At 38.9% G+C, this 875764-nt stretch overlaps 4 protein-coding genes, 3 long non-coding RNA genes and 3 pseudogenes across 26 annotated transcripts in view; 6 read left to right on the top strand and 4 right to left on the bottom strand.

Annotated features, from left to right (window-relative positions):
* The window catches only part of ESF1 (ESF1 nucleolar pre-rRNA processing protein homolog), a 63836-nt gene extending 28981 nt beyond the window's left edge, over window positions 1–34855 (top strand). For both annotated transcript variants that reach the window (XM_026002401.2, XM_026002402.2), the window contains exons 10-14: window positions 17297–17418; window positions 21312–21399; window positions 29251–29333; window positions 32039–32185; window positions 32942–34855. In XM_026002401.2, coding sequence (XP_025858186.2) covers window positions 17297–17418; window positions 21312–21399; window positions 29251–29333; window positions 32039–32185; window positions 32942–33235 — 734 coding nt within the window. In that variant the 3' untranslated portion in view covers window positions 33236–34855. The remainder of the gene's footprint in view (window positions 1–17296; window positions 17419–21311; window positions 21400–29250; window positions 29334–32038; window positions 32186–32941) is intronic.
* Window positions 34856–92061: 57206 nt separating this feature from the next.
* LOC112922642 (heterogeneous nuclear ribonucleoprotein C-like) lies at window positions 92062–93247 on the bottom strand (annotated as a pseudogene).
* Window positions 93248–95679: 2432 nt separating this feature from the next.
* On the top strand, window positions 95680–445571 carry TASP1 (taspase 1). 14 transcript variants are annotated; one of them, XR_011996969.1, is made up of 17 exons: window positions 95989–96052; window positions 106501–106719; window positions 111041–111108; window positions 114144–114212; window positions 139287–139407; window positions 149296–149380; window positions 157031–157110; window positions 174707–174813; window positions 203297–203416; window positions 209094–209172; window positions 244115–244225; window positions 299685–299795; window positions 320504–320577; window positions 427004–428126; window positions 441532–441593; window positions 441691–441874; window positions 443898–445571. XR_011996969.1 is itself a non-coding variant. In XM_026002405.2 (15 exons), the coding sequence occupies exons 6-15, from the start codon at window positions 139311–139313 to the stop codon at window positions 359449–359451; spliced, it is 957 nt and encodes a 318-aa protein (XP_025858190.1). In that variant the 5' UTR covers window positions 95995–96052; window positions 106501–106719; window positions 111041–111108; window positions 114144–114212; window positions 119754–120024; window positions 139287–139310; the 3' UTR covers window positions 359452–360421. The 14 variants fall into 14 exon arrangements, 7 of the variants coding, with proteins under 7 accessions (XP_025858188.1, XP_072592506.1, XP_072592509.1 ...); XR_011996971.1 differs by having other exon boundaries at window positions 96027–96622; XR_011996970.1 differs by lacking the exons at window positions 441532–441593; window positions 441691–441874; window positions 443898–445571 and adding an exon at window positions 436551–438071.
* LOC140595293 (large ribosomal subunit protein uL23 pseudogene) lies at window positions 291756–292230 on the top strand (annotated as a pseudogene).
* ISM1 (isthmin 1) lies at window positions 426109–498314 on the bottom strand. The gene is made up of 6 exons (XM_072736403.1): window positions 497999–498314; window positions 452031–452270; window positions 442930–443194; window positions 434915–435058; window positions 431558–431647; window positions 426109–427830 (listed from the first exon to the last, which is right to left on the bottom strand). Exons 1-6 carry the CDS (start codon window positions 498134–498136, stop codon window positions 427313–427315), a joined length of 1395 nt encoding a protein of 464 aa, XP_072592504.1. The 5' UTR covers window positions 498137–498314; the 3' UTR covers window positions 426109–427312.
* LOC140595400 (uncharacterized) lies at window positions 484262–494509 on the top strand. The gene is made up of 3 exons (XR_011996979.1): window positions 484262–484443; window positions 487443–487586; window positions 493406–494509. It is a non-coding gene; the product is annotated as an uncharacterized lncRNA (long non-coding RNA).
* Window positions 498315–498691: 377 nt separating the features above from the next.
* On the top strand, window positions 498692–716490 carry LOC112922752 (uncharacterized). Of its 5 annotated transcripts, XR_011996976.1 has the most exons (11): window positions 599962–600434; window positions 631871–633499; window positions 637519–637675; window positions 655662–655759; window positions 657759–657831; window positions 658462–658599; window positions 659464–659574; window positions 667581–667639; window positions 679891–680069; window positions 705798–705912; window positions 716305–716490. It is a non-coding gene; the product is annotated as an uncharacterized lncRNA (long non-coding RNA). The 5 variants fall into 5 exon arrangements; XR_011996977.1 differs by lacking the exons at window positions 655662–655759; window positions 705798–705912; window positions 716305–716490 and adding an exon at window positions 704809–705761; XR_011996978.1 differs by lacking the exons at window positions 599962–600434; window positions 658462–658599; window positions 659464–659574; window positions 705798–705912; window positions 716305–716490 and adding exons at window positions 498692–498868; window positions 584154–586387 and having other exon boundaries at window positions 679891–681993.
* SPTLC3 (serine palmitoyltransferase long chain base subunit 3) lies at window positions 546010–694938 on the bottom strand. Of its 2 annotated transcripts, none has more exons than XM_026002406.2 (12): window positions 694335–694938; window positions 652278–652463; window positions 636951–637105; window positions 636174–636322; window positions 619115–619239; window positions 616875–616968; window positions 602690–602795; window positions 594284–594503; window positions 585494–585620; window positions 559368–559503; window positions 554153–554282; window positions 546010–549889 (listed from the first exon to the last, which is right to left on the bottom strand). In XM_026002406.2, the coding sequence occupies exons 1-12, from the start codon at window positions 694449–694451 to the stop codon at window positions 549776–549778; spliced, it is 1659 nt and encodes a 552-aa protein (XP_025858191.1). In that variant the 5' UTR covers window positions 694452–694938; the 3' UTR covers window positions 546010–549775. The 2 variants fall into 2 exon arrangements, with proteins under 2 accessions (XP_025858191.1, XP_072592505.1); XM_072736404.1 differs by lacking the exon at window positions 694335–694938 and adding an exon at window positions 693076–693216.
* LOC140595401 (uncharacterized) lies at window positions 549941–573569 on the top strand. The gene is made up of 2 exons (XR_011996980.1): window positions 549941–550026; window positions 573369–573569. It is a non-coding gene; the product is annotated as an uncharacterized lncRNA (long non-coding RNA).
* Window positions 716491–736931: 20441 nt separating the features above from the next.
* LOC112922679 (ORM1-like protein 2 pseudogene) lies at window positions 736932–757427 on the bottom strand (annotated as a pseudogene).
* Window positions 757428–875764: the final 118337 nt, after the last annotated feature.

Here is an 875764-nt window from a genome sequence, read left to right as displayed (position 1 = left end):
CAATAAAATACAGACTAAGAATGACCAGTGTGGAGATCATCAGTGATTTTGAACTGTTTTGGTAGATTGGAAGGGACAAGATTAATGTGGATTCAAGTGAGAATGAGAATTGGAATTGGAGACAGCAAGTACAGACAACTCCTTTTCCTAAAATACTTGACTGCTCAGAAGTTCCAGGCAATGTGACACTTCATTCCTAAAAAGTACTTCAACATGTAACTTCCAAAAACAAAGACAGTCTTCTACATAAGTGCAATGTCATTATCACACTAAAGGATTTTAATATTGATAAAATAATAGGTATCTTACTCATTCCAATAATATTCTTTATAGTTTTTTCATGAAAGTGTCAGTGAGTTTTAAAGTGTCTGCTGGTAGTGGTTTATAGAATATCCAGAATCTGGATTTGACTAATTGTTGCCTAATTCAGATAGTTAATTCAGGTAAAAGAGGTTTTGGCAAGAATTCTCCATAAATGATGTTGTATACTTCTCATTGCCACACATCATGAGGTCTCTGATGTTAATTTGTCCCATTATTTGTGCTGTTAACTTTGCTTACTCAGTTAAGAAGGTGTCTGACTGATTTTTTTCATTGTAAAGGCACTTTTTTTTTGTAATTAATTAGTGTGTATTTAAAAATGTGTTGGTATCTTATGAAGTTACACTACTGCTAGTGCCACTGAATTTTTGCACTGCCGTCATAGAACTTGATTTACACTCCTATCCCCCACGTTGTGAATCAGAAACCACGGGTTACCCTAGGAGCTGGCAGAGAGCAACAGCTGTGCCAAGTGCGACTAGAAAGCTTGCTGGAGCAGTTAGAGAAGCCCTGGCCTGTCCTAGTTCTCAGCTTGAGGACCCCGTTCTGTAGGGGAACTCTGAGAGGCCCTGCGTAACCCTAAGTGCTAGGTGCTAATACGTGGTGGTGGTTTTTTTTTTTTTTTTTTTTTAATGTATTTTTAAATAAAGACAGTTCTGTAATGCCCTTCAGAACGAGCCATTTGCTGCTGTGGCATTCTTTTTTCTTTGTTTCAATGTGGGGTGGGGATCTAAAACCCTCTTCCTAAACTAAGGCAATAAAATATTTTTGGATAAATTAAAAAAAAAAAAGTAAATATCCTATTCCCCAACATTTTCTCTGCTGCTGTTGGCATTCATTGATGATCCTTGCTTTAGTCAAGTTACTGTACTATTCATTGGAAATGCTGATTTTCTGTCATTCCTTCTACATTTATTAGTTTGCATCTATCCCTTTCTCAAGTTACTAATGGATTGACAGATCTTGAGGAGTTTTTCTGTAATAGGTCACAGAGGAATGGGAAAGAAACTGAAGGAGAAAGTGAGATCAAGAGAGCATTTTTCTTTCATATGGGAAAAATAATGGTATGCTATGTATGTTTCTGGGAGTAACCCACCAGAGACAGAAAAAAATGATGCAGAGAACTATGTCCTGAAGTAGGCAAAAGAAGTTGGAATATTTTACACAACTGGAGGGATTGGGCATTTCATCCATTTTAACAAGAGAGAAGGCATAGAATATGGTCACAGAATAATGGTTAAAAATGATATTCACCTACTTGCTTGTATTAGTGAAACAGGAAGGTCATCAGCTGAGAGCAGGGATAAGGGAAGAGGTTGAGATTTTGGGAGAGAAGAAGATAAGAAATAAGTATTTAAGAGTCGTGAAGACAGAAATTTAATAGTATTGCCGAGCAGCAGTAAAGGAGCACTTGAAGTTCATGGTCTTGTAAAGTTGGATGAATCAACATAGTTATGTTTTTCTTTAGCCACATTTAATGATGTGCAATCATGGAGTAAGGAGAGAGTTGGATTAAACCAGTTTAGAAGATTTATCAGTCAAAATGACCAAGCAAGAGAGGGACAAAGTTATATGCAAGGGGTTGATTGTAATGATGGACCAAAGTATCTGTGTTGGGTCAGGAGGAAAATGAGGGCACATTAGGAGTGAGGGATGAGGAGGAGGTAAGAGGATTGATGGATTGTAGGTCCCAGTGAAACATAAGATTAGCCTTGTTAGTCTAGGGTTACTAGAGAGAATAAAATGGAAAGATTGGAGCTAGTGTTTGAGGAGTAGGATACTTGAAATTAAGACTTTGATGGGACTGCAATTTTGGGTTATGACATAATTTAGTTATGATTCTGAGAGTGAGTTTCTAAGATGAGATGGCATCATAGATTGATAGGAGAAGAGGAGGTCAATGAACTGGGAAGTTCAAGATGTTATAAGGATCATCTGTGTAGATATTGCGGTCACCAAGAATTAAGACAAGGCTAGTATTGGAAAGAGTGGCAGTGAGCCAAGGGCTTAGTTCTTCAAGAATGAGGGGAGAGAATAGTCATTAGTTATCTTTAATAAGAAAGGCTTGTAGGTGATATGGTCTCATAACATGATATTTATTTAGTGATGGGGGCTTGAGGGAGATGGGCTAGCCAGTGAACTGAAGGTGACCATGAGTAGTAAGAAGGACAAACTATGAGAGAGAAAAATTCACCACCTAAAAAGGATATAGGAATATAGGCCCCCGAGGAGAACCAGGTTTTAGTGAGATTCAGACAAGTCCGTGAATGCAGAGGATTCTGTTAATGAATATTAATGAATGTGATTATGACTGACTTGTAGAAGAGCTTCACTGTAGAGGAAGACAGAGAAATGCGAATGCTCACCACTTTATTAGAAGAATGATTTGGAAGTTGTAGACTTCTTGTGGTAATGGTTTTAAATAGTGATAAAGGGCATGATGAGATTAATGCTGATGGTCTTAAAGCTTTAATAGTAGTGAGACTGTGAGTGTCTTGAAGGAGCTCTTGTCAGGAACCTAGAACTGTAGGATACTTTTTCAAAGAAAGCATGGAAGCTAGAGAAGAAGCAGCAAGAACTCCCCTTGCTGTCTAAGCCAGCTCACTGAGGCAGAAGGCACTCAACTTACTCTTTCTTCCACTCTTTACAGTTGTAATTTTTTGTGTATTCTGGTGTTTGTTTTGTCCTTTGTTCTTCCTTTTTTCCCTTTTATTCTACCTTTATTCCTCTGTTTAGTGACCCACTGGGAACGTTAAACACAGAGACACATTAATGACATGTATCCATGGCCATTGTATTATTTATTCTCTGTTCAGAAAAAAAATTGCTTGTGAATCAGTTGGGCATTCTTTCTGCTAGGCAGCCCAGTTTCAAACAATTTTCAGACATCTCAAAACCTGTTCACTGTTTACTTTTGGCTTTATCAGTATTTCCATTTATTGTCAGTGTATCCACCTTACGGATATATTTGAAGTATAACTGAAGTATATTCACAAAAATTTTTTTTGGTAAGAACTTTTAAAATAACCAGATGTTTAAAGTTTTGAGTTGAGTCGAGAGAAGAGCATTAAATGGAAAACCTGAACTTTAAAGAATTTACCGTAAGCTTTGTATTTTGATGATGGGTGGAAATTAATTTGCAGTACACTCTACTATCTTGTACATAGCTGGTATGTCTACAGCTTTAAAATTTAGGTGTATGTTCCTTCCTTGAATCATGCAGTTAACAAGGTGACTATAATGGTTTTGTAAGAAGCTAAAACTTTTTACTGTGCAAAAAACCCCTTTTTAATCATTTGTGGAATATGTAATAAAAATGAAAAACAGCTAGGGTTGTCTAAAAACATTGGTAGCACATTTTCTCCATAGATTTGCCAGTAAATGTTTACCAAGTTTTCTGGATTATTTTATAGATTATTTTCTCTCTTAATAATATAAAGACTTAATTTAAAAGAGCTATCCAAGAGCTTTTAAAAGAAAAGATCTAAAGCAAAAATTGAGGATATTTTTATACCGAAGTGTCAGAAAGTGCTAAAATTCCCATATGTTTTGAAGTTTCAGGTTAATTGGTCTGCTGTTTTAGGATGGTTACAAACATCTAGGATGATTTTTTTGATCAGTACATCTTTCTCTGCCCATATATCACATCAGTTGTACTGTTTGCATCTGTAGCCACTATTTCTAGACAGTAGTACTTTTTTTTTTTTTTTTTTTACTTTGCCATAGATTTATAATCTGCCTGAAGTCAGTTCAAGAAGAGTGAGCTTGTTTCATGTATTATTTTCCCACAGCCCATAGCTATGCTGATTTGTTTGAAGTTGCGAATTCTTTGGTCTTTAAAGCAGAACTTTTGCCTATTCTATTTGAGGTTGTCCCACGTCATCATTCTATATGCTAACTGCCTGGCTAGCAAACCATCATTTTTCTCACACATGTTCCATATGTTATTTTGACAGAATCTCCTCAGACTACTTACTTTCAGCAGTTTCATTACTCTTCTTTATTTTCTAAAACTGGAAAATCATACAACCTTAAATTTACTACTTGAACACATTAATTTTTTCCTGATTTTTTTTTATTGTGATAAAATACATTTAACATAAGATTTACCATCCTAACCATTTTTTAAGTGTACCGTTCAGTTCATGTTGTGGCAACCATTACCACCATCCATCTCCAGAATTCCTCTTCATCTTTGCAAAACTGAATCTATATCCATTAAAACAGTAACTCCTCATTCTTCCTCTCCTTTGTCCCAGCAGTAACCATTCAACTTTCTGTCTCTATGATTTTGACCACACTAAGTACCTTGTAAGTGGAATCATACAATATTTATCTTTTTGTGATTGGCTTATTTCAATTAGCATAATGTCTTCAAGGTTCATCCCAATTGTAATATATGTCAGAATTTCTTTCTTTTTTAAACTTGAATAATATTTTACTACACACCCCACATCCTGGTAACATTTACCCATTGATAGTCACTTGGGTTGCTTCCATATTTTATTTTAACTACACATTACCTTCTATAAGCAGACATAATTGGTTATATTAGACCCCTATTTTGAGTTCTCTGTTTTTAATTTCACTTCTCATACTTATTTTCACATATTTCTAAATAATCTTTATACTTAAAATGCCTGCACCACATTCCATTGTGTTTCTGATTTATAAATTATGAATCACTCCCTTGACATTGTGTTTTAGGCTCTTTCTAATGTTTCGCTATTATGGATAACATAATAACCTTATATTGGACTTTCTTAGGGTAAATTCCTAACAGTAGAACATCTTATATGAGATGTGTCTTATCATGTATCTTGAAATAGTTCTATTAATTCATGGTGCTAACTGGGAAACATTTTTTTAATTTATCAAGGTGCCTTAGAAATGCTGATAAAAGGTTCCTAGAGGCTCAGTTTAGGTGTCTGACTCTTGGCTTTGGCTCAGGCCATGATCTCATGGGTCATGAATTTGAGCCATGTGTTGGGCTTCATGTTCCTCGGGGAGTCTGCTTGAAGATTCTCTCCTGCACCTCCCCCCACTCCTGTGTGCATGTGCTCTTTCTCTTTCCCAAATAAATAGATCTTTTTTAAAAAATGCTGATAACATTTTACACAAAATCAAATCTAGCTCCTACAAGAAGTTCAGTTTTGAAGCCACAGAAAGAAAAGGGCATAAGTACTTTCTGCAGATCATTGGTTTGATGCAAAACTTAATCCCACTGTGAGACCATATGCTATTTTCTTGGTCTCTGAAACATTTGCCAACTTTTTTCAGTGCCCTTTTGGTTAGACCATTGTAGACAAATGTTCACTGACTATAATGCAATGATAATTTTCAACTATGAGGTCCCAGATGAAGCCAGTAAAATGTCTGTGGCTTGAACTGGTGGCTAGGCTGGCTGAATCTGATTTCATGTGGGAAGGGCTCTGTATTATTCATTTCACATCGACATTGTTTGCCTGATGTAACCTATTGAAAAAGGTTGTAAGGGTACTTTCCTCCGTTAGGATAATCTTCATTGAGGGTGGGTACGATAGCACTCATCAAATGAACTGTCAAGAGATATATCTTTAGCTTAATTCAGTGACATAGAAAACCTGTATCTGTAAAATTATTTGGCATAGCTTGGAATAGCTTGATCCTCTGTATGCCAAAAGATGAGTGCCAGTAATTTGACTTGGGTGAGTTCCCTTTGGTTTTTGGAATATGTCTTAGTGGTAAGTTGAATCATGTACTTTGAAGGCATATGTTTCCTTAAAAATTGGCTTGTGTAAAGTAGGGAATTCTGTCTGCAAGGGACTTAACCAAGATTTTCCTAAGTATTTCAGCTTAGATTGTCATAAAATACATTTCATTTTAGATTCCCATTGTTCCTTTCTGTAGAAGCATAGGGAGATTTAAAAATATTTTTTAAAGTAATTTATTTGGATGCATAATTTTGATCTGGAAAGAATTATATTCTAAAATACTCTTTAGGAAAAAATAAATAAAACACTCTTTAGGCGTGGGAGAAGAAATTTGCACCTAATGGATGCCTATTACTGTGTCAGAAAATGTGTTTTGCTAAAAATTTTACATTAAATTCTTCCAACAATTCTGTAAAGTGGTTATTAGCTGATTGTACAAAAGAGAAAACTGAGATACAGACTTACTCAAGATCAAAAAGCTAGGAGTTAGAAGAACTGTACGTAATTCAGACCTTGATGTGTCTGACTTCTGTACCATTAGAGTATTTTCCCTGGGTTATTAATCGAATCTAGCACTGTCTTCATTTAGTGCTTTCCTCAATCTGCGTATGTTTACTATTGCATGCACAAAGATATATAAAGATGTTCAGTGAATTTTACTTGAGAATTTGGAGAAATTTTGCTAAAAACAATAAGCACCTACTGAGGATGACTTAGTATGTGCTATTACAGACTTCTCAGGGTGTGGAAACATTTTGGTCTGCAGCTAGGGTCACCTGTGTGACAGCGTCCAAGAGGGCCGTCTTCTGATTATAAGCTGTTCTGGAGTTTAAACAGAAAAGGCAAGAAAACATTTCACATGATGTTGAACACTGAAGGCTGCTTATGGATGTGCATGTTATTAATTGGTCTTCTAAGATTCTGTCTCTTGGGACCTGCTTGGCCTGTTACAGATTTCCTCAGTAGATTCTGTCACCAGAGAATCCCAAAGAATAAAAACAGTACTTAGAAGATATGCTGTGGAAATATTGAAGTCCTAGGTTTTAATGTTACTTTCATTCTGTATGACTCTCATTCTGTAATTTCTTTAATGTTGCAGTAAAGGACATTGCCAATGAAATCAGCTCTTGAGTTAATTACAAATATTGGAAAAGTTGAAAAAATAAACCTTAAATGATAGTCTGTGTCAGAGATACCTAACCAGTATACTGCCTGTGAATTACTTTTGCCAAAGTTGATCCCATTAGCCCTTAGGCTATCCAGAGCCTTCAGGTTGGTTTCCTTCTCTGCTTGCCTCCATTTACTTCAGTGTCCTGTATAAATCTTATCATTTTTGTATCTACCGTAATAGGAACAAGGTTGCCAGGCTGTTGCTCTTCTGACAGTTATTTGTGAAATCTTTTTAGAAGTAGTCAGAATTTATAGTTTATTTATATATAAACTCCAGTAAATGTGGAAGAAACTTGGATTGTGGCAAGAAAAATTTTGCTTGAATAGTTGCTAAATACTGAAATGCTAGGGAGGTTAATGTATTTTTAATTTCCTTTTATTTTTATAAAATTGACTTAGAAATGGCATTGTGGTTGGACCCCAGCCTCAAATTGTCTTTGTATATTAATAGCATCTGTGGACAGAATCCAGAGAGGAAAACAGGCTCAGTTTCAAGCCAGCAATTTATAAGTGGATTTTTCTAATTCAGTGTATAGATTGGGGCCTACTTACAATGAAATTTGAGGTAGCATTAATAGTTTACTGTGATTATAAAAAGAGCGTAGGGGGCTTGCTATCAGAAAATCTGGGTTCAGAGGTGCCTAGGTGGCACAGTCACTTAAGCATCTGCCTTTAGCTCAAGTCATAATCCCAGAGGCCTGGGATCAAGCCCCATGGCAAGCTCCTCCCTGCTCTGTGGGGGACATACTTCTGCCCCTCCACTCCTGCTCTCTCTCAAATAATAAAGAAAATCTTAAAATGAAAAAAGAAAAAAATCTGAGTTTAAGTATTATATGGATGGGGAAGTAAATGACAGAAGGCAGGTGAAAGCCATTTTTGGATACAGTTGTCAAAGAGTAAGCACTTTTTTTTTTTTTTTAACGGTCTACTAAAACAACAAAAGATACCAAAGGCAGTGAGTTATACAATTTAAAGAAAAATAACAAAACGAACACCTGTGTACCCAGCTTACGAAAGAACATTAGTAATGTCTGCAGTCACCTACAAAACTCCCCAGTTACATCGTCATCTTTTCTCTACCGGAGGAAACTGAAATTACATTTCATGTTAATCATTCTCTTTCTTCTCTGCATAGTCATTTTATCACATATACATATATACCTAAAAAGTTTTGACCTTTACAAAAATTATCCTCTCTATTCATCTGTTGCTTACTTTTTGGTATTAACATGCTATTTTTGAAAGTTATCCATATCAATATGTAAGGATATGATCTACTAATTTTCACTGTTGCACAGAAGCCCATTGTAGATATATCCCATGTCTGTTCTATTGCCAGTTATTGTAGTTTATTGCTATTATAAACAGTGTCTTTGTGAATATTCTTGGGACATCTCACCTAGGAAAATATACAGAGAATGCCTTGAATATATGTAGTAGGATTTCTTGGCTGTGGAGCCTGCTCGCAGAGTTACCTTAAGTAGGTGTGCTGAGTTGTTTTCCCACGTGCTTGTACCATTTTAACCAGTAGTATGACTTCCCTAAGCTCTTTATCCTCATCATTAATTGATATTGCCTGGGTTTTCAGTTTTTGCTAGTTGAATATGTAAGTGTAATGGTATCTCATTATGGTTTTAATATGTGTGTTATTCTCAAATATTTGCTGAGTTCGTGTTAATGTGTGCCAGACTATTTTCTCCGGAGACAGAACACTGAACGGACCTTTATGGGGCCCTACATTGTAGTGTGTGTGGATTAGGAAAAAGGGGGAGAAAGGGAATTAGAAAACAACTAGGTAAACTAATCAGATGATGATTAGGGGCTATGGAAATAGAAGGATGAAGCCTGGATGAGGAGTAGGAAGTTTACCGGTGAGGGTAGGTAGCAATTAGAATAGATCAGGAAAGGCTTCACTAAGAAAGTGACATTTGCACAAAGATTTTTTAGGACAGTATATACTAATTGTTATCCTGGGAAAGAGCATTTCAGGCAGAGGAAGCAATAAATGCAACAGCCTTGAGGGGGAGCTTTTCTGATTTATCCAAGAACATTTAAGAAGCAGCAGTGGCTGGAGCAGAACAAACCAGGGAATGGATAGTAGTAGATGAGGACAGAGAGATGGCCAGATCATAGAGGGTTTTGAGACCTTTGAATGAACTTTAACTTTTACTCTAAAGGAAATGGGAAGTGAAAGAATATGACTTGACTTAAAAGTAAAAGACTTGCTTAAGGATATGCCTAATTATAAGAAAAACATTTCTTTGTATTTCTTCATCTGGAAAATGCCTGTTCAGTCTTTTGACCATTTTTATGTAGTATTCTATACTTCAGTGATTCATAGGAGTTCTTCATATATTCTGGACTGGTCTTTATTAGTCACATGTTTTACAAATGTTTTCTTCTTTGTAATTTGTCTTTTTACTCTTTATAGTACCATTTGAAGAACAAAAATGATGAGTCAACTTTATTAAACTTCTCCCTTTATTTGTTTGTACCTCTGGTTCATATAATTAATTATATATAAACTTTAGATTAAGACACTCTCATCATTGGTCCAGCATGGCCTTTTTAAATTTATTTTTAATAATAAGTGTACCCACTACAAAAGCTAGAACTAAACAGTATCTTACATTTATCCTTTTTATCTCTTCTCCATATCTCTTATAAGTATTCCTAAAAAGCATGAGTGTATAAAAAGGAATGAGGTACTGATGTATGCTACAAAGTGGATGAACCTTGAAAATATGTGGAGTAAAAAAAAAAAGAAAAGAAAAGAAAATATGCGGAGTAAAAGAAGTCAGTCACAAAAGATCATATATTTTATATGAAATATCCAGAATTTAAAAATGTATAGACTAGTGATAGTTGCACATACTTATGAGTATATTAAAACCTATTAAATTGTGTAAATTAAAGCTGTTAACATTGGTGGGGAGGAGTGTGGGTTTGTTTTAGATACTTAAAAATCTTTGGGGACTGATTTTTTTTCACTCAACATTGTATTACTAAGATTTATCCATATTTGTGTAACTGTAGCTCATTCATTTGAGTGTATATAACCACATTTTATATGGTTATATACATATATTCAGAGGTCTCAAAACCCTCTGTGATTTGGCATTCCCCTTTTGAATATGCATTTGGGATGTTCTTTACTATGATGAATCATGCTATTATGATACATGCTTCTGGTACATGTTTAAGTTTTTTTAGGTATTTATCAAGGAGTGTAATTGCTTGGTCATAGGTGGTGTGAATGTCAACTTTATGAGATGAAATACTAAATTCTTTTGTGTTGGTATTAGTTTACAGTCCTACCAGCAGTGCTTCATTTGTACTTCTCACTGATGTAACTGAATATCTCTTCATATATTTATTGGCCATATATGTTTCCTCCTCAGTGAATACTTATAAAATGGTCTTTTGGCCATTTTCCTGTTGTATTTTTTGTGCTTTTAATGCTGATTTTTAGGAGTCCTTTAAGTATTTATCTTTGATACTAGATCTTTGTCTTTTATAGGATAACAAATATCTTTCTAATATGAAACTTCCCCACCTCACCCTGGCCACACACCCTCTCTTGGAGGTTTATCTTATGAATAAAAGTTCTTGATTTTAATATTTTTAAGTCAGTCTTTTCTAATTAGTGATTTCTGTATTTCATTGACAAAATCCTTTTCTATACAGATAAGGATATTCGTCAGATTATCAGATAATCAGATAATCTGAAGGATATCAGATAAAGACTGATGTTCGTCTTTATTTTCTACTAAAAGTAGAAAGTTTTAATGTTTTTGACACTGAGGCCCTTAATTCATCAGGTGTTGATTTTTTTTTTTTATATCATATAAAGTAGACATCCAGTTTCATCTTCTTGTACATGGAATTTTTTTTACCCTGTTCCATTTATTGAATCATCTCTCACTTCAATAATCTGACATATCACCTCTGTCATGTACCAAATTTTCATGCAGATTCAAATTGCATGAATCTGTTGCTTGGCTCTCTCTTTTATTAGTTAGTCTGTCTATCCCTGGATCAGTACCACACTTCTTAAACTGGATAAAGAGCACTAATAACCATCATACATATTCTGCCCCCTCCCAGAACAATTAGTTGAGGGTTTTTGAAGAAAACAAGCTCCGATAACAACAAACTACTTGTAACTGCAATAGTTTGCAATATATTCAGGGGAGACCCAGGTTTCAATTAGAGCAAGAAGATGAAAATGTTCAAAGATACAATAATTTAATTTTTACTGATAATGCACTATAAATTCCGGAGAATTTAGTGCTAGAGAGTTGGAGGGGAAGAGAAATAGTGGCAGAAGAGTGGATATATAGTTAACTTCTGAGGATAAAAACAGGGGAGATTGGGGATCCCTGGGTGGCTCAGCAGTGTAGCACCTGCCTTCGGCCCAGGGTGTGATACTGGAGTCCCGGGATAAAGTCCCACATCAGGCTCCCTGCACAGAGCCTGCTTCTCCCTCTGTCTATGTCTCTGCTTCTCTCTGTGTCTCTCAGGAATCAATAAATAAAATCTTAAAAAAAAAAAAAAAAAGACTATTTGAAAGGCAAAAAAAGCCATACAAATAATTAAAAATACAGGAAACAATAGCTCCCTGACGAAGGCCAAATGTCTTGTATTTCAAGTCAGCTTTTTAAGAACATTCAATTCTAAGAAGCAGGGATAGCTTGGTTCACAGCAAATTGAAAATACTTAAAAACGGAAGGCATCACTCTAAGAGAGTAAAAGATTTAGGAGAGCTTAGAGCATAAGCTCAAATTCAAGACAAATGTAAAACAGTTGCTACCCACTGAAATAGCTTTTAGACAATCAGCAACAACAAAAAGCGTTAACATTTATTTATTCAGTACATACTTTGTCTTCTATGGATAGCGCATTGAATGTTTTGGGAGATGCCAAATTAAATGTTATATGAGAAACCATTTACAGTCTAAGTAGTTTACCTATACTCTCTTATCATTATCATCTTTATTATAATGTCTGTGTGTTGTTCCCATATAGTAGGTATAACATATTCTAACAGTATTAAGTGTATAAGAAGAGCATTTGTTGCTTCTGGCTGACTGGTAATTTTTACTGTTTACTATTGTCCCCCAAACTAAATGTTATTTTACTTTTTTAGTTTCATGCATTGTTGCCCTCTGTCCATAAGGTTAGCAGCAAATTTGACTTGTTTATCCTTTCGTTTGTCAACATTTATTAGGCCCTCTGCTAGCCACCAGGGTGACTTTTACTGGGACTGGTGGGGAGACAAGCTATGGATGGCCTCTACCCTCATGGAGCTTGCAAGCTAATAAAGGAGATAGCCATTAATAATTTTAAAAATCACACAAATTAGTGAAGTTGCAACTGTGATAAATGGTATAAAATTAAAAGAATATAGCAGTGTAAGAATTTAAGAGAGAGGGATTTACAGAAGTTAAAATAGCCAAATTCTGAACATTCTAAACAGTTTCTTGTTCTGAACAAGTCTTGAACCAAGTTCAAAACATTTCAAATCTCCATCTTTCTCATTACAAAGATTGATAGTTTGACTCATCCAGTATACTTTGAAGATATCCTAAGTACATAATCACTTGATTAACCATGGAGAAAAAAACATGCCACTGGTGAAGATCCCAGTGGCATTTTACTCATATTATTACTTATAGGGACCAAGTATTCCTGTGACCTCTATTATATAAGTAAATGTGTTCTTCCCTCTCCCCACACTATTGAGGATGACTGGCCAGTTTGAATGGGTGCCTTTGATGTCAGTATTCCTCAAAACATGGTTGTTGGTTTTCCTCTAAAACTCTTATGCTCAGAGTGAGTTCAAGTTGGGAGTTCCTGCTCAGGGATGGTGGTGGTAGTTAGTTACATTTTAAAAGCTACTTTTGAAATTGAATGTTACATTGTTTGATTTAAACTTAAAACCATAAATAAAGATAGAGCGATAAGTGTTCGTAAAAATTCTCAATGGATCCTAAGTCATCACTTAAATAAAAAGTGCCAGCTTCAGCCTATATCAGAAATCTTAAAACATGTATTTTGTTTTTAGTTTTTAGTTTTTAAAGATTTTATTCATGAGAGAGAGAGAGAGCTAGGCAGCACAAGCAGAAGGAGGAGCAGAGGGAGAGGGAGAAACAGACTCTTCCTGCTGAGCAGAAAGCCCAATGTGGGGCTCGATCCCAGGACCCTGAGATCCTGACCCAAGCTGAAGGCAGACTCTTAACCAACTGAGCCACCCAGGTGCCCCGGTATTTTGTTTTTATAAACAAAACCAGCTATAGTACCTAGTTGAGTTAATATAAGTTATTCATAGCCTGCCTCTTAAAACTTTTCAAATATTTCAAATGAGTAAGGTCAGGAGAAATATATATTTTTGTTTTAGTGGATTTTGAAAGCATACTTAAAAGTATTTTTGTATGTATGCAAACAGCCAAAATAATTCTGAATGGATTGAGCTTAAAATTATTGTCTAAATTGAGTCATCTCTGTTCATGGTTGGTTTTCAAAGAGTTTTCTACCCATTATTTGTAGGATTATTGATGTTATTTTTAACTAATTCGACAGTCTTTGGCTATGTACTTAAAATATTTAGAAACAAATTTGTGCAAAATAAAAACAGTTCTAATGAAGTTGTTTTTTAGTCACATAGTGGCTGCTCTCAAATGAGGCTGAAACTGTCTGAAGAATGTTCTTGTGCATATGCCAGGAGACTTCTGGGATGGACATATTTTTAAGAACCAGAACATAAACAACTGTGATCTGTGGCAAGAGATTTAAATGACCTCATGATGACAATGAGAACAAAGCATTTTTAAGTTATCATGGTGTTGTGTTAATTCAATGCAATGTGTTTGTCATTCTACTTAATACACATTTGGTGTATTTAAGTGAGAGCCAGGCAAAAAAATTACAGACCATATTTAACTGAAGATAACTATTTCTTTGTTGTTATAAACAAACTAAAGAGCCCCCAAAATATAAGGTATTTTCTGAGAATGTTTCATGAATTATTCTAGAGCTGTAGGTCCTTAAACACATATACACACCCTCCAAACCACTTTGGGATAAAGGCCATTTATTTATATCCTAAAGATTTGATTCATTTTCTGTTGGAGAGAGTATGTTCCAAACTTGCAAGATCAAACAGTTGGCTTGAAATAAGAATTCCTCCTTCAAGACAGATCAGTTAAGTGTTTATTAAGTACTTACTATGTATCTGGCACTGTGTTAAATATTATGAAATACAAAAGAAGGTGACTTTAGCTGCCTTTGGTTTACTTGGAGGAAAACTTTAAAATGAAAAAGATATTGTATAATCAAGTAAATACAATAACATACCTTATGTGATGCAAATGAAATAACCCTTCTTTTCAGAAATGACTTCTGGTCATTGTCTGTAATAGTGGTTCTCAACTAGGGGTGATTTTGTTCCCAAGAGGATATTTGGCAAAATCTAGAGACATTTTTTATTTTATGACTGGGGCTATTGGCATCTAGTGGATAGTGCAGAGATATTGATAAACTCTTTACAATATACAGGGTAATTCCTTACAACAAAGAATTCTCTGGTCCAAAATGACAATAGTGCTGAAATGAGGAACCCTGCTATAGAGCCTACAGATGTCAGTGCTAATAAGTTTTGAAGTTATGGGAGCTGGCCTCCCATCTTCATGTAGACCTCTACTGCCCCACAGATGTTCTTTGCTTAAGGCCCTTAGATCCTTATATAGAAATGAGCATTGAGGGACACCTGGGTGGCTCAGTGGTTGAGTGTCTACCTTTGGCTCAGGTCGTAATCCCAGGGTCCTGAGATCAAGTCCCACATTGGGCTCCCTGTGGGGAGCCTGCTTCTCCCTCTGCCTATGTCTCTGCCTCTTTCTCTGTGTCTCTCATGAATAAATAAAATCAAGGAAGGAAGGAAGGAAGGGAAGGAGGGGGGAAGGAAGGAAGGAAGGAAGGAAGGAAGGAAGGAAGGAAGGAAGGAAGGAAGGAAAAAAGAGAAGAGAAGAAAAGAAAAGAAAGAAATTGGCATTCAGTATTTATAAGCCCCTGAACACTGTATGCAAGTTTTTCTAGTAGTGTTTCAGGGAGAAAGTCCGTATTTTTTTTTTTCAAATTCTCAAGGTATCCATGTTCCCAAAAAAAGGTGAAGACCCTACTTGTGGAATAGAAGCTCATAGTGATTAAGACACATCAAAGCAATGTCCTAAAAGAGACAATGATACAGAACTTTTCTTAGCATCTGATAAGCATTGTGGTAAGTTTCAAGGATCAAAATTAAACAATACTTCTTGGTGAAAAAAAAATTTCTAGGGACATCTGGGTGGCTCAGCGGTTGAGCATCTGCCTTTGGCTCAGGGTGTGATCTCTGAGTTCCGGGATTGAGTCCCACATCAGGCTGCCTGCATGGAGCCTGCTTCTCTGAACTCTGCCTATGTCTCTGCCTCTGTCTCTCTCTGTCATTCATAAATAAATAAATAAATAAATCTTTTTTAAAATATCTAAATATATTAATCTAATATTCTGGAGTAATAAAATCTTTCCTAATGTTTAAGGAAGTTGCACTAGAATACCTTAAAGATTATTTAAACATATCTAATAATACAATACTCTGCATATAGATTAGACTGGTCTGATTGTATGCTAACCCACAGGCATAATACATAAACACCTATTATTTTGTTTTGTAAAATCAACTTATTTTGTCAGGATTTGCTGCTTTCTTACAAACAAGGATCCCAATTTACATTTCCTAAATGCTGTATATCTGTTCATTCAGTCAAATACCTGGATATCATTTTATACAGTTCCCATTTCTTCCAAAAAGAATTTAGTGAAGAGAATTTTATTTTTCTCATAAGAAACGTCTTCAAATTGAGAGTTGTGTTTCTAATTTAGCATTCAGTAAATAAGAGATCTTACCAGCAGTACGTCATAAAAACAAATCTATATAACCTTGAGTATGTAGATAATTTAATACTTTCTAAGTCATAGAAATTTGAAGATTCAGTTTTGGCTTAAAAGCAAGGAAGGGACCTTAGAGATCATCTATTGCAGCTGTTTCAGGCTGTTCTTTGAGGCCCAAGACCCAAAACATTACTTTTAGTTGTTATGTATTTGGACCTCTACCAAATATTTTCTTTAAGGGGGTGGGGGGAGGTGTATGTGGGTGGGAACGTTGAATGCTTCTGATCTAGACCAACCTCCTTTTGCAGATGAGGAACCTGAGGCCCAAAGCTTTGGTTTTATCCTTTTACTTTATACATTTCTTTATTCTAGGTCAAATCAGCATTTTAGATATATCTAGTTATAGTATAGAGGATAACCACACAATTACAGTCGTGTGGCTTCCTAGCTGCATGTTCTTAGGCAGGTTGCTCAGTGCTCTTAGTCTCAGTAGATTTACCAGAAAAAAAGGAATTGTTATATCTTTAGAATTATTTTCACCTTAGAATTTAGAGTTTATCTGGGAAGATCTGGATTGACCATGTCTCTCTTAAAAGGCATTTTTTAATCATTCCATTTAGTATTGTTTCTCTGAAATGAATATTGTGTCATATAAATAGTGAAGCTGCCTCCTCCCCAAATTGAGCTGTGATGTCCAAAAAGTACTACAAAATAAAACAAACGTCTTTATTATCAAAGGTGACAACAGAGTAATCACATTTGCTTTACTCTGGCAGTAGTAAGGGCCTTCAAGGACTGCTATAGGTCATCCTCAGGGCTTTTTCTGTCCCACTCTTAGTCCAGTTATTACAGAAGCCCCCTAGAAACACAAATTAGGAACTGCAAAACATAAGAAAAAAGAACCTTTAAAGATGAAGTACAAGAGCAGATAACATTGAAAGAAGTAAACCATACAAAGTGGAATCCAAACTTGGTGGTCCTTATGATCTTAAGGATGTATATCACAGAGTACTTGAGGAGAGATTATGAGCATTCTTTCCTCCTGGGACATTTCAACAAGGATTGCCTTACTAATCGGTTTTTGTCACCTGTAGTTTCCAGGGAATGCAGTCTTTGGGCAACAGAAGCAATTAGAGATAATGAATGAAGATAGAACATTTTAAACTGAACTCTGTGTTTTTTCTTAGGTTTGAAAGAAAGTGCAGAAGAGATGGTCAAAAACAAGTTGGAAGGAAAAGATAATTTGACCCCCTGGGAACAATTTTTAGAGAAGAAGAAAGAGAAAAAAAGACTGAAGAAGAAACAGAAGGTATCAATGATTTTTTTGAGGGAATATTTATTGAACAGCAACCATATATCAGAAGATACCAGGTGCTTGGCATCCATTATCTCATAATGCAACACTCACTAGAGTAGGCCTTATTATCATAATTTTAAGAAAGGGGAAAGGCAAAACCCAGTAGTAGCTTAAGTGTTTTCTGCAAAGCTATGTAATGATTAGGATTTATAATCCTAATAAAAGGCCAGAGCCACCTTAACTACTGTGCTCTAGTATTTTACCTTTATATGCCACCTAAATAAAATACATAGTTTAGTTGATACCTAGATAGAAGAATCCTATTCTAGAGACTAGGAAGGATGCATACAGATTTTTTCACTTGAGGATATATACATACAGAAATTTTTTTTAAAGATTTTTCTATTTATTTATTTATTTGAGATAGAGAACGCACAAGTGGGAGGGGCAGAGGGAGAGAGGGAGAGAGTCTTAAGCAGACTCACCACTAAGCACAGAGCCTGATACGGGGCTCAGTCTCATATCCCAGAGATCACAGCCTAAGCCAAAACCAAGAGTTGGATGCTTAACCAACTCCACCACCCAGGCCCTTCTACATACAGAAATTTTTGATGTGAATGAAATTTTTTCTCTCATTTCTATTTCTCAATTTGGACTTTGCACTTGTCAGTATTATCATATGGATCTATTAACATCTTGTCATTATAACCCTTTAATTAAGGATGTTTCCTCTGCACTAATATGTTGTCTTGAAAAGTCTGATTTGACTCCCATTATTTGACTCCCATCTTTTCCACAGAGTCCTTAGTAATAGCAGACACCACTTAACAGTTTTTGCCACTAAAAGTACTCTATCTTATAACTGAAATGCAGCATGCTAGCAATACAGTTATTGCCTTAAGATACTACCATTAATCACAGAACTTTACAACTTGAGTCATCTTAAATGATTTGTTTTAGTTCAGTCCTGGTGCTTTATGACTGTAGAAAAATAATTGATGCATCTCTGGCTCCACTGCTTGTTAGTGACCAAGCTGAAACCAAAATCTGGATCTCTCACTCCACTGTACTGTATTGTTTCTCTCTATCCCTACATAATCTTGTGCTTTTTGGCACAGCTATGACTTTCATTGCTTGTAAAGATAGAGGGCTGCAAGATTGAATGATGCACTGGAGGGATTTTTAATACTCCTATTTTAGTCAGTGTTTCTGGAAATAGATAAAATAAGGATAGAGGGTAAGAGCCCTGTCCTCATTGATATGCTGTCTCTCCTCTTCCTTAGAACTTCTTTTAAAACTAAATAAGTAATAATATGTCTTCTAAATAGAATTTCACAAATTATTCAGCCATCAGTTTATTGTAAAACGTATAAGTGGGTCTTTTTTAGGTCAATAGAGTAGTCCCTTGTTTCTGAGAACTTTAGCAACTATTCTCTTTGATTTTCATTTGCTGGACACCTTGAGTTTATCTTGTGCCTTTATTCTTTCCTTCATTGGACTAAGACTGGACTTGTTTTATAACTGCCATTAAAAAGACATCTGTTGAGTGCTAGTTTGTTCTAGACTCAGTGCTCTGTACTGGATCAGTTCTGGGATTCCAGCAGATCCCTTCCATCCACAGTTTTTCATATAGAGTAGAGTTTCAAGGATTTCCTTCATGTAAAAAATATGTTTCCCCTTTTCCTCTCTGTGATTCAGTTTTGACATTGAGAAATTATTACTAAAGAAATTAATACATGTTTATGTGTCATAGTTGATGTAGCAACAGTTTAGAGCTAAAAGCAGTAAAAGAAGTATGTGAATAGGTGCGTAGTTAGGTATGTAGGTATTCCATAATCTTTTTTAGAAACATAATATTACTACTGAAAAATTCTTAGAAGCTCTTATTCTTAAAAGAATATTAATATCAGGTCGTGGTACAGTCGGTTAAGCATCTGACTTTTGGTTTTCATTTAGGTCTAAGTCTTGAGACTGAGCCCAGGACTCAGTGTAGAGTCTGAGTGAGATTCTCTCTTCCCTCTCTCTCTACCCCGATTGTGCTCACTCGCTTTCTCAAAAATAAATAAACCTTTTTTTAAAAAAAGTTATTAATATCAAAATGAATAATCCTTAGGGCTTGGTGGGTCTTCTTCAGCATGCAAGATGATGTTTAGCAATATGCATTCTGAATATTTTATTAAAATGACTAATTTTTTAGATTCCTGGGAATAAAACTCCAAATCTGGTTAGTCTGATCTTAGTTCATATGTTCTCTTCATTTTATAGGCTTGATTTTTTTAAAAAGATATTTTATTTATTTATTCATGAGAGACACAGAGAGAGAGAGAGAGAGAGGCAGAGACACAGGCAGAGGGACAAGCAGGCTTCATGCAGGGAGCCCAACATGGGACTCAGTCCCAGGTCTCCAGGATCACGCCCTGGGCTGAAGGTGGCACTAAACCGCTGAGCCACCTGGGCTGCCCTATAGGCTTGATTTTTAATTTAAATATTCTGATTTAGTAGACTGTTCAAATTTAATTAGGAAAAACCTAACCAATAAATCTGCTTAAAAATAGCCTTTTTTCATGGATGGATTACAGATAAAACAAGATAATTGTTGAAATTGGGTGATAAGAACGGGAGCTTGATTAAGCTGGCCTTACTGTTTTTCTGTATGTTTTCATTTTCATAATAAAAAATCACTGTTTAACTAACAAATAAATTGTTTTAAATGATAACCTACAATGTACTATTCAACTATCGATAGTCACTGCAATTTCTCAGTTTTGTGAAAGAAAAGGCCACCTCCTTTCACTGTCCGCCACATAAAAATGTTTTTTCTTTAGAATGTCTGTATCATTTCATTTTAGCCTCTTTAGCATTTCCTATTTTGAACTATTACTACTGATATATGTGTCTGTTTATGTATCTAGCTTTTTTTAATAGATTGTAAAATGTTTAAAGAAAGAAAGCATGTATCTGATAGCTTTCATTTCTCCCCAAAACCCTACAGTTTTCATATTTATTAAATACTCCATGAATATTTGTTGAACAAAAAAAGAATAACTCAGAAGGCAGTCATTTTGTAAACCAATCCATTTTAAAAACTGGTTGAATTCTAGATAGAACTATTTGATTTAAAAGAAATGATAGGGGCAGCCCCGGTGGCCCAGCGGTTTTGTGCCACCTTTGGCCCAGGGCGTGGTCCTGGAGACCCGAGATGGAGTCCCACATCCCTGCATGGAGCCTGCTTCTCCCTCTGCTGTGTCTCTGCCTCTCTCTCTCTCTCTCTCTCTCTCTCTCTCTCTTTCTCTCTGTGCTTCTCATGAATAAGTAAATAAAATCCTAAAAAAAAAAAGAAATAATAGTACTATATGGTCTTGATGATCACAGTTTCGTAATATAGCTTGAAGTCAGGCATTGTGATGCCACCAGCTTTTGGTTTTCTTTTTTAATATTCCTCTGGCTAATTTGAGCCCTTCTCTGGTTCCATACAAATTTTTGGATAATTTGTTCTAGGGGGTGAATAGGGGGATAGGATAATTAGATGATGGACATTAAGGAGGGCATGTGATGTGGTGAGCACTGGGTGTTACATACAACTGATAAATTATTTTTTTAAGATTATTTATTTATTTATGAGAGAGGCAGAGGCATAGGCAGAGAGAGAAGCAGGCTCTTCCCAGAGAGCCCGATGTGGGACTCAATCCCAGGACTCTGGGATCATGCCCTGAGCCAAAGCCAGACACTCAACCGCTGAGCCACCCAGGCATCCCTGATAAATTATTGAACACTACATCTGAAACTAATAATGTACTGTATATTGGCTAATTGAATTCAAATTTAAAAATAAATAAAATAAATGATAGAATTTTTGTTCATGGTCTTTGAAGTAAAATATATGTATTTTTACATTGAACTTAAAGGCTCTTGCTGAAGAAGCCAGTGAAGATGAACTTCCCTCTGATGTTGATTTGAATGACCCATACTTTGCTGAAGAAATTACAAAAATAGGTAAGCCATCCTGTATTTGAGTTTTTAATTGGAATTTTTTTTAAAAGGTGGCATGGATAGAAACAATATAAGCACTTACTTTCTTAAAACTCTTAGAATTTGTGTAGCTCTTTTAGTAGCTTATAAGCAGTTCTGTCCAATGGGGTACATTTCTCAGGTAAGGAAAGGACAGCATGCCCCCTGTACATACAGGAAGTAATTTTATTAGGAGGCTTTTGGTGGTATGATTGATTTAATGGTTTACTAGGGATTCTTTTCTCAGAAATATCCTTGTAGAAGGATTGATGAGAGAAAAAGGAAGTCAGTTTCTTAGGCGCTTTCACTACTTTTTTATGATGCGTCTACCCTAGGTTTTTGCAGAGGCTATGAAAAAGTAATAAAAGTGAAATAAATTTGTTGATGATTATGTGTATGTGTATATAATTTTCTTTTAATTTTTACATGGTATTTTAGTATAAAAGCTTTTCTGCTCAAGTATACAAAAACATCTATCTTCCATCTCATCCATTTTACATTTGTCCTGCTTCATCATTATAGATGAAAGCCAGCTTCCTTCCCTTTTCCCTTGGATCCCTGAATTATCTGGCATTCATTTCCTTATATCCAAGGAGCTTTATTTCCATTGCATATGCACTGCTCATTCTTTCCTGAATGTTTTCATTCTTACCTTTTTGGTATGTGTAAATGTGTGTGATAACATTCAGACCATACTTAGACAAGTCAGTGCAGGGACTACTGTAAGCATTTTCCATTTGTTCTCATTCCTTTTGACTTCCCTGATGTAAATACCACACACATGAACTCCAAAAGGCTTGCTCTTGAAGCAACTCCAAGCTGGCATTGTAAAGAGAAGGATTTTATGAAGTTTCCCTGCTTTTTGTCCCTCATGACTAGTGGGCCAGAATAGTTCTCAACAGGAAAGTCAAAATTGCTCAAAATTATTTCCTGGTTGTTATAGCCTTTTAGCACTGACATTTTATTGATGAAAAGGAGATCAAGATGAATAAAGTCTGTTATAGGATGTCAGATTCTTAGGAATTGGAAAGGGAAATGGAAACTTAGCATACTCTGCTTTTTATCATACCTGAGCAGTCATTTCTAGAATTTGATGGATTTTAGCCTTATCCTCTGATTTCAGGAAACAAAATTTATAATGGAGAAATGCAAAGCATTATAGTTTCCTTGTTCTCATTCCAAAGTGCTTCATTTGGCATATACAGTCTGGTCAGATTGTAGAACTCGGGATAGGATTCAGAGAGTAAGTTAAAAATGTTTTGATGGCTTGGGGTAGCTTGTTTCCTGGAATCAGCACATTTAAGTTATGAATAAGCCTTCTCTAAAGGTAGTAGCAGAAGTTCCAAGGGAAAGTATAGATAAATTTGTTTGCTTTCAATATGCTTTTGATTTCAGAGTATATTCTAGGAGTAATTATTTATATGTGGGCTAAAGTTGTTTCTTTATTATCTTTTTTTTTTTTTTTTTTTTTTTGGTTTTTTGTTTTTTTAAAAAAGATTTAATTTATTTATTCATGAGAGACACAGAGAGAGAGGCAGAGACATAGAGAGAGAAGCAGATTCCATTTAGGGAGCCCGATGTGGGACTCCATCCCAGGACCCCAGGATCAGGCCCTGGGCTAAAGGCAGTGCTAAACCACTGAGCCACCCGGGCTGCCCCCTATTTTTTTTTGTTGTTGCTGTTGTTTCAGATTTTATTTATTTATTCATGAGAGACAAGGAGAGAGAGGCAGAATCATAGGCAGAGGGAAAAGCTGGCTCCTGCGGGATTCCCAATGCAGGACTCGATCCCAGGACCCCAAGATCACAACCTGAGCCAAAGGCAAATGCTCAACCACTGAGCTGTCCAGGCGCCCCTGAAGCTGTTTCTTTAAAAGGGAAAAAGAAAAACAGAAAGCTTGAGGAAGTCTATGGTATTAGGGAAGACATGGTAAACAGGTAAATAAAGGTATTATGAGAATATGATCAGTGTTTTAAAGAAAATAGGGTAATATATAAGGTATAACTGAGAGGAAGGAGAGTAGCTTACTCTAGTTGTACGGTTGGCACAAAGGGCTTTTCCAAGATGAGGATATTTGATTAAGACCTTTAGAATGAGGAGTCCAGCATAAAGAATGTTGCAAACAAGGGGAAAGTAGCTAGAAAGGCTGTGAGGTAAGAAAGAATTGTGTTGGAGAAATTGAAAGACCCCACTATGGCTGGAGCATAATCAGAGGAGTTTGGTGTGAGACCAGGACACTGGATCAACCCTGCAAGGTCTTGTGTCATGGCAACACATTTGGATTTTACTCTCCTGACAATGGGACACCATTGAATGATCTTTAAGCGAGAACATGATGATCTTGTGTGTATTCTGGTTCCTGTGAAGAGCACAGGATTGGAGCATTGGTGAGAGCTGGGAGACGAGGCTTTTTGCAAGAGATGATGGTTGCTTTAGATAGCATGCGAATAATAGAATTGGAAGGAGAGAAGTAAATGGAATTCTAGATGTATTTTGGACGTAGACTTGCTCACTTACTTGAATAAGGAAGAAATTTAGCAGAATTCTAGATTTTTGGTTTGAGTCTCTGGAAGAATATTCTTCCATTTTTGAGTTAGGAAGTAATGTAGGAACAATAGGTTTGGGTGGGAAATAAGGTCAAGAGGTATTAGGTTATATTTATAAAGGAGTCTGGGGCAGCCCTGGTGGCTCAGTGGTTTAGTGCCACCTATAGCCTAGGCCGAGATCTTGGAGACCTGGGATCGAGTCCCACCTCGGGCTCCCTGCATGAAGCGTGCTTCTCCCTCTGCCTGTGTCTCTGCTTCTCTCTCTGTGTCTCTCATGAATAAGTAAATAAAATCTTTAAAAAAAAATAAGGGAGTCTGGGTGATCAACTGAGAAGTCAGTGCAGATACAAGCTTAGGAATCAGTAGCATGTAAATAATATTTCAAACTGTGGAACTGGAAGTAAAAAGCATTGATAAGAGAGGAGGATGCAGGATGGGCTCTGAGGTTGGTACCTACACAGTACTATTACTCTGTCATACTGGTGAAGGTACTACTTTGGAAGGTAGGGGAGGGGGAATGTTGAAGAAACTGAGAAGTAGCTGTGGAAGGAGGAAAAGCATTAGTGTTTGGAACGGTGTATAGTTCAAGCCCCGTTGAACAGAACAGAGACATTATAAGCCAGATGGACTTGGATACGTTTATAACACCTTTGCCTTTGGCAATCCCATAGAGCTAAACTTACATGCTCTTCAGAATATGGAGGAATTGAGTTCATTGATTAATGCCAGACCTAGTGCTTGGCTTGTGTTAGGAGCCAATGTGAGTACTAGAAATCTTTTCTCATTTTTCCTTCTATATTTCCCCCTACACTATAAACTTGCTACAATTTTTTTTTCTAAACTGCAAACTTGATGTCAGTGAGAGTTTCAGAAATATGATGTACATCTAGAATGAGTTAAAAGTTATTTTTTCTTAGAAATGAAATATAGTTGACCCTTGAATAACATAGGTGTGAACTGCACTATGAACTGTGAATCCACTTTTACGTGGATTTTTTTATGATACAGTACAGTACTATAAATATATTTTCACTTATATTTTCTTAATAAAATTTTTTCTAGCTTTATTGTAAAAATATACATAGTACCAACAAATATACAAAATATGTGTTAATCAACTGTTTATGTTATTAAGGCTTTAGGTCAACAGTAGGCTAGTAGCTACTAGGAGTGGATTTTTAACCATGTGAGGGGTCAGTGCCCCTAACTTCTGCTTGTTGAAGGGTCAACTGTATTTGAAAAATTTGTTTATTGCTATCTAATTGCATAAACTCTTTAATAAGACTGTTTTTGAAGAAGTAGAAGTTAAAGTACGTCACATGTAAATATACCCTATTAAAATGTATCCTTTGCCTTGACTTTTTTTGAGAGAGAGAGAGAGCGCAAGGGGAAGAGCAGAAGGAGAGGGAGAAGCAGACTCTCCACTGAACAGGGAGCCTGATGTGGGGCTCAGTCCCAGGATCCTGAGATCATGACCTGAGCCAAAGGCAGAAGTTTAACCAGCTGAGCCACCCAGGCATCCCTGACTTGACAACTTTAGATATTTGATAAATGATAAACTACCATGAAAATCTAACAATATGCTACCCATACTTGATTCATTCAAGCAGTATGTTTAGTGCTGCATGTATATGTTGATTAACAGTTTAAAAATGCTTTCATATGTATTCTGTCCTCTAATCCAAACTTCAGCCCACTTTATAGATAAGTAAATTGGAGCTCAAAAAATTTAATTGCACAAAGGCCAGTGGTAGATGGTAGAACCTGAGTCTTAATGGACTCCCTTTACTTTTTGTAACCGTTGAAGTATGTTGTAAAGACCAAAGCCAGAGCCAAGACTCATGTGTATAAGAGGTGAACATGGGGAATTGCTGGATTTCCAAGCAAAGCCAGAATGCCCAGGTCCAGAGGATGGTTAACAGATTGTATCTGTATCTGATTATGGGCAAGTGGTCTTCTACCTTGCTGCAAAAACATTGAACTGCAGGGGAGCTTACCACTCGTGTCTGGTCAGTACCGAGATGGCGTTTGCCCTCCAGTCAATTATTTTAACTGTTCTCATAAGAAGGGCTCAGCTGAACCCTTTGGAGGAAGTTTTTTTATGAGAATACTTCTCGGACATTACAAGTAATGGAAAATGGAATTTCCTTTGCAGATACTCCTTTTACAGGTCAACTTTTTACAATACATCTTTTTCCATAGATACATTTTTTTTTTTTTTTTTTTTTTTTTTATGATAGTCACAGAGAGAGAGAGAGAGGCAGAGACACAGGCAGAGGGAGAAGCAGGCTCCATGCACCGGGAGCCCGATGTGGGATTCGATCCCGGGTCTCCAGGATCGTGCCCCGGGCCAAAGGCAGGCGCCAAACCGCTGCGCCACCCAGGGATCCCTTTTTCCATAGATATATTCTGGTACATTTTTTGCTTAGAGTGATAGTGTAGTAGACTCAGTAAGGATTGTTTAGATTTATTTTTTTAAGCCATAACATCTGATTTAGAATCTCTGGTAGTATTTAACCTATTAGAATCATCCAGGTGCACTTTTCACAGCAGTCCCAGGACACATATTTCTTACTTGACAAAAAGATGTACCGAAAAGTAAATATAACATTTCAGAACAGAGGCTTTCATTTCCCTAGTACTCTTCATCTAACTTAGGTCTGATAACTTTCCAAACAGAAACAAAAAACAAAAACAATTCTTTTTAAAAATAATTAAGGTGTGCCCTCTTAGTATGATCTTGTTAACAGTGCAGAAAAGATCTCTACACATTATTCATCTTCTGACTAAACAGTTTGGGCCAGCACAGTAAATTCTTTGTAAGCAAAGAAATTTTCATCATGTTAAAATTGGATATCATTTTTAGCTCTGACCATTTTGGAGATTCTTTTTTTTCTTCTTTGGTACAGTCTTTCTTTCAAGTTTATTTTTATGGCTTTCACCAGGTTGTTATAAAATCCGGAATAGTTCATTGTGGGTTCTTTGAAATTATTTCCCACAGCTGTATATGAAGATCTTTATCTCCTTTATGTATTAATCATATACAGCCTGTTTTTCTTTCTTGCCACAGAACAATCTTCTGCATATGTCACTTGTCCATTCACTTCAAAAGGAGCTCTTGCCTTGAGAACATAGAAGCAGAAGTAAACTTAGGCTGTAGAAGTCAGACCCTAAGAAAAGGAACTTTGATGATATTTATATAGGTAGATAGATACATACATATTTTAAAATATAGAAAAAGTTATAATCTCAAAGTAGATACATCGTTTCCTGAAAAACATTTAAGGTAGGAACAGTAAGGATTTTCACTTTAGAAAGAAAGGCTGTCTACAAATATTTCTTCCTGGAAGTAGACAAATGACTTGGTAGCCCTGACTTGGTAGCCCTGAGGAAACTAAGCAGCACTTTTATGCTGGACATGGCTTAGAAGTACAGCGGGGACTTAGTGCTCACGGAGCAGTTTGTTAAAGCCTCTCTCAACTTTTAGGCTTTACTTTTCCTGTTATCCCTCATTAGCTGCAGTTATTCAATCATTATATGTTTTGTGAGTTTTTTGTTTTTTTTTTTTTATTTCACGACAAAATGTATTTTAAACAGAAAGAGTTTTAACAAGGAGAATGACGTTTGATAGTGAAGGAGTGTTTGTTTAGTAGAAAGCCTGAGCTGGACTGCTTGGGTTTGAATCATAATTCCTTCGCTTAACTAAATTTAAGAGAATTACTTAATTTCTCTGTGCTTCAGTTTCTTCATCCACAGAATGAAGATTACAACAAATAATAGAATCTACCTCATAGCATTGTTCTGAGGATTATATTAGTTAATATATATATATAATGAGTAAAAGAGTACTACTGCCTGATACACAGTTAAGTGCTATGTAAGCATTAATCATTATTACCTTAGAGACTATCAGTTTCTCTGTGTTGGAGGCACAGAGCACAGCTTAGCCAAAGAAAACTGTTGAGTAGAGAAGATTGGCATTGTTTAATAATATTCTAGAGTAACAGAACATGTCTTTGTCGATTCTAAAACCTCTTACTCGTTAGACTAGTCTTTCATTCTTTTAGTACCCTAATACCGATTCCCTTTGCACTGTTCCCACTCCAACAGACACACACACAAAGGAAGAAAACAATAAGGCATCAGCATGATCACAAAGGAACCCAGGGTATCTTATATATGTGTAGTAATAGCAAGCACTTTATAGCACCATGTGTCAGGTATTAACTGAGCTCTTCACATTTACCAATTTATTTAGCCTTCACGATAACCCTATGAGGTAGGCGCTACTATTATAATCCCCATTTTACAGATAAGGACACAGGCCCAAACTGCCACAGCCTAAGTGAGGTACAGGTAGAATTTAAACCCAGGCTAACTGCTCCAGGTTCAAGTGCTCTTAACTGCTGCACATGACTATCTCTTATTTAGGACAAGGACATCTCTAACATCTTGTGGTTTACAGAAGCCCCTGAGGCCCCGGAAATACAAGCTGTGTACCAATCAGGAGCCACTGTTACTATAAGCAGTTTTGCCTAATAATAGGGCTAGAAAATTAACTGAAGATCAAATTTGTCTTTAGAGAAGGAAGAAGTTTTGTCAAACTTTTACTATGAAATTCTTACTATAAAGATGAATTTTTCATTTTCCAGATGAGTTTTTTATATATGGAGTTTTAAGAGTTTATATATTAAAATCACTTGTTTTTCTTTGTGATTTCTTCTATTATCCTTGCACTAAGAAAATATTTCTTCTATTTAAGATCAAGAAACCATTCTCAATTTCTCATAGGTTTTTTTTTTTTTTTTTAATCTTAATATTTAACTCTTTAATGCACCGGCATTTGGTTTTCCTGTACATTATGAGGTGAGGCTATAACTTGATTTTTTCCTCTAGAATAAAGTGGATCTCCCAGGAGCAGTTATTGAATAATCCCCTTTTTCCAGTGATATTGCATTACATTACCTTACTAAGCCATACTGTTCTATCATATGAGTGAATGTTGAATTTTATCAAATGCCTGTTCTGTATCTATTGAAACGGTCTTATGGTTTTTCTTTTTTAGTTAATGATGAGGCTATACATTACTTTCAGAAGAAATTCCTTCTTTGTAATATTCAGTCACCCTATCCAGATGTATTTATTTCATTCATACCCATAGTTATCTCTCAGTGCTATTTTTTTACTTTCTTTAGTTTTTATACATTTATTGATAAGGTTATTCCTAGACATGTTGTGTTTTTGTTCTTAGTGTAATTTTTCACTCTTATGTGTTGGTTTGTTGTGCCAGGTATAAAAGAAAAGAAAAAATCAATGAAATCTACAAAAGATGGCACATCTCCAGTGGAAGATGCTGACATAGAGAGACAAAAGGTAAAACATCATTGTTACATGCCTAGTAGATAATTGATAGATACAATTTAAATGAACTTATCTACATGAGTTTCTAGTGTCCCTAATGAAAAAAAATAACTGACTTCACTAATGAAATTTATAAATAAATTATAAAAGGTATAATTAAATATTTTAACAGTATAGGTTTTTTTAAAAGATTTATTTATTTATTTATTTGAGACAGAAAGAGAGAGAGCATGCATGGAGGGGAGGGGCAAAGGGAGAGAATCTCAAGCAGACTCCACTGAGTGGGGAGTCCAACATGGGGCTTAATCTCACCACCTGAGGTTATGACCTGAGGTGAAATCAAGTCAAACGCTTAACTGCCTGAGCCACCCAGGTGCTCCTAGTAGTATACTTTTTAAGTACAAGCCTTTTTATCTTTTTATCAAACATTTTTCCAGCTAGTACAAAGTTGAAATGTTATCTCAAATCCAAGACATTTCCCTTTTGTTTTCTTTTTCCCTTTTTGACTTAGAGGAAAATAACTATTAAAAAAATTCTTGCTATAACTAAGTCAAAAAAATGCTACTATTAAAACTTTGATATAATATTGCCATAAGTTTAATTTTTTTACTTTTTTTAGTTTAAATTAACATATACTGTGTTATTCGTTTCAGAGGTAGAGTTTAGTGATTCATGAGTTGCATATAACACCCAGTGCTCATTACATCAAGGAGCCTCCTTAATGCCCATCACCCAGTTATCCCATCCCCCCACTTATCTCCCCTCCAGCAAACCTCAGTTTGTTTCCTATAGTTAAGAGTCTCTTATGTATGGTTTGTCTCCCTCTCTGATTTCATCTTGTTTTATTTTTCCCTCCATTCTCCTTCTGTTTCTTAAATTCCACATAAGTTAAATCATATGATTGTCTTTCCTTGATTGACTTATTTTACTTAGTATAAATATCCTCTAGTTCCATCCATGCCATTGCAAATGGTAAGATTCTTCTTTTTTGATGGCTGAGTAATATTCTATTGTGTATATACTACATCTTTTTTATCCATTCATCTGTCTGTGGACATCTGGGCTCTTTGGCTATTGTGGACATTGCTGCTATAAACGTCGGGGTGCAGGTACCCCTTCCGATCACTATGTTTGTATCCTTAGGCTAAATACTTAATAGTGTAATTGCTGAGTTGTAGGGTAGCTCTGTTTTTAACTTCTTGAGTAACCTCCATACTGTTTTCCATAGTGGCTGCATCAGCTTGCATTCCCACCAGCAGTGTACGAGGGTTCCCCTTTCTCTGTATCCTCACCAACATCTCTTGTTTCCTGGCTTGTTAATTTTAGCCATTCTGACTGGTTTGAGATAGTATCTCATTATGGTTTTGATTTGTATTTCCTTGATTCTGAGTGATGTTGAGCTTGAGACTTCATCAAGCACAGCAAAGGAAATAGTCAGTAGAACCAAAAGACAGACAACTGAATGGGAGAAGATATTTGCAAATGGCATATCCAAAATCTATAAAGAACCTACCAAACTCAACACCCAAAAAACAAATAATTCAGTGACGAAATGGGCAGAAGACGTGAACAGACATTTCTCCAAAGAAGACGCAAATGGCCAACAGACACATGAAAATGTTGCCATAAGTTTTAATTCAATCTGAATCTGTCCTATAATTCAGACTTTGTTTTTGTGTTGTTAAGTGCTAATTTCTCTCTTATTATGACAAACAACATAAATGTTAATGTATAAGATTAAAGATTAAAGTCTGTCTTGGAAATGCAGTGACCTTTATGCTTCACTGACTCCAGAGATCCATGGCACAGATTAATACGTATTTTTGCTAAGACAGGAGTTGGGGTCAACAATGTCCCTATGACTGATGTTTGTGTCACTCCTTGCCTGATCACCTAAACTCTGCATGATAATGCATCTTTTCTATTTTCCATTTATTGCACATTACAGTAATGCTCATAGAGTAAAGGAGCCCAAAGAAAATCTTTCTTTTGTGGAAAGTGGCTCTTCCAGTGATGGAAGTGAAAGGAAATTAAAGCAATCTAAAGTGTAGTATAGAAAGATTCACAAAAGTCTGGAAGTAAACTCTATTTTCTCTAGTATACATGGGTGTTTACTTAGTTCCTCAAGGTTCATGTTTAATCCCATAGTTGGAAGAAAATTCCACTGTTTAGTGAAAACAGACATACTTCAGAAGCAAATATTACGATTCTGCCTTCATAGTAGTATATCAATATTGAAAAAGTAAAGGCAAAAAAAGCAAAAGAAAAAAAAATTCCTTGCCATTAAAGCACACGTTTGGAAAGTGTAGTTTGTTTCACAAAATACTACATGATTTTGCTAAGTTTAGTGTCATTGCTTAAAAAGACCAAAGTGAAAATGAGAAATTTTTATTTGGGGGTTTGAGGACTCTTTCTTATAGCCTATTATTAACCAGTTACATGAAGTGAAATGTGGTCTTGTTTTTAAGGAAAAACTTTCACTCCTCTCCTGCTCTTGGTGATGTTGCCTCTAAAAATTTTACCTTGTTGCACTACAAAGATCTCTGGGTTTCTTTATGAGTTTTGGTAATCCACAATCAGTTTATGGATGACAGATGTCATCCCAGAGCATTAGTGACTGGGTTCTCCTTTCCTAGAAGGGCTATCTGTGCCCCATACTTCTGCTTGGGGAAGAAAAAAGACTGTTATATATTTGATCTTTTTTTTTCTCTTCACAGGCTGAAATGGCTTTGCTCATGATGGATGAGGAGGAAGAGAATAAGAAACACTTTAATTACAACAAGATTGTAGAGCACCAGAATCTGAGCAAAAAGAAGAAAAAACAGCTTATGAAAAAGAAGGAATTATTGGAGGATGACTTTGAGGTAACCGGGACAAATGTCATTAGCCTCTTAAAGCTGGTGTTGAATTTAAAGTCAGCTCTGGAGATGAGCATTGAGCTCAAACAGCCAAAGTTAGCCTGAAATGATTTAGGAAGGGCCTGTAGTGGAGCCAGGCTACCTACCATCTTTCAGTCCAAGATAGCCAGTTCATCCCAGGGTGGATCAGATCACTGTTTAGTTGAGCACCAAATGAAGTATTGGCTTGTCTTTTGGTTGTAGCAAAAATACACAGCTTTGCTTTTTTTTTTTTTTTTTAATACCTAGCTTTTAATGTTAACAATCACATGTAGTGTGATGCTCATGATGAGAAGGATATGCATACTCAAGCTTAACTGAGAAATAGCAGGCTCCTGTCACATGTCACAGACTCACTGTACAGTGGCCACTACAGTAGGCCATGCTTTTTGTTTTGTTTTGTTTTACTACATCTATTGTTTTTGTCATTCCTTCTTTTTCCTCTTTTTGCTAGTAATAACATATTCCTAAAGGCCATTCCACTCCTATGTGTGTGAGCCTGTACAAAAAAATCTACAAACTGCTATCAGCAACTACTTAATGACTTCCAAGAACAGGCCTTAAAACTCCATTGAAGATCTGTGGGAAAACAATTTTCTAATGAGTCAATACAAAACGCTCATATTTGTTATTTTATATAATGGACAACTCACTTTCAGACTTTTGCCCTATTTCTGGGCCTGGTGATTCACTGGTTTAATGGTTTTCCTTTTGGATTTGCAGGTAAATGTTAAGGATGCACGGTTTCAGGCAATGTATACCTCCCACTTGTTCAATTTGGATCCTTCAGATCCTAATTTCAAGAAAACAAAAGCTATGGAAAAAATCCTTGAGGAGAAAGCCCGGCAGAGAGAACAAAAAGAACAAGAACTTACTCAGGCAATAAAGAAAAAAGAGAGTGAAATTCAAAAGGAGTCACAGAAGAGGTCCATTGATCCTGCCTTGTCAATGTTGATTAAATCTGTAAAAAATAAAACACAGCAGTTTCAAGCAAGAAAAAAACAAAAAGTCAAGTAGCTGTATATTGTTTCTTTTTGGATTGAGAATGTGTTCTCCTAAAGTATACTGAAGTGATTGAAGGGAATATTTATTGGGAACAAAGCTATCTTTCAAGAATATGAATAAGATCTTATTCTGACCATTGTAGAATTTCTCCCACTTGTATAACAATTTGACCTAATTGTGGATGATTGACAGATTTGTTCTATATATTACTACAGATTAATCATAATTAATTTAACAAAATAGGGGATTTATAAAACTTTTGTATTCTATGACACTCAACCATACTAGTAGAAACTTACTCTTAGTCTAATTTTTTAAAAGATGGTTTACAATTGTATGTAAAAAATAGAGCAGTACCCAGTTTTTAAGTCTGAATAAGAGTTATAATTTGAAAATATATATATGTTATATACATTAGTTTCTCTGGGAAGAGGAGGCAGATTTAGGTGTCTGTAAATTTATTTTTCTAGCCATAATGTATAGAAGCCAAAAATTTTCTTTGTTTGTTCATGTTTATTATAGTTTGTTTATAAAAATTAATTTGTAGATAAAAGTGGAAAATATTTTTATTATTTTGTGTAGGACTGATTTATTTCATTTTATGCACCTTAAATAAAATACTCTCTGAAAAAATACCTGAAAAGTTGATTAAGAGGACAATTCTATGAAGAGGCAGTTCCAAGTTTATATTGCTTATAATTGTGTTTGAAATGTGAACTCTGCAATGATTTTTCTATTTGTAGTAACAAAATTCTTCTGTCTGCCCTTCAGATTTTTGGAATGCTTAGAAGGGTAGATATGCTGCTATAGAGTTTAAGGAATCTGAATTCCTTTTAAAATTAAAGCATTACTTTAAGGCTTTAATACTCCTGGATCTCATCTGGTCTATCTAGGTTTTGTACACTATTAACCATTTAGAGAGGAGAATTAGGTGTACTATCTAAATAAATAAAAATAAAAACCAAAATGGTCACTTGAAACAAATGATAAATATGGTAACTTCTGAAGAACAGTAGGAGTTTAGCCACGTTTGTGGTTAATAGTAAACTTGACATTTTTGGTATAAAAATGTATGTGTTTTCAAGAATAAAAGGATGTAAAAGAGGTATGTGAAGATAAGGGTGTATAAACAGTCTCTGAAAAAAAAAACATTTAAATTGCTCATTATAACAGGAAAATGCAGAGTATTGTGCAGGAAATTGTGGGTTTTTAACTAAAGCACTGGCTTTGTTAAGTAACTCAGCGGAATAGATCAGTGTTCCTATTGATCCCATCTGTCAACTTCCCAGTATTTATCTACTCATCATTGAAAAGACCATGAAAAAAAAAAGTAAAGAAAAGACCATGAATCTTAATATGTTTATGAATATAGTACATAAACAGTTTTATAATTATTCATATTTCATTTATGCAAGGAAAAATACTTGTTTCCTTTAAACTGTTTAATCATGATGTAGGGATTACTCAGTTTTATTTTAAGATTCCTGTGAAACTTAGCCCTTTGGTTTTTTGATTGGTTTGTTTTTTTGTTTTTGAATTCTATCCTTTTCAGTCACTGTTTTTAATTATAAATCTCATTTTACTAGTCAGGCATGTAACTGCTTATAGCAAATAAATTGAGCTTGTAAGTTATGCATAGCCTTGGCTCCTTTTCTCAAAGAGTTGGTATTTTTTAGGTAGGAAAAAAAGGATAGTATTGTCGGGTACAGCATTAAATAAACATTCCACACCAAGAACGTGAAGATCTCAATAAATAATTGTTGGTAGTAAAACTCGGGATAAAAATGGCCACTGTCAAAATTCAGCAAACGATGTAAAGGTAGTTTGGGTGACTTACGAGGTCACATTTACATGATTTTTTTTGTTGTTGTTAGTATCCTTAATACCAAAACCAGACAAAGACAGTACAAATAAAACTAGAGACTGACGTTAGTACACAGAAATGTGATTGCTTCTGAGAGTCTCATGTATTTATGTGTAAAAATCCTCAAAATAAGCAAATCACAGCCAACAACATTATAAAAAGAATTCTACACAATAACCAATGGGGTTGGGATCCCTGGGTGGCCCAGCGGTTTAGCGCCTGCCTTTGGTCCAGGGCGCGATCCTGGAGACCCGGGATCGAGTCCCACATCGGGCTCCCGGTGCATGGAGCCTGCTTCTCCCTCTGCCTGTGTCTCTGCCTCTCTCTCTCTCTGTGTGTGACTATCATAAATAAATAAAAATTAAAAAAAATAACCAATGGGGTTTAATTTCAAGTACACAAAGCTAGTTCATTCAAAATCAACATAATCCATTATATTGACAGGCTAACGAAAAAGTATATGATCATATCAATTGATGAGATAAAGTATTTGACAAAATCTAACATCCTTTCATGATCAATAATGGTCTGGAATATAAAATACCTAACTTGATAGAGCGCATTTACCAAAAGAACTAAAATTAACATACTTTCTAGTAAAAGACTGAACGCTTTCCTCCTGAGTTTGAGAACGAAGCCAGGCTGTCTTAGGGTTTTTGGTTTTGTTTTGTTGTGCCCAAGATTGCGAATCCGAGAAACCACCAAGGAGCCGACACCGATGCAAGCGCACGAGGGTTTATTATCAAGCTCGAGCTTGGGTCCAAGTATACCCGACACAGCCGAGCAGGGACTTGGACCTCCAAGTGGGTTACAGCTGGGCTTTTTATAGGCTGGTCTAGGGGATTTTCAGAAGGGGTGGAGGAATTTCTCCAAGTTCTGTTTACCTTCTGATGTGGGGCTTTCAAGGGCATTGAGCTCTGTTCTCATTCTAATGTGAGACTTTCTACCACGGGGTGGGCTCTGTCGTCTTTCTGATATGGGATTACCTGCCGAGGACATTGAGGACATTCTGCAGTTTTTCCCATAAAGTTCAACTTTTATTCACAAGGGCCTAAGATGGCTGTACTTGTGCTAATGATAAACTTTAGGTGGGATGGCCTTAATTTTTCTCGGCCTCCACAGTTTTTAAAGATTTTATTTACTTATTCATGAGAGAGAGAAGCAGGCTCCATGCAGGGAGCCCAACGTGGGACTCGATTCCGGGTCTCCAGGATCACTCCCTGGGCTGAAGGTGGCGCTAAACCGCTGAGCCACCCGGGCTGCCCAGGCTGTCTTGTTTTAACCCTGTCTTTTAGACTTTTTCTGTATTCTGATGCTTTCTTTGACCAGTGGAGCCTTGCTAACCCTAGAGAAACTGCCCCTCACAGGGCTAGCCAATTCCTAGGGATAGTAAATAACTTGCAGGCAAGCATGCCTTTCAAATGCAAACCAATCCAGAGCCCATACCCCTTAACATCTCCTTTATTTTGCTTTCATATTCAGGGCTCTGTCTCCCTGCCCTAAACACTCTAGGGCCAGGAACCCAACTAGGAACAGCCCCTATACTCAAAAGAGCCGACTGAAATTCAAATCCACAAATGCTAATAAACCTGCTGACTCTGTCTCACCCATTCCTCACCATAGAAGCCACAAATACAGCTTGCCCACATTTTCCCCTGCTTTCTCTGCCTCCTGACTAACCCTAGTGTTCTTCTTTATGACCCCTTTCTGTGACGTACTATTCCTCATCTTTCTAAGGGATATGGAGTATAAAAATTTACATCATGGAGGCGCCTGGGTGGCTCAGTTGGTTAAGCATCTGGCTTCAGCTCAGTCATGATTCCAGGGTCCTGGGATGAAGCCCTGCTGAGCAAGGAATCGGCTTGTTCCTCTGCCCCTTCCCCCTTCCCTGCTTATGTGGTCTCTCTTGCTCTCTCTCAAATAATAAAGTAAAAATTTAAAAAAACAAAAACAAAAAAACTTTCATCATGATAGTCATTTCCATGTGTGCTTGCCTTACTGTATCTATATAAACAAATCCCAAGGACCCTTAAAACAATGTCCACTCATTCTCACTACTCTTATCTAACACAATACTGGAAGTTCTAGCCACTGCAAGAAAGGAATAAAAATAAGCATACGGATTGGAAAGAAAGAAGTAAAACTGCCCCTATTTGCAGATATATGATTGCATATGTAGAAAATCCCAAGGACTCTACAAAAACAAAAAACCTCAAACTAATAAATGAGTTCAGCAAGATCACAGGATACAATGTCTTGCAAACAAGAATTAATCACATTTTTTTCTTAAACTTTTTTTTTTTTTTTAATTCATGAGAGACACATAGAGACGCAGAGACACAGGCAGAGGGGGAAGCAGGCTCCATGCAGGGAGCCCAGTGGGGGACTCCCATACCGGGACTCTGGGATCATGCCCTGGGCCAAAGGTGGACACGCAACCGCTGAGCCACCCAGGTGTCCCTAATCACATTGCTATATACTGTACTAACAATGAACATGTGGAAACTGAAGTTAAAAATATAGTTGTTGCAAAGAAAATAAAATACTTAGATAACAAATACCAAAACATGTACAGAATTTGTATGCTGAATATTACAAATTGCTGATGAAAGAAACCAAAGAAGACAAATAAATGAGACATTCTATGATCAGAGGTTAGAAAACTCAATACAGTAAAGATGTCAATTTTCCCCCAAACTGATGTATAGATTAATGCAATTTCTTTCTTTTCCTTTTTATTTTTATTTTTATTTTTTTTTCTTTTCCTTTTTACTCAAGTACAGTTGACACATAATATTACTTTAGTTTCAGGTATACAACACAGTGATTTGACAAGTTTATATATATGTCATACTATGCTCACCACAAGTGTAGCTACCATCTGTTGCCATACAACACCATTACAATACCACTGATTGGATTCCCTATACTAGGCCTTTTATTCCTGCAACCTTTTTTTTTTTAAAAAAAAAGATTTTATTTATTTATTAATGAGAGACACAGAGAGAGAGAGAGGCAGAGACACAGGCAGAGGGAGAAGCAGGCTCCATGCAGGGAGCCCAATGTGGGACTCGATCCTGGGTCTCCAGGATCAGACCCTGGGCTGCAGGCAGCACTAAACCACTGTGCCACTGGGGCTGCCCAACCCTCTCATTCCATACCTGGAAGCCTATGTATCTCGCTCCCCTTCCCCAATTTTGTCCATCCACCCCACGTCCTCTCTAGCAACCATCAGTTTGTGCTCAGTATTTATGGGTCTATTTCTGCTTTCTGTTTGATTTTTTTATTCATTTGTTTTTTGGAATCCACATATAGATGAAATCTTATGGTATTTGTCTTTTTCTGTCTGACTTCTCTCAGCATAATACACTCTAGGTCTATCCATTGTTGTTGCAAATGGCAAGATCTCATGATATTTTTATGATTGAATAATATTCCAGTTGTGTGTGTGTGCATGCATCTTTATACATTCTTCTATCAGTGGTCACTTGGGTTGCTTCCACATCTTGGCTATTGTAAATAATGTTACAATGAACATAAGGATGCATATATCTTTCAAAAAAGTGTTTTTGTTTTCTTTGGGTGAATACCCAGTAATGGAATTACTGGATCATACAGTATTTCTATTTTTAGTTTTTTGAGGAACCTTCATAGTGTTCTCCAAGTGGCTGAACCAATTTAGGTTCCCACCAACAGTATGTGAGATTTTTTTCCTACACATCTTCCCCAACATTTGTATTTCTTGTTGTTGTTGTTGTTGTTGACTATAGTCCTTCTGACAGGTGTAAGGTGATATCTCATTGTGGTTTTGATTTGCAGTTTCCTAATGATGAGTGACGTTGAGCATTTTTTCATGTGTCCATTTACCATTTGTGTGTCTTTAGAAAAATGTCTCTTCAGGTCCTCTGCCCATTTTTTTTTCAAATTTTTATTTAAATTCCAGTTAGTCAACATACAGTGTAATACTAGCACAACTGTAGAATTTAGTGATTCATTACTTACATACAACACCTACTGCTTATCACAAGTGCCCTACTTAATACCCATTTAACCCTTCCCTCCCCTACCCACCTCCCCACCAGCAGCCCTGAGTTTGTTCTCTATAGTTATGAATCTGTTTTATGGTTTGTCTCTTTCTTTATTCTCCCTATGGTTCACCTGTTTTGGTTCTTAAATTCCACAGATGAGTGAAATCATATGGCATTTGTCTTTCTCCGATTGACTTATTTTGCTTAGCATAATACTCTCTAGATCCATCCATTTCATTGCATATATATTTGGCTATACACACACACACACACACACACACACATACATATCACATCTTCTTTATTCATTCATCAGTTGATGGGCATTTAGGCTCTTTCTATAATTTGGATGTTGTTAATAATGCTGTTATAAACATTGGGGTGTATGTATCCCTTCAAATCAGTATTTTTGTATCCTTTGGGCAAATACCTAGCAGTCCAACTGCTGGGTTGTAGGATAGTTCTTTTTTTTAATATTTATTTATTTATTCATGAGAGACACAGGGAGAGGCAGAAACATAGGCAAAGGGAGAAGCAGGCTCCCTGCAGGGAGCCTGATGTGGGACTCCATCCTGGGACTTTGGGATTACACCCTGTGCTGAAGGCAGGAGCTCAACCGCTGAGCCACCCAGGTGTCCCCAGGATAGTTCTATTTTTAACTTTCTGAGGGTCCTCCATACTGTTTTCCAGAGTGGCTGCCCTAGTTTGCATTCCCGCCAACTGTGTAGGAGCATTTCCGTTTTTCTACATCCTCACCAACATCTGTTGTTTCCTGTGTTGTTAATTCTGACAGGTGTGAGGTGGTATCTCAATATAGTTTTGATTTGCATTTCCCTGATGATGAGTGTTGTTAAGCATCTTTTCATGTGTCTGCTAGCCATCTGTATGCCTTCTTTGGAAAAACATCTATTCATGTCTTCTGCTCATTTCCTAACGGGGTGTTGAGTTTGATAAGTTCCTTATAGATTTTTGATACTAATCTATTGTCTGATACGTCATTTACAAATATCTTCTCCCATTCCATATGTTGCCTTTTAGTTTTGATTGTTCCCTTCACTGTACAGGAGCTTTTTTTTATCTTGATGAGATCCCATTTTTGCTTTTGTTTCCCTTGTCTTCAGAAATGTGTTTAGTAAGATGTTGCTATGGCTGAAGTCAAACAGATTGCCATCTGTGTTCTCCTCTAGGATTTTGGTGGTTTCCTGTCTCACATTTAGGTCTTTATCGATTTTGAATTTATTTTTGTATATGGTGTAAGAGAGTAGTCCAGTTTCATGCTTCTCCAAGATGCTGTCCAGTTTTCCCAACACCATGGAAGAGAGTGTCTTTTTTCCACTGGATATTCTTTTCTGCTTTGTTGGAAAATCACTTGACCATATGGCTATGGGTCCATTTCTGGATTTCACTTTCTGTTCCATTGATGTATGTGTCTGTTTTTGTACCAGTTCCATACTGTCTTGATCATTACAGCTTTGTAATAGAACTTAAAGTAGGAATTGTGATGCCTCCAGCTTTGCTTTTCTTTTTCTTTTTTTTTTTTTTTTTTTGCTTTTCTTTTTTAAGATTTCTTTGGCTTTTATGGTTCCATATAAATTTTTTTTTAATTTTATTTATTTTTGATAATCACAGAGAGAGAGAGAGGGAGAGAGAGAGGCAGAGACACAGGCAGAGGGAGAAGCAGGCTCCATGCACCAGGAGCCCGATGTGGGATTCGATCCCGGATCTCCAGGATCGTGCCCTGGGCCAAAGGCAGGCGCCAAACCGCTGCGCCACCCAGGGATCCCTGGTTCCATATAAATTTTAAGATTGTTCTAGCTCGATGAAAAATGCTGGTGGTATTTTGATAGGGATTGCATCAAATGTTAGATTGCTTTGAGTATAGACATTATAACAATATTTGTTCTTCCAATCCATAAGCATGGACTGTTCTTCCATTTCTTTGTGTCACCTTCAATTTCTTTAATCGGTGTTTTATAGTTTGCAGAGTACAGATATATTTCCTTTGGTTAGGTTTATTCCTAGGTATCTTGTAGGATTTGGTGCAATTGCAATTGGAAGCAATTCCTTGATTTCTCTTTCTGTTGCTTCATTATGGGTGTATAGAAATGCAACAGATTTCCTTATGTGATTTTGTGTCTTGTGACTTTACTGAATTTGTATATCAGTTCTAACAATTGTTTTGGCGGAGTTTTTCAGGTTGTCTATACAGAGTATCATCCTCTGCAGATAGTGAAAGTTTGACTTCTTCCTTACTAATTTGGATACCTTTTATTTCTTTTTGTTGTCTGATTGCTGAGGCTAAGACTTCCAGGACTATGTTAAATAACAGTGATGAGAGTGGACATCCCTGTGTTGAACCTGATCATAGAGGAAAAGCTCTCCATTTTTTCACCATTGAGAATTATATCAGCTGTAGGGTTTTTGTGTACGGCCTTTATTATGTTGAGATAAGTTCTCTCTATCCCTACTTTGTTAAGGGTTTTTTTTTACAAGAATGAATGTTGTACCTTGTCAAATGCTTTTTCTGCATCTATTGAAAGGCTCATATGGTTCTTATCCTTTCTTTCATTAATGTAATGTATCATGTTGATTGATTTGTGAATATTGAACCACCTTTGTAACCCAGGAATAAATCCCTCTTGATCATGGTGAATGATTCTTTTAATGTACTGTTGGATTCGATTTGCTGGTATTTTGTTGAGGATCTTTGTATCTATGTTCACCAGGGATATTGGCCTGTGGTTCTCTTTTTTAGTGGAGTCTTCATCTGGCTTTGGAATCAGTGTAGTGCTGGCCTCATAGTATGAGTTTGGAAGTGTTTCCATAATTCTATCTTCTACATCACTTATTTGTTCCCCTGCTTCTTCCATCTTTGTGGTCATTACATCCAGTTGGTTTCAAATTGCAGTTATTGCAATTTTTGTTTCAGCACAATTTGTTTTTAGCTCTGTTATCTTTGTAGTAAGGGTCTCCCTGATATCTTCTATGCTTTTCTCAAGCCAACCTAGTATCCTTATAATTGTTGCTTTAAATTCCAGATCAGGCATATTACTTATATCTGTCTTGATTAGATTCCTGGCCATGACCTTTCCTTATTCTTTCTTTTGGGATGAGTTCCTCTGTCTTGGCACTTTGTCTAGATCTCAGTCTTCTTCTGTATGTTAGGAAAGACTGTTATGTTTCCTGCTTCTGAGAGTACTGGCTTTAGGAAAAAGAGGCCATACAATGTCCAGGGCCTGGTGCTACAGAAGTGTCTCTGGTGTGTGCTGCATGAACTCCACTGCTGTGTTGTGGCTGCTCTACACCTCTGGTCAGCCCTCTGCAGACTTTCTCCTTGTCTGGAGAGGGAAGTGTTTGGATCTTCCAAACACTGAGCAAAGTATGGCAAGTTTTAACTAGGTGTTTTTTGGTCTGCTTGCTAAAAGAGAACTGGTGCTTTTTCCACTAGAATTGGAGCTTTGTAGAACTCTGGTCAGTAGTTGTGGTGCATGTGGGCTGGGTGGGGTAGGTGGGCAGGTAGATGTGCTGGTCTTCTGGGGGTGCAGCCCACTGCACTGGTTCTCAGGCACACTTGCCCAAGAAAAGCAGCACCTGCAGAGCGCAGGGGAATGGGGCTCGGTTTATGCAGTTTAGGCTAGTGTTGGTGTTGTCCTTACTAATGTTAGTTTATGCAAAGAGGCTAAGGGGTAGGGAAGGGGGAGTCCATACCTACTGCTCTCAGGGAAGCACTCTCAGAGGAGGGAATGATTTCCCCTCATGTATCACAGACATTTTTCAGATTGCTGATTTTACACTGTCTCTAGGTCACTTGCCCACATGGAGCAGCACAGAGCATCCTAGGCTCTACCTAGCCAGGCTGCTGACATTCAAAATTCCAGACTTCAGGGACCTGGTGTGGCAGGGACTTGCGCTGGTTCTCTGGGAAAGGGTCTCATTGTGCTTAGACTGATACAAGTTTGACCCAGAAGGGCTGTATCACCAGAGCACAGGGGCACGGGGTTTGAAGCAAGCAGGTGAAACAGCCAGCGCCCTTGTTAGCCACCCTCAGCAGGTGTCTCTGCACCTACACTGAGGGATGGGAGAGGGAAATGCCCCCCACACACACCTCGGGCTCTTTTGTCCCCAGAGAGGCGAGGCCACCTCCCGCACATTCACTCCAAAAAGAACGAACAGTTTCTTCCTGTACCACTCAGGCAATCCTCAGATCACACAGTCTGCTCACCCCACTCTGCGTGGGGTCCTTTGCCTACCTCTGCCCTAGGAGTAAGGCAGCACCCTCAGGTCTCTATCATATCCAAGTCTGGGGAACCTCTGAAATCCCAGTCTTGTGGTTGTAAAAACTCATGCTATTCAGCCCATTTCATTTTCCCAGCCAATGACTTGGGGGAAGTGTTCTTGTGCTTATTCCCTTGCGCTTCACTCTCTTGCCTTTCTCTGAAACCAGGGCTCCCTCCTGACCACAGCACTCACCATCCATTTCTCCCCCCAAACCACATGTCACTTCCTAGGGGCCTCTTCTCTCCCTCCAGTTGTGCAGTTTGTTCTATCAATCCTCAGGTCAACTTCTTGAGTATTCAGAATGATTTGATAGTTACCTAGCTATGTTTGAGGGCCAAGGCAAGCCTAGGATTCTGTGCTACCATCTTAACTCCCCCCTCCCTCTGCCCATTTTTAATTTAATTATTTAGGTTTTTTTGATGCTGAGTTGTTTAAAGTTCTTTATATATTTTGGATATTAGCCCCTTATCAGATATGTCATTTTCAAATACCATCTCTCATTCAGTAGGTTGCCTTTTCATTCTATTGATGATTTCCTTCACTGTGCAACATAATGCAATTTCTAACAAAATCCCAGAAAAGTTTTCTATATACATATATAAGCTTATTCTAAAAGTTTTAATGAATGGTATAGGCCCTAGAATACTTAAAATAATCTTTAAAAAAAAAGGAAGAAATTATCCTATATTAAGGATATATTAAGCTTATTATATAGGTACTATGTCAAGACAATGTAGTATTGGCAGAGAGAGAAACACATAAATTTGTGGAACAGAATAGAGAATGCAGAAATAGACCAACATAAATATGTCCAGCTGATTTTTTTAAAGATTTATTTATTTATTTATGATAGACATAGAGAGAGAGAGGGAGAGAGAGATAGAGGCAGAGACACAGGCAGAAGGAGAAGCAAGCTCCATGCCGGAGCCCGATGCGGGACTTGATCCCGAGTCTCCAGGATCACAAACCGCTGAGCCACCCAGGGATCCCCTGATTTTTGATCTAGGTACAAAAGTAATTCACTGGAGGAAATTTAGCCAGGAAAAAAAATTGATACATCAGCAAAAAAACTTTGACTCTGTGAAAAATGATCTTAAGAAGATGGAAAGATAAGCTACAAACTGAAAGAAGATATTTGTCAACCACTTATTCAAAAGAGGATTAGTATCTAGAGTATATAAATAATTGTCAAAACTCTGTAGTTAAAGAAAAATCTCATTAGAAAATAGGCAAAAGACATGAGCAGACATTTCATCAGACAGATGGCAAGCAAGCTTGACAAAAGATGTTCAAGTTCATTGACGATTAGGGGGATACAAATTAAAACCACAATGAGTTATCGCTACATATCTATCAGAATGTGTAAAATAAAAAATAGTGACACCAAATGCTGGCAAGAATTCAGAGAGATCATTTTGTAGGTCAGGTCAGGAGAAAGACTATGCATGCTTCCTAAAGAACTTTAGGTGATTATGAGTGAGATAAAGGTTGTTCCCCAATGTCTGTCCTTCCATCCTCCATAGTAATAGAATCCTTTAATTAGGCATAAAGCTTTGCATAATAAAACCATTTTACCCATTCTCTTTTGCAGCCTGGTATGGAAGCAAATTATAGCATGTAGGGACCTGTCTTTGAAATCATCGGCTAGTAGGTTTTGTCCCTGGCCTTCTTTTCCCTTCTACCACTCTACTGCCTGGAATGCAGATGTAATGGCTAAAATTCCAGCAGCTATCATGGGTTCTCAGGACACAAACCACACTCCAGGTATTGTAATAGCATTGAGGTAAGCATAGTGTAACACTACACTTGAGGTGAGCATAGTGAAACATAGAGACTTGTCAAATCATTACATTATACACCTGAAACTGTTGCACTATGTGTCAAATATACTTCAATTTAAAAAAAGCCACACTCCATTATCCAGAGATAATGTATGGTAAGAAAGAGCCAGGATCTCTGAGGATTTCGTGGAGCATATCCACCATATCATCCATAGGCTGTCTTTTTTAAGACATCTATGTGACATAAAACAAACCACATCCTTATTCAAGCCATTATTTTCTTGGGTCTCTGTCACTTCCTATTCTACCTGTATCCTAACTAATACAAAGACAAATATAGTGGCATTGAGCCATATTCTTTATAGACTATTTTGTCCTAGTTTGAGACTGTTGTAGATTATTTCTCCATATTCTTTAAAAAAAAAAAAAAAGAAAAAGGAAAGAAACTCTTGGCAGTATTACAGTCAAAATTCTTGCAACTTTAAGTTGTGGAATAGACTCAGTAATCAGTAACGTAATCTTCCTGAATTTCTGGAAATGGACACGAGTCATGAGAAATGAGACAAACCCTCTTAGAAGGCAACTGGGACCCCTTGTTCTACAAGCTCCACTGGCATTAGAGTCATAAACTCTATATTCAGCATCTCTGAGTTCACATTATGACTTCCTTGAAAAGAGTATGAAGGAGCAGTTGCCAACAGCAAGCCAGAACCAGGCCCTTGAGAAAATGACAAAGCGTGAATGGGAGTCAATGCTCAGCCTTAAATGTGGTTGCCCAAATTTTGCCAAAATGTGGAAGTGAAAATCCCATGCTGTATGACAGTGCCAAAGCAAATAGACTAACAAATTATATTGTGTTAGGAAAAGTTGTGAGAAATGCTAGTTTTGGAATTATGAGCTGTTTTCATGAATTTTTTTAAAATTAAAATTGAGTTATTATCCTTTATCGCCGTACACACTTTTATCTTGAGTAGCCTTTCATGAGTTTTTTAACCCCTTTTACTAAAATCTGAAATTAATTGGTAGTGCTTTTTCTCTTAGACTAGTAAGAAATAACAAACTCTATCATATTTCAAATAGTTCATCTGTGAGGAGCAAGGCAGGAAATGGCCAATGAAGCACATTAACAACTTTAAAATCAAGGGGGGAAATTATTGAACTAAACTAAGATTTAATTAGGAAAGGCTTTTAAGTTAGAAGTAGAACAGCTTAAAAAAAGATGTTTAATCTATAAACAGCTCATTATTTGACTAAAGAAAAACTCCAAAAACAATCACTTGAGTACATATGTTCCTCCATTTGGGTCTGCTATCTGGACTTGTTCTAGGACAATCTTAGAATTCTTTCAGAAATTCTAAACAATATCTGAAACCATCTAGGAATTATTGTGTTCCTTCAGATTTCTTTGCATTTAAGTGAACCTCCATTCTCCTATCCATTGTCTTAGGATTGTTGCCTGTGACATAAACCAACCCAAACTAGCTTAAGCAACAGTTTTATTTATTTTTTTAAAATATTTTATTTATTTATTTTAGAGAGATTGAGAAAGAGAGAGAGAGTGCGCATGAGGGGAGAGGGAGAATCAGGCTCCCCACGGAGCAGGGAGCCTGATGTGGGGCTCAATCCCAGGACCTGAGCTGAAGGCAGACACTTAACTGACTGAGCCACCCACGCACCCCAAGCAACAGTTTTAAAAGACTGAGGGTGGATATTTATTATAGGGGTCCTGTGGGATCCCATAGCAAAGAAACCAAAGGTAAGTAAGTAATCACATCTCAAGAAGAGACTGGGAGCAAGGAACTAGAAAGTCCTCAGAAACTCTACTTTGCCTATCTCTGTTTTCTTCTACTCATCCTATTTTACTCATACTGAGGCAACAAGCTTCTCTCTTTAGCCCATTGTAAAGTAGAATAAGATGACCACATCAGAGTTTCCACGATTGAAGTTACAGGCCCATTTTTTATGTTATCAAAAAAAAATTTTTTTTTGCCTTATGCTTAAGATTCAGAAATGAATTTTAAATTTTTTGTCATGACATCATTAAAATAAAGATAAATTAAACATTTATATGACTGCATATAGTGCAGTATTAAAAACAGCTTAGTAAATTTACTTTTGAATATTATATACCAACCACTACAGCTGAAAAACATTTTACCCTATTATGATTTATATAATAATCTAAAATGTGTTCAAGCATTTGAAACAACTAAATAACAAAGGATTTTTAATACAAAAAGAGAGAAATAAGATACAAAGAGAGAAGTAGTCTCTTTGTAGAAGTCTACAAAGAGAGAAATAAGATATCAAATTGGCAATATATTAATACTGACAATAGAAGAAATTTCTCTCTTCTAAGTGATCAATGACTTTCAGGTTCAAAATATGGGAAAATGTATTCACTTGGAAACTTCTTTAACCTCTGTCTTGATGGCAAGCAACAAAGTTCCTAATGGATATTTAACATTCTTTTTCTGTTTTTTTTCCCTAAGATTTTATTTGTTTGTTTGTTTGTTTGTTTATGAGAGAGAGAGAGAGAGAGAGAGAGAGAGAGAGAGAGAATGCATAAGCAGGGGGAGGGGGAAAATGGAGGGAGAAAGAGAGAGAGGTAGAGAATCCCAAGCAGACTCCAAGCAGAGTATAGAGCCTGCCCTGGGCTCCATCTCACAACCCTTAGACCACCACCCAAGCTGAAGCCAAGAGTTAGTCATCCAACTGATGAGTCTCCTAGGCACCCCGGAATATTTAACATTCTTGAAGGACAAACTCCTACATCTGATATTATTTTTTCCCTGAGCTAAGAGCAACTTTGACATCTCTTTTCAACAATGTACATATATAGGCTGTGTATGGTAGACTAAACATGCACAAAACACTGGTAACAGAGATTGCCTTTGGGGCACAGGGGAAAGGGGAAATTGACTTTTCCTCAGACAGCTTTTTATATGGCTTTATTTTACTATATGCCACTTTAAAATTTCTTTAAATAGTCCAATCTCTAATAAAGAGACATGTAACTGTTCTGAACTGGATTCTTTTGCTATACAGGACATCACTGAGACCATGGTAGACCTGGAGTGGCCTGAGGATTAATTGGTAGCTACATATCAGTGTGAACTTCCTGATTTTGATGATTTAATTTTTGTTAAAAAGAAACTATGTCTTTGAGGGAAATAAACACTAAATGATTTAATGGTGATGAGGCATCATGTTGGCAGCTTGCTCTTATATGATTCAGGGGCAAACAAATATATCTTTGTACTGTCTTATGACTTCTCTATAAATCTTAAACTGTTTCAAATAAAAATATTTTTTAAAGATTTTATTTATTTATCTCACAGAGATAGCAAGAGAGCACAAGCAAGGGGAACAGCAGAGGGAGAGGGAGAAGTGGGCTCCCTGCTCAGCTTGATGTGGGGCTTGATATCAGGATCTTAGGATTATGACCTGAGCCAAAGGCAGACACTTAACTGACTGAACCACCCAGGTTCCTCTCAAATAAAAAAAAATTTTTTAACTCCCTTTTTTAATACTCTAAATTCAAAATTTCCAGAGAAACAATATGCCTGAGCAAAGTAAAGGCCCAACTTGTATCCCCTGCTCATCTATCAGCTATGGTCAATGGGAGCCAGGAGACAGTTCTCTCAACAGTTTCTAAAACAGAATTGGAGAAATGAGCCAATAGATGTCTGCTGCACCAACAACGGTTTTACACTGTTGGATTTTGGGTGACCCATCAGTATTTATGAATTAATCTTAGTTCACTATCTTTTTTTCCTCTTTGGAGATGAAGGGAGGGGCAGTGGACTAGACATCAGAAAGGCCATAAAAGGGGCACCTGGGTGGCTCAGTTGGTTAGGCATCTGTCTTCTGCTCAGGTCATGAATCCAGGGTCCTAAAATCAAGCTCCACATTGGGCTTCCTGCTCAGCAGGGAGCCTGCTTCTCCTTCTCCTACTCCCCCTGCTTGTGCTCTCTCTCTGTGTCAAACAGATAAAATCTTTTTAAAAAGTGAAAGGAAAAAAAGTGAAAGGCATTAAGAATCTAAGACTAGCCTCAAAGTAATGTCCAATATGGAACTCCCGGTGGTAAACATGCCATATGGCCTCTGCTGTCTTGGTGAAAATTCCATCCATGACTGAAAACAATGCTGTACTATAGTGTGCTATCACATTCTTTGCTATCATATTCTATCACATTCTAGACAAGAACTAACATTGGCAGTGCACCATTTTAGAGTACTAGTAAGCCATGAATGTTTCTTCATTAGTTCATGGTACTTAGATATCCGTAGGTTGAGCTTTACTCTGCCACACATTTCCCCTTGAGTTTTCTTTGAGAGCTCCCTTCTCATCTCCCCAGGAACTTTGGAAACCACTGCACAGAAAAGAATTTCCTGCTCTTGGCTTTTACAGGAACATTTTCAGGAAGGCATAATCCTCATTTTCCATATTTCATCACTATTAAAATACATTTAAAGTTATTTGATATAATCAAGGTGGCCATTTAACACTACACAAATTTCCTTTACAAAACAGAAAGTTCCAAATATATTCTGAAGTGTCTCCTTCCCTTAAATTATCATCAACTGTAGAAGTTTTTCAGTCTCTGGCATCTATATATGTTCTCTTCACTCACAGAGAGAAAGAGGGAAAGGTATTGGGCACTTTTGTGCTGTTACCAAACCCAAGCCTGTCTTTCACAGGTTACTGAATTGGTAGTCCTGGTCACCCTATTTCTGGCCTTCCATCTCTTGATCACGGGGCAGGGAACTTTCTCATACTTTTGAAGTTATATGTGGCTGTTGACTTTCTTTGTCAACAAATAAAAAAAAAGCAGAAGATATGTGCATCACTCCCACACATAAATGTAAAGAAGTAATACAGAATTTATTACATTCTCCTTCCCCTTCCCAGCATCACTCTGGTAGCCAGATCAACATCCAACCCCCATTGTTCATGAGTAAAAACAAGCCCTGCTTTAAGCCACTGAGACTAAAGTTGTTTGTTTCTACAAATAATCTAGCCCATCCTGCCAGATGTCTCATTCCTTGAGCCTCACCATTCTGAGCTCAATTTCCTTCCTCATCTTCTGTATATATTTACTAGGAAAGCCTTTCCCTCCTCTGAGAACTTGATTAATATTTAAAAATGCATATTATTTGTTATTGTTTATATGAATGTATTTTCCTTACAATGGCCTACTTGTGAGATATCTCCCACTATCACATCATATTACAACCCTCCTATTGGGATAACTTGGTAAACCAACCCAACTGATTCTCTTTTCTTTCTTTCTTTCTTTCTTTCTTTCTTTCTTTCTTTCTTTCTTTCTTTCTTTCTTTCTTCTTTCAAAAAAATGAGTGCAAAACCTAATAAAAATGAGGAGAGAGATGTTCCTCTTTGTTGCTTTTTGATTAAACCTCACTAAAGCTATGTTGTGTCTATAGTCAATGCAACTCAGGAAAGCAATGTGACCAGAGGTACTTGGAAAAGTAGGGACAACTTGAGAAAATCTCAAACTCCAGAGCTATCATATGGCAATGAGACAGCTCTCATGATCTGTACTGTGCACAGTACAGGGGCCTATAGCAGCCCTTCTTGTCCTAAGCCCTGGGCCAATTGTTAGGAGTGATTACTGAATGTGTAAGTCAGGACAGGCAGGGATATAACATTACAGGTTGAAACCACAAGAGCTTTTGATTTTTAAAATAAAGAGATGAGACAAACAGATGAACAGCCCCACGTGATTTCTATTACTCTTGCCTTCTAAAACTAAATGTAATGTTTGGCTAAATTGTGATAGTTGGCTTTTGTATTCCTTTTATATATTTGAGGATTCCAAAAATAACCTCACTAAGCGACACTGACACATATTTAAATAACCAAAGTGGCTAAAGAACAAAATGACTGGCTATGGCGATATCCCTTTGGAGTGTGACTTGGAAGTTTGTATAAGCCATAGCACAGATTCATTTGTATGTTTGGCAAAGAGGGGTGATGAACAGGGTAGAAAGGAGGCAAGACGAGAAATGAAACAGCTTATCAGCTGTTGATTCTAAAGATGGAGCTGGAGGTGGGGAGAGGGAGATAGCCACTGACTTTAGGGTGAGCATAAAGTAGGAGACAGATTTACTAGTCATTTTTGTATTGGTCAAGGTCCCAGTAGGAAAAAGAATTCATCTCAGATGGCTCAAATGAGGAGGCTATCATGCAGGGACTACTCACCAGGGAATAATCAAGGAATGGGAAGGCACTCAGAGTAAAGCAACAATGGGAAGTGGTTACTTCTCTGTTCTGGGAGGGTCATGGAGAGGAAATGCAGTCCCAGGAGCTCAGGAGAGATGGAACCACCAACAAGAACTTCCTGGTGAAACTGCTGGTATGCAGGTAAGCCTCCTTCTAACATTTGTGGAACCTAGGCAGTCATACACAGGTAAATATTTAACAATCAGCCCTTGGAGACAAAAAATAGCCCTGATTTGTAGTATTTGCTGATTTCCCTGGTATAAACACTCCACCATAACAATTTCAAGCTACCACGCTAATGTCACTGAGCACAGAGTTGGGAAGAGATGCTTGCAATTGGTATGGAGATCTGGTATGAGCTGACTCTGGCACACCACCGGACTGGAGCAAGAGTGCAAGTGGAGACCCATGTACCATGTGTTTAAATATATAAATGTTACAAAGCAAGATTATACACTGTGTGTGTGTTATGGTCTCCTATCTTGATAATCCTCTTAATATGGTACATTACCCAGATTCCTTATATTAGACAGAATTCTCCAGAGAAACATAACCAATAGAGTATATGTGTGTGTGTATACAGTAATTTATTTTAAGGAGTTGATTCTTGTCATTATGGAGATTGGCAAGTCCAAAATCTGTAGGTTGGGCTGTCATGTTGGAAACCCAGAGAAGAGCCAGTGTTGCAGTTCAAATCTGAAGGCTGTTTGCTGGCAAAATTCCCTCTTGCCTGGGGAATCAGTCTATTTTGTTCTATTCAGGACTTCAACTAATAATAAGGCCCACCCTCGTGCTTATGGAAGGTAATCTGCTTTACTCAAAGTCCACTGTTTAAAATGTTAACTTCATCCTAAAACACTCTCACAGAAACATCCAGAAGAATGCTTCAACAACTTGGCCTAGCCAAGTTGACACTTAAAATTAACCATCACATCCCTCCTTAAGATGTAGGTGCTGCTACTCAGCTGCTGGTAGGTTGAGGTACTGATAGCTCACAGATGAGTCCCTCTCCAGGCACTGCTCTCTCCTTGAGGAATCTGCCTCATCCAAGATCGTACCTTGCTCCCCCTGCCCAGGGTATGTCCACATATAAAGACCAGCCTCCTTTGCCTTAAGCTGGGACAATACTAAAGGGCCACCCCTGATACTGAGCTCCCCATGGGATCAGCTGAGCTGTTTGTTGTGACTGCCTCATCCCAGTCCCACTTTTCTTCTGCTAAACGTACTTCCCCTACAAGTGTCCCCTGATGGTACCCTCAATAAGCCTCCTGCACACAAATCTCCATTTCAGAGACTTCAGCAAATTATAACTTGCAAGCTAAATGGAGCCCATTGCCTATTTTTGTAAGTTGTTTTGTTGGAACACAGCTATGCCCATTCGTGTATATGGTCCATGGCTCCTTTCATCCCCTCAGTTGAAAGTCAAGAAGTTGTAACAGGAACTGTCTGGTCCACAAGGCCTCAAATAACTATCTGGCTTTTAACAAAGAAGTTTGCAAACCCCTGCCCCAAACAACAAATATACTCTTATTGCCACAAAATTGAAAAATATGTGTAAATCTGAGGTTTTTATATAATTGAAAGTAAACAAAATATTAAAGACAACTAAATTAAATTATTATTTCATATGATTGGTTTTTTTGTATGATTGGTTTTGTGCTAAGGCCAGCAAGATTTGAATGAGTAATAAAGTAAAGAAAGTAAATTTATTCCATAAATATTCCATTCATTTATTCCACAAAATTAATTTTTATCTTAATTTTAGTAAAAGCACTATTTTATAATGTAGATTTCACATAAATTTATGTTTTACTGATAGTAATGATTGAATGACTAAAAAAATACGATTGTACTTGAAGTGTTCAATATTTAAGTAAATTTTCATAAAACTTGCAAAGTAAATGTAAATTTTATTTTATTTTATTTTTTTAATTTTAAATTCTTTCATATTTTGCCTCAAAAGCTTTCTGTTCTAGGGACACCTGGGTAGTTCAGTGGTTGAGCGTCTGCCTTTGGCTCAGAGCCTGATCCTGGAGTACCCAGATTGAGTCCCACATTGGGCTCCCTGCGTGGGGCCTGCTTCTTCCTCTGCCTGTGTCTCTGCCTCTCTCTCTCTCTGTGTCTCTCATGAATAAATAAATAAAATCTATTTAAAAAAAGCTTTTTGTTCTAGAATGTTCAAAATTTATTAAATTTAAAAAAAAATAAGCAAATCATTATTTGATTTCAAATTTAAACCATAGCTACATGAAAGTCAAGTTTGTACTTCTTAAAATTTAACAAACCCTTTTAAAATATTTTTAAAATATTGATCTATTTACTGTTGTAGCATTTGATGTTTATCCGATTGCCAAATGTAAAGAACTGGTATCATGCTGAGTTCAAGCAACATCTAGACTGCATATACACAATATATAATATTCCTTAGCTACCACATGAAACTATTGTAAGTACCATACTAGTGAGTACTTCTAGAGCAAGAACTGGAACACTCAAAGAGCAATAAAAAAATGGATACCAAAGCACTATTAGAAATCAATACTTCATTCTTCAGAAACCAATTGCATCCCTGCAGAGGGCAAGGGTTTAACAAGTTAACTCACAGGTCTTTTATCTAAGCTCTGCCATTGAATTCTCTCCCACTCCAAGCATTGTTGGTACTGCTTGTAGTGCTCTATCCCAAGTGACAGAGATGCCCCTTGTGTCCTTTAATGTATATATATTTTTGGATGTGTCTATGATGCAGTGCTTCTTAAAGTATCAGGCACAAAGATAGCCCCTATTGCCTGGGTTCAAGAGCTGTGCTACCACTGGATCACAGTGACCAAACCCGCCAAGAAGCAGCTGTAAGAAGCTCAGGTCAGCAAGGATCAGACTCCCAAGCACAGAGAAAAGAAGGGAAGGGTGGAGAATGGATGGGAGCAAGGTAAGTGGCCTTACTGAATAGCCTTACACCCACTTACCTTACAGATCTAGGCCAGTGGAAATTGTCATATATGTCATCTCTGGAACATGTACTGAAGGTCACTGACCTCATCCTATCTCATGTTTCCCTGGTAACCTATCTCCCATTACGAGAGCTGAGCATTTAGGTTATGTGCCACTTTAATTCACATTTTTATTTTTTTTACTTTTACTTGCATATATTTTATGCAGAATTACTCCCAGGCCTTATGAGTTTTTTTCTTCGGTTTCTTCTGGGTTATCTTTTACTTTTGTGCAACCTCCTCTTCTGATTTAGGAATAGTCTGCTCATTTTCAACAAGGATCATTTCAATGTGACAGGGAGAGCTCCTATATAGGTTAATAAGACCACGAGCCCCGTAAGTTCTATGCTGAATCTTGGAGGCTTTGTTCACCTGGTTGTGCTCAGTGACCAGAGAATCAACATCTTAAACCCTTACGTTCAGCATTACTCCCTGTATTTTTAAGCACGCAGTAAAAATTCAGCACACTTTTCGGGCCACCCACCTTGTGTCCAGCCCCATTGTTTGGCCTGGGCACATCTACAGTGATTCTGTCATTGTAGCAACAGAATAGCATACATTACTTCTGCAAAGTGACATCCTTCAGGCATTTGGTGGCTTTTTGGAAGTACATACCTTTGATGGCCTGGGCAGTTTCACATGTGTTCTTAAAGGGACCTCTTGATTTGCATGATTTTGTAGGATTTTCTGGGTCAGGTGAATAGCAAATCATTTTCAGAGATTACCTCAGGCCACTTATGGGAAGAGCCACTTTAGTTCACTCTTAATCAAGACTTAGATTTATATGTGTGGCAGAGCAATACAAAGAGCAAACCAAAGCCCTCATCCTGAGGTTGAAGGTCAAATGGTTTTCATTCTTCTTTCTTTCACCATAATAATAAAATCACAAATTGCAACCTTTGGGATGTGAAAATAAAAACCTTTTCATGGACACAAGAGTGTGATGAGTTAAGAAATAGTAGAGACCTGGTTCAATCCTGAAGACTTTCCAGATTTGTCTGAGTATTTCTCAAGTCTTTAGAAGTGTGCCTCAACCAATCTAAAGCTTTTTATCTTCCTTACATATGTGGAGGGCAAGGAAAATATTGCTTCACTAGCTCACTATCAAACAAACATTCTTTTATACTCAAATGGTGTTCACCTTCTGAAGGAGAAAAGAAAATTAATATTTATTGTCTACCAAGGGATTCATGGAAATTAACTTTTACTGAATGCCTACAAGTCATTTTCTGGGAGAGAGAGACCAGGCTGGCAGGTCACATAGACTCAGACTAAAGCCATTGTTTGGAATTGGTTGGCAATATACTGGCTGATAATCAACTAAAGAGAGTCAGGCATCAAAGAGGAATGAGCTGAAACATTAAGCATTAGGCTGCTCTGGAGAGAAGAGACTATTTTTAATACTTTGTGAGAAATGAGAGAAGCAGAAAGATGCAGAGATGAGCCACATTGCAACTCAGGAAACAGAAAAAAAGTCACTGCCAAGTTGCATTTCCTGCAATTGAGGTCCTAGAGGTTCCTTGCTATCCTCACATAAATCCCACTTTACTTGAGTTAGCTTGGGGAGATTTCTGTTCCTTCTCATTGATTTCTGTGACAGTCAAATAGTGTCAATTCTTAGCAACTTCGCTGGTAATTTCTACCCATGACATGGGATGTGGGTTTACTGGAAATGCTACATTTTCACACAGACACACACACACACACACACACACACACACACTGTATATGTCATTCTAGAGTCAAATAAAACCTTCCATTAACTACATTCTCACTTTCTTTGGGTTCTGTATGACTAATCTAATTTCCTAGTTTTCAAATGCTAAAATAATAGAGAATAAAGATGAAGAGTTAAATACCTACCTGTTTCTACTTTGGGGCTGTTACAAATAGTACTGCTGTAAACATTTTTGATATGTCTGTGGTGGACATACACAACCATTTCTGCTCGGTTCATACCAGGAGAGGACATCTTGGGTCCCTGGAGATACATACATATACTTTTAGCTACATCCCTCAGAACAATAGAAAGTGATGAAACCAGTCCCTTTAGTGGATAGAAGACAGATTGTTAATTTTACAAGCTTTTGTTGGATTCTTGAGAGAGCCACATGATTACCTGAGAATGGGACTTAGACTGAGGCAGAAAAGATGTAACTTTTTAATTTTTAACCTGTAAAATAAAAAAAATTCACCAGAAGAAGTTTAGTAATCCCAGAACTGATCTCTGTCTGTGACAACCCAAGCCTCATTCCATTTCACTACATATCATGCCATCCAAATTCACTATAAATATGTCTTGTTATATTTACTTTTTCTGCTTGGAAAATTTAGCTCCCCATGTCTCTTTCATTGTTTGATTTAGCATTATGCTTTGCTCTGGAGAGCAGAGACTACTTTTCATAATTTATACCTTTCCTGAGCTTTTGGGGTTGAAGGTCATAAGCTAGGAGTTGGCAATAGAGCACTAGAAATCCTGTCTTCATTAGAACTGTTGTGGAGTTCTGGAGAATCTGTGCTTACTATTGGGTTGTATTTTTGTACTGGGTTATATTTTTAACATCCAAGAGTGAATTAGGCAGGATACATTGTTCACTGAATATCTCTGGAGACACCAACATATTATTCATCTGAATGTTTTTCCTTCTGTATAGCATTCATTCTGCCCTAAAAGACATAAAGCAGCTGCCCAAGAGAACACAGGCCACTGATTTTTAATAACTCTGAAAAACAAGTGGAGTAAGCATTTTTCTTCCCATTCCACCAGGAGAAACCTGAGACTCAAAGAAATTATGTAATGTCTCCCAGGTCACAGGAATAGTTCATAGAAGAAATGGAATTAGAGTTAGGACACCTTTCTCTGTGCACTAAACCACCATGAAATGCCCCCAAACGGCATTCAAGCATGCTGGTTCATACCAAGAGAAGACATCCTGAGGACATTCCTCAGATTCTCTCACCAAGCCATGTCACTGGGTAAAGCCATTTTGCCTAAATCAATCATATTTATTTCACCATATTTATGAAGCTCTCACCATGTGCAAAGTACCGAGACTATTTAAATAACTGGTGAATATGGATCAAATCATCAAAAATGGGTTATGTTCCTACTGGCCAGCTCCACATGGATGATAGTTATCTGTTTGGATAAGACAGAATCATATCTTATAAATAAGCAAAATTTCCCTCAGAAGTGTCTTAGAAAAATGTTCCTTGAAAGCCCTTTAGGTAAGTTACCTTTGAAAGTCCTCTGTCAATGACACATTTGAGAGTGACATTCTCATTAAGTGGTGTTCGGTCAGTTCTTCCTTCCCCTATTTCTGTTTCTTCTGTTGAGTACCTGTTAAAGCAGTGGCTAGCACTGGGCCATCTTTTATGTGTATACTAGAATCATATTACGTTTGACAAGATGCTCACACCTTGGGGGCGGGGGGGGGGGGGGGGGGGGAGACAAGCCAAGACAGGCTGAGGGGAGAGCTGCTGACATCTGCCATCTCACATGGAGAGTGGAATGGTGAGCAGAGCCACCCAAGCCATTTAAGCCATATTGTCCTTTTGAATGAACTAAGAGTCCATATGATACCACCCCCACTGTGTCCAACCTTTCCCTGGAAATTCAGGGCACCTTTAGTTTTTCTGTCTTCACTATTCTAGTCAGATATCTTAGCTAACATTCTTTGGCTGTAAGTATCAGAAGCCAAACGAGAGAATGAACATGATGAACATTCACTGGCTCTCTTCCAAGCATGCACTTCCCTCCTGCCTACTTGCCAACGGTTCCAGGTTTCTCAGTGGGAATCTGTATGGATCTGGGAGCTGTGACTCCAGCTCTACTCTAGGGATGGGACATTTGATCTATACTCATCCAATCGACATAGGCTATCTCAATTCCTACTCCTCTTCCCCAGGCTCCCTCCCACCACAGTGATTGATGTAGAGATGGACATGTGACTTATGTCAGTCTAATTAGCTTGAGTCATGGGACTTGAGTGGGAATTTTGGATCTCTTTTCTTTTGGATGAAAGAAAGCAAATAATTTTGAAGGCTGTGGCAACCATTTTGACTTCATCATAAAGAAGGGATGAAAAAAATCAGACCCTTGGGGATATCATTGGCCCACTTGATCAAGTATCACTTGAAATGAAATTCCTTTGTCTTCTCAGTAATATAAACCAAGAAAATCTCCTCTCTTTCTCCCTTCCCACCTGCCCCCTCATCCCGTCTTTCCTCATCTTTCTCTTTCTCTTTCTCTCCCTCTCCTGTCTCCTCTCTCCCTACTCCTCCCCCTGATTTTTGTTCTCTTCTTTCCCTTCCTCTTTCCTTTTACTCTCCGGACCATATTTACTGACCATATAGCCAAATATGGTTCTCCAAAATTACCCATTGTTCCTAGATTCACATCAATTTAAGTGAAAAGGCCAGATTGTCTTGCACCAACATTACATTTCTGGAAATCAAGGATTTGATTGACTCAATCCTCAGTAGCCCTGAGAGAAAAATAAGACAATGGCAGACTCAAGAGGCAGAAGGAGATACAAATCCCACCATTGATCCACCCATAGCAGTTACATGGAGGGAAGCTGGACAGAACTCAGACCAAATTTGTATCCTAATAAATTGGCTGAGGCAAGGACCTTGAGAGCAAAACGAAGTGAAGGTGATGACAGGTTTTTTAAAGTGGAAGATAGGTTGTAAGCAGATAAATTCTCCAATTGCCTGATTTTTCTTCAACAAAAATCAGATGAAATGATGTCCTTTTAAGAAGTGTATATGGTGCAAGATTTCATCAAGTAAACCAAAGGCAATTCCTAAAAGCCTTTTGAAAAGAAAATGCTGAAATTCCTATGACCACAAGAGATGAAAGATGAGTGGCAGGAAGCAAATGGTAAAAGAAGAAATAAAAAGAGCAGCATTTATATTTAGGGACTTCTGTTCAGACAAGTTGCTAAAAATGATTAGCCATTGATTTAGGAATGATCTGTTTTTTTTTTTTTTTTTTTGATCTGGTTTTTAAAGTCATAATTCTTTCACAAATAAAGTGCTTTGAATTTCTTTAAATCTGGCACACACAAAAACCTCTGGTTCAAGATTGCATTATGATTATCCCCTTGTGGTGGCAGACACAGTTCAGGAATGTTCTGTGCTTAGTTGAGCTCATTGTTCCTGTTCAGAAATATTTCAGATTCCTATTCAAGTTTTCTGGGGACAGGAGACCTTTGCACTTAAGAAAATTTAATTCAGCTTTGTTTTCAAAGGATATTCTTAATGAACAGATGTTTTTCCCCATGCATTGTGAAAGATAAAGGTTTGTATCAGTTAAGATTCTGTTAAGTTGGGATCCCTGGGTGGCTCAGCAGAGGAACGTCTGCCTTTGGCCCAGAGCATGACCCTGGAGTCCCGGAATTGAATCCCACATCCGGCTCCCTGTGTGGAGTCTGCTTCTCCCTCTGCCTGTGTCTGCCTCTCTCTCTCTCCGTGTCTCTCATGAATAATAAATAAAATCTTAAAAAAAAAAAAAAAAGATTCTGTCAGGTTGACAGAAACTCAACCCAATCTAGTTCAAGCACAAGAGAGAATTTACTCATGGATCTGAGAAGTCTAAGCTTGGGAGTGCTTCAAGCATGAAATTATATTTTAAGTCACCAATAGACATTGACAGCTGTCAAAGTTTTAGGCATTCTGATAAATGTACAGTCATGTTCATAACAGCACTACTCACAATAGCCAAAAGATGGAAATAGGCCAAAATCTGTCAGTAGATGAATGGGTAAACAAATTGTCATTTATATAGACATGGAATATTATTTAGCCATAAAAAAGAATGAAGCACTAATACATACCATAACACACATGAACCTCCAAAACATTATGCTAAATGAAGTAAACTGGACACAAAAGGACAAATATTGACTAATTTCATTTACATGAAATATCCACAATAGGCTAATTTATAAAGACAGAGAACAGACTGCCAAAAGCCGGGAAAAGGAAAAGATTGGGAATAACTGCTTAATGGGTATGGAGTTTCTTTTTGGGGTGATGAAATGCTTTGAACTAGATAGAGGTAGTGGTTGCACAACATTGTCAAGGTATTAAATGCCACTGAGTTATTCGTTTTAAAATGGTTAGTTTTGGGGTGCCGGGGTGGCTCAGTTGGTTAAGTGTCTGACTTCAGTTCAGGTCATGATCTCAGGGTCCTAGGATCAAGCCTCACATCAGGCTCCCTGTTCAGCAGGGAGTTTCTTCCTCTCCTTCTGCCCTTCTCCCCCTCATGCTCCCTCTCTCTCTCAAACAAATCAAATCTTTAATAAAATAAAGTGGTTAGTTTTATGCTATGTGAACCTCACTTCAATAAAAATGAAGAGTAAAGGAAAATAATTTTTAAAGAAGATTTTAAGTGTTCTGCCCTTTAAAAAATAGGGTTTTTAATAAGATGTATTTATTTATTATTTATTTATTTGAGAGAGAGAGAATGAGCAAGAGAGCCCAATGCAGGGGCTGATCCCAGGGCCCTGGGATTCTGAGCCAAAGGCAGATGCTTAACCGACTGAGCCATCCAAGTGCCTCCAAAAATAGGTTTTTAATAATTATAAAATACTACTTATTGTAATCATAATTATGATAGTGCTTTTATGGTTGGTTTGCCTCTGTATTTTTAATTTTGAAATAATTTCAGACTTAGAGTAAGGTTTTAAGAATACTATAAATAACTTCCATATATCTTTCTCCTATATTTGCCAATTGTTAAAATTTTATTGCATCTCTACTGGAGAAAGTAGAGTGGTAGTTACTAGGAGCTGGTGGTTGGAGAAATAGGGAGATGTTGGTCATGGAATACAAAATTCTGGCTATAAGATCATTAAGTTCTGGGAATATAATGTACAACATAGTGATTATAATTAATAATTTTGTATTACATACTTGAAAGTTGCTAAGAGAGTAGATATCAAGTGTTTGCACCACATAGAAGAAATGGTAATTATGTAAAGAGATGGAGGTATTAGCTAGGAGGTGTTAGCTAATGCTATGGTGTAAACATTTTGTGGTATATAAGTATATCAAACGAACACATTGTACACCTTAACTTAGGCAATGTTATATGTCAATTATATATCAATAAAGCTATAAAAAATAAAATAAATTTTAAAGGTTTTAGTATATTTGCTTTTTTCTCTATTATCTACTTACCTGCCTAGTATGTGTATATGTTTACATACATATATATGTGTATATATATTCACATAATTATTTTATTTTAAGGATATCTGCAACTCTGATAGTCTATAAATAATGGTGGAAAGTAGGGTAGAGGAGCAAGTAGGTCTGAGGACATCCATAAAGCAATGGCATCTGGTTAAGTGAACCTTAGATGCTGTGGTTTTGGATAAGAGTAGTGGAATGGGGAGAGGGAGAGAAGACTGTGGTGAGAGAGGAAGTTCCTGGCCATCTGCAACAACTTTGCAAGTGATGGGTCACTGCCAAGCTGAGTGCCGGGGACCACCAGCACAGGAAACAGGATGTGATGGCACCAGTCCAGCTCCCAAAGTAGAGGGACCTGCTAATCAAGCCATCAACCCCATCTGCCCACATTTCTGATTCCTCTTTGGATTGTGTTTGCTGTCCTTTGCTTTTGAAGATGACACCACCAGTAATGTGCCCCAGCTGGGAGAACAGGTGTCACTGATAAGACCAGCAGGGCCCCACAATCTTCCCACGCTAGGACCATATGGTGATTACTCTTTGTTTTGAGGCTCTGGTTGCCACTCACGTTCCTGTGTTATGTGCAGTGAGTTTTGTAGACTGTGGATGGCTTATTAAGAGGCGTCTCATTTCTTGTCCTCCCATGTGTGAGAGCCTGTCTAAGCCACAGTAAATACTTTTTCATCCAGCATATTTCTGTGAAACTCTCAGTTGTCATGTGGGAATATATTCCAGCTTCATTCACACTAATGTTGTTTATAAAATTGCTTCTATAAATGCACACGTGCTTTCGGCTGTTTTTAAAGCAAGGCAGCATGTTTAGAGGCCCTTCATCCTTTTATCTGTGGAATCTACTGAAAAGGACATTTTTGGAGAGTTATCTTTAAAATACACACAACTGTGTATAAAATAAAATGAATAGCTTAACAACACTGGTTCAACGTCAGAGTGATTATCACAGCTTTTATGCTGGGACATATACACTGATGGCTTGAGTTAAACCACTTCAACCAATGAAAATTCAGCAATGTCCTGAACACAGGCAAATTATACAGAGAGATTGGAGTTTACCAGACATTGGAAAGGTGTAATTTTCTTCATTTTGACTGAGAAACATTTTTCTCCCCCAGAAACTCTGAGACAGGAATCTGGGTGCTTATAGTCCATTTGGGATGAGATCCCAAGAAAACTGATAGGAGAGGAGGAAAAGAACCCAATAAAGGGCAAGGTGGTTGATAGATAAAGGTACTATGGACAGCTAAAGCTTAATTCTACTGGAGTACTTTTGGAGACAGCATAGAACAATCCCTTTAGAGCGAGCCCCCCCTGAGGCCTGAGGGAGCTGGAGTATTCATATCCTAGTTATTACTTGAGGGTTGCTCAGGGACCTGTCTGACCACCTGTAGAGTGGGGCAGAGCCTAGTCTAGCTAAGGGGCCTTCAAAGAGTCTGAAATGTTGATAGCTGGAATTTAGGTGATAGAAATGCTCAAGGGAATATGATAGTATCTGTTACCTATCAGGCAGGCAGAGTCTCCCATTTTGCTACTTGGGAGACAAGTTTAGAGACATTTAGTGACTTTCCCAAGTTCACATGGTATTCCAGGGTTTTTCTAACCACAAATTTTTTTATTGAAAACTGAAGTCAAACTGGCACAAGCAAAATAGAGAATGTATTAACTCACATAACTAAAAAGCTCAGGGGTAGGTCTTGGAGTTCAGTTGGATCTGGAAACTCAAATCATGACATTAGCACCATAGTCTGGCCATTCTCTTCTGTGTATATTTATTCATTAAATATTTATCTCCAGAAACTAAACGAAATAAGTAGTTGATAGGACACCTTATAAATAACACTGCTCAATTGAGAAAGTAAACTGCCTATGGATAAAGTATAAGGTAATTTTAAATGACTAAATATTAGTAAGTAAATAATAATACCATAAGAAAGTTGTGTATACATCTACAAGTTGGGAGACTTTGACAAGCTCAGAAATTGGAATGAATCTGTCAAAAGCAACCAATTTTGAAAACAAAACAAATGTTTTCTTTTCTTTTTTTTTTTAATTGGAGTCCAATTTGCCAACATATAGCATAACACCCAGTGCTCATCCCGCCAAGTGTCCCCCTCAGTGCCCATCACCCAGTCACCCCAACCACCACCACCCCGCCCACCTCCCTTTCCACTACCCCTTGTTTGTTTCCCAGAGTTAGGTGTCTCTCATGTTTTGTTACCCTCACTGATATTTTCATTCATTTTCTCTCCTTTCCCCTTTATTCCCTTTCACTATTTTTTGTATGTTTTATTTCCTATCCAAGTTTTTTTTTTTTTAATTTTATTTATTTATGGTAGTCACACACACACAGAGAGAGAGAGAGAGAGAGAGAAGAGAGAGAGAGAGAGAGAGAGAGAGAGAGAGAGAGAGAGGCAGAGACACAGGCAGAGGGAGAAGCAGGCTCCATGCACCGGGAGCCTGACGTGGGACTCGATTCCGGGTCTCCAGGATCGCGCCCTGGGCCAAAGGCAGGAGCTAAACCGCTGCGCCACCCAGGGATCCCTATTTCCTATCCAAGTTACATCTGAGATCTTACAACTCTTGTGCCCTCTCTGCTATTTCAGTAATGGCTTAGCAATTGTAAGTCTCATTCACAGGATTTTAAGTGGTGCCTTGTCCATTAGTGGTGTGTCATATCCTCTATCCTAGATTGTGGTTACCCACTTTCAGTGGACCCAGTGGGTGTTTCAGTATGCTTCTACCATACATTCTCTCTTTATCCACTTCAGACAATATGGTCCTCACCCTGTCCCAAGACACTATGTCAGGATCCACAAAATAGAGCCTATGCTAGTAGGACTCAGCAAGTAACTGGAGGGTGTTTGTTGGTGGTGAGTCTAAAAGAGACTGGCTAGAGCAATGGGTCCTAGGAAACTCCTGAGCAGAAAGAGTTGTCAAATTAGTTCTTGGGAAAAAATGGGAGGAAGTGCCCTCAGGGCGTCAGGAAACAAGGAACCCAAGAGGATTACTGTGACAAGAATGAGACGAGGGAGTGTCCTGCAGGTTGGGTTCCCTGGGAGGAACTCTGAGATGGAATTTGGTTTGCAGGATGTTTGCTGGGGAGTGTTCTTAGAATCAATGCCTGAGGGAAGTAGGAGAAAGAAGTAGGAAGCTGGAGTGGATGGAGGGAAAAGATCAGCTGCAGTGTGGAGGCTAAAAGATCAGCTGCAGTGTGGAGTTGTTCTGAGTCAAGCTGAGATGGCTGGGCCTTTGAGTTCCAGCATTGATTAGTCACTGGATGGGAGCAGCCTCTGAAAGTAGGTGGTCTTGGATGACTCTGCTTCCTGCAGCCAAGGCAATCCTTGAGGCATGAATAATTCAAAGTATATCTTCTGAAATTCAGATCTCTGCATGCAACTGCCAACTTGACATCTCTTTCCCATCTGAAAACAAGTTAAGAGATGGAGAGACAGGAATGAAAATACAGAGCAAGATGATGGTGGTGGTTGCAGAAAAGTAACAGAAGACAGAGGTAAGGGTACCAAAGCCTGTGTCACTCCTTTCACAGTTTCCCAAAGGTTTATCATTATCCTAGAAATGGCTCTGTGGGAATGGACCCCAGACCTTCAAACACTCCTGTCAGGATCTCTCCTCTCTTCTACCCAACATCCTGCTCATTGATACACTCCTCACATTTCACAGTTTGTGAATATTTTCTCCTTTTGCTTTGAAAGTTGATCTTCTTTTATTACTAGCTCAGTGTTTATGAAATGACCTTTAGGAATTAATATAAGACCAGTGTAATTTAAAGCTCTCAGAGCCAAAAGACTTTGGAATAAAGGTCCCAGGACTTCAACGCAGAGATGGCAACCAATGGCTTCAGCCATTGAGATTTTCTTGGGTAGGGAAACTCTGGAATACAGGAATGAGACTTCCTCCCTGTCTCCCTTTTTCATCTGCAAATTGTTTCATAGGTCATAACTGAAATGGAGGTTCAAATTTGACCCCCCAAACTATGATTTATCTCCAAAAATTTAGAGGAAGGAAAAACAAAGAGAAAAACTTTAGAAGAATGAAATTGTACATTTGTGGTGTTGGAAAGAGTATGGGATAGGAAGCCAAGAGATTTGGGTTTTTGGTCCTGATTCTGCCACTGAAAGTAGCTATTTGACCTTGAACAAAACACTGGAGTTTTTTGGCCTGTTCCATAAAAGGAAGGGATCTGGGAATGGTTATCTGTTAACTGGCCCCTCCTGCACTTCTTTGTCTTTTCTTTTTTTACTTGTAAAGCACTTTTATTCTTGGTTCTCTTTCATCCGGCTAAGTTTACTCAGTGGAGCTGGGTTGTTTCCTGTCACTGGATGAAAACTCTGGGCAGCCAGAATGAGTTTTCTGATAACTCATAAGTAATCCAGTTTCCCAATCTAACTTTCCTTTTAACGAAAAGATTCTATTATTTGCATGATTGTGAGCGAAAATAGCATACATTGCAGAACTATGTCGAAGTCAGCAATGTGCTTCCATATATAGCAATTCAATTGGGCCTCACAAATGTTAACAGGCCTATGAGGAGGCTGGGCAAATAGTAATATTTTTCCCATTTTCTTGCTTGAGAAAGAAGTTTAGAGACATTTAATTATATATTGTATCAAAGTTTTTTGGTTGAAAGTTCTTCCTGAAAAATGAGTTCAAACTGGCCCAAAAATGAGAGCTTATTGGCTCATGCAATTGCAAAGCCCTAAGGTAGGTCTTCAGGTTTAGCTGGATCCAGGAGCTCAAACTTTAACATTAGCATCTTATTTCTTCTCCATAATCTGGTCATTCTTTTCTGTGCATATTTTTCATTAAATTAAAAAATATTTATTTAACACCTGTTATGTGTTAATCATTGAAGGCACACAGAGTATGATGAACAAAACATTGTATTTAGAACAGTGACTAGCACATAGCTATGTTCAATAAATATTCATGGAATTTACATTCTCACATTCATGGGAAATATTCATAGAACTTACATTCTACCAAAAGTAAAGGGCATAAACAAATAAATAAATAATGTATATTATGTCAGATGGTAATAAGGACTATGAAGATAACTAAATCAGGAAAAGGTAAGAGTAAGAGAGTGTGGTCAGAAAGGAGTCTGTCGGGGTACCTGGGTGGCTCAGATGGTTGAGCATCTGCCTTCAGCTTGGGTCATGATCTCTGAGTCCTGGGATGGAGCCCTGCATCGGGCTCCCTGCACAGCAGGGAGTCTGATTCTCCCTCTCCTTTTACCTCTCTCCCTGTTGTCTCTCTTTCTTAAATGAATAAATAAAATCTTTTTTTTTTAAATCTTTTTTTAAAAAAGAGTCTATGATAAGGTAATTTAAAACATTTTTAGTATGGAAATTTCAAACACACAAAAGGAGAAAAAATAGAATGATCCATTACCCAGTTTCACCCATTTAGTTTCACCCATTATCAACATTTTTCTAATCATGTTTTACCTATTTCCCTTCTATCTATGCACACACACACACACACACACATTCACACATAGCAGCCAAATCAAGACATCATCCCATTCTATCCATGATATGTAGTTAAGACCAATGAGAGCATTTTCAGCATCATCTACAATACCATTATTACACCTAACAGAATTAACAAAATATTTAGTATCAGTGAATACCCAGTAATAAGGTGATATTTGAAGGAGGTGAGGGAGCAAATCACCAGCTATCTAGGGAAGAACTTGGCAAACAGAGAGCTGGAGGTCCAAAGGCTCTGCAATAGGATCTGCTTGGCATGTTTAAGGAACAACATGGTAGCTAGTGTGGCTGCAGCAAAGGTAGCAAGGGGGTGAGCACATGGAGAGAGGTCAAATGTTAATTGGGAGTTGGATCCAGAAGAGCGTCAAACAGGGTAAAGACTACTGAGTGAGACAAGAGATTTCCATGAGATTACAATAAGGAGGTTCAAGCAGCTGGAGTGATCCAGTCAGACTTTTAGTTGAAAGGATCACTGGCTGTTTTGTAGAGAATGAACTCTAGGTATCATCTTAGAAGAGATAAATTTCAAGACACTATTGCAATAATCCAAGCAAGAAATATCAATAGATTGGAGCAGGCTAGTGGAGGCAATGAGAAGTGACTGGATTTTGGAATTATTTGAAGATAGAGCAGAAAGGGTTTCCTTATGGATCAGATATGTGATGTGAGAAAAAGAGAGAAGTCAGGGATGACTCTATGGTTTCTAATATAAGAAGTTGGGTCAGTGGTGGAGTCATTTATGGAATAGAGAAGACCAGGGGAAAAGCATATTTGGGATATGTAGATGCCAAGAGTTGCTTTGGATATGTTAAGTTGCAATGCTTATTCAACATTTAAATGGAAATGTCAAGTAATCCACTGGATTCACACATCTGGTCATTAATATAGAAACCAGGCTGGAACCTGCAGTGCAGGATGTGTTAGTTCAATATACTCTTCCCTTTTGTTTCTTAGATCTTTACAAACCCAATTCCAGTGGAAGAGAAAAATGTTTATTTTCTGGTCACTGAAGCAGAATTTTGTGATTTATCTTGGTTACCTTGAATCATTGTCAATCACTGCAGCCAGTGGGAAACGAACCTTTGATTGGCCAGGCCTGTGTCCTAAATTCCTCCATTGAGCCAGGGCAGGGCCAGCACATTGACAGAGAGTGGAAAAGTTTGATTCTTCAGAAAACTATGCCTAGATGCTTAGGAGGATGCTGGGAGGTAAAAACCATGAAAGATTAAGTGGTAGATCTGGGACTCAAAACAGGAGACCCACACCTTTGTAACAAAATTTTGAAAGAAAAAAACCACACAGAGTAAGTTAACAGGTGACACTAAGAGAAGAAAGAAATCATCCAAGTGAGAAAACCAAAGACTGAAACAATGGTGCCTAATTCCCTGTTTTAGGGCTCCATTGGGGAGCTTAAAGTTAAACAACTGCCAGTTCTAGTCTACTAGTGTTTCTGGGATCTATTACATTGTAACTAACCTCTCCACAATTTAGTGGCTTAAAACAAGAAACACTTTATCTTCATGGTTCTATAGGTTAATGGACCTTAGCTGGGCAGTTCTTCCCTTGCTTTGCTTGGGCTATCGCCCAAGTGGGACTGGAGTCAGTCATCCAGAGATTCACCTGGGATGCTGGGGAAGTGGAGTCTCTTTCCCTTTCCATGTGGTCATGGGACCTCTCCTTTTCATATAACGCCTCCACATGTTCTCATCAGCAAGGTAGCCAGACTTCTTAAATGCCAGCTCAAGGCACCCAAAGGTAAGTGTTCGAAGAAGAAGTAATAAATGGAAATTACCAGTCCTCTTAAAGGGCTCACCTGCAGTGTTATTTCTGCTGGTTCTATTGCCTGACACAGTCCTGGGCTAGCCAAAATTTAATGTGGGAATGAGGAGTGGGCCAACACAAGGCACAGACAACAGGAGGAGTTCGCTGAGGACCTTGGAAAACAGCTACCAAAACTGCATCATGTGAAACCCAGGATTTTTGCTAAGGCTAGCCTTGCCCAAAATGTGACCATAGAACACTAGTGTCACAAAGTATTCATGAAAGAAAAAAGTATTGCCATGTCAATTAATTTAGAAAATGCTGCATACTTTAAATAATATTAGATTATTACACTGTCCATTAAAAATTATGGATTCAGAGAAGATAGGCACTAGAAAAACCCATGTGACATGGTTTCATCTAGAGTCTTATGCTAGATTACTCCAAAAGGGAGAGAACCTAAGATGAGGGTTTATGTTCAAGTAATTTTTAAAAGTGATCTTGAGGAAGAAGAAGAATGGAAGAGAGAAAGGAAAACAAAGCCTGTCTAAAGGTACGCTATTGAGTTGATGACCACTGTGGTTGATGGGGGCTCTATATCGAGTTCCACTGATGAGCTGTGTTAAACGCCCCTCAGAGTTTTCTACCTGAGAGATGGAAAAGGCACTTTTATTCACTGGCTCCATCCCACCATTGACGAAGTTTCCCTGTCGGTGTCATCTCCTTCACATGTCTATGATTGCAGATGCATCGAAGCTCTCAACAGGTTCCCTGCAGCCATCCCAGCCTGCAGTGATGAGGAAGCCTTGGCACAGAGGACAGAGATGCATGGCACTTCCTAGGTGAGGTACCTGCACCTGGTGAGGGTGGTGTAGCAAAGGCTAGGGTGAAACAGTGGGCCAAAAATATGTGAGTTGAGGTGCAAGGTGTGTTTGATGTAGGTAACATCTCTCAAACTTGTTTGCCCAAGGATCCCATTTTTCCAGTGTTCCCTGCCATTATCACATATTGGTAATGCTATGCAGAATACCCTTGTGAATGCATAGGTCTAAATAGAGGCTAAAGATAATGTTTTTGTTTTGGAGGATTGAGATCATATCAAGTATCACTTCTGACCATAATAGTATGAAACTAGAAGTTAATTATGTGAATAAAACTAGAAAATTCACAAGAATGTGGAGACTAAATGACAGGTTACTGAATAAGCAGTGGGTCAAAGAAGAAATCAAGAGAATTTTTTTAACTATCTTAAATGTTAAACCAAAACAATAAAAACTGCCACTTCTCAGTTATCATTCCTGATTTTGTATAGACTGTGTTCTTTCTGACATTCTGGTTGAGCCCTCTTAGCATTGACTAAGCGTCCATTGGAACACACCTGCACCAAATCTCCTTTCCCTCATAATATACACACTCATCTGCACTTCTACCACTAAGGATTTTGGTTTGTGGTAGACATAAGTTAATTGCCTACATAGCACCCATTTCTTCTAAAAGCACTCCACAAGTGAACTAGGTGACAATAGTCCTGTTCTTAGCTCCAGAGGTGAGCTGTGATCATTTGAGGGATTCAGTACATTCTACATTTGAGCCCTGGTGACTGGATTAGAGACAATGCTCAGTGATTTTCTGAATATGAATGAGGTAGCATGTCACCCCAGTTGTTATTGGTAGCCACCTTGTTGACAGAAAGAGCCAGCCCTGAGATAAAGCCAACATTGTGAGAAGGAGAGTTTAGGTTAAAAGACCCTGGAGGGGACTGGATCAGCTCTTTCCTGAAGTTTAGCTCACCTCTAGATTTCTTAGTTGCCCATGGCCAGAAGTATTCTCCCTGGCTCAAACTGGTTTGAGTTTGCTTTTCTGTTGTTTGTAACTGATTACACATAACTTGATTGCTTTTTTGGAAAAGATGACCAAATTTCAGACTGAACTATATAAGCTTTTATGAGGTAAATTGCATGAGGCCTTATTTTTCAGGATGTCCCTAAACTGTAGTAGAAATAAGAGTAAAACCCCAATACTCTTCCAGAATTTTGGTAGGAGGAGTGTGAAAGGAATATCTTTAAAAGTAGATTTAAAAAAAAAAAAAAGTAGATTTCCCATATGAGGAACATTCTGCAAAATAACAAGCCTCAAATAAGTGACTCTTCAAAGAGTCAAGGTCATGAAAGATGAAGAAAGGTTGAGTAACTGTTCCAAACTAAAGGAGGCTAAAGAGGCATAACAGCTAATACAAATGTGATTTTGGATTAGATCCTGAAGGAGATAAAGGAGATTAGTAGGACAATCAGAAAAACTTGAGTAAAGTCTGTAGATTAGTTAATAGTATTGAATCAATGTTAGTTTTCTGATTTTGATAATTGATCTATGGTTACGTAAGTTGCCAACATTTGGGGAAGCTGGATGAAGGATATATAAGCATCTTTGTAGTATTTTTGCATTGTTTTTGAAAGTTGAAGATTATGTCAAAATGAATATTTTTTCAAAATGAAAATCTTTTTAATTTTTAAGTTAAAAAATAAATAACAGCTTTGGAATGGCCCTTTATTAATGCAATGATTAGAGTTTCCATTGCTGTGATATTTCATGAACAAGAGGGAGCATGGAGTTACAAAGCTGCCCTAGAAATCCATGTATTTGTAAGACTCAGAATTCACAGTTCTGACCGGAAGACACCAAGCTGAAGACAAATATATTTCTTTTATGATGCCTTGTTAAGGGTCTCTAATCTGGAGAATGCAAAAAAAAAAAAAAAAGTTTGGTTTGAGAGTAAGACAGATGTCAATCCAGAAAATTTTGAAAGCAGGCAATTGTTTAATTAAGACTTCAGTCTCAGATTAGAGAGCAAAAGGATTTGACAGAGAAAATGCAGAGAAGACTCATCTGAGTGGGTTGTTTTGGCACCTATGAGCAAGTTGTAAGCCAACACTTAGAATGGGTGAGCCTGGAAAATAGATTTGGTAGAAAAAGAGGATGATTCACTCATCAATAATACTAGTGATAAATACTGCTGACAAGGAACTTTTAATTAGCAAATGGGAAATAAGCCCCCAAGATACATATGCTTTATGTATCTTTAGACTCTAAAGAGTCCTTTAGAAGTGAGGTCAGAACAAATTCTTTTCAAAAACAGGAACAGGGACCCCTGGGTGGCTCAATGGTTGAGGGCTGATCCCTGAGTTGGGCTCTCTGCAGGGAGCCTGCTTCTCCTCCTTCTGCCTATGTCTCTGCCTCTCTCTCTCTCTCTGTGTCTCTCGTGAACAAATAAATAAATAATCTTAAAAAAAAAAAAAAAGGAACATTTGTAAGTAGCTACTGGCCCTGGAATCAATTGACCTTGGAGGGGGGTTTTTTGTTTTGTTTTTTTTTTGTTTTGTTTTTTTGCAATGTAGGAGATAATGTTCTCTCTTTCAGAGGAAATCTAATTAGTTTCCCACTGAGTTAACATGAAGATTATTCTGAAATGCATCAGAAAATCACCGTCAAGTATATTTATTTCTTTCTCCAAGTAAAAGGAGTATCTTGTTTTATTTTTCAGGATCATTAACTATGATTCTGATTCATATTCTGAAATTGGGAAAGAAGGCCAGTACCCAATTCTGGGAAGTGGATTCAATCAAAAGCCTGAATTTGGAAACTTGTTTGGAGGACTTCCTGCTCTAGAATGAGGCATTGACTGGGATGGAGGGGACGCCACCCTCAGGATGCCACCATCAATGGGAGATGTTAAAGTTCTGTACATGATGCCTCTATTTGAGCTTCTACCTCAGAGGTAGGCCATGTTAAATAGGATCATTTCTGATTTTACATTTTTTTCTCTTGCCTGACAGCAAATGCCCTATAATTTCTTCTTCTCTTCCCTGTGTTCTCCTCCTTCTTCCTTTCTCTTCTCTTTTTGTCTCTACTTCTCAGGTCCATGTTCAGTCTTCTTCACCATCATCTGCAGTTTCATTTTGCGTGATTCTAGGGAATAAGATGTTGGGAACAGAAAAAAAAGCGATAACTGATAAGTGTTCAAAGTATTCCTCCCATGGAGGCTTTCTGGACCTCCAGCTCCACTGGTGGGTCCCATCCAGGGTTTGATGTAACCATACAAAAACATTATGATTTGTATCATTCCTTTGAGGGCAAGTGCTGATCTTCAACCTGGTCCCCTCCTTGCTTTAGTCAAAGCGTCACTTACTAACTTCCTTGATCTTTCTTTTATATACCCTGGAGGGCCTTGGGTTCATTGCATTATTGTTCTCAGTGCTTCACTGTGATGATCATTTCACAATATATGTAAGTCAATTCACTATACTTACACAGTACTGTATGTAAAAAGAAAGTCAGAATTGAAAGACCTGGACTGTTGACTTACTCCCTGGGAGCTTCAGTTTCCTCATAGATAAAATGGACATAATAAATTGAATATGAAAATGTTTTTAACACCATAACAGCTATTCAGAGGGAAGTTGCTGTTGTTACATTCTGAATATATGTTGCTATACCCATCTCTGCAATGAGAAAAAGCAAAAAAAAAAAATGTTATGGAAAGATTGATTGCTAGTGGCCGTTTCTGGCAAGCTTTGATCATTGCAATAAGAACAAAAAAAAAAAAAAAAAAAAAAAAGAAAGAAAGAAAGAAAGAAAGAAAGAAAGAAAGAAAGAAAATACAAGACTCAAGCTTCTTGAGGTTTTTGGCTTGGCCTCCAGCTAATCACAATTCCAAATGTTGGCCAGCAAAACACCACCATCACATTTAGTTAGGCTCTTTTGCAATGTTATGGAACATGCATTGGAAAGAGCAGGCTGAGGGTGTGATGCACCTGGGACTCCCAAGAATGTTGCAGAAGCCCAGCCAGGAGTGGCCTCGGAGCCATTCCAATCATGTAAACGGAGTGATTATGTGAACCAAGTGTTTCTACTTGGCTAAACATCAGAAAAATGGCCCAGCTAGTATAGAGAGGAAGGTAGTGTGCCTGCAAACTTAGACTTATTCAGAGTGACTTCTCTTCAGAGGCAATGCCAGGTTTGGTAAGTCCGATAGCCTAAGACAGCGAGATTGGCTATGTTAGCTGTTTTGGTCTTCTTGGCTGCATCTTTCCAAAATAAACCCTCCTGTGTAATTACTTTAATGAGTGAATCTTTTACTGCAGATTAATGGCTGGACTCCTATTTAGCATTAGCAAGCCCCTTCCCAAAAAACCAGTGGTTCCCAAAGTATGGTTTCCCTAAGCAGCAGCATCAACATTACCAGAGAACTTAGAAATGCAAATTTTCAGGTTCCATCCCAGATCCATTGAATCTGGGTTTTTGCAGGCCGTCTAGGGGATTCTGATTCACACTAGAGCTTGGGAACAACTACCCTGTAGTTTCCTTTGGCCAATTCAAGAACATAGCTCCAACAATTTTTCCCTCTGCTCCCACATCATCAATTTCTCCTTCTCCATCTGATCATCCCCATCACCACAAGTATTCATGCTATTATGTTTCTCATTGTAAAATAAACATTCTCTTGATCTCACTTCTCTTGCTATAGTTTTGCTCTTTGCTTCATTTTAATCTTGATACACAAAACTCTTCAAAAGAATTGTCTGTGTTTTCCTCTGTTTAAATCAACTCAAATTATGCTTTGCCATGAGGACTCCAAGAAATTTCTCCAGTCAACGCTAGCCAATGACTTCCATGTTAGTACCTAATGGACAATTACCAGTCTGTGTCTTACTTGGTCACTCCCTCTTCCTAAGAACACTTCTTCACTTGGCTTTCAGGTCTCTGGTCTCTACTGGTTTTCCTCTGTTTGAGAAAAGCAACCCCCCACCCACCCCCGAAAAAAACAAAACCACAGGTCCCAAATGGCATTCCTTAGGTTCAGGCCCCAAGTCACTAAACCAGAACTTGATCCCTAACCTAACTGCAGTTTTATATTACCCTTAACCAGTCAACATGGAATTTCCTGGTCAATAATGAAAATTTACTAATAGATCCCTTTCCTTCCCCTTCGGATGGCAACCTTGCCTAAACAACACATTCCTCACTAATAAATTCCGTTCTTCTCCTTTTTTTTATGATTTCTCTTTTCCTTTAAAAACTTTTCTTTGGTTTAGCTCAGTGGAGCTCCCCTCTATTTGCTAGATGGGATGCTGCCTAATTATGAATCATTTAACAAAGCCAGTTATTTATTTTATTTTATTTTTTAAGAGAAAGAGAGATAGAGTACTATTGAAGGGAGAGGCAAATGAGAAGGAGAGAGAGAATCTTAAGCAGGCTCCATGCTTAGCACAGAGCCAGGTGGGGCTTGATCTCACATCTCTGAGATCATGACCTGAGCTGAAATCAAGAGTCAGACACTTAACTGACTGAGCCATCCAGGCAGCCCTTAATAAAGTCAATTAGGTCTTCAAATTTACTATTTGAATTTTGTTTAACACCTCTTATCCCACAACTCCTTCTGAGCCTTCTTTGTGGATTCTTCTTCAAATCCTTGGCGTCTTAATGCTGAATGCCAGGGCTCAGTTTTTGACCACTTCTCTTCTTTATCAACACCCACTCCTTTAGGTGATCTCATCCTTATTCTCATGACTTTAAACATGGACTATATGTTTATGCCTCTCAGATATATATTTCCAACCCAGAGATGTCCCATGAACTTTATACTCATATATCCCACTGCCAAGTTGGTAGCTCCATTTGTCTATCTATTAGATATATCAGAGCTAACATGCCCCAACTTGACCTTCTGATCTTCCCCCTACTCTACAAAGTTTTCCATCTATAGACTTCTGCATTTCACCTATTGAAAAAGCCATCCTTCTTAAGGCCAAAAAGCTTGGGGTCATCTTTTATTCTTCTCTTTCTCACATAACATACAAGCAATCAAACACAAAATCATGTTGGCTCTACTTTTGAAATGCAACCAGAATCTAACCACTTCTTTTTTTTTTAAATTTTTATTTTTTATTTATTTATGATAGTCACACACACAGAGAGAGAGAGAGGCAGAGACACAGGCAGAGGGAGAAGCAGGCTCCATGCACCGGGAGCCTGACGTGGGATTCGATCCCGGGTCTCCAGGATCGCGCCCTGGGCCAAAGGCAGGCGCCAAACCGCTGCGCCACCCAGGGATCCCTCTAACCACTTCTTATAACATCCACTGTCACCACCCTGGTCCTTGCCACCATCATCTCTCACCTAGATTACTAAAGTTGTCTCATGAATGGTGTGTCTCCTCCTTCTCCATTGTTTATCTACAGTAGAATGTCAGCAACTAGAACAACCCACTTAAAATATGATAAGTTTGGGGGCACGTGGCAGCTCTGTTGGAGGAGCATGTGACCCTTGATCTTGGGGTGGTAAATTTGGGCCCCATGTCAGGTGTAGAGATAAGTTAAATAAATAAAACTTTCAAAAAATATGTTACCATCATGTAACATGGTACATGTGGTCTTGGTCTTCAAACTATGACATGGCTTCTGTGATATTGTGATTTATAATAAGAAATATATATTTGGTCTTCATCCCTTTCCCAGCCCAGAGCTCCTAAAACCCTGGGAATTTCCTTAGTATAAGTATATAATGATGTCTTTTGTTATGTTAATGAATTGACTTTTGGAAAGCGCCTCAATTTGGAAGCTGGCTACCAAGGGAATCAACAATGTGATGAAAGGGTTGGAATTTTTAATCCCATCTCCTCAATCTCCGTAGAATGGGAGAAGGGTTGGTGATTGAGTTCAATTGTTTATGTAATGGAGCCACCATAAAACAAAAGAAAACAGAGTTTAGAGAATTTCCCAGTGAGTGAACACGTGGAGATATGGGGAGAGTGCCAAGCTCGTAGAGGACAAGGAAATTCTGTACCCTTTTCACATACTTTGCCTTATGTATCTATTCCATCTGGCTGTTCCTGAGTTATACCCTTGTATAATAATCTAATAAGTAAGTACAATGTTTTTTGAGTTCTGTTAGCTGCTGTTGCATACTAACCAAACCCAAGGATGGGATCATTGGAACCTCCAATCCAAAACTGGTGGTGCGTGCAGGGAAGTAGTCTTGTAGGACTAGCCCTTAATCTGTGGTATCTGACCCAATCTCCAGGAAGATAGTGTCAGAACTGAGTTCAATTATAAGACATTCAGCTGGTGTCAGAAAATTGCTTGATATGGGAAGAGAAGCCCACATCTTATAATTGGGTCCACATCACAGCTCCCTGTTTCATTCAAAGTCCTCCCCCATCAATTGCCTCTTTGACCCATCTCCTAACTCTCTCCCCTTGCTTCTGCTCCAGCTACACTGACTTTGCTACCTTGAAGCCTGCAGGCTTGTTCCCACCTCATGGCCATTGAACTGGTTGCTTCTTTTGTGTGAAATAGCTGGGCTCCTTAACTTATTCCAGTCTTTCCTCAATTGTCACTTTTTAAAGTGAAGCTTACTTTGTCCACCCAACTTAAGTTGCAGCACTCCTAGTCCACCTTACAAGTCTTGTTCTTTTTTTTTCTCACTGTGCTTCACTGTGCTTACCATCTTCACCATATATTACTTAATGGTTTAGTCTATTGCCTGCCTCTCTGCACCAGAAAATAAGTTTTACAAGGGCAGAGATCCTTGTCATGGATGAATCCCCAGCTCTTAGAACAGTTTCCAACATATGGTCAGCACTCAATATATTTGTTAACGTTCAGTTGAATGAATAAATGAGTGTGTGAGTAAATGCATGTGGAGTTATTTGGGGCCTTAGTGATACTGATGTCATCACTCTGTGTCTTTGATCTTAATGTATCTTGTCCAGAGGAGTTGAAAATTTTCTTCCAGTTGTCATAACCCATCTGGATTTCATTCTTTATTGCTAACATCATTGCACATCATATCTTCAAAATCTCAAATTAAACAGAATATGAAGGTGGAAGGGGAAGCAAAAAAGGAAGCCAGACATCTCAAACTGTAAATTGCAAGGGGAGCTAACACTTCGAAGCTTGAAAATATTCACTGTTGTCAGTGTTGGTTTTTTACCAAGGCCAGAAGAAAGTGATGGTGCTTGAAACATAATTGCAGTTGAGTTCTGTAGACAAAGGGCGGGGAAAATACAAAAGACCCAGTGACAGCAAAAAAGAATGGTAGGACATTTCAAATACAGGTCTTGGGAGTCAAACTAGTGAAGAACAAAAGAATGATGGCTATGGCACAGGAGAGGTTTTGCATTCTCTTCAGAAGCAGCAATGAACGTGGAAACCGTTGGGCTGGCGGGATCAAGGGGCCTGGGCAGGCACCAACAGAAGGGCGGTGGACCCTCCCTCTTGTTGCCCTCGCCTCCGAACTTGCCCGCTGCCAGCAGACCACCGAGGACACGTCCTCAGGGAGACAGGACCTATGCAGGAAACCTGAACCGCACCTTAGCCAAACCCATATAAGGACATAAGCAGTTATCGCCCCATACCCAATCCACCCGTAATATGCCCTAATACCTGGCACCCCATACAGACACAACCCTTCCCCCTGCCCCTTAAAAAGCTTGCATGTACTCCCTTTGGGCGCCACTTCCCTGGCCTGTGACTTCCCCAGTCTCACTCCCTTGAGGGCTGCAGAGCCTCGCCTGAGAGCGTTTCCATTAAAAGCTTGCCTCAACCCACCTTTGCCTGGCCTCTATTTTATTTCACTACCAACCGGATTAAACTTGACAGAAACCAGTCGTGGAAAGCAGATGGTATATTGCTTTGCTATTGTTGCTAGAACAAATCACCACAAATTTAGTAATAACACAAATTTATAATCTTACAATTCTGTAGTATGAAATCAATCTCACTGGGCTAAGAGCAAGGTGTTGGGCTGCCTTCTATTCTGGAGGCTCTAGGGGAGAGTCTGTTTTCTTGCTCTTTCTAGCTCCCAGAGGCTGCTTGCACTCTGGCTTATGGCCCCACTTCATCCTCAAAGCTAGCAATGGTTTTCCAGGTCTTTCTCACAGAGCATCCCACTAACACTGATCCTTCTAATTCCTTCTTCCAAATTTAAGGATCCTTCTGATTACATTGTGCTAGCTGGGCTAGGATAATCTCTTTATTTTAAAATTAGCTGATTAGCAGCCTTAATTCCATCTATAAACTTATTTTTATTTTGCCTTGTGCAATATTGTGGTTTTAATAAGAAATATATGCAGTAGTCCCCTCCTTATCTGTGGTTTCACTTTCTGAGGTTTTGTTACCTATAGTCAACCTCAGTCTGAGAGCAGACTGACCGCTCCTGCTTAGAAGTTCATTAGTAGCCTAACGATACATCACAATGCTTACCTCTTTCACCTCACTTCATTCATCACCTAGGCATTTTATCATCTCACATCATCACAAGAAGGGTGAGTTCAATACAATAAGATATTTTGAGAGAGACCACATTCACATAACTTTCATTGTAATATATTGTTATAATTGTTCCATTGTACTATAACTTAATCTCTTAATGTTCCTAATTTATAAATTAAACTTTATTATAGGTATGTTTGTATAGCAGAAAACATAGTGTATATGAGGTTTGGTACTATCTGTGGTTTCAGGCAGTGGATACTGGGGGTCTTGGAATGTGTCCTTCGTGGATAAGGGGGACTCCTGTTCCTGGCACAGAGCTCTAAAACCCTTGGAATTTCCTAAGTGATGAAAGCAGTAAAATGTCTTTTGTTATGTTAATGAGGTGACTTTTGGGACTCCCACCTAAGGATGAGGTCTGGTTGCCAGCAAAACCAAAAAGGTGCTTAAAGAGTTGGAATTCTGTTCAACCCTCTGACCTCCAGGGGAAGGGTTCAGTCATGATCACCAAAGGCCAATGATTTAATCAGCCATGCCAATGTAAGGAAGCCTCCATAAAAACCAGAAAGGACTTGTGAAAAAGAAAATCACAGCCCAAAGTTGGGTCACTTAGGTTAAGACCCCAAGTCAGTAGACCAAGACTTAATAAATAAAAGCAGTTTCAATGCCCTAGAAATGTGACCTTTAACCAGCCAACGTGGAATTTCCTGGTCAGAACTAGGAAGTTTACCAATGTTCCTACTTAGAAACATTTGCCTACTGTTCCCCTTAGAAAGACAACTTTGCCTAAAACAACAGATTTTTTTGCTAATAATTTCCTTTTGCTTATTCCCTCTCTCCTTTAAAATCCCTTTCCTTTTCTGTAGCTCTTTGGAGCTCCCCTCTACTTGCTAGATGGGATGCTGCCCGATTCATGAATTGATTAATAAAGCCAATTCGATCTTTAAATTTTACTTGGTTGAGGGGATCCCTGGGTGGCTCAGCGGTTTAGTGCCTGCCTTTGGCCCAGGGCTCGATCCTGGAGTCCCGGAATCGAGTCCCGCATCGGGCTCCCTGCATGGAGCCTGCTTCTCCCTCTGCCTGTGTCTCTGCCTCTTTTTCTCTCTCTGTGTCTATCATGAACAAATAAATACATCTTTAAATTTTTTTTTTTACTTGGTTGAATTTTTGTTATTAACAGACTGGTTCAGAGAGCTTCTGGGGTTGGTGAACATGTGGGTGTGTGGAGGGGTGGTATGCCTGGAGAGGGCAGGAAGCTGCATGCCTTTTCCTCATACTTTGCTCTATGCACTCTTCTATATTACTGTTCCTGACTTATAGCCTTTTACAATAAAATGGCAATCTCATGTTAAAAAAAAAAAAAATTTCAGAGGTGCCTGGGTGGTACAGTTAAGCATACAACACTTGGTTCTAGCTCAGGTCGTGATCTCAGAGCCGTGAGATTGGTCATCAAGTCCAGCTTCATGCTCAGCACAGTCTGCTTGAGACTCTCTCCCTCTCCCTCTGCATCCTACCCCTACCACACCCCCTCACTCGTACACTCTCACATTCTCTCTCAAATAAATAAATAAATCTTTGAAAAACAAGAACAAAAATTCAACTGAGTAAATTTGAAGATCTAATTGGCTTTAGTAAGCAACTTATGAATCAGGCAGCATCCCAACCAGAAAGTAGAGGGGAGCTCCAAGAAGTTGTGTAAAATGAAAGGTTTTTGTAGGAAGGTGGACAGAGCAAGAAAGTTATAGGCAGAAGAAAGACAGGATTACTCTAGGCAAGGTCATCTTCCCTTAGGTGGAAAGGCAGGGGGTCTCATTAGGTGGATTATCTTAGGTGGAGAGGACCCCTGTGACAGATTACCTCATTGGTGTTTATCAGAAAATTCTGATTGACAGATTAAGACTTAATTTCTGGATGGAAACTGTATTTCCATTAGGTATTAAGCCCCAGTTTGATGACTTGGTTTAAGTGACACCAATTTAGGCCTGTGATTTTCTTTTAACACTAATAAGTAAAATGTTTCCTAAATTCTGTGAGTGGCTCTGGCAAATTAACCAAACCTGAGAAGGGTGTTGTGGGAAACTCTGATCTTTAGCCTGTTGGCCAGAAGCATAGGTAACAATCTGGGCTTTCAATTGACAGGCTTATGGGACTGAGCCCTTAACCTATGGAATCTCATGCTATCTCCTGATAGACAGTGTCAGAATTGATTTCAGTGGTAGGACAGCCAGCTGTTTGTCTGGAGCATTTGCTATTGTGGGGAAACCCTGAAACCTCCCCTCCCACCCCCATGTTGAACTGGAGGTGCAGATCCATTTTACCTTGTACGATAACATACTCACAGGTTCCTGAGATTACTACACAGACATCTTTTGGGGGCCAATATTCTTCCTGTCACAGATGATATTGGAAGTACTATAGTTTTGTTTTATTTTGTTTTTTTTTTTTTTTGCTTAGAAATGGGTTCTAGAAAACAAAAAAAGAGGGGGGCCAGCCCAACAGCTTCTCTTTATCCATGTTTCTCAATGGCAATTCAAAGTGCTGAGCACCCAGGGGCTGTGCAAAAAAAGTTACATGACTAATTAGAAAGTAGGAAGTATCCATAGCTGATAGTAACTATTTATTGGATGGATGATTAAAAAGTACAATGAAATTAGAGGTACTTTTATTGGCAGCTTCTCATTGGAGTGTTTAGCATCTCTTGGGGCAAATAAGAGCATTTCCTATAATTTATTACCTGTCATTATGTTATGTATTTGCAAACTTTAGAGATAAGTCATAGAGATTTGAAGAAAATGATATTACTAATCAAATAATAATGTCTCAGTTGCTCAGTGAATGCTTTTGGACTTGGGTAAATCTAGGAATATTTTTTTCTATTGGCTTACCTTCCTTGGGTATAGATGATTCACATAACTATCCAATTGATCTTCATTGGCTTCTGCCTCTCCTAGTTTCCATGAGCGTTGGTTAATAATGTATGAATAATACTGGAATGCAGGAGAGAATTCATGCACTTGTCATTGATAACAACCTCCCCTGGCTCTGATGGAAGATAACTCAGGTCCTGGGTCAGAGGACTCCATCATTTCCACTTGCCTAGACATCTACCTCCCCATGACTAAACTGGACCCAAACCTTAGTAGGTCTTTAACAAATATTTGTAGATTCATAGATTGGGTGAAAGAGTGGTTTGGAATAGATGAACCTCTTGTCCTCAGGTCTTACATGGGATTCTTCAGAAGCAGGTCCTGTAGTTCAAGTCACACGTTAAAGAGGGACTTCAGAGAGAAACAGGTACCAGTGTTGGGGAGATAGGATGGGGGAGGAAGAAGCCAAGCAAAGAAGTGACTTTGCTTCAGCAGAGCCCCAGCTTCTGCTAGATCCCACAGGGAGGCTCTAGAGTTGAAATTATACATCAAAGTTAATTACTTTTTCCAGGAAAGGGAGATGGGCTTTATATTTTGGTACCAGTCACTAGTGGAGTGTGAACTCCCAGGCACTTTCAGGTCTCAGTAAGTGGGCAAAGTGTCTTCAACAGCCCAAAGGTTGGCTTCTGGAGAATCACAACTGCTGGCTGTTAAAAGCAAAACACAGAAGACAAGGGAGGGGCACAGAAATGGCCCCCAAGGGGATGTAGGTAAGCCCTGACAGCATTCACCATAGCTTCTTCCAGCCCTACAGTCGTAGAAATATTACTGCAAAGTGACAATGCATCCATATTTGTATGTGCAAATATTCACATATTGAGAATTCTTGAAAGAGAGACACTCCTGTACTTGAGAGTTGCCCTTAATAAATATAGTTTTGTTCCCAGGAAATAAACTTTTCCAATGATAAACCTGGCTCTAAATGACCATGGTATACATAAAATCTACATTTAAAAAATTCTATTTTGTTGTCTCTAAGGGTATTTCAGACTATTTGTACTATTTGTGTAATATTGGATTAGAAAAATGCAGTTGACCACATGCTAGATCCAAATGTCTTTCTGATTGGTTATGGTATTAATTTGTTTTAATATTGATGGTTTGGACATTAATCATGGCACGGTTAAAAAACTCTAAAAATTAAACTTGAAGCATGTTCTTTGGCTCATTTTTGAACAAATATCTCCACAATTAAAGAAAAAATTACTGAATATAAAAGAAGCTGAAGAGGCCCATCTCCTTATGATCCTGAAACCAATGAGGGTAAAATGGTCCCTCAGAAGATTAAGACATTTCATGTATAAATCTTGAAGTTAATCTGGTTTCCAGTGAGGGCAGGGCAAAAAGGCACTGGAAAGCAATGCAAAGTGTTGGTTTTGGATCATTTTAATGCTAAAACACATATTTAAGCCACTTAAACAAGATAAACTAACAATTTTTTTGGCCAACAGCCTGCCAATTATGGTGTTAAAAGAGCAGCATAAGAAACCATGAGTTGTTTGGGATGGAATTTGAGCCTGTTCTTTGGACCAGCAAAATTGTGAAAGACCAACATGTTCCTGTTTAGGGCCAGCTTGTTTCTGTAGGCTTATGGGGCTGCTGTGTGTCAAAGCTACTCTTGGAGCTGTTTATCTTTGTCTAGAAAGTGACTGGAAGAGTTATGAAGATAACCATTTGACCAATATAATTACAAACAAGACGTAATAATTCAACTCACCTAGAAACAGCAATGACTGATTATTAAATATATCACAAGTACTTCCAATCATAATGAGGACATTGATGATGATGTTGATGATGAAGAGAAGAAGGAAAAGGAGGAGGAGGAGTAGGCAGAGGAGGGGGGAAAAAGGGGAAAGGAAACAGCGGGTACTCTGCCATGCTTATTTATGTTACTAGGGTTCTCTGGGGTCTTTTTACTTGCTCTTCCTTCTGCCCCAAACTTGTTATTTCATATTTTGGCATGTTTGGTTCCCTTTTTCACTGAGATATAATCCCAAAGTCACATCTACCATGAAGTTTTCCTAGGACTGATCTGGTATTGTATTCCCTGACACACAAGAATGCTCTATGATGTTGCTCTGCCTTATATTCTTCCTAACACTCATCACTAACAAAAATTATTTTGTCCACTTATGTTTTTACTTTTTTGCTGTGTATTTCCTCCAGGCTCACCACTCTTAATTTATGGAGGCTTCTGACTCACATCTACTTCCCTTCCTTTCTCATCCCTGGTTCCATTCTGTGCCATGAGGGGCCCTTGTACATCATGCATATGGACAAGCCAGTGTGCCCATCCAAGCCCCATCAAACATACCATCATGTCTATGAAGGTGAGATACAGCATGACAAAGAAGAGTGGTTTCAATTTAGTTTGAAACTCATTTTATTTTATTTACTTATTTTTAAAGATCTTATTTATTTATTTGAGAGAGAGTAAGTGAGCATGTGAGCAGTGGGAGGAGCAGAGGCAGAGGGAGAAGTGGGCTCTTCACTGAGCAGGGAGCCTGATGTGGTACTTAATCCCAGGACCCCAGGATCATGGCCTGAGCTGAAGGCAGACATTCAACCACTGAGCCACCCAGGTGCCCCAAACAATTTCTTTTTAATGTAATTCTCACAGTGTCTGGGATTTGTCCAAGGTTAGCTCTACAAGTGGGTAGCAGAGCTGGAACCTTCCAACTTTCAAACCAATAGATATTCCAAACCATAGATCTTCTGACTTCCAGACCAATTCTCTTATTTTTTTTCTGTTTCTTCCAACTTTGTATGATGAGGGGATCCCTGGGTGGCTCAGTGGTTTGGTGCCTGCCTTTGGCCCAGGGCGGGATCCTGGAGTTCTGGGATCGGGTCCCATGTCCGGCTCCGGGCATGGAGCCTGCTTCTCCCTCCTCCTGTGTCTCTGCCTCTCTCTCTCTGTCTATCATAAATAAATAAATAAATAAATAAATAAATAAATAAATAAATCTTTAAAAAAAAAACTTTGTATGATGAAAATTTTCAAACATACAGAAACCTTAAAAAATAAAAAAAGTACCTATATAACTACCACTTACATTCTACCATAAACATTTAACTGTACTTGCTTTATTATATATCTAGCCATTTCTCTATCCAGGCAAAAATCTCTTTTTTTTTTAAATTTTATTTATTTATGATAGTCACACAGAGAGAGAGAGAGAGGCAGAGACATAGGCAGAGGGAGAAGCAGGCTCCATGCCCCGGGAGCCCGACGTGGGATTCGATCCCGGGTCTCCAGGATCGCGCCCTGGGCCAAAGGCAGGCGCCAAACCGCTGCACCACCCAGGGATCCCTCTATCTCTTTTTTAAAATGAGTTTCAGGGGCACCTGGGTGGCTCAGTCAGTTAAACGGTCCTGGGATTGAGTCCCACATTGGGCTCCCTGCAGGGGAGCCTGCTTCTCTCCTCTGCTTATGTATCTGTCTCTCTCTATGTCTTTCATTAATAAATAAATAAACATCTTTAAAAAAAAGAAATCGTTTGATTATGTATCAGTCACGACTCTTTTGGTTGGAAGTGACAGAAAACCATCCAAAAGTAGCTGAGAAATAGGTTAGTACACATACCTGAGAGGGAAAAGCCTTCAAACTAGACCATTTGAAATTTCTCCCCATCTCTTCTTTTTGTGTTGGCTTTTTGTGTTGGCTTTTTGTGTTGGCTTTCTTCTCTTCTTTTTGTGTTGGCTTCTTTTTGTGTTGGCTTTTCCCAACACATTTTTTTTCAAACTCCATTTGGACTTTTTCCATGGAACAGAGAAAGGGAATGGCCACAGATATTATCTCTTTCCAACTTAGTAACCTCACATGTAAAAGAGGATTCTCTCTCTTGGGGGCACCTAGCTGACTCAGTTGGTAGAACATATGACTCTTGATCTTGGGGTCACAAGTTTGAGCCCCACCCTGGGTATGGAGACTACTTTATTTTTTTTTTTTTTAAAGAGGACACTCTTTCTAAAAATCCATAGTATAAGACTCCCGGGAAGAATTTTGATTGGCCTGGAATGAGCCATGAGCCAATACTTATAGCCTCAGGATGGTATGTGATAAGCTATGCCTTAATCACATGTTCATACCTGCTCCAGACTATGCCTGGAACACCCAGCAAAGCCATATAAAATGGGAGTAAGAATCAGTCTCCATAGTCCAAGAAACATTGTTACCAGGGGGAAAAAGAAGAGAACTTGGAGAGAGAAAAGAAGGGCTCTAAAAAAAAAATCTTCTAGTACTAATATTTTGAAAATGCTGATTAGACTGCTAGTTACCTAGTATATGCTCAGAAAGTATTTCTTCAATGAAAGAATGTGTTAAAAAGCCATGAAAATGACAAATTGCTGGAAATATTGGTAACGGGAAAGTTCTTTACAGATCAGCTAGTCTATCATCTTCATTTCACAGATAAAGGAAAATGAGACCCAAAGAAGTTAAGTGGTATTCCCAAAGACATGTGGCTACGTCTAGAACTCAAGCATCCTGTTCTCCCATACTGCCTCTCCATCTTTCTTTAAAGCATTCTTATTTCAAACAGATTCCCTTTGCCCCTCAGCTTTCAGTAGACTAACCAACAGCTAATGCCACCCAGACATCCTGATAGCAAAGAAAATAGAGGTTAAAAATTACAAAGAAAAGGAAAAGAAAAAAAAAAACTACCTTTGTTTAATTGTTATTCTAATGAGTTAAGCCTTGCATTCAACACAGGCAGGCTCTTCTAACAGAAAAAAAAAAAAAAAAAAAAAAAGACAGATCCATTGGCTGCCCGCACAGACAGCTTGTGGATAAAAGTGTGTTTATACAGCTGGATTGGTCCAGAAGGAGCCATGGCTGAAAACAGTCGGTGAGCAGGCTGATGGCAGGTGACAGCTGGGAGCATCTGTTTCCCATTACAGACACTAGGCTACAACAGTGCTGTCCTCTGACCCTTGGGTCCAGCTTCCCTGGGGGCCTGGGTGTGTTCTCAGGTCTCAGGTGCTGACAGCCAGTTTACTTGGTAACACATCCTAAGAGTTCTCCTGACTTTAGAATGGTTCTAATCTGGGATTTGGAAGTAAAGCTCAGAATTCAGATGGGGTGGATGAAGCTATTTATATTCGGCTCCTAAAGCAAAATTTGATTCTGTAGTAAAAACTGTCAGAATAAGTCATTCATTTCCTTCCTTAAGCTTCTTTCCTCCCTCTTGCCCTTTCATTCATTCATTCATTCATTCATTCATTCCTTTCTTTCTCTTTAACTAAGCAGGAATATTATAAGAAAATGCTACTCTTAATTTTTGTAGAAAAGCAGAATTAGGCTGCTCCTAACTACTCTACAGCATTTAGCCACATTGACCAGTGCCTGGAAAAAGGTCTGTCCTGTCTGCAAAATGATCTTCATAGGAATGAATATTAGACTTTGACCATAGTCAAAAAATATGACTGGGTGAAGGATGCTGTCTTCGTTTGTGTTCCCCTGAATATAGACCCTGAGAAGGGAACTCAGGTGCAGGAAGTTTTTAGGGAAGTGGTTGTAGGAAGCATAAGTGAGGATCATGGAGCATAAGCAAGGGTGGCTGGCAGGAAGTGCTAGTGTAAAGATGCTTCATCACTTGCTGCTGTAGGCAACTACGGTTGCCTACAGCCTCTCAGTACCCTGAGAACTCCGCAGAGTTTATAACAATGGTTTTCATAATTGAGTTTAAGGACAGAGGTGGAGGGTTTAAACCTGTCTTTGGCTGAAGGTTGCCCTGGGTAATGTTAATACCCAAGCACTGCCTAGAATCATTTCATTGCATTAAGGCTGAGAAAACTACTATGCATTTGGAAATGGCCTGGGGCCAGAACGCCAGGGAAGCTGACAGTGCAAGTGGAAGCTACCTGCTCGAGATGAAATCAGAGCCAAAGAGATGTGGTAGGGACACCAGAGGCATCTGCTAACAAAATGTGAGCAACCAGAATAAACCCAGATAACTGTAGAGTAATTCGTGATTAGGATACAGGATGCCATGACAATGTCCTCGCTACTTTTGTACATCTTTAAACATTTCCATAATAAGTTAAAAAAAGTTATAGCTTAATATGTAAATTGTTTTCCTTTAGAGTCATCCTCACACTTAAGAGAAACATTGCAATAGAAGCTAAATAACCCATTTCTCTTCCAAATACTATTAGGCACATTCTTCCTTGTAAAGATTATAAAGCTGGAAGACATGATATTAGTTCTAAACAATATAAAATAGTAAGTTAATAATTTCAAACAAATAATTTGCTCTAAGTTTGCTGGAATTGCATTGGATTCACAGAAGTAGACAATTTAGCATAGGCGGATATTAAAATTATAGGGAGGAGGGACGCCTGGGTGGCTCAGGGGTTTAGTGCCTGCCTTCGGCCCCAGGAGTGATCCTGGAGACCCGGGGTTGAGTCCCACATCAGGTTTCCTACATGGAGCCTGCTTCTCCCTCTGCCTATTTCTCTGCCTCTCTCTCTCTCTCTCTCTGTGTGTGTCTCTCGTGAATAAATAAATTAATCTTTAAAAAAAATTACAGGGAAGAAAAAGACCCTGACCGGTCCTCTTATTTTAAAGAGTTACAAAGTTATACACACAGCATCCTGGACAATGAGCATCTGCCATCCATGTATGTCCCTTGCTCTTTTCCCTCAGTTAGTTTTAAGTTTTGGTTTGGATTTAGAAGAAAGGGAAAGAGGGAGATGGAGATTTTTCTTGAAGGAGATTAACTAGTAGAGGCCTTTCTTTTACATTTAACAGTTTATGTGAATTGATTAACTAGGTCACTGTGCATCCTTAATATTTCAAAAGACCCAAGAGCTACTTCACTGAAACTGGTTAGAACTTTGAAAAACTGGCTCTGAAGACAGGTTAGAGAGAATTTTGTTACTTTCACTTAAATTGCTAGAGGACTCAAGACTGGTGCCTGGATTGTGTGCCCAAGATCAAGGTGTGCAGAACAGGATTGGGAGTGATTGTCTCTTGTAGCTAAATTCTGGGAACACTGCAGGTAACAGTGTTGTCCAAGAAATGGAAGGGAGCCTATCTCTGAGTTTTAAAATTTATTTATTTATTAATAATTTTTATTTGAGTATAGTTGACACACAATGTTGCATGAGTTTCGGATGTATGACGTAGTAATTTATCTATGCATTTGAAAAATCTAAACATCTTTTCTTCTATTTCCCACTATTCCATTTAACACTGCTGTGTAAAAAACCACTCCACATTCAATGAGATAAAAGAACAACCATTTTATTATGCTTCTAGATTCTGTGGGTCAGGAATTCAGGCAGGGCACCCTGAAGATGGTTTATATTTCCTCCCCAAAGCCTGGGCTGAACTTTTTGGTCCAACGTAATAAGGGACCCTATTCTCTGGCTTTCAATGACATCTTCCTTAGTTTCCTCTGTGCCTTTGTTGAAGCCTCCTCAAGGCCTTTTAGATTTCAGACATTCTCCTGTAGGATCCCCTCTCACCTTTGCTGCTTCACAGAGTCTCAAAGCCACTGCCACATGTTTTACTTTTGTTGTTATTTTGTTACGGTATTTATCCACTTCTGGGTAACAAAATCTGCTCCAGTTACTTCTGCCATATAATAAATGCATACTTTTATGATTATTATGTAATAAGCTCTCCCTTCCACCCCTAGAAGTCACTGGTAGAAAAATAAAGAAAAACACCTGCCAGGTTATCTACAGTGGGAGAGTGTGAAAGAGAGAGAGGAGAGATGACTAGCTAGTGAGGATAAACAGGCAAACTGGAGGCACTGGAGATATCTAGAACCACGAGGTGATATTCCCAGCCACTAACAGCTTTCCTTGAGCTTTCAGTGTCAGGGCCATGGCATGATGCCCTTAGTATAAGAGCTGGTGAATTGTGGCTCTGTGATCAAGTACTACTAGTAGTGTGAACATAGTGATAGTGATGTAAAACGAAAGCCAGGGATCCCTGAGTGGTGCAGCGGTTTGGCCTGCCTTTGGCCCGGGGCGTGATCCTGGAGACCCGGGATCGAATCCCACGTCGGATTCCCAGTGCATGGAGCCTGCTTCTCCCTCTGCCTGTGTCTCTGCCTCTCTCTCTCTTTCTCTCTGTGTGACTATCATAAATAAAAATAAAAATAAAATGAAAGCCATTTTATTGTATTATTATGATAAGATTTAGAAAGGGCAAGTGGAGATGGCGTGTTTCTGCTCAGGATGCCTATGCTGGGAAGACTCAAAGGCTGGAAGCTAATCCATGGCTGAGGACTGGAATCTTCTGAAGGCCCATTCAATTACACATCTGGCAGTTGGTGCTGGCTGCAGCTTGGACCTTATCTGGAGTTGTTGGTCACAACATCCATACATGGTTTTCCCATGTGGCTGCTTGAGCTTCCCCAGAACATGATAGCTGGGATCTAAGAGCAAACATTGCAAAAGAGAATCACAAAGAAACTGCATTGCTTTTGTGACCTTCCTCAGAAGTCACGTGGCATGGATTCTGCCCTACTCACAAGCTGGCTCAGATTCAAGAGTAGGAACATAGACACATCTCTAGATGGGAGGAGTATCAATGTCTCATCATTCAAAGCAGCATGTGAGGTGGACAATGTTGTGTGCAGCAATTTCAGAAAAAATGATCTTCTGCACTGTCATTTACCAAAAATAGTAAGATAATTTATTACAAATATAGAACATTTTGTGGTTACTGGTGATACATCAAATACTTAACCATAAAAAGCAAATAGCACAGATTTCAGAGGATTAGAGTCCAAGTCTGTGGAGATAAAGGCAACTCTATAAACCTGTTATGAGAATCTTAGGCTCAGAACTTGGGTTCCCCAAAGTCAACATCTTTTTTTTCTTCAATAATTCTTCTGGAATTATCTTCTTCCTTCTGCATTGTACCTTTATGAATACATTGGTTCATGCTAAATTTTCTCAGTTTGGCTTATCTGAAAATATTCTCATTACATTCTTGTTCCTAAATGCTTGTTTAGCTGGGTAAACAATTCTAGGTTGACATTTCTTCAGTACTTTGGAAATATTTTTCAGTAATTCAAAAATACTATTTTCATCTTCTACTTTCTTTTTCTTTTCTTTTCTTTTTTTTTTTTTTAAAGATTTTTATTTATTTATTCATAAGAGATACACAGAGAGAGAGAGAGAGAGAGAGAGAGAGGCAGAGACACAGGCCAAGGGAGAAGCAGGTTCCCTGCAAGGAGCCTGATGCTGGACTCGATCCCAGATCCTAGATCCCAGGATCATGCCCTGAGCCAAAGGCAGACGCTTAACTGCTGAGCCACCCAGGCATCCCCATCTTCTACATTCTTTTTTTTTTTTTCCTGGTTTAATAAGGACTTGTTTATTTGAGAAAAAAGAGACCCAAACATCAGGCTGTTCACAAAAATAAGCCACAGTATCAACTTTAGAAAACAAATCTTAAGACTATTAGACTAATTATTTTTCTAGAGGATGCATTTGACCTGCCAACTCTCATTCACAAAAATACATTGCTACATTTGTGTTAAACAGCCCTACATAGCATTCTTATGTGGGGGGTAACACACATACCTCTAACTCAAAGCTGCTCTCAGGTGCTACTCAACTAATGCGATTGCCTTTGCAGTTAGGGAAGCAACTACTGAGCTCATGTATGAATGGAAACAACTGTACTCCCTGGATAACAAGAGATTATTTTGGAGACAGTTGATAAAAACCACACATCCCTTTTATTGTTAAGTCATAAAGAGGTATCAAAATTAAAAGCAAAAATTAGGGAACCCTGGGTGGCGCAGCGGTTTGCCCTGCCTTGGGCCCAGGGCGCGATCCTGGAGACCCGGGATCGAATTCCATGTCGGGCTCCCGGTACATGGAGCCTGCTTCTCCCTCTGCCTATGTCTCTGCCTCTCTCTCTCTCTCTCTCTCTCTGTGTGACTATCATAAATAAATAAATAAATAAATAAATAAATAAATAAATAAATAAAATAAAAGCAAAAATTACAGGGTAAGACTTAACATAAGTACTAGGAGCATCAAAGGAAGTGAAAATGGGACTAGGCTCAGGGCAATATGAATTAATAAACATGGGAAGGATAAGGATGGGGAGAACAGTGAGCATGTGCTGAAGAAGATACTAGGGGAGAGGATCTGGTGAAAATTTTGATCTTAGACAAGCGCCCAGGTAAAGAAATAATGGGACAAGATTTCTAACCCCTACTATGTGCTTAAGAGTCATCCTCGCCATTGGCGATGTCTCTGTCATCCTCTCCTTCCTCAGCCTCTTTTTCATCATTCTTGAACAACTCCAGCTGGTCATATCCCCGATCTTCATTATCATCACCATCCAGTAGGTCCCCCTCCTCAGCAAAGTCATCTGCACCCCCCCTCAGACTTCATCTTCACATTAGTCTCATCTTTCTTCAGGGAGCTGCTGTTCTGCTCCTCTTCTGACCATTCTTCATCTCTACTCCTTGTTTGCTCCGTTCTTTCTCAGTTTTTTTTCCAGGCTTTCCAGTAAAGAATCCACTTTTTGTTTTATCTGGGTCAACTCCTTCTTAATGCTCTGAAGGTCATCTCCTTTCAACTTTCCTTACTTGGAAGAAGATCCTTGCTGTCCACTCTTAGAATTGAAACCATGTTTGCCCCTTCCTGAGGTGTTTCCTGATACACGCTGGTATTTTGAGGGAACCACAGCACAAGCAATTGGAGGAGGAGGAGGAGGAACACGTGCTGGGAAACTGTACATCCTGTTATAATAATCTTGTTGAAAGTCATAGTCCAAATCAAAAGAGGAGCTGAGTAGAGGGGATGGAGAAGGGTGTTCTGGTACTGACCTGTACATCTCCGCTACAGATCGTTTCACACCTGCTTTTCCTTGGTTTACTTTTGACTCTGCAGCCAGATTAATATCTAAAACCTGGCCAGCAATCATTCTGCCATCCTTTCCTGCCACAGCAGCCCAGGCATTTCTCTCATTAACATACTGAATGAAGGCAAAGCCTTTATATACAGAGCAACCCACAATTTTGCCATATTTTGAGAAGATTGCCTCCACATAAGATTTCTTGACCACAAGAGTATTGAGATTCCCAATGAATACACGGGAGTGAATACACGGGAGTTCATGGAGCTAGGATCTGTCTTGTTGGTAACATTGCTGGCCATTGTTTTTGATGGTAAGGTTCCTCATGAAGCTGAAAATGTAGCTGTAGATCAAAAAAATCTCACTCAAAGCAAAGCTCCATTAACTTATATATTTCAAGTGATTTGTAACCAGGAGGGGGGAGGGAGAAGGGATTTGATTCTGAATCTCCCACTCCCGGGTTCTACATGGAGAAGCCAACTGCTGCTCGAGGTCGACAACGCGCCCCGACCACTCAGCCTTTGTCTCTTCACAAAATCCATCTTCTACTTTCAATTGTTAAACTGAGACATCTCCTTTCAGTCTAATCATTTCTTTGTAGGCATTTTGTCTCTGATTGTTTTTAAGACATTTTTGTCTTTGATCCTTTGAAATTTCAGTATGTGTCTAGGTTTGGATTTCTTTTATTTATCCAGAGTTTTTGTTTTTCATCAATTCTGGAAAATTCATATCTATTATCTCTTAAAATGCTGTCTTTCCCTTGTTCATTTCATTTTTTTTAATGTTCCTGGAATTCTAATGTTATATATTTTAGACGTTCTATCCCTACCATTGTATCATCTATATCTATTACATTCTCATCCATCTCTGTCTCTCTGATTCTAATTCTGGGTAATTTATTCATATCCACCTTCTAATTTGCTTAATTTGTTTTTGCAAGTTGTGTCTAAGTAATGTTTAACCCATGTACTGTGTTTTTTTTTTAATGAGCAATTTTGTACTTGTTGACCTTTTATTTATTTTTTTTCAATTCTATCAGAAAATTTTTTGGTATTTTCTTAATCTTTGCTTGATTTTCTACTCCATCACTTATTTTTTTTCTATTCCTTATTTTTAAAAACATTTGAGGAATATTTACTTTATATTCTTTATCTGATGACTTCAAAACCAGAAGCCTGTGAGATCAAAACCCACTGTGTCGTTTCTGTTCTTACTAAAGTTTGCTTGCATGTTTGTTTTTCATCTTATGGGCTTAAAAACCCAAACATTATTAGGCTTCTATTATATGTAAATGCTCTCAGTAGCTATGAGCTTCAGCACTGGCATCCTACTCTGGATTCTTGAGACACTGATTTTTGGTCTCTGGGAATTTCTTTTAGCTGAGCACAAGGATACTTGCTGTGTTTCATCCAGCATTTTTAAGTGTTCTGTACTTATTGATATAAATAAAATAAAAATGATTTCACCCCTAACTCAATCCAATCTTATTTCCATTAATAGCTTCACTTATATTCCAACACATAACCTTTTAACCATCTTCCACATACACTATGTATGTATATGTAAATATACATAAAATAAGTAAGTACACAGATATGCATAAAAAATGGGATGTAAAATATTATTTTGGATTTTTAAAAAGTCATATGTCTTGGATAGTTTTTCATCTGAGTACTTAAAAAATGGTTGCATCATCAGTTTGCATTTTTATATATTAACTAGTCCATATATATATATTTAAAGATTTTATTTATTCATTCATGAGAGACACAGAGAGACACAAGCAGAGGGAGGAGAAGCAGGCTCTGTTCAAGGAGCCCGATGAGGGACTTGATCTTGGGAATTCAGGATTATGCCCTGAGCCAAAGGCAGATGCTCAACTGCTTAACTAGTCCATATTGTTAGAAATTCAAGTTTCCATTTTTTTCTCCTACATGAGCTATGCTGTAAAAAAACCTCCTTGGGCAGTGCCAACCACATAGAAATTATTTGATAAATATTTTTTGCATGAATATATAAATATAAATATAAATAAATATATATATCTTTGTGCACATGTGGAACATATGGAAATATTATAAGTAGATTCTAAAAGTGCATCTTCTGGGTCAAAGGGTAAATACATTTGAAATTGTGGTAGGTGACCATCAAATTGCCCCCTCCCCCCATTTGTGCAAATCTTTATTCCACCAACAATGAACAAGAGTGATTGTTTTCTCAATCCTCACCAACAGGATATAGAATCAGTTTTAAAATTTTATATAATCAGATAGAAGAGGACTGCTATTTTTATCCGCAATTAAAATAACTTCCTCCCGGCCCCCCCCCCCCCCCCCCCCCCCCAGCGAGGTGGAACATCTTTTTATAATTGTACTTCTAGGAAGGGCCCAGGTCATGTTAAGCTTCTTGTCTGGGGACCATACTTAGAGCTACTACTTTACTTCTTTCCATCTCTCCTTTCTGAAACACGTTTAAAGGTGTTTTTTTTTTTTTTTTTGGTTAAAGGACTCATGTTAATAGTTACAAAGAAACGTTAAAGGGGTTACATTGTTCCTGGGTCTTGATTTTATTTTTTTTATTTTTTATTTATTTATTTTTTTGGGTCTTGATTTTAGACGCTAGATGGTAAAAGGCCACCCACACTTTCATTCTCCCCAGGGCAGATCCGGCCCCACCTTCCACCTGGAATCCGCGCAGAATTCTAGTTTTCCCTACTGTATGCGGTGCTGCAAGGACTGAATAAAATTAAGCTCTGAAGTGACACCTCAATAAGTCAGGGCTATTGTAATTTCCTTTTGCACCACATCGCGGGTCTGCCGACCACTCGGATCCGCAGGGTCCCAGGAGACCGGATCACCAAGAGCCTGGGCGAGACGAGACTGGCCACGGCGCCTGCGCAGCTCAGGAGGCGCCTCCAGGTGAAGTCCTCGCGTAACTTGCGCCGGCAGGTGAAACGTTCGCAAGCAGCGGGCGGAGTCAGAGCCCCTCGTGGGCGTATGCTTCCGGCCACGTGGCTACGCGCATGCCCAATGGGAAAGCTTGACGTCAGCCCCCGCTTCCTCACCCTGGCAACGGGCGGGTGACTACTTCCGGTGCCGTGAGGGCTCGGGGCTGAGGCGGGTGAGTGTCCCTCTTTCTCACGCTGTCCGCGCCGCTGCCGCCGCTGCGGCGCTGTGTCTGTCCAGGCCCGTCCGCTCGCTGGGACATCCTCTCCGGGCCGGGAGGGGGCGGCGCGCCCGCTGCCCGCTGCCTGGGGCGGTGCTGAAGGAGCGGATCCGGGACGTCTGTCGTCCCCTCGGTCGCGCGTGGCGCCGCGCCGGTCGCCCTCTCCCCCGTGGCTCCAGCGTGGCAGCCTCCTTCCTGCTCCCGGGAAGGGACTGCCTGTGCGCGGGCCGTCCTCGCTGTCCCTCGCTCACTTGGCAGTGGCGGAGGCTCGCGGAGACCGAGGGGTGCGCCCTCGCCCTGCGTGGCTGTGCGGCGCCGCAGCAGCCGCGTGGTGTTGGAGCGGCCTGGTGAGAGTCTCCCAGGACGTTAGGAGGCGGAGGAGGACAGGACCGAGAAGATGCAGCAGGCGCGGCTGCAGAGGAGGGTGGAAAACAGGAGCTGGACGTGCCCTGGAAATAGAGGGCATCGTGTTTCCGGGAGGAGGGAGTAACTGGACTCGCCTCTGTAGGGGAGGGCAAATAAAAGGTATTTTCTGGACCATGTGACCGACATCGTTTAATACTAAGCTAAGGAATTTCTATACACTCGGGGGTTTGATGGCTTCCTTTTTTGCTTGTTTTAAGTAAAGCTCACCCCTCACCATTTATAAGAAGCAGCGCATGCTTTTTAAAGAATATCTGGAAAATGCAGGAATAATTAATAGAGATCACCCATACTTTCACCAACCCAGCATTTTGATCCCTGATTTTTTTTATAGTACATTCTTAACCTATTTATGATCATAGCGTGTGTGCATAAAATACGGTTGTGACAAAAAAGTATACTTTTTGTGCATTCCACACATTGCACAGGTCGATCTTTTTTTTTTTTTAAAGATTTTTATTTATTTATTTATTCATAGACACAGAGAGAGAGAGAGGCAGAGACACAGGCAGAGGGAGAAGCAGGCTCCATGCAGGGAGCCCGACGTGGGACTCGATCCCGGTCTCTAGCATCACACCCCAGGCCGCAGGCGGCGCCAAACCGCTGCGCCACCAGGGCTGCCCGGTCCATCTTTTTTTTTAAAGATGTAGTTCACATACTATAAAACCACGCTTTTAAATTGTAACTTTCAATAGTTTTTACTATATTCATAAATGTATCTAATTCCAGACCGTTTTCATCATCTCCGAAAGAAACTACCCATTACAATCGTTTCCCATTTGATCTCCCAGTCCCTGGCAACCGCTAATTTGATTCTTCCTTCCCCCTACCCCAGTCCCTAGCAGCCACTTCTGTGTCTGTAGATTTTCCTATTCTGGACATTTCACACAAATGGAATTATATAATATGTGGCCTTTTGTGTGTGCCTTCTTTTACTTAGCATAATGTTTCCAAGGCTCATCCCTGTTGAATTTTGTGTCAGTACTTCATTCCTTTTTCATGGCTGAATAATATTCCATGATATGAATATGCCACATTTTGTTTATCCATTATCAGTTAGTGGACATTTGTTTTCTCTTTTTGACTATTATGAATAATTCTGCAAACATCCATGTACAGGTGTTTGTGTGCATATATGTTTTCATTTCTCTTGGATTATATGGGGGAGTGGAATTGCTGAGTCATATGGTAATTCAGCTTTTTTTTTTTTTTTTTTTTTTTTTTTTTTAAGATTCTATTTATTTGAGAGAGAGGGAGCGCATGAGTAGGGGAGGAGGGACTGAGGCAGAGGGAGAAGCAGGTAGAGCAGGGAGCCCAATGCAAGGGCTTGATCCCAGGACCCCGGGATCATGACTTGAGCCAAAGGCAGACCATCAACCAACTGAACCACCGGGGTGCCCCTCTGTTTAGCTTTTTAAGGAACTGCCAGATATTTTGAAAGTGGCCTGTACTAGCAGGATGTGAGGATTCTGATTTCTCCATATCCTTTTAACGCTTAAATGATCTGTTTTTTGAATTATAGCTATGCTGTTGGTTATGAAATGGTACCTCACTGTAGTTTTGATTTCTATTTCCCTGATGGCTAGTAATGTTGAGCATCTTTTCAGCCCTTTGTGTATCTTTGGAGAAATGTCAATCCAATTCCTTTGCTCATTTTTGTATTGAATTTTAAAAACCTTTGATGTTGTTTGAGTCCCTTATCAGATACACAATTTGCAGTGTTTTTTCCATTTTCTCTCATTTTGTGTGTGTTTTTTTAAACTTTTTTGTATAGTGCCTTTTGAAGTACAAACATTTAAACTTTTTTTTTTTTTCCTTAACTGGCTGCTTTATTGAAAACACAGCTATATAGAACATTATTGGGGAAACTATGAAATTTAAATACAGACTGCATATCAAATAATAGCATTGTGCCAAATTCTTAACAGTGAGATGATATTGTGGTTAACATCAAGGTGAATTCCTTTGGGAGAATAAGTTTAAAATAGCATAATTACCTTTAATTACAAAGTTTGTAAAAATATATACCAAATTTCCAAGACGGGAATACCTATGTATTTGTAAAAGGAAAGGCAATTGCAAGCACATATTTTTGAAATCCACAAAAGCAAAGGTTTCTTCCCTTCTGAAGAAAAAGTTAAGATTATGGGAATAGTTCTCCTTTCCCTTTAAGTTTTCTCAATAATTCCTGACACATTCTTTGAGGTCTAAGACTAATATGCAGAGATAAAGTTAGTAGTTTATAGGAAAATAGAAAGAACACACTCATCTGCAGCAAGCACATGCAATATCAACATAATTTATCAACCATTCCAACTACAGAGATGATAGATTTGTCTTCTTTCTTAGCACTTACTGTTTTGAGTGGTACCTCCTGCACCAATTCAGAGAAATGTCCATGTGTGAAGTTGGGAATTCTATTATATCACTGCCCAGCATACATACAGAATAAAATGCCCACTGGAATTCTGCAAAGAACTTGGATTGATAATATTGTCCACATTTTATCTCTTAATGAAGAGAATTTCCTTTTCCTGCCCGTGAAACCACCAGACCCTCAGGGGTTCTGAGCTCTTTCCATCTTGCAGTGTTTCTACCTTTACTACAGCTTCTCCATTTTCTCCTGATCTCACTGGCTGCTTCTAATTACATCTAGCTGATTTAATTTTAAAATCTTGGGAAAAGCAAAGACCACCTTTTCCAATTGCATCTTCCTTACATTTACTTTTGATTCGCTTTTATTAAAGCTCACTGACTCTCTTCTCCCATTCTTAAAACAAAATCTCTACTTGCTTAAAGTACTCAGACATTTAAAATCATAAAAGTCCTTTGGAAATAATGTTTTCAACATACTTTCACTTCTCTTAAAATAATCCTAGGGATACACAAACATTTAAACTTTTGGTGAGTTCTGATTTATCTATATTTTCTTTGATTGGTTGTGCATGGTGTCATATCTAAAACCATGGCCAAATCCAATATTATGAAGATTTACCACTATGTCTTTTCCTAAGAGTTTTACAGTTTTGGCTCTTACGTTTAGTTCTTGATCTATGTGGATCAAAGAATAGGTAGATAGGAATAAGTAGGAATCCAAGTTGATTCTTTTGCATATGCCTATCTGATTTTTTGAGCACCATTTTTTTGAAAAGACTATCCTTTCTCTATTTAAGTTCTTTTTAAGGGGAGCAGAGGGAGGGGGAAGGGGGAATCTTAAGCAGGCTCCACACCCAGCATGCAGCCCTACATGGGCTCATGACCTGAGCCGAAATCAAGAGTTGGATGTTTAACCCACTGAGCCACCCTGGCACCCCTATCCTTTCCCTATTTAATGGTCTTGGCACCCTTGTTGAAAGCCAATTGACCGTAAATAATATAGGTTATCATTTCTTTTAACCATTTCTCTATGTCGGACATTTAGATCACTCCCAGATTTTTGTTTTTCTAAATTATCCTGTGTTAAACACAGCATAACAGGCGTAAAACCCTTTCTCCTTTTGAAGTTATTTTGGTAGAAAGTGTTCTCAGAAGTGAAATTACTGGGTCAAAGATGAAAGAAGTGTGTTTTAGAGCTCATTGAATGAGGCATTAAACCTTCAATGTCATGATGTTAAGAGTGACAGAATGCTTTATTCATCAGTTTCTATAGCTTAAGGGCTGGATTTCTGTAAAAGTCTTTTGCTATAAGATGGATAGATTCTCTGACTTACTATTCTTTTGACTGCTTCTAGGAGACTAAGTCAGTCTCGAGTGAAAAACTTCAACACCAGAGGCAAACAGGACATGTAGTAGTTTTCTAAATGGTGTAAAGAAAAAAAAATGTCATCACCATGCTGTAGGAAAATAAAAGTCTTTGAGAGAACTAGAGTCAAGATTTAGACTTTAAATCAATGCCGTGAAAGTCCCTGGAGCAAAAATGATGTTTTATTCTGAGTTTCTCTTCTGATCTTGATAATTGGGTTAATTTACATTCATCTTAGTCTCAGAGATAACTTAAATGCATGTTTAGTAGATAGTACCTGGTGAAAAAAAAAAAAATCAAATGCAGAAGGCTATTAGGAGAAAATCAAGTTTCCTTTTCATTTTGCCCCTCAGTCTCCCAGTTCTCCTTAGAGGTATCTGTGGTACTATTGTTAACTTGTGTTTGTAAAGACTAGTTCATACATAAAGTATCTCTGGAAAGATAGTATATGCAAAATTATACATTTTAAGGCTCTTGATGCTGACAAATTCCTTTTCAAAATGGTTATTTACATCAGTTTATGGTGGCAGTACAGTGCTTGTTAGGAAGACTATTTTTGTTTATTTCTTTGAATATTCATTTCTTAATATTGGATATCCAGTTTATATTTCCTCTTTTGTATATTGTCTGCTCATGTCTTTTGGCATGCTGTTCGTTTTGATTGGAGTTGTCCTTTATGAAATTTATTTTGGCAGTCTTTTGTAGTTGTTTTACAATAGTCTGGATTTGGGAAGAAAAGTTAGGCTGCTTTTTGTAACATATATACTCAGAGGTATGTGAGCTGAACAAGGGTCAAGAAGTAGGGAAAAGGAAGTTAAATGCTTGAGGGAGAAATTTACAGGATTTAGAAAGTGGGTGCAGTCCAAGATGACTTCAAGGTGAATTAGAAAAAGAGCAGTGCTATTAAGAAAAATACAGAGTGATATGGAAAGATGAGTTTATTTTGGGGAGGTTAAGAGTGAAGAGGATCCAGGTTGAGCTATCCAGGAGACTTGTGACTAGAGCTCAAGAGTAGAAGATAAAGAATTACAAATAATTTGATTTACTGAGAGAGGATTGTTTTGAAAGGTTGGCAGTGGATGAAATTGCTGAAGGAGACATTTGAGAATAGGTCTGTGAACAGGGAGTCTTACGAGGACAAAATTGGGAAGGGTCAGCGGGGTCATGAAGAGCTAGGATGGTAGATTGGCATGTTTGCCAAGAAGAACAGAGGATCTAGAGAACAAACGTTGCAAGCAACAGAGTAAGAAATGGCCATTAGGTTTGGTAACTTGGAAAAGATGCAATTTATGGGAAGCATGAAATTTGTTTTGTTCTGAAACAACTTTATTAAGATATAATTCATTTATCATATAATTTATCCACTTAAAGTGTACAACTCAGCGGTATTTATTATATTCAGGATTGTACAACCATCACCATAATCAATTTTAGGACATTTTTATTGCCACCAAAAGAAAGCTTGCCCCCATTAGCAGTCACTCTCCAATGCCCCTTTGGCTTCACAGCCCAAGGCAACAATTAATCTACTTTAGATTTGCCTACTCTGGACATTGCACATAAATGGAAACATACACTATGTGGCCTTTTGTCTTTGACTTCTTTCATTGTTTTCAGAATTCATGCCATAGTATATATCTGTACTTATTATTTTATTTTTTTTTTATGGCTAGTTAATGTTCCATTGTATGAATGTACCACATTTTGTTTAACCATTTTCAGTTCATGGACATTTGAGTTGTTATTACTTTTTGACTGTTATGAATAATTCTGCTATAAACATCTATGTACAGTTTTTTTGTGTGGACATATTTTCAGTTCTCTTGGGTATATATCTATGAGTGAAATTATTGGGTTATATGCTAACCGTGTGTTTAATTTTTGACGCAACTATTGCAGAGGATGGACAAGTTGCTAGTGTTTTTTTTTTTTTTTTTTTTAGAAACAATTAAATGAATTTTAATATCATCACTAGTGGGAAATTACAAAATGTTCCTTTTCAAGCATATTATTCAGAAATAAAGGCAAAAAAAATGAGCTATACAATTGTTTTCTGTTGTGTAAAACTGTAACATGCTTATACATTTCCTTTCATTGGAAACCTTGTGTGTTGAATGTGACCTCAAAGCTTAGCTGGAATGTTAGAGTTTTTTCTTGTAGATCAGTATATTGATGTAAGTATACTTCATCAATTTCAAATAATGATTTGTAATAATGAGTACAGAGGTGATAAAAAATAATCCCAGGGATATTTGATGTTAATCTACAGTAATGACTTATTTTTTACTCATTAGTCTAAACTGTAGAGATCAAATACTATTGATTTTTTTTTTTTAATTTGGATTACCTGTAGTTCATGTGGCCTCAAAAGTTCAAGATCCAGAAAAACAAAAACAGAAAAACAAAACAACAGACAAACAAAAACTTTTTAGGTCAGTATTGTTGGTTGGCCATGTTATTAGTCTGTTCCTGACCCAGGTGGGGTGAGCGTTGAGAACAGTCAGCATGTGGTATTTTCCCTCCTACTGAAGTTTTTTAAAAATTATTTTTATTTTAATTTTTTTAAAGATTTATTTATTTTATTGGAGAGAGAGAGAGGCAGAGATAGTGAGAGACAGCGTGAGTGGAGAGGAGAGGGAGAAGCAGGCTACCTGGTGAACAGGGAGCCCAAGTTGGGGCTTGATTCCAGGACCCTGGGATCATGAGTGAAGGCAGATGCTTAACAGGCTAAGCCACTTGGGTAGCCCCTTACAGAAGTTTTTTTATTTTATTTTATTTTATTTTATTTTATTTTATTTTATTTTATTTTATTTTATTATTATTAATTATTATTATTTTTTTTACAGAAGTTTTTAAGTGGGGTATCATAGGCTTGCTTTATTGGAACTTGGATTTAGCTAGTCACTTCATGCTTCCATAAATAAATAAATGAATAAAAAAAGTTTTGGGGGAAGAGTATTATGTTCAGATTTTTCAATATTGAAAGGTATAAACTATGAACAGTAAAATTTCCATCCTATTTTTGTCTGTCACTCATTCAAATCTTCTTTGGGTGACTACTATTATACTATTTTTTGGGCATATTCTTCTAGATTTATACTTTGCATATATATTTAGCTGTATTTTTTTCTTCCCCTTCCTCAAAATATGGTAATTGCATATTTTGGTATTGCACAGTATTTCTATACTGTGCCTTTTTTATTACCAAAAATACCTGTAAGATTAGTCAATATGTATTTGTATATCAGGAATATTCTCATTTTTTCCAATGGCTGCTTTTAATTAACTACTTAAATCAAGACTTGTTGGCTCATATCTTTACTATTACAAATAATCCTTCAGTGTGCATTTGTAATTTTGATTGATTTTACTAGATTGCCCTTGTTGAGTTTTGTCATCTTATGCTGCTACTAGCAGTGTATAATTACTCCTGTTTCTCAATAGCCTCAAAATGTGATATTTTGATGTTGGTCAACCCACACTAAAAAATGGCATTTGGGTGTAGTTTTATTTTGTATCTTTCTTTTGAGTGAGGTTTAGCATCTTTTGATCTGTTTAAACTATTATATGACTTTTCTGTCAACTGGGATTTGCCCACTTACCCTTTGTCATCTCGTTTTTAGTCATTTGTTGGAACTCTTTATTTATTAGGTAGGCCAGACCTTTAATGGGTTTAGAGTTAAATGGAAACGGATGTTGGAAAAGAAGTTGCTTCATTTCTAATTGAAATCAAAACATTCTGGTAACTATTGGGAGTTGGAAGCCAGAGTCGTACATTGCATAGCCTATTTACGTTTCTTTTCTAGTCCCGTGGAACTTTGGGAGCCAACATTTTTGGAGGAGTTTATGGAGATGATGTGATTTACTAAATAAATATATTTCAGATAGTCTCTGAGGGATGGTACATTGCTCAAGAAATAGCACATTTATCCTCCACATTTTATTTTTTTTCAGACAAGCCTAAGAAGCAGTGTTTAAAATCTCTCATATACATTAACATGCCTATTACATCAACCTTATTCATTATAAAATATAGATGTTTCAGTTTATTTGTGAAAAAAAATGTATCCTTTTTTTCTTTTTTAAAGATTTTAATTATTTATTCATTAGAGACACACAGAGAGAGGCAGAGATGCAGGCAGAGGGAGAAGCAGGCGCCATGCAAGAAACCCCATGCGGGACTTGATCCCGGGACTCTGGGATCATGCCCTGAGCCAAAGGCAGACACTCAACTGCTGAGCCACCCAGTCATCCCTTAAAAAATTTATCTGATAACAGTGAGTCAGAGAAGCTTTAAGTTTAATAACCCATATTGCCTGGATGTGTTTTCATTTTTTTTTTTTTTTTTTAAGATTTTATTTATTTATTCATGGGAGAGACACAGAGAGAGGCAGAGGCAGCAGAGAGAGAAGCAGGCTTCCCACAGGGAGCCTGATGCAGGCGTCAATCCCAGGACCCTGGAATCACGACCTGAGCCAAAGACAGATGCTCAACCACTGAGTCACCCAGGTGCCCCAGATGTGTTTTCATTTGAACTGAAACTTAATTTTCCAAGGATTGAGTTTTTACTTAACCTATGTCTGTAGTACTAGTGGGCCCAAGCTCATTTCATAGCAGGGTCAGACATGATGGCATGTATAGGCTGGAAGATGAATTGCTAATCACTTAAATTCTGCTTCATCAAGTGATGCATGAATAAATAGTAGTTAAAGTCACATAACCAAAGAGAAATAACCAAACAACCAAAGTCAAATAAAGGTAACTGGGGCAGATCCTTGTGAAGTCATTAGAAGATCCATTCTTAAACATCTGCCACCACAAAATAAAAACATATGCAGGCATTTTCATTCACTTTTATTTAATCAACATCAGCACACCGCCCCCCCCCCCTTTTTTTTTTAAAGATTTTATTTATTTATTCATGAGATATACAGAGAGAGAGAGGCAGAGAAACAGGCAGAGGGAGAAGCAGGCTCCATGCAGGGAGCCCGACATGGGACTTGATCCTGGGTCTCTGGGATCACACCCTGGGCTGAAGGCGGCGCTAAACTGCTAAGCCACCGGGGCTGCCCAGCACTCTTTTGTAATCAAACTTTCTTCCTGCATTTATGAGTATATGTTAACATTTTAATATTTAATAGCATATATATATTTTGATTTAAAACTGTTTAGCCTTTAGATGAAATGTTATATAAAAGAGATTCAACGGAGTCTTTTTAACCAAGAATTAAAAGTTAAAATGCCGTAAGGCAGTGCTTCTCAGGCCATCTCTGGTATAAAGGTCCAACTTTAAGAACTTTTCAATTGACTGTTGACTGTTTCTTATATAAAACGCAAAAGAACCAAAGCCAAAACCCAAAAAAACAAACCCCAAACAAAACTGAAATATGGAACTGTGAATGAAAGATATCAAATAAAAGCTGAATTTTATTGTATTTAATAGATAAAATCAAATATGATTATAAGCAAATAGAAAAATCATAAAAAGTACACATTGTTGAAAATGCGTATATAAATCAATTAATATATTAACAAAATAATAATCTGTTGCAGACTGGTAACAAACCCTGGTCTGAAGACCATACCTAGGGTAAACACTACTTTTTTTAAGCAGCTAAGTCATTTTTTACGTTACTATTTATGTATTATATTGGCAAAGAAAGACTTATGCCCCTCCCTATTTCTGTTTAGAATAAGGCACAAATTTCGCCTAACTGTGAATCTAGGTATCTTCTTGTGGTAATCATTTTACAGTATGTGTGTGTGTCAAATCTGTTTTGTACACCTTAAACTTACACAGTGTTATATGTTAGTCTAGAACAATAAGGCTGGGGAAAAAAGTAAGCTGCAATCTAGGCTTTATGTCAAGGTTTTGTGGTGTTTCCAGCATCACCTGTGATTCTAGATTGTCCCAGAGATTATTAGCATTTGGATTGAAGGGAGTAGAAGGTGATCTCTAAATTATATTAAGGTTTTCTTCAATGTAAATACAATGAAAGATAAAATATCTTTGGACTCAGTATGAAGTCTTTTTACAACAGTTCTTTTGTTTATATGATTTTAAGCAAGTACTGTCTGTGGACATAGATTTAAATTCTAACCTTTTCATATTCTTTGTATTACCCAGTTAAATGACTTTAAAATTAGATTTTTGGAAAGTTATCTTTGCACAAATTTGTATAAGTTATGTGTGTGTTAGTGAAAGAAATGTATACCATCTTTGCCTGTTTTTCTTTAGGGTAATTCCTCTCCTGCAATTACTTTTGGATGGAAGTATGCACTTTTCCCAATAGAAGATGATAATCTTGGAGAATGACCATGGAGAAGGGGATGAGTTCTGGAGAAGGGCTGCCTTCCAGATCATCTCAGGTTTCGGCTGTTAAAATAACAGTCAAAGAGTTGGAAACAAAGCAGTCCCATAAGGAGAAGCGAGGGGGCTTTGTGTTGGTACATGCAGGTGAGCTCTAAGTGGGCAGTCAGAAGATGAAAATAATGTTGATTTTTTTTCTTGCTTTGAAGTACCCTGAGAATTGAATTTCACATCTAGAAGAGGCAAACTGCCAGAAAGGAGTTGGAACTAAAGAGATTGACTTTAATATAGGTCTCTTGGACTTCATACTTGGAAGATGTTATAAGGACAGCTCTTCCTATATGGACTCTTCCTATAAGGACTGCCCTATCCCATTTTTTTACTTTTACCCCTTATATTAGGTATAATTGAGTCGTGTTAAAATCAGAAAAAATAATTTCTTAAATTCTGGTTTGTGTTTTTAAAAATAATGTTGCTGAAAAATTTTATTGACTATGGCTATTTTATTTATTTTTTAAAAATTTCATTTATTTTGAGAGAGCACATGCGGGTGGGAAAAGCAGAGGGGGAGGGAGAGGAAGAGAGAGAATCTCAAGTGGACTCCATGCTGTGCATGGAGCCCAATGAGGGGCTTGATCCGACAACTCCAAGCTCATGACCATAGCTGGACACTTAACTGACTGAGCCACTCACGTGCCCCAACTGTGGTCATTTTAGAGTCGAATTACATGGTAATGGAGCTGGATTGCCTTCTTAATGTTATAAGTGAGGAAGAGAGATTCAGCAGTGTCAGCCTCACGGCTAGTCTGTACTGGAGCCAGGGTGAGATACCATTAAGTGGGCTCTTAGTTCCAGTGTAGTGCTTTTGGCAACAGATCACCCTGTAATCTCTACTTCAGAGGACGTGGAAGACAGACAGAGTGATGTTTAACCCTTGGGTCCCGTATCATTGAAGAGTTTGGGTTTCAGAGGAGTACACCTCTGCTCAGGTCTGCCCAGCAGGCTTTTTTTAAAAAAAGATTTATTTATTTATTTATTTATTTATTTATTTATTTATTTATTTATCTATCTATCTATCTATCTATCTATCTATCTATTCGTTTATTTATTTATTCACGAGAGACACACAAAGAGGCAGAGACATAGGCAGAGGGAGAAGCAGGCTCCCTGTGGGGAGCCCAAAGTGGGACCCGATCCCAGGACCCCAGGATCATGACCTGAGCCAAAGGCAGACACTCAACCACCAAGCCACCCAGGTGCCCCTGCCTTTTTTAAAAGTCATTTTTATTTGCCTGCATTTATCTAAAACTCATGACTTCGATGAAGGTAGAAAAAATGGCTGAATCTCCTTTTAACTTTCCTTAGATAGTCAAGCAGGATGGAATCAAGATTAAATTTGATATGCAGTAAGGACTAGAATTGTTCTTTTTTGTCAAATTGGTGCCCTGCCTGGTCATTAACCTTTGGCTGTATCTGGACTAGATAACTTGGGAAGTCTTACAGAGTCTAATCTAGGAGAATTGAAAAAAACCTAGGTTCAATTTGCTTTTCTTTCAAAAGATTTTACAAAGAAATAATTTTACAAAGAAATGATTTCTGCATTTTAGAAATAATGCAGTTAAAAGTAAACTTGGGACCAGACTGCCTGCCTTCTACTATACCATGTTAATAGTACATCTGTCATGGTACCCAGTAAGTTATTATATTCGGAATAAGTATGTGACAAACGTATAAGAAAGGTTTGAAATTTGTAACAGGTGACAACATAGAGCTATTGATTAGTTGGAGTGCATTGCTTTCTGTGACTGTCATGGTATCCCTCTTCTTTCAGACATTCCCTAGATGGGAATGGCTCTTAGATGTAGCTGATGCTGGGGGCCAGCCGTAGTAGGAGGAAATCTGGGTTATGACAGGAAATTATGTGGATTAAAGTGACCCTTTCCTAAGTTATTAGAAGGTCAGATAGACTGATTATACGAAATATATATCTTGGACATTTAGGGGACAAAATTTCAGTTCCTCAGTCATTGTAGAGACTTTAAAGCTTATTTTTTTATTTTAGTTTTTTTTTTTTAAGATTTTATTTATTAAAAAAAAAGATTTTATTTATTTATTCATGATAGACATAGAGAGAGAGAGAGGCAGAGAGGGCAGAGGGAGAAGCAGGCTCCACATCGGGAGCCCGACGCAGGACTCGATCCCGGGACCCCAGGACCGCACCCTGGGCCAAAGGCAGGTGCTAAACTGCTGAGCCACCCAGGGATCCCCTATTTTAGTTTTTTACTAGAGGAGACTTGCCCAAATTTTATTTTATTTTATTTTATTTTATTTTATTTTATTTTATTTTATTTATTTTATTATTTTATTTTATTTTATTTTATTTTATTTTATTTTATTTTATTTTATTTTATTATTTTATTTTATTTTTTTAAATATTTTTTATTTATTCATGAGAGACAGAGAGAGAGAGAGGTAGAGACAGAGGCCGAGGAAGAAGCAGTCTCCATGCAGGGAGCCCGATGTGGGACTTGATCCCAGAACTCCAGGATCACACCCTGAGCCAAAGGCAGATGCTCAACCACTGAGCCACCCAGGCATCCCCCACCCCCCTTTTTTTTTCTTGCCCAAATTTTAGTCATTTGAATCTTAGGTTCTTGATTTTTTCCTAGATCTTATAACCTGTACTGTTTACCTAATCTTAAAAAGCTGAACACTTTTTACCTTAAAAATTAAAAGATGAAATGTATTTTTAGTTAAATGAAATATCAGTATCACTTGCATTAGGAAAAAATAAACACAGTGCAACCAAAACAGTGTAATTAAATTTTAGCTGACTCCTCTTGCATGTTAGTGGCTTAGATCCTGAGGCTACTTTTCCTTTGTTAAATAGAGAATTTAGCAAGTGTGAATCAGATATTAAAGATGTACAGTGGCCATGCTGAGACTTTTCACTTATTCAAAACAGAAGGACTTAAATGTTAAATCCTATTAAAACTGTTATCCATACAGTAAAGTCATATGTATAGCAGTAGTGTCCTATGATTTGGGAAATAAATACTCCTGAAAGATTGGGCCCTGACATCTAAGTTGACAGGTATATTAGAGAACCATGAAGAAGAGAGGCCTGTTAAATATTGGTTCTCCTGAGAAATAGGATTAGAATTTGGGTGATTATGGATTCTTGTTGTTTTGGCATCTTTTTTGTCCTTTTGGGTCCTTGATCGATAGATTCATGGGCTAGTTCTTTCTGTGGTCTGAGGAAAGGTGGAGTAAGATTGTGTTACACAGTCTGTAGTCCCAAGTGAAAAGCCCTGAGGCTTAGAAATGCAGTTCTTAGCCTTCCTTCTGTTGGACCCTTATGGGGCCTTGGTGAATGGGTGAGGGAGTGATTCAGAGCTCTGTTAAAGAACTTTGTTTAGAAGCCTGTTCATCCAGAGAGTTTAAGGGCCCTAGTTCTGGTTTCTTTCTTACTTAGATTATTCTCAAATCCCTAACTAAGCAAGTATTAATTCTTTTAGGGAAACAAATTTCAGAGCCATTCTCTTGAGGAAGTTGCTGGATGTTTAAGAGATGGGGACCACTGGGATTTCCAATAGGTGGGCTAGAATATGCTGTCACTGAGGTTTCAGAAACCCTCTGAGCTATATTCCAACAGCGAGAGGATGTAAAAAAGTGTTAGCGCATGGGAGTGGTGGTATTTTGTGGTTGTGGAGAGGTGGGATGTAACAGTCCTCAACTTTTTTTTTTTTTAAAGATTTATTTATTTATTTATGATACACACACAGAGAGAGAGAGAGAGAGAGAGAGAGAGAGAGAGGCAGAGACACAGGAGGAGGGAGAAGCAGGCTCCATGCCGGGAGCCCGACGTGGGACTCGATCCCGGGACTCCAGGATCGCGCCCTGGGCCAAAGGCAGGCGCTAAACCACTGAGCCACCCAGGGATCCCCAGTCCTCAACTTTAAATGTTATTTAGAAACTACCTAGTTTTCTGAAGTTACTTTTTAGTATTTGTGCTGCCAAAGCGAGCACTCTCAAGTTACTTTTAAGAATTCAGGATTCTGAACAGTAATTTACCAAATGGCAGGGACTTTCTAAGGGTCAGCAAAAAGGAATATGAAGGGACTCTGTCCCTGACACCCCCTGGGTTATCACCTCCAGACCAAAAAACTCTTGACTTTGGAGATAGATTTTCGAAAGGAGATCTTGATGGGGCCTGTTTGGGAATATGAGCTATTTCTAGTGCCTCTGGCAGGAGAATAACCTTTGAAAAAGGAGCTAAGACATGGTGTTTAAAAAGGCTTATGGTAGAGAAGGAAGCTATTAGATTTTGAAAACTCCATACATGTAGGACAATAGTTTTATTGTGATCAGGAGAGTATCAATTTGTATGAACTATTTATATAATATATGTAAAGTTTCTGATATTTTAATGATTACTAACAACTGGTTGTTTTTTTTTCCACTACAGGTGCAGGCTATCATTCTGAATCCAAAGCCAAGGAATATAAACATGTATGCAAACGAGCTTGTCAGAAGGTATGAGCAGAGTGTGTCTGATGGAAACATTTCAGTTTTGACCAGCTTTACCTTGAAATTCAGAATTTTAAGATTTGACTTATAAGATGGTCTTTACTTTGGACCATGAAATTATTTTGCTCATATTTGTGGGGTCTCTGTTTTGTTTTGTGTTTTTTATTCTCCAAATGATGCTTAGATCTTTCTCTTCCTTTCCCAGATTAAAGTCTGTGTTTTTGGAATTGTGGGCACATAATCATATATCTTTTAATCTTTGCAAAGGCATTGAGCTCCATAGGAGAGGGAAAATAGTTCAAAGGCAGCTAGTGTGTCTTTCTATAAAGAGAAGAAAATAAATAATAAAAAATTAAAATGGGTGCTTTTCTTAGGGAGATTACCCTGTGCTTTTTCCTTCTGTTTTTCATTATGTAATTTGTATCATAACAAATTCATTGTCATTCCTGAGCTTAGTTTTGCCCTTGTTCTTAGTTGTGCTTTTTCTCTCTTTGGTTTTTGAGGCTTTGCTAAATTGTTGAATAGTTAAGTAGAGGCAGGAATGGACTCAGAAGAAATATTGTTTTTATTTTGATCTTGACTATATACACCCTTTTGGCAAAGCTACCATTATTTTTTGCAAATATAATGTTAATGGATATTATATATCAAGTAAATATGGGTCTCTTCCAACTCTTTTCATTTATATTTACATATAATTTAAAAGAAAGATTATAAAAAAAAATAAAAAAAAATAAAAGAAAGATTATACTTTATTAGAGATCCAAGCTTTTTCTTATGACTGGAATCACATAAATAAATAATATTTTGTTATAGGGATTTTATTGTTTTTTTTAATTTATGATAAAGCTAAAGGTTCTCTAAACTATTTCATATTTTTAATCTTTTTTTTCAAAGTGTGAGATGTGGCAGCCTGGGTGGCTCAGCGGTTTAGCGCTGCCTTCGGCCCATAGCGTGATCCTAGAGACCCGGGATTGAGTCCCACGTCGGGCTCCCTTCATGGAGCCTGCTTCTCCCTCTACCTGTGTCTCTGCCTCTCTCTATCTCTCTCTCTCTGTCTTTCATGAATGAATAAATAAAATTTTTAAAAACCAAAGTGTGAGATGTTCACATTGTCTGAAAAAAATAAGTTTTATATAACTATAGTCCTAGAATACTAATAATACAATTGGAATCTATAATCAGCCTCCTCAATCTACACAGTGAATGAACGTCTTAAAAGTTTAATGAGGAATACAACTCTTAGGTTTTGTGCATTTTCTTTGTTGACTAAATTGGAGCTTTAATAGTTCATTTAGAAATCAGTTTACCTTCTTTCTCTTTCCTTTATCCTTCAGACATAAGGTGATTTTATGGGCCTTTACGTTTTATAGTTTATATTACAAAAGAACATGATTTGTTGATCTCAATATATATACACACACATACACATACATATACACACAGTATACAATATACAGTAGTCTACCCTCATCCATGGGGGATATGTTCCAAGACTCCCAGTGGATGCTGAAACTGCCTATAGTACCGAACCCTATATGTATTGTGTTTTTTCCTATGTATACATACATATCTATGATAAAGTTTACTTTATAAACTATAAGCTTTATAAGTTTATTTTATAAACTAAACTACTTTATATGCAGTAAGATATCAACAACAGTAATTAGGGGATCCCTGGGTGGCTCAGTGATTTGGCGCCTGCCTTCGGCCCAGGGCGTGATCCTGGAGACCTGGGATCCGGTCACATGTTGGGCTTCCTGCATGGAGCCTGCTTGTCTCTCTGCTTGTGTCTCTGCCTCTCTCTCTCTCTGTGTCTCTCATGAATAAATAAATAAAATCTTTAAAAAAACAACAACAGTAATTAATAATAAAACAGTAATACTGTGTGTGTGTGTACAAAAGTTATGTGAATGTGGTCTCTTTCTCTGTGAAAATACCTTACTGTACATCACTCACCCCTTCTTGTGATGATGTGAAATGATAAAATGCCTACTGATGGCGTGAAGTGAGTGAATGATGTAGGCATTGGGGCATGGTGCTAGGCTATTATTAACTTGATGTTATGTCAGAAAGAGGATCATCAACTTCTGGACCATAGTTAATTGGGAGTAACTGAAATTGGGGATAAAGGGGAACCACTGTAGTACCAAAAATGCTTTTGTCACAGGTATGTGTCCATTTAAAGATTCTGAAATATTTCTGAGTCTCTGTTTTCTATAGTGAGGGGTGTGGAAAGTAGTAACTGGGAGAAGATGTTGTTAGCTTAGTCTGAGATTCAATTATGTATATAAAATATGAATTATGAGGATATTTATATATTTTTTCTTTATCCAAATATTTATTTAGATTCCATTTAACATACTGTGCAATATTAGTTTCAGGTGCAGAATTAATTAATTAAAGATATTATTTATTTATTCATGAGACACACAGAGAGAGACAGAGAGAGAGAAAGAGGCAGAGAGGCAGAGAGGCAGAGACACAGGCAGAGGGAGAAGCAGGCTCCATGTAGGGAACCCGATGTGGGACTTGATCCCAGACTCAAGCATCATGCCGTAGGCTCAAGGCAGGTGCTAAACCACTGAGCAGTCCAGGGATCCCCACAGGTGCAGAATTTAGTAATTCATTACTTACATACAACACCCCGTGCTCATCACAACAAGCACCCTCCTTTGAATTGTCAGGATATTTAAACCAAACTGAATCACATAATGTCTATAGCTGTTTTGAATTGCTGTGTGATGAGTGAAGCCCTTTCATTTACTAAATTGCCTGCACTTTGCATTTAATGGCAGATTTTATTCATTGTCTTAATTTGTGTAAAAATTGAACTATATCATGAATTATCCTGAATATAAAGCCTTGCTTGTTTTAAATCTAACTAGGTTATGTCTTGAAGTATGGAGTGGAACTAGTGATCAATTTTTATTAACTCTAAATGTTTCCTACACTTCTTTAAGGCTTTGGAAAATTTCTGGGTAGGTATGTTTGGGAAGTTGTGGTTTTACAATGAATAATCTCTCTCCTTGATTTCATAGGCAATTGAAAAGCTACAGGCTGGTGCTCTTGCGACAGATGCAGTGACTGCAGCTCTAGTGGAACTCGAGGTATTTCTTTTCTCTATGTTTTATTTAAAATATTTGCGAGTTTATGTTCATTATTCTTAAATGACATGAAAGTATTGAGTTAGTTAACCCTCAGTTATAGGACCAGTGTTTCCCAACTGTACTAACAAATTTATGAAGAAGCCTGTGATATTGTTAGGTTGTTTTCACTGAGGACTTCTCTGAATAGCATAAAAGTTGGTTAAATCCCACCCACCCACACCTTTTTGTGAGATTCATGAATACAAAAGTTATTGGTGTTTGGATACTTAAATTTTCCTATAATGTTCAGTAGGAAAATTCCTGAAGTTAACTCCATTTCCCCAAAAGTAACACATGTCCTCTTGTGTAGGAAACAGAAAATTACAGCTGTCTAGAAGTGTCTAAAGAAGTGGAAGTTCCTCATAAATCTATCAATTAGATCTATATCCTGAAGCTGTGCTCTGTGAAGTGTGTCTTGTCCAGTGTGATTGTTAAGTTGGTCTCTGATTAACTGAAGACATTGAGAATTCAGTGGGGAGGCTCTCACGGTCCCTATACTCATACTCTATAGTGAGGATCTCTCAGTTCTCATAATCTGGAATATTGAGGATGAATTTGTTCTGGTGATATTGAAGCCTTCAGAAGACTGACTGTTGCTCCAACTTAAAGAAGATAGATTTGTGTCAGTCTGTTTAGATGATTATAGTGAACAAATGGTTTTCTGGTTGAGACCAATTGCTTGGAGACAAGATAGGAAGATAAAACAGTGATGAGTTGAGGTGGGAGGTGGATGGAGTGGGTTTCTCAAGTTGACTGAATTGTGGCCCTTTTGTTTAGGCTCTTATTTCAGAGTACCTTCCCAGTCATAGCAGGCCTTGCTTTTTCGTATGAAAATTGCCCAGGAGTTTACCAGAAGGCCTGGCTGTGTTTTCTGTATATTTCTCTGCTTAGTTATGGAACTACACTTTTGTAGATTTTAATCTGTCATGTTAATGCCTTCACATGGGTCCAAGTGTAGTCAAGGAAAGTGAATATAGATGATAGGTACAAGTTCTACTGTAGTTTTGGTCTCTAACACATCTGACTTGGGATATGTGGCCCCTCCTGTTGTGACTGATACATCTTATATCAGCTGTACCAATCCTTAGCTCTGGGCACCTCACAGATTCTCCTTGACTCAATTTTTCCATTTATAATATGGGGATAATTCCTATTTTATAGAATTCTGAAGATTGAGGTAACATATGACAAGCACTTGGGTCATTGTGTTGCACATAGTAAGTATCCCTGAAAAGTTAGTAATTATTACTGTTATGAAGTGCTTGGAAATGATATATATAAGGTGTATATTTATGGTGATATCAATGACATGTTTTTGCAATATCAAGAAAAGTTTATATATTGTGGATGAAAGGAAAAAAGTGCCACAAGAAAGAAGATTGATGTTCTTACCACCAGATCTTACCTTTAGTCAAAACACAAGGAAGGCTTCATCTAACTTAATTCAGTTGTTAATTACAAATTACTCTTCTTTATGTGTAAGAGGATGTCCTGAAATTATTGGGAGTGCATGGTTGGAGTCAGTGTGGGGCCAGGGAAAGTAAAAGAAGGTTAATGAGTGGTTGGAAGGTATACTACTATAATGGCAATTATGAATACAAAATTGAGTAAAAATAAGTTTTTCTTTTGTTTTCATCTTAGAATAAGTTTAACTTTCTGAAGTCGTACATATATCATGTTGAATATTTTATTACATTTTCCTCAATGAATCAATCATACTTTTAAAGAGTTTACTCATTGATGCTTAAAAATGGTTAAAAATACATTCTGGAATAGTAAGTTACTGATGAATAAGTGAGGTTTATAGTTTTGAATGATGGCATTTGTTTTTTAAGAGTGTGGATATTAAGTTCTTTTTTAAACAAACTTGTTCTATTATTATTTTTGACTGGATTATGTTGTACAGATAATGGGAGCATTAGATACTGACCTGAGTGAGTTTAGTGTACTTCTCCCTTCTCACCCCCATTACTAAATTTGGAGAATAATTTCAATTAGTTGTTTAAGAATTAGTTTTTATGTGGAACCTTTGAAATATGTTAGTAGTTTAAAGGCTAAGGCTAACTGTAAGAATTTTCCTAAATCTTAAGAATTATGTTAGAAATCATGCTTATACTGCCCTCTGCAGTTTCAGTCACTTTGGTTCACTACCTTTAAATAAGGTGAAGTTTTCAGGAGTTCAGTTGGAGTATTTTAATAGTTTGAGTCAACGAAACAATATAAGAAAATCAGATTTAAGTATTTAAAAAAATATTTATTTATTCATGAGACAGAGAGAGAGAGAGGCAGAGACACAGGCAGAGGGAGAAGCAGGCTCCATGCCAGGGAGCCTGATGTGGGACTCGATCCCGGGTCTCCAGGATCACGCCCTGGGCTGAAGGCAGCGCTAAACTGCTGAGCCACCCGGGCTGCCTGAATATTTTCTGTAATATAAGTAACATATCAAGTCTTTTCAGCTTACTGAAAAGAGAAAATCAGAGAGTCTGATTTATAATGTGTTGTTTAATTTAGGAGTACCTACTTTTCTTTAGTTTTGACCAATTTATTCAGTAAAGCTAACTCTTGTATTAATTGCTGAAATCATACCTTTTTTTTTTTGTGACTTTGGGATGTACTCTTTTGAATAAAAAAAGAAAACCTTTTTTTTTTTTTTTTTAAACATAGGCAGAATTCCTTGAATGTTTTACTGATTGTGAGCTGAAATGACTGAAATGGTTTAATGGTCCTTACTGGCTAGAAGGACTAACTGACCTTGTATTTAAAAAAAAATATATGAGAATTTGCACTTATCAAATAGTCAAAAGTACACTGATTTCAACTCCATGGCATAGAGGAGGAAGAGACAAGGTAAAAGAAAAAGAAATTTATATATATATGTATGTGTGTGTGTATATATATATATATACACACATACACATACATATATATATGTGTGTGTGTGTATATATATATATATACACACACACACATATACACTTACACAGGCCACCAGACACATTATTTTTGAACTTTCTTGGAAACCAGTTACCTTGTGTAGTTTCATTATCCTCGTTTACCGCAACAGATAAGTGGTGTCATCCTAAGACTACCACTTCTGTACACTAGAGAGATGTTTCTATCATTTAAATAAGTAAGGAGGTGAGTGCATAAGTTCCTGCCTGTTGAACTGACCAGTTTCTCTCCTCAGGGTTTTGGGAGGGAAAGTGCCCACCCCATTTGAGGTGTGTTCTGCAGTGTGGAAGTGAAAATGATATGACACTAGAGTGCATTTCGTTTATCTTCAAAATGTGAAGAGGGAAGTGGAAACAGTTTATAGATCATATTTTAATTTGTTATTAAACTGATTTGGTTTCATTGTTTCACTTAGCTATTTATAGCTTTTTTTGAGATTGTCCTTATAAACTGATGGGAAAATGACTTCTATCCGTTGGATAAGTACTGTTCTGATCTCCTTCAGTGGAAAAGAGGTGTTATGAAACATCTTGATCTTCCTATCTGGGGCTGTTCATCTGGAAGGTAGTTGTTTTCATGGCTGCTTTTGGAATAGTTTTGGTTCAGGTAGTGGCAGTGTAAACTCTAGACCATAATTTTGCACATTTCACATGGTATAACTTCTAATATGAATTTCTTCTTTGAGGAAATTGGCAATAGATCTGGATGAATCATGATGCAACTGTTAATGTAGAAAGTGTGCCACTGAGTCTGATGGAAAACAAGCTACTTGTAAAATACTTACTGAAGCTCCCTTGGCACATTGATTTTTTTTTTTTTTCTAAAAAACATCTATTAAGGCCTGGTTTTAAATTTCTGATAAGGAATCTTGGGGGGGGGGATTTGAATGACAGACTTTTGAGAGTTTTTTTGTATGAGAAAACTGATGAATCTGGCTGAGAGTTTGAATATCTTGGTGTAGGCTCTGAGAGATTTTGGCCAATTCATTTTGAAAACTGGTTATTTTGGTAGGTAGAATACTGTGCATTAAAATAGTGGTTGATATAGCTTGGAAACTTCATATAGTGAAAGGCAGCTTGCACAGACTTCTTTGTTAAAAATGTTTTGTTGAGTTTATATTATTCTAAGTGGATGCTGCAGTTCTTGTGTTGACTTGATTTGATTCATCCTTTAAGGCTTCCTATGGTCAGGAGAGATGTTAAGTCATGATTGAAACTAGTTTATTATCCAAATGCTTTAGCATTTAAAGAGCAGATTATATTGGGCGCACGTTTCTATGTCTGTCTGCTAAAAGCAGTCTGTTGTCTTTATGCTCGCTTATAAACTCTAAGAAAATTGTTTAAGAAGTAACTTCTTATAGATGGCTGATAGTTTGGGGTAGGAGAGGGAAAAAAAGTATTTGCATTATTATATATTTATGTTATTATATATAATATTGTTACACATTTATCTGTCTCTACATTCTTTTTTACCCAGAGCCAGCTGGCATAACACCATGCATTACTTTAAAGCAGGGATCTTCAGAATATCATCACTGTTGACTAGTCTGTTGTTGGGGCCTCAGTCCAGGTTCTGTGCAGCTACAGGATTAGGCCACACTCTGTTTTCTTGGGCTGGAATTGTGTGCCACAGGGGGAGAGAGCACCTAAGGCCTGCTAGTCCTTAAAATGCTTAGTGGTCATGGAAATGATATGGATTGCTGCTGGCATATGGGTACGTCTAGGATGGAAGGGAACATTGGGAAGGGCTGAACATTGGGAAGGGAACATTGCAAATCTCTCCAACCAAATCTGTCCAACCCACTTTCTCTCAACAAACCTGTTCACAAGTTTGGTTGTGGAGTTTGGATGTGGAGTTTCTTTGTGAGTAGGCACTTAACCACATCCTGCCCCCTACCCTACCTCAGTGTTTGTTTTTTGTTGTTGTTGTTGCAGAAAAAGAAGGGCATTTGTTTTATAGGCATTTCTTTTATTTGGGAAGTTAGAAAATTATGTAAATAAATGAACATCTCCATTTTTCTGAACATTTTCTGCTTTGCAGAAATCATCTTTTCATAAGCAGGGGGTAGCTGAGTATTTCAGTGGTTCCTTGCTTCCTCTTTTTCTCTCCCCCAAGGGGCTGAACACATTGGAAAGGCAGCTTGATGCATTTAGCTCACATATATACAAGTGCCCATTAACTGCAATATGCCTGATGAGTCTAATTTAGACCTAACACTCTTGAAAGTCTCATTTTTTCTCTTCAATTGATAATATCTTTTATTCTCTATAATGTGGGGAGGATCTGTTTTTATGTATTTGAGGCAAGGAGTTTTACCTCTTATCCTTTGTAGTACTTAACCTGTTTTCATTGCATGAAATTTGAGTTTTGTCTTTAGATGCTCTTTTTCCTTTTTTTCCCCCAACTTAGTATCATTGATTATTTCAGTCAAAGACCCCATTTTGCTTGTCCGTTTAGCATTATTTCCAGGGGTGCTTCAGTATTTCTGTGTATTCCAGCTGTTTATAGAGTCTTTATGTTTCTCTGCATTCTTTTGTTTTATTTTTTGAGGTGTACATACACAGTTACACTTCATGGAGTTGCATCCAGCCAAGTATCCATGTTCTTCTTGTGAAGAGGCAGAGAAAATCACCTCTCCCAAGAATTTCCACCTTCTGACCAAGGGAAATGTGTCCTGAGGAGCTGTACGCAGATGGGAGGCAACTTGTTTGCTTGTTCTGCTGCTAGAGCATTGATTTAATTAGAAGACAGGCTGTGGGTGGCCATGTGCAGACAAAGAAGCACCAGACATGTCGAGCCCAGTTAGCCTGGGACAGTAAAAGTAAGTTACACTCTTTTTAAAACACTTTGGAATACTGATGCTGATTCTTGCCTTTAGTACTAAGGGGCAACTTGTAACTTACTGTTTGTGTTTACACAGTAGGTACATCTGTTCTTTTTCTAGGACCCTAGACATTAAATGTGCTTTCTAGCACAAAGTGCCTGCTTAATGGAAAAGCAGTGATTTTTTTTCCTCTAATTTTTTTTAGAATAAAAAGAAAACTGCACCAATTATTACATTCTGATTTAATTTAACACTGCATCAAAACTGTGTATTAGTTTTTGATCAAGTCAAAACACTGAAGTACAGAGCTTGTTATGTTTTACTTTGTACTGATGGGAACATGAAACACTTTTCACTTTTTTCTAGCCATTTCTTGAGGAGTTCTGTGAACCTTATAAGGTGTATTTATCTTGACTGAATCTCGAAGATATGGTCTAAGACGATACATAGCAGATCCTGAAGAACATATAGTTTTATATGTGAACCCTCATTTTGTTCTTGGAATTGTTACTCTGCAAGAACATACTACATTTTGAAATTCAGTTTTGAGCTACTAAAAGTTACACTTGGTATTAGGGTGGAATTGGTGGTAATTTGTGTTTTGGCTGTGTGGAAGCAGCTTAGGTTTATGAATTGAGTCCTGTATTAGTAGAGATACTAGATTCATTGGCCCTTAGATTTGTAGTGTTGTGTTATTGAATCATTTTGTGTATGTATGCTTGTGTGCATTTGGGGCATCAGTTTTATAATTGAACATCTACTGCTTTTGTTTTTTGTTTTTTTTTCCTTTTTTGTAATTTCTGGGCTAAGAAGCTTTTTCTGTATTCAGCAAAGTCATAGGCTGGTATCATGAAGGTCAGTTGGAAAGACTGCCCTTTGATTTTAAGTTTTTGCTCATTTTCCCAGATCCAGGCCTTTATTTAGAATCTGGAAAGGAATGAGGAAGAGACTTATGTTACATGATTTTTAGGAATTCATCAAGCTTACATCCTAATTCCTGCTCTAAAACAGAACAAAATATTGCTTCAATTTTCTTTTGTTCATATTCTCTCTGTCCGTCTCTGTTTCTCTTTAGTTCTTATGTGTGTAGTAGGCTTTATGTAAATGTTAGAATAATGCAGGATTACATCTTACTGTAGCAGAGCAAACAACTTAAAATTGAATTCTAGCATCCCACTTGATGAAAGTTCTTTGGTCATTTCCACTGCCAGGGAGTTTTTACTGGTCGTCATTCTCACTCAGGGTCTAACCTCCTGCATGGTACACACATTTCCTGGCAGTTCATGACAGACTTCTACTATAATATAGGACATCAACACTGTTAACACTTATTAGGCTTCTTAGAAAATCCAGGGTGCAGAACTTATTTTTATTTTCTTTTCTTGGAGTATGTGCAGATGTTAACATTTTCTATTGTGTTGAAGTCTTTTTAATAAAAAGAAGTAATAAAAAGTTACTACTTATAAATTAGTACTACTCTTTTCTCCCCTCCAATTCTGATCATGTTCTCACTTCACATTTGATAGAAGGATGATTTAAGTTATTATGATTCCATGGTCTGTTAGGTTCTTTTTGAGTGATGTTTCCATGTTACTGTCAACATGGTTAAAAGGTGTAAGTATTTAGATTGAAGGGAAGTGTAAGTGGATGCCAAACTTAGCTCTAAAGAAACAGCTACATTTGTCTTCTATTGTAGCTCATGTGGAAAGGACAATTTCAGGTACTGTGTGTGCTAACCTCTTCCTGGACATCGTAAAGAATCCAACTAAAACAAAGTTTAAAACTATTTCAGATGTGCAAGTCTATTGAAGCCAATATTTTATTTTAGAGATTTGTGTTGTGTTTGACAAGTAACTCTTTGTACTGCAATTCTGTGGCTTTCAATAAAAAAAAAAAAAACACATGAAAATAAACTGCTGTGATGTCGTTTTTCTGTTTTTATGTTCTATTTTTTTTTTTTTGCAAATTAGGCTGATTAATAATAGAAAGTAGATGATTATAGTTGTACAGTGCTTTTTATTAAAAATATTTTTTTGTAATAGAGAAAAGTATACTTCCATTTTTTTTGACAGAATTGTATGCCAGATTAACAACTGCTCTAATGACAAGTATCAACATTTGTTGCATTTATTCTGACATTTCTAGAAGAGTTTGGATGTTTCATGATGATCATAAAAAGTCTTAGTTCCTAATACACGTGCTGTTGTGTGTGAGGGTTTTTTTTTCTCCAACATAAAATATGTTGTCTTTTTTGTTATTGAATAGTTAAAAAAGAAATGAACTGTCGCAGATACTAAAACTGGGTATTTAATGTAACGTATTTGACTCAAATGTTCATAGAGTGTGATGCAAACAAATGTTCTCTCAACTTACATCCAGGATAGCTAAAGTATTACTTTAACACATGTTAAAAGTAGAGCAGTGTAACTATTTGGCTAGATATAATTCCGGGCTGTCTAAGTTGAGTAATTTCCTCAGGCATTCCAACTTTGATCAACCACAGCAAGAACTTTTAGTATGTCTGTAAAGCAGCCAGTGCATCTGTAAATATGTCCTGAGGTAGAGAGAATAGAGAATGCCAAAAAAAGAAAGAATACTTTCTGTTGTTAAGGAGCAGTTACAGAATGAAAATGGAAAGTTTTTTGTTTCTCTAGGAACTCTTTTTTAGATTATTGAGCCTCTGATGTGTAAGTATGCCCTGTGGTTCTGTATTAATGAATGAAAGATACTTTATTTGGGCCCAGTAAAAATGTTTTCTGGCTAACTGCTGCTGAACTTAGTGGTTAGAGTCCATTAATTCTTAAACTTTACAGTCTTTATTAATGTAATGTCAATTGGCTAAAAACCTAAAATAAACAATAGTGCATATCAGTCAAATGTGTCTTGTGCCCACATGGTCTTGTTTTACAGAATAATTCTAAGAACAGGCAGTGTCACTACAGAAATCATCTCATATACCTTTGTTTTTCCACACATGGATGAAAATAGGTTTTCTGGGTTTTAGTGACCTGAAAATGAATTTGCAAATACCTTCTGGTTTCTATATACAAACATTAAGAATATTTATAATGGTAAGTTGCCCTGTGCTATGTTGGGAGCTGCACACGTCTCCTGTATTTTTTGACACACCATGCTCTTATCAAATGGATATCACTTGCCTGGAGATCTTTTTTTTTTTTTTTTTTTTTTTTAGAGATTTTATTTATTCATGAAAGACACACAGAGAAAGAGAGAGAGAGAGAGAGGCAGAGACATAGGCAGAGGGAGAAGCAGGCTCTATGCAGGGAGCCTGATGTGGGACTTGATCCTGGGTCTACAGGATCACACCCTGGGCTGAAGGCAGGGGCTAAACTGCTGAGCCACCCAGGCTGCCCGCCTTGAGATCTTTTAAAGAGTTAACAACTACTTGCCTACTGGATATATATATTTTTTATATAAATTTATTTTTTATTGGTGTTCAATTTGCCAACATACAGAGTAACACCCAGTGCTCATCCCATCAAGTGCCCCCCTCAGTGCCCGTCCCCATTCACCCCCACGCCCCGCCCTCCTCCCCTTCCACCACCCCTAGTTCATTTCCCAGAGTTAGGAGTCTTAATGTTCTGTCTCCCTTTCTGATATTTCCTACCCATTTCTTCTCCCCTCCCTTCTATTCCCTTTCACTATTATTTATATCCCCAAATGATTGCCTACTGGATATTAAATCAAATGTTCTGTGTAGCTTCTTTCTGACCTTGTTTTCTGTAGCCCTGTGATACCAGATACCATGACCTCTAATTAGTCCCAGTTGTGAAAATTCTGCTTTTTAGGTCAATATTGTATCAAACATTAGGATGAATCCATAGTCTTGTAATTTCCATGTGGCAGAGCTCTATGATTGTCCACATTTTTCAATTACTCAAAACAAGGTTAACACAGGTAAATTAACTAATAGTAAAAAAAAAAAAGTTTTTATCTTCTTTTCATAGAGTATTTTTTTTTCCATAAATGGACAAAAGGCAGTATAATTGATAGATTTATGGCTTTTAAACCCATCCCCTATATCCTGAAAGAGGTGCAGACAAATGGTGAATGGGCAAGTTATGGAGGGTGGGTAGGGGAAGGATAAGGCCTGGGAAAGCTAATTGTGATTTCATAGGCAGGGTACCAGATTTCTGAGTTGGTTACCTTGTTATTATTTCTCCAAGAATTTTTCTTCTTGTAAATATTGTCCATCTGAATGCTATAATTTTTGAAAAACTTAATAGTTGTTTGATTTCATGTGCCTACTGCCTTGATCTTGAAATCACTAGAGTTCACGCTGAAATGAGAGCCAACTTTTATAAATTATGTGGGATCTGCTATCTAATTTATAGACAGATTCTTACTATCTTTTAATTATTTTACCTGATTCTCTTTGTCAGTTTTTGCACTGCCCCCTGCTCCCCCCACCATGTAATTGTGTAAGTTTTATGAGAGTGTGTGTTTTGTTTTTTGTTTTTCTGCTCCAAACTACTAGCCCCAAAGAGAGTATCATGTTTTATCATTTTGATAATGGCAGTTCACTATTAAAGTTGTAGATTAAGTTGACTTGACTAATAGTGACTAAGGTAGTCTTGAGAAAAATACCATGATTCATCATTCTTGTGGATTCTGGGTAGAAAGCTTAACTGACTCATTTGTAGAAGCAAAAACGTATTATAAATTCCAATCATTATAATCAGAAAATATGTGGCATTTCTGACCACTAATCTGGCTCTTCTTAGTAAATTGTGTTGACACATGGTAATTAGACTACAGTGCAGGTTAAGTGGCCTACTTCTGTATTTATACTCCTTGTTTAAGTAGCAAGAAGGAAGAATATTCAATATTTTAAATATCCAACTAAATATCAGAATGAAATGATTTGTTTGAATTGACATTTTTTTTTTAAAAGATATTTATTCATGAGAGACACACAGAGGCAGAAACATAGGCAGGAGGAGAAGCAGGCACCCTGTGGGGAGCCCAATATAGCACTCTTTCCCAGGACCCTGGGGCCATGACCTGAGCCAAAGGCAGACGCTCAACCACTGAACCTTCCAGGTTCCCCAGAACTGGCATTTATGTCAAAGAGCTCCTTTGCCTGAAATCTGTATTGTATATTCAGTTTTCACTGAAGACAGCAAAGTTCAGATTTTACATCAGAAGCTTGATAGCTTATTAATTGTTGGGCCCATGGTTGCAGAAGGGACAGTTCACAGATATGTGTTGATTGGCCCATAGATTAGTTCTTAAAAATTAGAATTTGTTGCCAACATTTAAAAGTTAGGAGACTAAAAAATCTGGATTTCTAACTTCTCTTGAAAAAATGAGACCTGGCCATGTGGAACATGCATTCTCTCAGGGCTTCTGTCTGCTAGGGCTAAGTGACAGCTGCCACTTTTGAACTATAGGAGGGTTTGTAATTAAGACTGTATTTCAGGGCAGCCCTGGTGGTGCAGCGGTTTGGCGCCGCCTGCAGCCTGGGGTGTGATCCTGGAGACTTAGGATCGAGTCCCGCATTGAGCTCCCTGCATGGAGCCTGCTTCTCTTCCTCTGCCTGTGTCTCTGCCTCTCTCTCTGTGTCTATGAATAAATAAATAAAATCTTAAAAAAAAAAAAGACTGTATTTCAGCTCAAGGTAAAGCTGAAAAGAAGGCTTGGGCAGATACACAAACTTTTGTCTTGTGGGATGGACCAAGAAAATGAATTGATAGCTTAGCAGAGATTTCTATCAGAAGTAAGAGTAAAACTGGAATGAGCTTTGATTTAATTTTTTGCAATTGGAATTGGATTGAAATATTAACTTACTATTTTGAAAATGAACTTCAAACTAAAGAGTTTTCAAAAAATTTCCCATTGGAGCAGTTTGAATCAGAACCAAAGTATCTCACTCCAAAGAGTTTAGAGCTGGAGCTAAAGCAGATCAAAATACTGTATGACCCAACTAAGCTAGGAACTAAAGGAACTAAATTGTTCCTTTATTTACTTCTTGTCTTAGGAGTAAAATATTATTTTCAGTGTTTGTGGCAAAGAATGTACTAGAAATGACCCTAAGTACAAGCATATTGCACTGATTTCTGAACTTTGTCTTGCTAACTTCCTAAAGGATATTTAGCTTCTAACATCATTTATCTTATCTTGATTCTACTACTATTTAATGAAAAACATACTTAGAAAAATTGTTGACTTGCACATAGTATTTGTGGCTGTATCTGTGATGATTACCCAGAAAGCTTTGTATGTCCTTTTCAGTAATTCTCTCATTTGATTAATCTTTTTCCAATTCAACAAATTTTTCTTCAATAAAAGTTGAATCTTGGCTCCCAAAGTGGTTAGCTTTTGTAGCCTCTCAGTTCATTTGTGTTTTCTTGCTTTCCACCTCTTCCATACTGTTGCTGATAGATGCCTTTATTTTTTAAGATTTTAAAAAAGATTTTATTTATTTATTTGGAAGAGAGAGAGAGAGCGGGGGTGGGGGAGCAGAGGGAGAAGCAGACTCTTCTAAGTAAATAATCTTAAAAAATGTATAAACTACATTATAGTTCCAAAACTTTTTATATTTTTTCTTTATTTTTAATTTTTTATTCATGAGAGACACACAGAGAGAGGCAGAGACACAGGCAGAGGGAAAAGTAGGCTCTATGCAGGGAGCCTGACATGGGACTCGATCCTGGGACTCTGGGATCATGTCCTGAGCCAAAGGCAGATGCTCAATCGCTGAGCCACCCAGGCGTACCAGTTCCAAAACTTTTTAATGAAGTGTAATATACACATAGAAAAATATACACATTTATTGTAATGGACAGTTCCTTGAATTTTTTAGAGTGAACATATCCTCATGGAACCTGCACCCAGATGAGGAAACACAACATTTGCAGCTCTCCAGAAGGCTACTTATGCTTCCTTATAGTCACTCCAGGGTAAAGCCGCATCTGAAATGGAATTGTGCTGTTTGTTAGTCTTGAGTCTGCTTTTTTTGGTTTTTAATTGACGTGAAATTCATAGAACACAAAATTACTAATTTTAGAGTAATTCAGTGGCATTCAAACATTCATAATACTGTACCACTACCACCTTCTGTCTTGTTCTGGAAACATTTTTCTCCCTCCAAAGGGAACCCTGTACCATTAAGCAGTTGCTTTCCATTCCTGCTTCTCCTAGCCCCACAGTAACCACCAATCTGCTTTGTGTCTCTATGGGTTTACCTATACTGGATATTTCATATAAAGGAAATCATACAATATGTGATGTTTTGTTTTGACTTCTTTAACTTAGCATAATGTTTTTAAGGTTCTTTCATATCATAGCATGTATCAGTACTTCATTCCCTTTTATAGAGTATTATTCAACATTGTTCACGATTAGGACACAATTTGTTTATCCCTTCATCTATTGGTAGACAATCCAAGTTATTTCTACTTTTTCACAGTTGAGAAAAGTATTGCTGTGAACATTCTGTACAAGTATTTGTTTGAGTACCAAATTGTTAGGTCATACTAACTGCATGTTTAACTTTTTGTGGATTCATCAAACTGTTTCCACGGCAGCTGACCCATTACATATTACCAATAGTAGTGTATAGTTTCTCTATGTTCTTGCCAGCACTTGCTCTTTTTTTGTCTTTGTGATTATGGCCATCCTCATAGATGTGAGGTGGTATATCATTGTGGCTATGATTTTTATTTCTCTAATGATTAATGATGTTGAGCATCTTTTCATGTGCCTGTTGACCATTTGTCTATCTTCTTTTCAAAGAAATGTCAATTGAAGTCTATTCAAGTCCTTTGGCCATTTTTGAATTGGGTTGTTTATTGGTTATTACTGAAAGTTGTAGGAGTTCTTTTTTTTTTTTTTAAAGAATTTTATTTTATTTATGATAGTCACAGAGAGAGAAAGAGAGAGAGAGGCAGAGACACAGGCAGAGGGAGAAGCAGGCTCCATGCACTGGGAGCCCAATGTGGGATTCGATCCCGGGTCTCCAGGATCGCGCCCTGGGCCAAAGGCAGGTGCCAAACCGCTGCGCCACCCAGGGATCCCAAGTTGTAGGAGTTCTTAATATGTTCCAGATACTATATTAATATTTCAAGTCTGAAATTATGTCAAAATAAACACTTGAAAGGAAAAATAAAATTGTAACTACTCCCATAGTTTTGTCTTTTCATTATGGCCCTCTGTCCATGCCCAGTACCCCTATCTCTTGGCCTGTTTCATTTTTCTCCATCATATATACTTCTATGTCATATGCCATCTAATATATTTTATTTCTATTGTCTGTCTCCCTTAGCTAGAATGGAGGCTCCATGTGGGAAGGATATTTTTCTGTATCCCCTAATTTTGCTGTATCCTCATGGTTTACATAATGGATTTACAAATTATGGCCTGAAAGCCAAATCTGGACTGCTGCCTGTTTTTGAATGGTCCGCAAGCTAAAAATTATTTTTAGGGATCCCTGGGTGGCGCAGTGGTTTAGTGCCTGCCTTTGGCCCAGGGTGTGATCCTGGAGACCCGGGATCGAATCCCACGTCGGGCTCCCGGTGCATAGAGCCTGCTTCTCCCTCTGCCTGTGTCTCTGCCTCTCTCTCTCATTCTCTCTCTCTCTCTCTGTGTGACTATCATAAATTAAAAAAAAAAAAATGATTTTTATCTTTTTAAATGGTTGGAAAAAAAATCAAAAGAAGAATAATGTTTCATTACACCAGAAAATTATACGAAATTTAAATTTCAGCGTTTATAAATGAAATTTTATTGGAACAAAGCCATGCTTATTCATTTTTGTATTTTCTCTGGTTGCTTTCATGCTACAAAGGCAGAGTTGAGTAGTTGTAGAATTGCCTGTGTGTCCCACGAAGCCTGAACTATATATATAACTGGTGCTTTACAGAAATATTTGCCTGGCATATAGGTATCTAGTAAATATTTGTTAAATTAATGAGACTTAACCTATACCACCACACAGGAATCTAAATTGGAAATCTTTCAGTAATCCAGTTCTCGAAAGTTTGACCTTAATTAGCTGCTAACCAACCAAACAAAAAATCCCTAAATGATTTTTTGGTAATATATTTTCATTGGTCTGTATTTATCCTGTAAATAGTGAGAATTGATGATAAAATACCAGGGAATTTGTAATTCTTAGGAGAGTGTCAGCTAGGGTAAGTGTACCACACAGGTTTTACCAGTGTTAGTTTAAAAAAGACTATAACAACATGGGTATATATCCTGTTTTTATTACTCTTTAAAAATTCAGCAAATTGTTTTACAAGCTGTTTGCTTTTTCCTTCTTTCTCATCAGCTTTAGATTAATAAAGCTACCTGCTTATTAATGAAGGCAATAAAATAATTTTGATATACTTAATTTGAATAAGAAGCCATATCATCACATAATTTTATTCTACTGTGTTTTATTCATCTAATGATGTTTGTTGATTTGCATTAGAATAATGATATTATACTGACATTAGTAATTTCCTATAAATGTCTAACTTCTTAAAGGAAGATTAGAAATTGGACAAATACAAATCATTTTGTATAAAAATGATATTATAACGTGCCAGTCTATTTTTTTTTTTAAGATTTTATTTATTCATGAAAGACACACAGAGAGAGGCAGAGACATAGGCTGAGGAAGAAGCAGGCTCCCTGCATGGAGCCTGATGTGGGACTCCGAACACAGGACCCTGGGATCACGCCTTGAGCCAAAGGCAGACGCTCAACCACTGAGCCACCCAGGCGTCCTGCCAGTCTAGTTTTTGTATAACATTTGAAAGCTAAATTCCTTGCGTCTGTAAGAGCTGTTAATAGAGGTCTCATAATAGATCCCCAGAGGTACAGTATACTCTATAGCCTTGCAAACAGTTCTTATTTTATGTATTCAGCAAAGGACATTAAATGGGTAATGCAGGTTGTGGTTTATAGTGAAAGAGTAATGTTTTGCAGATCTTCGCTTGGCTTGGTGTTTCCAAATTTTAAGAGGAAAGGGTTTACGTGTCATGATGGGAGTGTAGCTCCTGACTTACATTCTTGGCTTTTCCCACTCTCTGCTAGGTCAAGCAGAGGGATCTTATTTTTTAAACTTTTGTCTCCTCTGAAAGTTATGAGTATGCTTAAAAAATACTTTGCTTTTAAAATTTCATCTTTTAGAAACTCAAAGTGCTATTGCTTGAATTTATATCATCTCTCTTTTAATTGTGAAAAGTTTGGATTCTTGATACTCTTACCTTATTCTGGCGTTTCTCTGTAAGAGTAACTTGCAAGAATCACTAAGTGTCAGCTTAAGGGATTGTAGTTCACAGTGATCAATTATTCTGTTTATATCTAGGTGTAATTAACTCCTGTTCATTCATCCTGCAAATATTTATTGAGTACCTACTAAATGATAAACATTACATTAGACATTGGGATGCAACACCTTTTAAAAAGACAAAATTACTGTACTTATGGGGCTTAACATTCTATGGAGAGAATTAGATAGACAAAAAGTACATATAATGTCAGGTAGTAAAAAGTGCCATAAAGAAGGATAAGATAGAGGAAAAAAATAATTGGAGAAGTAGGTGAAATGCTAATAACTCAATAAGGGGAGGGTCCTTTGATACCATTTGAGTAGAGACCTGAATGAAATGGAGGAAAAAGCCATATGAAGATGTTGGGAAAGGGAGTTTTTGGTTACAGGGAAAGAAAAGTACCCTATCATCCCTTTTTATTCCATTTTATTCTTCTTTATAACACTTATCACCATGGGACATCAGCTATTTATACGTGTGTGTATGTTTCTGCACACAATCATGTGCACAGTCTTTATTTATTGGCTTTTTTCTCCTATTAGAGTCACTCACTAAGCTCAGCATTTCAAAGGAATAAATAAATAAACGTAAAAGCCCTGGGGTGGGAATGTACTCTGTGCTCATGGAATTGCAAGAAGTCAATGTGGCTGGTACATAGGATGTAGAATGTGTGAGGAAGGGGCCAGATCATGTAGGGCTTTGTAAACGTTGGAAATTAGGACTTTAGATTTTATTCTAAGTATTATGGGAAACATTGTAGGTTTTTGAAAATGAGAGTAATAGGATCTGACAGATTTTAGAAGGATTGCTTGCTACTAATTGAGCATAATGATTTCTAGTTGTACAAAGTGATTCAGATCAGAAAATCAACAAATGACATTTAAAAAACATATTTTTTATGACGGAAAAATTAGTATGTAGGTGATCAGTTTATATCAAGTGAGGGGTACACTTTTTTTTGTCAGTTTTATCAAGGTATAATTTATATACAAAATTCACCAATTTTAGGTGTATAATTTGATGTTATGACAAATGTATACAATCATGTAACTGCCAGTACAATCATGATATATAACATTTCCATCACCTCCAAAATTCTGTCTTCATGCCTATCTGCAGTGGATCCCTTTCTCTCAGTGGCCCCTGGCAACCAATGTCTGCTTTTTATTATAATTTGACCTTTTCCAGAATTTGGAGTAAATAGAATCATGTATAATATTTGGTCTTTTGTGAGTGGCTTCTTTCATTAGTATAGTGCTTTTGATATTCCTTCATATTGTTGAGTATATTAGGGGTTTATTCCTTTATTGCTGAGTAGTATTTCATTGTGTTGATACATTATAATTTGTTTCTATGTACTAGTTGATGGGCATTTGGGCTGTTTCCGTTTTTTGGCTGTTCTAATTAAAGCTGATATGAACATTTCTATTCAAGTCTTTATGTGGACATATGCTATCATTTTTTTTTTGGATAAATACTCAGGAGTAGAATTTCTGGATCTATGGTAAGTATATGCTTAACTTTAAAGAAACTGCCAAGCTATTTGCTATTTTCATTCTCACTAGCAATGGATGAGGGCTGCAGTTGTTCCACATTCTTGCCAATACTTAATATTGCCTGTTTTTTTTAATTTTAGCCATTTTATTATTTTATTATAATTTTAATTTTAGCCACGCTAGAGGTCATGTAGTGGTTTTAACTTGCATTTCCTTAATGGCTAATGATGTTATGCATCTTTTCATATGTTATTTGCAATCAGTACACAAAATGGTTTGCCTTTTAGGGATGCCTGGGTGGTGATCCTGGACCTGGATGCCTCAGGGTGTGATCCCCAACTCCTGGGATCGAGTCCCGCATTGCGCTTCCTGCATGGAGCCTGCTTCTCCCTCTGCCTGTGTCTCTGCCATTCTCTCTCTCTTTCTGTCTCTCTCTCTGTGTCTCTCACGAATAAATAAATAAATTCTTTAAAAAAAATTGTTTGCCTTTTAAAAACTTTGGATTTTTGTCTTATTGAGGTGTGCAGATTTTTTATATATCCCGGATATAAGTCCTTTACCTTTTTGTATGTTTTGTAGAATTTTTCTCCCAAGTTGTGGGTTTATTTTTTTATTATTTTACTTTATTTTTAAAAGATTTTATTTCTTTATTTAGGAGAGACACAGAGAGAGTGGTAGACACACAGGCAGAGGGAGAAGCAGGCTCCCTGTGGGGATCCTGATGATCCCCAGGACCCTGGGATCATGACCTGAGCCAAAGGCAGATGCTCAACTACTGAGCCACCCAGGTGCCCCTGATTGATTTTTTTAAAAGAAACTTTTAATTTTAAAATTGTTTGGATTTAAAGAAAAGTTCAGAAGATAGTATAGAAAATTCCCATATACTCAACACCTGATTTCCCCTATTATTAACATTTATATTAGTATATTTTTCTCAACTAATTAACCTGATTTGATAGATTATAATTTTTTTTTTTTAAATTTTTATTTATTTATGATAGTCACAGAGAGAGAGAGAGAGAGGCAGAGACACAGGCAGAGGGAGAAGCAGGCTCCATGCACCGGGAGCCCGACGTGGGATTCGATCCCGGGTCTCCAGGATCGCGCCCTGGGCCAAAGGCAGGCGCCAAACCGCTGCGCCACCCAGGGATCCCCTGATAGATTATAATTAACTAAAGTCCATACTTCCTTCAAATTTCCTTCATTTTTACCTAATGAAAATACTTTTTCTGTTCCAAAGCGTTTTTCACCTTAGATTATTATATCTTAGAAGTTCAATTTATTTTTTTATAGCTCCTTTTCTTTCCTTTTTACCCTCGTGTTTTCCTATACCCATGTGAACATATAGAGTATGTTTAGAAGAGTGATATTAACATTGTTAGCTAGCACTGGAATTGTTTGCTAATTCTATCGTTTGTCATTTCTTCCGGTAATAAGCCATAGTTTTCTGCTTATTTACATGTCTGGTCATCTTTGGTTTTATACTAAACATTGTGAATTTTATATCTTTGGGAATTGGGTATTTTACAACTGTGCTTTGGGACACTTGTTCGTGTAAATCATTTTGATATTTTTGAGGCTTGCTCTAAAACTTTTTTAGTGCAGGTCTAGAGTAAGCTTTCTAAGGCTAATTTGGTTTGATTTTTGTGGCATTTTCTTCTGAGCTTACCCTGATAGCCTCACTCTGGCTGATGGGAAGACAACTTATTTTCACTTTTGTGTGAACTCCAGAAATTGGTCAGCTTACTGTTTTCCAGGGCTTTTTCCTTTGGCCTTGGTAGTTCCCTAATAAATATGTGCAGACTAATACTTAAAGACTCTGAATCTCTGGACTTCTCTGTATGTAACTCTTTCCTCTTTGTACCCTGTACTGCATATTCTAGCCTTCCTGGCTTCCTTAAACTCATAACGTTGTCTCCTCAACTCTGGAGGATCATTGGCTCTCTTTTGGGTTTCTCTTCACTGTGCTATGGCCTGGAAAGTATCTCTGGGAATTAAGTTGAGGCATCTGATTTGTGTCCCGTCTTTCAGGATCATAGTCCTGTGCTGGCTATTGATTGAAGTCCACTTGTTATATATTTTGCCTGATTTTCTAGTTAGAAGATAAATATAATCCCTATTATGCCTTAATTGTCAGAAGCAGAAGTGCAGTAGACATACTTTTGAAGTTATCAATATATATGTCTACTTAAAATTTTTTTTTAATTTTTAAGTAATCTCTGTACTGTATGTGGGGCTCAAACTTATACCCCCCCAAATCAAGAGTCACATGCCTTACTGATTGAGCCAGGCAGGTGCCCCTGAAATTATTTATATATTTTGAAGCAGGAGAAATATTTTTGAAAAAAATTGCTTCTAAGATATCCTTTAATTTTCTTATATACTTTTTCTTATGTATTTTTAAAATGTCAAATTTAAACCATCATGCAGTAGTCATTTTCAGAATAACTTTGTTTGTGATTTCCAATTGGATTATGTTAAAAATTTTGCAGAGCTGATTAACCGATATATTACATTTCAAAGATTGTTGAGATAGTGTATACACTGGTATGATCTTATGTGATAATTACTACATATAGGTAGATGCTTTATATTTTTCTCACATTTTAGTTCCTTTTCTATACTTTGAAGATACACATGCCTAGGCAAGGGAGGTTATATGCAGTTAAAAAAAAACAAACAAACAAAAACAAAAACCCCAAACCTTTGTAATGTGGTAATTTACTTGCTAATAATCTCTTTTGCTCTGTTCTCAAAGTATGAAATGATCCAGGGCAAGAATTCAGTCTTCGTCTGTTAAACCATAATCTTTCTTTGGTTGTCATCTCTTTCCCAAGATTTAATTATTAACTGATTTAACTACAAATATTAGCTTGGAAGACCTTAATCAAAATCCTTAGGTCTAATTATGCATACTCTTCTCCATCTTATAAAATGCCTTTTCTTACTCATGGTTTTATTTATCTCTCTAGTTTCACAGTTCTGATCCTTTTCCCTCTTCTCTCTCTCTCTCTTTTTCTATTCCTACTACTATAATTTCCATGCCAGGTAGTTAGTATTTTAAGCGTATGTTGTAAAATAGCCGTCAGTTTGGTCTCACTGATTTCAGTCCACTCCTCTTCATTATCATTCAACATGTGAATGTCAGTTTGTTTCCTTTACTGATATACCCATCTTGACTTTCTCTTATACAGAAAGTTTGACTAGCTTCTTAGTGTTTTTAAAGTCAGGTTCAGATTCTGATGAACAGCATATCTCAATCTTTGTATTTGGCTCCAGTAAATACTTTTTTGTTGAATGTGTCTTCTGTGACTCTGACACTTTTCTATTGCCTATATGTTGCTCATGTCATTTCCACCAATTGGAATTTTATAGCTTCTTGGCTAGGTTTTGCTTTTAACATCCTTCAGGAAGCCTGTTTTGAACTTCTCTGTCTCACAGTAGGCCATTTCCTTTTGGGTGCTCAAAGCCTTATCTATTCATTTCTATTTAATTATATAACCATTTTGTTATTTTCTCTCCTGTGATCTTACTTTAAAAATTCTGTGGACTGGGACGCCTGGGTGGCTTAGTGGTTGAGCGTCTGCCTTTGGCCCAGGACATGATCCTGGAGTCCCGGGTTTGAGTCCCACATCAGGCTCCCTGCATGGAGCCTGCTTCTCCCTCTGCCTGTGTCTCTGCCTCTCTCTGTGTGTGTCTCTCATGAATAAATAAATAAAATCTTAAAAAAAAAAAAAGTCCTGCGGACTGTTAGGTTATTTAGCTGCATTAGGACAAAAGCCTATTCTCTAATCCCTGACCCCTTTGCTGTAATTGTAGGTACATATTAAAAAGGTTTAATGTTATGATCAGTTTTCTTGGATCTTGTAGAAAATACAGGAAACTGGGGACATTTGTAGATGGTATGAGGCATTTGATGATCCATAGGTTGATGCAGATTTGCCCTAGTTTCTTAGATAATATTGGTCTTACCTTAGAACAGTTAGTTTTCTGGATTGACTCAGTTTTCTAGAATGTGTGGTAGAGTTGTTCATTTTTATGGCCTTCAGTTATTTTGGAATAGGCCTTTCATCTATGTAGTGACTCTAAGGAGCATCAATCGTTCCACCCCTGGCTCTTCTTCTTTTTTTTTTTTTAATGAAGTCTTTTGTCCCCATGAATGAAGTCTTTTGTCCCCATTTTTATTTTTATTGTAAGATTTTATATTGTTAGTATTTTCCCCATATTTGTGGTTGGAGATCATAAATGATACTGTCTTGACATAGCAAGACTAGTGGTATGTTTTTTTTTTTTTTAAGATTTATTTATAATTGACATAGAGAGAGAGAGAGAGAGAGGCAGAGACACAGGCAGAGGGAGAAGCAGGCCCCACGTAGGGAGCCCGATATGGGACTCGATCCCGTGACCTCAGGATCATGCCCTGGGCCAAAGGCAGGCGCTAAACTGCTGAGCCACCCAGGGCTCCCCTGTATGTGTTTTTAAAAACTTTATCCACAGTATTAGAAAAATAAGGCAGTGTTTTTCTTTTAGGTTTCAAATACATGTCTCGCTTCTGATTCTAGGTCTTTATGTTCTGTGTAGTCTGCTGACATAAGCTTTTTTTCCTTCATAATATCTTTTTTTTTTTTTTAAGATTTATTTATTGAGAGGGAGAGAGCTCAGAGAGAAAGAGAGGGAGGGAGAGAGAAGGGGAGAAGGGGGAGAGGAGAGAGGAAAGTGAAAGGGAGAGAATCTCCAACAGGCTCCATGCTCAGTGCGGAGCCTGTTGAGGGGTTCCATGTCATCACCCTGAGATTATGACCTGAGCTGAAATCAACCAACTGGGCCACCCAGATGTTCCTTCACAATATTTTTTTAAAGATATAATTCATATACCATAAAATTCACCCTTTTGTAGTATACAATTCAATTGGTTTTTAGTATATTCATAAAGTTCTGCAGCCATCACACCATCTAATTTTAGCTCATCTAAGTCACTCCAAAAAGAAACAGTACGTATTAGCTGTCACTCCCCATTCCCCCTTCTGCAACCTCTAGCAATCACTAATCTACTTTATGCTACTTTATGGGTTCACCTATTCTGGATATATAAATTGGATCATCTAGCATGTGATCTTTTGTGACTGGCTTCTTTGACTTAGCATAATGTTTTTAAGGTTCATCCATATTTTGCCATGTATCAGTACTTCATTACTTTTTACTACCAATTAATACTCCATTGTATAGATATACCATGTTTTACTTATTTATTCATCAGTTGGTGGGCATTTGAGTTGTTTTCAGAAATGCTGGTGTATGAGTATTAAATAAGCTGTTGTGAATATATGATACAAGTTTTGTGTAGACAATTCATTTCTCTTGGATATATAACTAGAAATGAAACTGTTGGGTCAAATGGTAACTTTATGTTTAAGTTTTTGAGGGGCTTCCAGATGCTTTCCAAAGTGGGTGTACCATTTTACATTCCTACCAGCAGTGTAAAAGGGTTCTAATTTCTTTATATCCTTACCAACACATCTTTATGATTCTTTTTAATGTTATTGTAAGTGAATTGTGGGTATGAAGTAGTAGTTTATAGTGGTTTTGATTTGCCTTTTCTTGATGGGTAATGATGTTGATCATCTTTTCATGTGCTTATTGGCCATTTATATATCTTCTTTGGAGAAACATTCATTCATATCCTTTATCCATTTTAAAATTGTGTTTTTATTTCAGAGTTGTGAGAAGTTTTTATATATCCTGTATACAAATCTTTTATCAGATAAATGATTTACAGTCCCCCACCCCCATTGTATGAGTTTTTCTATCTTTTTTTATTATGTATTTTGAAACCCAAAAGTTTTTATTTTATTTTTTAAATTTTTTTTCCAAAAGTTTTTAATTTTGATGATGTCCAATTTATCTGGTTTTTTTCTTTGGTTGCTTGTGCTTTTAGTGTCATGTCTAGGAAACCACTGTCTAATCTGAGGTCATAAGCTTTGCCCCAATGTTTTCTTTGAATGGTTTTATAAGTTTCAACTCTTACATTTAGGTCTTTGATCCACTTGGAGTTAATTTTTGTATATGGTGTGAAATAAGATTGATCTTTGTTCTCTTGAACATCCAGTTCCAGCTCCACTTATGCAAGTCTATTTATTCTTTCTTTGTTAAATTAATTCTGGTATTGTTGTTGAATTGACTATAAATGCAATGCTTCTATCTAGACACTGCATTCTATTGCATTGATCTATATATCTGTCCTTAGCTATATGTTTATATCACATTGTGTTGATTACTGTAGCTGTGTAGTAAGTTATAAAACCTAGAAGTGTGAGCCCTCCAATTTTATTTTTCTTTTGAAGATTGTTTTGGTGATTCTGAGTCCCTTGCATTTTCATGCGAATTTTAGGATTAGCTTGTCAATTTCTGCAAAAAATGTAGCTAGGATTTGATAAGGGATTGTGTTGAAGCAGATCAGTCTTGGAGAGTATTGCTATCTTAAAGATATTAAGCCTTTTGATCTATGTACATGGCTGTCCTTACATTTATTTAGATCTTCTTTAATATGTTTTGTAATTTTCAGAGTATAACCCTTCTATTTTTTTGTTGAATTTATTCCTAAGTCTTTTATTCTTTTTGATGTTATTGTAAGTGGAATTGTTTTCTGAATTTCATCTTTAGATTGTTCATTGCTAATGTGTAGAAATAATAGTTGATTTTTGTTTGTTATCTTGTAGCTCGAAACCCTTTTGAACTTGTTTATCAGTCCTAGTAGTTTGTTAGTGGAGCCCTTGGACTTTTTGTATACAAGATGTTACTTTCTACTAAGAGATAATTTTCCTTTTTCTTTTCCAATCTAGATGCTCATTATTTCCTTTTCTTGCCTAATTGTTTTGTCTAGAATATCCAGTATAATGTTGAATACAAGTGACAAGAGTGAACATTGCTGTATTATCCCTAACCTTAAGGGAAAGCATTCAGTTTTTCACCATTAATTATCATGTTTGCTCTAGACTTTTTGTAGATATCCTTTATCATGTAAAGGAAGTTCCCTTTTATTTCTATTTGTTGAGTGCTTTGCTCATGAAAGGGTGTTGGATTTTTGTCAGATGGTTTTTTTTTTTTTTAATCCTGTTTTTTTTCCCTTTATTTTCCTTATTAACATGGTGTATCACATTAAATTTCACATATTAAACCAAACTTGCTTCCTTGGGATCCCTCTTGTTCATGATGTATAAGACTTTTATATTTTGCTGCATTTGGTTTGCTAGTATTCCTTTGAGGATTTTTTGTCTTAATTCTCAAGATATATTGGCCTGAGTTTTCTTTCCTCATGATGTCTTTGTCTTGTTTTGGAAACAGGGTTGTACTGGTATTATACAATGAGTTGGGAAGTATTCTTTCCCTTTCTAGCCCTTGAAACAGTTTATAAAGAATTAAAATTAAATCTTCTTTAAGACTAATGGTATTTAATTTTTTTTTTTTTTGTATCTCTTAGGATTCTCCTTTTACAAATGCAGGAATGGGATCTAATCTTAATCTCTTGGGTGAAATTGAGTGTGATGCCAGCATAATGGATGGAAAATCCTTAAATTTTGGAGCTGTTGGAGCACTGAGTGGTATGTGGACCTTATAACACATTACCTCTATTCTTCAAAGAACTATGAACATTATCATATGATGTCTCTTAAAGATTTAGTCAATCTTGTGTTTTCTACCATTTTTGCCTGGAATAGTCTTGAAGACAACATTGTTTTCTTTGTCTAAATTTAAAACATGAAATCTTAGCTAGGAAAGTTTTAAAGAAAACAGTAAAAAAGCTTATACTTAAGTCTTTGTTACAGTTTGAGCATTCTCTTCCACCTCCTTGAGATTATAGATATTTAACATGTGAGTTAGCAAAATCCTTTTTTATTTTTTTTTAAAGATTTTATCTATTTATTTATGAGAGATACACAGAGGGAGGCAGAGATTCAGGTAGAGGGAGAAGCAGGCTCTCTGCAGGTAGCCCCATGCGGGCCTCAATCCCAGAACCCCAGGATCATGCCCTGAACCAAAGGCAGACACTCAACTGCTGAACCACCCAGGTGTCCCTCTTAAATTTGTGATTATTTGAAATACATGGGTAATATATTTTTTTGTTAGATAATCCAATTGATATAAATAAAATTTACCATTGATCTTCCAAATCTTTCCTTCTCATCCTTTTCCCCTTGGAGGGGTTTAAACAGTAAAATATAATGTATTTATCTATATTTTTATGTAATAGAAACACAATTACACAAATCTGTTTTTTTTAAAATATATATGTATAATTATGAAATTTTATTTTTTCTTTAAATAGGATGTTTTAGAGATTTTTTCCCCACATCAGTACATGTTAGGTATATCTAATGTTTTACAGTTCTTTTATTTAAGCAATATATACATGCAATGCACAGATTTTAATTATAAAGCTGCATGATTTTTAAAATGTATACAGCTATGTAAACCATTACCCAAATCGAGATATAAAACGTTTCCATGTCAATACAGAACATTTCTGGGGTGCCTGGGTGGTTCTGTTGATTGAGCGTCAGACTCTTGATTTAGCTCAGGTCACGATCTCAGGGTTCTGGCATCCAGCCCTGCACTGGGCTCTTTGCTCCCCACTTAGCACGAAGTCTGCTTGTTCCTCTCCCTCCCCTGCTTGTGCTCTCTCTCTCTCTCTCTCAAATAAATAAATAAAATCTTAAAAAAAAAAACAAACATTTCCATAATCTTAGAAGAGTTCTATATGCCTCTTCCTAGTCCATACCTCTTATACTCTGCTCCTGCCTTCTCTTTTCCTCTGATTTTGATTTTAGGCACCATAGATTAATTTGCTTATTTCTGAAATTATGAGTGGAATCATACACCTCTGTGGTTTTTTTTTCTTAAAAGTATGCCTGTGAGATCGCCCCATGTTTTGTGACACAATAATTTTTCTTTTTATTAGTAGAATTTTATTGCAAGAATATATCATAAATTATCTATTTTCCTTTTAGTGGATATTTGAGTAGATGTTTAGTGGATATTTAGTGGATATTTCTAGTTTTTGACTATAATGAATAAAGCTCCAGTGAATCTTCTTGTGCATGTCTTTTGATACACATATGCATTTAATTCTCTTGGGTATAAACTTAAGATTTGAAACGATAAGTTTAGGTACATAATGTGCTTTGCTTTAGTAGATACTGCTGGACAGTTTTCAAAAGTAGTTGTTATAATCTATACTCCCACAAGCATGTATGAGCATTTTAATTACTCTGTATCAGGGCCAACATTTGGTATCGCTATTCTTTTTGAAATTCATCCATTTTGATATATGTGTAGTGGGATTATTGTTTTGAGTTTCCCTGTTTACTAATGATACTGAGAACCTTTTGATATACTTACTGGCCATTTAGATATTGTTGTGCAGTGTATGTTCAAAAGTCTTTTGCATATTTTATATTAGATTATCTTTTATTGATTTGTTCAAGTACTTTATGTATTTTAGGTCAGATACCTGTATTATGTATATCTCCTCCTAATCTGTGGATCACCTTTTCACTCTTTTCATGCTGTCTTCTGATGAACTGAAGTTTTTAATTCTAATGCAGTTTAAATTACCAACCTTTTATTTTATGGTTGCTTTAAAAATATTTTTTAAAGAATTCTTTGCCTATCTAAAGTTATGCAGATTGTCTCCATTGTTTTCTTTTAATAGTTCTATTTTTTTTTTTTAATATGCTTTATGCCCAGTGTGGGGCTTGAATTCATGACCGGGAGATCAAGAGCTGCATGCTCCCCTGACTGAGCCCACCAGGTGTCCCCAGTAGTTCTACTGTTTTTTACCCTTCACATTTAGCTCTCTTATCAAGCTTAGATTAATTTTAGCATATGTAGATAGGAGCTCACGTTAATCTTTTTATTCTTATGGGTATACAAATGGTTTATTGCCATTATCAAAAGAAAGGACAATGCTTTCCTCTCATAACTGTGTTGGCAGATCAGGTGACTGACCATACATGCAATGCCTTGGTTCTGTACCCTCTATTCTATCCCGTTTTCCTATTTATTGCCAGTGCCATGTTGTCTTGATTACTGTAGCTTTATATTCTTTATATCTGGTAATATATTTGTATATTCTTGATACCTGGTAGTATAAGACTTCTAACTTCTTTTTTTTTCTTTAACATTATATTGACTATACTAGGTGTTTGGCCATTTTCATAACATTTTTGAGTCAGCTTGTCAATGTCCATAATAAAACCCTGCTGGGATTTTGATTGGTATTCCAGTGAATGTATAGAATCATTTTTGGATAATTGATGTCTTAACAATACTGAATATTCTGGCCCACAAACATAGTATTTTTATATTTATATAAACATTACTCATTTTTTTCTCAGCAGTGTTTTATGGTTCTCAGTATAAATGTTATGCATACTTTTTATTAGATTGATTCTAGATACTTAGTTTTTCATAAAATATTTTCTTCTCATTTATGTTTTTTAAGATTTTATTTATTTATTCATGAGAGACACACACAACGAGAGAGAGAGAGAGAGAGAGAGAGAGAGAGGCAGAGACACAGGCAGAGGGAGAAGCAGGCTCCATGCAGGGAGCCCGATGTGGGACTCGATCCTGGGTCTCCAAGATCATGCCCCTACTGAAGGTGGTGCTAAACCGCTGAGCCACCAGGGCTGCCCTCATTTATGTCTTTAAAGGAATTTGTCTTTTTCATTTGAGTTGTCAAATTTATTTGCCTAAAGACTTTCTAGTTTAGTTTTCTTTTTGATTTCTGGTTTAATTTCTTGTGATCAGAGAACATTCTCTATATGATTCCAGTCCCTTGAAGCTTTTTGAGACTTGCTTTATGGCCCAGTTTATGGTGTATTTTGTTAAATGTTCCAGTGAACTTTAAAAGATTATTTATTTTGTAGTTTTTTGAGTGCATGTTCTGTATGTGCCAGTTTGGTTATTCACTTGTTCCAGTCTCCTTTATCCTTTCTGGTTTCTGTGATAGGTGAGAAAGAGTGTATCACGGGTGCCTGAGTGGCTCTGTCGATTAAGCATCTAACTCTTAGTTTCAGCTCAGATTATAATCTGAGGGTCCTGGGATCAAGCTCCATATCCAGCTCCATACTCAGTGTGGAGTCTACTTGACATTCTATTCTCTCTCTCCTTCTCCCTCTGTGTCTTCTGCTTGTGTTGTGTGTGTCTCTCTCATAAATAAATAAAATCTAAAAAAAAAAAAGAAAGTGTATCAATTAGTTTTAATTTTAATTTCTTTAATTATGAAATTTTATTGGTATCTAATGTAATTTCTTATGTTTAAAGGCCTAATTAGCATTTCTCTGTGAACTGACTGTTCTGTATCTCTTGCTGCTTGCTTTTTAAAAAAAATATATTTATTTTGTATTGGTGTTCAATTTGCCAACATACAGAATAACACCCAGTGCTCATCCCATCAAGTGCCCCCCTCAGTGCCTGTCACCCAGTCACCCCCAACCCCCGCCCACCTCCCCTTCCACCACCCCTAGTTTGTTTCCCAGAGTTAGGAGTCTCTCATGTTCTGTCTCCTTTTCTGATATTTCCAACTCATTTTCTCTCCTTTCCCCTTTATTCCCTTTCACTATTTTTTATATTCCCCAAATGAACAAGACCATATAATGTTTGTCCTTCTCTGATTGACTCATTTCACTCAGCATAATACCCTCCAGTTCCATCACGTTGAAGCAAATAGTGGGTATTTATCGTTTCTAATGGCTGAGTAATATTCCATTGTATACATAGACCACATCTTCTTTATCCATTCATCTTTCGATGGACACCGAGGCTCCTTCCACAGTTTAGCTATTGTGGACATTGTTGCTATAAACATTGGGGTGCAGGTGTCCCGGCGTTTCGCTGCATCTGTATCTTTGAGGTAAATCCCCAGCGGTGCAATTGCTGGGTCATAGGGCAGATCTATTTTTAACTCTTTGAGGGCCCTCCACAGTTTTCCAGAGTGGCTGCACCAGTTCACATTCCCACCAACAGTGCAAGAGTGTTCCCCTTTCTCCACATCTTCTCCAACATTTGTTGTTGCCTGCCTTGTTAATTTTCGCCATTCTCACTGGGGTGAGGTGGTATCTCATTGTGGTTTTGATTTGTATTTCCCTGATGGCAAGTGATGCAGAGCATTTTCTCATGTGCGTGTTGGCCATGTCTATGTCTTCCTCTGTGAAATTTCTGTTCATGTCTTTTGCCCATTTCATGATTGGATTGTTTGTTTCTTTGGTGTTGAGTTTAATAAGTTCTTTATAGATCTTGGATACTAGCCCTTTATCTGATATGTCATTTGCAAATATCTTCTCCCATTCTGTTGGTTGTCTTTTAGTTTTGTTGACTGTTTCTTTTGCTGTGCAAAAGCTTCTTATCTTGATGAAGTCCCAATAGTTCATTTTTGCTTTTGTTTCTCTTGCCTTCATGGATGTATCTTGCAGGAAGTTACTGTGGCCAAGTTGAAAATGGGTGTTGCCTGTGTTCTCCTCTAGGATTTTGATGGAATCTTGTCTCATATTTAGATCTTTCATCCATTTTGAGTTTATCTTTGTGTATGGTGAAAGAGAGTGGTCTAGTTTCATTCTTCTGCATGTGGATGTCCAATTTTCCCAGCACCATTTATTGAAGAGACTGTCTTTTTTCCAGTGGATAATCTTTCCTGCTTTGTCAAATATTAGTTGACCATAAACTTGAGGGTCCATTTCTGGATTCTCTATTCTGTTCCATTGATCTATGTGTCTGTTTTTGTGCCAGTACCACACTGTCTTGATGACCACAGCTTTGTAGTGCAACCTGAAATCTGGCATTGTGATGCCCCCAGCTCTGGTTTTCTTTTTTAAAATTCCCCTGTCTATTCGGGGTCTTTTCTGATTCCACACAAATCTTAAAATAATTTGTTCTAACTCTCTGAAGAAAGTCCATGGTATTTTGATAGGGATTGCATTAAATGTGTAAATTGCCCTGGGTAACTGACATTTTTACAATATTAATTCTTCCAATCCATGAGCATGGAATATTTTTCCATCTCTTTGTGTCTTCCTCAATTTCTTTCAGAAGTGTTCTGTAGGTTTTAGGGTATAGATCCTTTACCTCTTTGGTTAGGTTTATTTCTAGGTATCTTATGCTTTTGGGTGCAATTGTAAATGGGATTGACTCCTTAATTTCTCTTTCCTCAGTCTCATTGTTAGTGTATAGAAATGCCACTGACTTCTGGGCATTGATTTTGTATCCTGCCACACTGCCAAATTGCTGTATGAGTTCTAGCGATCTTGGGGTGGAGTCTTTTGGGTTTTCTATGTAGAGTATCATGTCATCTTTGCTCATTTGAATGCCTTTTATTTCTTTTTGTTGTCTGATTGCTGAGGCTAGGACTTCCAGTACTATGTTGAATAGCAGTGGTGAGAGTGGACATCCCTGTCTTGTTCCTGATCGTAGGGGAAAGGCTCCCAGTGTTTCCCCATTGAGGATGATATTTGCTGTGGGCTTTTCCTAGATGGCTTTTAAGATGTTGAGGAATGTTCCCTCTGTCCCTACACCCTGAAGAGTTTTGATCAGGAATGGATGCTGTATTTTGTCAAATGCTTTCTCTGCATCTATTGAGAGGATCATATGGCTCTTGTTGATATGATCTATCGCGTTGATTGTTTTACGAGTGTTGAACCAGCCTTGCATCCCGGGGATAAATCCCACTTGGTCATGGTGAATCATCTTCTTAATGTATTGTTGGATCCTATTGGCTCTTGTTGAGAAGTTTTGCATCCATGTTCATCAGGGATATTGGTCTATAATTCTCCTTTTTGGTGGAGTTTTTGTCTGGTTTTGGAATTAAGGTGATGCTGGCCTCATAGAACAAGTTTGGAAGTACTCCATCTCTTTCTATCTTTCCGAACAGCTTTAGTAGAATAGTACAGTTTCTTCTTTAAACGTTTGATAGAATTCCCGTTGCTTGCCTTTTAACTTTATTTATAATGTGCCTTATTGTATTAGAATTTAAAATTTTTATTTGTCAAACTTATTACTTGTTCTTTTATGGCTTTTGTATTTTGCATTTCTTAAGGTTTCCCTCATAATTATAAGTATACTCACCTGTATTTTCTTCTAGTACACTTATAATTTATTTTTCATTTACTTCTTTAATACATTGTTTTTTTCTGAAATAATGGAAAAATTGTCCCTGTATGATGTTGAATAATAGCAATAATAATGACTACCATTTATTGGGTGATTGTTACATACCAATCTATTCTCCAGTAGTTTATATGTGTTCTGTCATTAGTTCTCATAATTACCTTTTGAGGACACCACTTTTTTTCACATTTTATTTATTTATTTATTTATTTATTTATTTATTTATTTATTTTTAAATATTTTATTTATTTATTCATGAGACACACACACACACACACACACACAGAGAGAGAGAGGAGGCGGGGGGCAGAGACACAGGCAGAGGGAGAAGCAGGCTACCCTCAGGGAGCCTGATGGGGGATAGATCCCAGACTGGGATCACGCCCTGAGCCAAAGGCAGACACTCAACCTCTGAGCCATCCAGGCATCCCATCACATTTTTTTTTTATATTTAAATTCAATTTGCCAACATATAGTATAACAACCAGTGCTCATCCCATCAAGTGCCCTCCTCGTTTCCCATCACCCAGTTACCCCAACCCCACGAACCTCCCCTTCCGATGAGGACACTACCTTTTTTTTATCCCTATTTCACAGATAAGGAAACTGAAATATAGAAGAGGTTTAGTAATTTGCCCAAGGTTACTGTATCAGGCTGGGTCCAACTAGTAGAAAAACTAGATAGTAGATTTAATAGGGGAAGTTTAATATAAAGAACTATTAAACCAGTGATAGGACAGTAACTATACAAATGTAGAAAGGGAAATCAAAATGTATTCTAGGGCAGAGGGAGAACACCCAAGTATGGATAAACTTGGAGGGAGATTCAGATCTCATTGAAGAAGGTGTGGTTGTAGCTACTGCCTAGTAGAGAAGTTGCTGTGTTACCCAGGCCACGGTCACTGTGATACCAGGGACATTCCTATGGGGCACAGGTGAGTTCAGACTGGTAGGTGCTTACACAGGGGTGAGGAAACTATGAGAATTGAACCTCTGTTCCACAGGATAAAGATTGGGCTTTTGGCTCACCAGGCAGCCATTTACCCATGGGGAACTTTGCTATTTGTGCCTATGAGGCCAAGAAGGTTTGTGACTTGAACTGGGCACAGTCCTGTTCTTTCTGGGACTGTCATCTATGCTGCTATAGTCTGATTCAGAGGCTAGGGAAAGCATGTGGTGGCCAAATGCTGGAGAAAGCTGCACCCTGCAGGCACTTAGCACTGGGGAATACCATATGGGCCAAATAGTGAAGAAACTGATGCTCTCGGGATCCCTGGGTGGCGCAGCGGTTTGGCGCCTGCCTTTGGCCCAGGGTGCGATCCTGGAGACCCGGGATCGAATCCCACGTCGGGCTCCTGGTGCATGGAGCCTGCTTCTCCCTCTGCCTATGTCTCTGCCTCTCTCTCTCTCTCTGTGTGACTATCATAAAAAAAAAAAAAAAAAAAAAAAAAAAAGAAACTGATGCTCTCCACTTGCCTGGCTAGTAAAAAGTTTCCTCCTAGAGTGTCTCTTCGGTGCCCTCTACTGACAAAGCTATCAGTGTGCCAGCTGGCAAAGGAAACCTATTTAAAGGGCCCATATCCATTTTCACAGATCAGGCAATGAAGGGAGAATTTAGCTGAGAAGCAACAGATAATGGCTACAGTTATAAAACAGTCTAACTCCTGTTACTCTGTGTTCCTTCTATGTTTTCACATAGAGTCTATCTTTTCCTACTCGTTTGAAATATTGTATCATGTATTAAATATTCAAATGCTTGTGTGTCTGTGTTGAACTTCAGCTTTTTTTCTGTTCCATTCATGTATTTGTTAATTTGTATTCAAACCACACTCTCTTCTTTTAAAATATATTTTATTTATTCATTCATGAAAGACAGAGAGAGAGAGAGAGGCAGAGACATAGGAAGAGGGTAGAGAAGCAGGTTCCATGCAGAGAGCCCGATGTGGCTCTTGATCCTGGGGCTCCAGGATCATGCCCTGAGTCAAAGGCAGACACTCCACCACTGAACCACCCACGTGTCCCCAAACCACACTCTTTTAATTAAGAATAGTTTTTAATAAGAGTGGTATCTTGAAGGGTGAATACCTCTTCATTTTTTTCCCAGTTAAACTGAGAAGTTTAAGAGTCACCTTGTCATACATCATAGAAGTCCTTTTGAAGTTTTGATGGAGATTTGTAGATTTGAATTTATAACTTAATTTGACAATTATTAAAGTCTACATTGAATCAGCATATACAGAGGTATATTTTAAGAGCTAGTACAGAGAGCTGAGCTTTTTCTTTATTTGGCATTTCATCCTTTTTTTTTTGGTGGCACATTGTTGTTGTTTAGCTAAATAGTTTTGTTTTGAGTAAATATGGTGACTTTAATTTGATTTTTTATAGTCCTTTTATATCCCACTGCTGATTTTTTTTTTTTTTTTGTACTGGTGTCCTGAGAGGCATTCATTGGTTAGTAGTTTAGGATGTGGTCTCTGACATTAGCTGCTTCTCTTAAAATCTTAGCACTGTGATCGTGGGTAGGTGACTTAATGCTTTGTGCAAATATTCCCTCAGTAATCAATGTTCATAAATATACTTATAGAGTTGAGAGATCAATGAAATATACTTGCTATATTGAAGGGTTTGGTGCTGGGCTTGGCATATGGTAGATACTGAGTTACTGTCACTGTCTTCATCACATTGTCATATTTGCCATCATTGTCATCATGATAGTGTTTTTCACACTAATACTTACTGTCCTATCATTCCTCCCAGAGAAGCATCCTCTTTTCACTTTTCTTCACATTATATTTTCCCTTCTGGAAACAGTCTGAACCATATTTTAGTTTACAATCTTGTACATACTTGGCCTCTTCTCCCCACTGTATGAAGGTAAATATGAAGGTGGGTATGCAGCTATTTGTAATCATGTTGATTCTTTGGAAGAAATTCACTTTTTGATAGTAGATGCCATACTTTCAGTTTATTTTTTATTTATTTTTTATTTTTATTTTTTTTTTCAGTTTAGTTTTTAAATTCTATTCTGAAATCTGTTAACAAGAAACCTAATTTCAGTATCTATTAAGCTGCAGCACCTGACAAATCATGAGAATGTATGTTTTATATTCTTTCTTGTATCCCCTAGGTATTTATTTATTTGTTGATTATTTGTTGATTCATTTATTTATTGATCCTTATTGTTCATAATAATTAAGGGTTTTCATTAGTATACATAAGAGTTTTCTAAGGTATTTAAAAGTTGTTTTATTGAAACAGCCACAGAGCTGAGTGGGAAACTTGAAGGTATTTTTCTGACTTCATTTTCTGCCAATTTTACTTTGTAGGAATCAAGAATCCAGTCTCAGTTGCAAACAGACTCTTGTGTGAAGGGCAGAAGGGCAAGCTCTCTGCTGGCCGAATTCCTCCCTGGTAACCGCTTTGTTCTGCCTGACTTTCCCTGGGTCTTTGGTCTTTGGTGCATGTGGTGTTTGAAGGCTGTTTTTATCCACAGAAGGCTGATGCTGTTGGTTACACACCAGCAGTAGCTTGAATTTGAGAGGAAGACACACTTTATTCTCTAATCTTGGAACATTTTGTACACTTGACAGAGCTTTGGATGCAATTGAATATTACAGATTAAAGCAGAAAGGAGATCAGAATTAATTTTTGGTTTTGTAGTTGATTACAGAGATTTTTTTTGCTGTTACTAAGTGCACAATTGGGATCTTTTATTATGAAACTTTTAAAAGTTCAGAGTCCAAACTAATTTTAATTTTGAGATGTTTTTAGAATAAAAGTACTTAATTTTTCTCTTCTGGAGAAACACATTATGATGTTAAGATTAGTCAGATTGCATCTTTTCTCCAGGATTAACATATAATTTTCATTAAAAAACTTTGGACTTTTCAAGTATTTGTAAATGTAGAGAGAACATTGTAAAGAGCTCTCATGAACCTGGCATCCAGCTCTAATAATTGATAGTTTTTTTTCTTATAACATTTTTTATTTAAAAAATTTTTTTAATGTTTATTTCTTGATTGATTGATTTTAAGCAATCTCTGCACCTAGCTTAAGCTCGAACTCATGACCCCAAGATCAAGAGTTGCATGCTCCTCTGACTGAGCCAAGCAGGTTAATTTCCGGTTGTTTCTTGCCAATATAGAAATATGATTGATTTTATTACATTGATACTCTTTCCTGAGAATTTGCCAAATTTATTTGTTTTATACTATTATTTTTATAGATTTGATAAGATTTTCTACATAGACAGTAATGTCTCCTGAGAATAAAGATTGTTTTATTTCTTCCTCTCTAACCTGGGTTCATTTAATTAATTTCCTTTTCTTTGTTGCAGTGGCTAGGACCTCCAGTGCTATATGGAATAGAAATGTGAGAGAGAAAAAAAAAAAAAAAAAAGAAATGTGAGAGTGGGCATCATGCCTTGTTTGTGATCTTAGGGTGGAAGCATTTGGTCTTCTACCCTTAAGTATGATGGTTGCTGTAGGTTTATCATAAATGTTCTTTATTATGCTAAGAAAGTCTCCTTCTGGTGTTCTGAGAGTTTTTAATAGGAATGGGTGTTGTACTTTCTCAAATACTTTTCTATCATCTATTAAGATGATCTTACAATTTTTCTTATTTAGTCAGTGATGGGTTGATATTCAGCTGCTACAGTAACAATTACATTTTTGGGATTAATTCCACTTGACCATAATTTATTATCCTTTTGATATATTGGTGGATCCAACTTGCTAAGATTTTATAAAGAATTTTTGTATCTCATAACTTATGAGATATATTGGTCTGTTTTTTCTTTTCTTGTAATGTTTCTGGTTTGGGTTTATTTTGCATCTTGGATATGTAGGGAAATATACTTTATCAAATTTGGAAAAATTTTGACTATTATTTCTAAAGATAATATTTTTAGGACTCCAGTTGCATATGTATTTGACCTCTTATAGTCCTACAGATCATTGATAAATAGTTTACTTTTCCATTTATTTTTCTGTTTCATTTTGAATAGTTTCCATTGCTGTTTTCAAGTTCATTATTTTTCTGTAATATCTAATCATTTGTTAATCGTATGAAGCTCATTTTTCATCTCTGACATTGTAGACGCCTTCAGAAATTTGATTTGCAGCTTTAAAAAGTGTCTTCTGTGTATTTACTTAACATGTTTAATCTTTCATTTAGCTTCTTGAACATATGGATAGAGTTATAATAAATGCTGTAATATCTTCATTTACTAATTGACTATCATCTTTGTCATTTCTGAATTTTTGATTGAATTATTTCTCTTCTCATTATTGGTTGGATTTCCTTGTTTATTTGCATGCTTGGTAATTTTTTATTGCATTCAAGGCATTGTGAGTTTTACCTTATTTGGTGCTATTTTTAAATTTTAACAAATATTCTTGAGCTTTATTGGAGGATGTGGTTAAATTATTTAGAGACAGGTTCATCCTTTCAGGTTTTGCTTTATACTTTGTTACATGCAGCTAGAGAAACATTTAGCCTTGAGCTAATTTTGCTTTGCTATTGGGTAAAAACTCTTCTGAGTACAATAACAGATGGAGCTAGAATGAGATTTCTTACTTTGATGAGAACAGGGGTTCTTCCTGTCCCTTTGTGAACTTGGGGCTTGAAACTTTTGTGGTATTCTTTCCCAGGCTTTGGGTGATTTCCTATTACACATACACTTATCTCTACTCAGCTGAAGACAAGAGGAAACTGCAGATCTCAGAGTCCTTTCTCTGTGCAGCTGTCCCCTGTAAATCCTGGCTGTCTGGGTTTCTCCAGATGCCCAGCTCTTTCTCTTCAACTGAGAAACTGCTTGGCTTTGCCTGAATTCTTTGTGTGTCATGGCCTAGAACCTCTCTAGGAAGTAAGCTGGGTCATTCATAGATTTACCTTGTTTATTTCATTTCTCTCAAGGACCACTGTCCTTATGTTGCCTACTGATATCTGAAAACTGTTGTTTCCTACGTTTTATTTAATTTTTAAAACAATTTCTTCAGGCAACAGTGTAAATTTGTTCCTTGTTACTCCATCTTGTCCAGAAGCAGAAATCTCTCACATTCCTGGATGTTCATTGTATACTGCAGTAACTGAGAAACAGTCAAATTCCTTGAATGTTTTAAATCAACAAAACCAATTTTATCATGTTTTGACTCTGAGCTTATTTTCATATGACCATCATAAGTCTAGTTGTGTAATTTCTATAATGATAATAGCTAATAGTTACTGCTTTTGTACACTTAATCAGGCAGTTTTATGTGGTTTGCATGCATTAACTCATAAAAATCATACAATGATTTATGACACATTTTGCAGATAATGAAACTGAATCCCACACTTGACCACTGTTAGGCTATTGGGAAATTTTGGAGTCCTTTCATATCACATTAGAAGCAGCAGATTAGAAGTAAAGGGAAAATAGAATCCTTTTATAATAATGAGAAGTAACTGTTTATGCCCATTTAATTATTAATTCATTTCCCTTTCACTCAGCAAATATTTATTGTTTGTTTTCTGTATGCCAGGCATAAAGGTACAAAAACTGTCAAAAGCAGATGGAATACTTAGAAAGCATAGTCTTCTGGTGTCATCTGTCACCACTGTGTGGGGACAGCAAGGCATTACATATAATGTGTCTTTTCTAAGAAGTATTTATTTATTATTTATTATTAATTAATTATTTTATTGAAGTCTTTAAATAACAAGTTCATTTATGGGGCATCTGGGTGGCTCAGTGGTTGAGGTCTGCCTTTGGCTCAGGGTGTGATCCCATAGTTCTGGGATCAAGTCCCACATTGGGCTCCCTGCATGGAGTCTGCTTCTCCCTCTCCTTCTGTTTCTGCCTCTATCTCTCTGTGTCTCTCATGAATAAATAAATAAAATCTTAAAAAAATGTTCATTTATTTGTATACCTTAGTTTTTGGTTATAGCCACCATGATATGTTGTATTGTTTAAATATTGGTGTTTGTTCAGATTTGTTGCATATTTAGTATCTTCATAAACTTGGTGGGACTACCATTATAAACCATGTCATATTTACCCAAGTTTCTTTATTTTATTTATAAAAGTATAGCTTGAATCTTTCTTCTTCCATTACGATAGGGTATAGCTTTGATAGGCATTATCATTTAGAACAGGAGTTGGCAAACTATGGCTGATGGGCCGAATCTGGTCTGCTGCTTGCTTTTGTAAATAAAGCTTTACTGGGGCATAGCCATACCCATTTGCGTATGCATTGTCTATGGCTACTTGTGCACCACAAAGGCCAAATAGAGTTGTTGCAAAAGAGACACTGTGGCTACAAAGCCAACCTATTTACTATCTGGCCCTTTATAGAAAACTTTGCTGACTCCTAATATAGAAGTTATAATTTTTGGAAATTATGTTTCTTTTGATGAAAAAGGGGAAGCTAGACAAATGTTTTATGTTTAGTATGAATAAAACCTAAGGTGCTCATTAGACCCTAGGATTTTTTTCAGAGGCAAATTTACTTTTTGGTACATTGTTTACATTAAAGTACTATTTATTATATTTCATAAATTCACTCAAATTTGTACTACTTTTCTTGTATGAATGTGAAAAGACTATTAAAACATGAACGATTAAAAGAAACTAATCAGAAGGCATAGATTTAGATGGATTCCCATTCAAACATATAATTTAAAAAACAAAATAACAATAGTGGAAAAAGTTTTATGACAGCCAGAGAAATGTGAACATCAATGGGATATATTTTGTAATACACAATCTTTTAGAATTGTTCATTTTTTGTGTGTGTGTCAATTGCTTATGCTGAGGTTCTGTCTTTTTAAAAAGTCATTTTTTAAATTAAAAAAATTAAAATTGAAATTAAAATTTTTTTAAAGAGTTACATTTTTATTATTTAATATGGCTGGTATGTTATTTCCAAATACAGCAAGTTCTCCTTTATTTGTACTTTATGTGTCTGTAATTTGTCTTTCTTCAATCTTGTATATTTATTGTGAACAAAGAAGCAATATGTGAAATAAATAGAAATCAGTTTTTAAGTCTAGAGAAACAGTTCCCATTTTCTCTTGTATCTTTCTCATCCAGAATAATGTATTTTGATTTTGGGGATCCTTGAACATTCTTGAGAGCTTTCTGAATCACAAAATGACACATTTTTAGATTGATTATGGATGGAGTCATGGTTCTTTGAAAATTGATGATTGCCATCCATGAGGTTGCAGTTCACGTCTCATATTTGCCCAGAGAGCTCTTTTTGGGAAGTTTGGCTGTGTTAGTGCTTGCAGAAGCACTTGGGGTGCAGTTTGTTGAAAGTTTCAGTCACCAGAGCTCAGGGCTGCTCTCAGTGTAGAGTGTTGTTGCTTTTTGTTTTACATCATATCAGATTTGTTTTAATGTTAATTAAATTGGGCATAACACAAGGAAAATGCTGTTCCTTAAGGAATTTTGACACCCTAGTTTATTATTTGTTTGATTTTTTTGCCAGTGTTTATCTGATGCTTAGTATGCTTTAGGCACTGTGGTGAATGCTTGGATATGTCAATGACAAAACAAAGATTCCAACTCTTATGAAGCTTACAATTTATTTGGGGAAGTTAGAAGTAAACAACACATATAATATGCAAATTATAAAGAAGTGTCTAGTATGTTAGAAGGTAGAAAAAAGAAAATGACAGGGCAGAATGACAGAGCAAACTGATAGGGACTAGGAGTCCGGGGTAGGGGAATAACAATGTGTTGGATGTAGTTTTAAATAGGCCTCATTAAGGGGAGACATTTGAGCAGATGAGAGAATTTGCCATTTGGGAAATAAGGAAGAACCTGATAGAAGAAACATTCAGGGTGAAAGCCTTGAGCCTAGAAGTCCTGAGCCTAGAAGTCCCTTGACATATTTGTGTTTTTACAGGAGGCTGGAGTAGAGTTAGCCAGGGGGCAGGAAGAATCATAGGGCAGGTAAGGAGGAAGCAGAAAAGGTCAGATTACTTGAGATTCTCCTTGAAGATTCCAGTTTTTACACTCGATTTCTCATGAGAGATTTTGCAGGTTTTGAGAAGAACGTCATTGTCTATTATTACAAGGGCATCAGTGGCTGGTGAGCATAGTTGGGGCAGGGAGCAAAGCAAGGCAGGCATACATGAAAGTAATGAGTCCATTGGAACAATCCAGGTAACAGATGATGGTGATTCAGACAAAGGTGGTAGCAGGAGAGGTGGTGAGAAGTGGTCAGATTCTGGATATATTTTAAAGGTATGGTCAATGGGATTTCCCAACTTGATTGGGGCAAATTTCTCTAAAAGCTTTCTAGTTGGAGAGTCATAAGAGAGAACTGTGAATTGATACTGCATTTAATTTTCTAGAAAGTGATTTTTTGACATGTTAGTAACATGTAGCTTTTCAGAATTTTAAAATGATTTCAGAGGCATGCATATGCCATTTTGTGTGATGATTAACTACAAGACAGGTAGTTTTTGATAATAAGAAAAGGTCAGTTATTCAGTATTCTTATCCATAAGATGGCATCCAAATAGTCAACTTCTTGTGAATATTGTAAAATGTCTCAACTATTTTAAAAACTTGCATAGCAGCCAATGGCAAATTGATTTAATTTAGAAGCAATGACTGTTTAAGAAATGAAAAATAAGACTAAGAATATTTTGTAAAATGCCATTGATTCCAGATACTGGGATTGGACCCAAGATGACCAATGGGCGTGCTAAGAATACTGGAGTTAGCTCCAAACTTCTGTTCTGGTCATTTAATATGCTACTTCGGCATGTCTTTTACATCTTCACATGAAGAGAAGTTACTTATTATATCACATTCCTTTTCTAGAAGAAGGAAGTGCTAAAAATGCCATTAGGATGGCTCAACTCCTATTCAGGTTTCTATTTCTGTCATTCTCCATTTGAACTTTATGTGATAGCTTTTCTTTGCAGTGGTCTTCATTTTATATAGGAATAGGATAAACTGTTTTCTATTTTCAGAATCCTTTAGAATAAAAAAAATAGAAGTTTGAAGGGGTAAACTTGTTTATTCTTGTTGGCCCTCTCTTCTCTCTTTTTTCAATGCCTCCTACCTTTATGTATATTAGAAAATAGTTATTGGACTTAATTATTTACTTTCTCACTAGAACTATTTGGATGCTTTTGGATGGCTCCTTAGATTTTGTTTTGCCAGTCTGTCACTGGTCTTCTTATTAACAAATGAATCTAAAGACTTCAATATGTATTATTTGGAGTTTTAGTGTTAGAATGATTAGAAGAACAGGAACAAAAGATAAGGAGCAGAAAACTTCAAGGAAACCCATTACTAGCTGGCTGAGATCTTTAAGAAGTTGGCTATGGAAGGATATGAATGAATGATTATTATGGCAGCTGCTTGCTATTACTGTGTTAGGGAATAGAGTGGTTAATTATCCTACATGATATTTGAAATCTTTGAAAATAAGTGTTTTACAGTTAGCTAATAGTATCCTTTTGTTTACTTCATTATGTTAAAACTTGCAGTTTAGGGCTTAAAAATTACTTTTGGCACACACCACAGTACTTAATCACAGTAGAAATGATTCTGAGGGGCATACATATAGATCATATGTACATATTTGTTTCATCAAGACTTGCAAATATAAGTACATCTCATTGTTTTGGGGCATCTCTACATGTACCCACTCGTACATCTAGTTGTTAAAGTAGGCAAGAATATCAAATCTGAAGACATTCACTGAAACTTTGATTCTTAACCTGATTAAATGGATCTTGTGACCATGATGATCCAAGGTAAATCTTAATATTTTCCACTGGGAGATCAACTATTTTTTTCCTTCTCATGTTGAATTGTGCCCATTTTTACTTGTTGGTTATTGCAGATGAAATTGTACCATTTTCATTTGTAAACTTTTTAACTTGGGGAAGATTTTAAAATTTGGGGCATATAAACCATATTATAATTTTGAGGTAAATCTAGAATTAAATCTATATGCAAGACATTTTTTCAATTGCCTTACTATATGATTTATACTTATTGAATATATAGAAGATGATACTAAGTTTTTAAAAGAATAATTTTTCTGTTAGCTTTTTAGTTGGAGAAGGAGCCTACAGATGGGCAGTAGATCATGGAATACCCTCTTGCCCTCCTAACATCATGACCACAAGTAAGTAAAAACTTTTCAAATTTAAGCTATATTGGCATATATACCTGGAAGTGTTACAGTGCTTTAATCCACATAATACTCTGATATTTAAGGAAGGAAGCTTATATGTTGAAATATTTATGGTTAAAAGATACATAAAAAATTATTTGATTTTAAGGTGCTTTTGTATTCCTGAAGATCCTCCCTCCCCCCATGCTCTTGCTTTTATAGAAGTATTGCTAAAGGATCCCTTTTAAGTCACTTAAAATAATTACTAACAATAAAACCTTAATACTACCTCCTCAGAAAGAGAGAGAAGAAAACTTAGGTCAACATTTATCTGTCTTTGAGCTGCAGAAAGCCTTTCTAGGGACCAAGTACAAGAAAAGGAAGAACAAAAGTGTGAGTACATAAGAATTAAGAGAAAAAAAAAACACTTAACCATAAATATGAGAAAGTGATACCTATCCTTCATCTGTGAAAAGGTATGTAAAATTAAAAACCACACAAATACAAATAGTACCCCAAAAGAAAAATGATCAAGAGTCATGAATAGATAATAGAATATAATTAATAGGGAAATTCAAATAAGTACAGGTTAAATTTGTGAGATATAAAAGTACTGTATTATTGCTCATAAGTGTGTGATGAGATGAACAAATGTAAATGTAAATGTAGGTACAAATGTAAATTGGCAGAAATATTGGAGGACAGCTAAGTAGTAGTATAGAGCAAAGCCATAAACTTATTCTGCTTGTAGGAATTTGATATTAGAAATATAGACAAAATTTTATGTAGTTCACAATAAGCATTATTAAGAATGTCAAAAAATTTGAAAAAATCTTATGTCTAACAAAGAGGAATGTAAGCAAATTATCATATGATGACATGTTATGTAGTAACTTAAAATGATCAAGACTAATGTCTGATGATTAATGACTTTGAAAAGTTATAAATATATGTTATAAATATATGTGTGAATGTGTTTTATATGTCTATTTTAAAAATGAAATCATAGCTACATATTTATGCATATGTTTTTTAGGTTAATTTTTATTTTTTTTTAAGTTAATTTTTATTTTCTACTTCTCTAACAGTTTTGGAGAAACTGTTCCCTTATGTTCTACTTTTCAGTCTTGCTGTTATGCAGTTTGATTCCCAGGTCTTTGTGGTATATTTTTCATCTTTGGAAGGAAGCCTTAATTCTTTTTGTTCTTACTGTTACAATGAAGCATCTTGGAATGGGTCTTTTTTTATTCAGTATGCCTGGTACTGAGTACTGAGTACTTTTAATCTGGAAATTCATGTGGTTTAGTTGTGGGGAAATTAAAAAAGAATGTGTATTAATCTCTTGCTTTATCTTTCCTCTATTTTTTTTTCTAATTTCTGTGAATTGGTTGTTATATCTTGTGCTCCAATCCCTGTGCCTTTTTCAAAAATTATTTTTTTTCTCCTTTTGAAATCTCTTACCCTACTGTCTCAGAAATATCTACAATTTTGTCTCCTAAACCTTCTAATTCTGATGAATTTGTTATTTTGGATTTTATTGTTTTAATTTCTAGGGATTAGTCTGTGACTAAGACTTTTTTTTAAAGTAAGCTCTAGACCCAACGTGGGGCTTGAAATCGTGACCCTGAGATCAAGAGTTGCATGCTTTATTGACTAAGTCAGCCAGGTGCCCCAGTTATTAATACTTTTAAAATGTAGTGCCCTGTTCTTATTTTATGAACTAGGTATTTTTGCTCATCTCTCTTAGGATCATTGTGGCTTAAAATTTGTTATCTGCTGTTATCTATCACTACTGTTAATTTCTTTTTAAAAATTTTTAAAATTTTTTATTCTTTTTACTACTGTTAATTTCTTTTTGTTTGTTTCATACATGTTAGCAAATTTTTCCAACTATCTGGTAACCCCTTGCTGTTTTCATATTCATGAGTATGGTACTTTATTTTTTACTTAAGAAATTGTTTTTTAATATATATGGTACTTAAAATTTGGAAGGTTTGTGTGTATGTCAGGTCCTGTTGACCTCAAGAGGGGTGGTATGATTAAGTTTTTTTGTTGAGGGAATTTCCAGGTGTTTCCCAACAAAACTATCTATGTTTTCCTTTTGGATTAGTGAGAGAGAAATTTTCCCAGGACTGGCAGGTCTATATAGCCAGTATTCTGGTACAGAATAAGGGCAGGAGCTAGAGGTCTCACCTTTCCTATTTTAGACTTTCATGTAGAACCCTGTTTTAAAGTAGAGGCCCTGATTATACCTGCCCCCATCTGTGCTGATGCCTACTAATTTGGGGCCCATATGGTTTAGTCTCTCTGAAGAGTTTACCTCATATATTTTTGTGAGCAAGAGGAGGGGATTTAGGCATCTACATGTTTCTTCTTGTCATTTTCCACCAGTCTTCTATTTTTAGTCCCACCCAGGCTTTCAGAAATACCAAATGCTTCTATTCTCAACTCTTCTAGTGTTTCTTTGGCAGGAATTTGTTTACTGTGGAGATTAGTTTGCTTTCTGATGTCTTGGCTATCAGGCATCAGGATTTACTTTCTAATTTACTTTCTAATTTCTGAAAATTATTATAATTTTCAACTATACATTAGTAGTCTTAAAATAAGAACTGTATATTTGTGTTATGCATGGATTCCTTATATAACTGACCAGCAAGAAATGTTCTCTGAATAAATAAGGTATTTGAAAGTTTAATGATTATGTTCATCTTTTTTTTACAAAAAAAGAATAGTATTGACATATTGTGAATTTGGAAGGAGAAATTCTTTTTTTTTTTTTATTGGAGTTCAGTTTGCCAACATATAGCGTAACACCCAGTGCTCATCCCGCCAAGTGCCCCCCTCAGTGCCCATCACCCAGTCACCCCAACCCCCCACCCACTTCCCCTTCCACTACCCCTTGTTCATTTCCCAGTTAGGTGTCTCTCATGTTTTGTCACCCTCACTGATATTTTCACTCATTTTCTCTCCTTTCCCTTTATTCCCTTTCACTAATTTTTATATTCCCCAAATGAATGAGACCATATAATGTTTGTCCTTTTCCGATTGACTTATTTCACTCAGCACAATACCCTGCAGGTCCCTCCACGTCGAAGCAAATAGTGGGTATTTGTCGTTTCTAATGGCTGAATAATATTCCATTGTATACATAAACCACATCTTCTTTATCCATTCATCTTTCGATGGACACCGAGGCTCCTTCCACAGTTTGGCTATTGTGGACATTGCTGCTATGAACATTGGGGTGCAGGTGTCCTGGCATTTCACTGCATCTGTATCTTTGGGGTAAATCCCCAGCAGTGCATTTGCTGGGTCATAGGGCAGATCTATTTTTAACTCTTTGAGGACCCCCTCCATAGTTTTCCAGAGTGGCTGTACCAGTTCACATTCCCACCAATAGTGCAAGAGGGTTCCCCCTTCTCCACATCCTCTCCAACATTTGTTGTTTCCTGCCTTGTTAATTTTCACTATTCTCACTGGTGTGAGGTGGTATCTCATTGTGTTTTGATTTGTATTTCCCTGATGGCCAGTGATGTGGACGGAGCATTTTCTCATGTGTTTGTTGGCCATGTCTATGTCTTCCTCTGTGAAATTTCTGTTCATGTCTTTTGCCCATTTCATGATTGGATTGTTTGTTTTGGAAGGAGAAATTCTATCTATGATTTAGATTAAAAAATTTTAAATGCTGTCCTATATTGGGCACTTGCCTAATCCTTAAGCAGGATTAGTTTTTTATTTATTTATTTATTTATTTATTTATTTATTTATTTATTTATTTATGATAGTCACAGAGAGAGAGAGAGAGAGAGTCAGAGACATAGGCAGAGGGAGAAGCAGGCTCCACGCACCGGGAGCCTGACGTGGGACTCGATCCCGGGTCTCCAGGATCATGCCCTGGGCCAAAGGCAGGCGCCAAACCGCTGCGCCACCCAGGGATCCCCCAGGATTAATTTGTATACTGGTACTTAATGATGTGCTTTAAACTTGATTACCTTTTGTGGTGGTGGGAGGGCATCTGTGGGCATCAAATGTTCCAGAAGTTTTCAGAATGGCTTTCTCAGGTTTATTCTAAAATAATCTTTTACATAGTTTCTCACAAACTTAGTATTTCATTCTTATATATATAGATGTGAATTTCATTCTGGTCTTATTCCCTTCAGCCTAGAACAAGCCTTTCTGATAATGTGGTAATGTGGTAGATGTGATAAAAACTCAGCGTTCATTATCTAAAAAAAAAAATATTTTGTCTTTACTTTTAAAAGATAATTTCTTGTTGGATACAGACTTGTCAATTTTTTTCTTTCAGCACTTTTTTTATTGTAAAAAATATATAACATAAAATTTACTATTTTAATAATATTTAAGTATATAATTCAGTGGTATTAATAAGTACATTCAGTGTTGTATGACCATCACCACTATGCATTTCCATAACTTTTTTATCATCCCAAGAAGAACACTCTGTACTCATTAAATAGTGTCTACTCATTCTCCCTTTTCTCCAGGCCCTGGTAACCTCTATTCTGCTTTCTTTCTCTATAACTTTGCCTTCTGTAGGTAGTTCCTATAAGTGGAATCATATAACATTTGTCCTTTTAGGTCTGGCTTATTTCACTTAGCATAATGTTTTCAAAGTTCATCCATTTTTGTAGCACAAATCAGAATTCTGTTCTTTTTCTTTGTTTTTAAGAATTGTTTTTTATCTTTGGTTTTCAGCAGTTTAACCATGATATGCCTAGGTGTGGTTTCTTTGTGCCTAACTTTTTTACTGTGCCTGCTGAACCTGTGGTTAATATTTTTTATCAAATTAGGAGAACTTTTGGACAATATTTAGATATTTTTTCTTGTCCATAATCTTCATCATTTATTTCTGGGACTTTAATTCTACTTGTATGAAGAGACCTGATACTATCGTATCAGTGTTATTGAAGCACTCATTTTTCAGCTGTTATTTTTCTTCTGTGCTTTCTGTATTAGTCAGGATTCTCTAGTAAAACAGAACAAATAGGAGATTGATCTCTTTATCAGATTTATTTATTTATTTATTTATTTATTTATTTATTTTTAATATTGATAGTCTATGTCAGGTTTATTTTTTTATTTATTTATTTATTTTTTTTATTTATGATAGTCATACAGAGAGAGAGAGAGAGGCAGAGACACAGGCAGAGGGAGAAGCAGGCTCCATGCACTGGGAGCCTGATGTGGGATTCGATCCCGGGTCTCCAGGATCGCGCCCTGGGCCAAAGGCAGGCGCCAAACCGCTGCGCCACCCAGGGATCCCTATCAGATTTATTATAAAGATTTGGCTTTCATATTTAATACAATTATGGAGGCTGACAAGTTCCAAGTCAGTCAGCAAGTTGGAGACCCAGGAGATCCAATGGTATAGTTCAATCCAAGTCCAAAGGCCTGTGAACCAGGAGAGCTAGTTGTGCATTTCCAGTCTGAAGGCTAGCAGGCTCGAGACTGAGGAGGAGCCAATGTTTTAGTTAAGTGTAAAGATGGAAAAAATGTTCCAGTTTGAAGGCAGTCAGGCGAAAAGCATTCTCTTTAAGAGGAGAGTATTCTTTTAGTTCTATGAAGTATTTCAACTGATTAAACAAGGTCCACCTGCATAAGGAGGGCAGTCTGCTTCAGTCTACCAGTGTATTTTTTTTATTTTTTATTTTTTTTCAGTCTACCAGTTTATAATGTTAATCTCATCCTCATCAGACACACGCAGACCTACCCAAAATAGACCAAATACCTGGGCACCCTGTAGCCCAGTCAGGTTGACACATAAAATTAACCATTATACTTCCATTTGTATGATTTCTGTTGAATTGTCTTGAAGTTCACGTCTTTTCTTCTACAGTGTCCAATTGGTATCAATCTCATTTGCGTTTTTTTTTTAACAATATAAAATACTGTATTTTCAGTTCTAAAGTTTCCATTTTTTAAAAGTTTCTGTATTTCCCCTGAAAGGCCCTTTGTATTCACTTAAAATACCCATTATTAACATGTTTATTGTTATTTAAAAGCCCTTGATTGTTAATTCTAAAATTTAGGTCATTGGTAGGTCAGCTTCTATTGGTAGTTTTTTTCCTTGACTCTGGATCACATTTTTTTGTTTTGTTGTATGTCATTATATACATATATGTATATATTGCAACCTGGGCATTATGGATGATACATTTTAAAGACTATGGATTTGTTATTTTCCTTTGAATGATACTGAGTTTTGTTTTAGCATGTAGTAAAATCATTTGTAGATCCCCTTGATTTTGTCACAGTCTGGTTTTCAGGCTTTGTGAAAGTGAGTCTCTTTCAGTTTTGTTTTTAAACTTAGGGTTAATCCTTAGTACTAGCTTGTGGTCTTTCTTCCTAAGATATGGCCACTATAGGGTTTCATTCAAAAGTCTCAAACTTGAAATGTTGTCTTTCCTACGGCAAGTATTTTTCAAAATCTGTGTCAGCTTTTCAGCTGTTGTTTTCTTTACTAAACTCTATGGAATCTTGCATCTTGTATGAACAGTTAAGGGCTCATTCAAGAATTTGAAGGGACATTTACATAGATTTGTGGGCTTCTTTTTTTTTGTATGTGTGTCTTTCTCCTTTCCAGGATTCTTCCCTCAATTTTCAGCTGCTTCGGTAGTGCCAAACACCTTCATCTCCACCTGGCAAGACTGTAGTTTTCAATTTGAGATCTTTTTGTTGTGCATCTACAGTTTTGACTGTAGTGCCTCATGGGGAAAGCTGTGTAAATGTGATCTCACCCAGTATGTTTCTTTTCTTTCAGTGGTTGAATCATCTCCTATTTCTACCAGCTTTTGGTTATTAGCTTTCAAATAGCTTTGCTTTAAAACAATTTTTTTTTATTTAAAAAATTCTGACCAGAGTTTATAATTGTTACTGGTCTGTGGGTTAGTCTCATATAAGCTACTCCATTATCAGGAGCTGGAACCTGTGCCTTATAAATGTGTACTATTAATAGATATAATAATATAAATTATACATATAATATAAATTAACAAAATATAACAAACTTCACATTATAAAATATAGTTGGTTACTTAACATTATATTTGTTCCTTTTTAATTGTGTGGTACAGGAATATGTTACCTTTTTAAAAATGGGAGCATTCTGGGGATCCCTGGGTGGCTCAGCGGTTTGGCATCTGCCTTCGGCCCAGGGTGCGATCCTGGAGTCCTGGGATTGAGTCCCGCGTTGGGCTCCCAGCATGGAGCCTGCTTCTTCCTCTGCCTGTGTCTCTGCATGCCTCTCTCTCTGTCTATCATGAATAAATAAACAAATAAATCTTAAAAAAAAAAAAATTGGAGCATTCTACCTAAACCTAACCTTCCTTTTTACTTCCATTTCCAGTCCCAGTGACTCGTCTACTCCCATAGCCATACTTATTTGTTGATTTGCTTTTTTCTGTGTCAACAGAAATGCTGGAGTATATAGTATTATTCTTTTTATTAGTTTTAGATAAATGGTATCAGACTCTATGGTATCTATAATAGATTTTTAGATAAATGGTATTATATGATACTTCCAGTGTTTTTTGTCAGTCAGCAAAATGTATTTTGAAATCTTTCTATGTTGATATATATAGATCAAATAATTTTTTTTTTTTTTTTTAAATCTTTTTTTTTTTTTTTTTAATTTTTATTTACTTATGATAGTCACAGAGAGAGAGAGAGAGGCAGAGACACAGGCAGAGGGAGAAGCAGGCTCCATGCACCGGGAGCCCGATGTGGGATTCGATCCCGGGTCTCCAGGATCGCGCCCTGGGCCAAAGGCAGGCGCCAAACCGCTGCGCCACCCAGGGATCCCTCAAATAATTTTTTTAATTGTTAAAAATTTTTACTTTTTTTTAGATCAATTGATTTTTAAACTACTGAATAATATTTACCATATTTATTTAACTATTTCTTTATTGATGGGCACTCAGGTTGTTTCTAGATTTTGCCATTAACATTGATGATTTCACAAATATTCATGTACATATCCCTTTGTACATATATGTATTTTTTTGTTTGTTTATGTAGTTGGAAGTAGATTTGCTGAATCAGAATGTATATTTACCCTTATGCTGGCTATTGTTAGTTTCCCCTCCCAAGACATTTACTGTTTGTCTACTTTAGAGAAATCTGTCTTTGTAAAGTTGCCATTATTGACCATATAGAGGCACAGAATATAGACCTTAGAGGTATATATCTTTGTGTGACCATGCAAGTTACCTCTAAGAAACTTTTCTTATGGAGATATTGTGATTGAGATAATATATAAAGAATTTTTATTCCAATTTCTGGCACTTAGAAACACTAAAAAATTAACTATGAATATAATTTTACTATTCCTAATATGTTGGATATGAAAATGATCCTGGTGATATGATTTCATCAGAATTTAATAGGCCTAGCTCTTTAGCACTGACTCATGATTTTAGTAATTGATCCTAACTGAAGTTAGGTGTAGCCTTAGAGCAGTGATTCTCAACTTTGGCTGCATATTAGAATCCCTAGAGAGCTTTAAAAAACTCTGAAGCCCTGGCTGCACCCAAAATCAGCAACTCTATAGCTTGTACCCAGGCATTTGAAGTTTTTGAAATTTTGAAGGTAATTTCAATATATATTCAGTTTTAACAGAGTCTGGGATAAAGCTTGTACATGCTTTTGAGTTCTTCCAGAAGATTCATTAAAGTTGAAATTGAAAGGAATGTAGTTTTGTTGTTTCTTGGTAAAGGGCAACCTTAAATAGTTTGTGCTACAAAGTTGTTACGATCTAGTCCTTAATTTTCAGCTATTTTATGCTTTGATTGGACCTAAGATACATGTATAAATCAAGTAAAGAGTAGATTGCAGACGTTGTTCTATCCTATCAATTTGTGGGCATGATTGTGACACAGGAATCCTATTTTCTTTTCTACTGACTGTGTTCTGTTCTTAGAGTTTTTTTGCCTTTAGGTAGAATACTTTGAAAGACAACATGATTGATAAGACATACTGATTTTCGGGTTTTATTACTGGTATGTGATATATCAGTACTTTACTCTTTAATATGGCCAGTTATGTTGGTTTAAATTTTTTTTATTTTTAGGTAATTATAAATTCACGGGCAGTTTTTTAATGTATACTTTTTATTGGAATTTGATTTGCCAACATATAGTATAACACCTAGTGCTCAGTGCAGGTCACCCAGTCACCCCATATCCCCTCTCTCTCCTCCCTTCCACTACCCCTTGTTTGTTTCCCAGAGTTAGAAGTCTCTCATGTTTTGTCACCCTCTCTGATTTTTCCCACTCATTTTCTCTCCTTACCCCTTTATTCCCTTTCACTATTTTTTTTATATTCCCCATATGAGTGAAACCATATAATGATTGTCCTTCTCCGATTGACTTACTTCACTCAGCATAATACCCTCCAGTTCCATCTGCATCAAAGTAAATGGTGCGTATTTGTCCTTTCTGATGGCTAAGTAATATTCCATTGTGTGTGTGTGTGTGTGTGTGTGTGTGTGTGTGTGTGTATATATATATATATATATATATATCTCACATCTTTTTATCCATTCATCTGTCGAAGGACATCGTGGCTCTTCCACAGTTTGGCTATTGTGGAAATTGCTGCTATGAACATTGGGGTGCAGGTGTCCTGGCATTTTACTAATCTGTATCCTTGGGGTAAATACGTAGTGGTGCAATTGCTGGGTCATAAAGTAGCTCTATTTTAACTTCTTGAGGGACCTCCACACAGTTTTCCAGAGTGGCTGTACCAGTTTGCATTCCCACCAGCAGTGAAAAAGGGTTCCCGATTCTCCACATCTTCTCCAACATTTGTTGTTTCCTGTCTTGTTAGTTTTCACCATTCTCATTGATGTGATGTGGATCTCATTGTGGTTTTGATTTGTATTTCCGTGATAGCAAGTGATGCAGCATATTTTCTCATGTGCTTGTTGGCCATGTGTATGTCTACTTTGGAGAAATTTCTGTTCATGTCTTCTGCCCATTTCATGATTGGAATTTTTGTTTCTTGGGTGTTTAGTTTGATTAAGTTCTTTATAGATCTTGGATACTAGCCCTTTATCTGATATGTCATTTGCAAATATCTTCTCCCATTCTGTAGGTTGTCTTTTAGTTTTGTGGACTGTTTCTTTTGCTGTGCAGAAGCTTTTTATCTTAAGTCTGATAGTACATTTTTGCTTTTGTTTCCCTTGCCTTCATAGATGTATCTTGCAAGAAGTTGCTGTGGCCACGTTCAAAAAGGGTGTTGCCTGTGTTCTCCTCTAGAATTTTGATGGAATCTTGTCTCACATGTAGATCTTTCATCCATTTTGAGATTATCTTTGTGTATGGTGTAAGAGAATGGTCCAGCATCATTCTGCATGTGGCTGTCTAATGTTTCCAACACCTTTAATTAAAGAGCCTTTCATTTTTCCAGTGGCCATTTCCTGCTTTGTTGAATATTAGTTGAGTGCCCATTTCTGGGTTCTCTATTCTGTTCCATTGATCCATGTGTCTGTTTTTGTGCCAGTACCATAGTGTCTTAATGATCACAGCTTTGTAATACAGCTTGAAATCTGGCATTGTGATGCCTCTGGCATTGGTTTTCTTTTTCAACATTCCCTTGGCTATTTGGGGTCTTTTCTGATTTCTTACAAATCTTAAGATAATTTGACCAACTCTGTGAAGAAAGTCCATGGTATTTTGATAGGGATTGCATTGAATGTGTAAATTTCCCTGGGTAGCATAGACATTTTCATAATTTTATTCTTCCAATCCATAAGCACGGAATGTTTTTCCATCTCTTTGTGTCTTCCTCAATTTCTTTCTGAAGTGTTCTGTAGTTTTTAGGGTATAGACCCTTTACCTCTTTGGTTAGTTTATTCCTAGGTATCTTATGGTTTTGGGTGCAATTGTAAAAGGTATTGATTCCTTAATTTCTCTTTCTTCGGTCTCATTGTAGTGTATAGAAATGCCACTGATTTCTGGGCATTGATTTTGTATCCTACCACATTGCTGAATTGCTGTATGAGTTCTAGCAATCTCGGGGTGGAGTCTTTTGGGTTTTCTATATACAGTATCATGTCATCTGCAAAGAGGGAGAGTTTGACTTCTTTGCTAATTTGAATGCCTTTATTTCTTTTTGTTGTCTGGTTGCTGAGGCTAGGACTTCTAGTACTATGTTGAATAACAGTGGTGAGAGTGGACATCCCTATTGTGTTCCTGATCTTAGGGGAAAGGCTCTCAGTGTTTCCCTATTGAGAATGATATTTACTGTGGGCTTTTCATAGATGGGTTTTAAGATACTGAGGAATGTTCCCTCTATCCCTACACTCTGAAGAGTTTTGATCAGGAATGGATGCTGTATTTGTCAAATGCTTTTCCGGCATCCTTTGAGAGGATCAAATGGTTCTTGTTTTTTCTCTTGTTGATGTGATCCATCACGTAGACTGTTTCACAAGTGTTGAAGCACCTTGCCTCCCGGGGATAAATCCCATTTGGTCATGGTGAATCACCTTCTTAATGTACTCTTGGATCCTATTGGCTAGTGTCTTGTTGATAATTTTTGCATCTGTGTTCTTCAGGAATATTGGTCTATAATTCTCCTTTTTGGTGGAGTCTTTGGTTTTGGAATTAAGGTAATGCTGGCCTCACATAATGAGTTTGGAACTATTCCGTCCCTTTCTATCCTTTGGAACTGCTTTAGTAGTATAGGTATTATTTCTTCTTTAACGGTTTGATAGAATTCCCCTGGGAAGCCATCTGGCCCTGGACTTTTGTGTCTTGGGAGGTTTTTGATGACTGCTTCAGTTTCTTTGCTGGTTATTTGCCTGTGCAGGTTTTCTTCCTTCTTGTTCCAGTTTTGGCAGTTTGTTGTTTTCCCGAAATGCATCCGTTTCTTCTATATTGCCTAATTTGTTGGCATATAGCTGCTCATAACACGTTTTTAAAACAGTTTGCATTTCCTTGGTATTGGTTGTGATCTCTCCTCTTTCATTCATGATTCTATTAATTTGAGTCTGGCTAGGGGTTTATCTATCTTATTAATTCTTTCAAAGAACCAGCTCTTGGTTTTGTTGATATGTTCTACAGTTCTTCTGGTCTCTATTTCATGAAGTTCTGCTCGAATCTTTATTCTCTCTCTTCTGCTTGGTGTAGGCTCTATTTGTTGTTCTTTATCCAGTTCCTTTAGGTGAGAGGTTAGTTTGTGTATTTGTGTTTTTTTTTTTTCAAGTTTTTGAGGGAGGCTTGTATTGTGATGTATTTTCTGCTTAGACTACTTTTGCTGTATCCCAAAGATTTTGAATGGTTGTATCTTCATTTTCATTGTTTCCATGAATCTTTTAAATTAATTCTTCTTTAATTTCCTGGCTGACCCATTCATCTTTTAGTAAGATGCTCTTTAACCTCCATGTGTTTGAGTTTCTTCCAAATTTCTTGTGATTGAATTCTGGTTTCAAAGCATTGTGGCCTGAAAATACGCAGGGGACAATCCCAATTTTTTGGTATCGGTTGAGACCTGATGTGACCCAGTATGCGGTCTATTCTGGAGAAAGTTCCATGTACACTTGAGAAGAATGTGTTTTCAGTTACATTTGGATGGAAAGTTCTGTATATGTCTGTGAAAAATCTATTTGGTCCAGTGTATCATTTAAGGCCCTTGTTTCTTTGGTGTTGTTCTGCTTAGAATAGATGTCATTTGCTGAGTGTGCTGTTTTAAGTCTGCTCCTATTAGTATATTATTAAGTATTGCTCTACTTTGGTTATTTTTTTTTTAAGATTTTATTTATTTATTCATGAGAGACACACACAGAGAGAGAGAGAGAGAGGCAGAGACACAGGCAGAGGGAGAAGCAGGCTCCACGCAGGGAGCTCGACATGAGACTCGATCCTGGGTCTCCAGGATCATGCCCTGGGCCAAAGACAGGCACTCAACCGCTGAGCCACCCAGGGATCCCCCTCTACTTTGGTTATTAATTGATTGATTTACTTGGCGGCTCCCACATTAGGGGCATAAATATTCATGATTTTTAGGTCTTCTTGTTGGATAGATCCTTTAAGAATGATATAATCCCTCTTCATCTCTTACTACAGTCTTTGGTATAAACTCTAATTTATGTGATATGAGGATTGCCATCCCAGCTTTCTTTTGAGGACCATTTGAATGGTAAGTGGTTCTTCGCCTCTTCCTTTTCAGGCTGGAGGTGTCCTTAGGTCTCAAATGAATCTCTTGTAGAGAGCATATAGATGGGTCATCGTATTACCTATTCAGTCTCTGTTTCTGTGGATTGTTTCTTTGGGTTCCCTCTATTATAGGGTCCCCATTAATATTTCTTGCAGAGCCAATTTGGTGGGCACATATTCTTTCAGTTTCTGCCTATCCTGGAAGCTCTTTATCTTTCCTTCAATTCTGAATGAGAGCCCTGCTGGATAAACTATTCTTGGCTGCATGTTCTTCTCATTTAGTGCCCTGTATATATGATGCCTGGTGGTCTGCTGTTAATCTGATATTTCTCCCCATATAAGTTAGGAACCTCTTGTCTCCAATTGCTTTAAGAATTTTGTCTTTATATTTGAAATTTGCAAGTTTCACTATTAAATGACGAGGTGTTTTAACAGTTTTTATTGATTTTTGCGGGGGTCCTCTGTATCTCTTGAATATGAATGCCTATTTCCTTCCCCCAGATTTGGGAAGTTCTCAGTTATGATTTGTTGAAATATACTCTGTGGTCGTCTTTCTCTCTCAGCCTATTCTGGAATCCCAATTAGATGTATATTCTTCCTTCTTAAGCTATCATTTATTTCCCTAAGCCTTTCCTCATGGTCTCTTAATTGTTTTTCTCTTTTTCCTCAGCTTCCTTCCTTGTCATCAACTTGTCTTCTATGTTACTCACTCTCTCTTCCACCTCATTAACCGTAGCAGTTAGAGCAAAGGGTTTGGATTGCATCTCATTTGATCTGTTTTTAATTTCAGCCTAATTACATCTCAATTCTGTAGAAAGGAGGTCTCAGAGTCATGTATACTTTTTTTCCAGAGCCACGAGTAGCTTTATAATTGTGCTTCTGAATTGAATTTCTGACATTGTATTTAAATCCACATTCTATTAGCTTTGTGGCAGAGTGTATTGTTTTCAGTTCTTTCTTCTGTGGTGAATGATTCCTTCTAGTCATTTTGTCCAGGACAGAGTGGCTGTATTAGCGGGCTGAGTCAAAAATATCAACACTGACCTAAGTAAAATATACCCTAGATGATTCCAAAGAGGTCAGAGACCCGAAAATAAAAGAAAAAGAAGAACAGAACAAAATAAAACAAAATGACCACTAAAGTGAAGAACAGTCTTTAAAACAAAGTAGTAAAAAGAAAAGGCCAAAAACCAAAAAGAAAGAGAAGAAAAGAAAAAAAAAAGTAAAGAAAAGAGAAAAAAATGGGGTCTGGGGGATGGTGGTCATGGTGAGGAAGTGGTAGTGGAGAGAGAATGTAGTCTACCTGATGGTTCCTAGAGGGTGATCTTCTTGGTTCTGAGTGTATTTTGTTCTGTATATTAGAAAATGTTCAATCCGAAGTTTATATAAAACAACAATACTTACAGAAAGACCCAACGCTGACCACAAAAACATAAACATGATAAAAGAGGGGGGCAGAATGGAAAGGAAGAACGAATATAATCTCACAGAATGAACCAACAGTGTGTTTCACTTGGTTCTTGGTATATTTTGGTCGTGTGTTAGAAGGTACTAACTTCCACCATTATAAAACAAAATGAGTTAGAAAAAACAAAAAACGGATACCCATATCTTGTATATCTACCAAAATTAAATTGAATACATTGAAGGGAATCCAGAAGTGAAAAATATATCTAAGACATGTAATTGTAGAAATATGAAAGTCAAAAAGGAAAAAAGTTAAGAATGAAGAGTTGGTAAAATATTGTATTTAAGGTGGGAAAAGAGAAAAAATATTGGAAATTTTAAGTCTGATATAAAAAAGGAGTTGTAATGGATTAAAAAAGAAAAAGACCCTCTAGTTTTATATACTATTTTCCCTCAGTCCTGGAGCTTTTCAGTGCTGCTTGTTCAGTAAACTTGCTTTTCCCTTGTACTTCCAGCAGTTCTTCTGGGGGAGGGGTCTGTCTGATGTGCTGATTCTCAGGTGTCTGTGCCTGGGCGGGATGCCCCATCCCTTTCCAGGTGCTGGGCTGAGTCTGAGCTGTTTATTCTGTGAGGCCTTTGTTCCCTCAAGGCCTTGCCTCTCCCAGGCACAAGGTGAAACAAAGCAGAAAGAGAACAATGGTAGTGGCCAGATTTCCAGCTCTGAAGTCAGCTCCCTGGAAGTAACTAATCACAGTCTCCCAGTGCACACTGGCCTAGGTGCTCCTGGGGGCAGGGGCAGGTACACTGATCTACACAGCTTGTGCTGTACCTAGTGGCAGGAGAGTTCTTGCTGTCCTGTGCCTTCCCTGCTTCCACCTATCTCAGGGAAATGGAGGATTGTTGTCATTTTCCACTTGGGCACCCTGGGATCTCGGGCCTTGTGCTGCTGGCCCCGGACTCCTGGGGACCGCCTTTCCTGAAGGGAATGGGGCAGAGCCACCTCTGTCCAGAGCCGGTCCACCTAACCAACTGGCTTTTTCCAAATGCCCTTGAGGGCTACATTGTTCCAGCTCTTTACCAGTATCGGACTGCAGTTTGCCGTGCGCTTTTCCCCCAGGTGCCCCTCCTCTTATAGTGACTCCGGGAATCTTGAGGCTTCACCATGCCTCCTGTGATTCTGCCCAATTTCCCTGCCAAGCACCTTTCTATCATTGAAAACTCTGACGCAGATCTTAAAATTTCCCGCTTCTCAGGGCTGGGCTTTCATGGCCCAGAGGTTTTCACCTCTTTGCTTTAGCCCTGCTAGTCATGGTTCTCCTCCCCCACTTTATTCTTTTTTATTTTTTTTCACCTTTCTATCTTGTTAGAAGTGCAAACTTTTCTCTGTGTAGCATTCCAGCTGTTCTCTTTTTAAATCTCCGGTCAAATTCGTAGTTTTTCAAGATGTTTTGAAAGTTATCTAGGTAAGTTTGTGGGACCAGATGAGTTGAGGACTCCTACTTTTCTGCCATCTTGCCCCTCCTCTCAGGTTTTTTCTAAGTCCTCGTATCCTTGTCCTCTTCCTCCTCCTTATTCACTCCCCCACCCCCCCAATCTGGCTTGAATATACTTGGTGTTGCAGTAGAAGGTAGGAGCAGATTTTTATAGTTCTGAATATGCTCTATTGTAAGAGCATTATCCCTTTCAATCACCAGCTTATTGTGGGAGGTGTTTCTTATGAAATTCCCACCTTTAATGGGCTCTGAGCCTGACTCTCTTTGATGCCATTTAACCAAACTCATGTGCTAGGGTTGGCAAATGTTCACAGTGCAATAATAATAGCATTAGTTCTTAGTTTCCCTGCAGAATTGATTTGGTACTTTTATAAGGTTTTTAATGTTTTAAAGGTATTGTGTCTTCACATTTCATCCAACATTTTTAGTAAATTCAATAAGAGAATTACTCTGAATAATTTAGTTTGCCATTTTCAGATACTTTGATAATCTCTTTAGCATTATATTCTAGTTTATAATTTCTCTTTTTTTTCAGCTGAATCTAATTGGCTTTTGAAATCTGTATGTGAAGTTTAAAATTTTTAATTATTTTTTATTTTTAGAGGCTCCACTTTATTCTTTTTTAAGCGTGCCTGGTCATTTCATCAATTTTTTGTATCTTAATTGTATTTTCAGTACCTTAAAAAAGCTTTCTGTGAGCATAAACATATTTTATATTATATGTCTGACTATTCCAATATCTGAGGCTTTTTTAGGTCATATTATGCTTTCTCATATTTGCCTGGCTGTTAGTCTGTTACTTTTGGTGGTTCATTTCTCCTGTATCATGTAAATTTTTTTTTTTTTTTTTAACTATGGGCTCATGTTATTTGGAACATAGGAATTCTCTGAGGTCTGGTAAGTTAAGATGTGTTTTTACAGGGAGTATTTGTAGTCATTTTTGATGGGTTTTTGAAGCTCTGCAACAGAAAGATCATTTGTGCATGTATGTGTATGTGTGTTGAGACCACACAGATAATAAGAATTCTCCTCCAAACTTGTCTGAATTTACTTTTCGTTCATGGATTTGTAGTGAACCTTTTCCTCCTTTACATATATAGCCACTGCTGAAACTTGAAGGTTTCCTGTTTCTTTGTGTACTAGTTTTCCCTTTCACTGGGCATATTACTCCTTGAAATTCCTTACTTTTTTTTGGTAGAAAATCTCTAATATGTTTTCTCATGCTGTATTGTCCCCAGATTTCATTCCTTTATGCACAGAGACTTTCAAAACCAAAGTTGGCAGTAGCATGCATTAACAGATACCTCTAGATACTGTCTACCTTCAGGACTCATTTGTCTATCTGGATTTAATCTTTTTCATACTTCTTTAACCTTTGGTTATTTCTCTTATTCTCCTACCACCTCTGTGTACTTTGGAAAAAACTTTCTTTTAACCCTTTATGCAACATTCTTAAAGAAGTCTCCTTAGGATATTTCATTACCCCATTGTCCTAATATTTCTCAAATTTTATTTTTAATGTTTCTTTTATAGGATTCAGTTTAGCTGCATTTAAAAGAAACAAGAGGAAACTAGAGCTGGCAGAAAGGGTGGAAACAGATTTCATTCAACTAAAGAAAAGAAGACAATCAAGTGAAAAGGTCAGGAGGTGTTTGAAATAATCATTAATGTATCATAATGATATCTATAATCTGCAATTAGACATGTAAGCTTTAAAATGGTACTTTCTTGTAGAAATACAACGGATGCCACATATGTACTTCTAAGTTTTCCAGTAGCTACATTTAAAAAAAATGTAAGAGAGACAGGTAAAATTAATTTTAACACTTTATTTAAACCAATGAATTCAAAATATCCCTTCAGAAGTATAACCAATGAAAAAATTATTAGTGAGCTGTTGAGCTTTCTTTTTTCCTTTTTGTATTATGTCTTCAAAACTAGTGTATATTTTATACTTCTAGCACATTTCAGTTATACTAAGTTTTCATTGGAAATATTTGGTTTATACTTATATTTAATAAAATTAACAGTTCAAAAATACATAACAAGTTATGCCAAACATACTTAAAACTTTCTAATAATTGGATATATTTTAAATTAAAATTATTTAACATTTCGTAAAATAAAAAATTCAGTTTCTCATCACTCTTGCCACATTTTAAGTGCTCAGTAGCTACATGTGGCCCATGTCTACTGTTTTGGTTCTTGTAGCTCTAGACAGTGATTTTTAACATGGCTGTGTAGAGGGTAGAGTGTGTTATAAGGAAATGTGTATATTGGATTCATGTAGATATTTTTACATTCTAATTACATGTCTGTTTCTTATTCTTTTGCATTCTTTGTTTGCATTTTACGCATTAGTATGGCATCATGAGTCCATGTGTCGCATTTCTTAAGTGTTCTGAGGGGTAGAAAGAAGTTGAAAACCACAACATTCTTGTTCAGCCTGTGGCTTGGGGGTCTGTTAGCACACAATTCATGATGGGTGTCTCACATCACAGTCATTTGATGTACTTTGACATCTCATTAATGTTCTTTATTGGTTATTCCTTCTATAATTGCTCATACATTGTTTTATTGCTTTCTGTTATAGTTTTATATCATTTACTCTATATAAATGCATAATAAATTATCTTTCTTGCTGATATGTATTTGCTACAAGGAACAATTAAACATTTTGGTCTAAATCTTTTCATTTTTCTGCCAGAAAAGAGTAAGAAATTAGAAGGTCATTGAAGTAGATCTTGGTGAAAGTGGATAGTAGTGTTGTTCCATTTCTTGGGTTTTTGTATCCCATATGATATCTGAGTGACTAAATTTAAGACTTTTTACCTTTTAAAAAATTGTGATAAAATTTGTATGCAGTGAGCAATTTAATCTTTTTCATAAATGTGTATTCCCATGTAACCCACATGCCTGTCAAGATATAGAACATTTCTAGTTGTTTTGTGCTTCCTTCCAGCCAGTCTCCACCCTCTTCAGGCAACTGCTGATCATAGATGTTTTGTATTGGTCTTAAATTTTATATAGTTGAAATAATATAGAAGGTACTGTTTTCTGTTTGATTGCTTTCACAAAGTGCTTTTGAGACATTTATCACTGGCTCATTCTTTTTTATTTATTAAGAAATCGATATTCCCTTGTATGAATATACTGTAATTTGTTTTTCCCATTCTCCCATTGTTGGGTATTTGGTTTGTTTCCAGATTTTAACTATTGTGAATAAAACTACTCTGAACATTCTTATACAGATTTTTTTTTCTTTGACATCAGTTTTGGATTTTTATGCAGAGAAATACCAGTTGATTTCTTAGAGAATTAATTAAGCTGGTCTTATTCAGAAGATTCATTGTTTTCTACAGAAAATATTTATTAAGCAGTTACTCTTGGTACTGAGATGGGTAGTAAGAAAAGCGATGGTGAACTAGGTGGAGGAAATTCATGCAATAATGAAACTTTACATTTTAGTGGCTAGAAACAGAAATGTATAAGTATATAATTAAGTAAGCTAGGTACTATGTTTAGTAACTGTTATGAAGGAACCCTTCCATTCCCCCCCTCCCCTCCACAAACACAAGATAATGTGATACACAGTAATTTGGATATGAGAGATACAAGAGAGACTCAAAGGAGGACTCCTTTAGTTAGAGTGGTCAACACAGATCTCTTTGAGAATGTAACATTTGAAAAATATGAAATGAGTTTTATGAAGAGTCAGTAGAACTCATTTCAGTCAGTAGAACTCACTCTATGTAGTTCATGTGCAGTGTCGCTGATGGGGAGTTAGCATATTGGAGGAATGGAGAAGAGGGCCAGTGTGCCTAAAGCAGAATGCAAGAGGAGAATGGTGTGAAATGAAGCTGGAGAAATAGCTAGGTGCTGGAGATGTAGCTAGGTAGACCATGGCAAGGAGTTTCAGTTTTATTTCATGAATGAGTCGCCGTTGAAGAGTTAAAAGTAGAGAAGTGGTGCTGTCTTATTCACATTTTACAGATTGTCTTGGGCTGTTTCATGTGGTATAGATTGAGGGTGGGGGCAAGAATAGAAGTGAAGAGACTAATTAGGAGGTTACTACAGTTAGAAGATGTTGACAGTGTGGACTGATAGGGATGAAATTGGAGAGAAGTGAATATATCAGGGGTTTCTTTTGAGACTTCCTGGAAAGCCAGGTATTATTGTTGCCTTAGATATTGGTAAGGAAGACAGAAGAATGAAAGGTTTTAGCTTTAGTGACTGAGTATTGCCATTTACTGAGGTGAAAAGGGCTAGAGGAGGTATGGCTTCATGGTGATAGAGGTAGGAAGTGGAAATTTACCCATATCCCCTTAGTGGACTCAGATTAACCAATACTTTTACATTTTTGCCATAAGACATATTACCTGATGCCAAAAGCACCCTAAGTACTCTAAAGCTAATAGACCACCTTTTAGTGTACCATGCTCCTCTGCTCCTCTCAGTTGAATTTTATGCCACCAAGAGCCCCATTATGCTTGTTTTTATCATTGTAATTATATAATTCATTAAGCGTCATGTAAACTGATGGATAGTGAGTTTAAAAAGAAAGTTGTAGGCTTGAAAACTATGACTGTTGTTTAGAGCTAACTTGAAAAAATAGAGTTGATTTATAAAAAATTGCCATAGAATTAAGTACGGGCAAGCCAGCTGTAAAAGATTGAGAAAAATAAAAATCTAAAAGCATTCTGGGTGTGTTGTTAGTATCTTTATGTTCTTGTTCTATTTTAAATAAAATGAAACTTGAAATCATGGGACAATTCAGTACATTGTAGTTTATGTAAGAAAGATGATACGGAACATTTGGTTGTGGGCGTGCATTCAAAAAAGTCTTTGGTCTTACATAAAAAGATTGGCTAATGAATGAACCTTTGTGTTTTAAATAAAAAGAAAATGTTTAAGTTATGTCTTCTTTGTTTTTAAATGATTCTCCACTTTACCCAGAGAATATTCAACTTTTGAAAAATTTAAGCAACCACTCATATTGGTTAGGAAGACTTTCAGTGAAAAGCATGATATAGATTAACTGTGGAGTTGAGTTATATGAATCTGAAGCTTATGGACAGATCAGAAGGGAGATTCCCACTTGGAAATTATTGGAATCAAAAGGAATATAAATACATATGGCTAGGTGAACTTACTTAGGAGTGAGAGAAGAGGTCTGAGAATTGAACCCTGGACCAATTCAACATGTACAAGTTGGGAAGAGGAAAACCCAGCAAACCCATAGAAGATGCAGTGAATGAGACAGATATATCACCAGCAGAGTTTCTAGGAAGCCAAGAGAGGAGCGGTTCAAAGTCAGTCATCACCTGGGTGGAGTGCTGCTAAGAAAAGGGCTAACAAGGACAGAGGACTGACCATTGGATTTAGCACCTGGAGACTGTGGGGCTAGATAAGGACAGTTTCTGTGACGTAGGGGACTGTGGAGCTGTGTGGCATGGGTTAATCAGGGAGAACAAAGATGCAGAAAACTCTTGAGAAGTTTTGCCATGGGGTAGTAAGAGAGAGAGATATGAAGTCAAGAGCCTCTACCATTGTCGGTTATGGTCTGTGAATTCAATGAGTAATTTAATATATAAAGGCTTAGTTTCCTTATCATTAAATGAAAATTGTGATATTCTCCCATAGCAAGGCTGTTATGGGGAACAAAAGTGATAGTAGATGTTCAAGTGCATTGTGGCTATTGACTTAGTTGGACACAATAGTCTTTGCCATTGTGACCTTCATCCTTGAAGTCACTTAGCAAAGAAAAGGAAAAAGGAAGGGAGGAAGGGAAAGAAAACTGCTGCCCAAATTAGTTACCCTGGGTGGAGTCTTTTTAATGGAGAAAGGGGGATTGGTAAGGAAGGGTAGGTAGTGGTGGATGGAGAGATTGAATTCAGGCATCATTCCAATAGAGTATTTTAGATGACTTAAGTGACAGCAAAACTATTTTTAATATTCAGAATATATGAGCTTTAATGTATACAGAGCTCTGTGTTTGACATTGGCCTACAAAAATGCCTGGGACCTAAGCCCCTGTCATTAAGGAAAGATGCTGGCCAGAGGCTTTGTTTTATAGATATTTGGTGCATAACCTTAGTAGGCCTTATCTCAGTAGTAAAGATAATAAAACATGCTCACAGAAAGAAAAGACCACCAGATAATGAGCCAGTGAGGCAGAAAATTATACTTTTAAAGAGAAAGTATAGTAATTTTTTAGAGATATGACAGGAAAGGACAGATAGCTATTTTCTAAATCAACCTGTATTTAGTTTATTTCTTCTTATCCTATGTGTGTAGTTTCAGCATAGTTTTGGTTAGCCCAGCATTGATTAAGGCCCAGGACTACTGTTTGTTGTGGCTATGTAATATACTTATGAGTTGGTTATGTAAATATAATAAGAATAGAGTGTTTGGTAACTTTCCTGATGTTGATATTTTTTGTTACTCAGTGTTGAAGGAGATAAACTTTATTTTGAAGAGTATATGGTAGAATAAGTCAATTATTTTTAATCCTGAAAGTCACGTAAATCAATTAGAAATTTTTGTTGTATTGATATTTGCTTTTCTTTAAAAAAAATAATTGTACCAACATTACAATACTAATAGAATTAAAAAGTAAAGCAAGAGAAATATTTAATAGTTTGCCACCTCACTAAATTGTAGTGTTTTTATTTTCCTCAGTCTTTGATCATTTACATTTACATTTGACTTAGTTTAAAATAAGAATGGTTAATCCATGGAATGTTTTTGGCGGCAAACAATAGAAAACCTGACTGTGGTTAGGATATGCATATTTGTCTTCCTGCTCCCTGGCTGTTTGCCATATAATAAAAAGTTTGGAGGTGGTTGGTTGCTGGCTATAGCAGGTTTCCAGTGATGCTAGAGCCAACATATCTGGAATTCTCTTGGGCCGTTCTCTCATGCCTTTTGCCTTATGGATGTAATATGGCTCCTGCAATTTTAGATGTCACATCTGCATTCAAGGTGAGAAGAAGCGAGATGATGGGGGTGGGGAGACTATTGCCAGATGTATCTGTTACTTTTTAAATCTGGGATGCAAAAGTTTTCCAGAGTCTCCTTATAGACTCCCCTTAGTTAATTTTTTTTTGGGAAATAGTGGAGAAGGGGCACAATTCAGTCACTTGGTTATTCTTGGTTGCAAGAGAGCTTAGAAGGTTGAGTGGGTTATCCTGATGACAGTCTTACAAAGCTCATGGCTTGCTGCTGGACACTTTGTCTTCCTAAACAAAATAATGGTTTTGTCATCAAAGGAAAAGGAGGAGAGTGGTTATTAGGTAGGCAACTTACAGCATATAACATAAGGGGAGAAAGTTTTTATCCTTTCCTTCCCCACAATAAACATGCCCCTTATTACTATGAACTGATACTGGGTTAAGGAGCTAGTCTACACATAAATCAAAGAGAAACTCATTTAGTTTTGACTTTTCAGGATATATAGATTTTAAGACAATATTAAAATATGAGGATATAAACTTAGTATTGTCTTGGTAAGTGCATTTATATATATATATTTTTTTATTTTTTTATATATATATTTTAAAAAATGTTATTTATTTATTCATGAGTGACACGGAGAGAGAGAGGCAGAGACACAGGCAGAAGGAGAAGCAGGCTCCATGCAGGGAACCCGATGTGGGACTCAATCCTGGGTCTCCAGGATCAGGTCCTGGGCTGAAGGTGGTGCTAAACTGCTGAGCCACCTGGGCTACCCCTGCATTTGTATTTTAATAGAAATGCATGTTTATTTTTCGTGACTTAGAGGGAAGACATGGAAGAGAAGGAAAAATTTACTATTTAACTATAGTGCTGTATAAAGTAAAAATAGTAATTGTTCACTCTGTTCCACTCCCCTTTCTCGTGGACCCACCTCTTATAGATTTTTCTTTTACTCACTTCTTTCCCTTAAGATGTATAGACAGTTCATACTTTGCATGATAGTACTGGACCATAAAAATGTGCAAGCTGGAAGTGTGTGAAGGGGTCTTAATGAGAAAAAAATTACATTTGTTCCGTGACCTTTAAATACTTTTGTTAACATATTAAAAACTCTATTATTGTTCGTTATAAATGTATAGAGAAATGATTAAAAGTAACTAAAATTAAATTTTATTTAGTATACTAATTTGAAACACATTAGAGGCAGTAAGAATTAAAGTGTTTTATTTCTGTGTTAAAAAAACTTACCAGGAGTAGTTTGAAGAGTACTTCTTGTCATAACATGATATGGAGTGAGTACCTTTTTACGTCGTGGTGAATTGTCAAACTCCTTTTCAGTTTTGGATCAGCTTTCAACATTGTATGCTTTGCTCTTTCCATGTTGGAAAATATCTCCCAGAGATTTTTTTTTCCTTCCTGCCTCTCTCCCTTCCTTCTTTCTCCTTTGGGTATAGTTTATTTATTTATTGAGATATAGTTAACATACAATATTATGTTAGTTTCAGGTTATACAACATAGTGATTTGATAGTTCTGTGCATTACTTAGTGTTCACCATGGTAAGTATAGTCAACAACTGTCATCACACATTATATAATATTTTTGATTATATTTCCTGTGCTGTACTTTTCATTTTCATGAATTACTTATAACTAGAAGTTTGTACCTCTTAATCCCTTTCCCCTGTTTTGCCCATCTCCTACCCCCCTTCCATCTGGCAACTACAAGTTTGTTCTCTGTATTTATGTGTCTGTTTCTGTTTTATTGTTGTTGTTCACTTGTTTTTTATATTCTACATGGAAATGAAATCATATAGTATGATTCTTTCTCATAGAGTCACTTTAATATCAAGTTTTTTGCCAGTGTCATTTTCTCTGGGACATCTTTGTCCTTTTTATCACAACCACATTCCTTGTTTATGTTAATAAATTTGTCTTCACTAAGTTCCACTGACTGTAGATCTAGAGTATCTTGATGAATGGTGCCAGTGTCAAACATTCCCACTGTCAGCTATTTCCTTATAACTTCATTTATTTTTATTTTATTTTATTTTATTTATTTTATATTTTACTATTTTATTTTATTTTATTTTATTTTATTTTATTTTAAGATTTTATTTATTTATGAGACAGTGAGAGAGAGAGAGAGAGGCAGAGACATAGGCAGAGGGAGAAGCAGGCTCCATGCAGAGAGCCTGATATGGGACTCAATCCTGGGTCTCCAGGATCAGGCCCTGGGCTGAAGGCGGCGCTAAACGGCTGAGCCACCAGGGCTGCCCAACTTCACTTATTTTTGATTAGAATTTTACTTCCAACATTATCACTCCTTTGCTTCACTTTCATCTTGGGCCAGTCCTTCTTTTGATTATCTTTTTTTTTTTTTTTTGGTAAAATGTCATATTTATCACTAGGTGACAAAGAGGCAGCACTGCTACATACTTTGCTGTCTGTGCACAGCGACCCATCACTGACAGACTTTGAAGGAAGTGACATGATTGGTTACTGATCATGATGAACCTCTGATGTTTGTTTACAGAGTGATCTGTGAACTGCAGAGCTAGCAATGAAATCTGTACTTCATGCAACTTATTCATAGTTAATATACCATGGTAACTGAAATTTGAACCATGTTGTTGAGTGACTGATAATATTTAAACTGTGATAACTGACGTTGGTAAATATTGAAACTAGGCAAAGTGAGGACTGTGTGTCTGTAAAGGAACCTGAACTATTTGGCCTGTGGAGGTTCCTTCAGTATGAGTTTTGCTGATCACATATTCATGGTGCATTTTAGCATGCTTCTCTGTCTTTTCAAATTCCTGCAAATTGGCATTTGGATCTGCCCTAACAATATTGTCTTGAGAACTCACATTGTTAGTATCAGTAATTCTTGTGGTATATGTGATGAAGTGATGACATGTTTTAAATTTATTTATTTTTTGCTTTGTTTTGATAGAAAAAAGAAAAAGTAGTTGTGTTAGTATTAATCTTTATAGTATTTGAGAAAGGAAACCTTTCTTTTGGAATGAAGTGGTTAGCTCATTGACCAATTGCTGTTCTTGACTCATGCCACAGAGCTGACTGACTTGCTACAAAGAGGAGATGCTCACATCAGGAAAACAAACAGACTCAATGTATACCATAATCTAGATTTCATAAATATCAGTTTCAAACAGTTAGCCCTGGATATTACTAGAAGGGACTCTTTTATTCTTACAATATTAAAAGATGTTGGGGGTATTGTTTGATCTCAACATATTTGATGTCTCAGGCTTTTTTTATTCTTTTCATTTTTCACAAGCATGTTGTTGGAATAGTTTCCATGTTTTTTCTTTAATAACAGTTGAATGTCCATAGAATTCTTTGCCTTCTCTTACCACTTTTACAAAGTAATTTAAGTTTTCAATTAATTTCATTGGTTTTTAGGTAACGCAGTACTTGCATAGATAGTGGAATGAAAGATAATCAGACCTTTTTCCATTTTGTGAATATCTTTCATTCTTCAATTTCTAATGAACAAGTTGAGAAAATTTTGCAGTGCTTTATACAATGCTGTATGTTCAAAACCACTCTAAAGAGATGCTACAACTTTTAATTTTGTGTTCTTTAGCTACCACATAGGGACATCAAATTGGCCACATGTTTCAGAAAGGAAATGTTGGGCCTTGCTTTGTGTGCTTCATATAAATATATTCTATTCTTTTGAAGTATATTGTGGGTAACATTTTTCTCTTTTATCCACCATCTTGAAATTATTATGTAAACGCTTAACTGTATCATACTAAATCACTGTATTTTTTGGGTGAGAGGTAGGTTAAGATCAAAGAAAATAAATGCACAAAAAACAACATGTTTTTCTCAGATTGTTCTATTTGTACTTGTGTACATGTCTTTCTATAATGTGTATAGGGAAAGGAGTAATTAGTCTTTTATAGAAATTTATTTGATCTGGAATTTTGTTGTGTTTCTCAAGAAGATGGTTAATGTGTAGATATGAGTAAACAGAAGAAACTTCTTTGAATTCTCTTTATATGAAGAAAGTAATTTATATATTTAAGCTTTTCATAAAACTGAAAATTCATTCTGTTAAGTGATTACTTTGAGTTGTGAGTAATGTATTAAAAATTACATTTGCATCATCTAAGACTATCTTGATTACTGGATTAGCCTATAGAATTTACATGTAAGTCAGATACATCAATAACTTAAGTAAATGTATTCATTTTGGGGCTCCTGGGTGGCTCAGATGGTTAAACATCTGACTCTTGATTTTAGCTCAGGTCATGATCTCAGAGTTTTGAGATTGAGCCCTGCCTCGACTCTGAGCTGGGCATGAAGCCTGCTTAAGATCCTCTGTCCTCTCCTTTAGCCCCCACCCCCTCCCTCTAAAAAATGTATTCCATTTAATTAGATTACCATCACTTGATGCATTTATGTAGGTTATGGAGCCTGATGATCACTATTCCTTTACAGTTTAACTTGATAGGAATTCTTTAAATGTCTGTAGTTTGTTGTACTTTGTGTCAATTCATCAGTTATTTAAAATTCGAAATTTCCGACCTTTGATTGCTGGAGAATTGCAATATTTTCCCCCTAAAGCTTCTTTAGCTTTCCTAAAAGCTTTTCAATTCTCACATAAAGATTCAATAGCTAGTAGATTGGGTTTCTTCCCAAGTCTTTCTTGAACCCATGCCAAGCTATGCCTTAAATCTATGTTGAGTCTCAAAGTTGTAAGTGGGATAAGATTGAAGCAAGAAGTCATTGTTAACAAATCTTAACTGCTGCTTTTACTTTGTAATGAAAGTAACCTGTGGTTAAGGGACTTATAAGTTGGCATCAGATATTGTCAGCCTTATAAATCCTCCCTCAATTTTTAGAATTTAGCAGTTCTGTAGAGTTCCTTTTAAATTTAATGCAGAATTAGTGGAGAGAGAAAAGAGCATTCCTTCATTATCACTGGAATAATCCCAGGTGATCCTGCATATAATGTAGAAATCACCATATAGTAGCCTTCCTAAAAGAAAGTCCTCCAGTGGATGGACTTTCATTGGGGCTACAGATAGAAGCCTTCCTATAGAAACTGACTTAGGCCATGATATTAAATGCATCTGATTCTAAGTCAGATCTTTTAAATATGTCCTTATATGATATTACTAGGCACTAATGACCTGAGTTGGCCCATTGTAGATGTAGTGATGCTGATACATGTACAGCTGATAAGACCAGCAGAATAAACCATTATGTGAGAAGACCAGTGTGTATATACATGTGTGCACACACACAGCAATTACAGGGGTGTTTTAGGATCAGAAGACAAGAACCAGTGCTTAATTAAGTTGAAGGAGAACTGTCTGTGAGTTGTTAAAGTCTTGATTGGGCTACCTTTTCTCTAATCAGCCTTGAAGATTTTGGTAAACAGATGACAGGAACCATTTGGAATTTAAGACCTGAAGCTGGGATTACTTGAGGAATTGAGGGAGAAGGGCAGGCTAAGAGATGGGGCATAGTGGACCATGAGTTCTAGTCTAGGTCTGCCATTGACTAGTCCAGAGACCTTGGGCAAACATGGAACCTTTCTAGACTTTAGTTTTCTCAATATGTAAAGTCAGCATTCTGGACCAGGTGTTTACCATGGTTCTTTCCAGCTTGATAATTCTCTGATCTATTTTCTTCCTTTCTTTAAAAAAAAATTATTTATTTATTCACGAGAGACACACACACACAGAGGCAGAGACACAAACAGAGGGAGAAGCAGGTTCCATGCAGGGAGCCTGATGTGGGGCCTGATCCCGGGACTCCAGGATCAGGACTTGAGTCGAAGGCAGACGCTTAACCACTGAGCCACCCAGGCATCCCTCTGATCTATTTTCAGTAGCAGTGTTGAGTTTGTCCAAAACCCCTTTCTGGATCCTCTCTTTAAAAGATTCTTTTTTTTTTTTTCTAGTATATCCTAAACCTAGCAGACCATTAGATTCATCTGGGGAATTTTACAACTGTAGATTCTTAGGCTCTACTCTCAATATACTGAATCAAAATCTGTTTGGGATGGATAAGTTATTGGGCCAGCATTTGAGAATTATTGCTTTCTTCTGCCTAATATGTCACAGTGGGCCTAGGAAAACATCTGCTTAGTAATCATTGTTTAAATGAACACAGAACATTCTAGAGGAGTTACAAATACATAACTGTGTCCAGTTAATAACTTCATGAGCACGTCACTCATTTAGCTCTCCTCTAGGTAGACTAGAGCTCCTTTTTCCCTTCTCTGTGCTTCAGAGTGTGTCTCCCTCTGGGTCATTGTCATTGTCCACAGTCATCTGTTTTAGTTACCATGGTTTCTTAGTTTGGTATATAATAAGTGCTGAATAAACATTTGTTTAATGAATACATTTTTTGTTTTTTGCTTGTTTTTTTTTGGTATAATTAACCACCATCAAGTCTGTAAATTTTCATCCTCGATGACTGGACAGTTGCAGTATCTGTCTGACTTCCCTGCTTCTAGCCTTACTGAGTTCATCTTTATTTTTTTATTTTTTTATTTTTTTTTACTGAGTTCATCTTTAATACTGCATATTATCTATCCCAGGATGCATTTCCTTAAAAATATTTGCATTGGTCTTGTTCTCAAAGAAACTTTAATAGAGTCTTTCTGGTTGTAGGTTAAAATCCAACTTTTTAGCCTGACTTTACAAATCCTCATGAAGTTGGACCCAATCTAGTTTTCTATTATTTTTCTTTGGGAATTATCTTTTTCTCTTACCAAATACATTTGATTTTTCATGAATTTACTGAAAATTCTCACTTCTATATTTTTGCTTATGTCTCTTTTCCTTCATGTAGTAATAATTAATAATAGAATGCCAGCCACTTCTCTGCCTACTGAAATTCTAACTAATCCAATTCCAGCTCTAATTTCTTTCTTATACTTAGTGCATATAATGGGCATCATTTGATAAATGCTTGTTGAATTATCTACACATTTGCCATTTTGAGATTGGTGTATATGGTTATTTTATAATATATATTATGGAGCCATGAACATTTTGTTTCTTTATCCTTATCACAGTGCCTAGAAACAGTGCTTTTATTCAGCTAACATTACTAACTTAAACATCTACAAAAGATGATTCTAACATTAATTTTGACAAAGTATAAAATGTTATTTTCTTCAATTTGTAAGCTTTATGGTCTTTCAAGATAAATTTGAATCTATTATTTAAGTGCTTCAAGCATACATTAGTCTAAAATACTGCTTTGCTGTTTACCAGTAAGCTTGTTTCTGGAGAATGTAATGAAAAAAGAATATATGAAATATTATTAATAACATCACTGTACTTCTTCAGTATTGTAGTGATCTGAAGATAATATATAAGTAAGTGAGGGAAATGATTGTGGGGAAATAATACTTTAGAAACAGCCCTCAGTCTCAGCTGACCATTTCAAAGAGATGTGTCAGGAAGTGCCCACAAGGGGGCGTGCCTATCTAGAGAAAACTTGACCAAGTTCCTTTCCTGTTATGCAGGTAAAAATGTTTTACAAATGCACTGCTAGATCATGTCTTTTTTTCTAGGAAAAAGAATGGACCATCAACACTAGAAAATTTTTTACATGTTCTAGCACCTGTTTATTTTGGTTGTGTGATTTCCTCAGAAGGGATAGGTGACAGAATAGAAATGGAGATTGCCTTGGAAGCTAAGTTTGTAATGCTGATTGTACATTTTTTTTCCTTTCATGTGTTGAGAGCATTTCACTTTGCAAATATTGCCATCTCTTCTGTGGTCATTTTGGGTCATTTGCTCAAGGGATAGGCAGTGCTCCATTTTCATTGTTCTGCTGATTAGTGTATCCTGAGGTTTAGTTCGAACTCACCAACTAGTCACCTTGAGGAGGACACAGGCTTTGAGTGATGTTTCCACCAGAGGGTTCATGGCGTCATGGGATCCTTAGTTTTTCTTTCCAGTTTCTGTTTTACCTTTGACTTCAACATTATCGCCAGCAAACATTTATTGAGTCCCCTTTATAAACAGGTTTTTATGTTGGTTTTAGGGAGTAAACAGAGTATATAGCACCCAGGCCCTGACCATTGCATATTTGGTCCAGGGGAATTAAACAATAAAAAGAAATCATACCATGTAGTATGTGCTAGAAAAATGAAGTAATCAGTGAGGGCCATGGGAATTGGTAGGGTGGAGAAATCGCTCTAAAGTCCCTAAGTTTCTCATTGTAGACTTTATGGAAGAGGTGGAATGTAAGCTGGGTCTTGGATAAAGGGTAGGACTTAGGTATTGAGGTAGAAAGACAAAGAATTAGTTTTAGAAGCCTGTAGGTAGAGAAGCTTGGTTGCCCTATAGAGTTTCTACAGGATGGCGGTTTCAAACTCAAATGCTTCTGGGCGCCAACTAGGTAGCCTAAATGTGTGAGACAATCTAGAGAGAGCACATGGTGATACGTGTTTCATTTTAAGGTATTTGGAAAAACAAAACATGCAACACCAAAATTATACTTTGCTGTTGAAAGTAAACTCTGATTTTGGCAGTTTGTAATCGCTGGTAAGAGCATGACAGTTGATCAGATTTGACTGTGCACATAATTTTGCAAAGTAAAATAGTCTGTAGAGACATTAACTCCACAGTCAGAGTTCTCCCTGAACATTTGTCTACTTTTATTTGCACTAAATGTACTTTGGAGCAAAAGAGGAGAATATATTGAAATATATATAATGGGGCCTATTCTGGTGACTGTTTGCATTAAACACAGGCTTTTAAGTGTTGGGAGTCTGAAAACATTCTTGAGATTAATTTGAATGACATTAAAAATTCTAGATATAGTACTATCATAATTAGGTTTGGATTGCATTTTATATCCTAGAATATACTTAGCTCCTTTCCTATTCTTTGTGATTCTTGATTTCTCTCTACTTAATAAAATTTTAAGGTATTGAGGAATAAAAGGAAAAAAAAGTATGTGGGCATTTTTTCCTTTCCTTTTTGTTTTTTAGTATGCTTATCTTTAGTAGGTGAGTGTTTATGATTTTTAGTAGTTTATTATTTTATTTTATTTTTTTAGTAGTTTATATTTTTGTGGATATATTCACAATTGTATGGTCAAATAGATATTGCTGTACTTAAAAAATCAAATATCAAATAAAATACCTATTACTGTATTATTAAAGTCACTGTCAAATATTCAATATGGATAGGGTCAAATTTAAAAGGTTAAATGATCCATCCCCATTGTCATGGTGTTTCATTGGCAGAAGTAGACTCCAGATTGTCCAAGTTACCTTCTAGTCCTTTATCTATTATTCCCCACTGCTTTAAGACTCAGTTCAAAGGCCAGTGGAGCTCTGGTATTTAAAATAAAAAGTGTAATTTTATCCAGAGAAGGTAAATGTATGCTCTGAAATGAAAGACCAGAGGTCCAGACCACAGCCAGGTGTTCCTGGAAAGAGCCAAATTGGACAACTAAATTGAAAAAGGTTGCCTGCTCTTATTAAAGAGACTTTGTTGCTGTCTATTTAATTAGCAAGGTTTTAGTTAATTTATTTGGGTGTTTTTTAATCTGCCCAGGTAATGAAGTTCATAGCCTATTAGTGAGTATGCTGGTAGCATGTTGTGCTATCTCTGTCATTGTAGTACTGTGATATACGTGCCTGTATGAAGTAAAACTGCCAAATAATCTTGATTCCCTCCTCCCTTCAACATGTTTTTTCCAGACGGTGATAACTAAGTTTAAGATATTCTCCAGTGGAAAAAGCAAAGTTAAAGCTAAAGTGTAATATATGTATTACTTAACAGAACTTTTAGGAAAGTGATTTGGAGTTAGAGAAAGTGAATTGGTTATTCAAAAATGAAAGAGTGTGATCTGGTGCCAGATGACCCAAGAAGATAGAGGGCAGTAAAGAAGTGTTGCCAAAAGAAAAACATTGAATGGAAGAGTGTGACCAGTATCAAGACAGATGATTTCTTTCTTAATCAGTGAGTGGGAGACTTTAGTGTGCTTATTATGTGGGTCAGCCAGGGATTTCACAGAGCAGTTGTTTAAGGACATACTTTTGGGAAAGAACCTATTCAGGAGTGTTATGCAAAAGTGTTACATTTAGGGAAGATATAAATATAAAATAATTGGAGAGAAATAATTGGAGGAAAACTGTTTTAGATAGGTTGAGTTTGGATCTCATGTCTATATTGAACAAGATGCAATTTTAGAGGGCACAGAGTTTGATTTATTGATGAAGGTCAATTAAAAACTATTTGTGATACTTTGTTAGTTGCTGCTTACAAAAGATCCAGCATATAGAGTCTTCCCAGAGAGGGGAGAACGTGTTTCAGGTTGAGCCTGTAGGTGCAAGGGTCTCTTGTGTGGTTTGGGAAGAGATTAAGGGAATCTTTCTGGAGTTACTTGAGGCCTCAGGACTTGAAGAAGGGCAGTATTTTGGTATGTATCAGGGAGGGTGGTAGCTGGAGTATGGGGAGCCACTTTTTCACTGGAGGAAGTGTGAGTGAGGTAATGTCAGTATCTGCTATTACTCCAGAGAGCCAGGGCTCTCTTTGGAGGAGAGGGCAGGAGGGCTGGACCTTTGCTGAGATTTAGGTGATACATGGAGAAAATTATTGCCTATCAGATTTAATTTATTCAGTTCATTCAAAAAGCAGTTTTTTCACAGGACCAACTTTACCTTTTTTGGATCTATTTATTTAATGTTTATTGTTCTTTCACCAATTTTTCATCTTATCTCTGTTTTCTCTTTTCTCTTGTTTATATTAACTTCTTTATTTGGACACTTAGGTCATGTTTTGTTGTTTTCTTACATCAACATTTTCGGTATAAATTTTTCTCTGTCACTTTTGCTGTATCTCACGAGTTTCAAAATGTTATATTTCTATTCATTATTAAATATTTTTATTTCGTTTTTTTTTAAAGATTTATTTATTTATTTATTTATTCAGAGAGAGCGAAAGAGAGGCAGAGATACAGGCAGAGAGAGAAGCAGGCTCCATGCAGGGAGCCCGACGTGAGACTCAATCCCAGGTCTCCAGGATCACACCCCGGACTGCAGGCGGTGCTAAACCGCTGCGCCACTGGGGCTGCCCAAATATTTTTATTTCTATTTAAATTTCTTGTTTGATTCATTAGTTTTAGAAATATTTTTTCTTCTTTAATTTCCAAATTTTGTTTACTTTTATTGACTATAACTTAATTGTATCATAGTTAGCATATTCTATTTGGAATTATTTCTTGAAATTTGTTGTAATTTAGCTTATGATTTTGTGTATGATCCTGTTTTATAAATATTCATATGTGTTTGAAAATAATGTTTCTGTCTGGTGCAGCCACTCTGGAGAACAGTATGGAGGTTCCTCAAAAAGTTAAAAATAGAACTACCCTTGATCCAGCAATTGCCCCACTAGATATTTACCCAAAGATTCTAAGGGGTACCCTGATGTTTGTAGCAGCATTATCAAAAAAGTGCCAAACTATGGAGAAAGTGCAAATGTCCATTAACTAATAAATAAATAGATAAAGAAGATGTGGTGTACACAAACACACACACACACACACACACACACACACACACACTATGGAATGTTACTCAGCCACCAAAAAGATGAAATCTTGCCATTTGCAATGACGTAGATGGAGGTAGAGTACACTATGCTAAGTGAAGTAAGTCAAAGAAAGACAAATACTATATGATCTCACTCATAAGTGGAATTTAAGAAAGAAAACATCTGGGACGCCTGAGTGGCTCCACAGTTGAGCGTCTACCTTTGGCTCAGGGTGGGATCCTAGGTCTGGGGATCAAGTCTAGGATTGGGCTCCCTGCAGGCAGCCTACTTCTCTCTCTACCCGTGTCTCTGTTTCTCTCTCTGTCCCTCATAAATAAATAAATAAAATAAAAAAAAAATCTGAACATATGGAAAGGGGGAATTTAAAAAATGGAGAGAAGGAAACAAACCTTTGAGACTCAACAAAAGAGAGCAAATTGGGGGTTGATGGAGGGAGGTGGGTGAGGGATGGGCTAGATGAGTGACAGGTATTAGAGAGGGTACTTGTGTTGAGCACTGGGTATTGTATGTAAGGGATGAATCACTGAATTCTACTCCAGAAACCAATATTGTACTATATATTAACTAAAATTTAATTAAAAAAAAAAAGAAAATAATGTTTCTCCTCTAAATGTTGGGAAAAGAATTCTATGAGTACTTAGGCAATCACACGGCTCGAAGGGGGCAAGACGGTAGAAGAGTAGGGCTCCCAAGTCACCTGTCCCCACCAATTTATCTAGATAACTGTCAAATCATCCTGAAAACCTACGAATTTGGCCTGAGATTTAAAAAGAGAACAGCTGGAATGCTACAGAGAGAAGAGCTTCTAACAAGGTGCTTCTAACAAGGTAGGAAGTGCTTCTAAAAAGGTAGGAAGATGGAAAAAAAGAATAAATAAAAAAGAATCCAGTGGTGGAGGGGCCCCCATGGGGAGCTGGGCTAAGGCCGGGCGGCAAGAGCCTTCAGGACAGAAAGCCCCGTCCTGGAGAAGCAGGAACTTTAGCAATCTTCCTGGACAGAAAGGCACTCGCAGGGAACTTGGGCAGGATCCCAGGAGGGGCAGTGGAGCCCCTAGATTCCTGGGGTCACTAACAGAGGAAGTGTGCCCCAGGGGAGAGCGCACCACACACCGCAGGCGGAGCGCGGTCAAGGGCTGGAGCGCATACCCGATGGGGCCCTGGGAGCAGCTCAGGTGACGGCTCTGGGCGGAGAGGGCTGCGTGGCCCTGGGAGTGCGATTCCAGCGGCGCAGGCCCCGGATCCCAGAGCGCCGGGGGACACAGCCCAGGATCCTGCACTCCCCCCGGGACAGGTGGAGGAGGGGAGGGTACAGGACAGCAAGGAGACTCCTGCCGCCAGCCCCCCATCCCCTGAGCTGAGCAGGTTAGCGCCCCCCACCCCGAAGCACCTAGGCCAGTGTGGACTGGGACAGTACAGTAGTTACTGCAGGAGGTGATGCCAGAGCTGGAGAGCTGGCCACCGCCAGTGGGATTGTTCCTCCTGGTGTCACCCTGCCCCTGGGAGGGTCAGGGCCACCAGGGAACAGGGGCCTCACAGGAAAAACAGCTCCCACTTAGCCGTGCACCTGGCAGGAGGCGGGCAGCTCCCCCAGGTGCACACACCTGAGAATCAGCACAACAGGCCCCTCCCCCAGAAGACCAGCTGGAAGGACAGGGGAAGAGCAAGTTCTTGACCAAGCAGCACTGGAAAGTTCACAGGAAGTCGAGAGACTTATAGTATATAGAATCAGAGGATACCCCTCCTTGTTTTTTGTCTTTTTGTTTATTTTCCCCCTTTTCTTTTTCCTTTTTTTCCTTCCTTTTTCCAGTACAACTTGTTTTTAGCCACTTTGCATTGAGCAAATGACTAGAAAGAAGAACTCACCATAAAAGAAAGAATCAGAAATAGTACTCTCTCCCACAGAGTTACAGAATTTGGATTACAATTCGATGTCAGAAAGCCAATTCAGAAGCACAATTATAAAGCTACTGGTGGCTCTGGAAAAAAACATAAAGGATTCAAGAGACTTCATGACTGCAGAATTTAGATCTAATCAGGCCGAAATTAAAAATCAGTTAAATGAGATGCAATCCAAACTGGAGGTCCTAACGACGAGAGTTAATGAGGTACGAATGAGTGACATAGAAGACAAGTTGATGGCAAGGAAGGAAGCTGAGGAAAAAAGAGAAAAACAGTTAAAAGACCATGAGGAAAGGTTAAAGGAAATAAATGACAGCTTCAGAAGGAAAAATCTACGTTTAACTGGGGTTCCAGAGGGCGCCGAGAGGGACAGAGGACCAGAAAGCATATTTGAACAAACCATAGCTGAGAACTTCCCTAACTTGGGAAGGGAAACAGGCATTCAGATCTAGGAGATAGAGAGATCCCCCCTAAAATCAATAGAAACCACTAGACACCCGGACATTTAATAGTGAAACGTGCAAATTCCAATGATAAAGAGAAGATCTTTAAAGCATCAAGAGACAAGAGATCCCTAACCTTTATGGGGAGAAGTATTAGGTTAACAGCAGACCTCCCCACAGAGACCTGGCAAACCAGAAAGGGCTGACAGGAATATTCAGGGTCCTACATGAGAAGAACCTGCAGCCAAGAATACTCTATCCAGCAAGGCTCTCATTCAGAATAGAAGGAGAAATAAAGAGCTTCCAAGAGGCAGAAACTAAAACAATATGTGACCATCAAACCTGCTCTGCAAGAAATATTAAGGGGGATTCTGTAAAATAAAGAGGAAGTCCAAGGAAAAAGTCCACAAAAACAGGGACTGAATAGGTATCATGATGACACTAAATTCATATCTTTCAATAGTAACTCTGAATGTAAATCCCATCAAAAGGCACAGGGTTTCAGACTGGATAAAAAAGCAAAACCCATCTATTTGCTGTCTAGAAGAGACTCCTTTTAGACCTAAGGACACCTACAGCCTGAAAATAAAAGGTTGGAGAACGATTTACCATTCAAATGGTCCTCAAAAGAAAGCAGGGGTAGCCATCCTCATATCAGATAAATTAAAATTTATCCCAAAGACTGTAGTAAGAGATGAAGAGGGACACTATATCATACTTAAAGGGTCTATCCAACAAGAGGACCTAACAATCATGAATATTTATGCCCCGAATGTGGGAGCTGCCAAGTATATCAATCAATTAATAACCAAAGTTAAGACATACTTAGATAATAATACACTTATACTGGGAGACTTCAACACAGCACTTTCTGTAAATGACAGATCTTCTAAGCACAACATCTCCAAAGAAACAAGAGCTTTAAATGATGCACTGGACCAGATGGATTCCACAGATATTTACAGAACTTTACATCGAAATGCAACTGAATACACATTCTTCTCAAGTGCACATGGAACTTTCTCCAGAATAGACCACATACTGGGTCACAAATCAGGTCTTAACCGATACCAAAAGCTTGGGATTGTCCCCTGCATATTTTCAGACCATAATGCTTTGAAACTAGAACTCAGCACAAGAGGAAATTTGGAAGAAATTCAGACATGTGGAGGTTAAAGAGTATCCTGCTAAAAGATGAAAGGGTCAACCAGGAAATTAGAAAAGAATTAAAAAGATTCATGGAAAGTAAGGAGAATGAAGATACAACAGTTCAAAATCTTTGGGACATGGCAAAAGCAGTCCTGAGAGAGAAATACATTGCAATAGAAGCATCCCTCAAAAAAGTGGAAAAACCTCAAATACTAAAGCTAACCTTACACCTAAAGGAACTGGAGAAAGAACAGCAAATAAAACTACGCCCAGCAGAAGAAGATAGTTAATAAAGATTAGGCAATCACACTTTAAAAAAAAAAAGAATTTATTATTCATTCACTCATGAGAGACAGAGAGAGAGAGAGACAGAGAGATACAGAGACAGATAGGCAGAGGGAGAAGCAGGCTCCATGCAGGGAGCCCGATGTGGGACTTGATCCCAGGACTCCAGGATCATGCCCTGGGCTGAAGGCAAGGCACTAAACTGCTGAGCCACCCAGGGATCCCCAACAATCACACTTTCTAATGTACAATTCAGTTCTTTCTTTCTTTCTTCCTTCCTTTCCTTTCTTTCTTTCTTTCTTTCTTTCTTTCTTTCTTTCTTTCTTCCTTTCTTCCTTTCTTCCTTTCTTCCTTTCTTCCTTTCTTCTTTCTTTTCTTTTCTTTCTTTCTTTCTTTCTTTCTTTTTCTTTCTTTCTTTCTTTTCTTCCTTTCTTCCTTTCTTTCTTTCAGATTTTTACTTATTTATTCATGAGGGACACACAGAGAGAGAGGCAGAGACATAGAGGAGAAGCAGGCTCCAAGCAGGGAGCCTGATATGGGACTTGATCCTGGGCTTCTGGGATCATGCCCTGAGCCAAAGGCAAACGCTCAACTGCTGAGCCACCCAGGCATCCCAGGTTCTTCTGTTTCTTACTGGTAGTTGAGAGAAATGTATTGGAATATCTCATCATGAGGTATGGTTTGTTGCTTTCTCCTTGTTGATGTGCTTTTGTTTTACATACATTCAGGCTATTCTTTTTAGATACATACAAATTTATAATTACTATATCTCTATGTGTGGTGAAGTTAAACTTCTAGCATTTATCATGTAGAAATATTATGTCTATTAATACCTTTTGTCTTAAAACTTATTTTGCTCGACATTAATATAGCTACATTGTTTGGACTGGCCCTTGCTTGACATTGCTTTTTCTCCCATCCTTTTACTTTGAACTTTTCCATGTCCTTATGCTTTAGGTATATCTCTTATAAATAGCATGTAGCCAGATTTCAAAACCCACCCTGACATTCTAATCACATATTATTGCTATTTTTAAAGACAATATTAGTTTTGATTTACATGCAGTTTTGCCATTTTATTTGCTTACCCATTCATTCTTTAATACCTGATTGTCCTTCCTGGATTATTATCTTTAAACCTGTTTGGGCTGCTCTAATAATATACCATAGACTGAGTGGCTTATAAATAACAGAAATTTGTTTCTCACAGTTCTGGAGGCTGGGAAGTCCAACATCAAGACCCTGGCAGATTTGATGTGTTGAGGGCCTGCTTCCTAGGTGGCTATCTTTGTGCTGTAACCTCACATGTCAGAAAGGGCAGGGGAGCTACTTGGGCCTCTCTAGAAGGGCATTAATCCTATTCATGAGGGCCCTACTATCTTTCAGTGCCCCACCTCCTAGTTGCATCATCTTGGCAGCTAGGTTTTCAACATATCAATTTTGAAAGGACATAAACATTCAGGTCATAGCGATTATTTTCCTTCTTTTTGAAGCATATAATTTACTTGTTTATTCATACATCCATCCAACATGTATTTATTGAATACCTAAGAGATGTGAAGTGCTTTTCTCAGTGCTTAACAAATGGTAGTGAATAAGCTAAACAAAAATTGCTGCCTTTGTGGAGCTTCCTATCTTGTGGGGGGAGATTGGCAATTTAAATGCCAAAATAAATTGTATAGTTTAGAAGATATTGAGATGTTATGGAAAAGAATAAAGTAGAGCCAGGAAAAGGAGATTATCTGCTCGTGAGTAGGTGGTAGGGAGGATATAGACAGAGGTTAGGTGTAGTATTAAAAAGAATGGTCCTTCATTAAGTGTAGGTCTCTTGGTGGTAGGTCTCTTAGGTCATTTTACTTATTTACAAATGGCTTCGTTTTATTCTTGTTCCTAAAAGATAATCTTGTGGGACACCTAGTTCTGGGTTTATAGTTATTTTTCTCTGGGTACCTTGAAGATATACCACGGTCTTCTGGCTTTCATTGGGCTTCTGAACATTGTGTCATTCTGTTGTAGGTGATGTTTTCTTTCTAGCTGACTCATTTCCTTTCTCTGTGGCTTCTGGGAGATCTGTATTTTTATATTTTATCAGTTCTGGGAAATTTTAGCTTTTTCTCTTTCATTATTTTCTCATCTTTATTCTGCCTGTTCCTTCTAGTTGGACAAATGTCAGGCTTTCTCTCATCTGTGTGTATTTTTTTTTTTTTACCATCTTTCATGTTTTCTATCCCCCCCCCCCACTTAACAATCATCATCAAATGTGTATTAAATGTTATATAAAGCTAAATGTGTTATAGTATAAGGACAGAATTAGAAAATTTGTCCATGACTTGATGTTTTGAATTCTTGGTTGTGTGCTTTTAGATAAATATATCAGCTATTGATTTTTTTTAGTAGTAGACCTTGCATGCAGTGCAATGCACATGTCTTAGAGTATATGATTTGATGAATTTTGACATGTATAAAGCCGTGTAACCCATATTACTATCAGAATATAAAACATTGCCATTACTCCAGAAAGTTTTCTCATGCCTCTTCATAGTCAAGCCCATCTCCCGAGACAACCGCTTTTCTGCTTCTTTTTCACCATAGAGTGGTTTTACCTTTTCTAAACCTTCATATAAATGGAAGCATATATTCTGTACCCTGTTGTGTCTAGCTTCTTTTACTCAGTGTACATCTAAAGGATTACCCATACTGTCATACATATCACTAGTTCCTTTTTGTTTCTGGGCAGTCCTCCCCTATTGCCTATATCATGTTTGTGTACCCATTCCCCCCTTGATAGACATTTGGGTTGTTTCCATGTTTTGGCCGTTGGAGTTAAAAGTGCTGTGAACATTTTTCATAAGTCTTTTATTGTACATACTTTGATTTCTCTTGGGTAAATACTTAAGCTTTTTTGCTGGGTGTATATTTAGATGAACATTTAAAATTTTTGATTTAGAATTTAAAAATTGTGGTTAATATTTATTCCAGAAAAATAAGAAGCCAAATTGGATATATTCATCATCATATTTTTAAACCCATATTTGAAGCCATTGAGGTATATTCTGTAAGTATTTTGATCAGAGGAATGCAGTTTAATGATCTAATTAATATTATCTCATGGACTTTCTCAGACTTATTGTTAAATTCCTTAACTTTTATTTTTTTATTTTATTTTTTAAAATTCCTTAACTTTTATTCTGACTCCAGTATATCTTAGGTTTACATTCCTTAACCAGTGGCTCATTATAAGTATAAAGTAATTTTAATTGAACAACATATGAATTATAATAAATATGATTTAAAGCTGTATATATAAAACTACCCTCGTGATTTTTACTATTCAGCTTTGTGATGATTTAAGTCCTGATTATGTTCATCTGGTCTCTTCCATCACTTACTTATACATGCTCACTCAACATGCATACTGAGGCTCTCAGACTATTATATTTTGAAGCAAAAAAGCCCATAATTCATCATTTGAAATATTTTAAAAACCATTACTTTTTCTACCTTGAAAGTTGCAAGCCTTAGAACACTGTCTAGGTATTGTGCCATATGGAAAACATTGTCCTTTGCTGTCTTTGAGGGTTTGGAATTTTTAGGTGATCGATCCTCTGGAACTTTGTGATGGTATGAATTTATAATTAAAGCTGTAATGTAGATATATTAAAGTACCTTAAAAGCATAGTTAACCTACTTTAGTTTTATTTTGATCTAAAAATGTTTCTGTTAACTTTTGTTGAGTGATGTAGGGGATAAATAACAATTTTCATATAATTTTTTTCTCTGTTGTAGATATGTTTGAAACTAATTTGTGTAGTGCTGCAAAGATATTTAATATTACTTATTAAAAAAAGAAAATAAAGGATTATTTAAGAATAGACATCTTGACTGTAATTTACAGAAACATTGTTTATAGTATGGGCATCGGAAAGGTGATTTTTCTAATGAGAGAAGAAAAAGGTCATTGGGTATTCTTATATCCAAATTTTCTTTGATTTCAGCCATGCCAGATATATAAGTAGATAATTCTACCTAAATCAAACTTTATTTATACATACCTGATATATTCTAATCCTATAGGGGCCCCACTGTGGGGTTGGTTTGTGGGAGATAGGCATGGAGCCAGATCTAGGTCTCTTAGCCAGAGCTAATTCCATGGTTAGAATACTCAAAGACAGCAAAGCTTTCTGCTGCCATTAATGTACTGTCATATAGGGCATAAGTCATCTGCTTTTCTCAAGTAGAAACTCATGCCAATTATAATGCTGTGCATAAACATTAAAAAGGTGTATTATGAAGGTTTGTTATCTTTTCAAAAATATATTTGTGTTTTTTATTGGATTAGGATAATCCCACCATATATACCAGTTTTAGGATGGACATATATTTGAGATATTATTTTTGCATTTTAACTATTTGATATCTGAGTCTGTGTAGAAGAAAGACGAGGTTAATGAGATAAGTAACTGATAGATGGTGTCTCTTGGCAGATTTCAGAGTTAGAACACAGATTAGAGGCATAATTTTCTGGTGGGAAGTACCTAAACTTTGTTTTAAGGTGTTTATTCCTTTTAAAGTAGTTCATGTGTCACTTAATTTAATTTTACAATAATTGTATAATAGCCATCTCCAGTTTGGAGCAGAGAAAAGTAAAAACTTTTGACATTAAGTCCAACATGATTACTAGTTTATTGGTTACTTGAAGAAAGTTTTATTTCAGTATTTTCCATGACATGTGCAATCTCTTTGCTAACTTTATATACATGTGTTTATTGTAAGGGGAACTATAGTTTATACAGTTGCTTTTTAGTCACAATTTTATCAAAAAGTAATGCAAATAGCATGTTTCAGTAGAGGACAATAGGTGCATGTGTACCTATGTGGTGCATGTACTTTTAAGTATTTATGGAGTGTAAGAGCATAATAGTAGCTCTATATAGTAACAGTCATTGTGTGTTTTTTAACCTTTCTAAGATTTCATTTCTATACAAATGAGTTTTGTGAAATTATTATGGCCAAAATATCAGTGTTTATCTTTCACTCAATTTATCTACACTTCATAAAAATGCTTAAATATTACTTCATCATCCTTAAATTTGCCTTTCAGTATGTGAAATCTACGAACTAATTCTTGAATATTTATGAAGTAATTCTGATTTTTGCAGGTGTTGCAAGCCCTTAGGAATATGTAGCTTAATTTGGAACAGGATTCTCTATTTTTTGCTTGATTTTTCATTTTTAAAAACCAAGTTACAGTAAATCCACCTATGTATTATATTTTTATATCTTTCCGTTGTTGTTTGGTTAGACATGATAATCCTCATAGTTTATAATATCCTGATTGAAATGCTAAGAGAATTGTTTTATAAGTAATGTGTATCATTGTGTATATGTCATGTATACCCTCATGTATCCTCTTAAAATTCCATTTTACAGAATGCTTGGGCTTAGCCATCACAGTTAATAAAGAGCTAATGAAGAATACCTTTTCTTGACTTTATTGTTAAGGAAAGTATTTTACAGTTTCTGTTTACTTGTATGAGAGTTGTCTATTTCTAAAAGAGCCATTACGAGACCAGTACTTCAAAATATTTTATAGTATGTTCATTGTGGTATGACCATGGTGATATGCTGCCAGTTGATATTTGAACCAGATAGAACTTAAATCTTTTATGCTGACATAATATTAGTCTTAGGTGGTTTAAGTTTCTCCTTTAGCAGATTTGTGTCCATAAAATTATTTGCCTTAAAAGGAGTAGAACAGATGGTTGGCTGATATAATTAATCCTGTAGGATGCTATCTTACCTTGTTTCTCAGGGTGGGGTCTGGGGACCAGCAACATCAGCATTACTGGGGAGGTTGTTAGATGTACAGTTTTGACCAATGCTAGATTACTTAATCAGATTTTAGATTAGATTAGATTACTTAATCAGAATTTGCATTTAACAGATTCTCAGATGATTTGTGTATACATTAAAGTTTGAGAAGGCCCCCTGTAGGAGACATAAGATTTGGCATCTGGATAAGGAACAAACACTTCTCTATTTGAAGTTGCAAGGCTATAAAGATTTAGGAATTATTTCTTAGAATAATGAAACAGATGTTCCCCCTTTACATTTCTCTTTAGGATTATTCATTTTTTTCCCCTGGAATAAAATGTGTCTAATGCAATTCTTTACTTTCCTACTTTCATCTTACCTACCAAAGAAGATAAATTTTACTTCTTCCATACCAAATGAGCAAACCCAGTTATTGTTAAGTCTTCCCTAAGATCGTGGCATCCTCTGGATTTGCATAAAATTGAATCTTGTGAAAGGAGATGGAAAACGGAGGCCCTGATGTTACAATTGCCTGGCATCTATCATCACTTGTTTTTCTTGTGTCTGTGACATCAGAGATGCAGACATGCTTTATTTCCTCCTAACTGAAGAATAAGTATGCCCAAATGTCTGCTGTGTGCAAAACGGAACAATGGTCAGACCTTTACTCAGAGAGTTTACAGTCGGGATAAGGAACTATCCTTGAATGTCATGTATTCTCCCACCTGCAGAACTGTGCTGTTCTGGGATATGGCCTTATGGATCCATTGGCCAGATGTCCCCTGGCTGTGGTTAAAAGGGAGAGGGGAAATAAAGGACTTATTTGAGTCAGTTACGTGTTTTCTAGTAAAATAAGTAATGTCACAGTGTATCAGTATATTTAAGAGGAGTTAGAATGTAGAGCAATGTAAATGTCTAGATGTACCTTCTCCTAACAGACTTCAGAACTCTCTTCAATGCCTGAATATGTCATTTCAAAAACTTATTAGCTAGGGATCTCTCAGTAAAAATGAAGTCTTGCTCAGTAGTATGGGTAATAAACTACACAGGAGGAGGCGCTGGTCTTGTTGGGTGTGGGGTTGTCCCTGCCTCCTTCATGCATTCTTGAGGGTGGCGGTGAGGGTGGAAGTCTTGGGTTCTGGGCCACAGTTTAAAACCCAGTACCCTAGAGTGAGAACACTGCAATGACTACTGTTAACCTACAGACCTGCAGTAGCCTCTCTTGTTAATATATACAAAGATTTTTTTTTTTTTAATGAAACTCTTTTCCTGTTTTCCATGATTCTCATTTTTATCCAGAATTGTAAAGTTTGTCTGTCTTGCACAGGTGACCCAGAAATCTTTGACTAGGAGCAGCTGCTAGTAGTCCATACATGCGAAAAGCCTTAAACTTGTGGACCTGGGACAAGACACAGAAATGCAAAGATGCCTCCCAGGAATGTATAGTTTTCTACTATATAGTTGGCAAGCATATTATTAATACAACAGAGAAAGGCGGTGGCAATAAATTTCTCACAAGCAAGGAACAGTAAAAGAAAATTATTGCATAGTATACTTCAAGAATGTAAAGGCCATTCTCTTCATTTATTGTCCTGAATATACTGCTTACTTTTTAGAAATTTGTATATAATATTTAAAAATATACTAATGCATTTATTGGTTCATTTATGCCATAGGTCTTTTCCTTTTACAGATTTTCAGTCACGAACTTAATACTGGAGATTAGTGTACCGCGATACACTAATTTATAGTAGATGGTGTTTTCTCTTTCTCCCTTAGAAAGGCATGCTAGGCTTATTATTAGAGAAAAGCAACAAGACACCTTTTGCTCAAGATTTTTCAGTAGAAAATACATTTTGACTTGAACAGGGTTTTAGTGGCAACTTGATAATAGATGATTTTAGGAGTTTGCTGAATTATGTCATGATTGTACTGAGAAGTGCTATGTGGTCATATCAAACTGTGACACACTTTGCATAGTGAGTGCTCATGCCCTGCTTGCTCTCCAGGAGAATGACGCAGGCACTTTGGACACAGTGGGCGCCGTAGTGGTGGACCACGAAGGCAACGTTGCTGCTGCTGTCTCCAGTGGAGGCTTGGCCTTGAAGCATCCAGGGAGAGTTGGACAGGTAAGTCATTACGGGGTTTTTAAAAGAGCTTTTTCAATTTAAAATATGGAATTTTCTAGCTCACCATTTTTTTAAGCCAGTAGAAACATTTTTTCTTTAGGAAAAAAAAATTACTGTGTGTGTGTGTGTGTGTGTGTGTGTGTGTGTGTGTTGTTTATGTTTATGTAATAAAAATCATCAAGAACCTTTTCTAGATTCTAAAAAAAACCCCCAAAAACCTTTCTCACGGTAAGAGTTCTTTTTGATCTTTACAATTAGTAATACTGTGTTTTGTTACTTCCAACAGGCTGGGTATTGGGTATTTAGTAGACAATCAAAAAATAAGAGTTGATACTCATTTTCTTTCTTTTTAAAAATTATTTATTTATTTATTCATGAGACACAGAGAGAAAGAGAGGCAGAGACACAGGCAGAGGGAGAAGCAGGCTCCATGCAGGGAGCCTGACATAGGACTCAATCCTGGGTCTCCAGGATCAGGCCCTGGGCTGAATGCAGTGCTAAACCGCTGAGCCACCCGGGCTGCCTCTCATTTTCTCTCTTTGCAAATGAGACTTCTTTTCTTTCTTTTCTTTTCTTTTCTTTTCTTTTCTTTTCTTTCTTTTTTTTCTTCTTTTCTCTTTTCTTTTCTTTTCTTTTCATGTAAGACATGCTCAGTCAGCCTTCCTCTGAGTTCCTGATGAGGACTGGGGCAAATGTTATACACTCTATACAAGAATCTTGGGGTGGCTGGGCCAAGACTCCTACAATGTCATTCTCTGTAGGAGTAAGCACTACCTGATTATATCATTGCTTGCTTTTTAGGTGGGAAATGATTTTAGCGTTACATTGTGTATTTCCTCTATTGGAGGAACAGTAAAATTTTAATCCTCTAGATCCCTCTTCTGATTAAGCATTTTAGCTATTTTATAGACTAACCAGTATATCAGGTCACCAACACATAATACCACGCAAGAAATCGGATTTATATGTAACTGTTTTATTTCCGTTTCATTTGTGCATCTTCTTCACCATTCCTCCTTCCCCCATCTCCAAACTTTAGTTCTATACTGAGAATGATGTTTCACAATCCATTTGATTTACTAAGCTTTCTGAGCATAAACCAACTTATACATTATTTATGGGCTTAATATTTGTTGAGTGAACTAATGACTCATGGAGTCTGTTAAAGTAGTTGCAAGGGTTGTGCCTAAGCTCAGTACTTGGATCTCATGTTACATGCAGAGCACTGCTTGGCATACTCTATATGGATACTTTGTCCATCACATTTAAAGAAGAGTAGGTATCACAGTTGCTTTGGACATGGTGGTTAATGAATGCTTGGAGCAGAGTGATCTGATTTATGGAGGACATCTTTGGAAAGCTCCAAATGATATTCCCTGATCTGCCCTTTATAGTGTACAAGCCTCTTATAATCCTGTGGGGGGATGGGGTAGAGAAGAATAATTAATTTTGTGCTACTCTTTGCCTACCGTACAAAGGGGATTTATGGGGAATGATTACTCAACATGTGTACAATGCTTTGAACTCATTATAAAAAGCTTTTGTCTGGTCATGGTGTTTTTCCACATTATAAAGCCCTGTGTATTTGTCAAGTTTGGAATGAGAACCAAGCTTGGCATATCAGATTTGGATGCCTTGGTGGAGAAGGAGAGAGAAAAGCCAGCATAGTTGCCTTCATTGCATTGTAATTCCCATGACTTTCTCACTGTTTTTTGTTTGTTTTGGTTAGCAAAATAGCAGCAACAGAACCAAGGATAGTTCTGGACTATGTTAGCAGGATATTAAATGAGCAGTCTTAAAAAAAAAAAAAGAGCAGTCTTGAAGCCATTCTGCCACTACACGTGGGACTGTCCTGGAAAAAGAAATACTTCTATAAAACTTAAATGTATTGATTTGCCTCACTTAGCTAGTTTATGAAGACATAGTTTGTGAGAGTTGAACATCAGCAAAGGGTGTGATGGATAGGAGTAAAGGTACCTAATAGGAAAATATGTTTGCTTAATTGGATGATATTGCATGGATGGAGAAGATGTAATAAGCCTGGAAATATGTAAGCATCAGATGACAGTAAGAAAGCATTCTTCTTGACAATCAGGAGGGAAGGAAACAAAATATACAAGTAAAGTATTGAAAAAATGACTTAAAAATATGCTGAAATGAGATGCTTTTAAATATATTTTAAATGCACAAGTGAATTATTTAAAAGTCTTAGCATATTACCCTGCTCTAGATATATTATGATAACTGTTCAGATGGTAAAATGGCAATTTGAATTAGAACTTATTTGCTTGTCTTACCAACAATAGTTAAAATTTACAAATAGGAGAGGAGAAGGGAATTATTATATTCCATTCTCCCTCCACCCCCAATGGAGCCCCACACAAATAGGCAATAGAGTTTAGTGGTTAAGAGTGTGAATTTTGGATTCAGGTAAACCTTTATTCTAATCTCACCTCCCCACTTAGCATTTCCTTACTATAAACAAGTTGTTCAATGTCTTTAAGCTCCACTTTCCACAATTGTAAAATGAGTATATGTGACTATCTTACAAAGCTCTGGAAGATTAAATGATGTAATGCATTAAAATTGCTTGTCACAGTCCGTCATAATATAGCTATATATTAGCTGTAACTACTGTTTATTAATCTCTTGCTTATGTGCAGCAAATATGTTATTCATGTGATCTTATAACAACATTATGAGGCAGGGGTTTTTGTTATGCTCATTTTACAAGGGAAAACCAGTCCCAAAGAAGATTAAATAACAACAATAATAATATTTATATGACCTATTTTTACTGAATGTTAATACCTTTATTAAATGTTAATGAGATTTTACTACTGAAAAGAAGGAAGCTTGTTTTTGTTTTTTAAGGCCTTCTTAAGGTTGTTATGGTTTTTAAAAAAGATTTATTTATTTATTTTAGAGAGAGAATGGGGGGCAGAGAGAGAGAGAGAGAGAGAGAGAGAGAAGCAGACTCCTAGCTGAGCATGGAGCCTGATGTGGGGCTCGATTTCACGATCCTGAAATCATGTCCTGAGCCGAAATCAACAGTCGGATGTTTAACCGGCTGTGCCACTCAGGTGCCCCAAGCTTGTTACATTTTATCCAAAAAAGTAATAGGAGAGAGACAGTCTCTGAATCTTTCTTTTATTTGACCTATCACTGTCTGAACTCCATTGATTTCAGAAGATTAAAAAGGAAGACAATTTTAAGTCATGAAATTGAGGGGAAGTAGCATAAAGGGATTTTGTTTAGAGAGAAGAAACAAAGACTAAGTGTTCTTTTCTTTAAAAAAAAAAAATGACCTCTTTTACGTTTCTAAGAGATGTCCTTGTGGCTCTATTTGCTATTTTTGGATGCAGGCTCCTGGGTCAAGATAATTGTGGGGAATGGAGTCAGGCTCCCGGTGCATGGAGCCTGCTTCTCCCTCTGCCTGTGTCTCTGCCTCTCTCTCTCTCTCTCTTTCTGTGACTATCATAAATAAATAAAAATTAAAAAAAAAAAGATAATTGTGGGGAATGGAAAGGACAGTAGACTAATGTCCAGGGTTTTCAGTGAAGGAAGAATAGGCCGTTCCCCTCAGGTCAAATGTCTTCTGAGGCTTTGGCTCACTTAGCACCTGTCCCAGGTAGTACCAATTGAATGGCTTATCCCACAAGTTTGCTAGTTTTGTTCTGAAATCCATGTGCTGAATCCCTTCGGTAGGGCCTTCAGTTCCCACTCTGACCCAATAGTCTTGTGTATTTTAGAAGTGTGGTGTTTCAAAGGCTATAATAGATTTTCTCCTGTTTGCCATATTGGGAATGTTGTATTGAATTCTTGGTTCTACTTTTAAGAAGGCTTTGTCAGTGATAGCTAGGGATGGCAACTATGGATCGCATGAACATGGGAGACTTCATCTCCAATTATCTTGGATTTTGGAATATTTCTCAAGGAGGGTGATTAGGGGAGTAGAGGGTGTGGGTGTATCTCAAAGTCTTAAGGAGTAGTTCTAGGATTCTCTGAGTGAGGAAGGAGTACTCAGGGCACTTGGATAGCTGTTTTGAAAAATTTAGAGAACTTCAGCAGGGAGGGTAAAGTAATTCCAGAGAGCAGAACCAGTTTTAGTTGGTAGAAGTTATATTAAATCAGATATTCCTTAAAGCAATCTAAGGAAGAACTTTTCACCAAAGGCAAGTGTCCAAAAGGGGAATACATTCCCACATGAGTATGGAGGTTCTTGGTATCAGAAGTGCCTGGAATGTTTCATGGAAATTCCTGCTCTGGGTACAATATTGAAGGAAATGAGTTCTGAAGTCCTCATAAAAAAGAATGGAGTATTGAAGAAAGCTAGTCTGTCTGGTCACCATTCCCAGTCTTAGCTTCTTCCCCAAGTCCTTACAAGTGAGCTCCTAGAAAAAAACAGTTACTATTTTATGGGAATACCTTTTTTCTTCACCAGTCATAAGTCATACTGAATACTCAGTGTATATTACAGCATGTCTTCTTTTTCTTTTTTTTTTTAACTCAAAAATATGTTTAGAAATCTTTTTGTATTAGTTCCTAAAAGTCTTTTTAAAAATTTAAATATTTATATTGAACGTCTGCAATGAATTCCACATATTGCTAGGCCAGTGTTTAGCCATTTATTTACTGATGGTCATCTGTGCTTTCAGTTTTCCATTCTCACCAAACTTGTGGTGATGAGCATTCCTGAGCAGGCTTTCTTGTATTTCTTTATGCTAGCTATCAAAGGGTTTTTCTAATTCTGCTTCTAACTAAGGACTAGAAGAGTTATCAGTTTCCTTTCCTTTCCCAAAGGCAGAGAAGTCATTGTGGATATTGAAGAGATGAATCCAGACATTCTGGGGGGCATTATTAAAAACAAAATAGGAATGATTGTTACATTCTTTTACAAAAATTACAAATAGTAATTTGTGTTATTGGTGGTTTCAGACATATAAATCTGTTCTATCACCTCATAAAGTGACTAGCTTGAATTGACCTTTTTGGCTCCTTTCTTTATATCTGGCCAAATCCGGCACAGTGGTAAGCATATACTCGGCCCTTTGGTAATAACTGTTAGCAGTTCCTGTTGTGCCACTTATAGAGAGCGTGGCAAAAGCCTTTCTAGACAGGATTTGTTACAGTATGCCAGGAGGACCACATGCATCCCAGGCCCCTTGGGGCCCTGATAATAATGCCATTTACTTGGTGTAACCATTTGCTTGGGCAACCTCAGACCACTGAATCAGAAGTATCGGGGAACCACAGTCTTATCACCAAGCTTCTCTAGCAGTTTGATATATACCTAGTTTGAGCACTATTTTAAGGCAGCCACAATGATTTCAAGGAGTTAGAAGAGAAAAATTTGTCAGAACTAGCTGACAAACTACAGTAGGGGAAAGGTTGTTCAAGGAAGAAAAAAACTATTGTTGATGAGAGTCGAAGAAACTTTCTTTTGCTATTTTCTGAAAACTTTTAGATTAATAGAGTAGTTGAAAATATAGTTTAAATACTGTTAGGACCATTGTTTGGGAGATCTTATGCAGCCTCTGGTATTATTTCCCAGTTGATATGAATTGTTATTAAACCAGTCTTTATTAGATAGGTATGATTTTGTCTTCTGTTGAAAGCAAGTAATTACATATAATATTTTTGAAATACACTGTATATCTATTTTCTCTTTTCCCAGGCTGCTCTTTATGGATGTGGATGCTGGGCTGAAAATACTGGAGCTCATAATCCCTACTCCACAGCTGTGAGTACCTCAGGTATTTGCTGCTTTCATGACCATTTTTCATAACTGCAACATTGTAGGTCACTTAATGATTGAAAGTATTTTTATGTAAATGCTATGCTGAGACACTGTATAGACAAGAGCATTTATGTATGAAAGGTCTTTGATATGTGGGAGCTTTTAAGGATTCTTTCACAGTGTAAATGTCCCAGTGTAAATGTTTTGCTAACATTTCATTACAACTCTGTAGTTAACTATAACAGTTAAATTTTAATGTTTCTTTTTCTCTAGTGACTCATGATAGTTCCAAACTTAGATCACAAAAGATACAAAAGTGACAAGGTATTTCAAAAACTAAGATAATCTTTTGAATAATATGTTGGTATAAAATATAAAGTGTATTTCAAAATGTGTGTACATATACATGTATTTAAACATTTTATTTATTTATTTGGGAAAGACAGCAAGAAAGTGTATGCACACAAGCCAGAGGAGGGGCAGAAGGAGAGGGAGAAGCAGATTCCCCAATGTTCAGGGAGCCCAACGAGGGGCTTTATCCTAGGACCCTGAGATCGGGACTTGAGCTGAAGTCAGACAGTTAACGGATTGAGCCACCCAGGTGCCCTCAAAATGTGTATTTTATGACATCTACCCCTCTACACTTTTTTTTTCCCCTGTACACTTTTAATTAAATGTAGGCCCTCTTTTTATATCTGTGTTAGAAGTCATTATCATTTAGAAATTGTATGTAGTGTTTGTGTATGTGTGTGAAGAGTGGGAGTTTAATGGGTAGAATGGTTGTTGTCTAGATCCAGGTTTTCATATGCTTGTGCCAGTTGTACTTGAAGCCTTTTCTCTCAATGTGGTAATATGCGTGGTTGACAAAATAATATTGGTTCATCCCCTTTGCTGTGTTATCTCTCAAGTTATAGTCCTAGGCTTTCTCCTCCATATCCTCAGGCCTTATCAGGAGGATGGATATGGCTGCCTTTCCTTCTTTTCTGTATTGTCATACTAACACATTACCCAGCCCAACCCAGCCCTCTTTTCCTGCTTACTCTTGACTCTGTGATCCCTGATACAGGTAGCTCTATGCTTTTGTAGCATAGATCCTGGAACTCTCTTGGTTTGTCCTGCTTCTCTGACCTACTCCATCCTGACTCTCTTTGTAGACTCTTCCCATTGCTATCAGCTCTAGATTTGGGCGTCTCTTGGTTTTTCTTCATTTTACTATATATGCTTTCTCTTGGTGATTTGGTATTATTGCTGTTCTTCTGATTTCAGCAGTTATCTCTTAGGATATTTGCTTCCATGTCTATCTCTTCTGGACCTTTCTCTGGAGGTCTACATGAGTCTTTTTTTCTGATTTCCTGTTGGACATGTCCCTCTGGGTGTCATCTGTGCACATTAGATTCAGATGGCTCAATGAAATGCCTTATTCATTAATCACATCCCTTAGCCACCAAATTTCTCATATGTTCCCTCTCTCTTTTCTTGCCATCACTGTCCTATTCTTTGTTCAGACTTGAAATCTTGGTACCATTTTCAGGTTTGTTGCTTCTGTCCATTTCCTTCCATCAGTGGAAAAATAATTGTGTGTCACTGATCTATCAGGTGAAGTCCAAACACGAATTAATGTTGAACCTTAACCATACTAATATAATTGGCAAAAAATTGATTTTAATTCTTTCAATTTTGAAGAGATGAGTATGATATGAGTTAATTTTTTAAGAGATTCTATTTATTTATTTATTTGAGAGAGAGAGAGAGCATAAGCAAGTAGGGGGAGCAACAACGAGGGGGGGACAAGCAGACTCTGCATTGAGCACAGAGCCCGCCATGACCCCGAGATCACCACCTGAGTCAGACACTTAACCACCTGAGTCAGACACTTAACCTACTGAGCCACCCAGATGCCCCAATATGAGTTAATTTTTAATTTAATATTGATAGCACATGAAATTTTCTATGCATAATATTTAGGAATTAGCTTATGTACATAATTAAGTATGACCCTATGTCTATAGAAAATTGTGGTATTTGAGCAAACTAAAGTCTAAAAAAGATAATTCATTGTTTCATTTTTATTTTCCAAAAGACGTATTAGTGTCATATGTGGTGTATTGACTTTATTTTTGGTCAATATGTTATTCATTGAGTTCATTACAATTGTTTAAGTGTTATTCTCATATCTAGATGTTTGGAGACTTGGATTCTTCTTTAAGCTGAAATCCTGAAAGCCTGCCTGACTTTGTCACTTTGGAAAGGAAATTCATTCTCTTTGGGATTGTCCACCTCTTTCCTTTTTTTTTAACTGGTAATGTGAAAGTTGGAATAGGAATACATTTCATCAATTTGATTATATTAAGTAGAATGTCAGTGGGTGGGTAAAGCTAAAATTGTAAAATTAAGGTCTTTTTCCCTTCCCCTTGGATATTTCCTCCTTTGCACATCTTGCATTAGCTGAAAATAGTTTCACATGACTAAAGATAACTTTAGGTTTCTAGTTCATGACATCCAGTGCAGCTTTTGAGCTTGAATGCCCAGTTTGTCCTGTTGTATCCTTCTGAAGTTTAAGGACTAACTGTCATCAGCCCTCATAACTTGAGAATAATAGAGCAAGTTTTTAGTTCCTTCCATCCCAGGGACTTTGTGTGATTGCTTCAGTCTTGTTTCTCCTGGGGCTCTTGCTATGAGGTTGACAATGGAAACACATAGCAGAGTTGGGTGACCAAGTCAGAAGAAAGGTGGTGCACACAGAATTTTGCAATTGTTTGGCCAAAATAAAACTGGTGCCTTCGGCTTTTGTAGAAAATTTAGAGACCTAGCCTACATTTTAGGTTTATAGTTCTTGGAAGGTGATAATTGAAAGGCAGAGTGAAGATAGTTATGGCCAGGGTAGGGCTCTCCCAAGGCCAGACAGGCAATTTGATCATTAACCTGAGGGATAAACTCTAGCATCTTGTTGTCATCATTGGGTGCAGAGGAATGAATGGGGAATGGGGAAGAGTAGTGTGGCAGGAATTGGCCATGGAAACTCTGACTAATGTTCTGGCATCATGGATTTTGTCTAGCTAGGAAGGCAGCAGAGTAGACACCTGGGTTCTTGTGCAGACTCACTCACTGGCTGAGACATTGTCACAGGGTTATTTGTAGAGCAGGAATACCTGCTATTAATATTAATCTAAAAATTAAACTATTAATACCTTAATATCTGTGGGTATTGAATAAGTTGACATATGGAAGGCACTTAGCATACTTCTTGGCTTAGATTAGTAGTTCAGTACTTAACTGTGTATTGTTGAATCTAAGTCACGATCTTTTATAAAACAAACTATTATTTAAAAAATATTGGTTGATTCATATTTTTTATTGTAGTAAGAGCACAATATGAAATCTATTTTCTTAACAAAGTTTTTAATGTATAATACAGTATTTTTAACTTTAGGCACAATACTGTACAACATATCCCCTGAACTTATTCATCTTGCATTTTTGAAACTTTATGAATTTTTTTATTTTTGGAGAGGGAGTGGAGGAGGTGGGCACAGGGAGAGGGAGAGAAAGAATCTTAAGCAGATTCCATGCCTAGTGTGGAGCCAGATATGGGGCTTGATCTCACAACCCTGAGATCATGACCTGAGTGAAACTCAAGAGTCGGATGCTTAGCTGACTGAGCCACCATGTGCCCTGAAGCTTCATGAATTTTTAGTATCAACTCCCCATTTTCTCCTTCCTCCAGTACCTAGCAATCACCATTCTACCCTTCTGTGAGTTTGACTATTTTAAGTGCCTTATATAAGTGGAATCATGCAGTATCTATCCTTCTGTGACTGGCTTATTTCACTTTGTATAATGTCTTCAAGGATTATCCTGTTGTATGTGGATTTTCATTGTTAAAGTTGAATAATATCCATTATATATATATATACCACATTTTCTTTATCCATTTATCTGTTGATACATGTCGGCCATTATTAATAATGATGATGTGAACATGGAGGTGCTGATATCTCTCCAAGATCTTGATTTCCAGTTCTTTTGGATAAGTATCCACAGGTGGATTTGGTGGATCATATCATAGTCCTATTTTTAAGTTTTTGAGAAACCTCCATACTGTTGTCCATAGCAGCTGCACCATTTTGCTTTCTCATGAATAGTGTACAAGGGTTTGAATATTTCTACAGCCTCACCAACCTTTATTATCTCTTGTCCTTTTAATACTAGCCATTCTAATAGATATGAGGTGTGTCTCATTGTGATTTTGATTTGCACTTCCCTGATGATTAATGAGATTGAACACCTTTTTTATGGACCTGGTGGTCATTTGTATGTCTTTGGAGAAATGTCTGTTCAAGTCCTTTGCTGATGTATTAATCTTACTATTTGTTTTTTTTTTTGTTATTGAGTTTTAAGAGTTCCTCATATCTTTTGGATATTACCACCTTATCAGCTATATTATATGGTTCATAAATATTTTCTCCTATTGTATAGATTGCTTTTTTATTTTGTTGATTGTTTCTTTTTCTGTGCAGAAGCCTTTAGTTTGACTTAATCCCACTTACCTATTTTTGCTTTTGTTGTCTATATGATTAGTGTCATATCCAAGAATATAACCCATATAAGATACATATACCAAGAGTGGGGAGAAGACTGTCAATTATAGAATGACAGACTTCTTTCTCATCACTTAACACATGGTTGTTGCTTTACAAGAAAATAAAGAATTTGGGGATTTTCCTCTGAAAGTCCCCAAGAAATATTCGCTGCACTGATAACAATGTCATGTTCCATTGCTATTTGCATGCCTTCCTACGTTCATAATTTTTGTTTCAATCCTATATCATACTGTAATCCTTTTGAACATAGGGTAAATGACAAACTCAAAACTTGTAGTTCTAACATGGCACATAACTCAATGGAAGGGCCAGCAACTGGAACAGCTTACCTACTTCTAGAGGCAGTGGTAGCTATCTATGTCACAGCTGCAGCTTGGAGAGTAGCACAGGAGGATGCCATCAGTTATAATGTATGTACTGATTTCAGAAAATATTCAATGTGGAAAAAAATACTTCAGAATTGATAAACTATAATAAAAGCTTTTCTTATTCTCAGCTTTATGTGTGTGTGTGAAAATAACAATTTATTTTAGGCTTTCTTAAGCAGTGACATAAGCTCTTGAGAAAAGGGGATCTGTGGGTATATTTGTGTTTCCTGAGTACCTGGCACAGAATTTTGCACTGAGTAAGTGCTTACTAGACAAATTAAAATTAAGACAAATGATGATTATTATAATCAAAGTTGCCAAGAGACTGGAACCTAATTATTCCAGTCACTAAAAAGAACGGATAATTATATAAATGTGACAGAGGTACTAATTATTGCTACAATGGCAGTCATATTACAATATATAAATGTATCAAATTAACATGTTGTACACCTTACATTTACACAATGTTATATGTCAAATCTATTTGTTAAACAAAAGAAATGTGTATGTGATTTCTCCCTTTTCTAGAAGACTGGTTGTCATTTCAAAAAGATTATTCACCATGCAATTTCTTTAAATAGTACTTTAAAATTGGATTTAATTTGCCAAAGTCAGAATCACACATAATTTTTCAGTAACACATCAGATGCCTAATGTAAGATACATCTGTGGTCTTTCTCTGGCTATGGAAAGAAGAGCAGATTGAGGATTAGAAGATCAGAAGGAGGAAAAAAGAGGGGAGATTAAGTTTATGCTCTGATTGACCTTAACATTGGTATGCTATTACTTGTCTGCGCAGTATGTTTTTTTCTTAGAATCAGTGAGTCCGGGGGGTTATATGGCAGCTGACTAGAGTTCAGGAGACACAGGCTTCAGTCCTCTTCCTTGAAGTGTTTTGGCATGAAGAAAGCTCTGCTATATGGTTTTCTGGTATATGGCCCAGTGATTTCTGACTTTGTAGGTTCTTTGATTTTCTAGGTTTTGGCTCTGGGTAGTTCTAGAACCCTCACGGTGGTGAGAATGTGGCCATGGCTTGCCAAGAGTAGGTTCAAAGTTGGGGTGATAAAAAATGCAAAAAATAAGACCAGGCTTTTGCCTTAATATCTGTGAGCCAATGATTCTGAGCCAGCCCTCTTCCTCAAAGGCTGGGAATTAATGTTATCCCTTCTTGGTTCTTCAACCTAATGAGCAGCCACAAGTCTTCCTCTGCTCCTCTGTGGGAGATTGTCTGTTAAGCCAGTGCTGCAAACCTCTTCCCCAGGGACCTTTCTCAGAGGCACAAGGCAGCCCTCCCTACAAGAGTGGAGTCACATAATACAGGAGCCAGTGGCTGACCATTGGTGAGACATCCACATGTACTATATAGTCATTGTTCTGGGGTGCAGAAGGGGTGGGGAGGCAGGCAGGAATACATGCTTTTGCTTCCTTTTTAAGAGTAGCCATTATGGGATGCCTGGGTGGCTCACTGGTTGAGCATCTGCCTTTGTCTCGGGGCGTGATCCCGGAGTCCCAGGATCAAGTCCTACATCGGGCTTCCTGCATGGAGCCTGCTTCTCTCTCTGCCTATGTCTCTGCTTCTCTCTCTGTGTCTCTTATGAATAAATAAATAAAATCTTTAAAAAAAAAAAGAGTAGCCATTATTTCTCTGTAGGATTCTCTGTCACTAGAACTCTTGGTGGCTTAGCCTCCTGATTAATGTCCTGAATAAAAACCTTATTTTAGCCAGGACTCTGTGTGTAGGTCACCTAGGGGTTCAGCCTCTCTTCCCACTCTCACCTATTTTTGATCAACGTTTCAAAGTGAAACATCAAGGAGTTACCTGTACTTAAAGTTCAGTATTTTTCTCAGTTCTCTCCTCTCATTTCTCTTTACATCAGTCAGGCCATCCCTCTCTTATCACCACCTTACCAATCTGTTCTTGTCCAGATAAACAATCACCTCCAAAATCCAGTGATCATCTTTTAGTCGTATAAGCATCACTTAACAGTTATTTGAATGGCTTGCTCCCCCTGGAAGTACTACTTTCTTTTGTAGACTTCCAGAGTACCACCGCTCTCCTGGTCTTCTTTTTTACCCCACTGACTGCTCCTTCTTAGTCTCCTCTGTTAATGCTGCTCATCTTCCTGATCTCTAGGTTTTGGACTACCCTGAGACCTAGCCCGTGAACTTCTCTCTCTCTTTGTATACTCACTCTTTAGGTGTTCTCATCCAGTCTAATGGCTAAGTATCATTCACATATCTGCTGGTGACTCCCCCATCTTTATCTCTTAACCTGGGCCTCTCCCTAGAACTCAGTTATGTATTTAACTGCTTGTTCAGTCTCCACTCATATGTCTAATAGGCATCTCAAATTTAGCATGTCCAAATATGAGCTCTTCATATTGCATCCCCTCTACCCCTGGTCATATGCTTCTTTTTCAGATTTTCCACACAGCAAATGGCAACTCCAGCCTCCTACTGGCTTAGGTCAAAATCTTATTAGGCAGTGCTATTCCTGTTACAAAATATTGTTACACTCAATAAAAATCTTCAGGGGCTTAGGGTAATGAGCAGCTACCTAAAGCTGAAATAATTTGGTATATAACATGTAGGATTGGGAATCATGTCATGAGAAATCTTTTTTTGTGAATTGTAACTTCTAGATGTGAGCATAGATAAAACCCTAACATTTGTAAACATCATCTTAAAAGTACTTGACTCTTTGGATTGTTTGATTGGAAGTTGGTGGGGGAAGACATGTTGTTCATGTATAGATAACAGAGCATTTAAACTACCAACACATTTCTAAGAACTAAAATAATTATCTGGATGGAAATTCTATTCTATTCTAAGACTGTTGCTTATTCTAATTATGTCATTTTGTATCTGATAAACTATTAATATATTATTTCCTGCTTTTTACATAAATAAAATCACTGATGGTTCAAAATAACGTAGAATTCTGAATTATGCAAGGTCATTTTCTATGAAACCAGTTCAGTGTGACAGCTTTGGTTATTGTGCAACATAGAGGTCTTAAATGAGTGGATTTTTTCCTAAATGTGAAAACACATGCTCCTTGAAAATAATCTGGAAAATGAAGTGGGTAATTTTGCCATCCTGTGGTAGGTAGTATTAATATTTTTGGTAGATTTCTGATAGATAAAACAAAAATGGCAATACTGCTCAGCTTGTATTATGCTTTATTTAATATTGTATAGTGAAGAATGTGTCATTAAATATTCTTGGAAACATAATTTTAAGGGATGTGAAGGATGTCTTTTAATGCATAGATGAGTGCATGTATTTTGCTCTTATGTAAGATGACTCATAATTGCTCTCATGCTAGAAAACAATACCTATTTTAGAGGCTTTTGCTATAATCTGGGTATGGTAGAAGAAAAGTAAAGATGTTCTCTGTCCTAAAAGGGCTGAAGTCTATGGCTGTACTTGATAGTGTAGGAAAGTTTCCTATTGCCATTATAGAAATATGTTGAAATATTGGATATGCTAAAGGCTTGCTAGTTCTGAATGGGGTTCTGCTACATCCATTCACTAAGGAATGGGCACTCCAGTGCCTCCCAAAGGGTCACTTGCAGGCACATCGGTGAACCTGATGTGTTGACTGTTGCTGCTGCCATTAGTATATCTTCCTGCCATGTATCCTTCCCCTCAAATCCCACCAAAACTAGTTGCCTTTAAGTTTAGCACTACGTATCACACTCATATACTCACTGAAATGTCCAGCATCCTATAAGAGCTCAGGACATTGTGAAGAATAGTAGATCTTTTTTTGAAAGAGATTATTTAGAGTTGGGTTATTGTGGATAAAACGTTCTTTTTGGTGTTTGTACTTTCTCCGATTTCTTTCTTTTTTTTTTTTGCCAGATACTTATTTTGCGTTGCTTATTTGCATTGCGTTGTTTTGTGAAAGAAGAGACTTCTAATTTTAAAACAGAAGGTGAAGAAATGGTAGAAACAGAAGCATAGGATCAAGTGATAGGTTAAAATGCCAATGCTCTGATCCTTAATGTAATTCTCCCTTTGATTGTTCTCACTTGAGAGAATGCCTTTTCCTTCCTATTGTCGACTACTACCTGCTGTCAGTTAGAGAGGGAGTAAGTCGAGCAACTTGTCAAAGACTTTCTAAGCTCCCTTCATATGGTTCGCAGAAACAGAGCTGGATTTTCATTTCTTCTTTCATTCAACAGGAGTCCCTTTCATGTTTGAAAATTGAAAACGCGTGTTTTTCAGTGTGGAGCGAGGATGTGTGTGCCCTCTGGCACACCTGTTTCTAATTTCCTGACTTGAAAGCATAACCCATCAAAAGGAGCAGAAAAACAATTTCTTTCTGACACGCTGCTTCGTGCTCCTTACTGGACTGAAGGCCTTCGTGGCTTTGCCATCTTAGTTCCCTCTGTAGAAGGTTCTTGTTAGAGGCAGAGTTCACTCAATACAAGCAGTACCTTTTATAGCACAGAGCCATTTTGGTGTTATTTTGTTGTGGTGGTGGTGGTGCTTTTCAGGTCAGGAAATTTACTTGAAATAAGATTTATTTAAAAAACACAAAAAGGTCTTTAAAAATCTTAAATATTAAAGGTAGCTGGGCAGTGTATGTTGGAACGATATATGTAAGCTGATCAGTGAACCGATTGGCTAGGAATAGGGTTTGGTTGAGCATATGAATGTTTAAATTCCAGAGCGCTGTTTAACATAAATCAAATATTTCCAACGCATTATTTCAGATTTGTGTGTACTTTAAAGTCTTGCCAGCTTAAACGACTGTGAGGCACAATATGTTGACTTTGAGTTTTGTAAATTGATAATTTGTTGCTATGAAAGTTGTACATGGTATAACTCATCACTTTCTGAAGGTGCATAGTATGTCTGATGTTGGCAAGCTGTTATAAAAAAAAAATGATGCCCAGGGAATTCAGGGCTTTAGCTCTCAGATGCTTGAAGTACGGATCTTTGATTCCTCTTAAGGTTTCCCCTGGATATTTTCAGCATAAGGTACGTGGTTCTTTAGACACCTTGGTTTGAGATTCCTATTTCTGAGAGTTGTTTGGGATAATAATCTTATGATCTATCTTTAGAAACAGTCTCTCAGGCTACTTTTAAAAAACACCTACTCTTTTCACACTTAAACATGTATAAATCACCTGATAAAAGGCGTATGATGACCCAATGGGCCTGAGGGGGGCTTGGATTCTGCATTTTTCACAAGCTCCCAGGTGATATCAGGGCTGCTAGTTCATAGATCATACTTTAAGTAGTAAGGCAACATTTCTTTATTTTTTTTTTAAAAGATTTTATTTATTTATTCATGAAAAACACACAGAGAGAAAGGCAGAGACACGCGCAGAGGGAGAAGCAGGCTCCAGGCAGGGAGCCCGTTGTGGGACTCGATCCTAAGACCATGGATCATGCCCTGAGTCAGGGGCAGGCGCTCAACCGCTGAGCCACCCAGGTGTCCCGTAAGGCAACATTTTGATGGGCAGAGTAGTGCTGTCCCCCAGCTGTGCCTTGCCTATAACACACATCATGCAATTTACCAATCTCTTCCCATACTGTGTTTTGGTGGATCAAAAGCTAAAGAGATCTGGTATATATCCTAGACCCTAGGACCCTATTCCTGAGAGCATTAACCGTAGAACAAGTTAACTTACGGACCAGCATTGATAAGGGACCACTGAGACAGGATCATTGTGCTGGCAGAAATGTTATTTATGTTTCCAGACTCATCTGAGATGCACCCAGCCCTAGCTGAGGTTCTTGTTGCAAATAGAAGTGGATAAAATTGCTAACTCTAAAAGATGCCAGTAGAAGGGTCAGAAAGACATAATGCTGAATCAAATGTATTTATTTTAACCAGTTCTGTCCATGGTGACTGGTTAATTTGGGCAAAAAGATTTATTGGCAAAGGATAGAAAAAAAGTGTAGATAATGTAAAATGTAGAAACAGCTTGCATTTTTATTAACTTGTTATTGAATACATGTCATGGTTCTCATTAGTGAATCACAGTACGATCAAGACACACATTGTGACCAAAGGATACCTTACATTTTTATTTTCAGAATTTTTTCTTCATATCACGAAGAAGTATATTTATTTGTGTGCTGTATTTGTCTTTTGGCTTTGATGAAAAAGATTTTAATAACCACTGTCTAGAAGAAAGCATGGATAGACACGTTAAAAAAATCTGAGTTAGATACTAAGAAATTAGAGACTTCATTAAAATTCTACAATGGTATTTTAGGTATCCACATTGAATGTAGGAGCAGGTTATATGTTGGTGGCAGTTTAGGGTGCAGGATATCATGGGTTTGGGAATTAGACTTGGGTTTGAATTGTAATGGAGGGAGCAGGTTGTTAGGGTATATTCACCAGTGCCAGGATCAGGACTTTTTTATTTATTTATTTATTTTTTATGGAGAGGAGACAAACAGATATGCTAAATATCATTGAGATTATCATTTAGTACCATTGTATCTCCTGTTGGTTGGGACTAAGTGTTGTATGTTTTGTAATCCTGAGCAGCTCTGTTCACTTCCTTTTCTTCTCTCTGTTCTAGCCCTACATAATAATGTTTTCCTGGTTCTTTATAATACCTTGGTAAACTATGTGTTGTAATCTGTCGTATTAGTCTTTATTTATTAATGTTGGTGATGATGGAATAATAATCTTTAAAAAATATTTTATTTAAATTCAACTTGCCAACATACAGTATAATACTTAGTGCTCATCCCATCAAGTGCCCTTCTTAGTGCCCATCACCTGGTGATCCCATCCCTCCACCCACCTTCCCTTCTGCAACCCTTTGTTTCCCAAAATTAGGAGTCTCTCATGGTTTATCTTCCTCTCTAATTTTTCCCCACTCAGTTTCCCTCCTTTCCCTTATAGTCCCTTTCACTATTTCTTATATTCCACATATGAGTGAAACCATGTGATAATTGTCTTTCAATGATTGGCTTCTTTCACTCAGCATAATACCCTCCAGTTCCATCCACATCGGAGCAAATGGTAGGTATTCATCCTTTCTAATGGCTGAGTAATATTCCATTGTACATATATACCACATCTTCTTTATCCATTCATCTCTTGAAGGACATCATGACTCCTGATGGAATAGTAATCTGCTTGAATTCTGCTATGATGATGTGGTGATGTGTTCTCAGAAATATAAGAGTATTTGCCCCATGTAGCTGAGGTAGGTAGTAAAATTCATGTCAGAGGACAATAAAGATTTAAAATTTACTGAGCATTTGTTTCATCTGAGTTCTTTATCCTTTAAATTTTGATTTGCCTCCGCTTTACTTGTTACGCTTTCATACTTATGCCAAGGTAAATTCAGTGGAATATAGAAATGTAATATTCTCAACTGAATTATTTTTCATATGTTATATACATCTTCATTTGGCTTGTATTATTTGCTTTGACTTTGCTTCACGTCTTAGCAGGAGTTCCTTCTTTGTAGCTTGTCACATCAGAATTATTTGTATCTGGGTAGAGACTTGGGTTTGTGTGTACCACTCTGGGCTTTCCTCAGAACAGCTTTTTGCATATTAAACCCTGCCCATGGTCTTCAAGTTCATGGACAGTTCTTAGCAACTTACTATCCTACTATGCGAATTGCACTGGTAAGTTTTATTTTGATCTACAAAATAAACTCATACTATAAAGTCCTAGCTTTATCATTTACCTCATTTCTTTATTCCTGTCATTGCAATATAAAAAACTTAGCACAGTATCTTGAGAAAGGATTGTATGTTCCTTTTTTCTATTCCTGTTTAGAATCTCTTCTCAGAAGTCTGGTTCATCTTTTAGGATTGAGCTCAGATGTTTTCTTCTCTTGTCTGCAGTCTCCCTCATTTACTCTCTTCCTCCTTCCCTCACTCAGTCCTGCAGATTTATTTCCTTCATGGTCAGTGGGGCCATAAGATAGCATTATGTGACTTGTATGGTTGTTCTTCATTACAAAGCCTGGGAACTCCTTGAGGAAAAAGCTGGCGGCTCAAAGATATAGTTGGTATTCAATAAATTGAATTTAGTAATCCTTTACCTATTTTTAGGCACTGTCATACAGTCCGATTGGCAAAATGACTTGTTGCCACATTGGTAAACCAGAGCTAGTGCTCCTGCTTGTTTGAGAGCTTTATGTGTTCATGGTAGAGGATCTGTTCTTTTGAAGAGAAGGGTGGTTTAACTAGTTTAGTTTTGATAAAATCTATTATGGTTTTCATACCTTTCCATTACTATAGTAATTAGAGTACTTTGGGCTGCAGGTAGCAAAAATCACAATTTGAACTGGCTTCAACAATAAGAAACAATATGATTTCACATATGAGGAAGTCCAGAGGTAGGTGGATTCCAGGGTTGGTTGGTTCAGGAGCTCCACTGTTGATATCAGGGACCTAGTTCTCTGTCATCATCATTACTGACTTCTTCCTTAGTCTGATGGCAGAGAAAGGATACTGCATTGCCAGAAAAATTCATCATACAGAAATCTCTAGAGAAAGAAAATATCTTTTTTGGTAGCTCTTTTCCAGGAATGAGGAACATTTTCCTCATTGGCTTTCCAGCAGACCTCTCCTCACATTCTAGTGATTTGCTAATGTTGGATCACATGCCCATTTCCTAACTAATCACTGATGAAAGGGAATTACCTGTCCATAAACCTGTCATGGATACATGATATGCTGTGGGGCACATTGGTGACTGTGGTTGAGGGGAGTAGAAAGCAGAGCAGAATCAGGATTCTGTTAGGAAAGGAGAAGGAAATAGGTGTGCAGGTAACCACCAGTATCCTACTAACCTGGGCACTTGCCATCATTTTGTGATCAATAATAAGGATGATAATTATAGCTATCACTTGTTGAGCATTTGCTATGGGCAGGCACTATGCTAAGTACTTTTTACATAGTGATTCTCATTTCAAATGAGAAATCTGAGGTTGAAAAAGGTCAAACAGTACATGAGAACCTAGAGAATCTAAAGAATCTTCACTCGATGACAGTAGAGAAATATGAAAAAGAAAAGAGGCTACATTGAAATTTAATCAGCTGTTGTTCTACTTAAAATATTATAGGTTGTATTTAAAGAGTTAAAAAATATGCAGTTGTCATTTAAACCTGCCCTTACCAAAGCCATGCCTTTTGCCATTATTTTTGGCTAACACAGAGCTGGCTGTGGAAAATGGATGTTTTTGTTTTGAAAAATCAAATGCAGTAGATTAAAAAAAAACACGCCACCACAAAGTTTGTTTATATCTTCATTTCACTCAAATTGAATAGATGAAATGGGATCTGGCCTTTTTCATATTGTTTATGTTCTGCTTTGCTTCTTGGTTCTGGGGTAGAATTCCTGGTTCAGTTTGAGTTTGTTTTCCCCTCAAGTATCATTTGCAAGATTATTGTGTAAATTAATAAGAGAGTGTTTTTATTCAGTAAGCATTGTAATTGTCCTAATAATAATAATAATACAATGTTATTTTATCAGCACTATAAAATACTTTTTAAATGCGTGTTCCCTTAACCTCAATCTACTTTTTTTTTTTTTAAAGTCTAGAGGGTGATTTACATAACTAACCACTGTAATATTTAAAATGAAGGGTCATTTAAGGGTCTCACTCCTTTTCATCTCTTAATATAAGGGCAAAGTTAGATGCTTGATCTGTATTTCATTTATGTGTAATAAAAGGGCCTATGTAAATAAAGTACATGAAATCAAAGGGACTAAAGTTGTTTTTGTTCAATGAAGCTATTATATAAATGCCATTATTGTGTGTGTGCACGTGTGTGTGTGTGTGTGTGTGTGTGTGTGCATGCACCTACTTGCCCACATGGACAGGGATTACACAGAGGACTGAGGAATGATGTTATATCCTCTGATGGATAGCCTCTGATTTTTGTTTAGCCATTATACTGCAACACATTAAGTGTTTAATTAGGTGAAGTTACTCAGTCTAAACCAGCCATCTGTAGCTATTTGATTACCTATTGTTGTTAAACAAATCACCCCCAATATTTGTGGTTTAGAAGAACAACCTTTTTCTTATGATTATGTGTGTTGGCTGGTTCTCAAGTGAACAGCTCTTTTGCCAGTTATGCTTGGGCATTCTTCTATGGCTGCATTCAGGTGATGGCTTAGCTAGATGTCTGTGACAGCCTTCTCACATGGCTGGTGCCTTGGTAGGACAACGGAAGGTTGGGCTCAGCTGATATGTTGGAATGCTTTGGACTTGTTTTCTTCCCACATAGTATCAGGGCTTCTTTCTCTTTAATGTGGCCTCTCCAGCAAGGTAGCTGGACTTCTTACATAGTAGTTCTGGACTCTCAAAGTGCAAAAGGAAAAGCTGTCAAGTGTCCTTAAGGCTTAGGATTGGGGCTAGCATTCTACTTGTTAAAGTGAATCATACAGCCAGTCCAGATTCAGTGTAGGAGAAGGGGAACACAGAATACCGGGGAGCTTTGTTCATTGGGGGCCATCTTTAGAGATTAGCTACCATAGTAACTATTTTTTTTTTTTTGAGTAACCATTTTCTCTTTGAGAATCTAAAAACTATGGATTCTCTCCCTAGAAACATGCCCATGAACACATTACCTGCATAAATGTATACACAATTCTAGTAGAATTTCATGGTGTCATAATCATGGATTGCTCAGCTTAAGTATTCCTGGTCTAACTCATAAAGTTTAGGAATTAATTAACTCTTAAGTTAGTGATTTAAATAGTAATTTTATTATTTTAAAGTAGCTGAATAAAATTCTGTTCTACAAAATAAATCATTCTCTAAAAATTCTATTCAATAAAATTGTTTCAGTTTCTTAGAATGACCATTGAGTTGTTTCCTGGTTTTTGGTTTTGTTTTGTTTTGCTATTCAAATGACATTGATTTTCATGTGCATAGTGTTTATATACTTGTCTGTTTCCTTAACACAATTCCTGGAAATGTATGTTATGACTCAAAAGGATTGGACATTTTTAAGGATTTTGGTAGATATGGACTGATTATCTCATCATTTCTCTTATTAAGAACTAAGCATTTTTAAATTGTGTTATTGAGTATATATAAAAGAATGCATCATATGTAAGTTATGAAACATAAAAATGAAATCAAACCCCTTAAACTTTTATCATCAGCTTAACATGAACATTAGTAATTGTATTATATCTACTCCTATCTCTTCTGAAACATCTGCCTCTCCTCCAAAGATAACCACTATCCTGGATTGTGTATCATTCCCTTTTTTTGAAAAAAAAAAAAAAAAAAGTTTAAAATGTATGCAACCTAAGCAATGTATTTCTTAGTTTTATGGTTTTTATTGAGCTATAGGAACATAATATCATGGTATATAGTTCTCTGTAGCTTGCTTCTTTTGTTAAATATTATGTTTTTATAGTATTTGTCCAGAAGGTTGCTCTATAATTCTAGTGCATTTATCTTAACATTTGTATAATACTCCCTTGTGTGACTATATCCCAGAATTCTATGATTTCTTCTGCATTTATTGGCTGTAATTATTCTAAAAAAGAAAACCTTTTCTTCATCATCTATTTGGCTACCAACAGATATAGTTTATACAGGAAAGACAGAAAAGATGCTCAAGTCTTTTTATTTACACATCAGTTTTCAAAATAATGAAATGATGCTCAGGTAATTTCCTAAGATGTGCAACTAGGTCTTATTTTATTAGACCTATTTTTTTTTTAAGGCAGAATTTGTTTTTTAAATCCACATTTATTTGTTCATATGTGAAATTGTCAATTTGTAGGTTTTTATGTATTTTATGTATTTCAGCCCATTGCATTATTTTTCCTTTTTTATTTAGAAATGCTGACATTATAAAGAATTCTAAATACAGCTGTGTATTTAGAAGTTACAAGTTACATGCACATTTAAGATTGTTGTATCTTCTGAATAAATTGATACTATTATTGTTATAAAATATCCTCCCTTATCTCTAGATAGTCCTCTTTGTTTCAGTTACTTTGTTTAACATTGACACAGTCACACCAGCTTTCTTAATGCTTAGTGCTTGTCTAAGCATTTTCCACAATTTTACTTTTAGCTTATCTTGCTTTTTATATGAAATTATGTTTCTTATAAACAAACGGGGCCCCTCCTCTTTTAAAATTAATCCAGATTAATAATCTGAGCCTTTTACATGGAGTGTTTAGTCCATTTACAATTAATGTAATTATCAATCTAATTGGGCAAAATTTTACCATCTTGTTTTTCATTTTCTACTTGTTCTTTCTTTTCTTTGTTCTATTCTTTTCCTGTTTTCCTTTGGGCTGGATATTTTTTAGTAGTTCATTTTTTTTCTCTATTAGTATTTTGTTCTAATTCGACATACTATGATTTTTTGTAGTTGCCCTAGAGATTATAATATATATCATTAATTTACCATAGTCGACTTTAGAATAATAATATTTTACTCCAGAAACAATGTAAGATCCTTTTAACAGGATAAAATCATTATTTCTTTTCTATCCTTTGAGTTTTAGCATATATTTTATTTTATTTTTTAAACATATATTTTAATGTTTATATTATAAACCCCACAATGTATTATCTTCATTATTATTTTTACTTTATTTTTTTAAAGATTTTATTCATTTATTCATGAGAGATCAAGATCGAGAGAGAGAGAGAGAGAGAGAGGCAGAGACACAGGCAGGGGAAGAAGCAGGCTCCATGCACGGAGCCTGATTTGGGACTCGATCCCAGGACTCCAGGATCCTGACCTGGGCCAAAGGCAGGCGCTAACCCACTGAGCCGCCCAGGGATCCCTACTTTATTTTTTTAAATTATTTTTACTTTGAATGGTCTGTTATCTTTCAAAGAAATTCGCACAGAAATATACATATGCAAGCATACTTAATAGCCTTTTTAAAAAAGATTTTATTTATTTATTTGACAGACTGAGAGACAGCAAGCATAAGCAAGGACAGTGGCAGAGGGAGAGCTAGAAGCAGGCTTCCCACTGATAAGAGAGCCCTACCCAATGCTTGATCTCAGGACCCTGGGATCATGACCTGAGCTAAAGGCAGATACTTAACTGACTGAGCCACCCAGGTGCCCCACTTAATGGCTTTTTAAAATTAATTTTTTTTTATCCAACTAGTTCCTCTTTTCGATGCTCTTTATTCCTAGTACCAAACTAATACCAAACTTCTTGTATTATTTCTTTTTAGTCTAAAGAATGCTCTTTAGCATTTTTATAGTTTGGCTTTGCTGGTGATAAGTCTGTCATCTTTATCTATCTGAAATGTCTTCATTTCCCTTATTTTTGAAGGTTATTTTCCCAGCACAGAAAATTCTGTGTGACTGTTCTTTTTTTCTTCAGCAATTTAAAAATATTATTCTGTTATGTTTTTCAATTCCATTGTTTCTGGTGGGAAGTTTTATAATTGTCCTCTTGTGTGTAATAGATCTTATTTTCCCCCTATATATTTTTAATATTTTACCTTTGGTTTTCAGCGGTTTGACTATGATGTCCCTGTGACATTTTTCATATTTATCTTTCTTAGGCTTTGCTGAGGTTCCCAGGTTATTGAGTTGATTTCACTTGTCAAGTTTGGAAAATTCTCAGCCATTATATCTTCAGATATTTCTTCTGTCTTGTCCTGTCTTCTACTTCTGGGACTGCCATTATATGCCTTTGGTATTCTACAGATCTGGGGCTCTTTGTTCCCTTTTTAGCCATTCTTTTTCTTTTTATGTTTCAGTTTGGGTAATTTCTCATGACTACTCTTAAGTTCACTGATGTTATTCTTTTGCTGTCTCTTATTCTAAGTAATAGCAATGCATTCTGTTGAATGCATTTTCATTTTTGATACTGTATTTTGTGTTTTATTTTATTCATATTTGAATATGTTCTCTGTGGAGATTTCCCACATTTTTATGAAAATTTACCTCCTTTCTAATAAATAATTACCTAAAATAATTATTCTAGTTATTTAATGTTCTCATGTGATAATTCCAACATTGGAGCTATTAATTGCCTGTTTATATTGACTGTTCCTTCTCTTGTGTATAGGGCACATTTCTTGCTTTTTCATATGTTCATAATCATTCATTATATGATAAACATTATGGATGGAACATAGACAAGATTAAAGAAAATATTTGCTACTAAAAAGGAGCACATTTCATAATCTAGTGCAGAGGATTGAGTCAATCTCATTTACAATTGACATATTAAAGAGTTTAGAATCATCATATTTTTTTGCTGGTAAAATTGTTCTATCTTTTGTTAATAAAAGCCCCTTTAGGTTGAATTCATTTCTTTTTGACATAGCTATCTCTGATAGTTTCCTTGCTTTTAGATAGAACAGGATATGTCAGACTCCTCTTGGACACTGCTTTAGCCAGGTCCAGAACTAGTTGTTTCTCCAAGAATCCTTATTTCTTACAGGGAATAGTATGATTCTAACATGATAGTCTAGTTTCGGTATTTTTCACTGCAATGTCCAAGTTAGCCTCTGGGTAATGATAATGTCATTGTTTTATGAAGTTCACAGTTCTAGCAGAAGGCCTTTTTATTGGAAATCAAAATGAAAGTTTAGCTTCCTGGTTTTTAATCATATGCCTGTAGATTTTTAAATAAAGTCTTAGTTGTGTGGATTCTTAATTTGGGGTTTGTGGCCTCTATAGAATCTATACATGGGTTTTCATGGAAAATTCCCTGAATTTCCTGAGACTGTTTAATTTTAGGCAAAGATATCTCTCATGCCCTAGCAAGCATAGTCTTAATCAACTTTTGAATAAAATTATAATAAATTTCTTGACTAAAAGTTTAAGAAAGTAATACAAATGAATGTATTTTCTTCTTTTTTAGCATTATTTCTTAATGATGTCAAATGAAAACTTTGAGAGTTCTAAACTATATTATTTGCCTTTTACTACATGTCTTATTTGAGATGGTCTACTATTTTGCTTTTCCCTTTTTTTACTTATATGATTTTTCTGCTAGTTGTTGGTAGGATATCTTTAGGACCTTTTTTTTTTTTTTTTTACTGTTATTCCTTAAATTCTACTCTGGTCTAGACAAATGAATATGATTATCATTTTCCCCTTTCACCTTCAGAACTTTTGTGTCTTTCTCAAGTCTTGACACTGTGTTGACTAGAGAAAGGGATAAGCAGTGACTGGTGAGCAGATTTAAAACTTTCCCCTTATGATACTTCATGAGGCCTCCAAATACTGAATGTTGTTTTAAAACTCTGAATAGAGCTTTAAAACTGATGAAATGATTTATATTGCTTCTCCTTTGTACAGAGGAATTTATTGAGAAATAACATCAACTCAGACTTCCTTTTTCAGTTTCTAAAGAGGCTGTGGCCATTCAAATCACCCCTATAAATTGCTTCTAAATTTTGTCATTAAGAAAATTATTAATTGAATGTTTAATATATATGGTCAGCTTAGTAGTTACAGGTTAAATTTACGAGATAGTATAACTGCCTTGCTTACATTCTTTCTGTTTGTGGGCTTTGTAAATATATATGTAATCAGTGTGTGTACTGAAATATTTATTTTACATTACATCTACAATAATGTAGATGTTTATAACCATATCTTGGCTTTTTTTTACTCATAAAATGCACACTATAGCCTTGATGCAAAATGAAATCTCCAACTTTAATACTATTCCTTTGGGACTTGCTTAGTAATTGTTCCTAGGATGTTATCTTTAAATTGGGAGCTATCTACAGTCCTAACTGTTGCTATCAAAATTTGTTGTGCTATTTATCTGCAGGTAATTGTTACTTTGATCTTGGCCATGGACTTAGTTTTTTGAGGCTTTTGAGTTTTTCATGATTTCTGGACCATCATGGAACAAGCATGTTACTTAGAGTTACAAGACTTGGCTGTTATCTTTGGTTTTCCAAATTACTTTTCTTATTTGTCCAGTGGGGTGGCAATACCTTCCTTACAAGTTAATTGTAAAACCTTAATAAGGTGATATTTGTGAAAGCCCCAGATATACAGTAGTTGATCAATTGATGGTGAGTCAGTGAGTCATAACCTTTTATTTTCCCCTTAAAAATAAATTTGTCTTGTGGAATTTAACCTAAATATATTATTTTATTAATTAACAGCATTTTGTAAGGGGTTTCTCATAAGTTGTCTGTTCATTGCAAGCCTCTTAACTAAATTTTAGCTGGAATGTTACTGAAGTTCTGAAAGTACTTAGAGCTATAAAATTTTTTCTTATGAGGAATTTAAGACCACTTAAACTAAGCCATTTATTTTTTTCCAGTGAGGAAACTGAGGCATGGAGACCTACAGTGACTTATATCACATTCCACATCTGGAGGTGATTCTCCTCATCTGTGGTTCTTCTCTCTAATGGAACAGGACTCTGGGTAGAAGGCATAGAAGAGCATCAAACATTACAAACAGTGATGCTTCTTTTATGGCTACTGCCCTAATGAAGTCTTCAAATGTAGATAAGTCTAATGCTTATGCATGTAGTATATTTCCCAAACAAATATAACAGTAGTGATAGAATTTTAGAGGCTCCCTCATAGCTAAGAATGCCACTTGTAGTGAGGTAGTTTTCTTCTCTGATATTTTTCCTTTCTGGTACCATTTGTCCCAGGTGGTCTAATCAGAGTGTTGTAATTTGAGAACTAAATTTAGAATATATAGATCAAAAAGCAAGATACTGTTTTATTGGAATGAATATGGGGTACACATCCACTTTGGGATGTGACTTTGACAAAGGAAGGAGCAAGGGAAAGAACGGGTGGCTCAGGTTTTGGGAAGGGTGCCTCTGTGTTAACCACAGACTCTTTCTGACATGGCAGATTGGATAAAGGTTTTTCACTACTCATTTTTGTTGGGTCTTTTTCCTTTGTTTTTTAATTTGTGAAAGTATTGACATTCATAGAACTGGAACTCTTCTCATTTATGTAGCTACCTCTTATTCAGATGGTTGAATCTTTTGTGGTTTGGTTATACTTTGCCAATAAAATTGATAATATTGATAATACTAGTAATTTTCAGGCAGTTAGTATATGTAGCATATGCCAAGCACTATGCTATAGATGAGATGTTTTCCTATGTTTAATTATATATAACTATTCTTATATATTTTTCTGTACAGTCATTTTGAAATGCTAATGCATATTTTAATCACATCCAGGTTTGTAAGAGATGAGATCTCTAGGAACTAATTATAAAATTGGTTTTCTTTTGGCTATGTGTTATTGATCAAAAAAATTGGAAAAGCTTGAGTTGTTTTTGATAGATTACTATAAATATCCTAAGTGTGCTGTTGGGTTATGGATTAGAGAGAACTGAATATTGAGGAAACACTAAATGTTTGTTGGTAAATATAACTGGCTTGACTGGATTAGACATCTTCACTACTTATTCCATCTCTTTATAAAGATCCTTATGCTTTCTTCTTGTATATAATAGGTTCCAGGTTTGATAACCATGGGGACACTGTGAAGACTGAAATCATGTGTGTTCTATCACTTTTAAGGCAGTCCTCTCTTTAATTTCACAAGACAGGCTTGAAAACCAGAAGTAACCCAACTCCAAAATTGGCAGTAAATCCTCCAACAGGGAAAAGGTGACGTACTATGTAATAAATTCCTTTGTTGAAAAAGAGATGTTGCAATACTGGAAACTGAAGTACCAAATGTTTCCTTTTAAATTTGGAAAGGCCTTTCCTCATTACTTATCTGTCCCTGTGGACTTCTAACAGGGGATGTGTTGAAAGATTTTTCAGATGCCCACTAGCCACAGTGAGAGTGAATGGCAGCATTTATAAGATGACATAAATACTTCACAATCATCAGTAATCCTTGGAGATGTGTGGTGTGCCAGTGGTACTGAATGTGAGCTTTTGTTGCTGCTGATCCTGTACTCGTGTATACAGGCTGCCTGGGAATGTGGGTTATGTATCTACTGTGAATGCAACTTCACTTTCCCCCTCTGGGGGCTTTTTGTATTAGAACTGAGGTTAGAGTGGTTTAGAAGAAATAAAGTCTCAAAGAAGAGCAAGATCTGTGAGATTAGGAGTTAAGCTTTAAAATTCTAATCTAATTTTTAGGTCCCGTGGAGGAATTGTATCATAATCTTCTACCATTTAAACACTACATTAAAACCCCACATTTGAAAACTACATCAAAAACTTGACACATAAAGTCCTTTTAATTTTCATTTTGTAATGATTTGGCTCGTACTACCACTGCTGCCACTATTAAATTGAGACAAAGATTTAAAGAAGTTAAAAATTCTCTTGAAATGTTGAAGATATATCTTAAATGACAGTCAAAAGTTGGTAAAGTTTTGTTTCTCTGTGCTTATTGCAAACACTTTTCAGTTTGTTACTTAACTTTTGGAACTAAACCATGATTTGGTAGTATGATTTTTGGGGGCTATTATGTTTGTTTTTGTTGTTGCTGTTATTTGTTTCTTTGTTTGTTGAGAGAAGGGTCGGGGGAAAGGGAGAGAAAGAATCTCAAACAGGCTTCATGCCCAGCACAGAACCTGGCTCTGGGTTCCATCTCCCAACCCCCAAGTTCATGACCTGAGCCAAAATCTAGAGTTAGACACTCAACTGACTGAGCCACTCTGGCACCCCTATGTTTGCATATTTTTAATTCTCTTAGTTTGAAAGCTGCATCTATCACTAGAGCTGAAGTGAAAATCCTAAATGTGTGATGATCAAATGAGTAAGACACCTGTAGCACTAGTTCACAGTCTCCCTTACCCCAATTCATGAACTCACATATAGGGAAGTAAGTGAATGGGACCAAATTCCATTATGGGAGACTCTGCCTTGCTCTTTACTGTCTTGTCTTAAGAGAAAGAAGTGTTATGAATGCAGGAGTGTAATATTAAAATCAGGCAATAAATCTGGTGGGAAAAAAGGAACTATTACACAGAGAAAATAATAAGAATAAATAACAAACAAAAATTATGCTTAGCCCACAATTCCTGGATAACCACAGTTAAAATGTTTTCCACCGGACTGAGAAGGACTTTTTTTCACATTACTTGTTTTGATAATGAAACATTTACTTAGGGAGTCATTTTGCTTCTATGTGAAGGCTCAGCTTGCTTTGAAGCAGTAGCCTTCAGAATGGCAAATCAAAGGCTAAACTCCTTTTTAACTGTATTCTAGGCTCTCAGTGATGATCGTCAGGCTAGCTGAGAATCACTTTGTCATAACAGAAATAAAATACAGAAACTAGGTTGAGGAGAGACAAGAAAATGATAAAAATAGTTTTCCTTAAGCAGATTATTACCCTCACTGTAGTATTTATTAAGTGCTTACTGAGGGTCTAACCCCATGTTAAATGTTTTATGTTTCACTTTGTCCTCACAAGAGCTACATGAGGTAGTTGCTACTTGCATTTCTCATTTTACAGCTGAAGAAAATGAGGCTTGAATGAAGAGTTCCAAAGTCATTCAGCTAGATTTAAAGACAAGTCTGTTTGTAGAATAGAAAATACTAACTCCTCGGGCACCCCGGAGGCTCAGTTGGTTAAGTGTCTGACTCTTGGGCTCAGGTCCTAATCTCAGGGTGCTGAGATCAAGCCCCTTTTAAGGGTCTGCATTCAGTGAGGAGTCTGTTTAAGACTCTCCCTCTCCCTCTGCCTCTCCGCCCCCAAGAAAAGTGCTCTTAAATATGTAAGACTATTTTTTCAGGCATCATAAAGGATTTGTTTTAATCCAAATGACACTCATTTATTCAAATAAATTAAAAAGAAATTTGGTTGGTTGGTAGCAAATATATCATGAATTTTCCAGAATAACTCAGTGAAAATGAATATACTCAGACCAAATGACCTTTTTCATGTATTGCTTGCTGCTAATGATATCTAATAAATATACCTACTTGAACTTATCAGAACTTATATTTAACTCAATGCAGTTTTGAGTTGTAGGAAGTATCTAGAAGTTGTCTTCTTTCAGTGTAAAGTTTTCTGAGCAAAATTCTATCTCAGCAAATAGCTCAAAAGAATGCATTTGGCCCAAATGTCCATTGATAGATGAATGGATAAACAAAATGTTTATGTGCAAAACAATAGAATATTATTTAGACTTAAAAAAGAAGGAAATTCTGAAATATGCTACAATATGTAACAAGCCCTGAGGACATTATATTAAGTGAAATAAGTCAGTCACTAAAGGACAGAGTGTATGTTTTTACTTATATGAGATACCTAGAGTAGTCAAATTTGTAGAGATGGAAGATAGAATGGTGGTTTCCAGGGTTGGAGGGAGAAAGGAAGTGGGGAGTTGTTGAAAGGGTACAGAGTTTCAGTTTGGGAAGATGAAAAAGTTCTGGAGGTAGGGTGGTTGATGGTCTTACAGCACTGTGAATGCTACTGAATTGTACACTTAAAAAATAAATGGTAAATTTTATGTTCATATATATTATACCAAAAGAAAAAATGAAGAAAAGAATACATTTGGACTTTAAAAAGAACTTGATTACAGTGGCTTAAACAGGTAGTTTTTGTTTTATTTCCTTCTAGATCTCATGTAACAGGAAACCTGGAAGGAGCCTGGGGCTGATCGGGCTACCCAACAATGTTGCCTGGTACCTGGTCTGTCCTTTGCCTTCTACATTCCTCATTGGATATGCCTTCCTGTTCATATATGTTATCCCATGGTCACAGGATGGCTGCTGTGTAGGTGCAGGCATGGAAAGTTAGATTTATTCAGACGACAGGGACATTTAATATATTGCTCCCTGACTATTTCCTGTGCTTCTCCATATTTCAAAGCCCAGTTGTTGTTGCCTGAGACCATGTGACTATTTCTGGCCACTGGACTGGAATGGAGATGATATGTGTGACTTCCAGGCCTGTGATGGCCCTCTTTTTCTAGAAGGGGTATGGTCCAGGAGACTTTTCAGCCTAGGTTTGTTCCTGAGTGGCTGTGTGGAGCACATTATCTGGTGACCCAAGTGCAACCTATAACAATAATAAGAATTATATTTCTTATATGTTAAGTCTCTAGGGTTTGGGGGTTATTTGTTTTTGTGGCCTTGTGTAGTACCTTTGACTAATACTCCAGGGCAGGCTTCTGTCAGACAAGTTCGATGAAGTGAGGGAAACATGGAGGCTGTCAGGAGTAAGAGAATGGATATAAGTTGAAGCATTGGAATTTTAGTTGGATAAGGAAGGTGGTGAGGTCCCAAGAGAAGTGCAGGATAGTTTAAAAGCAACAGAGTTAATGGATGGCAGTTTTTGGTGAGATGGAGGGAATGTTGTAACCGAAGTGCTCAAGAAGTGAGCTGGAAAGATGAGAGGGGTGGGATGATTGCAGCTGAGACTGTAGAGGATCTAATATTGATAATAACATAGTCATGGTACTGAATGTATGAGATAATGTGAATAACCTCAAGAGAGGATATCAGGGAATCTAGATATCAAGGTATTAGGAGAATCATCTAGGTAAATATTAAAATCAGCAGGAATTATGACAGGAAGTGGTGTTGGGATGAGTAGATGTAACCTGGGAGCTAAAATCTCAAAGGAATGAATTTGTTTATATGTCTGAACAGTTTGTATTCACTCTCACTCTAGAATGGTAGTTTAATTAATTCTGAGTTGATAAGTTATTTTTTGTTTATTGCCTTAGCATCTTTAAGATATTTGTCTTCTGGCCTTTTTTGTTGGCTGGGAACTTATCAGTTAAATTTTAAAATTTCTTTGTAGATGATTCCTCTTTCCTTTATGATTAATTTTTAGATGTCTTTGGTCCAGAGCTTGTGCTATACCTAAGGATGGGTTTGTTTTTACTCATCTTTTTTGGAACTCTGTATGCATCTTTAGTTTAAGAATTTCCTTGTAACTTAAATTCTGGAAACTCTTATTCATTATCTCTTCAAATATTAGTACTCCCTCACTCCATTTTTTCCCCTCTGTTTCAGAATGCCTATTAATCTATTGGATATTCTCATTTTATACTTCAGGCTTCTTAACTCCTTAATTTCCTTCTCTTTATCATTCTAGGATACTTTTTAGGTTTTTTTTTTTCCCCCATTGGTATGCCATTTATTTCTCTCTCTTGCATTCAGTTTTAAACCATTTTCTTTTAATTTGAAAAGTTTTATTTCGTTCTTTGAAAAATCTGCATACCTCTCCCTGGTGCCTGCTCCCAGATTATTCTGTTTTTAAATTTTATGATCTCTCTTCCTTTTAATCTTTGTACTACAAATTGTTCTATTATAGAGATAGTCAAATTATGACCTGTGGGCCAATTCTGGCCCATGGCCTATATTTGTACACAGCCCATGAGCTAAGAATAATTTTTAAATTTTTAAAGAGTTGTTGTAAAAATAAAACAATATTTGTCAGAGAGCATATGTAGATTATAAAACCTAAAATATTTAGTTTATCTTTTTTTAACAAAATGTCCATTTTTTGTTCTATTATCACTTCTTGGTTTGATAATCCTCCTATTTTTACATCTGCTCATTTCATCTTATAAGTGTGTGTGCGCACATATGTGTATGCATATGTGATTTATAATTTTTTATTGTGAATTCATCCTCAGTATAGGTTTTGAAAGGTTAAGGATCCCCACAAGAGAGGAAATGTATTTTAATTCTCATGAGAGGAAATGTAATTCTCACAAGAGAATGTTTGATATTTTTCAAGTCTTTGAGTATGGGGCATATTGGAGTCTCTGTAACAGGAAGCATACTGGGAAGGAGTGAACTGAGACTGGGCTCAGGGTTGGGATTAGTGGGAGATAACTGAGCCATAGAGAGTGGCTCATAGTGGGCTATGGGAATGACCAGGGCTCTTTCTGAATATAGGGTTCTCATCTAAATCCCCAAAGTTGATCTGTAAGATACACAATGAGGGCACCGGCATCTGGATTGGCCAGGGTGACTGTTGACTAAATACTTAGTAGCAAAGTAGGGATCCACCACCACTAGGGATATCTGACATTATGCAATAGTGCCCTGCCAACTGCTATGCACTCTGGGACTGGCACCAAGTGGGTGCTCAGTAACAATCTGGTGAGTGAGTGGTTGGGGGAAGAAATGAAAATCAAGTCCACGTTTTGGGGACTGGTAAATACTAGGCAGGTATCTGTTGCCAACCTTTGCCCTAGACTACTAACAAGATAGGAAGAACCTGGAGAAACACCTCTGGTAGTTGTGTAGATTCCCTTGGATTTTACATAATAAGTTATGTCATCTGCAAAGCAGTTTTGCTTCTTTATTTCTGATCGTTATGCTTTTTATTTCTTTTTCTTGCCTATTGCCATGGCTTGAACTTCCAGAATATTGTTGAATAGGACTGATAAAAGTAGGCATCATTACCTTGTTTCTGATATAGGGAGAAACAATTCAGTTTTTAACCATTAGGTGTGATGTTAGCTATAGGTTTTTTGCAAAAGCTCTTTATTTATGGAAATAGATAACTGAATTTAGAGACTTGTTCAGATTCAAGTGTAAATTTTTTAGTGTGGGGCAAGACTACACAGGTGTAATTATATCAAAGGACATTTAATGTCTGTGTCCTTTTGTGGTATTAGGAGCTATTGATGATTGCTGCTATTATCAGTTATCATTTTATAGGTTACAAATGATTTTATTCTAATTCTGTTTAATTCTTCTTTATTGATTAGTTGGGATACTTCTATGGAGAAAATTGTCCTTTATAAAACTATTTGGTTACCATGGTGTATAGTTCTTACTGGAAGGACAGAGAAATGCTAGATTGTTTATTTTTACTTACCAGTTTTTGGAATATGAATTGGTTCTATAGCATCTTTCAAAGGTGACAAATGCTTTTTAGAATGTAAGTTATGAATTCAGTATGTGTTTCAATCCATGCAGTTTTCACTCTTACTGATGCTAAATAAGTAAGTTCTTTTAAACTTAATATTTTAATATTAAATATTTATTAATATTAAATATTTTTAATATTAAATGTTAAATGACATACTTCATTTTATTGTGCTTTACTTTATTGTGGTTCACAGATATTACTATTTTTTTTAAAACAAATTGAAGGATTATAGCAACCCTTTGTTGAGCAAGTCTGTTGGCACCATTTTTCCAACAGTGTTTGCTCACTTTGTGTCTGTGTCACATGTTGGTAATTCTCACAACATTTCAAACTTTTTCATTATTATTATATTTGTTATGGTGATCTCTGGTCAGTTATTATGACTTACTGAAAGCTCAGATGATGGTTAGCATTTTTTAGCAATAAAGTGTTTTTTGTTTTTTTTTTTAACATCTTATTTATTCATGTGAGACACAGAGAGAGGCAGAGACACAGGCAGAGGGAGGAGAAGCAGGCTCCATGCAAGGAGCCCAATGCGGGACTCGATCCTGGGAATCTGGGATTACACCCTAAGCCAAAGCTGACACTCAACCGCTGAGCCACACAGGTGTCCCTAAAGTGTTTTTTAAATTAAAGTATGTACATTGTTCTTTTTAGACATAATGTTATTGCATACTTAATAAACTAGAGGATAGTGTAAACATAACTTTCGTAAACATAACTTTCATATGCACTAGGAAACCAAAACATTTATTTGACTCACTTTATTGCAGTGGTCTAGAACTGAACCTGCAATATCTCTGAGGTATGCCCATATCACTTTTCTTCTATGTTTGTTGTTAGGTCTTCATTCTATGTATAATTTATGTTTTCTGTTAAGATTTGAGTATATGAATACACACTTGCCTGAATAAGGACAGAAGGAGGATACAACGAAAGGCTTATTTCTTCATATTCATGTATAAAGAATGGAACTGTTTGCCTTTGAATCACACTTCAGCTATCTGGCAGCATATTCTAAGAAACCTTGGAATTTTGTGGGTAAAACCACATAAGTCAAACTTTTCTTTGATTGGAACCTGTAGGAGAACAAGCTTTTGATGTCAACGCTCTTATGTTAGAGGTGATATATGTCCGAATAGAAGTCATAATTTTAAAAGTTTCTTGGTGAAAAATCAATCATTGGAAAACCCTGTATATTCTTGTGTAACAACGGAGGAAAGTCTCTCTGACCACATATTGTGTACTTTTGATGTAATGTTAACTTCATGTGGTTTAGCTGTTTGACTTGAGGCATGTGTACATAACCTTTTGAACACCCATTTAGCTTATAATATGCCAATTTCCTAACAATTATTATTGTTCCAAAGTATAACATTTCACTCTTCAACATCAAGTATGTACACAAAAGGGAATTGAAATTTACGGGGTTTCATGAACTTAGCACAGTGTCTTAACATATTAAGTGTCAAAAATGGTTTCTTTTCTATTAGCTTTATTGCTATTTTCTTCCTGATTATAAAAATAATATTGCAAAACTTTTACAAAATAAGGAACACCACAGTCCTGCTCAGAAAGTTATATATTAAATTGCATTTCTAGATCTTCCTCTAAGTGTAGGTGCATATAAAATGATATTCAGATCTGGAAGGATATTTACATTTACACTTTACCAAAAAATTCAGGGAAATTACTTCTAGCAAAATATCAAGTGATTTTTTAAAAAAACTTTCACACTTTTTGAATGGTTTGTGTTTCTTGGCAATAAGTATATATTGTATGTGTATTCATAATATGCACATACCTGTGTATGCATTTGTGCGTGTATATATTGGGAGGGATAAAGGGAAGGAGAGAATGAGAATGAGAGGTATTACATATGAAGGGAACATTACTGATATGAAAGGAATAGCAATGGTTTAACAATTATAGATAACATTTTTTAGGGTGATTGTTGTTGGTGCCAATGCTTGTCATAGTATATGCCAGTTAAACAGAATTGTGTATTATATCAGTTTGTATTGCTTTATGATTCACAAATTTAAAAATTTGTAGACATTTTTTAAAAGAAGTTCTTTCATATGATAATCTTAGCTCATATTTCTGATTGCTAAGAACCTTTACAAGTGGGGTGTGTGCATGTGTGTGTGTGTATGTATGTGTGTGTACACGCTCGTGTGTGCAAATTAATAACATGAGAAAACGTTGCTTTGTCCCTGGACCTGTGGGGGGAATCTGAGTGGATGGTAGAGATGCTCCTTCTTTTGCTGTGAATTTTTTGACTATAGAATTGAGTCATACTTCTCCTTTATTCTCAGTAGGTGCTCAGATCCTTTGATAACCTTTGCCTATTATGTGAATAAATGTAGAACTTGATTTTCTAATAAACTAATGGAATACCTTTGGCACGAATTTTTTTTTAAGGTGAGCTTTTAATTTTTTTTTTCTCAACAGGAACATTTTTTACTTGAAACATACTTCAGAATATGTGGTTCTAAAAGATATGTATATAACTTTCCATCTAAGAAAAACAGAATATACATTTTCTTCAAGTATACACAGAAGAATCCCCTAGTTAAGTCACGTAAAAAGAGGCATAACAAATATTACAAATTTAAGAAGACTGAAATCATACCAACTATATTTTCCAACCACAATGGTACAAAACTAAAGATCAACAATAACACAAAGATGAAAAATCCACGATGTAAATATTAAACATTTAATATATAAATATTAAAAAAACATGCTACTGCACAAGCAGTGGGCCAAGTAGGAAATCAAATGGAAATCAAAATATCTCTCAAAACAAAAGAAAAATAAAACACAATTTTTCAAAACCTATGGGATGCAGCAAAAGCAGATGTTAGAGTGAAATTTACGCTATAAATGCTTGTATTAAGAAAAAGTTCAAATAAACAACATTACACCACAAGGAACTAGAAAAAAAAGCTTAGCTGAAATTTAGTAAAGGATAGAAATAACAAAAAAAAGTCAGAAATTTTAAATAAAATTGAGACCAGAATAAACAATAACAATACAAACAATACAATAATTTTGAAAATAATGACCCATTTTTCCAAAAAAGTAAACAAAATTGGCAGTGCTTAACTATGTTAACTAAGAAGAAAAAGACTCAAAAACCAAAATGAGAAAAAGAAAACAATACAACAGATAATCAGAGAATTACATAGTGTGATAATAGATTACTATAAACAAGTATATACTGACAAATAATTAACTTAGAAAATCTTCAGATAATTCCTAACAATGCACAGATTATTAAGATTCAATCATGAGTCTTGAATGCAAGAAGTAGGAAATCTTAGGCCAGTAATGAGAATGAAAGTTGAATTAGGAATCAAAAATCTTCCAGCACAGACAAGCCCAAGACCACATGGTTTCATTAGTGAATCCTACCAAACATTAAACTAAATTAATAAAAATCTTTATCAAAACCTTGTAAATAATGGAATAGAGGGAACACATTCAGAATCAGTTGATGAGACCAATGCTACTCTGTTGCCAAAGGAGGATAAAAACAGTACAAGAACAGGAGTACCTGGGTAGCTTATTCAGTTGAGCGTCCGACTCTTGATTTTGGCTCACATCATGACCTCAGGGTTGTGCCAGGTGCCCCACTCAGCCAGAAATCTGCTTAAGATTCTCTCTGTCTCCCTCTGCCATTCCCCCTGTTTGCACTAGCTCTCTCTCTCTAAATAAAATCTATAAAAAAAATTACAAGAACAAAAAAAGTCTAGTTTGTCCACTATATATTGCTACTCTGGCCTTCTTTTAACATCCATTTGCATAATAAATATTTTGCTACCTCCTCACTTTCACTCTGCAGGTGTCTTTAGGTCCAAAATAAGTCTCTTATTGACAGAATATAGATGGGTCTTGTTTTTTCACTTATTCTGACACCCTGTGGCTTTTGATTGGAGCCTTTAGTCATTTACATGTGAAATAATTGATAGATATGTATTTATTGCCATTTTATTACTTTGTCATTATTTCTGGAGATTTTCTCTGATCCTTTCTTGTCTTTGTCACTTTTGGTTTCTCTTTGGCACTCAAAAAAGTCTCCTTTAATATTTCTTGCAGGGCTAGTGTATTGGTCTTGAACTCTGTTGGGTTTTGCTTGTCTGGGACTGTTTCTCCTTTTATTTTGAATGAATGCCTTGCTGTGTGCACTGTGCTGTATTATTTTGGCAGCTCTGTCCTTCAGGCCACTCATCTGCAGAGGTTCTTTTAACTTGTGGGCAATGTTTGGTTACTGACCTAAATGTGGAAAGTTTTAACTAGGTGGGCTCTGGTCTACTTGTGAAATGACCCTGACACCAACTCCACCAGAAGTTGGCCCTATAGAACTCTCTGGCCAGGAGGTATGGTCTGGGCAGGGGTTTCTGCTGGTCTTCTGGGTGAGGGACCCATCCCACTGGAACTGAAGCAAGCTTGACTGATAAGGGCAGTGCCAAGAGCACAGGGGTTTGGAACTTGGTGTAAGCAAGTTAGGCAGCCAGTGCCCATGTTGAGCTGCTTCCCTCAAGATTTTATTTTATTTTTGGGGCACCTGGGTGGCTCAGTGGTTGCGTGTCTTCGTTTGGCTCAGGGCATGATCCTGGGATCCTGGGGTCAAGTCCTGCGTTGGGCTCCTTGTGGGGAGCCTGCTTCTCCCTCTGCCTGTGCCTATGTCTCTGCCTCTCTCTGTGTGTCTCTCATGAATGAATGAATAAAATCTTAAAAAAAAAAAAAAGCCTGATTCTTTAAGAGACAGGAAGCAGGTCTTATGTATTATCTACTGTTCTCATTTGTGTAAGAGGAAATTTACATTTTAATTAATATAACTGATTTTATGTAGAATAAGCATTTCCAGTAGCACTTAGTATTTTTTTTTTTTTTTTTTTTTTAAGATTTACTGATTTATTTGAGAGAGAGAGAGAGAGAGAGAGATAGTGTGTGAGCACATGTGTGTGGTTGGGGAGGGCAGAGGGAGAGAATATTCAAGCAGACTTCCCACAGGGGGCTCTATCTCATGTCCCATGAGATCATGACCTGAGTTGAAACCCAGAGTGGAATGCTTAACTGACTGACCCACTCAGGTGCCCCATTACTTAGTATTTTTTTTGAAAGATTTACTCCTCCAATGGTTATCAAAGTAGCTTTTTAATATTTTTTATATCTAAGAAAAAAGTAAGTCTCTTCAGAAATCTTTTATTTGAACTTATCAACCTATAAATTGAATTTCCTTTGTCTCTACTTTTGCAGGAAGTTTCTATTTTTATTTATTTATTTAAATATATATTTTTAAAAGATTTTATTTATTTGAGAGAGGCTCCACAAAAGAACACAAGCAGGGGAAGGGGCAGAAGACTAGGGAAAAGCAGGCTCTCCGCTGAGCAGGGAGCCCAATGCCAGGTCCATTCCAAGACCTTGGGATCATGACTTGAAACGAAGGCAGATGCTTAACCGACTGAGTCACCCAGGTGACCCCAGTTTCTACTTTTAACAGATAGAAACTGTAATGGAATTTTAGGCAGTGCTTTCCATTGCCATTATACATACGCTTTCTTAGTGTGTCTGAATGGTCCCAAGTTCACTCCATGGATTTAAAATGCATTCTTTTTTTAGAATTACAGAGTAGTTCTGTAGGCTATGTAAGTTACTATTATAAGGTGAGAAAGCTGCTATTTTATTAAGTCCACTTTGTAGCCGTTGATATGTGGCAGACATTTTAGTGAAAAGTGGTTAGATGGAGATCTAGATTGCCCTGGGCTGTTTAGATTTCTCCCATGCTTCCAGGTGTGTGGGATGGTGAGGCAAAATTGTAGACTAGGACAATTGTATGTAAACAAATAAATTATAAAACAGAATTTCTGTAGTTATCCAACAGTGAAAATGAGACAAAGCCCTAGGAGATTCCTAGGCAGAGAATCTGAATTTCTTTATTATGTAAATCATTCCTATGAAAAAGGGGTTTTCTTTTATTTTTCTGTTTCCTTTTGATATTAGACAGTTATTTATTTCTTTACATTCTACTGAGTTTTCTAACTAAAATTCTAGATTGCTCATAGAAGTCATTTCATCCATCACTGAATTATTCTCCAAAACTATTTCTTAAGTGACATATGAAGATGTTTTAATGTTAATATGATAAGAAGGATGTTTAGAACTGCTTTTCCTCAATAGTTCTTGGTCTTCTTTTATTTCTAGGATGTGGGGAGCATCTTGTACGTACCATATTGGCTAGAGAATGTTCACATGCTTTACAAGCTGAAGATGCTCACCAGGCACTGTTGGAGACTATGCAAAACAAGTTTATCAGTAAGTATGACTTTAAAAATAATGTTCTTCTAATTATAGATTGATCACTGAGCTGTAAATCAGTCAGATACTATATTTGTGCAACAAGGCCTAGCTCCAGGGCCTAGCATAGACTTCGACCTTCAGTTAATATTGGTTATGAAAAGAATTACAGGAGATACCCACAGATGCTTGAAATTTGCCATATAACTAATCTAATGCCCAAGCTGAGACATTATCTAGGATTAGAATGATATAGCATAAAATTCTACTAAAGCACAATTCAAGGGATAACATCCTTTAAAAGTTTTTTTTCTAATACATTTTGATTCATCTTTTAGTCCGTGATATATTAATGAATCCAGTGCTGCTATGTATAGTCGTATATAAGGTTGAGTTGAAATCCTGCCTGGGCTCCATTTGCCAAACTGTGTAACCAGATGTGAGGCTTCATCAGTTTGGAGGAAGGGGTGCCTTTTTCTAATCTGTAGAAAGATTTTGTATAGCCTAGCAATGGCCCTATCCACAACTGTTACATAGGGTTAAAACTCTCTGACTTAGTCTGATTTTCCTGTCATGTAACATTGAGCTTACCACTATGTGAAGGCTAGTGAAGTTATATAAGACATATAAAGTATAGTTAAAAATGAGTTAGAGTAATAGCCATGAATAAATTGGAGAAGGGTATTACAGGGTTAATCTGGGAAGTGGTATCTCTAGTTGGAGAATTAAGACAGGGTATATGAAGATGCTAATTATGTGATAAGGATAACACAGACAAAAGTGTAGCAAGAAATCGTTCCCCAAAGAACTCATGGATAGGGGCTCTTAGAACTGGTCCCAGAAGACTTTGGAATAAGTGGGAAAAGAGGGAGAAGAGAGGAGCATGAACACAGACCTGACAGTAGGATGTAGTATCATGTTGGCCAGACATCTACATGACTTTTACCTGGCAGGAAGTATTCCAGATGTGCAGTGGGTCTGGTGAGGCCAGGTCACAGAAAGCCTTAAAAATCTCAGCATAGGAGTTCATATTTGATCTGACAGAAAGGAGAGAACCCTTATGTGTTTCTAAGTTGACAAACAAATTGGTATTTGGGGGGAGGGTTTATAAAGTAGATCTGAGGTTGTCCAAGACCATCTCTATAGGAAAGAGACATGAGGGGCTGGGAATGGTCCATGGGGTAGAGACGAAATGAAGAAGTGGAAATATTCATAGACTCAGATTTTGAGACTAGGTGGATGTAGCTCTCTGGGTCCAGTCAGGAGACAGAAACTATACATTAGGTTAATTAGGGGAAGTTTAACACAAAAAATTGTTAATCGTGTTGAAAGAGCAACTGTAAGATATAAAGAAACTGTAGGTAGTACTCTAGAGGTGAGAGAGTGTCCCAGTAAGGACATACTTGGAAGGGGTACAGATCTTGATGAAGGAGGTTTGGTTTGGCCACCAGGTAGCAGAAAAGTTCATTGGTTTCACCAGACTGGGATGGGTCTGGAGTCGCTGTGCAAACAATAGGCTATTCTTGAGTTTTGAGTACAGATAGGGAACAGATGATTAGTATCTACTGGCCAAGTGTATAGTGGGAGATTGGCACTAGTGGGAGCAGAAGACATAGAGGACTTCAGAGCCCACAGGCCACAGAGAGTTTATAGAAGGACTTACTTGGTGTTTGACCCTCTGGGCCATAGGGGCTACATGCAGACTGTGTGGGGCCTTGCCAAGGGGGTCCTGTGCAGCTGAAGGGGGCCTACTGCTAGGCCCAAACCTAGGCTTCAAAGTCACAGAAGGACTGTGTTGGCCTGTGTTTGGGGCATACTTCACCAGATGTCCATACCCATACTGCCTTCCCAGCCCATGCTGGAAATTGCAGGAAAGGTGCCTTTTGTAACTGTTTATCTTCTTTAACTCAGTTTAATGCCTGACTCCTTGCCTTCATTCTGCTAGTTCCTTCCATGTAAGCCTAGTCTCTCTTTATACATGGCATTGTATATTTGTTTGCCACTTTTCCCTCTCTACTGGGTGGCATGGGGTTTCAAGGGAGCTTCTTTGTCATTGTGGGAGGGACCATCTCACTCATGGTCATCCTCTTCCTGCTGTTGACTTCTGCTCAGATGAGACTTGCCTTCCATCTCCTTTATGGGTTATTGGCTTCTATTATTGCTGAATTCACTATGGTGACTGTGGTCTTGTTGTAACATCTGGTTTCCTTAGTACGCATAGCATCCACTGACAGTAGATGCTAGTGGTAGTAGAATCAGATGGTCTGAAACTTCTGGAATAATCAGTGAGAACATCAAGTATTCATGGCCCATGTATATCAGGCTAGTTTTTCCACTTTACTCCTGCAGCATCTTATTGGTCTGAGTGTGGCATGGAAATGGGGAACTTCCCTACCTGGCTTTCTGTGTCTTGAGGCCTCATCTATTCTTGGATTCTGAAGATTTAGCTAGGGCTTTTTTTTTTTTTTTTTTTTTTTTTGTTTTGCTTTGTTTGTTCTCCTCTTTTTCCTCCACCTTCAGCAGCTTGGAAAGAGGGACAGAAATCTATACTAGTGATCAATTCTTTTCTTCTGGTTTTCCCACCGATGTCCACATGTCTAGTCACAGCCTAGCCCCAGTTCTACCTAGGATACTGGTGGGAAGCTCTAAACTACTTATTCTGCCAAAATTTAGGATTTACCTACTTAAAACACATTTCATCCAAAAGCTGCCTCTACTTCAAATTTATGAAAGTCCACTTAGAAGCTCAAAGTATAAAACTTATATCAACTAGGTATGCACACATATAACTGAGGGGATCAATGGAAAGTTCTGGGGGTGTGGATAAAACTATTTCATTGTTAAAGCCTTTAATAAGTATCTATCATACCCTATTATAAAAGATTTTTAGGGCAAAGAGAGAAAGAAAAACAGTTGGTGGGCAAGAAAGAATTGGATATATCTGAAGGAAGAACAGAGTGAATAACTGTAGGAAAAGAATTCAGTAAGAAGAGATTTTGTATAGGTGCTTTCTTACAGGTAGTTAAACTGAGGTTATGAAGACATAAGTAATGGTATTAGCTATATTCATGCTAGCAAGAATTGCCTGATAGCAAAATGTGAGCTGAGGAATGAGTTAGGAACAGGTCTTTGAAGTTTGCCTCTTATGATTTTTTGGAAAAAGATTAATTACATTCGTGTTACTATATCCTCAAATATATCAGAATCAAACTTAAGTATTATTTTGTTTGTTTGCTTGTTTTAGCAATTACTGATGTTGAATGTTTTTTATTTTTAAGGAAACCAAATTCTTGGCCTTAATACCATATATAATTTATATAATTTGGTATTAGTTGTCCAACTATATTAGATGCATTTTCAGAACAATAGTGAGAAAGAATACTAAGAAGTGAAAACTAGATGTTCAGGAGAAGTTAACTTCCTGGAAACCTGTGGTAGGTGTAGAATTATGGTGCATGGCAACTTTCTGAAGCACTTTACTGAATCTAAAACCACAGGTTCACCAGCTAGTTCTACCTTTCCAGATTTGGAATTCCTAAAGTCCACTCTGCTCTCTACTGTTGTCTGTGCTCTCCTTCTCATTAGCTCTTTGAAGGTATTCAGAGTTAGACTGCCACTGTATTTTTTTGCCACTGGATCCCATAACCTAATGCATTTGAGCTGTATTTTTAAAATTCCAGGTTCACAGAAAGAAGTAAGAAACTTCAGAGCTCATCTGATTGACTCTGTTTATTTAATAGTTGAAGAAACTTAGTTTCCAAGTTTAATGACTTGCCCAATGTCACCTGGTCAGTGTGTATTCTTTCTACAGGATCACATTGCCTTTTTTTTCTTTTTTAAGTAAAATGAATAAAAAAACACAAGGGGAGAATATCCTGGGGGTTAGCAGAGTTGGGTTGCACTCTGGACTCTGTGTCTGACTCACTGGATGTAGCAAGCTGCTTACGTTGTTTTCCTTTTCCTTTTCCTTTTCCTTTTCCTTTTCCTTTCCTTTCCTTTTTCCTTTCCTTTCCTTTCCTTTCCTTTCCTTTCCTTTCCTTTCCTTTCCTTTCCTTTCCTTTCCTTTTTCCTTTCCTTTGCTCCTTTCCTTTCCTTTCCTTTGCTCCTTTCCTTTCCATTCCATTCCATTCCATTCCATTCCATTCCATTCCATTCCATTCCATTCCATTCCATTCCATTCCATTCCTTCACCATGCTAAGTTCTTTGACTTTCTACTGCACCCAACATGAAAATGTGAAATTCTTTTTATTAATCAGGTGATTTGGAAAATGAAAATTTTCGGGAACCACTTGGGAATTTTCGGGAACCACAGGTGATATTTATAAAGTAGTTTGAAGAAATAAGTTGAATTTACCAGAGTCCTGAGCAAGGAGCAAGAAGGTTGAATTCTTTCCTCTTTTTAACAGTGAAGAAATTAGTTGTTTGTTTTAGGACAAATCTCTTTGTTCTCAGTTTCCTCATGTGTAAAATGAGGGGCCAGAAAGTCCCCTCTAGTTCCAAAATTCTTTTTGATCCTGGGTTTGTTCACAGGCCAATCTAAACTATTTGTATAAAAGTATAGTTGTAAATCAAATTGCTCCTCAATTGAAACTATAAATTAAATTGTTAATGGTGGATCTCAAGTTCCTATTTGAAGTAATTTGGTTAAAATCATTCTGTCAGTGACTGAGACAAGCTAGCAATGACTTTCTTGGTTTTATGGAAGGACACTACTATATTTTTCCTTTCTTGCTTCCTTTGTTTTTTTCTTTTAAGAAAGCATCTGCATAGATAATATATCTAGAGATTCTCACCGCAGTGTATACATAGAAAAATTTTACATAGTAACCAAGACAGATACCCCCCTCCATTTACTCTAAGTCTTGTTGCTTTGCCAGAAAGAACTGCTGCCTACAATTTGGTGTAGGTCTTTATAATCTATTCTGTTTGTCTGTGTATCCCCCACCCCCACTCTCCTTCTTTCATCATTTTAAAAATTATAAAGAAGAGATTTCTTTTTTTTTTAAATTAATTTTTATTGGTGTTCAATTTACCAACATACAGAGAAACACCCAGTGCTCATCCCGTCAAGTGTCCGCCTCAGTGCCCGTCACTCATTCCCCTCCACCCCCCGCCCTCCTCCCCTTCCACCACCCCCAGTTCGTTTCCCAGAGTTAGGAGTCATTATGTTCTGTCTCCCTTCCTGATATTTCCCAACATTTCTTTTCCCTTCCTTTATATTCCCTTTCACTATTTTTTATATTCCCCAAATGAGTGAGAACATACACTGCTTGTCCTTCTCCGATTGACTTATTTCACTCAGCATAATACCCTCCAGTTCCATCCACGTTGAAGCAAATGGTGGGTATTTGTCTTTTCTAATGGCTGAGTAATATTCCATTGTATACATAGACCACATCTTCTTTATCCATTCATCTTTTGATGGACACCGAGGCTCCTTCCACAGTTTGGCTATTGTGGACATTGCTGCTAGAAACATCGGGGTGCAGGTGTCCCGGCGTTTCATTGCATCTGAATCTTTGGGGTAAATCCCCAACAGTGCAATTGCTGGGTCGTAGGGCAGGTCTATTTTTAACTCTTTGAGGAACCTCCACACAGTTTTCCAGAGTGGCTGCACCAGTTCACATTCCCACCAACAGTGTAAGAGGGTTCCCTTTTCTCTGCATCCTCTCCAACATTTGTTGTTTCCTGCCTTGTTAATTTTCCCCATTCTCACTGGTGTGAGGTGGTATCTCATTGTGGTTTTGATGTGTATTTCCCTGATGGCAAGTGATGCAGAGCATTTTCTCATGGCGTGTTGGCCATGTCCATGTCTTCCTCTGTGAGATTTCTCTTCATGTCTTTTGCCCATTTCATGATTGGGTTGTTTGTTTCTTTGGTGTTGAGTTTAATAAGTTCTTTATAGATTTTGGAAACTAGCCCTTTATCTGATACGTCATTTGCAAATATCTTCTCCCATTCTGTAGGTTGTCTTTTAGTTTGGTTGGCTGTATCTTTTGCTGTGCAAAAGCTTCTTATCTTGATTAAGTCCCAATAGTTCATTTTTGCTTTTGTTTCTTTTGCCTTTGTGGATGTATCTTGCAAGAAGTTACTGTGGCCAAGTTCAAAATGGGTGTTGCCTGTGTTCTCTTCTATGATTTTGATGGACTCTTGTCTCACATTTAGATCTCTCATCCATTTTGGGTTTATCTCTGTGTATGGTGAAAGAGAGTGGTCTAGTTTCATTCTTCTGCATGTGGATGTCCAATTTTCCCAGCACCATTTATTGAAGAGACTGTCTTTCTTCCAATGGATAGTCTTTCCTCCTTTATCGAATATTAGTTGACCATAAAGTTCAGGGTCCACTTCTGGGTTCTCTATTCTGTTCCATTGATCTATGTGTCTGTTTTTGTGCCAGTACCACACTGTCTTGATGACCACAGCTTTGTAGTACAACCTGAAATCTGGCATTGTGATGCCCCCAGCTATGGTTTTCTTTTTTAAAATTCCCCTGTCTATTCGGGGTCTTTTCTGATTCCACACAAATCTTAAAATAATTTGTTCTAACTCTCTGAAGAAAGTCCATGGTATTTTGATAGGGATTGCATTAAACGTGTAAATTGCCCTGGGTAACATTGACATTTTTACAATATTAATTCTGCCAATCCATGAGCATGGAATATTTTTCCATCTCTTTGTGTCTTCCTCAATTTCTTTCAGAAGTGTTCTATAGTTTTTAGGGTATAGATCTTTTACCTCTTTGGTTAAGTTTATTCCTAGGTATCTTATGCTTTTGGGTGCAATTGTAAATGGGATTGACTCCTTAATTTCTCTTTCTTCAGTCTCATTGTTAGAGTATAGAAATGCCATTGATTTCTGGGCATTGATTTTGTATCCTGCCACGCTACCAAATTGCTGTATGAGTTCTAGCAATCTTGGGGTGGAGGTTTTTGGGTTTTCTATGTAGAGTATCATGTCATCGGCGAAGAGGGAGAGTTTGACTTCTTCTTTGCCAATTTGAATGCCTTTAATGTCTTTTTGTTGTCTGATTGCTGAGGCGAGGACTTCCAGAACTATGTTGAACAGCAGTGGTGAGAGTGGACATCCCTGTCTTGTTCCTGATCTTAGGGGAAAGGCTCCCAGTGCTTCCCCATTGAGAATGATATTTGCTGTGGGCTTTTCGTAAATGGCTTTTAAGATGTTAAGGAAAGTTCCCTCTATCCCAACACTCTGAAGGGTTTTGATCAGGAATGGATGCTGTATTTTGTCAAATGCTTTCTCTGCATCTAATGAGAGTATCATATGGTTCTTGGTTTTTCTCTTGCTGATATGATGAATCACATTGATGGTTTTATGAGTGTTGAACCAGCCTTGTGTCCCGGGGATAAATCCTACTTGGTCATGGTGAATAATTTTCTTAATGTGGTGTTGGATCCTATTGGCTAGTATCTTGTTGAGAATTTTTGCATCCATGTTCATCAGGGATATTGGTCTGTAATTCTCCTTTTTGGTGGGGTCTTTGTCTGGTTTCGGAATTAAGGTGATGCTGGCCTCATAGAAAAGAAGAGATTTCTAATATATTGTTTTGCAGCATACTTTTCACTTAACGTATCTTGATTTTTTTTTTTAAAGATTTTATTTGTCCATGAGAGAGAGAGAGAGAGAGAGAGATTGAGAGCACAAGCAGGAGGAGGGGCAGAGGGAGAGGGAAAAGCAGGTTTCCCACTGATCAGGAAGCCCAGTGCAGGGCTTGATCCTAGGACCCCGGGAACACAATCTGAGCCAAAGGCAGATGTTTAACCGGCTGAGCCACCCAGACACCCCTTATCTTGAGGCTTTTAATATATCAGTATACATAGATTTATAGCTGAATATTCTGTGGTTCCATAATTTATCTGTTTCCCTACTGAGAGAGATTCATGTCGTCTATAATTTTTGTCTATATCATTTTCCCGTGTAGGAATGCCTATTTCTCTATACTCTGAGCATTTTACAGGATGCCATTTTCTCTCCTTTTGTAGCATATCAGTGTTTTTTGTTTTGTTTTGTTTTGTTTTGTTTTACTTTTTTCTGGTGGTTGCCCTACAGTTTGTGATATACACTTGCAACTAATCTAGGTCCACTTTCAAATAATACCATACTACTTGATGGGTAGTGCAAGTAACTCGAATAACAAAAAACTCCTAATTCCTCCCTTATATCCCTATATCATTGCTTTCATTCATTTCAGGCTTTCATAATCATATAAACACACACACACACACACACACATACACTAAGATACATTATTGTTATTATTATTTCGAACAAATTATTGTCTGTTGGATCACTTATAAATAAGAAAAATAAAAGTTTATTTACCCTCACCTTATTCCTTCTTTAATGTTCTTCCTTTCTTTATGTAGAGCCATGTTTCTGGCTTATCAATTTCCTTCTCTTTGAAGTGTTTCTTTTAATATTTCTTGCAAGGCAGATCTACTGGCAACAAATACCCAAATGTTTGTCAGAGAAAGTCTTTATTCCTCCTTTTGAAAGATAATTTTGCAGTCCACACATTCAAGTATGGAGTTTTTTGTGTGTTTTTGTTGATGTTTCTTTTGACATTTGAACTATTTTGCATCACTCTCTTCTTTGTTCCATGATTTCTGAGAAGTCAGACGTAATATTTATCTTTGTTCTTCTATGGGTAAGGTGTTTCTTCCCTATGGCTTCTTTCAAGATTTTTATCTTTATCTTTGATTTTCTATACTTTTTTTTTTTTAAGATTTTATTTATTTATTCATGAGAGACACACACAGAGAGGCAGAGACACAGGCAGAGGGAGAAGCAGGCACCACTCAGGGAGCCTGACGTGGGACTCGATCCCGGGTCTCCAGGATCACGCCCCAGGCCGAAGGCAGGTGCTAAGCCGCCGAGCCACCCAGGCATCCCTGATTTTCTATACTTTGAATATGATTTGCCTGGATATAGTTTTTTTTGGCATTTATCTTGCCTGTTCTCTGAGCTCCCTGGATGTGTAATTTTGGTGTCTGATGTTAATTTGGAGAAACTCTCAGTTGTTTCAAATATTTCTTCTGTTCCTTTCCTCTTCTTTTGGTGTTCCCCTTTTGTTTAGGTTACATCGTTTGTTGTTGTTCTATAGTTCTTGAATATTCTGTTCTGCTTTTCTTTTCAGTCTTTTTCTTGTTGCTTTTCCAGTTTTAGATGTTTCTATTTTCATATCCTTAATGTTTTTGATCTCTAGCATTTCTTTTGTATTCTTTCTTAGACATTCCATCTCTGTACTTATATTATCCTTTGTTCTTGAATGTTGTCTACTTTTTCATTAGAGCCCTTAGTTTATTAATCATAGTTCTTTTAAATTCCTTGTCTGATAATTCCAGCATTCTTGTCATATCTGAATCTGGTTTGATGCTTCTTCTGGCTCTTCAAACTTTGTTTTTGGCATTATAGTAAGCTTTGTAATTTTTTCTTGATAATTGGACATTATGTATTGGTTAAAAGGAATTGTGGGAAATCGGCCTTTACTAATATGGTGATGAGAGGTAGGGGGAAGAGAATGTTCTGTATTCCTATAATTACGTCCCAGTAATTTAGTGAGCCTGTGTCTCTGGTCTGTGATTTCTCAAGTGCCTTTTAGTTTTTCACCTCTGCTCTCTTCTTTCACATAGAAGGTCAGAACTGGTTGGAGTTGAGTATTTTACATTGAGTTTAGGCTCTGATAAAATGCCACAGACTTGGCTCTGGTAAAATAGTTTCTCTTGAGGGCAAGCTTTGTTTATAAGAATGGAATGCTCTCTTATATTTAAAAATGGTTTCTTCCTCCTCCTCCTAGAAGCATGAAAGAATTTTTCTTCAGTTTTCATTACTGTGAAAACCTAGTAGGGCTCCAGGTGTTAAAACTCACAAAGTGTCATCCCATTCCTAGCCCCCAGCCCCCTGACCAGAGTTTTTAACTCTCAGACGGTCTACACCAAGACTCTAGCAGTTCTTCAGTTACAATTCTGGTTTTCCTACCCCATCACTAATTGTTTGGAGGGTTCTGTTCATACTTTTGTGCTCTGATAAGTTGTGATTCTCTGTATCTGTCTCCAGTTTTGGGTTGCTTTGTGCCCTCAGTTTTCTAATGAATCTAAGAAGAGTTGTTGATTTTTTAGTTTGTTCAGCTTTTTACTTGTTGTTAGGATACAGTAACAACTTCCAAGCTCCTTACATGCTAGATTGGAAACTGGAATTCTCCTTCACATTCTAACGGTTATTATCAATGTTAAAAAAATATCCAAAATAATGGATTAGAAAAATGGTTTCCAGTTTTAAGTCCTCTTTTCTTGATGAGTGAGGCTGAGCAACTTTTTACATGTAACTTGGCCTTTTGTATTAATTCATGAATTACCTGCTCATAGCTCTTGACCATTTTTGTATTGTTTGGGTGATTTTTTTAAATTGACATTTAACTTTTTTAATAGCAAAATTACCTAAAATGAAAGATTTAAAAATGGTGTGGCAATAACCATTTCGACAGAATTTTAAAATAATCCATCTTTTTTTTTGAGTCGTGATGTGTTTGATATCTCTGACCTTCTGCAGCAATGAGGGATTTTTTAAAAAACTAATTTTATACTTATGATTAAATAATTTGTTTTTATGTATTTTTCTAGTCAGTGACTTGTTATTTCCTACTTTTTTGGTAGTTTGAAACAAACTCTGAAATTATCTTAAACGCAGGGCTTTTTAAAAATCTATTTTTGAAAAAAAAATCTATTTTTGATAAATGAGACTTTAATGTGATAAAATGAATAAAGTTGAAAGACATTATGAAGACTGAACTGTTTTTGTTTCCACTTGCATTACCAATATGCCAAGATCCAGAGCATTGGTTTGACTTAATATAGGAAGCATGAAAGAGAATAACCAATTCATGCATTTTTTAAAAAACCACTGTTTGTGTAACATACAAAACCCATAAAAATGGGTACTGTAAAAATAGTGCCTTAATAATACTTCATGCTAACCAGCTGATTATAGGCTGAATGCTTAGTTAAGTAGGGAAAAGAAATAAATAGATTTCCTTTTTAGTTGTGCTTTTTAAATGAGTACACACACATTTTAAAGCTCTTACAATGATTCAGATGTGACTTTTCCTATTCACGGTTAGTTTTGAATGAACTTAGTTTCATGAATTATTCTTTTTTTCCACGCAAACTGTGGCTGTACGTGTGGTATGTGACCTTCAGGGTAGCATTATAGCTTCTTGCCCAGTTCTCAACAAGTAATGTCACAGTACATTTTTTAGTTGGTTCAACACACTACTAAGTATAATAGTTGATAAAATGTTAAATGTAAAAATCAAATTTCTTCTTCTCTTTGATTTTCTAAGTTATTTGTATTATCAACCTATACTCTGTGTGGCCATTACTGAGAAATTCTATGTGGTATAAAGTATTATGATTAAAAAAGTGGATTTTGCTCTGTGTTCTTTTATTTAATTTCTTCGGGGAATATTCTTATACTTTATTAACATATTGTGAAATGCAGAATGCCATCAACATTTGAGGTTGAAGGGAGTCCCCTCTTTTAATGAGCAAATCTTAACTAAAACCTTGATAATTCATGAGCATTAGCTTCCATAGGAAGGGCAAAAGTAAGCTGTCATTATACATTTTAACTTTTTTCTGGGATCAGTAAAGTATCATCAATTTCTTTATAATTTAGAAAACTTTAAAATGATTTTGAAATCTTCAAGAAAAACTTCACCAGTGCAGTTTTGCATTTTTGTAAGACTTTTGTCTATATTCCTTGCAGACATTTTTCTTTTTCAAACACTAAAATCTTCTTCCTTCATAGCTGCCTGGAGCTTTAGGGAGACCCTTAAGATAATTTACTCTTTATCCATTAAAAAAATCAAACATGTTTCTGCTTCATTATCATAAAAAATGTGATACCTAGTCTGTTTTACTCACGTGTATAAATCACAGATTAGGAAAACAATAAATTAGGCAACTGCCAAAGCATTATTCATTGATAGTTCTTGGGCCCTATGCATTTATACTTTCAGAATTTTAAACATTTTTTTTATTTAATAAATATTCATTGAAATCCATTATATACTTTGTTGGCTACTACTAGAGGTTCACAGATGAAGAAAACAAAACAGCTTTTCTGTCAAGGAACTTGACTTGCATTGTATGGAAAGAAAAAAGGCAAATGCATCATAACTAAAATGTAAGATGCAATAAATACCACACTAAAGTTGAGAAAATATAGGCATGCCTGTTTCCGGTAATCGTGGATGGAGATCTTGGAACCTTCTGATTACAAATAATCCAACAGTGCAGGACAAAATACTAACTGCAAAAATCACACTTTCAAGTGAATAGAACAGAATTTTCATTTAAGGTAGTCCTAGATATGTGTAACTTCCAGGGCTTAACAGAAGAAAATGAAAATCTTTTGTGAAGGAATGCTCTTTCAAGTCAGATCTCAAAATAGCCCTCAAATGTGAATCCATATTTATACAACCTTAAATTGAAATAAAATACTTTTCATAAAGGAGAGTAACCATGAGGGAGAGTACATATGTTAATAGAAACTTTAACCAGCTTGTCAAAGACCTTACATATTAGAATCACTAGATAGAAAATATGAAATAAATATGTTGCATTCTTTTTTTAAGTTTTTATTTTGATTCCCATTAACATACAGTGTTATATCAGTTTCAGGTATACAACATAGTGATTCAACATTTCCATACAACACATGGTGCTCATCACAAGTGCACTCCTTAATCCCTCCCACCCCCATCCTCCCTGGTAACCATCCGTTTGTTCTCTATAATTAAGAGTCCATTTTGATTTGTCTCTCTCTTTGCTCGTTTGTTTTGTTCCTTAAATTCCACACACGAATGAAATCATATAGTATTTGTCTTTCTTTGAATAACTTATTTTGCTAAGCATTATACTCTCTAGCTCCATCCACGTCATTGCAAATGGAATGATTTCATTTTTTTGTATGACTGAATGATATTCCATTATGTACATGTATCATATCTTTTTTATCCATTCATCAGTCAATGGGTACTGGATCTGCTTCCATAATTTGGCTGTTGTAAATAATGCTACAATAAACAATGAGGTACTCGTAGCTCCTTGAATTTGTATTTTTGTATTCTTTGGGAAGATACTCAGTAGTAAAATTGCCAGATCATAGGGTAGTTCTATGTTTAACTTCGTGAGGAACCTCCATAGTGTTTTCCACAGCGACTGCACCAGTTTGCATTCCCACCAACAGTGTTCTTATTTCTCCACATCCTTGCCAATACCTGTCATTTCTTGTGTTGTTGATTTTTAGCTATTTTGACAGGTGAGAGATGGTATCTCCTTTTAATTTTTTTAAAAAGATTTTATTTATTTATTCATGAAAGACACAGAGACAGAGAGAGGCAGAGACACAGGCAAAGGGAGAAGCAGGCTCCATGCAGGGAGCCCGACGCGGGACTTGATCCCAGGTCCTGAGGATCACACCCTGGGCTGAAGGCAGCGCTAAACCACGGGACCACTGGGGCTGCCCTCTCATTGTAGTTTTGATTTGCACTTCCCTGATACTAAGTGATGATGAACATCTCTTCACAAATCTGTTGGAATCTCAATGTCTTCTTTGGAGAAGTGTCTATTCATGTCTTCTGCCCATTTTTAAAATTGGATTGTTTTTTTGGGTATTGAGTTTTATATATTCTTTATATATTTTGGATACAACCCTTTATTGGATACGTCATATCCAGATATCTTTTCCCACCTCGTAGGTGGCCTTTTAGATTGTTTCCTTTGCTCTGCAGGAGCCTTTTATTTTGATGTAGTCTCAATAGTTTATTTTTGTTTTTGTTTCCCTTGCCTCAGGAGATCTATCTAGGAAAAAGTTGCTACGAGGCTGCCTGTGTTCAGGATTTTTATGGTTTCAGGGCTCACATTATGGTCTTTACTCCATTTTGAGTTTATTTTTGTGTATGGTGTAAGGAAGTTGTCCAGTTTCTTTCTTTTGCATGTGTTTGTTCAGTTTTCCCAGCACCATTTGTTGAGGAGACTTTTTTCCTTTGGATATTCTTTCCTGCTTTGTTGAAGATTAATTGGCCATATAGTTGCGGGTTCATTTCTGGATTTTCTATTCTGTTCCATTGATCTCTGTGTCTGTTTTTGTGCCAATCACATACTGTCTTGATCACTACAGCTTTGTAATACAACTTGTTGTATGTAATTGTGATGTCTTTTCTTTTCTTTTTAAGATTGCTATGGCTATTCAGGATCTTTTGTGGTTCTTTTTTTTTTTTTTAAAGATTTTATTTATTTATGCATGAGAGACAGAGAGAGAGAGAGAGAGAGAGAGAGAGAGAGAGGCAGAGAGAGAAGCAAGCTCCACGCAGGGAGCCCGACGTGGGACTCGATCCTGGGTCTCCAGGATCAGGCCCTGGGCTGAAGGCAGTGCTAAACCGCTGAGCCACCAGGGCTGCCCATCTTTTGTGGTTCTATATAAATTTTAGAACTGTGCTAGTTCTGTGAAAAATGCTATTGGTGTTTTTATAGGGATTGGGTTTAATATATACATTGCTATGGGTAGTTCAGACACTTTAATGATATTTTTTCTTTCAACATATGAGCTTGGAATGTTCTTTCATCCCTTTGTGTCATCTTCAATTTCTTTCATCAGTGTTTTATAGTTTTCAGAGTACAGATCTTCTACCTCTTGCTTAGGTTTATTCCTAGAGATCTTATTATTTTTGGTACACTGTAAATGGGATTTTCTTAATTTCTCTTTCTGTTGCTTCATTATTGGTGTATAAAAATGCAACAGATTTCTGCACATTGATTTTATTTCCTGTGACTTTACTGAATTCATTTATTAGTTCTAGCAGTTTCTTGGTAGTCTTATGGTTTTCTATACATACTATCATGTCATCTGCAAATAGTGAATGTTTAACCTTCCTTACCAGTTTGGATACCCTTTATTCCTTCCTCTTGTATGATTGCTGTGGCTAGGACTTCTAGTACTGTGTTGAATAAATGTGGTGAGAATGGCTATTTTTGTCTTGTTCCTTATCTTAGGGGGAAAGCTTTCAGTTTTTCACCATTGAGTATGATGGTAACTGTGCCTTTCTGATATATGGCTTTTATTATGCTGAGGTATGTTCCCCTTAAACCTTCTTTATTTAGGTGTGTGTGTGTTTTAAATCATGAATGGATGTTGTACTTTGTCAAATGCTTTTTCCATGTCTACTGAAATGATCATATGGTTCTTATCCTTTCTCTTATTGATGTAATAATGTATAACATTGATTGATTTGCAAATATCAAACCATCGTTGCATCCCAGGAATAATTGCCATTTGGTTGTGGTGAATGATTTTTTAAAATGTGTTGTTGGATTTAGTTTGCTGATATTTTGTTGAGAATTTCTGCATCTACGTTCATCAGAAATATCGGCTTGTAGTTTCCTTTCTTAGTGGTGCCTTGATTTGATTTTGGTATCGAGGTAATGTTGGCTTCATAGAATGAATTGGGAAATTTTCCTTCCTTTTTTAATTTTTGGAATAATTTGAGAAGAATTTATTAGCTCTTCTTATATGTTTGGTAGAATTCACCTGGGAAGCCATCTAGTCCTGGACTTTTGTTTCTTGGGAGGTTTGTTTTTTTTATTACTGATCAATTCTTTGCTGATTATTGATCTGTTCAAATTTTCTACTTCTTTCTGATTCATTTTTGGTAGCTTTTATGTTTCTGGGAATTTATGCATTTCTTCTAGATTGTCCAGTTTGTTGGCATGTAGCTTTTCATACTATGATCTATAATTGTATTTCTGTGGTGTTGGTTGTTATTTCTCCTCTCTGATTTGTGATTTTACTTATATGAGTCCTTCTTTTTTCTTGATAAGTCTGGTTAGAAGTTTCTCAATGTTACTGATTTTTTTTTTTCAAAGAATCAGCTCCTGATTTCATTGATCTCTTCTATTGTTTTTTAGTTTGTATTTCTTTTTTTTTTCTGTCCTAATTTTTATTATTTCCTTCTTTCTGCTTGTTTTAGGTTTTGTTTGTTGTTGTTTTTCTAGCTCCTTTATGTGTGAGGTTAGGTTACTTGTTTGAAAAATTTCTTGCTTCCTTTGGTGGGATTGTAGTGCCATAAACTTCCCTCTTAGAACAGCCTTTGCTACATCCCAAAGGTCTTTCTTCTTTCTTTCTTTCTTTCTTTCTTTCTTTCTTTCTTTCTTTCTTTCTTTCTTTCTGATTTTATTTATTTATTCATTAGAAACACAGAGAGAGAAGCAGAGACATAGACAAAGGGAGAAGCAGGCACCCTGTGGGGATCCGGATACGGGACTTGATTCCAGTACCCTGGGATCATGACCTGAGCCGAAGGCAGATGCTCAACCACAGATTTCACCCATGTGGCCCATGGATTGTTGTGTTTTTATTTTTTTCCATGTAATTTTTCCCCCTTGATGATCCATTCACTGTTTAATAGCATGTTATTTACCCTCCCATACATTTGTGGTCTTTCTGGATTTTTTTCTTGTGGTTAACTTCCAGTTCTATAATGTTGTGATTAGTAAAGATTCATGATATGACTTTGGTCTTCTTGAATTTGTTGAGGCTTATTTTGTGGGCTAATATATGACTTATTCTGGAGAATGTTCCATGTGCACTTGAAGACAATGTGTATTCTGCTGTTTTAGGATGGAATATTCTGAATATATCTGTGAAATCCATTCGTTCCTGTGTATCATTAAAAGCCATTGTTTCCTTGTTGATTTTCTGTTTAGATGATTTGTCCATTGATGTAAGGTGGGTTATGAAAGTCCCCTGCTATTGCTGTTTGGTTGTTGATTAGTTCTTTTCTGTTTGTTATTAATTGTTTTATATATTTGGGTACTCCTTTGTTCTATTCACAAATATTTACAATTTTCATATCTTCTTGTTGGATTGTCCCCTTTATTATTATTTTTTTATAATAAATTTATTTTTTATTGGTGTTCAATTTGCCAACATATAAAATAACACCCAGTGCTTATCCCGTCAAGTGCCCCCCCTCAGTGCCCGTCACCCATTCACCCCTACCCCCTGCCCTTGTCCCCTTTATTATTATATAGTATCTTTTTCTTAAAGTCTATTTGTCTGTTGTAAGTATTGCTACTCTGGCTTTCTTTTCATATCCATTTGCATGATCAATGTTTCTCTGTCCCTTGACTTTCGATCTGAAATTGTCTTTAGGTCTAGAATGAGTCTCTTGGGATGCCTGGGTGGCTCAGCGGTTGGGTGTTGGCCTTCAGCTCAGGGCATGGTCCTGGAGTTCTGGGATTAAGTCCCACATCAGGCTCCCCCTGTCTGAAGCCTGCTTCTCCCTATGCCTGTGTCTGTGTCTCTCGTGAGTAAGTAGTTAAAATCTTAAAATAAATAAATAAATAAAATGAGTCTCTTGTAGGCATCATATAGATGGGTTGTGTGTGTGTGTGTGTGTGTGTGTGTGTGTGTGTGTGTTTAATAATCCTGTGTCTTTTGATTAGAGCATTTAGTCCACTTACATTCACAGTAATTATTGACAGATAAGTATCTATTTGTTTCATGGTTTCTGAAGATTTTCTCTGATCTTTTCTTGTCTTTCATGATTTCCTGATTTTCTTTAGTGACATATTTATTATATTTCTTTCTCTTTATTCTTTGCATATTAGTGGTTTTGATATATGGTTACCATTAGGTTTGTATATATCTTCTGCATGTAGCAGTCTATATGCAGGTGGCAGTCATTTAAGTTTGAACCCATTTTTTTACTCTTCTCCTCCTCACATTGTAGTTATATGTTGTTACATTTTACACTTTCTTATTTTGTGAGTTCCTTGACTGATTTTTTTTACAGAAATATTCATTTTTACTGCTTTTGTGTTTCCTACCTTTATATTGTTACTTTTGGTCTCTCCTTTCCACTCAAAGAGTCCCCTTTAATATTTCTTGAAGGGCTGGTTTAGTGATTGAACTCCTTTAGTTTTTTTTTTTTTTTTTTTTTTTGTCTAGGAAACTCTTTATTCCTCCTTCTATTTTTAATGATAGCCTTGCTGCATAGAGTATTCTTTGGCTGTGGATTTTCCCTGCTAGCCTTATGATATTTTTCCCATGTAAGCTACTGTCTTCTTTTTAATTTTTCCAAGTCTATTTAAATCCAGCTAGGTAACATACCATGCATATTAGCAATATTATTTTCAGGAGTAGAATTTATTGATTCATCACTTACATACAACATCCAGTGCTCATCACAAGTGCCCTCCTGAATACCCAACATCTGTTTAACCCATCCTACTACCCATCTCCCCTCCAGTAACCATCAGTTTGTTCTCTATAGTTAAGAGTCTGTTTCTTGATTTGCACCCCCATGTTCATTTGGTTTCTTAAATTCCACATATGAGTGAAATCATATGGTATTTGTCTTTCTCTGACTTATTTTGCTCAGCATACTACTCTCTGGCTTCATCCATGTCATTACATTTGGCAAGATTTCATCCTTTCTTATGGCTGAGTAATATTCCATTGTACGTGTATACCACATCTTCTTTATCTGTTCATTAGTCAGTGGACATTTGGACTCTTTCCACAATTTGGCTTTTGTTGACTATGCTACAAAAAACATCTAGGTACCTGTATCCCTTAGAATCAGTATTTTGTATCCATTAGGTAAATACACCTATTTAAAAAAATCATTGTCTAGGCTGGCAGTGGAGTAAGAGAATGTCCCTAGACTCATCTTATCCTATAAATATAAATAGATAACTATCAAATCATCCTAAATACACCAAAAACTGACCTGTAGACTAGTAGAACAAATTCTACAACTAGAGGTAGAGAAGAAGCCACATGAAAGAAGTAGGAAGTGTGGGGAGGCAGTTTGGGAGAGAAAGGGATTGTGGTCCTGGAGGTGGGGAGGGAGCCGTAGTCCTGGAGAATGGTGAGAGACAGACTAACACACAGTGGGGAGCACAGTGGAAAAACAAATGTCCATAGTAATTGCCTTTGAAAGTGAAAAGGAACAAATTTCATAACATTTGGCAACAGTGAAAGCCTGGAATTTTAGAGGTCAGCAGGCTTGTCTGGATAGGTTTTGAGAGGAGGCAGGCAAACAACCCCATGGACACACAGCATGGAAGTGATCTGAGAAGCCTGGAGCACACAGCGGGGAGAGTGTTTGAGCAAACACTAGGAGCATGTCCCAGAGAGTATTCTTGGAGAGATCCCTCCAGACACAAACTGGCAGGTGTCATTTCACTCCTGTGCCTCTTGACATAAATAGAGGGCCAACTGTGGGAACCAACTCAGGGTTTAGAGTTTGATATATGACTGCCATCCACAACTATGCATAGTATATAAATTTATTGAAGATTAATACTTTGCTTTTCATCTTTTCTTCGTTAGCTGGAATATATCTCATAGAAGGTCACAAAGTTGCAAAATAAATCATATTTTTCTTCTCGTGTAACAAAAGATACATATGTAGAATCCTAGAATATTTCTAAATGTATAGAAGTTTTATAAATCAGAATAAATTGGGCAGCCTGGTGGCTTATTGGTTTAGCGCCACCTTCGGCCCAGTGCGGGATCCTGGCTACCCAGGATCAAGTCCCATGTCGGGCTCCCTGCATGGAGCCTGCTTCTCCCTCTGCCTGTGTCTCTGCCTCTCTCTCTCTGACTCTCATGAATAAATAAATAAATTCTTTAAAAAACATCAGAATAAATTTAAGTGAAAGCGTGGAATGGAGATGAAAAAGAAAAATAGCAAGTAATTGTAAAGATAATAGTTATTTAATTTTATTTAAGTTTATAGACAATCATTTTAGAAATGAATGTGGTTTTCCAAGGGCCTTCAAGAATTGAACAGTTTTTTGCTTATCTCTTTCTGAGCAGTTGCTGTGTGAAGCTTTGAAATACTTCTCAGAGTGGTCTCCCATTTTTTTTTTTTTTTATTATTTTTTTTAATTAATTTTTATTGGTGTTCAATTTACCAACATACAGAAAAACACCCAGTGCTCATCCCGTCAAGTGTCCACCTCAGTGCCCGTCACCCATTCCCCTCCAACACCCGCCCTCCTCCCCCCTTCCACCACCCCTAGTTTGTTTCCCCGAGTTAGGAGTCTTTATGTTCTGTCTCCCTTCCTGATATTTCCCAACATTTCTTCTCCCTTCCTTTATATTCCCTTTCACTATTATTTATATTCCCCAAATGAATGAGAACATACACTGCTTGTCCTTCTCCGATTGACTTATTTCACTCAGCATAATACCCTCCAGTTCCATCCACGTTGAAGCAAATGGTGGGTATTTGTCGTTTCTAATCGCTGAGTAATATTCCATTGTATACATAAACCACATCTTCTTTATCCATTCATCTTTCGATGGACACCGAGGCTCCTTCCACAGTTTGGCTATTGTGGCCATTGCTGATAGAAACATCGGGGTGCAGGTGTCCCGACGTTTCGTTGCATCTGAATCTTTGGGGTAAATCCCCAACAGTGCAATTGCTGGGTCGTAGGGCAGGTCTATTTTTAACTCTTTGAGGAACCTCCACACAGTTTTCCAGAGTGGCTGCACCAGTTCACATTCCCACCAACAGTGTAAGAGGGTTCCCTTTTCTCCGCATCCTCTCCAACATTTGTTGTTTCCTGCCTTGTTAATTTTCCCCATTCTCACTGGTGTGAGGTGGTATCTCATTGTGGTTTTGATTTGTATTTCCCTGATGGCAAGTGATGCAGAGCATTTTCTCATGTGCATGTTGGCCATGTCCATGTCTTCCTCTGTGAGATTTCTCTTCATGTCTTTTGCCCATTTCATGATTGGATTGTTTGTTTCTTTGGTGTTGAGTTTAATAAGTTCTTTATAGATTTTGGAAACTAGCCCTTTATCTGATATGTCGTTTGCAAATATCCTCTCCCATTCTGTAGGTTGTCTTTTAGTTTTTTTTAATGTATCCTTTGCTGTGCAAAAGCTTCTTATCTTGATGAAGTCCCAATAGTTCATTATTGCTTTTGTTTCTTTTGCCTTTGTGGATGTATCTTGCAAGAAGTTACTGTGGCCGAGTTCAAAAAGGGTGTTGCCTGTGTTCTCCTCTAGGATTTTGATGGACTCTTGTCTCACATTTAGATCTCTCATCCATTTTGAGTTTATCTTTGTGTATGGTGAAAGAGAGTGGTCCAGTTTCATTCTTCTGCATGTGGATGTCCAATTTTCCCAACACCATTTATTGAAGAGACTGTCTTTCTTCCAATGGATAGTCTTTCCTCCTTTATCGAATATTAGATGACCATACATTTCAGGGTCCACTTCTGGGTTCTCTATTCTGTTCCATTGATCTATGTGTCTATTTTTGTGCCAGTACCACACTGTCTTGATGACCACAGCTTTGTAGTACAACCTGAAATCTGGCATTGTGATGCCCCCAGCTATGGTTTTCTTTTTTAAAATTCCCCTGGCTATTCGGGGTCTTTTCTGATTCCACACAAATCTTAAAATAATTTGTTCTAACTCTCTGAAGAAAGTCCATGGTATTTTGATAGGGATTGCATTAAACGTGTAAATTGCCCTGGGTAACATTGACATTTTTACAATATTAATTCTGCCAATCCATGAGCATGGAATATTTTTCCATCTCTTTGTGTCTTCCTCAATTTCTTTCAGAAGTGTTCTATAGTTTTTAGGGTATAGATCCTTCACCTCCTTGGTAAGGTTTATTCCTAGGTATCTTATGCTTTTGGGTGCAATTGTAAATGGGATTGACTCCTTAATTTCTCTTTCTTCAGTCTCATTGTTAGTGTATAGAAATGCCATTGATTTCTGGGCATTGATTTTGTATCCTGCCACGCTACCAAATTGCTGTATGAGTTCTAGCAATCTTGGGGTGGAGGCTTTTGGGTTTTCTATGTAGAGTATCATGTCATCGGCGAAGAGGGAGAGTTTGACTTCTTCTTTGCCAATTTGAATGCCTTTAATGTCTTTTTGTTGTCTGATTGCTGAGGCGAGGACTTCCAGAACTATGTTGAACAGCAGTGGTGAGAGTGGACATCCCTGTCTTGTTCCTGATCTTAGGGGAAAGGCTCCCAGTGCTTCCCCATTGAGAATGATATTTGCTGTGGGCTTTTCGTAAATGGCTTTTAAGATGTCGAGGAAAGTTCCCTCTATCCCAACACTCTGAAGTGTTTTGATCAGGAATGGATGCTGTATTTTGTCAAATGCTTTCTCTGCATCTAATGAGAGGATCATATGGTTCTTGGTTTTTCTCTTGCTGATATGATGAATCACATTGATGGTTTTACGAGTGTTGAACCAGCCTTGTGTCCCAGGGATAAATCCTACTTGGTCATGGTGAATAATTTTCTTAATGTGTTGTTGGATCCTATTGGCTAGTATCTTGTTGAGAATTTTTGCATCCATGTTCATCAGGGATATTGGTCTGTAATTCTCCTTTTTGGTGGGGTCTTTGTCTGGTTTCGGAATTAAGGTGATGCTGGCCTCATAGAACGAATTTGGCAGTACTCCATCTCTTTCTATCTTTCCAAACAGCTTTAGTAGAATAGGTATGATTTCTTCTTTAAACGTTTGATAGAATTCCCCTGGGAAGCCATCTGGCCCTGGACTCTTGTGTCTCGGGAGGTTTTTGATGACTGCTTCAATTTCCTCCCTGGTTATTGGCCTGTTCAGGTTTTCTATTTCTTCCTGCTCCAGTTTTGGTAGTTTGTGGCTTTCCAGGAATGCATCCATTTCTTCTAGATTTCCTAATTTATTGGCATACAGCTGTTCATAATATGTTTTTAGAATCGTTTGTATTTCCTTGGTGTTGGTAGTGATCTCTCCTTTCTCATTCATGATTTTATTAATTTGAGTCTTCTCTCTCTTCTTTTTAATAAGGTTCGCTAATGGTTTATCTATCTTATTAATTCTTTCAAAGAACAAACTCCTGGTTCTGTTGATCTGTTCCACAGTTCTTTTGGTCTCGATATCATTTAGTTCTGCTCGAATTTTAATTAACTGTCTTCTTCTGCTGGGGGTGGGGTCCATTTGTTGCTTTTTCTCTAGTTCCTTTATGTGTAAGGTGAGCTTTTGAATTTGAGTTCTTTCCAGTTTTTGAATGGATGCTTGTATTGCGATGTATTTCCCCCTCAGGACTGCCTTTGCTGCGTCCCAAAGATTTTGAACGGTTGTATCTTCATTCTCATTAGTTTCCATGAATCTTCTCAATTCTTCCTTAATTTCCTGGTTGACCTTTTCATCTTTTAGCAGGATGGTCCTTAACCTCCATGTGTTTGTGGTCCTTCCAAACTTCTTGTTGTGATTAAGTTCTAATTTCAAGGCATTATGGTCTGAGAATATACAGGGGACTATCCCGATCTTTTGGTATCGGTTCAGACCCGATTTGTGACCCAGTATGTGGTCTATTCTGGAGAAAGTTCCATGTGCACTTGAGAAGAATGTGTATTCAGTTGAGTTTGGATGTAAAGTTCTGTAGATATCTGTGAAATCCATCTGGTCCAGTGTATCATTTAAAGCTCTCGTTTCTTTGGATATGTTGTGCTTAGAAGACCTATCTAGTATAGAAAGAGCTAGATTGAAATCACCAAGTATAAGTGTATTATTATCAAAGTATTTCTTCAGTTTGGTTATTAATTGGTTTAAATATTTGGCAGCTCCCACATTTGGGGCATATATATTGAGAATTGTTAAGTCTTCTTGTTGGATAGATCCTTTGAGTATGAGATAGTGTCCCTCTTCATCTCTCACTATAGTCTTCAGGGTAAATTTTAATTTATCTGATATAAGGATGGCTACCCCTGCTTTCTTTTGAGGACCATTTGAATGGTAAATGGTTCTCCAACCTTTTATTTTCAGGTTGTAGGTGTCCTTCTGTCTAAAATGAGTCTCTTGTAGACAGCAAATAGATGGGTCCTGCTTTTTAATCCAGTCTGAAACCCTGCGCCTTTTGATGGGGTCATTAAGCCCATTCACGTTCAGAGTTACTATTGATAGATATGAGTTTAGTGTCATCATATCTATTCAGTCCTTGTTTTTGTGGATTGTTCCACTGAACTTCTTCTTAAAGGGGAGTTTTAAGAGTCCCCCTTAAAATTTCTTGCAGAGCTGGTTTGGAGGTTACATATTCTTTCAGTTCCTGCCTGTCTTGGAAGCTCTTTATCTCTCCTTCCATTTTGAATGAAAGCCTTGCTGGATAGAGTATTCTTGGTTGCATGTTCTTCTCATTTAGGACCCTGAATATATCCTGCCAGCCCTTTCTGGCCTGCCAGGTCTCTGTGGAGAGGTCTGCTGTTACCCTAATATTCCTCCCCATAAAAGTCAGGGACTTTTTTTCTCTTGCTGCTTTAAGGATCTTCTCCTTATCTTTGGAATTTGCAAGCTTCACTATTAAATGTTGAGGTGTTGATCGGGTTTTGTTGATTTTAGGGGGGGATCTCTCTATTTCCTGGATCTGAATGCCTCTTTCCCTTCCCAGATTAGGAAAGTTTTCAGCTAGGATTTGTTCAAATACATATTCTGGCCCTCTGTCCCTTTCGGCGCCCTCAGGAACCCCAATTAAACGTAGGTTTTTCTTCCTCAGGCTGTCATTTATTTCCCTTAATCTATCCTCATGGTCTTTTAATTGCTTGTCTCTTTTTTCCTCAGTTTCCCTCTTTGCCATCAGCTTGTCTTCTATGTCACTCACTCGTTCTTCCACCTCGTCAAGCCTCGTCGTTAGGACTTCTAGCTTGGATTGTATCTCATTTAATTGATTTTTAATTTCTGCCTGATTGGATCTCAATTCTGCAGTCATGAAGTCTCTTGAGTCCTTTATGGTTTTTTCTAGAGCCACCAGTAGCTGTATAATAGTGCTTCTGAATTGGCTTTCTGACATTGAATTGTAATCCATATTTTGTAAGTCTGTGGGAGAGAGGGCTGTTTCTGATTCTTTTTTTTGAGGTGAGGTTTTCCTTCTAGTCATTTTGCTCAGTGCAGAGTGGCCAAAAACAAGTTGTATTGGGAAAAGGAGAAAAAGAGAGAGAAGGAAAGAAAAGAGAAAAAGAAAAAAGAGAAAGAAGAAAAAAAAGGGGGGGAAAAGAGAAGAAAAAGAAAGAAAGGAGAAAAAAGAAAAAAACGGGGGGTGGGGGACGCAATCAGAAATCAAGAAGAAAGAGAGAAAAGAAAAAAAAAAAGCACAAAACAAAACAAAACAAAAACAAAACAAAACAAAAAAAACACGGGGGAGTATCTTCCGATTCTGTGTCTTTAAGTCCCTTGACTTCCCTTGGAACTTGTCCCTCTAGCTGGTCTTCTGGGGGAGGGGCCTGCTGTGCTGATTCTCAGGTGTTAGCACTTGGGGGAGCTGCTCTGCCCCTGCCTGGTGCAGGGCTCAGTGGGGTTGTTCACCCCGTGAGGCCCCGGGAGGAAGCCACAGTGGCGGGGGCAGCTCTGGGACCCTGAAGTCAGCCCCCGCAGTAGCTCCGGGGCTCTCCGTCTGCAGGGCCTGGAGGCTCCCAGGCGGGGCCGCTGATCTGCTCAGTTCCAGGCAGGAGCGTCCTCGCTGTCCTGGGCCCTCCCGGCCTGTGCCTGTCCCGGGGGGAGGCCGGATCCTGGGCTGTGTCCCGGCGCCCTGTGCTCTGTTGGATTCGCGCTCCCGCCCCGCAGCCCCCTCCGCGGAGCCGCCGCCCGAGCCCCTCCGAGCTGTTCCCGGAGCCGCGCCGCCCCCTCCGCGGAGCTTCTTCCTCCGCCCGAGCCGCCGCCGCTGAGCTGTTCCCGGAGCCGCGCAGCCCCCTCCGCGGAGCCGCCGCCCGAGCCCCTCCGAGCTGTTCCCGGAGTCGCGCCGCCCCCTCCGGGCTGAGCTTCTTCCTCCGCCCGAGCCGCCGCTGCCGAGCTGTTCCCGGAGTCGCGCCGCCCCCTCCGCGGAGCTTCTTCCTCCGCCCGAGCCGCCGCCGCTGAGCTGTTCCCGGAGCCGCGCAGCCCCCTCCGCGGAGCCGCCGCCCGAGCCCCTCCGAGCTGCTCCGGGTCCCGCCGCGCGCTGCAGCCCTTAGGGAGCTCGGCGCACTCTCCGGGGCGCAGTTCCTCTGTTACTGTCCCAGGGAGCCCGAGGGCATCCCCGCCTTTCTGGGGATCCTGCTCCAATTCCCCGGGAGGCCTTTCCCCCGGGAAGGTCGGTGCAGCTCCTGCTCCTCCGGGACGGGGCTCTCCTGTCCTGGGGACACTCGGCCCGGCCTCAGCCCGGCTCCTCGCGGGGCCCCTCCCCCTCGGAGGCCTTTTGTTCCTTTATTTCTTTTTCCTCGTCTTCCTACCTGATAGAAGCGCGGACTCTTCTCACTGTAGTGTTCCAGCTGGTCTCTCTTTAAATCTCAGGCTGAATTCGTAGATTTTCAGGGTGATTTGAATGTTTTCTAGGTAATTTGTTGAGGACAAGTGACTTGGAGACCCTACTCTGCCGCCATCTTGCCCCTCCCCCCATTTTTTTTTTTTAAACAGAGGTTTAAGAAATAGTTATATACTTAAATTAAGATGTAGAAAGATTGTATAGAGAGGCTAGGAAATCTCATTATAGGAGGAATGATTAGATAATATTCAGTGGAACTGTTGAAAGTAGTAAAAATTTGAGAAATTATTTTTTTTTTCTTTGGCTAGAAAGGATGGTTAGAAATCATTTATTGACCTGGACAATCATTTTGAAAATAAATAGTTCATTTCCTTATTAAATTGAGTAACACTCAGCTTTGTTTTTTTCAGTATATATTGAATGTAAGAAACAGAAGGATCCCAATTTTCAAGAAACCCTAAGTTACTTTCTATGATATGGCTGATGCATTTATTCCTAAAGGAGAATCTTGGGATAAAATGGTGTCAGGCTGTTCTGGGAAGCCTCAATTAGTTTTCTCTTTTTTCTCTCCTCTTACAAATAAGAAAAAAGAAAAATTTGTTATCATTAAATTACTAACAGAATTGATCAGCAACAGACTAACAAGGTAGACTTATCAGAATAAATGGAAATGGGTAGCCAGCAACAGAAATGTAACTTTGTAGGGCTTTGCACATTCACGGCTGGCACTGGTTTTCTCCCTGTGGCCTAGGTTTCCTGTTTATACAAGAGCTCTAGCCTCTTCCTACAGCTTGGAAATACCAAATATTTTGGATACTTGGAGATTTTTACATAGCAGAGGATGGTTTGTCCATAGCAGATGTGTTCTTACTCACTCACACAGACCTGTGGGGAGAGAAGAAAAAGGCTATTTAAATTAGCTACCACATTTGGATAATTGGAAATAATTTTGTAATATTATTTGGTTAGTAAGCAAAAAATAAGCACAGTGCTAAAAAGGAAGAAGAGCAATACCACCTCTGTAAGCATGTTACACTAAAAAGAAGCTTAGTTTTGTTGCCGGTTTATTTGATTTTAAAGGTGGCTAGATATAGGTACTGTAGACTTGATTATAGAAGTTGGTACCATCACAGAATTGGGAGCTGCTGAGCTCTTCACTATAGGTACTGTATTTTACTATTTATGCTAAAGGGTATTTATGAAATATTAGGGTGTAATTAACACCTCAAAAGGAATTTATTTTATCCCATGCAGAAAAAAAAATAAAGATCTTTGTTTCCATATTAGCAATAATTTTTTCTAAATTTTTTTCCTACTGACTGATTAGGTGATCTAAAAGTTTTTTGTCTTTTCCTTTAGTTTGTGAGCATGTGGACAAAACCATTAATATTAGTTACAGTAAACTCAGAGAATATAATTATAATACTGCATGAAGGAAAGGCAAATGAAATCATATGAAGCTGAAGACTGAGTTATACAGTATATTGACTGGTTAGTTGGAACAGACCTTATATTACAGTTAGTGGATGTGGATAAAGAAATCAATTCATGTATTATAAAGCTCATAAGAAATTGGAGAATTCCTTTCATGGTTGTTAAGTTGCTTCCCCACATTGTAATCTAATAATCAGGTATTTGAGAGTAACTATGATTTTTGAATTTGTGAAAACCACATATTCATGAGGGAAGAATAGACAGGAGACTCCTAGAAATCATGGCCTTGACACTATAGACATGCTACCACTAATGGAAAAGCCACTTTCCTCCAGACTACTTATTAGCTGGGGAAAGTAAACTCCAATTTGTTTAAGTCACAATAGGTCTGTGTTTCTCTTAGTTGTTGCTGAAAACACTCATAAATTGTTCCTTGTGTATCCTTAGCGAGTATTTGTGAAATGGAAAATGTATTAAAAATCTGGCTACTCATTTATTTTCATACTTTATTGTGCATGTGTGTGTATTTGCATGTGTGTACACTGACATATGTACATACATACATACATAAATGGGGGGATGCTCTTGTTTGAATACCTAATTGGTTATTTTAGCCTTTGTTTTTGCCAGTAGAAGCATGTGTTTGCTCAAGTGTTGAGTGACCATTTGCTTCATGGTCCCTACCATGAAGTTGATAGGGGAGGACAGGATGATTAGGATGATTTTTTTTAAAATTTTTCTTTTTTTTTTTTTTAACTTATTTATTCCTGAGACAGAGAGAGAGAGAGAGAGGCAGAGACATAGGCAGAGGGAGAAGCAGGATCCCTGCAGGGAGCCTGATGTGGGAGTGGATGCCAGGACCCCAGGATCATGTCCTGAGCTGAAGGCAGATGCTCAACCACTGAGCCACCCAGGCATCCCATGACAGAATGATTGTTATATTCCAATCACTACCTTATGTTAACACAACTATTGTGTTAGACTATTAAACTTAGTGTTGATCTCTGGCAGCCAAAGGCATTAACGTCTGTGCTTGGTTATTAGAGATCTGTGTGACCTGGTGATGTCTTTGTCATTCCTTAGGTTTTTGCTGTATTATACTATCAGTCTGTCTATTTGGTGCAAAGTTAATATGATGTGCAATTCAAAAGATATAAAAAGATACAAAGTCTCTCCCACAGTCTGTTCTTCAGCAAACCCAGCTCCTCTTTGTAGTGAAAACCAAGGTAATTAGTTTCTTTAGATTTATCCCAAGAGATCCTATGCCTTTATGCATGGCATCTTGGTATGTGTTCTTTTCTTGCCTCTTACACAAATGGTAGCAGTATAGCTATATGCCAGTCTTTCACTTAGCCTTTTTCACTGAATGTATTTAGGTAATCCAATCTGAGTTACTTCATAAAATATTGCTTTATTCTTCTTAACAGCTATATAATATTCCATTATAGTGATGTGGCATAATTTTATTATAGAGCCTTTTTTTAGTGGACATTTAGATTGTTTCAGTGTTTTGCTAGTTGCTGTGACCACAGCAAATGACCAAAAATATGTCAATTCATCTAAGTCATTTAAAGTTTGAAACAGTATGTATATGGATAATGAAAACTTTTTTACTTTGGTTTTTAAAGATCAACAGAGTGAGGAGGTTATGATTAGAACACAGATGGGAATAGAATGAGGCAAGTCATTTCTGATGGGAACATTATGGGCCTGTTACTAGTCCCAGGAAGGTCGTGCATCAGAGTTCCTGTCTTTGTGTTTAGGCTGCCCTTAGTGGAGCTCATCATTTTAAAGGATATTTTAAAGATTTTTATAGATTTGGATGAAGTAGGAGTCTCTTTCCTGTTTTATATCAGTTGTATTTATTCATTTATTATAATAATCCTACATAATTATATAGCACTTCCTACTTTTCCAAGATTTTTTCAAATACTCCGTTTCATTCTGTCTTTTAATACTTAAGGCTAATGTTAGGTGAGTCATTTCCTTTTGGTAAATGATTGGAAAATTCAGAACCAGAGATCATGGATCAACCTATTAGAGAGTTGAGCCTACAACCCACATTTCCTAATTTCTTGGGATAGGCACAAAAAAATCATATATATTTGTATGTGTATGTGTAGGCACACACTTTAACATTCCTCTTCCTGTGTCTTCCAATGTTAGAGTCCATTGTTTACTGAGAGGAACCACTGAGACCCCGTTTGGGTGAGGCTGACCCATTTCCCATGCCACAGGGGTGAGTGTGTGAACCAGTCTAAGCCAATTAGAATAGTCTTTCTTCTACCTGTGCTGGTTGGTTCAAGAATGAGCATGGTATCCAAGTCAGGTAAATTGAAACCCTTTTTGCCCTTTTCTACCAAATCTATATAAAGGAGCCATCTCTCTCTTTAGATTGTGTGTGATAGGATTAATTTAGGGGTGGTCAGTGATGTGGATCTGACAGCTGAAGCTAGGTAAAATCTCCAGAATTCCTAGTTATCTTAACCTGGGAAATAATCATTTTTGGATAGGAACAAAGCTTGTCTAATTCACATGCTGTCTACTCTCCCTGGAGTAACATGTTGTACCTTTTATTCTTTGAGTGAGAAGTGACATGAGACAAAGACAACTAAAGTGGAAGTCACAGGATCAGTTCAAGTTTCTGTTATGCCACTTGCTGGCTTTAGGATCTTGAATGACTCATTTTCTCTTTACAGGCTACTTATAGTGTCTTAACCAAATATTCATTTTCTCTCCTTAATAAGCCACTTTCATGGCTTAACCAGAGATTGCTTTTTCCTTTTATAACAAGACATCTGGAGAACCTGTACATGAACTCCACAGTGTCTTCAATGTACCTGCCTCTTCTCCTACTCTGCTATCCTTGGGATGTGCCTCTTACTACTTCCTGGGCATCACATTTGCATTTAAAACAGGAAAAAGGGCAAGAGCAATGAACAAAAAGAGTGTGCCACCTGTCAACCCTCTTTAAAGGACTTTTTCTGCTCACTCAGTTCCCCTCCTTTCCTTATAATCCCTTTCATTATTTCTTAGATTCCACATATGGGAAAAATTAGAGAGGGAGACAAACCATGAGACACTCTAACTCTAGGAAACAAACAAAGGGTTGCAGAAGGGGAGGTGGGTGGGGGGATGGGGTAATTCAATTAAATTGAATTTAAATTAAATGTAAAAAAAAAATAAAAGAAAAAGAAAAAAATAAAGGACTTTTCCTAAAATGTCCTCCTCATGATGTATGTCTCTGTGTGTTTTATTGGCCAGGGTTTGGCCCACAGTCACCTCTAGCTGCAGAAAGGCTGAGAAACATAGATTCTTAGCTGTATATATTGCCGTCCCCTCAACCAAATGGGGTTCTTTTAGGTAGAAGGAAGGAGAAAATGGATGCTAGGTAAGCATCTACTGTCTGTCACAGGGGTTAGATTAAATGATTGGTCTAGATGGTTCTAGCTCTAGAAATTATAAAGCCTGTTTCATAAATTCTGGGAGAACTGGTAATTAACGCTTTAATGCTCAGTGCAACAGAATAACCTAGATTAGAGTTTGGCAAACTATGGTCCACAGGTCAAATTCTGCTGGCCACCTGATTTTGTAAATAAAATTTTATTAAAACACAGACACATTCATTTGTTTAACATATTGTGACTGCTTTTACATTACAATGGCAGAGTTGAGTAGTTGTGACTTAAACCAGAAGGCCTGCAAAATTGAAAATGTTTACTCTCTGGCTCTCTATAGAAAAAAATTTGGCAATCTCTGGCCTACATGATTCAGAAAAGCCTTTCCATTTTGGTGCTTCCAAAAGCATGCATTTATTCCTTCATTTAATAAGTATTTGAACATACACTATATTTCAGACATGAGAGTGGAAATAGGGGGTATAGCAATGAATAAAACAAAGTCCATGTCGGCATGGAGCTTATATTTTATTGAGTCAAGCAGAGAGTAAGTAAATAGGTAAAGCTTCTCATCTGTCACATAATCATAAGAGCTATAGAGAAAAATGAAGTTTTTGAGAATGGTCAGGGAAGACTTCCTTTAGAAGGTGACATTTGAACAAAAATCCGGAGGTGATAGATGGAGCCATGTGGCCCATGATGGGAAGAACATGCCAGGACAGCATGTGCTAAAGAGGTAACAATGTGTCTGTAGAGGTTGAGGAGTAGCAGGAAGGCTATTGTGCCTGGAGCAGAGGGAACAAGGAGGAAGCTGGATAGGGATGAACTCAAAGAGTAGCTTCTACCATTATGTAGAAACTTACTCATGGAAATTTATAAGAAGGGGAATGACATGACCTGATTTACATTCTAACCTGGGTCATTCTGGCTATAGTACTGACAATAGGGAGTGCAGGAACGGAACCTGGGAGACCATTCAGATGCTCTCAGGCTATATTAGGCAAGAGATAGTAGTGGCTTGGCCTAGAATGGTAGTGGTAGAAAGGAAAGAAGTGGTTGGATTCTGACACGTTTTTGAAAGTAGAGCTAGCAAGATAGTTAATTGATACAGAGTAAGAGATAAAGAGAGTCAAAGATGACTTGGCTTTTGGCCTGGACAACTGAAAGAATGAAGTTCCTGTTTATTGTTGTGGGGAAGCTTCCAGGAAGGAGTAAATCTTGGAGGAAAGGTCAGGAGTTCTAGATAGTGCTTATTAAATATGCAGGTGGAAATTTTAATTCGGCAATTTTATATTCAGGTCTCTAGTTCAGAGAGAAGGCCTGGGCTAAAATAAACCTGAGAATTAAGAGTGTGCAGATGATATTTTAAGGTGATGGACAGGTGGTGAGAGCCTCTGGTATCACTGAGATCCTTGAATGAGTGGAAAGGGGGACAGGCATAGCCATTGACCTGAGAGGAACATGAGCAGCTCATCTGTGGTAATATTTGAATCAAGAAGGTGTTGTAGAATGTATGGAAGTTCTCTCTCTCACTTCTGTTTTCCTCAGGGAATTGGGAAGCAAAGTCAGCTGCAGAGTTGGGATGGAGGAGGAGATACTGGAAATTTGAGAAGAAATGAGAAATGTGTGACTGGAAAATGTATGATTTCTAGGCAGCATTAAGAGCTTAAATTGAGGTTAGTGATCACAAGGGGTTAGCATGGTAGTGCCAGTCTCCAGTCAAATTCAGCTTATAGGTCTAGGCATGGAGTAGTATTTGACTATGGTTGGAATTTTGCCAGGTGAGTATGATGGTCAAGAACAAGACAGATAGTTTCTGCAGGGAATTAATTATAATGATGGACCATAGACTTTAGCCTCCTTAAGGACCAAAGGGAGGATTGGAGGTGGGTGAGTGACAGATTGAAGGATTGTTGGAGTCTGGGTACTAGAGGGTGCACACTAGAAATGGTGAGATGCTTGCAAGTGAGGTCTATGAAAGATGTGGAAGTTGTTGGTAATCACAATATGGTATAATAGAGTGAGTGGCTGACATAAAGGATAGGAGTCTTGGGAGAGAAGAGGTCAAGGAATTAAGAGGTCAGGCAGTTGGAAGCATAATCTCCATACCTTGAAATCACCAGCAGTTATGGCAAGATGGATGTCAGAGAAACAATGACCTAGGACATTAATCTTTGAGGAGTGATGGGGAGTAATCTCTGGGGACCAGTGGATAAACTGCCACAGGGACAAGTCTGATGATGGGAAACTCAATCTGGTGACGAGTCAGTCTGTGGGCAACCCTGAGGAGAAAGACACTACTTCACTCAAGGCATGACATGAACATTTTTTGTTGTTTCCACAAAACTCTTTATATTAGTGTACATTTCAAACTTTGTATACCCCTAGTAAGTGTAGCAATGTCAACTGTTTGTCACAATTAAAATTAAAAGAAAAATGCAGTTTTCTGAATCCACGGGTACTGAAAATGTATGTTGGCTAGTTTACATGACTGTTTTGAAATCTATTTTTTGCTGAGCTGTGGCATTAACTGAGCTGAACATGAAGCAAGCCACAGGGCTCGGGAGTCCTCAGATGGCGCCCAACCCGATGGGTACAGAAAATTAATGATTCTCCTTTCCTTTAGCCCAAAAATTGATGCATAAACTTAAGTATGAAAATGAAAAATTTGAATTACTGGCACTATCCTCTTTCCTTCAGGCTGTTCACCATCCAAATGTTGCTCACTCTCAACTGTCTGCATAGATTCTGCTCTTATTAAAAGTGGCCCTCAAATGTGTTGTTTTGAAACTTTTTGGATTCACCACTGTTTCTAACATTAACCTTTTGGTTGCACACTAGATTAAGGTTTTGTGAATCACCACTGACCAGCTATATTTGGTTGTTTTTCTTGGTGGGAATGCATAATTGAAAATGCACAAATGAAAACATCCCTCTATTCTCTCTTCAAATTTAGAATTTATAATGAGTCTTACAACGGAACTACACTTGATTCCTGTGTTGTTGGGCAGTTTTATGGGTGAAGGATCTTTTTGCTCTTTAGTAATTGTCCCCTTCTCGGAGACAGGTCCAAAATAGACCTTGCTTCTTTGGAACTCCCCCAGTTCTTAGAGATATTCAGTGTTTATCTCAGCTTATTAACACAGCAACTCTCTTTGTGAAATTGTGAGTGTCATATATCTGTGTATCTGGATAAAATTGCTCATCTGTAGGTGGAGTTCCTAAAATTCTTGAAAGTGACCCTTCAACGTTATTTGAGATTATTAATAGCTATTGATGAAGTTGCGATAGTTTTCTATATTCATCTATATTATATGTAATATGTAGAATATTTTTCTTCATTTAATTTTGGATTAATTTAAGTCCTTCAAGTGGATCTCCAATATGGTTTTGTGTTTTATTATTTTTTCTTACAAAAATTCTATAAAAGTTGCTTTTGAGCATAAAGTGTTATTTATTGATTTTAACTTCCTAAACCCAATCCCATTATATATACACCATGCTGTTTTTCAAATTTTACTTTCCTGAATGATCAAGTATAATTCAGAGACCCCCATTTTCATTTTTTACGCTTCTCAATGTTAGGGACCAAGAAAGTCAGTTTTCCTTATGGGTTATATTGCCTGCTTTTTCCTACTAGGTACCTATTTTTATTCTTGGCCCTTTTCTCATTACAAGCTTTTAAATTTAATTTTATCTTAATATTTTATTACTTTATTTTAGTTTTCCTAGGGTTGCTTGAGTTTGGGTCTACTGCCGATTCTTCTGTAAGTTAAAACAGATGACTGACAAATCAATTTGGCCTTTCATTGCCATTGATAACGTATTAATTTTAGTAGAGATCCTTCTAAAAATAGAAATGAAGGAAGAGTTACTTTTTTTTGGTTACCTTTGCTTTCTTTCTAGCTGTTCTGTAATGAATGATAAGATCTCACTCTCCAAGAATGTCTTTAAAAATTTAAAAATTCATGGCTCTCCTTTTTGCCTATTTGTTAGTCTTTAAGACATTTATGGTTTACTTCCGCAATTTCTTTTTTCTATTTTATTTATTAGACATAGTAAAAGGTTATCCACAGCCCAAGGCTTCTAGGCATGTGTAGACTGTAAAAATCTACAATTAAATCAAATAGGGCAGCTGAAACTCCACAACGAAGATGAAAAAAAAAGGTTAGGGCTTTATTTAGTGAAGAATGACAAGCCAAAAAATAGATCCTGCTCAGCACCCTACAGTTAACAAATTAGAGCTCTGCTGAATTAGGGCAGAAAGGGAATTCCAGAGATGAACAAGGCCGTGCTAGACCCAGAAAGGGAAGGAAGTTGGAGCAGGAGACCAGGGAAAGAATTTCACAGGAAATGGTAGACCTCACTGTGCCCAGTATTCTCTGACAACTGTCCTTAGGGCCCTGCAGTCAATCTTACATAACAATAAGGGGATATTTAAATAACCTGATTGAAATGACAGATCTAGATGTGTGACTGTATACACACATTCCAGTGTGGTACCTGGGCCTCCTGATGGAGAGCAGTGATCCAAATGTTCTCCTTGGGAGAGCACCTGCCTTCAGTCCCCAGTGCAGTTTCTTCTTGTCCCACTTCTACTCTGAGCAGTATCTGCTGTAGCATGTACTCAGTATGGTGAGGGCTGTGGTCCATTTGCCACCTCACTGGGCCTGGGCAGGAGGAGCCTCTCCAGTGATAACCTGCACATTCAGTGAGGAACTCTCATGTGGACTGCCATAGAAACATCCTCAATCTTCCTGCCTCTCTTGACAGCTACCCTCAACCCAGTCTGTTCTCCACACAGCAGCCTGTTCTAATTCCTCTATTGCTTTGATGGTCCTCCACTATGATGAGGATAAAAATGTACATGTTACCTCATGGCATCTCTAATGTGATTCCTGCTTTTCCCTCAACTTCATCCCTGGTAACTCTCCTCCCTCGCTTATTATGCTGGCCTCCCTGCTCTTGTTTATGTTTTTATTTTTTTACAAATTCCTAGGTATTTCCACACTTTAGGACCTTGGCATTAGGTCCCACATTTAGGACCCTATTTCCTGGCTGGATTGTTCCCCTTTCCGATCTTCCTCTGGTTCCTTTCTGCTCATCCTTTAGTCAGAATTAAAATACCACCTGCTCAGAGATGCTTGTTGGGTCCTACTGCTGCCATTAGTCTCCTCCTTAGCCCCCTGTTTGTTTCCTCTGTAGAACTGTCACAATTGTAAATAATGTGTGTATGTATTGTTTGTTTGGCCATTTCCCCCATCAGAATGTAACCTCCCTATGAGCTAGGACCAAGTGTGTCTTGTTTACCAGTGTAATCCAGCACTCAGAATTGGGTTGAATACATAATCAATCAGTATGCAACATATAGAATAAATGAAGGAAAAGTAGCAATGATACTCACACAGTCTTATGATGACGAGTCACCTTTTTGTTGCTCCCCTTCCCTTTCAGTACAGCTTTTTTATCTATCTTAACCCAATTTATGTGTGTGACACTCCCAGCAGGAACAGAATGCCTTGCAACTCTCCCTGTGTGTGCTCCAGGGTCTAGGAGCTCTTGCTTGACTTTTTGAAACAACTAAAAATATTGTTGGAACTCTGTTAGCAAGTTAAGTCCTTGGTTAATGTGACCACTGTTATCACTTTGCTAAGCAGAAGATCTTGGAGATGGTACTGCTTTCTTGACTTTCTCGTTCACTGATTGCTGTCTTTTATAGCTGTATCTCATTCTTCTCTTTTGCCACAAGATCCCTCAGATCTGTTTCTTCCACTGCAAGTTGAGCAGTTCTGGACCACCAATTGCTTGCCATTCCCCTCTCATCTTTTAATTCAGTCAGTTTGAGTTGTTTGTTCTCATGTCATTTTTCCCACTGTGAATGTCTCCCTAGATATTCTCTGTGCTGTTGGCCCTTGGATTTCCAAACTCTGCTCCTGTCCTTTCTCTTCTTGGCCTCTGTCATTAATCCTTAAAATTGTTCTATTTCCAGACCCAGTTGTCTCTTTTCCCAATGTTGCTTGTGCCTGGGATAGCATCCTTCTGCATGTTCTCAGCCAAGTAGCCTCTTAATCTTTCTCTAGGTCTAGATCATCTAGTAGATATTAAGTACTCAGTATATTCTGAGCACTCTTTGCTCTTCTTTATGACCTTTCTCAACGTTCATGTTATGTAAATAGTCGAGTTGTGAGCACTCATTGTAGAGCTTTCTAATAAGTATAGTAAGTATGCCCTTCTCAAGTCCTAAAACACTTAACACAAGGCTCTCTAATGGACTGTCCATTCATTCATCTAACAGATTATTTATCAATCACCTGTTATTTATCAATCTCTGTTATGTGTCAGAGACTATTCTAGCGGTGGCTGGTGAACAAGAGGTTCTATATATGCATGTTCTATCTATGGATATTGCTCTTACATTTTGGTGGGATATATGTACATGTTTATAGTAATGTATTTGTGTAAAAATTTAATAGATATTATTATATACTGTTCTGTAGCTTTTAGCTAAGTAAATTATGTCTCACCAATAGGATTATACGTTTTTCAGAAACAAATTTTTTAAAAGATTTTACTTATTTATTCATGAAAGACACACACACACACACACACACACACACACAGGCAGAGACATAGGCAGAGGGAGAAGCAGGCTCCATGCAGGGAACCCGACGTGGGCCTCGATCCTGGATGTCCAGGATCACATCCCGGGCTGAAGGCAGCACTAAGCCACTGAGCCACCGGCCTGCCCTTTTTTTTTTTTTTTTTTTAAGATTTTATTTATTCATGAGAGAGAGAGAGAGAAAGAGAGAGAGAGAGAGAGAGAGAGAGGCAGAGAGAGGCAGAGACACAGGCAGAGGGAGAAGCAGGCTCCATGCAGGGAGCCTGATGTGGGACTTGATCCCAGGTCTCCAGGATCAGGCCCTGGGCTGAAGGCGGCGCTAAACCGCTGAGCCACCTGGGCTGCCCAACAATTTTTTTTAAGTGTTTGCATACCTGCTTGGGAGGATGTTGTATAGAACATGTATTTAATGAGTTCAGTGACTTCACTAAATATAAAATACATAGAGAATTACATTCAAGTGAGATATAAAACCGCACATGTTATTATGTTGATATGTTGTTTAATTGCAGTTTAGCCTTCTGTGTAAATGTCCTTTTGCATTAATGGGTGTGTCCACTGTTACATGTTCAGGATATGTTAACTCACTGTACGTGGCTACAGGACAGATTCATTTAAAGTTCACAGTGTAACAATGCAGTGTTTCTAGAACTAGAGTTGTAAGCTTAAGCAATGATAGAAAATTGCACTTATAATTATGCTGCTATGTGCCACTATATGCCTTTCAATACAATAATAAATGTAAAAAATACTGTGGCATCTAGAAACTTACAGGAATCTCAGTATCAGCAATCACCATTTGATAAGGAAAAACAGTCCTGTGTTCTCCTCTACTGTCCTACTTCACTTTAACACTTGTGGTCACCAAATGTGTATGAGGGGTTTCCCACACAAGGTAATTCTCTGATTCTCTGATATCAATCATTTGGGTGACCTACAATTGAACTCACTTCTGCCATTATCTACTTGGAGATAACATCAGATCCCACAACTTAAGGACTCAGGATCTCACAGGATTGCATTACCCTCCACCCCCAACTCCACATGCCACTCACAAACCCAGGTTGTCTGTCATCTGTGCTATGGATATAAATTGGAGGTTCACTCGACCCTCCCTTTAGGTTTAATTAATTTGCTAGAGTGGTTCACAGAAGTCAGGAAAACAGTTTACTTAAGAGGCTACTGTTTTTTTAAAAAAGGATATAAATGATAACAGCCAGATGGAAGAGGTGCATAGGACAAGGTGTGTGGGAAGGGCTTGGAAGCTACTGTGCCTTCCCTGGCCTCACTGCTCTCCCTGTTGTCAACACAAAATGAACAAACCTTTTAGAATCTCTAAAAGTAAGGAAGAACATTTTATTTCCCAAATTGGGACAGCTGCTTGAGAAACATGCTCTTTACAGGGAAGAAAGTGTTCCTAAGAATGAACAGTTTTTACAGTTTTATACTTTTTTATATCTTGTCAAAACTCAGAAGATTATAGATTAGTATTTGGGTAGGAATCATGAGTTTTATCATAAAGGAATGGTATAGAAGAATTCATATTCCAAGGACAAGGTGGTTTTCCTTTAGGTTACTCATTCACAAAGCAGAAGTGCAATGCATACGTGGCAGGCCATAAATCAGGCTTTTGATTGAACAAAGTTGATATACAGCCATGTTGACTTAGAAAGAAATCTAAAATGGCTTCTCTCGTCTATCAGGCCTTTAGAGAGTTTTTGTCTCATCACTGTATCCACTAATTCAGAAGCTCTCCAAGCCCTATCTTTTTTTTTTTTTAAGATTTTATTTATTTATTCATGGAAGACACAGACACAGACACACACACACACACACACACACACACACACACACACACACACACAGAGACATAGCCTGAAGGAGAAGCAGGCTCCCCGCGGAGAGCCTGAGGTGGGACTTTGATCCCAGGGATCACGCCCTGAACTGAAGCTTACCTGTGGAACCACCTAGGTGTCTTGTAAGCCCTATCTTTTTAGGTTTTAATGAGGCTTCATTACATAGGCATGATTGATTAAATGATTAGCCATTGGCAATTAGTTCAACCTCTAGTCCCTCCTGCCCTGAGTTGGAAGGTGTGGGGCTGAAAGTTTCAACTCTTTCTAAACACTTGGTTGGTTCCCTTGGCAACTAGCCCTCATCCTTAGGTTATTTAGGGGCTTTCCAAAGTTACTCATTTACATAAACTCGGGTATGGTTGAAAGGGGCTTGTTATGAATAACAAAAGATACCCATTTTACTTGTATTACTCCAGAGCTATTTCAGGAATTAGGAACAAAACTAAATATTATAATAGATGTCCCTATGGCTCTATTATAGGAAGTTACATGGGTCTTAGGAGCTGTGTGCCAGAAACTATGGACAAAGACTAAAATATATATTTCTTATTATATCACAACAATCACACCATTTTATCAAGCTGGAAAGACAGACTATATGAAGCCAATTTTGCCCCCAATAAGATAGATTTATTTATTTATTTAAAAGCAAAATGCTTGAGAGCACACAAAGTAGGTGCTGTATTAAACTACGTTAGAATTAAAAGCATGATAGTAAGCCTCAAAGTCATGTACTTCTGCTCATGTACTTGAGCAGGATACAACCTTACCAGGTAAAAAGTGAAAAAAAATTTGTTCACAGGACAAAATGGCATATGTGCTGAGAGAACTCGAGAAGGAAAAACTCATTGAGCAGAATGAACAGCTCAAAACAATGAACAGCAACAGATGGGTATATAGTCTTCCTAAATATCTTATGTCCTTTGTGGGTCTTTGTACAATAAGTAATTGGTAGGGACAGTCTGGTGAACTCCCAGATGCTTACCTGCATTATTTGATCACACTGATTCTGTTTATTAAGTCAAGATAAAAAATACCAGCATAGTCCTCCTGAAGTAAATGACATTGCTCAGGAACATTGGTCCCTTGGACAATATTGTAAATATCCTAAGACAGTTAGCAGGGATGGAATCTAGGATTCAATGAGCAATAACTTTGTCTACTGGAAAACTCTTTTTCGTATTTCAAGCACTTAGGATTACTTAGGATTGATTAGTTGACCTAAATATTTGCCGATTCAGTGTTTTCACTTCACTCACAGACAACTTGCCGTCCAACCTCTCTTAGAACTGAGGGGTTTAGTTTTGGTTTTGTCTTCTTTTGTGTGAGTATCTTGAGGGTTACTGAGAATGATTTTCTTGATTTGAGAATATCACAGATGGCAACTATAGCCTGTAGTTAATCAGATAAAATGGATCAGAAGAGGAACTGACCGTGAAGAAAAAAAATTGTTTTTTTCATACTAACATCTCAGAAGATATTCTACAAAGATACTTATTTGATCCTTTTCAACTCGATAGAGCCATGCTTGCAAACTTTATTTTGGGGTGCTATGTCACATTTCTTTGCTAAAAATTCACATGGCTCCACCATTTGGAGGTGTCATGAATATAACTAATTCTATCTTCAGGCTTTCCTTGGAAAAATTTACCAGGACAACCTAAGTGTTAAGCAAAATCACAATTTCATGAAATTATGTTCATATGAAAATTCCAGTGAGAGATAAAAGTATAAGCAAGCTTAGTCTTTTTTTTTTTTTTTAAGATTTTATTTTATTTATTCATGAGAAACACAGAGAGAGGCTGAGACATAGGCAGAGGGAGGAGCAGGCTCCCCGAAGGGAGCCCTATTCGGGGACTCAATCCCAGGATCAAGACCTGAGCCAAAGACAGACACTCAACCGCTGAGCCACCAGGTGTCCCACAAGCTTATTCTTAAGATCATATGGAAAAATCACATGAACATAACAAAGAATATTATGAAAATAATGAGTAATGAGAGGAAACTGGCCCAGTTAGGAAGAATATACTATAGTTAGGATAATTAAAGCCATTTGATACCTGTATGGGAACAGTTTCATCAATGGAACAGGATAATCTAGATATAGACACAAATACATATGGGAATGTAATTTGTGATAAAAATGCATTTCAAATCAGTGGGTAAGAACTGAATTTTCCAACAAATTTATGTTGGGCAATTTGCTGACCATTAAGGGAAAACAGTAATAAAGCAGGATCTCCACTGCAGTCCTTACATCAAAATTAATTCCAGATGGAATGAAGTTTTAAATGTAAAAACTGAATTTATAAAAGCACTCATAGAAAAAAAATGGACTATTTTTATAATTTTGGGTTACAGAAAAACTCCCACCACAGAAGCTGTACAGGAAAATGATTGATAAATTTGACCACATAAGCATTAAAAACTTCTCTATTACAAAAAAAGTCATAGACAAAATCAAAATATATATAACAAACTGAGGGAAAATATTTACAACACACATGGCCAAGTACTTAGTGCCTTAACATGTAAAGAGTTTAGCAAATAAGTAAGGGCAGTGGGAAATAATACTAATTCTCCTGACAGAGAAATAGATAAAGGAAATTTTGGGTTTGGGATTATATTTGACTAATATGATAGAAACCCAGCTGTAGGGACTTAACAAAATGAGGCCTTTCCTTTTCTCACGTAAAAAGTCTGAAAATGGTCCAAAGCTGGCTAGCACAGTGGCTCCAGAGTGCATCAGAAGCCTAGACTCTATTTGGTAATCTTTAGTAAATAGCTTTACACTTCATGGCCACAAGATAACTGTTCTGCTCCAGGCACTACATCTGAGGCAAATAGCAGCAGCTAAAATGCATCTGCTAGAAACTCTGTTACCTGACCTGCCAGCTGCAAAATAAATATATGTCAAGATACCAGTGAGATACCATTTTTCATGTATCAGGTTAATAATAATCAATGAGTTTGGTACTACCCAGTTTTGGTAAGTTTATGGGGCAACGGGCACTGTCAAACTGTTCTTGTGTGTATAAAAGTCTTTTTAGAAGGCAGTTTGGGGATCTGTAGCAATAATTTAAATGCATATGTTGATTGATTTGTCAACTCTATATTTACAAATGTATCCTATAGATATATTTACACATATATGAAAGATAAATGTATCCTGATATTATTCACAGGAGCATTTCTTGTAATAGCAAAAAAATAAAACTAGAAATAATCTAAATGCCCATCACCAAGGAACTATTTAAAGAAGTGATGGTAGGGACACCTGGGTGGCTCAGTTGACTGAGCATCAGACTCTTGGTTTCGGCTCAGGTTATGATCTCAGGGCCCTGAGATAGAGCACTGAGTTGGGCTCTCCGCTCACTGTGGAGTCTGAGATTTTCTCCCTCTGCCCCTCCCCCCACTTACATAACATACTTTTGAGTTCTCTCTCAAATAAATGAATAAATAAAATCTTAAAAAAGAAGTGATGGCATATATGTCCAAGGGTATAGTTGTTACTAAAAAGAATGAGCTAAATTTGTGTGTGCTGTTATGGAAGGATCTCCAAGTCATATTATTCAATTTAAAAGGCCAGATGCAGAGCAGTTTATATAACATGGTTCCAGTGAGTGAAAAACTGAAAATAGATATGTGTATAAGTATGGATAATTTTAGTAAGGATATACTCATCTCAATGGAATAGGACTGGAGTAAGACAGATACTGTCATTGAATATTATTTTGTCATTTTTGAGTATTTAAAACCGTATATATGGTATTCATAGTATGTTTTAAAGAAGTACAGTAATGAATTAAAACTTTGCCTTTTGTCAGGGCATCGTCAAGAGAGTTAACAGCCAATAAGAACAGCAGTCTTTTAACAATCAGCTGAATACCAGCCCTGTTTCTCTTGATTTAAAACAAGTAATATTATTCTTGGTTTGTTAGGCATAACTACACATGGAAATATATTTCTTTTTTTTTTTTTGAAATATATTTCTTTACTGTACCAGAAATGTTGTTACTTTAGGAACCCAGTACATGAATTACTGTTCTCTTAGTTGCTTGGATTTTTCTCCTCATCTGTCACCATCAGGGAAGCTGTCCCGGACCATCCTGATTAAAATGCTCTCTCCCTCTGAACCCACCTTAGCACTGTATCTCCCTTATGTTGCTTGATTTCCCTTTCTTGCACAGATTATATTTGTGTATTGTCTATCTTATCATAGATGACTTGATATCTTAGTCCATTTAGGCTGCTAGAACAAACTACAACAGGTTGGGTGGCTTACACACAACAGAAAATTATTTCTCACAGTTCTGGAGGCTGGAAATCCAAGATCAGGGTGCCAGCATGGTCCGGGGAGAGCCCTCTTCTGAATTGCAGACTTCTCATTATAACCTAACATGGCAGAAAGGGCAAGGCATCTGTCTTGAGTCTCTTTTGTAAGGGCACTAATCATTTTCCAAAGGCCCGATCTTCTAATACCATCATGTTAGGCATTTTTCAACATGTGAATTTGGAAGGATACGAACATTCAGACCATAGCACCTGGGGGCACAGATTTTCATCTTAATCACTGAATACCTAGGGACCCATACAGTCTTGACACAGAGTGGAGGCTTAAATGTTTAAAGGTGAAGATGAAATATAAAATATTAGTTGAATGAATGTTATATTCAAATTCATGGCTTCTAGTCTAGTATTAATAAGTAATTATGAATCTATACCACCACACCCTGTCCCCACTGAGGACAGCTTGCCCAGTCTGGATCCCTCTCTTCTGCCACTGTCACCATTCTGGCCTCTCTGCCTTGTGACACTCCTGGAAATTGAAGTTAGATGATAACTAACTGTGGGGGAAAGGTGTTCTTTGTATTCCCCATTAGCTTGAGGTGACTTGGTAGAGTGTGAGAGTAGAGAATCCTCTTCTTTTTTTTTTTTAAATTTTTATTTATTTACGATAGTCACAGAGAGAGAGAGAGAGAGAGAGGCAGAGACACAGGCAGAGGGAGAAGCAGGCTCCATGCACCGGGAGCCCGACGTGGGATTCGATCCTGGGTCTCCAGGATCGCGCCCTGGGCCAAAGGCAGGCGCTAAACCGTTGCGCCACCCAGGGATCCCGAGAATCCTCTTCTTACTTGTAAAAGTTAACATGGAATGTACCAGGACCAGGGCTGGAAAACTGGACCATTTGGTTTCCCATCCAGTGAATCTTCTGGTTGTCTGTAGGCCATTCTTACTTGCTTTTTGTCAGAGATTCACATTTTTCATCCTGTCATTGCTATGTAAGGGTGAGCTTGTGGAATTCAGATACCTCCACCAGCAGATAGAATGCTGAGCTGTAATATTCAGGAAAAGAAGATACCTACTGATTCTTCTTGAATTGCTTTATGATTTTTTTAATGATGTATTATTGACATATTATATTAGTTTTGGGTGTGTAACATACTGATTTGATTATATATATTTCAAAATGATGACTGTAATAAGCCTAGTTAACATCTGTCACCATATCTAGTTATAAATTTTTTCTTTTAAGGCTTACTCTGGGCAACTTACAAATATATAATATAATATTGTTAACTGTGATCCCCATGTTGTACATTACAGGCCCATGACTAACTTACTCATTTTATGACTGTGGGTATGATTTCTGAAGTGTATTGTCTTTCTCCTTAGCTAAATTACTCTCTTGAGAACAGAGACCCCATGTCAAACTTTAAAAAAAAAAACCACTTATTTTTAGGGCTGTATTAGATGACTATATTCTGTGATTGGTTAAACCAAGAAACAGAACCTTTTTAATGGATTCAATTTGGTTTATTTTTTTTTTAAGATTTTATTTATTTGAGAAAGAGGAAGTGAGAGAGCTTGAGTTGTGTGTGGGGGGGGTGGGGTGGGGTGGGGGGTGTTGCAGAAGGAGAGGGAAAAACAGACTCCTGGCTGAGCAGGGAGCCCAACGTGGACCTCAATCTCAGGACCCTGGGATCATGACCTGAGTTGAAAGCAGACACTTAACCAACTTAGGCACCCAGGTGCTCTAAGTTTGGTTTCTTACTTGTAATATTTATGGGCAGAATCAATAAATTTATCCACAGACTGACTGTCTCTCTGATATGTTTAGGTTCTCATTATACTTTGGAATTTTATGTTCTGAAACAGGTTAACTTTTTCTGTCTTTCAAATTATGGTAGATAAGGTACTTCAAAAGGGTCATTGGCCACATTCAACTCTTCTCTTTAAAGACTTGAATTAGAGTCTTTAAAACTATGTTTAAAAACCGCCAGAAAACTGGACATAACGATGATACCATGCACTGTGGTAGAGATGGAATAGGAATAGTCCTCAAGGTTTGTAGTGCAAGGATCTGGGTGAGCAGTTAGTGTTGTGATCCCCACTTCCTCTTTGTTTGCTGGAAGCCTGTCATTTACCACCCTGTGCATCAGATTTTTTCTTTTTTGATTTGGTTTCTTATCTGTCAAATGAATATAGTAATAATCATTATATTAGGATTTTTGTTGGAGCAGGAAATGATAGAGTGCAGTTAATATACATCTAATAGGATGATGGTGATGATCTTGTAGATTTCTTTTCAAAGGCGAAATTAACAAGGCAGGAAACCACAAATGTTGGAGAGGATGCGGAGAAAAGGGAACCCTCTTACACTGTTGGTGGGAATGTGAACTGGTGCAGCCACTCTGGAAAACCGTGTGGAGGTTCCTCAAAGAGTTAAAAATAGACCTGCCCTACGACCCAGCAATTGCACTGTTGGGGATTTACCCCAAAGATACAGATGCAATGAAACGCCGGGACACCTGCCCCCCGATGTTTGTAGCAGCATCGGCCACAATAGCCAAACTGTGGAAGGAGCCTCGGTGTCCATCGAAAGATGAATGGATAAAGAAGATGTGGTTTATGTATACAATGGAATATTACTCAGCCGTTAGAAATGACAAATACCCACCATTTGCTTCAACGTGGGTGGAACTGGAGGGTATTATGCTGAGTGAAGTAAGTCATCGGAGATGGACAAACATTGTATATTCTCATTCATTTGGGGAATATAAATAATAGTGAAAGGGAATATAAGGGAAGGGAGAAGAAATGTGTGGGAAATATCAGAAAGGGAGACAGAACATAAAGACTCCTAACTCTGGGAAACGAGCTAGGGGTGGTAGAAGGGGAGGAGGGCGGGGGGTGGGAGTGAATGGGTGACAGGAACTGGGGGTTATTCTGTATGTTGGTAAGTTGAACACCAATAAAAATTAATTAAAAAAAATAAATTAAAAAACAAAAGCAAAAACAAAACAAAACAAAACAAAAAAACAAAATGCAGTGGCACTCCATTAATGGAGCTAATGCTTCTGAACATAGTGATTGGCTCCTCTAATTATGTTATGTAGTCTTCATGTCATTCTGCTTATACTTCAGATCCAGAAAAGACTAACTCAAGTGCATCTTTAGAAGAAAGATCCTTGGTCTTCCAAGAAGGATATACTTCTATGTTTAAAGAATATTTATAATAATCTCTCTTGTTCTTTTAGAGTTAGAGAGGTATGTGTTTACAGCAGGGGAACATTTATTATTTCTCAGTCCTCCATTTTCTTGCTCATCTGACCTTCAAGCCATCTTTGTCTCTCTCCAATTCTTTTTCTCAATACGTGTGTAATTCCTCTAAGAGAAAATGACGTTCAAGTGATTTGGCATATGCACTTTAAAAAGAAAAAAAGTGATGTGCAGAAATGTATTTGAAAGACAGAGGTTCTTTGTTAAGTGTAATGAGAAGGTGGAACACTAGCAGCTGCCTTCTGGCTACAGAATCACTCTTTGATAAGTCCTCACATGTTGAAGAGGAAGCATTGTACCAGGTTTTGCAAAAGGAGCTTTAATGGCCCTTTCAGGAAGATGGCCCCAAAGGCGAAGAAGGAAGCCCCTGCCCCTCCCAAAGCCGAAGCCAAAGCAAAGGCTTTGAAAGCTAAGAAAGCGGTGCTGAAAGGCGTGCACAGTCACAAAAAAAAGATCCGCACGGCACCTACATTCCGATGACCCAAGACCCTGGGTCTCCGAAGGCAGCCCAAATATCCTCGAAAGAGCGCCCCCAGGAGAAACAAGCTTGATCACTATGCCATCATCAAGTTCCCCTTAACTACTGAGTCAGCCGTGAAGAAAATAGAAGACAACAACACACTTGTGTTCATTGTGGATGTCAAGGCCAATAAGCACCAGATCAATCAGGCTGTGAAGAAGCTCTATGACATTGATGTGGCCAAGGTCAACACCTTGATCAGGCCTTATGGAGAGAAGAAAGTATATGTTGGACTGGCTCCTGACTATGATGCTTTGGATGTTGCCAACAAATTTGGGATCATCTAAACTGAGTCCGGCCGGCTATAAATCTAAATATAAATTTTTTCACCATTAAAAAAAAAAAGGAGCTTTAATGTTTTGTCTTGCTGGCATCAGGTAATGGCTGGTTGCTGCTGTGGGTAGACATAAATCTCTAAAACTGAAAATACGCCTACCTATCAGAACTGGTAGAAATATTAGAGATTATTTGTCCAGTTTCCCAGTTTTTCAGATGAAACAAGAAAGCAAAGTTCAGAGAGATAAAGTGGCTTGATTAATTTCAAGTAGACCGCACCAGATATGGGATCCTTATTTCCTGGTTCTGTGGCCTAGTGTTCTATTCATTTGTGTTTTCTGGACCTCGGTGGATTTGTCTGTCCATCCATGACTTCACTCCACTAGCCTCTTGGTCACAATTGATTGTTCTAGGCTTAATCCTTGACTAAAGCCGGGCTAGTCAAGTTTTTAAATTTTCTTAAATCCAACTGATGCCCCCTGAGAATGTTAAAACTGAAAAAGAGGAAGTCCCTGGTGGTGAAAGTTGTCAGGAATATAGCCTGGAACTATCTGGGTATTACTATCCATAGAGAGCTATTTCCAACTGTTACTAAAACCCATCATATCCCTACGATTGGATTTTATGAACCAGCAAATCCTCCTTTTTACTGAAGATCATTTTAATTAAGATTCTAGTATTAGCAATCAAAAGAATATGGATTAATATTCCTATTAAATTCTCTACTTTAATACTTATAATGATTTTCCTTTCAAATTTGTTCAAATTCTTCATCCTTAAAAATTATGGTACAAATTTAGTAAGTAGATGTCTCATTTGTTTACAGTATGGGTTTATAATTTAAATGAATATTCAGATTACATACATTTGATTACAGTAACTATTTCTCTTACCATCTATAATTATAATTTTATTCCATAATAGTTTTGCATTTGGATATTTAAAGAATCTGTTAGGGACATTTTATTAGGGTGAATGAAAATTGATACCCTATCACCACCACTGAATATCAGTTGAATACTGGTTCTGATTGTTGTGGAAGGTTAACCAAATAGGTACAGTAATAGATCTTGTTCAACATGACAATTTTTGAGAACCAGCAAAATGCTGAAGTGTCTTCCTACCATCATTGTTACTACCACCAAATGTTTAGATAACTCTTCAGAGGTTGCAGAGTTCATATATATAATTCAGTCCTTAAAACAACCAGAAAGATGTCTTTTAATATCCATAATTTATAATCTAAAAAACTGAAGCATAGATATTTTAAAAAATATGTCTTTCGTAGAAAGACATAGTTACTGCCCTGAGACTCAAAACAAGGCCTTCTGTCTGAGTCAGTATTTTTTAAACATTACAGTGATAATATGAAATCTGAGTACTTTCCATGAAAAATTTGAAATCTTCAAATATATTCTAATCATTGTTTCATTAAATTATTGAATGGATGAGGAGTTCTGATGTGAACTTCTAAGAGTGAGGAGTTCTGATGTGGCTTTCATGGTGCCCTGGGGCCCCATCACCTTTCATTGCATTAACACCCTGTCTTGTCATCCTGAATGCCACATTGCAGTGATGTTAGTGGGAGTGTGTGTGTGTGTGTGTGTGTGTGTGTGTACAGTGTGTTGAGGAGATTGGAGATCAGAGAAGGCAGTGAATAAGTGGGAGCATTTCATTAATCACTAAAGGCACTCTACTGGTGAGATACCCTCACTGTAGAGAGCTGTGTCTGTATAAAAGGCACAGAAGGATAGATTCAGTTCATGGAGAGAAAGGGACTCAGGAAGAACAGTTCATAACTGTTCAACGGGCCTAGGGTGAAATCTTGAAAAAAAAAAAAATGGGATACAGGAAGTTCAATTTGGCTAAAGCATTTTTTGTGTAAAAATAAATAGTGAGATAAGGTTTCGAAGAGAGAGGAGGGCTATGCCAGGCTAAGGTGTTGGGACATTGTTCTGTGGACACTTGAATGCCATTGAAAGTTGTTGAATGGTTTATGATGTAATCATAGCTGGGGTGCATATTTCTTATTAGAGTAAATTTTGATGTCTCTGTTTCCCATGTCCCCATATTCATTCTACGAACAGCCCTTTTGGTTCTACTTGCAGAGTATATCCCAGACCCACTTTCTACTGACAGTCTCCACTGCCAGCAGGCTCACCTAAGCCACTGTTATTTGTCAGTTGGGCTGCAACTGCAGCTTCTTTACTGACTTGCTGCTTCCATGCTTGCCCTACCAATCCATTCCATACTACAGATTAACCTTTTGCAAGTGCAAACAAAAACTATCATTGTCATGTTAAAGATTTCATAATCTTTTTTATCATACTTGCAGTAAAATCCAAACTCCTTAATGTACCCACAAGGTCTTTTGTAACCCTAAGTGGCCTTGCCTCTCTGAGTTCATGTTCTGCCCTCTCTTCCCTCTCCTTCACTCAGCTCTTACCATTCTAATCTTATATTTCCTGAACACCTAGGTTCCTTCTCACCTAAGGTCTCTACTTTTGCTTGTTCATCTGCCTAGAATGTTCTTCCCCCAGGTCTTCACATGGTTAGTTCCTTAACACAAGAGAATTTTCCTCATTGTTGATGTGAAATAGACCCTGCATTGAGTCACACCTTCTGTCCTTTACCAGGATTCGTTTTCTTCACAGTGCTTATCAATAACTTCATGAAGTTCTTTATTGACTTGTAAGTTTACTTATCCCCTAACCTGTCCAACTAGATGTGAGCAAGGACTTCATTTTTTTTCATTGCTATATCCCCAGTGCCTAGAAGAGTCCTGGCACATTGTACATATTTATTGAATTAATTAATTTACAGATTTGAATGACTGGAGCAGGGAGCCTACTGCAATGTTTTGAGTACAATGAGAGTACATTGAGGGTCTTGTCAGTGGAAATGAAGGGGCAGAGCCTAGCACAAATACAGTCATAGGGAAAACTGTTGGAATTTCACATGGTTTCATGTGTTGAGTCATCAAAGAGGAGAGGGTTAGAGAGTTTTAAGCTTGGATGAGTGGTTAGGGACCTAGGAGAAGTTCCTGGATTTGGTAGGGAAAGGACCAATTCTAGAGGTGTCAATAGCTTAAGTGCTTGTGGGGTGGAAGTTTCTAGCAGCAGTTGGAATGTGAGCTTACCTGGAGTTTCCTGTTCCCTGAGAGACATTGCTGCAAAGCAAGCAAGGATTATGGGCTCAGAGAGACATGAGGGAAAACGATATACTCAGCTCAACTGTAGTATGACTATGGCAAGGCATTGAACCTCTCTGAACCTTAGGTTCTTCATCTACAACATAAAAATAGTTCATAGTACGTGGTGTTGGGGAGGAAATATTTTCCTCTATCCTTCAAAGGTTCTTCCAGCTGGTTTAAGGATTAAATTGATGTGAGACTGATTTATAAGAGAAAATCAAATTTAATTTCATACATACAACTTATACTTCTCAACTTATACTTGAGGAGTTCAAAGACAGAAAGGTAAAATGAGATATTTATGCCATGCTGAGCTAAGGCTTGGGGCTTCAAGGGGGAGGAGAGCAATTCACAAGCAATAAGAAGAACAGATGTTTATAATTAGATATTTGCCCTGCCATACAGAGGGGTTACTCAGATAAAATTTATCCCTGGTGATAATTCTAATTCTGGGAAAGACCTCCAATTTCTGTTCTTCTAGTAGTTAAGGGTGAGGCAAAAACTTTCTCTTGAGCCCACAGGGTCTCAATTGCCTTCAGGTCAAAACAGACCACATGCCAAAATGACACATTTTGGGAGATTTGCTCTGACCCCCTTCAGTGGTTCTGAAAATTAAACTATAGAACATGAAAGCATAGAACCCAGTCCTGATGCACGAGTTTCTCAATGAATGTGAAGTTCCCGTCTCCTTCCCCCTTCTTTAAAAAATTTAGTCCAATTCCGCAGTTTAAATTTGTGTTGTGTTTTCTTTGCACGGCAAAACAAGTAAGTGGTTTAAAAAGACAAAAAATACCCCAGACTTAAAATGAAAATGAGTAGTTCCCTGTTCCAATTACAACCCCCAGCTTCCTCTCCCCTAAGGCTGTTACTTTTAACTCTTATTAACTATTTCTTTTAAAACTTAAATCTGTAATTCAACATAACACACTTGTACTACTATTCCTTCAGTTTTCAATTTTGGATATTATTTATATATCAAATTAAGATATCTTCATATTTATACCAGGGAAGGCAAGGATTTAATTTCCCTCTATTTCCAGTCCCAAACCTATACATATTACATGTGCCATTCCTCCTTTCAGTGTATTATGTCCCCCCACCCCACACCACTTTTATATTTATTTATTTATTTATTTATTTATTTATTTATTTATTTATTTATTTAAGCTTATCAGTATTGCGAGCTTATATCTTTGACCCTAGCTTTTGCTAACTGGGCTACATAGTGTACTGTGATTCTATTTACTTTCTTACACAATTCTTATTTTTTTCTGTAGTTAATATTTACATCATTATTGTTTAGGTTTCTTTTTGTTTGTTTTTTAATACCAGTGAGTCTTGATTGTCAATCTTCCCTCAAAATCTGGAACATTTCCTCTAAATAATTTCAAACCCAACATATATTCTGTAAGTTTGACTTTTTTTCCCTTGGATATATCTTTTGAGCTTCCTTTGGCTTCCTGCTTCAATTTGGACTGTCCACTCTAAGCCTCCTGCAAAGCTGCATGCCATCTGGGAATCTTTTTGTGTTCTCTTATTTTGGATCCCTGTTTCCAGATCATATTTTCTTTTTCCTTATGTATCTTATTCCTTCACTTTGCCAAGGCATGTTCATCCTACAGCTTTCTGAGAAAAATGTGGGAAGTGAATTCTTTGAGACTTTGTAGACCTTTATTCTGTTTTCACACTTGACTGCCATTTTGGCCTAGTATAGAATTCTAGGTTGGAAATAATTTTCCTTCAGCATTTTGAAGGTTTCTTCTAATATTCTAGTTTCCAGTGTTATACTGAAAAATCTCATGCCCTCTCTCTCTCTGTGTGTGTGTGTCTCTCATGAATAAATAAATAAAATCTTTTAAAAAGGGGGGGAGCAGCCCGGGTGGCTCAGCAGTTTAGCACTGCTTTTGGCTCAGGGCATGATCCTGGAGACCCAGGATTGAGTCCCATGCCGGGCTCCCTGAATGGAGCCTGTTTCTCCCTCTGCCTGTGTCTCTTCCCCCCCCCCCCTCTCTCTCATGAATAAATAAATAAAATCTTAAAAAAAAAAACAAAAACCTGATGCTATTATGATTCCCTTGCTTTCCAGGTGACTTTTTTTTTTTCCCACTTAGAAATTTTTAGACTTTTCTCTGTTTCTTTAATATTTTGATATATGTCCATGGCACTCTTTTTTTTCTTTTCATGAATTGTTCTGGGAGGTTGATGAGCCTTTTAGTCCAAGCACTTACCTTTCAATTCTTGGAAATACTTTTTAATTATTTCTTTGAAATTTCATTTCTTCTGGTCCCTTGTTTTGAAACTCCTATTATTCAGGTATTGGACCTTCTGGCCTGTTGTTCTGATTTCTCTCTCTCTCTCTCTCTCTCTCTCTCCCTCTCTCTCTCTCTCTCTCTCTCTCTGTGTTACTTTTCTTTTGCTCAGTCATTTGCATAAGTTCTCTGTGTTGCTTTTTTGTTTTGGTCTCTGTCTTTTCTAGAGGCCTAACTAAAACAACTTGTAATCCTAGGTTGTCTATACTGTTTAACAGTTAAATACCAAGAAGCTAAACTGAAAACCTGAAAGAGTCACACTTGTCATCTAGAAGCCCTTACCATAAGGCAAATTTTTCTTAGGGTCTCTCAGGTAGGTCTTTATTCTTGAGCTGGTTGTGTGGCTGGAAAGGAATTATCCAATATTTTGTTTGGAGGATATCGCCTGACTTCTTGTATTCTGGGAGCCTGTGGGTAAAGGAGCTGGTTATTTCACTGTTTAGCATTAAGACTTCCACTTCCTATATTCACTGTGGAGCCTCCCTCCTGCCTTGTACTAAATCTGATGCCTCCAAGACTCAAGTCCCCCTGGTTCATCCTCTCTAGAGAGTAAATATCCTGGCATCTCCTGGGTTAGGAAGAAGTAACTTTCTCTCCATGCAGAAATCTGAGGCTTTAGATTAGGAGTTTGCCAACTATTTCTTTAAAGGGCTGGAAAGTAAAGATTTTAGACTTTTTGGGCTATATCATGGTCTCTACTACATATTCTCCTTCTTGTCATTAAAAAAAAAAAAAAATATATATATATATATATATATATATATATATATATATATATCCCTTTAAATTGTAAAATAAACACTCTTAGTTGTAGACATTACAAAAACAGGTTGTAAACCAAACAAGTCATAGCTTACTGACACCTGGTGTAGAGGGTCTTTTTGGATACTCTAAACCAACCATCTTCATTTTAGTCCCACCCTGAATCCCTGCCTTCAGAGAACTTGAAGCTTCCAATTTCTGATTCCTTTTGGGTTTCATGACAAAACTGGATGATTTCTTATAGGTGCCCCCGCCCCCTAATTTCAACCCTGTTCCTCCATGAAAGCTTAGGTTTCAGCTTTTTTTCAGCTCACTAGGTGAGCCAACTAATGTCTATTTTCTTTTCATTTTCTAAAAGGTCAATTTTTTTCTTGTTTGTGTTTCTCTCTATCCTCATTGGGCCATGCCTTTGGAAGGAGCGGAGATAAATATATGTGTTTAATCTACTAAGTTTAACCAGGAGCTTCCCCAAATCCAATTTGGTTGGTTTTTATTTTTACTACTTTCTTTGATAGTACTTGGGTTAATTTTGCATTTGTTCCCCACGTGCTTACTTGCTATGCCAGATGTTCGAAGAAGATGTCCTTGGGGAGAAAAAATGAGGGGTTTTAAAATGTAGTGTTCTTGAAATGCTCACAGTGGTTCAGTGTGTGGGATCCTAAAGGGGCCTGGTTGTTTCTAACCACCAGACTCTCATAATAGAAATACAGTTTCACCCTTATTTGTGTAAACCATCAGGATCATTTTTAAATGTTTGTAATAAAGTTTGTGGCTTATTGTTTAAAATTGAATTTAAGGTAGTAAATCAAAGCTTTTGGTGGCATGCCCCTGACAGCAAGGAGAGCCTGGTAAGTGATCCCTAAGAACTGATCAAAGAGACTTGCTGAGCATTTTTTCCTGTATTTGTGTTTTCGTCCTTTAATCTGGTAGTGTTTCCAATTCCATTCTGAGTGTAATGCACACTCCACCCCCCACTCAAGTCTTCTTGGCGGCATCTGGGATTGTCTTTGCCAAATGGCTCCTGTTCAGGCATAAGCCTGCTTTTACCATCAAGCCTATACAAGGTACGAACAACAGTGATTGTCAGAAAATGGGCATCTTTCAAGATCTTATTCATACCACATTTTTGTTCCTGTAATCAAATGAAAATTGAAAATGAAAAAAGTAGAATTCACTGAAAAAAATGACCATTTGCCATTTCTGCCTAGGTTCACCTTTCCTGGCCAGTGAGGATGGTGTGCTTGGAGGAGTGATTGTTCTCCGAACTTGTAGATGTTCTGCAGAGTCTGACTCCTCCCAAGATAAGCAGACACTTCTAGGTAAGCTGGACATATACCTTATGTGTGTGTTTCTCTTTTATTTTTTCAAGACATGGAAATAATTATATTCTTAAGTTAATAATGTAAATCTATGGGAAGGCCAGAAATGCTCTATTGCTATCTAAACATGTCTGTTCTACTGATCTTTTCACATAGGTAAACATGTAAAAGATGAATATTCATTTTTAAGTGGATACTTAAAGCATATTTTTCAAATGGGCTTATAGCCTAGGACCTTTTACTAATATTAGAACATTTACTAATGTTAGCCCAATATTAAGAACATCAGACCGTGTTCCTTGCCGTATTCCACAAAGCATTTGAGTTGACCCATAACAACATTCATGATAACCAACAGAAAGAAGCTTCTTCCTGTTCCCCCTTCCCACATGGAATCAGAACCCTGTGAAGAGGTGCTGGTCAGGAGTCTGTTCTGGTTCCATCGCTCATTAGCTATGACACCTTTGTGCCTCTGTTGTACTGTTCCATGCCATGTTCTTTTCTATAAAATAAGGGTATCTGTCCTGCCTTCCTCAGAAAGCTGTGGTGAAGAAGGATCAAGTGAGTGTTTTTCAGATTTGCAGATGTCTATCCAGATGTGTGGTTTTGTGTCTAGCCATGTGTACCACTGGGGTTAAAACCAGCTGGTCCTCCATTTCTCAAGGCATGAATCTGTGCCACTGGGATGCTTTTTTCTCATCCATTCATCCAGAGGGAACATTTTTTAAAAATTTGCATAAGGGTACCACATAAGCTAGGGGGGGAACTTATATGTTATTTTTAATTGACTTTTTAACTAATTATATATACATTCAGAAAAATACACATTATAATAGCAACTGCTTGATAAATCATTATAAACTGAACCCACCAAGCAACCAGCACACAGATAAGAGCTAGAACTTTACTACAACCCCCAAACTCTCCCTGGTAACCACCTCCATTCTTTACCTCTCCAAAATGAACCACTATGCTGACTTCTAACACCATGATTAGTTTCGCTTGGATTTGTAGTTTATATAAGTGGAATCATAGAATATGTACTATATGTATCTGGTATGTTCAGCCAGTGTGAAGCCTGTTAGATTTAACCATGTTAGATGCGGCAATCGTTCATTTTCATTGTTGTGTGGTATTCCATTATACAGATACACTGCTGTGTATTTATCCATTCTTCCCTAAGCATTTTTTTAAATATAAGTGTTATAGATCATCCCTAGGAACTGTGATAGTTTAACCCTTTGTATAAATTTTTCTTACAGAAGGCGTGGGTGGTACCTGATGTGTATTGTATGATTCTTGTGAATTGCTGTAGTACAAGTTGAGTCTGTAAATTAGAAAACCAAGCATTTCTTATGTGTGTGACTTCTGAGGCTAGATCAAAAAAGGTCTTGCTTTCTTACTCTCAGAAAGACCAGCTGCCATGTTGTATGGACACTGAGGCAGCACTATGGAGAGGTCCACATGGCAAAAAACTGTGACCGCCTTCCAATAGGCAGCAAGGTACTAGGGCTTCTTGCCAATAGCCTTAGTTCTGAATGAACTTTCAGATGACTGTAGCCTTACGTAGATTTCTTGGCTGTATCTCATTAGGGAGAGTATAGGTCTATGAGCAAGAATCATCCAACAAAGCTACTCCTGAATTCCTCACCCACAGAAACAGATAGTAAATGTTTGCTGTTTTAAACCACTACCTTTTGGGGTAATTTATGCCAAAGTAATTGGCTAACAAACCTTTTAAATCCTCTCACTGCTGAATGGGCCTCTAGTTTGTCTAAAGAGCTACAATAACAAATCAAGGTGCTCTCTTGCATCTTAAGGCAGCTGAGACTATCAGATTGCATAAGTGGATTCTGGTTTTTTTCTTTGGAATCCTATGAGACAAATGGGATCAGTGCCCTCCTACTTTGCAATCCCTAGTCACTCTTTTCTAGACCATCTTATTAGCTGCCTTACCTCTATTCTTCTCCCACCTCCATACAGTCACCAGACTTTTCTTGCAATAACACATCTGTAGCTAGCCCAGAGAACCTAACTGTGGGCTCAGAAATGGGCAGTCAGGAGAGAAGCAGACTGCACTGAAGCAGAAAGGGCAAAAATGAGAACCTGACCTAACTGTGACTTAGAGAGACCAATCCCAAGATCAGAGGGATGGATAGTGGTCAAAAGAAGGGCCACATAAGTATATGTAATTTGTTTACTATATGTCTAAGCTAAATGTCAAATAACTTTCTCTGTGTGTTGAAGACAAAATCTAGATCTCTTACTGTCACTCCCTGTTTTCATTTTTTCTCTTGAGGATGCATACATACTCCTGCCTCTGCTGGTCATTTCCCTAGAAGATAGATGGGAACTACTTAACTTGATGGGAAAGTCCTCCCCAGATCTAACACCAGAACATGCTTTCATTTTCATTTCCAGTTAGTCCTTTTCCTCTGTACAGCCTCAACACCCCCAGTTCTGGCCACTCAAAATTGCTTGGTCTTCATCCAGAGGGTCCTGTCCCCCCCCCCCCCCCCCCCCCCCCCCCCCAGTAACTTTCACATGCTTTTACCTGTTCTTGAAATGCCTTGGGCCAATTATATTCCTTCTTTAAAGACCTAGGACAGATATGAATCTTAATGGAATCCTTTGGAAACCCTTTCCCCAGGTGATTTGTTCCTTCCTTGTGCTTTTTTTTTTTTTTTTTTTGCAACATGCAATTGGCATCCCTTGTAACACTTGCCATGACACATCCTAGACATGTGTTAAAGTGTCTGTCCTTCCCTCTAGGCCAGCACCTCTTAAGCTTTTTTCTGAGCCCAATTATTTGAGTGGAATAGATCACAGATCTTTGAGACCCAGTGACTCACATGACGGATCCAGGGGTTTAAAATCTTTCCAAATATCAGAATTCCACTGCTGCTGAGAATCATACCGCCAGATTGTGAACCATTTGAGGGCAAGTTTTTTTTTTTTTTTTATTTGTAATGAAAAGTTTGATCAGAAAGGAAATACCTTTCTTTCTTTTTTTTTGTATATTTTTTTTATTGGAGTTCGATTTACCAACATATAGCATAACACCCAGTGCTCATCCCATCAAGTGCCCCCCTCAGTGCCTGTCACCCAGTCACCCCATCCCCCCCCGCCCACCTCCCTTTCCACCACCCCTTGTTCGTTTCCCAGAGTAAGGAGTCTCTGAGGGCAATTATTGTTCTTGTACCAACCTCCATAATAGGCTCCATTAGTTATTAGGTGAGTGAATTAAGTGTCAAATGGAATTTTGTTGTTGATTATTTAGCAGAAATTTTAAATTGATACTCTTCCAGAAAAATGAAATGTCACAAAAAGTATCCTTATAAGCTCTGAAAAAAACAGAAACAAAATAAAACCACAAATCAGTATGGCTCGGAAATGTTGGATAATGATGAGTGTCCGGGAACAAGAAGATTTGGAGACAGTTGAAATGAATTGCAGAAGATAGCCTCTGCAAACAGCCTTGTAAAAAGGACAGTTTGGATGTGAATGTGTTTGCAACACCCATCCCTCCACCTCCCAGTCCTCAGATCATGAGATGCTGGCAAAGCCCAGCCTACAAATCACTGCTTTAACACAAAGCAAATGCTTCTCCCTGGAGTGAAACAGCTGAAAAGAATTAATTTTCTCTCTGCTTTTAGAGGGAAAAAAAACCCAATATATATTTTACCTGCTAAAATACAATTACATACGCTTTCCAGACCTGTACAGAAGTGCTTTATTGAGGCTGCTGTATATAATACATAATACGGTTAATAATTGTGTAAACAAAGGCACATCAAACCTCCCAGTGGGGGGAAAAAATGAATCTTTTTCTGTTTTAAACTTGCAATTGGAAACAAGTAATTAGAATATATGCAAATGTATGGCCTAAGCAGCCAATCTTACTATATATGGGTGCATTTCTCTCCTTACAACTTGCCCTTGCAGTGCTGTTGGGAGCCTGACAGACCTTGTGAATGAAGTTCAGGGTCCCTGCCTTAGGATGGTTACTGAGAAGCAGTGAGTATGGGGATCAATGAGAAACAGACTCCATAAATTTAAGGAAAATCTTAAGCAATTCAGAATAGGAAGCATAAGGGCTCTTAGGGGCAAAAAAGCTGTGTTTGGCCAGTGGCCTCTGTGCCACTGTTGGGGGTCCTTCATCCTAAAAAGATTTGAGGTGCATAGTCCAGCCAGAGCCTGATCATTTGATGAACACATCTGGTAATTGTTACTCCTCCATTAAGTTACCCTCACCTTACTCAGAGAATAACTCCAGGTTCCTTACTATCCAGGAATATGTTCATTATGCTGATAATTAAGTGTTGTATGTGATCTTGCTTCTAATTGTCCAGCTACCTCTTTTTTCCCTGTTTTTCATCTTAACTATGAAATGTTTCATATATTTTTAAAAGAATGTAATAAATTTGTAAGTTATAAAGAATAATAATAAAATGAACACCTGTGGACCTGCCACCCAGCTTAAGAAATTGCCCATTATCCATATCTTTGAAGCCCCCATGTGGGCCTGACTTTATGTAAATAGTATGTTATATGATTTCTTCTGTGAGAATTTTTGCAGTTTCTTACATAATTACTTGAAAGAATAATGAATCCTTCTATTATTTTAGACTTACATCTATCAAACTAAACTATTTTTCACTTGCCAGTTAGAATTAAAGGTGGCATTCCCTCCCACCTTTTATAGAACAGGCAAAGTTCTTTGTCAAGTGCTCTTCTTGTCACGGTTACCAAAACATGCTATAGTTAAAAAAAATGTTAGATTGAGATGATGTTTTCTGGAACATTAAAAAGATAAAAGGTCATTTTACTGTAAGTTAAAACTCCAAACCGCCTTTTGGTTTTACTGACATTAAAAATTTGGCAAGCACACATAAACACATGCACTTCAAAAGAGCTTCATTCTGGGGGCCCCAGCAGTATCACTGATTTCCATTTCATGGCACATGCCACTATGAGCACTTATGACTAGGCATTCTGTTGGGCTCACGTGATCATAAAAATAACTCTCAGAGAGAGAGCAAATTAGCTACTAGGCTGGTAGTGGGAAAAGAGATACTGATGGATGTTTATCTGATGTTAATAGCTTTGTTCTATGAGCATCCAGTGTCACGGTTGGAAACATTTCTTTTTAAATTTTTATTTAAGTTCCAATTAGCATACAATATAATATTAGTTTCAGGTGTACAGCATTCCATACAACACCGGGGGAGATGGAGGGAAGCGTATTTCTTTAGTGTCTCAGCAATGCTTTGGAATTGTTACATCTTTACTGTAGCCTTAAAATAGAGGCTGGCATTTTGGTTCTTATTTAAGTATCAGATGGAAAGAAGCAAATTAAGTAGTTATTCTTAAATGCAAGGTAAATAGGCAGATGCGATATTTAAACTTTTCAACAACAGGTTGCATTAATCTATTGAGGTAGTGGTCTGAGATTTATATTTTTCACAATTAGTTGTTTTTTTATTTTTATTTTTTAAGATTTTATTTATTTATTCATGAGAGACACACACAGAGAGAGAGAGGCAGAGACACAGGCAGAGGGAGAAGCAGGCCCCATGCAGGGAGCCCGACGTGGGACTCAATCCCGGGTCCCCAGGATCTCGGCCTGGGCTGAAGGCAGCACTAAACCGCTGAGCCACCCGGGCTGCCCAATTAGTTGTTTTTTAAAACAAAAAGATGTTGATTACAAATGGCATAATCTGCTTTATAAAAGAACATTTTTACCCTTAAATATTACTAATGTACTTTTTAAAAAATTAGAAATAGATGTTTATCTGTAATTTTTTTGTCCATCGTAAGAAGTATTAGTTCTAGCTATAATCTAACTATGTAGTATTTTTATTTGGGCCACAAAATTTTCCATTTGATATAAAGAATAAAAAGATTTATGGGTTGAATTCTAGTGATTATGTAATTCCTATTACTGTGGTTCTCCTAAAACTCTCAGAAAAACATTTTGACAAATTTTATAGTCAATTTTCATCTGCTCAAAGGGTAATAGAGATCACTTTAGCATGAAATAAATCCTAAAAAAATATTTGTTGAATGAATGAAATCATGTTTCAATAAAAATTTGTTTCACTGAATGCTTTTCTGTTCAGCAGAGAACTTTCATGTTCCAGCCAGTGGCCCCTATTTCCAGTGGTTTCTAATACAATAAAATGATAAAAAGGGTGCCTGAGTGGCTCAGTCGGTTAAGCATCTGACTCTTGATTTTGGCTTGAGTCATGGGATCGAGCCCCACACTGGTCTGCCAGTGGGGAGTCTGCTTGAGATTCTCTCTCTCCCTCTGTCCCTCCCTCCTGCTCATGCACACACTCTCTCAAATAAATAAATCTACAAATAAATAAACAAAAGATAAAAAAGGAAGAGAACTGAATTACTATTTGACCCACATCCCTCTCTCCCTTTTCAGTCACCATCCTTTAGTCTTGAACAAATCAGAGCGAGCCTTGGAAAGAGAAAATAGTTATTTTCTTGGCTTAGTATAACTAAGTATAACTGGGATTCTGTAACTCCATCCCTTCTGAAACAGTTTAGTGGTGAAAGTTTTTCAAAGAGGTGAACCAACTCAGAGCTACTTCATGGCCACAGTAGAACATACAAGATGTGAATCCTAAGGATTCTGTGTTAGGACAGTAAAGCATCCCTGTATAAACTCCATTCTGGGTTATAAAGAACTTAACAACCACAGGGGAAAACTACAGAGATAAGAGGAGGCTCTTCTATTTACAATTCCTCATTCTTCCCATTTTAAAAATGAGCTTATCGGGGTGCCTGGGTGGCTCAGATGGTTGAACGTCTGCCTTTGGCTCAGGTTGTGATCTCCAGGCCCTGGGATTGAGTCCCATGTCTGGCTCCCCGCTCAGTGGGGGGTCTGCTTCTTCTCTCCCTTCCTCTCCTCCTGCTCATGCTCTCTCTGTCTGTCTCAAATGAATAAATAAAATCTTTTTTTTAAAAATGAGCTTATCTTTATTTAGTAAGGTGTAACTTAAAGCACTGTGCAAAATGTCCAAGGGTAAGTCATTCCACCTAATTCTAAGGAGCAGCAGCTGACTTGGCAACTGCCCAGCCCAAGATGGTTCTGATTTTAAAGTTCTGTTTTCCTTGCAAGAAAGTCTGGATGTGAAGCCAGGCAGAGGGGATTTAAATGGGTGCAGGAGCCAGTGCAGCTGGGGGTTGTTAACAACAATTGGAGAACAACAATTTTTTTTTTTTAAGGGGTGGCTGAGAGCTTCTCTGGTTAGAGAAGAGAATCCACTTGGTAGAGAAAACTTGCTTGCAACCCTAGTAAAGAAATTTTGTAGCTCTAATATTAACTGTTGAAGGTGGTGATTTAAATGTCACCAGGAGCCAAAGCCTTGCGTAGGGGCTGAAGACTATCTTATATAGTGGAAGGACACCAAGACTAAAAAGTAGAACCACTCTTGAGCATTATACTTGTAGGTAAATTTATTTAATGCATTTAATGTATTAAATGCAACTTTGCACAAAGGCTAGCCTCTAAGATTATGTGCAAATCCATTTCGATGTGCCTGTAATACCATTAGCCTGTGATTTTTTTTTTTTAAAAGATTTTGTTTATTTGAGAGACAAGAGAGAGCAGGAGGAGGAGCAGAGGGAGAGAGACAGCAGACTTGGTACTGAGTGTGGAGCCTGATGTGGGGCTTGATCTTACAACCCTGAGATCACGACCTGAGCCAGGAACAAAATTGTATGTTCAATGGACTGAGCCATCCAGGGGCCTCTAACATGTCATTCTTGAGGAACACAGCACGACACATCTTATGTAAGCCATTCTCTGGCACTGGAACAGAGTTGGTATTGCTGGCTTTTTTCCACATCACATTTATGTGATATGATGTGTTGTGAAGTCACTTGATAGAGAAACTTACCAAATCTCTATGACTATCTTTCACATGTTTAGGAATCTATTTTAGCATGGCTTTGTGTGTTCTTAAAGTTTTCTGATAGAGATCAGAAAATAGTCTGGTCATCTTCAGTAGCTCCACAGTGCCTGGGCTTTGGCTTTCTTTCTTTCTTTTTTTTTTTTTTTAAATTATCTATTTATTTTAGAGACAGAGTGAATGGGAGGAAGGGGAAGAGGAAGAGAGAATCTTGAGTAGACTCCCCACTGAGTGCAGAGCTCAATGCTTGCCTAGATCCCAAGACCTGGGGATCATAACCTGAGCTGAAACCAAGAGTTGAATGCTCAATTGACTGACCCATGCAGGTGCCCATTGGGCTTTGGCTTTCTAAAACACAGGCTTTTCAAATTAGTAGTTGAGGTGTAAACAGTCACCAGCCACTGCCAAAGAAACATACACTTTCACAGGCTCAGACATGTCACTCCAGACCACTCATTTATCCTATATGTTGCTTCAGTTCATGATTCTCTACATGGGATAATCACACAGGAAAAATCCCAGTATTATGATATAACACCTGCCCAGTTTGCTGTATTATTATTAGGATCATATCTTAATACTCTTAACGTAAATTTCCATTTTAGGTGTATGAAACAATTTCAAATTTAATCCCTAAAATCAAGAAATCAATTAGACTTAGATGTCACTCATGATAAGAAATGCTACTCATTTTATTTTTTGTCTTTGGGCAACTATATTTGAGCTAATTTTGTACTATCCTTTGCCAGGTTTTAAGTATAATTTAGGATTTAATTAGACAGTTATAAAAGTTTGTGAGATAAACTGCCCTTGAGACAACAAATGTTTTCTACTCATTTTTAAAAACTCATAGTGGTTTTAGAATTTTTAAATTTGTAATGGGAATAAATTTTTTTGTTTGTTTGTTTTAATTGATCTTTAAACACAACAGGCTTTGCCTTAAATAAATGTGTCCAGTGTAAATTTATGTAGGGTCTTAATAAAATTGTGGCCCTTTATAAGATCTGGTATATTTTAGGTAGTCACAAGACATGAAACAATTTGAAAGCATTAGATCATTTCACATCATAATAAAGCATTCTCATGAGGGATAATTAAAAATATATGGTAACATCTCATTACATCAAATTTCAGAAGTTCAGAATGTCATAGGGAAGGGAAGAAATTAATTCTAAATAGGGAAGAAATTAATTTTTCTTGATAACATAGGTTAAAAGGGTAATTGAGATTCCTAGGGGCATTTTTAAAAAATAGGAAATAAACCAAAATAACACAAAATTCAGAAGTTTCAGGAAAGGATATATGGTGAAAAATAGGTTGTTCTCCATTAAACTCCCTTAACCAACCAGTTCTCTTTATAGTAGTGCAACTACTGTTGCCAGTTCCTAAAATATTTTTCCTGAGAGATACTGTGTATTTATAAATGTATTCATCCATGGTGCCCTTCTACCTTGCCTTTTATGTTAGATAAACTATGTATCTTGTAAATCAGTATTTTTTCAAACTGAAGCATGTTTATTAATGAGGTCTAATGTTAATTTAGTGAGTCATTTGCAGAATCCTTTAAATACAGTGGATAGAATATAAAGAATCCAATAGTATAAACTAATGCATGGTAAGTAAAAGGGTAGGTTTGTTTGTTTATTTATTTGAGATTTTATTTATTTATTCATGAGAGATACAGAGAGAGAGGCAGAGACACAGGCAGAGGGAGAAGCAGGCTCCATGCAGGGAGCCTGATGTTGAACTCAATCCTGGGTCTCCAGGATCACACCCTGGGCTGAAGGCGGCACTAAACTGCTGAACCACCCTGGCTGCCCAAGGGTAGGTTTTATTTTGTGAAATTTCACTTATATAGAAATATGTTTACTAAGTGACAATGTGTGAGACTTTTAAATTTTGTTTGGTTATATTGTGGTTCATGGTCAGAAAGTTTGAAAAATATTCAATGTAGGTGGTTCCATATCTACCAAGTAGAGCTTCTTCCTTTGTTTTTAATTGTTGCATGGTATTCGACTGTCTAGAGTACCATCGTTATTTATGTACTATGGTATATAGTATACTCCCACCAATAGGCAACTGAACTATTTCCAGTTTCTTCCTAATTAAAACTACTTCAATGAATATCTTTGTAAATATGTCATTTCATATATATAAAAGCATATCTGTAATTACCCAGAAGTAGAATTACTAGATCAAAGAGTATGTCATTTTAGTAACTATAGTCTGTTTTCATTATTTACAGATTTCAAATTTACTAATTTTCCTATTTGCTGAAACTTATGTGTAATTTCAAAATTAGGACTCCCAGCACTTTCACAGTCATTTTTAGGCACACGCAGAGTGATGAAAATTTTGAGTCACCTGACATGCACATTCTCAGCTGAGGTGAACAAGGTGATGCTCTGCCTTCATGTCTCAGCTTTCATAACTGTAAAGAAGTGTCCTCTTTGTAGCCTGTTTAATGCCACATTTTTCACATTTTTTGTGCTTTTACTGATGGCTTCACTGTTTAAAATGGCCCCCAAACAACTCAATAACACCATCAAGTCTAATAACATTCGTGTTATTGGGATTCCAGAAGGAGAAGAGAAAGAAGAGAGGACAGAAAATTTATTTGAAGAAATAATAGCTGAAAATTTCTGAATCTGGGGAAGGAAGAAGAAATCCAGATCCAGGACATTTAGAGATGCCCCCCAACAAAATCAAGCCAAGGAGGTCCACACCAAGACATACAGTAATTAAGATAGCTAAAAGTAGTGTTAAGTGAGAATTTTAAAAGCAGCAAGAGAAAAGAAAGCAGTTACAAACAAGGGAAACCTCCATTGAGGCTATCAGCTGATTTTTAACGGAAACTTTGCAGGCCAGAAAGTTGTAACATGATATATTCAAAGGGCTGAAAGGAAACAGTCTGCAGCCAAGAATACTCTTCAGCAAAGCTGTCATTCAGAATAGAAGGAGAGATGGTTTCCCAGACAAACAAAAGTTAAAGGAGTTCGTGAGTACTAAGCCAGCCTAACAAGAAATATTAAAGGGGACTCTTTGAGTTGAAAGGAAAGACCATAAGCAAGAGTAAGAAAAGTACGAAGCAGAAAAATGGTAAAAATAAGTATATCTGTAAAAATCAGTCAAGGGACTCACAAAAATAAAAGGATGTAAAGTATGAAACCATATACTTAAAATGTGGGAAGGAGAGGAGTAAATAATGAGTTCAAACTTAAGTGCCCATCAACTTAATATAGACTCAAAAATGCAGAAGATGTTATATATAAACCAAAAGGTAACCAAAAAACAAAAACTAGTAATAGGTATGCAAAAACTGAAGACAAAGGAATCCAAGTATATCACTAAAAAAAGCCAACTAATCGCAAGAGGAGAGCAAGAGAAGAAAGGGACAGAGAAAAGCTACAAAAGCAACTATAGAACAAGTAGCAAAATGGTAATAAATGCATACCTAACAGTAATCATTTTGGATGGACTAAACACTCCAATCAAAAGACATAGGTGATGGAATGGATTAAAATAAAAACAAGATCCATCTATATACTGCCTACAAGAGACCCATTTCAGACCTAAAGGCTCATACAGATTGAGAGTGAATGGATAGAAAAGGACAAAATAGACTTTTTTTTTTTTTTTTTTTTTTGTGAAGAAAGCATTGATGAGGGAGAGAGGCAGTGGGAGAGGGAGAGGGAGACTCCACACCCAGCATGAGCCCAATGTGGGGCTCAATTCCATGACCCTAAGATCATGACCTAAGCTGAAATCAAGAGTCAGACACTTAACCAACTGTGCCCTTAGGCCAAAATAGACTTTTTAAAAATGATTTTATCTATTTATTCATGAGAGATACACAGAGAAAGGCAGAGACATAGGCAGAGGGAGAAGCAGGCTCCCTGCAAGGAGCCCGATGTGGGACTTGATCCAAAATCCTGGGATCACGCCCTGAGCCAAAGGCAGACACTCAACTGCTGAGCCACCCAGGTGTCCCATAGGCCAAAATAGACTTTAAAACAAAACTGTAATAAGAGACAAAGAAAGATACTCTATAATCATTAAGGGGAGAATCCAGCAGGAAGATAGAACAATTATAAATATTTATGCCACCACACTTAAAGCAGTTAAAATAATACTTAAAGCAGTTAAAATAATAAACATAAAGAAACTAATCAGTAATAATAATATTAATAGAGGACTTTAGCACCCCAAATACTTAAAGCAGTTAAAATAATAAACATAAAGAAACTAATAAGTAATAATATAATATTAATAGAGGACTTTAGCACCCCACTTACTTCAGTGGACATTTGTCCAAACAGAACATCATCCAAACAGAAAATCAATAAGGAAACAGTGGCTTTGAATGACACATTGGACCAGGTGGATTTAACCAATATACTCAGAATACTCCATCCTAAAACAGCAGAGTACACATTCTTTTCAAGTGCACATTCTCCAGAATATATCATATATTAGTCCACAAAACAATTCTCAACATATTCAAATAGATTGAATTCATTCCATTCATTTCTTCTGCCTAGAATGCTGTGAAACTAGAAATCAACCATAAGAAAAAAATCTAGAAAGAGAACAAAAACATGGCGGTTAAATAACATGCTAGTAAACAATGAATGAGTCACCCAAGAAATCAAAGAAGTAAAAAAAATACATGGAGATATATGAAAATGAAAATACAATAGTCCAAATGTTTGCAATGCAGCAAAAGCTGTTTTAAGAAAGAAGGTTATAGCAATACCGATCTACCTCAAGAAGCAAGAAAAATCTTAACCTTACACCTAGAGGAGCTAGAAAAAGAAGAACCAATGAAACCCGAAGCCCATAGGAGGAAATAAATAATAAATATTAGAGCAGAAATAAGTGAAATATAAACTAAAAACAACAACAACAATAGAACAGATTAATGAAAATAGGAGCTGGTTCTTTGAAACGATCAACAAAATTGATAAATCATTAGCCAGATTAATCAGAAAAGAGGGAGAGGGTGCCAGGGTGGCTTAGTTGGTTGAGCATCTGACTCTTGATCTTAGCTTAGGTCTTGATCTCAGAGTCATGAGTTCAAGCCCTGCACTGAACTCCATTTTGTTTATTTATTTTTTAATAAATTTAGTTAGTTTATTTTTTAAGATTTTATTTATTTATTCATGAGAGGCAGAGACATAGAGGGAGAAAGAGGGTCCTTGCAGGGAGCCTGATGCAGGACTTGATCCCCAGACTGGAGGTCATGCCCTGAGCCAAAGGCAGACACTTAACCACTGAGCCACCCAGGTGTTCCTGGAGCCCACTTTAAAAAACAAAAACAAAAACGGAAAAAAAAAAAAAAAAAAAGATGGAGAGAGAGGACTCAAAATCAGAAACGAAAGAGGAGAAATAAATGACACCACAGAAATAAAAAGGATTACAAGAGAATATTATGAAAAATTATATGGGAACAAATTGGACAACTAGAAGATATGGATAAATTCCTGGAAACATGAATTACCAACACTGAATCAGGAAGAAATAGAAAATTTGAACACATCAATTATCAGCAATGAAATTGAATCGGTATATTCAGTTGAATCAGTAATCAATCAATCAATCAATCAGTAAACAAAGATCCAGGTCCAGGTCCAGATGGCTTCACAGGTGAATTCTATTAAACGTTTAAAGAAGCATTAATACCTATTCTTCTCAAATTATTCCAAAAAAATAGAAAAGGAAGGAAAACTTACAAGTTCATCTATGAGGCCTATGTTACCTGATACAAAAACATAAAGATAAAGCACTACAAGAGAAGAGAACAACAGACCAATATCTCTGATGAACATAGATGTGAAAATCCTCATTTAAATACTAGCAAGCCGAATCCAGCAATAATTAAAAAAAATCACCACAATCAAGTGTTATTCCCAGGATGCAAACATGGTTCAATATTTGCAAATCAATATGATTAATCACATCAATAAGAGAAAAGATAAAAACCATATGATCATTTCAACAGTTGCAGGCAAAGCATTTGACAAAGTACAACATCCATTCATGGTAAAAACCCAACAAAATAGGTTTAGAGGGAACATACCTCAACATAATAAAGGCCATTTATGAAAACCTACAGCTAACATCATATCAATTGTGAAAAACTGAAAGCTTTTTCCCTAAGATAAAGAATAAGACAAGGATATCCACTCTCACTGCATTTATTCAACACAATACTAGAAGTCCTAGCCACAGCAATCAGACAAAAGGATGGAATAAAGGGCATCCAGAATGGTAAGGAAGAAGCAAAACTGACTATTTCTAGATGACATGATAGTATATACAGAAAACCCTAAAAATTCCACCAAAAAACTACTAAAACTAACAGATGAATTCAGTAAGGTCACAGGATACAAAATAATTATACAGAAATCTGTTGCATTCCTATACATAATAATGAAGCAATAGGAGACATTAAGAAAGCAATTTCATTTACAGTTGTACAAAAAATAATAAAATACCCAGGAATAAATTAACCAAGGAGTTGGAAGACCTGTACTCCGAAAACTGTAAAACACTGATGAAAGAAACTAAAGACACGTAGAAATGGAAAGACATTCCACGGAAATGAATGGAATGGAAATGGAAAGAACAAATATTGTTAAAACATACATACTACCCAAAGTAATCTATAGATTTAATGCAATTCTTATCAAAATGCCAACAGAATTTTTCAAAGGACTAGAAAAAAACAATTTAAAATAGCCGAAACAGTCTTGAAAAAGAAAAGAACTAAGCTGGAGGTATCACAATTCCAGATTTGAAGTTCTACTACAAAGCTGTAGTGATCAAGGCAGTATGGGACTGGCACAAAAATAGATACTTAGATCATTGGAAGAGAATAGAAAATCCAGAAGTGAACCCATAACTATATGGTCAATTTTCCACAAAGCAGGAAAGAATATTTAATGGGAAAAAGACAGTCTCTTCAACAAATGGTGTTGGGAAAACTGGACAGCGACTTGCAAGAGAATGCAACTGGACCGCTTTCTTACACCAAACACAAAAAAATAAATTCAAAATTGATTAAAGACCTAAATGTGAGACCTTAAACCATAAAAATCCTAGAAGAGAACACAGGCAGTAACATCTTTGACATGTCTCTTGAGAGAAGGGAAATAAAAGCAAAAAAAAAAAAAAAAAAAAAAAAAAACCAAAAAACTATTGGGACTACATCAAAATAAAAAGCTTTGCATAGCAAGGAAACAATCAGGGAAACTAAAAGAGAGCATGCAGAATGGGAGAAGATACTTTCAAATGACATATTCAATAAAGGGTTAATATCCAAAACGTATAAAGAATATATAAAACTAATGCTGTTGACCGTGAGTTCAAAGTTAATTAATCAATGTCATACATCCAGAAAATGGAAGAGGAAATTCATCAAATTGTATGTGATGGTCCTCCAGAAACTGCTAAAGTAACATGTGGTTCATGATAAAGTCGTGGAAAAGCTGGAAAAGTAGCTAAATTTGTGGATTCATGAGATAATGACCAATAAACAGAGCATCAGGGATGGAATTATTGTGAGACTGAAAACCAAAGAAGTTCATGAGCAGGTTATCCAGCGTCAGGAAAATGTTAAACTCTTCTTTGCTACCGCTGTGTTATAAAGAAAGATTATGTATCTAATTATTTAGAAGAAAAATATATTAAATAAGATATCTTATACAGAAACATATAAAATAAGGTTACTTATTGTTTGAAAATGTTGTAACCAGAGGCTTGTAGGAACCTTTCCCTGAATTTCCCTTATGAGCAATTCCTCAGTATTTACTAATTCAGTGTTTGTAGTGACCAAATGGAGCATAAATACCACAAATTGCAAGGATCTATTTTCAAATGGTCGTGCCTCCATAATTGGTAAATGAGTGTGCTTTTTTTATCCACCCCCAGTTAACATAACGTTGTTTCAAACTTTTGATATCTGATAACCTAATAGTTGAATAATGGTATTTTGTGGTTTTATTTTGTATTTCTTCTAGTATGAAGAAATATAGAACATCTTTTCATGTTTCAGAGTCAATTATATTCCTTTTAGTTTTCACTTTTTCCTTACGTCTTTTTCTCATTGATTTGTGGCAGATCTTTATATATGAAGAAAATTAGTCCTTTTTCTAAGCATTTTTTATGCAGATATTTTCCCTAGTGTGTCATTTATCTCTTGACTTTTTTCCCCATATGGCAAAAGAAAATACCATAAAAATTTTTAATCTAGTCAGATGTATTGATTTTGTCTTTGGTGGCCTTTGGGTTTGGTTAGTTTTAATGGTTAGTATCCAAAATCTATAAAGAACTTAGCAAATTCAACACCCAAAGAACAAATAACCCAGTTAAGAAATGATCAGAAGACATGAATAGACACTGTGCCAAAGACGACATCCAGATGGCTAACAGATACATGAAAAGATGCTCAGTATCAGTAATCATCAGGGAAATACAAATCAAAACCACAATTAAGACACCACCTCACACCTGTCAGAATGGCAAAAATTAACAACACCAAAACAAATGTTGGCAAGAATGGGGAGAAGGGGTAACCCTCTTACATTGTTGGTGGGAATGCAGTGATTCCCAGCGTAATCACTCTGGAGAGCAGTATGGAGGTTCCTCAAAAAATTAAAAATAGAACTACCCTACAATCTAGCAATTGCATTACTAAGGTATTTACCCAAAGAATACAAAAATACAGATATGATACGGTACATGTGTCCCGATGTTTATAGCAGCATTATAAACAGTAGCCAAACTATGGAGAAAGCCCAAATATCCATCAACTGATGAATGGATAAAGAAGACATGGTATATAAATACAGTGGAATATTACTCAGCCATCAAAAAAGAAATCTTGTCTTTTGCAATAAGGTGGATGGAATTAGACTGTATTATACTAAGTGAAATAAGTCATTCAAAGAAGACAAATACCATATAATTCCACTCATGTGGAATTTAAGAAACAAAACAGATGAACATATGGGAAGGGGGGGAAATAGGAGATAGGGAAACAAACCATAAAAGGCTGAATAGAGAATAAACTGAGGGTCAGTGAAGGAGGTGGATGGGGGATGGGCTAGATGAACGATGGGTATTAAAGAGGATACTTGTGATGAGCACTGGGTATCGTATGTAAGTGATGAATCACTAAAATCTACTCCAGAAACCAATATTGTACTGTATATTAACTAACTAAAATTTAAATAAAAATTAATTCTAAGAAAATAACAAAAATAACAGCTTTTCTTAAGAGATATTTAAGAATTGTATTCTGTTTGATATTTTGTTGGTTCTTTGTTGTTTTTAACGAATTTAATCCTCTCAATTTATAACACTGATTATAAATTGTTCGTTCCAAGCTGTATAAATTTCAAAGCAGTAGAACAATGGAGGGTCACCAGGTTTTGGAATCTAAAAGTCCAGTTTGAATTGTAGTTTGTGGACTTACCAAAATAAACTAAGCCATTTTACTTACCTACTCTTAGCCTCAGGTTTCCCATCCAGGCTTTACTGAGTTCTATTACAGAAGACAGTGCCTGGCATATGATGGATTCTCAATGTTAGTTCCTCTCTCTCCTGCTTTCCTAAATGCCTTGACCAAGAAATATTTTGTTAAATTGACTGAAGACATACACTTCGATAAATAGGACTTATTTCCAAAAGCATTCTATAATTTAAATCATAAGCGATTTCTGTTGATTTTTTGTGTTAGTCTGAACCAGTAACTCATACATACATATTTGAATTGTAGGTATTAAAAATAGTATGTCAATACAATGCACATTGTAAAAATATATTTTCGATAATGTTTGTGAAAAAAGTAAGTGAAAACTGATTTCTTAAAAAAAAAAACTGAATTTCTAGACAGTTACTTTTAAGAACTCCTAAACTATGTGTAGAAACCCTTCAATATAAAAGCAATTATTTTTTTAAAAAGATTTATTTATTTATGATAGACACGGGGCGGGGGGGGAAGCAGGCTCCACGCCGGGAGCCCGACGTGGGACTCGATCCCAGAACTCCAGGATTGTGCCCTGGGCCAAAGGCAGGTGCTAAACCGCTGAGCCACCCAGGGACCCCCTAAAAACAATTATTTAATGAAGTCAGTATACCCAATATATCCTGTTTCATAATTTTAAATTTTTTGTATATTACATTTCCTTAGAGGTGGCTACATCTTTAGAGAGAGTAATGCATTTAAAATAAGCACACTTGTGTCTTAAAAAAATAAAGTGTAGGGCAGCCCTGGTGGCTCAGAAGTTTAGTGCTGCCTTCAGCCCAGAGTAGGATCCTGGAGACCCAGGGTCGAGTCCCATGTTGGGCTCCCTGCATGGAGCCTGCTTCTCCCTCTGCCCGTGTCTCTGCCTCTCCTCTACAAATAGAATCTTAAAAAAAAATAAAGTGTAATGTTCTTATCCTTTTCTTTCATAATTAGATCAACGATATTTCCATGTACTTTTTGTCCCATGGCTAATTCACGAGCCACCTTAACATTTGGGGCATAAGGAGAAATCACAATTTTAGAAATGCCTCAACTTTGTATTTAAATACAATTGCTTTGTCACTACTTTAAGGAAATTCAGTAAGACTTGAATGCCTTTGCTCTGTTAGGCAATTTAGAATATCCCAGACCTTGCTCTGGACTTCAAGATTTTTGAAGTTCAAAGCAGATGTGTGAGGAAGAAAAAACATCTGGTGGGGAGAACTTGCTTCATTGCGTGACGCTGTTTTCCTGCACTATTCAGCAGAGCGTCTGTTGAGCAGGTTGGCAGGTTTGATAATTAATTAATGATGAGGGAGTGAGCCACGTATCTGAGGAACTCAGTTTTGCCCCTTACTGCTTCTTTCTTCCCCACATGTCTGGCAAAGCCTTCAGAGTCTAGAATCACTGATCCCACAGTTGTGTCTCAACTCAAACACTTGTCTTCAGGCTTAATTAGCTCAGAGATATAAACAGATGGATGGCTTGGGACTCAGAGAGTTTAATGTTGAGCAATGCAGTTTTATTATCAGAGAATTTTAAAATTTTTGTTGAAGAAGTACATCAAAAGTTAAAAAATGCCTTTAAAAAAAAACCATAGAATTTTGAAAATAAATACTTGAAGGTGACAGGGTTTTGTATGTCTCTCTGATATTTGTGGATTTTTCTTTTTTGTAACTTTTTATTAAAGTATAATTTCAAACTTACAGAAAAGTTGCAAGAATAGCTTTTACCCAGATTCACCTGTTGTTTTTATTTTCCCCCATTTGTTTTTCTATCCTTAGTCCTTCCTTCTCCTTTCTTCCCTCTACACACACACACACATATACTGAAGTGTGCATTTTTTCCCCTGAACTATTTGAAGGCAAGATGGATGTTAGCTATCTTTACTCCTAATTCTTCAGTGTATATATCTTAAGGACAAGCCATGCTTCTAAATAATTACAGTACAATTATAAAAATCATAAAATTTAATAGTGATACAGCATTAGCTAATCCGTAGTCTCTTTTTAAAATCATCAATTGTCTCAATAACGTCATTATGACATCCTCTACTCCTAGACCAGTGCAGGATAGCACATTACATTTAGTTGTCATATCTCCTTTAAATGGGAACAGTTTCTCAACTTCCTTTGTATGTTTTGACTTTAACATTTTTGAAGAGTTCAAACCAGTTATTTAGTAGTGTTCCTGTATCAGACTTGTGTGGTATTTCCTCAAGCAATTTGGGTTCTGCAGTTTGGGCAGAAGTACCACAGAAATGGTGATGTGTCGTGGGGTATCTTACCAGAAGGCATGTGGTGTTGATTTTCCCTTAATTGGTGATACGAGTTTTGATCATTTGATTAAGGAGGGATGGAGGTTTATTGGTTTCTCCACAGTGAACTTATACTTTCCCCTTTTACATTTAGTAAGAATTTTATGGAAAGATACTTTGAGACTATGTAAATAGCTTGCTTTTCTTCAAATTGGCACCTACTAGTTTTAGCAACCATGATGGTTTTCTAACTTGTTATTTCTTCTGTATTCGTTGGCATTCTGCTTCAAGGAAGAGCTTTCTCTTCTCCCCCGTTTATTTATTCATTTATTTATTTGCATTAGTATGGGCTTTTTGGTTCTTATTCAGTAGTGATAATTCATTACTATCATTATTTATTTTGATACTTAGATTGTCACTGATTTGGCCAGTGAGAGCCCCTTCAGTCTGATGTCTGGGTCATTTTGTTAAGTTGTCATCATTCTTTGAGCACTTCCTTACTTTTTGGCACAGTAAGATGTTCCAGATTCATTTTATATTTTCTCTGCCCCAGCCCTGGAATGAACGTTCTCCAAGGAATCCTGGTTCCTTTTCATGGAGAATGGTATTTAGAAACCAGGACTGTGTGTGTGTGTGTGTGTGTGTGTGTGTGTGTGTATTAAAGGAAACTACGTTATGGAATATTACATGTCTTAAATCATTGTGTACTGTATGTATGAGTGTGTGGTGCATTTGTGTGTTTAAGGTTACAAGTTTCAAACAGAAGAGCATTTATTTTACATGTAATAATCATAAGTTTTGACAAGAAAGAAATACATTTTTCATTTCACAGTAAATGGCATTACACAGTTTTGAGTACTAAATCATCTTGACATTTATGAAGGACCAAATGGAAAGTAGGGAACTAAGTGTGTTAAAATATAAAGCTATCTTTAACTGTTCTATTAAAAAGCAAAGATTTATTTTCCATCTGTGATCTGAATGTGCCTATTTGTGTTCTCTTCCATGGCAGTGGAATTTCTGTGGAGCCACACGACAGAGAGCATGTGTGTTGGATATATGTCAGCCCAGGATGGGAAAGCCAAGGTAAGTGGGAAAATTGGGGCATAACTTGAAAACCTTGCAGCTGTCGCATGAACCTCTAACCAGTAAGGTTGATAAAAATGTATTTTTTTCAGCCTCTGTTGGGTAGTAGCTCTGTGATCTTTAAGAGAACTTGATTAAGAACAGTTAATGATCCTGAAGAAAAACAGCAGATCTTTTTAGCTTTTGATGACAGAGCAGAGGAGATTAGGAAACACTACCTCCCCTTTGTTTTTCATGTTGTTCTTCCTCATTCATTGTGAATAGCTAGAAAAGCAGAAACTGGGAATTGGGAAGAGAAAATGGGAAGAGAGTTGATGGGCTGATAGGGCTGGGTGGTTTTGCGGGAGCTTTGGAATAGATCAAGGAAACAGGTAAAGCCAAGTGCCTAGACAGCATCCCGCATGTGTGAGGGTGGAATTAGCTGAGGTGCTTGCACATATGACTTGTCTAGTGCTCTGGTGTGTTCTGGCGCACCCTGGCATGGTGTCCTTGTGGGCAGAGTCAACAGTCTATGCCTGCTGTGGCATACGCCTGCGGCATGTGTCCCTCAGTGAGTCACAACAGTCACATAGACATATGCAGCTATTCATGTGTTTCTTGGTTTCCCTGTATCCACAATGGGTGAGTCTGGAAGTAAGAAATATAATTTATGGATTTTAGTTTATATAGGCCTCATGTTCTTCTTGTTCATAAAATTTTTAGAAACAGCTGTGGCATATGATGTTTACTTGGTATTAAAGTGCCTCAATTGCAAAGCTATGTAGTTGGGTAGCCTCTTCTAAAGGATATAATTTATTTTGCACATTTGGAAATAAAAGTAAGGAATCTTATGATATAAATGTCTGATATAGATTGAATCATTAACAAATCAAGGATACATGTGACAAATTAAGGATACATGTCAATGTATTGCTTATTTATTTGTCATTTAACTAATGGATCCAGTCTGGCCTCTATATTATCCAGCAAGCCAGTAACATCACAAGGCTTCTGTGAGTAGAGTGTACAAGAGCATTTCATCAGAAAAAGATTGGCTTTTATTTGTAACAGTATTCAACTGAGTTCTCTTCCTCTTTGTGTTACCTTCATCTAGTACAGTATTCATATTCCACTAGTAGACTTATTTCATAAGAGAAGGCACAGAGATTGCTTTGTTTCATAGTATATACAGAAGAAAATTATAGTTGCTTGTTTTAAAGGTGACTTTTGAGGGGCACCTGGGTGGTCAGTCTGTTAAGTATCTGACCCTTGATTTCAGCTCAGGTCATCAACTCATGTTCGTAGTTCAAGCCTTGTGTCAGGCTCTGTGCTGAGCTTGGAGGACTGCTTAAGATTCTCTCTCTCCCTCCACTCCTCACCCTCCCCTGCACCCAGTTGTGCTTGTTTTCTCTCTCTCTCTCTCTCTTAAAAAAAAAAAAAAAAAGATGATTTTTTTGACTTGAGAGTAATATTACCTAATAGAATTTTCTGTGATGATTGAAATGTTTTATATTTATATTGTGTTGTCCAGTAGGATAGTCACTAGTCACATGTGGCTATTGAGCACCTGAAATATGGCTAGTATGCCTAAGGAACAGAATTTTAAATTAGTTTAAACCTAATTTAAATTACTTAGTTTTAATTTAGATAGCCACATGTGATGAAATAGCTATCATATTGAACAGCATAGGTTTAAAGAAAGAGTAGAAAATGGTTATTCAAATAAGTATTTTCAGAACATTCTTTTCTTCCCAATAACAAAACCATTCCCAAATATAGAATAAGCTTGATAAGCCACAGTAATGGCTTACAAGGTTTTACATTTCTCTCACCTTTTACATATTGATTCTGAGCTAAAATTGCTTTTTAACAAAAGAACATGTATGAGCTAGACCTAAGTATTGAAGCCAGTCTTATGGGGATACCACCATGTTATTAAGTCCTTTGTGTGGAAATGTTCTACTTATCCCTGCTGGTTGTCTGTGGAAGACACCTTACTATTTAACATGAAATATGAGTAGTAAAGAGAATGGAGAGTCCTGCACTGAGCCCAAAGATATTTGGCCTATAGTTGCATTGCTTGACATCTGGTGGACGTGGTTTTCATATTGCTGGTAAATTCTCCAGCTGGTAGTCTTGATTGGGCCAACAGATACAGCTGCTCCTCTTGCCTCACTTGTAAGTTATGTTTTTGACCTTCCTTGCAGAGAGTTAATCCTGCTCCCTTTCTTCCTCCTTTGAGCCCTGTGGCTACAAATGCTTTCCAGAAAGAAAAAAGAAAGAAAGAAAAAAAACAAAACAAAAAACACTAATGCTTTGGCTGCTGAATTCTGTTGATCAAAAAAACCCATCTCTTCTGTCATAAAGGCTGGAATTTTATTGTATTGCAAGTAAGACAGTGTTATAAATGAGAAGCTGGGCTCAATAGAGAAAGGGGCGATAGCAAAGTTTAAAGAAAGTAAGCTTTCGGCCTACTCCTCTGATTTCCTGATTTTTATGAAAAAATTGTTGAATTAATGGCATGCCTGTTCAGCATGATGACTGGTTTGTGAAACATGCTCTCACATGATGTTGAGATCTTTGGTAGCAAATGTGAAAGAAGGCATCTTTATAAACCCCACAACCAAACAACAACAAAATGCACACATTTTTTAAATTTAAAAACTATTTCTAAAAAGTTTTTTTCCTTTCCTTTTCTTTTTTAAAAATATGGTCTTCTTGTTACCAAACACAGAAACTAAAGCCACCTAGCCAATCGAACATTTTACATAAGCCAGCTATGTTCAGTCCAAAGCCTTGAAGTTAAGCTCACCTCAGAATCATACTGCTTTAAAAATGCTGGATAATAAATATTATTGTAACAAGAATCCATATGCAATTTGAATAAATAGAGGTAGGGTCTTTATAAATTTCTTTCTTCTCTTTTTTACAGAACATCCTTTCATTATATCATTTAATTTCTAAACATTCTGTAGCATAAGTTAAAGAGGTTTTTTTTTAATTAAACCAAAATTAGGGCATTGATACCAGTTGCATTTAAAAATCAGATTGCCTATGTCCTACCCAGATAGTAATGAACAATTTTTAATAAACACCCAATGTGCATGGACTACTGTAATAAAACAGGTGTTAAAACTGGCATGGAACTTATTCAAGTGTAATAAGTGAAACCTAGGTTTCTTTTACTATATAGAGGTCACTTTTTATAACAATAGTGAAACTACTGTTACAAAAATTCATTCTTTTTTTTTTTTAAGGTTTTATTTATTTATTCATGAGAGGAGAGAGAGAGAGAGAGAGATAGGCAGAGACACAGCCAGAGGGAGAAGCAGGCTCCATGCAGGGAGCCTGATGTGGGACTCGATTCTGGGTCTCCAGGATCAGGCCCTGGGCTGAAAGGCAGTGCTAAACCTCCAAACCTCCAAGCCACCTGGGCTGCCCATAAAAATTCATTCTTGAGGAAGAGCAGGCTATTTTATGGTCTTAATGTGTCTCCTCACAGATTTCTTATTAGTTGCAGAGAAAAATAATAAATATATAATGGGGAAACCAGGCAACAGCTTGACCTTGTGATCAAAATTAACGTGACCAGTGAGGAGCAGATGGACATCATGTGCCTCTGGATGTGATAACCTGAGAAAGACACAATATCACTTTTGTAGTATTCCATCTGGAAGTGTATAACCTAAATCTAATCACAAGGAAACATCAGACAAATCTAAAATGAGGAACATTCTATGAGGAAAGAAAAAAGGGACTATATTCTTCAAAAACTGTCAATGTCATAAAAGACAAAGGCTGAGGGAAATGCTCCAGATTAAATACTAGAGTATTGGCAACTAAATGCAATATTTGATCCTAGACTGGATCTTATATGGGAGGGGGGAAATGTTACAAATGCTAGGTCAATTTACAAAATTGGAATATAGGTAGTAAAAAGTATTGTATCATTGTTTAATTTGTTTATTATAACTGTACTGTGGTATAGAAACAAATATCCCCACTCTTAGAAAATACACACTGAAGTATCTGGGGATACAGGGCCATAATATTACAATATCTTCTTGATGGTTCAGAAAAAATATGTGGATGGATGGATGGTTAGATAGTAAATTACAAAGTAATGGAACAAAATGTTATCCATAGGTGAACCTGAGTACAGTAAGTATGGCTGTTCCTTGAACTATTCTTTAATTTTGAAATTATTTTTGTATAGAAAATTTTAAAAATGTATCACATTTGGATATTATGGTACATTCAATTAGTTTTGAAGTGAGTAAGTGTTGGAATGAGTTCAGTGCCAGGCGGTTGGAGCTTGGGTTCTTCCTCCATAATTCATACTTGGTGTGTTCACTCTGCCTCTTGGGATCTGAGAGGTCTCATCTGTAGAATGAGAATAAGAATACCTTACTATGCCTTCAGTCCTTCCTGGGATAAAGTATGATAACAACAAAGAAAATCTATCTCTCTAAATACAGATGACTGGATTCTATGAAGTCCTTAGTATATTATGGATATATTGTATGTATTATAGATATTTGTATATATTATGACCTGTTACCCCTGGATGCTTGCCTCCAGTCTGCAAAGTCCTAAATTCTACATTCCAGATTACATAAGCAGTTATGCTGTTATTCAGTTTTCAGTAGAATTTTTACAATCTCAGTGTAGTATCTAGCATGTTTCATTTTTTTTGAAGATAGTGTCTCAGGCTTTAAAAAAAAATCTCAGTAAACATCTATTTAGAAAGGATAGAACAGATGGGATTCCTGAGAGTTTTTTGTTAGGCTTAACTTACTTCTCTGATAAAATCGTAGGAGGAAGACACATATAAAATGAAAGGTAGACAAGAAGAAGTTATCAAAGAAATTGAGAAAGACATTCCCTCTCTAAATTAAGTTGAAGAGACTTACTCCTACTCCCAACAATGAGAATGAGCTGGATGAACTATAAAATCATAAATTTAAAAAATCACCCAAAATAGCTATGAATATGCTAGGAAAACCTTAACAAACTAAGTCCCAGAAAGAGACTTTTAGGAGAAAAAATAAATAAACTCTTGACTGATTTATTTCTGGCAGAACAGTAGGAAGAGGAGTAAAACTGACATAGAAAAATATAGAGAGAAGCCAGCCAAACTTTTAATGAACTATTTGTAGCCTTATGTGAGCTGGTGTGACAGATTAAAATATTAAGAAGCCCCAGTCACAGGGTGAGTCTTGCACCCACCACCAGTTCTTCCCTATGAAGCCTTCACTAAATGAGCACACCAAGGGCTTAGGAGCATGGCAAAGAGCTGAGAGTGATTAATCAAGGTGTGTAGGATTTGCACCAAGTATATGACAGTAGCCAAAGAAAGACTGGAGGTAAGGCAGGAGAACTGAGACCTCTCCCTGATGTATAGTGGCCCTTTATCAAGTGCAAGGCAATTACAAGAGAAGGCTGGAATAAAGAAAAGAAATGAGAAGAAACCCTCCCCCTTATTCCTACAAGGTATACAAGACTTTCAAGGGCAAGGCAGCATACTATTGAATGCTAGTGCCTGGGCAACAGAGTGAAGAAATATGTCATGGCATGGGAAGCTGGGGGAGGTTTTCAGAGCAAAGAGAAACCTAAGCAACCCAGAAATCTGGTGACTGCACTATAAACAATTATAAATCTCCCATGATTAGATTACCGGCAGCTGGATTATAAGACACAGAGAAATCTTTGGAGTCTCATCAGGGCCCAAATCCCAGACCTTGCATAAGGGAAATTCCTGATCCAGACCTCAGAATAGTGAACTAAATCTAAAACTTCCACAAAGCCCAGAACCAGCTCACCTAGAGATTAGACTGACTCAGAGTCCTAACTTAGAGGAAGGGAGTTTGCCATTTTCTTAGGATATAAGTATTATCCATTTTAAATATAATTTACTGTTCTTTTACGTGCAATGTCTGTCCTACAATAAAAATCATGAGTCCTCTGGGGCACCTGGGTGGTTCAGCCAACTCTTGATTTCAGCTCAGGTCATGATCTTATGATCCTCGAACTGTCCCTGCATTGGGCTCCCTACTTATTGGGGGTAGTCTGCTTCAGTATTCTCTTTCTCCCTCTGCCCTTGCCCCTATTCTCTCTCTCTTTAAAATAAATAAATAAATCATAAAAAAATTTATGAATCCTCTGAAGAAAAAGAAACTCAGTCAACAGAAGCTTATGACCTGGATATTGGAATTAGTGGAGAAAGAATATAAAATAATTATGGTAAAAGAAATAATAAATAGAAATGGTATAACTGAAAAATACAATATCAGAAACAAAGAACTTATTTGATGAGCTTAACAGGAGATCCGGGTGGAAAATATGATTAGTGAACTTGAAAACCAGTTGGTATAAATTGCCCAAACTTAAGCACAAAGAGGAAAATGAATTTGAGAAACTTAAAAGAGTGACCTGTGGAACTTGACAAGTGGTCTAAAATATGTGCATTTGGAATTATATAGCTGTAAAGTAAGACAGTATGTTAATATTCGAGTGTAGTTTGAGATAAGGATGCTTCTTTAATTTCTAGAATAACAAATTTAAACATAACAAAAAAACCAGTATGAGACATGTAAGAAAGTATACTACAGAATACTCAACCAAAAAAATAGGTTGGAAAAGAGGAACAGAAAAATAAAGAACATTTTAGACAAATAGAAAACAAATACTGAAAGAGTTAAACTCAATTATATATATCCATAATTACATTAAATATGAATAAACTAAAATACTCAATTTGAAAGACAGATTTTCATATTGAATAAAAACTCAGAAGACCCAACTATATAGTGTTTATAAGAAATGCACATTAAATAGAAAGACTTAGACAAAATTGACAGTAAAAGTGTGGGAAAAAAATGTATGTGCCAACACCAAGCATAAGAAAGTTGGTGTGGCTATATTAATGTCAGACATAGGAAACATTATGAGATAAAGCAAGACATTTCATATTGATAATATGGCCAATTCATCAAGAAGACATAAAAATTCAAAAGGTGTATGTTCCTTATAAAGGAAGCAAAAAATTGAGGGGAGGAACAGACAAATCTACAATATAGTTGGAAATTTTAACATCCCTCTCTCAGTAATAAGTAGAATAAGAATTAGTAAATATATGAACAACACTATGGTCAGCTTGACCTAAGTGATATTTATAGTTACCACACTCAACAAGTTATTCTTTTCAAGTTCATGAGGAATACTCACCAAAAGAAATCCGAAATTATTTCAAATGGAATGATAATGGAAATAATATGTCAGAATTTATAGGACACAATGAGACATTAAAAATAAAAGTATAACTTTAAATGCTTAGAGTGGAAAGTTTAAATAAATGAGTTAAATTTTCATCTTAAGCTTTAAGGAGAATAAATATGAAATAATCAAGATAAAAGTAAAAAAAATAACAAAATTAAAAATAGAGAAAAATCAACAAAGCCAGAGATTGGTTCTTTGAAAAAAGTTAATAAAATTGTCATAACCTTAGAAAGAATGGTCAGAAAGAGAAAATAATACAAATTACAACATCAAGAATAAAAAGAGAATTTTAGTGTGGAATCATAGATCCTACAGATATTAAATGGATAATAAGGTGATACAATGAACAACTTTATTATAATACATTCAGTAGCTTTAGGTGAAATCCATTAATTCCTTGAAAAAAAGCCCAACTTAGGAAATCTAACAGAAAATTGGGAAAAAGCATATGTATATTTAAGAAATTGATTTATAATTAAAATCTTACAAAGAAAACTTGATGCCCAGATGGTTTCACTGATATGTTATATTAGACATTTAAGGAAGAAATAATACAATCTTTCAACAATTCTCTTGGAAAAACAAGACAGGGGAAATGCTTTCCAATTCATTTTATGATGGGAGGGTAACCTCAGTATTAAAATTTGACAAATATGTTACAAGCAAGGAAAACTACAGACTAATATCTCTCATAAACATAGGTGCAGGATTTTTGTAGAAAAATTTAAGATGAGTACTTGCCATTTGTTGACTTTTTTTGAAAAAAAAATCAAGTTGTAAACTTTTATTACAAATTAAAATGAGGTTCTTAAAAATCTCAACTTGACCAAATATGAAACAATTTAAAAACCTTTAAAGGTGTATTGAGAAAAAAACAGGCTTTTTTTTTTTTAAACATGTTTGTTGTTACCACAAAGAGATGTCTTTAGGTAAAAATAATAAAAACCCCATGCTGCATAGATAATGTACATAGTTCTGTTTATCTGGTCAGTGGACAAAAAGCAAGCCCTTAAGGTCTTCAGCTCCAATCTTTTGTTCATTTCCTGTTGCTGGAATTTCATCTTCATTTCATCTTCATCATGTTGGATGACTAAACTGGATGATGATAGAGATGGTAAGCAGGCATTTACCAGCCCCTGGCCTGCTTGTAAATTCTAGGGAGCAGATAAATTCTCAGCTGGTGGATCAGCTGCTTTTTTCTCTTTGCCATCTTGTGGTTTTGGGTTTTCTGTCAGTAACTTAAGTTGCAGTAGTACCAACGTTGAGGTGGCTGCTGACCTTGGGTTTCCTCTCCTTGATTTTCCTTATTTTCCTCCTTGCCATCCTCTCTAGTCTGTCTTTGACAAGGAGGACCCTTGCAATCATGGTCTATAACAATAAGTTAATTATTAATTTAGGATTAAAAATCTAGAAATAATATGTGTGCACACACTCATAATATACCATATATACATACCAAGTAAATTCTTTTTCCCAGGAATGTCCAGTTGAATTAACATTTAAAAACCAATTAATGACAACAGTTGATCCCAAAACCTGTATAGATCCATATGCAAAAGAATGAAGTTGAACCCTTATTTCACACCATTTGTAAACATTAACTCAGAATGGATCAGAGACCAAAATATAAGAGCTAAAACTATGCATTTCTTACAAGAAATCAGAAGTAAATCTTAATGACTTTGGATTAAGCAATGTTTTTTTTTTCCCCACACTGTGGCCCCAAAAGTAACAGAAAAAAAATTAGATAAATAGAATGTCATCAAAATTAGTAACTTTTGTGCTTCAAAGGACACCATCAAGAAGTAAAGAGATAACCCACAGAATAGGGAAAAAATGTATTTAGCAAGGGATTTGTATTCAAAATATATGAACAACTCTTTCAATTCAACAGTAAAAAGACAAAAAAAAGGCAAGGGATTTAAATAGACATTTTTGCAAAGAAGGATATATAAATAGCCAATTGGTACATGAAAAGATGCACAACATCAGTAGTCATTAAGGCAATGCAAATCAAAACTACAAGTAGGTGCCACTTCACATCCACCAAGATGGCTATAGCCAAAAAGAAGAACAGTAACAAGTGTTGGTAGTATACCTAACCTTCATATATTTCTGGTGGGAATGTAACATGGTATAGCCACTTTGGAAAACAGTTGGACACTTCCTTAAAAAGTTCAATCTATCAGAGTATCACTACTACTATGAAACTCTTCTGAGTATTCAGACCAATATAATGAACATAAAATAGAAACAAGAGGTATAGGGGCGCCTGGGTGGCTCAGTTGATTGAGTACCGAACTTTTGATTTCGGCTTGGGTCATGATCTCAGAGTGCTGGGATCAAGCCGTGTGATGGGCTCTGCACTCAGTGGAGAGTCTGCTTGAGGATTCTCTCTCTCTCTCTCTCTCTCTTTCTCTCCCTTTACCCCTCCTTCTGCTCCTCCCCCAACTTGCACTCTCTCTCTAAAATAAGTAATCCTTCAGCAAAAGAAAGAAACAAGAGGTATAGCTTCTGAAAAGAAAGGAACAGAAAAAAAAAAAAGCACCAATATCTTTGTGATATGTTGTAAACCTAGAAAATCCAAGGAGCTCAACTCTTAAATTCTCAGAATTACGAATTTAGGAAGAGCAGGTAGGAAATAAAGATACAAAATTCAGTATCTTCTGCTTGTAGAAGCAATAAAAAAAAAAAGTTAAGCCTAGAGTTACTGTATAACCCAGCAATTCTACTCCTAGATATATAACCAAAAGAATTGCAACTATAACCACACAAAAATGTATGCACAGAGAAATATCTCTATAGATATAGAGTGAGAGTGAGTGCTAATGGGTACAGTTTCTTTTTGAGGTGATAAAAGTGTCCTGGAATTGGAGCTGTACAACTTTGCAAATGCATGAAAAGTACTAAATTGAACACTTACTTAAATGGTGAGTTTTATAGTAAATGAACAAATCTGTTAAAATATCTCAACAAATCTGTTAAAAATATCAAACAACGTAATTTACTGTATTAACCAAAATAAATGAGAAAAACCATATGATCATCTAGATAGATATCATATGATCATTTTAACTTCCGTTCATGATAAAAATCCTTGCAATACCAGAAATCTGATAAGAACCTGAATTTGATAAAAGGCATCTACCAAAAACCTACAGTTAAAAGTATACTAATTGGTAAAATGCTGAACTCTTTCTAACTCAGAACAGGCAGAGAGAAGGTCCGCTCATTACTTCTATCCAGTATTTTACTGGAATTCCTAACCAGTACAATAAAGCAAGTAAAAGAAATAAAAGACAAATTTGGAAAAGAATTAAAAACTGTAATTATTCTCAGATGACATGGAATGATTCTACAAATGATGTGCAAGACTTGTCCTTTGAAAACTACAAAGCCTTGCTAAGAGAAATAAAAGAAAACCTAAGTAAATGGAGAAATATACATGTTCACAGACTGAGACTCAGTAACGTTAAGATATCCATTCTTTCCAGATTCATCCATAGATTCAAAATAATCCCAATAAAAATTCCTGTAGTTTTTAAAATAAGAAATTGACAAGCTGATTTCAAAATTTCTATGGAAATGCAAAGGACATAGAATTGTAAAAATCAACTTTAAAAAAATACCAAAGTTAGAAGTCTTAACTGATTTTGAGACTCCCCAAAAACTACTATAATAAAGGCAGTCTTTGGTGAAACCCAATAATATCAGAAGCTTTGGGATCAATAGGAATACCACTCTCTCTTCTGCAATTGCACAACATTCTAAAGAAATAAGTCACCAGATTTGCTGATGTTGCTGATGTAGCAGGGTTCATAAGACACTGCAGTATTTATAAAAACATTGCCTCAGAAATTCAGATGGAAACTTCTGTCTTAAGAAGAAATTGAATGAAAAAAAAAAAAAAAGAAGAAGAAATTGAATGTATCCAACGTGGCAGTCTGGAATAATCACTAGTAATGTGGCTGCTGTTATTGTTACGAGATAAAAGAATTGTCTTCACAGTAAAGGACTTGCAAAATGACAAAAAATATAGTGTACATTCAACCACCTTAATAAAATAGTCTGTAAAAAATGAAAGACAGAAAATGTAGATGGATACCAGTATCTTCTAATTTATTTTGGTCAGCTTCTTCAACAAGCTTACCTAATTGTTTATGTACTTTATATTTATTAAAGTATACATTTTAAAATATTAAGTCTAGGAGTTTACTCCTGATTATCAAGTATTGCCAGTGTTGAACTGTTAAGGCACACAATGTCTAATAACCTATCATAAGTTTTCCATAATTTCACTTTTTCTTAGCATGTTTAGAAATGGGAAGAGTTTTATCAGACAGAATTGCTGCTTTAGGGAAATAATCTTTCTGAAATTGGATGAGGATCAGTGAAATAATTACCCTATTATTTGTAATCCTCTAACATTTTTTTCATTCACACGTATAATTTGCTATGTAAATGTATATTCTCTAAACGATAATAGTATAACCAAAGTAAAACAAAGGACTTTGGGTTATTGAGACTGGAGAGAGAATGAGAAAGATTATTTATAACCTATATTCAGGGAAAATGTCAGAAAGTACAAAATGAAAAAAAAAATTCAGAGATCAGGTGCTATGTCCTCAGAATAAATGTTTGATGAAGTTTATTCTTTTGAGAGGTATTAAAAGTCATGTTCTTTGGTTTATTTTATCATTATGTGATTATGTATGCAGATCCTGGTGACTATTAACTTTTTCTAACAATATCTGACAGCCTCATAATATCAACCTAGATATTTACCTAATTAAAGCAATTTATTAAACTTTTAGAAGGTCTTCAATGCCAAGAGTTTGTACTATTGTGAAAGTAAATCCTCACAAGCTAAATAAATTCTTTTCTATACCTTTAAACAGATAAACTAAAAACTTTACATTGAATGAATACAGCCAGACAGAAAAGACTACTTTGTGAATTATTCAATTTATACAAAGTATGCCAGATGAAAGAAATCCGAATATGGTTCCTTCAAGAAAAGAAGTACAAGGGAATTTGGGATGTAATAGAAATATAGCTTGTGTGAAAATTTTCTGTATAGGTTTGGTTTCAGTTTCATAGGTATAAAAATGGTCAAAAGTCATCAAACGATTTACTTAACATCTCTACATTTTATCAAATCTGAATCAAACCTCTATTTTTTTTTAAAGCCCAAGGAAAGGTATTAGCAGGCCTGTCTTTAAGAGGCAGTTGGTATAATGATTAAGAGAATGGGCTTTGCAGTTAGCCAGACTTTGGAGCCCCTGCTTTTTTATAACCTGGAGCAAGTTACAACTCTGATCCTTGGTTTCCTGATATTTGAAGTGAGAATACTAGTAATGCTCTCATAGCATCCTGAAAATTAGTTGGATAATATATCTGAAGTGTCTTTAATAGAGCTACATAAATGATGGTTGATGGTGGTGGTGGTAGTGGTAGGAGGAGGTGGTGCTAGCAAAAGTTGTAGATACTATTTCAGAGCCTTCACATTGCACAGCTCCAAAGGCTTCTTTACATAATGATACTCCCAAAGGTGCCATTTACATTGTCTATGACAAGAGCAGTACCTCCTAGATTTTCATCCTGCATCTCTGGTGGAGATGGTAGTGGTTATTCCATTTAACAAAATGTAACTCCAACTCATAAATATAAACCAACTGACAAGTGAATTCAGTAATCCCAGAAAAACAAAAAAAATGTTTAAAGTGACAAGAACACACACACACACACACACACACACACACACACACACACATCCTTCAATCCTGAGGTTCAGGCTAACCTGACAGTAATGCCCTTTTCAAAAGCAGTTTGACTAGAGATCTGCCAGCTTGATAGCATCACAACTTCAGTTTTGTTTTTTTTTATTTACTCTAAGACTTGCTTGTAGCTTTTCTCTTAAGCTCATCTACCTGAATAATTCTTCTTTTAAAAGAGGGGAAAATGTTGCTACTAGCTACTGTTGAATTTCTCTTGCGTGAACCTTGAACATACAGGCAGTCTTCTTAGATTCTACTGAGCCCTAGACAGTGGAACCCTTAGGATTATATTGCTCATGAATTCCTTAAAAGAGCTCCATGATAGGACGCAGTGGCATCCAGTCACTGGATTTATTGGACCATATGTTAGATTTATGAAGATCACCTAGATACAAGTTGGCCTTAGTCTAAACCAAATTTTAACTGCCCCCATCTTGAAGGAGCCTGATAACTGAAGGAACCTGATCCCTGGCAGGAAGTCAACTGCCTCAGGGTGGTAAGTTAAGTCCCACCAACAAGCTGTGTACTGAGAAAACATCTCAGACAGCTAAGTTTGCCAGATGCACTTATGGAACACAAGAAAAAGTGGATAATCAGTGATTTTATTTGTACCTTTCATGCTTGCCCAGAATTTCAAATATAGAAAATTGCATTTCTTTTCCATGCTGTTAAGACTGCCAGGAGGATCCTGTTAGGTCTATTTAGAAAGTCCTTTAGAAAACAGGAGAAGACTGTCTAAAACTAAATGTGTGAAAAACAAACTTTGAGACTGAAGTCTCCTCAGCCTCAAGTTTATTTTTAAAAGTAATCAGTGATTTTATTTTTGCCTAATAAGTCTTATGCCATCAATTTCTTCCAAAGGATTCATTGACATTGCTCCAAAGCAATAAAAAGAATAAACAGGAGAGAATTCACCATGTTGGCAAGAGCATAAATCTCTTCAGAGGTATTAACCATATTTATCTAAGTAAATCTCATTTTAATCATGGTGTAGGGTTAGATCTTTGCAAAGATAAATGTGTCTATTATGTGGACTTGTAAACACTGGATGTTGAGGTGAAATGAATAAGCTTTTGTTGTTCTTATTGTTCTTGTTATAGCAATATGAAAACACTGCTTTGTCTACCTTTACATAGTTACATAGTCATCAGTCTACATAGTTCACATCAAGTGTGAGTTGAACATTAGTGTTATCGTTTTACCTTTCAGTACCTAACATTTTAGATAAATATGTACCTTCCCAAGGCAGACTGTTTGCCCACAGGACATGTAACCATGGCATGTAACTGAGACAACTGTCTTGAGAATGATTGCCCTCATTACCCACAGTGAGTAATGATTGCAGAATGCTGTTTTCTTTCTTTTGGTTATAAAGCAGAGGACAAATGATGAAAGGAATTTTTTCTTGGTTTTTGAAAATTTATAATTGTGATATAGTTGATATATAATATTAAATTAGTTTTAGGTGTACCACATATAGTAATTCAGCAATTTTGTATATTATGAAATGTGTATGATCAGTATATTACAGTATTATTGACTATGCTCTCGATGCTGTACTTTTCATCCCCATGACATTTTGTAACTGGCAGTCTGTACCTCTATATTCTCTTCACCCATTTTTGCACCTCCCCCCCTCCACACCTTCCTTTATGGCAATCACCAGTTTATTCTCTATGAGTCTGTTTCTTTTTTGTCATTGTTACTTATTCATTTGTTTTGTTTTTTAGATTGCACATGTGAGTGAAATCATAGGATATTTGTCTGGCTTACTTCACTTAGCATGATACCCATAATACCCTGTAGATCCATTCAAGTTGTTGTGAATAGCAAAACTTCATTCTTTTTATGTGGCTAAGTAATATTTCATTGTGTGTGTGTGTGTGTGTGTGTGTGTGTCTTCTTTATCCATTCATCTATCGATGAACACTTAGGTTGCTTCCATTTCTTGGCTATTATAAATCATACCATAATAAACACAGGGTGTTTTTGTTTCCTTTTTGTAAATACATAGAAATGGAATTACTGGATAGTATGGTACTTCTATTTTCAATTTTTTGAGGAACCTCTATCCTGCTTTTACATAGTTGGCTGTACCAATTTACATTCTCAGCAGTAGTACATGAGAGTTCTCTTCTCCACATCCTAATCAAGACTTTTTATTTCTTGTCTTTTTGATATTAGCCATTGTGAGAGGTGATATCTCATTGTGGTTTTGATTTGAATTTCCCTAATGATTAGTGATGTTGAACATCTTTTCATGTGTCTGCTGGCCATTTGTATGTAGTCGTTTTTCTGTTTTTTGTTTTTTGTTTTTTTGTATAATGTTTAATTGGAGTTCGATTTGCCAACCTATAGCACCCAGTGCTCATCCCATCAAGTGCCCCCCTCAGTGCTGGTCACCCAGTCACCCCAACCCCCCGCCCACCTCACTTTTCACTACCCCCTGTTCATTTCCCAGAGTTAGGAGTCTCTCAGGTTCTGTCACCCTCACTGATATTTCCCACTCATTTTCTCTCCTTTCCCCTTTATGCCCTTTCACTATTTTTTATATTCCCCAAATGAATGAGACCATATAATGTTTGTCCTTCTCCGATTGACTTACTTCACTCAGCATAATACCCTCCAGTTCTATCCATGTTGAAGCAAATGGTAGATATTCATCATTTCTAATGGCTGAGTAATATTCCATTGTATACATAGACCACATCTTCTGTATCCATTCATCTTTCGATGGACACCGAGGCTCCTTCCACAGTTTGGCTATTGTGGACATTGCTGCTGTAAACAGTGGGGTGCAGGTGTCCCAGCATTTCCACTGCATCTGTATGTTTGGGATAAATCCCCAGCAGTGTAATTGCTGGGTCGTAGGGTAGTTCTATTTTTAACTATTTGAGGAACCTCCACCCAGTTTTCCAGAGTGGCTGTACCAGTTCACATTCCCACCAACACTGCAAGAGGGTTCCCCTTTCTCCACATCCTCTCCATCATTTGTTGTTTCCTGTCTTGTTAATTTTTGCCATTCTCACTGGGGTGAGGTGGTATCTCATTGTGGTTTTGATTTGTATTTCCCTGATGGCAAGTGATGCAGAGCATTTTCTCATGTGCATGTTGGCCATGTCTGTGTTTTCCTCTGTGAGATTTCTGTTCATGTCTTTTGCCCATTTCATGATTGGATTGTTTGTTTCTTTGGTGTTGAGTTTAATAAGTTCTTTATAGATCTTGGACACTAGCCCTTTATCTGATATGTCATTTGCGAATATCTTCTCCCATTCTGTAGGTTGTATTTTAGTTTTGTGGACTGTTTCTTATTTATTTATTTATTTTTGCTGTTCAGAAGCTTTTTATCTTAAGTCTCATAGTACATTTTTGCTTTTGTTTCCTTTGCCTTCATAGATGTATCTTGCAAAAAGTTGCTGTGGCCAAGTTCAAAAAGGGTGTTGCCTGTGTTCTCCTCTAGGATTTTGATGGATTCTTGTCTCACATTTATATCTTTCTTCCATTTTGAGTTTATCTTTGTGTATGGTGTAAGAGAATGGTCTAGTTTCCTTCTTCTGCATGTGGCTGTCCAATGTTCCCAGCACCATTTATTGAAGAGACTGTCCTTTTCTTTTAGGAATATTGTGGTTTCAGGCCTTAAATTTAGGTCTCTAATCCACACTGAGTTTGTTTTTAGTATGGTATGAGAAAGTGGTCCATTTTTCTTCTTTTGCATTAAGCTGTTTATAGTTTTCCCAGTGCTATTTATTGAAGAAATTATCTTTTCTCCATTGTATTCCTGCCTCCTTTGTTGTAGATTAATTGACCTTATATGTTTGCATTTATTTCTGGGTTCTCAAGCCTGTTCCATTGATCTATGTGTCTGTTTTTGTGCCAATAGTATATTGTTTTGATTATTTTTGTAGTAATTCTTGAAGTCTAGGATTACTATACCTCCATCTTTGTTCTTTTTAAAGATTGGTGTGGCTATTTAGCATGTTTTGTGGTTCCATACAATTTCAGGATTTTTTTTTTTTTTTTTTTTTTTTTTTTTTTTTTTTGCTCTAGGTCTGTGAAAAACATTGTTGGTACTTTGATAAGGAGTGCATTGAATCTGTAGATTGCTTTGGGTAGTATGCACATTTTAACAGTATTGTTTCAGTCCATGAGATAAGCGTGGTATATCTTTTCATTTACTTGTGTCACCTTTCATCAGTGTCTTTCTTTCATCAGTGTCTTATAGTTTTCAGAATTTAGGTCTTTCAATTTTTTTGTTAACTTTTTTTGTTTTGGTATAGTTGATACACAATGTTACAATAGTTCCAGGTGTACAATATAGTTATTTAGTTTCTCTATATATTATGCTATGTTTCCCACAAGTATAGCTATCATCTGTCACTATGCAACATTATTACAATACTGTTGACTATTTTACCATAGCTATTTTAACCAGAAGGGATGTTTTAAAATATGTTATTACTCTTGACTACTACAAAAGTCTTTCACTTCTTGGTTAAATTTATTCCTAGTATTTTATTCTCTTTCATGCAATTGTAAATGGGGTTGTTTTCTTTATTTCCCTTTCTATTATATTGTTATTAGTGTATAGAAACTCAACAGATGTCTGTATATTGATTTTGTATCCTGAAACTTTACTGAATTCATTTATCGGATCTAGTAGTGTTTTGGTAGTGTCTTTAGGATTTTCTATATATATTGTATCATGTCATCTGCAAATAGTCACAGTTTTACTTCTTCCTTACTAATTTGCATGACTTTCATTTCTGTCATCTTGTCTTGTGTGATTGCTATAACTAGGAGTTCCTGAACTATGTTGAATAAAAGTGGTGGGAGTCACATCGTTGTCTTGTTCATATCTTAGAGAAAAAGCTTTCAGCTTTTACTATTGCATATGATGTTAGCTGTAGATTTGTCAGATATAGCCTTTATTATGTCAAGTACATTCCTTCTGTACCCACTTTGTTGAGAGTTTTTATAATGAATGGATGTTAAATTTTGTCAAATGCTTTGTCTGCGTCTATTGAGATGGTCATATGATTTTATCCTTCATTTTGTTGATGTGATATATCACATTGATTTGTTTATACTGAATCATCCTTGCATTCCTAGAATAAATCCCATTTGATTTTGATGAATATTTTTGAATTTGGTTTACTAATATTTTGTTGAAGATTTTTATATCTATGTTCATCACGGATATTGGCCTTTAATTTTCTTTTTTTGTGGTGTCTTTACCTGGTTTTGATATAGGAGTAATACAGTACTGGCCTCAGAAAGAATTTGGAAGCATTCCTTCCTCTTCTTTTTTTGATTTTTTTGTTTGTTTGTTTTTTTGGAATAATTTGAAAAGAAAAGGTGTTAACTCTTGTTTAAATGTCTGGTAGAATTCACTTGTGAAGCCATCTTATCTTGGACTTTCATTTATTGGGGATTTATGGTTACTGATTTAGTTTTGTTACTAGTAATTCATCTCTTCAGATATTCTCTTTCTTACTGATTCAGTCCCAGAAGATTGTAAGTTTCAAGAAATTTATCCATTTCTTCTAGGTCATCCAATTTTTTGGCATATAGTTTTATATGGTAATATCATAATTTTTTTATGTTTCTGTGGTGTCAGCTATAAGTTCTCTTTCTTTTATGACTTTACTTATTTGAGAATTCTTTCTCTTTTTGGTGAGTCTGGCTAAAGGTTTATTAATTTTATTTATCATTTCAAAGAACCAGTTCTTGTTCTCATTGATATTTTCTTTTTTCTTTTTTGTCTTTGTTTTATTTATTTCTGCTCTGATTTTTATTATTTCCCTCTTTTTAACTTTGGGCCTTGTTTGTTCTTCTTTTTCTATAGAATGTTCCTTTAAGTGTTAGAGTTCAGTTGTTTATTTGAGATTTTTCTTGTGTCTTGAGGCATCATTCTTATTCCATGTTAACTTCCCAACTCAAAACAAAGTATTGGTTTCTATGATTATAAATATTCAGTATCACCAATTTATTTTATAAGAAATTTCATTACATTATTTTATTAAATTGGTGAGTGACAGGAGCTGGATCTACCAAGCATATAGTATATGGGAGGTGCTAATGACCACCCAAGACGGCATGTGTAGGCTTTCCATAGTTACATATTTAGTGAATGATTTCATGTCAAGGTTCAGGGTAGAACTTTGAGCCCAGGGTGTTGTTTGGACACATTTGTCCCCACTGTCTCTCCTTCCCAGTAACCTCCAGATTTGAGATCAAAAGTTGGATTCATCAGCAGATCAGCTTTTTTAAATAATTGAAAATTTTTACATAAAAAATTTTAAGTTTGCACAAAATCCAAATTTTCCATAACATTTTTACACAGGAGTTAAACATTTTAAATTTTCCATAAAAATATGAAGTTTTTTTCTTCTGATTTATCTTCTAATTGCAGATTTGGCAACACTGGTAGTCATCCTACTGGTGGGGCCTGCCACTCCACTTTGACAGCCCTACATTGGCTTGCCTCACTCACAGGCATTTGAGATTGATCGATATTGTTGATTTTGAACCCTAAGCAAAGTCTGTTAGAATACATCTTCATTTCAGTACCATGCATTTAAAAAAATATGGATTCTGCCTTTTTAAAAACCTTCATCTTGGAGGGTCCAATCTGTCTAACCCTAGGGATTAAAATCTTTTATGTTGGTTGCAATGTATGACTTTTATGTCCGGTAAATAAAGCATGCTATAAATTGGTGAAAGCTTAACAGTTTAGTAATAACTAACGGAGACATTTGGATATGGTTGAGCTATTCTCTCTATTTACATTCCTTTCAAATACTGCTGGATGCAATAAGTGATAGGTACTGATTATTGAGTTTTATGCTCTTGAGCTGTCATCACTATACTATACGTGTTTGGACTATACTGTCTGCTGTATTGTTGAAGGTATAAAATTTTGGATGAATATTAGTTGACAATTTGCTATTAAGAGATGCTCAAAGTACTTGGAATCAGCTTTTCTTCACTTGAAATAGAAAATTAATATTGTTTTAAATGCCTTTCCTGTAACAGATGAAAAACTGAAACACCCCCTGATTTCTTCCATTGATAGTTCTTATGAATATTATGGTAAAGTTTTGAATAGTTAGAATTGTCAACTATACTGCTCCATTAAAATTGTTTATGTTATGTATTTTAAGGATAACAATGGAATATCTTGGCAAAACAAGCTTTTTTCCTTTTTTTTTTTTAAAAACAAGCTCTTAGTAGGCAGTTAGTAATAAGCCCCAGTGATCTCTTAATAGAATATATTTCCATCTCAAATTTCTGTACATTTCCAATGCCATGTAGTTAGCTAGGAAGACTTGGTCTTTAATGTGATAACCTCTTAGATACAACAAATTCCTGAATATAGCATTTTTTTCAATGTTTTTGTTCAGTAAACATATTTGGCACACAAAAAAGAAATGAGTACAATTTAGAACATCTTCACCATCAAAGGTGACAAAAATACATTTTTTTCTTAACCTCAGTTAACCAGTAGTAGAGCTACTCAAGGATCTATTATAGTGGCTAACAGTGACTGGCTAGGAAGGAAGCCCTAATTCTTTGGCTTTGAGATTGTAGCTATTTAAAAAAATTCAGTTTAACTAGGAATAGAGTTTTGATAAAACACAGAAACTCATTTTTTCAAATGAAGTATTTATCAAACAAATGGTATGGAGTGCCTTTTATATTCAGATACTTCTCTGAGGACATGAGAGTCAAGACAGAAGCCAAGAATCCCTGTGCTTGTAGACTTACATGCCAGTGGGGGAAATAATAAACAAGATAAGTAAGGCATATACTATGTTTGTGATAAGTGCTAAAAAGAAACATGAAACTGGGAAGGGTTTTAGGAAGTAGGAAGTACGAAGGTTCCAGTGTTAGTTAGGTCTCACTGAAGAGGTGACGTTTGAGTTTCAAGACAAATGTTCCAAGACATATGTCTTGTAAGATTTTTGGGAGCAAGGCAAGAACATTCCAGGCATAAAGAACAGCAAGTGCAAAGGCCCTTAAGTAGGAGTATTCCTAGTATGTTGGGGGATCAGTGAGAGGGCCAGTGTTAGTGGGTTAGAATGCAGTGGGGGACCAGATCGCGTAAGTTCATATTGGTCATTGTCAGGATTTGGGCTTTTTCTCTGAGATGAGAGCCATTGGAAACCCACTAGCATCATGTTGCTCACTAGCCCAGGTGTGACGTGATCTGATTTATATTTTAAGAGATGACTCCAGCTATGAAGGGAAGACAGAGTGGAAGGTTGTTGCCACTCACAATGATGATAATGACTTAGACTGTAGTGTTAGTTCTAGTGCAAATGGTGAGAATCAGTTGACTTTTTTGTGTGTTTTAAGGTAGAACAAATGGATTTGCTGATGGATTGGATAAAGATATGAGGGAAATAGAGAAGGCAATAATGACTTCTAAGAGTTTGGCCTGAACAGTTGGAGATATATACTTGGGAATCTCAGCATATAAATGCTTTTTAAAACTAGAAGGCTGAATGAGATCACCAAGTTAGTGAACACAGACAGGAGAAAAGAGGCCTGAGGATCTCTCATGTTTATAAGTTTGGGAAATGAGGAGCCAGCAAAGAAGACTGTGAAATGGCCATAGAAGTTGGTGGAGAACAGCATGACTGTGGTGTTTTAGAAACCAAGGAAAGAACATAACTTCAAGGAGAAGAGGGGGACCAGCTTTATCAGACGCAGTAGTCTAGTACCATGAAATAGGGTCTGAGGACACATCATTGGATTTAGCATTGGGATGTATTGGTTACCTTGATATGAGCTATTTCACTGGAGTGGCCAAAGTAAAAACCTGATTGTAGAGCATTTCTAGAAAGGAAGGGGGAAAAAATGAGGTAACAAGTATAAACAAGCCTTTTGAAGAACTTTGCTGTAAATGGAAGTAAAGAAATGGAATGAGAACTGGAGGAAGAGGTAGGTCTGGAGAGTTTATTCTTTCCTCTTTCTCCAGTGCAACCAGATGTGTCACTTTCTGTCCAAAACATTTCACAGATATATTTCTATAAAATGGGCAGAGAAAAAGTTGTCCAACTATTGAGCCTGGAGGTTCCCCAACATTTAGTGGTTGGTGAGGTGAGGAAGAACCAACAAAAGGAGCTGAGATTTCAGCATTAAAGCAAAATAAAAGCACACTCTTTATAGTAGTTTGAGTGTGGCTGGTATTAAAGGAAGGCATTCATTAACATTTGGGATAAGATACCTTCAAGAGCCACAGAGAATTCTTTATTAAAATGTAGGGGAGGAAATTTTTTTTTCTCTGTTCTTCTAGGTTCCTTTGGCTGGTCTACTCATTAAATTGACATAAACCAGGTTAACAAGAGAAAAGCAAATTTAATTACATACGTATAGGAGCTCCATAAAAAACATTGAGACACAGGACAAGTGAGTCAGTTGAAGCTTGTATAGAATCCTGAGATAAGGAATGGTATAGGGGCCTGAGGCTTCCTAGGGGAGGAGAGTAATTCAGAGTAAGAAGAGAAGATGTTTGGTAATTAGATGTTTGCCCTGCCCTACAGATAGGCCCTTCAGATACAAAATTATCTCCCATAATGGTTCTCTTTCTGGCCAGGCCTCCTATCTTAGTTCTTTTGGGTGATTAAAGGTTTCAAAATGTTCTTGATTCTGCTGGGGCTCAGTTGCCCTCAGCTCAAAATAATCCACATGCCAAAGTGGCATATTTGGAAGTCATGTACTTTGCTCCCCTTTAGAAGGATGTCTGAACCATTAAGTGCTCACATGCCTATCTAGCTCTAAGAAGAGTGGGCTGGGTTGAGCAATAAGTTTGTACCATTTCCTTGACATTTAACCATGCTTCCTTTTTTCAGAGAGGATCTCCCAGGATGCAGCTTGAGAAATGCTGCTGTCTGGGTCTCAATGCTTTAGCAGTTAGTTTTTTTGGCATTACATGGGTCAGATCAATAAGAAGTCAGGAAGCAGATGGTTTTGACAAGGAGAGCTTTCTTTAAAGCATTTGTTGGTGGTTTTTATTTTTACCCCTCCCAAATTCCTCACTGACAGATTGACTGAAATTCTTGGGAAATAGTCCATTACACAAATAGTGGTTTCATTCTTTGTAATAGTTTAAACATTAACCTTTCATTTCTTTTCAAATACAAGATGCTCTTTTCAAGTGATGCTAAAACCTATGTTATCTGGCAGCTTAGCAACCAGAAGATTGTAACTGACATTTTGGATTTTCAGTCAGTATAAATTATCAGGATGTTGAGACTTCTCTACTAGGTTCTCTAAGAAGAGGCCACTGGGTTGTCTTCACCAAGGAATTGGTGGTGGCCGAGAGCTTCCTCCTACAGAAATGAAGGTAAACCTCTTACACCTGGGCCTGCAGGACTCAGCTAGACCTTCTCTTCTTAGCTCAGCACCTCATGCCACCATTAGCCCCTCAGAGAAGAAATATCTGAGTTACCAAGTTATTTATCTAAGGCCACACAGCTACAAAGAGGTGGAACTAAGATTCAGGCTGAACAATCTGAACTCTGGAGCCCAAGGTTCTAACCACTTAGTAGTCTAGAGAGGTGTAAGCTGGAGATGTAGATTTGGGAGTTTTAGCATATGAATGCTTTTTTAAAACTCTAAGACCAGTTGAGATCACCAAGGGAGTGAACATAGAAGAAAAGGGGCCTGACTCCTGGGGAGCTCCCATGTATATAAGTTGGTGACAAGAGGAGGAACCTGCAAAGGAGACTGAAAAGTTGTGTCCGTAGAAGTTGAGGAGAACCAGGTAAGTATGGTGTCTTGGAAGCTAAGGGAAAATTGTGTTCCAAGGAAAACAGAGTGATCAACTCAAATGGGTGGTGCTGTTCCTGGGTCCTCTGTGGCCATTACCATTATTTTTTCATTCCTTTTCAGCAAAGCTAGGGAGTAGAGTGGGGACATAGTTACCCATTCCAAAATGAGTCTAGAACAGTAATACAAAGATATAGATTAATTTATAGATTGTGTTGCTGCATTATACACTCACTAAATCACCATACTACACAATAATGAAGGTGCAGGAAAATAATGGTAAGAAAAAAGAATTCAGACATGGCCCTGAGTGAATCCTTCTGGAATGCAGTGAGCTACCCCACATTAACTACTGTTAACATTTTGGTATATTTCCTTCTGTTTTTGCAACTGTGAGTTGTTTTTTTTTTTTTTTTTTTTATATACACAATTGTGATTATGTGGAATACATGGAATGGCATATACGGATTTATTCTTTTTTTTATTTATTCTTTTAAAATATTTATTTATTTATTCATGACACACACACACACACACACACAGAGGGAGAGAGAGAGAGAGAGAGGCAGAGACATAGGCAGAGGGAGAAGCAGGCTCTTCGCAGGAGCCCGATGCGGGACTCAATCCCGGATTCTGGGATCATGACCTGAGCCAAAGGCAGCTGCCCAACCACTGAGCCTGTCCCTGATTTATTCTTTTATTTATTTATTTTTTTATTTATTTTATTTTTTTAATTTATTCTTTTAAAATCAATTTTTAATATAAAAATAGTACATATTCCTCTTAAAATATCTGAAAAAGAAGAGTAAAGAAAATTTTAAAAGTCAGAGTAGAGGGTACAAAAGGTCTCTACAACCTGAGTATGTATACATTAACATTATGGTATCAGATATGTAGTTACATTTAGTCTGCATGACTTATCCACTGACTTTTCTTCCTGCCTGCCCACCTACTCATCCAAGAGATAGCCTAGGGACAGGCTTTGCTCCTGCAGAGATGGGAGTGGGGTGAAAATCCAGCCTTCTGGGCCCCAACCTCAGATACTCTGATGTAGTGGGTCCCAGTAGGTGGTCATAAAACCACCCTCTAAGAATACGTCTCAATATTAGGGTCTAAGGACAAGGTGATACAAAGTCCCAAGACCAATTGGGATTTTAACTAGTTCTTAGAGAAGCTAGTAAAAAATCTGTAACTTAAATTTTAGGACAATTTAGACATGGATTTTTTTGAAAAAATATTTATTCAAACATTTAGAGAGCCTTTCTAATACAAAAGTAGAGGAGAACCCCACATATAATTGAATTAAAATTTTCATTTTTTACTGACAAAGAGGCTGAAACCCAGAGAGCCAGTGACTTCAGTCCTGAGACTATCTACTTTGTCAGCAGCAGAGTTAAGACTCAGACCCAGTTTTCTGAATCCCAGAATCATCCTGAAACTTGTTGGCAAAATTTATGTCAATAGCTTTTTTGAGCAAGCCCTATTGTCCCCCTGGGAGACTATGCAGTCATAAGCCTCCTTCGGTGAGAGGCGTGTCTCTTAACAGAGCTAGATTTAGAATCCTTCACGGTAAGCTTTGTGGCAGTAAAGAGAACCCTAAATTTGGAGTCCACAGACTTTCATTCAAGTATCAGTTTTCCACTTCTTCTGTGACTATAAGCAAACCACATAACCATTCTGAGCCTTGCTTTTTTTTTTCACCTGAAATACAGGTATAGTATATATCTTTTTACCTGGCATAGTATTTTGAGGATCAAAAGCACTATATAAATTAAAGTATTACACAAATATAGGGACTTTGTATTTTTTTAAGATGTTATAAGGAACTAGATTCACAAAGAACTAGTTTCGGCATCTTACAAAGACATAATTGCCTTCAGAGCAAAATCCATGTGTGTTTTATTCTTCTGTTCCCTCATAATAAGTGCAGAATAAATATTTGCTTAATAGTGGAGAGCTTTTATCACCTTTAGTGAAATGAAATACTCATGATAATTCTCCATGTGAGTGATGGTATAATAGGTACTGTGGGACCTGCCATCTTTATGTGGATGCCTTCACAGGGCTTTTAAGTTAAAAATAGGAGGGCAGTCTTGTCTGATGTTGCCTGTGAAGTGTGGTGTCTTCTGCATGGTAAAAGAAGTAACAAAAGTTGCCTTGAGACTGGAACAACATGCTGTTCTCATCAGACGGCATTTTAAGGCTCCTTGGACGTGATATTTATATGTGAGAACAATAGAATTTTTCCCTTTATGTAGCCTTGTTTCAGTACTAACAATGAAATTCACTATAATACTGTTTTTGTGATTTGTCCATATTCATCATTGGATCTTTCAGGGCATCCTTGTTTGAAATGTGGAGAACAAGGTAGGGTGACATACGGTAAAATGACTAACATATGGTATTAATTCCTCATCCTGTTGATATCTCTTGATTTGTTAGGTTGAACTTCGGAATTCCATCTTGAAATTGCTTTGGCCTATTTATTACCTTTAGTTTAAGACAATGATGGAATAGAAGTAACACACTTGTTTTTGAACTCATTAACAATGTATATGCAAGCTAAATGAAGTCAGCATCAGAGAATGTTAAAACTTGAGGGGCTGGCTACTCTAGAGATAATCTAATCTGAAGTCTTCATTTTATAACTCAGACTTTACTGACTTGCCCACTATCACAGAGGTTTAGGAAGTAAGCACCCAGATTTTAAGACCTGTAGGTAAATGGGGTTTTGTTCTGTAAAATATACACATTATTCTGGACTGTATTAAGCAGGTTCATGTAACACTGTCAACGACTTGAGGACATCTGCTTTCAGGATGAAGTCTAAAGACCAAACTCTATTTTTAGAGTAGTAAACTACATTCCAAGGTTTAATGCCACACACAAAGAAGGCTCAGAATATACTTATTCACAAGTTATATCACCTTGAAAGACAGCTCTTGAAACCAGTGGGCAGGGAACTTCTGGGAAAAGGATGGGGGTGGTGGTGTCTCCTGACTCACTCATTAAGGGGGGAGAAATGCCCATAATAGAAACAAAGCAATAAAAACTAACCAGACACACTTCCTCTTCCCTTCTCCCTGGAATCGGTCATTTAAGGTCTATCATATTTGTGCCAGTAAAAGAAAGCACAGAGCGACTATTATCACATGAGGTAAGAATTTACTATGTAAAGACATAAGATATGCTCAGCCAACAGAGCCACCTCACAGTACCAAATTTACATGCCCTAAGTAACATAGTAATAAATATAGAAGACAGACCTAGCCTGTAGCTAAATGGGTCTTTATCCTTTAAAATATACAGATTATTCCATAGTATATTAAGAAAGTTCATGTGAGGAGTGCCTGGGTGGCTCAGTTGGTTAAACATCTGCGCAGGTCATGATCTCTGGTGCCTGGGAGCTAGCCCCACATCAGGCTTCCCTCTCAGCAGGGAGTCTGTTTCTCCCTCTCCCTCTGCCTCTCCTCCTTGCTCATTCTCTCTCCCTTCCCTGTCTCAAATGAATGAATAAAATCTTTAAAAAGGAAAAAAGAAAGTTCATGTGACACCATTAATGGGTGGAAAAATATGTTACCAAGGACTCAACGGTTTGAAAAGTAAGGCAGAACTAACAGGAGAAAGGAAGATGTTAGGGAAAAAGAGTATCTGTCCCTTCAAATGCTCATGATAACATAAGATTTAGCTGGAGGCACTGATGTCTCACTAGCCAGGCTAGAGTCCTGCTTTCCAGAAGGAAAAATGCTCATGCAAACCGTAGTGTTTTCCATATTCTTTGTCTTGCTGACTTCATCAAAATTTTATTAATGTTGCTAACATAAGAGACACACAAAGCACACAGTCCCCACTTGACCACTATCTAGTAGCTGATGTTTGCAATGATCTCTCTCTAAAAGAGGATAATATGTGTGCTGACATGCAATTGTGGTGTAAATGAATGAACAGAATCTGTTGGATCATACTGTGTCAGTCTTGGGAAATGTGCAGACTTTTGTTTTCAGACTTTTTTTTAAGGTCCACAACTTCAATATCATTTTGATTGTTTCATTTATTCAAATTTCACTAAAGGTTTATTACATAAACCAGAATCAAAAACTATAAAATGTAAAATCAAGAAATATAAAATATCTAATTTGCAATTTGCGCTTTTGTTTCCCAACTATCATTTATTTAAAATCCTTTATTTGGGGCAGCCCAGGTGGCTCAAGCGGTTTAGCGCCACCTTTGGCCCGGGGCCTGATCCTGGAGACCCGGGATCGAGTCCCATGTCAGGCTCCTTGCATGGCGCCTGCTTCTCCCTCTGCCTGTGTCTCTGCTTCTCTCTCTCCTCTCTGTGTATTCTCAGAAATAAATAAATAAAATCTTAAAAAAAATAAAATAAAATCCTTTATTTGTTTATCAGATATATTGAACCCCTGCCATATACCAGACTCTCTTTTAGGAACTGAGGAAAAAGCAGTGAGCAAGCAGATAAACTTCCTGTCTTCACAGAGTTTTTGTCCCATCAGGGGAGACAAGGAATGAATAAGATAAAGGAGCAATATATATGACTGGTTAGATAGTAGTAAGGACATAGGAAGCCTTGAGGCAGAGAGAGTGATGGTAATGAAATTCAGGGCCAGTGGCCAGGTTAAACCTTCTTGAAAAGGTGGCTTTGGAGTTCAGATCTGGCAGGATTGAATAAGCGAGCCAGAGGGATATTGGATGGAAGAGCTTTCTGGGCAATGGGCACAGCATCTGTAATGGCCCTCAAGCTAGGGTGTGCTGTGTGGTTGAGTAACAGCAAGGAGGCAAGTGGAGAAAGAGAAAGGACCAAGCAAAGTGGGGAGAGCAGGAGGAGTTCAGCTCCGAGAACTAATGGAACCAGAATATATGGGCATTGCTGGATTTCACTCCATATCCCTCTAAGATCTGCATCTCTTAGGGACTGGTCCTATTATGGACTGAGTTGTGTCTTTCCCCCCTTCTCTATCCCCCAAATTCCGATCTTGAATCCTTAACCCCGAATGTGACTACATGTGGAGATAGGGCCTTTAAAGAGATGATTAAGGTAAATGAACAGGGTGGGGCCGTAACTCAGTAGGACTCAGGTCCTTAGCAGAAGAGAAAGAGACACTAGGGATAACTGATGGAAAAGAGACCATCTGTATGCCAAGGAGAGAGGCCTCGGAAAAATCAAACCTTGATCTGTGAGAAAATGAATTAATGTTGTTTAAGCCACCCAGCCTGAGGCCTTAGCAGATTCATACACTATCTTAACACCCAGTTCACTTTGATGAAGGAACTTTCTGCTAAATAATCAAATTGACCTTGATCAAATTTTACCATATTAACTGACAGTAGTACTTATCTTATGCCAGTCCAGGAGCTAATTCATTCAACTAGTTGCTATATTTGACTTAAAACAGATGAATGTACAAATTAGTCCAGAACAGAGCTAGCAAGCCAGTCCAACCAGATATGCAGTTTCTTTCACATTGCCAGTTTGGAAGTAGCTCTTGCAATTCTTTTGTTTCTGTCTCTCTCTCTCTCTCGTTATTACAAAATATAGAAGAATTGGTCTTTAGCCGATAGGAATGAAGAAGTAAAAGGCTGCATCTTCTCTTTCCATCACTTTTCCCCACCCCCAACCATGTTCCCTCTAATCTCTTACCACCTTTCTCCTAAAAATGGTTTCTTAACATCACAAAAAATGATGGGGAGAATGATTGGCTGTTTTTGAAGGCTTATTATTTGCACCCTGAAAAGGCTTTGGAAAAATCAAGTATTTATCCTTCCTTTCTTATGTAAACTTTGTTTTGGAATATCAAAAAATTGATGAAAGTTCTTCATAGAAGAATTTCAGCTCTTGAGGTAGTGAGAGTGACAGTGAGGAAATCACCCTTTGGGAACTCCTTCATGAAATAAAGGGTCTAAGCAATGATTATCAGTGGCTGCTAAAATCATCAGACAAAAGGTTGATGTGGGAATTTTATATAGAGGGATCAGGCTGCCACCACCTGAACCCAGTGGATCAAACCCGTGGAAAATGGATCACCAAATATTGGGTGCCTTCTGGACACACCACAGGAAGACACAGCCCTGCCTGTAGAAAAATTCTTGAGAAAAAAAATGTACTTTAAGAAGGTAACTCCACTTCATCCCAGTGAAGGAATGCAAGGGTTGTCAAATTTTTCAAGAGAAGCTAGGAATCAGAATGCTTTTGTACAGCTTCTCCATTTAAAAATACTTTCTATTTTTAAAACTTGGGAAAACTGTGTGGCTCAAACCACATAAACCTGTCATCTCTCCTTCACTAAGGTCCAACATGTCATTTTTGTGTCCCTCTGCCCTCCTGCTCTACTTGACTTCCAGTGCCAAGGCTTCTGGAATGTCGTCCTCAATTCTTTGATCCACATCCATGTTCTCACTCCTGACTCTATGGCATTTGTGGTTGGATATCTGTAATATTGTGATTTATCATAAGAAATATATATTTGGTCCCTGACTCACGACTTAAAAAGCCTTGGAATAGTGTAAGCAGTTAAGAGCAGTGGGATCATATCTTGTTATAATATTTGGTCTTTTGTCCTCAGTTCCTAAAATCGAGGTATATCCATAAAGGTGAAATGGGTGTCTCATTGTTCGTAACAAGCCCCTTTCAACTGTACCTGAGTTTATGTTAATGAGGCAACTTTCGGAAAACTCCAGGGTAACCTAAAGATGAGGGTTGGAACTTTCAGGCCAATCCCCCAGTGTCCAGGGAAAGTAACGGGCTGGAGATTGAGTTCAGTCACCACTAGCCAGTGATTTAATCAGTCATGCCCATGTAACAAAGCCTCCAAAAAACCCCAGTAGGCTGGAGTTGGTGAACTTGTGGAGGTGCTGGGACAATGGCATGTTTGGAGAAGGCATGGAAGCTCTGAACTGCTTCCCAGCTACCTTGCCTTATGCATCTCTTCCATCTGACTGCTCCTGAATTATATACTTTTACAATAAACCAGTAATTGAATAAGTAAACTGTTTTCTTGAGTTCTGTGAGTCATTCTAGAAAATGAGCAAAATTGAAGAGAGGTATGGGAACCTCCTATTTATTGTAGGTAGGTAAAGTGGCAGTCTAGATTTGGGATAGGCATCTGGATTGGGAAGAGAAACAGTCTTATGGGACTGAACCCTTAGCCTATAGAGTCTGACACTATATCCTGGTAGACAGTGTCAGAATTGAGTTCAGCTGTAGGACCCTTGATCAATATCAGCAGAGTAGAGTTAATTGTTTGGTGGTGATAGAAAACACACCTTGAAGTATTCTAACCCTTAGAGTGCTTGTCTTCCCTACCATGGTACATGTTCTTAGAAGGCAGTTTGCTAGTTTTCTACCATTTTGGTTTTCTCTTTAGCACCCAAACATGTTCACTGCTTTTGAGTCCTTAGATTAGTTATATAGTGAGCAGATATATACAAACCCTTAGCAGCTACTAAATATTCACCAATTACTCTTTTATCTGTAGCAGCAAAATAGCACCATCAAAAATGCTGACCTAAAAGTGACCATTTTCTTGAGCCTTACCTTTTAGCATGCAGCTAATTTTTCTTTAAAATACCTCATTCTGTTTTTGTAGACTATCAAACTTTTAAAATAGAATTCCCCAATTCTGCGATATGCAATAATCTACAAGAGAGACTGTGCCGTTTGATGTTCTATTCATGGCTATGTGTTTGTTTGACTAATGATAATCTTACATTTATTGACACATGTTTTCATTGCATGCAATATCTCATGTAGTCCATATCAACCTGATCATAAATGCCACTAATATATTCATTTTAGAGATGGGGCTCTGAGAAGTTATATAGCCAACAGAGGTTACACAGCTAGAAAGTGCAGAGGCCTGTATTGAACCATTATTGATTAAGATAGTGCCAGCAGTTCTAAGAAGGAAACCCCAAAATATGTAGTTGCTCAAACACAGTAGGAAGTGTGTTTCTAAAATCCAAATTGGGGATTGTGATTAGCAGCAGGCTCTCCTCCAAGTTGTGAGCCCAGGTCCCAGGCTCCTCCTCAAGGTCATCAGAGAAAGAACATGGAGAATGATGCATAAGAAAATTTTCTGCCAGGCCTGGTAGTGGCACATAGTATTCTAGTCCACTGGCCTGATTCAGTCACGTAGCCACACCTATCTGAAAGGAACCTGAGAAATGTAGTTCCTCAGTGTGTCCAGGAAAAAGAGGACATGGCCCAGCACCCAAGATGCTCTGATTCTGTACATAGCCATCATGATAAACTCCCTCTGTGGATTAATTTTAGAATTGGACATGATATGTTACATATTACATGTACTTCTTAAGCTTCTGGTTGATGAAAACACCTACTGTCTGTTCTGAAATACTTTTTCTTAAGTCTTTGTGTGGAATGTTTTCTCAGTGTCATTTGTTCTACTTGTAAATGCCTGTATTGCTTTGACAGTACTATCTTGCTTCAAGTTCTATATTTTATTTTATTTTTTTTTTAATTTTTTTTATTTATTTATGATAGTCACACAGAGAGAGAGAGAGAGAGAGAGAGAGGCAGAGACACAGGCAGAGGGAGAAGCAGGCTCCATGCACCGGGAGCCCGATGCGGGACCCGATCCCGGGTCTCCAGGATCGCGCCCCGGGCCAAAGGCAGGCGCCAAACCACTGCGCCACCCAGGGATCCCTCAAGTTCTATATTTTAAAAACAGAAAACCAAACCCTCAGAATTATGAAAACAATGAATAAAATATTTCCAACAGCTTTTTTTTGGACTGTGTCTGTCCAGATTTTATTTTCCTGACCCCACTAAAGAAGGATAATAACTTGTTTAAGAGACTCTTCCCTTGTCTCTTGTGACAGATCTCGACAATTTTCCTAAGAGTAGAAAGATGGATTAAAATATACCCACTAATAAAGGCTTTTGAGACTTTTAAAATTAAATTGTGTGCGTTGAGTTTTCCTAGAAACCACAAAAGAACAGTCACTAAGGTGGTCTTAAGAGATTTAAACACATGAATATTAATGATAGGAAGTCTCAGCTACTACTTATTTTTTAAGATTTTATTTACTTATTCATGAGAGATACACAGAGAGAGAGAGAGGCAGAGACACAGGCAGAGGGAGAAACAGGCTCCATGCAGGGAGCCTGACGTGGAACTCAATCCCGGGTCTCCAGGATCAGCCCTGGGCTAAAGGCGGCGCTAAACCGCTGAGCCACTCGGGCTACCCTCAGCTACAACTTAGATTGTGATTAGGACATCAAGGAATTATAGTATTTCTATGATATTTTTTCTTTAACTTTCTCATCTTGAAATCTTAGGCTAAATTTATTATTATACAATGTATTTGATTTTATAATAAGATATGGTCCTAAGAATATTGGGTTTGAACTAGTTTAATTTATAAGTGGATAGTTCTTCAAGGAGTGAAGAACCTCAGTCAATCAGGAAATTAGCAAGAAAGCGGAGAATTTTAAGTATGAAGCCAGTGGGTTCCATTGGTGTGGAGCTGTTAGCATTTGAGAAATCTAAAGTTCCATCTCTGTTCTAACAGCACAATCACTTGGAAAATGGAAAAGTTGAGTTATCTTAAAAAAAAATCCATTTAAAAGAATCCGTGACAAACTAGTTTTTTTTTTTTATTGGAGTTCAATTTGCCAACATATAGCATAACACCCAGTGCTCATCCCATCAAGTGCCCCCCTCAGTGCCCATCACCCAGTCACCCCCACCCCCCCACCCACCTCCCTTTCCACCACCCCTTGTTCGTTTCCCAGAGTTAGGAGTCTTTATGTTCTGTCTCCCTTTCTGATATTTCCCACTCATTTTCTCTCCTTTCCCCTTTATTCCCTTTCACTATTTTTTATATTCCCCAAATGAATGAGACCATATAATATTTGTCCTTCTCTGATTGACTTATTTCACTCAGCATAATACCCTCCAGTTCCATCCACGTCGAAGCAAATGGTGGGTATTTGTCATTTCTAGTGGCTGAGGAATATTCCATTGTATACACAAACCACATCTTCTTTATCCATTCATCTTTCGATGGACACCGAGGCTCCTTCCACAGTTTGGCTATTGTGGACATTGATGCTAGAAACATCAGAGTGCAGGTGTCCCGGCGTTTCACTGCATATGTATGTTTGGGGTAAGTCCCCAGCAGTGCAATTGCTGGGTCGTAGGGCAGCTCTATTTTTGACTCTTTGAGGACTCTCCACACAGTTTTCCAGAGTGGCTGCACCAGTTCACATTCCTACCAACAGTGCAAAAGGGTTCCCCTTTCTCCACATCTTCTCCATCATTTGTAGTTTCCTGCCTTGTTAATTTTCCCCATTCTCACTGGTGTGAGGTGGTATCTCATTGTGGTTTTGATTTGTATTTCCCTGATGGCCAGTGATGCGGAGCATTTTCTCATGTGCTTGTTGGCTATGTCTGTGTCTTCCTCTGTGAGATTTCTGTTCATGCATGACAAGCTAGTTTGATTAACTTTTTAATCAAACTGGTCATACTAGTTGATACACTTGAGATTCTTTGTGTATTCATAAGGATAGGCCTTGAGGGTGTATTTTAGTCACTTCACTCAGTGAGCATTTCCAGAGTGTGCCTTCTGGGTCAAGCACTTTGACAGGTACAAGGAACACAGAAGTGTATGCAAGACCAGCTCCTGCCTCCAATTGACTTTCAATTACAGAGGCCTAAAAATTCAAAGCAGACTAAAACCAAGACGATTCCATAAAAAGGACAAGAAATGCTCAGATGTGTGCCTTAAGAGTTAGAAGAAGAGCTTCTAGATTGAGTCGGGGATCCAGTCAAGGAAGTCTTTACTTGAAAAAGAACCAGAAAAGGGCATTAGAGACATGGAATCATGGTTAGGAGTGTGAGTGGATCATGCAACAAAAAGTGAAGGAAAACAACCTAAAATGAACCTGTCTGCTGCTTTTTCATACATGATTTTTATGTGCTACTTATCATTAGTTCTAAATTTTAATAAAAGTACATTGGTATTTAAATGATTTAATGACACCTTGTTAAGTTCTTTTTTTTTTTCTTTTTAAAGTTACCTTGTTAAGTTCTTAATGCTTATAGGGTGCCTGAGAGTCTATGCAGTCCTTAAACAATGTAAAATACTTTATTGTACTTGTATTTTTTTAAAGATTTTATTCATTTATTTATGATAGACATAGAGAGAGGCAGAGACACAGGCAGAGGGAGAAGCAGGCTCCATGCCGGGAGCCTGATGTGGGACTCAATCCTGAGACTCCAGGATCACACCCTGGGCCAAAGGCAGGCGCCAAACCGCTGAGCCACCCAGGGATCCCCACCTTATTGTACTTTTAAATGCTAACATATAAGTTCATTGTAGAAAATGGTCTCTTTAACCACAAGAGGAATTCAAACCCACTTCTCTAAAAGAACTTTTTGAGATGAACACTCATATAAAACATTTTCTTAAACAACTCTCACTGTTTATAATGTGATTTGATGCTCCATTGAAATTTCCACAGAAAGCTTCAGATACATCCTGGCTCAAATGTTTTCAGAGCAAGGGCACTTATTTTGTGATGAGTCAGAAGATCATGTTGATGGATGAAACTGGGCAAGTACTGTTACACAGATGGATGGTTAACCATTTTATTACTCTCAACACCAAGATCACACCAATGTGTTTTGTAACTGTAGAATCCCTCTTGACTACATGATGATTTGGAGAAGGGGCAATCCTGAGAAATTAATCTAAAATAGTTTGCCTAGTTGAGCATTTTTGTCTTTTAAACAGCAAAATTTATACAAATCTCAATGTGTTCTTGAAGTATTTTGCCCATGTACTGTTAACAGCTATCTCAAGACCACGATCATGTTTTCTAATCCTTTTTCTTTTCCTTCCTAACTCTCCTTGAGGCTTTGTAGTTTAGCTTAGTTTATTTAGATGGCCTTCTATCGTAAAGGGGCGAGAATGTCAGAGATAAGTTTGAATTGGCCATCTGTGTTTTTGTAAATCTCTAGGGATTGTTATCAAGCCCCCTGGTTTGTGGGGCAAGAATTTCTTCCTTCTAGCTCTGGTCTTTTCCTTGGTCAGCAGGAAATCACTTGCTTTAAGACCAACATCCCCCTGGTCAAGTTGCAGGCCATCTGCTTGGACATATGTTCACTCTTTGATCTTTAAACAATTAATTTATTCTCATGCCTAGACCACTAGGCCTGCCAGGAGGTCCCACTGGATTCTCTCTGAATTTCTGGGAAACATGAAGACAGATTTTCCTGTGAGCTTCTCTCCTAGGGACGGATATTTTAACAAACTTGATTTGAGATTTCCAACCTATTTGAACAGAACCTGGTGGTGTTAGTGTTTCTTCTATGGGGGTCTGCATTGTAGATTCACTCTTAGCTAGCCCCTTCTCTTAATGCTATCATGCGGAGTACTATTCTAAACCAGGTAGGAAGTTGTCATTTCTGCTTTATTCTTTTCTTTATTGTTATTATGGTAGAATATACATGGCAATTTACCATTTTAGCCATTTTTTAAAAAAGATTTTATTTATTCATGAGAAACACAGTGGGGGGGGGCAGCCATTTTAGCCATTTTTGAATGCACAGTTCAGTAGCATTTAGTACCTTCATCTTGTTGTATAACCATCACCATTATTCATCTCCAGAACTTTTCATCTTCTCAAACTGAAACTTTATACCCGTTAAACAGTGACTCCCTATTCCTTCTCCCCCCATCCCTGGTAACTACCATCCTATTTTCTGTCTCTATGAACTTGACTAATAGATATCACATATAAGTTAAATCCTACAACATTTGTTCTTTTGTATCTGGCTTATTTCACGTAACATGATGTCTTCAAAGTTCATCCCTGTTGTAGGATATGTCAGAGTTTCCTTCTTAGGGCTGAATAATATTCCATTCCATGTGTATAATATATGTCACATTTTGTTTATGAGCTCTCGAGTTGTTTCCACCTTATGGCTATTGTGTCCTTGCTTTCACTTATCCATAAGTGGAATTGTTGGATCATATAGTAATTTCATGTTTAATTTTTTGAGGAACCCACCTACTGTTTTTCAAAGAGGTTCTGCTTCTTCTTGATCCCTGTCATAGCTGCATGACTGTATTCATGACTGAAGAGGGTGAGATCAGGGATACAATTGACCAAAAGGCTTCTATGCTTTCAGGGATCTTTTCTGTTTAGAAGAATCTTAAAAAACAAAACAAAACAAAAGATGAATTATACTTGGGGAAAAAATCTCTTTCATCTCATGATAGGAAATTCCTGGAAGAATAAAAGCTCCATCACAATTGAGCCCTGGGAATTGTGAGAATTGAGATTTTTGTGCCTGATGTGACAAACACTCCTGGGTAGCAGAATTAAACCACACACCCTGTTCTAACTCCTGCTAGGTTAATGAGGCATTGCAAGAAACCAAAGAGCCACAAGTTTTCCTACTGTGGACTTCTCAGGTACAATATATCCATATGGTGAGATCCAAGTTTGGCCCTCTGATGTAATAATGAGGCCAGATCCTGGGACACAGTTCCCAGAAGCATGAACTTAGTGAGCTAAACTCACTGATAGCTATATCCCAGGAGATCCCACAGAGACTGCCTCACCCAGCTCTTGACCTGAGGCAACAGACTTCACCCTTGTGGGTTATCGGGTGCTTCCTGCCTGGCACACAGAAAAACATAGTGCCCAGAGAATACTTCCTGTTCTTTAGAACTTTCCAAATTATTGACTTATATCAGTTACTCTAATAGGACTTGTACAATGAGATTCAAGAATACTGTCCACCCTCAAACTATAAACCAGTTAGCTGTCATTCCATCTAAAACATAGGCTGTTTCATATTTGGTTGCATGAGAGGATGTCATTCTTACTCTAGGCTTGGCTACTTCACTAGCCACATCTAACAGTCTCACCTGGGGCTTGAACCCACTTCTATTCAGTCCTTAGGAAAAACTTGTTTAGAGTAGCAGAATTAGAGAGGATTACCTAAGGGATATACAGTCCTTCTGTTCTTCTTAGAAGCTCCCGACATTTATCTTTCCCCAGATTAAGCCAGATCATCAAAAAAAGGAATTCCTGGCTGACGTCATCCTGACCCTCTTATGAAACAGCTTTTACTGTTTTCCATCAGGCCAGCCTCCCTTGAGTAAAGTTAACCCTCGGCCCTACAAAACTCCTTGTTGTGCAGCTGATGTCTTCACTCATCCACTAAACGAGGAACCTACCATGTATGAAGCCCTGTATGAGAAGTAGTTCCTAGGCCTTGTGCCAGGAATAGTGGTTCCCTTCTGAGCAATTGGTTTGCTGTGCTCCTGGCCATACATGAACCCCCTCTGTGGTCGTGGAATGAAGACGCTGAGAAATGAGGCAGGACCATGCCTCTAGCATGGGTACAAAACTCAGGCTAGATTTTGCGTGTTAATCTCACACCTGTCCTTTCCTTATTTTGTAAGCTCTTATTTTTCTTTTTTCTCATTGCCTCACTTACGTTTTAGTTGTTTAATTATCTGAACTTTTGCAAGCTATTCAACTCCCTTAGAGAATAAAATGTAAACATGAATCCGTTATTCTTAGTTGCTTTGGATGTTTAGAAGACAGAATGTATATAAATGACTGGTTTTCAGAGAACTAGAATATGCTCAATATAGTTGGCATTAACACCATTAATTACTATTCTGAATAGGACTAAATTGTAAGTTCTGTGCTTGAGAGGGCCCTTGAGGGGCCCTTAGCTGTCTTGTTCGTCTATACTTCCAGTTGCTAGGGCTGTGCTTAGCATGTCATAGATGCTCAGTAAACATTCCCTGCAAGATTGGAACAAAGAGGATCTCTCTGCACTTAAAGGTTGCTACCACGTAGATGCTGAGAAGCAAAGAGAGGCTGTGTCATTCTGGCATTTCTTCTACCCTCGGCACACGGGAGGACACAGCTGGCACTTCTAACGCTCTCCTGTCTCCCTCTCTGCAGACTCACATTTCAAGACTCCCTCCTGGTGCAGTGGCAGGACAGTCCGTGGCAATCGAAGGTGGGGTTTGCCGCCTGGAGAGCCCAGTGAACTGACCCTTCAGGCTGAGCATGAAGCGTCTGAGAGGCATTTCAGAACCTGAGCTTTTCGGGGTTTTTAACTGAAGCTGGATGTTTTATCTTCACCGTTTTATAATTCCTGTTGCAGTCTCGTGCACCGCTTGCGACACTAGCGTGGCTGTAGTTAGTGCTCAGTGACATGCAGGTCTTCGGCGGGTGAGCGGGACTGAATGTGTGCTGTGTGTGTGTGTGTGTGTGTGTGTGCGCGTGCAGTGCGTGGGCTTGCTTCCCCCTTGATGAAATAGAAACTCCTTATTGTGTAACCTAAGACCAGGAATGATTAAATCATCTTTACAGAATGTGTGCTTTACTGTTTACAAGTAAAACCTAAAGATGCAGGAAACATTTTTGATTTCATAAAGAGGTACCAGCTGTCATTGATGTATGTGTCTGAACTGAAGAGTCAATCTACTTGTTTAAATGATTTGACAGTGGTAGTGCTCCATTTAATAACAGTAATAAGTGATAAAGTGTTTTTATTTGTTAACCAGTTTAAGTGGATCCTGTGGTAACTTAAACTGTTATTCTCATCCCTCATATGGGGCATTTTTTCTTTAACAAAGAATGGTTTCAGTGAAACAATCTAGCAGAGAATTAAGGTCAGAACCTTTTTAAATAATAGTCTTATTGATAAAGTTTGTACTTCTTTCCTCAAGCTTTTCTAAGCTTAAATACTGCATATCTTCAAACTATATGTACTATATTATGAGAGAATATGTAAAGAGAACATACAGTAATGCACAGTCCTTAATTTGTGTATAATGGAATGTTATTTACAATGTAACACTGTAAATAAGAAATCAAAATTTATGGGAAAATTCAATATTATCTTTGTTTCTTGTTTAAATATATTTTTAAGAAAAAGGCCCAAAAATAAAAGAAGCATATTACTGGGTATAGTGTGTGACTCCTCTTCTCAGATTAATAAATTATCTTTTGAACCCTAGATTGGAGAACCATTTTTTAATTTTGTTTGTAAAATGTTACTTCTTCCAGAAATCATACCTTTCTTTTTTGCTCTGACTCTGCTAGTTCAAAACCTATCTTTGTGCAGTTAGGCTGGACACTAACAAGATGAAAGTTGACCTTCGTTTATAATTGGATGGTCAGTATCAAAATCCCTAAAATTACAAATGCAAGTTGATAAAAAAAATAACAGAAGGAATAAGAACACTTTGCTTTCAAAAATTGTAGTGGCAACTGAAAACCCAAGGGTTTCAGTTGATAAATTGCTTCTAAATGTTATATTTAGTGATTCTGGAGCCACATTAGGAAACCAAGACTTCTTTTGATTTTATGAGTAAGAAGTGGCTATCAAGGAGATACTAAAGATAGACTCGCTCAGGGAGAGGAAGTTCCCTGCACCATATAATCATGGCTCTGGGTGGTAACTGATAAAGCCCCAGATGAAATTATACACTTGACATCGATGTATGGCCAAATTATAAAGGAAAGACGACCAAAATGGAGTGGGTGTAAATATGAATGATTTGGGAGTTGCTGATTTATATGCCTTGTACAGGCAATTACATTTGTCTCGCTGTGTTCTCGTAGACAGGTTGGTGCCGTGGTATCTGTTTCTCATTCTTAATGAGGCTGAGAACTTAGTAAGCGATGGGCTGGCTGGTAGGGAGCCTTTGGCTTCAAAAGCTTTCAAAAACCTGTTACCTGTTGGCAGAGTTTTTTGAGGAGCTGGACTGGATCACGTAAAACTATCAGGACACTTTGGAGTCTGAAAATCATCTGACCTATTTCACCAGGAATGCCATTTCTTTTCATCTTCTTTTGACTTTATTCTACTCATATTTAAAAAGTTTGGGCTTGTTAAAGACCCCTTTTATGAAGAGTTTAAAAACTGGTCAGTATAAAAGAGCTCAGTCCCTCCAACAACAGCTTGTTAAGGCTTTATTCTACAATTTCTTTCTTTTTTTTTTTTTTTTTTAATTTTAGGAATATTGTCAAACCAGGAGGCCCAAAAAGTGATACTCAGAATCATGGAGGCAAAATGGTAATGGGTAGTATAAGTTCCTTAGCGATAAGATCAGATGTTAAAGAGCAGATCCTGGAACCAGAGGATGATCGACCCCATTTCACACAAAAGTAGAAAGGGTCGGAAGAAACAGATAAGAAAGTAACCTCATTCCCTAGTCTGGCTTCTGTCACTGAATTCCGAAGCAGTATTTTCACATGGATGATCTTTACTGTATGCCTGTATTCAGGTTCTTTTTAAGCCCCAATCATTGGATGCTTGGTTCTCTTGAGTATAAGCCTGGCCTCGACTCCTCAAGGCTATCACTTGATCTTGTTCTGGGTTTGGAAATGGGACACTTCTGAAAGTGGCAAGGAGATGGAGGGCCTGTGCTCTACCTTAAAAGTGGGAGCACCCAGGCTGGGTGCTGAGGTGTGAAGGCCTTGTTTGGACCTCTCCTCGCTTATCAGCTCTGCCTCTTCTCCATGCCTCCTGTGTGTCTGACGGGGGCAGGTCCTTCCTCCTCTTTTCACTGCTGCTTTGAAGCATGAAGCTGAAGTCTGATGGCAATGTTGGTTAGAATTGTGTACAAAGTGTGTATGATTAAGTCCTAAATGCTAGTCTATGGCACTTGTCTGAGCAAAGTGGATGAGTTTTGGCTTATGGCTACTGAGACCTCTCTCTTGGCTGCTCAAAAGTCTTTTTTGCCTAACTGCCCTCTTTGCCCCATGTTTGACAGTGGTGACAGTACATTGCAGTCACTTGCAAATAAGCAAGGTCATTCTGTTTTGAAGCACTGGGCCAGAGTGGGGAGGGAGGAAAACAGATGGTGAAGAAAGGAACATTTAGAAAAGTCCTGAAATTATTCCTGAATCTTGAGATTGTATTAAATTATTGTGTAATTTTAAAAAAATCTGATCATTGTTATTACAAAAAACAATTCATGCTCATTACAAAAAAAATCAGAAAATCGATAAGGAGAGCAACAAATAACAACAAAATTAACTCATAACCCCACTTCCCTAGAGACAACCATTAACAACACTTTGTCTTATATCCTTGTAGACTTTTTAATGCATAAGCTTTCTATGGTTTTAACACCAAAATGGTTTTATATAACCTGCTGTTTTCACTTAAGGATATGTAGAAAAATGTCCAGACCTATACAAATGACTTCATTTATTATTGGTTTGGCTAGTGCTGTTCAGTATGTATATCCTATCCTAAGGCATCTGTAGGAATCCAACTCCAGTACTGAATACAGTCAGTGTCTACTTCCTCAAGCCCCAAATCCACACAACAAGCAGTGTGGCAAGGTCTGAAAGGCAGCTTGAACAGAGGTCCCAGCACAGACCACTGCTGTTGCCCATCGATCTTCCTGTGCCCCAGACAACATTCAGAGGCTAGCATCCGCACCTCTGCCTGAGAGCTTGTTCTGGAACCATAGAAAGCTGCACTGTCCCTGCACGCAGCAGGCCAGAAATGCCCAGGAAACAGTGGGCCCCAGAAGCAGCTCTCAACAAGTGATGAACAGAATTTGTTGTATAAATATACTAACTCCCTTGCCTCTTGGGTGGTGTAAGTCTGGGGTACGTGTTCCACACAGTTTGTGAGAGATTTCCCAGAGGAGTTAAGCTTCAGTTGCCCTCCTTTGGTAGTTGACTTATTAATACACTCATGTTGGCCTTCTTCCCTTCCCTGTATCCTTCTTAGCTCCCCTATTTGTGTATCCTGGGGTCATCTCCCAGATGAACTACTTGCACTTGCCACCTTGTCTTAGGGTTGCTTCTTAGGGATTTGAAAGTAAGAAACATTCCCTTCTTCTTGGCCAAGAGGCCTTGATGCACCTTTATACCCTCTTCTGCTGAGAGGGTAAACTCAGGAGTCTGCTCATGTACTGCACTGGGGTCTCTCTCTGCCTTGTGCTCCTCATGACCCATCTTCATCCATAATGTCTGACTGAACATTCTGCAGGTCGTAAGGCTGGATGTGCCACAAAAGTGGAAGGGAATTTCACAGTGTAGTCAGTAATGACAGGCACTGGATAGCTGGAGAGAAGGTGCATACTTTTAAGGAGGTGGAGAATAAACAAGCTGAAGAGCCACAATCCACCAAGGATTGAGGGACTCTGTAAGGGAAAGAATCTGGAGTCATGTTAATGGTACTTGGAAGAAACCGTAGCCAAAAGTGTGTAATGACCTGAAGAGATTTGAAGAGACCAAAACAATGATAGTGTTCCCATGTCCCACATCTCCATGATGACCATGTTGGATCACCTTATATGGTGCCCACTCTCAGAATGCTATCTCTCAAACTTATATATCCTTGGCATAATTTTATGGTTAAATTCTTTTAAATGACTCTCAACATTTTTCTTAAAACGTTTATTAAGTCAAGCACATCAACTTTTCTTCTGGCATACACCCTACAATTGCTCAATTTTGTGAGTCCCTTTGTGACATGAAGTCCAGTCTCCTATCCAACTTCAGCTTCCGGTGGTTAGTCACAGTGTGGAGGACCAAGAGGGACCTATGGGTGGAAGCTACCCTTTCCTCCTAGAAACACTAATCCAAGAAAAGGTTGAGCCCAGAAGAAATGAGCCCCCAGGAATATGATTAATTTGTTTTAGTTTAGCTATATCCTAAAACTTTCCCAAATCCTGATTAAGAAGGAGATGTGAGTGGGTAGACATAGTAGGCTATATGGGTGGGAGTGGGTGAGTGGGAGGTTGACAGCGTAAAAGTAACCCTTCCACATTAATATTTGCTCTGGGGCATTAAGAACTCTTAAGGAACGTACTGTTTTTCCCCAACACTTCATTTGGGTTCAAGCTTACACGGTAGTAGCCCAGATGCCTATCATCAGAGACCTACAGGCTGACCAAATTGACCAGGCAATTTTCTTTGCCCACATACTGCTGTCTCTAAAGTGTATGACCACAGGAAGGATTACATCTAAAACTGGCAGGGGCCTCCCTCTGAGGCTGTGCCTTCAGCCCCAAGAAGCCCGTCAGCCAAGCCCAAGATGGTTCTTTGTGACCAGTTGTGGAAAGGGGGAGGGAAAGCTACCCGGTGGTTTCTCCTTTACATGGTAGAGTCACCAAAGCCCTGAAACCACAGTAGCAAAGCTGGAAAAACTGGGCGAGGTTTCCCTGCCTTGATGGGGATTACACTGATTGTTGGCAGAGCTTCAGAACCTGGACAGAAAAAAAAAATCTAAACAATTCCTTTAATCGTTGCTGTGTCTGTTTTTTGGAGGTCCAAAAAGTTGCACCTCAAATGGCCTTTCCTGGTCCCGGAAAATCCAGCAGTGCTTAAAAGATAGATGATCTTGTTCTTCTAAAATATTAAGAAAACTGTATTCTTTTTCTAAGTAGTAAGATATTAATCTGTCCACCCAAGTTTTTTCCCCAAACCTATTAACTAGCATCCTTTTCCATCTAGTTGATGGTAAACTCCATCCTTCTGGGTGCACAGGCCAAAATTCTTGGGGTCATTTTTTTTCACCTGTTATTGCATAACCTCCCTAAATCTTAGTAGTTTAAACAACAACTGTTTTGTTTTTTCACAGTTCTGTCAACTATGCTTGGCTTCACTCTGGTTTTTCTGTGGCTCTTGCTGGTAGTCACGGGTATGCTGTATTCAGTGGGAGTGTGAGCTGGGGGCTGGGCTGGATAAGCTTCCTTCTTTTTCCATGCAGGTTCAGGGCCTTTCCCTCTGCTTTTTGGCCACTCTACCTGGTCTTTTCATGCTGTTTCTCCTGTAAGACATGGCAGTTCAAGGATTCCCAGGAGCATAAAAGCAAAAGCTATGAGGCCCTTTTAAGGTTTAGGTCAGAATTGTCCCAGCCTTACTTTTACCAGATTTATTGCTCAAATCAAGTTACCTGGCTCAGCCCAGATTTATGAGGGGACTGCATTAGGGTATTTGTACAGAGAGGCAAAGCTTTTTGGGGACCACCAACTTGAAATCCTTGAATTTACTTTGTCTCCTATTTTCTAACCAATCCATTACTGAATGCTATTGGCCTTCCTTTAAAATGTGTCCTGAATCCAAACACTTCTCCCTCTCTCTACCTCTACCATTCAAATCATCTCTTACCTGAGTTATGACTACAAGGTCCTCACTGGCCTCCCCATATTCACAGTTCCTTGTCCATTTGGCAGCCTGAAATGAGTCTGGCCATGATGCTCCTTTGCCCAAAACCTCATAGTACACCTTGCCCCAGAGTAATTACAAGACTGTGGGATCTGCTCTCTGTCATTCTCTGACCCACTTCCTGTTATAACCCTCGCTCACTCTGCTCCAGCCATTCTGACCTCCTTACCCTTCCAGCAGCCCAGACCTCCTCCTGTCTCAGAGCCACTGCATGTGCCTTTACCTCTCTGTGGAAAGCACTTTCTAGGTGGATACACATAGTTTGCTCATCTCCTTCAACTCTTTCTTAAATGTTACTTTCTCAATAAACATCCTTCTCACCACACTGCCCCCACCACCACTCTGTGTCCCCTTTCTGACTTACTTTTGTCTGCTGGCACTCACCACTTTCCAATCTACCATATAACTGACACATTTGTTTGGTTTATGTGTCTCCCTCCATTTGCAGGTAAATTCCCTGAAAACAGGGATTTTTCTGTCATTCATATTATCCTTCCAGCACCTAGGACAATGCCTGGCACATAATAGGTCCTCACTAAATATTTTTTGAATGAATAAACGAGGGTGCCTCATGATGATATGGAAGAGACAGTGTGGAACAGTTTTCTATTGCTGCCTAACACATTGTTATAAACTTAATAGCTTAGAACAACATATTATGTAATTATCTCACAATTCTCTAAGTCAGAAGTCCTTGGCTGGTTTCTCTGCTCCAGTACCTGAAAGGCTAAAATCAAGGTGTTGGCAGGGCTGCATTGCTTCTGGGAGGTACTAGGGGAGAATTTGTCTCCAGCTCATTCAAGTTGCTGGCAGGATGTAGTTCCATGAGGTTGTAAGAATGAGATCTCCATTTCCACGCTAGCTATTGGCTGAAGAAAGTAAATACAACAAACCTACAAATATATACTTGCTCTTTCTTATCTCTACTTCTTCAACTGACCTAAAATTATACTAAGTAATTATAATGATGTATTGCTGCATTTGTAACATCTGTAGCTGTAATGTGTGACATAGCACAAAAAGAGAGAATAGAGAGTAGGGCTATACAGAAGTAACATTCATATTTCTTGCAGGAATTGTGTTAATATAAATCTAAAGCTGATTCTGATAAAGTGATATATATGGGAAGCCCTAGAGCAACCACTAAGAAAATAACTAAAGAAACAGTGGAAAAACTATTAAAGGAATTAAATTACACTTGAAAGATTCACTTAATGCAAAATAAATGGTAAAGGAATACGAACAAAATAGAAATGGAATGATATAGGAGATATATAGAAAACAAAGAATCTAACTATAATATCATTAGATGTTGTATTAGGGTTCTGCAGAGAAATAGAACCAACACATAAGGAATTGGATTGCATAATTCTGGAGCCTGGTGAATCTAAATCTGCAGTGTGGGCCAGTAGGCTTGAGACCTAGGAGCCCCAGTGATGCAGCGCCCATGTTAAGTCGAGCAGTTTGGAGACCCTAGAGAGTCAAAGGTGAAGAGGAAGTCTGAAGGAAGTCTTGCTCAAAGATTGCTCAAGGCTCAAGCAATCCTCTTGCTCAAGGATTCTTTCAGGGTTTCAATTGATTGCATGAAATCCACCAGCATTATGGTGGGCCATCTACTTTACTCAGGGTTCACTAATTTAGATCTCATCCCCAACACCCACTAAATTGACACATAAAGTCAATCATTACAAATGTGAATGGATTGAACAATCCAATCAGAAGGCTAAGATTGCCAGATTTGATTAAAAAATAAATTTGAATTATATGCTCTCTACAGGAGACATACTTTAGATTCAAATATACAAATAGGTTGAAAGTGAATGGAAAAATATATCACTCAAACAGCAACCCTAAGAAATCTGGAGCAGCTTTGCTCCTATCAGATGAAATAGACTTGAACAAATATGTATTGCTGGATATAAGAGGGGCATTTTATAATGATAAAAGGATCAATCCATGAAGAATTCATTACAATTATAAACATATGTATGTAACAGCACAGTCCCAAAGTACATGAAGTAAAGGCAGATGCAACTGGGAGTAATAGACAAGTCAGCAATAATGGAGACTTCAATATCTCACTCTGTATTGGATAGAACAATTAGGCAAGAGATCAATAGGAAATAAAAGACCTGAACAACACTACCCACAAAGCACACCTGATAGAGTCCTATACAACACCCTACTCGGTAAAGGAGTAGGTAAAGCAACAGAGTACACATTTTTCTCAGGTACAAAAGAAGCATTCTCCAGGATGGATCTTAGAGTAGGCCATAACACAAACCTCAATAAACTTAAAGGATAAAATCATTACAAGTATGTTTTCTGATCACAATAGAATAGAATTGGAAATTACCAACTGAAAGAAATTGAGCAAATTTAGCAATATGTGGAAATCAGACAAGGCACTCTTAAATAACCAATGAACCAAAGATAAAACGCAGGGAAGGTAGAGGCACCTAGCTGGCTCAGTCGGTGGAGCATGCAATTCTTGATCTTGGGGTTTTGAGTTTGAGCCCCACATTACTTATTATTTTTAAGTATAGAAATTACTTAAAAATAAGATCTTAACACACATAGGGAGATCAGAAAATACTTTGAAATGAATTAAAGACATAACATATAAAAACTTACGGGATTCAGCTAAAGCAGTGCTTAGAAGGAGATTTATAGCTGTAAAGGCCTACATTAAAAAAGAAAAAAAAATCTCAAATCAACAACCAAGCCATTCCACTTTAAGACATGAGAAAAAGAAGAGCAAACTCAACCCAAAGCAAGTAGAAGGAGGAAATAATGAGGATTAATTAAATAGAGAGTAGAAAGATAATAAAGAAAATCAATAAAGCCAAAGCTGGTTTTTTGAAAAGATCAACAAAATTGACAAATTGTTATCTATACAGACCAAGAAAAAAGAGAGAAGACTCAGATTAATAAAATCATAAATAAAAGGGGACAATGTTAAGTTACAGAAATAGAATATAAAGTGAATGTCATAAACAACTAAATGCCAAAAAGTCACATAACTTAGTTAAAATTGACAAATTCTTAGAAAGGTACACACTACCACAACTGACTCAGAACAAAATAGAAAATCCAAATAGACCTATAACAAGTAGAGAGATTAAATTAGAATAAAAAATCCTCCCAGAAAGAAAGCCCAGGACTAGATGGTTAATTCTACCAAACACTTAAAGAATTAATGCCACAAACTTTTCCAAAAAACAGAAGACGAGGGGACACTTCTCAACTTATTCTATGAGATGCAGCCACTCAGTCAGGCAGCTCTCCTCAATTAGTTAAACACAGTTTTTCCCCTCCTAGATATATACCCAGGAGAAATGAAAATGTATCACACAAAACTTGTATATGAATGTTCATAGCAACATTATTTATAATAGTCACAAAGTGGAAACAATCCTAATGTTCACAACTGATAAACAAAATGTAGTATATATCCATATAATTGGATATTATTTAACAATAAAATACGGATAAATACTACAATATGAAAGAATTTTGAAAACATTATGCTACACAAAAGAGGCCAGTCACAAAGAACCACGTATTGTATGATCTCATTTATTGGAAATGCCCAGTATAGGTAAATTTAAGGAAACAGAATCTATAGATTAGTAGTTTCCTAGGGCTGAGAGGAATGGAGAATGGGGAAAGTTAAGTGGTGATAAATAGGAGTGTGGGGTTTCTTTTAGGATTAATTAATGATGTGCTTAAATTAATTCTGTACTGATGGCACAACTCTGAGAATAAAAGCCACTGAATTGTATACTTTAAATGAGTGAATTGACTGATTGTGTAAGATATAACTTAAGTTATATATAACAGTAAGTTGTTAAAAAATAGAAAAAGTTTAGGATATAATTTAGGAATAAATATTGGTAAAGAATACCATGCCCTATCAAATTCTTCACTTTCCTGGTTGGTCATTTCCAGTTTTTCCAAACATTTTTCACATGTATAATTAAAAATTAAGGTATTTTTATTTTTTTAAAGATCTTTATTTGAGAGAAAGAGAGAGAGAGAGAGGACTGGCGGGGATGGAGGGAGGAGCAGAGGCAGAGGCAGAGAGAGAAACAGACTCCACGCTGAGCTAAGCTGGGAATCCATGTGGGACTCGATCCCAGGACACTAGGATCATGACCTGAACTGAAGGCAAACATTTAACCAACTGAGCCACCCAGGTGCTCCCAAATTAAGGTGTTTTTTTTTTTTTAACATAACCACAATAACTTGCCCGTATTATTACATCTAAAACACTTTACAATAATTCTTTCATGTCATTAAAAGTCTATTAAATGATCCAAATTTCCAGTTGCATTATGTACTAGTTTGTGTTTGGGCAGCCATAACAAAGTATCACAGCCTGAGTAGCTGAACCAACATGAATTTGTTTTCCTCCCAGTTCTGGAAGCTGTAAGTCTGAGATCCAGGTATTGGTGGGGTTGATTTCTTCTGAGGCCTCTACCCCTGGCTCGTAGATGGCCATCCCTATCTGTCTTGTTCGGACATTATCTTTCCTCTGTGCATGTTGGTGTCTTAAGCTCCTCTTCTTATAAGGACACCAGTCATATCAAATTAAGGCCCACTGATCTGATCTGACCTCATTTTATCTTCATTGTCTCTTTAAAGGCCCTCCCTCCACAGTCACCTTCTGAAGTACCGGAGGTTAGGAATTCCACATATGAATTTTGGTGGGGGAGATACCATTCACTCGTAAGACATTATAAATGTCATTTAAAAAATATTTTCTTGTTTGAATGAGGGAGCCTCCTAAAGGAAAAAAAAAAAACCGTTTCCTAGTATTAACATAAATTACTTCAAATTATTGCCACTTAAAAGTGTACAAACATAAAACTAAGTATAAACTTCCTATGTGTATAGCTCTTTTACAGTTGTAAATCCAAGTAGATTTTCAAGTGAAAACAACAAAATCTAAAATCAAAGTTTATGTTAACAATAATATGATGGTTATATTACACTGCTTTTGTTGTTTTACCTTAAATCATTGCTTGATTTTATTTTGGTTATTGTGCTTTTCAGTCCTAAAATTTCCATGTGATTTTTCTTTGTATCTTAAATTTCTTTGCTGAGGCTTTCTATTTTGTATTCATTTGTTTCAAGCATGTTCATAATTGCTTGTCAAAGCATTTTTACAATGGCTGCTTTAAATTCTTTGTCAGATAATTCTAACATCTTGATGTTGGCATCTATTGATGGTCTTTGGTCATTCCAGTTGAGATCTTCCTGGTTCTTGGTATGAGTGGCATTTTATTGAAACCTGGATATTTTGGTTATCATTTTATGAGTCTCTGGATCTTCCTTAAATTTTGTGTCTTTGCAGGTCTCCTCTGATGCCACTTTTGTGGGAGAAGAGGAGTGCTTCCTTGTTACTTGCCAGATGGGAGTGGAGAAGTCTGGGTTCTCCACTCAGCTCCATTGACACCCAGTGGGGAGAGGTTCCTCATTACCCCCTGGTGGAAGTGGAGTTCAGGCTCCCACTAGGACTTTTGCTGACATCCTGCCCACTGGGAGGGGAGGTGGCTCTTTACTCCCTGCAGGAGATGAAAGTCTCCTTTGCCCTTCGGGATTCTATGACTTCACTTGGCAGAGGGGGTGTTGGTATGCCTGTATTAATCTGAGGATGGAAGTCTAGGTTCTCCCTGTGACCTTCACTGGAGGGGGTGGGGGTGGGGTTGCACTCTTTTTTTTTTTTTTTTTATTGTGGTGTTTTGCTGGAAGTAGAGCCATCTGATCTAAAAGTTTTCTGTTGCAATAGCCTGAGAGAGCAGTTTCCTGGGGCTCTTTTGTGTGTGTCCACTGGTATTTATTTTTGGGTTGCTGGCTTCTCCAGTATCCAGTCTGGGCTAGCTGAGGCAAAATGAAAACTCAGGGAATTCATCATCATATTCCTCAGGACTTGTGGTCCCCAACTGGCCTGTCTTCTTTTCTCTACCTTTCCAACTTTTCTCATGTTTGTTTTATATATAATGCTCCATGTTTTTAGCTATACTTAGGAAGGAATAAGGGAAAGTGACTCTACTCCATCTTTCCAGAAGCAGAAGTCCAAGTTTTATTATAGGAACCTTTATTTGGAAACTTGAATATTTTACTAGTTGACTTGATTCTTTTGATTTTGAATTTGATAGGCATCATTTGAGTTGCTAACGTGCTTTATACTTCCTTTTTGACAATAAACTTGTTTTTAACTATCTATCCATTATTTTTCTAGCCAATCCACTTAATAGATAACCTGGGAAAGTGAGATGTAGCCATTTCATGAAAAACTCCTAGTTGAGGGTTTACTGACAAAAGGTGGTGTGTACATAGACTGATCCATGCACCACTTCTGCTCAACCCTAGACATAGAGATAAGACCGCAAAGGTTATTTTACGTTCAGCATACCTTATTACTGATCATGACTCAATTCTCTCACTTTACTCTTTTCTAGCTACCTGCAGTCTTCATTTGGCATCAGCATTACTATAATCCAAAATTCAAATGCAAACGAGATTGCCCGGCCCGAATTAGTTGCAAGTTGATCCTGAATATGTTTTTATTAATTCATTTTAGTTTATCATCAAAATGAAAAATTCTTAAATTGCAGAATGCATTGAATTAGTGGGTTCTGGAGGCTCCATCTATATGGACTCACAAACTGAGTTTGAGAAACGAGTCTACAGTGTTTCCACATCAAGCTGGTTAATAAGAGTTACTAGTATACTGTAAGTTAGCCTGCAAGTGGTTTTTAAATACCAGGGCACATGGTTGGGGACAGATAGGCACTATCTGAACAGTAGAGTAATGATGATAATTGGCTCATTCTTTACTCATCTGTGTTATTCACAGACTGTCCCCTCCATATTCCTAGACACTACCATTTCCAGTGTGATCCAGCTCATTTCCAATTGCCATTTGCTGCAATTACCATACTCTGCATCTCTGTGCCTGTGCGTTCCCTCCCAAATCACAGAAGACTGTTCTGTTGGTGGCACACCAGAAGCACCAGGGCATTAACACATCCTGGAGCAGTGTTTAGCTCATGATTCTCAGGAGTCAGTGTACAAATACCCCAACTCCCTCACCTCTGGAGTGGAATATCACTGGGGCTTTTGTTTGCACCACTTCCCAGAATTTCCCTTTGCTGTTTCCAGTTCCCACAGTGGTGATGACCTTGTCAATGCATCCTTTATTGGCTGCCTTCCCCTCTCTCATCTCCTAGCCCCACTGCCAGTATTTCTTGTGCTTCTCCGATAAAACCCATGCACTCAGATTCTTATCTCGGGATTTGCTGCTGGGAGAAAAACACCTTATAAAGTGCTTTTACTTATGCTCTCTTATTTGGCACATATGACAATTCTGGGAAGGAGGAAGTTATATTCGATAGGTCCACCAATGGAATGTTGAGCCCCATATTCTGTTACATTCTGTCCTGTATCCCAAGGACAGCACCTGGCACACTACAGATGATTAATGAATAATTGATGAACAAAAGAAGAAACTGAAGCTCCTGTAAGTAATTTTTGTCAAATTGCCAATGAGAGAGCCAGGAGTTGGGTCTTTTGACTCCAAGCACACTGCTCTCTCCACTACACTCATGTCCTGTTCTTAACCCTGTTGTCTCAGGTCATGGTTTGCAGAGGAACTTAAAGATGACTTAAATATGCTACTATAAATAGCCAGTTCTAAACTATAGTGATGTCAGTGTTTTCGGAGTTGGTGGAGTAGAAAGATCTGTGAGGATACTAAAGATATTTATGGGACAAATTGCCAAGTCTGCTTGTTTGTGTCACACAGACATTTGGGGGTCACATCACTCCCATGGTGACCATCTGGAGCTGCAGGCCACCATCAAATAGAGGCAACTAGTCTTTCTCACTCCAAGGTAGTTAAACACATTCTAGCCCAGCCTTGTTTTTATATTGTTTTCCTTACCAGTGGTGTGAACATATAAAAGTCACTTTGCTTGAAAGAACCTCGTTTAACATTCTAACTTATGCTTTAAAAAATGATTTCATATCTGCTTTAAGAATTCTAATGAGTTCTATAATAAGTGGACACTTGTAGATAAAACCATATTCAGCTGCATGAACAAATAAATAAAATCTATTGCAGTTAGCTATCAGATTAGATATTAACTCATTAATCAATTTTTACTTAAATCATACATCTTCCCCCAAATGAATGGTTATCCTGTGAAGCCATTTTGATTCCTGAGCACTGCTTTCCCTAAAGTCAGTCAGTTTCTCTGACTCCTTAAAGTCATCAGGCACATTAAAGGATATCCAATTTCATTGGTCTAAGCTGAGTGATCACAATTCATCAAGGCATGAAAAGTCTGTCCAGTCTTGTGGAATATCATTAAATGGTTCAAGGACATTTCTAATCTTAATGATGGCCAAGGGGGAGCAACTATTATGATGATGAATGGGAATGAATATCTGGAGAAAGTTCAAGGCATGTTCTACTTACAAAGACTAATACACGTTGTTTATCTAAATCATCCAACTGATTAAAGAAACACACAAAGCCCAAGACAGTTAAAAGCAGAGAACCAAATAGGGTTTGACCTACCCTGGTATATTTATCGCTGACCATGTCATGCATGTAAAATGTATTGCTCCACCAAAATGCTGTGTATATAAATCGGGAGGGTCTTTTGAGACTGATGTTGAGTAATATAGGCTGTCCAGTTTATTGCCTGGCTAAATATTTATATAAAATGAGTTCATTGATGGTGGGGAAGCCTCCATAAAAGGAGTCTTTCAATGTTACTAACTGATTAGCTACAACGCCTAAGGCTTAGCAAGAGCTAGGTGGTGGTGATTTTGGTACTTCCACACCTAAAACCAATTCCTGAGCTCCTCAGTGTTTTTAGTCCCTGAGCTGAGTTGAATTGTGTGTGTGTGTGTGTGTGTGTGTGTGTGTGTGTGTGTGTGTGTGTGTGTTTAGCCAAGTAAGGCAATACCCTCTTGGTACCAAGACCAGTGCAGAGTCTGCAAGAAAAGAGGAAATGCTTTTTTTGTGCACACCTGGAAGAGTGCTCTTTGGAACCATCTTTCATTGGGAGAACATGTCTATTCAACACACACTTAGTTCAGGGCAGTCAATGGGATAAATTGGGAAAGGCTCATTTTATATTATAAAGGCCAGAGAATGAATCTCTTATGCAGGGGACTTGTTTTTGGCTAACCTTACCCTGGGCAGGAGGAGGAAAAATCAACCACATAGGTGACTGGGGGGATGCTGGGCAATGATCCAAAGACTTAATCATAGTAAATATCTTTTCAGTAGGTCTAGGAGTGGTAGGTCTTTGGGCTGAAATAGTGCAGCCATTGCTTAAAGGATAGCTGGAGTTCTTCTTTAGAAGCTGGAAGTCTCGAAGATTTAGAATTAAAGACGTTCTTCACTTGGATTCTGAGACACTTAATGCTTCTGGTTTTCCTCATACTTCCCTCATTTCTTCTTCTCAGTATCCTTTTATGGTTTCTCTTCTCTCCTGCTGAACATTGGTGGTCCTGGGGCTTGGTTCTCAGCCCTTTTTTCTCTGTAGATGATTTTATCTAGTCTGATGGCCATAAGTATTGTGCCCCCAAATCTCCAGCCTGAACGCACCTAAACTGCACACTGCTGACCTGGTATGTCCACTGTGACTCCTAACAAAGCATTTCATAATATGTCCAACACAGAACCCTTAGTTTCTATCTCCCCATCCCCTGACCCCCAGGCTTGCTCCTTCCCCAGAATTCACCATTTCAACAATATTGATGTTTACTCAGTGGCTCACATGCAAAATCTACAAGTTGCCTTTGAGTTCTCTCTTTTCCTCCTCTGTGCAACGCACACCCTGAGCTATAGCATGAGGAGCTAGCTGACTCAGAAAGATGCCTCCTAATCTGGTCTTGGAAGATGCAGTAGGTAGGGCACCTGATGAACAGCAAACTACTCCATGTCACTTCCAAGTTATTTTTTCTCCCAGTGGGCACAGATATTTCAGTGGAGATACCATTTGGCCCATCTCAGAGGTCAAATATGTAGACTTCAAATCCAGGGTCTTTGTTTACAAAAGTAGGAGTCTCAGTCCAGCTCATAAGCCAATGGACAGGGGCACCGGGCAAGCTGCTGTGCATCAGGTGGACCTTTGCTACCTGTCCATCTTTGGCCACTACAAGCACAAAAGATGGGAGGAGAACTAACAAAACTAAATCAGTACCTGCCCCTCTCCCAATGGCCATGGCACTATTTATCTCCATTTCCTGGCATCTTTCCTTCTCTAAGGAATTTCTTCCCTTCCTAACCTTGCTTCACTCCTCAGCTTAGTGCTATTGAGAAAACATGGCTTGTCCGCCCTCCACAGATCCCAGGCCAGCACTTTCATATTTCTTACTTCATTTTTCATAATCAAACATGTTATAATGAAGAAATGGAATTCTTTGTTGAAATTATGGTGAAAAACATTTCTTTATTACTGGAACTACAAAAGTAATACTTGATTTACTAGACAAGGTTTTAAAAAATCAGACAAGGAATAAAGTGAAGTTCCTTTATAATCCCATCACTGAGAAGTAATCACAACACTTAACATTTCAAAGTGTTTTCCTTCCACCTTTTTTTTTTTAGTGAATTTATATTTGGAAGAAAAAAATACCAAATTTTATCTGGAATTGGATCCTTTTCATGAGTTATTATACACAAACCTCCTCATAGGAAGAAATTGGCATTCCTGATAAATGCAGAATCAATTTTCTGATGAATTCTTTCTTTTTGGGGGGAGTGGGTGGGGGGGGGGATGAGAGAGAAAGGATCAGGGGCAGAGGGAGAGAGAAAATCTTAATGAAGCAGACTCCACGCCCAGTGTGGTGCCTGAGGCAGGGCTTGATCTCATCCTGAGATCATGACCTGAGCAGAAATCAAGAGCCAGAACTTCACTGATTGAGCCACCCAGGCACCCCAATTTTCTGATGAATTCTGATGGGATTAAGATCATGTCTGAAAAACCAGTTACTCATCCTCCCAGGTGACTCTCCACTGACTGTCAGTTAAGATTCTAAAGATCTTTAACTAGACATTTCTTTCATTTGGTATCTAGTCTAACAATGATTAATTACTTAACCATTTCTTCTCCCCACCAGAATTCTGTCAGTCTTTGGATTAGCCCGATGTATATAGTTCTTTTCTCTGCAGCAAGACTGACATAAAACTTTGACTCAATCAAATTTGGAGTAAAGTTCACCAATCTCATTTGGAAAAAAATTTCTTCCACTCTCAGTTCATTTAAAAGAAAAAAAGATCAATTTCATGTAGTTAAAACTTATGTAGATAAAATAGACCCATTTCAAATGTACAGTTCAATGAATTTTGACAGACATATCTTCCTGTGTAACTGCCACCACAATCAAGATGCACATTTTTATCACCCCAAGAGGTTCCCTAATGCCCCTTTGCAGTCAGCCCCTCTTTACTTCTGGCTCTTAGTAATCATTATCTGTTTTCTGTTATTATCAATTAGTGTTGTTGTTTTTTTTTTTCCTTTTATAGAATTTCATGTAAGTGGAATCGTGGTATATATTCATTTGCATCCAGCCTTTAGAATGTGTTTGAAAGCTGCATCCCTATTGTTGCATATAGCAGTAAGTTACCTATTTCCTCTGCTGTTTAGTGTTCCACTAAGTGAATATGCTGCAATTTATTTATCTATTCTACTGTTGGTGAGAACCAAGTTGTTTTCAATTCCAGGCTATTAAGAATAGTGCTGTGGGGTGCCTGGGTGGCTCAGTCAGTTAAGCGTCTGACTCTTGATTTTAGCTCAGATCATGATCTCATGGTCATGGGATCGAGCCCTGCATCGGGTTCTGTGCTCAACTTGGAGTCTGCTGCTCTACCTGCTTGTGCTCTCTCTCAAATATATAAATAAAATCTTAAAAAAAAAAGAATAGTGCTGCTAAGAATATTCATATTTAAGTCTTTGTGTAGGTGTATGTTACATTTCTTTCGGATAAATACTTAAGAGTGAAAATCCTGGGTTATATGGTATTTTACATTTATATAAAAATATAAATATAAGAAATTGCCAGACTTTTTTAGAGTGGTTGAGATCTTCCATTTTTACCATGACTGCTTCTTACCAGGAAAAAGGGAGTTTAACAGTGAAAAACATGGATATGTTATTTTTTCTCTTTGGTTCTCTTCCTTTTGAAATATGTTTGTCTTTCTTTTTCTTTTCTGTGAAAGAGAAATAGCCAGAAGAAACAAAATGGTTATCTAATCCTGAAGATAAAGGAACTAAAGAGAATGCTAATGAATTCCTAACCTAATACTAGTGAATTTTTCCTTCAGCTTGCAAAGTTGTCCTTCATACTACACTTGAGACCCAATTTTCAGACCCGAAGATTACTCATTCCTCCTAGCTCAGCCCCAATGGACTAATCCTTTGCAGATTTCCCATAGTAGGCCTATTAAATGTTCCTTTGGCACCACATCCTTTCCTTTATAGCATTAGCACAATTTATAGTAATTTATATTTGTGGAATTCTTGATTAGTGTCTTTTTTCCTTACTTCATGAAATGAGGAACCAAGATTCTTTAACCCCCCTGGCTCATAGTAGGTCTCAAAAAAAATTTTTTTTTAAATGAATCCACAAATGAATGAAAGAAATGTAAAATAGGTTATCAGAACAAGACTGTGAAGCTAACAGTTGTCACAGTACACAAATGATTAAAATGCATGTATTTGTTGACTGCCAACTCCCTAAAAAGATCATAGCAGGACTCTGCTGATCAAACAAAGCTGTTTATTACTGCAATAGAGGAGAACGAGAATGCCACCTTGACAAAGCCTTAGTAGTAGCTTCAAAGGGAAAGGTCCAGGCAGATATGTGTAGAGTTTTAGATCTGGTTTTGAGTGGTTTAAGACAGACCTTTCAATGTGGGGATTGCCAGCAGGCAAAGTTCACAGAAAAGTAAGAGTTCTATTTTTTTTTTTAAAGATTTTATTTATTTACTCATGAAAAACACACAAATAGAGAGAGGAAGAGAGAGAAGCAGACTCCATGCAAGGAGCCCAACGTGGGACTCAATTCCAGGACCCCAAGATCACACCCTGAGCTGAAGGCAGGCACTTTAACCGCTGAGCCACCAGGCATCCTGAAAAGTAAGGGTTCTAGAGCAAAGTGTGCTTTGATAAGCAAGTAGATCTGTCCCACAGAACAACTTTTGGCCTGACAAAGGGGGCTGATTGAATAGTTCATTGTTTGAAAATAAGTATCTACTTACAGGAAGATCCTGGAGGAAACTTTGAGGTTATTTACTGGACAAGAATTTCCTGGAACAAATTGTAAAGTCATTTGATGTAGGCTTAGTCTGTGAGTTAAGTTATGAGGCTGCTGACACTCCCAAAACCCAGTTCTTTAAGACTAAGCAGAGAAAGGCAAATTACTTCTCTGACTTCTATATGCTGAATGAAGTGACTATTGGTTCACAATGATTGCTCATATTGTTGATTGTTAAATCTGAAAAAATCTGTAGGCATGACTGCTACTAGTATGTAGGCATACTAGCTACTGCATTCCCACCTCTTGAATTTAAGCCATAAAACTTCATATTATATAAAATACTAACATCTCAACAGCAAGATACAGATTTGTGAGGCTTCTCTCTTTCTGCCCTTTCTCTGACTTTTCTTTATTTTTTGATTTATGATTGCTTTAGGAAATAAAACTTTAGTTTCCTGTCAAGAATCCAGTGGGAATAAAGAATGAGAGGAAGTACCAACAGCACATTGGTATAATAGCATATGATTCTAATGATGTCTCAACATTTAGGAAGCAGTAGTGGTGAAGGTATGAGCAAGGTTGCGCATGGTATCAACAGAGCTATTTTGCTGCAAAGTGAGGAACAGCAAGCTCTCTATTAGACTTTTTGGGGATGGGGATCTCCTTGATCAAGATAAACAAGACTGGAGCTTAGGAGGAAAGAGAGCAGAAAGAATTAGAGACGCATTCAAATGTAGCTGAGTTAAGTGGCCATCTCCCCACCAATCAGTTCCCTAGCCACATCATGAACCATTCACTTGGTCAAGATGGAAGACAGAGCCAGTCCATAAAGCATTCCAAAGGCGCCATCATATTACACAGAATTCGTGGCCAAGGCTTGACACACAGTGTTGAAGGAAGCATGCTAGGGCTTGTGCAATTCCCCAGCCACATGTATGGTGGGATAGGGTTGTAGGAAACTTTCTGGCCATGGAAAGTAAACATCTCACCTCCAAAAGGGCAGAGTCCTGCAAACACCATGAAACAAAGACTCAGTATTGTGAATTGAGCCAAGAATTTCCCAAAAGGGAGGGTGGAGCTGGGGCATGGCTTTCCTTCTCTTCCCTTGTGTAATATTGTCACATCATCTGGGGGTAGTGTGTGCAGAAGGGAGCCTTTAGAAAGTTGGCTTTACTATATTTATGGCTCCCCTCAGCAACTAAATCCTTGTTCTCTGATCTACAGCTTGGCAGCCATAATTTCTCTCTCCCTTTTTAAGTTGTTTTGTTTTTTTGTAAAGTATATGGACATAATTTAAAAATTAAAGCCCCCAAAGAACAAGGACCTTACCACTTCCTACTGCCAAGTCCTGCTGCCTGAGACCCACCTGCTTTCAACTATTTTTTTTTCCTAGCATTTATCTGTTTCCTTATACTTTTTTCTGGATTATTCATTTTAAATCCTGTGTGTTGGGCAGCCCTGGTGGCTCAGCGGTTTAGTGCCGCCTTCAGCCCAGGGCGTGATCCTGGAGACCTGGGATTGAGTCCCATGTCAGGCTCCCTGCATGGAGCCTGCTTCTCCCTCTGCCTGTGTCTCTGCCTCTCTCTCTCTGTGTCTCTCATGAATAAATAAAATCTTAAAAAAAATGATAAATCCTGTGTGTTGACTTCCTGCAAAGGACACAGACTTTTGCACACTCCCTCCCCTTTCCTCTCTCCCTATTTTCATAATTCCGACACAATTTTTAATTAAATCAATTGCCACTATTCATGTTGTTATGGTTGGCAAATATGGTCTCCGCCAGAACCAAGTAGGGAATAATGATTATCTTTCTTGCCCAATGCTTCATTTTATTGTTGTTTTCCTCTTGCAGGGTTTTCTGGGTCCTACCTTAATTTTTCCCCTCCAGTCTGTCAACACCCACCCATTGATAGCTTTTCCAAGAGCTCAAATATGTCAGATAATTTATTCTACTTTCTTCCTCTATAGTCTTCCTGCAGAACCCCTGCATTCTCCTGTTTTGATGCAGTCTTTAGGGCTGCTGCATGGTTGTCATCCTGGAGTATTTTTTCACCATTGCCCTGTGACTTCCTCTTTGGGTTGCCTTGTTTTTGGATCCCCACATCTCTCACTTTCTTGACTTACTCCCTCCTTTTGTAACATCATCTTCTCTAGTAGTTTCCTAAGCTACAGCACATGGGAGGCACTAATTTTTTCAGTCCAGAGATGTGTCTGAAATGTCTTTATTCTTCCTCATACGGTAATTTATAATTTGGCTCTATGTAGATTCCTGGTTGAAGCTCAATTGCCTTACTGTCTTCTAGCACACTTATTGCTGTGACTAGCCCAATGCAAGTTTCATTTCCAATCCTTTGTAAGTGATGTTTTTTCTTCTTCTCTCTGGGATAGCTTTTAGGATATTCTCTTTATTTCCACAAGTCTCACAGTACTGGTCACTCAGCTGGCCCTTTCATTCTCACAGCACGCTCTTGAATTATGGAATTTTTCTTTTATTGTTTCCTTAATAATTTATTTCCTCCTCCATTCTCTAAGTCTTTGGAATAACTATTATTTGGATATTGGATCTCCTAGATTGATTCCCCAAGACTCTTATCAATCTTTATGAAAAATATTTTTCTATTTGTTCTACTTCCTGAGAGGTTTCACCAATTTTATTTTCCAAGCCTTTTGATTTTTAAAAATTCTAGCCACCCTGTTTTAAATTATATAAGAGTTCTTATTATTTCCTTCATTATTTTTTATAGTTTCCTCTTCTTGTCTCATGGATGCAATATCTCTTTTCAATCTAAGGATATTAACTTTAGTGGGATTTTTATAGTTTTCTTCTGATCTCTACATTATCTCCTTGACCTTTGTGTTTCTTTTCTCCCTAGTTCTTCATTTTGGCTTTTGGCTTTTATGTTAGGAGGCATTCCTCAAATATTTGGTGGTCTTTGGCTCTCTGTTCTTATTTCTAGTGAAGTACTTAAGACATGATTGGAAGCTTTATATGCAAGAAAGGCTTCACAGTGGAGTCAGGCCAGTTGCTCTTTGGGAGGACTCCCAAATGTCAGTCAATTTCCCCATTGAAGAGTCTTCTAATTCTCTTACCAGAGGCTTGCCTAACTGCTGGGGCACTAGGGGTGCATAGCCCACTTCCTGGAGGTGTGGATGCCTGAGCCGGCTGTGAAAGCCACATTACCCAAAGTGCTGAGTGTGGCACTGGTGGTACATGAGTTGAGTTCAGGGCGTGAATGGCTAAAATTTTTCCTTATAATATATATCTGTTCTACTATGTGCTGGCAAGAATATAATTAGCACACCAAACCCATGGTGTCATGGATAAGATCATATAAAGCAAGCTAAGTAAATGAGAGTGAGTCATGTTCAAAGTATTAAGATCAATAATAGTATAGGAAGGATAGAGACAAGGCAAAAACTCAAGAAAGCAGTACTCAAATGATGGATGTTTGGGAGACACTGTAATAAAGAAAAGGAAGGTATCTTTTATTACATTAAAAGAGTGTAGAAATGGGACTCCATGTGGAATTGATGGACAAAGCAAAGGAACAGAGATGTAAGGTAGGGAAATTACAAGTCCCTTTCTGTGTGTTTGGAGAGTGGTAAGAGGTGGTCAAGGGCTAGGTTATAAAGAACCATGAATTTTCCTAAGTATTATTTTATTTATTATTTATTTTTGATTTAAATTCAATTAGCCAATATATCATAAGTGTTATATTAAAACATTGGTTTGATAGCTATACAGTGTCTGAGTCCAAGAGGCAGCATGGTTACTCATTGTGGCCAATCCAAGTCAAGTCAGTAAGTAATTATTTGCATCTGAATTATTTATGACAATTAAAAAAGGATATAGACTGATTTTCTGCTGTCACACAGGAAGCACTGATGTGTCTCCTGCTCCACCCCTCTAACCCCACCCAGCCCACATGCCCATCACTTCATTGGACGTAGTATCCTGAGTGAATGTGAATTTATTTTAACCCAAATCTTCGAAATCCTTAGCCACATTATAAAACGTTTAATGCATTCTTAATGAGTGTACGTGTGATAAATTTTGGATTTCTTATCATTGTAGATATTCCTGCGTTTTCTTCATCTATACAAGTTAGATAAACTCTGGAATCCAACACAGCAATTCAAGTGTTCTGTAATTGCACTGTCCAATGCACTGTCCAATGCAATAGCTACTAAGTTGCATGTGACTGTTTAATAAAATAATTAAATAATTAAACTAGTTAAATTAAATAAATTCAGGGTCTCAAAATAACCACATTTCTTTTTTTTAATTTTTTAAAATTTATTTATGACAGTCACACACACACACAGAGAGAGAGAGAGAGAGAGAGAGAGAGGCAGAGATGCAGGCTCCATGCACCGGGAGCCCGACGTGGGATTCGATCCCGGGTCTCCAGGATCGCACCCTGGGCCAAAGGCAGGCGCCAAACCGCTGCGCCACCCAGGCATTTCTAGTGCCTTCCGATGTCATGTGACAAGTGCCTTCCGATGTCATGTGACAAGTGACTACAGTATGGCATATCAAGATACAGAAAATTTTTCTTAAAGATTTTATTTATTTACTTATAAAGTAAAGAAAGAGAGAGAGCACAAGCAGAGGGAGTAGCAGGCAGAGGGAGAGTGGAGAGAAGCAGGCAGAGTAGTAGAGCGGGGAGAAGCAGACTCCCCACTGAGCAGGGAGCCTAACGTGGGGCTCAATTCCAGGACCGTGGGATCATGACCTGAGCCAAAAGCAGATGCTTAACGCAGGCACCCCTCAAGATATAGAACCTTTTTATTACCAAAAATTCTCTTAGATAGCACTGTCCTGTGGTTACACAAAACCTATCCTTTTTCACTGAGATATAATGGATATATAACATTATATTAGTTTCAGGTGTATAACATGACCATTACATATTTGTAAAAAGCCTACTTTTAAATTTTAAAAAATCTTAAGATAAAAGTAACCAGCACCACAATCATGATGCAGAACAGTTCCATAATTTCCCAGATTCCTTCATGGTACTCTTTTAGAGGCAACTCTCTTACCACCCCAAGTAATTACTAATCTATTGTCACTTCCTATAGTTTTACCATTTCAAGGATGTCGTGTAGATAGAATCAAATAATATGTAATTTTTTTTTTTTTTTTTTTAAGTAGGCCCTTTGCCCAGTGTGGAGCACAACACAGGACTTGAACTCATGATTCCAAAATCAAGCTTGGAGTCATGAGCTGAGATCAAAAGATGGATGCTTAACCAACTGAGCTATCCAGGTGCCCCAGTATGTAACCTTTTGAGGCTAGCTTCTCCCACACAGCTTAGTGCCTTTAAGATATATCCAATTTGTTGCATGGACCCAAGTCTTCAGATCTGAATAATATTCCATTATATGGTGGTTTCACAATTTGTTAATCAACTTACCCACTGAAGGACATCTTGGTTGTTTCCATTTTTGGAGTTTATGAGTAAAGCTGCTGAAACATTTGTGATCAGGTTTCTTTGTGAATATAGATATTTATTTCTTTAAGATAAATATCCAGGAGTAGGGTTGTTGGGTCATATGGTAGGTATATGCTTAGTTTTACAAGCAAACTTTTCCAGAGTGGCCATACTAAATTGCATTCCCAACAGCAGGTGTGTGAGAGTTCCACTATTTCTGTATTGTTGTTAACCCTGGTATTGTCTTTTTTTTTTTTTTTTTTTTTTTTTTTTTGCCATTATACGGTAGTATCTTGTATTAATTTGCAGTTCCTCAATGCCTTATTCTGTTTTGCTTATTTACTGTCTTTATATTTTCTTCGGAGAGAGGCCTATTCAAATCTTTTGCCTATTTTAAAATTAGATTGTTTGCTTTCGTATTGTTGAGTTTTGAGAGTTATTTATATATTCAGGTTATAATTTCTTTGTCAGACACATGATTTGCAAATATTTCTTCCAGTCTGTACCCTTGTTTTATTTTCTTTCTTTTAATAGTGTCTTTTATGGAACAAAAATTTTAAATTTTGATGGTTCTGATTACTATTGCTTTATAATAAATCTTAAATTTGGATAGCATGATTTCTCCAAATTTATTATTCTTCTTCAAAATTGTTTTGGCTGCTCTAGTTGCTTTTATTTCCATATGGATTTTATTTTATTTTTTCAACTAGTTGTGTTCTTTTTTTTTTAATTATAGATTTATTTTTTATTGGTGTTCAATTTGCCAACATACAGAATGACATCCAGTGCTCATCCCGTCAAGTGCCCCCCTCAGTGCCCATCACTCATTGACCTGCACCCCTCACCCTCCTCCCCTTCCACTCCATATGGATTTTAGAGCCAGTGTTACTTTATCCCCCCCAAAAAATCCTACTGGTATTGGGATTGGAATTTAGTCAAATCCTTAGATCATTTGGGTCAAAAATTAACATCTTGACTATGTTGAATCTTCCCACTAATGGATGTGGTGTATCTTTCTTTTTTTTTTTTTTTAAGGTTTTATTTATTTATTTGAGCTGGTAGAGGGAGGGGCAGGAGGAAAGGAACAAGCACTGAGCAGAGAGCTTAATGCAGGGCTCGATCCCAGGATCCTGATATTATGACCTCAGTTGAAGTCAGATGCTTAACCGACAGCCACCCAGGTGCCCCATGGTGTATCTTTCTACGCATTTAAATTTTCATTGATTTCTTTCACTAATGTTTTGTGATTTTTTTTCTCAAAAAAAAATATATTCTGCACATATTTTTTAGATTTCTACATAATTTTGTAATTTTGGAACTACTGTAAATCTTATTTTTTGATTTCTAATTGTTGATTACTAGTATAAAGTAATATGATTGGGGTTTTTTTCTTTCTTTTTAAAATTTTGTTATATAATTTTTTTAAAGTAAACTCTACCCCTAATATGGGGCTCAAACTCATGACTCCAAGATCAAGAGTTGCATGTTCTACCAACTGACCCAGCCAGGCCCCTCTGATTGATTGTTTTTAAATGTTGACCTTGTATCCTGTGACTTGATAAGCTCTTTTATTAGTTCTAGATATTTTTTGTAGATTCTTTGCAAATTTCAATACATACTAACATATAACATGTGAATGAGCAGAGTCTTCTTTTAAATATGAGGGTTTTGGCAAGAATCTTCTGAGGGATCAGCTAAAACTTTCAAGTCATGTAAAACAAAGCTGGGTTTTTTGATCCCTTTTTCTTTCTTTCTTTCTTTCTTTTTTTTTTTTTTTTAAGATTTTATTTATTTATTCATGAGAGAGAGAGAGAGAGAGAGAGAAGCAGGGCAGCCCAGGTGGCTCAGCGGTTTAGCGCTGCCTTTGGCCCAGGGCGTGACCCGGGATCGAGTCCCACGTCGGGCTCCCTGCATGGAGCCTGCTTCTCCCTCTGCCTGTGTCTCTGTCTCTCTGTGTGTCATGAATAAATAAATAAATAAAATCTTAAAAAAGAGAGAGAGAGAGAGAGAGGCAGAGACATAGACAGAGAAGCAGGCTCCATGCAGGGAGCCTGATGTGGGACTTGATCCCAGGACTCCAGGATCACCCCCTGGGCTGAAGGCAGACTCTCAACCACTGAGACACCCAGGCATTCTCTGATTCCTTTATTTTTCTTTTCTATCTTTTTTTATTGAAATTACTTTTAGATTATCTGCATGCTTTCTATCTCATGCCCCTAATCTTAAGAATAAATATTATCTCAATGAAATGGTCTCATGGTAAGAGTGACTTTGGTGACATAGTCTTTGTGAAACATTAATTATTAAAACCAAAACAAACTTTCCTAGATGTTCTCAAGGTATATAACTTCATACCCAGCGACCCCCTCAGATAAGTTATTCCATATAGTTACTTGGGGGTAAATGTTGCATCTTTAGCACTAGTAATGATAACATTAAACTAGACCCAGACATTACTGTGATCCAGAGACCTCCTCAGGGCTTCTGATAATGGAATGGAAAAGCATCAGCCTCAGGAATGAGACACCCTGAGGAGCCAAGGGGGAATGGGGGGCTAATATTTCTGTCCCTTGAAAGGCCCCTGGCATTAAACCACGGCTGGCATCTTCCAGACATAGAGTTCCATCATTTGTTTATAGGAAAATGGTCCACCCACCACTGGCTGACCCCTGCTGACCCCAGGATTTTTCAAACAGCTTAGCCCACACAAATGACAGGCTGAAGTTAACTATACCGCGCTAATTAAGGACTGTCAAAAATACCAACTGGCAGGAGGTGGCAGGCCATGGGTATTTTGCACGTCAGTGTTGCTGGCTCTGGAATGATGCACTTGATCTGTTGTGGATCCAGAATTATCCCAGGGAATAAGAAAGAAGTTAAGAGAAATATTCCTTTTGGGCTGTCTTAGCTCACATGCTGTATGTCATTAATCTGGCAACAAAACAGGAAGCAACATCGGTGCTCAGAGCCAAAAATAAAGCTCAGGAGCCATGTCCAGAAGCCCTAAACACAAGACAAAGGGAGTCATTTAATTAGGACTGACCAGCCATAATAAACCTATGGAAACAGAACTACATGCTTTCTGGTATGCACTACACCACCCATACAGCAGTATCAGTAGCTAAAAATTCACATCATTTGAGTGAAAAGAGAAAAAAATAAGCCAACATGAAATTTATTAGGTCCCTATGGATGGGCTGACTTACTAAATTTCTTTTCTAGTAATGCACAGCTATGATTGGACTCTATCAAATTCAGTCTCTCTACTTCTTAGGCCCTATTTCCATTGTGTGTGTGTGTGGAGGGGGGGGCTTCCAAAGAGTGCTAGGAGCAGTTGGTAGAGACAAGATTTTATTTATTTTTTCAATAAATACTCACCAAAACGTGTCTATCATTGAACTTTTGACAAGCTGCAGCCACTTTATCTTTTTTTCCCCATTCTTTCCGAGTTTTATTGGGATAGAATTGACATGTAATATTGTTTAAGGTATACAACATGATGATTTGATACAAGTCTATATTGCAAAATAATTACCATAAGACATTTCAGTGTTCTTGATATTGACTCAGGTCCAATCCAGCCATCGACCCACTCATCCATCTACCCATCCATCCATCTACACTTCCATTCATCTATCTATCCATGTATTTACAATTTCCCAGCATCTACCATGTGCCTGCCACCTACTGATACATGTGCTCTAAATACAAATTTGTACAGTATATAAACCTCCCTGCCCCAAGAAATTCATAGTCTTAGCTACACTTTCTTATGAAGCCATGTTATTTTCTTCCTTCTCTCCTTCATTTGACAAATCCTAATTGTAGTACCACCATTTGTCTTCAATTTTATTTTTTTCTTTTCTCGTTTTTATTCTATTTTTATTTATTTATTTTTTATTTTATTTATTTATTTATTTATCTTTCCTCGTTTTTATTTATTTATTTATTTTTATAATAAATTTATTTTTTATTGGTGGCTGGCAGGATATATTCAGGGTCCTAAATGAGAAGAACATGCAACCAAGAATACTTTATCCAGCAAGGCTCTCATTCAAAATGGAAGGAGAGATAAAGAGCTTCCAAGACAGGCAGGAACTGAAAGAATATGTGACCTCCAAACCAGCTCTGCAAGAAATTTTAAGGGGGACCCTTAAAATTCTCCTTTAAGAAGAAGTTCAGTGGAACAATCCATGTCTTCAATTTTAAAGTGACTTTTATTTTTTTCTTTATTACTAAGAAAGTAGAAGACAAATTGCTGTCAGCACTTCTATATTTATCCTTCAGACCAAAGTTTCTCAACATGAGAACTACTGACATTTTAGGCCAGATGAATCTTTATTAGGGAGGGCTACCTTGTGTATTTCAGGGTGTTTAGTGGCATCTCTGGCCTCTTACCCACTACCCCTTAGATGCCAGTAGCAATTCCCTTTCTACTTCCCATCTGTGCTGGAGCAACCAAAAATGACCCCTGACCATTGCCAAATGTCTCCTAGGTCTAACTGTCTTAGGCCATACTTGGTTCAGAGTGGGGTTTATTGACTGAATCCTATCATTCACCCCTCTTCCCTGCCAGAAGTCTAGGTGACACTTAGAAATTATCAGTTTTATTAATTAATTATTCACTTTGAGGCAACTGAAGCACAAGTGAGCCTGACTGGTTTCATTCATCCAAAGTAAACTGAGAAGCTGGAAGCAGAAAGAAGAGGCCTGGTTGGGCCTGTCTGAGGTAAGAAAAGAGACTAAGGTCCTGCCAGAGCAGGTCTGGGAGAGGAAAGGGGGAGGTTCTATTTTCAGGTTTTGAGACAGAAATGACCCTAATTGACTACTGCTGACATGGCCAGTTAAGATAAGCTGCTCTCTCCAGGTTGGACGGTCATCCCCACAGCTGGGAAAGTCATCTGAGAAAGCCACACAGTGGAGAGGGAGTTCTTGCACTATGAATCAAGGCAGGAATGTGAGCATCATGCCAAGAAGGGCTCCTCCACATGGAGATTTTTTCCTGTGAATCTGTAGATAGACACACACATTTTAGGTAAAGGCTGTATCATACTGTGTTTGTGGTCTTTTTAGTATCACATAGTACATCCTATTTTATAATCTTTATTCAGTTCTCATATCAACCTACATTAAATTATTTAAGTCACCATTTGAAATGGCTGCATATTTACTTGCTTGTACATAATATACTTCACCAATTCACTTTTGACTGTAGTTTTTCAAATTTCTTCTAGTAGGAACACAGTTAAGCATCTAAGAGATTAAGACTGTAGTTCATCACTGATTGTTGCCTATGAGCAAACTATTAGACGTGGAATCATTGGTTTAGTGGTGTGCATTACAATGGCCTCCTGAAAAGGAGTCCCAAATTATACGTAGCTTGAGGAGCTAAAATAAGCAGGGCATAAATGAAGAAAGGGTAGTTTAACAGATGCATTGCATATTTTTCTGGCTTCTTTAGAGCTCAGAAGACTGCTAAAGTCTGGGGCACCCAGTTCCAAAGGCTTGAGCCCTGCTCTGGGTTTTGCTTCTCCCCAGCAGCCAACAGCTACCAGGGCCCTGGGAAGACTCTTCTCTCTTGTTCCTGGGACACTTAACTTTTGGCATACTGTAGTCCTCTGCCCTTGACACTGTGCTGTGGACAAAAACCACTGCTGTTTTCTGGATTTGGCAGCCATGATGAGGTGACGGGCATTTTTTTAGACTGTGGGTCCATCTGGAGAAGGCTATGTGTATTGTAAATATTTTCAATTTTCTGCATATTATGATGTTTTGCCATCTTAAGAAATTCTTTCTCATGGCCCCTCCCTCAGCTAGGAAATTCTTAGAGATAGCAAAGGATATGTCCAGGAACATGTCCTTGATATGCAAACTAACCCATCCAGAGTTACCTACCTACTCTGCTTGGCCTGTGAATCCCAGGAGCCAATATTCTTCTGCCTTAGTCATCCTAACGCCAGTGCCATCGCCAGGCAACTGTTGACTGCTCCTAAAGCCTGGAGCCTGCTGAAAGTTTTGAAATTAGCAGTCCTAAACTGTTTACCCTGCCCTGCCTTGCTTTTCCCAAGGAAACCCCAATAAAGGCTGTGGCCAAAAGGCACCCTTCATTCCATTTTTTGCCTCCTGACTACCCTGGTGTCTTTCCTGCATGGCCCTGCAAAGTGTACTGTGCCCTCTTGCCTCTAGGATCTGTGAGTATAAGAAACTTTGTTTTTCCCTGCCCCTCTCTTTCTCCTTTTGTGGCCACACCTGCTGACCATCTCATAAAACATAAACCACTATGGTACAGGACAAGTCTTCAGGCTTTATGAAGCTGATTCCCTAAGCTCCTGGTCTTGAGTTGTGAGGATTAGTTGTCACTTAAGTGCTTTTGAATCTCAGCACTGATACTTCTGTTTTTGTGTTCTCAGCCTGAGGACCCCATAAAGAAGAACTGCTGGGACTCACCCTTCTGCATTAGAAGTTCCTTAGAAAAGTAGCCTTTAACCGAGGTGGATTTTAAACACTAGCACCATTTAAATACTGTCTAGAAATCAAAAGCTCACTTTGTTCCAACAGAGTTCATATTTTTTTCTTCATCTCTCTCTTCCCCAACTTAAATCTGACCCCAGAAGGCGCCATCTAAGTCATGAAGCAGGAGACAGACAGATCGCCAAGGTTAATATTTGCATTTGGAAGCATGGCCCCTGTGGAATGGGCAGTAGCCCTTGAGCTGCCTCCAAGGTTTCTCTTAGGCAGTATGTTGGCCAAACAGTCCTTCTCTTCATTTGCTTTTTACGGTTTGGGAGGGAACTGAGTGTTTTCATGGCAAGAGACTGACCAGGCTTTGAGGAGATTGTGGCAGTGGCAGGGGTCAGTCCCCTGGGGTCCTGCTCCACATCCCACCTGCCTTCTTCCAACCAACCCCTGGCAGAGTGAGGAGAACCCACTGGGTCTAGGGAATCAGTGGCACTGATGGGGTTGGCTCTGCTAATAAATGCCCAGTGTTCCACCCATCCTTAATCCAGTGCCAAGGTCCATCCTCAAGAGACACTGGTGGCTCTGTTCTGGGGGGCACCAGCCTTGTGTCACTCCAATGGGGAAAAGTATGTGCTAGATCTCCCTCTTGAAAAACCCAGGCCCACCGGGAGTGGTGCCAAAGCCCTGATATTGGATACATACAGGGGTATTCAACTCAGGGAGGTGACTCATTTTTCTATCGGTGCTCTGTGGAGGTCAAGGACACCTTAGATTCCTTTGGGGAAGAACTAATGGGTGTGGTGTTAGCCCTTTGACATTGCCTCTTGAGTAGCACCATGGGCCCCACCATTACCATTAGTGGATTCCAGGGCCCAAAGGCCTCCTGGTTCAGAAATGTGGCTGAGGTGGAGAAAATGTTGGCCAATGAAATTCCTGATGTTCTGCTTACTGCTTTAAAAAAACAAAAATGAAACCTCTGTGCAAACATAAAAAGACTATACAGAAATAAAAACAAAAGTTTTAACTCTGGTTTCTTAATTTTCTGTAATGTGGTTATATGGTCTTTATAATTAAAAAAAAAAGTGCAAAGGAAACAATTCTAAAATTTTCATCAGTTTTTCAAAGGTAGAATCAGGGAGATTCATGTTTCCAGGAGTCCAGCCTGGTGAATGTGTATAAACATGCATGAGGTGTTGATGCACTAGGAGTGGGTGGGAGCAGTTTGACTGGACATGCTTACCTGTGTGGGGTCTGACCTCCCTACATGGAATCCAGTACAGTGGAATCCTGGAAGACTTAGGGCCTCCACTATGCCTCAAGCCAAAGAAATCTTGGAGGCCGCTGGGCCTGTTTCCTGGGCCTGCCATGGCTCATTAATCATGTCCGCCCCTGAGTGAGCCTGGAGTGGGGTGAACACAGAGCCAGCACAGATGGAAAGGGACCAGCATAGTGGGCTAGGGGTGTGGGGCACATGGAAAAGACAAGGCCCTAGGAAGACAAGAGGTAAAGAAAGGATGCTGGAGAACTTGGCCTTAAGGGACATCCTCTCTCATACCAAGTATCAACCCTGTGGTCTAATCTTACCTTTATTTCCTAGAAAGGTAGATGTTTCCAAGGGTAGTAAGGAGATCACTGAGAGAATAAAACTTCACTCCAGAAAACCTCCCCTGGGCACAGAGATCTCTACTGACAGATCTTTTTCTTAAATGCTGAGAATCTTTGATTCTTTATGAAGGACCTTTCCCCGATCTCTTCTGTTCCAACTTCCCATCCATTATGTAGACAACTACCCCTTCCCTTTGCCTCCATTTACTTAAATTAATTGTACCTGTATATCAGGGTCTGAAAAATCTAATTCTAAATCTTTTGTTGAAGGAAACTTTGGGTTTTAAAATCCAGTCTGGGCAGGGGTATGTGTCTGTGTGTGTGTGTGTGTAAATATTTTAGATACTGTAAACTTGAGATTATCCCAAGATATGCCCCCCTCCACACCCCCCAAACCCACCATGATTCTGATTTCAATTCCAATATGTGGGGGCTTTCCCCATTTCAACAAACAAATAATTCTTTGACACCAGTTGGATGTCCTGCCATTCAACTCAATTCTGATACTGTCTATTCTGAGATGTCTTCAGATCCCACAGGCTGAGTCCCCTGACACTGTTACTTCACCCAACTTCAGATACCAATCACAAGTCCAGGTTGTTACCTGTATTTCTACTGACTGTTTATAAATCAGAGATTTATGAGACTCCCTCCTTGGGTTCAATTGAGTTGCTAGAGTAGTTTACAGAACTCAGGAAAACATTTCACTCACTAGATTACCATTTTATTTTTATGCAAGTCAGAAACAGATGGGAGAGATGTGTAGGGCAATGCATGGAAAAAGGCAAGGAGCTTCCAAGGCCTCTCTGAGAGTGCCTCTCTTCCCAAATCTCCAACTCAGAATCCCATTTTTGGGGGGCTTTTTAATGGAAGCTTCATTAAATAGTCATGATTGATTAAACCATTAGCCGTTGGTGACTGAACCTCCAGCCCCTCTCCCCTTCCCTATGGGTCAGGGGGGTGGAATTGAAAGTTCCAGCTGTCTAATTGCCCCTTGGTTCTCTTGGCAACTAGCCCCCATCCTTAGGTGGGGTGCAAAAGTAACTTCATTAACTTAACAAAAGGTAACTCATTACTTAGGAAATTCTCAGGGTTTTGGAAGCTCTGTGCTAGAAAGGAGGACAAATTCCAAACATATATTTCTTATTATAAATCACAATATGACACCCCCAGCGCTTGGAGATCAAGACCAAGGGTACTTCTGGCCTTTACAGATCATGCTTCTCCCCTCTGGATGAGATTTTTGCTAGTATCCCACAACCAAAAAGTCCATTGACTATCAGAAAAGAGAATACTGAACTAAGTAACATGGAATCTGTCTGGGGTTGGAGCAATAGAGAAAGGAGGAGTAGAACAACTACAAGCAGAAGGGCTGAAAGTGAGAACATTCCTGAGTGGAATAACCACATGGAAACACGCAGAAGCTCATGGGCTAGGCTGGCCTGGCTGTCGTGGTAGCTCTGTGGAAACAGGCCTGCCCAGTTAGGTTGGGAATCCTCCCAGGCTCTGGATTCTACAGGAATGGACTCTGTTGGTTGGGGTCCCTGATACCTGTCTTTCTACCAGCTGGCTGCAACTACTGGCTGTGGGACCCAAGCAGGTATTCTCAAACAGGGATCACAGGTGAAAGAAAAGGATGTCAAGGGGAAAAAGGCAGAAGCACAATTCACTGAAGCCTGAGGGGAGTAGAAGCCTGATTGGAGGAGCCAAAGCTGGGTCATCTTTTTAGATTAGGAGGACTTTCCTACTGATGAAGTAGGGTAGGAACTACAGTCACTTGGCCCAGTTCTGCTGCCCCCCAGTCCAGTAGGGAGAAACACATTAAAAGAAAGCAGATGGATTTCTTTTGTTTGTGCCTTGGTCCAAGTGTGGTCTGGGGAGTCTCTCTGACTTTTGGAATCAGCCACTTTCACGTGGGTGCACACTGAATTTAGCATTGTCTCTAGAGCCAGAAAGCAAGTCCCTGAGGAATGAAGCCCAACAGGGCCGTTTTTTCCAAGAGCCAAACTATGCCTCCCTCAGGCACTGCTGGGCCTCTGCTCTCCCAGGAGAGTGGTAGATAAGCATGGCCACAGCTTGTTTGGGTGGAAGTTCTGGCTTCCCCATGTGGGCCTCTGGGCATATCTGATACTGGCCTCCTGCCGGACCTCATTTTAGACCTCCGTGTGGGCGGCAAGGATCGAAAGTAGAATTTCTCACTTTCCCCACTTGCATGGGAATGCCACCAAGCAGGACTGTGCCGGAGGTGAGAGAGGCCAATGAAGGGGCATTTGCCCCCATTGGCTGAGATCCTTCCCTGACCCTTTAGCAGCTCAGCATGTTGCAATATTTCCTCAGGAAGAGGCTCCATCCTCGGAGGCTTTGCCAGCAAAGTGCATGAAAGCAATTTTTCACTCTTCTCGAGACATTCCTTCCTGCGTTTCTGCCAGCCACGTCCTCTAGCTTCTCCTAGTCCAAGCCCCAAGTGGCCAGAAGTGACCCAAGCTGGGCGGACACCCACTCTCCAACATGCACATATCATCAGGGGGTGCCCTGTCAGGAGTATTTGAGCCCTCCTTGTCCCCGTGTGTGATTTCATCAAATGGGACATTCCAAGGCCCTCTGCCACCTTTCATGTCATTTGTGCAATCTCCAAATTTGAAAGTGGAGAAAGTGTGAGCCAGATACTGTCAACTGAGGGCCAGGAATTCCACAAATTCATTAGGCTGGAGTGTCCCAGATGTGCTGGTTAGGTGAACTCGCTCTGTCACCCTTGGCAGGGCTGGGTAACACTCACTGGTCATGCTCTTGAGTTGCACAATCTTGGCTGTTGGGCAGCTCCAGGCAGCACTGCAGGAAGAAGACTGTCTTCTTATTTTAGAAGGGTGCACTCCAGTGCCGCAGCGGTCCGTCTCAGACTCCGCTGCTTCTGTCCCACGTTCCGGGTTCTCTTGCCACAGAACAATGCTCTGCCACAGCTCATCTTAATACACATGGCAGACAGAACAGAGCCTTCTCTGCTCTGGGAGGAACATCCTGGAAATAGCTTAAAGTCAAAACAAATACAAAAACAAACAACCCATCCAGACCTGCAATCCATGCCCCCCTGGAAAAATAAACTCTGTCTGGGTTTCTGGGCAGTGAGGATTTGGGAAGGCCAGCCCACGTGTATGGCTCCAGAAGACTGGTTGGGTATTGTAATTGATTACTAGGATGGCCACAAATTCTTCCTAACTTTGCCTTTACTTTGAAGTTCCTCCCATCAAGAGACAAAGTCTGTTTCCTCATCTCTTAAACCTGGGCTGGCTTGTGACTTGCTTTAACTAAGAGAATGTGGCACAAGCACGCGCATGCCAGTTCTGAGCCCAAACCTCATGGAGTGGTGCACATTTTCTCTCACTCTCATGACCACCATGTGAACGAGCCCAAGCTAGCCTGCTGGAGGATGACAGACATGTGGCTAGTCACCCTATTGCTTGACCCACAGTCATTCAGCCACCAGACATGTGATTGTGGCCATTGTAAAGTGGCCAGCCATCAGCTGACCCTCTCCTCACATGGACACATGAGAGAATTTGCCAGCCCGGCTCAGAGGAAAAGAACCACCTAGCACATCCATACCATTTTGAAAAATAATAAATGGTGATTGTTTTAAACCACATGTTTTGGGGGTGATTTGTTATGCAGCAAAAGCTAACTGGTAGGCCAACTCGCCCATCATCAGGAGAAGGGTGGGGAGAAGGTGAAAGAAAGGGACTTCAGAGGAGGGGGTTGTCATGCCTCTTTGTTCAACCTCCCCATAAACACACCATGTCCTTTGATTTATCACCAACCCCAATTTTGCAGACAAAGTTCAAATATGAGCACTTAAAGTGCTTGAGGGGCTTTGTCAGACTCTGTAACAGAGATAGCCCAGTGAGGAAATACTTGAGAATGTCTTGATCTAACTAACCAAAAGTTATGCTACAGGGAAAATTTGAATCCCTTTCCTTTCCTTTCCTTTCCTTTCCTTTCCTTTCCTTTCCTTTCCTTTCCTTTCCTTTCCTTTCCTTTCCTTTCCTTTCCTTTCTTTCCTTTCCTTCCCTTCCCTTCCCTTCCCTTCCCTTCCCTTCCCTTCCCTTCCCTTCCCTTCCCTTCCCTTCCCTTTCCTTTCCTTTCCTTTCCTTTCCTTTCCTTTCCTTTCCTTTCCTTTCCTTTCCTTTCCTTTCCTTTCCTTTCTTCTTTCCTTTCTTTCCTTTCCTTTTTTCTTTCCTTTTTTACTTTTTGCTTGCTTGTACTTCCTGATAGTTTGTTTGGTAACAGACACATTTTGTGTTTTTATAATAAGAAAGACATTGATTAAAGTCTATTAAAAAAACTGATCAGGGGAATCCCTGGGTGACTCAGTGGTTTAGTGCCTGCCCTTGGCCCAGGGTGTGATTCTGGAGTCCTGGGATCAAGTCCCACATCAGGCTCCCTGCATGGAGCCTGCTTCTCCCTCTGTCTGTGTCTCTGCCTCTCTCTCTGTGTGTGTGTGTGTCTCTCATGAATAAATACATAAAATCTTTTTAAAAATTTTTTAAAAAACTGATAAAATAAAAGACCTCGGCCTACTGTTTTCATATTGAGCATGATTCAAGAATGGCTCGATTTCACATGTGTTACCTGGTTGTGGTATCTCCTTCTCTAGTCTCCCAAACTAAGCAGAAGATTAATGTTCAACATTTGTAAAAGGTTGACAAGCTGCCACTCATGACTTTGGGGAAACAAAGTTATTTTGGAGAGTTATTCTATATCATACTCTAGAGATTACTTTTGACACTGTTGTTCTTTACCAAAAGATCACATATAAGAATGAAGTCCTGGGATACATGAAAACTAGTTCAAAATGGGTAACAGTAAAGCATCGAACTTTGGTAGGAATGAGGTATGCAGGCCAAGTTTAAAATCAGAATTCTGGTCTCTGAGTCTAGGAGAAAAATCACCAACTATTATTGACCAAGTGGCTGGTAAGTAAATAAAGAAGGTGACAAATGACGGCACCAGGAGATGTTGCAATCTGCAACATGTTACAGATTAGCTGGTGTTGTCCTCGCCGCTAAGACCAGTTTTAGGGAAAGGGGGGAAATGTGGCTTGATTTACGGCTAATGATATCATATGTCTAGTCACTGGAGATCAAAAGAAAGCTTGCCTGTAAGACACTCCTAATGAAATTGGAGCAAAGAGTAGGCTCTTCTCTTGGGTGTGTCAAAGGAAAGTTTTGCTCTGCATCAGACCATTAGGACGTGAATCATAGTACGTCCTTTGGGATGTGGTCGTGGCCACGTGACCTCCATGTTCAACTCCAACAGCCCTGAACTCTGCAGATTTATCAATTGATCAATGTGTGATCAGTCCTTTTAACACATAATGATTTGGGGACCTAAAGGTTCTTTTCTTTTCCTATGATGTATGACTAGAGACCACCAGGTACTTTGTTTTGTATTTTCCTAGAAAGTCCCTGATGCACACGTGTGTGTGTGTGTGTGTGTGTGTGTGTGAGTGAGTGTGTGAGCGTGTTGGTGGTGCTAGCAGAGAAGTGATTGACTTTCATATTCTAACTCTATAAGGCCAGATTTTGAACAGCTCACCTGTGATGACTCAGTATTTTTTTTCCCCCTGAAAATGGAAACTAGTCGAGAAGGGTGAATTGATCTACATCTTCCTTAGATAACTCTGAGGACTGCTGAGGACACTATAAATCCAGGCAAGTCCAAGAAGTGAATGCCACATTCTCTGCAGTATGGAATCAGCACGAAGGAGGACTGAACATCCCTAGCATGAGACCCCATCAAAAGGAAAATTATACTTGTATTCTCGCACTTGGAAGAAACTCATCACTGTAGAACTTATTATCCTGTATAAGGGCAAATTCTTTCTTAAATACAGTGGAAAACACTGGCCTTGCTTAGCTCCCTTCTGCTAAGTTCCATGTGCCCGAATTTCCACAGAATTCCTATTTATAACACCAGAGAGGTGCTGAAGAGCTGTCAGAGCCACACTCAAAGCTTAACTGAAGCACTCATGTTTCCTTTCCTTCTGGCCTCCGGTTACTGAAAACATTTGCTGAAAATTGCTGTCCCACTCAAGAACTGTCAAAGGTAATTGTGTTGCACAAAAGTTACCGAGAAGCATGGAATAATATGGTTACCACCTGGCGACCAAGTTAATAGAACCTGTCTGATGAACCGCAAGCCTGGCACATTGTACACACCAGTTTCTGTCTGAAAACCACGACAGCATAAATTTGTGAGGAAGACGTGTATCAGAGGCCTCTTAGTGGCAATTTATGATACAAATCCCTATGTAAAGGGCAGTTGTCAGGTCACCAAATCCAGTGAGGTCTGAGGTTCTGGGGGTGACAGCAAGGGGGGAACTGGGGGAGAATTAAGGGCTTTGAGAATGTGGACCTGTGTGAAGCAAGTAGCAGTACTGACTTCAAAAAGCAAGGTCTAGACTTGGCTATTCTCACAACTGGCAATGACCTTGGTGTCTAAAAAAATGAAAATCAGACACTCAGGAGGTTGGGGGTGGGGCTAGAGAGCTTGAGTTTCCCCACCTTTGCCTCTGGCCTAAACTATGCCAGTCCAGATGAGCAGGAATCTCTTTTCCTCTTCAGATTTCACAGGGAAGGAAACCCTCCTCATTCCCAATAGCCATTTTCACATCCTCCTTGAGATGGTTTTGCCTTAACTTGGACTTAGAAGAACCCCAGAAACTCCCCTAAAACAGATTGCCGGCATTCATATGGCAAAAACCTCACTAAACCGCTAAACCCACTTGTGCGTTTCCTAGGTAGCACCTAGTTCTGTCTGAAACTGTCCTTTTGGGTATGAAATTGTGGCTCTGTGGATGTGAATCCAGTGCCTGCTTGGTGGCACCCTAATCCAGTAGTCAGGGTGTGGCTCGGAAAAGACACATTGGAACTAGGAATTTCCAACTATGGGATCTGGGGTCCGCATTGGAACGATCCTGACTTCGTTATAAAATCAGTCAATATTAGGAGTACTTGCTCTTTTTATCTCTGGTGATATTCACAGTTGAGCTTTGGAGGTACAAAAAAAGTTGTCGCTTCTCAGGCAGTCTCTAAATTGAAACCAGGGATGGCTGCAAAGTTCGTGGGTCTCAGCACAAACTGAAAATGTGGGGCCTTTTTTTTCAAAGAGCAGAAAAAAAAAACCCTTTTCCCTTTCTTTTGTGACCTCTCTCTTTCTCTCTATCAACCTCTCATGGTATTTTTTCTTTGCTATTTTAATGTTGTACTCCCTCAGGCATGGGGACACTGGCAGGGTGGGTGCAGAGCTTCACAAGCACCCAGAGCCCAGCCCGGCCACCAGGTGTGGGGGGTGTGCGTGACCAATGCCACTTGTCCCCGTACCTGCACCAGGCCCACTGGGGGCAGAGGCCATAGTAGCCTCTCAGTGGGGGTCAGGGGACAAAAGGCCAAGAACCATGCCAGAGCGGTGAGGGGGTGGCGGGAGGCAGCACTGTGCATAGCACCACTGTCCTCTGGCACTTCACTCCCAATACGCAAACTCAAAGATAAAATTATTTAGGTGTTAAAAATGGGGACCACAGCAGTAAACCCAAGCATGAGGCTCCCTTCTGAGTTTGGGATCCTCTGTGACTTCCCTGGCCCTGATTGAAGTTTATTTTCTCTCACTGTTTCCAAAGCATAGTATGACTCACTGGCCATCTGAAATCTCATTGCTGGAGTCTTCTTTCCCGATGACTTTTTGATTCCCATTTTTTTCTATGGAATCTGTTTCTAATTCTCGGAAGCTTTTAGGGTCTCCTCTTTAATGCTTTGCCTTCTCTTCAGAAATGTCTCCCTTCTGCACCTTCGGGTGAATTTTTCTTCATGTACTGTCTAGAGCCCTCAGAGGACCCTTTCAGTTTGGAAACCAACGTCTTTCTTTTCTGGGAAATTGTCTTGCATTGTATCCTTGGTGATCTCTCTCCTCTATTTTTCTTCTGTTCTGTCTCCTTGCAACCCCTGATGGGGGATGTTGGATAGGTCTCCTAATTTGCTTTCCTTTCTTCTCCTAGTTTCTAGCTCCTTGATCTTTGCCTCAACTTTGTCAAGTGTCAGTGTAGTTAATAAAACTTCTGCAATCCTGTTTTTCATTTTCAAGAGCTTTTTTCCTTTTTAATTATTCATTTTTCATAGCAAACTGTTCTTATTTGGATGCAATATCTTTTCTCATACATTTGAGAATACTAATAATATTTCCAATCCTTCTATTCATTCCTACTTAAATTAATTCTGTTCCTCCTCCCCCTTTGATCTTTGTCCTATTCTTTCATGTTGGGGACTTGTCATTATGTTTGGTGATATGTTTATGTGAAATAAAAAATATTTGGTCTTTGTTCCAGTTTCCTGGCACAGAACTCCTGAAACCCTTGGAATCTCCTGATGGAGAAGAATGTCTTTGGTATACTAATGAGATAACCTTTGGCTGAGGGGCTCCTAGATGGCTTCAGGATGGTAGCTGGTCTCCAGAAAAATCCAGCCATGATTAGAAGGTTAGGACTCTCAGTTCAACCTCCTGACCTCTGGGGAGAGGTGAGGGGCTGGAGATAGAGTTGAATTACCAATGGCCAATGATTTCGTTGCTTGTGTCTATGTAATGAAAATTCCATAAAACCCCCTAAAATGCAGGGCTCAGGGAGCTTCTGGGTAGGTGAACACATGAAGGTGCTAGAAAGGTGATGCCTGGAGAGGGCATGCAAGCTTTGTGACCCTCCCACCACACCTTGCCCCATGCATCTCTTCCATTTGGCTATTCCTGAATTGTATCCTCTTTAGTAAATTGGTAATAGTAAGTAAAGCTTTCCTGAGTTCCTTGAGTTGTTCCAGCAAATTATTAAACCTAAGGAGAGGATCGAGGGAATCCCCAATTTATAGCTGGTGTGTTGAAAGTACAGATAGCCTGAGACTTGTGATTAGCACCCAAAGTGGGAGAGTCTTATGGGTCCAAATCCTTTAACGTGTATGATCTGACACTAACTCTAGTAGACAGTGTCAGAGCTGGATTGAATTATTGGATGGACACCTAGTCAGTGTCAGAGTGTTGGAGAAATGTGTTGGAAAAGACACTGTGTATTTGGTGCCAGGAGGGAAGAAAACCTCTTAGTCTATTCAAAAGTGAGGCACTATGACTGGAGGCACTAAGACCAGGGGTCGGGAAACTTTGCTCTAGGGTGGTCAGGGAACAAACCGCCAATTCATTGAGGAACTCCCAAATGTCACTATTTGAAGGTCTTTTCTCTGAACTGTTTAGACAGGAACCTAAATCTGCCAGCATATATGTTTGTGTGTGTCTGCATGCATGTGTAGGTGAGAGTAGTTCTAGAAACATCACGGGGAAGGATGATTGGGGGATCCACAGATGACATGTAGACCTTTCTTCACCCACTCCCCAAGTCCAGTTACTTTGAAGTATCAACCACCAGCTTTCTTCCAGGAAGTTAAGGAAGGGCTATTGCCTGAAGGTACACAGGGCAGAGGAAACCTGAAGGGCCCAACCATGCAACAGGCAAACTTCCAGCAAACACTCTTTTTCACAAGAGAATTTACTCTTACATTTCTTTTGGAATTTTCGTTGCTTATTAACACTGAGCAACTCAGTTTCTTCAGGGTGAAGCAGCTCTGTCCCCACATGTCTGCAAGCAATTGGCTTTCTCCTTTCTTCATTTGCCAAGGTAATTACCATTCTTCCATTCATTTCTCACCTTCCAAAAATTTGTTGAAAGCATTTATGGCAAATTGTCTCTCATTCTCTTTGGACTTGCTGCTTAATTTGTTTTAAAAAATTCCTTGGCTGTATTTTAATGAAATTTGGGTGGGAAGAAAAGATAGTCATGGTCCAGTATTATTAACCAGAAGTTTCCTCTGGAAACCTTGATTTTTATTGGGGTCCAAACCCATGCACTTCTCTTTTAGGCAAATCCCTTCTGTTTAGGAAGTAAACCATAAACAGCCTAGAGAAATAGTAAGTTTTAGTCTATATCTCATAACCTATGTATATTCTTTAAGTACAATCCAAATAATCCTGGTTATTTAGTATTCTAGCTTGTAGTAGGTTAGAGGCAGAATTTTAGTAGGAAGTTAGATATGAATATGGCCAGAGTCATATATGTTGATAGTATCAAGTCATATATGTTGATAGTATCAAGAATAGCTGGCAGACCAAAAGGTGGCAGAAAACTTACAATAACAAGTTAAAAGAATGCACAACAGTAGAACAGTTTATATAGGTACAGTCTTACACTTTTCAAAATGCTTTGCTGCAATTACGTGTAATGCTGATGCCATCTTCCTATTACAAAACCTTCTATGGCTCCCCATTGTCTGTAGATACAAGTGTAATGTTCTCTCACTGTTCCATCTATTCCCAGACTTTTGACCTGTAGTGCCAGCACAACACCTTACTCTATCTCACTATGAATTTCCACTTAAGAGGTGTGAATTTCTTAGCCTGGTACATCCTTTCTTGCAATCACAAGTCACCCTTTAAGACCCATTTGAATTCTCATGTATTCTCCATCCTTGCTCTTCTTTGTCCCCATAATACTTGTGTAGATTTGTATAACAGCACTTGTGTTTGGCAAGGAGTTTTGAACTTACACATTTGCCTTACTTCTCCTGTTGGATCACATGCACCAAACAGCTGGGGCCATTGTAATGGACCGAATGTATCCCTCCCAGACCATGTGTTGAAACCTTATTCCCAATGATATTTGGAGGCACGGCCTTGGTAGGTAATTAAGTCACGATGGTGGAGCATGTGTGAATGGGATGAGTGCTCTTGTAAGAAGAGGCCAGAAGGGAGCTGGCCCTCTTTCTTCCATGAGAAAATACAAGAAGTTGGGTAGTCTGCAACCCAGAAAGAGAGTCTTCAACAAAAACTGAACCATGCTGGCCCCTGACCTGGGACTTCCAGCCTCTAGAACTGTGAGAAATAAACACCTGATATTTATAACTTAGACTATTTTGCATTTGTTATAGCAGCCTGAACTGACTAAGGCAGCCATTACTCTTAACATAATGCCTTCCAGTAAATGTTCCTGAATAAATGTGTGTTAAATCCAACTGAAAGTATAGTAATTGAGGTTTGACATCATAATCTGTAGTCCTCAAGGATAGGACAAACAGGAATCTGTATACTTCATTTAAGAAGAAGGCAAATGGGATCCCTGGGTGGCGCAGTGGTTTGGCACCTGTCTTTGGCCCAGGGCGCAATCCTGGAGACCCGGGATCGAATCCCACGTCGGGCTCCCGGTGCATGGAGCCTGCTTCTCCCTCTGTCTCTGCCTCTCTCTCTCTCTCTGTAACTATCATAAAAAAAAAAAAAAAAAAGTAAAAAAAAAAAAAAAAGAAGGCAAATGTGTGATGAATTTTAAAAAGACTTCAAAAATAACAAAAAGAAAAAAGAAAAAGAAGGAAAAAAGAAAAAAAGAGTGCCATATAATGAAATCATAGAGTATGTGATGTTTTGAGATTGGCTTTTTTCCCCTCAGTAAATGGCTCTAAAAATAATAAAAATGAAACAAGAAATAAATTTGTATGATATATAAAAAGAAATAATACCTTTAATTTATCATAAAATTTATTTTTTGGTGATAGAACAGTGTGGTGTTATTTTTTACATGGACCACAATCCTATTGTACCACTAACATGTTTAAGTTTGAACATTATAGCTTACCTATATGGAACATCAACTAGGTCTTTTTAAAGGAAGGCAGGTAGGAAAAAATGTGAATATCTTTCCTTCAGTATGTTTTGGGGAGCAGCAGGGTGTTCTTTGACATAACTGACCTGTTCCTGTAATATTTGAGATCAAACCTTATCTTGTTATTGACTCATGTTGTAATTGCAAGGTGCTTTTAACTTTGCTTTGGATTGATCTTTGATTAGGTGTGACTCCTGACACATTTGCTTTAAATTTCTCTCTCCTCCCCTGTCAAGTGGTTAATGATCTCAAAATGTCACACTGGATTCTGTGGGTTTCCCAGGAAGTCAAGTGTGGGTAGAACAATAAAACAAACTTAAAAGTGGAGAATCACCATGTTGGTGATTTCTACACATACATGCCAGGCCAGCTTCATGGATATGTGAGTTGGGCAGTGGCAAGGGCCTGTGCTCAGTAGGGCCCCATGCTTGTTTGAATGCTCTGCTGTTGCCATCTTGACATTCTTAATAATTTTATCTTATGTTGCATATGTGAATCTGACAGGGCAATGGAGCATGTATATGAGCTGAGGAGATATATACAATATATGGATCTGCTGTTCTTTGGTGCTTATTTGCAATTAGTGTTTGCAGTGGCCCATGAGTATAGAACTCCGGTAGACCAGTGATGCATGGGACTCCAGCACAATTCAAAGCATGTATGTGTACAACATGCAAAGCAATCTATAGTATTGATAGCCCTAGGAGGTCACATTTTCTGTTCAAACCAGACTTGCTTTAAATGCAGAAAGAAGAAAAGGGCATTGTAAGAAACATGAGCGATCAAGTAGCTTTATCATATCTTATATTAGCCAACCTTGTGTTCTGGTAATGATACAGAAGGAAAGAAAGGACAATGAATTGCTTCTTCCCTTTCAGTCCTTCTTAACTCATCAATAAGCCCAAAACAGAGACTCGGTAGAATGTGTGTAAAGAAGTAAGATAAAACACTTGAGGGCAGCCCCCGGTGGCTTAGCGGTTTAGCGCCGCCTTCTGCCTGGGGTGTGATCCTAGAGACCCAGGATCAAGTCCCATGTCAGGTTCCCTGCATGGAGTCTGCTTCTCCCTCTGCCTGTGTGCCTGCCAATCTCTCTCTCTCTCTCTCTGTGTCTGTCATGAATAAATAAATAAAATCTTAAAAAACAACAAACAAACAAATAAAAAAAACCACTTGAGTTAGCCTTGTACAGCATTTCCACTGGTCTGGTAAGAACAAAACTCATATATTCATGTATGAGGGATGAAATACAAATTGTGTAATTGTGGTGATTCCTTGTACAAGTTAAACCCTCTTATATTTTCATTTAAAAGTAGTGTTATACAATTTAAGGATGAATGGTAAAATACATTCTAATAACTTAAATTTTATTTATATATATACATATATATACACACATATATTTTTTTACTTAGAACAACATAAAATAGCAAATAGAAAAACACCATGACAAGTCAAAGGGGGAGAAAGCTTCACAAATTACCAAACTCACCCAAGATAAAATAGGTACTTGAATAAACCTACAATTAAATGACTTGAATCCATAGTTTAAACCTTCCACTAAAGAAAATTCTAGACTTAGATTTTCTCACTGGCGTATTCTACTAATTATCCTAAAAAGATATACTACTAATTCTATACAATCTCCTCCAGGAAATAAAGGAAGAGGCAACCTTCCTTTCCTTTTTATTTCTTTCTCCCCTGCCTCCCTTTCTTTTTTAGAGAGGAAGGAAGGGAGAGGCTGAGGGAGAGGGAGGGGGGAGAGAGAGAGAGAGAGAGAGAGAGAGAGAATCTTAAGGGGGCTCCATGCTCAGTACAGAACCCCATGTGGAACTTGATCTCAAGACCCTGAGATCATGACCTGAACCAAAATAAAGTCAAATGCTTCACTGACTGAGCCATCCAGGCACCCCAAGAGGTGACATTTCTAATTTCATTTTATGACACCTGATTTATCCTGATACCAAAATCAATGACACTGAAAGAAATGAAAACTATAGACCAATATCCCTCAGGAATACAGGTCCAAAAATCCACAACAAAATGTTAGAAAATAAAATTTAACAGTGTATAAAACCAATAGGGCTTATCTAGCATATGTAAGGCTGATTCAATATTCAAAAAATTAATCACTGTAATCTAGCATATTCACAGTTGAAAGAAGAAAGATCATATAATAGATACAGAAAAAGCATTTAACAAAATTTAACCTTGATTCAGGATAAAAATTCTCAACAAATAAGGAATAAAACAACCCCAATTTAATAACATTTTTTAAAATATTTTATTTATTTATTTGTCAGAGAGAGAGAGAGCATGAGAGCACAAGCAGGGGGAGTGGTGGGCAGAGGGAGTGAGAGAAGTAGGTTACCCACTGAGCAGGGAGCCCATTGCAGGGCTAGATCCCAAGACTCTGAGATCATGATCTGAGTCAAAGGCAGATTCTTAACCAACTGAGCCACCCAGGCACCCCTAAAACTGATATTTTACAAAAGTCCTATCATCACACCAACTTCATACTTAATGGCTTTCTCTCTAGGATTGGGAGCAAGGTGAGAATGTCTACTCATTATTTCTATTCTGCTTTATACTGGAAGTCCTAGCCATTGCAGTAGCAAGAACAGGAAATAAGAGGCATTCTGAAGGGAGAGGAAAAAATTAAAACTGTCCCTGTTTGCAAGTGACACAATTGTCTATGTATAAAATCTTGAGGAATTTCTAAGAAAAAAGTCACAGAACTAATAGTGAGTTTAACAAGGTTACAGGATATGAGGTAATCACAAAATCAGTTGTTTTTCTATATCCTAGCAATGGATAATGGAAACTGAAATTTTTTAAAGGTATGATTATTGTATTACTTTGCTAGGGCTGCCATAACAAAGTACCACAGAGCCGATGGTTTAAACAATAGAAACATTTTTTCACAATTCTGGAGGCCAGAAGTCTGAGATGAAGGTTTTGGCAAGGTAGGTTTCTTGTGAGGCTTCTCACCTTGGCTTGTGGATGGTCATCTTCTCTGTGTCCTCACAGTGTCTTCTCTCTGTGCATGTCTGTGTCCTATTCTCTTCTTCCTATAAGGACAGAGTCATTTTGGATTAAGGCTCACCCTCATGACCTCATTTTAACTTCATTATCTCTTTAAAGATTCTATCTCTAAATATAGTTATGTTCTGAAGTACTGGGGGTTAGGACTTCAACACATGAATATTGGGGATGGGAGTATACAATTCAGATCATAACACTCATTAACATAAGCTATTATGACATAAGCTATGTTATGACATAAGCTATTGTTAAAAATGAAACACTTCATTTATAAATCTAAAAGTATGTGCAGACTCTCTGTGCTGAAGGCTTCAAAATATTATGAAAGAAATCAAAGATGTCCTATTATTTAGGGGAAACATAGCATGTTTATGGATTGCAATTTACTCTGCAATTAAACATAGTAAAATGTCTAATCTACCCACATTGGCCTATGGATTTGAGGTCATTTCACTCAAAATGCCATCAGGATTTTTTGTAGTTAAGAACAAGATGTTTCCAAAATGTATATGGAAAATTTAAGGAATTGGGATAAGCAAAACAATTTTGAAAAAGAATAAAGTTGGTGAACTCATTCTGATTTAAAGACTTGCCTTAAAGCTACAGTAATTAAGACAATGAAGTATTGGGGAAGGGATAAACTTATATATCAGCAAAACAAAATAGAGCATCCAGAAAAAGATTCACACAAGCAAAATCAACGTATTATTGACAAAAGTGCAAAGGTAATTAAAAGAAGAGAGGATAGTTTTTTCAACAAATAGTGTTGGAATAATTGGACATCCTATGTAAAAAAGTGAACTTTGACCTCAGCCTCACACTTATACAAAAATTAACTCAAAGGGAATCACAGCCCTAAATATAAAATGTAAAACTATATAAAAATTTAAAAAAGAAAATCTCCCTGATCTGGGGTTTCATAAAGACATTTTAGACATGACACCAAAAGTAAAATAGATGAATGTAGAAAAAAACTGTAGTCTGAAAGAAAATATCTAAAACCCATATATCTGACAACCTGTGTCCTACCTGTATCTTTCAAAACTCAACAGAAGCAAAACAAACAACCCAATTTTAAAAATGAGAAAAATATTTACACAGATATTCCCTGAAAGAGGGTATGTGGAAGACAAGTAAACACATGAAAAGATGTTCAATGTCATTAACTATCAAGGAAATTCAAACAAAGAACATAATGAGGTATTACTCTGTACCTACTAAAATGACTCAAATAAAAAAAATACTGACAGTACCAAGTGTTGATGAGGACATGTGGCAACTAAAATGCTTACACGTTGTTGGTGGGAATTCAAAACAGTACAGCTATTTGGTATTTTCTTAAAAAGTCAAGCATGCATTTATGATATGACCCAGCTATCCCCCTCCTAGATATTTACCCTAGAGAAATGAGATCTTAGGTGCACACAGAAACCTTTATGTAATTGTTTATAGCAGCTCTTGTCATAATCACCCAACACTAGAAACAACTTAAATGTCCCTTACTAAGTGATAAACGAACTGTGGTATATTCATACAACGAATAAAATAATAAACCATTCACACATACACACAACAACATAACAACTTGGATAAATCGCAGAGGCATTATGTCCAGTGAAAGGAGCCATTTGCAAATATTTTGTATGTTTTGAATGCAAATATTTGTATTGCAAATGCAAGGAGCCACTTGCAATGTACTGTATGTTTCTAGTTGCATGACATTTCAAAAAGACAAAACTATAGTGATCAGTGCTTGCCAGGGGTCAGGAGGGTGGGATGGAAGATGTAACTACAGCAGGCAGTAAGAGAGTTTTCTGGGGGTTACTGAAACTTTTTTAAATCCATAAAGTAGCCTCCATTTCAAACTGCTGTGAAGAACAAGATTTTCTTTCAAGGTGAGTGTGAAGCACTCTTCTTTCAAAAATTTCTATTAATGAATCAATTCTGTGAGTAATTCATGGCATAAATAAGAAAAATCATGCCCAAATCGATGAATCCAGTTCATCAAATGGGAATTACGAATTAATACGCATTACCCACATTTCAGTATTTTGATGCTTGTAGGATTTACTGAAGAGCCGAGCCTTTTGGATCTGGCTTTCATCTGAAGTGACTTCTGCCTTCTGAGGGCAGCAGAGGGATTTTGGTCATGGTCAAGTCTCTGGAGGCAGACAATCAGATGACTGTTCCAGGAAACAGGTTGGGGTGCAGAAAGCCATACTATAAGCGGTACCCCTTCTTATAGCCGAAATTATGAGTCCTCTCATGACATCTAATCCCTGCTCTTTTCTGCTTTGTTTGGGAATCAAAGCAACAGGTTTCTTCCCATTTTATTCATGGAGACAGATATTAGAAAAGCAAGCAAACAAGAGCGCTAAACAAATACATTTTAAGTTCAAGGTCTGCACGTGTTGCAGATTTTCTTTCCTCACTTTTCATTCCCAAACTTGTTTTCAGAAGGGACCAGAGACCTCTAACCCCTTCTAAGAACAAAAGATAATAGTCTCAGTTGTGGTATCATTTGTGTTTCCCCTGAGAAGGGAGATTCTCCAGGGAGACCCCCCATTTGCCAGACTGTCTTGTGGGCACCCCCTGGTGGTCACTGAGGTGGAGTGTCTCTCTGTTCCTGGCATCCAGAAAGAAGATCCTCGCTGGAACGCTTCTATAAAACTAATAGAAACCTTCTGATTTTTCTTTGGAGCAGCAAGAAATAGATGACCAGCAAGAGAAGAAGGAGCAGAAAAGACACAAAATGTTTTCTGGACAAATGGTGTTAACATGTAGTCATCAGGGCTAGGAGTCCTTGTGTTTTTCTGCCAGCTGCATGAGCAAATCTCTTTGCCCTCTCTCTGTGCTTTAGTTTTCTCATCCGGAAAATAAGAAACTTAAACTAGATTATTTCTAAGAGTGCTTTGGCTTTTAACTTATTTCCCATGCAATATATGTGTGTTTAATAAGTGTCTTTTACATAGAGGTGTTGGAAGCCATGTCTGCTCCCTGACTTGGCACCAGCCCTGAGAAGAGATCAGTCCTGGGGAATTGAAAACAATGTGAAGACATCTTGTAGGCATCTTTTTGACCCCCATCACCTACCATTTTCCACCTGTGAAAGGGAAAGCATCCTGAATGTTTGAAATAGTTGATAATGATCAAGGCATAATCAAAGCCAGTTGAAACTTAGTTTCTTCCAAGAGGCTCTCATCCAATCACAGTTAAAACCCGTAAGCCTTCAGAAAGACGTAAGGATGTACATTTAAATCCTACAGTCCTGATAACAACGTAGACAAGACCCTCTTTCTCTATTTTTGGGTTCTGCTCATCACTTTAAGGTTTAATAAATCCTGAAACTAAAAGTCATATTTTAAAAATACACCTCACATTTGTTTGTCTTATAATGAGGCAATTGATTTCCACAATGGCCTGTGTATTTTTAAGCAACTCACTTAGTTGCTCCCACCTCCATTTCCTTACCTGTGAGTGGGGAATATGAAAGAGAACACCCATGAGGACATGTTTTGTAAGGGGCCACATGAGCATGTGTCAGTGTTATTGAAGTTGATTCTGATTCATAGCCAGACCCCAGCGATGTACCTGACAGCTGCAACATTTTCCGACAGAACATCAAGCAACTATTTCACATGTTTCTTGGCTTAAAGTGATAATTCCTCTTTAATGCAAATGGTCCTTAAAAGGAGGAAGATAGATAACATTTCTTAGAGAAAAATACATCCTAAAAGTGACGAACTGACTATACTGAAATCCGGAAAGACTCACAAGAAATACTGAGTTTCCCAACAATTTGGCTATGAAAAAATCATTTCTGTTGGGAGAAGAGGACAGAAAAGGGTTTGTTCAGTCTCCCATAAGGAAGCCTCCATTTCAAGCTGCTGGTACTGAAGAGCAAGATTTTCTTTCAAGGCAAATGTTAAAAACTCTTCTTTTAAAAATTGCTTTTAACAGTCAACTTGAGGGGTGCCTGGGTGGCTCAGTCCTTTAAGTGTCTGCCTTTGGCTCAGATCCCAGGGTCCTGGAATTGAGCCTGCATCGGCTCCCTGCTCAATGGGGAGTCTGCTTCTCCTCTTCCCTCTGCCTTTGCTCCTTCACCCCCACTCGTGCTCTCTCTTTCTCTCTCTCAAATAAATAAAATAAAATAAAATAAATAATCAACTCGAGCCCATGGCTTGTGTAAGAGAAACCAGGTCCAAACTGATGAACCCAGCTCATCAAATGGGAGTAATAATCATAAGGGATTTATAAAGATTAAATAAGATAATATATATTTTAAGTGCCCAAAAAATAAAGGATTGGGCAGTCTGGGTGGCTCAGAGGTTTAGCGCTGCCTTCAGCCCAGGATGTGATCCTGGAGTCCCGGGATCGAGTCCCACATCAGGCTCCCTGCATGGAGCCTGCTTGTCCCTCTGCCTGTGTCTCTGCCTCTCTCTCTCTCTCTCTCTCTCTCTCTCTATGTCTCTCATAAATAAATAAATAAAATCTTTAAAAAAAAATAAAGGACCAAGAAGTCTTAGCTCCTTCTGCGCTGTACGTGTTTGTTTTTGAAAGTAAAGGATACAAGGATCTCAGCTGCACTGGAAAAAAAATTGTGCTGAGCTTTCTCTGTGGTAATGCACTGGAGGGTGACTCTGGTTCTATAGTCTTTTATCCAGGGGGATGAACTCTTTCTACCTCTGTTTCCTGTCCTGTTCCCCTTGAGCCATTGTATTTCTGATAAGTGACTTCCCTCCCTTTTGAACCAGCCTCCAGCTTTTTCAGCACCTGTCTTTTCAACAGGTCAGCCTTTGTGTGTCTCCTACTTTCTGAGAACACACCCCACCCCGCTCCAGCTCACCGGCTCATCCTTTGGACCACGGAATGGGGACAGTGGCACTCCTCTCTTGGCCTCTATCCCACATCAGTCTGGTTGCTCCTCCCCCAGCGCCTGCTTTTCCTCAGAGTTGTCCTGACACAGTGCCTGGCATGTGGGGAAAAAATCCTTGTGACAAGTGGCTGCGTACCTTTTAGGACTCCTTTGATCCGAGGGGAATGGTGGGTGGTGGGGAGTCTATGCAGAGAAGTGGAAATGGTGTGCCTTTCCTCGGTGCACACCTAGTTGTTCTGGGAAGCCAGGGAGGACTGTGGCTTGGCCGAACATTTTCTGCCTTACTTTGTCAAATGTTGTCTCTTCTTCCTACAGTAATCCTGGGGACTCTTTTCATCCCAGTGTTTTATTCCAAATGGAATGTTAAGAGGGTTCAGATGCTAAGAGACAGCTCAGGGCGGTGGGGGTGGGGAGAGGTGTGAGCTTGTCCAGATCTGTGGCTTTGCCAGGACTGTTTTTAAGTTGACGCAGGACTAAATAAAAAGCCCCTTGCTTTGATCTCAGGGACTTCCTGGGTAGACTGTCTGATTAGATAAAGATCACGTATCCCCCTACCCCCCATCCTTTAGGAAGTAATCTAAGCTTTGCAGGCATTCCTTGTCTTGTACTCCTGTCTCCTTCTCAAAGTCTATTTCTCTCTCTGTCTCATTGGATCCCTCCCTGGGTCTTGGGTTTTTCTTTCTGTTTTAGCAGGAAAAGGAGCCTGAGAAAGTAGGGCACTTCTTCTCCCCCTTTAAGCCTTCTTAAGTTATTTAGAAACAAAGCAAAAGCTTTGTTTGAGAGCCTCATATGGACCTCGTCTGGTCCTGGGCATCAAAGGGAATTGGTCTCTGTTTGCAACATGGGCAGCTGCTGGGATGCTATGAAGCAATCGAGGTGGCAGGTGGAGGGTTTGGAGAGAGAAATAGAGTCAGTCCCTGAACTGGGTTCATCAGCCAAGACAACAGAGTATAAGGTGAATGTTGTGTGCGGGCATCTCTTCTCTTGGAGCAACCTGTAACTATGTAATTTAGACCCGGATACTCAGGAGATGCCCCAGAAACTGTCTCTGACAGTGATGAATTGTCTTGTTCTTGGGATTGGGGCAATAAAAAAAAAAGCTTGAACCTAAAGACGTGCCAAATTAAAAATCACCTAGGGTGGGTGATAGATTCTCAGCTTTGTTCAGGAGACTCTCTTTAAGACATTAAGAAATGAGATTTGTAAAAGATTTTATGCACTTTTAATATTTTATTTTGGGACGCTTGGGTTGCTCAGTGGTTTAGTGCCCACCTTCAGCCCAGGACATGATCCTGGAGACCCGGGATCGAGTTCCACATCAGGCTTCCTGCATGGAGCCTGCTTCTCCCTCTGCCTGTGTCTCTGCCTCTCTCTCCGTGTCTCTCGTGAATAAATAAATAAAATCTTAAAAAAATTATTTTATTTAAACCTCTGTGCCAGTCATTCTTCTAAGTGATACACACAATGTACATAATATAAATGTTAATTCATTAAATCCTCATGATAACCCTATTGCAACAGTACCAAATGGGAAACTACAGCACAGAGCAGTGAAGTGTCTTGCTCAAGGTTACACAGCTAGCATGTGGCAGATTAAAGATTCAAATCCAGGGAGTCTAGCCCAAGACTAACTCTGCTGCCCAGCCCTGCTACCACACCCCCCCACCCCGCCAATACACATGTGCTTAGAAATTCTCTGAGAAAATACACATGGGGAGAAAACATATGCATTTATGAATTCAGTAACATTTTAAAATATTTTCACCCATGTGAAAAATCATCACCCGTGTATATGGGAGGCAGCTGAATGTAGAGGTTCATTCTTCAGTTTCATTTCTTTGAAATTTCTTTGAAACATTTCTTTGAAAGCTGGCTGTGTGTGCCTGGCCCTGGGCTAGGTGCTGGGGATTGCACAGAGACTGAAATGCACCAGGTTCCCGCATTCAAGCTGAGGCTTTAAGACCACGGGCCTGGGCCAAGAGACCAAGGATCACGTGCGCACAGCAATGCTACTGAGGGTTTTAGATGCTATGGGACCGGGGACCTGGAACTTCCCGGAACAGAGCATTTCTCTCCTTGGATCTGAGTGACAATCATCACTTAGCCCTAAGAGGAAAAGCCCTGCTCAAAGCCATGTTCTGCGTGAGGCTTATTGCCTGGTCTGCTCACACTTGCCATAAAAATATGTGACTGCAGTTGTCACAAAAATTCATATGGTTTAGGCCCCTGTGGAAGAAACTGCTAATTTTCTCTCTAGTATCTTCTTTATTTGTCATGGACCTCGTTAGCTGGGGGACTTGGCTACCTAGATAAAGACATCCTCCTCTCTTGCAACCAGTTGAGGCCGGAGGACTGAGTTCTGGTGAATGGGATGCAAAGAGAAATGTGCCTGCAACTTCTGAGAAGTCTTTTTCACTCCTTTCTCTTTTTTGCTGGCTGGAGTATGAATGTGATTGCTGGAGCTTGGGTGGTCATTTTAGACCATGAAGTGGAAATGGCTTGAAGAGAAATGTGGAAGAAACTGGATCCCATGACTACTTGGGACTATTAAAGGCCAGGCTTATTTTTCACAAGACAGTGATAAACTTCTATCTTATTTAAGCCATGGTTATCTTGTTTGATATAGCCTCCCTCTTAAATGATATGCGATGTGGTTTTATTCTTATTTATTTGAATATCCCTAAAGTTACACAGTATCTGTCTGATATGCTTCATTTCTTTTTAATTTCTTTTAAAGATTATTTATTTATTTCAGAGAGAGAGAGAGAGAGAGAAAGAGAGAGTGAGCATAAGAGTGAGCATAAACAGGGAGGCAAGGTAGATAGAGAAGCAGACTCCCTGCCATCCAGGGACCCCAATGTGGGACTCGATCCCAATCATGACCTGAGTCAAAGGCAGATGCTTAACTGACTGAGCCACCCAGGGATCCTTGTTTTCTGTTTAAATTAACCAGAGGTAAGTTCTCTTGGTTTCAGCCTTGAGTCCCTATGGCATCATCTCTCTCAATGTGCTGCCCTTGGGTTTGCAAGCACAGGAGTATACCAATGCTTTTAAGGTTAAAATATCTCCTGAAACACAGAGCTAGTGTACCACCCAGAACTCTGCTAATGAAGTCTGAATTCTTTTCAGAATTTCGAAAGTATTTTTGCTTGAGGTGTACTCTACTATCCCTTCCATGGATTTGTCTTTTCTGGGAAAAAAGATAAGATGCTGTGTTTTTCCAGGGCCCATGACCCCTCAGACTTTGCTTGGGGGGGAGGGGGTCTCACTGAGGGGCATGGTTAATAGGGCCAATGGTCCCCAGGGCCCATGACCCCTCAGCTTTTGTTGGGAGTAGGGGGAGGCTTTCGCTGCAGGGCATGGTTGATGGGGTCAGTGGTCTGAGTTATTGGTCACTTCCCATGGGAAGCCTGGGCCCTTTGCTCTGTAGCTCCACCTGCTGCACATCAAACTTAACCCCTTCATACCTTCAGTCATCATAGCAACCTTAGAACTCTAAAAACCAACTCTCTCTCTCTCTCTCTCTCTCTCTCTTTTTTTTTTTTTTTTGACAAATAGGCTAGAGTGAGGGATTTTTTTTCAGGCTTCCATTTCACCATCCTTTTCCCCTTTATTTCTCTCTGTTCTCTAATCGGTACCTTGCTGGGCCTTCTTCTTCCACCTCCCTGAGTGACTGTGCCCTGCTATGATTAAGTGGGGCTCACTTCTCGAACCTTGGTCCCTGGAGACCCAGACAAGATGTGGATCAGTAGCCCCTGGTGTGTCCAAGCTCTGCCTTCTATAACCTCCAGTTTCTGACAGAAGTAGAAACACCTGGCATGTCAGGCTCACATCTGGTTCATCCAGCAGAAACCAGAAGTTGCTCACAGAGTTGTTCTTACTCTGGTTTTCTACAATTCGATTTTTCAGGGGAACGGAGAGTGGGAAAAACCTGTGGCAGATGGATGAGGAGTCATCGTGATGGCTGTGGGATAGACCCTCTGATGGACCAGTGGGGACCAGGGGCCCGACTTGAACTTGGAAGGTGCTCAGATGAGAATAAAATCCCACTCCTTCACACCCCACCCCGATGCTGGTTCCCTGTAGAAAAGGTGGGACAGAGGGGACAGAAGTACCTGCACATTTGACATCCAAAGGGTGAAAGAAGAAATGTGGGTTTGGAGCCAGACATACCCTGGTTTAAATATGGATCTACTACTTGAGTGATCATGGGCAAGTCTTTCTACTACCTGAGGCTTGAGGTCCTCACCTGTGACATTTTATTTATTTATTTATTTATTTATTTATTTATTTATTTAATTTTATTCATTAGACACACAAAAGGGGGGGGCGGGCACAGAGACACAGGCAGAGGGAGAAGCAGCTCCATGCAGGGAGCCCCGATGTGGGACTTGATCCCGGAACTCCAGGATCATGCCCTGGGCCAAAGGCAGGTGCTAAACTGCTGAGCCACCCAGGGATCCCCTCACCTGTGACATTTTAAAAGGGTGGCTGAGTTGATTTCCTGATTCAATATCTAGCACAAAGGAAATGCTCAGTAAGCGGGCATTTCACACTGAAATGGGACCCAGTGGCCTCAGAAGGGGCAGTTCTCATGTTTTCTTTGGCTCTTCCAGCAGATCTGGGAGCAGAACTGCAGGGGGCATGACAGGAAGTGTGATTTAGCAAGGCTGTGGGATGAGCTCGGGGCCTTCCATTCAGTAGGTGCTGGATTTGGGACCATGTTCCCAGTCCTGGCCTCTGTTTATCCCAAACTGTGCACACAAGAAATGAAGTTAGAATCTGAATTTGGGGAGAGGCAGTGTGTTCTTCTCTTGAAAGAACGAAGGCAAGTGTTAGTTGGAGTGGCTTCCTTGCCTAGGAGTTGGTGAATACAGACGTCCCAACTCTAATATTACCATTACCAACCAATGGCAGCCTGCACATCATCCTCTGTGTATGGACTTATATGTGCCAAGGGGCATTAGACTCATGACCTTGTAGGATGCCATCCAACCTCACTACATCATTTATTTTTTCCCTTCAGTTTTGTGTATTTTTAGTACTTAGTTGAAAATATATTACACATACAGAAAATAATGTAACAACTGTTCATTACCCAATGCTCAGACTTTTTTTAATAATAAATTTATTTTTTATTGGTGTTCAATTTGCCAACATACAGAATAACACCCAGTGCTCATCCTGTCAAGTGCCCCCCTCAGTGCCCGTCACCCCCACCCCCCGCCCTCCTCCCCTTCCACCACCCCTAGTTCTTTCCCAGAGTTAGGAGTCTTCATGTTCTGTCTCCCTTTCTGATATTTCCCACACATTTCTTCTCCCTTCCCCTATATTCCCTTTCACTATTATTTATATTCCCCAAATGAATGAGAACATATAATTTTGTCCTTCTCCGATTGACTTACTTCACTCAGCATAATACCCTCCAGTTCCATCCACGTTGAAGCAAATGGTGGGTATTTGTCATTTCTAATGGCTGAGCAATATTCCATTGTATACATAAACCACATCTTCTTTATCCATTCATCTTTCGATGGACACCGAGGCTCCTTCCACAGTTTGGCTATTGTGGACATTGCTGCTAGAAACATCGGGGTGCAGGTGTCCTGGCGTTTCATTGCCAATGCTCAGACTTAACCAGTATTAATATCTTGTAGTATATTTTAGGTTTCTTTTTTTAAAATACCATATTTCCTCTAATGTTTTCCACTTTTCCCACCTACTCACTGTCATCCATCCTCAGTTGTAACCGTTACCTTGAAATTGGATGGTTAGCCTTCCTGTGCATAATTTAGTACTATTACCTATGTTGATGTCCACACATAATATAGCATTGTTTTGTGACTCTTTAAATTATTGAAATTGTGTAAAACTTCATATATCCATTTGCAATTTACTTTTTTACATATTATATTTTTAGGACACATCTGTGACAGTAGGCATAGCTTTAGATCATTCATTTTAGCAGCTGGATAGTATTCTATCTTATTAATGCATGGTTTATTTGGCCATTCCTCTGTTGGTAGACAAGTTGTTTCCAATTTTTGACAATAGAAAGAAAGCCCTCAGGAGTGAAATTGGTGATTTCTGCTATAACCACTTTACAGCATCCACTGTACTAGGTATAGTCAAATTACCCCCATAAGCAATGGCAATAAGAATTTCTGTTTTTTCACCATCTTGCCAACACTTGTTATCGTTAGACTTTTTTCCCCCTAAATAAAATGCGGCAGCTCTGATTTATTAAGTACAGTCTCTGTAATTAATCACATCCTCATCTGGTCCCATCGTATCTATCACTTTGTAATATAGTCATCTGAACTAGTCACCCCACTGAACCATTCATTTATGACTGGGTTCCTGCTCCTTTTTGTGTCTCCAGTATCCAGCATGGTGAATTGTGACAAGCACACAGCAAATGCTCAGCACACATACATTGACTTAAATCTAAAGAATAAAAATATCAAAGAAAGGTTAGTGTAGGGATAGAACCAATATTGATCAAAGAACCAGAACCTTCAATCACTCCTGGGTAGAATGTCAACCAGTAACTTTGGAAAACCCTTGGACAGTATCTACTAATACTGTGCATGCCTGAGGACCTGTTAATTACACTCCCAATAGAAATGTGTCTATATGAGCACTAAAAGACACACCTGAACTGTTCACAGCAGCGCTGTTTGTAAAAGCTCCAAAATGGCAACCACCCAAATGCCTGTTCATGGCAGAAAGGTAAATAGAAACTTGCAATACTGGACAATGATGAGAATGAATGGCTGATAACTCCAAACAGCAATATGGAAGACTCACACAAAATGATGTTGAACAAAAGATGCCAGACCTCAAGGAGCATATGTCAGAGGACTCTATCAACGTTCGAAAATCAGGCAAAACAAATCTAGTGTCATGATATTGATTACTTTTGGTGGAAAGTGGGTGCTGCCTGGAAGGTAGCATAGGAGTGATGGTAATGTTTTATTTATTTTGTGTTGAGGTAACATTTACATATGGTGAAATCCAATCTTTCTATAAGTGGACAATTCATTGAATTTTGACAAATATATATGGTTGTGTAGCCACCACCATAATCGAGATATAGACCATTTCATCCCAGCGAGTTTCCTCATGACCCTTCAATTATTTCTTGACTTTGGTCATGACTGTGTTTACCTTGTGAAAATTTACTGAGCTACACATTTATGACATGTGTACATTTTTCTGATTGTATGTTATACATCAATAAAATGTTTATTTATTTATTTATTTATTTATTTATTTATTTATTTATTTGAGTATTCAAAACAAACAAACAAAAAGATTGGCCCAAAGAATAGAAGTTGGCCACAAAAACGCCAGTTGGGTGGCAAAAGGAATGAAAGAGGAGCAGTGAGGAAGGCAATTGGAATGGTACAGGGTAGAAATCTTGAAGAAGAGAAAACAGAGAGTGAGTTTGCTTTTATCCCAAACTTCAATTTTTTACATTTGCTGATGGTGAGTGGCATGAACCAAGCTTTATCTCCCTCGAACAGGATCCCTGCTTTCCTCCTTTTTTGTTTTCTCTTCATCATATCCTGTAATAGTGGGAGGGAGCACTCAAGAGTTGCTCCATGGAGGGCTCTTTCCTGAGGTCTGGAGAAGGTGGGCCTTGACTTCCACTCCATAGAGTCAGTCACCAGGTGAGGACCGTAAAACATTTTTGAAGAAAAATCTTCCCTCCACAGCAATCAGCACAAAACACCTCATTCTCTTTTGACTGAAGGAATCCTAACCAGGTGGCTCTGGGGCACGAGGCCCCTGGAAATCTCTTCCTGGTCTTGGCTGGTCCCTGCATGGGCATTTGAAGGTCCGTGGGGACAGGTGCATCAGTGGTGTGGGTCTCCCCAGTCTTGCCCTGTATAAAGACCTCACTTTAGTTATATTGACAACAGGGGCAATGAGTTACCTTAGGAGGTCCAGAGAGGATTTTGTCTTGGGAAATCCTGGCTTTTCTCTTTGCTTTTCCCCTCCCTCCTTCTCCATCTGCTAAGCTTTCCAAAGATAAAATAGAACAAAACCTGCGCTGGGTGTAGAGGGGTGAAGGAGGACAGAGCTAGACAAAGCAAAACCGCATGTCTACTGGTGTGAAATCTTGAAGTGGTGCTTGTTAAGATCTGCTACTGCTCCATTTCACTAAGGAATTAAAGGCATACTTCATTTAGGCCATTCCCTTCCATGGCAAATAAACCTAATATGTAGTCATGACCTTTGAGAAAAATAAACTTAGCTGCATAGAGAAAAAAGTTCCTTTTTTCTTTTTTAAAAGTCAGGCTTGAAATTTTTATATCCTTTGAGTCATGTTCTTGAAGCAATTGGCTGGTTAGTTCAAGAAATGTTACTTTCCCAATTCAAACATGACATTTTGAAAATCATCCATGAATTACATGCCTCAAGAATGAAAGACTTTTCTGTGCCGTTTGAAAGTTGTTTTTTAAGTTTATAATTTTTTTTATTTTGAGGGCAATCATGAATATCTGTAAGGGCACATTTACTATTCCCAGAACAGATAGAAAATTAACAAAGTTGTAAAATTCTTACCCAGCTTTGCTTTTGCAGCTGTGTTTCAATCCAGCTCCCCCCCTCCCCGCCAATTCCCCAGCTGCCAAAATGGTTGAAGATGATGTTCTTTTTACCATTCTAGGCAAGGCACTGATCTTTGTACGTTGACTTTCCAAACCTCTACATGGAGATGGAGATAGAAAAAAACAAAAACAAAAAACAAAAAAACAGAAAACCTAATCATCTCTAAGCTTTGTTCTTCTGGTTCAACAAAGAGTTGCTAGTCTCATAAATTTGTTCCTAAGATGTCTTACCTTCTGATCCCAGAAAGTGCCCCTCTTCTTCTAATCCTGTATGGTAAACCAACACTAAGCCTCAGAAAAGCAATGGGCTGTAAGCTTTCTGTCTTAATTTATACTACTGTATTCAGGATCTGTACACATGGATGTATGTTCCTGAGTATACCCACCCAGTAATTACTGCGGCAAGCCTTTAATTAGTCTAAAATAGTGCAGGCATAATGTGACAACCCACACATTTTTCCATTGGAAACTGTAAGTGGATGACAAAGGGAGAACCCCATCCTCTTCTCTCCCCGCACATAACTTCCTGTGAAGCTTTTTCATGATTTTGTATGTCAGGCCCCACTGCTCATGGGGGCATTGATCACCGTCGCTTAGTTAATTAGAACAGTGCTACTCAAAGTGTGGTCAGTGGAGCAGGGTTGGTTTGTAGCCAGCAAGGAGATGAATTCAAAGGTTAGGAGAAGGTGTTCAGCAGTTTTTAGAGGTATCTGGCAGGGTCATTTTCTGTCTGCTGGATCAGTTTTCAGAAAAACTGAGGGTTTATAACTTTGGTTTGTAAAAGCTCAAAAATCTAGTAGAGTGCCAATCTCTGGTCAGTATGAGATGGCTTTTCTTTTTTGGTAGAGTTATCACCAACAGCCAAGCCTCATCTCTTGCAGGAGCATGATGGTAATGATAGTAAGCTTATGTTTGAATAGCATTCAGTAAGTATTAAAACAAAGTTATGTGTTGGTTTGGGACTCCCCTAGAAACGAATCCAAAGAAAATGATTGGAGCAGGTAGGACACTGGGGAGATGATTCCAGCAAGCAACAAAAGGAGAGTGGGGAAGAAACACAGGGATGGGAAGAAAGCCAATAGATAACATGTTAGCAAGCCAGTTACCCTGTGGGGGCCTGGAGCTCAGTCCCGATGGAGCTCTGAGAATAGAATAAAACATGCTTCAGAATTGCTCCACTTGAGAGTGAGGAAGCTGGAGTATTCATCCGCATAGTTCTGCTCAGTCGACTGTTAAGTGCTCTGTGGAGCACTGTTAACTCCCTGGCATTTGAGTCTGTTCCTGTGCAAGCCGAGGAGCCCCATCACCCAGAGAGAGTGATCAGGCAAAGGCTTCCAGGAGCTTCCAGTTGAGAGCTGGGCTGGTGGACACATATGTGTAGGAAGTGTGGGAAGTGCCAAGGGGGTTGTGCCAGTGATTAGGTAGGACAGGTGGTCTTAGTCAATTGATAGATAGTAAACCGAGGACGGGTTAGCACTATAATACACTGTGGAAGATGGTGAGGGGCTGGGAAAGCCCTTTCTTCTTTGGTCGCTTGCTTTGGGCCCATCCAGAGTCCTGTCCGCTGCCTTTCACTCCTGCCTTGTGTAGCCAGGTGGTCTACCTCTGTGGCAGACACAGGCTGAGTGCGTACATAGCCTATTTAGGCTTCCTGCACCCCCAAAGTCCCAGCTAAACTCTATTTCTCAATTGTCCTCCCAAAAGAGTGTGGCATGGAACAGAGCTGTGGAGATGGAGTGGAAATGATGTACAGTACTTCTCCGCTTGACCTATGTAAACCTTTATGCTTGTCCTGCCTGCTCTTTACTCAAGTAGACAGGAATTGAGCTGATTCCCAGGACATCCCAGAGAGTCACATCTTGAAGACGGCTGAGCCACAGTATAGAAGGAGCCTGGACCCCTGGGTCATCACTTAGAGGAAAGCCACTGACCAGAAACATACCATAGATTTTTACTGTTTTAAGCCACTGTGATTTTAAGGATTACCTTTAAAAAAAAAAAAAGATTATTTATTCATGAGAGATACAAAGAGAGGCAGAGACATAGGCAGAGGGAGAAGCAGGTTCTTTGCGGGAGCCGGATGTAGGACTTGATCCCAGGACCTCAGGATCACGACCTGAGCCAAAGGCAGACACTCAACCACTGAGGCGCCCAGGCATCCGGATTTTGAGGATTACCCATTACAGCAATTAGTATTGCCATAAGTAATACAACATACGTGTGTGATCAAATTTATTTTTCTTTACATTATCTATCACTCTTTCAGATTATGTGCTTACATATTTTTTGGCTGTCTGCTTTCCAACAGGAAGACTTGGATTTGTATACAGTTAAAGCTCTGGCCTCTGGAATAGTGCCTGGCAACTAGTAGGTGGTCAGTATATAGTTGCCAAATGACTAAATACCAATGCCCAAACTTCATTGCACATGGTATCTGACAGGCCCCAGGAACTTCGTGGTTCTTGTCTTAATTCTCATAACAACTGCATGAGGAAATGGAAATCCACAGGAGCTGATTCACCTGTCCAGTGGAACCCAGTAGGCAAGTGTGAGAACCCGGAACTGGAATACAGGCAGTTTGCATCAACCTTCAAATTCTTCAGCTCTCTGCACATTGCCTGACATCTGCCTGGTAAGGTGCTAGGAACTAGGGGTGTAGAGAAGCACGGGATGCAACACTCACCTCTGAGGCCCACCCAACAGGTGACAGCATGGGGCTTGCCTGCAGGAGGGATGTTGAGCTAGAAATGTTGAGCTCTGTTACTGACCCAACTGGAGCAAGGGCTCAGCTAGAGGAGCAAGCATCATCTTACAGAATGACACAGATGAACAAAATATGTAGAAATAAAGCCAGATCCTCTGTGCCCAATATGAGACACCATAAGGATTGTTGCAGGGGATTCAGCCGATTTGAATAAGTTGAGTAAAGGCAGAGTGAGTTAGAGGAAAACAAAAACCACACTGATCCTGTGAGTGTTGCAAAAACTTAGGAAGAGAGTAGAAGAAGGGTTAATGTTATGAATGTGGGCTTGGTGATTGGAAAGAACTGGCTTCAACCAGCTCTGCCATTTATAGAGCCTTAAGGCTTTGGGTAAGGTCACTAACCTTGTTAGGCTTCTTTTTCCGGTAAATGGATGTGATGCACTATGCCTGCTTCCCAGGGTAAAGGGAGTAAGTAGCCCAGAGGCACAAAGTGTGTGATCAGGAAACAGTGGCTAGTATAGTACTTATTCTGATCCCTAAGGTTAGACTGGAGAACTTTAATTTCCTGGCCACTGAACTACACAGAGAGAAATGCTCTGGAGACTATAATCATGGTGGACAATTGTACTGGGGCCAAAGAGAAGACTCCGCACGTTCAGTCCTCTTCCTGAACTTTCCCATTTGCAGCCACTAGAGGGCCCTGAGCATCTCTGTTTGCCACTCACTATTGGCTTGCTCACACATGGCACCCAAGAGGCCCAGAGATTATTAGAAAAGGGGGGTCTTTCCCCAGGGAGAAGCAAGGGAGCGAAAAATTCCATGGGAGGCCTTTGTAGAGCACTTGCTGATGGTCATATTTACAGGAACTTCAGGTGAGGTTGTAGGCAGCTACTTTGCTGCATGCTGCTGCTCTTAAGCACAAGGTCCATCTGCAAGAAGGGAATTACCTGGGGTTACCCTGGGGCCAGCTTGAGCCCCTGTGCTGGAAAAGATTGCCTTGTTTTAGTTGATACCTGAGCCGAGGGGTTTTGGCTTTCTGAGCATCACTCATTGGCTTTGGGACTGGAAAATAGCTTATCCTGATAGAGGCAGACCATCGTTCACCAGATTTCCAGAGGCGTGGCACTAACCTGATGATGTATAGGAGACTAGGGATGTATTCTGTATGCAAAGAGCCCAGGGGCCCTCGCTTGCCCCCGATTCACCTCATCTTCCAACTCTCATTTCATTAGGTCAGCAAGGTCTGTTATGAAAAGGCAATGAGCCCATTGAAAATACTGCTCGCATCAGTCATTCTCACTTTAGTAGGAAAGAGCTCTGTTCCTTTTCATCTTCTATGATAAATCCTTAATAAAGACACCTTAGGTATAGCTCCAAAACTTACCACTCTTGTTCCTCTGCTCATCACTCTAAACATGCGGCCTTTAGTAGACCCCAAGCTCCTTCCTTGTTCCTTATTTTTGTTCTTACTTTTTTCTAACTTCAAATGCATCCACTTCCCCCTCCCTCTTTGCTGCTTTATTAAATTCCACTCCTCCATTTGCCTCAACATGTACTTCCCTGATTCCTGCCTGTTTTCCCATAGTTTTTTGCGTTTACCCTTAATAAAACATTTATCAGAGGGTGTTATTGTTGTCCATTTTTTTCTCTCATCACTCAGTTGAGCTTCATATGTGTTTCATCTCCAGTCTCTGCTTGAATACCTGTCCCTACAGGGAACTTGCCATCTCAAAGGCAATGCAATCCATTGCAACCAACACTCTTTGCAGAAATAGTCTTCCTATTATTATTAGAAACCAAATCTGTTTCCCTGGTAAATAGATGTATTGATTCTCTCCCTACCAGTTCAGGTGCCTAAAACTCCTTCAGATGTCAATAAGGCTTCTCATGTCATAATTAGAAATAGCTCTTTAATATAAATGTTCTGAGAAGGGAAATGCATAGGTAATTCATTCTAAAGTGTAAATGATTGATAAGAGCTTTTCCAAAAGAACAAATATTATTAGGAGAACTTAAGGGTGGGATTAAGAATACCAAAGACACCACCGGGACACCAACAATTTGATAAAATAGAGAAAGAGCATTAGGCTAGGAAATGAAAGATGGGCCCAATGTGATATATTTTTCCCCTCTGAGTTTTGGTATTCTCATCTGGAAAAGGAATAATCTACATGATGAGTAGTTCTACTTACTTATGCCATTGCAGAATTTTGTCTGGAAGCAGCCCTGCTGACCTGGACCATCTCTCTGTCTCTCTCTTTTCTTTTCTTTCTTTTTTCTTTTTCTTTTTTTTTTTTTTGGTTGGGGGGAGATAGGGGAGAGGCAGAGGGAGAGGGAAAGAGAATTTTAAGCAGGCTCCAAGTGCAGCACAGAGCCCAACTTGGGGCTCAATCTCATGATCTGAGCTCAAGACTTGAGCTGAAATCAAGAATCAGATGCTTAACCAACTGAGCCACCCAGGTGCCCCTCACCTAGACTGCCTTTGCTCTGGCCTGCTCTTCTTTGCTCTTTCTTAGCTCTGAGTGTGCAAAAACTTACCTGTGTGTCAGGTTCAGTTCAGCCTCCTGGGGCCTGGGTTGACATTCTTGGTGCCAAAGATGCTATGAGTTATACCACCCACCATTGCATGAATCAGTGAGTCTTTTATTCCCACCTGGCTTGAACCTTCCTCTCCCCTGCCTTGAAGCCCTGGGCTTACCAGGGCTCTTTATGGTATTTGCATTATAAATATTTGCAGTTAACACATTTATTGCAGGTAACACATTTTATTATGATTTTAGTATATATTCTCTTCTCCTGGAGTTTTGCAAGTAAAGATTGCATAACAACAAACTCTTTATTTGTCCTAAGTTCCACACTACAGAACCAGGTCATATCACAATCGCTTGATGCACAAGACTCAATGACTCAATAAATACTTTACAAAAATAATGTAGTTTTTTTTCCTTTCTTAAAACATAAACAATTAGGATTTTCTAGACTTGAGTCCTCCTACTCTTTCTATATGTATTTACTGGGAATATATTGGCGGAGTAAAAAAATGTTACAATGGTATTAGACTAAAATAGATGAAATGAGGTTCATGTTCTTTTCCCATTTATTTTGCTTCTTTTTTTCTTTGGAAAAGTGCTACTACCTGTTTTTATGTCTGACCTTCCTGCAGCCTTCTGAACCTACTAAGACATAAGCAGAACTTCTGCCACTCTGAAGCCTTTTAGTAGAATTATAGCGTTATGCTGATATTGGCCTTTTATTTTAAAGCCTATTTAAAACCAGTCCTCAGATGTGCCCCTAAAATACCCGTGTGCCCCACACCCCCTATCCAATCTTAGGCAAGGGCATTCGGGAAGCCGAGACTCCAGCAAGGTGCCTCATGACTAAAGAACATTTGGTTTAAAGTGGGTGTTTTCTTGTTTTGATACACTTCTGTTGAGTTACTTAGTTAAAAAAAATAATAATTCCAAAATTCCCTTTCTCTCCCACATCCTTTAGCCCCTGTCTGAACTCTCACAGAAGCGATTAAACAGTTTCACAACTCCAGCGAAAAGGTTATGCTTAAGTCACATTCATATTAAATAAGTTATATATAAAAACTGCGTATAACGTTTACAGCTCGGTCTTTTCCGCTTTGCTTCTCTAGGAAACACTGGATCTGGGTGCGCATCGAATCCCACCTGCTATGGCTTCCAGGTTCTTCTTCTGGCTCCTCTGTCCTCGTCCTGCCGCCGACATCTCCCCCCGAGGAATTCCAAGGAGCTCCAGGGGCATCTAGGGTGGCGAGGTGGCTTCAGAGGGCAGCCACCGGGGCCTGGCGCGCACCCCTAGCGTGATTGATGAAAAATGCCCATGTGGTATACACACCTAGACATGGATGTGGGTAGGCGCGCCTCTGCCCCGGTGACGATCAGTGCAGTGCGTTTGTGTCACATATACCCGAGGTGGCATCTCCTTAGTACTCCCTGGCCTCTTGGAACTGCTTGATGTAGTCTTCGTCCGAGGGGCTCTCCGTGCACTTCTGTCCATTGTTGGGAGGCCGCGCCTCGTTGTATCTGCTCCAGTCGCCCTTGCAGATAATCCAGGGCAGGACGTCCACCTTGTAGTGGAGCTCGGCCGAGAACTCGGTGCTGATGAGGTTGGGCGTCCCCGCGCCTTTGCCCCTGGTGATGAGCTGCATGTTGTCGCCATAGCAACAGTGCTGGGCTGCCAGCGTGGTGCTCTCCAGGGACAGCATGGAGCGGATGCAGTAGCGGGCCGTGGGCTTGTAGATCTCCAGCTTCTCCTTGGGCCCGCTGGCGTCCTTCCAGCGGAAGTCCTTGCGCTTGATGCGGTCGAAGATGTCCGCCGTGCTGTAGGCCACCTCAGTGGGGTAGGAGCAGGGGCAGCTGGGCAGGTCGTTGATCACCTTGTGCATGTACTTCTGTAAGAACTCACTTTTGCAGCTCATCCACCGCTCACAGCTGTCCGTGTCTGAAAAAGACCGCAGGGACACCCTGTCACCACGTGCAAGACGGGCAGCTGGTTAACACTGAAGCCAAGTCCTGCCCTCCCGGGCCAGCCCCTGCGGTCGGGGAGCCACCAGCCCTCGGTTTGATCGTATTCACCACCACCACCCCCTTGAACTTGGGAACTTTATTCACCAGGCAACTTCCCCGCTTTAGGCTATGAAACATCTCCAGATGCACAGAAATGTAGAGAGAAGCTACTTCAGCAGTGACAACCTGTATGCCATCGCCTAGATTTCACCAGCACAACTGCTTCATCTGGTTTGTCTTTTGAAAATATATGATACTGTTATCCCTGAATTTTAGCAGTCATCTGGGGAAGAAAAGGGAGGATATGGGGGATAACCCTACTCTCCCCTAGAACAAAATGAAAAATAATTCAGAGGGCAAGTTTGAATCTCCTCTTTAAGTACATGGTGACAAGGGAGAAAGTGCCTCAAAGGAGGATGGTGGGACCAGGTTTTATTTGTGCCACTCCATGACTGGTTTAAACTAAAGCTGATGGCCTAATCTCTTAATCGTAGGCACCAGAGAGTGACAATCACTGTAAACAATCCATGTAATAAGATGCCTCAAAGAGGAAGGGGCTGGTGGCCTGTGTTTAGGGAACTTAACGTCTAGGCCAGAGGCTATGGACCTCTAGTCTTCCAGCCAGAACCTGCCCCCATGAGATTGTTGTATTTGGATCTTATAGAATTAAAAATATGTTGAATTAGTTGCCAATTAATTAATTGTTGGCTTCATTTAAGACTTAGGTGATTGCAGTTTATTAACGTGGATTCCTGGTTTTATTTGAAAAACCAAGGAATATTTATCTGGTCCTGCACTGCCCCATGGGAATGGCTGGACTTAGGAGCAGGCAAACAGTGACCACTGGTGAGCAGAAGACATCTGCTGGGGTTGTCTGGGGGAGGAGAACACATTCGGTGTCACAGGAACAGGCGTTATAGGGAAGGAAGTAAGGCTGTTGGTGTCCGATCGTGGGGCTCTTCAGTGTCGTTTAGGCTTGTTTGGAGGACACTAAGGAACTACTGATAGTTTTTGAGGGACAGTGAGCTATTGGCCAAGTGGCACAGTAAGGAGGATGTATTCAGTGCTGCTATCAGTGGCGAGAGTCCAGGTGGGAAGTGAAGGAAGAGGAGGGATCAAGGGTGGTCAGAGGGCTGCCAGGCCTGGGTGGGTTTGATGGTGAAGGAAGAAAGACATCAGAAGCAACTTCTCATCTCTGACCCAGGTGCCTGGAAGGCTGGTGGTGCCCTAAGAGGCAATCAAGTGGCCAGGCTGGGCGTGGGTTGGCGGGCAGTTTGGAGGAGGGCTCAGGCTTCTCTTCAGTGGAATGAGGACAGGAGAGATAGGGCATCTCTCAGGGGCTCAGAGAGGCCTGGCCTCAGATGAAGAATATGGGATCCTGTGTTTGGTGGCCTGGGATTGAATTCCAGCTCAAGCATCTAGCATACTGCTCATGCCCTCATGTAGGTGTTCTCCCTCACTGTGCTTCAGGATTCTCATCTCTCAACTGAGGACGAAAAGGACACCTATGTCCTAGAATGTGGTAAGGATCATGCTGAAGGAAAGTAGGGAGCCCACAGCATAGGGTCCAGGGTGCTGCTGCCAGTGGGGGTGTGCTAGGGCTCCATTTGGGCCTGAGCTCTAAGATTCCACCCCTGTGAGCCCCTGACCAGACAGTAGTGACAGAATGCAGGCTCCCTCCTGGGAAATGTGTGTCTACAAAGCCAGTGAGGGTCTCCTTTGGAGGGCATGGTCTTCAGAAACAATATTCAGTGAAGGCCCTAAAAAATGGCTTTGCTGTTTCCAGTGTGGACGGTCATCATAATTCATGTACCTGTAGGATATACATTGGCTTATTTTTACCTATCAAACTTTTGTGGGTCTTCAGTGTGATGGACATGCTCCAAATGCTTTGCAAATATTAACTAATTTAATTCTACAATAGCTCTGTCAGTTCACACTGTCATCTCATACCATTTTATAGATCAGACAATGGAGATACTACAAGGGGGACAATGCCCTTGTGCAGCTCAAGCTGTGTCCCATCTCTGTGAGGAATCCTCTGTTTGTCCTTCTCTATCCTCATTCCATGTTTTTCCTTGCCCTGGAAGGTTGTCCTACATGGACTATATCAATGGGCTCCCTCGAGCCCTGACTTCTCTTTGGGTTGATCCCAGGGGAGGACCTGGCCAGCGACCAGGGGGAGAGAAGAGAGTGAGGTCAAAGTATTTGTTCCTGTGTTTCCTCCCTCACTGTTGCAGGTTGGCCACATCCTTCTGAGAGCCAGGAGTGCTGTCAGGCAGCCCTCTCCACACATTTTTTCTATGGGTTCTGGTAGCCACTCCTTCCCCTGGTCCCTTCAGGCCAAGGGCGTCTTTCTATCCTGTTCACCTCTTTGCAAACAGACCCTAATCCAATGCTCCTCAATAACCTGATTTCAGTATGCTGTGTTTGCTCCTGCCCATTCCCATTCATCTCAGTTGGCTTTGTGCAACTGGAGCTATCCCTCTGCAAAAAAGCAAGCAGCTGCCTGTCTGTAGGGTGTATAGTATGGACAGACCTGAGAATCTCTCTGCCCCCAAAGACAGCCTTTGTTGCTCTACCATTTTATGTAAATTTACCACATTTAATCTTTCACTACTTTTTTTTTTTTTTTGGTGGGGGGAGGGAGTCACATGCATTATGTTTGTAGAAGGCTCCTGCTAAATGTAGTTCGTATGTGTGAAGGATGGAGATGCAAGTCCTGGATCACAAAGAATTTCTATACGGCCTCCTGTTTGGCTGATGAGGTAGGGTGGAAGTGAAAAGGCCAGGAAAGAATTTTCGGGTAGCATGAAGAAATGTGGCAGAAGGAGTCTCATCTTTCAGCAATAAAGAATTGCATCCTAAAGCACATGAAGCTATTTTTAATATATTTCTTTAAAAAAAAAAAGATTTTATTTATTTGTTTGAGAGAGAGAGCACAAGCAGAGGGAGGGGCAGGGGAGAAGCAAGCTCCCCACTAAGCAGGGAGCCAGATGCAAGGCTTGATTACAGGACCCTGGGATCATGACCTCAGCCAAAGGCAGCCACTTAACTGACTGAGCCACCCAGGAGCCCCATCTTGGACCTGAGAAGTCACTTTCAATTTGGCTTGGTTCACATTTATTGTGTTTGGTCTAGTACTTTCTAGCAGATAAGTAGCAGAGTATGCCAAGGGTTTACAAAAAATTTATGCGGTAGAGGGAGGCAGGCATAATACTAAGAAAGTTCCTTTTCCCTTCTTCCCTTGGGGGAAGAACTTTTGCTACAGAACTGAGACCAGCATTTCCTGACTTCTTGGGGACACTCAGTGAGTGCTACCAGAGGGGATTCCAAGGGGCCTGAGGCCCCATTTGAGACTGAATCCACGCTAAGGGAAGAGCAGCTCTGTCCCACCTCTTGCCCCGGAAGCTCTGTAGCAAGCAAGGCAGACACAGAGGGCACTCTGCTCAGCCTGGTGAAGGAGGCATGGGACTGCTCTCTCTTGCTTGGCGTATATTCAGTGAGCAAAAAATATGTTGAGAGAACTGGACCCCAGAAGAGGAAAATGAAACATTTAAATGGATCCTAGGATGGGATGGCACTGCAAAGGCAAAAGGAATCTCCAAAATATTAAATCAATATTTGGATTTAAAAAAAAGAGGGGGAAAAGATCTCCTTACCAACTTCAAATAGTTTGGTGGCATTAAACTCCTCACTTCCCGCAAGCAGACTCACTTCGGTGGCAGCTGTCCTGAAGGTGTCTTCAATTCCTAAACACAGACAAGAGCTCATTTTCCCCTAGTTATATGGAAAAAGTTACCCTCTACCGCCCCAGCAAATAAAGAAACAAATACACCTGAACAAAGCCTTTTTTGTATTCATTACTACTCATGGGTAGGAATTTGCCAGTGGAGGAAACAGTAAAAAGCAGGTAGTAGAGCATAAAATATATTAAAACCCCAGATACCATTTGCAGTATGAAATCAGATCCAAATGTGCCTGAATGAGTCTTAAGGAACTCATTCACTAGGGCCAGGAATGGGGTTTTGGGTGGTAGGGGACACGTGTCTGCCAGGCCTGTCTATCTGGTGGTATCAGGGTGACAAACTGGATTAGAGGCAGTTAATATTTTGTCTAGTGGTCAAAACCAGTTTTAAGGATTGACTGACTGGGTTCTAATCATTACTAACCTGTAACCTTTAAGCCACTTAAAATTCATGTGCCTCAGCTTTCACATCTGTAAAATGGGCAGAAATGAGTGCCCCACCTCCAGAGAGTTAAACACATTCTAATAAATTACGGGTAAAGAAAGCACCTACAGGAGTAAGTGGTAGGTGTTAGCTGATAATTTTCTCAGGAGTATTTTATAGCTCATTTTGGTGATGCAGCAGTTCATAGCTAAAGAGCAGATATCTCACATTCTAGGACTTCCAGCACCACCAATGGTGCTTCAAAGAGAATAATCTGGGCTTGTCATTACTTGCTTTTGCTCTTGTCATTACTTGAACCCAGTTTGTCTCATACTTCCTGGTTCCCCCATCCTCCCCCAAACTACCACCCCCATCCAGGCTTCCCCTACAAAACAGAAATCCTGTGCCGGCTGAGGCCTCTGAGGAGGCCAGAGTGGTAGAACATAGTAGTCACGAGGTCTGACTTGATTTTCTTTAAGGGGCTCCCTCTGACTTTGTGTGAGGTCTCTTGCACTTATTTGTAGGGTTGACCTAGGAGACAGATTTTTTTCAGTGTAATGACTGCCAGGCCAGGGAGACTGTCGGCTCCAAGACTCATTCCTATAAGGCTGAGAATCAGCAAACTAAATAAAAGAGATCCTGTTAAAAAAAAAAAAAGTCCTTCATGTTCCAGTGAAGCCCTGAAAAACTGGAAGGCCCAGGAACAGAGAGGCAGAGAGGATGGAAGGGTGGGGTCAGAAAAGAAGAAAATGTATGAGCAGGGCTGCTGGGCACACTGCTCTAGGTGGTGAGAGAAAATGAGAAGGAAACATTCAAAATGGTGGTCACCAGGTGGTAGACTTGGATCTGAGCACTAGCTTGGGAAAAGAAAACAGCAGGCAAGCCCCCAAGCCCTGACACTAAATGCTGTCTGTATCCATGAGTGGCGGAGCCCCATATTCCTCCTCCTGGTGGCAGAGGAATGGTGTAATGGTGAACATGGACTCACCCAGGGGGCACCTGGGTGGCTCAATTGTTTAAGCACACTGCCTGGATTCAGATTCAAGATTGATCTCTTGCTGTTTGAGTGACTCATACTAGTTAACCTCATGCCTATTTCAGTAGCTGTCAAGTGGTACAGTAATAAACCCCTACTTCATGAAGCTATTGCAGGGATTAAATGAAATAAGCCCTAAGAAGACCTTAGAAATTTGCTGGATACTTAAGTCCTCAAAAAATCCTATTCTCCATGATCTTCATTATCATTTTATTTTCTTCTTTCATCTTCTTTCTACTGTCCTTCTCTTCCTTCTTCATTGTCTTCCTGTCTTCCTCCTCTTCCTCCCTCTCATATTATTATTATTTATGGTTTATTTCCACTATCTAAATCCCATCATATCAGACTTCCAACTCAGCTTCATTATGATGATCATGGGAAAGATCAAGAAAAGTATCTTGATGGTTGCTCCACTTTCTGAAATCCACCTGCATAGCTGACATGGAGCCAGAATTTCATGGAGCTTGTTAAATTCAGCCCCATTTTCTACACATGCCATTTGCTAACATGAGCACGTCCTATCTGATCCTTCTTCTCTCCTCTCAGAAACCTTTTTGCTCTTCCACTTCTTTTTTGTTTCAAATCTCAGCCTTATGATCTGACAACTGAGTTTTAGGAATAGAAAAAGGAAGTCTGGGGGCACCTGGGTGGCTCAATCGGTTAAGCGCCGAACTCCTGATTTCAGTTCAGGTTGTGATCTCAGGGTTGTGAAATGGAGCCCCACATTGGGCTCTGTGCTGACTGTGGAGCCTGCCTGAGATCCTCTCCATCTTCCTCTGCCCCTCCCCTCACTTGCACTCTTTCTCTCTCTCAAAAAAAAAAAAAAAATTAAAAGAAAAAGGAAGTTTGAGGGTGTGGGGCTCAAATTTTTCTGTCTCTGAAATATCTTTCAGATGAAACCATTCAGAATGTGCAGTTTTTTGGAAGAACCCTAGATATTACTTTAAGCTGATATTCTATCTGGCAACAGAAGCACATGTAAAATGTAAAGTTATAGGCCAGGAGTAGGTAAATTTTTTGTAAAGGGTCAGAGAGTAAATATTTTAGGCTTTGTGAGTCACATGTGGTCTTGGTTGTGTATCTCTCCCCCACTCTTTCTCTTCTTTCTTCTTGACCCTTTAAAAATGTGTATGCCTATAAAAACAGGCCACACTTTGATACACAACTGCTATAGAGAGATACAATTATTTTTTACCCCCAATTTGGCCTCTTACCAAGTTTGCAATTAGTTTAGTTTTTAAAACACTGACAATGCAGTTTAAAGTAATAACTAACTGGGGGCGCCTGGGTGGTGTAGTCAGTTAAGTGGCTGACTCTTGATTTTGGCTCAGGTCAGGGCCTCAGGGTCCTAGCATCAAGCCCCACAGGGAATCTGCTTCAGGATTCTCTCTCCCCCTCAATGCCCATCCCCCAACCCCCAGCCACTTATTCTCTCTCTTTCTAAAGCAAATAAATAAATCTTCAAGCCTCTCATCTTAACTTCCTTATTAGACCATGAATGTCTCTCTGCATGTGTCTCTTCAAGGCACAACAAATCCCACATCAAATGCGCAAGTTAACCAGGGTCCCTTCTTTAAATTAAACATGTACACTGTGCCATTGTGTTCTTTGTCATGGCCATGGGAGTTGTGCATAAGACTCAGAAAACCCATCTTTTCAGCCATTCAGCTCATTATTCATCTCTTGTTTCAGTCTGGTCAGAATTCTTATTAGGGAAATGGTTGTCTTTTTAAAACTTATTTTCTCTAAGGTTTACACATAAATGGAGAACTTCCCCTTGAACTTGGAGCCACTCCCCTACATAAACCCACCTGGGCAGTTTGGACGGTCACATGTCCTAGATTCTGTTGCGGTACATGCGTAGCCACAAGATCTGGTCCGTTTCTGGTTGCCGTTCCCACAGGTGACACTGCAGACAGACCAAAGGCTCCAGTCACCCTCACCATCTGTGGAATCTGGAAGGGAGCCAGGGATATGGTCACCAGCCTCGCCCAAAGAGTCCCCAAATCCCCCTTGTCAAGCAGCCTGCCAGTTGTCTTCTTCCATCGTTCTCACTGTTGGAGGGGACCAGATGCCAGCTGGAGTCAAAAGGCTTGTGGCTCCAGAGTTCATTTTAGGGATTAGCTTCAGGAGAGCAGGAACTCTCTCTGAGGTTTTGAGTACTGTGGTGGTCAGCACATGGCCAGGCCTGACCCCTAGAAGGTGCCCAGTAAATGCTTATCGAGAATGCGCACATTTGTAGAGTATGGGATCATAGAATACCAGGTAGGTAGTTTCCAAAGATGACCACCATCACTTCCTTCCATCCTTACACATACATTCATTGAGAGCGAAAGCGAGAGAGCTTATTTTCCCTTCTCTAAAATCTGAGCTGACTTCAGCCCCATGAGGCCCGAAAGCTTCCGACTTTCACTTTGGGCAATCCAGTCACTGTGGAAGAAGCTGTGGCTAAACCTGTGAATTAAGGGCCACCACATGGAGAGAGAGGAGGTGCATGAGGGGCTGCAGGATACTACACATGTGAGTGAAGCCTTGTTGAACCTTCTAGCCCTTCCCAGTGGACAGCTGAGTAGAGGAGATGCTATTAGGAGTGTAGCAGCTGCCTTGTGTGGTGCTGCCTGAACTTCTGAACCACAGGATCATGAGAAATAACAAACTTCTGTTGTTGTAAGCCACCGAGTTCTGGGATGGTTTATTATACAGCAGTAGGTAGCTGCTACATAATGGTAAAGCTAGAAACGATCCCTCCAGGTCATCACTTAATATCCATCCAATGACTATTTACTGAGCCTTGACTATATGCCAGGCACAATTCTAGGTATATAGGAAATATGACTAAATAAAACTTCCAAAGATTTTTGTCCTCATGGAACTAATATTCTAGTAAGAAGAGTCCAAAATAAGTAAGAAACAAAAAATGAGTAAGTTACACAGTATATTAGAAGCCACTAAATGGTATGAAAAAAGAAGTTAAAAAATGAGTGGGAAATACAGAAAGGGAGACAGAATATGAGAGACTCCTAACTCTGGGAAATGAACTAGGGGTGGGGGAAGGGGAGGTGGGTGGGGGGTGAGGGTGACTGGGTGACAGGCACTGAGGGGGGCATTTGATGGGATGAGCACTGGGTGTTATTCTATATGTTGGCAAATTGAACACCATTGAAAAATAAATTTACAAAAAATAAAATAAAATAAATAAAAAAGGAGAAGTTGATCAAACTAGGAAGGCTTGGGAGTGTGAGAAAGATTGTTGGTATATCATCAAAACTGAATTTCTCTTTTTAAAAGTAAAGAAACTAAGTCCTAGAGTGACTGGGGAGAATTAACCCAAGGTCATAAGGGTAACAGGAAGGAAAGTTTGGGTCCTAGTATTGAGCACTTGATCTCTACAGCCTGACTCCCTCTGCAGCTTCTTTACTCTATAATAACTTCTCCTGGTTTTTCCAGATCATCCTACAGCCCTGGGGCCTCTGCCAGTACCAAGCTTGGGGCTATAGGTATGTGCTTTGCCGGGAAGGGGGTCCCCTCTGTTCATAACCGGTCGTGGTGATCGTTATTATGTAGGCCCGGCAGGAATGTAGTCCACACATGTTTCTACCTGCAGTGTGGGCTCTGTGCCAGCCTTCCAGCCTGTTGTTTACATGGTGCTCACTCTGAACACTCCTCAGGCAAACAGAGGGCCGCTGTGGCTCCTCAGCCCTTTAAATGGAGCTGGGGGGCGGGGGGTGTGGGGGGGTTTTGGCTGTTCATGGTTGTGTTCTCATCCCTAACCCAGAGCAGAGAGTTTGCCCACATCTTGCCTGCCCTGGGGCCCCCATCCATTTCTTCTTTCTCCCCAAAAGGAATCTTTTTGTATTTTGATTTTCTTCTAAGAAACGGTTTTCCAGCAACACAGCCAAGCCAGATGTTTGAAATGACTGTCTCGTGTGAAGGAGTTGGGCCTGTCTCCCCAGGTCAGCCTCTTCATCTCTCCCATCACTTACTAGGCATCAACATGTAGAACTGGAGAGACAAGTTGCTCCCAGAGGGAGAAACCACCTGGGTAGGTGCAGCTGCTACTCCCTCCAAGACCTCTGTGGTCTGGTATCTCTTGATAATCTCCCTGAGAACATCAGAGATATGCCTGGGACAATCATGAGATCACACTCTTGTCAGTGGGAACATTCAGTTGTGGTGGGTTATATGTACACCCGAACACACTCAGCCACACCCTACATGTACCAACAAGACCAGATTTGTTGAAGGGAACTACAACAACAAAATGTCACAAGTAAAGATTGTAATGTTGTTGGACTCATAAAGGGGGCAGTGGGTCAGTCAGAAGAAGCTTATTAAAATCACTTAGGTAGAGTTCTTGTCATCTATATGGTGGGTACATATTCCAGTGAAGCCAAGTGGTGGCTCATTGGAAGCAATGGGACCTCAACCATCTAGAAATCTCTAGCAACCTTTCGTTCCTGTTGTAGTAATATGGAGAGAGAATTTGGGGAAATATGCTTGAACTTTGAGATTTCAGCATTAACCCCGCCATGAGGCTTATATTGGAATCTTTGTGCAAGGTAATTTCTGGTCTTGGGCTCTTGGGTCTAAATTATTGAATGTTAATACTGCATCGGATTATGTGAAAAACAGCTTCCATAATTCCTCTCCCCGTATCTACCCTTTGGTTACTCTCCTTTCCCGCCGACCCCTGCCTGGGCCATGTGACTTGCTTTGGCCAATGGGAAAATAGCAAATATGATGCAAACAGAGGCTGGCAAAGTGCTTGTGCATTAGGATTTGTCCTCTTGATGCAGAGAACTCTTCCATCACTATGTGAAGAGCCTGGGCTGGCCACCTGGAGAGTGAGAGACTCCAGCCAGCCACCGCAGGATGCCCAGCTGTCCAGCTGCGGGCCCATTGCTGAGTGAAGCCATCCTCGACTATCCAGCCCCAGCCAAGCCAGCCCAGAATTGAAGAACAGTCCAGGCAAACTGCAGATTCTTACGAGAGAACCCGTTTGTTCTTTTAAGCTACTCAATTTGGGGGGTGGTTTCTTAAACAGCAAAAGTTAACTGTTACAAATATACCATAAAAAAATCTCCTTAAAATATGTTTTCTAGGTGGCTAGCAGACTCTGGAATAATGAAGGGTTTATTATCCCAGTAAGTGGTTTTCTTTAGGTTTTTATTTTAAATGCTCACAAAGTCATTTATTTTCCAAACTTAAAAGGTGGTCCCTCAAAGTCAGACACAAAATAGTTCTGTAGCCACATGGCTCATCATTTCTATTAGGCTAGGAATGAAATGAAGCCACCTCCTAGGGCAAGGTGTATATGTCAGCTCATCCTCCTGAAGACTCCATAGCATACTGTTTCTGATGGATGTCCCAGGAAAGACCCTCCTCTTGGGGAATCTTTATTTGTTTAATGTGTGCAAAGGACAGAAGGCTTTGAGGGCAGTATTCTTTTCTGCTTTAATAAACAAGTCTGTTCTAATTTGCTCACCTGCCAGGGAACATCGCTCAGAGCAGAAAACGAGTATGACCAGCAGTAATTGCCAAGGTGACAGTGACAGTAAAAAAAACAAAAAACAAAAAACAAAAAACAGTCCTTATGACATCAAAGAGCTCAGTGAGGGAAGAAAACAATCCACAGTGTGCTGGACTGAGAGCTGGGTTTCAAACATGTCATTTGAAATTTTAAGGTAGTGATTAAACAGTTTCAGGGCACTAGAATTCTGTGGGTCAGTTACAGTGTCTGGGCAACTGGAGTGATTTGGGTCCTGACTTGGTCACAGGCAAGCCTCCACCACTAATCTTAGATGAGACTGGCTGCCAATTATTGAGGGCCTGCTTTAACCAGCTTCTCCATCTAAACATACTGATTAAATTCCTATAATGATTCTGCGGGTAGGTGGAAATATCTGCCTTTTATGGATAATGAAACTAAGGCTCAGAGAGGTTAAGGGTCTTGCTAACATCGCACAGCTCAAATCTGGCAGAGCTGGGATTAGATGTGGGGTCTCTCTGTTCCAGTCGTATGCTGTTCCATATCCTGGTACTCCTGCAGCTTTAATTCTGGCTCATGTTGGCCTCTTTTTTTTTTTTTTTTTAAGACACCCACTTATGTGGCCATAATTCAACATTGCAAAGAAAAGCCTTGACAAAAATCACTGTGAAATTTATTAAAATAGGACCATGACCAGTCAGAGGATTGCAAAGAACTGAGTCCCAAACCCAGGTTACAGTAAGCAATGCCTATCTGATTTCATTATGCGGGTTATTCAGAACAATTTTGGGAATGGTATACTACTATTTGACAGAAAAATATTTATTTGGACTCTTTCTTTGTTCTTGATGATACGTAAAGTATCTCTACAGAAGGTATTTAAAATGTAGCATCTCAAATCCAGTCCGGAGTTGAGCCAACTCATGGTCTCATCATGTTTCCACAATCATGAAGTAGGTCTACCTAACCTCTATTTTGTGTTTTATAATTTATTCTGAAGATCCCATTCTAGTCTATTTTTTCACCTAGGTTTTTTTTTTTAAAGTACTCTTTGGTCAGAAACATTTAAATTCTTTTTTAAAGATCCAAGCTTTCAAAATCTGAGATCAACACCCTCCACAAAGACCAGTTTCCTGTGGCAGTATTAGCACGCCCCAGACAAGACAGCACATACCAAAGTACAATGAGTGGCGCTGCTTTGTCACAGCATGAACCCCACCTTCCCGGGCTACCTGTTCTCTCACTGTATCCATCACAGCATCCAACATAGGGACAAATACTTACAAATTGCTTAATAGTTTTTTGTTGATTGAAAAAAAGAGCATTCAGCTCATCTGATGCTGCATAGAATTCTGGAAATCACACATCCCTTGTGAGCCTGTCAGAGAAGTAGTCATCATTTACTCATTTTGCATGCTATTGAGCATTTACAACAGAGTCTTGCTACTCAAAGTGTAGTCTGAGGGCTGGCTGTGCCAGCTTCGTCCACAGAAGCTACATTTGAAAAGACCCCTAGGTTATCTGTAGGCATGTTAAAGTCTGAGAAGCACTCCTTTGGGGGTAGTAAGAGGAACAAATTCTTCTTTACAAAGTAGCAATCCTGATACCTACACTCCAATGATGAGGCAGTTACTAAGAGATGCTCCAAAATAATAAAATACAGGAGTTTCTCCAAGGCCCAGGGCTGCTGGAAGGCCCAGATGTGGGACATTCCATAGGTATTCTAGGCCTAGAAAGCTAGGGTGAAGGTGGCTGAGGCCGTTACAGTAACTATTCTAGTACAAGTAAATTCTATCTTTAAGATTGAAATGGACGATGTTCTTAATGTTCATGAATTCAGCGGAGTGTCTTCTGTAAGGGTTTTAAATGCAAAAGTTGTTTCTAGTCATGGTCTCCGAACTTTGGTGAGCATGAGAATCACCAGGTGACTTTGGTTGCAAAAAGAAAGAGACAAAAAAGCATAGTGAGACCAACTCCAGGTCTCACTCTTGGGCATTCTAGTTCAGTAGAAGGATGGCAGCATCTCTCAAACTGGGCTGCATGCTGGAGCCACTCATGGAGCTTTTAAAAACTGATGCTTGGGCTCTACCCCCAGAGATTCCAATTTAACTGGGCTGAAGAGAAGTCTGGGCATTGGGACTTAAAAAAATTACTCAAGTGACTCTCAGGAGCAACTAAGGCAGAGAACTGTTGCTCTGGAATAGTGGTGCTCAGTGCACTAGAGCCCCCTGGAGGGCTTGTTCAAACACAGATTTGGGGGACCCATCCTAGAGTCTGATTCAATAGGCCTGGGGTTGGTGCCTAAAAATGTGCATGCCTGTCACAGCTCAGGCCATGCTGATATGGCTGATTGGGGTTCACACCTTAAGGGCCACTGGTATAGAGGGAAGGGGCTGGGGCTGGGATTGGCATCTTCAAACATGCAATCAAGGGATTCTGATGTGGAGGGTCTGAGCTCCATTTTTCAAAACAGTATTCCCTGTGTGTGGGGCAAACAGGTTAAGCCAGAAACCTGTGACACATCAGACTGGCACCCAGGGATCCTCTGTGTTCCTCTTGCTTAACATCACTGAACTTTTCCTTCCATTTATGCCTTCCAATCGAAGTACACATTTCTAGAACATTCTACTGTCCTAAAGGATGTGCTATATATATATATATATATTTTTGTTCCCCAGAAAGGCAGAATAACACAGTGGTTAAAAGAACAGACTCTGGGCTCAGACTGCCTGAAATGAATTCTAGGCCTTGACCCTCAAGTGGAGATCAAGTTGCTTAACTTCTCTAGGCTTCAGTTTTCCCGTCTGTAAAATGGGTACCCGCCCCAGGGAGCTGATTAAACAAGCTGATATATGTGAGATGCCATGAAGAAGGCCAAGTGCACGGTGAATGCTATATACATACTGGTGACTATCCCTTGTCCTTTCCCTTGGAAAACAGATAAACTGGACCTGGACTTCTGGGAAAGGGGAGGTTTTACAAGCCCCCTGGCTGGAAGGACGGTAGGAGTTCTCTCTTTCTGCTCCCTTAGCATTTGATGTGTATCTCTACCATGGCACTGTTTTCCTCTATCACACAACTTTTCTCCCTTGTCCACAGAGAGGTGAGATCCTCTTTTGGGAAGGCCTGCATCTTTCTAACTTTTGGATTCCCAGAGCATAGCATGGTGCCCAACACAAGGCATGCAAAATGGTCTTCCTGTTTTGGAAGTTGCCTAGTATCATCTCTTAGTGGCAGAAGTGACTCTCCAATATACAGCTGGTCTTTCTACTGAGAAATGGAGGTAAGGGTGAGAGTACAATGGTGTGAGACAAGTCATTCCCATCATTCAGCATTTGTTTCTAAGGCTGCTGGTGGTGAAGCCACTAGAACACCATCATGATGGAGGCATGTGTATGACATCAGATATTCTTATTAATACTGACTCTGGGCAGACTCTGATCCCCCATGAAAGCTTGCCAGGTCTCTTTCCTCTTCTTGCACACCCAGGATGTGTTTCCTAGCTTCCTTGCATCTAGGTGGGGCCATATGATTAAGTGTCACCAATAGAGTCTGAGTGAACATGATCGGATCATCTCCAGCCTGAGTGGTTAAGGGCATGTGTGCCTCTTCCAGGCTACACCTGTTTCCTTGGCTGCCAACTGGATGCTGAGCTTCCAAGGCATACCCCAGGCCCTGGTAGTTGGTGGAGCTCTAAGATGAAAGGAGCCTGGATGCCTGAATGACTGAGTGGAGCTGAATTTCCCTCTATCTGTCTCCCACTCAACTCAAGTGAAAAAGGACTTTTCATGGGAAACTAGAAGTCCTACTTGGCATCTTGAAATTTATTGGTGGGGAAGCCTGCCTTTGACAACCCATGAAGCACAGACTCCTGTGGATTCCCAAGGGCTGCTCCACTGCCAATGTCAGACATAATAACATGGCTGCCTGGTCAAAAGAAGCAGCTGGACACTCCTCTTTTTACTAAATTGATTTTCAGTATGAATTTTTCCAGTAAAATATACAAGGAAGTCAATTTGGTGATTTCTTCATTTTTAGAAATAAAACTGAAATTTGGGGGAGAAAAGGTAGAACCTCAACGACCCCTAACTAAAAAAAAAAAAAAAAAAAGATTCTCTCCTAGGATAATTGGTATGATTTAAAAATTATAGTCTTTCCAGAAAAATGCAGCTGCTGGTGCCTTCTTGGGGCTTCTGTGGAATAAAGTCTTCATGAGGTATGCCTCACAGAAGACCCGAAACCACACACTGTAAACTGGGTTTGGCTTGACCGTGTCCATTAGGTCTCATCATCCTCATTTATTCTCCCCAATTTTATGTCACTGGGTGGTAAACTCACCATATTCTGGCTGCTCTTTGGCCTCAAAAGTCCGGTGGCCTGGGGCTGGACGGTCCCACCCCCTGGGGGGGTTGAGGAAGTTGCTGTCGTCTGAGGTACTGTCGTACTTATAGTCTTGATCCCCGCTGTTTGCCCTTGTCAAGGACAAGGACCTCTGCCACCAGGCCCTCCAGTCAGGGGATGGGACTGACCAGCTGGGCTTATTCTCCGAGTGCTGATCTTTATCTGCTTCAGAGTCAGGACCATCCACCACCTCTATGGTGACCTGAAGAATTCAGAACAGGCCAGAGTCAATGAGGAGTCGACAGCCTCCAAACTAGACACCCTCAGAAGGACGTCTAAGAAAGCAGAGGGAAATGATGGCTGCGCCCCTCATTAAGGAATGCTGAGACTACATGGTGCAACAGAATGGGAAACACCCAGAGGTGGCCCAATAGACCCCATGGCCAGATAGGACTGATGTACATGGGCCTCACGCTGGGAGGTCATCACTGGGGCTCCTGATTCACTGATGACTATACTGCTGGGAAATCTTTAATTCAAGGAGTAAATGTCCTCCTGAGGTGACACAAGAATAATTACAATAAAATCGAACATTTACTGAGTACAGTAAATGACTTAGTCGATTTACTAAGACTTAGTACAGGCACAGACTTAGTCGATACCAGGCACTCCTCTAAATGCCCTGCTATATTAATTTATTTAAACCTCATGCCAACCGTATAAGGTTGGTACTATTGATTGGGCCCTGTGATTGACTACATGCAAAGACGGCCCCAGCAATTTGTCCCGTCCTCATATGTGTGTGCTACACTTCTCATTAAGAAGTGATTTCCTCTCCTCTTCATTCTGGCCTATTCTTGTGATTCACCTTGTTCGGTAGAATATGGTAGGATTGACACTATGACAAGCGCTAGGAAGTCCTGCAACTTCCATTTTCATTTTCTTGGATCGGTTCCTCCCTCTAGGTAAGGAAGCCTTGCACATAGAGATCATGTGAAGAGAGAGGCCACCTGGTGGAGAACTGAGGTACCTCAGCCAATGGCCAGCTCCAGGGCACCAGTCATGTGAGGCCACCTTGGAGGCTTCAGCCCAGTTGGGTTACCACAGCCAATACCTTGTGGACCAGAGACAAGCTCTACTGGCACAGCCTTGTTCATCTTCCTAACCCACAGGACCCTGAACAATCCAATGGTCACCACTTCAAGATGTTAAGTTTTGGTTGCTAGACAGCAATAGGTTAGCTTTTCACAGAGACGTTAACAACTTGCTTAAGGTCATACAGCTGGTAAGTGGCAGATGTGGATAGTCAAGCCCCAGAGCTCATGTTCTTAACAAATTTGCCACACTGTCTCTCAAGAAGTAACAGAAGTACTGTCCCCTCATGTAAGTAGTGGGGCAAGATGGCCCAGAGGCTAGTGGGGGCTGGCGGCCAAGGTTGTGTAGAGGTGTGAGCACTGCGACTTCAAGACTTTCACTCATTCCGTATTTGGACCTTGTGTGCACACTCCTCAACTGACCCTCAGGGTCAGAGCAGATAATTTCAGAGCCAAGGTTAGAACTTGCTCTCAGATTTACTTAGCCTAGTGTTGAAGTCACGGGGCTGGAAGAATGCAGTTTCTTGGCTCCAAGAGACAATCAACGTAGAGAAACTTGTTTAAAAAAATATAATAAAAGACTCATTGGGTTTCTTTGGCCATCACATAGCCCTTGCAACACCCCCTGGATGAGCTGTGCACAAATGAATCAGAAACATGTGCTCTGAGTAATCAGCGCAAGATGTACCGGGAAGATGCATTTCCAGTTTTGCCCTAACCCGACATCTGAGAGAGTTGTTGGGATGCTCTGCCAAACTGCACCAGGGTGTGCCCATCCCTGAGACAAACAGTCCCTTCCTAGTGTGTTAGGAAGGGGGAGATTCGAATTCTACTTGCTTTGACCTTCCAAGGAAGTTGCCAGGCCGATACCAGGCCTGGGCTTTGGCCTTGTGTGGTCCAGACATAAGGTCAAGAGAATGGTTGTCAGTCCCAGAGTATCCTCGGGCTGCAGCAAGCCAAGTGAATCTTTCTTCTGGTGTGGGATGCCTAGAAGGGCATCATTGGCTTTATTCCGCACCACAATTCTCTGGTCTTGAAAGTATCTCTTGTATATTTAAAAATAAGTATGGAACTTTTAGTAATCTTTCAAATTTCAAAAAGAAAAAAAAAGGAATCATATGTCTTTTATCAATCTTATTTGTTGGAATGGCTGGGTGCTGGAGAGAGTGACTCCACATGCAACCCTGAAAGGACAAGCGTCCCAGGAGTACACAGTTGGGCAGTGATAGGGCAATGCTGAGCCTCTGGAGACAGAACCTTTCTCCTCTGCAGTCTCGTCCCCCTCTGCCTACAGACAGAACAACTGAGCCGCAACAATCGTCTGTAAGGCTGTTAAGGGTCTCGGAGGGGAGAAGCTGCCAAGAGCCAGGCAAACCTGCAATTATGGTAATGAAATCAGTCTCTGGGTAGAAGATAAGGGGGAATGTGCCCAACAGTTTTGGTATTCCATTTGTACTCAGACTGGAGTCAAAGGGATTGCCTAAGCAAAACGTGCCCTGCAATTTCTCCAAGCTGGGAATAAAAACAATTTCATGTTTTAAGCTATTACCGTCAATACGATTTTTTTTCCCTCCAAACTGTTGCTCAGATCCAACCAAAATAGATTTGTTGTCTGGCCAGGCAATAAGTAGCAAAATACAAATTTACTCCAAAAACTATATCGATGACTAAATCTCAACAGCTTAGAGGTTTCTTTTTCCCCTTTAATTACTGGCCACTGCCCCAATTGAATTAAAAACAAAACAAAACAAACAAAACTCCCAAAACAAAACACACACACACACACACACACACTCAAACTTTAGAATTCAACCTTCCCTACAGTTAATGTGGAGCTCTCATACTGATATCAAAAGAAGAAATCTAATCTTGAACCTGAAATATTATAGGAATCCAATTAAAGAAACTTAATGAGCATGTCAGTGGCTTCTTGGATGGCAGAGATTAGTTTTATATTTCCAGTTGCTCTCATTCTATTCACATGTTTTTTTTTTCTTTTTAGCATCAAAGAATGTGCTGATAAAGATGCCTTAAACAATAATTGATGTGATAGGCTGAAGGTGTGGGAGTGAGTACAGCAGATTTCCAAGACGATAAAGATGCTAGACCTTATCATCCTTTCTCTTCCTTAATACACATAATTGATGTGGCTTAGTATATTTACTCTTCTGGACTTTTCCATACCATGAATCAAGACAATACAAGTCAGAGAACTCCTTCAAAAGACTCAAGTTCAACTTCTGGCAGGATCTTATCAGCTCCAAGAAAAAAAAAAAAAACCCAGAGAGAGAGAGAGAGAGGTGTCAGTTTGGGGAATTCTGTCCAAACTTGGGAAATGAGGATAAGATTCTACAAAGTGTTACCACTCCTTTCCTCCTCTTGATAGTCAAGACATTTACTAGAAACAAACTCTACACTTGGAAAAGTGTAGAGAAATTATCACAATTCTCAGTCTATCAGTTAATAAACTAATGACTCTCAGAAAACCAGAGACCTAGACTTTCTCAACTCAGGAGAATCTTCTAGAATCTCTTAGTTTTGTCCTCTAAGACTTGAAAACTATGATTTCCTCAGGAGAACTGAGCATCCAGGGACAAGAAAATAATCTCCAGTGAAAGGCCCTCTCCTTCCTTGACAACTACTGCAGAAAGAACACAAAATGGGCTATGGAGATATATAATCAGTCCCCTCCTCTCAGACTCACTGATGCTCTAAAAACAACTATGGTAACCCAGCTAACTGTGGTTAATGCTTTGAGACTTGCGGTGTGCTTGCCCAAACATTATTGCTTGTTCTACATGAGTTAGATTTGAATTTCAGGCAGAGAAAGTGATGTGGAAAATTCAAGTTTCTGAGGTGAATAGCAAGGAAGGTATAGAGCTTGTCTCGAAATGAGTTCTGGTATTCCCAATTATTTTATATGTTTCCTCTGTCATCTCAATCCATGGCCAACACCAACCTGCGTCCACTCGTTTGGGGAAGTTTACCATATACCTGGCCCTGTGCTAGGTGCTTCACATGGATGATCTCACTTAATCCTCACAACACCTTCTGGGCAGTATTGTACTATAGAGATACTCATGGGTAGTATTGTCATCTCATTTTATAGACAAAGAAACAGGGGCATAGAGAGTTTGAGTAACCTGCATGGAGCCATAGTGGCCAAGCCTGGCAGACTCTGGTGGCGCCTATCCCAAAGGCAGGTTAGTGGACTCTTGTCCATGGTCTGGACGCTATGCCCCCATCAGAATCTTCCCAATACAGGCTTGTCCCCATAGGTGTGTGGGTCCATGTTTTGGGCATAGAGATTTCCTGGTTCTCAGTTGGCCAGAGCTGCAATTCTGAAAGTATTTTAGAGAAAAAGGAGGAGGGGAATAAAAAATAGAAGCACATATGTTTAGAGCCCCAGCCAACCCATCTGATTGTATTTTATGGCCCTTAAGAGGCTGATGGCCATGTAAAGTATGGCCATGTAAGTCTGAGTCAAGAGGAAAAAAAAAGACCTTTATATGACTATTTTAAGTCTCCCTCAGTGGGAAAAAAGAAATAAGTATATTGGTTGAAATGAATACTAATCTTGGCTTGATCCAGAAAAGAGAAATATTTGGTTGTGAATAGCTACTGTGGTAATGAATTGATGCAGTAAGCCTAATAATGAGTTTATTTTAGAGACTTTTGTCTTTGCTATCTGACCATCAGCTGGAGACCAAAAACCCAGCCAACAAAATACTGAAGTTCAAGTCTAGCTTGTCCTGGGAGAGTTTCCTTTCTTTCCTGAATTATTTATTTATTTATTTTTAACACAATCCAACTTCGACTATTGTTTTAGATTTAATATGGAGATTGGGTTCAGGAGTCTGAGGCTATTTGTGCATTGCTGTCTTTTCCCCACTCACTTCCACAGCCCTAATCCAGTTCCACCTGGCCTGGAGGGGTGGCAGGAGGTGGGGGAGTGTTTCAAAAAGCTCCAAAAAAGCTGGGCTTTTTAAAGGATTTCCCTTCCCCAAAGTTAAGAGGCCCAATAGGGATGTAACCCCTTGCACAGGCTCAGCAATGTCACTTTGGAAAGGTGTGGGTCATTTGGCAGGAAAGACAGCAGACACTTAGAGCGTCTTAGAGCGTGGGAAACTCTTTCAGACACTCGAGGAGGTTGTGGGAGGGGTTGTTCAGAGAGAGGGGTATCAAATTCCTGTGCAGCTCCCCGGCTTCAGTGAAGGGCAGCTAGGTGGGGGCAACGGGCAGGTTGCCAGCTGTGTGTGGATGGCGGGAGGTAGACACACCCAGGGGCCCTGGCAGCAGAAGCTGAGCCCATGGATGTGCCCTTCACCTGTCTTTGCTCGGCTCCCTGGGGAGAGGAAATGCTTTGACTGCCCTCGGTGATCACTGGGGCTGTCTGCTTGGCTGAACACCCCTCCCCACCCCCGTGTCAAACCAGTGCATTTCAACAAAAGAGCAGTGCTGTAAGGAAGGGATAAGGGCTGCCAACACAGAAACAAACCATCACCCCCTTTTAGCACTTCATCTTTTAAAGGACCACCAGGGAACTGGTTTACTCAAGTGCAGTGGTGCTGCAGCGCCAACGTTGTGTGTATGTGTATGTGCATGTGTGAGTGTGTACAACCGCGTGTGCTTGCATATGAACCCTCACACACTAGCACACAGATCTAGGCGGGGGCTCTCAGGAATTGCATCTGCTTCATTTTCTTTGAACATATTTGAGTAGCCTTTGTGGCCTTCCAGAAAGAGAAGGACAGAAATGCAGCTCAATTTCCTTTTCTTTAGGACCAACAGGTTATCAGATCAATAAAACTGGCTGCTCACTCCTCTCTACTGCTCAAGGAAGGCTAACAGTCATGGGAATCATACAAAGCGGAAGTGGAGTGGCCTGTCTAGGCTGGAGTGCCATCAAATTTTGAATCCATTCTGCTCATAACCTTGATATTTGCAGCTATGGGGAAACCTATGATCTTGGGAGCTATGGTGATCTTTGCTGTCCAAAGGCCAACTCAGAAAAGGAATGAGGACGTTAGAGTGGCTCTGTCCTCTTCCTACTCTGTACTCCAAAGCATCTCTTTCCGAAGAAGCACCTGAGGGCAAGCTTTTTATTCATGTGCTGGAGTGGTGGTAAGACAGACTGAAAACAAACCCACTGATTGTTACTTTGCACCTGTTCTAAATCTGTGGCATCTCAGAGGGGACAAGGCAAACAATCCTCACCTGTACCATCTCTGCGGTCATACTTTCGTGACAGTGCACAGGGAAGCTGCATTTTAGAACAGTGCAAGAGGCTTTGCCAGACTCTCGTGTGCAGTCTTTTCATAACTCCCCTCGCTGTATTCTCTGCCCTCTTGGCTCATTCTACTTCTCTCTACACCTGCCAATGCCAAGAGCCGCTTGCCCTCAGGAAGCCAGGTAGAACTGTTCCAGAGCATTCTTTACTTCCTACCTAGGGAAGCAATACAGATTAGGATGATGTGAAATGAATTTTGCCCTTGGGTGCTCTACTGACCTCATGCACAGATCCATTGTGTGGGCTGCAGAGAGCTTAGCACTTCACTGTCGCCCTGTCCTTCTCTTTGGAAAAGTAATCTAGGTTTCCCAGGTCTGAGGATCTCAACCACCGTTCTTCCCTAACATTTAGGTTCATGTTTTCAAAATGACCAAGTGAGGTCTGGAGATTCCCAGACTTATGGATTTATCTAGGAGAGAGATGGGACCCTGGGAAATTCTGCTTCAAATCTGGTTCTTAGGTATAGCCCCATGTACTTAGCAACTTTCCAATGAGAAGACAGTCTCCCTGCAGCCTTCAGTTCCCCTGAATCCAGGCATTTTCTTGCAACTTTACAAAAGAAATTCTTAAATCTATTAAATTAAAGCTCAATCCTCAGCATTAAAACCCACTGTGACATTTCTCACCTATAGGGGAAAAAATGTGAGTCACAGCAAGCCTAAAATTGTTTTGGGAATGGCCTAAGCTCCCTTGGAGTGAAGCTGGTCTAGTCCTGAAACTATGAAAACTATAAACAAGGAAAAAAATCACTTCCTGTAGGAAAAGGCCTGATGGGGAGCACTGTCAAGCAGCAGTAAGGAGATGTCTGCATTTATTTATTTTTTATTTATTTATTTATTTATTTATTTATTTATTTATTTATTTATTTGCCAATCTACACCTCCCCCAAGTGGATCCTTTGTTCTTTAGCAGAGAGCCATGTAGCCACTTCCTGGAGAGAGGACAGTGGGGCAAAATGCCTGTTTTTCCAATTTTTTTTCCTACTAAACATTTTTTTTGTATATTTTTTTATTGGAGTTTGATTTCCTGTTTTTCCAATTAATCAATTCGAACAACATATGACTTACTGGAAATGTTAACAGGTGCATGCCATGGTTTCTGTGCGTGGGTTGTCAAAGAGTGACCTCTGAAACATTTTTCACTTCTGGACCCTCTCATCATTATCTTGCCCTACTTCTCATCTATTCAGACCTGTTCACAATGGAACATAGCATTTTTTTCCCTCCTCTATCTCCATGATCCTTTTGGCACTGTCGTGAGGGGTAGCCGGGAACTTCGTACCTATGGCATTTCCTGGACGGAGAAGGTCTTACATTTCTTAATTTCCCATAACCTAACACAGCATTTTATACACAGTAGGGGCTGGTCAACATTCTAATTGGGGTGTGTTCTCAGTGACATTTGTTAGCCACTATGTCAGTGGTGTGATGAGCAAAACAACTCTGACCATGGAAATCTGATCTAAAATGGTGTCATGCAGAGAATGTTAGTCTTGAAAGAGGGATAGTTAACTTAATTAAGGATCAATTACTCTGACATCAGGTTCAGGAACTTTCTGACATGTAGGCTAATTGGAATTTGAAGCAGAGAGGAAGAATGAGAAAATGCTGCCCTTTCTCAAATGAAAAGAATCGACAACAAAGCTTAAGAATATGGAAGCATAAAAAAAAAAAAAAAGTATGGAAGCAGGCAAATGAGGACAGGGGCTATGACAGGGATGACGCTGCCTTGTTGACTACTCAGTCCCCTTTCTTGGCTATCATGGGCAGCAACTCTGAGAAGACACAGAGGAAATTTTGTACAAGCAAAATTCAAAATTAGGAGTTTGTCTCTAAAACATGGAGTGGTAGGGTGAGTATTCTTAGGCGTCGAAGAGTCTAGATTTGAGCTCCAACCACTATTTGCTAGCTAGCCATATAACCTTGGGCAAACCAAATAGGAACTTCCTGAGTACCTGTTGCTTGACTGATAATGGAAAAATGATGTGCCCTTCATCTCCTGGTGTTGGGACAGTCAAATCAGATCAACATTTGTTTTGTAAAGCATGTCTATTTCAGTGTAAATAAGGTTTGCTACTTTAATCCCAGGTACTTTTCCCTAACCTCCCATTTCCTTCAGCTTCATCCAGCCCATCTTAGCAGTACAGATTCATATCTCCCCTAGGAACTTCTGTTCTCACCTCCCTACCTCTCATCCAACTTTCTGAAGCAGTCACCTACATTTTAGAGCAACTGAAGTGTTGTCACCTCCCGAAGGAGTTGCTGGTGTCCAAGGCAAGCTAAGAGGTATTTGAGAGTGTGCCTTCCTGAGTACATTTGAAATCATACCATGCTTTGCTGAGTGTACTTCCATGTTAAATTGGCTCTTTTCTACAGCTACCATATTTTATCAATTTCAAGGCATACAATTTTGTTTTGTTTTTACATTTCAACATCTCTGAAAGCAGAATGTATTGTAATCATTGGTGTGCAATACTTTAATTATCAATGCTTTCTTTTTTTAGTGGTTCATAAAATAATGGTGCATCTCACAATCAAGGGTGTCACAGAGATGAAATACAACACTGTTCTGACAGAGATCATATGATCATAAACCGGATTCATAAGAGGTTAAGAAGGAAAGTGAGTTAAGGCAGTAGTTGCTTTAGAATCAGATCAGGACACAAAGAGATAGATTGTTTCATTTTCTTCCACCTTTCAACTCTCAAGCATTACCTGGATATTTGGATTCTGCCCATTGATATCAGCTTTGGAAAGATCTGGAAAGTTTGGTAGATCAAGGAGAAAGGATCTGGGGCTATCTCTTTGCAGTGAAGGGTGCCCAGGCTCTTGCTGGAATCGCTGTCTGGGGAAGGGTTGATGTGCAGCCTGATGGTCCAGATGTTCCCCTGCTGCTTCTTTAGAGAAAGGAAAGCTTGTTTCTGATGTAGAGTCACTTTCCACGTGGAGGTTATTCTAAAACAAACAGATAGGCAAATGAACAAATAAATAGGAGGCATGTGATTTGAAAATACCAGCCTTAACAGTCCATTAAATTCAGGAGCAAAGATGATTCCAGTGGCTGGAATTAAGCCAGGATGGTATTCTCAATTCATCTTCACTTTCCTTAGTTTACTTTATCTTGGTTTACTCCCCGTGGTTTACTTCATCCCCTTGGTTTACTCCATCTTGGTTACTCCATATTCAAAAGGCCAAATCATCAGGAACCTGTTCCCAGCCTGCTATTTGAAACTTTTCTGAGGGCTAATGTGTTATGGGATGTTTATTAAATATTGAGAAAGATATCAACACAAAAATGCTATTTTGAAGGAGAATAGGTGTTCATTCAGAACTGGAATCAGATTATAGTTTTCTCCTTATGGCTTCCATTAATTAATCACTCTGGCATTAGCTATAGCCCCCATGTTCAGAGGTTATTTCTTTGGTGTAGGCCAAGGAACAAAGGATCTGACCAAACTGTATAAAATACTTGAGCCAAATCATTGGCTATATCCATCCATCCATCTCTCCATCCATCCACTTATCCATTTCCCATCCATTCCATGCATCCATCTAGTCAACATGTGTCAACCACATGCTAGGCACAGGAGATATAACCATGAATAAGACATGGACCCTATTCTCTTAATGTGTACAACCAATTGAGGGAAAAATAATAAATATGACAAATAAAATCAGATCAGAAAGTGATGACTGGCTAGAAAAAAGAAGAACATGATGGAGAGTGGCCGGGAACAACATTAGACAGGTTCCTGGGGAAAACCTCTTTGGGAAGGTGAGACCTGAACACCCGTTGCAGTCTAGGGGAGGAACATTTTCGCAGAGGGAATAGCAAGTAAGATGGTCCTGAACCGGGGGTGAACTTGGCCCCTTTGTGGGACAGAAAGAAGGCCAGTGAGGCTGGTATGGAGTGAAGGAGGAAAGACTGCATTGGATGAGGAGGAAGAGATGGGGATAGCCAGAGAAAAAGTGACAAGAAGGCATTTTGAAATTTAATGCCTTTATTCTAAAAAGAAAAGCACAAATCTGTTGTTTTTCCCAGCTAGTAAAAATGTCTCTATTTAGTTGTCATTAGGGGAGAATTTTTATAGTGATTGAAGAGTGTCGAAGTTGCTGTACTTCTTTCTCAAACCAGCCCTTCTCTCCTCTTGTTCTCCCTGGACTTCTCATTGGAGGTTTTCTCCATCCCTTCAGGGATGGCATTTTCATGTTTACTGGTGAAGGGAGATGTAGAGATAGAATTTCACCAGCGTTTGGGTCAGTGGTTAATGCTCTTGTTATTCTTGGGCATGTTTGGGGGTTTTGGAGCACACTGTCTCCACATGCACTCCCTGCCCCCACTGTGGGGCCTCTGACCCAGCCAAAGGGTTACATCTGGTATCAAAACACTCTCAACTCTGAGTACCAAAGGTCAAGAACAGCCAGAGGATGAAACACATGTAGCAGATAGATATCTTCTTAGAGAGCTAATTTGAGGGAATGGATCTCTCCTATATCCTTTAAACAGAAATGAGGCTGAGGCATAAACTTGCTGGTGCACAGACTACCTTTGTGAATGTGCCAAGAGGGCAAGGGACCATCAGGCTGCACACCGACCCTTCCCCAGTGATTCTGACAAGAGGCTGGGGCACCCTTCCCTGCAAGTGCAAGGCAGAGATAGCCGTCTTCTGTCTCTTCTTTAAAACATGCAGATAGAGAGCTACACAGTGGGGAAGCTGGCTACTCATCGTCATGTTTTTGCTTGCCCTCCCTTTTTGCTCAAGAAGTGTGGCTAAGGGCAGCGTCTTTCTTTGTTCACCTTTCCAGCCACCTGTCTGCCATGGTTTCTGTCTCCTGGCACATCTTCGTAGAGGGAGTTGCCCTGGCATTCCTAGGCATTGCTCAATGCAATAAGGGCCAAATGTATTATGTGGAGACTGAGCCCAGCACATGGAGAGAGGGGGTGGAGGGGAAGGAGAGCAGGGGAAGGAGAGAGGAGAATGCTAAGTCTTCCCTCAACATAAGAGTTCTCTCTATCATAGTCCAAGGGGAGATGATTGAAGGTAATTGTTCTCTAGCTCTTCTTCCAGGACCCCAATCCTAAAACTTCTTCAACAGCGTTAGTGAGCATAGTTGGACTCTCATGGAGAATTTCTTGCAGAGTATTTGAGCGTATAACTCTCAGAAGGGGACCAAAATTTGCTTGTCAATTGCTTTAGGGATTGCCTGCAAATCCAGCCCTAACTTCATTATAGTAACTAGGACACCCTGCTTGACTGGGTTAAAAATGGAGCTCTCTTTCCTTTACCTTGTGATGAAGTAGACTTTCTACCCTTAAAATTCACATTTTAGAAGAAGAGATAGGAAATGTTATTTGGCATTTTGCTTAGATGGCTGAAAAACCAAGGACTGAATCTGATTGGTTTCTTGGTCTGACTCTGGAATTTCTTGGTAAGTGATAAGCTACCATAGAGTGATCCTGGCTCAGCCATGAACCAAGAAAAGCCATTAAACTTTCTGTGGCTCAACACTCCTCCATGTGAAACAGCAGATAATAAGGAGAGTCCCATGCTGTCCCAGCAGGATGGTCAAGACAACTCAGTTGGGTTGTGTCTACACATGAAAAAAAAAAAGAGGAGAGAGAGAAGCGTAGAGTTAGGGCAATAGGCTGGCCAGCTCAGGCCACAAGCTCCTCTGCCCGGAATAGACTGGGGCTAAAGTATGTTTTGGCTTCAGTTTTGCACACAATGTGGCATTTCTCCATCTTTTCCCAATCCCCCCACCCATGCTCCAAACAAGCTCAGTGTTCATAAAGCATTTGGAAGATGGGAAGTAATAAAGAAACACTAATCACAATCTCTGAATATCTGAATTACTGCTGCATCTTTATCAAAACATATTAAACTGGAAACCTTAGCTCCCTGCAATGGCATGGCCCCAAATTTCCAGAAACTAGAAGCCTTAGGACAGGGGAAGGGTGTCTTACAATGCCTCATATAAAATGAAACTCCACTTTATTCAACCAATAACAAGCTTCGGGAGTAGCCACTATTTTGATAATCTCAATTTTATGTCTGGGGTGAGAGACAGTAGACAGGGTCTGCCAGTGATGTAGAAGAAAGCCCTTTCTTGGAAACTGCACATCTTCCTTGCAGAAGCCCTAGCAGAGGTCTTGGTTGATGGCCATCATCCAACTATATCAACAAGTTTACCCGCTGAGTATCCTACTTAAGTTATTTTAGCAGAGTGAAGATTCTCAGGAAGGGTGGACCTCAAGATGAAGATTTTAAATAGTTTGTGTTTTACTCAGAAAAGCCAACACCCTTTTCTGAATGCATATCTTGGGAAAGTCCAGGACCTGAAGAATGGAAACATCACCCTACTTTCCAAGGTGCTACAGGATTCATTTTGCCTGAATTCATATGACATGGGGAGGTCAGCTTAGTTTCAGAAAACATTTCTTTTACCCACAATGTGTCTTTGAGCCTATCTTCAATCAGTGCTGCAGCTGCAGTAGCACTGTTCTTTCTGGAGCTGGGATTACCAATAAAAAGAGCAGCAGAAACACTAATGCTATTACGTGGTTTATACACACGCATTTCTCAACAGCTGAGGCAGGCAATCTACAGTGGCCAAATTACATAGCTAACACTTGATGCTCCTCATCTTTGTGCATAACTCCTGCCCCTCTGTTACTTCACAACTCTTCTTATCTAAAATAGAAAAAAAGTAATCATAAAATGTTAAGAACAATGATAAAACAATAATATAGGAGCCATGTATTTGTGCCTTAGATGGCAGTATTGTGGCAGATATTGCAAGTGCCTACCCACTTCTATTCTCCTATTTTGTTTGTTTGTTTGTTTATTTATTTCTACTCAGTATTTGTTTCAGGTGGCAATGAACCTGGCTAAAACTACACTTCCCAGCATCCAGTGAAGCTCGAAGTGACCATGTGATGCAGTTCCACCCAATGAGATAGAAGTGGAAGGTGACAGATGAGCCTGATGAGTGGGAGGCAGTCAGCTTACCTTCTGCTTTCCTCTCTTCTACTTTCTCCTATCTGGAATGCAGATAGAAGTGCTTCAAGTGAAATAAGGCTGCTAGCAGGCATGAGGCTGAAGGCTAGTCTCTAAAGGTGGCTGAATGGAAAGACAAGGGGGCTCGGGTCCTGGATGGCATAGTCATATCACCTGGACTGGTGACCAGGAGCATTAATGTTAACATTGGCAATGCTGCAACACCAGTAGCAATGTCCCCTGTTGTGACATGAATATTAGAGCTGTGACGACCAACAGAAAGGGAAAAGCCCTGTTCAGTTAAGTGACTCAAAGTTGGGTACTCTGTTCTGTGCAACTGAACACAATTCCCAGCTGACAGACGTACCAATAGGGCATTTAGTGGGTCATCACAGTGAACTTCACAGTGGCAGCCAGGCTACGGATGCCAGCTCTGCCATCTATCCCCTTCTCCATAACATTTACAGAGTTTTCTCATTGTTTCAGCATCAATATGTTATATTTCTCAAATATATTACTCACTGTGTAATGTAATATTTCCTTTAAATTGTCTTAAAATACTATCATTAAATTTCAAGAAGCTTGCCCTCACTGAAGAAACCAGAGGTCCTTTGGACAAATAGCCAGCTGATTCCAAGAGTTTGAGCAGGGAAGTATAGGTGAGTTTGGGATAATCTGATGTGCCAGAGAATGAGGAAGCTTTTAGTAGTTAATGGTGTCCTCTCCAAAGAACATAGGAGCCAATCTGAAGGGTCCTCACTGCACAAAGATTAGACAATTTGGGTGTCAAACAAAGTTTGTAGTTGACCACTTCACATAGAATCTATGAAAATCCATGAGCTTACAATGATAGTCACAAAAGAGAGAAAGCGTGAAAAACTACTGTCACCACTTGAGATAGGAATTCTAAAACTCCTCACTTGGAACACTGGTGTTAAAAAAAGAGAAAAGTTTTCCTGAAGAAATAATGTTTGAGCCGAGACTGCAGAGGCAAGCAACAGTCAAACAGGTGAAGCAGGTGAAGAGAACAGAGCAGAGGGGGAATTGGGCCAGTGGACACTGCAATCCTGGCAAAGCAAATGGGTGCAGACTGCCCAGGGCTTGGCAGGGCCTGGGACCGAGACTCAAAGGGCATCAGAGCTGGATGGAGTGGGACTACTCTGCAACCTTAGTAAGACATTACTGAGTTAAATAATACAAATGTCAGGCCCAGTACAGAGATCTCAACCTGTTAGCCTTTGGTCTAAAAGCTTTCTGTCATAGTGCTATGGTTTTCCACCAGGTCACCATTTCCTTGGTGGCATTTTCTGAAAGCTTTATCATTTGTATCCTTTCTTCTCAGGACATCACTGGCCCAACCACTGCTTCCAGCTACTGCATGGCTGGAGCTGCTCGTTCTGGCCATCCTCATGACCAAGGTGGGTTGCCACAGCCAATCAAGGTCAAAGTGGTCACAAGTTCAGAGTTTCCAGCTGGTCATTTGGCACAGGCAGAGGGAGAAGGAAAGGTTCTTTAGAGGGATCCAGGGCAAACCAGGGTGATCAGCTCAAGAGGAAGCAATCAAGGTATGGGACTGGGTGATGGGTCCACCTTCAGAAAAAGCATGCTAAGCACCTTTGTCCCAGTCTGCAAAGAGGCACCTGTCCTGTTCTGCAAACATCAACCAAAGGCTAGTGTGTGGGGGGGTAGGGTGGGGGGGAAGGCTTATCTGACCATTTCCAGAACCTCCAAAAGAGGAACAAATTGGTGACTGGCTAGGAGAGTTTTAGTGTTTTTTTTTTTTTTTTTTTTTTTTTTTTTTTAAAAAGGCTGTAGTAACTATTCCCAGATTAACACAACCAGGCAGACTTCTTGGAGGCAGATAGGATGGCAAATTTCTGGAGGGCAAATCACAAGCATATCTGCAATCTCAAAGCCCACACCCTCCAATTCTACAAGCTCAGGGGGCACCCAATAAGTACTAGTTGATGATAATGATGGCTACGGGCCTAGTTAGATTTCATTTTAATTAGGCTCAGGCTACAGGCCTCATTACCCCTTACCCCTAATGTGGCTTTTATGTGGGATTCTAAAAAAAAAAAACAATCTAGGAATCGTCTATTGAAGATATTAAAGAAGATATTATTAGCAATGCTTTTGGTCTCATAGACTTTGAACAACAAACAACAGAGATTATAATTAATGTCACTGTAGCCTCTCCCCTTAAAACATACTAACAATATAGCTAATTAGCAATATGTCCTCATTTGGGGCTAGACATCTGCATATTATTATCGACAATACTTGTTTCCTTTTTCCAGATTAAAGGAAGCCATACTGCACCCAGGCATATGGCTATGCTCCTTTCACATTAAAACACTCCATTTTTCTTCTACCCATGAAAACACACTCAGGGCTTTATCTGTACTAGGCATCGATCGATTTTTGTTTGGAACACTTCCATACATCTAAAAATAAGTTCAAGAATGCCACTGGTGGTATTTCAAAGGGAAGAGCAAAATTTCCCCATTTGGGGAGATAAAAGAATAAAAGGGCACCCCTGATTATCTTTACACATGACTGGGGAGCTGCGCTTCTAGGAAGAGAAAACCAGAATAAACAGAGTGAGTTTCAGGAAGTAAAGTCAGCTTTCTTAGGGGGTTGCACTTGCTCTTTGGGGCTCCGGCAGACAGCACAGAGACCATTATGGCACTGGCAGCAGGGGGTGGTGGAGGCTTGTTCTGTGGAGTGTCACGAGTGTCAAGTGTCGGAAAGAAGGCACCGGGACCCAACGGGGGAGGCTTGCACTGGCAAAAACCCAGATGACAAGGCTGGCCACCTTCTGCTCTCTCTGTTGGAGTGTGATGGCAATCGCTCCCCTTCAGGCAGCAGGAGCAGAGACGATATCAGTGGCTTTATTCTACAGCAAGCATGGAAAGGCAAATTCCTGGCAGAGAAGAAAAGGCCAGAAATATGCTTCAATCTTTGCTATAGAAGCCTGGAGACAACGCTGGGAGCCGGTGATACGGGCACATCATTTCAAGAATGCAGGAGTAGTGCAACTCGGTTAGGAACGGAGCCTTCTGTTGAAAGCCTGACTAATGGCTGAGGAATCTTGCGTTATAGTGGCAGAATGTACTACAAAATGTTTATTTTAGGGCTGGGGAATGACCCTGCTCATGATCCCAGGCGAGGCTTTAGAAGACACGAGGAATGGTCAACTAGTTGCACTTGAGCCGGGAGCTGGCTCCCCAGCAAAGGAGCCACTACTGTGGGCCACCCACCCCCGTGCTTCTTTCTTAATTGAAGGCTCTTGGGCCTGGCTGACAAAATGGAAGTCAACACCCCACTGGCTTGTCTCAGATACTTCTATAAACAGCTTTGATCTTGGAAATGTGTGTGCTATTTGTGATTTTTCAAGTTGTGCTTTCTCCACTGCTGGCAAAGAAAAGAGAGTGGGAACTATCCAGGATCTATTTCCTTATGTCCTGTGAGGCTAAAGAATGAATAGAAGTGAAACACAAATTATTCTTTCAAGTCTAAGAAAACATGTAAGAAGTAGAACTCAAGGGTAGGAAGCCAATTTGGCCAAAAGAAACCTTCACCCATCATCTAAAACATCTCTGCAAATGTAAGGCAATGGAGAAATTGTATTTTCCAGAACCTTTCTCAAGGGGAATAGTGGACCTGCCTAGAAGTCACACTTTGAAGAGTCTCTTTTGGTATAAGACAAACCCTCCTCAAGTGTAAGCTAAGGGGAGGTTTTGTCTGCTGAGAGGGCTGTAGAGAACAGATCAAGGGTGGCCATCAGAGGGCCCTTGGGCCATGTGGGGCTTAGCCTCCCCTCCACGTCAAATATTGAGGAAATATTTAATGAGTCTGGATTACTGAAGGTTTTTAAGTTATGCTTTCTCCATTGTAGCAAAGAAATCAGAGTTAAGAACCATCTAGGACCCATTTTCCAGGACCCAATTGGAAAAGGCACCAAATTATTAAAGTGCCTAAATGGCCCAACTAAGTCATCCCTTGGCCAGAGGGGGCCGGTGTCAAAGCAGGAAACAAACACTGCTGCAGGAATTCTATGTCTCCCCACATGGAATGGGGGATCCCAAACCCCGGTCAAGGCTGGTGTTCTGTTGTTGAGAGGCAGAGTCAAAGAGCATTAGATGGCAGGGTTCAGAGGCTGGCCTGGGGTGGGAGTGACTCTGGGGACACTTGCCCCACTTACTATTTTAAGCAAGAAGATGGATTTCTTTCAACACTCAAAATCAAGACCCTTCACTGAAGCCTACCATGCATATCTGCTCCAAGTACCTCTAAAATGGGCTTTTAAAGGGAATGAGAGCTTTATTTTGAAATCCTGGAAAAGGATTTATGGTATTATAGAAGGGGCCTGGGCTAGCAGGTATGAGGCCTGGTTCTATGTCCTAGCATTGCCCCCATCTAGTTTTGTAAGCTTAGGCAGGTTACTGTACCTTTTGCCTGTGGTTTGCAAAAATGTCTACAAATACTCTCTTAATAGCCATGCCTTGAGTAGCTGCTCCCCACACTGTCATTGTGTGTGGCCATGAGATTTACTTTGGCTAACGATAAGTGCTTGTATATTGGGACTTGTCTGTTTTTGTTGCTCTTGAAATCTCAAGACCACTGTGTGAAGAAGCCTGGGCTAATCTGTTGGATGATGAGACACATGTGGAACAGAGACAATCCACCCCAGACTATCAGCCAGCCCATGACCAGCCACTCAGATGGAGACCATCCTAGACCATCTAGCCCTAGCTGAGTCAACCCAGACTAGAAAAGCCTCTGAGCTGACCCACAGAATCATGGAAAATAATCAAGATCTGTAGTTTTAAGCTAATGAATTCAGAGTGGCTTGTTATACAGCAATAGCTAAATAATTGAGGGCCTCAGTTATTTCTTCTATAAAATGGGCATGGTGAGGTGGGGTGGGAACTGCAAAAAAACCTCTCCATCTACCCAGTTCTGACATCCTAGGAATGGAGTCCTCAAGAAACACTAGTCCTGGAGAAAATATTTTCCAACGATGCAAAATATGTCAAGCCAAATCCTTGAAAACATGAAATTGAAAGCGTGCGGATGAAACAAAATATTTGATGGTTCTAAATATCTAAAATGTAACTACTATCTCCCAATTGTTAGAACACCTTCACCTTCTCCACCTGCTAACTCCAAGCTGGATAAAATCTGTTGGAAAACAACCCCCTGCCTACTGCTTCCGTCAGTTACATGTGCTGCTTTGTTAACAGCCCTATTGCCAGGATTTCAAAGTTTTAGACCTGAGATTTAACAGTTCTCCCCTCTCACTTTCATGATGCACCTGTACAGCTCTGTGGGCTGCCAGAAACTAGCAATGCCCATTTATTAGGGAACCCCTACTGACACTATAAAACAATTATAGAGCTATCACAGACCAACTGCAGCCCGAGGTGAAGAGAAAGCTGTGCGTCACCAGGACTGGCTCCATTTCCCACCTGCCCATACAGATTGTTCTTATTTGGACTGCTGGTCTGTTCTCCAGGGAAACTGTTTGATCCTTATTTGGAAAGCAGGCAGACCATGAGATTGTGGTCCTCTGGTTTAGCTTGGCTAACCTTTCTCTATAAATGGTTGGAGTGTCTGTTCCTTTCGTGCATTCACTCAACAAACACTTCCTGGGCAGCTACTTTGTGGCAGGTGCTCTGCTGGGGGTGAGATGGTTCAATAGCACATCCCTGTTAAAGATAAATTATCCAAAACTTGGAAATAAGGCAAGAGGATGTCTGCAGATGTAACAGTTCATACCAGGGCACAATATGACAGGCCTGTCAAGATTATGTAATTTTCTAGGAGAAGGTACCTTTGTTTCACCTATGATTTACTGTGGATTAGGGCCCAGACTTGAAGTACATGCTAACTTGTACATTTTCATCCTGTAGAAATACAAGTGGTTTTGTTTTGTTTTGTTTTCTGGCCTGATAGAAATAATAACTCATTAAAAATTTTCATCATAAGAAAAAAAATTATGTGAGGTGATGGATATTAACCAAACTTCTTATGGTGATCATTTCACAATATATACATATATCATTTCACTATATATATATATATATATATATATATATATATATATATGTATATATATATATATATACACCTCAAGTCATTATGTTTTACATTTTAAACTTATGCAACATTATGCATAAGCATGCATTTATACAATTGACATATAACTAGCAGAAAAAGAAATAACTGAAAACTTATTGTTTTATTGCCCTATAGGACATTAACCAGTTTCATTTTTGACTTACAAATTTGCATCCTTATGATTTTCTTAAGTAATGTTTTAAATATGTGTTCCTCAAGTCCTCTGACCTGGCATTAGCATCTTAGTTCCTTCATTCATTAGTTAATTTTTGACAGGTATTCATTTCATATTTGTATCAGATTCATGTTTTTAACATTATGAAAACTTTATTTGGACAGTCCTTTTTCCTCAAGGACTTCAGACTCCATTGGTGAAGTTAAGAAATGCTTATACACATATAAAATGCAAGGTAGAAGAGGGAAATTCCTTAGGAGTGGAAGCTTTCAGTGTAAGGGAGTAAAATGAACCAGGCTCTTCTAATGACTTCAGCTCACCATGTATTGAATCTTTAACATCACCATATTATGTTCTTTTATTTTTTCTAAAGACCCCTATCTACATACAGGTCCTATGTGGCAGCAAGCTTAAACAAGTGGAGAAGCATGATTTATGAACAGGACTTCTCTTGGGATTTGGCCTCTGATGAAGGGCCCTGGAGGGAGGGTAGATGGGTACCCACACTACTTTCAACCATTTTATTACCTTCCTGCACCCATACAATTTCCTACTCTGACCCTAGAGAAACAAAGAAACCCCTAAAGTTGTTCTTGACAAAGATAATTCTTCCACTAGAATTCATTCAGTTAGTTGAGGTTCAAGAAAAGAGGACAGCAAGATTCTCAGAAGCTTTCTTTCTGGTGGTGGTCATGAAGTGTGTGTGTGGGGGAGCTGCAACAGAGAACATGCTTACAGGTTTATTACTTTCCCCAGTATAAACACCACGGTATTAGAATGGATCAGTCTGAATCTGGGCAGGAAATGGATGGCACTGAGGTACTGGGTGGTCAGGGAAAGCTTAATAAAGGAACAATTTACAGATGTCTGATCAAAGACACTGGAAACCACCAAGGATACTGCAGGACCCAGGACCAGTAGAGCCAGGGAGATCTTATACCCCCAGGCCTGAAGAGGCAAGGAAAGAGAGAGGTTACCATTACCCAGAGTGGGAGGAGGAGAGTTGTGTGATGGTGTGAGAGTCATATGGGGCTCACTAAATACTGCTGCCTCCCTCTCCTCTTCCCTGCCTCTGCTGCCCCAGAGCAAGGGAGCCTGTTGCTGTAACACACACAGATCAAGTACCTGAGGCCTAAGTTAGGATGGAGAAGGACAAAAGCTGGGTTAGAAAGAGAAGATATAGGGCACACAGGGCATTTCTGGGAAAAACACATGCTCACTCGTGCCAGGTGCTGGACATTAAATCTAATCCTCACAACATCCTTTTGAAGTAGCCTTGAGTACCCCTATTCTGGGGAGGAGGAAGGTGCGTCAGAGAGGTCTCTAGCTCATAAGTAGGTTCCATGGCCCTGTTCCTTCCACTGTGCCCTGCTGTCCTAATTTCTCCCCTGGAGGTGTTCTTTAGGCTAAGAGTGTCTGCAGCCCCTTGAAGACCCCATCTTCCTCCCGCTGCAGCCCCTGTCCAGGGGTAATGAGGGATAGTGGTTCCGAGGGGGCTAGCTCAAGAACACTCACCTGAGGAACACTGTTGATTTAATCCTCAACTCTGCTCCCTCACTTTGTTTGGTGGGGAAGTCCTGGGCTCATTTTCTTAGGAAAACTCATACTAGCCCAATGCCTCTTGACCTGGGCAGTATGATTATATAGATTAACATATGTGTAATATAAACTTATAAATATATTTATATATAACATATTTATAAAAATATTATATATAATTTGTATTTATAAATAAATAGTCACACTGCACAAGTTGAGAACGAATGGGAAAATGAGTGCAAGACTCCCCTACTAAACAAAGTATATATATATATTTTTTTAAATTTTATTTATGATAGTCACACAGAGAGAGAGAGAGAGAGAGGCAGAGACCTAGGCAGAGGGAGAAGCAGGCTCCATGCACCGGGAGCCCGATGTGGGATTCGATCCCGGGTCTCCAGGATCGCGCCCTGGGCCAAAGGCAGGCGCCAAACCGCTGCGCCACCCAGGGATCCCAACAAAGAATATATTTAAATAGAAATTATAGCTATCTATATCTATATATCTACGTACATAGATATATATAGAGAGGAGATGAAGTAAGAAGGGAATGGTACACAAGGCACCTGGGTGGCTCAGTCAGTTAAGTGTCGGACTCTTGGTTTCCACTCAGGTCATGATCTCAGGGTAATGAGATCAGCCTGGCATCAGGTTCCACACTCAGTGGGGAGTCTGCTTAAGATTCCCTCTCCCTCTGCTCCTCCCCACCACCCTCTCTCTCTTAAAAAAAAAATTGAATGGTATATAGTACTTCATGCAAATATGTGACAGCTATTCGGGGAGCCAGATGAGGCAAGGAACAGACAAAATAGATCACAAAGAGTCCAGCCTCAAACATGTGCTGCTTTGGATATTAACATTTGGTGCCATCACATTTTTCCTCCTGCCTGCTAAATGTTTGGGGTGAACGTTGGAAGTGGCAGCGGCAAATGGCTGGCCATCCACAGTAGAACATACAAGTAAAATGCAGGCATAAAATAGTCACAGGATGAAGCACTGTGGAGCAAGGAGAATGAACAAAGTACAGACACACCCAAGAACCTCGATGAATCTCACAGACATGAGAGTGAACAAAGGAAGTCAGATACCAAAGAACGTAAGACACAGGATTCTATTCATACAAAGCTCAAAAGCAGGCAAAACTAACTAGGGCTGTTAGAAGTTAGGACAGCAGTGACCCCAGGGGTGCTAGTGACAAGAAGGGAGCCCTTGGGCTTCTGGGGCACTGGCCATGCTCTATTTCTTGGTCTGGGAGCTGGTCATGCAGTAAGTTCACTCTGTGAAAATTGATTGAGCTGTGCACTTACAATGTGTGCTCCCTCCAGTGTGTCTGTTACTCTGATGCAGAACCTAGCGTAACTACCACAAACACAAAAGAAAAGAAAACAAGAAATCATAGAGAAATGGTAATGGGCAAGATCACAGATATTTCTTAAGGATGCCACCCTTCTGTATCACTGCTATTTTCTGAACGATAGGAGTACAGGGAAATACAGCTTTTGAAAAAAGAGGGGCTCCACCTTGTCATGTTACTTCCCTGTGGCTCAGTTTTCTCCCTTGTAAAATGGGAAGCATCTCTGTGGTCTTTTCTCCCCTTTATTATTCCTTTTCCTCATTAGCCTTTCTAGTATTCACGGACACAGACCTTTTCTCTGGAATGCCCTCCCCTCCCCCAGGCTCAGCTCCTATCTTCCCTAGTTGTAAGCACTCCTCCACCCCCACCCCCTTTTCAGAAACACCTCCTCTGTGCTAGCTTTATCCAAACACTCATTGTGCATCAACTCAGTGCCTCCCAAAGCCCCCGGCCAGATGGGTACAAGCACATCACCTCCTCTGTATGGATGAGAAAACTGAATTGAGGATGCCACCAAAGTCGCTCGTCTGATAGAGGATCCAGATGTGTTACAAGTGGCTTACTGGGACCATGAATCCTTTGGACTGGCAGGGGCTGATGGTGTTAACGCCAGACACTGGAGACAGGAGATGGCAGCCTGTGGTGGCCAAAGCCACAAGGAAGAATGTTAACTGCCCCAGAGTGAGAAGGATCAGCATAGAGAGAGAACTTGGACCACCAGTCAGCAGCCTCTCCAAAGATGCCTACCTTCAGGAACAAGGGAGTGTCAGTGCTTTAGTCTTTTGAATTCTAAAGCCAATTTATCTCCCCAACCCCCTCTTAGCATATAACCAGTCCTGAGAATGGTCGCGCCAGACCTGTCTGGCAAGAGCAGGGCACAAGATAGGTCTGGGGATTTGGCTCCTTATGTTGATGGAGTATGATCCCGAGGATCCTTGGGGAGGAGGTGGCATATGGGAGGGCTCCTGGTCTGGGCCCAGAGTACCGGATTCCCGACTCACAGCCTGGGGCTCTTCCTATTGAACTGGCTGCTTCCGTGGTATTGCTCTTGTCCGATGGAATCACAAAAAGTTAGCCTTTCCCCTTAAAGTTGCAGTCCTACCAAAAAATCTGGACCTGCTAAATACCCTCTGAGGAAGTGGATGGAAGGACAGATAGATGGACAAACGAACAGGATTTCAAAGCCCCATAGGCATGGGCACAGCTGAGTCACCTTACCTCTCTGGAATGCGGGGTCCTGGGATGTGGAGGGATGAGCAGAGGCTCTGGCAGAGGTGGGGAAAGATCTCCCTGCCTCAGTTCCTGGCTTGGTCTCCACTTGTGAGGCGACCCCAAGTTCTCTCCAACATGACATGGGATAGGCACCTGTCTCCCAGTGATGCCATGAGCGGTGCCCAGCTTTACTCTCTGCCCAGATAATGTAGAGACTATGCTGGAGGGACCAATGGGGACAGCCACCTGTGTATGATCAATTCACCTTTCAACACTCAGCAAATGTACCAAGCAGAAGCCCCAGTGGAGCGACATGGGGCAGGAGGGACTTGGGAAGCAGGGATAGAAAGAAGACTCTGGGGTCCCCTGGGTGACTTGGTTGAGTGTCTGCCTTTGGCTCAGGTGTGATCCCAGGGTCCTGGGATCGAGTCCCGCATCATGCTCCCCATAGGGAGCCTGCTTCTCCTTCTGCCTGTCTCTGCCTCTCTGTGTCTCTCTCCCTATGAGTAAATAAATAAAATCTTTTTTAAAAAGTAAAAATAAATCATATTAAAAAAAAAAAAGAAGAAAGAAGACTCTGAAGGGGATGAGGGGTAGGAGCCCAGGTATTTTGTTCTCTTAAATTCAGTTCTGATTCTGAACATTTTCTGAATCTACTTGCTTCTCTTCAATGTCAAATAAGAATCCAAAGATGATACAAATGTATGTCTATATATGTATTGATTTGCATATACACATATTTATATGTATGGATACATAAGTGTATACATGTGTTAACCAAGCTCACCAAAAGCTGGTAATAAGCTGAGTTATCACTTTAATCTACTTGTTCTCAAAGTGTGGTCCCCAGCATCAGCATTACTAGTTAGCTTGAAAAATGCTGATTCCCAGGTCCCACCCTGCACAATCAGTCTCTGGGGTGGGGCCCAGCAGCTCATGTCTTAACCAGCCCTTCCAGTAATTTGGATGCCGGCTAATGTCTGAGACCTTTGGCTCGAACCAGGCGAATATGAGGAACAGGTGGCTGACTAGTAGTTACGGAGCTATTATTCTGGTGGTCACTTCAGCCAAGGGAAAGACTTTCAGGAAATGAAGGGCTTTCAATGGTTGGTATATTTTTACCAGGGAAATGTAATCAGGTAAATAGCAAACGAGCCCCAAGGCATCCAGTCCAAGCCTGGGGAGACCCTCTGAGCCCATCACCCATTCCTCAGGGATCTCCTGCCATGAGGACCCCAAGGGCAGAGCTCCTCACCCTCATGCGTCCTTGGTGCAGGAAGCTGCTACTGGGTCAGGTGACATCAGAAACCAATACACAGGGGGGGAAGGGGGGGTTGGTGAAAAGGTAGAACCTCGAAGATGGACAGTACTATAAGGTTTGACTCATTTCACGCTTATCCTCAGCATCAATATATTCTAGCCCATTCTGCTCATTTAGGTAGCAAGTATCCCGAGTGGGGCAGCAGAGGGTTTCTAACTGACATCTCCTTCACTGTGTATCTGCCTCTGAATAAACTACTTGGGTCCATGGGGAGGGACAGACTTGGGTCCTCATTGGCTACTGGATAAATTTTTCTAGCTCCAAGGGCTGGCCAATTAAACAAAACCCACAAGGAAGCCCTCAGGAACGCCAAAGAGAAACTATCCATCAGTATATGTATAAGAGAAGAGGGAAGACAGAAGCAGAAGATAGAAGAGAGAATCAGACCATGAGTTTCTTCAGGAGCCCCAAGCACCAAGTGCCTGTTGCCATGGTTTGGAGATGGCTCCTCTTCAAACCCAAGAGAGCTCCCTGCTGCCCTGAAAGCACCACACCAAGCAAACCCATCAGCAAGGATAAATCCTAAACTGTCCAACAGTTAACCTGCAATTTCCCAGGAAATTAAAGAATGACTCAGGTAGGATGTTGGAGGAGGAAATCTATCTGTTCTCAGCAGGCCCACAGCAGTCACCATGAAAACCAAATGTTCCCCATTCCAAAGGGAAACACCCCTGGGGAGCATTCCTTCACCAGCCAGCATCCCTGTACCCTTGCTCTTTATTCTTCCAGGGAGACGGTCTGGAAAACAAAAGCCTGATGGGTAAGTCCAATCCAAGAAAATGCTCTCTTCAGACAACCCACACAGGCCTCGACTGGAAAGGACTCAAGCAGCAGCCAGAGCTTTGCTTTTCTCCCCCAACTGTACACCTCATTCTGTGAAAATGCGTTTGTTGGCTTCAGCTCAGACTCTCCCCTTCACTTCCCAAGTCTACAGATGGAGAAAAATCCATTTTTAACCAAATTGTGAATAGTCTGCCCCTGAGAGGTCCACAGGCCCACCCTCCCCAGCGGTCTACAGAAAAGGCAAACAGTACATAGAAACTTCTCCGAGATGGCATGTTATATACACTTTTGAACAACTTTCAAAATCCTGACTTTTGAAAGCAGGCTCTAGAAGGTCAGAAGATAGAGTTTGTTACAAGTGGATCTGCTCATTCTCTGACAAAGGAAATAAGTTTTGCTTCTCAAAAGACCAAAAAAGCATCTTATGACCCTTCCCTCCTGCATGCCACTGCCTACTCCCTCACTCCCTGGCCAGGCTCTCCGGCCTTGAGCCCAACTCACAGGAGATCCCATTTGCTGGAATTCCTGCCCCTCCCTAAGGGAACTGCTCTAGTCCCAGAGCCTGAACAAAGATTCCACGACGCGTGTTTGATCTCTTCACGCTCCATTTTCATTAGTCCTTCACACTCTCCATCACTTGGAAAAATACAAACAGCATGGTTCAGTTTTAAGGTTAAGAACTGACAGTCTCCATAAACATTTTTACAATGGAAGCTGACTTATCTACTGCCAGGATTCAGTGTCTGTGGGAGGGGGTGAGGTGGGATGAAGGCACAGCGGGTAGTGGAAGCCTTCAGCGTCAGAACACGAGAACATGTACTGTGCATTAAAAGCGGGTGAAAGACGCCCCTGTAGCATTGCTGGCAAAGAACTGGGTTGATCCATCTCTATCACAAGGAGTGCAGGGTACCCCAGGTATAAATTCCTGACTTAAAATGCAAAGCAATCAGCTGTCCTAAGATGGGACATTGCCATACCATGAACATTATAAATAAAGAGCTCATAAAATCATTCTCAGGATGTTTTAAGAAGGGAGACTGAGGGTTAAATAGATGGGAGCAAAGAAGACCCAGAACTTAACCCACACTCCACCCTAAACCACCTCAAATATTTAAAAGCTGAAATCATTTGATTGGCTGGGATTCATTTGGAATGGTGTGTGGGCAGACGAACTTCAGGATCTTTATTCATTGACTCACTCAACATGTAATTTTTGAGAGCCAATTACTCCATCCCAAGCACTGGGGATACAATGATGAGAAGACAGACACCATTCTTGCCTTCATGGAGTTTATAGTTTATAGTTCGCCCACGTCACACCCCAAATCATTTAAATCAGGGTGTCTGGAATAGGACCCAGGTACCAGTACTTTTCAAAGGTCTCAGGCTTTCCATCATGCCATCATATTTGGGAATCACTTAGGATTCTTAGCTGTGTTGCCACAATTTTCCCAATCTACAAGCACCAAAGCATTGCCCATCGCTCGTCCTAGCAGCTCCTGCTATGCTTTCTGAAGCCCCACATGTTCACAAGGACTTCATTCTAATGTCTTCAGAACAAGTGCAAAATTCTGTGTAGCTCCCAGGGGAGCTTCCTGACTACAAGTACTAGCCACATTTTTAAATGCTGGAATAGGAACACCACCTATTCCAAACCCTAAATCAGAACACATTAGCCAGCACCTGATCTGATAATGGTATAAAATATATGAGGCCCACGCCATCCTAGAAACTCTAAGCCTCCTGGCTGCCATATTTATAAGGTCATTTCAAGGCATAAATCCTGGGAGCAGACTCCCAGCAGGTTTAAATCACCCAATGTCTTTGTTAAGGTAGAAAAGGAGAACCTGCTTGATATGCCCTTTCCCTCTGTTCTCTCTGAGCTTTATATCCAGTTCCCTGTCAAGCGATCAGTGGAAATCCATTATAGACTTTCTTGGACCTACTCCTGGATTTTCATCAATTTAGAAAGGAAACATTACATTAGGTCTTTTTCTGGAAGGTCCCAGGAATTTTCAAAAATGAGAATAAAAGAAAAGAGAAAGAAAAAAAGAGCCTGCTTTGAAGTTGCGATGAATGTGCCAGAGGAAACAAAACAAAACAAAACAAAAAAACCCAAAACCAAAATGATGGATCCTGAGAAAAATGTTGCAGAAGAAGGACTTCCCTCCTTCCCATTGTGCGTTCTGAAGGCTGAAATGGTCCCCACTCAAACCACCAGAGCCTGCCAGTTGGCCAAACCAGCGGCATTCCATTATAGAGATTAAAACCAACTTTATGATTGTGGTGCAAATAATAAAGAACCTGGCAGGGTTTCCTTCCAAAATGAAAGCTCATTTATTTTCCGAGGTGTATAATTTGGTTGTAAATGTTTCCTTTGGGCCAAAACATCCCAGATTGGGTTTTTGCCTGGAACACATCACTGCTTTGCTGGAGAAAAATGGACTCCGTGTGGTCCTGCTGCATCCATCCACTCAGGGCATGAAGGAGTTCAAGTTGGCCTGCTATTGCTTCCCATCTGGAGGCAACAGTCTGCTGGGCAGAACCAGAGATGAGGAAGCAGGAAGCCCTGGGGCCTGGACTGGCTGCACCAGCTCCCAAGTCCTGGTCCATCTGTGAAATGGACAGGTTTACCAATGGCCCTTACTCATGCTTGTTTCGGTACCTCTTGATGGTGGGAAGATCATTAGGAGCCCTGTTCCCTGCAAGACTTGGCTTTTCTTTCAGGTCTTTGTGTCCTCATTTTATTTATCTTTTCAAAAATCATCCTAAAACAATCCACCCAGAAATGACTAATATTTGGATAAAGGCAAAGTCAGATTCTTTCCAGGGCTCATGGGCTGACCACACGTACTTGGGGCCAGAATTTGGCCCATGGTGTGTAGCCAATCTTCCCCAAATACAAACAGCTTTCTCTCCTATATAAGCAGCTTTAGAAATAATAGCCCTTTTTACCAGTTTCATGTTTATCACCTCTCTTCCTTACATCATATACTTTCACTCTGTCTCCCATTTGCATCTTCATGATAAATTTGAAGCCAGTGCTATGCTTTGTAGATAAAAATATATTTATGCTACTTTTCCTCCTCCCAAACATCTGGTAACATAGAACCAGGAAACATCTCGTGGGGTCAGAGGAATGGCATCAAAGCCATGTGACATCCCTTCAGGATATCTGAAGTTGTCACTCTTAACCCTGGGATCAGGGTACAGAAAGAGGCAAGAAGTGGGCTGAAAGGAAAAATAAAATTAGTGCAATTCATCCTAGGGAACACCAGAGGAACTCTGGTAGAAATGCATGTTATGGGACCTGGCTCAAGTGGTGAAGTTCAATGGTCTCACGTATTATGAAGTCACCTGCTAGGAAATGATGAAGTGTGCTTTGGCTAAACCTAAGATCTTTCTGAGATTGACCCTTGAGGCACTATGTCAGACAAAATGTTACATAAAAAAGTAGCTTCCTATGGAGCGTAGACACCTCACTACTAAGATGAATGGCCCACCAACTTGTCAAAATTATATCAAATTTTCCAGCTGATCATGGCCTGAGTCAGTTCATGCACCACCAGCTATGGGCAGTTCACATTCAGCTTTTTTTGGATAATCACCTGATGCTGGACATCAGGCTGCTAATTCAAGTAGAGAAACAAGACATGTTCTTAAAGGAGAATAAAGGGATTAAATGCTAGAGAATAAAGGCTTCTGACAATTCATGCACAAAGAAATGTACCAATATGAATGGAGCACCATTGCATTAGCCTCAAATAACCCAGTGGTTAATTCCTCCAGCACTTTTTGCTGCTGCTGTCAACGGCATGGCCCACCTGGCACTCGGAAAATGCTTCATACAGTATTTGGAAACTACGGTGCTGATGCAGGATGAACAAGTCATAGAGGCAATTCTGACTTTCCTCAGTGTCAGATCCACCAAAGCAAGGGATTCAGACAATGCCTGTTACATACCTGTCACTTTTGCACTGTGTAGTTGGAGGGATTTATCCTAGGACACACACTTCATACTGGGATAAAAGAGAAACCAAAATCTGACTTTTTGAAAACCATCATTCTTTCCTACTTCACTATCTTATGTCAATACATCTGAGCCTCTGGGGCTGTAAGTCACTTCCTGTCATGGTCAAGTTACATCTCCTTTTTGAAGCTTTCAATATTTTCACAGTTCCCAGGTGCAAATATGACTTGGCTGAAAATTATTTTGAATTCAGAATATTGCCTACAGGGGTCTGGAAAGTGGGTTTTGAGAAATAATTACCCTTCATGCCTGAGTCTCTCTTTTAACTTGCTCATCCTCCGAGATGCATATGCATACACACACACACACACACACACACACACACCACATACCCCACCTTCCTGACAAAAATGCCAGGGGTTCCAGCCAAGGCATCTGGTGGAAGTGTCCTGGGTCACTAGGAACTTCTTGAGCTGTGCAGGCTACAAGCTGCATCATAACTTACTTCATCACATGGTCAGAAGTGAATCAGGCAACAGCAACACACACACAAGGTGACATTTAATAGCACAATGTTTCCTGATGCTGCTTTTCTGGCTAAGTTGAAAAGGCTAATATACGGAGGAACAAAAATTGCAGATTCAGGCCCCCTCCTGCCCCTGGTGGTGTTTTATTGATTTATTTAAAAGAAATCTCTGGGAGAACCTGGGTGGCTCAGCAGTTGAATGTCTGCCTTTTGCTCAGGTCATGTTCCCAGGGTCCTGGGATCAAGTCCCACATCAGGATCCATGCAGGGAGCCTGCTTCTCCCTCTGCCTATGTCTCTGCCTCTCTCTTTGTGTCTCTCATGAATAAATAAATAAAATCTTAAAAAAATAAAATAAATTCTCTGTTCTACTCTCTCTTTTGCCCTGGGATGGTTAAAAAAACAAATAAAAAGAAAAGAACATTTATTACAATGCAGGGATTATTGAATGACTGAATCATATCATTCCACCAAGAAAATCAGGTCAGGTTAAGTAGTTTTACATTTAAAAGAAAAAAATCAGATGTGAATTGGAGAAGTCCAAATTAGTCACTTCCTTCTTATAGGTCAGGGTGTTGTTGGAACTCAAGAATTTAATTGGGGCTCTGTCATTGTCAGCAAGCAGGTCTATTTTCTGGATCTCAGTTTCCTCATCCATAAAATGAAATAAAATCTCTGCTGTGTCTTCCCAAATCTAGTGAAGGCATTTCAGAAAGCACAAATACCGACAGAGCACATTTTACTGAACATGGGGGTTACACCATGTGCCATGGGATATAAAAGAGAAGCAAGCTACTACTTCTGCTCCCAAGACCCTTACCCTGTTTTTGCAGGCAGAGGGGGGGGGGAATGGGAATGTTTCATACCCTCAGATAATTATATATGAGGGATAATGGAATCATCACTTAATGGACGCACAATGCTATAAGAGTTCAGAAATGGGGCCATTTCCACCTTGACAGTTCATAGAGAAACTTTTGCAACTTGTCCAGAATTTTCGCAGCTGGAAAGAGGGAGGAAGGCAGTATTAGCCAAGGAAATGGTCTGAGCAGAGAGGCTAAAGAGCATGGGGAGGGCATAAGGATGAATAGGAGTCCAATTTGGCTGCAAATACAGCCTATAAAGTAAAAGGCGAGAAAAGCTGATTAATTCCAGATACACAATTCCTTGATACCTGTTCTGAGGCAAGGAATAAGAGGAGTCATTGGAAGTTCTTAAGCAAGAGAAGGCAATCATTTTTAAGAAAATTAATGTATTATATTCTGAATAGACAAGAGAAACCAGAATTTAAAATAAGGAGATCTAGGGAAGTAGGGTCCAGTTCATCACACCAGACAATGAAGGGGAATGGTCCACTGGGACAAATTGGAATGGGCAGGGACCCATCTACATGAGGAGCAGAGTACAGAAGGCAGTTTCTGCAGGATGCTTAATGGTGGCATCTCCTAGAATTTACACTTTTGTGCAATCCCCTTCCTCTGAGTGTGGGGTAGAGCGAGTAACTTGTTTCTAACAAATAGGATACAACAAAAATGATGGGATGTCACTGAGTTTAGGTTACAAAAGACCAGGGATTTTGTCTTGCTCACACTCTCGGCTTCCTCACTTGTTTGCTCTGAAGTGAGTTGCTGTATTTGAGCTGCCCTATGGAGAGGCCCCCACGGCAAAGAGCTTTGGGTGCCCTCTGCTAACAGCCTGTGAGAAACAAAATCTTGCCAATAAGCAAGCCATTAAGTCTGGAAGCCAGTCCTCCTCTGGCCATGCCTTGCAATGACTGTTGTCCTGTCTGATAAACTCGATTGCAGCCTCAGCCCGCCCAAGTTCCCGACCCACAGAAAATGTGAGATAATAAATGTCTGTTTTTAAACTGCTAAATTTTGGAACAAGAGACAACTAACATAGGGAGAAAGATACTTAACTGGCATGGAGAGGGTGGGGACAAATGCTCTGTGAGATTAAAACCCTAGTCTCCTGGCCCAAGGTTGTGCATACTCGTTTTTTCTAGGCTTTGCTGATTTTAGAACTTTTCATAAAACGAAACCTCTCCACCACCCCCTTCGCTCACTGTTTCCTAGAGCTGATTAAAGAAACATGAGTTGATTCTCAATTTCAAGCAACTCAGGGGGGCATTCCAATAGAAAAACTGGCAGGAAATTAATGCCATGCACACCAGGCAATGCAGATGCCTCTAAACCTGACATTTAGGTGAAACACACCTTTCCTTGTGCCTTCTTTTGATTTTGCATTGGAGGTTTGTTTTTAGGAGCCTGATAAGGGGAAACTATTCTCTCAATATAAAATGCCTCATCCCACAAATGCATTAGTGGTGCCAACATACTCGAATGATAGTTAACAAAAAACTTGGCCGATGGATTTTTAAGAAACGAATTATCTCTTCATTTGTGTTTAAATTACAGCTATATCTAGCAAAGCTAATATCATGCCTGTGAACTATGGAATAAACTTCCCGTGTTAAACTTTTTAAAAGTGTTTTTTATACGAAATGTGATTACTTGTAATTAAATTCTTTTCACTGGTCATCTTGTGAGAAAAACAAATTATAAAACTGCCTCACCACATAGCTTGTAGGAATTTAAGACATGCAATGCCCAAAGAAGTAACCACACTCTGTTTTTATTAGCTAAGGCTGCTTCCCCACCCTGTAATGACATCTTCCACAGTAGTGGGAAACAAAGCCTCTGTACTTGAGCTTAACACCTTGGTGAGACCTGTGGTCACAGTGGTGAGAGACTGCCACCTACAAATCAGCCTTAGATGAGCTGTTCTGAATCAGTTCTGCTCATGTATACTTTTCATCTAAGAAAATGAGCTCTGCATTTAGTACAAGACCGAAGCATATTTTCTTTCCTCACCTGTCTGTGAGTGAAGGGGAAGATAGCTGGGTACAGTGTGGGTCTTTCCATAGGTGTGACCTTTCTAAACTGCTAATGCTCTCTCTCTCTCTCTCTCTCTCTCTCTCTCTCTCTCTCTCTCTGTCTCTCTCACCTGCAGGTGGATCAGTACCTCCTCCACTGCAGCGGGGTAACATGAACATTCCCTACTGCAAATGCCATTGAGCATTGAGCCTCACCTCCATTCCACTAAAGGAAACATTACCTGGATAATAGAGAAAGTAAGTCCTTTCCTTCAAATGTCGAACTGTTTCAGGGAAACTGTACCTGCTACTCTAGCTGCAGAAACACTGTAAACACTAAGTCCTGTATTCCCAATCAAATAGGTTATATAGCAACTTCTACCCAAACTACGTTTTGCTGACTGGTAGCTGGATACATATTCACGGGGCAAGTAAATGCCTAGAGGTGATGAATATAGCTTGAAATTGGGGGCACCCTTAATTTCTTCCTTAGGTTTTGGTACTGGGGAAGGACTCAGTTTTTTTCTTGACTACATGTCTTATATTCTCTGAAATGATGGACTGCATAGTAATTAACAGTCCACTGTTGGTCATGCAATGAGACATACCTAAAGGTGAGATAGGAAGAAGACAAAAAGCAAAGGCCCAAGTGTGGTACACACAAGTGCATACACAGAGTCCTGGAAGCATAAGGCACACTGAATAATAAGGCAGGGAGGGCTAGCCATCCACCAAAAATAGGTACCCCTGCTCCAAAGTGGAAGCAACCAGGGAATGCACTAGCCAGCCACCTTGCAGTAAGGTATGATTGATATGAGCAGGAGTGGTGTGTGTCTTTGAAGCTGGGACTATTAAGGTAAGAGTGCCTCCGTCAGCTTGAGTCCCTTAGTGATGTATGGAAATGACCACTATGACCACTAAGAAAGCTGCGGACGGATGACAGAAGTTAAGGGCTGTGTCCAAGATCACAGCCAGTTAGTGGCAGAGTGTGGACTCAAACTCATGTCTTCTGACATTCAAGGCAAGAAAGAGATCTTTCTGACAATAAAAAAGGAACTTTTGCCCCGACCTACTGTGGTCAGTGGTTGAAAGTAGGGATCTGGGATCCAGGCAGCCAGAGTTCAAATCCTGTGTGTGACTTGGACAAGTTATTTAACCTTAGAGTGTAAAAATAGGGTTAATAAGGGTGCCTGCTCATGGTGTTATTTTGAGGATTAAATAAATTCACATTCATCACTTGTTTAGAAAAGTGTTGAGCCCATAATAAGTGCTATATATGTGTTTGACAAAAACAGGTAGATAAAATCGGGTGCGGTCTGTATAACTACCAGCACACACTGTTCCAAAAGTGAACACTAAGGGAGCTGATGCCTTAAGCTATGGCTGCCAACCCCACGTTGTGAGACCTAAGTGACTCCTATACCTCATCTGATGCCTTTACACCAAACTAATCATAGAAATAAGAGCCCAGAGGCCATCACACCATTGAGAAAAGGGTGTCTCCTTCAAGTCAAGAGAAGTCCAAAACCATTCCCATGATGGTTTCTCTAGCTGTAATTGAGAGATCTTCCATGACCATGGGCTCTCCATCCCACACTGTTTTGAACATCTCTTTTTTTTGTTGTTTTGTTTTGTTTTGAACATCTCTTAATTGGACTCAACCTATCCCCCTCCACCCTCCCAAAACCTCCTTCTAGGACTTTCATTCCATGATAAGGCATCTGCTCTCATTTTCAACTTCTCTGGCTATTCCTTAAACCTCCTCCTAGGTCTTCCTGGTCCCCATAGATGCTTCCTGACCATTTCTTCCCCTTCCTCCTGACAAACAAAATAAAAAATGAATGAAAATTTCAGGTTGATGCTCCTTTCAGGATGATGCCTATTCTAATATGGGGCCTCTGGTCCTTTTCCCTCATTCATCGAAAATGTAACCTTCTGGCTCAGTCTTCTTCACCAAACTCATTTGTTATCCTATTTGGTAACTTCAACATCTGGGGAGAGGGCCCTCCCAGCTCCTTGACTTCTCACCACCAACAATCTATTCCCCTACTGCATCTCAGCTACCCTCTGCCCTAGACCTCCTGTCAGCAAATCTTCTACACAAACATAATTCATATCCTGTTAGCTCATTCCAGAAGATCTCTGGTCTTCTGCCATTTTTTTCACCACCTTGCAGCTTTCTCTTTTACTTTCGTTCTTATTTAGCACATGTTCCTTTATATAACCATTCTTTGCAACTCCTCTCAATTCTCCTTGCCTTCTTCTCTCCCTCTGATCTATTTCACTGGCAAAACCTCAGTTCTAGTTGAATCCAATGATCCAACTTCTCTATGTTAGTAGCCATGGAGATGGATGATGGGAAAAATAAAACAGCCCAACATGAAAACCTGCTCTGTTTTCCAGATTCTCAAACCTGAAATGAGTACTCAGCACTGTTCCAAAATCAGTGGTCCTCCCCTCACAACCTCATCTTCTCTGGTATCCAAGATGACTACTTCATATCTACTCTCTCCAAATCCCCTACTCTTTCTTCCTCATTGTCCTCACTGCATATTTCATTGAAGAAACAGGAGCTATCCATGGTTAATTCATCCAATAGAGTTGTATGCTTGACTCACATTCTCACACTAGATCTACACTCCCATCTGCATAGCTCATCTTTTCCTTCTTTTCAACAATTGCATGGAACAGTCATCCCTGCTTTTATCAAAGGCCAATTTCCACACATACCTTCCTGCTTTCTTGATCAATTTACCCCTTAGCTCTCCCCTCTCAATCTTTCATAATTAATTTCCTCCTTTCTACTGGCTCAGTCCCAGCATCAATGACACTCTGGTATCTCTGATCTTAAAACAAATGAACCAAATACGCTCCCTCAACCCCATATCCACATGATAGCATGTTTCCCCTTGATAGCAAAGCTTCACTAAGACTTACTTATGGATTCTGTTTCTTCTTCTTCACCTCCATTTGGTACTTCACCCAGTAGAAGTGAATGGCATCTGTTCCCATAATGCTTCTTAAACTGTTCTCATCAAGGCTTTCAGCAATGGCCATACTGCCCAGCTGAATGGGCACTTCTCTGTCTTCATCTCCTTTGCTCTCCAGCAGCATTCAAAAGGACTCTTTCCTTAAGGCATTCTCCTCCCTTGGTGTCCATGACATAACTCTTGGTTCTTTTCCTACCACTGGGGTCATGACAGTGGTCTTTGTTCCCAGTCCATTTGACCACTTCCCTGCTCACCATCTTCACTTGGATGTCTCACAGGAAACTCAAATTCCATATGTCCAATATAGATCCACTAATATGTACACCTCACCTTCCATAAACTAGAAGTTATTTTTGACTGCTCAGTTTTTCAACTCTGAAATATGATCCATCACCACATCCTATTGGTTCTGTGTCAGAACGGTATCTTGAGTCCATCCTCTCCTCTCCAACCTGGTCCATGTCCCTTCATCTCTTGCCTGGATTATTTTATTATGGAAACTCCTAATATGTCTACTCCCCTCCATCCCATTCTCCACAAACCAGATAGAGCCATCATCTAAAGTCTCCTTAATGGCTTCTTCATTGCTGATCTCAGAGAACAATTATATCCTTTATCATGACCCAGAAGGCTCCATCCTCTCCTATAAGTTCTCAAAATCATTTTCTCCCTTATACTTGCTCCCTTCCTCCAATCTCTTTCCTATCACTTAGTCAAGCCAAAGTTTTTTAGCTCAAGGCTTTGGTGTTTGTGATTATATTTGTCTGAATTGTTCTCCAAATAGTTCTTTGCAAAGATGGCCTTTTCTTATTCTTCAGCTCCAGACTTCAGTGCCACTTTTCCATTAAGTCCTTCCTTGGCCACACTCTTTTAGTTGATACTCTCAGGTATTCCCTATCTTTGCTCCCTGTTCATGTCCTCTAAGCACCTATTATAATCTATACTAATTACTTTACTTATGAATTCATTATTTTCAATCTTCCCTTCCAGAGCATAAGCTTATACTCTATTCAATCTCCAGTATCTAGCACAGTGCCTGCACAATATAGACACTTAATACAAAAGTGCTAAATGAATAAATGGGATCCTAGAATGCTTACGCTACAGTTGGGCCATGCCTTCTACTTATCTGTACATCATGTCCTTTCCCTGACTGCAAGCTGGTCTCTGAAATAAAAAAGCCACAATCCATGCTCATTTAATTTCCTTTCAGATCTCATAAGAACTTAATGATAAATGTACTATCAGAATCTGGGCATTTCATGTACATTTGCTCCAATTCTCTTCAGCAAAACAAGATCATGAACTCTTAAAGATGTCCAGAAATGGCAGGTTTTGTGGCTTCATGAAAGGGAGCTGGCCTGGGAATCAGACAACCTGAAATGAGTAGCATGATCATGAGAGAGTGCTTTTATTTCTCTGGGATTTGGATTCCTCATGTAAGAAATGAGAAGTTGGGACTCAGTTTTCCAGATGTCTTGCCAACAACAGAATTCTAAGATTTGGTGAGTGCCTGTAACCTGCTTTCTGAGTGCCTCATCATGGTTGTGGGGGGTGGGGTGGCATAGAGCTTAGATGAAGCCCTGGTTCAACTTGGTGAGCAGGGCGCTGACCCCTGCATACACAAGCACCTGTCATATGCCCATGGATCTTGCAGTACAAAAAGCCCTTTATTTAGATTGCTAGGACCTCCCAGGGGGCATAGCCAGAGCAATTTTCCTGCCAGCATCCACCTCTCCTTACATCTCAAGGAGGAGCCCACAGATCGCTCCCTGATGTTGCTCCAGGCTGAACACTTGGGATTTTGCGGGTGCTGAGTTTTTCTTTTCAAGGGAGTCTGTGTGGCCTACAGACAGCCCATGCAACTAGGGCAAGCTCTATCTCACTGGCAATTTTCCACCACATTTCCACTTCCACTGCACCCTAAGTGGTATGCAGAACCCCAGTAAAGGGATAGTAGGCACATACAGGAGCCTTCAAAGTAAAGTAAATTGAGTTAATGGTTTGAGTAATCTTGGAGCAACAAGCACTCAGAGGCCCAGAGAGGAGATGCAGGCTTCTTAATTAGAGGATAGCCCTTTACAGCAGTGATTCTGTCTTAGTTTTCCCCCGTGTTCCCATCCCTGTCCTTCATCCACATTAGGAAGGTGGGAATGGTGCTCTTCTTGGCTCCACAGCACACAGTTCTTCACTTATTTTGGGCCCGTTCATTTTGTAATTGAGTTTTCTGGGTCTGGTCAGGCACCATCCCTTCTATTCTTTCCTCCTTTCCCCATTTATGAACACATTTAGGGCCAAGGACATTGACATTCATTTCTGGGTTGTCCCAGAGCTTAGCACTGGGTCGGGCCTTGGAGAAAAAGCAGTGAAAGAACCACTGTGGGGCACAGGCACTGCGCTGGACTGCACTTCAGGGTGACAAGGCCAGTGGCTTCAGAACTTGGAACAGAAAAGCTGTCTGCCACAGGTGCCCTCTGAAGAGCCTGACTCTCATTATTTCCACATATTGCTCTACAGTTAGCGTCAGTCTCCTTGGGATCCCTCGGCCTCTCCAAATATTTCCAGTTTCTTCCATTTGATGCTTATTCCCATTTTAGGTGAGATTTATCTCATTTCAGAGGTGTCTTATGAGTTGTTTTGCCTCCACCAAAATCTCAACGGGAAAATCACACTGTTTTACATGGTAGATGTGTCTTCATGTAGATGCCTGTGAGAGGAGCAGAAAGGAAAGGATCTACTCAGGAGTTGGCCTTTTTCCAGTCAAGTGTGGCATGCCCAACCTTTTCAAGAGTAATGGATTAAACAGAAGTAGAAACCTTGAGCCAGGGTGACTTGGCCACTCTTGAAAATGTTTTATCGCTTGTGGGCTGATTCACTGATGTAATAAGTGATTGCATATTGAAAGGATCGTTCTGGACTGTTTGGTTTTGAGTGGGCTGATAATTTTGATTACAGAAGCCTCCTCCACCAATTGGGTCAGACCCCAAGTTACGCCAAAGACATCCTGTATGTGTTAAGTGATTTTACTTGCATACTGGAGAACCATTTTTCCTCTTAGAAAGGTAATAAAGTTCTTCATTTTCTCGTAGTCATTAGAACAACTCTGTTCTCTTTTCACTCAGTTCTAGTATCTGTAAATGCTAATAACTCCCTGAGATTCCCACCCTTAGGACTGTGTGAAGGGATCCTATCCACGTAGGTATTGAAAGACTGAACATAACTGATCCAGGCTTCATTTGGTCTCAGTCCTTTAAAAAATGTGTACTCCACAAAGGACATTTCCAAATAAGTTAATGAGTAATGGGATACGGACTTTGCCATTTTGCCTGATTTCCGTGAGGTGGCCCTCTGGCTTGAAGTAGATCACCCCTCATTAAGGACTTTCCCAAGACCTCGTAGAGCCCAGGGAAAGGGCTGGAGCATAAAAATATAACTCAATTAGTGGAAAAAAGTCACCACTTTGAATAGAAGGCTGTCAGACCAATGGCTGGACTTTTAGGAGCGTTTGGGCATAGGTAACCACAGTGATGGAATGCTCATCTCAAAGCGCTCTCAAAGTATTTTTTTTAAATTTTAAGTTATTGTTTCTCTTTATTGTACACAATGTCCTATAAAGAAGATATATGTCCACAACTGAGCTTTGAAAGAGGACCACGGGGCCAGTTCCATTTAAAGGGAATAAAGTCAAGCAGTAAATTTGCTGGTCATTCTTTTCATATGGACTGTATCTTAGCCAGCAGTTGGTCTTTGATGTTGTAACAATAGCATGGGGCCATGGAGGCAGAGGAGTATCCCCATAACATCGAAATTCGTCCATACTCATTAAAATTTGGAGACCAGTCTGCAGGGTCCTGCACATCAAGAAGCAAAGGGAGTGGGCTCCAAGGCTTGTGGGCTGCCCTTCCCCATGAAAAGTGGCCATCTCTTCAATACTGTCCACCCTGCCTCTTGCATTCTTTACTGTATTTTTTAATTGAAGTATGATACACATATAGAAAAATGCACATATATAACTAGACAGCTCAGTGAGATTTCACAAACTAAATGCACCTGTGTAGCCTACACTCACATCAAGAAATAGAACATTACTAGCTCCCCAGATGGTCCCCTTATGCTCCCTTCTAGTTACTTAACTTGACCAGGTAACCGGTGTTCTCTCTTTTAACAGCATAGATTAGTTTTCCCCAGTTATTTTATACAAACAGTATCATCCAGCATGTATTCCTTTGTGCCTGGCTTCTTTTAGTCAACATTACATTTGTGAAGTTGTACATGTTGTGAGGAGTTGTTGTTTGCTCTCGGTGTGTGCACTTACTGATGATCTGTTCTACTGTTTATGGGCATTTTGCCATTTCCTGTTTGAGGCTATTTAAATAGTGCTGCTCTGAGCATTCTTTCTCAGGTCTTTGAGTGCATACATGAATACATTTCTGTGGGGTATATATATCCAGAGTGGGATCATTGGGTCAGAGGGCACATATATATTATTTTAGTAGTTTGGAAAACCAATTTTCCAAAGTGCTTATATCACTTCACATTCCCTAGCAGTGCTCGACGTTCTTGCCAGCACTTGGTGTCTTCAGTGTTTTTTGTTTGTTTGTTTTGTTTTTGTTTTTACCTTTTTGCCTTTCTGACGGGATATTATAGTGATTTCATATTACAGTGATTTCATATTTTCAGTGGCCATATATATTTTTTTACAATTATTTTTTCCTTTCTATTTTAGCTATATACCCAGTCAGTGCTCAATTCTGTGACTATCAACACATTAACAAGCTATTAAGGTTGTTGAAGTGAGACTTGTCCCAATTCAACATTTGGGGTACAAAAGGAAAAGAAAGAGGGAGCTGCAGAACATACCTGAAGTATGAGACACAGCCTATCAAAACAAAACAGAGGATAAAATATGCTGGGGGTTCACGACAGAAAGGGACTTGAGAAGAATAACTGAAAAAGATCTGAAACCAGAGTGGTCCACAAGCTGATTAGATATTAGTGATGTAATGCGATAACTAAAAAAGGAAATGTGATACTACTCTCAACTATGGGAAACATTTAAAAAACTATTTGTTCTTCAGAAGACCTTGAGGAAATGGACTTTGTGACACACAGAAGAAAGGGAAAATTGGATTAGTCACCAGGAAGAAATAATTCTGGCCAGCAGCAATCATTAAAAAACAGAATAGACAGCTCCCAGAGCCTGTGGAACTCCTGTCCCCCAGACACGTCCTGATACTCTTGTTATGTCTGGGAAAGGAAGGTAAGAAAGGGTGTCCCTTCATCAAGGAAGTGGTTGCAGGCTTAAACTGTTAAGGCTCTGTGAGTGATGAATAACATATTTGCGGGCACAGTTCCATCCCTACCATGGAGCACACGATTTTTAAGCAATGAGACTGCACAAGGGAGGGCATTCAGAAGGAAGATCTGCATTTCTTGACTCAGACACAACCTTCAGTTGGCAGAATTCTGTGCTGCTAGAAATCCACAGCCTTTTCTACTTCTAGGTTCTCAGAGGCAGGGTCCTTCAGGCCCCACCCTTCTCCTTGGCCTGATGCTGGCCCAGAGCCAGGCTGGACTCCTCAACAACACACTCCTCCTGGGCTCCCTAGGTGATGGCTGGGTCCCACTGGAAACGCTCATCACATCCATCCAGCATCTGCTTCGGATGTGGCCTCGTGGTGGGTGGGGTGGGGTGGGGAGCGCGCCTCTGTTGAAATAGGAGGGCAGCTGCTTTCCCAGTCTCTTCTGTCAAGCTGTCCCTGCTTTCTTTTCCTTCTCCCACATGGGAGAAGAAGCCAAGAATAGCCTTTTCAGAAGCATCCCTGATTGGTGGGAGGCAGAATATGTCAGCCACATGGAGCCAGCCTGGACTCCATCAGTATTGTGATCTCTCCCCCTCCACATGAGGTGCTCTGAACAATCAGATGATAAACCTTGATTTCCTGACACTGCTTTGCTTCAGCTTCTTCAGCTGCTAAGTAGAAATAGTCCCCATTGGGCTATTTCATGAATTAAAGGCGTAAATACATATAGTCTTTATAGCAGTGCCTGACACAGAGTCAATGCTCAGTGTTAGCCTTTGCTTCATCATTATTAGTTTTGAAAATGGGGTTCAAAAATTAGAATGATCCCAACAGGATGTCTATTTTTAGATAAAGGAAATGAAATGAAGAGAGTTGAATCGCCCAAGGTCACACAGCTCTAACATACCAATACCCATGAGTTAAATCATTCCTGTACATCAAGGATGGTCCTTGCAACAGTATATGCTCCTAGTGATAGCTATATTACTATTATCCCATTTTACTGAACAGGATAGAGAAGTGCAGTGAAGTGTGCAATTTTTGCCTAAGGGTACACATGTTAGTGAGAAGCAGAAGTGGAGTTGAAACAAATCCAAAGCCTGTGATGGGCCACTCTGTTAAGCCTAATGACTAATTTGTGCTGAAAGAATGATGTGGCCCCAGCAAAGGCCCAAGAGTGCTTGTTGCCTCTGCCATACTGTGTGTTTTCACTGTCATGAGAGGAACATGCGGCAGGTAGCCTGCTGGTTGCAGAAGTATGGGAGACACATGGAAGACACCCAGACTCAACCCACAGCTTGGATCCTAGCCTGCCTAGCTCTCCTGAACCCCGAATGACCTGCAGATCCATGAGCATGAGAATACACGTTTATCGTTACAGCCACTGATTTTGGGGGTACTTTGTTATGCAGCATAATAATCCCTGACCTGTACTAAGTCTTTTCTGGGACTTTGCAACTTGCAAGATAAGCATCTTGAATGGTACTTCTTAAAGTGGGCTAAGCTTATGATTAGCCTGGGGCCCTTATTAAAATGTAGGTCCTAACTCAGTTGTTCTGGGTGAGCCCTGAGATGCTTATTTCCTAAGGAGATCCCAGGGGATACAGCTACTGCTCCACAGAACAGGAACCTGCTCTGGGTGCAAAGGCAGAGTACTTATCCCGAGCCTCTCATTTGTGTCTCTGAGCTACAACTGCACCTGTGAACATCAGGGCAGTGGATCCATGAGGGAAGGCCAGTCCCTTCCCTCTGATGAGAACTGTGGGTGGGTTTCTAACCCTGAGCGCTCTCTTTTAACATCTAGTGTAGCCTGGAGGTCAGCTCATGTTAACAGTTCCTCAGCCCACTTCATGGGCTAGGGATTAGAATCACCTAATGAGATCTCCCCTTTTTTACTTTTTGCCCTTTCTACTTCCTGGAATTTGAAGGTTCCCAGCAATAAAACTGGTTTCCAATTCATTTGGGGCTCATAACCAATACCAGATTTCCAAGTCACAATGTAATTGAGTCCCCAGGCAAGAGATACAAAATCTATTTCTGGTTTTCTTAATTTCTAGTTAGGGAGGGCGGAGGGGGAGGTGGGGGCGGGGCAGGAAGATGAAGGGCACAAGGACAACAGCTTTTGGGGGGAAGCCCAGGCTTCTGCTGGGACGTCTTCGCAACCTTTTTTTTTTTTTTTTTGGTCCAGTACCTAACTTCTTCTACCACCATCACCTGGAGAATGGAGCCCCATAAAATTTTTGTACTTTGGGCATCTTGAAAAAATAGGAGAATTCTCTCCAAAGAGACAATATCTTCTCTCCTTCCTTCACTTTTTCATAATACAGTTGACTCCTGAACAACAGGGGCTGAACTGCATGGGTCCTCCTACGTGGATTTTTTATTGATTTTTATTGATAAATACAGTAGGGTACTGTAAATTTCTTCCTTATGATTTTCTTAATAACAATTTCTTTCTCCAGCTTACTTGATTGTAAGGGTACAGTATATAGTATGTATAAATACAACATATGTGTTAATTATTTATGTTAGCAGTAAGGCTTCTGGTCAACAGCAGGCTATTGGTAGTTAGGTTTTGGGGGAGTCAGAAGTTACATATGGATTTTCAACTGGGCAGGGAGGGAGGAGCTGGTGCCCCTAACCCTTGCATCATTTAAGACTCAACTGTATATTATAGATTACAATCTACAAATGTTTTAACTGTAGGAAGAGCTCATCCTGAGACTCAACTTCCAAATATTCTGAAGATTTCCAGTGGTGTCCAGGGATTACTAAAAATCCTAAACATGTTATATGAGTGCCTTAAAAAGATTGCCACAATTTCCTAATTAAGCTAAACATATACCTATCATGTGACCGAGCCATTCTGCTCCTAAGTATTCACACAGGAGAAATGAAAGCATATGTTCATGCAAAGACTTATACCTGAATATTCATAGCATCTTTATTTTAATAGGCCCAAATTGGAAACAGCCTAAATGTGCTTCAGTGGATGAATGGATAAACATATTGTATGCATACAGTAGAATACTAATTGGCAATAAAAAGGATTAAACGCTTTGTGCATAAAACAACATGGATGATTCTCAAAATCATTATGGTAAGCAAAAAACCATACATTCTGTATGATTCTACTTAAATAAAAATGTAGGAAATGCAAAAACAAATTGATAGTGACAAGAGGAAGCTCAGTAGCCTGGAGATTGCTGGAGAATGAGGGAAGAATCACAAGAGAGCACAAATAAACTTTTGGAGATGACAGATTAATTCATCATCCTGATGATATCACAGGTGCCAAAACTCGTCAGATTGTTCACTTTAAATATGCATGGTTCACTGTACATCAATCACACCTCAATAAAGCTGTAATTTAAGAAATAACAACAGAGTTGCTATTTTCCTCCCTAGTCTCTCCCCATCCCTACCTCTGAAAGGTAGTTGGGAGCCAAGGCATGTTTTTCATTTGTTTCATTGGCACTGGCATGAATATTCTATCTGGATGCCAGTGGGAGTAAGTTAACACCTGGGTGGCCTATGACATCATTTCCAGATTGCCTGGATCCTTCATATAGATTCTAGCCACATCTTATTATTTTTGAAAACGGAGATGTGGTGTCCAGGAAGTGGCCTATTGCATTCACAGTCTGCTTTCCTTTTTCCAGGTCACTTATGTGAATATCTGGGGATTGGGGTGCCCCAAACAGTGAGTCTAGCAGCCCAGGGCCCCAAACTTGAAGACAGAAACCCTTCTATTCTATTGGCCCTGCAGCACTGTCCTTATGAGGGGGCCAGGGAGTATTGCTTTCTTACAGAGGTATACCAGTCACACAGACAGTGCTCTATGCAAGATGACTTGGTTTACCAAAATGTGCATAGGTCAGGTCAACAGGAAGAAGGAGTAGTTAGCCTACTGTTTTTATTTCTACTCAGTTTACAGAAACAACTTTTCAGTGACACATGCTGACTGGTGCCTGGGGAGTTGATGAGAAGCTATATTTATCAAGGCACTTTGGCCTCTCCCTTTTTTAGGCATTAGATGACAATCCCACACACCTTTGAGCACTTTCTATTGCCACTCATCCTCCTACTTAAAAGAGCAAACAAGCATGGAATTGGGGCTTTCAGGAGAAAAAAGACCAGTTATCTCTTTAAACACCAGGAATTTGAGGGTTTGCCCAGCCCTGATCTTTCCCATTCCTACAATTTTGGAATTCCCATCTTCCCAGCTATTCTGGGAGAGCATGGCATAGCTTGATTCTGTTGCTGCCCACAGTGCATACCTTTCTGAGATTAGTAGGCTTCAACTTCGTTAATGACAGCAAGAAGTAGCAAGTGCCTCATGGAAACTCTGCCTTGTACATTTCTTACATCATCACTTCCTAGAGAAGTGGTCACCATCCCCATGGTTTGAGTAGTGCTTCATTTAACTTGGGCTCTCTTCCACAAAGAAACTCTTAGACAAAAAGCAAGAAGTATATTTGGGACATGACCCCAGGAAATTTTGGTAGGGGAAGAGGAAAGAGGCAGAGAAGGGAAGAAGCCATAAGGTTATGTTATTAGGCCAGTAACCACAGTGGACAGTGAGTGGAACACTGGGCACTAGCATGCTGACTTTATTAATATTGTACTCCATCTAATCTCTGGACTCATAAGCCATAGAAAGAAAGAAATTAAATTTTATCTTTTATGTTTACAGCTTCTTTGAAGTTCCTATGGAAGTGGAATACAGAGAAAATTTAAATAAAATGCAAAATGATATATGTTTCTTAATAGCACATTCCTTTGCTATTTCTTAAACTCACAGCATATCATTCTGGGCATTAAATTGACACCACTATCCCATCCCCTAAAGAAATCTTCTGTCTTTCAGGAAATGAGTACAGACAGGGACACCCTTAGCTGTCACTGAAGAAAGAGGCTTCATCACCATCTCTTTTTTTTTTATAAATAAAAGAATTCTGAGCGAAGGGTTGCAGAAGAAAGATATTCTCAGAAGATGGGAGAGAAAGAGGAAACCACAGAACCCATTAAACACTATAGAAGAACACCAGTGCAGACAGGTTAAAAAAAAAAACTATTAAAAAAAACAGTCTTCAAGTCCTGAATGAGATGCTTTTTTGAAAAGTGAGTAAATAGTGATAAAAAGAGCAAACATGAAATTAAGATGTAGCATAAAAGATGCAAAGGACACATCAGAGAAAAAAATACTGTGACACTGAAGGTTGTGAAAAGAAATACTTGTAAGACATACAGAAGATTGTGGGATTCTTTCCTTTGGAGACTTTAAAACCAAAATAGATTATCTGTTACGGAATGGATAGTTCTCATGACTTCTAAGAGTGTCCCCCAGACTCAAAGATCAATGCCTTTTAGAACATGGCTGGGAAAGGATGAACAAAGGGGTTACACAAACAATAAAACTTTCTTCTGGTTTGTATAAAGGAAAATTAAATTAAGAAATAAAATTATAGTACTTCACTTCAAGGTGGCAAACCAAGCATTTTCATTTACTTCTTTTCCCTCCCCAAATCTTACTGAAAAGGCAAATGAAATAAAAATAAATAAATAAATCCACAACAGACAATGAAATGTAAGCTTTACAAGCTGAGAAGGTTCACCTACAAGAAGTTGACATGGAATAAATGGTAACCAATTGAAAATGAAACACTACAGAGCTGAGAAAGTGAAGAAAAATCTCTGTAAAAAGTGAGTTTCTTTGGTGGAATTCAGTGGCACTACTAAGTATCTACTCATAAGACATGAAAACATATATTCACAGTAAGGTTTGTACAAGAATGTTCCATGGCTTTAAAAAAAAAAAATCCAAGAGCAATGGAAACAACTCAAAGTTTTACCAATGGTGGGGGTGGATAAACAAATTGTGATATAGTTACACAATGGGACACTACTCTACAATAAATTAGAGAAATCTACTGATATGCACACCCACACAAATGAATCCCAAAATCATTATGTTGAGCAAAAGAAGACAGACACATACACAAAAATGTACACAGTATGGTTCCATCTGTATGAAGATCTGGAACAGGCAAACTATGATGATAGAGGTCAGACACTGGTTGCCTCTGGAAGGAGTGAATTGCCTAAAATGATTTACTGGAAGACTTTCTCAGATGATGTGGACATTCTATATCCTAATTTTGATGGTGGCTACATGGACATATAAAATTGTCAAAAATGGAACTGAACTTTTAAGACTCAGTTACTTTATTGTATGCATATTATATTCATTATTTTTTATAAAACGCTTTAAAAATGTTGAGAGACAAAAAGAATGAAGAAGAGGAGGAGAGGAGGGGAGAAGGAGAAGGGAAGAAAAGGAAAGAAGAGGAAAGGAAAGGAGAGAGGAGAGGAGTGAGGAGAAGAGAGGAGTAGCAAAGATCTAGAAGCTAGGAGGAAAAGGTGAGGACAGGAAACTGATTAAAGAGTGCGTAAGCAAAGAAATTACTCAAATATCCTCAAGATGAAGACAAATTTGGAGCTTCAGATTTAAAGCGTCCACTGAGTGCTAACCAGAACTAATTAACTAAAAGCCTTAAATCTAAACACAATATGATGACATTTCTAACATTATGAATAAAGTGAAAAATCCTAAAAGCTTCTAGGTAAAAAAAAATAGTCATCTACAAAGATACAGCATCAGGCTTTTGAATGAAACATGAGATGGGGTAATAAAATTGGATTTTATCTTCAAAATCCTGACAGGAAACAATATGGAACACAACCAAATGCCAAATTAGCATTTAAGTGTGAGAACCAAATAAAGATATGTTAAAAAATTTTGGATCTCAGAGAGGTTAGCCTTTGATAAAAACTTTCTAAAATAAATTTTTGAGAATGTTTTCCAATAAAATAAAAGATGAAAATATGAGATTCAAGCAGCAGCAACAGCAGATAAAGAAATAAGTAAATCTTATAGCTAGGTCTAGATAATTAAAAAGGCATGTCAGAATCTTACTTTGGGGGGTTTAGTTTATAAATACAGATTGATTTTCAGCACTGACAGAAAAGTGTCAGTTCAAATTTGTTAGAATATTAAGAGTAACAGCAATAGAAACTTTCAAAACTAAAGGAAGAACGAACAAAGTAAATAGTGTTTAAATACTTATTGAATGTTTGTGTGCTAATAAAGTACTTAGCATCATTCAGTGCTTTAACTTTTACAATAGCACTTGGAAATCATTATTACACTAATTTATAGAGGAGTAATTAAGACATATGCTAACTCTCTTGCCAAAGATCACACTGATAATATATTGGAGGGTATGAGGCAAAATGGAAAAAAAATTGGAAATTTGAGAATACTGAATAAAATGGGGAAAATATCTTCAAATCTATCAGTAATCATAATAAATATAAATGAGGTAAATTCACTGATTATTGCATGGAGAAAGAAAATTTGGCTCTTGGTTATTAACAAGAGAGATATTTAAAAGACACTCAAATCCCAGAAGAAAAAAATAAAGCAAGAGTTGCAACATTAATATCAAATAAAAAAAGTATTGAAGGCAAAAGTCAATAATATGATAAATAAGGAATTTCATCTTGATAAAATAAAACCACCAAAAAGGACATTTTATGTCCTAACACCATGGATTCTAAACAAGTAAAGCAAAAATTAATGGGATTATGAGAAATAGTCAAATCCACAACATTAGGAAAAAAATGAAATTAATTTTCTTGAGGAATTAGCAGATAAGTAGACAATATCAAGAGTTGAGGGTTTTCATATATTCATAAACACTAATATATTTCATAATATAATTAACAATCTTGATCTGATAGGTCTTACAAAGACATGTAAGATTGTACAGCATAAGAATATACAGTGATGAAATATTTGCAAAATATGTTTGTACTATGTACAAACCTTACACTGAGGAAGTCTAATTTATCTAATTTATCAGTATGTAAAAATCTATGATTTTCTGGGAAAATGTAATTTACCAAAATTGACTAAAAAGAAATTACATTATCTGAATAGACTATTGACTGTGGAATAACATGGAGTGTTAATCAGAGATATCAAGTAAAGATGTACCAAGCCCAAAAGGGTTTTATGAACGAATTCTAATGATATCATAAAAAAGACAGTTCTTATTTAAAGTGCTAAGGTGAAAAAAAAAATGAAGATTTTCAACTCATCTCATGAGAATCTAATGATCCCACTACTGAAATGGATATTTCTAGCTTTCATGCATACACCAAGAAAAGTAAGCATATATTTCTATAGCTTTCCTAGATACCAGAACTAACAAACTGGAGACTATAACAACAGCAAAAAAATAAAACCCTACTCACAACAGTAACCAAACCTAGGTATGACAGGACAAGTACACACTTGGACAAAACCCAAAGCTGTATCTTTATCTTCAACCTTAAACCCACAAATAACACCAAAATAGATTGTTGTTCTAAACAACGACAGCATCAATAACAATAAAAAAACTATAAAATGGTTAGAGCAAAATATATTTAAAGATTTTGACAATCTTTATTCAAGGAACTCTTTCTTAAGTATAGGGCAAGAAAAACCAAAAGTCATAAGTGAAATGACTCAGAGTTGCTTGCATTTAAAACAGAAAGTTTTTGCATGGCTAAAGGCAGCAGAAACAATATTAAAAGATGAGTGGAAGATCGGTCTAAACACGAGATAAAGGTCAATGAGACAAAAGGTCAATATGATAGATATTTTGCAAAGATGCCTACAATAATTCCTGTACCCTGTACACATGCTCCTTTGCAATGTTACTTTGTTGGTCCTCTAATCAAGAGGAGTCTATTTCCTGTCCCCTAGACTCTGAAATGACCCAGTGATTTGTTTGGGCTCTAGAATGTAGCTGAGGTTGTATAAGTTCATCAAGAGGTCTTGCAATTTCTGCTTTTACTCTCTTGCAGCTCTAAGTCCACCATATAAAGCCATGCAGGCTATAGCTTCCTTGAAGATGAAAGACTCGAGAGAGAGCTGAAGTGACAACAGCCTGCATCAAGCATCAGATATGTGAGTGAGGTCATCTTGGACTATCAGGCTCATGTCAAGCCAAAACAAGGCTACAGCCGTACGTGTAATTCTAGGTGAGATCAGCAGAAGAACCACTCAGCTGAGCCCAGAGCAAGTCGCTGACCCACAAACTGATGAGCTAATAAAATAGTGGTTATTTTTAGCCAGTAAGTAATGGGGTGGTTTGTTACATAGTAATAGCTAAGTGGGACAGTCATCCAAAAGAATTCCAGGGATAAGAGCAAACAGCCTGCCTGAAAAATGAGCAGGCAAGTCATGAAACAAGAAACACAATAGCTGTTGACTTAGATCAGAGCTGGCAGTCTTGCTGAGAAAAGAACTTGGACTCCACAGACTGCCTGCCTGGGGCTGAATCCTGGCCCTGCCCACCACAGCTCTGTGGCCTTGGGCAAGTTACTCAAATCTCTCCAGGCCTCAATTTCCTTATCTGTGAAATGGACATGGAAAGATGATCAATCCCACAGAATCATTACAAGGAAACTTACTTGTATTAAGTAAAATAAATGTTCCTTTTGCTTCTACTGCTATAAATAGTTCAGTTAACCTCTTGAATCAAAAGCAGTGAGTGCAAAAAGCTAAACTGTTTTATTGAAGGCAAGTAAAGGGATAAAGGAAGAAAGAACTCTTAAGGACAGTAGTTAGGAGACAGAGAACAAAGACAGTTAATTACATTTCAGAGTTTGGATTCTTTTAATGGTATTATAAAAATAATCAATTTGATGATTTATAATACTTGCTTACATTTCATTGTTTTAATAAGGTCTAGCTTTATTATTTAAAATCTGTAGAAATTCATGGTTTAAAATCTGACTGAGATTTAGTAGAGAGGCCATCATTTGAATTTAAAGTAAAAGACATATAATAATAATTACTATTATTGCCCATGGATCTTATATTTTAGGATGTTCTATCTTCCAGACTGCTTTTACTAAATATAATTGTTTTCTTACTATTATCAATTAAAGACATGAAAGAACTAATCTGAGTATCTGATCAACATGAGACACTTATTTCTATAAGGAGGTAAGATTTCATTCAAAAGTGAAAAAAGTACACAATTCTATGCATTTTTATGCAGCTATTGCAGACAACTGGACAATTTCTTGTAAGATATTTTAAAATACTGAAAACAGTATGAAGACTAACATTGTTTTCATGAGCCACATGAAATCTAGTGCATTCAGAGCATTTTACTGCCACCTCATAATAGCATACCTACAGTACAGGAGCAGTCACAGAGTCAAAAAAAGGTATCCTCTAGTATGTTGAAACTACCCCCAAAATCGGGTTAGATCATGGTTATGTGTGTGTGTGTGTGTGTACATATATATATATATGTTATCATATATCATATGTTAACATATATATAATGTTATCAATGTATGTGTATATAAAAATATATATATATTCATATTTAACCCAATAAGACTGCCAAGATGTGTTTGAAAATATAAGTTGTTAAAAGGCTTTCTCTCTCGCATACCCAACATAAAGGCTTTGCTAAGAAGTTGGAATAGAAATATTCCTCAAAGATTTTTACACTATAAAGTAATAAAAATAAATTAAGCAGCTTCTAGCTGTGCTCCCTTGGACAAGTTAACTAACAGCAGTTTTTTTTTTCATTTGAATCAGGGATAACAGTGCTTATTCACAAGACATTTGTTGATAGATGTAAAGTGCTAAGAATAGTGTCTGACACATAAAAGACACTCGAGAAATCTTAGCGATTATTGTTGTTATTCTTACTACTATTTTATTGGGTGTCCTTGATATGTCAAAACCACCAGATCTTAAATATAGGAGTATCTCTTTTTATATGATCCTAAATATACTTCAGTTTGGGTAAGTAAACCAACTGTTGTGCATTTCTAACTGTAACCTCATGTTTTTGAATATTTTAAGCAGAAATAACCAAAAAATGTAGTATAAGAATGGATTAACTTTCTAGTTACAAAGAATGAGTTTAGCAACTTTAAATATCACAGTGCCAACAAATAAAATAAAATAAAATATCACAGAGCTAACAAACTTTTTTTTTTTTTTTTAAATTTATTTATGATAGTCACAGAGAGAGAGAGAGAGGCAGAGACACAGGCGGAGGGAGAAGCAGGCTCCATGCACCGGGAGCCTGACGTGGGACTCGATCCCGGGTCTCCAGGATCGCGCCCTGGGCCAAAGGCAGGCGCCAAACCGCTGCGCCACCCAGGGATCCCCCAGAGCTAACAAACTTAAATGGAGCTTAAGATGGGTTAAGAATGCTCAGTAAACAGAAAGAATATAGTATCCCTAGTTTTGTTTTAAATACACCTGCTACTAGTGAATTTAGTTTCCGGGGCTGAAAACAACATACTAATAAATGTCTTTTACAGACTTTTTCACTTGGTGGAACATATTCTCTTTCTACATTTAAATCATCGTATCTTTGGAGAGCCAAAGAAATAACTTCAGTCAGGAAGAATATAAACTTTTACAATAACAAATTACAAAAGAGAATAAAATTATGAACCAAACTGTTAAACTCATCATTCTGCCTGGATAAGTGCATTTAGTGGACAGAATAACCAAACACTATTACAAGATAAGCTGAAGCCGGTGGATTAGCAGCTCTTTGGGACCCAATGTATTCCTAGGAGCACTATGCCTTCTAAATCCTCCATTTCTTTTGCCCTCTTGGGGAAATTCTTCAGCCAAAGGCCCCTTTGAGAATTTAATCCACTTCCCATTTGCAGTTGCCACTTCCACCAGCTGCTTCTCTCATTATCTTACTGTTCAGTCAGAAAAGGCCAACCCCAGGTTATTCTAATGATAGCAAACACCTCATAAAGAAATCTGCCAAATTTACTTTTCCATAGAACATCATTTTTACAGCTTTTCATGAGTCCATGAGGAAAGAAAGCATCATGTATAAAATATGACCTCCAGAAATCTTGAGGATATTAAGAATTATGCCCACAGTGCTAGACTGGTGGGTGTACCACAGTCTATAGAGTGGGAGTATCTTCAGTTTCCCCAAAGGAATCCTATCAGTCTGTCATTGTAGCTGTTGGCCCACAGAAGATGGGAAGACCCCACAAAACTTAGGACATTTTCAGAAATATCCCAAATTTAAAAGAACTGGAGGTTCTGGGGTGTACACTTTTCCATTCCTGATTCTGCATTTGTGTGCAAGGATCGCCTTGCTTTAGTCTGACACCCCGGCAGAGAGAAAACTTGGAATGCTTAATCAAGAGTTTGGAATGTATGAACTCTGGCAAGTTTCCGAATCTCTCTGTGCCTCAGTTTTTGAATCTGTAGAGGAGGCATATTAACAGCACAGAACCTCATTAAATCAATGAAATTCTGTAAAGCACTTAACACAGTGGCACATAGTAAGGACTATGGAAATATTTAAGTGAATTCTTCTCTCTTTAACAATAAAATCTTTCACAAAAATCACATAAAAATGCTTTTTAAAAAAAGGGATTAGCAGGGGGCAATAATTGTAAAGCCCTTTGGGAACAACGAATACTACTTATCTGGACATTGCAGAGCAAAGAGTTTTAGAGAGGCTGGTGTGGGGAAGAGATTTTAGGAGCCAGAAAATTCCCGCTGCTTCCTGGGAAAATCCTTTCTGACTTCTGGTCATGCTCCAAGCTGACAGTAGTTAACACCCTTAGACTCAAGGAAAAACTTCTTCCAAGACAGCGGCGGGAAATCCCTACCTGAGCCATCCTCCACTCTGAAGCCATAACTGACCTTGTGTTTGAAGCCGACCATCTCCTCCCCAGAGGCGAGCCCCCGCCTCCGCCCCCTCACCCCGCCTGGAGCTGAATGGACCATCAGAATCCCACTCCCAAAGCAACCCTCAAAGGAGCGGAACGCTGGAAGCGCCAGGGCATCCGGTCGGCAAGCGCGACAGGTGGCCTGACTGCGCCCCCCGCCAGGCTGGGGAGGGCCCGCGGGCGGGCAGGGGGCGTCCGGCCATTCTCCTCGGGAAGTTATTCCCTGACCTTTGGCGTTGCTTTGCGAAGGAGCAGCCCCACCGGGGTTCCTTCTCTCCAGCCCAGTCTGGGGACATCACCCTATAGGTGAGGGCCCCTCCCGCTCCCCGCTCCCCGCTCCCCGCTCCCCACAGGGTCACCTCTTAGCCCCTAGAAGACCAACCGACGCTGGCAGCGCCCCAGAGCGAACCCACACGACCTCCGCACGCTCCTTCGCCCACCCGAGCCCCGCGCCCCGCGCCCCGGGTCCTGACCCGCCACGGACCCTGGGGGCAGCGTCTGCACACCGCAGGGCAGGTCCAGCCCCGGGCACGCACCCCGCTCCGCCTCGGCCTCAGACGGGTCGTCCCAGTCCCCGCGGGGCGCCGCCCTCCGGCTGCTCTCGGGTGGGGCGGGGGCCCGGCGCCTCGCGTCCCGGGGGCTCCAGCTCACACCCGCCACTCGCGGCCGCAGCCGCGCGCCCCCGCCGCCCTCTGGTGGCGCACTCACCTGCAGCGGGGTCCGGCTGGCGTTGCCCGCGGCCGCGTCGGGCCCGTCGGCGGCTCCCGAGCCGCGCAGCACCGTGATGTGCAGCGTGAGCAGCAGCAGCCCCAGCAGCAGCAGCAGCTCCGCCGCCAGGCGCACCATCCTCCTGAGGCGCGCGGCTTTAGGACCCGGCGCGGCGGGCGGCGGCGGCGGCGGCGGCGGCGGCGGCGCCGGGGGAGGAGGAGTTGGAGCCCGGGAGCCTGGCAGCGCGGCGCCCGCCTCGGCCCCCGCCGGGGCCCCGCTCCCCGGGCCCGCGGGGCTGGCGCTGGGCTCAGCGGGGCGCGCCGGGCCGGGGGAGCAGGAGCCGCCGCCGCCGCCGCCGCCGCCGCCGCCGCCGCCGCACCACGGCGGAGCCACGGCGGGGCCGGGGGCGTCCAAGCCGACTGCGGAGCAAACCCCGGCACTCCCCGGCGGCGGCGGGGGCGGCGGGGGCGGCGGGGCAGGGGGGCAGCCCGGGGCCCGGGCGGGGCCGGGGACCACCCTGCGGGCAGGCGGCAGCGGGGGCGGCGGCGGGGCGGGCGCAGCCGAGCCCCCGAGCGCACATGGGCGCCCCAGATGTGGCCGCGCCGCCGCAGCTGGAGCGGGAGCGGCCGCCAGAGGAGCGCGGGGAGGAGGAGGAGGAGGAGGAGGAGGAGGAGGAGGAGGAGGAGGAGGAGAGTGAGGAGGAGGGCTTCGGCCGCGGCCCGGAGTTACCTCCACGCTCGGCTCCCCCGCCCTTGCCGCCCGGAGCCACTCACCCGACGAGCCGCCTCCCCTCCTCCCCGCGCTGCGCTCTCCGCTTCGGGCCCAGGCGCTGCCGCCCCGCCGCCGAGTCCTGGGGTGAGCCGGCTCCAGGTAGGGCCCGGCCACACGGGGGCTGTCACGGTGTCGGGCGCCCCGGGCGCCCTCCGGGCTCGGCGTCCGCCTGCCGCGCTGCGCCAGGTGCGCGCACCGCTGCCGAGGTCGCCGCCGAGGTCGCCGCCGAGGTCGCCGTCGAGGTCGCCGTCGCTGTCGCGGGCGAGGCGAGGGCGAGGGCGGACCTTGTGCGTACTAGGCTCGGGGCTGGGGGTGCGCGGGGGCCTGGGCGCGCTTGGACACCTTTATTGACAAAGTGGAGCTGGGGGCTGTGGTGGAGAACCGAGAGGACGAGGACGAGCCGGGTGTGCGTCCGCGGCTGTGCGCCCCTGGCCGACGCCGGCGTGCGTGTGTGCGGGGGGTGTCGGGCACACCGGGGCTCGTGGCACCCGCTCCCGGACGGCTCCCGGCCGCGAGGCCCCGGGGAGCGCTGCTCCGGCGCCGGGTAGAGCCTGGGGCTGCGGCGAGGCGAGGCGAGGCGAGGCGAGTCCGCTGGGGGCGGTCGGGTGGCGCGCGCAGGTGGCGCGGCGGGGAGCCGGGGGTGCTCTGGCGCGCGGGACGTGGGCGCGGCGCGGGCGGTCAGTCTCGGCCCGGGCAGCCGTGGGCCGAGGCGCTCATCCCGGAGGCGCAGCTCCCGGAGGGGACCTCGGGGCCGCGCTCGCACAGCCGCCGCTCCCGGGCCACCGCCTCATGACCGCGCCGCAGCCTCGGGCTCCCGCGCGCCGCTCATGCCGTGCTGGGGGCCTGCGGCGAGCGCAGGGGCTCCCGGGTGGGGCTGCGGGCGCGAACTGGGTCCGGTGCTGGGCTCGGATCCCGCAGGCCGGCGCGCCTCCCCCTCGCTCGCGGTGCGGCCGCGGCTCCCGCCTTCCCGGGCGGCTCGGAGCGGCGAGCGCGCAGCCCGGCTGCGGCCTTTTATGCGGCGCCTCCTCCGCCTCCCGCCGGGTTCCCGCCTCCCTCCTGCCCAGCGCCCGCCCAGCTGGGCCCTCCCCGCGGGCCGAGCCCTCAGCCCAGGCGTCCGCACACGCTCGTTTCGCAAATTTCCAAGCCTGCCTCGCTTCTGGGACTCCGGTGCGCCGGGAGTGATCCTTCCGGTTCTCCTTCGGTGACCGAAATTAAATAAATGAACTCCCCCCCCCCCACGCCCCCGCCTCGTTTCTGTCCTTTTACTGCAAACTGAAGATTCTTAAGTCAACCACCTTCCGACTTCATATCTTTACGCAAGGCGCCTCGTCCGAGTCGGTGGCATTTGGTAGAACTCAAGTAGCAAGGATTAGGATAGGTCAGTGATGGTTAGTGATGGTTGGTTAGTGATGGTTAGTGATGGTTAGTGATGGTTAGTGATGGTTGGTTAGTGATGGTTAGTGATGGTTAGTGATGGTTAGTGATGGTTGGTTAGTGATGGTTAGTGATGGTTGGTTAGTGATGGTTAGTGATGGTTAGTGATGGTTGGTTAGTGATGGTTAGTGATGGTTAGTGATGGTTTTGCGTTTTAATTTGCGTCCGGGGAAGGAAGGGCTAGGCTAGTTGCTGCCTTTAGAGACGCCGCGAGCATCTTTAAAATTCTAACCAGCCCTAGCATTTTATTAGTGAATTGGCAGCTGTTTATAAAACATTCGGTGTCTTCCTTTACAGTAATTTGGGGGGGGGGGGGGGTGGTAGGGGGAGAGAGGGAAGATGTGTGGAGCGAGTGCTTGCTTCGCATGTGTAAGCCCCGGGTCCTCCCTCAGGCGTCCCATTGCAATCTCCAGGCTTTAAATTGTCATCCGGAGCGCGGGGGGAGAATTTGAAACAATAGATGGTCCGCAGTTCAGATGGGTGATCAAAGAGGGGATCTCAGCGGTTTTCAGACCCCACAAGGATCCTCCTGTCTGTTTTCTAATTAGAGCCACTTCGAAAGGAGAGGAGGGCGGGAGAATCAGCGCAATGATGAAATATATAAATTAAGACGGCAAACTAGAACCCCAAAGGCAGCGAGAGTTTAAGGCTGCCAGATTATGATGTGGGCGCACAGGGACAAATGGCTTTTCTATTGCCTGAGGCAGGCTGGTCTAAATTAGAATCCAGGCATTGCTGTGTCCTGTATTTCCATCACACACAGTCCCCACATGTGAGTCTCAATTGCCTCTTCTCTCATCTAAAATTAACATTTTTGGATCCTAAGGAAAAATAACTTAAAAAAAAAAAAAAAAACAACTCTGGAAAGAAGTCCTTGCAGTGAGTGTAAATTCTTGTAAATTTGTAAAGGGTGAGTTGGAGATCAAAGTCTTTGTAAAATGTTGTAAAAATTGTAAATTGAATTTTGGGGACAGAAGTCTTTATAAAATGTCGAACAAATGTATGAATGAATCCTATTAAAATCCTTTCACGCTGTGAGATCCAAATTCCAGGTGAGTTTATATTCTAGTAAGCACACATCCAGCATTGATAAACGTCCATGCTCTGTGACTATAGTTGCCAGACCAGGCTGCTTTTTAGGGGTTAGGAAAAACTGGATTATAATTTTTGTGGAAAAGGAATTACAAATTTAATAGCTGGAGCAAGTTAGGTTGCAAGCACATTTATTATCAGGAATTGTACCAATTGCTGATGAAAGTTTTAAAAAAATCCTACCTCCTTTTTAAGAGTTCTCAGGGTAGTTATTCATACTTTTGCTGTTGTTGTTCTTACAGATTTTATTTATTTTAGAGAAAGAATGTGAGTGGGGGGAGGAGCAGATAAAGAGGGAGAGAGAGTCTGAACCAGACTCTTGGCTAAAGCTGAAAAGAGCCCAACACAGTACGGAGCAGTCTTAGAAACCCTCAGATCATGGCCTGAGCTGAAATCAAAAGTTGGCTGCTTAATCAACTGAGCCACCCAGGCAGCTCATACCTTTATTATTGATCTTACTTTGCCCCAGTAGAATGTGTCTGTTTGCCTATCTACCTTCTCACTAGACCTGAATCACCATCGACAGTAGAACATTCCAGAGCACACATCCCTCCCTACCTCTAGCATACGGTTTTCTTCTTGGGTTCACAGTTAAAGAATATGTTCAAACAACACTGGGTCTAGGTGGGCTGTAAAGAGCTCTGGTACTTCCAGGTCTGGCCCTAAAATATCACGAGTGATCAACTGTATACACTCTACCTTTCCTTTCTATATAAAAAAGGACTTCGAGGTGGCAGGAACCCAAATATCTGAGTTACTGCTTAAAAGAGAGCTATGGGACCAAGGGTGTCTGCGTTTAACCTTGAGCAGTGAGAAATAAAACTTTGTTGTTCAAAACCATTGTGACTTAGGGCTGTTTGCTCTAGCAGCTTGTATCAGCTGTCCTGATAAGTACAATCTGCAAGACAGGGACACCCGTCTCATCATCATTATATTTCTAGATCCGAGCTTACCACCCTGCATGGAATAGTTGCTCAATCAGTGTTTGTTTATTTATTTATTTATTTATTTATTTATTTATTTATTTATTTATTTTAATTTTTATTTATTTATGATAGTCACAGAGAGAGAGAGAGAGAGAGAGAGAGGCAGAGACACAGGCAGAGGGAGAAGCAGGCTCCATGCACTGGGAGCCCAACGTGGGATTCGATCCCGGGTCTCCAGGATCACGCCCTGGGCCAAAGGCAGGCGCCAAACCGCTGCACCACCCAGGGATCCCCAATCACTGTTTGTTTAATGACCGTGATAAGTGGGGTCTTTATATAGACCTTACTTAATAAGTTCACTTTCTTTAAAGTATTCCTACTGTAGATGGCTGACCTATAAGTATTAACTCTTCTGTCTTTTGATTGTACTATTTCTCTCATAGATTTCATCTTGTATTCTTGGTCCATTTCTTTTGCAGACAAACTTATTTGACTGGAATATTTGGAAAAAATAAGAGAAATTAATAACAATCCAGAACACCTTGCGAGTATTTTGTTAAAGAGAATCTTGCAGTCTCTTACCACAGGATTTTATTGTTGTTATTTTTTCTTCTTACTGAAAACTGTTACAAGAGCAAAGAGTAGTTTTGGTAATCTTAAAAAACTTTTTTATTATGAGAAATATTAAATAACAAAAAAAAGTAAAGAATCCTCACAAACCCATAACCCAGCTTCAACAAAACTCATGGCCAATCTTGTTCTATCTTATATTCTCATGGTACTTTCTCCCTCTCAGATTATTTTGAAGCAAATCTATGACACCATATCATTTCACTTGTACATGATTTCTTTCAATTTGTATCTCAGAAAGGTAAGAACTCAATTTAAAAAAATTAAATACATGTATACTCTATATGAGGTATATGGGTGGAAGAATGATTAGCATTTAGGGATTGCAGTGGAGGCTGTTATGTGTTCACCAAAAATTATGTCCTTTTCTTCTTGGACATATCAGTTGATTATATTACAGTTCCCAATATCCTCTGGATTTAGATTCAGTCACATGACTGATGTCTGCCCCTTCCATATCCAGCCCATAAAAGTCTCCTATGTATGATCCTTTCTCTTTTTCCTTGCCTGCTGGCTGAATATGTCTGTCCAGGATGACCTTAAAACAACGCTCAGCCTGGATCCCTGGAGCAAAGCCCTTACCCCACCCCTAACTGGGATGCCCAGAACACCTTGGCTGTGCTTTTGTGTGACTGAAAAATAAACTTGAGAAAAATGTGTTAAATCACTAAAATTTGGGGGTTTGTTACAGGAGTTTTCACTACCTTCACTAATAAAGGGGGAGGGATGGCAAATCTTTCGGGGGCCAGATAGCAAATTTTTTGTCTGTGGGCTATACGGTTTCTGTTGCAACTACTCAAACCTCTTGGTGTAGTGGGAGAGCCGACAAAGAAAATACATGAACAAATCGGTGTGGCCGTGTTTTCATGAAACTTTGTGTACACAACAGACAGCTGGACCACATGACTTAGTTGGCCAATTCCTGTTTGGTGAGACTGGCACACCTCACCACCTCCTCTCAGGTGCTGTGGATGATGGAATCATAGCGGGGCGGGGCGGGGGGCAGTTGGATTCCTCTAACCAGCCATGTAATCTCTTTGGCAAGTTATTGTGCTTTTCTGAGTCTCAGTTTCCCTCATCTGTAAATTGGAGCTAAGAATGGCTCCTCTAGGGCTGTTGTGAAGTTCAACTATCACTTCCACAGCAGGACAAGGAGAGTAGTCCCAGGTCTTTCTCTCTCCTAGATGAAGGACACCATATTGTGTCCATGAGGTCAGAGAGCTTCTCTGTGTCCTCACTTCCAAATTTACATAATAGATGCTCCATAAATATTTGTTCAATGGATGCAATTTTTAGAAAACTGCTGAAAATTGTAGCTAAAAGGATCTGAGATAAACGCTAAGCCCTCAAGGAAATACAAACAAACAAAAAAGCCCAAAGTGTTCTTCCATTAGAGCCCTTTGAACTCTGAAGGGGTATAGTGCTCAAAGGTGAGAAAATCACCACCCTCAGAGGCTCAGAGGCACTGCTGGGGGCTCGCAACAGTTGGGCTTATTGGACACCTGGACCTCTGGCGATGTTCTGCTTCCTGATGCTCCAACACACACACACAAAACGTGTGAAGATGGAGGAGATGCTTGTGGTGCTCTCCACTTCACCCTAAGAGCCCCTAAATGTACAAAGAACCTGAGACCATTGAGTGCATGACCTTTTGAGGAGGCCAGAAACTGCATTCCAGAGTGAGAGCTCCCAGGCATGAGCTGGAGTGATGGGGAGATTGGATTCACTTTTTGAAAAGGTTTGTGATGGTTCTTCCTTATGTGGCAGGGTCCTTTACTGCATTTCTAGTGTGGTATTAAGACAGAAGTCCTGCCTGTCCACTGACATCTTCTGCAAGATAGTGAGCCCTTGTAGCTTTCATTTATATGTTAAAAAGACCCCTTTATTGTTCTTGCTTTGTTACAATTATTTCCTTTCTTTTTTTTAAGATTGTATTTATTTATTCATGAGAGAGAGAGAGAGAGAGAGAGAGAGAGAGAGAGGCAGAGATATAGCCAGAGGGAGAAGCAGGCTCCTCGCAGGGAGCTGGTTGCGGGACTCTATCCCCAGACCCGGGATCGTGACCTGAGCTGAAGGCAGGTGCTCAACCGCTGAGCCACCCAGGTGTCCTGCTGTAATTATTTCTGTGCAAATTCTGTGAAGCAAAATAAAATCTCAGGGACATGCTAGAGCTGGAAGAGAAAAGTGCTTCATAATTATGAGGTTATATATTATACATGATGTAAGTTTTTTTTTTAACTTCTGACAATTTCTAGGCAAGAAGTGAGTTGAATCTCAGAGTCTGGATGTTGGGAGGGGTGTTTAGAATATCCAGCTTCCCTTTCTAGATGAGGAAACTGAGGTCCAGAGAATTAAGTAGACGTTTTCAATATTGCAGAGGGACTTGGTGATGCTATTAGGTTTCCCAGCTCCAAGACCAATGTTTTGTTTTTCAAAGGGAACTTTTAAAAATGGAAATATGACATACACATTGACAAGAGTACACATCCTAAGTGTAGCTCAGTGGAATTTTTACCACCCAGATTGAGAAACAATCTATTACCAGCACCCCAGAGGCCAATTACCCTCTGACAATTACCAGTGTTCTGACTTCTATCACCATACATTTGAATTGCCTTTAAAACATTAACATAAGGGTAACCCGGGTGGCTCAGCAGTTTAGCACTGCCTTCCGCCCAGGGTGTCAGCATATTTCTCCTAAGAATGAAGAGATTCTGCTATATCATCACAGTATTGGTTTTTCTCAGGACATTTACCACCAATACAATAATCTTCTCTAATTGACTATCCTTACTCAACATTCTCTTACTGTCCCTACAGTATCATTTATAATTATATATTATTTTCTATCCAGGATTCAGGTGACAATTGCTCATTGTGTTTCATTGCCATTGTCATGTCTCTCTCTGTCTTGAATGGTCCCCAGCCCCCTTTCCTTTTGGTCTTTTGTGTCATTAAAATGTTTGAAGAGCCTCAGCCCATTGATTTTGCCAAAAGACCTCCAGTTTATACTTGCATGATTGGTTCTCCAAATTGATTTCAAAATATGAACTTTGAGCAGGAATACTACCTGGATGATGCCTTGTTTTTAGTGCATGACATCACAGAGACCATGAAGCCCTTTTGCCCAGTTGTATGGAAATCTCAAGAGTCAAAGATCTTGAATCATTTTTGTGAGGCTAAGTGAGGAGAATTCTTGATCGAAGATATGTTGGTGGGTTATATTTTCTCATGTGGAAAGAGAAAAAACACAAGTTTATCTAATTTTCCAGGAACTTATGCCACTTTGTTCTAAATTGTGAGTCAGTCTTGTCCAGCCCCCAAAGGGCAGTGGACTGTGACCATATTAGAGGGTGACTTTCCTATATGAATCAGTTATTCTTTGGCCTAACCAGAAGTCATTATCAATTCATTCTTAATCCTTTCACCTCAAACTTTTTTGGGGGGGTTGGGGGGGAATGGTGGCAAGCCAGACGTGGTGTAAGACAAAAGAGAAATACATTTGTTATTAATCACAATTGACTTCAGGGATTTAAAAATAATAAATATATTAGCCTTCTGTAGCATTTTTTTTCAAATGCAAAGAATCTAAATATACCTCAAGAAGTTAAAAAGAGCTAGTCAAATGAGAAAAACCAACAGGCTAGAAATGTTCTCTCTTTTTTAACAGCTGAAGAGTAGTGGAAATACTCTTTTCAGCAGCTCCTGGTGGAGTTATATCTGAAAGAAAGCTAAAACTGGTAAATTTGCATGTAGGAATGACTTTAATGACTGCAGTTCCTCAGAAGAGAAAGAACAAACTGACACATTCAAGATGCCACATCAGAGATATCTCCACGCAAAACAGTTTTAAGACCAACTGCTTCTCACATCTTTACTAATAAACACAAGATCTCATCACCAACGCTTATGGCAAGGCTTTCACAATGATTGGGGGTGTGGTGCCTCATTTGTGAGCCAGATGTGCCTAAACTGAAATCTGAAGATTCTTATTTGGTAAACTCTAAACAGGATAATGAAAGTTAGATGAGAAATAGCCCCTTGGAAGAATAAGCATGAAAGAGCTTGTTTACACATTTTTGGAGCTCAAATTTGGGATGATTGTTATTTTACAAAGGTCAGGATTTTCCTTTATTTACCTGGTGTCTAACTTAGTTCTGGAATTGTAGTTGTTTTATCCATGAGTGATGAACAGAAAGTAGTGTTTTGGAATAAATATTTTATTTGTTGGGGATTTGAAAACCAAATAAAACTTTAAAGGGATGTTTTGGTTACTCACAAAACCTGAAGGATAAACTCTTCTCATACTTTTTGTATGTGTATGTGTGTATGTGAGTAAATAATATGCAATGATGATATCAGGCACAATATTGAAAAGTTTTCTACACGTGTATTAGTCAGGACAAGTAACATCATCTGCTATAACAAACAACCCCCAAAGCTCAATGACTTAACACAATAAAAGTGATTGCTTACTTATACCACAACACTTTGGTATTAAAGAGGGCCTTCCTTTGAGTAAGGGTCTCCTTCTATTTAGTGGCTATGTATTTTCTAGAACCTTAATCCAGCAGACAAGGGAAGAGAAAAAAATATATATATGGAGCATTGCTCAGGAAGCTATTGGCCAGAGTTCAGTCACATGGCCCCGCCCAACTTCTGGGAAATATAGAATTCCTATGAGTAAAAGGAAAACAAAATGGGTATGTTGAATGTTTACTGCTGTTTCTGCATAGAATTATATCTGCCAAAATACCATTTGTTTTCACCAGTATGTAACCAAAATCTTATGGTGTCACAGATGGGCTAGATAGTGCAAGTATCAACAAATTTTTCTATAAAAGGCTGGATACTAAACATTTTTCAACTTTGTGGGACAAGAAGAAAAATTAAGGACATTACATGTGTACTTTTATAATCATTTAAAGTATACCTGTTTAAAAATGGTAAAAAACAATTCATAGATCAGGGACCATACAAAAAAGAGACAGTGGGCCAGGCTGTCCATAATTTGCTGACCCCTGGACTAGACAAATTTTAAAAGGAAATATTTGGAGCTGAGGATTTTCTGTTTCTCAGATTCCTTTCTAAACTAATCTTAACTTTGGTTGAAACTTTTCAGCTGATTTTTTATGCCACATTACATGACAATATATAGACTTAATTGAGGTCACAAAGATTTTTCTGAATAAAACAACATATACATGCTTAGGAGACAGCATTGAAAATAAAAATATTTGAGGAGGGGGCAAGATGGCAGAAGAGTAGGGTCCCCAAGTCACCTGTCCCCACCAAATTACCTATATAACTTTCAAATCATCCTGAAAACCTATGAATTCAGTCTGAGATTTAAAGAGAGAACAGCTGGAATGCTACGGTGAGAAAAGTTTGCGCTTCTATCAAGTACAACTTGTTTTTGGCCACTCTGCACTGAGCAATATGACTAGAAGGAAAAACTCACCTCAAAAGAAAGAATCAGAAACAGTCCTCTCTCCCACAGAGTTACAAAATTTGGATTACAATTCAATGTCAGAAAGCCAATTCAGAAGCACAATTATAAAGCTACTGGTGGCTCTAGAAAAAAAGCATAAAGGATTCAAGAGACTTCATGACTGCAGAATTTAGATCTAATCAGGCTGATATTAAAAATCAATTAAATTAGATGCAATCCGAACTAGAGGTCATAACGATGAGGTTTAATGAAGTAGAAGTACGAGTGAGTGACATAGAAGACAAGTTGATGGCAAGGAGGGAAAGTGAGGAAAAAAGAGAAAAACAATTAAAAGATCATGAGGATAGGTTAAGGGAAATAATGACAGCCTCAGAAGGAAAAATCTACATTTAATTGGGGTTCCCAAGGGCGCCGAAAGGGACAGAGGTCCAGAATATTATCTGAACAAATCATAGCTGAGAACTATCCTAACTTGGGGAAGGAAACAGGCATTCAGATCCAGGAGATAGAGAGATCCCTCCCCCCCCCCAAAATCAATAAAAACCGTTCAACACTGCGACATTTAATAGTGAAACTTGCAAAATCCAAAGATAAAGAGAAGATCCTTAAAGCAGCAAGAGACAAGAAATCTCTAACTTTTATGGGGAGAAATATTAGATTAACAGCAGACCTCTCCACAGAGACCTGGCAGGCCAGAAAGGGCTGACAGGATATATTCAGGGTCCTACATGAGAAGAACCTGCAGTCAAGAATACTTTATCCAGCAAACTTCTCATTCAGAATAGTAGGAGAGATAAAGAGCTTCCAAGATAGGCAGAAACTGAAAGAATATGTGACCAGCTCTGCAAGAAAAACTAAGGGGGATTCTGTAATAGAAAGAGGAAGTCCAAGGGAACAATCCACAAAAACAGGGACTGAATAGGTATCATGATGACACTAAATTCATGTCTTTCAATAGTAACTCTGAACATGAATGGGCTTAATGACCCCATCAAAAGGTGCAGGGTTTCAGACTGGATAAAAAAGCAAGACCCAACTATTGCTGTCTACAAGAGACTCATTTTAGACCTAAGGACACCTACAGCCTGAAAATAAAAGGTTGGAGAACCATTTACCATTCGAATGGTCCTCAAAAGCAAGCAGGGGTAGACATCCTTATATCAGATAAATTAAAGTTTATCCCAAAGACTGTAGTAAGAGATGAAGAGGGACACTATATCATACTTAAAGGATCTATCCAATAAGAGGACCTAACAATCATCAATATTTATGCCCCAAATGTGGGAGCTGCCAAATATATCAATCAATTAATAACCAAAGTTAAGACATAGATAATAACACACTTATACTTGGTGACTTGAATGTAGTGCTTTCTACAATCAACAGATCTTCTAAGTACAACATCTCCGAAGAAACAAGGGCTTTAAATGATACACTGGACCAGATGGATTTCACAGATATTTACAGAACTTTACGTCCAAACGCAACTGAATACACATTCTTCTCAAGTGCACATGGAACTTTCCCCAGAATAGACCACAAATCAGGTCTTAACCGATACCAAAAGATTGGGATTGGCCCCTGCATATTTTCAGACCATAATGCTTTGAAATTAGAACTAAATCACAAGAAGAAGCTTGGAAGGATTTCAAACACATGGAGGTTAAGACCATCCTGCTAAAAGATGAAAGGGTCAACCAGGAAATTAAAGAAGAATTAAAAAGATTCATGGAAACTAATGAGAATGAAGATACAACCGTTCAAAATCTTTGGGATACAGCAAAAGCAGTCCTGAAGGGGAAATACATCGCAATACAAGCATCCATCCAAAAACGGGAAAGAATTCAAATACAAAAGCTAACCTGGCACCTAAAGGAGCTGGAGAAAAAACAGCAAATACATCCTACACTCAGCAGAAGAAGAGAGTTAATAAAGATTCGAGCAGAACTCAATGAAATAGAGACCAGAAGAAATGTGGAACAGATCAACAAAACCAGGAATTGGTTCTTTGAACGAATTAATAAGATAGATAAACCATTAGCAAGCCTTATCAAAAAGAAGAGAGAAAAGACTCAAATTAATAAAATCATGAATAAGAAAGGAGAGATCACCACCAATACCAAGGAAATACAAATGATCTTAAAAACTTATGAGTAGCTTTACGCCAATAAATTAGGCAATCTAGAAGAAATGAATGCATTTCTGGAAAACCACAAACTACCAAAACTGGAACAGGAAGAAATAGAAAACCCGAACAGGCCAATAACCAGGGAGGAAATTGAAGCAGTTATTAAAAACCTCCCAAGACACAAAAGTCCAGGGCCAGATGGCTTCCCAGGGGAATTCTATCAAACGTTTAAAGAAGAAACCATACCTATTCTACTAAAGCTGTTTGGAAAGATAGAAAGAGATGGAGTACTTCCAAATTCGTTCTATGAGGCCAGCATCACCTTAATTCCAAAACCAGACAAAGACCCCACCAAAAAGGAGAATTACAGACCAATATCCCTGATGAACATGGATGCAAAAATTCTCAACAAGATACTAGCCAATAGGATCCAACAACACATTAAGAAAATTATTCACCATGACCAAGTAGGATTTATCCCTGGGACACAAGGCTGGTTCAACACTCGTAAAACAATCGAAGTGATTCATCATATCAGCAAGAGAAAAACCAAGAACCATATGATCCTCTCATTAGATGCAGAGAATGCATTTGACAAAATACAGCATCCATTCCTGATCAAAACTCTTCAGAGTGTAGGAATAGAGGGAACATTCCTCAGCATCTTAAAAGCCATCTATGAAAAGCCCACAGCAAATATCATTCTCAATGGGGAAACCCTGGGAGCCTTTCCCCTAAGATCAGGAACAAGACAGGGATGTCCACTCTCACCACTGCTATTCAACATAGCACTAGAAGTCCTAGCCTCAGCAATCAGGCAACAAAAATACATTAAAGGCATTCAAATTGGCAAAGAAGAAGTCAAACTCTCCCTCTTCGCAGATAACATGATACTGTACATAGAAAACCCAAAAGAAAAAAAAAACCCAAAAGACTCCACCTCAAGATTGCTAGAACTCATACAGCAATTTGGTAGCGTGGCAGGATACAAAATCAATGCCCAGAAGTCAGTGGCATTTCTATACAGTAACAATGAGACTGAAGAAAGAGAAATTAAGGAGTCAATCCCATTTACAATTGCACTCAAAAGCATAAGATACCTAGGAATAAACCTAACCAAAGAGGTAAAGGATCTATACCCTAAACACTACAGAACACTTCTGAAAGCAATTGAGGAAGACACAAAGAGATGGAAAGATAGTCCATGCTCATGGATTGGAAGAATTAATATTGTGAAAATGTCTATGCTACCCAGGGCAATTTATACATTTAATAAATCCCTATCAAAATACCATGGACTTTCTTACAGAGAATTGAAACAAATCATCTTAAGATTTGTGTGGAATCAGAAAAGACCCCGAATAGCCAGGAGAATATTAAAAAAGAAAACCATAGCTGGGGGCATCACAATGCCGGATTTCAGGTTGTACTACAAAGCTGTGATCATCAAGACAGTGTGGTAATGGCACAAAAACAGACACATAGATCAATGGAACAGAATAGAGAACCAGAAGTGGACCCTCAACTTTATGGTCAACTAGTATTCGACAAAGCAGGAAAGACTATCCACTAGAAAAAAGACAGTATCTTCAATAAATGGTGCTGAGAAAATTGGACATCCACATGCAGAAGAATGAAACTAGACCACTCTCTTGCACCATACACAAAGATAAACACAAAATGGATGAAGGATCTAAATGTGAGACAAGATTCCATCAAAATCCTAGAGGAGAACACAGGCAACACCCATTTTGAACTTGGCCACAGTAACTTCTTGCAAGATACATCCATGAAGGCAAGGGAAACAAAAGCAAAAATGAATTATTGGGACTTTATCAAGATAAGAAGCTTTTGCACAGCAAAAGAAACAGTCAACGGAACTAAAAGACAACCAACAGAATGGGAGAAGATATTTGCAAATGACGTATCAGATAAACGGCTAGTATCCAAGATCTATAAAGAACTTATTAAACTCAACAACAAAGAAACAAACAATCTGATCATGAAATGGGCAAAAGACATGAACAGAAATCTCACAGAGGAAGACATAGACATGGCCAACAAGCACATGAGGAAATGCTCTGCATCACTTGCCATCAGGGAAATACAAATCAAAACCACAATGAGATACCACCTCACACCAGTGAGAATGGGGAAAAATAACAAGGCAGGAAACCACAAATGTTGGAGAGGATGTGGAGAAAGGGGAACTCTCTTGCACCGCTGGTGGGAATGTGAACTGGTGCAGCCACTCTGGAAAACTGTGTGGGGGTTCCTCAAAGAGTTAAAAATAGACCTGCCCTACGACCCAGCAATTGCACTGTTGGGGATTTACCCCAAAGACACAGATGCAATGAAATGCTGGGACACCTGCACTCCGATGTTTATAGCAGCAATGTCCACAATAGCCAAACTGTGGAAGGAGCCTCAGTGTCCATCGAAAGATGAATGGATAAAGAAGCTGTGGTCTATATGTACAATGGAATATTACTCAGCCATTAGAAATGACAAATACCCACCATTTGCTTCGACGCGGATGGAACTGGAGGGTGTTATGCTAAGTAAAATAAGTCAAGACATTTGACTTATGTCAAATGAGAAGAGAGAAGGACAAACATTTTATGGTCTCATTCATTTGGGGAATATAAAAAATAGTGAAAGGGAATAAAGGGGAAAGTAGAGAAAATGAGTGGGAAATATCAGAGAGGGAGACAGAACATGAGAGACTCCTAACTCTGGAAAATGAACAAGGGGTGGTGGAACGGAGGTGGGTGGGGGGTAGGGGTGACCGGCACTGAGGGGGACACTTGATGGGATGAGCACTGGGTGTTATGCTATATGTTGGCAAATTGAACTCCAATAAAAAATAAATAAATAAATTTTAAAAAAGGAAAAAAATAAAAATAGTTACTGTAAGTTGAATGATAAATAGGAAATATTGGGTGTTATTGCAAAATATAGTGAACCTATATGTCATTATGAGAGGTCATTTTTGCCAGATAATACACAGTTACAACATGTTAAAAATAAATATTGATTTTTAGACACTTTGTAATGATTTATTTATTTTTTAATGATTTTATTTATTTATTTGTGAGATACACAGAGAGTCAGAGACATAGGTAGAGGGAAAAGCAGACTTCCAGCAGGGAGCCTGATGCAGAACTTGATTCCAGGACCCTGGGATCACAGCCTGAGCCAAAGCCAGAAGCTCAACCACTGAGCCACCCAGGTGCCCCTGTGATGATTTATTTACTGAGATTCATCTGGTACTTTTATTATATCAATGAAGCATTAAGATATTGCCCTTTCTCCTTGCTCTTCTTTCTTTCTTTGTGTTAAAGCAGTTACTTTTTCTGGCTAATGTATAACTGGATAATAATATTAATGAGAAACTGAATTCATTGAATAATCCAGGCAGAACCATGCAGGAGGATGTTGGCTTGGCCTGACCATATCAATCCTGACTCATTAGCTGGTGTGATAAGGGGTAAGATTTTATATGTCATTTAGGTTAAGTAAATATACATTTTTAAAAAGCATTGCAAAAATGTAATGTAAGTTTTGTAATATAAGATTTTACTGGGCAGCCCAGATGGCTCAGCGGTTTAGTGCTGCCTTCAGACCAGGGTGTGATCCTGGAGACCCGGAGTCCCACATTGGGCTCCCTGCATGGAGCCTGCTTCTCCCTCTGCCTGTGTCTCTACCTCTCTCTCTGTGTCTCTTATGAATAAATAAATAAAATCTTAAAAAAAATAAGATTTTACTAATTAACAGATTTGTTACTTTTAATTTTTCATTAAACATTTTTGTAATTATAAGAGTAATGCATTTTCACTGTTGACAATGTGGAAAATTATAAAAAAGGAAAATTAATTATACATATTTCTATCACCTGAAGATGATCGCTATTTGCCTCTGGTATAGTTCTTTCCTGTTTATACACACACATACACACATCAAACTCATACGCACGTATGCACATGCAAATATACATAGCCTATATACCTATTAGATGTTTTTATATAGTTTTAGGACATAATTGAAACTTATTTCATATGGCCATTAAAACTCTTCTAAAAGAAAACTTTTAATGACTGCAGCATATTATCTTGTATGAATAGATCATAGTGTACTTAACTAACCTCTATTCTTGGATACTTGTGCTGCAAAAATATCACTTAAAATATCTCTAAGAGAGATACAGTCAGCAAAATAAATAGTATATCAACAGAAAAAACATTTGTGAGAGTATTCATAGCAGCTTTATTCCTACTAGTTCCCAGCTGGAAATGAATGTCTTTCAATTTTGGAATGTATAAGTAATATTTGATATAGCCATATAATGGAATACTAATCACCAATGAAAAAGAATTGACGGCTGGTTGCTGCATGGAACAATACAGATGATTTTCACAGACATAATATTTAATGGAAAAAAATAGATACCAAAGAACACATTCTCTATGATACCATTTATATGAAATTCAAAAAAAGGTACAATTAATCTAAGGTGCTGGGAGATCTGAGTAGTGCCCTCAGAGGAGTATAGACAGGGATGGAGCACGAGGAGATCTCCAGAGTATGAGAAGTGCTGTATATTTTAGTCTGGTAATTACATACTACATTAATATGTAAAAATTAATAGAACTGTATGCCTCAGATTTGTGCACTTCATAAGTTTACCTCAATAAGCAAAAATAAGAATAAAAATATTCTGTGATACATTTTGGAAGATAAGTTTTGACTACCATTCTTATAAATTCCTCAGTATAATCTTATATGTTTTTTAAAAATCCTATTTTGAACTAAATAGCATATTATTTTGTAAAAATCTAGTATCTCCTTTTCTGTTATAGCATTCTTATAAGCTAGAAAAAGGGCAGCAGTTTTCAGATAATGCTAGTAGTGTTTAGATTTGTTGAAGGATGGTTAATCAGTTGGCAGAATCAGAACTAGAACCCTTCTTTAGACTTCATATAAATTTCAATTTAATACAGCATTGAATGCAAGAAATCTGAATTCAGGAGCATCTGACTGGCTCAGTAAGAAGAGCATGTGACTCTTGATCTTGGGGTCATGAGTTCAACCTCCCCATTGGGTGTAGACTTACTAAAAAATAAACTAAATAAATAAACTTTAAAAAATCTAAATTCAAAAGTCAGTAAGTTAAAGGTGTTGCTCCATGAACTGCATTTTACAAAAAGGATTCATAATAGGATTCTTTGTCTTGTAAAATTTCCTCGTATGATCCAGTTATGATATAATTAATGAGCAATTGTTTTATGTGTTCAAAGATGGTGCTAGTTTATAGAGTAAGATAATATGCATCCTAAAGTATAAGAACTTTATATACGAATACTCTGTGTATTAGGTTTCTGCTGTGATAGTGCTGCTAAACAAAAATGCCAAAATTTCGGTGGAGTGTAGTAACAAACCTTTTAACTTACACTTGCAAATCTGCAGGTCAGCTGTGGTTTCCCTGATCTTGGCTGGTCCAGGATAGAGTATGGGTTTTGAGTCAGTTTCAAGTCTGCTCCCCATGCCTGCATTCCCGGACTCAAAACAAAGGAACAACAGAGTTCTGGCCCTGCTATGTAAGCACATTTAAACCCTCATCCACTTACATTCCATTAGCCAAAGCACCATGGCCAAGCCCAACATAAAGCCCTGGGGAGAGGAAAGACGGGGCTGAGTACACTCCATCTGTATTGGTAAATACTGCTGCATTACCAACAACCCCCAAATGCAGTGTCTTAAAAGAACAATTTATTCTTCCTCATAAGTCTACGAATTGATTGAAGTGGTTTTGCTAATCTGGGCTAGTCTCATGCATTGGAGGTCAGGTGCCAGGTGGGGTGAGGACCACTCCCCTCCAGGGTTGCCTTCCAGAGGCAGCACAGCTCTCTTCTGCATGGTATCTCATACTCCAGAAGGCCTGCTGACACTTGGTGACAGAGTCCAGGAGAGGTGACAGAGTCCAGGAGAGGATGGAAGATTACAAGGCTCTTGGGCTAACCTTTGGAACTTGTATGACATCTTCTACATTCTATTATCTAAAGCAAATCACAAGACTGGTCCAGATTCAGAATGTGAGCAAATAGATTCCAGGGCCTGATGGGAAGAGCTGCAAAGGCGCATTGTAGAGTGTGTCTTTCTCTAATAGAGATGCCCCATAAAGAAAAAGACCCATACTGGTTTGCCTATCTGAAGATCCTTCTTGGCACTGTCCAAAACCATGAAGACATCACCAGATGATGAATTTTTTTCCCCACTCTTAGTTAGGCTCCCACTGAGACCTTGAGGAAGCTGTTTGCTAGCTCCTTATGAGAGGAGAGGAAGGGGGCACGTTATACTTGATCTAATTTGACTCTTCATATTTTCAGTGTTCAGCATTCAATTAACTGTAGTAAGAAACAACAGGATCACAGGAACTGATACCAGACTAAATTTGGGTAATGAATAAAATCGTGTAAACAGGGTGTGAATTTTATTTTCATCCCCCCATTCTTTTCTCCCCAAGATCTTTCATTTCTTCTTGTGGATGTTTTGTGGGGCCCTGTGGCAGATCGTACTATTTTCTCCAGTTCTTCAGTGGAGTGTATTCTCCTATCCCGTTGATATTGGGTTTAGCCATTTGATTTGATTTGGTTGATGGCCTGCAGGTAGAAGCAATGGTATGTCAGGTCTGAAGCTAGGTCTTACAAGATACTGTTTCTTCCCATGGTTTGTGTCTGTGTCCTGGAGCAGCTATGGTTCTGAGGAAGTGAGAGACACATGGAGCAGACCTGGACTCAGTCTGCAGCCTGCAGCCAAGGCTGACTGGGCCCAAATTAGGTCATCCAACCTCCACTGCAGACAAGTGACTACCATTTTAAGCTACTGAGTTTTTGGGTGATTGTGATTTTAGGGGGATTTTAGGGTGATCTGCAGCATTATTGAAGAATTAGTTAACTGATTATTGAAATTGCCAGTGAAATGAGCTGAATCATCTATGATTCAGGTTCACATTTAACTACACAAAACTTGAACAAATTCTCTGTAAAATCGTAGAGTCAGAAGACATTTGTATCCTATATTTGTACAGTTATGATTTGCCATATCTGCATAATTCCTTCACTATTATTAACTTAATCTTTCTTTGACTTAATTTCAAATCAATTATTTAGATAAATATTTCCACATACCCATGACAAAGCAATAATATTCATGAAATAAAAGTTTGCTGTGTTGTTATATTTTTCATATCTATCTCTGTATCTATACCTGTATGTACATACAGACTATAGTAGTGATCATTCTATGTGTGCATCACCAAACCTCATTTGCTATTTTCCTGGGCACATAGAAAGATTATCTTTCCAAACTAGGTGGGACCATGTGACCACATTCTGGTCAAGAATGGTCAGATCAAGAATGGTCAGAATCAGTGGTAATGATTTACTCATTTCTAGATCTGGTTCCTGAAATCTCCTGTACTATCTACCTCACCCTTCTCTTTCTTTGTCTACCAGCTAGATGCAAAGAACATAATTTGGGACTCCAGTTTTCTTAAAAATGTCAGGGTCAGTTGAGGGAAGAAATCTTGATTTTTGAATTGCCTTATAGATCAGAGGCCTATCCCCACACCGATTTCACCCTCCCCACCACCCTACCAACGTGTACTGGACTGTCCATGAGTGAAAAATCAATGCTTACTGTGTTAAGCTACTGAGAATTCAGGACATATTGGTTTTAGCAATTAGAATTACCTGTCTAATAAAAAATACATCGTCCTTAAAATTAGAATATACCTGGGCCCCTGGGTGACTTAGTAGTTGAGCATCTACCTTTGGCTCAGGTGGTGATCCCGGGGTCCTGGGATTGAATTCCGCATTGGCTCCCTGCAGAGAACCTGCTTCTCCATCTGCCTATGTCTCTGGCTCTCTCTGTCTCTCATAAATAAACACATACATAATCTTTAAAAAATTAGAATACATCTATCCATTTATTACCTAAGCTTACCTATGTACCACCTATGATCCATATGCCATACTTTGGAAATGCTGTTATGATCCATATCCCCATTTTACAGTTAAAAAACAGCCCCAGAGAGATAAGGTGCCACTCATGTGTGCACAGTGAGTTAAAACAGGAGGTGGGACTCAAAACCAAGATGCCCACGTCCCAGACCAGCCATATTTCAGGAAGGCTGTCCATCTATTTAGTTCCCTCAGGATTATGAAATAGTTATTAGTCCACATTGCCAACATCCCATATCGCCTTGGCACCACTGACAGATGCCAAGGACTTCCCTCCTTGATTACCTGTGACTGCTTGAGGCTATTCTCTGGCCACAGGGGTGCATCCTGCCAGCATACCCATGCTGTGATGAATGTCCTGAGCTGCCCTCTACTGGTGCACACACAGGAGTTGGTGGGCAAATGTTCCCATTTCCTTCCTTTGAAGCCTGTTCTACACTGTCTCTCAGCAGGGCTTAGAGAGACTCAGCCCCTCCTCACCCACCTACATCCCCTCTCTTGGCTCCTTATCTTTTGTTCTCACTTCCTCTCCCCTACGTGAATGACATGGCAGGGAACTTAAGGGAAGGCATCTTTGAGGTGGAGGCCTTGGAAATAGAGACCTGAATGTCAGGAAGGACATGCTAGAACAGAATTTCAGGCAAAAGATTCACCACTTAAAACATCCCTGGAGGTAGGTGAGGGCTCAGAAATGAAGGCATGTCCAAGGCATAGAAATGAAGCCTGTATGGCTGCAGGAAGGGGGTGAAGGGTGTGTGTGTGTCTGGGATGAGGGGCGGCTCATAAAGAGGCAGGTATAGGTCAGATCTCTATAGCAAGGTTTGAATTTGTCCCCAGAAAGATGGGAGGCCAGCAAAGGGTCTTAAGCAGAGGAGCCATCTAGCCAGATTTGTTTCTGGAGTTCAATAACAGACCTTCCCAAGAGAATACAAGGACCAAGGCATTGGTGCTTTTTGGCAAGAGGCAGCATAGGTGCTCAAGAAGGTTCACCTGTGAGCTCCCTCTTGGAGGGGAGATCAGGCCTGGTGGGGTCCAGGGTCTCTGTGCATGGTGGCCAATGCCTGCTCCCTGCTTTCCATCTTCATCATGATCTGTCCGTTCCTCCTTCCAGTTGGAAAGGGCTGGTGGAGGTGGCCCTGGAGGGGTGAAGTTACCTCCACTGCTTTCTGAACGGACACCTTGGGCCCTAGTCTGCCTTAATTAGCCCCTAAAGTGCCAGCTACCTCATGCTAAATCCAGAGTAGAGTTAAGTCGACTGGGAAGAAAATACAAGCCACGATTAAACAGGCATTTCCCCCCGTGCCTTGCCCCATGTGGAATAAACATCTTTTTGTACCACAAGCCCTGTTAAAATTATTAAAAGAGTCTCCAGCAATATTTCCATGCCCAGGGGAAGAATTCTATTACAAAGGTGGCCAAACTGGGCCCTTGAAAACTCCCACAAGGGATCCTGGAAATGGCGGGGAAAATTGTGTGCTGTAGATGTAACATACTTGACTAAAAGTGGCTCAGACAGGCAGACGGACTCAGCCCTCTGAGGGGAGTCTCTGTCACCCCATTTCCTTCAAAGGTGGGCAATTCTGTTGTGAAAGCAATTAGGTTGTTTGAGACTTGGAACTAAGGCGTCTCAAAATTAAAATAAAAACTATGGAAATCCAAAACCAATCAGTACTCAGAAGACTGATTAAGTCTGTCTTTAAATGTATAGATGCTTGAATAATATTATTTGAGTTATTATATTTCTGAGGATTCTGAGAAGTCTTACGGTGTTAACAAGTTTTACGCAAAATGATTCTGCAAAGCTATTTTTGATGCGAACCCATGTGACAAGCACTTGGATAAACAGGTTTTTTTTCCCTCCAAGAAGCACACTTATTGTGGTTTCAGAATGGATTTAGAGTTGGGTCAGAAATTGTTTTAAAGGGTGAACTTACACTTGCAGGTTTTGCATTTCCTGGTCTGAAGCCCCCAGCTCTCAGCCCCCAGCCCCACTCAGAAGTTGAAAGAGATGGTTTGATAGTACAAATTACTTTCTTTGTTTTCTGTCTAATAGAACTCATGTTTTTTATAGGCATATAAACTATTTTTATAATTTAAATCTCTACAAGCTGGGGCATGAAGAGAAATAATCAATGGCTATAAAAATGTATGATAAATCACTGCTCATCAAAAATGCAAGTATTGACATGTTAACTGAGCCAAATAATTGTGGGGTTTTTTTTTTACATTATCATTTAACTTAATTCTTTTTTTTTAATCTCAAAAGGCACATTTTATTAAAATGGTCCCTTATCTCAAGAGCACTGAGGCAATTAAAAATGCAAAAGACACTTCAGTTTCTGAACAATATATGAAAGTTTAATCTGTGGACATTAAGATGAGTATTTATAGATGAAAAAAGATACATATTCACATGGACCTTCCTGAAATTGCTGAAGGAGAGATTTTACTTCATTTTTCTATATTTATCTTTCACTGTAGAGAAAGGGTTCAAATCATTGTATTATCAACCTGCCCACTCTGTGCTTCAATATTTCTCATAAAACAGGGGTAATGATAATATCTACCTGTAGGGTTGTTGCTTTTGTTGTTAATTCAGTTAATAAAGAATCTAGGACAGTGACTGGCACACAGTCACTCTCAGGACATGTTCCCCAGCTCCTAGCACTCAATTACTGAGCATGTAGCTAATGCTTAGCAACTACTTACTAATGAGTGTTCTGGGAAGGTAGACCTTTTCTAGAATTTAGCGAAAGGACAGACATTTTCTTTAGCTCGGGGAGGCCGTTGAAGCTCCTTCAACTCCCATTGTCAGCACTTAGCTTATGCTACAGTGAACCATTCGTGGTGTGCTAGGGAAAGACCGATTGACTTGTAAGAGTCGGATGTTAAATTTCCAGGAATTTTGTGAGTTGCTTTTAAACATGACTGTTATTAAGAATTAAATTACATAAATGTGCAATTAAATAAATTATTCTAAAAGCAAGATAATACTCAAAACTTAACATTTCCTCATTATTTTCTATTTTATGATGACCCTTGCTCTTGAATTTATGTGTATCTTTCATAGATATATGGTGGGAAAACTGTATAATGGTGTGCTCTTACACCTCTCCTCCCAGTTCTGTGCTCAATGATGTTACTTGATGTTGGTAGATTAAAATTGGCTGCAGAGTGAATATCTATACCGTTGAAACCAGCAAATGCTATGAATCAGTGCTCCTCCACTCTCCAAGTCCCCCCACCCCAAGCTACTAAATATTTATCAGCACACCTCTGACTGCTCAGCCTGGAGGTGAGGGTAGGGGTGGCAGAGATTTAGGAGGGATGGATGTCTTCAACAAGTTTATTATTTACCAAAACTGTACAATTTTTTACTGCTGCATCCCCAATTTTTCTTCATGTTTAAGTTTCCGCAGGTCATTACATCAGGAAAAACTGAACCCATATTTGTGAGATTTCTGATTGCTCATAATGAAAATTAGCACATATTCCCTCTTCTCATTGTCTTTCTTTGCACATAAATAATTTAGATAGTTAACTTTTGGCAGCATATGAGTATCATTTTATGATAATAATGGTTCTCTACCCACAAAATACATTTGAAGTTCACCAAGCTGTCACCCCCAGATCCAGCTGCTCGGCCAAGTCTTCTTCAGGGCACAACAAGACTTTTCCAACAGCCTTGACCTTCTCATTTTCACTCTTGTCTTTCAATCCCTTTCTCCACAAAGCAGTTGGGATGATTTTTTCTTTTTTACTTCAGAATATATTAACTTTATATATTTCAATAAAAAAATTACTTTACTGAGGTACGATTGACATGCAAAAAGCTGTATATATTTAATGTATACAACCTGATGGGTTTGGAGATAACTATATGTTAGCATAATCTATGCCATAAACATACCTGTCACCTCCAGAAGTTTCTTCCTGTTCTCTTTATTATTGTTATTATTATTATTATCATTTTTGTGATAAGAACACTCTTGTGATCTAGTCTTGAGCAAATTTTAAGGTCTACAATATAATATTATTAATTATAGGCACTATGCTCTATAGTAGATCTCTAGGATTTAGTCATAGTAATAATCTTTGAGATATGCAAATCAGGTCGTGTCACTCTCACCTTGGAACCTATCCTGGATTGTATATCGCACTTAGAGTAAGATGCAAATTCTTTGCCACGGCCCATAAGACTCTACGAGATCTGGTCTTTGCCTGTTTGCCCTACTTTATCTTATTGTTCCTCTGACAGTGCCTGGAGCACGTCCATTTTTTTCTGTGTCAGGGTTTTTGCACAAAAGCTCTGTTGTCTGGACCATCCCCATACTTCCCTGTTCCTCAAAACCTTACTCCTTCAGATTTGAGCTGAAGTGTCATTTCCTCAGGTCATCTTTGGTTATACCAGATAAAATAGGTCCCTCCTCTTATATTTGTCCCTACTATAGGTCTGTGTCTCTTTCATTTATTGCATTTTTCATTATTTGTAGATATGTACTCTTTGTTTACTGGCTCGTCTTTTGTCTGGTTCCCTAACTAGATAGTAAGCTTCAAGAGCTCAGGGCCTGGAAACAAGCTGTCTTGTTTCATCAGAGCATACCCAAAGCCTAGCACAGTGCTTGATACACAGTGGATGCTCAGTAACATTTACTGAATGGAAAGATGCATGAAGATAATCTTTAAGCACAGAGTTTACGTTTTGCTATAACTACCAGTTTCAAATGAAAATTAGCACTCATTTTGCTTTTTTTCTCTTTTGACGGGATAACGGAAATTTGTTTCATGACACTCTCATGTATTTCTTCCCACTTTTATGCCTTTAACTGGTCTGCTCCTTTTTGCCTGGCATACCTGCTCTCCCTCTGCCACCTGTTGTCCTTGAGGTCTCATCCTGAAGGCTACTCTCCCATGAGCTTTCCTATGGTCTTCCCAGATGGTTGTGCCCTTTACTCAACCTCCCTCCTTCTCTCTTGTGCTTTCCGAAAGGCTCTTACCTTGCTGAATGTGATTGTAAAGCAGACTATAAACTTTTCCAGATCCCATACAACTCCATATCCCCCAGGAGCCTAACAGCATGCTTTATAGATAACCCTGCCCTCAGTAAAAGTTGCTCAATTAGTTTATGATGAAAAATTGAAAAAAAAAATGAGTTAATTACCCAAATGTTTCCAAATGTCCAGATGTTTATCTTCATGTGGGGAAAAAAAGAACTTTGAATGACTGATTAAAAGTCTTCCTTTTCATCTTTGTGGTTTAAAATTGTTTAAACGCAATCCCATGGTTTGTTTCTTATCAGCTTAACCATGCTCTCTCCCTTGCTCACACAGTGCAAATTTGTCCTCGCCTAGTGCTTCCTCTTTAAAAAAAGTCTTTACAAACTCTGTGTTTCCTCCTTAAGGAAAGGCTGAGAAACACTAAAAGTACTAATATTGAATAATAAATATCATGAGGTAAAATTCCTTTGTGCATTTTATAGGAAGAGCCTAGGCAGACCTGCTCAAAGGATTGGCAGTCTTTCTACAGATGGGATCAAAGGGCAGGTGACCTAGATTCCAGCCTGATGTTTGCAGCATAATGTGTTTGCAACTCTGCCTCCAAATTCCACAGTAGGTCACCGTGAAATGAGTGGGGCTGATGATGACTCCGTTTTCTTAACTTAAAAGGTTTAAGAAAGTCATGTGCCACTCATTTCCAAAGTTAATGAAGATATTGTTTTTATTGTGACCTTGTAGATATATCTTATAACCTAGTTACACAAAATGAGGGCCCTGAACTTTCTGGGGGTGATGGCGATGATCTCTCTATCTTGATAGGGGTGTGGATTACCTAGGTGCATGCATTCGCTAGAATTCATAGAACTGAGCACTTATGGCCTGTGTGTTTCCCCCTATAAATATCAGACCACAATTTTAAAAGGAAAAAATAAAAAATAAGATGCAGGCATTGAAAAACAAGTCAAGTAGTACAGAACCGGATAAAGATCTACAATAAAAAATGACAGGCAGTTATCACACAATGTGATCCATGGCCAGCAGCATCCTTCAGCATCACCTGAGAACTTGTTGAGAAATAAGACCCTCAGACCTCACAAGGGCCCTGCTGAATTGGGACCCAGAGTTTAGCAAGGTGCCCAGGCGAGTGGTTTCCGGTTAAAGCTTGAGAAGCCCTGCCTTGAAAAAAACTGATGGGGGACGCAGTTGACTTCTCCCAGCTGAGGTCTGTTTTACCATCTGTGCTGCTGTTTGCTTATTACTTTGGTTAAAATGTAGCCATTTCTTACTCCCCCCCCCCCGACTTTGCAGAATCCCCCCTTCCTTCTCTCCCTCCCAGCATGCCCCCCCTCCACCGCCACCCCTGCCCAGGGCGGGTGCCTGGCATTGGAAGCTGTCATTCAAGCCCTATTTTGTTCATAGCCACGGAGTGACTGGCTGAACAGAGCCTAGTGGAAACCACTTAACTTCCCGTACTTCTGTTTACGCTTCTTTACAAAAGACATAATGGCACTGGACTACCCAGAGCTTAAATTAATTAATGTTTATAGAGCACTTCAAGCCTTGGGGATAAAAGCCTCTTTGAAAGTGTGTGTAATTATTATTATGGCTAATGAAGCTGGCTGCTAACCCCTCCCGCTCACTGGGGGGTGGGGAGCTGCTCTTGGTAACAAAATCCAGAGAAGGTGGAAATTTAACTCAAATGTCATTTTCCTTCTGTGGTATTTTCAGGGCCTTTCTTTCTTTCTTTCTTTCTTTCTTTCTTTCTTTCTTTCTTCTTTCTTTCTTTCTTTTTCTTCTTTCTTTCCTTCTCTCAAGTACATACAGCATTGCATGTAGATGAATTAAGTCAAGTGGGTTTATGGTAAAATAAGCAAAACACATTCTAAATACAGTGCTTTTCTCCAGCCTCATACACTGCATTCCTACTGTTCCCTTGGTTGGGAAGTGAGATCCAAAGAGCCTCAGAGAGAAAGAGAGAGAGAGAGAGAGATATGGAGAGACAAGTTTTTACTAGAAGGTAACTTAGAGTTTATAGTGATGGTTCTCATGATGTTGAGGTTTATTATTTAGTCTTGGGGCTGACCAACTTCTAGGAACATAAAATTTAGTGCTAATTGCAGTAATACAAAGACATTCTCAATAGGTCTCTGCTCCAGGAAAATTACAGCTTAAAGGAACAGATGCATCTTCAAGTGGCAAATACACAAATGACAGTGTTCCAAGGGAGACCTATTTACCCAACAAAAACCATTGCACAAATGATATTCGGCATTGACAATCTTAACTTACTTTTTATTCCTTTTTAAGGTTTAAGTCTCAGATTGTCTCTGTTGGCTTGATTTCAGAGATTATGAAGGAAGTAGATGCAAAAAGTCAATAAAGTTGCCCCTGTGCCTTTTGGGACCTTATTTTAAAATGATCTATTATTTGAGTTCCGGGAAATCAATTCACATTTATATATACTAGGAGAAACTTGCTACTTTATCTCATTTGGAATCATTTTCAAGAGAGAAACTTTAGTATGAAATGATCTTTTAAGGATAAATTCACATGCTTGTTAACTAGGTTTTATCATAGCAGGATAAAGCTACCCAAGTAAGAGTTCCTGCATCAGGCCTCAGGACTGGTCTGTGCAGAAGGAGTGAGGTCAACACTGTTGGTTGAAAGAGTTAATATATAGCAGCGGCAACCCTTTGAAGAGGAAGAATCACTGAAACTGAAGTATAAGCTATGTCTTGACTTACAAATCTCTAGATATGGGCACCATCTTGGCAGCTTCTTTAGGATAAGGTCCACTCCCTTCACTTCCTTTGTATATAACCCTCCACCCCAAAGGTTTAAGACCCTGACTGGGGGATGGTGGGCAACTATTCACTGAAAACCTGAGTCGGAGTCCTAGAGGCAAATACACCAAGTCAATTATGAACATAAATACCAAAATCACTTAGGGGATAGCAGTCAATCAAGAGGCATTCCTGGAAATCTCCTTTGCCCTACAACATGAAAAGTGGTTCCTGCCTTCAAGGGGGTTGTGAGATATATATGGAGACAAGATAAACTGATTCATATTGGTCTCTTCTCCTAATAGGAACTTCATGAGGGCAGGAGACAGGTCTGTTTTACTTATTGTTTGGGTCTTGGTGCATAGTTGAAGAGTAATATGTGTGCGTGTGAGTTTTTAAAGATTTATTTATTTATTTGACAGAGGAGTTTAAAAAAATGAGGGAGAGAGTCTCAAACAGACTCTGTGCTGAGAATGGAACCCCTGGTAGAGACCCTGAGATCATGACTTGAGCTGAAATCAAGAATAGAAGGTTTGACCAACTGAGCTACCCAGGCACCCTCAATAGGTATTTTTTTTAAATGCATGGAAGGAGATGGGTGGAAGAAAGGAAGGATGAAAGACAGGAAAGAAGTGATATAAACTATGCATGCTGTTGGTTTTTCAAATAGAAGTCAATTACTATGCTCAAGTTTCAAGGAAGAGGAAGGCATTGAACAGGGATCCAATGGCAGCAAGGGCTTGGAGAAACAAGTGGGAAAAGGAAGACATTCCAGTGGAGGGAAAGAACGAGAACAAGGATGAAATTGAGTAAGTGTGTTTGTGGGATTAGGTGAGAATTATTGGTTAAAAAAATGATGAATGGAGACAGTGGGGCCAACTAACAGGCATGTAGATATGAGGTAGAGAGACAGATTGCCTTTTATCAGGTCATGTCCTCATAATAATGATAATTTATTAAAACTGAAAAATTTAGTTAATAATCCAGGCATTTCCAAATAACTGAACATTTGTCACATCTGGAAAAGAATATTGAAATATTAAGTAGGCTCAAATTTTCCAGGCATTTGACAAAGACCAGTAGAGAATCCCAGGAAGGCTTTTTTTATTTATATATTCATGCTAGATGATAAGTTTTTAATTTTTTGAAGTAATTTATGTCTTAGGAAAGGCATAATTATAATAGTATGTGTGCAAAAATGAAGTGCTTCTCTTTTTTTCATGGAAACTAAATCATTTTGCAGGGAGCATATCCAAAATCAGGGAATAGGAACAGAAAGGGGTTAAAAATTTGTTTTAAACCTTTCTAAATCATTGGCCAGGATACACCTTAAACCCTAGGCTCTGGACGTGAGTTGAAAACGACATGCTTCCTCCATTCTTTGAATATAAAACTCTCTTCTAAAATAATAAGGGGAGAAATGTACAATTTTTCACATAACTTATAGAGCACCATGATTGCTTAAGCCCAGACTCTTGATGTTCTATACAGGATTGAGCCAATTCAGTGAGTGAAGTGTAAGTACATTTTGACTTGGTCTGGACAAAGTCTTTGAGTATGCAGACAGGCAAATCTAAGAATAATAGTAGTGAGTGGAGTGTGAACTTTCCCATTCATCTTAATGGGGTTGTCAACTATGAAGTTTAATTATGTCACTGTTAGCCATTTGATGGCAGTTATGAGACTCAGAGGCCAGCAATTAGTGGTGACTTCTAGCCCAACGAAGTACCTCCAATTTCTTGATTGTTGTAATGATTGTTCAGTAAGCAGAAGGTCAGTTACAGTCTTTTTGATCCTAGTCAATCGCCTTAGTTACTGAGTCATTAGCTGCCTAATAACTGGCAAAGCCTCTGGTCAGCTAGCTCTGTCTTAGGTGTGTTGGTCATTCTTACCAGATGAACCAAATTGTCTTTCGTTTCTGGTTATGATTTCCTAAAGAGAACCACAAAATACAATTAAGAAATGGCCAGTGAGCAAGTTGTTTCTTTTGTGTGACTACTCCTTCTCTCCCTCTAGGGGGACCTAGTCCAGCTCACTAACCTGGTGAATACTCAATGAGGTTGAGTTGCAGTTGACAGGGTAAGACTTTGGGAAACAGAGCTCATTCATTCTTTTATTCTTCCATCTATTAATCTCATAAAGTATGTTTTCAACTCTACTATGTGCTAGACACCGGTTTAGAGTAAGCATGGCTGACAAGATTCTTGGGTCTTACAGTATACAAGTAACCACTTTAGAATTTACTTGTGCAATTCCAGTACTCAGTAAATAGTTTAGAATTTACTTTTGTAAGAGTGATGATAAAGTGCTATGACGACAAGACAGCAGAATGCTGAGGGTGGTGTGGGCATTACTCTAGATCAACACTGAACAATAGAAATACCACATAAGCCAAAATATGAGCCACCTATGTCATTTTAAATTTTCTTGTAATCACATTAAGAGAGGTCTTTAAAAAGGGCATAATTTTAATAATATGTTTTTAACTCAATATATCCAAAATAAAATTTCAACATGTAATCAATAGAAAAATTATTAATGATACGTTTTACATTCTTTTTTCCAATGCTAAGTCTTTAAAATCTAGTATATATTCTACATATATGTGAATACATATATTTACATTTATTTTTTCAGGGTACCTCTGAAGTGCTCAACATCCACGTATGGCTAGTGACTACAGTATTAGACAGCTCAGCACAGTTTGAGATAGTGGATGAAGAAGGACTTTCCACCACCAGAATAGTGAGAAACAACAGGCATACAGAGATTCGCATTCCAGACAGACGGATCACTATGTGCAAAGGCGCTGAGGCAGGTTTTTAACCAAGTGTGATTTCAATTGTAAAATTAGAAAACAAATGTAACTTAACATTCCATTTATAATACTCATATCCAGCCCTGCTAAATGGTCAAAACCAAATTATCCATTCAAAATGCTCATATAACCCAACAGGCCATCATTTCTTATGAGCTGAAACGAAATGACCTGTTTGGTTCAGTTTAATTACTTGGTTGTAATAGAAATGAACTCTGGGTAAAACAGAACTTTTTAAAAAATAATGGCTAAGTGAAGGCATCTTGAACGTATTTTTTTTCTTCTGTCTTCAAACATGCAAATTCATCACAGTCTAGTGTGTATTTTACTGATAAATATACTAATTATAGATTCTAGGTTCTAATAGCATTATCTATCTTCAGGACAGGACTTTGTGAAAAATACATCTGTGTACCATTGCTTGTGTTTTATCTTTCTCTGGAGGCAGGCTGTGTTTGACCCCTCTGTTAGCCTGGCAACATAATGAATTAATTAGAAACAAAGGTATGCTATACATAGAAAATGAGAACTCACAGAAATCACCTAAAAAGAATCACTGAATGTATTTTAAAATAAAATTCTGAAACATACTTTTCATGTCAAATAAGCATTCTCATATTTGCATATTAGTTTGATTTATGTCTTCATTTGGATTCCTCCAGAACTGACCCTAAGAGCAGGATACGAGTATAAGAGGTTTATTTGAGGGGCAATTCAGGACACAGGGGTAGGCAAGGGGAATGAGATTGGCAAGGAAGGAAGCCCATGGAAGATGCTTTTAAGAGGCCAGTCACCATGGTGGACAGCTGGAGCCTACTCAAGCTTCACCACTCTGGGATTCTTGTAGAATATGCTCCAGAAGTATTTCACTTCAGGGCTAATATATTTATTTCCCAACTCTGTCTGTCACAGCTATGCTGCTCCGGGGCAGGGTAGAAAGATATTAAATCCCTTAGCATTTGTGACCTACCTCCCACAAGTGCAGAGAGGGCTCCAGTGCCCAGAGAAAAACCTCAGCAAAAAGATATGGGTATCAGCAGTAGGAAGCTGGAAAAGGTCAAGTGAACCAGGTATATCACTGACAGCAGCTGCCCTGTGTGTATCATGGAAATTCATCCAGAAGTTTACCTTCAGCACTTAATAATTTAAATGGACCTTATATCACTGAGCACTTTACAGTTTTCAAAGCATCTTCATTTATGCTATCTTATTCAGTCCTCACAGGACCCCTGAAGGGTGGGTTGAGAAGGGTTTACTACTCATATGTTGGAGAGGATGGATTCATGGGGACGTCTGCTCTCAGATGGTAAAGGAAGAATGCAAGAATCTGGCTTTTGTGGAAATTATGGTTGCCTCCCCAGCACCCTCATCCATTGTCTCTCCCCCAAAGCAACTATGCACTTGGCGCTTTGCAGGAGATGGGAGAAAAAAAATCCCCACCTGTAGGGAGGGGCCTTGATTGGCCAATCAGATCTTTGTGTTCTTAATGAGGCAATAATTAGTGCAGTTCAGTCAGAGCCCAGTGAAGGACTGTTGCAAACTAAATTACTGGGGTAAGAGAAAGATATATTTTTATCTCTTTCATTTTACAGTGTGTGAGCCAATAGTAGGTAGTCCTGTAGTTGTTGGTAGCCATTATGTGAGCATGAGATGACCCAGCCTTAGGGAGAAGCCAATGTCACCGATGGCAGAGAAGACAGATTAAGAAAACACACACAAACCCCCTAAAAAAAAAACAAAAACAAGGTCCTCAGTGATATTGCTGACCCAATGATAAAAACCCTGCTGAAGCTGAGAAGCCCCTTTTATTGTTTATGAAAACCATCTGGGGTTGGATTTTCAAACACTTAGAGTTGAGAACGTTTTCTCTGATTCCTGACTTGGTCCTCTAAACACCCCATGTCCTCCTAGAATGAAATAACATGCACCTCCTATAAGCAAAATCTAGAGGGATTTTATATGTCATCTGCATAGCATGTTCACATAAGTTCTAACTTTTCATTTGAAGTGTCATAATCCATGGAAGCATAAATACAGTCCCTGTTATAGCTTGGAGACTAGCTCTATGTCTATTAAACCCCCCCAAAAATGTTAAGTAGAAGAAGAAAGACTTGTTTCAGTTTTAAGTGGACTTTTGGCTAAAATAGAGAATATTCTATGAAAACAGTTTTTTTAGAAATTATAAGTTCAGACAACAAAGGAAGAATAAGTAAAACTAGTGATACCTGGAAAAGCAGATTTTCTCTTTTCTGGAGGAATGTGCAACTATATAGCCACTCTAAGGGGTTTGTCTACTTTCTTTTCCCTCACCTATCTTACTTACACAGATTAGAAAAGTGAAATACTCATTTTCTTAGCCCTGTCTTGTTGCAGCTACAGATGGCTATGTGATGTAGTTCCAAACAATTGGATGCAGGCAGTTGGTCTTCTGGGGGAATTTCAGGGAAAGAATTTGTTTTCCTGATAAAATGGGACATATTGTACCCAAACTGCAGAAAAAGATACATACATTTTTCCTTCTTTCCCTGTTTTGAATGTTGGTATGAAGTCTAGAGCTATTGTAGCCATTTTGAGATAATGAGGAGACAGACATAAAGCCAGGGGTAGTGGAGTGAAAAGGCAGAAATAGTCTGGCTGGCTCTGCTGAGCAATGGAACTCATGCTCTAAACGCTGTCTCTGACCTTTCCTAATTGGTATATGCAACCACCTTAACAACTTTGTGAATATCTAAGGTTATTTTAGATTTTTGCTTTATGTGTTCTTTTAGGTTTCAATAGTTGTAACTTAATTCAGGAGATATTCATATGTTAAACATGTCAGTGGCTGACTGAGTCTGTTTTTAAAAAAATTATATAATAAAGAAACACTGACCTGCTCTGGTAAAGCAACAAGAGCCTCTATTATAATTTCAGGTAATTTGAGGAGCATATCTGGGTTCCTCCCACTAACCAACTCTATGATTTTTCATTTACTCAGGCAGTTTCTCTCCTAATTGGTGTATTTAGGCCATTCATATTTAAAGTGATTTATTGATATATTTAGATTATAATTAATCTGCCTGTCCTTCTTCCTCTGCCCCTCTCCTGGCTCATCATTTTTCTCTCTCTCTCAAATAAATAAATAAAATCTTAAAAAAAAAGTGATTCTAGGTCCATCTTCAAATAATGAGATGATACATGAGATCTAAGTACCTTTTGGCAAAATACTCCCAATTCATCTTTCCTATCCTTTGTGACATTAATGTTCTTTTTTTTCATGTATCCATGTATTACAATATATTGTTAATTATTACTTTTCAAATTGTCATTTAAGCTCTGAATAATAAGAATAAAATATTTTATTTTACCTCTACTTATTCTTTCTCTGACACTTTTTTGCTCTTTATGTAGATCTAAGTTTTTCTGACCTATATTTTCTTCTGCCTAAAGAACTTCTTTTAACACTTTTCTTGCAGAGCAAGTCTACTTATGATGAATTCCCTCAGTTTTTATTTGTCAGAGAAAGTCTTTATTTCTCCCTCAATTTTTAAAAAAGGTTTTAAGTAATCTCTACACCCAATGTGGGGCTCGCACTCACAACCTCAAGATCAAGAGTTGCATACTTGATCTTGACTGAGCCAGCCAGGCACCCCTCTCTTTCAATTTTGAAGGATTATTTCACTGGATATAGAATTCTAGGTTGATGATTTTTTTTCTTCAAGACTTCAAATATTGGGATGCCTGGGTTGCTCAGTGGTTGAGCATCTGCCCCTTTGGCTCAGAGTGTGATCCCAGAGTCCCAGGATGGAGTCCCATATCGGGTTCCCCACAGGGAGCCTGCTTCTCACTCTGCCTATGTCTCTGCCTCTCTTTCTGTGTTTCTCATGAATAAATAAATAAAATCTAAAAAAGGAAAGACTTCAAATATTTCACTTCATTCTCCTTTTGCTGACAGTTTCTGATGAGAAGTCCACTGTAATCCTTATTCTTGTTTTCTAGGAAAGGTGTTATTTACCTGTGGCTTCTTTCAAGATTTTCTTTTCATCTTTTTCCGCAGTTTGGGTATGAAATGTCTAAGTTTTTTGTTTTTGTTTGTTTGTTTTTGTATCTATCCTTCTAGGGTACTCTGAGCTTTCCTGATCTGTGATATTTTAGTACCCATTATTAGATTTGGAAAAGTCTCAGCCATTATTGTTTCAAATATTTCTTCTGCTTCATCATTTCTTTCTTTTTTGGACGTTCCAGTTACTTGGGTGTTATATTTCTCAAAATTGACTACAGTTCTCGGATATTCTATCCAGGAAGTTTCTATAGCTTGAAGATAGCTTACGCTTATCTTCCCTAGAGGTAAACCCTGTGAGAGTTGCTCTTCTCCCTTTCAATTCCAAGGCCCTAAGGAGTTTCTAACTCTCAAGCTAGTTCATACTTAGCCTCCAGAAATTCATCAGAATTACCTTTGAATATTACTTTATTATTATTTATTATTATTATTTATTATTATTACTTTATTATTACCTTTGTCCCTATTACTTTATGGATCTAGTAGCTTCTGTCCAGGTAAGCAAATCATGACTGTCACTTTTGGATGGCTCTGTCTCTGTTTGCATGTCTCTGTTCTCTGATGAGTCCAAAAAGGTCATTGATTTTCAGTTTGTTCTGTCATTTCTTGCTATAAGGAAAGGAGTGACACTTTCGAGCTCTTTACATATCAGAGCTGAACCCGAAGTCCCCTTACTTCCCTTTTGGGTTTCTCTTTCTTGACCTATAAAAATGAGTACATTTATAGTTACCTTGAAATATAATTGCCATTATTTTATGAGATAATAAGCTGTGAAAAAGTAATGTAATACCCATATCAGGTGGTCAATGAAGAATTACTCTATATTTACATTTTAGAGGGGATTCCATTAGAAAGAAGTGGATTTGAATTTGATACACTTGCCTTGCATGAAATCAAGTAGATGTCTTCAAAACAAAAATTAGTAAAGAGAGAGAAAATAATTTAAACAATGTGAATAGTTCTATCTGTCAATCCTTAGTAAAATTATGTCAACTGACAGAAAGAGCAATAAAAAGCTGAGGAATGAGGGTGAGGAGGAGAAGGAATGAAAACTCCCAGGTGGGAGGAACAATGGATGGGAAGTGTCTGGGGCAGGAAGATTCTAAGAACACTTAAGAAATATGGGAGTGGAGCCTGGGGGGTGCAGTCAGTTAAGCGTCTGACTCTTGGTTTTGGCTCAGGTCATGAGATCGAGACCGGTGTCAGGCTCTGAGCCCTGGGTCAAACTCCATGCCCAACATGGAGTCTGCTTGATATTCTCTCTCCCTCTGCCTTTCCTGCTTGTTCTCTCTCTCTCTCTCTCTTTTAAATAAATAAATCTTAAAAAAAAAAAAGAAATATGGAAGTGGAACTGAAAGGCTAGAGAGGTGGAGATAATACTGGAGATGAGCCCTAGAGATCATTGCACAGTGCTTGGACACTATTTTAAGAGCACTGGACTAGTTTTTCCAAAACTCAGTTTCTGTCATTCATATATTTAATAGATAGAAAATTGGAAATGGCACTTTACTATGGATTTATTTTATATTTCTTTTTATTGCTATCTGAAATCAATATTCTTCTGTATGTGAAATTATTGTCTCATGTCTTTTATTTTTAAATTTATTTTAAATTCTTACTGGTTCTTATTACTGTTAAAACATTATATATTATTTCTTAAGTCTTTCATATTTGAGGGAAAATAATCTTCCTCAAACTTTTGTTTTTCTTTCATTTTAGTTCTTATCATCCTAAAACATATAGCTCTTCCCTTCTGTTGGTGTGATAACTTAGTGGTTTATAGTGATAAGCATTTATCTGTTACTCATGTGTCTGTGAATTAGCTGAAATTCAGCTGATCTAGACCGGGCACTGTCTACATAGCTGATGTTTTTGTTTTTTGTTTTTTGGCAAGATGGTCCTATAGACATATCAGTGTCTGGTTTCTTGGAGTAGGTTATAACAATGTGTGGTGGGCAAGTTCTTGTGACTGCAATGACCACAGGCCTCAAGGTTAAATGTTTGGAGGTGGAAGGGAAAGAGATATCTTTTTGCTTGGATTTATGCAATAGAAGACCCAGGGATAAGAATTTGGGTGCCAGTAGTTAGTTTATTTGGGAGGTAATTCCACAAGCAGAATGAGAGAGTGGGGAATGGAAACAAGAAAGAAAAAACAACCAATAAAGTGTTCATTGATGAGCAGGTTACCACCATAGGCATCTGGAGCTCTAACTTGCTGAGGACACTGAGAAACTATATAGAACATAACTTCAAGTTATCCCCCCAACTTCAAAAAGGTTGAAGTGCTCACTTGTCAATTCCCATCATTCCCTGGGGAGGGTTGCTCCTGGAAACTCCTGCATTGTGTAGACAGGTGGCTACTAGGTGCAGAGAAAACCCTTAGGAAGGAGGAGGCAAGTGTTGTGGTAGGAAGTTGTCAGTGTGCAGGAAAATGTCCACCAAACTGCAGGTAACCTTCAGGGTGGGTCAAGAGGACATAGGTAGAGCATCTGCTACAAAGAGGTACTAGAATGCAAAGACTAAAATAAGCCTGAAGATGGCATGATTCTTTCTATTAAATATTACTGCAAATTCAGCTGGCCTTCAGTAAATATTTGTTATATTTAGCCAGACCATTGGGTTCATTTGCCAGAACATGAACACCTTGCAGATAGGGACAGAGTGGTTGTCTTTCTTTCCTAACATCTAGTTCGGAACCTGACACACCATTGCTCAACAAATGATGGTGTAGGGAGGGGGTTTAGGAGAGTAGAGAGAACTTGGCCTTTGGACTCAAAAGACTGAATAGACTCTCATGGCTTCGTGACTTATGCCAATGGGCCAGTTACATGCTCCCCTTATTCTATTTCCTCATTTTAAACATTGAAATAGTGATGCTGGACTCAAATATTATTTAAGAAACAAATGAGTTAACAAATGTTCAGTGGCTGCTCTAGAATTTCTATATTGGGGGAACTTAGATCATACAGAAGTCTAGACAGAAGGGAAAACAGGGCTTTGCAGAAGATTGAGAATATACCATAAGTTGGGGAAAAAATCCCTCCAAACACCCTCTAGGTGCTGCCACAATATTTGTCATATTCTTAGACTAGGGCTTAGTAAGTTAAAGGAATTTAACCAAATGAATATGTTATTATTGGGTAATTAGGCACAAGATTGTCCTGGTTTGGAAATGTGCTGAGAGTATATTGGCAGTGTTTGTATCTTGTGATACATAATGTTATTGCAATCTAATGGTATGATTCCCAAAGCAGAAGCTTATAGTTTAAGGCAGAGTGCACCCTTGAAATCATTACTTTTTCCTTAGATTCTCTCTTGTGAGTGTCTGGGTCCTTGTGAGTTACTGTCAATCTCAGGAACCAAGATTCAGAATAGGATGAGGAACCCACCCCAAAGCCTGATGAGCGATGAGAAGATCAGGGTCTCTACCCTGAACATTGAGGATGGCCAATCCTGTCCCCCCAGAGTATAGACTCTGTAACATTGGGAGACTTGATGGGGAGTGGTGTTGGACAAATCAATAAATTCATCCTATACAACAAGGTGGGGTCCAGTTCTGTCAATATCCTTACCATGTTTGCTGCTGGGCAGTTGGCAGAGTGTCTTGAAAAATTTGTAGCAGGCTCCTCAAAGTAGATGACTGTGGAAGATAAAGGGACGTGGTGGTTAGATGTTAACTCTGAATTATGAACATTCCATATCTGAGATCCTGGTTTCACTCTGCATGGATCATAAGGCCTCTAAGGAGACATCTCCACTCTTTTGTCTCTGAATGAAGAGCCATAAACCTGTAAGCAGTCTTGACTAGTATCTTTAGGGCCTGGCACCTAGCCAGCAGGGACTTCAAATCAAATCAGAATACAAAAAAGAATTGTTAACCCAAGAGAGTAATGTTCTGGGCTATTCTAGTATATTGGTATTTTTCCTTCAAATTCAGTTTGTTTTATTTTCTAATTGTGGAAGATCACACTTCTTCCATCCCCTACACATGCTAGAATCTTTACCCAGAGAAAAATGGAGTACACTCATCCAGATATTTTCTTATGCATTATATAATAAAAGTTTAAAATATTTAATTAGTTTTATAAAAATATTTATACATCTATAAAAATATTTATACGTGTAAAAATATTTCCAATATCAATAGATACATTTTTTCAGTATCATTTAACCTTGAATTCATTAAACTTAAATAAATCTTAAAATAGATAAAAATCTTTAAAAAATGAGGAATCAAAATTAAGTCTATTTAGACAGTTATGTTATTTCTAACATTTAGATTTTGTAAATAATACTTTGATCCTTGTTGTTAAATCATTGTGATATCCTTAATTTGCTCTTAAACTCTCTTACATATACATGTGTATATATATATATGTAATTTTTATTATTTTTAATCTCTTAATTTCTTCAGACCATATTCCAAAAAATTTTCTTTCTAAAGAAAGTTTACTAATTCTCTCTTAAACTTCGTCTATTTAACCCTACTATTGAGATTTTATTTTCAATTATCATATTTTGACATTCCTAAAAGTTCCATTTTCCAAATATGTCCCCTCCTGATATTTTCTATTATTTTTTAAAAAATGTCTTTCTTTAATCATTTGAACATAACTTTTTATTGCGTCTACTGTCATTGTTTCTGATAACAACTCTCAGCACTCTGCTTGACAGTGGTTTCTTTTCCCATGAGTTTTGCAATTTTAGTTCCTGAGCTCATCTTCTGTGGGACCTCATTGAGAATCCTGGTGTAAGATTATGCCCCTTCAGAGAAACTTTCTCATACCTTCTGCCAAGCACACAATGGGTATTATCAACTCAGAACATGTTATGTGTTAATTCATAGACATGAAAATTCTAGTGTAAGTCTGAATGCCAAACCCATGAAATTAGATCTATGGTTATGGATTCTCAGAGTAGACCTTTTTTATTTTCTCCATTTAGATCCTAGAAAGAAAAATGTCATTGTCATCTCTATCTACTTTTGGATGAATTGTTCTTTTTTTTAAACGGACAGTTTTATTACTAGAAAACTTACCAACTTGTGATATTTGGAATCAAATACTAGACTAGCTTTCCATAACTTTTTAAAAAATATTTTATTTAAATTCAATTTGCCAGCATGTAATATAACACCCAGTGCTCATCCCACCAAGTCCCCTCCTTAGTGCCTGTCACCCAGTTGCCCCATCCTCCCTCACTCCTCCCCTTCTGCAACTTTGGGTGGATTGTTCTAGTTCAACTTCTCACCTCTCACTGGCCACAGTCCTTATCTATGTTCCCTACATGGGTGTTAAAACCCAAGCCTCTAAGTTATGAGGCCAGAAAACACCCATAGAACCTCCAGAGTTTCAGCTGAGCTGTTACAGTTTGAGATTCTAGGTTCCTCTTTATTTTTTTTAAGCCAACTGACTTCCCTAACTTTCCTGCAGGCTCAGCTCTGTGTCTGAAAGGATCTTACATTTTCTCTAGTTTTTTCTACTTTGTAATGAGAGAGTTTTGGTTGCTTAGACTGAAATGTTATCAGAAACTAAAGGTCTTCAGTATTTCTGCAGTATAAATTCTCAGAGGAAGAATTTCAAATTTAAGAGGCATGTACATTTTTAGTGTGTCTCATGTATTAATATTTGATAGATAATACACAATGTGGAAAGCAGTGTGGCCTTGGAATATCTTATGAGTACAACTCAAGAACACAATGTTGACCACAGGACAGCTTTGAAATAAGTTCTTAGCTCTTTGGTTAATTCAATCTGTCACCTTATTTCTTTTTCATTTTAAGCATCTTTTTATCAAAACTGTTTTTCAAGAAGCAAAAAGAGCAAGTTGTGAAGTGTGAAGCTCACTCTTAGAATTTTATTTCTGGTACATCTTCCCTTTAATAGAACATCTGTCTCATTATGAACTTTGGAAATATAAATCCAAGATGCCTGAATAGGAATGCTCATCGAATTCTGATGAACAAGAGTTTTCTTAAAGCATGTCCCCAGATTCTTACTTCTGGAAGGTGAGGACTTACTATATATAAATTCTCTGCTTACATCATGCACATCTGTATATAAGGCTGGTGAAAACAGAGGAAGATACTATATAGGGATGGGGCAGGAATGAATTAGTGCACAAGCTGTTATTTTTAGTGGCTACCTCTCCTAGTCCTTAAACTGTCACTGAAGAGTAGCTTTGAACAAGCTGCAAACCCCTGAAAGGTCATAACCCAGGAGAGGAGAGACTCCAGGAACGTGCACCAGGGAAGATGCAGATGGATAAACAAGCCATAAAGTGCACCATATTTTCTTTTTTCCAGCACTCACTGAAGAGTTGACCTCAGGCTATTACCCTGTGAAAGTGTAATTGTAAAAGAGCCAACCCCAAACAAACCTGTACTAATCCCTGGGTGGCTGGCTTTCCCCATCACTAATGAAACCCAGGAGGGTCCTGAAGTGAGGTGTGACAATTTGAGAGACAGAGTGAAGATCACAGAAGTGAGAAACCTATCACCTCTCTTTTCCCATCCTGAGGAGCATACGGGCTAGTTTCAGGATGCCCAAAGTTCTCATGGCCTAGACAGAAGTCTTATTGCCTGAGAGCTGCACAGGGTTGGACACTCACCTTCTCCTCTAGCTGACTCAGCTCAGCATTTTCAAAGGTGCCTTAGCTGAGAAGGGCATTCAGACATGACAGCCACTGCCCATGTCATTTCTAGGGAACCAGGTGGATGCATTCACATGGAAGGAGGTGATGAAGATGAGAAATGGTATAAGCCACTTCTCTGACCTGGTGGATGACTGATTGGCTGTGGGGCCACGACTCTGGCCTCCATCACAGGAATAGGGTTAGAGCTTATAAGTTCTCATCTATCTGACGGGGTAAATGTGGTGGTGCTGGAGCAGCACAGGGTGGGGAGGGGGAAGGGCTGGATATATAGGAACTGAGCTATTAGGGTGTTTATCTACCTTAATTCTGCTTCTTGTAGATCTCTGGATACTCCCTTGGGTAGTGGAATCAGGACCTGCCATACTCCTTAGAATGTGTCCAAAGAGTCAGGGTTGTCACTCATCAGACAGGGATAAGAGATGGGCTTCCTCCACACTCACTTTCCCTTTTTCCTTGTCAAAATCTAGAGCCTCAACCACACATGAAATGATTATGTATGAAACTATTATGTCTTCGGGCTTCGTGGAGCCATAGGAGGGAAAATCGCCTGGGTCCTTGCAACACTGTGTGGAGGAGTGGGCTTGCCAACCCCAGGCACTAATAGTTCCTCTTCTCCTCCTCCTCCTCCTCCTCCTCTTCCTCCTTCTAAGATTTTATTTATTTGACACAGAAAGAGAGTGAACATGAGCAGGGGGAGTGGCAGAATGAGAGGGGGGAGAAGCAGGCTCCCCACTGACCAGAGAGCTGCCTCAGGGCTCCATCCTAGGACCCCAGGATCATGACCTGAGCCAAAGGCAGACACTTAACCGACTGAGCCACCCTGGAGCCCACTAATTTTGACTTCTATATGAGTAAAAATAATAGTCTATCACCTCATGTTAGGAAACTTTAATTAATAAATTATCATTCTGAGATTTATTTTCATGATACTCCTAGATAAATTCTGCTTTTTTCTGGATGCCATGTCTTCCTTCGGTTAGGATGTATTTATTTTTGAGGATTAGTCAAATAACTTTTTAAGGAAAGGGTACTGAGGAAATAAACTTTCTGGACCTTTTATGGGGAAAGAAGTCCCTATTTTTCCCTCTTTTCATTAGGTAGATTTTTCTAGATACAGAATTTTAGATTTAAAGCTACTTTCCCTCTGAATTTGAAGGCACTGCTTCTTTGTCTTTTTTGCATCCAGTGATGCTAATGAAACTTAGTGATAGAAAAAGTGTCAAGGGACACAAACAACACATGGGCAAAAGACCAATACAAACAGCTAATCCACATATGAATAAGAGTGTATCACCAGTAAGTGGGAGTCAGAAATTAATGAGAACACATTTTCTTCTTTATCAGATTGACAAAGGTTACAAAAATGGTAACAGCACTGGCACAAATTGGAGAAATGAGTATTTGTATACACTGTTGATGGGTCTGAAATGAACAAAATTTCCAGAGGATAATTTATTTATTTTATTTTATTTTTGTTTTTTGAGAGAGAGAGAGAGAGAGAGAGAGAGAGAGCGTGCGTGTGAGGTGGGGAATGGTGGGGGGTGAAGGACAGGAGAGAGAAAGGATCCCAAGCAGGCATCAGTCCCGATGCAGAGCTAGACAGGCGGCTGATCCCATGACCCTGAGATTGTGACCTGAGCTGAAATCAAGAGTGGGATGCCCAACCGACTGAGCCCCGCCCCAGGCACCTCTGGAGGACACATTTATAATATTCAGAAATAAAATCTATTATTTTTACCTTTGTAGCTGAGTTTTTTTTCCCCCCTAGCTGGAAACTTTATAGTTCTTCTCTTTTATCTTTGGTGGAGCAAACTTTCATAAACATGCATTTAGGTGAAAGTTATTTTTATTATCAACTCAACATTTACTGAGCCATTTCCACCTTTTGTTTTGTTTCAGCTTCAGGGAAATAGTTCTTCTTTTATTTCTTTGATTTTTCCACACTGTCTTCAGTTTTCCTGATTTTTTCTTTCTCTAGTTATTATTAGATAGATATTGGTCCTCCTGTATGAATCTGTTATATTGTTTAAGTTTTCTCTCATGTCTTCTTTTGTCCTTTGCTTTATGGATATTCTTGTTTCCTCTTAAAAAATTTTTTCCTTAAGCAATCTCTATGTTCAATGTAGGACTCAAACCCACCACCCTGAGATTAGGAGTTGCATGCTCCACCCACTGAACCAACCAGGCTCCCCTGTCCTTTGCTTTATATTCTGAGAAATTTTTAAAATGTTTCTTGTTTTTTTTCTTTTGGTATATTTTCACCAAAATTTATATTTAAATATTTAAAATTTTCATGAACTCCAGTTCCTTTTCATATCAACCTATTCTTGCTTTGTGGATATGATATCTTCGTATAATTAAGGTTGACCAGCAAGGATAATAATTAGAATATTTAAAAAGTTCTCTTTTCCATAATTGTCTGTTTCTGAAACTGAATGTTTTTCTCTGTTTTCATGTTGGCCACTCATTTTGGTGTTGCTGATTTCCCTCAAATATCTGGAAATCTCTGATCTTCCATTCTTATTCACACTTGAGGTCTATGTTAATTAATTTGAGTAGCTGGTATATTTCTTCTTTACCTGGCTATTATAGATAATAAATGCACAGTAAAAATGTAATTTTAAAAACAGTGTTATCTTATTAGAAATGGACTCACTTTAATAAAATATTTTATTTTTTCTGTAAAATATGCTGGTAATACTGACTATTGATAGGACTTAGAGATTTATCTATGTAGAAAATCTATAACATTTGGTTGATCCTACTTAAAGTTGTCTCATTAACAAAATATCTTGGGATGCCTGGGTGGCTCAGCAGTTGAATATCTGCCTTCGGCTCAGGGCGTGATCCTGGGGTCCCAGGATCGAGTCCAACGTCGGGCTCCCTGTATGAAGCCTGCTTCTCCCTCTGCCTGTGTCTCTGCCTCTCTTTCTGTGTCTCTCACGAATAATTTATTTATGATAAATAAATAATATGATAATGATAATATGTCTTTAAAAATATATCTTATCAATGTATACTTTGAAGTTTTATCTAAGAATTTTTGAATTAAAATCTCTTCATAAATATTTATTTGAAAATGTTTTAGGGGAATTGAATAATATTTTTAAATATCAACACATTATTTTACGCATAAGGAAAACACATTGTATCATAGATAGCTATAATTTAGGACCATGCTGTATTGATGCCTGATATGGGCAGAGATGTTTTTATTTATTTTTTATTTTTTAAGATTTTATATATATATTTTAAGATTTTATATTTTTAAAGTAATATCTACACCCAATGTGAGACTTGAACTTACAACCCTGAGATCAAGAGTTGCATGCTCCACCAACTGAACCAGCCAGGTGCCCCTGGGCAGATGTTTTTAAGAAGATAAAGTATATGAAATTGGTATGGACATTATTAAAATAGTTGCATTTCTTAACTACAGTTATTTACAAAATAGACATATTATGGGAAAGTCATGTGTCGTTGGCAAAACAGATTTTTTTTTTTTAGAAAAACTCCTAGGCTGATTGACTACATCAACGTGTTGAAAAATTTTCATTCAAAAGATGCTAAGATCTTTTTCCATGATCTCACATTGCTACCCATTCATTTTTCACACATGGAGCCTTGTTCCTGCTGGGGCTCACAGTGAAGTTGTAGGCTACATTGATCTCCTCACAGTGAAGCCATTACACTTCTTTCAGTCTTCCTTACACATTTGCTCCATGCATGCTTAAAATCTGGAAAAAACATACTCATGGGGCTGGAGAAACAAAGAAGCAGCAATTTCCCTGCCTTATTCCTTGTCCAGTGATGAAGTAGAGAATATGATGTGGTGATTGGAGCCAGACCTAACCCTGGCCATAGGCATTGTAGCCGACCCAAACCTAATTAAGAAAGATCCTGAATAAACTTGGGTGAGAGCCAAAATCCCTAGGCTCCTCAATCAATATTTTTCATATAAAAATTAGCATCTGGGCTAAGTAAAAAGGAGCACTGTTTCATGCCACAGCAAAAAGAAAGAAAGAAAAATAAATAAGAAAGAAAGAAAGAAGAAAGAAAGAAGAAAGAAAGAAAGAAATGAAAGAAAGAAGAAAGAAAGAAAGAAAGAAAGAAAGAAAGAAAGAAAGAAAGAAAGAAAGAAAGGGGATTCCTGGGTGGCGCAGCGGTTTGGCGCCTGCCTTTGGCCCAGGGCGCGATCCTGGAGACCCGGGATCAAATCCCACATCAGGCTCCCGGTGCATGGAGCCTGCTTCTCCCTCTGCCTGTGTCTCTGCCTCTCTCTCTCTCTCTCTCTGTATGACTATCATAAATAAATAAAAATTAAAAAAAAACAATTTAGAAAGAAAGAAAGAAAGAAAGAAAGAAAGAAAGAAATCTCTTCTTGCTTCTACCCTGACCTCCTTATGTTGGATACATTACTGATTTGTATCTGTGATAATTTTCAGACCAGTTGACTTAGAAATGTCAAGTTCTGTCCTCAGCTCTGTCACAGGCATCAGGCTTTTCTAAATGGGTAAGCTGCTCTCACTTGTTCTCTTATTCCTGCTCGAGATACCCTGCTGATATATAAAGTTTAGCTGAAATAACTTTGTAAGAAATTTGACTGGAAAAGGAATACAGCATTCTCAGAAAAGTAAAGCAGACCCTGTTAGAGCTTTAGAAGTGCTCTTTACATACTGTGCATCCCCTGACAACTTCAACACACTGATCTTCCAAGATGAGTCCACTTTTAATATCTATGAAAATGCCCCGAGGATAATGTATATTGGAGTTCTTTGTAGAGTGTCTGACACATGATAAGTGTCCAAAAAAATGATTGACTTGCTATCTTTCAAGACACTACATACCTGCTTTAGAAATAATTCCTAGTCTTGATTCTGGAAATTTGCATGCAGGATATGAGATAGAGAAAGAAAACATTAATATTTGACTCATGGTCATGCTTTTGTTATCCTATAGACTACTTTTAAAAAATATTTTATTTATTTATTCATGAGAGGGAGAAAGAGAGAGAGAGAGAGAGAGAGAGAGAGAGGCAGAGGGAGAAGCAGGCTCCATGCCAGGAGCCCGATGTGGGACTCCATCCCGGGTCTCCAGGATCATGCCCTGGGCTGAAGGCAGTGTTAAACTGCTGAGCTACCCGGGCTACCCTACAGACCACTTTTAATGAGATTGAGACAAATTAAGTGATAGGTGAAGATATCTCTATCTTTTAGAGAGATTCAGTGAAATATTCCCTAATGAAATCATATGATTTCTGGGGCTTGCTTCAAAGTAATCTGTAAGTGGGGAACTAGATTAAAAAGATTAGCCATAAATTGATAATGTTTGAAGCTAGGTGATATAATGGATTTATTCTACTATTCTCTCTCTCTCTCTCACTCTATATTTACAATTTTCCATTTAAAATGTTTTAAAAGGGGCTGAATTAGACATAATTATTTTTAAGTGGATGGACTGCTGTCAGCTCAAAGCCAAGTTCTTCCCCCCGAAGTGCCTTTGGCCGAATGGAATTGTCTTGGCCAAGGTAATAGGTAATGCCCTCTCCCACACCTCTACCTTGGCAACTTGTATCTCATGTAGTTGATGTAGTATCTCTTGTAGTTGATGGCAGAAAGGGCATAGAAGCCTGACTCCCTTGCTTCACTTTGAGATAATTCTGAATGGCCATCTCTGATGCATAGCTCCCCAGGGGAGTGACTAAGGCCTTTTATGATAAAATCATAGTTAGGCTTCTCCCTTTTCCAATCCTGTTTCCGCGCTCTATCCTACATATTGTTCCATTGTATGTGGTCCCAGTGGTGTGCTGGTAAAGGTTTAGCAGATGGCTCTCCAGATCCCGAATTTGTAGTGTTTGCCGATTCCATGATGTAAATACTCTCCCTACATAATTTCAAGCTACCAAGATAATTTCTGATGTCACAGAAGGAGGAGTTGGGAACAGATGAGCACAATTGGTTCTTATGACATAGTTCAAGCCAGCGCCAGCCACCCTTGCCCATTTTCCCTTATGAAATTCTTTTTTTTTAAAAGATTTTATTTATTTATTCATGATAGACACAGAAAGAGAGAGAGGCAGAGACACAGGCAGAGGGAGAAGCAAGCTCCATGCAGGGAGCCCGACGTGGGACTCGATCCCGGGTCTCCAGGATCACGCCCCAGGCTGAAGGCATTGCCAAACCGCTGAGCCACTGGGGCTCCCCCCCTAATGAAATTCTTAAATGCAAATCTCTGAGTCTCTATTTAGGGTAATCCAAACACAGAACCATCAGTTATTTTTTATTATTGTCTATTTTGGTGATTTGTCCATTAAAGAAAATAATATTTCATAGGCAGAATGAAATGAAATTGGTCACTAAATGTTTCATGGAAACACACACACACACACACACACACACACGCTCATAATACTACAAGACAATGTCCCATAATAATTGCTTAGAAGCAATTAAAATACAGATGCCTTTTAATTTCCAAAAATTACACAGCTGCATAGGGTGTTCTGAGAAAATAGATTTCAAATATGTTGTCCATACAGAAATCAGGAAAAATAGCCAAGAAATTACCAGGTAAGTTCAAAATATAGTTGTTATTATTGCCATAAATTCAAGTACATGACAGAGAGTTAAGTTTTCCTCATTGAAAATTGTAAGTCAGAGTAAGCCATTTATAATACTGGTTATCTCTGAAGAAAATACAGAGGAACATTACATGTGTGAAGAATTGTTAACTTTTACCCTATTTGAGAGCTTTTGTTGGAGTAAATAAATAATCAGAGGCAGATTATTCTTAATATCCAACTTTGTAGAAAGAGAAGGTACCTGGATAATGGGAACAAAATGTCCCATTGAGAAGAGATGGGAATAATTCACTTAACTTTAGTAGTATAAACACCTTGTCAACAGAGAATCAGGACAAAGTTTGTTATGTTAGTAGGGACAACTGATCTATGCAAACAAAAGCTCCAACAATGGTTCTCAAATTATGACATGGGTTAGAAGCTCCTGAGGAGGCTGGCTGAATATAAGTTCCTGGGCACTACAGCTATTCTGATTATGTGGAAGTCTGGTGGGGGGCCCAGCGATCTGCATTTTAATAAGCTTCCTAGTGAATTCTGAAGCCCATGGTGTCTGTCAAACCAAAACATGCTGAAAGGCAGTGTAGCCAAACATCTACAATAACACAGTTCCACAATAAGATTAGGAATGTGTCTATGCCATTTCCCCGTTAAGCAAGTGTATCCCCCCTACGAATATCCCCCCTACGAATACCACTTTTAGAACACCTTCCATCTATTTATCAACCAGATTCTCACCAGAGCCAGATTCTCACCTCTGTATCTTTATACTCTTGCTTGCTCTGTAAAGGAAGGGAAAAGTGTGTGTGTGTGTGTGTGTGTGTGTGTGTGTGTGTGTGTAATAGTTCGAATGAGTTACGCACACACACACATGCATTTGTGCACACACACACATGCATTTGGGATGTTTGGGGTACATAACAGAGCTTGGTTAGAAAATTCTCGTTCTTAACCAAACTGGCCAAAGGGACATTTTGGCTGTGGTATAGTTCTTGAGACTCAATAATCCCTACCGATTTGAAATTGTGGTTTTATTAACCTAGCAGATGTTTTCTTATAAAAATTAAAAATTCTCATAATCACCTTCTTAACCAACCACATTCTACATATGACATATACTCTTATATTACCATCCCTGTGGGATCTGGGTCCTTCCTAATGTTCTCAGGAAGCATTGTATTTGGTTTATAGTTGTTCTCATAAGTGTATTCAGTGTAAACCCTCTGACAGAGGTAGTTTTTTTTTTTTCTTTTGTACCTGGGAATGTAATAAATTGTCCCAGGACTCTGGGATCTTGATGAAGCAGGAGTAATGTCCCCCTTGCTCCCTAGGCCATGTAGATAAATAATTATTTTCTTATCATGAGTCAGACTCAAGATCCTCCATAAAAGTCATGTGATAGATGAATATTCCTGCTTACAAAGACACGCCTCTAAAGGCTTAAAACTCAAAGGGTGGGTGTGAAGGGGTGTGTATGAAGATGATGGACATCTAGAATGGAAGGGGATGTTGATTGCTTGCTGTACCTCAGTAAAGCTCAGATGTTCCACTGCCCTCTTTGTCTACTGTTCCTTTTATAGAACTGAAGACATTTACACATTTTGGACAATTGACTAGAATTAATTTCATTTAAATGCACATTTTCAAGAGGAAAACTTTTTGGGGGGACACGTATACCACGTATATTTTCTTTGCATTGGTAATGGTGCACCAAATCATTGGGGAGAGTTGGAATTTAGTTATCACAACTAGTGACTGGATGGGGCAACTGCGTTGTCAGAATTCACTTCCTCTCCTCTTCTGCTGATAGTGATCCTTACAAATGTTTGTGAGAAACTTCATCATTGTGATCCACTTTTAAGTTGATATACCTGGTAGGGGTTATACTTTCCCCATAAAAAGCTTTCCACATTGATCACTTTTATCCTTTAATCAGTCATGAGCACCAGGGCATATTGCTCTCTTCAACACTGGTGTTCTGGCCTAGGTTTCTATCTCAGTACACAGCATGAGAGCTTGGGTCCATCTGTGTCATGAGTCAAACCTCTCTTGAAGTGATTTGTTTATACTGTCATTTGATGGAGTGGAATGTTCTGTAACTCATTCGAACTATTACAGAAGCTTTGCTAAAAGGTCACCACTGCTCTTTAGAGTTTCCAAATCTGGGAACCATCTGGGAGCTTGTTAAAGATAAGGTTTTCCACTGGCTTTTTCCATATCAACTAGATCCAATTAGCAAAGAGGTACTATTCCATTTAAGTTTGTGTTCACATTTAGAAAGAGAGAGACAGACAGAGCAGAGGCAGAAAGAGAGACAACTCAAGTAAATTACAGTTCGTTGCCCAATAGTGTACAAGCCCACTTTACACCAGAGTTGGATCGCATGTGCCAGCAGACAGTGAGAACTATTTAATAGGCTTGAACAGGGGTGTCAGTCTTGAAAAAGTTGAATAGAATTTGCTCTTTAATGTCGGTTTTGAATCAATACATTCAAGTATAGTCTGGAGAGTCAACTCTAAAGGAAATTGAATCTCACCATTTACTAAAAATTTAATAGGAAAATGACAAGTCATTCCTTAGAGGAATAAGGGTTATGTGTGCAAGTGAAACATTCACTCCACATGGCACCAAAAACCTTCCAGTTGCTGTAACATTACAGTTTTAGTCTAGGCCTAAAATTGGCTTGTGTTTGCTTTCTGCCCCTTTCCTTAGAAACAAAAGTCTTGAATTTTCCAAACCTCAAGAGCTCAGCTGTAAAACTGTAGGATACCAGCAAGAGGAAAAGGAAAGTTTCCTTCAAAGATATCTCTAGTCCCTGCTGGCCAGTCCTACTCTCTTTCTCCAAACATTAACTATGGCTTTGACACTCAGCCTTGGATAAAGTCCAAACACGGCAAATGGTAGAAGCAACATTTCTTTACCCTCCTGCCTGGAGCTCCCAGTGATATGGATGAGTTGTAGCTGGGGCACTTATGGGGAAACAAGGAGGTCGGCTACTGCCCACGACCCTTGCTCACATCTGCAGGTGAAATAAGTAAAAATATAGTGAGATTTACTGAATTAAAAACCCAAACCCTCTCATTTGGTTGGAATGCCTGAAAGAGTCTGGACCAAAGAATCTGCACAGTAGCAGCTAAAGCATGGGCTCGCTGCCATTAAAAATGTTCTAGGGAGTGTGTGTGTGTGTGTGTGTGTGTGTTTGTGTGTGTGTGTGTGTGTATTTGTAGTAGCATACTTGGGAGAGGAGAAAGTTAAAACCTGGAACCATATTTTTGTCTCTGCACTCCCGAGTTGGAGACATTAAAAACACAACATTTTCTTCAGTTCAATTAAGCTGGTGTGGAAACCAAAATTGTGCATAGAAAGGGGGGAGAAATCCATTTATATTTCTTTTGAGGCAAGGGGGGGGGTGTCTTTCTGGCAAAGTCTTTAGGTGCAACTCAGGACCAGGAAACTTAATCGTCCAGTTCAAAGCTTGTCTCATCGTAGAGTTCAGGGCGCGCGGACTTCCTGTGCCGGGAATACTTCAGTTGCAGGAGATCACCCATTTCATCCAGGTTTTCCAAAACCTGCAAAGAGATTGCCTTCCATCAGTTATTTTTTAAACCCTTAAATGGCTCTGCGATCCAGAACCTCACTGAGATTCAATCTTCTTTTGCCAGCTTCCTTGATTTTAAAGAAACGGAGAAAGATCCAAATCATTAAGGTATGGCTTATAAACCAGCCCTAGAGGAATGTTAGAGGCTAACTCATTTTATTTCATACTTTTTCATAGTCTACCCCACATTATGAATATTTAATTTATTTTGGAGGGTGTGAGGAGAGGGTTAAAACCATCCATGCTTACCCTTTCAGACTTTATTTTAAAGTTTAATGACATGTATAACTTTGTGGAAGAAAGAGAGAGGTAAGGCTGCAGATTACATTTGGGTTTATGTCCTCATGACACAGCAAATCAACCTGGCCAGGGGCAAAAGGGAACATTGTGGGAGCTGATTAATATCGTTCCCTTTCTCCCATATTTCCTCATCTTCAGCTTTAAATACTCATCTGTATATTCCGTGGAATCGTAGGACTTAAAACCGAAGGGGACCGAAAGCTCATCTGTTTCAGTTCTCTCAATTCAGGCAGATAAATGTATCCCCAATTTTCCAAAGAAAATTCTGGGTCCAAGACTGAGACCCAGAATAGACAAAATGTACTTTTAATTTCTAGTATATCACTAATCTTATGGTACTGGGCATGCCTTTTTAATCTTTTTAGGCCTGTCTTGACCTGTAAAACAAGGAGGGCAATATTAGGATCTAATGCTTTGAAAAAGGTGAAGATGTTTTTTTAACACTGGAATGAATGACAAGTGGAGCTTATGGGCTCTCCTCTTTGGGTAGTCTTTCAAACTGGCAACAAGTTAGATATCCACCAATATAGGAAGAGTCATTGATTTCTGTTTGGTAGCATTATGGATAGTTAAAACATTCTTTTTACTTCAGTGTACTTCGTAAATTTTCACATCAAATCTAAGGACTAGGACAAAGCAACAAAAGTTATATTTAAAATGATGTCAAACTAGGATAGTGTCTATTGCTCTTTGCTGAAGGTGGGGATGGAATAGCTCTGAGTGGGCATCTGCATACTTGGGGGATATGAGAGACAATTGACGGAAGGTGTGGAAGAAGAATAGAGGATTTCTATTCATTGTAATCTCAATCTTTTTAACTTCCATTTTTGAGTCTGCCATAAAATGTACATAAGATATTGGCAATGCATATATAACTTATAAATGGATTCATGTTGAAGCCCACTGATCAGACTACGCAGAGCACACCTGTACTCAAACAAAGGTAGGTTTATTTTACTTGTGGCCGCTGGAAGCATGTATTAGAGAAGAACCATCTTAGTAAGAGGGAGTTGGGAAAGGCTTCTTACCACATTTGGACTTGTGCTCAGGATGACTCTAAGGAAGCAGGGATCAGTCTGGGCTGATGCTGTCTTGAACAAGTGAAGTTCAGTGATTAGCTATATACAGAATTCTTTTTTATATATGTGTAGAATTCTTAAGATGGGATGACTATAGTGAGGTCATTGGTAAAGGTGTAGTCATCACTCGTGTTAGAAGAAGGAAATTCTAAGCCACTTCATATTTGTAGAGTTGCCTCATCTCTGCCTTGTACCAAACATGGTCATAGAAGGGACTAACATGTATTTCCTATGAGTGTTATGTTCAGTTAGCTACCTCTATGTGCTCACTACCTCAAGTGCTCACTTCTCCTTTAGCTTACTGTTCAAGGGTCATTTTTCACTTTCTCTTATGTGTAGATTAAGGAGTTTGCCCATAGTTTTTTTTTTATTGATATAAGTGACTGATTTCAAAAGTTTAGAGGCATCTGTTGAGATGATGTCCCAGTGCTCCTTCTAAACTAGATATTCCATAGGAGTTAAGAACTTGCGAAGAGAACCATGAGGTCTGATGTCTCCAGAACTGGGTATTCATGAATATCTCAGTGCTGTTGGGGGTTACAAAAAATACAAATCCCCCACTGCCTCTCCATCACCTCTGGGAGCATGCTCCCTGGTTGTGTCCTTTCCTCTCCCATTTTCCTTCCTTAATGTGTAAACATGTTCAAGTCTTTCAAGGGCTTTTCTAAATCTATTTTTCTTTCTTTTGCAGTCAAAGCTCTTGAAATATTTGCCTACTTTTTCTATTTAAAAGAAACAATTTGTTAAAAAAATAATTACCAGAAATACATACTCCTTTTGGAGAACCTGAACAACACAGAAAGCTATGAAGAACAATAACAACAAGGTTCACCCAGCATCTCAAAACCTAGAGTTAGCTCAATTATTAGTGTGTCATGCAAGAAACTATTAATATGCATTCGGTAGTGGACACTGGTTTGTTTATTTATTTATTTATTTATTTATTTATTTATTTATTTAGGTAGACACTGGTTTAAATCTTAAGAATGTAGTGGTGAAGCAGAAAGACAGACACTATGTGTGTGTGTGTGTGTGTGTGTGTGTGTGTGTGTAATTTTTTATTTGAGCTCAAAGTATTCACCTTTTTATTCCTTGTATTCTTATTCCTGTTCCCTACATTCTCCTCAAACTGTCTGCTCTGAGGAACATCAAGCTTCTACTAAGTGTAATCACAAAAATTTCTTCCCATCTCTCATCCCACTTAAAGCTGCTATAGTTTCTTGGAGATGTTTGGATTCTTCCCCTCCTTGAAACTTTTTCCTTTTTACTGTGTTTAACAGTACCCTAATTCATGCCTTTTCAGACTGTTCCAGCCCCATCAAGGTCTAGTTCCTCGCCTATGATTCCTATGTCTAGCCTGGGATGTAGGCAGTCTGTAGGAATCTGCCCTTGGCCTGTTCACTTGCATTTGGAAATTATATCTTCTCCTTTAGCTAAAATGATCTCTCAGTTCCCTAAACTACAGAAGCTCCAGCACTGCATACTCTTCTAAGCTTTAGAGTCTGATTTTCTTTTCCACAGATGGCCCATAGATGTATAATCTCAATCTGTCTATAATTGAGCTCATTTTGTTCCCGCAGGCCAAGTGATGATTGGCTGTTCTTTATTGTCTACCTTATCTCATACAGCTGCTTTAGCTTTACCATCCTTCCATTCACCAGGTCTGGAGACTTTGAATTGTCTTTGATTCCCTCTTCCCACAAATGCCCTGCATCCAACCATTTGCCAACTCTATGCATTTATAATGTCTGTTAATAGATCCATTACTTTTGTTTCCACTGACATTGACATCTCTTGTTTTGTTCAGACAGCTCCATTTTAGGTCCCTTCTTGCCTTTTCCCTTTCTAATCCATTTGTCACATTTATTTTGTAGTGATGTGATTATATCACTCCCTTGGTTGGAAACCTTGGATGATGTTCCACAACTTTTATTCAAATAAGCCCAACTCAAAAGTCACCTCTCCTATGAAATATATATACATACATATATAATATCCATATTCATACATATTATGGATTGTTATATGTGCATGTATATTATACATATACACATAATTCATTTCCATCTTCATATATAATAACTTATTCATATATAGTGAATGAGTTCATATAATTTCATGTATAATTCCCACCTTCATGTTCCACAGTTGTCTATATTTCTTTTCCAAGATGAATTTATTCTGCCTGGTATTATAACTAGTTGCTTATTTATTAGTATCTCCTCTTAGAGTTTTTGCCCTAGGGTTTTGCACGTAGTAGACACTCAGTGGGTTTGCTAAATTGCTTTGTCACTAAAGACAGTTCCATCAACCCCAAACTGATTGAGATAGCTTAGTTTTCTGCTATCACTCATTCACATAAAGATCAAAACCAAAGGACAATGAAATGCTGTTTTTAAATCATCTATACACCATGTAGGTCTGGACCTATCTTTGTTATTGCTTTGCCAACATGTTGCTTAGTTGGGTCATATTTTATTATGATGGACGTGGCGGCTATGAGAAGTGTCAGGTTGCAGGCAGTCAGTGCTGAAATAGCATGTCAGATTAGCTTTTGCATTTAGGAACAAGTAACTAGTACAACATATGGCTACTCAGTCAGTCTTTTTTATGAAACCAAAACACTGCCTTGAGTCAAATCTTCACTGAACTCATTTTCTTTTTCTATTCGCTGAGTTGATCACATTGTTGGGCATTGTTGGCATACCCTTGTTTTTTAGCAGTGAGTTTTATTAGTCTTGGTTTTCTAAAACACTAAGAGAAACCCAGGGAAACTTAAGCTAGCTCAATAAAAGAACGTGCTCCCAATGCAAGGTACCAGTACTGGTGATTCTGTTGGCCTGTGGTGTACTCACTGTGTCTAGCATCTCCCGCGTATGTGCTGCTGAAATACAAAACCGAGCCCGAGCTTCTGCGAGGGGAGTAGCTGGAAATCCAACAACCACCACCCCGATTTTTCTATTTAACAGATGCCTTGCAAACGCCCTATGGGAAAGGTAAAAGAGAAGGTTAGCTGAGAGATGACAAAATCATGTGGCAAGAAAAGGAATATGGCTAATTGACATTTCTTATAACAATAAGTAGAAGATGACTGAAATTACTAAACTTCTCTTACATACAATTGACAAGAAAATGGGGCAGTTCCTTGATGGCACCCATAGCTAAGTGTGCATATTATGGGACCTGGCACACTCTTTAGAGCATTGTGAGTATTGAGTCTTTGACACTGAGCAGAAAATGCTGATGTACATGAACCTGGTTTAACAAGTTGGCATTGATGTAAAGTCCTTTGTTTGCAGGATTCCTAGAAACAAAAACCCAACAGCTAACACAATGCGATTACATAAAGAAACAACCTATATTAAGTGCAAACTTGTATGTTTTAAAAATTTAATACCAATAATAGAGTAGGGAAATTTCAAGAAGCCTATACTTAGTGACTATAATTTGAGAACCAGGATCTGAGAGTCTGCAGGAGCTAATCCCAAGCTATATTCTCACTCTGGAGCCAAAGATTTTTTTTCCCCATTAAACCAGAGATGGAAATATAGCAAGGGTCTCCTCATTTTTTTATTGTGTGCATGAATACACCCATGTATATTCAAGGATATTAAACCCATTGATTGAGTTGAAGGGGAAATGGGGCAAGAGGGACATGGGGAAAGAAATGTGTACACAGGGCAGCCCCGGTGGCTCAGAGGTTTAGTGCCCCAGTGCCTTCGGCCTGGGGCCTGATCCTGGAGACCCGGGATCAAGTCCCACGTCGGTCTCCCTGCATGGAGCTTGCTTCTCCCTCTGCTTGTGTCTCTGCCTATCTCTCTCTCTCTCTCTCTCTCTCTCTCATGAATAAATAAAATATATAAAAAAAAGAAATGTGTACACAGAGAGAGGCTTGTCGGTAGCTTTCTGAAACAGGGTGTAACCTTTCTCAGCTGTGATTTCTTCTCCTTCATTGCTTCTAGACCCTTTTTTTCAGAGCTAATTTCAGTAATGACTCTAGAATATTGAACTCTCAATGTCTGTAGATTTTTTTTGTGCTAAGCGCCAATGTAAAAAATGCCCCTAAGTGAATCTTTCCCCACTCTGTGCTCTGTTGCTCTCTGCAGGAAACCTTAATTACTAAATGTCTCTGCCCACAAGCAAGGTAAATGCCTCAGATTTGTTTTTAGCATTAAGAGGTTTCTGGTGTCCTTTTTTAGGCTGGAAGCTGGCAGCACCACGGCAACTTCCAGTCATAACTCAGGAAGAATTCTTGAATCAGACATAGAGAGCTAGCCTGGTCATTTATTCATTCCTCTTGCAATGGAGCTGTCTGCCTTTTTGGTTGCCTCATGCAGAATGCATGTTATCAAATGAAGTGATGGAGATTGCAAGATCTACTGAACACACAGCCTCTCTGGCCCCATGGCCCAAGCAAGGCAAGATTCGCCTTTGATTTGGACTGGGAAGATTAACAAGGAGATTGAAGCTTTCTGAGAGAGCTTGAAAAGCAGAGGCTGTTCTTTCTCTTTCTTGTTCACCCTATGGAAGGCTGCCCATGGAACTACACAGGATGAGAGCCCATAATTATCTGAGAAACAAGGCAAGTCCTTTTATTGCTAGAATACAAACCACCTGACCCATGATCTCAGGCTAGTTTTCGGGACTCCCCAAAGACCATTTTCACTGTCTGCATGTTTCTCTTTGTACCAGAGGAAGCGAGTTTTGCCAGAGAATGTAGAGCAAAACATATGACTGTTGATTCATTAGGCTAATCTGAGGCCTCCTTGGAGCACTTTGGGGCTTAAAATTTACACTACTAAACCTGGCCTCCTTTAGTTAATGTGTCTGATTGCCCTGAACATTTATTTTATATAATGAGCCTCTGGGTTTGTACTCCCCAAAACAAATTAGAGCCAGTGTGAGCTGAAAGAAACTAGACTATGTGGATAATAATAATAATAAAACATTATCACTGCATTATGTGCAGCATCACTGCATCCTGTATCCTACCATCCTGCAAGTGTATGACAAGGTCCATGGAAGGAAAATGTAAACTCTGCACCAGATAGTAAATGCAATATATCCTTGATTATGTAAGTGAATGTTTTATGGGTGAAATCACATTATACTGAATGTCACGGAAGATTCCAGCATAGAGTTGCAGTGAAACTTTGCTCAAAAGGATATCTGGGTGGAAACTGTATTTTCATCTGCAGTGGGTGGACATGTGGAGAAATCATAGTGCTTTAATAAAATCAAAGGGTTGAAAATGAGCAAACGAAAGATATGCTCATCCACTGGCTTATATAATTAATTCCTTGTCTCAAAAGCTTTTCTCCATATAAGCTTTCCGTTGAAGAAATATCTGAGACAAAAACAAGGCCAGGCAGCAGGGAAGCTCTTGGCAGCAACTCCTGCCAACTGTAGATGACATTACCTTTTGTAACTAACCTATACTAAATTTCCTTAGGCAACTCAAGCAATTAGTGTTTTGTTTTGTTTTTTTTCCATTTGCAGTGATTGATGTCTTTCAATTCACCATTGAGAGTTAAACTTATACTCTGTGTTGCTTTAATGAGATGTGCATTTTTCCCCCTGTGGACTAAAGCTTCAGAAGCCGTGCAATGCACTGAAAAGAGCCCTGGTTTAGGAGGCAAATGGAGCTGGCTTTGAATTCTGGGCCCTACTGCTTACAACTTGAGTGATCCTTAGAAAGTAGTTTAAATTTTATGGGTCTTGGTGTCCTTGTTCATAAACAAGGGCCAAGAGTCCACCCTTGATAGGTGATCACTGTGTCTAATAGTCTTGGCATATAATCAGCATTCAGCCACATTAACTCCTCCGTAAATAACATCTTCACTGGAAGGTACTAGATAGTTTGACATATCATCCCATGTCCAACATGGCATATTTGATTCACACGATAGCAGGGTCTCCACCTATTATTTTCCCAAAAGTTCTATTTTTATTAATGCAACCAAAGATTGCAATAATTATTTTGGAGAGCCATGCAACCATGGTGACTCAGTCTTGCACTCAGTTGAAACTAATACTAATAATCATTATACTAGTAGAAGTACTAGTAGTAGTAATAATAACTACCACTGATTAAGTGCTGATAGTACACCAAGTACTATATTAAGTGCTTTATATATATTAACAATGAACTACTAATAAGAACAGCTCCCACCTAATAGCTCCTATTTAAGAGACAACATAAATGCTGATAGACTTTTTCATGTTTAATTGAAACAATTATGAAATAGGTACTATTACATCCTGTTTTAAAAATGAGAAAACTGGGGCATCAGAAGGTTGGGCAACTTTGTTCAAGATCCTCTAGCTAGCAGGGGGCAGAGTCAAATTTTTCCTCATTCTAAACTCTTCACTACACCAGGGAGCACAGTTTTTATACATAACACCGTCTGATTTTATTTTTTACATTAGCTGTTGTCCATTTAGGACTCCTGGAATATAAAGGAGCAGTACTCCCTTTCTCTTTCTGTTATTGCAAAGTTGAATTCTTAAACTTAAATGCATTTGTTTTTACTCTTCATGGACTCTTCTCATGACATGGATTCCTGGTAATATTCTACTTCCAGCCCCCACCATCAAAGTCAGAACTATCTGGCATCCTCCCTACTGCCACCCTCCAGCATTGAGCACTTTAGGCTCTCAAAAATAAAATAAATTTATTTTTGGTGTCTTCATTTGAGCTAATGGTAAAATACTAGATAGAAATGGGCTAAGTGTGAAATCTTTCTTTCAGAACATACCATTTTGCCAGCCATTCTGAATAAATGTAGGTTTTCTTCTGTACTTTCCAAAATCAGATGGTAAAGGGTTTGGGATTGTATGATACTTTGAATCACTGTTGCCATTGCTCCCTGCCTTAAGTACCAAGCAGTATCCCATGTGACATTTCTGTAGCACACTCTCCTCTTGATCACTCATTCCATGCCTTGTTAGCCTGATCCAGATCTGTGAGCAAAGGGCTCATTGGTGGTAACGGTGTACATGCTAAAGAACTCATGTGTGTGTTTTAACTGCTTGCTGTATTGCTATGGTGAAATGATACAAGAATGTACACTGAAGAATTAATCTTTTGGGAACTCATAACTCAGTCCTATCCACCATGAGTTCTCAAATGATAGCCCCCGAACCTCTTCTTTATACTTAAAATGCTCTACCAATCTATTCAGACTGTTAGAGAGTCAAGCAGAAATTTCCAACAATGGGGTTATGTTGCAGGAGAGTCAGGACCTTCAGAATCTCATAAATATATGTTGACTATTACTTTCCATCATGCACATGGTCAGACACCCAAATAAACATTTTATATTTAGAAAGGACTTTAATTAACTTCCTTTTAATAATAGAGGTAGTCTGTGGCAGTGTGGAGAATGGCTCATGGATAAAATTGTCTATGCCATATTGAGAAAAAGTCATTTTTTCTCCTTATGCAGTTGTTCTCATGCTCAATTTCAGAATTACAGTCAGTGGGAAACAACTCCACATGGGTTAACAGGCGAGGCATTAAAATTTGGTGTTAAGGGCATGAGCCTAAGTTTGGATTTGCCTCTTGATGTTCTCTTGATTTTATTACTACTCAACTTGTATGACTTTGGCCAAACTATTTAACTGTCCTCAGCCTCAGTTTCCTCCACATGTGAAATAAGGCTGCCTCCTTCTGAGGATGGTCATGAAAGGTTAGTTGAGAGAGCATGGAGCCTGGTAATATTGTTTTCAAATGTTGGGAGAGATGGTCTCCAGAAGTTGCCCCTGAAAAAGACTGTGGGGCAGAAGGAGGGCACAGGATTATCCTTAATTTACAGTTGAGGCCTAGGGGGTGAGACCCAGATTCACAGGGCTTGAAAGTAGAGTACACTTGATTCCCCTCTTAGGAGACCTATGGAAAGGCCTTGCTGTTGGGCTGACAGGTGGCTTCCAAGAAGCTGTACAAGTGAATTCTGAACTTGGCACCCCATTCCAAGCAATGCCTATGCTGAGCCTCTTAGAGACAGGAGCACTGTCTTGGTCAGATCACCTTGGGGCTTCAGTGTTATTCTGAAGTCGTTGAATACTTACGCTACTTTAGCAGGCATGTAAAGAAGCAGGGGAATAACGGGAGATTCCTCATTGCCATAGATAATGAATCCCATTTCATTCAGTCTCTGTCTGAAGTATCTCGTGTTTTTTGCCAGCTGCCGTACTCTCTGCAACCCTAAAAGGAGACAGGCGTGAAATCCATCAATTCTCACAAGGAAGAGAGAAGCAAAGGTCAGATGGACTTGGCAAGCATTCCTAAGTTTTTCTGTAGGCCTGCATCATTAGCTGGGAGGGGGTCAAAATAGGGTGGGTAGATGATGTCTCTTGGTGAGGAGGTACGGGCACTGATGCCGAAGAGCTGTCCTGAGTCTGGAAGACAGGACTGGTGGGGGGAGTGGGTGCTGGTAGGTACTGCTAGCAAGCAACTAAATGCAGGCTAGCCTGGGTAGGGAGCTAGAGGGTCAGAGGGTGTGTCTAGCAAGAAGGAAGGAGATGAGCTATCATTTACTAGGTAGCTACTGTATATGGATTCTGTGCTAAGTGCTTTGAAGACATTAACTCAGGGGAAGGGACTCGTGACTTGACAAGAAGTCACACACACACACACACACACACACACACACACACACACGACCCTGTTGTTGGTAGAGGCTTTTTAGCCCAGCTAAGCTGGCCCATTAAGTTGCTTCTCACCCAAATCTCTAATCAAAGGGTACTTCACCTAACCTGAACGTGAAGGGGTAGCACATCCCTCAGAAAAGATAAGTCAGGGATGCCTGAGTGGCTCAGTGTTTGAACGTCTGCCTGAACCTTAGGGCATGATCCTGGGCCCCTGGAATCGAACCCCACATTGGGCTCCCCACAGGGAGCCTGCTTCTTCCTCTGCTTATGTCTCTGCCTCTCTCTGTGTGTCTCTTGTGAATAAATAAATAAAGTATTTAAAACCAAAACAAAACAAAAAGGTCCAGCTGAAACCAGAACTCTTTCGTGAGGCATTTGGTAGTGATAGAGAAATAGACGTAAAGGAGTAGAGGGAAGGGAAGAAGGAGGCCTGTTTTCCCCAAGGATAAAAAATGACAGTGTGGGCTCCAAACAGGGGGTCAAGGAAGGTATGTGTGTCCATTTCTAGGTCACTGGTACTTCAGCTCAAAAGCTTAGCCTCTGTCTTCTATGTGTGTCCTGGGGGTGGGAGGGGGGAGGGGTCACACATATGAGATGACCAAGGGAATTAAAGAGTGGAAAAGTTCTGAAGACATCTGTCTATGCTAATGCTGTCTCCAATGAGGCAAGAGGGCAAACAGCCCAAACCAGAGTGTATTGCTTGATACATTGATCTGCTTGATACAGAAAATTGAACAGAATTGGATGTTTGAGTCCTCTAGAAATCAGTCCAACATTTGCATTTGATACAAAGTACCTGTTGAACAGGAACAGCTGTTGCAGCTGACCTCCATTATGATTGGCCAGGGGTCCCTTCAAACTGATCAGAGCTCTTGCTTGACCAGTTTTTCAATATTCCGAACATCCCTCCTGGATCTACAGATGGAAAATGGGCTAAAATGTCAGTAAATATGTCAATCATAGTCTCCAGTTCCTTCCAGGAGAAAATGGCCTCAGACTGTGTCCTGACCGAGAGTTGAGCAGTGGGCATTTCGTGCTCAACATCCTTCCTTCAGAGGGGCCATCATGTTCAGGTAGAATTGGCCTTCACTTTCCTCTTTGCTCTAAGGGTATTGTGGACCAAAGTCTGGCCAATTGAGATACTCCATTCTCCTGATTATTGGTTCATGACAAAATACAACCTGGGCCTATCAGAATCTTTCAGATCTGCTGAAGAAGAAGTACATGAATGAAGTCATCCTTAAGCTACATGTTTGTCATCATATGGAAGAAACATGCTTGAGAATGATATTGACTCAAAGCCAAGGTACAAGACAATAAGAATCCTGATGGCATCACTGGAACCCTTAGGTCTAGCCATGCCTAAGTGAGTCTATCCTTTGGACTGTCTGTTGTATGAACCAATACATTTCTTTTTCTTTTCTTTTTTTTTTTTTGATGAAGTCCCAAGAGTTTGTTTGTTTATTTATTTTGTATATATTTTTTTATTGGAGTTCGATTTGCCATACATTTCTTTTTCTTAAGCTGTTTTGAGTTGAATTAATACAACCTGTAACCAAATATGTTTGAGTAATTCAAGTGGCCACCTATTGGATGAGGTTACCTCTAAAGGACAATAATATCAACAACAATAATACTTATAGCCCACAAATACGTAATGTCACCACTGTTATAAGCACTTGAAATTTAATAATTTATTTAGTCCTCACAACAATTGTATTTAACTAAATGCTATAATCTTGTGTTACACATGAAGAGAAGCCAAGTAACTCACCCAAGTTCACATAGTTGGTAGGTAGCAGAGCCAGAATTTGAACTCGGGTAATCAGGTTCTAGAATCTGTGCTGTTATCTCTACATTATGCCCAAGATTAGCAATGGATGATGTCCATCCAGATAATAGATGATAGCCAATACTTCACTACAAGCTCAAAAAAAAAAAAATGTATCTCTTCCAGTTGTTAGGATCATTGTTTTACCAAGTTTTTCTAGTAGAGGCAGTTCAGAAGTTGAGCACTGAGCAAGCTTTCAACAGCCTCATGTTGTGAGAAAAGGGGTAGGACATCAAGAACTAGAGTCTGAAGCCTACCACAGGGAGGACTGATGAACTCTCTTCATTTGGGGTGGGGAGCCAGAAGGGCTACTCCTGAGAAGAGTGAACCAGAAGCAGACAGCTCCTCAAGGGCATATTCTTTATCTAATCACCTGACATTTTTCACTAAGATCTACTGCTCCCAAAACACTTCAGATCTTCCTTTGAGGGTTTTCTTTGCTTACCAGGCCCAAATCTACTTGATTTCTATGACCTCTTAAATGTGCTAACAATATATGCAAATGAATGGAAATTTAGCTGAGTGGAACACCAACCAACAAGGAGGGTGTTGAATGATCCAGTTGTCCCTGTTTTCTGTTCCTACCCTTCACACAACCTCAGTTCTCTAGGAAGACTCCTTTTTGGCTCTGCCAGCAGGCTGTGATGGAGAAAGCATCTGGGTTATTGTACTTTTTCAGGAAAGCTGACCTCTCAGTTCCACCATGCTGGCACCAGCTAAGAGATGCATGACAGCCTTGATTGAAGGCCAGTCCATTTGGGTGTTGGCCAGAGAACCATGAGATAGTCTATCACCAAAGAGATAATGAATATGAATTATACCAATAAGATCCTTTTGCTGGTAGAGTGTGAATGGGAAATATTTAGAGGGAACCGACAATTGGTATGAAGATTAGAAATTGAGGGACATAGAAAAGTTTATTCTCAGAATCTGAGACAGAGGAAGACACTGGTCAGTGGCAGTGATGATAAACCACAAAGAAGAGAAGCAGGCAGTACAAGGGTAGTTAATAGCAATTGGAAGAGAATAAATGGAAACAGGGAAGAGCTTATAGTCTAGTGGGAAGACATATTACATATAAAAATGGATGTGAATTGCAACTCTAATGAGTGCTATGAAGAATGTTATGTAGTGTTCTGAGAACTGATATTAGATAGATTGGACCAAATCTGAGGAAGTCAACACATGATGAGTGCCCTGAGATTGAAGGGTAGATAGATGTTAACAGGTAAAAAATTAGAGGGGTGCATTTCAGGTACAGGAAACAGGTGCAATGATCCAGTGGTCTGTAGAAGAAAAGAGTGATTAAGAACCAGGTAAGATGTGGTTAAGTGTGGAGCAAGATGAAGACTGGACCAATGGGTAAATTATTAAAAAAAAAAAAAAGAAGGAGGATAGGGATTGAAGAATCCAAAATTTGGTACTTGGGAAGAAAATGAACTTAAAAGGGAGACAGAGAAATCAGGGAGGGAGAAGACAAGTCAGGCAATGAAATAGTGGTTTGCTGAATTTATCAATATGTCGGGAAGTCATTGATAACCTTTACTTTAGGGTCCCTGGTTGGGACTTTGGTTTTACAGAAACACAGGTGGAAGTATGGTTTACTTTAATTCATATATGCTTTTATTTTCCCATCCACCTCCTTCAAAAAAGAAAAGATAAGCCCTCAACCCTAAAATTCGAGATCTGCAACAAGGATACAAGTAAGAGAGAAGGAAAGGCAGAGAACTATTTGTATAAATTTGCATAGACAAATCCTCCTTGGTGCTTAAAATTGAATTGTTTTGTAACATGCTGAAGTGTTGGAAACTTGTATGTGTACAGAAAGCAACCTATTTGTGGGACAGAACTAGAAATGAGGAGGAGAATATTTGTCTTCACTTTATTTTTTTCCTTTTTAAAATTTAATTTAATTTTTATATGTGTATTTTTTTATTGGAGTTCTATTTGCCAACATATAGTATAACAAACACCCAGTGCTCATTCAGTCAAGTGCCCCCCTCAGTGCCCATCATCCAGTCACCCCATACCCCCGCCCACCTTCCCTTCCACTACCCCTTGTTCATTTCCCAGAGTTAGGTGTCTCTCATGTTTTGTCACCCTCTCTGATTTTTCCCACTCATTTTCTCTCCTTTTCCTTATAATCCCTTTCACTATTTTTTATATTCCCCGTATGAGTGAAGCCATATACTGATTGTCCTTCTCCGATTGACTTACTTCACTCAGCATAATACCCTTCAGTTCCATCCATGTCAAAGCAAATGGTGGGTATTCGTCATTTCTAATGGCTGAGTAATATTCCATTGTATACATAGACCACATCTTCTGTATCCATTCATCTTTCAACGGACACCAAGGCTCCTTCCACAGTTTGGCTATTGTGGCCATTGCTGATAGAAACATCGGGGTGCAGGTGTCTTGGCTTTTGACTGCACTTGTATCTTTGGGGTAAATCCCCAGCAGTGCAATTGCTGGGTCATAGGGCAGATCTATTTTTAACTCTTTGAGGAACCTCCACACACTTTTCCTGAGTGGCTGCACCAGTTCACATTCCCACCAACAGTGCAAGAGGGTTCCCCTTTCTCCACATCCTCTCCAACATTTGTGGTTTCCTGCCTTGTTAATTTTCCCCATTCTCACTGGTGTGAGGTGGGATCTCATTGTGGTTTTCATTTGTATTTCCCTGATGGTCAGTGATGCGGAGCATTTTCTCATGTGCTTGTTGGCCATGTCTAGGTCTTCCTCTGTGAGATTTCTGTTCATGTCTTTTTCCCATTTCATGATTGGATTGTTTGTTTCTTTGCTGTTGAGTTTAATAAGTTCTTTATAGATCTTGGAAACTAGCCCTTTATCTGATAGGTCATTTGCAAATATCTTCTCCCATTCTGTAGGTTGTCTTTTAGTTTTGTGGACTGTTTCTTTTGCTGTGCAGAAGCTTTGTATCTTGATAAAGTCCCAATAATTCATTTTTGCTTTTGTTTCCCTTGCCTTCATGGATGTATCTTGCAAGAAGTTGCTGTGGCCAAGTTCAAAAAGGGTGTTGCCTGTGTTCCCCTCTAGGATTTTGATGGATTCTTGTCTCGCATTTAGATCTTTCATCCACTTTGAGTTTATCTTTGTGTATGGTGTAAGAGAATGGTCTAGTTTCATTCTTCTGCACATGGCTGTCCAATGTTCCCAGCACCATTTGTTGAAGAGACTGTCTTTTTCCAGGGAGTATGCTTTCCTGCTTTGTCGAATATTAGTTGACCATAGAGTTGAGGGCCCATTTCTCGGTTCTCTATTCTGTTCCATTGATCTATGTGTCTGTTTTTGTGCCAGTACCACACTGTCTTGATGATCACAGCTTTGTAGTACAACCTGAAATCCGGCATTGTGATGCCCCCAGCTATGGTTTTCTTTTTCCATATTCCCCTGTCTATTCGGGGTCTTTTCTGATTCCACACAAATTTTAAGATGATTTGTCCCAACTTTCTGAAGAGAGTCCATGGTATTTTGATAGGGATTGCATTGAACGCGTAAATTTCCCTGGGTAGACATTTTCACAATGTTAATTCTTTCAATCCATGAGCATGGAATATTTTTCCATATCTTTGTGTCTTCCTCAATTTCTTTCAGAAGTATTCTGTAGTTTTTAGGGTATAGATCCTTTACCTCTTCACTTTAAAAAATTCATCTATACATCAAAACTGCACGTTTAAGAAGGTGAGAACATAAGGAGTAGGGGGAGATGGTGGAAGAAGAAGGGAAAGAAAAAGAGGGGCTGAAGTAAGACTTGTTTTAAGAAGGTGATTCAAATGAAGGCACAGATATACATCCCAGCCACCAAAATGTATTCCATATGGCCTGTCACCTTGTATGTTTAGCTCTTTTGTTGATCGTTAACTACACAATGAATAGATGACTTCATCAGGCTGGGTCTGATGATTCCTAAATGATCCCCCTCAAAGACTAGAAGGATTTCCTGGCCTGGAAGTGCATGAGTGACTTAAATTGCTTTTCCCAATGGCATTATCTTTGCGCTTGCTCATAATGACTCATCTATCACTGGGTTGCCCAGCTACTTAATTGGCCCCGTCTGTCCCCTTTGCCTTGATTAACCCAAGTAACTGGATCATCAGCTAATATCATCACTTTACTACTTCTAGATCCTTTGGAGAGTGGACCAAATAGATCAGAATATTGATCCCAGGGGTAGCTGACTCTTAAGAATTGCCTTGGCTTTTCTATCTTTGAATCATTTAGCACAGCATGACTGACAAGCCGTTATGATACACTTCACGGTCACCATGTTTCCTCATATAGATCACCATTAATGCCTTTGAGGTCCTTTGCATCGGCCAAGATACAGCTCCTTTCAATTATTCTATTGCTCACTCTTTAAAATTGGAAACATTCTACTCTTGTAGGGCCTGAAGGCAAAGAGGAATTTATACATATAAAATGCTACTCATCTAGACAGGATGTTGGGTGATTTTATTAATTATGGTGGGCTTTGAGATCCTCATTTGAAGAGTGCCTTGTAAGAGTAGGAGGAATTTTTAGCACTTATCTTTTTGTACAGAGATGGCCATGCCAGGGTGGCATGGAGAATGGACATTGTGGCCACATTCCCTTCCTAACACTCAAAGCCTCTAATTCAACAATTTCTGGTTCTTGTTTCACATATTACATAGAAGACAGAGAAGGTTTCTGCTCAGATAATTAAGAAAATGAGCTGATCTCTTATGTAGTGTTCTAGAGAGTTTATACAGACTGTTTATTTTACTATATTCTGGGTTCTCTGATAAAGGAAGAGGCTTTGGAGTTAAATGGACTAAAAAAACTGAAATCCATCTGGAGTAAGGCTTTAAAACCTCAGTTTTACCTGTAAAATGTAGGTAAGTAAGCTCATCATCCAGAAAGATTGGTGGAAATAAAGGGGTTAATATAGAAACATGCTTCATATTGTGCCTGGCATGCAGAAGGTGTTTGGAAGTTTAATTACTTTTTTCCATGGGGTAGTAGGTCCCAGCACCTCAATGGCACCTCAGAATCACCTAGAGAGCTTGGCAAAATCCCATGCCCAGAATGTATCCCAGACCAGTTAAATCAATATAAATCAGGATAGGATTAGGCATGAATTTTGGTTTCTACAAGGTATAGCCATGGAGACCTGGATGTCTCAGAAACAGTCATCATTGCTAGTCCAAGACCAAAGTCATGCATGTCTGTATTAAGTGCATGATTGTGTCCTGGCTATATCTTATTTCTCAGTTGGACATGGAAAATAAAAGATGGGCGCATGTTATAGCCTTTTGTTTGGCATGATTACCTCCCAGCAGTGCTTGGGTGCCTAGAAAGTACGTTTTGTGTGTGTGTGTTTTGGGGGGGACCTGCTCCTTAGTTATCTGCTCCAAAGTGCTCATTTGACTTGAGATCAACCCAACTGTCAACCTCACTCCTCTTATGAGGCTGTATAAAAATCCTACTGACCTGTACATTCCTATTCTGCCCATTCAGATTTCTAGCTCTGCCAACTTGAGAGATGGGCTAGGTTAACAGAGGCCACAAACACTTTAACCTTCTCTCCAATGCTGTTAAAACAAAAACAGCTGGGGCAGGGGAAGGAAAACAAATAAAACACAAAGCATCCCACTACAAAGCTTTGCAGTCCCCTAATAAAAACAATCGTCTGTGGCGTTTCCAAAAATATGTTTGGGGCAACTCAATCTCCAGAGGGCCAGAAGGCATTGCAGACAGTGGAGACTCCCAGAATGACCCATCAGAAGCCAAAGAAGGAAAATTTGTTGTCTGCTAAACCATCGGCATGAAAAAAAAAAAAAAAAAAAAAAAAAGAAAGAAAGAAAGAAAAAAAAAAGAGAGAGACCTTTCCCTCTGAGACTAAGTGGAAGAGGCGGATTTCGTGAGCTTGTGAGCCAGCACGGGTGCCACTCTCTATTTTCTGCAGATTTTGTAAGCTCATTTGCTAACAGAGGAAACATGAATATGTGCAGATGCCAGAGAGTGACTTATTTTATTATTCCCCAGGCATACAGATGCACATAAAGAAGTACTTGCTGCTGTCCCTCCTAAAATTATTTAGCACACCACCACAACGGTTGGGATACAAGTTGAACAAACTCAAACATGCTTTTAGGTAGCATTGCTTGAAAAATGTTGCCTTTTTTTTTTTTTTTTTTTGCCTTTTTTTTTTTACGAGATGGGAAGAGTCTTTCTGCAAAACATTTCTCACAATTTAAGAAGTCGATCTTTCTAGTAAATCACATTGATATTAAAGAATGTCTGAATGGCCTGAGAATGCCTAATTTCCTTGCCTCTTGCCCTTTCTTTGTCCATTGACTCACAGCTTCTCCCCCTTGCTCTGTGGGGCAGGGGCAGGTGGTGGTGGTGGTAATGGGGAGGGACCATGGATCATGACAGCAGGAACCCAGCGGTCTGTTATTTTAAGCTCTGGACACCAGATAGGACATTTTGTTTCCAACACACTTAGGGGCAGAGTGATCTCAGTAAAGATCAAGAGGCTATAGAGCAGCAAGACCATAAGAATCACATTAGCAGTGACAAACTTCCCAGTGGGATGGAGAAAACTGTTTGGAGTGGTTTGCTGAGAGGAACACACATTTTTATCAGGCACTGAAGCTCTCCCTTTTGATGTCCGGATTCCAAGGTTACAGCATGTTTTATAGTCAGATACACATGTTCCAATGACTCTTCAGGCCACTTAGTTGTACCCCCGGGGAATGCACGCAGGAGCAAGGAGGCTGGCCATCAAGGGTGGACAGCTGTCTGTCCAGCCCGATTTCAAGAACCCCCAGAGGATGCCACTGTGTCCACCTCCCTACCCACTGCTCATATACACCCTCAGGAGTTTAAGCCACAAGGAGAGGTGGGAATGGACATGTCTTTTGTACCTATTATGAGCCAGAAACTGTGTTTTGAGGACCTCTTTACAGATACAGAAACTGAGTCTGGAAGATCATTGATGTCTTACCCAGCTGACCCGGAAACTGGCCGCACCCCCGGTCTAATCAAAGTCTGTTCTTTGGAGAGAAGCTGGTAAACTCATTTCTGATGAGGTGTGAATTCCATGATTCACGGATTCACACATTTCACAAATGAAAAGCACTCACTATGTACAGGAGCCGGGCCAGCTGCTAAGGTAAAGCAGAAGATGAGAACATTTTGAGGCTGTTTGGAAAGAAATGATCTAATGGGAGACAGGGCAGATATCAAATAATATACAATTGAGCAGAAGAGCCTTAAGAAAGATCTAGACAAAGTTGGCAGGCTTTTCATATAGCAGTGCTTCATGAATACTTATAGAATGAATGATAAGATTTAATTTGAATCTGCATTTAAATAGAAAGCAGTTATTTTATCAAGTTCCAACTTAATGGATTTTCTACATTAAATGGGGTAGTTTGGGAGGCAAGGGGCCTTCTGGGAACTTTGTAAATTAGTGATTCCTAGGTAGAGGAACACACTGGAGTATTCTCAGAATATTTCTTTTCTAGAATACATAAAATAAAGCCTCCCCATGGCCCGTAGAGATTCTGCTCCAGAAAGGCTCCTGGGGTAACTGTGTTGTGCACCAGTTAAGAATCATTGCTTGAAGCCATAACTTTTATTGTGGGTGTTGATTCTACAAAGATACTAAGGCTGATCCTCTGGTCTGAAGACACCAGAAAGCAATTTTGTTTCAGAGTATTTTGTACTGTCAACATATTTGTACCTAAGGTTCCACCTGCCCTTTCCTTTCCTTTTTTTTTTTAAATGAAGATGAGCAAGTAACTCATCATCTCTGAGCCTTCATTTACTGCTCTGTTAAATAGGGATGATAGCAACAACTGCCCCATCTATTTCCTAGGACTTTGGGGGAGGATGATATTTAGTGGCTGTTGGGTTCAGTGGAGGATTAAATGGTGAGTGTATCTACTATTTTCAAGGAACTCACAGACTCAAAAAATTCATGTGACTGTAATGGAAGGTAGAAAATGGAATGCTCCATGAAGAAATGCTCTGAGATTTTGGAGCAAAGAGCTAGAGGTGATAAGTTAATATATGCATCTAAGTTTGGAGGTGAGGGGGCACCTGGGAAATGGCTAACTCACTTGCCACAACGTTTGCATCGCAGTCATGAGAAAGATCTGTGGAGTCAGACCATTGACAGCTGTGAATAGCACCCTAGGATTTGGAAGCTTTTGGTGGTTAATAGGGAGCCATGGCAGCAACATGAGTCGGACATACCATGTTCTGAGGGGATTTAGGAAGAGAAAGCTCATGGCATATAGAATGTAGATTAGGATGAAGGAAAAACTGGAGGTGGTAAGACAAGTAGGAAGCCAGACTGGCAGCAAATGTTTGAAGTGGGTGAGGAGGTGCGTGTCAGCAACTGTTCTGACCTATGGCAGGAAGACAAAGGAGGTGGCAAAGGACAGGTCCTGCGCTGAGCAAACTGGGTTAATGGGGTTCCCGAAAAGTCTCTGAGAAACGATGTAATTAGTGAAAGTGGCCATCTGAGGCAGCTATCTACATGATTCCAACCTCTGGCTTTCAAAGTGTCTGCTGGGGATGCGCTGGAGAAGCCTTATATAGGGGGTGTGGGGAGACAGTGAGGGAAGGCTTAGCAGGTCAGCTGCCCCTCAACCTGCACCCACTACAACAGTAGCATCAAGGCCAAATATTCAAGGACTGTGAGCTCAATTTCCTGGGTCTAAAATCAACTCTACCTTCTTGAGCAAGGCATTTAATCTTTCTGTAACTCAGGCTCTTCATCTATAAAATGGGAATAATGACAATGTAATAATATTAATATGCATTACATTCCACTATGCAGATTAAATATTAAGCACTTAGAAGAGTCTGGCACACAATAGGCTCTATATGATGAGTATTATAAAGTTGCAAAACTATATATATCTTATTAAATGGACTTCCATATACATTTCATTTGAAAAAAATTCTACAGTTCAAAATGTTGAAATCTATTAATTTGAACCAAAGCCCAAACTGTCCGACTTGGATTTGCCCTATAGCACTGCACCCTTGAGCTCAGCAGAAGTAACCTGTGGCACTTGCACCCAATCTGGCTGGTCCTGTGCCCTCCTCAGTTTCTTATTTGTTGTTTGGATTTTTTTGGTGCCAGGGACATGTCCTCCAATGGCTTCTTATCCACCAGAATTAAGTGTTCACAGGAATAATTTTCATTTCTAGTTTTCAAGTTGAAGCATATGATCAACTTGTATTTTACTCTTATAGAGTAAAATACATTTTAGGGACATTAGTAAATGTAAAAGAGTAAAATACATTTTAGGGACATTAACCAGTCCTTAAGACCTGATCGGGTGAGCCCTTAGAAGGGACTGGACTCTCCTTGAAGAGAGATTCAAGAAGAGAGAGGGGGATTTGATGTGAAGGAGATTCTCCATTGCTGGCTTTCAGGTGGAGGGGCTGTGTGGTAAGGAGTTCAAGCAGCTTCTAGGAGCAGGGAGGGACCAGCTCACAGCTGGCAAGGAAATGGGGGCCTCATTCTTGAAACCCCCAAGCTGGATTGTGCCACAAACACGTGAGCTTAGGAGAGGAGCCTGAGCTTCAGAAAAGAGGCCAGCCACGGACACCTTGATTCGTTCTTGTGAGAGCCTGGAGCAGAGAACCAGACTCCTGACCCAAGGAGACCGTGAGATAATAAATGATGTTGTTTTAAGCTGCTAAATTTGTGGTAATTTGTTATGCAGAAATAGAAAACTAATACATTCATTCTCTCTAGCCCAGAGCACATGCTGGGCTTCTCCAGGCACAAATCCACCTGCTTAATCCTCCCCAGCTGTGGCTGGTATGGTAACTGGTTTTCTCCACAACTTGTCCAGACAAGAGTGGGGCTGGGGCATGGCACCCACTGCCTTTGGGGGTTTTGCTGCTTTGCTGCAAATGAACCACTTATGGGAAAAACAAAGATCAGCATGTAACAGCAGCTCCCCTTCCCCCTCTGAGATGCTACAGCTGGAATCATGTTCTTCCCTTTCTCCTGTTCTACTGAGCCAATATGGAATTCCACATGTGCTCCATCACAGACTCCCCCATCTCAGAGTCTGTCCACATAGAAGAGACAAAAGCGAAGAGGAAGCTTCCGTAGGACTCATGGTGTAAAAGGATATGTTGTTTGTAGGGCGGGTGGAAGGAAGTGACCACACTAACCTTTTGCCCCAATGCCATCTAAAAGACAAACAGATCCTCTTCACACTCTTGCTAGGGAAATTTTGTAAGGCCTCAAAGCAAGTGCAGAATTTACAGAGCTGCCCTAAACTTCTACCCTTGCCTAACTCTCAAGGTGAAGTCAATGAAGGGATGGAAGATCTGGCAAGCCAGTTCTGTACAACCAGACAAGCTTCCCCTGCTCGTTGGAGTTCAGTTTGCTGGCTGATTCTGTGTTTATGGGATACACCCAAGCTGTCCTCTGTGCACAGAAGCAGCAACAAGGCAGAGAGGCAATGCCTGTCACTTGGCTTGCTCACCCCCACCTGAGGTCCACACATATAAAAAAGGCCAGGTAGGACTGTCCAACCCCCAGCACAGGTGATTAATCATGATGGAGGCAGCCCCTCGGTTGAAAGCCAGCGGAGCGTAGCACCCGGCCATCTGTTTTGTATTAGCTGTTGCTGAAATGCCAGTGGCCTGAAACCTTTAGAAAACACAGAAAGCCCTGAGCTTCTTTCTCTGCCTCTGTCTGGTCCCCTGCGGGTAATGAAGCACATATCTTCAGGAAATGGCCACTAACTCCTCCCTCAACAATGCCTGGGTCCTCAGAGGGCCCGTCCAGGTGGGGTTCTCTGTGGCCTCCGCTCCCATTCACTGAGGGATTTCCAAGGGACTGGGTCTGAGGGAGGACAAGAAACTGTAGGAAGCCAGCCTGGTATCCACTCTCGGCCCAGGTAGGTGCTAAGAAACATGAAATGTTTTAAAATCGCAGGTCTAGTTATTGGAGCTTCTTGGCCCCAGCCAGAGTTCTTTTGGTTTTCTCTGCCCCTTCCTCCCTTGGAGGAGGAAACAGAATTCCTGGCGAAGAGTAAATTAGCCAGGGCAGCCCCAGATAAACCTGGCGATGTGGATGGATTAGGGTAGTTTGCAGCTCCCACACAGCACGGAAGAAAAGCAACAGCTTATGAGGGAAGTTTGCAAATGTATCTCATGTCAAATATAAACAGTAAGAAAGTGAGAGAATTCGACTGGAGAGCAAATTGCTGTCACCCAGTGGACTCCTCCTGCCCAAGTGCTAAATCTTCCCAGTTAGTCACTCCCATTTTTAAACCTATCAAACTCAAGTGTAAAAATATGTGTGCCCTGTTCCAGGACCCAGAGCAAAGGTCCAAGGTCACAGCTGGAAGGTGCTGGTGCCACTTTCTCTAAGTCCACATCGGGTTAGAAGCAGGGTCAACACCTCACCTGCCAATCTCATGATAAAAGTTCACAAATGACCAGGATGAATGAAATAATCCATACAAAATGATTTAAAGATAAGGCATGCTTGTCTTTTCCAGTTCAAATGCATTATATTTTAAGCCTCATTCTTTTTTTTCTTTTATCCTTAGGTTTTCTTTCCAGAGGGTGAAAAACAAAACAAAACAAAACAAAAGGAAAATGATCGAGGTTCATAAGTTAATGAAGTTCCTTGAAAGATCTTGCCATTTCAACCCACTCTTCCTCTCAATAACTGAATAAAAAAATCTTTGAAAAATCTCTTTTGCAAATCTCACATATGGGATAAACTGAATAAAAAAATCTTTGAAAAATCTCTTTTGCAAATCTCACATATGGAATAGCATGAATAATCTGGAGTGAACTTGCCCATGTAGACATAACAGAAACAAATATTAATTCTCAACGTAGATGAAATGTTTCAAGTGGTGTTGGGCAGGATCATATCTTCATACAAAGTAATCTTGACATGAACTCTCTAGTTTTATTTCTTGGTCTGGTACAGAGTGATGAGTCACCTTGACTAGTCAACTCCTGGGTGGTGGTGTGATGAGCAGCAGAGGTTCAATTCTTGTTCAAGTCTCTTAACCCCCTTTAAGTCCATGGTCCTCAAAGAACCCAAGGGTGGCTGAGTAAGAGGATTGGGTGATTGAAAATGACCTCCTACATTTCAGATAACTAGCCTAAATGTGCATGTTTATCAACTGCATGTTTTAAATTGTAATGTTCTATATTCTGTCCCATTACATTCCCCTTTCCAAAAAAAAAAAAAAAATCCTACTTGTCTCAGAGTATGTTATTACTATTTCCAAAATATTCAGTCTTCCCTGTCCTGGCCTGACTTCCAGAGCTGTCCCAATTTCATGCCATTAAATTTCTTCTGGGGAAGCATTATGCCCAGGGTCCATTTTCTGCCTCCAAAAAGTGCACACACTATTGGAGAATTTAGCCACATAATAATGATAACGATCTGAATACCTGCCATGGCCTGGGACTAGGTTCTGTGCAAAAAAAGCAGAAATGGTTGTAGTAAAATCTAGACTAGGAGCCCCGAGAGTCCCTATAGAAGGAAGAGAAATTCATCTTCAGTCCTTTGGATTTTGTTTTTATTTCTTAGCTTCTTTTATTCCATTCCAGATCAAGGGTTTATTTACTAAGTCAATAGGGAAAGATTGGGAAACTGTCTAAAATATACAATGTCTTCCTACAGTATACATCCATCAAAAGTTTGGGAAAGAATGTCCTGGACTGAGGTTACATACTGTGGCAAAGACTGGCTAGCTAGCTATTCACTGAATCCATTTCCTTCTAGGCAGACGGTTACTTCATTTCCCTGGCTGCTTTGTGGTCAGGCAAGGTCATGTGGCTGAGTTATGGCCAATAGAATGTGGGCAGAAATGAAATGTGCCTTTCCAGTTATGGCCCATGAAAACACCACATACACCATCCCCTATGCTCCTTACCCTTTCGGTGGCAAGCTTAGAAGCCAAATGTTGAAACTGGAGAAGCTATAAGATGGAAGAAAGCTAGATTCCTGGACGAGAACTACCTGTGCAACAGGAACACTCATTTTGGACTTTATACGACCAAAAAATAAATTCCTATTGTGTTAAGTGACTAATATATTGGGGTTTGTCTGCTACAACAACTAATTACCTTAACTAATACTAGCCTTATAAGACTATGCATACCTTGAAAACTTTCAAGGGTTTAAAATCCTAATGCCTTTCTACTTTCATTGGCTAAATGGTATAAAGGGAAAATGTAATTTTTGTTGGAGAATTTTAGCTTCTCAACCTCTCATTACTAGTCACCAAATAATGTCATGAAAACATGAAATTTCTTGATTGAAAAAAATCCTAAGTGCAAATCATCATTAAGATGGAGGAGGGGAGAGAAGGAGGCCCCCCAGCATATTCAGTGGAAAATGTCATTTTGGATGCCTAAGAATCAACCTACTCTCCTCTATTTGAGATATGTACTTTGCCTCGGACATAGAGGATTAGCTGGTGGCCAGTCCTTACTGATTACTGTGTATAAAAAAGTCACAGGCACTTTTGAGCTTTGGATTTCTCCACAGGAATCGTTAAGTAAGGGATTCAGCTAACTACTTGGATAATTAAAGGAAAAACTCCATTTTTGTTCCTGCTATTTGTGTAGCATTGGCTTGAATTACCCAGCTTATTCACCTCTGTATTAGATGGTGTCTAGACAAAGACTTAGCATATGTGATAATACAAAACCATTCATTTATCAAAAGAATAGAAAAGGAACACTAAATTTTGGCCCATACATGTATCTATCAAGGAAGTGACTCTAACTCCTGTATTTGAACCAAAATAATTCTATAGGTAAACTCTAAAGAAACGTCAAAATCGTCTATCGGTGGTGATTAGGTTCTAAGCCTTGCCCAAGAAATCTGCTTAGCCCCACATCTAGTCATTAAATATTCATTCATTTACATATTTGATGCTTAAGACACAATTAATTAACCTAACACTAACTATTTGGAAGGGTGGTTTGGGAGTATGTGGCTAACATAGGAGAGAAAAATTGCAGGAGATGGAGGAGGGAAGGAAAATTTTCTGAATCCAGTCACTGAGATAGGGCTTAGAAGGCTAAATAGGGGTTAGGAGTTAAAGAATGGGTGTAAGTGTGTGCCACCTGGGTGGCTCAGACGGTTAAACATCTGTCTTTGGCTCAGGTCATGATCTCAGGGTCCTAGGGTGAGGGTTGGGGGGGTGGTCTGTGCTCAGCGGAGAGTCTGCTTGGGATTCTCTCCCCTCTCCTTCTGCCCCTTCCCCTGCTTGTGCTCACTCTCTCTCTCTCACATAAATAAATAAATAAATAAATAAATAAATAAATAAATAAATAAATAAATAAATAAAATCCTAAAAAAAAAGAATAAGTATTAGTAGGTAGTAGGTTGGGGGAGGGGGAGAGATGAAGGCCTTCCAGACGGAGGCAATATGAGCATACATAAGGGAGGTACCAATGTGTCTGGTGAATAGCTGATGGGATATGGCCAAAGCTTACACTGAATTGGGTCATTCATTCCATCAACATATATTGCTTGAGGTTGGGGACAGTGTCCCTGTTGTCACAGCATTTGTATTCTTCTGAGGGAGACAGACAATAACCAAGGAAGTAAGTATATAATTCCAGGTTGTGATAAGTGCTATGAAGAAAAATGGTGCAGAACAGGGGAGTTAGAGAATAACCCACAAAGAAGATGGTGATATTTTACGATGGTTAGGGTTGGTGGCAGGAATTAGAAGGGTCATTCTGCAGGAACTCCCATTCCAAGATGTTCTGAGTCCAAATTTCACCTGGGCCCTGAGTTTGGTTCTGAGTCTGTTCTGAGAGATGAGCCTGAGTGGCAGAAAACCACAAGGGCATTCGTGTCTGGGGTCAGGAGCAAGGAAAAGTCTTATGTGGTGGTCAGGGGATCAAAATGAGGAAAAGTGGCAAGCCTCTGGGGAATTAAAGAAAGTCTTGATCATTTCATTTCATTTTGAAGATAGATTCTTTGTTTGTGAGGCTAAGAAAAATTTTATTGGTGACAATTTTTTACTTATCCAGTGATTTTAAACATGAGCTAAACTTGTTCAATTAACAATATATGCCCCCCCAAAAAAACAATATATGCCCCTTTTCCATTAGTTCCTTTTTTTTTTTTTTTGCATAGAAACTGGTCATCTTTGGCCCCTCTGATAGAATAGAACCAAGGATTTTGCAACGAGACAGAATACTCAGTTTTAATTCAGAATAGGCAATGTCATCATAAAATAAAGACACCATGACATAACCAAATGTAGATTTAAAAGACACCACCTCCTCATTTCAGGAATGGAGAGCCTCCCCAGCCCAGAGGCTGATACTCAGAGGGAAAAAGGAGAGAAATCTCATTAGCTAAGAACCTTCATTCCCCAACCCTGCCAAAGGCAGCAGGGGATGTGCAGCATTCTGGGGCCCAGGTAATGATTTCTTCACAGATGGAATGTTTGGAGTACTTCCCAAGTCAGGAAGGAAATAAAATCTCAGAAAGATTTAGTGTGAGGAAGCCCTCTGTTGGGGAGCATGTCTATTTAATCCTTCCTTCTCAGATCCTGGGCCCATCATAGTTTTCATTTGCCAATGGGCAAAGGAAGCCAGCTTGAGAAAGAATTCCTTGTACTGGCACAATGGCTAGAAGTACTTAGCTTTCATTTGCAGACTCAGCTTCTCCATCCTTCCTTAGCCTTATTGCTCAAGTTCACCCAAACCGAGGTTTCCAGGCTCTGTTAGGCTTGTTAAGCATTTTCTTCATATTGAAAGTGGAGAATTGAGGCAATTATCTGGATAATATCTAAGTTTGATCAATTATATCTAAGATGACTGAGGAAGGATACTAGTAATATTGTGGTTGTTTGTGTCATCCTTTTGTAGCAATAATCTCTGCATAGTACTTTCAGAAAACATTAAATTAATAAGATAAACCATCCTATTGTTATTCCATCCTGTCAGATTCCCATAGTTTTGAGGATCTCATGTAGTGAACTGCCTTATTTCCAGGAAGAACACAATTCATCATTTTGTCTTAATTTTACCTTTAGTTTTTCCTCTACCAACACAATATCCAGACACATCCCCCCTTGCTACTCAGAAACTCCCTGCAAAAGGGAAAAGGGGGACAAGTGTGACTTTCAAGAAAAATAGAGAATTTCATTTTTCTTATCTTTATTGTATAAGCATAGGATATTTTATTAGCAATGGTGATGGTGTAGGCTACTGAAACTGGATATTACACATTAGAAATTGGAATTCTGTATTTATTTTCTCTTCGAAGTAAATTCTCACTACTGTTCTCATTTCTAGGGATACTCCTGGCCACCAGGTATAAACATTAAATATTTCCATGTGTACAATACCAAAAAAGAGGTTTTTGTGATTCAAAAAGTTGGTGATCATTCCAACAGCCTAGCACTGAAGTAACAGCAGGGAGAAGGATGGTTAGATCTCAGATATTATGATTATTTCTAAAGCCATTTTGGTGAAATAAGAAAGGAGTTAGCTAATGGGATGTTTCAAATGTGAGTACTGACCTGTTAATTGTAGCTACAATTGTTCCCAAACTATTCCTGTCTCTGGTTAAGTTTCATATCTAAAAAAATTGATGTTACGCAAAAAATTAAAAATGTTACATGTCCAGATTAAATTTAGATAGATAAATGGATATGCAGATTGCAGGCTGGCAAGGAGACAAGTGTTTGATAAGATATATAATTGCTATTTTATCCTGATGTGAAATTGAAACTATTACAAAATCTTAGTATCTGATTTTCAATAGATGTATCAGGTTGAGCAGACCATCTTTTTAGAAATGCCAATGTCATTTCAATATCATGTCATCAAAATTGTAACCACAGCAGGAAAATGAGTATCCAATAGGAAGCTGATAATTACAGTGCGAGTTCAAGCAGACCCCACACAATTATAGGAAAAGCCATTCTTCCCAAGTTATGAATATGAAAAATTTGGTTGTAGCTTATTTTAACTTATTAAAACTCTTCCTTCATAGTTTAATTTAAACTTAGCAGTTGCCCATTGGGGATCTCCTTTGTCACCAAATGGATTTCACCTATTGAAGATGTACTAAAGAATTGGAGTAATTATTATATCAGTTCCATCCCAGGAGACATAACAGGAATTATTAGAGAAATGACAGTCTCTCTGTCAGATGTCTGCTGTCAAATCAAATAATATAATCAGTATTGTGATCATGAACTCTTAATGACTTTATGTACTTCAAAAAGTTATATGGAAGCATAGGTTTAAGGGAGAGGCTATTGTGAGCACAGGTGCTTGGTGAGGGGAGAGCTCTTGGCTATCAGGCATCAGTGCACTGTGGATTTCTTATGAATAGAAACCATCCCGTTCACATCATTAGTGGTAAGCATGACACATAGTAGGCCTCCAAACATATTTTCCCAGTTGAATTAAAAGAAAACATGCTAAGTCCCAATTGTGGATAATACAGATGCTGATAACATATCTGTTCTGGGCCATCTTTCCCTCAAAAGAATCAAACAGAATCTCTGAAAACTGAATATTGGCCATCTGAACATTGAGTTTGCCCATGGAGCTCGGCCTCTTTCTTGGGATTCTTGCCCTATGTCTATGTCTAGTTTTGCACTTACATTATATGCTAATTATAATGGCACGATGTCTGAAAAAGTTGCCCACATGTCCCCAATCATCACTTCATGTCTCATGGAGCGATGGGACAACCGGATGGGAGGGAGAAACAGACTACAGGCCGTCATACAGCTGTGATTCTCAAATTCTGGTTCCTGGGGCAGCAGTAGCAGCATCACCTGGGAGCTTATGAGACGTGCAACAAGCATTTCTGAGCTAGAAGCTGGCAGCAATCTGTTCTTACCCCCCCCCCCCCCCAGGTGATTCTGATACAGGCTCAAATCTGAGAATCACGTCTCTACATAAGGGAAAGAATAAAGTGTGTGTGTGTGTTTGTGTGTGTGTGCGTGTGTGTGGTATGCTTGTGTGGAGGGAAACATAAAGAGAACAGTAGGTGGAATTCTGGCAAATGCAGACAGGGGGACATACCTAACAGAAAGGAGGAGGAAGAAGAGATAGAAAAAATTTTAAAAAGAACCAGAAGAGAAAGCAACTCCACAACAAAGAGAAGACTTCGAAGAAGAGAAGAGGAGGTAGTGGTGTCAGTCAAATCTGGCCAGAGGAGGGCTAATGGAGTAGGTGGGCAGCAGGGATGTTGGAGGGAGCAGAGTCTATGGAAATGGGCTGAGGACAGGCTCAAATTGCTGAGCACTGAGTGTGGAGGAGGAGGGAGAAGCAGGCAGTAAAGGCCCCTGTTTCAGAGAGATTTGCAGCCATGGAAGAGATGCAGCCTGCTGGCTTGTGAAGAGGAAGAAGGGGTAAGGGAAAGCTTTTTAGGACAAAGGAAGTGAGCAAGTGAATAAAGGAGGGAGTGCCTGTGGAAGGTAGCAAGGGAGAGAATCCGAGCACAGAGATGTGAAGGAGACAAGGCTCATTCCATTGCTGAGCTAAGCATGTCTTTCCACATGCATTTGTTGAGAACCTGTAATTGCCCAGCACTGTTCTCAGGGTAATGAGTAAAACAGACAACGTGCTTGCTCACCTGGAGTTTACATCCTAGGGAGGGGGAAAAAACAGGTGATACATATGTAATTTGTCAGGTGCGCATAAATGGCATGAAGAGGAGAGCAAGATAAGGAGAATTAGGGGGACAAGGAGGAAGTGTGTTCAGGATAGATAGAGTCACTCCTCTAAGAGGCTGATGGTAGGCAGAGATGCTAGGAACACGAGGGAGTGGGCCGCACAGCTACGGGTCAGAAACACAGATCTGGAGGGGCTGGCAAAGACAAGTCCCCCTGCAGGAGTCGTTCCCTGTGTTCTGGGAAAAGCAAGGATGCCAGCTGCTTGGGGTGGACCGAGGCGAGGGAAAGGTGGTGGGAAAATGAAGACCACATTATGAGAAGCCTTGAAGGCCATGGTCTGAACTTGACACTTGTTAAGACGGGAAGCAGTGAAAAGTTCTGCACGAGAGGTATTCTGAGTTACACTTTTAAAAAAGCTGACTTTGATTTCTGTGTAGAAAACAAGTCCCACAACAGGCAAGAGAGAAGTGGAGAGGATATTCAGGAGGCTACTCCAGGAATCCAGAGGGCAGCTGACAGAGGTAGAGGTGGGGCTGGCAAGAAGGGAGCAGATTCTGGGCATACTGTGGGATTTGCTGATAGAGTAGAGGGAGGTCTGATAGAGAGGCAGAATTCTAGGATGAGCAAGAACTTGAAAATCTGGAGGTCGGCAAGTAGTAAATAATAGCAACTGTTGGCTTTTAGTGAGTATTTCCTATTTATCAAGTGTCGTGCTAAGACCATCACCTGTATCACATCACTTACTCCTATGCACAACCCCAGTTAAGACTAAGGGACTGAGGCTAAGCGAGGGTAAGCAGCCTGCCACTCACGGAGCGAGGGTGAGGGTGGCTGGGGACTGGGGCCCACGCAGTCCGCAGTCCGGCTGCAGAGCGCACACTTTTAGTCCTCCATGAGATACATGCTCTGTTTTCTCCCCAAGAGAAGAAAGGGAGAGTGGGGAAGGAGGACCAAGATCAGCCGTTGACAAAGAATACTGACTGATTAATTGAAAAATGCATATCAAAGACTTAAAATACGTAATAATAAGGTAACTGTCGCTTTCCTTAGGGGGTTGTTATGGTTTGGGGCTCAGCCTCCTGTGGCTGCCTGTGCCATGTGTGGGTGAGGAAAACGACTGAGCTGCAATCTTCCTGGACTTCCTCAGAAGTGATGTCAGTTACAGAGAGTCCGAAATACCGAGTGATCCCTTCAGCTACCACATGGCTGTGGAACGCATTGCTGGTTTCCAGTCCTATGAGATAAACATCCCCTCGATCTTGTTTAGCATAAACACTGTCCTGAAATCGAGGAGGCCAGCAAGATGCTAGTCGGATCATGATGTATTTATTAAGCTGAGCGGTGGGTTTGACACTCAGAGGAACACCAGATGAATGCAAGACACATTTCTTGCCCTTAAGGGGCTCACAGCATTGATTTGGCTAATGGACCACCCAACAATCATTAGGGTGGAGAAACCAAATCTCCACCTTGGGCTCACTGTGCTGCACCATGTGACAGGCCAGGAGATGAAAAGGGCCTCGGTGCACATGGAATGTGTGCACGGCCTGCAGTCCTCAGCCTGTGCACATGAACTCCACTGAGCAGCCTGGCTGCAGAGTGAAGGTGGCTGTTGGTGCATAAACATTGTCATTTCACTGAGACTGCTATTTCATCTTTGAACCTCCGCTTCAAAGGAACACTGACCTTATTCCTGTAGCTTGCCTTTCTTTGAAGCCTATGGCTTTGCATTGCAGATTAAAGCAAAGATATTCATCAAGGGACAGATCTGGCCAACTGCTCCCCATACTTAGCCCGAAACAAAGCCTTAAAAGGCTCCAATCACAGTTGCAGTGGAGTGGGCCAAAGATGAAGGCTTGGAGCTGTGCTCTCTTTCTCAGATCCTATAAGGCTGTGCTGGCATGACAGAGTGTATCCCTTTGAGCTCTAGGCAACTTTACCCCGAGAGTCCCCGTGTATCTCAGGAGAAAGGGGAGAGTTAATGCAATATTCTCAACCTGTCCTATTCATTTTATTTAAAGCAGGCATTGTCGTAAATGAGGCCAGCACGAACATTCACTGGTGCCTTTGAATTCTTCAAAAGATGTGTCAGACAGAACCATCTGAAACTTGGCTGATGATTCTGTCAATTTTCTTTTCTACTACTTTCCTTTGTTCACCCCTTTGAAAAGAAATTGTCCTATCTTTCCCCCTGGGTTCTCCCATCTTGGCTCTAAGAAAACAGACTTCACACATTGCCTTCTCTGTTCTTTCTTTCTTTCTTTCTTTTCCTTACTAAGATGGCAAGAAAAGTAAAGGGAGAAACTTTAACCGGGAGGCAAAAAAAAAAAAATCATAAGCAAATAATTCTTTAATTATAAGGCAAAGAGAGAGAATCAAGAAAAATACTTCCCACCTCAGAGGAAGAAAAATTGATGATAGATGACTATCAAAGAGCAAATGATCATATTTTTCAATGTGATTTTTCTGCAGATGTTCAACTGTAATCAGATAAATGGAGAGATTTCTGTGTGTGATGAAGTGGGAAATCCAGAGGAGGGAAGGGAATGACTGTCAGGTTGGATACATGTAAATCAACTACTGATAGCATATACACTAAAGGGTTTAAGAAATTAGTGATCCTTGTTGAGACATAGGCTAACTTTCTTAGTTATTCATCTTTAAAATATGGCCCAAAGAATAATTCTGGCTATTGTTCATTAAGAAATGCATGAGGTTCAGAGTACCTGGGGGCTCAGTCAGTTAAGTGTCTGCCTTTGGCTCAGGTCATGATCCCAGGGTCTTGGGGCTGAGTCCCCTGTTGGGTTCCCTGCTCAGCAGGAAGTCTGTTTCTCCCTCTCCCTCTGCCCCTTTACCCACTTGTGCTCTCAAATAAATAAGTAAGGAAGTAAGTAAGTAAATAAATAAATAAATAAATAAATAAATAAAACCTTAAAAAAAATGAACGAATGAAGTTCAGGAAGATCATCAACATAGCTTTGTGAGAAGCAGTGGTTCCAGACCAGTTTTTTCATACAACCAGACAGTTCACGTTGGCATGACAGATATGGCTCTATTTTTAGCTTCACTTTAAAAGGTTGAAAGATATCTGCTTATCTATATCCATATCCTTTAATTTACCAACTCCTTCTCCGACAAATTTGGATGTGGTCATATACCTAGTTTTGGCCAAAGGACTATAAACAAGGTGGTAATGTCACTTGCAGGTTGATGTTCTGTTCTCTGCCATGGTGACCATGAAGGCCATGTGAGGAGATGCCCTAGCCTCAGGCTAGAAGTAGCCTGAATCACTGCTCCTATGGAGGATAGCTGTGCAGAGAGTTATCTGGTTTGTATTAGACTTGATGTGAGCAAGAAATAAACCTTGGTTCTGTTAAGCCATAGAGATTTTCAAGGCTTATTTGTTATGGTGGCATAACTTTGCTTCTCCTGACTAATCCAAGGCCTTGGAGGACATCTAGTCTTACTTCACTTCTATCATAAGAATCTTTCCTACAGCATCCCAGAGATGGGGTCCAAATACTTCTCACTTGAGAACTAAACACCTCAGTAATAGTAGCAAATAACAGTAGCAAGCAATTACATGACATTTACCAAAGACTTGTTTTCAGACATAATTTTAAGTATTTTATATATATTAATTTAGCTAACTCTCACAAAAGCATGAACTCATCAATATTATTTTCCTCTTTTTTACAGCTGGAGGAACTGAAGCGCCAAGAAGTAACTTGCCCAGAGTTGAACAGACAAGTTAAATCACTTGCCTATGGCCACAGAGCTAGTAAACGGGATCCCAGGAGTCCAATCCAGGCAGATGCTTTCAGTTTCTGCCCTTAACCATTGCGCCACGTGGCCTCCCTAGATTGGATTTTTATTTCCTTCTCACACAGCCTATTCAACAAGAGACAGAATCATAAAACCCTAAAGACAAGGTTGGAAGAGACTTTGGAGGACTATCAATCACTGCATTTTATGTGCAGGAACAAAATCACTCTGCAGGCCATTTTTCTGCATTAGTGAAAAGGAAAGGTCTGTCTCAGGGGTTTTCAAACCAGTGTCCTGGGGAGTGCTTGGGCTCAGGAAAAGGGCCTCCAGGGCTGTCAGTATGGAGGGAGGTGTATACACTACTTCAACCAGCTCAGCCCTGTTCTAATCTGTTTTATATAGTAGACTTCTGGGTAAAATTTGTATGTGAGTAAAGTATTCTGCTGCTTTAATAAAATCAGGAAATGGACCTCCCCAGGCTTCTACTGAAGTAGCAAGGCTTGGAAGGTGGCACTAAACAATGGAGGGCTTCCCACCAGCTGAGAGGTGGGATGCAGCATGGGGATTCTATAGCCCAGTGACCAGTTTTGGGGCCAGGATAATTTGCTACTTAAATGCACTCAAGATTGCCTGGCAGCAAGAACTGCCTTATTCATCACTGTATCCCCACTGTGACATGTAGTAGAAGCCCTATAAGCTATATCGTAAAGATAGAAGGCAAGCTCCAAAAGGCTTTGCTGAAACAATTTTTCAAAAAGATTAAGCTCATTTGGTTTAAGCAAAGGAGCACACTTTGGCTGTGGAGACCCAATGTAAAAAAGATGTCTGGAAAGTTATTGTGTGTTTTTGTACACGTATCCTCAAATAGGCAGTGATGGTAAATCCCTCCCCAACTCCTACTTTTTCCAAGGGAAATAAAATTGACGGCCCCAAGCAATTGACAGGCAAACACATATAACTGTTTGCTTTGTTTTAACACAACTGATCACAGAAAGCTATCCAGATTTGCTGATCACATTGAGAAGTGACTTAGAAAGTTTTCTTTGCTTTAAAAAAATATTTCCTTTGTGTGTGTGTGTGTGTTGGCAGCAGTTTCAGTACATTTTTGTACTACGTATGATTATGTATCGTGTATAAAGTGGGTTTGTACGAATTTACAAATTGGGTTAAGACAAAGGTATATATCTGAGAAGGGGGCAGATTGACGAGGCAGGAGGAAGACAGAAATCTGAGAAAGGATCTATGAGAGTTGTCCCCCCTACAGAACCTCTTACCTTCTGTGGTACCATCCAGTCCCATGATAAATTTCATTGATCTGATGATTTGCTCAGCAACTGGGGGGCTCATGGATGTGGCATAAACAGCACTATGTGAGTGAACTCGTAAATAATCCACAAGCTCCTTTAATAAAAGAGGAAACAAAAAAAAGAAGGCAAATAAGTCTTAGTGTTGGTGGTGAGAGTCACATCTAATCTGCTCCCCATCCACCATGGCACAAGACATTTGATTCTCACATGTGATCTGATTTTCAAGGGGCATCACCAAACTGTTTATTTTTTTCTATTTCTTCTTAGTCTCTCCTTCAAAAACCTACAAGGCATGCAAAAGTGGAATGCTGAGAATTTGGAGTTGAGGTCTGCAAGGCAAAACCATATGTATAAAGGAGAAATGATTTCCCAAACATTTGTTGACTACTAAGCAGGCACAAGCACTGGCTTAGTATTTAGGAGTATCCAAGAATATAGGATGTGGTTCTTGCCCTTGAGCATATAACATTAGATTGTGCCAATGAAAAGCAATGAGGGGAAAAGTAACAGGATATGCAGACCACTATATGCAACAGGGGTATAAGACTGCAGAGGAAAGAGAGGGGTATTGCTAGCTGGAGCAGACAGGCAAGGCTTCAGTGAGGAAGCAGAATTGTCTTGAAGAATGAAAACAGATACAGAGGAGTGGTGGGGTAGAGAGTGGCAGAAGGGAGAGGTGGGAAATTAAACCAGAGTGTAGGATCAAATAAACTCTGGTTACAACTTGGACAGTAGAGAACTATTGGAATTTTTGTGCAACACTATTTGGAGTGCTGACCCACTGCAGTCTGCTGGTCTTCAGTGGCAGGAATGATTCTTCACTTGCATGCCAGACTCCCGAGGCCCAATATAAGGTCCCAGGTAAGCCTGCTGAAAGCCTTAAGATGTTCCAATAACCCAATGCCACGATGGGAAGGGGTGCATGGGAGGTGCTCAGCCATCTATCTGCTGACCAGACCCTCCACTGGCCCGCTGGTTCTGGCTCTGGCTTGGGACCTTCAGGATGCTTTGCAGAAAAGCTAATGGGCTAATAATACTTCTCTGCATTAGCAGCGCGTCTGTAAAGCATCAGCCACCTTCTCTCTTCAAGGATGAGGAGACAATTTAGAATACCACTGAGGTGTCTTTTCTGATTATCCCTACGTAAAGGTGAACTGGGAGGAGCCCTGCTTCGGGCAAGCCCATCTTTTCCTAAACCCCTTCATTAGCTACACCTGACCCCAACTCCAAGCCTGGGACTGTGCCCACCCTTCCCTTTCCCATCTCTCTTGGGGAATAGGTGGCATGGTTGTTCACAAGCTTCTTAAACATTCTTAGGTCATCGTCTTCAGTAAAAGTGAATGGCCTGTCTCACAAGCAGTTGCTGATGTGATGCATCTGCCTGCCTCCTGGGGGGACCTGGTAGCTCCATTCTGTCCCTCCTGCTTCCTTCAATGTGTCCTTCATTCTAAATCTCCTCTTTCATGGATCCTTATTCCCTGACTTCCTTTCTCTCTCTTGTCCTTCATTTCACACTCTTCATTTCTTTTTTTCTTCCTTTTCTTCTATTCTGATTCCTTCTTTCCCTCTTTCATTTTGAATTCCCCATTTAAATCTTTTTTTCCTCTCCAGTCTTAAGTATTTCCTTCCTTCCTCTGCTTCCCTTCCCATTCCCTTCCCCTCCATTACCTCCCCTTCTGCCTCTTCTTCCCTCCCATCCTCTCCTCTCCCCTCCCCTTCCCTATCCTTTCTTTTTTTCTTTTTTCTCCGTACCCCTGGGGGGCCTTTTTCCCTGCTTTCATTTTTCCAGCAAGTTTGTGGGAGGACTTGCTCCAGGCTCTGTTCTAGATGTGGGAATCTAAGAAGAGAAGGGGGATGGAAAGGCTAGTCCCTGGCAGCCATTTATTCATTTACATTAAAATGAAGTTTCTACCTATTCTTTGGTTTAGTGATCCTCATACAAGCAGTTGGGTGAGTTTTCACTGTTTGAAGAGTACATGCATGATGATGGCCTGACTTAAGGCACAGGCCACACAGTATTTGGAAAGTTCACTCTGGGGAATGGGAGAGGGGGGAGCCTCTAAGAGAAAGAGGCAGTCATTTCCCAGGCTGTTCTTCACAGTTCTATGCTCAGTGCTGCTCCAAGAGCAGCAGCAAGGGTTTTCTTTGTTTGTTGAGAGTTGATGCCTCCTGGAAATCCTGGGGAAGCCAAGTGGAAGACAGTGGGAAGGACACAGGTGACAGTATGATAGGGGCTCATGTGGACCAGAGCTGGGAAAGGGCTCTTCTAAGCAGGTGATCTGGCCTTGAAGGATGGATGGATTGGGACAGATGCAGGGGAGGGGAGAGGCAGGGACATGTGCTAAAATTGGGAATGAGGATTGCATCTTATCAACAAAGAATAGAGGAGTCAATTGGGAGTAGAGGGAGAAGCTAGTGTTTCGAAGACAAGGTTATCCCCATAAAGGGAAGAGTTGCAGGACAAGCTCTGGAATCAGACTGCTTGAGTTAAATCCTGTCTCTCCCACTTAACCGATATGTGACCACCAGCAAGTTACTAAACCTCTCTGTGCTTTACTTTTCTTCCCTGAAAAATGGAATAATACTAATACTAACTTCAGGGTCATCATGAAAATTAAATATGTCTAGAAAAGTGTCTGGTACAAAGTGAATATCAAATGAGATTGGCGTTTATCATTAATAGATTGTCAAATCGAAGATTCTTAGAGCTGGGAGCATGGGCTGGGAGGAGGGGACCAAAATACAAAAACTCCTTGGAGTGTCTCTATCCCAACCCCCTTATTTGGCAGAGGGTAGTGTTTTAAGGTTAGCTAACTACACCCTGGTACACCTGGACAGCAAACCAAAGGTTTTCAGCCCAGCTCTTCCTCCATCCTTATTGGGATGGTAATGTTAGGAGGGAAAAGAGAGGCATTTTAAAGAAAAGAATACCAGACTTCATGACAGACGGCATGGCTCTGAAAACATTATAGGGCTCGAGCTAACACGACAGCTGATATTCCTTGGCCACTTGAGGCTCCATTTAAAGGACTTTCCATGGATTAAGTTATTTAACCTTCCCAATCAGTCTGATGTAGGTATTATTTTTATCTCCCTTATATAGTTGATTACTGAGTCACTGAAAGGGTCAGAAAATTATCCAACCAAAACATGATTGGATAACTAGGATTTGGACCCAAAGAGTCTGGGTCTAGAGTCCCCACCCTTAGCACCATTCTATAATACTTTTCCAGCTAGAGAGCTGGCTTGGCAGTGAGGGGACAGGGGAGCTCAGAGATGACTTTCTTCACTTCCATTTCACCTGTGGTGCTTTCCCTAGTTCACAAATTGCTCCTTTTTGGGGGGAGGAAGGGAGAATCTCTAATATACTCAACTGTTAACAGTACTAAATTACAGAGTGAATTGCATCAGTCTCAAAATGCTTTGAGGCTATTGCTCTTATTTCTCCAAAGAGAGTGAGACTGCTTTGAGAGTTATACCCTCTTCTAAAAGCCACAGTGGTGGGTACCTAGCAGGGGCCTGGTAAATACTGATGATCTAATGAAGAGCAAAGGCCTTTAGGGACTGAGGAAGAATGGTGAGGGTCCCTGAAGTATATAGGGAACTACTAAGCTGCATTCTTAGGAACAAGTATAGAAATATTCTCTTAGTTTTGGGGCATCACTGACAAAGATCATACAAAGTAACAAAACAAAGCTTCCTTGGGTTTCTCAAGGGCTCTTCTCAGGGTCCCCAACCCCTAATTTTCCTTTCCAAATTAGGGAATTTCATAAAGCCAAGGTTGTCTGCTTCTTAGTTTGAATAAATGCCTCATTAGTGCAGTTATTACTCCCTTTTAACATTAAGACTATCTTGCCCACAACCTTATTTCTTTTAGACTGAGTCCCCTTCCTCTGCGGGTCTGAGTCTGTGGACCAGGCTAATTTTCTTGTGTGGCTCAGAAAGTGGGGCTCCTTAAGTAACTTCTGCAGAGCATCAAGGAAGGTGTTGATGCCCAGATTCTGATTCCCCCATTAGGCACCAGGAACCATGACTTAGGATTTGGCTTTGGTCCCTTCAAGGAAAGTCTGGGTTATGTCTTCCTTCAGAGTGGGTTAGAGGTCTCCTCATACTGAGGTCTCCAAGTTCACTTGTAAGTTCAAAAACTTGATTATTTTCTCTAGCCATAGGCCTGGAGTTCAAGGGCAAGGGTGGTTTGCTGAGGAAATCAGAGAGGAGGCTCTTAGAATAAACATCATGGTGTTCATACCATGACCCCCATTTACTTCAAAGGGCTGTTAAATGCAGCCGCGGCCAAGCATACAGGGCAGAGCTGGCTTCTGCAAGGGGCCTGCCTTTGTCTGGCGCCCAGGCTTCTGGGGCTAACGCTCACCCCAAATTTGGCTGCCCTGTCTGATTTCCCTCCTCGAGAATTCCAGCCCTACAGCCTATCAATCATGAAGGCTACCTTTGCTGCACACATTTGCAAGTCTCAGTTCAGCCCATGGAGGCTATGAAAGCCAGTGGTTAGCAGCAGGCATACAAGGGGACTAAGGCTGCATGCCTGAGAAACACTTGGATCCCCCCACACCAGCTCCAAACAAGGTCTTTAGTGTTGACCACATCTCCTCAGCAACTGGACTGACACAAATTAAAAAATAAACATAAACCTAGCTCCATCAGCTCAGACATCCTTAAAGAAGCCATTCATGGCATGGAGCTCTGATTGGTGGAAAGAAGTAATTATCTGACATTTCACCTCAAAGGTCATGAAAGGACAGAATGTTCCAAGCTGCGTTGTTCGCAGATCATTTACAGTAGCTCCATACTCAAAGTGAACAAAACAGCAAAATCTTGCTGGCTCTGGAGAGACCTACGGTTTCCCTATGGTGGGGAGAGAAGGTCGAGGCCAGGGCAGTAAATTCCAGTAAGTAGAGATGAATTTGTCAGACATTCTGTGACAGCCAGCCTGGGGCCAAGAAAAAAATCTCTTCTCTGGGGTACTATCTTAGCATCAAATCAAGTTTTTCTTTTCTTTCTTTCTGTTTTAATAGGGAAGCATTTATTTTTTTTAAAGATTATTTATGTATTTATGTATGTATGTATGTATTTATTTATTTATTTAGAGAGAGAGGTGCAGAGACACAGGCAGAGGGAGAAGCAGACCCCTTGCAGAGAGCCTGTCGTGGGACTAGATCCAAGATCTCCAGGATCACACCCTGGGCTGCAGGCAGCGCTAAACTGCTGAGCCACCGGGGCTGCCCCAAATCGAGTTTTTCTCCCCTGTTTGTTTCTAGACACTTTTCCTTCTGTGACTTATCTTATCACTACGTACATAGTCCCGATCTTGATCAGCTCCAGAAAGGCTTCTAGAGCCTCCTAGAAACTGTTAAAAGGAATATAGTCCCTCTACTACTAACCCTAACATTGATATTTAAAAAGAGAGCCAGTTTTATCTTTTTTATAGAGTTTTTGACTCAAGTAATCAAATCTCATGATTTACGAAGATCCCCATGAACGCAATAATTGAAATTATTAGGGTTTCAGAAAAAAATGTAAGGTCCTAGTGTGTGTTCTTTAACACCTTTATGGTTAATTTTGTTGCTTTTGTGCCCATTGGCTAGAATCCTGGATATTTTGAAGTACCTCCCCCGAATTGAGGTATACACGGCAAAATATCCAGGAAAAAACATGATAGAATTCTAAAAACTCTAATTATTTCAATAGCTAAGTAGAAAGATTTACTTCAAATTAAAACTGTTGGCATTTGTCCAATAAAGTCTAAGTGAAAATTTTTCACAAAAATAATTCAAAATTCAGGGAATAAAAGCTATGATTTAAATGGAAACTATACCTAATTTAAAATTAACATAAGTTAAAAAGTTAAAAGTACAGACAAACAGATGCAAAAATTCCATTAACTTGGCTTATCAGTTGGGAAGCAAACCAGTTTATCTGGGTTTGCCACAGACTCATCAAAACCATTCCAGACAGGTGTGTATTTGACTGATTTTGAAATCATCAGGGAACAACACAAGTGGTCTCCAGTCTCTTGCTCACCTTCCACGTCTTAAAAACTGCCCTATGTTTTCTAGAGTTTGCATCTTGCTGTTTTAGGGCAGCTAAGTCTCTGCATAGGCTAATGGACCTCTGCCAGACTATCTTGCTGCCATCTAGTGGTCAATTCGGAGACTACAGTGTAGTATGGACGGGGGATGGGGAGGGGAGGAGAGGGAGAGGCGAGTGGAGAGGAGGGGGTTGGGGAGGGATGATGCAGTGGAGGGGAGGTATGATGCAGTGGAGAGGAGGGGAAGGGAGGGGGAGAGGAGAGGAGGGGAGAGGAAGGAGAGAGGACGAGGAGGGGGGAAGGGGAATGGGAGAGGAGGGGGAAAGGAAGGGGAGGGGAGTGGGGGAGAGGGAGGGAAGGGGGAATGGGAGGAGAGGGGAAAGGGAGGAGGAGAGGGGAGGGGGAGGAGGACGAGGAGGGGGAGAGGGGAGGGGAGAGGGAGAGGAGGGGGTAGGGGGACAGGGAGGAGATGAGAGGTTGTTGGGGAGGGATGATAGAGTGGAGGGGAGGGGAAAGGAGGGGGGAGGAGGAAGAAGGGAGGGGGAAAGGGGAGAGGAGAGGAGGGGGAAGGGGAAGGGGAGGGGAAGGGGGATGGGAGAGGAGGGGGCAGGGGAGGGGAGGAGGAAGAAGGAGGGGAGGAGAAGGGAGGAGGAGGGGAGGAGAAGGGAGGAGGAGGGCAGGGGAGGGGGAGTGGGTTGGGGAGGGATGTTGCAGTTCTCTGGATCCAAGCATGCAGAGGATGAATATTTTAAAGAGCAAGGAAAGGAACAGATCTATATGTTTTTCTGCATTGCGATTAATGTAAACAATTTCCCAGGACTGCCCAGTTGTCCACCCCAAAGGAATACAGGTTACACAGACAGGAACAAATACACTTGTCAAACAGTCCTACTGGCTTGAGGATAGAGAATAAGAGAGAATCAGAGTGAGCTGGTCCTCACTTCCAGGCTAGTCAAGAGCCTTTGTTTAAAGTGAATATCACAGGAAGGAACTCCAAGGGGAAAATGTGACATCTACCAAATTTGACAACATTTCAAGGATCCGCTTGCTTCCGTTTATTCAGGTGCCCTTGGCAGAGGAAACAGAGTTACGCTTGGTTAAAAATTCTGTAGCTCAGAACTGCTGCTAAAGTAATTACAAAACCACAAGCTCACAAAGCAACGCAGCCGGAAAAGGGACCTCCTAAATTTGAGACCCTCTGATCCCTCCGCTTCCACAGTTGAGGAAGGGAACATTTAACCTTTCACCAGATTTAGCTAAATTTTGTAGCATTCCCTATGTTTTTAGCATTACCCAGCTAATTCCCACAGGCCAGTGAAGGGAGGATGGAAAACAATGCTTTGAGTTCAGAAGAAAGTAATGCTTTTTGAAGGGTCAAGGCCACTGAAAACCCTGAACATTTCAAGCGCTTGCGTATCTCATGGCAGGGCAAGTGGCTATAGATTTCACTGTTTTAAATCATAGGCTTTCAATGACCAGACTGTTTTCTGCTGCAATCCCTGATTTGTCTGACTGGGTTATCAGGAGTCTGAACTTTTGTTCCTGCTGGTCACAATGAGTAAGTTATTGGGAATTTTGGATAAGCTGTTGATGCCATCTGCATGCACTGGTTTGGGGCCTGGTGTGCCTCCACGGTGGAGCCAGCATCACTGCCACAAGTTACTTTGGGACAGGTGTAGGCCTACATGAGATAGCTATCAGGATTTGGATACAGGGCAGGCAACTGACTTCTTAATCTATCTCTCAAATCCAGGTTTGAATTTTTCATTTTCTCTTTCTCCCTCCCTTCCGTCCTCTTTTTAAATTTCTTTTAAACATTTATTGGTTTATATTGAAAACCCCCCTAGAGATGTTGGCCATAAAACAACAAGGATGACACTCAATAGTCTGATCCCATCAGATCAGAATTTTAAGTCATGTAGATAGGACATAAGAAGGGCATCTTCTGGCTCAGTTGGTGTAACATGCGATTCTTGATCTCCAGCTCATGAGTTTGAGCCCCACATTGGGGGTAGAGATTACTTAAAAAAAAAAACCATAAATAAATAAAACAATCTTTAAAAAAATATATGAGAGGGTGACAAAAATTGACCTGTGGCTTATCCAAAATGTGGGAGAGAATTATTCTGCACAGAAAATCTCCTTAAAGGGCATGATATTGCTACAATTTTGATTAAAACTCTTAAAACCCAGAACTTGTAGCACAAGGCCAACCTCATTAATATCTGACCTTTGCCCACTGTTGCTGTTATCTGCTTTATGTTTTTTCATGCCACAAAAACCAAGCTGCTCACAGTTCTGTAGCATCCCCTTAGCATTTCTGTGGTTTGGTATACATTATTCCCTCTTTTTGAAATATACCCTCTCCCCATCATTTGCCTATAAGAATGATATTTATTCTAAGACTCCTTAGATACTACCCTGCAGAGTTAACAACCCCTCTTCTTGTATTAAGTCTTTGCCTGTGTACACTGCCTGTGTTGTCATTTTATTATAATGGGATTGCTCATCACATGCTCCTCTTCACCATTTGAGGGTGAGTTCCTTGGGATTCTGGGCTTACTTGGCTGTGGACCCACTGTATCTAGGCTGCCATGATTTACTGAGGTATGGTGAACTGCACTGAACTCTCATGGAATCCAGAGCAGCCCTACAAACTGTGTCGCCAGAGCATTCAGGTTTTAAGTAGACACAGGGAGTCCCTCTCTTACCTTCCTTCCAGCTATGTAACCTCCTGCAGCTCCAAAGCTTTTGGTGAATGTGCCCATAAGCACATCGACATCTCGAGGGTCCAGTCCAAAGAATTCTACAACACCTCGGCCAGTTGGGCCCACGGACCCAATACTGTGAGCTTCATCTATGTAGAGGTAAGCCTTGTATTTCTTCTTTAGAGCCACGATCTGGGGCAGATGCAAGATGGAACCTTCCATGCTAGGGCACAAGGAGAAATGCTTGTCATTTGTGTATACTTTCCTGGGAAGCTCTGTAATGGTCTCCCTTCCAATGCGTCTCAGACATCCTGCCCTGACACCAGTCAGCGGTGACAGGGACATGCAATTCCTTTCTTCTTACAGCATATTTTATTTGGCTCAGACAACCCTCTCAATCTTGTAAGGTTAATTTGACAATATTTTCCTTGAAAAAAATAATTTATGTTCAACAGATTTCAGTGCTTTGAGTTGTTATAGCTAATTACTACGTAAACAATTAGCTCACTGCACTGTTGATCAGTTTATTCATAAAGGCAGCTAGTGTAACTAGACTGACCTTTTTTGGATTCTAGGTATTTTGCTCATTTTAATTGAATTACTTTACAGTAATCTATCTTTTCAAGCTTGCTGCTGTCTATTTGACCAGTTCTATCTGACCTAAATTCAGTGCTTGGATTGCCAAAGATCAAAGGAAAGAACTAAAAATACATTACAGAACTTTGCTTAAGACACACAGTATTAATGAAAGCACAATAGAAAGTTCTTAGGCTGTCTTGTTCAGTGCTCATTGGAAGTCAAGGGTATCTGGTAGTGACCCTTTTTTTCTGTTCCTTTAGGGAAATCTTCTCATTTTTGAGTGAGCATCAGAATCCCCTGCATGGTTTGTTAAAACACAGATTACTGCTCCCCCCTCACCTCCTTGCCCCCAAGTTTCTGATTTAGCAGGTCTGAGATGGGCTGACAGTCTGTATTTCTACCAAGCTCCCACTTCTGGTTAGGGACAGCACTTTGATAACCACTGCCGAAGGTGAACCTTTTTGTTTTAGCCCTAAGTGTTTAATTTTTCATGGTATTGTAAGCTGCAAAAACCTCTTCAGGTCCTTCAGAAAAGGGAAAAATGTGAAGTAAAGAAATAAGTAAAATTCACATTTACATGGCACCTCTGGAACTCAGTGGATGGAAAAGAAGTTTTGGCTTTAATCAGTTCTCAGAACACTTTGTGGGCTGGGTCTACACCACACACAGTTTTGACTGCCCTGACAGTTGAGTTCTATGAAAACACACAGACTCTCACCCTCACCACACAAAGGAGCTTGTCAAACAACTCAAGCAACCCTTCAATTGAGTTCAAGAAGTAATCAATTGATGCAAACAGAAAGTTGAGCTTCTCCCTTCTTCCTATTTAGTTTATTTATTAAGTTTAATGTATTACAAAAATAAACTTAAATGTTAGGTTGATTTAGTCAAAACAGTCCGGCTGGTTGTTCAGTTATCCAGGCCCAGGGGTATTGGTTTGGAGGGAGTAGGATGACCATCAAGTGTAGCATTTGTGCTTTTGGCTTCTTTAAAGGACTTTATTCTTTAGAGCAGTCTTAAGGTCACAGCAAAGCTAAGCAGAAGTTACAGATTTCCCGTATACTCTGTCCCACATAGGTATAATCTACCCCATTATCAACATCCTCTACCAGAGCAGTCCATTTGTTACAAATGAACCTACACAGACACATCATTGTCACCCAAAGTCTACAGTTAACCTGAGTGTTGCCTTTTGGTGTTGTGCATTCACTAAGTTTGGACAAATGTATGATAACCTGTATCCATGATTATGGTATCTTACAGATGTTTTTTACTGCCATGCCTTTTCATGGCTTGAGAGTTCATTTCTTTTTAGTGCTAAATAGCATTCCATTGCCTGGCTGGACCACAGTTTACTTATTCATTCACTGACTGAAGGACATTTTGGTTGCTTCCAAGTTTTGGCAATTAGGAATAGAGATACTATAAACATCCATGTGCAGGATTTTGTGTGGACATAAGTTTTCAACTCCTTTGGGTAAATACTGAGGAGCATGATTGCTGGATTGTATGATAAGAGTATGTTTGTTTAGTTTTGTAGGAAACTGCCAAACTGTCTTCCAAAGTGGCTCCACTATTTTGCATTCCCACCAACAATGTATGAGCCTTTGTGTTGCTGTGCATTCTCGCCAGCATGTACTGTTGCCAGTCTTCCAGATGCTAGCCTCCTAACAGGTGTGTAGTGGTATCCTATTGCTTTAATTTACATTTTTCTGATGACATATGATGTGGAGCATCTTTTCTTACGTGTATTTCCATTTATATGTCTTCTTTGGTGGAGTATCTGCTAAGGTCTTTTCGATCAGGTTATTTGCCTTCTTACTGTTGAGTTTTAAGAGTTCTTTTTATATTTTAGATAACAGTCCTTTATCAGATGTATCTTTTGCAAATGTTTTCTCCCAGTCTGTGGCTTGTCTTCTCATTCTCTTGGCATGGCCTTCCACAGAGCACAAGTTGTTAATTTTAATGAAGTCCAGCTTATTGCATTTGTGTTTTTCACAAGGTCATTCTGAATGGCTGTTTTCAGATTTTAATGAAATGAAAACCAAATACAGTCATCTTCTCTTATATAAGTTTGTGAATAAATTCCAGTAACTTCTTTGATTAACTGCCTGTTAACATGGTTTTCACTGAGAAGGCACAACCATCTCACTAAGCTTAGACTGTAGCCACACCACTTACCAGCTGAGGACTTGGGCATCTCACATGATGTTCTCTGCTTCAGTTTTCTCTTATGTCAAGTAAGCATGATGATGGAACCCTCTTTATAAGATCTTTCTAAGGAAGCCTAGAAATAAAGTTTGTAAAGTGTCTTGGCACATAATGAGCACTCATTGGGTTGTTCTTTTTCTTAGGAGGAACTTTGGGAGAAATGTTTGCAATGAGGCCTGACTTGAGAAATTGTGAGCCCTACACAATGCTCTGTGTTGAGTCTTCTAGGAAAGAGGCATATGGGTGTCATACATAATAAATGGCTATATTCCCTCAACATTCTAGGATCTACTTCTCATCTTTAACATGTTATAAGTTGGTAACACAAGTATGCTAAAAACTTGACATGTCACAAATAGCCATTCTTTGTTCTGGAACTGAATTTGGCAGGAGCCAGAGTTAATGCTGAACAGTTTGCAGACACTCAAGGCAGTTAATTAGCCATCCTTCGCTGGGGCTGGTCTAGCTGATGTTAGGAGTCTGCCCACCTGGTTTATATTTCTTTCTCCAAGATTAATGACTCTACAGTACTGCTGATTTCTGGAGTTACTGCAGGGCACACATGAGTCCTAGAGAGAACTCAGCTTTTATAAAGAGTTATATTCACTCACACTAAGTTTTCATTTTCTCAATGTGACCAAATTTGAATTGAACCTTTTCCTAAGGAGGATAATGAGATTTGTGCATGCAAGAAAAGGTTATCTATGTTGTTCCTGTAAATCGCTGTCAGAAAATACAGTGCCAAAAATGAAAAAGAAAACAAGGACGGTGTTTTATTTTTTCTTCTTGAATGGCAAGTTGTGCTTTCTTTTGACTTCAATTAAAGAAAAACAACTAAAATATAACTATAGGTAGAGATAATTCCACCACCTAATTTGAAGCTCTGTGCAAGGACTTGAATTAGTATTAAACCAACAAGCTGGTGAACAATTTCTTTATATCTTTTCTGTTACATAATGTATTAGCTAAGTGACAAGACTCTTGAAATTTCCTTTTCATCACCTTCTCCTCCACATATAAAGCATATTATCCATTGGCAGGATTGGGAATTAAACTACTGGTATGTCAACTTACATGGTGGAAAAATCTCCTTGGTGGGCCCCAAGTACAATCCAACAAAGGAAAGAGGGTTAAAAGAGCTAAGACTAATTAAAAATAAAGTACTTTCTTTTCCTTTTTTCTTTGTTTAAACCATAGGTTAAAGTTCTCAACCCTTAAACTTACACTATTTTGTGAAGGAGAATGGCTTATACCCTTAGAGAGAATGGCATTCTGAGACTTAAACATTTGTTTACATATGTATTTTTGGAAGGGCTGTTCCCCATACCTTTTATTTTGAAAGTTATGGGCTCCAGTTATGCTACTTTATATCCTAGGTTATCTGGGAACCACTGCCCTTCTCTAGTACATTTTTTTAATAATTTTGAGATTTCTCAACCACAATGAGTCAACTAACTAGACTTCTCAGAGATACAAAACTAGAAAAGTCTGACTTTAAAATAATACTTAAAAGAGAATGCAGATGACAACACTAAAATAATACTATTGTACTTTTAAGCCCCAAATCATGAACTCACAGATTTTAGATTTTAAGTTTCAATCTCCCTATTTTTAGGTAGGTAAATGATGAAGACCACATGGATGACTTTACATTTTCTATGTTTACATCATCAGATGGGGACACATGAGTGGAGTCTTCTGTTGATACTGCGCCTCTGTCCCAGCAGGGCTACCTGGTTTGAATCCTGGCTCTATTTCCTCTCAGTTATCTGCCCTGGCTCAAGTGTCTTCATCTTCACAGTAACCTCAAAGGTACCAGAGAGGCTTACTCAAGGTCATACATGTGCAGTGACGAGTAGACACATAGTAAATGTGAGTTGATACCCATCCTCCAGCTGGGTAAAGAGCAAACAGCTTCACTAATGTAGAGAGCTTACTGTTTTCCATGTAGCAACTTCTTCAATTAAAAATAAATTTAATGATGAAGACAGCTGCTCTTGGTTGTGGGCTTACTATGGGCTGGGCTTCTGCCAAGAATGAGATTCAATGATCCTACTTAATACTTACAAAAGAACCCTATGAAGGGCACCCAACTATAGGTAACAACACTAGGATTTGAACCCAGGTCCCAGGCCTCCTTCCAGATCCTGGGTCCTCCATGTCCTCCTTTATATAAATAATGAGACTTAGATGGTTTATGGATGGTGACATTATTATTGTTACTATAATTATCATTATCATAACTGCTTTTGTGGAGTTTTAGGATTTCTTAGACTTAGTATCTGGCTTCTTCTTCTTCTTCTTTTTTTTTTTTTTTTTTTTTTTCTACCTTGATACCTGCCTGAAACTGTCTGATTTGGCTGACTGCTTTTTTTAGGAATTATGAAAAAATTGACTTATGTGAGGCATTTGTTGTGGGGAGACTTTGCCCGTGGTGGCAAACAACAGCAATAGATAAAAACAAATCTGGGAGTGAAAAAACAAAGGAGGCTTTGATTGATGTCAACAAGGTATGTGTCCATAACACATTGCTAAAAAGTAGAAGTGCATTTGTGAACTGTTGATTTCACATTCCTAACCCTGGCTCTTTGGTAAATCTTGTGGGAAATAATTTCATTTTTTGGTGATAGCGGCAAGTGAGATCATCCACTATGGTCCAGAACTCCAGTCTAGGTTATCTTTATTTTACAGATGAGGAAAATGAGGCCCCAGGAAGTACCAAAGCCTGTCTAAGAAACGCCCTGCTTCCTAGCTTCAAATGAGTCCTTTTTGGTCATAATTTCATTTAAAGACAAGATTCTGTGCATATGAGGTAAAACAAAGCTCTCTGTGAAGGGAAGTCCATGAAGAGTGGAGGTTTCGTTGTATAAATAAATGTCAAGCTGATTGAACCACTGTGGCAGACTGCCTCCAAAGATGGCTGCCTTCAAGTCTTCCCATCACTCTAAACACAAGCCAACCCTCCCATCAGGAGGTGGGCTCTATCCCCCTTCTCCTTGAGTCTGGGTTGGCTGGCCTTTTGCCGTTCTTTGACCCATCGTGCTTGCAGAAGTGATACCATACTGGTTCTGGGCCTAGCCCTGAAAAGACTGACAGTCTTTTCCTGTTTTCACTCTCTCAGAAGATAGCACCATGTTGTAAGGAAGTTCTGGCTTGATTGCTGAGTGAGAAGAGCCTATAGACAAAGCACCCCAGAGAAGAGAACGGAACAAGGTACTTCTGTCAACAGCTAGAACTCAGTGAGGTCATTTTGGATGTTCCAGATCCCAGCTCGACTTCCATCTGAAGGCAACCTCTTAAACGACCACAGCCAACACCACGAGGAGCAGAAGAACTGCCCAGTTGATCCAGGGAACCCACAGTGGTATGGGAAATAATAGCTCATTGCTGTGTAAGCCGTCATGCTCTGGGTGGTTTGTTACATGGTACCAGAGCAGGCACCATTGCTCGTGAAGCCCTAGTGCTGGTTTGGTGCCTTGTTGGCTTGGAGCCAGAAGTCCACACCTGGCTGTCCTGTCCTCCTGAGCTTGTGGTAGGACATAGGCCCCAGCATTAATGAGCCCTGCTGCTGGAGTGGTTTCTCTGTGTAACTGATGGGAATAGTTGACTGACAGTAAAATGCTGGTGGTCTACTTAACTTCAGCTATGATCAAAGTACTTAAAACACGACTTTCCTTTAGTGGAGCCAAGTTTTGTTTATTTGAAGTTGGATTCTGTCAACTCTGGTTCACCCAATCTGCTGTCCCTCAGCTGATCCCTGCTCCTGCGAGTCCAGGCATGAATGACAGGTGTTTAGATAAGGGCTCCCCTCCCAGGCTGGCAGCTGGCACAGATCACACAGGGAGAAAGACCTGTGCTTGAGGTTATGACAGCCCAGAGTCCATATGCGATCATTTCCTGAAAGTAGCAAGTTCAAGGCCAGCGAATAATTAATGAAACTGAATTATTAATTGAAATATTCCACATCAGGGTCTTTCAACCTCAGCACTGTTGACATTTTGAGCAGGCTGATTCTCTGTTGTAGGGGCCTGTCCTGTGCATTGTAGAATGTTTAACAGCATCACTGGCTTCTGCCCACTAGATGCCAGTAGTACTCTATGGCAGCTGTGACAACTGAAAATTGTCCAAAGTGTCCAGGATAGGGGAGGGTTGAGGGGAAGGAATCACCTTGGTTGAGAACACTGCTCTAGGGTGATCCCAAAGACTTCATAAATAGGACACTGTCTGGGGGCTGACCTGAGGAGATACTGATAAGTGATGCATAAAGTGGGCTACTCGAAATGCCAGCTCTGCAACTCTACGGAAGAACTGGAAACACCCAGAACAGTGGGCACTGGGGAAAAGGCTGAGGGAAAAAACAAGATGGTACCTGGCTTATTATTAATAATAAATAATAATAATATTATTATTTTAAATTTAGGAGGAAGCACTTATTTTTCCCAAAAGGGATGGAGACTTTTCTTCTGTTATCCATTCATGGAACATAAATGATGTGCACTCTGGCTAAATCAAAAGCTCCCTCTGATCTAAGTCTCCTTTGTAAGCACACCTTTCCTTGTGGGGAAGTTAAGCTTTCATTCCCTTACATTCAATATTGTTCACTTTTCTATAATTATAAGAAACATCTCCCTTAATTCTCTGAACATTAGGATTGTTTGAGAACTAATTTAAGTAGGCAGCCCTCTGAGGTAATGTTTCCTTGACTCAAGGACTAGGGCATTGGACAGAACGGCTTAGAGGCAATTTCCATTTCAGCAATGATAATCAATTCAGACAGAGAATGAAGCCCATTCCATCACAATGTGCCTTGTAAAAACTCTCAGTGACTTGGTGGGTGTTTTGTCTGCTTGGCTTCAAAGCAGTGGGAAACTGACCATACCTTCAGATGCCAAGTTCAGCTGCTCCTACCTCTGGATCAAGAATTGCCTTTGAGGTTAGCCTTAACCTTGTGGAAAACGTGCAGGCTTTTTGTATTCTAATGCAAACAATTGGCCAAGTTCAGCAAGCAACTGGAGTTTAGGTGCACTGTCCAGTTAGAATCATCTGGGAACCTATCAGCAATGCCATAAAGGCAAGAAGCATTCTTTTTTTTTTTTTTTTTTTTTTTTTCCGAGAAAGAGCATGTGAGCCAGGGGCTGGGGAGGGCAGAGAGAGAGGGAGAGAAGCGAATCTTAAGCTCAGGCTTGATATCATAACCCTGAGATCATGACCTGAGTGGAACTCGAGAGTGATGCTTAATCAACTGAGCCACCCAGCCAACCCAGGCAAAAAGCATTCTGATATTGAATAATCCAGCCCCCATAGGTCTTCAAAACTGTGAGGCAGCCAAAAGTAGCAGAAAGAATCAATGCAAGTCAGCAATGCCTTGTGATGACCATTCTGAGGACATCTGCTTTCACAAGCATCCAGCCTCTGAGGTGTTCTTCCATATGTTCAGACATTGAAAAGACAGGTGACCCAAGGCCTGACAGCTATACATTGGTAGCTCTGGCTCATGTCTCTTCATAATACGTTATATCCAACTCATTTTTCCATTGAGCGAGGAGAGGTCAGATTTTCCTCATTTATCAGCTTGCTGTGGGACCTACTGTGTTAAAATGTCCCTGGTTATTTCCATACCTGTAGATGCCCTCCACTAGGATGAGAATCTTCTTCCAAGCTCTGCGGACTCGAGGCTGGCCGTAGATTACAGCATCTCTCAGGAGCTTCTCTAGGCTTTGCATGTCTTTAAATAATAGCAAAAAAGAAACTGAGTCATGAGAAGGTTTTCCTTTTCCTCTCCCATTTTCTTTTTTGAAAAGGCATCAGATTTCATAGGCTCAGTCTCAGACCTGAACTTTTTCAGAGAGAAAGATCAGAATCAGAGAACACCTGGGGGGAGAGAGGCTTATATTTTAGTACAATTTAATTCTGACAAAATGACTAATCAGGTTTGTATAGCACCCAGAATAAACCGTCACTGGAGGTGCATGGTTTCATAGGCCCTTAAAAGGCTCTGTTCTCCTGCTTCAGCAGAGATCGAAACATGGGACAAAATGCATCCCATGGGCTTTGTTACCAGGTTAAAATTAACTCAGAGAGGTATCATTAACTAAGGCTCACCAGTTGTTTCAGCACAGGCATGTTAGAGTTTAGTTGAGTTTGTACACTTTGAGACCTGACCTTCCATATAGTCCAACTTCAGAGGCTTCAAAACTTTAAGTAAGGGGAACAATTGGCATTCCTTGGCAAATTATTTGGAAGCATCTGGACACACTAGTAAGTGCTCACAATTACTGAGCCTTATCTGCATTCTGGGCATCCTTCTAAGCATACCTTTTGTAAGAACTCTTCTAATCCTTACCATGACCCTGAAGAGGAGGCACCTTCATTTTATATTTCAGGAAACTGGGGCACAGGAAGGTCTGGTAAATCTCCTGAGGTCTATGATCACAACCAGTAGAGGCAGGATTTGAACCTATGCAGTCTTGTACCATGACCCACATTCAGAACCACTATCTTCAACTGCCTTAAGTGAGAGCTGTTGTCCCTTCTTCCCAAGCTCCATGGTCATGTAGAACAAGGAAGGATGGATGTCTGCTAGATTGTTCTTGTTAAATTGTGATGCCAAATATAATTAATAGTGACTTTTCATTTATATGCAATCACATATAGATAACTGGGCTTTGGTTGAGAGACCACTGGGAAAGACTGGTCTACATTCCAGCTCTGTGTGTGTGTATGTGTGTGTGTGTGTGTGTATGTTTAACCTGCAAAGCCTAGAGAGAGAGAGAAATGGCAGAGGCTCATGTGCATGTTTTTTAGACTCATTATATTTCTACTCTATTTCTTTGTACTTCCTGAGCTGTCCTTTTTTGAGAATCTGACACTGAAGTACTTTAGATCTAGAATCTGATTTTAATTTGAAAAGATGGAGATGCTACTGAACAGCTGACCTGTTACATAATGTTCTCCAGGCATTAAAGACGCCGTTAAAACTGCTCACAGGGGAAACCTAGCAGAGATAAATGTAAAACAGTACAATCAATATTGGTTTGGGCCAATAGGCCAAAGAACAGGTGTGCCAAAGAAACAGCTTTTCGTTGGGTTATCACTGGTCTAGGCTCAAGTTAGCTGAGATTCTTGGTTTCAATGGAGAGCCCTGAAACTTTACCTTTTAGTTCCCAGTCTGCGGTTGGATCTATTTTAAGGGTTTCTTTATAGTGCTAGTTCTCGTGGACGATACTAGTGCCAAATCAGTATGTTTTCATTGAATTGGTTGCCTTCCCATGGAAAAAGGAAGGAGAATAACACTTTGGATATCAATAGAAATTATTAGAAAGGATAACTGCTTCATGTCTACGATAATATTTCTTTAATTACCCGTGTTTGGTTTTAAAGACAGGCATACATCTTCGATCTTCACAGATGTAGTGAGTTTTAGTGACATGACATTATTACCCACTAGATGGCAGCCAAGGAAACAAAAAACCCCAGCTTTCTTATTTTGGGAATCTCCAGTATAATAAACCTTTGCCTGTATGGACATTTTGCTTTAGGCTGGGTTCCTAAGATGTTGAAGGAACCTCTGTGATTAAGGGAAACAGCTCCTTTTTCTATAATCTACTGCAGACCTGTTAGTCTTTGAGTCAAATGAAGAGATGTTGAATCTAAGTATTCCTGTTTAAAAAGTGTTTTTCCTTCTGGGAACTGGAATTTATAAGTTCTTTATACAGAAATGACACATGATGAGTGTGGTCCCAATGCCATAGTAATAAAAACAAATCCAAGTGAATGAAACTAGGAGTCATTTCAAAATAAATATTCTAAGACTTTGAAAAATCTGATATGCAGAGATAATTCTATTGTTTATACAATCAAATAGGTCACATACATATTATAGGCTTAAAGTGCCTGGGATTAGGCTTAAAATGAACACCACTAAGGAAAATAGAAGATTCTCCCCATTCTTTTTGTAACAAGCAAGACAGAAGGATAGAGGACAAGCCTTTAAATGGCCCCACGATGTATCTCATGCATTTTGCAGATAGAAGTGAGAGGAATCTCGGTTCCTTCTATGGCAGGGAACCCATCCTGTTCCACTTGAATAGAGTTCCATGGGCATAGGGTTTGGTGAAACGTTACAAAAACCCTGGTGTCCACACACTGGGATTCTTGAGCAGAGGGAAAATCAATCAGTCTTTATTTCCCACCTTATTTCCAGTGAACAGGAACTCACTGACCCCTTAGAAACACAGAAGCTAGGCAGAGAAAGGGATGACTTCACTCATGTGGATTTCTGGACCCACATTAATGTCTGGAAGCTTCTCTTTGTTTCTTAATGTCTTGCTCTATAATGCTACAGTGTATAGGTAACAGACCTGTAGGATTCAGGGGTTTGTGGTTTATGTTCTGCAGGACTTGTAGGAGTCTGCTGTTTCAACAAGCCACATGCTAACATCTGCAAGGGATTTTTAAATAATGCTGCTTATTAAAGAACTTATATTTGCATTCTGTTAATCCTCATGACACCTCTAAGAAGTAGGAAAGAAGGATTAGGTTTTTATTTTTTTCTGATGAAAGGTTTGTAAAACCAACCACCCAAAACCAAATGCAAACAAACCAGTTTCTTGTTTCTTCTTTAAAGAAAATTCTGAGATATGGAAATTCACATAAAAGAATAAGTTTGATGCCATCAAGGTGCACATACACAGCACTATTGTACAATATCATTCTAAACTTACTACATACTATGGACTTGTAATTTTGTCACAAGTTTGGTATCAGCAATGCCTTAGACATGATTCACCACCATCAGGCTGACTAAGGTGATTTCCTTTGGTTTGTGAAGGGCTGAGAAGAGTGAGCTGGCATCATGAGTGATGAACATTTAGCTATTAAAAATGAAAGCATGGAGGCCACATTCTGGTGATCCATGCAAAGCAAGTCCTGGTCTGTCACAGGAATGGCTAATCAGATTACTGAATTGCTAAATACCTGAAATGATCCAACGAGGTGCCAAAAACTACAATCAGGCTTAGGTGACAAATACACTTTGAGAGCCTACTTCTGAGCCTGTCCTTAAATTCAAAGCCCTGATAATATCAGCAAGCCTCTGGGATCTGGGCAAACTGCAGATAATGTACTGTGAAGAGCAGGTGCAAGGAAACATGGAAGCCATAATCTTCAGAAAGGAGGTTGGGTGTAGTTCAAAGAGTGTCTTCCTGAAGATATGAAGTTGATATTTCTCTTCTTTCTGGCTCTCCAATATAGTAATAATTTTCTTTTGCAACAGCTTTCTTCTTCATCTTCTCTTGTGCAATTGACCTTTTGTTGAGACATGAGTGCTTCCCTTATTGCCCATCCCTCAATGGCTTCCCCCTCCTCTGGATCCAAGGCCAGTCATGGTGGTTATGATGAATATCAGCCTCTACTTTCCATATGGTGCTCAATGTGGTTGATGGTTCATACTCGTCCTTCAAAGCTCCACAAAAACCACCTCCAGGTGCATTTAGATATACCCTCTGCTTCCGTATTCCATGGACTGTGCACCAAAAATATTTTCCTGCATGCACATGATAGGCATCCATCAGATATCTCTTTTTTTTAATTTTTTTTTATTTATTTATGATAGTCACAGAGAGAGAGAGAGGCAGAGACACAGGTGGAGGGAGAAGCAGGCTCCATGCACCAGGAGCCCATCAGATATCTCTTAAATGAAAAGATGGTTGCATAATGAAGGAATGCTACTTGTTACTCTAAGTCCTTGCTCCCCATCTGTTCCCCCATTCTTCTTGTTGCTTTGGAGACATTCAATTTCATCCTTCCATATTGAGTCAAAATGTGAAATATTAAGCAATATTACTTAAGTAACTGTGAACAATGATAAATAAATTATTCTAACTTTTAAGATGGTGATGGGAGGATATGCACCTCTTTAGACTTTAAGAGAAAGCATGATCATAATGGCTAACTTTGGTAAGCAAAGAAAATGTTTTTCTCAAAGTCACATTTATGGAGTCTCTTCCCCATGAGATCAATGAGGGAATCCCTAATGCATTGAAAATTTGGTACATTAAGTTTTACAGTTTGGGTAAATATTTTGGTTCAGATTTTCTTGATAGCTCTGTCAATATGCAGGCAGGTGTTGAATGGCCTTTAGGCAGGTTTGAGAGAAGCAGGGTGATCTCCTTGCAAGAGTGCAAAGGCAACTGGGAGCAGAGGGCTGAGCTGAGTTGAGGGTAAGGCAGGTGCTAGGGGCAGGGCCTGTGTACCTGGAAAGGGGATCATACCAGCAACTTCTGACCTCAGAGACAGGAGATAAGGACAGGAATAACCTAAAGCATGGGAACAGAGTGTCCTCAGGCTCTGGCCCCATATAGCATGTAGGGCTCTAGTTCTCTAGGGAGAATTAAACACAGTACTGAGTTGGGATCTGTAAGCACTTGAGGTCAGTGCAGGAAGGTGAGATATGATTCAAGGAGTGATGTGGGAGGCTCAGCAGTCAGTGCTGGGATCCTGCATCTCAGGTCAATGGCAACCAGAGCGAACCCTAGCTGCATCTGTCTAACCCAACTGCCCCGCTCAAGGACAGCTGCATGGGAGAGCAAGGCTCCTGCACTTCACCAGCCATGGGGAGGCAGTGGTGGAAAGGGCTGGGGAAGGAGGTAAAAATGCTTTGTGCTTAAAAATGGGAACTGGACTCAGATCTCCTCAGTGTAAATGTCAGCTCTGACTCTTACTAGTTCTGTGTCTCCTCAGTACTCTGTGTCTATTTCTTTGTAAAAAGGAGATAATGCTAGTAGGTGCCTTGTGTAGTTATGAGGCTCAAATGAGTTAGTACATGTAAAAGGCTCATTACAGCAAGAGTTCAATACTGTTGGTTGCTGTTAAACATATCGAGGCAATCGCTGTGTTTATTAAAGAGAACAAGCCAGATCAGGAGTCCAAGTCAGACCGTAAGATCTGAAAAGTTGTGGCTCGTAAAAAGTCATCTCAGTGCTGTTTATAGGTTTGACCTTGTACTCAAATAGCACTGCTGAGCCCTCAGAGGCAGAACTGAAGAGTTTTCCCACAAACCATTACACTCATTCTTCTGTCTCCTCTCGGCCTTTAAGTGCTTCTAGGTTCTTCTTCTCCACTGTTTTTTTTTTTTTTTTTTTTTTTTACCAGCTGCTCCAAATTCTTGGCCTGCCCAGGCCTCTGACCCCATGGCAACTCTCCCAGCTGAAAAGACTGCTTTTCCTCTCCAAGACAAGTTTAAGAAGCCCTTCGTGACACCCTTGAGGACAGAGATTGCCTATAGCCTCACTAAGTGTGGTCCCACCCCAGCAGAATCAGCATTACCTGGGAGATTGGCAGAAATGCCAGAGCTCAGGCCCTACTCCAGATCTCCTGAATCAGAATCTGCATTTTAAGCTCCCACCCCCATCCTGCCCCACTACTGAATTTGGTGTATGTTAGTCTGAGAAACATTGTTCTAGAATCTAGGTCCTATGTAATTATCAGTAAAGTGAGCGGACTCAGAGAAAAAAATATTTTCCCAATTCTCTGGAAGAAGATATCAACTTTTCCAGAGAGTTAACATTTATCCAGGGTTTGAAGGCCTGGAATGCCAGAGCTGTTAATACACAGCTGGGAGGATGTTTACCAAAGGCATCCAGGTGCCCCAGGGAGCTGAGGCCCACTTGCTCAAAATGCACCAGAATGGTGATTGTCCCTGCTTGGAGCTGACTCCTTAGCTTCAGCTATGAAATGTCTAAAGAGTCTGTTTTCTGGTACCTGATGAATCGCAAAGGCAACCTCAGACCTGGCTATTTCACTGAAGCTGCCCAAGGACAAAATGCAAGGAGATATTCTTAGCACTTAGCCAGAGGAATTTAGAGGGTCAGCTTTAGCATTCTGAATTAAAAGTTAGGCTACTTGCAGGGTAAGCCATCACACTAGATTGATTTTTACACAAGGACCCACAGCTCTTTGGGTCCTACATATGCCCTGGCAGTAGGTGGACTTAGCTAGCAGGTCAGAGCATTAGCAGATGCTGTCCAGGCCCTGCCTATATCCCTCAGCCCACCTCTTATTGCAAACACAGACCTTTCTTTGTCCATGGGCTTTTCTCCTGGCTGTGGAGGCCATACTCAGCTTGAGCAGGAACAGCCTCCAGCCATCCACAAATGGGAATTGGTGTATATAAATAACACAGTGCCCCCACTGTAACACTGGGGGCGCTGAGGTATGTAACACTGAGGTTATGTCTCAAGTGAGATAACATTGAGGTATGTCTATACTGGCAATCAGAGTTTCCTAGGAGGTCTGAGCTCCAGTTTTCTATTGTGGTAACTTGCTTGACAATACACCCTTTGTTGGTTGCTTTTCCTTCTTTGTCTCTATTCCCCACTCATCTGCTGGTGCTTCCTGGGATCATATCCTACATAAATGACTTGCATTCAAACCCTTGTTTCAGGCTCTGCTCCTGGGAAAAATGAATCAAGAGAGAGCAACACACTTGGGTTTGAATTTTGACTTTTGCCATTTATCATGTGTGATATTGGGCACATCATTTAATCACTGTAAGAATCAATTTTCTCCTAACAAGTAGAGATAATGGAAAGAACTATGAATATGGGTTTTTGTTAAAATTAAATGAACTGATTATGTAAAGGGCTTAATATAGTGCTTGGCTCTAGTGAATGCAGAGTAAATGATAGGTACGGTCTCATTAATTGTCAATATTCACTATCCAGGAAGAACTAATCTAAGGTGAAAAAGAAGTCTGGTATCCGACTTTGAATTTAGTACTGCTAAAAATGCACTTCTGATTCCTTGGAGAGTTTCCCTGGAGAGTAGCCTTTGCGTGTTCCGATTTTGTTCCCTTTCAGAATTTTCCTTCTGTTTGGTCTCCTTTGATCCTTGTTCTGATTTTGTGGGAAACTGAGAAAGAAGTGAGGAATAGCTTCAAATTAGTTGTCATGCATGTTCACATAGGATTCAAAGCTTATAATGGTCTGAATAGGTTTAACTGTACCTTAGGTATATTTTTTACCCACACACCATTCAAAAATTCAGGGCCTGGAATTCTGATTTATGTACTGTTGCTGTAAATAACAAAGGGTATCCTCTGGTACTGATTTATATAAAATAGGACCTCTTCTCCTCCAAAAGTCAGGGGTATCTTCAAGATGTAAGCAGAAGACACACGTAGAGGAAAGCCCAGGAGAGCAGAAGTAGAGAGTTGTATGAAATCTCATCATCCCGATATTTAAGAACATTCTGGTTGAGGTGGCCATTCCTAAGAACCTGTCTCACAAGTTATTGGCTTCCATCTGGGCTGGTTGCATGTCTCATACACACACAAGAAGGCAATTTAGTATCTTCTACATCTTCTTTACATTATCATTCCAATCTGTGTGGATGCACATTAAGGATTAAAGCATCATTGTTTACTGAGGAATTTAGTATTATCCTGGGAATAGCAAAGCAAGAAAGAGCCAGCAGCAACTGATTCCTTACATATTGTGACCCCATGTAATTCTTCTCCTTCCATATACCATCTCATTTCTCTCACCTTTCAAGGAAGCAAGTCATTCAAAAGACCCTGGAAATACCCCTGCTCTCAGAAGTGGCTGTTTTTCTGATGTGAGCACAATAGCTGGGAAAGAATGCCCATTGCAAAAGTAGTAAGCATGCTGGCGAGTGGGAACAAAGATTTTGTGTGTTTGAGAATAAAAGTATATTCGTTTCCTTTTGGGCTGTAAGAAATTAGCACAGATCTATAGCTCACAAACAGCAGAGATTTATCTTACAGTTCTGGATGCCAGAAATCCAAAATGGTCTCACCTGGCTAAAATCAGGGTGTGGGCAGGGCTGCTTTCCTTTCTGGAAGCTCCAGGGGAGAACCATTTCCTTGTCTTTTCTGGCTTTCAGAAGATTCTGGCTTTCCTTGGTGCATGATCTTCCACTTCAAAGCCAACAGTGACCATCAGCATCTTTCTAACACAGCATCACTCTGACACTCACTCTCCTGCTTCCTTTTTTACATATAAGGACCATGTTACACTGGACCCATGCAGACAATTTCTTTATTTTAAGGTTAGCTGTTTAGCAATCCGAATTCCACCTGCAACTTTAATTCCTCTTTATCATATAATGTAATATATTCACAGGCTTTGGGGATTAGGACATGAACAATTTTTTTTTTTTAGTAGGTTCAACACTCAGCATGGAGACCAATATAGGGTTTAAACTCAGGACCCAGGAATCAAGACCCAATATAGGGCTTAAATTCAAGACCCAGAAATCAGGCTTAACCAACTGAGCCATCTAGGCACCCCCAGGACGTGGACATTTTTAAAGGCCATTCATTATTCTACCCATGACAGAAAGCTAAGAGCAACAGCAGCTCATACATAAGAGAATTTTCGGTTTAGTGCTGCCTTCAGCCCAGAGCTTGATCCTGGAGACCTGGGATTGAGTCCCACGTCAGGCTCCCTGCATGGAGCCTGCTTCTCTCTCTGCCTGTGTCTCTGCCTCTCTCTCTGTGTCTCTCATGAATAAATAAATAAAATCTTAAAAAGAGAGAGAGAATTTTCACTAGATAATGGAGTTCGGACCCTTGCTGCACACAGCCCTCAGTTATTTGGAAGGGGTGGCATTTGTATGGACAGCTCCAGGCTGCACCACTGAGCAGCTGTATGATCTTGAACAAGTTGTTTAATACCTCCAAGCCCACATCTCCTCTTTTGTAAACTAGCATCTACCTCATGGGCTTGTCCATGAATTATATAAGTACATAAGAGAAGGCCACTGGCTGAGCATCAATGTAAATTCTCAATGAGTGCTGGTTGCTGGTATAAAATAACTGCAACTAACAATTATTATAGAGATGTAAGTGAGAACTATTATTTGTGTTCTGTGAGTACAAAGGGAGGACATGAGGAATAAGTTACTGAATGTGTTGAAAGCTTTGTAAAATTGGTAGATAAAATTGATTTTCTTGAATTATAATTTCAGCAGAAGATTAAGGAATTAAAATTTTATTTGAATATTAAACTTAACAAAAAATTGCAAGATTTGCAAAAAATTGCAAGACAAAGGATACCCATGGGGGCACCTGGGTGGCTCAGTGGTTGAGCATTTGCTTTTGGCTCAGGTCATGATCCCAAGGTCCTGGGGTTGAGTCCTGCATTAGATTCCCTGCAAGGAGCCTGCTTTTCCCTCTGCCTATGTTTCTGCTTCTCTCTGTGTGTCTTTCATGAATACATAAATAAAATCTTTAAAAAAAGAACACCCACATACTCTTTTACCCAGATTCATCTATTAACATTTTATTCCATTTACTTTATCACTGTATCATCTATCTCTATGTATGTGTGTATGTATATATGTGCATGCACACACATACAATTTTTTACTGAACTGAGACTAATTTGCATATAGCATGGCATCTCTGAACACTGTAGTATATCTTCCCTAAGACTAAGGATATATCTCTTATGAGACTACAGCAAGGGTCAGCAAACTTTTTTTCTACAGGACCAGATAGTAATATTTTAGGTTTTGTAGATCGCATATAGTCTCTGTCACACATTCTTCATTGTTCTTTATACAATCCTTTAAAATTGTGAAAACTAGGGACACCTGGGTGGCTCAGCAGTTGAGCATCTGCCTTTGGCTCAGGGCGTGATCCCAGATTCCTGGGATCAGGTCCTGCATCAGCTCCTTGCATGGAGCCTGCTTCTCCCTCTGCCTGTGTTTCTGCCTCTCTTTCTGTGTCTCTCATGAATAAATAAATAAAATCTTTAAAAAAATGTGAAAACTATTCTTAGCTCACAGGCCACAGTTTGTTTACCCTGGATGACAGAGAAGCTATTCATTTCAGTATATTTAACTTTGATACCATAATCTTACCTCGTAGTGTCTAACTACTGGCATATTCCAATTTTGTGAACTGGCAGGAATGTCCTTTCATCTCCTTGTCTCTTTCAGAATCGGGTCTAGGGTCAGGTACTGGACTTAGTTATCACAGCACTTTGGTATCTTTTAATCTGGATCTTCTTCTCAGCCTTTCTTTTTCTTTTACAATATTAGCATATTTGGAGAATACATTCCCTTTTTTTTCCTGTTTTCTTTTCAAAAGCATATTTCTACTTCAGGGTTGTTTATTGATAAAATTCAGTGTTCTAATCTGAACACAACATAAGTCATGTTGAGTCCTTCTTAGGGCATCACATTTGGAGACACACACTTCCATCTGCCCCTCATCAATGAAACTGGCATCATTGTTATACACTGTCCAGATGTTGTCAGATTTCTTTCTCGTGTAGTTACTATTCTTTCCTTTGGATGTATTTTCACTGGAATTGTTAACCCAAGAGGGGAATCTGAAGTAGAAGATATGCTATAGCTGTGTAGGGTGCCATGGGCTAGACCAGGAGAAGCCGGTTGAACTACTCTATGTCCCTGGAACAATTGAGCAAGTGGAACTAATGGAAAGATTCAATCTGTGGCTGAACTGCTTCGGTTTATTTGAATATTTAAAATAAAGTTGTTTTGTAGGGGTCTGCTTAGAAGTTTTCCCATTGTATAGTTCTGATAAATCATGTGGATATAACTGTGTTTGAACAAAACTGTAGAAATAATCTTCACTGATGTGTTCATGTTGTTGGCATCAACTCTGTATATCCATGAATAGGAGCAGTATTTTTTGATAACTATTTGTGGGACTGGGATACAGGTGACGATTATCCCTTCTCTTTATAATTTAGCCTCAGCCAACAGGAAAAGAATCAATTCAAGCCATCCCCTACCTTACTCCCCTCAAAAGAGGGGTTGTTAGCATGGTGGGTCAGGGCCTGATATTCCTTTGCCATATGAGCCGTGGGAAACTATCTCAAAAAATATTAGCCAAACCCTACTTCACTTCCTGACCTATGTGCTATAGGCTCTCAAATTTCTTGTCTCCATGCAGACCAAGAATGGTTTGTCCTCCACCGTGTCCCATTTTGGCTTCTTTGCCAGTGATTAGGTGTGTAAAGCAGTTGGGTAAAAGGACTGCTGAGTCATTCATTTTAGATTCATAGGAGGAGGAAGTGGGAAATCACACTTGGGTGTCCAGTTTCTGCATAGTAATGGTGGCTAGAGAAGCTCCGTTGGTTATCTATGGCTATGTCATAAATTATCTCAAAACAACAAACACTTATTATCCACAGATCCTAATTAGGATTAGGAACCTTAGGTGGGTGTTCTGCCTCAAGAAAGCTGTGAGATGCAGTCATGATGTTGGAGCTACAGTCATCTGAAGACTTGAGTGAGGCCAGAGGGTCAGCAAAGATATCCCATTCACCTGGTTGTTGGCAAGAGGCCCCAGTTCTTCTGCATAGGCTGTATAAGTGCTTCCACTAGTGATGCCAGAATGAAGAACCGAGAGAAGCCACAATGCCCCTAAAAACCTAACCTTATGAATGACATACCATCACCTCTAATGTAATCTTTTCATGACATAAGCCAACCCTGAGACAATGCAGGAAGGGGCTACACAAGGGCATAAATACCAGGAGGCGGGGGAAATCACTGGAGAATCACTACCACAAAAGTCTTAAGTTGGAGAGTAGGAAATTCTTGGTTAGTGATTAAGAAAAATTCCGGTTGGGTATGTATGCATATCTATCTATCTATCTATCTATCTATCTATCTATCTATCTATCGCCTCTATAAAGCCTTCAAGGGAAGAGTAGATAATGGTAGAATTTGGGCTAAATTCCATATAATAACAAATGCAGGATAGAGGAGGTGTACGAGAACTGTTTTTGGGGACAGCTGATCTTTACAACCAATAAGCAGATGGTCTTTTCCATCTGATGTTGTTCAAAGCTTTAACTTAAAGCCTATATCTCTGTTTTCACTGCCACTACACATAGGGGAGGGCCACTAAATGTTTTGAGCAAATCCAATTTATCTGGAGTACAGCATGAAGCAGAACTGTCCAAATGCGTTTTGTTGCTTCTTGAAGTACATATATCATAGCTTGAATATATATCCTAGGGGCTCTACATTGACTGGCCAAGACCTTATTTTTCAAGCTCTTCTTCAAGTAGTTCAGCTTATGCTAGAGGTCTTGCTTTATACCATATTATTCTGTTTGAAATACCTTTCCCCTTATCTCCAATCAGAATTCTCTTAATCCTTCAAAGTCTATGGCAAATACTACCCATTTCATTGCAATCCCCAAAATGAAATGACCTCTGCATTCTTCTGGGTCATTATGTTTTCTACTGTCCTTTAGTAGCACTGGCAGTGAAAATGATGAGGATAATAATAATCATAAGAACACAGCAGATACAAGCAACTCAGAAGTTTCTATTGCCAGGCACTGTGCTAAGCAAGAACTTTACATGCCTTCTCCAACATATCATGAATCAGGCATCACAATTATCCTCATTTTTGAATAGGTAAATTGAAATTCGAGAAGGTTAAGTAATTTCCCAAGGACCACATGCTAATAAGCTATAGAACAAGGACACAAATGCTTGGGTCAAAGCCCATACTTTTCTTTTTAATACCAAAGATATTGTATGATAACAATTATATTTTAGGAAAATTTATTTACAAGGAAATTGACAGATTTTAAATGTAAAATTCAATGAATTCTAATAAGAACGTAAACATCATCCCAATCAAAATATCAAACATTTCTATCACCCCAGGAAGTTCCTTTTTGCCTCTTCTCACTGATTCCCTCCCCCACAATCAAGGGGCAAGCATCGTTATGATTTCTATTACCATAGATTAGTTTTCTCTGGTAGTGTTTTTAATTTACTATAAACAAATTCATATTGTATATACTATTTGTACCTGATTTATTTTTTTAGAAGTAATTTTTCTTGAGAGTCATCCATGGTGTGTGTATCAGTAGTTTATTCCTTTTTTATCAGAGTGTCATATTCTATCACATGAATACAGCACAGATCTTTTCCATTCTCTTGTTGATAGTTATTTGGGATGTTTCCAGTCTTGGCTATAATGACTAAAGCTGCTATGGACATTCTTGTACAAGCCTTTTTATGGACATATACTGGAAATTCCAAGATTAGGAATTTATGGGTCACAGTATAGGGATATGTTTAGCTTTATAAGACTGCCAAGCAGTTTTCTGAAGAAGTTGTATCACTGTACCCTCTAGCAGTGGGCAAGAGTTCTAGTTGCTTCATATCTTTGCCAATATTTAGTGTTGTCATCTTTTTGATTTTAGCTATCTTGGTGGGCATGAAAATATCCTTTGGCCAAAGCGTGTACTCTTAACCATTGCCCAATATTGCTGTGGCCCTTTTTCTACTTAACCTAAGATACAGTTACTTTGATTGATATGTATCTGCGTCTCCTACTAGATTGTAAGCTGGTGCTGGGGGGGCGGGATAGTGAAAGGAGACATTGTAAGGAAGAATATGACTTTTTACCTGACTATAACATAAAACTTAAGTCTTAGACCTTTTCTAAGGCAGAATTATAGAAAAGGAAGTTATAACACCTCTGATAATTAAACATCAGTGTCCTAAGAGATCAGTCATGTCTTCTGAGGCGACATGGTAAGACCACTAATAATAGTGACATTAATGTGTTTGGGTTACACTTAGCAATCTGGGTGTTTAAAGCACTTCAGCCATTTGTTTTGGGTCAGCAGAGGTTAACAAGCCGGTAGTGAATATAAACATAATTGTGTTTCATTAGGTTAAGTTCCCAGTTTGAAGGGTAAGGACAAAGCCCCATTAATTATTTTTACTTCTTTCTAGAAGCAAGCAGTACATGTTGGGATAAATTCACTGATACTCACTGTTGTGTTTGAAGATCCTTATAGTTGCACCTGAAAGTCGTGCCCCAAGTACTAGAGATGCATGGTTTAACTCATCACTTAAAATGAGGCATCCCTGTTCAGAAAATAAACACATAAAACACAGGCCAATAAATAAAATTAAAGAAAAACAACATGTGGGAACAGAAAGACACTTCCAGACCTGTAACACACATTCCCCAAACCCTCTTTAATTTTAAAAGGCTGAGTTCCACCTGGTGTCTATATGGATAAAATCCTGTAGACAATTAGCTGATGAAGATGGGGATTTTTTTTAAGGGATTATATCTTTAACCATTTGCATTTGATATTCATCGGAGAACATTATTCAAGATCTTGATTAAAGGCCACTCACATTTTCTAAAGAATTGATGTTTGACAGGAAAGTGGATACTTTTGGTGGGTTTTGGACTTGCTGGGGTTCTTCGATCCTGTGCTGGATTATTTGGGAAGGTTTTGGTATACTTCCTCTAGAAGGCAGGGGTCTTTTCTGTAAGGCCTTTCAAGCTCTTGTTCTCCTATTCTCATTTTCCTCTGTATTGACATCCTTGTACACAAAAGCATCAGTGCTTTCCAGCTAAAAACTTTGCATTTGGAAAAGTATGGATGGCAATTCAGTCTGAGGCCAGTGAAAAAGATCAATCAAATTTACTGCTTATAAATTATGGTTTTGAATCTTTTAATTTCAAATTTTCTAAATTATAAAATTGCTCAAGTGTACCAAAAATGCATAGACAAACTATGGTGGCCATTTGTGGTCACCCAGAATCTTTGAGTTCTTGCTCATATTTTGGAAACTCCATATATTACATGTTTTAAATTTGGAAGGGAAGAGCCAGTGATATTCTTATACCTCCATCCTCTAGATGTGTGTTTATGTATTTATAATTTTTTGGTGGGCATTTGAGAGTTACTGGTAAACTTTATGATATTTCACCCCTAAATTCTTCATCATATATTTACTAAGAATAAGGACATTTTTTGGTTAAATCACAATGCAATGATCATGCCCAGGAAATCATTTATGTAGTGCATTAAGACATAGTCCAAATTCATCTTTCTCCAACTGTCCTAATTATATCAATGACTTTTATAGATGTTATCTTTCATTCTATTTTTTTCAGTGCAGAATCCAATCAAAGATCATATATTGTATTTAGTTGTCCTGAGTCAGATTTTTTTAAACCTAAATATGATTATGGCACTTGCTTACTTAAACTGAGCCAACCAACTTCCCCATTTTCCTAGGAAAGAATTTCCAATACTCAAGCATGACTATAAGGCTCTTTGCAATTTGGCATTTGCCTTCATCTCTGTTCATCTCTGTTCTCTTCTTCATCACCTATCTTTTATTTTAGTTCTTCCAAAGCTCAGTGCTTTATGCATGCTGCTCCCTTTTCCTTATCTTAAAGAAAAAACTTTACAGACAAGTAACAGATTCAGTTCTCATGTCATCCACTTTGCATAGGCATTTCAGCCTTTCTCAAGAAGAGCTAGCTCTTCTCAATGTATACACTTGTCTTTTCTGGGGTATTCATCCTATTTTATTTGGTGCATTGTTTCCCCCTGCTAGACTGTAAACAACATAAATTTACAAGGCACAGGTCTTGTTCATCTTTATATGCCCTGTATCTTGCCTTATATGAGGACAAAGTAGTTTCTCAATAAGTGATCTATTGAATGAATAAATGAATGAGTGGCATGAACAAAATATTGTATTCAAATAAATGCCCAATAAGTGTTTGCTACATTGTAAATGAGGACTTGGGAGCCTTAAAACTTAATTGCTCTTGGGATCCCTGGGTGGCTCAGCAGTTTAGCGCCTGCCTTTGGCACGGACATGATCCTGGAGTCCCGGGACTGAGTCCTACATCGGACTTCCTGCATGGAGCCTGCTTCTCCCTCTGTCTGTGTCTCTGCCTCTTTCTCTCTGTGTCTCTCATGACTAAATAAATAAAATCTTTAAAAAAATTTAATTGCTCTTGCTAAACTATCATCAAAGATGAAATGTGACCCACATCTAGGACTGTAATTCTATAAACAATATCACTATGAACAGATTTGCTGGGCTAAGGTGGTATATTTATTTAGAAAGCTAGGTATTCAATCATCTTTTCCTAGAAAAAGGATCTTCTCAGCCATACTTCTAATGAAGGACCTGCTCAGAGTTATAATTCTTAGGAATAACATAGCAGAAGACAATTATGTTAACAAATTCTCACCTTTCCAACTAGAGCAGGGATATTCATTGAGTTAGTTGCAAATCCCATCCCAAAGACCATAGCTGCTTCTACATTCAGGAACTTAGCCACAAGGTTCTCCAACTCTTCATGCTTATCCAAGGTTCCTGCACATAAAATGATAGGATGAATGAGTCTTCTTTTCTCAACAAGATTGAAAATTCAAAATCCAGTGCATACTCATCACCAAAAGACATGTGTGAAATTGTGTGTAGCAAGTATATTTGCTACAGCTGCAATCAAGAAACAATCCACATATCCACATACTGTAGAATGAATAAATTAAACACCTTGTGGAGGTATTTACATAGTGGAATAAACACAGTAATGAGAAGGAACAATCTATTGCCCTACACAACAAAATGAAAAAAAAATCTCACAAATATGTTGTTGAGTGCAAAAAGTCAGATACTTATATACTTATACAGGCTGAATTCATTTATACAAAGTTTACAAACAGACAAACCTAACCTATGGTGTTAGAAGTCAGTATAGTGGTTAATTTTATTAGAAACACGAAGAGAACTTTGAGATTCTCTATATGTTTTGTTTCTGGATTTGGGTGCTGGTTACACAGGTATGTTTGCTTTGTGAAAATCTAATGAGCTCTATAATTAAGATTGATGCATTTTTCAATATAAATATTGATAATGCAATAAAACCTACAAAAATACCACAAATCTTCTCTCACCCAACCTCCCACAAGTGATTAATTAAATTATAACCCTCTCAGAGAGGCCCCACACTTAAATGCAAACAGATCCCAGGATTTCTATAGATACTAGTCAATATAGTTATAAATTTCTGAACCTTTGGAATGTTCTAAATTTCAAAGCCCACTATTTAGGTTATCTCGTTTAATCTTAAGAACCCAATAATGCAGCTATCATTATCTTACAGATTAGAAAACTGAGGTGTAAAGACGTCACAGATGAAAACCAACAGAGATAATCTGGTCTAATTCCAAAGTTCATGTTTTTACCACTCCGCTACCTTTTATATGCTTATACTCTGATTCCTTCTTATACACAATCCCTATGCCTCACTAAGAGTAAATGTTAAAGATCCTTATATTTTTCTCTTTGCCATCATTATTTCTAGATCTGCAGTGTCCAATATGGTAGCCACTAGCTACATGTGGTTAGTGCAATAAAGTTTTAAATTGTATTTAGTTTTAATTAACTTTATTTAAACTTAACAACTGAAGCAGTAAAATATCTTCCACTGAACACTACTATATTATTTGTGTCATATTACATTCTACTTATTTCACTTTAAACAATGAAAATTTAGTGTCTGAATTGAGTTGTCCTGTAAGAGTAAAATATACATTATTTTTTAATGCTTAGTACAATAAAAAATAATGTAAAATAGCTCAATATTTTATATTGATTATGTGTTTCAATAATAATATTTAGATATACTGAGTCAAACAAAACATATTATGAAATAAGTTTACCTATTTTCTCTAAACTGTTTTTAATATGGCTACTAGAGGGCAGCCCAGGTAGCTCAGAGATTTAATGCCACCTTCAGCCCAGGGCCTGATCCTGGAGACCCGGGATCGAGTTCCACATCAGGCTCCCCGCGAGGAGCCTGTTTCTCCCTCTGCCTGTGTCTCTGCCTCTCTTTCTCTTTGTGTCTCTCATGAATAAATAAATAAAATCTTAAAAAAATATGGCTACTAGAAATTTTAAATTACACATGTATCTTGCATTATATTTTTTATTGGACTGTGCTGCTGTAGAGGATACACTTGACAGAACACAAAAATGTACAAGTGGAGAGATGTAATTTGCAATCACAGAATATAGAAGCAGATTTAACTCAGGTTTAAGTTAAAGGAATATTGTTAGCATATTCGGGACTATTATAAACCTAAGGATCAACATATTTTACTATACAGAGTGTGATACCATAATTTTATTTAAACTGGTAAATTAGCTTGCTTACTGTGTTAAAACGGTGAAAGGCTACACTTGAGAAGGTATTGACTAGTGAGTTCAAAGAGTTATTTTGCATTTAATATGAAAGAGGACATTTCATGGATCATCTTTGTCCTTCCTGAGAGGTCACATTGTCATACAACAGATGGCTAGAGGCCTTTCTTCTTAATCTGAATTCATTTACCCCCAAATTGTCAGAAACCATAGTGAACAAATATTCTAGCATAATTAATTTTGGGGGTGTGGAGTTAAAAAATTTAAATTGTCATTTAAAACTTTATTATCAAAGATATAGAGAAAAAAGAAATACTATAATTTAAGGATAAGACATGGGCACATAGTCACTTACCAGATTTGTTTTTACCTAAGGGAAACTGCATCCCAAAGGGAATGACCCCAAGGATAGGTAATGAAAGACCATTGGCCTGGGTATGACAGCCTTGGGTTCTGGCCTCAGCTAATCCACTAAACAGCAAAGTGGCTTCTGGCTACCTCTCCTTGAAGTTTCCAGAGAGGCTGGGAGAGGTTCTGTTTTAGGCTTCCCTCATGTTGGTAGTGGTCTTTCCTCCACATACAATGGTCTTCTTGTGGGTCCCACTCATTCTTTGAGTCCATCTAATATGATGTCTTTTCTCAGATGCTGTTCTCAGTTTCCCCAGCCAAACTTGGTCATTTTCTTCCGAGATCTCATTAGCTTCATCACATAATGATTATAGCACTTATTAAGTTGAACTGAAAACATTCATGGGGCCATTTTCTCTACTACAGAAAGAGCCCTCAGGTGCTGATACTGTGTGTGAGATGTTCATCTTGGCAACCACAAAGCCTAGATACATGGTAGGTGCTTGTTGAGTTGCATGCTACCTTTTGATGGAGAATAAAGACAGGACTGGGCACAGAGTAGGGGATGTCACAAGGAAGAAGGTTGAGAAGTCACATGATGCCAGGGCAACAAGTGAGCTCCACTTTGGAAACACCCATACCTGAAGACCACCTCCAGCAAGGTTGGAGGGTGCCCAAACATTGCCAACTTGGTAAATTTCTTCATAAGCTTTTCCTTCCCAGAGAGTCAGGGGACGACTGTGTCCTGGCCCAGTTACCCAGAAGTAATGAGTAGAAGTTCCCAGTGAGTCTCTGTGATGTCTTCCTTCATATTCATCTTCCCCAAATCTGCCATCCAGGGGTTTATCTATAACAACTGCATCACTAAAAGTCTTCAGGATAATGTAGAATGTGTTGTAAGCAAACAGCCAATAAACTAGTAAGAAGTGGGTATGTCCAAAACCATACCGAGAAAGGGCCCTCTTTAAGTCTGTACCATTAGCTTTGGCTTAAGGAAAGGAAGAAGGGAGGAAATACAGGTATTCATATTAGGTCTCCAGATCTAGCCTTCTTTTGGATCTCCAGTGGTCAAATGGATAGTAAACTAATATTCAGATATACCAATTTCTATGACCACATATGTCTCACAGCTGAGTTATGAGTGGTTTTGCATGTAGGGGCTTATCTTCGTTTGTAGAAAACAACAGTCCCCACTCTCAACACCCATTTTCATCGAATTTCTGTTTGGTGCTCACAGTCCAAATTTAATAAACAGATATGAGAGTTGCAGGATGCCTGGACACTTTCTACTTCAGGAAGCCATACCTCTCAGACTGGGCTGTCTGGATGGGGTGCTCATTAAGGAATACTGAATATTATGGTTCATTTGAATTAATTGAGTGCTGCTTTCCTTTTCCTGTTCTTCACATTGAAGAACTAACAATGTAGGAAGAACTTAAGGGAAATAAAGCAGTCACAAAAACTTCATGAGCTTGCTTTCTGCAAACATTCAGGCCATATCCTAATCGAGTGGACGTGCCTGAGTCATGTCAAGTTGCAGCTGGTGGTCTGAGTGCTGGGGTGGGTCCAGAAATTATATTCAACATTTCGTCTTTGTTATATAAATATGGAAATTCTTTTAATCCCCAGAAAGCAGCGCTATAGTCCTAACCAAAGGTACAAATAAATTCCTAGTAATTTTTCTCTTTCTCCCTGACTTTAGCTTCTTTTTTAGTCTCTGAAAGTCAACAACAACCACAAATTGGCTAGTGACACTAGATCTCCAAATTGCTATGCTGTGCATATATTGACACTTGTTCTCCTCCTGAAGGTTTATTTATCCAATGGGATACTTAAAACCTGCTTCGTGAATAAAACAACTGAATAAAAAAAAGCTGGATGTATCTTCTTCCCAGCTCTCTCAATGGTATTTTCCTGTGCCAAACACTGGGCTTGCTGCCATCAATCAAATCAGTAAAAATCAGATGCAGGAGAAAGCACCAATATTATGCTTATGTACTGTATACTTCTGCTGGATTTTTATTGATACTGACTGGCTCATATTTTTTAGTCAGAGCATACAGACTGTTGGCCTTCAAACTGACACTGACTAATAGTGAAGAGTGTGGATGTTATTAACAAGCTTATTTCACTACCACCAATTCTTCCTGTGTGTCACATGTGAAGACTGTTTTCCAAACCGTGACTGTAGTCACTTTTTGTCCTGAATATTCTGTTTGTAGATTGTTTCTTAGACTTGATCTAGAAGCAGGCTCACCTGGCTGTTCCAGTTGTGCCACGGATATCAACCCACATCTGAGCCACTTTGCTTGATCTGGGGATCTGGATGTGGGAAGTTAGGGGTAGACATTGACAATGTCCTTGGTCTTCCTAAAGTTGATATCAGTGGCTGTAAAGGATATACATAGGGTCTGATGTTAATGAAAGTTAATTTATATCCTTAGTGTGTTTGGATGCAACAGGATTTTTTTTTGTCTAAGTGAAGTAAGAGACTAAGCTTTGATGTACATTGATGTGCACTGGATTTGGAAATCTGGACAACTGCTAATGAATCTAGAGGACTCTTCTTCCCAAGTTGCAATGATGGAAGGTACTTATCTGCAACAGCAAACATTTTGTGGAGGGCCAGAGAGAAAATAGTCTGGACTTTGTGGGCCAGATGGTACCTGTTAAAACTATTCAACCCTGCTATTATAAAGTGAAAGTAGTCATAGACAGTACACAAAAGAATGGCTGTGGCTATGTACCAATAAAACTTTATTTATCAATACTGTGATTTGAATTCCATATAATTTCACATGTTGCAAAATATTATTATTATTTTTATTTTTTCAACCACTTAAAATTGTAAAAACTATTTGTGACTTGCATGCACTACAAAAGCAGGAGGCAACTGAAAGAGCCTGGTGACCCTTAAAGTGGATGGTCTCTGGTTTTAGCTATGAATGGCATGGGGTTGTGCCAAGAGCTCTTCAGTGGGACTCAGGAGAACTGATCTCTAGTTTTGACTCCTCAAAACTAGACTACAAAACCATTGGCAGGTTATTAAAAAATCTCTAGGCCTCATATATCTCATTTTTATGCTCTTTGTATGGGTAAGGAGAAGACAGTAGAAGATCCATATATTCTGAAATTCTGTAAGTTTCAACTTTGTTCAATCATCCCAGGTATTACCTTGGCAAGTATTATACTTACATAAAATTATTGGGATATCTTGTTGAGTTGTTATGCTTGCTTGGCTTTGTTGAATCTACAAAGCCGAATCTACACTTGCAGAAATATCCCTGCTAGTTGAAATTTGGCTGTGCTGTAATTTCTGTCACTGTCAAGAGAAGGGCAATTACCTTGTCAGAACTACAGCAGGTATCGGGAAATTGCCAAAAGGCTTTCAAGAACCAAGATATACTTTCATTTTCCTACTCTCAAACATTTCCTCTGATTGTCTCCTTTAAAAATACTCTTAAAGGAAAATAAAGAGGCTTGAGAGAAATGGAACGAAATCTTATTAATCAGAATTTATAATAATTTGGTCAGAGAGGAACTGGCATTGTTTATGAAGAATTTTGCTCTTGTAAATTAAGAAGGCAAAATCAATTGATGTGGGCATGTTTATAGCTTATTTAATTGAATCCACTGCTTTAGAGCATATTTATGGAATTGATTTGCATAAAACTATGTTAATTAAAATTGCTTTTTTAAAAAAAGAAAACAAGATCTCTATTTGATAGCAATTTCTTGAGACTGCCCATTCTCATAGGAACTTGAACTCCATAAGATGATATTTATTCAAAATTGCTTTAATTTAGACATTTTGCAGATTTAGGCTAGTCTCTTTTTTAATAGTTCAGGCTAGTGAGACTATCTATACATTTCCTGGACCTAGATACAAATATTTGAAAAAGAAACAGAAAGGCCCTTGATAGTTTGAATGAAATGATAGCAGAGAACTTTTCAGAAAGAGGCAGAGGGAGACAAATTATCAAATGATTTAGGACCATGTTCTGAAACAGAAACAGAAATTTCAGCAAATTGGTACAACTAACATAAAAATCATATTTGAAACTTGAAAATGGAAAATAGTTTCTCATTATATCCAGTCACATTGATTCCTAAGTTAATGTGTCCTTTCCAATTTTTTGTCGTTTCCAAATATTTTAAGATAAAAATATTTGAAGGCTATTTTTTAAAATTGCAATTATAATTTGAATGAATATTCTCCACGAGGCAGTTTTGAGGTATGCTTACTCTTCAGGTTTCTCTGATGAGCTGAATTAAGCACAAGGCTTTCCTTCTCAAAGGAAGAAAGGTCTCTAAGTAGAGAGAGATGAGCTTTCCTTGGCACAGAAGTAGTCTTGTGGCATTCCATGAGTTTGTTTTCTTGGAAGTGAGCTTCTGACTAACAGTTGCTAGCAGCTCAAGGGACTTATAGAGCATAGGCATTCAAATAATACACTGTTACTACACATCTGCTCCTAATCAGGTAAAGAGAGACCAAGAAATTAAACACCCTTGTAGAATAGAAATGGGGAAGGGGGAAGAAAGGAAATAAAAGTTTCTCTTTCATTTGCCTAAATTTAACCTTTCCTGAATTTGGAAATCTAGAGCAGCAATTAGATCAAAGCTAACTTTCTTCACTGATTTTCTGGTTTGTCTCTTACTTATTTTTTTTTTTTTAAATAGACCTCATCCCACAGGCATAGGTAATATTTACTCCATATAAAGTAAAAGACCATTGCACTTTGGAAAATATTTGATTTGGTCAAGAAAGTCAGCCACACAAGAGAGTTTCCATTGGTTCCCAGAATGTAGTCCCCAGAGCAGCAGCATGGATATGACCTGGGAAGTCATTAGAAATGCAAGATCTTGGGTTCTATTCCAGCCTGGCTGAACCAGAAACTCTGTAGGTGTTTTTCCAAGCCCTGCAGGTGATTCTGATGTAAGCTCAAGTTTGGGAGCCACTGGTTTAATGCTAAAGAATCCACATACCCTGTGGCAGGGTCCCTCCAGTAAACTGGAACATCAGTCTGATTCAGTGGGCCAATCTTGGAAGCCCAAAGAAATCTGTGCCTTCACTTTAGACTCCTATTGACTTTTAAGGAAATAATTAACCCAAGAAATATAAGATCATTGTGGAAAAATCAGAAGATATTACAAAATAAAGTATAACCATCTTTATCAATGCAAATAGTCATGTAAAGTGTATGCTTAAAAATGGACTCATAATAAACATACAATTCTATAACTTGTTTTATCCTCTTAGCAATGTATTTTCCACTTTGAGAAAATGGAGGACTAGGAAGGCATACAGTTTATCAAAGGCCCTAGCTAGTTAACGGGGGAGAACTAGGATTGAACTCAAGTAAACTAATCCCAGAGCCTTTGCTCTCAACCACATTGCTGAGAAACTGCATTATAACTTTACATGGTTAAATAATATTAGGTGGGCAGCACGGGTGGTTCAGCGGTTTAGCACCACCTTCAGCCCAGGGTGTGATCCTGGAGACCCGGGATCGAGTCCCATGTCAGGCTCCCTGCATGGAGCCTGCTTCTCCCTCTGCCTGTGTCTGTCCCACAACACCCCCCACCCCCGGGTCTCTCATGAATAAATAAATAAAACCTTTAAAAAAATAAGATTATGTTAAACATATCTACCCAATATATTTAGTCAATTTCTTATTGTTGGGAAGTCACTTATTTTCCCAATATTTACTATTAAGCATATTGCAGTGATTATTCTTGATCATACATTTCTCAATCACATATCTTTGAACACTTAATTCAAAAATTTTAAGGCAAAATTTCTCAAAATGACATTGCTGAGTTAAATGATTTTCTTTTGATATATTTCAAATTGCCTTCCAATGTACTCTACCAACAGTATATAAGGATGCCCTTTTCTTTATTCCTTTGAAACTATGGGATATTATTTTTTTTTAAGATTTTATTCATTTATTTGAGTGAGAGAGAGTACGAGCACAAGGGAGAGGGAGAAAGACTCCCTGCTGAGCCTTGGAGCTGGGATCATGACCTAAGCAGAAGGCACTTAACCGACTGAGCCACCCATACGCACCTATGGGAGATATATAAATATATATTTTAACTTTTAACTTTTGCCAACTAGGTGAGAAATAGTAACTCTATGTCTTAATCATTCTTTGATTATTAATGGGACAGAGTATTTTCCACAGGTTCATTGGCCACTTGTATTTCTTTTTTTCCCCTTAATTGCCCATTTGTATACTGATCTACTTTTTAATGTAAAATTTTCATTACACTGTAACATACATGTAAAAAATGAAAGAAATTCTGAGTATTGAGCCTATGAAGCCCATATTACTGCATAAAACACACACACACACACACACACACACACACACACACCAATATAGACAGCACCCAAGAAGTCCCTTTGTGCCCCCTTCTGGTCACCATCTAGTTCCCCTGAAGGGTAACCACTTTGCTATGCATTCTCAGCAGGGATAATATTGCTCCTAAAGGGTTGACCATCTGTTTTTGGAGGGAGGGCAGATAACTTACTCTATGTATATGGCACAGATCGCCAAAACCTACATAAACAGATATTAAAATATCACAGGAGGGAGTGATAAAGAAAAGATTGAGAATATTATACTATCCTGACTGCAGTCTTGCTTCCTTTGAAGTTTCTCAGAATCTTGGCCCACTTTTTGAGATGTTCTTTTTCTTCTAGTTTGTAAGTCTTTACATGTTAAGAACATTAGCATTTTGTTTTATATTTTGCAAATAACTTTTTCTAATTTTGTTCCTCGACTTTTAACTTTGTTGGCATGGTTTTCACGTTTCATGTTTCATGTTTAAATGCTTCATCTGGTTGGCTCTTTTCCATTATGATTTCTGGAAGTGCTTTCTCTGGTTCTCCTGAGCATGAGGACACAGTAGACTACTGAGTCAGGTTTGACATATTTGAAGGGCAAGTGTTTTTGTCTAGAAGTTGGGGTGGGAGCAAGCTGCCTTTCCTCTAACAGGGAAGAGTGCTTGCTTTCCATGGATGAGGGTGGCCTGTGTTGCATGGAGTCAGCCTGGAATTCATTTAAAATGGATCCCTCCCACTAAGAGGATGTACTGCCAGGTAAAGTGGGTTAGGTAAAGTGAGTTCTCTGGAAGGTCATTATGGTTATAGAATTGAAGGGTGATTATAAGTGACAAGCTGGAGAAGAGACTGTTGTGATCTGAATGTTTGTGTCTCTCCAAAATTCATACTGGAAACCTAACGCCAAAGTGATGGTAATAGAAGGTAGGGCCTTTTGGAAGTGATTAGGTGATAAAGACAGAGCCCTCATAAATAGGATTATGTCTTTATAAAGGAGGCCCCAGACAACTGGCTCATCCCTTCCACCATATGAAGGTACAACCGGAAGTTTTCCACATGGAAGAGGGCCCTCACCTGACTATGTTCGTAGCTTCCAGAACCGTGAGAATTGAACTTTGTTGTTTATAAGCCACCCAGTCTGTGATATTGTGTTACAGCAGCCTGAACTGACTGAAACAGAGTTGTTACGCACATCAAAGGAACTACAGCCTGACAGTCCTAGCAGGGCCTTAACCAAGGAGTACATAGAAGTGCATTTTTGTATTTGAATTCTTGGAGTCATTTTACTCTGTTCATTTGTTATTCATTCATCACTTCAGTTATTCATTCAGTTTCAGTTTATTTATGTAGTTATTTCTGGTGATCTTATTTATTATTTTTATATATAAGATTGTTCTATATTTCAATCGCAAATGCATTTGCAATTTACACAAGTGGAATCTACCGAGATATAATATGTGAAGTAGGAATCTAACTTATTTCCTTATGTAATCTGCCAGTTATCATAATACTAAATATGACATAATTGGTCATTTTCCAACTGATTTGAAACATTGTTCTTACTGTATACAAATGAGTATGCCAAGTGTCTGTCTCTAGACTTCCACTTAGACTCCCTACTTCTTCTCCCCATCTATTAATATCACTGGGATGGTGTTCAATTTACATATTCATTTGGAGAAATATTGATAGAAGTATAACACCAGGTCATTCCCTTCTAGGATTTGTTATCTCATTTTTTTCAAGTCTTCTTTTAAGACCTTTACAACAGTTTTATAGTTTTCTTAAAATAGTCTAGACATTTTCAACATAATTTTCTAGATGTTTGCCAGTTTTGCTCATATTTATTAATAACAATTTCTCCAACATATCTTCTCATTGTTAATTATTGACTTTACCATATAAATTTAAATTTATTTATTTTTAAATTTATGGAAGCCACCCACCTCCTCCAGGGACCAGGCTCTCACACCCACCCACCGACCCACCCACATACACACAGTGTGCCAGTTACATGCCTAACTAGCCCCAGGTTACAGAAACCCCTGAGTATCCTAAATTGCCCTACCCACCACTGTCTCCTCTGGTGTGCAGTCCTGAGCTAAGATACCCCCATTTCCCTTTCCTACTGTGTCCCCTTGGTTCCTTTTCTCCTGCTTCTCTCTTATTCCTCTTGTCCTCATTTTGCCTGCCACTGACAACAGCTACCAATGGTCTGTCTGGAGTGTTCATGCAACCACGAATTGTCGTGTGTGCATGCATTTGAAATGTTGGCAAACAGGACTTGGTCTACATGCAAGTAGGTCTTTATTGTTTTTTATTGGATATTTATTATTTCTAATAAATTTTTGATTATTTAAATATGTAAATTGGAAGTAGACCAAAACTCTGTCCTTCCTGCTTAGCTCCCTCTAACATCAATGGTGGCCCCAAGAAGAGCCCATGTAGAGGTCCTCTTTGTTCTTCACAGATCAAAGCTTGAAGACCTGGGAGGTGAACAATCAGATCATCTAAAAATAATGGGTGGTTTACCTCTTATTATATCACTTCTTCTTATTCTGTCACACGGTAGTCATTCAATGAATATTTATTGGCTTAAAGAGTGAAAAATAAAATTATGTTGTCTAGGACTTACAGAGGTTATTAAAAACAGTGGATAAACACATCTTTATCTTTTTTCTGACTTTAGACTGAAAGTTTATAGTGTCTCAACATGAAATATAGTAGTCTCTTTGTTTGAAGTAGGTATTTTTTATTGCATTCTGGAATCACCTATTTTTATTCTATGAAAATTTGTACTAGGAAGGGATACTGAATTTAATAAATGCCTTAGTGTCACCTATCAAGATAATTGTATGTTTTCTTCTAGGATTTTTCAATGTTATGAATTGCTTTATTATTGAGCTAACTATCCTCATAATCCCTGAAATGACTACTTGATCATGTTATCTTGTTATTTGAATATACTGTTTGATTTACAATGTTAATTCCTTACATATTTGTTTTGCTAAGTAATACTGCCTTACAATTTTTCTTTTATTAAATGCTTGTTTGTCAAATTATGTTCAGCGGTTGCCAAGTCTGGTTGCCACTCATCAAAATCACCTCTAGAGACTTATTAAAACACAGATGTAGACATTGTTCTTCTCTATTTCCTAAGTTTCTGTTTTTATTTTTAATAATTCAATATTCTTGCTTTCCTTTTACTCCTTACTGCATGGGTAGCTTAGCTTACTAGCTTCAATCTTTCTTCCTCAGTAAAATAAGACTATATATTTTCCTCAGTACACAGCTAGTTGGACCCTATGGTGTTCTCATAGTTTCTAAATATGATCTAAAAGTAATTTCATTTCTCTTTTGATTCAAGAGTCTCTTAGGAAAGAGCTTTGAAACCTTCCAGAGATTTTTTAAAAAGGTGAATGGGTGACGGGCACTGAGGGGGGCGCTTGACAGGATGAGCACTGGGCAAATTGAAAACCAATAAAAAATAAATTTATTATTAAAAAATTATTTCTACCTTTATTATTTATTTTTAGCTTTATTTCACTGTGATCCAATAATGTGACCTATGTATATTTCACTTTTTGGAATCTAATGAGATTTTCTTCATGGCATAACATATACTCAATTTTTGTGAAATTTCACTAACTATTTAAAAAGAAGTATACTTGTAATATGTTTAAGGCTCATAATTCAATATATAAATATTAAATGAAAATAATTACATTGTTAGTGTCCTTTATGTTTTATGTTAGTGTCCTTCCCTCCCTCCTCCCCTTCCTCCTTCCTTCTTGCCCTCTCTCCTTCCTTCTCTTCCTTGCTCCTCACCTCCCTCCTTCGTTGCCCTCCATCCTTCCTTCCTTCCTTCCTTTCTTCCTTCCTTCTCTCCTTTCTTCCCTCATTTCTTCCTTTCTCCCTCTCTCTGTCTCTCCCTCCCTCCTTCCCTTCTTTCCTTCTTTGTTTTTCAAGGACTGAGAGGTACTTTGTGTTCTCCTATCACTATTTTATTTGTCTTGCTTTTGTTTCTAATCAGCCTGTGGAATGTTAAATTGACCAACATGATTTTCAAAGTCTCTCATAATTCATTGTCCTAATTTCCAGGTATACAGAAAAATAAACAGCCATCTATGTCTGTGCTGTGCTACTTGATGCATGGAGGCTATTGGAATTGAATCTGTCTTCATATGGACTCTCCACATAATTTTTATAAGATGAGTCTCTTATGTTTATTAATGACTAATACCTTTAAGCTAATCTGCTTTCCTGTTTGTTGGCATTTGCACCACACATTTAGGTTGTCTGTTTATTTTTTAAAGTTTCAGTTTGTTCTTTACACTTTGGCTTGATATGAAAAAAGAAGCAATTATGCATTTTACTTTGCCCCAGAGGCTGCTGCATTACATTTTTCATTGTCAAACCAACATAATCAGACAAACACCTTCCATATACAGAAAAATTAAATAGTCCTTTCAAATAAAGAAATTCAAAGATCAATGTGGAACTATCTTGCATAATGGAGATATTACTGATTATTGTTTGCTGTTAATACTCAGACATCATGAACAATTCTCAATCCTGGTGCTGGAAATTTAAAACTCCATGTAATTTTAGAATCTGTAAACAGTTATTCAAGTGACTTTCCAGCTAAAAATCCGGAGGCAAGCCACCTTAAAAAAGAGGATGTTGAGCAGCAGTCTCTTCAACTTTTGATAAGCCATTCAGTCCAGTGTTCACTAGTTCACAGTGTAATATCACACACAACAATACTCAAAAATCTCTAATCCTTCATGGCACATTAAGAAAGTTATTAGGAAAAACTGGGCTGTAATTACCAAAGATATAACATATAGCACACTATTTAAAGGAGACAGCCCGGATCAAGAAGAATTCTAATAAAAAAGCCCCCATGAACACAAAAGGTAAGAATGAAAAGTGTCAGGCATTTTAAATGCTTGATTATGACTCCAAATTGCCATTTTACTCTGCCTCATATTTAAGATATCAAAAAATGTGCCATCCCCCAATCATCCTATGGAAGGTTAAATTGACCACAACACAGTCAAAGCCTCCCTTAATTCTGTATGCCACTATTGTTTAGTTGTACATGAAAATAAATAGTAGCAACTCATTTCACATGCTAAAAGCAGCATTCGCAATCCTGTACGTATGTGTCTGGAAATGTTTCGTTACTTACAGCTCAGCTGTATTTTGGGCTCAGTTCTGACATTTGCAGGTGCAGATTGGGTACCCAGTCTTGGGCTCTTTCTTTGTTGTTCTTTTTACTGAATTAACTTCCCTGTTGGGCACTGAGTACATTTTGGTGGTGGTTGCAGCAGGGAGGCAAGAACCAGGTGTCTGGCTGGGACATATCTTTCTACTTTTCATGTTTTGGAATAACTTAAATTTACTTGAATTTGTTTTTGATTACAGCATATAGTTGAGTTTGGGTTTTTGGCCAAATCTTAGTCCTTTTATTTCAGTGGGCAAATATGTTCTCAAATATTTTTGGCCAAGATACCATGTGTGGTCTTCTATCCTTTTACTATGCTTTAAATACTTCCTCTTGATTCATTTTGTATTTAATTTCCTATTTTATGATTTCTGTATGCTTTTCCCTCCAGAACATTGGAAACTATTTTTAAAAGCTCCAGGAAACTACTCTTAAGTGACTAAATGTTCCTAAAACTTTTACTTTGGGTTCCTCAAGAAGCATTTTTGGTTGCTAAATTGGTAAGCCTCTATATTCCCAAATTTTCATTGACAATCCACTGCACTGTTAAACATTTTCTTAAGACTAGATAGTCTATGCTTTCAAAGGTTAGCTGCATTTCTTGAAATAAGTGGCAATCAAAATTATGCCACTAATCTTTGCATGCTATGCTAAGGTTACTGCTTATATTGCAGAATACTTTCAAGTGTATCCTGCTTATTTCTTTATTTCTTGATTGCTCCTATCCACCTTTGTTATCAGTTTTTCTGTTTGCCTAAAATTAAGTGTGGGTAGCTTCTATTTTCTTCTCTCACTGTTTCCTTGAAAACTGTTAAAATTGTCTTCCGAGAGCTTGAGCCAGAGACTAAGAGAAGCAGATAAACACTAAAAGCCTAGCCATTCAGAAGGTTGAGTAAGTGGAGAAAGAACTTAGGCTGCAGGAAGTCCAAACTAGGATTTTTATCTCTGCCTGGCTTCTCTGAGTTCATTGAGTCTGCAGAATCAGGAACTTCTATTCCATATCTGGCTTCCATAGGAAGCAAATCATTAGCCTGTATCATGCTGCTTCCCTTTAGCTTCTGCTGCTGTGACTGGGGAGTGTCCTGTCTCAAGGAGTTGGGAGTCATCATCCTCAGGAAATGTGTTTTCTGTCTCGTTCATTAACAATCCTGGTGTTGGTGTCACTGGTACCAGAGGAAATGCCTCCAAAGCTTACTGACTCCATGTCTCTTATGACTGAGAGTAGTGTTCCAGTCTCTGCCCCACCCCAAATGGGGTATCATAGGTGACCCAGTTCTGCTAAGTCAAGTAGAAGTTTCCTTCTGTATTCTGCTTAAATTTGTAGCCCCCCTACCTCAAAATGAAGATAAGATGTCTTCCTTTTTTTTTTAAGATTTTATTTATTTATTCATTAGAGACACAGAGAGAGAGATAGAGACACAGGCAGAGAGAGAAGCAGACTCCATGCAGGGATCCCGATGGGGGACTCAATCCTGGGACTCCAGGATCATGCCCTGGGCCAAAGATGACCAACTGCTGAGCCACCCAGGAATCCCTACTTTATTTTTTAAAATTATTTTTACTTTGAATGGTCTGTTATCTTTCAAAGAAATTTGCACAGAAATATACATATGTATGCATACTTAATAGCCTTTAAAAAAGATTTTATTTATTTATTTGACAGATTGAGAGACAGCAAGCATCCCATAAGATGCCTTTCTTAACAAAACTGAGCAACCACTTATAAAGTCTGTAGCTTTAGCTAAATGTTAACTGAATGTATGGATTTAAAAAGTTAACTTTGTTCAACTTGTTCTTTGTTACATGGATCTGAATAATTACATGTTTTTAATGCTCTTCTCTCAATTGGTTATCTAAGAGGGGCATGTGGCTCATTTTTCATTACTGGTAAAACTTTTTAGTAGATATACCTTGGATTCTTAGACTGGCCTGAAACTGACCTGGTAAACCATTCATGTATCATTGTGAACAGGAAACTGCTATCAAGAAGCTAGCTAGGAAAAAAAAAAAAGAAGAAGAAGCTAGCTAGACTGGGAATTAGTATGGTTACTAAACTACTGGGGCACATCACTTAGTTACTATGATCCTCAGTTTCCTCTCTAGAAATGAAATAACATCACTTGTGCTGCCTCCTAGCGCAGAGGACTTTTGTGAGGAATAAATGAGATGATGTATAAGAAAACACTGTCAGGAATAGCAAGACACTTTATAGGAGTAAGCTTGTACCACTCTTTCTCCCTGAGGTGAGGAGGAGCAGAAATTTCAGAGAAAAATGTTTCAGCTAAAAGGGAAACAAATGAGCAGTCTGTTCCACCTTGTCCATTCATTCATCATTCACTTATGCATTCAACACAATAGACAACAAGACCAATTCAATCCCTCCCTTCATGGAACTTATGTTTTTAGTAGCAGCAATGGGCAATGTACAAATACAAAAGCAAGATCAGTGATGGACATCAATAAGAAAAGTCGGAGAAAGAGCAAATTCTAAACAAAAAGTTGTTCAATGGATATGCAATTTCAGTGATGCAAGATGAGTAAATTCTAGAGATCTGATCCACAACATAGTGCTTATAATTAACAATACTACATTATGCACTTTAAAATTTTGTTGAAAGGGTAGACCTCATGTTAAGTGTTCTTACCACAAAAGGTGGAGACACAGAAATTTTCCAAGGTGATGGACGTATTTATTACCTTTATTTTCAAGGTGATGTTTTCAAAGAGTATATGTATCAAATTGTACCCATCAAATTGTACACGTTAATTACAGTTTTTAAAAATATCAATTATACTTCACTAAAACTGTTTTTAAAAAAGGCAAGTCTTTTTTAAAAAAGACTAAAACTGTTTTAAAAAAAGACAAGGAAAGATCCAGAAAAGGACCAGATATAAGAGGCACAATAGTTGCTATTTTAGATAATGTGGTCTAAGGAAAGATTCATTTTTATTTATTCTGGAGAATTAAAATCTGTAATTAATAGACTGCCTGGCAAGAGCATAATGTTTGAAATGTCCAAAAAGACCTTCATATACATTTTTTTATTTTGCATTTTATAACAGCTTTTTGAGGTACACAGTCTAAAATATGATCTAGATTTGAGAAGTTGCCACAAGGAATCTGAGACCCAAATTGAAATTTGGACAAAATTTCAAAATGGTGAGCATACATACCCATTTCATGCCTGGTGCTGGCCACACCCAAGCCATACTCTTCTAAAACATCCTTTACTGTCCTCATAGATTCATCATAACTGGCGGCCAAGCCAAGGAAGTTATATGAACCCATGTTGATGACATCTTTGATGATTCTTCCAGTAAACCTGCAGAGAGAAGAATACAGAGGGCTTTCTCAATTAACATCACCTTATGCCCCATAAAATACTCTTACAAGGAGATCTTGGGTCTGGCCCAAATCATATATTTTCTTTTTCCTTTCTGATGTGCATTGCTGTCAACACAAAATGGCCTGCATCCCTGGAGGACACTAATCCCCGAATGAAGCTGGACAGAGCACTGGAAAAAGGTCTCCCAAGCCATGGAATATTACTTAGCCCTGGCTTTCCATGGGCATTTGGTTCTGTGACACCTGTGCTCTTGTTTAAATTCCAGCAAGGACTTTCTAGGTGAGAAAGAGCCATGGTCATCACTGTCTCCTTCAGCGAGAAGTAGAGGGGCATAATCTGTCAATAAAGCTGAAAAGACCCTTCCTGGCTGGCTTCATGTATACTGCACCTTCTGACACAGGCTTTACTTTTACTAATATAACATAGCCACCTTTGGCAATGGAATTACCGTGACCTCTGCCACTGGACTTATGAGGGCTTGCAAAGGGCTCAATGATGGAAGACTAGCAACTGTTTGGTTCATCAACTCTGTAACTTGGTGCCCATGCCAGGATTTCCTGGAAAGCATTTCTTTCAACCAAGCCCCTCCAGAAGCTTTCCTCACCTAAATGTCCAGTTGTAGTCATCCGACACCCTCTCCATCACATCAAACCGAGATCCCGGGGCACTGCAGATGGGCCGGTTCCAGTTGTCTCTGATTCTGATGTACAGGTTCCGTGTGTAAAAATTCTCAAAGTTTTGATAAAGCGGCACAAAATCCTGTTACAACAGAGGGAGCAGTTTACCTTTGATCTCCTGCTTTTTGTATTGTATTTGCAATTGAAGGCTGGAAGAGCCATGCAAATAGTCCACTTGCAAATAGTTTTTGAGAAAGGGCCCATAGGTAAAGAAATAGGTGGGTTCCCAGATAACGCTGTGGCCTCCATCTCTAAAGAACTTATATTTTAGTGGGAGGAAATAAAAAATGTGGCACAGAAAGGTAGCAAAGACGATAGTGCAATACAAGATTAAGTCTCCAAATGAGTGGTAGACACAATGAATCCTGCGGGATTCCATCTGAAAAGTAACAATAAGTGTTTATGTCAAAGAAGGTTAGCTGGAGAAAAAAAGTTCTTGAATAATAATTTGGTCTTAACTTTTTTTAACATGAATATCCCCACTCATGTTTTCAGAAATGTGGATGAACTTGATATGGGACCTTTTGGCAAAACTCTTGGCAGTTGGCTGGCTGTCATATCGCCAAGGGCCTAGAAACTCAGTTGATGAGCTTGTGGAGGCACCTGGCTTCACCCACAGTTGAAGTAACAGCACTGTTGTCCTGTATAAAAGGTAAGCCATGCCCAAGAGGTTTGCTATCCAGCTGAGGCTCAAAACAAAACATATATAACTTTTGGCCATCTAACTCCTAAGAGCACAAGGCAGGAAATATAAGACTTTGGTCTAGGCCAAGTACTTTAGGCACTTGTAAGATTAGAATGAGAGGGAGAGTCACATTTTGGTGGAGGAATCAATGTAACTTTACATATGAGGGGTCTCAAAGCTCGGCACTGAAGGTGGAATGAGATTATTTTGGGTAGGGAGGCTTGGAGGGGGCACTCAGGATAAATGGGTCTGTGTTGGAAGTGTAGGGCGTTTTTGAAAAGAATGAGTAAAAATAAAACATAAGGCATATTTTGTTACTTTGCTCAGAACCTCTGAGTTGCTCCCACCTCACTCAGAGTCAAAGCCAAGATCCTGAGTGGTCTAATCCCTGTTACCTTCCTGATCCCATCTGCTACTATTCCCTGTGGTATATTAATGCTGCAGTATTCAGTTGGGCACAGAAAGTGGGAATCTTAAGTGTCTGGATGAAGAATTCACACATTATCCTGGAGGCAATGGGGAACCACTGAACAACTGGGAGGGAGCTTTCTTATTCTCCCATCCTCTTTGAGTTCTTTGCTCTCCTTCCTCTTATGGAATAGAGCTGACTTCCTGTTGTAACAAGGAGGACCAGGGTTAAGGCTTTGTGGAAGACCTTCTTAAGCTACTGGTTTGGCCTACTCATCTCCTAGCTGATCCATTTCAGAGAAAATATATGGAATCTGCAGGCTTTGATGGCTTGTGGTTGCATCCAAGCCAAGTTTGCTTTGCCTCATCATTAGGTTTTTGGTGGCAATGGCATCATTTCTGGGGGGAAGTTGTGAATATGTATTAGAAAGAATGTTTATAACCACAATCCCAGTACATACTGGGGACTATCTATTGCACATGAATTTGGAGGATGAAAGCCAACTTTATTAGTTACATCTGAAAGTTGAACATCTCTTACAAAATGAATTTATCCTCGAATAGCTAAGTATCCTGACAGAAGTTTTAATAAGATTTAAAGCTACATGGTTATGATAATTATACCCTTTTATATTCTAACAGGGAAATGGACTATTTTCAAGAAAAAAAGGAGATTTGGTAATTGCAGGAAATTATTTCCAAATAATCCAAATATTTCCTTTTCCAAATTATTTCCTCTTTTTTTTAAAGCTGTTTACTGATTCATGGTTACTCCATATCCCCAAATGTCATTTGTGTCCTTCTAGTTCTAAATTTCTTAATTGAAATGACAACATTTAAATTCATACTATCAAGAGAAAATAGAGAAGTAGGTCTGTAAGTACTATTTTTAGACTCTGAATGGAATTACAGTTTTAGATATTTTGAGAAATGTTACTCAAAATAGTTAACAGTTGGTTTAGGAAAACACTTGGTTTTTGGTAGGAAAAAATAAAATATTATATCTACAATATTAAAACAAAATTAATTTCAATATAGAACCACAAGATGCACAGGATACCAGGGCAGAGGGGACATAGAAGTCATAGAGTTCAAACATTTGACATGTGAGGAAAATCAGACCCAGTAAGGTTAGTGACTTGAACTCTGGTCAACCTCTGGCTTCGTTCACTTTCCCAGCAGTCACTTCAGAGTGACTTCAAGCTGTCACCTCACCGACTTGTGCAAGCTTCCCTCCAAAACACCAGTTAAAACAAAAACAAAAACAAAGAAACCCCTCAAAACAAACAAACAAAAAAAAACATGACCTATAATATGGAAAGCTAAGGCCAACAGATTGCCAGACCATAGAGGAATATCCATTCATTATAAGGAACTTGGCACTGACTTGAGGAAACAATCTAGGGTTTTTCACCATTGATGCCTCATAAAGATATGCCATTATGGCCTCTTAAGGGAAGGTGGGAAAATGTTCCATGTTGTCCAAACTTTCTGGCTTCTGGCTCAGAGATTTAGATTTTGTACCTATATGGAAATGGGCAGCCAGCTTTTTAGTGAGATAAATGCTCTCAGGGCAAGATACAGTGATTCTAACATATTCTGTGGGATCAGAGAAGACTTTCTAGTAGGTAATGATCTTCATATTCAATAATATATATATATACACACATATATATATATATATATATATTTTTTTTTAGAAATTAAGTATTTAAACTTCTCTGCCAAAGTGAGAGGCCAATCTTTTAATCACACAGAGCCATTTCTTTGTGAGCACAAACTCAGACCTGAAACACAAGCTCAGCAGTCTATGTGTCCCTGAGAGGGAACTGCTTAGAATTCAAGGTCTGGTTTGGGGAAGAATTGCCTTCTTTTGCAGCACTGTCTTGCTCTTCCTCTGCACCTGTGAGTCTTCCTGCCTCTGCATGGGTGTATTTTCACCCCACCCCATTCCTTTGAGCACCAGTGAGGTTTCTTCAGGAGCAGTCAACACCTTCCAAAGGTCATTGCCCTCTAATCTCGGGTAAGCCTCCCACAGCATTTTCGCTATACCAGAAAATGAAACTGGACTAGATATTGCAAAAACAGGAGCATTGCAAGAGGACATATCTTTATCCATCTGTATATGTAACTTGTCATTTGGTCTACTCACTATCTTTATTTTTTTTCCCTGACACAAATGGCTAGATGTGAGAGTGAAACTTGGGCCATAAGGACACAATTGTTTTGGGGGGGTGGGGTGGGGGTATAGGAGGGTTGAACAAAAATCTAAAAATGCAGCCACAAAAATGTCTTTGTTTCTACTACAATATGACAGTCTTTCTTTTTCCACCTTTAATCTCCTAGGATACTTTATAATTTTCCAAGTGTTAAATGTATTTCTATCCAGCTTTTCTGGATGAGTCATTAGAAAGTCAGAAAATTTAAGTGGACAAATTGGGAATTCCACCTAGTTCTAAAAAAAGAAAACAGTGTTCTTTTCAACCATACTACAGGGTTAGGTGTTTATAAGAAAGTGAAGAAAACATATCCACAGCCAATTGTGAAAAATATTGCCAGGTTTAGAAGTCTATTCCTTCTTATTTGATTTAACTACCTGCTCATTCAGTAGGAAATAGAACCATGGATTTGTAAGAGAGAAAAAATCATTATCAAGCACCAGTTATTAATTTTTGCCTACATTGACACTTATACTTCTGTTCTCAACTAATTAATTTTGTGTCATTATTTCCTTTTGGGAAATACCTATTTTTCCTATCAGGGATGAGCTCAGAGTAATAATACAATATGTTTATATTTTTTTCTTTGTTGGAAAGGGTAATGTATCATAAACAGTTCTTTGAAGTATGAAAAGCACAAAGTCAAGATGGCTAAATTTAATTCTATTAAGAAATTAGAGGGAGATTTGAATAAAAATGGCAGACTAAGAGCTTGCAAGTATTTGACCACTCATCTAAAAGTCCTCTGAAATGACAAAAGATGTTTAAGAAACAAAATAAATTTATAAATGTCTAGAAAGACAATTGAGAGTATTACTACTGAATCAGAAATATTGAGGGATCACAAAAGATGGAATACAAATAAAATCTGATCAATGGAGAAGTGAAACCATAGAAAACCATAATTCTCATTCATTTGGGGAATATAAATAATAGTGAAAGGGAATAGAAGGGAAGGGAGAAGAAATGGGTAGGAAATATCAGAAAGGGAGACAGAACATGAAGACTCCTAACTCTGGGAAATGAACTAGGGGTGGTGGAAGGGGAGGAGGTCGGGGGGTGGGGGTGAATGGGTGACGGGCACTGAGGGGGGCACTTGACGGGATGAGCAGTCGGTGTTATTCTGTATGTTGGCAAATTGAACACCAATAAAAAATAAATGTATTATTAAAAAAAAATAGTTCTAAAACATTTCCTGAGAAGACTGGTGTGGATATTCCCTACAGTTAGGGGAATTTAAAGATAAGAGTCAATAACCATACAAAGTTGATAGGGTGATTAAATGGGAAGCTATATCTCTCTGTCCTCTTTTTATTGGGTTAATAAGTAAGAAGCAGTTGTACTGTCCACAGGACAAATCACCTTGCTAGGCACCAGGAACTGAATGAAAGCAATGCCCCAATGTGGAGAGAGGGGGAGTCCACACTGCAAAAACACAAGCTACTGGTCCTGGCAATTCCTTCCGTTTCCCTTCTTCAATCTCTCAAGACAGGTGAACACATAAGAAAATAAGGATTCTTAAGTAAAAAAAGAAATGAGCATAAAACCAAGTCTCAGTGCTATTTAAGGAAAACTAGCATAAGAGGCACCAGATTCAACAAGCAGAAGAACTAACATCTAATGAAAAGATTTACTAGGAATCCCTGGGTGGCGCAGCGGTTTGGTGCCTGCCTTTGGCCCAGGGCGCGATCCTGGAGACCCGGGGTCGAATCCCACATCGGGCTCCCGGTGCATGGAGCCTGCTTCTCCCTCTGCCTATGTCTCTGCTTCTCTCTCTCTCTCTCTGTGACTATCATAAAATAAAAAACAAACAAACAAACATGTGTCCATATAACCAATTGCTTTAAAAAAAAGACTTAATAGAGCAAACAGAAAAAGAATTTAAAATATATTCATCTTTTGGGACACACAACAGAACAATGCATCCCTTAAGAAGATAAACAGTTCAAAAGTATAAGGAACACAGCTGAAAGGCAGATTAATAAGCAAGACTAGTAAATTTACTGTTTCCCAGGCCATAATGAGAAAAGATAGAGAAAAAAATATGAAGGAAGTTAAGAGATATGTAAAACCGATTCAGAAGATCCAATATCTCCCTAATAGGAGTTACAAGATTGAAAGAAAGGAGAATAAGAAGAAGTGCAAGAGGAGGTAAATAAGGTAAAAAAAGATGGAGGAGGAAAGGCAGGGGGAAATTCCAGAAAGGAAGAAAGATTTGAATCTAAGGTATAAATGATCTCGCGGGTACTGGTTAAATTTCATGTCTCCAGGGATAAAGAGAAAAACTCAAATGCTTTCAGGGAAGGAAGAAAGGCAGTTTACATACAAGAGAATAAGAAATTGATTGCTTTTAGACTTCTGTAGGTGACAGTTTAAAAAGATTATGAAGGAAAGTTATTTTGAACTTAGAATCCTGTACTTTGCCAAACCAACAATCAAATGAGAAAGCCATATAAGAACATTCTTATATATGTAAGGAGCCACAAGCTTAACTCCCACAGACCTTTTCTGTAATAATTGAGCAAGTACCTTAATAAAACAAACAATGAAATAACTAAGGAGGAAGATGAGATGCCAGGAAAAGTAGTGAGTAAAGAAACTAATGGACTATGGTTAGCCCAAGTAGTTTTGTGTACAAGGTATAAAGAAACAGAACCTAAAAATTAATAAATAAATTATACCCTGGAAAATGTTTATGCAAGAGAAAAAATGTCATTAAATTCTCCTGGAAGACTCTCATCACTGAGAAACTGTATCTAATTCTATACGTATATGTTAACATTAAAAGAGAACCATTAAAAAGAAAGCCGGGAGAAATACTACGTACAATTTCCTAACAGTGACAAGGAGAAAAAAATGTAGAACAAGGAAAATTCAATCAAATGTATCAAAGATATGAAAGGAAAAGTATTTAAAATTAAAAAAAAGAAAATGTAAGAATAAATGTTAAATATAAAGATGGCAGGAATTAAGAAACACATGAGTAATTAAAGTATTAGGTTTACCCATAAGGAGTTGCCAGTTTATTTTTGACCTACAAAAACAGCAATTTCACATGACTCAAGAAAGTAATTGTTCATAGCTTATGTTATTTTATTAAAACACAGAAGCTTTCACATTTGATTTTAAATAAATCTATATGCTGCTTATGTAAGGGCTACATTTTCTGAAGTGATGAAGACTGAAAGAGATGGCTGTTGAAGAAAAAGCAGATGTATATTCACATCAGACATGACAGAGTGCAAGGTAAAGCATGATAAAAGGAACAAATCCACCAAAAACTGTAAAAGCCATGACTCATGTATCTGACAGTTACACTGAAATATATAAGAAAAAGAAAAACAAATCCATAATCACAGTGGAAGACATTAACACACATTTATCAGAAATGATAAGTTTGAGAAGAGAAAAAATAAGTAAGTCTAGAGGATTCAAATTACATAATTAGCAAGTTTGTTCTAATACACTTAAAATTCTGCAGTTTTTCATGGCACACATGGAAAATTACAAGAAATTTCAATCCAATCCAACAAACTGAGAAGCTGTGTGTGGCAACTAAGGAGAAGTATTCATTAAGGTGGTAGCATTTGGAGTTAAAAATGAAAATAGCTTTCCTATATGCTATCCATAACTAATTAGATATGGGATAGAGAAAAAAGATAATATTTAAATATTATAAGAAAGTATAAAGAAACAGAACCTAAAAATTCTTCAAATTCATCAAAAACTCATACCCAAACAATGACTGTAAGAGGAAATATAAGACCTTAGAATAAAGAAAATTATAAAATTTTATTAAAGGACATGAGAAATACTGAAATAAGTGAAGAGACATAACATGTTTCTAAATGAGAAGACTAAATATTATTAAGATGTCAAATTTTCCAAAGTTAACCTCTGCCTATAGATTTAATAATATATTACCAATTAAAATGGCAACAGTCTCTTAAAAAAATTCAATACCTAACAAGCTAATTATAAAGTATACACAGAGAAAAAAGCTTTAAGAATTACTTAAAAACTTACAAATTTACCTAAAAAATAGATAAATAGATCAATAATTCAAATCAGTGGGGGGATCCCTGGGTGGCTCAGCAGTTTAGTGCCTTTGGCCCAGGGCGTGATCCTGGAGACCCGGGATAGAGTCCCACGTCGGGCTCCCTGCATGGAGCCTGCTTCTCCCTCTGCCTGTGTCTCTGCCTCTCTCTCTCTCTCTCTCTCTCTCTCTCTCTCTGTGTCTCTCATTAATAAATAAAATCTTAAAAAAATTCAAATCAGTGGGTAAAAAATATTCCATTAATGATATTGAGACCATTTAAAACTCTCTTTTAAAAAAGAAAGTCCTCCTCACATGAAAAGATACTCAACATCACTCATCATCAGGCAACTACAAATCAAAACCACAATGAGATACCACATCACATCATCTGTCAGAATGGCCAAAATTAACAAATCAGGAAACAACAGATGTTGGCCAGGATGTAGGAAAAGGGGAACCCTCTTACACTGTTGGTAAGAATGCAAACTAGGGCAGCCACTCTGGCAAACAGTATGGAGGTTCCTCAGAAAGTTAAAAATAGAGCAACCTTATGACCCAGCAATTGCACTGCTAGGTATTTACCCAAGAGATACAAAAACACTGATTTGAAGGAGCACCCCAATGTTTATAGCAGCATTATGAACAATAGCCAAATTATGGAAAGAGCACAAATATTCATTGACTGATGAATGGATAAAGAAGATGTGGTACACACACAGACACACATGGACATTACTCAGCCATCAAAAAGAACGAAATCTTGCCATTTGCAATGATGTGGATGGAGCTAGAGTGTATTATGTAAATAATACAATCAGAGAAAGACAAATATAATACAATTCACTATATGTGGAATTTAAGAAACAAAATGGATTAACAATAGGAGAAGGGAAAAAAAAGAGAAAGGAGGCAAACCATAAGAGACTCTGAACTAGAGAATAAAGTTAAGGTTGCCGAAGGGGGAGATGGGTGGGGGAGGGGCTAAATGGGTGAGGAGTATTAAGAAGAGCACTTGTTTTGAGGACTGAATATTATATGAAAGTCATTAATCACTAAATTCTACTCCTGTAACCAATATTACACTCTATGTTAACTAGGATTTAAATTAAAACTTTTTAAAAAGTCCTCATACCTCACACAGCACATAGAAATAAGTTCTAGGTAAATTATGGGTTAATGTATAAATGCATCACAGATCATAAAAGTACTGAATGAAATTGTAGGAAAATGTGTTTTATCTTTAAGATGAAAAAAATGCCTTCCTAAACATAATGAACCCTCCCTCCCCAAAGAGCAAAAACTAACAACAACAAAGAAAACCCAAAGATGTCTGATACGTATGGCTTAAAAATTAAAAATTTAAGTATGGCTAAATAGAACATAGAGAAAATTAAAAGCTACAAAACAGAATTATAAAATTATTTAATAGACAAATTATTCATATATGAATATATAGAAAAAGTTCATCTAAATCAGTGAGAAGAAATGATTTAATAAAATCATGAGAAAGGGATATGAATAGGCGATTCAAGAAGAGTGGGTATAAAGCACTAGTAATCATATATAAAGAAGCCCAGTCTCACTGTTAATCAGGAAAATACAAATGAAGACAAGAACAAAAAATGTTTACCTATCAGACTAGCAAAAGTAAAAAATGCATTGATCATATCAACATATCAAGTGCTGGTGAGGAAGTAAGCTCTCCTAGGTACGGCTGACTGGAGTCTAGCTGGGCAAGCTTTTTTGAAAGGCAATTTGCCAATCTCTCAGAAGTTAAAATATACATTCCTTGAACCCAGAAAGCCACTTCTAGGAATTATCCTCGAATAAATACATATGCTGTTCATTGAAGAATTATTTGAAATAATAAAATAATAAAAATTGGTAATATAAATAATCATATATACGCATTATGGAATACCATCATGCAAGTATTTCAAGGAATGAGGTAATCTTGGACTGACATGTAAAGATCTTCAAACATAAGTGACAAAAAAGTAAGTCACACAACAGTGTGTATGATACAATCCCATTTATGTTAAGGAAAGGACAAAATCAGTGCAAATGAGCCTATATGTAATTAAGCGCACAAAAAAGGACAATTTTGCTCATTATTTCTGTAACAAAAGGGAAAGGAAACAAAAGACACAGGTTTGAGGAGGGGCTCTTCATTAGGACTTGTCATAACCCACTCATTTCACACATTGGCTTAGTAATACTTGGTGTACATAGCAAAGCTCTACCTTATCAAAATCAATCAACTCTGCCTGACTACTATTTGTAGATTCTTTCTTGCAAAGGGAAGTAAAGGAATTAAAAAATGATTTAACGAACATTTTAATGACACAGCAGAAGTTTTGTATGTGTAACATGTATATATATGCATTTATTTGGATGTTCAGATACACACATCCAAATAAATATTGACCTGAGTATTCACTGTGTGGAGGCTGTGATCTGATTTTACTGATGATCTTATTTCACAAAATATTTCTAGAGCTATGATTTTAGAGTTGTCGTTCCAATCTATGGCATACGCTTCTTTGCTAGAAACAATCATAGAAAATATTCAGCCCTTGTGAGGCTATATTTGCTTTTTAGAAGCAGCCAGAAGGTATTTGGAATGGAGCCTAGTTGGGGGGATTGGGGATTTCACTGGCCATCAATTCCTGCTGCATTCAAAGCTATTGATTTAGTGAAATTTAATTCAAGGAAGTGAGGGAGTGGACCATTTGTATACACAGGAAAGTTGGAGGAGCATTGTTCTAAACGTTGGTTTCTAAGTTTCTGCATATGAGAATCACCTGGGAAGCTTTTATGAACCCCACCAAGGATGTACCACAAACCAATTAAATTTGAATTTGGGGTGTGAGCCCAGTATTAGCTTTTAAGGCTTCTCAGGTGATTCCAATATGCAGCCAAGGCTGAGAACCCTTGGTCTAATATTACCATCACACAAGCTGCTGGCTAATTTGTTAAATTCCCAGGGAAACTCCAATGAAAGCTCTCTGAGTTTGGACTCGCCCAGGTCCAAACAGGAAGACCAGTGCTCAGGCCATCTGTTTGCTTTGGACAAAACTCAGATCCAGTGACCTTAATGGAACCCACCCTTCGAAATACTCAGAAGTAATGAGTACTCTCTGGGTGAATCCTGCTATCATTATCAGGATGCAAAATATGGATGCAAAAGGACAATTTTTAATTCATGCAAACATTTGAAGATTTCTCTTAAAATTCTTTACAGTTACAACTTGCTGAACACTCTTTGTTTCATGTGGGAGTAAAAATCTCTGGGGATGGGCCAGAAATGTCTGAGATGTACTTGTATGGGTGCTACAGGGACTCTCCGGATCTAGTATGAACATGGAATTGTACTGAAATGTTTTATAAAAGGCTGGTGCCATGTGGAGCAGATCTTGCTGAACCTGTTATCAAACCATATGGATTGAGAAATGGGGCTAGGCTTGAAGTTTTTCCAAGTCTCTGATGATGCTTGACATTCATTTAATGATTATATTTGCTGACATTCTCTTCTGGATTTTGCCAAGTTAAGCCATTGCATCACTGAGAAAGTGATTTATCTAGAGGTATTTAATGAATTTCAGTTCATTGCTGAAGTGGCCTTTGATTTTAAAAAAAGGATATATGTGTCTCCAAAATTAAGAGTTAAAAGGAGAATTTAAGCAAGAATATTTAAACCTTGTACCTGTCTGTATTGTCCCATTCCTAGTCAGTGTCTTCTGATCCTTAGTGGAGTCTGTTTGAGGTGCCAGTTCTCCTGGACCTGTGATTTGTTTTTTAGCTCTTCTGGAGGAAGATTTTGATTTTTTTTCTTTTCAGTTAGTTTATACTAAGTGAATCAGTAATCCTAAGTGAATCAGTAATCAAGTGATTTAGATAAGAAGATTTTCAAAGCCTTTATGTTTTGGAGACAGTTTCAGGGTTTTGGGGCTAGAAATCAAAGAGAAGAACACAAAAAGATTCTAAATTTGGGGCAAAAATTTAGTCTGAATGGATGGTTTGGTATGAGAGGAGTCATCTCGGGGAGAAAATAGGGAAACTGGATTAATAAATTCTTGTATTTAATTAAAACAGGAAATAAATGAGGAAAGTGACATGTCAATTAGCTTGATTGTAGCAATCATTTTGTTATGTATATTTTTATCAAAATATGCTGTACACCTTATATATACATAACATATATACATACATTCTATTTAAAATAAAAAGAACACACATAGAGTAGAAGAGTGTAATCAGAATCAGACATCTCTTTATGATCTTTTTGAAAAACATTATTGCTATTCTCCACCACCACCTCATGGATATGCTTTTTTCCTGGTGTCATTTCGCTCTTGGCTAGCTTATGGGACAATTCATTCTGCTCTCTCAGTCACCAGCTTTTAGAATAGATTATAATGCTCATTTCTGCTAAAAGAACCAAGAGTCACTGGAAAGCGGTGTGTTTCCAGCAAGATACTTCAAGATGTGCCTCGGGTAGCTTATTAACACAAAACAAGGGTACTTCTCAGAAGTACAGGGTTGGGGGAAATAGTAAAAGGCTAACGGTCAGCCTGAATATAGGGTTTCTAGTGACCAAGTCCCATCAAAAAGAATACAATGACGGCAGCTATTGCAATTTGTTACTCTGAACAGCTATAAATGTCTAAAGGGGCTCAAAAGGAAGGGACACATAATAAAAAGTGTGCCATGTGAAAGGTATATCCACCAAGGTAACTCAATTGACTGATGGTCTCTACCTCACAGAGATCCAACAGGAGGAAAATCATTTATTTTGTAAAACAAACAAACAAACGAACAAAAAAAAAAAAACCCAGAGCATTGATTTATTTGATGCACTGTCTTCCTCCTGGGAGGTGGTTTGAGCAGTTCTTGCACCCATAGTGACAGGTTTTGCAATCAAGGCTGCTCATGCTTAAAGTATCCCATTGTTCGGGTCTAGGCACCCCTTCCCTCAAGTGCTGGGAGTGTAGGAGGCAGACAGCTTGCTGAAGGGAGCTGCCTGGCTTGGGATCTCCCTCTAGGGTGGTTGTTCCCATTTATCATCACAGAAGGCTCCAAAACCCTGCCCTCTGTGAGGAATGCTTCTGAAGGGCCCTCCTGTCCAGAGCTCCCTGTGGGATCCACTGAGACCTTGGCTGGGACTACATCACAATTTACCTGGTCTCATTTTGCTCCCTTCGCTTCCTCACAGGTGTATGGATGTTGCTTCCAGGAGCACACTGCAAAAATCTTTCTGCCCTCACACCTCCATCTCAGAGTCTGCTTCCTATATATAATTATGTTCCGCTTGAAATATAAGAAATGCTTAAAAAAAAAAGTGACTAGCCCTGCTAGGTTGCTAGAACAAAAATATTGGCACAGAGGAGAAAATAGATGGCAAAGCTGAAGGCTAAGCCTGCCAAGGGATGCCACACCTGAGAAATTTACATTTGACTCACCCTCTGTCCCAGTACATATACTGAAATGTGCTGATCTATTATGCACCAGTTACCTACACCTGGGGAACAGGCAGATTGGTGATAACAGCTTCTAGAGCAGACTGGCTGGTGTCAGGGAGGAGCTGTGGGGATCCTCATGAGAATGGCCAAGAAGAACTTGCTTTTCTAATCCCAGTCTCGCATTTCATCATCGGCTCCTACTAGACTCAACTGTTTCTAGATCCTTTGCCATTTAAGGACCTGTACATCCTCAAAACTGTATGTGCGTATATATTTTTGCTATATAAAACCTTGCCATTGTGATGGGCATGCCACTACCATTCTCATGTCTGGCCAAAGAAGTTGGGTTACCCTGGTTTCTTCCCTTTATCTAATTTTCTCTACACACAGTCACCAAGACTTGTTGATTCTATCTCCTAAATATCTCTATAATTCCCTTTTCTTCATTCCATCTATCTTTTCCCCAGTTTAAGTACAAATATCTCTTAAACTATTTTAGGGCCTTTTAATTTGTCACATTGCTTCTAGTTTTGCATTAGAATTCCATCTCTTACATCTATTAAATTCTCTAAAGGTTTTCATTCTCTTCTCTCCCTTCCTTTTTTTTTCTATAGATCTTCCTTGGGAGATCTCATCTACTTCTGTGGCTTTGATTAATGTTGATATGCTCAAAATATGCTGAAGATGCCACAATATCCATCTGAGACTTTTCTCCAGGGGTCTAGGCCTTTATATCTAATACTAGTTCTCAACCTGGCAAAAAGGAATTGACCATTTTCCTCTCCAACTGGATCTTCCTCCCCTATTCCCCATTTCAATGAATACCATAACCTTCTTCCCACTCAGATGCCCAAGGCATAGACCTGAATGTGGTCTTTGATTTGTCCATCTCCCTAATTCCCTAAGTCAAGTCAATCATCCTTATTAACTCCTTTAACATCTCTTGGCCTTATCTCTTATCACTATTCCTATTCCAACTACCCTAGTCTTACTCCAGATCTCATCTAGCTTTTTAAATTTATTTTATTTATTTTTTAAAAAATATTTTGTTTATTTATTCATGAGAGTCACACAGAGGGAGGTGGAGAGGAGGCAGAGGGAGAAGCAGGCTCCTTGTGGGGAGCCCCATTCAGGACTTGATCCCGGGACCCTGGGATCACGACCTGAGCCCAAGGCAGATGCTCAACCACTGAGCCACCCAAGTGCCCCTAGCTTTTTTGAATTTGAGCTGGATTTCTGCATCAGCCTCTTAACTGGTTTTTTGGTCTGTTCTGTCCTCCTGCAATCCTTTTTTTCATAGGCCAGTGAACATGGTCTTTCTAATCTGCAAATCTGCATTCCTCTGCCCGAATTCCTTTAATGCCTACCCATTGTCCTTATAATAAATATCTTTGGCTTATAAAAACCCATTATAGTCTGGTCTCTACTTGCCTCTCAAACAATCTTTCTCCCCACATACTCCCACTGTCACTCACAATAGTCTAGTCATTGGAATTTCTCAGTTCCTTGAATGTACAATGCTTTCTCTTACCTCTTTCACACCATGTTTTCTTTCCCTATGGTTCTTTGCTTAGATGTGTTCAAGGCTCCATCATGTGGAATGATCCATGCCCATAATTATCATAATATTTCAGAGCAATTTTTAGAAAAAAAGAATTTGGGGCATCATAAATCATATGAACTGATTTGGAAAACATGTTAGGAAAATACAGGTTCTTTGCAGATCTCTGAATATTTTCCAGGTTGTCCTGATAGCTCTATGTGAAAAGAGGATGCTGTAGACTTTTATGAGTTAACTATCAAAAGTATCAAGATAGTGGTTCTAAATTGAGGTTTTTTGCACTTCCTGACACATTTGACAATGTTTGGAGAAATGTTTGATTCTCATGTCATGTCAAATGTTAAGGTTAAAAACCTTACAGTGCAAACAGGGCAGTCTTCCACATCAAAGAATTATCCAATCCAAAATGTCATTGGTACCAAAGTTGAGAAACCATGACCTAAATGAAAATAAAATTTCATATTCCACTCAGGCACACTTTTCTATTTTAGGATAGAACATAAATAATACTCATCTTGCAACAAGAAGACCAGAGTATAGTCCTAGCCAAAAGTCTCTGCTCTTATATTTTGATTTATTCATCTTTAAAATGGCATTTTAATACTTGTCTCATGGAACTGTTATGAAAATTAAATATGATAATGTATTAGAAAACTCTTAGTTCAGTGTCTGGCAAGTAGTAGTTGCTCAATAAAATGTTTATTAAAAAAATAAGTCTGACACATGGGGGATGGGGCTTATGGGGTGGAGATGAATAGATTTTACCCTGAATGGTCTCAGTGCCTCACTCTTTTTAGGTCTGTACATGCATCACCACTTCTGAGAACACTTAAGAAAAGAATATGCATTGACAAAGATCCAAGGAGGTACACATACATACTTTTTGTTCTTCTCGTTCTACAGCTGCGTTACACTTTTCTATTCCCCAGCTCCTCAAAAAGTCTCTGAGATAGCCAAATAGAGTTCCAAGTCCATATCCCAAGTAAGTGAAAACCATAACATGAAGGGGTGCTTCTTCAAAGGATTCAGCAATTGGCTTATCGTAAAAATGTGGCTTCCCATTTTGCTGAAAACACAAAAGAAAATAGAAGGTTAGTTCTCTTCCATTATGATAAAATACATACTTAAAATTTTGGACTTTCAAACTTTTAACTTTTAAAGAACATAAAAAAGTGCTTAGAGAAAGGTAGAAAGTGATCATGAAGATGGTAATCAGAAAGGTACATTTTATTTTACAATCCCCTCCAAAATAATTGATTTTGGCAAAAATTCTCACAGGTGCTAAATCCATTAAGTGAAAAGTTAATGAGAAATACATTTTTTTGCAAGATGCCAACGTACCACCCCATATGTTACTCCCTAATAACAAATCTGAGGTTACTACTTTGGGTGATCAAATTCCATCACCAATGTTGGAACAAGAGCATCCGTGCTCTTATCATGATGTAATATTCAATATACTAATGACCTGAACTTAGTCAAGTTTTTATATCTAACTTCCATTTCACAAGAAACATCAGGATAAGGGAATGTGGCAGATGACTTTATGAGGAAACAATCAGATAATCCACAATGTGCACAACAAAGGAAATTATCAACGAAATGAAAAAGCAACTGATGGAATGGGAGAAAATATCTGCCAACCAAATATATGATAAGGGGCTAGTATCTAAAATAAAGAACTCATACAACTAAAAAACCCTCATATAACCTGATTTAAAAATGGTGTTATTCTGTATGTTGGCAAATTGAACACTAATAAAAAATAAATTTATTATTAAAAAAATAATAAAAAAATAAAAATTAGCAATGTCCTGAATAGACATTTTCCCAAAGAAGACCTACAAATGGCCAACAGGTGTATGAAAAGGTATTCAACATCATTAATCATCAGGGAAATGCAATGAGAAACCACAATGAGATACCACCTCACACCTATTAAGGTATGGGTACTATCAAAAAGGCAAAAGATAAAAAATGTGGATGAGGATGTAGAGTAAAAGGCAACCCTGTACACTGTTGGTGAGAATGTAAATTGGTACAACCATCATGAAAATGTACAACCCATTGAGGTTTCTCAAAAATTAAAAAAAAAAATAATTGAACCACCACACGATCCAGCAATCCTACTTCTGGATATATACCCATAGGAAATGAAATCAGTGTCTTGAAGAGATATCTGCACCTCCAGGTTCATTGTATCCTTATTCATAATAACCAAGATATAGAAATAATCTAAGTGTCTGTAGATGGATGAACGAATAAAGAATATAAAATATTGTAGAATATTATTTGGCCACACAAAAGAAGGAAATCTGGTATTTGCAACAGCATAGATAAATATGGACTACATTATGCTAAATGAAATATGCCAGGCACAAAAAGACAAATACTACATGATCTCATTCATATGTAGAATCTAAAAAAAGCTCAACTCACAGAAACAGAGGGTAGAATGGTAGTTACCAAGGTCAGCAAGTAGAGGAAATAGGGAGATGTTGGCCAAAGTATGTAAGTGTTTGGTTATAAGATGAGTAAATTCTGGGACTACATCATGGTTACTACAGTCAATAATACTGTATAGTATATTTGAAATTTGATAAGACATATATCTAAAGTGTTCTCACCATACACAGAAAATGATAACTTGTGATGGATATATTAATTAGCTTGGCTGTGGTAATAATTTCACAATGTTTACATATATCAAATAGCATTGCATGTCTTGAATATATACATTTTTATTTCTTAATTATACCTCAATAAAGCTGGACAAAAGAAAAAAAAAGAATAAAGGGTAGGTGGTAGAGGGGACTTAAAAGATACAACTTAATGCAGTGTGTGTTTTTTCATGGATCCTGTTTTTTTGTTGATGTACAAACTGTGTTAAAAAATACATATTTTGAACAACTGCATAAATCCAAATGTGGACTGGATATGTATCTTATTAAGAATTATTGTTAATTTTGTTAGGAGTGATGGCAGTACTACAATTATGAGGGGAAATACTTCAGGGCATGCTGAGGTATTAGGGTAATTAAATGTTATGACATCTATAATTTTCTTTCAAATGGTCCATCAAAAATTAAATATACATATATGAAGCAATTTTGGGAAAATGTTAATAATGGTTGAGTCTATGGGTCACCTGGGTGACTCAGTCGCTTAAATGTCTGACTCTTGATTTTGGCTCCGGTCATGATCACAGGGTCATGAGATGGAGCCCCATGTCAGGCTCCGAACTGACAGTAGAGCCTGGTTAAGATTCTCTATCCCTTAGCCCCTCCCCCAACTCGCATATGTGTGTGTGCTCTCTCTCTCTCTCTCTCTCAAAAAAGAAAAATAACCCTTGAGTCTAGGTGAAGTTTATATGAATGTTTCTCTCTCTCTCTCTCTTTTTAAATTCATGACAGACACACAGAGAGAGGCAGAGACACAGGCAGAGGGAGAAGCAGGCTCCATGCAGGGAGCCCAACGTGGGTCTCCGGGATCAGTCCCTGGGCTGAAGGTGGCGCTAAACCTCTGAGCCACCCAGGCTGTCCTATATGAATGTTTCTTACATTATTTTTTCACTTTTGCATGTGTTTGAAATTTTTTATAACAAAGTTACAGGAAGTATTTCTTTCTTTATATTAGGTGTCAACATTCCAGTGGAAGGTAACTTTTAGAGCCAGACCATTTTGATTCCTGTTTAATTGATTTCACATAGTAGCATAATGAATATTGGTTCAGTGGACTAGTGAGTAAATTATTCCTAAGGATAAAATTTAATTAAGTCTTGGGATCCCTGGGTGGCGCAGCGATTTGGCGCCTGCCTTTGGCCCAGGGCGTGATCCTGGAGACCCAGGATCGAATCCCACATCAGGCTCCCGGTGCATGGAGCCTGCTTCTCCCTCTGCCTATGTCTCTGCCTCTCTCTCTCTCTCTCTCTCTCTCTCTCTCTGTGTGTGTGTGACCATAATAAATAATAAATTAAAAAAATTTAATTAAGTCTTTAATAAGTATTTATAAATTCATTATTTCACTCAGCAAACATAATGCAATGCACAGATTCTGCATTTCTCAGTGAGAAGTGTTTTGACCACAATTTATAACTTTTAGTGATTTAAAGGAAATTGTCAAATATCTACTAATATTTAATGCATTAATTTAATTTACACATATATATTTAGAATGATATATAAAATCATGTCAATTAGAGTTGTGTTTTTACTACAACACAGTTTTTGAGAACATGTCACCTTCCTTTCCTCTATGTTGTCAGAGCTGCAATATTTTGGAAATCTCTATGTGACTTAATCACTGGAAGTTTTATCCCAAGCCACAAAATATATGACAATAAAAAAAAAAATACATCTGTAGGTGAGTATTTCTTTTGTCTACATAACTGGTTTTTAAATTATTTTTTAAAAAGCCTTTTTAGGGATCCCTGGGTGGCGCAGAGGTTTGGCGCCTGCCTTTGGCCCAGGGCGCGATCCTGGAGACTCGGGATCGAATCCCACATCAGGCTCCCGGTGCGTGGAGCCTGCTTCTCCCTCTGCCTGTGTTTCTGCCTCTCTCTCTCTCTCTCTCTGTGACTATCATAAATAAATAAAAATTAAAAAAAAAAATAAAAAAATAAAAAGCCTTTTTATAATGGCATTGAACACTTGAATTATTAAGTCAAAACCCCATGAGATATTATTAAATTTAATAAAATTTAATTTTAATAAAAATTCCTTGCCTCCTTATTTATGCATACCATCAGGTTACTTCTCTAGATACTCTGAACTAATGTGAATGGATGTTACTCTTGTCTCATATGACTTCCTCCAACATTACCTGGTGGTCTCAAATAATGAAAGTGAGAGAGCATTGGTTAATATCAGGTCTTGAATGAGAGGTTATAACCAATACCTCATATTTGGGATTATAGGGCATTCAATATGTGCCTACAGTGAGCTGCCTATGTGTTTGATTCTGGGGCTCAAAGATGAACAAAACAGACTGAGTCCCATCCTGATTTCTTGACCTATTTCCTACTATGTCCTCACACCTGTCCTGTAGGTCTGATGGACACCTGATCTTACTATTCTAGTGCCAGCTTTGGCTCCTTTCCTTGGCTTTGTTCTGTGCTTAATCTTTGGACTGCATCTGTGTCCTGCATTCCAAGTGACCTCCTGACCCTATTAGGAACCATCTCCTGGCTCCTTCCACATCATGGGGACACATCATTGAGTTCCTTCTTTCCTCTATTTGTCAGATTCCAGAAAAAGGGACTGAGATCTTCATGAAGGAAGATTTGATGAATTTTTATGAATGGTTAGGTACAAGATCAAGGATGAGAAAAATGGAGTATCTGGGATGCCAGTGTGGCTTGGTGGCTGGGCGTCTGCCTTTGGCTCAGGGTGTGATCCCAGGGTCCTGGGATCAATGAGGCTTGGTTTGAGCCATGGTTGAAGGTGAATGTGATAAAGGGCAAATTATAAAGAGAGTATAACAGTAGGTTTGAGACAGAATTTGGGGACCCACGGCTTTTAAGGGCACCATAGAGGAAGAAGAGTGAGTGAAAGGGGCCCAATACAGGTGACTTCTGGAAACATGATTAACGGCTTTGGTTGACTTAGAAGATGGCTAAGTTATGTAGCCACATGTAAAGGGATAAACTTCTAGGACAACCTGTGAAGGGTAGGAGAATATTTTCCTTTTCAGGAGGCCTTAAATCCATTTCTGAGCTCTATATGTGGCCAAATCAAGCAGCACATTTCCCCTGAAATCCATGGGAACTTTCTGCTTGAATTGGCTCTGAGATAAACCTGCACTGCAGAACAGTCTACCTAGATGCAAATAACACTCACAGTTGAGTGCACAGCCTTGGCTTGTATAACTAGGGTTTTTTTTTTTTTTTTTTTTTTTTTGCCCCTGTGACTTATTCTTGAAGAAAGTTATAACACAAAGGAGAAATTTTCAACAACGTCCATCAGTTCAAACCAATATCTACTTTCTCTCACATACCTTGATTTATTTATTTTCATTTAATTTAATATTATTTTATTTGGCAGAGAGAAAATGAGATACCTTGATGGAGAATAAAGTTATCTGGAAATACATAGGTCTTTCTTAACAGTTGGATAGTGATTCATTTACTACATCCCTTTATTTAAAATTAAAATCCATCATACTCCTTGGGAAAGAATTCTCAATCTGGGGTTGGATAGTTATTCTGAAATATGAGATTTTTGTCTTTTTAAAGTAAATGAAGCATTAAAATCTTGCTTAATAAGTTTGCTGAAAAAAAAAAAGAAGTTTGCTGGCCAAAGACTGACATAGCATGGTAATCCATGATGTACTTTCTTTCTCTGTTCTACCTTTTCTTTCACAGCCCTGAAAATAAACAGATCCTGAGCAACCTAGCCTACAGTGCCTGCTCAATTGCAACACTGTGACACTCTGAGGTTTGTTCACTTCCTACATTCCTGTCATATCTGGAAATAAACAGGATGTTGGGCCATGCTGGGAAGACTTACTTTACAAATAATGAGTCTTCTATTCAAATTAGAAGGTCTTTCATTGCCCACCTATTTTAGACAGTCCAGTGCTAACATTAGAGGGGATATGAAAGCAGCAAATACAGTCCCTTTCTCCCAGAATTGATAACGTTATGGTGCATGTGAGAGGTGAGGTGGGGGTAGGAAGGGGAGTGAGCAGAAAGTAAACACCATAAGGATGCCACGAATGGAGGGACCATATTACGCTGGGTGATCAGGTGTGGCTTCCTGAAGGAGGTGGAATTTGAACCTAGTCCTGACGAGCTGGATGGTGGAGAGCCCTTGAGCAGCCATAAGACTTCCTGGGTTCAAATCTTGGCACTTCCATTTGCCAACTGGATGACCTTGTGCAAGTTCCTTAATTTCTCTTGCCCTCAAGGTTACAATGGAACTAAAAGGTTGTTTTTTTTTTTTTAAGATTTATTTATTTATTTGAGAGAGAGAGAGAGCGCGAGACAGCAAGCATGAGTGGGGGGAAGGGCAGAGAGAGAGAATCTCCAGCAGCCTTATCACAGAGTGTGGAACTCAACATCACAGGTCTTCATCTCATGACCCTGAGATCATGACCTGAGCCGAAATCAAGAGTCAGATGCTCAACCAACTCATCCACCCAGGTGCCCTAAAGGCTATTTTGAAAATTAAATGAGATAATATATGCAAAGTACCTGCCACAGAGTAAGTACTCATGAAATGTTATGATTTTCAAGAAATCTTGTGAATGGAGAAGACAGATAAAACTGTTAGACTAAAATATTTGGGAAGAAAGGCGAAGAATATGTATGGAGCCCCAGCCAGGACCTACACATAAGGAAAAGCAGGAGGAGGAAAATCCACTGGGACAGAGCAGGTGTAAGGGAGAAAGTGGTGGGAGGTTCAAGGGAGAGGAGAGGTAGGGGGTTGGGACACTGGAGCTGAAGAAGACCATTATTTATGAGACACTCACAAGGAAACTTAAGCAAGTGATTTTATCCACCTTTTTTTCCCAGTGGTCTTATGGACACTAGGATTTAAGGAGAAAGGGAGCATGGAGACAATGGGCTTATGAGTGGTGACTACTCACTGAAGAAGTGTGGTGCTGAAGGATGGGACAGATAGGAGGTGGTGGCTTTAGGTACTAATAATGAGGGGAGCTGCTGCTCTGTGAATAAAGAAAATAGCATATTTAGGAATTGAAAAAAGTACCCAATAGATTAAAGACAACTGGAGATAAAAGGAAGAGATGGTATAATTGCCAGGACAGTTGCCATCCCCTGAGGGGATGGGAGGAAGAGCACATGTGACTATTTTGACCAGAAGGACATTGACAGTCTCAGTAGCAATTTTCCCTCCAGAATTTTGGGGGGAAAAATTTTTTTTTTTTTTGGCAAAAAAACATGGCAAAAGGGGAAATAAATGGCAAATCCTTTTAATGGCAAAAAACCATTGCAGGCTTTTGTTCTGCCCTAGTACTTGGATTGGGATAAAAAGGGATGAATAAATCTGGACTCAAGTTAATTCTGTAGATTAACCACTTACTCACAAGCAAGCTTTTATTTTCAGACTGAGACAGCTGTGGAACATGGCACATTCCATTGTACTGCTGGGTTGGTCCATGGAAAAGAAGAGCCAAGATGAAGATGAAGAGACTGTCAGGTTTTGGTCACTATAAGGGTAGGAAGTCTAGGAATAAAATAGTCTTTGGGCTGACAAAATGATGAGGGGAATTTAGAGCACTGGGGATAAGGAAAGGACCATCTTCCTCTCTTAAGTGGAATGTATGCAGAATTTTCCACATTATAAGAGTTGGGTAGACCTCCTCTGAGGTCTCCTGGGTATAACACAAACTTCCAAGGATACTGGCATTTTGGGAATGAGTATCTACCTACAGTGTAGTTGCTGGGTTTTGAGCAGAGAAAGAGAACCATTGTGAATACTCTTGAATAAGAGACTTATTCTAGAGATTAGGCTGTACTCAAATGTGGGAGTTGGTTAAAAATCTATGGAAGGGGAGACCATTTCCACAATGGTACCATGAAGAGCTTCCATGGACCTTCCTGACAGTAAAACAAACTTAACTGGTAAAAATGATGAAAATACAATGATTTAAAGTATCTGGAAATTATCTTAAGGACATACAGCAAATGAAGAAACATTTATTTATTGCACATGTGTGTGTATAGCTAGTGTATATATATGTATATATATATTTTAAATTATATAGCTAGTGTATATATATATATATTTTTTTTTAAATTATCACCCCTATGGTAGTAAAATTCAAAGCAGCTCTTTCTTCAGTAGAATTCTTACTTTTACTCTAAAATACTTGAGTGTCTGATTGATTCCCAAGTTGCATTTATTTCCCTTTTAAATACCTTGGAATGTCACTTATACAAATGATACAGCCCCAAAGTTCATGAAGGTGAAATGATACAAGAATGATGAGCGTAAGGGGGCAGGGCAAAATGGCAGAAGAGTAGGGTCCCCAAGTCACCTGTCCCCACCAACTTACCTAGATAACTTTCAAATCATCCTGAAAACCTACGAATTCAGCCTGAGATTTAAAGAGGGAACAGCTGGAATGCTACAAAGAGAAGAGTTTGCACTTGTAACAAGCTAGGAAGGTGGAAAAATAAAAAATAAAAAAGAATCCAGTGGGGGAGGGGTCCCCGCGAGGAGCCAGGCTAAGGCCCTGTGGCAAGAGCCTCCAGGACAGGAAAGCCCAGGCCCGGAGAAGCAGGAACTTCAACAATCTTCCCGGATGGAAAGGCACTCGCAGGGAACTTAGGCAGGATCCCAGGAGGGGCAGTGGAGCCTCCAGTATCCTGGGGTCAATAACAGAGGAAGTGTGCCCCAGGGGAGAGCGCGCCACACACCACGGGCCAAGCACGGTTAAGGGCTGGAGCATGTACCCAGCAGGGCCTGGGGAGCAGCTCAGGCGGTGGCTCCTGGTGGAGAGGGCTGCAGCCCCCGGAGCAATTCCAGCGTTGCAGGCCGCAGATCCCAGGGTGCTGGGGGACTCAGCCCAGGATCCTGAGCTACCCTCAGGGACAGGCAGAGGCTGGGAGTGCACAAGACAGTGAGGACACTCCTGCCACCGGGCACCCCGAGCTGTGCAGATCAGCGTTCCCCAACCCCAGGAGCATCCAGGCCAGTGTGGACTGGGAGACTGTAGTAGTTACTGGGGGAGCTGACTCCAGGGCTGGGGAGGTGGCCAACACAACTGTTGTTGTTCCTCCTGGTGTCACCCTGTGCCTGGGAGGGTTGGGGCCGCCAGGGAACAGAGGTGCTACAGGATAAACAGCTCCCACTGAGCCCTGCACCTGGCAGGGTGCACACACCTGAGAATCAGCACAGCAGACCCCTCCCTCAGAAGACCAGCTGGAAGGACAGGAGAAGAGCAAGTTCTTGATGGAGCAGTGCTGGAAAGCTCCAGGGGAAGTCGAGGGATTTATGGGATATAGAACCAGAGGTTATCCCTCCTTTTTTGTTGTTGTTGTTTTTTTTTCTTTGTTTTTTGTTTGTTTGTTTGTTTCGCTTTTTTTTCTTTCCTTTTTCCAGTACAACTTGTTTAGCCACTCTGTACTGAGCAAAAATGACTAGAAAGAACTCACCACAAAAGAAAGAATCAGAAATAGTACTCTCTGCCACAGAGTTACAGAATTTGGATTACAATTCAATGTCAGAAAGCCAATTCAGAAGCACAATTATAAAGCTACTGGTGGCTCTGGAAAAAAAGCATAAAGATTCAAGAGACTTCATGACCGCAGAATATAGATCTAATCAGGCTGAAATTAAAAATCAATTAAATGAGATGCAATCCAAACTGGAGGTCCTAATGATAAGGGTTAATGAAGTAGAAAAATGAGTGAGTGACAGAAGGCAAGTTGATGGCAAGGAAGAAAGCTGAGGAAAAAAGAGAAAAACAATTAAAAGATCATGAGGAAAGGTTAAGGGAAATAAATGGCAGCATCAGAAGGAAAAATCTATGTTTAATTGGGGTTCCAGAGGGCACCGAAAGAGAAAGAGGACCAGAAAGTGTATTTGAACAAATCATAGCTGAGAACTTCCCTAACTTGGGGAGAGAAACAGGCATTCAGATCCAGGAGATAGAGAGATTTCCCCCCCTAAAATCAATAAAAACCATTCAACACTGCAACATTTAATAGTGAAACTTGAAAATTCCAAAGATAAAGAGAAAATCCGTAAAGCAGCAAGAGACAAGAGATCCCTAACTTATATGGGAAAAAGTATTAGATTAACAGCAGACCTCTCCAGAGACCTGGCAGGTCAGAAAGGGCTGGCAGGATATATTCAGAGTCCTAAATGAGAAGAACCTGCAGCCAAGAATACTTTATCCAGCAAGGTTCTCATTCAGAATAGAGGGAGAGATAAAGAGGTTCCAAGATAGGCGGAAACTGAAAGAATATGTGACCACCAAACCATCTCTGCAAGAAATATTAAGGAGGGCTCTGTAAAAGAAAGAGGAAGTCCAAAGAAACAATCGACAGTCCCTATTCAGGGACTGAATAGGTATTATGATAATACTAAATTCATATCTTTCAATGGTAACTCTGAATGTGAATGGGCTTAATGACCCCATCAAAAGACGGAGGGTTTCAGACTGGATAAAAAAAGCAAGACCCATCTATTTGTTGTCTACAAGAGACTCATTTTAGACCTAAGGACACCTCCAGCCTGAAAATAAAAGGTTGGAGAACCATTCACCATTCAAATGGTCCTCAAAAGAAAGCAGGGGTAGCCATCCTAATATCAGATAAATTAAAATTTATACTAAAGACTGTAGTAAGAGATGAAGAGGGACACTATATCATATTTAAAGGATTTATCCAACAAGAGGACCTAACAATCATGAATATTTATGCCCCTAATGTGGGAGCTGCCAAGTATATCAATTAATAACCAAAGTTAAGACATACTTAGATAATAATACACTTATAGTGGGAGACTTTAACACCAGCGCTTTCTACAAATGACAGATATTCTAAGCACAACATCTCCAAAGAAACGAGAGTTTTAAATGATACACTGGACCAGGTGGATTTCAGAGATATTTACAGAACTTTACATCCAAACACAACACATTCTTCTCAAGTGCACATGGAACTTTCTCCAGAATAGACCACATACTGGGTCACAAATCAGGTCTTAACCAATACCAAAAGATTGGGATTGGCCCCTGCATATTTTTAGACCATAATGCTTTGAAACTAGAACTCAATCACAAGAGGAAATTTGGAAGAAATTCAAACACGTGGAGGTTAAAGAGCATCCTGCTAAAAGATGAAAGGGTCAACCAGAAAATTAGGAAGAATTAAAAAGATTCATGGAACGCCGAGACACCTGCACCCCGATGTTTCTAGCAACAATGTCCACAATAGCCAAACTGTGGAAGGAGCCTCGGTGTCCATCGAAAGATGAATGGAGAAAGAAGATGTGGTTTATGTATACAATGGAGTATTACTCAGCCATTAGAAATGACAAATACCCACGATTTGCTTCAACATGGATGGAACTGGAGGGTATTATGCTGAGTGAAATGAGTCAATCAGAGAAGGACAAACATTATATGTTCTCATTCATTTGGGGAATATAAATAATAGTGAAAGGGAATAGAAGGGAAGGGAGAGGAAATGGGTGGGAAATGTCCGAAAGGGAGACAGAACATAAAGACTCCTAACTCTGGGAAACAAACTAGGGGTGGTGGAAGGGGAGGAGGGCAGGGGGTGGGTGTGAATGGGTGATGGGCACTCTGGGGGGCACTTGACGGGATGAGCACTGGGTTATCTGTGTTATTCTGTATGTCGGCAAATTGAACACCAATAAAAAATAAATTTATTATTAAAAAAATAAAGATCATCACATGGATTTTTAGACCAGATTAAAAAAATAATAAAAATAAAAATAAAAAAAGATTCATGGAAACTAATGAGAATGAAGATACAATGGTTCAAAATCTTTGGGACACACCAAAAGCAGTCCTGAGAGGGAAATATATCACAATACAAGCCTCCCGCAAAAAAAAAATGGAAAAAACTCAATACAAAAGCTAAACTTACACCTAAAGAAACTGGAGAAAGAACAGCAAATAAAACCTACACTAAGCAGAAGAAGAGAGTTAATAAAGATTCGAGCAGAACTCAATGAAATAGAGACCAGAAGAGCTGTATAACAGATCAACAAAACCTGGAGTTGGTTCTTTGAAAGAATAAATCAGAGAAACCATTAGCCAGCCTTCTTAAAAACAAGAGAAAAGTCTCAAATTAATAAAATCACGAATGAAAAAGGAGAGATGACCACCAATACCAAGGAAATACAAACATTTTTAAAAACATATTATGAGCAGCTATACACCAATAAATTAGACAATCTAGAAAAAATGGATGCATTTCTGGAAACCACAAACTACCAAAACTGGAACAGGAGGAAATAGAAAACCTGAACAGGCTGATAACCAGGGAGGAAATTGAAGCAGTCATTAAAAACCTCCCAAGACACAAAAGTCCAGGGCCAGGTGGCTTCCCATGGGAATTCTATCAAACACTTAAAGAAGAAACAATACGTATTCTGCTAAAGCTGTTCCGAAAGACAGAAAGAGATGGGATACTTACAAACTTGTTCTATGGGGCCAGCATCACCTTAATTCCAAAAGCAGACAAAGACCCCACCAAAAAGAAGAATTATACACCAATATCCCCAGTGAACACAGATGCAAAAATTCTCAATAAGATACTAGCTCATAGGATCCAACAGTACATTAAGAAGATGATTCACCATGACCAAGTGGGATTTATCCCTGGGATGCAAGGCTGGTTCAACACTCATAAAGTAATCAATGTGATAGATCATAACAATGAAAGATAAAACAAGAACCATATGATCCTCTCAATAGATGCAGAGAAAGCATTTGACAAAATACAGCATCCATTCCTGATCAAAACTCTTCAGAGTGTAGGCATAGAAGGAAGATTCCCCAGCATCTTAAAAGCCATCTACACAAAGCTCACAGCAAATATCATTCTCAGTGGGGAAATACTGGGAACTTTTCCCCTAAGATCAGGAACACGACAGGGATGTCCACTCTCACCACTGCTATTTAACATAGTACTGGAAGTCCTAGCCTCAACAATCAAGCAACAAAAAGATATAAAGGCTCATATTGTCAAAGAAGTCAAACTCTCCCTCTTTGTCGATGACATGATACTGTACATAGAAAACCCAAAAGACTCCACCCCAAGACTGCTAGAACTCATACAGCAATTCAGCAGTGTGGCAGGATACAAAATCATTGCCCAAAAATCAGTGGCATTTCTATACACTAGCAATGAGACTGAAGAAAGAGAAATTAAGGAGTCAATCCAATTTACAATTGCACCCAAAAGCATAAGATACCTAGGAATAAACCTAACCAAAGAGGTAAAGGATCTATACCCTCAAAACTACAGAACACTTCTGAAAGAAATTGAGGAAGACACAAAGAGATGGAAAAATATTCCATGCTCATGGGTTGGAAGAATTAATATTGTGAAAATGTCAATGCTACCCAGGGCAATTTACACATTTAATGCAATCCCTATCAAAATACCATGGACTTTCTTCAGAATGTTGGAAAAAATCATCTTAAGATTTGTGTGGAATCAGAAAAGGCCCCCAATAGCCAGGGGAATATTAAAAAAGAAAACCAGAGCTGGGGGCATCACAATGCCGGATTTCAGGTTGTACTACAAAGCTGTGATCATCAAGACTGTGGTACTGGGGGATTCCTGGATGGCGCAGTGGTTTGAGCGCCTGCCTTTGGCCCAGGGCGCGATCCTGGGAACCGGGATCGAATCCCACGTCGGGCTCCCGGTGCATGGAGCCTGCTTCTCCCTCTGCCTGTGTCTCTGCCTCTCTCTCTCTCTCTGTGTGACTATCATAAATAAATAAATAAAAAAAATTAAAAAAAAAAAAAAAGACTGTGGTACTGGCACAAAAACAGACACATAGATCAATGGAACAGAATAGAGAACCCAGAAATGGGCCCTCAACTCTATGGTCAACTAATATTCAACAAAGCAGGGAAGACTATCCACTGGGAAAAGGACAGTCTCTTCAATAAATGGTGTTGGGAACATTGGACAGCCACATGCAGAAGAAGGAAACTAGACCATTCTCTTACACCATACACAAAGATACACTCAAAATGGATGAAAGATCTAAATACGAGACAAGAATCCACCAAAATCCTAGAGGGGAACACAGGAAACACCCTTTTGAACTTGGCCACAGCAACTTCTTGCAAGATACATCTATGAAGGCAAGGGAAACAAAAGCAAAAATGAATTATTGGGACTTCATCAAGATACAAAGCTTCTGCACAGCAAAAGAAACAGTCCACAAAACTAAAAGACAACCTACAGAATGGGAGAAGGTATTTGCAAATGACCTATCAGATAAAGGGCTAGTATCCAAGATCTGTGAAGAACTTATTAAACTCAATAGCAAAGAAACAAACAATCCAATCATGAAATGGGCAAAAGACATGAACAGAAATCTCACAGAGGAAGACATGGACATGGCCAACAAGCACATGAGAAAATGCTCTGCATCACTGACCATCAGGGAAATACAAATCAAAACCACAATGAGATACCACCTCATACCAGTGAGAATGGTGAAAATTAACAAGACAGGAAACAATAAATGTTGGAGAGGATGCGGAGAAGGGGGAACCCTCTTACAGTGTTGGTGGGAATGTGAACTGGCACAGCCACTCTGGAAAACTGTGTGGAGGGTCCTCAAAGAGTTAAAAATAGACCTGCCCTACGACCCAGCTATTGCACTGCTGGGGATTTACCCCAAAGATGCAGATGCAATGAAACGCCGGGACACCTGCACCCCAGTGTTTATAGCAGCAATGTCCACAATAGCCACACTGTGGAAGGAGCCTCGGTGTCCATCAAAAGATGAATAGATAAAGAAAATGTGGTCTATACACTCAATGGAATATTACTCAGCCATTAGGAACGACAAATACCCACCATTTGCTTCAACATGGATGGAACTGGAGGGTATAATGCTGAGTCAGTCAATCGGAGAAGGACAAATATTATATGGTCTCACTCATTTGGGGAATATAAAAAATAGTGAAAGAGAATAAAGGGGAAAGGAGAAAATTAGTTGGAAATATCAGTGAGGGTGACAGAACATGAGAGACCCCTAACTCTGGGAAACAAACAGGGGTAGTGGAAGTTGAGGTACGTGGGGGTTGGGGTGACTGAGTGACAGGCACTGAGGGGGGCACTTGACGGGATGAGCACTGGGCAATATGGTATATGTTGGCAAATTGAACTCCAATAAAAAATAATTTAAAAAATAAAGAATGATGAGAGTACACAATTCTACCTTATTTGGAAGGTACTTCATGCCTGAAAGTTGTCTGGGGATATTAACAAATGAGTACTTTCACCACAGCCTTCTATCACGTGTTTGGTAGACAAAAATGTTTAGAGATGCTTTGTGAAGCTCTTATGTCTCGGTTTAGTCTAAGTCCTATCATCTTGTTACAAATAGGTGAGACGCTTCTGCTTAGAGTGTATCACTTGATTCTATGTATACAGTCATGTTCAATATGGGCATAAGCACCTTACTGATCATTTTATTTCTGTTTGTTACAGACACCTGATATAATCAATCATTAACAGCTGGGAAACCCTGGAATAAGATGTTCTACATGGTAAGAGCCAATGTGGAAACGTCTTATCTTGAGTATTCCAGGAGGATAGCTGGGGTAAAAGAAACAGATGCTCAGGCAACTCAAATTGTTCAGGCCATTGAAATACATGACCATGTGATGACTTAGGTTAAATTTTTTTTTTTCACGCAGCCTTCAAACTCCAGCCTCAAGTATACCTAAGAGATCTTGTTATTATTGTTTTCTTCTATCTCAACACTAAACCAAGTTTTACTGAGTGCCCATGTTACCAAATGCTCTGCCAGGAGACAGGATATGCCCAGAGACGGACTAGAGGTTCACAGCTGTTACCACAGAGAAGTCCTGTGGGAACTGGTAGGTTGTATCCAACCCTGGCTGGAAGAGGTAGGGGAAGCTTCATGAATGAGAATGCAGTTGACCAAGGGCTTGAAAGATGAGAGCAGGAATGATAAAGGCAGTAGCAATGGATGGACAGAAAGATCCCCAAGGTAGAACTGGAAGCATCAGGGGGGACACTCACCCATCTATATCCCAGATCATGGCAACCACAATCACCTCCTGGATGATCTCCTCATTCTATCCTGACTCCTCAAATCTCCAGGTGCTTAGGCAACTTTAGCTTTAAAATTCACTTATAACAGAATTTCCATAGTGCTCCCAAAAGATGGCCATTAACAAAAAGGGTTTTGGAAAGGCTAAAGATCTCTGTGTCTCTTGGGTATTCACAATGTACAAAAGCTAGAATATAAGAGCCATCTTTCTTGTCCTCTACTGTTACTCCCTGTTGCTAGCACACAGCTTCCCATGATAGGTGCTAAATCAATACCTGCTGATTGAATCAGCTTTTTGAATGCTATTAAAATAATGGAATGAAAAACCATTTCACTTTGGGAAATCCAACGCATATATCAAATGTATTTTTCACCTTCCATATAAATCCACCTATGCCATGACAAAAACTCTCTTTGGGAAGTGTTGGTTTTCAGCATAAAGCTAAGTTTCTTAGCATAGAACTGACCTGCCTCAAGTCATCTGATTTCTTACCTTGCATTTGTTATGTGAGCAACAGTAAAATTTCATTTCACATCTTGATTTGTGTCTCCTCCAAAATTTTCTCATGCCTCCACTTCCCTGTAATTTCTTCAGTTTCTACTCCCTTCCTTCACTGTTCTCTGATGCTGCCCCTCCCTCTTCACTCTACATACACATACCTTTTGCCTGCCTAATAGCCCCTGGTTTAAGATTAGCTCTGGCTGCTTCACTTCGGAAAAAGATCCAGGCTTGATGTTCTCATGGCATAACACCATCATTATATTCACCACATTGTGTTACAATAATATTTTTGGAAGACAAGTCATTTAATAAAAGGACAAAAAATAAAGGATCACTTGCAAAATAATAGCTTTCATTATCTTACACTCAGGCTTTTCAAATATTTCAAATATTTTAGCTCTGTTGTTTGTTCAGTGTGGCAAAGACTGGCTGTTCATCAAATCCATTTCTTTTTCCTCTTCCTCCCAGCTGGGTTACATTTCCCATATCCCTTGCAGACAGATGTGGCTATGTGACTGAGTGCTGACCAAAGTGAAACGGGTAGAAGTAGAATGTGCCATTTCCATGCTTGGCCCATAAAAAGAACCTCTCTCATGATCTACCTCTTTCTCTTTCCTATTGCCATCTGAATGCTGATGGCCAAGGTGACCTTGAAAGCCATACGTTAAATATTGAATAACTTTTTTTAGCCTGGTTCTCTGAATAACTGCATGAGCAGGGTCCTCACCACTTTCCCCTCCAGCTTCCTATCACTGTCAATTAGACTTACCACAAGCGAGAAACAAACTTCTATTGGGTTATGCCATTGAGATTTGGTGGCTCATTTATTATGACATCTACTATTATGTTAATGAACACATACTATAGGGATTCTGTTAAAATGTTTTTGTTTCTAACTCTTGCTTACATGTGTTTGGGAGAAGCCTAAGAACTGAGTCACCTCCCTAAGGAAACGTGTGTATCAGGACCCATCTGGGCTGCCCAAAGTTCAAATTTAAATCTGAGAAGTTTAAGCCAGAAAATTAACTGACTCAAAGATTCAATTTTTGATTTATTGAACATCTCTGTATGTTAGGCAGTACACGATAAAAAATACTTGACTTAGGCTTCAGTGACCACAGATGTTGGAAAGAAAGAGAGACAAGATTATAAACATGGAACTTTTTCAGGAGATTAGATCTTTATATATCAGCTATTCCAATCCTTTTTTTCTATTGGTGAACAAGGTATGGTGAGGTTAAGTTTGTTTCCGATTGTCTTAGCTTTCCTCTTTACTGTCTGAGAAGGTAGCTAATAGGTCAGAGCAGCCCATGAAGAGAGCCGTAGGCTTCCAAAGGATGTACCCAGATTAGGAAAAGGATTCACAGAAAAGGCAGGATTGCTTGGAGGGATGTAAAGAATCCCTAGCAGAGTGCTCAATGAATATCTGTTGTAGTAATGAGTGACAGAGAGAGAGAGAGAGAGACAGAGAGAGAGAGAGAGAGAGAGAGAGAGAGAGAGAAGAGAGAGAGGGTGCCAAGATTGGGAAAGTTTGGGAAAGGGGAAGAGGGCCTCTAGGACAGGAAGACCAGCATGGGCACTTGTTGGTAGGTCGAAACAGAACATTGCATGGATTTCTGGCTGGACCTCATGTGTTACCTACTTGGAGATGAGATGTATGGAGTCTACTGGAATTGAATGACCTTTCTATGGCAAGGTAAGCTAGAATTTATGTTTCAGATAGTAGTCAAAGAAAGATATGTTTTCAGTGGGATGCCTCTTTATCAGACCTGCAGGTAGGAATATAGGGCAGAAATATTTGGAGGATCCTCAGATCTTACCTGGGATGATAGCTGGAGGGGAGGTTCTAAAGTCAATTTGCATAATTAAACTTTGAACAAAATGGCTGTTCTTCACTACCCTGCAATGATTGCATTCTTCTGATACTATTTACAACCAGCTGGCTTACTTGAGGAACACAGAGCTTTTACTAAGTTATCCTGATAAACCAAAGAAAACAATGTACCAGTGATTTAATATCACTGAGAATCACTACCATCTATTATCTTGTTGATTAGGTATAATGTGCCATGTACGAAGACTGCCTCTCCCTGGGGTTCTCAAAGATTTCATGACCATGACCTTATTTATTTACATGATATTTTTAAGAGGTAGGTGGTGGATAACTGTAATAGAATTAGAGTTACCTTTACTTAATAAGAGAGACATAGGGCATTAAGCAACTTCTCTATGGTTATAAGACAGGACAGACCAGGGCAAAGGTGAATTTCTCAACTTTACAATAGCAAGGTTGAAGTAGAAAGGCTTGAAGTTAGACCTTTGAGACAGATTGAAACAGGTTTCAGAAATAAAATGGCTTTAACAGCTGAATCTCTACCTTTTCCAGATAAGTACTGGTAGCTGCAAACACTCTGGGAAGGCTGGCTACTATGTGCATGTATTTGTACTGAGCACTGGAAGAATCATTCAGAGAGTCTTTCTCATAGCCCCATGTTCATTGAGCTCATGGGCTAATGGAGAGATAAAATATGCATATAAAAACATAATATTTCACGACTAGAGAGCAAGAAGTATTCAGTGGCAACATCTAATCAATTTTATAGCAGTAGTAAAAAGCAAGCAGAAAGCTTGATAATTTATCCCATAATACACTTATTCATTCATTCACTTAGCAAATAAATATTGAGTACCTACCCTGTGCCGGCTGCTATGTTAGGTCCAGGTGACATGGTGGTGACCAAGGGGGTCACAGCCCCTGACCTCATGGTCTGTATGTGTGCTATCCAATACAATAGTCACTAGCCACATGTGGCTATTTACATTTAAAGTTAAATAATTATAATTAAATAAATTTAGATACTTAGGTCCTCAATTATGCTAACCACATTTCAAGTAGTTGATCACCACATGTGGCTGATGGTACCTCATGGAAGAGAGCAGTTATACAACATTTCCATTACCACAGGATCTGTTGTTCAGAGGTCAGCCAATTTTGGCCAATAGGCCCACCACTTGCTTTTATACACAAAGTTTTATTAGAACACAGGCACACCCATTTGTTTATATATTGTATTGTTATGTTATGTATCATCTATGACTGCTTTCATGCTATAATGGCAGAACTAAATAGCTGGAACAGAGACTGTATGGCCCACAGAGCTGAAAAATATTTATTAATCTGGCCCTTTACAGAAAAATTTTGCCAACCCCTGTCTAGATATAAATACAGATGCATAACAAAAAAATGAAATGATGAATAAATAAGAGTTCTGTAGGGTGAACAGGTTGGAGATCTCATCTAGTTTAGGAAAAGAGAAAGATTTTCCTAAAGAAGACAGTGTTTAAAATGAGATCTGAGGGGATCCCTGGGTGGCGCAGCGGTTTGGCGCCTGCCTTTGGCCCAGGGCGCGATCCTGGAGACCCGGGATCGAATCCCACGTCGGGCTCCCGGTGCATGGAGCCTGCTTCTCCTCCCTCTGCCTGTGTCTCTGCCTCTCTCTCTCTCTCTGTGACTATCATAAATAAAATAAAATAAAATTCTTAAAAAAAAAATGAGATCTGAATAATCAGTAGGAGTTTGTCAGGCACAATGTTCTAGCAGAAGGAAAAGCCTAAAGAACTATGGGAAGTGGGCAGAGAACACAGTGTTTGTCAGGCATGGACAGTGAGGGGGCAGGCATGGCCAAGTGTCATTTCTGGTGGGGGGGGGGCTCCATCTTCTCTGTCCACTGCTAGTATATCAGTGCCTAGAATGACATCTGATATGTAGTAGATACCCAATAAATATTTAGTGAATGAATAGCCTGGGGAAGTTATGCAGATTTCATAAACCAAGCCTAGGATTTCAGCCTTGATCCTAACAAGGTAGCCACTGATGAGTTTAAGAAAGTCTGTGGCTTAAGAATCTGATCAGATATGTTTTCATAAGGGCCCTTGGAAGCTGGATGAAAAGCAGATCTTTGGGAGCACCCACATTCAGTGATTTACAGTGATTTGTGGTCATATGATTGGTAATTTTAAAGTCTTTCTCTTATCCACTGTGGAAGAAGATTTAATGAAGCAAACTTATTTAGGTGATTCTGAAATTTTGAGTTGACAACCAGAAATCAAAAGGAGTCTCTTAGACTGCATGGGAGGCATGCTCTGACACCAGGTGAGGTGTGCACTGTGGTATTTCTTTACCATGCCAAGCAGCCAGTGACTCATAAGTGAGTTATAACAAGGGTGTGGCTTTTGGAAGCACACAAAATGTGGTCCTGGGAGTCATTCGGCTGAGCTCAGTGGACTGATCTTGGATTGCAAACAATGGTTTTTCTCTTTGAATCAAACTGAATCTATTTTTTTTTCTTGCGCCTCAATGGTGCTGAATTATGTACTTTAGTCACACCCAAAATTTCCTGTCCTGTGAAGCTAGACCAAACAGTGCCTGACATTCAGAGACATGAAGAAGCAGAAGGCCCTGCTACCTAGAAAGAAACTCACCAAGGATACAGCTGCTGTTCCTTCTCTGTGTTTATTAGTATCTGGTCCATGGTTGTGCCTATCCTCCTCCCTTTCTCTGCCTGTCACCCTATAAAAAGCACACACATTTTATGCATGTCAGGAGCATCTTAGGAACCTATAACCTGGTTCATCCTCTGCTTGCCTTCGAAAACAAAATGTGTCCTTTTTTTTGTCTTTTATTAAGAGAAAAAGGGTGAGTGCTTGTTTGCCCAACTGGCAGTGTGGGGGCAGGCAGGAGCAGAGGGAGAGAGAGAATTGTATGCAGAATCCATGTTGAGCCACTCAGGCACCCCCAGAATGTGTCCTTAAAGAGATTAGTTGAGTATATATACATTTCCTGGCTGAAATCTTTGGTTTCCATGGAAGGCAGCATATACTATTTTATTTTCCATGAAAACATTTTGCTCCTTGGAAAAACAAGTATACTGCTCCAAACAACCCCTTCACCAAGAATATGATACTATAACAATTTATTTCTTTGCCTCCAAAAAATCTGAAAATATCCATGGTCATAGCTATAATTATCTTATCATGTGACACATAACGTAGAAAAAACTAACTTCTCCAAGAGCAAGGCTAATCTTGACTAGTTTATACCTGTACTTCTAAATCAAACCAACTAAGGAGATTCAGGCATTTTTAGCCATCATAGTTTCTGAGCCCTAAGTAATGAATGAGTGCAAGGCCCGAGTCGTCTGATTGGTATAAAGATTAATTACACTTAACAATAAAAAACCAAAAAGTCCCTGTTCATGACTTTTTTTTCAGACTTTGAGTCATTTTCTCAGGCCACCATGTGGAGTACTTCTGTTTCCAGTCTGTAGGCATTTGGTTCAGCGGTCTTGCTAAGAACTGATCAGTGGTAGGAGGACTGGCTCAGTCAGTAGAGCATGTGATTAATCTCGGGGTTGTAAGTTCAAACCCCATGCTGGGCATAGAGTTTACTTAAAAAAAAAAAAAAAGAATTGACCAGTGGTAAGTATGGCCCTTTAAAGAAAATGCCACCATCTCTTGCAAAAACTAACAAACCAAATCCTGAGGTAATCAGTTGTGGGTTTTTTCCCAGCACCCCACATTATTTGCATGAGGTGACAAAAAGTGTTAGTGCCAAGAGCTCGTATTGGGTTTATTTTGGTTCTATGATGTGAAAGTCAGTGTTGTGTAGTGGTGCTAGAAACTAGCAGTGGACACAGATGTGTCTTGCTCTCAGCTGGTCATTTTGAGGTGTTGGGCAAATGATGACACCTCTTTGAGTCTCAGCTGCCTATTGAGAAATGCGTCAATAAGATGTAGAAAATGAGATAACGTGCTTCTCTGAGATTTGAGATCAGTTCTGCCATTATCATTCAAATGTTTGAGATGATCTGGAGCCTAGTTTCTTTAGGAATAATGATCTGATCAAGTAGGTAACTGAGAAACATGCTATGTTGCAAGAACCTAAGAGCTCCCACCATGTCATCAATGCCATTGCCTTGGGCAAACTCAGAAAAGGAACTAAGACGTGAACTGACCAGAAGCAAGAGTTTATGATGTTAAGTGTTTGAAAATGAACTTGAGGTTGATAAAGGGCTCAAAAGAAGGTACTTTTGAGGAATACACATGCTATATATAACATAAGGATATAGCCTTTGGCTGGGGGTGTGATCTCAGGGTCCTGGGATCAAGTCCTGCATCGGGATCCCCACAGGGAGCCTGCTTCTCCCTCTGCCTGTTTCTCTGCCTCTCTCTCTCTGTCTCTCATGAGTAAATAAACACATCTTTAAAAAAATAAAAATAAAAGATTTATAGGAAGTGGTGATATCTGATGTACCATGGAAGATCACTTTTCTGCCCAACTATAAACATCTAGGCGAGAACTTGAACATTTTTTAAGGCATTTAGAATCTTGTGGATTTTTTTTAATTTACAAAGACTGACCCCCTAAAGCTGCTCTTCTAAGTAAGTATATGTTCTCATTCATTTGGGGAACATAAATAATAGTGAAAGGGAATAGAAGGGAAGGGAGAAGAAGTGTGTGGGAAATATCAGAAAGGGAGACAGAACATAAAGACTCCTAACTCTGGGAAACAAACTGGGGTGGTGGAAGGGGAGGAGGGCGGGGGTGGGGGTGAATGGGTGACGGGCACTGAGGGGGACACTTGATGGGATGAGCACTGGGTGTTATTCTGTATGTTGGCAAATTGAACACCAATAAAAAATAAATTTATTATAAAAAAAACTATTCCCATTTGACCATTTGCAAAGAAACTTTTTGGAAAGTCATTATCTACAACTGCTGGGCAGGAGACTTCCTTATCTCTTTGAGGTGCCACCTGCCAATCACTAGACTAAATGTCATTTGTATTCCATAGCAACATTTGAAATCAGATCATCTGGAATATCTCCAATTAGTGAAAAAATCAAATAAAACTTTGTTTTACCTTCATAAAAAATAAATAATAAAAATAGCACTTTTTTTCTTGTGAATTAAACTACTGGAAAAAAAAAACTACTGAAAGAAAGATGCCTTGATTTTTTCACTTCCCACGTGTTCTTGCAAGGAGCAGTTGAGGGGGTTGTATGTGCTGAATCAGGGCTGGATAAATGTCTATTGCAGCCAGGACTTTGAGACATCCTTGAATTTGAGAGTCAGAATGTCTGGGACTATTGTTCAGCTCTGTCCCCATCATCCATGTGGCTTTGGTCTCATTATTTTTCTAAGTCCTGTTTTTTTCATCCCTAAAACAGGCCAATAACAGTCATTCTGTCTACTTCACAGCATTGATGTGCAGGTCCAGTAAGATCTGGATATAGGCTGATTGTACAGTTATAAGGATCTGGGTAGTTGATGCTGAAGGTTAAAAGGGCAAAGAATTGGTTAAGTTTTTAAGAAATCATTAATTTCAGGTTCCCCAGAAGCAGACCCTGAGGAAAGGATTCAAATGCAAGTTGCTTATCTAGAAGGTGACCCCAGGAAGCATTGGTAGAGAGGGGGAATGAGGGAAGGGAAGGAAACCAGTGAAGAGTGTGCTGTCAAGCCATTTACTACTGTGGGCAACTGGCCCTCACTTACAGATGGGGAAACTGAGGCACAGAGAGACTATGCCATTTTCCCAAGATTACAGAGGTACTAACAGGAGGCTAGAATTCAAGCCTACACAGTGCCAAGGGCAAGTCCTACTCCCAATCTCTAAGTGATGAATTTAGCTTATTAGAGCAGCAGGCCTGTGGGGTGTGGCAACAGGTTATGTGACATTAGGAGTCAGATGATCCTGGTTCCACTACTTACCAGCCATGTGAGTGATTCAAACCTTGATTGAATCCTTATGTGTGAAATTCGAAAGCCCATTGTGAAGATTAACAATACTATTTCAAAAAGCATAAACACACGTGGTAGCAAACATTCATTTTAATTAATAGTGGTTTCTCTAACATGATGTTCTCAGATACGAAAAAGGAAGCTTTCCATGTGTGGCTTTTATTTTGGGAAATAGGAAAAGAGATGCCTTTACTTCTTACATGAGACAAATGCAATTTTTGCGATATTAATTTTGAAATGGGAAGCTAACGAATTTGAAATAACAGATACCACTTTGAGTTTTCAAATATTGTGGTCCCTAGCTATTTGTGTGTGGCAGGGGGTCCTTACACTGGTGTGACCTTGGAGGTAATTACTTAGCCGTGTTGACCTTCATCCCTCCATCTGTAAGAAGACAAGGGATGGAGTAGAACTGTAGGGATTTCTAAACTAAATTCCCTTTCTGCCAGATGGATTATACTAAGGTCAAAAAAGGAAAATGGCTCTTGATCCCTTTGGAATTCTATATATACAAGAGGAGAGTTTCTCAGACAAGCCTTCTATCGAGCCTTTCCTTTACCTCATGAGATGCCAATATATACATTTCTCACTTCTTTTTGAATCCGGCAACTATCTTGCTAGTTCAAATGGAAGAATGAACATAGGAGTGATATCATTCACTCCTATGAATGGACCAGCTAGGGAACATGTAGATTCAGAGTCAAGAGATAGGAATGCTTTTTATCATTCAAAGGAACATATGGAAATGCAATCCCACTAGCTTAGGCACATACAAGTAGTTAGTTTGAGCACATATAGGAAGCACAGTCTTGAACAACAAGCACCAGATGTACCTAATGGAATACCCAACATGAAGAACAAAAGGTATTTGTCAGATTCCAAGTCTTTTGAGAGGCAATAGACCTCCATGGAACCAAACAGAGGGGCACTAAAAGCAACTAAGTAACATCTATTAACAGGACTTCATGGGCCTCCAATCAACAGTGTCCCCTTCCCAGAAGATACTTGCTCCCAGTTTTGCCCTTAAAAACCCTGACTTGTACACACACCATCAGGGAGTCTGGAATTTTTGAGTATTAGGTCCTTGTTCTCCTGGGTGACACCACACTAAGGAATAGCTCATCTTCCTTTAGAGCCAAAGCTCTGTGTCAGTTTTTCTTGGCTTGCTATATACCGGGTGGATAAACTCTCATTTGGTTTGGTTACATTTTGTCCAGAGGTTAAACTCCCCAATGTTAAGTGGACAGTTTTATAACATATTTTCACAGTCAAAACTATATTATGAAACTTTTCCCAGGAAGAACAACCAAAAGGCAATGTAGGTCAAAATCCACTGAGTGGTGTAATTCAGATTTGTGCATTTCATTATATGTAGACTTTACCTCAAAAGAAAGAGTAGACAAGTATTGTAGACAAGTATTGAAGCTACATAATATGCATGCAGAAAGATTTGGGGTGAAGTGTACTGATTGTACAACTTTCTTTGAAATGCATAAAACAAAAGGATTGATAGAGGAATGGAGAGATGATAGACATGTAATAAAACGAATATAATAAAATATTAATTGGAGAATCTAGGTGGTAGGTATACGAATATTTACTGTAGAACTCCTTTAATTTTTATGTGATTTTACAAATATTCACAATAAGACATTTAAGAAAAAGGTGGGGTTTTTTTTCTAGTTATAAAAACACAGAGCCTGGGGCCAGCCTGAACTACTAACTAGAGGTTTAATCTTAGGCAAATTGACTTAATTTTTGTTTGATGAGTTGACTCATCTAAAAAAATGGGATATAGTAAGAGTATCAAACTCATAAATTGTTGTGAGGAACAAGTGATTTAGTATTTGTAAGGTTCTTAGCATGTAGTGTGATATACAATTTTGTTACATGAAACTTAAAAATCATCTCATATATAGGGATATTGGTGGGAGAAGAGACTGTACTGACTTTTTTTTTTTTTTTGGATATTCAACCCTAAGACTTCAGAGTTTATTAAAACCAGATGACAGGCTTATTATATACCCTGTGGTATTTGTCATTTTCTCTCTAATCCAGGTATGTTTCCTCTCATACTAAGAGGCAGGAATCATCAGGATGGTGATATTTAATATCTGTTTTCATTTCCTTCAAAAAGTTCCACTTGCTTAAAGCATGTTCCCTGACCCCAGGCTTAGAGTACATATTATATCTGGATATCAGTATAAAAGCATGTAGCTACCTGGTTGTACAAAATAATCTAGTGATTTGGTGATTTTTAAAAAAAGGACAGTGAATAGTATCCATGTTCTCCAACAAAGGTTAGGAGACCTGTAAATTAATCAATAAGAGGTTTTATACTTTGAAATTTACAAAGAAGCCTATATATCACATTAATTGGGACTTGCTCCATATTTTAAAGTATTAGACATATGGACAATAGCAATTTAAATAGCAATTTAAATAGCAAACAAAATAAGCTGAAATGAGAATTCTTACAATAGATTAGTATAAATAGGCAGTCTTTATTCATTCCACAAATATTATTGAGCACTTACTATGTACAGACTCTGGTTTAGGTGCTGGGGATCCAGCTGTGAATAAGACAGAAATCCCTGCTCACATGGTGCTTATATTTAGAAGATGAGGCAGACAAGAGATAGGATATCAATTAGCATGGTGTGTATATGTGTGTGTCTCTGCTTCTGTGTGTGTCTGTGTCTGTGTACAGTGTTAAGGACTAATGAAAACAATCAGGAAGGGGAGAGAGGTGGTGAGAAGACTTGCAATTTTAGATAGGGTCGTGAGCTTATATCTCATAGAGAGGGTAACATCTGAGTGAGGATTTGAGGGCAGGGAGGGTGCAGGCATGTGGATGTCTAGAAAGTACATACAGGAGAGGAAGTGTGAGTGTCCCCAGAAGCAGGATGTGTGGCCTGCTTGCTCCAGTGTGGCTGGAATAGATTAGGCAATGGAAAAAGAAGCAGGAGGTGAGTCAGAGAGGACCAAGCCATGAGGCCTTATGGCCATTAGAAGGATTTTGTCTTTTGAGTAAGATGGAAGCCATGAGAAGGATTTGAGCAAGAGTGACATTCTGGATTTCATTTCGACTAGATCTCTCTGGCTATTCTACTGAAAACAGTCTTGCTGGTGGTGATGGAAGGGAAGGCAGAGGTAGAAGCGGAATATGGTGGTTTTAAATTTTGTCCATGAATTCTTTGATATTATTCCCATTAAGAAGTTGGGGTAGGAGGAGGTCCCTTTCCCTTGAATCAGGTGGGCTTGCTTGTGACTACTTCAACCTATAGAGTAGGGTAGAAGTAAAGCTGAGCTCTGGGGCTAGGTTACAAAAGGCCACGGGATTTCTACTCCATTTACTAGAAAACACTCTTAAAGCCCTCCTGCCACATTGGCAATACCTATTTGTCCTTTCTTTCAGCTATTCCAGCCCTGATGCTAGACATGGGAGTGAGGAAGCCATCTGGGAGACAGATCCTTCTGGACCAGCTGTTCCAGATCCAGCAGTAGAGTCATCCCTGTCAAGGCCCCAGATATCATGGAACAGAAAGAAAAATCTGTCCTGGTGTTTCTTTTCTGAATTCCTGACCAGCAGAATCAGTGAGCATAATAAGATGATTATTGTTTAATGTCACTATGTGTTGGGGATGGTTGTTTATACAGCAATAGGTAACTGGAACACAGAGAGAAGAGGTGAGCCTGCTGTAACCAGCAGGCCATCTGTATCCAGATGAGAAGTAATGGTGACTGAGACTAGGGTGCTTGCTGTGGGGAGGTCGAGTAGATTCTGGGTATACTGTGGAAACAGGATCATGAATTTGCTGAGTGAATGTCAAATGAGAGAGAAAAGTTATGAATGATGCTCAAGTTTTGATTTGAGCCACTGGAAGAACAGAGTTGTCACTTCCTGGGACAGGAAAGACTATAAGGGGAGCAGGTTTGAAGGTAGAGGGTGGGAGCTCAGTTTTGGACATGGTAAGTAGAAGTTGCCTTTTGATTACCCAAATGGAAAGTAGGTAGTTGGAAATGACATAGATACGCACGCACGCGCGCGCGCGCGCGCACACACACACACACACACACACACACATTGATTAGACAAGATCAGATCATCATGAAAGAAACACAGAACAGAGGAGAATGAAAATTCTGAGCCTTGGGTAGCTCCATTGTTTAAAAGTCAAGGAGATGAAGAGAAACCTTGATAGTTTCCATAAAGGAATGGTGAGTGATAGATGAGTGTTATATCCTAGAAGCCAAGAGAAGAACATGCTTTAAGGAGGATGGGGTGATTACTTGCTTCAGATGCTGCTGACAGGCCAAGAAAAATGAGGTCTTGAGAAGCCACCATTGGATGGTGGAATTTGAGGGTTTAGAACTATCATTTATTGGGTAGCTATTATATACCAGGCATTGCCCTGAACACTCTTAGAATAGTTGTAGAGGAGAAACAGACGACTATAGGCCAACTTTAATACATAATAGTTACCACTTACTGACTATCTACTATGTATCTGATAGTCATGGGGAGCCTTACATATTCTACCTCATTTAATCCTCATCATTGCCTTGTGGGATATGGATCAGAGACATGAGGCCATCTGCTCAATGTGGCACAGCTAGTAATGGGCAGAGTGGGACTCAAACCCAGTTCTATCTGATGTTGAAGCTATTGGTCTTTCTGCTATCTATTCCTCTTTAAGTGATTTTTCTGGGAAATCCTGAGGGGTGCTGGGGTGCTTGGGTATGGAAACCACCAGAAAATAAATACCTTTTTAACTTTGAGTTAAGTTTTACTCAAGGTTTTAGGGGAGAATTTAAAAGTAGTTTTAAAGTTAAAGATATATGAATGCATTGTAGTGTTGTAAAAGACAAAATGTTGTAGAATGGCTTGGGGTTATGTGTGTTTTTCTTTCTTTGGTGAATCAACTTGTGGATCTCTTACCCTATCTTCTCTGGAGAGGTTGATTTGCTGGTTTTTCTGGTTGGGTTGTGAGAACAGATGTAGCCTAATTAATAAAGGCACTCCAGGGCTGAGGCTGATAACCTGGGAATCTGAGAAAGTCAGGGAAGGCATGAATTCTCTACATGGAAAACTTCATGATTATGGACTTATTTATCCTTCCATAGGAGGTATCTATCAGTTTCACAAGAGGAATCTTGATTTCCAAAAGGCTAAGCCCCACATGACAGAGAAAGAACAGTCAGGTATAACTTGTAGCTATGAGGATAATCATGACTTGCATATAGACTTTTTCTTGTGCAACTTTTGAAGGCCCAGTTATATCATATCTAGAGAACAATAATAGTGACCAGGACTTATGATTGCATTGTCTAATGAAAAGTTTGGGGCAGTCCTGGTGGCTCAGCAGCTTAGCGCTGCCTTCAGCCCAGGGGTCTGATCCTGGCGACCAGAGTTCCACGTCAGGCTCCCTACATGGAGCTGCTTCTCCCTCTGCTTGTGTCTCTGACTCTCTCTCTCTCTCTCTCTCTCTCATGAATAAATAAAATCTTAAAAAAAAAAGTTTGTGTGTCATTTCCTATAAAGCCTGAGAGATGAGATTTGACCAGTAAAATATTGTCAGTTCTCTGACATTTCTATAAACACTTTGGGACCTAATGTTTGGTCAGGAATATGTGTGGTTGGTCATAATTGTTCCTCAAACTTGCACATCCCAGGATCTAGTATCAATGTAGTAACTCAGGAAAATGAAGATGTGAAACTCATCTATTGCTTTTTAAAAAATATAAAGTCTAAATTAAGAGGAGCCAAATTCCCTGAGGCATTTTCCCTAATACGTATGAAAAAAGAGCACTGAATTAATGACCTCTTAGTTTTCTCATCCTATTTACTTATAGCTCAGAGGTTACAGATTTGTGGCTGGTAGCAATGTTTCCCTGAAATCTGTACTATTTGAATTTTTAAAGATTAGATGCTAATGCTTAAAAATCAGGATATTTTTCTTCCCCACATCTCTTCCCACCCCATTTGGATTTCCAGCTTCTTTTGAAAATCATACATTCTGTCAACCAATACAGTAAAACTCTCGAGGCAGCAATATTCAGATTGGCAGTGTGATGGATAAAGTAGATTGCAGAGAAAAAATTTGAATACTTATCAGAGCTATGCTTACAGTGCTGTTGTTGTTGTTTTCAAATGGTTAATCTAACCTTTTAATCTGATTCTAATTTGGTGGCAGCAGCTCCTTCTCACATGAATTTATAGTTTTGTATACTACAGAATTCCAGAGAAACTACATTAATTCAGGCCTACTGAGACAAATGTGATTATACTTAGTAAAAAGATTAAGTATTTAAAAATAAATGTAGTTTATTTCTTGCAATTAATTAGATTAATATCAATATCTCTAGCAGTATTTCCAAAGGGAAAGTTGTTAAAGGAAACTTTAACAAATAGATAAAATTAGTATTTAATTGGCAGATATTAAATATATTTAATTAAAAACATGTATTCTTTTAATTAATAAAAACATCTGCACCTGAACACACACATGCTCCTGAGTCAGCTCTTTCTTCATAGATAATGCAGTAAATTACAGGCCTCCTTAGGTTGAATAATTACACATCAGACTTGGCAGCGTTCAAATGATTATGCTTTTGCACTGGTGATATTTGAGTTTATTGTATTTGGTATTGGGCTATACCCACCAGACACTTAAAGCATACAGTCCTTATTTCAAAACACAAGCAAAACAAAAGTGTACAGCTTCAGGAAAGACATCCTTGCCACCGAATGGATGCACATGGGTGGCCCAAACAAACTCTTCCCTCAAGATGCAATTAGCAACTCTGAAAATGGTTATTAAGTAAGATTACAGAGTGATTTTTCTAGGCATTTTAAAGATATAGAATATCCACATGCTCATTTATCTACTGCTGCTTAACAAGCCATCACCACAGTTGAAACATATTTGTTTGCTCAGCAATCGGTAATTGAGCAGGGCTCAGTGGGGACGACACAGCTATACTGCATGAAGTATCAGTAGGGAGCAGACAGGCACTGGGGCTGGAGGACCCACTTCCAAGAGCTTACTCACATGAACTACAAGCTGGTGCTGCATCTTAGCCAGGGCATAGCAAGGACACTTGGTTTCTTTCTACTTGGGCTACTCTTTGGGATGCTTAGGCTTTCCCCAAGCATGGTGGCTAGATTCCAAGAGTGAGTGTTCTAAGAGGACTGGGTTCAAGCCACAAGGCTTAGTAACTTGTAACTTGTAACTTAATCTCAGAAATTCCAGATTTTTCCCTCTGTCTTATGCTATTGGCCAAGTAAGTCATTGGGTCTAACCTGGATTCAAAGGGAGTAGAATGGATTCCATCTCTCAATGGGAAATACCCCAAAGAATTTGCAAGGATCCTCCATCTATCATATCACATGTCCAAGATGTCACTATTACCAGGAAACCCTGTGTTAAGTAAACTGTCTATTCAGGGTGGTCATGCGTCCTTGAAGAACACTTCTGAAAACTAAATTATCTCCAGAGCTCCATCTGGGGCTCAGTCTGAGTCCATATGACTTAGAGTTACATAGGCCAATTTTCTTTAAATCCAGAGTTGTTTAAAGTGAAGAGTGGGGTGGAGGGTGGCCAGTGCATTGATGTAGTGTGTCCATGAGTGGACTATATTGCATACTGAAAGCTCTGGCATGTGACAGTTTGGAACTAAGCTAAATTTTAATCAAAAACAATAAGGAAATCAAGCAAAAACAATTCACAATACCTTTAACCCACAGTGACTTGGCCCTTCAAGGCTGAGGTCAGTTTGCCCCTTGGCTGTGGGAGGAGGTATGAATTCCATTTCTATTATTATCTTATAGTTAGAGAAACAGTGTAGACTAAGGACTTCGGTTCTAGAATTGGACAAACCTAGTTTCAAAAACCAGAATTGATACTTATGAGTTGATGACCATAGTTAACTTAAACTTTGTTTCCTCTATCAGACCTCTAAAATGGGTCTGATAGGAGAACCTGGGTGGCTCAGTTAATTAAGCACCCAACTCTTGATCTCAGCTCAGATCATGGTCTCAGGGTCATGGAACAGACTCCTTGCAGGCTCCTGGCTCAGCGCAGAGTCTGCTTGTCCCTTCCCTTCCCCTCTGCCTTTCTCTGCTCCCCCAATCCCATGCTCTCTCTCTCTCAAATAAGTAAATTTTTAAAATCTTAAAAAATAAAATAAAATAAAATAAAAAATAAAATAGGTCTGATAGTAATAGTATATACCTTAGAGGAATGTAATGAGATGATGAATCCAAAGCACTTAGAATGCCTGGCATTTAGAAAGACTCAATACAGAACTCATACAGCAGTTCGGCAGTGTGGCAGGATACAAAAATCAATGCCCAGAAATCAGTGGCATTTCTATACACTAGCAATGAGACAGAAGAGAAATTAAGGAGTCAATCCCATTTACAATTGCACCCAAAAGTGTAAGATACCTAGGAATAAACCTAACCAAAGAGGTAAAGGATCTATACCCTCAAAACTATAGAACACTTCTGAAAGAAATTGAGGAAGACAAAAAGAGATGGAAAAATATTCCATGCTCATGGATTGGAAGAATTAATATTGTGAAAATGTCAATGCTACCCAGGGAAATTTACATGTTTAATGCAATCCCTATCAAAATACCATGGACTTTCTTCAGAAAGTTAGAACAAATCATCTTAAGATTTGTGTGGAATCAGAAAAGGCCCCCAATAGCCAGGGGAATATTAAAAAAGAAAACCATAGCTGGGGCATCACAATGCCGGATTTCAGGTTGTACTACAAAGCTGTGATCATCAAGACTGTGGTACTGGCACAAAAACAGACACATAGATCAATGGAACAGAATAGAGAACCCAGAAGTGGACTTTAACCATCAATTTTATAGTCAACTAATATTCGACAAAGCAGGGAAGACTATCCACTGGAAAAAGACAGTCTTTCAATAAATGGTGCTGGGAAAATTGGACATCCACATGCAGAAGAATGAAACTAGACCATTCTCTTACACCACACACAAAGATACACTCAAAATGGATGAAGGATCTAAATGTGAGACAAGAATCCATCAAAAGGAGGAGAACACAGGAAACACCCTTTTTGAACTTGGCCATAGCAACTTCTTGCAAGATACCTCCATGAAGGCAAGGGAAACAAAAGCAAAAATGAATTATTGGGACTTGATCAAGATAAAAAGCTTCTGCACAGCAAAAGAAACAGTCCACAAAACTAAAAGACAATCTACAGAATGGGAGAAGGTATTTGCAAATGACCTATCAGATAAAGGGCTAGTATCCAAGATCTATAAAGAACTTATTAAACTCAACAGCAAACAAACAATCCAATCATGAAATGGGCAAAAGACATGAACAGAAATCTCACAGAGGAAGACATAGACATGGCCAACAAGCACATGAGAAAATGCTCCGTATCACTTGCCATCAGGGAAATACAAATCAAAACCACAATGAGATACCACCTCACACCAGTGAGAATGGGGAAAAATAACAAGACAGGAAACAACAAATGTTAGAGAGGATGTGGAGAAGGGGGAACCCTCTTGCACTGTTGGTGGGAATGTGAACTGGTACAGCCACTCTGGAAAACTGTGTGGAGGGTCCTCAAAGAGTTAAAAATAGACCTGCCCTATGACCCAGCAATTGCACTGCTGGGGATTTACCCCAAAGATACAGAGGCAGTTAAATGCTGGGACACCTGCACCCGATGTTTATAGCAGCAATGTCCACAATCGCCACACTGTGGAAGGAGCCTCGGTGTCCATCGAAAGATGAATGGATAAAGAAGATGTGGTTTATGCATACAATGGAATATTACTCAGCCATTAGAAACGACAAATACCCACCATTTACTTCAACATGGATGGAACTGGAGGGTATTATGCTGAGTGAAATGAGTCAATCGGAGAAGGACAAATATTATATGGTCTCATTCATTTGGGGAATATAAAAATTAGTGGAAGGGAATCAAGGGAAAGGAGAGAAAATGAGTGAAAATATCAGTGAGGGTGACAAAACATGAGAGACACCTAACTCTGGGAAATGAACAAGGGGTAGTGGAAGGGGAAGTGGGCGGGGGGTTGGGGTGACTGGGTGATGAGCACTAAGGGGAGCACCTGGCAGGATGAGCACTGGGTGTTATGCTATATGTTGGCAAATTGAAAAATAAATAAATAAATAAATAAATAAATAAATAAATAAATAAATTTAAAGAAAGACTCAATACATATTGGGGATTATCATAATTATTATTTTCTTGATTACCTCCCAAGATTCTTAACTACTGGCCAATATGTATTAGGAGTGGGAGCATGGTATTCTAGAATATTTGTGGTCACAATGAAAGCATAAGCCTCTTCCTTTTCATTGGTAACTTATGCAACTGGAATTATTTTCAGTTCTTAAAGTAAAGGCTTCTAGGCTTATTTTCATGGAAAGCAGATAATACTGTGGGTCTGGGGCAACGTGTTGGAGTAAAAAGAAATTGGCTAAGGTATGATCTAGAATTTATGTTCCAGTTTACTTCTAGCTGTGTGACCTTGGGAAGTCACTTGTGTTCTCAGAGTCTCAATTTCCTCATCCATACAAACACGGGTCATAAAGTCCATTTGGCAGTATTATTATGAGAATTAAATGAGGCAAATTTTATAAAAGTACCTGGAAGGGAGCAGTTACCAATAATATTATTTATTGGCCTTACTATTATTATCAAAGTGATCAAAATAATTAGATTATTCCAACTAAGTTTCAACTTGCTTTTGTACCTTATAGACACAACATGAAAAAACATCTTTTCTTTGCCTTCTCATGGAAATTTATTCTAGCATATTCCTTTCCTTTCCGTTCCTTACTTCCCTGTTCTTCTCTTCCCATTTCTTACCTTTTGTATTTCCATTTGGACTTTCTTCATATCTTTGCCTATTTTTTTTTCTTTTTTGCTTTGGTTTTGTATGTTCTGTATTGGTTTCTAAAGGTGTTTTACATATTAAGAAATTTGCATTTCATGACATGAATGCAAACATTTTTCTCAGTCTGTAATTTGCCTTCTGCTTCTTTTATGGTGCTATTTTTGTTCTGTTGCCATGCAGAAAGAAATACTTTTTATGTAGTCAAATTTTCAACCTCTTCTTTTATGGTTCCTATGTAATATAGTTATAGTTTCTACAGGCAAATATTATTAAAAATGTATATTTTTAGCACAATTATGGATTGATTTTAAGAATTAAATATAATATTTATCTATGTGTTTCCTGTGCTGGTATAAAACCACTTTAATTCTTGTACTGCATAACATGGTTTGTTAGTTGGTAGTCCTGGTTCCTTCTCAATGTCATTCTTTTTCATAAACTTGCTGTTTATTCTTGCTTGTTAATTTTTCCACAAAATTTTAAAAGTCATTCATCTGGTTCAAAAAATATGTTGTTTCATTTATTGGGCTCACATGAAATTTATGGATTAATTTAGGCAGAATTAACATTTTTTTCGTCGAGACTTCCTATCCATGAAGATTGTATGACTGTCCACTTATTCCAGTTTTCTTTTATGTCTCTCAGCAGCATTTAAATGCTGCTCTTCAAAACTGATTTTCAATTCAAATTGATTTTCACTTTTTACATCTATTCCCAAGTACAACATTTCTGATGTTAGTGTAAATGGGGTTTTACTTCAATTATACTTTCCAATTGATTTTTATTCATTTTCTTTATATCTTTTCCCATACAGAGTTTTAGTTTTTCCTTATGTAGTAAAATTCACTAAATTTTTCTTCATAGTTTCTACTTTTTCACTTTATTTGAGTGCAAAGGGAGAAAATCATGACAATGATATTCAACACTGACAATACTTCTCTTGTTTTCTCTCTTGCCAGCCACAGTAGGAGGTTCTGTTTATGTTGCTTAATAGCATAATCTAGTCATCCATGATGATTAGTCCATTAGGCCAAATATAATCCATTAGCCATGTTCTAAAAGTCACCAGAGATAAAACCCACACAGCCTGAGAAAACCACATCTGAACATGGTGATCCTCTTTTCAAAGGTCCCTCATTACAAATATTTGTGACTATACACTTTTGTTGCTATATCTGGATCCCCTTGCATTCTGATGATTTCTTGCAGCAAGCACTGATAGCTTAGTTTGAGGGCTTTCTTTAGTCATATGTAGTCAGGCTAGAAATGCTCTGTGGTTAATGTTCCTGGGAGAATCCCTCCTGTCAATGGACAGGAGTTAGATGACATATACCTCTTTTTTTCTTGTGACTTCGTTGGGACAACTTTGAGGCATACTCTACACCATCATCAAATTACCCCCCCCCCAAATATGAGCCCTAGTTACCAACAGAGGTAACCTGTTCATGAGTGTATTGACTTCCTTTTCTTCCATGTCTCACTTTACCCTTCCCCTAATTCCTGAGTTCACCTCCCAAATAAAATTCTTGCGCTCAAATCCTTATGTCTGAGTCTATTTCTTGGGGAACCTAAACTAAGACAAAGATATTTTATGATCTTATCCCACCTACTTTTACAAGTTTATTACCTATTTACCTGCATTAAACATTTTAAACTTAGTTCCATTTACCCAATCTCCAATGACCAAACATATCATGTCTTAATGTTTTGTATCTTTCTAAGAATATTTCCTTCTGTTAGAATGCCTTCCCATGACTGTGTGCCTGGCTACTCTGCCTTTCAGAGTCAGGCCAAAAGTGACTTCTTTGCCTTCCTACCCTGGGTAGGATGCCCACTCCTCTGTATTCCCAAATATGGTTCATAGATCTCTGCTATGATGGATTGTTTCCAAGGATGGTCACAATAATTCCTCCAATCCCTCACAACCTTCTGCAATGTGACTTTGCAAGCTCACCCCATTAAGAAGCAGAGCCCATTTCCCTTCCCCTTGCATCTGGGCTGGCCTTGTGACAATAGAATGTGGTAGAAGTAAGCATGAACCTAAGCCTTAAGAGGACGTGCAGTTTGCATTTTCATTCTCTTGGAAGCCAGCCTTCATGTAAAGAAACTTGAACTACTCTGTTGATACTGAAAGACCACATGGAGAGGGTATACTTGTGGATACAAAAGGTTCCCCAGACAACAGCCAGTTCCAATGTCTCAGTGGGTCCATATTGGATGTTCATTAAACACCATATGGAGCACAGACAACCATCCCCACACCAAGCCTGCCTGAATTCTTAGCCCACAGAAATTATCAGCAGTTGTTTAAAACTATTAAATTTTGGGTAGTTGGCATTGTTGTTACACAGAATTAGATAACTGCAACATCTATTATAGAACTTGTCATTAAATATTATAATTACTTATCTACTTGTCTGCCACATTGGTGAGCTACTATAAATGGAGTCAGAATATTCCTATCTCAATAGATGCAATACCTGACATGTGGGATGCTATAGAATGATGAGCCTATGAAGAAATGAGACTGTTTAAGGAGATCACGGTGTCACATTGAGGATTTGTTAAAGGAAATGAGAAACAAAAAACAAAAGGTACTAGAGAATGATTGTGGAAGACAAGAGTGGATGAACATTCAGAGCAGTTGCAAGAGATCTCCAAGACTTGTCGTTTATGAGTTCTCCTAATAATTGGTGAGATTATTGACCTCCGTTTCAAGCAGTGTGCAGCCTAGATGGGCCCAACAGACATAAATATTGACAAGGGCCTGGCAGGCAGCTACCACTGTGTGCAATTAAACTGTAAGTCATGGTTCTCACTGTCTAGAGTTTATATTGTAACAGAAAAGCAGATGTACCAGGACATTGTGGGCTACAGAAGGATATGAAAAAGTGAGGAGTACAGAAGCTCATATTCAATGGTTAGAGAGCTAGGAAGGATTTTCATGAATCTGCTTAATCTTTCCCATTCATGTAGCATTTACCGAGTACCACCTGAGCATGGCATTCCCTCTCCCTCTTATGCTGAAGCCTCACTAAATTGAGAGAAGTTTCTCAAATGTTCCACACTCCATCATGCCTCAGGGCCTTTGCTTTTACCCCTCTTCCTTTCTAGAATGCTCTGTGACCTATGCTCCCATGCCCTCACCTAGCAATGCTTACATTCATTTCTGGGGCTCCTCTCCCTTCTTTCTCTCATTCAGCCCCCAGGAATAAACTCCCCATTTGTTCTACCATTTCAAGTGTCTCCGGATTCAGTATGAGTCCTCCTTGCTCTACAAAGCCATCACTGGCCACCCCAACCTGAGGTTTCTTAGAATGTAGTAGAAAGGGAACTGGCTTTGGAGCAATATGAATTTCAGTTCAAATCTGGCTATGCTGCTTATAATTCTGCACAAGTTCCTTAATCTCTTGTGTTTCTTCCCCTGTAAATTGAGCATGATGCTACCACTTCATGGGGCTGTAATGAGGGTACAGGAGGTCTCTACATAAAGTGTTTAGCTAAGTCCTGATACGTAGCACACCCACTGATACATGCTATTGTTTTCCTCCTCTCTGAACTTCTGATATTTAATATCTGTACCACTCATTTGTCCTTCACTCATAATTGCTTTATGACAGCTCTTGTCCTGTACCATCATTTAACTTAATGTATTTATTATTAAATTTTAGCTTTCTCCTAATAGCTAAGTTGTCATTTTTTGTACATCTTTATATGTCCAAAGGACAACAGATTCTTAATAAATATTAATGCGTGAGTGAATAGATGGTGGGATGAGTGACTACCTCTCAGGGCTGTCTATACTACAGTTTTATTTATTTTTTTTTAATTTTTATTTATTTATGATAGTCACACAGAGAGAGAGAGAGAGAGGCAGAGACATAGGCAGAGGGAGAAGCAGGCTCCATGCACCGGGAGCCTGATGTGGGATTCGATCCTGGGTCTCCAGGATCGCGCCCTGGGCCAAAGGCAAGCGCCAAACCACTGCGCCACCCAGGGATCCCTATACTACAGTTTTAAAGTGTAACATTCAATGTCAAGAACTCAATGAATTAGAATAACTAATTGCAGGATATTTTTGTTTTCTAGGAAAGGAGTGGTTAGAGAAAAGTTCAACAGTTTTCCTTGATTCTATAGGATCAGTGTAATGAGGGAAAAATGCAGACCCCATCCCATAAAAAAATAACTTGAAGGCGATGCAGTACTCAGAACAATGAAGACACAAGGACTACCTCCCGAGCCTCAGGCTTTCTTAATATGAATGTATGGCCAGGTCAGACATAATGAGTGGGAGTAAAAAAGCAATTATGTGAGTAGTAATTCCCAATTAATTTTACAGGGATTAAGTAATCAATAGGAAATATCAAGTTTGAATTAAGATATTAAGGGCCCTTCCAACATTTATATGGATATGCTCATGAAGAAGGAGAACAAATGCTTTAGACAAGAGTGTTCTGTTACTGAGGCACTGTCTGTCAGAAGTAAGAGGTAGGATGACATATTACAAGTGAACAAATAAATGTACTTAATTAGTGATGAAAACCAAGAATTAGTGCATCCTTGGGTCATATGGGGTTTAAAGAGAAGACCGCACACAATAAGGTGGAGCTCCAAAAAAAAAAAAAAAAAAAAAAAACCTCCAGAAAGGAACTAGAAATCATCCACACAGAAGGATTCTGCTCCCTGGCTAAACTGGACACTGAGGTAGTGAGATGGATTCATGTTAGGCTGTCGAAACCAGGCTACACCAGAACAAAGAGAAGGAGGGTTCCGGAGAGAGTCCTCACAGTGATTTTCATATTCCTTTTTATGTCAAGGAACCCTTTGTTCTGAGTCTTACTGGGTCCCATGACACACAAAAGAAACAGAGATATTGCTGTATGATTGCAAAGTAGCAGGAAGAGAAAGCGTGACAGGATATTGAGAGAAGCTGGGAGAACCTTCCATCTTGCTTCATAGGACCGTGAGCCTGGCAGAACCGTGTTGGGAGGACTACTGGCCCAGGATATCTGTCAGCCTTTATGAACTGCTCTTGGCAAGTGGCAAGATTTTTGGTTAAGACCTGTTGGTTAAAGATCTCCAAAGCAAAATGTACTGACCCTAGTGATGCACAATTATGCATTAAGGATGACTACATCACCCACGAGGGAAAAACAGGCCCTTGTCTGCCTTACTCACCAAAAGCTCAGCACGGTTTATTCTTTCTGGAAAATATTTTTCGAGTCATAACTGAAGCTTTCAGTGGAAGCCAATTTCAATTTAGTTACACCTAAATATATCTGAACTAAACAGGTTCTGGACAGTCCTTCAGAGTGAGCTGTTGGAAGAGGCAACGGTAGCCCTCTTATTTCCTGCTGCTCTAACAGAGGCCTTGATGCTCAAGGACATTTTCCATTTTACAAGAGCACTTAGTAATGGATTTTTTGGATCTTGAGTTTCATCCTTACTTAGGGGTGGTTGTAACCATTGAGCTAAGTTTCCAACCTCAGAGACTAGAAGGTGGTTACAAAACCAAGATAAAGTAAAAGAGACAGAAGAACTTTGAAGGCCTTTTCTGCCCCTTGACGGGCCTCAGGATCAGACTGGTTAAGAGGGTGAACAGGTGTGTGGCCAGTGTTTCCAGCATTTCAAGGGCCAGGAGCATCTTGGGTGGTTAGCAGTCTAAATCAACACTTACTGACAAATAGATGGTGGATATTATTAGGATTGTCCTCACGGGAAAGATAGGAGTCGAATGTTTTCTCTTCATATTGTGGTAGGTTTCAGATGCTCAGCTGGGAGAGGCCAGGCCTGAGGTTTTTGATGGAAGCTTCCAAGCCTAGGATAACGCTTATTGTCAAGAGGGGAACACATTTTGGGACCATAGCCTTTTCACACACACCCGGGGCTCCAGAGTGTCCCTCCCCACCCATTTCTTCCAACTGGGAGCACGAATTTAATTCACTGGATGGTGGACTGGCCCCCAGCCAGCTCTGCCTGTCCGGTGATCTTAAAACAATCTAACTTTTTCCCTGGGTGGATGCTGGTTCCTATGGGGTGGATATGTAATGCAGGACTGCATGGGTTCCCTGCCCAGCTCCTCATTTCCCAAGAGTGAAGCTACCTGTTTGGCTATGCTAATTTGCTCTTGAAGCAGGTGAGCTCATCCCTGCTGCTTTAGCAGAGGGCATTATGCGAGGAGGGCGCTGCCTTTTCACAGGTGCCTTGTACACCGGGGCTCCCTCCTTGAATACACTGACAGCATTTCTGAAGTCCCTCCTCCTCCTCCTCCTCCTCCTCCTCCTCCTCCTCCTCCTCAGCACATCCCCATCAAACATTCTGTCAGAGCCAAGTGAGGCAAAAAGTATCAAATGGGAAAACAATGAAAGGCCTGTTGAGTTCCTGTGTGCACTGTGCAACAATAAGCCACACTTTCTGAAGTGTCTCAGAAAGGAATGCCTGTGATGTCGTTTCAAAGAAGGACTCTGGCCCCAAATCAAGCTGTAAGCCATGACAATGCTCCACTAAACACTACAAAGAATTCGCCTTTCAGCCAGAGAGGCATTTCTCCTGGGGGAGGGGGCTAAATGCCGCCCCCACCATGTCACCTCGGCACAGCCACTATCACCGCTCTTTCCCCGCTGAAGCCTGATGAGAGCAGCCCGCTGCCAGGGTGTGATGCGCTGAAACTCAGCACTTTGCCCTCTCAAATGCCCACCAGAAAGCAGGAGTCCAGCAGGTCTGTTTGTGTTGCGGGGAGTTTAAGGCTCTGGTACAGCGAAGACATTCTCCCTCTGAAGCCACACTTCAACCTTTTCGTAGCCGGGCATTTGTAATTAGCTGAAGTGTCAAAGCCCATAAAAGCCTGCATGAAAAGGACTTTCAGTTCAGACAGCCTCAACCAGCATCAGAGAGAAAGAGGGAACGTCCAAGTCGCTCAGAGTACTGGCCTCTTACCTGGGCTTCTCTCACTATCCCATTCTTCGCGCAGTTTCCACTGGGTGAGCCGTCACTCTGCTTCTCATGGTTGTGCAGATTCCCATTGCAAACAGCACCACCTCCAGGATTAGCCATTTGTGGGTGAGATGATGGAATCCAGCAGGTTTTCCTCCAGAGGTCCTTGGCAAGCTCTGATCCTGAGTGAAGCTGGTGAGGGGACGAAAGGAAGCACTTTGGGCTGAACCCCCGAAGGAATCCTACCAGTCAGGCTTTCCAGAAGAGCAACAGCTTATCTTTGGGGCAGATCTTTGAAAGGCAAAACAAGGGGTTATTTTTGCACTCCTCAACTCAGAATGCGACCTTCAGGGCAACAAACCTTCTGAAACTACAAAGAAGATTGCCCATGCGGGCTCCTCGGGGGCATGAGGAAATCTGGAGACTGCAAAACCCTGTGGCAAACTGCGAGGAGGCGGGCTGGGAGGTGGAGCATCGTTTAAAGACACACACACACACACACACACAGGCACACAGCACAGTCACAGTCTCCTACATGTAGTCAGTTCCGAATTTATGTCTACCTCTACCCCCTCCCTCCTGCCTCCTGTATCTAATTACAATGTTCGGTTGTAAACTATGCTCAACTTTTTTTTCCCCTTTCTGTAAAATAGCATTCAGCACTGGCTGCCAAGGCTGCCTGGAGGGAGGAGAAAATGGGAAGTTACTGTTTCGTGGGCAAGAGTTTCAGCTGGTTCTATAGATGTTGGTGATGGTTGCACAACAGTGTGACTGTACTTAATGCCACTGAACTGTACACTTAAAAATGGTTAAAATGGGAAATTTGTTGTGATATGGTTTTTACCATAGTACAAAAATGGCAAAAAAAAAAAAAAAAAGAGTAATGATATTCAGAACCCACCTGATGGGGTGCCCGGGTGGCTCAGTAGATTAAGCTACTGCCTTCTGTTCAGGTCATGATATCAGGGTCCTGGGATCGAGTCCTGCATTCATCTGCCTGCTTCTCCCATACCCCCTTGCCTGCCACTTCTGCTTGTGCTTCCCGTCTCTCTCTCTGTCAAATGAATAATAAAATCTTTAAAAACAAAAAAGAACCCACCTGATGTTAAAACCAGTGATATAATGAGAGGTGTTAACTTATCAAGCATTCTAGTAACACACAAACCTGGGAGACAGAATGTTTAGTTTCTTGTTAAGGCTGCATTACTTTATCACATGACTTTGGGGGCACCATTTATTCTCCTTTTGCCTCAATTTTTTCACCTAAAAAGAGACAAAACATTTTTGATGGGTTAATGTCCAATAAGGTAGCAGGAAAAGAAAAATGTGACTTGGGTTTGTTACTGACACAGGTGTTCTGAGGCAGATGGTGACTGCAGTGTCCCAGTTCTGAACACGTGTGGTTTACTCATTAACCCTTATACTCTCAATGCATTAGTCACCAGGGGTCTGTTTTCTCCTATCACCATCAGATGGCATTGTGGTTTTTTGGACAGTGTTAATCATTTATAGCCTGTTCAGTCCTCCTAAGCCCACCTTCATGTTTCCCCCACATGGAGACTTCACATCAGGCACTTAGGGAAAAAAACATAGCCATTTATTGTGTCAATGAACAAAAACAAAGATACACACAAGGAAAAAACAAGAACAGAAAAGCAGATGGCCCCTGTTGTCAGAGCTTCATTTCTTGGTTCTCAGCTCTCTTTGATGGGGTTTGTGTCCCCTCCAGGAAGATGTGGCTTATGGAGGAGGTAACCATAATGCTTCTTCTAATCATGATTTGCATAGGAGGGTTGCCATTTTTTTCCACTCCAGGGAAAGCTAAAGGAATAAGGTAGCTTGGTCTTGGGCCAAATGATGGGATGGGGCAATCCCAAGGTATGCCAACCCCTTTGTGTCTCAAGCTCAGACTTTTTACTGCATCTCTCCCAACCTTTGTCATCAGAGCAAAACTAGCTTTTCACTGGACTCTCTCTTCTATGGCTGTTACACTGGGAGTCAGGGACTAAATTGTGTTGGCTTATTTCCTTGTAGACTTAATGCAAAAGAGAGATGAAAGGAAGGGAAGGACACTGATAACTGCTGGCCTGACTGCTCCAGCTTACTTAGGAAGACAAGTTGAAGGCATGGTGTTATTTTGATTCAACTTTAATGATCCATACAAGATTATTTTTGGAATGAAGATTTGGAGATAAAACTAAATTCTGAACATTAGAGGTTTCTATCCCATCTTCTTTTCTTTTCTTCTTCCTTCTCCTTCCCTTTCATGTTTAAATATCCTTCTTTTCCTTTCTTCTTACCCTTCCTCCGCCTCCTCCTCTTTTCTTTTTATTTTATTTTCTTTTTACAAGGAGACAAAAACCATATATAAAGAAAACATCTTAAAACTGAAATCTACATCACTCTTTCTCCCCCTTCATCTCAATTACCAACATTAATCACCCATCAATCTCAAGGAAATACCTACTACATGTTCTCATTCTGGAAATTTTTCTACTTTACCTGCCATGTTAGGATATGTGAATTGTTATATGCACAAAAATCATCTCAACACATCAACCATTTAGCATCAGGTAGTGTGGATATGTGTAATAGTGGTGACTAATTGTTTCTCCAATCAAAATAAGTGTGGAGTTCTGTGTGAGTTGAATTGTAGCTTTGAGTTTAAAGACATTGGTCACTATGGTCTGAATCTTTGTGTTCCCCTAAATTTGTATGCTGGAATTGTGACCACCATGGTGATGGTATTAGGAAGTAGGGCAGCAGGGAAATTATTAGGTCATCTTGAGGAAGTCCTCATAAATGAGATTAGAGCTCCCTTGTCCCTTCAGCCAGGTGAGGATACAGTGAAAAGATACCCACTTAAGAAGTTGCCTCAGGGATCCCTGGGTGGCGCAGCGGTTTGGCGCCTGCCTTTGGCCCAGGGCGCGATCCTGGAGACCCGGGATCGAATCCCACGTCAGGCTCCCGGTGCATGGAGCCTGCTTCTCCCTCTACCTGTGTCTCTGCCTCTCTCTCTCTCTCTCTGTGACTATCATAAATAAATAAAAATTAAAAAAAAAAAAAAAAGAAGTTGCCTCAAATCTTCCAGTGCCTTAATCTTGGACTTCCAGCCTCCAGAACGCTAAGAAGCAAATTTCTGTTGTTTATAAGCTATTCAGTTTATGGTATGTTGTTATATCAGCCCAAACATACTAAGACATCAATCAATACTAACATGCTGACTAAATATTGCGTATGATTTGGTATCTCTAAATAACTAGTATATTTCAGATCAACCAGTAAATTTAATAAATATTTGAATAACTACAATGTATTAGGTTATTTCCTAAGCCTTTCCATACAACAACGAATGAGACAAAAACAGTTTCTACCTTCACAATAGTTAGAATAGAATCAATAGTTAGCAGCACCTTCATATCTTCTATTCCAGATATCTTATTAGTGAAAGTGAAAATAAACCTGTCCATTAGTGTATTAAAGACAAAGATGAAATTAGTTAATCATAGCTTTGTGGTGTTCTCTGAATGGGATTTTTGGCTCAGAGGCCTACTTCCAGAAGTGGGCAAGAAAGATATTCAGAGGCTTGGTAACATATTCTTTTTAAAAATTTTTTAATATTTTATTTAAAATCAATTTGCCAACATATAGTATAACACCCAGTGCTCATCTCATCATGTGCCTCCTTAATGTCCATCACCCAGTTACCGCATCCCCCACCCACCTCCCCTTCTTCAATCCTTTGTTTGATTACCAGAGTTAGGAGTTTCTTTAAACATTTTTTTAATCTTTATTTATTTATGATAGTCACAGAGAGAGAGAGAGGCAGAGACACAGGCAGAGGGAGAAGCAGGCTCCATGCACCGGGAGCCCGATGTGGGATTCGATCCCGGGTCTCCAGGATCGTGCCCTGGGCCAAAGGCAGGCGCCAAACCGCTGCGCCACCCAGGGATCCCCAGAGTTAGGAGTTTCTTATGGCTTGTATTCCTCTAATTTTTCCCCCACTCAGTTTCCTTCCTCCTTTCCCTTATAGGCCCTTTCACTATTTCTTATATTCCACACATGAGTGAAACCATATGATAATTGTCTTTCTCTGATTGACTTATTTCACTCAAAGAACTTATCAAACTCAACACCCAAGAAACAAACAATCCAGTCATGAAATGGGCAGAAAAACATGAACAGACATTTGTCTAAAGAAGACCTACACTTGGTAATATGTTCTGAAAACACTGGCAGAAAAGGGAGGAAATGAGCAAAATAGTCAAAATTGTACAGTGTCTAGAAATCTATTCGTTCTCTGTAACTTGATCTTTACTTACATAATGGAGCATGACACTGATGCAAGAACTAAATTTGTCACAAGTTAAGTGACTTCCAAAGCCACAAGTGTATGTGGCAGAAGCAGGCGTGAACTCAGGCTAGAATCTCTAAGTCCAGAGCAAGTCCCTTTCCCATATACCATTATAGCTCTCCTTCAGACAACTATCAGCCACTACAAAGAGAAATAACAAAAATTGTTACATTTGAGACATTTTATTGAATTGGCCAAATAAGAAAGAAATAAATTTTTATTTTGCCTTCCTGATCCATAAAAGTCCGATTAAATAGATGCAAAGATCAAATGACATCTCAATACCTCCAGGGATTTGATAATCTGGGATTCCTCTACAGAGAAGTATTTAAATTTCCTTAAGAATTCAGTCTAAAAATTTTTCATTGTAAAGATAATTCAGATTCAAAGGTTTTCTTATCAACAGGTTGTAAGCACTGTAATATCAGAAGGCCAGATACCAACGTTACAGATATCAGGTATCAGTTTGGTTTTTTAAAAATTTCTTTCAAAACATTGGCTAATAGAATGACAATACTATTTGAAGGTAGAAAAAACCCTGTTATTGATGACTACTACCCCAAAGTCAGCAACAGTGTAGTAATTCTACTTTGCTTCATTTATATCATCCTCCGGGGAGTGGTGTACCTGAGTCCTTGGAGCATCAGTTACCTTCAGAGTGCTCCTAGCAGAGAACAGGTGTGTCCCTTTCCATATGGATGTCTGGACACTTTGGTTATGATACAACATCTGTTAAAAAAAACAAACAAACTTACTAAGCTAAGTGAAATAGGTCAGAACAAGAAACACAAATACCATATGATTTTACTTGTATGCGGAACCCCAAAAATAAACAAATAAACAAAAAGCAGCAACAGAAGCACAAAGTAAATACAGAGAACAAATTGATGGTTGCCAGAGGGAAGGGAGGTTGGGGGAAGGGCAAAATGGGTGAAAGGGAGTGGGAAATACAGGCTACCAGATTCGGAATGAGTAAGTCACGGGGATGAAAGGCATAGCATAGGGCAATATAGTCAGAGTTATAATAGCATTGTGTGGTGACAGGTGGTAGCTACACTTGCGATGAGCACAGCATAATATATAAAGATGTTGAATCACTACGTTGCACACCTGAAATGTGTGTCAACTATACTTCAATAAATCCCTTTCCCAAATTTTCAAGGTTGAGACTCTCAAAACATAAACTAGGTACTAATCCGAAGTACTCCAGAGCCTCTACTATAACCTGGCTATTCCAGATGTTTGGGGATGAACTCCTAAAGCCACTGAATTTAGATGAAAGCTACCAAAAAATTTTTATTTTTGTCACTAGAGTTCCTTAGTTCCCTTAGGGAATTCTTTGCACAAAGCAATGATGATTTACTTAAGTGGGTTTTAAGTTAATATTTGTCATATTAAATTACAAATTGAAAACCTAGTTAAATTCAATCTATAAGTCTTTTTTTCTTTGATCTACAAGTCTTGTTATGACTTTTGTATGAAAGAAGTAACTATGTTTGTGATTATTAATTCATTAATGTTGAGTTAAGCTAAATTTCCTGAAGCAAACAGTGCTATTTATAATTATAAACTCAGTTAATGCAGTGTCTTAAAATATGTAAAACAATTAAATTCTTTTAAAATGTAAAACATAAAAACACATACAAAAATACTTTATTGTATTTTATTTTCTTTTAAGCACTTTAAACGGCTACTGGGTAAATATCTAGCCTTAATAAACAAAACCTTGCCATGCAAAAAAATGGCTTATATAAATTTAACAAATTTAAATAAGTTTATATGGCAACTCCAAGTTCCTTTCAATATTCTAGTGTTGTCTAAGAATTAGTATTCTGTTAGATGTCTTAACTTAAAATTACAAGAGAACTAGGTGAAAGTATCTTAAATATTACAGATTTTTAGGTCATTCACACACATGCATTATTCTAAATTTAACAGGCAAGCATTAATACTATGCACTTAATTTTCTTTATCACCTCCTTATTAATTTCAGTTTTCCCAGGATTCAAAATACAGTTACCCAACTTTAAGGAACGGTACACCTTCTTTGTAAGGTTGAAGTTTCTAGCAGTGTTCCTCAGGAGAAAGAGAAGTGACACAGGTGTGAGTGTCCCCAGGGCCATGGAATCCAGGAGGGCTGAGCCAGAGTCCCGGAGATTGGTTGGCCCTATATTTCCCATCAGGTAATCAAAGAGACACGAGTCCACACTGCTGGACTTCTGGGGCTTATGTAGGAAGAATGAATTCTAACTCCCCACTAATCTCTTCACTATCATATTGTTTCCTGCAATGTTTTCACATTCTTTGTTTAAAAAATCTGAAGTCATTTTATAACATCTCATTGAATCTTGCTTCTTTTCATAACATATGATTTGAGAAATTTTCTTGAATTGGCCAAATGATAAATAAATTTTTATTTTGCCTTCCTAATCTACGTTGAGCATTCAGGCCCAGCTTCTTTGTTATCCCAGTGATGATTTCAACCATTCTGGCTTCACATATTGTTGTGTTACAGAAATCAAGCTCCTTAATTAGCTCATATGTATAAGTTCAGTGTATTGAACAAAGCAGAACTGTAATAATCAAATCATTTATAGGTTCTTAGTATCATAGATAGCTTCCATTGTTATTGCCAAGTTTCGTTGGACAGAAGTAACTAGATTGGATAGAAACCAAATGTGGTTCATAATCTGGATTTAAAAAATTATGTCTCTGAGATAAGTTTATTTTAATTACATGTATTTATTCTTTATTCTAAAAGTAGGATGTTACAAGCAGGTTACTGAAGAGTACTTTTGACTTGAATTCTTGATAAAGCTCTACTTTGGTATCCCTTGAACGGTTGAAATGGATGATTAAATGTGAAAACCCATTCATCATCCCATATTGAGGCAAGTTTCTAGTAATAAACTTTTGAGATGTATCTATTAGATGCAATTCAATCAGATTGCTTTCAAATTAATCATGAATGCCTAAAATGAGCCAGTCACTGAGCTTAGATCTCAGGAAATAAAGATCAATCTGACATAGTCCCTGCTCTCAAAGAACTGTGGGCAAGAGGGACAAGTGGAGAACTCTAGTCCAATGTGAGAGGACAATTGACAACTAGGGAGCATAGGTGAGGAAACAAATAACTTTGCCTGGTGTGGAATACCACACATCAGAAGCAGGATTTGAACTGGGTGTTGGTACATGAATGGGTGAGTATCAGGAGACAAGACAGGGAAAAAATGTTTCAGGCAGAGAGAGTTGCATGAAAACATAAATGTGAAGCTTGTGTGGGAAATTGTGTGACAAAAAAGTCACATAACAGTGAGGAGAGATAGACCAACTCTTTCCAACTGAGGAGGTAAATCTGGATGGAGTCTTTTCCAAATGGAAGGTGGGATATGTGGAGCTAGAAGTGCATGTGGAAAGGATGAGGGCAGGTGGTTGTAGGCAATGTCCCAGCCCTCTTAATTGATCCTGGACCCCAAGTGGATGGGAGGAAATGCAGGCATTTTAGTGGGCTCCAAGCAAGGCTGGGAAGTGACCATGAGGGTTGAGGTAGCCTTCACAAGGCTGCAGGGGGAATCACAGAGCTGTCAATGGGTGGGTGGAGAAGGATGGAGGAACCCCTGCTGTGACTTAGTGAAACCCATGATCACTGAAGACCTATTAGGGTGGTGAATTGTGCCTCAGAACACCCAGGGCACCCTTTGGGGTGGTGCTGTGCTTCACTGTTGTCGAGAACAAGACTGGATGCATTACACTGTGGGAAGGCTATGAAGACCCAGCAGAGTGGAGATATGGCCCTCACTTTCTATTCCCTTCACAGTAGCCTTTTCTGTAGGTAATTCCAGAATGGGAAAAAGACAAAGGGAAAAACATACTACACATGATGGAACATTAAATCTGAATTGACCAAGAAGTTATTGCAATTCTCTGAGATAACCCAGAGAGTGATCATGCCAGTTCATCTGTTATGGGGTAGAAATTGTTACTCTTAATGGAATTTAGTGTTCACCTTTCTGGGCTTTGTGCACAACTGTAATTAGGAAAATCATGAATAGTTCATTATTTATCATTTTCTTCACCAAATCATGAATAGTTCATTATTTATCATTTTCTTCACCAGAAGTAGATCAAATCCACTGAGGCAGAGGCAGTCTGTACCTCATTCATATCCTCTTGGTGTCCCCTGGGGGTCTTGACAGACAGTTCTTGAGTGCCAGGTGCTTCCTGTGTCTCTCTACACTGCACAGATTCTCTGATCATGGGGTGTGCTCTGTTTGTGCAGCATAGCCAATCATGCTGGGGACTCACATCCCTGGGAGCAACCCTCAAACAATGAAGGCCAAGGGCTGGTGCATAAATGGCCTGTGCTCTTCTCTATGGGTGTTCACAAAGGTGTGTTCATAGTCTCTCAAGACTTCCCAGTGGGACTGAGTCCCCGTTACCTTCAGCAGTAAGCTTCTTAGGAAAATATCTATCACTAGCTTTCCTCCCTTCGTTGTTCTACTTATCCAGTCTTCCCAGAAGCACCCTCCAAATAAATGCTTGGACTCAAATCCCAGTCTCAAAGTATATTTGGGGGAACCTAAACAAAGACAAATGAGCCCTAGTTAGTCCACCAATCTGTTGATCAGAGATCCAATTGTATCTTTTGAATGATCAATATCGGATTGCCCTGAAGATTAAGAGAGACAGCATATGGACAAACTCATTGTGATTATTGAGTAAAACTTCAATAAACTTGGAAGAGAGGCAGGAAAACTGCACTTTTGTGTCTCTCATAGAAAAGGTTTGTGGGACATATATAAGAAGAGAGTGTCTCTACAATCCTAGTTGGGGAAGAAAGTCATGGATTCAAATTATAGTATTATAAAAGCATTAAGCATTTGAGTGAGGAATGGTCTCAAAAAAAGCCTCTGAGAATGTGTTTTATCTGCATAAAAAGTAAAACTAATCTATCCTTTCTTTAAAGATTTGATGGGGGAAAAATCCTTTTGTTTCTAACTAACCAGGAAAATAGAAATTGTATGAGCATTATCTCTACTAGTTTTCTACTGCTGTGGTAACAAATTTTCATAAACTTTACTGTAACAACACAAATTCATCATCTTACAGTTCTGTAAGTCAAGAGCCTAACATGAGTCCTACTGGGCTAAAATCAAGGTAGGAGCAGAGCTGCATTCTTTTTCTGGAGGCTTTAGGAGAGAAACTATTTCCTGGACTTTTCTACCTTCTTGAGGCCACCTTCAATCCATGCTTATAGCCACCTTTTCCATCTTCAAAGTCAGCAGTTTTGCATCTCTCTCACCTTTCTTCAGTGGTACATCTCTGCTGACTACAGCTGGGAAAGATTGTCTGCTTTCCAGAAATCATATGATTAGATTATGACTGTCTGGGTAATCCAGGATAATCTCAGAATAACTTCAATCACATCTGCAAAATCCCTTTTTCCATGTAGGGTAACATATTCACAATTTTCAGTGATTAGGGTATGGACATCTTTGGAAAGCCATTATTCTGCCTACCTATTACTAAAAATTACTAAAATGAGTCACAGAGAGTCACTTAATTTAGTTTGTTACTCTTTTTAAGAAAGAAATATAGTAAATGTGTATTTGTAAAGGTTTTCATGGGTTTATTCCTCAAGTTGAATATCCCAAACCTTTTTACAGCATTTTTTATTGTAGTCTAATTACTTAGACAAAAGAACACTATGTGTACAATTCAATGGATTTTCAAAAAGTGAACACATCTAGGAATCATTACCCAGATGGAGAAATAGGACTGTTTAGCCTACAGAATCTTATGTCCTGCCCCACTCATTATCCTTTTCTTTCCCCAAAACACACTATGTTGATTTTTACCACTATAGATCAGTTCTGCCTCTTAATCTTAAGTAAGCAGAATTGTACAATATATATATATATATATATATATATATATATATATATACATTTATGTGTAGCCTCTTTCATTCAATTATTGCATTTGAGTTTTCCATGTTGTCAGGTGTAGCAGCAACTTGCTCACTCTGGTATGTAGTATTCCATTTTACAAACGTACATAATGTATCCATTCTATTGTAGACATTGAGTTTTCTAGTTTTAACTATTAATATTATTGCTTCAGGGTATTTTCCAGTATGTATACCTTTTGGTAACCAGAAGAAGCATGGGAACCCCCTGCAGGCCCTGAGCGAGTTCAAAGCCATGGACAGCATCTAGGGCCGCCCTGCCCGCCTCTACCCCAGGGCTCCTGAGACCGGGCCCTGCTCCTCGCTGATGTATCTGCTCAACACAACACGGTGTTATATTCCATGGGGACATGGACAGATTTTAAACCTGGCCTGGTGGGGCATTCGGGCAGGTCATACTTGTGTTTAAACTGGTCAAAAATACTTTTGGAATTCAGGAGCACATTTCTAACTATATTTTTTTAAGCTTAAAGAAAAATTCCATAACCGAAGAGAAACCCACATTACCTGGTAAAGGACGCTCTTGACCAAGGTCTAAGTGCGCATGATGGTTGGGGGCCCGCGGGGCTCAGGTGGGGCCGATGGGGCCACGTGACTGCAGGTGTTCCAGGGGGAGCCAGCCGGGCGCCTTAGGAGGATGTACCTGGAGAAGGAAGGGCTCGGAGGGACAGACCACACGGAGCTCAGTAAGACATGACGCATCACCAGGAAAACTGATGACTCTCCTTATGACTTGAAATGAGAAGTCTAATGCCTGGTTACAGTTACTAACGTTCTCTGCTGCAGGACATTAATAAAGTTGCTTTTTCCAGACTAGAATGTTGTGATGCCCTGATCAGAACATGCTTCTTCCCTTTCCTCAGCTTCAAATGTAAATTCATCACGGGCTCACTTCTAATAATCGCGGTGTTTGCTGCCTCGGGCTTTGCAACAAGCCTCACAAAATAGTGTTTGCTTAGGCGATAACTTAGACTTTACCTGATTCGTGATTACTACAGCGATGACTATAGCTATAAGGTGTAATTTTACTGTCTTATTTAAATTTTATGAATTTGAATGTTTTTTACACTAACTTTCCCCAGTAAAGTCCACTATGAAACCAAAAAAATATACGTATATGTGTCATCTTTCATTATGTACCTAGGAATGGAATCACATAAAGTGTACAAGTGTTCAGCTTTGGAAGATACCGGCAGTTTTCCAAGTATTTGTACCATGAACATTCCAGTTGCTCCACATCCTCACCAACATTTGGCATGGTCAGTATTTTAAAAATGTATACATTCTAGTCTGTAGTTGTATGTCATGGTGGTTTGTTGTTTTCTTTTTTTAAAAGGTAGAATTTACATAGAGGGAAATGCACAAATCCTAAGGGTATGATTGTGAACAAATGTTATCAAACTTTAAGCTTGTTTGAACTTTAAGGTTCCAAGCTATTTAATTGAGAATTTTCCTATCAAGAAAATTTGGGAGGAATTAAATTTCTTGTGGCTAAAGAGGAAAAACTGTATTTACTATATGCTTTTATCATATTCCTTCCTGTGTCAGGCATAATACTCAGGCAGAGGCAGGCACTCATTTGGGTCTGTGGACTGCTGGATTAATTGAGTTAGTATGTGGATTGGCTAAGTTAGTATGTCTTACTGACCTGAGAAATCATTTACCTACTTGCCCAAGGTACACTTGTCCAGGAAAGGGAAGGGTAGAGACTCAGCATGTGAGTCTCAGTAACATCATATAGTAGTCTAACATCAACAGAGTTTGCCTGGTTGTTGTTGCTGATGCCAAACCACAAGTATGTGATAAGAATGAAGCCAAGAGCATCTGACTTCAAAATAGTCTCTTTCAAAAAAAAAAAAAAAAAAAAGTCTCTTTCTTTCTTTTTTTTTTTTTTTTTTTTTCTGGCTCCTGTAACATTCTTGTATGAGTCATGTAAAACTAGGTATTTATTTCATGGCTAAAATATATTCTTCTTCATGCCCCTGGCACCTATAGGTCCTGATGTTTCATACTTAACTTGATATAGGAAATGTGTCATGTAGTCTTAATTTGCCTGCAAGTAAAGAATGTGGGAAAAAAAACAGTTGGCTTGTAAAAAGATGGTGACCTGGATGTTTTCATTCAAATGAAACAGACTCAACTTTTATTTCAACAATATGTGTCTCATAAAGGCTCAGTGTAATGGATAAATGGCTCTGCTGGGATTAGGCAAATCAGTTTTTCTGAAGTTTATTTATTTCCATTTTTAAAAGATAGTAACTGCCTCCTAGGGCTATCATAAGCATTATATGAGAGAACATTAGAAAGCATATCATACAGAAGTTTAGAGTCTCTCTTCCTCCTTTATCCATGAATATTGTTAGTGATGATGTAATGACATTTATGGAACTAAGAAGAAAGGTTCAAAACCACAAGCTAATTGATGTAAGATCAACCATCAAGAAAGTTCAATAGGAGGGACTGAAACTCCAAATCATCCTGATCCTCTTAGAACTTCTATCCAAGAAACCAAGAAGTGGGGGGCAGACCTTGGCAGGGATTACATTACGTATTTCAAATATTGTGTCCACGCTGAAGTGACCCAGGGTCTGCATTCTCAGACCATGTCTTCCAAAGCCACTATAGTCATCACGTTTCCCTGTCCAAGGAAAAAGGTCATACAGCAGTGCCTGAGGGAGTATTTTATGGGCCAAGTCTAGAAGTGGAACATATCACTTCTTCCTATTTCTATTGCTGCAACTCCATCTTTTGGCCACCCCTAACTGCATGGGATTCTGGGAAATGCCATCTAGCTGTATGTCTGGGAAAAAGAGAAGAATGTAGATTTCGATGGTCATTAGCCCCCTTAGCCACAGATGCCTGATAGCTTGACCCAGGGTAACCTTTCTCGTGTTCATGGGAATATAATTGTAGCCACATCACTGTGTCAGCAATGTAGATAAAAACTAGAGGCTGTCAAAAAATATTCATAAAGTGTTTTGGCCCTGTTGTTTAAAACCTATTTCTAGGTTCCTTAAATGCAAAGGATCAGTGGGAGGCATTTATGTAGGCTGTCTCTCAATTTGCTAGGCAGTTTATTTGGACTCCTAAGTGTGACTGGGTCATTTTATAACCCTGCTGTGCACAGTATAGTTTAAAAAGCCCACCTCATTCCATACCCTTCCCCTGAAGGGTAAACCCATCCTGCGGTGGTCTGACACTGGAGGTAAAACCTAGTACCTTAGGATGGAAAATTTTTTCTAAGCTTCCAAGGGGCTTGTGGCTGAGCCTTTCTCATATTGACAACAAGAGGTTCAGTATTATGGATCCTGGTTAATGATGAATACTGGACCTGCTGGAGGGCTAAATCTTTCTAAGAACAGCATCTTAAATATGACATACATAAATGACAACCCACAACTCAGCTGTGCAAAAGATGTAACTTTTCTTAGAACTTAATCTAAAGGACCCACTCCCATTCCATAAGGTGGTTGAGATAATATTAGTCCATCAGTCTAGTTATGGGGGGCATTCCTAAACTAAGGTTATTCTGGAAACAGAAGTCTTGAAGAATGACAATAACTTTGGCCATTGACATATGCTACATAGCACTTCTGCCTCCCTCAACTCCAGTGGATTTCTCTGTGCTTTCTCTGTGCTGTGTGGAAAGGCAAAGGAGTCAATCTTCTCTTTATTTGCCAGGCTAGAAATCAGGGATCCCTTCAAGTTTGCCAGTGGCCCCATCTACCTAGATTCCCTCTGCAGCTATTCTCTCTCCAGGAATTTCCCTCTTCTAGGGAGCACTGCCTGGGGAAGAAGGCAAGCCCTTCCCACTGTCTTTGACTTGTGTCTCTACTCTCATTACTTCCCTTCTGATTCCTTCTTTCCACCTTCTCATCTAGCTCCCCAGCGCATCCCTCTCTTTACAGACCTGCTGCTGTCACTTATGTGAGTCTTCTGTGCTCCTCAAAGTCTTCCCCTTTTGGAACACAAAAGTCCAGAGAGGTTACTGTAACTTCCTCCTCCTGGCTCAATGAGAACAGAGCAGCTGAACAGCTAAGCTGAGGGATGAGGAGAGTGTGCCCATCAGTTACTATGTTAGAATAATATTCTACAGCAATAATTCACATATAGGCACATACATACAAAGAAAGAAAGCAAACATATTGTCCCACTATAGCATTTGAAATGATTGTGTGTGAGCTTAGGCATTTGAAATTGTTTCCACTCAGCTACATATACATATATACATGAATAGACACATATGCACATACACATACATATACACTATAGACAATTTTGTAAGAAAAATTATGCACAATTTGGAGATGGACAAGAGAAATAACAAAATGTCCTTTCAATTGGAGTCAGGACATGGTCCAGTGAACTCTCGGGGTTATCTGATTCTTTAAGAGCATGCACCTCGTGATTGATTTTCTTTTGACTATTTTACAGTTCTGTAAGGGATAAAAAATGTGTACAAAACTGATACCAATGCTAATGATTCTTGTGAATAGCAATGCAAGTGAATTTTGCCTGATAAATATACAATTCATTTCTGCCAATAGGAAAAGATATCCCAAACATTACATTGCATTGCCTTTAGAGGATACTACCCATTTTATATTTATAGAATATTAATGTCTGCATTCTTGTTTTTCTCTATATATCTATCTACATCTAAATATATTTGTCTGTTCTTCAAATTCTCCTTTGGCCCAGCCTTAACATATTACTGTTGATTAATTAACTAATAAGGTGCATAAAACCTTTCATATGTATTTATTTTATATTTGAAAGTCAGGTTTTTTACATTTTGAAAATTATACTTCAGGCATTTGTAGCACAAATTGTTTCTTTAGTATCTAAATTGCCACTGCAGTGTTAGATCCAATACCTATGTTTCAAATAGTTTCTCAGGATTTTTCCACATTTAATGTAGTCATCAAAATAATCTTCATAATAGGCCATCAGATTTCTATTTCACACATTAAAAACTGGGGCTCAAGAATAACTTGTTTAGATAGTAGTTCCCAGATTTGTAAAAAGTACTATATAAACTAGCTGGGTTTTTAATAACCCAGCTTGCTTTAAACTCCTTTATCCTGCATTACTTTGATCCATTTTAAAGTCAAAATAGCTCAGGACTGTGCAGTCCTCTTGTAAAATTAAAAGTTTAAATTCAAAGCAATATTCGGTGAGATATAAAAATTGGCCAGCTAACAACTTTTGCATCCCTACTTTACAGAGGGTGGCCTATAGGACATTGGATAACAGACATCAGTTACATCAAGGAATCTATGATTTGAGTACATATGGCTACCAGTGGCTAACAATCACCAATCCACCATGGATATGCAAAATGAAAATGAGAAGTGCACATAAGATTAAAAGATCTAAGCAACATTTTTCAGAAAAGTAATAAATGAGGCATCGCAATTAATTAGTAATTGGAGATCAAATAAATTACTCTTTTCCTTGGGCGGGGGGAAGAAGAGCGTAGGAAATAATGTTTTACAAGGAAATGTCATTTGCAACAAAACAGAAGTGAAAGATTTCTAAGTGAAATCAGAGAAAGCAACATGGATGGAACTGGAGGGTATTATGCTGAGTGAAATAAGTCAATCGGCGAAGGACAAACAGTGTATGTTCTCATTCATTTGGGGAATATAAATAATAGTGAAAGGGAATATAAAGGAAGGGAAAAGAAATGTTGGGAAATATCAGGAAGGGAGACAGAGCATAAAGACTCCTAACTCTGGGAAACGAACTAGGGGTGGTGGAAGGGGAGGAGGGCGGGTGTTGGAGGGGAATGGGTGACGGGCACTGAGGCGGACACTTGACGGGATGAGCACTGGGTGTTTTTCTGTATGTTGGTAAATTGAACACCAATAAAAATTAATTTAAAAACAACAACAACAACAAAAAAAACAAATACTGTATAATTTTACTTATATGTGGAATCAAAACAAACAAAAAACCCAAACTTATAGCAAAAGAGATCAGATTTGTAGTTACCAGAGATGGTGGTGGGGGGGTGAGGGGAGGGAATTATAGGAAGGTGATTAAAAGGAACAAACTTCCAGTCACATGATAAATAAGTAATAAGCATGTATACTATGACGACTATAGTTTCACTGCTGTGTGTTATATAGGAAAGTTGTTACTAGAGTAGATCCTCTAACTTCTTACGAAAGAAAAAAAATTTTTCTGCTTTTTCTTTTTTATAATGTGTATATGAAACAATAGATGCTAATTACACTTATTGTGGTCATTGTTTCACAGTATATGTAATTCAAACCCTTATGCTGTACATCTTACGCTTATGTTGTGATGTTTATCAATTATATCTCACTGAAACTGGTGGGGGGAGATAATGTTTTCTGTCAACCTGATATTTGGGTACAAAATTGATCAGTTCGCCTTTATTATTTTCCTTTTTCTCTCTTCTCCAAACCAAAAAGGAAGGTGTGGTTCCAAGTTGAATAGCACCATTGCTGGAGCACTTTCTATAATAATGTTTATGAGAATTCTTGTTTCCTTTAGACTGGCTTCTCTTGATTTTTTTTTTCCTGCCCTGAACTCATGATTCATAATACTTTGTGAAGCTGCCATAAATACTTTTTCTTGAATTTCCAGACAGAGTAAATAATGAGTAGACCTAAGAACAGGGCTAACCACGTACTTTGCAGGACGGATACAAAATGGAAATGTGCACCCTTTGTTCAAACATTACCAGCACCCTAGAATCAAACTCATACTCCCTCAACTATGACTTTCCCAGGGGTAACTGTTACTCCTACCTCCAGTGGCACCAATTAGTTTGGCCTCTTTCTGACTTTGTATTAGTGGAATCATGAAGAATGTATTCCTTTTTGTCTGGCCTCTTTTGCTCAACATTATGATCTTAAGATTTTCCCATATCCTTACATGTAATTGTAATTTCTTTGTTTTTATTTCTGGACATTCATTTTGTAGAACCTGAAAATTGCTATCACTAGTATCACAATGTTTCCTTTTGCCCCAGATCTTTTCTTTGACATGGACACACAAGCACACACACACTGTGGTGAATTCAGTCTGCTCTGAGTGGAGGGGGGAAGGTAGGGTTGTATATTAACTGGGTTTTGACCTCTGAGTAGAGAGTTGGTTGCCCAGTAACCACCACGTGCTAAATCTCCAGAAGATATTGGTTGACACGTTTAATCACACCATCTTCTTTTCTAAATTGCTAATTTTTTTCTTCTAGTGAGTGAGCTAGTGCACGAAACTTAAGCTGGTGACATACCAAATCTATATTCAACCTGTTTTTCCAGTTCTGGACAACTTTCCCTCATTCCATCTACTTCTCATGGTTTCTACTTCTTGCTATATTGGTATGATAATATGAAGAGATCATGTATACATAATGACAAATGGAAAGGTTCACAGAAACACACCACAAATAAGATGTTCACCAACTGTATCTTCAGTTGTTTTGAATGCAGGGATATGTCATAAATATTTTTGTCTAATGTTTTTGAAGTTTCCAAGACTGAATTTTATTCTTTATATTTCTTTATTTATAGTGTTATTAATAGACAATTCATATACCAAATAATCCACTCATTTAAAGGACACAATTCAATGGTTTTTACTATACTTAGAGTTGTGCAATCACCATCACAATTTCAGAAAATTTTCATTACCCTAAAAAGAAACCCTATACCATTAGCAGTCAATCCTTATGGTCCCTCAATCTCCACCTTCCTCCTGTTGGTCCCCAGGTAGACAAGCACTAATTTACTTTTTGTCCCTATTGTTTTACCTTTTATAGACATTTCATATAAATGGAATTGCTCAATATATGTCTTTTTGTCAACGGCTCTTTTAGCTACTTCATTCTTTTTTTATGGCTGCCTTTAATTCTCTGATTCTGTACTCAGTCCTTCCCCCAGGTATTCCCAACTCTGCTTTTTTAGAATATATTTCTAAAATCAGGAATATATATATAAATACATATATATATCAATACATTTTTAAGTACACATTTTAAAATATATACTATAACACATATAATATAATATATAATAATATATATAATATGTTATTATATATATACAATACATAATATAATACACTACATTTTGTTTATCCATCAACTGATGGATATTTGGATTATTTCTGATTTTTGATTATTATGAGTAATGCTGCTATGATCATTTGTGTACAGGTTTTTTTGTAAAAATATGTTTTCATTTCTCTTGGGAATATATGTAGTTGTGGAATTGCTGGGCCATATGTTAACTCTGTTTAACCATTTTTAGCAACTACCAGACAGTTTTCTAAAAACCATCTTACCTTGCCACCAGTAGCATAGGAAGGTTCCAATTTCTGCACATCCTCACCAACACTTGTTATTATCTGTCTTTTCACTTATAGTTATTCTAGAAAGTATGAGGTAGTATCTCACTATGGCTTCAATTTGCATTTCCATGATGGCTGATATTGAACATTTTTTCATGTGATTATTGACCACGTGTATGTTTTCTTTGGAGAAATATCTATTCAGATTATTGCCCATTTTTAAATTGGGTTATTTTTTTATTGTTAAGTTGTAGGAATTCTTTATAGATTCTAGATAGAATTCCCTTCTCATATATATGATTTGCAAATATTTTCTCCCATTTTGTAGATTGTCTTTTTACTTTTGTTATGGTATTCTTTGAAGCACAAAAGTTTCTTTTTTAATTGAAGTATAGTTGACATACAATGTATAATATTTCAGGTGTACAACATAGTGATTTGACAATTTTGTGTATTACCCAGTGGTCACTGTAATAAGTGTAGTCATCATCTGTTACCAAAAGTATTTAATTTTGATTAAGTCTAGTTTATTTGTTTTTCTTTTTCATTTTTGTTTTTCTGCCATTGAACTTCATTCTTCAATAGGAAATCAAAGAATTTTTGAATTGTTAATGCTTAAAAATTCATTTTATTTTTTTCCTGGAACTTGATATGTTTACTATCATTTTAAGAAAGAATTTCTAATGTCAAACCACCCAGTGATTTTCTGTTTTGGGGAGATTAGGATTCCCTTTTATTACCTATGGCTTTTTTGAAAAAAATATTTTCTTAAAATAAAATGGATTTTTTTCCTAATAAAAGAAATCAGGGTGACCAGGATATGAATGACCTTGGAACCAGCCACAGGATAAGAATGTTTGGTGGCTGTTTGGCATCTGGTTATTTTGGCAGCCAAGATGAGAAAATCCTAAGGTAATCAGTCTAATGATATGTACTTAGTGATTCTGGGCTCCGGGCTGGGCTAAGCATTATGGGAGGCTTTTATAAGCAGGCTGAGCTCTATTGTGGGTAGGATCTTATAAATTAGGCAGAACAGATATATCTAACACAGGAAGTAATTATGAACAATCTCTCTAATTCCCAGAGTATCCAATTTAATGCTCTACAAGTAACTCTTCAATAAATATTTGTATAATTACCTGAAAGATGTTGAATCGGGGATTAAATTATGTGGTATGGATTATAATTATGGTGTGACTTTGGGCAAGTCACTTCATCTTCCTAAGCTTTCATTTATTTATCTGTAAAGGGGCACAAAAATAATGCTTAGTTCCGGAGGTTGTAAGGAAAGGTAAATGAAATACTGCTTATGCAAACATGCACATAACTATCAAGACTCAGAATTGCTATGAATGCAAGAACAGAGGCAGCATGGAGGAGTGGTTTAGATATGGGGTTTGGAATTAAATAGAACTGGATGAAAAGTCTTTATCTGTGTGCTTTTGGATAAGCCTTCGTAAGGCCTACTTTATGAGATTGTTGTGTGGAATATTTTAAATGAGGTCATATATACAAAGGCCTGAACACAGGAGGATCTTTTAGGTGAAGAAGGCAATAGGTGCAAAGCATAAAGTGCATAGGTTTCCCAGGGTAAGACTACAAAAGAAAAAATTCTAAAAAAAGCAGTGTTAGGAATACCTGGGGGAAGGACTAAGTACAGAATCAGAAAACTTAAGGCACGTCCCATGGAAAATCAGAGAAAAACTTTAATCAACAACTATTTTGTCTGACACTTGTCTCAGGCTGGAAAGAAGACAACCTGCTACATTGGGAAAACCCCTGATATGGGTAAACTGGAGGCCTGGGTTCAGTTCTAGCTCTGCCATTAGTGAACTGTGTGTCTTGGACCAATCACTTAACCTCCCTGGGCCCTGTCTCTGGCTGACTTCCTCAAAGTTTATTTTGAGCAATAGTAAAGTCCAGGTTGACCTCGTTTTCCCAACAGTGCCATTGTCAGACTGCTGGTGAAGTTTAGAAAACAAAGAATGTTTGATCATCTGGGACTTGGAGTGATTTTCTAACACACACAGACTTGGTGCTTTGGAACATCATTGATGGTTTATAGCAAAATGTGTGAGCATATTCAGATACCCAATTTCAGTACAAAGTGGTACATGGCAAAAATGTTCCAGATTGTTCATATGCCTTTCTGCAGCGCAACATTCCCAATGAAATTGCTGCAACATATTTCTTGAACATTTACTATAACACATATAGAGAAATTCCTCAAATCTTAAGTGTACTACACTTCTGGTTTTCACAAACTAAACACATCTGACTAATTAGTTCCCACATCAAGAAACAGAACATAAGCACAGCCCAGAACCTCACTCACTCCCCCTTCCAGTCATTACCTTCCCCAAGGATAATCATTATATCTTAAAAGCAGAGAGTGCTTTTAAAATGTCAAAAAGCTCATTAAAAATAAGGGTGGCTGAGACTTTATTTAAAAATCTTTAAATGTCATGCATAAGCGTAATGTGCCTGGATAAATAGATACTATCCTTTTGGAAAATAATTTGGCCCTATGTCTCAAGATCTGCTAACATGTTTGTTCTATTATGTTGTTGGGATTTTATCCTAGAAAATCTGCTTAAAAGGGATTATTTTATAGTCATGAATATTTTCACTTCAGTTATATGTAATTATTAACTAGAAATAGCTTTGTGGATGTCATACACTCAATAACAAATGAAGCATTAATTAGTGTATAGATATAAACCATGGAACAGCAAGCAGCTGTTAAAAGGGAAGATTCTATAATAACAAGGAAAGTATTTTGGAATGTCTAGTAAAAATTGAAAGTGTAAAATTGCAGTATAGTAGAATCTTGTCTTTATAAAACTCAAATGCACATGGACTAAAATGGAAAAATAGTTATGGAGCAATGTTGGTTGCTTTCTATATCTGTTATGTTATAAAATTGTTACAGTAATAAAAATCTGATGGGCAAAATAAGAACATGTAAGCTTTTCTATTTAAAATGAACATTTTGTAACAGTACAGCCAGGACTTTTAGAGTACAAAAAGAAATCACAAACCTACTTTTCTTAAATCTAAAAGTTACCCAACAGCTATAAGAATGACAAAAATGTTAAAGTACAACAACCTCCAATGTTGGCAATGTTTCAAGGAAATGAGTACTCTCATACATTAATGGTGGGTATAAAAACTGCTACAACCTCTGGAAAACAAGAAAGAATTAACTGGTAAAATAAAAATGCATGTACCCTTGATCAACTATATTGCTTGTAGGAATCTACCCTATGTAAATAAGACTACTGGAACTCAAAGATATGTGTACTGAATGTATCAATTTGTCACAGGATTGTTTGTAGTAGAAAAACAAGCAAGCAAGCCACCTGGAGAACAACCTGAATGTTCATTAGCTCTGCAATGGTTGGACAAATTGTGCCACATCCATAAATGAAAAGCTTGCCAGCCATAATAAGGAATGCCTTAGATCTCTAAGATCAACTCAGAAGCATACTCACGAATGGTTACTAAGTGAGAAGAAAGGATTGAAGACTAATGTGAATAATACCAATTTGTTGTGTAAAATTATTACATACTTTTGTACATGTACACACTCATGGGGCATTCAGAATTATGTTAAATTATTCTGGGAAAATAAAGGGACAAATATTAACTTTTTCATAAAGTATCTTTACATCTGCAAATTTGAGTAGATACTATTGCATAATTTCTGAAAAGGAACTTCATGAAAAAGATATTTTTTAAGCCAATGATTTTCCGAAAACACTTATATTTGGGTACTGATCAGTAAGTTTTCTGACATAACAAACTGCTAGGTATATAATTATTACTAATGAGGCTATTTTATCTAACAGCAAATGGCATATAAGAATCTACATATGATTCCTCTTGTTCAGTTCCATGAATACAAATGCTTCTAAAATAAAGGAAAAACCAATTATGCATATTCATTTTATAGAATGCTCATTTTTTGCTTATTAGAACTATTTTTAATGTTTCATTTTTTAAAAAAACCTAGAATTTAGTGCATCTTTAATTTTTTTCACTAAATATGACATTTACCTAAACGCTGTCCAAGAACAATGCCATGGGATGAAATGAGAGTGAGAAGTATCTCGTGATTTCTGACATCACAAATATCTGAGCCTCACCTTCAGTTGGTAAAATGCTGGCACTCCTTCCTTTGTTTACTTAGAGTAAGGTGGGGTAGAAACTTGGACCAGTATCCAGAGTGACCTCGGGCATTCCCCAATTCTCAAACCTATTCACATTGTCCAAACTTGCTTTTTTGAAGGGACAGGGCTCCCATCAGCCTTGTCCCCAGAAACCACCTTCTTAGTGGTGAAAAGTGCTATATGAGCTCTTAGTCCTCCAGCAAGTACTACATAGGAACCATTAAGAGAACAAAGAAAGCACTTTGGCCCTCAGGGTATATTGCAAGCAATGGTACTAAGATTCACATGTTCCTCTTGCCGAAAGATTGTCTGACCAAGGATCTCAGGTGGTCAGCCCAGAGGGCCTATGGAGCATTGTTGATACACCAGGCAAATAGTTATCTACGAGCTCGATCTTAGTTAATTTTGTCTTACCCTGCATTTCTTTTTCAGTGTTTATTATTCAGGGGAGAAAACTCTGACATGATTTCTGCCTCTTCATCCTCCAAAGCATAGGGCATGGACTGACTAATGGTTTACAGAACACTGTGTTATGAAGTACCCTAATTACAGAAAAAGAGGAGAATGGTTCTCAGGGAACACTTGACCTAAACTTCCTCCTCGTGTTCCCCCAAATATCCCACACAGATCGTCCTTAACCTCATGATAAAGCTTAGTTCTCAAAGTTTATTTACACTTTTTATTTTAATTATAAATTTTATTTACAATATTTACAATATGACAAATTACTTTGGAGTTTGGCATTATGATATTTTAGTTTTTAAGAGGGAGTTGTCCTACAAGGACTCATGTTTAATATATTTTTTAATATCGTAAGAACAGATAGCATGAGGTCTACCTTCCTAATACATATTTAAGTGTACTCTATGGTATTGTTAATTATAAGCACAAGGTTGTACAGTGGATATCTAGAACTTACTAATGTTGCTTCACTGAAACTTTATACCAGTTGAATAGTAACTCCTCACTTTCTACCTCCCCTCCCAACTCAAGCAACCACCATTTTACTTTCTTCCAGTTTGACTCCCCTAGATTTCTCATATAAGTAGAATCATACAGTATTTGTTCTTCTGCGATTGGCCTATTTTCCTTAGCATAGTGTTGTCCAGATGTATCCGAATGTTGCCTATGGCAAGATTTCCTTCTTTATGGCTGAAAAATATTCCATTGCATGTGTATATCACATTTCCTGTATCCATTCATCCATCAATGGATATTTAGATTGTTTCCACATCTTGGCTATTGTGAATAATGTCACAATGAACATAGAGATGAATAAACTTCTTTGAGATGCTGATATTCTTTTTGGGTAAATACCAGGAAGTCAGATTATTGGATCACATAGTAATTCTATATTTTATTTATGAGGAAACCACATACTGTTTCATCACAGTTTCATCATTTTATGTTCCTGTCAACATTGTACAAGGATTCCAACTTCTTCATATCCTTGTCAATGCCTGTTATCTCTTTTTTTAAGATAGCCATTCTACAGAGTGTGCTCATCTTGGGTATTATAGTATCTTAATGTAATCTAGACCTCTCATAAAGATACTTTGGCTTATATATCATTGTTATATCTGTTTCTGTGAGGTATCAAAGACTGGGACTTCTTATTCTGCCATCTTACTGATGTTACTCACCAAGATGTTTCCAGGGACCATTTTAATTTTAGGTGATAATTTCTTTTTAAAAAAATAATTATGGGGGTGCCTGGGTGGCTTAGTCAGTTAAGCTTCTGACTCTTGTTTTTGGCGCAGGTCATGATCTCAGGGTTGTGAGATGAGCATGGAGCCTGCTTGAGAGTCACTCTCCTCCTCCCCCCCCACTCATGCTCTCTATCTCTAAAAAAAATTAAATGATGCTAATTGAAATATATCTATAATGTAATTTTCTATTTATGTAATATAGAAGTCTTATGAGGGACAGACAGATATTTTAATTTTATTTTATGAATCAGAAAATTGTATCCAAAGAGGTTAACCTCATTGCCCAAGGTCTTACTTTGTAAATGCACAGGTTTATCTGGGAGTATGAGAAGCAATCTCCCCTATTCAGTAGCATATGGGAAAAGGGAGAATAGTTCTGAACACTTATCCATTGTTAATTTTATCTTCCTAAAGCCCAGAACCTCCCTAGTTTGGTAACTCCATTGCTGTCCTGAATTGGAGCAAGAAGGTGTGGCATTCCACACCTAAACTTTTATGTTTCTTATTCATATGTATGGGTGCGAGTTGTGTAGTTTGTGTTGGAAACTGAATGCATAAACATACTCACCAAGGGAAGAAAATAAGTGGAAATATGTATATGGTATATATTAACCCAAATATATATACATTTATCATCACATAGAAGCTAATCAGGGTTGTAGCAAAGGCAATAATCATAGAGATAATTTTTAAGTAGAATGCTTAAGGGAAGCAGGTAGGTTTTGAGTAACAGGATAAATTATGTGTCTTCTTTAGTGATGCATGAAAGCAGCAGAAATTTGGTACCTTCTTTCCAGAATCCACTGACATTGCATTACTCAAAGAAATTATTGTTCTCATCATCTTTTTCTGAGGAAATTCACAAGGCAATACTCAGAGAAGATGCAGGAGGAGCCACAAAGAGAAAAGGATAGAAATAACATTTCATAATTTATCAAGCTCTAGAATTTCACAGTTACACATTTCATTAAAGAAAAAAAGCACTGTTTTTAATTTTTTTAAAGATTTCATTTATTTATTCATGAGAGACATACAAAGAGAGGCAGAGACATAGGCGGAGGGAGAAGCAGGCTCCCTGTGGGGAGCCTGATGCAGGACTCAATCCCAGGACCTTGGGATCATGACCCGAACCAAAGGTAGACACTCAACCACTGAGCCACCTAGGCGTCCCACTGTTTTATTTTTCTTTTTTAACTTGTATTTTCGCTGCTGCAGCAGTGTAGGAATAAATAATGCTCATGACAATAGTCATTAGACAGTTCTATTCTGGCTCCATTTCCCATGTCTTTGCAAGAATAACTTCTTTCAAATTCCTCCAATCTTTTTGGGATGACCTTATAGGTTTTTCCAATGTGTTCTGCAGATAAATCTTGTCTTGAGGAAGGAGATGTGCGAGGACACAGACTCCCCATCTCCTCCCAGTGCTTTGATTCTTTGTGCCAATCAATCTCCATTTGTCCTGGGGCATTGCCACTGCTCCAGTGTTTGCCGATATCCTCACAGAGGCAGTTGATCCATGATACAAGGGTGCCAACATTTACAGTGAAGGTGCCAATTCCTGGCCCTGCTGGCCCTGGAGCTGTTGGCTAATTGTACTCTTAGTCCTGTGGAAAATATACTTGAAGTGATTTTATTTATCCCCACTTGCTCTTTTATAAGAGTCTCTATCCACCTTTAGGCCTCCAGTATACTTCAGGGCTACACTAAGCTCCTCCACCACACTGACACAGTACTATGATCCTGCTCCATTATTCTTGAACCAAAGGTGTGGTTTGGACCTTGGAAGATGCCCATTAAAATCTGTCTTGGTGGTCCCAACTTGAAAGCCCTTCAAAAATGTCCAGATACACTGGAGTCCTTAGAACATAAATAGTTTAGACTCAAACTGGGCCCCTTCTATACAGACTCACTTCTCAGTCATGTGTAGCATTCCAGTTCCAAAGGCAACCCTCTTGAAGCCTAAATAATCCAGAGGAAAGGTTGCCCAGGTAAAAAGCCCTTGTGCCCCTAGAGTTAATAGTGAACAGACTTTGGAGGGACCAACAATTCCGATATAGTCCCTGATGCTCTCATTTTTCTTGATGGGTAAACTGGATTTGCCTAGAGGCTAAGGGTCCTTGGAAGAATCAGTGATGTCCTGGGAACCCCAGTGACTTGGAGTGCCTCTCCTAGTCATTTCTAGAACACGTGTGGGAGGTTTTCATTATAACCATAAGTACTCTATGTTCTTATCATGGGCTTGCTGCATTGTCAGGGAGGTGATATAGAAGAGGGTTTGCTTTTATTTTTTCCATTTAACCTCTTGGTTTTCCCAAGGAGGCCAGACTTCATTTGTACCTCCATATCTGTTTAGGCAGGAATGCCCTTAGATTTTGTTTGCAGGCTAGATGGGGAGAGAAAGATATGAGTCTGGGGAGCAAATATTTCTACCTATGAGTTACTCTTTGATATTTGAAGGCTGGAGAGCTTAATGTGTACCCCCTTGTAGCTTTTGGACATCATACATCCCAAAACCTGTCTTTTTCTGAAAAATACTGTTAAAAAGCTAAATTGTTCCATCGGGTCATATCCCTCCAACATAAGTGGCATTGCTTTAAAGTATCTCTTTGAAGTCCGCAGTTATAAATATTTAAAAAGTTTCCCCAGATTTCCTTCCCTTGATGCTGAGTTTGCATTCTTTCTGTCTCTTACCTTTAGCACCTTTATAAATGATGTCAGGTATGTGCTGTCTCATTTAAATCTTCAGTGTTCTGATCACCATTGCTCCAGTAATCATTATCCTAGATATGGCATGGAGCTGTAAGTGTCCTTGGGCAGTTGTTTGACTTGTCTGAGCTGTTTCATCCTTTTCTCACCCATTGTTCTGAAATCCTTTCAAAGGCATACTGTAGGTGTTGGACAAAGGTGTACTGAATGAATGGGCTTTAGTCTATTCAAGTATGAGTGAGGAGGTTGGGGTAGCCTATTATAAGCTCTCATCCAGTCCAAACACTTGAAGACTCTCTAAGTGAAGTTTGGTGTAGCTCAGTGTAGCTGCTCAGGGTACTGTGCCATGTGTTGTATAAACAGCACCCTTCAATTAGTTTTCTACTCTAAGTAGAAGACGCTGATATGCACATTTACTTAATGTCATAGAATGAAGACATGTTCATTATGCACAGAATGGGCTTCAAGATAAAAAGGTTTTGTTTGAAAAATATACAGATATTTTCAGAAAATTCTTTAAGAAAAATTCTGAAAAGATAGTGAAAACTTTTTGTCTTCAAGTGACCAAGGATCAATTAAATTTTTCTATTATACCTTGAAAGTATCTAGGCCACTTTATCCAGTCTCCTTCAAAGTGGATCGTTTGGTGTCTTGGACTGTTATTTGTAAATTTTCAATGAGAAAATTTACATAAATATGTTAGGGAGCTGGTTCTGATTTGAGATGCTTATACCTAATGGGGAACAAGCTATGTACCTTTTGAGGCAGAGCAATATGGGCTTCAGTTTTGGGTCTGATCTGCTCCTTACAAATTCTGAGGTCTTAGCAATTCTGAGACTCAATTTTCCTATCTGTATAATGTACAATAAATATACTATTTCTCCTATGTTTCCAGACCCTCTGGCATATTTACTGTACTCTTTGCCAACTGACAAACCCATTGTTTTAAATTTAATGACCATTATCTGATAATAAAACTGATAAACTGTTTTAAAATAAAGTTATTGTATGATTTCTACCTTTTCAGATGCATTATAAATTCAAGAGGTTTCCATTTATGATGTGAAATGCATAATAATGAGATATAAAACAGTGTCCTTAAAGAGAGGACAGAAATCCTACAAATTGACTTAGAAACACTCTCATGAACTATAAGTAATCTTTCCTGAATCAGAAAACAGGTCATTGAGGAAAAAATGCAAAAAAGGTTGGTTTTCTTTCCATTGATAGGTTGACCTATCCTGAGGATCCTGCAGCATGGAAACAAAACCCTCAATCTCCCATCTTCTACTTGTTTACACGAGTCTGTACTGGGTAACTCAGTCTTCCCAATGAGACTGCCGTATGGAATCTTAATGTTGATGTAGTAGATAGAATACTCACCTTTTATAGTTGAGGAAACCAAGGCCCCAAAAAGTTGTGTGACTTGTGCAGGAAGAGCATACATGGCTAATGACAGAGCTAGGGTAAGAACCTATTTCTCCTGATGCTAAGTCCAGTAGTCTTTTCACAAGACTATGCCTCTCTTGTGCAGAATATTAGTCTGTAAAGAGAGGTGATTTAAATACTCATCTGTATTCTTAAAAGGAAATAAATTTCGTGTGTCTGGTAGCAATAATTTTGAGCAAAGTCCCTCTATGAATGGGTCTAGAGCCAAATGGCTGATTCCCTGAAGTTCCAAGGAAAGGTCTAGTGCCATAAATAACAAAAACAAGAGGCTACATGGTGGGAGCCCAGCTGTGAGTATGTACTGGCTTTGATATTAATTCAAGAAGCTAGTCTGAGTCAGAGCAATTACAGCTGAGATAAGATTTAGCCTAATGAAACCTTTTGGGGAGTGCCTCATGCCATTTCCTGTGCTGTTTATGTTTTTGACTTGTGCAATACATAAACTATGTTAAATACTCTTTTTCTGATGTAGCCAGATAGATGCCACACATCCAGTATTCTTTAAAAAAAAAAAAAGAGGCTTGAAGCTTAGTACTTTTAGGAATACTGACTCTTATTATTTAAAGAATCATTTCCTACAATTTACTCTTGTTATAAAAAATAGTGGAGAGAGAGTGGAGTTCAATTCTTCTTGCAGAACAACAACAACAAAAAGGTACATACTGAACACATACATCACATTTTTCTTCCTGTGACTTTGGCTCACCCCACCCCACTAAAGGAGACAGGAAAAAAGGCCCAATAACAACAAAAACAACTCTACCTGACCACATTCATATAAAATGACACCAGGACACACCACAAACAAAAAGTGGTGTCATCTGCTCTCTGTTCAAATGTTTCTTTCCTATGTCTTGTACCAGGTGAGTAACTATCATTGAACAGACTGTGTACCAAATCAAAACATAACATCAGCATATGTCAGATCTCATGAGAGATGATAAACATATTTGAAATTGGAAATATTCCAGCATTATAAAAAATAACCTCAAAAAAGAAAAAGAAAAAGAAGGGGCATAAATGTGGACATGCTGCTAAAAATCCATGTGTTCTTAATGTGCTGTGGCTAAGGCTGCCCTTGCTACTCAACTGCAAAGCCTGCTTAGATTGTATATGTTGTGCTGCCAAAATTCCTATATGGCCAATGCAGAGAAGAAGCTGGAGGCACTTGCTGTGCCAGAAAAAGCAATAGAGCACACCAGGGTTACTTTGGGCATTAATGTGATTAGCATTGCTTTATCCAATGCTAATACCAGCTCCAGTGTAATTAATGTAACAGGGTCCCCAGTAACATTTTTAGTTGCATACATGATGGTGAAAGTTGGGATGAAGCTATAGATATGAGATTCAACTGTTAAAAGTAGGCCCTTAAACCTATCTCTGGTAGGGAAATAGTTACAGTTTTACCACTATGGTAAACCAGCTATGGTTTTGTTGGTCGAACTTGCTGGTACTCTTGCATATAGATCACTTGTATTAAGTGTTCTAATTGCTGAATGCTGAGGAAATGGCTTGCAGATAATGGAAGAGTTACCCTACAACTCTATGTCTTTATATCTTATAGGACCTCATAGTTTGAAGGCTGGTTCTCTTTTAAACCTGATTTTTTATTCTGTTTGTCCTTTGGCCATGGCATTCTTGGCCAATAATTTCCATCTCCTGGTTTATATATAGTTCTAACAGTTACACCTTGTAAGAGCAGTTATGTATGGGTGAATAAAGGTCTGGTACTCTGTTGTTTGATGGTCACCACTAGCCACAGATGGCTATTGAAATTTAAATCAACTAAAGTGAAATTAAAATTCACTTCTTTAATCATAAGGGTTACATTTCACATGCTCAAGAGCCACATGTATCTAGTGGCTTCCATATCGACCAGTGAAAACATGGAACATTTCCATCATCACAGAATGTTATGTTGGGCAACCCTGGTCTATTTGGTAAGGATTAAAGAAGCAGGGTTACTTAATTTACCAGATTGTATGCTGATTGACACTCTGATTGAAATAATGAAAATGTCAGATGGATTTTTTTTTTTTTTTAATTTAAGTGCCTTACTGCACTGGTGTTTTAAAGAAAGGTATCTGCAGTTTTCGAACTGAAGTGAAAGCAGGAACCCTGTAAGTTAGATTAAATGTCACAGTTGGAATTTATACAGGAGTTTCTAAGAAACTTGGAGAACTGAGTTTCTGATTTGGCTTTATGAAATAGAGGGCACAAAGGCAAATCTTAGGGCCCACCCAAAGTAGAAGTCTATTAGGAAATCTCCTCTTTAGGCTGGGATTCTTAAAGGCTATGCTCTTAAAGATAAGGTGAATTAAAAAGAAATCCTATCCCAAAGAAGGGGACATAAATAAAACTTGTCTTTTTTTTAAACTTGTCTTTTTAAACCTTGGTACTAGATAGAAAAGAAATCTCATCTAAAAATATATATGCCAGCCCTCATATGGGTTTTAGTCCACATTTCCACTACCTTTGTGGTCTAGAAAATTTCAAGCAGATCATTTAATTGAAGTGGTCCCATTCTAATAGTACTCTTAGGCACCTGGAGATGAAAATGCATATCCTTTCTGTAAAACCTCAAATTCAAACTCAGGTTAAAACTCCGACAAAAAAAATTAGATAAAAAAAAGAGCAGCTCATAGTAAAAAATCACAATACACAAGAATGTGAAGCTCACATTCATTTGCAATAATAGAAACTAATTAAAACCTGAATGAGACATAGTTGCACCCTACCAGCTCAATAAGATTTAAAATATTGGATGATCCTAAATGATCACTATGGTGTAGAAGAATGACGATTTTCATCTACTGTTAATTTGGGTGTAATGTACAACTTTAGAAATCAGCTTAGTATCAATAAGGTATTGAATCTATGCATTTCTGTAATATAATAATCCATGCCAAGAAACAATTGTGTGCTCATGTAAGAGAATATATGTATAAGAACATTCATAGCTGCATGATTCATAATAGCCAAACATCAAAGACCACCTAATTTCCATAATAGTAGACTGAATCAAAACATTGTAATATAGTCATGCTATGGAATAAAATTCAGTAGTGAAAGTGATTAAATGACAGCCACATGCCTCAATGTGGATGAACCTCGAAAACAATATTGAATGAAAGAAGCAATCTTAGAATAATATAGTATAATTCTATTTATGTAAGTTCAAAACCAAGCAGAGCAAAATTATAAACATATATAACTTAAATATAATTATATATAAGGAATATATATCTACCATATGTATATTAGAGATATAAACATAAATGGTAAAACCTTAAAAAACTGAAAGAAAAGAGTTATTAACACACAATCCAGGGATGAGAGAGTAATATGATCCAGAAGAGCCTCACAGAGGAACTTCTAAAAGACAATGTCTTCAATGTCTTAAATTGAGTGATGTAAACATAGCTTAAAATACATATGTATTTCATATTTTGTAAATTGATCTATTAAATAACAGTGAGAGTTCTGAATGAAGTACAATACCAATGACCATATGAATAATAAATGGCATGCTAGAATTGCAACTTGTGTCCACCAGGTGAATTGGCTGCTTCTTTCACATATATTCCTCAGCATATATCCTAAGAAGTGGCTTCCCTCCTTGCCTCTTCCTCTGCCATCAACATTTCTTAATGGCTGAGTAATATTCCATTGTATACATAAACCACATCTTCTTTATCCATTCGTCTATACTTTCTATATTCTAGAAATCTGTGGACATCTCATCTTGTAACTATAATCTCATTCTCTATTCTCTTCACTGTTGTAGGATAATACAATCACACACATACACACAAACTAACCCAAGAGGATAGAGATAATCCAGGGCTCAGAAAAGAACTGAAAGAAACATACCAATTTAAGAAGATATTGTATACACAAATCAAGACCATAATGCTATGAAAAGGAACAAAGTATATAAAATGATCCTTTTAAGGGGGGAGGGAATGAAAAAATTCTCAAAATGCAGAGCAACATGAAAAGCATATGGAATGTTTTAGAAATTAAGACAGAGATCTATCCAGGAGATCTAACAGCCAGCAAGTAGTAGTGCCCCAAAGGTAGAACAGAGAAAATAAAGTGGATCTAAATGACTTGAGAAGCAATGAGGGTATTTTTTCAGAGCTGAAGGGGAATAGAATTCTTTATTTATTTGTTTATTTATTTATTATTATTATTATTTTTTGGAATAGATTCTTTAAATAGAAAAGCCTTCCATCCACATTCTGATTGTCAGAAATGTCAGAAAGCTAAGGATAAGGAAAACAAAAGGAATTTTGGCAACAGAATTATCATTGGAAACATCATATACTAAAAAAATAATGGTGAAAAATGCCTCCAGATTTCTCCATCCATCAGTCTACCCACTCCTCCATTCATTCATCTATCCATCTGTCCATCCACCCATGTTGACTCATCTTTCCTGAATTTTCTTTTAGTATATACATTTCCTAAGGGATTTCCTTACAGTAGTTGTCATGTACATTTTAAACAGATCAGTGATTTTTTTTATTTTATTTATTTTTATTTTTTTCTTTTAAATATGAACAATATTATTAACTCTTCTAGTATGGCATTTGATGGTCTGTTTTCATATCTTATATTGGTACTTGTTTTACCCAAAATCTCTTGTGATTTGTTTTACTTAAAATGCATCCTTATAAAACATGTGATTCTGAAACTTACTTTTTTCGTTTAACATATAAGCAATACAAAATGTCAATACAGAACTAATATTTCCTTGTAGACATTCACCATAATTTATTCAACTGCTTGCTCATTAAGAATCATTCCACTTAAAAAAAAAAAAAAGAATCATTCCACTTATTTCTAGTAACCATGTATACCTTAGAGTAGTGGAAACCCAGAGAATTAACAAGTATCTAGAGTGAGTGGGGAGCTGGTGAGATCCAAATTTATCATAGTGTTATATTCAAGAGTTTGCACTGTGTGTATCACTATATGTACAGAATTCTGGCATCTTTACACAGAACTATCATCTGTTTATCACTGGAAAATGGATCTCCAGGTAACAGCTTAGCTATCCTTCTAGAGAAAGGTACATGAATTATACATGGTGCAAGGCTATATTTTCCTTCTTAAATGGACTTTCAACTGCTCTTAATTCACTTTTGCTTCCTAAGCAAGTCATCAGAATGACAAATTCTACAGATTTCTACCTTGCTTTTTGAATAGGAAATACAATTTCTGACTCCCTAACCAAGTAACCTTAAGTATATGATTCTTAGAGCTTATCTGGGTAAGAGATGAATAGTAATTAATTTTGTTCCCTAAGCTAATCACAGAAAGTTATATGCTGCCTTTTTTTTTACATGAACTCTACCTCCTTGACAGATAGAAGGACACGCTTCAGCAAATACTATGTTACCTCTCAGAGTGAGAAATAAATACCGCCAAATGGGCTTTATTTCCAAAGCAAATTTTATGAACTATGAACTTAATTGAAAAAATGTTCTTTAAAGGGTTTACAATGTATTCTTTTAAATGTATAAATATGTCATTCGAGCATAATTCCGGTTTTTTTCTGCAGTAGGTCTTTAGCCCTTTTAATTATAGATTTCTTTAAACACATCACTGCTGCATCTTTTCACACTGACTTTTCAGAATTTTTGGCCATAATTTAACCTTTGAGATACAAGCTATTATTAAGGTGTTAATTTTATAACATTCATTATCTCTTACAAAAGTTATTACTTTTTGAACTCTAAGCTTATTATTTTATCTTTATTGTAGGTTTTTATTGGCTTTATTGCTTACCCCTAGGTCCTTTTCAACCATTATTTCCACAATGTTGTTTTGACTGATTTCTCAGGCAATGTATTGGAGTGTTGTGATTTGTTAGTTGTTGTTTTTTTTCAGGAAGGTTGTGTGAATGCTACTTTTTTGTGTCCTAGAATTCTCTTAAATTAAGTTATAATTGACATACAATAAAATGCAGAGGTGCCACATGTTCAGATTGATGAGTTTTTGACAATTGTGTGATATGTATAATCACCACCAGAAATAATATTCAGAACATTTGCATCCCTCAGAAATTTTCTCATGCACCTTTCTAATTGGTTCTCCAATCCTCTCTTTATTTTCTTCCCCTGAAACCCACTATTTGGTTTCTATTTCCACAAATTAACTTTCCCAGAATTTGGACCTCAAATAAATGGGATCACATGGCACATACTCTTATCTGGCTTCCTTAACATTATCTTTTTGAGATTCAACCATGATATTATGTCTATCAGTAGCTCATTTTTTAAATTTGTTAATATTCCATTATTGTATATACTACAATTTGTTTATCTAATTTTTTATTGATGGATATTTGTGTTGTTTCTAGCTTTTCAATATACTCAACAAGGCAGCTAGCAATATCTTTCCTTCCTTCCTCCTTTTAGAGAGAGAGAATGAGATCATGCACTCATGCACACATCTGTGTATGCATGTAGGCAGAGGGAGGGGCAGAGAGAGGAGAGAGAGAATCTCAAGCAGACTCCCTATTGAGCATAGAGCCTTGAGATCATGATCTGAGCTGAACTCATCAGCTGCTTAACTAAGTAAGCCACCCAGGTGCTCCTGCTGGCAATATTCTTATATAAGCCTTTTTGTGGACATATGTTTTCATTTCTCTTGGGTAAGAACCTGGGAGTGAAATTACTGGGTCATAAGGTGAACTTTAAAAGAAATTGCCAAACAAGTTTGAAAAGTGATTGTTCCACTTTATACTCCAATGAATGGTATATGGAGGTTCCAGTTGCTCTACATCTTTGTCAGTATTTACTCTGACGGTGCGTCCCATGGTAATTGCAATAGCTCTCTGGTGGCTCTACTTTTTCTTTTGACTTTTCTGCTCTAATTGATCCTACACAGTACTCCAAGGTTCACTGTCCTAAGACTCAACACTAATGAAATAATACTCAGCTCAACTTCTTTCAATGGTGTTTCAGTCACTACCTTAGCCTGACACTGAAGGTTCTCTTTGATCTGAGCCTGACTTAAATTTTTAATTTTATCTCCTGATTTCTAATACATAAATTCCCCATACCTCACATTCCAGCCAAACTAGCTATACCTGGCTGTTTGCCAAACTTGTTAGATGATTTCTTTCTCTGATTTTCTTCACCCTGTTCCCTACCCTCAAACCCTTCCCTGATATCACGATATCCTTAGCCTGCCCATTCCCCAGCACTCAGCTCACACTGTAACTTTTTCTGACATCTAGTCTTCCAAGAAAGAAATTGAACTGGAGATTCCTTTTAGAATTTGAGTTTTTGTCTTTGTTTTAGGAGTTGCACTTTTACCTTTTATTATAGTTCATTTCCTGTATGTCTTTAGGTTCCTTCCTAGCTGCCAACCATTTTGAAAGCAAAGATACTTACCCTATTTTTTATCTGTTTGCCATGACTGAACTAGCTGAAAGTGCCTGTAAGTGGAAATGTGAGTGCTGTTTATGATCAGTGGTGGCCACTCCTTTTTAATTGAATTTTGCCTTGTTCACTTATTTAAAACTAGTTATTTAGGGAGGCTATCGGACCTACTTACCAGACACTGTATAAAAAGCAGGAGAAGTGATAAAAGTATGGGCTTTGGAATCAGACATACCTGTGTTTCTGCCTCATTAACTGTGAGACCTTGAACAAGTCACTGAATACTTCTGGAGCTTAAATTTTCCATTTTTATCAAGCCAGAATGAGTACTTCATTGTCATGTTGTGACAATAGAGCGAAATAAGTTCTCAAATATGTTAGTTTTCTTCTTTTACTTAATACAGAATGCTGATCCACAGATCAAACTTTCAAAATTCTCTTTAATAATTGTTCTTTACATAAAATTTAAAAGACTGTTAGGAGGACATTCACTATAGCCCCATACTGGTAACAATGAACCAAATTTAAGGATAGAGTGAGTTACATACTGACCTAAAATAACATAGGGACCAGGCCCTGCCCCAGGCTTACCAAGAGGAGATACATCATCCCTACTATCCAGGACAGTCAGCCAATGCCCCTTCCTATCCTATTAAAGAATTGAGAGAAGTGGTAGATTCATAAGAAGTGTGGGTGTTAGCCTGGTGAAGCAAGTGTTCATGATAAAGTTGCTTTCTCATCTCCAAAGCCAAATGATGGGATTTCTAAGAGAATCACACATAAAGACCAGGGCTACTGCAGAAGGGAAAAGCTGGATCTCTTTCCCAGATAGGCATCTCCCAAGGCAGGCATGCTTGCCAACTGCTCCACAGCATAGCTGAAGAGGGAGACAAAAGATGAGGCAGCAGGATAGATAGCAAGGACCAGTGGTAGAGATGTTTACACATCCACAATTGGAATGCAGAGTTTCCTATGATAATGCCAGTTTTGTGTCATCTTAATTCTCTAATGAAGATGGTTGCTCAAAAGGCAAAGGCTGCCTGCCAGGAACAAGTGTGTGGGGTTTTCCTCCAGGAAAATATAAGAAGGGAGAGTGAAAAGGGGTTGATATGAACCATGACATCAGCAAATTGAGTGGTAGGGAGAACCTCAATAAGGCCTTTGAAATTTTGTGCATGCAACCTGTGAGCCAATGTCTGAAAGTCTCTATCACTTGGGAGTGTGTTGGTAGCCAGTCTGTGGTAGCTCAGAAGCAGCAACCACCACAAACATATCCAGTGAAAAGGCATTTACCATTTCCTCTTATCCCGTCTTCCTCATCCAACATCAGAGTAGCTAGAGACCAGAAAAATAAAGAGGACCAAGAGGGATTCCAGAGATGGACTGTGTCTTCCTATTCACCAAGTCCAAGATGCTGAAGCAGAAGGAAAGAGCAGACCACAGTCTTATCCATTTGGAAGTTTCAACCTTTGGAGAAGGGAAGAGATGAGATTTAAAATACACATTTAGATTAAAATTTTAAAATGAATAGAATCTTGGTGATTGAAAATGACTAGAAAGTCAAGGTATCTGCCCAGGAGTTACCTAAGGGACTGAACTGGGAACTCCAGCAGAGATCAAAGGAGAGCCACAGTGTGGGAAATAGAAAAACTTTTCTTGTTTTTGTCCCACTATGTTGAGACTTAATGAACTGGCCACCAATACATTACAAATAATAAAATTTTCATAAATTACCCTGTAAGTAGTCAGTAGAGCTACATAAAAGGGCATTAAAAAAAAAAAGGTTCATGATGAAAAGCTACCTGCACAGTACACATTTAAAATGTTGATTTATTAATTTACTGGGAATAAATTTTACTGAGAACAGATTTCATATAGACTTTTGGCAGGTTTGATTTTAGTTTTTGTTCTTTGATCAGTTTCTTTCCTTCCTCTTTCCCATCCTCCTTTCCTTTCCCTCCCTCCCTTCTTCCTTCCCTCCTTCCTTACTCCTTACTCTTTCTTTTCTTTCTTTTCTTTTCTTTTCTTTTCTTTCTTTTTCTTTCTTTCTTTCTTTCTTTCTTTCTTTCTTTCTTTCTTTCTTTCTTTCTTTCTTCTTTCTTTCTTTCTCTTTCCCTTCTTTCCTTCCTTCCTTCCTTCCTTCCTTCCTTCCTTCCTTCCTTCCTTTCGTTCTTATGTTCTTTTGTTCTTTCTTCTTCCTCTGTTTTTTAAAATCTTGTGAAACAGTTTCTGCCAGCTGTCTCCTTAACAGCCTTGATAATGGAGCCCATTTTGTTCAAGTCTGGGGCAGTGTCAGGCCCCAGGGAATGGGTCTAATCAATCTAAACCTACCAGATCCCCACTCCCTTTGCTGGCAAGTGTGTCAGGAACGGGCTGGCCAGTGGGTTGTGTCCACATCTGCTGGAAGGTGTCTGGAAGAGGTTTTTTCCCAGGCCTCACAAACATTCACAAGAAAAGCCAGCTTCTTCCGTCCCTCCTCTGTTCTGTGTCAAGAAGGTGGCTCTTGGAGCTACGGCAGGCATCTCGGGCTGACATCCCGCAGAGGGCAGGTTGCAAGTGGGAAAGCGTTTGCGTCCCCGAAGGCGTGGAGCTGCAGAGCCAGACGCGGAGTGGCCTTCACGCAGCTGTAGGGAGACAGGTAGGCGGTGTCCTCCGTCCAGATCCAAGGCACGAGTTTTCTCTGCCTCGTGCAAGAAGCTCCAGCCGACCCACTGGGCAAGGGACCAGTCCTCCCAGCCCTGGGAGGAAACCTCCTTCCGAGGCTGGATGCTGCCCTTAGCCGAGACCCTTCCGAAGTCACTAGAGCTCAGGGAGAGCCGTTGTGGCTTGTTCGTGCCCACGAGCCAAGATTATCAGTCGGCTCAGAACCAAGAAGGCCGGGGCCTCATCCGTGAGGAGCATCCCTGGCAAGCGGCCACGGTGGTTTCTGTACCTGACCCTGAGGGGCTTGAGGGCCTCAAAATTATTTCTAGTTAGAAAAAAAAGCAAGTTTATTCTGTGGGCCAGGAAATACCGGGATGACTAAGCTTGGGCTGACATCTCGTGGTTGGTTGTGAAATAGGCGCTTCGGGAAGAAATTCTGGCAGCCAGGGGGAGTGAGTGGGAAGAGAGGTGCCCCAGAAGAGCGAATAAAAAGGCCCCAGTTAACTAAAAAACAAACAAAAACCCCCAAGAAAAACCAATTAACGTTTTCTAATTGTATGATGATATTCTGCAACTTCATTTTAAAATATATATTTAAAAACATAATATTGGGCAGCCCAGTGGCCCAGCCTTCGCCCGGAGTGTGATCCTGGAGACCCGGGATGCAGTCCCACGTCGGAGCCTGCTTCTCCCTCTGCCTCTCTTTCTCTCTCTCTCTCTATCTCTCTCTCTCTCTTTCTGTCTTGGATAAATAAATGAAATCTTTAAAAACCCATAATATTAAGAATAATATATATTTGCTAATCTGAATGGCACATGTAGAAGTTATCCAAAAAAATGGTTAATTCTGCATCCAATCAATTTCTAGCATATGGGATATCTTCTTCCCTTTACTGTTTAGTGGTCCTTAATCTGAGCAGCTTGTTGGTAGGTATTTCTGAGAACCCTGAGGAGTGTTCCACAAACCCACGTGTGCCCCTGGTCATTTCATGTTCCAGGCTCAGGTTCAGCCCTTCCATCTCCTCCTGCAGGTCTCTGACATCTTTTCCACATTGTAGTTATTCCCTCTTGTCTGTTTTGCCGAAGAATGTAGACAAAGAGGATCCCTCCAATCAAAATTAACAGAAGGGCTGTGTATTAAACAGATTTTCCTAACACTTGAGGACAACACAAGGAAACTGCAGTACATACAAGGGAAACTTAAAAATAATACTCCAGCCTTTATTTTCCTAGAAATCATCAGCTACATTTTCCCTGTGATTTCTCTACTGGCCATAGCTCCTAGTCTGATGCCATGGTACCAGGGTCTGTGCTTTGCTCCCAAAGGGGTCCAAGTTTTTAATGTCTTCCAGAGTGAGAGACCCTGAGTCTTGCCTCTGGTTCCTGTCTGAGGAAGCAAAGCATCAATTCACATCCTATTAAGTTCTGCAGTGATGCACGCAAATCGTGACGTGCCAGATGCCCTCACTGAGGGCAGAGAAGGAGGAAAGGGGTGATTGAATCAATTACCCTGTCTCCCATGTCAGGCCTGGTAACTAGGAGGTGGCATGGGGGTGGTTCAAGGGTACTGGTAATGTACTTAATCCATGTGCTGACTCTATGTTCATATTTATCTTGTGAAAATCCATTCAGTAGTACTTAATATATTTGCACATTTCATTATACATGTTATTCTTCACCAAAAAAGTTTGTTTGAAAAATCTGAACCTCCTTGCATGAACATTCACAAGGACACACACATACAATATAGCAGGTGGCACTTGTGAGAAGCAAAAAAATCAATTTTAGAGAAATCAAGATACCACCTTTCTTCATACATTTAAGCACAGTGTGATTAAATGTATAAATCTATTTTATATGCTTTTGCTTAGGAAAATGGGTCAAAAATCTACAAACTTGGTAGACTTCCCAAATACCATGACAGTGGCACCACGAGGAAACACTCAGGCTAGTTCATGTTTAATCCTCTCTTGAGTGAGAAGTTACCTAGGGCCAACTCCAGGTGACAGAAATTAAAGAAGAGATTTAATTGTTGTTATAGCTGCATCTTATGATTATAGCTATGTTAGTAGTATTGTTATGTTGACATATTATTGGAAATATCATGTATTTTCTGATATTCTTGGAGGTCTTAAAGAACTTTAATTAAAATCTTCTCCAAATTGTCAGCAGCCTCATAATACAGCCAGGTATAGTGGAAAAGAGAAAAGAGAAAGGAGACAGTGGGTCAAAGTCAATACCTTTCAGCAGGTCTAACATGTCAGAGGAACCATATAATATCTCAAGCCACTTTCTCACCAGTGAGAAAGTCCTCACATCTGACCACCCTACAGCTTGGCAGTGAGAATAAAGGAAATGCTCCATAAACTTCATTCACAGGATATCTCTTGATGCTTGCCGATCTGTCTGGAGAAATGTTCTGTAACTCTTATGGTAGCTTCATATTTCCAGCACTTTGATCCTTGCTAGATGGTCTCAAGGAAGCAGTGTTGGCCAAATCCAATTGCTGCACCCCCAATAAAAGCATTATTTATAATAGCAAAGACATGGAAACAACCTACATGTTCCTTGATGAAGGAATGGATAAAGAAGTTGTATAAAAATACAGTGGGATGTAACTCAGCCATAAAACACAAGGAGATTCTATCATTTGTGATGACAGAGAAAGACAAATATCGTACAATCTCACTTATATGTGGAATCTAAAGAAAATCATAGAAAAAGAGATCAGATTTGTGGTTAACAGAGACAGAGGAGGATGTAGGGAGGGGAACTGGAGAAAGGTAGTCAAAAAGTATAAAGTCCAGTTATAAGATAAATAAGTATGTGACTATATATAACCATAGCTAATACTGACGTATGATATATAGGAACTATATATAGTTAAGAGAATAAATCCTGAGAGTTTTTATCACAAGGAGAATTTTTAAACTTTTTATTTATTTATTCATGAGAGATACAGCGAGAGAGGCAGAGACAGAGGCAGAGGGAGAAGCAGGCTCCACACAGGGAGCCTGATGTGGGACTCGATCCTGGGACCCCAGGATCATGCCCTGAGGCAAAGGCAGACGCTCAACCACTGAGCCACACAGGCATCCCTTGATTAATGGTGATTAATAATCTGCCACACGAAGTGATTGATATATATAATTGATATCTATCTCTATCTATCTCTATCTCTATCTATCTATCATCTATCTGTCTATCTTTGTATATATATATATATATATATATATATATATATATATAGAGAGAGAGAGAGAGAGAGAGAGAGAGAGAGAGAGAGAGAAATTATTGCTTCTTGAAGCATCACTCAATCAATACCCCAGCTCCCTCACCCTTGGGGAGAGATAAACACTGAGGTTGTATTCTACTTTGACTCCCTGAGCTCTCCAATAGAATGGAGTTCCAGTTACTTCAGTGGTGGCTAGCCTGAAGTCATACCCATTAAAGGGTGGCTTCACTTCTCTGCCTCATTTCCCCATTGTCCTATTCCTGTTTCTTTTGCCTCTCAGGTACACTAATTGCCTTAAATTCCTGTATTTTTCTTTTTTGAAAAAAAATTCTTTACTATAAGGATAATACACAGTAAAACAGAGCTGGAAGGTAGTTTGATCTGGAAAAACTTTTTTGTATTACCAAATACACTGCCCAAACATGGCTTCCTGCTGTGAATGAGACTGATTTGGCCCTTATCTTTCCTCCTCTTTTGATTCAAAGAAATCTGTTGCAGGACTGGGCCCAAAGATCCCCATTTTCTCTTCCTGGGGCTTGGGAAATGTTGTATAGTTCTCAGGCTTTCAGGATACAGAAGACAGTGTGGAGAAGGAAAGGACATTACAGTCCTTTGGTCCAGTGTCATCCCCAGCTCCATCTCTCAGTATTTGTTGATGCCAAAGAGATGATCCCCTTGGAATTGGGGCAACTTAGGTGGTAGTATGCTGAGCCATGAGGCTGTGTTGGTGAGGAAGTGAGCAGCATCATACTTGGTGTAGAAGGTTGCCAGGAGGTAGACGACATTTGGAGAGATGCTGAGGGATTTGTGGGAAAAGATAAATTGGAGCCCATAGTCCATCTGTTCCCAATGTGTCAGTGGTAAGCCTTTCCTCTGTCAGGAACTCAAAGGGTGTCCTTTTCACTGTGTGTAAGAAAATACATGTAGCCAAGTTATGGATGATGTTGGTCAGGGTCCAGACAACAGGAATGCTGAAGAAGGAGATGCTGAGTAGAACCACATGCAGGAGTCCTACCAAGATGGTATAGGCCAGCCAGATGCCCTGGCTATTCATCACTTGAGTGCTGGGGTTTCCTTCACTGTGTGCCACTCCCACATTCACCCTACCACAGTGGGGGATCAGGCAGGAGTCCAACTCAATTTCCTTTCAATCTCCTTCTGAGTTTGTTCCCCCCAGTTGTCCCTAAAGAGCCAAAGTGAAAGAATGAAAGAACTTCCTCAATGTGCACAAAGAAAAAGTTGAAAACCTGGGGGAAAAACTTAAAAGGCAAGGCTGGTCCTCTCTGCTCTTAGAGACCTGAATGGTATTCTTTACTCTGGTCCCTACACTTCAACTATAAATTGAAGGAGGAAGCCTAGGCTTGGGGCAGGGGCTTCAAGCAGCAAAGGAAATAAGTATCTCACTTTATTTTCCTGAAGAAGTTAATAAGGAATCATGAAGAGGTTACATTCACCATCATTTCAGAAGAGGTTCAGGGGAAACAATCAAGGAAACACTAAGAAGGGGTAAGAGGTAAAAGTACTTCTAATGCCCACCTTTTCCTCTGGGCTTGCCTGTCCTGTCTCTCATCATCTTGGTGTGTAAGCAGGCAGCATCCCAGTTCCTTTTCTCAAGAGTTGGGTGCGACCAAGTATTGGCCTGTGGCTTCTGGATTGAGCAAGGAAGAGACTTGAGCTTACCCTATCCCTAATTCTAGGGGTGGCCCTGATTGTCTGACCTTAGCCCTTTAAAATTGTGCTAGCTCCTGGGTATTATGCTAAATGTTGGCAAATTGAACTCCAATAAAAAAAATTAAAAAAATAAATAAATAAAAGTGTGCTAGCTCTAAGGTTAATGATGCCTAGGTGGGAAGCAGACCTTGCCTGCCCCTTTCACCTAAAATTCCCTAAACCTTGGTACTGAGCCTGCCTGTGCTCCTCCCAGCTTCTCTCTCTCATTCATCATTTGTGGCATGATGATCATTTGTGGCCCACAAATGAGCTGTCCTCAGGCTCTCCTCAGTGCTCCTCTAGGTATTTAACTTCCTGGGGCGGGGGACTCTACTTCACCCCCCTATCTTTCACCTCTTCTCATTTTTCCTCAGCACCCTTCCCCTTTCCAGTCTCTTGGCAGCCCCTGCCTGCTAGCTTCAGAAGCGTCTCAAATCCCTGTTATCATCTGCCTCAGTCAGATCCCAAACTAAGACAATGACAACAATATTGCCTCTAATTTTTGATTCTTGAAGTTGAATTATAGTCTCATTTGTGGCGTTCCCCCCCCCCTCCCCCGCCCCTTCTGTTGTCCATGCCACAAGCCATGGATCAAAGGTTATAAGATTGAATTGGGAATGGAGTATTGGTTTGTTCTGGTGAATACATTCATGTATTGAAAAGCATATTCTCCAAAATCAATGGCTATTGTTTAGTATCAGCTAGGTTGCTCCTCATCTCCAAAATATGATTCTTTGGAGTCCCAAAGAAATAACTTCAGAATGTGCTCAAGATAACAAAATATAAGTTTCCGTAAAGAAAACAGATTTCTGAATGTGCCGATTTATCAGAGAGCCATGAACTATTTTAATAGATGAGATTTATTCTACTGTGCAATTCCTCTGTCCCTCCATCAATCACCCCCCACTTTTCCTCTTCCTTTTATCTCTCCACATTCCTTCCCTGATCTTTTGTCTTCCCAGGGACCCTAACTACCCATCTCACTTAAAAGAAGTATCAGATAGCTCCTCTAGAAACCTGTCATAGTACAAACATATTCTTGAACGGCAGCGTGCCTTGCAAGGTCTTTGTTTTGGTATTAAGTTAACTTAAAAGACATTGACTTCTTTTTTTCCTAATTTTATTTAAATTCAATTAATTAACAGATAATGTATTATTGGTTTCAGAGGTAGAGATCAGTGATTCATCAGTCTTATATAATACCAGTGCTCATTACATCACATGCCCTCCTTAATGTCCATTACCCAGTTACCACATCCCCCCCCCCCCACCCCTCCAACTTCTGAGTATTTCATTAGCAGAAGCCTTGCTAATTAGAATTCTCTTTAGTGGGATGGGTTTTCTGGCAATTGTATGTCATATATAGTCGAAATCTTAGATACCTTAGAACAGCTCAGGAACAGTTTTCTTAATGGAAAATAGACACACTGTGGCTAAATTAAAACACAAAGGGTAGTATTTTTTTTAAAGGAATCTTTTTTTTTTTTAAATATCATACCAGACTCCATCTACCTTCAAGTAATTTCATGGAAGACTGGCTTATAATCACTAAATCATTTTGAAACCAAACCCTCATAACCAAGATTTCACCATGAAATATGTTTTCTTAGCTCCAAGCAAGAAGAAGAGAAGGAGGGGATTTGGTCAGTAATAGTGACATTAAGCCCAGGCTTCTCCTTCTAACTGGAATGCCCGGAAGAGATATTTATTTCTCTCATGTTTTCTACTAAATAATCCAGGTTGATGTTTGAAGAACTCAGGGACCTTTCAACAGGGGTGGAACTAAGAAACAAAAGAAGGAAGCTTCTATTGTTACTCTTGATATTTTCTCTGGAACTGCAGGACCAGAAGGGGTACTTTGTGGCCTCAGAAAGCCTCTTCTGTAAAATTCAGTAGGGAATCAGAATTTTCAGAGTTCTGAAATGCTCCCTTTGAGGAGGAGGGGCTGTCGTTTTGTGAAGGTGATAGTACCTCTAAATTTTCTGTAGGGAAAGGAGTTTGCCACCAGAACATAAGCTGTGTGGCTGAAATGTAGTTTTTGCTGCTGTGAGCATATCCTAATTTCTTATGGCTTGAACTTCTATTTCTTTGGAAAACATATCTTACACTTTTACTCAGTCAAGTATGTTTGAATAACCCCCTCACAAAAATTACTAGAGTTTCTGAAATATGCTGAATACAGAGGGGCCCTTTGATGAAGAGGGAATCAGCAACCTATGTGGTAAGAAGCCCACTTCCCACACTTGGGAAATTTTCCATTTGGTGGGATTTGAAGTCTGGGTGCGTTTCAAGTGTTAATATAAATGTGTTCATGGAAAATGGCATTTCCCACAACCTCCATGAGTCAGAAAGTTTTATTTTTATCTTTTTTGACCACAAATTTAAAGATCCTTAATCTCCTTAGGTTCATAATTTGAGTCTATCTCTCCATCAATCAAATATACATAAACATTCTATCCTTCTGCAAGAAATATAAAAAAATTAACCATTTCTGAGGAGAAGTGGACATTTCTGGGTTTTTTTATTATTTTTTTTTAAAGATTTTATTTATTTATTCATGAGAGACATAGAGAGAGAGAGAGGCAGAGACATGGGCAGAGGGAGAAGCAGGCTCCACGCAAGGAGCCTGATGTGTTACTGGATCCCAGGACTCCAGGATCACGCCCTGAGCCGAAGGCAAACTAAACCGCTGAGCCACCCAGGGATCCTTTTTTCTGTTTTTTTAAACAAACATACTGATTTTTTCCTATGCTATTTGAATGATTCACAACTAAGAAAGAGAATGTAGGGGTGTTCAGAATGCATAACTCACTGGAAAGTTATATATGTTCAAGCTGAGAGAGAATTAAAGTTATGGAACAGACTTTCTAACTCTTGAGTTTTAGTTGAGACATTTCCTTTTGTGTTCAATAGCCCCGTGAGTGCTGGGAAAACAAAACTGTCACCAGTGTATGGCTCCACCCTTCCCACAGCTGTATGCCAGCAATCAATAATGTTTGACGCTCCGTGGGGCATTTTACATGTTTGTCAAACTCCCAGCCTCTGTGATTTCTTTACTCATCCACACTCTTAAGACAAAATTTATTTTGATATCTCTCTTTATCATCTGAGTTATTGACACGAATAAAAACACATAAATATATATTTTTATCTCCCTAACGATTTTTGAAAGTTCTGCAAGAATATAAACCAATAAAAACTTATATACTTCTCTAATGGACATGGAAATTTTTGTAGTACTTTGAAGGATAATTTCTGTATCTGGTAAAATTGAAAATGTACATATCGTATGACCCATCAACTGTCCACTTACGTTTTCTGTATACATAAAATGAGGATAATAATGATCTATCTCATTGGGTTGAGGTGAGGATAATATGATTTAATATATCTGACATACTTAGAAGTTACATTAGTAAAAGTATGTTACAAGTTTTATTTCTAGTAGTGATAGTACCAATGTTGTCATTATTATATATCACCCTAAAGAAATTCTTGCTCATGTCCATAAGGAAACACATATATAAGTGTTCACAAAATATTGTTTGTAATAGCAAAAAAAAAAAAAAGCTGGAAAGAAGCTAAATAATAAAAAAATGAAATTGACAAAAAAATTGCTGTATTCATGCAATGGAATATTATATGGCATATACCTGTATCACTATGGATGAAACTCAAAGATATAATACAGATTGAAGTAAAATGATTTGAAAAAAAACCTAAATTATGGTACCAGTTACATGTAGGTTATAAGCATATAGACAATATTGGATATTTTTAGGGATGAATGTATATATAGAAAAATATAAAGAAACACATGAAAATAATAATACCCAAAGTCTAGAGGGTTGTTACATCTAATAGGGAGAAAGAGTTCTGTGATCATGGATCAGGGATGAGACCACTAGGAACTTAATTGGATTGAAAGGCTTTATTTGTCAAGTTGGATAGTGTGTAAATGCATGCTTGCAATATTATTCTTTACATCTCTCAGCAAATATTAAATATTGCACAACCAAATACAAAAGCCCCAAATAGCAAAAATAAAGGATAAATTGCATATTCATGAATCAGGCATTTATATATTTATGAGAAAAAAATGGTTATTTGTTCACTTGGTAAGGTGGCCCTGTGACTTGAATATATAAGTTTTATAAAATGAGGTCTTGATTCAGTTTGAACCCTTGCTCAGGTACTGGAGACAAGTGAAATTCAAATGCACTGAGAATTCATGTAACAAGTATTATTAATAGACACTCTTGGGTTGATAATGGCAAGACAGTTTACCTGATGCTAATTACATCCTAAGTGTAAATAAAACTTCAGTGAAGCTAATTGTTTGGATTTTTTTATGTGTTCCCCATTCACTCCCCCCCCCAACCTATGGCCATTGTGTAGCATATTTCATTAGCATAATTCATTGTCCAAAGGTGTCTGGGTGGCTCAGTGGTTGAGCATCTTCCTTTGGCTTAAGTCATGATCCTGGGGTCCTGGGATAGAATTCCGCAGGGAGCCTGCTTCTCCCTCTGCCTATGTCCCTGCCTCTCTGTGTCTCTCATGAATAAATTTTTAAAAATTCATTGTCCATTTGTGTCTGGAATCTTCTTATGTTATGGTTGCCTGTTTGGATACCCATCACCAAATGCTTGTGGTAGTATTATCCTTAACATTTAAAGTTTCTAGAGGGCTGGGATTACACTGAGAGCACCCATCATGGCCACCCATTCATCTAATAGACATTTAATGAGTGTCTACTATCTGCCTAGAACTGTATGTACTACACAATGACTTAACCCCTGTCAATTGAGTCTTTGCTAAACTACACCAGTAAGAGATGATGTCTAGACCAGGATAGAAAGACAAAAAAGTAATAGTGAACAGAGAAAAGTAATAATGCTCTGAAAGACCTTTGATGCTAAGAGTTTTGGGGCCTCTGCCCACCTGCCTTACTTTAATCTCCAAGAGTTTGTGCCTTCTGTATTTTTAAATGTTTTTTTCCCAAAGCCTGGAGCCTTTTACAATAACTGATAATATGGATAACAGTATTAAAAAATATAAGGGCATTCTGTGAGTATAGAAGAGTAAGAAACAGTTCTCACTGAAATCAGCTTCTTTTTTCACTCAACATTAAAGGACAGATTTAAAAAGCAGTCTTAAACACCAAGACTTAATTGCTCAAGTCTGTAATATCCAGAGGAGTTAACGTGGGGCTTGTAGAAGCAGCATTTCCAATGTGTGACAGGCTCTGCCAGCACTGAGGCCTAGTCATGTAACCACAAGTGAGATTTCTGAATTGATTTTGCCTTCGGAAAATCTCTGCCGTCATGGTAAATGTTTGCTTGTTTGCCTTCCTCCATTAGCTCAAATCGCCCCTCAGTAAGAATGGCAGGAGAAAGGAACGTTTTGGCAGATGAGAATACACAGATTGTATTGGATCATCCAGGTCAGGGGTCTGTGAACTTTCTGTATAGGCACAGATAGCAATATCATTCATTTTGTAGGTCATATGGTTTCTATGGCAACTACTAGACTTGACCCTTGTAGCATGAAAACATTCATAAATGGTACACACCTGAATGGGCATGGCTGCGTTCCAATAAAATTTTATTTTCATAAAAAAGCACAGGGCCAGATTCCGGCCTGCCAGAAGTGGTTGCTGACTGCTAATCTAGTTGGATCCTTTTTTCTCGTTTTTCTTTTTTTTAAATAAGAAAGACTGCTAATGTGCCAGTAAGGCCCATGTTCTTGGCGTGGTCTAGAGGAAGTTCAGACTAAAAGAGCAAGAAACAAAATGAGGGAGAACACAGTAGCATTTACTAAAGTTAAAACATGTACACATTATAAAACTATACATTTTATATAAACTCACAAAATAAAAGACACAATAAACATATAATGATTTTCTTTGGGGAGCCTTAGGTAAAAAGGGAGTGGGGAATTGGAATAAATAAATAAGGTAAGAAAATAGACTTTGAGGAACAAATGAGGATACTGTGCTTTAAACGGAGTTTCTGAATGACCCAACCCCTGATGCCAACACACCTTAAATTTAGGCTCAAAGAGATTGAAAATGAAAGTAAGAAAGATGTATAAATAGTAACTATAAGAGAGGTGGAATGACTCTATCAATAACAGATCTTAAGGGGCACCTGGGTGGCTCAGTCAGTTAAGGGTCTTCCTTTGGTTCAGGTCATGATCCCAAGATCCTAGGATCTGGCCCACATCCTGGCTCCCAGCTCAGTGGGAAGTCTGCTTTTCCCTCTGCCCCTCCCACTCACTCATGCTCAATCTCTCTCTCTCTCTTTTTCAAGTAAATAAATAAAATCTTTAATAAAAATAAAATAAAATAGATCTTAAGATAAGAAATATTATTGGAGAGATAAACATCTCAAAAATAAAAGTTTAACACATCAGGAATATATATTATAAGTGTATACATATCTGATAAAAAGTTCATAATACATGAAGCAAACACTGCTAGAATTGAAAAGAGCAATAGAAAGTTGACTGGCTATAGCTGGAAAATTCAATACCCCATTCTGAATAACTGCTAGAACAACTGGACAGAAAATTAACAAAGATACAGAAAACTTGAATAACACAATCAACTAACTTGAGATAGGTGGAACACTTCATTCAGTGATTACAAGGCAAATGTAACATCTTTGGGATATACCATATGTCACACCAAAAAGTAACACTGAATTTAGATGATCTAAATCAAAGTATATTCTCCAAATAAACTGGATTTGGTACACTTATAAATGTGGTAAAATTACCATAAAAATATAACGTCCAAACAGTATTTATTTTTTTTTGCTCAAAACCCCAAGGTGAACTGTCCCATGATTTAAATTTTATAAATTTCCTATATTATATTAATGAGTTAGGTAAGTTGACACTGTTTATATATTTATATAACCAGTTTAAGATAAAAAATTATGTGTATAAATTTGTGTATATACATAGTGAAATGAAATGATAATAATGGATGTATTTTTAAAGTTTTAAACTTTATTAAATTTGTATAAAGCTACAGATACAGATTTAACTAAATTGGAATTCTCCAATCCTTATCTAATTTTAAGATCTTAGACAAATGAGTTGTTAATTAAGTTTTGAAAGTCAGGTAAGTTTCTAAAAGCAGACACAAACCACTTACTAACATACATAATTTCTACTCTTACTGTTTTAAATTGCAATAGATTAACAAGAAAATATACAATTGTCTTTGAATGACAACTTTCTTATCCAGATTATATAGACAGAAGTAAATATATATGTTTCTATATGTGTGAGAATTCATCCACTTCAATTGTTAAAATGATATGTTTATAAAGAAAAAATAGTGAAACAATTCTTGTTTTTTGTCCTGTAGTTCTTTTTCATGCTGATTATTTTGATTAATATAGGGATGCCTGGGTGGCCTCAACCAGTTAAGCATCTGACTCTTGGTCTCAGCTCAAGTTTTGATCTCAGTGTTGTGAGTTCAAGCTCCATGTTGGTCTTCACGCTACATAGAGACTACTTAAAAAAAATGATCTTAATATAAATGGTTAACTATATAAGATACAATAAATAATATATAATATATATGAATTTCTGCTTGAGAAATGTATTACAGCTTATTCATTGGACAAATATAATATGATATCCACATTGTTTACTATACTGATAAATTAATTTTATTTTAAAGATCCAGGTAAAAATTTAAATAATTCCCTCTTTATATATCTGTATATGCCTAAGTATATACACATAAAAGTACAATAATAGTTTTTTTGCTCCAAATTATTACATAAGTAGTATAAAACAGGAATAAAATTGTATGCTTAGATTGAGCAGTTTCCTTTTGTAATTTGATTATTCTGTTAAATATCAGTGCTTTCTTTACACTTCAGTGAGTTTTTAAAAAATTCCTTGTTTTTTTCTTAATTTTATTCTTGTGTGTTTTTACAATGTTCTAAAATTACTTCTGATTTTAGATGGTTATGATTTATATTGTCTTCTGTGCTATGAGTCTTTATTTTGACTTTTTACAACTCAGAATAATAATAAAAAGAAATAGGAATAATTAGAATAATCCAGTTTGTTAAAATTCTTCAGGTTTTAACTAATTCAAAAGTACAATGATAGACTTTGTCCTATAACCTCGGTATTTAGAACAACCAAAAAAAAAAAAAAAAAAAAAACCACCATAAAACCAGGCAAATCCAAAAGAGAGTTGATCTTCCTAGGTGAATTATATATAAGTAGAATGTACTAATAGAACTATCTTTGGGGTGCTTGAGTGGCTCAGTTGTTAAGTGTCTGTCTTCCTCTCAGTTCATGATCCTGGAGTCCTGGGATAGAGTCCCACATTGGGCTCTCTGTTCTGCATGGACTCTGCTTGTCCTTCTCCCTTTTTTCTGCTTCTCCCTCGGACATGCTTCCGCTATCAAATGGATAAACAAAGTCTTTAAAAATTTTTCTCCAAGATTCTAGATTCACAAATCCCTTTTGCTTTTTGTTCATGAAAGTTCTGAACAAATGGTAGTATTGACTCAGTTATGTGAATCATTAGAGACTTTCTGCTTATTTCAGTGTTTTGTTAGATCCAGTGGTCAAGCCATATCAAACTTGCTTACTATATACGATAGCAAAATGCATGGAAACTTCCACTGATTTATGAAAAAAAAAAAAAAGAAAGAAAGAAAACTTCTGTTGATTTAGTTCTAGGGTCCCTAATACATTTAATGAGTTATTATCCTACACGGACTTTCTCTCTCTCTCTCTCTCTTTTTTTTTTTTTTTTTTTTACATTTTAAAAACTTTATCATGCTTTACAAGACATAAAAATACACAATATTTGCACTGAAAAAAGTTAATGGCTTTTTTCAACATTAATGGCTACATTTTCAACATTTTCCTTTAGATACATTTTTCTAATATTTAATAAGCTAACCTCAGACTTCATACTAGCTTCATCAACCTATCAAAAATGAAGAATTAATTCCATGAGAGAACAGTTAGGTAGGTTATGTATTTACTGCTCCTAACACATTCAATTATGGCAAACCCTGGAGTCAAGCATTCATGGGCAAGGCAAGTCATACTGTGATTTGACTGCCATATCACCGACCCCTCTTCTGCACTAAACTCTGGAGAAGGCAATTTATAAGACCCTTTAGAGATTTCTCAATGATAAATTCTACAGATGCATACTAGTAGCATGTGCTTCAGGCATCAAGAGCTAATGAAGCAAAAGCCTATGTGGTAGGTCACTTGGCCTTGGGGAAGTTGCAAGTGAACAGTTCACGTAATCATCAGTAGTAAATTGTTTTGGTTCTAAAAAATTTTTCAGTACTCAAATGGTGATAGTAATATTAATCCATTGACTTTTAAGTCCCCAAAACAAAACAAATGAAGTATTCAAAACACTTTCAAAATTACTGTTGTATTTAAGTTACAATCTAAAAGAAGTGTCCCATAAAGGAACTAGAGAAAAAGCAACAAATAGACCCCACCCCCAGCAGAAGAAGACAGTTAATTAAAATTCGAGCAGAACTCAATGATATCGAGACCAAAAGAACTGTGGAACAGATCAACAGAACCAGGAGTTGGTTCTTTGAAAGAATTAATAAGATAGATAAACCATTAGCCAACCTTATTAAAAAGAAGAGAGAGAAGACTCAAATTAATAAAATCATGAATGAGAAAGGGGACATCACTACCAACACCAAGGAAATACAAACGATTTTAAAAACATATTATGAACAGCTGTACGCCAATAAATTAGGAAATCTAGAAGAAATGGACGCATTCCTGGAAAGCCACACACTACCAAAACTGGAGCAGGAAGAAATAGAAAACCTGAACAGGCCAATAACCAGGGAGGAAATTGAAGCAGTCATCAAAAACCTCCCAAGACACAAGAGTCCAGGGCCAGATGGCTTCCCAGGGGAATTCTATCAAACGTTTAAAGAAGAAATCATACCTATTCTATTAAAGCTTTTTGGAAAGATAGAAAGAGATGGAGTACTTCCAAATTCATTCTATGAGGCCAGCATCACCTTAATTCCGAAACCAGACAAAGACCCCACCAAAAAGGAGAATTACAGACCAATATCCCTGATGAACATGGATGCAAAAATTCTCAACAAGATACTAGCCAATAGGATCCAACAACACATTAAGAAAATTATTCACCATGACCAAGTAGGATTTATCCCTGGGACACAAGGCTGGTTCAACACTCGTAAAACCATCAATGTGATTCATCATATCAGCAAGAGAAAAACCAAGAACCATATGATACTCTCATTAGATGCAGAGAAAGCATTTGACAAAATACAGCATCCATTCCTGATCAAAACCCTTCAGAGTGTTGGGATAGAGGGAACATTCCTCGACATCTTAAAAGCCATTTACGAAAAGCCCACAGCAAATATCATTCTCAATGGGGAAGCACTGGGAGCCTTTCCCCTAAGATCAGGAACAAGACAGGGATGTCCACTCTCACCACTGCTGTTCAACATAGTTCTGGAAGTCCTCGCCTCAGCAATCAGACAACAAAATACATTAAAGGCATTCAAATTGGCAAAGAAGAAGTCAAACTCTCCCTCTTCGCCGATGACATGATACTCTACATAGAAAACCCAAAAGCCTCCACCCCAAGATTGCTAGAACTCATACAGCAATTTGGTAGCGTGGCAGGATACAAAATCAATGCCCAGAAATCAATGGCATTTCTATACACTAACAATGAGACTGAAGAAAGAGAAATTAAGGAGTCAATCCCATTTACAATTGCACCCAAAAGCATAAGATACCTAGGAATAAACCTAACCAAAGAGGTAAAAGATCTATACCCTAAAAACTATAGAACACTTCTGAAAGAAATTGAGGAAGACACAAAGAGATGGAAAAATATTCCATGCTCATGGATTGGCAGAATTAATATTGTAAAAATGTCAATGTTACCCAGGGCAATTTATACGTTTAATGCAATCCCTATCAAAATACCATGGACTTTCTTCAGAGAGTTAGAACAAATTATTTTAAGATTTGTGTGGAATCAGAAAAGACCCCGAGGAGCCAGGGGAATTTTAAAAAAGAAAACCATAGCTGGGGGCATCACAATGCCAGATTTCAGGTTGTACTACAAAGCTGTGGTCATCAAGACAGTGTGGTACTGGCACAAAAACAGACACATAGATCAATGGAACAGAATAGAGAACCCAGAAGTGGACCCTGAAATGTACGGTCATCTAATATTCGATAAAGGAGGAAAGACTATCCATTGGAAGAAAGACAGTCTCTTCAATAAATGGTGCTGGGAAAATTGGACATCCACATGCAGAAGAATGAAACTGGACCACTCTCTTTCACCATACACAAAGATAAACTCAAAATGGATGAGAGATCTAAATGTGAGACAAGATTCCATCAAAATCCTAGAGGAGAACACAGGCAACACCCTTTTTGAACTTGGCCACAGTAACTTCTTGCAAGATACATCCACAAAGGCAAAAGAAACAAAAGCAAAAATGAACTATTGGGACTTCATCAAGATAAGAAGCTTTTGCACAGCAAAGGATACAGTCAACAAAACTAAAAGACAACCTACAGAATGGGAGAAGATATTTGCAAATGACATATCAGATAAAGGGCTAGTTTCCAAAATCTATAAAGAACTTATTAAACTCAACACCAAAGAAACAAACAACCCAATCATGAAATGGGCAAAAGACATGAAGAGAAATCTCACAGAGGAAGACATGGACATGGCCAACAAGCACATGAGAAAATGCTCCGCATCACTTGCCATCAGGGAAATACAAATCAAAACCACAATGAGATACCACCTCACACCAGTGAGAATGGGGAAAATTAACAAGGCAGGAAACCACAAATGTTGGAGAGGATGCGGAGAAAAGGGAACCCTCTTACACTGTTGGTGGGACTGTGAACTGGTGCAGCCACTCTGGAAAACTGTGTGGAGGTTCCTCAAAGAGTTAAAAATAGACCTGCCCTACGACCCAGCAATTGCACTGTTGGGGATTTACCCCAAAGATTCAGATGCAATGAAACGTCGGGACACCTGCACCCCGATGTTTCTATCAGCAATGGCCACAATAGCCAAACTGTGGAAGGAGCCTCGGTGTCCATCGAAAGATGAATGGATAAAGAAGATGTGGTCTATGTATACAATGGAATATTACTCAGCCATTAGAAATGACAAATACCCACCATTTGCTTCAACGTGGATGGAACTGGAGGGTATTATGCTGAGTGAAATAAGTCAATCGGAGAAGGACAAACAGTGTATGTTCTCATTCATTTGGGGAATATGAATAATAGTGAAAGGGAATATAAAGGAAGGGAAAAGAAATGTTGGGAAATATCAGGAAGGGAGACAGAACATAAAGACTCCTAACTCTGGGAAATGAACTAGGGGTGGTGGAAGGGGAGGAGGGCGGGTGTTGGAGGGGAATGGGTGACGGGCACTGAGGTGGACACTTGACGGGATGAGCACTGGGTGTTTTTCTGTATGTTGGTAAATTGAACACCAATAAAAGTTAATTAAAAAAATGATAAAAATAAAAGAAGTGTCCATAGAATAACTTGAAGACCTACGCTTTTTATTAAAAAGTCCCAATACTTAGCTGATGAAAAGAGAAACTTTAGAATTTCCAAAAATATTACAATCCCATGACAGTCTGAATTCCCATCAGTCAGTTCTTAGAGCTTTTCATAGAAGCTTTTTCAAAGAGAACAACATTGCATATTTATTGCATAGGTACAAAGATTTTGAAAGAACAACATTTGAGCTAACACGGTTATGAATTCTAATCAATGCACTTACTAAAGTGTGGCAGAGGATTAACAAAAAGCACAATCCTCAGAGAACCACAAGTAGCAGTTGGCTATTACTCTATTGTTGTGGGCATACCAGCAGCCTGGAGCAGCCTTTGGTGGAGAGCCTATGTTGGTCTGGCTCAAGATACTCCTGTCCCTTCACCAAAGCACTTGGACAGCAGAGAGGTCTTAGTCACTCACTTATGCTCAGAGGCTACCCACGAGGTCTGGACCCAGTGTTGGTTACTCCTCATGGTCTAATACCTGAAGGCATGTAATTATTATCTTATGAGAGTACTTCACATAGACACAGAAACCTAACTCTTTGGCAGTGACTCTCTTTGAATTTATAATTTGGTTCTTTAAGCTAACATAATCTTGATCTAATGGTAGAGGCACAAATTTCCTTTTCTCTCTCTGATTACCAAGGCAATGTAACATACTGAAAATATATATATATATATAGAGAGAGAGTCAAGCATTCAATATGAATGAATATATATATATGAATATAAATATGAATATAAATATGAATATATATATGAATATATATATGAATATATATATATATAGAGAGAGAGTCAAGCATCACAGCATGACTCTCTCTCTCTCTCTCTCTCTATATATATATATATATAGAGAGAGAGAGAGAGAGAGCGCCTCTTCTATTTTGGAGGCTGGTAACATGCCCCATGGAATGCTTTACAAAGGACTTGGTATAAAAGAACCCCTGTATCCTCACCTGTCTGGTAGTCATGATCACCTACTTTGCCCTTCAAAGGTCTCTATCCACTGCTGCATCATTTTAAAATCTAACCACCCTCCTTTCTTTACCTGAAGAAAGAGAACCCAACAACTATGTAACATAATTTTAGGAAACATCTACCATCAGTATGAATCTTGTAGATGAGATAACTGATTTTATTATGGTTTTATATGGTTTAAACTTAAAAAAAATCCTAAAAATCACAAAGTTGGGTATGCCATCAAAAGCTTGAATTTGCCCTTGACATATAAGCTTCACCCAGAAATTAAATATTCCAGATGGCTAAATTAATTGCCCTTACCCAGACTTGTTGGCTGGTAGAACATAAAAAGGTAAATTTTTTTTACTGATAGTAGGTATGAATTTAGGTTAGTCCATAATTTCAAAATGTTCTAGGAACAAAGAGATGCCCTGGCCACTACAGGGCATGTACGTTGGAGACATTGAGATGCTTTGATCTTACCTAAACTTATAATAAGCCATAATGGAAATAGAGTTTTTAAAAAATGCTTTATGGCTTTATGATATTATCCACAAGAGCATAAAGTATTACTGAGGATGTTTCTGATATTGTCCCACCTGTTGGTGACACAACCTCAGAAAGACCACAAAGGTGGGGCATGAGCATGGCTGAGGTTTTTCCTTCTGGAAAGCTACAGCAATAATGACAAAGGGAAAGCTATTGCTTGATTTTGTGTTTTGGGCTTGGAAAATCTTATTTATCTTTGCAGTAATGGAGACACGTGTTTCACAGGTATTACTGTTAAGAACGCTGTATGCTTTACCTTTTATTCAGAAACCCCATTTTATCATTCATAAACTTTAGGGAAAATAAAAAGAACTAACAGAATTCTAAGACCATAACGATCAAAGATCTCAAAACCCCTCAGACTTCTAAGGCCTTATTCCCATTAGCCTTGATGGCAACAAGATCAATTTCTCATAGGGCTCAGAAGTTACCTCCTTCTGCATTAATAACAGGCTGCCTTATGAGTTTGAGAATTACTTCCAATTCTAGATTCAACTGTCTTATATGCTGATATGAGTAATTACTCTAGGGAACTCATACAATACCTCTGACTCTATCACCAATAGGTACAAACAATTTCTATAACAACCTCTGAAGCAACTGCTGCATGATCTGAGACCTGGAGGTTTGGTCCTCTGAAAAAGGCATCAGAGAAAAACTGTTCTTGACCCTCAATGGGAAAAGGCTTTATCAAGTACTGTTAATGACTGTCACAATGAAACTCCAAGATGTTGGTCTTCAGGGTGTATCTCCCAACTTAAAAGACTCCTGTCTACTGTATGTCCATTCCATCAGGAGGCTTGAAACTGAAGGAGTGCTTCGGAATTTTCTGGATGATGTTGAGTGCTGATGATGTAGAGTGCAGAAACAGATGGCTTTCACCTACGACCCAAGATGTCAGAATCAGATTAATTTTCTACTTTTCATTACCCCTTTTCTTTCCTCTCTCTACACTAATCAAATCACATCTGGTGTTGTCCTCTATCATTCTCTTAATATGATTTCCCTCATTTTCATCCTATTACATTTGACTGCCTCTCCCACATGCCATAATCTTTTACCATTTAAGAAAAAAACAAAATGCTTCAGTATATTTTTCTCAGACCATAGCTTCTGGACAACTGTTCCTTTAAACATTCAAGGTTAATTTCCTTATACTGATCTTTCTGAGACATAAGCTTCTCTCACATAACTGATCCCAAATTTAGTCTTCTAAAATCTGGACCTTGACCCATGTCAACAAAATGTTTCTGTGAAAGCCATTACAACCCTCTCAGAAAAGCCTAGTCCATTGGGGACTAATGTTGGACTGTGTTTGGTCCAATAGTCAGATACACTCTTGGCTGCTTTGTAGGAACTGATGACTCTCTTGGGGAATAGAGTTTTTGGTCAATAGCATTGCAAAATAATACTTAAAATCCCAATACAATTCATGCCCCATTAGGATCTGTTGCTTATGTGGCCATCAGGCTTATCCTGAATACAAAGATAACCTAGTGTGTATTGACCACCACGTAATAATTCTGCATATACAGGATAAGTGTTATAGACTTTAATGTATTTAAAACTACTACTGCTCCAGGGGATCATGTTTCTCTGAAGAAAAAAATATCCAGAAACGTCCAAAGAGGCAAACAGAATCTACTTGGGAGAACTCCAAGAAGCGTAAGTGACTTTTTCCATGCATAGTCTTTGAATAGCAACCCCCATGGTAGGGATAATGCAACTGGAAAAGTTGCATTAAGTCCAAAATTTACTTTTGACACTAGCAGATGTCATGAGTTACACAATTTGTTCTCTGGAAACCCAACAAATCCGTTTAAATTTATTAGAATCATGGATAATCACAAAGACATTAATTTCTCTTAACTAGCCGCTAGAGAGTTTATACTACAGCAAACACTTCTTGCTGCACCTGCATACTCCAGGCAATAACATAGCCTATGATTAGGTTAAAGGAATAGATACCCAGCTCTCCACCAGTGACCTTGTTGGATTCCAAGATGTGTTTTCTTGCCTCAGTTTAATGATTAGGCTCCTGTATACAGGCTCATTGAAAGGACTCATACTCATTTCTGTTTCTGGTAACTGCTGGTGATGCAGTCAACTGATCCATCCCATCCAGAGTCTTAAATGCTCCTGGGCAGTGATTGCCATATCAGATGATACAACAACTCATCCTGCAACAAACAGCAGGAGAGATTAACTCTAGGCATCACAATATGGACAAACACCTGATTAGCAACGTCTCAGCAGCAGTGAAGATCATCGATTTAAGTCTTGAGACCTGGCAGTCTGGTCTTGGCTGAAAGAGGTACTGAGAAAGAGAGAGGCAGCCCCTGACATTTGGGAACTGGCCTGGCACCATCTGTTAGGCTCAGTGCTGCCAGGAACAGGCCTGGCCCTCACAGCTAGAACATATAACACTTTCCTGCTTAGTAGAAACAATTTCACAGAACACCAACATTAGAGAAGGCCACGTTGCAACTCTGATGGGTCAAGGCATTCTGTGGTCCTGTCTGAATGCAGTCAGAAACATAAACATAGTTCAAACCACAAAACTGAGCAAACACCCCTCCTGGGTAATTCGTTTAACAGTTGCTTTACCAATCATAGTTTTAGTCTCACATCCTCCCAAATTGTACATTTTCAAGCTACTCTTTAATAGAATCGACTCACTCCCTGACAGCATCTGTTGCCATGCAAAGATCTGATTCCTCAAGGATGCCCCTAAAGCACCCAGTTCAAGCCCCAAACCCTTTCATGTCATCTCTACCATGCTCTTACTGAGAGACTCCACATTTCCCCATGGTATTGTCCCTTATTTAAATGAGAAATAAATTCAACTTGTTTAATCACAGATCTGTTCCTGATGGTCTTTGGCTGGAGGACATTGACAGTGTAGAATAAATAACTCTTCTGAGGGTACATCTTTGGATACCTGGTTAGACACACTTCCAAGGACTGGTTTCAAAAAAAAAAAAAACCAGAAATTTTCACCAAAGAGGATGACCCTAAGTCACAAAGTCAAGTTGTAACATCCCACTGATTGAACTACTCATTTCATTTCCCTTTTTTGTGTAAATAGATAACACAAACTATTTAGAATATTATGGTGGTGACATTTTAAAAATATTTTTATTTATAAAATTCTCATGTGATTCTGACGCAGAGATCAGGTTGGGAATCCTTTGTGCCAATGGGACTCAGGTGAAGGTCTGGATTTCATTACAACGATTTTAAAGATTTTATTTGTTCATGAGAGAGGCAGAGACATAGGCAAAGGGAGAAGCAGGCTCTCTGTGGAACCCAATGCAGGACTCGATCCCAGGACCCTGGGATCAAGACCTGAACCAAAGGCAGATGCTCAACCACTGAGCCACCCAGGTGCCCCTCATACAACTTTGTGGTAAGTAGTCCTGTAAAATCTTTACCTACTATCTCCTTGGGCCCTAGGATAGTGTTTTGAGGTTAAATGGTACCTTCAAGGCTTAGATAAATCATTTGTTCACAATCAGAGTAGTTGGTAAATCATAGTAAAAATTATCTGAATCCTTTGTGATTTTAACCTTACAACCCAGAGGCAGGTACTATTACTATCAGCATTGCTGGCCAGGAGGGAGACTGAGCTACACAGATTCAGGAAACCTGTCCCAGGACCCTGAGATAGAAGGGGAGTCTGGAGCAGGGGAGTGGGGTATGTGGGTCCAGGGTCCTTGATGATCTGGGTCTCAGCACCAACTTGGCCCAATACTTGTCCTTCCATGTACAGAGCTTCCAGTCGACTCCTCTTCGAGAATTTCCTTCTTGGTAAGAGGCAGAACAAGGTGAAACCAGTGAATGGCACAGAAAACTGTACCGTCCAACCCTGTCAGAGGCTCCTTCAAAATGTGACATTTCTCCACAATGCCAAGTTCTCTTTTGCTCAAAGTTATGGGACAAGAGCAAGGCTGAAGCCAAGGGTAGCTCACATGCCTAACTTGCTCCTGGTTAAGCCTGAAGTTCCTCTGAATATAATGGTGTTTCTCACTGACTTGTCTCCCTGGTCCCAAGGGAAGCTGGATGGCTCTTGGTCAAGCCTTATGCAGTTAACAACCTTCTCCATCCATGGGAGTTGCAACGAGGCTGATTCCTAGAATTCAACCAGAATTAAAATTCTGCAGGAAGCCTGATTCTCTGTGGCTTTTAGCGTCTCCAAGACTCTGAGCCCGAAGTAGGGGCTGCACCCACATGCCATCAGCATCCAGACAGACAACCTGTTTCTTGGCAGAAAAAAAAATGCTTTTTAGGAGAAAAATCATAACATGTATAACCAAAAATTCAATCTCCATTCCTACGTTCTCCTCTCCCCAAAGTTGACCTTGATCTTGAAGGTGATGCACGCCATGACTTGGTATTTGAATACTCTTATCATGCAGCCCTGTTCAGTGAACAATATGGCCCCTTGTCTCCCATGTTATAGGACTACACATCAATGGCCTCACAGTTCTTGTCCCTTTCAGGTCCACTTCCTCAGGACATCCTACTTTTGTGTCCGGGTATTTTCTCCTGGACAGGTCAGCCATAGGAAAGGGAACAGAAAGATGCCTGCTGATAGTGGTGCCCAGTGTTCACACAGCATAGAAGATCATTTGTTTGGAAATTACAGGTTACTGTGACTCCATGGCTTAAGAGCACAGAGAGAGACAAACAAGCAGGGGCCTGAGCCTGCCTGTTCCAAAGAGGGCCAGTAGCCCAGGCTGATTTTGTGCAATGTTATGCATCCTGGAGCATGCTGTGTTTCTCTGAAGGAAACAGGCCTAGAGAACAGAGGCATTTTCTCAAGCTCTCAGACTGTCCGAGGAGAGTAAGTCTCAGATCCCAGGCTCCTGACACCTGGCCCAGTGCTCCCTGCATGGGCCCTGGGGCCTTTTATGTCAGAGTCCTGGCAGGTCATGGCAACATGTTACCTTTCCCCCTTCCTCTAGCAAAGGGCACCAGTTTATACATAAACTGTTGGAATTGGTGATTTCCTTGCTCTGTTTCAGGGAAGCTCTAGCATACTACAGACCTCCCTGGGCAACCACAGCTGAACTGGTAAGAGTAATGTGCTAAAGGAAGATAAACCCTCCTCGGACCTAGGGAATGAGCCTAACCAGTCTAAACTGATCATGGGGTCCCCAATCTTCTTGCTGGTGATGGTCTCTGGGACAAGCTGGCCAGTGAGCTGTACATCTACATCTGCTAAAAAGCATCTGGAAGAGGTTTTGGTGGGGGTCTCACACAAGTCCACAAGGAAAGAAAGAAAAGCCATCTTTTCCCCTCTTCTCCATTGTGTGAAAAGAAGGTGATTCTTGGAGCTACTGCAAGGTATCTTGCACCTATGAGGAAAGATTCTGCTGACACCCTGGGGAGGACAGGCTGTAAGTGGGGCATTCATCCATGAAGGCATTGAGCTGCCAAGCCATTCTAGAGTTGCCTTCATGTACTGGCAGGAGACAGGTATATGGTGTCCTTTCCAAAACCAGGGACACTGGTTTCATGTCCTTGCGCAGGAAGCACCAGTGGACACACTGGGCGAGGGGTCAGTGTTCTCTCGGGCCTGGGGGCCGTGGTAGTCAGGAAAGCTCCTCTGGAGGCCGGATGCTGTTTTTAGCCAAGCTCCTTCTGAAGTTGCTAGAACTCAATGCAATCAGTTGTGGTTTGTTAGTGCCCACAAGCCAATGATCATTCCTCCAAAAAAGAGGAAGGGAAGGGATGAAGAAATTGGTTTGTGGCCTGGAAATATACAGAAATGACTAAGCTTAGGCTGACATCTTGTGGCTGAGACAGAAAAAGGCGTTCCACTAAAATAAAAAATAAAGGGAGCAGTTGGGGCAACTGCTGGGAACTGGGGATGGGATGGGGGCAGGGAGTGGGCGAGGAGGTGATCTGTGATCTAAGAAGAAGAAACTTGCACCTTTTCATTCCACTTTCATTTTTATTCATCCCCTTTATTATCATATGCCATACTTCTTCAGTAGTCTTTTTCAGCATAGTTCTAAGAAAAGTAGTATTTTAACTTTCATTATCACAGACAAACTGATTTCTGGCTGGTAATAAATTATTATTATAGCTCTTTCTTCTTCAGTTAAAAAGCCACTCACCTAGTGTCATTAGATGACCCCTCTCTTTGGATAGTCAGCACAATGTAGTAGACCTGAGTGATTCATATAGTTCACAAACTGGACGTTAAAAAATGTTCCTCATACATTTCCTTCTTCATGGGTAGGCCGGCAGGCAAGACATGTTCCCATTTCACCTAGATAGAACCTCTTAGCGATGCCTGAGGTCACATCACCAGCAGGTGGTATAGGTCCCTAGGACCCCAGAGCCCAGACATGGAGCTAATGGTCAACACTTCCTTGCAATGAGTAGGACAGGCAAAGCCTGTACATTGCCTCATTTAATTGTTAAAACCACTCTCTACGTTACAGCTTGTTATGCTCACTTTACAAGTGAGGAAGCAAAACGGAGGGTCATGGAGGTTGGCTTCATGGGAATCTAAGCTTTGGCCTGTTTCCAGAACCCATCCTTGTCATCTGTCTCCACTTTGTGAGATCATCCACCTTCTTGTCCTTCCCCCCCTCCCCCCACTTCCTTCTTGTCCTTCTCTCCCCACTTCACTCCCTTTCTTATACATGCCTCCCCTATATCCTGGGCTTCCAAGAGATTGTCTTCAGCATTTGTTGCTATGATTCTCCTTGAAATATTAGTTGATAAAGAGCTTTTATTTTTTTCCCAGAGACATTTGCATTATAATAGATAAGGAGCTTTGAACACAGAAAGCCTTTGGGATTGAAAGGGAACATGTCAGACTGCAAGAAATATATGAAGCAAGGACATTTGGGGAGCAGATAAACAAAGATCTCCTTTAAATAACCCCACAAAGACGACACTGTCCTCGGCAGCCTGGGGCTCCCAGACATCAGATTACATACCTGAGGTAATTGAAAATCCAACTGGAGGCAAGCAGTTGTTTACTCTGTGTGCTGGACAGATTTATCACTAGACCAATGCACGTGCTATCTGAGAAGAGCTAGGAGCTGCTGCTAAGCAAACAGAGGTGTTCCTCTCCTACCATTTTGGAAAAAAAAAAAACAACAACCAGTATCATTATAATTCCAAAACATAAGAGACCAGAACATTTTAATTATAATTACCTTTCAGTTTTCATTTTTCTTAACATACATTTGAATAACAGTGAATTGGTGTATGATACTGTCCTCAGCTGAGAATACACTCATGGAACACTTGTTAAGGTCAGTAAAAGTCTGCACTTGATTCCAGTGTGGTGGCTCTTTTCTCCACAGCCAGAAATTCTCTGATACCAGCTGAGTCTCCTAAATTCAACTCAATTCTGACATTGTCTACCTGGAGATGGCATCAGGTCCCACAAGCCTGTTTGGGGTTGTAGGGATGGAGCAGGGATCTGAGTTTAGACATATTCATAGTATCTACCTCATGTTTTTTGTAGCAAAATGAATATCAACTCTGATATTTTAGAAATTGTCCTTTTCCCTCCATGGTAGTTGATAATGAAGGGAGGGGAAAAATTTGTCCTCTACCTTTCGAGGTCTTCCAGCTAGACTAAGAATTAAATTGGCATGACTCAGATTAACAGGATGAAAAAGCCCCAAATATTCTTATGATCGAGACCTCAAGAAAGGACCATAGCAGATAGTTTCTGTATTTTTAAAATAGACAATGAATCTGTGAGAAATTGACAGGTCAAAGAAAACTTAACTTTGGGAGCTTTAATTAGTAAAGAATTCTAAATAGAATTTGGGCTGGGATAATGATTCAGTAAAAAGTCACAGGGTTGGGATGTCTGGGTGGCTCAGGGGCTGAGTGTCTGCCTTCAGCTCAGAGCATGATCTCGGAGTCCTGGGATCGAGTCCTGCATTGGGCTCCCTGCAGGGAGCCTGCTTCTCCTCTGCCTCTGTCTTTGCCTCTCTCATGAATAAATAAATAAAATCTTTAAAAAAAAAAGTCACAGGGTTGTATATAAAATCTTCTCATCCCTGAATTTCCCATCTTTGGTGATGAGGATGTCTCTTTACAGAAAGGGTAACTTCCACATGAGAGATTTGTTTTCTGCTTCCAGGAGGACAGAGCAGGGTCTGAATGTTCTTCATGCACAAGCTGTCTCTTAAATAACTTTTGTTTAAAATAACCAATATGTCAAAATAGTGCATTTTGGGACAACCTGCCCTTGGCCCCCACAAGAAGGGTGGACAGGGACCTAAAATAGGCATTTGAGTTCCTTTAATTAATTGTAGTTGTACTCCGTTTCCCTGCATTGTGGGAGGCTCTCTCTCTTTTACTGTCCAGTGGTCCCAAGTTGGAATACCCTTTGGGTAACAGCATGCATTTCTGAGAACCCTGGGGAGTACCAGAATGTTCCTCGGGCCTACTTCTGCCCTCAGCACCTCATGCTGCACAGTGAGGCTCACTTCCTCCTTTCTGCCACTGTAGGGCTATAAACCTCTTTTCCTCCTTGTGGTTATTCTCTCTGCCAGAGAGACAGCAATGGACAGCAATGATTCCCTAAAGAACAATTAACACATGGCCTCTGAGTTCAAGATTTAAAGATGATGTAAGGAAATTACAATGCAGAAAAGGGAGACAAAATAAAAATATCAGATCCCTTTTTCTAGAACACAGCAATTTGCTTCTTCTCTGGGGCTCTTCCTGCCCTCCTACTTCAAGAGTCCAAGTTTTCAGGACTCCAAGTTGGATCAGTGGTTGAGCATGTGCCTTTGGCTCAGGTCGTGATCCCAGGGTCCTGGTTTCCAGTCCTGCATCGGACTCCCTGTGGGGAACCTGCTTCTCCTTCTACCTAGGTCTCTGCCTATCTCTGTGTCTCTCATGAATGAATAAATAAAATCTTTAAAAATAAATAAATAAATAATAAAAATAAAAAAGGTCTTATTTATTCATTCACGAGAGACAGAGAGAGAGAGAGAGAGAGAGAGAGAGGCAGAGACACAGGCAGAGGGAGAAGTAGGCTCCAGGCAGGGAGCTTGACGTGGGACTGGATCCCAGGATTCCGGGACCACGCCCTGGGCAGAAGGCAGGGGCTAAAACACTGAGCCACCCAGAGATCCCCAATAAAACCTTTTAAAAAAAAAGAGTCCAAGTTTTCAAGCTCTTCCAGAGTTCAAGACTGCTGACTCCTGTCCAGAAAACAAAACATCAATTCCCATCATGATAACCTGTAAGGGGAGATCACTTGTACTGTGAAGATGGCAGCTGTTTATGTTTCGAAACAGGATGCCTCTTTCCCAAGACACACAGTCTGCATTTAGTTTGACTTCACCTATGGAGTGTTTCTCCAGGACACTGGCCCTGGCTTGTGTTTAATAACCATTTGAACAACAGAGAGGGTGTGCTAAAAATATTTCCTCTGAAAACCAAGGAAGTTTACCCTAAATTCACCTTTCATTTCTACCTTTACCACCACAAGGAAGGCAAGCTTAAAATAAGTTGTTTTTTTCTTAAGTTATGGCTGTACGTTGGGGGCAAGCAGTTGAATTGCTCCAGGCCTCTACATGAAGGTAGTAAAACATATCCCACAGAGTCGTCTGAGGTTAAAAAAAGGCAAGTATTAAAAAAGCATCGTGCAAACTATCAAACACTATGAAGGCAGTCACTACTATTTCCCTTTGTTTTCACTGTTGTTTGGCCCAATTCTTCTGCAGTTGATGAATTAGAGCTCATTAGTTATCAAGTGTGGTTCTGTTTACGTGGAGGAATATTGGGAAAAATATGCCAAAATTAATCTTTGCATCTTTTGAGATAAATATTTTGAAATACCTGAATATGCTTTTCAGTTGTAGATCTCTATGTAAATAAAGCCGCTCTCCTCTTCCTGAGGCAATTTTTTCTTTTCATTCAAAGGAGGGAAACAGAGAGGTAGCAGGGGAAAACAAAAATTAGGATTAGAATGATTACAGCAGATATTTAAAGAGGAAAAAAAAAATTCAACCCTTGACTGAAATCCAGGATCCTGTCACCCTTCCCACAAAGCAAGTCTTGAAATTTCACTTATGATTTGTGATGAGGGATAGAAGCAGAAAAATGTTCATCTTTAGCCCACAAGGCTATAGCTTGCATCTGTCTGATAAGGATCAAATAGGTATTGGCTGCTACATTCTTAAAGGGTCTCATGACTGCCTGTACATCTCACTGGTAGTTAATATCGAGCTGAATGATAAGCACCAGAGAAATCTTGCAGAAGTAGTTTTACAAGTAGAAATTTGAAGAAAACATTTATGATCTAATCCTCCCTGTACATCCCCACCTCCTTGAGCACTAGATATAATCACCAGCTTCACACAGCAAAAGTGCAGCTCTGTCTATCCACATGCCCAGTCCTTATGCTTTAATAAAAGCAGTTTTTTTGCACTGAAAATGCCTCCAGAATCCTTTCTTGACCATTTGCTCATGGCCCAACATAATTTGTATGTATTTCTGTATTTATATTATACTTTAAGAAAAGATAACTTAAAAAAAAATCTCTACAGGTCATCTACACTCTACCCCACAAAATGACATACTACACACACAAATACACCCCAGCAGTTTGTGAGAAACATGAAGTCAGTCATAAAGAAATAAAAAATACATAATTTTTTCTGCACCTTTGTGATTAGTATGAGCAAAAGTGTGACTACTTCCTATAATTTAGGAAGAAATGAACTTCCTATACTTTTGCTAAAGGAAGTGAACAAACATCACTGAAACTGGGAAACTCCCAAAATGTGATGGCAGGGACACTGTAAGGGATAACTTGATATTTAATTTTAGAGCAGTATTAGTCCCAGTTTTCCGGATTAAGTTTCTGGCTTTAGCAGTTTCAGAACAGATTTGGCATCATTGTACCTGCATAGATGATAGACATTTGTTGAAAGATGTTTCATTTACTTTTATAGTTATTTTGTATATTTTTAGAAATATCATATCATATTCTTGGAGGTCTTTTTTAAAAAAGATTTTATTTATTTAAGAAAGTGAGAGAGATTGAGAATGAGGAAAGGAGCAGAGGGGGATGGAGAGAGAATCTGAAGGAGATTTGCCACTAAGCATGGAGCTCAACATGAAGCTGATCTCACCACCTGGAGGTCACAACCTGAGCAGAAATCAAGAGTCCAATGTTAACCCTTTGAGCCACCCAGGTGCCCCTATTCTTGGAGGTCTTAAGTCAGCTTTTTATTTTATTTTTTTAGATTTTATTTATTTATTCATGAGCGACACAGAGAGAGAGGCAGAGAGAGAGGCAGAGGGAGAAGCAGGCTCCATGCAGGGAGCCCAATGTGGGACTTGATCCCAGAACCTCGGGATCATGCCCTGAGCCAAAGGCAGACACTCAATCGCTGAGCCACCCAGGCATCACTTAAGTCAGCTTTAACTACAATATTCCCTGATCTTAGCCTGAACCCTCCTGACATATGCTAAAATTCAGTAAGGTCTAGAGGAAGGCATTTGTAATTAGAGGAAGGTGGACCTGTGCTGTAGTCTGCCCCCACTTAGCGCTGAAAGGACCTTAGATGAATTGCATAACTTTGCCCCACTTTTGCCCCAGAGTCTTCCTCCCTGGGCAGGGTGAGGGGCTGAGCTGGGGAATGGCTAAAGTACATGTCTCTTTCTCTATGGGAGATTTAGAGATACACAAAGAAAGATTTGGTAGAGTTTCAAAAAAGTTTGGGGATGAGTTTGTCAGACTGGGACTGACGTTTTTGCTTACCTGGCAGGATGTTACGATCATTTCAGCACATTGTTGCACCTCTGACTAGAAAGGTATCATTATAAGGAAGGTTAGAGAATATGCAGATGGCTTAATGGCTACCAATCCTCACACCAAGTTAAGTCTACCAAGTGAGTGGTCATGTGGTTCCAGAACAAGACCCTCCCTGGGACTATACAGATGACATAGACTGAGTCAGAACACTACATCACTTCAGCTGTTTGTCAGAGGGATGGATACAATCTGTGAATTATGATAAGGTTAGAGAGGTTACTTAAGAGAAGGATGAAATCCTCACAGTCTTTCTGAGCTGGGTAACAGAAGCATTCAGAAAGTATATTGACACAGACCTGGAGTCTGCGGAAGAAAGGGCATTGCTTACCATGCATTTTTTTAACTCACTCTGCTCCAGACATTAGGAGAAAATTGCCAGAGTTAGAGGCCTGTCCTCATACTCCACCATCAACCTCAGTAGAGGAGGCATTCAAGTTCTGTAATAACAGGGACAGGGCAGAGAAACTGAGATAGGAGATTGGCCATAAAGACAACAGCTGAGCTAATTCATCCACCACCTCGAGGTCACACTCAGAGCACAGAAGACAGGACAACCAAAAGGAGATTGCAAGCCTTCCACAAAACCAGTGTGCTTATTGTTGGAAGGAGGGACATTGGGAAGGGAATGCCAGGAATGCTCCCTGTGGGAAGCCTTGGCTGCATCTGCTGCTCGCTAATCTCCTTATGAGAACTTGTACATGGATTGACCCTATGCAGTACCTGCCCAGCTCCAGCTTCTGCCCAGTGCATCACTGTCTCTGTAGTGGAGCCTTTGGCCCACCCTTGCTGGGTCAGGTAGGAAGACTGAAAATTGTATAGATACTGGAGCTGCCCTACTCTGTCACGACCTGGCAGAGGCACCAGGCTTATTTTTTTATTTATTTATTTTTTTTTTTGCACCAGGCTTATTGGTGCCTCTCCAACCACAATTGCACAGTAATGGGGAGAGATGGAGGGCATAAGGTAAGGTAATTTACTTCCCCTTTTGCTTGTGAGGTCAGGTCTGCTACTATTACTCATTCTTTCCTGTAAATGCCTGAGATCCCCTGCAAGGAAGAGACCTACTAAAATAAATTCAGAGCCCCTATTTTCCTAAAAAAAGAGTAGAATTCTTTTTGGAATGGAAATGGAACCTGCAGTAGATTGGCAGGGTCTCCATCTACTGGCACTTCATAGGGTCGTGATCCGAACCCTCTAAATATTCCCAAGGAGGTTAGGGGCCAAGTAAACTCTTCTGTCCCAGGAAAAGGCTAAAAATGTTCCATCCAATAAAAATAAGGTTAAAACCTAGAGTAGAATTTCCTTGAAAAAATACAATGTCTCCTAAAACCTGAGGCCTTAAAAGGAATCCAATTACTAGTTGCTAAATTTTTAGAAAAAGGGGCTAATTAAACCATGTCAATCTCCCAGCAATATCCCAATTCTCCCTGTCTGGAAGCCGAACTGGAAATATTAGTTTGTATAGGACCTATGGATGATAAATGAGGTGATCAGTCCCATTTATCCAGTGTCCCTAACCCATACACCTTACTCACCCAGGTTCCTGGAGATACTCAATATTTCACTATGCTAGATCTTAATGATCTTAAAGAGAAGCATCTAAAAATGTCTTTTTCTTTCCTTTTTTTTTTAAGATCTTATTTATTTATTATTCATGAAAGAGAGAGAGAGAGAGGCAGAGGGAGAAGCAGGCTCCATGCACAGAGCCCGACATGGGACTCGACCCCGGGACTCCAGGATCACACCCTGGGCCGAAGGCAGGCGCTAAACCGCTGAGCCACCCAGGGATTCCCTAAAGATGCCTTTTTCTACATTCCTTTCCACCCTAACTCCCAATACCTTTTTACTTTTTTTGAGAGAGAGAGAGACACAGGCAGTACAAGTGGTGAAGGGCCGAGGGGGAGAGAGAGAGAAAGAATCCCAAGCAGGCTCCTGCTCAGCACAGAGCCCAATGTGGGGCTTGAACTCACGACCCTGAAGTCATGACCTAAGCCAAAAGCTAGAGTCAGGTTCTTTTTTTTTTTTTTTTAGAGTCAGGTTCTTAATCAACTGAGTCTCGCAGGTGCCTCCCTTTTTGTTCTTGAGTGGAAAAAACCTCGATACTCTAGAAGCTACTCAGTATACAATGGACTGAGTAGCCCTGTTCTCCCACAGGGCTTCCAGGGCAGTCCTCATCTCTTTGGAAATGCACTGACAAAGAAACTAAGAGAATTAGATTTAATGAAGGGAACCCTATTGCAATATGTTGGTGACCTGCTAATAATTAGCAGCCAGATAAACCAAGACTCAGAGGTTAACCTTAACTTCCTGGAAAAGAGAGGATATAAAGTCTCCTTGATGAAAACTCAGATCTCACAATAACAGGTTCAATATCTGGGTTTTGTTGCATCTGGACTTCTAATTAGGCCTAATGAAAATGCCCTAATATGAGACTCTAAAAGGGGAGAAAAGGAACCCATATAATGAATAGGGAACACCAGCAAGACTTTGAGGCTTTAAAAATTAAATTAGCCAGGGTCATAGCCCTGAGACTCCCCATTCTGAACAAACCCCTTACCTTGTCCATTCATGAGAGACTGGAGCTTTGGGGGTTGTAAACCAAGAGTTGGGATCTAAACAGAGGCGGGGGGGGGGGGGGGCTGTTTTCTCAAAACAGCTAGATCCAGTTGCACAAGGATGGCAGGGCTGCCTACAAGTGGTTGCAGCCACTGTTCTCTTAGTTAATGAAGCTTCTAAGCTTGCTCTGAGCCAACACCTGGAAGGCATAACCCCTCATCATTTCTAGACAGTACCAGAAATTAAAGAACACCACTGGCTAATGGGAGGATGTTTAACTAAATATCAGGACACCTCAGCTATTTCTTTAAGAATATGCCAAACTTTAAACCTAGCTACTTTGCTCCCAGCCACAGAGGATGAAGGTTTGCACCACCAGTAATAGAGATAATAGAGCAAACCTATTCCAGTAAACCTGACCTCCAGCACGAGCCCCCCTGACAACCCAGTGATAGAATGGTTTACCAAGGGGGGCCATTTTATAGAAAAGGGTGTCTGGAAAGCCCGCAATAAAGTAGTAAGTCTCAATGAGGTTATAGGAGCAATATCCCTCCCATCTCAGATCTCAGCTCAAAATGTTGAGTGAATTGCCCTAATCAGGGCCTTACAAATGGGGAAAGGAAAAAGATTAAATATTTTACTGACTGAAAATATGGGCTTCATGTGTTACATGCCCAGGCTGCCACCTGAAAAGAAAGGGAGATTCTAAAAATCCCTGATAGGGATCCCTGGGTAGCTCAGCGGTTTGGCGCCTGCCTTTGGCCCAGGGCGTGATCCTGGAGTCCCAGGATCGAGTCCCACATCGGGTTCCCAGCATGGAGCCTGCTTCTCCCTCTGCCTGTGTCTCTGCCTCTCTCTCTCTCTCTTTGTCTGTCATAAATCAATCAATCAATCAATCAATCTAAAAAAAAAATCCCTGATAAAGCATAAAATTCCCTGATAAAGCATAAAGATCTGATCCTGACCCTCTTGGAAGCAGTACAACTGCTTCCACTCTGGTGGCCATGGTCCATTGGAAGGGCCATCAGCAATATAGGTGACTTGTATGCCAAGGGAACAACAGAGATGAGCAAGTGATCATAAAAACCTGATCAGTCATGGCTCAGTGACTGGCCCCTCTGAGCTCCCCACCTCCCTAATATTGCCAGCAGGAGAAAGGTGCTGAAAATGGAGATATAAAAAAACAGAGTACTGAATGGTTCATAAAGGATGACAAAGTCCTCCTCATTCCTGGGGCCCAACTGTGGAAACTCATTAAGTATTTATATAACGCTAGCCACTATGAGAGAGGCACTCTATGGGATTAAGTATTAAAGATCTTTTCAGCAAGTGAATTTAGAAAAATGGTAAGACAAGTCACAGGAGAGGGTAACCCTGTGTTTCTAACAATCCACAGGCCCATCCAATCCCTCCTTCATTACTTAAACCAGTCCAACACCAAAGGTCATACCTGGGAAGACTGGCTAATAGACTTCACCCAAATGCCCCCATGATCAGGGTGTAAGTATCTTCTTTATGTTCACTGACACCTTCACAGGATATGTCAAACCTTCACTCCATGTCAGAAGGCATTGAGATTTGCAAGTCCCTCCTAAAAGAAAGAGTTATTTAATTTGGCCTCCCTGAGTCTTTTCAGAGAGCCAATGGGCCTTCTTTTATAGCCAACATCACCCAGAGCCTCTCAACAGCCCTGGGTAATAAAGTATTAACTACATGCCTCCTGGAATCTCCAGTCTTTAGGAAAGGTTGAAAAGATGAGTCATACCCTAAAGAAAACCTTAGAGAAACTTTGTCAGGAGATTCATGAGCCATGGGGCAAACTGCTCCTTATTGCAGTAGTCAGGATTCACAGAGCCCTAAGACTAGCTGAAGACTCAGTCCACTTGAAATATATACGGGAGACCCTTCCTCACTGCTAGTATTTTACTAGATGGGGAAATGAGCCAAGGGTTGTAGCATATTAACTTGAGCCAGGCTCAAAAATCTATTTTGGGTTATGTGAATCATGTGCTACCAGCACCCCCTAGAGGTAATTTAGAAGAGGTCACCCCTTCCTTTTTTTTTTTTTCTTTTTTGTAAAATATCTTTATTTATTTGACAGAGAGAGAGGGGAGCACAAGCAAAGGAAGCAGGAGAGATAGAAGCAGGCTTCCCAGGCCTGTCGAGAGGCTCTGGGTGACGTTGGCTATAAAAGAAGGCCCATTGGCTCTATGAAAAGACTCAGGAAGGCCACGCAGTGAGCCCCATGTGGGGCCTCTATCCCAGAACTTTGGGATCACGACCTGAACCGAAGGCAGGTGCTTAACTGTCTGAGCCACTCAGGTACCCACCCCACTGCAAATTAATCCAGGGGATCAAGTTCTTCTTATAACCTGAAAAGAGGGTTCCCTGGAAGATTGCCTACCCAAGCAGAAAGGACCCATCTAGTGATTTTAGCCATTCAACAGCAGTTAAACTACTGGGAATCCCTAGCTGGGTACCTCTTTCAAGGCTAAAACCTTTTTCTTCTGAACATCTTTGGGAATGCTTAGAAGGCCAAGAACCACCTACTCTGATAAAGCCCGTGGAAGACTTTAAATACTTGCTCAAGTAGCGATCTTCAGAGGCAGATAAGCGATTATGCCTTGGTAGATTGGTTTGCTGAGTTTTCTTTTTGTTGCCCTTGTTTTACTTTTCTTTCTCTACCAATACCATTTTGGGTCACCTCCAAACCCTGAGAAAGATCTGTTCTGCCCCTGGTGGGTCTAAAAGATGGAAACCAAGGATAGGATGGATGAGGCAGACCTTTCTCATGGCCCTTCTCCTGGGGATGAGTTGGGAAGGAAATAACAAAAGAAGGGAAGCCTGGAGAGAAAATTCAATTGTCAACTTTTCTAGCATCATGGTCTCAGAAAGGTTATTCTAATTTTTGGAGCTATTATCCTCACCCACAAGAAGGGGTTCCTAAGCTCTAGTTTGTACCTATAAATGAAGATACTAATCTCCCTTGACTTTTGAACCCATTAGGAGCACATCACTTCTCATAGTGGAACTCAGTGATGGTGACGATTTAAGGTGTGTAGGGTTTATTGACTCTTGGAAACAAACCAGTCTCCAGATTAAGCACCCACTTCTCTGTGAAAAACAGGGGACAACCATGTTGCTCCTGCCAGATAGATAGCTACCACACTGATATGGGAATCTCACCCTCTATTTATCCTATGCTATTTTCCTCTTCAAACTCTTCATGTTCCCCTGACCAGACTCACTGATGTGTGGACTCATCCCTACCTCCCCAGGCCACCAATCTAACTCCTCCCATATGCCCTGAGAAGTAACAGTAACCCCTTCCTAGAGGTTCACCTGTCAGACCCCATCTACCCTGGACAGCCAGGAGAGAATAAAAGAGGACTTAGAACTACATGGGGAGGCTATTTGAACAGCCTCTGCCTCCCAGATGTAATAACACATCTAACTGGGGTCCTCTTTTATAAAGATGGTTTAGTTCCTCTTTACCCTGCCAAGCTTGTAGCCTGCTCCACCCCCGCACCCCCATCTAGTCCTCTGTGGTCTGCCACAAAATAAACTACACTATGAAGAGAGCTCAGATTTCTCCTTCTGTGGCTTCTTTGGGCAGATAATGTTCCCTTCTGGGGAGAGTCCACTTTGGGACAATTAGGCCCTAAAGGACTAGACCTAAATGATTAGGTCTATCTAATTAAATTACCTTTTAAACCAGACAAAACAGAGCGCTCTGACTCATCTCAGCAGAAATTGGAGTGGTCATAAGACCGGCCACCCCTGAAAACAACCACAAGGAACGCTACCCAGGCCTTAGACAAACTGGCCTCAAATGCTAGTGACACCTTGGAGGGCCTTAGGAGTCCCTAGATTCTTTGGTGAATAGGTTATATTTGGCCATAGGTTGGCTCTAGATTATCTTCTGGCTGAATAAGGAGGTGTCTGTACAATAGTCACCAAAGTTGCTGTATATACATCAACAATGCTGGGGAGGTTGAACTGAATATTCATATTTACAGATAAGTCAAATGGTTTCATGGTTTAATTATGCCAATACCCAAACTCTGTGGTACTCTTTTACATGCTATATCCCTAACATTATCTGGTTCCTGCCTTTCCTTGGGTCCTTAGTGGTTATTATATTGTTGTTATTTTGGGGGCCCCATATTCTTAATCTCCTGGTAAAGTTTGTGTCTTCCAGGCTTCAAGAGTTTGAAGTCAAGCTAATGGTGGCACAAATATTCCAACCTACACCACGAAAGAGGATGCTAGGGCCTACAAGTCCTTAGAACAATCAGTGAGAGATATTTTTACACCTCCAGGTTAGGGATAACAGCGCCCTGCTTAGCAGGCGCAGTTTCAGAAGATGAGATCTTTGGCCCCTTCTCCTTAGGAATAAGAGAGGCCAAAGGACTCAGGTCCCTTCAACACTAACAATGCCCCTTAGGATCTCCTGGGATAGCTACAACTCTGCCTTTGAGTAGAATATCCTGCAGGAATACAAAGGGAGGAAGCTCACTGAAAGGAGAGATTCAACTATGAAGATAGGACAAAACCAGCCTGCACCAAGATGGACTCCAGTACTGAAACTTTCCCCTAATTATGGTACTAAAAATCACAGCTGGGATGGAGATACACTGATAAGACATGTGATGAATGTAAAAGCATGTTCTGTCTACTGTGCCTACACACCCAACCTCTTTATCTTCCTGCCCCAGCATGCCTAGATGTCACTCTTTTCCCACCTCAGCCCCTATAAAAACATTCCCCAGGGAGCTAGCCTGAAGGACACTTTCCTTTTGTGCTCTCTTGTGCTCCAGCATAAGCCCTAATAAAAGCCTCATCTGGAAATCCTTTTTGGCTTCTAGGCAATTTCTTGTTTAGAGACCCAAGGACCTGAATTGATACCATTAACACTCATCTCAGCAGGCTCAAAAAATGATATATAGGACTTGACAGGTACGTTTCCAGCTTCCTCTTCCCGCAGATGGGTTAGTTCTAGGGCATTGTGTTCTGTACTGGTCCCACACTTCCTGAGTCACCTGGGTGTCAGCTGGCTCAATAATACCTTTATTGGAGATGTTTCCTTCCCTACTCCTCTCCCCAGTGTTACCTTTATCATGCCAACCAGCTGAATGCCCATAAATTCTCAACTTAGGGTATGTTTCTGGGGAAAACTTCACTGAAACCACGATCAATAATGTTAGTTCCCCATTGTGGGTGCTGATAATGTGTAGGTATGGTCTTATTTCTGTTGTCCCTGAGATCTAGTGTCTTGTCTTGCTAATGAGCCACACCTAAGAAAGCTGAGAAGTAAGAGGGGTCTTGGTTTATTCTGGTAGATGTGTATTTGTGTGTACACGGGTATGCAGAGTTCTTTTTCTTTTCTCTCTCTTTTTTAAAGACTTTATTTATTTATTCATGAGAGACAAAGAGAAAGAGAGAGAGAGAGGCAGAGACACAGGCAGAGGGAGAAGCAGGCTCCATGCAGGGAGCCTGATGCGGGACTCGATCCCAGGTCCCCAGGATCACGCCCCGGACCTAACGCTAAGCCACTGGAGCTGACCCAGAGTTCTTTTTCTAAAAGTAATATTTATTTAGCCTTTTTAGCACAGCTTTTGCCTTACTGATACTCTGAATATTGACATGTCCATACTGAATATGGAGTATTCATTTAGATCCAAAGGAATAAACCCAAATTGTATTAAAGAAAGAAAAATGATGTTTCCTTATGGTAAATTATCAGATTTCTTACTGTATTCATTTGTCAGAACTGTGGTTTTATGAGATAAAGTGCAACAGGTGTTCTGCTTTTTTCTTTTTTGTTGTTGCAAGAGGCTTTATTGCTTTTTAAAAATATTTTATTTAATTCCAATTTGCCAACATATAGTGTAACACCCAGTGCTCATCTCATCATGTACCCTCCTTACTGCCCATCACCTAGTTACCCCCCCCCCCCACTATCCTCTCTTTCTGCAACCCTTTGTTTCCCAGAGTTAGAAGTTTCTCGTAGTTTGTTTTCCTCTCTAATTTTTACCCACTCAGTTCTGCTTTTTTCATTGTTCCTTCCTCTGCTTGTTCCCTCTCCCTTTCTTTCATCACTCCACAGTCCTTCCCCACAGTGATCTTCCCTGGACCTCTCCCAACTCTCATAGACACTTTAAAAAGACATGAACTGTGATGGGTCCTCCAGAAATCTGCCCCAGGGTTAACACATTTCTGCATAACAACACATTTCCCCTATCTTCACCTCTTGCTAAAACATTTCAAAAGACAGTGTCTCCTAAAGAGTCTAAGGATTGCTAGTCAGAATGTTACTTAGAAGTTGTTGTTTGTTCTTAGAATCATGAGCTAGCTGTAAATCTTGAGAAACAAGAGGCTTCAGACTTAAGTTTTGTAATGGAGAATAGATACAATCTGGCTTGATCAAGAACCAAATGGAGAGAAAGATCTTTTAAAATGGTCAAGTACTCATTTTTTTTTTTTTTTTTTTTTTTTTTTACATTATGGAAGATTCCATCTACCTTCAAGTGATTTCATGAGAGAACAAAAACTGGCTTATAATACCTAAATAGCTCAAAAGTCCTTTCAATAACCCATTGTCTACCATGAAATATATTTACTTTGCTTCAGGAAAAGAGAAGGACAAAACAGTCTTTCTATCCCTGAGCCTCAGGCATTTTGTCAGTAACAGTGACACCAAACATCTCTTTGGGTTCTCTGGAAGTGGAATGCCAGGAAAGATCATTGATTTCTCCCAGTATTTCACACTGGATAATCCAGGTTGGTTAAAAACTCAGGTTGTTTCAAAATGGATGGGACTGAAAGACAAAAGAAGGGAGATATTTTGATTACTGTTGTTTTTGCTGGGGTTGCAAGATCAGAGGAGATGGTTCATAGCTAGAAAAATTCTTAAATTAAATTTAACAGGGACAGGAATTTTCAAGTCCTGCAATTTCTCCTTTGAGAATTAGGGTATAGTGTTTTATGGAGGTGATAGGACCTTGAAGTTTCTCTGTGGAGAAAGGAGTTTGCTGTAAAAACAAAGGATATGTAACTAAAATATAATTAATTTTGTTGTTAAGGCCTATCTTAACTTTTCACAGCCTGAATGTGTTTTTTAGTAAAACAAGGCCACCTTTTTATCCAGTCAAGCATGTTTTCACAGGTCCCTTACAGAAATGCCCCAATTTCTGGAATACACTCAACACAGAAGGCCCTTTTATGAGGAAGGAATCTGTAAGAAGCTGTAGTGAGAAGCCTATTTCTTATACTGTGGGAATTTTCCAGTGGGTGTCATTTAAACTCCCTTTGGGCTTAAAGGGTTAATACTAATGAACTAATGGAAATTGGTGTCTTCTGTGGCTTAGTTATAAGGGGTTTTTTTGGGGGGAGTAGGTTGGGGGTGGTCTTATTTGAACTGAAGACTTTTAATCTTGTTGTGTTCATACTTTGGGTGTGTTTTCACATTGATCAAGCATACATAATAAACTTTTCTTTCTCCTAGAGAAGACAAAAGAAAATGAATGAATGCTGGTGAAAAGTGATAACTTTAGGTTAAAAGGAGTGTTATTGATTTGTTGTAGGTTACATGAATAATTCATAACGAAAAGGAGAAAGCAGAGGTGCTTAGGGACACAACATTTATTGAAAAATCATAATATTAAAAGTAGGGAAGAATTAAGAATTAGAGATAAAGGAATTTTCCATCCTCTGATCTTTAATTCAGATATCCCCCTATAGTCTTTGACAGCAAAATGAACACTGGGTAAAAGAAGAATTAGCATGTGTATGACTCTATTGCTTGGTGGGTATGTGCAAGACTCCCAATTAGAAGTCTTCTGTTAGAGTGTTTCTACTGAGATTTCAACTCCTAACTTCTTTGGTTGCCTTTCCTCATTCCTGAAACAGACTTTACTCTGATTGCTCTGTCTCTCTCTGTCTCTATCTCTCCATTTCAAAGAGTCAGTGAATATACTCTTTACATTATCAATCTTTACATACATATTTAAAAACAAAATTTAGGGGAATCCCTGGGTGGCTCAGCAGTTGAGCATCTGCCATTGGCTCAGGGCATGATCCCACCGTCCCAGGATCGAGTCTCACATCGGGCTCCCTGCATGGAGCCTGATTCTCCTCTGCCTGTGTCTCTGCCTCTCTCTCCGTGTGTGTCTCTCATGAATAAATACATAAAATCTTAAAAAACAAAAACAAATTTTAAACCTGATGGTATCAAGTTTGGATGAGACTGTGGAGCAACAGAGATTTTTACATATGCCTGATGGGAATATAAATTTTTATAATTGGATAATATGTTATAAGGTAGAAAATTTGCATTCTATAACTCAATAATACCTTTCTAATATTTTCCTTATTGGTAAAATGGAGTTAATAATGTATCTACTTCAAATAATTTTTAGATTAAATCATTAAAACAAATTAATTAGTAAAGCCAATTAATTAATCAGTAACTAGATCAGTAAAACAAACTAATAAAAGTTAGCTCTTATTATCCTTAATAGTTGCAGTGACAATTATAGTATATTACTCTTGTTGACTATGAATCATGGAATCATAGGAAAAAAATTGAAACAACTTACTCATCACAAAGAGAATAGATAGATAAATTGTGTATATTTGTATAGTGGAATATGATACAGGTAGTACATGTACCAACAGAGATGAATCTCAAAAATATATGATGGAATAAAAACCAATTTTTAGAAAACCAAAGTATGATATCAGTTTATGCTTAGACTAAAATATGCAAACAATGCTGTATATTCTTTATTTTTTATTTTTTTATTTTATTTTTTGCTGTATATTCTTTAAAAGCTATAATTACAAATGTTTTGAAACTTAAAGAAAACATGGAGATAATAATCTCCAAATTCAGGATTGCTGGTAGCTCTGGTGGGGAGGTGGGAGGTTTCAATTGGATAGTGGGGTGTTCATTGTATCCTTCTTTATCTTTTGCAATAACTTAAAGATTGCCCTCCAAATAAATTAACACAGAACAAGAGAAAGAACAAATACTATGTTAATGAATTGATCTTCTGTGAATAATAGTTATTTGTTAACTTAGTAAGCCCCTATAGATTGAATATCAGAAGTGTTTGTCCAAGAAAAGGCTCGAGTCTCTGCTGAGACTGGAAGAAAAACACACACTGTGGGAATCTATGCATCTAACATTCACCAGTGAACACCCATAGAGTTATAGAAGGGGGATCTGTTGACCTGAGAACCAATGATTAGCTTTGACCCAGTGAGCTGTATTGCCCAAGTTAGCTGCATTGCTTTGTCTATTCTGAATTTCACAAAACATTTTATCTTCTATGGCCCTAGGGATGGTTTTATATATTTATGTTTGAACTATTTTTATATTCATCCCTGGATGTTATCATGTCTATACCAGCATTTTCTCTCATGTTTATATTTCTAGAGTGTGGTATTCTATCTTAGGTACATATCAGAACCCATTCGTTTATTCAGCAGATATTCATTGAGAGTCTATTATATGCCAATCATTGCTAGGTATCAACTCAACTCTTATTTATTACTATTATTTATTTATTTTAAATTTCTGTTTGTTTGTTTGTTTGTTTATTTATTTAATTTCTCACAACCCTAAGATCAAGACCTGAGCTGATATTAGGAGTTGGATGATTAGGGCACCTGGGTGGCTCAGTTGGCTGAGCATCTGCCATCAGCTCAGGTCATGATCCTAGGGTCCTGGGATCCAACACTTCATCAGGCTCCCTGTTCAGGGCAGAGTCTGTTTTTTCCTCTTCCTCTGATCCTCCCTCCTGCTCATGCTCTCACTCTCTCTCTGTCAAATGAATAAACAAAAATCTGGAAAAAAAAAAGTCAGATGTTTAACTGAGCCACCCAGGTGCCCCTTGACTCACTTCTTTAAATTGTTTGATAAATGGCTTTTGAATCTATTTTTCTGGATATTAGTTACCTAAATGAGAAATGTTGTCTAGGTAGGCCAGAAGGATGGGGTTGCTCTAAGGAATCTTTTTCTGATGCTTATCCTCACCAGGTCTTCCTTGAACCCCAAACTGGGACCAGGCATGTTTATAAAAGATCCCCCAAAGCCCAGAGCCTTTTATATTATGCCAGAGTTACTCATAATTACTTTAAGCTTATAAACATCATTTACATTTTACATTTTTAGTGGGAAAGAGTGAGAAACATTTCTCAGATCAATTTACTTTTTTCACTTGGTAAATGTTATGGGGCTGATTTTAAAACAGTTTCTAAAGTCTTACACACTATTGCTTCATTGTTTCAACTCATAGTCCAGAGGAGGGAACTCTGGGCCCATGCTGCATGTTGAAGTATTTCAAAAGACTGAACAGCTTCTGCTAGCATGTGACAGCAAGCAAGATTTCTAAAGTGGAATATGCTTTCAGAAAAATCTGCGGTTACAGGGATTTCTGCAGACACAGTACACAGTGATTTGTTTGTTTTTTCCAATTGGCTTATTCACAGCTTCTATCGCTGGCACAGCATTATTGCTCTTTTATTTGCATTTATCCACAGAGTTTATGATAATAATAATAATAGTTATTATTATATTTGCTATAACAGCTAAAATTACGTCAAGTATTATTATGTACCAGACAGTGTTTTAAGCAGAGTTGTTCTAGCCCGACCGGCTGAAGACCATCAGGGACAAGCCTCTAGTCCTACTAAGTCAGATTATTGACTCATTGCAATGAGGGAGAGCACACGCTAGAGGAAATGTGGTGTATCTTACCAAATAAAATAGGAAGTGCAGTTGTAGGATTTTGGAGAAGGGTGGAATTTAGGTGAAATGTAATGGAAGCAGCATCTTGATGGGCTGAAATCAAAGCAGGGCTGCGTGTTAGGAGTCAGCAATTAGGTCTGGAGACAAAGTAGACTCAGGACCCTTTTATTTTGAGGCTGTGAAGTTCAGTTAAATGTGGAGTAGAAACTCCTTATTTGGAGATCTGCACATGGCTTGTAAGTCTGATCTGTTTTTCTGTGTCAAAGTGACTTCAATTCTCTAGATGGGAGTAGGATGCTTTTGTGGGAGACTGTCAGGAGCAGAGATAAGCCTGGCTGACAGCAAGAAAGCAAATGGGACTTCAGTCCTACAACTATAAGGAACTGAATTCAGCCAACAATCTGAATGAGCTCAGAACCCTTTTCCCCAGAGCCTCTGATAAGGAATGCAGCGGGGCCAGCACTTTGAACCCATTACTTACAGGAATCAGGTGAACCCCCAGGACTTATGATCTACAGAAACTGTACAATAATAAATGTCTCTATTTTTTTTTTTTTACAAAGACAAAAAGCCCAAACCAAACAGAATGAAATGTTTCCTTCATATTGGTATGATTTCAAATGGCAACGTTTCTCAGAGTCTATGATTTAGAGAACAGAGTTTCTCAGTGGGTAAAACAGCAGTTTTAATGAAGATTTTAGTTGACAACCGTGTCACCTAATGAAGAGGGTTTTAGGACACTTTACAGCTGTAGTGTGCCTTTGGGAGGAATGTCACTTGCTATTAACTTCGCTGATGGCTTTACCTTGTCTATTTGCCAAGCCTGATTTTTACTTTAAAGTCCAAGCTCATTTTTACTTTCTCAAGATATTGACTTATTTTATCTTTACAACATTCCTACAAAGTAGGTAGTACTATTATCCCATATTATAGATGAGGAAACTGAAGCATTGGAACTGATAATCACCAAATGGGAGAAAAAAATCATAAGGAGTGGTACCAGGCTTCAACCTAGGCCAAAGCACTTTAAAACCAAGTGCTTGGGGATCCCTGGGTGGCTCAGAGGTTTAGTGCCTGCCTTTGGCCCAGGGTATGATCCTGGAGTCCTGGGATCAAGTCCCACATATAGTTTCCTGCATGGAGCCTGCTTCTCCCTCTACTTGTGTCTCTGTCTCTGTCTCTGTCTCTGTGTGTGTGTGTGTGTGTGTGTGTGTGTATCTCATGAATAAATAAATAAAATCTTTAAAAAAAATAAAAAAAATAAAACCAAGTGCTTACTTACTTAACTCCTATGCTTTCCTCCTAAGTGAGCCTTTACACTTAGGTCAATAATAAATATTACTTTAGAAAATGGAAAGAAAATTCCTCTAAGGGAAGAAATTAGTTTCAACCATTTCTCAGGCCAGGATATAAGACAAGAATTAGTACTGGTAATGGCACAAATAGGGTAACTGAGCAGCTCTGCATTAACCACAGTAAAAATCCTAACATATATACACATTCATTAAGTGCTAGGGCTACCTATGTGTATTAGCTCATTTAACTCTTACAACAAATGAGAATGAGAATGATTCCATTTTATAGATGAGCAAACTGTGGCCTCCAGAGCTGAAGTAACTTGCACAAGATCATGTGGATTATAGTGTGTAGAGCTGGGATCCACACATCAGGGGCCTGTCTCCAAAGCTCAACTTATTAACTACTTTGTTATATAGGAATACACAAGAAAAAGGGGGCACAGGGACAAAAAGAAGGGAAGTAGGAATAGAGGTGATATGGTGACTAAGCCCATTGAAAGGGAACAGAGGGACTCCCCAGCTCAGATGGCTGATATTCATTTTGCACTTGTTTACATTGCTGTGATATAACTATCTCTATCTCTCCAAATCTGCTCTGCACATAAAGGTTTCTGTAAATGGGATTCTTTGGTAGTAGAGTTGGGAAAATGAGTTTCAGAAAAAAGTCACAAGATGTATAATGCAAGGTGTGTAATTCATGAGACACTGGAAATAATAGCCAGAATGAATGGGCAAAACATCACCTTAGATATTTACAATTTTTTTGGTGGTGGGGAATTTAGAATTTTCCACAGCATGCAAAGGGAGTTGGAGTCAATCTTGCTGAGATCGTAGGGACTGGAAGATTTTAGTTGACAACCATGTTGCATGTCTGTTAAGCAGTAAAAGTGAAAACACTGAAGAGTTCAATTTAATTATATCATTGACAAGTGATATATTAATAACTGTTAATTATTTCTGGTATCTAGAATAACATCAGCTATGTGGTTGTCCCTGAATAAATATTTGTTGAATATAAATAACGAATAAATGAATGACTGGTTGTTGTTTTTAACAACAATTAAAGGATAGAAGTCAATGATTATATTCTGTTGTACTTATAGACAATTAGAAACTCTCTTCCACCCATATGCTACTTTTATCTTTATCTGGTGAGGTAAAGTATAGGCTGCAGATGGTTGCTAATGCCTTCTAGTGCACAGCAATGCTACTTAATACATGTGTCAGGACTGAAATCAACAAATAGGTGGTACTTGATTCATCAAATTCCACATACTGAAGTCAATTTTGATAAGATAACACAGACCAAGTTCAAATCACAAAGTCTGTCATGACCAATGCTTAATTCTTTTCCTTCCAAAATGTTTGCACTAACCATTTTCTAAAATGGAAGACTTTTTATAATTTTCTCAACATATTAAACTTTTTTTTCCCCTTTTGGTGATTTATTTTCAGAAGCATTATTTACTGAGTGCCCATTTCTAGGCTGTGATGCAATGATGGTCTTTTTTTTTATTCTTAAGATTTTATTTATTTATTTGAGAGATAAACAGCGAGGGTGAGGAGTAGAAGAGGGAGAGGAAGAGGTAGAGGGAGAAGCAGGCTCCTTACTGAGCAAGCAGCCTCACATGGGGCAGGCTCAATCCCAGGACCCAGGACCTGAACTGAAGGCAGACACTTAACTGACTGAACTACCCAGGTACCCCAATGCAATGATGATCATGAGGTAGGCAACTGGCATTCTTGGTTGCAAATAACAGAATCCGCTCTACTAGTTAAGTAATACAATAAACTTATTCCTAAATATTAGATGGTTTATAGCATTATAGAGGTCAAGAGAATTAAATATGGAGCCTAGGCAGCAGGAATGATGCCTCAGCACTACCACTGATGACCCCAGGAGAGACCCAGTGCTGCTACCATCGGGTACCAGCTCTAGAGGGGTTACAGGTATAGATGCTATTTCTGTGACCTTAGCCAGTACTCCATGTGAAATAGGAATTCTCTTAACTATACTTAGTCACTCTCACCAGCATTCCACCATGGATTCCACATGGCAACTAATTTCTTTTCCAAATCCAAGTTGGGAATATGTATTGGTGGAGTTGAAGTCACATGTCTGTGTTTTAGTTACAAAGGAATCTAGAAATGTAAATAAGTGAATTCTGGATTCTACTTGAGAAAGGCAAGCTTATAATGTGGGAAACTCCAACCACAGAAAGGCTGTCCAAAATATACTAGGTAGATACACGCATGGCCGTGAACTCATAGAGGGGTGTATGCTGAGGCATATTATGGACAAGGGGGAGGGATCTCCTTTAAAAGATCTTATCCTGCTGCCCTGTTTTAATTGGTCTTTCTTGGTCTTGTCTTTTCTTTATTCTGAGTTACAATTTCTTCCCACTGCTGGTTCCAGGGGAAAAAATGTTAATTCTTTTTATTAGTCATGCTAGTTGCAATTTGCTGAGCTTTTGATATGTTCTGGGCACTATGCAAGTGAGCTTAACATATATTTCAAATTTATTCCTCATAAACCCTTCATAAACCTGTGAAATAGATATTCTTCCAGCATTGAATTTAATAAGTGAGGACACTGAGGTTGAGAGCAGTTAAGGTGTCTTGCTGGGATCCATGGTGGGATGCAGAGTGAGTGACAGAGCTGAAATTTGAGCCACATGCCCAGGACTCCAACTCTGGTTCTTTTCCTACTCATTATATTAAGTCTTTCTTTTAAGTTTACACACAATAATTGATTTATAGGCTCAATTGTTCTTCAGGTTGATTAACTACTTACAGGTAAATAGATTGACATTTCTTTCCTCTACCAATAAGTAAATGAAATATCCTGGATTCATGTAACTCTCATGTAAGAAATTAAAAAATATAAACAAAGCAATTGCACCTGGTAGCACTCCTTGAAGAGATAAATCCAGTTTCTTTGTGTCAGGGTTATTCTAATGTGAGTTCTGAGGGAAGCAAGTTAGGACTGCTGATCTTGCAAGAAACATGACCACGCTGCACTGATTCCTGGGGATTCAAAAATGAGTATGGCTCAGTTGCCACCTTTTGGGGCATAGAATCAGAAGGAGCCCAGTTAGTTATTCTGTGGGTTTGGTTTGACCTATCTCTCTCTCTCTCTCTCTCTCTCTTTTTTTAAAAATTATTTATTTATTTGAGAGAGAGAGAGAGAGAGAGAGAGAGAGAGGATACACAAGTGGGCAGAGGGGCAGAGGGAAAGGCAGAGACAGACTCCCTGCTAAGCAGGGAGCCTTATGCAGGGCTTGATCCCAGGACCCTAAGATCATGACCTGAGCCAAACACAGATGCTTAACCAACTGGGCCACCCAGGCCACCTGGTTTGACCCATCTTTTCTGGTAACTTTAACTAGTGCCTATCCCTTGACTCATACCCTAATCTCTCTCACCATCACATTCACTAATACCAAGAGGTAAAATTGCAGCTTTAAGTTTCTTTCCCCTTTCAAGCTTCAATGATTAGATTTGCCCAACTACTCACTTACCTCATGGATAAAGGTGAAACACAGGATAGTGTCTGCAATAGGAAGAATTATTACTACATCTATCTTGAGAGTCATTAGGAAGATTCAAATTTACATGTTACCATGGCCTATGCTTTCACCAGAGATGCTGGGTTTAGACATATTTCCTATAAAATTCACAGACACTTTTAAAATATAAAGACTCACACTTTTTTTTTTTTTTAAGATTTGTTTATTTATTTGAGGGAAAGAGAGAAAGAGAGAATGGGAGGGGCAGAGGCAGAGAGAGTGTTAAGCAGACTTGGTGCTGAGCAGAACCCCCACGCAGGGCTTGGTCTCATATCCCTGAGATCACAAGCCAAGCTGAAACCAAGAATTGGACACCCAACTGTGCCATTGAGGTGCCCCTAAAATTTAAACTCTATTTTCTAACAGGTGCTGATGGTTTTTATCTTGGGAAAGATATATAGCTATTTTTATAAAAACGGGTTTGAGGACAGGAGTGTAAAACAAACTTCTTAATGTTTTTCCCTCTACAGAGCGTACTTCTGTATATTTGTGCAGAGAAATTAAATCTTTGTGCCATGGCATACCCAAGATATACATGAGCTCCCAGGAGTAATAGCAGTAGGAAAGTTGGGGGCACCCTTCCAAGTTCACAAGCCCTTCCATGTTTCTCCAGAACCCCTCTGCTTGAGCCTGTTTGGTATTTGGGGCTCTTTCATTTGGATTTCACTGCTCCCATGAGTTTGGAAGCTACTGAGGTAGAGAAAGGTTGAGAGAAGGCAATTTGTTCCTATTCACCAATGGCTTCAAGGAAGTAAGTTAGGCTGCACTTTCTGACCTTTTTACACTTGGGTTTTGGCTAGGTTTTTTGGTTTGTTTGTTTGTTTTTATTTTCCCTTAAGGTATGCATTCTCAACATCCAATGAACCCATATCCATATATTGGATATATTATATCCATATATTTGTCAATTCAAAAATGTGCCCAAATCAAATATATATTTTTTGAGCAAATCTGCTATTTTAGGAAATCCCTAAATGATTTTGTCCATGAAAGCAAATCCTAGAATGTTGTTTTCCACAAAAAATCAGGTGGGGATTTTTGCAGTAAATTAGGGAGGATTAATATCTTGTGACACACCCAGTCTACGCTCTCATTTCTGGAAAGTGTCATGAGTTGGGTAGATCTTCCTGGATTTCTTATGTTTCTGGAAATTTCTAATTCAATTTGTAAAAGTTGAGTTTTCCTGTGGCTGAGATTGTCACACTGGCTCTCTGGTTCTTTTTCTGTCCCCCGCCCCCCATCCACTTAGCAAAATGTCTTCTGCTCTCTTTTTAAAGGGGGGAAGGAGCTTTAAAGAGACCTAAGACATGCCCCAGTGGTTTGTTTATAGCTCCTTCAGACTGCTTTGCTCTAGAGCTGACACAAACCTCAGCTTTGAGGGAGTAGAATATTTCCCTCTGTGTGTGTGGGTGTTTTTGTTCTGTATCTGGGTCTGCCTATGGGTTTGGTCACTCTCAAGTGCTGGAAAGGTTTGGCTAACACCATGCTGTGCATGGATTGCATATTATCTGCCAGTGTCAGGCCTGGCTACCCTTGCTACTGATTGCAGGGCTCATTTCATTTCATCCTCTCCCACATTTGCAGACTTGGGGCTCTCTCTTCTTTCCTTGCATTCACACACAGCAACGAATGGCCTTTTCCCTTGTCTCCTTTCAGTGATGCTGTGGTCCTGCTCTTCCTCAGAGGCTCAGAGAACCATGGGCTGCCAGTGCAGTGGGGAGAGTGCAACCCTGAAGTGGAGCTGGACTCATTAGCAGGCTTCTCCTCAGGCTCCTTTGTGCAGGGCAGACATCATGATAGATAGAGAGGCAGGATAGGATCACAACTAAGGTGGGCTCCAAATTATTTCTGAGTTTTGCTCCTGGCAGAAAAGTCCCACATCTGACCCTAAGCAGCAGCCTGCCATTTGGTCATCAGAGCTCTCCTTGGTAGTTCGAGAAAGAACCTAATACTACAATCAAGGCTGGGCCAGACATTCAATTATCACTGTGCTTTTGCTATTGCACTGGACTTTCTGGAGTGAATGGAGTACCTCCACCATCACAGAGGGCAGCCCCAACCCCACTGCTCTGCCTGGAGGGACACATTGCCATTTGAGCCTTGTAATAATAATAATAATAATAATAACAATAATAATAATAATAATGCATTTTATGTTATATATCATAATTGTGTAATATGTTTAATATTATATATAATAATATAATAATTGTTACTATTTTAGCTACTTTCCAGGAAACTTTTTATGTTTCTTATCCATATTTCAGGCTGTGAAGGTGGACCTTTCTTTCTTCAAGTATAGAGAGGAAACAGGGAGGCTCCATGTAAGTATCAGAGATTTGTATTGGGCCTTTGAAGGATCATTTCCTTCCTTCCTTCCTTCCTTCCTTCCTTCCTTCCTTCCTTCCTTCCTTCAACAAATATTTATTGAGGGCCTATGTTGTATCACATTTATGGTGTTCATCAGTGAACAAAACAAAGATCCTACCCACTGGCACCTACATTTTGGCCCTTGGGTGTATTAGAACACATTCAGAAGGAAATACTGCCTGTGGCCACACCCACACCCTTGAGAACAAGGTCATGTCTGCCTTGCTCTGAGTTTGGCACCCATTTATGATCAGCATGGCACACTGTGGCCTCTCGAGTAGCTCACAGCCCCTCAGGACTGAGTGGATGGCAGCTCCTGTGCCTGGCTGTTGGGCTGCATGGAGACGCCCCTTAGGGCAGACTTTTTGTATGTCCACGCCAGGCCTCCTGGTTCCGGGCACAGTTATAGAGCGCAGTTTGGGGCCTGCTGCCAGGGTTCCACTGCAGATCCTCTTTATTTTGTTTGAGGGATTTTTCTGAAGTGGAAAAGGCTACTCAGCCTGCCCTGAAGCACAGGGTGGGTATGAGTTAATGACCCTTGCCTAATCCTTAGCCAACCCTCTGCCATCAGTAGGAGATAGAGGATAAATATCCCAACTTCGGGGAGAGGGAAACTTTGGAGCCTTGTTCTATATCCCCAGTGCCTCAGTTGCCATAAGAGTAACAGCTCAACCATGCACATTTTTGCTCTCTGCCCTGTCTCCTGCTCCCTGCTTCCTTACTCCTGCTTCATGGAATCACAGAACAAACCAAGAGCACCTGAGCCCATATTCCAGATGCTGGCTGCTTCCAGGGGAGCTCAAATCAAACTCTTCAGCCAGCTACCTTCTCAAGGACACTCATTTGAAGGCAACCTAGACAGCGATGGTGGTAATTGATAATAATAGCAATAGTTGGCCTTACCTATTTGAGAGCTGACAGTCCACCAGGCACTGCTCTGAGCACTGGTGTGTGTTGATATCTTTCAGCTCTCTTTTTTCTCTCTCTTGTCTCAACAACAGGCTTGAGAATACTGAAGTATTTGTGTAAGAATTCTGATCACCTGAAGCTGCCATGCTTGTGAGACTTTGTGGAGAGACCATCTAGAGACAGAGAGAGTTGCCCAAGAAGTCCCAGCTGACCAGCCCACATCTGTCTGAGACGACCCCACAACAGCCATAATTAGTGATTATTTTTATTTTAAGCCACAAATACTTGGGGTGACTTATTATTTAGCTATCTAATATAGAAAATTTAATAGTCAATAATTTTTTTTTTAATAGTCAATAATTATTAATCATTTTTCTTAATTAGTTTATAACCCATTTTAGGTGAATATTTAAATTTTTTTTAAAAAAGATGTATTTATTTATTTATTTATTTGTTTATTTATTTATTTATTTGAGGGTGGGGAGTGGACAACTCATGCATGTGTGTGTACACAGGAGTCAGGGGAGAGGCAGAGGGAGAGAATCTTGAAGCAGACTCCCAGCTGAGTATATAGAGCCTGTCATGGGACCTGATCCAACAGCACTCAATCTCATGACCCATGAGATCATGACTTGAGTCAAAACCAAGAGCTGGATGTTTACCGGACTGAGCCACCTAGGTGCCCCAAATAGCTAAAATTTTTATAATGATAATAACATTATTTTTTTATTGTGAACTTGGTATATGTCAATGACTAATCTAAACATATTGCATGAATTAACTCATCTAATTGTCACAGCAACTCCATAATCTCAATATTAAATATGTATGAAAGAAAGCACAGAGAGATAAGTCAACTTGTCCAATGGCACACAGCTAGTGGTAGATGAGGAGTTCAAAATCCAATTAGATGCATTATACCATCAAGCAAGTGTGAAATAACACAAAGTCAAACAGATCACTCTTTGAATTGTGTCAGGACTTTATAATAAAAATAAAAATAAAAATGGGGTTTACATATAAGAATGTCTGTTTGCAAGTACTACCACTTGGAAAGGAAAAACAGACATTAATGTTTCTTATTTAGGTGACGCTTTAAATAAACTTACAATGAAATTACCCAAGAATTAGACTACAGTTTGTTTTATAAATAGATGTTTATATATTTCAAGTGAATAAGACAGGCTCCATATTCAACATGTTAATATAAAGAATAAGCCTGTGAAAATATAACTTAACATACTTATTAACTACAAACATTTGTCATTGGAACCAAAAAGCCACTCATGGCACTCATCAGAAAGTAAAATATTTTTTCTCATAATTGTAGTATTTATTGATCACTTAGATGATTCTATAGTCATTTTCTGATTCAATTCTCTCAGCAACCTCAGCTTGTCTGAGGTCCTGGATCTAGGCTGAGCCAAGTTTAAACCCAGACCAGGAAATGCTCAAGTCCCAGAGTGTGGTTATGGCCCACTCCTCGCTGGTGGTAGAAGACATCTGACCACACCAACATTTCATGTTTGTAAATTGAGTTTTCTCATCCACTTGGGGTTGATTGAATGATTTTTTATATCCATTAGAAGAAGGAAAGAAAGACATTTCAAGCATGTTTTTCTTTCTTCCTGCTTCTGACAAGTTTGGTCTTTGTAACCCTTGACAAGGAAACATTACTTTTTCACACTTCTGTACCCATACCTAGAATTCCCTTCACCAACCGTACTCCAACCAACTCTCCCTCTATCTGGTTCCCTTATACCTTTGTGGGAGAGTCAGCACCTTTGAGAGTATTTCTGACTCCTCCGGGAGAGTCAGCACCTTTGAGAGTATTTCTGACTCCTCCATGTAGCCTTCAACCACTCCTTACTTTGAGTTCCCATGTGTATGTAATCTACTTCTGTACAATATCAGAATAGCCCGTTTTGTTGACCTTCTTCACCATCAACCTGGGAGCTAGTAGAGACTATCTGGTTCACTCTTGTTTCTCCAGTGACTAGCTCTGTTTCTAGTATGTAATAGGTGCCCAGAATATAGTTGTGTACTAAATGAATAAAGGCGGATTCTCAAAATAAAAGGGAGCATGAGTCATATGGTTTTTGTACTTCCATTGCTTAACTATGTCTGGTGTATAGCAAGTGCTCAAAAACATTTGCTAAATGAATTGGTTCAGCAGATTAGAGCTTTTAGCTAGAGTCTTAAGATGATACAGCTTTATGGAAAACCATAAGCTTAACTATCCCCAAAATGAACGTATTTCTTTTAAAGCAGCCTTAAGAAACTAAATGCCCTTGCATTTAGGAACAGAGATATTTTCATTTTATGCCTAATAAGGAATAAGGTGTTCTTTTGACTTTTTTTCCCTTTAAAGCCAACACACTCACCTATCAGTACTAGTCTTCCCCATTATTTGGGAGTGAAATCAAGCTTAGAGCTGCTGTATCCCTATTCCTCTGGCCTCTATTCATGTTGAAGAAAAGAATTTGGATTTCCATGTTCAAACTCTTGGGTTACTGGATGCTGAGTATGATGGGGAGATAGCCATGCAGGCCAGGGGGGAGTATGTTTACTTTACTTCACTGCCATGACAGTTGATTATGATAAGTTGGCTGGAACCAGATCATCCAAGAATCATACTCTTTTATAGTCACAGGGCCAGGGATTAATCACGTTGCCCAGTCCTCTCATTTGATAATTGAGGGGAAAAGAGATGTAGGGAGGTAAGGCTTCCTGCTTACAGTTGTATAATTAGTGGTGGGGTTAAAACCAGAAACCAGTTCTCTAGAATCTAAGTGTCATTATCACTATTCCAACACATTCTATTGTTGTCCCAATGGACAAGATTACTACAAACTTCTTGGGTACTGTACTTCTCTCCATTGCTATTTTATGATAGCAAGGGTCAAGCTGTATGTATGTATTCCAGGCTCAGCCCATCACATGTCTACCCAGAATAACAGAAGAGAGGTCCCTATCATCTCTAAGGATTGCACAACAGAAAGGGTTAGTCTTCCAGCACCTCCTTTTCTGATCATTAAAGAATTCTCCCAAGTTCAAAATGGTCAAATTCCAGCTTAGCCAATTCTCATAGCATAGTCATGTGTCTGTACCTAGACATTGCCTGTCCTTAGGGAGGGGCTGATATTGGCTGAGAAAGAGCAAAAAGGATACCCTGGAGGCTTCTATTTGAAAAACACACTGACAACTCATATGTAACGAAGGGTCCCAGATGTCAAGTCTGCTGAGTTTTTGTTTTTGTTTTTGCCTATTTTTCCTTCCTGATTTTCAAAGAGTGTACCTCCTTCCTTCATTCCTTTCCCAATTCTCTATCTGTTAAGGCTCTTTGATGGCAGAGTTGGTTACAGGAACCATTCTTCAGAAGGCGTACAGGGGCTCATGGAAACTAAAGCAGGTGGAGATTGAGATGTTGGTTGAGGCTCCCCCAGGACAAAGCACTCCTTGGTTTAAAGTCCCTCATCTCTCTGTTTAAGGTTCATGACCTGGGCTATAACTGTAATAGGTCTGGCTTGAGTCACTTGATTTAAGCGAGTGATTCTGGTTTGGGGAAGCAGGGCTCTGATAATACTCAATCTTAGTTAAAGACCCTGAGAAGCAGACCAAGAGGCAAAGATTCAAATATGAATAGTATATTTGGGAGGTAATCCCAGGAGGCACCAAGAGGTAGTGGGGAGAGTGAGACAGGGAAGGGAAGGCAGCCAGATGCCTAACTGAGCCAGCCCGGTTCCTTACTGTGCACTGGGGGCTTAATCTAATAGGGCAGCCTGAGGAACCTATATGGAACACATACTTCTGAATATCTGTCTCAAGGGCAAGGAAACTGAGATTTCTGTCTAGCAGTTCTCATCAGTGATGCTTGGAGGTGGTGGGAGTCCATCCTCAGCCACCTCTGGAATACCACAGGTAGGAGCTGTGTGGTCTTGGGAAAGGGAAGCACAGGCTGGCAGCTGAAAGCCAGGTAATCTTGCACTAACATGTTACATTAGTTTCCTATTAATTTCTATTTTCCTATTAATTTCCTGATGACCACAAACTTAGTGGCCAAGGACACAAATTCATGTACCAAAGGTCAGCAGTCTGAAATCGAGGTGATGAAGGGCTACCTTTCCTTTGGAGGCTTTGGGGGACAATCCATTTTCTTGCCTTTTCCAGATTCCAGAGGTTGCCTACGTTCCTTGGCTCATGGCTGCTTCCTCCATCCACAAAGCCAGCAGAGTAGCATGGCCTCCCTCTGACTCCACATCCCTCTCTTTCTGTTGTCACATGGGCTTCTCCTCCTCTGACTCTGACTCTGACTCTCCTGTTTCCTTCTTATCAAAGATGCCTGTAATTACATAGGGTACACCAGGATAATCCAGGAGAATCTTCCCACCCAAGGTTCTTAATCACTTTTTCCAAGTCCCATCTACCTGTGTAAGGAAACACAATCACAGGTTCCAGGGATTAGGGTGCAGACATCTTTGAGGGACCATTATTCAGCCTACCACAGAGGGTAGGACCCCAGACTACCAGCCTTTATTGAAGGTAGGGGTGGACTGTTGGGAAGAGGATGTAGATACCGACCAGCCAAAGAAGGACAATTATCTACAGAAAAACACTTTCTCCTTGTTTTGTAGAGTAAGTTGTCCTCCCTGCTATCTCTACTTGGTTTAAGATGAAGGAAATTGTTAGGCTTTGTGTCCTTGGCCCCAGACCTATGGAATGATGAGACCCACTAATGATCTTGCAGGATCATTACACGGATTCCCACATGGCTGAGAGCAGTTAAGATCACTATCCCTTCTTCTCTTTATCCAGATCACTTTCTGTTGACAGCTCATTTGTACCCACTTCAGCCATCGCCTCCAAACTCACAACCTGACTTCCAGATCAAGTGTCCAGTACACAGCAGGAGTTTCCAAATATTTGCTGGAAGAAAGAAGGGAGGAGGATGCAGATCTGATGGATCCCTGTGTGTGTGTGTGTATGTGTGTGCACATTTGTGTTCACATTTATGTCCTCTGATATCAGAGTGAACTCTGTGCATAAACTAAGAGGCAAGTCTGGCCTGGATCTTTAAGCAAAAGTGAGGGGCACTGTCCTTTATTTCGAGTTAACTCTTGGCAGACATAATTAATCTTTTCTCATGCTTCTCCCACACTTTGGGCATGCTGAGCAGTGAGGGTGGGAACAGGGAGCCAGGGAGCCCCAGCCCCTGGCCTGTCCTGCACTTTCCTGCAGATCAGCCTGAGGCAGAATCAAAGCCTGCTTGGAGGAAAATGCTGACACCTTCTTGGTGATATGACAGGCCTCCCTCTCAAGGGCTGGTATTTCCTGAGAGGCTGAGTTTCAGCTGCAGGGCAAAGCTATCATCCTGGTTTACTCTGGGATCAAATTATAAAAATCATTTCCCCAAATGCCCTCTCTTGCTAGAGTTCCCACACAGTCAGAAGAAACAAAATCTCCCTCAATCAATTCCATTGGTTCTGATGTCAAGCTCTTAAGCTCCTCTGAGGCTCCAGCACCCCACCTCCCAGCCTTCTTTCCTTTTGCACACGGCACCATACATCACTCTCCAAACCTGTTGGGGCAATTCTCTTCCTAATGAAGCTCAGTGAGATATGCCTAAACTGTGTATTCGTTTACAAATAGAATGCTGTGCTGTTCAAATGCCAAATTTTAGCTAATGATAGTTTCTTTTTAATAGAATACTCAGGTGGAGGAGGTGTGTGTGTGTGTGGGGGGGGGAAACAACCCAACCCCCTTCCTCACAAAATTAACCACCATTGCTGACCATTTTTGTGGTCCTGGCTCTAAGTCTTCTGAGGAATGTATGATTGAAACTAGAAGATATTTTTCCAGTTACATTTTCTTTGGGAATTACATTTTTAGTTTTATTTCTCTTATTTTTAGGCCTCCCATGATACTTTATGAACATCAGCTAGACCTTAGACTTTCGAGTTTGCTCTATTCATTTGACTAATGGCAAAGTGAAAAGGAGGTGAGGATTTAAGTCACTTTTGTAGCCCTACACAGTGGGCTGGGTGCAGATACTGTGTTAAATAAAAGTTCCCACCCAGCCTTTTCCTGTTATTTTTACAAACAGTTTGGTGATGCTCAGCCAACTGCATGGTCTGGGGGAGGAGGTGCTTTATCACAATGCAAGAACTTTTCCCCTCAGCCTTGGGACAGTGCAGACAGGGGTGGGAGAGGGTATGAGCAGCCTGTGTGTGGTCTCTTGGATCTGGGCCTCTGCTGGCTTGGGGCCACAGGCCCTGGAGGGCCCCCAGAGTTATCTCAGACATCAGTAGGGTGTGTCAGAGATACTGCATTTGTGAGAATTTCAGTGCATTTGAATAATCTTCAGCTTGAAATCCCAGAATGCAGGACAGAGCTCATAGGAGGATTTAGCATTTGAAGCATTGCTTGGTCACATGGCAGCTTTCAAGGAAAGCACAGCGGCCATAGCCCATGGTCATGCAGCACTGCGCCTCTAATGGTGCCTCACTGCCCTTGGAATACACTGGGAGTCCTATTGTGACTCACCAGGCTCTGAAGACCCCTGTGCAATTCTGCTTTTTGACTCCCATAACACTTAACCTGCTTCCTTGACATCTATCTTGTCTGCTTGTTTTTAAGCTCTGCAATGGAAGGGCCCATGTTTTCCTCATTCACAGCTTTACCCCCAGGGCTTAGCAGAGTTCCTGACACATAGCAGGTGGGCAATCATTGTTAGTTGGAAGAATGAATGAAATTGAGTGGCTTCCTCAGTTGACTGGAGTAATAGACAAATGCCTGGAATCAGGTGGATTTGGGGAAGCTCAGATCACTGGCCTGGGTCAGACCATAATTTTGTGGAAAGGGATTGAATGCTGGAAGCTTTTGCTGTGCTTTACTGTGTGTCCACAGTTGGTCAGGGAGAAAATGGTTTAATGTGCCTAGAAGGACAATAGAAGCTGAAGTTTCTTTCTGGTTGGTTTCTGAAAGTCCATGAGGCATAAATGGTCACCACCTGTCTCAAACCTGGTCTTTACCAGATGGTAGGTAGGTAAGAATTGGTCTAGTTTCTTCTCTTTTCTTAGAACAGTTATGTCAAATCCCCTCCTTGTGTGTTTATGCTGGGGTGGGCTCAAGTTAAGGAATATTGCTCCCCAGAGTTGTAGAACACCTACCCCAAACCAAGAGGCAACCCATTGACAATTCATATACTTATGACCTTGGCAGGTGCCCACCTGCCTGCTGACACACACGCTCAAACAACCCAAATAGAGATACAGTATCCCTCTGAGTTGTAATCTATTTTAAATGTTCCCAGGGAAGCAGAAGCAGGCCTATGACATCCAGGATCCATTAGATGGCTGTATTGCATTTCTTTCTATTAACAGATGTTTCTTCTCTCAGCACAGAGAACTTGGTGGCTCCTTGGAGGGAGGTAGTCTTCTGACTGTAAGGTTCTCTCTCTCTCAGATCTGCACTGAGCACTGTATTCTGATTTTGTCACACTTCTCTGTCAAGGAGTGTGAAGATGTTCTGGAGCCTTCCTCAGGAACACAGCTGGGGTTGAGCTTGATGGCTTCTAGACCATATAGAGATATCATGGTTCAGAGGTATTGCTCTAGTTGTTAGGGGATCTATTTTCCACCTCTTACACCACCTGGGGACACTGAAATTGTATTCATTCTTTCTTCCTTCACCCTTTTCATGATCCACTGGGAGTGGAGTATTCTTCCCACCCCATTGGCTTTGGGCTCAGATGGCCATTATTTTGGCCAATGGAAGGTGGTGACAGGATGCCCATTATAAGCTGAAGTTCTAAGAACTTTCATGGAAGCTTGAGAAAGCTTGCCCTGTTGACTGTTAGAACTTCCAGAAGAGATGAGTCCCACAGGACTAGTGGTCAGCCTGCCACTCCTGAGCAAGGAATAAATGTTTGCCATTGCAAGTTGCTGAATTTGGGGATTGTTTGCTATTAGGCATTATTGCCAGCAATATCTAATTAATATAAAGACTTTAAAGTTTCTTTTTTTTGAAGAAAGATTTTATTTATTTATTCATGAGTGACAGAGAGAGACGCAGAGACATAGGCAGAGGGAGAAGCAGGCTTCACATAGGGAGTCCAATGTGGGACTCAATCCCAGGATCTGGGATCATGCCCTGAGCCAAAGGGAGGCGCTCAACTGCTGAGCCACTCAGGTATCCCAACTTCCAAGTTTCTTAAATTTACCTGGATTTTAGGTGGGGTTTTTTTTTTCATTTGAGGTATGATTTGCATACAATAAAATGAATAAATCTTACTATTCTTATTGCATTTATGAACTTTGACAATGTTACACAGTCATGTAACTGCCACCCCAGACATACTATTGAACATTTTGCATCACTTCAGCGAATTCCTTCATGCCCCTTTAGCTATTCTACCCCCCACCCCAACTCAATAAGCAACTACTTGTGATTTTTATTACCGTAGTTTAGTTTTTCCTGCTCTTGGGTTTCACATGGTATAGTCTCTTTGTGTCTGGCTTCTTTTGATCAACAATGATTTTAAAGATTCATTCAGTTGTGTGCATAGGTAGTTAATTCTTGTAATTACCAACTAGTATTTCTTTCTTTTTTAAACAGATTTTATTTATTCAAAAATTTTATTTATTTATTTATTTATTTATTTATTTATTTATTTATGAGAGAGAGAGAGAGAGAGAGAGACCATGCACTAGATCACAAGTGAGGGAAGGGGAAGAGGGAGAGGGAGAGAGAGAATCTCAAGCAGACCTGGTGCTGAGCACAGAGCCCAATGGGGGGCGCTCAATCTTAGGACCCTGAGATCATGACCTGAGCTGAAATCAAGAGTCAGTCAGTCAGTCAATCATTGAGCCAACCAGGTGTCCCCCAACTAGAATTTCATTGCATAAATATGCTACAATATACCATAATTTATTTCTATATTACCTGGAGATAGACAATTGGGTTGCTTCTGGATTTTGGCTATTATAAATCAAGCTGCTTTGTGTAGACATTTATTTGTATTTCTTCTTGGCAAATAGCTGGAAGTGGAGTTTTACTAGGTGATAGGGCAAATTATTTTCCAAATTGGTTAAACCATATTATCTTTGATTAACAACATATTACAATTCTAGTGCCTTTATATGCTTGCCGACACTTGGTGTTTCTGGTTCTTTTAATTTTAGCCTTTCCAGTGGATATCTAGTGTCACCTCACCATGGTTTTAATTTTCATTTCCCTGATGAGTAATGTCAATGAGCATCTTTTCATGTGCTTATTAGTCATTACTATATCTTCTTTTATAAGTGTCTAAGTCATTTGCCCATTTTTTAAATTGGATTTTTTGTCTTATAATTGAGTTGTAAGAATTCTTTATGTGCTCTGGGTACAAGTCCTTTATCAGGAATATGCATTACAAATAATATCTCATAGGTCTTTCTGTTAATCACTTAGAGCTGAGCATTGCAGTCTCTATTATTGTGGATTTGTCCATTTCTTCCCTTATATTAGGTTTTGCTCCATGTGTTTTGAAGTTCTGTGATTCAATATACCACTTGCTTAGAACTGTTACATCTTTGAGATAAATTTCTTTAATCATAATGAAATGTCCTTCTTTATCCCTTATAATACTGTCTTGAAGTTTACTTTGTCTGATATTAATATAGACACTCTAGATTTTGTTTGCTTATTGTTTGTATGTTAAATCCTCTTCCCTCCTTTTACTTGCAACCAGTTTGTGTCTTTATATTTAAAAGAGTCCTTTTAGACAATAAAAGTTGAGTCTTTCTTTTTTTGTCCTGCCAGTTACTTTCAATTTTTTCTGTTTAAATTTAATATAGTTATTGCTGTAGTGGGTTTATGTCCACCATTTGATATTTATTTTTATTTTCTATTTGTCACATCTATTTTTTCTTTACTTCTCCCTTCCTGCCTTCTTTTGGGTGAGTCAAGTATTTTTTTTTCAGTATTCCATTTTATTTCATATCGCAACTTTTTAATGCATACCTCTTTATGTTATATTTTGAGTGGTTGACCTGGATTATAAAAAAGCATTTTTAAATTATCACAGTCTTTTGCATGATAATCCTAATTTTTCATACACACTCTAAGATTTTACAACACAGTAATTAAATTTACTCCCCTCCCACCCTCTATGCTTTTGTAGTCATTTGTTCTTATCACTATATGCTATAAAGCTTAGAATATGCTCATTATTTTTGTTTCAGTCAAAAGACTTGAAAAATTAACTATAACATGATCATTTTGAAAGGGTTTTATGTTTACTCATGTGTTTGCTCTTTCTATGATTCCTCATTCCTTATGGGTGATCTATGTGTCCATGTGGCATTTTTCTTCTATCTATAAAACATCTTTTAGTTTGTCTTGTAGTAGAGATCTGTGTCTGTAGAGGAGTTCTCTTCCAACACCATGCTGGGGATGAAAGCAGCCTTGATTTTCCTCTCCCCTAGGAGGAGACTGTTACATTCTGCATTTTAGCTCATTCATTAGGCTTTTTAAAAAAATGTCCTCAGCTCTCTAAAGGGTTTGAAAAAATGATTTTAGAGCTTTTTGTTTTTGTATTCTTGGTTAGGGTGGGAGTGACAATGTCTTGCCACTTTCTTAATCTGCAACAGAAGTCTAGGATTTAGTTTGCTTGTGTTGAAGTGAGAAGTTTAAACTCCATTCATTTATTTGGCCCCAAAAACATTTCTAAGTAGTCTTTTCAGAAGCTTAGCATTCAAACTGTAGAGAAACATAAAGGTTTCCTTGCAATGAGTTCTTAGGATAAAGTTTTACATCTTTAATATGACTGTGAGCATCCCATTTTAACATGCTGACACTTTGTACTTCTCTACCTTGATGCTTGATAATTCTGGAGACTTTTTGCTATTTGTCTTCCTGATTTATTCTCAGCTGCAAAAAGGGACAGTCCACTTATTTTGGAATTATTGATCTGTGCTTTCATGTGCTTTACCTCCCACACCCTCTTTCCTAGCCCAGGCATCCATATTCAATCACCATTCTCTTTTCTTTATCTTGAAAACATCTAAGACATCTCTTTCCTCCATATTCCAGCCCAAAATTCAAAAAGAAGTGTCATTTTTGGTTTATGTTTCATTATTCAACTGTTTCCAGGTTTGAAGTAACAAAGTAACTTCCAGGATAACCCTGTCTATGAACGTCTGGCATTCATTTTGATTGGTCAGTACCTGTGCATTGCTAATTATTAAATATTTTGTAAATCATTCTACCAGGATTGTCAGTACTTTGCATGGTGCCTCCTTTATAGTATATACTCAGTACATATTTGCTGAATATATTAAGGGCTTCCAGGATGATTGCATGGGATAGCAAGTTTTCCAGCTGCTAGCCTGTTCTATGAAAATGGGATCCAAAGACAAATGAGCCATCATCCCTGGCCTCAGTTGAGATCCATATGTGTATGTTGGACATCTACATCTTCCCATCCCAACATTTTGTTCAGGCCACTGCTGTGGACACCTACTATATTCCAGTGTATCTCTAGTGTACCTGCTACACCCCGTGTCTCTTGCTTTTTTGCACCATTGTCAATACTCTCTGAATCCACTTTTGATTACTGGACAGACAGGACCTGGAGAATAAATACAACCCTCTTTTCAGGCAGATAATTCTAGTTACACATGACACAGTCCCTCAGAGGATCCCTAGTGGATGGAGCCCAGTTGCCTACAATGTCAGTCAGTCAGTAATGACCTCTTAGATTGCCTTTCCCTCCCCTCATATTTCATTCTTCCCAACATCCACACCTGTTCCCTGGGATCACTTCTCAAAGTAAATTTCCTGAGTGCAAGCCATGTCTCTGATTTTTTTGGAAATCCCAAAGAAAGATAACTTGTAAACAAGTGATCACAGTACAGTATGATCAGTGTGTTAATAATCATTAGAATCATGAGAACTGGGGAATTCTTTTTCAAAAAATTACATTTGAAGTAGTCTTTAAGAATGAAGCAGAAGGCAGACAGAAAAGATGGAAAAAGGAATTCTATGTTGAGAGAAGAGTGTGAAAGTCAAGGATGGTAGCCAGCTTCTAAGATGGTCCCCAGGGATTCCAATCTCTTGGTATTCACACCTTTATGCAAACCTCTCCACCTTCCACATTGTACCAGGACTGACCTGTGTGATCCATAGGATAGGACAAAATTGATGGTATGTTTTTTCTGAGATTAGGTGATAAAAGGCTTCAGCTTCTATCATGGACTCTGACCCTCTTGGTTCATATGCTTTGTAGGAATATAGCTGCCATGCCATGAGGACAGTCAGGCTACTTATGGAGAGGTCGCATGGTGAGAAACTGAGGTCTATGGGCAATAGTCAACAACAGCTCTCAACCACATGAGTGAGCCTGAGAGCAAGTGTTCTAGTCCCAGTCAGGTCTTCAGATGATCGCAGCCTGGGCCACTAGCTTGACTACAATCTTGGGAGGAACTCAGACCCAACTAAGCCACTCTGAGACTAAGATAATGCATGTTTGGAATAAGTTATTATGCAACAATAAATAACCAATACAGAAAGAAATTGTGAGAAAACATGATGCACTTCGGAATTGCAAGTGGATTTTTTTTTTTTTTTAGTTTTTTCCAACTCTAAAAATAATGATTGTATCATCAGTTAACATGGTTGAGATTAAGTGCATCATCTTTGGAGACAGACCACCCACCACATTAAGTCCCTCCTTTGGTGTGTACTAACTTTGTGATCTTGGACAATCTGCTTGACTGCTAAACTTTAATTTTCTTGTTCATAATTTGGGATTGGAATTCATATATATCTCAAAGAACTGTGAGAGTTTCATAAGCTGGTTTGTGTAAAGCTGTTATTATCTTTCTTACAGATGATAAACATACAGTAAATTTCAGCTATTATTATTTTTACAAAATGGTCCCCAGCCCCAAACCTCAATTACAAAGATAGGTTACAGAGTAAGGTGACAGTTTCCCTTTTCCTGGTTTTACTTATAGTCTCTCTTAGCCATTTTCAAGGATAAATTCAACAGAAACTTTCTCCTGTTATTTTTAATCAACTTAGTTCCAGGAGTTTAAGAATTTGAAGTATAAAGGTATATTCAATACCTTTAATTAGTAACCACTAATACATTTCCCAAATGTGCCAACAAAAAGGTTGAAAGTAATCAGCTGATGAAAGGTTAATTAACTCAATCTTTTAGAGTTCAGAACAAGCTGGGCTACACTTCAAAAATATTTCATTTTGGATGGAGAGCCTATGAGCAGAAATAAAAGAGCAGGAAAACTCAATCCAAACTAAGCTGAGAATACACAAACAAACACAAACCACAAAGCCATGACTAACAGCTTAGCCTTATTCCCTTTTCTCTCAAGACCTACCCACTCCCAAGGGGCATTGGTTCAGGGAATGCTGTGAGATGATACATTCTGAGGAAATGGTAAATCTAGTCCCTGTCCCTCTCATGGCAGAACTAGGGATGGCAAAGCAGTGGGGAGAATGAGTCAGCATCCTGAGGCCAGTCAACTATCACATTAGCCATTAGAGCAAATTTCTCTGGATGGTTCTGGCCTCTCCTTCTGCATCTGTTCCCCACCTCTCCCACCTTATCTGACCCCCCTAAACAGTCTATGTCTGGCAGGTATCCTTTCTCTCTGTCATCTCTACCTCATGAATTGAAATCACCAGACTGTTGCTCTTAGGGGTGTTTGTATGCTTAGTTCTTTTGTCTTCCCTGATAGAAGGATTTCAATCACCAGGGAGCAGTTGGGCAGATTTTTGTCTGGACATCAGTGAATCTCTCAGAACGCAGGAAATCATCCCCCAGGGTGGGCTATTACCAAGAGCATCTGAAGAGGCCTTATAGCAGGCAGGGCACAGCATGGCAAAGCATGGCATGGTCCACAGTGACAAGTCAGGAGGGGAGTACAACCTCTAGGAAAACAGACTAACATCTACAATCAGTAGGGAATTCAGTTAATCCCATTGATATTAGGTAATTCAATTTATAGAAAGTATTTCCCTCTTCCTTCTTTAAAAGCATAACATGAATAGCCTGGGATTCTTTGTGGTAGAATTTTGCCATTACATTAAATTAGCTGAACAAGGAAAATCTTCATTGACTTTTTTTCTTGTCTCTCACTCCCGCTGTGATTATGTCTTGGGCTTCCCTGATTACTTATGATATCCACTGCAGTGCCAAGGTTACATAGGCAATACACATAAATATGTGTCTCCAGGATGCATGTAATGGCCTTTGGCTTCCAACTTGGACAAAATGGTATTCCAGATGTTGAACTTGAAGAAATAGTACTAGCCTGTGTCCAGGACTTAGAATTTGAAGAAAAGATAAGGAAGTCTCTCCCTTTTTACTTTCCTTCTCGTCTTTATATCAGTCTAAAATGTTCTTTAGAGAGAAGAGAAGAGCCCCGGAAAAGAGTGAGAAAAGACTGAGGAGAGGTTAAAGGGGGAAGTTCAGACTGGTGGGTACTCTGAAGGGGCTTGTTTCCTTGCAAGGAGCAGCAATGCAGCTGACAGAAGACACATGGGTGTTCTCCTCTCTCTGTATCCCCTCTTGCAGGTGCCATGGTGAGAAGTCACCTCTCAGCATGTGGAGAAAGAACAGTCTATTCTCAGGTTTCTTCCTGGATTTGTGGGGGTAGGCTTGAGTTCTGTGAGGCTGTAGTAGAAGTCTTTTGTTCCTTTGCCACTCTGTATCTGAGTAATCTTGGGAAAAAAACAATCCTGGAGGTCATGGATATCTATTTTCATTGATGTCATGTGACTCACTGACTAATGCCATGAAAAACCTTCATGTCTTACTAGAAACCTCAAGGACAGAGTGTCATGCCTTAAGTGTGTTTTAGGGTGATCATCAACACCACTGGGGCCTTAGTGTAGTGGAACTAGCATTGCCTGGGTGCTGGAGGGGGGTGTCCACACTTGGCTATGACTCACTAGACTCTTCTGAGCCACCAGGTTCACTCATGGCAAATGAGGGCATCAGACTGGATGAGCTCATTCTCCCCTTGCTCCTCCATCAGTGTGGAGATTTACTTTACATCAGCTCTTTATAGATTTAAATTATGTGGGGATGACAAATGTGTTTTAATGTTAGACCTCAACCTTTGGAATTAACTAACTTTCCAGGTCTTACTTTATCAAACTCAGGTCATGATCTGCAATTTTCTAACCAGCTTGTCCTGCTCAAATCATACCCAGCCAATCTTAATTTATGATATCTCTACTGTTGGGGAAAAAATATGAGTAGTATCTACAGAAACTCAAAACACCATCAAACACTTGTTCTCATATACACACAGCTTTGGGCTCATCATATAAACCTCTACATGCAGATTGGGGAAGTGAATCATGAGGCCAGTGATGTAATACTAAATAGCTTTTGTTCATATTATGCTTTCAATGCGCCAGGTCCATATGCCATGTGCTATACATATATATCACAACAACTCTATGAGGTGGGGTTTATTTTCTGCAATTGAGGAAGCACAGTGCAGGTAGGCAATCAGGCTGTGCTGGATATGGCCCCTGGATTCCTCCAGACACTCCCATCTTCCCTGTCCCTAGAATTCAGTTCCACTAAATCCATCATTAGCTAAGAGGAGAAAGGATACAGGCTTTGGAGTCACCCAGCTGCAGGTATGAGTTCTGGCTCCACTCCTTAGCTGTGTGATTTCTGGCCTATTTCCCAACCTCCCTGAATTTCAGTTTCCTTCTCTGTAGAATGAAGGTAATTTCATGTACATGGCAAGTCACAGTGGGCTAAATAGGTTAATGGCGGAGTCTGGCACAAGGAAGTTTTTCAGCTAATGCTGTTTTCCCTCCCCTGCCTTCCATTTCCCGTGTTCCTCTCTCCCCACTCTACCCAATGGATTTTGCTCCCTAGGTCATGTACTGTTTATTTCTTGTGCTTCCCTAGAAAGGAAAGTTATAGTTGCCTCTCTGTAAGCCCTTATCACTGTTTCTCTCTTTCCTACCCACGAGTATTTCCTTTCTGGATTCACCACATTCCTTAGGCTGGGTTGCTCCAAATTTCACATTTTTTTGAGACAGCCCACGGGGATGCCATCCTGGGGCTCTGAACATCCTGGCCCTCCCTGCTCAGTACAATCACATCTCAGCATCTAAGAGCAGCCAGGTAACAGCAGCACAGACAAAAGTCAGAGGAGGTCACTGGATTCTAATTATAAATAAAACAAGCAGGAGTTGTATAATTAGGTTGGAAGGAACAGAGTTACAGCTGTTTTAAGGGTTGTGACCCAAACTGACAAAAGACAGGAAAACTTATGGAAGCAGATGCCTCATCAACCTTGCTTTTGAATGGCCTGGTTTGGGGGGCTGATACATTGTTCCCCTTTAAGGTATTTTGAGCTTCTAATTTCTGAATTTTCATTTTTAAGGCATTCACAGAACATTTATACCTGGGAGACTGATGGACTCCTTTGAAACTTAAATAACCCAAAGGAGCCATCCAAACCTGTGGGTAGGATATGTATTCATGCATTTTTAAAAAGGCATATTATATACATCAGAGACTTGGATGGCTCATTAGGAAGGGTTTGGTGGAGTATGTAATTCAGGATTTAATGTGCTGTCCATGGACTAAGCTTATCAGGGCTGTGCTAAAGCTGTTTTATTTTACTTTATTTTCCACAGTAACATTGAAAGCCTAAAGCATTTACACAAAATGACTGACTAATCATTTGCATAGTTTCATTTTTGAAATCTAAGCCTTTTTCAAGTTAGATGAAAACCAGATGTACCTGAAGCCAATATACCTTCCATGAAACTTAAATAACCTTGGTAAAATTCTTCCTTTTCTTCTTTTGATTTACACATAAGCTAAGAATGAGTTATTTTAATTTTTGTCTCTGGGGTATTTTCTGTGCTTGGATCTGCACAGTGCAACTTTCGAGATTCCTCATAGGAAGCAAATTTAAGTTGGATTACACTTTTACAAGCATTTGTCAATATCTTATTCTTTAGCATATTAATTATACTTTATATTTTCTAGGACTTAAAAAAAGAAGGTGGTGAGCCGGATTTAGAAGGAAGCCAATGTGATGACCAAGCTTTGGGGAACCATATATTCAAGATATGAGAGGAGTAATCGGATTTGGGGGGAGACAAATCTCAACTCTCTGCATCTTGTGTGCAGCTCTGTATTTTCCTTCGCCCCTGCACATCACACCTCTTTCCTTCATTTCTGTTCTGCCAAAATTTGTAAACATAAGACATATTTCTCCCTCTGTTGCTGTCCCAATTGGCCAGAAATATTCAAACTACTAGTGGGTCCATATGGCTATTGAGCATCACTGAACTTTTTTTTTTTTTTTTTTTGGACCCCAGAGAGCTGTTAAGAAAAGCAAATTCAGTTTTCCTGTGGAGAAGAAATCACTCCTCCTAGTGTATGGAGAATGGGTCATATTGAGGGTGCTTCCAAGACCCCAAGAGAGCCATCAGCTCTTCACCCAGAGCCTCCTGACATCCTGAGGGTATCGTAGTGGTGAGAGAAGGTGCAAGGAAAGGTATATTTCTATATATGTATGTATGCATTCATTCATTCACTCATTCATGTATTTATTTGGAAAAGTTTATTTTTAAAGCAGTATTTAAGAAGCAACATAAAGGGCTTCCAAGCTATTTAATGACTGTAGAGAAACATGCTTCATTCGCAATATGAAGGGACGTGTAGGAAAATTCCTTTCTCTAGGTAGAACTGGGCAGTAGTTTGGGTTTTCTTTAACCCATTGTTTCTGATAGCACAAGCTGAAGCATCATGTTGTGTGTAGCAAGAAAGTGAAAGGGGAGAGAATAATTCATTGAATATCTGCTAGTGCCAACCAAGTGGATCACTGTGCTAGGAATGTTACATATATCAGTTATTTTGTCCCTCACCACCCAACGAGGTGATCATGATTACCCCTCCTTACAAGTAAAGCAATTGAGAGCAGCCCTGGTGCAGCGGTTTGGCGCCACCTGCAGCCCGGGGTGTGATCCTGGTGACCCTGGATCGAGTCCCACATAGGGCTCCCTGCATGAAGCCTGCTTCTCCCTCTGCCTGTGTCTCTGCCTCTCTCTCTCTCTCTGTCTCTATGAATAAATAAATAAATACAATCTTAAAAAAAAAGTAAAGCAATTGAGATAAAAGGTGAGGAACTTGACCCAGGATAACATGGCAGGCTAGCAGTTGTTACCCACAACTAACTAGCTCTATGACCTATTCCAACTCACAGGTATCTCTGTCTCATTTTTGTCCCTTGTCTAATGAGCGAGTTGGACAAGGGCTCTTGTGAATCATGGAAGGATGGTTCTGGACTCAAACATTCCATGTATTTTCTGTGCATTCTGTGTTCCTTTCCAGAAGCAAAGGCTAGTGCCTATATACCCTTCTGGTAGAAGCAAAGCGTGCTTGAGGGAGCCCAAAGTGACATGTGGGACCTCTGCTGTTAGGACTTGGGGGAGCCATAATAAAGAAGGGTTTTTTAGTTCAGTCTGAAGGACATGAGAGATCAGGTTATGAGCTTTTGGAAAGCAAAGTAATTGCATGTTACTTTGCACCAAAGTCACGAGTGTGAGATTTGTGGTCAGCTCTTGGTTTCTTCTCAGATGCCCTGACACCTTTTTTTTTTTTTTTTAGTTAGACAAGATACCATGTCCTTGTACTTAATTTCAAATGGTTAAGTAGCTATATCTTGTTGCCTGTTCTCCATCTTTCTTTAGTCCTTTCTAGCCTTTTCTCCAAATTTCCTCTTACCTCTGGCCTCATTTATTTTGAATAAAGCTCTCTGATAGGGGACACCTGGGTGACTCAGCAGGTGAGCATCTGCCTTTGGCTCAAGGTGTGATCCTGAAGTCCTGGGATTGAGTCCCACATCAGGCTCCCTGCGTGGAGTCTGCTTCTCCCTCTGCCTATGTCTTTGCCTCTCTCTCTGTGTCTCTCATGTGTCTCTCTAAATAAATAAAATCTTAAAAAAAAAACATCTCCAATAGATCCCAAGATTACTTTGCTACTCTTAAAACAGCAATCCAGGGTTTATAGTTGGAATGAAAAGTTACAGTTTCATGTGAAGACGTGAGAGCAACATCATTTGAAATAGTCCTCTTCTGAACTCCAAAGTGTTGAGAGCAAGCGTCTCCATTTAGAACCCTGGAGTGACCTATTTTATTATTTTATTTTGTTGTTTATTATTATTATTATTTTGGAGTGAATTATTTTAAAGTACATTTTCTGCAAACACTATGGCTATGGTTATTGGTATGTTTGACTAACAATCTTCAGTTCAGAAGAAACACTGAGCTCAGCTTTGAGCCTTGCTCTTACCCACCCTCTAATATATTAACAGACAATTCTGTCCCTTGTGTAACTAACCTCCTTTATTTTTCTTTAGCTTGTGTGATGATTGTTCCTGAAATTAGAAAAGTAATCTATTTATAGAATAATTCATTTGTGATTTTATTAATTCCTGGGCCGGGCTCTTCTATCTTTTGCAATATATGGGTAAGGCTAAGAATTTTCCAGAAATGTTTTAAAAAAATCTATGACCACAGTTGAAAAGCACAAATTGAGGGTTTATTCTGAGCTAGATACCAAGTTGCACACAGAAGGCAGAGCTGAGTAAAGCATTGTTTATCCCCTCAAGGGATTTACATGCTTGTAGACAAATCCACAATTTGCTGCTATGAAAAACCTCCTGGGGTAGTGTTGTGGGGTTCAGAGTGAAGGGGATAGAGGTGTTTGAGGTGTTTGGTGGTGACACCATTAGCTGCTTTCTATCTCAGAGAGTTGCTGCCGGTGGGGATGTTATCCTCTGTGGAGACTTGAAGGTATGGAAGCCACATCCATCTTTTCCCTGTTATTATTCCTGTGGAGAAATGGTCTGTGCTCCTATCAAAGGCCAAGTCCTGTCCTCAGAGTTCAGCATCTAATCTCCTTCTTCCTTGAAAAGGATTAAAAATATCTAACAGACTTATTGAGGTAAAATTGACATTTTGTTCCTGTGTTATTTGATTTCTCAGTAACCCTGGGTGCAGTTAGCATTCTTCCTGGGATAGCTTCCTGTCACCTTGGCTACAGAGACATTATCCCCTTCCTGGATGCCCCTTCCTCTCTCCCCACCAGAGGAGCCACTTTCACTGTATCCAATTTTGGGGTTCCCAAAGACTAAGAATGGAGCCAGTGTATTTTCTCTCCTTTTTCTCTCTTTCCCTAAGTGATCTAATCCTTTCCATAATTCTATTTATTTTTATTTTTTAAGATTTTTATTTATTTACTTGAGGGAGAGAGAAAGAGAGAGAGCATGCACAGAGGGAGAGGGAGAGGGAGAGGGAGAGGGAGAGAGAGAGGGAGAAGCAGTCTCCCTGCTGAGCAGAGAGCCTGACATGGAGCTCGATCCCAGGACCCTGAGATCATGACCTGAGCCAAAGGCAGCTGCCTAACTGACTGCGTCACCCAAGATGCCCCTTTTTCATAATTTTAAATACCATCTTATAATGATAGTACCCAACTTCAGCTCTAAGTCAGATCTTTCCTTTGGGCTTTAGTCTTACTTATTTAACTGCCTATGTGCTACTTCCATTTGGATATCTCACAGACATCGGAGATATAATTGTCTAAATGGAATGATTGCTTTCCACCCTCCCCTCACACCTGTTGTTACTGTTTTCATGATTGGTGTTAAACAACCAGCCCCCAGTAGCTCACACCAGAAGTCTAGGAATTCATCTGTGACTTATTCCCTCCTTCTCCATGTAGGATCATCAGTGATTCTGGTGGCTCTGTTTAATAAATGTCTTGGACCTGACCATCTCTTGCCATCTCCCTTAGCATACCTTTGGCTGTGACAATCATGATCTTCATCTGGATTAACGCAACTGTCCTCGCTGCTCACACTCCAGCAGTGATCTTAGCATGCAAATCTCATGTTCCCATTTCGACCTTACATAAGCTTCCTCAGTTGTGCTCTTTTTCTTATATCCACCCCTCCATAACAGGCAAAAAAGAAAAAAGGAAAAGGGCAACTTTTTTCTTCCCATGCATGAAGATGATCATTCCTCTTTGTTGTTTGTGAGTCTACTTTTTTATTCTTGCTTCTTACCTTGTGAGGGTTTTCCAAAAGGAAGAAGATAAGCTTCCTCCTTGAAAGAAATTTGGGTGAATTTTTCAAAGTGATACAGTGTTAATAAAATCAGAAATAGGAAAAAAAATTAAAAAAAATAAAAAAATAAAAAAAATCAGAAATGGGAAGGAACTGAAAAGGTCTGCTGAAAGGTTCTGCCTTCCATTCACCAATTTTCCGTGAGTCAATCTGCCATTAAGAGCAAAATTTATTTTCACTGCAATAATGATGTCAATGCCACTGATTCAAGTGCAACATATTTCAAGGAAGGCAGATTCTGTAATACAAGGGTGAGAATTCACTGTGTTTATCTAGATTCTCCCTATGACTGGCCTTCCCCTTCATTTAAATCTCACTGCCACTGGGAAAGGATGGATTTGAGCCTGGCTCCCATATGGAAAGTAATTGATATTCTTCCTCACACTGGGCTGGATAATTTAAAAATTAATATACTGTGCAGACAGAAGTGCCTAAAGGTTACAGAGACTAACTGGTGAGCTGCAAGCATTTGAATCTGCCAAGCAGAATAAGAAGTAGATAAAGCTAAATTACAGACCTATTAAAAATAAATTAGTGGTGTCGAAAAAGCAAATTAAGATGCAGATAATCAATCTAATTTCAGGGTCTCTGGTGAGTGTTAATGCTTAATCCTTCTTATGTTTGATGAAGCCATCTATTAATTAAAAATATTTATATAAAAACGAGACTGCACAAGGTCTGTATTTCAAGAGGGACCAACTTCAACTAATGTGATTCTTAGAAGATGGCCCTGATTTTATAGTGGAAGGCAAGGCCTGCTTTCATGCCATCTAAACTAGAGCCCAATTTTCTAAAATATCTTTGCCAGCTGGAGAGAGCATTTGTCCTGCTTTCTGCCACTTCCATTTTTGTCCACTTTCTCTTCTAGCTTCTTGTGACCAGTTCTAAACCATCCACCCTACTTCCTTCTGTTCTACCATTAATTTTAATGCATGGGTGGGAGCTGAACATCAAAGCAAAGAGTTGGATTTGTAACTAATTTTGGAGAGGAAAGAGGTCCAATGGGCAGTGAGACTGTGAGCTAGGAGAAGGGAAGATACATTCAGAGAGATAGGGGTGTGGCAGGATGCCAAGTCCTTGAGCAAGCCTATAGGAAGGAATTATGGAGAATTTGAAGTCTTATGTGTACTAGCAGATATGAAACCCATGGGTCAGATGAAAGAATGGATCTTAATGCAATTTTTAATCTGATATCTTCTTGCTTTCCTTCTACTCAGTACACCACAGAAGAGGTTTACACACAGGAGCCAGAAGCATGGAACCAAATGACAATTAACCTTTCACATCTATTCCTCTCACCCAACTTCTGAGGCCAGGTCAGAGAATAACTTAGCAGGGAGGCCACACAGACCTGTGTCCTGCACACTGGTCCTTCTGGAGTTAAAGCTCACAGTTTTGTGGCATGGGAATAAATAGAGCAAAGGAAGCCAATACTGCTGCTGTATCTCACTGCCCTACTTTGTAGCAAAAAGGGATTGAGTCAGAGGCTGGAATCAAAGGAAATCTTCCTAGCCTGCTGAAGGCTTACTCCTGCAACTCTAGTGTGTGCTAATAATGGTAGGAAGAATAGTAGAAGGCTACATGCAGATTTTTGGTCCTTTTAACTCACTTTTTAGTTAAAAATGTCATATGACACACAGGAAAAAGAAAAAAAAAACTTTAAAAAAAGGTGTAAGTACAGAGTGAAAAGCCAGTCTTCTCATATCAGGCCAGGTTTGATTTTCACAGAGAAAAAGTGCTTTGCACTGGAAAGAAAGAAAAAAAAGAAAGAAAGAAAGAAGAAAGAAAGAAAGAAAGAAAGAAAGAAAAAAGAAAGAAAGAAAGAAAGAAAGAAAGAAAGAAAGAAAGAAAGAAAGAAGAGGGAGGAAGTGACTTGCAGCTCTGACTAAACACAGCTGGCAGGCACTCTGGATGAGCCCTGACCTCTGGCCCAAGCCATGCTTATTGCTAACCTCTCACATGGTGATGTTGTTAGGAATGGTCACCCATGGGTCTCTATTAGCTGTCTCTGGGGAAGCGCTGTGCCTACCTCTACCAGCCCCCTGCATCTTGACTCCATCCAGTGATCGCAGGCCACGGGATTTTCCTACTCAGTGAGTTTGACACCTGAGAATGTTCAGTTTAGTACTGTATTTTGTACAGTCTGTACAACAACAATGACAACAACCACAGCAGCAATGAACAAGTCAGTAATTATTTTTTTCCCTCAGTCCTTAATTTACCTGGAGGAAGTAGTGCATTCCTGGGCAGGTCCCAGCCATGGCATCAAATCTAAAGATCTGCTCCGCCCACTCTGGTTTCACAATGTTCTCTCCGTGGTGTGCGTGCTGCTGCAGACGAACAGTGCCGATAAGTGCAGAGGAGCTGCATTTCTAATAGACCACGGCACTATTTTTATGTTTATGTATTTTTGTGCTTCTCTATATATGTGTGCATAAAAGCAATGCCACTGCTTTGTGGCAACTTGGAGATGAAGGTATCTGCCTGGAGATTGACAGGTGACTCAGCCTAAAACTTTACTTCTTCGCAATTTCCCTGAGGGCTTCTGCAACTTTAAAGCAAAAGAGAAAGTTTATTTCAGTGTGCAGGAACATCCACGTCGAATTGCTATTTACAATTTAGAGATGGCCCCGGCCTCTGTTTTCAGCAATGGAAGGTATATCTCATAACTGCTAGAAGTGGGATTTATGTCAGATGGCACCTTGTCCTTACATCTTTTTGCTCTTTGCTGCTGTGACCTGACCACCTCATGCTTGGGTCATGTGAACACTTCAGTCATTAGAATCTGATGCTTCTTAAAGAAAATTAAGAACTGAAAGAGGCAAGGAGTTCCCTTTGTCCCTCCAGAGTCATTCTCTGTCCTTCCTTTTGCTCCAGGAAACTGACTTTGACAGATTACTTCCCTCAAACACCCTTGTTCTTCGGTTTCCTGTTGTGTCCACTATAGAGAGGCGCTGGTAGGAGATCTTAGGGGAAAAGATTGGGGTCAAAACATCAGCCAGTGTGGATCCCTGTGTGGCTCGGCGGTTTAGCATATGCCTTCGGCCCCGGGCGTGATCCTGGAGACCCGGGATCGAGTCCCATGTCGGGCTCCCTGCATGGAGCCTGCTTCTCCCTCTGCCCGTGTTTCTGCTTCTCTCTCTCTCTCTCTCTCTCTCTCTCTCTCTGTATCTCTTATGAATAAATAAAATCTTAAAAAAAAAACCCACACATCAGCCAGGATAGGTTGGTCTCTTTCCCCAGCTATAGCACCCACCAGCATTCTGGTCATGCTCCTTCTTAGTGCTCCTTCTTTATGTGCTATCAGCTTCCCTCTGCTGCAATCCTTGGGTGCTTTGCCAACCACAGCTGGCTTCCTGAAACCTGTCTCCACTTCTGTAAGTAGTCCTTTTATTAAATGTTCTCTGTTACTAGTTTGACTATCTACCTGTGTTCTGCTAGGCCCCCAAGTGAGGGAGCTGTCATACCTATTAGGAAATTGACTTCTAAGTGGGGGTGAACTCCAGGACAGGCTGAAGGCTTATAAAACAGCAGGAAGTTCTGGCCTCGTGATGAGTCCTAAGTCCAGGATTTCTGAAGTCCTCATGTCTGGATTTATGATTTTTTTTAATCACCCATTGATATATCTCGTTGGGATTTAAACAGTAAGAAAATATAAGAAAATATTAAAGGGCAGGTGGCAGTCTAGTTACAATGTTCAATTTGAGTTTAGAGAAATGTGGATTCAAATCCTAGTTTTGATAGTTTTTACAGATGCTTGTCCTTTCTGAAACTGTTTCTTTACAGATGAAAGGGTGTAATCCTACCCCATTCATACTGGGTCCTTGTGAAGAGTGGAGATTATGGCTGTAAAATAATAGCACAGCAGCAGGAATGCCTCTTTCAAGGCACCTTTGCCCTGCCATAGCCCTGTCTCTACATACATACACGCGTACACACACCCCCACACACTCACACACGCACACACATACACATGTGCGAGCACACACACTTAGCATTTTCCCCCCAAATCTATCTTGGCTTTAGCCTCAATAAGAGAATTATTGTATCCAGAAAACGCAGCCTGATGGAGTAGGTACTATCACCGTAGTGGTTTTGCAATGTGTCAGCTAGACCAGGCTGAACTCTATCTCCTAATTCCTTTTCCTGCATGGTTCTCTCTCCAAGAGAGAAGTGGAGTGTGGAAGTGAGGTGCAGCCATATTGGAGTTCACCTCAGCCATGGAGGCCTGCAACTGCTCCACCATCCCGTGACCCTCCTGGGGCTTGTCTGTCTCAGGGACTGGGTGTGCATGTTTAGCAGCATGACAAAAGGTTTCTTTTTTTTTTTTTTTTTTTTGACAAAAGGTTTCTGCAGGCACCAAACCTCTAAGGTCAGAGGCGGCAAGAAATGCCATACATTTCTCGCCGGTAGGTCCCATTTTGTTTCTCGCTCTCCTCCACCTTACAAACATCTTCCCTTCCCAGCTGCTGGATGTACAATGGATTTTAACTTCTGGCGTCAGACTCAGACCTGTAATGCACACACACACACACAGACATACACACCAGAAACTAAGAACAAGGCTTCAGGTTCACTTGAACTCTGTTTTTTGGCTGAAGCAAGGAATGGCCTCTTAACTTGTAGTACTTCTACAATTAAAGGTAGAGGCATCCAGACCTGCTTAAAATTCAGCCAGTCACTGGTGTCATTGCTCACTTCCTGTTTTTGGGTGGTGGAAAGAGGCATGGGCGGTGTGGCTGAATGGTCAGAGGCCACTCTGAGAAGTTAGATCCTCATATCTGTAAGCACCCAGCACTGATATATCTGACTGGGATTGACACTGGCTACATTTATGCACTCTGAGCGCTTGCAGCTCACCTGCCTCTGCCTCCCTTGCCTGGACACCCTCCAGGAGCCAATGCTGGGGCAGGAAGGAAGCATGGCAAGGTGTTTAGAAGTGATGTTTAAAGGCTCTCAGGAATGAGCAAACTGTGGGAACCCAGCCTTCTGTTGAGTTATCGAAATATCCCCAGTCATGCAGGAAGAAACATCATCTTGTTTAAATAGGGTGGAATCATATATGGAGATAGTTACCCTTTTTTGTTGTTTTTGTTTCTTCCTTTCACCGTTTTCCTCCTTTCCCTCCAGTCTTGCAGATGACTGTTGCCTCCAAGGAGGGATATAAACGGGAAGGTCAGGAAACCAGAAATAGCCTGCAGCTCTCCTAGGCTTTTGTGTTCTAAAATACTACACAATTAGGGAAAGTGAAGATTTGCAACTAAGAAAAAGAAAGGACTAAAGCTTTGCTCTCACCTTCAGACTAGAAAAGTCTAGTATTGAGAGAGGGGAAAGTAGTGGGACAGGATCTGCAGGAGCCTTCCAGGAATGCTTTTGGAAGGTGGCCATGCCCTGGCGAGAAAGTGGTGAAGTGGTACACTTCGGAGAAAAGCACCATATAGCCTTGCGGAAAGGTTCCTGGATCCCTACTATCACTCGTAGACAACTGGGGCCAGTCAGCTCCCTGAACAAGGGGGAAGACCTTCTCTGCAATAGCCTGAGTGCAAGGATGCCATCCCTTCCTACTCCTCACCATGTTAGGACCCTACACAGATGTTTTCTGCCAATATTTTGGGATAATGAGAACATGATAAGACTCAGCTCTTATATTGCAGGCATAATGTGCCAGCCACAGTTCTAATCACTTCTCATACATTGACTCATTCGATTGTCATGAAAACCCTGTGAAGTGGCATCTTATGACCCATTTTACAGGTGAGGAAACTGAGACCACACAGCCAGCATTGAAACCTGGACCGTTTAGCTCTAGGATCCATGCTTGAGCTGTGGTTGTCAAAGACAGTGATTATTATTCTTTTTTAATTTTTAAAGAGATTTTATTTATTTATTCATGAGAGACACAGAAAGGCAGAGACACAGGCAGAGGGAGAAGCAGTCTCCATGCAGGAAGCCCAACATGGGACTCGATCCCTGGTCTCCAGGATCACGCCTTGGGCTGAGGGTGGTGCTAAACCACTGAACCACCCGGGCTGCCCATCATGGTGATTATTTCTTGTTCATATATCTGAGTTTGTAGGCATAAATTCATACCAACTTAACAGGTAACCATGTTTGGAATTAATATATTTTATCTTGGCAATTACAAAAGGAGAGAATCATTTGCTTTGCCTGAAGGTAGAAGCAAGAGATGTATAACAAGATCTGCTGATAAATCTTTGGCAGCCTCACAGGGGTCAGAAGTGAGAACTTAAGATTCTCAGAATCCTGTCTGTGGCTTCAACAGTATCATGCTCTCAGCTAAGTGTCTGGAACATAATAAGCCCCCAATAAATATCAGCTACTTTAATGATTATGATGACGATTATGGTTATTATCATCCCAGAGAAGGCTGCACACAGCCAATTTGCCTGCACAGAATGACTGCCCTCTGGATCCATATTTCCCTTCACAGGACTGGATTCATCAGAGGTCATCACGGCGGTTACTCCACTCCGGGCAAGAGTGCCCAATCCTTAATCTGCTTCTCCCTCCAGTAGAGGATGAACACAATCTGATCCTGGAAATTAAGAATTTGGTGTGCAATCCCTTCCGAAAGTATTTGCATTTAAAAGGAGAGAGTCGTGCTTAACAAAAATGAAAGCATATTTAATGATGTGATCACAGGATTCCGTAGAGTATTTAATGGTGGAATAGCAGGATTCAACAGCTGGCATATAGTGGGATAACCGTGATCTCTCAGGTCTTCCCTATGACCAAGTGCATGATCCCCACATTCTCCTTACTGTCTGCTTTATAGATAAGGCCCAAGAGCTGAAAGGTGGTTTTACATGGGGGAAACTGTGAAGACAAAAAAAATTAATTGGATGATACCCAATTAAAAATGTTAAAGCCTCATGAAGTCTGCTGGGAAGTAGCTCTGTTTCCACAGAGCAAAGAGAAACTGGCCTGTTGAGTTTTTGTTAGGAAGTACCAGAAAGAGTCTCTAAGAACAGCTATACCAGAAAACACAGGTATGGAAGAGATGGAAGGGATGCTCATCCAAGATGCTTGTGTTGGTAGACAGTGTTGTTTTTGGAGAGGAATGAAAGGAATGAATGAGTAAGTCTCAATGATAATAAATTCCCAGGGGACAACCAATTAACTGTTTGGTAAAGAGCGGTTGATTTATTTGATCAAAATGAGAACAGATAGTGTTAAATCACTTCCAGGATAGCCATTAAAATATCTTAATCACACATAATGGTCAATAAAGATTTATGGGGTCAGTGAATATAGTGCATGAGGTGCAGGTGATAGAAAGATGAATAAACAGCAGCTCAAGAGGCCCCAGTTTTCATTCATGGCATCATCTTAAGCTGTGTGACTGTTGCTCATTTTCTTAGTCTCTCAATCCTCAGATGCTTCCTTTGCTAAATGAAGGGTCAAGCCTAGATAATATTTAGGGTCTCTTCCAGCTGGATAGTGACTTAAGAGTACATTCTGTACTTGGGCATCTTTGAATGAAAGTTGATAGCTCCTCTTTGGAATGCCATGCTTCTCCTTGGATACATCCTCTCTTTGATCAGTGACTACCTGGTGACAGTCTCTTGTTAAATGTCCTGCCCCAAGTCTCCTGAAACAATCAACCACATCCAACACTGTTCAATTGCTGAGTCTCAGATTAAACTCTTTCTATGCTTCTAATTTTGCTTCTGCTATAGGCTTATAGGTGACAGATGATAAAAATTAATTCCCTTAAGTTCTTTCATGTACCATATGTGGAGTGTGGATTCCAAGAACTGGTAGAAACATTTTTCAAAGTAACCTGGATTTTGATGGTAAGTCTCAGATTCTTTGTTTTAGAAGACCTGTCCATAGATACTAAGATTTTTGAGATTTTGACATTTGTGCTTAGACATTTCAATTTTCCATTTTAGTTCTTTGAATCTTTTTTATTTAAATCTCTTTTGAGATAAAATGACTTATAACTAGATCTCACTTCTGACTCCATCACCTATAACAAAGCATTCCAATGATATTAACATTTCCAGCCAATATACTCTTTTCTGTTTATTTTAGAAAAATATTTAGTTTTAAATCTGATTTCATGTTAAACTTAGAGAAAAAGCAATTTTCATTTATTTCTCCTCCAGAAAGAAAATGTTCAAATGTCAGCTATTTATGGACTCTTCTTATTTGGCTTGTGACAGATATATGAGAAATTTGACAATTGTGGTTTTTAACAGCCCACCTCAGAGGTGATAAATAAAATGAGTTGACAAGGAATTCATCACCTTAATGTGTATTTGTGGGGTAATGGGAGACATCAAACATGGGATGCCAAAGTATCTCCAGTGTTTGATGAGACTCTGTGTCTGGGTGTTCATGGCAAAGAGATAAAGCTGTCAGTAAGTTCCTCTTAATGTTGTTGGACAAATAGCCATGACACCCTCCTGTCCAAACACAGTCGTCCCTTACAGAAAATCAATAATTGGGGCTCAGAAGCCATGCAAATTATCACAGCTCCACAAATCAGAGCCAGGGATAATCTCAGATTGGCTTAGATGACTATGAGAGAAGAGAAAGCATGGACTATGGGAAGGCAAAGATGATTCATGCTTCATTTGGGGTTTTCTTTAAATTATTGGCACTTTTGAGGTGTAATAGTAACAGAGCATTTTTGGATGTCTTTAATATTTGAAAGCATTTTGGGATGCATTGCCTTGTTTGCTCTTCACAGCAGTCGAGATAAGAGCCACGGAGTGAGATGTATGTTGTCCTAAAGAGATAAGGGGGAGCTCATCCACAGTTCCTCATTCTACATCAGGTGCTTTGTCAACTCTATATAGCCACTCAGATCTGAGAGGTAGGAATAGTTTGCTATGTGCAGTGATGATGCTTGTGCTGACCATCCTAGGGGCTAGTGAGAGACTTAAAATGAAATGGTTGATGGGATACTGCCAAAGGAATTCAAAAAGTGCCGTAAAAAAATAAGACACTTGTTTGGAATGTTTAGTATCTCACTATGGTGTTGTCTTATATCAGTTATAGCTGGTCCATTAACTCCATCCTTCCTACCCAAACTGGTTCATCTTTCTGTGTTCTCTTCTCAGGAAATAGCACAGGCTAAGACTTGGGAGTCATCTTAGACTCCTTTGTCTTTCATTCATAATGAATCATTTGTCAAGCCCTATTGTCAAAACACCCCCTTAATATCCTCCATTTCTGTCTCTTCTTTAGCCTAGATTTTTCCAGTACCTCCCATCTTGTATTCTCAATACTCCATTGTAGCTATAGTCATGGTTCTAAATACAAATCTTATCATATTACTCTCTATTTAAAACTAGAATATGCTCAAAGAACAAATTCCTCAGCAAGATTTACAAATCTATAATCTGAATTCTCTCAACATTCCCATCTCTTCCCTGCCCTCCCTCACAATCCCAAAACACTGTTTCTACCATAAGACATAGTATGGTTCCTGAAAGGCACTACAATCGCTTTCACCTGCAGCTTTTTGTTCCAGAACATTTTCATTGTTATTGACCCAACCCAGTCCTATCCATCTTCCAGGGTTCACTGTAGACCTTCCAGAAAAATTTCCCCAATCACCTAAACCAGTATTGGAGCTTTCTCTTGTGCATTCCCTCAGTGGGTTCTATCAGAGTACGGAATTGCACTTTAAAAAAAAAACAGTTTCTTAATTAAATGTAACATTCATGCAGAAAAGTGCATCACTCATAATATACAGTTTACTCATCCTGATGTGAATATACCCATGAAATCACCACCCAGACCAAGAAATTTAAATAACTCCCACTCAGAAGAACTTTTAATGCTACTTTTTAATCAATATACTTCCTTCTTCCCAAAGGTAATTTTAATTTGACTTTTACTATTATAATTTTGCCTGTTCTAGGAATTCATACAAGTGGAACCATGCAGTACATATAATTTTATGTCTGATTTCTTTTACTAAGTGTGCCTGTGAGATTTTTCTGTGTTGTTGTGGGTAACTATATTTTTATTCTCATTACTATGCATTATACCATTAATGAATAGACCCACTATTTATGTATCCCTTTTATTATCAGGAGGCATTTGTGTTGTTTCCAGTTTTTGGTTATTTTATCTATGGTTCTGTGAACATTTTTTTCTCTCTGTCTTTTGGTGGAAATAAGCACTCATTTCTCTTGGGTACATGTCTAGGAGTTATGGAGTAAGTGCATGTTTGGCTTTAATAGATACTGGCAAACATTTTCCAAAATGATCACACCAATTTTTTTCTTTTCAGCAGTGTATGTATATTCCAATTGTTCCCCCTTAGGGGGAATTCCAGTGATTAGCAAAAATGGACATTGCCAGTGGTTAGCCATTCTGGTGGTTGCACAGTGGTGTCTCATTGTGGTTACAATTTTCTTCTGTTACTTCATACATGTTTGTTCTTATTTTTTGAATGATTTTATTTATTTTTTCATAAGAGACACAGAAAGACAGGCAGACACACAGACAGAGGGAGAAGCAGGCTCCCTGTGGGGAGCCTGATGTGGGACCTGATCCCAGGACCCCAGGATCACGCCCTGAACCAAAGGCAGACACTCAACCACTGAGCCACCCAGATGTCCCTTCACACATGTTTATTGATTAAATAATTGAATGTCAGTTGAAGTCTCTTGCTTGTTTATCTATTGGGGTGTCTTTCTTATTTATATTGATTTAAAGGGGTGACTTGTCAGGTATATGTGATGAAAATATCTTTTCTCACAGTGTGGCTTACCTTCTTATCTTTTAATTGTATCTTATGATGAGCCAAGATTCTTACTTTTAATTTTATCTAATTTATTACTTTCCTCCATGGTCTTTGCTTTTTTCTTTCTGTTTAGGAAAACTTTCCCTCCTCTGAAGTAGAGAAGGTAGTTGTGGATGTTTTCATGTAGAACTTTTCTTGCTTTCTCTTTCATTTTTACATCAACAATCTATCTGGAATTGTTTTTCATGTATGATAACACAATGTATTTTAATTATCCATTTAGTTGTCTGTCTCCCCAGCTAGACTGAAAAGAGTTAGAAGGAAGAATGTGAATTATGCCCTCCTAATCTCCATTGGAGGAACCATGATGTATAGGTCCTACCACTTTCAAGCAGTTGAAATATTTCTTACCTTTAATTAATTTCCCTCTTAAATTTTAAAAAAATATTTGGATTTAACTAAAATTGCACCCTAATGTGTTATTTGAGAAAGTATGTGCACTATTCCTTTGCCATCATGATGTGATTTTATTTCTGCTATGTTTTCTCTGTTGTACATGGTACATTTTCATGTCTATGGCTGTCAACATCACTTTCAAGTCTGCATTAAGAAATTTGGACAAGAAAGGGAAACTTTATGACATTAATTTATTTTCTAGAAATTATTAATTGAACCTTTTCTCCTTTCATTTTTTATTTTTTTAAAAATTAGGTAGGACATTCATATTGTTGAAGTATCAAATATGTGCATTGAGAAAGCTGACTTCTATCCACATCTATCCACTGTCTCTATTACCTCTTGATTTATCACCTTTATCAATTTCTTGTGTGCACTTCCATGATTTATTTATAAACAGAGGGAAGCCATTTGGCAGACAAGGGCACATGACCAGAGATAGAGTACACATAATAAGCCATTTGGAAAAGCATTTATTGGGAAAGAAAATCACAGAAACACAAGCAGTTAGCATATATGTGGCCTCCTGTTGCTTATTACTCTCTAAAGTGGCAAACAGGGATATAGAAAGGCTGATCCTCAAATCTAGGGAGCAGGAATCCAGCCTTTGGCTGGTAGACTGTATGATTCCCCTCCATTTGCATGAACAGAGGGCTGGGCTGGAGTCCAAATTTTGTGACTGCAGCTATGTCACACTAGTTCAGTGGCCTTATGATGAAATGCATTAGCACAGTCCTCTCTGGAATCAGTTGCCTTAAGCTAACAGTTTCTGTGGTGGCCTAGAGATCATCAACTTTTCTGAGGAGCCAGCGCATAGGGAACCAAAAAAGTTGAACTAGACTTCTCAACTCATTCCATAACCCAAGGGGTAGATGCTATGTGTCATTACCAACTCATCAGGAACCCATACCACTTTAACCTGTAGGTTCATGAGGCTCATCTCTGGTATTGCTATAGGAGACACTGGAAAATGGTTAAGACAGGAATAAGAAAAAGAAAGTCATGAATATTACTTTAAGCTGTCCCTCAATGCAGTCTCAGGGAGCTCAGCTCTAGTCCGGAGGATAGGTTCCAGGTTACTGAGAGTTCTAGACAACACTTCTTCCTGTCCCACATGTGGGACACTGAATATTCTGACTCCCCACTGGTGTTGATGCATATATGTGTGGTGTGTTAGTCTAGGATAAGATGTTCCCTAACTGGCCAACACATAATAGTGACTATTCTAAATCACCCTAGAAATTAGGCTAATCTGCTGGGTCTTTGATGCATGGCGAATATACTTGGTTACCTGGCCTAGATGTTTGACGCATTCTATATTTTTGTCATCAACAAAGTTTTCCTCCACCCAGGAATTAGACTACAATCAAGGTTGTAGTATGCTATGTCTCCTCCTGTGGCAACCATAGTTGTGCACCACTCAGATTTCTCTTCAAGAAAGGACTTGTGGTAAAAGAATGCAGATAGCTGCCAGTGCCCAGTGAGCATGTTCAAGATCTCCTGCAGCATCTCAGCTGAGGCTACACTGCTCTTGGGCTTCTCCAAGTTAATGCCTGACTACCATAAGAGAACTAGGGCTGGACTTTTCTGCTCAATGTTGGGATGCTCAATGCTCATTATTTGCACTGGAGCTCCCCATTGGATGGATGACACTTTCTCAGAGCTACATAACAGCCTGTTCCATTTCCTATATAATCCTTCTTTCTCTTCTCCACTCACTGGTTTTATATCTGCATCATGGTCTGAAGGCTTTTCCTCACTCCTTTACATGTCACAAATTTTGCTCTCAATACATCTCTTGTACTTTTAACTCTGTCTTAGTGTCTGCTTCCTGGAGTCCCTGAATTGACAAACATACTCTGAGAAGGTTGTTTCTTCATACTTGGACCAGAGGGGACACATAAGGTCTTGGAAGAGGTCCAAAGCCTGAAATGGCTAGATAACCACCATATCTTGGGTTCAGATTATGTTCAACTAAGGAATTAAGGAGAAATATGTTGATCCACATGGAAATTACAGCCCAGGGGAGTGACATCACCCAGTGGAAAGTATCATATATAATTTGAGTCAAGCGGTCAGTAGCCTTTCTTCCCATTGGTATATATAAGTAGTGTGGGGGAGTTGGCCAAAGTTAGCATCTGTGACTGCATTTCATAGGTCAGGAATATCTCATCTAGCCCTACAAAATTGATCTCAAGTCTCTTCTACTAACTAGGGAGAGACCATCTTATCCTAGAATAAGTAAAGTTTCCACTAACATGGCATGTTTGACCTTAGGGTCTAGGATTGAAATTGTACAATTAGCTTCATTGCAAAGTACTGGCTGATATAATTCAATGGATTCAGGATACTGGGGATATCAGAAGAAGTATTTTAGGAGACATGGTACTGACTATCCACTTTTTCTAAGATCCAGCCCAGTGTGGTAGATGCAATAGCATGACACATTTGAAACCTCCAACTGTTAGAAATGCAGTCAAGAATGCAGGGTGGCCTGGATGATAATCCAGGTGTAAGAACAGTGTTAGGCACCAGTTTTTTTTATCTACCATCAGCCCCACTACAACTATCTGAGGTTTCAGGTATTCCTGTCCTACCAGGCAATGGGCTTCTTCTTCTAGGTATGTGAGACTTTATGTCTCACAACCAGCTAATAATACTGACATATTCTTATTTTTAGATGACACACTAAATACTGGTTTGGATGCAACTTTTTTCATTTAACAATGCATCCATATAATTTAGATAAATGAACAGTCCTTTTGTTTTCTTCATCCCTGTGGCAATTTCTATGATGAAAATACTTGACAAGCATGAAAAGGATCTATAAGGATGGCTGCCTTTGTCCCTTTCAAATCTTAATTCCAGGATCTATTTGAAAAAATTGATATTGGATAGGCAATAGATTATCAGTCTTTTCAAGTGTGAGGAAACTGTTTTTAACATCAGAAAGGCTTACAGACATCTACCTAATTAAAGTTGATCTTTTAGAACTGATTGATTGATGAAATACCCAATGACCAAAAGATGCTGTGAATTCATGTGAGTTTAGTTATACTTTCTGATAATTTTTTTATGAATCATAGTAGCATATGTAGTGTATGTATATATACCTATATCTGTATCCATGTGTATATTAGTATGTATGCATATGAAAAAATGTTAGCATTTTATAGAGCAAGATATAATATTTCATCAGAAGGCAATATTTGGTATCCATGTGGAATATTAGAGCCTCTCATAGCTATAGAAGCAATGGATGTATCATCTTAATAGTTTGCATCAGACATTTTTTTCAGAAAGAAGAATCTTTGTTTAGGAAAATGCCCTTAAGACTTGGAGTTGGAAGAAGAGACCCTGAAGCATGAAACCAGAAAGATCAAAGGCAAGAAAAGGGAGGACTGAATTGCTCTGTGTGAGATGGAGAGAAGAGTTTGTTTCTATCCTGGTGAGCATGCTGTGAAGAGGATTCATAGAGTAGAGACTGAGAGGTTGCTGTAGGGCTAGGAAAACTTAGAGAATTGTGTGTCCCTGGAAAAACCCCATGGGGTGGTGAATGAAGGCTTTTTTTTAAAATTTTTATTTATTTTTATTTATTTATGATAGTCACAGAGAGAGAGAGAGAGGCAGAGACATAGGCAGAGGGAGAAGCAGGCTCCATGCACTGGGAACCCGATGTGGGATTCGATCCCGGGTCTTCAGGATCGCGCCCTGGGCCAAAGGCAGGCGCCAAACCGCTGCGCCACACAGGGATCCCGAATGAAGGCTTTTAAAGAAGAATGTTTATTATTTGCTTCAATGTTTTTCTTCACACTTTGTAAAATCCTCTTCTTTTTACTGTTCATAAATCTTCAGTAAAGCTTACCAAACACGTGTTTACCAAACTCATGTATTTACTAAGCACATGAGTTGCCTTACATGAAAAGGCTTTTAGTGGGAGCAAAGATGGCATGCATAGGATGGCAAGATGACTAATAAATCAAGAAGGCAGGAGGACAGAATTAGAGATGTCCTAGAACATAAAGTTTTGGAAATTCTCAGAAGTCTTGGGGAGAGTTCTGGAATCCCTAGAGTATGTGTGGGTAGTGGTGGTGGGGTAGTTGGGTACTTAGGAAAACCTTTGGCAAGCCTCAAAAAACTTTTAAGTCCCCAGTTAAAATTTAGGTTTTGTTTGTTCAGTTACTCATCAGATATTTGAAGACCTGCAATGTAGTCTTTTATATTCTAGAGCTAGAGGAGTGAACAAACCTTGTCTGTGTAGAGCTTGCATCCTAGTGGGAAAGGCAGTTAATAAGTAAAAGAGAAAAAAATATGCAACATGATGTCAATTACTAAAAGGTGCTATATGAAACAAAACAAGGAAAATGAATAAAGTTTTAGGAGATGCTTTTTCACATAAGGAGGTCAGGAAACTGTTCTCAGAGAAAGTAACATTTGAGCAGAGCCTGATAAAAGATCTGGGGAAAAGCATTCTAGGTAGATGACCAGTAAAATAGCAAGAACAGAGGTTTCTATAAATCACCAATTTACCAAAAGGTAAATTGGCATGTTTTTCACTTAAAACTTATGCTTTTTTTTTCTTGAGTGAAAGAGAGTGAGCAGGAGTGGGTGGGGGCAGTTATAAATGCTGACAATTTTGATCTCAAGGGAATATATATAGCAATTATTGGAGATATTTTTTATAATTGTGACTTGGACATTGAGGCTTGGTCTCATTATAACTACATTTTTTGACCAGTTGGTTTAGGCATTTGTGTATGGTGAAATATCTTTGTTGCATCTTTGCATCTTTGTTGCCTTACCAAATACTAGAAAGAAGTTTGTAGTGTGTAAGATATTGGATTAGCACTCATCAAATATTCACATCTCCTATTGTGAGCATTTGATCCTGGAATCTTTCATGTGACTTGTTTTGACGAAAGGTATGTTAGAAGTTGTGATTCAAGTAGAGGCTTTAACTGGGCTTAGGTGATTTGTCTTACCTTTTACTCTTCTGTGATTTGCCATTCTCAAGCCCAAGCCAAGCCAAGTTCAGCTGGTGTGCAGCATGAGGCAAAACTGTTTGACCGAGTCAAGCTAAGAACAGTCCAGGTGTTGATTTGCAGACCCATGAGCATCAGAATAAATGGCAGTTGTTATAAGATACTCAGTTTTGAGATGGTTGGTTATGCAACATAATTGTGTCAATAGCTGACTAATACATGATGCACTGAGAAAGACCTCATTTACTAAGTGTACTGCATATTCAATGGATCTAAATAGGTTATGAAGATCAGTAATTTCCACACAGGAAGAAAACAATACAGTAAAGTGGAGACGCTTGTTATTAACAAGTGTCCGTGAAGATCCTGGCATTTAATCCAGCAATCACAGGCTCAAAGATTTCAGAGATGCATTTGATACCAATTTGGGTATTTGGACATTTTTATATCTTGAATATTTGAGCATTCTCTAAAACAGATAAAAAATAGTTTCAGCAGTGATCATATGTTTTGATCAATTGACAAATGTGTGTACTTTGGAGAGGGACAGTGTCCAACATTGTCATCTGATTCTCAATAGTGCTTGAAGTCTTTTTTTATTACAAACACACACACACACACACACACACACACACATATGCACACACACCAAAATAACAAAAAACAACCCCCAAAATAAAAACTAAAGTTTATTGAGCCATATAATGGATGCTACAAAATTGGTCCTCAGTTGGAACTTTCCAGAAGTTTCCTTCGTGTTCTGAAATCCCATTACCCACTCAACCAAACCTACTTTTTATCTTTATTCTACAATACTTATTTGGAGTATCCTTACTGATAGATTTACTAGGCAGAAGAACTTTGGGGGTAAAAGCCACAACTTGTAAGCCATCTGTTGTGGCATATGTGCTGTTGTAGCTATGCAGTATCTGGCAGTGGTGTAATTCTGATTTAAAACTCTGAGTGGAAAATAAGAATTGTGATGACTTAGCATTTGTGTGTACGTTTACATGACTTAGCATTTGTATATATATCTAGGGTGAGGGAAAGATCAAAATAAAGTGGTGAGTCAGAATCTTCCGGGTCTGGAAGAAAAGCTGGAGTGCGGGCGGCCTGAAGGATGGTGTCTGTACAGATGGCAATCTATCTGCTTCATGTGCCAAGTGAGCTTACAGAAGCAGCTTCCTCTAACAGCTTATGGTAGAACTGAACATATACATGTTGAAGACCTGCCACAGAACTATGAGTAACAAGCTCGTGTTGACTTTTTAAATTAAATTTTTAGTTTTGAGATAAATGTAGATGAACGTGTACTTAGACGAATTAGTAAACAGCAACTCAGCATATCCGTTACTCAGTTTCTCTAGTGGCAAAACCCAAGTAAAATATCATAACCAAGATATTGACATTGACACAGGTCAAGATAGCTGATAGTCCCATCCCCAATGAATCTCTCATTTTGCCCTTTTATAGCTGCACTTTCTTCCCTCCTGCCTCCACTTCCTCCCTGGGCCTTGACAATGATTAATCTGTACTTCATTTCTATGATTTTGTCATTTCAAGTATATCATATAAATGGAATCATATAGTACGTGTCCTTTGGGAATTGGATTTTTTCATTTAGCATAGTTCTGTGAAATTAAATTATATTGCTTAGTGTATCCATAGTTTGTTGCCTTTTATTGGTGATTAGTAATAATTGTATAGATGTACCACAGTTTGTTTAACCATTCACCCCTTGAAGGATATCTGAGTTATTTGTGCTTTTTGGCTACTATGAATAAAACTCTTATAAACACTCATTTACAGTTTTTCTTGGTGAACATATTTTCATTTCTGTGGGATAAATGCCCAGCAATGAAATTGCTGGGCTGTACAATAGTTGCATGTTTAGTTTTTAAAGAAGTTAACAGCTTTTTTTTAGTGTGGCTGTACCATTTTACATTTCTACCAACAACGTGTGAATGATCCCATATCTCTACATTCTCACAAGCATTTCTTAGCCATTCTGATAGGTGTGTAGCAATATCTCATTGTGATTTGAATTTGCATTCCCTAATGGCTAATAATATTGAACATACTTACATGTGCTTATTTGCCATCTGCATATCTTCTTCAGTGAAATATCTTTTATGTCTTTTGCCCATTTTCTAATTGGATTATTTTTCTGTTGAGTTTTATGAGTTCTTTATATGTTCTAGATAAAAGTCCTTTGTCAGATAATGAATTGCAAATATTTTCTCAGTATATAGTTTGTCTATTTATCTTCTTAATAGAGTCATTTACAGAGCAACAATTTTTAATATTGATGAAGTCTAATTTATCATTCTTTTTATGGATCATATTTTTAGCATCAAGGCTAAGCACTCTTACCTAGATTTGGAATATTTTAGCTTATTTTTGTTTGTTTTGTCATTTTGTTTTATGTTTAAGTCCATGATAGATTTGGAGTTAACTTTTGTTCAAAGTGGGAGACTTACACAAAAATTCTCTTTGTGCACTTGCCTGTGGATGTTCATTTATTCTATTACCACATATAGCAAAGGCTATTTTTCCTCCATTGAATTGCTATTGCACTTGTCAAAAAATCAGTTCAACGCATTTGTGTGGTTCTATCTCTGAGTCCTTTGTTCTCTTCTCCTGATCTATGTGCCTATTCCTCTGCCAATACTGCATAGTCTTGACTACTGTGGTTGCATGATAAGTGTTAAGTCAGGAAAACTGATTCTTCATGCTATATTATTTTTCAAAATTGTTTTAGCTATTTCTATTTCTTTTGCCTTTGCATATGTGTATTAGAATTATTTTGTCTATACAAAAACTGTTGTTTCGATTTTGATAGTAATTGTGCTAAAGCTGTGTATCATTTTGGAGAGAACTGATGTTTTTACTTTGTTGAGTTTTCTAATCCATGAACATGATATTCTATCTTCACTTTTTAATCTCTTTATTTCCTCAGTGTTTTTGCAGTTCTCAGCAAATGAGTTCTGTACATGTCTTGCTAGATTTATATCTAAAAAAGTTATTTTTTGAGCAACTTGGAAGTATTGCTGCAAGTGCACACATGCCTATTGGTGACATAGAAATACTTTTTTTTTTACGTTTATATTTTGCTCTGTGACCTTACTGAACTCACTTGTAAGTTTTTCGAGAGGAAATTACATTAAATGGGTATTAATTCTTCTTTAATCATTTGGTAAAATTCTCCAGAGGAATTATCTAAGTCTAGAGATTTCTTTTCTAGAAGTTTTTAAAATTATAAATTCAATGAATATAATAGTTATAAGGCTACCCCAGCTATTTATTTAATAACTATTTAATAATCGCTGATTTGGGATAGCATATGTTTTTCAAGAATTCTGAAGTTGGTTAGTAACCATAGTGACAAAATATCATTTCTAAATCAGCAGAGAGAGCAGTTAAAGAAAGGAAGCAGAGATCAAGAGATGCAACTCAGTAGGTACATACTCAGACTTCAGAGTTTAAAGGTATTATAAACTTGTTATTCAGAAGTAGGTATGATTCTTTGGAAAACTTAACACCTTCCTGCATTATTCTTTAGGTTTTTTTTTTTTTTTTTTTTTTTTAGTTTGGCCTTTTTATTTTCAATTTAAAAAAAACCCAGCAAAATAGATGGGCAAAGAAGAATATACAGTTTCATCTTCCACTTCCCCAAGGATTATTGCCACTTTTACTTCTTGGATGTATATGCTTCCAGCTCACTCCCTTAATATTTTGTTTCCCAACTTCTGCATCTAATGATGCAGTTGGTAACATTTTCTGGTTTTGTTGTTGAAGAACAACAAAATAGAGCTAGACTGGCTAAAACCCAATAAATGTCTAAATACTGGAAAATTCCCACTTGATAGACAAGTAGCTTGCATTCCATGCTATGCTGATTATTTTATGGTAAATCAAATGATTTAAATTTCAGAAATACAGTAAGAAGGAAGCTTTAATTTTAGTTGCTTGCCTTTTGTTTTGTTTTGTTTTGTTTTGTTTTAAGCATTGAATGCAATCCAACATTTCAAATCAATGTATGTGTTTTCTTGTTTGTGAAGTGAGGGTAACAAATGTCTTTACTTCATAAATTTACTTTGAGGATAAAAATAATGACATTTACCATAAAGAACAGAACCTTACAGTGGCTAGTTATTATTGTTATTTTTGTTATATTATCCAACCTATGTTGTTAACCAACAAACATAGCAAGAGATATGAGGTTAGCAGATTTGCCTCAAGTCCAATGATTATTTTTTCTATTATGTGAGAATTTACAAATCTCTGGCAAACTTGTTTCCATCAGACTGCAACTGTATGAGATATAAAGCACCAAAAGTTCTTGACTGGATTTCATAGTTTATACCTGACTGGAAAGACCTTTCTTGCAAAATTGATTAAGAATAGCATGAGGTCAGATGTCTTACAAAGCTGTTCTTGCTGGTTTTACCTTAGGGGGTTTTACCTTTAGTTGGAGGTGAGAAGCTACTGAACAATCTCTCAGAGGGCTAAAATGATTCAGTCAGTGGGATGGGGGTTTAATTCTTAGAATGAAAGAAAGGAAAAAACTATGACTCTGAAAGACTTGCAATATCCTTAAAGTGAAGTTAAAACTAAACTTAAAATACTTTAAAGTTGGGGTATGTGTTAACTTTTTTTAACCCTTGACTTTAAGCTGACATGGAGTGAATATACTGGACAAGCTCATTCCTTTTTGAAGCTAGTCTTTGCAGATGACTACAGAGTAGTCGATTCCCATTTGTGCAAAGGAAAACTGGTTCCTTCTTGGCCCTGGCAGCAGATGAAAACTGTAGGTTTTCCATGTTTTTCCATGGATGTCTCACGTAAAGCTGACATTTCCCCCAGCAACAATTTCTGCTTCACCCTTTTACTGCATGTGAGTCTGGGATTAGATCTAACAAATTGTCAATGTTTCTGCTTCATTCCCCAGAACACTTTTTTTTTTTTTTCTGCTTGATAGTCTCAGTAGTGACAGATTTCCCTTCCATCTTCTCCTAGCCCCAGATTGTTTTAATTATCACTACAGTGTTTTTTTTAGATGGTAAGCTGTGAAAATGGCCTCTGGTTGTTTGGATTGCTTAGTTAAAAAAAAATAAAGCAATGAAAACAACACTTGCTTGAAGTTAAAAAAATAAACGGCCCACAGGACACAGGGATCTATTGATTTCCTCATTTATTCATTAGGAAGGGAAGTGGAACTAAAGATAAGAGGTAATTCATCTGCTGTGTTCACCCCATTTTGACTGCAGAGATTTTTCTTAGTTCACACTCTATTGACAGATTGTCTCATGGGGAAGGGGGAGGAGCTGTGACTTTGTCCTTCATGGGGAAGTCTTAGATCTCAAGTCCCCATTTCTCTGAACTATTTCCTTCCAAGAGTCTTGAAAAAGGGGAGATGGGAAGAGAAGCTCAGCAATTCCTTAAACAGACTGTTCTGCAATGGATGGTTAGTACAGATTGGACATTTCAATATCTTCATTTAGTCCTTAAGGCAGAGTGTTCAAGGCATATATTCCTTCATCTAAGCCTCAGTTTCCTTTTCTGTTACATGGAGATAATGTAACATGTTTAACATGTGTGTTTTAATGTACAAGTATACTGTAGATTGTTGGTAGTTCTTTTCATTAATGACAGAGGATCTTTAAGCTCCTTGATTGGCATCTCTCAGCAACTTAATATAGCACAATGCCTGGTTCATTAAAGAGCTTTTAAACGTGCATGAACAAATAAATGAATAATCTGATAACACAAGAAAATGGAAGGAAAGGAAAATGTGAGAGGTCTTTGAGAGAATGCAGCTCGTTTTGACCTCTTAAACATAGGAAACATCTTTAGATAAAGAAATTCTATTCTCCAGAAGTGGAGGGACCATTTAACTGAATTGTAAATGGCGTTCTGCTAAGCATTTAGGTTTAATTTAATGATGCCTATACAAACGATTATAACTCACACTTCCTTGGTAGAGAAAAATATGTGTCAATAATATTAATAATGTTAAGAACCAATATTTATTGAGAGTTTACTTCTTTCCTGGTTACTATTTGAAATGCATTACATATCTTAACCCATTTAATTTCAATTTAATTTTCATAAGGCTGTAAAGTAGGCACGATTATTATTCCATATTACAGATGAGAAAACTGAGAGACAAAGGTGACAGTGGCAAATTGATAGTAAAAGAATGGGTAAACCTCTGAAAACAAACTCAATTTTAGAATTTTGCTTTGGGTATTTTCTGTTTTTTTGTTTGTTTGTTTGTTTATATTCCCCCCTCCCCATATACTGATGGATTTCATTTTGCCTAACTATACACACCTATCCACCCCTATACAGGCAATCTAAATATGTCATTGTTCATTAGCTATTTGTACCAACGATCATACTGCGTTTTTAGAATGTCATATTTGACAATGTGCTAAATAGCCCTCTGCTATGAATAGCCCTCTATATGAATCAGCTTGCAGACTGGCAGGCTTGTTCTTGTCAAATCAGTTCTAATCTAAGCTTGCCTAATCACAAACCTTCTTCTTTTTCTTCCTCTGTAGCTCTCAGACAACTTTGGATAAATAGTGCTCAAGCTAACAAAAGCTTCCTCCTTCAGCCAGGCATTGCTACTTCTTTTCCTGGCTTGAAGCATGGTTGCTCTGCTGTTAAACAACTAACAGTAGTTTCAGCACCGGGGACAGCATCTTTTAATGAAGTGGTAATGGAATGCAGGGTAGGACATGCCTTGATTAAAATGGAATACTTTGCTTAAAGATTACAGTCCATTCCCATTTCTTCATGTGGTTCTGAATTTGCTTCTGGTTACGAAGCTTCCTTTCCAGCCATGGAAGACTGCAATGCAGTTTGTGTATGTTGTGCCTCCAAATAACTTTTAATTAGACATTTAAATTAGACTGGTGCTGGTTCACTGAATCCAGCATTTTTATATTTCTCCAATCCAATTATTAGGTGTTTTAATTCCCTAATTCTTGGCTTGTCATTTATTTTAATATTACTTACTACAACATTAAAACTATAATTCCTAGATTTTCTCATAAAGAAAATGAGATATAAATGTCCAAAATTAAGAACAAAAATTCTAAGCAACCAAATTCATAATAAAATAATAAAACTGTCTTAAGCCATCAAATCCATAATCAAAAACTAGTTATTTCCTAGGCATGTGCTGATGAGGGAGAATGAACAAAAATACTCCAATGTGAGGGAAAAACACAAAAGAGATCTGAAGGGACTTTGTTCTTTTGGTCAAAGTAGGGGTGAATGGGGGCCTTCTTGCTGAAATGGGCTATTACACATATCTACTCCTGCTTCCATGGCCAGAATAGGAGTACCTCTTGGATGGGGGAGTCTGGGTCACTAAGTGGCAATCCAAGTAGGTGGATGGAGGATCAATGGCCCTTTCCAACATTTATTGAGTGCTTTTAGACATTGTTCTGGGTGTTTTTGCCTATCCAGTGCTCACAACACTGTTATAGGGTAAGTACTATTACAACCTCTATGTAGAAAAAGAGACAGAGGCATAGGATATAAGTAACTTATTTAAGGTCACACAGATATAAGGATTAGAAAGAGATTTAAAAACAAGTTGTCTGGTTCCTGAATTTGCGCTTTCAGTACTTACTGCTTATACCTTTCCAACAGGGTAAATAGTGTAAACTAAGAAAAGTCCAGTCTGAGCTTAAAGCTAAGTGATCACAATGGTAATAGTTCTTGTCTAATGCAGAAGTTATGAATACTAATTATGTTAGTTCATGTTAAATGTTTAGCTTAGCACCTGACACAGAATATTCATGGTTAATATTATTTGGGAGCATGGTACTTGCTTTCAAGAAGGAAAAAGCCTTTTAGACACAATAATGATAGTGATGAGATAAAAGTACAAAGGAGATGCAGCCTGAAGCAAGATCTTAGGTGTGGGTTTAGGCATCCCTTTCATTTAGGTAATGCCTTTGACCTTGACTGGTAGTGGGTGGAGTCAAGAGGTGAGAGGATAAGGAAACAAATATGGAATTTGAAAGGATAAATGACTTGTCTTTGTTTCATGATGTGGTACATGAAAATTCAGTGTTCTAAACAAGCCTTGATCCCAACCACTGGTTCTACCACAGGCCATCCATGCCCACCCTCTTCTGAGGCTGGTGAGCCCTTTCAGAGCAGTGACTGATAAAGTCCAATAGGACCTACTCTTTCATTCATCAGCAACTCAGGGAAAACAACTACAAGCCGAACATCTGCAAGGATCCTCACTAAGACATTTGCTTTGCCCTCAAGGCATTTATTATCTACAAGTGAAAATAAAGCATGTATATAATTGCCCAAAAATGTGGGACTGAGATCTGAGGGACACATATAGATACAACTAGTGTGTATCCTCCAGCAATAGTGACTAAGATCTTTTTCATGAATTTTTACCTGAGGATTTGGATCAGATAAGAAATGGAAGAAATGGAGGTTTTGGGAAGTTGTCAGTGAAATGGTTAGATCCTACGTAAAGAGGATGCTTGCTTAGCAGCTGTGTTAGATTGACTGTTTATCATTATCAACATTATTCACTTCCATCCTCTGTCCTATTGGGATGGATTACACCTGGCTGCCCCACTGAATTTGCATTGAACATGTGATGGGCTTCCACCAAAGGGATGTGAGCAGAGGTAAGGCAGACAGAGACTTAGCTTTTTTTGTGAGCTTCCATGAGAAGAACAAGCTGATGGTAGCCACTGGTCTATAGAGAGATGTGGAGGGGCACCTGGGTGGCTCAGTGGTTGAGCTTCTGCTTGTGGCTCAGGTTGTGTTTCTGGGGTCCTGGGGTTTGAGTCCTGCATCAGGCTCCCCACAGGAAGCCTGCTTCTCCTTCTGCCTGCCTCTGCCTCTCTGTGTCTCTCATGAATAAATAAATAAAATCATTTTAAAAAGAAAGAGAGATGTGGAGCAGTTGTGGACCTGGTCTGTGGCCTGGAGGCAACCCCAGCTAGTCTGCCACCTGAGGTAATGCCATCCTGGTTGACTCATGGAACCACAAACAAGAAAAGTGAATGTTTGTTGCTATGATCCATTGGAGTTTGGAATCTTTGTTTTTCACATGATTGAAGGAAAAAAAAACAATAAAGTAATCATTCTATCTTCTAAGAGTCTCTGTGGGAAAGGAAATTCAGGTACCCAGTGCTCACTTTGAAGATGAGTAGGGCCATAGTGCATCTTTCTTGTCTCCTATGTAGGTTTATTCATGAGATGAGGGAGTCTACCTATGGCCTAAGATTAGACAATCATATGGTCTCTCATAAGACTTTAAACCTTGAGCCAGTGACTCAAGAACACAGTGAGTATAGGTCATACACGATAAAGGTGGTGTCATGCCTAAGGCTTTCCAGGCAGGAGACTATTGCTATGCCTCTTGCTTCCTGTTCTGTCACTCTCTTGGCACTTCCCTCCTCCAAAACTTAACCACCCACTAATTTTTTCAGCCCTTGATACTTTCCTAATATATTCCCCATTGCCTAAATAAGCCAGTTAGCATCTGATGCTTGTAACCAATACCTTTAACTCACTAATACCAATATTGCTAATGCTACCTCAGAATGTGGTTCAGTCATGGAAACAGCCTCAGTCACACGAGAGTCTCTGTGAGTGCCATTATTAATACACCATATTGAGAGCTGCATGTCTGTATCTCTTAAGGTTCCTCCCATATCCCCCGCATTAGACAGGCATTTGTGATGAGAAACCACCTTGGCTTTTAGTTCTACTAAAGTGCAACAATAAGACTTTTGAAGCCGTAGGGATCTTTGAATTTCCTATGGTGTGAGATAAGGCTCTTTCTCATTACTCTAAGAATAGCCCAGCTCCCAAAGCCACTCAGAAATCCACAGAGGGAGATCTGGCCTGCAGGCCTTGCAATAAACTCTTATTAACACTATCAAAAGTAATCTGCTTTTGTCTTGACCTCACTTTAGATTCTCGGCAGGTATAATGGACAGATTTGTAGAGTTTCCGTTCCCTTTTAAAAGACTAGATAAATGTACCTTTTCTCTCATCAGATTATAAAAGTCCAATGTAAATGGAAAGTTCATTGCTTTCCTTGATAACAGACGTAATCTTCCCAATTGATGCCCCTCTGTCAGAAGACATATGAGATAGCCCTGGAGATTGTTTTCTCTTAAAGCAGGCTAAGAATAAGCTTAATTTCCCACACCATGCACTTTAACCATTCTTAGACTGATGAGTGAGAAAGTGTCTTGTATCAACTTTCAGCATGCAAAAATGTTTGCTTTCTGTTGCTCCCAGTTCCATTTGGCTGTGTTGGGCATAGGCAGTTTGGTTTCAACTGGCTCCAATGTCCAAGTCTTCTAATTAGATTAATCTCTTTATCATTGATTTATTTTGGGGACTTGAGTGAGACCACTAAGAGGAGGGGAGAGAGACTACTAATATCAATGCTGCTTTAGCACTGACTATTAAAGTCAGCTCAGGCTCAATGTATAGGTAAAGGCACATCAAAATAACATTCATTGAATACAGCATTTCACATATTTCAACACATTTTCTGTCCTCTCATGGTTCTGTGCAGTGTAGGAAGTCTTTGTGTCCCTTTGACATGGGAAAATCAGGAAGTTTGACTCCATTCATACAGTAAAACAATACTAGCTATGGGGTGGGTTTTGGATCATCAGACTTTTGGCTCATTCCCCTTCCATTAAGTAACAGGGTAGATGTGAGTCTCGAAGACAGGGACCAGAGCTGTGGCTCCAGCTGTACTCCTTGCTGATTGTTTGGTGTGTGTGTGTGTGTGTGTGTGTGTTTGTCTGAAGACTAAGCTATGTTTTCTCATCTGTGAAATAGAAATAATAACAACACTTGGGTTAAAATGAGGAAATTTTCATGAAAAAAACTTTGTAAAGAGCAAAGTCTAATAAAAATAAAATTAGTATATTATATATTTATGATAATAACTGACATTCATTGAGCACTTACTATGTGCCAGGCATGACACACATTATTTTGTCTTCTATACTGTGAAACAAAACATACATATAAAATTTCCTAAAACATCATTATACAATGTAAAAATTAGTTCTAAAGGTTACAGCTATGAACTACCACCAAGTCAAGAATCAGAACATTGCCTGCAACCCAGAAATTATACTCTGACCTCCTCCTCCCCCAGAAGTTACCATTATTCTGCCTGAATAGGCAATCACTTCTATGCTTCTCTTCTTATTTTAATAATTTCTAAATAATACAGTCACTTTTGCCTGTTTTTGAGCTTTATGTCAATGGAATCAGATAGTATGCGCTTTCTTGCTTTCTTGCTTTCTTTCTTTCTTCCTTTCTTTCTTTCTTTCTTTCTTCTTTCTCTCTTTCTTCTTTCTTTTTTCCTTTCTTTCTTTCTTTCTTTCTTTCTTTCTTTCTTTCTTTCTTTCTTTCTTTCTTCTTTCTTTCTTTCTTCTTTCTTTCTATAGAGAGGGAGCCAGGGAGAAAGAGAGAGATGGGGTGGGTGGGGAGGGGCAGAAGGAGAGGGAAAGAGAATCCCAAGCAGGCTCCACAACCAGCACAGAGCCCAATGCAGGGCTCAGTCTCACAACACTGAGACCATAACCTGAACCAAAATCAAGAATTGGATGGTTAACTGACTGAGCCACCCAGGGGTCCCTTTTGCATTTGCCTTCTTTTATCAGTATCACGTTTTAAAGACTTGTGTATCTTGCTCTATTTAACTGTAGTCATTCATTTTCATTACTGTATAGCACTCTACTGTTGGAAGTTAATGATTAACCTAAACGTGTACCATTGGCAAGTGTTTAGGTTGTTTCTAGACTTTTGCTTTTAAGAAGAGTATACTTATAGACAAGTACACATACTTTGCTCATATCTATGCTGTTCTGTAGGTTATGTACGTAAAGTAGAATTATTGAATTCCTGCTTACAGATATGTATATACCCATATCTTTAACTATAGTGCATACTGCCAAACAGATTTTTTTTTTGAAGTGGATATTCTGATTTACACTTCCACTAGAAACATGAGATTTTTGTATTGTTCTATACCCTCTCCAACATTCAATATTGTATTATGTTTATATACCTACTGGTCTAGTGTGCATATAGTGGTATCCTATTAAAGAAAGGTACGTAGGTTATGTACTTAGTACTTACTGAGGTCGTACCTGTTTACAAATTTATTTATACTCTTTTTAAAGTATTTTTTCAGAGCTATTGCCCTTTTTTATTGGGTTATCTTTTTTTTCATTGATTTATAGGACTTTTTTCTTAAATAACCAGGACATAATCTCTTTGTTATACATGTATCAAATATCTTTTCCCACTATGTGCCTTGCCTTTTCATCCGCTTAATGAAGTCTTTTGATGAATGCAAGTTCTTAATTTTAATATTGTCTAATTTTTTAATCACTTCCTCTATGCTTAAAGCTTTTTGTATCTTGTATGAAAGATTTCTCTGAGGTTGTGATGACATTCTTTTATGTTATTTTCTGTAAGCTGGCAGTTAGGGTGAAGCTGCCACAGAATTTACTATCAAGAGGTTGCAGCTACATGAGGAGGGGGAGACAGGACATGTGGATTTCAGGCTGGTGACAACCATTTATCATAGAAGGCATAAACAGGCTTGTACTCAAGGCCAAAGTGTGCGGAAAAAAGGTAGATATAATAGGCTAGTCTTGGTACAATATCTGTGGTTGAGCCATGGAAAATAACAAGTGTTTTCTCTTAGGTCTGTGTCAAGCACATACACACTCAAAAAACCATAAAGAAGTTTTGTTTCTTGTTTTGGTCAATTCTGATCTGGGTACTATTTTCCATTACAGAAAAATTTCTAGAGAGGAGGATAAATAGAGATTTAAGATTTTTTTTGATACTCCTTCTTCAACACGGAAAACTCACAATTCAGGTAAAATTTAAGACATGGAAGAAATTATGAAGTTAAGGTTAGACTGTTTGGTGTGTGTGTTTTTTTTTTTTTAATTTAAGAGTAGGAATTATCAACTTTGTGGAGGTGTTCCAGTTTATAGCCTCCTTTTCTCCCTGTTCCTCACTTCTCCAGACTATGGACTTTTATTGCACTTCATAGAATCTTAAATTTGGCAGCTTTCAAATCTAACCATCTTATTTTTCAGAAGAGGGTACCAAGTCTTGCATATGGTCACAAAGCTATTTAGTGAAACAACCAAACCAGATTTCTGACTCTCCATGCTTTGCTTCTCAAAGTGCTATGGGGTACATTTTTTTTAATAAAATTGAATTGCTTGGAGAAATTTCTGACAACTTGAGACATCATTAGTGATAACTAGAGACATCCATAATTATTGTAAAGTGGTAGAAAAATCCATCAAAGTGTGGCAAACTCTCTAAATCTTGTCTTATATAAAATCTTAGCTATTTTAACCAATAATAAAAATTAAATAACACTTTTAAAATGCAAAAAATAAAAAAATTAATAGATATTTTACAAAAGAGGATACCCACGTGGCCAATAAATGTGTGTAAAGGTGGTAAACTTCATTCATCATTTGGAAGATGCATATTAAACCATAATGTGGTATGACTACACACATCTACCAGAATGCCAGAAAAAAAAAAGCAAGACAAAATAAAACAAAAACATCACAGACAATAAAGTGCTGGTGAGGATGTGAAACAACTGGAACCCTTCTACTGTGATGATGATATCATAAAATCATCCAACCACTTTGGGAAACTGGTAATCTACTAAAGTTGAATATACTGATAGTCCCTGATCCAGCAATTCCATTACTACATATGCACCCAAGAGAACACATATGTACACCAAAAGACATGTACACTTTAGTATAACTTTTCATAAAAGCCTCGTTTGGAGACTCCCCAAATGCTCTTCAACAATAGAAGAGATAAATGAATTATGGCATATTTAAATAATGGTATACTACCCCATAATAAGAAAACATGAACTACTACCACATTTAAGCAGTATGAATAAATCTCACAAGCATAATATTTAAGAAGTGAAGGTAGACAAAACAGAGTATATCATGTGTGATCTCATTCATAACATTTTTTTTTAAATTATGCTCTTAAAAGTCAAAATCATGGTCACATTTGGGGGGATAATGAAAGGTAAATGGAATTCTGATAATGTTCTTACTTGATCTGGGTACTGGTTATTCAGGTGTGTTTAGTTTGTGAAAATTCACTAAGCCATGCATTCACATGTATGCATATATTTTCTTCCTTTCTGCTATGCTTCAATAAGATGTTCAAAAAAATCTTAACTTTCAACCAAATTTCAAGGCCAGAGGTCTTAAGAAAAATAACACAGCCATCCTCATGACAATCTGAATACGTTTTCCATTTACACAATGCTTCTTCCACTTAGCCTGGCATCTGCTGCACATCTGTATCCCCCATGGCACACAGTAAGTTAAACAATCCAGATGCTGAAGAAAAATCATAGCAGTGGGAGATTGAATTTAAGATGAATAGATTGGGGAGAGAAAGATAAGTTTTCAATTGACATCAGGAATGAATAGAGGGTCAATAGGGAAACAAGAAAAGAAAAAATGATCATTTTTGGCAGGAGCGAAGGCAGATTTTGTAGTAGAGTCTGGCAGATCATGAACAGGCAAACAGAGTAAAAAAATGAGCAATGGTTATGACCAATGTAGGGGACAAGGCAGGGAATTGGGGAGTTCTCTGCCCCTGATAAAACGCATTGCTATCACTAGCTGACTTTGCCAAGGGAGGTTTGTATTCCTATCTCATATAATACTTTTGAAAAATACATAAGCCAAAAAGATAGATGGAGAGAGGAAGGAGTAAGAGAGATAGCAAGCACAACTTAGATCTCAAAATATTCTTTTTTTCTGTACTAGAATGATCATGGTGGGGACTTGGCTTTGATAGCAAGAAAAGAAAAGTGACTTTGAGCACTCACAGCATGCAAGGAACATCCATAGGTATCATAGCAATCAATCCTCATAGCAGCCTAAGAGGTGAGGGCTATTCTCATTTATGTTTTGGACTTGAGGCTCAGAGAGTTGAGACACTAGCCCACTGGTCTGTTAGTAGTTGAGGACAGAGCCTAACTTTGAGTCCATGGCAGTCTGACTAAAACCCTTTGCTCTGACTGTGAAAATAAGCACCCTCCTATGGTAATTGCTCTGGTTCTCCCATTCTGCATTGTGCTTCAGGAAAGAGGATGATTCTCTAAAGAGACAACTGGCCTGTGATATCTGCTCAGCATGTCTTTTCAGGGAATCTACAAGGCTGGCTGTGACAGTATTGATACAAAAAGAAATGGGCACACCGAATCCCAACAATCATGGTGGAGGGCTCTGATGCATCCCCCAGTACACTGTAGACTGGCAGTCTTAGGGACAATCACTTTCCCTTTAGATGGGACCTGAGTCTAAGCCTACCCACAAACTGAGAAAGGTGGGTATATCTTTATATGATGTGATTTTGATTGTGTCACAAATCCCCAAAGGAACCCCCAACTCTCCTGTGTTTGTTTCAATGATAGGAATTTCCACCTCAGCTGCCTTTCTGAATTAAGGCATCATCCTCCAAAGGTAAGTTGTGACTTGAAGAGGAATCCCAGCCATTTATCACAAAAGTATCAATTGTTTTGTTGAGAGAATCCATTGCTACTTTGTGTGGGACCCCAAAGATGGCAATTTTGATGGAGGAGAAAGGGAGAGTCAGTGCTGCTGATCTGAGGTTTGTCTCACTGCATGGTCTGGGATAAGTATGGGAAAGGGAGAGCTGGTGGCTGTACCTGGGAGTCAGAGGGAGAAGCCATACACATACACACACACATACACACACACACAGACACACTTGCATGCACACTTTTCCCCCACAGACACTCTGTTGAGTAAAACATTGTAATGGAGTCAGATATTCCGTATTTGAACCTTACTTCTCTCACTTGTCAGTGTGTGAGTGTATGATCTGGGCCAAGTTATTTAACCTTTCATTGACCTCATCTGAAAATCACTGTAGGAGAGATTTAATGGAGGAAAAATCCACCCACCACTTCCCACACTTCCCACACCGTCTGATCCAAGGCCCTGTGGATATATCCAAGGTGACACTGCAGATCCAGGAACACAGTCCAGGGAGGGTGTTTGGACCAGACAAGAGGAGAGGGAAGCATGGGGGAAGTCATATGGATGCAGATTTCAATATCATACCAAAAGTATATAACAAGTAAGACTTTCTGATGACAGAAGAGGCTGTCTTGTGAAAGAATAGGCCCCTTATTGGTGAAAGAATCATATAGGCACATTGAAGACTGGACTCCTGCACAAGTGGAGGCTATTTTGAGGTGGCATCTCACAAATGAGGCAGATTCTGAGGTGACTCTCCTTCTAAGGAACAATCATGGGTTGCTTTATTCCTTAATGACTGACTTCTGATTTGAGTGTGTAGTGGACACTGGTTGGTGTTCTAATTGGCATTAATTTTGTCTCTTTTTCCTAAAATGCAACCAAATTTTCAGTTGAGGAACTGCTTCTCTCATTGGGTAATTGTAGCAGATGCTGTCAATGCTCCACTGTCATCATCCATAGTATGTACTCTAGGTTCTGGATTCTTTTGCTCAACATTACATTTGGCCCGACTTTCAACTGTTAGTTCCTGCATTTCTTGTTCTGAAAATTTTCTTTGACTTCCAGAGCTTTCTTTGAAACACAGGCAACTATAGCGAAGTAATGTCTTCTAACACCAGTCCTCACTTAATGACAGATGGGAATGGGTGTATAAACACCCTAGCTCTCTTGTCCATCAGCCATCCCCTCCTTATCTCCCTCTTTACTTCTCTACTGATGTTTTCCAGAATTGTCTCCAAGCACTTAAATCTTTATTTTCAAGATGTGTTGTTAGGGGAATCCAAAGTAAGATAGCAGCAGTCCTAAGGTTTGCATGGAATTAATCCCAGTTTCTGTTCCAAAGGTAGCCTCTGTGTGGCATAGGCAAATGAACATGATCTTATACCCCCTGTCCTCAGCAATTGATTTAGGAGTGGGCAGTAACCAAGATCTATGTAAATCAACCTATGGTTTCCATGATATATTTTAGGTCTTGTCCAGTCAGCAGGGCATGGATTCTGACTTGTCCATTTCTGTGTCATTCAATGCTAGGCCCTAACTCATGTTAATAGATCTATGTTACCACCCTTCTCAAGAAGAATTATACCTTAAAAGGAGAAATGATTTACCCATGAAGAGTATACCCCCACCTATAGGATCCTACAAATGTAGTAGGTGACTGGAGAAACTGGTTTGAATAAGAAAGCCTATTCTTTCAATAGCATAGATTAATTTTGTCTACTTATATAGCTACATAGTTTATAGGAATGCAATCATACAGGGCATACAGTAGGTTCAGGCTTCTTTGGTTCAACATGATGTTTGAGAGCATTCATAGTATGGTCAGTAGCAATGATTTACACAGTCTCCTTGCTATAGAGTTTTGCATCACTTGGGTGTGCACAATGTATCTCTCTACCCTATTTTTTGGAAGCATTTGTGTCCTTGGCATTATTACGAACAGTGTTTCTTATAGTACATATCTTTTTGTGTTCATAAGGATGCAGTTTTCTTGAGTATCTCCCCAGGAGTGGAAATGCTTAAAGGTTATACTCATGTTCTGTTTTAGCAGACATCCTTAATGGTTTTCCAAATTTGTGGTATTGTACTTTGTATTTTTAAACAGTCTGAATCAATTCTCAACATTTAAAAATCAATTTTCCATAAGAGGATCTGATATTAAACTCAACACCAAAGAAACAAACAATCCAATCATGAAATGGACAAAAGACATGAAGAGAAATCTCACAGAGGACGACATAGACATGGCCAACACGCACATGAGAAAATGCTCTGCATCACTTGCCATCAGGGAAAATTAAAACCACAATGAGATCCCACCTCACACCAGCGAGAATGGGGAAAATTAACAAGGCAGGAAACCACAAATGTTGGAGAGGATGCGGAGAAAAGGGAACCCTCTTACACTGTTGGTGGGAATGTGAACTGGTGCAGCCACTCTGGAAAACTCTGTGGAGGTTCCTCAAAGAGTGAAAAATAGACCTGCCCTACAACCCAGCAATTGCACTGTTGGGGATTTACCCCAAAGATACAGATGCAATGAAATGCCAGGACACTTGCACCCCGATGTTTCTAGCAGCAATGTCCACAATAGCCAAACTGTGGAAGGAGCCTCGGTGTCCATCGAAAGATGAATGGATAAAGAAGATGTGGTCTATGTATACAATGGAATATTACTCAGCCATTAGAAACAACAAATACTCACCATTTGCTTCGACGTGGATGGAACTGGAGGGTATTATGCTGAGTGAAGTAAGTCAATCGAAGAAGGACAAACATTATCTGGTCTCATTCATTTGGGGAATATAAATAATAGTGAAAGGGAATAGAAGGGAAGGGAGAAGAAATGTGTGGGAAATATCAGAAAGGGAGACAGAACATAAAGACTCCTAACTCTGGGAAACGAACTAGGGGTGGTGGAAGGGGAGGAGGGTGGGGGGTGGGAGTGAATGGGTGACGGGCACTGGGGGTTATTCTGTATGTTGGTAAATTGAACACCAATAAAAAATAAATTAAAAAAAAAAGGATCTGATAACCCAAGGGTCACATTACCCAGTGAAATCAGACACACCGCAGCTGGTTCTAGCCACTCACTTTAGCCACGATGCTCACAACAGTCCCCAACCAGTTGCTTCACTCACTGACAATACTTTCTCAACCCCTGCTTCTGGGTTTTCTTTTCCTTCATTTATGACTAAAGAAACATCACAGATGAATATAAGTAAAGGCCCTGCAACTACTCATTTTGAGAATTCTAGAACCTGGCTAACCTATTTCTATAGTTTGAGTTTCATGGGGAAGCAGATTCTGAGATAAGGATGGAAATACAGATATTTCATTTGGAGTGTGATCTCAGAAACAAAGTTGGGGACTGGGGAAAGGAGAGAGAGAAAAGAAAAGAGGTCAATAAATTGTGATATCGGGTGTGGGCATGTGGAGCTCAGTCCTACCAGGGAACTCTGGGAGCCAGTGTGGAACACACTTCATAGTTCTGCTATTTGTGTGAAGAAGGGCAGGCCTCATTCATTACCTGAGGACTGCTGGGGTTGAGTGGTGTTCACTCCCCAGGACTTCTGGTCTGCGTACTTGCATGCAAGGTGGGCTCTGGAGATCTGAGAATTTCTCAGGCAAACAGAAGCAGATGCTGGCTGTTGGGAGCCAAGCACTAGAATGGTGCTTACAAGTGAAGCACCAACAGTGGCTGCCACATTGCTATATTCACATTTACTCCCAAGTCTCCAGTGCCCAGAAATCCTTATGCACTAGAACTCTGCTTCCTACAGCCTCCACACATAGAGCTGGCAGTGTGTTGCTTTTCATACATGAATGTGAAGTCTCTACTCCCATTTCGGAAGGTCCATCACTCTCTTTCACCACCATCCCCTTCCCAAGTGTGTACAGATAACTGCACATTTATGGCAATCCTATTTGTATTACAAACCAGAGTCTCTGCACAGAGCCTTTCACTGCTTGTGTCTTTCTCATCCAGGCTCAGAGACATTTCCTTCACTTCTGCGCAAGCACATCTAAAAGATTTTTAATAATGCATTTGCCAAGATAGATTCATCTTCTTCTTGCATGTCCTGTGAGTTGCAATCAAGTAGAACAATTAAATTGTTGCACATCCTCCTAAACTGCAGTAAGAGCTGACTGGAGATGGGAAATGTATGTAGTGATGAAGTATAAATTCTTCTCTTTATTGCTCTTCAATTTTCAATTTATATTCCAAGGTGATTTTATTTAAAAATAATTCTTAGATTCTTAGACAAGAATAGGATCTGTGTGACTAAGAGACTTATGCATTTATCAGATTTTTGCATTAATATCATTTAGATCGCAATGCCAATAAAAGTGGCAAACAGTCCCTTTGACAAAGGGATTTTTGCAGAAGGAGGGGAAATTCAACTTTTCATTTAGGAAAGAACAAATGCTTAGCCATCCTCAGACTTATGTGTGAATCCCCCACTCACGATAATTTGTGGAGTGATACGGTCAGTGCCAAGTCACTTTCCATTTTCCTCAAAACAGCCAAGGTCTAAAAACAAACCTTAAAAAATAGCTAAAGCAATTAGAAAAAGAGTATTGGCCACAATTCCCATGTTAGCTGATTTTACAAAACTCATTTGAAAGTGACAAAACATTAAAAGATATAAAACCAAACCAAAGCAACAACCAAAAAATTCCACATGGCTAACATGTGCAATGAGAGATTTTGATCTGCAAGTACTAAATTCCTAATTGGAGAAAATGGAATTGAATATTGCATATTAAAGAATCACTTTCAGTTAGTACTAGGTATTTGTACTATGTACACACACACACACACAACATACACACACACAGTTGGTTCTCATTAGTCACAGTGGTTATATTCTATAAAATCACCGTGGACACTGAATTAGCAAATATTGAACTGTTGTTCCTTGGAAAAAGACAGGCATAAATTCCCATATGCCTCTGATCACAATATTTTGGTATTAGTGTTATATAGGTTGGTTTGCCAATATTCTTGTAAAACTAGCCAGTCTCATCACTATTAAAAACACTCTTCCATTCAATCCTGTTTCTGTATAACACTCAGAGAAAATTTTTAAAAAAATTCTTTCATAGCTTCTTAATCTGCAGAACCTGCAAACTTAACATTTTCAAGGTAGTATTGTGTTTTGAACATGTAAGCATGTCTTTTGGTTGTCCCCTATGAAAGTATGGAAACAGGTGAAGAGATGAAGCCTGGGTCCCTCCAGCCTGGGTCCCTGAGTGACTAGATGGAGCAGAATCCCCACTGACTCACACCATGACACAGGTGTAAAAGGAACACATTCTATGCTCTGGAAATACCACATGGCTTAAATGTGCAATGGCAGACTTGTACCTCAGAATAAATTCAGAGATTTAGGGACTAATTTGTTGTCGTTGTTTTTTTTTTTTTTTTTTTTTTTTTTGACTAATTTGTTTCTGTCGTGTAGCCAACCCTAGCCTGACAAATACTCACAGGCCCACAGGGCTGTGATCTTCCTTGGGGGCAAATTATTACTATATTTATACAGTTAAGTATATGGATGATAAGTTTATAAGAGCTTAGAAAAAACTATGATGATCTCGGAAGACCCAGGTGTGATTCTTTTATGTGTGTTTATGTATTTTGGGTAGGCATGTGGTGCATGCCAAACAGGGGGTGCCCAAAGAGGAATTAAAGCTTTAGTAGAATCTTAAATCATTATTAAAATTTTACCATATGGATAAGGGAAAATAGAAATGGCAGAGTAATAGAACATTCTGGGTAGAGAAAATTGAATGTAGAAATGTCCAGAAGTGTAAGGAAGCAGGTATTGGCAAGGGCTAGAGGTCCCTATTTTTACTAGGAAGTCACTGAAGACTTTAGAGTAGGGGAATGATAGTAGCTGAACCAAGCTCTAGATAGATTTCTCAATCATCAGCCCTGATTAGTGATTGGAACAGAGGGGAGAGCAGTGGGAGGCTCTCTTTTCATTTTATCTCCATGCAGATTCAAAGTATCCACCCCAGAATGAGGGAAGAGATGACTCTCAGAGGCATTGAAAAAAGAAGGCATTATATATGATAAGTGTATCTGTCAGCTATAACCATAATATTGCTGCAAAACAGCAATAAAAAACCAACCAAACAAAAACTCAGTAGCTTATAGACAACATTTTCTCACTCATGAAGCTGCCAGTTAGTTAAAGTTTGGCTGATTTTTGCTGTATTCAGCAGGGCTTGGCTCCAGGCTGCAGCCAAGCTCAAGTCAATTCCACTTGTCTCATTCTGAGGCGTAGGAGCAGTGGCTACCCAGAAAATGTTCTTTTCATAACAATGGTACAAGTGCAAGAAGTTAAACCCAACTATGTGAACATATGGTAAGACTTTGCTCATATCACAACCACCACCATCCCACTGAACAAAGCAATTCACATGAACAAACCCAAAGTCGAGGGGTAGTTATATTAGTTGGGGTTCTCCAGAGAAACAGAACTAATAAGAAATTTACTCACTTATAAGGAATTGGCTCATATGAATTCAAAGGCTGACAATTCCTTAATTCTGCAGTCAGCAATCTGGATATCCAGGGGAGCTGATGACATATATCTACTCCAGAAACCAGCAGGCTTAAGACTCAATAAAAAATGGTATTTCAGTTCAAGTTTGAAGGCACGAATGAACTGTCCCAGCTCAATTCAGTCAGGTGGGAGGAGGAGTCCTCTCTTCTTTGCAGGAGTGTTGGCCTTTATGTTCTATTCAGGCTTTTAACTGATAGGATGAAATCCATCCACATCTGGGAAGGCAATCTGCTTTCCTCAGACTACTGATTTAAATGGTAATCTCATCCAAAATACCCTCACAGACACACCAGAGTAATATCTGATCAAATATTTGGGCACGCTGTGGCCCGGGCAAGTTGACAAATAAAATTACCCATCACAGTGAGGAAGTGCATTCTGCAGACTCTGAGGGCACATGGGGGTATAGCATTAAGATCGATTGTCTAATTTGTAGCAGTGGGTTTGAAAGAAAGTGAAAAATGCACCCCAAGATTTTGAACCTGATTAACTGGAAAACTGTCCACCTTCTGTTTCATTATTTGGCCAGAGAATGTGTAGATAAAGCAGGCATCTGAGTCTATAGCTGGAGAATAAATGGGTCCAAACTCATCTCCTGCCGATGTGAAAAAGATGTATGAGCTTCAGGAAGTGTCTTCAGACCTTCTCAAACCTTTTCATTCTTCATTTAGCTTCATTCTCCCTTTGAAGGTTGTCATTGTCTCATCTTCTAGCTTTACACTTACCTTACAAACTATGAGACTATTGACAAATTATCAATCTCAATGTTTTTGTTTCTTGACCTGTAATATGAGAATAATGATTCTACCTACTACACATTAAAATAGGTAATATAGGTAGAGCACTTAGGGCATTACTGGGGCCTGAAAAGTGCTCCATTATCTGTTTTATTATTAACTCACTTAATTCCCACAGCACTTCTACCATGTAGACATATTTTATAATCTCCATATTATAGATTAAGGACCTAAAACAGAGTAAGTAATTTTTCTAGGATTACACAACTAGTGAGATAAATCTAAACCCATCTGACCACCTCTTCCACACTCAACTTCTTCTCAAAGAATAATTGCTTTTATCATCCAATGGAACTAATTTCAGATCATTCTCTGTGTATTTATATTCCTATTCATAAAGGTATAATATTGTTGTATATAGATGTGCAGTTTCTTTTTTTTAAATGCTATCATATTTATATCCATATTTTGTTCTGCTATTTGTTTTATTCAGCTTAACACTCATATTTTGGAAGTCTTCTAGTGTCACCAGTATAAATCTATCTTATATAAAGTGGCAAATAATTCAAGAACCTAGACATACCATATTATCTAGCCCTTTCACTATCTGTAAACATGAATTTCCCTTCCAGTTCTCTGCTATTACAAGCAATGCTGTACTGGCCATCCTAGTAAAAACTCCTGGTGTGCATGGATGAGCGTTTTTCTAGGCAAGATACTGAGAAATACACTTTCTGGGCCATAGAATATGGCAATTACAATTTTAGTAGATATCAGCAAGATGCTCTCCAGAGTAGTTATATCAGTTCACACTCCCATTGGCCATGAGAGGAGTTTGTTTCCCTGGCATCAGGAATGCAGCAAATGCTAGGGTTAAAATGACAAGGTCTAGTGGGGAGAGGAAAGTCCCCCAGAACCATAGGAGACTCAAGGTAAGCATCTGTTCCTCTAGCATTTTCATTGGGCCTTCTGGGTTGACTTTGGTTTCTAATTCCCAAGTATTTCTGGGGGAAAAAATAACACAAAAAAGATTCTTTTCTTTATAATGAGCAGAACATTTTCCCCCCATTCTTTGCTCAGGAGGCTCTTAAAATCTCACTTCATTATTAGGAAATAGACTGGGGTCTTCTGTTTAAAACAGAGAGAACAGTATTTTTCTCCCATCACCTATCTAGCCTGGTATGCCCAACTGGCATTATTATAGAACCCTTTTTAGGAGCCACACCTGTACTGACTCACATTATTTTTAGAGGTACAACTCAACACAACAAATTTCAGTTCACTAAGGAAGTCTGGGTGATTCCAGAACATAAAATGCTATAGGAAAAGAGTCTTCCTCAGTGGCCAAAAAAGCAAACAATTTATCATGAGGCATTTTCCTTATGGCACCTGATAGCAGTCTTTGTAGCTAATCTACAGTAGTCAGCAGACAATTAGGAAAATGCTGTTCTTCTGACAATTTAGAAAGTTCAGTCTTTGGAAACTGGACAGCAAAGCTTGGTTCTAACCTAGTAACCAAAGCTATATAATTAATTAGTTCTTGCAGGTTTCAGGCGGAAAATGGCGTTGCTGTGTTACAGTAATAATCCCGGTTGTCGCTGAGTTATCAGCAAACTGCAGTTCCTCTCTCAGGGGAACAAACCCTGTAATTTAACAAATCACTGTATTTTGGGTTTTGACATTGCACATGCTTTTCAATTTCCATCTGTTCCTTTGGTTCATTAGTATTTTATTGTTGCTACAGTCAGAAACATTTTAATAGTTCTTTGCCTCTAAAATAACAGACCATCAACTATCTTCTGTCATCCCTTTGGACACCTAAAAATGGCATGTCCATTCCAATTTTAAATCACTTTTAGGAAATATTATTTTGGGCATATTCCCAAAAGTCCAAGATGGTTGCCTTTGGCTATAAACTAGAGTAATTGCTTTGTGTATGAAAACAAATATTCAAAGTCTACTTCAAACACAGATTTTTAGAAAAGGAACAGAATAATGTCCTTTTATATTCCTAAACGGTATCTTTATTAGATCAGAACAAGGTTAAAAAACTCATTGTGTGCACTCACAAGTGCATATACACACAATTTTCACATATACACCACATACTTTCCCCAAAACAATATATAGACACAGAAGTATCAAATATGTACACCCATCCATGCTCCATGTATACACACCCATAGTCGTCTTAGCACAAATCACAAGATACCATGCACTAACACACATACTTCAATGCACACATGTAGTACACGGACACAATCACATACATGCTACATATATACATATAACTTCAGACACACACACACATACACACTGTAATCACACACATTCCACTCTGCCTCAACTGCCTATATATGAATACACACATTCCATAGACACACAGACATGCACACACACATTCACATACACTTATGACCCACATACACACAAACCACAAACACATGCATATATGTGACTATCTTGTTGTGTGAGGATGAACAAAAACATGAATCCACCAAAAACAGCAGTGAAAAAAACTATAAACACAAGCAAAAGTGTACACAAGGAATATATATTGGGAAATATTTTGGAATTAAATTTAAGATGATTTTTTTATTTAGGAAATTTAAATAATTTCCAGGAAGTCAGGTTTTGGGGACCAAATGATGCTTTTCCTTTGTTAGTAATGTCCTGTCTGTGTTCACTCAGACCTAGTCCTCCTCAACTGATATGAAAGGTCAAGGCCAAAGTTTTAAGAATAAAATTAAAGTATTTCTCTCTTTTTCTCTCTCTTTTCCCTCCTCTCTCTCTCTCTCTCTCACACACACACACACACACACACACACACACACACATATGTAATATCCACAGGGTGATGATGGTGGAGGGCAGTATTAGGGATAACCATGTATTTTGAAAAGAAAGGGATCTCTCTGAGGATGTGGTCATCATCACTGGGGAAGATGAGACAGTCCTGTTTGGAAATGCCCTTGAGAATGGATAGCCCTATCATTCTCAGTCTCCCCTTTGTCCTGTGATATTTCTGGGCTGTGCTTGATCTCTAGCCTTCTGAATGGAGGGACCTTGGAGGAACCGGCACTGCCTAGAATGCTGCTCACTGTGAGACCAAGAGCCCTCCCCCCTTGGAGTGGCCAGTAGGTCCTTCTGGAGGATGGAGATCAGCTCAGTGCTTGTGAAAGCTCAAAGAAGTATTAACACACTCTAAGAGAGACCCCTCTCAGCAAGACAAGGCATCCCCTTGGGATCCACAGCCATACTTTTGTGTCCTGTTATATAACTGTCTTTTCCCAAGGGTCATCTTTTAGAAAAAGTTCATCTTTTAGAAAAAGTTTAGAAAAGTTCTGAAGACTGCCGTCAGAACTCTGAGTATGAAAGTCAAATGCAGAGGAGGCTTGAACTTAGTGACATCAGACTTCCCAAATTTAAGGGCTGTCTCAAGTTGGCTCTGATGAGAAATCAATTCATGGGAAATGCTGCACTGAGAAACCTACTAACTCTAAGCTAATCTACTAACGTTCCTGTTCACCTTTGCCTCTATTTCTCCTTTTCTCCTTCCATTCCTATCCACCTGCTTGCCCTTCCTTCCTTTCTTCCTCTTTTTCTCTTTACTATTCTCTTTTTCTCCCTCTATAGTCTTTAGCCTTTTTAAATTAAGATCACGGAAAGCTGTGGCATTGTGTTCCAGGAGGAAGAGTATCCAGCAAGCCTCTACTTAAATATAATCCACATCAGCAGGATGTCAAGTTGTTTAAAGCAGGACTGTGCTTCAAAATTTGTTATAAACTTTATTTGATCAACTAACAGGCATTGCATATTGACTTTTAACTATCTTTCCCAGTTCTTTCCTAATAGAAAACCATCTTTAACTAATAACTAGTCTATTACTGTTTGGAGCCACTGGTGGCCAGCTGAAGTCAGTTTACATGTGGCCATTAAAGCTATAGAATCTTTATCGTTTTCATCTGCAGGGTCACTAGAAATTTATCTCACTCTCCTGTTTTAATCTTCCCACAACTGTTCCCAAACTTACCTCCTTAATGGATGTCCCTTCCCTCTTCAGACTTCTATCAGATTCTTCTCCTCTAATAAATAAAGTCTAAATTCTTCAGCAAGCTCACACACAAAGATGCTCTTTGTAGTCTGGCTCTAATCACCCATTGATTCACTTACTAAACTCTAAAATTTAATCACAAGTTTCCAAATCTTAGATTTTGCTTTCCTGTGGGTTCCATATATTGGAAGCTCATTCATTCTTGACGTCTACAAAGCCTTTCCATAAGTCTGAGCCACAATTAATTGTTCCTTCTTCTGGAATCCATAGCAAGTGGCTGTGCTTCCACTAAGCTTTGCAACACAGTTGGGGTCTGGCTGCCCTCTCTTTTGGGGACTGGCACCATCACCTTGGTATAACCCGTGATTTTCAGAAATTTGCCTGACACAAAGTGGAACCTTAGTAAATGATAATAGAAATATTAACTTGAAAGACATCAAGGAGTGGCTATCTGCTCTTGTTGCCTACCTACCACCCATTCCCTCTCCTTCAAGTAAAAGCATCTGGACTTTTCCTTTAGAAGTTATATCTTCCTAAGTCAAAGGTCTTGGCAACTGTCCTCACTCCACTGGCCAAGGGGAGAGGGTGACCTGACCTGGCCAATCAGATTCCAAGTGATTGCTCCAAAGATAGATACATAGCCTGAATGAATTTACTAAAATAACTATCAGTGGATTTGTTTATTTATTTATTTATTTATTTATGCTTAAATAATTGGAAGAGAGGTCTGTATCTTTGCTACTAGAGTGAAGATATCAGGATGAAAACCTGGACTGTTATGGCCACACTTTTAAACTGACTTTCCAAAGAAAAAGAAGCAGAGTCAAAAGCAGGATTATTAATGGTTGGGGAAGGGGGAGATGAGTGAGTTATGTATGAAGCCAGAGCAAAGGCAGGTGAAGTGACTCACTTAGAATGCCATAGATATACAATAAACATCTTGAAATCCTCTCTTCCCTCATTCTTGAATCATGAATTTGTCTTATTGGAAGCATTTAGTGCAACATAGCCCATCTCTGCTGGGATTGCAAAATTTATGTCCCATGCTTTCTTCTGGGGCCCACCCTGCTGCCCAACAGAATGACTATTCCATCTGGGCTGTGATCTCATTTATATCCTTCCTCTGTGCCAGATTCCTGGGTCCTGGTGCTGGGAACTGGAGCAGCACCATTGCTCACCCGTATCTAAAGTTGGCTGCTTACTGACAATGCTGTGTGGCTCAGGACAAGCTTTGCATATTATCCTGCCTGATGATGCAGTGACTTGGTTTCACTGTAAGCGAAACATATGCCTTGTGAGTTTTGTTATGTTTGGGGATTATTAATAACCACACAAAAGTATTTAAGCAGGCATGTGCATCTCGTCTCCCAGTAAACACGTCACTTTCAAATCGAGATTCTACCCCCACATATTCATAAACTCTTCTTGTCAGAATCGCTTATTGTGTTGGGACTGGGCAGACCTCCCATTTTCTAACACATCCTCTCTGAATCTCTCTGGGTTTCTTTCTCTTAATCAAGAATTACTCAAGCAGAGGTGGCATTACTTGGTTCCAGGAGCATCTGTTATCAGTAGAAGTAAATGCGAGATGCCTAATCCTCCTTGAACCCCTTCTTTAGGTCTTGAGTGGAGGGCAGAAGATAAGGATGGAAGCTTATTATTTGTGTTTTAAGAAGCAAGTGTGACTTCAGACTTCAGAATCATTGGATTCAGTGTCCTATAACTTGAGAAAGATGCTGTTTGGTTATTTCATTGCTTCTGGAAAATAACATGATGACAAGGGTGTCAGAACTCAAGGCAATAACAGGAGAAAATAAGGAGAAAAATCTATGAGACCAAGTTTGTTTTTCTGTTATCAGTGTTGGGAGAGAGTGCTCGAACTTAATCTTTGGAATAAAATGTGACATTCAAAATAATACTTGGCATAGACGGGCCCTATATTAGTCACCATGAAAGCTGAATGAGCAGCTTTATGGAATGAACAAAGCTGGCTTTGCATCAAAACAGACTTCTTCCTGTCTCTCAGCGGGTTTCTGGAGGCTTCTCCTGCTAGCTGATGGATATACAGCTCAGGGGATGCAAACTGATTCTTTTTTCTAGATTAAAGAAAAATCCAACGAGTAACCTAAATATTATGTAAAATGACTGTACATTGTTGTATTCTGTACAAAAATGTAAGTTAAATTTGATTAATTGGTGCTCCCATCAATTACATATGTCTAAAAACAGGAGAGAAGGGATGCATAGCAGTGCCAGGGAATGGGGAAGACAAAATGGCCTTTCTTCCAAATTACTTTGGCTTTGTTCCGGAGCCAGTGCCCTTAATTTAGCTCCTTATGAGTGGAAAATCACTCTTTATGTATTTGTTATGAAGTTTCTTTTACAGTACATAAATAGAGGTGTTTTTGGCAGAAGGTCCCTACTGATACCAAATAGATGGTGGGAAGCATGGAAAACCAAAGTTTTGTTTCTTCAGGAGTTTGAGATTTCCCAAGGGGACTCTATAGACATTATTAGAGGAGTGGAAGGTACATTTGTGAGAAACATTAAGTGATAACCAAAGACAGGGGAACAGGGTGCGCTATTCATTGTGGTGAGGATGTTCCCAGGAGTACATATACCATTACTGTTTCTAGAAGATTCCAAGATTTTACCAAGAGGTTACTATTTTTCGGTAAATTAAAAGGGAAGCCTGTTTTATGCACCTTCCATGAGAACATGGCAATTAGCTTGGACTGGGTACCTCTAACAAGAAAAATGTCACTGCTCTCAAGAGAGAAGGGGCCAGTTGTGACAGGAGTGGGGCCAAAAAGAAGTGGATATATATTCTAGGTCATTTATTCATGGTTCCTCCCACAGGGCCTGGATGGCCTGAAAGACTGCCCCCATCACTAAAAGACATCATTTCAGGTCTATCCAACTGAGTCTGGCAGTCTTAACATCTACTCCCAGCTCAGCTGTGCTCTACTCCCAGCTCAGCAAGCAAACCTAGATCTGGATTTTTGAGCTCGGGTTCCTCAGCTATAACCTGAGAGTCTGGGAATACAGTATCACTCCTGAGGTTTTCTATTCTATGACAATATGATTCTCTCTTCTCCCTTATCTAGACTTTCTGGAAATCCTGCCTATAATCAAAATAAAGCCAGATTCTGTCCACCATCTCCACCTGGTCTGGCTTCCTCATTCATTTCTCACTTGAATTATCTCAGCAGCCTCTGAACTGACCCATCTGCCTTCTCTTCTGCCTCCGGCAGTCTGTTCTCCACTTGGCAGACTAGACCATTGTACTGAAATCCTACCATACTGCTCCCCCAGGAAACACCCCCCCATGCCTGCTTTTATCCCTGTCCTTATAATGTCCCTAGAGCCTGAGGGCCTGACCTGGGTTCATCTCTCTGATCCCATATCCTACCATCTCCCACTGGATTACCTCCATGCTGCCACATAGCCAGCCTCCTCCCCTCCTCCCCATTGCCCCTCACTCCATATCTCCAAGCATCAGCTCTTCCCCTTGCTGGGGTGCTCTTCTCACTCTCTCCCAACCCCACCATACTCCAGATATGAGCATTATTGCTTCTGTCATCTCCTTCAATTCCTCCTCAAATGCTGTCTCCTTGATGAGGCCTTCCCTGACCATTATATTTCAAAGTGTGTCAGTCCCACAGCACTTACTAATCCCCTTATTCTGCCCTTTACTTCTCATAGTTCCAAACTTCTAGCAAATAATACAATTCACATATCAATTATGTATTTTCTTTCTCCTTTACCAGAATGCAGGCTCCATGTTGGCAAGGACCTTGGCCTACACATATATGTTTTTTACTGTTATATCCCCAGTGCCCAAAAGAGTTCCTGGTTTGGAGAGGTGCTCAGTAAAAACTTGTTGAATGAAGTAATGAATCCCTGAAACTCTTTTTTCTTTCTTGTCATGCTTTTGGATGGGGGTCATGCTAATAACAGTCTGCAGTGAAAGTCCCGCAAAAGAGAATGCCTCCATGTTGGAGGGCTGACAACACACAGGAGACTGCATAACTATTCTTAGATGGAGGAAATATTTATAATTTGGTATTTGCACCTTGCAGTTTGACATGCATGCTGTTGGTGTTCTTCCCCATGCCCTGGTGTTTGCTTCAGGACCTCTGTCTCTGTCTGAAAGCTTTCTCTTTCCATAGAGGCATGTGTAGGACCCGTGTCCCACATGGGCTCACAGTATCAGGGAGATAATACCCCTTGCAGTGTCCTCAAATGATGAGCAAAGGGAGTTGATGGCTACATATGCTCCTGGGTCGAACCATTTTCAGTCATGTCTACCTGAGTCCCAGAGGTCTGCAGTGGGTTCAAGCTCTCATTGTCTGAGGAGTAATCTGCTGATAAATGTATGCTTTACTGACTTCCATCCCTTTCCTGACTTACTTCCCCATTCCAATGGTCTCTCAGGGACCTCCTTGTGATCACTTCCTGAATAAACTGCATTCCTATTTCACAGACTGTCTCCAGGGGAACCCAAACATTCATAAGCACATAACAAAGATCCTCCTCCTCCCTCATGTGTAGTTCAAAATCTCTGTCTCTGTGTGTCAAGACCCCATTTCTCATGCAAGTGAAGCATTGGCTAAGGATGTGCACCAGGTCATCCTTAAAGCCTCTTTCTACCTCATGACCCAAGATTCCAGATTGTGAGGAGAAGGCTGATGTGAGAGGAATGGTTAAGACCCCAGACTCTGGAGCCAGATTACCCAGGTTCAAGTGCAGATTCTGACCTGCCTGCTATATGATCTTGGGCAGGGTGCTTTACCTTTCTCTTCCTAGTTTCCTCCTCTGTAAGACAAGAATGCTAGCAGTGCTGTCTTCTACGGGTCCGAGAAGGAATAAATACATTCACATTTGCAAAGCCCTCTGACCAGCACTTGGCCCAGAGAAGGCACTACATGATGCTAAACAAAGCAGTCCTCCTACCTGCCAACAAAGAAACTAGGGCTAAGGGAGGTTAACTTCACTGACCAAGGTCATACAACTGAAATACTTGGTGAATGGAAAGCATCTCTTTGGGACCCAAGTACAGGGTGACTTTGTTACACTTTACTCAATTAAGGAAAAAAAGAACCCGAATTCAAGTACCCATGTGTTCTTGAGACATATTCTTATAATGAAGATTGGAAGTTTGTGAGTTTTTTTTTTGTATAATTACTACCAGCTAATTAGTGGAAAGGCATATAAGCAAGTAAATATGTGCTACAAGTTAATTTGAAACAATATTAGCTTTATATATTTGGATTGCTCCATACACTTCGTAGAAGAACGTCTGGTGGGTAAATACATCACTTGGATAATAAATCAATCTCTCTCTCTCCCCAGTACTATAAACATAAAAATATATGAAAAAGTTTTTGCGTGGAGTGCAATGGACTCTGCTAATTCTCCATGGAGTATTGTAGGAAAGGATTTAGGTTAAATTTTGCTGGAAGGAATTCCATTCACATGTAGGGCAGAGATATTCTAACTCATTTGGAGAATCAGAGCTGAAGTTGGCTCTCTGTGGGATTTGAGTGACATTTGGAAAACCTCTTTGCCCAAGAATGTCTTCCCTACTGACTTATATTGGTGCCTAAAGTCCTACTATTAGAGATTTATTCCTTTGGTGAGTTTAGTTCAAACTATTCATTGAATACCGTTCATGAAAAAGTGACTGAGTTATATGCTAGATAAGAATTGGCGGTTTCTAAGACCACCTACAAAATGCAAATATCTCCAGGCAGGTGACACATTATGCTATTGTCAACAATTAACACTTCAGTGGGAATTAGCTTGACAGATCCTTTTTCAACTATGACAGCTGCCTGAGAACAACACTCCCAAGGGTATAAGATACAAATTCTAGTTATGGATAGAAAGATGGTGGAGACAGGGGCCAGGGTAGAGGCCATAGCTGTAAAGTAGAGGATTAAGCATTTGTTGGGCATGCACCATGGACCAGGCACTACACCTGCTCCTTTCCAGCCATCCTCAGGGGAGTTGGTCAGCCACTGTGATAGGTTCCCATGGCAAGTTTGAAGGTACAATGGATCAGAGAGAAGAGAGGAGCATTGTAAAGACCCACTTTGCCTCACTCTGTGGTATTCTAGGACCCCTGGTTGATCCATAATGAGGGAGAATCAATACTTCTCTCCCTTGACTCACTTCTGAGATGGAGAATAACCCAGAGTTTAGCAAGGCATAAATTCTGCTGTTGTAGAATTATTGACTAATATGAATGGAAACTATTCATAGAAATGAAGAAATTGCAATGAGTGTTCGTGGTTGCCCAATTTTTTTTCTAGCATAAAACACAAGTTCATGACATTGGTAGTTTTATAAATATGTGCTTGGTTGAGGAGGACATATAGTTGAATAAAGGTTTATAACCCTTACTTAACAGACAGCAACCCGCTTAGAAGAACAAATTGGCAGTGAAGTTAGTAAGTTTGGCAGAAACAAGGAAATTTATGTCTTCTTACCAATGTATCTTTTTACTTCTTCCATTTTGTGACCGTTTATTCATCAGGTATTTAATGAATGTTTAGTATATGCCACTTAGCCCACAAAACTCTTACATATGGCATGCCTTCAGCATCTGTTCAAGATGTTATTAGATGGAGCATCTGTTTTTCTATTGTTCAAAAAGGTAATAAGTTTCTCTTCTGGTAAAAAGATTGATCAGAACCTTGACCAAATACTTAGAAACTTGTCCCTAATAGGTAGAAGGAAACATAAACATCATTTTAAACAATATTTAAGTCATATCAACTAAAGTAAAATTATTGTCTCCAATTAAACTTTTAATCTTCTCCTAGTTTATTACATTCACCTTATTGCTACAAAGTCCAAAAACAATTTCTACAACAGACCCCCATCTTGTTGCCCTTGCTCATTTTTTTTTTTAAAACAGGCCACATCCCATCAACAGTCAGAATGGTAGCTTGCCACTTAGTAGCAGCAATACAACTCTGGTCAAATTATGTGACCTATTAAATCGCTGTTTCTTCTTCTGCAAAATGATGATGATAATACATGCCATGCTAGCTTGCTCTAAGGCATACACAAATTAAATGGAATGATGTATAGAAGGTGCCTGGCACAGATCTGGACGCAGGATCCATGCTCAGCAAGCCATGATTATAATCCTGCTGCAAATTTCAGAGGTTCTTCAGAGCCTCATATTCTTGCTCACTCCCTCTAAGGCACGGGGTCAAGTCCTGATGATGCCTCAACTAACCACTTCCTTGACATCATCTCTTGCTGCTTTACATGAAGTCTAAGTGCAACTATTTTACTTGAAGTTCCCTCTGAGTCCCTTTCCTCAGCTTTACGTTTTCAAATCAAAAGGCAAAAACTGAAGAAAGCTCTCTTTACCACTTTACCATGGCAACCAGCTGTTTCTAGAGAAGCCTTATTCCCTTTCCTGGTATCAGTAGAAAATCTGTAGTTTACAACCTCTCTCCCCGTCCCCCCTCCCCCCACTGGGTTAGTTTGAGCTATTTGGCTGAATCTTCTCTACTTTTAAATAGCTTTTAGACCATAACCCTATTTATATTTGAACGTATTCCTCATCTCTGCCTCCCTGTTCATAAAAGAAAAAAAAAATACGTAAAGGCTTAGTGGCTGGCCAGGCTGTTTAGAGGGGCCCACAGTAAATTTCCTCTCACGGTGGACGCTGGCAGTGGGCGTTCTCCCCAGATTCAATTCATATACTGCACAGATCTCTAACCTGCACAGCGCTGTCTCACGGCCTGGACCTGCCCTTCTCCGTTCTGTAACAGAACCCCATGCTTAGAAGGACCTCATGCTTGATTTAATGTTCTGCTCTCACTCTCCTGAGATCCTTCATAATTCTTGGATAAGGGCCCCTGCATTTTCATTTTGCATCGAGTCCACAAATTAGGTAGCCAGTCTTGCTCCCAAGGCTCTTCTCCTTGCCTTGGGCACCACATTCGGTCTCCGCCTCACCACCTGCCACCTCTAGGAGCACCTCCTAGCACCACTGTGACTTTGATGCTGGGCGCCCTGCCAAGGCAATGCCGGGATCAGACTCAAATACACTTTTATTAGAAATTCCAGTTGGAAGACAACAGGAGGGACCCCAGTGGTTATGCTGTGTCCTTCATGTTTACACTGTTTTCATCTCTCCTAAACCTTGTAAAATGAAAATGGGAATAAGCAATAAATTCCCAAAGTATGTTTGTTCACCCCGGCTTTCTAGTTGTGGTAGATTTAGCAATAGAGTGCTGCTTTTGGTTGATTTACTTATTAAAGGGAAACAGGTGACATGGACACCTGTGTTTAGTAAACGAGTGGAAATTATTGCCCCTTGGAGCTGCAAATGCCTCTACTTTCAAGTATGACATTTGTTATAAAACAAGCACAATATTTCACCTGCCAGCTGCATGATAAAAGCACATTATTTCCATTTCACTGGATAGCACTCCCCGATTAGAAACCTGATGTATAATAATTCAGGTTATCTTGAGCTTGATGTCTTCTGAGATCCTTTATCAAGAATACTTACCAATTTTATTTTATTTTTTTTAAAGATTTTATTTATTTATTTGAGAGAGAGAATGAGAGAGAGAGAGAGAGACAGCACCAGCTTGGGCGGCGGGGGTTGGGGGGAAGGATAGAGGAAGAAGGAGAAGCCGACTCCCTGCTGAGCAAAGGCTCCATCCCAGGACCCAGAGATCAGGACCTGAGCTGAAGGCAGACCCTTGACCACCTGAACAACCCAGGTGCACCAAGAGTACACACAAATTCTAAAAGAAGGGAAATGTGACAACTGGCTGAGTTACTGAATAGGAAATAAAGACACTAAAGTTTAAGACCCAAGGAATCAGAAACTTGCAGTAGGGTAAACCTGCTAATAAATATCATGGTCATTTGATGCATCAACAAAAGCTCAGGCATTAGCATCTGTGTGAACATGCAGAGAATAAGTTTCATGTATTACAGGAGACAGGCAAAGACTGAGGATGCCAGTAGGGGAGCTTTGGGGTCCCAGAGAGGATCAATCAGCCACATCCCTACAAATGGGATCCATCTTTTCCTTTACATTATCTTTTGGTTAAAAAGGGAAAATCGGAGTAGTGCTGCTATGATTCCACATCAAACCCTTGGTGAGCTCTGTTTCCTGGCTCTCTATGGACCAGAATTGTCCCTTGCTTATCATCTCCTAATTATTGGGAATGCTATCACTTCCAGTGGAATGTTGGAGTTGATTGCATTTTATTACACTGTAATCCTCTGACTACTCGAAAACTGGATGTGGTTGGCCTTGGTGGTTCTCTTCAAACCGACTGGCACCAGTGGTTTTTTTAAATAACACAGATTTGATCAGGTGGCTTAGGTGCTGGAACTTCATGGCTCCTCGAATCAGTCTAGAGCCCTCCCCCTGCCAGCAGCACCACATGAGTTCAGGTCTCTGCCTCCTTTCCCTAATTCTTACCCTTCATTATACTCCTTGTCTGTGAGGTCCCAGTGAAGAAAAAACATATTTTCTTTTCCACTGCTAAAATTCCCATGTTCACTCATGACTCATGATGCTGTGTGAGCAGGTGCTATGTCTACTGTGTTCATTCCTGACCTAGCACAGGACCTGGCAATAGTAGGTGCTCCTTAAAACAATATTTTCAAATGAATCAATAGCTGAGTACAACAAAGAACTGAGCTAGTGTTTGATTGTTACCCAGAAAAGAGCAGAAAAGTATATTAGATTCAAGGAGGATCTTCATATGGATCCATATGAAGAATTTAGCATTAAAGATAGAGGATATTCTTTGGTTTAAAAATTTATTTTTCTCCAGCCAACTAGAGAGCTTTATAAAAATGATTTTACTGACAATTTTAACTTACAAAATATTTTTGTTTATGAGACATCATTTACAAAAATAATCCAAGAAAACATCTGCTTTATAGATCTTTTTCTGTTTGTGTAGTAGTCTCACACAGGGATCCGCAGAAACTGCAACACGGTGGGTACTGCTCCAATCCTGTCCCGCTGCTGAGTGGGTGGTGGCACTGGTGGCAGCATGTTTAGTGTGGGGGCTGAGGTGTCAGTTCTTTGGGGCTAGGACAGTGGGTAACACCAATGTCAAGGTATATGCCCAACTGTCCTATGGCTGCAACAAAGCATTGCGTGCCAGGGACCTGTTCACTCTCACTTTAATAAGGAAACTGTCAGAAGAACTTGATTGGTACAACTGCCCATAGTCTCAGAGTCAGATACTTGGAACTGAGGATGGCCACCTCTCCCATGAGATATGTAGCAGTTTCTAGAGTTGACACAAGATTGGGAAACTATTAGATTGAGTTGATGAATGATTTGTGCTTATAATTTATATGACCTAATAAGCACTTTTATGATTGTATTTGTAATTTAGTCAAGCTAGAGAATAAAAATAAATGTTTTTCCTTTATGTTTTGACTCATAAATTGATTTATGTTGTAATTTATATCACTGTTTTGGTTGATAAATATTTTAAATATTATCCTTGGGTTTTTCTAATTTATTATTAAATTTATATTATGTATGTTATGCTAAAATAGATCTGCCACCCATTACTAGACAATTTTAATGAGTTCCTTATTCTTTATTCCTTAGTTTAAGGAATGGGATAGATAATAGCACCTATCTCTTCGGATTGTTGTATTAAATAAGTTATTACATATAAAGGGCTAGGGTACTTTTGGGGACATGGCTGGATTTGATTAAAGGGCTAGGGTACTTTTGGGGACATGGCTGGAGCTGGAGATATTAGCACCTAGCTTTTCAGATTATTATATTAATTAAGTTACTATATATAAATGGGAAGGGTAATTTGGGGACATGGTTGGAGCTGATTGAATTTCATTAAGCCTTGTACATGCTTCCTTATATTATTATCTGCAGGTATGTGTCTTGGTAGTTAGAGGAAATGTTCTCTAGAGCTACAATGATATTTCCCTACAAAGTTAAAATTAAATAGGTATTTTCAGAAATAAACTAATTACAATGAACTGGAGTAGAGATATGCAGGCATTGAAGTGATATCTAGAGCCCCAAGATCTGACTGAAGTTTGATTAAACACAGTGATATATTCAAAAAAAGACTTTATCCACCAGAGGGGAGCTAGCTCATGTTGGAAGCACTGGAAAGGGAGATTTCAATTCAACAAAATGTACCAAGCACAAAATCCCATCCTGGGTGTTGGAAGCACATGCGCTCACCCTCTGGAAATTGCTCCCTCTGGCTGGTTGGGGGTGGAGTGGGCAGTACCTGGTACCTGCTCAGGACCTTCCTGGAAGAGAGGCCTCCACATAGGACCAAAGCATGCAGGTGAAATCTTACAGGTGGGGACAGATGCTTATGGTTCTCAGAGCCTATTTGCCAATCCACCTTCGAATCTAATGTTGGATCTTGGAATCTAGAGCAAACTACTCCTACAGATTGTAATTCATCTACCAATGAATCTTGCCTAGAAGAAGGGAAGACATTGCCAGGGGGATGGGCATGTCTATCTTGCTGGAACATAAATTCCACTGTATCCTCCCAACAGATCTTTACTGAGGGTCCAGTCTATTTACTGCACTATTCTGCTGGGGATAAAAGAGTTATTAAAAACAAACACAAATCCATGGCCTCATAGGGCATTTTTCCCAGCCTGGGAGTCAGGAAATAGGTCAACTATTTACCTATCTGTTTTGGAGGAAGGAAGTGCCTGAAGTGGGAATTTTAGATCAGAGTGGCAGAGGACTTTTAAGTAAAAGTCTTGGGGAACTGTCAGAAACTGCAAGCAGAGGGAATCATGTGTGCAAGCCCAGGTGATGGGGGGCACTTGGGGGCTAGAACCCAGTGGCCAGGGTGGAACATAGAGAACAGGCAGACAGATCATGTTGGGCTAGAACTCACTGAAAAGGCATGGGCTTTTATATGAGGATTTGGAAAAGAGGAAGGGCATGCTCTAAGCATTTAACAGCATTCAGGATCTGCCTGTTTGTACAGAAGCAGGAGGACAGGCACAGGAAGGAAAACCAGAGAGGAAGTTATTTCAAAGCAAAAATGATATATGGGATAGGCAGGAAAATGTATGCCAAAATTGTTTTTCATCTCTTGATTTTGTATGTTAGCATTTTATGAGCTTTATCATTAGGAATCACCATCCAGATTACAATTAATTAGGGACACTCACCAGAATAGCAGGTGTGACTTTTATTCTTAAGCTAAGCGCACGATGTAACTTTTATTCTTTTATATAACTAAATGCAATTTCTAGTTAGAGAACCATTAACCCCAGTTAAATGTAATCATATCATATTTTTTAAGGCAGTTCTGAATTTTCTCATTTAATTTAGGGATTTCTCATGCTTCCTATGGTGGATATGACCTGCTGCCTCTTCCTATTCCCATGCTTGCATTAACACAAGTGCCTTTGGATATCACTGCTGTTGCACAATGGTATCATGGAAATATCTGGGCTTGTAGCTGGACTTTGGATGTTAGTGCCTTGTACTGTGGGGTCCCCAAACCTATCTGAGGGCTCTCGCATCTGTTCCCATCTCACCTTGGTCTTACCCCTTAGTGGAGAGTAACCAATGGTCTCATTCTCTAGATTTTCCTAGAAGGTTATACTCTCCATTAGCTGTGGAATCTTTTGCCCAGGCAGGAGGAGGACGGAAAAGAAGCTTATGTCTGTTTTTTAAAAAAAATGTCTTTGCCACAGACTTCAAAACTGTGTGTGTGTGTGTGTGTGTGTGTGTGTGAGAGAGAGAGAGAGAGAGAGACAGACAGAGTAAATAAAATACCAAAGAGCAATTTAAAAATAATCACCTATTGATGAGTGTTACATCTTGGATAAATCTCAAATCATACAGTATGTTAATATTCTTTTTGACTGCATTTGTATGGAACTATAGACAGTACAAATTAATCTATAGGGCAGATAGCAGATCAATGCCGATATGAGGAAGGGGCAAAAAGGATAAATTTTAAAAAGGTCATGAAGGACTTTTGTGGGTAAAGAATATGTTCACTATTATGATTGTGGTGATAGTTTCATGGATGTCTACATATGTCAAAAATCGAATTGCGTAATTTAAATATATTTGTTATGCATATGTCAATTATAACCAAATAAAGCTGATAAAAATTGAAAAGAGACAGGATATTAGGGTAGCTGTGTGATTATAAATAGTAGTACAGACAGCTGGAGACATGTCAGTTGATGTCTACCTTTCATTGCTCTAGTCCATCAGTAATAAACTCCATGGAGGAAAAGGGCTCTTTTTTTTCAATTCTACAAAGACCTTCAATGATTTTTGGGGAGTAGGATATATTGGTTTAGCACTTGTAGACTGAACAGTGTGGGCCATGGGGAACAGAGGTGGAGAAGTGTCTGAACTTGCTGATGGCAGCCCCTTCCCCAGCACATGTATTCCTCATTTTTGCAGAGGCTGTTCTTCTGGCCTTAGAAATAGTGCCATGTCATGTCCTGGCTATAATCAAACACTTACCCATTATTCTTCCCCAGATGCCTAGCTTCTCAGCTGCAGGGACAGAGTCTGATGGATGGAGACTTGGTGTGATAAACCAAACAATCTGTCATGTTGCTGATGGTGGGCAGATCCAGCTTCAACATGTATGTCAAATAACATCTCCATGCTGAAGGATTCTTAGGCTCTACTGTAGGTGAAGAGCTAGGCATGTAAGGACTCACCCTGCATCTTCCTTACTGGCCCTAGAGAACAGTATCCCCCTTCACCATTCATCTGCTTATTGATGAAGATACTGTTGGGTCTTCCAGTTGCCCATCATAATGGCCTTGGAGGCCATAACCATGTTTCCTTGTTGACTCAGGTGGTTCAGCAGAGCCTTCCATTTGCCCCCCTATAGCTGTGTTGGAACTGCTCATGACATGCACTGACTGGCATCATTCTTCAGGGTAGCCATGTACGGAACTCCCAGGAGCATGTCAGATACCCACTAGACACATTCCAGCAGTTCTAGGTTTATGTGGAGGTGAAGAGCATTCCCACTGGCACTACTCCACCTTCCCCTTGAGGTCTGCTTTGGAAGTAAGGGCTGAATATTAGCTTGTTCTTTCTTTCTGCATTTTGCAATAATAACTATGAAAGAGAAATGATCCAAGTACCAGGGATGGGGGGAAGGACTGTGGGAAAAGAAGATGCAGGGGTCAATTCAATTTATTCTCTACAATATTATTTCATGATTGTAGGGTTTTTTTGTTTTTTTGGTTTTTTTTTTTCAAGATTAAGGACCAGACCATAGAGCTCTAGTAAATATATCAAGGCTTGCCACTAGTGGAGGCCTTTGGTACTAGACCCTAGAGGACTACCTTAGCACTGCAGATGCTTCCCTTGGGATGGGAGCTCTCCTAAATATTGTGAACAGGACAGTTTGTGTTTACAACATTGTGGGGATGTTGCTAAGATTATAAAGCTCTAAAATTGAAGTTGGCCTCCTTTCTAAATGCTGTTTTGACATTCCTCTATATATAAGATACAGGAAATGGGGCAATAAAGCCAATCTTTAGTGCATTATTTGTGTAAAATATCTGGTGCAGACTCTTGCTTGAGAACTCTGGGGAGAGCTCTGGGTTAGAGGAGAGGAAAGAAGAAATGTTCTAAATATGAGCATCATTCTGATTCAATTTCACCAGAACTTTGGGGCTTGGGTAACCTCAGTGTAACTCTTGCCCTAAATGTTCACTCAAACATTTTATTAAATTGAGCTTCTAATGACCGAGAAGACAGTTTCTGAGCCATATCCATGGCTGATAGAAGTAGGTGTGAAGGGTAGAAAGCAGAACAGGGATAGAACTCTCCAAATCTTGTTTGCTAACAAACCTTTAGTTTGTGGAAAATTCTAGAAATTTTAGTTTCTTTTTTATAAAATCTATAATTAAAGCATAATATACATAGAGAAAATTACACTTAGTGTAAATGTACAACTCAGTACATTTTCAGAAATAAAGCAGCACCTAAATTTAAAAAAAATAGAGTGTTTTCAGCCTTCTAGAACTGCCCTCACACTTACATACACACACACACCATACTGTATTACACTAAGTAAAGCATCCAGTGGAATATCAGGCATCCAGTAAAGACTTAAAGTATGGAAGCTTTAGTACTACTGTGGTCACTATTCTTATTCATGCAACCCAATGAGTAAGAAGCATAGTTGGCTTTTAAGTCCAGTTCTAAATCCTTTTTCTCTGTTCTTCAAATTGACTCCTATGATTCCATTATCATTTTAAATGACTCCTATGGTGGACTAGGGGTGGTACATAATTTCAACCACCTGCCAACTCCTGTTGGTCAATAGCAGCTGAAGGAGTGCTGGCAGGAGCCTGAAGACACATCAATACTCTGTAGAGAAGGAGAACCATGGTTGGTTGAAATGTCTTTCACGGGCATGGTGGAGGGAGTGATGACAACATGGCCACATATTTATCGTTTCTGCCTACTACACTCACTACACTCTCATTACTCAGAGGCATCTAACAGCTGAGTCTACCTTCCCCAGCTCTTCTTCCATGTTCTTGCTCTTCCGATCTGTTTTAAAAGCAAGCTTCTTCTCAATTAATTTAAGCCATTGCTATAGAGAGTGGGTCACAATTCCCAGAGGCACTGACTTTATAGTAGGGAATTAACTCCAGAGATGCTCTTCTCTAACCTACCTTCTCGAGTTGTTAAATGTCATGTATTCCCACTGGCTGGGGGAGAGGGATAAGGATGCATTGGGAAAAGAGGGAAATATTTTCCTTGTATCCTCCATCACACTGCATCCACCTGTGGGTGGAACCAAGTTTAGTAATAAATAGCTGGAAGCCCCCTAGCAAATCCCAAATGAAAAAATTTTAACTGTTTACTTGGGGGACTACCCTTATATTTGGACTCAAAATAGAATCAATTTTCTCTCCATAACTGAAATGATTTGGAAAACAGATATTCTCTTACAGACAGGCATAGGTATGCTTTATTACATAGTATAAACACAAAGCACTGATATTTGCTTGAAATATGTCCCTAAAGGCTCCAAAGGGGTAAAAAGTGTGTGAAAATGGCATGAATTAGAACAGGCTATAATACTCTGAATGTACCGTCTGTCCTCAGCCTTGCTGTTTTGCAAAAAGCATCTAAAATTTATGCTCTTAGATTTGTCAGTTTAAAATTGTGAGCTGTGTGTTAGGCCAGCAGAGTAAAATATTGAAGCCATCACTGGGGATGGGGAAGTGGGAGTGGGATTGTAATACATCAAGATCAAAGGCATTGTTCAGACTTTATAAATTCTGTGGAGATTTTTACCCTGCCTCATTCGTGAATTTTAAGAAGCTTGGCATAATATCTTCTTTTTCTCCCCTTAGATATTTAGGAAGGACAACCAATTATATTGTTTTCCTGTCATTTTTGGAGACAGGCTGTCGATGAACAAGCTGTAAATGATATAAAACTTTAATAAATAAGTGTGGACAAATTACTTCACAAAACAAGGTGAGAAAAAAAGGCAATAGGTGGTTGATGACTCATAGCAAACTGATAAGAAAGCTTGGGGAGTAAAGAGTCTGTTCTCTCATACAGCAGTATTATTACAACTGCCTTCATTCTGAAGCACTGTCGATTTAACAATTTTGGCATCACAATCTACAATAATCTTAAAGGAAAAAACATAGCATTAAGTCTTGGAAAGGGAAAATACTTCTGGGCCTCATATAAACAAGTATTGATGCCATTCACTTACAGAACATGTGGGTGATATAAAAGGATGATCTTAAACAGAATGTTGAAACAGGGGAGTCCACATTTCTATGGTTTATTGTTTTTGTTCTCCAACAGATGACATCCCATGCAGGCTTTGCATTTTGCTTTTTTTTTCCACAAGCCCAAACCAAGATGTCTTTAGAATCTGCCTGGGGAGTGTGGCTAGTCCTTCTATACCTTAGCTATAAACTTGAAATGAACTTGATTAAATTGTATCTGACTATATTATCACTTTTAAATATGTCAAGAGACCTTTGTGATTTGGTTTACGACCATTTTGGTGTATGAGTAAGCTGGATCTATTGGATAGTGGAAAGAAGTTAATTGGAGGAAAAATTCTTTCCTTCAAAGACTTATATAAGCTTATCTAATTGGCATATATTTGCTCAAAAAGGCACGCCTGACATAACATTATTTCAAGAGGCAGCTTTTATAATAGTTGTAGAGCCTGCTGCATGCTCTTCTATTTCAGCACATGTACATGGAAATAAAAGCCCTGTGTCCCTGTTATAACCGAAGGCTGAATGCCAGCCAACATCTTGGGTGAAAGAATAATATTCAAACAACTTACCAATTAGGTTTCTGATTAGTTTTCAGTTATCTGAACCATTTTATGTTTTCCTCTGCTTTTTAACATTAACTGCCTCTATTATTGAAGATGTGATAAATATCCAAGAAGTATTTATTTATGCCAGGCGCTCTACTATGGGCCAAGAATGTTATGGGAGTGTTACCCTCGGAGGGCTGACAATCTGGTGAGGGAATGTTTTACTCAAGCATCTTACTCAAGCCATTTTGTTATAAACGTGATCTCCATGTGTGAAGGGTAAGACCTCAATACAAATAATTCTTCCTGAGTTCCTGATGTGTGCAAGATACCATAAAAATGTATGAGTTTCAAGTATATGCTTATAAAATTCAAGGCCAGTATTTACAATCTGTTTTGTTCTCAACAGAATATCAGCATCTTACTTAATAAACGGATGTGTTCTTAATTGACAGGGGCCACCAGCAATAAGAGATCTCTGATGATGGCAGTATATATTGTTCTGAGCCAGAAGTCTGTATCTTCACAGCCTGCTAAGGGAGAAGAAGCCATGCTGGAGCATAGGCTGGCCCTGGCCCCTGGCAAGAGAGGTTGAAGGAAGCATCTGGCTGGACAATATGGAAGAAGAGGCAGTTGTGGGAAATAACACATATGCATTTGCTTCCATTCCCTGGCTGGTTTATTATTATTATTTTTTTTATCTTTCTATCCTCTAGAAACAAGTATTTTCCTTCCTAACAGAATAAATGGGAGAGATGATGGAAAAAGGTCCTGTCTTTATAAGTCATACCAAAGAACAACGGCTGCTTTTAAAACCCATTCCATCTCAGAAAACATGTGCAATATTATGAAACTCTGCTACATTTCCCCACCAAAGATAATGAAGATGTGGGTGGGGCTGAGGGAGCTAGGGACCAGATTGTAAAAAGTCCACAAAGATAATGCACAGGTATCCTTTCAATCACTTGGTACCAAAAGCACAACTTCTAAGCTCTATAACATGCATAGATCCAAGAAATACTTGACTCTCAGAGTGGCTGTATTTTAAAAATGATTAAGCATATGCCGGTGAAAGCAAGTTAGTACAATTCATTTGGAAGGCTTTTTGGCAAGTATCTACTAAAGTTGGGACAAATATTACCCAGCATCTTTCCTCCCAGGTACATATCCAATAGTAATGAATGTATACCTTGGCAAAAAGATGTGTACAGGAATGTTCAGAGCACCATACCCAATGACCGCCAAGAGTAAATGGATTAATAGGTGATATTCTCACAATAGAGTATTATATACCAGCAAGAACAAAAGAACCATAGCCACATTCAACAACACAGATGAATCTAAAAAACAAAATGCTGAGTAAAGGAAGCTAGACATCAATAAGCACACATTATATATAAACTTCAAAAAATAACCAAAAACTATTGTGAGATGTCTGAGTAATGGTTCCCATTGAGGTAGTAGTAACTGGAAGAGGATACAAGGGGGCTTCTGGAGAGCTGCAATGTTCTTGAAATAGATGCTATTTATAGGGACATGTTCACTTCATGAAAATTCACCGAGTTGAACACTGATGATTTGTACTCTTTTCTGTATGTATGCTATACTTCAAAAATTATCAAAGAAACTGGTAGGCCAATGTGAGCTATCTTATAAATCAAGAATAGTCAGTATTAAGTAACTTAAGCGTCTTTTGTTATCAACCAATCAACTATGCATTGTGCATAAACATTAGCCTGGCACTCTTATGCTTTAGAGGGAAACAATTTTTTAAAGTATAGCATATGGACCCTTCCCCAGGTGAGTGTAAAATTTAATTGGGATGACAAGCCAAACAAGCCTATGAGAAAATTCCTGGTTGATATAAAGTTCAAGTATAAAGTTCAAGTATCGTTTGGAAAAATAATTGTCAGAGTTTAGACAGACAGATAGAGGCCCTGGCTCTCTCCAGCTGGTGACTACCATCTGCTGACATCACTCCATCCCTACTCCAGTGGCACTTCCTTGAGCAGCCTCCTCTGACTCATATCTGCTCTATACTCCCATAATGTCGCCAAACAATGCTGGGTAGCCCACATCATGATGAGCTTAATTAATTATGTATTATATTGTTTATGGTACATCTCTATACATGTCAGAAGTAGTTCTGTTAACATCTGTATCTCTGGGCCTAGCTCAGACTCAGAAATTTTGCTTGAATAAATAAGAAGGGGAAAAAACATGAGCTGAGAATATGAATAAAGATTTTACAAAGCGGCCTCATTTAAGCTTGATTTTGAATGATATATAGTAAAAGGAATAATAACCGAGCAACAGAGAATGTCTTAAACTGTCCATGTGAGTCTCCTTTAAGTATCACAATAACCCTATGCTACTGGCTATGTGATTCCTAGTTAGTTTATCCTTCTCCAATATTCAGAGAGGCGAATTAACTAGCTCCAACTCAAAGTTGGCAAGTGACAAAAACTGGAAACTTGAAATGGTTCAGGGCCTCAACTTCAGCTCATCGTAGGATAAAAAGAAGGCAGCTTAGCACATATAGATAGATGTGTTCATCCAGATCAATTGAACTCCCACACTATTATATGCATTATTTGGGCCCCACGAGACTTTTGAGTGGAGACTGTTTTGTTCCATTAAGCAAACAGTAGGACATTTTTGTTTTGTTTTTAAAGAAGGCCAAACGATTTCTCTACAGGCTTAATCCATTTGTCCATATAAATCCCAGCCAATTGTTAAGTCTTAAAATAGTCTTGTTCATATCTGGAAAAGGAGAGATTTGGGTATAAAATCAATATAAGCAATCAAAGCACATTTCTCAAATAAAATCGAGGAGGACTTGCAGTGAAGAGAGGATAGGCCAGAGCGATGACTGACTCTGATCTGACAGGTGACCGGGTTCTGGATCCTACTACTAAGTGTGCTCTCAGCTCCTCTCCGGCCACCCCACCTGTATATGCTTCATGTATGTTTCCAAGTGCACATATATTTTTTGCACATATATGGTATAGCTAATGCCTATCATCTCCTCACTAGCCAGCAGATCAATATATTCACATTGCAGTCTTTCATTTCAGCTAAAAACCACCAAATGGATGAAGCTATGGAAAATAATACACAAAACAAGTCCTAAAATTTATTTCATTTAGTCCCCTTCTCTACGGATGACAAGTTTGGGCCCAACCATGGTATATGAGTTAGCTTTTGCTGCCTAACAAGCCATTCCAGAACTCAATAGCTTAAAGCTTTTTGTTTTTTTTTTTTTTTTGTATTGTTTTTTAAAAAATCTGCTTTAGTCTACCAGGCACCTGGGAGATTCTTCTGGTCTCATTTAGAACTAGGTTCTGGGTTCATTCAGCCATGGTCAGCTGGTGGGGCAGCAGGCCTGGGCTGATCTAGGATGGCCTTACTCACATAACCAGCTGTTATAGCGGGGGTGATGCTTCAGCAGCTAGCCTGGGCTTGATCCCAGAGTAGTGGTAGAGGTCCAAGAGAGTGAGTGTGAGTTTGCTAGTCCTTTTGAGGCCATTGCTTCTACTATATTTTGTTGGCAAGAGCAAGTCACAATGCCAGACCAGCTTTAAAAGGAAACGGAATAGACTTCACTTTTTGATGGAAGGGACAGAAAGGCCACATTGCCCAGTATGTAAATATAGGAAGAAGTGGGGACTTAGAGACAATTTTTTAATTGACTGATCAAGTGTCATTTGAGCCATTAGAAGCAAAGGCGAGATCAACTCAGTGTCCCAAGCTGTAACCATGCCTCCTCCACCATGCTGAGTGTTCTGTTTGGATTGTGACTTGAGGCCCTCTTCTGGGAATGCTAACATATTGGCACAACATTGATTGAGTATAAAGAGAAGAATGCAAATGGCACTTTTATTTCCTTCATATCATCAGGTTTGACTGTTGAAGTTAAAAAAAAAAGTTTTTTTTAACAAGTAATATGAAAAACCATAATGAGAATAATTAACAATCACTTCTTTAGATCAAAAATAAAGGGAATGAATTGGCAGAACTCAGAGGAGTCTGATAAATAGATAAGCCAGGTGCCCTAGAAACTTAGCTGTAAGGCAGCTAAGGTAACTTCTCGCCTACAGTAAGGATGGTACAGGCAGAATAATAGCCTCTAAAGATGTCCACATTCCACTCCTCAGAGTCTGTGACTATGTTACCTTACACGGCCAAATGGACTTGCATATGTGATTTAGGGCTTGGCTCTCAGACCTTGCAATGGGGAAGTTATTTTGGATTATTTGGGTGGTCCCAATCTAATCACACAAGTCCTTAAATATAGAAGAGGAAGGCAGAAAGATGGGCCAGAGAGAAATGGCATAAGAAAGACTCAGTCTTCCCTTTACTGGCTTTGAAGATAGAAGGCGGGAACTATGAGCCAACAAATGTAGGAGCGTCTAGAAGCTGGGAACACTCCTCAGCTTATAGCCAGCAGGAAAACAAGGATCTCAATACCACAACCTCAAGAAATTAGACTCTGCCAACAATTTAACAAGGCAGGAAACCAATTTCTTCCTAGAACATCCAAAAAGGAAGGGAGCTTGCCGACATTTTAGCTCAGTATTGAGTACTGATCTTGACTTTATGAGACTATCTTGGACTTCTGGTATATAGAACTATAAGATAATAGTATGTGTTGTTCTAGGTCTCTAAATTTGTGATATTCTATATGGAAGCAATAGAAAACTAATATAGATATTAAGCCATGAAATATACTCCTTCAACTGATAGAAAATTCAAATTTTCCACTATTACAATGCTACATACAAATCTTCCATATTCATATTCAGGTATGTATGATGCAAGTAATTGGTTAGAATGCATTCTCCTTAAGTAGACTTCTGTATCAAAGAATATGGAGGGATGCCTGGGTGGCCCAGTGGTTTAGTGCCTGCCTTCCGCCCAGGGCATGATCCTGGGGTCCTGGGATCAAGGCTCCCTGCGTGGAGCCTGTTTCTCCCTCTGCCTGTGTCTCTGCCTCTCTCTCTCTCTCTCTCTGTCTCTCATGAATAAATAAATAAAATCTTAAAAAAAAGAATATGGAAAGTTTTAGGTTTTGATAGAGACTCCAAAATTTCCACATGACAGTCATTACCAACTTACACTCCTATGAACAGTGTGTTTTACTGCCTTTTGTCCCTCATCTTCCTATGCTCTGGACATTATCATTCTTGTTAACTTTTTGCTGGTATGATAGGTAAAAATGTTTTCTTATTATTTGATTTTGTAATACTAGTGAATTCTTTTCATATCATTACTTCCCATTGATGCGTCTTTTGTAAACTGCATGTATCAAGCTCATTGCCTTCTGCTCTGTAACTTTAGCTGTTTTTTAACTCCTTTTCCATGAAACAAATCATCAGTGAATCCCCTTTTATCGCAGAGCTGAAACCTCAGCCTCATATTTTCATCACCATTCACACTCAGCTCCATGACTAGCATATTCCCCACACTGTGCTTTCTTCACATCCAAGCATCACCTGTCACGTCCTTTCTAGCTTCTCTGATACCTTCCTGGTTCAGACTCCCATTACTTGCCAGCAAACAGCTCTCTCTGCCCCATTGCTCTCCCACTACCCAAGTCCCTTCTTGAAAATTCTGATCCCACTGATCCTCTGCTCAGAAAACCTCAACAATGGCTGTGCATTATACTCAGAGATGGGAGATTGCCCAGCATGGCCTTGAAAGCCTCCCTTTAATGGAGCGACCCTTGCTAAGCTCCCCACCTCAGCCTGACTTCTCTTCTCTTTTACTTACCGAGACTCTGCTTTTATCACTTCCCAAGTGGTGAGTGCCCTTAGTACCATTCAAACTCCTTGTGCTTTTCTAGGAATACTTCAAATTTTCTCCTCATATAGGAAGCTATTTTATCATCAACATTTATTGTTAAAAGTTTTAATATAAAAAAAATTGAAAGAATTGTACAGAGAACTCCTATATGTCCCATCTTGTTTCTACCATTAACACTTTACTGTATATATATTTTTTTAAATTTTTATTTATTTATGATAGTCACACAGAGAGAGAGAAGAGGCAGAGACACAGGCAGAGGGAGAAGCAGGCTCCATGCACCGGGAGCCCGACGTGGGATTCGATCCCGGGTCTCCAGGATCGCGCCCCGGGCCAAAGGCAGGCGCCAAACCGCTGCGCCACCCAGGGATCCCTTTACTGTATATTTTTTAATCATTTGTCTAACCATCCATCCATCTATCCCTATCCATCCATCAACCAATCCATCTTATTTTTTATGCAGTTCAAAGTGAATTACAGACTTTAGTACATTTCTCCCTAAATACTGTAGTAGCTTATCATTAGCCAGAGTTCCATATTTATTGATAGTTTCATTTTGAGATAAAATTTGCATTCAATGAAATGCTCACATCTGAAGTTATATCATGTGTTGAGTTTGCCAAGTGTGTACACCTGAATAACCCAAACCCTAGCAAGATAGAAGACAGATAGAAAATGGCATTTATAGGGGTGCCTTCCTGGCTCAGTTGGTAGAGTGTGCAACTCTTGATTGCAGGGTTATGACTTCAAGCCCCACATTTAGTGTGGAGCCTAGTTAAAAAAAAAAAAAAGAAAGAAAGAAAGTGACCTTTGTACCCTTTACCAGTCATGTCCACACCCTGGAGAACACACTGCTCTCATTTTTTAAACTACAGATTAGTTTTACCTGTTCTAGAACATCACATTAATGGAATTATATAATATATGTGCTTTTGAGTCAGTCTTCTTTTGCTCAGAAAAAAATACTTTGTCAAATGGCCTTGCATAGGAATAACATGTTCATAGTCTTGTTCCTTCTACTGCATAGCTAAACTCTACAAGGCCAGGGTTCTGCCAAACATTTCTGAATGCACTGCCTTGTTGAGTACCCAGCCTTACACATAATAGGGATTCAATATGCATTTGCCAAAGTGGGAATCAGACTTCCTAAGAGAATCTGAAATATTAGAAGAAAACATACCTCCTGTGTTGTGCTATGTTGAATTGACATAAAGGAGGGGTAAACATTTCTAAGTTCTTCCATTTGGTGAAAAGTCTGTAACAAATATCTGCTTTTCATAGTTGTCTCTTCTGTTTTTGTAACAGAGAGAGGAAGGTAGGTTCCTAAATGCATCCTGAGAGTAGCTGCATTATGTGGCACTGAGTGGCAATTCCCATGTGCGAACCGGCAAAGCTCTTTGCACCCTTTAGAATCCCTATAACAACATGGATAGAGAATGTTCATGGTCAAGATCAGTGTCTTAAATAGAAATCACTCATATATAGAATATAAGAAATAGTGAAAGAGACTATAAGGGAAAGGAGGGAAACTGGGGAAAAATTAGAGAAGACGACAAACCATGAGAGACTCCGAACTCTGGGAAACAAACAGAAGGTTGCAGAAGGGGAGGTGGGGTGGGGAAATGGGGTAACTGGGTGACAGGCATTAAGAAGGGCACTTGATGAGATGAGCACTGGGTGTTATACTAAATGTTGGCAAACTTAATTTAAATATTTTTGAAAATTTTTAAAAAGAAACCAAAAAAAAAAAAAAAAAGAAATCTCAAATTAAGACTATACACGTGGGTGGAAAAGAGAGGCCTCAACAAGTGCTCAACTATTAAAACTCAGATCTACATTTCTTACAATTTTTATGGAAGATTTCTATAATTGCGGCAAAAATAATCATAATTCTGTGTTAGACTTACTTTGGTTGATTGGCTTTGTGCATAAAAATCGGCTGGGAGGTTTGAAATATTTAAAAATTCAGTAAATGGTTCTCACCTTTGCCATCCTGGAGCTTAGGGTCTCAGGGGCAAAAAGTTCATTGAAGAAAGCACAGTGCCGCTGTGGGGTTGGCTTCAACACCCAGAGGAACTCATTTATCTTCCAAAAGATGCCCAAATCAGAGTCTTTTAGTTCTTTTTTGGTGTAATAATGGGTGACTACTTAACATGATTGAGGAAAAAGTTAACTGCTTTTTTTCTAAAGAGTCCTATATTTATTGACCATAAAATTTCTCCTGCAGTAGTTGCCTCTATTTCCCCTGTAGGACTTTGTGGCTAGGTTTAAACATTAGCCTCACTTGATAATCATAAAGCACATTTGGAGTCAGCAAAACAAGCATGATCAATTTCCAACTCTGGTGTTTAAAAGAGCTCTGTATTTCTGTTCAAGTAGTTCTATTGGCTCTTTTTTCTTTCTTAATTGACCCTTCCAATTTCCTTTTTACTTTGCTACCCATCCTCTTCTGAGTTATTATGTATCATGTTGTGGTTTTTGTTTTGTAGCTGTTTGCATTTAAAGAGAGAGCAGCTTTCCCAAAGGAGGCCTCCACTGCAGCTAATGTTGGACTATATCCTGGAGGATGGGCCAGACCATATTTATTGACCTTATATTCTTTTGGAAGAACAGAATATCATTCACTGTGTTCAAAAAAAATTATTCACACGGGCCTTCACAGAGGGATCTCACAGGGAAGCATGGTTTTTCTCTCTGTTCCCCTAATGTTTTTTGAAATCTTCATGTCTGTGTAGTCATATTCATTAGGAATCAAGGTAATGTGCCACCCTGGTTAATTACTCTATGCAGAAAGCAGTAGAGATTTCTAGGACATTGCCTGTGGTGGGCAGTGAGGAATCCCAAACTCAACTTGGTACTTTCCCCCACTAGGTAA

Source organism: Vulpes vulpes, chromosome 14 (genome assembly GCF_048418805.1).
Source record: "Vulpes vulpes isolate BD-2025 chromosome 14, VulVul3, whole genome shotgun sequence".
NCBI lineage: Eukaryota > Metazoa > Chordata > Mammalia > Carnivora > Canidae > Vulpes > Vulpes vulpes.
The sequence above is the reverse complement of the archived record's forward strand: the minus strand, read 5'-3'. Positions and strand labels throughout refer to the sequence as shown.

What these genes read in the sequence shown, in the direction of transcription:
- TASP1 (XM_072736405.1), top strand. Translation starts at nt 106,575, where the DNA reads ATGACCATGGAGAAGGGGATGAGTTCTGGAGAAGGGCTGCCTTCCAGA. An exon ending in CAGCTCTAGTGGAACTCGAG is followed by an intron (nt 114,213 to 139,286) that starts GTATTTCTTTTC and finishes TGTATCTCTTAG; the next exon opens with GATTCTCCTTTTACAAATGC. An exon ending in CCCAGGATGGGAAAGCCAAG is followed by an intron (nt 320,578 to 427,003) that starts GTAAGTGGGAAA and finishes TTGCTTCTCTAG; the next exon opens with GAAACACTGGATCTGGGTGC.
- ISM1 (XM_072736403.1), bottom strand. Translation starts at nt 498,136, where the DNA reads ATGGTGCGCCTGGCGGCGGAGCTGCTGCTGCTGCTGGGGCTGCTGCTG. An exon ending in GGCAGAATCCAAATATCCAG is followed by an intron (nt 443,195 to 452,030) that starts GTAATGCTTGAG and finishes TGAATTCTTCAG; the next exon opens with GTCACCATAGAGGTGGTGGA. An exon ending in CACCAAACTATTTGAAGTTG is followed by an intron (nt 427,831 to 431,557) that starts GTAAGGAGATCT and finishes GGTCTTTTTCAG; the next exon opens with ACACGGACAGCTGTGAGCGG.
- SPTLC3 (XM_026002406.2), bottom strand. Translation starts at nt 694,451, where the DNA reads ATGGCTAATCCTGGAGGTGGTGCTGTTTGCAATGGGAATCTGCACAAC. An exon ending in TCCCTGCTCTAGTTGGAAAG is followed by an intron (nt 616,969 to 619,114) that starts GTGAGAATTTGT and finishes TTTTCTGAACAG; the next exon opens with GGATGCCTCATTTTAAGTGA. An exon ending in TACATGCCTGCTAAAGTAGC is followed by an intron (nt 554,283 to 559,367) that starts GTAAGTATTCAA and finishes CCTTTCCCATAG; the next exon opens with GGCGTTTGCAAGGCATCTGT.